General features: G+C 36.9%; 3 protein-coding genes and 1 pseudogene across 3 annotated transcripts in view; 1 reads left to right on the top strand and 3 right to left on the bottom strand.

Annotated features, from left to right (window-relative positions):
• The window catches only part of LOC108637620 (contactin-5-like), a 21,809-nt gene extending 21,312 nt beyond the window's left edge, over positions 1–497 (bottom strand). The window contains exon 1 of the mRNA XM_018058930.1: positions 451–497. Within this exon, the coding sequence (XP_017914419.1) occupies positions 451–497 (47 nt within the window). The remainder of the gene's footprint in view (positions 1–450) is intronic.
• Positions 52,354–596,922, bottom strand: LOC108637685 (contactin-5-like). Its single transcript, XM_018059879.1, has 7 exons — positions 596,798–596,922; positions 292,623–292,844; positions 262,344–262,467; positions 262,042–262,217; positions 161,282–161,377; positions 106,167–106,370; positions 52,354–53,108 (listed from the first exon to the last, which is right to left on the bottom strand). Exons 1-7 carry the CDS (start codon positions 596,850–596,852, stop codon positions 53,002–53,004), a joined length of 984 nt encoding a protein of 327 aa, XP_017915368.1. The 5' UTR covers positions 596,853–596,922; the 3' UTR covers positions 52,354–53,001.
• On the bottom strand, positions 86,252–86,649 carry LOC108637592 (annotated as a pseudogene).
• LOC108637591 (adenylosuccinate synthetase isozyme 2-like) lies at positions 169,909–188,839 on the top strand. Its single transcript, XM_018058860.1, has 2 exons — positions 169,909–170,136; positions 187,956–188,839. Exons 1-2 carry the CDS (start codon positions 169,909–169,911, stop codon positions 188,829–188,831), a joined length of 1,104 nt encoding a protein of 367 aa, XP_017914349.1. The 3' UTR covers positions 188,832–188,839.

The raw sequence follows: 1,026,438 nt of genomic DNA, 5'->3' as shown, positions 1-1,026,438 counted from the left end.
CCATTTTGGAAAGCTATTGGAATCAACTTACAAGTGAGAATGGTTATTATACATTGTATATGGTCTGGAAGAATCACTCAAGAAATGGAATGGAGTAGAATTATTTAAAATCCCAGAGAAAATTCTTGCGCATATCACAAAGAGTAATGTACACTACTCTTATAGTGGCATTTAATAAAATTTTTAAAGATGTAATCTACCAAAAATGAAGTGAATCCATTGAAGTGTACAGTTTGAAGAATCTTGCCAAATGTATATGCCTATTCAACTATTGCTTCGATTAGATTAAATTATGATACAGACATTACTTTCACTCTTACAAGTTTCCTTAGGCACCTCCTTCCCAATCATCCTCACCCCTGTCCCAGGTGATCAATAATCTGACTTTCATATTTTAAGATAACTTTTGTCTTTTTTTAACTAATGTAAATTGAATCATATAGTCTGTACCATTTCCGTACCCTTTCTGTGCTCTGCACGCTCAGTCTCTCAGTCATGTTTGACTCTGTGACCCCGTGGACTGTAGCCCACCAGGCTCCTCTGTCCATGGGATTTCCAGGCAGGAATACTGGAGTGGATTGTCATTTTTCTCCCATCTTTCCAACCCAGGGATAAACCCAGGTCTCCTTCATTGGCAGGTGCATCTTTACCAACTGTAACCTTTCTAGCCAGGTTTTTTCTCTCAAAATAACATTTGAGAGATCAGCCTATGTTTCTATGTGTATCAATTGTCCATTTCTTTTAACTGTTGACCACTTTTAATATATGTATAAGCTACAATTTGTTTATCCAGTTACCTGTTGACTATTGGACATTTGGGTTAGTTTCAGTTTTAAGTGATTATGAATAAAAAACAGTTTGTACATTCATGTGTAAGTTTTTTGTGGACACACAATTTTATGTCTCTTTGGTTAGTAACTAGGGTAAGAATTTCTATACTATATAATAAGGAAACTGTATGAAAATGGCCAGACTATTTGCCTTAATAATCATATAATTAACACTTCCACCAACAATGTATAAAATTTCCAGCTGTTTTACATCCTTGCAAAATGCTTAGCATTGTCAAGCTTTTAACTTTTATTCAACATGAATATCCACACGTTGTAGCACTATTTGTTTAAGATAGTACTCTTTCTCCATTAAATTACTTGGCATTTTTTTATGACAAAATAATCTCATTTGTGTGGGTCTGTTTATGGACACTCTTCGTTCCATTAATTTGTAAGCCTGGCTTAAGCCAGTTCCTCACTTTTCTGGTTATTAACACTTTTAGAGAAAAATTTGAAATCAACTGTGTTAAGTATTTTATGTTCAGTCTTTTTTCTACCAATTGTATCGGCTATTCTGTGTTCTACTTTTAATGCACATTTAAGAATAATTTGCTAATTGAAGTTTCCTGGAATTTTAACTGGATTTTGTCAAATTAATGTGTGAATTTGGTGAGAACTGACATCTGAATACTACTGAGTCTTGTAATCAATATGTTTCTGTGCGTGCTCAGCTGTGTCTGACTGTTTGCAACCATATAGACTGTAGCCTGCCAGATTCCTCTGTATGTGGAATTCTCCAGGCAAGAATAATACTAGAGTGGGTTGCCAGTTCCTTCTCCAGGGGATCTCCCCAACACAGGGATGGCACCTGCATCCCCAGTCTCCTGCATGGGCAGACAGATTCTTTTCCACTGAGCCACCTGGGAAGCCCCTTGAAATCAATAAACTCAGTGTATCTCCTCAGTTATTTAGACATTCTTTTATTTTTCTTCAGCAATACTATTGATTTTTCAGTGTATATACCTTTTAAATATTTTGTATGATTCATCCATAAATATTAATTTTAGTATTTTTTGGTAGATTTTCAACATAGTACACATATATACCTATTGCATCTGCAGGGTATGGATGTGTTAGATCCTTAGACATGTCTGACTCTTTGTGACCCCGTGGATTGGAACCCACCAGTCTCTTCTGTCCATGGAATTTTCCAGGAAGAATATTGGAGTTGGTTGTCATTGCCTTCTCCAGAGGATCTTTCGAACCCAGAGATTGAACCTAGGTCTCCTGCATTGCAGATTCTTTACCATCTGAGCCACCAGGGAAGCCCTTACTGCATCTGCAGAGACAGTTTTAATTCTTCCTTTCCTGTCTCTAGGATATTTTATTTCTTTCTATGTCTTATTTTACTGTGTAGGATCCCCATTAAAGGTTGAACTTAAGCGATTAGAGACAACAGAAAGGAGACACACCACTTTAGTTTTCACCATTTAGTATGACGTTGAATTTTTTTTTTCCCTTCTTTTTTTTTTTTTTTTTTCGTAGATACTCTTTGGCTGAGGAAGTTTTCCTCTAGTCCTAAATTGTTGAAAGTTTTGTTAAGTATGTTGAATTATGTCATATGCTTTTTATGCATTAACCAGGAGGAATGTAAGGGTCTTTAATATTTCATTCATGTGACAAATTATATCAATTCGTTTTTAAGAGTTAAACCAACTCTGTATACCTGAGGTAAATCCCACTTGATCATGTGTATCATTACTTCCTTACGTGCCTGACAAAATTCATCAGTAAAGCTGAAGCTACACTATTCAAACTTTTTGTATTGGGGAAGTTTTTAAATAAGAATTCAATTTCATTAATAGGCAATAATTCATATTTCTCCTGTGCCAATTACTCAAATTATGTCTTTTAAGAAGTTTATTTAGTTTAGTTGTGAAATTAAATGTTAAACATTCCCATCCTGTTGTTTAATGTTTTGGAATAGAGATGCAGTGATATTTCCTTTTTCCTGATTGAACTGATATTTGAATTTTATCTCTTCTTTTTAATGTTTACCCATTGTATTGACATTTTCTAAAAGTCAGCTATGTATTTCATTTTTCCCCAGTCTATTCATATTCAATATCATTGAATTCTAAGTAATTAAACTCCAATTAAAATAAATAAATTTATATTAAAAATAATTTTTCTGTACTTTTTCTTTGATAATTTGGTTACTTAGTTATGTTTTTTGAATTTCCAAATATTTGGTGACTTTTCAAGTGATACTTGTTTTATGGCCTATCATATGGCTAATCTTTGTGAATGTTCCATGAGTAGGTTTTTTTAAAAGTATATTCTGTAGTTGATAGTTGTAGTGTTCTTTAAGTATAAATTATGTCAAGTTGGTTAATAATTCTGTTCATGTCTCTTGTTCTTTACTGATTTTCTGTCTTTTTATTCTTGTAATTGATATAAGCATCTGAATGCAGAGTTCCAAAGAATAGCAAGAAGAGATAAGAAAGCCTTCTTCAGCGATCAATGCAAAGAAATAGAGGAAAACAACAGAATGGGAAAGACTAGAGATCTCTTCAAGAAAATTAGAGATACCAAGGGAACATTTCATGCAAAGATGGGCTCGATAAAGGACAGAAATGGTATGGCCCGAACAGAAGCAGAAGATATTAAGAAGAGGTGGCAAGAATACACGGAAGAACTGTACAAAAAAGATCTTCACGACCCAGATAATCATGATGATGTGATCACTAATCTAGAGCCAGACATCTTGGAAAGTGAAGTCAAGTGGGCCTTAGAAAGCATCACTATGAACAAAGCTAGTGCAGGTGATGGAGTTCCAGTTGAGCTGTTTCAAACCCTGAAAGATGATGCTGTGAAAGTGCTGCCCTCAATATGCCAGCAAATTTGGAAAACTCAACAGTGGCCACAGGACTGGAAAAGATCAGTTTCCATTCCAATCCCAAAGAAAGGCAATGCCAAAGAATGCTCAAACTACCACACAATTGCACTCATCTCACATGCGAGTAAAGTAATGCCCAAAATTCTCCAACCCAGGCTTCAGCAATACGTGAACCGTGAAATTCCAGATGTTCAAGCTGGCTTTAGAAAGGCAGAGGAACCAGAGATCAAATTGCCAACATCCGCTGGATCATCAAAAAAGCAAGAGAGTTCCAGAAAACCATCTATTTCTGCTTTATTGACTATGCCAAAGCATTTGACTGTGTGGATCACAATCAACTGTGGAAAATTCTGAAAGAGATGGGAATACCAGACCACCTGACCTGCCTCTTGAGAAATTTGTATGCAGGTCAGGAAGCAACAGTTAAAACTGGACATGGAACAACAGACTGGATCCAAATAGGAAAAGGAGTGCGTCAAGGCTGTATATTGTCACCCTGCTTATTTAACTTATATGCAGAGTCCATCATGAGAAACGCTGGACTGGAAGAAACACAAGCTGGAATCAAGATTGCTGCAAGAAATATCAATAACCTCAGATATGCAGATGACACCATCCTTATGGCAGAAAGTGAAGAGGAGCTAAAAAGCCTCTTGATGAAAGTGAAAGAGGAGAGTGAAAAAGTTGGCTTAAAGCTCAACATTCAGAAAACAAAGATCATGGCATCCGGTCCCATCACTTCATTGGAAATAGATGGAGAAACAATAGAAACAGTGTCAGACTTTATATTTGGGGGCTTCTAAATCACTGCAGATGGTGAATGCAGCCATGAAATTAAAGGATGCTTACTCCTTGGAAGAAAAGTTATGACCAACCTAGATAGTATATTCAAAAGCAGAGACATTACTTTGCCGACTAAAGTCCGTCTAGTCAAGACTATGGTTTTTGCTGTGGTCATGTATGGATGTGAGAGTTGGACTGTGAAGAAGGCTAAGCGCCGAAGAATTGATGCTTTTGAACTGTGGTGTTGGAGAAGACTCTTGAGGGTCCCTTGGACTGCAAGGAGATCTAACCAGTCCATTCTGAAGGAGATCAACCCTGAAATTTGTTTGGAGGGAATGATGCTAAAGCTGAAACTCCAATACTTTGGCCACCTCATGTGAAGAGTTGACTCATTGGAAAAGCCTCTGATGCTGGGAGGGATTGGGGGCAGGAGGAGAAGGGGACGACTGAGGATGAGATGGCTGGATGGAGTCACGGACTCGTTGGACATGAGTCTGAGTGAACTCCGGGAGATAATTATGAACAGGGAGGCCTGGCGTGCTGCGATTCATGGGGTCACAAAAAGTCGGACACGACTGAGCGACTGAACTGAACTGAACTGAACTGAATTGATAAGTTACTAGAGATGCCTATTACTTTATTGAGTTTCTGTCCTGTCTTTGCGACTGATAGACTAATAGAGAAGAGTGTTAATTTCCAACTATAATTCTGATTTTGTCAATTTCTTCTTCAATTACTATCAGATTTAGCTTTATATATTTTAAAGCTTTGTTACTAGGTACATACACATTTTAGATTTCTAATGTCTTGAGAAATTAATCTTTTTAATACTATGACGTGCCCATCTTCATATTAGGTAACATTTCTTGCGCTGAAGTATACTTTACCTGATGTTAAGATAGTTGCCTTAATTTCCTTATGATTAATAAACATATCTCTTATCCTCTTGACTTCAACATATATATTCTTGAAAGATAAGTATACAGACACATGTAATACACATTTAAGGTGGGATTCTTTAGGGTCTTGCTTTTCCATCCAGTCTGAGTAGTCCACCAATGGTTTGATTCAGTGAATTTACATTTAATACAATTATCTATGGTTGGATTTGAAGTCTAGCTTTTTTTTTCTGTTTCATCAGTTCTGTCTTCTTTTTTTTGGCCCTCTTCCCTTACCTTGCTACTACTGCTAAGTCACTTCAGTCGTGTCCGAGTCTGTGTGACCCCATAGATGGCAGCCCACCAGGCTCCCCCGTCCCTGGGATTCTCCAGGCAAGAACACTGGAGTGGGTTGCCATTCCTTCTCCGATGCATGGAAGTGAAAAGTGAAAGGGAAGTCGCTCAATCATGTCTGACTCTTCATGACCCCACAGACCACAGCCTACCAGGCTCCTCTGTCCATGGGATTTTCCAGGCAAGAATACCAGAGTGGAATGCCATACCTTATTTTCCATTAATTACTTAGTTTTTTTATTTCATTAAAGCCTTTTATTAATTTATAGCTATAGCCCTATATTAATTTTGTGTATGTATGTTTGTTCTAAAGCTTGGAATATGTATCTGACAATATTATGCTCACTTGTCTACCTTCCCACCCTTTGTGTTATTTTGAAAATATATATTATTTATACATTATAAACTCTCTACTACATTACTATTATTTTTACCTTAAAGAAAAGAGTAGATATTAAGAATTTTAGAAATGAAATAGACCAAATATATTTTATACTTATACCTGCTTAGAAGGAAAAAATGATATCTAGCCTTTCATTCCTTTGTGGGGATTGGAATTTTGAAATATTATTAGTGCTCCTTCACCCTAAAATATGTTCTTTACCATTTCTTATAATGCAATTTATTACAACAAATTACTGAGAATTTCTGTTTCTGTTTGTTTTGCTTTTACTTGATAATGTTTTTATTTTGCTTTCATGCTTGAAGAATATTTTCACCAAATATTCTATGCAGACTTTTTGCCAATGCAGACACAGGCAAATAGTTCTATGCAGACTTTAAATTTTTTTTCTGTCACTTTTTTTTTTAAGTAATTAGTTTATTGTGTGTCTTATACTTCTTATATTTCATTGAATGGTATCAGTACAGTTATACTTTTCAGTAATTTGGTAACTGTTGGTCATAATCTTCAAATATTTTTAATACCTACCCCTATCTTCTAGAACTAAAGTTCCATATATATAAGATAATTTAATGACTTTTCTGTAGGTTTCTGAGGCATAATTTAATTTTTTGTCTCTCTCTATATTTCATAGAGTCAATCTTTAAGTTCATTCATCTATTTTCTACAGTGTCTAACAATATTAAGCCAAACAAGTAGAGTTTAAAGTTTAGTCATAATATTAATATATTTGTAAGAGCTGTTTTAAAATGCTTTTTTTGTGAATATATCATACCGGATATTTCTGTGAGTGCTTTTATTGACTTAATTTCTTCCCGTTTATAGCATATTTTTTGTGCCTTCATACTTCTAACCATATTTATTATAAAAGTTGCTATACACTGTCAAGTACCTGACTTTAGCATTTGTCCTTAACAATTGGTAGACTTTGTTCTGACATCAAATTTACTTGCAGTTCAGATTAATCCTTCTGAGAATTGTTTGCAGTCTTTGTTAGGGTGTGTTTAGCATAGTCTTTGTTTTGTGCTTATAGGTGCTCAATCATTTCTGCCTCTTTGTGACCCCATGAACTGTGGCCCACCAGGCTCCTCTGTCCATGGGATTTTCCTGGCAAAAACACTGGAGTGGATTGCCACTTTTTCCTCAAGGGGATCTTCCTGACCCTGGGATCAAATCCATATTTCCAGTGACTCCTGCATTGACAGGCAGATTCTTTACCACTGAGCCATCTGGGAAGGTTTTATTTTAGGAAAAGGTTAATTCTTGTCCTAAAACTTACTCTTTTTTAGGATCTTCAGTGAATTACCCATTTGCTCAATAAAGCTTTATCGTTCTGATTGGTTAGGGTTTTTAATTCTTTCAAGTCTTCAATATCTAGTATTTTTCATCTTCCTGGTAGTTTTTCTCCGTTAGTTTTTCTTAGGGTATAAAGTATCAGTTTATGTACACACTGCTTACTATTCATCAAAAACTCAATGGTATCTCACTGTAGATTTGAGCAAGGCATTTTCTGTGTTGCTCTCCCTTTCTGTTTTTCTGCCCTATACATTTTTCATCACTTCGGCCTCTGCTATTCGTTCTGTCTTTTCAGTGCACTGAGACGGTTGTGCTCTTAGATTCCTCCTCCCTAGGTCAGTTTGTAGTAAGTGCTTTCTGGAAGAAAGCTGGAATGATGCACATTAGTTTTCTATTTATTAAACAAAATAAACTACAACCACTCTCAACCAAGGCTGTGGAAACAAAAGGAAGTCATAAATAACTATATATAATATGAATCTAGCAATATTTTAAAATTAAGAAAAAACAAAGGATATACATATATATGTATAAATGCATGCATGCATACATACATACATATCATAAGATAATTTTGTTAAAGCAAATCACAAGGCTGATAAACAAATACTTAGGCTATTGATTCCTCACAAAAGGCAGGTAGGATTGATGATACATGACTTCAAGATTATTGTTACTCTTTTTACTGTTTTGGGTCTTAAGTTTGTTGCTTTATTCTCAAGAATTCTTTTGTATTAATCATATAGTATATTAAAAATGTATAGACCAAAAGTATTTTTTATGTATTCTTAAACATAATTCATAATTCATGTGTTTTTAAACATAATTGCTATTCTTTTCCAAATGTTAAATTTGATAGATAAATAGACCTTACTGGAACATCTAATTTCCTATTTATATTCATTTTGTCATCATCAGGTTCTATAATCATTATTTGCTTATGTGATGGAATTTCTAAGATAGTTCATTTTTAATAATATATATCTAAAATAATTTATATGAAATCATTCATATTTTCCTACCAACCTATAAGGTAATATAGGTTTTCAATTTGATCTTGGAAGTAAATTGATTTCTGACACATTACATTAAGTTTATTCATCTCTACATTAAATAACTACCCAGTTAGTTAGTCTACACTTAAAGAATTTAATGCAAGAAGGAAGTACCACTGAAAAGAAAACTTGGTTCTTTAATATGAGGACAATCCCTTCTTTATATTACCTTCTCTCATCTAGATTTCTATATTTTCCATTCAGCAAAATACAAAATTACTGAACTAAACACATTTTTCATGACTTTTATTTTTCTTTCTCTAATCTTTACATCATTTCTACCTTACTTTGTGTTTGGGGCCTTAATAAATGGAATTATAGCTGACCCTTAATTATTCACCTAAAAACATACTGTCTCAAATAGTAATAATCAAAGTTAAATTTTTCCTTATCTATTTACCTACATTTTTAATGCCTTAATTTTCAGTAGTATATTCATTGATTTTCTGACTTCTGTTTGATTCATTTTAGCTGCTTTATTTTGTAACAAAGTGTTAATTCTTATGCAGCACTTCATTCACACTCCCAAGGGAAGAACCCAGCATGAATAGGAAAAAAAAAAAATTGTGAGATGGCAAGACTATAGGATAGACATGAGTAGACTCAGGATATGAAATAACAGGGGGCATGTGAAAACACTTCTGGTAGTTGGAAGACAGAATTCCACTTCAATGGCATAAGAAGAAAGAAGATCTAGGAAGGAGAAAATAAAGAGAATATCACTCTTAAGAGCAATTGTGCTCAAATGGCTGGGTGCGCAGTTTCAAGAGTTTGCAGTATATTCATTAACTTCTTCAATAAATTTTTTCTGAATCCTCACTATATGATAGGCCTGTGTTAGAAGTGAAGATCAATTAAATAACTGATACAATGCATTAGGGGATTTATGACTTAATTAAAAAGGCCAAAGAATGAACTGAAAGGGAACATGAAAGTCTGTGTCTCAGTCGTGTCTGACTCTTTGCGACCCCATGGACTATACAGTCCATGGAATTATCTAGGCCAGAATATGGGAGTGGGTAGCCTTCCCTTTCTCCAGGGGACCTTCCCAACCAAGGGATCAAACCCAAGTCTCCCACATTGTAGGTGGGTTCTTTGCCAGCTGAGTCACAAGGGAAGACCAAGAATACTGGAGTGGGTAGCAAGAATGAACTCCTGATGCTGCTGCTGCTGCTGCTGCTGCTGCTAAGTCACTTTAGTCGTGTCTGACTCTGTGTGACCCCGTAGATGGCAGCTCACCAGGCTCTGCCATCCCTGGGATTCTTCAGGCAGGAACACTGGAGTGGGTTGCCATTTCCTTCTCCAATGCATGAAAGTGAAAAGTGAAAGTGAATTTGCTCAGTCGTGTCTGACCCTCAGCGATCCCATGGATTGCAGCCTACCAGGCTCCTCCGTCCATGGGATCTTCCAGGCAAGAGTATTGGAGTGAGTTGCCATTGCCTTCTCCGAACTAAATGATTCAAATATAAAAGGCAAGAGTGTTAAAAGAACATAGTCAAGAAAGAGTGTTTTTACTAGACTGGAAGGTAATGGAATGCAGAAAAGATGAAACATAAAGTGAGCCTTAAGGATTAGAAAAATTTATCCAGGTAGCAAAATATATATTCTTGGCAGTGAAATCCATAGGCATAAACACAGAAAAGCAAGAGATAGCATGTCCGATTGATGGGACATCATATAATCCAGTGCATGTTACACTGCATAATGTGTGTAGAAAAACACCAATAAGCTTATGAAAAGTGCAGGTTTTCCCTTCAAAAACAAAGATTAATTCATGAGTTCCAACGCTGCTTACTTCCATTTTTACTTTCTTGTATTCTCAAGATTAGCATTCTAAAATGTTCACCTCTAAATTTTTAGAAGCTTTGGAAAGTAAAAATTTTGAAATGCATGGCTGAACACTTATTTGGAAAGATTTCTGTATGCAATGATATACACAAGCTATTATTAAATGAAATGTGAACATGAGCCTAGTAGTAATAGTAACTTTTTAGAGGCACTTTGGACAGCCCGTGTTTATTTTTATGTTGTCCATGACACTTTAGGGGAAATCAAATAATTTTTGCTGTTTTAAATTGGCTTATAATCAAGGATGAGTTATTCATTTTTTGGAAGTACATAGAATTTTTAAAATATCTGAGAATATGGAAAAATTTGAAATCTACTTAATCTTATACTATTACTCAGAAAATTTCTCTTCAATAATAAACTGAAATGGGGCTTTTATTTAAAAAGAGGACTGATTTTAGCTACACTAAGAAAATGAGTAGAAATGTCAATTTTGACAGATAAGGTAGAGGCAGTTATATTTTTCCTTATTTTAGTCTGTTGAAATAATATCTGCTCAAATATACATTTGATTTTCATGTAAAATAAGCAATTCAACTTGAAGACAAAGGAGCTTTTTCTTACTAATGTTGTACCAAGGATGGCACTTTTCCTTTGGTTCAAAAATATCTCTACTAATAACAGTAAAAGACTATGAAGCCCCATTGAAATTTTGACACAGGATTTTTGTTATGAACTGTCAAACTGACAAGATAAAAATGCCTCCAAAATGAAGCTCTAGAAAGTAAAAAAAAAAAAAAAAAAGTTGGATGAACTTTACCCATTGTTGAAGTCATTAAAGGTATTTTTTAAAGATCATTTTTATACATATGATATGGTAATGTGTGAAATCTGTCAAGGCAGAAGGAATATGTTGCTGTAAGGATTTAATGATTTCAAAGGAAAGCACTCCCTCATTGCAAATCACCATTCATAGACAAATTGTAGGTCTATCTAATGGAGCTTCCTATTTTCCTTACATAAGTCACAAGTGAGATATGAATTTTACATCTGATGTGAAAATATACACAGTTATGACTCCTTTGTGACTTGCACAGAAAAGAAGGAAACATTGTATATCTTTGATAGCAGCTGAAGGAACTAAGTTTTATAACTTTTCTCTAAGAAAGAATATAAAAAGTCATCATAAAAAGAGCTATTGAGCCAAAGGTATTTTTTTTTCTTTTATGATCCTATATCTCAAAAAAAAATAATAAAACTCAATCACTAATGCAGGTGATCACTACTAGGTAAAAAATATGCAAAATTTTTGAAGGCAGAAGCTTTCCATGTAAAAGTTCAGAAACTTTCAGGGACAATAAGCATGATGCTCAGATCTTTCTTGAAAGGATTTCATCTTTGAGGCAGGAAACCACTGTCACAGCCTCCAACAATTAAACTAATTAGCGTTTGAGGAGAAGAAATTAACTGTATCTAATTTATATATAAACTTTAAATCTGTCTGCTTTTATTCTTGATTAAAGCATTGACTCATAGCCTTCCCATGGTATTATGCCTGCTCAGGAACAAAAAAATCACAATTAAGAATATATCGAATCACTTTTAATTATTGTAGGTAAATAACCAAGTTTGAGTAAAGAATCTTGGTAGTTTCTATGAGATTATGACCTGATATGGCTTTTGTTATCTTTTTATACTATTGTTCTCATGAAAAATAATTAACGTGAAAGCAGTATGAATTTAAGATCATGACACCTTATGCAAGACAGGAAAAAAGAAAGATGTGTATACCGATTGAAAAAATGATGAAAGAATCTACATGTATACTGTCATGTGATTGAATGCAGTCATGTCGAGGTGCAGCTTGCTGGCAGTGCATGGAGACAGAGAGATGTGGGGAGGGGGGGGGGGTCATGTTAACCATGTAAAGAAAAAAAAAAAAAAAAAAAAAAAAAAAAAAAAAAAAAAAAAAAAAAAAGTAAAAAAAAAAAAAAAAGAAAGCAGTCAATTCTGAGGTGAGCCCACGTTTCAAACACTGGCAATTGGATGCCTTTCTCTTCCACATGTAATTCTTCCCATGTTCTTCTTAGCCCCTAAATCAGAGGAGACTCTTGAATTCAACAAGATGACGAGGACTTGGAAGACTCATATGCCAAACTGGGTTTGCCAAAGGAACAACTATAGGTTTGCAGGTAGCTGAAGGAACTTTCTGAAATAATGCTGTAGTTGCTCATTCATTCATCAAAAGTTATATGTTTTATATCTACTACCTGATACTTTGTAATAGATTTTATAATAGATATAGGGATTATGATAGACATGATAAACATGGAACTTTCATACAATTACCTAGGTGATAACTTTAAAGAATAATAGGCAATTTAGTATGGTTGCAGGTAGGGAATGATTCCATAAGCAAGAAACATTAAGTTCATCCTTAAAGAATGAGTAAAAGTCATCCAGGTAGAGGCAAAAATATTCAGGGAAGGGTTAATAGCATGTGCTGCCTCATAAGAGAAAATGATGTATTTAAGGAACTGAGATAAATTCAGTATAGTTGGTGTTTGTTTGTCAAAAGCTAGTGACAAGACTGAAGAGGTAGGCAGGAACAAATATGAAGTGCCCAAAAGTAATTTTAAAGAGCTTGGACTTTTCCTAATGGTTACTGAAAAGCACTGAAGCATTTTAATCAGGTATGTGATCATATCTGAGTTTAAGAGAGGCTCTACAAACTTTTTTTTTTTCAAGTGAGAGATAGTAAACATTGTAAGCTTGCAGACTAAATGGTCTGTTTTAAGTACTCAAGTCTGCTATGTAGTGAGAAAGCAGAAATAGGCAATGCATAAATGAATGGGATGGCTATGTTCCAATAAAATTTTGTTCATGAAGAAAGATGGTCAGTCATGGTTCATAGTTCTCCAATCCTCAGTTTAGGATATTCTGTAATGAAGCTAATGGAATGCATTAAGAGTAAGTAAAAATAGGGTTGGGGGGAAAAATTAGGGTGCTGATAAAGAGATGTATATGAAAGATAACTATTGTCTAGATAAGGTTATGAAGTAGAAATAAGAAATGGATTTTTAAGGTACTTAAGAGGTAGAAATAACAGAACTTGATGGTAAGTGGAATAGAATGAGAAAAAAAGAAGGTTTAAATGTTAATGACCAGGTTTGTGGCTTATACAACTGAATAGTAAGAAAGAATACCAATTGGGTGCCCAATATGGATCAGGCCCTGTTCTAAGCAGTTTGTATATATCAACTCATTGAATTATTTCCTCCCTTCCCTTACCTTGTGATGAGAACATTTCACATAAGATCCATTCTTTTAACATTTTATGAGTCAAATAAGGAATCATAATAGATTATCAGTACAATGTTTTATAGCAGATCTGAATTATCCTTCATAGATGAAACTTTATCATATTGAATAACAACTCCCTATTTTTTTCTCCTGATATCCCATGACAATCACAATTCTACTTTATATTTCTATGTGTTCGATTATTTTATATACCTCATGAAAGGAGTATCATGCAGTATGTCATGTTGTAATTGGCTTTTTATTTAGCATAATGTTCTCAAAGTTCATCCTTATAACAGTATAATTTCCTTATTTTTTAAGGCTGAATAATATTCCATTTATGTATGCATAACATTCTCTTCATGAATTCATCTATCAATACACAGATTACTTACAAATTTTGGCTTTTGTAAATAATGCAGCAACTATTAAGCCTATGCTCTAGAGCCTGGGAGCCACAACTACTGAACCTACATTGCACAACTACTGAAACAAGCCATAGGGCCCATGCTCCACAAGAAGAGAAGCCATCACAATAAGAAGGCAGTGCACCACAGCTAGAGAATTGCCCTCACTCACCATAATTAGGCAAAAGCCCATTCAGCAGTGAAGACTCAGCACAACCAAATATCAATAAATAAAGGGAAAATTTTAAAAAGCTATAAGCAGGAAAAATTGCTATTTTATCTATGAGCTTTTTATTAAAAAAAAAAAAACTAATAGTAACCACAAAACATAAATCTAGAGCAAAAACACAAAACAAAAAAAAGAAAAAATAGAAAAATGTCATTGAAAATCACCAAACTAAAATGGCAGACAGAAATATAAGAAAAAAGGAACACTGAAGGTATACAGCAATCTGGAAACAAAAGATAAATGGTAGTGCTAAATATTCATTTATCAACAATCACCTGAAATGTAAATGATTGAATTCATCAATCAAAAAAACAAAAAGTAAGTAACTGGATTGAAAAATGAGACCCAACAATATGCTGCCTCCAGGAGACTCACTTCAGCTCACATCAAAGTGAGGGGATGGAAGATGATATTTCAAGCAAATGACAGCCAAACGAAAGCATGTACTGTCATATTCATACCAGACTTCAAGTCAAAAAAGCTAAAAAAGAGACAAGTTAGATGGTGCATTGTGATAGAAGGGGCAATTCACCAAGAAGATAAAACAGTTATTAATATATATGACCATAACATAAGGGCCCCAAAGTAAATAAAGTGATCAGTAAGAGACTCAAAACAAGAAGTTGACAGCAATTCAATAATAGTAGGGCAATTCAACACCCCAGTTATATCAATGAGTATATCATCCAGATAGAAAATCAAAAAGAAAACAGTGGCCTTAAAGGAGATATTAGACCTGATAGATTTTCTTTTTTATTTTTTTTATTTTTTTTTTTAGTTTTTTATTTTTTAAATTTTAAAATCTTTAATTCTTACATGCGTTCCCAAACATGAAAACTGGTCAACCACTTGTAAAAGAATGAAACTAGATCACTTTCTAACACCGCACACAAAAATAAACTCAAAATGGATTAAAGATCTAAATGTAAGATCAGAAACTATAAAACTCCTAGAGGAGAACATAGGCAAAACATTCTCAGACATAAATCACAGCAGGATCCTCTATGATCCACCTCCCAGAATTCTGGAAATAAAAGCAAAAATAAACAAATGGGATCTAATTAAAATTAAAAGCTTCTGCACAACAAAGGAAACTATAAGCAAGGTGAAAAGACAGCCTTCTGAATGGGAGAAAATAATAGCAAATGAAGCAACTGACAAACAACTAATCTCAAAAATATACAAGCAACTTATGCAGCTCAATTCCAGAAAAATAAACGACCCAATCAAAAAATGGGCCAAAGAACTAAATAGACATTTCTCCAAAGAAGACATACGGATGGCTAACAAACACATGAAAAGATGCTCAACATCACTCATTATTAGAGAAATGCAAATCAAAACCACAATGAGGTACCACTTCACACCAGTGAGAATGGCTGCAATCCAAAAATCTGTAAGCAATAAATGCTGGAGAGGGTGTGGAGAAAAGGGAACCCTCCTACACTGTTGGTGGGAATGCAAACTAGTACAGCCACTATGGAGAACAGTATGGAGATTTCTTAAAAAATTGCAAATAGAACTACCTTATGAGCCAGCAATCCCACTGCTGGGCATACACACCAAGAAAACCAGAATTGAAAGAGACACATGTACCCCAATGTTCATCGCAGCACTGTTTAGAATAGCCAGGACATGGAAACAACCTAGATGTCCATCAGCAGATGAATGGATAAGAAAGCTGTGATACATATACACAATGGAGTATTACTCAGCCATTAAAAAGAATTCATTTGAATCAGTTCTGATGAGATGGATGAAACTGGAGCCGATTATACAGAGTGAAGTAAGCCAGAAAGAAAAACACCAATACAGTATACTAACACATATATATGGAATTTAGGAAGATGGCAATGACGACCCTGTATGCAAGACAGGAAAAAAGACACAGATGTGTATAACAGACTTTTGGACTCAGAGGGAGAGGGAGAGGGTGGGATGATTTGGGAGAATGGCATTCTAACATGTATACTATCACGTAAGAATTGAATCGCCAGTCTATGTCTGACGCAGGATACAGCATGCTTGGGGCTGGTGCATGGGGTAGACCAGATAGATTTGATAGCTTAGTACAAGACATTCCTTTTAAATGCAGCCAAATACACATTCTTCTCAAGAGAGTATGGAAATTTCTCAAGAATAAACCATATACTGGGACACAAAACAAGTCTCAATAAAGCTTGAAATCATATCAAACATAGTTCTTCATCTCAGTGATACAAAATGAGGAATCAACTACAAGAGGAAAGTTGGAGAAAACCACAGATATCTGGAGATTGAACAACATGCCACAGAACAATTATTGGTTAAATGAAGAAATCAAAGGAAAACTCAGAAATTACCTGAAGAAAAATTAAAATGTAAACAGGATGTACCAAAATCGCCAAGATGTAGCAAAAGCAATACTAAGAGGGAAGTTTATAGCAATGTAAGCTTACATCAAAAAACAATAAAAAATCTCAAGCAATATAATCTAAAAGGACTAGAAAAAAAGCCAGTTTCTTATACTTAGAGGAATTATAAAAAAGAACAAAGTTCCAAAACCAGTAGGAGAAATGAAATAATGAAGATGAGTGAAAATAAATGAAACAAAGACTAAAAAGACAAGAAAAGATCTACTTTTTTTCTAAAAAGTAGAAAAGATCAATAAAACTAAGTACTTATTTTTTTCCTAAGATAAACAAAGTTTACAAAACTTTAGCTAGACTGACTAAGGAAAAAAGTGAAGGCTCTGATAAATTAAATTATAAAGTAAAGAAAAGAAATAACAATAGATAACACAGAAATACAAAGAATTATAAGAGACTACTGTGAACAGATTTACACCAAATTTGGTAACTTGGATGAAATAGGCAAATTCTTAGAATCATACAACCTTCTAAAACTAAATTATAAAGCAATAGAAAATCTGAATAGACTGACCACATTTAGAGATATTGTAACAGCAATCAAAAACTCCCACAAAACAAAAGTGTAGTTCTAGACTGCTTAGTGAATTTTATCATTCACATATGTAATAATTATCCTTCTCAAACTCTTGCAAGAAAATGACTATTAACGAATGATTCTTAATTCTTTCTGTGAAAATAACATCACCCTAACACAAAAATCAGACAAGGACAACACACATACACAAATATTAGGCCAGTATCTCTGATGAATATAGATGTAAAATCCTCAACAAAATATTAGCAAACCAAATATAAAACATTAAAAATATATACACCATGATGACGTGAGACATATGCAGGGATTCAAGAATGGTTCAACATTTGAAAGTCAATCAATAAGATGTACCACACTAATATCATAAAGGATAAAAGCAATATGATTATTTAAATAGATGTGGAAGAATCATTGAGATGATTCGATACCCATTTATAGTAAAAACTCAGAATAAACTGGATATAGAAGCAAGGTACCTAAATACAACTAACATTATACTCTATGGTGAAAAAAAAGAAAAAAAAACCCCTATCTATCTAAATCAGAAGTCACAAGTGTGGGTGGCTGTGACAGCGCACAAGCTCAGCTGAGGGGAGCTATCCCACTTCCGAGGACAGGGGCAGCAGCCAGGAGGAGCTACCCCATGCCCAAGGTCAGGGGCCAAGGCCAAGAGGAGCTACCCCATGTCCAAGGTAAGGAGCAGCGGCTGCATTTTGCTGGAGCAGCCATGAAGAGATATCACACATCCATGGTAAGAGAAAACCAAATAAGACGGTAGGCACGGAAAGAGGGCATCAGAGGGCAGACAGACTGAAACCACAATCACAGACAACTAGCCAATCTAATCACATGGATCACAGCCTGTCTAACTCAAAGGAACTAAGCCATGCTGTGTGGAGCCACCCAAGATGGCAGGGTCATGGTGGAGAGGTCTGACAAAATGTGGTCCACTGGAGAAGGGAATGCAAACCACTTCAGTATTCTTGCCTTGAGAACCCCATGAACAGTATGAAAAGGCAAAATGATAAGACACTGAAAGATGAACTCCCAAGGTCGGTAGGTACCCAATATGCTATTGGGGATCAGTGGAGAAATAACTCCAGAAAGAATGAAGAGATGGAGCCAAAGAAAAACAACACCCACTTGTGGATGGGACTGGTGATAGAAGCAAGGTTTGATGCTGTAAAAAGCCAATATTGCATAAGAACCTGGAATGTTAGGTCCATGAATCAAGGCAAATTGGAAGTGGTCAAACAGGAGATGACAAGAGTGAACATCAACATTCTAGGAATCAGTGAACTACATAGATGGACAGGAATGGGTAAATTTAACTCAGATGGCCATTATATCTACTACTGTGGGCAGGAATCCCTTAGAAAAAAATGGAGTAGCCATCAGAGTCAACAAAAGAGTCTGAAATTCAGTACTTGGATGCAATCTCAAAAATGACAGAATGATCTCGTTAGTTTCCAAGGGAAACCATTCAATATCACAGTAATCCAAGTCTATGCCCAAACCAGTAATGCTGAAGAAGCTGAGGATGAACAGTTCTATGAAGACCTATAAGGCCTTCTAGAACTAACACCCCCAAAAGATCTCCTTTTCATTATAGGAGACTGGAATGCAAAAGTAGGAAGTCAAGAAACACCTGGAGGAACAGGTAAATTTGGCCTTGGAATACAGAGTGAAGCAAGGCAAAGTTTAATACAGTTCTGCCAAGAGGAAACACTGGTCATAGCAAACACCCTCTTCCAACAACACATTAGAAAACTCTACACATGCACATCACCAAATGGTTGACACTGAAATCAGACTGATTTTATTCTTTGCAGCCAAAGATTGAGAAGCTTTATAACATCAGCAAAAATAAGACCAGGAGCTGACTGTGGCTCAGATCATGAACTCCTTGCCAAATTCAGACTGAAATTGAAGAAAGTGTAGAAAACCACTAGATCATTCAGGTATGACCTAAATCAAATCCCTTATGACTATACAGTGAAAGTGAGAAATTGATTTAAGAGACTAGATCTGATAGGCAGAGGACCTAATGAACTATGAACGGAGGTCCGTGACATTGAATGGGAGGCAGGAATCAAGACCATCCCCAAGAAAAAGAAATTCAAAAAAGCAAAATGGCTCTCTGAGGAGGCCTTACAAATAGCTGTGAAAAGAAGGGAAGTGAAATCAAAGGAGAAAAGGAAAGTTATACCCATTTGAATGCACAGTTCCAAAGAATAGCAAGGAGAGATAAGAAAGCCTTCCTCAGTGATCAATGTAAAGAAATAGAGGTAAAGAACAGAATGGGAAAGACTAGAGATCTCTTCACAAAAATTAGAGATACCAAGGGAATTTCATGCAAAGATGGACTCAATAAAGGACAGAAATTGTATGGACCTAACAGAAGCAGAGGATATTAAGAAGAGGTGACAAGAATACACAGAAGAACTGTGCAAAATAGATCTTCATGACCCAGATAATCATGATGGTGTGATCACTCATCTAGAGCTAGACATCCTGGAATGTGAAGTCAAGTGGGCCTTAGGAAGCCTCTCTATGAACAATGCTGGTGGAAGTGATGGAATTCCAGTTGAGCTGTTACAAATCCTGAAAGATGATGCTGTGAAAGTGTTGCACTCAATATGCCAGCAAATTTGGAAAACTCAGCAGTGGCCACAGGACTGGAAAATGTCAGTTTTCATTCCAATCCCAAAGAAAGGAAATGCGAAAGAATACTCAAACTACTGCACAATAGCACTCATCTCACACACTAGCAAAGTCATGCTTAAAATTCTCCAAGCCAGGCTTCAACAATACACAAATCGTGAACTTCTAGATTTTCTAGCTGGATTTAAAAGGGCAGAGGAACTGGAGATCAACTTGCCAACATCTGTTGGATCACTTGAAAATCAAGAGTTCCAGAGAAACATCTACTTCTGCTTTATTTACTATGCCAAACGGTTTGACTGTGTGGACCACAACAAACTATGGAAAATTCTGAAAGAGATGTGAATACTAGACCACCTGACCTGCCTCCTCAGAAATCTGTATGCAGGTCAAAATGAAACAGTTGGAACTGGATGTGGAATAACAGACTTCTTCCAAATCAGGAAAGGAGTATGTCAAAGCTGTATATTGTCACCCTGCTAATTTAACTTATATGCAGAGTACATCACACGAAATGCCAGGTTAGATGAAGCACAAGCTGGAATCAAGATTGCTGGGGGAAATATCAATAACCTCAGATATGCAGATGACACCACTCTTATGGCAGAAAGTGAAGAAGAAATAAAGAGCCTGTGAAAAAGTTGGCTTGAAACTCAACATTCAGAAAACTAAGATCATGGCATCTGGTCCCATCACTTCATGGCAAGTAGATGGGGAAACAATGGAAACAGTGACAGATTTTATTTTCTTGGGCTCCAAAATCACTTCAGCCAATAAACATCACATCAGCCATGAAATTAAAAGATTCTTGCTCTTTGGAATAAAATCGATGACCATTGCAGACAGCATACTAAAAAGTACATACATTACTTTGCCAACAAAGGTCTGTCTAGTCAAGGTCATGGTTTTTCCAGTAGTCATGTATGGATGTGAGAGTTCGACAATAAAGAAAGCTGAGTGCCAAAAAATTGACGATTCTGAACTGTGGTGTTGGGGAAGACTCTTGAGAGTCTCTTGGACTGCAAGGAGATCCAACCAGTCAATCCTAAGGGAAAATCAGTCCTGAATATTCATTGGAAGGACTTATGCTAAAGGTGAAACTTCAATATTTGGCCACCTGATGCGAATAACTGACTCACTTGAAAAGACCCTGATGCTGGGAAAGATTGAAGGCAGGAGGAGACAGGGATGGCAGAGGATGAGATGTTTGGGTGACTTCACCAACTCGGTAGATATGAATTTGAGCAACCTCCAGGAACTGGTGATGGATTGAAGTGACTTAGCAGCTGGGAAGCCTGGCATGCTAATGTCCATGGGATCGCACAGAGTTAGACATGACTAAGGGACTGAACTGAGCTGATACTGTGTGTATTAACACATTTTATAGACATAGTGTTTAAATATTTTGTCTTTTAAGTTTTATACTGAGTTAAATGTGATTCAGAAAACTAAGATCATGTCATCTGGTCCCATCACTTCATGGGAAATAGACGGGAAAACAGTGGGAACAGTGTCAGTCTTTACTTTTTGGGGGCTCCAAAATCACTTCAGATGGTGATTGCAGCCATGAAATTAAAAGACGCTTACTCGTTGGAAGGAAAATTATGACCAACCTAGATAGCATATTGAAAAGCAGAGACATTACTTTGCCAATAAAGGTCTGTCAAGTCAAGGCTATGGTTTTTCCGGTAGTCATGTATGGATGTGAGAGTTGGACTGTGAAGAAAGCTGAACGCTGAAGAGTTGGTGCTTTTGAACTGTGGTGTTGGAGAAGACTCTTGAGAGTCCCTTGGACTGTAAGGAGATCCAATCAGTCCATCCTAAAGGAGATCTGTCCTAGGTGTTCATTGGAAGGACTGATGATGAAGCTGAAGCTCCAATACTTTGGCCACCTCATGCGAGGAGTTGACTTATTGGAAAAGACCCTGATGCTGGGAGGGATTGGGGGCAGTAGGAGAAGGGGACAACAGAGGATGAGATGGCTGGATAGCATCACTGACTTGATGGAGTGCGTCTGAGTGAACTCCGTGAGTTGGTGATGGGCAGGGAGGCCTGGCGAGCTGCGATTCGTGGGGTCACAAAGAGTCAGACACGACTGAGCGACTGAACTGAACTGAACTGAAATGTGATTTATATACCATCTTTACAATATTACAGTTGCTTGTATTTGTCAATATATTTACCTTTAATAAAATGCTTTGTATTTTTATATTCTTTTTTATTGTTGTTTAGAATCCATTAATTTGAATTTGTAGAACTTTCTTTAGCATTTACCAGTTTTCCTGGGTATAGTGTTTTTGTAGGTGGTTTTTCTTTTTTTCTCTTTCAGCTCATTAATTTCTTCTCATTGCTTCTGGGTCTGTGACATTTCTGCTGAAAAATGTGTTCATAATCTATGGAGGTTCCCATGTATGTGACAATCACTTTTCAATTACTGTTCTCTTTATGCGACAGTCATTTATCTCTCACTGTTTTCTCTCTTTGTCATTGACTTCTAACAATTTGATTATGCTGTCTCTTGGTTTGGATGGGGGGTGCAAGTAATCTTCAGTTCATTGGGCCTCCATATCTGTATGCTCATTTCCATTTCAGATATAGCAATATTTTAGACATTATTTATTTGAGTAAACTTTCTGACCGCTTTTCTCTCTCTTCCTTCTGGGATTCCCATAATGTGTATATAAGTCAAGTTCACGTTTCCTATTCATCGCCTAAACTTTATTCAGTCCTTTCTAATCCTTTCCTACTTGTTCCTTTGGACAATTTTCAATGACTTGTCTTAGTGTTCACTGATATTTTTTCTACTTTATTTATTCTGCTCTTGAAATTCTTTAGTACATTTTTCAGTTCAATTATTATATTTTTCAGTTCCATGACTTTTGTTGCTGTCTTGGTTGATATTCTCCATTCAAGCATTTTTTTTCCTGACCTCACTAAGCATCATTATGATTGTTATTTTGAATTCTTGATCAGTATATATCTTCTTTTCATCAGATTCATTTTCTAGAGATTTATCTTATTTATTTGTTTTAAACATATTTTTTTTGGTTCCTTTTTTCCCTTGACTCTTTCTATTAATGTATGCACAGAAGACAAATTGGTCAACTCATCAAAGACTGGACTTGTACAGGTGGTGAATCTCATGAATCAACTCAGGCAGAGATTTTAGTGACCTCTCAAACCTTAGTGACAGTTCAAACTACTGTCTTTGTATTCAGTAAATATCATGTTATCTGGAGCTTTCTGAATGTTTTCAATGCACTGAGACAAATGAGACAGCAGTCAGTATTTTGGAATCTCTCAGAAAAATTATGATGTTGTGTGTATATTATAGTCTTTCCCTTCCTTCCCAAGGGAGAAGTTATGATACAGGGTTTTCTTCCCAGTTGAAGTGGGCTATGTCAGGAGCTCAGCATATGGAAAGAGAATGTCTCATATATTCCTATTGGCTCCATGTGGCTTGTTTTCCTCCTGCATAGGATTCAGAGGCCTCAAGTATTTTTGGGATTTTTCACAAATTAAATCATTCTATATAATGCTGTTGAATCACTGTCTGTGGGGGAAATAGAGAGCCCAGGGCTTTCTATTCTGCCATTTGTCTGCCCTCACTATCCTGAGTTTATTTTTTATAACTATGTGAAGTAAAAAATTATTCTTTTGTCTAGTTTACATATGAAGTACAGGAGAATTAAGGAACTTGAGAATAACATGAATTCTACTATGAGGGAGAAATAAGACTGTGTGTAAATATACATAAAAAAGCCATTTTAAAGAAGAAGACTGAAAATACTGGAAAGGCTAACAATCAAGAGATATACTAAGAGAGGATATAGATCAATATGGTCTAATATGAGGATTTAGAGCTCACTCCTCTGGCAAACACATCAAAAATAGATCTACATGAGGCACAATTCTCACTGAGAACTAACTAAAGACTGTAAGAAAGGGTCTTGTACAACCAAAGCTGTAAGAATGATCCCTATGGAATTGGGTAGAATGAGAAGAAAAGTGATCAGGTCAGGACCTGTGACCTTGGGAAGGGACACAGAAAATGAGGGGAACTACATGGGCAGAGAGCCTCCCTAGGGAGTGAGTGGTTCAAGTTACATATTGGGTCTCACAGCCCTCAGGTCCAACATTGGGAATATGGACCCTTAGCTGATTAGAAAACCAGGGGGATTAACAGAAGGACTATAGGAAACTTAGACTCTGATAATGATGGTCATGTACCTCCTTGCTTCCTCCACACAAAAGTTGGAGAAAACAGATTAAGACTCCAAGGAACTCTGGCCTGTTTTCTGCGACTGTCCTGACACTCACTCCAGCCTAGTGGAGGGCCAGCTCTGACACATTTGTTTTGTGAAGCAGCTCCACACTAGGCTGAGGGCTGCAGCCGCTGATGGAGGGAACTTCTTCGTTGTAAAGAACTGAGAAATACTAGACCCAGAATGGCATCTGAAAGCATAGGTACAGCCACTTCTGGCGCTTAGAGAGGCACTGCTCAGACCAATACTGAGCACCTGCTCTAGCTCCTCTTGCTTTAGCAGTGCTTCCCTCTCCAGTGAGGATGCCAGTTCTGGCAAAGGGAAGAACATACACTTAAAGGGAATGCCTGTGCATGGGCCTAACTCTCCAGAGCTCTGCTCCAGCAGCTGGGGACCCACTCTGTCCTCAGGAGAGTGGTGTTGGCCACTGAGCAGAGAAGGATCCCTGGTTCACACATGGCTCTGACTCCAGTACCTCCGTCTCCAATCCCACTCTCTACCAAAGTAATAGTTGCCAGCGCACCTTGGAAAGAAATGACTCATGCTCACATCAGATCCTGCTCTCACATCAAAGCCACTGAATACAGGGATGCTTCCACACAACGGCACCACTTAAAGAGATTAATTGATATTTGTATCATCTAATATTCTAGAGAGAGAAAGTTAAGCAAAATAAAAAGATAGAGGAATTTGTTTCAACTGAAAGAACAAGAGAAAGCCTCTGGAAAAAAACAACTAATGAAACAGAAATAAATAGGCTACCATGGAAAGTATTTAAAAGGAACTGTAATGAGAATGTTAAATGCATTAGAAAAAAGAATAGATTGTATCCTTTGAAAAGAGGGAGAATTTGAACAAAGAATTAGAAAGTGTTTAAAAACAAAAAACAAAACTGGAGAATAAAATAACTGAAATTTAAAATAATAAAATAAAAATAAAAATTATTAAAAATATTTAAAAATCAAACAATGCAATTAAAAGTGATTAGAAGCCCCAAATACAGATTTTTCCATATAGCAAACAGGTACATGGAAAGATGCCCCAAATCATTAATCATCAGAGAAGTGTGAATCAGAACCACAATGCGATATTATCTCACATCTGTCAGAATGATCATCATCAAAATATCTACAAAAAACAACCATTGGCAAGAATCTGGAGAAAAGGAAACCCTAATACACTGTTGGTAGAAATGTAAATTGGTATAGCCACTGTAGAAAATGTTTTGAGGGTTCCTCAAAAAACTAAAAGTAGAACTAGCATATGATCTAGCATTTCCACTCCTGAGTATGTATCTGAAGAAAAAGAAAATTCTAATTAAAAAATATGCATGTAACCCAATGTTTATAGCAGCATTATTTACAACACTCAATCTACTGCCCATCAAGAGATAAAGAAGATGTGGTGTATATATACAGAGAGAAAGAGTCTACGTCATCACTTATATGTGGGGTCTAAAAAATAAATAAATGAATACAACAAGACAGAGACAAACTCACAGACATAAAGAACAAACCAATGGTTATCAGTGGTGAGAGGGAAGTGGGAAGGAGCAAGATAGGGATAGGAGATTAAGAGATACAAATACTATGTTTAACAAATAAATAAGCAACAATAGTATGTTGTACAGGACAGGGAAATGCAACTATTATTTTATAATAACTTAAAATTATAATCTATAAAATATTGAATAACTCTGTTGTATACTTGAAACTAATGCAATATTATAAAAGCAACTGTATTTCAACTAAAAAAGAAGAGAGAATATGCTAAGGAAACAAAAGGATAATATGTAGAATGAAGGTAGGTTTGCATTCCTGATAAAGGTATGTTTTTTGTTGTAAAAATATGTAAGGAAAAGAGGTATGTAGGTTTGTTGGGAGATTTATAGGTCGGTAGTCAGGAAATGAAACTTTTGTTTGTACAAAAGTTTCAATTATTTCTGTAGCCTCTGATACAACCTGTGGAAGCAGCAGACAGAGGTTTGAAAAGTGACAGTTAGAATTAGCCACTATGAAGTTGTAAGCAGACTAGTGGCAGCATGGAGGGCCTCGGTAATATTAAGGATATTACCTTCATAGTGGGACCGTTTTATACATCTGTCTGCTCTTTTCAGCAGTGCTAAGCAGCTTGAGAAGAGGCACACAGACATCAGATGATTAGATTCAGTGAGGATTCAGTGAGACTTTGAGGAGCTGATATAATGAAAGAACATAGTGACAAGGAAACTAAAGATATGAGATAGAGTGACTAAAGCAGTGGACTGCATATTCTTGTTTATAAAAGGTAAGAGATTAGACAGAGGTCCCCATAAAAGGAAGAAATTAGGGATCGTAGTAAGATAATTTTGATGTGACTGAAGACTTCTGAATTGGGCTTGCAAATAGTGTAGTAACATATTTGTAAAGATGAGAAGTCATAGCTATAAAGATGTTATAATTGATTTTATTATTTCAGGTGCAAGGTAATCCTACATATGGAACATTTCAAAGTCTGCTTCTCTGGATTTGTATTACAATGCAATGCCTTAAGGGCTTCCCAGGTGGTGCTAGTGTTAAAGAATCCGTCTGCCAATGCATGAGACATGAAAGGTGGGTTCCACCCCTAGGTTGGGAAGATCACCTAGAGCAGGGCAGAGCAACCCACTCCAGCATTCTTGCCTGGAGAATCCCATGTACAGAGAACCCTGGTGGCCTACAGTCCATAGGGTTGCACAGAATCAGACACTACTGAAGCAACTTGGCATGGATGCACTCATGCACTGCGGTGAAAACTTTGTATATGCTTTGTAGAAACTGGATATGTTGGGCTAAAATTTACATGGAAAGAGGGTCTACTATACAGAAAGACCACAAAGTTTGTGATCATCAGCTCTACATATTTATTTTTGATCTTGCATCCTATTTTCATTTACACAGTTTTATGAGTGTATATAACTTTTTAAAATATTGCAAAGCAATATACATTTTGTTAAAACAAAAGATTGGATGAAGGTTAAGAACTGCATTCTGTTATCAAAATAATGAATCAGCAGTTGGCAACCAACCAGAAATTCTTTCATTAAAAATTTATATTTGTAGATTAAAGTGAGAAAGAAATTTCATTCTCTCATATTGATCCTACCTATCCGTGTACTCAAGGAATACGTAGGGAGCATATAAAAAAATATTACTCCTTTAGTAAAGCTATGTGTAAACGTCTTCCCCCTAAATGCTGCCAGGAATAAGAAAAGAGATTCAGTATTTAAAACAGCATTCAGAGGCAAATTAATACCATCATACATTTTAATGACAAATTTATGCAGAAATTCTGTTTTTAAATGGCAGCCCAGTCCAGTATTCTTGCCTGGAGAATCCCATGGTGAGAGGAGCCTGGTAGGCTCCACCAGGTCACAAAGAGTCAGACACGACTGAGTGACTTCACTACACTACTACTCTGTCTGGATGCAATATTATTGGTATGACACACTGGCAGACAGTCCATTCTTAATACTCTTTACAGTTTCATTTTTGATAAACATAGTCATAAAAAATCCATAGGATTAGACTTACCCTTGTGAAATATTCCCATTAATAGTTATTCCAAGTACTACATTATTTACTAAGAGGAAGCTTGAAGCTATTTAATATATTTTCCTTGCTAATTAAATTTGCAATGCTATAAGAAACACTACCTTTTCTCTCCAGAACATTCTTTTTCATTTATAATCCTGCGTTTTGAGTCATTTCCTGTTTTGTCTAGTGTTAAGGACTAAAACTGAAGTTGATAACGATACTTAAAATAGTCCACAGTAAAATAAAATATAATTTCTTAAACTTTGTAGATAAAACTAAATCCATATTAAAACAATTAAATACTGTAGCTGAAAAAAAAAAAAAAAACAAAAAAACAGCATTTAGAACATTCAAATAGATAATCTGATTTGCTGTATCTGATGACATTTCCAAGGTAACATTTTCAGAATCTTCACGGGACAAGTATATTAAAATAAATATTTGTCTCTCACTTTCCTCCATCTCCCAGGTTCTCAAAATGTATTTCAAGTTGAATTTTTTTTAAATTTTTTTTTTCATTTTGTACATTTGAAGTTTAAACCCTATGAATTTATTATATTATCAAGAAGTAATTAGGACCTGAATTGAGGGGGTTAATACTATCTTGTCCATCACTCAGGTTATTTTATTTTTATTTATTTTTTTTAGTTTTTTATTTTTTTAAATTTAAAATCTTTAATTCTTACATGCGTTCCCAAATTATATGACATTGAAATGTATAGTTCATATGTTCATAGTTGACCATATGAATTCTGTCAATAAAGGAGCAGGAAAGTAAAATCTCTGTTCTCTTAGATACCTTTACATTAATAAGTTAGAGACACATTAAAGTTGCTGCTAAAAGCCACAAGAGATTTATGTAAAGATAGTATCTATACCCTAGGCAGTGAAAAGTATAGTTGTTGTTCAGTTGCCCAGGTGTGTCCAACTCTTTGAGACCCCATGTCCCGCAGCACACCAGGCCACCCTGTCCCTCACCATCTCCCGAAGTTTCCCCAAGTTCGTATGTATTGTATCAGTGATGCCATCCAACCATCTCATCCTCTGATGCCCTCTTCTCCTTCTGCCCTCAATCTCTCCCAGCACCAGGGGCTTTTCCAATGAGTCAACTGTTCGCATCAGATGACCAAAGTATTGGAGTTCCAGCTTCAGCATCAGTCCTCTCAATGAGTATTCAGGACCAATTTCCTTTAGGATTGACTGGTTGGATCTCCTTGTAGTCCAAGGGACTCTCAGGAGTCTTCTCCAACACCACAGTTCAATTCCTCGGGGCTCCATCTTCTTTACAATGCAGCTCTCAAACTACGCGTGACCACTGAGAAGATGGGAGCCTTGACTCTACAGACATCAACAGAGTAATGTCTCTGTCATAGCTTTCCTGTCAAGAAGTAAACGTCTTCTGATTTCATCACTGCAGTCACCATCCTCAGTGATTTTATAGCCCAAGAAGAGGAAACCTGCTGCCACCACCTTCTCCCCCTCTATTTGCCATGAAATAGTGGGGCCAGATGCCATGACCTTAGTTTTTTTTAAATATTTAATTTTTAGCTGGCTCTTTCACTCTCCTCCTTCACCATCATCAAGAGGCTCTTCAGTTTCTCTTCAGTTTCTACCATTATAGTGGTATCATCCACATATTTGAGGTTGATAATGTTTCTCCCACCTATCTTGATTCCAGCTTGTGACTCATCCAGCCTGGCATTCCTCATGATGTGCTCAGCACATAGATTAAACAAACAGGGTGAGAGCAGACAGCCCTGTCATACGTCTGTCTCAATCTTGAACCAATCAGCTATTCCATGCAGGGTTCTAACTGTTGTTTATTTACCCGCATATAGGTTTCTCAGGAGACAGGTAAGATGGTCTGTTATTTCCATCTCTTTAAGAGCTTTCCACAGTTTATTATGATCTACACAGTCAAAGGCTTTGGTGTAGTCAATGAAAACAAAAGTAGATGCTTTTCTGGAATTTCCTAGCTTTCTCTATGATCCAGTGAATGTTGGCAATTTGATCTTTGGTTCTTCTTCCTTTTCTAAACCCAACTTGGACATCTGGAAGTTCTTGGTTTGCATAATGCTGAAGCCTAGCATTCAACATTTTAAGCATGCCTTTACTAGCATGGGAGATGAGTGCAATTGTCCAATGGTCTGAACATTCCTTAGTAGTACCCTTCTTGTGAATTGGGATGAGGGTTGATGTTCTCCATTCCTGTGGCCAGTACCGGGTCTTCCAGATTTGCTGACATATTGGATGCAACACCTTGATGGCATCATTATTTAGGGTTTTGAATAAGTCTACTGGAATTCCATCACATCCACTAGCTTTATTAACAGCAATTTTTCCTAAGGCCCACTTGACTTTGCTTTCCAGAATGTCCGGCTTTGGGTGGCTAACCACACCATCATAGTAATCTGGTTCATTTAAATCTTTTTTGTACAGTTCTTCTGTGTATTCTTTCCATGTCTTCTTGATCTCTTCAGCATCACTAGGTTTCCACCGTTTATGTCTTTGATTGTACCCATCTTTGGGCAAAATGTCCCCTTGATATCTCCAATTTTCCTGAAGAGTTCTCTGGTCTTTCCCCATCTGTTATTTTCTTCTAGTTTTATACACTGTTCACTGAAGAAGGCCTTCTTGTCTCTCTGTGCTATTCTTTGGAAATCTGCACTTAGTTGGATATACCTTTCCTGTTCTCCCTTGCTGTTCACTTCTCTTCTTTCTTTAGCTATTTGTAAGGCCTCCTCAGATAACCCCTTTGCCTTTTTGCTTTTCTTTTTCTTTGGAATGGTTTTGTTTGCTACCTCCTGTACAATATTATGGACCTCCATCCATAGTCCTTTAGGCATACTGTATACAAGTTCTAATCCCTCGAATCTATTTCTTACCTCCACTGCAGAGTCAAGTCGTACTTGGCTGGTCTAGAGGTTTTCCCTGCTTTGTTTAGCTTAAATCTGAATTTTGCTGTGAGAAGCTGATGATCTGAGCCACAATCAGCTCTAGGTCTTGTTTTTGCTGACTGTATACAGCTTCTCCACCTTTGGCTACTAAGAATGTAATCAATTTGATTTTGATATTGTCCACTCTGTAATGTCCATGTGTAGTCATGTCTTGTGTTGTTGAAAAAGGGTATTTGCTGTGACCAGTGCATTCTCCTGAATAATTCATTTAGCCTTTGCCCTGCTTCATTTTGTTCCCCAAGGCAAAACTTGCCTGTTACTCCAGGTATCATTTTCCAAGGCAAGTCATTCAACATTACAGTAATCCAAGTCTATGCCCCTACCACTGATGTCAAAGAATCTGAAATTGATTAGTACTATGAAGACCTAAACAACCTCTTAGAACTAACACCAACAAAAGATGTTCTATTCATCATTGGTGATTGGAATGAAAAAGTAGGAAGTCAAGAGGTACCTGGAAAGTATAGCAGGTAAATTGTACTGAGATGGGGATTCTAGACCCAGCTTTATGATTTCATGGGAGATTCTTACAGTTATTCAATTTCTATCTAAGCCTTAATTTCTGAAAATATTATGTTTGGGAAGCATGGTTTTCCTGACTCTTGATTGTTGGACTATAAAACTATACGCTGCTGCTGCTGCTAAGTCACTTCATAGCTATTACTAATCGCTCTTGTACTTTGCTCTCAGGTTTTTACTTGGTATATAATTTAATTTCTACAGAAGCCTAAGATGTATACTTTATTTTCTCTGTTTCACAGGTAAGAAAACTTACAACAAAAATAAATATTTCTCTAAGTAGGGGGAAGAAAGATAATTCTAAAATCATTATTCTTACATATGTTCAGTAAACATATTCACGAACATGACTTCTTTGGGTCTTTAAGATATATAGTGAAATGAGGTGGAGAAATGGACAGAATATGTGGCATGTGTGCATGCCGAATTGCTTCATTTGTGTCTGACCCTTGTGACCCCATGGGCTGTAGCCTACCAGGCTCTTCTGTCCATTGGATTATCTGGGCAAGAATATTGACTGGGTTACTATTTCTTCCTCCAGGGGATCTTCTTGACCCAGGGATTGAACTTGCATCTCCTGTGGCTCCTGCATTGGCAGGTGAATTCTTACCATTTGAGCCACTTGGAAAACCAAATTAATAGTATTTTTACACAGTAGATTATATAAATCTATAGTATAGCTTAATTTCTCAGATGATTAAGATGCTATACTAGTGATATATCATGATGATGAGAAGACTATGACTCTCACTTATATTTAAAATAGTAAAATCTGTTATAATCTGTTAAATATTTTATTATAGTCAGAAGGTGTCCAATATGCTATTGGGAAAGACCAGAAGGCAATTACTAATAACTCCAGAAAGGATGAAGCAGCTGGGCCAAAGCAGAAGCAATATTCAGTTGTGGATGTGTCTGATGGTGAAAGTAAAGAACAATATTGCCTAGGGACCTGGAATGTTAGGACCATCAATCAAGGTAAACTGGACATGGACCAGAAGTAAATGGTAAGAGCCCAAAATGCAGTACTTGGGTTCAATCACAAAAATGACAGAATGATCCCGGTTCCTTTCCAAGGCAAATCATTCAATAACACAGCCATCCAAGAATGAAGACAGACCAACAACACCTTCTAGAACTAACACCAAAAAAAAGAAAAAAAGATACCCCTTTCATCATAGTGGATTTGATTGCAAAAGTGGGTAGTCAAGAGATACCTGGAGTAACAGGCATGTTTGCCTTGGTGTACAAAATGAAGCAGGGCAAAGGTTAATAGAATTTTGTCAAGAGAACACATGGGTCATTGCAAACACCATTTTCCAACAACACAAGTGATGACTCCACACAAGAATATCACCAGATGGTCAATACTGAAATAAAATTGATTATAATCTTTGTAGCCGAAGATGGAGAAGATTCATATAGTTGAGAAAAACAAAACAAAACAAAAAAAACACCTGGAGCTGACTGTGGCTCAGATCATGAGCTCCTTATTGCAAAATTCAGACTTAAATTGAATAAAGTATGGAAAATCACTAGGCCATTCATGTAGGACCTATATCAAATCCCTTATGATTATACAGTGGAGGTACCAAATAGATTCAAAGGATTAGATAAGATAGATAGAATGTCTGAGGAACTATCAGTGGAAGTTTGTAACACCTAGAAGGCAATGACAGAAACATCTGCAAGAAAAAGAAATGCAAGAAGGCAAAGTGTTTTCTGAGGAGTCTTTACAAATAGCTGAGGGATGAGAGAAGTGAAAGGCAAAGGAGAAAAAGAAAGACATATCCAACCAAATGAAGAATTCCAGAGAATAGAAAGAAGAGATAAGAAGGCCTCCTTAAATAAATAATGCAAAGAAACACTAGAGAAGGAAATGGCAACCCACTCCAGTGTTCTTGCCTGGAGAATCCCAGGGATGGAGGAGCCTGGTGGGCTGCCTTCTATGGGGTTGCACAGAGTCAGACATGACTGAAGCTACTTAGCAGCAGCAGCAGCAAAGAAACAGAGGGAAACAATATAATGGGAAAGATCAGAGATCTCTTCAAGAAAATTGGAGACAGTGAGGGAACATTCCACACAAGAATGGGCACAACAAAAGACAAAAATGATAAGAACCTAACAGAAGCAGAAGAGATTAAGAAGAAGCAAAAATACAGAGAACTATACAAAGAAGGTCTTAATGACCCAGATAATCATGATGGTGTGGTCAATCACCTAGAGCAGACATCCTAGAGTGTGAAGTCAAGCGGGCCTTAGGAAGGGTTACTACATACAAAGCTAGTGGAGGTGATGGGATTCCTGCTGAGCTATTTTAAATACTAAAAGATGATGCTGTTAAAGTCACTCAATATGTCAGCAAATTCAGAAAACACAGCAGTGGCCACAGGACTGGAAGAGGTCAGTTTTCATTCCTATCCAAGAGAAGGACAATGTTAAAAAACCATCTGTCTATCTTACAGTTGCACTCATCTCACATGCTAGCAAGGTTATGCTCAAAATTTTCCAAGCTAGGCTTCAGCAGTACATGAACTGAGAACTTCTAGATGTACAAGCTGGATTTAGATAAGACAGAGGAACCAGAGATCCAATTACCAACGTTTGCTGGATCATAGAGAAAGCAAGGGAATTCCAGAAAAAATCTACTTCTGTTTCATTGACTTCTCTAAAGACTTTGATAGCGAGGGTCACAACAAACTGTGGGAAATATTTACAGATCAGAATACCAGACCACCTTAGATGTCTCCGGAGAAATTTGCATGTGGGTCAAGAAGCAACCATTATAATCAGACATGGAACTACTGACTTGTTCAAAATTGGGAAAAGAGAACAACAAGGCTGTATATTGTCACCCTGTTTATTTAACTTCTATGCAGAGTACGTCGCGTAAAATGCTGGGCTTGATGAACTGCAAACTAGAGTCTAAAGATTGGCAGGAGAAACATTAACAACCTCAGATACGCAGATGATACCACTCTAGTGGCAGAAAGCAAAGAGGAACTAAGAACTTCTTGATGCGGGTGAAGGAAGAGAGTGAAAAATCTAGCTTGGAACTCAACATTCAAAAAACTAAGATCATGGCATCTGGCCCATCTATTCATGGCAAATAGATGGGAAAATGTGGAAGTGACAGATTTTATTTTCTTGGGCTTCAAAATGCTGCAGGTAGTGATTGCTGTCATGAAATTAAAAGACGCTCCTTGGAAGATAAGCTATGACAAACTTAGACAGCATAATATTAATAAGAAGCAGAGATATCACATTGTCAGCAAAGTTTTGTATAATCAAAGCTGTAGTTTTTCCAGTAATCATGTACAGATATGACAGTTGGAGTAGTCATGTACGTATGTGAGAGTCTGACCATACAAAAGGCTGAGTGCCAAAGAATAGATGCTTTCAAATTGTGGTGCTTGAGACGACTCTTGAGAGCTCCTTGGATTGCAAATAGAACAAACCAGTCAATCTTAATGAAAATCAATCTTGAATATTCATTGGTAGGACTATGTTGAAGCTCCAATACTTTGGTCACCTGATGTGATGGATCAACTCATTGGAAAAGGCCTTCATGCTGGGAAAGACTGAAGGCAAAAGAGAAAGGGGTGGCAGAGGATGAGGTGATTAGACAGCATCACCGACTCAATGGGCATGAATTTGAGCAAACTCTGGGAGAGAGTGAAGGATGAAGAGCTTGGCCCGCTGCAGCCCATAGGGTTCAAAGAGTCAGACATGACTTTATGACTGAACAACAACAACATAGTCTGTATCAGCTATGGAAGAACAGAGGTTCAAAGTTGTTTTCCAGTGCCATTTTCCTTCAGTTATATTTCTGTCTACATTGCACTTAAATTTTTGTTTATAATTGAATTACCTATAGATTTGAAAGTCAGTGATGATCTTCATAAACAGAGAAAGTTCTATCCCATATTGCAATTAAAACTATGATATGACTCAAGTTATTTTGCTTAATCATTTTTTTCTATATCCAGAACATATAGATTTTATAGCAATAGTTATTAAGCCATTAATATCAACAGTGGAACAAAATTTTTCATATATATATATATATATATATATATATAGTTGTTCAGTCACTCAGTCATGCCTAAATAGGCAACCCCAAGGACTGCAGCATATACAAATGTTTGTGTATGTGTGTGTGTGTGTATTTTTCCTACGTACTTGACCACCGATATTTACCTTTTGAAAATTTTGCAGCCTCTTGGCATTCTCTAAGATCAATATATCAATTTTGATGCTAAAATAATCATAAAATATTTTAAATATTAACAACAGCCTGAGTAAAATGCTACCCTTAATTTAGCATGTAAAATCAGCTCAAAAACTAGTCTTTAAACTAATAGGAGAATAAAAGAAGGGTTTTGACCTGAAAGAATGTTTGTGAAAGATAAAACTGACAAAAAATTTCCCAATGTTTCTTATGCATGTAAATTTGTTTTATAGGTTCAGAATTTTTTTAGATTACTAAGGCACATGTCAATATATATTATAAGCAGAAATCTAGAGCCTGGATTTTTTCTGGTATATTCTTATTTGAAACTATAAAAAACTGAATGTTAGTAGAGAGTATGAAGTTTATAGGATGTTGGCATTCCTGGTTGAGGAAAAACTTATGTAATGGACTATGTCTTTTATAGTATTTCAGAAAGCAAAACATTAAAGTATCGACAAATGTTTTATAAAATAAATAATGTTTTGTAAATATTCCAGAGAACTAGAGTGAAAGAGGGAATTAATATGCAATTTATAAGCCTTTACTATTGAGACTCTCAGTGAAATCTAATGGCAATTTTATGAGGTAGGCATTGTCAGGAGACCTGGCTTTCATCCCTGGGTCTAGGTCGGGAGATCCCTTGAAAGAGGAAATGGCTACCCACTTGAGTATTCTTGCCTGGCGAATTCCATGGACAGAGGAGCTTGCAGGCTGCAGTCAATGGGGTCACAAAGAGCTGGACATGGAGTGAATAACACACAAACTGTCATTGTCAAATTCTTACTCTACAGATTTGATATGAGACTTGATCTAGGCAATAACTCATCTGATGTCATATAACTGGTAAATGATTGGTTCAGTTGATAAATATCTCAAACTATCAAGACTTTGTTCTTGTCAGGTAACTTGGCACTAAAAATACAAGTTATTAAACTGTAGAAGTTCTAGATTCCCATGAATGCAATATGGCAGATTTCTTTTTGAGGATTATAAAGTTAAATTAGAAAATTACTTTTCCTTTTTACTTCTCCTATTCCAAATTGTTTCTGAGGAAGAATTCAATCAAAGAACCATTCTGGTATCTTTTTGTTTCCAAAGTTCACACAAAATTTTGTTTCTAATAAAGGCAGGTAAAATATGCTATATCTCACATGTTTCATTTCTGCCTCCTTAGTTAGACATAGATGGTTAGGGTACCTTTACTTTTGACCTTTCATTTACTTCCTACAAAAAAAAAAAAAAAACTAAAAAAGATTAAATAGAAATAGATCTCAAAATTTTGGACATCAAGCTGTGAAGGACATTGATCCCTGAAATAAGTTACATAATCCATAGAGCCATACACTTGCCTCAGTTTAATACCTGGGCAAAGCTTCCAAGATAGAAGAGACTCAGGCAAAACCCATCTACCTTCCTGATTTGAGGAGACAAATATGGGAATCTAGGGGAGCTAATTGGAAAAGGCAATGGCAACCCACTCCAGTACTCTTGCCTGGAGAATCCCGTGGATGGAGGAGCCTGGTAGGCTACAGTCCATGGGGTCACTACGAGTCGGACACGACTGAGCGACTTCACTTTCACTTTTCACTGCATTGGAGAGGGAAATGGCAACCCACTCCAGTATTCCTGCCTGGAGAATCCCAGGGACAGAGGAGCCTGTTGGGCTGCCGTCTATGGGGTTGCACAGAGTCGGACACAACTGACGCAACTTAGCAGCAGCAGCAGCAGCAGGGGAGCTAAGGTGGCTGGGGCTCACAATACTCAAAAGAGGGTAGCAGAATAAAGAGAGAATGTTGAGATCTATGGAAGATTCTCTTTGATTATTCACTTTAGAATGAGTCAACATATCCATTTGAGAAAAAATATTTAAAGATGAAAAAGAACCTTCTGAATTGATTGGAAGAAATAATACTCAGAATTCACCCAGGTCAGAAATAGTTCCTACCCTAATAGTCTGAGTGGAGAATCTCATAATTTAGGAGTCATTGATTGGAGTACTAACAGTCTTGCCTCAGGAGTGGGGAAAAATTCACCCTCAATCGAATGGCTCTCAGGTCTTGTCTAAAAAAAGCACGAAATAAAGACGTGAAAAGATCAGATTGTTTCCAGCTAACTTAATCATATTTCAGAACAAAGGTCAAGAATACCAAAATACCCAGTATCAAACAACATAAAATTCATTAAAAACTGCATGTGTGCAAGGAATTAAGAAAACATAATTGATAATGAAGAGGAAAACATTAGTCAACTGAAACTGACACAAAGAAAGACATATGATAGAATTAGATAATAACATTAAAAGAGTTATTGTAACCATGTCACATATGTTCAAAAACCTAGAGGAAACATTCAATGTGTTATTTAGGAAAAAAACAAAGGTTTATATGCATACAAAGATATAAACAAATATTCATAGAAGTTTAATTTGTAATAGCTGAAACTTGAACTCAACCCAAATGTCCAACAGGTGAATACATGAACACATTGTAATATAGCCAATAAATGGAATGCTACTTACATTATAAATGAATAAATTATTGGTACACCCAACAACTTATATGAATCTCAAGATAATACAACCATACCTCAGAGACATTATGGGTTCAATTCCAGATCACGACAATAAAGCAAATATCATAATAAAGCCACTCAACACAGATTTTTTAGCTCCCCAGTGCATATAAAAGCAATGTTTACACTAAACTACAGCTTAATAGTGTGCATTATTTAATAGTATTATATCTAACAAAACAATGTAGTTAACTTAACTAAAAAATACCTTATTGCTATCATCTAAACCTTTAGTGAGTTGTAATCTTTTTGTAATAGTAACATCAAAGATTACAGATTTCCATGACAAATATAATAAGAATGATAATAATAAATAATAAAACTTTGAAATATTGTGAGAATAACCAAAATGTGATACAGAGACACAAAGTGAGTAAATGTTGGAAAAATGGCACCGATAGATTTATTCAACTTGCAAAATCCACGGTATCTGTGAAACATAGTAAAGCGAAGTACTGTAAAGCAAGGTGTGCCTGTATACTGAGTGAAAAGACAGACAAAGAAAGCTGCATAGTGCATAATTCTGGTTCTATTGGACTCCAGAAAAATGCATATTAGTCTATAGTGACAGAAGAGAAATCAGATCAGTGGCTTTCTGGGGGTGGGAATGAATGGATGGAAAGAAGGGAAAGATTACACATTTACATGCAGATGTTTATGGGTACTGAAGAGGCATGTGACATTCACGGGTGTATACATGTGTTAAAATGTTTCACATTGCATATCTTAGACATTTATTGCATGTCAGTGTTCCCTCAGTAAAACTTTTAAGAAGCAGTTTGAAGAAATCTTTCAGCAGTACAGTTAGTTTATCTAAATGAACACTTGAATTAATAGATTTTTTTCTACCCATTTAAGTCACTGAAAATGTATTAGAATATTTATCCTTTCTATACCTGTACACCCGTGGTGGATTCATGTTGATGTGTGGCAAAACCAATACAATATTGTAAAGTAAAAAACAATAATAATAATTAAAAAAAGAATATTTATCCTTTCTAGTTTACGCCTTTAATCCAAAAGTGAAAACAAAACAGGAACCTAATGGGGTAACTATCATATATATATCTTTTTAACTATCACTCTTTATGTTTCTTCTACTTTATGTTATTTATGACACAGACTCAGTAACAACCAGAGAGTTAAGAAATGATGAAGCAGGCGGAGGAGGGATTCTCCTGGACTAGCTTCCTTTGTATTCAACCCCCTCTTTAAAGGTGCTTGTGTTTGAACCCTCACAGATTGGAAGTAACTGAGATCGTTAGTGCTAGAATAAATATTGTTGACTTAATAAAACAAAAATATTCACTTGACAACCATTTTCCTAGTAGTTTCCAGTGCAACAGGGCAGATATTTTGCTTATTAACTCAGATTTTTAAAATTAAATTGAATATAAATGGAAGAAGACTATGTTATCACTCAGGTTCTGACTTTATCACTAAGATTAGACATATACCACTTTAGCCTTAATTACTCTAATTCATTATATCCAAGGCACTTGTGAACATGATACATCCTTAAGAATAATTAAGAAATAAAACACTGCCAATTAAACTATAACATACCATCAGTTGTAAAATATATCTAGGCTTCATATATGTAAGCATTTTTTTTTCAATATATGCTTTTGAGTGTATTATACTTATGCTTTCTTTTAATGGAGTGTGGCTAAATATAATAGTATTATATGAAGGTGGAGGAGGAAGATTTCTTCCCCTTTATTTCTGTGTAGGAAACCCTGATGCATGTTCTTCTGTCAGACATGCTGAGGAAGCTACATTTCTCTGTAGGGATGTATAAAACAAGTGACCTGATTTCATAATGGACCTTCCTTTGAGAAAAAGGCCATAAATAAGACATTTTAAAAGTTGCAACCAGATTGATTCGATCCCCAAAAGAAAAGTAGGGGCTAGAGGTGACCAAAAGTACTTATCACTTGCTTTTCTACTATGAAACAGCAGCTGACATATGTCCCCACTGAATATCACATTTTGTGTCTACTGGCTATCAGTTAAATTTATCCTCCAAACTAAAACATATTATTACAAAGATCTGACATGAAAACTATTCTGTACCACATAGCTACTAACAACAACAGTGACAGGAACAGAAGGTAGGTGTTGCTATATTGCATTACAAAAAAAAAAATAATAATAATAAAGAAAAAAAACATGATGACAGAGGTTTAGCTGTCTTAACATTTTCTATCTTGAGATACTCTTTCTGCTGATTTAAATATTTATTCACATACACGTACATCCATACCCACATTTAAATGTTTCATTTGTACAGGCAACTCAAACTGCTTAATTGTATCATATCCTACAATGTGCATGTGACTCTATCACTGAAGATCAAGGACACAGACAGGGACGATGAATGCAAATAGTACCAAATCAAAAGAGACACACTTTCTATTGTCATCTGAAATGGAAAATGCTTACATATAACGGAGAAACAAAAGTTACTTAAGGCAAAAAGGCATGAGCTATAATTCAGAAGCAGTTTAATTATACATTGTGCATGCAGATACATTTCATTTAATTGCATATTTTACAGCACTATTATATTTGCAACATAGAAGTGAAGAATATGAAGTTGTAATGCTTTAACTTCAAGGTAATCTCTTCCAATAAATATTATTGCAAAGATAAATAAAAACTTAGTTAATGTTACCTGTATGATAAAGGCGTAGGAGATGGTTTTGAAAACTACAATTTAAGTAACAGCCTTTTCCATGTGATTCACCCTCCCTACCTCGTCTGAAGAGCATCTGTATCAAAGTTTTAAAATTCACTAAGATTCCAAAGACAAAGATGGAATTATGTCTCTGGTTGCTCAACTGGTAAGAGCTCAAATTTAAGAGTGAACAAAAAAGGGCTTCCCTGGTGGCTGAACTGGAAAGAATCTGCCTGTCAGTGCAGAAGACTCGGGTTCTATTCCTGGTTCAGAAAGATCCCAGATGCTGTGGAGCAACTAAGCCTGTGCACCACGACTATTGAGCTGGTGCTCTAGAGCCTGGGGGCTGCAACTACTGAGCCCATGGGCTACAACTAATGAAGCCCTTGCATCCTAGAGCTCCACAACAAGAGAAGCACCACAGTGAAAAGCCCGTGAACCACAACTAGAGACTAGCTCTGACTTGTTGCAACTAGAGAAACGCCTGCACAGCAAAGAAGACCCAGCACAGCCATAAATAGATAAAGACATTTTTTTTTAATGAGTGAACAAATAAACTTTGTATGTGGTCTTCAGTGTGCTATGTGTGTGTCATTGACATCAGAGATATTAATATAAAGGAAAATTTTCTCCTCCATCAAGTATCTGGCAAAAAGTCCAAAGACATTCAGATATGCTGCATCCTCTGAATCTCAGGCTAAATCCTAAATTGAAAAGAAGACTTACTCTAGAATTGATGGGGTTAGATGATCATAAAGATTTTATGTTACCAGACCCTGGAATATTACTTCTAAATTTATGGTTATTAAGGCTGAAGGGTTTCCCTAAAAACCCAAAGGAAACCACAAACTTAAATATGTAATCATTAAAAGAATGACTCTGTTTTTGGAAACTATAGTCATGAGGCTGCTGCTGCTGCTGCTAAGTCGCTTCAGTCATGTCCAACTCTGCGCTGCCCCATAGACGGCAGCTCACCAGGCTCTCCCGGCCCGGGGATTCTCCAGGCAAGAACACCGGAGTAGGCTGCCATTTCCTTCTCTAATGCATGAAAGTGAAAAGTGAAAGGGAAGTCGCTCAGTCGTGTCCGACTCTTTGTGACCCCATGGACTGCAGCCTAGCAGGCTCCTCCGTCCATGGGATTCTCCAGGCAAGAGTACTGGAGTGGCTTGCCATAATGCTAAAAACCTTTATGTTTTAAAAACTTAATATTCCTCATGGAAAAAGCAAGAGAGTTCCAGAAAAACATCTATTTCTGCTTTATTGACTATGCCAAAGCCTTTGACTGTGTGGATCACAAGAAACTGTGGAAAATTCTGAAAGAGATGGGAATATCTGACCTGCTTCTTGAGAAACCTATATGTAGGTAAGGAAGCAACAGTTAGAACTGGACATGGAATAACAGACTGGTTTCAAATAGGAAAAGGAGTATGTCAAGTCTGTATATTGTCACCCTGCTTATTTAACTTCTGTGCAGAGTACATCATGAGAAACGCTGGGCTGGAGGAAGCACAAAATGGAATCAAGATTGCCGGGAGAAATATCAATAATCTCAGATATGCAGATAACATCACCCTTATGGCAGAAAGGGAGAATGACATTGAAACATGTATAATATCATATATGAAATGAATCGCCAGTCCAGGTTCGATGCATGGTACTGGATGCTTGGGGCTGGTGCACTGAGATGACCCAGAGGGATGGTACGGGGAGGAAGGAGGGAGGGGGATTCAGGATCGGGAACACGTGTATACCTGTGGTGGATTCATGTTGATGTATGGCAAAACCAATACAGTATTGTAAAGTAATTAACCTCCAATTAAAATAAATTTATATTAAAAAAGTAAAAATAAAAAGCCTCTTGATGAAAGTGAGAGGAGAGTGAAAAAGTTGGCTTAAAGCTCAACATTCAGAAAACTAAGATGATGGCATCTGGTCCCATCACTTCATGGCAAATAGATGGGGAAACAGTGTCAGACTTTATTTTTTGGGGCTCCAAACTCACTGCAGATGGTGACTGCAGCCATTTGGGAGAATGGCATTGAAACATGTATAATATCATATAAGAAGCGAACCGCCAGTCTAGGTTCGATGCAGGATACAGGATGCTTGGGGTTGGTGCACTGGGATAACCCAGAGGGACAGTGTGAGGAGGGAGGAGGGAGGGGGTGATCAGGATTGAGAACACATGTACACCCGTGGCGGATTCATGTTGAAGTATGGCAAAATGAATACAATATTGTAAAGTAAAATAAATAAATTAATTAATTTAAAAAAAAAAGGTAACTAAAAAAACAACAATAAAAAAGATGCTTACTCCTTGGAAAGAAATTTATGACCAACTTAGATAGCATATTTGAAAGCAAACATTACTTTGCCAATAAAGGTGCGTCTAGTCAAGGCTATGGTTTTTCTGGTGGTCATGTATGGATATGAGAGTTGGATTGTGAAGAAAGCTGAGTGCCAAAGAATCAACGTTTTTGAACTGTGGTGTTGGAGAAGACCCTTGAGAATCTCTTGAACTGCAAGGAGATCCAACCAGTCCATTATAAGGAGATCAGCCCTGGGTGTTCTTTGGAAGGAATGATGCTAAAACGGAAACTCCAATACTTTAGCCACCTCATGTGAAGAGTTGACTCATTGGAGCTGGGAGGGACTGGGGCAGGAGGAGAAGAGGATGACAGAGGATGAGATGGCTGGATGGCATCACTGACTCGATGGACATGAGTTTGAGTGAACTCCAGGAGTTGGTGACGGACAGGGAGGCCTGGTCACAGAATTGAACACGACTGAGTAACTGAAATGAACTGAACTGAATATCCCTCAATCAACTTCCGGTGGACGAGGTTATTCGATGAAACTACAGGGAGATTCACCCGAAGTAAGGTTCTTGGATGTGTCTAAAAGAATCCAAGTACAAAGCTCAGTAATTTTTATATTATCTCTTGCTTTATGCTTTTGGTGACTTGTCCTCTGTACTAATATTCCTAATCACTGGGAAACTTAATGCATCCAGAGAAATAGTTGCTTTGATAAAAATGGAAATTACTCTTAGCAACTGAAAAGTGTTACAATAGGTTGGGAAGAGCATTAGTTTTATTTATTTATTTTTTTTAATTTTATTTATTTTTTTATTTTTTAAATTTTAAAATCTTTAATTCTTACATGCGTTAAGACCTGGTCTGCTTCTACAGCACATTAGCTGTGAGACCTTTTGCAGGTATGTGGTTTTTCTGGTGAGGCAGTTTAAACAGTCCTAAGACAGCTCTGGAAGAATTAGAAATATGATGCCAGTTAACTGTGACTCCAAATGTGAATAATAAATTGGTCCTGTGTCCCTAGAAATAGATGACACCTCCGAGAGCAAAAGTAAATAAGTAAATAAAGCACTCTCATAGTTGGCACTGTGGAAGGAAGAATGTTGAAAAATAAAGAATACCAAATGATGAAGCATCATATGATTAGTCTGGCCAGCTTGTCCAAGTGTCTTGGTCTAATCTTTCCCTGCCGGGTCTCTTTTTTCTGTCTACAAACTGATAATAGGCTATGCAATCTTTAAGGTTTCGGCACCCATTTCCTTTATGTACCATCTGAAATGAGGATGTATCCTTAGCTTCAACAATACTGAAGCAACCAACAGCTCATAAATGCAATTTTCTTGAATCCATATGTACCATTTCTCTATGATATCTAAACATTTATTGATTCCTAGACTCAGTAACTAACTCCTATCCCCAGATCCTTTGTCAATCAAATGATTAAGTAATTTGAGTTTGATTTGATAGACAAATACCACACAAGTCCAATTTATTTTTTAATTTTTGCAGTCGTTAGTGACTGGCAGTTTCAAATAAACAGTATTAATAAGTCATCAATCTGTAACTAAAGAGCAGGCTCTTTGACAAGCGTTCACCAGTTGCAGACTGTGGGGAGTCTCAGAGGAATATCCGTCATTCTCACAGTTACAATGCGACGGAAGAGGAGCCATTTGAGATGGTTAAAGACTGGTTAAAGACTGAGGAAAAGGGAGCACAAACTACCACAAAAATGACTTTGTGAATTGATAACTGGTGCTTTCTTATTTGCAATAAAAGTATAAAAAGGGAAAAAATTACTTAATGTCCTGATTTCCTAATAGGCATTTGATGGAGTGTAACAAAAGATGATTTGTAAATGCCATGTGAAAGAGAGATGAGCAGGAACTAAAAGGGGCAGGAAATTGAATGTATTCTTCCCTTCCACCTCACCACCAGAGTTCAGATGAGTCTGGAAAGGTCATTCACATAATTATTACAGTAACTGATTCAACGCCTTTTGAGCACAGCTGATCCGCTTGTGTGTAAATGGCTGTGAAAGCAAGATAAGGAACATGTAAAGTAAAGAAAAAAAAATCTGCCTGTAGTGCTATTAGCTTGCAGGATTGTCATAGTAGATAAACCAATGTTGCTTTAAAGCATATGGCTTCTTTATTACAGAATAACCCCAAGTTTGCCCTTGTATAAGGGGTCACTTAAGCATCAGTGGCCAAATTTAAGTTTTTCGTTGTTGGTGGCTGTGTGACATTATCTAGTGATCTTTCTGGGGTCTGCAAAAGGTCATATGGTGAAATGAAACCTGACAACAAACTGTAACTAATATAATGTGGTCTGAATTTTCAGGGCCAAAACACGTGAAAGGCATCTGGAGATTTCTGTCTGACCAAACCAAGGCAATAACATACCTCCTGTTACAGATGACTGACCACATTCTCATATTTGGATTCCATTCAGTAAACATATTCAACACTTGCTGCATAGAATACTCTAGGGATGCAAAACTTTAGCACAGTAGGCAGATACACACATATAATTCAATGGAGCAGGCTAAACAGTGAGAAATGGTTGTTCATATGGCTCCAAAGGATATATATTAAATCTCAAGTAAAACAGGTAGAAATTAATGGAGAAGTGGCATTTGGCTTAAACACTGAAAACTGAACAGGGATTGTGAGAGCAGGATATTTTAGACTGAGGGGTCTGAGTTGCAGGATCACAGAAGAGGGATGTGTGTGGGGATGAGGTCCAGGAAGGGGTTGTTCATGGCTGATTAAAAGATGAGCTTGAAAATGTAAAGTGGAACTTGTGCTAGCTGTTAAATTACCATCTGTAGCTTCTTCCTCACTCTGCTTTGTGATATAAGGGCTAGGACTCTAGAAACCACATTTCTGCACTGCAAAGAGAAGACTGTAGAAAGAGGCTGCAAGACTAGAGGAGGGAGAAGGGATGTGCTCTATATTGCTCCCTCTCTGCTTGAGATTCCTGTGAATGGCACCTCAGTGAGGCATTCTTCCCTAAGCAGCAAAGGAATCTAGTTTGTGTTTTTCCAACACTTGTAGTTCCAGGTACCTCCAAACTTCTTAAATTTTAGTAACTGCAACTCTTCTGCAGCCAGAGAGATGGTAGCTACTTCTTGTACTTAATAACTCTCCATACTTCCAAGTTCTCATTTTGCTCTACATGACCTTGTTAACAACTTATACGGATCAGACTTACACACTGAGCACAATCACTTGAAAATAGCACCAGCTTTCTTTTTTATCCCTTTCCTAGTGCATTTCTTTTTAAAAATTCTTACTTTACATTAGAGTTCAGTTGATTCATGATGTGTTAGTTTTGGGTGTACAGCAAAGTGATTCAGTAATGCATATACATGCATGCATGTCCAATCATTTCCGTCACATCCGACTGTTTGTGACCCTGTTACAGACTGTAGTCAACCAGGCTTCTCTGTCCATAGGATTCTCCAGGCAAGAATACTAGAGTGGCTTGCTATGCCCTCCTTCAGGGGATCTTCCCCACCCAGGGATCGAACCAGAGTCTCTGATGTCTGCTGCACTGGCAGGCGGGTTCTTTACTACTAGCACCACCTGGGAAGCCCTAATACATATACATATATCTATTCTTTTTCGGATTATTTTCCCATATATGTTATTGCAGAATATTGAGTAGAGTTACCTCTGCTATTGAGTAGAGTCTACCTCCGGTAGATACTTGCTCTTTATTTTATATATAGCAGGATGTATATGTTGGGGCTTCCCAGCGGTAGGGGCTTTGCTAGCTGTAAAAAACCCACCTGTCAATGCAGGTAGACATAGAGATTTGGGTTTGATCCCTGGGTCAGGAAGATCCCCTGGAGGAGGGCATGGCAACCCACTCCAGTATTCTTACTTGGAGAATCCCATGGACAGAGGAGCCTGGCAGGCTACAGTCCATAGCGTCTCAAAGGGTCGTACATGAATGAACATCTTAGCACGCATGCATGCAGTGTATATATGTTAATCGGAAGCTCTTAATTTATCCCTCTCCTCCTGCAGCCTTTCCCCTCTGGTAACCATAAATTTGTTTTCTAAGTCTGTGAGTCTGTTTCTGTTTGGTAAATAAATTTATTTGTATCATTTTTTTAGATTTCACATGTAAGTGTCGTCATATGGTATTTTTCTTTCTCTGTCTTAGTATGATAATCTCTAGGCGCACCACATTTAGAGATAATGTTGAAACGAAATATTTATTAGGGTCCTAAGAGAGTCCTTACTTGCACTGTCCTTTAACCTTTTATCTCTCATTTCCTTTCAAGAGTACTGCGTCCAGTATTTAAAAGCCAACCTGGGAAATATCAAAGGCACTGCTTCTTTCCAAACTAAAGTCACGAAGCTTAATGCTGAGTAAGAAAAGGCAACACCCTTCATTTCTATTTCCCACACATGCCACCAACCACTTTAAAATCTTGTATAATAATGTGGTTGCCAAAAGGCAGCCAATTAAGTCTGGCTGACTCTAACCTTCTACTCTTAATAATTCAGTCTGAGTGGGCAGATGAGTGGCAGGCAAGAGAGAAGGTTTAAAATGTTCGTTTCCAACCCTGACTGGTACCATTTCTCTCCTTTCAGAAAACATTGCACCTAAATTATTAGAAGGCAAACACATCTTATTCTGTTATTGCAGCAGTGTGGGGGGGAGAAGCTTCTAAGCTTCTACTGCCTCACTGAGTCCATTTTTCTTTTAATAACTTTTTTAAGCACTTCTACATTATACCCATTCTAATTCCGCTGGTTTTGTCCCACAGTGTTGGAATTTCTCCCTCTCCCCACTTTGGTGAAACTGGAGAACAGCTTGTGGTGATCTCTTGATAATAATCTGCCATATGTCTAAAACAGCCTTTTCTCTCCAAAGTGATTAATCCGCCTCCCCATTTTTACACTTTGCTGTATTTCTCAAGCCTTGCACACCTTTGTTTCCCAGTGGATCCTCTTTAAGCATTTCCCATTTCTCGCCCTCCCCCGCCCCCCCGGGGAAATCATACTTTTGCTGAACTGAACATTACTAAACATATCATGTGACAGTCACTTCATGCATTCTCTCTGTACTCAGTGTTGCATAATTCTATTTGCAGAGAGATTTTCAAGTGGGTATAAATAGCACTCTCCTGTTGTATTCTTTTGCAGTATCTTATGGAAAAGCCATATGATTTTCTAAAAATTCAGATTTAAGTAGAGATTTCTTTAGAAGCAAACTTACAGCTTACAACTTTACTATTGACTTTTAAAAATTTATTAAGGGGTGTTTTTATTTTTATAAAATATGTTTCTTTTCCATAAAGTGGGCATTTTTAATTAATGTATAGTTGATTTACAAACTTGTGTCAATTTCTACTGTACAGCAAAGTGATTCAGTGATATACACACACATATATATAGGTACACATTAAAATGTCCTATGGTTTAATCATAGGACATTGGATGTAGTTCCCTGTGCTATATAGCAGTATCTTGTCGATTATCCATTCTGTACCAAACAGCTTGCATCTGATTCCTCCAAACTCCCACCCCGTCCTCTGTCCTCCCCCTCCCCCTTGGCCACTACCAGTCTGACCTCACTGTCTGTGAGTCTGTTTCTTTTTCATAAATAAGCTCATTTGTGTCATGCTTTAGATTCCACATTGTAAGTGAGATCATATGGCATTTCTTTTTATTTTTCAGATTTTTATTGGAGTATAGTTTAACATACTATAGGAGTATAGTATATATATAAAAAACGTACATATATATAGGAGTATAGTATATATATAGGAGTATATTTTATATTATATATATATATATATATACACTATTGGAGTATAGTATAACACAGCTTTACAATGTTGTTAGTTTCTGGTGTACAACAAAGTGAATCAGTTATACATATACATATATCCACTCTTTTTTAGATTCATTTCCATAAAGGTCACCACAGAGTATTGAGTAGAGTTCCCATTGCTATGTAGTAGGTCTTTATTAGTTATCTATTTTATATATATTAGTGAGTATATTGCAATCCCAACTGACTTTTTATTTAACTTCAAATTAGGCAGGTTGGTGAATTTGTGTGATACTAAGATACAGTAAACTTTGGTAATCTAAAATAATTTGCCTTTCTGCTATTTTCCTTCAAGAACACAGAAAATGTTATTAGTTTATATATATTTAAATTATCTTTATTCATTTATTTATTTTTTAACTGAAGTATAATTGCTTTACAGAATTTTGCTGTTTTCTGTCAAACCTCAACATGAATCAGCCATGGGTATACATATATATCCCCTCCCTTTTGAACTTCCCTCCCATCTCCCTCCCCACCCCACCCCACTAGGTTGAAACAGAACCCTTGTTTGAGTTTCCTGAGACATGCAGCAAATTCCTGTTGGATATCCATTTTATGTATGGTGATGTAAATTTCCATGTGCAACTATAGCTGCCTTAATTTACATACTCTAAGTTGCAAGAATTGAATGTGTTTAGGGACAAATTATGTAGAGAGGTAAATGTACTTTTCAAAAAGAGTAAGAACATAGCATTTTTCTTTGTGAACAGTGGTTGAAGTGTATTTTGACATGTTTAGAAAATAAAGTCTATTATTTATTATCTGTTAATAAAAAGCAGACTGGATTAAGTAGGCACATAGCTTTCAGAGTTCATCTATTCCTTCAAAAATTATTTCTTGAGTGCTCTGTGCCAGGCACTGTGGTAGGCATTGGAAATACACAAGTGAAGAACGCAATCAGGATTCCTGCCCTCATGAGGCTTAGAATTTAATGATGGGTACTTGCTGGTTACTCTGTTTGTCTCCCTTGCCGGTCACCCTCATCTTCCCTCAGAATCTCTGCCTTCCTTTTGTATTGCCAACTGCATTCTCTGGGCTTGCAGGCTGGCTTCTGGTTGCCTTTCAGTCATGAACTCAGGAGAAGATCAGAATACACAAAGAAAAAGTCAGGATATGAATTTCCTGCTCCTTTCCTCAGCTGTGTTCATCTAATGCATCTCTGCACAGCTATAGCTGCAGGAGAGTGGCCCCCAAACAACACCTTATCTTCAGGTCTCTGTGCTTCTGGTGACACTATCTTCCACCTTTGCTCATTTCGGCTTCAGGATGAGAATAACTTCTTGCTATCACTAGTCTGCAGATACCTCAGTTTCTTTCTTAGTTCTCTTGGATCTTCAATTTATGCCTAAATTCATTGAGCTATCTGAGTCTTTCCAGTTGGATTCCTGACTTAGAGTGATTTTTTTTTTTTAAGTAGTGAAACACATATGTGAATACTTTAAAACTGTGTTAAGGTGGGAGTAATGGGTATGTTTTATATACTTCAAGTATTGTAGATGAACTCCTAGAGGATGATGTTTAAGTTGAGGTCAGAGAATGAGTGGGGGCCTAGAGGAAACAAGGGCAAAGCCCATGAGATTGAATAGAACTTAGTATGCTCCATGCCAGAATTTGGTTATAATAGTCTATGGGGAACATTTGGTTAAACTACTCTATGTAGACAGACTGAGGGGGCAAATCAGCTTGAGTGGCAAGGTGCTGACCGATATCTAGCGACAGGTACTGAAGATTTTGGACAGACAAAGGTATACCAGGGACTCTTGTACTTATTAAAGTGGGATGTAGCTCAGGTGAGCTGTAGGAATAAAGCAGATTCTCAGGTATTAATTTGAATTGCTGTGATCATGTTGAGATGCAGTGATGACCTATTCCACATGATAATGTGTCCTACAGAAATTAACATATGTAAAGATATTATTTCTTTAATCTTATTTACTTCTAACAGAGTGGTAAATTAGTCTTTCAGTTCAGTTCAGTTGCTCAGTTGTGTCCGACTCTTTGCGACTCCATGAATTGCAGCACACCAGGCCTCCCTGTCCATCACCAACTCCCAGAGTTCACTCAGACTCACATCCATTGAGTCCGTGATGCCATCCAGCCATCTCATCCTCTGTTCTCCCCTTCTCTTCCTGCCCTCAATCCCTCCCAGCATCAGGGTCTTTTCCAATGAGTCAACTCTTGCATGAGGTGGCCAAAGTACTGGAGTTTCAGCTTTAGCATCATTCCTTCCAAACAAATCCCAGGGTTGATCTTCAGAATGGACTGGTTGAATCTCCTTGCAGTCTTTGGGTACGGATAAATCTCTTCATAGCATGTTCTTTTTCTTTTTCCCATAACTGTGACACTTCACATAAAGAATTGGCAGCAGAGAACTTCTAGACAGTCTGTATGCTTTGTTCACCTTTCTACATATTTATTTATTTTCATGGGGAAAGAGAGAGTAACAAAGAAGGAGCGGAGAAGCTGAAGAAAATATAGTATTAAAAGAACTTAATTTGGCAGTTAGATCCAGCCTAGAATGAAATGGACTTTACGGATCTATTTACTAAGCATATTTCAAGACTTCTGAAAGCAAACATATCAAATTTATTAAATAACCCTGCCTGGGGAAATATCCCATATTGCTTTTTCCCTATAAATCTAGTTCTCTAATTTGTTTTACAGTATGACCTCCTTTCATTTGTGGCTTTAGTGCAAATTCTGACATTTAAAAATTATTTAACTGTAGGATATACTAAAACCTTTGACATCAAGCCAATATAATTATTTTTGTATTTATCAGAATTGAGCAGTTCACTTGGGGCATTTTCAAGTATACCTGACACCACAACTTTGAAAAATGATGAAAAACATGACTTTTAAGGTAGTATGTAATTATTAATATATATGGGTTTGGAAATCTTCCTCAGATATTTGCCAAGTAACTCCTGGATGAATTTTAAGTTATTGAAATATATTTCTTACAGGCATCTTTTGTTGGACTGCTCAACACTTTTGATGGACCAAACAACAATCTATTTTTGTTTGTTTGTTTTTTAAAATATAATTTTATTTATTTTAATTGGAGGTTAATTAATTTACAATATTGTATTGGTTTTGCCATACATCAACATGAATCCACCACAGGTATACACGTGTTCCCCATCCTGAACCTCCCCCCTCCTCCCTTTCCATACCATCCCTCTGGGTCATCCCAGTGCACCAGCCCCAAGCAATCGACTATGATCTGACTCCTATTTAGATTTAAACAGAATTGCATGTTATTTCAAATAGTTTTAATATTAGAAAACATGGCGATTACTCTTGTTATGCTCTAAAACACCTTTTATTGGCAGAATTTTTCATATTTACTAAGATTTTCACACCCACAGATTAAGCCCACTACAAATATATTTATAGAGCATGTTTTATTTCCAAGTATGTTATATTTATGCTGTGGGAGTTTGCTCACCATGACTGAAGTTGAATGATTAGTAGCTCTGATAGAGATGTATTATGCAAATTATAATTATAGAGTCTAAAAAGGACTCTGAGGTCTTATCACTGTAAAAAAATAAAACAGCAACACTCTATTTAAAATAAATCATAATACTCTAATCAAATATAATCAAAATCTCACTCCTGTTTTTATGCCCGATATTTTTATTGTAAACATCATTGACAAGTGATTATACATTGTGTGATTTAAAATCTCCAAAAAAGAATCATTAAGCATAGCAGGCATTAGAGTGTGGTATAAATCATCTTCTTGATTTGGGGAATAATTGCATGTTGTACATATTGACAGCTGGTGTTATTGTTATCATTATTCCAGAAGAGATTAAAGTAATCTGTTAGACCAGTGTGATTATTATCTTTATGATTTTTATACTCTTGTCTTATTATTTCTTGTCAGAATCTATATCTTTTACATAGGGAGAAGATAGGACCTCATCCCTTTTTTATTTACATCATTGCTGCGTAAAATTTAAGAATGATACTGAAATTTTAAGACAAATAAGCAAAGACATGTGAGGCTCTTCTTTTATTACATTTCCTTTATGTTAAAATAGCAAAATTAGATACATTATTGCTCAGAGAAATGACCAAAGAGATAATTATAATTGGTTACTTTGTCAATTCCCACTTGCCTTTCTTTAAAAAAATGAATAGCCACCAAGGAGCTTCAAGGTTTAATTCAAGGAAAATAAAACCTAGCAAAGCAAGTGATATAAAAATAAGACGTGTCACATTTTAATAAACAATTGTGTCTAATTATAGAAGTATGTGTACTTACTTGCCAAGTGCAAAGCACTCCATCTTAACAGTTGTTCCCTTAGCAGCTGTAACTGTGAAAGGGAAATGGACCTCAATTTTCGGCTCATATTCTCCCATCACACCTGGGAAACAAAGAATAGTATTTAAACATTAAATGAATGTCACAATTTATTTCCAATTCTGGAGATGTTACATTGAAAAGCACTGTGTTGTCCACATCTGTCTGAAGACAGCTAAATTCTTGATGCATTGAAATAAGACGTGCACACAGACTTAAATTATGATGAAATTCTAAGCTATCTTTAAGGACTGGATTGCATGTATATTCAATACCCTTTAAAATAATAATTATGGAAAGTGCCAGTCAACTGGTAGTTTAGCTACTGATTATATTTCAGAGGAAATAAGTAACTATGAACAAATCCCATGGTAAATAATGTTGTTTTTTTTAATAAGTAAAGGCCTCAGAACTTTGTCATTGTCAGATAAATAAATGCTTGTTAAGTCAACATATATTTATTGAATATTTATTGAATATCTATTGTGTGCATATGGAGAAGGCAATGGCAACCCACTCCAGTACTCTTGCCTGGAAAATCCCATGGAGGTTGGAGACTGGTGGGCTGCCCTCTATGGGGTCTCACAGAGTCGGACATGACTGAAGCCACTTAGCAGCAGCAGCAGCATAATGTATACATTCTGTTAAGCATTCTGAGAGATATAAAGATGAATTATCCATGGGTTGTGCTCTCAAGCATTCAAGTGTATTCTTTAAAAGTAAGTGTATTCTTAAAAAAAGAAACAGTATTTACTCAAGGCGAGCTACCGTGAGGTCCTCTGTCCATGAGGTCGCAAAGAGTCGGACATACTAAGGATCACAAGCACCAGAGAGAAGAGTTATTGTAAGGTAAGATAGAAAGTGATGTTAAAGTGTTAGTCACTCAGTTGGTGTTTCTTTGTGACCCGGTAGACTGTAGCCTGCCAGGCTCCTCTGTCCATAGAATTCTCCAGGCAAGAATATTGGAGTGGGGAGCAATTCCCTTCTCCAGGGGATCTTTCCAATCCAGGGATCGAACCTGGGTCCTCCTGCATTCCAGGCAGATTCTTTATATCTGAGGCACCAGGGAAGCCCAGAAGGTGATAAGTGCCCTGAATGAGGCATCCTGAAAGTATTATGTACATTTGAGGGAATTATATGAATAGTTAGCATTTGTATAAGTGAGAGAAAGATAGAAGCAAGTAAATGGAACTGGAGGAACAATGACAAAGAGATCAGAAATCACCAGGAATAGGAATATCAGTTTCTCTGGCCTCTTGATTTGTGAAGGGAAGTCAATACTAGGCAAATTTAGAAATATAAATGGAGTAAAAAACTAGAGGACCTTGATTATCAGAGTAAGGCATTCAAACTTTAATCTGTAAGTAATTTGGAGTCATTGGAGTTTCAAATAGGAGACTGGCAATTTGCAGATATATATATATATATACTGGAATTGGAGCAGAAGACAGTAGATCAATTATTTTGCTTCAATAATACAAGTTAGAAATAATGAAAACCTGGACTTGAGTTATATAGTAAAAAAAGGAGAAGAGGCATTAGAATGTGAAAATTTTTAAAATGACTTGAACTTGGCACACAATAGGGGTGCTGATGAAAAGGTTGTGGGCCTCATCAATAATAACACTAAGATTTCCAGCTTGGGAAGGAGGTTGAGTGATGTAAGTAAAAGAAAAAAGGACACAGCTATGGTGGGACAGCTGACTTTCATTTCAGGAGTATATCTTTGATGCCTATATAATATTCAGAATGCAGTGAGAGGATGAAGTTGGTGGTAAGTTTGGGCAGGTGATATGCACTTAATGTCATCACTCACAGGTGGCGATTAAAGCCGTGAGCTTGGAGAGGGTTTTCACATATCAGAGAACAATATACTATAAGAGCCGCTTTGCTGTACAGCAGAAATCAGCACAGTATTGCAAATCAACTACACTTCAATTTTTAAAAAATACACTAGTGATGACTCCAGTGATTATGCTCTCTGTTAATCTTGGAGCTAATTTCCTCCCCAAAATAGTTTTTAGCAATCCCGCAGAGGACACAATTGTGATTGAGCACAGATGCTTCTCTAAGGAGTGTTTGTGTGTGTATTTCAGCATGTCTCTCTTCAAAGGCATATGTGTACATAGAGATCCGTGTATGTGTATAGCTCTATGTGTAATTCCTTGGTGTGTGGGGGGATGAGCAAAGAAAGAAGAGAAAGAAACTCAGACAGAGGAAGAAATAATACCATAAGATATGAAGGCAAAATGCACTGGACATGCAAAGGGAGAAATGGCCATCTTTGGCAAAAAAAAAAAAAAAACCTTTATATTTTATATAAACTTTATATTCATTATTATTATTATTATTTAAATTTTTATATTTGAGATGGACTTTGAAGGAAGAATGTGGACAACTTTAGACAGAAAGTGTTTAAGTTCACTGTGAAGATTATCTCAGCTTTTTTTTTTTAAGTAGTTTTTTGTAAAGTGATCATTGAGAAAATATCACTGATTTTTCATGAACATTTTTCACTGTTTGAAACTAGGCTTTGGCATCTCTGACATGTCAGTGGCCTCTGTGACACTCTTTTTCTAATCTTTAAACTGAGGGAGGAGAACTACCGTTAATGTAATGTGCTGCTCTGTCGGGCTAATGCCCCTGATTCCTTCCAAGTCTAATGTTCCCTGAGCACCAGAAGCCCTGCATATAGCTAGGAAACTAAGTGGTCAGTTCTGCAACATGACTCAGAACAGATGTTTAAGAACATCTTCTCCATCTCTTTCTCACTAATGTCTTTCTCTTCAAACTTTTTTCTTAGATCATTCTGCCCTGCCCACATTCAACATCCTTTCTTTTACATTTTTATATTTTTCTTTTTTCCTATATATTTCCTGATGGCAGTATTTGGCCTGCTGGTGATAACTGGCTGAGTGTATCCAGTGATGAGAAGTTTATCTTCAATGTCCTAATACTTGGAAGTCCCCATTTAAAGACTCCCAGGCATCCTATTCAGTGGTTATCTTAGACTGCCTTCCTGAAGCAGTCCCTGAGGTCAGCTTGTGATTTTCCCATCCCCTCTTAACACTGATTCTGTAGTATTCTTGTTCCTCTCTGTCAGTCAGATGATTTAACAATACATGATTTACCATGATGCCTATTAAACTTAATGTCCTACTTACATAGGTTACTGTGACTGTTGGAAGTTGCTGAGTTCTGTAGAATGTTGTAGAAAGGCAGTGAAAGTCAGACTGAATTTAGCAAATATTTCTGTACAATTATTTGTAGCACATTGTTTAAAGACATCTCAGAAGAACCTGAATCTCCAAACTTCAGTAATTTGTTTTGATTATTTTTTTTTCCTATCCTAACTAAAATTTCCCTTTCTAATCCATTTTTATAATACTTTTGCATTTTTTCATTAAAGAATGTCTAATAATTGTATAACATTGCAAACCCTTCAAGACTTGGATCTGCCTCTAAATAATGCCAAGGGTATTACTGACACTATGGGCTAATAGGAGCCAGACCCATGTCTTCTCTCAGTTCTCTTCCAGATAATGTTTGTGAGTTGCAAAGAAGATATTATTTTATAGCTTTAATTCTTAAGGGTGACTCTAAGGAAAGGGACTCCTCATAGTATTTAAGAAATAATTTTTGTCCATGTAGAGGCTTCTGGTGTTCCTTAAATGATTCCTGTACAGCCAAACACATTATTAAGCCTCACTGCATGGCCCAGGGGGTTTGTTAACATCTGAACTGGATATTAAAAATAGAAAGTTTAAATGCAAGGCTTCAAATTATATTACCTAACTTGAACTGCACTGAAAGAAATAACTAGTTCTTTGAAACTTCACTCTGATAGTGGTGATATGAGGATAGATGAGAAAAATCTTTAGGTAGGTCTTATTCTTTAAAGACTTGATTACATTCAGGGATTAGGCTTTGCTTTGTGTTTCATGGGATAATTATGTTAGAGCTAAAATTCACATTAAGTTATATAATTTACCTTCTTTCTTTTAAAGATGAGAGGGTTGAGTCTAAAGGGTCAAGTAACTGGCTCAAAGTCCTATTGAAAGCTGTTGGTGGAAATGGGACAAAATAGGAATTTTCTCCCCTTAAGTTTACAGCCATTTTCTTGACATCACTCTGTTGAGGAATTTTAATCACAGAGTATAAGAGTCCAGGCATATCACAAGTACTAATCAATCATTAACTGTCTACCATGGATATTTGGATTATTTCAGCTGCAATTTTTAATATGTCATCATATACAGCTTAGCTTGTAATTTCTTTATTTTTTTCAGTATGCTTTGATGACAAAAGGAAAGAGAAACAGCCTTATAAGACACATAAAGATAAAAATATTAGGCTTGTCTCTTCAGTCAAGGTAGCGCTTTTATTTTGTGATAACTCCTGGTATTAAGCTAAATATGCTCAAGAGACACTATTCTGTCTTCATCTTGTTCCCCACACCTGTCTCTTCTGGCTTAGTTGGCTGACCCACTTTGGAATTATATGCCACTAGAAGATGACCTCAAATTACTCTAATTCCTAATAATCAGAAGACTTCCAGCTGATAGCACAGTACTCCCCTTCTATGTCTTCATGGTTGTTGATTTTCCAATTACTTACAAAGAGTTAGGGTGCTTTTCCTAAGTGGAATGCAACTTAGAGCAGTGTTTCTCCAAGTGCATTGGCAGAACAAACATACAATGACTTCACAATAATTTGGAAACTTTACTAAAATTTTAGGCTACAGATGGAAAAGGAAATGGCAACCCACTCCAGTATTCTTGCCTGGAAAGTTCCATGGACAGAGGAGCCTGGAGGGCTATAGTCCACGGGTTCACAAGGAGTCAGACATGCATGCGTGCAGGCTACAGTGTTTAATGTGAAGCCCAGTGATATAAACTTTGTAAATGGGACTACAGACTGCATATTTTAATTGTTTCTCTTGATGGTTTTATATACATTAAAAAAATTCAAATTTGGGCTACCTTGATACTGACTTTTATCATGTTACTTGCCATTTTGAGATTAGAGTGTAGCAGACAAATGCCTGAAAGAATGGCATACAGAGAGTCTATAATCATATTGCATTCAATGATGGCTTGCCATAACAGTAATGAACATTATATTTAATGCATACGTATATACTGGAACTAACAAATGAGCTGTTGTTTTGTTTTTTTTTTTCCTGATAGTCTAGATATCAGTTCTTATTGGTGTCTAGGAAATTGCAGTTGCTAAATATATCAAATGAGGTTTCAATCTGACACTAAGAGTAATGTCATGTCTAGGGTACAGAACTCATGTCCAGTAAACCTTAAAAATTCAACTTAGCTAATGACTTAAAAATGTTTGTCTGATAACCTCATGTTCAAGTAATGGGTATTCACTTTTTTGTCTTGAACATCTTTGCCAATCATACTCAACAACTGTTCCTTGTCTTTGAAGAATAGCTACTATTTTTTAGTGCTTTTTTTGGGGGAAGTGCTTCTTCTATCTTCTCTAGCCATGAGAGTTAAATGAGAGCCACTATCTTCCTATAGGATCTGCTGTACTTATTAACTTGTCATGGGCATATGACCCAAGCTTGACCAATTAGATTATCTCACTGCCTTGGGCACAATCTTTGATTCATTGATGGGCAGCTGAGGTTTTTGAACTCTGGACTAGGAGCACATCTTACTTTCTCCTTCATGGCAAAAAAGAGCCTGCATGTCTGAGAGCCACTGAAGCATCCATAATTGGAAGGAGGCAATCCTCCATTGAAGAGAATTAAGCCAATGACAATTTAGATAGAATTAAGCCAATGCAGATAGAGGAAAGATGAAAAAAAGAGTACTGGTAGCATGTCAGTTCTACTTAGGATTTAGCTACTTGATCTCCCAGTTAAATAAAATGAATTCCCTGTTTTGTTTAAGTTATTTGAAATAGGATTTCTCAGTTGTAGTCAAAAATAGCTTTGACCAATAACTCATTGAGCTTAGCATAACCAGTGGTGACTTTATGTCAGATTCTATTTCATAACTTATCTGGTGGCTCAGTGAAAAATAATTTGTCTGCAATGCAGGAGATCTGGGTTTGATCCCAGGGTCAGGAAGTTCCCTTGGAGAAAAAAATGGCTGCCCACTCTGGTATTCTTGCTTGGAGAACTCCATGGACAGAAGAGCGTGGAGGGGCTACAGTCCATGGGGTCAAAGAGTCAGACACGACTGAGCGACTAACACTTTCACTTTCATCATGCTCTAGATTAGGCAAAGTAGAAAATGGAATGGCGGTGGTGTATATCAATATACACAACTCACATTGTTTCCTATTTTAAAACATTGTACATTTTAATAACAAATGAAATCCTAATAAATATAAATACCCTGTATCTGTATTCTATATCTATATATCCACATTGTTGTTACTGTTCAGTTGCAAAGTCGTGTTGGACTCTTTTGTGACCCCATGTACTATCGCCTTCCAGGGTCCCCTTTCCACGAGATTTCCCAGGTAAGAATACTGGAATAGGTTGTCATTTCCTACTCCAGGGATCTTCCCAACTCAGGGATCAAACCCATGTCTCCTGCATTGGCAGGTGAGCTCTACCACTGAGCCACCTTGGAAGCCCATATGTATCTATATATCTCCTAGTAAGAGGATAAATTAAATTGGAAATGTATAAGATAAAGTAATATGGAAGTTGAGAGGAAGGAAAGACTATTGACTAAGAAAGTAATTAGCCTCCAACTAAAATAAATAAATTTAAATTTAAAAAAAAAAGAAAAAAGAAAAAAGGAAGTTGAGAAAAATTGGAGAACTGCTTTATTTATTTTTTAATAAATTTATTTATTTTAATTGGAGGCTAATTACTTTATAATATTGTATTGGTTTTGCCATACATCAACATGAATCCACCACAGGTATACACGTGTTCCTCATCCTGAACCCCCCTCCCTCCTCCCTCCCCGTACCATCCCCTGGGTCATCTCAGTGCACAAGCCCCAAGCATCCTGTATCATGCATTGAACCTGGACTGGCGATTCATTTCATATATGATATTATATTGTGACAGTGGGATTGCTGAAGATGCAATGGTGGAGGTTTAGTGACTCTCAAGTGGAATACCCTTTCAAGAAAGACACGGAAGTGAGACTCTGTTTGGAATTTTGTTGTTATTATTTAGCCACTAAGTTGCATCTGACTCTTTGTGACTCCATTGACTGTAGACTGCCAGGCTCCTCTGTCCATGGTGTTTTCCAGGCAAGGATATTGGAGTGGGTTTCCATTTCCTCCTGCAGTTTAGAATTTTATCAGAAGTTTAACTTTATTGCACTGAGTATGAAGGACCAGTGAAAGAGAAATTCCAAACATATGTATGAGCTAGAAGATAAACAATATCTAGGAATGTTGTATTTTATCATTTGTCTATTAGGATGACTCAGCAGTGACTTGATAAATTTGCTTGAGCATTTGTTTGGAAAAATAGTGACAACAATTGATAGCCATCTGAATTATTTAGAGATAGCACCAGGAGTTATTATTATTCATACTCTTTGTTACCAGTGCTTACATATTGGCTGATTAAACACGATAAATACAATGAAGATGTACACAGGGTAAGTATCCACATGATGACTTTCTGAACTATAGTTTCCATATTTTATAGTCTACACATTTAAATGCATTGAAATGACTTCATGAAATGTCTTAGGGATTCTCCTTTATTTCATGAGAAATATACCTGATGACAGAAGGGTGAAAGGAAATGACTAAATAGATCACATTATGCATATGTGTACATGCTCAGTCATTCAGTCGTGTCACTCTTTGCAACCCTATCGACTGCAGCCCACTGGACTCTGCTGTTCATGGGCTTCTCCAGGCAAGAATAGTGGGGGGGGGGGGTCGCCATTTCCTCTTCCAGGGACTCTTTCTGACCCAGGGATCCAACTCATGTCTTCTGCATTGGCAGGCAGATTCTTTACCACTGAGCCACCTGGGAATCCTCACATTATGCCTATAAATATGGTAGAATTTTGCTTATGATTTGCATTAGTCACTTCAGTTGCTCAATTGAGTCTGACTCTTTGCAACCCCATGAACCACAGCACACCAGGCCTCCCTGTCCATCACAAACTCCCGGAGTCTACCCAAACCCATGTCCATTGAGTCAGTGATGCCATCGAACCATCTCATCCTCTGCTGTCCCCTTCTCCTTCTGCTCTCAATCTTTTCCAGGATCAGGGTCTTTTCAAATGAGTCAGCTGTTCACATCAAGTGGTCAAAGTATTGTAGTTTCAACTTCAACATCAGTCCTTCCAATGAACACCCAGGACTGATATCCTTTAGGATTGACTGGGTGGATCTCCTTGCAGTCTGAGGGACTCTCAAGGGTCTTCTCCAACACCACAGTTCAAAAGCATAATTTTTTGGTTTTCAGCTTTCTTTATAGTCCTTCTCTCACATCCATACATGACCACAGGAAAAAACATAGCTTTGACTAGACGGACCTCTGTCAGCAAAAGTAATGTCTCTGCTTTTTAATATGCTGTCTAGGTTGGTCATAACTTTCCTTCTAAGCAGTAAACGTCTTTTAATTTCATGGCTGCAATCACCATCTGCAGTGATTTTGGAGCACAAAAAAATAAAGTCTGACACTGTTTCCACTGTTTTCCCATCTATTTGCCATGAAGTGATGGGACTGGATGCCATGATCTTAGTTTTCTGAATGTCAAGCTTTAAGCCAACTTTTTCACTCTCCTCTTTCACTTTCATCAAGAGGCTCTTTAGTTCTTCTTCACTTTCCGCCATAAGGGTGGTGTCTTCTGCATATTTGAGGTTATTGATATTTCTCCTGGCAATCTTGATTCCAGCTTGTGCCTCCTCCAGCCCAGCATTTCTCATGATGTACTCTGCATATAAGTTAAATAAGCGAGGTGAGAATATACAGCCTTGATGTACTCCTTTTCCTATTTGGAACCAGTCTGTTGTTCCATGTCCAGTTCTAACTGTTACTTCCTCACCTGCATACAGATTTCTCAAGAGGCAGGTCAGGTGGTCTACATAGATATCATACAATACTGTACTCATTCTTTCAGGACATATTAAATATTAACCTGTGATTCGTAGATCAGTTCAGTTCAATTCAGTTTAGTTGCTCAGTTGTGTCCGACTCTTTGCGACCCCATGAATGGCAGCATGCCAGGCCTCCCTGTCCATCACCATCTCCCAGAGTTCACTCAAACTCACATCCATCGAGTCAGTGATGCCATCCAGCCATCTCATCCTCTGTTGTTCCCGTCTCCTCCTTCCCCCAATCCCTCCCAGCATCAGAGTCTTTTCCAATGAGTCAACTCTTCGCATGAGGTGGCCAAAGTACTGGAGTTTCAGCTTCAGCATCATTCCTTCCAAAGAACACCCAGGGCTGATTTCCTCTAGAATGGACTGGTTGGATAAGTGATGCAAATTCCAACTCCATCTCTGGCTCTGTTGAAATATTGCAGCAATGGATAGAACCTCTGTGAATCCATTTTCTCACATATAATTAGAATCCTACCTGGTATTGTGGGTTTAGATATCTAGTAGTTGTATGTTAGAAAATATATGTTACATAATAACAGATCTTTTTTTTTTTTACTTGCTGTATTTTATAATAAACTAAAAGTTAAAATCTGTGGAAACTTTAATGACTTAAAAAAGTGCCCAGAGCCTTCTTTTCAACTCTCTGATGAGCCTGTAAGTGGACAACATGTTGTTTTCTCACTTCAGAAAAAGTGTGTTATCCTGAATCATAGTTTCTCCAGTTGAATCACTGTTATGTTAATGAAGAGATAGAAGGATCTTGTGACAAAAAGAAATAAGTCACTTGCGTTACCTTCAAATACCTGCACCATTATAATATTGTTTACCTGGGGAGATTGAGAAGAATTAGCATTTTATTATGGAAGATGTTTTTCATCACAAATAAATATACTTTGAAAATCAGAGAACAGAATCAGAGGAAATAATAAGGAATAGATTCTTTTTCCCTTCTCCATCCCCAAGAATAAATTGATCAGTGGATTGCCTCACAATGTAATTGGTTCCCTCTGATTAATGAATTTTAAGATACATTTTCTTCCATTGTTTATGCCACAGTCATTTAGGGAAATATACCATTTTCTCACCATCATCATCTGTGGCATCATTTCCTGTGAATCCATAACTTGGAAAAAGAACTCATAAAGTCTAAAGAAATAATTATATGCATGCTCAATTGCTTCAGTCGTGTGTGTGTGTGTATACATGTATTTTCATACGTATATTTTTCAAAACGAATATATAAGCTCACTAGCATTAAAATAGGCTAAAAAGAGCAATCTTGAAAAATTTGATAATTAAATTTAGAAACAGAAGTATATTTTTTAAAAGTTTGAAACAGAAGTATATTTAAAAGTTTTCCTTTTAAAAAAGCATTTTGGTTATTTTTTATAAATTTCTATTGATAAATAAAATTACAGAAACTTTCTCATAAATATATCTACATAACCAGTATATATATATGTTTGTAATAAGTTCATTATTTAGAACCCTTGTGGTTGATTCTTTGTCATGTTTTCTTTCACTTTGTGAATCTGTGTGTGTGTGTGTGTGTGTGTGTGTGTGTTTATTCATGTGTGTCTCTTTTGAATAAAAAAAAGAGAAAAATTTTGAACTTGCTGAAATTTTGGTACTTTGACTTTTATGAGATTCCACCAAGACCTATATTGAGCATAACAACAGAACAACAATTCAGTAAACTATGGTTCTTATTTCTGCATACAAGGGTCCTTCTTTGAAAGTCAGTCCTTCTTTGAATGGATCCAGTAATAATGGGTAAAGAGCACTAATGACTCAAAAGGAAATTAACTAAAAATAAAAAATAATGGTTCAAAATGACATATGAATAATTTAATAATTAAGTGCTTTGAAGGTCTCTAAGTAAATATATGGAAATATTCCACATTAATCAGAGTTGATTCTTTCCAAATGTGATTGAAATTAGAAACTATATTTCTATACAATTTATTTGAATGCTTCTTTCTATCAAAATCTTCTTACTGTTAGAAATGGTAAGTAAAATGTCTCAGAAGTATGGTGGATTTTCCTCATTGCATTAAGCACATTAGTCATAAACTGCTGTATATACAATCCTTTCTACAAAAAAATAAAAACATGCAGTGTGATAAAAATAAGACAAAGTCAAACCTCAGTTATGAGGAAGCAGTTTCTACACACACATCATATAGAAGATAGGGAAGATATATTCAAATTGCAGGATAAGACCAAGCCAATTGTAGGATAGAAACATGGTGTATAATAGATGAGCCACATTTAAGGAGGAGAAATAAAGGGAACAGCCATACACTCCTTTAATTAAGATGACTAGACCTATTTGGGTTCAGCTAGGTTCCAGTCCCAAAGTCAAGCCATACTATAGACCCTGATCTTGGATTTCTCTAATATTGGCTTCCTCTTGTCATTGCATGTATTTCTGGAAAATAAAATCTCTCACATACATTCACTTGAGTGTATTCCTCTTCATTACAAACTACCAGAACACTCAACCACTTTCCCTTTTATTTCTAAATTTTTTAACATTCTTCAGAAAGATTATTCCTTTCAGCAAAGTTTCTTACCCATAGCTGTCTATCTATTCATAAAGTAATCACCACGAAGCTAAGGGACTTAAAATATCCTAGAGGAATTAGTTCTGCCAGCTCGGTTGATCAGCTGCATAACTCTGGGAGAAAACGTGACAAATGGGTTGTTTTAAACTATTGTTAAAACTTTATTTTTATACTTTAATCTGCACAGATTGTTTTCTCACTTTAGTCTTGTTATTGAGAGTGCCAGCACTCCTGCTGTTAGCACACTTATTTGAGATACTAAACATACCAGGCCTTGATTTGCTCTGTAAATAATTCACTACATATTTTACCACATATACTCGTACTGATTTCAGAGGCTCTATGGATGAAATGGTTCAAAAGATACACATTTCAAGAGGGGGCAATGTCAATTATCACAGCCTCATCACAAGGATTTCTATGAACTAAAGACTTGAGATATAAAGAGAGAGAATAAACATTGGCTAAACACATGCTATAAGCCTGGTGCAATGCTAAGTGTATGCAACTAAATTGTCATTTAAATCTTTCAGGCACAACAAGGTAAGTATGATTGTTCCATATTAAATGAGAAAAAACTGAGTATTGAAGAGGTTCAATATGTTGCTCCATATCTCTGAGCTACTAAATGACAGGTAAGGAGTTCAATTCCAGTACTCTATTAATTCTGAAGCCAACTTTCCCTCATTATTCTATGTTCCTCCCTGGAATAGTTCCTGCTGTTGGCAAAACAGAATTCGTTTCAGTTCAGTTCAGTCACTCAGTCGTGTCCGACTCTTTGCGACCCCATGAATCACCGTACGCCAGGCCTCCCTGTCCATCACCAACACCTGGAGTTCACTCAGACTCACATCCATCGAGTCAATGATGCCATCCAGCCATCTCATCCTCTGTCGTTCCCTTCTCCTCCTGCCCTCAATCCCTCTCAGCATCAAAGTCTTTTCCAATGAGTCAACTCTTCACATGAGGTGGCCAAAGTATTGGAGTTTCAGCTTTAGCATCATTCCTTCCAAAGAAATCCCAGGGCTGATCTCCTTTAGCATGGACTGGTTGGATCTCCTTGCAGTCCAAGGGACTCTCAAGAGTCTTCCTCAACACCACAGTTCAAAAGCATCAATTCTTCGGTGATCAGCTTTCTTCACAGTCTAACTCTAACATCCATACATGACCACTGGAAAAGCCATAGCCTTGACCTTTGTTGCCAAAGAAATGTCTCTGCTTTTCAATATGCTATGTAGGAGGGTCATAACTTTTCTTCCAAGGAGTAAGCATCTTTTAATTTCATGGCTGCAGTCACCATCTGCAGTTATTTTGGAGCCCCATAAAATAAAGTCTGACACTGTTTCCCCATCTATTTCCCATGAAGTGATGGGACAGGATGCCATGATCTTTGTTTTCTGAATGTTCAGCTTTAGGCCAACTTTTTCACTCTCCACATTCACTTTCATCAAGAGGCTTTTTAGCTCCTCTTCACTTTCTGCCATAAGGGTAGTGTCATCTACATATCTGAGGTTATTGATATTTCTCCCAACAATCTTGATTCCAGCTTGTGTTTCTTCCAGTCCAGCGTTTCTCATGATGTACTCTGCATAGAAGTTAAATAAGCAGGGTGACAATATACAGCCTTGACGTACTCCTTTTCCTATTTGGAACCAGTCTGTTGTTCCATGTCCAGTTCTAACTGTTGCTTCCTGACCTGCATACAGATTTCTCAAGAGGCAGGTTAGGTGGTCTGGTATTCCCATCTCATTCAGAATTTTCCACAGTTTACTGTGATCCACACAGTCAAAGGCTTTGGCATAGTCAATAGAGCAGAAATAGATGTTTTCCTGGAACTCTCTTGCTTTTTCCATGATCCAGTAGATGTTGGCATTTTGATCTCTCGTTCCTCTGCCCTTTCTAAAAACAGCTTGAACATCAGGGAGTTCACGGTTCACGTATTGCTAAAGCCTGGCTTGGAGAATTTTGAGCATTACTTTACTAGCATGTGAGATGAGTGCAATTGTGTGGTAGTTGGAGCATTCTTTGGCATTGCCTTTCTTTGGGATTGGAATGAAAACTGACCTTGTCCAGTCCTGTGTCCACTGCTGAGTTTTCCAAATTTGCTGGCATATTGAGTGCAGCACTTTCACAGCATCATCTTTCAGGATTTGAAACAGCTCCACTGGAATTCCATCACCTCCACTACCTTTGTTCGTAGCGATGCTTTCTAAGGCCCACTTGACTTCACATTCCAGGATGCTTGGCTCTAGATTAGTGATCACACCATCATGATTATCTGGGTCTTGAAGATCTTTTTTGTACTGTTCTTCTGTATATTCTTGCCACCTCTCCTTAATTTCTTCTTCTTCTGTTAGGTCCAGACCATTTCTGTCCTTTATCGAGCCCATTTTGCATGAAATGTTCCCTTGGTATCTCTAATTTTCTTAAAGAGATCTCTAGTCTTTCCTATTCTGTCCTTTTCTTCTATTTCTTTGCACCGATCACTGAAGAAGGCTTTCTTATCTCTTCTTGCTATTCTCTGGAACTCTGCATTCAGATGTTTATATCTTTCCTTTTCTCCTTTGCTTTTCACCTCTCTTTATTTCACAGCTATTTGTAAGGCCTCACCAGACAGCCATTTTGCTTTTTTGCATTTCTTTTCCAAGGGGATGGTCTTGATCCCTGTCTCCTGTACAATGTCACGAAACTCATTCCATAGTTCATCAGGCACTCCATCTATCTGATCTAGGCCCTTAAATCTATTTCTCACTTCCACTGTATAATCATAAGGGATTTGATTTAGGTCATACCTGAATGGTCTAGCGGTTTTCCCTACTTTCTTCAATTTGAGTCTGAAGTTGGTAATAAGGAGTTCATGATTTGAGCCAAAGTCAGCTCCTGGTCTTGTTTTTGTTGACTGTATAGAGCCTCTCCATCTTTGGCTGCAAAGAATATAGTCAATCTGATTTCGGTGTTGACCATCTGGTGATGTCCATGTGTTGAGTCTTCTCTTGTGTTGTTGGAAGAGGGTGTTTGCTATGACCAGTGCGTTTTCTTGGCAAAACTCTATTAGTCTTTGCCTTGCTTCATTCTGCATTCCAAAGCCAAATTTGCCTGTTCTTCCAGGTGTTTCTTGACTTCCTACTTTTGCATTCCAGTCCCCTATAATGAAAAGGAAATCTTTTTTGGGTGTTAGTTCTAAAAGGTCTTGTAGGTCTTCATAGAACTGTTCAACTTCAGCTTCTTCAGGGTTACTGGTTGGGGCATAGACTTGGGTAACTGTGATATTGAATGGTTTGCCTTGGAAACGAGCAGAGATCATTCTGTCATTTATGAGATTGCATCCAAATACTGCATTTCGGACTCTTTTGTTGACCATGATGGCTACTCCATTTCTTCTGAGGGATTCCTGCCCGCAGTAGTAGATATAATGGTCATCTGAGTTAAATTCACCCATTCCAGTCCATTTTAGTTCGCTGATTCCTAGAATGTCGACATTCACTCTTCCCATCTATTGTTTGACCACATCCAATTTGCCTTGATTCATGGACCTGACATTCCAGGTTCCTATGCAATATTGCTCTTTACAGCATCGGACCTTGCTTCTATCACCAGTCACATCCACAGCTGGGTATTGTTTTTGCTTTGGCTTCATCCCTTCATTCTTTCTGGAGTTATTTCTCCATTGATCTCCAGTAGCATACTGGGCACCTACTGACATCTTGGAATGTGAAGTCAAGTGGGCCTTAGAAAGCATCACTGCAAACAAAGGTAGTGGAGGTGATGGAATTCCAGTGGAGCTGTTTCAAATCCTGAAAGATGATGCTGTGAAAGTGCTGCACTCAATATGCCAGCAAATTTGGAAAACTCAGCAGTGGACACAGGACTGGACAAGGTCAGTTTTCATTCCAATCCCAAAGAAAGGCAATGCCAAAGAATGCTCCAACTACCACACAATTGCACTCATCTCACATGCTAGTAAAGTAATGCTCAAAATTCTCCAAGCCAGGCTTTAGCAATACGTGAACCGTGAACTCCCTGATGTTCAAGCTTGTTTTAGAAAGGGCAGAGGAACGAGAGATCAAAATGCCAACATCTACTGGATCATGGAAAAAGCAAGAGAGTTCCAGGAAAACATCTATTTCTGCTCTATTGACTATGCCAAAGCCTTTGACTGTGTGGATCACAGTAAACTGTGGAAAATTCTGAAAGAGATGGGAATACCAGACCACCTAACCTGCCTCTTGAGAAATCTGTATGCAGGTCAGGAAGCAACAGTTAGAACTGGACATGGAACAACAGACTGGTTCCAAATAGGAAAAGGAGTACGTCAAGGCTGTATATTGTCACCCTGCTTATTTAACTTCTATGCAGAGTACATCATGAGAAACGCTGGACTGGAAGAAGCACAAACTGGAATCAAGATTGCCGGGAGAAATATCAATAATCTCAGATATGCAAATGACACCACCCTTATGGCAGAAAATGAAGAGGAGCTAAAAAGACTCTTGATGAATGTGAAAGAGGAGAGTGATAAAGTTGGCTTAAAGCTCAACATTCAGAAAACGGAGATCATGGCATCTGGTCCCATCAGTTCATGGGAATAGATAGGGAAACAGTGAAAACAGTGTCAGACTTTATTTTATAGGGCTCCAAAATCACTGCAGATGGTGATTGCAGCCATGAAATTAAAAGACGTTTGCTCCTTGGAAGAAAAGTTTTTACCAACCTAGATAGCATATTCAAAAGCAGAGACATTATTTTTCCAACAAAGGCCCATCTAGTCAAGGCTATGGCTTTTCCAGTGGTCATGTATGGATGCAAGAGTTAGACTGTGAAGAAAGCTGATCACCGAAGAATTGATGCTTTTGAACTGTGGTGTTGGAGAAGACTCTTGAGAGTCCCTTGGAGTGCAAGGAGATCCAACCAGTCCATTCTGAAGGAGATCAGCCCTGGGTGTTCTTTGGAAGAAATGATGCTAAGGTTGAAACTCCAGTACTTTGGCCACCTCATGAGAAGAGTTGACTCATTGGAAAAGACTGTGATGCTGGGAGGGATTGAGGGCAGGAGGAAGAGGGGACGGCAGAGGATGCAATGGCTAGATGGCATCACTGACTCGATGGATGTGAGTTTGAGTGAACTCCAGGAGTTGGTGAGGGACACGGAGGCCTGGCATGCTTGGATTCATGGGGTTGCAAAGAGTCAGACATGACTGAGTGACTTCACTTTCACATTTCACTTTCATGCATTGGAGAAGGAAATGGCAACCCAATCCAGTGTTCTTGCCTGGAGAATCCCAGGGACGGGGGAGCCTGGTGGGCTGCTGTCTATGGGGTCATGCAGAGTTGGACATGACTGAAGCGACTTAGCAGCAGAAGCAGCAGCAGCAAGCATTAGAGGGCGCCTATAAACCGTGAGAACAACTACAAGCTGGAACAAGGAACTATCTGAAAATGAACTGACCCCACACTGCCAGAGAAACAGTGAAACAGAGAAACAGTGCCAAAGAAATTCCTAGATATATTTTTACTATCATCACTTTTTAATTTTTTTTAAATTTAAGTCCTTAATACTCTTTTAATCTTCATTTTATAACCTACTATTACCTTGCCAAGAAAAACCCTATTTTTAAAGCAAATTTCATATATATTTTTAATAATTTTTATGATTTATTTTGTTTTGTATTTTGAATATTTTATTTTTGAGAATCTAACCTCTACTCTAGATTTTTTAATCTTTGCTTTTTGCTGTTTTTATCAATTTTGTACTTTTAAGAACCTAAACTTCAGTATCCATTTTCAGTTAAGGGTGTGATTACTGGCTTGACTGCTCTTTCTCCTTTTGACTCTCCCTTTTCTCCCCCAGGTCACCTCTATATTCTCCTTACCCCTTCTCTTCTCTACTTAACTCTATGTGTCTCTCTGGGTGTTCCATACTGTGAAGAGCACTTAGAGAGTTTATTACAGGCTCGACTGCTCTCCCCTTTTGTGGCTCCCTGTCTTCTCTTGGTCACCTCTATCTGCCTCCTCCCTCTTCTCTTCTCCATGTAACTCTGTGAACCTCTCTGTGTGTCGCTTGCTGTGGAGAATTGTTTCACCATAAACTTAGATGTTTTATCATCTATGCTGTATGGATGGAGAAGTCTTGAGGTTACAGTAGGAATAAGACTGAAAGCCAGAGGCAGGAGGCTCAACTCCAAAACTTGAAAATATCTGAGAAATCCTGATTCCAGGAAACATTAATAGACAAGAGCTCACCCAAAAGCCTCCATATCTACACTGAAACCAAGCTCTACCCAAGAGCCAGCAAGTTCCAGAGCAAGACATACCATGCTAATTCTCCAGCAAAACAGGAACACAGCCCTAAGCATTAAAAGACAGACTGCCCAAATCCATGCCAAACCTATAGACACTGCAAAACTCACTACTGGACACCTCATTGAACTTCAGAGAGAAGAGATCCAGCTCCACCCACCAGAACACAGATGCAAGCTCCCTTAATAAGGAAACCTTGACAAGCCACTAGCCCAACTCCACCCAAAGGAATCAGGCTCCACAATAAAGAGAAACCACAAACTTCCAGCTTAGGAAAGTGCACCCCAAACACAGCAATGTAAACAAAATGAAAAGGCAGAGAAATATTCAGCAGGTAAAGGAACATGATAAATGCCTGCCAAACCAAACAAAAGAAGAAGAGATAGTCTACCTGAAAAAGAATTCAGAATAATAATAGTAAAGATGATCCAAAATTATGAAAAAAAAATGGAGTTACAGATAATAGACTAGAGACAAGGACTGAGAAGATGCAAAAAATGTTTAACAAGGAGCTAGAAGAAATAAAGAAGAGTCAATCAGTATTGAGTAATGCAATAATTGACATCTAAAGCACTCTGGAGGGAACCAACAGAAGAGTAACTGAGGCAGGAGTTATTGAAAAATCAAAAAATAACCTAATTTTACACCTAAAGCAACTAGAAGAGAGGATAAGTGAGAGGAAAGATAGAATGGTGGAAATAAATGAAACAGAGAGAAAAAAAGAAAAAGGAATTAAAAGAAATGAGGACAACCTCAGAGACCTCTGGGACAATGTTAAATGCCTCAACACTCGAATCATAGGAGTCCCTGAAGAAGACAAAAAGAAAGGGTGTGAGAAAATACTTGAGGAGATAAAAGTTGAAAACATCCCTAAAATGAGGAAGGAAATAACCACTCAAGTCCAAGAAACCCAGAGAGCCCCAAACAGGATAAACCCAAGGCAGAACATCCCAAGACACATATTAATCAAACTAATGATTAATTGACTAAGATTAATCAAACTAATGATTAGCAAACTAGGATGAAACACAAAGAGCAAATATTAAAAGCAGCGAGGGAAAAGCAACAAATAACACACAAGGGGATCCCCATAAGGATAATAGCTGATCTTTCAACAGAAACTCTTCAGGCCAGAATGAAATGGCAAGACATACTTAAAGTGATGAGACAGAAAAAACCTACAAGCCTTATTAGTATACCCAACAAGGATCTCTTTCAAATATGAAGGAGAAACCAAAGGCTTTACAGACAAGCAAAAGCTGAGAGAATTCAGCACCATCAAACCAGCTCTCCAACAAATGCTAAAGGATCTTCTCTAGACAGGGAACACAGAAAATGTTTATAAACTCAATCCCAAAACAACTAAGTAAATGGCAGTGGGATATGCTTATTGATAATTACCTTAAATGTAAATGAGTTGAATGCCCCAACCAAAAGACAAAGACTGGCTAAATGGATACAAAAAAGACGACCCCTATATGCTGTCTACAAGAGACTCACCTCAAAACAAGGGACACATACAGAGTGAAAGTGAAGGGCTGGAAAAAGATATTTCATGCAAATGGAGACCAAAAGAAAGCAGGAGTATCAATACTCATATCAGATAAAATAGACTTTGAAATAAAAGCCATGAAAAGAGAAATAAAAGGACACTACACAATGATCAAAGGATCAATCTAAGAAGATAATACAATTATAAATACATATGCACCCAACATAGGAGCACCTCAATATGCAAGCCAAATGCTAACAAGTATGAAAGGGGAAATTAACAGTAGCACAAAAATAGAGGGAGACCTTAATACCCCACTCACACCTATGGATAGATCAACCAAACAGAAAATTAGCAAGGAAACAAAAACTTCCAATGATACAATGAACCAGTGAGACCTAATTAATAGCTATAGGACATTTAACACCAAAATAATGAATTTCCCCTTTTCCTCAAGTGTACATGAAACATTCTCCAGGATAGATCACATCCTGGGCTATAAATCTAGCCTTGGTAAATTTAAAATAATTGAAATCATTTCAAGCATCTTTTCTGATCACGATGAGGTAAGATTAGATGTCAACTACAGGAAAAAAAATATGAAAAATACAAACACATAGAGGCTAAACAACAGGCTTCTGAATAACCAACAAATGAACAAATCAAAAAGGAAATCAGAATATGCATAGAAACAAATGAAAATGATACACAACAACCCAAAACCTATGGGATTCAGTAAAAGCAGTGCTAAGGGAAAGGTTCATAGCAACAAGCTTACCTCAAGAAACAAGAGAAAAATAAAATAAATAATTTAACTCTACACATAAAGCAACTGGAAAAAGTAGAAATAAAGAATCCCAGGGTTAGTAGAAGGAAAGACATTGTAAAATTTAGAGCAGAGATACGTGAAAAAGAAACAAAGGACACTATAGCAAAAATCAACAAAATTAAAAGCTTTGAGAGATAAATGAAATAGATAAACTATAGCCAGACTCATCAAGAAATAAGGGAAAGAATCAAATCAACAAAATTATAAATGAAAATGGAGAAATCACAACAGACACTGCAGAAATACAAAGGATCATAAGAGACTACTATCAGCAACTATATGCGAATGAAATGCACAACGTGGAAGAAATGGATGAATTCTTAGAAAAGCATAACCTTCCAAATCTTAATAGACACATCACAAACATGGAAATTGAAGTTGTATTAAAAAATCTTTCAACAAACAAAAGCCCAGGGCCAGATGGCTTCACAAGCGAATTCTACCAAAATATACAGAAGAGCTAACACCTATCCTACTCAAACTCTTCCAGATAATTGCAGAGGAAGGTAAACTGCCAAACTCATTTTATGAGGCCACCATTGCCCTATACAAAAACCAGACAAAGATGCCACAAAAAAGAAAAATACAGGCCAACATCACTGATGAACATAGAGGCAAAAATCCTCAACAAAATTCTAGCAAATAGAATCCAACAACATATTAAAAAGATCACACATCAAGACCATGTGGGCTTCATCTCAGGGATGTAAGGATTCTTCGGTATTCTCAAATCAATCAATGTGATATACCACGTTAACAAATTGAAAGATAAAAATTTTATGATTATTTCAATAGATGCAGAGAAAGCCTTTGACAAAATTCAACATCCATTTATGATAAAAAGTCTCCAGAAAGCAAGCATAGAGAGAACATACCTCAACATAATAAAGTCATATATGATAAAACCACAGCAAATATTATCCTCAATGGTGAAAAATTGAAAGCATTTCCACTCAAGTCAGAAACAAGACAACAGTGCCCATTTTCACTACTACCATTCAACATAGTTTTGGAAGTTTTAGCCACAGCAATCAGAGAAGAAAAATAAATAAATAAATAAAAGGAATCCAGATTAGAAAAGAAGAAGTAAAATTCTCATTGTCTGCAGATGACATGATCTTCTACATAGAAAACCCTAAGGACACCACCAGAAAATTACTAGAGCAACTCAATGAATATAATAAAGTTGCAGGATATAAAATTGACACACAGAAATCTCTTGCATTCCTATACACTAACAATGAGAAAATAGAAAGAGAAATTAAGGAAACAATTTCATTCACCATTGCAACAAAAAGAATAAAATACTTAGGAATAAATCTATCTAAAGAAACAAAAAACCTACATATAGAAAACTGCAAACACTGATGAATGCAATCAAAGATAACACAAATAGATGAATACCATGTTTCATGGATTGGAAGAATCAATATAGTGAAAATGAGTATACTACCCAAATCAATCTGTGGATTTAATGCATTCCCTATCAAGATACCAACAGAATTTTTTACAGACCTAGAACAAATAATGTCACAATTTGTATTGAAATACAAAAACAAACAAACAAACAAACCAAAAAAAAAAAAAAAAAAAAACTCAAATAGCCAAAGCAATCTTGAGAAAGAAGAATGGAACTGGAGGAATCAACCCACCTGACATCAGACTATGCTATAAAGCAACAGTTATCAAGACAGTATGGGCACAAAGGCAGAAATATAGACCAATGGAAGAAAATAGAAAGCCTGGAGATAAATCCACGCACCTATGGACACCTCATCTTTGACAAAGGAGGCAAGAATATACAATGGAGAAAAAAATCTCTTCAACAAGTGGTGCTGGGAAAACTGAACAACCATCTGTAAAAGAATGAAACTAGAACACTTTCTAACACCATACACACAAATAAACTCAAAATGGGTTAAAGGTATTAATATAAGAAACTATAAAACTCCTTAAAGGAAAACTTAAGCAAAACACTCTCTGACATAAATCACAGCAAGATCCTCTATGACCCACCTCCCAGAGTAATGGAAATGAAATCAAAAATAAATCAAATGGGAACTAATTAAACTTAAAAGCTTTTGCACAATGAAGGAGACTATAAGCAAAGTGAAAAGACAGCCTTCAGAATGGGAGAAGATAATAGCAAATGAGGTAACTGACAAAGAATTAATCTCAAAAATATACGAGCAGCTCATGCAGCTCAATATCAGAAAAATAAATGACCCAATCAAAAAATGGGCCAAAGAACTAAACAGACATTTCTCCAAAGAAGACATACAGATGGCTACCAAGCACACAAAAAGGTGCTCATCATCACTCATTATCAGAGAAATGCAAATCAAAACCACAATGAGGTACCATCTCATGGCAGTCAGAATGGCTGCTATCAAAAAGTCTACAAACAATAAATGTTTATTTATTTATCTCCACAGCCACTGTGGAGATTCCTTAAAAAACTGGAAATAGAACTGCCATATGACCCAGCAATCCCATGACTGAGCATACACACCAATGAAACCAGAATTGAAAGAGATACATGTACCTCAGTGTTCATCACAGCACTGTTTGCAATAGCTAGGCAATGGAGTCAACCTAGATGTCCATCAGCAGATGAATGTATAAGAAAGCTGTGGTACATAGACACAATGGAATATTACTCAGCTATTAAAAAGCATGCATTTGAATCAGTTCTAATGAGGTGGATGAAACTAGAGCCTATTATACAGAGTGAAGTAAGTCAGAAAGAAAAATACCAGTACAGTATATTAACACATATATATGGAATTTAGAAAGATGGTAGTGATGACTCTATATGCAAGGCAGCAAAAGAGAGACAGATATAAAGAACAGACTTTTTAACTCTGTGGGAGAAGGTGAGAATGGGATGATTTGAGAGAATAGCATTGAAACATGTATATTACCATATGTGAAACAGATGACCTGTCCAAGTTTGATGCATGAAATAGGATACACAAAGACAGTGCACTGGGATGACCCTGAGGGGTGGGATGGGGAGAGTTGTTGCGGGAGGGTGGTTCAGGATGGGGGACACATGTATACCTATGGCTGATTCATGTCAATGTATGGCATATACAACCAAAATATTGTAAAGTAGTTAGCCTCCAATTAAAATAAATAAATTAATTTTTTTAAAAAAGAGTGTATAAGGAAAATGTGTTAAAGGGTGACTGTAATCTAAGCTAGAAAAGGAAGGCACATGAGGCCATGAAGATGCAACAGACAGTAAAACAGTTGATTGATCAAAGCTTGGGGAGCCTGAGGGATTGAAAACTTGTTTGAGTGAAAAGAGATAAACAGAATTATTTGGACAGAAAGGAAGCCATGGGCAAATAGCTGTTTACTTAAAATTGAAATTTTGATGAAGGCATAATGGTAATCACAAAATTCAGGTCATTACCTTTGTAATAGCTAAGATGGGATGGAGTACAAGTTCATGGGAAGCAAGCAGGTCCTGAGAGGTCAGGACTCTGAAAGTATCATTGATATAAATATTGAAGCCAAGATGAAATAGAACACCTTCTGTAAATGAGGAAGACTGAACTAGGAAGAAGTGTGATTTCTGCTTTAGAGTTTACTGCAACTGCTGAAAAGCATGCTGTGGGTCATTCCTTTTTATTTATTGTCTACATTTTGTAGTTTTCCACTCACAGACTTCAATATTCTAGTCTTAATTTATGTTTCCAAATTTACTTTCCCTCTTCCCCTTCATGAATTCAATATTTTATATAACAAATGCTTTCTGTTTTCAGAATATAATTTATTCCTCAACTGATGGTGATCCTTTTTACATGCTGCTGGTCCTTATCTAAAATTTAGTTTATCAATAAACTTCATTTCAAATTTTGTCTCGTCAAAAGAAGAAGGAGAAGAAGAGGAGGAAGAAAAAGGAGAAGAAGAGAAAGGAAAAGATGGAAGAAAAGAGGGGGATGAGGGGGAGGAAGAGAAAGGACACTTAAAAACCCACACCTTCCCAGTGAAAACAAAACCCAGAAAACTTGTGTAAATCCTCCAGCAAGAAATCCTGTCTCGTAATTCTAGGTTACCATGTTTTTATTTCTTATGTTACTAATTATGTTCTCTCTTGTACTACAGTTATTTGTGTATAGTTATTCCAATTATCTTATTGATCAAAACCATCATCATTGAAATTCAGTAAACTCTCTTATCTAGCCCAATTCTACTCCTAATTCTCCTTTAGCCTGTCTTTCTGATGTCTTTGTAACTTGTTCTTAAAACTCCCAAGTGAATATAATAAGCAAACATATTTCGTTATAGCTGTTTTAACTCCTCACTCTGTCAAAAAGAAAACTGCATTTTTCCCCTACCATATTCATTTGGCTTTCATTCAATGGAAGAATAGAGTTGGAGTATACTGTACATCCATTCCTTTCTCCAAAAAGCTATTCAAGACCCCAGATCAACATTTGAATCTGTTAGTTTGTCTTTTCTACTACTAGTAGTATTGTTGTCCTGAAGGTAAACAAGCAAATAAATTAAAAAGAGCAACAAAAATAACAACTTTTAAAGAGTCAATTCCCTGCTTAACAACTCTCATTACAGACTGATGTATTTAAAATAAAACTGAACCCCGTGGCACTGAATTCAAAACCCTTCACAGTCTGGACCTTATCACTTTGTTTAATGTTATATTTAGTAACTGCTCACAAATCTCACACTGTAGTCACACAGCACTTTTATCCACTTCCCAAACTAACCATGCCACTTTACAGCCACCTGCTTCTGCCCCTCTGTAATTCTTTTAATCTTTTCCTCTATTTAATAAACTTTCATTCAGCTTTCAAAATCATACTCAAGTATCAACTCCCCATCTTCAGAAGAATTATTCTTAATTTATTCTTTCTTTTCAGAGTACATAGTTCAAACCATTTTTTAGTGCCTATCTGATTGCATTTTAATGATATTTACTTTTCTATATCTCTCATGTCATTGTGTTTACTAGCAATGAGAAAATGAAATTTACCTTTTTTTGTACCTGTAGTGCTTAAACATAAATTGATTAACTTCTATCTGGCTAAATATCACACTTTGGGTCAGCCTGGATTTCAAGTCCATAAGTTTCTTACATAGTCCATAAGTTTAAGAGATTAAATTGCCAATATCCACTGGATCATTAAAAAAGCAAGATTGTGTGGATCACAGCAAACTATGGAAAATTCTTTAGAGATGGGAATACCTGACCTGCTTCCTGAGAAATCTGAATGCAGGTCAAAAAGCAACAGTTAGAACTGGACACAGAACAACAGAATGGTTCCAAATCAAGAAAGGAGTACATCAAAGCTATATATTGTCACACTGATTGTTTAACTTTTTTGCAAGTAAAATATGTGAAATGCCAGGCTGGAGGAAGCACAAGCTGGAATCAAGATGGCGGGAGAAATATCAATAATCTTAGATATGCAGATGACACCACCCTTATGGCAGAAAGCAAAGGAGAACTAAAGAGCCTCTTGATGAATTGGAAAGAGGGGAGTGACATAGTTGGCTTAAAACTCAACACTCAGAAAACTAACATCATGGCATCTGGTCCCATTACTTCATGGCAAATAGATGGGGAAACAATGGAAACAGTGACAGACTTTATTTTCTTCGGCTCCAAAATCACTGCAGAATATAAGTGCAGCCATGAAATTAAAAGACACTTGCTCCTTGGAAGGAAAGCTATGACCAATCTAGACAGCATATTAAAAAAAAAAAACAGAGACATTACTTTGCCAACAAAGGTCTGTCTAGTCAAAGCTATGGCTTTTCCAGTAGTCACATATGGATGTGAAATTTGGACTATAAAGAAAGCTGAGCATGGAAGAATTATGCTTTTGAACTGTGGTGTTGGAGAAGACTCTTGAGGGTCTCTTGGACTGCAAGGAGATCCAACCAGTCCATCCTAAAGGAAATCAGTTCTGAATATTCATTGGAAGAACTGATGCTGATGCTGAAACTCCAATATTTTGGCCACCTGATGTAAGAACTGACTCACTGGAAAAGACCCTGATGCTAGGAAAGATTGAAGGTGGGAGGAGAAGGAGATGACAGAGGATGAGATGGTTGGATGGCATCACCGACTCAATGGGCATGAGTTTGAGCAAGCTCCTGGAGTTGGTGATGGAGAGTGAAGCCTGAAGTGCTGCAGTCCATGGGGTCGCAAAGAGTTGGACAAGACTGAGCGACTGAAGTGAAGTGAACTGAACTGAGCATGGCCCCAGCCATCAGAACAAGTCTGTCCCACATCCTGTAGCTCCCATTAGGAAGACTCCACAAGCCTCTTATTCTTATCCATCATAGGCCAGACAGAAAGAAATCCGCAATCACATAAAACTAAACAAACTGATTACATGGATCACAGGTTTGTCTAACTCAATGAAACTATAAGCCATCCCAAGATGGGCCACCCAAGTTGAACAGGTGATGGTGGAGAGTTCTGAAAAAACGTGGTCCATGTGGTGCCATCACCTGCTGGATCATAGAAAAAAAAAACAAGAGCATTCCAGAAAAAAAATCTGCTTCTGCTTCATTGACCATCTAAACCTTTCATGTGTGGATCACAAGAAACTGTGGAAATTCTTAAGGAGATGGGAGTACCAGACCACCTTACCTGCCTCCGTAGAAATTTGTATGCAGCTCAAAAAACAACAGTTAGAACTGAACACGAACAACAGACTGGTTTCAAATTGGGAAAGGAATAGGACAAGGCTGTATATTGTCACCCTGCTTGTTGAAATTATATGCAGAGTACATCATGCAAAATGCCAGGCTAAATGAAGCACAAGCTGGAATCAATGACCGGGAGAAATATCAGTAACATCAGATATGAAGATGATACCACCCTTATGGCAGAAAGCGAAGAGGAACTAAAGAACCTCTTGATGAAAGTGAAAGAGGAGAGTGAAAAAGCTGGTTTAAAATTCTCTACATTCTAAAAATGAAGATCATGGCATCTGGTCCCATCACTTCATGGCAAATAGATGGGGAGACAATGGAAACAGTGTCAGACTTTATTTTCTTGGGCTCCAAAATCACTGCAGATTATAACTGCAGCCATGAAATCAAAAGACGCTTGCTCCTTGGAAGAAAAGCTATGACCAACCTAGTCTGTGTATTAGAAAGCAGAGACATTACTTTGCCTCAAAGGTCCATATCGTCAAAGCTATGGTTTTTCCAGTAGTCATGCATGGATGTGAGAGTTTTACCATAAAGAAAGCTGAGCACCAAAGAATTGATGCTTTTGAACTGTGGTGTTGGAGAAGACTCTTGAGAGTCTTTTGGACTGCAAGGAGATCAAACCAATCCATTGTAAGGGAAATTGGTCCTGAATATTCATTGGAAGGACTGATAATGAAGCTCCAATACTCTAGCCACACAATACGAAGAACTGACTCTTTGGAAAAGAAAGACACTGATGCTGAGAAAGATTGAAGGCAGGAGGAGAAGGGAATGACAGAGGAAGAGATGGTTGGATGGAATCACTGACTTGATCGACATGAGTTTGAGCAAGCTCCAGGAGATGGTGAAGGACATGGACACCTAAAATGTTGCAGTCCATGGTGTTGCAAAGAGTCAGACACAAGTGAGCGACTGAATTGCAAGTGTGTATATGACAGGAAAGATATAATATTGTAAAATGATAAATGCATTAAATTGTTGAAGCACTGTTTAGTCCTAGTTCACTAAAGAGTTTTATATTAGGTTTTTAACACTGATGAAAATTGATTCTATCTTAATGATCCACTATTAAAATGATTAATAAATCACAACTGTTTGAGTTTTCATGCGTTTCTTTTGACAAAATAACCTATTTGCCTAGAGCAACATTAATAAGTTTCCTTATGATTGTTTTTTGTTGAACATATTATCTAGAATTAAACCAAAGTAGAGTACAAAACAATTTTTTTGACCATCAAATATAGTTATTGAATGTAGCTATTCACATTAAAAAGCAGCGGAAATTAGTATTCAATGGACTGTAAAAGATACACTTTTCCTTCTTTTGAAAAAGAAGTGTGTGGGTCAGAAGAGGATTCATAATAGAAATGGGATAATGTTTTGCAAATTGTCCTATCTTTTTTTAGGTGTGAGTAAACACTTCAGAAGAGAACCAGAAGTAGGACTATACCCATAGATAACTGTTCTCTGCAAACACAGTGGCTATACAAATGTTGCATCTCTAACACTGAAAAGTCTTTGGAGATTTTATTTTATTTTCACTGTTTAAATTTATACGTCATTTTATCCCAGTTTGACTAAACTCCTTTTTCACAGGCTGAAAAAGGTTTAGAAAGTAAAGATTTGGGTAAGTAAGCAATTAATGGTAGCTGCAACTATGATCTGTAAGGTTTCACTTTTTCCTACTTCTACTTCTAATTATATATATATATATATAAATATATATATATATATATATATATATATAACATAGTACATAGTACTATGTACTATCAGAACTGTATGTGTGTGTATATATTATTATTGGCTTCCCTGAAAGCTCAGTTGGTAAAGAATCTGCCTCCAATGCAGGAGACCCCTGTTCGATTTCTGGGTCAGAAAGATCTGCTGGAGAAGGGAAAGGCTACCCACTCCAGTATTCTGGCCTGGAGAATTCCATGGACTGTGAAGTCCATGGCCTCACAAAGAGTTGGACACAACTGAGCAACTTTCACTCACTTCAGTTGCATTATTACTTTTTATATTTTCAACAATTTAATTTGTGAAAGATTTTTGTCACTTTATAGAAGATTTCCTAAGTTATAGATATAAGTTAAAACTTAAAATTACAATTAGGGGCTTAGTATGACTTTCAGGTCATGCACTAATCACTGTTAAAAGCATAATGCTAATACAGAAAAGTATAATGATAATATAGCAATGAAAATAACATTCACTCCATATATGGGGTTTACTATACATGAGGTACCTTTCTAAATCTTTTAGATGTATCAGTTCTGATACATACAACACTTTGAATTGGTCTAATAATTATCCTTTTCTTGTCTTTTTTTAGTGTAAATTTATTTATTTTAATTGGAGGTTAATTACTTTACAATATTGTATTGGTTTTGCCATACATCAACATGAATCCACTGCTGGGCATACACACCAAGGAAACCAGAATTGAAAGAGACATGTGTACCCCAATGTTCATTGCAGCACTGTTTATAATAGCCAGGACATGGAAGCAACCTAGATGTCCATAGCAGATGAATGAATAAGAAAACTGTGGTACATAGACACAATGGAGTATTACTCAGCCAGTAAAAAGAATTATCCTCTTTTTACTTCTGAGGAAACTGAATTAGAAAGTTTGAAAAATTTTCCAAAGCCTTGGCTATTAAATGCCACAGTCAGGATGTGAATTCATGACATCCAGCTCCAGAGTCTATGTTCTTTTCCATAATGCTAAGTAATGAATGCATTGTATTCCATATGTTCTGCCATAAATCAGCACTTTGGAAACAAAGATATTTTTCCATAGGAAACTGTAACAATTTGGTTGCTATATAACTCACAAAACACTACCTAGTTCATAAGATGTGATCTAAAGTAATTTAGACTACAACATAGATAACAGGAGAAAATAAAACACCTCTCCTCCCTGCACATGCTTTTTCATAGATGCAGAGCCAGGCTCAGACAAAAAAATTGAAAATGAGTAAGAATTTTGCTTTAAAAAAATAAAGCTTTTTTATTTAGTTTTAAATTTACCCATTTTATTTGCCTCTTTTATCTAGTTCTTTTGGGTATGCTTTATTCTCTGTCTATGATGCCAACCTAGCACTGGGGCCTTTGACAAATTCTTATTCTTTTTCAGTGATGTCAGTTCCACTCGGTCGATGCTCCTGATGACCCTGTGGAGGTAGTGCCTGCCCCTTTGGTGCCTCTGACATATGATGTCTCTTAATTTTACTTTTTGCACATGGTGATGTGACTTCTTTTAATAGAACCATATCCTTGTCTATCTTTCCTTTAGATCATGAGTCCTTTGAGGATCAGAGAATATGTTATTCTTCTTGAATCCTCAACACTGGAAAAACAAAACAAAACAAAACAAAAAAAACAAAAAATAGTGTGCCAGATATTTTTAGGTGCATAATTATCTTATTCTTAACAACAATCTCAAGGCTGTTGTATGAATCAAGAAACCAAGGTTTAGCAAGGATAAGTCACAATTAAAATGAGGCAGATTTGGGAATACAAAATAATTAAGTCTGCCTCAATAGCTGTCTGTCTGACCCCATTTTTTAAAGTGATGCCAAATTCCCTTCTATTATCCTTCACATCATATCCAGCTTTCTTCCCAAATAATCCCTACTCATTTCTTCTTGGGTAGTTATCTCAGGAAGATATTAAAAGCAAAATTATATGACTTAGCCAATATATAATAAAGCAAAAAGTACTGTTCTCTGATTTTCTCTGTGGCATCTGATTTTTTTAAAGGAGACTTCTTATTCACTTAAATGATTGTGTAGCGAAATTTAGCTCAAGTGGTTTAAGTATTACGGTACAAGGATAAAGTTGTAGATAGTGGGTCTGTGTTTGACCAGATCTGTCTGAGAATCCATTTCTGAGGTTAGATCCTCAAAATTGTTCCCAGTGGTTTTTTTTTTTTTTTTAATTTTTTTGTAACTTGTTTTCTGCTTGCACTCACTTCTGAATTTCAAATGCTCTGAAAACTACTTGAGGGCATGTCTTTTGTTTAAACAAAAGCAAAATCAGAAGAACCTGTGACAGTGGTGACACATAGATACCACTTGTGAGGCATAGGACTAATCTTCACATCGGCTATCTATAAAACTTGTACTACTTATATTGATCATTGAGTTGTCAGGACGACAGTAAAATAATTCTTTATGTTGGCTTTAATTTAATTATTAAACCAGTGACACAAATATTTTTAAAATCCTGGATTTGGTGCAATTTTCATTTTCTTTTCCTTTGTAGGTATTTTTTTTAACACTGTGAAATTTGAAAAAGAACTTACCGTTAAAGAAAAAAGTGTGCTATAATATTAGGAAAAAATTACTAATTATTAAGAAAATTAGGCTATGTATTCTCTTGACAGATATTTTGACAGATAATTAACACAATATAATGGGTAACCTTAGAATCTCTATAGATGAATTCTGTCACTCCCAAAGATGTGCATAACCCCAATTTTACTTAAATGGGTTACTCCATTCTTGCTATCTAACTTCATAAACTAAATGGATTCTCTCTTTCTTGATGAACTGAGAAAAAATTCTTCACATCATCTACAGGGATGAAATTGGAAAGAAGCAGACTGCTGCTATGATAGGTCGGCTACTCATATGGACCATCATCTCTAACCATACTCTTTAAATTTTATTTCAGGTAGTATTGATAAAGTAATCTAAGACTCCAGTTTGGCATTGAGATCATAAGGGAAGCATAAAGATACTGGGGAAAAAACACTATGACCTTGGGAGAGTCCCTTAACCAGGTGATCACTGAGCAATAAAGTATAACATTTAGCAGGATACATTTTAGAGTCACACACTTATAAGGTTAAGAGGACTTGCTGCCTCTTTCTGTATGGCAGATCTTTTAACAGTGAAAGAAAGATAAACTCAAATGCTGTTTTGCTGTGAGGACTAAGTGAGAGAACATATGAGATACTTTCAGCAAGGTGCCTGATGCATACGAAGCTCGCTAATCATTTTCAAGCCTTCCACTTATGCAGCTGCTATCTCCCTTCCACAGCACCAAGAGACAAGGGTTATAAAATAGCAAGAAGAATCATTCAGTTTTAAAATATTCTGTATAAAGGCAAGATTATATTGGTGTAAGTAAATTTCTTCCTAGTATTTCTACTTTGAAGAACACAGTACTCATTTGAATATATGAGTTTCAGTATGTGGTTTTCTTTTTTTTAAAAAAATCGGTCTTATTTTGTGATAAATTACCCAATATCTCATTGGGGTGAACTATGGAAGAAACACTTATAAATATTACAAATGACTTTCCGGAAGAAGTAGTTTTAGAGTACTCAATATCCTGGATGTGATTTTTAGTACTGGAGAATAAAAACGATCAGAAAATAATAAAATTCAATAAAGATACAAATAAGGATGCAAATTCAATCACCTTGAAGGATAAGGGAAACCTTAAAATATCCACCATAGAGTTACTCTATTTTAGACAAATTAACTGAGACTAAATGTGAGAATTAGTTCAGGAGGGAAAAAAATGAAAGGAAATCATTTAAAATGATTCATAGGGAGACTTAAGGTTATTCTTAAATACTTTATTTGATGCTCAGAGAAAAATCAGATAGATCACATTAAGAACAGCAGTGCAAGGTAAAAAAAGGAAAAATGGCATGTAGGAAAACAGGAATCTTGTTAATACTAGGTGTGCATGTGTCCTCAGTCTCTCAGTTGTGTCCTATTCTTTGGGTCCCCATGGATTACGGTCCACCAGGCTCCTCTGCCCACGGGATTCTTCATGCAAGAATACTGTATTGGATTGCCATTTCCTCCTCCACATGATCCTCCCAACCCAGGAAATGAACCCCTTGTCTCCTGCATGTCCTGCATTGACAAGTGTATCCTCTACCACTGACCCACCTAGAAACTGCCAGGAAGATTGTCTACATAAAGTGAATAGACTTAATGGCACCCATGGCGACTCAGTTATGAGGATACTCCAATAAAAGCAGCATATTGATCTACATTTCACCATCTAAACTTGCATGTAGATCTTAAACTACCTCTTTCATCTAATCCTCTCTCTGAAGGAATAGCAGGAATAGAATGACCCCATTAGTGGAATTCAGGTGATATATTTAAAGATCTGGGTTGTCTTGAGACCTCCCAAGAGAGCAGTCTTCATTTTTCTTAAGGTCTTAGTTTCTTAATTCTCTCATGAGAAATCTGTACAATCACCACAGACATAGTCACTGTAGAAAATTTACTCCTTCTCTTTGTCAGCATTGTCATTGACCTTTGTAGCCCCTCTGACTTTCTTCAATCTGTTTTTACATTCCTTTTGATGTTGTCTTGAAGTCTTCTTCTTCTCATACAGGCCATGTCTTACAAGACTGTGTTTGGGCTCAATCTTCCTCATGTAATTCAAGGAACTGCAAATCATTTCAAAGCCAGCTGTCCTGCTCCCACCAAAATGAGTTCTGAATCCAAAAACAAAAATGACCTCTGGTGTGATCTTGTATATTTTGGCTAGTTTTTCCAAAATTTTTGTCTTAGGTATTGTTGCCTTTCCAAGGTGAAGGACATCAATGACCATTTTTTCCACTGAAGTAGTCTGTTGGCCATTAACTTCCAGATATAGATATATACTGTGTTATTCATGTTGGTGGCTCCAGTCTTGATTCTTAAAGATATTGCATAGTCTACTAGCTGACTATGGTTCTGGGAGGGCCTTATGACTCACTGGACCTGAGAAAGGAAGTATTTTTGCATCTTAGGGAGAGAAACCATTTGCCTTTAATTATTCCTAGCAGCTTCACTTGGGAGAGGGTTACTAGGGTTCTTAGGGGAGGGAGGGGAGCAGAAGAACTCGGTGCATTTTGACAAAGAATTGTGGATTATCAATGTGTTTTCCTTACATTTTTGGAGTTAAAAACTCTGGTTTTCAGGACCACTCCAGAAATTCTGACTGAGTAGATCTTGAGTGTAGCCCAATATTTTTGTTTTTTACATGCACCCTAGATTATTCTCATTCAAGTGTTTAAGTATCACTGTATTAAAAGCTTGTCTATTAAATGTAATTTTATAGATTTCCAAAAGCTTTTGATCATTTTAATGCTAAATATTATTTCAAATTAACAAACAGATAGTGAATAGAAACAACATGAAGGAAAAATATTTTATTATGAAATACCTTAAGTAGAGGAAGCAACATGTTGGCAAAGTAGAATAGTATTATGGGGATAAGTTGGAGCTGCGATTTGTTGATAATTTTGTAAATTATCTTAGTATAAGAAGTATTCTACTGTGGAAATAATAAAATCTCCAGATTTTTAGATGACACTGAGCTCTACTGGATAGTGAAATATCGAGCTGCCAAATACAATTTGCATGACAATGACATAAAGTTGTGGGTGGGTATTATGAATGTGGCAGATGGATTTCAATATGGACAAACAGAAATGCTTTTACAATAAAATCCAAACTATACTTATTATATGGTAGATTTTATCCTCTTTATTATAATGAACAAGCTGTGTGATTTTAAGGAAATCATTCAAACATTTGCAGCAGAGATAGGAATTAAAATGGTATCTCAGAAGAGAACCAAAAGAGAAAGAATTGAGTCAGAAAATTCTGGAGTATTTTTTGATTGGATAATATGAGTGAAGACAAGTGATGGAATATAGAACTTCTTTCGGTGCGGCTACCTCTCACCCCAACCTCTATTAAAGCCTCAATTCTGAACAGAATAGTTTGAATTTACACAGCACATAACAGCAGCTACAACAAACAATATAATAATAGTCTAGAAAAGTAGTTTCTTACTGCAATTACCCACACACTAGTGAAATGTAGTGGTACTTGTGTCATAAATACTGTGTGAATAGCTAATTTTTACTAAAACTCACTATGTATCAGGCATTGTTCTAATTGATTTTTATTTATGAATGCATTTAATCCTCATAATAACCCCAGGAGACAAGTATCCATACTATCCCTTTGTTCAGATGAATGAATTGAAGCACAAGCAGGTTAAGTTTCTTGTTCCATCATAAAGTAGGTGATAAATCAAACCTGGCTTTGTGACTGATTTACTTTAAACAAAATTAATAAAAATACATTCTAGTTTAAATCTCTTTAACGATGCCACTCTTAAGAACTTGCTTTCTGTTAGCTTCCTTGACTGATAGTAAAATATGTGGTGTTATAGCTAGTTCACTGGTATTGTACCTGAGACCATTTTTACCTGCTATAGCCTAGAACATAGATGTACTCTGGAAAGTGAATTTTGAATAAGAAAGTTATTCACCTACTGTGAACTTCAGAAAACAGTATTTGAAACCCACTGATCTAGGCAAGTGGACTTAGAAAGCATCATTATGAACAAAGTTAGTGGAGGTGATGGAATTCCAATGGAGCTATTTCAAATCCTGAAAGATGATGTTGTGAAAGTGCTGCCCTCAATATGCCAGCAAATTTGGAAAACTCATCAGTGGCCACAGGACTGGAAAAGGTCAGTGTTCATTGCAATTCCAATGAAAGGCAATGCCAAAGAATGCTCAAACTACCACACAATTGCACTCATCTCACATGCTAGTAAAGTAATGCTCAAAATTCTCCAATCCAGGCTTCAGCAATATGTGAACTGTGAACTCCCTGATGTTCAAGCTGGTTTTAGAAAAGGCAGAGGAACCAGAGATCAAATTGCCATCATCTGCTGGATCATCGAGAGAGCAAGAGAGTTCCAGAAAAACATCTATTTCTGCTTTACTGACTATGCCAAAGCCTTTGACTGTGTGGATCACAATAGACTGTGGAAAATTCTGAAAGTGATGGGAATACTAGACCACCTGACTTGCCTCTCCAGAAACCTATATTCAGGTCAGGAAGCAGCAGTTAGAACTGGACATGGAACAACAGACTGGTTTCAAATAGGAAAAGGAGTACGTCAAGGCTGTATATTGTCACCCTGCTTATTTAACTTCTATGCAGAGTACATCATGAGAAACGCTGGGCTGGAAGAAGCACAAGCTGGAATCAAGATTGCTGGGAGAAACATCAGTAACCTCAGATATTCAGATGACACCACCTTAATGGCAGAAAGTGAAGAGGAGCTAAAAAGCCTCTTGATGAAAGTGAAAGAAGAGAATGAAAAAGTTGGCTTAAAGCTCAACATTCAGAAAACGAAGATCATGGCATCTTGTCCCATCACGTCATGGGAAATAGATGGGAAAACAGTGGAAACAGTGTCAGACTTTATTTTGGGGGGCTCCCAAATCACTGCAGATGGTGATTGCAGCCATGAAATTAAAAGACACTTACTCCTTGGAAGAAAAGTTATGACCAACCTAGATAGCATATTCAAAAGCAGAGACATTACTTTGCCAACAAAGGTCCATCTAGTCAAGGGTATGGCTTTTCCGATGATCATGTATGAATGCAAGAGTTGGACTCTGAAGAAAGCTGAGCACCAAAGAATTGATGCTTTTGAACTATGGTGTTGGAGAAGACTCTTGAGAGTCCCTCGGACTGCAAGGAAATCCGACCAGTCCATTCTTAAGGAGATCAGCTCTGGGATTTCTTTAGAAGAAATGATGCTAAAGCTGAAACTCCAGTACTTTGGCCACCTCATGGAAGACTTGACTCATTGGAAAAGACTCTGATGCTGAGAGGGATTGGGGGCAGCAGGAGAAGGGGACAACAGAGGATGTGATGGCTGGATGGCATCACTGACTCGATGGATATGAGTCTGAGTGAACTCCAGGAGTTGGTGATGGACAGGGAGGCCTGGCGTGCTGCTATTTATGGGGTCGCAAAGAGTTGGACACGACTGAGCAACTGAACTGAACTAATCTAGGCAAGAGGCAAAGATTGTTGTAATTAGAAGTGCAAAGAAGAATGAAATTGCAGAATTTCAAATTGCAATAGATTTCACAGAGCTTGCCAAACCTATGGAATATGTATGAAGTCATGAAATGGGGTAGGCTTTCTTGATAAAGAATCCACCTACAATGGGTCAGAAGGTTCCACTGGAGAAGGAAATGACAATTCACTCCAGTATTCTCTCCTGGGATATCTGATGGACAGAGGAGCCTGGTGAGCTATAGTCCATGGGTGGCAAAAGAGTAGGACATGACTTAGTGACTAAACAACAATGACGACATGAGATGAGAAGCATTCTGACTGATCCAGAAATATTTGCATTAGATGTTTAGAAGAAAAGTGATCTCTAATAACAGATATCAGTTGAAGAAGTTAGTTTGTAGGAAATTTTAAAGTGAAAAAAGAAATAAAAGTGCTCAGTAAAGATGAATATTTAGAAATATAGATGGGGCATAAGAGTAGAATCCTGAGGAAACACACCACTTGGAAGGATAAGCCTTCCTAAGTCCTTCAGGGAAAGCATGCCAAGCATGAACAAACCAGACAAATGGGTAAAGACACATCTAGACTAGTAGGTAAATGGAATGACTGATTTAGGGAGTAGAATGAAGAGACATAGTGAAAGGTACAGATGAACCTGTTCAAGAGCATATGTGTATGCTGCGCTTAGTCACTTCAGTTATGTCTGATTCTTTGTAACCCCATGGACTGTGGCCAGCTAGGCTCCTCTGTCCATTGGATTCTCCAGGCAAGAACACTAGAGTTGGTTGCCACTTCCTTCTCCAGAGGATCTTCCCAACCCAAGGATTGAACCCACATCTCCTGTGTCTCCTGCATTACAGGCTGATTCTTTATGGTGAGCCACCAAGGAAACCCACAGGAACATCTGGAGCCAGGTAAATTGAAAAAAAAAAATGTTTTCAGACTTAAACTGATTTTTATAGGTCAAGAATGATGAAGACTGAGAAAAATCTGGTGTGTCTGACAAACAGAAACGTGACAAATTTTGAGAAAACACCTTGAGTGGTTTGTTGAGGTTCAGTGCCAGATTGCAGACTATGAGATATATTTATGAGGAGACTATGAGGAAATATAGCATGGAGACAGTGAGTAGACTAGTCTGATAACAGAAAAGGAAGTCAGATTAAAGGTAGTGAATTACACTTTTCATTCAAAGACTAACTCAGAGTTCTTAGTTCTTTGCTTACGTTAAGAATGCTATATTCACCATTATGATGCCAGTTATCAGAAGTTTACATCCTTTGGACTTTTAATTCCTAAATGACAGTATCAAGTTTACATACAGGCAACCAGAAAAAGTCTAAATTAGATTCATATTTAAGCAATTTATCTTATTATTTGTAAGCACTTATTAAATAATTCTTCCAAGTTTCTAAGACATATTAAAGGATTTAATTTAAAAAATGCACATTGTTTTCTCTGATACAATTTTTTGTTTCCATAGATAGAAGTTCAAATTGTTTTCATAAATCTGCTTGAGGATAAATTGAATTGTGTGCAATGACTGACTGGCAAGGACATCTGAGAAAATTATTCAATTTTTATCTGATGAAAATCATCTCATCCAATGATCCTTGATGTTTTTAGTTAACTTGTAGTATATCAAGATAATAAGCTTTCCAGACAGACATATAGAAATATAAATAAAGGATTAATAAAAGCCAAATTAGTATCTTATATTCCTGCAGAACTTGACATAAAAACTTAATACTATTCAGCTTCTTTAAAATAAATAAATATCTTCCAGTAATAGTGTTCTGGTCACAAGTTTCCAAGTTCCTTGAAACTATCCATAAGTTGAAAACTCTGAAAAAAGGATTAGAACAAGAAAAAGTCTCCTGGGTTTAGGGCAAAACATTTAAAACCCAGTACGGAATCTAGTACTAGTATGTACAGCCTGGTATACTGGAGTAGGTATAGCCTTTCCTCTCTCCAGGGGATCTTCCCAACCCAGGGATCAAACCCAGGTCTCCCAGATTGTAGGCAGATTGTTTACCAACTGAGTCACAAGGGAAGCCCAAGAATACTGGAGTGGGTAGCCTATGCCTTCTCCAGTGGATCTTCCTAACCTAGGAATCAAACAGGGGTCTCCTGCTTTGCAGGATTCTTTACCAACAGAGCTATCAGGGAAGTAAAGATACCCTATGTCCAAGGGCAAAGGAGAAGCCCCAGGAAGATGGTAGGAGGGGCAAAATTGCATTTAGAATCAAACCCCATACTAGCCAGAGATGCTAGGAGGACTCAAACAAACCTTGTGTGAACCAGGACCCAGAGACCCCACAGAGACTGAGCAAAAAATGTTTCAGTGTCTCCTGCAGAGGTATGGGTCAGCAGTGGACTGCTGAAGGGGAAGGGGCTCTAGGTGCAGCAGACTTGGGTATGGCATAAGCCCTATTGGGGGAGGTCGCCATTAACCCCACCACAGAGCCTCTAGAACTTACACAGGACTGGGAAACAGATGCTGGGACGGCAAAAACAAAACCTTGTGCACACCAAGACCCAGGAAAAAGGAACAGTGACCCCATAAGAGACTGACCCAGATTTGTTCATGAGTGTCCAAGAGTCTCTGGCAGAGAAGTGGGTTGGCAGTGGCCTGCTGCAGGGCCGAGGACCCTGAGTACAGTAATGCATGAATAGGACCTTTTGAAGAAGGTCACCATTATCTTCATTATCTCCACCGTGGTTTGGCCTCAGGTCAAACAACAGAGAGGGAACACAGCCACACCCATCGACAGAAAATTGGATTAAAGATTTACTGAGCATGGCCCCCGCCCATCAGAACAAGACCCTCTTTCCCCCTCAGTCAGTCTAAAGCTTCCATAAGTTTCTTCTCCTTCTCCATCAGAGGGCAGACAGAATGAAAACCACAATCACAGAAACCTAACCAATCTGATCACAGGGACCACAGCCTTGTCTAACTCAATGAAACTATGAGCCATGCCTTGTAGGGCCACCCATGATGGACAGTTTATGGTGGAGAGTTCTGACAAAAGGTGGTTCACTGGAGAAAGAAATGGTAAACCACTGCAGGATTCTTGCCTTGAGAATTCCATGAAAAGTATAACAAAGCAAAAAGATAGGACACAGGTAGGTGCCCAATATGCTACTGGAGTTCAGTGGAGAAATAACTCCAGAAAGAATGAAGAGATGGAGCCAAAAGAAAAACAAAACCCAGTTGTGGATGTGACTAGTGATGGAAGTAAAGTCCAATGGTGTAAAGAGCAATATTGCATAGGAACCTGAAACGTTAGGCAAATTGGAAGTGGTCAAACAGGAGATGGTAAGAGTGAACATTGACATTTTAGGAGGCAGTGAACTCAAATGGACTAGAATGGGTGCATTTAACTCAGATGACCATTATATCTATTACTGTGGGCAAGAATCACTTAGAAGAAATGGAGTAGCCATCATAGTCAACAAAAGAGTCTGAAATGCAGTTCTTGGATGCAATCTCAAAAATGACAGAATGATCTCTGTTCTATTCCAAGGCAAACCATTCAATGTCACAGTAATCCAACTCTATGCCCCATCCAGTAATGCTGAAGAAGCTGAAGTTGAACAGTTTTATGAAGACCTACAAGACCTTCTAGAACTAACAAGCAAAAAGGATGTCCTTTTCATTACAGGGGAATAGAATGCAAAAGCAGAACGTTAAGAGATACCTGGAGTAACAAGCAAATTTGGCCTTGGAGTACAAAAAGAAGCAGGTCAAAGGCTAACAGAGTTTTGTCAAGAGAACACATTGATCATAGCACACACCCTCTTCCAACAACACAAGAGAAGACTCTACACATGGTCATCACCAGATGGTCAACACTGAAATCAGATTGATTATATTCTTTGTGGCCAAAGACGGAGATGCTCTATAGAGTCAGCAAAAACAAGGCTGGGAGCTGACTGTGGCTCAGATAATGAAATCCTTATAGCCAAATTCAGACTTAAATTGTAGAAAGTAGGGGAAACCACTAGACCATTCAGGTATGACCTAAATCAAAGCCCTTACGATTATACAGTGGAAGTGACAAATAGATTCAGGGGATTAGATCTGACAGACAGAATGCCTGAAGGACTATGGATGGAGGTTTATGACATTGTACAAGAAGCAGTGATCAAGACCATTCCAAAGAAAAGGAATGCAAAATGGCAAAATGGTTGTCTGAGGAGGCCTTACAACTAGCTGAGAAAAGAAAAGATTTAAAAGGCAAAGGAGAAAAGGAAAGATATACCCATCTGAATGCAGAGTTCCAAAGAATAGCAAGGAGAGATAAGAAAGCCTTCCTTGGTGATTAATACAAAGAAATAGAAGAAAACAACAGAATGGGAAAGACTAGAGATCTCATAAGAAAATGAGAGATACCAGGGAATATTTCATTCAAAGATGGGCACAATAAAGGATAGAAATGGTACGTATCTAACAGAAGCAGAAGATATTAAGAAGAGGTGAGAAGAATACGCAGAACTATATAAAAATTATCTTCATGACCCAGAAAATCACGACGGTGTGATCACTCACCTAGAGCCTGACATCCTGGAATGTGAAGTCAAATGGGCCTCAGGAACCATCAGTATGAACAAAGGTGGTGGACGTGATGGAATTCCGGTTGAGTTATTTCAAATCCTAAAAGATGATGCTGTGAAAGTGCTGCACTCAATATGCCAGCAAATTTGGAAAACTCAGCAGTGGCCGCAGGGCTGGAAAAGGTCAGTTTTCATTTCCATCCCAAAGAAAGCTAACGTGAAGAATGCTCAAACTACTGCATAATTGCACTCGTCTCACATGTTAGCAAAGTAATGCTCAAAATTCTCCAAGCCAGGCTGCAACAGTACATGAACCATGAATTTCCAGCTGTTCAAGCTGGATTTACAAAAGGCACAGGAACCAGAGATCAAATTGCCAACATCCATTGGGTCTTCGAAAAATTAAGAGAGTTCCAGAAAAACATCTACTGCTTTACTGACTATGTCAAAGCCTTTGACTGTGTGGATCACAACAAACTATTGAAAATTCTTAAAGAAATGGGAGTACTAGACTATCTGACCTGCCTCCTGAGAAATCTGTATGTAGGTCAAGAAGCCACAGTTAGAATGTGACATGGAAGACAGACTGGTTCCAAATCGGTAAAAGGAATACGTCAAGACTGACTGTTGTCACCCTGCTTATGTAACATATATGCAGAATACACCATGAGAAATTCTGGGCTGGATGAAGCACAAGATGGAATTAAGATTGCTGGGAGAAATATAAATAACCTCAGATATGCAGATACCATCTCCCTTATGGCAGAAAACGAAGAAGAATTAAAAAGCCTCTTGATGAAAGTGAAAGAGCAGAGTGAAAATGTTGGCTTAAAACTCAAAATTCAGAGAAATAAGATCCTGGCATCTGGTCCTATCGCTTCATGCAAATAGATGGGGAAACAATGGGAACAGGGAAATGCTTTATTTTGGGGGGCTCCAAAATGACTGCAGATGGTGATTGCAGCTATGAAATTAAAACACACTTGCTCCTTGGAAGAAAAGTTATGATCAACCTAGACAGCATATGTAAAAACAGAGGCATTCCTTTCCACAAAAGGTCCATCTAGTCAAAGCTGTGGTTTTTCCAGTAGTCATGTATGGATGTGAGAGTTGGACTATAAACAAAGCTCAGCACCAAAGAATTGATGCTTTTGAACTGTGATGTTGGAGAAGACTCTTGAAAGTCCCTTGGACTGCAAGGAGATCCAACCAGTCCATCCTGAAGGAAATCAGTCCTGAATATTCATTGAAAGGACTGATGCTGAAGCTCAAACTCCAATACTTTGGCCACCTGATATGAGAACTGACTCACTGGAAAAGACCCTGGTGCTGGGAAAGATCAAGGTGGAAAGGAAAAGCAATGACAGAGAATGAGATGGTTGGATGGCACCATCGACTTGATGGACGTGAGTTTGAGCAAGCTTCGGGATTTGGTGATGGACAAGAAAGCCTGACATGCTGCAGTCCATGGGGGTCACAAAGAGTCAGACACAACTGAGAGACTGAACTAACACAATCTAGAAGACAAAAAGAGATAAACTAAGAATACTCAAGTCTATTCTGATTACCATATCCCATTCTGGGATAAATGGGCTTATCAGGAAATAAGAATGACTTTGCTCAATCTCATTGTTTGAGTGGCAAAACCAATTTAGGTGTTTGAAAGAGAGAGTAGCACAGGATCCATTCTGTCTGTACTTTATCTGAAGCAAAGCCAACACAGAAGGTTGGAGTGGAACACGGGTACATTTTAACTGATGTTTAGTCCAGCAAGGGTTGTTATTTCTGATTCAATGACAGTGACCTTAAGTGCTGAATTACCAGCAGAGGGTTAACAACCAGTTCTCTCTGGTTGTAGAATGGTAAGAACTCTGATAAGCTTCTCAGTTTGTGCTAGTGATAAAGAGCCCTCCTGCAAGTCCAGGAGACAAAGGAGACATGGGTTCAATCCCTGGGTTGGGAAGATCCCCCAGAAAAGGATATGGCAATCCACTCCAGTGTTCTTGCCTGGAGAATTCCATGGACAGAGTAGCCTGGGAGGCTACAGTTCATTGGGTTATATAGTCAGACATGAGTGAAGGGACTTAGCACACACTATTGTAAGAACACTGATACGTAGCCTTTGGATTTTTTATGTTGTAGTTACTCCCATTAAGGTTGAACTCAGTCTACCAAGACATGAAGAGAGGCACACAACCAACTCTTGCAAGCAGGGACAAGAGAGCTTCAGTATACTGCTAGAATAGCCATACATATTTCACACAATAAGTGATAAAAGTAAATTGCTTCAGGCTTCTCTTTGGTCTTTGTATAGTTTTCTGTGTCCCTGAATTAAGACCCTTAACCACATCTGCAAAAATCTCTTCACTATATAAGGTAACATTCAAAGATTCCAGGAATTAAGAATTGAATGGCTTGGGGCCATTATGCAACCTACCACAATCTTCAAGGGTAGGCCATTTTTTGATATTTTTCAACTAATTCTAGGACCTGCCTTATTCAGCAGTGAATTAATGCGGTTGATTCATAAATTATGTAAGCATGTAATTCTGCGCATAATTTCCTCATTGACACAATTCTTGCTCTAAAAGTAAACCTGATGTCTACACATACATCCTTGGCTCATGACTTTGCCTGTAGTTCAGTTTTAAAAAAATGCCATCAGTTTTCCTTTTTTGTGACATCTTTGTCAGGTTTTGGTATTAGGGTGATGGTGGCCTCATAGAATGAGTTTGGAAGTTTACCTTCCTCTGCAATTTTCTGGAAGAGTTTGAGGAGGATAGGTGTTAGCTCTTCTCGAAATTTTTGGTAGAATTCAGCTGTGAAGCCGTCTGGACCTGGGCTTTTGTTTGCTGGAAGATTTCTGATTACCGTTTCAATTTCCGTGCTTGTGATGGGTCTGTTAAGATTTTCTATTTCTTCCTGGTTCAGTTTTGGAAAATTGTACTTTTCTAAGAATTTGTCCATTTCTTCCACGTTGTCCATTTTATTGGCATACAACTGCTGATAGTAGTCTCTTATGATCCTTTGTATTTCTGTGTTGTCTGTTGTGATCTCTCCATTTTCATTTCTAATTTTATTGATTTGATTTTTCTCTCTTTGCTTCTTGATGAGTCTGGCTAATGGTTTGTCAATTTTATTTATCCTTTCAAAGAACCAGCTTTTGGCTTTGTTGATTTTTGCTATGGTCTCTTTTGTTTCTTTTGCATTTATTTCTGCCCTAATTTTTAAGATTTCTTTCCTTCTACTAACTCTGGGGTTCTCCAACTCTTCCTTTTCTAGTTGCTTTAGTTGCAGAGTTAGGTTATTTATTTGACTTTTTTCTTGTTTCTTGAGGTATGCCTGTATTGCTATGAACTTTCCTCTTAGCACTGCTTTTATAGTGTCCCACAGGTTTTGGGTTGTTGTGTTTTCATTTTCATTAGTTTCTATGCATATTTTGATTTCTTTTTTGATTTCTTCTGTGATTTGTTGGTTATTCAGAAGTGTGTTGTTCAACCTCCATATGTTGGAATTTTTAATAGTTTTTCTCCTGTAATTGAGATCTAATCTTAATGCATTATGGTCAGAAAAGATGCTTGGAATGATTTCGAAAACTACAGGCCAATATCACTGATGAACATAGATGCAAAAATCCTCAACAAAATTCTAGCAATCAGAATCCAACAACACATTAAAAAGATCATACACCATGACCAAGTGGGCTTTATCCCAGGGATGCAAGGATTCTTCAATATCCGCAAATCAATCAATGTAATTCACCACATTAACAAATTGAAAAATAAAAACCATATGATTATCTCAATAGATGCAGAGAAGGCCTTTGACAAAATTCAACATCCATTTATGATAAAAACTCTCCAGAAAGCAGGAATAGAAGGAACATACCTCAACATAATAAAAGCAATATATGACAAACCCACAGCAAACATTATCCTCAATGGTGAAAAATTGAAAGCATTTCCCCTAAAGTCAGGAACAAGACAAGGGTGTCCACTTTCACCGCTACTATTCAACATAGTTCTGGAAGTTTTGGCCACAGCAATCAGAGCAGAAAAAGAAATAAAAGGAATCCAAATTGGAAAAGAAGAAGTAAAACTCTCACTGTTTGCAGATGACATGATCCTCTACATGGAAAACCCTAAAGACTCCACCAGAAAATTACTAGGGCTAATCAATGAATATAGTAAAGTTGCAGGATATAAAATCAACACTCAGAAATCCCTTGCATTCCTATACACGAATAATGAGAAAGTAGAAAAAGAAATTAAGGAAACAATTCCATTCACCATTGCAACGAAAAGAATAAAATACTTAGGAATATATCTACCTAAAGAAACTAAAGACCTATATATAGAAAACTATAAAACACTGATGAAAGAAGTCAAAGAGGACACTAATAGATGGAGAAATATACCATGTTCATGGATCGGAAGAATCAATATAGTGAAAATGAGTATACTACCCAAAGCAATTTACAAATTTAATGCAATCCCTGTCAAGCTACCAGCCACATTTTTCACAGAACTAGAACAAATAATTTCAAGATTTGTATGGAAATACAAAAAACCTCGAATAGCCAAAGCAATCTTGAGAAAGAAGAATGGAACTGGAGGAATCAACTTGCCTGACTTCAGGCTCTACTACAAAGCCACAGTCATCAAGACAGTATGGTACTGGCACAAAGACAGACATATAGATCAATGGAACAAAATAGAAAGCCCAGAGATAAATCCACACACATATGGACACCTTATCTTTGACAAAGGAGGCAAGAATATACAATGGAGTAAAGACAATCTCTTTAACAAGTGGTGCTGGGAAAACTGGTCAACCACTTGTAAAAGAATGAAACTAGATCACTTTCTAACACCGTTCACAAAAATAAACTCAAAATGGATTAAAGATCTAAATGTAAGATCAGAAACTATAAAACTCCTAGAGGAGAACATAGGCAAAACACTCTCAGACATAAATCACAGCAGGATCCTCTATGATCCACCTCCCAGAATTCTGGAAATAAAAGCAAAAATAAACAAATGGGATCTAATTAAAATTAAAAGCTTCTGTACAACAAAGGAAAATATAAGCAAGGTGAAAAGACAGCCTTCTGAATGGGAGAAAATAATAGCAAATGAAACAACTGACAAACAACTAATCTCAAAAATATACAAGCAACTTCTGCAGCTCAATTCCAGAAAAATAAACGACCCAATCAAAAAATGGGCCAAAGAACTAAATAGACATTTCTCCAAAGAAGACATACGGATGGCTAACAAACACATGAAAAGATGCTCAACATCACTCATTATTAGAGAAATGCAAATCAAAACCACAATGAGGTACCACTTCACACCAGTCAGAATGGCTGCGATCCAAAAATCTGCAAGCAATAAATGCTGGAGAGGGTGTGGAGAAAAGGGAACCCTCCTACACTGTTGGTGGGAATGCAAACTAGTACAGCCACTATGGAGAACAGTGTGGAGATTCCTTAAAAAATTGCAAATAGAACTACCTTATGACCCAGCAATCCCACTTCTGGGCATACACACGGAGGAAACCAGAATTGAAAGAGACACATGTACCCCAATGTTCATCGCAGCACTGTTTATAATAGCCAGGACATGGAAACAACCTAGATGTCCATCAGCAGATGAATGGATAAGAAAGCTGTGGTACATATACACAATGGAGTATTACTCAGCCGTTAAAAAGAATTCATTTGAATCAGTTCTGATGAGATGGATGAAACTGGAGCCAATTATACAGAGTGAAGTAAGCCAGAAAGAAAAACACCAATACAGTATACTAACACATATATATGGAATTTAGGAAGATGGCAATGACGACCCTGTATGCAAGACAGGAAAAAAGACACAGATGTGTATAACGGACTTTTGGACTCAGAGGGAGAGGGAGAGGGTGGGATGATTTGGGAGAATGGGAATTCTAACATGTATACTGTCATGTAAGAATTGAATCGCCAGTCCATGTCTGACGTAGGGTGCAGCTTGCTTGGGGCAGGTGCATGGGGATGACCCAGAGAGATGTTGTGGGGAGGGAGGTGGGAGGGGGGTTCATGTTTGGGAACGCATGTAAGAATTAAAGATTTTAAAATTTAAAAAAAAATAAAAAATTAAAAAAAAAATAAAAAAAAATAAAAAAATGCCATCAGGCTTACCACCACCACTAAATCTTAGGTTATCTGCATCTACAGTCTTTTCATTTTTCTCCCCACTGTGACAACTGATGAATTCTCTAATAAAGGCTACACTCTTTCTGCATGCATTCTGACTATATCCTAACTCATTATACAAGCTACTTCCTTAATTATTCTCTCTTCAGCACTATCCGACTTGAGGGGTGACAAAAGAACCCAAGGACTATTTTTATTGATATTTTGCTTTCTTTTCTTTTTTTCATCCTCTCTCTACCACTTTGGAGCCACTATTGCCCTGGAGAAGGGTCTGAAGAAATTCCTTCAGACCTACCTTAGGAAGGAATTCGACCTTATAGGTGACGATTCTGTCTGGAGCAGAAGAGGCGTGAGGAGCCCAGTGTTGTACACCATGGATTGTGGGAAGATGCTTTGCTCTAGTGAACCTATTATCACAACGTAATGTTCCTCTCTGTACCTAGAAATGCATTTAGTATCATGTATGATATCAGTAGATTGATCTAAACATTTTGTTTTTAATTCATACTTGCCTGTATATATTTTCCATCCTTTCATGTTAATACCTGTAAGGTTTTTAGAACAATGTCTCACATATATCGATTAATTGTAAATGTTGATTGAAGAAACGTAAGACAAACTGAGAAAACATCTTCAAAACTAGGCTGAGAACTTGAATGACAATAGAAATGAAAGTTTGAACTTGTCATACATGAGGCAGAGATAGTGAGACCTTGAAATAAGACCAGAAATAACAGTGTAGGGGAGGCAGAAGTGTGTCGTATCAAGGGAGAGATACAGCAGTTGTATGAATAAAAGGCTGTCAAAAGAGAGAAGTGATTAAAGGGAGGTGATTAATAAAGTTTTATGTGCTTTGCAGAATGTTGTCTCCTTGTTCATTACCCTTCAAACCATTAGCAAAATTCTGTATTACTTATAAATGCCTTTGATGCTACATTTGTCTGTCTTGTTTACAGTGCAGTGATCTGTGAGAGTGCTCATGGAGCACTGCACCAGGGCAGGCAGATCCTATGATGCACGGTTACACTCAGTACTTAGGGTGCTATCACCCTTTGTGTTATATTGTAAGCTACCTAAGGACAATTACTGCATTTGTTTTTCCCTCCATTATATCCCCATTGTGTAACAAATTATCTGACACATACTAGGTGTGCAACAGATCTGTAAATGTGTGAAGATAATTTTTCACAGTGCCAGCAGAGGAAAATCTGATCATGTTGCTCATGTGCTTGCTATCTTCTAAAGTTTCCCTCTCTGTATTCTGGATCATTTTTGCATGTCTAAATGACCTTGGCCAGAATTTTTACTCCCTGAAAGTGCCACTGCAGCCAGGTCTGCGGAGACACAACCAGTTTCACTCAGTTGCAACTTGAGAGCATCCTGTAAATGCACATGGGAGTTAACTGCCTGTAGAGTTGCCTTTAGGAGTGGAAGCCCATTGATTTGTCTGCCAACGAGATTATCCTGAATGCATTTCATAAGGCTCTGGTACTGTGGGACCAAGCTTCAGCTGCATGTCAAAGTGGTTGTCTCCATAATGCAACCCCCCTTTTCACTATTTCATTCCTCAACCCCACCCCAACACACATTCCTGCTTTCTGGAATACAGTTCATATAAACTATCTAAAAACAAATTTTTTTCCAAGCCAAGATAATATATTTTGCAATAGTTTATAAAGCTTTATTTTTATTCAAAGGGAAATAATTTGCCTATGTATATAGTCTCTGTTATTTTTAGAAAGATCTTCCTTTTTTCTGAGAAGCGCAAAACCACAATGTTCTGAAATGATTTTTATAGCTAACTCTATGGTCACAGCAGATTAAAGTTAATTTTTATATTCAAACCCCTGCAGAGGTGTTTGCCAAGTTTGAAGAAATATCCATTATAATGCCTGTCTCTGCAGTGAGAGGTTTGTAAAACCCAGCAGGAATTGCAGTTGACTGTGATGCAAAAATGGAATCATCCACGATCATATTCTATTTTTATTTTCAGACTAAGTGTTTAATATAAGCCACCTACTTGGGAAGTCATTCAAGAATATGTCCTTCTTACCAATACACTCTTCAATTACTATTTTGAAGAGAGATCAAATAGTAATGTAAAAGTCTTTTGAATTACAAACAATTCAAAACTATTGAATGCCTTTCTGTGAAAGCGAAATTGTTAGCTTCTCAGTCCTATCAGACTCTTTGTGACCCCATGAACTGTAGCCTGCCAGGTTCCACTGTCCATGATATTCTCCAGGCAAGAATAATGTAGTGGGAAGCTATTCCCTTCTCCAGCATATCCTTTATACCCAGGGATTGAACCTTAGACTCCTACACTCCAGGCAGATTCTTTACCATCTGAGCCACCAGAATGGTATTAAATATTTCCTGGGTTTTTTTCTTATTATATTGATATAAACTCTATCTCTTCAGTAAGCTCAGTAATTTTTAATAGAAACAGTTCATTTAGTAATATATATAAATACTATATCTAAGAAGCTTGGACAGTGTTGTGTGTTTCCCAGTGCGCTAAGCTTGGTTTCTTTTTGAGACGGGGTGACTGTGAGAGGTGGATCGACAGTCAGTTCTGCTTCGATGTGAAGGCCTGGAACTGGCTGTTGGGATGCAGACATTCACGTGCAAAAATGAGAAGTTTTTGTATTCTGTGCCACAATTCACATTAACAACTTTAGCTTTCCTTGGGAAGCTCACTCATGTCATTGAGACAAGCCTTTTTTTTTTTTTGGTCTTATCGAATGTAGGAACAGGGAAGAGAGTGGATTCCAATACTGATAGATGATATAGATGTTTAACAAACATACCACAAGTCTTCTTTGTTTGGCACAATTTCTTATGCCCACCCTTAGCTAACTTTGATTTCAGAGTTTTTTCAGGTTTTCACTGAGTACATGGCTTTTAGCCCTTTCTTTGTATCCCATAAATTTTATTCTAGGTTGGCTCAGTGGTAAATAATCTGCCTGCAATGCATGAGAAGCAAGTTTGATCCCTGGGTCTGAAAGATCCCCTTGGGGAGGAAGTGACAACCCACTCCAGTATTCTTGTTGTGGGAAATCCCAGGGACAGAGGAGCCTGGTGGGCTATAATCCATAGGGTCACAAAGAGTCAAACACGACTGAGAAACCGAGCCTGACTAATCCTTAAACTCACATCCTTCCTTATCCTTCCAGAAATATGTCAATGTGTCTCATTTTTTAATGAACTGCTACCTCTCCTCATTGATGATATGAATATTTCTACTGGGCTTCAGAATAGAGACAGGAGACAAATACAGGAACCCAGTCCACCAACTTGAGCTGTACGCCCACTTCTCATTGAATTAATCATTTTCCTTGATTTCCTTGACACTACATTACTGTTTTTCCTCTTATCGCACTCATCTCTTCTTGCTATCCTTTATAGGGTTTTCATTCTTTATCTTTCCATTGCACTTTGGCTTCGACTCTGTGTGATCCCATAGATGGCAGTCCACCAGTCTCCTCTGTCCATGGGATTTTCCAGGCAAGAGTACTGGAGTGGGGTGCCATCACCTTCTCCGTTACTAGCATGTGAGATGAGTGCAATTGTGCAGTAGTTTGAGCATTCTTTGGCATTGCCTTTCTTTGGGATTGGAATGAAAACTGACCTTTTCCAGTCCTGTGGCCACTGCTGAGCTTTCCAAATTTGCTGACATATTGAGCACAGCACTTTCACAGCATTATCTTTTAGGAGTTTGCATAAATTGGTGTAAATGGAATTAGTTATTGTCTAGTCAGCAAAATGTTACAAATTTCAAACAAAGACATTCCCAATTCTTGAGGAATTCATAAGAAAATACTCAAAACTTTATGAAATGGCTTATAGAGAATCACTTTATTTGTAAGCTACCAACTAGATAAGTCTTAAAAATGCACATCTTTTCTCCTTCATTTTTTTCACCGTATAAACATTCTTATATAATTTTGAGGTTGGCATACTACACACACAGTCATAGCTTTAACTGTAGTGGTGGAATACACAGTGCTGACTTTTCAATCTCTTTATCCAGCCCAGTTCTTTGTTGTGCATATTAGGATTAAATTTCAGTATGCATACCACATATTTCCACATAGATATCCCATAAACATCTCATTATTCCTTTATCCGTCTTATCTCTTTTCATGAAAAGAATCATGACCCATCCGATGAACTAGGTGAAAGCGTCCTCCTACTCCAGAGCCCCATGTTTAATTAATCATCACATTCTGACAATTCTACTTTGCTGGTGTCCCAGGCAGGCATGTTTGCTACCCTTCAGTGTTATTACCGCAGCTTTCATTCTGTCCCTCCTCATTTCTTGGCTGCTTAGTTTCAGTAGCCTCTAAATTGGTCTCCCAATTTTCCTTCTTATTTCTCATTTGGCAATCCACTCGAGTACTCTTGCCTGGAAAGTCCCATGGACAGAGGAGCCTGGTAGGCTATAGGCCATGGGGTCGCAAAGAATCAGACACAACTGAGCGACCTCACTTCACTTGCACTTTCCTCCATGTCATTACCTAGCAGTGTGACCTTTTGCATTTCACTGCATCTCTTTAAAATTGGCTTCCTTATCTCTGAAATAGATACTGCATTTATATATTCTACCTGATAGAATCATAGAATTATTGCTAATAAATACATACATTGTATATGAACTCTGGGTATACTGGTCATACTTCACTGTAGCATATACTCTAAACTAAGCATATAAAGATTTACCATTGAAACAGATTATTTTTTAAGCTTCACAATCCATCAGGATTCTCGAGCTCACTTCTTAATAATATCCTCATAGGTTTTTTATTGCATGACAGAGCAAGCCACATATCATATATCAACTATAATATAGCACTTTACTTCTTTAATGCAATGCTTAGCTGTAAATGTCTATAACGACAAATGAAGTATTTAAATTTGAAGATATCTTGGATATATGGCAATACCTATAAATATAGAATCATCATTTCTGCCTGAATTGCACTTAAAAAAGTTCCAACTGCTTCTATTATTGAAAAAGTAATAATAACAATTATAACTATACCATGAAGTATTAAAAGCTGAGCATTCAATTTGAAGGTGGCTAAAGTGAAAAAGTGATGAAAAATGAACCTTGTAAAATGCTTGCAATTTATACACATATGCTATATAGAGGCCCTAAAGAGCAAAGAAAAGAATTGTGGAGTTTTTATTACAGTTCATCTTTTCAGAATCCCTTTCCCTTTCTGGCACTAGGGTAGTGCTATGGTTAATAGTTCTCATCTATCGATCATCCCTTTCCTATGTAAGAAAATTTATTCTAATATATCCAAATCTTAGACTAAATGTGTAGGGTTTCTAAATATTGCAAATGTCTTTTTATTTTATTTGGGCTAGGTTTAAGAGTTTAGAAGACCACTGATACATTTTTAAAAGTGTTTTTATATAGAAGTTCAGTTGACTTACAATATTGTGTTAATTTCAGATATACAGCCTAGTGATTCACTATTTTTGCAAACGATACTCATTTTTTCACATTTGAAGTAGCTAACCATTAAATCCAGGTCAGGCAACTTACCATCATTACGCAGAGTCAGTGGTGTTGGAGGACTAAGTACTCGAGCATTCGTCACTGTGTTTTTCACCAGACAAATATAGCTGCCAACATCAGACGTTTGGACTTTAGAAATATAAAGGTTGCCTGTCTCCTGGGAAATGAACCGCCGGCTGTCTTCGGCCACAAAGGAAGGGAATTCATTAAATACCCAGCTATAGATGATTTCTGAAAATATACAAAATTTAATGGTTGAAAGATAGATTATTTTATCAACAGTTACACTCAAAGTTTTATTAAGTGTTAGATATGTTGCAAGATTATACATATGTGATTCAGATATCTATATCATTTTGTATTTTATGTTCAAAGAACTATAGCTCTTCATTATTAAAGGAAGAGCTGAAATATTTTATTTCTTAAATATTTCTTAAAGTCTTTATCCATTCATCCATGCACTCATTCACTCAGTTCTAATATGTGTTGAATGTGTTTTAGATGACTGGCACTATGATATGATAAGACTGAAATTAAAAACATGAGAGAGAGAGTCTCCCATTCTCGAAGATCAGTCTAATGAGAGAGATCCACCCAAACCTATGAAAAACTATGTGGAATAAAGAAATGGAGGAGTGGATTGTATTGAAAGGAAGATGAGGGAAAAGGAAGTTAAGCCACAAGTCAATCAGCAAAAACTTCAGCTGAGATGCCTGAGCTACATTCATTTACTAATTTTTTCACCAAATACTAGTTGAGGGTTATGGTAGGCCAAGAATGCACCAGTTAGGGGGGAAAAAATGTCTGTGTTCTCATGGAGCTTTCATTATAGTGGAAAGAGCAAGAATATAGATCCAAAATAAGTACTTGTCAAGTGGTAATAAGTGCTGGGAAGAAATCTAAAGCATGAATACAGACCTGGAGAATGACAGGGGTGAAAAAGACATGTGAAGTCATATTTTAAAACTCTGACAGCTGGGTAGAGATGAGAGAATGCGAGGACAAAGCAGAGACTAGGGGGAAGGGGAAGCAGGAGGAAAAATGTCCACTAGCCTCAGTGGCTATTTTCAAAACAACATGAAATATGTAAATGATTTGCACTAGAATGGTGCTTAGTGGTAGGGACAGTAGTGATAAAGTGGTGAGAAGTGATTGGTTCTAGTAAAAATATGATGTTAGAGCTGACTGGAATTGCTGATGGATTGATTATGAAATGTGAGAAGGCAAAAAGATTAGTCAAGGAGTAAGATTTTGAGCCACCACCACAGTTCTAAGTTACTGAAGTGAAAAATCCAAGGAAGGGAATTAGAGGTTAGAGATACTGGAAATAAATCCAAATGACTAAACACAGATTAACATGGTGTGTATGTTGTGTTAAGGAACTTGCGCTCTATCCTGGATGTTTTCTAGCAAAGAGTTGACATAAATATATACATCTGAAGGTGTGAGGAAAGAACAAATTAGCCATGATGACGCAGTCAGGCTCTCTCACACCATGGCCTCTCGCTCTTGCCCCATTTTTTTTTTGTTCTTGCCCCATGATGTTGCCCACATCATGAGGTACTTGCTTGGCCACAGGCTACTTTGTGCCATATACCTGTAGGAATTTCAGCATGAAAACCCTGGCTGCTGCTGCACTGAGGCTATACTGGAGTGACATCATGGTTATCTTACGTGAAGTTATGTTAGGGTTTCATTATGGCCATATTATGGTCATTATGCAGCTGCTGCATTAGCCAGGAAAGAGGTTGTGTTATGGCTGCTGTGCCAGCCAGGAGAGAATAAATGTGTCTGCAGTCCCTATGGCTGCTCACATCTTCTTCCAGCCTCTTAGCTTGCCCCTTGGGTTCAGTGATCTTTGTGAACAGCAAGACAATTGACATCACAAGTAGGAAGAATGATACAATTGGTACAGTTCGCAGAATACCCAGCAGGTAGAGGAGTCTGAGGCTCCAACAGGTGGAGGAAGCCAGTGGCCACCTTATAGCTTCCTATCAGCGTGGATTCTGGTGGAAGACTGGGAGGCAGTGGACAGTTCACTAAATAGCACTGAAAGACATTACAGGCAGTGAATTCCACCTTTGCTGAACAAGGCAGCATGGACTGCTGCTGGCGCCATCAGGTGGACTTTCCTGACTTCCCTGAAGGTGAATGTGGATCATACCCTCTGCAATGCTGCACAAGTGGACAATGTGCAGAGATGTCTGGAAGAACTAGAGCAATGCATATTGATGTTAGGGCCTTGTGGCCCTAAACCCATGGCCTTGAAGAACCCAGCATCTCTGACAGTGAGGCAGAAAGTGACAGTGATGATGAACATTATGAGATTAAGGACAACGATGAAGGACGTTGTGAGACTGAGGATACCTGCTTGGCAACGAGGCCTGTTGTACAGCAGAAAGTAAAGCATGAGCAGTCTATGGCCTGGGTGGAATTCCTCAAGGGGCCCCCAGTGTGACCGAGTTCACAACATATCAATCATGTACTCAGGGGGAGTTGGTTGACTTGGGTAAGCAGTTTTGGAAAAAGCATGGGGGGCGGGGCAAGGGGGCCCATTAGCAGCATGGCTTTTGTGACTTTGGGACACAGGGGTGGACAGTATCATATGTGTTACAGATGAAATAGAATAGGTCCAGTTCAATTCAGTTGCTTAGTCATGTCAGATTGTTTGAGACCCCATAGACTGCAGACTCCAAGCCTCCCTTTCCATCACCAACTCCCAGAGCTTACTCAAACTCATGTCCATTGAGTCGGTGATGCCATCCAACCATCTCATCCTCTGTCACCCCCTTCTTCTCCTGCCTTCAATCTTTCCCAGCATCAGGGTCTTTTCCAATGAGTCAGTTCTTCACATCAGGTGGCCAAAGTATTGGAGTTTCAGCTTCAGCATCAGTTCAGTTCAGTTCAGTTCAGTCACTCAGTCATGTCCGACTCTTTGCAACCCCATGAATTGCAGCACGCCAGGCCTCCCTGTCCATCACCAACTCCCGGAGTTTACTCAGACTCACGTCCATCCAGTCAGTGATGCCATCAAGCCATCTCATCCTCTGTCGTCCCCTTCTCCTCCTGCCTCCAATCCCTCCCAGCATCAGAGTCTTTTCCAGTGAGTCACCTCTTCGCATGAGGTGGCCAAAGTACTGGAGTTTCGGCTTTAGCATCATTCCTTCCAAAGAAATCCCAGGGCTGATCTCCTTCAGAATGTACTGGATGGATCTCCTTGCAGTCCAAGGGACTCTCAAGAGTCTTCCCCAACACCACAGTTTAAAAGCATCAATTCTTCAGCACTCAGCATCAGTCCTTTCAATGACTATTCAAGACTGACTTCCTTTAGGATGGACTGGTTGGATGTCTTTGCTGTCCAAGGGACTCTAAAGAGCCTTCTCCAACACCACAGTTCAAAAGCATCAATTCTTCAGCATTCAGCTTTCATTATAGTCCAACTCTCACATGAAGACATGACTACTGGAAAAACCATAGCTTTGACTAGAGGGACCTTTGTTGTCAAAGTAATGTCTCTGCTTTTTAATATGCTGTCTAGGTTGGTCATAACTTTTCTTCCAAGGAGCAAGCGTCTTTTAATTTCATGCCTGCAGTCACCATCTGCAGTGATTTTGGAGGGTTGGCATCAATAACCATTTACCCTTCATTGAGACAAAGCTTGCAGAATGCTAGACTACTCATGCAAGGGAGGCCTAACCAAACGCATGCCTTCATGGAATGGATTAAGGCTGCCTCCCACATTATGTGGTCAAATGTGGGAGAGCTCCTGGATACTGTGAGTAAATAGCATGTCTATACCAAGCTGACCCAAATGGTGAGAGAACGGGGCACGAAGCATTGATATTTAACCTAAATACCTGAGGCCCCAATGACAAGCGTTTTACTGGAAGCATTCAATATGCCATTTTGAACAATGCCCCATCTACTGCTTTTGAATCCAGGACTGCTATTCTTGTGACTTTTGTGTGGTGCCACATCTATGAGGTGACCTTGATAGTGGCTAGCTTGGGAGAAACAGAGGGACAGCAGGAGAAAAGGGGATTAGAAGCTTGAAGACCCTGAAGGGGGCCTGAGCTGGTAAAGGCCCCCTCCTGGTGGTGAGAATGCAAACGTGGGCTGATTTGTTGGCAGCAGGAATTGACAAATAATATTGATACATAGCCCAGTGCTCTGCTCCCAGAGCTGTGGAGGCAACTGAGACCAGAGTAGACGTTTACCAAGTTTGGGAAGCATCCATAGCAAGAGGTACAAGTGGTTCAGTTAAAAGATTACATGGTGCCCAAGAATGTTCTTTTGGATGATGCCCTTTTCCACTTTGAATAGGGCTCAGACCAAGGTGTCCTCCTGAAGACTCAGGGACCGGAGACCGCATATAGAACTTGTAATTCACTGGTCACTAGCTAATGTACAGAGAGTAATGGCCCTGGCTGAAACCAGTGCTGAATGCAACCTTGTTTACAGCTAGCCAGAGGTTGTGTACTTACCTTTGGAAATTGGAAGGCTCCCTATGTGAAAGGCTTTGTCCTATAATGTATGATGTAGGTTTATGCTGTGTTCTATAATGTAGATTTAGAACAGTGAACTGTAAAGGCCATGCCCTGTGATGTGCTACTAAATTCTCATTCTCCTGTGGATTTAGAACAGTATGAAAGCATTTGGAATGATGTGGTGCCCCGTGAATGCCGAAATTCCCCTCCTTGAAGAAGTGGGCCTGGCGCCTGTAGGGGGTTTTTGCAGGTCCTTAATAAAAAAGCCTGAAGGGGTGGAGTTGACCCCTTGTGGAGGCTTTCCTGCAATTTTACAAGGACAACTGGTGGACTAGATTTGGCCAAGGAAGATAAAGGCACTCCACATGTAGTGGATGGCTCTTCTAGTCCCATGAGGGCAAGAACTGCAACATGAGTTCCAGGTGATACCTGGCACTGGGTTTTGCTGTGTGTTGGGGATGTAACTGTTTGTTGTTGTAGCATCTACTGCTGTTGCAAGATGTATATTCAAGGGTCAGTGTTACTCACCAAGGGACCATCACAAAGAGATTGACTGCATGTGGATTGTGAGGTGCGAGACCCTGAAGGGGTGGAGTTTAGGGAAAGAGCAAATTAGCCCAGGTGGCATGATCAGGCTCTCTTGCCACATGGCTTCTCGCTCTTGCCCCATGTTTGGTGAATAATGATTATGCAGTATCTGAGATCATGGCATCCAGTCCCATCACTTCAGGCCAAATAGATGGGGAAACAATGGAACCAGTGAGAGACTTTATTTTCTTGGGCTCCCAAAACACTGCAGATGGTGACTGCAGCCATGAAATTAAAAGATGCTTGCTCCTTGGAAGAAAAGATATGAAAAACCTAGACAGCATATTAAAAAGTAGCGACATTACTTTACCAAAAAAGGTGCATATAGTTAAAGCTATGGCTTTTCCAGTAGTCATATATGGGTATAAGCTGAGCTCCTAAGAATCGATGCTTTTGAACTGTGGTGTTGGAGAAGACTCTTGAGAGTCCCTTGGACTGCAAGGAGATCCAACCAGTCCATCCTAGAGAATCAGTCCTGAAGATTCATTGGAAGGACTGAAGTTGAAGTGGAATCTCCAATACTTTGACCACCTGATGTGAAGAACTGACTCATTGGAAAAGACCCTGATGCTGGAAAAGACTGAGGCAGGAGGAGAAGATGACGACAGAGGATGAGATGGTTGGATGGCATCACCAGCTCAATGGACATGAGTTTGAGCAAGCTCAGGGAGCTGGTGATGAACAGTGAGGCCTGGAGTGCTGCAGCCCATGGGGTTGCAAAGAGTTGGACACGACTGAGCGACTGAACTGAACTGAGCTGAATGGCTGAGCTCATTTACAGCACTGTGCATGCGTGTCATGAAGTCCATGCTTGGTCACAGGCTTCTTAGTGTGGTACACCTGTAGGAGTTTCACCATGAAAGCCCTGGCTGCTGCTGCACTCAGAGAAGGTGATGGCAGCCCACTCTAGTACTCTTGCCTGGAAAATCCCATGGACGGAGGAGCCTGGTAGGCTGCAGTCCATGGGGTCACGAAGAGTCGGACATGACTGAGCGACTTCACTTTCACTTTTCACTTTCAAGCATTGGAGAAGGAAATGGCAACCCACTCCAGTGTTCTTGCCTAGAGAATCCCAGGGATGAGGGAGCCTGGTGGGCTGCCATCTATGGGGTCACACAGAGTTGGACACGACTGAAGTGACTTAGCAGCAGCAGCAGCTGCTGCACTAGGGCTACATTGGAGCGACATCATCGTTATATTATATTATGGCTTCATTATGGCTATATTATGGTTATGTTCGGGCTGCTGCTACAGCTGCTATGTCAGCCAGGAGAGAGTCTGTGTTATGGCTGCCATGCTAGCCAGGAAAGAATAAACGTGTCTGCAGTTCCTACAGCTCCTCATATCTTCTTCCAGCATCATAGCTCCTGCCTTGCCTTCCTTAGGTTTAGTGAACAGAGAGACAGTGTGAACAGCAAGACAATTGCCATCATGAACAGGAACAGTGATACAGTAGGGTATTCTGGTGATTCTGCAAAGGCTGAATTTAAGTAAGCCTAAGGTTGCTGAAGGGAGCGAGGGAATATTGCATACTAAAGGTAAGAGCTGAAGAAATCTGAATCAGAACCTAATCATAACAACAAGAAGAAGGATATTGGGATATTAGCTCAATAAATACATAGGAGGAGCTTCCCTGGTGACTCAGACAGTAACAAATTCTCCTGAGGTGCAGGAGACTTGGGTTTGATCCCTGGGTCAGGAAGATCCCCTGGAGAAGGGAATGTCTACTCACTCCAATATTCTTGCTTGGAGAATTCCATGGAGAAAGGAGACTGGTGGGCTATATCTCATGTAGTCACAAAGACTACACTTTCAAGACAAATGAAGAGACAGATAGTTCAGGAACATTTTCATATCTCCCTTGAATGGCTGGGAGGAGGACGGCATGCGAAGCTCAGGATTAAATAAAAATGAGGTCAAACTACTTTAAGGAGAAAGATCATTGGTTCACTTTCAGGACATTTTGAGTTTGAGGCAAATCCACATAAGCAGTTCCAGCAGTTGGTAAACATGTGTTTGAAGTTCACGAGAGTAAATCTGTGGTTGGAAGTTATTGGTATATTGGTATAATTGCATCAGGTAAGTAGATGAGAATAAACATGGTGAGAAGATGATTCTCTGGAAAACACAACATATAAATAAAAGAAAGAAAACAAAAACTGTTCAGAAGGGGAGAGGGAAGGAACCATTGGAAAAATTCAAGGGGAATAAAGAAAATGGAGTGCCACAGAGGCCAATGGCTCAACCATTTCAGGAGGGTTAAATAATGCCGGCTAAGGAAAAAGGACTTAGTAGGAATATTTATAAAGATAATAAAGGTAAATGTTACTTAAGATTGACATTTGGGATATCACTGAATGGAAACTTCAATAGATGAGTGGAAATCAAAACCATATTGCAACTGAGTTAATAAAAGAAAAAAAATTGTTTGCCAATAGCATTAAAATCTCAATAGACATTAGAATTACCTGTGTTATAGCTGAAAGAGCAGATTTTGAGGTCCCCTTTCTCCACAGTTATTTGTTTAATAACACCACTTGAACTTTTAAGAAAGCTCAAATGTGATTCTAATCTACAGTGAGGATTAGAAAGCCCTATTTTATCCCTTTCTTCTCTTCCTTTTTCTCTCTCCTTCCTTCTCTCCCTTCTCCTCCCTCCCTCCTTTCTCCCTTCCAATATATGGCTTATTCTAATTGTTATAATGAGAGTTTCATTTGTTGCTGAAACAACACTCAGACATTTTGATACTTTTTGCAATTTATTTTTGGGTTAGACTTTACTGGAGTTATCTTGATTTTTGATTTGTATTACTAGAAATTTTGGAATAAATAAAGCAAAGAACAGTCACATTAGAGATTATCATTAACTGAAATCAAATTTTGTTGTACCAATAGTGTTTCTTGAGTCACTGTTTTTTAAAATATTTTTAGAATAAGCAGAAAGTATTTACACAAAATTGGCATTTTTCTCAAATTTTATAGGTTAATGGGTATTTGGGTATTCAACAATGTTCATTTAGTTTTTAAAATAACTTTTTAGTTTTACATAGCAAAGCATTTCATAATTTTAAGAAGGATAAAAAGTGGAAACAGTACACAGTAGAAAAGCTGACAGTCTGAATTTGGATTGGATTTTCTGCCTGTGCCAAAAATGAATATATTGAACCAATCTAAACCTCTCTTAAAGTTACTGTTTACTTTCTCTTATACATTTTTTTTCATTCTCTATCAGCATTTATTTAAAATTCTTTTCAAACTTGTCTTTACTTTCATGAAAAAACAAGCATTCACTTTATTTTTGGTATGTCAGAACCTGAAGATAACAAAATGATTCAGGAAAGTAGTAAAACATAGTTGGCTCTGGGGGCATAGCCTTTACTCCCATGTAACACTTGGCTTCATAACAATTATGCTTGGCCTTAAAAATATTTTAAGATAAACTGATATATTAAATATTGAAATATTGATATCATCACACATTATCAGAAGTTGGTCAGTTGTGATTTTTCCCATTCCTATCAGGTTTTTTCTTTTCTTTTTTTAAATAGTATGTTTGACTTAGACAACTTAAAATGTTTTAGAAGTCTTGATATTATTCTTCAATGTGTACCCCATAAAGTTTTTATGTTAAATTTCTCTAGTGCATTTTTTTATACTGTGTGATAACATACATTTTGTTTACAAACTTGTACTGTGTTGACTTAAGGTTTTGGTTTCTTATGGGAGATTTTTTTAACTTTTTTCCTGAGTCAGTGAGAGCCATTCAGTTTCACTGAAAGAAAGCACATTAAGGACCTGGTTTGGTGCAGACATTTATTCTAACTTTCCCTCTGAGGAAGACCCAAAGACTTGTCCTTTATACCAGCATGAACAATCATCCTCAAGCTCCTAGAGTCTATAGTCTATCTCTATGAATCTTTGTTGTCAACATTTCCTCAGGATTAATGGATTAATAGTATTCCTAGATGTCAGTTAGGATTTATTCCTAGATATTTTTCTATTTGTTTCTGATACCTGCTTTTTTCCCATTCCTGTGAGCTTGGCTATATATTAAGCTTTATTTTATTTCTCATTTCTAAATTAGGGGAAAGGTTCTAGGTTGGCTCTATTTTCCTAGTTGAATGTCTGGGTTTTGTGGCTTTGTTCATTGCAGACTTTCATCACGCTTGGTGTAATTGATTCAGTGTCACCAAACAGACTAGCTTTCTTTTGCTCCCCTGACAAGATGATTACTTAAATGATATATTTCTATGTCTACAGGGTATAAAAACATGATCATCCTTACGGGAAAAGATGTTCATTTCTTATAACTGCAGTGCCATTAATTTTTAAAAAAAGTATGAGAAAGGGGAATAAAACTGCATACTGCACTCTCTGAAGTCTTTGAAAACCATTTCAATGAGTAATCATATGCAATTCATTTCAACATTCTCTAATATAACTGCAAGTTAGAAGATAACCATTCTTCTTCCTAATAACGTGTGTCCATAGTAGAAGCTGTGGGTCAAAAGATTTGGAGAGAACACAATGTATATAGCAGTTGATTTGTTCACCACCGAATTAATACTGTGACTCTTTTAGGGAGTCTGGGTTTTTTAGTTTGTTTGTTTTTGGTTTTTATCCTTGTCAGCTATAAAAAGGAAAACCTAAAAATCAGAACCTTCTCTTTTTTTTAATATGTTTTATGGTTTATAATAAAATTTTCAGCTAATGGGCTATATTTTTCACAATCTCTGCTCTTATCTGTTTTTGGTTATCCTTGTAATGTGAGATATATAAAATAGCTATAATTATAATTTGTTCTTTATTATACCAGTGGAACTTTTTAGCTTGTTTTAATATTAAATTAAGCTTTTTACTTGTAGTTTGATAAGTTTTTTTTTTCATTTTTACTGGATACTGCTTAATAGAGTGTATGTCATAAGCAATTTAGTATTTATTAATTGCTTTGTAAACATTCTTGGTTTTACAGTTCCATTATCTGTTATGACTCCTTTGCCTCCAGTTCTGAAGAAACAATTGATGTGAATATATTTGAATAATGAAAATTAGTAAGTTATTGGATAAAATGGTACTTCTTTAAAAATTGGCACAATGATTTTTGCTTATATAAAGTTTGCAGCTGGTGGCTAGCTACCATTTTGAATTTTAAAATTAATGATATCATGAAGGAAATTATAGGGAATTATATGATTAATTATCCATTACTACTTAGCGTAAGGGGATATACTCCTTGGAAGGAAAGTTATGACCAACCTAGATAGCATATTGAAAAGCAGAGACATTACTTTGTCAACAAAGGTCCATCTAGTCAAAGCTATGGTTTTTCCAGTGATCATGTATGGATGTGAGAGTTGGACTATAAAGAATGCTGAGCACCAAAGAACTGATGCTTTTGAACTGTGGTGTTGGAGAAGACTCTCAAGAGTCCCTTGAACTGCAAGGAGATCAAACCAGTCAATCCTGAAGGAAATAATTCCTGAATATTCATTGGAAGGACTGATGTTGGAGTTGAAACTCCAATACCTTGGCCACCTGATGTGAAGAACTGACTCATTGGAAAAGACCCTGGTGCTGGGAAAGATCGAAGGTGGAAAGGAAAAGCAATGACAGAGAATGGAATGGTTGGATGGCATCACCGACTCAACGGACATGAGTTTGGGTAAACTTTGGGAGTTGGTGATGGACAGGGAGGCCTGACGTGCTGTGGTTCAGGGGTCACAAAGACTCAGACACGACTGAGTGACTGAACTGAACTGAATCTGAAACTAAGGTAATGTTATTTGTGATAGAAAATGTCATTATTAGCAACATTAAGTACTCTTGCCAGAGTAGAAACTAAATCTACTGCATTTACCACCATACCCCTTAGGACCCAACAAAATGGCTGGTATGTAGTTGCTCAATACATAGTTGATGAGAAAATGAATAATTAGAAGATAAATACCAATATATATATTTAATAAATAGTTCTAAATTTTAAGAGTAGATTTTTTTCATATTTTAAATTTCTTATTGCAAATTTTTTAAGATGTACTTGAACTTATCTTGGCCTTTAGACTATAAATGAAAGATTATGTTTGATAAGTGAGCTAAAAACAGATCCTGAGAAGTAATGTAGGCAGTTTTAAAGATCTGGTTTGTACAGTCAACGAACAAAAGAGAAAGGGTCATGTTTACAAAGTTACTATGAAATATTTTTGTGATTTATTCTATTAAGCAAATTAAACAGAGGTTTAGAGGGATGTTAAATTTGAGGTGATTCAACCTCCCTCTTTCATGGTTGGTGACTACAGCCATGAAATTAGACACTAGCTTCTTGGAAGGAAGACTATGACAAACCTAGATAGTGCATTGAAAAGCAAAGATATCACTTTGCCAACAATGGTCCTTATAGTCAAAGCTATGGTCTTTCAAGTAGTGATTACAGATGTGAGAGTTGGACCATAAAGAAGGCTGAATGCCAAGGAACTGATGATTTTGAACTCTGGTGCTGGAAAAGACTCTTGAGAGTCCCTTGGACAAAAAGGAGATCAAACCCATCAGTCCTATAAAAATCAGCCCTGGATATTCATTGAAAAGACTGATGCTGAAGCTGAAGCTCCAATACTTTGTCCACCTGATGTGAACAGTCAATTCATTTGAAAAAATCCTGCTACTGGGAAAGACTGAAGGCAAAAGAAGAGGGTGGCAGAGGATGGGATGGTTGGATAACATCACCAATTCAATGGATGTGAACTTGGTGAACTCTGGGAGAGGATGAGGGCCAGGGAGACCTGGTGTGCTGGAGCCTACAGTGTCACAAAGAGCTGGACACAACTTAGCGACTGAACAACAACCACCACCTCCCTCTCAGGTTAACAGTCTTAATGGCGGTCAGTCATTTTGCCTCTTGAACATATCACTGTCACTGTTGAGGAAGCTGATTTGGCAGCTCGAATTATTAAATGGATCATATCTAAAGGTTATTTTGGCTGCTAGTTTTAGAATAGAGACTGAGATCAAGACAACTTCGAGTACTCACAAGTAAGTAGTGATACGTTTTTATATGCAAAGCACCATTTAAGGTATGTAGATATAAGGTAGAGCTGGGAAAGGAAAGGAACTAACTTGAGAATTAAGTATGAATTGCGCACTTTGCACATTTTCCCCCAAATCCCAGTCACACACATACACACAGATTGGAAGGCAATGCCGTGAGTGAATAAGACTATGGACTTTGGAATCACAAAGATCATAGTTCCAGTGATGGATACGTGATCTAATGACCTATGTACATTTGGGCAAACTAGGGACTTTCCTGGTGGCTCAGACGGTAAAGGGTCTGACTGCAACGTGGGAGACCCAGATTCGATTCCTGGGTAGGGAAGATCCCCTGGAGAAGGAAATGGCAACCCACGCCAGTACTCTTGCCTGGAAAATTCCATGAACAGAGGAGCCTTGTAGGCTACAGTCCATGAGTTGCAAAGAGTCAGACACAACTGAATGACTTCACTCACTCACTTTAGTCTCTCATCTGTAAAATGCAGTTAATGGTGAAATTGTATGTTAAATGAGATATTATATGTAAGATGAGTACTTCTAGAACTAGATGCAGTTATTACCATCACTATAATCATATTCAACATTAAAGTTGTGAGGCTCAAACTGGTGAGCCAGTGGCAAATTATACCTAATAATTTTTAGAGAAAAAAATGCAATCTGACTCATCCTAAGCCTATATCTTGTCATCATATTTTATCTTTGCATCACACTGCTTTAATTATTATATTCTAATATGGTGAGTGTGCGTGTGTGCTGAGTTGTTTCAGTCATGTCCAACTCTTAGTGACCCTATGGTCCATAGCCCGCCAGGCTCCTCTGTCCATGGGATTCTCCAGGGAAGAACACTGGTGTGGGTTGCCATTCCCACCTCCAGAGGATCTTCCTGACCCAGGGACTAGACCTGCTTCTCTTACATCTCCTGAATTGGTAGTAGGTTCTTTAACACTAGTGCCGCCTGGGAAGCCTATTCTAATATTATTGAATCTCAATTTCAATATTTATAAAATAGAATAGTAATATCTAAATGATATGATTGTGCTGAGGATTACATAAGCCACTTAAATGAGAGTGTTCAACCTGTAGAAGCTGTTCAGTAAGGGTACCTGTTGGCTTAGGATATATGACCTGATATATTCCAGTAGAATTTGGTACGCTGCAGATTCTTTGTGAACCTTGTACATCTGGGTTTAATTTCTACAAGTGTCAAATATTTCACCTCTAAAACTTAGCCAGAAGCAAGAATCCTGAGAGCAACAGCAAAAGAAAGTTGTCTAACTGACACTTGGTTAGAGCCCAGAGAATCAAGACATTTTTTAAGATGTTGTGAAAAACTCAAGAGAGGACATTTATCATATGTTTTAAAAATTGAATCATCTTAATACAAAGACAGTCTGTATTACATAGTTTCAGTTATCTTGGTTGAAGAAAACAAAGTACTAATTCTTCTTTTTATAAGTTTTTGAGACATGTATTTTCATTATGTTTATTACCTAGAGTCAGAAGCAACAGAGTTCTGCTTAAGAATTATAATATGTCACTGAGACAAAATAAAAATGTATATGCATATAACTCAAAACACCTTTAGCAAAACAAAATACAAAGAAAATAGTATTTATAATAGAAACAGAAGTAAACTGGCATTCTCTCACAATCCACAACTCAAAGGATTCCAAGAAAGTGAATTCCAAGTCCTAGAGTTCAAGTGGGTGACAATAGCTATTTTTATTTTCCCTGAGGAATGTTTGACACTACAGAGGACATTTTTTTTAATCTCAGGAGCCCTGTGTCTAGATATAAAGGTCATTGCTAACTCTTTTTGAAATGCAACCTAAATTTCTTGCTTTGCTAAGGAGTTTTTAAATTATTTTTTATTGAATTGTAAACTCTATCAGGACAGAGACCAGCATTTTCCCAACAGGGTGTGATAGTCCGGGGCACAGGTTCAACTTAGGTTTTGGACTTTGCATGCAAAAGCATTCACACTAAACTTCCAACAATTGCTTGTTAAAGCGCACTGATACTAGCCCTTGATGAACAACAAGATATCTGTTTACTGAAACCTTCCCAAGAAATAAGACCTGGTGTGCTTTTCAAAATTATGAAGAGCTTAGGTGAAAAGAAAAAAAAAAAAGATGCATAGAGATTTACTGGGAGATTGTGCAGTTCATTCATTAGATATGACCAAGGTAACCTACAAGTTTATCCTCCTTAGATCAGAACACTTGACCTTAACGATAACAACAATAACAGTAACAGTGAACATTTATGTTCTTAGGTCGGTTTCCTAGAAACAGAATCTGAGAAGGGGATTCCTTTGAATGTGATTCATTGATAGAGTGTTCCCAGGAGAAGGGATTAAGGGAAGAAACACTGGGTAAAGAGAAAAAAAAAAAAAAAGAGAGAGAGAGAAAACAAGGATGCGGTCCTTGATAGAATTAGTTTAGGAGACTAATCCCACTTAAGGCTTTGGGAATGCAAATTTCACTGTCGACTTGGTAAGTCAACAGAAGGTAAAGAGAATCAGTCTTTTATACTCACCTCCCCTACATCCATTGTGGAGGAGCTGGAAGGCTTTAAGCAAATACTGAAAATGTATTTGCTCCACTCACGACAAAGGTTGGAAGCTGGGACGAGCATAACAAAGGGTTATGAGCGTTCACTGAGTGCCCAAGGCTGGGAACAGATGATGGAGGGTCAATACGCCCGGCCTTGAGGCATTCGAAGGCTTTCTTCTGACCGCCTGTTTCCTTCTGACCACCTGACCAAGCAAGGACTGTTGTTTCATGATAAGACTCCCTTTAGAATTTCGCCAAAGCTATGTTATGGCTTGGGCGGTAGGAACTGTATTTTATGCTTGAATGCTTTAATGTTTATCTGGAATGGCTACGTGCAAGTCAGCCTTATGCTCTATTTCCTGAAAATTATAAAACTACACAGTTGGATAATAAACTTTGTCAGTCCACTAGAGGCTGTCCCTGAGTGTCCTTTTCAAAGTGCGGTTCTCCAAACCTTACAATCCATCAGTTACTGGCTGCCAGCAGGGAGCCCTACTTGCACCTCACTTCTCTCTAAAGAGGGTACAACTACCAGATGAGTGCAAAGCCAGAAGAGAGAAAACTGGATGTAACTAACATCAGTAGGATCTAGTAAAACTCTATAGCACCAATGGGTTCCATACAGTGTTTCTATGTATATTAGTTTATTTAAATCTTACTGAGACAAGTAACCCTGTTTTATGAATGAGGGAACTGAGATACAAAGATAAAAAAACTTGACCAAGAAGTCTTACTGCGCGCAGATCTCTATTTGAAAAAAGAAAAGCCTGATTAGTAGCTATTTCAAGTATCTAGGATCCAATTTTGCCAATTAAAACTTTCATGCTTCAAATAACTATTCAGAGACGTGTCTAAATCCCACTCACTAGACAAAAGCAGGTTTCTGGATTCCTATTAACTACTGAGTCACTATCTAAATAAACTATGATCACAGGGCCTCAATTATGTAAAAAGGTAAAGGTGTATCCTGCTAGCATAAAAGCCCACTGTAAAATAGGACAGAGTGCCTGACCTGCAGATGTTCATAGGGATAAAAGCAATTGTACACAGTTGCCAACAAGTATACTTATTCTTGTTCTCCTCTTATATTAAGATTATATGGAATCTAGAAAAATGGTACTGATGAATTTATGTGCAGGGCAGGAATAAAGACACAGATGTAGGTAATAGACTTGTGGACACTGCAGGGGAAGGAGATGGTGAGACAAATTGAGAGAGGAGCATTGATATACATACACTACCATACCATGTGTAAAATAGAGGGTGGGACGCTGTTTTATAGCACAGGGAGCCTTCTAGCGCTCTCTGATGACCTAAGGGGAGGGATGGGGACAGGGATAGAGAGGCTCAAGAGGGAGGGTACATAGACATATCTTCAGATGTATACTTACAGCTGATTCACGTTGCTATAAGGCAGGAACCAACACAGCATTGTAAAGCAATTATTCTCAAAAAATGTTTTTAAACACTTAGAGTTTTTCAAATAGTTAACAACAACAACAACAAAACCCTCCATGCACAAATAATCCAGTATTGCAGGTATCAATGGAGGTTCACAAGACAGCAATGTTTGATGAGTAGAAAGGACTAATCTTGACCAATATTCCAAAGGAGGGAAAAAGGAGATATTGAATAATAGAATAAAGTTTACTCATTTGTCTGTGTTTTATTTGGTAAAATGTATTTTATCCTAAAGGTATTTGTCATTTGTACACAAATAAAAGAAATAAAATTTAATTTAGCTCTAAGCATTTGAAGCAAAAGAAAATTCATAAAATATGTATTCAAAACAGTCAACATTTTTCATAGACAGTGAATTTTTAAGAGATATCTAACATTTTAATTTCATGCTATGCAAATTTTACACTGTAAATTTGAAGATTTACTGTATCAGAAATATTAGCAGAAATAAATATGAGTTATCCCTCTTTAGGTAGATAAGCTCACAGAAGACAAAATCTTCCAGAGTTATGATTAACTTAAACTTTGTATTTTAAATATGAAATTCTGGTTGCTTTTGGATTACATTTATCATGTAGGTGCAGTAGAGAATCTTTCGGTTCAGTTCAGTAGCTCAGTCATGTCTGACTCTTTGCGACCCCACAGACTGCAGCACACCAGGCTCCTTGTACATCACCAACTCCTGGAGCTTACTCAAACTCATGTCCATAGAGTTGGTGCTGCCATCCAACCATCTCATTCTCTGTCATCTGCTTCTCCCTCCTTCAATCTTTCCTAGCACTAGTGTCTTTTCAAATGAGTCAGTTCTTCACATCAGGTGGCCAAAGTATTGGAATTTCAGCTTCAGCACCTGTCCTTCCAATGAATATTCAGGACTGATTTCCTTTAGGGTGGACTGGTTGGATGTTCTTGCAGTCCAAGGGACTGCCAACAGTCTTCTCCAACACCACAGTTCAAAAGCATCAATTCTTCACTGCTCACATTTCTTTATAGTTCAACTCTCACATTCATGTGTGACTACTGGTAAAACCATAGCTTTGACTAGACAGACTTTTGTTGGCAAAGTAATGTCTCTGCTTTTTGACATGTTCTCTAGGTTCGTCATGGATTTTCTGCCAAGGAGCAAGCGTCTTTTAATTCCATGGCTGCAGTCACCATCTGCAGTGATTTTTGGAGCCCTCCAAAATAATTGCTGTTTCCATTGTTTTCCCATCTATTTACCATGAAGTGATGGGACTGGATGCCATTATCTTAGTTTTCTGAATGTTGAGCTTTAAGCCAACTTTTCACTCTCCTCTTTCACTTTCATCAAGAGGCTCTTTAGTTCTTCTTTGTTTTCTTCCTTAAGTGTGGTGTCATCTGCATATCTGAGGTTATTGATATTTCTACTAGCAATCTTCATTCCATATTGTGCTTTATCCAGCCCGACATTCCTCATATGTACTCTGCATAGAAGTTAAATAAGCAGAGTGGCAATATACAACCTTGATGTACCCCTTTCCCAATTTGGAACCAGTCCATTGTTCAATGTCACATTCTAGCTGTTGCTTCTTGTCCTGAATACAGATTTCTCAGGAGGCAGGTCAGGCAGTCTGGTATTTCAGTCTCTTTAAGAATTTCCCATAGTTTGTTGTGATTCACACAGTCAAAGGCTTCTGTGTAATCAATAATGCATGATTCACATACTGTTGAAACCTTGCTTGGAGAATTTTGAACATTACTTTAGTAGTGTGTGAGATGAGTGCAATTATGAGGTAGTTTGACATTCTTTGGCATTGCCTTTCTTTGGGATTGGAATGAAAACTGACCTTTTCCAGTCCTGTGGCCACTATTGAGTCTTCCAAATTTGCTGGTGTATTAAGTGCAGCACTTTCACAGCATCATCTTTTAGGATTTGAAATAAATCACCTGGAATTCCATAACCTCCACTAGCTTTGTTTGTAGTGATGCTTCCTAAGGCCCACTTGACTTCAAACTCTAGGATATCTGGCTCTAGGTGAGTGATCACAGAATCATATTTATCAGGGTAATGAAGATCTTTTTGCATACTTCTTCTATGTATTCTTGCCATCTCCTCTTAATATCTTCTTCTTCTGTTAGGGCCATACACTTTCTGTCATTTATTGTTCCTATTTTTGCAGGAAATATTCCTGTGATATCTCTAATTTTCTTAAAGAAATCTTTAGTATTCCAGAGTCTTAGATCTATAAGTCTAGATATCAAGCCTAGAGAATCTTTCAGTTCAGTTCAGTTGCTCAGTAGTGTCCAACTCTTTGTGACACTATTGCAGCACACCAGGCCTCCCTGTCCATCACCAACTCCTGGAGTTCACTCAAACTCACGCCCATCGAGTCGGTGATGCCATCCAGCCATCTCATCCTCTGTTGTCCCCTTCTCCTCCTGCCCCCAATCCCTCCCAGCATCAGAGTCTTTTCCAATGAGTCAACTCTTCGCATGAGGTGGCCAAAGTACTGGAGTTTCAGCTTTAGCATCAGTCCGTTCAATGAACACCCAGGACTGATCTCCTTTAGAATGGACTAGTTAGATCTCCTTGCAGTCCAAGGGACTCTCAGGAGTCTTCTCCAACACCACAGTTCAAAACATCAATTCTTCGATGCTCAGCTTTCTTCACAGTCCGACTCTCACATCCATCCATGACCACTGGTAAAACCATAGCCTTGACTAGACAAACCTTTGTGGGCAAAGGAATGTCTCTGCTTTTGAATATGTTATCTAGGTTGGTCATAACTTACCTTCCAAGGAGTAAGCGTCTTTTAATTTCATGGCTGCAATCACCATCTTCAGTGATTTTGGAGTCCAAAAATATAAACTCTGACACTGTTTCCACTGTTTCCCCATCTATTTCCCATGAAGTGATGGGACCACATGCCATGATTTTAGTTTTCTGAATGTTGAGTTTTAAGCCAACTTTTTCACTCTCCTCTTTTACTTTCATCAAGAGGCTCTTTAGCTCCTCTTCACTTTCTGCCATAAGTGTGGTGTCATCTGCATATCAGAGGTTATTGATATTTCTCCCAGCAAGCTTGATTTCAGCTTGTGCTTCTTCCAGCCAAGCGTTTCTCATGGTGTACTCTGCATAGAAGTTAAATAAGCAGGGTGACAATATACAGCCTTGACATACTCCTTTTCCTATTTGGAACCAGTCTGTTGTTCCATGTCCAGTTCTAACTGTTGTTTCCTGACCTGCATGCAGATTTCTCAAGAGGCAAGTCAGGTGGTCTGGTATTTCCATCTCTTTCAGAATTTTCCACAGTTTATTGCGATGCACACAGTCAAAGGCTTTGGCATAGTCAATAAAGCAGAAATAGATGCTTTTCTGGAACTCTCTTGCTATTTCAATGACCCAGCAGTTGTTGGCAATTTGATCTCTGCTTCCTCTGCCTTCTCTAAAAACAGCTTGAACATCTGGAAGTTCATGATTCACATATTGCTGAAGCCTGGCTTGGAGAATTTTGAGCATTACTTTACTAGCGTGTGAGATGAGTGCAATTATGTGGTAGTTTGAGCATTCTCTGGCATTGCCTTTCTTTGGGATTGGAATGAAAACTGACCTTTTCCAGTCCTGTGGGCACTGCTGAGTTTTCCAAATTTGCTGGCATATTGAGTGCAGCACTTTCACAGCATCATCTTTTAAGATTTGAAATAGCTCTACTGGAATTATATCACCTCCACTAGTTTTGTTCATAGTGATGCTCTCTAGGCCCACTTGACTTCACATTCCAGGATGTCTGGGTCTAGGTGACTGATCACACCATCATGATTATCTTGGTCATGAAGATCTTTTTTGTATAGTCTTCTGTGTATTCTTGCCACCTCTTCTTAATATCTTTAGATATCTTCAAAATCTTTAGATAATATCTTTAGAATCTTTAGAAAATATGAATTATTATAATGAGATTCCTGCTGCTCAACTTCCTCTTACATTCAAGGTAATTTTTCATAAACATTTTAATGTTTTTACCACTTAAGTAATATTCATTAATCCTTCATGCAAATCTTTAATGAAGGTGATTTATTCGTCACATTACCATGCATCATATAGAAATAGTTGATACTGTCTATTTATCAAGAGACACTGAAATGGTTTATTTTCTGCTCTAGGGGTTTGTCCCTATGGTTCAGCTGCTTGAGAAAATATAACACTAACCATAAATTACATATTTATACCTGCTAATATGTAATCACTGTAATAAATCTTCAAATTTCTATTCATTTGAATTCACATAGCATAAAAGTTTGGCTGGAACTTTTTTAGTTGATTTCTTTAACAAAAATAGAAAAGCTGGTATGAGTAATACTATTAATACAAGCAATGTAAAAAGTATTTAGAATTTATTAGTTTTCTAATCCTACAGGAGATTTTTTTCTATAAAAATCAGATGTATTTTGATCTTTATAATCTTGTTTCCATCTTTCCTCTCTTGTAATTATTATTGAATATGACTATGAAATAGACCTTATGACAAAGTCCAGTAATGATCAATAGAGGCTTGGGGAAATGAAATTACACATTAAGAAGGAAGAAATATGGCTTTAGAATTTATATATATATATATATATATATATATATATATATATATATATATACTTGTGGCTCAGATAGTAAAGAATCCACCTGCAAAACAGAAGACCTGGGTTCAATCCCTGGGTTGGAAGATTTCCTGAAGGAAAGCATGGCAACCCACTCCAGTATTCTTGCTTGGAGAATCCCCATGGAAAGAAGAGCCTGGCAGGTGGTCAAGAGATAGTCAAGAGTCAGACATGACTGAGCAACTAAGCACAGCATCAGTTCAGTTCAGTTCAGTCACTCAGTCGTGTCCGACTCTTTGCGACCCCATGAATTGCAGCATGCCAGGCCTCCCTGTCCATCACCAACTCCGGAGTTCACTCAGACTCACGTCCATCGAGTCAGTGATGCCACCAAGCCATCTCATCCTCTGTCGTCCCCTTCTCCTCCTGCCCCCAATCCCTCCCAGCATCAGAGTCTTTTCCAATGAGTCAACCCTTCACATGAGGTGGCCAAAGTACTGGAGTTTCAGCTTTAGCATCACTCCTTCCAAAGAAATCCCAGGGCTGATCTCCTTCAGAATGGACTGGTTGGATCTCCTTGCAGTCCAAGGGACTCTCAGGAGTCTTCTCCAACACCACAGTTCAAAAGCATATATTCTTTGGCACTCAGCTTTCTTCAAAGTCCAACACTCACATCCATACATGACCACTGGAAAAACCATAGCCTTGACTAGACGGACCTTTGTCAGCAAAGTAATGTCTCTGCTTTCCAATATGCTATCTCGGTTGGTCATAACTTTTCTTCCAAGGAGTAAGTATCTTTTAATTTCATGGCTGCAGTTACCATCTGCAGTGATTTTGGAGCCCAAAAAAATACAGTCTGACACTGTTTCCACTGTTTCCCCATCTATTTCCCATGAAGTGATGGGACCGGATGCCATGATCTTCGTTTTCTGAATGTTGAGTTTTAAGCCAACCCTTTCACTCTCCTCTTTCACTTTCATCAAGAGGCTTTTTACTTCTGCTTCACTTTCTGCCATAAGGGTGGTGTCATCTGCATATCTGAGGTTACTGATATTTCTCCCGGCAATCTTGATTCCAGCTTGTGCTTCTTCCAGTCCAGCGTTTCTCATGATGTACTCTGCATAGAAGTTAAATAAGCAGGGTGACAATATACAGCCTTGACGTACTCTTTTTCCTATTTGGAACCAGTCTGTTGTTCCATGTCCAGTTCTAAGTGTTGCTTCCTGACCTGCATACAGATTTCTCAAGAGGCAGGTCAGGTGGTCTGGTATTCCCATCTATTTCAGAATTTTCCACAGTTTATTGTGATCCACACAAAGGCTTTGGCATAGTCAATAGCACAAGGCAATTGAGTGGCCACTATTCTGAGCTTAATACTCATTTAAATATGAATGTTGGCCCTTCAGAGACATGTGGCTGGTATATACTATGAAAATAAATGTTCAAATGGCAAAAATATGTTGGCTTTCCCTGAGTTAATTATTTTTTCATGTTTCTCTTACTCTCTTTTAAATTTGCCTAGAAGTTTTGCAGACTTTTATTTCCTACACTCACTATTCTTTGGTTGATTCTTATATCGCCTCAATCTTTAACATGTTTTTTTTTAATTTCTGGATAAGAAAGGAGTTTACTTTCTAAAAACCAAACTTATTCAGACTTCTTTGTTGAAAATTAATTACTTGGATATATTCTGAGTATTCTCTACAAGCCTGGACTCTGTGATGTATCTGTCTCCATAAACCTCTGTTCCTAGTTTGTTGATTAATTAATGATTCTCATAATTGTCTAATGATCATTTCTAAAATCACAAGATTACTATTAATTAAAATAAAAATATAGCTAAAATAAAAATACTATGATTTTCTTGGGACCCAGGATTAATCAACATTGCAGTCTTAGAAATAGGAAAACTGTATGTCTATAAGGTTTACTGTAAATTTTAAGTATGCAAAGCAGTTGGATGGATAAATTTACTCAGAAACCACTGATTTAGGAGTTGACTGTTAAAGATGAAAAAATGAGAAATTCTGATTTATAAGGACTGTCTAAAGAAACTGAAGTTAAGTGAAGTCGCTCAGTCATGTCCGACTCTTTGCGACCCCATGGACTATAGCCTAATGGGCTCCTTCATCCATGGGATTTTCCAGGCAAGAATACTGGAGTGGGCTGCCATTTTCTTCTCCAGGGGAACTTCCCGACCCAGGGATAGAACCCGGGTCTCCCACATTGTTTCTTTACCGTCTAAGAAACTGACTGCATGCAAATTTCTTAAATGAAAATCACAAAATATCAGGATATATCACATCAGAGACTGGGTAAAGCGGGAAGATAGACTTTTAAAAATAAATGCTGATACTTTTTCCTTATTCTTAGTGAAAGGAAATTTTTACGCCACCAGTGATACTAGTGTGAATCCTGTCACATATGTGTTAGTTGCTTAGTGTGTCCAACTCTTTTTGCAACCCCGTGGATTATAGTCCACCAGGCTCCTCTGCCCATGGAATTCTCTAGGCAGGAATACTGGAGTGAGTAGCCATTCTCTTCTCCAGGTGATCTTCTGACTCAGGAATCAAACCCCAGTCTCCTGCATTGCAGGCAGATTCTTTACCATCTGAGCCACCAGGGAAGCCCTGTCATAGTAGAGTGAAATGAGATGTGTACTAAGAACCTAGCTTCCTAACCCAGTTGAGAACTCTGTGCAAGAACTGAGCCACATGAGGCTCAACTCAGTGAGTACATGCATTGGCATAAGGTAATGACACTGTGGACAAAAACAAGGACTTCATATCAGTGCAAAAATGCTTTAGAACTTTTGCATCTAGCAGCTATGTGGTCTACAGCTAATTACCTGACTTTTTCAGTTCTGTTTATCCATCTGCAAAATAATCGAAATAACACCTAGTTCTTAGGATTTGAGGGAAATGTTTACAAAAATGTTAATATAATTTCATGAGTATATTAAGTGTTCATACACTTTCATTATCATCTAAACTGCTAACATGAGTATATATGTAAATATATATACCTATATATTTATGTACATGTATATAATTTTTGCTATGTGTGCCATATTTGCCTAATCAATCTAGCAGTCACTAAAAGCCCCATAAAACATTGTTTCTTACACATATGCATAAAAGAGTGCTTTGACTGTGCATGTCAGTAGCATATATACATGCTATTCTTGTTCCAATTTATCATACAACATATAGATTATGCAGTATTAAAATATCTGTACCTTTTATACTATTGTTTGCTTCATAATATTCCCAACTGACATCAAATTGGAGTTTAGGAGTATTTTTTTCTATAGTCATGGCACACGCTTACCAATAGATCTTAAGTCTCTTGTACAAGACTCTTTCATGGAATTTAAAACTTACTATTGTCTGTCCTGCTCTTATGCCTCAACAACCTTTTTCTTATAACACTCAATATTTTCTGCCACTCTTCACAATCACCAATACTTCATCTTAGAGTGATTCTCATATCAATATGTTTCTTACAATGTCATTTCCCTGGACTAGAATATATTCCCACCTTCCTTATGCCCAATCACATGCCTATACACAAAGCAAGCACAGTTGCTGTTTTCTTGACGAAACCATCAGGAGTCACTTTTAACTCTTCTTTTCTGAAATATTACGGCCATATCACTAACTTGTATCGTAATTTGCTTGAAATAATACTATATACACCATTTTCCTCAGTAGGATTTTGCCTCTTCGTACTGTTTTTATATTATTACTTGAAACTCAGCCTGATCTTTTACTTTAATCACAAAGAAATACCATCAAAATGAATGTTTTAATCTATCTGAGGAAAAAGCACATGCTTTCCAGTGCTGGATCTTTGCTATAGAATGACAGCAACACGACATTGATTTTATTAACTCTCTAATGAAGTCTTTAGATAGAATTGCCACAATTTTAAAGCACAGCATGAAAGCTATTCTTTACAAGTGGACAAGCACTATCCTACACCAATATTTCTATAAATAACACATTGGGGAAAAAAATGAAAATGCCTATGTGGAAGGTGACCAAGGAGATACCCATAATGTTGAATAGTATGTTGAATGTTGAATGTTGTAATAGCATGTCTAAATGAATATTTATGATTAGATAGTGTCATAGTATCTTTGTGAGAACACTATGGTGCTGGTCTCTATGGGCCCATTTCAGTTTTAATAACTTTTAAATACCATATTCATTTTTTGCTCAACTTCTTTGTTTTTCTTTTCAAATTTCATTTTTGTCAAATAGTAGCTCATTATTCAGTACTTTTGTTTGTTTGTTTCTGGGCATGAATCCTCTCCAGTAATACTGATACTTTGAGGATCTATAAACTCATGAGTGGACTTCCCTGGTTACTCAGACAATAAAATCATCTTCCTGCAATACAGGAGACTGGGGATCAATCCCTGGGTCAGGAAGATCCCCTGGAGGAGGGCATGGCAAATCTCTCCAGTATTCTTGCCTGGAGAATCCCATGGATACAGAAGCTGCAGTTCATGGTGTCACAAAGAGTCAGACACGACTGAGCAAATAACACTAACTAATTCTAAACTAAAGAGCACAAATTGTATAAATGTATTACTTATGTAAAATATTTTCTTGATGGGATTAGTTTCCTTTTATCTAGATGGAGGCTTTGCATCTCAGTACTATTGGCATTTGAGGCCAGATAATTTCTATGAGTGACACTCTGGTACATTGTAGGATGTTAATATGCATATTAATAAGCTAGTAAGTAGGAAGCTAATAAGCCTTTCCCAGGCCTCTATCCACTAGATGCCAACAGCATCTTATCCCTCCCTTTGCCCATACCCATTCCAGCTATGACAGTCAAAACGTCTCTAGGCATTGCCTAATGCCTCATTGTGGGAAATCATCCCTGTTTGTGAACCATTGTTCTCGGTTAATCTGCAAGTGAGTTATTCTGATTAACCGATTATTTGAGTTATTAGGTAATAACCGTAATTCTTTTTATTCATTTTATAAATAATAGATAGATAAAAGCTAGCTCTTTCAATTTCATTTTTCTTCTTATTTTTAAGGGTAAAGTACTATACCTCCTTCATGATTTTAAGTCTATCACCTACATAGATAAAGTAGGTAAACAGTGGATCATATCCATAGCACAGAACCTAAGAAACATTGTTTACTTTTAATTGAATGAATTAAAATACCTTAAAAATGATACCATTACAGGCTATTTTTCCCCATTGTTTGTCAAAATAATGGGAAAAAAGTTAAAGACTGGATTGACATCATGACACAATATGGACACTATCAACTTGTCATTTTTCCTTTCCTTATATAAAAGGTATAAGGATGTAGAAGGAAGTTCAGTTTCATGAGGAGTCCAGTTGCTTTATTCTGCATAAATAAGTCACCTTACAAGTATACAGACTTGGAAATTGTGTGTGAAATCTGAAACAATGTATCTAGTTTACTACTTTTTACTCAGTCATTTGAGGTCATTTTTCCCCACACTTAAAAAATAATGAGATATGTATTTACAGAACTTACTCGATTGTATTAAAATGAAGTCAATATAAATTAATCCAAGATAATGGAAACAAAATGCAAATTTATGGTAGAAATGATACAAAATGAGGAAACGAGTTTGCATGAATATTTAAAGCACATGAAATCTATACTAAACAGAAAAGAAAGGAGTAGATTTCTTATATTGTTAGAGAAATTTACAGATGATTAAATTACTGCTTTAAGGCATTTTATTGGCATGACATAAGGTTCCACATTTGTTTCATTTTTGAATATAGAAATTACTGTAGAAAATCTGGAAGTCTGGTAAAGTAGTTCAGTTGAAAGCAGTCTACTCATGGCAAAGCTACACAAATGTCTGTGTTGACCAGGGGTAATAAAGCCTAAGAAGTCAGGATGTAGCCTGAGTCAAATACAGTACACACTAACTCAGAGACAAGACAGGTTTTCTTTCCTTTTTTTTTTCTTTCAGTTAGATTTCTAGTGTTTGATTGCTTAAGCCTTTCCTTCATCACTTATTCTTTCTGTAACCTAGGGCAAGTTACTCAATGATCCTCAGTCTTTATTATTCTCTTTTGAGGTATGCATTCCTTCCTATTATTTTAGAGATACCAAGGGAACATTTCATGCAAAGATGGGCTCGATAAAGGACAGAAATGGTATGGCCCGAACAGAAGCAGAAGATATTAAGAAGAGGTGGCAACAATACACAGAAGAACAGTACAAAAAAGATCTTCACGACCTGGATAATCACCATGGTGTGATCACTAATCTAGAGCCAGACATCCTGGAATGTGAAGTCAAGTGGGCCTTAGAAAGCATCACTATGAACAAAGCTAGTGGAGGTGATGGAATTCCAGTTGAGCTGTTTCAAATCCTGAAAGATGATACTGTGAAAGTACTGCCCTCAATATGCCAGCAAATTTGGAAAACTCAGCAGTGCCCACAGGACTGGAAAAGGTCAGTTTTCATTCCAATCTCAAAGAAAGGCAATGCCAAAGAATGCTCAAACTACTGCACAATTGCACTCATCTCACATGCTAATAAAGTAATGCTCAAAATTCTCCAAGCCAGGCTTCAGCAATACATGAACCGTGAACTCCCTGATGTTCAAGCTGGTTTTAGAAAAGGCAGAAGAACCAGAGATTAAATTGCCAACATCCGCTGGATCATGGAAAAAGCAAGAGAGTTCCAGAAAAGCATCTATTTCTGCTTTATTGACTATGCCAAAGCCTTTGACTGTGTGGATCACAATAAACTGTGGAAAATTCTGAAAGAGATGGGAATACCAGACCACCTGACCTGCCTCTTGAGAAATCTGCATGCAGGTCAGGAAACAACAGTTAGAACTGGACATGGAACAACAGACTGGTTCCAAATAGGAAAAGGAGTACATCAAGGCTGTATATTGTCACCCTGCTTATTTAACTTCTATGCAGAGTACATCATGAGAAATGCTAGACTGGAAGAAGCACAAGCTGGAATCAAGATTGCCGGGAGAAACATCAGTAACCTCAGATATGCAGATGACACCACCCTTATGGCAGAAAGTGAAGAGGAGCTAAAGAGCCTCTTGATGAAAGTGAAAGAGGAGAGCGAAAAAGTTGGCTTAAAGCTCAACATTCAGAAAACGAAGATCATGGCATCTGGTCCCATTACTTCATGGAAAATAGATGGGGAAACAGTGGAAACAGTATCAGACTTTATATTTTTGGGCTCCCAAATCACTGCAGATGGTGATTGCAGCCATGAAATTAAAAGACACTTGCTCCTTGGAAGAAAAGTTATGACCAACCTAGATAGCATATTGAAAAGCAGAGACATTACTTTGCCAGCAAAGGTCCGTCTAATCAAGGCTACGGTTTTTCCTGTGGTCATGTATGGATGTGAGAGTTGGTCTGTGAAGAAGGCTGAGCGCCAAAGTATTGATGCTTTTGAACTGTGGTGTTGCAGAAGACTCTTGAGGGTCCCTTGGACTGCAAGGAGATCCAACCAGTCCATTCTGAAGGAGATCAACTCTGGGATTTCTTTGGAAGGACTGATGCTAAAGCTGAAACTCCAGTACTTTGGCCACCTCATGCGAAGAGTTGACTCATTGGAAAAGACTCTGATGCTGGGAGGGATTGGGGGCAGGACTGGAAGGGGACGACCGAGGATGAGATGGCTGGATGGCATCACGGACTGGATGAACGTGAGTCTGAGTGAACTCCTGGAGTTGGTGATGGACAGGGAGGCCTAGCGTGCTGCGATTCATGGGGTCGCAAACAGTCGGACACGACTGAGCGACTGAACTGAATTGAAACAGAGGTAAAAGAAGTATATAGTTTCCTGCTTGGTGCCTAGAAAACATTTACTATATGAAGTTATGTTATTACTTCAGAATGTCTTTTAGCTAAAGAAGATTTTTTGAGACAGGGCAAATCTATATACAAGGCCAAAGCTTCCAAGTTTATCCTCACTCAGTCGCCATTGAATTACTGCCTACATTTTCCCATCTGGCTTGGCCTATCATTCAGGGATGTTAAAGAATCCTTCATTTCCAGTCATACACCTTGATTCTCCAAAGAGATACAAGATCCTGCTGTTCTAAAGAATGAAATTTATTTTTTAAATGTCACATAGTGTTTTTGTACTTATAAATATATTAAGCAGTTACTATGTGCCAGACATTTTGCTAACCATTCTCTATCATTTGTAATATGTAATATGATTTGTTTTATAGACTTGAAATTGAGGATAGATAAAATTAGAGGTTTTTGTTTGTTTTTGTATAAAACAGAGAGAAAAAAGAGTTGCAACCAGAAGTTTAATATGTAATTGAAACTATGAAAACTTCCCTAACATAGGGAGCCTCTTGGCCTATGCTATACCGGTTTTGGAAGCTCTAGAAACATAGAAATTATATTAGTACAAATCACAACCCCTCTTCCATAAAATCATTCAAAATATAAGTTCATCATTGATTTCTTTTCAATACTATTCTTATAAAAGGGAGACAATATTTATTTTAAAAGATTTAGAGACAGATTTCATGATACAAGCTTACCCCAAAATGAAAGTAAAATTCTGTATTTTTAAAATTTTATTTATTTTTTAAAATATAAATTTATTCATTTTAATTGGAGGCTAATTACAATGTATTTTTAATAATAGGCTTTTTGGAAGTTTTCATTTTCTTTTATTAAATACAAGGAAAAATACAAAATGGATGGCATGAATTTTCAGTACAGGTTGAATCTTCTACAGTTGATTAAAGACAATATTAGTTAAACTTCAAGTTGAAGCTCTGTAACATTTAGGAGTGTCAATTTACATTGGAAAAGCAGTACTGATATTATAGTATTTTCCCATCTTCCTGAACTGTTTGTCAAACTTCAGAGTGCAGCTGCACACAGGCTTAGAAAGAGCTCATTTCCTAAGGGGAAAAAGCAGTTCCCAAGTACGTTTAAAAAAATAGGCTATAGTTTTTCCTTATCCTTCCCCCTTATGTCTTTCTCTTGTGTCCAATAGAGAGCCACTGAAATGACACCCAGATTGATCCTTGTTGACATGACCTGGACCACAGCTCGGGAACACACATCCCTGAAGCTAAGCCCTGCCACTGCCTGCTGTTCCGCCTGCGTCGGTATTGTGTTAATTGGGTGAGGTCAGCCACATCTCTCTCTCTCCAGACTTTCATTTCCCCCGAGGAGAAGAACCATTCTAATGAATGATCCGCCATGTCTAAGGGCACTCATTTTCGAGGCTTGTTAACTTAATGCTTCTTCGCGATATGTTAAGAACGGCATAAGAGAAACCATTTATATTACTAACCTCGAGACCAGCTTTGCAGAACAATCCTGGGACTTCAGCTCTTAGCAGCTGACTTGCCCTCTCCCCAGCCATACACGGGCATATTCTAATTAGAGTCACACTCCTTACTCTATTTTTATGGGTCTAAGGGAATTCTACTTAGCAAGATGCTAAAACAGTTTTTAAAAGACTATCCTAAATACACAGATAAATTTAGAGATATCATAGAATTTTTAGCTAGAAGTCTCTTTTTCCTTTTTATCATCAATAAAATAATAATATAAAGACATAGGTATTATATTGATTAATCCATGCATAATCTTACCTTTTGGCCTTGTATGCAGTGAGAAGTCAATAAACATTGCTTTCTTTTGCTTGTTTTCAATGAAGGAATAGTTTTCTACATTTGTCTAACATGTGCTTAATGTTTAAGTAGAACCTCACATTTAAGATCTCTACATTTAAGACAACGGACTTCTACCCCAGCCTTCTATCCTAACACGTCTCATTTTATTTACATGATGGGACAACAATGACAGTGGCGTTTGAGAGTTTACCTTCTTCATTTCCTTAGTCACATCTGGCTGCTTGATCCATAGAGACTCTTATTCTCCATATGACCTGACCCTCCCTGGGATGCCAGCTAACCAGTGGGCTAGAGAGATAAGGCTGTACGACTGGATATTGCTTGGACTTTTTAATATGGTTCACATATAACCCTTTCACTGTTAAAGGAGAGTCTGGATTTCTTCTCATTTAGTCCAAAAATGTTACTTGCAGTTAAGCACCTAACAGCAGGCAGTGTCCTTTGAAGAAAGGGAAAAGAAAAGGTGAAGGCATTCAAAAGGCTAATTAGATAACACTCGCCTTAGTTCCTATTACTCTCTGGAGGGAAAAAAAAAAAAAAAAAGGAAACTATATATAGTCTTAGAACTTTACTAAACTGAGACTAACTAGAGGTTTGCTTAAGCAACATACTAATTGTATTTTAAGTGAATCAGCCAATGGGCAGGAGAATGTTTATTTCCTCACCCCCTGCTACTTCTCATTCTTGACAAAGATTTTTTTTTTTTTTTTAACTTCTCAAATGTCTTCAGCAGGAGGTAAAAATAATGACTGTCCCTCTGAACCGTGAAGGGAGACTGGAGCTGTGAAGTTGGAGCCCTTCTACTTTGTAAAGTATCTTTCTTGAAATGGGTTTGGTGGAGGAATAGGAATCTTTATTCCTCTTAGAAGGAGACAATGAAACTAGAGAAAGGCAGTCAGAACACATGTGAGGGAAAGGCAATGAATGCCCTTTACAAAACTAGGAGAGAACTGGATTCCAGCCAGGCAGGATAAAAGAGGGGCCAGGGAACATAGCCGTTCTTTCCGATCTACACACGACCTCTGCAACCGCGGACTAGCAAAGTCCAACAGTTTGAAGTTCAGAGGTTTGGCAAAGAGTAATACTAAACAGAACTCAAGTGGACTAAGGAGAGAGCTTCACAACTAGTGCAGGGATAACTAGATGAAGGTAATTTACATTGTGGCACTATTTTTGGAGAGCGTTTTGACAATACTTATCAGCCAATTTACTGCTAATTCTTTCTCAAGGAAATTCCATCTTTTGCAAGTTAGTACAAAGAAATAATTTAGAATATGAGAAGATATCTATAAGTGTTCATGGCAAGGCTATTTATAGCAAAAACAAAAGTTTTTAAAATGTTCAGATGTCAAGTATAAGGGTAGAGGTTATATAAATGTAATTATTTTTCTAGAATACTGTGCAGCCATTAAAATAAAATTGTAGATTAGACATGCAATTATATTTCCCATATATTGCTTATTAAAAAATGTAATCTCGAATGTCCTAAGGTATGTATTGTATATATGACCTAACTTCTGTTCATTTAGAATGTTACTAGCTATTTACCATCTTTGAAAGAACTGAGACTATAGTCATCCAAATCATCTTCTGCAGAGTTTGATTTCCTTGTGGAACCCTGATTGAAAAAGGCTAGCTTTAATATACTACTTCCAAGTCACATTTTTTTATAAGACTCTGAAGGATATCAAGAAGTTAGTGATTTGTTAATTTTCTTATTTATAAAACAAATATAAAGAAACTGATGTAGATATAAACATGTGAAAGTTGCTCAGTCATGTCCAACTCTTTGCAGCTCCATGGACTGTAGCCTACCAGGTGTTTCTGTCCATGTAGTACTTCAGGCAAGAATACTGGAGTGAATAGTCATGCCCTTCTCCAAGGAATCTTCACAACCTAAGGATCAAATCAAAGTCTTCCACATTGCAGGTGGATTCTCAAATATACATATTTATAAAGATGAAGATGGGTTGGAGATATAGTTTTCCCTTCATGATATTATGACTTTTGCAACATAAACATATATATGTTTCATGATTGACAAACTTTATATTATTTATCCTTAGTTTATTTTTCAATTCCACCATAGATTATTACAGTTTTGCTTGAACCATTGTTTTGTCTGCTTCTTTGAACAAAATGGAGATAGGGAATAAAGTGATAATAATAATTTAGATAATGTCTATATGGGACAAATATAAATTCTGATGGGTTTTGTCATGTATACATGGTCCTTCTTATACATTGGGATATCTACCAGCTATCTGTTGTATTTAAACTGAAAAAATATGTCAATTAATACGTGCAGGTAGTTAAAATTTCAAATGACTCTGTCTGGCCACACATAGATATAGCTCAAACTTCTTTGTTAAGAAAAAGATTCTTCAAATGAAAGAGAGAAAAAAAAATACAGCTCTTAGTTGTTTAATCATTTCAATGGCATCAGCATTAGCATCTTCTATTTTTCAATACAAATGAAAAGAGATCTTAACACTGAAAGAAAATGCGCATGTTCTAAAGACTCCATATTTACAGAAATATGTATAACACCACCATATTTAGAGATAAGCATGATTTCACTGTCATAGAACCAGACATCCAGGAGTGTGAAGTCGAGTGGGCCTTAGAAAGCATCACTACAAACAAAGCTAATGCAAGTGATGGAATTCCAGTGGAGCTGTTTCAAATCATAAAAGATGATGCTGTGAAAGTGCTGCACTCAATATGCCAGCAAATTTGGAAAACTCAGCAGTGGCCACAGGACTGGAAAAGGTCAGTTTTCATTCCAATCCCAAAGAAAGGCAATGCCAAAGAATGCTCAAACTACCACACAATGGCACTCATCTCACATGCAAGCAAAGTAATGTTCAAAATTTTCCAAGCGAGGCTTCAACAGTACATGAACCGTGAACTTCCAGATGCTTAAGCTGGATTTTAAAAACGCAGAGGAACCAGAGATCAAACTGCCAACATCCACTGGATCATGGAAAAAGCAAGAGAGTTCCTGAAAAACATCTATTTTTGCTTTATTGATAATACCAAAGCCTTTGGTTGTGTGGATCACAATAAACTGTGGAAAATTCTGAAAGAGATGGAAATACCAGACCACCTGACCTGCCTCTTGAGAAATCTGCATGCAGGTCAGGAAGCAACAGTTAGAACTGGACATGGAACTACAGACTGGCTTCAAATAGGAAAAGGAGTATGTCAAGGCTGTATATTGTCACCCTGCTTATTTAACTTCTATGCAGAGTACATCATGAGAAATGCTGGACTGGAAGAAACACAAGCTGGAATCAAGATTGCCGGGAGAAACATCAATAACCTCAGATATGCAGATGACACCACCCTTATGGCAGAAAATGAAGAGGAGCTAAAAAGCCTCTTGATGAAAGTGACAGTGGAGAGTGAAAAAGTTGGCTTAAAGCTCAACATTCAGAAAACGAAGATCATGGCATCTGGTCCCATCACTTCATGGAAAATAGATGGGGAAAGAGTGGAAACAGAGGAAACAGAGTCAGACTTTATTTTGGGGGGCTTGAAAATCACTGTAGATGGTGATTGCAGCCATGAAACTAAAAGACACTTACTCCTTGGAAGAAAAGTTATGACCAACCTAGATAGCATATTGAAAAGCAGAGACATTGCTTTGCTGACTAAGGTCCATCTAGTCAAGGCTATGGTTTTTCCTGTGGTCATGTATGGATGTGAGAGTTGGACTGTGAAGAAGGCAGAGGGCCGAAGTATTGATGCTTTTGAAATGTGATGTTGGAGAAGACTCTTGCGAGTCCCTTGGACTGCAAGGAGATCCAATCAGTCCATTCTAAAGGAGCTCAACCCTGGGATTTCTTTGGAAGAAATGATGCTAAAGCTGAAACTCCAGTACTTTAGCCACCTCATGTGAAGAGTTGACTCACTGGAAAAGACTCTGATGCTGGGAGGGATTGGGGGAAGGACTGGAAGGGGACGACCGAGGATGAGATGGCTGGATGGCATCACCGACTTGATGGACGTGAGTCTGAGGGAACTCCGGGAGTTGGTGATGGACAGGGAGGCCTAGCGTGCTGCGAGTCATGGGGTCTCGAAAAGACAGACACGACTCACGACTGAAATGCACTGAACTGAGGGTTAGTTCTCTGGTAGTCTAGGATCGTGGAGTCACTGCTCCCACCCCAGTGGCTCAGGGCTTGATGTCAAGTTTTGCATTATTCTATATATTCTTTTCTGCTGGTCAGGTACTCCTGTCCACTCGCAGCTGGTGTTCTGCATGCACTTCTGTGTCTGAAGGTGTGTTCCTCATGTATCTGTAGAGAGATGTACTCCACATCCAGCTACTCCTTCACCATCTTGTTCACTATAGCAGATTTTTAATGCAGTTCTTTCTCTCTTGAGGTGTTCTCTCTGTTCTCTCTTTGCCTTCAATAAACTCTCCCGGAGGATGGGCAAGTCAGAGTGGCATCAGGTTTCTGGGCCTTAGAAGCCAGTGGACTCAGATTGGGCCTCCAAAGTAGTACCTCACAGGTTGGTGTTGCTACCCTGGGAGCTTCTGAGCATTGGTTCCGATAGGAGAATTGAAGCCTGCACCACCATTCATTCTTAATAGCCCACAATCATCAACTGATGGATGGATAAACACATTGAGGTACATTGAGGTAATGGAATACTATTCAGCAATCAACAAGAACTAGCTGTTGGCTCAGTAACATGTATAGATACAAAAAATCATTATACTTAAGTGAAAGCAGCCAGGTTTATAGACTATGTATTGCATGATTTCTTTTGAAAGAATTTCTGGAGAAGACAAATATAACGACAAAAAGCAGATTCCTGGATGCCAACAATGGGAGTTGTGGGAGAAAAGTGATTGAGAAGAGGCACTAGAGAGATTCTCTGTGTGTGTATTAGTTGCTTAGTCATGTCCAACTCTTTGACACCCCAGGGACTGTGGCCTGATAGGCTCCTCTGTCCATGGAATTCTTCAAGTTAAGAATATTGGAGTGGGTTGCCATTCCCTTCTCTAGGTGATCTTCCCAACCTAGGGATTGAACCTGGGTCTCCTGAATTGAAAGGAGATTCGTTACAGTCTGAACCACCAAGGAAGCCCCTGGTGGGGACCTTTCTCAGAGAACTTTCTGTGGTTAATGGAAATGTCTTATGTCATGATTATGATTGTGCTTCCATGACTTTTTTTCAAAAAACTCATGGAATTATGCACTTAAAAATGCTAATATTAAAAAGATGCTGATGTTCTTTATATGTTAATTATAACTCAATAAGCTAATTTAAAATAATTCATATATATATATATAAGTGATATAAAATAAAGAGAAACATACTAATGACTAAAACATTAGTTTTATAATTTAGAGCATTATTTAAATTCCTAAATGAAGATAACATTTTCTACTTATTTCTATTCATCTACAGTAAGATTTATATTGTGTGATTAAACAACTGTATCACTACATTTAGTTTCTTGAAAATAAAACAAGTAAAAATATCATTTATCTTTTGAAAAATACAGAAATGAACTATTTAAGATGGATTTGTTGGACTAGCCTTATAAATTGTTTTAATAAGATTAATTAGTAGTATCGGTTGAGCAGCTGACATTCAGGACTGTGTTAGCAGATGTATATAAGGTACAAAGATGCAAGGACCATCTACATTAAGTAGCAAAGTTAAAATATCAGAAATGATTCTTATGCAGTGGAATATGTAATACGAATTAGACAAGAGAAGGAAACTCGTTTATAGGGACTTAGGAAATCTGACAAGGGAGTGGGAACAGAGAAGGATGCATCCTTTCTTACTTAGTTGGCCAGAAGAAGATAAAGTGAGGGGTGTGTATGATCCACAAAGGTAAAAACATTTACTTGTTGTTTTTCAGTCAGTAAGTCATGTCTGACTCTGTGACCCCATGGACTGCAGCATGCAGAATTAAAGTTTGATAATATAATACTTAGTGAAGTAAGCTAAATGCAATATAAGTAGGAAAATTTCTCAGAGTAGGAAGTAAAAAAAAAAACTGGACTATGGAATTGTTGAGTCTATTATTTTCTGTTATAATCCATTTTCATTTTAAAGTGAGCAACTGATATTCACTTTCCTTGGCTTTTCTTTCTTGAATTAATGTGGTTGTTATCTGTTTCTCTCAAAGATCTATCATACTATTTAATTACTTAAGAAGAAGTTTAGAAAAACTAATACTAATATCTTATAAAATTTTATATTAGATTGGAGCTCTTTTTATTCCCATTTTTCAAGGGTTGAAACTGAGGCTAGGATAAGTTTTATTTTTTTATTTTTTGTAAATTAATCTATTTATTTTAATTGGAGGTTAATTACTTTACAATGTTGTAGTGGTTTTTGCCATACATTGACATGAATCAGCCATGGTGTACATATGTCCCCCATCCTGAACCCCCCTCCCACCTCCCTTCCCATCCCATCCCTCAGAGTTTTCCCAGTGCACCGGCCCTGAGTGCCCTGTCTCATGAATCGAACCTGGATAAATCTTATTCCTCTAAAAACAACATTTTAGTAATGGTATAGTCAAGATCCACACTTAACTACATGACTCCAGATTGTGCATGTTTCTTTTTATCATTTTCATTGCTGAATGAGAGTCAATGGGGAAATATTGTTTCTTTGGTATATCAAAGCATATGAAAGGAAAGAAGTATTAATAATTTTGGAAAATATGATGGCTTTTAATTTAGAAGCTCAGCAATTCAATCTAACTTGGCTGCATTTTACCACATTATTTTGACATGTTCAACTGCCTTGCCCAAATCAGATGAAAGTGGTGATTTATATCAGCACAATTTGAAAACGCTAGTTATTTCAAGCAACATAATAATCAAAGAAATGAGCATTTGACTCACTGTTTCCTGCCCTATTTTGTGTGGAATATCTCATAAAGAGGGAGAAAATTGTACAATTTTAAAGGAGCTGGAAGTATTTGGTGAAATATAATTAAACAATAAAAAATAATGACTCAAACTTGAGTCGTTATATATAAAAATTTCAAATAAATATGAGAAAAAGCAGGTCACTGCAATGTCCTAAATCTTTTCCTACTCTGTCTAAATATTTTCAAACAAGCTTCATGTTGAGGTGCTTGCTTTGTGATATTTAGCTTTCTATGTAGATATTTTGTCAGATAGAGTTAAAAAAATACTCCAAAACACATTGAATTTTCCTTTCCAGTGACATCTGGAGAACACACTACAACAGAGTGAACGATAAAAACATGTATTTTTAAAAAGTGAGTTGTACAGATTTTAAAGGGAAGTCAAAATGTATTTTTTTATAAGTGCCAAGTTCAGAAACTATCAAGCAGCCAGTTAAATCTGTTATTACAAATGTTTCTCTGCTAAGTGGCAGTCTGGAAGGAAAAGAGTTTGGGGGAAAATGGATACATGCATAGGTATGGCTGAATCTCTTCACTGTTCACCTGAAACTAGCACAACAGTGTTCATCAACTATACTCCAATACAAAATAAAAGGTTTAATTAAAAAAAATAATAAAATAAATAAATTTTTAAAAAATAAAATAAAATATAGGTACGGAAAAAAAAATGTTTCTCTGACTAGCAGAATTTGAGTCTAAATAGTCTTTTTCTGTATAATTTAAGGGCATATAAATTATATTTTATTATTTATTTTACATAGGAAAGTATACATAATTTAAAAAATACATGAGTCCTTTATTTCTCTATTTCATTCAATATGCTTCCATTATCACTTATCTTGTCTGGATTTTAAATAATTGTTGAGATACAAATTTGACCATTCAATTTTTCTGTTTGGTAAAAATATGAAATTTTCTACATTTATGCTATTTGCTTTCATATATTGTTTCTAAGTGAAGTCGCCCAGTCGTGTCCGACTCCTTGCAACCTCATGGACTGTAGCCTACCAGGCTCCTCCATCCATGGGATTTTTCCAGGCAAGAATACTGATTTTAACAGTGCTGAGTATTCACCTCAGTTAACAATTTGGTCAAGTTGAGAAAAAAATCATTGAGAAAACTACTTCATTTACATTGGTGTAACAAACAGGTTGATCAGTGGCCAATGTATGTACAAAATAGAATTTTTCAATAAGATTCAGAATAAAGCTGTGGAAAGCACATATGATGTAATCAGAAGGACACTGGGCTTGGGATGACACAGGGCTGAGTCTCTGTCAAGTTGTTTATTAGATATGAACTTTAGGGAAATTTCTCTATGAGTTTCAACATTTCCATTTATAAAATGAAGGTTTCAATAATAAACACAGAAAGATAAAGAAGGAATAAGATATTGTCTAGAAAATGTAAAATATTGTTTTCTTTCCTTCTCTTTATCCTAATGACATAACTGACCTTCATCAGAACTTGACAATGGAGTTCTCTATGTTCAAATAATGTAAGTCAGTTTCCCTTGACTACAAAAATTTTAGGGAAGAAAAGTCACATGACAATAATGACAAATTAATTCATCACTTTGAAAATTAGTCATAACTCAATACTCTTCCATTTTTAGCACTAAAAATCTACCTTTCTCCATCTTGACAATCTCTTTTTTTTGCCAGTTATTTACAACAAATAAAGATACAGCATTCATATATTGCAAAGTGAAACTGCAAATCTTGCAAAAGTTTTAGATTTCATAAAGTTAACAAAGGCAAATTTGGAAAATGGCTTCAATCATTACAGCATAGCTACTAACAAAAGAAGAAATGATGAGGTGCCCAGAAAATCTACAAGAATGTGGACATTACATGATTGAACATACAGTGATTTGAAACTGAATATTAACATAGGCCTTGGGAAGATTGCTGAATTCCTCAAATATTTTGCAGACAATTATATTTTGTGATCTCTGTAGGTACAAATGTAATAGAGCATGGGGTATCATGCTGTCCTACTCTTTTGCAGGGAAAAAAAGATGCAAAAAATCTTTTTGAGTAATTTCTTTTTTCTGAGTTGCACTTACTACAGAATTCTTAATTTATGAGATTCAGATGTTATAATCATTTTAAAGAATAAATATAAACCAAAATATTATGTTTACAACTCTGCAAAATTTTGTTCCTATTTTATACAGAGTTGCTTTAAAGGAGTGATTTTTAATACCAACTATTCTAAGATGAAGAGCTCCCCAGAATAGGATTCAAAATAAATATATGAAATTCTGTTACTTTTCTGTACACTAGTAATGAACTAGGAAAAACATAATAAAACTATCCATTTACAATTTCATTAAAATGAATAAAATACCTAGTAATAAGGTTGCTCAGATAGTAAAGAACCTGCCTGCAATACAGGAGACCTGACTTTGATACCAGGATCAGGAAGATTCCCTGGAAAAAGGAATGGCTATTCACTCCATTATTTTTGCCTGGAGAATTCCATGGACAGAGGAACCTGGTGGGCTATAGTCCATGAGGTCACAAAGAGTTAGACATGACTCAGTGACTAACACAGAAATAATAAAACAAGATGAAAGATCTACACAATGGAAAACTATAAGGCACTGATGAAAAAAAATTGGAGAAGACACAAAGAAATGGAAAGATATTCTGTATTCATAAATTGGAAAATTGATATTGTTTAAAAACCCCATAATATCCAAGGAAACCCATATATTCAAAGAAATCCCTCTCAAAACTCAAATGACATTTTTCACAGAAAGAACAAACAAACCTAAAATTTGTAAGAAATCACAAAAGGCCCTTATGGCAGAAAGCAAAGAAGAACTAAAGAGCCTCTTGATGAGGGTGAAGGAGGAGAGTGAAAAATTTAGCTTACAACTCAACATGAAAAAAACTAAGATCATGGCATCCGGGTCCATCACTTCATGGCAAATAGATGGGGAAACAATGGAAACAGTTGCAGACTTTGCTTTCTTGGGCCCCAAATCACTGCAGATGGTGACTGCAGCCATGAAATTAAAAGATACTTGCTCCTTGGAAGAAAAGCTATGACAAACATAGACAGCATATTAAAAAGCAGACACATTACTTTGCCAACAGAGGTCTGTATAGTCAAAGCTGAGTTTTTCCAGTCGTCATATGAAGTGAAGTCGCTCAAACGTGTCCGACTCTTTGCGACCCCATGGACTGTAGCTTACCAGGCTCCTCTGTCCATGGGATTTTCCAGGCAATAGTCCTGGAGTGGATTGCCATTTCCTTTTCCAGGGGATCTTCCCAACCCAGGGATTGAACCTGGGTCTCCCGCATTGTAGACAGACACTTTACCGTCTGAGCCACTAGGGAAGTCATGGATGTGCCAGTTGGACCATAAAGAAAGCTGAGAGACAAAGAATTGATGCTTTTGAACTGTGGTGTTGGAGAAGACTCTTGAGAGTCCCTTGGACTGCAAGGAGATCAAACAAGTCAATCCCAAAGGAAATAAATCTTGAATATTCATTGGAAGGACTGATGATGAACCTCCAATATTTCGACCACCTAATGCAAAGAGCTGGCTCATTAGAAAAGACCCTGATGCTGGGAAAGATTGAAGGTGGGAGGAGAAGGGAATGACAGAGGGTTGGATGGCATCACTGACTCAATGGACTAAGTTTGTTCAAACTCCAGGAGATGATGAAAGACAGGGAAGCCTGTTGCGCTGAAGTCCATGGAGTAGCAAAGAGACATGACTGAGGGCCTGAACAACAACAGGATTTAATTTAACAAGACAGTAGCAAGTGTCAGAATCAGGCTGGGAGTCCTGGGTGTCTGAGTCCAAATCGTAGGTGAATGACTCTGATACAGTTTAGCTCTTGGAAAGAGGAGACTACCTAGTATTCCTTTATCACCCTGTTTAAATGTTCACCTACTTGTATTCTCTTGATTTGTTTACTCATACAGCATCTGGTCCCATAGTGACTTTGAGGCTGGTATATGTTCATCTTCAATTAGTTCAGGTCAAACTATCCTTGCTGTTGTTCAGTCACCAGGTCGCGTCTGACTCTTTGTGACCCCATGGAGAGCAGCATGCCAGGCCTCCCTGTCCACCACAATCTTCTGGAGTTTGCCCCAATTCACGTCCATTGAATTGGTGATGCCATCCAACCATCTCATCTTGTCATAATTCTTTTATTTCCTTAGTACTAAATGTCTTTGCTGAAGTTTTATAGCTCGGTCCTAACCTGTGGTGGATTCATGTCAATGTATGGCAAAACCAATACAGTATTGTAAAGTAAAAATATAAAATTTAAATAAAAAAATAAAAATAAAACTTCACAGAAGAGAAATCACAGTGCTAGAGGAAATTCAGGGAATAGCCTCTGGAATAAAACCATGTCCTTTAGTCATGCAGCATCCTTTGCTGTTCGAGTACTTTTCTGAAATGCATAAAGTATGCATTAGAGAATTTACAATGAGTGTTAAAGGGACAATGAACTGCGTTTTGCTCCTGTGTCGCTTGTATGTCAGGTCTTAAGCATTGCTATAATTTACTAATTTATAAATTCGGCTATATTCTATGATGGTTCAAAACATATATGCAGAAATAAAATGTTAGTCTATAAATCATTATGTAATACCATCCATCCAGTTTTCTTGGCTATGAAATAACCAAGTATTATATTTTATTCTCCTTCACTTTAAGACTCAGGTTACACTCAGCACTGTGTTACCCATGAGTGCCATGGAGTCCCCATAATTCTGTGATTGGAGGAGGGACAATAGGGGGATGGACTGGTTTAGAGAGCATGTTTGGGGGAACTGGACCTGTTTCTATGGTTTTGAATTTTTAGGGAGACAGATATATCAGACTGGGCATTTATTTTGCCTGGGACTCAGTCACACATAATTTTACAAGATCACCAAGGCAAACAATACTAGGTTAGTAAAGCTAGAATAAGCTAAGGGTCCAGGCAGTAGAATAAAGAAAATGATAACATTTGTTGGAAATAAATATTAATTATTGTTTTTTATCTGGATGCAGGTGGCTTTATGTACTCTGATGTTTCTTTTACTTTAAATCAACTTTGTTGGGACTCGGCTTGCATCTTCTAAGGTCTTTTCACACCTGTCTCAGGATCCACCGGGTTTCCCAGGAGGTGCTAGTGGTGAAGAACCTGCCTGCCAATGCAGGAGACATAAGAGATGTGGGTTCGATCTCTGGGTTGGGAAGATCCCTGGAGGAGGACACAGCAATCCAATCCAGTATTCTTGCCTGGAGAATCCCAGGGATAGGAGAGACTGGTAGGCTGCAGTTCATAGGGTCACAAAGAGTCTGACACGACTGAAGCAACTTAGTATGCAAGTACTATATCTGTTGAGGATATAAGCTCCTCTCTTCTACAGGCATTGAGCCTCTGGTGTTCCAGGGCATATAGAAGGTGCATTAAACTTTAGCTTTTGCATGTTTAAAACTACAACAATGCAATTTTTAAATAGTCAATAAATCTTTTTCATCCAAGCAGTTAATTCTTATAAACATTTGGAGTTAAAAAATGTGAATTGGGGGAGCCAGGACATGGAAGCAACCTAGATGTCCATCAGCAGATGAATGGATAAGAAAACTGTGGTACATATACACAATGGAGTATTACTCAGCCATTAAAAAGAATATATTTGAATCAGTTCTAATGAGGTGGATGAAACTGGAGCTGATTATACAGAGTGAATTAAGCCAGAAAGAAAAACACCAATATAGTATACTAACATATATATATGGAATTTAGAAAGATGGTAATGATAACCCTGTATGTGAGACAGCAAAAGAGACACAGATGTATAGAACAGTCTTTGGACTCTGTGGGAGAGGGAGAGGGTGGGATGATTTGGGAGAATGGCATTGAAACATGCATAATATCATATAAGAAATGAATCACCAGTCTAAGTTCAATGCAGGATACAGGATGCTTGGGGCTGGTGCACTGGGATGACCCAGAGAGATGGTATGGGGAGGGAGGTGGGAGGGGGGTTCAGGATTGGGAACACGTGTATACCTGTGGCAGATTTATATTGATGTATGGCAAAACCAATACAGTATTGTAAAGTAAAATAAAGTAAAAAAAAATGTGAATTGTAGGTATTTTTAATTTCAATGTGATCAGTTTCAATTTGTGCCACATAAATGCACAAATTCTGTCAGTAATTCAAAGTTATTTAAACCGGTTGGTATCATAGAAACAGAACAGCTGTTTTTTGCTTGTTATATTGTTTTTTTTTTCCCCCATGATGTTTACTATACAAAGAGAAATCATGCTGTTCACGCTGTAAACACTCTTGCTAAGAGCTCCCAATCAATCTCATAATCAATCCTGAGACAACTATGCTGATTATGCTTAAAATTATAGTGTCCTGCCCAGACCCCTTTCCTAGACTTCAGACTTATATATGCAGTTTTCTGTGCTATCTACAGGTACGTAATTCTTCACATATCCATGACTCAACTAAACTTATTCTGTTCTAAACCAATTTTATATCTTAGCCATAAAACTAAGTTCTTTTTCTTCCTCAAGTTCTGTTTGATTAGTAAATGAATGATTGAATGATTAATCCCCAGAAGCAATCATATAAAATCAAAATGATTTTAAATAGGTATATTAAGATTTTACATATTATTTCTAAAATAATAGAAATAAAATACATAATTTTAAATTGAGTAGAAGGAAACATTAATTTAAGAACCTTCTATTAATTAGAAAAAGTCTGAAAAAGTGAAACAAGGGTAAATAAATCATAGAAAAGGGATAGTAATTAGTAAAAAATGAGGTGGTATAAATAAATAGGTTAAGATCATTAATTAAAAGATAATATATACTCAATAAGCATTTGTTGAATGAAACGGTAAGTACAATATTTGATATTATAAAATAAGAATTTTGAGAAGTTAATGAGTCCACTGTTTTTTGTTTTTTTTTTAAAGAAGTCTTATTTGTGTTCACAGTATAAACAATATATATATTATATATATATAAAGCTATTTAGTATAGCTTTACCCAAAATATATATTACATCGCATAAAATATACCAAAGACTGAAATCCTGGTTCCATCATTTACTAAGGATGAGAGCTTAAGTGTTACACTTAATCCTTCTAAAGTTTCTATAGGTTCCTCATCTCTACAATAGGGATGACAAATAATCGCTAACTCGCAGATATTTTGCAAGGATTATGCTGGCTGTGCTGTGTTTAGTCACTCAGGCATGCCCAACTGTTTGCGACCCCATGGACTGTAGTCTGCCAGGCTTCTCTGTTCATGGGATTCTCCAGGCAAGAATAGTGGAGTGGGTAGCTTATCCCTTCTCCTGGGGATCTGCCCAATCCAGGAATCAAACCAGGCTCTTCTGCATTGCAGGAGGATTCTTTACCAGCTGAGCTACCAGGGAAGCCCTTGTAAGGATTTTATGGTTCAACAAATGTGAAAATATGATTGTTTATTGTAAAATGTTGCATTACTGATATATTTTTAACTGCAGTCTAGTAGATGTACAAGAATTTTAATTTCCACTTTGATATAAGTGTGTAAGCTTCTGAGATAATACTTCTGCACAAAATAGGACCAAAACATATTTAAAGTTAAATAGTAACTACTGATTTGCTATTTAAAATCTGCGGTGATAACCTCTAAACCTTTAAGTAATTCTATGCTTGGTCATAGATTTTATGAGGCTTATTTTTAAATTTTCAGAGAGCTTTTTTAAAATAGTAAAACCCTGAATTTCAAGATTTCTAAATGACAGAACTGGTTTTTGGCAACCAAAATCACTTTCATCAGATGTGCTTAAGAATCTAAAAAGATATAGCTATTTACAGGTAGATGAATAGCTACTTCAGTATCCAGTCAAGATGTTTTTATTCACACATATTACTGACAGGAATTAATATTGCTCTCTTGCAAAGTAAATGGGGAAATTCAGCAAATAAATCAACCCTAGCTTTTGCTTTTAATCACAGGAAAAAAATGTGCATTGAACATCCATTTGAGGTAATAAGAAAATGGATTTGATGGCTATTTCTGAATATTATTTAATCTTCTTTGATGCATAAAATGTTTATAATTTCATATAGTTGTCACTAAATTTTAGTACTTGCTAAACTTTGAAATAATCATCTTCACATTTGAATAATATTATTTGAAATAATAATATTTGAATGTGACATTAGGTGACCCAAATATTTATCATAAATAAGAGTTGGTTATGATAGACTGATAGCAGGAGCCTGATAAAACTTTTTAAAGCCCTATGAAACTCTCATTCGAATCAGCACATTTATTCAGTTATTAAACATGCATTTAATGAATACTTACTCTTCTACTTTTTCATATATTTACAAGTGTCAGGTACTGCACTAAATAGTAGAGATACAAATATGAGGTAGAAGGTTTTGCACCATTAAGGAACATATAATCTACCAGGGGAAATTAAAATATTAGGAAATGTTTACTTCCAACACTTTGCTTCATTTAAATTTTTGATAAAATAAAATAATAAAGCAATTATGATTTAAAAGATGGTAGTAAGGAAATGGCAACCCACTCCAGTATTGCCTGGAGAATCCCAGGGACAGGAGCCTGGTGGGCTGCCGTCTATGGGGTTGCAAAGAGTTGGACACGACTGAAGCGACTCAGCAGCAGCATCAGCAGCAAAATAAAGAGTAGGGAACAAAAGAGAATCAAGCATCAGTTAACTAGGTATGCTGTGATGACCTACTAGATTGGTTAACCATTCCATAACATTTTATGGAGAAACCTGAACAAACATTTGGCCAACCCAAAACATAACTATTTCGACTTGACAGAAATTTGGGGTTGCGATTCTAGTACGGATCAGGTTATTTCCTCATTTCACAGTGCACAATCTCATCCCACCAAAACAAAGGCAGTTGTTGAGGCCTTTGCTAAGAGGTGCCAGACCAGGAAAGCAATCACAAGGTCTTTCTCATTGAGTAGCCCTGGCTTATTCTTTCTACATTTGCCCTTTCTCTACAGCAAGACTTCTTTGACTTGACTTTCCCAAGATAATTTCAAAGGTGTCTTTCTAATTGATAAAGCAAAGCATTAGGATTAATCCACTATTTCACAGTATGACTGTGACTTAAATTAAAAAATCCAATCAGGTTACAGTTTTTATTTTAATTTTATATTTATTTTATTCTTCCATATTGATGATATGAATCATGTTCATTTATCTCTTCTTCAATTCACAACATCATTATAAGAGAAAGTTGAATGGTAAGAAATTTTTCTTACTACACAATTGATCTATTTTTCTTTGTTCTTAAGATTTCTTTATCAGTTTCTGATAGTTATGTATGGACTAAAAACCTTAGCCAATTTTATTTATTTATGAATATTAGGCATGTACTCACTCAACAAATGTTTTTGATCCCCTACTCTATGCCAGTCATTGTTCTAGACATGAGGCTCAGCACTGGATAAAAACTACAAAAATTCTGCCCTCGTGGGACTTATATTCTATTTCAAGAGGACAGGGAATAAGCAAGTAAGTAAATTTCTACAATGTATGGAAAGTGATGATCATTGTGGAGAAAAAGAAAACAGAGAAAGAGGAAAGGAATTGTAGGGATTTATATCAAAATAGGGAAATTAGAATAATTTTCACCAAGCTTGTAAGTTTTGAAGGAAGATTTGAATGTGAAGTAGTGAGCCATTCAAATGGCAAGCATAAGAGGAATCAGGCATTGAAAATAGCAACTGGAATGACTTTGAGGCAAGACTATACCTAGTTCCTGTGGAATATCAGAGAAACTAATATAACTATTATATGAAAAAGCAATAAAGAGAATAGTAGATAAGGTCAGAGAGATTATATGGAGTCAAATGGTGAGGATTCTCCAAGTTATTTTTGGTCAGTCAGTTCAGTCACACAGTTGTGTCCGACTCTTTGCGACCCTGTGGATTGTAGCAACATAGGCCTCCCTGCCCATCACCAACTCCCAGAGATTACTCAAACTCATGTCCATTGAGTTGATGATGACATTCCACCATATCATCCTCTGTTGTCACCTTCTCCTCCCATCTTCAATCTTTCCCAGCAACAGGGTCTTTACAAATGAGTAAGTTCTTCACATCAAGTGGCCAAAGTATTGGAGTTTCAGCTTCAGCATCAGTCCTTCCAATGAATATTCAGGACTGATTTCCTTCAGGATGGGCTGGTTGGATCTCCTTGCAGTCCAAGGGGTTCTCAAGAGTCTTCTCCATCACAGTTCAAAAGCATCAATTCCTCAGTGCTCAGCTTTCTTTATAGTCCAACTCTCACATCCATACATGACTACTGGAAAAACCATACCTTTCACTAGATGGAACTTTGTTGGAAAATAATATCTCTGCTTTCTAATATTCTGTCTAGTTTGATCACAGCTTTTCTTCCAAAGAGCAAGAGTCTTAATTTCATCGCTGCAGTCATCATCTGCAGTGATTTGGGAGCCAAAACAGTGAGCTGGAGTAGTGGCTGCGTGGTACTCTAGAGTCTGTGAGGAAATACCCCATGTCCAAAGGCAGAGAAGCCCCAGAAATACAGTAGGCACTGCAGCAGCATCTGTGCAGTGCTGGAATGACTTTGCAGAGATACTTCATGCCCAAGGGCAAAGGAGAAGCCCCAGAAAGATGGTAGGAGGGGTGACACTGCATTTAGAATCAAATCCCCATACCAGCCAGAGATGCTCAGAGGGCTTAAACAAACCTTGTGTGTACCAGGACCCAGAGACCCCACAGAGCCTGAGACAGAACTGTGTTTGAATGTCTCTTGTGGAGGTATGGGTCAGCAGTAGACTGCTGCAGAGGCAGGGGCTCTGGGTGCAGCAGACTTGGGTATGGCATAAGCCATACTCCTCTTGGAGGAGGTCGTCATTAACCCCACCACAGAGCCACCAGAACTTACACAGGACTAGGAAACAGACTCTTGGAGGGCACAAACAGAAACTTGTGTGCACCAGGACCCAGGAGAAAGGAGCAGTGACCCCACAGGAGACTGACCCAGACATGCCCATGTGTGTCCAGGAGTCTCCCACAGAGGCATGGGATGATGGTGGCCTGCTCCAGGGTTGGAGACACTGAGTGTAGCAGTTCCTGCACGGGACCTTCTGAAGGAGGTCACCATTATCTTCATTACCTCCACCATAGTTTTGGCCCCAGGTCAAATAACAAGGAGGGAATATAGCCCTGCCCATCAAGAGAAGTGAAGTGAAGTGAAGTCACTCAGTCATGTCCAACTCTCTGTGACCCCATGGACTGTAGCCCTCCAGGCTCCTCCATCCATGGAATTTTCCAGGCAAGAATACTGGAGTGGGTCACCATTTCCTTCTCCAGAGGATCTTCCTCACCCAGGGATTGAACCTGGGTCTCTTGCATCACAGGCAGATGCTTTACCCTCTAAGCCACCTAAGTCTGTTCATCAAGAGAAAATTGGATTAAAGATTTACTGAGCATGGCCCTGCCCATCAGAATAAGGCCTAGTTTCCCCCTCAGTCAGTCTCTCCCACCAAGAAGCTTCCATAAGCCTCTTATCCTTCTCCATGAGAAGGCAGACAGAATGAAAACCACAGTCAAAGAAAACTAACCTAATCTGATCACATGGACCATAGCCTTTGTCAGTAAGGACTTGAGCACTGACTGTGAATGAGATGGTATATTAGTCTGCTTAGGGTGTCATTACAAAATGCCATAGACTGGCTGGCTTAAACAACAGTAAAGGATACTGAGACTGGAAGTCTAAGATCAGGGTTTCAGCTTAGTTGGTTTCTGCTGAAAGGTGTCTGACTGGTAGATGGCCACATTCTCACTAAATTGTCAAATTATGGAAAGAAAGAGCAAGCTCTCTGATATCTCTTCTTATAGGGGCACTAATTCCATCAAGAAGGTCCTATCCTCAAGGTACCTCTATACACCTAATTACTTCCCAAAGGACCCATCTCCAAATATTGGGGCTTCATATGAACTTAAGGATAACTCAATTCAATCTTTAGCAGACAGGAAGTTTCTGGAGTGTTTTGGACAGAGAGGTGACATGATAAAAACTATAAGGCTATGGATTTTCCATTGGTCATGTATGGATGTGAGAGTTGGACTATAAAGAAATCTGAGTGCCAAAGAACTGATGTTTTTAAATTGTGATGTTGGAGAAGACTCTTGAGAGTCCCTTGGACTGCAAGGAGATCCAACAAGTCCATCCAAAAGGAAATCAGTCCTGAATATTCATTGGAAGGACTGATGCTGAAGCTGAAACTTCAATACTTTGGCCACCTGATGCAAAGAGCTGACTCATTGGAAAAGACCCTGATGCTGGGAAAGATTGAGGGAAGGAGGAAAAGGGGACGACAGAGGATGAGATGGTTGGATGCCATCACCAACTCAATGGACATGGGTTTAGGTGAACTGTGGGAGCTGGTGATGGACAGGGAGGCCCGGCGTGCTACAGTTCATGTGGTCACAAAGAGTCGGACACGACTGAGTGACTGAACTGAACTGAAGGTCACTCTTAACTACCATGTTGAGAACAGATTTTAAAAAGGTAAAGTCAAAAATAATAGAGAACCATTAAAAGGCTACTGCAACAAATCAGGTAGGTAATAATTATATCTTATACTAGAGAACTGGCATGGAAGGTATGAGAAATTGTCAGATTCCAGATAAAATTTATAGTAGGACCAATAAAATTGCTGACAGTTTTTATGGGAGGAGTGAAAGAAAGTAAGAAAAAATGTCTCAAACACTGATGAATTGCAAGGAATGGAATTGTCATTAATTTAGCGGGAAAAGATCTCATATTTGGGGAAGATATAACCAGGAGTTCAGTGTAACTCATGGGTAAGTTTGCAGTTCCTATTAGCCATGCAAATGGAAATGTTGAGTAGGCGGTTAGAAGTACAACCAGATTCCTGATTGGAGACATACATTTGGGAGATATCAGTATTTAAAGAGTATTGTGGGGTGAAATATCATGGAATAGGGTATATTAAAGAAAGAAGTTCAAAACCTGACACATGAGTGGCTGTAAGATTATGAGTTTGAGGAGATGGGGCAAAATCAACACAGGGGATTACAAAGTAAGGTAAGAGGAAAACTAATGAGTGTGGAATTCTGCAAGAAAGTGTTTTATAAAAGAAAGAGTTTCCAATATGAGGACTGAAAATAATGCTGTAATGTTAAAGATGCCATAAACTGAGGTATATCTGTTCCATGGAATACTATTCAGCGATATGGAATAACATACCGACAAATATGGATGCACCTTAGAAACATTAAGTGCACACACAGAGACTGCACATTGTATAATTTCACTAAAATAAAATTTTTAGGAAAGGTAAAAATGTAGAGACAGAAAGTAGATCAGTGAGTGCATGAAGACATGGGTGGAAATGCCTGTATGAAATAATGTAATTTCTAAACTTGGGCTGTTGTGATGGTGGCACAATTGTGTTACACATACAGAAGCTCACTTACTGAGCGTGGCCCTGCCCATCAGAATAAGGCCTAGTTTCCCCCCTCAGTCAGTCTCTCCCACCAAGAAGCTTCCATAAGCCTCTTATCCTTCTCCATGAGAAGGCAGACAGAATGAAAACCACAGTCAAAGAAAACTAACCAATCTGATCACATGGACCATAGCCTTGTCTAATTCAAGCTATTGTCAGTAAGGACTTGAGCACTGACTGTGAATGAGATGGTACATTAGTCTGCTTAGGGTGCCATTACAAAATGCCATAGACTGGCTGGCTTAAACAACAGTAAAGGATACTGAGGCTGGAAGTCTAAGATCAGGGTTTCAGCTTAGTTGGTTTCTGCTGAAAGGTCTCTGAATGCGGTAGATGGCCACATTCTCACTGTACACTTAAAGTAGGTGAGTGTTCTAGGGTCGAAGTTGGCTCTCAGTAAGTCTACTAAAAAGTTAGAGAAAGGACAGAGAAAGAGGGAAGAAAGAAAGAAAGAGACAAAAAGACAGCATCAGAGTTGAACTGGATAATGCACATACAAAGCCTCTGAAGAGTTTGCTATGGAGAGGAGCAGAAAAAAATGAGGTGGTAGCTGAAAGAGGAGAGGTTTGCTTTGTATTGCTTTGCTTTCAGATGGAGGAGGGGACAGTATGGTTGTACCCTGTTAGGAATGATTCAGAAGAAAGTAAGCAATCTGCGGTGAAAATTTAGAAGAGCAGAACAGAGAATTACTGAAGTGATTTATTTAAGTAGATAAATAAGGATGAATTACAGTACACAGGTTGAGGGATGGGCCTTAGAAGCACAGCAGTACATCTATACTAAAGAAGAGAGGTTAGAATATGAAACAAATGTTAATGAGTGTGTAATTTGGTGATGAAGGCTTGTGAAAGTTATCTTCTAATTGCTTTTCTTTTCACAATGAAATGGTTATCAGCTGAAAATGAGGATGGGAGAAAAATTGAATGGAGGGAGACACGTTGAAGGTTTGACAAAATTACAATGAGAGGGTTAGGTTTGTTTTTTTTTCCCCTTAATTTCTGGTCAGCATAAGTGTACTTGAGATTCATAGTTTGGATTTTAAATTTAGACTGCTTGCACGAGTGCTAAGTCACTTCAATCGTGTCTGACTCTGAAACCCTATGGACTGTAGCCCACCAGGGAATCTGTCCATGGGATTTTTTAGGCAAGAATATTGGAGTGGGTTGCCATGCCCTCTTCCAGGGGATCTTCCCAAGCCAGAGATCCAAATCACATCTCTATGTCTCCTGCATTGGCAGGCAGGTTCTTTACCACTAGCACCACCTGGAAAGCTCCCAAATTTAGACTAATCTGCCTAACTATTTTTATAGTGTCATATATACATACATATGTATATACATATGTATTGGCTATACTGTGCGGCTTGTGGGATCTTAGTTCCCAACTGACCAGGGATCGAACCTATGCCCTTGGCAGTGAAAGGATGGAATCCTAACTGCAGAACCATGAGGGAATTCCTTTTATAGTCATATAAAGTTGAGTAGTTTCAGGTTGAAGAATGGGTTTACATTGGGATTAGGATTTTGGTGAGTGTTGTGAGGCAAAAGAAGGTTGAAATAATTAAGGTTGTAAGCAAGAAAAATGATAATGATTGAAGGAGAAAAATGAGACTCAAAGAAGGGGAACAAGGGCAAAAAGGAGGTAATATCAACGATTTGCAGACTTCAATGAGGTTGAAGGGTTCCTGGAATCAAGGAAGCAGTGAGCAGAAACTGTATGTATTCTCAGTCGCTCAGCCAAGTCCAACTCTTTGTGGTTCCATGGCCTGTAGCTTGCCAGGCTCCTCTTGCACAAGGAATTTTCCAGGCAAGAATACTGGAGAGGGGTGCCATTTCCTCTACTGGAGTAGGGTACTGTTTCCTACTCCAGGAGATCTTCCTGATCCAGGGAACAAACTTGAGTCTCCTGTGTCTTCTGCGTTGGCAGGCAGATTCTTTACCACTAGTGCTACCTTAACTGGAAGCCCAGTCAAGAAACCATAGCTGCTGATAATAGCAGATGAAGTGCCTGAGAATGATAGTAAACCAAGACCACTGGAATGGCAAAAAGAAGACAAAATGAAAAGGAGTAAGCTGGGAGTCTGTAAATGACAGCAATGAAGATTTGCAGAGTCTAAACTGAAATTCTGAAAACAGAGGGTTTTTTTTTTTTTTTTTTTTGGTAAGAATAGAGAATGTGCAATGAGGAAAAGGGAGAATATGTGTTCCAATCTCACTTTGAATGGCACATAAACAATCTGACAAAATAAACAGCCATAACTTTAAAGGCCTGCAGTGGAAGCCGTGTCTTTGTGGGATGTGCAAGTTTCAGTTGGAACCAGAATATAATTGACATGCTTAACAAAAAAGCTAGAGATATATTATAGGATTTGGCTGATCAAGGGATAAATGACCAACTTTTAAGTGTTAGTCACTGGCCTGGAAGCTGAGCTACTGTAGTTATTTCGGGTCATGCATGTGTCCCCCCAAATTCTGTTATGTTAACACTGATGTTTGAGTAAGTCATTTCATATAACACTTCAACATATGTACCTAGTAGAATATAATCTCCTCTACAATTTTAAATTATCTAATAAGTCTAATATTTCTTATGACACATATATTGTCATACAATACAATAACAAATAAGCCAGCTTTATTCTTGTTGATCTCAAAGATCACATTTTTATTTATTTAATCAATTATTCATAGATATTCTTATCTTATGCTTGTCATGTATACAATTCATTACACTATTTTTTCCCATTATAAATCTTCTGTATATGTTTTCTCTGCCAATTGGATAATTTGTTTATGTGTAATCTTACAGTTTTGCTTCTTTAATCGTTCTCTCTCATTTCATTTTTTAACATGTTTCAACAGCCCTGCAACATAGATTGTATCTCAGAGAAAATCTTCCTTTTTTTCTCCACGGGAGTCACTGCGTATTGCTAATCCCTGTAAAGTTGCTGATGAACACTTTCATTCTCTGCAGAGTCTGTTGCCTCCTCCCCCCTCTCCTTTCCCTAGCCTCCCTCCATCTTCCCCTCCTTGTTATCTCTAACACATTTATCTAATACTTCTCTTCAAACTAAACATAATAACCCAACATTAAACATAACATACTAATTTCATAGGATTCTCTTAAGCCTACTAAAATCCATTTTAAAAAAACGCATGTAGGTAAGACTGAATATGTTTTCTATAAAGTTCACAAACTACTCACAAAAGGATTGGGACAACTGAATTGACATATTGGAATGAAGTTGGTATAACTCAGAAATTATTCCTCACAGTGATTATTATCTTAGTTTCAAACTAAAATAGCTTCAAAAATATTTTCCTGTTGAATCTTAGCTTACTTTTCTTTCAATTAAAAATAAAATTAGGGTCTGATAGAGATGAGGAACTTAAAGAAAATTGATTTGAGGTCTTATTGTAAACCATGATAAGGATTATCTATGATGGAACACAATTGGGCCCCAATACTACACTAGTAATGCAACCTAGAGACAAGTTTGGTTTTCACTCTAAACAAAAGAGAAAAATTGATTGAGGTACCAGGATCCTGAATTCTGTTTCCACTTGTTAACTAAAATCTTCATTATTTCTCACATAGAAATAGACATTTGATTCTCTCTCTTTCTCTTCAATTGCTGCTGGCCTTTCTTAAATTGCATTATAGGAAAACTTTACTGAGTTGCCAAGAAGTACTCACTTCAAACTATAAAACTTAAACAACATGGAAATAATTATCTGTGAGTTGGCAAGAGGGGAAATAATTAATCTGAGCACAGTTGACTATTCTGTTACTTCAAACCGTGAGAAATACTTACCTACTATTATAACTTTTACAAACAAGAACTCAAATAGTCAGAAAACAACAAGGAAATCATAGCTGTATGAAACTCAAGAAATATTTCTTAACATTTTTTGTTCCAGTGTGAAAAATTATGCCATAAACAACCCAGTTTTCAGCTTATCTTCTGAAACAAGAGGCACATTGGTGTTCAGTTAACTCAACTCTGACATTCCCAACAATTTTGAAAAGTTCCTAACTTTCTCAGCTTATCACTTTCCCTGTGGCTCCAGGTAGTATATTCCTCCCTGGTGGCAGGCAAAGAGAGACATCCATAACCAGGATGGTCCACACTCAGGCCATAAAAAAGTCTTATCAGAGGAGCTCAGTCTCCTGTCCCGTGGCATTCAGAAAATATGGTCTTTAATTACTCACCTGGTACCCTGATACACATCAAGGAAACCACACACATGTCACCTGAATGTTTCCCGGTCAACACCCTGTCTAGAAGAACGAGGACACAGGAGGAGAGCAGCAGCGACAGGAAAGGGAGACGACTTACCTGGCGAGTGAGGCGGAGGTGAGCACAGGAGGACGACCCCTTGGCCTTCCCTAACGGACACCGCGCTTCTCGTCCGGCCACTAAAGTTCCCCAGATCTGCCAACATAACACAGCGTTCAGATGCGAAGCAAGAAGGAGCTTAAAGAATTACTGCTCTTGTAACTTGTCCTTACTTTTCTATCATTATCTAAGCAACGTTTCTTTTCCTTTGTTGAGCAGTGAGAGGAAAGTTTTAACAATAAATCTCTACCATCCAATTTTAAATATCATGCTTTTCAGACTATGTGTGCATTCCTAATTTCTATGTATAGTGCATACAAATTGCCAGTGTCGGGATAAATTAAACAATAGCTTTATAACACATTGAATAATTACTGTATTTCTTTATAATAGCTTTTACATGTTAATTTTTCTACTACCAATCAAAGCCACTCATGCATATTAAGAACAGAAGTGGTTGGGGTGTCTGGTGCCCAAACTGCTTCCTAATCATCTGTCATGCTAGAAATGGTATGTAAAACCAAGCATGAATTTGCCAAATTAGAAGGACTTGTGCACTCAAGCAAAATATAATGAAGATATAAGGACCCCTTTTCTATAAATGTGAGTGAAAATGTCTTGTTACTTTCATTTTATGTAAGCCTGGAATGGTGTGTACAAATTAATTATACTCCTCCGTTTTGATTATTCAAGAAATATTATAGTTATTGAAACACTAACTTGAATGTATGAAGGACTAATGCATTGATTGAGTTTCAATTGTCTTCCCTTAAATTTTCTTGCATTTGCACAATTTAAAAACATTGTCCTAAAAATAGAGTGGCCTTAAAAAAGAACGGTATGCATTATTTATATATATTTTTTTATTAAGCTATCCATAGCTCAGTACATTTGTACCTTCCTTTTTTCTTAAGCGTGGTTGATTAAATAAATGAGTTTTAGAATAATTTCTTGAAATGATAGGAGTTCAATATTTTTATGAATAAACATTGTCTTAGAATTCCAATTTTGTAAAATCATGTTTCCCTGGTGAGAAATGCTTCTTGAGATGTTCTGCCTTTCCTATCACTATCAATTACAAAGGAGATTTTTTTTAAAAAAAGTCATTTCATGCTAAAGTAGTATTGTTTAATAATAATACAATGCAGACCCTCAAATTTAATGTTTGTTAATCTGATGAATGATGAAGGTAAGCAGTCAAGAAAATATACTGAATGGATATGAAAGAGATAAATCATCAGCTTTAATATTCTAAAAGAAATTCTATAAATTACATTTTTGAGAGATGGCTTGGAATTTAAAATTTAATGGATTTACAATCCAACCTTTTAAAATACATTCAAAACCATGAAGGACTAGTAAACAGTCAAGGCATAATGAATAAATAGAAAGGAATTCATTCTAGAGGAAAGTGTTTAGGATTTTACATACATGTGCATTTCATTGTAAATAGTTAAGTATATAATAGTTACTATAAATAAGTAAAGTGGTAAAACAAAAAGGAAAATTTATTCTACTACTTTTTTTTGGTTTGAAAACCTATACACTAACTTCTAATAAAAATCAGCTCCATTAACTTTCAAATGTACATAATGCATGGCTTTAAACTCATTTTCACTGACACTTAAAGACAGAAGCTGTCTTTCTTGTTTTCCCTAACAAATACCCTCAATCTGAAAACAAAGCATGACAAGGTTTCTCAGTTAACTTCTTTTGACTACTCTTATAAACACAGCACAGTGAGCAATGGGGTTGTAATATCTCTTTAGAAATTATATGGTTTTATTTTCCTTTTTTCATCCTCATTGAATTTATAAATTCTGGAAAGCTATTTGGATATCAATTTATTCTAACTAAATTTCTTAAATGTTTTCTTAAAGGTATGTATATTTAGCTTCTAATACACTTACTAAAAGTTTTTATTATGTTCATTATGACTTTTCAAATCAACTTATTATAGTTAAAATATTTGAATGGGAAACAATCCCAAATGAATGCTTATTTCTCATAAATTGAAGTATGGGTATGGCCTAGAAATTAGACACAGAAAAGAAAATTATAGAATAACTATGACCTGAATTGTGTTTTGAGATCTCAGTGACCCAAAGGATAATATCAGCCCTAACTGCTTTATTTATCATCTGTTAATACAGGTACAATTCAACAGTTTCTCCTGGAATTGTCTTTGTGTCATTGCTTCCTAGGAGCTATAGCATCAGCAGTACAAAAATAAATGGAGTTTTTTCAATTGTGAATAGATCATTTTTGTCTCATAAAGACATATACAGAAATACTAAAGAAAAGCCTGCACTTTGATGGAGAGTGTGCTTTTTTCATTTAAATCCTTCCTCCTAGAATAAAAAAGAGTAAAACTTGATTATTTTTAATGTGAAAGTAGTCTTTGTGTCAGGCAAGATTCTGGTTGATCTGAGACCAGATGGATGTAAAAAAAATTCTTAATTGGAGCAGGAATGGCAACTAGAGAGAATAGTCCGACTAAAAATACTACTGGTTGTTTTGATCTCATGGTTAAGAGAAAGCAGTTACTTTGCAGGTGGTCATCAGAGAACTTAGTTAGAATAAACATTCTATGTATGAAGAAGAGAAATGCAAAAAAGAAAAAAAAAGAATTGTATGGATGAATCTTTGATTATTATATTGTCACTTACAGCAGGTTTGATCCCTGCATCAGGCAGATCCCTTGGAGAAGGGAATGGCAACTGACTCTTGTACTCTTGCCTAGAGAATCCCATGAACAGAGGAGCCTGGTGGGTTCTGGTCCATAGGGTCACAGAGTTGGACATTACTGAAGTGACTTAGCATGCACTCATAGGAAGTAAAAAAAAAAAAAAAAAAAAAAAAAACCTTTCTATGTTCTATTTTGATCTTTAAGGTGAAAAATGAGTAAGAGTAAAAATTTTACTGTAAGAACTCTAAAATTCAGATTCAAATTATAAACTGAAATAAACTTCTTTCTGGACTTATTATGAAACACATGGACTAAAAGACAAGCAATTTGGAGGAGGAAGTTTGTAATAAAGAATCACAAGACCTCAGGTTTTATTTTTTCTCAGACCTTTTTTCCAAGTCCAGAAACTCATGCAGAGTTTGATAATGGAGCTTTACCTAGAACTGCAGCTTACAGGATTATATCTATCCAACCAATTCATACAATTAATGATACGGCTGAGAGTCACATGTGACAGACTATAAGGCTGAAATGTGCGATTGGAAGCATATTGACCACAAATAAGACAAATCTTTTCCTTAATTCATTTAACAGGTGGTTTTTTTTTTGTTTTTTTTTTTTTTTTTCAGTGCAAGCTGTATACCAAAATCTATATTAGGTACTGATAATACAGAAAAGCTGTAAAGGAAGACTGTAGATATATAAACTAATCATACAATTGAACTAATCAAGGCAAATTGGAAGTGGTCAAACAGGAGATGACAAGAATGAACATCTACATTTTAGGAATCAGTGGTATAATGGACTAGAATGGGTGAATTTAATTCAGATGGCCATTATATCTACTACTGTGATCAAGAGTCTTTAAGAAGAAATGGGGTAGCCCACACAGTCACCAAAAGAGTCCAAAATGCAGTACTTGGGTGCAAACTCAAAAATGACAAAATGATCTCTTTTCGTTTCCAAGGCAAGCCATTCAATATCACAGCAATCCAAGTCTATGGCCCAACCAGTAATGCTGAAGAAGCTGAAGTTGAACAATTCTATGAAGACCTACAGACCTTCTAGAACTAACACGCAAAAAAAGATGTCCTTTTCATTATAGGGGACTGGAATCCAAAAGTAGGAAGTCACAAGATATCTGGAGTTCCAGGCAATTTTGGTATTGGAGTACAAAATGAAGCAGGGCAAAGGCTAATGGAGTTTTGCCAAGAAAATGTACTGGTCAAAGCAAACACCCTCTACAAATAACACAAGAGAAGACTACATATGGACATCACCATATGGTCAACACAGAAATCAGACTGATTATATTCTTTGTTGCTGAAGATGGAGAAACTGTATACAGTCAGCGAAAACAAGACCAAGAGTTGATTGTGGCTCAGATCATGAACTCCTTATTGCCAACTGCTACTTCTAAGTCACTTCAGTCGTGTCCGACTCTGTGCGACCCCTTAGACGGCAGCCCACCAGGCTCCCCCGTCCCTGGGATTCTCCAGGCAAGAACACTGGAGTGTGTTGCCATTTCCTTCTCCAATGCATGAAAGTGAAAAGTCAAAGTGAAGTCGCTCAGTTGTGTCTGACCCTCAGCGACCCCATGGACTGCAGCCTACAGGCTCCTCCATCCATGGGATTTTCCAGGCAAGAGTACTGGAGTGGGGTGCCATTGCCTTCTCCCCTTATTGCCAAATTCAGACTTACATTGAAGAAAGTTGGGAAAACCACTAGACCATCCAGGTATGACCTAAATCAAATCCCTTACAATTGTACAGTGGAAGTGACAGATAGATTCAAGGGATTAGCTTTGAAGTGCTTGAAGAACTATGGATGGAGGTTTGTAACATTGTACAGGAGGCCATGACCAAAACCATCCCCAAGAAAAAGGACTGTAAAAAGGCAAAATGGTTGTCTGAGGAGGCCTTACAAATAGAAAAGAAGAGAAAAGAAGAGAGGTGAGAGGAAAAGGAGAAAAGGAAGATATATCCACCTTGAATGAAGAGTTCCAAAGAATAGCAACGAGAGATAAGATAGCCTTCATAAGTGATCAATGCAAAGAAATAGAGGAAAATAATGGAGTGGGTAAGAATAGAGATCTCAAGAAAATTAGAGATACAAAGGGAATATTTCATGCAAAGATGGACACAATAAAGGGCAGAAATGGTATGGACCTACAAAAAGCAGAAGATATTAAGAAGGGGTAGCAAGAACATACAGAAGAACTATACAAAAAGATCTTAATGACCTAAATAGATAACCAGGATATTGTGATCACTCATCCAGAGCCAGACATCCTGGAGTGTGAAGTCAAGTGGGCCTTAGGAAGCATCACTACAGACAAAGCTAGTGGAGGTGATGGAATTCCAGCCGAGCTATTCCAAATCTTAAAAGATGATGCTGTGAAAATGCTGCACTAAATATGCCAGCAAATTTGGAAAACTTGTGGCCACAGGACTGGAAAAGGTCAGTTTTCATTCCAATCACAAAGAAAAGTGAAAGTGAAGTCGTGTCCGACTTTTTGCAACCCATGGACTGTAGCCCACCAAGCTCCTCTGTCCATGGGATTCTCCAGGCAAGAATACTGGAGTGGGTTGCCATTTCCTTCTCCAATCCCAAAGAAAGGCAATGTCAAAAAATGCTCAAACTACTGCACAATTGAATCATCTCATCTCACATGCTAGCAAAGTAATGCTCAAAATTCTCAAAGCCAGGCTTCAACAGTACGTGAACCATAAACTTCCAGATGTTCAAGCTGGATTTAGAAAAGGCAGAGGAACCAGAGATCAAATTGCCAACATCTGTTGGAGCATCGAAAAAGCAAGAGAATTCCAGAAAATCATCTACTTCTGTTTTATGGACTATGCCAAAGCCTTTGGCTTTGTGGATCACCACAAACTGTGGAAAATTCTTAAAGACATAGGGATACCAGACCACCTGACCTGCCTCCTGAGAAATCTGTATGTAGGTCAAGAAGCAACAGCTAGAATGTGACATGGAACAATGGACTGGTTCCAAATAGGGAAAGGAGTACATCGAGGCTGTATATTGCCAACCTGCTTATTTAACTTATATGCGGGGTGCATTATATGAAATGCTAGGCTGGATGAAGCATAAGCAGGAATCAAGGTTGCCAGGAGAAATATCAATAACCTCAGATATGCACATGATATGACCCATATGGCAGAAAGCAAAGAGTAAATAAAAAGCTTCTTGATGAAACTGAAAAAAGAGTGAAAAAGTTGGCTTAAACTCAACACTCAAATAACTAAGATCTTTCTGGCTTACTTCACTCTGTATAATAGGCTCCAGTTTCATCCACCTCATTAGAACTGATTCAAATGTATTACTAATGCATATATGTGGAATTTAGAAAGATGGTAATGATAACCCTGTTTGTGAGACAGCTAAAGAGACACAGATGTATAGAACAGTTTTTTGGACTCTGTGAGAGAGGGAGAGGGTGGGATGATTTGGAAGAATGGCATTGTAACAGATATAATATCATATATGAAACGAGTTGCCAGTCCAGGTTCAGTGCATGATACTGGATGCTTGGGGCTGGTGCACTGAGACAACCCAGAGGGATGGTACTGGGAGGGTGGAAGGAGGGTGGTTCAGGATGGGGAACACATGTATACCTGTGGCAGATACATGTTGATGTATGGCAAAACCAATACAATATTGTAAAGTAATTAACCTCCAATTAAAATAAATAAATTTATATTTAGAAAAAGAAAAACAAACAAACAAACAAAAAACTAAGATCATAGCATCCAGTCCCAAAACTTCATGCCAAATAGAATAGGGAAACAATGGAAACAGTGACAGGCTTTATTTCTTTGGGCTCCAAAATCACTGCAGATGGTGACTGCAGCCATAACATTAAAAGACATTTGCTCCTTGGAAGAAAAGCTATAACCAATCTACACAGCATATTAAAAAGCAGAGACATTACTTTGCCAACAAAGGTCTGTCTAGTCAAAGCTACTGTTTTTCCAGTAGTCATGTATGGATGTGCGTTGGAGAGCTGAGTGCCAAAGAATTGATACTTTTGAACTCTGGTGTTGGTGAAGAGTCTTGAGAGTCCCTTGGATTGCAAGGAGATCCAACTAGTCCATCCTAAAGGAGATCAGTCCTGGGTGTTCATTGGAAGGACTGATGCTGAAGCTGAAACTCCAATATTTGGCCACCTGGATTAGAAGAACTGATTTACTGGAAAAGACCTGGATTCTGTAAAAGATTGAAGGCAGGAGGAGAAGGTAATGACAGAGGATGAGATGGTTGGATGGCATCACCAGCTGGATGGTCATCAGTTTTACCAAGCTCCAGGAGTTGGTGATGGACAGGGAAGTCTGGAGTACTTCAGTCCATGGGGTCACTGAGAGTCAGGAATGAGTGATTGAACTGAACTGAACTTTTGAGTATCAGATTCATATATAAGATTGAGTAACTAAGATGAATGATCTATCTGAGTGGCCCATGGATTTAACTTCTATGATTTCTGTAAAAATGTCTGTGAGCGCATGCTAAGTTGCTTCGGTCATGTCAAACTCTGTTTGACCCTACGGACCTTAGCCTGCTAGGCTCACTGTTCATGGGATGCTTCAGGCGAAAATACTGGAGTTGATTTCCATACCCTGCTCCAGGGGATCTTCCCAACCCAGGGATGGAACCCATGTCTCTTATCAGGAGCTGCATTAGGCATTACTGACAAAATGGAGGCACAGCCCCCAGCCCCCTCTCCTCATTCCGCAGGCACGGATCCGGGATGAAGGAGTTAGGCCTTGTAATTCTGACTTGTCTTTTCCTCTCCTTGGCTGGGTTGACTGATAAGGAATATTAAGGTGCTTATTGTTCTTGAGAGGGGCATGAGAAGGCACAAAGCCTTCTTCAGCATTGCTCTGAAAATAATTCATAAAGTTAATCATTGACATTTGTTCAAGGACTTTTACAAAAAAGTGTTCCAAGATGAGCACATAGGCCACAGCTTGAAGCCATGGGAGAGATTGATATCTGAAGCCTATTTGTGAGGAGAATGTTTATGGCAAAGGAGTTCACTGAATTTAGGGCTTAGAAATAATTAAAACAGTTAGAAGTTAAAGATTTAAGGAACGTTGTAAAGTTAGCATATTTTACTATAGCTTATAGAAGTTAGGAATTTTTAGAGACACTATAGCTAGAAGCCTTTTTAAGAGATAGTGAGCTCAAGATGTTAGGGGCAAACAGGACTTAGGAAGATAAGTAGTAAACTGAGGAATGTAGCATGAGTTACAATGTAATCACAAGTAACTATAGGACACATTAGAGGAGATAGATAATAGATGATAAGGTTGATTCTCATAGAATCACTGAAGCAGGAACTCTGTTTGAGAATCAACAATAACTTATGGAGATAATGAATCTGGGAGAGGGGGAACTGAAAATGTCAAACCTCTGGCCTAAAGTTTTTGTAAAAGTATAAAGAAGAATCTTAAACTTGGAATAAACAGGCAGTCCATAGAAAAATGAGAGGCTGTCTCATCACCAACACCATTCACCTCTTCAGGTTGCATCCCTGGCTGCTGGAGTTGGACTCCAGAAAGTGGCATCCAGAACAGGGGACACTGAAGAGTAAGTAATATGAGATTGTAATGCGGGATGGTTAGACTGTACCTGTGGGTGACCAGCACCCCTCTGCCGTTTAGGCAGGGTGAGGAGGGTATAGAATCAATAAGAATATTCTCTAGAAGAATGGGTTTCTCTGCATCTAAGAATAGACAAATGTTTATTGAACTATCACTTCATATGTTAGCCCATAGAGGCATTAAAGTAAGCACAGGAAAACTGTCTAAATTTCTACGTTTGTTTTATACTTTGCATGAGCCAGAAAAGATTTCTGTAGATGCTTTTGCTCTGTGAAATATGATTAGAAATGTCCTGTCCTGAGGCTGTTAGATAGCCTATGGGGGAGGCTATAGCAGTGGATGGTGGGTCTCCACCTTCTGTGCAGATCATGTTTTCTGCCCTTGACGAAGAAAAGCAGGGAGACTGTGCTCTACCTCCTGAGGAAGGAGAGGGCTTACAGGTCGCTGCAGGCGGACGCCCTGGCGAGCCCCCTCCCCCTCTATGCAAACCTGTAAAAATTTATCCACCACTTCCTGATTTAAGGAGACCACCACCACCTCCGCTTGTGCTTCCCAGGGCCCAGGAGTCTCTTACATCTCCTGCATTTGCAGGCAGGTTCTTTACCATTTGAGTCACCTGGGAAGTCCAAAAATGATGGACACATTCTCTTATATTGACTTGGGATTTGCTGTCTCCTTTGCAAAGCGATTGCATATTGAAGTCTTTCATCAATGTTGTTGCTCCTGTTATTATCATCAAGATATTTAGATCATTGTCAGATTTTATGTGTTCAGTGTAAATAACCTGTAATAAAAATTGGTCACATGTCACTGAGAAACTATCTTCGATATTCTAAAATGTTAGTAGTACAAAGGGAAATAGAAAAATGGATGGACAGAAATTTAGAAAAATGGTATCTATGTGCAGGGAAGGAATGGAGATGTAGGCAGAGAGAACAGATTTGTGGATACAGTGGGAGAAGGAAAGGGTGAGATGGATGAACTGAGAAAATAGCATTGACTTATATAAAGGATCATGTGTAAAAGAGACAGCTAGTTGAAAGCTGCTATATAACATAAGGAGCTCGGCCTGGTACTCAGTGATGACCTAGAGGAGTGGGATGGAAAGGTGGAGATTCAAGGGGTGGAGATATATATATATATAGCCTAAAGCTCAACATTCAGAAAACGAAGATCATGGCATCCAGTCCCATCACTTCGTGGGAAATAGATGGGGAAACAGTGGAAACAGTGTCAGACTTTATTTTTTTGGGCTCCAGAATCACTGCAGATGGTGACTGCAGTCATGAAATTAAAAGACGCTTACTCCTTGGAAGAAAAGTTATCACCAACCTAGATAGCATATTCAAAAGCAGAGACATTACTTTGTCAACAAAGATCCATCTAGTCAAGGCTATGGTTTTTCCTGTGGTCATGTATGGATGTGAGAGTTGGACTGTGAAGAAGGCTGGGCGCTGAAGAATTGATGCTTTTGAACTGTGGTGTTGGAGAAGACTCTTGAGAGTCCCTTGGACTGCAAGGAGATCCAACCAGTCCATTCTGAAGGAGATCAACCCTGGGATTTCTTTGGAAAGAATGATGCTAAAGCTGAAGCTCCAGTACTTTGGCCACCTCATGAGAAGAGTTGACTCATTGAAAAAATCTCTGATGCTGGGGAGGATTGGGGACAGGAAGAGAAGGGGACGACCGAGGATGAGATGGCTAGGATGGCATCACAGGACTCGGATGGACATGAGTCTGAGTGAACTCAGGGAGATGGTGATGAACAGGGAGGCCTAGCGTGCTGCGATTCATGGGGTTGCAAAGAGTCGGACACGACTGAGCAACTGAACTGAACTGAACTGAACTGCAGTCTCCATCTGCAGTGATTTTGGAGCTACCCCCCCCCAAATTAAGTCTGTCACTATTTCCATTGTTTCCTCATCTAATTGCTGTAAAGTTCTGGACCAGATGCCATGGTCTTCATTTCCTGAATGTTGAGTTTTAAGCCATCTTTTCACTCTCCTCTTTCACTTTCTTTAAGAGGCTCTATAGTTCTTGTTCACTTTCTGCCATAAGGGTGGTGTCATCTGCATATCTGAGGTTATTGATATTTTTCCTGGCAACCTTGATTCCAGCTTGTGCTTCATCCAGTCCAGCATTTCTCATGATGTACTCTGCATAGAAGTTGAATAAGCAGGGTGACAATATACAGCTTTGATATACTCCTTTCCCTATTTGTAACCAGTCTGTTGTTCCATGTCCAGTTCTAACTATTGCTTCCTGACCTGCAGGATTTCTCAAGAGGCAGGTCAGGTGGTCTGGTATTCTTATCTCTAAGAATTTTCCACAGTTTGTGGTGATACACAAAGTCAAAGGCTTTCGCATAGTCGATAAAGCAGAAGTCGATGATTTTCTGTAACTCTCTTGCTTTTTTGATGCTCCAACAGACATTGGCAATTTGATCTCTGGTTCCTCTGTCTTTTCTAAATCCAGCTTGAACATCTGGAATTTCATGGTTCATGTACTATTGAAGCCTGGCTTTGAGAATTTTGAGCATTACTTTGCTAGCATGTGAGATGAGATGATTCCAATTGTGCAATAGTTTGAGTATTCTTTGGCATTGCCTTTCTTTGGAATTGGAATAAAAACTGACCTTTTCCTGTGACCACTGCTGAATTTTCCAAATTTGCTGGCACACTGAGTGCAGCCCTTTCACAGCATCATTAATAATAGTGAGTAGGCAAATCGATTTCAATGTGGTTGCTTCAAAATATGTATGCAGGGAAAGAGCAAATTAGACAAGATTGCATGGTTAGCCTCTCTCATCCCATGGCTTATGGCTCTTGCCCCACATTTTGAAAATAATAATTAGAGGCAGGAGGAGAGGGTCAACAGAGGACCAGATGGTTGAATGACATCTCCAAGTCAATGGACATGAGTTTGAGCAAGGACAGAAAAGTGAAGGACAGAAAAGGCTGACATGCTACAATCCATGGGGTCACAAACAGTTGGACACACTCAGCCACTGAAGAATAAGGAAGAGCTGAGATCACTTGTAGCACTACACATGCCCATATGAGGTACTCACTTGGTCACGTGCTCCTTTTTCCAGCATGCCTGTAGGAACCTCACCATGAAAACCCTGGCAGCTGCTGCATTGGAGCTAGATTGGATTGCCATTGTAGTTACGTTATATGAGGTTATGTTTTGGCTACGTCATGGCTGTGTTATGATTATATTATGGCTGCTAGTATGGCTGCTGCATCAGCCAGGAGAGAGGCTGTGTTGAAGCTGCCGTGCCAGCCAGGTCTGCAGTTCTTACAGCTCCTTGAGTTTCCTTCCAGCCTCTTAGCTCATGCCTTGCCTACCCTGGGTTCAGCGAACAGTGTGAACTGTGTAAGCAGCAAGACAATTGGTGCTGTGAGCAGGATCAGTGATACAATGTCTTAGGAGAAAACAATTCAGTATATGGAAGTTAGACCAAGTTTCATTTAGGTATTTAAAAATAACCTTCATAAGCAATTCGTACTAAAAATTATTCTCTGACAGGTGATTAGAAGTGAAAAAACCTGTGAAGAATGAAAAACTAATCCATTTTGGGAGAGAATAAAATTAGCATTTTTAATATGTATCTGTTTGCATGCAAAGTCTTCCTAAGATACTCTCATAACAAGCAAGATTCTTAAAAATAATAGTTTTTAAATAAATATTTGATAATTAAATGGTACCTTTGAAATCCATAGAAATGTGAAATTTGTGGATTTTTCTTGTCATGTATGAGCTCATGAGATTTTAATCAATTTGTAAACACATTGGGAAGGGCTTATTATCCTCACTTATTGATGAAGATACTGTCATACTGTCATTCACTAAGGTTAAATAATAAGAATAAAAACTCATAGCCGGTAAAGATTTGGACTTCCAGGATAGACAAATTGATTTGGGGAACTAGCACATTTTTAATCTAGAGTATTTTTGATACTCTTAATGTAGTGTTTTGATCAATGTGATTTTTAAAAGCATTTTTCTATTATATCACATGATGTAATTCTTTAATATATTTGTTATAAGTCATCTGTGAATGGGATACCATATCACCTTTTGAAAATGTTTGTTATTTAATAAAATTAGTCTTTGGAGACCATCAATGGGGTTAATTAGTGGTATCTCAGAAGATTTTATTATGATAAAAGTTTCCCATTCTCATTGTTTCTGTGGATATATTTAACAGATCAGATGAGTAATCTTTTATTGTGGGTTACCATTTCACATTTTATATTATCACACACAAATTATCCATCCAAAGGATTCAATTATTAAAAGGAAATCAAAGCACACCAATGTCTGTGTGCTTTGAAAGACATGATTTTAACTACATTATAAGTGAAACATTAAATTGCAAATTCTTTTGTAAAAAAGATAAGTTATCAAAGAATGTGATAAAAGTATTTTTTATTTTAGGCCTTTTCTTTGGTATCTTGATGTGTGTTATAAAAATCCACTTCAACTGTGAATGTGATATATGGCGAAATCATCTTAAATGCTAAAATTTGCTCTCTAAATAAAACAAATTGTATATAAAAATATAGTGGCATCCCTGGTGGCTCAGAGGTTAAAGCATCTGCCTGCAATGAGGGAGACCCAGATTCGATCCCTGGGTCAGGAAGATCCCCTGGAGAAGGAAATGGCAACCCACTCCAGTATTCTTGCCTGGAGAACCCCATGGACGGAGGAACCTGGTAGGCTACAGTCCACGGGGTCGCAAAGAGTTGGACACGACTAAGCGACTTCACTCTCACTTATATATAACTATATATATATATATGCTGCTAAGTCACTTCAGTCGGGTCCAACTCTGTGCAACCCCATAAACGGCAGCCCACCAGGCTCCCCCGTCCCTGGGAATCTCCAGGCAAGAACACTGGAGTGGGTTGCCATTATCCTTCTGCCAATGCATGAAAGTGAAAAGTAAAAGTGAAGTCGCTCAGTCCTATCCGACTTCCAGCGACCCCATGGACTGCAGCCTACCAGGCTCCTCTGTCCATGGGATTCTCCAGGCATTCTAGTTGTGCTAATTCAAATCCTGAAAGATGATGCTGTGAAAGTGCTGCACTCAATATGCCAGCAAATTTGGAAAACTCAGCAGTGGCCACAGGACTGAAAAAGGTCAGTTTTCATTCCAATCCCAAAGAAATTCAATGCCAAAGAATGCTCAAACTACTGCACAATTGCACTCATCTCACACGCTAGTAAAGTAATGCTCAAAATTCTCCAAGCCAGGCTTCAGCAATACGTGAACTGTGAACTTCCAGATGTTCAAGCTGGTTTTAGAAAAGGCAGAGGAACCAGAGATCAAATTTCCAATATCCACTGGATCATGGAAAAAGCAAAGGAGTTCCAGAAAAATATTTATTTCTGCTCTATTGACTATGCCAAAGCCTTTGACTGTGTGGATCACAATAAACTGTGGAAAATTCTAAAAGAGATGGGAACACACATACACACATGCACAAACCCGCACTCAAACATGCATATCCACAGTTACACACACAGTTTATTTTACATTTCCATGTAAATGTTTAATAAGTACTGCAAACATAACATATCTTATTGGGACTCCCATTTTCACCTATGAATCTATGATTACCATAATATTTGCCATCAGAGTAATTATTCCATCCTTCTAATTCCTAAAAAGGTATACAAATAGTTTGTAATTCAGTATGTCACTCACACTTTACATACAATTCATGAGAAAGCCCTTCTGATATTATTTCATAATATAGCCAGAATACAATAACATCAAACTTCCTCTACAACTTTCATCTAGGTATCTCACCTTGATTGTTGTGATATCATCCTACTGGTGTCCCTTATCTTTCCTTTGCTGTTTAAATTTATCAGCACAGTAGTCAAAATTGGTTCTTTTAAAATAAATTTATTATCAAATGCCCTAAATGGGTTTCTATCTTACTTAGAGGATGAAAACTACTTACATTGGCCTACAGGCCCTAGAGATTTTTGATGCAATCTCTTACGACTACATGCATACTCCTCTTCTCCATTCTAGCTCAGTAGCTTCCTTGCTTTTTATTAAATACACCAAAATTTATCAGTATTATCCTGCCTTAGTGCATTTGTCCTTGTTGCTTCCTCCATCTAGAACACTTACCTTCCTCCACTCAGATAAACTAATGACTATCATCATTTCCTTTTTAGATTTTTCTGTCAATGTCACCTTCACAGAGAGAGATTTCCTGAATAATTTATTGAAAAGTATGAACCCCCATCACCCTCCACACATCCTTTATTCCCTTTCCTTAATTAAGCTTGTTTTATTTAGCACCTAACTGCAAACACACTATTTACTCGTCTTGTCTGTTTTGTCCTCAACATATAGAGTTCAAGGTCTATGAAGGCAGGGATCTTTGTTTTCTATGTTCATTGTAATATTCTCAGGTCCTTGCCCTAGCTGTTCTCTCTGCCTGAAATACTCTCCCTCTAGGGTTTAACCTTAAAAATATCTTTTAAAATATGGCTATAAAAATAAGGGCTTTGAAAACAAAAAATTTAGGTTCAAATTCTAGTATCACTATTTATTAATGGTTACCTTGTGCAATGATTCAGACATGACTGAGCGACTGAACAAATTATTTTACTTGACTGTGCTTTACTTCTCAGGCAAAATGAGATAATTAATTTTATACATGTTATAAGATTATTGCGAAAAAAATCCCTGACATATAAAAACAGGTTATTTATATAACTAACCAATAAAAAGCACTTAATAGAGAATATTTTCCTCTAAAAATTTTAGAGAGATATATCTTTCAACTTCTAATTATAAACCTAAATTTTTTTTTCTAAGTACTTTGAGCTATAGTATAAAAGATCCACAAATTCTAACATTTGAGGACAAGCTATAGAGTTTTACAAATTAAAAGCAGAGATGACACTCATTAAGTAAAAGACGGTTGAGCGGAGCCAAATTTAGACAAGCTACTTCACTGTTTTTATCTCAGCTTCTTTATCTGTGAATTGAAGATAAGAAAACTATCTCATAAAATTTTTGTAAGTCTTAAATATAGTAATATATTAGTATAACACATGGCAAACCACAGTAAATGAAAGTCATTATAACTGTGTTTATTATTCATGTTATAAAAAACACTTCTGTGAGAATCATGAGATTAATGCTAAATTTAACTCTTCCACTATTTAGCTATGCAATTTGTAGTTTAACCTTCCTGTGTTTTCTTCTTCATTTATAAATCAGGGATTTTGGTTGCTCAAGAATGCTTGTGCTGTTGAAAGTATAACAATTGTGAAGGGGGAGTGGCCAAGATGGCAGCATAGGAAGGCCCTGCATTCATCTCTTAATCATGGGAACTCCAAAACTACAACTATTAGAGAACAGCTATTGATGAGAAAAACCAGGAGACTTGCAGAAAAGATCTACAGATAAAAAATTAAAGAAGGAAACAAAAAGACTAGTAGGAGGGGTGAGGACATGGTATGTTCACTACTTAGACTGCACTTTATCCTAACCCTCCCCCTCAGCAGCTGGCAGATGATGCACCAGAGAAGGCCTGACAACCAACTGGACTAAGGGACAGCCATGTCTATTAGACTACCCACAATAATCCAGCCACATAAGCCAGCATTCAGGGCAACCTTAGTGCTCTGGGTGGCCAGAACAGAGTGCACTGCTGGGAAGCATATGACATCTCCTATAAAAAGCTACTTTTCCAAGGTCAAGTGATATAGACAGCCTACCAAATACAAAGAAGTAAAAACAGCAGATTAGGCAAAATGAGGTGACAAAAGAATATTTTCCTAATAAAGAACAAGATAAACTTGAGAAGAATAAATACGTGAAATAGAGATATGTGCAATCTCCCTGTTAGAGAGTTCAAGGTAATGATCATAAAGATGTTCAAAGAATTCAAGATATGTTTGGATAAATAGAGAAGTTAGAAAATTTTAATAAAGTGAGAAAATATAAAAAAGAACCAAACTTAGGTAAATAGTCTAAAAAAGTTAAAATACACTATAAGGCATTAACAGTAGATTAGATAATAAAGAGAAACACAACAGTGGGCTAGAAGAGAGAGTAGTGGAAATCACTGAGGTGAACAGAGAAAGCAAAAAGAAAAGAAATAAAAATAGTTTAAGAGACAGTGCAACCACATCAAACATATTAATAAACAAATTATAGAGATCCCAGGAGAAGAAGAGAGAAAGAGATGGTGAAAGAATATATTTGAAGACATAGTGGCTAAAAACTTCCCTTTACCTGGGAAAGGCAATAAACATTCAAGTCCAGGAAGCATAGAGAGTTCCAAACAAGACTAAACCAAAGAGGACCAGCCAAGACTCACTGTAACTAAAATGGAAAAAAAAAAAAAAATTAAAATAAAGTGAAAATATTTTAAAAAGCAAAAGAAAAGCAGCAAATTATGAATAAACAAATTCCTATGTTGCTATCAGCTGATTTTCAGCAGAAACTTTGCAAGCAAGAAGGGAGCACAGAAATATCTTTAAAGTGATACAATGGAACAACAAGGGATACTATATGTGGCAAGGTTTTCATTCAGATTTGATGGAAAGATCATAGTTATAGACAAGCAAAAGCTAAGAGTCCAGCATGACCAAACCAGCTTTATAAGAAATGTTAAAGAGATTTCTCTAAGCAAAAAAAAAAAAAAAACCTTGAAATATAATGACTACAAAAGGAAAAATAAAATTGGTAACAGCAAATATACAGTAAGGGTGCTAAATCAACCATGTATAAATTTACTACGAGTTTAAAAGAGAAAAAGAGTAACTTTTTCTACATATCTACAATATGTAATTGAGATGCACAAAATAAAATGATATAAAATATGATGTCAGAAACAAACAGAGTAGTGGAGTAAAAATGCAGGGTTTAGAAATTTCCTTGAACTTAAGATATGTATGCATATATATGTATATGTATGCCTCATGGTGAAAATGATAATCACTCAATGGTGTCCAACTTTTTGTGACCCCCATGGATTGTAGCCTGCCAGGATCTTCTGTTCAGATGATTCTCCAGGTAAGAATACTGGAGTGGGTTTCCATTTCCTTCTCCAGGGCACCTTTCCAACCCAGGGATCGAACCTGGGTCTTTTGCATTTCAGGCAGAATCTTTACTGTCTGAGCCACCAGGGGAGCCATTCCTCATGATAGCCGCAAACTAAAAATCTATCAAATACAGATACACACACAAAAGAAAACAGAATCCAAATATATCACTAAATACAGTCCCCAAATTACAAGGGAAGAGAGTAAAAGAAGAAAAGAACAACAACAGTAAAATACTACACAACAATAACAAAAAATTAACAAAATGGCAGTGAGTTCATAATTGTCAATAATTACTTTAAAAAATAAGCAAAAACAAAAAATGAAAATACACATACACAAACAGAAGCAATATAGAAACATATTAAAAAAGACTTTAAAAATGTTTCACATAAAAACCTTTTAAAATAGATAAACTAATAATGAAAATGTCTCATATATATATATTTCTATATAATGAAATTATTGCTCAGCCATAAGAAAGAATAGAATCTTGCCATCTGTGACAACATGGATAGACCTAGAAGGTGTTATGCTAAGCGAAATAAGTCAGACAAAAAACAAATACTGTATGATTTCCACTCATATGTGGAATCTTCAAAAAAAATATGAACAAGCATAACTGAATAGAAAGAGTTAGGAAGTTGTGAACAAACAAGTGGTTGCCAGGGAGGAGGGGTTCAGGAGAGGGAAGGAATAGGTAAAGGAAATTTGTAAATACAAACTTTCAGTTACGAAATAAGTGAGCCACAGATACGAAATATACAGTGTGGAAGAAGTCAATAACTATGAAATAACTTTGTATGGTAAAAGATGATAAGTAGACTAATAATTGTGATCATATTTACATGTATAGAGATAACTAATTACTATATTGTGTACCAGGAACTAACTTAATGTTGTACCGCAATTATATTTCAAAAACAACTGAACAAGCTCATAAAAAACATATCAAGTTTGTGTTTATCAGAGGCAGGAGGGAGGGGCAGGAGAAATTGCATGAAGGCAGTCAAAAAGTACAAATACCTAGTTTCAAGATAAATAAGCACTAGGGACGTAATGTACAGCATGATACATATAATTAACACTGCTATCTCTATGTTATATATGAAAGTTGTTAAGACAGTAAATCCTGAGTTCTCATCACAAGAAAAATAGTCTTTTCTATTTGTTTTTTTCTGTATCTATATGAGATGATGCTTGTTCACTAAACTCGGGATAATAATTTCATGATGTATATAAATCATATCATTATGCGGTATACCTTAAACTTATGTGGTATTGTGTGTCAGTTATATCTCAATTAAATGGGAAAAACAATACTCATGGTGGAAACTAGATAAAATGGAGACAGTATTCCTCACACAAAGACATTTACACGTGTTTAATAAACACCGTGCAAACTAAAGGGAACACTTTAGTGTTTTAGTTTTTTGTGTAGTAAGATTTATCCTGAAGAACACCTTTTCAAGCCTCGACAAGATGATCTCTAAGATGCTAAATATTCCATGAATTTAACATACCACCTATGATTCTCACTATCATTCAGAGCCTATTTTTATGTGCAATTATATATTATCTATCCTTCAGAATTTATTTCAATCGGTAAACATATCTATATAATAAAATATATATACAAATCATAAAATATATATGAATGAGTACTCTTAACTAGTCTCTATTACTGCATTGAATATCAAATGAAACACTTTTTATATTTTGTATTTATATTTTGATGATTGACAACTGAAATAAGAAAACGTTATCACTATAAAAATGTATACCATTTATTGATAAGGCTACAGTATTCTGTAGTTTTATGATGATAGATCTAAGGAAAATAAACAGGAAAAGTGCTGAAATGAATATTCTGTCATTATAATTGATAAAATGTGTCATGCTTATCTTCTAAATTATGCATTTTGAAACATTATATTCATCACAATGAATTATATTTTAAAGGTTTTCACATGATGTCTGACACATAACAGACTATGTGTTTCAAAATTAAGTAAAATATATTTTAAAGTATACAGAAACAGCTCCAATCTTTGTAATATAGGAGATAATAATTAAATGAATTACTTCGAAGTTATACTTTTTGGTAAATGATGAGCCATTAGACATCATGATTTCCTTCCTCATTTGTAGAATATGAAGACGAGATTGCAATAACACCTCCAAACCACCAGATGGCTTTATGCAGTTGGAATAACTGTAGAAGAATTTTTTACAGAAATGTCTGCTCTTCTACTTTATGTGAATTTAGGATGATCCTCATTTTAAAAAATCTAATTTATTTCTATTAATATCAGGGATTTCTGGGACTTCACCATATTTTAATAGAAGCCCCCTCCACCCCCCCCCCCCCCCCCCCCCCCCCCCCCCCCCCCCCCGTTGTATCTCTCTCCAATCCTAAATGCAGTTTTTAGCTTTGCTAACTTCTCTTTACAATTATGCCCTCTGGACAACCCAACTATAATGTTTCTTATCCATATATATACTGAAAAATATAATTTCCTGGTGGGTAGATTTTTTTAAATAAAATTTTCATCTAAGTATGAAATTGTATTTTTGAATTTGACCACTAAACATTTTAGCAGAGCAATAGATTTTCACCTCCTAAATCCAACCCAGTCCCAAAGTACATGAAAATGTGTGTATTGGTTTCTTTTGAGTTTTGCTTTGGTTATATCAAGACTTTCCATAGTTGACTAATGTGTGTGTTTGAGTGCTTTGTTCTGCCAAATTTGTTTTCAACTGCTGTGAGTATTGCAGAGCACGCAGAACAGTCCTGGACCCCCGAGCAAATACTTTAAGATGTAAATTGCTTGCTTTCTTGATTCCCTTAGCTCATTTGCTGTTGTAGAGTTAAATCAAGCAGCACAGATTTGCATTTTTTTACAAGCTATAACCTCACCAGTTGTATTTACATAACTTACATCCTGTTTAATTTAAACAAAAAAATCCTAGGGAGCTACCTTATTTCATAACTCAGCTGACTAGAGATCAATTTTCAACTTACCTTCGATCTTTACTAAAAATCTCATGCTTTGCCTTAGACTAAATCTCCTCTGACCTTGTAGCACTTTTTATTTCCTTTCCTAGTATTCAGTTATCTCAGGAGTTATAATTTGTGATCTTCATTTAGGCTGAACTAATATGTAAAGTGGTTTCTGGTGATGCTCAAATTTTAGAGAGGGTTGATTTTACTAAGTGCAGCAACACACATATTATATAGTACATCAACGGTGAAAACAATCAGTTATTTCAGGTCAAAGCCCAGGTCATTTGTAGGATATCACCTATGCTTAATTAGTCCAGTGCCTGGCATTCAAAAATTATTGAATGAATGAATTATGCACATTTAAAAGGGCAGTTGTTACAAATAGACCTCTGTAAATGTCAAGCACTATTCTCTTCCTATATGATATATGTCCATGAAACTGGAGAAGAGCTTTTCTAAGGCAGAAGATACATTTAAATAACTTTCTGAAAACACTACTTTTGTTTGAAAATTTCCATCAATTATATTAAGAAATTCTTGACAGAATGAAATCACTTCATATTAACCATTAGGTTCAATATTCTAGCAGTATAATTTTCTTTCTGTTGGATAGTTACTCTAGCTCTTTTGCACTGAAGTACAAGAAAATAGTTTCCTGAAATTCTGTAGAACTGATATGTCTGTTTGCTTATGGCGCATTTTTCCTTAAACTTGCTATGTCATATGCATTGCTCATATTGCTGAAAGGCATCCCACATATCTAATCCAAGGCTCACAGACATTTTCTGTAAAGGGTCAGATAATAAATATTTGAGTCTTTTCAGGACAAAAAAGCAAAACTGAACATATTATACAAGTACGGTCATATAATTTTCATGTCACAGAGTATTGTTTTGAATTTTTCAACCATTTGAAAATGTAAAAATAAATCCTTAGCTTGTGGGCTCTATAAAAACAAAGATTTAGCCTGTGGGCTATAGTTTGTTGACTCCTGGTCTAGTCCACTGAAATTAAGAAGGCTAGGAAGACTTAATGTTCCAGTGCTAGAGAGTCAATGACTTTTCTACATAGCTTGTTCAAGTCATTTTACAGAACTAAGATATTTGCATGGTAAAAGATCTTGGCCTCTAGAATTAGAAAAGCATGGATTTGAACTCTGTCTCTCTTACTACTACTTCCAGTGTAATGGTGGACAAGCTTCTTTAAGCCTCAGTTTCCTTACCCGTGCAGTAGGAATATTAACACTCCAACACTGTAATCAGGAGGACCATGCCCACAGTTCATCCAGCAGCAGGCCTTGGCTTATAGTTAGTTAATCCTCAATGGTGGTGCAGAGGAGGCAATGGCGACCCATTCCAGTACTCTTGGAGAATCCCAAGAGTACTGGAGAATCCAAGGGATGGAGGAGCTTGTTGGCCTGCCGTCTATGAGGTAGCACAGAGTCGGACACGACTGAAGTGACTTAGCAACAGCAATGGTGGTGGTTTAGTTGCTAAATTGTGTCCAGCTCTTGCACTCCCATGAGCTATAACCCCCCAAGGTCCTCTGTCCATGGAATTTCTCAGGCAAGAATACTAGAGTGTGTTGCCATTTCCTTCTCCAGAGGATCTTTCCAACCCAGCAATCAAACTCGCGTTGTCTTCTGCATTGCAAGTACTTTCCTGCACTGCAGGTGGAGTCTTTGCCAGCTGAGCCATCAAGGAAGCTCTAATCCTCAATAAATGTTAGCTATTACTATTTATGTGCAGAATTAAGCATGCTAATCCTATATCCATCATCTAACACCATGTTTACTAAATGAGGTTCAGGATTTTTCATTCATTTACTTTGCTTCATTAACCAAGTGCTCATTGCATGTCTACTATGTGTCAGACACCATGTTAGGTACTTAATAATTATTATTGAAGGAATAAATCTAGGCTGGTGAGCTGATCTTTAGATAGAAGAAAAAGTAAGGCATTCTATGTTCTTGAACAGAGAAGCTATGACCAACCATAGTTCTCAGAAATATAGTAGTAATCTTAGAAGCTTAGAGCTCAAATGGCATTTCAAACTGAATCTATAAAAACTATGGAGAATGGGAGCAAGACAATGTTGATGGTGATGATGAGAATGATGATGAAAAATAACAACTTTTATAAATATTCACTCCCAGTAATATTACTATACAAAAAGCAAGAGAGTTCCAGAAAAAACATCTATTTCTGCTTATTGACTATGCCAAAGCCTGTGACTGTGTAGATCACAGTAAATTGTGGAAAATTTTGAAAGAGATGGGAATACCAGACCACCTGACCTGCCTCTTGAGAAACCTATATGTAGGTCGGGAAGCAACTGTTAGAACTGGGCTTAGAACAACTAACTGGTTCCAAATAGAAAAAGGAGTACATCAAGGCTGTATATTGTCACCCTGCTTATTTAACTTATACGCAGAGTACATCATGAGAAACGCTGGACTGGAAGAAGCACAAGCTGGAATCAAAATTGCTGGGAGAAATATCAATAACCTCAGATATGCAGATGACACCACCCTTATGGCAGAAAGTGAAGAGGAAATAAAGAGCCTCTTGATGAAGTGAAAGAAGAGAGTGAAAAAGTTGGCTTAAAGCTCAACATTCAAAAAACTAAGATCATGGCATCTGGTCCCATCACTTCATGGGATGTAGATGGGGAAACAGTGGAAACAGTGTCAGACTTTACTTTCTTGGGCTCCAAAATCACTGCAGATGATGACTGCAGCCATGAAATTAAAAGACGCTTACTCCTTGGAAGTTATGACCAACCTAGATAACATATTCAAAAGCAGAGACATTACTTAGCCAACAAAGATCTGTCTAGTCAAGGCTATGGTTTTTCCAGTGGTCATGGATGGATGTGAGAGTTGGACTGTGAAGAAAGCTGAGTGCCAAAGAATTGATGCTTTTGAACTGTGGTGTTGGAGAAGACTCTTGAGAGTCCCTTGGATTGCAAGGAGGTCCAACCAGTCCAACCTAAACGAGATAAGTCCTGGGTATTCATTGGAAGGACTGATGCTGAAGCTGAAACTCCAATACTTTGGCCACCTCATGCGAAGAGTTAACTCATTGGATAAGACCGTGATGCTGGGAGGGATTTGAGGCAGGAGGAGAAGGGGACAGCAGAGGATGAGATGGCTGGATGGTGTCACTGACTCGATGGACATGAGTTTGTGTGAACTCCGGGTATGGGTGATGGACAGGGAGGCCTGACGTGCTGCGATTCATGGGGTCACAAAGGGTCAGACATGACTGAGTGACTGAACTGAACTGATGGGCTTTATATGTTTTTTGTTCATTTAATAATTCTTTCAAAAATATCCTTTTAGTTAAGTACCCTTGCTACTCTAAATTTTGCTTATGTACTTTGTAGTGAGAACTCAAGACTTAGAAAAATTCTATACAGTTGCCCAAATCACACAGCTAATAAGTAAAAGGAAATCTCTGGGTTTAATTTGTTTTTTAATATTATGAATTGCAATTACTTTGATAAATTTCAATTGTACCTAGAATGTAAAGGCAATAATACAGTTGTTGCTTCAAGAAGCTCACTTATTTATTCACTCAACTACTTATTCTCTCAATAAGTATAAATTAAATATCTATTATTTTCCAGGTGCTTTTATGCAATGCGACTATAGCAATGAAAATATTGAATTTGCATTTCAAATAATATAGTTTTTATTTTGTTTTTAGAGATTATTCCTAGGAATTATGTTTTCCTTGTTTAGTGACAATCATTTCCTTTTCTTTTAGAATTCCTTCCTAGCTACCATATTAAATATTATAATTTATGAAATTATAAATAATATTTATTCTGGTTGTTCTGAATTTTGGACATAAAAACATAACATTTCCAAAAAAGCTTATTTTATCACCTTTAAACAATATTACATCTTAAATTTTTCTTATTTCATTTGTTTTAGCTAATCAATTAGAATTTTAAGATGCTTGTTAGGTTACATGATGGAAATTAAGAAATCTTATCATTTTTTGCTGCTTTAAAGAAATGTCTCAGAAACTTATTAAATATTATAATATTGGTTTAAAATTAAACAGAATAAATGAAAGTAAGAGAATTTAAATAAATTTGTATTTCACTCAATTGTTTTTAAAATTAAACATAAATCTTTCAGTATCTGACTAGAAAATCAAATTTTAGTTTATTGACTTCTGTGCTATATTATATTGAATAGATTTTCTAATGTTGATTTATTTTTTGATCCTTAGAAATACAGATGACTAATAGACATATGATAAACTTCTATGCCATCTAGTCCCATCACTTCATGGGAAATAGATAGGGAAACAGTGGAAACAGTGTTAGAATTTATATTTTTGGGCTCCAAAATCACTGCAGATGGTGACTGCAGCCATGAAATTAAGACGCTTACTCCTTGGAAGGGAAGTTATGACTAACCTAGACAGCATATTTAAAAGCAGAGACATTACTTTGCCAACAAAAGTCCGTCTAGTCAAGGCTATGGTTTTTCCAGTAGTCATGTATGAATGTGAGAGTTGTACTGTGAAGACAGCTGAGCGCCGAAGAATTGATGCTTTTGAACTGTGGTGTTGGAGAAGACTCTTAAGAGTCCCTTGGACTGCAAGGAGATCCAACCAGTCCATTCTAAAGGAGATTAGCCCTGGGATTTCTTTGGAAGGAATGATGCTAAAGCTGAAACTCCAGTACTTTGGCCACCTCATGCGAAGAGTTGACTCATTGGAAAAGACTCTGATGCTGGGAGGGATTGGGGGCAGGAGGAGAAGGGGACAACAGAGGATGAGATGGCTGGATGGCATCACCGACTCGACGGACGTGAGTTTGAGTGAATTCGGGAGTTGGTGATGGACAGGGAGGCCTGGCGTGTTGCAATTCATGGGTGGCAAAGAATCAGACACGACTGAGCAACCGAACTGAAAGTTAAAATTGTTTGCTTCTAATCTTTCACCAATTTCTCCTTGAGATTCCAGTAGTGATTGCTTTATTAGTTTAACATTAATGCATAAAGGTTTACAATTTCTTTATTCCCATTACTGACTATATCTTTTATAAATATATAATCACTAGCTCCTTCCTTGATTGGAATCTTCACTCTTATCTCCTTTTCATGCAGTGCTGTTAATCTCACCAACCTATCTACCCAGCCTCACATATGTATATACAAATGAGCAAGCACATATACAGAGACTAGTAAATGTGTATTGAATTTTTAATTTTTTAGCTATCAGTTTAAATATCACTTTTTCACCCTTGCCTTCACACAAATCCAGTCTCCCAAAATTATAAGATGACATTTTTCTCCCTTTGTCTTTATCTTAACTCTACATAACTGTGTGATTAGTTGTTAAATAGTTGACTCCATTAAATAAATTTCACATGGTAAGTACCAACACTGTGTTATTTAGTGATGTATCCCAAGTATTTATTAAAAATTTTTTTTTTTTACTAGAAATAGTTGGTTCTTTTTAATCAGCTATTGATGGTATAATAAAATAAATTTAAGTGGCACCTAATTTAAACATTTAAAATAGTTCATTGAAGGATAATCTACAATGCAGTATGTTAAGCCAAATAGTCAAAATAACACCCTTTTTTTTTTTTTCAAGAAAGAAGAAATAAAGGCATGATCAAAATTATGACCAACAAGTTGGTTTCATCTGGACACTTACAGATGACTCTGTAGGCATACTGGCAGGCACGATGTTCAAATATCAACCCATCCGACTTTAGAAATAATGCTAAGAAAGCTATACATTTCAGAACTAATGTCTGAAATTAAAGAAAAATATCCACCAAATATCACAACAGATCTTTTAATGACTAAGTTTTTTAACATTACAATTGTTATTTTAGGGAACACTTTTTTTTTTTCTTTGAACATTTACCCAAATGTTCAATATGTTAAATAATTTACACAAGAGAAATAAGTTTTGTGTTCTGTACAAATTAGAGGACTCATGAATATAATCCCTTCCTACCACCAAAGCTCAAATTTGCAATGGTCTCAGCAGAAAATAAACAGTTCACAATTTAAACAGAATTTATAGCATTACAAAAATTTACAGGACTCCTCTCTTATCATTTTCTTTCGAACAACAAAGGTTACAGTGACAGAAATGAATGATCAGAATGTAAAAATATTTGTGCAAAACTGCATTAATTGTTCTTACCATTCAATAGAGGTAAAACCTATGAACACACAGTCACACAACAATAATGAAGAAAACTACACTGAAAGTAATTCTATTTTAGATTTCAAACAACATTGATTATATTATTACTAAACATTCAAAGAAAACGTGGCACCATGAGCAGCAGGAGCAACAAATGATTTGGCAATTATGCCAGCTAAGGAAGCTGACACTGGAAAATGCCAAAGTGTATCTCCACACCAGCCATCCATCTCAAAGACTGGAAACAACTGTAGGGCTTAAAACTCACTTCAATGTCTTTTGGAATTTGCAGATCATAAACGAGATATTTAAGAAAGTCCTTTCCCCGCCTCTCCAGGAGTGTTTCTTGCATCACTGGAAATATATTGATTTTGGAACTTATCCCTTTGTGACCTCTTCGAACTGTACAGTTGGAGGTGTGTGTACTGGCTTGGGTATGCCCCCTCAAAACGTTGGAGAAGTGTATGGAGTTGTGAAAGCTTATACAACTAGAGTTGGTATTGGTGCCTTCCCTACAGAGCAAGACAATGAAATTGGAGAATTATTACAAACAAGGGGTAGAGAGTTTGGTGTAACGACAGGAAGGAAAAGAAGATGTGGCTGGTTGGACCTTGTTTTGCTCAAATATGCTCATATGATTAATGGCTTTACCGCGTTGGCGCTTACCAAATTGGATATTTTGGACATATTTACAGAAATCAAAGTTGGAGTTGCATACAAATTAGATGGTGAAATTATACCTCATTTTCCAGCAAACCAAGAAGTCTTAAATAAAGTTGAAGTTCAGTATAAGACTCTCCCAGGATGGAACACAGACATATCAAATGCAAGGACTTTTAAGGAACTACCTATTAATGCACAAAACTATGTTCGATTTATTGAAGATGAACTTCAAATTCCAGTTAAATGGATTGGTGTAGGTAAATCCAGAGAATCTATGATTCAGCTCTTCTAAGGATTTCCAGTGATCCAAGTATTTATTAAAAATTTTTTTGATGCCAGTAGTGCACTCTTGATTACTGTGGGTTTGTAGTCTAGTCTGAGGTCAGACTAGACTGCTGACTTTTGTTTTAGTTTCCAAAGATTGCTCTATCTATTCAGGGTTTTCTCTGTTTCCAAGCAAATTGTAACATTTTTTGTTCTAATTCTGTGAAAAAATCCATTGGATGTTCTATGGGGATTGCATTGAATATATAGATTGCTTTGGGTAGTATGGTCATTCTCACAATATCGATTCTTCTGATCCAAAAATATGATATACCATTCCATTTGTTTTTGTCGTCTTTGATTTCTTTCATGGGTACCTTAAAGTTTTCTGAGTACAGATGTTTTGTCTCCTTGGAAACATTTAGTCCTAGATATTTTATTCTTGTTTGTTGCCATAGCAAGTGGGATTGTTTCCTTATTTTCTTTCTGATCTTTCTTTCTGAGTATATAGGAATTCAAGAGATTTCTGTGCATTAATTGTGTATCCTTAACTTTACTGAATTTATTGATTAGTAGTTTCCTGGTGGTACCTTTAGGATTTTCCATGTATAGTGTCATGCCATCTACACAAAAACAGAAATGCATAGCAATGAAACAGGCCAGAAAGTCCAGAGATAAAGCCACACACTTATGTTCACCTAATCTGTGAACAAAAGAGGCAAGATATACAATGGGGAACTGACAGTCTCTTCAATAAATGGTGCTGGAGAAAACTAAACAACTACATGAAAAGAATGAAATTAGAACACTCTCCAACACCATACACAAAAATAAGTTCAAAGTGGATTGACGATCTAAATGTAAGGCCAGATACTATAACATTCTTAGAGGAAAACACAGGAAGAACAGTCTTTGACAAAAATTGCAGCAATATGTTTTGATCCTCCTCCTAGAGTAATGAAAATAAGGGAAAAACAAACAAATGAGATCTAATTAAACTTAAAGTCTTCTGCACAGCAGAAACCTAAGTTCTTCTTCCATAAAAAATAAAAAGACAGCTTTCAAAATGGGAGAAAATATTTGCAAATGAAGTAGCTGGCAAGGGATTAATCTCCAAAATATAAAAATAGATCATGCAGCTCAATATAAAGCAAAGCAAAAAACCCAAGCAAAAAATGGGCAGAAGATTTAAACAGACATTTCTCCAAAGAAGACATACAGATGGCTAAAAAAGCACATGAAAAAATGTTCAAATAAGTAATTATAGAGAAATACAAATCAGTCCTACAATGAGGTATCTCTTCACAACTGTCAGAATGGCCATAATCAAAAAAAATATACAAACAATAAATGCTGATGATGGTGTGGAGAGAAAAGGGAATCATCCTACTGTGTTGGTGGGAATGTAAATTGATATAGCTAGAACAGTATGGAAATTTCTTTAAAATATACAAATAGAACTACTATATGACACAGCAATCCCACTCTTAGGCATACACCTGGAGAAATCCATGTCAAAAATGTACATGCACTCCAGTGTTCATTGTAACACTATTTATGATAGCTAGGATGTGGAAGCAACATAAATGTTCATCAACAGAGGAATGGATAAAATGATGTAGTGTATATATATACACACACAATGGAATATTACTTAGCTATAAAAAGAACAAACTAATGCTATTGGCAGCAACATGAATAGACTTAGAGGTTGTCATACAAACAAGTTAGTAAGACACAGAGAGACAAATATCATATAATACCATTTATATGTAGAATCTATAAAAAAGATACAGATGAATTTATTTACAAAATAGAAGTAAAGTCTTGGATGTAGAAAACAAACTGTGGTTACCAGGAAATTAGGGGGAGATAGATTGGGAGACTGGGACTGACATACACACACTACTATATATAAAATAGATAACTAGTGAGATTTCTCCAAAGACGATGTACAGATGGACAATAAACAAATGACACTATGCTCTACATTGCTCATTATTAGGAACAGGCAAATCAAACTCTAATGAGGTTTCATCTCACACCAGTCAGAATGGCCATCATCAAAAAATTACAATCCGTGCTGGAGAGGTGTGGAGAACAGGGATCCCTCTTGCAATGTTGGTGGGAATGTAATTGATATAGCCACTATGGAGAACAGTATGGAGATTCCCTTAAAAAAACTAGGAAAAAAAAAAAAAAACACCATATGACCCAGTAATGTCACTACTGGGCATACACCCTGAAAAAAACATGATTCAAAAAGACACATGTACCCCAATGTTTATTGCAGTACTATTTACAATAGCCAGGACATGGAAGCAACCTAGATGTTCATCGACAGATGAATGGATAAGGAAGCTGTGGTACATATACACAATGGAATACTACTCAGCCATAAAAAGGAACAAGTGTGAATCAGTTGAACTGAGGTGAATGAGACAAACCTAGAATCTAATATACAGAGAAGCAAGTCAGAAAGATAAAAGCAAATTTCATATATTACGGCACACACACACACACACACACACACATATATATAGCTATGACTGACTTATGTTGCTATATGGCAGAAATCAACACAATATTGTAAAGCAATTACCTCCAATTAAAAATAAATTTTAAAAATTAAAATTAAAAAGAACATGCTGTGCAGCATAAGAAACTCTATTCAATACTCTGTAATGGCCTTTATGGGAAAAGAATCTAAAAAACAAGGATATATATGTATATGTGTGTGTGTGTGTGTGTGTGTGTGTGTATAGCATATTCACATTGCTAAAAAAACTAACATGACATTGTAAATAAATTACAATCCAATTAAAATTTTTAAAAGAAGTTAATTAAAAGTAAAATGAAAGAACACCATATACCTAATCTGAACTCAATGAATGAATGTCCGTCTTTACTTTTATGCTATGTCTAACAATGCTATCAGAGAAGGCAATGGCACCCCACTCCAGTACTCTTTCCTGGAAAATCCCATGGATGGAGGAGCCTGGTAGGCTGCAGTCCATGTGGTCGCTAAGAGTTGGGCATGACTGAGCAACTTCCCTTTCACTTTTCACTTTCATGCATTGGAGAAGGAAATGGCAACCCACTCCAGTATTCTTGCCTGGAGAATCCCAGGGACAGAAGAGCCTAGTGGGCTGCTGTCTGTGGGGTCGCACAGAGTTGGACATGACTGAAGCAACTTTGCAGCAGCAGCAGCAACAACGCTATTAATCTAAGCTGTGTTTTTTTCTGTTGGAAAATATTTTGTCTTTTTTTTTTCATGTATAATCTGTTTGTATCTGTGGCATGGTGAAGGCACTTGCATAACTCAATGAAGCTATGAGTCATGTCTTGCAGGGTCACCCAAGATGGATGAGTCATAGTGGAGAGTTCTGACAAAATGTGGTCCACTGGAAAAGGAAATGACAACATGCTCCAGCACTCTTGCCTAAAGAACTCCATAGACAGTTTGAAAAGGCAATAGATATGACACCAGCAGATGAGCCCCACAGTTGAAAATTGTCCAATATGTTACTGGGGAAGAACAGAGGGCAATTACTAATAGCTCCAGAAACAATGAAGTGGCTGAGCCAGAGGGGAAACAAGGCTCAACTGTGGATGTGTGTGGTGGTGAAAGTAAGTCTGATGCTATAAAGAACAACATTTCATCAGAACTTGGAATATTAGGTCTATGAATCAAAGTAAATTGTACACAGTCAACCAGGAGATAACAAGAGTGAACACTGATATTTTAGGAATCAGTGGACTGAAATGGTTGAGAATAGGTGAATTTAATTCAGATGACCATTATATCTACTACTGTGGGCAAGAATCCCTTAGAAGAAATGGAGTAGCCCTCATAGTCAACGAAAGAGTTTGGAATGCAGAACTTGGATGCGGTCTTAAAGACGACAGAATGATCTCTGTTTGTTTATAGGCAAACCATTCAACATCACAGTAATCCAAGTCTATGCCACAACTACTGATGCCAAAGAAGCAAAAGTTGACTTGTTGTATGAATACCTCTAACACCTTTTAGAACCAACACCAAAAAATTTCCTTTTCAGCACAGGGGGTTGGCATGCAAAAGCAAGAAGTCAAGAGAAACCCAGAATAAAAGGCAAGTTTGGCCTCGAAGTATGAAATGAAGCAGGGCAAATGGTAACAGAGTTTTGCCAGGAGAACACATTGGTCACAGCAAATATCTTTTTTCCAACAACATGAGACAGATTTACACATAGACATCACCAAATGGTCAATGTGGAAATCAGACTGATTATGTTCTTTACAGCTGAAGATGGAGAAGCTCTGTACAGTCAGTAAAAACAAGACATAGAGTTGACTGTGGCTCAGATCATGGACTCCTCATTACAAAATTCAGGCTTAAAGTGAAGAAATTAGGGAAAACCAGTAGGTCATTCAGGTATGAACTATAGTCCTTATGACTATACAGTGAAGGTGACAAATAGATTCAAGAGATTAGATCTGGTAGACAGTGTCTAAAGTCCTAATGGACTTCATAACATCGTACAGGAGGTAGAGATCAAAACAAACCCAAAGGGGGGAAAAATACAAGAAGGTAAAGTAGCTGTCTGAGGAGGCTTTAGAAAGAGCTGGGGAAAGAAGAAAAGAGAAAGGCAAGAGAGAAAGGGAAAGATATACTTAAATGAATGCAGATTTCCAAAGAACAGTTAAGGGAGCTTTCTTAAATGAACAATACAAAGAAATGGAGGAAAACAATAGAATGTGTAAGACTAGAGTCTCATCAAGAAACTGGAGATATAAAGGGAATATTTCATGCCAGGATGGGCTTGATAAAGGACAGGAAATGTAAGGACCTAATTGAAGCAGAAGAGATTATGAAGAGTTGGCAAGAATACATAGACCATGGGGTCACAAAGAGTCAGACACTACTTAGCCACTGAACAAGTAATATAACTATAGATATAAATATCATATACATAGAAAAATTTTTATAATTTGAGATTTTTTGAATTTTAATATATTAATTTAATGCATTTACATTTATTGTCATAGGTGATATTTCTGATCTTATCACTTTATGTGTGATTTCTGTGTTTAAGCTTTCATGTTGATTCTCTTTTCTTCCTTTAATATAATTTTTTTCTTTGTCTTAACTTTGTTATAATACGTACATATACTATATAATTATTTATATGGCTACCTTCCTTATCTATCATTTATATTATTTTAAAAACCTACTCAAGAGAAAATATAATTTTTAAGAGAAAATATAATTGCATATTTATTAATAAAGTGTCATGAGAAAATTTTTAACTCCCTCTATGTTCAATATGAGGAACTTAGTAGGCATTTTAATTAATACTGCTCAGTTCCTTTATCTGCTATTATTAGTATAATCTGATTTAGAGACCAAGTTGTTTTTATTAAGTTATTATGGCTGATATTAATAGTATTAGATATCTCTATTTTAACATTTTTGAGATTCTTCTTCCCTTAAGTAATTTTATGATTACCTCTCAAGAGAAATGTCTAATTCTTCACTGCAAAACTTCAACAGTTTTGAATTTTAAATTGTGATTGTTCTCTTGATCTTTGAGTCTATGTATGTGATAAATCATCTCAGAATTTTTCACACCTGAGATATCTTTTGGCACATTGAGACATGAACATCAACTTTCCTGATTTAATTTCTTTGGTTACAATTTTCTCTAAAACTTGGACACTGCTCATGTGAAGATCAAGTCTCCTTCTTATGTTAGTTACTATAGAGCTCCCCTGGTGGCTCAGCTGGTAAAGAATCCACCTGCAATGCAGGAGACCCTGGTTCAATTCCTGGGTTGGGAAGATCCGCTGGAGAAGGGATAGGCTACCCACTCTAGTATTCTTGGAATTCCCTGGTGGCTCAGCTGGTAAAGAATCCTCCTACAATGCAAGAGACCTGGGTTCGACCACTAGGTTGGGAAGATCCCCTGGAGAAGGAAACAGCTACCCACTTCAGTATTCTGGCCTGGAGAATTCCACGGACTGTATAGTTCATGGAGTCTCAAATAATCCGACACGACTGAGCGACTTTCACTTCTCACTGGGGAACCAGGATACCATATGCCCTGTGGCACAGCCAAAAAAAAAAAAAAAAAAAAAAACACTCGGATACTTCAGTTGAGCCTAAACCTGTTTCTTTGAAAGTGAGGATTAAAAAGATCATCTTAAGATCACCTTGCTTGTAAATATTGAAAAATTTACTGGTGAATGAAGCATCTATTTGAAATGTGAAATGGGCCACCATGAAGACTGTATTTGGACTCCAGGAAAACCTTCATACTACCTAATAGGTGGTAGGTGGAAATGGTAGCAACAGCAGTCACTATAGCAACAGAGGTCGGAAAACGTAATTCTGTTTCCATCTGGCTGAATAACAGAATATCACCAGCTGGCAATAAAGATACCAGCAGTACCCTCCTAGAAAAAGTCCCTGGCAAGGCAATGGCAAGAGCTGCACAAACGCCAGGAAACAGAGAAATGTTCTCTGTCTTGATCCCCAGCCCCAAAAGTTTAAAGTGTGCAAAGCCAGACATATTTTTAATGAATTATCTGTTTCAGAAGGTAAATTTAAAAATCTTTATAATACACATATGTTTATATACAACAGCATATATATTGAAATATGAAAAACAATAGAATGTTAGCTAGCTTGATGGGAAGGAATGTTGCTAATTTTATTATCAGTTACAAACCATAAAGAATCTTACATGTTTATCCATGTCTTCCTGTGTTCTTACTACAACACAGTGCCTAGGACACTGCTGCATTAGCTTGTGGGGAACTCCTGCTCCTTCTCCTGCTATCCTTAGTCACTCAGTGGTGTCTGACTCTTTGCAACCCCATGGACTGTAGCCTGCCAGGCTCCTCTGTCCATGAGACTCTCCAGGCAAGAATTCTGGAGTGGGTTGCCATGCCCTCCTCCAGGAGATCTTCTCAACTCAGTGATCAAAGTCAGGTCTCCTGTTCCCTCTCCATTTGTCTGACCATTCTTGGCTCCTTTGGTCCCTTTCTACTCAAAGTACAGGGACTGACAGCCTGGCATCATCAGGAGCATATCAGAAATGTAGACCCTCAGGCCACACTCCAGACACAATGAATCAACATCATTTTAATGTTATCTCCAAGTGATTCACATGCCTATTAAAGCCTGAGAAGCTCTAAGTTAATTTACTATGTGTGTATGTGTGTGCACTCAATTGCATTCAACTCTGCAAGCCCATGACTGCAGCCCACCAGGCTCCTCTGTCCATGGGATTTTCCAGGCAAGAACTCTGGAGCAGGTTACCATTTCCTTCTCTGGGTGATCTTCTTGACCCAGGGATCAAACTCATGTCTCTTTCATTTCCTGCATTGGCAGGGAAGTTTTTTACCAGCTGAACCATTGGGAAAGCCCTAATGTACTATGACCTCTATTATAGTTATCATTATATTCTCTGTGCCGACAAACCCTTCTTCAGCATAGTAGGTGCTCAATCAACGTTTATTGAACAAAGGGACATAGTAGTGTGATATTCAAAAAGCAAAGAAAATATTGCTAATTTTCCTTAAGATTCACTGAGAGGAGAGGTATCAAATTGCAATATCCTTCCTGATATAGTTCAAATTGTCCACCTTTTATTTGCACATTCATTTACAGTTTAGGTTGAAATATTAATAGTAATCTTGTACTAATGCCAAATAAGTGTGATTGCTGCTTTTAATAATGATATATTGATACGTAGTTAGGGCAGAAAGTGGCATGTTGCTCATACTGGAGATGCTACCATGGAAAGAATGGGACTTAAAGGACTTCTGATGTTCAAATCCAAATGAAGTGGTTAATTTTCAGCCCAGTCATCAACAACCTCAATAACTTTTTGCTAAGACTATGAGCTGAAAAGACTTACAAAGAGCACTTAATAGAATACAGCACTTAATGTTCTTACCATGTATTTAGTACTTGTATTGTTTTTGTAAATACACTGTTTACTTTAAAGCAGTTTGAAATATATAGAAAAGTTGAGAAGCTATTACAAAAAAATTCCATATATTCCACACCCAGTTTCCTCTATTAGTAATATCTAACATAGGTATGCTGTGCTTTTCACTATTAGCGAACCAATATTTACAAGAGGAGAGTGAAAAAGTTGGCTTAAAGCTCGACATTCAGAAAATGAAGATCATGGCATCTGGTCCATCATTTCATGAGAAATAGATGGGGAAACAGTGGAAACAGTGTCAGACTTTATTTTGGGGGGCTCCAAAATCACAGCAGAAGGTGACTGCAGCCATGAAATTAAAAGACGCTTACTCCTTGGAAGGAAAGTTATGACCAACCTAGACAGCACACTCAAAACCAGAGACATTACTTAGCCAACAAAGGTCTGTCTAGTCAAGGCTATGGTTTTTCCAGTGGTCATGTATGGATGTGAGAGTTATACTGTGAAGAAGGCTGAGTGCCAAAGAATTGATGCTTTTGAACTGCGGTGTTGGAGAAGGCTCTTGAGAGTCCCTTGGACTGCAAGGAGATCCAACCAGTCCATTCTGAAGGAGATCAGTCCTGGGTGTTCTTTGGAAGGACTGATGCTAAAGCTGAAACTCCAGTACTTTGGTCACCTCATGCGAAGAGTTGACCCATTGGAAAAGACTCTGATGCTGGGAGGGATTGGGGGCAGGAGGAAAAGGGGACAGCAGAGGATGAGATGGCTGGATAGCATCACCGATTCGATGGACGTGAGTTTAAGTGAACTCCAGGAGTTGGAGATGGACAGGGAGGCCTGGAGTGCTGCGATTCATGGGGTTGCAAAGAGTAGGACATGACTGAGCGACTGAACTGAACTGAACTGAACTGAACTGATTAACTAAAATCCATAATTTTTTAGACTTCTTTCAATTTTACCTAACATACTTTTTCTATTCCAAGATTCCATGCAGGATACTGCATTGCATTGTTATGTATCCCTATGCTTCTTATCAGCTGTGACAGTTTTTCAGATTTTTCCTTGTTTTTGATAATGTAGACTTTTTTGAGGGTCACTGGTAAGGTATTTTTAAAAAGTCCTCAGCTGAGATTTGTGTGACATTTTTCTCATGATTAGACTGGAGTTTATGGGTTTTGAAGAGGAAAACCACAGAGCTTAAGTGACATTTTGATCACAGCATATTAATTACGTGGATCACCACGATTAATCACTGCTGATGTGAACTTTAATCTCCTTACTGAGGTGGTGTTTTCTAGATTTCTCCTTTGTAACATAATTCCTTTTAACTCCCCTTTTTATATTGTATTCTATGAATGTAAGTCACTAAGGATTAGGCAGTGAGTCGTTATGCTCCACCTCTATGAGGGTGGTTATCATCATGAAATATTCGGGATTCTGCATGAGAGTTGCATCTTCTCCAACATTTATTTATTCAATTAACACATATCCATAAGTTATGAATATATATTATGTATAATATAGATGTATAGATATCTATTTTATACTTTAATATCCAGTATCATTTTCTTGCTCAAAGTATTTTAGTTTTTGCAATTATAACTCTTTCAGTTGAATTCTGTACCTTTTTGAGATACTCCATGACTGTGGATTTTTTGTTTATTTGTTTTTTATCACTTTCTTGCACTTGTATTGCTGTTTTATGTCAATATTCAGTTTTTCATGCCCAATATATTGTAAAATGAGATGAGAGGCTCTATTTTTCTGATTCTCTGCACATAATAGATGAGCATTACTTGTTCAATTGTGATGATTCATGCTAAGTGAAATATTATTTATGAGAAAACTTAAATGTGACTATTTAATTGTGGTCTTTAATTGTAATCATTGTATTTGGTAATGGAATAATTTATAAAAGTGAAGATTAGTGACTCAATATGCAGAATCTGATTTAAAAAATATTTTTAAATGAAGCATTTTGTTGTTGCAAAAGACTAACCTCAGTACTGTTAGAAGTATAAAATGTCTAGTGAAAGTTACCAACATATCAAACAAAGTTATGAGCTTGATGGACTTCCTTTATGGTAGAAAGGAAAACAAAACATGTTTTCAAGTTGAGAGTTTCAAATTTGTGTCAATATATTACAGTTTAATGTACATTTTTTTTCTTCTGGTTATCAAATATCTTATCTAGCTACCTACCTACCTATCTACCTCTCTTTGGGGAAAGAATCAGTTTATGGTTCTAATCAGGTTATAACCCAAGCTTTCTTCTTTTAAGGAATATCATGTATGTAGGTGATATTAACACCCATGTATGTATATCCAAATGACATTTCAAATATATCCACCTATTTTCTCAAGTTGTTACATAAGGAAAGAATTTGCTTTTCAACAAGCTCTATTTTTCTGTTTTCTACTCCTGTAAAATTCTACATAAATCAGTTAATGATGTTGACTGAAGATGATGATAATAATAAGGACTATGGTAATTATACCTAAATATATTCAATGCTTGTTCTTGCCAGTGACGATGTTGAGCTTTCTTCATGAGTTATCCTCTGAACAACTCCCAAATGTTAACACTTTCCTCCATTAAATACATGATACAATGAAACATAGAGACATTAAAAAGCTTGTCCTGTGTCACACAGATAACATATGATGAAAGTAGGATTCAGACCAGGTCCCTCTGATTTCAGAGCACTCATACCCAACTACACCATAATTCCTCCTTTCTGTGCATTTTGGTTTTTGAGAGTGCTAGAGATAATGTCCTTTGAGGTAGTTCTTTCCTTCATCTCTGTTCTCTCTGCAGGTTTTCTTTCTTAGGATGGTGACTGTTGCTAACAGCTCACAACTAAGAATGAAACAAAGCCTAACAAATGTGATTCAGCTTCAGGCTCTTTGATCTTAGAAGCAAAAATCAGCCTCTTCCAACTCTCTTTCATGATGCCGCAGATGTTTTCTTCACTGGGCCCTGCCATGTTGCCACCAGTGCCATGGGCTGATTAGGCAGCCTGCTGTTCCCAGTTGACTGTCAATCTTTTTTAATACCTGAGTCTCTGGGCTCTTTTGAGCCATTTAATTAACATATTGTTACAGAAACATAAAAATTTCAACCTTGTCAAGTAGTGTTAATTGAAAAGAAAAATGAAAACATTGTGGCTGTGCATTCCTTCCCCTTAGCAAGGAAGGAAGGAAGAGAGAAGAGTAAGCATCTCTCTCTTATAATAGGATAGCTTAATGCAGGAATGATGGTAATGATACTTCACATCTAGTGAGCATGAGTATATGCCAGACACTGTGCTCGATGCTTTATATGCATTATTTCTTTTAGTCCTAAGAGTAGCCTTATGAGGTAGGAGCTATTGTGACTCTCATTTTAAAGAGAAGAAAACAGACTTATAAATAATATCTCCTAGGATGCTCAGCTATTAAGTTACAGAACTGGAATTCCAATAAAATTTATCTGATTCTTGTCCATGCTATTAATCACTATATAACACCCACTTAATAATTATGTAGCACTCAATCACTACATGCTGTTCTTACTGCCAGAATAATAATTTTAAAGGATTTATAAGTCTCAAATCACATTTTGAGAATTTCCATCTCTGCCAGTCTTCATAAGTGATTCTCTCTCTAATCCCATTAGCAGAGACTTACAGCATTGGTCAAAATCCTCCTGGGAACTTCAGAAGCTATCTTATCGATTGATGATTGGTGGAAGAGGATGGACGAGAGAATGTGGAGATGAATGTTTAATTCATATGAATATTAAAATAAATTTTAAAATTGATGTTTCAATCACATATTAATTTGTTATATTTTGTATAATCAAATTTATACAAATATATATATATAAATAAACTATGCATCATAAAATATCAAATGAACACCCATGTACTAACAGATAATTTATGAAACAGAACTTTATATTACAATTAGGCTCTTTTATTTCATTCCCTTCCTACCCCTTTGTATCAGTACTGCCCATTATAATACATATTTAAAATTGTGTGCTTATGATTCCTTCAACAATATTTCTCATATATGCTCATCAAAAGATGTATTACTTAATTTTGAATTTTACAGAAATGATATAAAGTCAGCTGCAGTTTTCTTTAACTCAACCCTCTGTAATGTTATTCATAACATTATATGTATTTGAGTTCATTAATTTTCATGGTGCCAAATATTCCATTGTCTGAATATACTGCTGATGTGCATTTTTGTCATTACTAGATTTTTGTTGTTGTTGTTGTTAATGAGGTGATGTTATGAACTTTCTTTAACTGATTCTGATATATCAGATTTAGACATTCTTTGGAGTATATCTTGAGGAATAAAATTCTGGGATCAGAGTTTTCAACTGTACAAATTTATAATATGTACTAAACTTTACAACTGATGTTACCAATGGTTTTATAAAAGTTTTCGATAGCTCACACAAATTCAATACTTCATAATATATGATATATAAATTTCTGACATACTATTGTGCATAAAAGAATATACAAAATGTACTTAATTAGAATCTCATATTACTAACAAGTTTGAGCATCTTTACATATTTTTAACTATATGAATTTCTTCTTGGGAAAGATCTATTAATATTTATTTACCATTCTATTTCATAATATGTATGTATATAATTATACATTAATTTATATAAAAATTTTTATATTTTCATGTCACTTATATCAGAATCATTTATCACTCATATATGTTTATATATTTTCCCAAATTCTGGCTTGGGTTTAAAATTTCTTTTTTTACATTTTTTATTTTATATTGGTGCATAGCTAATTAACAATGTTGTATTAGTTTCAGGTGTACAGCAAAGAGATTTAGTTTTACATATTCATATATCTATTCTTTTACAGATTCTTTACCCATATAGAATACAGAGTAGAGTTTCCAGTGCTATACAGTAGATTCTTGATGGTTATCTATTTCATATATAGTAGTGGGTATATATTAATCTCAACCTCCTGATTTATCTCTCCTCTCACCCTTTTACCTTGGTAAACATAAGTTTGTTTTTTATGTCTGTGAGTTGATTTCTGTTTTAAAGCTAAATTCATATGTATCATTTTTTAAGATTCCGGATATAAACTGTATCACATGTTTGTCTCTTTGTGTTGGGCTTACTTCACTTAGAATGACAAGCTCTAGGTCTATCCATGCTGCTAAAAATTGTATTATTTTTATTTTATGGCTAATTAATATTCCATTATATATATGTGTGTGTGTATATAATATTTATTTACTATTTAAACCACTCCATGGTTTTGCCTTTTCCAAGAACATCATGTTTTTGGACTCATGCAGTGTGTACTCTTTTCAGATTGGTTTCTTTCACTGAGTGATATGCATTTATGTTTCCTCCATGTTGTTTTATGGTTTGATGGTTCATTACATTTTAGTAGTGAATGATATTCCATTTGCTGATTGCACTACAGTTTATTCATCCATTTTTGTACTGAAGTACATCTCGGTTGCTTCCAAGATTTGACAATTATAAACAAAGTTGTTATAAACATTCATGTGGATATTGTCTGAGTGAACTCTGGGATTTGGTGATGGACAGGGAGGCCTGGCGTGCTGCAATTCATGGGGTTGCAAAGAGTCGGACACGACTGAGCGACTGAACTGAACTGAACTGAACCGAAGTTTTCAACTCTGTTATGTAAATACTAAGAACAATTGCTGAATCACATGGTAAAAGTCCATTTAATTTTATAAGAAATTGTCAAACTGTCCTCCAAAGAGGCTCTAACATTTTGCATTCTTACTAGCAATGAATGAGAGTTCCTGTTGATACACACCCTTGCCAGGAATTGGTAGTGTCAGTATTTCAGATTTTGTCTTTTCAAAAAAGTTTGTACTGGTATCTTACTGCTTTATGTGTCTTGTTTTTCATTAATAAGATCATATATTTTGTCTCATTTCTTTATCTGTTCATTAATTTTGCAAGGGACTTATACATTTTATAATTCAAAAAATTACATGTTAGCATTATTATTGTTATTGCAAAATTCAGGCTTGAATAAAAGAAATTAGGGAAAATCACTAAGCCATTCAGGTATGAACTAAATGGAATCCTTTGTGATTATACATTAGAGGTGATGAATAGATTCAAGGCATTAGATCTGGTAGGGAGAGGGCCTGAAGAACTATGGAGGCATATTCCTAACATTGTACATAAAGCAGTGACTAAAATCATCTCAAAGAAAAATAAATGCAAAGAGAAAAAATGGTCATCTAAGTAGGCTTTACAAATAGTTGAGGCAAGAAGAGAAGTGAAAGACCAGGGAGGGAGAAAGGGAAAGGTATACCCAACTGAGTACAGAGTTCCAGAGAACAGTAAGAAGAGGTGAGAAGGCCTACTTCAATGAACAATGCAAAGAAGTAGAGGAAAACAACAGAATGGGAAATATCAGAGATCACTTCAAGAAAATTGGAGATATCAAGGGACTATTTCATGCAAGGATGGGCATGATAAAGGATAGAAATGGTAAGGATCAAACTGTACCACAAGAGATTAATAAGAGGTGGCAAGAATACACAGAACTATACAAGAAAGATCTCAAAGACCTGAATAACCATGATGGTGTGGTCACTAACCTCGAGCCAGACATCATGTAATGTGAAATCAAGTGGGCCTTAGGCATCGTGACTACAAACAAATCCAGTGGAGGTAATGAATCCAGCTGAGCTATTTCAAATCCTAAAAGATGATGCTGTTAAAGTGCTGCACTCAATATGCTGGCAAATTTGTAAGGCACAGCAGTGGTCACAGGACTGGAAAAGATCAATTTTCATTCCAATCACAAATAAAGGCAACTCCAAAGAATGTTTAAACTACAGGACAATTGTGCTCATTTCACATTCTAGCAAGGTTATGCTCAAATTCTTCAGGCTAGGCTTTAGCTACATGTGAATCAGTTTAGAACTTCCAGGTTATGAGCTGGATTTAGAAAAGGCAGAAGAACCAGATCAAAATTGCCAACATTCGTCGGATCATAGAAAAAACAAGAGTTCCAGACAGACATCTACTTCTGCTTCATTGACTACATTAGCCTTTGACTATGTGAATCACAACAAACTGTGGAAAATTCTTAGACATGAGAATACCAGACCACCTTACCCACCTCCTGAGATACCTGTATATAGGTTGAGAAGTATCAATTAGAAGTGGACATGGAGCAATAGATTGATTCAAAATACAAACTGGGAATGGGGTATGTCAAGGCTGTAGACTGTCACCCTGCTTATTTAACTTACATACAGAGTACATTATGCGAAATGCTGGGATAGATGAAGCACAAACTGGAATCAAGATTGCTAAGAGAAATATCAATAACCTCATACATGCAGATTATACCACTCTAATGGCAGAAAGTTAAGGGGAACTAAAGAGCATCTTGATAAGGGTGAAAGAGGAAATTGAAAAAGCTGGCCTGAAACTCAATATTCAAAAGACTAAGATCATGGCATCTGGTCCCATCACTTCATGTCAAATAAAATGGGAAAAATTGGAAGCAGTGCCAGTTTTTTTTTTTCTTTTTAATTCAAAATCACTGTGGATGGTGACTGCAAACATAAAATTAATAGACACTTGCTCCTTGGAAGGAAAGCTATGACAAATCTAGACAGCATAATAAAAAGCAGAGACATCACTTTTGCCAACAAAGGTTCATATAGTCAATGTATGGTTTTTCCAGCCGTCACCTACTGTTGTGAGAGTTGGACCATAAAGAAGGCTGAGCGCTGAAGAATTGATGTCTTCTAATTGTGGTGCTGGAGAAGACTCCTTAGAGTCCCTTGGATTGCAAGGAGATCAAACTAGTCAATTCTAAAGGAAATCAAACCTGGATATTTATTGGAAGGATTGATGTTGAAGCTCCAATACATTGGCCACCTGTGTTATGAGCCATAACTGGAAAAAAAAAAAAAAAAAAAACAAAACCTGATGCTGGGAAAGACTGATGGCAAAAGGAGAAGGGGAGAGCAGAGAATGAAATGGTTAGATAGTATCACACTCAATGGACATGAATTTGAGCAAACTCTGGGAGATAGTGGAGGACACGGGAGCTGGGGGCTTTCCTGGTGGCTCAGATGGTCAAGAATCCACCAGCAACCATGCAGGAAACCTGGGTTCGATCCCTGGGTTGGGAAGAACTCCTGGAGGAGGTCATGGCAACTCACTCCAGTATTCCTGCCTGGAGAATCCCCATGGACAAAGGAACCTGGAGGGTTACAGTCCCTGGAGTCACAAAGAGTCAGACACGACTGAATAACTAAGCACAGCATCAGTTCAGTTCAGTCGCTCAGTCGTGTCCGACTCTTTGCGATCCCATGAATCGCAGCACGCCAGGCCTCCCTGTCCATCACCATCTCCCGGAGTTCACTCAGACTCACGTCCATCGAGTCCGTGATGCCATCCAGCCATCTCATCCTTGGTCGTCCCCTTCTCCTCCTGCCCCCAATCCCTCCCAGCATCAGAGTCTTTTCCAATGAGTCAACTCTGCGCATGAGGTGGCCAAAGTACTGAAGCTTCAGCCTCAGCATCATTTTTTCCAAAGAAATCCCATGGTTGATCTCCTTCAGAATGGGCTGGTTGGATCTCCTTGCAGTCCAAGGGACTCTCAAGAGTCTTCTCCAACACCACAGTTCAAAAGCATCAATTCTTCGGTGCGCAGCCTTCTTCACAGTCCAGCTCTCACATCCATACATGACCACAGGAAAAACCATAGCCTTGGCTAGACGGACCTTAGTCGTCGGCAAAGTAATGTCTCTGCTTTTGAATATACTATCTAGGTTGGTCATAACTTTTCTTCCAAGGAGTAAGCGTCTTTTAATTTCATGGGTTACAAATAGTGGGACGTGACTTAGGGACTGAACAACAACAACAAAAAAATTATTTTGGACAATCATGTATATTTAACTGATTATCAGTTTACAAATATCTTGATCCCCTTTCTTTTTCCATCTTAGGTCTTTCTTTTGAGTTCATATTTTCCTGAATATACTCTTAATTCTTCCTTTAGTAATAGAAAATCATTGGTGGCAAATTCCTTCCGTTTTTGTTTAGTTACAAAGTCATTTTTTTCTAAACTCTTCTTGACACATAATTTTTCTGAGAACACAATTGTAGTTTGAGAGCTATTTTTTGTTTAGCACTTTGAAGAGTTTATCTTCTAGCTTTTTTTGTTGCTGTTGAAGAATTTGGTTGTCATTCTGTAAGTGCTTTGCTTTTCCTTTCTGTTCTTAAGATTTTTGTAATACACATTCTATAACTTCAGTGGAGTGTGTCTGAGTGTCTAGTTCTATCTTATTTCACAGTGTTCAGTGAAATCCCAGTGAAATATCCCACCTCTGCTACTTGTTAAACCATAATTTTCATGAATTTTGGAAAATTCTCAGTTACTCTATTTTCAAATATTTGTTCTTTAATTATTCATTTTATTCTACTTCAGTAATGGGGACACTATAGTCAATTTACTGAATATATTTCATTTAAAAAGCTATATTTATTTTTTTTTTCAAATATCTTTGGTCAATCGGGATATTGTATAGATCTCATTTACTTTTTATTATTTTTTAATATTTAAATTGTAGTTATTTTATATTTCTTATCTGAAGTAACAAGTATTATTTTAAGTTTTAAGGGTAAAAATCTTATTTCTTCCAATTTGACCATTTACTTGTAACATTTTCCTCTAGGATTGGCAATATTTGATTTTTGGTTCATATATTAGGCTGATACAAAAGCAGCTGTGTTTTTGGACCATGAATTTTAAATCATAACTAGGCTCAAACATATGTTTGTTAATTAAAATAGGAACTATTACAATCAACTCATTTTTGCCAATGAGGAATAAGCTTGTTTATTCCTATAGCATAAAAATCCATGCTTCAGGATTTAATAAACTCTTGAAAGCATTTTCTGTCTCCTGTTGATTGTGGAAGCATTTTCCCTACAAAAAGTGGTTGAGATTCTTCAAGAAATACTAGTCAGTTATTGAGAGGTCAGGTGAATAAGGCAGGTGAGGCAAAACTTTGTAGCCCAATTCATTAAACTTTTGACACATTTGTTGTGGGAAGTGTGCTTGGGGGTTGTTGTGGAGAAAATTGGGCCCTTTCTGTTGACCAATGCTGGCTGCAGGCACTGCAGTTTTTGGTACGTCTCATTGATTTGCTGAGCATACTTCTCAGATGCGATGGTTTTGCTTGGATTCAGAAAGCTGTAGTGGATCAGACCAGCAGCAGACCACCAAACAGTGACCATGGTATTTTTTAGTGCAAGTTTGGCTTTAAGAAGTGTTTTGAAAATTCTTCTCAGTCCAACAACTGAACTGGTTGTCATATAAAATCTACTTTTCATGGCATGTCACAAACCAACTGAGAAATGGTTCATTGTTGTTGTGTTCTTGTTTGAGAAGATGACACTTCAAGTGACGGGTTTTTGGTTTTTGTTTTTTTTTTTTGATCCGCTCATGAGGCACTCACTTATCGAGCCTTTTCACCTTTCCAATTTGCTTCAAATACTTATGACCATGGAATGGTCAACACTGAGTTCTTTGTCAACTTCTCAGGTAGTTGTAAGAGGATCGGCTTTGCTGATGGCTCTCAGTTGGTCATTGTCAACTTCCAATGGCTGGCCACTGTGCTCCTCATCTTCAAGGCTCTTGTCTCCTTTGCAAACTTCTTGAACCCCCACTGCACTGCACATTCATTAGCAGTTCCTGGGCCAAGTGTGTTAATACTGCAAGTTGTCTCTGCAGGTTTATGACCCATTCTGAACTCGAATAAAAAATATTGCTCAAATTAATTTATTTGTCTAACATCATTTCCGTAGTTTAAAACAAACATAAAATAAACAGGAAATAATGTAACTAGCAAAAAGAAAAAAAAGCAAAAAATGTGCATCAAAGTATGGACATAACCATATTTATTTCAGAATGTATTCCAATATCAAATGGCAAAGTTTAACAATGCAAAACCATAATTACTTTTGTAGTAACCTAATATAGTTCATGTAAACTTTTGGGAATCTGGAGGCCTGTATTCAGCATCCTTTCCTCCAGAGAGGTCTCCATTTGCTTCTGTTCTGAGTCAGGAGGTGATTCAGTTTTGGGGTCATTCAGCCACCCTGCCAAGTTTTTTTTTTTTTTTTTTTACACAACTTGTTTTAAAGCAATTGAAATATAGCAACACTATTTGAATTGTAGGTATTACCCAATACCAACCTTTGTCAACAATTCAACAATATAAGCAATACCCTACCAAGAATCTTCATTTCCTTCCTGAAAATTATGAGTGTGTCAGACACACTTTCCTATTAATAGTACTACTTTGTCTTCAGTAAGATAATTTGGTTTCTGATTAATAGACTTTGAGTCTGAAAACCATGTGGAAACATTGTTCTTAAAGGAGTTGATTCATTCTGGGGGGATTCCCCGTTTTTATGTTCAGGGATACAGTTGGAAAATACTGACTTTTCTCATTTGCCAGCTTGCCATGTTTCATAAATGCACAAATTCTAGGTTCATTTATAAAAATAACTTAGAAAGACCATGTATATCCTCACTGATTAGCCTTTCTGTTGGTTTTTATTTTGTTTGTTATTGATGGGCACTCTCCACTATTTTTCTGTTAGAGAACAGCGTACGTACGTTTACCAGGAAGCTGTGTTCAGATAGGTCATTCCATTCAGGATATCCTTACACAATAATGAGTAAGCTACAGGTTGTTCTTTCTCAAAGTTTTTTTTTTTTTTTCTTCCTTTCCAGATTTCTTCTGAATGCCTTGTTGCTGCTGCTGCTGCTAAGTTGCTTCAGTTGTGTCCGACTCTGTGCGATAATTGAATTACTGATTGTAGTATTTACCTTCAAGCCACATTTCTATTATTGGTTGCTTAATGCAGCCCAACTCTTGTTTTCAGTGAACTCTTTCTTCCTGTTCTTTTGTTATGAAGAGATAAATGGCTTAGAAGGAATGTGCTTTTCAAGATTTATCCCAATTTATACAAGTCCAGTATTAATTACATTTTAGGAAGAGTGCTCTTTTTCATTGTGAGAGTTTCTTGGGGGTGTCTGGAACACTTACTGATGAAAACTCTTATTTAAACTAAACTATGACCATTAAGGGTGTGATCAATGCATGAAGTCACTTTGCAGTTAACATTATATTCAGCACTGGACATTGTTACCAATTTGTTTAGGGGCTTCCCAGTCCCTAAATCATCTTTGCTAAAATAAGCCACATCATTTCTGATGGCTTTGTGTCTGGTTGTATGGCCATCTACAATTTTGGTGCTAAACGGTGCTGTCTGGGCCTGTTATGTCAGGGTTCTTCTTTCCCCATTTAGGTGAAGCAGAGTGGTGACAAACTCAGTGCTGTGTTTGATCACCAGTAATAACTAAGACTGTCATCTACTGTGATAAACAAGATGAAATAGGAGGAACTTAACTAGGAAGCTGTGGAACATTATTAGACAAAGCTGTGCATCTCTCAGACAGTAGTCTGTGGAATAAACTGCAAACTCTGCAACACATGGCTGGAGGGGGATCTGCCTATGCTACAAATCACAGTAATGACCAAAATCCTAGCACCAGCAACTTCCGTACCAGTAAAAAATCATTGCCATAGGGCAGATTTCGTTTATGCCCAGCACTTACCAAGCATGCTTTCCCCTTTATTTTCTTTTAAAAATAATGACATTGTAATCAGTATACTCTACCTGAAGAGTCAAGTATGTGCGTGCATTTTTTTTTCTTTCTTTTAACAGCACTTAAATCCTTTTCAGCATAATGTAGACTATTGATATGAGAACAATGGTGCTGTAATTCATAATAATGGATTTCAATGAATTTTAAAAATGCATAACTAATGGAGAACCAAAGTGACTTTCCCCAGGAAATGCACCATGAGCTCTTCCATGAAAAACTGTAAATAACTGTTATATGAATCATTTCATAAGGATCTAAACACATTCTCCCTTCTGGCTATATATTTTTTTTTAATTTTTAATTTTATTTATTTATTTATTTTTTAAATTTTAAAATCTTTAATTCTTACATGCGTTCCCAAACATGAACCCCCGTCCCACCTCCCTCCCCATAACATCTCTCTGGGTCATCCCCATGCACCAGCTCCAAGCATGCTGTATCCTGCATCAGACATAGACTGGCAATTCAATTCTTACATGATAGTATACATGTTAGAATGTCATTCTCCCAAATCATCCCACCCTCTCCCTCCCTCTGAGTCCAAAAGTCCATTATACACATCTGTGTCTCTTTCCCTGTCTTGCATACAGGGTCGTCATTGCCATCTTCCTAAATTCCATATATATGTGTTAGTATACTGTATTGGTGTTTTTCTTTCTGGCTTACTTCACTCTGTATAATAGGCTCCAGTTTCATCCATCTCATCAGAACTGATTCAAATGAATTCTTTTTAATGGCTGAGTAATACTCCATTGTGTATATGTACCACAGCTTTCTTATCCATTCATCTGCTGATGGACATCTAGGTTGTTTCCATGTCCTAGCTATTATAAACAGTGCTGCGATGAACATTGGGGTACATGTGTCTCTTTCAGTTCTGGTTTCCTCGGTGTGTATGCCCAGAAGTGGGATTGCTGGGTCATAAGGTAGTTCTATTTGCAATTTTTTAAGGAATCTCCACACTGTTCTCCATAGTGGCTGTACTAGTTTGCATTCCCACCAACAGTGTAGGAGGGTTCCCTTTTCTCCACACGCTCTCCAGCATTTATTGCTTGCAGATTTTTGGATCACAGCCATTCTGACTGGTGTGAAGTGGTACCTCATTGTGGTCTTGATTTGCATTTCTCTAATAATGAGTGATGTTGAGCATCTTTTCATGTGTTTGTTAGCCATCAGTATGTCTTCTTTGGAGAAATGTCTATTTAGTTCTTTGGCCCATTTTTTGATTGGGTCGTTTATTTTTCTGGAATTGAGCTGCAGAAGTTGTTTGTATATTTTTGAGATTAGTTGTTTGTCAGTTGCTTCATTTGCTATTATTTTCTCCCATTCAGAAGGCTGTCTTTTCACCTTGCTTATAGTTTCCTTTGTTGTGCAGAAGCTTTTAATTTTAATTAGATCCTTTTTAAAAGTTTGGAGCGGGAATTTTACTTTGAGTAATCATTGTATTTCAACAGTTGAAATTAAAAAAAAATCATTGTATTTCAATTGTTGAAATATTGTGGTTTCTATTTTACAGTGTATGTTGTGTCCAGATCAAATCCATGTATTCCAGCAGCTGTTGTTTCTAGACAGCCTTTAGCACAAAGGGCTCTCACTAGTCACACCTACAACTTCAAGAACTTGGCCATATCCCTGCTGCTGCATAATCTGTCAGAATGTCTGATAAATCACAGATGTGTACTAAATAATTACTGCCGGTTTTAATTAAAACTAGCTTGCAACTCTTAAACTCAATTAATATCTTCAGAGTTGGCCTTAATTTTCTCACTGAGTAGCTTTTAATGAAGCATGACATTTTTTAGGTGTACTTGATAAGTTTTCTTTCAAAGAGTGACACTTTTCTCTTACAATATTAAAAAAAAGTCATAAAGTTTCCTCCACTCACTCTCGCACAAATAGATTGTTGAAATAACTTAATTTCATCTCTGAAATAACATTTTCCATACTTAAACAGAGATGACAATTCTGTTTTTCCTAAAGTTGCATAATAATGTTCTTAGAATACTTGACAGAGAAGGTGATTTAAGCAAATGATTATGTCACATCAGAGAACATTCGGAAAAAGTCAAAATCAATTCATAATATTATACAAGATATTGCTGTCTAAAATTTTATAAGCCTAAATTTTAAATATTTTTGCAAAGTTGAGAAAACAGTTCAAATATTATTCTCTTCAGACATGTTTCTGGCATGAAGTAAGGATGCCATCATTCTGAAAAAGCTTTGAATCTTACTTTAATTGATGTTATATCACTCATGGTGCCAGTCTTTTGGGGATTTGTTTTTGTTGTTTTTGTTTTATTCATCATGAGTAAAAAGAAGAGAAATGCAGTAAAAGAAAGTGGTTATTCTTAGTATTTACATTGAATTTTCTCATTCCATGAGTATTACTGCAGAAAAATCTGTAAACTACATACATTTTTTTTTAGCTTAGAAGAAAAGAGAGCCAACAGAACATTGACAATATTAATGTATTATCTATGCTATTTATATATCAAGTTAATCACTTTTCATGATTGAAAATATTTCGACAACTTCACTGATCATATTTGGGATATTAATAAACTCATGTTATGCATATGTGAGAAAATGTAACATTAGAAAAGTATATTAGCTCAGTTGTGACCAGTTCTTTGTGATCCCATGGACTGTAGCCCACCAGGCTCCTCTGTCTATGGAATTCTCCAGGCAAGAATACTGGGGTGGGTAGCCATGCCCTCCTCCAGGGAATCTTCTTAACCCAGGGATCAAACTTAGGTGTCTTGCTTTGAAGGCAGATTCTTTACCATCTGAGCCACCAGGGAGACCCAATGCAACCAAGTATAATTTATTTGTTCAACTGATCATGAACTTGAATTTAAGAACAGTGAAAAGAAGAGCAGTAGAGGAAGATCCAAGAGGGAGGGGACATACGTATAACATGGTTGATTCACTTCACTGCACAGCAGAAACTACAACAATTGTAAGGCAAGTATACTCCAATTAAAAAAAAAAAAAATGGGAGAAAGGTAAAAAGAAGGAAAAACTGGCTGGCCAGTGGGGAACCTACATCATGTTAGGAGAAGTTGTCACATATGCGATTGGTTTTGGTTTTACTTACTTTTTATCCTTCAGAAGGTCAAGTAGTTAAGCAAATAAATATTGCATCAGTTGCAAGCAAGTGCACAGTTACCAGTGGTTGCTACCATCCTCTGTAGTGCTGTAGATGTGGTGCTATAACTTGTGCTCTGGATGTAGCAGTGCTATATATAGCATCTGTAGTGCTATAGCTTATTCATTACGTGCATCTATAGTGAATAAGAACATAAACTTCTGCTAAATGCACTGAGCCTCGCAACTCAGTTCCCAGACTTGCTACATCTTAACCCAATTTCATAAACTCTTTGATCTATGTAATTCACTTTAATATATAATTTTTACCAGCTCATGAAAAGTTGTCATGAGCTTCACATGGGATGAAGTGTTTCATAGTACTAACATATAGCTAGCACAGAAACTCAATAAATGCTAGCTAGTTGTATATATTTTTTTTAATTTGGGACATGGAGCCATGAGTTAAAAACAGGGAAAACCAATTCTTGCCGAGCCTATATGTGGAAATTACACTTATAGAAGTTTCTTAAATATGCCACATCTATATGTCTCTGGATGGTGTCAGATCTGTTTCTCTGTTCTGCCCAATTTCACAGTTGCCAACATCCCCTAAAAGTTACCAGTATGTACTATCTGGTTTGATGACATATTTCTTTAGTACCAAGAAAAGCTGAATTTATAATTTTCACATTTTTAAAAATTTTCCTCTAGGAAAACTTGTTACTCTTCCATTTAGCTGCATGATGCACGCCTACTCAGTCGTGTCAGACTCTTTGTGACCCTGGGGACTGTAGCCTGCCAGGCTCCTCTGTCCATGGGATTTCCAGGCAAGAATACTCTAGGGGGTTGCCACTGCCTCCTCCGGGGATATTCCCAATCCTTGGATGAAGCCTGAGTTTCTTTTGTTTCCTGCCTTGGCTGGTGGATTCTTTACCACTATGCTACCTGGGAAACCCTGAGATCTCTGCTTCCCCCACTGCTTAATCAGCAATCAGCAGCAGCATTTCTGGTATTATCTCAAACAGTCACAAACAAACTATTGGATTGGGGCAGAAGAGTGTTTCTTTGAGTGTGTTGTTGTATGTGTGCGTGTATTTTTTTTTCCTGACCCTTGCTTTTTCATAATGCATAGTCACTTACTATATGTAAGTCATCACCAGCTTGCATTGTTGTTTAGGATTTGAAAAAATTCTAAATTGTGTAATAATAACTCATCCTTGCTTTTGGTTCTTTTCCCCCAGGTCATTAATAGCTTCCTCTCAATCAGAATAAAATTGGCTCATTTATCTTTTACTATAAAACACAGAGCAGAGGCGGTGTAAAAGAAAAAGCAGACAAGAATAGGAGCCAGGAGATTTGACTCTAATCTCAGAGCTCTCAGCATTCAGTTTTGTCTTCTTAGAAAAGGCTTAATTTATTGGATGTAAGTTTGTTTACCTCTAAAACAGGGGAATGGAATAAGTAATCTCAAAGTTCCTTTCTGTTTTATGATTTTAAATGCCATCATATTTTGGTGTCATGCATAATGTATGCTACGTACTTAACAGAAAATAACTGATGTGGAACTTGTGAAAATCCTTAATAAGTAATTATTAAGGTAGACTGCATTGAAGTAGACTGTTCAATATGAAGTTCATTACCATGCAGTGTCACAGGATGCTACCCTTCAAAGTAGTAAAATGGAAGATGAGAATTTTGTGCATATTCTCAAGACTCTTGATTGCAAATGGTGAAATAAATTCACATTTTACTGACATGGAAAGATACATATTATTTATAAAGTCAAGAGATAATCTGAACAGATTTAATAGTTCTGAAATGCATTTAATAAGTAGGTAGATTTAAAGTCTGAAATACCAATGCAGATACTGTAGTGTATAATGCTACATGTACAATGGTGTTGCACCTTACTATCGGAGAAGGCAATGGCAACCCACTCCAGTACTCTTGCCTGGAAAATCCCATGGACAGAGGAGCCTGGTAGGCTGCAGTCCATCAGGTCTCACAGAGTTGGACATGACTGAAGCGACTTAGCAGCAGCAGCAGCAGCACCCTACTACTGCATGCAATTTAAAGCAATTAATCAAGACTCAGTTATGTGAAAAAAAAATGCCTTCTTTCTATAGTAAAGCAGTACTGTCCACAAATTTTAAATAATTAAGGACTATCAAAAGCAACTCAATGGACATGAATTTAAGCAAGCTCCAGGAGTTGGTGATGGACAGGGAAGCCTGGTGTGCTACAGTCCATGTGGTCACAGAATTGGACATGACTGAGTGACTGAACTGAATTGATCAAAAGAAAATATAAAAATTAACTCATTTTGAACTAGAAATGCAGATGTAAAATTACTTTGTATTTAGATTTAAAAAAAAAAAACACCACTGAATCCACACAAAAGAATTTTTCTGTCCTTTAGAAGTAGAGAACTTGGTTTCAGTAAGTTTAAAAGCCAGAGTAAATGAGAAAAAAAAGTTTCCACTTGGGCACATGATGATTGATCCAGTGAGCCTGAATTCAGAAATAAACTTTACAATGACTTTGAAAGACTAGATTTTTATTTCCAATGATATCTGTCTGAGTAGTTCATTGTCCAAATAATCTATTTAAATTATTACCTATCCTTTTAGGTTTCATAAAACTTGAGCATTTTCTATTATAAAGAATTTCAGAGTCAATGAGAATAAAGTTCCTTTTTAGTTATAAAAAAGGAAAGCACTTTTCAGGTTAACTTCCAAAGGGTATTAAAAATCCATATTAATGAAAATATGGAAAGGATTTTATTCCATGAACCTTTCAACTCCATTTAAAAACATCTATAATATCATGGCATCTAATTATCACTCCTACGGCTTTTTTTTCTTCCCTGAGAGTTCAAAGCAATTTACATAGTTAACTCACTTTAGCAAAGAAAACAATTTAACAGGATAAAAGATACTGAGGCACATAATAGTTAAGACATTTGGTCACTATTATACAATTGGTGATGGAGAAATGAAATTTATTGTTTGATATTGAGATAAGATGATGAGGTTCAATCATGTTCTTCCACTTAAATTATGTTTGATCCTGAAAAATTAATGTCTCTGAGTCTCATTAATGCAGCACAAAACTGAAAAATCTTCCTTATTCAAGGTTACTATAAGTTTCAGGGGCACTGAAATAATTTATATTGGAAGGTTTGTTAAATTATCGAAGGCTACATTTAGAAAATGATGTATTCTTAACTCTTCTATACAATCTCTCAAGGGGGATTAATTATCTATCTGATACCTTGACCAAAAAGTTTGAATGCCTTATGCCTACTGTACAGTATAGTTTTATATACTGTATATGTAGATATTTCCCCGTTTGCTCCTTAATTCCACTGGGACCCCAGTCTTAAAAGTAGTGTGGAGGATGAAGCTGAAGGGGGCTCACGTGTTTCCTAGAGCAGAGAAGTGAGCCACATGATCTGTGGTCTGAGCACAGTCACTGAGGAGAACCGAACGCCAGGATCAGAATAAAATCACTTAAAAGATATCAGAGGAGAGAATACAGGCATAGTCAGGAGACAGAGCAAGAGGTCAGGATCTGAGGGTACTAACTAATAACAAGGGAATATGTGAAATATTCTGCAGCAATAGGGTTCCAGATGCAGGTCTTGAACAACTTAGAGGGCAGGAGAATTTTCATGGGGGTTGGCCATATGGCATAGGCACCCTCAGCTTAGCTAAAGGGATGAGATAGGCTAGTCAAAAGAAGTCAGGTGTCTTAAAACCAAAGAACAGGGTCAAAACTCTCTTTCAATTAGGGACCATATGGAGTCTTCCACTATTTATAATTCTGTCAGTGTATTACATTATTAACATCCAGCCTGGAGGGGTGAAAGCAAGTAGTGCTAATGGAAATCAAGTAAAAATACGTTTAATTTTTCTACGGTAAAAAATTACTTTGCAAATAATATATATTTGCATATAGAAATATACAAAGGTTTTTGTATAATAGTGCTTGTTAAATCTAGGACTAAGCTAATATTTTAATGTGCATTTAAAACATACATGAGGAACCTGCTTTATTTATTCATTCAATCATTCATTCAATAGATGTATCATGAGTATCTATTCTGTGCCAGATATATATTCAAGAAAGATAGTCTGAGTTCACAGCCTTTTAGAGAGACTACTTAGAATGAATGATTATAAATGTGTTGAGTAGTAGATACAGCACATTTTTGGCATATATAAAATACTGCAGGGGCTTCTCTGGTGGCTCAGTGATAAAGAATCCACTTGCAATGCAGGAGACTCATGTTCAGTCCCTGGGTCCAGGAGATCCCCTGGAGAAGGAAATGGCAACCCATTCCAGTATTCTTGTCTGGGAAATCCCATGGACAGAGGAGCCTGGCAGATTATGGTTTATGGGGTTGCAAGAGTCAGATACAACTCTGCAACTGAACTATCACCACCCATTAAATAATGCAAGGGATCAAAGAAGTAAATACACCTGAGGAAACTGAAGCTTGACAGGATCTCTATTATAGGAATATAGTGCAATTAAATGGATAAGACAATGGCAACCCACTCCAGTACTCTTGCCTGGAAAATCCCATGGGTGGAGGAGCCTGGTAGGCTGCAGTCCATGGGGTCGCTAAGAATCGAACAAGACTGAGCAACTTCACTTTCACTTTTCACTTTCATGCATTGGGGAAGGAAATGGCAACCCACTCCAGTGTTCTTGCCTGGAGAATCCCAGGGACCGGGGAGCCTGGTGGGCTGCCGTTTATGGGGTCGCACAGAGTCGGACACGACTGAAGCAACTTAGCAGCAGCAGCAGCAACAGTGCAATTAAAACTAGTAATATGCCTGTGGAATTCCCTGACAGTTCAGGGGTTAACACTAGGCGTTTATACTGTGAGGGCCTGGTTTCAATCCCTGGTTGAGGAACTAAAATCCCACCAGCTGTGAGGTGCCACCAAATACAAAACAACAACAAAAAGACAAACTAGGAATACACAGCCACATTTTATAGATTTTAATCCCTATTGCTATTGAAAAATTTATGATATTTTTATTGTTCAGTAGTAATAAAAGAAGAACACAAAAATAACCCAATAGAAGAAAATTAATAGCTTGAGTACTACTTTGTTCCACTTCAAATGCAGAACGTTTTCGATAATCACATTTCAACACATAAATATATCTAGATTAAAACTAAACTATGAACTAAATCAAAATCGAACCAACATATGAGAAGAAAAGTTATTCTCAGTAACTATTTTTGAGTGTTGATAGCATTGTTGTTCTGAAGCTCATGTGTATGGTATAAAGTGATTCAAGAAGTAAATTAATAATTAAGAACATTCTAATGCCATCATGACCAGTAGCAGTTAGACCTAGGATTCACAATATGAAAGAAGAGATAAGATATTGTTCAGAAAGGTAAGTAAAAAGCACTACAACCTTGTATTTAGAATGCAAGTATCACTATGATCTACTCCTGAGATATTTTATGCTTACTAATACTGTAGCAAATGAGCATTTCTAGCAACCTATTTTTTAAAGTTATAAATCATATTTATTAATTCATTCTGTCCCATGTAATTAATTAATTTTTGGTGATTTGTATGAACTCAACAGGTTTTCTCATTTCAGTGGTATAATAAAATGTTTTAACTTGAGGTATAATTGATTTATGTTACATTAGTTTTAGGTATAGAGCATAGAGATTCATAAATATATATATATATATTATATGTGTTTTATACATAAAATACATGAATCTATGTATTCATGTATATATATATTTATTCATGTATATATATATATTTCATGTATATATATATTTATTTTCCAGATTCTTTCTCAAGTTACTACAAAATACTGAGTATAGGTCTCTGTGCTACATTAGGTCCTTGGTGGTTGTTTATTTTATATATAGTAGTATGAATATATTAATCCCAAACTCATAATTTATCCCTCCCTCTGACTTTTGTTCTTGATCAATTATTTCCAGTAAAAAAAATCAGAGCATCTATTAATAGTATCAACTCTAAGACTGAGTCTTGTTATTCTAGATGGTCACAATTAGGATAATATTGAAAGAATCCAAGAACCAGCTTGCTTTAAGTAACTCACACTAGCCAAAACAGGAAAATTTGAAGAACAAAAAAGGTGATTTCAATTGGTTGAACCATATAAATTGTTTGAATTCATTAATACCTTTGTTATCAAAAAATACTTGTCTTCAATGATGATAGAAAACCAATGTGCTAACTTGGAATTTGGCAAAATCACAGAATCAAATATTTATCCTGCTTTGTTAGTATGAATTCTACCATTAGGTAAACTAACATCAGAGAAGAAGGACATATCTCTTTTTTAAAGCATTTCAACTAACAAATAAAAAACAAATGATAGATTTAGACTATTATCATTTTGAAAATTCCATGCATTGGTGGATATAGACACCATTCATTAAGAACTACTAACAGCACAAAAGGCTACCAAACACAGTCTCCTTTCTGAGAAAGCCCTTCCCCACCACCATCAAAGGGATCAATCCTGAGTCTGATCAAGCCTCTGGGTCCAGCTGCCAATTTGTGGAAACACAAAAGTTGCAACAACTTGTTGAATGACACTGTAAGCATACAATGAGAAATCTAGACTCTAGGAAACCACAGATCAAATGATCTAGATTTTTCATCAGGTGAATTGTAAAGGAAGAGAACGAAAGGAGAACTAAAAACATATATTTTTTAAAAATGTTCAAAACCAAACAATAGGAATAAATACATGGGTGATAAAGCTAAATTAACTCATGGAAGTGACCCATTAATAATGGTTATATTTGTGTAGAGAGAGGGCTCCCCAGGTGACGCTAGTGGTAAAGAACTTACCCACAAATGCAGGAGATGCAGGTTCCATCCCTGCATCAAGAAAGTCCCCTGGAAAAGAAAATGGCACCCCACTCCAGTATCCTTGCCTGAGAAATCCCATGGACAGAGGAGCTTGGTGGGCTCAAAGAGGGTCCATGGGGTCTCAAAGAGATGGGTACAACTGAGCAGATGTATTTATTTATGTGTAGAGAGAAAGGTTTGGAATTGGGATGACGCACAGCTTCAGACAGATTTTATTTTCTTGGGCTCGCAAATCACTGCTGATGGTGACTGCAGCCTAAAAGACACTTGCTCCTTGGAAGGAACACTATGATAAACCTTGATAGCATAATAAAAAGCAGAGATATCACTCTGCCAACAAACGTTCATATAGTCAAAGTATGGTTTTTCCAGTAGTCACATACTGATGTGAGAGTTGGACCATAAAGAAGGCTGAGCATCAGATAATTGATGCTTTCAAATTGTGGTGTTGGAGAAAACTCTTGTGAGTCCTTTGGACAGCAAGGAGATCAAAGCAGTCAATCCTAAAGGAAATCAACATGAATATTCACTGAAAGGACTGACGCTGAAGCCGCCTGATGTGAAAAACCAATTTATTAGAAAAAACTCTGATGTTGGGAAAATTGAAGGCAAAGGAGGAAGGGGGCCTCAGAGGATGAGATGGTTGGATGGCATCACAAGCTCAGTGGACGTGAATTTGAGCAAACCATGGGAGATAGTGGAGGACAGAGGAGCCTGTCATGCTACAGTCCATGGGGTCACAAAGAGTTAGACACGACTTAGGGACTGAATGACAACAACAGCTTCTGACATCTGCGACAAAGTCCTAGTTCTTGTCCTGGGTGGTAATTGCAAGGGCATTTACTTTATAGCAACTCACTAAATTGTAGTGTTTTTTGTTATCTTTTGTGCCTGCATTTCATTTTTTAGGTTTAAAAATATAATAAAACATCAGTTTTTCATAGCCTACTACCAAAATATGCTATTAAGCTAGGTTATACTGTTCCTTAGTATATGGCTTATTATTTTTAATGACTCTCCTTTCTTAGGTGTTTTATGAAAAAAAACTCAAATATGCAATAATTTTAAAATGGGCAGAGTGTTAAGATTTCTTTTTTCAAGAGTCATATGATAGATATAAAATCAGAAATGAAACTTTAATGTTTTGAGAAAATAGCACATGTTATTTGTGTATTGAGTACCTTATTGGATATATGTTTATTAGAGGAAGACAGTCTGCAACCAAAAATCGTGATTCCACCAGAAAGCCCACTGATACCATGAATCCCTCCATTCTTTCACAAAATGAAATTTACCAATCATAGTTTAGAGATCTTATCTTCAGAGAGCTGAAGGGTAGGGTTTATTTTTAATTCTATAAGATATCTTCAGTTGTGATATGTTTCACTTGCACTTGTTTAGCAAACTCAGCTGTCCTTAGAGCATGAGGCAAGAAATTTCCTTTAAATAGATGTTTAATATTTTAATATTGCAGGTCATGACTCTATTTGTTTTATGCATTTCCATTTCATGCTATGCCTTTGAAATCAGAATATAAATTTATAAATCAAGTGCATACTATAATAGTTTCATTGCAAATGAAAAATATCTCAGATGAATGAACTCAATCATCAAACATATTTACATTAAAGATGAGAAAGAAAACCTAAGTTTAAGTTATTTCTTCATTCTGTAGTAGTTATTTTTTGGTAGATAATCAAATAACTTATTGTATAAATGGGTGGAAACTTTGGATATAACAAAATACTTTTTTGATGTATTTTTTAAAAAGTAGTAAAAAAATACTACTATTGAGACTGCAAATGACAGGATAATAAGACATAAAAGAAAACAATACTAACAAGTTTGTCATTTAAAATCTCTTACCTTGCTATGTGTAGCCATTGTTTCAAGTTTATCTCTATATACTATGCTCAGTTCAGTTCAGTTCAGTTCAGTTGCTCAGTCATGTCCAACTCTCTGCGACCCCATGAATCGCAGCACGCCAGGCCTCCCTGTCCATCACCATCTCCCAGAGTTCACTCAGACTCACGTCTATCGAGTCCGTGATGCCATCCAGCCATCTTATCCTCCATCGTCCCCTTCTCCTCCTGCCCCCAATCCTTCCGAGCATCAGAGTCTTTTCCAATGAGTCAACTCTTACATGAGGTGGCCAAAATACTGGAGCTTCAGCTTTAGCATCATTCCTTCCAAAGAAATCCCAGGGTTGATCTCCTTCAGAATGGACTGTTTGGATCTCCTTGCAGTCCAAGGGACTCTCAAGAGTCTTCTCCAACACCACAGTTCAAAAGCATCAGTTTTTCGGCGCTCAGCCTTCTTCACAGTCCAACTCTCACATCCATACATGACCACAGGAAAAACCATAGCCTTGACTAGACGGGCTTAGTTGGCAAAGTAATGTCTCTGCTTTTGAATATACTATCTAGGTTGGTCATAACTTTTCTTCCAAGGAGTAAGCGTCTTTTAATTTCATGGCTGCAGTCACTATCTGCAATGATTTTGGAGCCCCCCAAAATAAAGTCTGACACTGTTTGTACTGTTTCCCCATCTATTTCCCATGAAATGATGGGACCGGATGCCATGATCTTCGTTTTCTGAATGTTGAGCTTTAAGCCAACTTTTTTGCTCTCCTCTTTCACTTTCATCAAGAGGCTTTTTAGCTCCTCTTCAATTTCTGCCATAAGGGTAGTGTCATCCGCATATCTGAGGTTATTGATATTTCTCCTGGCAATCTTGATTCCAGCTTGTGCTTCTTCTAGTCCAGCATTTCTCATGATGCGTATAAGTTAAATAAGCAGGGTGACAATATACAGCCTTGACATACTCCTTTTCCTATTTGGAACCAGTCTGTTGTTCCATGTCCAGTTCTAACTGTTGCTTCCTGGTCTGCATACAGATTTCTCAAGAGGCAGGTCAGGTGGTCTGGTATTGCCATCTCTTTCAGAATTTTTCACAGTTTATTGTGATGCACACAGTCAAAGGCTTTGGCATAATCAATAAAGCAGAAATAGATGTTTTTCTGGAACTCTCTTGCTTTTTCCATGATCCAGCGGATGTTGGCAATTTGATCTCTGGTTCCTCTGCCTTTTCTAAAACCAGCTTGAACATCAGGGAGTTCGTGGTTCACGTATTGCTGAAGCCTGGCTTGGAGAATTTTGAGCATTACTTTACTAGCATGTGAGATGAGTGTAATTGTGTGGTAGTTTGAGCATTCTTTGGCATTGCCTTTCTTTGAGATTGGAATGAAAACTGACCTTTTCCAGTCCTGTGGCCACTGCTGAGTTTTCCAAATTTGCTGACATGTTGAGTACAGCACTTTCACAGCATCATCTTTCAGGATTTGAAACAGCATATACCTTTCATTAATTAAATCACCTATTAATTATTTTATTTAATGATATTAGGGTTTCCCTGATAGCTCATATGGTAAAGAATCTGCCTACAATGTAGGAGACCTGGGTTCGATCCCTGGGTCAGGAAGATCCCTTGGAGAAGGAAATGGCAACCCACTCCAATACTCTTGACTGGAGAATTCCATGGACAGAGGAGTCTTGTGGGCTACAGTCCATGGGTGTCACAAAGAGTCAGACACAAGACTAAGTGACTAACACACAATGATATTATTATGTCATCTCTCACAGTAATGCTATATTTATATTAAATATATAAAGAATGGTACTTATACATCAAGGCAAGATCAGAAATTTAACTATTATGTTGCTGTGTAAGCCAACAAAACTAATGCTTTCAATCATTATCTTTACTGGGAAGTAAACATCAAGTGTATAGACATAAATCACCTGATGAGAAAATTGACTCTAAATTACAACTGGAATTTCTCCAGTTTTTTCTTTTCCCCCATTGGTGGAAATATTAAAAACTTCCCCAGAATTAAAAGGTAATAAATTCACAAATTTTATATTTCCTGTCACTTTGTACAGATGTCTTTTTGATGTTTTCTATACCATAAATGGGTAGGAAACTTAATGTCAGTGCTTGACATTAAGCTCAGAATGGATAGTTTTAGCTATAAGAGAAATAATTCTATATTTGTTACATCAAGACCCAAATTCCAGCTCTTAACACCAGGCTGATAATCAATTTTGAAAAAGAAAATCATTTTTCTAAGTTAATAGCAATTAAGGCCAGCAATTATTTGTAATTTAAGCAATCCAGATCCAGGCTGGCTAATATTAAGATCATCTAAATAATGATTTTATTATTAACCAGGGTCTGTACTTTAATCAATCTACATTGCTCATTAAGGAATTGAAGATCTCTGACCTTTTTAACTTTTGATTTTATATTGGAGTATAGCCTATTAATAATTTTATGATAGTTTCAGGTGGACAGCAAAGGGATTCAGCCATATATATATATATATATATATATATATATATATGTATATATGTATATCCATTCTGGATCCAAACTCCCCTCCCATCTAGGCTGCCACATAACTGAGCAGAGTTCCCTGCGTTTCACAGTAGGACCTTGTCGGTTATCCACTTTAAATATAGCAGTGTGTATATGTTGATGTCAAATTACCTAACTATCCTTGAAAGTGAAAGTGAAGTCGCTCAGTTGTGTCCGACTTTTTGCGACCCCGTGGACTGTAGCCCACTAGGTTCCTCGGTCCATGTGAATCTCCAGGCAAGAATACTGGAGTGGGTTGCCATTTCCTTCTCCAGGGGAATCTTCCCAACGCAGGGATCTAACCCAGGTCTCCCATATTTCAGGCAGAGGCTTTAACCTCTGAGCCACAAGGGAAGCCTCCCCCGCCATTTTTTTCCCCTAGCAACTGTAAGTTTCTAAGATCTCCGAATTTTAAAATCTGTGCTAGCTAATTTTCAGTAAGTTCACAGTATTTTATAAACTGAAAACTATTCTCCTTAGTACTAATGCTTTCCTTTAAGAACTTGAACCTGTTATTTAACATTTAGAGAGTATATTCTCTTTTTCTCTTTAGTCTGTTCTCAAAGGGTCAATATTAATGGAATATAAATTCTATTATTTGGTAGTTTCTCATACTCAGTAATTTTAAGATCGCTTTGTTCATATTGTTAGTAAGTTGCTACTCAACAAAGAAATTAGACATTATATACTGTGTCTCATGTTTTAAAGGCAATCTAGTCTAGTTCTAACTAGAATTAGGTCAGCTTTTTTAAAAAAGAATGCAGTTAGCCATTAACAACTTCAATAATAAAAAAGAACTTCAATACTAAAAAAAAGAGCTTCAATAATGATCTCTAATATATTCACTTCAAATTTATATTTAATTACTATGACTCTGACAAGTTTGAGAAACCAGACAAACATTGTCAAATATGTGAAGTCACTGAATTGCTTCTAAAAGTATATGAGGTTAACGTATAAGTCAGTCCTGTTTCCATACAGAAAAGGACAATGATGAAAGATCTAGTATAATCATCTTTTTGCTTTTTTCCTGAAAGGATGTTTCCATTTGTTTAATTATCAAAAAAAAAAATGGCTAGGAGAAAAGTTCTCACTTGAAACTTAAAATTCAATTTTCTGACCCGGAGATTTATGTCTAAACATTTGATGGTAGCATATTCACGTCTATCTAAACCTGGTGATTAAAAATATTAGTTTGATTGCTTTTGAATTAACAATAAATATATTTCTGGTTTTGCCATTATGGCTAAATTCTATTATTTTATCAGGTTAGCCATATTTTTGTCATATCTAGTTAACATTTAAAACATTAAGATTACATTAATAGTATCCCAAGGTGGCCTCCCTAAAAGAAGAATGTCCTATCTATTATTTAGATTTCATCATTATTGTCAGATACATATTAAAAGTCTTTGGCTGAGGGTAAAGAATAAAGATTGTAAGAGCAAGGTTACCTCTCACAGCTGAATTAGGGACTTGGCGGTTGAATACTTTTCACTCTCCATTGGAAGAGAAAATCCCACCTCTTTCCTTCTTGCTACATTTGTGCGATCAAATTTATTTAGAGAGCAATTAAACATTTTGCTTCTTCAAAATGTAGGTACAAAATATATCCCTGGTCACAAAGCCATTTATTATGCTATATTCCCAGTTCCACTGGCAAAATCACAGGCAAAAAGTCAGTCTACCACTGAGAAAGCTGCCTTCCAATTAGGAGCATGGCAGGGGGCCAAAGTAAATCAGCATTTCCATTTCCAGATAGCATCCTGAAGCTAACAGTGCAGCTCAATATTTTGCTTCAGCCAGGAGGCTAAAATTACTTGAAAATTTCTGGAAAACCTTAATTGTGACATTTTAAAATAGATCCCTAAGGGAGTAGCTACCCTTTACTAATCATCTTTGCCACATAGATCTAAATTTAATAACTTAAATGCAGAAGCAAAGTGAATAGAGATAGAGTGAAAACCAAGATGACATAGGCTAAGCTCTGTTTTGCTCTATCCAGATCAATTGATTGTGTATTATCAGTTCCTCACGTTTTACCCTGTCAGGAAGTTGCAGCTGCTGATCTGGTTTTCTGCTGTGAAGTTTGAAAAAAAGAGAAGATTTCAGCTGTGCATTTATAATGAATGCTGCTGTTCTGAGGAAGAGAATAAGATAACAATCTTGGCAGATGGGAAAGAGACTTAGGGAGTAAACGGCTGAAGAGGTAATATCTATGCTCAATAAAGTTATTATATAAAGAATCAAACTTTATGCCAATTTCAGAAGGAGAAACAAACTTCAGGGTCTTTTTCATGTAAGGTATTCTAATATTTAATAATTTTAAATTTATATTTATCTGCTATTCAACATCTATAGAAGAAAGAGCAAGGTATTTGCAGTAAATCAGAGTTTAAATTATCACTGGATTTTAGCATATTAATTTCTCAGAGTTTCAGCTTTCATTCTATAACCTGTAGGACATTATGTGCTTCACTGGATTCATAGGTCCAGATATGAAAATGTATATGAAGATGCTTTGTAAAAATTTAAAGGCCTAAACTTAGAGAAAATTATAGAGAAAATGAACTTATTAAATTTCCCTGAAACTTGAAGTTTTACTAGGCAAAATAAGAGTTTTCAAAATATTGTTTCCAAACTATTTGAAATGTTGTATAGATAAATACATCGTGCTCAATAAAGAGGTTGGTGTAGAGTGATTATGGTCACAGGGCCCTTGCTCTGAAAGTACCATGTCATGTAGTGTTGAAATCACTACAATCACTTGTAATTAAAAAAAAAAAATTTCTATCCTGATCATTCTTTATATTGCTCAAATTCATGTCTCTAAAACATGATTTCCTCATATCTCCTATTTAAGAACTATATATGTCCCCGCTTGTTTATCTGTTCAAGTGTGTGCTAAAGAGATTTCAGAATAGCCAAAATCCCCTTCGTTTGTCCTATGAACATCTACCTCCCTAACTTCCAACACAAACTTGCATGTGCCCCAGGACATTTGACTTCTTTCTTCATCTCATACTGTGTTCACACTTCCTCTAATGACCACTTTCTATTCATCCTTTATAGGCAGCCTTCATTGTTTTTCTGCAGACTTTGTCGTTTTTCTGTAAAATGTTAACTGTGTTTTTCAGCACTGTGCACTGACTTGGGATCATCTTGCTCTAAAGCATGATATGCATATTCTATAAATCGGAGCACAGACTTTTCAAGATGGGGGACACATGTATACTTGTGGCGGATTTATGTTATGTATGGCAAAACCAATACAATATTGTAAAGTAATTAACCTCCAATTAAAATAAATAAAATATATTTTAAAAAAAGAATAAAAAGAATAAATCCCATTTCAAAACTTATTACCCGAGAGAAACTGGGCAAGCTTGCATCTGTTTACAAAAATAGGATCAGTATTTCTTACCTTTAAAAGTTGTTTTGTAAATTCAAACAGCCACTGTATTAAAAAACAAACAAACAAACAAACGAACGAACAAACAGAAAAACACTGGGCCTAGTGCCTGGTATATAATAATTTTCATTGTGTTGACTTTAGCTCTGATTTCTTACACAGTGCTTTGTTCTCTGTTTCATGTGCATTTCTTCTGTTTTATCACTTGTGTAGCGTGTCTAGTGTATCTTGGTGATTTCCTCTTTTTCAATGTGGTAGGCAGAATAATACTCCCCCAAATGTATGTTAGATTACTTGGAAAAGGGAATTAAAGTTGTATATTTAGGTTGCTAAGCAGCTAACTTTAAAATAGGGAGATTCTCCTAGGTTGTCCATATGGGCTCAATGTAATCAAAAAGTTCTTATCAGTGGAGGAGAGAGGCAGAAGCAGAACTCAGAAGTGATGGCAGAAGCAGTCAGAGAGATGCTGTGCAGCTGGCTTGGAAGGTAGAGAAAAGGGATCACAGGATAAGAAATTTAGGTAGCCTCTAAAACCTGGAGCAAACAAGGTTCCTTAGGTCTTCTAGAAAGAAAAACAGCCTTGCCAACCCTTGATTTTAGCTCACTGAGAGCCGTGTTAAGACTGTCCTACAGAACTGCATGATAATGAATGCGTGCTCTTTTAGCCACGTAATTTGTGGTCATTTATCACAGCAGAAAATAAATCCAACAGACCAGTTCTCCATAACTTCAATGTGCATGACACTGGTAAACAGAAGGGAGTTTGGGATGCACAAGTACACACTGCTAATTTTACAATGGATAGCCAACAAGGACCTACTGTACAGTACAGGGAACTCTGCTCAATGTTATGTGACAGCCTGGATGGGAGGGGGTTTGACCTAGAATAAGTACATGTATGCAGGTCAGGAAACAACAGTTAGAACTGGACATGGAGCAACAGGCTGGTTCCAAACAGGAAAAGGAGTACATCAAGGCTGTATATTGTCACCCTGCTTATTTAACTTATATGCAGAGTACATCATGAGAAATGCTGGACTGGAAGAAACACAAGCTGGAATCAAGATTGCCGGGAGAAATATCAATGACCTCAGATATGCAGATGATACCACCCTTCTGGCAGAAGGTGAAGAGGAACTAAAAAGCCTCTTGATGAAAGTGAAAGAGGAAAGCAAAAAAGTTGGCTTAAAGCTCAACACTAGGAAAACGAAGATCATGGCATCCGGTCCCATCACTTCATGGGAAATAGATGGGGAAACAGTGGAAACAGTGTCAGACTTTGTTTTTTGGGGCTCCAGAATCACTGCAGATGGTGACTGCAGCCATGAAATTAAAAGATGCTTACTCCTTGGAAGAAAAGTTATGACCAACCTAGATAGTATATTCAAAAGCAGAGACATTACTTTGCCAACTAAGGTCCGTCTAGTGAAGGCTATGGTTTTTCTTGTGGTCATGTATGGATGTGAGAGTTGGGCTGTGAAGAAGGCTGAGTGCGGAAGAATTGATGCTTTTGAACTGTGGTGTTGGAGAAGACTCTTGAGAGTCCCTTGGACTGCAAGGAGATCCAACCAGTCCATTCTGAAGGGGATCAGCCCTGGGATTTCTTTGGAAGGAATGATGTTAAGGCTGAAACTCCAGTACTTTGGCCACCTCATGCAAAGAGTTGACTCATTGGAAAAGACTCTGATGCTCGGAAGGATTGAGGGCAGGAGGAGAAGGGGACGACAGAGGATGAGATGGCTGTATGGCATCATTGAGTCCATGGACGTGAGTCTGAGTGAACTCTGGGAGTTGGTGATGGACAGGTAGGCCTGGCGTGCTACGATTCATGGGGTTGCAAAGAGTCGGACACGACTGAGTGACTGAACTGAACTGAACTGATATGCATGGCAGAGTTATCCTTTTTTGTTCACTTGAAACTATCACAAAATTGTTAACCATCTATCCCCCAATGCAAAACAAAAAGTTTAAAAAAATAAATGTATTTTTATTTATAACTTCACTCTTATATTGCTTCCTCACCATGTTCAAAGAAAAAGTGCGTTAAGGGTGAGAAAGACAGGAGAACAGTCTGTTTTTACAGCTCTTGGATCTAGAAAACAGTGATCTTGACTGAAAGATGTAAGATGCATATTGAATATATTTAGAAGCAAGAATTAGCTGAAAGGACCACAAGCTTTGGAGTCACTCAGATCAGGGGAATCCCAGGTTTACTTCTAAACAGATGTATGACTTTTGGGGTTGGATATCTCTTTAATATACTCTATATGGCAAGTGCGTTGCCTTATATGGTTTCTACCCACCTAAAACAGTAAAAGTCCCCAAACATCTGCACAATTTCCAGTGATCTGTGAATTTCTGTCCCCCCAGGCAACCACATTCCTTTACACAGATGCTACAGAAAGCTGCGGAGTGGGTTGATAAATAATACCATGTGCCACTGGGGAAAGAGACATGTCCACAGGGGTGGGGCGCCCAAGTAGTTAGTATACAACCTGGCCTTAGAATCCATGAGCTGAACCCAGCAGGTCCCAGCTCCATGTAAGACACACTGTAAATGGCCATGGCAGCAAACCAATAGTCTTGATTCTGATTCACAGAAAAATAGACAGCTGGCTCATTTTAATACTAGTTCCTGAACTTCAGCTCTGATGGTGGTGTTGAGTGTTTGGGAGGCACAATGCATATATCATTGCCAAGTGTTCAGGAAACTTAAATCCACCAGGATGGCAGGTACCCTGATTTTAGATAAGGCTTTAAACACCTTAGAAAACAATCTAAACTTCTTTGGGCCTCAATTTTCTCAGTAGCAAAGTATAATAAAAATGGCTTTCTTGCAGGGTCATACTGAAAATTAAAACTATATATGTTAAATACCTAATAATGTAGCAGGCACAGTGTTGGTAACTGATAAAAGATAATATTTTACTTTAAATGGAGCAATAACCCAGAAGAAGGAACCATACTTTGTACCTTTATAAAATGTGCAAAGGAAATTGTTGAGTTGTGAAGTTCCTAAATTCTTTGAATGCCTGAAAAAAGAACTGTTTATTGTTTTTTTATACTCAGAAGTGACCTTCAGAACAAAACCAATCCTGACAGGCTACTTGGAAACTACCCAGATAGTCTGTGAGATTACATTGCTTTTTAATACAAATTATATTGTCAGAACATTCCTAAAGCTAAAATATCCACCCCCACATATTCCTAGATGCTGCTAATATGTGAAACTACTAAACTATGACAGTGTAATTTAAAAACCAGTAGCAAATTCTCAAGAAAATTTGTATTTTAATAAATATATAAATAAGAACAATAATAGTTCCACTATGGTGTGATACAGGAAAAAAAAAAATCAAAATTTGAATCCATATGGCTATTGTCTTAAATCATCAAACATTAATTAAAACAAGTGAAACCAAAGCAGGCTACAACTACATATAAGCCCAGATTTAATGAGTTGTGGAAAATGCAATCAACTAAACAAATCACACATTGCTACTAATTAAGGGGCTGTAAAAGGATTCCAGGTAGCTTAGGCAAATAATTATTACTTTGTATTTTAAAAGGAAAGATTTGGTAATTATCTGGTAAATGTAATTGATCTTAGCTACTTCTATTTAAAGATTCTGGTATTTCTGCCCCATTGTAAATGATTATCCAGATTACTTAAAATACTCCTTTTCTCAATTCCTTATATGAAGTTATACCTATCCATCGTTTCTCAAATATTTAATAGCAAACTTTTATTTTGATATATGAATACTGTTAGAATTATAAACTTTTAAATCAGAAAAATATTCTCCTGATAAAGTAAAATAATTTACTTATTTTCATCAATATATAGAGAGGTTATTTGAATTCTTCTTCTAGTACCTTGCATTTTTTTGTTAATCCAGCATATGTTTATTACATTGCAGTGACAGTTTTTATTTTTAAGGATTGAAAGATTATATCTCATCCTTTTACATAATCACATTCCTATGGTGAAAACATATAATAGTCCATATGAAAATTGCAACAACACAGTATTCTTCTGAAGTACAGAAGTGAGGAGGATACAGAGTCCCTTTTACTTTTACTTTGCATAAAAGTAAAAGAGACATTTGACGTAAACCTTGGATAAATAAGAGCTCTCAAGACCAATAAAGAGATGAAAGATGCCTGCTACAATACCTGGCACAAGATTGATTTTATTAATATTTGTTGTATAAATCAAGGTAAAGGAAGCTGATTTCACTTTTTAAGACTGGTAATTCCCTTATTAACTTAATGCATGTTTATTTTATGCCAATGATTGTGCTTACTGTTAAGGATTCATATATATTCGCACAATATTTGAAGCATTTATGTATTTACTGGAGACAAACAATAATTGTGGTGTATGAACCTTCTTCAAGAGAAGATTTTATGCTTTCTCATGTGAATCATTATATAACAAACATAGAAGAGATTCTATTGCCTTTATTCATTAGTTTGGTAAATGTATTGATGTGATATGCAATTTCCCAAAACTTTGAGGCAAAGATTTTCCTTCTGACACACTCATGTTATAATGGAAAATAAGTAAATTTAAAAAGTTAAGTAGTTACAGAGCTCAGAGTAAGCCTTGCTGAGGAAAATATCATCAGAGCTGAGAAAGAGGCAGACTTGGGAAGATCCAGAGAAAGAGCATTCCAAGCAAGAAAGATAACAAGACCACAGTGAAGCAAGTGGCTTCATAACGTCAAAACCACAGACTCTGATTCTATTCCTATTTTACACAGAAGTAAACAATCTGTAACTTGCCCTAAGTTTTTCTGCTAGGAATTTGTATTTGAACCCAGATTTTTGGACTTCAAGTTACGTAAACAAAGGGCAAAGAATTCTTCATTATAGAGAAGTCACAGTACTCTGGGAAGAATCAGGAAAAACTTTATGGAAAACATAGCATGCGATTTATAACTTGGAGGAGAGGTGAGATGTTAATAACTGAGAAATACGAAGGCACCCCAGGTCAACATGTCTGTATGAAGCAGAGAGAAGGGATATTACACATTCCTTGCAGTAATATAACAAATGTGTATCAAAAGTGAGAGAGTAGCTGTCTGGAAAGACTGCTTGAGTTCAGATATGGTCTTTAATCTTTAATTTAGTACTCCTCAGAACACTGATGGGAGTAGCAGAGGGGAGTCTTAATAATAAGTGAAGTAGGAACACCAGGGGTGATTTGAGAGCATAGTGATGACAAAACCAATCAGGAAGCTATCACAATAGCCCAGATAAAAGGTCCACTAAAGACTTCAACTAGGGCGGTTGAACTTTGGTAATAAAATGACAAAAATGTAACAATTACTTGGAAATTGATTAGATATGGGGGAATAAAAAGGATAATGGAAAATATTATAATAAAGAATAGAGATGATCTCCACTTTTTCTAGGTTGGCATCATTGGTACAATTTACAAAAGAGAAATTCAAAGCCTAGAAGACTTGTATAGAAAAGGCATTGGATTAGAATGATGATGCTGAACAAGAGAGTCTGTAAGTGATATAGTACTAGATACCAGAAATAAAATCAGAAATGACACAGAATTAGGAGATATGGATTCGCCCTGCACAAGAAAAACAGTTAAAAATGAGACAATGTCTGAGGTAGTTTCTGGAGAGGGGGGAAAGAAAGAGAGAGAGGGGAAATTGCCCCAAACCTCGGAATACCTGTACATAGTGCAACACAGCATAGAGACAGGGACAGAATATGGACAAAATAAAGAAAACAGATGCTGAACAAGAGATGAGGTACCAGACAGGAATGACTTTAAAGAATGCGACACATGAAAGCAAATTATTTCAAAACAATGAGGCACATAAGGTGAAAAGCTGATCTAGAGACGAAGTGCTGTTAAGATATCTGAGCATTATATCAAAAGAAATGTGAGGATGGGACTGAAAATGACATAGTCAGGCAGTTGGTAGATCAAATCTTAGCCAACATTTCTACTGTGGCTTTCTCTGTAAAGATATACTTTTAGCAATTAGAGATATCTTAGTAAGCCTCAAAGTGGGTGAAGGTGAATTATTTGTAAATTTTGGCACTGGTGAAGTGAAAGTCTCTCAGTCGTGTCCAACTCTTTGCGACCCCATGGACTATACAGTCCATGGAATTCTCCAGGCCAGAATACTGGAGTGGGTAGCCTTTCCCTTCTGCAGGGGATCGTCCCAAACCAGGGACTGAACCCAGGTCTCCTCCATTGTCCCCTGGAGAAGGAAATGGCAACCCACTCCAGTATCCTTGCCTGGAGAATCCCATGGATGGAGGAGCTTGGTGGGTTACAGTCCACAGGGTCGCAAAGAGTCAGACACGACTGAGCGATTTCACTTTCTCCTCCATTGTGGGTCGATTCTTTACCAGCTGAGCCACAGGAGAAGCCCATTGGCATTGGTATATGAGTATAATTCAAGGAAAGACCTATCCTCCGTACAGTACTGACACTGAAAGCCTAGTTCAGGAATAAATGCTACGTTTAAATATGGTCAGGAGACTCTGATGTTGCTAAAAGTAATGGGATATAAAAGGAAGAGAAAGACAAAGCTAGAACACTTTTCTCGATACAAAAAGAGCAGAATTATTATTGTTTTTTAATAGAATATAGTATTATTGTTTGTTCAATAGAATATAGGATTTACTATATGTGCCTTCCTACCCCTTATCATCATAAATTCCACGATCCATCCACTGCCTAACTTTCAAAGAAGCAAATGTTTGTTTCCAATTTCTTACCATATGCTCACTTTGTGACATCTAATATATAATATTTTATCTCACTCCTTACTGGAAGTACTGTCCTAATATTCAAGTGTTCTCTTTTTATTCTTTTTATTGTTTTTAACTAGAGGATAATTACTTTATAGTATTGTGATGGTTTTGCCATACATCAAAATGAATCAGCATTATATATACATATGTCCACTCCCTCTTGAACCTCCTCCCCACCTCCCTCACCATCCTATGCCTCTCAGTTGTCACAAAGCACAGTCTTTGGGTTCCCTGCATCATACATCAAACATCCACCAGCTATCTATTTTACATGTGATAATGTGTATATTTCAAAGCTATTCCCATATCATCTCACCTTCTCCTTCCCCCAATGGGTCCAAAATATTTGTCTCCTTTGCTGCTGCTGCATCGCTTCAGTTGTGTCCAACTCTGTGTGACCCCATAGATGGCAGCCCACCAGGCTCCCCCGTCCCTGGGATTCTCCAGGCAAGAACACTGGAGTGGCTTGCCATTTCCTTCTCCAATGCATGAAAGTGAAAAGTGGAAGTGAAGTTGCTCAGTCGTGTCCGACTCTTAGTGACCCCATGGACTGCAGCCTACCAGGCTCCTCCGCCCATGGGATTTTCCAGGCAAGAGTACTGGAGTGGGCTGCCATTGCCTGTCTCCTTTGGTGCCCTGAAAATAGAATCATGAGTACTATCTTTCTAGATTCCATATATATGTATTAATTTACAATATTTATCTTTCTTTTTCTGACTTACTTCACTCTGTATAATAGGCTCTAGGTTAATCTACTTCATTAGAACTGACTCAAATGAATCCCTTTATATAGCTGAGCAATATTCCATCATATATGTGTACCACAACCTCCTTATCCTTTCATCTATTGATGGGTATTTAGATTGCTTCCATGTCCTAACTATTGTAAATAGTACTGCAACAAAGATTGGGGTACATGTGTCTTTTTCAGGTCTGGTTTCTTGAGGGTATATGCACAGTAATGAGATTGCTAGATCATCAAGAAGAACCACTTAGAACCAGCCACGGAAGAACAGACTGGTTTCAGATTGGGAAAGGAGTACATCAAGGCTGTGGATCACCCTCCTTATTTAACTTACTTGCAGAATACATCGTGAAAAATGCTGGGCTGGATGAAGCCAAAGCTGGAATCAAGACTGCTGGGAGAAATATCAATAACCTCAGATATGCAGATGACACCATCCTTATGGCAGAAAGTGAAGAGGAACTAAAAAGCCTCTTGATGAAGGTGAAAGAGAAGAGTGAAAAAGTTGACTTAAAACTCAACATTCAAAAAACTAAAGTCATAGCATTGGTCCCATCACTTCATGGCAAATAGATAGAGAAACAATGGAAACAGTGACAGACTTTATTTTTTGGGGCTCCAAAATCACTGCAGATGCTGACTGCAGCCATGAATTTAAAAGGCACTTGCTCCTTGGAAGAAAAGCTATGACAAACCTATACAGTGTATTAAAAAGCACAGACATCACTTTGCTAAAAAAGGTTCATGTATTCAAAGCTATGGTTTTTCCAGCAGTCATATATGGATGTGAGATTTGGACCAGAAAGAAAGCTGAGCACTGAAGAATTGATGCTTTTGAACTGTGGTGTTGGAGAAGGCTCTTGAGAGTCCCTTGGACGGCAAGAGATCAAACCAGTCCATTCTAAAGGAAATCAGTCCTGAATATTCACTAGAACGACTGATGCTGAAGCTGAAACTCCAATACTTTTGTCTTCTGATGTGAAGAGCTGATTCATTAAAGATCTGATGCTGGGAAAGATTAAAGGCAGGAGGACAAGGGGACGACAGAGGACAAGATGGTTAGATGGTATCACTGACTCAATGGGCATGAGTTTGAACAAGCTCCAGGAGATGGTGAAGGACAGGGAAGCCTGGCATCCTGCATTCCATGGGTCGCAAAGAGTTGAACATGACTGAGCAACTGAACAACAGCAGCAAACACTTGAACATCTCTCCTCCGTTGGTTTTCCATAACTCTACTACTCAGTAGCTCTACTTTCAACCCTTACTGCTCTCATTAAATTAGTTTTTCTAAGAAAAGGAAAGAACCTGCTTTATCCCATCACTCTTATTGTATAAGGCTCCACTTTGACCAAAGAAAAAGCAACAAATGTATTTTCTACCTATCTTTTACTAGTAGAGCGGTTATAAAAGGAAAGACATATCTCAAAGACAACAAAGTGTTCCAGTTAACCTAATCTTCAATTGTCTTTCTTATGCTGAGGCTGACTACCAATTTTCATTATGATTAATACCTTGTAATACAGTAGTACAAGTTTACAGCCTTGATGAATATTCAGTCTTTTTAGTGTAAGTAAAATAACTTTTTAACCACATGCATGTATCTGCACATCACTTAGCATTTATCATCATTAAGGTAAATTGCATCACCAGGTTACAAGCCTGTATTATGCCATTGAGAAAAACCAGCTCATTTGTTAAATGAGGTCCTAGAAGGTTAAAATTTCCTAATGAGCTATTATATTTGTGTAAGTGTAGGATGTCCATTGAGCTGTTTATCTCTAAAACCTTATTAAAAGATCTGAATCATCTGTCTGCCCCTATGTTTTTTGTCGTGTTCCTTTCCTAATAACTCATTTACTAGTTATATATGGTTAATAATTAATCAATAATTATTTTCTAAGCTAAATCATGAAATATATTTTAAATTTCATTTTAAAAGAAAAGTAGTTCTATTTCCAGTTTTTTAAGGAATCTCCACACTGTTCTCCATAGTGGCTGTACTAGTTTGCATTCCCACCAACAGTGAAAGAGGGCTCCCTTTTCTCCACACCCTCTCCAGCATTTATTGCTTGTAGACTTTTGGATCGCAGCCATTCTCACTGGTGTGAAATGGTACCTCATTGTGGTTTTGATTTGCATTTCTCTGATAATGAGTGATGTTGAACATCTTGTCATGTTTTTGTTAGCCATCTGTATGTCTTCTTTGGAGAAATGTCTGTTTAGTTCTTTGGCCCATTTTTTCATTCGGTCATTTATTTTTCTGGAATTGAGCTGCAGGAGTTGCTTGTATATTTTTGAGATTAGTTCTTTGTCAGTTGCTTCATTTGCTATTATTTTCTCCTATTCAGAAGGCTGTCTTTTCACCTTGCTTATAGTTTCCTTTGTTGTGCAGAAGCTTTTAATTTTAATTAGGTCCCATTTGTTTATTTTTGCTTTTTTTCCAATATTCTGGGAGGTGGGTCATAGAGGATCCTGCTGTGATTTATGTTGGAGAGTATTTTGCCTATGTTCTCCTCTAGGAGTTTTAGAGTTTCTTATCTTACTTTTAGATCTTTAATCCATTTTGAGTTTACTTTTGTGTATTGTGTCAGAAAGTGTTCTAGTTTCATTCTTTTACAAGTGGTTGACTAGTTTTCCCAGCACCACTTGTTAAAGAGATTGTCTTTTATCCATTGTATATTCTTGCCTGACCTAGCAATCCCACTGCTGGGATTACTGGGAATACACACCGAGGAAACCAGAATTGAAAGAGACACATGTACCCAATGTTCATCGCAGCATTGTTTATAATAGCCAGGACATGGAAGCAACCTAGATGTCCATCAACAGATGAATGGATAAGAAAGCTGTGGTACATATACACAATGGAGCATTACTCAGCCATTAAAAAGACTACATTTGAATCAGTTCTAATGAGGTGGATGAAACTGGAACCTATTATACAGAGTGAAAACACCAATGCAGTATACTAATGCATATATATGGAAATGATAACCCTGTATGTGAGACAGCAAAAGAGACACAGGTGTATAGAAGAGTCTTTTGGACTCTGTGGGAGAGGGAGAGGGTGGGATGATTTGGGAGAATGACATTGAAACATGTATAATATCATATATGAAACGAATCACCAGTCCAGGTTCGACGCATGATACTGGATGCTTGGGATTGGTGCACTTAGACGACCCAGAGGGACGGTATGGGGAGGCAGGAGGGAGGAGGGCTCAGGATGGGGAACATGTGTATACCTGTGGTGGATTCATGTTGATGTATGACAAAACCAATACAATATTGTAAAGTAATTCACCTCCAATTAAAATAAATAAATTTATATTAAAAAAAATAAAAATAAAAGACAAGTAATCAGGAAAGCTAAATTTTAGTACAGGATTGTGTTAAAATGGACATGATCTTGTTTTAATCCTTGTGCAAGGTTGAAAATTTTGAGAATGAGATATGCGTACAAAGTTAAAACAATCAATTAATAAGGAACAGAACTCTTTTTTATAGTTTTATAGAGAGATGATAATTTGTCTCCATGGCAAAAGCCAAGGGGAAAAATAATATATGTTATAAGCAAAGATGAAGAATATCATTTTGTGGCAGAGGAGTTTCAATAGACTCTGGTCAAGGACAAGTATTTCTAGTTCAATAAGACCATGTATAAATTGTATGAATTGAAACATCTTATTTGTCCTGAGATAATTATATTAAAACATTTTTTTGCAGCATCAAAGAAAATCTCATTTTCAAAATGATGCCAAGGTGTCAGGATTGTAAAGGTAAACAAGATTAGGTTGGCAATTAATTTTTGTGCTTTATATTTAAATACTCATTTAGACATCCATATTTGCAATGCCATCTAAACTAAAATATGCTAGGAAAAATGTACTGTATGTAAGTATACTATGCTACCAATTTTTAGTACTTCTAAAGTTTGGAAACTCAAATCATAAAATTTGGACTGCAGTTAAAGCTTGCTTCTAAAACATTAATTTTTAAATTATAAAAATATGTCTTGGTGTTACTAGTTGTTCAACTGACTTTACTTTAGGCCCACAACAGTAACAGTAGTATAAACTTTAGGTGCTAGAAAAGAGTTTGAACTAAAGTAGAACATCTGTATATTCATAAATTCTAGGGCTAGGCTTCCAAAGGTGCACACAGTTTCAGGAAGCTGAATTGGGCTTATTTTAGAAGGCCACATTACTGAAATCACCACAGTCACCATGTATCATCTGATCAAATGTGACCGAATAACACTGATAGAAGAACTGAGTGAAAACAAGTTTTTTCATCTTTCTTATACTTAGGGTATTTTGAGTTTCACCTTTACATTAATAAAAACCAACATGAAGTCCTCCATATTATGTGAAATTGTTTATCACTTGGTTTATAACAAATGATAACATTAGAGTAACAGCAGTTGGTATTCATGTTTTCTGTGAGGCATTGTTTTGGAATAATCATTGTGAGTAAATGAGCCCCTGGGATAGAATCAACCAAGGAGTGGTCTTGTATGAAAACACTGAAATAAAAATTACAAGCAAAGATGACATGAATGTGTCTACGTACATGGTTGTATCACATGTATAAGGTTTATCTTTAATCTGATCTGTGTGGCCAGATGTAGGCTATGTATTTCAACTTTTTGATCTCAAAATTAGAATTTATGAGACTACACAGCCTGACCTTAGTGTTGTTCAGGTGGTTCAATATCACATGCAAACTTTATAAACATTAGGGAAATATTTATTTTATTTTGTTAAGAAATCTGGCTCTAAAGTCAGATAAAACAAGACTTGAATTTCAGTTTCATTTCTTGTTAACTATGTCAAGTAAATAACCTCCTTCAATTTCCTACTGTTCAATATGTTTAAATGTGGATAACCTAACATGGGATTTTTTTTTGTGATTGAATATGAGTGTAGGCAAAAAGCTTACCACAGTATCCGGCACATTTTAATCAATGTCTTAGCTATTATTATTAGCCTTGTCATTAAATACTATGAATGTTCATGTGAATAAATATAAATACTATATAAATGTCTAACATTTAAAGTAAATTTATAAATTGGTAAGTATACTTAATTTCATTTTTATGAGCAAATATAGCATTAATTTTTTTCCAATCTCTGAAAGTGGATGAATCAACTAAGACAAAAAAATATTTAGAGAACATTTAAAAAATAACTTTCAGAAAAAATTCTAAAATTCAAAATTCACAAAATTAAATGAATAAAATCAGTACCACAGAATATTCTATATAGGAAAACATATAATCCTATTCATCTTTTTTAAGAGTGTTTTTAAAAAGTCAAAGCCCATGAAACATTGATAACTTATTCAGTTATTGTGTTCTTATAATGGAATTTAAAAAATAGCAATTGTAAGTCAAGCTTTCTAGATCTATGTACACATTGGTGCTCTGAGACTCAGAAATTTTGTTTAATAAACATGCTAGTTCCATTCCAGCAATTATATTATTTATTTTGTGAACTTAATGAATGTTTCTGAAATTCCATGAATTCTAATTAAAATGTCTGTTACAGCTGTTATTCCTTAGGTAGATGATTTACTGTGTTTATGAAAACAGAATTGATATTAATGACCTCATTTGCTGTTCTTTGCTGACACTTTATGGACATATTGTTGGTTATTTTGTTGTGACAGATAAGATTCTTTTAAAATGCTATTTACTTTCCTGTAAACTACTTAGGGAAGGTGATTCTTTAAACTCATCTACAAAGTAGGAGTTGGTAGGTAAGTACTTTTTTTTTTTCTTATGGTGGGCTGCAAAACAAGATTTTTCAAAAACTGAGTGAAAAAAGTAAACTATTATTTCTATATCTTTTGACATGAATAACAGCAATGGCACTGGGTAGACATCTTACGTGTTGATGACTGAACTAGAGTGACATTTGCACACATATTCTCAAAAAACTCAGAAGCATATGTATATCCATGGCTGATTCATGTTGATGTATGGCTGAAACCAACACAATATAGTGAAGCAATTATCCTCCAATTAAAAATAAATAAATGAAAGAAACACTTAAGAGCAAGATCTGTTGCTTAGGTTCACAAATTGTATCACTATATTCCTGACTGTGTTTGAAATTCAATGATAGCCTCATTGAAATAAGTGGGAATCTTTTGTGTTACCAAGATCAGTAGAGAGATGTTGGTAGAATTCTAGAAACATGTTTAGAAAAGAAAGTCAGAATTTTCTTCTGTCTGCAATAAGGGACATATCTAAATTTACACTAAAAAGGGCAACTTTACATAGTACTCTGTGCTACCATTAGTTTGTCTCAGATATATATTAAAATACAAAATATATTAACAACATCATACAAAATAATATATAAACATATTAGTAACATTAAAATGAAATCAGTACCTGTGTTGATATTAATATTAATTTTATCGCTTATGGCAGAAAGCAAAGAAGAACTAAAGAGCCTCTTGATGAAAGTGAAAAGAATGAAAAAGTTGGTTTAAAACTCAACATTCAGAAAACTAAGATCATGGCATTCAGTCCCATCACTTCATGACAAATAGATGCGGAAACAATGGAAACAGTGTCAGCCTTTACTTTCTTGGGCTCCAAAATCACTGAAGATGAAATTAAAAGACTCTTGCTCCTTGGAAGAAAAATTAAGACCAACCTAGACAGAATATTAAAAAGCAGAGACATTTACTTTGCCAGCAAAGGTCTGTCTAGTCAAAGCTGTGGTTTTTCCAGTAGTGATGTGAGAGTTGGACTATAAAGAAAGCTGAGCACCAAAGAACTGATGCTTCTGAACTGTGGTGTTGGAGAAGACTCTTGATAGTTCCTTGGACTGCAAGGAGAAAGATCCAACCAGTCCATCCTAAAGGAAATCAGACCTGAATGTTCATTGGGAAGACTGATGCTGAAGCTCCTACATTTTGGCCACCTGATGTGAAGAACTGATTCATTTGAAAAGACCCTGAAGCTGGGAAAGATTGAAGGTGGGAGGAGAAGGGGTTGACAGAGGATGAGATGGTTGGATGGCATCACTGACTGTATGGACATGAGTTTGTGTAAGCTCCCAGAGTTGGTAAGAACAGGGAAGCCTGGCATACTGCAATCCACGGGGTCCCAATGAGTCAGACATGAAGGCGAGACTGAACTGAACTATCTCTTAATATCCTTATAGGTATTAATATACACTTCAAGGGCTTCCCAGGTGACTCCACGGTGGAGAATTCATCTGCCAATGTAGGAGCCACAGGAGATGCAGGTTCGATACCTGGGCTGGGAAGATCCCCTGAAGGAGGAAATGGTAACCCACTCCAGTGTTCTTGCATGGGAAATCCCATGGGCAGTGGTGCCTGGTGGGCTACAGTCCATGGGGTCACAGAAGAGTTGGACACAACTTAGTGATTCAACCACAACAACTTGGGAAGTAAAGATGATTGTCAAAAGTAGTGGCCATGCAATATAATAAGAAACAAACATTAATATAAGGAACATATGGGAGAGAGGGTAAGAGAGAGAGAGGTGATTGAACAATAGCCCATCAGTCAGAGAGAATATCACAAGTAAAGATATGATATCATGAACAAGAATAATATGCTTTGAGCTCTGTATATAGTTTAGTATAGCCTTAGATTTAGAAAGACAACTGGAAAATCAGGCAGAGTCTAAACAACAAATGACCTTGTAGGCCAATAAAAAAGAATGGATTAGTTCCATTCTAGAATGGATGGTAAAACTTACAATGTCTTATGAAGAAACATAGGTTTTTCAGGTTAGTGTTCCCTAGTAGGAGGAAAAATTAAGAAGAATAGCAAGTTTTGTCTAAAGACAACAATGTCAACATTAAAACAGACACATAGATCAATGGAACACAACAGGGAGCCTAGAAATAAACCCACACATATATGGTCAATTTGTTTATGACAAAGGAGTCAGAATATGCAATGGATAAAGGATAGTATCTTCAATAAGTAGTGTTGGGAAAACTGGAAAGCTACTTGCAAAAAAAATGAAACTAGACTACACAAAAAATAACTCCAGATGGATAAAAACTTGAATATGACTTGATCCTATTAAAAATACTGAAATAAAATGTAGACACTAAGCCCCCTGACATCCATCTTGGCCATGAATTTTTTAATTTGAAGTGCATGTGTGTATGCTAAGTTGCTTCAGTCATGTCCAACTCTATGTGCCCTTATGGACTGCACCTTGCCAGGCTCCCCTGTCCATGGGATTATCCAGGCAAGAATACTGGAGTGGGTTGCTATGCCATCCTCCAGGAGATCTTCCCAACCAAGGGACTGAACCTGTGTCTCATGTCTACCTGCATTGGCAGGCAGGTTCTTTAACACTAGCACCACCTGGAAGACCTTCTTAATCCGACGTTAAAAGCAAAATCAACAAAAGCAAACATAAAGAGTGACAGCACAATAAACTAAAAAAAAAAAAGGCTTCTATTCAGCAAAGGAAATAATAAAGTGAAAAGTAATCTACTGAATAGGGGAAAAATTTGCAAATCATATATCTGATAATGAGTTAATATTCAAAATAAACACAAACTCATGCAACTCAGTAATAAAATAAACACAAGCAATCCAACTGGAAATGGACAGATTTGAATATACATTTTTTTCAAAGACATACATATGGATCACAGAGACATAAAAAGATGCTCAACATCACTAATAATTGGGGAAACCTGCTAGACTGATTATTATCAAAAAGATAAGAACTAACAAGTAGTGCCCAGGATGTGGTGAAAAGGAAACTCAAGTGGCATGAGGGTGGGAATGTAAATTGGTGTAGTCACTATGGAAAATACTGTGAAGTTCCTTAAATTAATAGCAATAAAACTATCATGTGATCCAGCAATTCTGCTTTTAGTATTTGAGAAAATGGAAAGACTAACTCAAAAGGATATCTGCTATGTTCACTGCAGCATTATTTACAATATTCAAGATTTCAAACCACCTAAGTGCCCATTAATGGAACAATGAATAAAGAAAACGTGATATATATAATGGAGTATTGTTCAACTATAAAACTTAATGAAGTCTTGTCTTTTGTGACATCATGGATAGATCTTGAGGGCACTGTGTTACATGAGATAAGACAAATACCTTATGCTACTTACACGTGGAATTTTAAATAAAGCAATAACGATAACTGAGCTCATAGATAACAGAGAATGTATTGGTGGTTGCCACAGGCAAAAGGTGAGGGGCGGGTGAAGGAATTCAAAAGGTAAAAACTTCCAGTCATAAAAAAAGTAAGTCATGGGCATGTAATTTACAGCATGGTGGTTACACTTAGTAATACTGTATTGACTACTTTAATGTTGCTAAAAGCAAATGTTCTCATCACACCAAAAAAGACTTTGCAACTACATAAGGTGACAGACATTAACTAGATTTATTGTGGTAACCAACAAATATAAAATATACATGAATTTTGAATCATGTTGTACATATGAAACCAACATAATATTATATGTAAATTGTACCTTGAATTAAAAAATAAAATACATTTTAAAAATCATTTAAAAGAAAGACAATGTTGGGTGGCCAAAAGGTTCATTTGGATTTTCCTGTAAGATGTTATGGATATTCCTGAATGAACTTTTTGACAAACCCAAAGTAAACACATACATCCCCACAGAGACAGACTTAATGGCTTATGAGGTGACTACCACGACCCAACAAACTCCATGCTTGGCCCTTAAGCCCCACAGAATGTATAGAACGTAACCTCGCCGTAGAGAAGTCATCATCATCCCACTTTAGTCTAAACCTAGACTGTAAGTCAAGTAAACATGACCCAGAGGTACAGTCTTGTCAAATTTACAGACTAGGTTAAATGGTCAATGTAGGAGGATATCCTAAAGAAAGTTGTAGAGTATGCTTATCATACTTCAATTTGAGCATCCAACACAACTTAAACAGCATAATTTACAGTTGAAAAAGTGTCTATTGCAATAAGTTGAAAAGTTTAAAAAAAAATCTCTTGTTTCAGATACACAGATAAACCTATAGGATTTAGGAGAAATCCAAATGAACTCCCATAATTTTCTCAAAATACTAATACTAAATTTTGACTAAAAACAGACACAAAGCACAAAGACACAGAAACATTGCAGAAAGGCCACACAGACACTAGGAACACGAACTCACAGGTGCAGAGACCCTTCTGAGCAGCACACAGCTGACTATTTGGTCTTGATTAGGGGCTATGCTTTCAGTTTCTCTTCTTTTGGGAATTTTGGAAATAGGAAAATATCAGTTAAACCTAACTACTATGTAATTCTTCCACTGAGTGTTACAAAGTTATGGCAGCAAAAAAAATAATTTCTACTTCTCTTGCGATAATAGTTGTGTTTTATTGAAAAAGAACAAATTTTAGTGGATGTGGAATGAGAATTAGTGCTGAAAGAATTTTAAAAAAACAAAGAAATATTCACAGGATATTATTGCTCCCTGGCTGGTTTTAGAGTCCTTAAAGTTTGCAGGTCAAAATTTGAGAGCATATACTGTATTGGTGTTTTTCTTTCTGGCTTACTTCACTCTGTATAATAGACTCCAGTTTCATCCACTTCATTAGAACTGATTCAAATGTATTCTTTTTAACGGCTGAGTAATACTCCATTGTGTATATGTACTGCAGCTTTCTTATCCATTCATCTGCTGATGGACATCTAGGTTGTTTCCATGTCCTGGCTAATCAGGTAAGAAATGAATCACCAGTCTATGTTGATACAGGATACAGGATGCTTGGGGCTGCTGCACAGGGATGATCCAGAGAGATGATATGGGGTGGGAAGTGGGACAGGGGGTTCAGGATTGGGAACTCATGTACACCCGTGGCTAATTCATGTCAATGTATGGCAAAACCAATGCAGTATTGTAAAGCAAAATAAAGTAAAAATAAAAATTAAAAAAGCAAAACTCCAAAAAAAAAAAAATTTGAGAGCATAAACTCTAATATCATTCTAGCTCCACATATTCTTTTATAACACTGAGTATCTTCTGCATGACAGGTTTCCCTGGAAGAAGATGAAAATTAACAGGAAACCTATATTTTACTTAGAAGGGAAACATTCATTTCACAAATTAGACTCTATTTTGTATTTTCACCATCTTCCTCAACACTGAGTCCCTTCTTTCTACTCTCCAACACTGCTGTTTCACTGTCATGTCATATCAATAAAACTTTGTTAAACATCCTCATTACTGTTACAGTCAAAATCATAATCCGTGACTTTGTGTGACTCCAGGGACTGTAGCCCACCAGGGTCCTCTGTCAGTGGGATTCTCCAGGCAAGAATACTGGAGTGGGTTGCCATGCCCTCCTCCAGGGGATCTTCCTGACACAGGGACCGAACCCACATGTCTTACTTCTCCTGCATTGGCAGGTGGGTTCTTCACCACTAACACCACCTGGGAAGCCCTCATAATATCTTATACTTAACTCCGTTCAATCCTGATTTGTCTCAATCATTACTAAAATTGATTTTTAAAAGTTTCAAAATTCAAAGTTCTTTTTTGATGTGACATTTCCCACCTTAAAATTCTGAATGTCAGTTATATTTTACTCTATTTTATTGCTTTCTGCTGCTCTTCTCAAATGATCTTTCTCTTGTCTTCTTCACTAACTCCTTTCTATATTCACTCATCTTTCTATCAGAGAAATCTGTATATTCCTACAGGTTAATTCTTAGTCCTCTTTTCTTCCTAATATAATTTCTCTTGATGAACCATCCCTATGGCTTCTCCTTGTCTTCTGTAGATAGTCTCTGTCCACCTTTTTTGAGCATCAATCAGTATTTTATTTTAGTTTGTTTCTTTTTAACTTTTATTTAAGTATATTGATTTACAATGTTCCATTAACTTCAGCTGCATAGCAAAATGAATCAGATATATATATATATATATGTATATATGTATATATATCCACTCCTTTTTAGAATATTTTTCCCTTACAGACCACTAATAGAGTAATGAGTTGAGTTCTCTGTCCCAATCTTCCGATTTACCACTGCCCCATTACCCCTTGGTAAATCAAACAGTAATTTTTAATATTGGGTATTTTCCTCTAAAATTCAGACTAAACCAACTCATCTGAAAACATTTATTCTCCCAGAAACTTGCTTCTCTTATCTGTGAGATTTTATTATGTAACAGCACAATGAACAATTTAATTGAATTGTTCAAAACTCAGAATCTTTTTATATATCATTCTAACTCTTTCATAGTTTTCAAAGGTCCACCCCCTTCTGTTCAGTAATTAGCAAATTCTTATTTATTTTGAAGCCTCCTACAGATGCCTATTATATCTAATTCATCCAGGCCTTCAAGTTATTTTAATCTAGATTATCAAAATCACCTCTTAATTTGAATTTTCCTATAGATATCTGGTAGACAGAGGGCCTGAAAAACTATGGACAGAGGTTCATAACATTGTAGAGGAGGCAATGATCAAGACCATCCCTAAGAAAAAGAAATGCAAAAGGGAAAATGGTTGTCTGAGGAGGCCTTACAAATACCTGAGAAAAGAAAAGATGCAAAAGGCAAAGGAGAAAAGGACGTATACACTCATTTGAATGAAGAGTTCCAAAGAATAGCAAGGAGAGATAAGAAAGCCTTCCTCACTGATCAATGCAAGAAATAGAGGAAACAATAGAATAGGAAAGAATAAAGATCTCTTCAAGAAAATTAGAGATACCAAGGGAACATTTCATGGAAAGAGGGGTACAATAAAGGTCAGAAATGGTATGGACCTAACAGAAGCAGAAGATATTAAGAAGAGGTGGCAAGTATATACAGAAGAACCTTAAAAAAAAAAAAAAAAAAATCTTCGTGACCCAAATAAAACTACACAAAAAAGATCTTCACGATCCAGATAACCATAATGGTGTGATCGTTCACCTACAGCCAGACGTCATGGAGTGTGAAGTCAAGTGGGCCTTAGGAAGCATCACTACTAACAGAGCTAGTGGAGGCGATGGAGTTTCAGTTAAGTTATTTCACACCCGAAAAGATGATGCTGTTTAAGTCTTGCACTCAATATGTCAGCAAATTTGGAAAACTCAGCAGTGGCCTCAGGACTGGAAAAGGTCAGTTTGCATTCCAATCCCAAATAAAGGCAGTGCCAAAGCATGGTCAAACTACCACATAACTGCAGTCATCCCGCACACTAGCAAAGTAATGTTCAAAATTCTCCAAGCCAGGCTTCAACATCACATGAACTGTGAACTTCCAGGTGTTTAAGCTAGATTTAGAAAAGGCAGAGGAACAAAAGATCAAATTGCCAACATCTTCTGGATAATCAAAAAAGCAGGAGAGTTCCCGAAAATCATCTACTGCTACTTTATTGACTACTCTAAACCTTTGACTGTGTGGATCACAACAAAATGTGGAATGTTCTCGAAGAGATGGGACTACCAGACCATTTTATCTGCCTCCTGAGAAATCTGTATGCAGGTCAAGAAACAACAGTTAAAACTGGACATGGAACAGACTAGTTCCAAATCAGGAAAGGAATAGGTCAAAGCTATATATTGTCACCTTGCTTATTTAACTTATATGCAGAGTACATCATGTGAAATGTTGGACTAGAGGAAGCACAAGGTGGATTCAAGATTGCCAGGAGAAATATCAATAACTTCAGATATGCAGATGACATCGCCCATACAGCAGAAAGCAAAGAAGACCCAAAGAGCCTCTTGATGAAAATGAAAGAGGGGAGTGAAAAAGCTGGCTTAAAACTAAACAGTCAGAAAACTAAGATAATGAAATCTGGTCCCACTCCAGTACTCTTGTCTGGAAAATCCCATGGATGGGGGAGCCTGGTAGGCTGCAGTCCATGGGGTTGTAAACAGTCGGACACGACTGAGCAACTTCACCTTCACTTTTCACTTTCATGCATTGGAGAAGGAAATGGCAACCCACTCCAGTGTTCTTGCCTGGAGAATCCCCAGGATGGGGAAGCCTGGTGGGCTGCTGTCTATGGGGTCACACAGAGTCGGACACGACTGAAGTGACTTAGCAGCTTAGCAGCACTTCATGACAAATAGATGGGGAAACAGTGAGAGAGTTTATTTTTGGGGCTCCAAAAGCACTGCAGATGGCAAATGCAGCCATGAAATTAAAAGACACTTGCTCCTTGGAACAAAAGTTATGACCAAATTAGACAGCATATAAAAAAGCAGAGACATTACTTTGGAAACAAAAGTCCATCAAGTCAAAGCTATGGCTTTTCCAGTAGTCATGTATGGATGTGAGAGTTGGACTGTAAATAAAGCTGAGCACTGAAGAATTGATGGTTTTGAACTGTGGGTTGGAGAAGACTCCTGAGAGTCCCTTGGACTGCAAGGAGATCCAACCAGTCCATCCTAAAGGAAATCAGTCCTGAATATTCATTGGAAGGACTGATTCTGAAGCCGAAGCTCCTACACTTTGGTCAGAACTGACTCATTTGAAAAGACCCTGATGCTGGGAAAGATTGAAGGCGGGAGGAGAAGGACAAACTCTGTTTAATTATGGTAAACCATCAGGGATTTATGCAGCAACAACATGGTCATAATTTCCTTTTACATCATTTTGGAAAACAAAGCAGAGAGATTTAGTGAAGTTGTAGTGGAGTGGAGATGAGAGATGTTAAGGTGTAGAAGTGGGCAGCAGTTCCAAGCAGGAAATTGTTCTGGTAAGTCAAGAGGAGATAACTCATTAGAGGCTCCCTGATTTCCAGAAAAATGCCCAAGAGAGAGTAGAAGTTGAGTAAATGGTCTATGGATAAAACAGCTACAGATATGCAAAACAAAAATGTATGGTTATGTACAATATAGGGGAGAACAATGTAGATTATAAGTATAAATTTTAAAGATAGATCTGAATTGAAGCTTGAAAGAAAGTGAAGTCGCTTAGCCATGTCCTACTCTTCGTGACCCAGTGGGCTTTAGCCTACCAGGCTCCTCTGTCCATGAGTTTTTCCAGGCAAGAATATGAGTGGGTTGCCATCTCCTTCTCCAGAGGATCTTCCCAACCCAGGGATCAAACCCAGATCTCCTGCATTATAAGCAGATGCTTTTACCATCTGAACCACCAGGGAAGTCTCCTAGCTGTGTGATTTTGGAAAAATAACAACACTCCTGAGCTTCACTTCATTTACTGTATAAATTAGGTCAAAGATGGAACTCCTCTCATAAGGTTGATATGTGAATTAAAGAGGGCGATCATGCATTAAATTTGTTTAACAGCTTTGAAGTGTTCAACAGCTGTTGCTCCTTATTTTTGAGTTAAATTTATGTATATACATATAGACAGACATATACATTTAATGTCTATACATGTACACATCTTTGCATCCGTATCTCTATTTGTCTGTCCATCCATCTATTCTTATACATGAAGAGTAGGAATGTGTGAAAATGGCAATCAAGTTATAAGAACTCTAGCCTGGGTAACACATATTCACTTGGACTTGTCCCTCAAGAAAAGATTTTTAGAGAACAAAATAAATTTAGAAAGGACTCATGTCCACCTCTTTATTTATATATTTTTTAATATATTAGTATCTTTCAATTCATCAGAATTATATACTGTCCTTACATGGAACTGCTATTTTCTTAAGTAAACAGTACACTAATAGTGAGATTCAAAATTTCATTGTAATTTTATGCTCGAAATTTTTTGTGTTGGAGAAAGGTCTCAAGACATTCTGCTAAGGATTAGGGAACAAAGAATTAGGGAATAGCATTAAGGGTCAGAGGATTTATATGCTCTCTCATCCTAGTCTTTCTGCTTTACTTCATATAATGTGAAGAACGAATTGCCTTTCTGAATTTCTAAAAACTAATCAGAGTACTGAGATTATTGACGGAGCACTTGTACCACAGGTCAAGCCATTTCACTGCATCTCTCACAATACAGCCAGAGTTATTCATGATTCCCATAAATAACGAAAGCATGTGTTTCGATGAACTTTAATAAACACAACCCTTACAAATTTTTAAGTAAAATGACCAACCTAGATAACATATTGAAAAACAGAGATATTACTCTGCCAACAAAGGTCCATCTAGTCAAGGCTATGGTTTTTCCAATGGTCATGGATGGATGTGAGAGTTGGACGGTGAAGAAAGCTGAGTGCCAAAGAATTGATGCTTTTGAACTGTGGTGTTGGAGAAGTCTCTTGAGAGTCCCTTGGTCTGCAAGGAGATCCAACCAGTCCATTCTAAAGGAGATCAGCCCTGGGTGTTCTTTGGAAGGAATGATGCTAAAGCTGAAACTCCAGTACTTTGGCCTCCTCATGTGAAGAGTTGACTCATTGGAAAAGACCCTGATGCTGGGAGGGATTGGGAGCAGCAGGAGAAGGGGATGACAGAGGATGAGATGGCTGGATGGCATCACCGACTCGATGGACATGAGTTTGGGTGAACTCCGGGAGTTGATGATGGACAGGGAGGCCTGGCGTTCTTGGATTCATGGGGTCGCAAAGAGTTGGACACGACTGGGCAATTGAACTGAACTGAACTGAAGAATTAAGAATTGAGGACAGTCGACCAGATTTCAACTTTGATTCACTTATGACTTTCCTTTAAGATAAGAGGAAGTATTTAAAGAATTTTCTTTAAAATTTTTCTATGACATCAATCAAAGAAGTCATGCTATAGTTTTTCAAGGGGTAATATAGTCATAGGTACCATATCTAGTATCATTATTTTAAAGGAAAACTTAAAACATATTCTTTGAGTAATGATTTTATAAAAGTTTTGCTTTTCTTATAGAAGACAATTACAAACTAATATTAATTTATTAAAATTAGATAATTTTACAACTAGTAAAATCATCCATGCCAGTGTGATTCATCTAGATTAATATTCAAATAATTTAATACATTTGTTATGAACAAATCTCATAGACTAATAGGATAAGCTTAATACATACTGCAGAGTTAGCAATTATTCAAATAATTTCATTAGATATTAAATGCCAGTAATGTGATTTTAAAGTCTAAGGTCAGTTTCACTTTAGCAGAAAAAATTAAGAAAAAGCTACAAAAGTAATTTTTCAGTTTTACATGAAAATGAAAGGTTAAATGACTTAAATACGAAGTTTATAAAAATCATATAATCTCTCAAAGAGCTAAGGAGGTTATTTTAATCAACTGCTTCCTGGAAAACTAATGGAATATTCTGGATGTAAATCATCTTAAATGCCCTGAAAAGCAATATGTTCGAATTTAGATATGAACTATCAATTTACCGGATGACATATAAAGATATTTTTGAAGCAAAAGACAGCATGAGATTTTATTCTTGATTCATTTTATGTTTGACTTGCTGTTATGAGTTATTTCTAAAAATCCAAACTTTGGAGAGACTGTTATGAGCCTGAGATTTCTGAAGGATGTTTGAGAAGTGTGCAGTGTCACATTATCAATTCAAAATTCTCATCAGCATGGTAATAAGCTAATAGAGTGACAAAGTTTTATATGGTGTATTCTTGCTTGTCAGTGAAGAAAAATCACTGTACTAGGTGAGGAAATTATATTCATGATGAACATAAACTACAGGAATAAAATATACTTTGTCAAAAAAAATTTTATTGATAACCAGAAACAATCATCACTAGCAATGATACTCCAAGTTTGTGTTTATTCATGTCTTTCTCTCTGAACTTAAAAATCAGTTCATGGACATGACTTCTCCACCTCATTAATTTTTACTATACCCTTATGAGATACATATTTATTAATGCTAAAGTACATTATTAACATTAACTAAGCTGAGCCATGTTTATAAATAAGTATTCATTTGGGGAGTACTTAATTTCTAGACTGTTAGACATGTAAGGTTTGGTTAAAAGGAAAAACAGCTGCTCAAATTCATTAGCAGCTCAAATCAAAATTAAAAAATAAAAGATTTATAAATGAATGAAGTGAAGAGCTTCATGATTAAATTCTAGTTATATTTTAAAAATTGGTTTGATTTTATATCAAGCTAATTAAATTTCCTATTGAGTTGATGCAGAGATGTTAAAATTCTACATAAAGCATCAAATGAGAAATTTCTATGAGAATTAAATGTCAAAAAAAATCATTTCTTCTCTTAAGGAACTTGGGGGAAATTAGAATCCTTTAAATGTTTCTATTTTTCCTTTTTCTCTGACTACTGGAAGTCCCAAGGAAATATTTACGTCATGACCACAATAATTATAAGACCTATGGTTTATACTATCTTGACCTCTTGTGATGAAATGTATTTTTTTCTGTATTTACTAATTTACATATTTACCTTTTATGGTGCATGATTTCATATAACAAGTCAAATAAATCACATTTGGGTTGAGGTTGAGATTACTATATTAGCAAAATAAAGTAATTGCTGTGTTAATATGTACTTGTTGATTCATGAGTGACAAGTGAATAGGAACAAAACTGAAAAGAAACTAAATTTGTTTTACAATTAATTTTTCCACATATAGATATACTTTTTAATCATTGCTACATTGATAGTAAAAGTGTCAATACCCATTTCATTATTATCAGCCCTCCAAAAGCCAAGACCTATGAAGATATTTCAGCTTTTGATAACACCCACACTCATCTTTGTCCTATCTCAAGATTATTTAGAAAATGTAGCTTTCAAGGTCCTAACTATAGACTGTCTAATAAATTTTTAAAATTTAGAGAAAAAGGCATATTAAAAGAGAAAATATAAGAAAAAATTACATAACATAATTACTATAAATCCTCAAATTCTAGATCTAGAAGGAGACTGAATTTTCCCTAAATTCTCGAATTTCCATAAGGAAAATCAAACAAGAGACATTATCTAATTTAAACAATGAGAATAAATGCAGGATGATTATATACTTATTTCTATGTTGATATTTATTTTTGTTAAACACATTGGTATTGGTATATTGATTATGAAATGATTTTGATGAAGGAAACATATAAAGATTTTTTAGAGACTATAATATAATTATATTTTCAGAGGTGAATTTAAAATCAAAATTAGTGTGTCATAAAGCAAATACAATACATATTTATATTAGGAAAAGACTGAGAATTATCAGAGTTAATTGAGAGGTTGCAGCTGTAAAACGCATTTACATTTAACACTGTAATGAAACATATGTTGGTTATGAGAATGAAATAAATTGACATATTTTAAAACATTTAGAACATTGTCTGCCACAGAAATAAGCATCCATTAAATATAACTATTTATATAAACTTGCGAACTTAAAAAAGGTTTTGGTTTTATAAGTCTTTCTTTACTAAACTGATTTGGTGATAATATCACCCTCCTCAGCATCAGAACTTATAAGATCAATTTTATACACACCTCTAACATCTAGATTTTAGTCTCTATAAATAACATGTATTACGGTCAATGTAAAGTAACTGAATATATACTTGAGGAGTAGTCACAAGATCAAGATGTTATTGGAGGAAAGCTAAAATATTTTTAAATATATTTCTGGTTAATAAGAGGAAAAGAAGCTAATATTAATTAAAGGACTTCCATTAGTCAAAATGTGACAACGGATATATATATGTATATATATATACATATATATATATATATATGAATAAGCTAACTCTGAAAATCTTATTTAGTATGATGTATATGTGTATATTTTATTTAATATGATGTATATGAGTAGGGAGCACCTGGGTGGCTCAGACAATAAAGGGTCTTTCTACAATGTGGGAGACCTGGGTTTGATCCCTGTGTTGGGAAGATCCCCTGGAGAAGGAAATGGCTACCCACTCCAGTATTCTTGCCTGGAGAAACTCATGGACACAGGAGCCTGACAGGTTACAGTCCATGGTGTTGTAAAGAATCAGACATGATTGAGCAACTTCACTTCAACTTCACTTTCATATGTGTATATAATGCATATAATTTTCATGTAAAAGGAAGATAATTCTAATAGGATATGATTAATGGGATTTTAACATATGAATAGTTAAGCACATATTTAATCATATTAATTTATATAATATAGATTTGGACATTTTTCTATGAATATAATTAGGGGAGACACATTTAATGTTTATTTAACATTGTCCAATTAAATCTTACAATCACGTTATTTTAGTCAGTCAGTTCAGTCATTCAGTCATGTCCAGCTCTTGGTGACCCCATGGACTGCAGCAAACCATGCTTCCCTGGTCATAGTTTTCTTTCATGAAGCAAGCGTCTTTTAATTTCATGGCTGCAGCCACCATCTGCATTGATTTTGGGGCCCCAAAAATAAAGTCTGTCACTGTTTCCATTGTTTCCCCCATCAACTTGAATGAAGTGATGGGACCAGATGCCATGATCATCATTTTTTGAATGTTGAATATTAGGCCAGCTTTTCATTCTCTTCTTTTACTTTCATCAAGAGGCTCTTTATTTCTTCTTCACTTTCTGCCATAAGGGTGGTGTCTTTTGCATATCTGAGGCTATTGATATTTCTCCTGGTTATCTTGACTCCAGCTTGTGCTTCATCTAATGTGGCATTTCATATGATATGCTCTGCATAGAAGTTAAAAAAGCAGGGTGACAATACACAGCCTTGACATACTCCCTTCTCAATTTTTACCACTCTGCTGTTCCATGTCCAGTTCTAACTTCTGTTTCTTAACCTGCATACAGATTTCTCAAGAGGCAGGTTAGGTGGTCTGATATTCCCATGTCTTTAAGAATTTTTCACCATTTATTATGATCCACACAGTCAAAGACTTTGGCATAGTCAATAAAGCAGAAGTAGATTTTTTTTTTCTGGAATTCTCTTGCTTTTCCAATGATCCAACAGATGTTGGCAATCTGATCTCTGATTCCTCTACTTTTTCTAAACCCTGCTTGAACATCTGGAAGTTCTCTGTTCACATACCGTTGAAATCAAGTTTGCAGGATTTTGAGCATTACTTTGCTAGCTTGTGAGATGAATACAATTGCACGGTACTTTGAACATTCTTTGGCATTGCCTTTCTTTGGGATTGGAATGAAAACTGACCTTTCCCAATCCTGTGGCCACACCTGATTTTTCCAAAATTGCTAGCATATTGCATGCAGCACTTTCACAGCATCATCGTTTAGGATTTGAAATAGTTAAGCTGGAATTCCATCACCTTCTCTAGCTATTCATAGTAATGCTTCCTAAGGCCCACTTGACTTCGTACTCCAGGATGTCTAGCTCTAGGTGAGTGACCACATCATCATGGTTATATGGGTCATGAAGATATTTTCTGTATCTTAATATTTTCTGCTTCTGTTAGGTCCATACCATTTCTGTCATTTATTGTGCCCATCTTTGCATGAAATGTTCCTTTGGTATCTCTAATTTTCTTGAAGAGATCTCTAGTCTTTCCCATTCTATTGTTTTTCCTCTATTTCTTTGCATTGTTCACTTAGGAAGGCTTTCTTATCTCTCCTTTCTAGTCTTTGGAACTCTGCATTCAAATGAGTATCTTTCCTTTTCTCCTTTGCCTTTCACATCTCTTCTATTCTCAGCTATTTGTAAGGCCTCCTCAGACAACCATTTTGCCTTTTTATTTATCTTGGGGATGGTTTTGATCATCACCTCCTGTACAATGTCATGAACTTCCATCCATAGTTCTTCAGGCACTCTATCAGATTTAATCCATTGAATCTATCTGTCACTTCCACTGTATAATTGTAAGGGATTTGATTTGGGTTATACCTAAATGGTATAGTGGTTTTTCCTATTTTCTTCAATTTATGTCAGAATTTTGCAACATGGAGTTGATGATCTGAGCCACAGTCAGCTCCTGGTCTTGTTTTTGCTGACTGTATAGAGCTTATCCACCTTCAACTGTAAAGAATATAATCAATCTGGTTTCAATAATGACAACCTGGTGATGTCCATGTGTAGAGTCTTCTCTTGTTTTGTTGGTAGAGGATGTTTGGTATGACCAGTGAATTTTCTTGGCAAAACTCCATTGGCCTTTGCCCTGCTTCATTTTGTACTCTGAGGCCAAATTTCCTGTTACTCCAAGTATCTTGACTTCCTACTTTTGCCTTCCAGTCTTCTATGATGAAAATGACATCTTTTTTTTGGTGTTTGTTATTTTATTCATGTATATCATATTTCAAAAGGTGAAAACATATGCAAAAGCTGTTATTTAAAGTATTATTTATATAACAAAATAATGTTTAAATTATAAAAGAGGCCAAGAGTCAACAGTCTCACTTTGAAAGGAGCAACCAAAATTCGTTTGGTTGATAACACAGAAACTACCCTGGATTGGGTAATATGATTCTCCATTCTATTTGATTTTAGAACATCACAATTGTACTACACAATGTAGAAAACCATAGTTGATAAAATAATTGTGTAGTACATAATTATATTAGGGTATAAAGATTAAGGCTTTTATACCTTAAATTTATACCAGTTACAATTAAATCATTGTAAACTGAGTTTGTATGTTTGTAATCATTTTGATAATTTGTAATTTTGTCTTATTATGTGACATTTAAAACATCTAACAGATTTGTGTTAGATTTAAATATGTAATTTAATTTAATGGTTTTAATAATTATCTAAACTTCATAATATATTAGTTTTAAAATATTAGTTATATAATAATACATATTTCAATTTTTTCATAAATAGTAAATGATGATATCAAGAATTAATATCAGCTCCAAAATGTGTACAAAGTAATCAGAGTTCCTCTAGTTACTAAAGTTCTTAAGCCCTAAAGGACATTAAGCATTCTATCAACAACAGAAGGTGAACTCATCTCTCTCTATGAGGCTGGTCATAGAAAATCATGATGCAAAGGGAATTTGACACCAATTTTTTAATCGTGGAAATGGCAAACCACTCCAGCGTTCTTGCCTGGAGAATCCCAGGGACGGGGGGAGCCTGGTGGGCTGCCGTCTATGGGGTCACACAGAGTCAGACACGACTGAAGTGACTTAGCAGTAGCAGTTACATTTGTATACTCTTTCTTCTTTAAGAAGTCCCATTTTTCGTTCTCTGTGACATCCTACCTCATTTCCTCTCCTTAATCATAAAACTATTCTGACTATTAGAATCCCATCACACCCATGTTCATACCTAGGTATTGATTCAGTTCAGTCGCTCAGTCCTGTCTGACTCTTTGCTACCCCATGGACTGCAGCACGCCAGGCTGCCCTGTCCATCACCAACACCTGGAGCTTACTCAAACTCATGACCATTGAGTTGGTGATGCCTTCCAAACATCTCATTCGCTATTGTCCCCTTCTCCTCCTGACTTCAATCTTTCCCAGCATCAGGGTCTTTTCAAATGAGTCAGCTTTTTGCTTCAAGTGGCCAAAGTATTGGAGTTTCAGCTTCATCATCAGTCCTTTCAGTGAATACTCAGGACTGATTTCCTTTAGGATGGACTGGTTGGATCTCCTTGCAGTCCACAGGACTCTAAAGAGTCTTCTCCAACACCTCTGTTCAAAAGCATCACTTCTCTGGGGCTCAGCTTTTTTTAATAGTCCATTTCTCACATCCATACATGGCTACTGGTAGAACCATAGCTTTGATTAGACGAACCTTTGTCAGCAAAATAATGTCTCTGCTTTTTAATACTCTGTCTAGGTTGGTCATAGCTTTTCTTCCAAGGAGCAAGTGTCTTTTATTTCATGGCTCATTCACCATATGCAGTGATTTTGGAGCCCCCAGCAAAATAAAGTTTCTCACTGTTTCCATTGTTTCCTCATCTATTTGCCATGAAATATGGGACTGGATGCCATGATCTTAGGTTTTTGACTATTGAGTTTTAAGCTAGTATACTAGTACTCTGTATATATACCCAGGTATACTAGACACCCATGTATACTAGACACCAATGTATGCTGCTGCTGCTAAGTCATTTCAGTTGTGTCTGATTCTGTGAGACTCTGTAGACGGCAGCCCACCAGGCTCCCCCGTCCCTGGGATCCTCCACGCAAGAATACTGAGTTGCCATTTCCTTCTCCAATGCATGAAAGTGAAAAGTGAAAGTGAAGTCGCTCAGTCTTATTAGACTCTTAGCGACCCCACGGACTGCAGCCTACCAGGTTCCTCTGTCCATGGGATTTTCCAGGCAAGAGTACCAGAGTGGGTTGCCATTGCCTTCTCCAGACACCAATGTATACTAGACAGCAAATTGAATCTTTGTTCTATCTTCTTTATTACCTGTACTTACATTTTTCCCCAAAGATATCCTGGCCAAAAGATAGAACAAAGCCTAAAAGACTTTATTTTTATTCTATCAACAGAGACATAACAGAATCGAGATGGGGAGCAATTTTGAGCCAATATGTAAGTGACTGGCTGCTTCAACCAGGCATTTAAGGGTTCTTTTGGAGAAGGAAATGGCAACCCACTCCAGTGTTGCCATTGGAGATCCCAGGGACGGGGAAGCCTGGTGGGCTGCCGTCTATGGGGTTGCACAAGAGTCGGACATGACTGAAGTGACTTAGCAGCAGCAGCAGCAGCAGCAGCAGCATGCATATGTATAGCCTCCAAAACACAGCAGCAAGTCAGGTGGGACAGGGATAGTGAAAGGCAGAGTAACAAGACACTACCAATGATTACATATTTTACCCATATGTTTAAGTTATTAATAAAAATAAAGCAAATATTGTTGTAAATTAAGTTCAGGACAGCTTGATGCTGAGTAGGTAAGATAGGTAAGTGGGCAGGTAGAAGGTAGGTAGGTAGGTAGGCAGGTAGGCTGATTGAGAGAACGCTTTCCTTGCCTAGTCTTAAACTGTATATGCTGGTGCCAACTTATGCACTCTGCATGGGGTGGAGTATTTGATAGCAGTAGCTAGTTTGTTGTTTTTTTTTAAATATCTTAGGAAGGTACAGTCAAACAGACACCTAGAGTCTTCCAGCAAATAGATTTCTGGTCTGAATAATGTCGAAAACTGCATATTTTGCATCACTGCTGATTTAAGAGAAAAAGAGGCGACTGAGAATTGGTATACTTGTGTCAGACAATATAAACCAAAGAAAAAGTTATAAGCCACTGATATTATTACATGTTTCCTGGATTTGCTGTACCTGCCTTGAAAAGACTGCACTATTGAACACTGTTTCCCAATCTATTTGCCATGAAGTGATGGGAACGGATGCCATGTTAGTTTTCTGAATGTTGAGCTTCAAGTCAACTTTTTCACTCTCCTCTTTCACTTTCATCAAGAGGCTTAGTTCTTCTTCACTTTCTGCCATAAGGGTGGTGTCATCAGCATATCTGAGGTTATTGATATTTCTCCCGGCAAACTTGATTCTAGCTTGTGCTTCCTCCAGCCCAGTGTTTCTCATGATGTACTCTGCATATAAGTTAAATAAGCAGTGTGACAATATGCAGCCTTGACGTACTCCTTTTCCTATTTGCTTCATGGCAAATAGTTGGGGAAACAATGCAAACAGTGACAGACTTTTCTTGGACTCCATAATCATTGCAGATGTGACTGCAGCCTTGAAATAAAGGACACTTGCTCCTTGCAAGTAAAGCTCTGAAAGCTTAGACAGCATATTAAAAAGCAGAGACATTACTTTCCTGACAAGCTTTCGTCTGGTCAAAGCTATGATTTTTCCAGTGGTCATATATGGATTTGAAAATTGGACCATAAAAAAACTTGAGCACAGAAGAATTGATGCTTTTGAGCTGTGTCGTTGGAGAAGACTCTTGAGAGTCCCTTAGACTGCAAGGAGATCCAACCAGTCCATCCTAAAAAATCAGTCCTGAATATTCATTGGAAGGACTGATCCTGAAGCTGAAACTCCAACACTCTGGCCACGTAATGCAAAGAGCTGACTCATTTGAAAAGACCCTGATGCTGGGAAAGATTGAAGGCAGGAGAAGAAGGGGATGACAGAGGATAAGATGGTTGGATGCATCACCGACTCAATGGATATGAGCTTGAGCAAGCACCGGGTGTTGGTGATGGACAGATAGGCCTAGTGTGGTGCAGTCCATGGAGTCACAAAGAGTATGACATGACTGAGCAACTGAACAAGAAAAAGAATATTTTTAAATCTATATATTGAGAAATATTAGATTTCTGTGATGCACTGTGTAATATTTTAAAAAAACAAAAGGAGTATAGTTAGTCTACTATCTTGGTATATTTGGTGTATGTAAAGTAGCAGTCTGAACTCTTTAGCCAATTCTACTTTAAAAGATAATGTTTTTATTTTTCTAGTACCTAGCTCGATTTTCTCCAAACTGGATCCATTATCATTTTTTTCCTTCCCTCTGCTCCTTCACATTTCTTTAACAGGGTGTCTGGGTTCTGGGTTAATTAGACATAATATGTGAAGAAGATTACAAAGAGAAAAATCAATTATTTCATTCTTCAGGGTGCAGTTCTAACTTAAAAATCATTTTGTGATAAATTACATAGCCATTATAGTTACATTTAAATTATTAACACAAAGATCCCTGGCCCTCCTATCTATTTCTCAGTGATTATAATCCTTAAGAATTTAAATTCAATTAGGATTACTCACTAAAAAATGTTACAAAAGTTTTTTTCACCCAATAATCTATCCTCAAGTTTGTGTAAGACTCATAATAAGTAAATAATTTCAAGAGTTTCAAGAAATCTATGCATTTAGTTAATTAGATATATGATATATTTTAGAAAATCTATATAGTATACATATATGAATGAATACATGAGGTATCTTTTTCTGATTAAAAAAGAAACTGGGACACTTGGCAGGGAAGTTATAGTCAGAATCTGAAATAGCATTTCAGAGGTTTTTTGACTAGAAGGAAAAATTTTAGAATATTCTATCTTATGTCCAGAAGAATCTATAGCCAACAGTGACTATAATAGGCAGTAGAAGAATAATATCATGTAAATAAATATTTTAAAAGCAGATAAAACTAATTAAAAACCTATTTCTTACTAGATTTTAAAAGATATTTGAATTCTAAGACTTAATCTGCTTTTATGAACTTAATTTTTAGCCTCCCAAACTACTATTTTTGTGAAGAGGGCACATATTTCAGGGAATTTGAAAATATGTCAGGAAGAAGCACATTGTTTGCATAGTTCTAAGCATGACTAATATATACTATTATTTTAAAATTTGAAGTCATAAGCTCTTGCCTAAATAAACTTCAAAGCTGTATATATTTACACACACACTATACATGTTTATGTGGAAAGAGCAATATTTTACTCACAGGCAAACTGAAGTATGACTTCTCTACTAAGAATAGTTCCAAATGTGTTGGCTGCCAAACACTGATAATGACCAGAATCCTTTGCTTCACTTGGATTGCTTATAATAAAGGCCCCGTCTATTAAACTGTAGCGATAATCACTTTCCAAATCTATTTCCGTTCCATTTCGAAGCCATCTTAGGGGAAAAAAACAGAAGACAAACATGTAAAAATTACTTGAGACATAATACTCCCTGAATGTATCAGAATCTCACTGAAAGGAATTTTTAACAAAAGAAAAATGATTAATAGTGAATTTCTACCTGTAATTGGGAACTGGGTTGCCACGAGCTTCACAATTCAGTGCTACTTTCTTTTCATCAGAATCAGTCGGGAAAATTATATCATCTGGTTCTTGCACAAACACTGGTCCATAATCCACACTTTCTGTAAGGACCAAAAAGACACATTTTAAAATTTCCTGAGATAGCAAGACATTGTTTTCTCCACTATGTCCCTACTCAAAATTCTTGCTCTTTCCTCTTGCTGAACAGGCTTATTATCAAAGAAAGGTATAGCTGGCAAATTATATTGTTTTAGTAAATTGCAGAGACCTAAATAGATGCTTTTCTCTACTTGACCAAGACAGCTTTTAAAAAATATGATACATGAAATGAAAAAAACATACATCTCAAGCATAGGTGTTGTACATTTTAAAATATATCTTTAAATTCACCAAAAGCAGAGCTAAGGAGACAGTAAATAAAAATATTAGTTTTTAAAAAACTGAAATTGTAGAAATCTTAGAATGTTGAAAATAATATATGATAAAGCTATGAACTAATACTTTGCTACTACTTGGGTACTATAGATACGAAAATGTTGGTCCTTGTGCATTTTTCACATATTCCTTTCTTCACTTATTCAATCAAGCACTGCCGCTGCTGCTAAGTCGATTCAGTCGTGTCCGACTCTGTGCAACCCCATAGATGGCAGCCCACCAGGCTCCCTGGTCCCTGGGATTCTCCAGGCAAGAACACTGGAGTGGGTTGCCATTTCCTTCTCCAATGCATGAAAGTGAAAAGTGAAAGTGAAGTCGCTCAGTCATGTCCAACTCTTAGCGACCCCATGGACTGCAGCCCACCAGGCTCCTCTGTCCATGGGATTTTCCAGACAAGAGTATTGGAGTGGGGTGCCATTACCTTCTCTATAATCAAGCACTACTTAGTGCTTAATGATGCTTGACAGTAGGGGGAAATGATGCAATGCAAATATTCACATTCTCGAGGAATAAATGAGACACGTCCTCCAAAAAGTCAAATAATTGAATAAAGATAGCAAAACTGTATACAACTAAATGTTTACCTGTTAGTAAAGTAAATAAGGAAATCAGAAGAGAAGAGGCAAAAAAAGGAAGGGAGGGAAAAAGAGCTGTTTAAATGAATACTATGCACCAGACACTGGAGTCTATCTCATTAATTAGTTAGCACAGAGAAAATCTATGATAAAGGTAATTTTAAACTAATGAACATTTCATGGAAAAGTAGAAATAAAATAGGCCTCAAATGTCAACTTGAACTTAAGGAATTTTATAATAATTCTGCTGGAGAAATGATGAGTAATATGCTGGAGGGATTATAAATCATATATAGCCCTAATTGAGTAGAATGTACAGAGTTATATGCATACCTAGTCTCAATAGCATTCTGAAATGTGAAATCAGGAAAAAGCAAAACTCTTTATTTTTTCACTAATCATAATTTGATTACATGACAACCTTAGATTAATATTTTCAACACTGGCACAAAAGACGTTTGGGGATATTCTTTGTTGTGAAGGTTTTCTGTGCACTGTAAGATGATTACCATCGTTCCTGGCCTCTACCCTCCAGATTCCAGCAGCACACCTCCCCAAAATGGAATAATAAAAAATGTCTGCAGACCTCATTCGATGTTTCATGGAGTGAAAATAACCCTTGTTTAAAGCCACTGTATTAGAAAATATGAAGAGCAAAGATTTTAGGAAGAAGATTTTTCCAATGTCTGTGTTAAACAGGTGGGGTATTTACATCCTCTGTGGATAACCACAAGAAAATATCAGGAAACAATTCAAGAATGAATAGTCTCAAAAATAAAGACTTAGCAAATTATTACTGAAAAGATGTACACCTCCATATTTAGAATAATGAGTTTAGAGTAAATTGATTTGCTTTCTTGCAAAGTACTCTACAGCCAGTCTCTTTTGGACAAAAAGAAACATGGTATTCCAATCATCCCTCCGATACAAATTGAATATTCACAATGGCCAATACCAACAAGTATTTTCTTTGAGTTCTCCTGGAAAACATAACTGAGGTTTTTTCCCTAAGGTATTAACAAAAAAAATATATATGAGTGTAACTAAAATGTGTTATTCTATACCAAATTCTACTGCTGTTTTACTTTAAAAAAAAAGGAAAATAAATAAGATATTTGATAAATAAATAACTAGAGGAAATTATTGTCAAAATATCATACTGCATGTTATTGTATCATAATGATCTTCTTAAAATTTGGAAAAGTACATGAAACCTCAAAATTTCAATTAGTATTAAACTACATAATAAAATTATGAAAAGGAATCATTTCTTCTGGGCTTTACACATTAAAATATAATCTTTTAACTTGACATTATAAATATCTATGATATTTAAGAATAAATTTTAATAAATATATTTTATACTTTTATATACCTTTTAAAATTCTTGAACTTTAGAGTCAGACACTTGAATTCAAACTTTAAAACTATCTTGAGAGTATTTTGCCTATGTTCTCCTCTAGGAGATTTATAGTTTCTGGTCTTACGTTTAGATTTTTAACCCATTTTGAGTTTATTTTTGTGTGTGGTGTTAGAAAGTGATCTAGTTTCATTCTTTTACAAGTGGTTGACCAGTTTTCCCACCACCACTTGTTAAAGAGATTGTCTTTACTCCATTATATATTCTTGCCTCCTTTGTCAAAGATAAGGTGTCCATATGTGTGTGGATTTATCTCTGGGCTTTCTATTTTGTTCCATTGATCTATATTTCTGTCTTTGTGCCAGTACCATACTGTCTTGATGACTGTGGCTTTGTAGTAGAGCCTGAAGTCAGGCAAGTTGATTCCTCCAGTTCCATTCTTCTTTCTCAAGATTGCTTTGGCTATTCGAGGTTTTTTGTATTTCCATACAAATCTTGAAATTTTTTGTTCCTAGTTCTGTGAAAAATACCGCTAGTAGCTTGATAGGGATTGCATTGAACCTATAGATTGCTTTGGGTAGTATACTCATTTTCACTATATTGATTCTTCCAATCCATGAACATGGTATATTTCTCCATCTATTAGTGCCCTCTTTGATTTCTTTCATCAGTGTTTTATAGTTTTCTATCTATAGGTCTTTAGTTTCTTTAGGTAGATATATTCCTAAGTATTTTATTCTTTTCATTGCAATGGTGAATGGAATTGTTTCCTTAATTTCTTTTTCTACTTTCTCATTATTAGTGTATAGGAATGCAAGCTCCTAGAGGAGAACATAGGCAAACCACTCTCCGACATACATCACAGCAGGATCCTCTATGATCCACCTCCCAGAATTCTGGAAATAAAAGCAAAAATAAACAAATGGGATCTAATTAAAATTAAAAGCTTCTGCACAACAAAGGAGAATATAAGCAAGGTAAAAAGACAGCCTTCAGAATGGGAGAAAATAATAGCAAATGAAGCAACTGACAAACAACTAATCTCAAAAATATACAAGCAACTTATGCAGCTCAATTCCAGAAAAATAATTGTAAATGACCCAATCAAAAAATGGGCCAAAGAACTAAATAGATATTTCTCCAAAGAAGACATACAGATGGCTAACAAACACATGAAAAGATGCTCAACATCACTCATTATTAGAGAAATGCAAATCAAGACCACAATGAGGTACCACTTCACACCAATCAGAATGGCTGTGATCCAAAAGTCTGCAAGCAATAAATGCTGGAGAGGGTGTGGAGAAAAGGGAACCCTCTTTCACTGTTGGTGGGAATGCAAACTAGTACAGCCACTATGGAGAACAGTGTAGAGATTACTTAAAAAACTGGAAATAGAACTGCCTTATGACCCAGCAATCCCACTGCTGGGCTTACACACCAAGGAAACGAGAATAGAAAGAGACACATGTACCCCAGTGTTCATCGTAGCACTGTTTATAATAGCCAGGACATGGAAATAACCTAGAAGTCCATCAGCAGATGAATGGATAAGAGAGCAGTGGTACATATACACAATGGAGTATTACTCAGCCATTAAAAAGAATACATTTGAATCAGTTCTAATGAGATGAATGAAACTGGAGCCGATTATACAGAGTGAGGTAAGCCAGAAAGGAAAACACCAATATAGTATACTAACACATATATATGGAATTTAGAAAGATGGTAATGATGACTCTGTATGCAAGACAGCAAAAGAGACATAGATGTGTAGAGTGGACTTTGGGACTCTGAGGGAGAGGGAGAGGGTGGGATGATTTGGGAGAATGGCATTGAAACATGTATACTATCATGTAAGAAACAAATTGCCAGTCTATGTTTGTTGCAGGATACAGCATGCTTGGCACTGGTGCATGGGGATGATCCAAAGAGATGATATGGGGTGGGAGGTGGGAGGGGGGTTCATGATTGGGAACTCATGTACACCCGTGGCGTATTCATGTCAATGTATGACAAAACCAATACAGTATTGAAAAGTAAAATAAAGTAAAAATAAAAATTAAAAAATAAATAAAACCATCTTGAGTCAACTACTTTTATAATTTGCTGCTTAATTTACTAATTGTAGATAACAATGTTTCCTTTCAATATTATTATGGAGATCAATCAACATTTGTAAATACTTAGTATGTCACAGTTCAGTTCAGTTCAGTTCAGTCACTCAGTCATATCCAACTCTTTGCCACCCCATGAATCACAGCTCGCTAGGCCTCCCTGTCCATCACCAACTCCCAGAGTTCACTCAAATTCATGTCCATCGAGTCGGTGATGCCCTCCAGCCATCTCATCCTCTGCCATCCCCTTCTCCTCTTGCCCCCGATCCCTCCCAGCATCAGAGTCTTTTCCAATGAGTCAACTCTTCGCATGAGGTGGCCAAAGTATTGGAGTTTTAGCTTTAGCATCAGTCCTTCCAATGAACACTCAGGACTGATCTCCTTTAGGATGGACTGGTTGGATCTCCTTGCAGTCCAAGGGACTCTCAAGAGTCTTCTCCAACACAGTTCAAAAGCATCAATCCTTTGGTGCTCAGCTTTCTTCACAGTCCAACTCTCACATCCATACATGACCACTGGAAAAACTGTAGCCTTGACTAGACAGACTTTGGTGGCAAAGTAATGTCTCTGCTTTTCAATATGCTATCTAGGTTGGTCATAACTTTTCTTCCAAGGAGTAAGCATCTTTTAATTTCATGGCTACAAGTACTCAACAAATTGTAATTAATAAGAGTAATAACTAAAACTTACTTGTGTCATAATTACTATATGCCAGACATTATACTGAATAATTTATATGCAATATATCATGTAACACTCATAACAATGTGACTAGAACTAATTTCCACATTTTATTTTTTCATAGAGCAGTAATTTTTCACTTTCTTTGTAAGAGTAGTATCCTTTATTTTTAATTAACTTTTATTGAAGTATAGATGATTAACAATGCATTAAATTCAGTTTTAGAGCAAAGTTAATCAGTTTTATATATATTCACACTTTTTAAGATTCTTTCCCATATAGGACATTGAAGAGTATGGAGTAGAGTTCGTGTGCTATACAGTACGTTTTTATTAGTTATCAATTTAATTTTCCTATTTTATAGAAGACAAAACTGTGGCTGAAATCAATTAAGCATATTTGTATAGCAAATAAATTATAAATTTGGGACATAAATTCAAGGTTGTTGGAATACAGAACCTCATTATCACTATCACTATTGTTACTGCCACTATTACCATATTTATAGTAACTATTATTATTATATTTAAATAGCATTCACAAAGCACTCTTGTATATTACTATTTAGTTATCTGAGCTGAGTTTCATAATTATTTGTAATTCAAAGATGAAAACACTGAGCTTCTGAGAGAAGACTTCTTCAAAATTAGCACATAGTAAATGGTTGATTTAATTAATGTTCTATGGTTCCAAATCTTAGACTCTGAAAACTGTCAAAACAAGCCAAGAGAAATAAAGGTTTCCCAAACTGGAAAAAGCAGAACGCTAAGATTGCTAAATGACAGACTGAAAAGTTAAAGGATTAGTCTGAAAAACACATATTCTATTATGAGAGCCCATAGTCTGTTAGAAACATCTGTTCATTGTCACTTCTGAAAACATTTAATGACTCAGTGAGCCCTCTCTCTCCGTCTCTCTTTCTGCTGTTCCTCTTTCTCTTGTTTTTCTCTTAGAAATAAAGTTCATCGTAAAGCGTGGAAAAGCCTGTATCTATGGTGAGTTTCCCAGTCCCTAGCAAAAGGGTAATCAAAGATGATTCTATCTCTGAAGGGATTAGCTTTTAAAGTTCCATACCAACAAGGTATAATTACAAGTAAACTCAGACAAACTATTTTGAGGGCTTCCCTGGTGACTCAGTGGTAAAGAATCCTCCTGCAATGCATGAGTGGACAGCGGAATCTGGTGGGCTTTTCTCCACATCCTCTCCAACGTTTGTTTCCCGTAGATTTTTTGATGACAGTCATTCTGACAGGTGTGAGATGGTAGTTCCTTGGCTTTGATTTGAACTCCTCTAATATAATTAACAATTTAGAGATTTTTTTTTCATGTGCCTGTTAGCCATCTGAATGTCTTCTGTGGAAAAAATATCTATTCAGGTCTCTTTTTTATAGTTCAGAGTTTCGCTTGGTAAATGAAGGATAGTACACCCACAAGGAATTTTAGGGGGCTGACCCTGAAGGAGAGGCTTCAACCTGTCTTGACTCCCTCCTTTTACACTTTTTGTCTCCTCCCTCTGAGACTGCCCTATGCAGATTAGGGCTAGCACACATCATCAGTCAGAACAGGGGTGTGTTTTCTTCACCTGAGGTTCCCAGTCCAGGTCAGAGGATTTTCCCTTTGTTCCCTTTTCATGGGCTTTTCCCCTTTCTTTGTCTTTTTAGCTGCCACCAGTTTGGACTCCTTTTTCTATTATAATTACCTAACATTTTCCCCTTAAGGGATGGGAGGCCCAATTCATTGGGAATAGGGACATTGAGATCTCTCTGGCTACTTCTTGCTGAGCTGAGACATTGAGGAGCATGGGGTCTCCATCTCTTGCTAGTCTCAAGCCTCAGAGTCCCTATAGAGCTATCTGTCTAAGGGTGAGTGAGTTTCCTTGGCTAAGACAAACCAAGAGAGAAAGAACATAGCCCAGAGTTAACTCAAGAGTTATCCCAAGAAAGCTTATCCCCAGAAACTTAATTTTGGGGGTATTCATTAGAATGGTGCTTATTGATAGTTCTGAATAGGTATTGGAGAGCTCCCAGGAGGTCACAGGTGTATTGAGTGTCCTCTTCTCTTATCTTCCATGTGAACTGGAGTTCAGCCTTTGGGGACCCATCTTTCCAGACCTTAATTAAGACTTGAATCCCTGGGGCATATAGTGGTGGCCCTTCGGAATCTTTTGGGTCCTTGGTTAACATCTCACAAACATATTTTTTGTTGGAATTGCCCAATGACCATGGCATAAGACCATGGCATAAGACCAGAGGGTCTGAGTCTCTGGATCCTTGAAAAGGTCATTGACATTTAAAAAAAAAAAAAAAAGTTCTTCCATATAGTGTCTCAGAAGGGCTAAGATCAATCTGTTCCTTAGGGGCAACATGAGTGCAGAGGGAAGCTATTGGTAAAGCCTCCTTTAATCTGAGAAAGGTCTCCTGAATTATCTTCTTTGTCACTGATTTTAAGAATTGATTGGCTCTCTCTACTTTTCCTGAAGACTGAGACCTCCAGGCACAATGGAGGTAATGCCCAATGCCTTAGAGGGGCTTCCCCGGGGGCTCAAGAGTAGAGTGTCTGCCTGCCACGTGGGAGCTTTGACTCCCAGGTTGGGAAGATCCCCTGGAGAAGGAAACGGCAAGCCACTCCAGTGGAAAATTCCATAGACAGAGGAGCCTGCTAAGTTGCCATCCACGGAATTGCAAAGAGTCACACATGACTGAGCAACTTCACTTCACAATGCCTTGGAGAGCCCTTGCTGCTGCTGCTGCTGCTGCTGCTAAGTCACTTCAGTCGTGTCCAACTCTTAGCGACCCCGTGGACTGCAGCCTACCAGGCTCATCTGTCCATGGGATTTTCCAGGCAAGAGTACCAGAGTGGGTTGCCATTGCCTTCTCCCTAGAGAGCCCTTGGATGGTTTTAAAAGTAAGTGATGTTCCATTGTCTTTTTGTAGTGACCTAGGCAGGCCAAATCTTGGAATAATTTCATGGTGCTGCTTTTTCACCACCTCCTCAGGTGAAATCCATACTGTGAAGGTATCTATCATGACAATTAGGTATTTATATCCTTGAGAAACTGGCATCTGGGTAAAGTCCATCTACCGGCCCTTTCCTGGGTAGGTCCCATGACATTGGATTGGCTGGGCCAGCTGGGGTCTTTGAGTTCTTTGGGGGTTGTTTAATTGGCAAGTAAGACATAGGGAGACCACATTACTTATAGTCATTTAGAGGCTTGCTCCTCTGAAGGAACTTTCTAGTAATGTTTGGAGGGCCTTGTCCCATAGATGAGTGGTGGCATGTGAGGAGTTAACCAACTCTCATTGGAGGTTCTTCAGCAGAAAGAGGAGCCCCTCTTTTTGGAAACACCTCACAAGATCTTGTTGAAAGCCTTCACTCTTAGCTTTAAGATTCTCACCTTCAGTATATCAAGGAGTTCCTGGCAAATTAGTTAGCAGCACTATGGTGGAAACCCCTATTAGGTCACTGTTTTGTAAGGCTGCTCTCTTAGCTGCTGCTGCCTGGTTCCCTTGAGCCAATTCTGCACTCTGTTTTCCAGTCTTCTCTACAGTGGGAGACTGCAACCTCAGCAGGCAGATGGACTGCCTCCAAGAGCCTAAGGATTTGATCACCATACTTTATTGGGGACCCTTGGGTGGTCAAGTGGCCTCTTTATTTCCAAATAGCAGCATATGCATGTAGCACCTGAAAGGCACACTTGGAGTCAATGTAAATGGCTACTCTTTCCTTTCCCAGCTCTAAAGCTTGAGTCAGAGCTATGAGCTCAGTCAATTGGACTGAAGTACCTGAAGCTAAAGGTTTAGTCTCTATGGTCTCAAAACTGGAGACTACTTCAAATCCTGCCTCCTTTTTCTATCTAAGACAAAGTTGCTTCCATTGGTGTACCAGATTTCCTCAGGATTGGTCAAAGGGTCTTCTCTACAATCCCTTTCAGGATTTTGTCCAGTGGTCCAAAGTTTCTAGGCAAGAGTGAAAGGGGAGAGATTTCTCAGGGTTAGGCATGAGGGTAGCTGGGTTAAGAACCTCAAAAAAGGAAATAGTCCTGGATTTTCCATCAGCATTACCTGGTAATGCATGAGGATTCTTTGATTGGATATCCATAAATGGCCACTCTCATTTAGTTTTTTCACTTGGTCGCTGGTAAAAATAAATAAATAAATAAATAAAAATAGCAAAAGAGTTTTAAAGTATCTTCTATTAGGGTTGCAAGCTTTCAAAGGCAGGGAGGCCAGCCTCAGGCAGTCGGGTTGAGCCTCTTCAATAAGTGAGTTACTGACGGGCTCAGGTCCCAATCTTTGAGTAAACACTCCCAAGGCTACTCCTTTCTTTTCATGGCTGTATACTTGGAATGCTTTTTCTGGGTCTGCAACCTCAGGTGGGTGCCTGGGTTAAGGCTTGTTTTAGTGTTGCCTCTGCCTCCTTTTGAGGTCCCCATGTCAATGAGATTGGTGAGTATATCTCTTCTCAATAAGGGATTTGGACATTCAGGAACCATCAGAAACTGATGGGAAAATATCTGTCCATCTCAGCAGCAAAGAAGTGATTGGGTGAATCTTTTTGTAATTGTTTTCCTGTAGCACCCAAAATGGTACATGTTGGGGGGAGATGGCTCCAGAGCAGGAGGTCAGGAGAGAGTAGGGAGCCCCAGTGTCAACCAAGAAATTTTTGGACCTACCTGCCACATCCAGTTGCACATTTGGCTCCAGTCCCATGATGGTTAACTGTTATAGGTGAACTGGCTGGAGTGGGCCACTTCAGTCCTGTTAAACCATCGTGAAGGAAGGCTTGGCACTTGACCTTGAGGCTCTTGGGTCCCCAGGGCAGAGTGCTACCTAATATCCCAGTTGATGGCATTTGTAGCAAGCAGTTTTAGGAGGCTTGCCATGGTATGGACACTTTCTGGCCCAGTGTCCCACCTGTCTACAGATTGGGCATTTGTCTCATGCCTTGTTCTTGAGGTTTGCCACAGGGCTTCCCTGGAGCGTGGCCAGCATCTGGGCATGCCTTGACTCTTTCCTTCTCTCCCTTTCCTGGGCCTTGGCCTCCTTCTCCTGTTCTCTGGTATCAAAGATATTAGTGGCTATCTGGACCATTTCATCTAAAGAGGAAGCAGAGTCTTGATGTATAGCTGTTGCAACGTTATCCTTATGTATGATGCAAATTGGGACAACAATTTGTCCTTTAAAATCACCTTTCCATTGTAAGAGTCTAAATCTAGATTGGGAAACTTTAGTAGGGCCTCTTTTAGCCTTTCCAGAAAGGCGGTGGGATTCTCACCAGGCTCCTGAGTTATTGCTGAGACCCAGGCACAGCACCACAGCACCATAACTAATAGGTTTCCTTCTGTTTCCATGGGTGGACTTCCTTAGGGTGAGTCTTCTGAACCTTATCCTAGCCAGTACTGTTGCAATCTGAGAGCTAGGCATCCCTAGGTCAAGGTGCAGATCCCCAGGCAGGTGGAAGCAGGTCAACCTCCTGGAGATTGAATCTTCAGGTAAGTCGAGACTGGGCAGACTCCTGGGAATTGGGTCCTTGGGTAGGTTGAGGCAGGTTCACCCACTCTAGGTATAACAGAATTAATGATAAAGGAGTGGGTAGATGTTCAATAACATGGAATGGAGATTTGACCTGGGGGTATATTCACAGCTTTAGGAGAAGAGTGGTAAGAGTTTGGGCTGAAATGGCCCACAGGCTAACTCCCAAAGTGGCAAACATTGTCCCTGGAAGTCCAATTGCCCATGAAGGGATGCCACCGACAGGTGGACTTTTAGCAGGTGTTGTGTGTCTGCCACACACCCTAGCAGGTGCACTAAGAAGTGCTGTTGTTGCACATGTCTTAGGAAACATGGGAGATGAAGGCCTGAATCTCTTGAGGGTACTAAACAGTTTTTCCCTCCCAAAGGCCAGCCATTTTCTGATTGTCCCACCAGAAAGTTGCAGAGGCAACACTGTGGGCCCAAACAAGGCTCATGCAAACAGCACAACTTCTGGAAATAGAAAAACTAATAACCCTCCCAATACTTTGCAGAGAGTGGCATAGAAAAAGGGAAGACCTGGAGGACAAGAGGGGAAGGAAGTGAGACGAATGTGCTGAGGAATCCCCTTACTATTATTATCCCCTTATTATTCCTGAGGAATAGCCTTCCAGGAAAGTGGCTAAACGCTTGACCTGTGCCCACACAGCTTTCATTTCCCTGATCTTCGGCACAAGGAAGGCTAAAGACAAAAGAACCCTCACCCACTGGGCAATGGCTTCTAGGTACTATGGATGGTGGAGGCTTCAGGACATCCCAGGGAGTAGCTCCTGACAGAATCCCTCAATAACATCACAGCTGCTTGCCTGTTCACAGGGAGTATGATCAGACACAAAGGAGAGATTGTAAAGGAATTAAGGTTTTGTTAGCCATATGTGCCTTCCAGCCAGAGGCGAGGACCTCCTACCTTAACCAGAGGTCTTCTAGAATCTGAGACTGTGCTACATGAGCTTTCTGCCACCTTAGTTTTTGCTGTGCCAGGTCCCACCGCAATCAACTTCCCATCACTTCTGCTGCGTTGGGTTTCTGTTGTGCTCATCTTTCACTGAGTGAACTTTCACCATATGGGGCTTCCGCCTCACTGGGCCCAGCTGAGGTGGCTACATGCAGGTTACATCTGGGTCATGGCACCAGATATGTCAGGAGAGGGTGTCGTATCTTCAGTCCAGTCTCACCACAAGGAAGAGTTGAAAAGGCAGACCAGTGTTACACCTTGGTTGCAACTCAAGAGTTTTATTTGGTAAACAAAGGATAGTACACCTTCAAGGCATGAGGGTGGGCCAACACTCAAGGAGAGGCCTATACAGGTCTTCTTCCCACTTTTTAGTGGGCTTCCCTGGTGGCTCAGATAGTAAAGCATCTGCCTGCAGTGTGGGAGACCTGGGTTCAATCCCTGGGTTGGGAATATCCCCTGGACAAGGAAATGACCACCCACTCCAGTACTCTTCCCACTTTTTAATTACTTTTTTTTAATAATATACTGATTTGTATGAACTGCTTACATATTTTGGATATGAATCCCTTACTGGTTATGTTTATTTGCATATATTTTCTCCTATTCAGTAGGTTGTCTTTTTGTTTTGCCAAAAGCTTTCCTTTATTGTACAAAATCTTTTAGGTTAAATTAGGCCCCATTAGTTTCTTAAATTAGGTCTCACTTGTTTCTTTTTGCTTTTATTTGTTTGTCTTAGGAAACAGATCCAAAAATTATTACTAAGATTTATGTCAACAAGTGTTCTGCCTATGTTATCTTCTAGAAGTTTTAAGGTTTCAGGTCCTGTATTTAGGTCTTCAATCTATTTTGAGTTTATTTTTGTATATGGTGGGAAGAAATGCTCTAGTCTCATTGTTTCACATGTAGCTGTCACTTTCCAAACACCATTTATTTAAAAGAATATCTTTCCTGCATTGCATATTCTTGCCTCTTTCATCATAGATTAATAGATTATAGGTGCATGGGTTTATTTCTGGGCTCTCCATTTTGTTCCATTGATCTATGTATCTGTTTTATGTGCCAGCACGTTGCTTTTTTGACTACTCTTACATTGTAATTAGTCTGAAGTATGGGATCATGAAAATTCCAGCTTTTTGCTTTTTTCTCAAGATTGTTTTGTCAAATAAGAATCTTTTGTAGTTCCATGTAAATTTTAAGATGTTTTTCTAGCTCTGTGAAAAATGTCATTGGTATTCTATTAAAGCTATCATTGTATATGGAGATGTTTTCGATTGCATGGCTATTTTAACAATATTAATTATTCCAATGAAAGAGGTAGAGATATCATTTCATTCAGTTGTATCATATTCAGTTTCTTTCATTGATGTTTTATAATTGTCATAAAATAGATTTTTCACCTCCTTGGTTACATTTATTCCCAAATGTTTTATGTATTCATTTACTGATGTGATTTTAAACAGGATTAATTTTTACTTTTTATTTCTGATAGTTCATTATTAACATACAGAAAAACAAGATGTCTGTATTTTAATCTTGTATCCTGCAACTTTACTAAATTTATTTATTAGTTGTAGTAGGTTTTTTTGGCGGAGACTGTAGGGTTTTCTGAATGAAATACTATATCATCTGCAAATAATGACTGTTTTACCTCTTTTTTTTTTCCAATTTGGATGCATTTTATTTCTTTTTCTTGTCTCATTGCTATGGCTAGAGCTTCCGATACTATGTTACATAGAAGTGGCAACAGTGAGCATCCTTGATTTGTTTCTGAATTTAGACAAAAATTTTCAATGTTTCACCATTAAATATGTTAGCTGTAGGTTTGTCATAAGTGACATTTATTATGTTGATATATGTTCCCGGTATACCCAGATTTATGTCAGTTTTAAACATGAATGTAGGTTGTAGGTTTTCAAATGTTTTTTTCTGCATCTATCGAGCTAATTATTAATTTTAATCCTTCCTTTTATTAATGTGGTGTATCATGTTTGATTTGCAAACTTTAAATCATTCTTGTGTCCTTAGAATAAATATGACTTGATCCATAGCTTATGATCCTTTTTGTATTTTTTGGATTCAGTTTGCTGATATTTTGTTGGGCATTTTATATGTATATTCATCAAAGATATTGGCTTATACGTTTCTTTTTTTTTTGTAATTATTGTCTGGTTTTGGTATCATGATAGTTGGAGTCTCATAGGATGAATTTTGGAGTGTTCCATCTTCTTCCATCTTGGAAACAGATTGAGAAGGATAGGTTTAGTTCTGTACATGTTTAATAGAGTTCCCATGTAAAACCATCCAATCCTGTAGCTTTATTTGCTCTTTTTTTTTTTCTTAATTACATTCACAAATATATTTTCAGTACTAGTGATCAGTCTATTCAAGAAGTCTCTTTTTTCTTGATTCTATCTTGGTGGTTTGTATCTTTCTAAAATTTTGTTCATTTCCTCTAAGTTGTCCAGCTGGTTGACATATAACTATTCACAATATTCCTTGTGATTTTTTTTTTCTTTTGTAGCTCTGTGATATCAGTTAGTATTAGCCCTCTTTCATTTCTTATGTTGTTTACTTGGATCAGAAATCTCTTCAGTTGCTTTTATTTTATAAAATTTATTTTATTTTTCATGTTCTATTTGGATGATTTTATTATTTTATCTTCTAGATAACTTATTCTTCTCTGTCACTTAGTCTGCTACTCATCACTTCTAGTATGTTTTGTGTTTTTTCTATTGAATTATTTATTTTTTATTGGGTCTTTTTTATATTTTCTAGTTCCTTATTAAAATGTTCAGTAGTTAAGATCAAATATTTTTTCTAATTCAGTTAATATTTTTACTACCAACATTTTGAGTTCTTTATCTGATAACTTACTTCTGTTTATTTGTTTTTCCAGAATATTCTCTTGTTCTTTCCATTAAGAATAGTTCCTCTGAATTTTTATTTTACTTAATATTCTCTGGCTCATTGAATTTAACTGAAACAATTGCCTATTACAGTCTTAAAGTGATATTTTTTTTAATGTGAGAACCTCCCTACGCAAACTGGGTGTATCTAATGCCTTTGGTAGGAGTGCTGGTGTGAAGTGGATGACAGTCACATCTTTCCTCAGGGTGTGCTGGTAGGTATCACCTTGGTAGGAATGAGACTGGAGATAAAGCTGGCACTGAGTATGAGGTAGGATTTCCTCATACCTCAGTGTCAAGTGTAGGATATGACCCCAAGTTGCTAGAACAGAAGCCCTGAGGATTGGGTTCAAAGTGGCTCTATTCTCTTTAAGCGTATATTTTTTTCCCTCCCCAAACCAGGTTCTTTGCCCCAGAAGAAGAGGGGAACTGAAGCAAGTGAGCTTCAAGTGCTGCCTGTGTAGGCAGTTGTGGCTCTGATCAGGTGCAGCCTTGGGTGTGAGCTCTGTTTGTTTCTCACAGCTGATCACTGTCCCCTCCTCTGCTGCCTCCATTACCCTCTCAGTGTTGTGGAGTCATTTCACAGGGGTGGCAGGACCCACATGGACTCTAAGCACATGATGGGAGATTGGCTTTGGTGGAGCTGTCACTGTCAGGGCCTAGGAAGCTTTGGGGACATGGCTTGAGGAATGCATTCTAGGCTTGGGCCACCCTCCCTGGGCTATGCCCCAGGACTAGGTAACTTCTGCATCCCCTCATGGTGTCCTTCCTCCAGGCTGGTCTGCTCCAGATCTAGAGCTGTGCTGTGCCATGGAGAGAGTGAGGTCAGAGCATTTACTTGACTTTGACTGTGGTGTTCACCATACAGTGCTTGGCTGTGGGAAACCCGCAGCCACAACAGCAGACAACTCTCTGCCTCCTGCCTTGGGGCTATTTAGAATGTATAGACCCCTCATAATTGTACTGCAAGATTTTCCAGACTTTCTATCTCATCCAAACATATTCCATCCAGCCAAGGAGACTTGTCTATTCTGTGTGAGACTCCAGCAATGGGACACCCTGTCTGTGGCTTCAGTCACTCACTCCCCAGGGCGGGTATCTACTTCTATAATCTTCCTTGTCCTCTGAGTCCCTTTCCCAGGGGCACAGGTTTTGACTCAATTGCTTTTCTTCCCTTCCTACTCAATTGCATGTGTATCTTCTTAAATTCTTACTTGTACAGGAGTCTTGCCAGTTTCCAGTTCATTTTCAGTGAAGATTGTTCCACATATAGATCAATTCCTTTATGTGTATTTGTTGGAGAAGTTGAGCTCCATGTATTCTTACTCCACCATCTTTTCTTCCCTCCTAAGACTTCATTTTTCTGGAAGATTTCTTCTTCATTTGCTTCATCCTCTTCATACCATTTAGGCATACATGGGCTTTTTAAAAAATGTCTGCTTAATCATCTCTGTAAGAAGTTTTTTTATCAAGTATTTTTAAAATTTTTGATGTAGGTCATTTTTAAAGACTTTATTTGTTTCAATACTGCTGCCATTGTTTTTTTTTTTTTATGTTCTGTTATTTTAGCCACGAGGCATGTGGGATCTCAGCTCCCTGACCAGGAATCAATCTCATGCCCCCTGCACTGGGAGGTAAATTCTTAACCACTGGACCACCACAGAAACCCCCTCTAACAAGTTTGTATTTTATCATTTTCCTATTTCTTTGATTTTCCAAATTTGTTTGCTCTGCTCTTATCTTTTCAGTTGCTTCTATATTACCAATAATGATGCTTTCAATTCTTAAATGATTTTATTTGTCTTTTTCATTTGTTTCCTTTACTCTGAGAATTGCTTCTTATCAGTTTCTGTTATCTTGTCATATGTACTTTGACTCTATTTATATGTTCTTTAAACTGTTCATACAATGTCAGTTGCTTCCTCGGAGGAAGACAGTTGTCGAAAAAGTTGAAAACACAGATTTTGTTCAGGTTATGGAGGAATCCACTATGACAAACTTAAATATCTGGCCTGGCCAACAACCAAAAAGAAACTGAGTTCTACTAACCACATGAGTGTGGTTTGAAGTAGAACTTCATCAGTCAATCCTTCAAAGGTGAATGCAGCTGCAATCAACACCTTGACTGATATCTCATCTCATGAGAGAGCTTAAGCCAGAACTACCCACCTAAACTACCACTAGATTCCATACCCACAGTCTCTGTGAGAAAATGAATAATTATTGTTTCAATTTGCTAAATTTTGAGGTAATTTTTACAAAATAATAGATAATTAACTAGCTATTTTCATCTTTCCATATTATTGATAGACAAATGTGTTTAAGACAAGCCATAGCTATGAAAGCTATGAACTTCCCAGGAAAATAAAGAATAAAAATATCATTTGCAAGTAATCATACTTGGGAGAATTAAAATTCTTGATTTAAGTATTATTGAGCCTCGATGGACATGAGTTTGAGTGAACTCCAGGAGTTGGTGATGGACAGGGAGGCCTGGCGTTCTGTGATTCATGTGGTCGCAAGGAGTCAGACATGACTGAGCGACTGAACTGAACTGAACTAAAAGTTTTAGAGTTAGAGGGATAATCTTTCCATTCTAATAATCCCTTGGAATTTATCCAATCATAACTTCATCTCTTTTAGAAATGTATGAAGACTTAACCAATTACCGTTTTGTTGTTATGTGTTCATCACTCAGTCATGTCTGACTCTATGAGACCCCATGGACTGTAGCCTGCCAGGCTCCTCTGTTCATACAATACTCCAGGCAAGAATATTGGTGTGGGTAGCCACTCCCTTTTCAGGGGATCTTCGTGACCCAGGGATCAAACCTGGGTCTCCTGCATTGCAGGCATATTCTTTTACCATCTGGGCCAATTCTCAAAACTGAAGTGTGTCTTAAAATAAGAAACACGTTTGTGTCCTAGATGATGACATCTTTTGATTCAATTCTGTTCTAAAATACAGTTTAGTTAAGATTTTACTGTAATTGAATTGATTAGCACATCAATAACACTTAATTTACAGAAATTACCATTAAGATTAAAATATGAAGACTCTACCAAGAATATCTTCTGCTCCCCTGGTAGAACGTTATGTAAAATAAAAATTTAAACAAAATATTTTTAACTTCAAATTTTAATTCATTAAAAAACAAATTTGTTTTAATATAATAAAAAAACTGAGCCATTTTAATCATAATCAATTAATAAATGAAGGAGAATATTTTAATTGTCTACTTATACTCAATGTCAAATGATCATCTACGGTGAACTTTTATGTCACCATTAACACACAATTATGTTTGATAGATTTTGCCTATTCATGTGTGACAGGAATTGGCTAGATGCTCATTAATCCCATTTATTCTTCCTAAGAATATTGGAATACTTTATTTAACCTTTCTTATGATTGTACTGGGACTCCAATGTGACTTGTTTCTGGACTGAAATAATATATGTGAAATCCATCCCCTTTTCACCTGTCAATTAGCTAGAGGTAAAGGAGCCAACTCACTGGAAAAGACCCTAATGCTGCAAAAGATTGAGGGAAGGAGGAGAAGGGGATGACAGAGGATGAGATGATTGGATGACCTCACTGAATGGATAGACATGAGTTTGAGCAAGCTCTAGGAGATGGTGAAGGACAGGGAAGTTTGGAGTGCTGCAGTCGATGGGGTCACAGAGTCAGACATGACTGAGCAACTGAATAACAAGAACAAAAGAAGCAGTAGGCACCAGTGAGGTCCCAAAAGATATCACAGATGTTACATGGTTCCCAAACTCTTCACGTAGAGAATAATGTATTGAACAACCAAGTGGCACAGGATGTGACTGGAAAAGAAACATATATTGTGTCAAGTTATTTGTTATAGCATCTAGAATTACCTTGTCTTGATTGATATTACATTTAAAAGCAAAATAACTTGAAAGCTTCACAGTTTGATTAAGAAGCAGTGGTCACTGAGGCATATATCACTAGATTATAGAACCTGACTTATATTCTCCTTTCCTAGTTAAGGCCTTTGAATTACTACTTAGTTAAGTATATTCTTAGGCCAATGGCCTATGAAAGGAGATATTCAATCATTCAGCCTTGTATCTAGTGGTACCAGTTTTAGTGCTCCAGTTTTTATAACTGGCTTTCTACTTAATCCTTGAGCCCCAGTCCTTCTTAACATGACCAAATTCTGAAAGTGGGTTTTAACCTCATGTCTCTATAAATCCTATTTTGATAGCCTTTCTAGATGGTCCAGGGTTTATTTAGACATTTATATTATATATATATGTTATGGTGTTTATTTTGTATTTTCACATGGTTGACTTTCACTGTACAGTCACGTAGTCAAGTCTGACTCCATTGTTGATATTTGACTGATGATGACTTTCAAGGCACACCAGCCACTTTCTTCCTTTTGCCTCACCTTAGGGAAAGATGACACTCATCCCTCCCTTGACTCAAGTAAGAGAGTTCATAACATGCAAACTCAACCTACGTAGGAACGCTCACCCCAGTCCCACACCCCAGCATGACAAAATTAGCGCCCCTCATTCCTTCCCATTCCATGCTCAAGCCATTTTCAGACCAACCTATCCTGCTCCTGTCAGAAAGCTTCATGATGTGAATAATAAATCCTTTCATACCTTTTGGTGTATGCATAGAATTATTAGTCTCGGCATTTGAACTGATTTTGTGCTATGAATTGTTGATCTTGTCCTCTGCAGGGCAGTCACATGGCAGGTTAAGGATCAGTCCACCTAGGTAGGTGACAGTTTTTGAGGGAAGTATATATTCCTCCCAAGAGGTTTGCATCCATGGAAGTAATAGGTCTTCATGACAGTTAACTATAATGTTAAAGTTTACATATGAGAAAAGTAACTCCTGAGTTTCTCTAGATAGCTTTTTCTTAGGATTATATCATCCAAATTTGGGGGGCAAGATGGCCTTACTTTTGACTGGAAGCCAGGGGCTAGGTTTGAAAGCAATTACATAGACTAGCATAAATTCCAAATGTTTGCATTACACTTATAAATCAATCCTCTTTCTCCTTTTCCCTTTTGTTATTCCCAGGTCTTAGTAACACTCCATCTTTTTAGGTCTCATCATGTCCAAAAAGCAGTATAGAATTTAAGAAAAAGTGCTGCACATCCATCTTTAGGCTAGTGGTTCTCAAATTCTTTTAATAACTGTTTTATAATTTTCCTCTTATTATTGATAAATTAAAGGGTAGTCTAACCTACCTTTATATATTTTTAGTCTAATGAAAGGAAAATATAAAATAAGTAACATTATAAAATAATATTCATAAAATAATATTTAGTTCAATATGTAAATTCTCAAGAACAACTGTAATAGTAGACATAAAGAAGAAAAGCTTGCTTTTGTTGACAAAGCCCCTTGAATGTAGCAACTACAAATGTAAACTGATGTAAATGTAATTTACATTAATCACATGTTGCCAGTGTTATTGGTGTTAGGTGATGTGATTTTCTAAATGGTCAACAAATTCTGTTATTATTGACAAAATGAAATATAATCTTGCTGTAATTTACATATTTTTCACTGACATATCCATTGTATATCAAAATACCTTGTGTATATTATAATACAGAGAGATTCTTGCTGCAGAAAGTTTTAGAGAATTTTCCTTCAATTTAAAAGCTTATACTTTATAATTATAGGTCATTTAGCACTCCTAGTCTCAACTGTCTAAAGTAGCATACTTGAATCAAAACTAAGACAATTAAAACTACTCCACAAATTTTAAAAACACCTCTAAAGTAGAAGTATCACTGCTTCTTAGAATCAGACTAAACTGGAGCCGATTATACAGAGTGAAGTAAACCAGAAAGAAAAACACCAATACAATATACTAATACATATATATGGAATTTAGAAAGATGGTAACGATAACCCTGTATGTGAGACAGCAAAAGAGACACAGATGTATAGAACAATCTTTTAGACTCTGTGGGAGAGGGAGAGGGTGGGATGATTTGGGAGAATGGCATTGAAACATGTATAATATCATATAAGAAATGAATCACCTGTCTAGGTTTGATGCAGGGTGCAGGATGCTTGGAGCTGGTGCACTGGGATGACCCGGAGGGATGGTGTGGGGGGTAGGTGACAGGGGGGTTCGGGATTGGGAACACATGTACACCCATGGCGGATTCATGTTGATGTGAGGCAAAACCAATACAATATTGTAAAGTAAAAAAAAAAAATAATAATAATAATAAATGGAATGAATCACTGGTAAAAAAAAAAAAAAAAGAATCAGACTAGAACAATAAACCAGATCCTTAGTTAGCATGGTATTGGCAGTAGTCTTTAGACAGAGATGCCTAAATAGGAGGTTGAAGCTCTACTGTGAAATGCGACCCTGATGTCCACATGCTCTTCTGTTAGTGAAGCTTCTTGAAGCACTGGTATGTCATTTTGTTTATGGAGACATTGGTTTCCTTGTTGAGTCATGTCTTAGGATCAAGCTGACGTTTCATCCACTCTAATCCTTTTTGAAATTTCTACCACTTATCGATAAACTATCCAGATACAAACTTTTTTCCTGCCAGAAATGTTTTAAGTATCACCTTATGTGAGACTTTTACAGCCACGTTCCCTAGGGAAGCCTTGCTTCTTAGTTGGCTCATGTGTTTTCAATTGTGTCCTGAGTTTTCCCAGCATTACCATTGGGGCTTCCCTGGTAGCTCAGACAGTAAAGTGTCTGCTTACAATGCGGGAAACCTGGGTCCGATCCCTGGATCAGGAGGATCCCCTGGAGAAGGGAATGGCAACCCATTCCAGTATTCATGCCTGGAAAATCCCAAGGACCAAGGAGCCTGGTGGGCTACAGTCCATGGGGTCACAAAGAGTCAGACACGACTGAGTGACTTCACTTCACTTCTAGATTCTAAACTTGTCTTTCAGACTTATATCCTCTTTTAAACAATTACTTCTGAATCTACTTTTCTCAAGTTAGTCTCACAGTCGTGTCTGATTCCATGGACTGCAGCCCGGCAGGCTCTTCTTCTTACAATCTAAGAAGAAATATAAAAATATCATGCCCAATACCATTAAAACAATTTCAATTTTAATGATCAGTAATCTATTTCATGTGATAATTTCCAAAGATTTTGAAATGTTTGGTTAGAAATTGCATTTTATAATGACACAGTTAGAATGTGAAAAAACTTTTCACACTATATGAGAATATAAGATAAACTCTTAAAGAGAATATCCAAACCTTTCTTTAAGGTGCCTTTTAACATTGAGATTGTTTCTTTATAAAAGTTAAACAAGTGTGAACTATCATTATAAAACTTTCAAGGATTTCTAAGAATTGAAGAACATGATTTATGAAAAAGCATTGTAATGAATGTTTCATGGGTAGTAGTATTATGTTGTGCACATACAATAAATTGATTCTAATAGATTTTTTCATTGCTTTTAATGTACCTATAAAAGAGAGGTCAGATGATTCAGAGGTGCTATCACATGAGAATAATTGAAGTGAACTGATCCCATATAACATTCAGAAGATTTCAAATCACTAGCTACTTGTCAACAAATGGAAGACATTGTTTTTCCCTCCTTTTCATTTGCAATTCAAAAAACATAATTTAGTTCTACAATTTTCAGGTAAATATTCTGTCATGGCTTAGAAATTTAATCTAAAGTCATATTTCAAATTCCTCAAGTAGATGCATCCTTAATTAAACAATATTTGTTAATCTCTTACTAAGCTTGCCCTGCTCTAAGTTCTGAAAGAGAAAAAAGAGGAGTATACAAGATGGTCTTTGCTCAAATGACATGTAAGTAAGTTGGATAGAAAAGGATAGTAACAGAAAATAATAAAAAATAACTCAAAAATTAAGAATACAATAAAACAATAAAATCAAAGTTTCAAAGAATAGTCATGAAATCATAAGGCTTATATACACTATCTCATGTAAAATAGCTAGTGGGAGGCTGCGGTATAAAGCAGAGAGCTCAACTCTGTGCTAGGGCTGGATGGAATGGAGTGCTAGGGAGAATCAAGAAGGAGGGGATGTATGTATACTTCTGGCTGATTCATGTTATACATCAGAAAGCAACACAACATTGTAATGTAAATTATCCTTCAACTAAAAAAAAAAAAAAAAAAAAAGATAGTCTTAAACTGAGAGAAAATGGAGTGATCTGATTCACCAAGGAGTATATCATCCAAGGGAAATACTCTGTTCCTTGCCCAGAGGGAGTTATTATTCTCATAAAAGATCATTTAAATGTTTTATTTGATCTCCAAGACAATATACCAGCAAAGTGTATTTTGAAGAAACAACAGGAAATTGTCAACACAGAGATCACTTTGAGTCATGATGCCATTGCCCATGTTCCAAACCTAATCTGGAAACAAGTCACATCAGCAATGAAATTGAGCCAAAGGTACTGAGGATATGAAGCAACAAATTTGGTAGGTTTCAGGTATCTCCAAGATGTCGGAAGCCAGTGGTAGCAATTCCAAAACCTGGATAGAGTCAGAGTGGTACATAAATTGTAGGTTGCACTTATCACTGAGGAAATTAAAAAGATCCAAAATTATATAAATGTAGCAAAAAAAATAATTTGCTTCAGCTAAAGAGGATAGAGAAAAAGCTGACTTAAAACTCAACATTCAAAAAACTAAGATCATGGCATTCAGTCCCATCACTTCATGGCAAATAGAAGGGGAAAAAATGGAAGCAGTGACAGATTTTATTTTCTTGGACTTCACATTCACTGTGAATGGTGACTGTAGCCATGAAATGCAAAGACACGTTTTCCTTGGAAAGAAAGCTATGACAAACCTAGACAATGTATTAAAAAGCAGGGCCAACACAGTCCTATATAGTCAAAGCTATGGTTTTTAAAGTAATCATGTACAAATGTGAGAGCTGGGCCATAAAGAAGGCTGAGCACCAAAGAATTGATGCTTTTGAATTGCTGTGCTAGAGAAGATTCTTGAGAGTCCCTTGGACTGCAAGGGTCAATCTTAAAGGCAATTAACCCTGAATATTCATTGGAAGGACTGATGCTGAAGCTGAAGCTCCAATATTTTGGTCACCTGATGCAAAGAGTTGACTCACTGGTAAAGACCCTGATGCTGGGAAAGATTGAAGGCAAAAGGAGAAGGGGGTGACAGAGTATGAGATTGTTGGATAACATCACTGACTCAATGGACATGAATTTGAGCAAACTTTGGGAAATAGTAAAGGACAGGGAAGCTGGGTGTGCTGCAGTCCATGGAGTTACAAAAAGTAGAACACAAGTTAGCGACTAAACAGCAACAATTTTTAAGAACCACAGTTTTTTTTTTTTTTTTTTTTCCACAAGGTTGCATTTGTATTCTCTGAATCCCATGAATGGGCTTCACCAATAAAAACCTAAACATTGTAATCAGAATCACTCCTAATCCAGACTATCCTTCTGCCAGCAAGAAAATATCTCATCTATCAGATCACATATAGAAGAATAAAATGCACCCTACACTTAGTTATGTTTACTCCCACTAAAACCACAACAATAACAAAAAAGAGACAAAATCAAAGACCAATTTATTGGTTGTTCTTTTATAATGGCAGTAACAGGTATAAAATCAGCATTGATTGATAGTCCTTGTCTACATTGCAAAATCCAAAACAAGAACATGTTTTGCAGGTGTTGAGGTCCTGACTCATAAGGGCTTTTGATTAACCTATACTACCATGAGCATTTCTAGTTTGAACAGTCAGTTTTTAAAATCAATTAAAAGATATTCCTTGCATTCAAACAACTACTTTAGAATAACTATTTACAACTCTTTTTTAAAACTTGATAATGTCCTTTGGTCTATGGAACATTTCACTGGAATAATTTAAAGTGATCACTGTAATTATCCAAAATAACAGTATCAGATTGAAACAGAAAGAACAATTAGAGGACTCCTCTGATTGCTCAGCTGAAATGAACAGCATTCTCTCTTTTAGGCACTCTCAGTTTCTCTTCTCCCCTTCTTGAGTCTAGCTCAAATTTTATTTATTTCCCTATCTCTACTTCCTCACCTCAACCAAGAATCAGAGACTCACTGTGGTACTTTTACTGTAGCCATCTTGTTTGCCTTCTCTTGCTCTGCTCTGCTCCTGCTGTGGGAAATCAGCTACCAGGCTGTGAGCTACCTTATGGAAAAGCCCCCTGAGAATGGCCTTTGGCCAACAGCCAATGAGCAGTTGAGGCACTTGCTCCGAAAACCCTGAGCAATTGAATCTTGCGAACAATATGTGAGGTAAGTGAGCTAACAAGTGGGTCTATACCTATCTGAGCCTTGAGATGAGGCTGAAGTCCTACCTGGTGAAAGGCACAGAGCCAGAGGACAAGTTAAACCACATGTGGTTTCACGACAAACAGAGACTTTGAGATAATAAACATAAAACTTTTCTTTATTTTGTGGATGTCTTCACCATCCTTCCATGTTTTCTACAGGGTATTCTTCTTACAATATTGTGATTTTAAGGGTTCTTTTTTATAAGTTTCATGTATTTTATTTACCTTGTGATCATCTCAAGAGGTTAGTACTCTTTTTAGGCAGCCAATCCTAAAATCAGTCAAGATTTGTTTTTTTTTAATATAAATTTATGTATTTTAATTGGAGGTTAATTACTTTACAATATTGTATTGGTTTTGCCATACATCAACATGAATCTGCTACTCAGGTCCTGATTAAGCTTTCTTCTTTGGAATGGAAGTCAGATGCAAGTCAGTCTTTTATAACTCAGTGTTGGAAGAAATATAGTCATAATCTATTCTCCAGAAGGTTACTAGCATCATCCCACAGTGAAAAAAAAGGGATCGCCTTATAAATACCAGCAACTAGGAATCACTGTGATCAATTTTATAGTCTACTTACTATCAGTCATCATATTTGTTTCATATTTCATATTTTAACAAATAAAATATCATACAGTTAGGTCATCTCTCTTCCATATCCTGGTGCTATTTCCTTGCTCTCATTTTCCCATTGTCCTCAGAGGTAAGCACTATAATCCCTTTCTGTCTCAGGCTCATACATTAAAAATTTACATATGATAGTTGGAAAAACATAAATAAACTTTTTGGTGAACTCAATATATTTCTTTGATTCTTACTTTTTTACATAAGTGACATTGTATATGATACTCTGCAAATTTCCATGTTCACTAGATGTTATATTTTGAAATATATCTATTTTGTTGTATAAAGATATTTGCCTTTAACAGTTTTAATTTTTCAGTGAATGACAAACACCATTTATGTATTATCCATTTCCCTTCTGATGGGCATGTGGGTTGTTTCCAATTTTTTGTTTTTAAACTTATATTGCAGTGAGCATACTTTTCTATTTTCTTGTGCATGTGTGGGAGGGTTACTCCAGGTGGTATATACCAAAGTGGAATTGCTTTCCCAAATTGCTCTGCAAACTACACTTTTATGTTGCTCAGAAATATCTTAACCCTATCTGGGGTACTTCTGGGCTTCACTTGAGCAGGAATGGAATGACTTTCTATTCAGGCTCTGTTAGTTTTCTTGTTTTTCACAAAAGCATGTCAACACCAGCTTTACTCTCTATTAAGGTTAAAGGGAATTACCTGACAAAAGCCATATGTCAGGCTGTTATCAGAGAGAACAAACTCAAAGTCACATCTAGCCAAGATCTTTAAAATGCTCAGATGAGAAAACAACAGTTATGGAAGATTACTTGGAAAATATTCAGTATATCCATTCTTTCTGATCCTCTAAATACAGACCAAACAAGAGCAACAGAAGACTTAAATTATATCAAACTAGTTTGCAGCCTAGAGCCTTGCTACTCTGAGCATAGTCCACAGACCAGCTGCATAAGCGTCACCTAGAAGGTTTGATAAATGCAGCTTATATGGTCCTCACTCCTGATCTATTGAAAGGGGGTGTATTTTAACAAGGCTGTCAAGTGATTGTATACACATTAAAGATTAAAAGAGCACAATGTTAGATAATTGCTTCCCATTTTATTATTGATAATTGAATTTCATCTATCTTTGTTGGAGCAGATGAAACTCATTGTTATGTACATATCAAGAATATTGTCTGGTCACTAATCATTACATCAAATAGTGAGTTGTTAATGAGGGCCCTTAAGAAAATTTGTCTAATCTTAGTGTTGGAAATAGCTGCATTTCTACTCTCTATTTCATTTTAGTCCTTAAGCCAGTGGGAAATATGTAACTGACCAAAGTTTCTTTTTGTTTAACTAATTACCCCAAATGGGACTAACCTATGACAGATTTATAGACATTTCCAATGGATAATCTGAATTAGTTTCAAACTCAGCTCCATTCTATGTCCTGAAGTTTCATGTGTTCCTTACTTTCATGTGTTTTAATTCATATTTTTTAGCTCTATTTTATATATCACTGCAAGCCACACTGAAGTACATTTGGAATAAAAGAATAAAGGAACAGAACACTAACTGGTGCTAAATTATAACAAATACAAGAGTATCCCACAGTGATCAGTCATGCCTTAATAACACAAACTCCAACACATTTCTACCTGAGGAATATGGCATTCGAATTAAAGTACTGGATTTTTTTAAAAAATAATTCATTTTAGAGCAGTTTTAGGATTACAGCAAAATTAAGAGGAAGGGTTCTCCTATCTCATCCTCACACATGCATACTCTCTCCCATTATCAACATCACTCACCAGAATGCTACGTTTTTACCAAAGATGAACCTACATTTACACATAATAATCAGCAAAAGTTGTAGTTTATGTTAGGGTTCACTCTTGGTGTTGTACATTCTATAGATTTGGATAAATGTATAAGGACATATATTCATCACTATGATAACATTCAGAGTATTTTCACTGCCCTAAAAATCTTCTATACTCTGCTTATCCATCTCTCCCATGTAATGAGCATGTTTAGTTTTACAAGAAACTTCCAAACTCTCTTCCAAAGACTGTACATTTTTCTAGTTTCATTAGCAAAAGACAAGTATTCCTGTTGCTCCAAATCCTCAACAGTATTTGGTGTTTTCAGTGTTCTGGATTCCAGTCATTCTAATAAGTGTGTAATGGTATCTCATTGTTGTTTTGATTTTCATTTCCTCGATGACATAGGATGTGGTGTAGTTTTTCATATAATTATTTTCCATCCGCATATCTTCATTGATGACAAGTCTGTTAAGGTCTTTTTGGCCACTTTAACTCATGTTGTTGAGTTCTTATGTTGATTTTTAAAAGTACTTTGTGCATTTTCAATAACAGTCATTTATCAGGTGTGCCTTTTGCAAATATTTTCACTGAAACTGTGAGTTATCTCCTAATCCTATTGATTTTTTCCCACAGAACATATTATGAAAGCTTAAAGCTTATAAGTACACTGAAAAATAAAACATTTTAAGGAACTAACACCACGCTTAAGTAAAATTTAAATGACAACACTATAAAATGACAGTCCACATGACAACAACTGGCATAATCATAAGGCATGAATCTGTTTGCCTGGGCTTAATACCACAACCTAATTTGACATTCCGAGGATTTTTCCAAGTGGTTTAGTTCTTGCAAGGTGTTTCTCAAAATGTTTAGCCCTTTATCAGTCATAATTGAAATATAGCCCAAAGTGTATTAGACTTAAAATTATATTGGTTACTTGTTAGAAATGTGACCTTGTCAAAGATGCTTATATGTCTTCTGAGTTTCCACTTCCAAAGAACGCAGTAATAACACCCACTTCATACGTTTGTTGAGAGTATTACTGATATAAGCTATGCAAAAAAATCTGGTAGAGGAGCTAGTAATAATCAAATAGTAGTGCTTATCTCTGTTAACTAACCTTGTAATGTTTTGTTGGTATACCCCAAACTAACAAAGACAACATTTAGAAAATGTTGTTCACACCATAATATTAATAGCTGCATGCTGCTGCTACTATTAAGTCACTTCAATTGTGTCTGACTCTGTGCAACCCCATAGACGGCAGCCCACCAGGCTCCCCCATCCCTGGGATTCTCCAGGCACGAACACTGGAGTGGGTTGCCATTTCCTTCTCCAATGCATGAAAATGAAAAGTGAAAGTGAAGTCGCTCAGTTGTGTCCGACTCTCAGCGACCCCATGGACTGCAGCCCACCAGGCTCCTCTGTCTACAGGATTCTCCAAGCAAGAGTACTAGAGTGGGGTGCCATTGTCTTCTCCACATAGTCATCCTTTATTTAACTATCTTGTTTGGACATTTAAATTATTTCTTATTTTCTACTCATAAATCATGTTGTGTATACTTATATCTCTGTGTACAATGTTTATTACTTCCTTATGTGAAGCATATTTCTAGAAATAAAATATGAGACAGAAGGATATGACTGTATTGATGCTTTTGATATTCATTATCAGATTGTCCTTCCAAGTGTTATATTTTGCTTTCAGCATATAAGTGTGTTCATGTAATATACATATATAATATTTATATATATTACAATATAATATAAATATATTCCAATAGTCATGTATGGATATGAGAGTTGGACTATAAAAAAACTGAGTACTGAAGAATTGATGCTTTTGAACTGTAGTCTTGCAAAAGACTCTCCGGAGTCCTTGGACTGCAAGGAAATCAGACCAGTCAATCCTAAAGGAAATCAGTCCTGAATATTCATTGGAAGGACTGATGCTGAACAATACTTTGGCCACCTGATGTGAAGGACTGACTCATTTGCAAAGACCGTGATGCTGGGAAAGATTGAAGGCAGGAAGAGAAGGGGACAACAGAGGATGAAATGGTGGATGTCATCACCGACTCCATGGACATGAGTTTGAGTAAACTCCAGGTGTTGGTGATGGACAGGGAAGCCTGGTGTGCTGTAGTCCATGGGACTGCAAAGAGTTGGACACAACTGAGTGACTGTACTGAAACTAGTTCTAAATCAGAAATGGAACAAGTATAATTAAATATATGGGGGAAAAAACTGAAAGATGCATGGAACATAACTCTAACTTATGACCAAGCTGACTTTGAGCTTCCTTGGTGGCTCAGATGGTAAAAAAAAAAACTACTTGTAATGCAGGAGACCTGGAGAAGGGAATGGCTACTTTAGTATTCCTGTCTGGAGAATTCCATGGATAGGGAAGCCTGGAGGGCTACAGTCCAGGGGAGTGACTAACACTTTCACTAACAAGATGACTAACATTTTCCTCAGCTTCACTAAACTTTTGACTGCTTTCCTTCTGACTATGGTCCCCTAACCTCCATTTTCTTAGAGAATTTACTTCAGAAATTCTGAAATTATAAATTATTTCTTTGCTTCCATGAAATGTAGACCATTGCCCAGTCTCTTACCAGTTTTAAAACCTAAAAATGTCTTTTTCAAGAAATTGGGAGCCTTTTTTTTTTTTTTAATGTAGTCATCAGGAAACAGAGACTCCCTATTTTCCAGTCTCTATGGATGGTAAGAGGTTAACTTTAAGAAGCACCGATTATCATAGATGACCTAGTCACAGTGGCCAAAGTCTTCCTTAATGTCCTCCACATTTCCAGATCTTAAAAACTCACTGCTGTTTCAGAGTTGAGTTTAACCTCTCTTCTCTATCGCAATAGGCTTAACTTGTATTTTAATAGTCTTGAATAAATTCTTTTTTCCCTGCTTAACTCCAACAGGTGTAATTTTCCTTTGGACACTTACCATCTTGTTTGAAGGCATCTGAGGGATGATAAAGATTGATGGGGGAATAATAATGTTGAGCTGCCCCTCGCCAGCTTGGTGAAGAAACACTCAGCGTTCCTAATGAAGGGCTGCTGTATCGTGGTCTAGTCCTTGAACCATACAGGGATGAAAAGGAACTCTTCTTAATTCTTTGCAAAGCAGCGTATGAAGTAGGGAGGCCAAGAAGAGCTCCAGAATATTCTGTAAAAGAATGATAATAATAAAGTGAATTCTTAGAAGACTTTAATAAAAACTTTTCTTCTGAAGACATTGCTGAAAATCTTCCTTAGAGACGAAATTAAATGGAAACTACAGTGGGAGCTGTAAAAAGTAAAATTTTACAAGCAGATTTTAGAGTACTTTCTGAAAATTCTAGTATTTATAACATTGATATCTTGCAAGAAAGAAAGAAGAGACATGAGGAATGAATGAAAATAATGAAATAAAAGGGAAGAAAAGGAGGAAGGAAAAAGAAAGAAGGAAGGAAGGAATCCATTCAAATTTCAATTTGCGTATTTTATTTGTCAGTAATATTTGGCCTTAATATCCATCCTCGCATATGAAATAAGTTCCTTCTTTATTATTTAAAATTAAGGGAAAAAGCATTATCAACTACATTCCACAAATATAGATTGGATCTTCATCACCTAAAATTTACCATATGGTAGAAAATATGTCTAATGAAGTATATATATTTTGACTAGACTGTAAGCTACGAGACAGACTTAGGTGGCTTAGAGGGTAAGTTATGCTTCACGTTCTTGAAAAGTAGTCAAATTCACTATGAAATGTGAAAAAAGAAAAACAGATTTTTTTTTTGTAGAATCTGTTATGTATAATGTATACCATGATATTATCAACATTTCTCATATTTAATTTCTGAGACTTTTCCTTAGAAAAGATATGCATAGTGTCTGAAGTAGACTGTACTTACTCTTCTTCCTGACCACAGGGAAGTCAGTTTCATATGTAGATCAAATGTTTAAAAACACGAACTAATTATGTTGAATTATTTAAAAAAAAATAGGAATTGGACTTTTTCTATGCCTAATATTGACCTTGGAAATACTTTTAGGAGTCAGACATTTTTGTTCAGGGTATTTGACATTTCAACTTAATGGATGATAATTTATTTTGGGTAAAATTTTATATTTGTGAGCAAGTTCTTGCAATTCAGATTATTTAGAATCATTATCCTGTCTTATAGAGATAATTTGGAATGCATGAAGCATTACTGTGGTTTGAAAGTAACACTTTAAGTATTAAGCATCTAATTAAATTTAACATTTTCTCTTCTGTGAAATTGTAAATATGATTTCTCTGAAACTCAAAAAGATGTATCTTTAGATGTACTCCACCCTTTAAAATGAACACAATAGGTGTAGTCCAATCCCATCAAGAGCTGTTAACAGATTGATGTCTTTTAGTCTTTGTGTTCAACCACAAGTCTGGTAAAGGTGGATCAATTTTAACTGAAAATAGCTAAGCTCTCCTGGGTAAACTGTATGAGGACAGATTATGGGTAGACATAAAATCTCCTTTAAAACCTGAAATTAAATGCAAGTTTTGGCACCTAGAGGTATAAGGTAATGAAAAGAGAATGAGTTTTCCTTTAAGGTAGTTTGTAATTGAAGTCTCTGAACCTATTCATTTTTCTGTGCAGTCTTGTTGCTCTGTGTTTTAGCTGCCTAACTTGTTCATATATAAAAAGAAAAAAAAAATCCCATGCAAGTGTTAAAAATTAAAATGGAGTATGAGAATGCAGTTTATAGTTCTTAAAATTAGATAAAGATAATTAATGGAAAAGCAGAAAGGTCATAATGAAATTCAAACAAGCCGGGATCATTATCATGACTATTAAAAAATATAAATATATATGTATATATAGATATACACATATATATACTCACACACATACAAAATGCATACTGTCCAAGTGGTACAGTAATTGGCTTATAATACTTCATGCAAATAGAGATGAGCCAAATTAGGATTTGGCTGTTGTGCTTCACAGCAGGACTTCATTCGTTATGTAATCAGTTGCATCTGTTGCAGTGAAAATTACTTTTTCATCAATTAAAGTAAATCCAAAGCTGCTACTAGAAATCTAACAATTTATTCATTCATTCATGTATTCAAAAAGCATGTAATGAGAACTTGGTAGGGGATAAATGCTATGAGGACAAGGGTGAACAAATATTGTTGGCCTTTTATAGCCCCAGATTCAATCAACTACAAATTGAAAATATTCAAGGAAAAAAACTTCCATGAAGTTCCAAAAAGCAAAACTTGAATTTTCTGCACAACTATTTACATTGTAGTAGTTATTATACATTATCTAGAGTTGTCTTTTGGAGAAGGAAATGGCAACCCACTCCAGTGTTCTTGACTGGAGAATCCCAGGGACGGAGGAGCCTGGTGGGCTGCCATCTATGGGGTCACATAGAGTCGGACATGACTGAAGCGACTTAGCAGCAGCAGCAGAGTTGTTTTAAAGGGTTCAGGAGGATGTGTGTGGGTTATACACAAATACTAATTCATTTTATACAAGAGACTTGAGAATTCTCAGATCTTGGTATCTTCAGGGGTCCAAACAATCTCCCATGGATTCTGAGGGAAAATTGTATTGCATCAGCCTTTAAGAAGCATATTATATAGTGGAGAATAAAGGTAACTGTGTGTGCAGCTTTAATTCACTGTGAGGAAAATGTAAATTCAGGAATCTATGGACTTTAATCCACAACTGGAGAATCCTTTCATTCAACCTAGAGACATCAGAATATGATTTTCAGATGGAATGCTATCCAAGTGAGCCCTGAAAGTGCATTAGTGATTATTTCAGCAAAACTCTGTGTAGGGAAAAAAAAAGATACTCTGTACAAAAGAGAGAGAGTACATGAAGACCTAAAAAGAAAGGCACAATGGCACACTTAGTAGATTATAATAGTCTGGAGCTTAGGATGAGAGTAACATAGATGAGAAAAGAGGTAAGGCTGGATAAGTAAACAAAGGGCCAATGATGAAATATCTGGAGAACAACATACATTTTAGAAAGATCATGCTGGCTGAAGTGCCATTTGGATCAAGCTAAAACGGAAAAAAGGCTACGCAAAAGCCTAAAACTGTAAAAGAGACAAAGATTAGTGAGAACTGAGGTGATCATCTGTATGGGAATAAAGTCAATAAAATTACTGACTGAATCAGAGGCAAGGAAGGGAAAGTAAGAAACTGAGGATGGTCTGAAGATGGTAAGAAGATGGTGAGAATGCAGGAAAAGGCATGCATGTGCTTGAGGTGAAAGCTCAATAATTCAGTTTTGAGGCAGGTCGAGAGCTAGACATGCAGTTAGCTAGCTAACTTATATGCAGAATACATCATGCAAAATGCCAGGCTGTGTGAAGCACAAGCTGGAATTAAGATTGCCAGGAGAAATTTGAATAACCTCAGATACGCAGATGACACTACCCTTAGGACAGAAAGTGAAGAGGAACTAAAGAGCTTCTTGATGAAGGTGAAAGAGCTGGCTTAAAACTCAGCATTCAAAAAAGGAAGATCATGGATCCAGTCCCATCACTTAATGGCAAATAGATGGAGAAACAATGGAAACAGTGACAGACTTTACTTTCTTGGGTTCCAAAATCACTATGGACAGTGACTGCAGCCATGAAGCTAAAAGATGTTTGCTCCTTGAAAGAAAATCTATGACAAACCTAAACATCATATTAAGCAGCAGAGACATCAATTTGTCAGCAATAGTCCATCTAGTCAAAGATATGGTTTTTCCAGTGGTCATGTATGGATGTGAGAGTTGGACCGTAAAGAAAGTTGAGCACCAAAGAATTGATGATTTCAAATTGTGGCATTGGAGAACTCTTGAGAGTCCGTTAGGCTACAAGAACAAACCAGTTAACCCTATAGGAAATCAACCCTGAATACTTATTGGAAGGACAGATGCTGAAGCTGAAGCTCCAATACTTTGGCCAAGAGCTGACTCACTGGAAAAGACCCTGATGCTGAGAAAGACTGAGCACAGAAGGAGAAGAGGATGACAGAGGATGAGATGGTTGGATGGCATCATCGACTCAATGGACTTGAATTGAGCAAATTCCGGGAGACAGGGAAGGACAGGGAAACCTTGTGTGCTGCAGTGCATGAGGTCACAAAGAGTTGCATGAACAACAATAATAAATTTCACTGAGAAAGTAGAAGAAATCAGAAGAAAGGGTCCCTCACATGCTCCTACCGATTGTATGTGCACGCATATACTCTATTTTGCATTCACTGATATGCTACATATAAACAATATGTGCATCTATTAAAGGCCAGTTGTGTGCACTGAATTCTATTACATCCTATCTTGACTGCTGAAGGAAATCACTCTAGAAAATCCCCTCTATCTCTCCATCAGCACCAATTGTTGTCTCCCTGTTAGATTATCCCCATAACTGTACGGAAATTCTTCTAACCTTAATAAGGCCACCTTGACCTACCATTTTTTCCACTAATTTTCCTTTATAGAAAGATTTCTTGAAAAGAGTTATGGATAGTCATCATGTTCAATTCCTCTTCTCCCCTCCTCCCTTGAGCCTATTTCAAGTAGCTTTGCTTATGCCACTCCACAAAAATAGCTCTCTTTCAAGTTAACGAAGAGCAGGTCATTCTACTAGACCCGTCATCAGTGTTCAGCATGGTTAACCATTCCTTTTTCCTTTAAACATTTTGTTCATGTGATTCTAGGATATTAAAATCTTTGTTTTTATTGCTATTTCATTGACTACTGCTTATTTCCTTTCCTAGTTCTTATTTGTCTCTTCAACCTAAATGTCAGTATATGTTGCTTAAAAAAAAAAATCTCTATTTATAAACTAGCCCTTAAAAGCTATTTTTCATGAACATAGACTTCCTCCCAGATGAATTCCACCTTTACTCTAGTCTCAATTACTTGGATCCAGATTCAAGTCTTTGATATTCCACTATTTTCCTACTCTCATTCTAACGCCTACTTCTATGTCTTTACTCACTCTCTCTTTTTGGTTCTGCATCAGCTTCTAAAAATTGACTAATGTCTGTTCTAAAAGGCATTTCCCAAGAGAGTTCATATGGTAAACATTACTCAGGGTTCAGAATCTATCTTTACTTATCACTTCAATAGCTATTATTTAAGAACTAAAATATAGTGAGTGAAGTCACTCAGTCATGTATGACTCTTTGTGACCCCACGGACTATAGCCTACCAGGCTCCTCTGTCCATGGCATTTTCCAGGCAAGAACACTGGAGTGGGTTGTCCTTTTCTTCTCCAGGAGATCTTCCCGACCCAGGGATTGAACCCAGGTCTCCTGCATTGTAGGCAGACACTTTGTCATCTGAGACACCAGGGAAGTCCAGGTTGGGTCTAAATTCTGAGCCTGGGATTTCAAAGAGGCTTAGTGAAATATACATGCTAAGTGACAATCTGATGGTGTCTGGACTGGATTCCTTCCACACATAACTCTTTGCTTGCTTTCAGTAAACTCAATTGTCATTTCTTCCAAATTCACTCTTTTCTCATTCAGCATTCATTGACTTTTTCGACATTTCTTCATTGACTATGTGTTAGGAACTAGGGATACAGCTACAAGTAAATCACAAGTGGTTCCTGATTTCATGGAATTGACAGTCGCAGAATATTGGGAAAGTGTTACACTTGGGTAAAAGTTTCCCCTATGGTTCGGTGGGTAAAGAATCTGCCTGCAATATAGGAGATGCTGGGGATGTGTGTTCGATCCCTGGGTCAGGAAGATCCCCTGGGGGAGGGCATGGCCATCCTCTCCAGTATTCTTGTCTGGAGAATCTCATAGAACAAGGAGCCTGGAGGGCTACAGTCCAAAGGGCCCCAAAGTGTCGGACACAACTGAGTGACTAATCAGGCACACGCACTTGGGTAAAGCATTAGTAGAGGAACATTAAACAAACCAAGTTATCCTTAAAATGCACAAAAACCAAGATAGGAAACTTGTCAGCATCTTATAGTCATATATTACTGACATCATGATTGAGTTCTTGGGAACAAAATCTCTTTTCCTGGCTGTGATGCGTACATCTGCTCCCTACATCTTCGCCCCTCATTTTATTGATTGAGAATTTTGGATCTGTCAGTAAACTTATCTGTAATATAGGCTCCAAAGTAAGATGGACTCATTTAATCTGGAGTGTACCTCATAGTAGCTCTAAGGCTTTGGGCAAGACATGAATAGGTCTGTGACCCAATTTCCTTGTCATTAGAATGGGGATGAAAATAAGACTTCCCTCATAGGTTGTGGTAGAGACTAAATAAATCAATTCACATAAAGCACTTAGAACTTTAGAACTACTTCATCTGGCTCATAGTAAGAACTTGATAAATTATAACTATATATATATATAAACATATCTCTGGTGAGCATATTGTTTTATTGAGATATAACTGACACATCATCACACTGTATAAATTTCAGGTGTACACACAATGCTTTGACTTACATCATTAAATGATCACCATAATAGGTTTAGAGGACACCCATCATCCCATATACATACAATACAAATAAATAGAAAAAAAGTTCTCCTTGTGATGAGAACTCTTAGGATTTACTCGCTTAACAATCTTCATTTTTAATATTTGCATGTGCTAAGTCATTTCAGTCCTGTCCTACTCTTTCCAACCCTATGGAATGTAGTTTTCCAGGCTCCTCTGGACATGGAATTCTCCAGGCAAGAATACTGGAGTGGGTTGCCATGCCCTCCTCCAGCCAACCCAGGGATCAAACCCACATCTCTTCTGTCTCCTACATTGGCAGGCATTTTCTTTCCATTAGCCCACCTGGGAAGTATGTTTTATCCCTAGTACTTAATCTTATAACCAGAAGTTTGCACTTTGTGATCATCTTTATTCAATTTCTCCTCCCCCAACCCACCATCTTTGGTAACCACAAATGTCCTTTTCTATGAGCCTATTTGTTTGGTTAGCTTGTTTTGAAGTATATATCACATTTTCTCCATCCTTTCACCTCTTAATGGGTACTTAAGTTGTTTCCATATCTTGGCTACTGTAAATAATGCTTCAGTAAACAGAAGGGTGTATGTATCTTTTCAATTTAGTGTTTCATAGCGGCTGCACCATCTATATTCCCATCTGGTGGACATAACTGAATATTGGGCTTACTCCTTCCAAATTTGATTGGGTTACAAAGTTAAACTATAAATCCCACATTTAATACTTATTTTACTCTGGAGAACTAAAACAGTGAAAATTCAAGGGGAAGAATTAGGCTTCTATTATCCTCACAGGTGTATTCCCATGAGTAAGTTTCTAAGAAAATATTTTTCCTACTGACGGAAACCATACATCTACAGAAAATTCAATGCCTATATATTCTTGTGTTTCTATTGACTAAAGCAAAACTTAGCTCCATATTCCTGTCAAGGGTTTGGAAAGAAAAGTGACTTTTAATTTCTTTCCAGAGAAATTTTCATCAGTTGCTCAAGCTTTTAATAATATCTAGGCTGAAGGTGTGAGCAGAATCTAGGTATATGTTATTAATTTTTCTTCTATTTTCCTACTTCTCATAGATAAGATCTTAGGGAATGTGCATTACAGTTATTTCTAAAGTGATCTAGAGATTTTGTGATAAAACTCAATTAACCTGGTGCTCTCACACCATGAAATTCCAGCTGGAGGTTGGGTAGGAGTAAATATTAATGCCTTCATTAAATATTTCCTAATCAAATGACCCTGGGACAACTGAACTTACATTATTTAATAAAATTGTAGTCTATTAAGCCAGAATGATGTTGCCACCAATTCAGTCTTGGAACTAGTAACATTGTTTATTCATTACTTAATAGGTCAAGTTACAGATGTAATAAAAATACTGAATGCAAATAATATTCAAGAAATAATGAGTTAGAATTAGTAGAACTAGAATTTTGGCAATATTTATGAAGAAATAAAGATTAAATGTCAATATGATAAAGAAAACATTTTAAAATATCTAATCTAGTCCCATATTTTAAGTTTCCTGAATATTCTGATACTTAGTAGATTTCAGAGTTCTATCTCAATTACTAAGTGTGAAAAACATGTGAACTGGGAAATTAAAATATTAGTGATAAAACTAGAGCATCATTATTGGATTCTGTATTTAAATCTTTTCTGTCCAGTATTCATACAGTGCTATTAAATTTTTTACAGACAATTAAAAGTAAGCAGGGCTTTCCTGATAACTCAGTGGATAAAGAATCTGCTTGTAATGCAGGAGACACAGGAGTCATGGGTTTTATCCCTGGGTCACAAATATCCTCTAGAGGAGAAAAATGGCAATCTACTCCAGGATTGTGGCCTGAAAAATCCCACGGACAGAAAAGACTCGAGGGCTACAGTCTAAAGGATTGCAAAGAGTTAGACACAATTAAGCAACTAAGCATCCAAGGGTAAGCAACAACTAAAATATATAAAATGACAGGTCTTTACATAAATTCATTTGTTCAGTTCAGTTCAGTCGCTCAGTCGTGTCCGACTCTTTGCGACCCCATGAATAGCAGCACGCCAGGCCTCCCTGTCCAACACCATCTCCCGGAGTTCACTCAGACTCATATCCATCGAGTCCGTGGTGCCATCCAGCCATCTCATCCTGGGTCGTCCCCTTCTCCTCCTGCCCCCAATCTCTCCCGGCATCAGAGTCTTTTCCAGTGAGTCAACTCTTCGCATGAGGTGGCCAAAGTACTGGAGCTTCAGCTTTAGCATCATTCCTTCCAAAGAAATCCCAGGGCTGAGCTCCTTCAGAATGGACTGGTTGGATCTCCTTGCAGTCCAAGGGACTCTCAAGAGTCTTCTCCAACACCACAGTTCAAACACATCAATTCTTCAGCGCTCAGCCTTCTTCACAGTCCAACTCTCACATCCATACATGACCACAGGAAAAACCATAGCCTTGACTAGATGGACCTTAGTCGGAAAAGTAATGTCTCTGCTTTTGAATATGCTATCTAGGTTGGTCATAACTTTTCTTCCAAGGAGTAAGCGCCTTTTAATTTCATGGCTACAATCACCATCTGCAGTGATTTGGGAGCCCCCCCCAAAATAAAGTCTGACAGTGTTTCTACTGTTTCCGCATCTATTTCCCATGAAGTGATGGGACCAGATGCCATGATCTTTGTTTTCTGAATGTTGAGCTTTAAGCCAATTTTTTCACTCTCCTCTTTCACTTTCATCAAGAGGCTTTTTAGCTCCTCTTCACTTTCTCCCATAAGGGTGGTGTCATCTGCATATCTGAGGTTATTGATATTTCTCCCAGCAATCTTGATTCCAGCTTGTGTTTCTTCCAGTCCAGCATTTCTCATGATGTACTCTGCATATAAGTTAAAATAAGCAGGGTGACAATATACAGCCTTGACATACTCCTTTTCCGATTTGGAACCAGTCTGTTGTTCCATGTCCAGTTCTAACTGTTTCTTTCTGATCTGCATACAGATTTCTCAAGAGGCAGGTCAAGTGGTCTGGTATTCCCATCTCTTCAGAATTTTCCACAGTTTATTGTGATCCACACAGTCAAAGGCTTTGGCATAGTCAATAAAGCAGAAATAAATGTTTTTTCTGGAACTCTCTTGCTTTTTCAAATATCCAGCAGATGTTAGCAATTTGATCTCTGGTTCCTCTGCCTTTTCTAAAACCAGCTTGAACATCAGGGGGTTCATAGTTCATGTATTGCTGAAGTCTGGCTTGGAGAATTTTGAGCATTACTTTACTAGCATGTGAGATGAGTGCAATTTTGCGGTAGTTTGAGCATTCTTTGGCATTGCCTTTCTTTGGAATTGGAATGGAAACTGACCTTTTCCAGTCCTGTGGCCACTGCTGAGTTTTCCAAACTTGCTGGCATATTGTGTGCAGCACTTTCACAGCATCATCTTTCAGGATTTGAAACAGCTCAACTGGAATTCCATCACCTCCACTAGCTTTGTTCATAGTGATGCTTTCTAAGGCCCACTTGATTTCACATTCCAAGATGTCTGGCTCTAGATTAGTGATCACATCATCATGATTATCTGGGTCGTGAAGATCTTTTTTGTACAGTTCTTCTGTGTATTCTTGCCACCTCTTCTTAATATCTTCTGCTTCTGTTAGGTCCAGAGCAGTTCTGTCCTTTACCGAGCCCATCTTTGCATGAAATGTTCCCTTGGTATCTCTAATTTTCTTGAAGAGATCTTTAGTCTTTCCCATTCTGTTGTTTTCCTCTATTTCTTTGCATTGATCGCTGAAGAAGGCTTTCTTATCTCTTGTTGCTATTCTTTGGAACTCTGTATTCAGATGCTTATATCTTTCCTTTTCTCCTTTGCTTTTTGCCTCTCTTCTTTTCACAGCTATTTGTAAGGTCTCTCCAGACAGCCATTTTGCTTTTTTGCATTTCTTTTCCATGGGGATGATCTTGATCCCTGTCTCTTGTACAATGTCACAAACCTTATTCCATAGTTCATCAGGCACTCTATCTATCAGATCTAGGCCCTTAAATCTATTTCTCACTTCCACTGTATAATCATAAGGGATTTGATTTAGGTCATACCTGAATGGTCTCGCAGTTTTCCCTACTTTCTTCAATTTAAGTCTGGATTTGGTAATAAGGAGTTCATGGTCTGAGCCACAGTCAGCTCCTGGTCTTGTTTTTGCTGACTGTATAGAGCTTCTCCATCTTTGGCTGCATAGAATATAATCAATCTGATTTCGGTGTTGACCATCTGGTGATGTCCATGTGTAGAGTCTTCTCTCGTGTTGTTGGAAGAAGGTGTTTCCTATGACCAGTGCATTTTCTTGGCAAAACCCTATTAGTCTTTGCCCTGCTTCATTCTGCATTTCAAGGCCAAATTTTCCTGTTACTCCAGGTGTTTCTTGACTTCCTACTTTTGCATTCCAGTCCCCTATAATGAAAAGGACATCTTTTTTGGGTGTTAGTTCTAAAAGATCTTGTAGGTCTTCACAGAACCATTCAACTTCAGTTCCTTCAGCGTTACTGGTTGGAGTATAGACTTGGATTACTGTGATATTGAATGGTTTGCCTTGGAGATGAACAGAGATCATTCTGTTGTTTTTGAGATTGCATCCCAGTACTGCATTTCGGACTCTTTTGTTGACCATGATGGCTACTCCATTTCTTCTGAGGGATTTCTGCCCATAGTAGTAGATATAATGGTCATGTGAGTTAAATTCACCCATTCCAGTCCATTTTAGTTCGCTGATTCCTAGAATGTCGACGTTCACCCTTGCCATCTCTTGTTTGACCACTTCCAATTTGCCTTGATTCATGGACCTGACATTCCAGGTTCCTATGTAATATTGCTCTTTTACAGCATCAGATCTTGCTTCTATCACCAGTCACATCCACAACTAGGTATTGTTTTTGCTTTGGCTCCATCCGTTCATTCTTTCTGGAGTTATTTCTCCACTTATCTCCAGTAGCATATTGGGCACATAATGGTAAGGAACAGCGGCTGTGCTTTGCTAGAGCAGCCGTGAAGAGATACCCCACACCAAGGTAAGAGAAACCCAAGTAAGATGGTAAGTGTTGCAAGAGGGCATCAGAGGGCAGAAACACTGAAACCATACTCACAGAAAACTAGTCAATCTAATCACAGTAGGATGACAGCCTTGTCTAACTCAATGAAACCAAGCCATGCCTGCGGGGCAACCCAAGATGGGTGGGTCATGGTGGAGAGGCCTGACAGAATGTGGTCCACTGGAGAAGAGATTGGCAAGCCACTTCAGTATTCTTGCCTTGAGAATCCCATGAACAGTAGGAAAATTCATTTGTTACCTATAGCTATAGCTTGATTTTAAATATTAATCTGCGCTCTTCTATAAAAATAAACAAACTATAGTGGTAAATGATATGTGATTCTCTGAAAAATATTAATGCTTAATCAGTGGTTCATAAGTCAGAGGAGCAGAGAGGAGCACTGAGTACTCATGACACAGTGCACAGAAAACGCAAAAGTCATACAGCATCCCAATCCACAGGGTGACTCTATTTGGCATCAGAGTCAGCACAAAGGAATTTGATATCTGACCTTTTTCAGGGTAATTGCTAAGGCTGTACTCTCTCCGAAGAGAATTAATGTTAAGTGTGCAACTTTAGCCTGCTGCTGTTTTATGAAGCTTGCAAGGATGGATGTAAGATCTCAGCGAAGCTGGTTGTGTGAAGCTTATTTAGAAGTGGTTAACAATTTATAAATAATGTGCATCGTTTCCATTTGGTTGTCGGCATCTATAGCAGAGGAGAGTTTGAAAGAGCCTGAGCCACAAGGCTCAGCATTTTCCTCAAGAAATGTATTATGTGTAACCTTTACAGTGTTTTATCTGCAGGAGCAAGAAAGAATGTGCAGAGGATGAAATTCACCATTTTTAAAGCACCAAAGTCAGGCCTTGAAACTGAAATACTTCAAAGATATAAAAACAAAATTTAACACTGCATTTCTAGTGTATTCTGCATGAGATAGAAAAACAGATACTTACAGGGTACTTAATTATATACACTACATTATTTTTAGGTATCCTGTGTTTGTTTGTATTTGAAATCATAATGATTTAAGATTTGAAGATCTTTATCTTCTTTCCTAAATATTAATGCTCAGCTATATACACAGCTCATGCAAGTGATTATACCTTATTCTGAGTATTATATATGTTTTTATTGCAGAGAAAGAGAGAAGGTCTTATGGTTCTCCTGTGTTGTATTTTTTTTTAACTCTTCTCAAAAGTTTTTAAAAATCTATGGTATTTAGATGATATCTCTTAAAACTACCAAAAGCATATGTGCAATTGCATTGATATTTTTTTCATAATAAGAATACTATTTTCTAATTACTGAGGAAATTAGTAAGGGCAGGAGGTACTTATGAAAAATAACCAAATTAATTTAGTGATTAAAGAATTCCCTCTTGATATGGATGAAGGTATCTACAAAATTTTAACTCTATAATAATTACATTAGCTTCTCCTTCCTATTCTCTATGTGTTTTAGATAGATCAGATAGTATTTAATAATAAATCAAACAAAGCTGAAGTTGTTAGCAATAAATACTACAATTAAAAAAATTTAGTAAACTAAATGCCTTTTCCACACTTTTAGAAAGCATTCTGTGGGGAATTTATGGCATCTTTATAAGCTGTTGTTATTCAGTCTCTCAGTCCCATCTGACTCTTTGCAACCCCATGTATTGCAGTAGGGTAGGCCTCTCTGTCCTTCACCATCTCTGTGAGCTTCCTCAAGCTCATGTCCATTGAGATGGTGATGCCATACAACCATCTCATCCTCTGTTGTCCCCTTTTCCTCCCGCATTCAATCTTTCCCACCAGCAGAGACTTTTCTAATGAGCGAGCTCTTTGCATCAGGTGGCCAAAGTATTGGAGCTGCAGCTTCAGCATCAGTTCTCCAAAGAATATTCAGGATTGATCTCCTTTAGGATGGACTGGTTTGATCTCCTTGCAGTACAAGGGACCCTCAAGAGTCTTCTGCAACACCACAGTTCAAAAGCATCAATTCTTTGGCGCTCAGCTATCTTCACAGTCCAACTCTCACATCCATACATGACCACTGGGAAAAACGTAGCTTTGACAAAAAGGAACTTTGTTGGCAAAGTAATGACTCTGCCTTTTAATACGCTGTTTAGGTTTTCCAGAGCTTTACTTTCAAGGAGAAACTGTCTTTTATTTCAAGGCTGCAGTCATCATCTGCAGTGATTCTGGAGCCCAAGAAAATGAAGTCTGTCACTGTTTCCACTGTTTCCCCATATATGTGCCATGAAGTGATCAGACAGATGCCATGATCTCAGTCTATTGAATGTTGATTTTTAAGCCAGCTTTTGCACTCTAGTCTTTCACTTTCAAGAGGCTCTTTAGTTCTTCTTCACTTTCTGCAATAAGGGTGGTGTCATCGGAGTATCTGAGGTTATTGATATTTTTCCTGGCAATCTTGACTCTAGCTTGTGCTTCATCCAGCCTGGCATTTTTCATGACATACTCTGCATACACGTTAAAAAAGCTGGGTGATGATATATAGCCTTGACCAATCGTTTCCCAGTTTGGAACGAGTCTGTTCTTCCATGTCTAGTTCTAACTGTTGCTTTTTGACCTGCATACAGAATTGTCAGGAGGCAGGTTAGATGGTCTGGTTCAGATCAGTCAGTTCAGTTCAGTCCCTCAGTCGTGTCCGACTCTATGCGACTCCATGAATCGCAGCACACCAAGCCTCCCTGTCCATCACCAACTCCAGAGTTTACTCAGACTTATTCATTCTCTGTCATCCCTTTCTCCTTTTGCCCCCAGTCCCTCCCAGCATCAGGGTCTTTTCCAATGAGTCAACTCTTCTCATGAGATGGCCAAAGTACTGGAGTTTCAGCTTTAGCATCAGTCCTTCCAATGAACACCCAGGACTGATCTCCAACACGACAGTTCAAAAGCATCAATTCTTTGGCACTCAGCTTTCTTCACCATCCAACTCTCACATCTATTCACGACCACAGGAAAAACCATAGCCTTGACTAGACGGACCTTTGTTGGCAAAGTAATGTCTCTGCTTTTGAATATGCTACCTAGTTTGGTTGTAACTTTCCTTACAAGAAGTAAGCGTCTTTTAATTTCATGGCTGCAATCACCATCTGCAGTGATTTTGGAGCCTAAAAAAATAAAGTCTGATACTGTTTTCAACTGTTTCCTCATCTATTTCCCATGAAGTGATGGGACCAGATGCCATGATCTTCATTTTCTGAATGTTGAGCTTTAAGCCAGCTTCACTCTCCTCTTTCACTTTCATCAAGAAGCTTTTTAGTTTCTCTCCACTTTCAGCCATAAGGGTGGTGTCATCTGCATATCTGAGGTTATTGGTATTTCTCCCGGAAATCTTGGTCCCAGCTTGTGCTTCTTCCAGCCTAGTGTTTCTCATGATTAGCTAAATATAAGGCAGGGTGACAATGTACAGCCTTGACATACTCCTTTTCCTATTTGGAACCAATCTGTTGTTCCATGTCCAGTTCTAACTGTTGCTTCCTGACCTGCATATAGGTTTTTCAAGAGGCAGGTCAGGTGGTCTGGTATTCCCATCTCTTTCAGAATTTTCCGCAATTATTGTGATCCACACAGTCAAAGGCTTTGGTATAGTCAATAAAGCAGAAAGAGATGTATTTCTTGAACTCTTGTTTTTTCCATGACCCAGCGGATGCTGGCCAATTTGATCTCTGGTTCCTTTGCTTTTCCTAAAACCAGCTTGAATATCTGGAAGTTCATCTTTCATGTAGTGCTGAAGCCTGGCTTGGAGAATCTTGAGCATTATTTTACTAGCGTGTGAGATTAGTGCAATTGTGCAGTAGTTTGAGCACTGTTTGGCATTACCTTTCTTTGGGATTGGAATGAAAACTGACCTTTCCCAGTCCTGTGGCCACTGCTGAGTTTTCCAAATTTGCTGTCATATTGAGTGCTGCACTCTCACAGCATCATCTTTCAGGAATTCCATCACCTCCACTAGCTTTGTTCATAGTGATGTTTTCTAAGGCCCACTTGACTTCACATTCCAGGATGCCTGGCTCTAGATGAGTGATCACACCATTGTGATTATCTTGGTCATGAAAATCTTTTTTTTTTTTTTACAGTTCTTCTGTATATTCTTGCCACTTTTTCTTAATATCTTCTGCTTCTGTTTAGTCCCTACAATTTCTGTCCTTTATTGAGCCCATCTTTGCATGAAATGTCCCCTTGGTATCTCTAATTTTCTTGAAGAGATCTCTAGTCTTTCCCATTCTGTTGTTTTCCTCTATTTCTTTGCATTTATCACCGATGAAGACTTTTTTTATCTCTCCTTTCTGTTCGTTGGAACTCTTTATTCAGGCGCTTTATCTTTCCTTTTCTCCTTTGCTTTTCGCTTATCTTTTCACAGCTATTTGTAAGGCCTCCTCAGACGGCCATTTTGCTTTTTTGTATTTCTTTTCCATTGGGATGGCCTTGATCCCTGTCTCCTGTACAATGTCATGAACCTCTGTCCATAGTTCATCAGGCACTCTGTCTATCAAATATAGTCCCTTAAATCTATTACTCACTTCCACTGTATAATCAGAAGTGATTTGGTTTAGGTAATAGCAAACACCTTCTTCCAGCAACACAAGAGAAGACTCTACACATGTACATCACCAGATGATCAACACTGAAGTCAGATTGATTATATTCTTAGCAGCCAAAGATGGAGAAGCTCTATACAGTCAGTAAAAACAAGACCTGGAGCTGACTGTGACTCAGATCATGAACTCCTTACTGCCAAATTCAGACTTAAATTGAAGAAAGTAGGGAAAATCACTAGACCATTCAGGTATGACCTAAATCAGATGGCCTGGTAGTCCCATCTTTTTAAGAATTTTCTACCGTTTTTTGTGATCCACACAGTCAAAGGCTTTGGTGTAATCAATAAAGCAGAAGTAGATGTATTTCTGGAATTCTCTTGCTTTTTCTATGATCCAATGGATGTTGACAATTTGATCTCTGGCTCCTCTGCCTTTTCTAAATCCAACTTGAACATCTGGAAATTCTCAGTTCCCATACTGTTGAAGCCTCACTTGGAGAATTTTGAGCATTACTTTGCTAGCATGTGCGATGCAAGCAATTGTGCAGTAGTTTGAACATTCTTTGGCATTGTCTTCCTTTGGGATTGGAATGAAAACTTTTCTTTTCCAGTCCTGTGGCCACTGCTGAGTTTTCCAAATTTGCTGGCATATTGAGTGCAGTATCTTCATAGCACCATCTTTTAGGATTTGAAATAGCTCAGCTGGAATTCTATGACCTCCACTAGCTTTGTTCATAGTGATTCTTCCTAAGGCCCACTTGACTTCCCATTCCAGAATGTTTGTCTCTAGGTGAGTGGTCACACTATTGTGATTATCTGGGTCATGAGGATCTTTTTTGTATAGTCCTGTGTATTCTTGCCACCTTTTCTTAATATCTTCTGCTTCTGTTAGGTCCAGACCATTTCTGTCCTTTATTGTGCCCATTTTTGCATGAAATGTTCCCTTGGTGTCTCTAATTTTATTGAAGAGATCTCTAGTCTTTTCCATTCTGTTGTTTTCCTCTATTTCTTTGCATTGATCACTGAGGAAGGCTTTCGTATCTCTCCTTGCTATTCTTTGGAACTCTAAATTCAGATCGGTATATGTTTCCTTTTCTCCTTGCCTTTCCCTTCTCTTTTATTCACAGCTATTTGTAAGGCCTCCTCAGACAGCCATTTTGCTTTTTTGCATTTCTTTTCCTTGGGGATGGTCTTGATCCCTGCCTCCTGTATAATGTCATGAACTTCTGTCCATAGTTCTTCAGGCACTCTATCAGATATAATCCCTTGAATCTATTTGTCACTTTCACTGTATAATCATTAGGGATTTGATTCAGGCTATACCTGAATGATCTAGTGGTTTTCCCTACTTTCTTCAATTAAATTCTGAATTTGACAATAAGGAGCTCATAATCAGAGCCCCAGTCTGCTCCTGGTCTTGTTTTTGTTGACTCTGTAGAACTTCTCTATCTTTGGCTGCAAAGAATATAATCAATCTGATTTTGATATTGACCATCTGATGATGTCCATATGTAGAGTCTTCTCTTGTGTTGTTGGAAGAGCATGTTAGGAAGATGTAGTTGATATCAATCAAAAAGGGCTTGGTGCTAAAAGTGGAACTTGAATTAAACTCTCATCCTATCTTATAAAAAGAAAAATTTGGGAATTTGTTCATGACTTTTATTTTGCAATTTACAACATGAAAAATTTGCTGGGGAACCCTTCAAGGGGAATTAGCTATTAAATTCCCCAAATGATCTCATTATAAGGCAACTTTTCTTCAAAGGTAGTCTCGCAGCTTTGACCCTAATAACTGTATATTAGTGAGGTACATACTGGAATATTTGCAAACTGCACAACAGCAATTTCTTCAAAGAAGAACTCAAAAATTTCTCAATGACATTTTAGAAGGTTATGTGAATTCTCATTTAACAAAAGAAACACCAGTAAATCACTTAAATTCACTCTGCTGCAGTGGTTGTGGTATTCTAGCCTTTACTGAGAGCTCATTTGGGCCATTTACTGACTTAAATAATGATAAAGACATTGAGCAGGCTAAAATGTTGCAGCTTGATTCAGAATGTCACTCTCACCTTCAGTACCTCCACATCTGCTTCTTCTGTGTCACTTACTCAATATCTAACAAACTGTATTTCCAGGAAGCAACTCTCAGCTGTGGCACTGTTATTCCACAGGTGCTAACAGATCACAAACACTACTCCTTTCCGACTTGAAAGTTTTACTTACGTATGAATGAAGTTTCAAAGAAACAGGCATCTGGTTCCTTTCTAAACCTGTGAGTGTTCCTTCCTTTTGGTATTGCAGTATCATTTATTCTTTTGGCATTGCCTTCTGGGTCAGAAGGGTACTTCTCAATCATTTTTTTTTTTTTTACAGAATAATTTATGAGGATCAGAATCAAAGGAATAGTGGTATTTTAAGCTTCCTATGAAATCTAATTTTAAACTTTATTATAAAAGAAATATATCCTTACTATAGAATCAAAATAATCTCTGATCTTGCTACCCATAAGTAAGCATAAGTGCATGCTAAGTTGCTTCAATTGTGTCCGACTCTTTGTGACCCTGTGGACTGTAGCCTCCAGGCTCTTCTGTCCATAGGACTCTCCAGGCAAGAATACTGGAGTGGGTAGCCAAGCCCTCCTCCAGGGGATCTTCCCAACCCCGGGATAGAACCTGTTTCTCTCATGTCTCTTACACTGGCAAGTGAGTTCCTTTTCACTAGCACCACCTGGGAGTCCCATATCCATAAGTATACCTTTTGCAAAAACAAATAGCCTCTGATGTTTTCTCATTTGAGTTACAGACAGATACACTAACAGAGACATATGCATATCTTTTGTTTTGCTGAAAGAACATGGGATCAGTTTATAGATGTGGTCTTCTAATTTTTATTTAATATTATGACTTTTTTAATCCCATCACAAATGTTCTTCTAAAGAATTTTATTGAATACAAAACATTCCAATGATGTGTTTAATTTTATTTAACCATGTCCCTGTGGGTGAATTTATCTGTCATATACAGGTTTTCTTTGCTATTGGAAAGTAGAACATTCTTCTGAGAATTTTCATAAGCCCAAATGGTGTAAAGTAAGACATAATTACTGTAGGACACATATTAAACTACTGGATACACAAGGCAAATTGAGATTAAAGCATAGATGGTCACAGACACAGTTCAAAGCTTTGGTAGCCTGATGCTAAGATGTTGAGTGTAGTTCCGGGCAAGGAGCATGGGGTGTCATATTCACTGCTCTCATTGTGCACTGCCTCTAGTAAATGCCAGTCTTGTTACAAAATAAATGTTCAATGCTATTTTCTTTCTTTCTTTCTTTTTAGTTTTTCCGCAAAAGCAAAACTCTTCCAATTTCTCTTGTATTAGTGAAAAAAGTACTAATGCAAGTCTTTTGTAAAAGCAAAGTGATGTAAAGTGAGCTTTCTCAAAGCAAGGGATATCTGTATAACAATGCAGGAAGACCTGTGTACATAAATCTCTATGTGAGTAATAATTTCCTTAGAAGAACACTGTAGAAGTGGAATTTCTGAATACGAAGATAGTTCTGGTTAGGATTTTTTTTCTTGGAGCTTTGATTTAGTTATATTCCTGCTACCATCATAAGATAGCAGTGATTTTAGACATTTTTTTATGGAATTTGTATTCCATTTTATCAGACGATTGCAATGTTGATTATTGTTTTAAACACAATAATGGAAAATCCTATTTCATCTTTGCTCAAACTTACATTTTGGCAAAACAAAAGTTATAAATCATATGATTCATTTTTTCATATGTATTTCTGTTATATACAATAGTTATTCTTTTTTCCTAATGAGTTATTATTTATTTTTCATGATTCTTAAAAGCATTTTGTATACTATGGTCATTAATGATTCCATTTGCTAGAGTGTTCATTTTAACTTGGTGAGAGTGTGCTATAGAACCAAAATTGACAGTTTTATGTAGGCGAGTTTATTGATCATTTTCTTAACGATCATAAGAAATCATTTCCTTTTCCTTCCTTCCTTCTTTCATTATTTCCTTTATTTCTTTTGCCTTTTTAATTTTTTTTAATCTACGATGATTTTAAGAATTTAGCTGTAAAAATATTAGTACGATTGACCTTAAAAGCAACAAATATATTGAATTTTCTGTGTGCTATTTTCAAATATAATCTAATTTCATATTAGCCTAAGATGATGCAAATTTTATTATTTTTTCAGAAGAATAGGACAAAAATTTTTAATATTATTGTAAAGTTCCAAAATTCTTAGAATATCTAAGAGGTAGTATCAGTCTCATTTATTCTTATGTCAGATACAAAGTTGCCTGAAATGAGGAATGATTCATGATGGAATGAGAAGGCCAGTGAATATTTAAACCAAATTAATAAATCAGTCAGTTCAGTTGCTCAGTCGTGTCCGACTCTTTGCGACCCCATGAACCGCAGCACGCCAGGCCTCCCTGTCCATCACCAACTCTTAAGTCAAACCCACAGGGCAAAAAATTCTATTTAAACTTCACCAAGAAGAACGTTTTAAGGCCAGTGTGTGTGCGTGTGTGTGTGTTATTGTGTGTGCGCACGCGCACACACATGCACATGTGCAGGTGCTCAGTTTTGTCCTACTCTTTGAGATCCCATCGTCTGTAGCCAGACAAGGTTTTCTCTCCATGGAATTTTCCAGATCACTGTGGCCTCGTGTGGCTTTACATTAAAGGCAAATCTTCCCTACAAGCAGTGCTTAAAAATCTTCATTGTTATTGGTATCTTACATGATATCAAAACATACTTTCTTTAAATTTCGAGATTGTCACTAAGCCCACTTAGCGCTGAACACGCTTAGTTGTGACTACAAGTTTTAATTTCATGACAATGCAAAAAATTCTAACTTTTTGGGTGACATTTTTCTTTCTCTCTTTTTTTTAATGACAGTTGGTCAGTGGCTAAGGCTCAGTGACATTTATCAGCTACCTAATTAAAATGTAGACCCTTTTATAATAATTGCAAATGTGACCTTCATTTGTGTATTTTTGCTAGCTAGCATGTTTAGCCAAATGTCACAAAGAACCCTAATCCATTCCTTCCCATAATGTTTAATTATATCATATTGAAAATGTTCATTCTTCAGTTACCATGGTTTATAAAATCACAGCTTCCCTGGGGAGTGGGGAGCTATACTAATGAGCAGTGATTGCAAGGCTGTGTCTACAAGCTGCCAAAACGACTACCTGAAAAGCAAAAATTCATTAAATTAACAAGTTGGTTTGCCTTCATGCTTCCAAACAGTAGCTCTGATTCACTTTTCTCTATACAAATAAACAATTCACAGACATGGTCTCAATTGTTTTGTTTTTCTGTCAGAACAGTCCAGATATCTCCTCTCACCTTTCAAATATGTGTATCTAATTGCACAGGTGAATTATCCTACTGAATGTTCCACAGATATTTGCAACTTTACCCAATCTCCATACTTTCCAAGTTCTATCTTCTCCATACCAATAAGCCCTACTCTAGTTAACTCTTTTCTCCAAATTTCTCCCTGGATCCTTTCATTCCATGCTCCAGTTTCATGAAAGTCATGTTTCTAAAGCAGAAATCTGATCATGTTACATGCCTGCCCAAGGCAAAGCAAAGCTTCAAACCTTCAAGGCAAAGCAAACTTCTCTTCTGAAAGACAAGGCACTTCTTTCATACTTGCCTGAATTCATATCTTCTTGTTCCTGTCTTCCTTCTCTGAAATTTTAATTAATCATTAATGAATTACTGACAGTTTCTCAGATAAATCTGACCATATCTCCTTTTCAGCCTTTGTACTTGCGTTTTCTCTAATGCTTTTAAGCATTAATTATGACGCAATGAAAATTTTATAAAGTGTAATTTTAGGAAGGTTCCATTTATATATTACTAATCATTGTTATTTATAGAACTAAAAGTTTATGAACCATTTTATCTTGGCTTATAAAATATCATTCCTATTCAAGGATAGAATCAAACACATGTAATAGATAAATTTAATTAATTTTTAAAAAATATTTTAGGACTCCCATATTAAGAGATTTTATCTGTACTAAGTTGGACATGACTGAGTGACTGAACTGAACTGAAGTAAACATTGTAGAGATGATGAAAAGCAATCTGTTCACTTGAAGCTATACTTTGCAAGTAGTTAAAATGAAAGTGAAAGTTGCTCAGTCATGTCTGACTCATTGTGACACCAGGGACTGTATAGTCCACGGAATTCTCCAGGCCAGAATACTGGAGTGGGTAGCCTTTCCCTTCTCCACGGGATCTTCCCAGCCCAGGGGTTGAAACCAGGTCTCCCACATTGCAGCTGGATTCTTTACCAGATGAGCCACAAGGTAAGCCCAAGAATACTGGAGTGGGTAGCCTATCCCTTCTCTAGCAGATCTTCCTGATCCAGAAATCAAACAGGGGTCTCCTGCATTGCAGACGGATTCTTTACCCACTGAGCTATGAGGGAAGCCCTTGCAAGTAGTTATGAGGTAACAAATATAAAATTAAATCTATTACAATATCAAAGCGAATGCTTTACTAAGACTTTTTAACCTAAAAAAAAAAAAAAGCATGTCAATATAATGCTAATGTTTGGGTGAACCTATAGCATTGGGATAATTGATTTGTTAGGTATAATTTTAGAGTTTAAAATGTGTTTTTGAATAGCAGCAACAACTTAACTTTTTTTGGTAAATTACACTAGTCCCAAAGTACAGAGGTGAGAGTTGGACTATAAAGAAAGCTGAGTGTTGAAGAATAGATGCATTTGAACTGTGGTGTTGGAAGACTTTTGAGAGTCTATTGGACTGCAAGGAGATCCAACCAGTCAATACTAAAGGAAATCGGTCCTGAATATTCATTGGAAGGACTGATGCTGAAGCTGAAACTTTGGCCACCTGATGCAAAGAACTGACTCATTGGTAAAGACCCTGATGCTGGGAAAGATTGAAGGCAGGAGGAGAAGTGAGTGACAAGGGATGAGATAGTTAGATGGCATCACCAACTCGATTGACTTGATTTTGAGCAATCCTCTGGAAGTTGGTGATGGCAAGGATGCCTAGCGTGCTCTAGTCCATGTGGTCACAAATACTCGGACACGATTGAGAGGGTGAGCTGAACTATTCACAAATATCACACTATTTCTTTGCAAAACTGCTGAGCCATGTTTAGATTTTCAATGGAATCAGTGATACTTTGTGAAGGAGACTAGACATTTGGTCAAGTTATTTTTCTTTGCCCAATTTATTGAATATGATTTCCCTAGGATGTATTTAACGTATTATAAACAATATTAAATTATTAGCCACATTTAAGTCTGTTAATTACTCTTCTGATTTAATAAAGTGAAGTATATAGAAAAGAGACTAACAATCATTTGGTAAAAGTAGAACTCTGAGGATATTTTTTCACACAAATGTTTTCTAAAGGATGCTGCCATTACATTTTCATGATAGAGATAAAGGAAAAAAAAATTTCAAAGCCCCAGCTCTTTCTGATCTCAAGTAAGGAAACATGTTACCTTGTGATTGAGGTACTAACATGATGAGACCTGATTGGTGGAAGACAATATATTTAAGAGAAAAAATGATTAAAATATGTAACAGTTCAACACTGAAGAAAATATCTTCCAAAATACAACATATAGTAAAATTATAAGAACTTCATCAAATCTAGAAGAAATCATACAGTTTTTATAAATAAAGTCAGTGATCATTATTTAATTTCTCATTAATTCTACAGTAAGTGTGTAACACACTGGTCATAGCAAACATCCTCTTCCGACAACAAAAGAGAAGTCACTATACATGGACATTACACATTACCAGATGGTCAACACCAAAATCAGATTGATTATATTCTTTGCAGGCCAAAGACTGAAAAGCTCTCTACAGTCAGCAAAAACAGACCAGGAGTTGACTGTGGCTCGGATCATGAACTCCTTATTGCAAAATCCAGACTTAAATTGAAGAAAGTAGGGTAAAACACCTCACCATTCAAGTATGACCTATATCAACTCCCTTATGATTATACATTGGAAGTGACAAATACAGTCAAGGGATTAGATCTGATAGACAGAGTGCCTGAGGAACAATGGATGGAGGTTCATAACATTGTACAGGAGGCAGTGTTCAAAACCATCCCCAAGAAAAGAAATGCAAAATGGTATTCTGAGGAGGCCTTAAAGAGAAAAGAAGAAAAGCTAGAGGCAAAGGAGAAAAGTAAAGATTACCCATTTGAATGCAGAGTTTCAAAGAATAGCAAGGAGAGATAAGAAAGCCTTCATCAGTGATCAATGCAAAGAAATAGAGGAAACAATAGAATCAGAAAAACTAAAGATCTCTTCAAGAAAATCAGAAATACCTAGAGAACATTTAATGCAAAGATGGGCACAATAAAGGACAGAAATGGTATGGACCTAATAGAAGCAGAAGATATTAAGGAGAGGTGGCAAGAATACACAGAAGAACTATAAAAAATGATCATCATGACCCAGATAACCACGATGGTGTGATCACTCACCTAAAGCCACACATCCTGGAATGAGAAACCAAATGGGCCTTAGGAAGCATCAATACAAACAAAGCTAGTGGAGGTGGTGGAATTCCAGTTGGGCTTTTTCAAATCCTGAAAGATGATGCTGTGAGAGTGCTGCACTCAATATGCCAGCAAATTTTGAAAACTCAGCAATGGCCATAGGACTGAAAAAGGTCAGTTTTCATTCCAATCCCAAAGAAAGGAAATGCCGAAGAATCAAACTACCTCACAATTGCACTCATCTCACATGTTAGCAAAGTAATGCTTAAAATTCTCAAAGTCAGACTTCAACAGCATGTGAATCGTGAACTTACAGGTGTTCAAGCTGTATATATAAAAGGCAGAAAACTGGAGATCAAATCACCAACATTCGTTGTATCATAGAAAAAGCAAGAGAATTCCAGAAAAGCATCTACTTATGCTTTATTGATTATACCAAAGCCTTGGCTGCATGGATCAGAAGAAACTGTGGAAACTTCTTAAAGAGATGGGAATACCAGACCACCTTACTGCCTCCTGAGAAATTTGCATGCAAGTCAAGAAGCAACAGCTAGCACCAAACATGAAACAACAGACTGGTTCAAAATTGGGAAAGGAATATGTCAAGGCTGTATATTGTCACCCTGCCTATTTAACTTACATGCAGAGTACATCATGAGAAGCGCTGGGCTGGATGAGGCACAAGCTGGAGTCAAGAGTGTCAGGAGAAATATCAATAACATCAGATATGCAGATGAGACCACCCTTATGGCAGAAAGTGAGGAGGAACTGAAGAGCCTCTTGATGAAAGTGAAAGAGGAGAGTGAAAATGCTGGCTTAAAATTCAACATCAAAAAACTAAGATCATGGCATCTGGTCCTATCACTTCATGGCAAATAGATGGGGAAACAACGGAAACGGTGACAGACTTTATTTTGGGAGGCTCCAAAATCACTGCAGATGATGACTGAAGCCATGAAATTAAAAGATGCTTGCTCCTTTAAAGAAAAGCTATGACAAACCTAGACAGCATATTGAAAAGCAGAGACATTACTTTGCCAACAAAGGTCCATCTAGTCAAAGCTATGATTTTTCCAGGAGTCATGTATGGATGTGAGACTTGGACTATAAAGATAGTTGAGCACAGAACAATTGATGCTTTTGAACTGTGTTGTTGGAGAAGACTCTTGAGAGTCCCTTGAACTGCAAGGAGATCCAACCAGTCAATAAAGGAAATCAGTCCTGAATATTCAGTGGAAGGACTGATGCTGAAGCTTAAACTCCAATACTTTGGCCGCCTGGTGTGAAGAGCCAACTCCTTAGAAAAGACCCTGATGCTGGGAAAGTTTGAAGGCAGAAGGGGAAGGGGATAACAAAGGATGAGATGGTTGGATGCATCACTGACTCAATGGACATGAGTCTGAGCAAATTAAGTGAGATGGTGAAGAACAGGGCAGCTGGCGTGCTGCAGTCCATGGGGTTGCAAAGAGTCAGGCTTGACTGAATGACTAAACAACAACAACAAATCTGGCCAACAGGTAAAGAAAAACTTTAATAACTACATTTCTCAGTGATAGTTATTATGTGTTTTCTCACAGGAATCTTTAGCAGAATCTGCATAATAAGTAGAGCTCTTTTCTGTTGCAATAACATAAAATGTTGAATTAACCCCCCACAGGGCCTACCACAGTGCTTTGTATGTGGTCAGTTCAGAATAAGTGTTGCTGAATAGAAAAGAATCCTAAAAACAAAAGTATAATTGCTTTTCTATAATTTCTCAGAGAAAAATAACATACGAAAGATAATTTGCTCATGAGCTCTATAATGAATTAAAGAGATAGTCCTACAGCTGTATAAGAATTTATATATCAAAAGTTTTGTCTTTTAAAGTTCTTACTTCTTTTAGTGATACTGACTTTTAATGCCAAAAACAATTTTTGAACTCTTATTTTAAAATGACCTCCAGGGACTTAGGAATTTAGGGTTATACATTATTTAAAAAAAAAAAAAAAACTTTATTTACAATAATAAAAAGCAATGAAACTTAATGGTCAGATGGAATTCATTAAAAAAGAAATTTGGAGTGAAAAATATTGAGATTAGATCTGAAAATAAGTTCCATTAGGAGAAACTGTACAAATTTTCCAAATCAAAGAGACATAGAGCCAGAGAGTAAGAATTGAAAGACCTGGGAGATAAGTCAAGGCTAAGTTCTGGAACTTTTTGCATTCTCTTGACCATGGGAGTAAAATGAGCCAAGAATACAGAGGGTGTTTAATCCAGTTATGCTAAGATTTCTGTAAAGGCTGTGTAATTTAGACACCATTCCTAGTTGTCCCAGCATTATAATGAGAGAATCTACATTCAAATAGAATCAGATCTGTGTATGGTCAGTTAGCTCCATATTTTGGTAAAGGTTGGGGTTAAGTTCTTTAGGGATAAGTCATATATTTAGAGTAAGATCCTGAGTGAAAATTTGAGTTATGCATTAAAGTCTTAATTACAGGTATAATGTATATTTGATTTATTTTTCTACTGGTTCTGGTCAAAATTAGAGTCATGTGTATCGGGATTATCTTAATTCTTACACCCGATAATGTGTTTTTCTTCTCAAAAAGAAAGTAGAATTGTAAAGTGTTTAAAAATATTTCTGCTTTTTTTGTTCTTCAGCTTACTAGAATTACAATTCTTTAACTAGAAAGGTCAACTAAGTGACACAGTGAAATATTAAACCATTCCTTGCTCATTTTTCTTTTCTGTTTGGTTAAAACCTGAGGTCATAACCTCAAATATAATCTCATTGTTAAAAATGCAGGCTTAACACTATCCTGTTTAAGTGACACTTTTAGAAAGATCCATCCCACATGACAAAATGAAAAGATTTTTAACATGGAAAATAAATGCAATAAGATTATTTCTGGTATCTTGAACTGATCCTAATATTATAGTCTTTGTTTCTCTAAAGGAATAAACAAATGGATGAGTTTTTATTCAATGAAACACTTTCTTGGCTTTTTCAAAATGTATTTACACACTTTATTTTTTTTACTATGTGCCTTACTCTTCTTACCTTCTTCAGTTCCCCTTTGACTACAATGATCATATCCTTAAAATCAATATTTATATTGATTTGTTAGAAACAAATGAAAAGCTACTATCATTCTATAGCATTGACAATGCACAATTGATAAGCAGGTTGATAAGATCACCAAAATGGAAATAAAAAATAAAGTATATATATGAACATGTTTGACAATCACCACGACATCAGCAGGTTCACATACTTTTTATCTATGTCTCTGAAAAGTAAGATATTTGCATAAGTATTCCTCTATCAATTAGTATACAAATCGTTTCTGAATTTTCTAGGATTCTGAAATAAACTGTATGCAGTTTCTTAGTCAATTGGATCAGTTGATGACTTTCAGGGATTTTGAATCCCCTAAAATCATGTGTAAAATACTATACATACGAGTACTTGAGGAAAGATGAGGCTATGAGGATGCATACCTTTATCAAATTTTTACAGGCGCTTGGAACATACAAAAATACTAAGTTAAGTAGTTAGCATTTTCAGATACTTTTTTAATAGATATACAATGTTCTTGGATGTTGAAAGTATGTCGATTCAAATGAAAGCATATAGAGCATTACTGAGGAATTCCTGGGTGCCAGGAACTCTGTTAAGTGCTCCAGCACAACGTGGTTAAAGAGGATGCGGTTGGGGACGGAGAAGATAGACACATGCCTATATTTACTATAATAAGGGATAGCACAAAGTTAACATAATAAAGGACTGGCAAATGATAAGGGGTTAAAGAAAATACTCATAACAAGTGACAGTAACCTATATGTCCCTTGGTATGGGAGGGTTGTTATATCATTTATCAATCTTAAAAATATTTTATTAAGGTATAGATATTACAACTGCATCTTAAATGATGTCATTGAGTCAAATTAGTGTGAATTATTAGCTACTTTACAGAAACTAAATGCCATGTAATATTGTCTGAGTAATTGTCTGAGTAATTCTCAAAGCAAGTGTTCATGAAAAAGATATAACTATGGGAGCACTTTGGAAGGAATGATGCTAAAGCTGAAGCTCCAGTACTTTGGCCACCTGATGTGAAGAGTTGACTCATTGGAAAAGACTCTGATGCTGGGAGGGATTGGGGGCAGGAGGAGAAGGGGACGACCCAGGATGAGATGGCTGGATGACATCATGGACTCGATGGACGTGAGTCTGAGTGAACTCCGGGAGATGGTGATGGACAGGGAGGCCTGGCGTGCTGTGATTCATGGGGTCGCAAAGAGTCGACTGAACTGAACTGAACTGATGGGAGCACTGTATACAGCTTCTCTCTACAGTTAAAACAAAACCTGAAGCTGACTGTAGCTCAGATCATCAGCTCCTTATTGCAAATTTCAGTCTTAACTTGAAGAAAGTAAGGAAACCACTAGGCCATTCAGGTATGACCTAAATCAAATCCCATATGATCACACAGTGGAAGTGATAAATAGATTCAAGAGATTAGATCTGGTAGTGTGCCTGAGAACTATGGACAGAGGATCAAAACACTGTTCAGGACTCAGTAACCAAAACCATCCTAAAGAAAAATAAATGCAAGAAACAAAGTGGTTGTCTGAGGAGGCTTTACAAGTAACTGAGGAAAGAACAGAAGCAAAAAGCAAGGGAGAAAGAAAAAGATATACCTAACAGAATGCAGAGTTCCAGAGAATAGCAAGGAGAGATAAGAAGGTCTTCTTCATTGAACAATGCAAAGTACTGGAAAACAATATAATGGAAAAGACTAGAGAAGGCTTCTAGAAAATCAGAGATATCAAGGGAACATTTCATTGCAAGGATGGGCACAATAAAGTACAGAAAGGGTAAGTACATAACAGAAGCAGAAGAGATTAAGAAGAGGTGGCAAGAATACACAGAAGAAAAATGCATTAAAAGGTCTTAATGAATGAGTTGGTAATAGACAGGGAAGCCTGGCATACTGCAGTCCATGGTGTCACAAAGTGTTGGGCATGACTGAGAGACTGAACTGAACTGAATGAATGATCAGGATAACCACAATGGTGTGCCTTACTCACCTAGAGCCAGACATCCTGGAGTGTGAAGTCAAGTGGGCCGAAGGAAGCGTTGCTACAAACAAAGCTAGTGGAAGTGATGGAATTCCAGCTGAGCTATTTCAAATCCTAAAAGATGATCCTGTGGCCTAAAAGTGTGGCACTCAATGTGTCAGCAAATTTGGAAAACTCAGCTGTGGCCACAGGAATGGAAAAGGTCAGTTTTCATTCCAATTGCAAAGAAGGGCAATGCCAAGGAGTGTTCAAACTACCATACAAGTGTGCTTATTTCCCATGCTAGTAAGGTTATGTTCAAAATCCTTAGAGCTAGGCTCCAATAGTATGTGAAACAAGAACGTCCAGATGTACAATCTGTGTTTAGAAAAGGCAGAGGAACCAGAGATCAAATTCCCAACGTTCACTGGGTCAACAAGGAAGCAAGGGAATTCCAGAAAAACATCTACTTCTGCTTAATTGATGACTCAAAAGCCTTTGACTGTGTGGATCACAACAAACTGTGGAAAATTCTTAAAGAGATGGGAATATCTATTTTGCTCTTGAGAAGCCTGTATGCTGGTCAAGATGCAACAGCTAGAACCTTACATGGGAAACTGCCTGGTTCAAAATTGGAAAAGGGTACCACAAGGCTCTATATTGTCACCCTGTTTGTTTAACTTATATACAGAGTCAGGGCATAGGTTCCTCAGTTGCATTTGATTCTTTGCAACCCCATGGTCTGTAGCCGGCAAGGCTCCTCTGTACATGGGATTTTCCAGACAAAAAAACTGGAGTGGGTTGCTATTTCTTATTCCAGGGGATCTTCCTGATCCAGGGATCAGACCTGCATCTCCTGTTTTTCCTGCATTGCAGGCGGATTCTTTATTGCTGAGTCATTTGGGAAGCATATATTCAGAGTACATCGTGAGGAATGCTGGATTGGATAACCTACAAACTGGAATTAGATTGCCAGTAGAAATACAAAAAACCTCAGATATGCATATGATACCATTCTAATGGCAGAAGCAAAGAAAACTAACAAGCCTCTTGATGAGGGTGAAAGAAGAGAGTGAAAAACCTGGCTTAAAACTCAACAATCAAAAAACTAAGATCATGTCATCTGGTCCCATCACTTCATTGCAAATAGAAGGGGAAAAGTGGAAGCAGTGACTGATTTTCTTTTCTTGGGCTCTAAAATCACTGTGGATGGTGACTGCAGCCATGAAATTAAAAGACACTTGCTCCTTGGAAGGGAAGTTATGACACACCTAGACAGTGTATTAAAAAACAGAGACATCACATTGTCGACAAAGGCCTAGTCAAAACCATGATTTTTCCAGTACTCATGTACTGATGTGAGAGTTGGACCATAAAGAAAGCTGAGCACCAATGAACTGATGCTTTCAAATTGTGGTATTGGAGAAGACTTTTGAGAGTCCCTTGGACTGCAAGGAGATCCAACCAGTCCATCCTAAATGAAATCATCCCTGAATATTCATTGGAAGGAATAATGCTGAAGCTGAAACTCCAATACTTTGGCCACCTGATGCAAAGAGTAGACTCATTGAGAAAGACCCAGATGCTGGGAAAGATTGAGGGCAGGAGGAGAAGAGGGTGGCAGACAGAGATTGTTGGATTGTATCATCAACTCAGTGGACATAAATTTGAGCAAACTTAGGGAGATTGGTGGAGAAGGAAATGGCAACCCACTCCAGTGTTCTTGCCTGGAGAATCCCAGGGATGGAGGGGCCTGGTGGGCTGCCGTCTATGGGGTAGCACAGAGTCAGACACAACTGAAGCGACTTAGCAGCAGCAGCAGGGAGATTGGTGGTTCAGACGGTAAAGTGTCTGCCTGCAATGTGGGAGATCCAGGTTCGATCCCTGGGTTGGGAAGATCTGTGGAGAAGGAAATGGCAACCCACTCCAGTACTCTTACCTGGAAAATTCCATGGACTGAGGAGCCTGATAGGCTACAGTCCATGGCATCGCAAAGAGTCAGACACAACTGAGCGACTTCACTTTCACTTTTAGGGAAATTAAGTAAAGCATAAAGAGGAAGCCTAGTGTATTGCAGTCCATATGGTCAAAAAGAGTCAGACAGGTTTGATCTCCTTGCTGTCTAAGGGACTCTCGAAAGTCTTCTTCAGCACCACAATTAAAAATTTTAAAACCAGTTATAAACAACAAAGCACAATATGTGACTCTACTTCATAAAAACAAACAATGAATAAAACCCACATTCAGGGGGCATCAATTATATTTAAACATTTTAGCAGAAATGCTTACTAATTAAATATTACTTTCCTATTATAATACAATCAGATGTACGATAAAAGAGAAATACAAAATTTTCCTGAAATTATATGATTACTCAGATTTCATGGCTAAACCTCATAGTGAGCTCTTTTAGGCTACACTCAATGATATCCCATTTATGTGGATTCTATCTTAACTGCCCTTCTGAATATTTTATTAAGTAAGTTAAGGGTTTCAGTCTTAAGATCCAGTGCAGCAATTCATGTTCAACCCAATCTTTATTCACACATTTCTAACTTAAAATATATTTAAAACACTTTCCTTTCCACCTACCTAAAGTCAACATCTCATCTAAGTGCAACTCTAACTATCCCCACTTGAATAAACCTGTTATTACTAGCCATATTCTTTTCTTACCATGAACAGCCCCAGCATTGATAAATAATACATATTATCACAACTTTACTCACATATTTCATAAAATGTAAAGTGCTGATATATATTATGTTGAGAGAAAAGAAGATCACATGCTTTAAGAATACTTAATACCTCAAAGAGACCAAAATTAAGAAAGAGAACTGGAAGAGAACAGTTACGAAAAGTATGAGTAATATATCCACAATGTAAGAGAAAAAGCAATAATAGCAAAACACTTTAAAGGCTCATTGCAGTTCCTAAATATCTATATTGAGACTCTTTCTATCTTGAGCAACCACCCTCTCCCTCTCCACAGATAGACTTCGAGAAAGTGGGGAGTTTGAATGTGGGGAGTGAAAGATCAATGTGCCAACAAAACATGTTCTAGGATGTAGTGGTGATCCTCCATTAAAGGGTTGCAGCTGAACTACCTGCTGCATCAGTCAACAAGGCATCAAATAATGTGATGCATTGCATGGCCTCAGCAGTGTTACAGTTCTGCATAGCATTTTGGTTTTTGTTTTTGCCACCTTCAGAGATTTCGTTCTTGACCACATATTGATGCAATAAGAATTTCCTTTGATCATCAACTGTTTATAACTAGTTGTCAGATTTTTTGATAAGTAACTTGTCCTTTAATGCCTTGGTTTCATCATCTGTGTGGTAGGGATTATAACCCTATTCATTAGAAAATTGCTTTGAGAACTTAAAGAAAAAATACATGTAAATCACTTGAATCAGAAATAGTGCTTCGCACACAGAAAGCACACAATAAATCTCAGCTCTCACTGTTACTATTCTAAAGCATGCTGGGAATTTACCAGTCCACTGCAAAGTTAACCTGAATCAGATTTTGAATCACACATTTTAAGTAAATGTGACCGAAAAATGATTGCCAGTTTATTTGGCTTCATAAGAAGGAGAATTTGAAAGCTCTAGAGTTGCATTCATGAGTCAATTGAGTTTACAACTATAAGTTTACCACTACTGTAACTGAAATTGATCCAAAATTATTCTCATGTAAATTCTTTTTTCACATGTAAATGCATCCTGAATTATAGAAAAAAATAACAAATACCTTTCTCAGTGATATAGTCAATTATTTTATTTTTCTGTTGCCCTGCAGATTAAATAATACAGATATAATTTACAAAAACAAAATTTTCTGCATGTGTATATACTTATAGACGTTAACCATTTGCAATTAAATATTAAAATGACTGTAGATTAAAGAAATGCTTTAAAAAGTTGAATTTAGTGATTAAAAGGTAATGTTTTTTTTTTCTCATGAGACCTAAAATGGTAGTTTTATTTTGTTTTGTTTCATAGTCTCTTCTCTTCACCTAGATATTGAGAAAAATGATATATCTACCAATCCAGAATTATTTGAGACTGAGCCAAACAAAGTATAAAATAAATTTCCAAACCTCTTTATGCATTTATCAAGTAAGGAATTAAAACACCGAGATTAATTTCAAAAAAATTCAAAAAATTGTGAAATGTCAATATAGTTGCTTTTGAACTCGCCATTCTTCAACTCCATATCAAAATAGTAATTCTAATTGCAATAATATATTTGTTTTTTCATTTATTACCTGCCCTGAAGAAGTTCTCGGTTAGCAGATTTTCTCAAGTAGGACCTTAACGTACAGTGAACTTTAGTTTGACTGTCCCTTTCTGAAACATAATCACAGTAATTATGGATAAGAACACGAGTTTAATTTATTTTTATAGAATTCGACAGAGAAGTTACTTATCTCCACAATCTAATGAGGGAAAATAAGATCAAACCACTTCTAGAGCAGCGACATTCAAGGTTTTATTCATCTACTCCAAAGTATCTTAGTATTTTTTAAGAGTACAATGGATAGGAAGATTCTGTTAAACACTCAAATGTATGAATTTATTTAAGCATACAGAAGAGTAAAAAAAAAAAGTTTAATTAACTCTGGTGTTAGAATTGGTTGTAGACATACACCTAATCATTGTTCCCTAATCAAGGTAAAAATATTTCTCAATATTTGATATAATCATCTAAACAAATCCAGAGACCTGTACGGTGTATCCATTCAGGACCTATCCAAAAACTGTTCTCAGGAATCCATAACTGATGAAGATTCTCACATTTGATTTCAATAGTTTTCCGAAGGACATTACTCTAATAGAAGGCTAGTTTAATCCAACAATTGCCCAGGATTTGAATACTGCTTTTGGCAAGATGCTTTGGTTTGCAAGGAAGAAACAATTTCATCTCAAGCTGAATTAGCCCGTAAAGCCATCTAAGGTTATACAATTTAAGATACTAGGGATAGAGCAGGTATAAGGGTAATTTATTAGGGCTGCTCAAGATGTAACAGTTACTGCTTTCTTCTCTATGTTTGATGGTGCTGCCAGTTAACAAATTGCTCTCACTTATACTATTATATGCAATCTGTATAATAACTGTGTATGAAGTGATCATGTATACATGTACAAATGTATGCAAAAATGATCCGCGAACTATAAAATGCCATATAAATGAGATGATATAACTAGCGCTATTATTATTACTCAGTTTGAAATGTTTTGGCAGTACAAATCAACTGTGCTCCACCCAAGTGTTCCTCAGCATTCAAAGAAGAGACATTTGAAGTTCCCAATTTAACTTCAGTAACCACTTTCATTACTCTAATAGACAAAATTGTCTAGAACAATTTTTTTTTGGTATTTTCTCTTAAGAATTAAATGCTTTTTGATAGAACTTGCAGAAAATCCATTAAATCTCTAAGAAGTGATTTATTAGTAAAGTGCAATGGCAAGCTATAAATTTCAAACATGTCTGTTTTGAAACTGAGGCCTTGTAGGTGGAATAATTTCTTTCCTCACTTTTGCATTTATAATTCATCATTTATCTGTCAGACCAATTCATTTAGTTCTGTTTTCTTGTTAAAGGTAAAAAAAAAGTGTGAGAACAGGGCTGTCATTTCTGTGAGAAAGATGCAAAACACTTCTAATTATGTACAAAATTGCAAGTATCCATGGGTAATATGTAAATGTGCTAGTTAAAGAACTTGTTGAACTTCAAAATACACTCTTGTCTTATACGAAACTTACTTTTCTTGAGTATAAAATTTTCAAAAGTATAAATATTGCAGTGTATGTAATATTCACTATGATAAATATCTGCTCAATTGAACATCTTTAAATTTGTAATTAAAATCACCAATATTTGGCTACCTACAAAGTAGAATGGCAGTTCTTCCACTGATGGAGAATATTTTTAAAACAAATACAAATTAAAAAAACAAAAACATAATATTTTAGCTATAAGTGGACACTTTCCCAAAAGAAAAGAATTTCCTAGAGAAACCAGGAAGTTTGCTTATATTTTATATCATATTGGAGACTAAGCTGTGCTAAGTACCTGAGTTTAAGAAGGCATTAAAAGCAGGTCAAAGTAGTTGTAAATACATTAAGTTTAAAGTTATACAATACTGTTTTTAGCAGTCTCTTCTGATTTTTGTGTTCAACCTGGTTATTGAGTTTCTTATAACAAGATATTCATCCTTCCTCTTCCCCTGTGAAGAAAAAGATATTTGTCCACGTGAATGTGTCCGTGGGCTTCGGTCCAGTAGAGGGCACTGCTGTATATTTATCCAAGGCTCACTTGGCCATTAAAACTTAAAAACAAAATTTTACCAGACAAATACTTTTTTGTGGATTATCATAATGAAGAAAGTGGGATCATAGAGGAAAGAAAGACGAGAAAAAGGGAAAGAGCATTGAGAATAACATTTAATCTTTAAATATTACTTTTTTGTGGATTATCATAATGAAGAAAGTGGGATCATAGAGGAAAGAAAGACAAGAGAAAGGGAAAGGGCATTGAGAATAACATTTTATCTTTAAATAACAATATTAATATATATTTTAATATCAGTATGAATTGTTTAAAATGTATTACTAGTCATTTTCTTTTCCCCAGAAAGGACATGGGAGAATTAAAACACATTTGATAACAATAGAGAAAACAACAATTTTGATAGAATTTTTTGTATAAATGATTTGTCAAGATTGGGCATTAATTTTGAAATTGAATTTCTTTAACACTTAAGTACCCCTAGCTACTGAAAAGTTTTCCCTGACATTTCTACCTCTCATGAGAACATTAGGTCCTTCCTCCTCTGTGGCTGACAAGTTGTACATGTGGCTCTGTTAACTTACTAGTTATGAACATGCTCTAGGGCTAAGGAGTCCCTGGTGGCTCAGAGGCTAAAGCATCTGCCTGGAATGTGGGAGAACTGGGTTTGATCCCTGTGCTGGGAAGATCCCCTGGAGAAGGAAAATGAAAACCCACTCCAGTACTCTTGCCTGGAGAATCCCATGGAGAGAGGAGCCTGGTAGGGGTTGCAAAGAGTTGGACCCGACAGTGATTTCACTTTTACTTTTCATTTTCACTTTCTAAGGCTATGCTGAATTGTGATTTTTATGAGATGAGACTTTTCTTATTATTCTACCAATTCTTGGCATACAGTGTTTGCTCAATAAATATGTTTTGAACAAAGTTACAAAATGGTTAGTTAACAAAAATGAAAACCAGTTCAAGAACAGACAAGGTTTTAACCTAGAATGCCAAAGGAGCAATAAAAACAGAAATTCTGTGAAAATATATAACTAAGGCAAATACTGAATTTTCTCAAATAACCTTGAGTAAACTGATATAGATGATTCACTATGAATTCATATTTTGATATCCTGTTTTACATTTTTATTTAGGATTTTAAGGGTTTATTTTTTACTTTTTTTAATGGAATGCCAAAGAGGGATTCCACTCCTTTCCAGGTGGCCCTAGTGGTAAAGAAACTGCTTGCCAATGCAGGAGACATTAGAGACACAGGTTTGATCCCTGGATCAGGAAGAACCCCTGGAGGAAGGCATGGCAACCCACTCCAGTATTCTTGCCTAGAGAACCCCATGGACAGAGAAGCCTGGGGGCTACAGTCATAGGGTGGCACACAATTGGGGATGACTGAAATGACAGCACACAGCACAAGGAGGGGAAAAAAAATAGTAAGGAATAACCCCTCTTGTGAAAACTTCATTTAAAATAGATTAATACCTAGCACTATAAATTACCACAATGCAAAGCAGCAGCTCAATTTTACTTGTAGACTATACACAAACACGATATATACATATATAGCTCAAACTCTGTCTACGTATCTATTATGCATATGTTCAGAGGAATCTACTCTTAGAAATTTTGATTGCATCCAGTATGATAATTTTTTAATTTATTTTAATTGGAGGCTAATTACTTTACAACATTGTGGTGGTTTTGTCATACATACACATGAATCAGTCACAGGTGTACATGTGTTTCCCCATCCTGACCCTCCCCTTCTAACTCCCTCCCCACCCCATCCCTCTGGGTTGTCCCAGAGCACCAGCTTTGAGTACCCTGCTTCATGCATTAAACTTACGCTGGCCATCTATTTTACATATGGTAATATACATGTTTCAGCGCTATTCTCTCATATCGTCCCATCCTTGCCTTCTCCTACACAGTCCAAAAGTCTGTTCGTTATATTTGTGTCTCTTTTGCTGTCTTGCATGCAGGGTTGTCATTCAGTCAGTTCAGTTCAGTCGCTCAGTCATGTCCGACTCTTTGCAACCCCATGAATTACAGCATGCCAGGCCTCCCTGTCCATCACCAACTCCCAGAGTTCACTCAGACTCACATCCATTGAGTCAGTGATGCCATCCAGCCATCTCATCCTCTGTTGTCCCCTTGTCCTCCTGCCCCCAATCCCTCCCAGCATCAGAGTCCTTTCCAATGAATCAACTCTTCGCATGAGGTGTCCAAAGTACTGGAGTTTCAGCTTTAGCAGCATTCCTTCCAAAGAATACCCAGGGCTGATCTCCTTCAGAATGGACTGGTTGGATCTCCCTGTCTAAATTCCATATATATGTGTTAATATACTGTATTGGTGTTTCTCTTTCACTCTGTACAATAAGCTTGAATTTTATCCACCTCATTAGAACTGACTCAAATATGTTCCTTTTGATAGTTGAGTAATATTCCGTTGTGTATATGTACCACAGCTTTCTTATCCATTCATCTGCCGATGGACATCTAGGATGCTTCCATGTCCTAGCTATTGTAAACAGTGCTGCAATGAGCTTTGGGGGCACAAGTGTCTCTTTCAATTCTGGTTTCCTCGGTGTGTACACCCAGCAGTGGGATTGCTGGGTCGTATGGCAGTTCTATTTCTAGTGTTTAAAGGAATCTCCACACTGCTCTCCATAGTGACTGTACTAGTTTGCATTCCCATCAACACTGTAAGAGAGTTTCCTTTTCTCCACACCCTCTCCAGCTTCTTTTGTTTGTAGACATTTTGATGGCAACCATTCTGACTGGCCTGAGGTGGTATCTAATTGTGGTTTTGGTTTGCATTTCTCTGATAATGAGTGATGCTGAGGATCTTTTCATGTGTTTGTTAGCCATCTGTATGTCTTCTTTGGATAACAGACATTTCTTGATTGGCCCATTTTTTGGCTGGGTCATTTATTTTCCTGGAGTTGAGCTGCTTGTATATTTTGGAGATTAATTCTTTGTCAGTTATTTCATTTGCTATTATTTCCTCCCATTCTGAAGGTGGCCTTTTCACCTTGCTTACAGTTTACTTCATTGTGCAAAAGGTTTTGAGTTTAATTAGGTCCCATTGTTTATTTTTGTTTTTATTTCTATTACTATTTCTATTAGAGGATTTTGCTGTGATTTATGTCAGAGAGTGTTCTGCCTATGTTTTCCTCCTAAAAGTTTATAGTTTCTGGTCTTTTGTTTAGATTTTTAATCCATTTTGAGTTTATTTTTGTGTATGGTGTTAGAAAGTGTTCTAGTTTCCTTCTTTTACAGGTGGTTGACCAGTATTTCGAGCATCACATGTCAAAGAGATTGTCATTTTCTGTATATTTTTGCCTCCTTTGTCAAAGATAGGGTGTCCATAAGTGTGTGGATTTATCTCTAGGCTTTATATTTTGTTTTATTGTTCTATATTTCTGTCTTTGTGCCAGTACCATGCATTCAGTATGATAATTTTTTAAATAAGCCTTAAAGTTTTTTTTTTAATCTTTCCATTTCTCCTACACGATTTAGCTATTTTTCAAAACTGCTGTGTTTATGTTTGATAAAAATGCTTTGGTAGATGAAACATTAATCACTATATGTGTTTATATCCATTCAGCTATATTAAATATTAACCTACTTTAATTTCCAAAATGACATGAAGAGTCATTTTGAATAGTCTGACCAACAGATATGTAATCAATCACATGGTTACATTTATTCCCAGGAAATCTGCATTTCAGAAGTTTTATATCGCTTTGCATGGCTTTTTATTTTTAAAGGACAATAAAAAATCATAAATGAAAATGGCCATATGAAAAAAGCAAGATGTTTTACTTCCTAATGTCATTGGAAATGGGAGACTACTAGCAGAAAATACAAAAAATGTTTTCACTCAAGGGCAAATCTTTTTATAGCCAAGCATCACGCCAGTGGCGCAGTAAAACCGCTCAGTGTGGCCACAATAATGATCAGTTTGGATTGACTTAGCTACAGAGCATCTGCAGAGACTTAGGAGATTGGCCACAATTCCTTTCTGATGGCTCTGCCAAACCATGGTCAATTTATTTCAGGCCTGTAGACATGATCTAAGCTAAAGTGATAGTTTCAGTGATTTTAAAATAAATCCTCAAATAACATGTCTTGAAAATGTACCCAAATCACCAAAAAGTAGATACTTGGGCTATCAATATTTTACTATTTTATATTTTAAAGTTATTTTACTATTTTATATTTGACTATAATGACTTATTGTAGTATCTAGAAAGCAGATTCATTATGGGCAGTCAGAACAGACTCCTATTTCTTATAGAACTGGAATCCTGTTTATTGATAGAGAGAAACTTCTTACACAGTGTAAGAAGTTACAGGGAAAAATGAAGCAAAGAAGTAAATTCAGGAAACAACAAGACAGAAAGGATGGTCACAGATTGCCTACCCTAGGCTGCTTTTGAGACAATTAGGGAGACAAGGCTTCATAGCTCTTGTGCAGGCATATGTGGCATCCTGTTTCTAAACAGATTCTATAACATAAAACAAATTGTCTTACTTCTCTTATCACTTTGCTGAAGATTTTGGCCTCAATCACTAAGTTTTTTGTTTTTTTTTTTTTTTTCGTTTAGCTCTAAGATTTCATGAAACATGATAACCTTTAGAAACAAAAGAAGAGAAATCAGATTCATTACATTGTGAGGATTAACTAAATTTAGTTTCAACACAAGAAAAAAAGCCTAGAGTACTTCAAAACTAACTACTTTAAAATCTCTATATGCTATTTATTCCATCATTGTAATAACTGCATGAAGATTTCTTCATACCTAAATCATTATTTGATAAGCGCTTGCAGTATATAAGGTAAAGGTAATTAAGAAATAGTCCTTTCTCCTTAGAAACTCATAATATTATAAAAGTGACTCAGAAATTCAGGTCATTAAAACTTGGTGGGAAGAAATTCTATAAAAGAAAGAGGTAGCAAACTTGAAAATGAGATTAAAGTTGGTCTTCATAGACCATCACATTTTGTGGCGGTGGTCATGTCTGACTCTGGTGACCCCATGGACTGTAGCCTTCAGGCTTCTCTGCCCATGGTATTTCCCAGGCAGGAAAACTGGAGTAGATTGCCATTCTCTTCTCCAAGGGATCTTCCCAAGCCAGGGATTGAACCTGTGTCTCTTATGTTTCCTCCATTGCACATAGTCTCCTTACCACTGAGCCACCAGGGAAGTCCTTAGTGAAGAAACAATGGAGCTGGGGTTTGAAAGATGAGTGGAACTTTGCACCATACAAAGAGTAGAAACCTTACTCTATTCAGCAGAACTGGGAAACTACAGTATTTACCAGGAAACTACCAGTGGTTTAAAATTTTTTTAATAATATAATGGAAATTGTTGATTTAAGATATACAAGAAGATGAGTCTGGGTCATAAAGGACATTTCACCTCATGTTAAGGAGCTTGATGGAATCAGTATTCAATGGAGAACAGACATTTCTTGATCGGTCCACTTTTTGATTGGGCTGTTTATTTTTCTGGAATTGAGCTGCTTGTACATTTTGGAGATTAATTCTTTGTCAGTTGTTTCATTTGCTATTATTTCCTCCCATTCTGAAGGCTGCCTTTTCACCTTGCTTATAGGTGAAAAGGAAAATCATAATCAGCAATCAGTTTTAAATGTTTGCATATACTTGGAATTTGTAGTAGTGCGAAAAAATATTTCTAAAACAATAAATATCAGCTTTAAAAAATTGCCTGTATTTTCATCATATAAAGTCAATAAAATCAAAGATGAACATAGCTATTCATTTTAATGTGTAAGATTACATGATCTTGGATATCATTTTAATAATAAGCATTCAAAATTAATTTCTATTCTAAAACACCCTAGAGTAGTATTAAAATACACAGAAGTATACAGAACAAATGAAGTTAAAAACTGAAGACTTTCATGATGCCCACGAAGGGATTTCTAACAACTTTTGTAAGTCCATAAATGAAAAACTGTACAGAGACGAGTTTATTTGAAAAAATCTTAAATTTTGTAATAGTTGAGTTTTGCAACTAAACTCTAAGTGGAAATGTTCTAATTAATAATTTAAAATCCTCTGTAAAAAGAGAAATCATTTCTTTGGGGAGTTGAACTTGCGTTCAGTTATAGATGCCAAGGATTTTCCTTTACAACTGGCATCTTTTAACCTTTAAAACTCATGTCACCTTTATAAATAACTAGGCCCTCCTTGAATTTAAATTACAGTTCATATACTGTCTATTGACTAGAGCGGTTTCCCTTAGTTTGCGGGATCAATGTCTAGAAGGGACACAAAAGGGTCTTTCTGGATGTTTTAAGAATTGATGCTTTTAAACTGTGGTGCTGGAGAAGACTCTTGAGAGCCCCTTGGACAGCAAGGAGAACAAATCAGTGAATCCAGAAGGAGATCAACCCTAAATATACATTGGAAAGACTGATGCTGAAGCTGAAGCTCCAATACTTTGGCCACCTGATGCAAATAGCCAGCTCATTGGAAAAGGACCTGATGCTGGAAAAGATTGAAGGCAAAAGGAGAAGAGGGCAGCAGAGGATGAGATGAGATGGTTAGATAGCATCACTGACTCAATGGACATGAATATGAGCAAACTCTGGGAGATAATGAAGGACAAGGAAGCCTGGCATGCTGCAGTTCATGGGGTTACAAAGAGTCAGACATGAACGACAGCGATGATCAATTTTCTGTCTGTTCGTTATTGATTGGTTCCACAGTTATGATCACTTGTGACAAGTTACCAAACTTTACAAATGATATATACACTTTTTTTTTTCTTCTTTTGGGTCATGTCCTGCAGCTTGCAAGATCTTAGTTCCTGACCAGAGACTGAACCTATGCCACAGCAGTGAAAATGCCCGATCCTAACCACTGGATCACCAGGCAGTTCTGAATACATACACATTTTAATGTATGCTTTAGCTCTTTGTAACTATTTATATATATAGAACAACTTCTGAAGTCCTGATGAAGACAACACAGTGACCAATGAATCAAAGTCTGGATTATTTTCAAACTATAGACTTGGCACTGTCATCCAGCTTCATGCCTCTCCAAGTCTTGCATTTGTGTAACAGCCTTAGTTGCTCAGTCGTGTCCAACTCTTTGTGACCACATGAACTATAGCCCTCCAGGCTCTTCTATCTACTGAATTCTCCAGGCAAGAATACTGGAGTGGATTGCATTTCCCTGCTCCAGGGGATCTTCCCAACCCAGGGACTGAACCCAGGTTTCCCACATTGCAGACAGATTCTTTACCATCTGAGCCAGAGAAGCCTATTTTGTGTCACAAGTGGGGATGGAGATCATTGATTTTTTTCCTCTTTACTTCCTCTTATTAAACTGTTGTCATACCTTTACAGGTTAAGAGATTGGGGAATAGAACTCTCTGTTCAACTTCAGTGGTAATCTATTATTTTAAATATATTATGACATGTCAGTGGAGAAGGAAATAGCAACCCACTCTAGTATTCTTGCCTGGGAAAACCCATGGACAGAGAAGCCTGGTGAGCTACAGTCCATGGGGTCGCAAAATAGTTGGACATGACTTAACCACTTAAGCAACAAGAAAATGGCATGTTGAAATGAAAAAAATATCCATTTCTTTAGCAAAACAAGTTCACCTTCAAATACGTATTTTTAGACTATGTTAAGAGAATTGTTTTCATGTTTTAAGCAAAATTGTCTTTTTGACCAAGCTTAGCTTGTGGATCAATCAAATAGGAAAGGTATACATTGCTTATCAGTCAGATCAGCTGAATCCACCTGAAAATCAATGGAAACTTTTAGTGGAATATATCAGGAGCAAAGCCAAGAGAACTTGTTTCAGCATAAGTAACAAATGTTTAGAAAACTTTTTCCTGATAGTTTTTCCTGGGACTTCTCTTGTGGCTCACTGGTAGAGAATCCACCAGCAATGTGGGAGACCCTGGTTTGATCCCTGGGTTTGGACGATTCCCTGGAGAAGGGAAAAGATACCCACACCAGGATTCTGGCCTGGAAAATTCCGTGGACTAGAGTCCATGGGGTCACAACAAGTTGGACACGACTGAGCACCTTCCACTTTCACTTTTCCTGATAGTTAATTATCATTTCCTCTGGTAAATAAAACAGAAAAGCACAAAACAAAAACTCAACAACACAGACTTCCCTAAACCCTAGGCTTACCTATATCACACTACATTACAATAGTTGGTGTGGTTGTTTGACTACACTGTATTAACCTTGAGCTAATTAAGATCAATAATCATAGAAACACCTATCTTTCTATCCCTAATGACTAAACCAATGGTTATGTTGAAAGAAAAAAATGAAGCAATTAATGCAACAGAACCAAGTTTCTCAAAGTATCCATGGGTTTTCCTTCAGAAATACCCTAAAAGGTTGATAGCATGTTTGAGAATTTTCTAATGCTCATTTATCACAAATTTTCCTTTATTTAACAGGATCCCTGGGTGCCTATACTTTTTATTAGAGACTCTCTTCAAATACTCTCTTCCTGATATTTTCCCCAGACATTACCAGGTAAAATATAAATGTGTAAAATGTGAGGATATACCTGTTGAAGCTCAAGTATTTTCCTTTCTTTGGGATTTTTTTTTTTTAACATATAGGATATATTCCCTGGTTACCAGGTATGTGTACAATAACTGCAATGGCCTGGATAAAATAGATTGATCCAAGGGTGTGACATATACCAAGCTAGACCAATCAGAATCTTTTCCTTAATAATTTGAAAATTAAGGAAATACAGAGATTAAGAATTGGAATGGTCTTGCCTTGTTAATAGCATTTTAAGGAATTAGACTCTATATTTTTCCAGGGTTTGGCTGGATAATTTTTCCTTTACTTCTCTGAATTATCCCATATCTTTGTAATAAAGCAATTTTTAACTCATCTTGAGGAAAGTTTACTTCTTATAATTGTTATTGTCAGCTAAAACTTCATAAGAATGACAGAATAAAGAAGGAAGCTCAAAACTGATAGAGGGCATACCTAAATATCTCAAATGTTTTCAGTCTGACAGAGACCCACGTTCTCAAGCAAAAGCTTTGCAGGTTTATCTCTGAGGAACAGAGGTGAACTAAAGGTAAACTGAGTTTTACTAAAACTACATCTCTATATAAGCACTGTTAAATCCTGAATTTGGTGGAAACAATTAGCCCTTTAATCTGTCTAACAAAGGAAAGAAAGAACCATTCCTGGGAAACATAAACTAAATCCCAACAAGTTCTATTGCATCCAATAAAAATTATGAGGCATGTCAATTAAAAGGAAAATGTGATCCTTGACCAAGAGATAAAATAGACAGTAAAAGCAAACCCAACATAGATTTAGTTATTGAGTTAACACACAAAGATTTTAATATAATTACAATACATAATTAGGTAAAACAGAGGTAAAGAAGGATAAAAAAACATAGGTAAAAAATTGAAGCGGTTCTATGGAAACTTTGAATTTTAATAAAGAATCAAATGAATGTTCTATTTTTAAAACCTCTAAAATATCTGAAATTAGACATTGGAGAGCCTAGAAGCAGATTAAATAGAAGTTTGAAGTTATTAAACGTGAAGACAGAACAACAAAGATAAGCATGGAAAGAAATAGGCAAAACATAATAATCACATTGGTCATAGTCAAGCAATCTAGATAGTTATATATGGAGTCTTATAAAGAGTGAATGGGAGAGAAAAAATATTGCAAATTGATGCCAGAGAAATTTCCAAAGCTAAAGATATCTCACATATTTTAGAAGTTTAATAAACCCAAAGCAACACTCATACAAATAAACTCATACATAAGCTCATCACAGCCAATTATAAACTAGAGACAAAGAAAATGCTGGAACTGAAGCCAGGTGCAAAAGAAACTTAACTTCAAAGATTCTTGGGGCTGGTGCACTGGGATGACCCAGAGGGATGGTATGGAGAGGGAGGTGGGAGGGGGGTTCAGGATGGGGAACACGTGTACACCCGTGGTGGATTCATGTTGATGTATGGAAAAACCAGTACAATATTGTAAAGTAATTAACTGCCAATTAAAATAAATAAATTTATGTTTTATAAAAAGATTCAACAATAAAATTTATGGCTGACATTTTAGAAGGTATAACAAAAGACAGGAATAATGGCATCTATAAATCGCTAAAAGATAAACAAAACAAAATTCTATGTTCCCCCCCACCAATGTCTGTTAATAATGAAGGCAAAATAAACCTATTTTTAGACAAACTAAAGCTGAGAGACATATATCAAGCAGAGTCTCATTGTAAGAAATAAAGGAAGTTCTTCAAACTGAAGAAAAAGTATCCTAGATGAAACTGTAAAAAAGAATAAAAGTTCTAGAAAGGTAAATATATGTACAAATAAAATAATACTTTTTAACAAAAATGGTAATGTTTTGTGAAGTTTATAAACAAAAGTTTAAGTATATGTGATGTGTAAGTATTAGTAACATAGCACAGAAAAGAAACGATAAATGGAGTCAACCTCTTCTGCATTTCTTTCATTATTCAGAAAGTGAGCCACCAGGGAAGCCACAAGATAAGACTCATTTAAGCTTGTTGTAATGAAACAAATATATACATTGCAATCTATAAATTAACCTCTAAAAGAAAAATGCAAAAGAGTATATGATCGATACGCTAGACTATATAAATTAAAATGACCATATAAAAGTTTAGTTAATCAAAAAAAAAAAAATGCAAGCAAGTAGGAATAAAGGAAAATAAATAGCAAGCCAGATGGTTGCTGCTGCTGCTAAGTCGCTTCAGTCGTGTCCGACTCTGTGGGACCCCATAGACGGGAGCTCACTGTCTCTGGGATTCTCCAGGCAGGAACACTGGAGTGGGTTGCCATTTCCTCCTCCAATGCATGAAAGGGAAAAGCGAAAGTGAAGTTGCTCAGTCATGCCCGAATCTTAGGGACCCCATGGACTGCAGCCTACCAGGCTCCTCCATCCATGGGATTTTCCAGGCAAGAGTACTGGAGTGGGGTGCCATTGCCTTCTCCGTAGCCAGATGGTAGAATCTATTAATTGCTACATTACATGCGGATAAATTAATCACTTGAACTAAGACTGCAAGTCTGAATTAAAAAATAAAAACAAAACCAATACAATATTGTAAAGTAATTAAACTCTAGTTAAAATAAATAAATATATATTTAAAAATAAAAACAAAAAGAGTTACACCCTAATATTACATACTAATATTATACTTAGTATTGAAGTACTGAATGTTTTCTCCTTGTCTTATATTTTCATTCCCACTATATCTATTCAACAAAGGGCAATGAAAAATAACAAAATTTATAATAGTTTTAAAGGAAGACATAAAATTCTCATTATAGGTAGATACTATGATTTTTTGTATTGAAAATATTAAGGGATCTAAATAAACTACTAAAATTAGTAAGTGGATTTGGCAAGCTATAAAACATGAGTGATATAAAAATGGACAATTGAGATTTATATATATACCATATATCCTACATTGTACACATATATATATAATTCTTCAATATGAACTTTAAAAGTGATTTTATTATATGAAAAGTTGTTCAAAACTTTACTTATAATATTACTGAGGTATCATTTCTCACCTATAAGACTGACAAAAATTTAAAAACAAATCAACGCAATAGTGAAGTTTTGGAGAAGGATATTTTACATCTTGTCAGACAATATAGAGAGAAATATGGCAAAATCTAATAAAACATTTACCTTTTCAACACCCTTCTAGAACTGTTTTTCAAATGTATAAATCTGACAAAGAATACACACTAGTTTATTGTTACACCACTATTTGTAGCAACAATTATGGAAGATGACTTCAATTTCCATTCATAGTAAACTTATTGAATAGACTATGGTCCCATCCAAAGTTAACGTTTTATTAACAGGAGAAAAATATATTTTTTTAAAAAAGGAAACTAATGTGGAATTATTTGCAGTATATATTATTAAGTGATAAACAGATGAAAAAGTTTATTTATAATAGGCTGATTTTATTTTAGAAATAAAGGGAAAACATTTTTTCTTATTTCTTTTTAAAGAAACAGACTAGTAAATCTGTACACATACAGAAACGTGTGGCTGACACAGAAGGAATATATGTGAGAAAGAGACTTCTTGGCATGTATATTTTAAAGTGTTGAAATCTTTTGAACTATATACATGTTTTACATTTTTAGAAAAGTAAATTTAAATTTAAAATAAGGATAAAGCAAACTCTAATACCGTACACTAACAGAAGCAAGTTAAACTCAATATCAAGTTAATAACATAATCACACAGAAAGTAAAAATTAATTCAAATAACTTTGGAAAGAGTCCTCTGACTGTAAGGTGAAAGGGAAAGGATTAGTTGCTCAGTCGTGTCTGACTCTTTATGATCCATGGATTGTAGCTCACCAGGCTTCTCTGTTCATGGAATTCATTAGGCAAGGATACTTGAGTGAGTTGCCATTTCTTCTTCCAGGGGATCTTTCTGACCCAGGGATTGAACCAGGGTCTCCTGCATTGCAGGCAGATTCTTTACCATTTGAGCCACCAGGGAAGCCCCTCTGACTGTAAAGACTCAGTGACATATCTTCTAAGAACAAAAGTAGCTGCAGAATCAGCCTTGAACTTCACAAAATAAAGTCACTTTTTGCAGTGTTATTGATATCATGATTGTGAATCTATTTTTTCTACCTGGTTAGGTAAACCAAATAAGTAAATATACTGAATTTTTGAGAATCAAAATTCTCAATATAAGAAAGGGGAGATCAAAATACAGAATGAAGAAAGATCAGGAAGAATCATATATCAATTGATTTGAATTAGAGGTGAGAACCTGTCGTTAAGAAAAAAGTGATTAGGATTAGAAATTTTATAGTTTTTGTTTAAATCCCCAGTAGCAATGAACATATCTCATGCTAGATGTTGGTGTCTACATAACTTTCTCACTAAAACTAGGAATCTTTGGAGGAATGGAAGACAAGTTTGGGAGAAGGAAATTAAAACTTAGCCTAGAATATTTTGTTGTCTTAGAATTCAAAGACATAATGGATGGATAGAGAAGAAAAATGAACAAGGTAGCTGATTTGAAAAGTTTCCAATAACCTCTGACAAAATTCAACTATTAAAAAAATGTATGGTAGTGAAATAAAATCAGAAAGAAAAATTAATGGAACAGAATAGAGTCCAGAAATAAACCCATACATACATGGACAATTAATTTATTACAAAGGAGTCAAAAATATACAATGAGGAAAGAACAGTCTCTTCAATAAATGGTGATGGGGAAAGCTGGACAGCAATCTGCAAAATAATGAAACTGGATGGATATCTTATACTGTATACAAAAATTAAGCCAAGATAGGTCAAAGACTTGACCATAAGACCTGAAACCATTGAATTCCTACAAAAAAAAAACATGAAAACATGAGTGGTAAGATTCTTGACATCAGTCTTGGTAATGATTCCTTGGATTTGACCCCCAAAACAAAGACAAGAAAAGCAAAAATAAACAAGTAGAACTACATTAAATTAAAGAGGTTCTGCACAGTAAAGGAAACCATCAACAAAAAATGAAAAGGCAACCTACTAAATGGGGAAAATATTTATAAATCATATATCTCATAAGGGGTTAATATCCAAAATTATGTAAAGAACTCATACAACTAAATAGAAAAAAATAATAATAATTTGACCAAAGAAGACATACAGATGACCATCAGGTCTATGAAAGATGCTCGACATCACTAGTCCTCAAGCAGATGCAATTCAAAGCCAAGTGAGATATCACCTGACATCTGTCAAAATAGCTATTATCAAAAAGATAGGAAATAACAAGTGCTGGTGAGAACATGGAGAAGAGGGAGCCCTTGTGCACAACTGACGTGAATGTAAATTTGTACAGCTCTATTAAAACAGTATGTAGCTTCCTGAAAAAGTTAAAACTAGAGTTACATATGATCCAGCACTTGCACTTCTGGGTATTTATTTGAAGAAAACAAAAAATGCTAATTTGCAAAGACACATGTACACAATAGTAAATATACCATTAATGGCAGCAAATACACCATTAATGGGTAAATGGATAAAGAAAATGTCATACACACACACTAAACAGAGTATTGTTCCGCCTTAAAATATAATGAAATCACGCCATTTGCAACAACATAGATGGACCTTGAGAGCATTTCGCTAAGTGAAATAAATCAGATGAAGAAAGACAAATAGTGTGTGATACCACACTTAAGTGGCATCATAGGGTATTTGTTTAACAACAATGACATCCATGTTCATAGGTACAGAGAGCAAATTGGTTGCTACCAGAGGCAAGGGTGGATGAATTGTGTGAAGTGCGTCAGAAAGTACAAACCTCCCACTATAAAATAAAATCATCTGGGATGTAATGTACAAAATGGTGAATGAAAGCAAAGTGAAAGCATTAGTCGTGTCTGACTCTTTGTGACCCCATGGACTATAACCTGCCATGTTCCTCTGTCTATGGAACTCTTCAGGCAAGAATAATGGAGTAGGTAGCTATTTCTTTCTCCAGGATATCTTACTGACCCAGGGATCAAACCTGAGTCTCCCTCATTGCAGGCAATTCTTTACTGTCTGAAAGTGAAAATCTCTCAGTCATGTCTGACTCTTTGCTATCCCTTGGACTATGTAGTCCATGGAATTCTCTAAGCCAGCATACTGCAGTGGGAAGCCTTTCCCTTCTCCAAGGGATCTTCCCAGCCCAGGGATAGAACCCAGGTCTTCCACATTGCAGGCAGAGTCTTTACCAGTTGAGCCACCAGGGAAGCCCCTTTACTGTCTGGGTTACCAAGAAAACCAGCATGGTGACTAAAGATGAATGATATTGTATGGCATAACATACAGGAGATGTATTTGAAAGTTGTTAGGAGTTAAAAGTCCTCATCACAAGAAAATGTTTTGTAACTATTAAGAAAATAACATGTAATGTATACTTTCAAATTGCATAAATAAAAATCCATGAATCTATAATGATATTTTTAAACATAAAAACTTCTATCTTTACAAAGGAAATCCAAAGCAAAAATTGTAGAAGTGAAAGTCACTCAACTGTGTTCGACTTTGCAACTCCATGGGATTCTCTAAGCCAGTCAATGGAATTCTCTAAACCAGAATGCTAGAGTGGGTAGCCTTTCCCTTCTCCAGGGGATCTTCCCAACTCAGGGACTGAACTCAGGTCTCCTGCATAGCAGGCAGATTCTGTACCAGCTGAGCCACAAGGGAAGCCCAAGAATATTGGAGTGGGTAGCCTATCCCTTCTCTAGGGGCTCTTCCTGACTCAGGAATCAACCCCAGGTTTCTTGCATTGCAGGTGGATCCTTTACCAACTGAGCTATCAGGGAAGTCCCAACTGTAGAAGGAACTACGGTATAAGAAAATTTTCATTTTGTGTTTCCCAATGTAATAATTCATTCAGGTGAAGATTATCCATGGATAAAAAGCATAACATAAAATTGTGATGAAGGGATTCACATAAAGATACACACTACTCATCAATGACAAAGACAAAGTACGACTTTAGAATGGATGTTTGACAAATTCCATCTTATCAGAGTAAGTCAAACTCACCAGTAATATTAATAGGGCAAACTGGCATCATTAGCCCTTTCGATGATGAAATGGGAAGTATGCATCATTTCCTGCGTAATGTTTTAACAAATATTTTTAATATATTCAAGAGGAAACCTTCACAGAATCAAAATCATTAGACCTAGGACAATGGTTTTGTCCTTTGTAAAACTGTGAATGCCATAAAAACTAAAAGGCACTATAGAATAATGAAGTCTTGATAACTGTGATACCAAATATACTACATGATCCTTCTTTAAATGCTGAATTGGTACAATTGGAGATATTTGTATATGATCGAATATTACGTACATTATTGTACCACTGTTGAAATATCTTGAGTATTATAATGTGAACATATAGGAGATCGCCCTAGTTCTTATGACACGTTTTAGTGTCATAACTTAAGCCACTTATCTTCAAAAGGCTCAGAAAAAAAAATGTATGTGTATATGTGTGAATGTATGTATGTCCAATACTTGGGCCACCTGTACTGCTCTTCATCCTGCTGACTACACCAGTTGTGTTGCCGATCCTGTTCATACTGTCTTCACTGTTCATTGAACCCAGGGTAGGCAAAGCACGAACTAAGAGGCTGGAAGAAGACTTGAGGAGCCATAGGAGTTGCAGACATGTTTATTCTCTCCTGGCTGACACAGCAGTTACAGCAGCAGCCACAACAAAACCATAACATAACCTCATCTAACCAAACCATGATGTTCTCCAATGTAGCCCTAATGCAGCAGCAGCCAGGGCTCTCATAGTGAAGCCCATAGAGGCATACCGCACAAAGCCCCATGACCAAAAAGTGCCTCGTGACCTGCAAGTACAGTGCTGTAAGTGATCTCAGCTGTTACACAATCATTATTTACACAATGTGCGGCAAGAGTGAGAGGCCGTGGGGTGACAGAGCCTGACCATGCCATCTTGGCTAATTTGCTCTCTCCCTACACCGCCTGATGTGACTCATGGTAAAAGACCCTGAAGCTGGGAAAGATTGAGGGCAGGAGGGGAATAGGATGATAGAGGATGAGATGGTTGGATGGCATCAGCAGCTCTATGGACATGAGTTTGAGCAAGCTCCAGGAGATGGTGAAGGACAGGGAAGCCAGGCGTGCTTCAGTTCATGGGGTTGCAAAGAGTTGGACACGACTGAGTGACTGAACAACCACAGTGTATGTATATACCTGTCTATTAATATCTATCAAACACTATGTAGGTTGAGACAAAGTAAATATAACAAAATGTTAATAATCGGTGACTCTAAATCAAGGCTTGACAAAACTTTGTCTCTGAAAGGGCAGTCAGTAAATATTTTAGGATCTGTGGTCCATATTAACTCTGTTACAACTACTACACTGCCACTGTAGTGCAAAAACAGCCAACAACAAAATACATATGAATGGACATAGGTTTGTTCTGAAAACTACTTACAAGCTGAAAAACAGCTTACAAGCTGAAATTTTCCATGAAACTGTAATTTGCAGACTTCTGATCTAAGTGAATATTTATATGGATGTTCATTTTACTTTCTTGTAGGTTTGAAAATAGTCAAACTTCCACACAAAAAATGAGGGATAGGATTCTGTTAGAATAAAAGCTATTTACGTGATGGTACATGTTATTAAAGTGGAAACAGTTTTTAATAAGTCATTTAGACTTTAATCGCTGTGATGCCATTGCCCTTCTCAGCAAGATAAAGAGAAGAAGGTTAGAGACGATTTAGATCCAGGTCATTAGAGACAAACAAAAAAGGATCATTAGCCAGAGAGAACCAAGATTTCTAAATATTAAACTGCTCATTTCCTGATTCTGGTTTTTCACTTATAAGCTTAAAATTTCTAGTAATGAACTGTAATGGATAAAAGGCTTTCCAGAGAAATAAATTTATTGGAATCTCAAACTTACACAGTTTAACCACTAAATATTTTTTAAAAGTTAGCTACAGGAAGATAAATTTTATTACTTGGACTGCATGTGAACCCACAAACCTTGTAATACTTAACACACAATAAATACTCTACAAACATTAATTTCTTCCTTGAAGACATTTTAAAAATTAAACTCCTTCAGTAGATGTGATTCATATGCATGTGAATGCTTTTTTCATCACCTTTATATTCTTGTTCTCTCTTTATAATTTAATGATTATCACTTGGTTTTAGTTTTCAAGGTAATTTTTACTTCATTATATTTGCTTACCAGTTTCTTTTTAAATATAGTTTTATATATTTAATGTGTATTAAACAGTCACGTATATGTGTGTAACTAGATAGATAAAGATAGATATAAATAGGTGAGAGATGGAGTTAGAAATAAAGGTAGAGGCATAGTTTGTCATCTAACACAAAATTCCTGTGAAATTTCCCAGAGAATAGCTACATGTGACTAAACAATAGGAGAAGATGGGGAAGGATTAAGAGGATACCAAGCACTGAAAATTTCTAAGACTACATGACGATTTTAAGCAAGTATACAAAGGAAAAGAAGGATGCTCAAAGCACAGTTCTCTTTTAAAACAGAAACGTGCAGGATCTGTGTTAGATTAGAAGAGCCCAAAGTGGGTCATTTTAGGAAAATGAAATGCTCTTGAGTACTGTTGTGTGAGTGCTCAGTCATGCCCAACTCTTTGCGACCCCATGGACTGCAAACTGCCTGGCTACTCTGTCTGTGGAATTTTTCGGGTGAGAACACTGGACGGGGTTGCTAGTTCCTCCTACAGGGGATTTCCCTGACCCAGGGACTGAACCCACATTTCCTGCATTGGCAGGCAGAATCTTTACCACTGAGCCATTTGGGAAGTCCCAAATACTGATGAATTGTCCTCTAAATAAAGAATTAACTAATTTAGGTTTCAGAAACACTTTGGTTATTACAGGTATAACTTGAACATCAAGAAAATTTACTTATAAACATTTAAAATCCAATTCAACAGCTACATCTGGCAGGGAAACAATGAAGAAAGAAGTTAGATGACAGTGATGGGGATATTACCAATATGGAGTAATGCTTGCCAAGTAGTGAGCTCTCAGGTTCTTGAAGTAATTCAAATTGAATCCTCTTTGGCAACAGGATAGCCTTTCAAAACTGTGTATTATTTTAAAATAAAAAATAATACAATTTAATTGCAAGAGAGTGGAAAATAAAATTATGCAAAGCCCTCCCAGATGCATGGCACTATTGTTATCACTTCATAAAATTCATCTCTGCATTTATTTTAGTTCAGAAATTATAAAACACATAAAACTTTATATCTTGGGTATTTTTTGTTGTTGCACTGTGTTTTATTTTAAAGGCCTATCAATGGGAAGGGAATTGGTCATTCATCTAAAATGTATTTGGGAAAGTCTTTTGGTACTAGGTACACTGGAGACCTCATATCCTAGAGATAAGCATATTTGCATTCTATTGGAGACAATCTTCTGAAGGATCTTATGGAACTGCCTCTAATGTTAATAACATAATTATTTATCATCTGGTATAAGGCTATGGAGTTGTAAATTTCCACAAATATATTTATCTAACAGGTAAATCATAATAAAATAATATATTGTCAGTGGGAAATACTATATTATTTGCAACTGCATTTGATTACCAGGGAAAATATTCATGTTCCTTAATCACAGATGATATTCGAGATGCTAAGAAAATTATTCAAAGTAATAAATGCCTAGGAGCCTAGAGATTGTTTTTTGACAGATATAAATGTGCTTGAACTATTTTATTTTAATGTTGTGTGGTATTTGGTTCTAGGGGTCTTCCTGGATAGCCGCCTATCCAGGCAGCTAAGAATCCACCTGTAGTGCAGGAGTCCCCAGTCCAAGATCTGCTGGAGAAGGGATACCCAGTCCAGTATTCTTGGACTTTCCTGGTAGCTCAGATGATGTGGGAGACCTGGATTAAATCCCTAGGTTGGGAAGATCCCTTGGAAGAGGGCAGGGCGATCCACTTCAGTATACTTGCCTGGAGAAATGCTCATCGACAGAGAAGCCTGGTGGGCTACAGTCCATGGGGTCACAAAGAGTCAGACATGACTGAACAACTAAGCACACACATACACACATTTGACTCTGGGCTACTGTCATTTAATGTAACCAGAAAGAACACAAGTCTATGCCTTCGACATCTGATCACCTACAGATAAGTAGAGATGAGTCATTTTCCAAACCTCTTATTCTGTATCCTTCGTGAGTCTTCTCTATGACTTATGTGCAACTTTAAAAAAGAAAAGAAAAATATATATTCTCTTCTGTAGGTGTTATTGATGTTAAAAATTTCAGAATCCTTAGCTCCTCTCTTTGTCACAATATCTCAGATCATTAGAGAGGTTAATGAATCACATAATATGATAAAGTTCACTAACACAAAGAAATACTGAAAACAATCACATAATGAAACGTGTTCTGAGATTTTAATCCTTTATGTAAAGCAAATTAGAGTAGTCAAACTAATCCTGCATGCTCAGTCACTAAGTTGTGTCTGACTCTTTGTGACCCCATGGACTATAGTCTGCCGGGTTTCTCTATCTGTGGAATTTCCCAGGCAAGAATACTGAAGTGGGTTGCCGTTTCCTTCTCCAGGGGATCTTCCCGATTCAGGGATTAAATCTGTGTCTCCTGAATTGGCAGGCAGGTTCTTCACTGTCTGAGCCACAGGGAAGCCCCACTTAAACTACGGAATACTAAATAAGTTATGAAATATAGTTTGATCCTATGTTCTATACTGGAAAACTGGCAAATGTTCTCAGTGTTTAAATCTTGGGGTGAGACCTCGTGCTGATGGTATCAGAATGACTTCAGGTGGTGCAGAGACATTGAACTAGACTGCAGTGAGAAGTTTGTTCTTTTTCTCTTTAATCCTGATTATTCTATAAAGTTTTCATGTATTTTACATTTTTTAAAAAATTTTTCATCAGTCTTTCCATCAGAGAAGCTAGCCTCAGTCTCAGTTTATTAGGCAAAAATATCTATCTGAAATGTAATATTTTTTAAAAATTAAAGTGTATTTTATTTACAATATTATATTAGTTTCAAAATAATGTATGTTACTTTACAACACAATGAATCAATATTTTTATAAATTGTACTTCATTTAAATTTATTGTACATATTGGTTATAGTCCCTGTGCTATACCTTACATCCCTATATATTATTTATTTTATTCCTCAGTTTTTTTCTTTTAATCCCCTTTTCTTATCAAGTCATTTCCCCACCTTTTGCCCCACTGGTAGCACTAATCTGTTCTCTGTTTTTCTGTTTCTGTTTTGGTATATTCATTTGTTTATTCTTTAGATTCAACATATAGGTTAAAAAATGTAATAATATATTAAGTTGTATTTGGTTTATTGTTAATGCTTATATCAAACAAATCAAAAAAGATATACTTCTGAAAATCAATATATATATATAAATTTAAGTAAAATGATAATTCAGAGAAAAATACTGTCAATACAGTAAATGTAATTAGGTAAAAATGGCAAAAAATTAGAAAATATGTTATAACATAGAGATGAAAAATTATAGCAGTGGCATGTGTGTGAATAAAATTTAGGAAACACTGGCTTAGACCTAAGCTGTCCAATAAGGTAGCTACTACCAACAGGTAGTGCCCTATTGGGGATCTGAAATATGGCTAGTCCAATATTGACATAGTATATAGATATAAAATACACACTGATTTCAAAGACATATTTTAATATTGATTGCATGTTATACAATAATAAGATATTTTGAATAGATTATGCTGCTGCTGCTGCTGCTGCTGCTGCTGCTGCTGCTGCTAAGTCGCCTCAGTTGTGTCCGACTCTGTGGACCCCATAGACAGCAGCCCACCAGGCTCCCCGTTCCTGGGATTCTCCAGGCAAGAACACTGGAGTGGGTTGCCATTTCCTTCTCCAATGCATGAAAGTGAAAAGTCAAAGTGAAGTCGCTCAGTCGTGTCCGACTCCTAGCGACCCCATGGACTGCAGCCCACCAGGCTCCTCCACCCATGGGATTTTCCAGGCAAGAGTAATGGAGTGGGGTGCCATTGCCTTCTAAAAGTCTATATTTTATTAAAGTTAATTTCATCTATTTCTTAGTTTAATTTATTTTTTCTTTTAATATGGTTGGTTACAAGAAAATGTGAAATTACACAAGCATTGAAAAACAAGAATTGAAAAGCAGTGAGTCATGAAACTGAGCAGCATCCCATTTCAGGCACTAAATGCAGACTCTATAAATAAAAGATAAAAAACACTGAAGTAAACATAATATAGCCTACAGGTTACAGGTGATCCTCGAACACCATGAGGGTAGAGAAACCAACCAGACCCTCTACCTGAAACCAAGCAGAACCCTGTGGGGCTCCTGGGCACAAAAACCTTTCTCTGTCCCTTGTTTCTTGTCTGTGGGGAACTGGTTTCAGCCTCCATGACCTTCCCTAATTCCAAAGGGAAGGTACAAAGGGTTGCTAACCAGGGAAGAGGAGGAACACAGAGTCAAGGGAGGAGCAGTCAAGAAACAACAGCGCAGCCTTGGATCAGGGCCCTATTTCCAGATTCAAGGAATATACATAACAATACTTTTGAGCTCTTTACAGACCGAACCCGCCCCCGCCCAAATGGAAGATGTTAGCGTTCCTCATTCCAGAATAAAGGAACCAGAGGAACTTTTCAGAGATAAAATTGCCAGCATACACTGGACATCAAAAAAGCAACAGAGTTCCAGAAAAACATCTATTTCTGCTTTATGGACTGTGGCAAAGCCTTTGACTGTGTGGATCACCACAAATTGTGGACAATTCTTAAAGAGATGGGAATACCAGACCTCCTGAGAAATCTGTATGCAGATCAAGAAGCAACAGTTAGAACAGGACAGGGGAAAACAGACTGGTTCCAAATCGGGAAAGGAGTACTTCAAGGCTGTATATTATTACCCTGTTTATTTAACTTCTATGCAGAGTATATCATGTTAAATATCAGGCTGGATTAAGCACAAGCTATAATCAAGATTGCCAGGAGAAATATCAATAACTTCAGATATGCAGATGACACCACCCTTAATAGCAGAAAGTGAAGAAGAACTAAAGACCCTCTTGATGAAAAGTGAAAGAGAAAGTGAAAGAGGATGAAAGTGAAAGTTGTCTTAAAACTCAACATTCAGAACACTAAGATCATGGCATCTGGTCCCATCACTAATAGCAAATAGATAGGGAAACAATGGAAACAGTGAGAGACTTTATTTTGGGGGGCTCCAAAATCACTGCAGCTGGTGACTGCACCCATGAAATTAAAAGACACTTACTCCTTGGAAGAAAAGCTATGACTAACCTAGACAACATATTAAAAAGCAGAGACATTGCTTTGCCAACAAAGTCCACCTACTCAAACCTATGGTTTTTCTAGTAGTCATATATGGATGTGAGATTTGGATTATAAAGAAAGCTGAGCACTGAAGAATTGAAGTTTTTGAACTGTGATGTTGGAGAAGACTCTTGAGGGTCCCATGGACTGGAAAGAGATCAAATCAGTCAATCCTAAAGAAAATCAGTGCTGAATATTCATTGGAAGGACTAATGCTGAAGCTGAAATTCCAATATTTTGGCCCCTGACGTGAAGAACAGACTAACTGGAAAAGACTCTGATGCTGGGAAAGATTGAAGACTGGAGGAAAAGCAGACGACGGAGGATGAGATGGTTGGATGGCATCACTGACTTGAACATGAGTTTGAACAAGCTCGGGGAGCTGGTGATCGACAGGGAAGCCTGGCATGCTGTAGTTCACTGGGTTGCAAAGAGTCGGACATGACTGAGCGAATGACCTGAACTGAACTGAGGAACTCTTCAAGATACCATCTGAAGCCAGATTAAAGGAGCCATAGAAATTCATCAGGCTACCAGAGGCCAGATTAAAGGAGTGCAGACCCTGCACACATCCAGATCCTTATGAGCAACTCTGCCCTTGAACCATTGTTATAAAATTCCTCACCAAATACCCCTGGCAGGGGTTTGCTGTATTCCCCTTTGACAAGCAAATCACTAAAGTTATTCTCTCTTCCTTCACCCAAAGCTTTGTCTCTGAGATTCAGTTTGGCATAGTGCCCAGAGGCCAAATTCTCAGCCTTAGTTACAAATGTAAGTGTGTTAGAGTTTTGTCCTTTTGTTTAGTGTTTCAGGTATCTTTTAACCCTTGACCTTTGTACCTTTTTTATGAGGTTAAGGATCTTCTAAGGATGGTCTTTATCTCTGATAAAAGGCCATATAGGAGATTATGACAGGGACACCATGAATGAGGCTTCCACATTAGAAGTGATCCCTGGTGGCTCAGAGGGTGAAGACACTGCCTGCAATGTGGGAGACGTGAGCTTGATCCCTGGGTCAGGAAGATCCCCTGGAGAAGAAAATGGCAACACATCCTGCATTCTTGCCTTAAAAATCCCATGGATGGAGGAACTTGTTGGGCTACAGTCCACAGGGTCACAGAGTCAGTTACCTGAGTGAATTCACTTTTTCTTTCAAGAAGAGCAATATTAGGAAGAAAGTTCGTAAGGAATACAAAGATCTGGAAAACTGATTACAATTATAACTTTCATATGCCTGCCTGCCCTTTTGAAAAGTGTTTGTTTACAGACATTTCAATTTCGAAACCCCATCTTTAAAATAGGTTCTTTCCCAAATCACTGAAAGATAAACAAGTGAGGAAAGAAAGAAAGAAATTCATTTTTGTCATTGAATAATTTACAAAGAAACATATCTATCTTTTACTTACTTGAAAGTATGTTCATTTCTGAAATGCCTTAATATTTGCTTAAATAATTCTTACTGCATTTGTCACTTTTTACCCAGATTATAATTATTTTTACACATGTACTATCCCTGTAGTACAAGAAAGTTCAGTTCAGTTCAGTTGCTCAGTCGTGTCCCACTCTTTGCGACCAAATGAAATGCAGTATGCCAGGCCTTCCTGTCCATCACCAAATCCCAGAGTTCACTCAAACTCATGTCCATCGACTCGGTGATGCCATCCAGCCATCTCATCCTCTGTTGTCCCCTTTTCCTCCTGCCCCCAATCCCTCCCAGCATCAGAGTCTTTTCCAATGAGTCAACTCTTCACATGAGGTGGCCAAAGTATTGGAGTTTCAACTTCAGCATCATTCCTTCCAAAGAAATCCCAGGGCTGATCTCCTTCAGAATGGACTGGTTGGATCTCCTTGCAGTCCAAGGGACTCTCAGGAGTCTTCTCCAACACCACAGCTCAAAAGCATCAATTCTTCGGCGCTCAGCTTTCTTCATAGTCCAACTCTCACATCCATACATGACCACAGGAAAAACCATAGCCTTGACTAGATGGACCTTTGTTGGCAAAGTAATGTCTCTGCTTTTGAATATTCTATCTAGGTTGGTCATAATTTTTCTTTCAAGGGGTGTGCGTCTTTTAATTTCATGGCTGCAGTCACCATCTGCAGTGATTTTGGAGCCCCCCCATAAATAAAATCTCACGCTGTTTCCACTGTTTCCCCATCTATTTCCCATGAAGTGACAGGACCAGATGCCATGATCTTCGTTTTCTGAATGTTGAGCTTTAAGCCAACTTTTTCACTCTCCTCTTTCACTTTCACCAACAGGCTTTTTAGCTCCTCTTCACTTTCTGCCATAAGGGTGGTGTCATCTGCATATCTGAGATTATTGATATTTCTCCAGGCAATCTTGATTCCAGCTTGTGCTTCTTCCAGACCAGCATTTCTCATGATGTACTCTGCATAGAAGTTAAGTAAGCAGGGTGACAATATACAGCCTTGACGTACTCCTTTTCCTCTTTGGAACCAGTCTGTTATTCCATGTCCCGTTCTAACTGTTGCATCCTGACCTGCATATAGGTTTCTCAAGAGGCAGGTCAGGTGGTCTGGTATTCCCATCTCTTTCAGAATTTTCCACAGTTTATTGTGATCCACACAATTAAAGGCTTTCACATAGTCAATAAAGCAGAAGCAGATGTTTTTCTGGAACTCTCATCCTTTTTCCACGATCCAGCAGATGTTGGCAATTTGATCTCTGGTTCCTTTGCCTTTTCTAAAACCAGCCTGAATATCTGGAAGTTCATGGTTCATGTATTGCTAGCTGTGGTTATGAGCCATGTGTAATTCATCTATCTATATTGAAAGTCAACTTTATTCATGAAATCATAAATTAATAGACAGTGGGTGAACATTTTGCTATTTTATTTTTTTTAAAAGAAAGATCATTCAGGAACTTTCAATTTTTTCCCTCTATGAAACAATTTAAAATAAGGGAAGATTCATATTGATATATGCAATGATATATACAGTATTCTTGCCTGGAGAATCCCATGAACAGAAGAGTCTGGCAGGCTACAATCCATGGGGTTGCAAAGAGTCAAACACAACTCACACATACACACACACAGACACACACACACATGACACACACTAGATGTCTTTTATCATCTAGTTGTGGTTAACATGATACACTGAAAATAATATACTTTTGTTAATATCCTATGCCAGAGTGGTGCATTTGTTAAAACTGAGGAAACTACACTGACACAAAGTCTACCCAAAGTCTACCCAAAGGATTCAGTATTGGTGTTGTACATTCCGAGAGTTTTGACAAATGCATAATGATGCATAAGCACTATAATAGTATGACACTGAAAAGTTTGCTCCCCTGAAAATCTTATATTCTGCTTATTCATCTTTCCTTTCCTCCCTGACTCCTGGAAACCACTGATCATTTTACCAACTCATAGGTTTGCCTTTTCCAAAAGGTTATATAGTTGGAATCTTATTGTATGTAAACTTTTAAGATTACTTCTTCCACTTGGTAATGTTTACTTATATATCCTCTGCATTTTCATGGCTTGATAGCTCAATTCTTTTTATTGGTGCATTATATGCTATTAGGTCTTCCCTAGTGGCTCAGTGGTAAAGAATCTGTCTGTAATGCAGGAGACCCGGGTTTGATCCCTGGGTCAGGAAGATTCCCTGGCAAAGGGTATGGCTACCCACCCCAGTATCCTTGACTGGATAATTCTATGGACAAGGGAGTCTTGTGGGCTACAGTCCTCTGGGGTCACAAAGAGTTGGTCATGATGGAGCAACTAACAATTTCACTTTCAATTTTCTATTATCTGAATGTACATAGTTTATCCATCCATTCGTCTACTCAAGAGCATCTTGGTTGCTTCCAAAGTATATCACTTATGACTAAAGTTTCTGTAAACATCCCTAAACAGCTTTTTGTGCTTTGTCCTTATAAAAGTTTTCAATTTTCTTCAGTAAATACTAAGGATTACAATTCCCGTATCATATCATATGAGTATGTTAATTTTATACAAAAATGAAAAACTGTATTTCGCAGTGGCTGTACTATGCTGAACTTCCACTGGCAGTGAATAAAAGTTCCTGTTGTTCCACATCCTAGTCAGCACTTGATGTTGTCAGTGTTTTTGATATTTACTATTCGAATAGATGTTTAGTGGTATCTCATTGTTTTAGTTTATAACTCACAAATAACATATAATATTGACCAGATTTTCATATGCTTATGTACCATATTTTTATCTTATCAGTGGCATATTTATTTGCCCAGTTTTCAGTTGGATTGTTTGTTTTCTTATTTTTGAGTTTTAAGAGGTTTTTGTGGGTACGCATTTTGTATAATAATCATTTGTCAGGTATATTTTTGCAAATATTCTCCCAGTTTGTTGTCTCTCTTCTCATTCTGTTTCCAGAATATTTTATGTATTTTTCCACATTATTGTAGTTGCACTGTAGTAGCTGGTACAGGAATTAGAGATCCTGAGAGAATATTCCTAGATTATATATAAACTGTCTTCCAACTTTTAACACCTTAAGAAGTATTTTCCAAATGCATTTTGATATCAACCTCTTATCACAAAGTATAATAATACAAATAAAAACTAGCAATTCATGGACATATAAAAGCATTAAATAGCCTATTGAAATGTTTAAGATTTTGTTTTATGTTAGGAAAGCAGAATGGAAACAAACATCCCTCCCCCATGTATAAGTACATTAATAGATCCTGGCATGCAATTTACTATACAGTATAAAAGTTATCTAACAAGAATAGTCTGGGCTAAAGAATGTCTACAGTCTGCCAGATTGTCAATTTTTCATGTTGTCACTATTAATCTGTGAAACATAAAAATACTGTGAATAAAATTGGAATGTCCTATTTAGTTTTCTAAATGTTTTTGCCAGTGGTGAAGTATTGGTTCTACTAACACTATTTAAGAAACACAGAATGAGACTTACAAAGACATTTTGTGAAATAAAGATTAGTAGAATAATTATACTTGGTATTTGGGTTTTTCCTAGGTTAGACCTCTACCTACAATTTTTATAGGCCCCTTCTAAGAATAAGATTGAAGGTCTCACAGATAGGCACATCAGTTTTGTTTTATTTGCATGGCTTAGCATAGCCCTTCACAAAACATTTTCTATTATTTTTCTTCCAATATAAATAAATACCAAAGACTGTTAAAGGTAAGAAGCTTAAAGAAAGGCAGATTGCATCTTGTCACAAATCGAAGCACAATGAATGTACTGAAGATATTTCTCTCTACTGAGATCAGAGTTGTCCCATTAAGCAAACATACAAAGAATGATCTGTTCACCAGACTTGCTGTGGTTAAAACTTTTGAACATTTACACAGCAGCTTAGGTAAATTTCAGCATTGCCACCTATTCTCAAGGTATTTAAACATTACAATTTTGTAGATCTTATAGAATTACTTTCATTAACTCTTTCAAGCATATTATTTTTACATAAGAAAGAAATGATCAAATTACCTATTATAGAATTATAATTTTTCCTGATGAAAGAGATGTTTGAAATTATTTAGGTTATATATTATGTTAAAAGAAGAAATAATCATTCTAGCAATTATAAAATTTAAGGTAGCCAAAATTAAAACAGAAAGAAACAGAGTTTTTTTCTGTGATGTACATGACTGAAATAATATCTGCTAATAACAAAGTTTCCAGCAGCAACTGTCTTTATAGTACTTATCACACTGGATATCAGTTCTGTAGGGCTATGTAACAAATGACTATGAACTGTACAGTTTCAAATGTCCCATATCAGGATATCATGAGGGCCATGTTCTCTCTTAAGGGCCTAGGACAGAATCTGTTCCATGCCTTTCTCTTAGCTTCTGGTGCTGAAAACAACCCTTGCTATCCTGTGGTTTGTAGATAACAAATCTTCAAATTCTTTATATAGACTTCTTGCTGTGTTTCACTTTTTCAGGTTTTTTTTTTTCCCCCTTCTTATAAGGACACCAGCTGTATTGGATTAGTTGTTCTGTTGTTTTTAGTCACTACGTCATATCCGACTCTTTGCAACCTCTTGGATTATAGCCTGCCAGGTACCTCTGTCCATGGGATTTCCCAGGCAAGAATACTGTGGTGGCTTACCATTTCCTTCTCCATGGGTCATGATCTTCCTGACCCAAGGATCAAATCTGTGCCTCCCACATTGCAGGCAGATTCTTTACCCCTGAGCCACAGAGATGAATACGGTAAAACAAGAGGATGCCAAGGCTTCTGGGAGAAGGTGACACTGAATTGATTTTTGAATGACTAGCAATAAATAGTCCATTAGAGAAAGAACAGAAGACAGGATAAGAATTTTGAGGAAGAGGAAGTAGTGTTTTTGAGGCAAAAAATTTGTGAGTATTTTGAAGTTATTCATAGCTCATATAGGTAGGATTAAAGGCACTGTCAAGAGAGGTCATGAAATGAGTCTTGAAAAAAAAAAAAAATAGGACCAGATCTTAAAGTGTTTTCAGTATATTAGCATCTGAGTTCACTGTATTTGTGTGGACAAGCATAATTGCAATAGAGTTCCAAAAGAAGTTCTTAAGGGTTGGAAAATTAAAGATATTAACATTTATTGACTCCATTAATGTAGTGTGTGTGAAGTCACTTCAGTTGTGTCCAACTCTATGTGACCCTATAAACCACAGAATACTGGAGTGGGTTGCCATTCCCTTCTCCAGGGCCTTTTATGTAGAGGTGATTTTATATAAATTATTTCATGTAATCTACATAGAAAATCTGCAATATTGGAATTAATTCCACTCCACAGAGAAGAAAACTGGGTCAAAAATATTAAGATATTTTCCCACAGGTAAATAACAATGACTAATTTATTCAAATGACAATATCAGGACGGGTAGGTGTATGCTAAGGCTGAACATATGTCCTATGAGAAAAGGCTTGGAAGGAACTTTTAGAATGAAATTCATTTGACATAGTTACAAGACAGTGAAATAAGTGACCCAACTACCAATATAAATCCAGATATATATACTTCAGTCAGATCATTTAAGCATATAAGGATAAACTCAAGCACAGATTTGAAGAGAATGAAAATTGCGAATGGTGAAGATTTCCAAGGAAAGTAGTGAAATCATTCAAATAAATTTGAGGTCAGTTCCATTTGCTTGAGACTAGTGAAGAGGAGAATTTAGCAAGGAAACAATTACAGTATCCCAAGAAGTCTAGTTGTACAGGCTGGATTTAGAAAAGGCAGAGGAACCACAGATCAAGTTACCAACATGAATTGAATCATAGAAAAAGCAAGGGAATTCCAGAAAATAAACAACAGCAAAAAACACTTCTGCTTCACTACTACATGAAATCATTTGACTGTGTAGATCACAACAAACTGTGGAAAATACTTAAAGAGATAGAAATACCAGACCACGTTACTTGCCTCCTGAGAAACCAATTTGCAAGTCAAGAAGGAATAGTTAGAACCTGACATGGAAACACAGACTAGTTCAAAATTGGGAAAGGAATGTGACAAGGCTGTATATTTTCATTCTGCTTATTTAACATATATGCAGAGTGTTTAAAACTCAGCATTCAAAAAACTAAGATCATGGCATCTTAGTTTTTTGGTCCCATCGCTGGGACCATCACTTCATGGCAAATAGATGGGGAAACAATGGAAATAGTGACAGACTTTATTATTTTGGGCTCCAAAATCACTGCAGATGGTGACTGCACCCATGATATTAAATGATGCTTGCTCCTTGGTAGAAAATCTAGGACCAACCTAGACAGCATATTAAAAAACAGATATATTGCTTTGCCAACAAAGCTCCATCTAGTCAAAGCTATGGTTTTTTCAGTAGTCATGTATAGTTCTGAGAGTTGGACTATAAAGAAAGCTGAGTGCCAAAGAATTGATACTTTTGAACTGTGGTGTTGGAGAAGACTCTTGAGAGTCTCTTGGACTGCAAGGAGATCCAACCCATCAATCCTAAAGGAAATCAGTCCTGAATATTCACTGGAAGGACTGATTCTGGAGCTGAAGCTCCAATATTTTGGCCACTTGATATGAAGAACTGACTCACTGGAAAAGACCCTGAGGTTAGGAAAGATTGAAGGCAGGAGGAGAAGGGGACAACAGAGGACAAAATGGTTGGATGGCATCACCGACTAGGTGGACATGAGTTTGAGCAAGTTCTGGGAGTTGGTGTTAGACAGGGAAGCCTGGCATGCTGCAGTCCATGAGATTGCAAAGAGTGGATATGACTGAGCAATTGAAATGAACTGATACAGAGTACATCATGCGAAATGCTGGGCTGGATGAAGCATGAGCCGGAATCAAGATTGTCAGGAAAAATATCAACAACCTCTAATGGCAGAAAGTGAAGAAGTAAAGAGTCTCTTGAGGATAGTGAAAGAGGACAGTGAAAAAATTGGCTTGAAATTCAACATTCAAAAAAACTAAGATCATAGCATCTAGTCCCATCACTTCATGGCAAATAGATGGAGAAAAAGTGGAAACAGTGACAGATTTTATTTTCTTGGGCTGCAGAATCACTGCAGATGGTGACTGCAGCCAAGAAATTAAAAGACATTTACCAACACTGCAAGAGGGTTCCCTTTACTCCACATCATCTACAATATTTATCATTTGTGGATTTTTTAATGATGGCCATTCTGACTGGTGTGATGTGATACCTTATTGGAGTTTTGATTTGCATTTCTTTAATAATGAGTGATGTTGAGCATCTTTTCCTGTGTTTGTTGGCCATCTGTACGTCTTCTTTGGAGAAATGTCTGTTTAGGTCGTTTGCCCATTTTTTTTTTTAATTGGGTTGTTTGTTTTCTGATATTAAGCTGCATGAGCTGTTTGTATATTTGGAGGTTCATCCTTTGTCAGTTGTTTAATTTGCAATTATTTTCTTCCATTCTGACATAGAGAGCTCAACCCAGTACTCTATGACAAGCTAGACAGGTGGGATATGGGAGGGAGGTTCATGAGAAATGGGACAGCTGTGCACCTTTGGCTGATTCATGTTGATGTATGGTAAAAACCAGCACAATATTATAACCAATTATACCCCCCAAAGTTTTTTTAAAAAGCTCCTTGGAAAGAAAGCTACATTAAACCTAGACAGTGTATTAAAAAGCAGACATTATTTTGTCAACAAAGATCTGCATAGTGAAAGCTATGGTTTTCCCAGTAGTCAGGTATGGATGTGAGAGCTGGACAATAAAGAAGGTTGAGCACCAAAGAACTGATGCTTTTTAATTTGGCACTAGAGAATACTCTTAAGAGTTCCTTGGACAGCAAGGAGATGAAATTATTCAATCCTTAAGGAAATCAACTCTGTATATTCATTGGAAGGACTGATACTGAAGCTGAAGCTCTGATACCTTGGCTAACCTGATGTGAAGGACTAACTCATTGGATAAGACCTTGATGCTGGGAAAGATTGAGGGCAGGAGGAGACGTGGGCAACAGAAAATGAGATTGTTGGCTGACATCACTGACTCAATGGGCAAGTGTTTGAGCAAACTCAGGGAGACAGTGAAGGACAGGGAAGCCCGGTGCACTGTATGGAGTCGCAAAGAGTCAGACACAACTTAAAAGACTGAACAACAATTGTAATATCAATTATGGTCCAAAATGATGATGTAAGATCAGGGGTCAGATTAGGAGTAGTCCTGGAAGAAAGCATTTTAGCACTGGGACTAAAACAGCAATTTTGAAAAGAAAGAAACTTTAAAAATGAAAAAGTATTAACTTACAATTGGTTGGATACTAGAACATGAAGAAAATAAAGATTATAATATTTTACGCCACAAAGGGCTAAGAATAGGGATATAAGGGATAGATACAGGGACTTCACTAACAAAATTTGAGAAAGCAAGGTTTGCAGAAAGTGCAGTGAGATGTGTTCAGTTTTATATACATTGAGTTTCAGATAGCAGTGAATATTCATCCAGTCATCTCTAGATTTTGCATATGAATTGGAATACAGCATTAATATGAATCTGCAATACTGAGGGGAGAAAACATACTTATAATTGTGCCTCTTTTTCCTCCAATCATTTTTCCTAGAATTGCAAATCCTAACACACAGGATCAGTTCTAAATTAATGGGCGATGTGAAGAATCAGAAGAAGTATGATTTATCTTTCTTAAATAGTGGTTAAAATTAAAAAATGTCCTGTCTTTGAAATAGATTTATTCCTGTGACTTGTGTTGCAGAAATGTCAGTTATGCTAATTTTGAAGTTCTTGTTTGTAGGGGTATATGAGAGTAATTGAAAGCTGTGGACTAACAGAAGATTACTTATTTTGTGACTTCAGAGAATGATTTCAAAATAATTATAAATATATATACATATATATACACACACACATGCGTGTTAGGGCAAAGATTTATATCTGCTTGAAACAAGGTGATGCTGAAATGGCACATGTGGAACCACAGGCTGATAAATTAACTGAAGTAGTACAAGCAGAAAATAAAGGAGATTCTGACAATGTGAGTTTTTGTGAATCTGCTGAATCTTAGAAAGAGCACAGGGGTCTATGGAACTTGGAAATTGGAGATTTCTGTCCATCTTTTTGATATCTCAAGAGACAAGGAGAAGTAGCTAACATCTGAATCATCCTCTATGCCCACATGCAAAATACTTCAGCACTTTCTTCCTCAATGTGTTTATACACTGCTAAGAATGTTATTAATCTATCAGAAGATCTTGGAATCTGCACATACATTGGTCGGTGATGCTTGTTGGGTTTCTGAAATAGCAAGGAAAGGCACAGAACATTTTGCATACCTCTTGGTTTCCACCAGATTAGAGTCAAAATAAGCAAATTTAGGGATGACTTTCTGTAGGTCAGGAAACTCTCTGCCTTAATTCCCTACATGACAATTTTCCATGTATTCTTCTGTCCTTCTTGTTGCCCCACACTTTATTATTTATATTTTCTTCTCTTGAGGGTGGAACTGTGTAACTGTAGCATGGATATGTGATTCCAACATGCTTAATTTAATTAAAATTTTATAGTTCTTTTTTTAACAGAATGATGCTTTTTAAAAATTCTGAAGTGATAATTGCTTTACAATACCATGAGAACTGTGTTTGTAGGTATAGTTAATTACAAGATCATAAGTTCAATGAAATCATTTATTTTTACGAGAATATAAATGCAAACCCAATATTTAACCTTGGATTATAAATAATATTTTAAAGAGTATTAAATATACTTAATTTGTAGAGTTAAGAACAGAAAATTTAAAATTCAAATTGTGATGTTTATGATTTGATTTATGATTCATTTGTTAGATGTTTAATTTTAAATTTGAAGTGTCATAATCCAAGAACCTAACATTCCAAGAATCTGATATTATGCATATAATTTAACCTATACTTGATTAACTTTAAATCTATCAATCAATTTATTTGTTAATTCATTCAGTTATTTATCCAGATATTCAGACAAGTTGTTAACGATGATAAAATTGTACTTTAAATCTCCCTAGAGAAAAAGAAGAGAAAAGCTCAATTCAATGTTGTCCTGGATGGGTTTTAAATACTTGAACAGAGGAATAAGTAAGCTGAAATGGATCAGCCTCATACAACTCCTGACAAACATCTTAGAGCAATTCCTCAGTAAAGTTTGTCATCAAGTTCACCTTCAAATATGTGAAATAGAAAATCTTAATTTATTCCTATGGCAGGGAATATATGTATATATGTATATGGCAGCTGCACTTTGCTTGTGGGGAAAATGTAAACATATTTCTGTCAGGATAAATATTTTAACTTTTTATTGCTAAGTATAATGAAAATTTTAAAAAAACACATAAAAATATTTATGCCAGTAATTGAAATTCAGCCTATATTATTATATCAGTCAGAATGTGTTCTTAATATACTGCTGTAAGGATGTGGGGGTGCAGAAACTCTAAATAATGTACAAGAAAGGTTTTATCACCTAATTTACAAATTGAGAGATAGGTAAATTCCTGTTAGGGTGAAAATAAAAAGAACATTGAAAAGTCCAAGAGAAGTTACCATATTGCATTTGATATGCGCATTCTACATTTCCAATTTAAATGCACATTCCTTTGGGGGGAGAGAAAGACATTAAATTGATGTGGAAAACAATGGTCTTGTTCTATGCAACCTTTAAGTTATAGTTGTTAGAGACAAACATCTCACTTCTTTAACACTGTAAGAGATGAATTTAATAGTTAATTTGGTTAATTAATTGAAAGGCCAAAGTGAATTTTGCCTAGGACAGCTTAAGGCAAATTTTGATAGCCCAAATAGTTCAACTCAGCTTGCTAACCACATTTCTAGAAGCAGAAACAGATGCTCCAGGCTAAGGACTGCTCACAAAAGATTTTAATGAGATGAAAAAGTATGAATATAAATTGCACCTTATCTCTAATGCTTGAGAGTGAATTTTCTCAGAAATTATGTTTAGAAAGATATTGTGCTGTGATGAGCATAAACGCTCACACTCAATTTCACTTATTGCAAGTGATATTTCTATTTCTTCTGTCTCCTAAGGAAGAGCTTATATGGTAAATCTAGCTAGATTTTGTCAATAAGCAGTCTTTGTTTTTGGGAAAACATAATTTAATATACTATCTCTTTTTTCATTGATAGAAGAGATAAGAGTGACTTAGGTACCAGGTATGAATAGAACACCTTCAAGTCTGTCAAGCTTCAGTCACACAATTTCTGAAACCCTGATATCATTCTGATAGAGCTGATATTTCTACAATGGCTGCTTATAGGTTTGTGCTCTGCAGCTGCATTGAAATCATGGTTAAGGTATAAAAACTGTAAGCACTGAAATTCTCTCTCCTACATTCAAGGAAACATTTCTTATTTAGATGCAGGATCAATACTCAACATTTTGTTAAAAGTTCCAACTATTTTGTACTGAAGAGACTCAGAATATTAGTATAGAGAGGAAACTATTTCAAAGTAACTCATTTCAACAGAGATTTACACTTACTAAGAAAAGTAATTTCTATGAAAATTTAAAGAGATTTGCATTTCTCTGGGTAGAGGCTAACCCACTGTTATTGAGATGCCACAATTAAAGCTCCACCCCCTGTACCCCATACCCATGTATCCATCCAAATATGGGCAGGTTTTTTGAGGTTAATTGTGTATCCTATACTTGACTTTTGACTTTCACTTGTGCATCATGATAGGTGGTCAGTTTCTACCATCTCCCAGCTAATAGGAGGGACAAAGGTAGCAGAAAGTCAACATCTATAGTTTTAAGGTCAAGAACCAGTAGTGACATTCATATCCCATTGACTAGAGCACAGTTATGTGGCTACTCTTAGCTATGAAAGAGACTGGGTGTGGTAGTAGTCTAAGCCAGCCTCTGATAAATCCTACTGAGAAGCATCTTTAAATAATATATAACTAAAATATACTTGTTTTAGATTTTTAAAAAGATGTTAGATAAAAAGACAATTGGAAATATATAAACTGATTATCCTTTTGACCTACCCTTGAGAAAGTTCTTTAAAAGAGTGCTATCTAGTCCACATAGCCTTTTCCAGTCTTTCAAGATGAACACATGTACACCCATGGCTGATTCATGTCAATGTATGGCAAAAGCCACTACGATATTGTAAAGTAATTAGCCTCCAATTAAAATAAATAATTTTAAAAAATGTTTACTAATTTTTAAAAGAGCTAGTTTGAAGCTTGGTGTATCATAGGAGGAGACAAAATTTATCTGAAAAGATAAGATTGGACTACAGGGTTCTTAGGTGTTCTTGAATATTGTAATAACAATTAACATTTTTTGAGTATTTATACTATGTGTTGCCCTGTTTTAAGTAATTACCACATAGTAACTAACTCATCCACACAAAGAACCTTTGAAGGGTTACTGCCATATCAGGGATGATGAGAATGATACTCAGTGGGGTGAAATAGTTTCACATAAAATACTTAATAAATGAAGTTGATGAAGCATGTAAGAATAAATTCTATTTATGACACAGCACTAAGGAAGGAAAAAAAGTGAGAATGGGGCAAAAGACAAAATATTTCAGTTCACTATAGGCACCTCCTTGACAACATCGACAGAATGTAGTAAATAACAGAGTTGGCTGTCAAACTGAGCAGAAAAAAATATGATTCATAAACCATGAAAAGAGGTAACAAGGCAAACAGTAGGACTGGGTCAGAATTTCTTCTCAAAGAGAGAAAAGTTTCCAAGGTGAAGCCACACTTGTTCTTTTAAATTAAAATTAAATATTTCTAAGAAAAATTGACCAAGCAATGATCATTTTTAATTAAAAAAAAAAAAAGCAAAAACAGATCTCTTAACCTTTCAAAATCCATCTCAGGCTCCCTTTTCAACAATGCCTCTCACCTCCACCAACGGAAGGCTTCATCATTGCTTCTCTTCAGTGTGGTACCCTACTTTGACTTATCACACTTGATTAAATGTGTTTATGTCACTGTCTTCCTTGATAGTTTTTAAGTTCCTTAAAAGCTGTGACTTAAAAGTCTTTTTAATGTGTACTCCCAGTGCCTGCCAAAATACTGAACATTCACAATAAATGTTTATTGAATTGAATTAAAAGTCCTCATGTCATATAGGAAGGAGGCTGGACTTAGGTTGGCACAAGGGAATTTAGCAAATATTTGAAGCATGTGATGCTGCTCCCTTTGGGTGTCCATAGCAATAAACTCTGGGGGCAGGAGGAGAAGGGGACGATCGAGGATGAGATGGCTGGATGGCATCACGGACTCGATGGACGTGAGTCTGAGTGAACTCCGGGAGATGGTGATGGACAGGGAGGCCTGGAGTGCTGCGATTCATGGGGTCGCAAAGAGTCGGACACGACCGAGTGACTGAACTGAACTGATGTATATGTATATGTGTGTGTATATATATATATATATATTTTTCCTTTGAACAAGGTTTAGAGAATCCTCTTTAACAGAGGTAGATACTATCTATCATGAGAACCTGGCTAGAAAATGAAAGCAATTTTGCAGGGCAGCCACAATAGGTAAGCACTGCAGAAACAGCTTGGCTGTGCATGGCTGCATGATCTTGCATCCTTAGCCTGCTGCTGCTGCAAAGTTGCTTCAGCTGTGTCTGACCCTGTGTGACCCCATAGCCTAAGGGTCTCAATTCATGTTAAGACCAGCAATATACCCATGTAAGTAGGTTCATGGAAAACAGAATATTGAAGCTTTAAAGAAAAGAAAAAAAAGAAATTCAGGATAAAAATATTTGCTGTTACTCCTGTGAGGCTTTTAGAAGTTTAGAGTAAGTTTACGTCAGTATTAATGAAGTTTTATTTTTTTCTACCCCTAGCATTTAGAAAGTTACATCTTCTTTTCTTCAATTCTGCTTTACTACTGTTCTGATTAAGAAATTTATAAGAGAGAGTAAGGGGATGGCCAGCAATCTGTGCCCATCGGGGAACCATTTCCAAACCAGAACATACATTTCAGGTCTGCCAATATAAACACTTAATGAAGGAAATCTGCTGAAATGCCGGGCAAGACTTATGTGTGTTTTTTCCTACCTTCGGTGTACAAGATCAATGATGGCAATCAATCAACTACTTGGAAGGATTGATCTTTGTAATTGTGAAATTGAATAGTAAGCGAAATGAAGGCATGGAAGGCTAAAAATAAGGCTGCCCTTAAACTTTCAGAATTTACATCTTAAAACACAGCTTTTGTGTTGACAGATTCACCAACTTTTCTTCACTTTATTCACATTGAGGGACAGTATTAGCCTTACTTACTTTGTGCTTAAAATATCTCAGCCTTTTTGAGTGCAGGGTTATATCGCCATGTCAAAATTATAGCTGTTATGAGCCTCTCCAGTGCTCTTTAAAGGAAATAAACACTTATACATCCTACCTCCAATTAAAAAATGTATTGGTCTCTTAATCCATTGGTTTTATTTGTTACAGGTTTATAATCTTTGCCAAGGCTTCCCTGGTGGCTCAGACAATAAGGAGTCTGCCCAGAATGCAGGAGACCTGGGTTCAATCCCTGGGTTGGGAAGATCCCCTGGAGAAGGAAATGGCAACCCACTCCAGTAGTCTTGCCTGGAAAATCCCATGGATGGAGGACCCTGGTGGGCTACAGCTCATGTGGTCATAAAGAGTCAGACATGACTGAGTGATTAACACACACAATCTTTGTTAGTCAGAGCAACTTTTTGTTTTTATTTTCAAAATTTATTCATTTTAATTGGAGGTTAATTACTTTACAATATTGTATTGGTTTTGCCATACATCAACATGAATCCACCACAGGTATACACGTGTTCCCCATCCTGAAACCCCCTCCCTCCTCCCTCCCCGTACCATCCCTCTGGGTCGTCTCAGTGCACCAGCCCCAAGCAAGCAACTTTGTTTTGAAGAGTGACTATTTGTCTCTCCTCTGTGAAAAAGAAGTCAGTTGGAAATAAGCAGCAGGAATGATAGTTGGTTACTTTGGTTTCAAATGACCCAAGTTAAATGAACCCACATGTTCTGCTCAGTTAGGCAGTATCCTGATAATCAGATTTAACTTTTATCACCTCAGAAGTCTTTGAAGTGTTGTGCTTTTTACCCCCTGCCACGTTGTAGCATATGAATTTTTTTTGTTTTTAGAGTTGGAGGCTTCCATATTGCACACTAGGTTGGACCAATTATAAACATCAGGATTTAAAAGAAGGTTCTCCTTTGTGTGTTTCAATTTAAGTTCATCATTCACCATTTCATTATCACTGTGCTATGTGTTCAAATAATAGAATGAGAAGCATTATAAGAAAATATCTGTTGAAGTGGAAGGCTGCATTCAGGCAAGAATCTCTTAAGCTGTTTTAATTGAAGTATGGTGGGTTTCAGGTATACAGCAAAGTGATTCAGTTATATATGTATATGGGTGTGTGTGCGTGTATCTGTGTGTATCAATATATGTTCTTTTTCAATTCTTTTCCATTATAGGTTATGATATGATATGGAATACAGTTCCCTGTGCTATATAGTAGGTCCTTATTGTTTATCTATTTAATGTATAGTAGTGTGTATCTGTTAATCTTAAGCTTTCACTGAATTATTGAAAAAACTTGCCCCTATCATCTATTCCTCTCCTACAGTTATGAAGAGCCTACTGATGGGCTGTCTACCATATGGAATGGTGTCCTATATGTATGAAGCACCCATCTTGTAACTAATATGTACCAGATCCTACAATAGGCTCTTTACATAATTCCACTTTGTAAGTAAGGACATCAAGATTAGAGAGGTTAAGGAACCCGCTCCAGTGCCACAGATTTCATGGGACAGGAAATTCAAGATAAGGTGTTCCCACTATTCTCTCCCAAGGGCTTATAATTTAATGAGGAAGACAAATAGGAAAATTATACTTCCTAATATCTGAACATTATATTCATAATTTGTAATTCTATGATAAATTTATCCCACAAGTTTGTCATAAAGATTAAATAGAAATGTGTATGAAGAGGATGATTTATGTTTGTTATGTATGTATATATACTCAGGAAGAGGATTTAAATGCCTTGTCTAGTGTACAAATTCCAGATATAATTGGATTCTTCTTTCAAAATGATATATCTCTTTACTCACCATACTATTAATGAGCAAAGCAATGAATTTCTCCTATCCTTCCATTTGAGGTGACTCATAAGGAACACTGAAGGCAGCTGTCTAATTCTTGCTACCCAAAACATTTTGTACTAAGTTTAGCCACATAGTCTAATATAATAATGGCAGCATGTAAGGTCCTATGTGAGACTGTGAGATTCCTGAAGCAGAAGCTAAGCCTTATCCTTCTGACTGTCCATTAATACAGGTTCTGAAACATTGAACAGGTGTGTGTCCAATATGTCAGTATTTCCCATGATGATTCACATGAATAGAATTAATCAAATCATAGCAACTGAAAGTATAATTAAGGCAGAGAATTTCAGAAGAAGGAACACTAGGCAGGAGGGGACATATTCTAAGCTCTAGTCTAAATTTGTATCTCAACAGAGCTGCTGACTTGCTGTGAGATCTTGCACAACTCACTGACACTTTCTTGAATTTATACCTTGTTGATATATCAAGTAAATACAAAAATATCTGCCTACCCATTTCAAATAAAGTTATAAATAATAATGTTAAAGAGTTTTAGAGTTAGAAAAGGCTGAAAATATTTCTTCCTTTCTAATACAACCCCATTTAATACTGCCATCCAAAAATATTGAGTTAACAGAATAGACAGAATTATTAGCTGTTGAACTAAGGTTTCCTGCTTCTCATCCCAGCCCTATGTTTACTGTATTATCCCATCAGGAAAAACTTACATGTTAATAAGTACAATCTGATATGTCTCATATTTGGAATATAGTCTAGAATTGACAAAACAATTGCATAATTTCCAATCACCCTCCAGGATAAGCATCCTCATTCTGACATTTTATAGGAAAGAACATAGACTCAGGAAGTTTATTGATAGAATGACTTAGCCAAAGTCACACAATTTGCAAGAGGCCAAGTCAGGACTTGGGCTCAGCATCCTGTCTTTACACTTTGTTCTACTTTGAACAGCTGTTGAAGTACTTGCTGAATACCATGGTTGTGTCATGTTCTAATTAAATGAGCAAATCTTTATATTGCTTCCAATAACATTTAATGGGTATATTTTCTATTTTTTTCTTTTATGGATCCTAATTTTCACTATTGAAAGTATTTTCATTACTTGCAAACTGGGAAATTAATCTATTTTTATCCTACTTAGAAAAATGCTGTACCCTTAATGAAGGAGGGCACAGAGGATTCATAAACAGATAAAATGGCTCAACTTCACCTTACATATTTTTTCCAAATTCATTCAATGTAATATACAACATTTTATAATTCTAGACAGTTACGTGTGTGCATTCATGCTAAGTCATTTCAGCTGTGCCCTACTTTTCACGACTCCATGGACTATAGGCCATCAGGCTCTTCTGCCCCTGGGATTCTCCAGCCCAGAACACTGGAATGGGTTGCTATGTCCTCCTTCAGGGGATTTTCCCAACCCAGGGATCGAACCCTCATCTCTCATGTCTCCTGCATTTGTAGGTGTGTTCTCTACCACAAGCACTACCTGGGAAGCCCAGACAGTCATATATTAGCAGGATATAATATTGCAAGTATAATAGAAAGAAGATACTTAACCCACCTCAAGGTAGATAAAACTTGTGGAAATCTCAGTAAAACTTTCTAAATTGAGTTGGACAAAAAGTAGAAAGCTTTTGAATTTTAAGTTACAAATTAGGTCTAGAAGGTGAAATCTCCTGGTAGGTTGAAGTGAGTGAGTGAAAGTTGCTCAGTTATGTCCCTTTGCTACCCCATGAGAATTCTCCAGGTCAAAATACTGGGGTGGGTAGTCTTTCCCTACTCCAGGGGATCTTCCCAACCCAGGGATCAAACCCAGGTCTCCCGCATTGTGAGCGGATTCTTTACCAACTGCGCCACCAGGGAAGCTCAAGAATACTGGAGTGGGTAGTCTTTCCCTTCTCCAGGCAATCATCCCAACCCAGGAATCGAACCAGGGTCTCCTGCATTGCAGGCAGATTCTTTACCAACTGAGCTACCAGGGAAGCCCAGGTTTAGGGAAAATTTGTCTCTTAGTGGCCAAGTTCATTGCATAAGGTAAATGGCTGTTCAGATACTTGTTAAAGGTGTAAGAATATTTGTTTACACATGTCAGTTTGATAAAATCTTATGTAGCAAGAAAACTACATGTGAACACTGTTTTTCTAAAATAAACTCTGGCAAACATAAATAACTTCTGTCAAGTTTCAGGAATACTTATGTAGCCTGTGTTACCATAAGACATACTAGGTGAATGGAGAAACAGGTGAGGTTTTCATAATATACAGAATCCTAGTATTTAGTAATACAAAAAGAAGAAGAAAAAATAGCATTTAATATGGACAAAACATATTATATTTTATTACAGTTACCTAGAAAAAGACAGGATATTGTGGCCACTTAATGCTAACTTACAACATACTGAAATTAGTGATGTATATAGTTTCTCTGATAGATATAATAGTATTATAATTATTGTTGGTCTAATCAGAATTTCAAAATTAAACTATTTTATATGATACTATTGCTTGATTATTTTCTCTCAGTGAGTGTTAATCTGCATAATGAAGGTGAGGCTCATTCAATCAGTTGAAGACCTTTAGGAAATGGTTGAAGTTTCCTAAAGAAGAAGGAATTCTCCTCAGGATTACAGCATAGAAACTAAGTTTTCAACCTGCTCTCCTAGTGGAATTCAAACTCCATCCTGCAAACCTAATCTACAAATTTTGAATTTGTCAGTCCCCACAGTTATAGACATGAGATAATTCCTTAAAATGAAATTTTCTCTCTCTCTCACCTGCTATCTGATCTCTTCTCTCTCTCTCTCTTCCTATATATATATATATACATATACATACACACACACTACATACTGTAATACTGTATAGTGTATGCTATACTATAACACATATATACAAAACCTATTTTGTCTCTCTGGAGTGCCCTAATACACTCTTCTACCCATATTTCCCCAAAACTATGAATTTTTAACTTTTTAAACTATCAAGCACTCTAAATCCTTATGAAAGAAGGTGAATGACATATTAATAAGTAAAAATATAATGATTAACACACATGAATATTTTAGGCACACCTAAATATGCCTCTCACAGAATTCCAAAAACAAAAATAATACCCAGGGCTAAAATGTGTCTAGCAAATGTGAAATTCAAGCTGGAAACAAAGAATGGATAGAGTCCAAATAGGTAAAAAATAAAATAAGACAAATAGTGTTGCAAGCAAACAGAAAACAACATAGAATCAAGTTTGCTAGCATACTTAGCAAGCATTCAGCAAGGCAAAAGCGAGCTACTCCATAGGAATTCATGGTTTCTTTGGAGGGGGAGTTAAAGAAGATTAAGTATTATTAGTACTAGATAATCATATTTCTTCAGTCAAAAACATTTCAAATTCAGCCAGTGTTTGGTGCATACCCAGCAAGCATTTGATGCCACTTCAGTGACACAGGTTGATTTCAATGTGCTACATGTGATTTCTGATGAAGGTATAGGTCTGAAATCCAGCCTGTGTAAGCTGCCCAAGGTTGACTGCAAGCCCTAGGATGGAAGGGAACCCTTTTTAATTCCCCCTAAGTTTCTTACGTGCCAGAGGTGATCCTGACACAAAAATTCTCTCCAGATTATTTCTTCTCTTTTATTTCAAAAATAAATATCTCATTTCCTATTCTCTTCACTAACTTTCGAGAAGTATGAGGTAAATCTTATTTATGAGCTACATCTGAGTTAAATTCACCCATTCCAGTCCATTTTAGTTCGCTGATTCCTAGAATGTTGACATTCACTCTTGCCATCTCTTGTTTGACCACTTCCAATTTGCCTTGATTCATGGACCTAACATTCCAGGTTCCTATGCAATAATGCTTTTTACAGCATCGGACCTTGCTTCTATTTCCAGTCACATCCAAAACTGGGTATTGTTTTTGCTTTGGCTCCATCCTTTCATTCTTTCTGGAGTTATTTCTCCACTGATCTCCAGTAGCATATTGGGCACCTATTGACCTGGGGAGTTCCTCTTTCAGTCTCCTATCATTTTGCCTTTTCATACTGTTCGTGGGGTTCTCAAGGCAAGAATACTGAAGTGGTTAGCCATTCCTTTCTCCAGTGGACCACATTCTGTCAGCCCTCTCCACCATGACCCGCCCGTCTTTGGTGGCCCAATGGGCATGGCTTAGTTTCACTGAGTTAGACAAGGCTGTGGTCCTAGTGTGATTAGATTGACTAGTTTTCTGTGGTTATGGTTTCAGTGTGTCTGCCCTCTGATGTCCTCTTGCAACACCTACCGTCTTACTTGGGTTTCTCTTACCTTGGACGTGGAGTATCTCTTCACGGCTGCTCCAGCAAAGCGCAGCTGCTGCTCCTTACCTTGGGTGAGGGGTACCTCCTCACCACCACCTCTCCTGACCTTGAACATTGAATATCTCCGCTAGGTCCTGCTGCACTCACCTATGTCCCTTGCTGCCGGCACCTGTCCCATCGTGGGTCCAGATACTGGGACAGCTGGGACTGCAACCCCGCCTTCACCAACTTTAAAGGAAGCTTCATCAGCCAGCAGGAATTCAGCCTGCTCACAGCAGCCACCGCCGCCAAGCTTCTCTGGATCCGCTGCCACATCGCAGGCACTGGAATGGGTGAATTTAACTCAGATGACCATTATATCTACTACTGTGGGCAGAAATCACTTAGAATGGAATGGAAGAATTTAACTCCAATGACCATTATATCTACTACGGCAGGCAGGAATCCCTTAGAAGAAATGGAGTAGCCTTCATGGTCAACAAAAGAGTCTGAAATGCAATATTTGGATGCAGTCTCAAAAGTGACAGAGTGATCTCTGTTCATTTCCAAGGCAAACTATTCAACATAATGGTTCTTGAAGACCTACAAGACCTTTTAGAACTAACACACATAAAAGATGCCCTTTACATTATAGGGGACTAGACTGCAAAAGTAGGAAGTCAAGAAACACCTGGAGTAACAGAAAAATTTGGCCTTGGAATACAGAATGAAGCAGGACAAAGGCTAACAGAGTTTTTCCAAGAAAATGCACTGGTCATAGCAAACACCCTCTTCCAACAACACAAGAGAAGACTCTACACATGGACATCACCAGATGGTGAACAAGAAATCAGATTAATTATATTCTTGGCAGCCAAAGATGGAGAAGCTCTATATAGTCAACAACAAAAAATAAATAAAAGACTAGGAGCTGACTGGGGCTCAGACCATGAACTCCTTATTGCCAAATTCAGACTTAAATTAAAGAAAGTAGGGAAAACCACTAGACCATTCAGGTATGATCTAAATCAAATCCCTTATGATTATACAGTGTAAGTGAGAAATAGATTCAAGGGACTAGATCTGATGGATAGAGTGCCAGATGAACCATGGATGGAGGTTTGTGACATTGTACAGGAGACAGGGATCAAGACCATCCCCATGGAAAAGAAATGCAATGAAGCAAAATGGCTGTCTGGGGAGGCCTTACAAATAGCTGTGAAAAGAGGAGAAGAGAAAACCAAAGGAGAAAAGGAAAGAAAAAGCATCTGAATGCAGAGTTCCAAAGAATAGCAAGAAGAAATAAGAAAGCCTTCTTCAACAATCAATGCAAAGAAATAGAGGAAAAGAACAGAATGGGAAAGACTAGAGATTTCTTCAAAAAAATTAGAGATACCAAGGGTAGATTTGATGCAAAGATGGGCTTGATAAAGGACAGAAATGGTATGGACCTAACAGAAGCAGAAGATATTAAGAAGAGGTGGCAAGAATACACAGAAGAACTGTACAAAAAAATCTTCATGACCCAGATAATCATGATGGTGTGATCACTCGTCTAGAGCCAGACATCTTGGAATTTGAGTCAAGTGGGCCTTAGAAAGCATCACTACGAACAAAGCTAGTGGAAGTGATGGAATTCCAGTTGAGCTGTTTCAAATCCTGGAAGATGATGCTGTGAAAGTGCTGCACTTAAAATGCCAGCAAATTTGGAAAACTCAGCCACAGCACTGGAAAAGGTCAGTTTTCATTCCAATCCCAAAGAAAGGCAATGCCAGAGAATGCTCAAACCACCGCACAATGCACTCATCTCACACGCTAGTAAAATAATGGTCAAAAATCTCCAACCCGGGCCTCAGCAATACGTGAACCGTGAACTTCCAGATGTTCAAGCTGGTTTTAGGAAAGGCAGAGGAGCCAGAGATCAAATTTCCAACATCCGCTGGATCATGGAAAAGGCAATAGAATTCCAGGAAAACATCTATTTCTGCTTTGTTGACTATGCCAAAGCCTTTGACTGTATGGATAACAACAAACTGTGGAAAATTCTGAAAGAGATGGGAATACCAGACCACCTGACCTGCCTCTTGAGAAACCTATATGCAGATCAGGAAGCAATAGTTAGAACCAGACGTGGAACAACAGACTGGTTCCAAATAGGAAAAGGAGTATGCCAAGGCCCTATATTGTCACCCTGCTTATTTAACTTCTATGCAGAGTACATCATGAGAAACGCTGGTCTGGAAGAAGCACAGGCTGGAATCAAGATTGCTGGGAGAAATATCAATAACCTCAGATATTCAGATGACACCACCCTTATGGCGAAAGTGAAGAGGAACTAAAAAGCCTCTTGATGAAAGTGAAAGAAGAGAGTGAAGATACTGGCTTAAAGCTCAACATTTAGAAAATGAAGATCATGGCATCTGGTCTCATCACTTCATAGGAAATAGATGGAGAAACAGTGGAAACAGTGTCAGACTTTATTTATTGGGGGGGGCGGTGCTCCAAAATCACTGAAGATGGTGATTGCAGCCAAGAAATTAAAAGATGCTTACTCCTTGGAAGCATGGTTATGACCAACCTAAATAGCATATTCAAAAGCAGAGACATTACTTTGCCAACAAAGTTCCATCTAGTCAAGGCTATGGTTTTTCCAGTGGTCTTCTATGGATATGAGAGTTGGACTGTAAAGAAAGCTGAGTGCCAAAGAATTGATGTTTTTGAACTGTGGTGTTGGAGAAGACTCCTGAGAGTCCCTTGGACTGCGAGGGGATCGAACCAGTCCATTCTAAAGGAGATCAGTCCTGGGTTTTCATTGGAAGGATGATGCTAAAGCTGAAACTCCAATACTTTGGCCACTTCACACAGAGTTGCCTCATTGGAAAAGACTTTGATGCTAGGAGGTTTTGGGGGCAGGAGGAGAAGGGGACAACAGAGGATGAGATGGCTGAATGGCATCACCGACTCGATGGACAACAGTTTGTGTGAACTCTGGGAAATGGTGATCCACAGGGAGGCCTGGCGTGCTGCAATTGATGGGGTTGCAAAGAGTTGGACATGACTGAGCAACTGAACTGAACTGAACTGAACTGAAAAGGCTTATAAATTTAACTGTAACAGTTCTAGAGGCTTGCAGTTACAGATCAGGGCAGTCTCCCCAGTTACAAATTTCTCCTTATGTCTTCACATGCCAGAAGAAATGAGCTGGTTCTCTGAGGTCTAAAAGTAAAACAAAAATAAAGGTACTCCCCCAAAACCCCACCTCCTATACCATTACATTGGGCCATCAGGATTTTAACATATGAATTTCAGTGAGACACAACATTCAAAGTTAGCAATAGGTAAATTCATTCCATGTTACTACTATGTGGTTTAGATTAACTAACTTTTCTCCTTTTTTAGTAGTCTTTATCTCTTATTCTTATACCTCTTTAAGAATGGAAATAGTTCCTGTACTTCATATAAGCTTAAGGAAGAAACAAAAACTAAACAAAACTCTTTTTTGTTCTTGAAAAACTCTTTTTCTTTATAATTGAGATTATTCTCACTCAAGGTCATTAGCTACAACCAAATCACATTATCCTCAAACTTTTGAAATAATCTTATAGTATTTCATAAAATTTGAAATTGAGAGCTTATTTCTCACCACATGAGGTTAAATTAGTAAGGGAATGGCATTTGCCAAGTGCCTAAAATATGAAGATTAGTATATTTTAACTTGCTGAAAACACATCAAGATTATGGTTACATTTAACACACACAGTCACTTATTCTAGCTGAAGTTTTAAAAAGCTTGCTGCCTAAACTTAATACTTCAATTCAATTTACCAGTATGTTTTGGGTGATTACTGTGTACCATAGTCCATAATAAAACTGAGGCACTCCTATTAAAAAATGTTTTGAACAGAAGCAACAATAAATATAAAGTCACGCAATCTTGACTTGATATAGGCTGGACTTCGGATGCCATACACTCTGTCAAAGGCACTTCTGAGCAGCCTGCACCTTTCCATTCTTCTTAGTAATAGGATGCACACATAGGTCAAATGGGAATCCCAGAATCTTTCAGAGAGATGTATTTTGTTTATTCACTTAAAATGAATGACCACATACCTTTCACGGTATATTTGCCTGGTCTTTGAAATGACATAAATGTAAATCTGAAGTGTAAAGGGTTCCCCGAAAACGCAATCTGTCTTGAGGTAAAACTTTGTTACTAACCATATTTTCCCTATGATATATTTTTTCAAAGTAAAAACTAATTTTTATCTAATATATATATGCATATGTACATATATGTGTAAGTTATTTGATAACTGATTATGTCATCAATTTTATTACTTAGTGATATGAAATGTTGAAAAAGGTCCTACAAGTGATTTCCAAGATGGGTAGTTTTTAAGGTTTAAGTTAATTATGTGAACTTCAAAATTTATATTCTTATAAATGAATTTTTAAAGTCAATGGAAGAATAACTATTCTGTACTGTGAGAAGCGTGATAAGAAAAACGTATGGGGATTAACTGTAATGACCTTAAAATTGAAAAGAGAGTGAGCAACACAGAAAAAGGTGGTAAAAAGAAAGTTTAATAGAGACCAGGAAGCTAAAAATAATTTAGCTCTTAATCTATCATCTATTTTTATTACAGCTGAACCCTGTAAAGCAGCCGGTTCCTTACACACATGCACACACACACAAGCCCAAGCACACACCCAATTTATTATTTATGTTCACACATGTGCCAGTTGTCGTAGGCTACAGAAGATTCTAAATAATTTGCCTCATGGAAACAGGCCATTTTTGACATATGTTTTGAACAAAGCTTCACATATCTTGTTCCTCATATTTCTTCCACACACCTAAAACTCTATTGCCCATGAGGTAAATTTCAAAGCTCTAGGTCATTTGCCGTTTGGCACTTATTTACCTCTCAGCTTCATTTCTAAGTTATTTCTTCTTCCTTCACTAAGCAGAGGTTCTATACTCCAGATAGAAATAATATCTCACTAAGTTATTATCCTAAGGATTAAATAAGACTACATATATAAAGATATATACATATACACCAGTGCAGTGTATATAGTAAGAAAATTAAGATATTTACTAGTATCAATGACAATACCTCCAGGTAGTATTGTTTTCACATTCCAAGAACTATGATCATGATTCTATGTGCATGGCTAACTGGTGTGGTTTCCTGAGGTTGAAATATGAAATGAAGTAAGATCTCAAGTGAAAAAAATGATATCTTACATAAACCTTACATAAATTAGATATATTGAATACAGTCATGTGATACATGTATGTATATAGCTCAGCTTTATTTCTGTTTTATTCAGCTTTATTTCTGCTTTATTGACTATGCCAGAGCCTTTGACTGTGTGGATCACAATAAACTGTGGAAAATTCTTCAAGAAATGGGAATACCAGGCCACCTGATCTGCCTCTTTGAGAAATCTGTATGCAGGTCAGGAAGAAACAGTTAGAACTGGACATGAAACAACAGACTGGTTCCATGAAAAGGAGTATGTCAAGGCTCTACATTATCACCCTGCTTATTTAACTTATATGCAGTGTACATCATGAGAAATGCTGGGCTGGAAGAAGCACAAGCTGGAATCAAGATTGCCGACAGAAATATCAATCACCTCAGATATGCAGATGACACCACCCTTATGGCAAAAAGTGAAGAGGAACTAAAAAGCCTCTTGATGAAAGTGGAGAGTGAAAAAGTTGGCTTAAAGCTCAACATTCAGAAAACTATGATCATGGCATCCGGTCCTGTCACTTCATGGGAAATAGATGGGGAAACAGGGGAAACAGTGGCAGACCTTATTTTGGGGGGCTCCAAAATCACTGCAGATGGTGATTGCAGCCATGAAATTAAAAGACACTTGCTCCTTGAAAGGAAAGTTATGACCAACCTAGACAGCATATTATAAAGCAGAGGCATTACTTTGCCAACAGATGCCAACAGAGTTCCATCTAGTCAAGGCTATGGTTTTTCCAGTAGTCATGTATGGCTGTGAGAGTTGGACTATAAAGACAGCTGAGCGCCAAAGAATTGATGCTTTTAAACTGTGGTGTTGAAGACTCTTGAGAATCCCTTGGACTGCAATGAGATCCAACCAGTCCATCTTAAAAGAGATAGTCCTGAGTGTTCATTGGAAGGACTGATGTTGAAGCTGAAGCTCCGATACTTTGGCCACCTGATGTGAAGGGCTGACTCATTTGAAAAGACCCTGATGCTGGGAAAGATTGAAGGTGGGAAGAGAAGGGGACAACAGAGGATGAGATGGATGGATGGCATAACTGACTCGATGGACATGAGTTTGAGTAAATTCTGGGAGTTGGTGATGGACAGGGAGGCCTGGTGTGCTGCAGTCCATGGGGTCACAGAGTCGTACATGACTGAGTGACTGAACTGAATTGAACTGATAGGTCAGCAGAAGAGAATCCATCTGCTAATGCAGGAAATATGGGTTTGATTCTTGGGTCAGAAAGATCTCCTGAAGATGGAAATGGTAACCCACTCCAGTATTCTTCCCTGGGAAATCCCATGGACAGAGGAGTCTGGCAGGCAACAGTCCATGGGTTGCAGAGTCGGACATGACTTAACAACTAAACAACAACAATGACAATGTGTTATTTTGACCCTGTTTCCAGGCCCTGGCTACATACCAGTCAATTCCCTTCTTGAATAGCTTGAATAGCTGATTAAGTACACTTCCCAGTCTCTTCCATTAACAGACTTTTATACCCTGGGTTATGATGTTCCAGCTCTAATTGCCCCAGGGTCAGGGCATTACACAACTAGAACTTTCCAGCTCCTGCTGACAATATTCAAATTAGCCAACCCTCAGGAAGTCTGATAAACTTAGCCTATGCCATCCCATTTGAAAAACCTAAGTTTCCACAGTTCCAGCTTGCTAAGTTCCAGCTTGCTGTTGTAACCCCTTCATGGTTCTGCCTGGCAGCCTTCTCTCTTTCAAATCTGTAAGCAGCAGAGTCTGCCTTTCATCTGCCCAGAGTCAAGGTATTGTATCCCAGCATCAAAAAAAAAAAAAAAAAAAAAAAAAAAAATCCAAAATCTTATCAAACAAACTCATCTAGTGTTTTCAATTGCTAAAAATAAAACAATAAAGAAATACATAATAAGGAAGAAAATAAAAGACAGAGACAAGGAAAGAAAAAAAGGCATTGAAAGAAAGGAGAAGGAAAGATTAGAGGTATTAAAGCAGGCTTTTACAAAACTTTGGTGCATTTTTCCTCTACATATTTTTAATTATGTTTCATAAGAATCAATGATGACTTTGGCTCAATGATGACTTTAGTTTATTTAGTTTATTTTTTAATTGAAGAAAAATTATATTACAGAACTTTGCAATTTTCTGCCAAATATCAACATGATACAGCCATAGGTACACACAAGTCCCTTTCTCCTTGATCTTTCTTCCCGTCTTCCTCCCCATCCCACTCCTCTAGGTTGTTACAAAACTGTGGTCTGAGTTCCCTGAGTCATACAACAAATTCCCATCCACTATCTATTTTACATATAGTAATGTAACTTTCCATGGTATTTTCTCCTTACATCTCACCCTCTCCTTCCTCCCCGACCCTAGCTATGTCCATAAGTCTGTTCTCTATGTTTTTCCATTGCTGCCCTGCAAATAAATTCATTGGTAACATATTTCTAGATTCCATATATATGTATATATATGTTAGTATATGATATTTATCTTTCTCTTTCTGACTTACTTCACTCTGTATAATAGGATCTAAGTTTATCCACCTCATTAGAACTGACTCAGATGCATTCCTTTTTATGGCTGTGATATTCCATTATATAAATGTACCACAACTTCTTTATCCATTCATCTGTTGATGGACATATAGTTTGCTTCCATGGTCTAGCTATTGTAAATAGTGCTGCAATGAACATTAGGATACAATGTATGTGTTTTTTAAATTTTGGTTTCCTCACGGTATATGCCTAGTGGTGGAACTGCTGGGTCTTATGATGGTTTTATTCTTAGTTTTTAAAGGAGTCACCATACCATCTCCCATAGTGCTGTTATCAATTTACATTCCCACCAACAGTGCAAGAGGATTCCCTTTTCTCCACACCCTCTCTTGCACTTATTTTTTGTAGACTTTTTATGATGACCATTCTGACTGCTATGAGGTGATATCTCATTGTAGTTTTGATTTGCATTTCCCTAATAATGAGTGATATTGAGCATCTTTTCATGTGTTTGTTAGCCATCTGTATGTCTTCTTTGGAAAAACGTCTGTTTAGGTCTTTTGCCCTTTTTGATTGGGTTGTTTGTTTTTCTGGTATTGAGTTGTATGAGCTGCTTGTACATTTTGGAAATTAATCCTTTGTCATTTTTTTCATTTGCTATTATTTTCTCCCATTCTGAGGGTTGTCTTTTCACTTTGTTTATAGTTTCCTTCCCTGTGAAAAAGCTTTTCATCTTAATTAGATCTCAGCTGTTTACTTTTTGTTTTATTTCCATCACTCTAGGTAGTGCATCATAGAGGATCTTGTTTTGGTTTATGTCATTGAGTGTTCTGCCTATGTTTTCCTATAAGAATTTTATTGTTTCTAGTCTTTGTTTAGGTCTTAAATCCATTTTGATTTTATTTTTTATGTATGGTATTAGGAGGTGTTCTAATTTCAGTCTTCTACATGTAACTGACCTGTGCTTACAGCACTAATTAAATTTATTTATTTTAATTGGAGGCTAATTACTCTACAATATTGTATTGGTTTTGCCATACATCAACATGAATCCGCCATGGATGTACATGTGTTCCCAATCCTGAATCCCCCTCTCACCTCCCTCCCCATACCATCCCTCTGGGGCATCCCAGTGCACCAACCCCAAGCATCCTGTATCCTGCATTGAACCTAGACTGGCGATTCGTTTCTTATATGATATTATACATGTTTCAATGACATTTTCTTTCTTTGTCAAAGAAAAAATGGCCATAGATGGATGGATTTACCTCTTTTCTTTCCCTGGTTTTGGTATCAAGATGATGGTGGCCTCATAGAATGAGTTTGGAAGTGTTCCTTACTCTGAAATTTTTTGGAAGAGTTTTAGGATAGGCATTAACTCTTCTCTAAATGTTTGACAGAATTCACCTATGAAGCCATCTGGCTCTGGGTTTTTGTTTTTTGGGAGATTTTTGATCATGGTTTCTATTTCACTGCTTGTAATTGGGTTGTTCATAATTTCTTTCTTTCTAGTTCAGTCTTGGAATCTGTCTGTTTCTTCCAGCTTGTCCATTTTATTGCCATATAGTTGCTCATAATAGTCTCTTATATTCCTTTGTATTTCTGCATTGTCTGTTGTAACTTCTCCTTTTTTATTTCTAATTTTGTTGATTTGATTCTGCTCTTTTTCTTGATTAGTCTGGATAAAGGTTTGTCAATTTTGTTTATTTTCTCAAAGAACAAGCTTTTAGTTTGAATAATCTTTACTATTGTTTCTTTAATTTCTTTCTGCTCTGATCTTTATGATTTATTTCCTTCTGCTAGCTTTGGAGTTTTTTGTTCTTCTTTTTCCAGTTACTTTAGATGTAAATTTAGATTGTTTATGTGATGCTAAAGCTGAAACTCCAGTACTTTGGCCACCCCAAGTGAAGAGTTGACTCATTGGAGAAGACTTTGATGCTGGAAGGGATTGGGGGTAGGAGGAGAAGGGGACGACCAGGGATGAGATGGCTGGATGGCATCACTGACTCGATGGACACGACTCTGAGTGAATTCCAGGAGTTGGTGATGGACAGGGAGGCCTGGCGTGCTGCAATTCATGGGGTCGCAAAGAGTCAGACACGACTGAGCGACTAAATTGAACTGAACTGAACTGAACTGAACTATGTGATGTTTTTCTCACTTCTTGAGGTAGGATTGTATTGCTATAAACTTCCCTCTTAGAACTGCTATTGCTGCATCTCGTAGGTAGGTTTTGAGTTGTGTCTTCATTGTCATTTGTTTCTAAGATTCTTTTCATTTTCCTTTTGATTTCCCAGTAATCTGTTCATTATTTAGAAACATATTGTTTAATCTCCATGTGTTAGTGTTTCTTACAGTTATTTTCCTAGAATTGACATCCAATGTCATAGTGTTACAGAAAAGATGCTTGATACAATTTTAATTTTCTTAAATTTACTGAGGTTTGACTTGCTACCCAAGATGTGGTCTATGCATGAGAATCTTCCATAAGCCCTTGAGAAGATGTATTCCTCTGCATTTGGATGGAATGTCCTGGAGATATCAATGAGATCCATCTAGAGTAATGTATAATTTAAGGCTTGTATTTTCCTATTAATTTTCTGTTTTGATGATCTGTCCATTGGTGTAAGTGGGTTGTTAAAGTCTCCTACTATTATTACGTTACTGTCAATTTCTCCTTTTATGTCTGTTAGTGGTTGTCTTATGTATTGAGGTGCTCCTGTGTTGCATGCATAGATATTTACAATTGTTATGTCTTCCTCTTGCATTGGTCCCATGATCAATATATGGTGTCCTTCCTTATCTCTTGTAATCTTGTTTAGTTTAAGATCTATTTTATCTGAAGTGAGGATTGGTTCTCCAGTTATCTTTTGCTTCCCATTTACATGGAATATATTTTTCCATCCTTTCACTTTCAGTCTATATGTGTCTTTAGGTCTGAAGTGGGTTTCTTTTAAACAGCATATATATGGGTCTGGTTTTTGTATCCATTCAGTCTGTGTTTTTTGGTTGGAGTGTTTAATCCATTTACATTTAAAACAATTATTGATATGTATTTGTACTGCCATTTTCTTAATTTTTTTTTTTTTTGGTAGATCTTTTTTCTCTTACATTTCCTGACTACATAAATCCCTTTAGCATTCATTATAGGGCTGGATTGGTGTTTCTAAATGCTTTTAATGTTTGCTTGTCTGTAAAAGCTTTTGATTTCTCCATAATTTTTGAGTGAGATCCTTGCCAGGTAATCTTGGTTGTAGATTTTTCCCTTTCAATACTTTAAATATATCCTGCCATTCCCTTCTGGCCTGCAGAATTTCTGCTAAAATTTCAGCTGTTAAACGTATGGCATTTCCCTTATATGTTACTTGTTGCTTTTCCCTTACTGCTTTTAATAATCTTTCTTTGTGTTTAATCTTTGTTCATTTGATTAGTATGTGTCTTGGTGTATTTCTCCTTGGGTTTGACCTGTATGGGACTCTATGTGCCTCTTGCACTTGATTGACTATTTCCTTTCCTATGTTAGGAAAATTTCCAACTATAATCTCTTTAAAAATTTTCTCATACCCTTTCTTTTTCTCTTCTTTTGGGATCGCTATAATTCAAATGTTGGTGCATTTAATATTGTCCTAGAGGTCTCTGAGACTATCCTCAGTGTTTTTCTTTTCATTCTTTTTACTTTATTCTGTTATTCCCACCATTCTATCTTCCAGATCAATTATCTGTTCTTCTGCCTCAGATATTCTGCTACTGATTCCTTCTAGAGTATTTTGAATTTCAGTAATTGTGTTGCTTGTCTCTGTATGCTTATTTTTTTTTAATTTCTTCTAGATCTTTGTTAGTTAATTCTGGCATTTTCTCCATTCTATTTTTGAGATTTTGGATCACCTTTACTATTATTATTCTGAATTCTTTTTCAGGTAGTTTGCCTATTTCCTCTTCATTTATTTGGATTTGTGTTTTTCTAAGTTGTTCCTTCATTTCTGCAGTATATCTCTGCCTTTTCTCCTTTTTTCCTAAACTTAGTGTGTTTCAGGCCTCCTTTTTCTAGGCTTTGAGGTTGAATTCTTTGTTCCTTTTGGTTTCTGCTCTCATAAACGTGTTCCAGTGGTTTGTGTAAGTTTTGTGTAGGGTGTGTCTTGTGCTTGAGTTCTGGTGAGATAAGGTGAGGGTTGTTTTTTTTTTTTTTTTCCCTCTGATGGACAGGGCTGAGTAAGGTGGTAATCCTGTCTGCTGATGATTCGGTTTGTATTTTTGCTTTCTTTGTTGTTTGGATGAGGTGTCCTGTTCAGGGTGCTACTGGCAGTTGGGTGATACCAGGTCTTGTATACAAGTGGCTGCCTTTGTGGGAGTTCTCACTATTTGATACTCCCTAGGGTTAGGAGTTCTCTGGTAATCTAGGGTCTTGGAGTCAGTGCTCCTACTCCAAAGGCTCAGGGCTTGATCTCTGGCCAGGAATGGAATTTCCACAAGTGGTTTGTTATGGCATTAAATGTAATTAAAGCAAATATACAAACATGAGAAACAAAAGATGCACCCAAACAAATAGCAATTACAAAATCAGGCAAATAATAACTAAAATAATGGAATATACACACATACATATACCCCCATAAGCAAAACCAAAACAGTACAAAAGTAATAAAGTGCAATAGTTTGACCCAGCAAATAAAGGAACCCAAAAATTATATCCACCAGTTAAGAACAAAACTAACCAAAACACAAACTGGAAAGCAAAGATAGAGCCAGTTGCCAACTGGACAATAAAGCAATGAAATCAAAATAAACTAAGAAATGTGGAGAGAAAAAGAAGGAAAGAATAGAAATGCAAAGTTAAGTAGAGGTAGATAAAGAAGATTTATATATATTGAAGATTAACTGCAATGGGAAAAGAACAATAGGAAAAGCAAACAAAGTAATAAGTGTAGAAAAAAATAATAATAAATTTACAAAATTTAAAATTTATATTAAAAAGAGAGAGAAAAGAGAAATAAAAAAAATTCACACAAGCTTCAATAGTACTAATAAAATCAACAACTACAACAGAGGGGCGAAAAAAGTAAAAGAATAAAAAGAAAAAAAAAAAAAATCCAGAAACAACTACAGACCAAGTCAACATATAAGAATAATAAATGTTTTTCTTGAGTCTCTGCTGTCAGTGTCCTTTCCCTTGCTGGGAGTCACAGTCCACTTTGCCTCCCTAGGATACCCTCCAGTACAGACTGGTCTCTGTACCTGCTGTGGGGGGAGCTCAGACTCTAATCTAATCCTACTGCTGTGTGTTCTTGCCCCCAGTGTCCACAGCTGTCAGAACTAGTGTGTTGTTTTCTTTTATGAGAGCTCTCATTGTCCTTTAATATATTCCATAGACACAGAGTCTGTCTACTTGATCATATGGATTTGATCTGCTGCTTCTAGGGCTGGTAGGAAATTGTTGGGTCATCTTCCTAAGCCACAGTGCCCCTGGGTTTCAACTGTGATTTTATCTTCACCTCTGTATATGGGTCTTCCCTTGTGGTTTCCATTGAGCTTTCCTTGTGACTCAGCTGGTAAAGAATCCACCTGCAATGCAGGGGACCTGGGTTCGATCCCTGGGTTTGGAAGATCCCCTGGAGAAGGGAAAGGCTACCCACTCCACTATTGTGGCCTGGAGAATTCCTTGGACTGTATAGTCCATGGGGTTGTGAAGAGTCAGACATGACTGAGAGACTTTCACTTCTTTTCCTTAGCCACACTGCCCTGGGTTTCAACTGTGCTTTTATCTCCACCTCTGCATATGGGTCATCCACAGGAGTTTGTTCCTGAGGCTACTCTGGCAGCCTTGGGTCTGCCCCACTGAGGGTCAAGTGTGGAGGTGGCACAGTTGCTTGGGTCACAGGGCCCCTGACAGCACCAGGTATTCAGGGGAGCATGAATATGGTGCTCTGGATGGTGCTCTGGAAGGGTATGGCCACCCACTCCAGTATTCTTGACAGAGAATCCTGACAGGCCACAGTCCACAGGGTCACAGCCAGACACGTTGGAAGCAACCTCGCATGCAGAGAGGCAGGAGTTTTTCTATCCTCTGGCAGCTCTATCCCAGTGGGGATCATGCATGGAGGAGCCTCGATTGCTTGGATCACAGGGACCCTGGTAATGCCAGCTACTCAAGAGTGCCAGCCGCTTATTGTTCCTGGAGACATGGTGCTATTAGTGCTTTTGCTATCCTGTGGCAGCTCTGCCCCAGTAAGGATGGATCATGAAAGGGACACAGCTGCTTGGGTCATGGGGACCCTGGCAGCACCAAGTGTGCAGAGACACGGATGGCCTCAGCCCCAGGAGCTATGGCCCTATCAGAGTCTTTTTCTAGTGTCTGACAGCTAGTGATCAGAAGGCTCTTTGGCTAGCCCTTCTCTGTTGCTCCACACATTCAGGTCTTAGAGCTCTCGCCTGGTCCAGGTCCTGCTCTGGGGTGTGGGGCATCAGGCACTTGAAGGGCTCCCCTGACTGGAGTCCTTCTCTGTTTTTCAGCGTATCAGGCACTTATAGGGGTCCTCTGGCTGAGATCCTACTCTATTGTTCAGCTGCTGGTGTTGGCATGTGAGGAGAGAGGCTACAGTGATGGCTCCACCCCCTACACATGACTCAGCAGTATCACCTTGCCTCTGTGGCTGCCTAGTTTTCCTCCAGAGGCATTTCCCACCATAATCCTCTCACTCACGTCCCCTCAGGCTGTCTTCCCGCAGTCAACAGCAGACCTTGCCCTGGGATTGTTCCGCAGTCCCTATGCTCCAGGTCCCAGCCGCTATGCCTTCTAGGGGATCCCTGTCTGGGGTCTGTATGGCTGCGGAAAGGATCGTCTGTGTGATTCTCATTCAATTTAGGCTGTCACAGATAATCTGCTTCACTTTCAGCCTCAAATGCTTCTCCTCTGACCCAAACAATAGTCCCATTGTGGGGACTGGCCTCCTGCTTCAGTTACCCCACCCGCCGAGGGCAGGTGCAGTCCTACTAACTCTCCCCTTTTGCCCCCTACTTCCTTCATCCTTCTGAGTTTTGTGTAGGTCTATATATTCTTTTCTGGGGGTCAGGTATGCCTGTCTGCTCCCAGCTGGTGTTCTGTAAGCACTTCTGTGTCTGAAGGTGCATTCCTGATGTATCCATGAAGAGAGATGTCCTCCATGTCCAGCTACTCCACCATCTTGTTCTCCCTCCAGAGAAAATTTTTAAAAGGAGAATATTTTCAAATACATGGATTAATATGTAGTTTTAAATGCAATTAAGAAGCACACAGCAGAATCTGATCTTATATGAAATATAAACAGAGATGAGACAGAGAGAGAAATTTATTGTTAAAACTTTTGCTGTATCTAGCAAAATAATTAAAGCCTTTGGCCAGATGGTGTTCATAGATACCCAAAATTGAGTAATAAATTAAAGGCTGTACAGAAACATCAATTAAGGTAATTTTAGGAGAATTGTTAAGGTTATCTTCAAACAAAGATAATAAGTCTAAATAAGACGAGCTAGCTAGAAAAGGTATTTTGAAACCTTTTCTCCATGGTTCCTAAGGTAAAATCCTCAATGGACTTAATTCCTGAACACATGTATAATATTATAATATTGTTATGTCTACACTTACTACCAAAGGCATTGCAAATCATTAACAGATAAACTAATGCACATTATAATATTTAAGAGTTCATTTAAACAAAAACAATTTTAATTGGGCAACATCCAATCTGGCAGATAGAAAGGAGCTGTAAGAAACTATAGGAAATGAAAGACTTTTATAAGCAGAAGGGAGTAGGAAAAGGAAATTTATACCAGGATGAAAAATGAATTGTTTATAGCAAGATGGATTTCCTTTAGGGGAAGAGTCAGTAGTGCTCATCAGGTGATTCCTGATTGACTGAGAAAGATAAACTGTAATTAGATTAAAACAAAAGTTGATGACACAAAGCTTAGTATATGCAACTCCATTTGGGGCCTCTTGTACAAATCTTATATGTAATATTTGTGAATGATTTAAGGGCTTTTGAAAGATAAATTCTGATTAAGATTTTTAGTCATTATTATTTAGTCACTAGGGATATTGGACTTTTTGCAATCCCATGGACTGTAGCCCACCAGGCTCCTCTGTCCATGGGGTTCCCCAGGAAAGAATACTGGAGTTGGTTGCCATTTCCTTCACCAGGGGATCTTCCTGACCCAGGGATCTAATCCTCATCTCATGCTTGGCAAGCAGGCTCTTTACCATTGAGCCACAGCAAATGTTGGAACTCTAGTAAAACTCAGATTTGGTCGCTTGCCACTCAAAACCCAATACTTAAGAGACAAATGCTGTTAGAACAGGAAGGTAGCTTTATTCAGGAGGTTGGCATCCAGGGGAGAAGATAGACTAATGTTCCCAAAACAACTCTGAAGATTCTGCTTGGCCATGAAAGTTTATAAAGGGGCAAGGGGAAGTAATCTCAGTTAATCATTGAGGCATGGGGTCAAATTCTTCACCATTTCCTACTGGATGCTGGCTTGTCCAGTGTTTGTGATCTTTCTTTAGATGCAGCAAATACAGTTTGCTGGAAAGACTACTGATGGGGAAGCTAGAGAAAGGATCTAGTCACCTGATCATTTATTTTTTATTTATACTTGTTTAATCAAAGAGGAGAATTGACAGGTTCAGTGAGGGACTGTGTGATCAAAAGCTTTGAAAGGTGTGCTTGGACTGGAGGTTAGTTAAGCATGGTGACACCTGGTATAAAGGATAAGTTAAAACATAGCTTTGCTAGAGCAACAAGACAAAAGGGCCTCCTGCAGAGAGCTACCTCCTACTATAAGCTGTTTTTTGCAAGAGTTGCTTACAAATTCCCACTGTCAGACATCATTCTATTTCTGTTGGATTATGAATGAAGGTCCATCTTCTATAACTTTTTCCTGCTGATATAGGACATGCTATGTAGGATATCAACATGGATCTGTAATATCTCTTTGCTCACAGTGTCTCTTTAGTCACTGACTCATATATGAATCGAACAAGCCACAATTACTTTGATGCCCACAAGATACAAATTATTATGTGCAATAGTGTTAATTCCATTCTCTTGATGTCACTTCTTGGAGTTGTGCTGGCCATAAATTCATTCCTGCTAAAGATGTAGCATTTTATGTCATGGCTACAGCCTGGTTATCATGCAGTTAGCTTTTTACTTCTGGTGGTAGTTAGAGCATCTGCAAAACAACTTAAGAAAAATGTGTCAGACACTGAAAGACTCTATTATCCTAAATATTAACTGTTTGATGCAGCTCTTTTGTGACTGAAGGAAGGCCTCAGAGACTTCAGTTTTTCTACAACAAAAGGCAGGGGACATGGAGGGGACTTTGGTACTGGGGAGAGTTCTGCATTATTCAAGAAGGTCACTAAACCTGTAGTGTAGACAAGGGCACAGTTTTTTGTTTTGTTTTCATAGTTATCAATTATAGTACAGAAATCTAATTGATGTCTCTTAATTTATCAAGGTTTATCTTATAGAAATCAGGTGTGTTTTGTTTTTTAAAGAAATAGATGTTAACTGGTTTTCGCAGAGCTTTTCCCCCTTCAATAGCTGCGTCATAGTGATGTACAGCAAAAGCTGCAGGAAAAGAAACTATATAGATGGCTTGAGCTCTTCAAATCATGACCCCAGAGGGATGGAGAAGACAGTTGACACTTAAAGAGGGTGGCTGATGACCATTCAGTTCAGTTCAGCCCAGTTCAGTAGCTCAGTCGTGTCCAACTCTTTGCGACCCCATGAATCGCAGAACACCATGCCTCCCTGTCAATCACCAACTCCCGGAGTTCACTCAAACTCACATCCATCAAGTCGGTGATGCAATCCAGCCATCTCATCCTCTGTCGTCCCCTTTTCCTCCTGCCCTCAATCCCTCCCATCATCAGAGTCTTTTCCAATGAGTCAACTCTTCGCATGAGGTGGCCAAAGTACTGGAGTTTCAGCTTTAACACCATTCCTTCCAAAGAACACCCAGGGCTGATCTCCTTTAAAATGGACTGGTTGGATCTCCTTGCAGTCCAAGGGACTCTCAGGAGTCTTCTCCAACACCACAGTTCAAAAGCATCAATTCTTCGGTGCTCAGCTTTCTTCACAGTTCAACTCTCACATCCGTACATGACCATTGGGAAAACCATAGCCTTGACTAAACGGACCTTTGTTGGCAAAGTAATGTCTCTGGCTTTCAATATGCTATCTAGGTTGGTCATAACTTTTCTTCCAAGGAGTAAACGTCTTTTAATTTCATGGCTGCAGTCACCATCTGCAGTGATTTTGGAGCCCCCAAAAATGAAGTCTGACACTGTTTCCACTGTTTCCCCATCTATTTGCCGTGAAGTGATGGCAACAGATGCTATGATCTTCATTTTCTGAATGTTGAGCTTTAAGCCAACTGTTTCACTCTCCTCTTTCACTTTCATCAAGAGGCTTTTTAGTTCCTCTTTACTTTCTGCCATAAGGGTCATGTCATCTGCATATCTGAGGTTATTGATATTTCTCCCGGCAATCTTGATTCCAGCTTGTGCTTCTTCCAGCCCAGCGTTTCTCATGATGTACTATGACCACTAGGCACTGAGAAAAGAGTGGATACACTTAATCTTGGATATAAAACAATGGAGGGGAGAAAAAAACTTGATGTCTGAGGAGTTGGAAAGGAGTCAGTAATCAAGGCCTACACCAGGCTGGAGAGAGGAGAAGGAAACAAAGTCAGAATACATGGGAGCTGAAAGTAAACTGGTAACTGGACGATACAGCTAAGTGGTATCCAGGTGTCCTGCCTTAAGGAGCAACATTACTTTCCATCTAAAGAGCATGGGTTCTTGAGCCAAACAACCTGGATCTTTAGTAGGATGATTTCAACATTGTTTGGAGCATCTCATCCAGTGAGCTAAACAAGGGAGATTCAGTTGTGAAGAAGACATGTTCCTGCTCCTCTAACAGCCTCCACTGCAGTAGATTGATAATTTCACAGCTTTATATAATATGCGTGTGTGTATTTGTTTATATATATTTATCCTTTCATATATAACAAATAATATATAAATGTTCATGTGGGTGTTAATGAGGGTGAGACTAATTCTAGCTACTGTAAATTGATGAGAGGACTTGGTGATTGGGCAGGATAGGAAATTTAATGGAAACCACTAAGCTAACATTTACCACATTGTGTGGAAGTAATATATCTGTCTGCATGCCTCTTTGCTTAAGTTGTTAGAAACTAGAGAACTAAGATCCTGCCTTGTTTCCCTGTCCCCCTTACACGTAACACACATCTACCATCCAAGGGCTGGCTTGGAGCCACAGTAACTGTTAATTAAACAGAAGGAAGAAAAATATTAGGTAGCTGTTGTGTTCTCTTCCTCAGAGCAGACAAACTCCTGGTTGAATTGACTTCTGATTTCAGCAGAGAAAGGATAGGCTCTCCAGAAGATAGGATGTGCAAAGTAACAATATTTAACCTTAAATGCAAGCATTGATTTACTTGACTGGTTTTGTTGTATAAGGAAAAGACACAAATGATTCTATATTCATTCCCTAAATAACAATCTGTTAAGGCCTACATTGGATGGAAGCCATCCATGATCTGATCATGGCCTATAACTTCAGCTCGCCACTCTCTGGTTTCTCCTTTTTCTTCAGTAATACAAAACCTGGAAGCAGAAAACTTTTTCATGCCTCTTAGGATATGTCTACTATTTAACTAGAGAGACATTTCAAAAAAACATTCACATGATTATTTATAAAATATAGAACCAAATTTATGTTTATGTCTAGGGATCTCCAGTACATCTCCAATATTTATTGTTGTTTAGTGGGGTAGTCATGTTCAATTCTTTGCAACCCCGTGGACTGTAGCACAGCAGGCTTCCCTGTCCTTTACCATATCCCCAAGTTTTCCCAAACTCATGTCCATTGAGTTGGTGCTGCCATCCAAACATCTCATCCTCTGTTGTCCCCTTCTCCTCCTGCCTTCAATCTTTACCAGCATCAGGGGCTTTTCTAATTAATCGGCTCTTCGCATGAGGTGGCCAAAATATTGGAGCTTCAGCATTAGCTCTCCCAATGAATACCAAGGGTTGATTTCCTTTAGGACTGAATGACTTGATCTGCTTGCAGTCCAAGGAACTCTCAAGAGTATTCTCCAACACTGCAGTTCGAAAACATCAATTATTTGACTCTAGCTCCTCATCAATACATGATGGCAGGAAAAACCATAGTTTTGACTATACAAACTTTTGTTGGCAAAGTAATGTCTCTGCTTTTTAATGCACTGTCTGGGTTTGCAATAACTTTTAATCCAAGGAGCAAATGTCTTTTAATTTTCTGGCTGCAGTCACCATCCACAGTGACTTTGGAGCCAAAGAAAATAAAGTCTCTCACTGTTTCCATTGTTTCTCCATCTATTTGCCATGAAGTGATGGGACTGGATGCCATGATCTACACTTTTTGAATGTTGAGTTTTGGGCCAGCTTTTTCAACTCTTCTCTTTTGTCTTCATCGAGAGACTCTTTAGTTCCTCTTCACTTTCTGCCATAAGGGTGGTGTCATCTGCATATCTGAGATTGTTGATATTTCTCCCAGCTATCTTGATTTGAGTGTGTGCTTCATCTAGCCTGGCATTTCGCTTGATGTACTCTCCATACAGGTTAACTGAGCAGCGTGACAACATACAGTCTTGATGTACTCCTTTCCCAATATTTAACCTGTCCATTGTTCCATGTCCAGTTCTAACTGTATTGACCTGCATGCAGGCTTCTCAGAAGGCAGGTAAGGTGGTCTGGCATTCCTATCTCTTTAAGAGTTTTCAACAGTTTATTGTGACCTACACAATCAAAGGCTTTAGTGTAGTCAATGAAGCAGAAATAGATGTTTTTCTAGAATTTGCTTGCTTTTGGCAATTTGATTGATCTCTGGTTCCTCTGCCTTTTCTAAATCCTGCTTCTACATCTGGAAGTTCTTTGTCTGCATGCTGTTGAATCCTAGCTTGAAGAATTTTGGACATTACCTTGCTGGCTTGTGAAATGAGTGCAACTGTGGAGTAGTTTGAGCATTCTTTGGCATTGTTCCTAGGGATTGAAATGAAAGCTGACCTTTTCCAGTCCTGTGGCCACTATTGAGTTTTCCAAATTTGCTGGCATATTGAATGCAGCACTTTAGCAGCAGCATCTTTTAGGATTTGAAATAGCTCAACTGGAATTCCATCATCTCCACTAGCTTGGTTCCTAGTGATGCTTCCTTAGGCTCACTTGACTTTGCACTCCAGAATATCTGGCTCCAGGTGAGTGATCACACCATCATGGTTATCTGGGTCATTAATATCTCTTTTTTATAGTCTTCTGTGTATTTTTGCCACCTCTTCTTAATATCTTCTACTTCTGTTAGGTCCATTCCATTTCTGTCCTTTATTTTGTCCATCTTTGCATGAAATGCCTCCTTTGTATCTCTAATTTTCTTGAAGAGATCTCTAGTTTTTCCAGTTCTATTCTTTTCCTCTATATCTTTATTTTGTTCATATAGGAAGGCTTTCTTATTTCTCCTTGCTATTCTTTGGAACTCTGCATTCAGATGGGTATATCTCTCCTTTTCTCCTTTGCCTTTAGCTTCTCTTCTTTCTCAGCTATTTGTAAGGCCTCCTCAGACAACCACTTTACCCTTTTGCCCTTTTTCCCCCCTTGGGGATGCTTTTCAATATAACACCTGTCTAGTTTTTAGTGATAAATATCCATATTAATTATTATTGCTTAATCACGGTTTGTTCTTCATTTTCAAATAAGTGTTAAGTCTTGTTTTCAAAACTTATGAACATCTAAGCAAACTAGAGATGGAAAAACAACTATACAGAGCTAAATATGAGCTTCCTAAATTAGAAGTGGAGTTTTATTTTCCATTACAGCTCTTACTTTATACGAGGGAAAATTTTATTAGTTAATGCTCTTTCTCAGGTATTTAGAAGTCAGGTTCCTTTTTTTTTTTTTTTTTTAGGATGGCTCAAACCTATGTTATAGTTATCAAAATGCAGATACTTTAACCTGGTCTTTAAGTCCTCATCTAGGAACTCATCTAGGTAGGTAGTAGTTCTATATTTGATAGATTTTTAAATTTAAAACATTGATTAATATTATTTTGTTAGAAATATACATATTAATTTCTACTAGTACATACATTCTCACTGCTGCTGCTAAGTCGCTTCAGTCGTGTCCGACTCTGTGTGACCCCATAGAGGCTCCCCGTCCCTGGGATTCTCCACTACCTAACCCTAATTTAACTCACAAGTTAATTTTGACCTTAGATGAAATCCTCCTTTTCAGGGAACTTTCCCTAATCCTACAGGCTACGGTGGATACTCATACCCCACCGTGCTTCTTTAGCATCCTTAGAGGTTTTTAGAAGCTGGACCATAAATTGTCATAGAGTCACTTGTACCACATTACTAATTAAGTCTAGCATAAGACCATATGTCCAACATAAGACCAGATTTAACAGGAGGAGAAAGAAATAGCTCTTGAAAAAAAGACTAGAATACATAGAAGAGGTATAGGAGAAATGGTTGGTGCCCAAGGTTGTGCTTAGTTGCTCAGTTGTGTTTGACTCTACAGTCCAATTGACTGTAGCCCACCAGGCTCCTCTGTCCATGGGGATTCTCCAGGCAAGAATACTGGAGTGGGTTGCCATACTCTCCTCCCAGGGATAGAACCCAGGTCTCTCTCATTGCAGGCAGATTCTTTATCATCTGAGCCACCAGGGAAGTCTGGTGCCCATGGTTAGGTATAGTCTGTGTGAATTACATTTGAGATTTGAGGTCACAGTTTAAAATCAGCATAGTTTTTGTAATTTTATTTTCTAAATTTTTTGTTTATTTGAATATTGGCATGGAGCAGAATACAGATGCAGAGCAGACAAATTGTTTTCTTAACTATTTGGGTTGTGTCAGTCAAGGGAAAAAAAAAGTGACAGGAAAAGATTTAAAGATCTACACAAGGAAGTTGTTATAGCAAACAAAGAGTCAATAAAAGAAATGTGGGGGAGAGTAGATAATGGATGACTGCATTTGAGGACCTTTTTAGGCTAATGAATTATTGGAATGGAAGTAATGGCATAAGTGAGGCCGGATGGTTATCACGCTATCAAACTTAGGTCTGGCTACTCACCTATCAAAAATCAATACCAAGTAAAAGAAAATGTTGGTAGATAGAAAAGTTGCCTTAAATCAGAATGGTGGCAATATGGGAGATGGTGGACTCATTTCAGTTCAATTCAGTCGCTCAGTCATGTCCGACTCTTTGCGACCCCATGAATCGCATCACACCAGGCCTCCCTGTTCATCACCAACTCCCGGAGTTCACTCAGACTCGCATCCATTGAGTCAGTGATGCCATTCAGCCATCTCATCCTCTGTCGTCCCCTTCTCCTCCTGCCCCCAATCCCTCCCAGCATCAGAGTCTTTTTCAATGAGTCAACTCTTCGCATGAGGTGGCCAAAGTACTGGAGTTTCAGCTTCAGCATCATTCCCTCCAAAGGACTCAGTGTCATCCAAAACTATCTCCAAGGATTCTGATTGGCCATGAAAGCTTTTAAAGGGACAAGGGAAGTAATCTCAGTTAATCATTGAAATGAAGGGTGAGAGTCATGAAACATTCTATGTGCAGGCTTGTCGACTTACTGTGATCTTTCTTTGATGTAGCCTTGCTCACAGTTTGTTCACACAGTTTGTCTGTGAGACTACTGAAGGGAAAAATAGGGAAGAGATCTTGTCATCTGTTAATTACTCATTCTTCATTTTTTCCTTCTTTGATCCATGAGAAAAAGCCCACATGTTAGACAAGATGTTGTGTGACCAAAGATTTGAAAAGTGTGCTTAGGCCAGCAGTGAACAGAGCTGCATGAGGGTACCTGGTTTAAGGTTATTAATGATACAGTTTTGACAAGAAAAGAGGTTTCCTGCCCAGTGCAGTTTCCTGCAAAGAGCTGCTTACAAGTCCACACCTCCCCCCGCCCCCAACACACACACTCCATCAGATATGATTCCATTTCTATGTGATTAGGGACAAAGATCCATCTTCTGTAACTTCTTCATGCTGAGAGAGGGCATCAAGGTCTTAGAGTGAAAGATATGGTCATAGGCTTAGCACATCTCTTTGCTGACAATTTTAGTTTTCCACTTACATTTCCAGACAGAGAAAACCACAATTATTTTGATACTAATAAAGACTGATTATTATGAGCAATAGCATTAACTCCATTCTCTTCAGGCTACTTCTTGGAACTATGGTAGCCATAGGTTTCAGCACCGTTCAAGTTGGAGTAGCTTAAGTCATGGTTGCAGTCTGGTCATCATGCAGTTAGCTTTTTCCCTCTAGGGCCAGTTATAAAATTTCTAAAACAGCTCAGGAATATGTATCAGATACTGAGTCTGTGACTCTATTGTCATAATAATTAGCTGCTTGAACCTAGTTCTTTTGTGATTCAGGGAGGACAGGGAGATTTCAGTTTTTCTACAAATAAGAGGCAGGGTATATGGAGGGGCTTTTATACTTGGTGGAGAGGGTGTATGTTGTTCCACTTGATTCTTTAGGGTTAAAAAATATACAGTGTGAGAGCTGTGAGTTAAGTTTTATTTGGGGCAAAATTAAGGTTGCAGCCCAGCAGACATCTTAGATAGCTCTGAGAAACTGCTCCAAAGAGGCGTGGGGGTGGGGGGTGAGATCAGTATATATGTGATTTTGGTGAAAGAGGAATACATTCAATCAAGCACATATATTTTTTTCCAGTATTCTGCTAGTCTCATGAAGCTTTCTTCAGTCGTGGGTAACAGCCATCATCATGAAAGATTTTAGTGCTTTTATAGAGATGAACAGATACAAAAATTGGGCTCATAAAATAGGCTCCTGAAAATATCTAACTACCTGAAGACCTATTCTGCCAGTTTTTCCCAGAGCACAGAATGTCTCATTTCTGCTCTCTACCTTGAACTCTGTTCAGAGGGTGTTGAAATTCAGCAACTGCTGCAGCACAGGATTTAATCCTTTTAGGTTGTAAAAGGATTAGTAGATGGCAAGTACCAATTTGCAGTTGACAGTTTCAATCAGAGGGCACATATAAAGAAGTATAGAGGTAATGGCTATGATAAGGGGACAAAACATAGAGCCAGAAATAAATTAAACCAGAAATCAAGACAGTACAATGATCAAATACATAGTACAATTTTGAAATAAGCCTTAATTTCATAATAAAGAGAGTGGTCATGGGAAGCTGAAATGTAATGGGAAGATTCCATGTAGGAAGCAAGAATTGAACTGAGTCTAGGAGCCAGGCAAGAATCAGGCAGAGGGGTGCAAGGCATTGCTAAGATATGGTAGCATTATCCACAAGTGGTTAAAGAATTAAGGGTATATCAGGCTTTCCCACTGTCAAGAAAGGAGTTTAGAGTTTGATCTTTTGAAAAATGGGAGTCATAGAAACCCAATTTAGTAAGAAAAGGATATGATGCAGATAATAATTTAGGAAAATTAATCTGACAAGAGAAATACTATGCAAGATTGACTACAGTAGGACTGAGAGAAGAGACCATTTAGGCTAGTGCAACAACACATTGCGATGAACCCATGCACTTATTTAGCATGTGCTTATCAATTCTGTAGAAATAAGAGATTTGCCACATTATTGATATATTTGCTTGGGCATAGAAAAGGGAGGTAAAAGCTTTCCGTTCAATTCAGTTCAGTCTCTCAGTCTTATCCAACTCTGCGACCCTATGAATTGTAGCACACCAGGCCTCCCTGTCCATCACAAGCTCCCAGAGTTCACTCAAACTCATGTCCATCAAGTCAGTGATGCCATCCAGCCATCTCATCCTCAGTCGTCCCCTCCTCCTCCTGCCCCCAATCCCTACCAGCATCAGAGTATTTTCCAATGAGTCAACTCTTCACATGAAGTGGCCAAAGTATTGGATTTTCAGCTTTAGCATCAGTCCTTCCAAAGAACACTCAGGACTGATCTCCTTTAGGAGGGACTGGTTTGATCTCCTTGCAGCCCAAAGAAAGGCAATGCCAAAGAATGCTCAAACTACTGCACAGTTGCACTCATCTCACATGCTAGTAAAGTAATGCTCAAAATTCTCCAAGTCAGGCTTCAGCAATATGTGAACCGTGAACTTCCCGATATTCAACCTGGTTTTAGGAAAGGCAGAGGAACCAGAGATCAAATTGCCAACATCTGCTGGATCATGGAAAAAGCAAGAGAGTTCCAAAAAAAATCTATTTCTGCTTTATTGACTATGCCAAAGCCTTTGACTGTGTGGATCACAATAAACTGGAAAAATCTGAAAGAGATGGGAATACCAGACCACCTGACCTGCCTCTTGAGAAACCTATATGCAGGTCAGGAAGCAACAGTTCAAACTGGACATGAAACAACAGACTGGTTCCAAATAAGAAAAGGAATATGTCAAGGCTGTATATTGTTGCCCTGCTTATTTAACTTACATGCAGAGTATATCAGAAGAAACGCTGGGCTGGAAGAATCACAGCTGGAATCAAGATTGCTGGGAGAAATATCAATAACCTCAGATATGCAAATGACACCACCGTTATGGCAGAAAGTGAAGAGGAACTAAAAAGCCTCTTGATGAAAGTGAAAGAGGAGAGTGAAACAGTTGGCTTAAAGCTCAACATTCAGAAAACGAAGATCATGGCATCTGATCCCATCACTTCATGGCAAATAGATGGGGATACAGTAGAAACAGTGTCAGACTTTATTTTTGGGGGGTCAAAAATCACTGCAGATGATTGCAGCCATGAAACGCTTTCAATAGTATATTAAATGTCTGATGAAAAGAGCATGGTCTGTAGATGGTCTTGTAACAGTGAAAGACCTCAATAGGACTATTTCCTGTGAATACTCCTTGTCATTTGTCCATGTTCTTTTGATCTTGATACTTTCCCCACAAAAACCTAGAATACTGTCTTCTACATTGTTGGAAAGCCAATTGAGGAAAAATCAAAATATAAATTAGAGTCTATCAGTTCAGTTCAGTTCAGTTGCTCAGTGTCCGACTCTGCGACTCCGTGAATCGCAGCATGCCAGGCCTCCCTGTCCATCACCAACTCCCGGAGCTCACTCAGACTCACGTCCATCAAGTCGGTGATGCCATCCAGCCATCTCATCCTCTGTCGTTCCCTTCTTCTCCTGCCCCCAGTCCCTTCCGGCATCAAAGTCTTTTCCAATGAGTCAACTCTTCTCATGAGGTGCCCAAAGTATTGGAGTTTCAGCTTTAGCATCATTCCTTCCAAAGAACACCCAGGGCTGATCTCCTTCAGAATGGACTGGTTGGATCTCCTTGCAGTCCAAAGGACTCTCAAGAGTCTTCTCCAACACCACAGTTCAAAAGCACCAATTCTTCAGAATGAAGAAGGTTGCTGTAGCCGCAAATGAACCCATTTCAACCTGTTTTCCCAGGAATCTCTTTACTAATTGGAGAAATAATGGAGTTGTCTCCATAATGCTTATTTACATAAATGCAAGGTGTTGCAGTGATGCTCATTTCACAGTTCATTTCGCCAGATTCCTAATTTGCTTTAGAAGAGACTTCTGAAAGGCATTGATTTTGTTTTTTGTACCTAGTGGTTTCCATGGTTCCCAGCGAGGGAAGATGGGTCCCTATTAAGATTGTTTATTAATTATGCTGATTCACTGCCTGTTACCTGCTGGGAATCAATAATCTTTAATTCTATATCCAGTTTAAAAAAATAGCTATCTATACTATATTCTCAAAGTTTTCTAATTCATCAGGTTATCATACAAAGAGAATGAAGCTAACAACATCTGGGACTCATTCATTCATTCAACATACATTCACTGTCACTTACGATGCATCAGTATTGTTTAAAGATCTTGACTTTATAGACCTTACTTAAAGAGCTTAAAGTCTGAGTGAGATATATGAGGTTAACACAATGTCCCCTGAAATAGCTATTTCCATAAAGGTTTATATCAGAATTTTCCTTCTTGTAAAACATAAAGGAAGCAATAAACAGTGGCATGATTATTTAGGCTGTCTTTGGTTGTGTCTCCTTTATTTGAATACCACCTTGCATGTTTTCAATAGTGAAACATTTAAATACCAAGTAAATCCTTTTCCCAAGCAGAGACTATATGTTTATTTTGAACAACTGATCATAGACTACACCATTTCACAGTTTTTCTTGAATATATTGCGGGTCATAAGAAGACTGAATAATGAAGATTGAATCCATTAACTCAGAAAAAATTTTGATGCATGGTTTCTCTTAAATAAAATAAAATAATAAAAAAAATCTCTCTTTGCACCACTGGCTCTAACTACAGGAGGCAGAGTTCTTAAATGTCTTCATTTTTAATTCTGTTGATCTTGAATTTAAGAAGTGATTTATTTAGTTATTCATTAGTGTAGATTACCATAGCAGTTAAACAATCGTAGTGAGTTCTAAACTTTGGACAAAGGATCTCTTTGTGACTTAGTTTCTTCATAAGTGAAATATAGGTAAAAATGGGTGATTGTGGAAATTAAATAAGCTAATAAACATAATATATATGTAGAACTGTGTTTGACAAGTAGTGAATACTAAATAGGCATCAGCTAATACTTTATTTATTTTTTATCATTTAAACATGCATTCAGCTTTATTTTAAATTTTTGTTTCTGAAAATTAGTACTGCTTATTCAGTCAGTTCAGTCGCTCAGTAGTGTCTGATTCTTGGTGACCCCATGGACTGTAGCACTCCAGGCTTCCATGTCCATCACTGACTCTTGGAGCTTGCTCAAACTCATGTCCATGGAGTCAATGATGCCATCCAACCATCTCATCCTCTGTTGTCCCTTTGTCTTCTTGCCTTCAATCTTTCCCAGCATCAGGGTCTGTTCCAATGAGTTAGTTCTTCACATCAGGTGGCCAAATTATTGGAGCTTCAGCTTCAGCATCAGTCCTTCCAATGAATATTCACTACTGATTTCTTTTAGGATGGGCTTCCTTTGTGGCTAAACTGGTAAAGGATCAGCCTGCAATGTGGGAGACCTGGGTTCAATCCCTGGGTTGGGAAGCTCCCCTGAAGAAGGAAAAAGCTACCCATGCCAGTATTCTGGCCTGAAGAATTCCATGGACTATATAGACTATGGGGTCCCAAAGAGTCAGACATGACTGAGCAAATTTCACTTGCACTTCACACTTTCCTTTGGGAATGACAGGTTTGATCTCCTTGCTGTCCAAGAGACTCTCAAGAATCTTCTCCAGTACCACAGTTTAAAAGCATCAGTTCTTTGGTGCTCAGCTTTCTTTATGGTCTAACTCTCACATCCATACGTGACTACTGGAAAAACCACAGCTTTTACTAGATGGACCTTTGTCGGCAAAGTAGTGTCTCTTCTTTTTAATATGCTAATTTGATCATAGCTTTTCTCCCAAGGAGCAAGCGTCTTTTTAATTCATGTCTGCAGTCACCATCTGTAGTGATTTTGGAGTCCAAGAAAATAAAGTCTGTCACAGTTTCCATTATTATCCCATCTATTTGCCATGAAGTGATGGGACTGGATGCCATGATCTTCATTTTTTGAATGTAGAGTTTTAAGCCAGTTTTTTCACTCTCCCTTTCACTTTCATCAAGAGGTTCTTTAGTTCCTCTTTGCTTTCTGCCATAAGGGTAGTTTCATTTGCATATCTGAGTTTACTGATATTTCTCCCGGCAATTTTGGTTCCAGTTTCTGCTTCATCCACCCTGGGTTTCTCATAATGTACTCTGCAAATAAGTTTAAAAAGCAAGGTGATCATATACAGCCTTGACGTATTCCTTTCTCAATTTGGAATCAGTCCATTGTTCCATGTCTGGTTCTGTTGTTTCTTGGTCTGCATATAGATTTCTTAGGAGGCCGGTAAGGTGGTCTGATATTCCCACCTCTTTAAGAATTTTTCAGTTTGTTGTGATCCACACAGTCGATGATTTAGGCATAGTCAAGGAAGCAGAAGTAGATGTTTTTCTGGAACTCTCTTGCTTTTCCTATGACTCACTAGATGTTGGCAATTTGATCTCTGGCTTCTCTGCCTTTTCTAAGTGCAGCTTGAACATCTGGAAGTTCTTTGTTCACGTACTGTTGAAACCTATCTTGGAGAATTTTGAGCATTACTTTGCTAGTAATATTTCTAGTAATAGTAATGCTTATTATTTGGTTCAATTATCCAATATCTTTATTTTTTCCAGTGACATCTCAAAATATTCTTTTTCCTTTTTTGAAATATAGCTTGTTTTAAAAGATGCTTACTCTTTGGAAGAAAAGCTATGACACACACGTAGACTGTGTATTAAAAAGCAGAGACATCACGTTGCCAACAAAGATCCATATAGTCAAAGCTATGGTTTTTCACATGGCCTGCAGCCTGCCAGACTCCTTTGTCCGTGGCATTTTCCAGGCAAGAATACTGGAGTGTGTTGCCAGTAGTCATGTACAGATGTGAGAGCTGGACCATAAAGAAGACAGAGCACAGAAGAATAGATGCTTTTGAATTGTGTTGCTGAAGAAGACTCTTGTGAGTCCTTGGACTGCAAGGAGATCAAACCAGTCAGTTCTGAAGGAAATCAAACCTGAATATTCATTGAAAGGATTGATGCTGAAGCCCCAATACTTTGGTCACCTGGTGCCATTGTTGACTCATTGTCGACTCATTGGCAAAGACCCTGATGCTGGAAAAAACTGAGGGCAGATAGAGAAGTGGGTGACAGAGGATGAGACCATTGAATGGCATCACTGACACAATGGACATGAGTTTGTCCATGCCAGGGAAGTCTGGCTTGCTGCAGTTCATGGGCTCACAAAGAGTCAGACACAACTTATCAACCAAACAATAGTTTGTTTACAATACAATATTAGTTTCAGATGTATAACATAGTGATTCAGAATCTTTACAGATTTTACTTCATTAAAAGTAATTACTAGACAATTGTTTCAATTCTCTGTGCTATATATGTTTTTTAATCTATTTATACATAATAGATTGTATCTCTTAATTCCTTACCCCTAGCATGTTCCTTCCCCCTACCCTTTCCCCACTGGTGTCCACTGTTTTGCTCTCTGTATTTGTGGACTAAGATTGCCATTTGCCATACTAATAAGTGAAGGATGCTGTGGAAATCAAGCTATCAGTTACTACAGCTGCCCAGTAGGTGTGCCCTAGAAAACTCAGGACAGAAACAAATAGGAAGCCCACCATAAAGTCATCAGCTATGCAGCTGCCCCAATGGTGCCTCCAAAGACACATCTTGGGGTGGAAAATTTTGGTCCCCTACAGAGTTGTATTTTATTATTTACTCGTTTATGTGACTGACATATCTTAGTGCTCTCAGTCACTATCAATGAACTCAGATATATTTTAATTTTTTTCCCATTTTTATTTGGTGGGAGATTGGAAAATGAGTAACATGCCTTTATTACTTTCTTTCTTTAAAGGGTGGAATACATTTAAATTAACGTGAAAAATGAGAAAAATTAGTTTGAGGAAACATTGGATGCATACAGCTCTGAAACAATTTTTGAAAGAAATCTATTATGTCACTTATATTTAACAATACTCTGGGATTTTGCTGTGCTCTATCTTCACATAAAAGCAAAAGAGCTTTTAGAAGTTTGATTTAGAGTTACTATGGTTTATTAACATGACAATATTCTAACAAAAGCGTAGCAAGGAGTGTTGAGTTTGTAAAACAAAGATTTCAAGGTATGGCCTTGAAATCAAGTACAGAAATCTTTCTGTCCCCCATTTCTTATTTATAGGGAAGACTCCAGCCTCCATGACCTTTCCTGAGCTCCTAAGGGCATATCTAAACAGTTGCTAATCAAGGGAGGAGCAGTCAAGAAACCAACTGTAAGATGAAAGGAACCAGAGAAGCTCATCGAGGATTACCTGAAACCAGTTTAGAAGAGTGAAGTCCCTGCACACACCCTAATCTTATCAGCAACCCCACTCTTCAACTATTGCTATAAAATGAAGTATCCTCATCCCTACAATAGGGATGACAAATAATCAGTAACTCTCAGATATATTACAAGGATTATGCTGTGCTGTGCTTTGCTTAGTCACTCAATCATGTCCAGCTGTTTGTGATACCATAGACTGTAGCACACCAGGCTCCTCTGTCCATGGGATTCTCCAGGCAAGAATATTGAGACGGGTTGCTATTTCCTTGTCAGGATACCGTCCCAACCCAAGAGTCAAACCTGGGTCTCCTGTATTGGCAGGCAGAATCTTTACCATCTGAGCCACCAGGGAAGCCCAATACAAAACTCCTCATCAAATCTTCCTGAGTTGGGACACACAGATTTTGGTGGCAGGAGTCTGCTGTGTTCCCTTTGCCTGGCAAAGCAACAAAGCTATTCTTCTCTACTTCACCCAAAACTCTGTCTCTCAGATTTGATTTGGTACTGGTGGACAGAAGTTGAGCTTTTAGCATCAATAGTGCCTATTTTTTAATGTAAAATCTTTTCAAACTGTCTCCAATATAAAATTGCTTTGTTCTTGCCACCTTTAATTATACAAATTTACAGAATTTTTGTCACAAATACATGTTTTGATTAAGTGGAAATGTTACCAGAAAAACTGGGTTCACTTCTTGGTGAGTCAAAAGACAGAACCAAGCCAAAGATCAGACCTGTAGAAGAAAGAATTTTATTAATTGGAACAAGTAAGGAGAACACTGGGGCTCTTTCCTCAAGTAGTGTCTCCTGAAGTGGCAAAATTGGGGAAATTTTAAGTTAAGTGTACATGCACATTCATAAAGGGGCTTGAAAGGCTGGCAGAGTTCAAGTTTTAGTTGATTGAAGTCATGAGGGTCAGAAGACATTAATGTCATCATCTCTTAGATTCTAGTTGGTTTGATGGTTGATTGCCAGGTGTGTTTGACTATATAACTGCTCAAGAAAGTGCTTCAAGCTAGTCTTTACTACTGAAACAGACAAGAGAGTTTTTTACAACTGATTTGTTATCTCTGCTGTTGTTAATTCTCTAGAAAATTCTCTTGGGACCAATTTGTTCTCAAGTTCCTTATTACTAAGACCTGCTCAAGGGCAAGCATTCTGACACCAGGCTTAGGTCACAAAATGGCTTAGGCCAAAAGTAGCATTTCTTTTGTTAAGAAAGCCATACCTGGTTCTTTTCTTTGAGGACCCCCTACCATACCTGCTTACATAAAAACTGTATTCTTAGAGTGGTGAGGAGGGCTGACACTACCTCATGATTACATGCATTGTCCACAGTGTACATACAAGACCCTTTTAAAATGTCTAAAACAATACCTTGTGTGAAAATCTTGGCTGCTCCACTCACCAGTACAATGTTGAACAATTAACTAGATTTGAGTCTGTCTTAGTGTTGCCATTTCTAAAATCGAGACAATAATTTTCCTATGTTTTAGAAATTATAAGAATTTATTTTTTCTTTTTGAAAGTTGCTCAGTCATGTCTAACTCTTGGACTGTACAGTCCATGGAATTCTTCAGGCCAGAATATCAGAGTGGGTAGCCTTTCCCTGCTCCAGGAGATCTTCCCAACCCAGGGATTGAACCCAGGTCTCCTCCATTGTGGGTGGATTCTTTACCAGCTGAGCCACAAGGGAAGCCCAAGAATACTGGAGTGGGCAGCCTATCCCTTCTCCAGAAATCTTCCTGACCCAGGGATCAAACTGGGGTCTCCTGCATTCAGGTGGATTCCTTACCAACTGAGCAATCAAGGATGAGAATTAAATAAGATGAACTATTAAAATACTTAGAATATTGCTTTAAGTAAACAGTGTCAGTGAAAAATATCACATGAAAGTTTAACTTCAAGTAAATATTTCCGGATGGTTCTCAAAGGAATCATTTACTTCTGAAGAAAATTTGTGGTACTTTCTGTGTTATCAAACTCTTGCTTAAGGAATTAGATGCAGACTCTACAAACAAACAATAAAACAATATCAAGATAAACATAACACTGTCCATAGATTTCAGTTGATCCTTGAACACCGTCTAGTTGGGGCATTGACCAGACCCTTCATACAGTGAAAATTCACTTATAGCTTAGAGTTGACCCCCTCTTACATGCTGTTCTTTGGCATCTGTGGTTCTCTGTAACCATGGATCCAGCCGTGAATAAGTAGTACTATGATATTTACTATTGAAAAAGAAAAAAGTGCATGTAAATGGACCCATGCAGTTCAAATACATGCTGTTCAACAATTAACTGTATAAAGAAAAGTTTTAACACAGCCAGCACTCCAACTCCTCCAGCTCTGTATCCATGGGTATAACCAATCGTATTTGTTAGCTGAATCTGAGTATGTAAAACACACAGATATGACCAACTGTGGGATGTGAGCACCCAGGGATCTTGGTATCTATGGCGGGTCTCGGAACTCATCCTCCTACAGGTACTGAAGGACATGTTTATATAAAATATTCTGCTATTAGTTGTTAACTCTGGAACTCATCAAAAGTATTAATGTAGACCATACACCCAAGGACCAAGATAAGTAATTTTCTGTGTTACTTCTATTTATTTTTACTGTGTCAGGACTCCAGGGGGAGGAAATAGGGATTCTTTTCAGTTTACTCCAGAGTATATTCATAAGGAAATCAACCCTGAATATTCATTGGAAGGATCGATGCTGAAGCTGAAGCTCCAACACTTTGGCCACTTGATGCGAAGAACCAACTCACTGAAAAAGATCCTGATGCTGGGAAAGATTGAAAGCAAAAGGAGAAGGGGGCAGCAGAGGATGAGATGGTTAGATAGCATCACTGACTGTGAATTTAAGCAAACTCCTGGAGATAGTGAAGGACAGGGGAGCCTGCATGCTGCAGTCCTTGGGATTGTAGAGTCAAACAGGTAGTGACTGAACAATGACAAAAATATTCATAAATGATCATATAAATAGTGAAAGTAGTGTTCATGGAGATGAAGGGAGAGTTTTGAAGGGCCACTGACATCACATTAAAAATGAAATAATGTTTTTAAAGAGAGTCACTTTTCCTTGAAACTCAGAGTACACCCTGGATTTATATATTTGGTTATTCTGGGATGACTAATATATTTTAAAAAGATTAATGTGTAAGATTTGGAGATTGCTTCCCAATCATCAGATGTGAAGGGCCACATTATTACAGAAGGCCTGGTCATCAAAATCTTCAGTGTGTTTTGTTTGTGTTTAACAAAGATTGTAAAAATTTACTCTTAGACTATTTGAAGTGGCTAAGAAAACAGGTCCAACTAACGACCTGAGAGGTAATAACTAAACAGTAGAGGCTGAAGGACATGCAGATATACTAGGGGAACTCACTTTACATAAAGCATGTTTCTATAATATATGAAATATATATCATTAAAAAAACCTAATGAATTAACTCTTATTAGACTTATTGACCATAGTCAGTTTTTGATATATATATTTCTTTCCTCCTTGTTTTTTAAATAAATTAAGAAAGTAAAAAGTTATCAAAGATTAGATTAAAATGATAAATACCTATTTCACTGTGATATTAAACAGAACTATTTTGTTTTGGATCAAAGGAATACTCACAGTACATAAATATCACTTAAATTACTTTTTAAAAAACCAAAGTTTAACATAATTTAAAAAAGGAAAATTCTTCTCAGTGACTCACTACAAATATATCTTTATGTGGATAGTTGGAAATGGCTCTTTAGCATACTTTCTTTGAAACTAGCTATGTAGATAGTTTTTAAATGATATCTACTTTTTTCTTTTTTAAAAATTCTGTTTCTACCCACATTTCAGTTATCTTATTTTTGTTTTTCCTTCTCTGTAGTTCAAAAATATAAATCTCAGCACTTCTGTGTGAAGCGTGGAGGGTGTATGTTGTTGGAGAGCAAAACTTGCCAGCCCCAAACTTCTCTTTGGCATGTGAACTATTAAAAAACAACAAAAAAAAATGATCAAGGTCCAAAAGACTCAGGAGGAAACTCTGATCTTGTCCATAACTGCCTAAAAGAATTTCTACAGAGGGCCTATTCCTGGAATAGAGCCAGCACCAGAGATATCCTCAAAGAACATGACTTAGGGGCTTGGGTTAACTCTCGTTATTATTTAGTTTCTAAGTTGTGTCCAACTCTTCTGCTACCTCCTTGATTGTAGCCCGCCAGGCTCCTCTGTCCATGGGATTTTTCCAGGCAAGAATACTGGAGTGGGTTGCCATTTCTTTCTTCAGGGGATCTTCCTGATCTGTGTCTCCTGCATTGGCAGATTCTTTCCCAATGAGCCACCAGAGAACCCCAGGGAAACTCTAGACAGGACCTAAAGATCAGAGTCTGCTCTGTGTTCCCTTGTTTTGGCAGGAACACATCAAACCTCTGCTCATCAAACATCTGCTTTTCTACCTCCATATGAATTACCTTCCTTCCCTCTGGAGTTCCAAACCACTACTCCCAGCATGCGCTTTGTTTTGTTTTGTTTTTAGTTAAAGATGGTATTAAAGATGAAGTCTTCTGTCATTTTGGTAAATTATTCAGTTTTCCTGGGTCTTTCCAATGTACACATGTGATTAAACTTTTATTTGGTATTGTTCTATGTCATATCAATTTAATCCTTAGATCAGCCAGTTGAACCTAGAAAAGTAGAAGAAATTTCCTTCCACCTCAAAATGATAATACTATTTCTTTCCTGAGGCCAGTCAGAATAAGGAAAGACTGTGAAAGGCAAGTTTCATATCAATTTACACAAATAATTATGCAACTGAAATTTCAGATGTTTTCTTCCCTTTGCTGGACCAATTTGAGACTCTACAATAGACTTTCAGTTTATTTCTGTGTGATCAAGTCTTCTGCTTGATCTTGGAAGTATACTTAAAAAAAAAAAAAACACTTAGCTTGTCTGGTGCATGCAATGTTTTACCACTTGACATACAATGCAAATTCTACCTTAATTCAATGCAATTAACCTTAATGAGCCTGTTATGATCACTCCTAATATTAATATATATAAAGCTTGTAATTACAATGGCCTAATTTTGCCATGGAAGGCCAGATAAAGATATCACAAAATGACACCCATTCCTTTAGTATACTTGTGTATTTATAATATTTTTAAGATGCTATTATTAAGCCTATTGGATTCAACAAATATTTATGGTAAATTTACCAATCACTAGACAAAGATAGTATCTTTTCATGGTTTAAAAAGTACAAATCCTACGGAACCAGGTTGCCTCAGTACAAATCCCAGCTCAAATTATTATTAACTATGAGATTGTTGACCTCATACTCCCAGACAAGAAACTTTTTTGTCAGTTCTCTGTACTTCACTTTGCAATGTCAAAATTTTGGATAATGATAGTACTATTGCCACAGATTATGAAGATTGAACTTAATTAACATATGTAATGTCTTAGAACAATGTTTAGCAGCGACTATTCAAGGAGTGTTATAATTATCAGATGAAAAGCATCCAGTGGTGTTGCTGTACTGAGATATAAAAATGAATAAGCACTGGCAAGGAGCTGGTGATCTGCTAGAGTGTCTGGAGGAAGTTGAAAAAGATAAGATGGGTATCTTTCTATGCTTTGTACTTTAAATATGTGCTCTAAGGTAGATAGTGATATTATTGAGAGTTAAGGGGAAGAGAAAATCCAGTTGAGAGAAATTTGAAAGACACACACACACACACACTAAAGAGAGACAGGACATATTCTACATATGTCTTGAAGAATAAATACAATTTCAACCATCCAGAAAGCAGAACACTTCCCAGATGCTGAAACAGGACACCTATTCACACGACTGACTGGGCTGGCCTAGCCTAAGGCATGTGGAAGGAAGGAAGTTTTCTAGGTTGATGGATGAGTCCTAAGGTGTGTGTGAGAAGGTGTGTGTCTGCGTGAAGGCTAATTCACTTCAGTTGTGTCTGACTCTTTGAGACCCTATGGACTGTAGCCACCAGGCACCTCTGTCCTGCCCAGCCCTCCTCCAAGGGATCTTCCCAACCCAAGGATCACACTTGTGTCTCTTAGAAAGAAAGAAAAGAAGTTAGCTGCTGTCATGTCCAACTCTTTGGGATCCCGTGGACTGTAACCTGCCAGGCTCCTCTGTTCATGGAATTTCCAGGCAAGAATACTGGAGGGAGTTGCCATTTCCTTCTGCAGGGGATCTTCCTGACCAGGACTGAACCCAGGTCTCCTTCATTGCAGGCAGATTTTTTACTGTTTGAGCCACCAGGAAGCCCAGGGTTATGTCTCTTAGGTCTTTTGCATTGGCAGGGGTTCTTTACTATAGCCACTGCCTAAGAAGCCTGTGTAAGAAGGCCAGGTTAGATAAACATTGGACAAAATATTCTGGGCACAAACATTTAGAACTAATATTTTGGATTTAAACTGACACATATTTACTTTGGGTTTAGAATGACATAGGCTGGAAGTCTGGTACCACCAGTGGATTGATCAATGGTCCTTAGAAAGTAACTTCAACTATCTATACCTCAGTTTCATCATTTTTAAAAGGAGATGTAAGATATATCTCCGAAATCATTTAAATATAATGTGTATACATTATGTGAAAGGAGCCAGAATTTGTCACCCCAAAATATACCTATTTCATTTTAGGGTGATTATATTAAAAAAAAAAAAATAGCAGACACAGAAGCTCCGAAAGCTGAGTAGAAGGTACCCTTTTGTAAGAGAAATTTGCATTGAAAACAGCAATCTCCACTTGTAAGGATACCTTACCTTCTTCGTATCAGGGAGGAGAGAATCACTAGAATCTCTAGAAATTCTTATCAATGAAGAGGCACAGATTTATATCTCCAAAACAATTTTACCCTTCTTTACCTTGATTTTCCTAGTAATTCTCATAACTCGTCTTTTTTCGACCTCTCAACCCCAACATCTTTCTTTATTCCTTAGCTAAAATAGTATATTTAAGATGGTGACTTGACCTATTTTGGAGAGTTACTCAGTTGGATCTCTACACATATCTATTTGCTTTTCTTCTATTCAGTTCAGTTCAGTTCAGTTCAGTCGCTCAGTCGTGTCTGACTCCTTGCGACCCATGAATCACAGCACACCAGGCCTCCCGGAAGGCCAGATAAAGATATCACCAAAATGACACCCATTCCTTTATATACTTTGTGTATTTATAATATTTTTAAGATGCTATTATTAAGCCTATTGGATTCAACAAATATTTATGGTAAATTTACCAATCACTAGACAAAAGATAGTATCTTTTCATGGTTTAAAAAGTACAAAATCCTACGGAACCAGGTTGCCTCAGTACAAATCCCAGCTCAAATTATTATTAACTATGAGATTGTTGACCTCATACTCAGAACAAAAACTTTTTGTCAGTTCTCTGTACTTTCACTTTGCAATGTCAAAATTTTGGATAATGATAGTACTATTGCCACAGATTTATGAAGATTGAATTAATTAACATATGTAATGTCTTAGAACAATGTTTAGCAGCGACTATTCAAGGAGTGTTATAATTATATCAGATGAAAAGCATCCAGTGGTGTTGCTGTACTGAGATATAAAAATGAATAAGCACTGCAAGGAGCTGGTGATCTGCTAGAGTGTCTGGAGGAAGTTGAAAAAGATAAGATGGGTATCTTTCTATGCTTTGTACTTTAAATATGTGCTCTAAGGTAGATAGTGATATTATTGAGAGTTAAGGGAAGAGAAAATCCAGTTGAGAGAAATTTGAAAGACACACACACACACACACACAAAGAGAGACAGGACATAATTCTACATATGTCTTGAAGAATAAATACAATTTCCAACATCCAGAAAGCAGAACACTTCCCAGATGCTGAAACAGGACACCTATTCACACGACTGACTGGGCTGGCCTAGCCTAAGGCATGTGGAAGGAAAGGAAGTTTTCTAGGTTGATGGATGAGTCTAAGGTGTGTGTGAGAAGGTGTGTGTCTGCGTGAAGGCTAATTCACTTCAGTTGTGTCTGACTCTTTGAGACCCTATGGACTGTAGCCCACCAGGCACCTCTGTCCTGCCCAGCCCTCCTCCAAGGGATCTTCCCAACCCAAGGATCACACTTGTGTCTCTTAGAAAGAAAGAAAAAGAAGTTAGCTGCTGTCATGTCCAACTCTTTGGGATCCCGTGGACTGTAACCTGCCAGGCTCCTCTGTTCATGGAATTTCCAGGCAAGAATACTGGAGGGAGTTGCCATTTCCTTCTGCAGGGATCTTCCTGACCCAGGGACTGAACCCAGGTCTCCTTCATTGCAGGCAGATTTTTTACTGTTTGAGCCACCAGGGAAGCCCAGGGTTATGTCTCTTAGGTCTTTTGCATTGGCAGGGTTCTTTACTACTAGCACTGCCTAAGAAGCCTGTGTAAGAAGGCAGAGTTAGATAAACATGGACAAATATTCTGGGCACAAACATTTAGAACTAATATTTTGGATTTAAACTGACACATATTTAGCTTTGGGTTTAGAATGACATAGGCTGGAAGTCTGGTACCACCAGTGGATTGATCAATGGTCCTTAGAAAGTAACTTCAACTATCTATACCTCAGTTTTCATCATTTTTAAAAGGAAGATTGTAAGATATATCTCACGAAATCATTTAAATATAATGTGTATACATTATGTGAAAAGGAGGCAGAATTTGTCACCCCAAAATATACCTATTTCATTTTAGGGTGATTATTTAAAAAAAAAAAAAATAGCAGACACAGAAGCTCCGAAAGCTGAGTAGAAGGTACCCTTTTGTAAGAGAAATTTGCATTGAAAACAGCAATCTCCACTTGTAAGGATACCTTACCTTCTTCGTATCAGGGAGGAGAGAATCACTAGAATCTCTAGAAATTCTTATCAATGAAGAGGCACAGATTTATATCTCCAAAACAATTTTACCCTTCTTTACCTTGATTTTCCTAGTAATTCTCATAACTCGTCTTTTTCGACCTCTCAACCCCAACATCTTTCTTTATTCCTTAGCTAAAATAGTATTTAAGATGGTGACTTGACCTATTTTGGAGAGTTACTCAGTTGGATCTCTACACATATCTATTTGCTTTTCTTCTATTCAGTTCAGTTCAGTTCAGTTCAGTCGCTCAGTCGTGTCTGACTCCTTGCGACCCATGAATCACAGCACACCAGGCCTCCCTGTCCATCACCAACTCCCAGAGTTCACTCAGACTCATGTCCATCGAGTCCGTGATGCCATCCAGCCATCTCATCCTCAGTCGTCCCTTTCTCCTCCTGCCCTCAATCCCTCCCAGCATCAGAGTCTTTTCCAATGAGTCAACTCTTCTCATGAGGAGCCCAAAGTATTGGAGTTTCAGCTTTAGCATCATTCCTTCCAAAGAAATCCCAGGGCTGATCTCCTTCAGAATGAACTGGTTGGATCTCCTTGCAGTCCAAAGGACTCTCAAGAGTCTTCTCCAACACCACAGTTCAAAAGCATCAATTCTTCAGAGCTCAGCCTTCTTCACAGTCCAACTCTCACATCCATATGTGACCACAGGAAAAACCATAGCCTTGACTAGATGGACCTTAGTCAGCAAAGTTATGTCTCTGCTTTTAAATATACTATCTAGGTTGGTTATAACTTTTCTTCCAAGGAGTAAGCGTCTTTTAATTTCATGGCTGCAGTCACCATCTGCAGTGATTTTGGAGCCCCCCAAAATAAAGTCTGACACTGTTCCCACTGTTTCCCATGAAGTGATGTATTAGTTTTTTGGTATGGAGGGTTCAGCTGTATGGTAGAGGGAAAATTATTTTTCCATATATACATACACATATACATGCACATGATATTTATTGCGCTTTCCCTAACAAATGTTGTTGTAGATACTATAGGCACAGTGATAAGTAACAAAGACAAAAAATATTTCCCACTTGAAATTTATAATGGCTGCAAAGGGGAAAAGAATACACAATAAACAAAATACATAAAAGTGATATGTAGCATATTAGATGGTGGTGAGTGATATGGATATGAATATTACATATGCAGGATTCAGGTATAATGGTGGAAGCTTGGAAACATGTTCTTTGTTGTTTTTCTTTTATCTGGAAAATAGGAAGCTGAGTGAGGATGAGAATGGAGGAGTTGGAGGTTGGATTAAAGATAACAAAATACATAATGATTAGAATGAGAGGATGAAATGACTAAGGAAATACAGTGAGATTAAAGAGGTGCAAGCATTTACATTTAAAGTAAGATCAGACAACATGCTTTTATTTTTTCTTCCAGTAATATTCATTTATCTAGGAAGAAGCTTGGAGCATGTAGACACAAGGTTTTGGCCAATGTGAAATTTTTTCCAGGGTGAGATCTATAAAAAAGGAAAATGGTGGGAGGAGAGGTATACTCAAAGAGCAATGATGGTCAAGATATTTATAGATAAAGAAGTAAGTGAGGCATATAAGTAGTGATGGACAGCAAAAAGGTGATAGAAACAGTAGATTGCAGATTGCATTGGAGTTAAAAGACAAGGAATGCTAAGGATAGAGTTTATGATTTGGGAAATAATAAGAGAGTATGTTTAAAAAAATATTAAGGCTATTGGTAAAGACAACATCTATTATAGAATATGACAATGGGACTGAGTATCTGAGGAAATTGGAAGACAAGACAATAAGAAGAGAGAACAAGAAACTAATAGGGCTAGATATCAGTATGCAAATATTGAAATCATTAAGAATTATGACAAGAGTATTGTTTGAAAAAATAACAGCCAGGACTATAAATCTTTAGAGTATGAAGAGAGGTAAATGAGGAGTTGATTGCAGTGAGCAATGGATAGTATATTTTCTGATGTCATGACATTCAAACCTTACACTTTTTTCTTTGTTTGTTTTTCATAGAGAGAATAATCTGAAAGCAGCAAAAGAAGTAAGGAAAACACTTTATGACAGAATCTTTAGGAGAGCTGTAACTTTCCATTAAAGCACAAAGCTTGAGTAAATAGTATTGAAAGAAGTCCAGAACTTGAGGGTTTTGCTGCTGCTGAAGGGTGTCAAGAGCATGGACAGGTGGGAAATGGGATCAAATAAAATGGTATAGAAGTCCTTATGAGAATCAAAACAATTGGGAATGATTGATAATCTTGCTAGACACCAAATACATAGTATACGTGTGAGGGTACGAATGGAAGTCTGCGAGTCATGTGTACAATGAAAGAAAGGGTCTTACGAAGAAAGTCTGGAATTTCCTGGATAAAAGCTCTTTCTCACTGCTCAGAACTTTTACTCTTCCTCTTTCTTTAAAAGGATTAGGCCATGTCCTCTGCTTGTCTTTTGTCTGTGGAAACTTTAGTCAAAGAAGTTTAATCAGAGAAAAGAGAAATGTGGAAACAAAGGGTAACAGTCAAAGGAGATTAAATAACAATAATGTAGTCAATAAACATAGCCAAGGACCTTTAGTTCTTTCTCAAGGGCTATAGATAATATTCTGAGCAATATCCTGTGAGCTATCTTATAGATGCTAACACATCAGGTGGAAAAGTTAACTACATGATGACCAGACTGTACCGACATGAGCTGCTACAATTCCTGAGAAGTAGCCACAAAGAAATGGGAAAAATTGAACCCTGGAACTGAAGATTAACTGTACCTAAAACCACCAAGATGATGCTGATCAGACCACAGATGATCAGTTTGAGGATGTTAGAGATGACTGTGCTATTTCTGCATGCAGCCACCCCCCACTTCTGTTTATAAAGTTTCTTGCCACACTGTTTGTCAGGGAGGGAGGAGCTGGTCTTTGGACAGATGTCCACCAATCTCCCCCACCCCTAGATGCTGGTATCTGAAATAATACAAATTTTTCTTTCAAAAACAAAACAAAACAAAACAAACAAATAAATAAATGAAAAGATTAAGGCTGACTTGAATTTTCTTAAATATCTAACTCCTGCCTCAAAATCTTGCCTCATCTTCATACTTTATCTCACTTTTGTGAGGTAAACATTATAAAAACCATATTTTACATTTGTATACTCTTTCAGTTCAGTTCAGTTGAGTCACTCAGTCATGTCCGACTGTTCGTTACCCTATGAATCGCAGCACACCAGGCCTCCTTATCCATTACCAACTCCTGGAGTTCGATCAAACTCATGTCCATCGAGTCAGTAACGCCATCCAACCATCTCATCCTCTGTTGTCTCCTCTTCCTGCCCCCAGTCCCTCCCGGCATCAGGGTCTTTTCCAGTGAGTCAACTTTTTGCATGGGGTGGCCAAAGTACTGGAGTTTCAGCTTCAGCATCAGTCCTTCCAATGAACACCCAGGACTGATCTCCTTTAGGATAGACTGGTTGGATTTCCTTGCAGTCCCAGGGACTCTCAAGAGTCTTCTCCAACACCACAGTTCAAAAGCATCAATTCTTTAGTGCTCAGCTTTCTTCACAGTCCAGTTCTCACATCCATAAATTACCAATGGAAAAACCATAGCCTTGACTAGATGGAACTTTGTTGGCAAAGTAATGTCTCTACTTTTTAATATGCTGTCTAGGGTGGTCATAACTTTCCTTCCAAGGGGTAAGTGTCTTTTAATTTCATGGCTGCAGTCACCATCTGCAGTGATTTTGGAGCCCCCCAAAAATGAAGTCTGACACTGTTTCCACTGTTTCCCCATCTATTTCCCATGACGTGATGGGACCAGATGCCATGATCTTCGTTTTCTGAATGTTGAGCTTTAAGCCAACTGTTTCACTCTCCTCTTTCACTTTCATCAAGAGGCTTTTTAGTTCCTCTTTACTTTCTGCCATAAGGGTCATGTCATCTGCATATCTGAGGTTATTGATATTTCTCCCGGCAATCTTGATTCCAGCTTGTATTCTTCCAGCTGAGCGTTTCTCATGATGTACTCTCCATATAAATTAAATAAGCAGGGTGACAATATGCAGCCTTGATATACTCCTTTTCCTATTTGGAAACAGTCTGTTGTTCCACGTCCAGTTCTAACTGTCAGCTTCCTGACCTGTATACAGGTTTCTCAAGAGGCAGGTCAGATGGTCTGGTATTCCCATCTCTTTCAGAATTTTACACAGTTTATTTTGTGATCCACACAGTCAACGGCTTTGGCATAGTCAGTAAAGCAGAAATAGATGCTTTTTTCTGGAACTCTCTTGCTTTTTCCATGATCCAGCAGATGTTGGCAGTTTGATCTCTGGTTCCTCTGTCTTTCCTAAGACCAGCTTGAACATCTGGAAGTTCACAGTTCATGTATTGTTGAAGCCTGGCTTGGAGAATTTTGATCATTACTAGCATGTGAGATGAGTGCAACTGTGTGATAGTTTGAGCATTCTTTGGCATTGCCTTTCTTTGGGATTGGAATGAAAACTGACATTTTCTAGTCCTGTGGCCACTGCTGAGTTTTCCAAATTTACTGGCATATTGAGTGCAGCATTTTCACAGCATCATCTTTCAGGATTTGAAATAGCTCAACTGAAATTCCATCACCTCCACTAGCTTTGTTCATAGTGATGCTTTCTAAGGCCCACTTGACTTCACATTCCAGAATGTCTGGCTCTAGGTGACGGATAATCACACCATCGTGATTATCTGGTTCATGAAAATCTTTTTTTGTACAGTTCTCCTGTGTATTCTTGCCACCTCTTCTTAATATCATCCATTCTGTTAGGTTCATGCCATTTCTGTCTGTATCGAGCCCATCCTTTACCCCTACACATACATTTTCTTTCTTCTATTTTGTCTGTTCAGGCTCTTGGTTGTGGTGTGAGAGCTTTCTCTCATTGCAGCAAGCAGGCTTAGTTGCCCTGTGGCATGTGGGGTCTTATTTCCCCAATCAATGATGACACCCATGTCCTCTGCATTTGGAGGTGAATTCTCAACCACTGGACCACAAGGAAAGTCCCCTACAAATACTTTTTTTAAAAAATACAAACATTTTAAATACATCATCTTCACAAAACTCCCAAGTTTAAGTAACCTTATCTAGGTGAGTTAATTAAATGACACATGTAAGCTACCTTCTTAAACAGGAAATATTATGTTGATCTTAACAGCACTTTGTACTCTCATCTTTGAGACTTCGTTCTATCAATCATATCTTCTTTCTTTTGTGTTTAATAGCTATTTCTTTCTATCATTGGTGAAAATACTTGAGGATGACAATGCTCAAGAAATCAGTATATGAGTAGTGTAGGAGAAAGAAGGTTGAATCCTGGAGTTATTGTACTATTATAGGATCATTAGTGAGTTACTTAATGCACATGTACAGGATTTTACTATGTAGCTATTGCAGAATTCAGTTCAGTTTAGTTCAGTCACTCAGTCGTGTCCAACTCCTTGCGACTCCATGAACTGCAGCACACCAGGCCTCTCTGTCCATCACCAACTCCTGGAGTCCAACCAAACCCACATCCATTAAGTCAGTGATGCCATCCAACCATCTCATCCTCTGTTGTCCCCTTCTCCTCCTGCCTTCAATCTTTCCCAGCATCAAGGTCTTTTTAATTTTCATTGCAGAATTAAACAGGGTAATATTTGTTACAGAACTGTATTTGGAATATATAAAGATCTCAGTGATTGGCAATTAAAATTACTTTTATTCACCTTGCTAGCTCTTGATCTTGAGTGTGGACTTTTCATGGACTTGGATCCATGCAACTCAAATTATTTTCTCCAAATGTAATCTTCTTTGAATAATACAGCATTTAAATTATTTCAGAATCATTTTCAGTATTTTCCAGAAACATTTCATTCAGTATAATATTTAATATACTTATCACTCAATATGCCAGTAAATTTGGAAAACTCAGCAGTGGCCACAGGACTGGAAAAGGTCAGTTTTCATTCCAATCCCAAAGAAAGGCAATGCCAAAGAATGCTTAAACTACTGCACAATTGCACTCATCTCACACGCTAGTAAAGTAATGCTCAAAATTCCCCAAGCCAGGCTTCAGCAATATGTGAACTGTGAACTTCCAGATGTTCAAGCTGGTTTTAGGATAAACATAGGAACAAGAGGTCAAATTGGCAACATCCATTGGATCATGGAAAAAGCAAGAGAGTTCCAGAAAAACATCTATTTCTGCTTCATTGACTATGCCAAAGCTTTTGACTGTGTGGATCACATAAACTGTGTAAAATTCTGAAAGAGATGGGAATACCAGACCACCTGACCTGCCTCTTGAGAAACCTATATGCAGGTCAGAAAGCAACAGTTAGAACTGGACGTGGAACAACAGATCGTTTCCAAATAGGAAAAGAAGTATGTCAAGGCTGTATATTGTCACCCTGCTTATTTAATTTATATGGAGAGTACATCATGAGAAACGCTCAGCTGGAAGAAGCATATACTGGAATCAAGATTGCCGGGAGAAATATCAATAACCTCAGATATGCAGATGACATGACCCTTATGGCAGAAAGTAAAGAGGAACTAAAAAGCCTCTTGATGAAAGTGAAAGAGGAGAGTGAAACAGTTGGCTTAAAGCTCAACATTCAGAAAACGAAGATCATGGCATCTGGTCCCATCACGTCATGGGAAATAGCTGGGGAAACAGTGGAAACGGTGTCAGATTTTATTTTTCTGAGCTTCAAAATCACTACAGATGGTGATTTCAGCCATGAAATTAAAAGACACTTACCCCTTGGAAGGAAAGTTATGACCAACCTAGATGGCATATTAAAAAGCAGAGACATTACTTTGTCGACTAAGGTCCGTCTAGTCAAGGCTATAGTTTTCCCAGTGGTCATGTAAGGATGTGAGAGTTGAACTATGAGGAAAGCTGAGCACCGAAGAATTGATGCTTTTGAACTGTGGTGTTGGAGAAGACTCTTGAGAGTCCCTGGGACTGCAAGGAGATCCAACCAGTCCATACTAAAGGAGACCAGTCCTGGGTGTTCATGGAAGGTCTGATGCTGAGGTTGAAAATCCAATACTTTGGCCATCTCATGCGAAGAGTTGACTCATTGTAAAAGTCTTTGATGCTGGGAGGGATTGGGGGAAGGAGGAGAAGGGGACAACAGGGGATGAGATGGCTGGATGGCATTCCCTATGCAGATGAGTTTGCGTAAATTCTGGGTGTTGGTGATGGACAGGGAGGCCTGGTGTGCTGCAATTCATGGGGTCTTAAAGAGTCTGACAGGACTGAAAGACAGAACCGAACTGAACTGATGACCCATTTAAATTGTGCCTTTTTTTCTGTATATGCGTTTGATGATCACCTGTATTTTCACGTATTTTAATTATCTTGCTATTATTCATTTTCTGGACTTCCCCGGGAGCTCAGATGGTAAAGAATCCACATACAATGCAGGAGACCTTGGTTTGTTTCCTAGGTCAGGAAGATTCCCTGGAGGAGCAAATGACAACTCACTCAAGTATTCTTGCTTGGAGAGCCCAATGAACAGAGGTGCCTGTCAGGTTATAGTCCATGGGATCACAGAGTTGTACACAACAGAGCGATTAACACTGTACTACACTACTATATATCTATCATTCATTTTCAGAATGTAATCTATATGTTACCTCTGATTTATCTGCATTTAGCTGAAGAAGTGTTGCTTAAAAGTGCTGATATTTTAAAAAGTTTATTCAAAATACTTGTCTAATTAGAAAATAAAACAGGAAACAAACAAACAAAAAAATACCACATACCTCTCTTCCTTATCCTAAAGATACAAAGAAACACTCTCCTTAATTTTTTCTATATCATTTTTATGCTTCTAAGAGGATTGTACTGATGGATTGTATTGATCCCATGCACACTCATATTCCCCTAGAATAATCCTTCTACATTTTAGTTATAAGTGGGTACAGCTCTTCTGCAAATTTATTTTGACATTTTAAATGATTAGAAATAAACAAAGTATGTGCAATTGTTATAATCTATACTATGTCCCAGTATTTCTTTGGTCTTCTATATTCAGGAGAATAATGGCAATCTCGAATATACTCTCACTCTAGAAAGTTCAACACACAGATAAAGCTTAAAAAATAAATCTACAAATAATATAGACTTGCAAGTGTAATTACAAAAGGACAGAAAAATAATTGCAAGCTATCTAAACCCGGGAAATGCAGATATATGTCTGGGTTCCAATTCTACAGGGTAATAAGCAAAGGGAAAATCAACTGGAAGAAATGCTCCACTTTAATTTTTCCAGTGCTACTAAAAAAAAAAAAAAGAAAAACATAATCAATTCACTTAGCTGCTCTCCTGGTACACTTCTTGACGGTGACACTACATCTTAAACATTCTCCTATTTGCTCCAATGTACACTGCATTTAGAACAATGCTATGAAATAAAATATCTTTATTTTAAAAAATTATTGAATATAGGAATATCCAAAACACAAATGTAGTCATTCCATTAACATGTTCTTGGGATATATTCTTTCTTTAAAGTTAGGAAACATAAATTATTTCAAATAGTTCTGAGTTTTAACCATACCCCATACAAGAGTTGGTTTCCAATGTTAATTCTGTGAAAACTGAAGAAGTGAGGATTATTACAAGCTTTAGGGGCTGCATGTAATTTGAGACAGAGACTATATAATGAGGAAAAGAAAGTGGTTGAAAGTGGTTGAAGCTGATGAGTTCAACTGGGTGTGTTGAGGGTAAGTAGCCTACAGGACTTGCATAGGAGCAGCTGGGAAGGCAGATGATAAATGCCAGCATCCAGACCAAAGTCTGGCTGTGGACAGATTGGATGAGGTAACTCTGGATACTGAACAGGATCAGCAGAGGAACAGAAAACAAAGATAAGCTAAAATATCATGGAAGCCAAAGAAGGTGTTTGGAGAGGAGAGAATCTGCAGAAGGAACATTCATCGGTTTAAAATGGCCTTCTAGGTCAGGAATCTTCTCCTGCATTCATCTTCTCTTGAGAGAACGTCAAAATTACAACTTGCTGCTAAACATCTATCGACAGGAGACTGTTTGATACCACCAAAAAAAGATACCCCACATTCCAGAGCAAAGGAAAAGCCCCAACAAGATGGTAGGAGGGGCAAAATTGCATTTAGAATCAAACCTCCTACTCATCAGAGACACTTGGAGGACTCAAACAAAACCTTGTGCATGCCAGGACCCAGGGGCTCCACAGAGGTTGAGCCAGACATGCCTTTGAGTGTTTAAGTATCTCCTGCAGGGAGATGGGTCAGCAATGGCCTGCTGTGGGGACAAGGGTTCTGGCTGCAGCAGACCTGGGACATGTAGTGTGTGGCATAGCCCTCTTGGAGGAAGTTGCCATTAGCCACAGCATAAAGCCACCAAGTAGATGACCCACAAACTGCAGAACAAATTATACCAAAGAAATTATCACACTGTTAAGAAAGTTATAGGACCCAGAACAGATTTCCCAACCTGGGTATATGGCAAATGAACTGAGAACCCCCAGGGAATATGAGCTTACAGGCCAGTGGTATTTGATTACAGAACTTCTACAGGACTGGGGAAACAGACAATTGGAGGGCACAAACAAAACTTTCTGCATACCAGGACCTAGGAGAAAGGAGTAGCGTTCCCACAAGAGACTGAGCCAGACTTGTATATGAGTGTCCAGGAGTCTCCAAAGGAGGCGTGGGTCAACAGTGATCTGCTGTGGGGTCAGGGGCACTGAATGCAACAGTAAGTCCTTTGGAAGAAGGTATTGTTTGGCCTCAGGCCAAAAACCAGGAAGGGAACACAGCTCTACAGAAAACTGGATAAATATTTACTGTGCATGGCCCTGCCCATCAAAACAAAAACTAATTATAAACATCAGGATTTAAAAGAAGGTTCTCATTTGTGTGTTTTAAGTTCATCATTCACTGTTTCATTATCATGCTATGTGTTTAAATAATAGAATGAGCATTATAAGAAAATATCTGTTGAAGTAGAAGGCTGTATTTAGGCAAGAATCTCTTAAGCTGTTTTAATTGAAGTATAGTGGGTTTCAGGTGTACAGCAAAGTGAATCAGTTATATATGTATATATATATATGTATATATATGTACTTATGTATATATGTATGCATATATATGTGTGTGTGTTTGTGTGTTTCAATACATGTTCTTTTTCAGATTATTTTCCATTATAGGTTATTATAAGATATGGAATACAGTTCCTTGTGCTATATAGTAGGTCCTTGTTGGTTATCTATTTTATATATAGTAGATGGTGACTGAAGACATGAAATTAAAAGATGCTTACTCCTTGGAAGAAAAGTTATGACCAACCTAGACAGCATATTAAAAAGTAGATACATTATTTTGCCCACAAAGGTCCATCTAGTCAAAGCTACAGTTTTTCCAATAGTCATGTATGGTTGTGAGGGTTGGACTGTAAAGAAAGCTGAGCACTGAAGAGTTGATGCTCTTGAACTGCGGTATTGGAGAAGATTCTTGAGAGTCCCGTGGACAGCAAGGAGATCCAACCAGTCCATCCTAAAGGAAATCAGTCCTCAATATTCACTGGAGGGACTGATGTTGAAGCAGAAGCTCCAAAACTTTGTCCAGCTGATGTGAAGAGCTGACTCATTTGAAAAGACCCTGATGCTGGGAAAGATTGAAGGTGGGAGTAAAGGGGACAACAGAGGATGAGATGGTTGGATGGCATCATCGACTCAATGGACTTGAGTTTGAGTGGACTCCAGGAGTTGGTGATAGACAGGGAGGCCTGGCATGCTGCAGTCCATGGGGTCACAAAGAGTCAGACACGACTGAGAGACAACTGAACTGAATCTCTCCCTTCAGGAAGCTTCCATAAGTCTCTTATTCTTATCCCTCAGAGGAAAGGCAGATTGAAAACCACAGTAACAGAAAACTAATCAAAGTGATCACATGGACCACAGTCTTGTCTAACTCAATGAAACTATGAGCCATGCTGCGTAGGACCACCCAAGATGGACAGGTCACGGTGGAGAGTTCTACAAAACGTGGTTCATTGGAGAAAGTGAAGTCACTCAGTCGTGTCCGACTCTCTGCGGCTCCGTGGACTTTAGCCTACCTGAGGACTTCCCTCCTCAGCCCATGGGATTTTCCAGGCAAGAGTACTGGAGTGGGTTGACATTTCTTTCTCCAGGGGATATTCCTGACTCAGGGATTGAACCCGAGTCTCCCACATTGCAGGCAGACGTTTTACCATCTGTGCCACCAGGGAAGAAGTCACTGGAGAAGGGACTGGCAAACCACTTCAGTATTCCTTCCTTGAGAACCCCATGAACAGCATGTAAAGGCAAAAAGATTATGATACTGAAAGATGAACTCCCTAGGTTGGTAGGTGCCCAATATCCTACTGGAGAGGAGTGGAGAAAGGCTCCAGAAAATGAAGAGATGAAACCAAAGCAAAAACAATGCCCAGTTTTGGATGTGACTGGTGATGGAATAAAAGTATGATTCTGTAAAGAACAATATTGCATAGGAACCTGGAATGTTAGGGGATCAAACAGGAGATGGTAAGACTGAACATCGGCACTTTAGGAATCAGTGAACTAAAATGGATCAGAATGGGTGAATTTAACTCAGATGACCATTATATCTACTACTGTGGTCAAGAATCCCTGAGAAGAAATGGAGTAGCCCTCATAATCAACAAAAGAGTCAGAAGTGCAGTACATGGGTGCAATCTCAAAAATTACAGAATGAACTCTGTACATTTTCAAGGCAAACCATTCAATATCACAGTAATCCAAATCTATGCCCCAACTACTAATGCTGAAGAAGCTGAAGTTCAGCTGTTCTATGAAGACCTAAAGACCTTCTAGAACTAACACCAAAAAAAGATGTCCTTTTCATCATAGGGGACTGGAATGCAAAAGTATGTAGTCAAGAGATACCTGGAGTAACAGGAAAATTTGGCCTTGGTGTAAAAAATGATGCAGGGCAAAGGCTAACCAACTTTTGCCAAGAGAACTCATTGGTCATAGCAAACACCCTCTTCCAACAACACAAGAGATGACTATTCACATGGACATTACCAGATGGTCAATAGCAAAATCAGATCCATTATACTCTTTGCAGCCAAAGACCAGTCAATTCAGTTTCTCAGTCATGTCCAACTCTGCCGGTGGCCAGCGTGAGGAACTCCACCCATGGCAAAGATCCTGAGGAAGGAGGCTTGGCATACACAAAGCCGTGATCAAGCCTCAGGAAACCCCCTGTTCCCGTGCATCTCCCAAAACCAGAGTCTATCTGCTTTACTGTTTTATGCTCTCACCTACACCTCTGACTTTACGGGGGGTTCTCCCCAATCACCATTTCTCTCGGAGAAGGAGTTAACTTGCAGCTCCAAGTCAATAAAAATTCCTGGGCGTGACAAGAGTGTTTCAACTTATGAACTCCTCTGAAGGTTATCTAGTTTGCCTGTATAGGCTCTTCCGGCCACACGTGATTGTTTGCAGCCTCCCAATCTGAGAGGCATGTTTTAGACTTACTAATGGCAAATTCTTTTGGGAAATTGTCAGTATAGTGGGTTGGTTAGGAATTATATTGGTGAAGGGTTTTTCATTTGTTTTGCCAATAATTACTGCTAGTTCCCTGGGTGTGACAAGGGTGTCTCAGTTCAAACCTCTCTGCTGACAGATTAGCTTTTGTGATTATCCATACTCCTGACACTACGCACATGATTGTTTACTGCCTCTCAATCATAAACAGCAAAGAGAGTTTGGAGTATTTTGAGAGTCTTAATTAGCATAGGGCTTTTCTCATTGTTGAGTCAATGATTGCCGCCAGGCCTCCATATCCTTAGGTACCTGGGAATATATTAATCAATGTATTTGGAATATAGAAAAGGAAATATAGTAGTTTTTAAGGTTAGCAATACTAGACTTTTTGAGTTAATGGATTTTCTCTTTTGTAATAGATCACTGTACTTTGTTATAAATCACTGTGTCCTTGCTATGTAAAAATGTAACTTTATCACTATCTTAAGACTAAATAGATCTTAAGAGGAACATTGATGAAAGGATTTTCATTTGTTGGGCTGATGTTTGCTGCTAAATCTCCATATTCCCTGCCTTTATAATGAATATAACTAGCATATAGGAGAAATAAGTATTAACCTTTAAGCATATAGGAGAAATAAGTATTAACCTTTAAGATTAATTATGTTAACCTTGGGTTAAATAAATTCCTTTCTTGATTGTAACTCACTACATCCTCACCCTATAGGAATGCAACTTTATTTGGAGGGTGGTGCCTGGTTTAAGAAAAAACACCCTTGGAAGAAATAAGTTTTTTGGTTATCAGAAAGAAAGGGTTGTAAAATGTCAGCAGGCCTCATGGCCAGAAGATGATGTAAAACCCCTAAGATCTTTTTTTATGTAAAGCACCTGATTTTGATAAAGGTCAGGACTGCTGACCCCCACGTGGCTCTGTATTCATCCCTATGTGTAACAAAAGGTATATAAGCAAACCCAAAAATAAATGGGATCAGTTTCCGGAAAGACTGATTCCCCCATGTCATTTCTTTCTTGCTCCCCGTTTTTCTGGCTGAATTCCCATCTGGAGCATGGGTGCTCGCCATGTCTACTTACTTGTCCTGGCTTTCAAGCCCACGCGAGAAGGAGCCCAAGGAGGGGCACCTTCCGATATTCAAGTGGTGCCGGTGGCCTAAGATAGATGGTGCAAATTCCTTGTCTTGGAATTTTATTGGTATCCCATGTAAACCAAGTTATTCAGCCTCTTTTTCCCTCCTACTATTTTCTGGCTGAATTCCCATCTGGTGCATGGGTACCCACCAAGCCTGCTAATTTTGCCTGGGCTTCTAAGATCGGACCGGGGGGTCCTCGGTGCCTTCTCTCCTTTGGGAGAATGGGAAGATGCCACCACTACGTAGGTGGTGATTGGTATTCCTTGTAAACCAAGTTATTCAACCTCTTTTTCTCTGCTAATTTTCTAATCCCTCTCTATCTGTAATTAAATAAGTTATTTCCAAGGATGCCAACTCTGTCCCCACCTTTGTATCACCCTGGATCCACCGAGGCTGGAACCTGGCACAACTCTTTACAACTCCACAGACTACAGCACACCAGGCTTCCTTGTCCATCACCAACTCCTGGAGCTTGCTCAAACTCATGTCCATTGAGTCAATAATGTCATCCAATCATCTCATCCTCTGTAGTCCCCTTACCTTCCTGCCATCAATGTTTCCCAGCATCAGGGTCTTTTTCATTGAGTCAATTCTTTCCATAAGGTGGCCAAAGTATTGGAGTTTCAGCTTCAGCATCAGTCCTTCTAATGAATATTCAGGACTGATTTCCTTTAGGATTGACTGGCTTGATCTCCTTGCAGTCCAAGGGAATCTCAAGTGTCTTCTCCAATACCACAGTTCAAAAGCATCAGTTCTTTGTTGTCCAGATTTCTTCCAACTCTCACATCCATACATGACTATTGGAAAAACCATAGCTTTGACTATAAGGGTCTTTGTTGGCAAAGAAATGCCTTTTCATTTTAAACTGCCAAGTTGAAAAAATAAAATAAAATAAAATGCCAAATTGGCCACAGCTTTTCTTCCAAGGAGCAAGCATCTTTTTGTTTCATGGCTGCAGTCATCATCTGCAGTGATTTTGGAGTAAAAGAAAATAAAATCTGTCACTGTTTCCATTGATTCACCATCTATTTGCCATGGAGTGATGGAACCAGATGTCATCATCTTAGTTTTTGAAATGTTGGTTTTAAGCCAACGTTTTCACTCTCCTCTTTCACTTTCATCAAGAAGCTCTTTAGTTCTTTGCTTTCTGACATAAGAGTAGTGTCATCTGTGTATCTGAGGTTATTGATATTTCTCCTGGCAAACTTTACTCCAGCTTGTTCTTCATCCAACTCGGCATGTCACATGATGTACTCTGTCTAGAAGCTAAATAAGCAGGGTGATAATATACAGCCTTGAACACTCCTTCCTGATTTGGAACCAGTCTTTTTCCCATGTCTGGTTTTAACTGTTGCTTCTTGACATGCATACAGATTTCTCAGGAGGCAGGTAAGGTGATCTGGTGTTCTTATCTCTTGAATAATTTTCCACAGTTTCTTATGATCCACACAGCCAAAGGCTTTGATGTAGTCAATAAAGCAGAAGTAGATGCTTCTGGAACTCTTGCTTTTTCTATGATCCAATGGACGTTGGCAATTTGATCTTTGGTTCCTCTGCCTTTTCTGAATCCAGTTGAACATCTGGAAGTTCACAGTTCACATACTGTTGAAGCCTGACTTGGAGAATTTTGAGCATTACTTTGCTAGTGTGTGAGATGAGTGCAATTGTGTGGTAGATTGAACATTCTTTGGCATTGCACTTCTTTGGGATAGGAATGAAAACTGACCTTTTCCAGTCCTGTGGCCACTGCTGAGTTTTCCAAATTTGTTGGCAGATTGAGTACATCACTATCACAGCATCATCTTTTAGGATTTGAAATAGCTCAACTGGAATTCAATAACCTCCACTAGCTTTGTTTGTAGTGATGCTTTCTAAGGCCCACTTGTCTACACATTCCAGGATGTCTGGCTCTAGGTGAGTGATCACACCATCGTGGTTATGTGGGTCATTAAGATCTTTTTTGTATAGTTCTGTGTATTCTTGCCAGCTCTTCTTGGTACTTTTTGCTTCTGTTAGGTCCAAACTGTTTCTGTTCTTCATTGTGCCCATCTTCACATGAAATATTCCCTTGATATCTCTAATTTTCTTGAAGAGATCTCTAGTCTTTTCCATTCTATTGTTTTCCTCTATTTCTTTGCATTGATCACTGGGAAGACTTTCTTATTTCTCCTTGATCTTCTTTGCAACTCTTGATTCAGATGGGTATATCTTTCCTTTTCTTCTTTGCCTTTAGCTTCTCTTCTTTTTTCAGCTATTTGTAAGGCCTCCTCAGACAACCATTTTGTCTTTTTGTATTTCTTTTTCTCGGGGATGGTCTTGATCACTACCTCCTCTATAATGTCACAAATCTTTTCCCAAAGTTTTTCAGGCATTCTGTGTGTCAGATCTAATTCCTTTAATCTATTTGTCACTTCCACTGTATAAGCATAAGGGATTTGATTTAGGTCATACTTGAATGGTCTAGCAGTTTTCCCTACTTTCTTCAAAGTCTGAATTTTGCAATAAGAAGTTTATGATCTGATCCACAGTCAGCTCCTGGTCTTGTTTTGCTGACTGTTTAGAATAGTCTTTGACATTGCCTTTCTTTGAAATAGGAATGAAAACTGCCTTTTTTCAGTCCCGTAGCCACTTCTGAGTTTTCCAAATTTGCTGTCATATTGAGTGCAGCACTTTCATAGAATCATTTTTTAGCATTTGAAATAGAACAGCTGGAATTTCATCACCTCCACTATCTTTGATCATTGTTATGTTTTCTAAGGCCCACTTGACTTCACATTGCAGGATTTCTGGCTCTAGGTGAGTAAGGGGACAACAGAGGAAGAAATGGTTGGATTGCATCACTAACTCAATGGACATGAGTTTGAGGAAGGTCTGGGAGTTGGTGATAGACAGGAAGCCTGGCATGTTGCAGTTCATTGTATTGCAAAGAGTCAGACATGACTGAGGCTCTGAACTGACTGTAGGGCAGGAATAGAGAGACACAGACCTCAAGAACAGACTTGTGGACACAGCAGGGACAGTAAAGAGAGGGACACATGAGAGAGTAGCACTGAAACAAACATTACCATAAACTAAATAGATAGCTAGTGGGAAAATTGCTGTATAGTACAGGGCATTCAACCCATGCTCTGAGACAACCTAGAGCATTGGGGTGAGTGCTGGGAGGAAGATTCAGGAGAGAGGGGACATTTATACACTTCTGGTAGATTCACCTGTTATTCAGCAGAAACCATCCAGCATTATAAAGCAATTATTCTCCAATGAAAAATAAATTTTTAAAAATGGTCCTGTAAAGTCTAGCAAGAAGAGGACATAAAATTGAATAGTATCTCAATCATTTAAAATGACTGTCTATGGGAATATTGTTCCACTAATGATTGTTACAGGCTCACAGTGGGTAAATGAAACAGTTACTGACCCCAAAGAGCTCACAATTAAAAGACAAAAGAAAAAACTATTAAAATTGAGTGACTGCAATATAATGTTAAATTCTAAAATACAGAATTCAAACATTAAAAACCATTTTGTAAATGAAAATCTTCAAATCAATATGTTTCTTTGTAATTAGATGATCAATGCTACATGTGGAAATCAATAATGTTATGATTATTTGGGAGGTAATTTCCATACTCCTGTTAATGATTTCTCTCTTTATTTCTAAAAAAAATAATTCTTGACAGTCAGTGTTTTTGTCGTGTGTTTGTGTGTGTGTGTGTGTATACTTGCTTGACAAAATTCCACTTCCCAAACAGATTAAACATCAATTTTATTTTAGAGGTTGAGGCTAATTGATGGATGTAAAGAAAAAAGAGATCATGATTCCAAGTACATAGTCTCTACAAATATTATGCATGTATTATAAATGTTAAAATCCATCAAATAAAGTCTCCCCAGTCAAAAAATGGGAGACTGTTATACTGATTTAGACATGATAATCCAAAATACTTGCCTTTGCCTTCTGTTCATGCACTCTTTCTGTCAAAGTCACTTCAGACATTTTGGAGAGCATGCAATGAGGCTCTTGAAACTATATAGATTAAACCAGATTTGGGTTCCGCCCTATTCTTCTGTTCTTTTCTGGCTCTTCAGGAAAACACTCATAGCCTGCTCAAATGTTGAAGCAGCCTCATTGTTGTCATTATTTTAAAAAAGGCACTGACTATTCAATGTCTTGGTGCCCTCAAGCTACCAATCTGCATAATGTTGGAAGACTCTAGATTCATGTAGGGGTGGAAAGGATGAATTTATTCTTGCCTCTGTCATATGGATAGAAGGAGGGTCTCCTGTTGATTTTACACAAAGTTGCTCATAAAGCAAAACAAAAACTTGAGCAGATTTGCCAACTGCTGGAAAGTTACATACTTCACTGTGTAATCGCTAAATTCTAGGGACTATTCTATTATATTCTGTTCTATTATATTCTATTCAAGCTCCTCCCCTCAAGGTCTCTCCTTTTGTCTGCTGTTACAAAGTAAAATTTTGTATGAAAATCAATTAGCCAATATTCACTGAGCATTTACTATATGCTAAGGAGTCATTTTAAGAGCCTTATATTAATATTATCTCATTATTTCTTAAAAAAAAAGTTAGGTATGATTATTCTCCATTTCTCAGATGAGAAAACGAAAACATTAAAGACACTAACTAATGGTAGAGCCTTTATTCAAATGCAAGCTTTAAAATTCTACAACCTTTGTAATTAATCATTCTCAGAATTGCTTCTCATTACCAAAAATATTCTTGAGGAATGAGGCGCTTGAAGGCAGTTCTCCATGTTAACTGTTAACTAAGCCAGACTAAATGTCTAGAAACTTTAACAATATATATAAGTATATTTTCATCAAACAAATGATAACCACTTATCAGTTAGGCAGAATATAGTGACCATAACAAGGTTTTTGGGAATTAAATGGTACTTAGCTCTTGACTGCTGTGCCATTTTTCTTTTGGTGTGACTCTGGGATAATAGTGGCTGTAATTCCCTGAGCCTCCATGTTGTTGTCTATAAAAGGGGATGATAATGCCTATCTTTAAAATAGAAATAGTCTTCTTTGAGTACATAAGATAATTTGTTTATAAGCAGCAGGCATGATGCACAAGGCACTTGGAAGCAACCACTTAGTATTCCTTCCTTTTTTCCTATCTAGAAAATTAGAAAGGTAAACCATCAGATTACCTTGTTTCACAAGGTAGCTTCCTTTCCTACAGCATAGTTGGTGAAATGGTTCCGTTCAATATTCTAAATGTTGTGCATTGTAAAATAATTTTCTGCTATTAGCTACCAGCAAAAGTTAAAATATTTAAATATATGCTATGCTAGTTGAAATGTTGATTGATTTTTCTTCTGGAGTGAATAGGTACAGCTGATTTGTAGGACACTGAAAGAATCTACAATGAAGAAGTGTAGGGCTTCCCTCATGGCTCAGTATATCAATCTGACTGCCAAAGCAGGAAACATGGGTTCAATCCCTGGCCTGGGAAGATCCCACATGCTTTGGAGCAACTAAACAGGTGCTCCACAGCTACTGAGCCTGGTTCCAGAGCTCAGGGACCACAATTGCTGAAAGGCATGAACCCTAGAGCCCACGCTCAGCAACAAGAGCAGCCATCGCAATGAGAAGCCCAAATATCGCAGCTAGCGAGGAGCCCTTGCTCTACACAAGTAGAGAAAAGCCCATTCAGTAACAAAGACCCAGAACAGTCAAACATAAACAAATAAAATTATATATCAAATAAAGAACAAATGTAACATTTCCCTTTGGTAAAATGGGTTGTATGCATGCTCAGTCGTGTCTGACTCTTTGTGAACCTCATGGACTGTAGCCCACTGGGCTCTTCTGTCCATGAAATTTTCCAGGCAAAAATATCAGAGTAGACTGCCATTTTATTCTCCAAGGGATCTTCTCAACCCAGAGATCAGAACCAAGTCTCCTGTTTCTCTTGCATTGGTAGGCAGATTCTTTACCACTGCACCACCTGGGATTTCCTTTGGTAAAATACTATAGCGCTATTGCAATTAGGTACTCAATAATTTATGTAGTCATTTTTGTTTAACTATATTACATAATTTTGTTTACTTAATAATAGTACCATGATTATATTTGAGATTCAGAAGTACAAATAGCATTTTTATATGGATGATATGATACCTAATTCTTAAACTCTAAGACCAAAGAAAGTGTCTCCACAAAGAGTTCTGGGTCAACTGGAATACAAGTTATTCTGTGTGCAGGGGAAATTTTAATGTCATGCATAGCCCTAATTCTAAAATGTAAATATTCTATTAAAATATTTGACTCATATCAAGGACAGAATAGCTAATTTTTGCTCAGTTATGCAGATAATTCAATTTTCAGCTTTTGTTTCTTTGTAATGTACATGGACAGCAAGAATCTACCCCCCTGCCCCGCCATCCCACTGCCCCAGTAACACATTCTGTAAATGAAGGCAGAAAATGGGTTGTTTACTTTCTACAGTAAAATGCCCTAGCTTTGGCTACATTCAAACTCAGAACATTAATAAGAGAACTTGAGTTGTTTACTGGTTCTGGGAATGTATAGCTTATGCTCTTAAATGAAAAGATGAAACCTTAATGGTTAACAGTACATTTCTATCTGTGGGCATATGCATAAAAGCTCATATACATTTAGATCCAGGAAGATGTTTCTACTACAGCAATCTTTTCTGTAGGTCACTGCAGTCCAGTGTTTACATGGCGGATGGGCTCAAAAAATATCTCTCGAAAAGATGAATAAGAGAATATAGAGTATTTATTTTGTTATAAATATATTGCATAAACTAAAATTATTGTATTATACCTCTATTGAATTCTAAGAAATACTAAATATGTTAGGAGTTATAGCTGGGATTGAACTGTGGGATGACAATACAACCACCAAAATCATCTTCATCTCATGAATGTGTGTGTGTGTGTGTGTGTTAAGCATATACTACAGGAATTACAAAAGGTTAAACAAGAGATTTATCATTATTATCAATCTCCATAGAATTGCGTTGGACAACATTACCTTTTATGTTACACAAAAGTCTATTTAAAGATCTTTTTTTTTTTAATAAATCAAACCTTAGTTATAAAATGTAAAAACAATTGAAAAATAGTTTTCTAAGACACTGTGGTAAATTTAGAAGTTGTTATATGGGATATATCCAAATACAATTATCAGATTTAATAAATAAAGGACTCCTTCATTTAAGGATGTCACATACACTATATGGGATTCATTAGCTAAAAAATAATCCTTTATCTGAAATTCAAATTTAACTAGACATCCTGTATTTCATATCACAAAAGATAACTTTTCTTTTAGTTGTGTTACAAATGTCTTATAACAAATCCATTTATTTTAAAACTGTACTTTTTTCTTTTTAAAAAATAAGATGTATTTATTGAAAGCTTTGACTAGATTACATGCACATGGCTCAGAAATAAAAAGTCTGGAGAGGTCAGCATGAAATCTCTAATAAATTTGCTTTAAAAGTACATCGATACATAACTATTGGAAAAACCATATCTTTGACTATATGGACATTTGTCGGCAAAGTAATGTCTCTGCTTTTTAATATGCTGTCTAGGTTGGTCAAGGCTTTTTTTCCAAGGAGCAAGAAGTTTTTAATTTCATGGCTAGAGTCACCACCTGCAGTGATTTTAGTGTCCAAGAAAATAAACTCTGTCACTGTTTCATTGTTTCCCCATCTATTTGCCATGGGGTGATGAGACTGGATGCCATGATTTCATTTTTTGAACGTGGAGTTTTAAGCCAAATTTTTCACTTTTCTTTTTCAATTTCAACAAGAGACTCTTTAGTTCCTCTTTGCTTTCTGCCATTAGAGTGGTGTCATCTGCATATTTGAGGTTATTGATATTTCTCCCGGCAATCTTGATATCAGCTTGTGCTTCATCCAGCCTTGCATTTTGCATGATGTATTCTGCATATAAGTTAAATGATCAGAATGACAATATACAGTCTTGATGTAATCTGTTCCTAATTTGGAACCAGTCCATTGTCCTATGGCTGGTTCTAACTGTTGCTTCTTGACTACATACCAATTTCTCAGAAGGCAGGTAAGGTGGTCTGGTATTCCCAGAAAATTCTCTCTAAGAAGTTTCCAAAATTTGTTGTGATCCTCACGTCAAAGGCTTTGGCATAGTCAATAAAGCAGAAGTAGATGTTTTTCTGGAATTCTCTTGCTTTTCCTATGATCCAATAGATGTTGACAATTGGATCTCCATTTTCTCTGCCTTTTCTAAATCCAGCTTGAATATCTGGAAGTTCTCAGTTCATGTACTGTTGACGCCTCGCTTGGAGAATTTTAAGCATTACTTTGCTAGCATGTGAGATGAGTGTGATTGTATGGTAGTTTGAACATTCTTTGGCATGGCCTTTCTTTGGGATTGGAATGAAAACTGACATTTTCCAGTCCTGTGGCCACTGCTGAGTTTTCCAAATTTGCCAGCATATTGAGTGCAGCACTTTCACAGCATCATCTTTTAAAATTTGAAATAGCTCAACTGGAATTCCATCACCTCCACTAGCTTTGTTTGTAGTCATGTTTCCTAAGGCCCACTTGACTTCTCACTCCAGGGTCTGGTTCTAGGTGAGTGATCACATCATCATGGTTATCTGGGTCATGAAGATCTTTTTTATATAGTTCTTCTGTGTATTCTTGTCAGCTCTTCTTAGTATCTTCTGCTTCTGTTAGGTATGTACCATTTCTGTCCTTTATTTTGCTGACCTTGCATGAAATATTCCCTTGATATCTCTAATATTCTTGAAGAGATCGCTAGTCTTTCCCATTCTATTGTTTCCCTCTATTTCTTTGCATTGATCACTTAGAAAAGCTTTCTTATCTCTCCTTGCTATTCTTTGCAATTCTTGATTCAAATGGGTATATCTTTCCTTTTCTCCACTGCCTTTTTCTTGTCTTCTTTTCTCATCTATTGATAAGGCCTCTTCAGACAACCATTTTGCCTTTTTGTATTTCTTTTTCTCGGGGATGGTTTTGATCACCGCCTGCTGTGGTCATGTATGGATGTAAGAGTTGGACTGTGAAGAAGGCTGAGCGCTGAAGAATTGATGCTTTTGAACTGTGGTGTTGGAGAAGACTCTTGAGAGTCCCTTGGACTGCACGGAGATCTAACCAGTCCATTCTGAAGGAGATCAGCCCTGGGATTTCTTTGGAAGGAATGAGGCTAAAGCTGAAACTCCAGTACTTTGGCCACCTCATGCAAAGAATTGACTCATTGGAGAAGACTCTGATGCTGGGAGGGATTGGGGGCAGGAGGAGAAAGGGACAACAGAGGAAGAGATGGCTGAATGGCATCAACGACTCGATGGATGTGAGTCTGAATGAACTCTGGGAGTTGGTGATGGACAGAGAGGCCTGGTGTGCTGCGATTCATGGGGTCGCAAAGAGTCGTACACGACTGAGAGACTGAACTGAACTGAACTGTACAATGTTACTAACCTCCATCCATAGTTCTTCAGGCACTCTGTCTATCAGATTTAATCCCTTGAATATATTCAAATCCCTCGATCTAATCCCTCTTTCTCACCTGACTTTTAAAATGCTTTGCTGAAATACTTTGGGGTGTTCTTACTTTTAGGGGGCTGAGCCACCCATTCTCTTTGCATGGTTCTGCAATGACCTTTTCTCTGCTCCAAACTCTCAATTTCTTGTTTGTTCTGGCTCACTCTGAGTTGGGCTTTGCAAAAGTTCAGTAACTCAACAACATTTTCTCTTACTCTGTGTTAAAGAATTGAGGTTGCAGTAGTTTTATGAAAGTGAATAAAGACAAGTGTGCAGAAAGGTTGTTTTGGTTGTATCTTTCACTTAGAGCAGAAACTGTTAGTGAATATCTGGGGCATAAGTTTATGAAGGAGTACACATGGTATACACATGGGATTCTTACCCACAGAGTAGGGATAATGGGCAGTGATAATGACAAAAACAGCCACTTTGGTGGCCCTAGAATGGGGTTACAAAAGGTGCCATGACTATACTTGGAAAAGTGTCAACAAGGAAAACACATTGACTTCTATTGGTAAGCCAAACAGAAACATCAGCAAGCTCCTAGAATGTACATTCTCTTGGTTTTTACAAGAGCAATGACAAACTACTATTAGTACATTAAAATTAAAACATGAATGGCAACATTTCTGGAAAGGAAAGGAAAACATGAGTTCCTTGTGCAAAGATATGGCAAATGCAGAAATCCCAAATGTACTTTGTCATTGATGGGAATGCAAAATAAACACCAATGAAACTTCTCAGTAATAAAGTTTTAGTAATAAAGTTTTCTGGTACATAATTCAGGGCTTCCCTGGTGGCTTAGAGAGTAAAGTGTCTGCCTACAATGCAGGAAACACAGGTTCAATCCCTGGGTAGGGAAGTTCCTCTGGAGAAGGGAATGGCAACCCTCTCCAGTACTCTTGCCTGGAAAACCCATGGACTGAGTACATAATTTGACACCTGAGGACTCTAATCCCTTTCCTCACCCCACCCCCCAAAAAAAGAAATAAAACAAACCAAAAGACTCCCAAAAGTCATTAATTCACTTCAATATACTTTCCTTTATAAAAATCCAACTAATTCAAATTCAATAATGTACTTTGCACTTAAATAAGTTGTTTTCAAATCTCCAGTAAGATCTGCACCAAACATAACATTATTTTCTTATTCAGTTCAGTTCAGTTCAGTCACTCAGTCGTGTCTGACTCTTTGTGATTCCATGAATTGCAGCACACCAGGCCTCCCTGTCCATCACCAACTCCCAGAGTTTACTCAAACTCGTGTCCATCGAGTTGGTGATGCCATCCAGCCATCTCATCCCCTGTCATCTCCTTCTCCTCCTGCCCCTAATCCCTGCCAGCATCATGGTCTTTTCCAAAGAGTCAACTCTTTGCATGAGGTGGCCTAAGTATTGGAGTTTCAGCTTGAGCATCAGTCCTTTCAATGAACACCCAGGACTGATCTCCTTTAGGATGGACCCATTGGATCTCCTTACAGTCCAAGGGACTCTCAAGAGTCTTCTCCAACACCACAGTTCAAAAGCATCAACTCTTTGGCACTCAGCTTTCTTCAAAGTCCAACTCTCACACGCATACATGACCATTGGAAAAACCATAGCCTTGATTAGATGGACCTTGGGGACCAGATCTGATAGATAGAGTGCCTGATGAACTATGGACGAAGGTTCTTGACATTGTACAGGAGTCAGGGATCAAGACCATCCCCATGGAAAAGAAATGCAAAAAAGCAAAATGGCTGTCTGAGGAGGCCTATAAACTAGCTGTGAAAAGAAGAGAAGTGAAAAGCAAAGGAGAAAAGGAAAGATATTCTCATTTGAATGCAGAGTTCCAAAGAATAGCAAGGAGAGATAAGAAAGCCTTCTTCAGTGATCAATGCAAAGAAATAGAGGAAAACAACAGAATAGGAAAGACTAGAGTTCTCTTCAAGAAAATTAGATACCAAGGGAACATTTGATGCAAAAATGGGATCGATAAAGGACAGAAATGGTATGGACCTAACAGAAGCAGACGATATTAAGAAGAGGTGGCAAGAATACACAGAACTATACAAAAAAGATTTTCATGACCCAGATAATCACGATGGTGTGATCACTCACCTAGAGCCAGACATCCTGGAATGTGTAGGCAAGTGGGCCTTAGAAAGCATCACTACAAACAAAGCTAGTGGAGGTGATGGAATTCCAGTTGAGCTGTTTCAAATCCTGAAAGATGATGCTGTGAAAGTGCTGCACTCAATATGCCAGCAAATTTGGGAAATTCAGCAGTGGCCAGAGGACTGGAAAAGGTTAGTTTTCATTCCAATCCCAAAGAAAGGCAATGCCAAAGAATTTGCCTATTAAAAACCTGTTAATTTGTAATGGCCCTATTTTAATTAAAATATTGCCCAATTAGGCAACAATTCTGTGAGAATATATTATCATTAATTTCCTAATGGAAAAATTAATACCTTAAGCTTAGAGAAATAAAGAGAATTTTGGAGCGATAACAACAGCCAAAAAAGAAAAAAAAGTAGACCTGAGTTCAAACACAGACCTACTGACTTTAATTCAATACACTTTCTGTAATGCATGGGCACTGTTGCATTACAAGTAAGGCTTAGATTTGCTCTGCCAGAGGCTCATGAAAAGTTATCACACTTAAATCATTGCAATGATGAAGACTGCAACTTAAGCTTTATTTCTTCTTTCATCTAAATTATAATAACTATGAGTTTAAAGAATCTACTATTGCACAAGATGCTTCACATATATTGTCAAATAACACAACTGAAAGTAGATATTATTTACATTCACAGAAGAATATATTTGGCTAGGATTAAGTAATTCTTCCAAGTATATCTTGATAACATATTGTCTGGCAAGATGAGAATTAAACCCAGGGGCATGGAGCTCATTCTATGAAACCTTATCGCCTTTTATTCAAATACCTCTAGGTAAACGAGCCTGATTTATTAATCAAAAATCTCAGTTGACATGTTCTCTACAATATTACAAATCATTCCTACATTTCCTTCCATAAAAGTTGAAAAAAGCATCAGTATCTGTATTATCTTTCTGTATTTTTTTACCAAAAGTTAAAGGTATGAGATTATAAAAATGAACTACTGACAAGACTAATTTAGAAAGCAGTAATCTTATTTTTTTGAATTAGATTTTAAAATTAGAGAGGTGTCAAAGAAAAATAAAATAAAACATTAAGAGGAGGAGTAATAAGCAATAAGATATTTCTAAAGAGCAAAAGCAAAATTTTTTAGAATAAGTTTCAAAACTTGGGCAGTCAGAGAGAAGATCAAAATTCTAGAACACCTAGGGGGCTGATCTTTCATTACCATTTAGCCCAAATGCTAATTTTGGGTTGAAATACATTTTCTGGGCACAGGTTGACAATGTATAGTTACAAAAAGACTAGAGGTTGTGAAGTTGACAAGAGTTTCAGCCTTAGATCTTTCAATCATTAATAACTGAAGCAATTTGCTGATCCACTCTGAAATACTGTGGAATCTGAAAAGACCCCCCCAAAGGAAGAAGTGTTTGTTCTATTAGGAAGAATAGATATGGCTTTTAACAATGCAAAAGGTGATCCAGACCTGTGATTACTAAATGCCATAGCAGCTACATCAGAATTTCTTCAGACAATTTCGATTAAAAAGCCTGAGGAAATTGAACATTTTAGAAAGAAAAATGTACTAATATGTAAAATAATTACTTGTATGTTACAGTTATGATACTAAACTAAGAGGATGATGTAGCTATTCGGTTTAGTTCAGTCACTCAGTCGTGTCCGACTCTTTTTGACCCCATGGACTTCCCTGTCCATCATCAACTTCTGGAGCTTGCTCAAACCCATGTCCATTGAGTTGGGGATGTCATCCCACCATCTCATCCTTTGTCATCCCCTTCTCCTCCTGCTTTCAATCTTTCCCAGCATCAGGGTCTTTTCCAATCAGTCAGTACTTTGGACAGAATATTGGAGTTGCAGCTTCAGCTGCAGTCCTTTCAATGAATGTTCAAGACTGATTTCCTTTACGATTGATTGGTTTGATCTCCTTGCTGTCCAAAGGACTCTCAAGAGTCTTCTCCAACACCACAGTCCAAAAGCATCAATTCTTCGGCACTCAATGTTCTTTGAGGTCCAACTCTCACATCCATACATGACTACTGGAAAAATCATAGCTTTTGACTAGATGGACCTTTGTTGGCAAAGTAATGTCTCTGCAATTTTAATATGCTGTCTAGGTTGGTGTAGCTATTAAGAATAGCTAAAAAGTAATTTGCATGTTATTTAGAAACTACTGAATGTTTTAAAGTGTGAGAGAATGGCAAAAATAGTTTTTTGTTTGAAAAACATCACTGATAGTAGCATTAGAAGCATGAGAACTGTGAATTTGAGTAAGGAAGGAATAGAGACAGAAAGATTAGTAGGAGTCTTTACCTATTCCAATTGAGAGTAAATTTTCAGCTGTGTGGAATGGACAGGGATAGTATAAAGAAAAAGGCAAAGTATTGTAGAAAATTCAGGAGATAACCCAGGTTTGACAGCACTTGTGATTCTTTGAATAAAAGAGACAGATTAGTCAATATGACCCTAGTTTGTCTGCCCCACTGATTGCAAGAATGGTGGTTGACAATTGGAGCAGGGAAGTTGTGATACCAGTTCCTTCACCTTCAATTACAGATGCATTCACCAAAGTGTGAGAAAGAAAAACAAGTTTAGAAGATAAATGAAGGATAATGTAATGTTTAGTTATGTTTGATTGCTTGGCAATGCTTAAGTCATAACAAATCAGAGATTTTTTTTTTTTTTAGTATCTAATCAGAGTTTTGAAAGCATCTGATTATAAACAATGCATACAGATTGAAAAGTCAATGCATTTGTCAACTTTTATATTTCCATTAACTTTGGTCTTTTAATCTTCTAGTTAAATGTTGATTGATTGACTGTGGCATCACTAAGTGGTATGAATATGCTTGCATGTGTCATACAAATGTCACATGCATGCATTTAGATCATTTAACTTATTAAAGAGGCAAAATTGTTTAAGAAGTCTCTATGTATGTGTATGTGAAAACTCTAGCAAAGATTAACATCTATTTTTTTAAGGGTCTAAAATTTTATGTTATACAGTGATATCCATTTTCTTGTAGATTTAATATTTTCTCCTTAGTTCACATAGTAGGAAAAATGTATATTTTATAGCAATATAGGGAACATCTCTCTATAGCTATTCATCAAGTACAGTGGTCTAGGTCATAATTTATTCTCTAGCTTTTAAAGTTTGCCCTCTGAAGGTTGCTCACTTCCATATTTAAAATTCTTTTAAACAAGGGTACAGAAAGATTTGGTGCCAAACCAAGTATATCAATAATAGCTCTAGACCTAGGCAGGACACACATTTCAAAGATTCTCTTAAAAATGGCTCACAAAAGTGCTTTATATCTTTTAAAGTACTTATATACATAATTATTTTACTAGGAATGATGAAAGTAATAAGTTTTCCATTTTGGCCCAAGTGAGGACATTTCTAAAATTTTCTTCAATGTTCACCAAATAAATACTATTATACAGAATATTTTAGATAAGATTTCTGAGGGAATATGAGGGATAGTGTAAGTTTTACTGAGGAGAATATTTCCTGACATCTCTCACATAGTCATATTTCAAACTCAGATTAATAAGCCTAAGCTTGATTTTTCATTTTCTTCCAAATGATTAGCTTTAAGATTGAAGAAGACAACAAATCTGAATGTAAATTTTACACCAGTCTTATGAAAAAGAGGGAGACTGTGATTAGGTCTAAATTATTCAATCAATAACTGAATCAGGGCTAAGACCTAGGCATTGTGATTTTTTGTTCATTATACCTTCACTCGACTGTATTTCATTTGAATTTGAAATTCATGCACAAATAAATATGTAGGATATTTAGGAGTTTTTAATTTTTAAACTTGAAAGGAAAATTAATGAGGTACTCAAATGAGGAATAGTTTTTAAGTTGTAATACTTATGAGTTTTGCTTCAGTTCATTTAGTACAAAAAAGTTAAAGTGAAAACACTTTTGCTCTATGGAAAAAACAACAACAACAAGAAAAAGTGATCACTTTGGTTTTTACCACATTTCACAAAGAGGGCTTAAGTATCTTTATGTTCTATAGAGCATTTAAAATCAGTGAGGGATTAAGATAAATTTCATTTGATCAATACTAAAAAAAGAAAAAAAAACAGACTCTGAGTGCACATCATGTAGTGTTCATCTTCTGACAGCACAGTATTTCAGGAGATAACAGTAAGGAGGAATTTATGGCAGGTGCATTACTACTTAGGAACTAATCTCATCCACATGGCTGTTAACATGAAATATGGATTTTAATAATCCTGACTCTGTGAGTTGTGTGATCCTTCCTGGTGGGAATGTGATTAGCCACAGCCTGCAAGATTAATTGAGATATATAACACATGATTACATCTAGCGGATTACAAGCAACTTTGATTATGTGAGAGTTTGCATAGTTAAATACATACAAATAAACCAATATCCTATTATGACAAGAAAGAGAATTCTTCTTTCCTTAGGTCATTAAACAGGTCACTTAAATAGAATGTAAAAGTCTTTCAGGGAGGAGAAATTTTAAAGAAAAATGTAGATAGAGAGATGGATAGATAATAGATAGATAGCTAGATCACATAAAATTTCTTGAAATTTACTCCATCATTATGCATATTACCTAGAACAGAATTTTACTCAGTAAAGAAAAAGTTTCTGACATCAACACATAGAAATTTAATTGTTATTGTTATTTTTCAGGCACTAAGTCATGTCCAATTTTCTGCAAACTCATGGACTGCAGCACGTCAGGCTTCCCTGCCCTTCACCATCCCTGGTGATATGCTCAAATTCATGTTCATTGAGTCGGTGATGCCATCCAACCATTTCTTCCTCTGCTGCTCCCTTCTCCTCCTGCCTTCAATCTTTCCCAGCATCAGGGTCTTTTCAAATGATTCAGCTCTTTGCATCAGGTGGCCAAAGTATCAGAGCTTCACCTTCAGCCGTCAGTCCTTCCAGTGAATACTCAGGACTGATTTTCTTTAGGATTGACTGGTTTGATCTCCTTGCTGTCCAAGGGAATCTCAAAAATCTTCTCCAACATCACAGTTCAAAAGCATGAATTCTTCTGCGTTCAGCTTTTTTTATGGTCCAACTCTCACATCCATACATGACTACTGGAATAAACAGAGCTTTGGCTAAACAGGCAGAGTAATGTCTTTGCTTTCTAACATGCTGTCTAGGTTTGTCATAGCTTTTCTTCCAAGGAGCAAGCGTCTTTTAATTTCATGGCTGCAGTCACCATCTGCAATGACTTTGGAGCCCAAGAAAAGAAAGTCTGTCACTTTTTCCATTGTTTCCCCATCTATTTGCCATGAAGTGATGGGACCGGATGCCACAATCTTAGTTTTTTAAATGCTGAGTTTTAAACCAGTTTTTTCACTCTCCTCTTTCACCTTCATCAAGAGGCTTTTTAGTTCCTCTTTGCTTTCTGCCACAAGGATGGTGTCATCTGCATATCTGAAGTTATTGATAGTTCTCCCGCAAGTCTTGATTCCAGCTTGAACTTCATGCAGCCCGGTATTTCACATGGTGTACTCTGCATATAAGTTAAGTAAGCAGGATGACAATATACATCTTTGACATACTCCTTTCCTAATTTTGAACCCATTCTAACTATCCAGTAATAAAATAAACTTCCATTTTTCTTGAACTTTATTTTAATGCCTACTTCCAACAGAGCTCAATTAATAACTATTTCATGAATGATTATTGTTTCCCTCAAAAGTCTTCTCTTTGGAAAAGGTTTGCTGACATCAGTCTCCATGTTCAGTACAATGAATTTGGCTGAACTTTAAAAGCACTTAACTCTAGTTTGCCATTCTATTATTCTAAATAAAAAGCTAGCTTTTCAAATTCATCTCACTCTATTTATTTTTCTGTATTCTGTTTTACAGCCAAACTACATTCTTTCCCAGGCCCTATATAGGTCCTCCTTTTTCCAACCTCTAAACATACTAACTCATAACTCTATGAATAATTGCATCCCTTTTTATCTGTGTCTATTAATCAAGGGAAATGAGGTGCTCTAGGACAAGCAAACTCTCCTAAAATCAATAAATGGGGTCACATTCTTGTTTAAGTCAGTTAAGATTCTTGCAACCTAATGTGTATAGAATGAATATATTCAAGATGATAGGAATTTAAATACACACATTAAGCAACTACTTCTGATGTATAATTGAGTTATCAGAAGGATCAAGTTGCTTCTAAAGAAAGAATAAACATTTTAGAAATCTTCAGTTGGTAATAGTGAAAGCTAAGACTTTGAAGTCAAAAAATATTTCAACAACTCTTCTCAGAGCAATTCTGGATCACAGACGCCAGTCTAGGACCAGAAATGGAGGGTATCCCTAGAATTCTGGAAAACACATGAAGGGACTGCTACTTTATATAACTGGTCATGAAGCATAAAATTCTAAGAAGGACAGAAAAATAATATACATATGTTCAAGACAGATCTGTACACACACTGTAAGTGATGGCTTTAAACTGGATAGCTGAAGGCACCCAGGATTTTTGAGGTTACCACTCACTTTTGGGATTGATTCCTTTTCACTAAATAAATCATTGATACTGTCAAGAAGAGAATCATCATGTATTAAGAATTAAATCTTATTAAAATGAACTGTTATTAGGAAAATATTACTAGAAACTCTCTAAGTTCAAGAATTTCTGAGCAATGTGTATACATTTTAAAAGAAAGAATCAGATTATCTTCTGAGAAAGACAGGGTACGAAAAAAGAGAAGTCTTCTCATGGGGATAACTTTTGTATTTTTAATTTTTACTCCTTTTTGTATCTTTGAAACCACATGCATTTGATCTTCAGAAATAGCATGAATTACAGAGAGAAAAATACTATTTCAGGAATACATAGATAGTTTACATAGATAGTGGTTAGTTGGTTAGTTAGTTCAGTCACTCAGTCGTGTCTGACTCTTTGCGACTCCATGAATCACAGAATGACAGGCCTCCCTGTCCATCACCAACTCCCAGAGTTCACCCAAACTCATGTGCATCGAGTCGGTGATGCTATCCAGCCATCTCATCCTCTGTTGTCACCTTCTCTTCTTGCCCCCAATCCCTCCCAGCAACAAGGTCTTTTCCAACGAGTCAACTCTTCACATGAGGTGGCCAAAGTATTGGAGTTTCAGCCTCAGCATCAGTCCTTCCAATGAACACCCACTGTTTTATGGTGGACTGGTTGGATCTCCTTGCAGTCCAAGAGACTCTCAAGAGTCTTCTCCAACAACACAGTTCAAAAGCATCAATTCTTCGGTGCTCAGCCTTCTTCACAGTCCAACTATCACATGCATACATGACCACTGGAAAAACTATAGCCTTGACTAGACTGACCTTTGATGACAAAGTAATGTCTCTGCTTTTGATTATGTTATCTAGGAATCAACGAACTAAAATGGACTGGAATGGGTGAATTTAACTCAGATGATCATTATATCTACTACTGTGGGCAGGAATCCCTCAGAAGAAATGGAGTAGCCATCATGGTCAACAAAAGAGTCTGAAATGCAGTACTTAGATGCAATCTCAAAAATGACAGAATAATCTCTGTTCATTTCCAAGGCAAACCATTTAATATCACCATAATCCAAATCTATGCCCCAACCAGTAATGCTGAAGAAGCTGAAGTTGAACGGTTCTATGAAGACCTACAAGACCTGGTAGAACTAACACCCAAAAAAGATGTCCTTTTCATGATAGGGGACTAGAATGCAAAAGCAGGAAGTCAAGAAAAACCTGGATACATATACACAATGGAGTATTACTCAGCCATTAAAAAGAATTCATTTGAATCAGTTCTGATGAGATGGATGAAACTGGAGCCGATTATACAGAGTGAAGTAAGCCAGAAAGAAAAACACCAATACAGTATACTAACACATATATATGGAATTTAGAAAGATGACAATGACGACCCTGTATGCAAGATAGGAAAAAAGACACAGCAGTGTATAATGGACTTTTGGACTCAGAGGGAGAGGGAGAGGGTGGGATGATTTGGGAGAATGGCATTTTAACATGTATACTATCATGTAAGAATTGAATCGCCAGTCTATGTCTGACGCAGGATACAGCATGCTTGGGACTGGTGCATGGGGATGACCCAGAGAGATGTTATGGGGAGGGAGTTGGGAGGGGGGTTCATGTTTGGGAACACATGTAAGAATTAAAGATTTTAAAATTAAAATAAAATTAAATTAAAATAAATTTTTATTTTATTAAAATAAAAATAAAAATAAAATCAAAGAGATGCATGATAAAAAAAATAAAGAAACACCTGGAGTAACAGACAAATTTGGCCTTGCAATGTGGAATGAAGCAGGGCAAAGACTCATAGAATTTTGCCAAGATTATTCACTGGTCATAGCAAACACCCTCTTCCAACAACACAAGAGAAGACTCTACACATGGACATCACCAGATGGTCAACACCAAAATCAGATTGATTATATTCTTTGCAGCCAAAGATGGAGAAGCTCTATACAGTCAGCAAAAACAAGACCAGGAGCTGACGGTGGCTTAGATCATGAACTCTTTATTGCCAAATTCAGACTTAAATTGAAGAAAGTAGGGAAAACCGCTAGACCATTCAGGTATGACCTAAATCAAATCCCTTATGATTATACAGTGGAAGTGAGAAATAGATATAAGGGCCTAGATATGATAGAGTGCCTGATGAACTATGGACGGAGGTTCATGACATTGTACAGGAGACAGGGATCAAGACCATCCCCATGGAAAAGAAATGCAAAAAAGCAAAATGGCTGTCTGGGGAGGCCTTACAAATAGCTGTGAAAAGAAGAGAAGAGAAAACAAAGGAGAAAAGGAAAGATATACCCATCTCAGTGCAGAGTTCTAAAGAATAGCAAGGAGAGATAAGAAAGCCTTCCTCAGTGATCAATGCAAAGAAATAGAGGAAAACAACAGAATGGGAAAGACTAGAGATCTCTTCAAGAAAATTAGAGATACCAAGGGAATATTTCATGCAAAGATAGGCTCAATAAAGGACAGAAATGGTATGGACCTAACAGAAGCAGAAAATATTAAGAAGAGGTGGCAAGAATACACAGAAGAACTGCACAAAAACGATCTTCATGACCCGGATAATCACGATGGTGTGATCACTCACCTAGAGCCAGACATCCTGGAATGTGAAGTCAAGTGGGCCTTAGAAAGCATCACTATGAACAAAGCTAGTGGAGGTGATGGAATTCCAATGGAGCTGTTTCAAAGCCTGAAAGATGATGCTGTGACAGTGCTGCACTCAATATGCCAGCAAATTTGGAAAACTCAGCAGTGGCCATGGGACTGGAAAAGGTCAGTTTTCACTCCAATCCCAAAGAAAGGCAATGCCAAAGAATGCTCAAACCACCGCACAACTGCACTCTACTCATATGCTAGTAAAGTAATGCTCAAAATTCTCCAAGCCAAGCTTCAACAATATTCGAACCATGAACTTCCTGATGTTCAAGCTGGTTTTAGGAAAGGCAGAGAAATCAGAGATCAAATTGCCAACATCTGCTGGATCATGGAAAAAGCAAGAGAGTTCCAGGAAAACATCTATTTCTGCTTTATTGACTATGCCAAAGCCTTTGACTGTGTGGATCACAATAAACTGTGGAAAATTCTGAGAGAGATGGGAATACCAGACCACCTGACCTGCCTCTTGAGAAATCTGTATGGAGGTCAGGAAGCAACAGTTAGAACTGGACATGGAACAACAGATTGGTGCCAAATAGGAAAAGGAGTACGTCAAGGCCGTATATTGTCACCCTGCTTATTTACCTTCTATGCAGAGTACATCATGAGAAACGCTGGACTGGAAGAAACATAAGCTGGAATCAAGATTGCCGGGAGAAATATCAATAACCTCAGATATGCAGATGACACCACGGTTATGGCAGAAAGTAAAGAGGAACTATAAAGCCTCTTGAAGAAAATGAAAGAGGAGAGTGAAAAAGTTGGCTTAAAGCTCAACATTCAGAAAACGAAGATCATGGCATCCGGTCCCATCACTTCATGGGAAACAGATGGGGAAACAGTGGCAACAGTGGCTGACTTTATTTTTTGGGGCTCCAAAATCACTGTAGATGGTGACTGCATCCATGAAATTAAAAGACGCTTACTGCTTGGAAGAAAAGTTATGACCAACCTAGATAGCATATTCAAAAGCAGAGACATCACTTTGCCGACTAAGGTCCGTCTAGTCAAGGCTATGATTTTACCAGTGGTCATGTATGGCTGTGAGAGTTGGACGGTGAAGAAGGCTGAGGGCTGAAGAATTGATGCTTTTGAACTGTGGTGTTGGAGAAGACTCTTGAGAGTCCCTCGGACTGCAAGGAGATCCAACCAGTCAATCCTAAAGGAAACTAATCCTGAATATTCATGGGAAGGACTGATGCTGAAGCTGAAACTCCAGTACTTTGGCCACCTCATGAGAAGAATTGACTCATTGGAAAAGACTCATGCTGGGAGGAATTGGGGGCAGGAGGAGAAGGGGACGACAGGGAATGAGATGGCTGGATGGCATCACTGACTCGATGGACATGAGTCTGAGTGAACTCTGGGAGTTGGTGATGAACAGCCAGGCCTGGCGTGCTGCGATTCATGGGGTCGCAAAGAGTCGGACACGACCGAGCGACTGAACTGAACTGAACTGATCTAGGTTGGTCATAACTTTTCTTCCAAGGAGTAAGCGTCTTTTAATTTCATGGCTGCAGTCACCATCTGCAGTGATTTTGGAGCCCAAAAAAGTAAAGTGTGACACTGTTTCCCCATCTATTGCCATGAAGTGATGGGACCGGATGCCATGATCTTCGTTTTCTGAATGTTGAGCTTTAAGTCACCTTTTTCACTCTCCTCTTTCACTTTCATCAAGAGGCTTTTTAGTTCCTCTTCATTTTCTGCCATAAGGGTGGTGTCATCTGCATATCTGAGGTTATTGATATTTCTCCCAGCAATCTTGATTCCAGCTTGTGCTTCTTCCAGCCCAGCGTTTCTCATGATGTACTCTGCATACAAGTTAAAAAAGCAGGGTGACAATGTACAGCCTTCACATACTCCTTTTCTTATTTGGAACCGGTCTGTTGTTCCATGTCCAGTTTTAGTATTTAATATTTTAAATATAATAGGTTCATGGTAAACATCACCTTGATGCTACTGCTGCTGCTTAGTCACGTCAGCGACCCTATGGACCGCAGCCTGCCAGGCTCCTCTGTTCATGGGATTCTCTAGGCAAGAGTACCAGAGTGGGTTGCCATACCCTCCTCCAGGGAATCTTCCCGATCCAGGGATTGCACCCAGGTCTCCTGCATTGAAGGCAAAATTTTTATCGCTGAGCCACCAGGGAAGCCCAAACATCAACTTAGTAATTGCAATTTGAGATTAAAATCTGGTTCTTTTTGTTTTATACCATATTAGATATATTGAGAATTTTCATTGATAAACCTTTGATAGTAAGAAAAAAAGACAAAACATTTTCTTGTTCTTGTTATATATTTTAATTTTGATAAGAAGTTGTTCTATTTACCATTTTTATCCAGAAATGATGCTATTCTTAGTTGCACAGGATGTAACTTAGGTCAACTGATCAAAATAACTTATGAACATGCTAGGAATATTAAATATGCTTCTAATTTTCCCCTCCAAAATTCTATTTTTTGTTGTTGTTGTTGTTTTTAAACCAGGAATGTGGTTAAAAGTGGATGTGGCTTTGGAGTGAAATAAACCTGGATTTTGTAGCTGTGTCATTCCTTGTTTCACTTTTAAGGATGTTTCAGCAGCTAACTATAGCGCCTTATTTTTCCATACCAAGTTGTTCAGGATTAATCATTTCCATTCTCACTCTATTTACAATCCTACATATGATAATGCCATACATTATCATTTCTAGTAACAAAAATCTCAAAGTTGTTTTAATCTAATGACAGTGATAGAGATCCAGTAGAGTTACTCAACTGATACCTGTGGTAAACAATTGGTAAACAATTGCTGAAAAATACCTCTTTATATTGAAGTCCTATCAATGTAAATATTACACAGAGTGATGAAATGTGTCTTTAAAGTGGATGTGGCTTTTGGGATGAAATAAACCTGAATTTTGTAGCTGTGTCATTCCCGGTATGTTTCTTAAAGTCTTTAAGCCTCAGATTTCCTCATCCTCAAAATAGAAAAAATAACTCTTGTCATATGATTATTGTAAAGACAGTATTGTAAAGTAATTAACCTGAAATTAAAATAAATAAATTTATATTTTTTTAGAAAACAACATTTTTTAAGGGTTTAAAAATATGAGTTATAGGCCTGCTGTTTGAGAAGTAGACATTTTCATTTAGTTTATAGAAGCAAAACTCTTTCAGTGTCCTTTTAAAGGATCTTTCATTTCTTTAAATTAAATTTATAAATCTTGACATTTTATTGAAGTTTCTTTATTTTAAAAGGAAAAGAAAGTTACAGTACACTTCATACTTATATACTTCACAGATTCAATCTCATTTCCAGAGGTCATCACAGAAACAAAGTGAACAAGGAAATTTTTTCTTTCCTGTACAGATGGTGCCTACTTTTGACCTTAGCAAACAGCTTTTTAAACCAATGTTTCAACACTTGAATAGTAAAAACATCTAGATCTTCTGTAGAATTCATGAATCAACCTGAAATGTTAACAGATCAAACAGCTTGGATATAAATACATAAGGATGGATTCTGAATACTTAATATCCTGATAAATATTGATAAATAGTACTTATGTGCTGCTTGTTTAAATATAATCAAGCAATTTTGTAACACTTATTGATGAGGATAGCAAGTATCAGGAGAATTAGACTGTAGTTTTCAATTAGAAAAAGACAATCTAATATATTACAATAAAAACCATAATGTTATTATAAAAGAATTTCATAATTTATGGTGATATCAAGAAGCATACTGTTTCTAACTATATAGGACTGTACAAATTGAAATAATTTGTAACATCTTACTCATTTAGCATTTGATATTGTATCACAAATAAGTTGAAAATGGGAAACTGCAGTACAGGTTGTGTGTTTTGTTGATGGCAAAGCTAGTAATAGAAAATTTCTCCATATTCCTGAATTTTACATTACTATTAGTTTTTGCTGCCCATTTGAAACATATATCTTAACACATATGGTTGGATAGTTGTAGCAGGTTTTATAATGAATTGTGGCTGCAAATAACTTTTGCATGATAAAAATGGATAATTAGATTTTTTCAACTTGCATTCTCATAATACTTGTCTTTGACAACATCATAATTTTGTGAACTTTCATGAAATGAAAAGGTAATAGGAGTATCTTGTTTTCTCTGTTATTAATAGCTGTTTATCTATTACTTTAAAAATAAAATCCACAAAAAAATACAGTGTATAAGTGAGAAATGAGACTTTTCTCATGCTGTAAATTATTTTGTGCCAAGCAACTCTGAAATGCTTTTAAACAGTAGAATCAGACATGGCAGGATTAAAACAGTACAATGTCAACAAAGTAGAATCTATTAATCATCTTTATACTTTTTCTATGCTTAACAAACTTTAAATATTCAGATAACAATTATAGATAATGAAGCAAATTTTATTTAAAAATGATTTTTCTTAATTCAAAGTAATGTATATTTATTATATAAAAGGTATAAACAGACATGAAAATTAAACACATTCTATTTCTTTCCTTTGTAGGTAACCATATTGTATTTTAAAGATGTCCAATATCTATGCATAAATATTTAAATATATCACATCTTACATACAGATTTATAACATGAATTCATATTTGGAATGCTTTATTCTTTATATATAGAATAATTTTTGCTTTGTTTCAGTAAACATTTCTAATATGTGTATCACATTGAAAATAATTGGGTATTAACAATGAGTCAATGTCCAAAATTAATTATTTTTCCTAGTTATTTCATTTGAAATAAATTTCTCTGTCTTCTCATTTTAACTTACTCTGTCTCTATGAAATTAGGTGAAACAGTTTAGTTAGAAACCTGTTTGTCTTCTAACATCCTCTAAAAAATAGCTCGTTATGTTAATGAACTCTGACTATGATACACACACACACACACACACACGCACACGCACACGCACACATGGAATATTCCTTGGCTATAAAAAGGAATGGAATTTTGCCACTTGCAATAACATGGATGGAGCTGAAAGTTATTATGCTTAGTGAAATAAGCCAGAGAAAGTCAAGCAGTGTATGTTATCACTTGAGTGTAGAAAAACAAATGATTTCACACAGAGAACAAACCAGTGGTTACTAGCGAGGAGTGGGAAGGAGGAAGGGGCAAGGTAGGGGGATGTGGTGGACTGGGACACTCCCATCAATCTCCCATAAGAAGATAGTCCTTCCATTGCTCTGGCCACTGGCTGTATCTCCTGACGTCTGGCCTGCCTAGGGCCCAGTTCAATGTGTTTTCAATCCGCCTAGAGAGCAGCTCAGCTGGAAGGCCTTGAATACCTTCCTCAGGGTAAGCAGGATCAGGATCAAGATTAGAATCAGAGTAACACAGATGATGGCCATAACCACTGCCAGCAAGTCCTTTAGTGTCCTACTGGAGAATTTAAACCATGACATAGGGCTGTCTCAGAGGTTAAAGTGTCTGCCTCTAATGTGGGAGACCTGGGTTTGATCCCTGGGTCAGGAAGATCCTCTGGAGAAGGAAATGGCAACCCACTCCAGTATTCTTGCCTGGAGAATCCCATGGGTGGAGGAGCCTGGTGGGCTACAGTCCACGGGGTCCCAAAGAGTCGGACACGACTGAGCGACTTAACTAACTATAGGGCTTTAAAGTCCATGTCATGGTTTAAAGAAACTCTGGAATGCTTTCAAACAATGCTTTTGTATTTTATACAAACCACAATGTATAAAATAAATAAGCTACAAGTATATATTGTACAGCACAGAGAATATAGCTGATATTTTATAATAAATTTAAAGAAAATATAATCTATAAAAGTACTGAATCACTATGTTGGGTACCTGAAACTAAAATTTTGTAAATCAGCTATATTTTGTAAATCAACTCTACTACAATGAGTAAATAACAAATAAAACATTTTAAAATGCTTACCGTCAAACTACCTCACCCTCTGTCTTTGCAAAGTCTGCCTCAACATAACCTGGAAAATGACAGGTATTGTTATTCTACTTGTTGTGCAGATAGAACCAGGAGATTAACCATCTAACATAGTAAAATTCACCTATCTATTACTTCTACCTCATTATACTTCTTTCAGTATTGCTCATGTAGCAATTGTTGCATTCTAAACCAAAATTGGGACTTTGACAGCATTAAAAAAGAAAAACATAAGAAAAAAAGGGAAACAAATGCACAAAGCTTTTTGATATTTTAATCAGCCATTTTAATATTTTTCTATTGAACTTTTATGGCTAAGTAAAATAAAAATGAGAAGCATTAAACAAAATCATATATAAGTTCATATAGTATCTCATTATTTAAAAGCTAATTTTGTAAATATTCTGTATTAATTAGAATTTTCAGTTAATGCTGATCTCTTTGATTTTACTAAGGATGTTTATATTTCATCAATTTTACATTTCATACTCCAGATCAGAAAACTTATTTTCATATATCAAATGCATATGCAAAGTACATCATGAGAAATGCTGGGCTGGAGGAAGCACAAGCTGGAATCAAGATTGCCAGGAGAAATATCAATAACCTCAGATTTATAGATGACACCAACCTTATGGCAGAAGGTGAAGAAGAACTAAAGAGCCTCTTGATGAAATTGAAAGAGGAGAGTGAAAAAGTTGCCTTAAAACTCAACATTCACAAGACTAAGATCACTGCATCTGGTCCCATCAGTTTAGTTCATTTCAGTTGCTCAGTCATGTCTGACTCTTTGTGACCCCATAAATTGCAGCACGTTAGGCCTCCCTGTCCATCACCAAATCCCGGAGTTCACTCAAACTCACGTCTATCAAGTCAGTGATGCCATCCAGCCATCTCATCCTCTGTCGTCCTCTTCTCCTCCTGCCCCTAATCCCTCTCAGCATCAGAGTCTTTCTGAGTCAACTCTTCACATGAGGTGGTCAAAGTACTGGAGTTTCAGCTTTAGCATCATTCCTTCCAAAGAACACCCAGGACTGATCTCACCCAGGACTGGTTGGATCTCCTTGTAGTCCAAGGGACATTCAAGAGCTTTCTCCAACACCACAGTTCAAAAGCATCAGTTCTTGGGCACTCAGCTGTCTTCACAGTCCAACTCTCACATCCATACATGAGCATTGGAAAAACCATAGCCTTGACTAGACGGACCTTTGTTGGCAAAGTAATGTCTCTGCTTATCACTTCATGACAAATAGATGGGGAAACAATGGAAACAGTGACAGACTTTATTTTCTTGGGCTCCAAAATCACTGCAGATGGTGATTGCAGTCATGAAATTAAAGATGCTTGCTCCTTGGAAGAAAAGCTGTGGCCAACTTAGCATTTTAAAATGAAGAGGCATTTCTTTGCCAACAAAGGTCCATATAGTCAAAGCTATGGTTTTTCCAGTAGTCATGTGTGGATGTGAGAGTTGTACTATAAAGAAGCTGAGCACTGAAGAATTGATGATTTTGAACTGTAGTGTTGGAAAAGACTCTTGAGAGTCCCTTGGACTGTAAGGAGATCCAACCAGTCCATCCTAAAGGAGATCAGTCCTGGCTGTTCACTGGAAGGACTGATGTTGAAGCTGAAACTCCAACACTTTGGCCACCTGATGTGAAGAGCTGACTCATTTGAAAAGACCCTGATGTTGGGAAAGACTGAAGGCAGGAGGAGAATGGGACAGCAGGTGATGAGATGGCTAGATGGCATCACCGACTCGATGGACGACATGGGTTTGGCTGGACTCCGGCAGTTGGTGATGGACAGGGAGGGCTGGCGTGCTGCAGTTAATGGGGTTGCAAAGAGTCAGACATGACTGAGCAACTTAACTGAATTGAACCATAGATAACCACAATGAGGTACCACTTCACACCAGTCAGAATGGCTGCGATCCAAAAATCTGCAAGCAATAAATGCTGGAGAGGGTGTGGAGAAAAGGGAACCCTCCTACACTGTTGGTGGGAATGCAAACTAGTACAGCCACTATGGAGAACAGTGTGGAGATTCCTTAAAAAATTGCAAATAGAAATACCTTATGACCCAGCAATCCCACTGCTGGGCATACACACCGAGGAAACCAGAAATGAAAGAGACACATGTACCCCAATGTTCATCACAGCACTGTTTATGATAGCCAGAACATGAAAACAACCTAGATGTCCATCAGCAGATGAACGGATAAGAAAGCTGTGGTACATATACACAATGGAGTATTACTCAGCCATTAAAAAGAATTCATTTGAATCAGTTCTGATGAGATGGATGAAACTGGAGCCGATTATACAGAGTGAAGTAAGCCAGAAAGAAAAACACCAATACAGTATACTAACACATATATATGGAATTTAGAAAGATGGCAATGATGACCCTGTATGCAAGACAGGAAAGAAGACACAGATGTGTATAACGGACTTTTGGACTCAGAGGGAGAGGGTGAGGGTGGGATGATTTGGGAGAATGGCATTCTAACATGTATACTATCATGTAAGAATTGAATCGCCAGTCTATGTCTGATGCAGGATACAGCATGCTTGGGGCTGGTGCATGGGGATGACCCAGAGAGATGTTATGGGGAGGGAGGTGGGAGGGGGGTTCATGTTTGGGAACGCATGTAAAAATTAAAGATTTTAAAATTAAAAAAATAAAAAAATTAAAAAAATTAAAAAAAATGAATGGAAGTTACCCCATCTTTTAGTTCGACACATTACTCATTTTGCTTCCCACACCATAATGTTTAACTTTCAGTCTCAAAGAATACTAGCCCTACTAAAACATTACTTTTTTAAAAAAATAAACAAAGGAAAAAATACGCTTTTCTCTGGATGAATCATCACATCTTTTAGATGGTTTTTATTTACTTTGGTAAGATTTAGTAGTACTGTATATTTTTCATGGCTAAACCTCTGGAAGCATGGAGATCAACAAGATAATCAAGGTGGTAATAAGTAGAACAATCATTTATTCAGTAGTTATATATTTCATTCATTTGTCCTATATATGGCAGCCCATGATGTTAGGGACTGAGAATGTATTAAGACACATTATGTAACCATGGAATGCTGTGATACTTGAGCCAAAGGAAACTATTATGCAGAGCAACTAGAAATGGAGGCATTGGATCTGTGGAAATGAGTTCTAAATGTTGCCAAGAAGAAGAGAAGACAATGACTACCTCTTTACAGGATGGGGGTGAATAACTTTACAGGGAGTGGTGAGTAAGATATTTAAAGTTCTTCAACTGAATCCCACAAATGCAACCACAGTAAATTTACTTGAACTTTCTACTTAAATGAAGTAGATACATTCTTGAAAGATTTCAATAGTAGACCATTTATCTATAACTGATATTGTGCTCCTTGGAACAACAGACTGGTTCCAAATAGGAAAAGGAGTACGTCAAGGCTGTATATTGTCACCCTTCTTATTTAACTTATATGGAGAGTACATCATGAAAAGTGCTGGACTGGAAGAAACACAAGCTGGAATCAAGATTGCCAGGAGAAATATCAATAACGTCAGATATGCAGATGACACCACCCTTATGGCAGAAAGTGAAGAGGAGCTAAAAAGCCTCTTGATGAAAGTGAAAGAGGAGAGTGAAAAAGTGGCTTAAAGCTCAACATTCAGAAAACGAAGATCATGGCATCCGGTCCCATCACTTCATGGGAAATAGATGGGGAAACAGTGTCAGACTTTTATTTTGGGGGGCTCCAAAATCACTGTAGATGGTGATTGCAGCCATGAAATTACAAGACTCTTGCTCCTTGGAAGAAAAGTTATGACCAACCTAGACAGCATATTCAAAAGCAGAGACATTACTTTGCCGACTAAGGTCCGTCTAGTCAAACCTATGGTTTTTCCAGTAGTCATGTATGGCTGTGAGAGCTGGACTGTAAAGAAAGCTGAGAGCCGAAGAATTGATGCTTTTGAACTGTGGTGTTGGAGAAGACTCTTGAGAGTCCCCTGGACTGCAAGGAGATCCAACCAGTCCATTCTGAAGGAGATCAGTGCTGGGTGTTCTTTGGAAGGAATGATGCTGAAGCTGAAACTCCAGTACTTTGGCCACCTCATGCGAAGAGTTGACTCACTGGAAAAGACTTCGATGCTGGGAGGAATTGGGGGCAGGAGGAGAAGGGGACGACAGAGGATGAGATGGCTGGATGGCATCACTGACTCGATGGACGTGAGTCTGAGTGAACTCTGGGAGTTGGTGATGGACAGGGAGGTCTGTCGTGCTGGGATTCATGGAGTTGCAAAGAGTCGGACACGACTGAGCGACTGAACTGAACTGATATTGTGCTGAATACATTATTTGCATTATTTCAGTTGTTATTATAACTCCATTCTATAGATGAGAAAAGTAAGAATATTATCATTTACTGACTTCTGCAACTACACACATCTCATTTTAAAATTAATTAATTTATTTTAGTTGGAGGCTAATTACCTTACAATATTGTAGTAGTTCTTGCCATATGTTGACATGAATCAGCCATAGGTGTACCATAGAGACATACAGCAACTTTCCAAACAAAAAACTCAGTGTATAAATTTCAGGTCATATTTGAAATATATATGTTATAAAATAATGTTTAAATTTTTATTATTAAAATACAATAATAAAATATTTTCAATTGTAATATGTGCTTTTAGATTTTAAAAAGTTCCCTGAATTTCAATTTTTAAAACATGTGAAGCACAAATAAAACATTAAATATAATTAATAAATGATACTTTTAGATAATAAATTTTACATCAAATTTTAATTCTTTCAGTCAATTTGAAACTGAGATTTTTTTTTTGAAGAACATAATAAATTTTAAAAGTCTTGCATACAGTGATTTTTAAAGAGATTTTGTGGGTAATCATCAGAAAGTACATAAGACATTTTATTATGCATATCTAATAGTTGATAAGAAGAAAATTGAACAGCAACTTTCTTCTCTTAATTAAAGAGCAATCTTTTTCAGCAGCTTTATGTCCTTATTAAGTTCTCTTTGCATTTGACTCAGAAGAAAAACTGTTGCTTTAATTTTGTTTTTGTCCTCACAACAATTTTGTTTTTGTCCTCTTTTAGAAATCCTCTACAATACTGTTTCAGGTATTTTCTTTCTTATCCTTTAAGACACTGTTTACACAACTTAATTTTAATGAACATCCAACTGAGATGAGAAGATTCACTGCTTTGTCATATAGAATAATTTTATCTATCTTAATTATAGTATTGTGTGACGTGTGTGGTAAGTCACTTCAGCAGTGCTCAACAGGGAATCCCACTCTGTCCATGGGATTCTCCAGGCCAGAAACTTGAGCGGGTTGCCATGCCCTTCTCCTGGGGCTCTTACTAACCCAGGGATCGAATCTGCATCTGTTACCTCTCTTGCTTTGGCAGGTGGGTTCTTTACCACTAGTGCCACCTGGAAAGCCCAATTATAGTATTGTAAAAATCAGCAATTTCATTTTTCTAGTTTCCCACTAATTTTATAACATGTGGAAAAATGTAATAAACTAGTTAATTATAAATATATTTTTGTATAAATAAAACAAAATAAAACTGTTTGCCATGAAACACCATGATGCAATTTCTAAAACAATGTGTTCAAATAACTGGTATATGAAAGGCATTTTAGAGGTGCTAACATATAGTACATGGATATGCATGTGGTGTTAAAGTAAAAAATGTCCTATTTCATCTCATGTATGTAAAATTACAGTTGGTAAAGGCATTTGACCTAAGAAGGAGATTTATAAACTGGCTACATTTTGAATATTCATGATATGTATTTATACATTCAAAATAACCACTTTATTAAAACATGATTCTAGGGTTTTAAACCGCTGAAAATATTTTTAGAAAAGTGTGTTTAGTGAGTATTTGACTTTTATATCTTTTCCCTTACCTGATTGTTTAAAGAATTGAATTATAAAAATTATCCTTAAATATGCCTCTCCTTTATTTTACCTGTTAAATTACTTAAAAAGTAACACAGTTTAGAAAGCTGCTAGATTTCAGTGGCTACTGTAACAGTAATATAAGAATGTAGGAATTATGTAGTAAGAACCCAATGCAATAATATCATCCCAGAAGTTTAAAGAAGTATCAAAACATAAATGCCCTGTGCATGAAGTGGGAAAAACATGAAGTGAACCAATGGTGATAATAGTTAATGCTGAATTGTCATTTTTTATTTGTAAGAAAAATAAATGAAGTATATTTGAAGAGACTACCATAAGAGTACTTGACCAGTATAAAGGAGAACGTTAGGCAATAGTGAACATCCTCAAGATTGCTATTTTATATAATGTAACTAAATTTTTTTATTCAATATAAGCTGTTTACTTTAGAATAGTTTTAGATTTTCAGAAGAACTTTAAAGATGAGTTTCCATATACCTCATATTCAGTTAGTTTCTCCTATTATTGATCTATCACATTTTGTAAGTTACATTTGTCACAATTAATGATTCCATATTGATATATTCATATTAATTAAAGTTCACATTTTATTCAGACTTACTTAGTTTTTACTAACATCCTTCTTTTGTTTGAGGATCCCATATGGGATACTATATTAAATACATTACTCATCATATCTTCTTAAGGTCTTCTTGGCTGTGATAGTTTCTCAGGTACTCATTTTTTATGACTTTGACAGTTTTCAAGAGTACTGATCAAGTATTTTGTAGAATGATTTGGACTGGTCTGATACTTTTCTTATGATTATCATGGGTTTATGTTTTTGAGGAGAAAGACTATGGAGATAAGGTACCATTCTGATGACACCAAATCAAGGTTCCATAGTGTCAACATGGCTTACTGTGTTGTTGGCCTTAATCAAGGGACTGAGGTAGTATTTTCAGGTTCACCAATAAAAACTACTCTTTTTTTTTCTCTCTCTCTCTCTCTCTTTACATATCCTTTGGATGAAAGTCACTAGAACAGTTTAGACTCAAGCTGTGGAATTTTTCTCTGCCTCCTCAAGGACAGACAACTGCACAAATTATTTGGAATTCTTCTCTGCAGATTTGTCTCTTCTTCCTCATTTACTGACTTATTCAATAATTTACTTATGTTAATATGGACTCAAGGATATTTGTTTGATTTTCTCTATACTTTGGGTATTAATCCAATCTTACTTTATTGCTCATATTTTTCCAGTTTTGGCCATATGGCTCCCTTTCAGTTGGCTTCTGTGTTCTTTTGACAATTCCAGTCATTATGGGTTTGCTTTTGTTTCCTTTTAGAGCACTTTTTCTTCATGCACCAGGGTCATGGCTGACATTTTTTAAGGAATTTCATTTTTATAAGGAGAGGCAAAAATAGATGAAATATACATATGTATACAGAAGAGTGGAACACGACTGAGCGACTTCACTTTCACTTTTCGCTTTGATGCATTGGAGAAGGAAATGGCAACCCACTCCAGTGTTCTTGCCTGGAGAATCCCAGGGACAGGGGAGCCTGATGGGCTGCCGTTATGGGGTCGCACAGAGTCGGACACGACTGAAGTGACTGACTTAGCAGCAGCAGCATACAGAAGTATGTAGAAAATGTTGAATTCAGGTCAAACTCTTTCTCTAGTCCCATATTCACTGTATTTTAGAATAAAATCAGTTTATTTATGGAGCAGTTGAAAAATATGTGGAAGAATCTTATTTGAATTGTAAATGTTAGGATTAAAAAAAATAAACAGTATAATAGATGTCACCACCTATATGGTTCTTTCCATTTACAAGCATTATTTTTAAAGCTTTTCATGTATCAACTCATTCAGTTTTCCCAGCATTATTATCAGTGGTGTTACTAATTGCCATTTGAGGGAAGATGAGACAGAAGCATAAAGAAACTGAATACATTATATAAGGTAATAGGAATTGGTAGAAGCAAGATTTGAACACTGGTAGTCTGCTTCTGGAGAAGGCAATGGGACCCCACTCCAGTACTCTTGCCTGGAAAATCCCATGGACGGAGGAGCCTGGAAGGCTGCAGTCCATGGGGTCGCGAAGAGTGACTTTACTTTCACTTTTTGCTTTCACGCATTGGAGAAGGAAATGGCAACCCACTTCAGTGTTCTTGCCTGGAGAATCCCAGGGACGGGGGAGCCTGGTGGGATGCTACCTATGGGGTCGCACAGGGTCGGACACGACTGAAGAGACTTAGCAGCAGCAGCAGTCTGCTTGTACTGTGTTCTTAAACATCATAATACAGTGCTATTTTCTAAATCTAATGGACTATTAGAAAATATATAAAATATATTTTTCATAAAATTCATACAATTAAATAAAAGCAAACTTATGTTATGCAAACATGTTATGTTATGTACTCATGTTATGTTATGTTATGTACTCATTGCTAAAATCAAATGTATGTATGTATCAAATGTATGTCAGTACATACCCTGTGCCTCTTTTTGGCTTTTTAGTCAACAGACTGCTCTTTTTCCCTTAGATCTATTTTAGTCACTTGAAAATATACACATTGTACAAAACATCACTTATCATTCCTGCCTCATCCATGGATCTGCTTTCTGATTTACCCATGTTTACAAATGAATCCATCATCCTCTAAGTACTCAAGCTGGAAACCAGAAGTACTTCCTACTCCTTTTCTCTTACTCATTCCACTTAATCCATCAATAATTCAGTCTAGAAGTTCTGTTTATTTTTCTTATTTTTTATACTACACTCCTAAATGTATCTCTGTCTCCTTCCACCTAAATTCTATCCAGAAAATGCCTTGGTGAGATCTGTACAACAGATTCCTCATAACCAGACTTCATGTAATTCCTGTCTTCATTTTCTAATCTGCTGCCTGGCGGCTCAGACTGTAAAGAATCTGCCCACAATACGGAAGAGCTGTATTCAATCCCTTGGTTGGGAAGATGCCCTGGAGGAGGGCATGGCAACCTATTCCAATATTCTTGCCTGGAGAATCCCCAAGGACAGAGGAGCCTCGCGGGCTACCGTCCATGGGGTCGCAAAGAGTTGGACATAACTGAGCAACTAAGCACAAAACAGCCAGACTGTGAAGAAATATATTTTGGAATAAGGTAGAACGAGTGTAAATCCAACTCCTAAATGTCGAAATTTGGGGGCCTTAGCAAGTTACTTAGCCTTCCTAAATATCAATATTTATAAAGTGGGATATGTTAATGTCTACTTAGGAATGTAGTTTTGAAATATGATGAATATGTATAAATCATCTAGTCTGGTGCCTAACATATAGTAGAGATTCAAAAAGTGGTATATGTGTATGTGTGTTTTTCAATTAAAATAAAATCTAAGGTGAATTTTTTTGCTTAAATATTGTATACAATTCATTTTCTGTCAAAAGTCAGCCAACTGTTTCTGTAGAAGTTTAGATAATCACTTTGTGCTTATAAGCCAGACAATCTCTAGAAAACAACATAGCTTTACTATTGAAGAGTGGAAACAGCCATAGATAACACTAATAAAATGGGTTTGTCTATACTTAGCAAAACTGTTTTTTCGGACCTCACATATCTGCTTATGCAACTCCTTCTATCTTGATTACCCTTATTATTCTAGATTTAAGTCCTGTCTGTTTATTCATCATGTGTTAGCTGAGGCTTCATCTCACTCAGAAAGCCTTTCGAGAGATCTTAGGTACCAACAGACTTATGTGTCTGTCTCCTTCAGCAACAGGGATTGTATAATACTCATTTTCCTACCTTTAGAACATGACTCAATAAATATTTGTTCTGCCAAACTGAACTTTCATGTATTCAAATATTATTCATTCCAAAAATCCTTGGTGTCATAATGGTTTAAATCAAAGGAACAATCTATTCTATCCTGTTGACATATTGGTTATTATACGTAAGGAATGAAATCCTTTTCCTCATCAAGTATTAATTTGGGCATTATGTGCCCCAAGAAACCATGCTTGCCACCCGTGTCTGTTGTCCCAGCACTACTGGGCTCTGCTCTGTCCTTGAAGACATCAGGCAGGTTTCACCCTCCACTGGGCCTTTGTGTCCTCTGCCTGAGATGCCTCACTTCCTAACCTTCCCCTTATCAACTCCTGCTCATCTATCAACATCAGCTTGAACATATCTTCCTTTTAAATACAATTATCAGAGGCTGTACCTGTTTAAAGATACCTGTCTAAATGTACCATAATTTTACATTTTTTGAAATTATTTGATTAAAAGATAAACAGAACTGTCAGCACCATGAACGGGAGGATTTTTTTTTTTTTCTTTTTTGCTCACTTAGGTATCACTAACCCTCAAATTTTGCCTGATGTATATAAACTAAATAAATATGTTGAATAATTGAATGATCTGAATTAGCTTTATACTTTTTCTTTATCATAACTTTATTAAAATTGAAATAATTCACCTATTTTCCATGTAGCAACATTATATTTTTAGAGTGTGTTCTTTCCTCTTTCATATCAAAAGCAAGTCATACATATTTAAGCTTTCAGTGCTATGTACACACAAACACATATACACACATGTCAATGATTCTTTCATCTGATAACTATATTATTTTTCAAAAGTAACTGGAAGTACAAATTTATCCCCTATATCAGAAGCGTTGCTTCAAATACTTGCTTATGTGATTATTAAAGTTTGAAACATTTATTTTCCACATATTTTTATATGCAGTTCCTATTTATAGATTCACCTTTGAAATATCCCAAAACCCATATTTTTATTTTGTGATATTGTGTTGGTCTCCCAATGAGGATTCATTAGATTTAACTACTTCTGGTAGATATAATAAATACCCAACTAAATGTTCTAAAATATTAAAGCTTTCCAAGGGTTATTAGTAGGTGTTTTTTTGGGGAAAAAAAGGTATGATGAGGGTCCAATGGACAATGAAGTTCAACATTAAATAAATAACAGATTTTTTCCTTACTATAAGAGCCTTTAGTGCACTAATCTGTTTTCTGAGTTGCCTTCCCTCACCCAAAAATAATGTTTCCCAAACTTATTTGAGGATATTTTATTAACTATGTATCTATGTAGAACTTTATCTTTGTACCTATCCCATGTCGTAGTTTTCATGACTGACCCCTTACTGTATATTAAACTACTTAGAAATAGGATTACACTATGCTATTTATCCCTATCTCACTTGTTCCAGGGCTTCCCAGGTGGCTCAGTGGTAAAGAATCTGCCTGCAATTCTGGAGACCTGTGTTTGATCTGTGGGTAGGAAAGATCTCCTGGAGAAGGGAATGGAAACCGACCAGTATTTTTGCCTGAGAAATCCCATGGACAGAGGTGCCTAGGGGGCCACAGTCCATGGGATGGCAAAGAGCCAGACATGACTGAGTGATTCTTTCTTCACCTGTTACAAGACTTTGTAAATCATTCATGTCCAACTAAACTTTTATTATTTAGTTGATTTGAAATGTTCACTTCAGTTCAGTCACTCAGTCGTGTCTGACTCTTTGCAATCCCACGGACTGCAGCACACCAGACTTCCCTGTCCATCACCAATTCCAGGAGCTTGCTCAAACTCATGTCCAGTGAGTCGGTGATGCCATCCAACCATCTCATCCTCTGTCATCCCCTTCTCCTCCTGCCTTCAATCTTTCCCAGCATCAGGGTCTTTTTCAATGAGTCAGTTCTCTGATCATTTGGAATGTACTAGGATTTTTTTTCTAAAACAAATTTCTACTAGATTTTTATTTTATTGTGCTACAATTGTCTGTTTCATTTTACATAACCATATAAATTATAGCATCTTCAAGTATGAAAAGAATAAACATGATGAATATATTACAGCCTGAATTCACTGATTTATAAAGGAAAAAATAAGCCATTTTATAACCAATTAAAATACCACCTTAAATTCATTTTATAGCTCTTAGATATCCTGAAACTAACCTAAGTAGCCAGAGGACTATTTGAAGCTATGTTTCAGAAGGCTGCTGACCAAAGATATACATCTGAATTTTAAACTCAGGCATAAGGATTGATACAAATAATACTAGGACTATAAGTTGTGCCTTGGACAGAACCAGCACTTGATTCTTTTACTTTTGCTGAAAGACAATATGCCACATCAAGACATATTATGAAGACTTTTGCCAGTAACTAAATCTATTTTATGAGAAATGTACATGTACATAAAAACAGCAGAGTCTTATGTTCACTATAATCTGTGTCTCTAGTGGTGTCAGTTATTACTGAGCTACCTAAATGTAGAATTCACTTTCATAAAGCCCAAGGAAGAATACCATGAAGTACCATGTAACTTGAGTAATTAGAATGAGCTACAGCCCATAAAGTACGTCTAAGTGAGCATTTTGAAAATTCATTGTGTGCTTTCTGTTCTTGACCTTTAAGATATGCCGTAAGTTGAGAACTATGACATTCTGAGCCCTAGCCTGTAGCTTACTTATCCAAGAGGCTCGACCCAACTGCCCTAGGCTGGCCTCCCTACCTTTGAAATTTTGAAGCTATTGCAATCCTGATAGAAGATGTTTCAAAACTCTCTTTTGGGGGCAAACTAATTATTTTTACCAGCCACCAAGTGAAACAACTCCTAAATGGGAGAGGCCATTTATGGATGTCTGATCAAAGAATCCTCAGATATCAAGTAGTGCTGATGGAAAATCCAGGCCTCACTATAACCCCTTGTGATGTTCTTAACCCAGCCACACTCCTGCCTACCCCCAAGGGCTCTCTCCCCACTTTCACTCTTGCCTAGACAAGAGTGACCACTGGACAAAACCCTGAGAGGGATTGTTGGAAGATCCTCTGACTAATCCTGAGGAAATCTGGTACACTGATGGAAGCAACTTTCTCTTGGGTGGAAAAAGAAGAGCCGGGTATGCAGCAGTCTCCAATTTTGAGATCATAGAGGCTAAGCCTTTGCCATCAGGTCAACAAGCTACAACATGCAGCACCAGTCCAATGAGGATATATAAAACTACAGCCAACCATGGAAAATATCACTCACCCTTAGATGAACACTGCTATAAGGACTCTGAGGCCTGAGACTAGCAAGAGGCGAAGGCCTAATACCTGTCGCCATCCCAGTTCAGCAGGAAGTAACTAGAAAGACCTCATGCCCCTATTCCCAAAGAATTGGGCCTCCCGTCTATTGAGGGGGGAATTTTAGGTAGTTAGAATAGGAAACAGGAGTCCAAAATGGCAGTGGCTAAAAGACATGGAAGGGAAAAGCCTGCAAAAATAGAATAAAGGAAGGTCAAAGGAAGATCCGAGGACTGGAGTGAAGGCCTCAGGTAGAACAAACAGCACTCCTGGCTAAACCAATTTACATAGTGCAGGCCAAGGGGGAGGAAAAAACATATAAAAAGAGGAGCCACAGGGCCAGGTCTCTCTATCTCCCATGCGTGTGTGCGAGCGTGCGTGCTCTCTCTTTTTCTCCCTCTCTCTCTCTCTTCTCTTTGTGTCTTTTGGATCAGCATGCCCTCACAACTCAAATATGTATTCTCTTTTTATTTTCTAAATAAAACTGATTTTTCCAAGAACTATAATACGTACTGTCCAAGAGCTGTGACGTGCCGAGGGCTTTAATGTCCGTCACTTCAAATTTTTGTTGAGATGAGACAGAACCGCGGAGATTACACTCGCCTGACAACAAGAATTTGGTTATGTAGCAACTTAGATACCTAGAATATTATTTCAAAACTTCATTTCAATTGTTTGTGCAAAAAAGAGTGTATTGTCAGTCATCTAGTAAATTATAGATATGATACACTGAATAGTATCTTATTGACCTTGTTAATATAATATTTAGTGTCTATGAGTTGAGGAGTTCTTGGGTACAATTCCCCATCTGGGAAGGTCAGTTATATTGATATGCAAAAAAGTGCAGAATTTGAATTGTAGATGTAAGTATATTAACCTTCAAGTTCTTTTTATGTAAATAACTATGAAGATGTCTAGGAAGTTGGTGACCTGAACTCTTCACGTAGACTGAAAATGCCAGACTCTTTAAAAATTTTCCTGAGTAAAATGTTTTCTGAGGTGTTGAATTCTATGGGAGTCTGGTCAGAAATAATTGGTATGAAGATTATGGGCTGAGTGGGCTGAGGGCTGAGTGGGCTGAGTGAGGCGTCAGGATCCTGGGAAGAGTTTGGCTGACTGAGTTGAGGGTTAAATTTTGCTCCAGGCCACCAAGAAGGGTCTGAACAAATGAGTTGAGCCCTTCAGTTTTCTGAGCTGAGAGGACATATAATTTTTAAGTAGAAAAGCAGCAGCCCTCACAATCTCCATTACTGGCCACAGGAATAGAACCCACATGTTCCCTTCATCTGTGAGTCTGCTCATATCTAGAATTCCCAAGAAGACACGTCAGAGCCCCAAGGAACCAACACCATAACAACACTTCTGAGTTGAGAAAAAGGAAATGAGTTACACATATATAACTAATTAGTAATATATAATTACTAATTATAATATATAAATTTATTACATATAAATGTATTAAATATATATGTTATATGTTAAATTATACATTAATAAATATTTAAGATAAAATAGAAATATTTTAATTACAATATGTAAATATTAAATATTTTGTTATATATTAATAAATATAAAGATATAAAATAGATTTATTATATATTATATATAATTACTAAATTAGTAATATATACTTAGTTAAATTATATATTACAGTGAGTTCACATGAAAACTCGAAAAAGAGGCATTGAAACATGTATAATATCATATATGAAATGAATTGCCAGTCCAGGTTCGATGCATGATACTGGATGCTTGGGGCTGGTGCACTGGGATGACCCAGAGGGATGGTATGGGGAGGAAGGAGGGAGAGGGGTTCAGAATGGGGAACACATGTATACATGTGGCAGATTCATGTTGATATATGGCAAAACCAATACAATATTGTAAAGTAATTAACCTCCAATTAAAATAAATAAATTTATATTAAAAAAGAGAATATTTTAAAAGTAGAATTTCCAAAGGAATTTTGGGTTGGAAAAACATAATTTTCTAACTGAGAAATCCTGCAGTTGTTTTAAAAGGAGATTATGTTAGTTTATTATTGGTTTAGAAGAGCAAGGTCAAGAAGTATATCATAGCATCAAGATAGAAAACAAAGGAAACAATAAGAAACTCAGATAAATCATCTCCCAGGAAACAATTATATATATATATATATATATATATATATACACACACACACACACACATATGTGCATGCTCAGTCACTTCAGTCTCATCTTTGTGACCCAAGATATATATACATGTAATGTATGTGCATATGTGTTAGTCACTCAGTCATGTTCAACTCTGCAACCCCAAGGACTGCAGCCCACCAGGCTCCTTTGTCCATGGGATTCTCCAGGCAAGAATATTGGAGTAGGTTGCCATTCCCTTCTCCAAGGGATATTCCAGACCCAGGGATTAAACACGGGTCTCCTGTATTGCAGGTGAATTTGTGTGTGTGTATATATATATATACACCATTTTTTCTTATATTTCATTCCGTACTTATTTTTAAATCTACACTAGTATTATCATTTAGTACAGAAAAAATAAATTGGGTTACAAAAAACTTAGGAATTTTGGTCATCAAAAGACACTATTATCACAGTGAAAATACGAGTCATACAGTCATATATATGACTAGTCATATGAATGATGTTTGTAATGCATGCCATTGACAAAAGAATTACATCGTACTTAGATAAACAAAAACTTCCAAATCAATAAGAAATTACAGATAATTCAGCAGGAAAGTAGACAAGCTTATTTATTTATTTATTTCTATTTATATATCCTCTGTCACCTGAAAATTCTATTCTGTGTGTGGTTATTGTATCGGTGCATAGATACTCATTGCACTTTGTCTATAATTAGGATTTCTTTCCTACTGTTTATATCTGTCAGATAAACTTTTGCCATTCATTAATTATTAGAATTACTCTGCTTTAAAATATGTTTCATGTCAATGTACTGCAAATCCAATACAATATTGTAAAGTAACTAGCCTCCAATTAAAATAAATAAATTTATATTAAAAAATAAAATGTTTCCTGTATACAGTATAGTTTTGGATTTCTTTTTATGTCAAATGCATTTTTTTTAATTTCAGAAGATGAGTTAAACTTATTCATATTTATTGGTATGACTGATATGTTTGGGTTTAACTGTCATTTTTAGTATAATTACTATGTATTTTGCATTTTATTTACTATGTTTTTCAATTTATTGTGTCTTCTTTTGTTGTTTAAGATTTCTTTCAGTGTTTAGGAAGTTTCAGATGTTTGCTCCATTTATTATCTTTTTATTTATACCTCATAATCCCTAAATCTTGGCCCCTGTATTTACCCCCCTTATTAGCCCTTTATTATCTGGTTTCCATTTTTAGGTGGTGTCCTTTAACTCACATCTATTATCTACACAAACTTTAATTATCTCATTCTATTTTAACTTTTCTCTCTCCCATCTCCGTTCATTTTATAGTTGAATACTCTTTTGCCAAAGCATATAGTTTGCATACTGTTCAACCACTCATATCCTTACCTTTATTTAAACTTATTTCTAGACTTAAATACATTGATGCTCTTCAACAGTTATCTTGCTGAAATTTTTCCAGTTGTATTTTAACAGATGAAGTTAATCATATAAAAGATTATCCAGAAACAGCCAGTGTTTATAGTGTTCCCTGGATTCTGGCATGTTTATTTTTATGTACTCTTGATCCTTGATGAAGATAAGTTTTCTTGGACATAAAATCTTTGACTCAACTTTTGTTTCCTTAGGTTTCTTGAAATTGCTTTGCTTATTGTTCTTCAGAGTCTGTAGCAGTCTATAATTAACAATTATATAATAATCTATAATTAATAACAATTATAATAAATAATTTATTATTATAAGTAATTAAAAGTAATTTGACCTTTTCCCCATAGATCTTAAAATATTTTTACTGTCTTTAAAGATCAATGATTTTAGTAAGATATATCTTGGAGTTCATTGTTTAAGCTCAAGCATATGATATATAGATTTAAAGTATTTTTATCTTATTTCTGCAAAGTCGTACTAAACTTAATGTAAACATAACTAGCTTTGTTTCATTGTTATCCTTTGGAAGGAATATATATATATATAATTCCCTCCAAAAGATGACAATGAGAGGGAGAATAAGGGTGGGGAAAATATGAGACAAAAATAAAATGGTCAGAGAGATAGCAGCTGATGAGGAATATAGAAAAAAGTGGCTGTATGTCTCAGTTTCATTCTCTTGGTTATTTACATGGTTTTCTTCTATTCCCCATGCTTATTATTATTATTATTATTTTAGTTTTCTGAATTTTTAAAAATATAAATTTATTTATTTTAATTGGAGGTTAATTACTTTAAAATATTGTGTTGGTTTTCCCTTGTGGCTCAGATGGTAAAGCATCTGTCTACAATGCAGGAGACCTGGGTTCAATCCTTGGGTTGGGAAGATCCCCTGGAGAAGGAAATGGCAATCCACTCCAGTACTATTGCCTGGAAAATCCCATGGACAGAGGAGCTTGGTAGGTTACAGTCCATGGGGTCGCAAAGAGTCAGACACGAGTGAGCGACCTCACTCACTTTGCCATACATCAACATGAATCCGCCAGAGGTATACACATGTTCCCCATCCTGAACCCCTTCCCTCCTCCCTCCCTGTACCATCCCTCTGGGTCATCTCAGCGCACCAGTCCCAAGCATCCAGTATCATGCATTGAACCTGCTTAAATTTTCATTTTTATTCTCTTTTGGGCACCTAGTAATTTATTTTTTTAGTATTTTTCTTGAAGCTGATGCAAGAAAATAATATGCCCCCAAAATCTGTTCAGTGATTGAGTTTTATTGTTGGACTTTATCTTTCTAGGGATAATTTTCTCTGTACTCAAAGCCCTTTATTTTCCTCTTCTCCTTTCATGGATGTCTTAAACTCTCCTTCCCATCTCCACACCCAGTGGCTTGAAATGGCCACTACACCTCTGGTCAAAGCACTGATGGGATTTCTCTGTTTCTGGATAATTTGAAATTCAGGTATTTCCTCTAAGAAATATTATTATGTTTGGTCTTATGTGGTTTTCTTTACATTTATTGCTGAATTATGATTTCAGGAAAAAGATGGGTTGAAGAGTGGATTTAGGTGGCCGCCATTAAGGAATAGGTATTTTTGAAATATATGTGGCAATGATTCATTTGTTCAGTTAAGCATAAGAGTCATTCACTCTAGATTCCGTAATCTCTGTCACAATTTTTATCTAATGTTTTTTAGCCTATGTTTTGACTTTTCATTTATGAAAATCTCATTTGCTAGACAATCATGGGCAAGTTCTTTATTTCAGAAAATATATATTCAAAAGTCAATTGGATAATAAAAAATCAACCAGACTTGAATATTTTATAACACATATGTCCAATGATGTAATTTATCCAACAATTATTTATTTATTGTTTATGTCTTCTGTGGGAGGTAGGGAAATATATCCAAAAAACAAAAATACAAAAAGAAAGTATAAGTACTAAAAAAATATAAAGACAGAAGACTCATCGCATTTCTGAGGAATAAATCAACATAATTTTGAGCAAGTGAGGGAACTTATGTTTAAGAAACATAATCTAGCTTTCCAAGTATCTTTGAGATCTCTTTTTGTTTAGGAGAACTTTTGAATAATAAATTCAGAAAAGGAAAGAAACAGAATTAAGATAACTCGTACTGCATAAGCAACTAGAACAATATGGAATTACATGTTGTCCCCTCCCCCTAAAAATATATGTATAGTTATGTCATTTTAAAAAAATGCTGTAAACTTGACTGGTTGTTATCAAAGCCAGTGTCCTCAAAACTTCTCATATGGTACAGAGTGTCCCACTGTTAGGTCATAAACTTGTCTTTTGGATCAGAAGCATATTCACTGGACTGATGTTTGCAGTAGCAAACATGATCTCAGATGCCTGCTGCCAAAATTGTCCCACAGACATAAAGAAATTCACTTCACTACACTCACCATTGTGGCTTTAGTTCACTGAGCTGTGCCTAAACAGAGGAGATAATTAAAGAGACGAAGACTCCTTTTATTTTCTCTCTCTCTGAGCAATGGTCAATAAAACATAAATAATTTTGGAATGCAATAAGCACATCTTTGCCTAATAATCTAGGTGACTTAGCATCATATCAATTTATAGTTGTGCAACATTATAAAACATGTTTTTATTTCACAAAACCTGCTCTACTGAAGTTTTTATATTTTAATTTAGCTAAAAAATGAAGACAGACATTTAAACATATTTTCAGCTGGATAATGAGTTTGAGTTTCTAAACATGTATTCAAACATGTCATATACATATTTTAAAGACCTAGCACCACTCCTGCATGGGAGTGAAGAACTTTAAGTAGTGTGGTTAGCATACAGTGAGATCCCCTGGCTGTAAGATTTTATATACTACAGAATTCCTTAATCTATAGCACTTTTATTTAAGTAATACATTTTTCTTTTGTAAGGATTTGTGTGTAAGACTTTGGTCTACAGATTCATTTTTCACAGTGGCAAGTTCAAGAACCTACTAATTTTTTTTCTTAAGTTCATTTTTCCTTAACAACAATCAAGTTATGAAAAAAAAAAAAAACTATTCAGCACAAGGCAGATTCCCAATTTGTACCTTCTCGATTATTCCATTGTTATAACTTATGTTTTTATTCTTTTTTGTATTAATATAATTATGAATGATAATCAATTCAACAACTATCCATCAAGTCTTGACAATATTCTGGCCACTAGTGACACAATGTTGACCAAAATAAGAGTAGCAGTTGTGTAGGAATTCATGGTCTAACATGGAAATTAGGCAATTAAGTAACAATTAGCAATCACCAGAATACTAATATTGTCATTAGTTATTATTTGTTACATGCTGGACACTACCGCAGAAGCAGCTGAGAGGAGCTACCCCACCTCCAAGGAGCAGTGGCTGTGCGGGTGCAGAAGGGCCTAGCGGAGCTACTCAGCGTCCAAGGTCAGGAGGAGCAGCGATGAGGAGATACCCCTCATCCAAGGAAAGGAGCAGCGGCTGCACTTTGCTGGGGCAGCCATGAAGAGATACCCCACGCTCAAGGTAAGAGAAACTCAAGTAAGACAGTAGGTGTTGCAAGAGGGCATCAGAGGGCAGACACCCTGAAACCATAATCACAGAAAACTAGTCAGTCTAATCACACTAGGACCAAACAGCCTTGTCTAGCTCAATGAAACTAAGCCATGCCCTGTGGGGCCACCCAAGATGGGAGGGCATGGTGGAGAGGGCTGACAGAATGTGGTCCACTGGAGAAGGGACTGGCAAACCACTTCAATATTCTTGCCTTAAGAACCCCACGAACAGTATGAAAAGGCAAAATTATAGGATTACTGAAAGAGGAACTCTTCAGGTCATTAGGTGCCCAATATGCTACTGGAGATCAGTGGAGAAATAACTCCAGAAAGAATGAAGAGATGGAGCCAAAGCAAAACCAATACCCAATTGTGGATGTGACTGGAGACAGAAGCAAGATCCGATGCTGTAAAGAGCAATATTGCATAGGAACCTGGAATGTTAGGTCCATGAATCAAGGCAAATTGGAGGTGGTCAAACAAGAGATGGCAAGAGTGAACATCAACATTCTAGGAATCAGTGAACTAAAATGGACTGGAATGGGTGAATTTAACTCAGATGACCATTATATCTACTACTGCGGACAGGAATCCCTCAGAAGAAATGGTGTAGCCATCATGGTCAACGAAAGAGTCCGAAATGCAGTACTTGGATGCAGTCTCAAAAGCAACAGAATGATCTCTGTTCGTTTCCAAGGCAAATGATTTAATATCACAGTAATCCAAGCCTATGCCCCAAACAGTAACGCTGAAGAAGCTGAAGTGGAACGGTTCTACAAAAACCTACAAGACGTTTTAGAACTAACACCCCAAAAAAGATGTCCTTTTCATGATAGGGGACTGGAATGCAAAAGTAGGAAGTCAAGAAACACTTGGAGTAACAGGCAAATTTGGGCTTGGAATACAGAACAAAGCAGAGCAAAGGCTAATAGAGTTTTGCCAAGAGAATGCACTGGTCATAACAAACACCCTCTTCCAACAACACAAGAGAAGACTATACACGTGGACATCACCAGATGGTCAACACTGAAATCACATTGATTATATTCTTAATAGCCAAAGATGGAGAAGCTCTATACAGTCAGCAAAAACAAGACCGGGAGCTGACTGTGGCTCAAGTCATGAACTCCTCACTGCCAAATTCAGACTTAAATTGAAGAAAGTAGGGAAAACCACTAGACCATTTAGGTATGACCTAAATCAAATCCTTTATGATTAAACAGTGGAAGTGAGAAATAGATTTAAGGGACTAGATCTGATAGATGGAGTGCCTGATGAACTATGGACGGAGGTTCATGACATTGTACAGGAGACAGGGATCAAGACCATCCCCATGGAAAAGAAATGCAAAAAAGCAAAATGGCTGACTGTGGAGGCCTTACATATAGCTGTGAAAAGAAGAGAGGTGAAAATCAAAGGAGGAAAGGAAAGATATACCCATCTCAATGCAGAGTTCCAAAGAACAGCAAGGAGAGATAAGAAAGCCTTCCTCAGCGACCAATGCAAAGAAATAGAGGAAAACAACGGAATGGGAAAGACTAAAGATCTCTTCAAGAAAATTAGGGATACCAAGGGAATATTTCAGGCAAAGATGGCTTAATAAAGGACAGAAATAGTATGGATCTAACAGAAGCAGAACATATTAAGAAAAGATGGCAAGAATATACCAAAGAACTGTACAAAAAAGATCTTGATGACCCAGATAATCATGATGGTGTGATCACTCATCTAGAGCCATACCTCCTGGAATGTGAAGTCAAGTGGGCTTTAGAAAGCATCACTATGAACAAAGCTAGTGGAGGTGATGGAATTCCAGTTGAGCTGTTTCAAATCCTGGAAGATGATGCTGTGAAAGTGCTGCACTCAATTTGCCAGCAAATTTGGAAAACTCAGCAGTGGCCACAGGACTGGAAAAGGTCCGTTTTCATTCCAATCCCAAAGAAAGGCAATGCCAAAGAATGCTCAAACTACCACACATTGCATTCATCTCACACTCTAGTAAAGTAATGCTCAAGATTCTCCAAGCGAGGCTTCAGCAATATTTGAACTGTGAACTTCAAGATGTTCAAGCTAGTTTTAGGAAAGACAGAGGAACCAGAGATCAAATTTCCAACATCTGCTGGATCATGGGAAAAGCAAGAGAGTTCCAGAAAAACATCTATTTCTGCTTCATTGACTATGCCAGAGCCTTTGACTGTGTGGATCACAATAAACTGTGGAAAATTCTGAAAGAGATGGGAATACCAGACCACCTGACCTGCCTCTTGAAAAACCTATATGCAGATCAGGAAGCAACAGTTAGAACTGGTCATGGAACAACAGACTGGTTCCAAATAGGAAAAGGAGTACATCAAGGCTGTATATTGTCACCCTGCTTATTTAACTTATATGCAGAGTACATCATGTGAGACGCAGGGATGGAGAAGCACAAGCTGGGATCAAGATTGCTGGGAGAAATATCAATAACCTCAGATATGCATATGACACCACCCTTATGGCAGAAATTGAAGAGGAATTTAAAAACTTCTTGATGAAAGTGAAAGAGGAGAGTGACAAAGTTGGCTTAAAGCTCATCATTCATAAAATTAAGATCATGGCATCTGGTCCCATCACTTCATGGCAAATAGATGGGGAAACAGTGGAAACAGTGTCATACTTTATTTTGGGGGGCTCCAAATCACTGCAGATGGTGATTGCAGCCATGAAATTAAAAGACGCTTACTCCTTGGAAGGAAAGTTATGACCAACCTAGATAGCATATTCAAAAGCAGAGACATTACGTTGCCAACAAAGGTCTGTCTAGTCAAGGCTATGGTTTTTCCAGTGGTCATTTATGGATGTTGAGTTTTTCAGTGAAGAAATTTGAGCACCAAAGAATTGATGCTTTTAAACTGTGGTGTTGGAGAAGACTCTTGAGAGTCCCTTGGACTGCAAGGAGATCCAACAAGTCCATTCTAAAGGAGATCAATCCTGGGTGTTTATTGGAAGGACTGATGCTAAACCTGAAACTCCAGTACTTTGGCCATGCGAAGAGTTGACTCATTGGAAAAGACCCTGATTCTGTGAGGGATTGGGGGCAGGAGGAGAAGGGGACGACAGAGGATGAGATGGCTGGATGGCATCACCAGCTCAATGGACATCTGTTTGAGTAAACTCCGGGAGTTGGTGATGTACAGGAAGGCTTGGCATGCTGCAATTTATGGGATCACAAAGATTGGGACATAACTCAGCTATTGAACTGAACTGAGCATACTCTCTTGATGACTGTTGCTTGTAGTATAGTCTGATATCTAGAAGGTGGATTCCTCCCAATCCAGTCTTCTTTCTCAAGATTACTTTTGCTTTTCAGGGTGTTTTGTGTTTCCAAACAAGTACTGCAATTATTTGTTCTAGCTCTATGTAAAATGCTATTGATAGTTTGACAGGCACTGCATTGAATCTGTAGATTGCTTTGGGTAGTATAGTCATTTTAAATGTATTGATTCTTTCAACCCAAGAACATGTCATATTTCTCCATCTGTTTATTTCATCTTTGATTTCTTTCATCATTGTCTTATAGTATTTTTGCATACAGGTCTTTTGTCTCTTTAGGTAAATTTACTCCTATTTTCTTCTTTTTGTTGCAATGGTGAATACGGTTGCTTCCTTAATTTCTCCTTCTGATTTTTCATTGTTAGTTTATATGAATGTAAAGGATTTCTGTGAATTAATTTTTATATCCTGTGACTTCACTATCTTCATTGATTAGCTCTAGCAATTTTCTGGTGCCATCTTAACAGTTTTCTTTGTAGAGAATCATGCCATCTGAAAACAGAGCTTTTCTTCTTCTTTTCCAATCTGGATTCCTTTTATTTCTTTTTCTTCTGTGAATGCTGTGACTAGGACTTCCAAAACTATGTTGAAAAATAGTGGTGAGAGTGGGCACTCTTGACTTGTTCTTGACTTTATAGGAAATGCTTTCAGTTTTTCACTACTGAGGATAATGTTTGCTATGGGTTTGTCATATATGGCCAATAATAATAAATTATGTTGAGCTATATTTCTTCTATCCCTACTTTTTGAGTTTTTATTGTAAATGGATGTTGAATTTTGTGAAAAGCTTTCTCTGCATCTATTGAGATAATTATATGGTTTTTATCTTTCAATTTGGTGCATCACATTGATTGATTTGCATATATTGAAGAATCCCTGTATCCTTGTGATAAAGCCCACTTGATCATAATGTATGATATTTTTAATGTATTGTTGGATTCTGTTTACTAGAATTTAGTTGAGGGCTTTTGCATCTATGTTTCCCAGTAATATTGGACTTGTTTTTTGTGGTTTTGTATTTTTCTTTTTCTGTGACATCTTTGTCTGCTTTTGGTATCAGGGTGATGGTGGCCTCGTAGAATGAGTTTGGGAGTTTTCCTTCCTCTGTATTTTTCTGGAAGAGTTTGAGCAGGATAGGTGTTAGTTCTTCTCTAAACTTTTGGTAGAATTTGCCTGTGAAGACATCTGGCCATGGGCCTTCTTTGGTTGGAAGATTTTTTATTACAGTTTTGATTTATATGCTTGTGATTGATCTGTTCATATTTTGTATTTCTTGCTGGTTCAGTTTTGAAAGGTTATGCTTTTATAGGAATTTGTCCATTTCTTCTAAGTTGTCCATTCTATTGGCATAAAGCTGTTCACAGTCATCTCTTATGATCCTTCTATTTGTGTGGTCTGTTGTGACTTCTTTCTCTTTTTAAATTTTATTAACTTGATCTTCTCATTTTTTTCTTAATAAGCCTGGCTAATGGTTTGTAAATTTTGTTTACTATCTCAAAGAACTAGCTTTTAGTGTAATTGATCTTTGCTATAGTCTCCTTCATTTCTTTTACACTTATTCCTGCTCTCATCTTTATGATTTCTTTCCTTCTACTAACTTTTCTTCCTTTTCTAGTTACTTTCTGTGTAAGGATAGGTTGTTTATTTGATGTCTGTCTTGTTTCTTGAGGTAAACGTGTATTGATAAAAACTTTCCACTTAGCATTTCTTTTACTGCATCCTATAGACTTTTAGTTGTCTTGTTTTCATTGTCATTTGTTTCTAGTCATACTTTGAATTCCTTTTTTAGTTCTTCAGTGATTTGTAGGCTATTCAGAAGTATATTTTTAGCTTGTTTATAGTTTTCTTTTTTCCTATAGTTGATACCTAATCTTACAGCATTTTGATCAAAAAGATGTTTGAAATAATTTCATTTTTTAAAAAATTACCAAGGATTGATTCGTGACTCAGGATGTGATCTATCCTAGAGAACATTCCATGTGCACTGAGAAAAAAAGTGACATCTATTCTTTTAGGAAGAAATACACTGTAGATACCAATTAGGTCCAACTGGTTAAATGTATCATTTGAAGTTTGTGTTTCCTAATTAATTTTATCTCTGGATGATTTGTCCATTGGTGTGAGTGAGATATTCAAGTCTCCACTATTATTGTGTTACTACTGATTTGCCCTTTAATAGTTGTTAGACTTTGCCTTATGTATTCAGGTGCTCCTTCCTATGCTGGGTGCATATATATATATATATATATATATATATATATATAATTATTATGTATTCTTTTTGGGTTCATCATTATGTAGTGTGCTTCTTTGTTTCTTCTAACAGTCTTTATTTTAAAGTTTATTTGATCTGATATGAATATTGCTTTCCCTGGATTCTTTTGGTTTCTGTTTGCATAGAATATCTTTTTCCAGTCCTTCACTTTCAGTCTGTATGTGTCCCTTTGTTCAAGGTGGGTCTTTTGTAGATAGCAAATATAGGGTTTGTTTGTTTTTTTTGTGTTTTTTTTTGGTTTTTTTTTTTTTTTGACCATTCAGCCAATGTGTCTTTTGGTTGGAGCATTTAACCTATTTACATTTAAGGTAATTATTGGTAAATATAATCCTGTTACCATTTACTTCATTGTTTTGGGTTTGTTTTTTACAGGCCTTTTCTGTGTTTCTTGTCTAGAGAAGTTCCTTTAGCATCTGTTGAAGAGCTGGTTTTGCAGTGCTGAATTCTCTTAGCTTTTCCTTGTCTGTGAAGCTTTTGATTTCTCCTTCAAATCTGGATGACATTGTTGCTGGGTAGAGTAATCTTGCTTGTGGGTTTTTCCCTTTCATCACTTTAAGTATATCCTGCCATTCTGTTCTTGCCTGTAGAGTTTCTGTTGAAAGATCAGCTATTAGCCTTCTGGGCATCCCCTTGTATATTATTTGTTGCTTTACCCTTGCAGCTTTTAGTGTTTGTTCTTTGTGTTTAATTTTTCTTAGTTTGATTAATATGTGTCCTGGAGTGTTTCTCCTTGGGTTTATCCTGTATGGGACTCTCTGCACTTCCTCGACTTAGGTGGCTATTTCGTTCCCCATTTTAGGGAAGTTTTCAACTATATTCTCCGCAAATATTTTCTCATGCCCTTTTCTTCTGTCTTCTTCTAGGATGCCTATGATTTGAATGTTGGGGTGTTTAATGTTGTCCTAGAGGTCTCTGAGGCTGTCCTCATTTCTTTTTATTATTTTTATTATTATTTTTTAATTCTGCTCTGCTTCAGTTGTTTCCACCATTCTAATCTCCAGCTCACTTATCTGTTCTTCTGCCTCAGTTACTTTACTGTTCCTCCAGTCTTTTTATGCATGCCTCATCTTGTTTCCAAGATTTTGGATTATCTTTTCTACCATTATTTTGAATTTTCTTTCAGGCAGACTCCTTATTTCTTTCTCATTTGTTTGGTCTGGTGGGTTTTATCATGTTCCTTTACCTGCTGCATATTTCTCTCTTTTCATCTTATTTAGTTTACTGTCTTTGTGGTCTCCTTTCTGCAGGCTGGAAGGTCATAGTTCCACTTAATTGTGGCATCTACCCACTGTGGGTGGGGTCGAACCAGTGTCTTCTGAAGATTTCCTGATCCAGGGAGCTTACACCTGTGTTATGGTGGATAGAGCTGGATCTCGTCTCTCTGAAAGGCAGTGTCTTTTCCATCAGTGAGTTTGGGGGTGTCGATGGGTTTGGCATGGCTTTGGGCAGCCTGTTTGCTAATGTGCAGTGTTGTGTTCCTGTTTTTCTGAAGGATCAATGTGGTGCATTTGGGTTTTGTGGCCTGCTGGTCTTGGGGTGGGCTTGATTTTAGTGTTGAGATGGACGCCTTTAGGACGGCTCTTGCCTATTAATGTTCCCTGGGGTCTGTCATTTTCTGGTGAATCAAAGTCTTGAGCTCTGTTCTCCCACCTCAGGGGTTCAGGCCTGACTCCTATTGAAGCACCAAGACCTTACATGCCTCATAGCATAGAAAACAAATCCCAAGACTCTTGGTGAAGGCAACACTTTATAGCCCAGAACACCCAGTGAGACTTACACCAAAGTCCTCTAACATTTCTAGGAAGTTCTCTGGACCTGTTGTGGGCAGTGTGGAGTCACTTCAGTCTCAGATATGGCTTTATTCCAGTTTGTACTTCCTCCTAAAGTTCACAGTTCAGTTCAGTTCACTTGCTCAGTCGTGTCTGACTCTTTGCGACCCCATGGACTGAAGCACCCCAGGCCTCCCTGTCCATCACCAACTCCCAGAGTTTACTCAAACTCATGTCCATTGAGTTGGTGATGCCATCCAACTATTTCATTCTCTGTTGTCCCCTTCTGCTCCTGCCTTCAATCTTTCCCAGCATCAGGGTCTTTTCAAATGAGTCAGCTCTTTGCATCAGGTGGCCAAAGTATTAGAGTTTCAGCTTCAGCATCAGTCCTTCCAATGAATATTCAGGAATTATTTCCTTTAGGATGGACTGGTTGGATCTCCTTGCAGTCCAAGGGACTCTCAAGAGTCTTCTCCAACACGACAGTTCAAAAGCATCAATTTTTCAGTGCTCAGCTTTCTTTATGGTCCAACTCTCACATCCATACATGACTCCTGGAAAAACCATAGCCTTGACTATACAGACCTTTGTTGCCAAAGTAATGTCTCTGCTTTTTAATATGCTATCTAAATTGGTCATAACTTTCCTTCCAAGGAGTAAGCGTCTTTTAATTTCCTGGCTGCAGTCACCATCTGCCATCTGCAGTGATTTTGAAGTTCACAGTTGCCCCTAAATTTCACAGTCTGATCCCAACCCTGAAACAAGTGGGTGAAGGCTGAGGCTCATTAAGGCTCGCTTGCTTGGGCTGGGGAAGGGGAATGATAAAGCAGCCACAGTAGAGATGTATCAGGGAGTGTCTGAGGCAATAGAGACCTGTGGGATCTAATGTGGGTCACGAGCTCTCCCAGAGGAAATGGCCCCAGTTCGTGGGCCCCTAGGAAGAGCCAGGCTGTTTAAGCTCCCAGCAAGGGGCAGGCAGTAGTCTGTACCTGTACACAGTCTGGGGGTGGCCGCCACCTCTGGGGTCATGACTGGATCAGCAGTGTTTTGTCTGCTACTTCAGGTACCATTTCTGGCTTTGGCAGTGGCAGTCACGTCTAATCCCTCTGCTGTGCTGGGAGAAGCCCCTCTTAGCATTTCTCCCTGGTTACCAACCCCTGACCTTTCCCCGGGATCTGTGCTGGAGACTCAGCACTCCACTCCTGCACTCTGCTGCAGGCTGAGGCCAGGGAGCCGCCTCGGCTCCCTCACCTGAGCAAGGGGAGGTTTGCTAACTGCTTCTCAGTGAAGCAGCTTCTAGCTGATTTCTCTAGTGAGTTTTCTGTTTTGTCTTCTGAGTCTCTATGGTTGATTTCCAGAAGCTCTGCACTGGTCCCACTTGTGAGGGGATTTTTAGTGTATAGAAACTTTTCCTCCTTCATGGCTCCCTCCCTCAAGGCACATGTCCCTGTCCGGAAATCCTTTATCTCTTTTTATTTCTTTATCTTTTGCCCTACTTCACTGCAAGGAGACTGGCTTGCCTTTTTGGAAATCTGGGGTCTTCTGCTGCCAATCAGAAGTTGTTCTGGAGGAGTTGTTCCGTATTCTGATGAATTTGTGATCAGAATTTGTAGGGAGACTGGTGATCTCCCTGTCTTCTTATTCCTCTACCATCTTCAGGCCTCCCACTGTGTTTTTTTTTTTTTCTGTGTTTGCACATTCATATAAAAGAATGTAAAGTTCACAACAACTGGGGCTATACCCCACCAAAGAGAGTGCTTTTTGCAAATTTTTGATTCAAAAATAAAATATAAATTATGACCATTTATATTTTGTCATTATTTTTAAAGAATATAATGTATTTAGAAAGACCTTATCCATTAAAGAAAGTGTCTGAGTGCTGAAACAAAGTCAATTGAGGATCTGGCACTTTTATATACATTCTGAAAGGGTCTAGTCATTTTAACTCATCTCACCCTTCAAAATCAGTGACCTAGCACTCACATTTACAAATTTTCCTTGAATTTTTCATGTATTCCTGCTCAATGTGTCAAGTGTGACAGAACAGATGTAGTCACTAAGTGATTAAACAGATGTTTCATTTGTATTCCCATTCATTATAATATGTCATAATTGACAGCACACCCATGCAACTTGTCAAGTACCTAGAAATTCTTCTAGGTGTCTTTTTAAGGGAACTCATAGTTTAAAAAATATTCTTATGGAATACACAGGAAAGTTGAAGATATTTTTCTAAAAGCAATTTTCATTACTAGGTAGTATTAAGCAGTTCACTTTCAGGTGAAATGAGAATAAATTTTTGTCACTGTATAGAGCAATCATGTATACCACCAAGACTGGTTCAATGGATCTCAAGCAGCCCCTGCCTAATGCTTACCTCCAGGTCCTAGGTTATCTATGAATTGGATATCTAAAAATATCCCATACCTCCAAATGCCCCAGATAGATGAAGGAATAGTTTTACAGGTATGTTCTACTACTTCTTAAATCAGTTATGTGATTGTGGTGATATTAATGATTTTTTAAAATATCTCTGGAAAGATTAATTTACATTGTCTCCTAGCTCTAGTAACTCTCATAGACAGTTTTAGGGATATCTCTATCTCTATATCTATCTATATTCATGCATGCATGCTAAGTCATTTCAGTCATGTCCAATCTTTCAAACCCTATGGACTGCAGACCAACATGTTCCTCTGTCTGTGGATTCTTCAGGAAAGAATAGTGAAGTGGAGTGGGCTGCAATGTCTTCCTCCATGGATTCACTGATCCCAATGCAGGGATCAAACCTGCATCTCTTGCATTGGCAGGTGCATTCTCTATCACTAGTGCCATGTGAAAAGGGCATATATGGATATATATACATCTTATATGTGTCCATATATGGATATATATACATCTTATATGTGTCCATATAAGACATATATATCTTATATGTGTCCATATATGCCCTTCTCACATGGCACTAGTGATAGAGAATGCACCTGCCAATGCAAGATATATATATAGATATAGATATATATAATACAATACATTATTTGTGTAGACTTTGCTTGTTGGGGGTTTATGTTTTTTCATCAAGCTTTCTAATATTTAATATATACTTATTTGAGCATATTGCTTTATTTAATCTTTGACCCTTTGTGGGAATATATTTTTCAGTCCACAAACATAATTGCACAAGAAACACTGTCTTTGAAAAACTCCTTAAAAATAAAAGATGCAGAACATCTAGCGTCCTGGGATAGCAGAAAACTATACTATTGGGCATTTTAGAGACACACTACAGAATCAGAGAGGCCCAAAAACCTAAGGAAGAGCTGTTGCTTTCCAGTGCACTGTGGTTGTTGCTGAACTCCTGTTTTTGCAGTCCCTACAGGCCATGCATCTTTTGGCTTCCAAGTTTTCATGTCTCTTAATGGAACTTAGGCATCTCTACTGAGGCTGAGAATCTCTGAGTAGAGAATCTAGCTCACCTGGGCATCCTGTACAACTTGTACCTGCTGACATTTTTTCCAGCTCATCTTGCCATCATCAGCTCATCTTGTCCAAGGCATGGTCTTAGCAACTTCCTAAATTTCCACTCTTCCCAACATCCAGGAATCCCCCTCTTCTCAAGTATTGCTTTAAAGGAAATCATCCATTTTTCCTCCTACATCTGACACTTTACATCATCTTTTCAATAATCTTAAATATGTAGACAGGTAGAAATTTTGTTTTTCAGCATTTTCTACTCCATGTTGTGTAAAATTTCCTGAGGGAAGGAAGTGCAAAAGGTCCAGCTAACTGTTTGGAATTTAAAGAGGGGAGATAGTAGGAGAAATGCAAATTAACATCCCAAAAGCTGTTAAGACAAATTTGTTTCTAACTTAACTTTTCCCGATAATTCACATTTATGAAGTGGTTATAGCAGGATAGAAGGGTAGGATGGAAGACAGGGACAGGTTTATTCATGATTCCAAACAAACTTAAGTTTTTTTTTATTCCATTTTGCTATGCAGATATAAGCAGCTCTTTGCAAGAAACCACCTTCAGCAAGAAACCATTTTTGTCTTGTCACTTTAGCAAAGCTATAATGTCACTAATTTTTAAATCAAATGCCACCATATTCTACTTGTCTCTGGCCCAGGTTCTATGACAAGACTGATAGTTGAGTAGACTCCTAGGCCAAATCAAAGTTACAGTGTCCAATATCACATTGAGGAATGACTGATTAACATTGCAGTTGCTTGCTTCCCAAAGGATTCAGATCTTTATAACAAACCTATGAACCTGGGGCTTTGAGGAGGTGGGCAACCTGCCTTGAAGGAAGCATGCAAGAGATTTTTTTTTCCCCAGGAAGAAAGGACCTGCCCATAAGTCAACATATTTAATTGTTAGCTGCAAAAATCTTTGTTTAAAGCCTACATATAAATGCTTGGAATTTTTTTTTTTTTAAATGCAATAGGAACAACAGATTGGTTCCAAATAGGAAAAGGAGTACATAAAGGCTGTATATTGTCGCCCTGCTTATTTAACTTCTATGCAGAGTACATCATGAGAAACACTGGACTGGAAGAAACACAAGCTGGAATCAAGATTGCTGGGAGAAATATCAATAACCTCAGATATGCAGATGACACCACCCTTATGGCAGAAAGTGAAGAGGAGCTAAAAAGCCTCTTTATGAAAGTGAAAAAGGAGAGCGAAAAAGTTGGCTTAAAGCTCAACATTCAGAAAACGAAGATCATGGCATCCGGTCCCATCACTTCATAGGAAATAGATGGGGAAACAGTGGAAACAGTGTCAGACTTTATTTTTTGGGACTCCAAAATCACTGCAGATGGTGACTGCACCCATGAAATTAAAAGACCCTTACTCCTTGGAAGAAAAGTTATGACCAACCTAGATAGCATATTCAAAAGCAGAGACATTACTTTGCCAACTAAGGTCTGTCTAGTCAAGGCTATGGTTTTTCCTGTGGTCATGTACGGATGTCAGAGTTGGACTGTGAAGAAAGCTGAGCGCTGAAGAATTGATGCTTTTGAACTGTGGTGTTGGAGAAGATTCCTGGGAGTCCCTTGGACTGCAAGGAGATTCAACCAGTCCACTCTGAAGGAGATCAACCCTGGGATTTCTTTGGAAGGAATGATGCTAAAGCTGAATGAAGCTCCAGTACTTTGGCCACCTCATGCGAAGAGTTGACTCATTGGAAAAGACTGATGCTGGGAGGGATTGGGGACAGGAGGAGAAGGGGCCGACAGAGGATGAGATGGCTGGATGGCATCACGGACTCGATGGACGTGAGTCTGAGTGAACTCCGGGAGATGGTGATGGACAGGGAGGCCTGGCGTGCTGCGATTCATGGGGTCGCAAAGAGTCGGACACGACTGAGCGACTGAACTGAACTGAACTGAGCTTCCAAGATGTATTTGATACAAATAAGTTCTTTCTTAAGAAAAAAAAAAAGGCATTGCAAAAAATGTTAATGGGAGCTGTTTCAATCCTTTGTAGGCATAATTTTAGGTAAGTGATTTTCTTATAGAATAAGCAATTTAATTATAAAGCTTAGTTCCTCATTTGTACCCACCCAGCAGAGTAACCCTGAGAAGGCAATGGCAACCCACTCCAGTACTCTTGCCTGGGAAATCCCATGGAGGGAGGAGCCTGGTAGCCTGCAGTCCATGGGGTCGCCACCAGTCGGACATGACTGAGCAACTTCACTTTTACTTTTCACTTTTATGCATTGGAGAAGGAAATGGCAACCCACTCCAGTGTTCTTGCCTGGAGAATCCCAGGGATGGTGGAGCCTGGTGGGCTGCCGTCTCTGGGGCCGCACAGAGTCGGACATGACTGAAGCGACTTAGCAGCAGCAGCAGCAGCAGAGTAACCAGAGAAGGCAATGGCACCCCACTCCAGTATTCTTGCCTGGAAAATCCCATGGACGGAGGAGCCTGGTGGGCAGCAGTCCATGGGGTCGCTAAGAGTTGGACACGACTGAGCGACTTCACTTTCACTTTTCGCTTTCATGCATTAGAGAAGGAAATGGCAACCCACTCCAGTGTTCTTGCCTGGAGAATCCCAGGGACCGGGGAGCCTGGTGGGCTGCCATCCGTCTATGGGCTGCTTCAGTCGGACACGACTGAAGCAACTTAGCAGCAGTAGCAGCAGCAGCAGCAGCAGCGTAACACTCTATGAGAAAAGCTGAACAACGGAAACCTGAACAATTTGGTACTATGCCTGTAGCACCATGCATATATTATTGGTTCTCCTAATTGCCTCTTCCACTATCTCTTACATTATCAGAACTCCCAAATGGAACTCCACCTTTATACAGTTTCAGCTATGCTAGGCCTCTGTGGAATGTCAATTGCCTTTGTAAAAATCTGATGGATTCCTTATCAAACTACCCTGTTAGGAAAGGGAAGCTGATGATCCCAAAGTTCTGTCACTTTTCAGATTTTGTCTACTATACATTTTGGCTCCATAACTAAATAATGCTAATGCATTACTATCTGTGGATATGTGCTAATTTCAAGTGGAAAAAAAAAAAAACCTAAGATGATATATTTTCCATCAGGCTGAGTGCTTTCTCTAAGGCCCAGAATTCACTTTTCTGATGAGTTGAGATGTTTATGTGAAAAGGAAAGGCCCTGCTCTGATAACTTCCTTTTGAGTTTTCATGTGATTGTTTACATGACAGAGAGGTATTTATATGACTATTAAAGAGTAAAAAAAAATCCATTAACAGCCTTTTGTTTTGTTTTGTATTTAATTTGATGGATTATTAGTCTTTTACTGGAAATAACAGTAGTGTGATTTAACTGACTTGATTGACTGACTGCTTTGGCACTATTTAGACAAAGAGGGATATATCATTTTAACTAGCAGTTTAAAAAGCTGCATAACAATCTATTGCAGAAATGACATTAAAAAAAAAAAGCCTCTGTAAGATCAGTTGGCTTATTATGAGGAATCAAATATCCTGGATTAAATTCTCAAAGTCCAACCTGAGTACAGCAAAGAACTAATGAGATCTGTGCTCTCCTAGGAGCTCATTTAATTAACTCAAGCATTGCTTTCAAGTACGCATTACGGTGTTGCTTGTAAATTCACATATATTAAATGTAAATTATAAGACATTTCAGAGGAGAGACAGTTTGGTGGCAGTCTAATTTACATTTCTTTCTTGGCTATAAGCATTTTCTCCTTCTCACATTATACATTTAACATTGATACAAATTGAGGTTTTTTGTTTCCCTTGCTATTGTCACCAAGATATACATTAACTCCTTTAAAATACAGTAATTCTTTTAGCAAATATAACTGATTACTGATTTAAGCTTGAAATCTGGGGGCCCATATTTTAAAGGAGGGGAAGGGGGGTCTATAAGCATATCAAAATTTTATTAGTTGACTGAAAATCTGGATAAATTTGACTCTTAAGTGAAACAAATTTTGCCCTGAGAGCCAGATATTTTGCCTAAGGGTGCAGAATGAGATAAACATAATATATTGTTTTAAGTTTTGCTTTTAATGTGCTATAGATTTTGAGGAAAATAAAAAAAACAAATCTCTTCTGTTCTACACTTTTCTGTACAGATCTAATCTTTCCCCTTACAAGGTCATTTGTTGAAAATCTGAACAAACTAGTAAAACAAACCTTTCCCCTCACCTTTTATGTAATATACACCCCTGTTGACACTGCCCTGTGTTGCAAAGATGTCATTAATGCAATTGGAGTCAGTGAATTTAGAGCTGAAATATAAACAAACAGTAGTGATTTCTTTTCTATCTTTTCTCATCCTTATCGTGATGAAGGTCAATTTAATTCAGCAAATGGTGAGCTTACCTGAAGGTTTATATCTTTGAAATAATCCCTTTTGCAATGATCTTCTTGTCAGAGAGATTTAGTACATTTGGTCCAAATGCAATGGTTTTTTATCTGAGATCCTTGGGGGCAGATGTGTTTCAGAATTTGGATTCTTCTGGATTTTAGAAAAGTAATACTAAACACAGTTGGTATTTTAATAAACATCCTCAGCAGAGAGTTCCATAAAACATATAATAATATATATTTATAAAGTGTACATATAATACACTTTACATAAAACATATTCATGTTTTGGCATTGCACACATATATGTGTACTAAATGGGTTAAATAAATTCTGAATTATTTCTCAGTTCTGCTCAGATTTTGTCATCGAATGAGTTAGGATGGCACTTTTTAGAGCTTTTAAAGTGCATAATTGAGAATAAGCGACTATAGACTTCTTATAAGTCACTGGTGGGCAAAATTCTCAGATGGACTCAGAGAATTCCACTTTCTGGTATATATGCCCTCCTTTTGAATATGGTGAGGACCTGTTGTATGATGAGATGACACATTCTTGATTACTTTATGCTTAATGAAAACATTAATGAGATAGTTTGCCACTCCTGTGATTACATTGCGTAAGACTCTGCCATAGCCTCTAGGATGCCCAATTGCTTTGAAGAAGTAAGTTGTCACATTATAAGAGGGTCATGTAGTTAGGACCTGAGGGCAACCTCTAGCAAACAGAACCCACCCATGTTGGACCACCAACAAGATAATGGAGGCCTCAGTCCTACAATCACAGGGACCTAAATCCTGCCAGCAATCTAAATGGCCTTAGAAGAGGACCCCACGTTTCAGATGAGACATGAGATTGCAGCCCCTGCCAACATTATCTGACAAGACTCTGAGCAGAGTAAGCAACTAACCTGTGGTGGACTTTATATTATTATCAAGAGAAACTGTGAGAAAATGCATTTGTGCTGTTTTAAGTAGCACAATTTGTAGCAATTTGTTAAGCCCCGTCAGAAAAGCAATACCATCAATGAATTGTTGTTGTTTAGTTGCCAAGCTGTGTCCAACTCTTCTCGACTCCACAGACCGCAGAACTTCAGGCCACTTTGTCCCTCGCTATCTCCTGGAGTTTTCTCAAGTTCATGTCCATTGCATTGATGATGCCATCCAACCATCTTATCCTCTGCCAGCCTCTTCTCCTTTTGACATCAATCTTTCCCAGCATTAGGGTCCTTTCCAATGAGCTGGCTATTCTCATCAGGTGGCCAAAATACTGGAGCTTCAGCATCAGTCCTTCCAATGAGTATTCAGGGTTGATTTCCTTTAAAATTGACTGGTTGGATATCCTTGCTCTCCAAGGGACTCTCAAGAGTCTTCTCCAGCACCACAATTCGAAAGCATCAGTTCTTCAGCGGTCTGCCTTCTTTATGGTCCAGATTTCAACATCAATACGTAACTGCTGGAGAGACCATGGCCTTGACTATATGGAATTTTGTCTCAAAGTGATGTCTTTGCTTTTCAACAAATTGTCTAGATTTGTCATAACTTTCCTGCCAAGAAGCAACCATCTTCTAATTTCATGGCTGCAGTCACCATCTGCAGTGATTTTAGATTCCAAGAAGAAGAAATCTGTCACTCTTTCCACATTTTCCCCTTCCATTTGCCATGAAGTGATGGGACCAAACGCCACGAACTTAGTGTTTGTACTACTGAGTTTTAAGTGGCTTTTCCACTTTCCTCCTTCACCCTCATCAATAGGCTCTTAGGTTCCTCTTCACTTCTGCCGTTAGAGTAATATCATCAGTTTATCTGAGATTGTTGATGAATTGTATTTATTTTTTTGTATTCATTTCTAATTCAAAGTGTTTTTTCAGATTCTTAACCACAATCTAACATTTTCTGTAATTTCCATTTTCTACAATTCTTATTAAGTCATTGTCTTAGTTCTATGAAGAAATAGGAAAAAAAAAACTTTGAGGTAAGGATTTTATAGTCGACTGTTATCTTAAAGGAAGTTTGTATATAACACATACTGGATGTTAAAAAAAAAAGTTCTGATGAGAGCATAGTAGAAAAGTGACTCAGTTTTAATTTATATAACACGTCATTTTAACTAGAAGGGTTTTGGGAATGAGTTTGCTGTCAAAGATGAAACAGTAATCTGATCAAAATAAAACACACAATATTTTATAATTTGGAATATCATTCATGAAAGTCTAATAGCTAAAACACTTTATATCTGTCACTTCAGTTCTTACTAGGGGCATGAAAAGAGCTTGTTCCACGATATTAAATTTAAATGTGCTTTGGATCCCATTGCCTACAGCTTATAATTTCTATCAGCATTTCCAGGGGGGAACTGGTTTTAGCATAGATATTGTTCTTTTTAAAATCACTTCACCTTTTTCACTCTTCATATTTTAACTCCTCAACTTCTTTTGTCTTTTAAAGTATCTAATTTCTATCAGAAATCAGTATTTCATAGAATGGTTGAAGAAGATGTCTTATAAAAATCATTGAATTCATGATTACTGTTTATGGCATCTGTTTCATGTTCAAATTTCAAACCTCATCAGCTAAGATATATGTGCTCAATTTATTCACATATATATTTTACACGAAGCAACTTTTTCCTTTTTAAGGAATGTTGATCCCAATTTGGTTCCTTCAAAGCTTTAAGTAGGCAATGATAGAGAAGAATATTAACTGAGATATGCCTTGAGGAGTCTTTTATAGGCAAATTTCCTCAACATGCTAAGCAGGACTGACAAATCTTCCAGACACAGTGTCTTTCCATTTGTTGGGCTCTAAGGACCCAGCATCCACCAGGATGCGACACACCGATTTCTATTGAGGCAAAGTCAGAACCTGCTCTCTAAACAAACTATAGCAATAGCTCTCTAAAGAGTACCAAGAAATTGATGAGATAAGGTCATATTTCAAGGAGCCTGTGAGGCAAGAAAATTGATGACTATTTTATCTCCTTGCCCCAAATGTATTGTTAGAAAAAGGATTCACTTTTCTATCCATTAATAACATTTTTTGAGAATGATCTTTTAGAGTGAGACTATTTGAAAATACTGTTTATAAAGGTAAATTATTTTTTATTAAAGTAAATTTGACATGCAATATGACAGGTACACAGTACGGTGAATCACAAATTTTAAAGATTATACTGCATTTATAGTTAAATTTATAGTTAAATGCAGTATAGTTAAAATGTTAGCTATATTCTCTGTTTTGTACAGTATTTTCTTGTAGCTCATTTTATACATAATAGTTTGTGCTGAATCCCTACCCCTGTATTGCCTCTTCCCTCTTTCCCCTCTCCATTAGTACCAGTTGTTTATAATCTATATCCATGAATCTGTTTCTTTTTAGCTATATTCACTGGCTTGTTTTATTTTTTAGATTCCATACATAAGCGATATACAGTATTTATCTTTGTGTGAATTTTTTCAAGTCCATCTATGTTGTTGCATATGGCAAAATCTCATTTTTTATGACTAAGCAGTACTTCATATATATATCACTCTTTATACATTTTTCTATTGATGGACACTTAGGTTGCTTCCATGGAATTCTGCAGGCCAGAATACTATAGTGAGTAGCTTATTCCTTCTCCAGTGGATCTTCTGACCCAGGAATTGAACTGGAGTCTCTTGCATTGCAAGTGGATTTTTTTACCAGCTGAGCTACCAGGGAAACCTCAGAAGCTACACCCAATGTGGTGCCTGAAACCCACGGCCCTGATATTAAGAGTCTCATGCTCTAGTGACTGAACTAGCCAGGCTCCATTAACTCGGCAACTGTAGATAATGTGCTATGAACATTGGACTCATGTATCTTTTCAAAGTAAGTGTTTTGTTTCTTTCAGCTATATACCCAGGAACTGCTAGGCCATATGGCAGTTCTATTTTTAATTTTTTGAGAAGCCTCCCTACTACATTCTATACTAGATGTGCCAATCAATAGTGTACAAGGGTTCCCTTCCCTTTACACCCTCCCCGACATTTGCTATTTGTGTTCTTTTTGATGACAGCCATTCTGACCAGTATGAGGTGATATCTCACTGTGGTTTTGATAGGCATGGTGGCTCAGAGGTTAAAGTGTCTGCCTCCAATGCGGGAGACCCGGGTTCGATCCCTGGGTCTGGAAGATCCCCTGGAGAAGGAAATGGCAACCCACTCCAGTATTCTTGCCTGGCGAATCCTATGGATGGAGAAGCCTAGTAGGTTACAGTCCACGGGGTCGCAAAGAGTCGGACACGACTGAGCGACTTCACCTCACCTCACCTCACCTCCCTGATAATAGTGCTGTTTAGCATCTTTTCATGTTGCTGTTTGCCATCTGCATGTCTTCTTTGGAGAAGTCTTTGGCTTATTTTTTAATTGGGCTGTTTGGTTTCTGTTGTTGTTGAGTCGTATGAGTTGTTTATATATTTAGTATGTTAACCCCTTATTTGTCATATCATTCACAAATATGTTCTACTATTCAGTAGGTTGTCTTTTAATTTTGTCAGTGGTTTCCTTTGATGTGCAAAAGATTTTAAGCTTAAATAGGTTCCATTTATTTTTGCTCTTATTTTCTTTAAGAGACAGATACAAAAATCATTTTTACAACTGTTTCTAAATAACTGAAGACATCCTGAGCTGAACTGGAAAACAAAACAAAACATATAAAGCCGGGTTTCCAGAGAAGAGAGAAGCTACCTGGGAAAGTCTGGACTACCACTTTTGGCTGAAATGCCGTTACTTGGGACCCATGGATATCAATTTCCCAGGCCACAGGAACTCCCAATTGAATGTGTCCATGTTTCAAGCAGTCACTCTAAGGTGGAAAACAGTGACTTTTGCTCCACGAGGAGGTATTTTGAAGATTATCTTTGATGTCCATAGAGCTGTTAAAGACACAAAGTTGTCTCCCTCCAGCACTATTATTTTCCTTGCTCTGACTTGTAGAGATAGAGGAGGAGAAACATAAAAATAAATCTGCTTCTTTTCTGTCTTTATAGCCTTAGGATAAATGACCTGCCAATGAGAAAATGTAGGAATCCCTCTGAGATAATTTTCAAATCTCATTGTTTTTGTCTACCATTCTATTCCTTAAATAGCACACAGAGGCTTTCAAATGTGTTGAATACTGGCTAAATGAATATAATATCCATTTGATTCCAAAATCCATGTTCTCTCACTATTCACAACTGTGAAAAAAATTACATAACACATTTTAGCACTTTTTCTCTCCTAGATATATTCTCCTTAAATAGACAGTTTAATTTTTTTTTTATGTTGTCTAAGATCCCACAGCTTTAAACTTAGATAATTTGATTTTAGAGCTAAGATTTTTAAACACTAACAGGTGTTGTCCCATTTGTAGTGGAAGGATCACTTGAGAGATTGCCATCGAAAATCCAGGTAAGGCGAGATGGTATAATCTCAGAGAAGAGTAGCTAAATACTTAAAACTATGAAAAAAGTTATGCCATAAAAGTATCTTACTTTTTATCTCAGGAAAGTGAAATCTATAATCAGGAGAAAAACATGGGTGGTCTTCCTACAGTGCTGTCTGGAGAGAGTGATCTGGCCCACTGAAGCCTGGGTCTTATTCTTGCAGCATGGCTGTTTTTATAATAGAGGTGGATGCATTGTGTTACCTTATTTTGTTGTAATCAGCTATTCCGATAATGAACTAGATCTACCTGCGCAGAGTTCAAGCTTGCTAAACATCCTTCTGAATAATATTTGACTTCCCACTAGATTTGCTGAAAGGGAAAGAAAACATTGACCTTGAACATGAGTAGCTTATTTGATAGTTAAATTTATCACTGTAAATTAATTCATTAAAATTATGGCATTTATACTTGTCCTGTTGCTCTGTAATAACGTTTCAACTTAAGTAAAAATGTTCACCAAAAACTTTAATACAAAGATATCTTTCATTTTCAGATGTATGCACTAGTTAATAAAAAATGTTTCATATTCTTGACATGTTTCAAATGAAAGGAAAAGACGTATTTTAGGTAGACTGCAATTCTTTCTGACACAGAAAGGGATACTGATCTCATATATGTGTTTCAGAAATCATATCTATGGGAATGAAAAATCGTATAGTTTTTCTATGAGGAATATTCATTTGTAAAATGATTGAAAATACACTCTGGAATCAAGTAGTAATGGAGGTAAAATATTTGACCTATTGCTTTGTTGTTTTTGTTTTCTATATTTTAAGTAATAAACATCTTGTAGCATTCTAGCTATTCAAGACTAAAGTAATCACCAACACATACTGTAATTTTGCTAGTTCTAAACAGTCCAGAAACAAATATTTGTCTTTTAGTATTTGTTCATTATTCATATAATTCTATTCAATTTCTATTTGTAAAATGTGTGAAGTTTGTTCCAGGAAAACTAAAGTTGCAATATTGGTATTTTTATTTTTATAATAATCAATATGTTAATACATTCTAAACTTTCTCATTCTCAGTTTTCTAATAGAAAGTCTTTCTTATTCATATTTCTCCTGTGTCAGAATTCCAGAGGGATGCTTATTGATTTTGATGAGAAACAAGCTTAATGACTGAATGAATACATGCACAGAATATTTTAATAGGTTTCAATTAATAGAAGTAATTTGGAAAATAATTTTACGATTTTACGAAAAGGTGGGAAACTATCTGTATAAGTTAAGTAAGCATAAGTAAGTTTCTTGGTAAGATAACTGACATTGATGGAAAGGCTTAACATTTTTTTTTTAAGTACATGTTTTTATTTGCTCTTTCATAACTATTTCCAATTACTTGTTAGTTCAATGAAAAATGCTAAGGTTTTTCATCAGTTCACTCATTTATTCAACACATGTATTTTGAATATCTTTTATGCGATAGAAAATATACCTGATGGAGAATTACAGAGATAAATAAGATTCAAACTTTTTCTTCAGTGAGTTCTCAGCATACTGTAGAAAACAGATACATAAGCAAACAAGTACATGACAACATTGAACAGTCAACTAGGCATGAGTGTGAGCAGCTCCTTTGCATTTTCTGGCACGGACGTGCAAGATATCGCCTCGAGTTTTTGCATGTAACTTGTTGATTGATCCTTGCTTCTGATAGAGTGTAGCAAGATCATTACTATAAAGACATCTGTCTGTCTTGCTGAGGACACATGAAAAGTGTCAATACAAATAGATTGAGTTCTCCACAATCAAATGATAGGAAAAATGGGATACCAAGTTCATTACATGTACATAATAAAGTAGATGTAATCCCTCCAGTTAGAAAATAGGTATTAATCTACCTTGCTATCAAGCTCCTCCACTTTTGACATGATTTTCCAATTTTTCTTTCAGGCAGTGATTGCACATAGATATGAGCTGCCCAACAAAATAAACAAAACGGAGCAAATGCTTTCAACTGCAAATAACTCTAGCTCCTGGCAATGTATTGCCCAGATCAAAAATCAATACTGAGAAATAGGCTCTGAAAAAACAAATTAACTGCACTAGTGACTTGGACTTGTTCTGCAAACTTTTGTTCTAATGTTGTTTAACCCTTATTAACCCTTATTTAATCCTTCTTGTGAGAGCAATCCAATCAAGAAATAGATTATAGATTTAACTGATTCTTTCATTAGCAAACTGCATTGTAGTATAAGTCTCAAAAATCCATACACTAAAAAATCCATACTTTCATCTCCAAATATTTTTGTTGTTGCTGTCATTTTATTTCTTTGTAATGTCAAAGTTAGTTTCTGGGACAATCTGTAATGTATTTAAACTGCAAAGCAGAATATTTCATTTAAGAATCTGAGAATGTGTGACTATTAGATGAAAGAAAATGAGTATTTCAAAATGAGTCTTTTGAAATTTCCCTCTAGTTTCTAACCTCTAGTATTACAAAAAATTAAAAATTTCAAGTCATAATCTTACTAAGCTAATCTTACTGTATCTATAACATACTGCTTTGTCAGTTGTTAAATTAATGAATGTTTAATAAAGATTTGCTGAAATAAACTCAGGTGACTTGATCAACAAGTAAAAACTTGATGTAAGTGGCTAATTTTAGCTGCTTCCTTATCCTAATATTTTAACTTATTTTTGAAATTTTTTCACAATATTGATAAGAATCTGTGACTGAAAAATTTAAAAGTCTAAATTCTATGTTAAAAATGCTAAGTTTGTCTATTTGAAATATTGCCTGTATTATGGGAGACCCAAGTTTGATCCCTGAGTTGGGAAGATTTCCTGGAGAAGGAAATGGTCACTCACTCCAGTATGCTTGACTGGAGAACTCCTTGGACAGAGGAGCCTGGTGGGCTATAGTCCATGGGGTCACAAAGAGCTGGACACAACTCAGCAACTAACACCCCCGCCTGACAGATAGAGTAAATTATTTATAGCTCATTAATTATTAGATTTGAGATGGTTTTCTAAATCTTGAGATATACAGTTATACAAGGCAGACTCTGTCCCTACTCTTTTTTATCCTATCTTCTGCAGTTCACCACAGATCTTAATGACAATGCAGTCTAAGTACAATACAAGAAAGAAACAAATAGCTTGACTATCGTTAGGCATCTATACAAGAGAAAGAGAAAAAGAGGGGGAAAAAAAAGAGTTCAGTTTTCTTCCTCTCAAATGAGCTCAGAAGTTCTCAACTAGATCTCAGAGCAAGATGAGCAGCAACGCATTTCATCTGGGCATGATGGGGAAGGATAATACACAATATCAGTTTCCACTCTTTTTAAATGTATTTTATATTGGAGTATAGTTGACTTACCACGTTGCATTAGTTTCAGTTATACAGCAAAGTGATCCAGTTATAAATATACATATACCCATTCGTTTTCAGATTCTCTTCCCATATAGGTTCTACAGAATATTGAGTAGAGTTCCCCGTGTTATACAGTAGGTCTTTGTTGTATATTATCTTGTATTCTTTCTTTAAGTGCTGGAGAATATTCACTGGGGACTTGGGCACGGTTTGGGGGCAAAACCACATTGATTTATATATAGTTTTATACATGAAATTCTGTTTTATGCAGATAAATATTTATACCTTTTTGCTCAAAAACATTTTTAAGAGTGAATCTGTTGTATATAGAATATAGGCTTTGTATGACATATAAAATATAGGCTCTATGATACAAATCTGTTCTATATAAAATGTAGGCTTTATGTGAAATATTGAGAAAACCATTTGTTTTTTAAATTAGTGAATTTTAAAATTCACTAAAGTTAGTAAAATTGTATTAGGAACACGTGTACTAAGTTGCAAAAGGTGAATACTATTCTTTGATGTTATTTTAATGAAAACCGTTTTAAACTATCAATATTTGAATTTACATATATAAGATGTTATTTGAAAATACTGTCTGCCACCTGAGAAACTCAGTTCCTTTCAAAGGGCCATAGAACTGGGATCTGTGTATGGTTGTGTGGATCACAGTCACAAATTGTGCTGCTTGTGCTTAACATACACCTGGTACACAGGCAGTAGCAGCTATCATTGTGATTATAGTTGTTATTAATATTAACTGGTCCGTACAATCTATATCTATTACTTGTTTTATGCATTTAAATTACATATACACATATTTATGTGTACATATATGTGTTCTTAGGCATAATATAAAAAAACATTTATACTGAATGCTTATAAATCCCTGATTGTTCTAAAACGATATGCATATTAATTCATTTAATACTCAGTAAATCTATGGAGTGAGTACAGAATCCTTATTCTTATTTAGATGTGTGAAGATGAACACCGAAATCCAAAGCAGTCCAGAGAATATATCATTGGAATAACACGTACTGGAAACAGATCTATCTCATGTAACATGACTATAGATCCATGCTTTTAATCATCACAAGGTATTGCCTGTTTACAAATCTGTTTATTTATCTATTATCTGTATAGAAAATATCTGCACATATATACATTGTACACAGACATATGACACACACATACAAAAACATATATATTTATATATACACACATATGTGTGCAATTATTCCAGTTCCCTAAAGATTTATTAAGTGAACAAGGCAAAGAAATAGACAAAAATAATAGAATGGGAAAGGCTAGAGATCACTTCAAGAAAATTAGATACCAAGGGAATATTTCATATAAAGATAGGCACAATAAAGGACAGAAATGTTATGGACCTAATAGAAACAGAAGATATTAAGAAGAGGTGGCAAGCATACACAGAAGAACTATACGAAAAGGGTCTTAATGACCTGGACAACCACAGTAGTGTGATCAGTCACCTAGAGCCAGACATCCTGGAGTGAGAATTCAAGTAGGCTTTAGGAAGAATTGTTACTAACAAAGCTAGTGGAGGTGATTGAATTCCAGCTGAACTATTTCAAATCCTAAAATATGATGCTGTGAAAGTGCTGCACTCAACATTCCATCAAATTTGGAAAACTCAGCAGTGGCCACAGGAATGGAAAATGTCAGTTTTCATTCCACTCCCAAAGGAGGGCAATGCCAAAGAATGATCAAACTATTGCACAATTGCACTCATTTCACATGCCAGCAAGGTAATGCTCAAAATTCTTCAAGCTAGTCTTCAACAGTATGTGAACTTCCAGATGTTCAAGCTGGAATTAGAAAAGGCAGATGAATCAGAGATCAAATTGCCAACATCCATTGGATCATACGAAACACATGAGAATTCCAGAAAAAAAAAAAAAAAAACTACTTCTGCTTTACTGACTATTGTGTGGATCACAACATACTGTGGAAAATTCTTAGAGATGGTAATACCAGACCCCCTTACCTGCCACCCAGTAAACCTGTATGTAGATCAAGAAGCAACAGTTATAACCGGACATGGTACAACAAACTGGTTCATATTTGGGAAAAAAAGTATGTCAAGGCTGTATATTGTGACTGTGCTTATTTAACTTATATGCACAGTACATCATGTGAAATGCTGAGCTAGATGAAGCTCAAGCTGGAATCAAGATTGCTAGGAGAAAAATATCAATAACCTCAGATATACAGATGAAACCACCTTAATGGCAGAAAGGGAAGAGGAACTAAAGGGCCTCTTGATGAAAGTAGAAGAGAAGCGTGAAAAGCATGGTTTAAAACTCAACATTCAGAAAACTAAGATCATGGCATCTGGTCCCATCACTTCACGTGAATAGATGGGGAAACAACTGGAACAGTGACAGACTTTATTTTCTTGGGCTCTGAAATCAATGCAGATGGTGACTGCAGCCATGAAATTAAAATATGCTTGCTCCTTGGAAGGAAAGCTATGACAAACCTAGACAGCATGTTAAAAAGAAGAGACATCACTTTGCTGACAAAGGTCCATTTAGTCAAAGCTATGGTTTTCCCAGTAGTCATGTATGGAGGATGTGAAAGCTGGAACAAAAAGTAGGTTGAACACCTAAGAATTGATCTTTCAGACTGTGGTGCTGGAGAAGACAACTGAGAGACCCTTGAATAGCAGTTGATACTAATGGAAATTAACCTTGCATAATTATTGCACAATCATTGGAGGACTGATGCTGAAGCTGAAGCTCCAATACTTTGGCCAACCGATGCCAAGAGCCAACTCACTGGAAAAGACTTTGATGCTGGGAAAGATTGCTAGGCAAAAGGATAAAGGGGCAACAGAGGATGAAATGATTGGATGGTATCACCGACTCAGTGGATATGGGTTTGAGCAAATTCAGGGAGATAGTGAGGGACAGGGAAACCAAAGGTGTCGCTATCCATTAGGTCACAAAGAGCCAGACTTGAGTGAGCAACTGAACAACAAGTACAAGTATTTCTCACATCCATGGTTGAATTTCCTGAAATGAATTCCTGAGGATAATAATAATAAATTATTTTTGCTTCAATTGGATTATTTGAGTTTTACATGAGATATAATACATTTCAAAAGCTTAATCCATCATTTGGGGCATATGAAGTCCTTATGATAAGAAAATTTCTATTGCAAATGACAACAATCCAACTTGGACCAGCTGAAGAATAAAAAATCTAAAAGCAATGGAATTTATTGGCCCATGTAACAAAATTTTACTAGTGTAGAATCAGTCACTTGGGGACCATGGAGGCAAGAAACTTGGGTACTCTGTGGACTCTTATTATCTCTCTAAATCAGGTCTGTCTTTCTCAGCACCAGCCTTTACAATTACATAAAGCACATCAAATGAAATTTTTTCCAGCACAGCAAGGAACATGACCAGAGGCTACTCAAGACTGGTGTTCTTTTGAGTAGAATGACATCTTTTCCATTAGTTTCACAAAAAAAAAAAAAAAAAAAAAAAAAAAGTCCTAGAGTAGGATTCTGGATAATCTAACTTAGGGTTTTGCACATCATTGCCCCAACTAAGATGTCCCTAAAATGAGGTCTCACATACATATGTGTGATTAGGACCTTTAATAAAACTTGATTTGTGGAAGGAGTAACTGAAGGATAAGGGGAGTGAGGAAAACTTGTGCAACTAGCTGAGCTCCAAATCAAATTTGCCCCAGTTTCAGTTGAAGTTTGGTGCCCCATAGCAGCAGCGACCTCCCCAGCTTAAATATTAATGGAAATATAATAGGCCCATGATTGGCTGAGATTTTGGAGTTAGTGACATTGACTCCATAAATCTCCCTGTTAGTTGGTATCTCTTTCATAGGCTAGCATCCAGGTAATGGATTTAGGAGTTACAGGTTCACTGTCTGTATTTCTACTTCCCAAGACAGGTTGCTTGTCATTTCTTCATCCATGAACTCCAGGGCATGACGTCGTATATCCTCTCCTTTAAAGCACCCCTCCCTACTCTCCATTCAGAGATAAGAATTTAGGCTCATTCTGTTTGAAAATGTAGCCCAGAAGGACTGGAACCAATTCACAATTTAGTTACTAGAATTTAGTTTTTATGGACTGACACAGGTTGCTTTTTTTGTGCTATATTTCTGTTAATGGACTATACTCTGTTCTATTCAAGCAGTCTTTGACTGTTATGTTCTATGCAGTACTTTGGCCCACATTCTGGGTATATAGTTTTTTCTCTGCATCTCTTAAGAAATCTTAATAGCTGAATTATTTAAAATGTAATTATCAAATTCATTTAAAATAATTAAAAATTTAAAATAAAATTTAAAAATTTGAATTCAAAAGTATTAAAATTTTAAATTATTAAAATTTTACAACCTGATAGCACACTCCATTTATGGGACCAAAAAAAGATTTCTGAAATCAAGTTCTTCACTATTCCCAGTGAAGAACTTACTTTCTGGTTCTCCTTATTTCCTTCCAGCTTTCAAGACAGGCACTCCTTTCCTGGCTCTGTGTGTACTTGTCTGGGAATTCTTCTCCATGAAGAGACGGTTGTAAGCGAGCCCACTTTCAATGACTCCTGTATGCAGGAATTCCAAGATTCAGCCCCTTCACTGAATTTAAGATAAGTCTAAGTAGCCATCCCAGCTTCAAGACTCTGTATGATCCGCTGAGGTCTCTGTTGCAACTGTGACAGCACTTCAAAATCCCCTCTCTGCCTAATTTTGCCTCCCTCACCCTTTACAAGTACTGTTTTCAAGAGCACTTTCCAAACTTTAACTTACAAACCCCCATCTTACTGAGTCTGCCCAATGTGTGTGCTGACTAAGATGACATATATGTACAGAACCATTGAAAATTCACTAAAATATTTTGTGCTATTATTTAAACATAAAAATGAATACACTTTCAATATTTATTTACTCATCATATGTTAGACACAATACTAGAACCCCAGGACACACTGCAGTGCTCTGTAAACGCCTCATTTTCAGTATCATATTCAAATGAGATTATGAAATATAAGAGGAGAACATGGCTCATTCTAGATATCTTTCTTAAAAATCAAGGGCACTGTGAAATAACTTTCTCTCAGATATCATGAGATGGGAGACATAAGAAAGAACTGGAACAAATGTTGAATTTATATGTGAGGGCCTCTCATTTCATCACTTGTGAGAATCAGTGTGATTCTGATCTTTTAGGCAAACACAGATACAGGAGCGTCAAAGTAGGCAAATACAAGTGCCAGAATCTTTGAGAACAAGAATTTTTCTCACAGACATATCCAATCTCACTCTTGGGCATATACCTTGGGAAAATCATAATTCAAAAAGACACATGTACCCCAATGTTCACTGCAGTACTCTTTACAATAGCTAGGACATGGAAGCAACACAAATGTCTATTGACAGATGAATGGATAAAGAAGATGTGCATACAAACAATGGAACATTACTCAGTCATAAAAAGGAATGAAACTGGGTCGTTTGTAGTGACATGGATGGACCTAGAGTCTGTCATACAGAGTGAAGTTAGAAAGAAAAAACAAATATCATATATTTACACATACGTATGGAATCAAAACAAAAATGGTACAGACAAAGCTATTTGCTGTGTGAAATAGAGATGCGGGTGTGCAGAATGGACATGGGCACGCAGTGGGGAAACGGAAGGGCAGGAAGAGTTGGGAGGGTAGCTCTGACACACATACATTGCCATACGTGAAACAGCTAGGGCTGCGTAGCACAGGAGCTCCACTCAGCGCTCTGTGATGAACTAGAGGGGTGGGATGAGGGAGTGGGGGGGGGAGGAAGGTTCAAGAGGGAGGGGCATATGTACACATACAGCTGACTCACTTTGTTGTACAGTAGATGCTAAGACAACATTGTCAAGTAATTATACTCCAATAAAAATAAATTAAAAATAAAATCTAAAAGAACATTCAACTCTTACATAAAACCAAGGAGAGGAAATTCACAAAGGTTGGTCCAGGGACATGGAAGGATAAATATTAGAGCTATAAATGATGAATGATATCCTTTGTATATTATTAGTAAGTATATAAGGAGTAACATAAGTATATAATACAAGTATATAAGTAACAATAAGGAGAGCCAAGAAGTTAGTAAGCATACAGAAGACTGTTATAATAGTTAATTCTCAAGTGACAATATAAATGATAATTAAAAAATTATTGACCACATTTTATAGCCTAGCTACTAAGATATGAGTATATCCAAAACAGATTAGTTCTGAGAAATTTTTTTTTAAAGTACAAACAATAATATAAGAACCAGTCCTTTTCTTAACAACAGAAAAAACATTACTATTGGTTTTATTCTGTTTCAGATTTCCCTATACATAATATTCTAACTTTTAAAAATAACTCTAAACATAAAATTGACACATATTCTCATTTACTGTCAAAAATGAAATCTAATTAATTCAGTTCTGTCTGATACTTTGTGACCCCATGGACTGTAGCTGCCAGGCTTTTCCCAACCTAAGGATCAGACCTGGGTCTCCTGCATTGCAGGTGAATTCTTTGTTATCTGAGCCACCAGGGAGGCAATCTAGAAGAGCAAATAGAGAACAAACGACAGTGACCAAATGCTTCTCTAATAAACACTCTTCTTGAGTGCTTGTGTCACAGTTCAGTGTAGTTCAGTCTCTCAGGTGTGTCCGACTCTTTCCAACCCCATGGACTTCAGCACGCCAGGCTTCCCTGTCCATCACCAACTCCCAGAGCTTGCTCAGATTCATAACCATTGAGTTGGTGATGCCATCCAGCTATCTCATCCTCTGTTGTCCCCTTCTCCTCCTTCCTCAAACCCTTCCCAGCATCAGGGTCTTTTCCAATGAGTCAGTTCATGCTTTGAACAACACTGTGCAAATTGGCTCTACACAGCATGGCTCATAGTTTCATTGAGTCAGACAAGGCTGTGATCCATGTGATCAGTTTGGTTACTTCTCTGTAATTGTGGTTTCCATTCTGCCTTCCCTCTGATGGGTAAGGATAAGAGGCTTGTGGAAGCTTCCTGATGGGAGGGACTGGCTGTGGGGGAATCTGGGTCTTGCTCTGATGTGTGGGGCCATGCCCAACAAATCTTTAATCCAATTTTCTGTTGTTCTTTGCAGCCAAAGATGGAGACTGTAGTCAGCAAAAGCAAGAGGAGGAGCTGACTGTGGCTCAGAGCAAGAACTCCTTACTGCAAAATTTGGACTTAAATTGAAGAAAGTAGGGAAAACAACTACATCATTCAAGTATGACCAAAATAAAATATTTTAATACAGTGGAAGTGACAACTAGAGTCAAGGGATTAGATTCGATAGATAGAGTGCCTGAAAAACTATGAAGAGAGGTTCATGACATAGTACAGGAGGTGGTGATCAAAACCATCTCCAAGAAGAAGAAATGCAAAAAGACAAAATGGTTCTCTGAGGAGGCCTTATGAATAGCTGAAAAAAGAAGAGAATCGAAAGGCAAAGGAGTAAAGGAAAGACAAACCCATCTGAATGCAGAGTTCCAAAGAACAGCAAGGAGAGATTAAAAAAAAAAAAAAAAAAAGAGCCTTCCTACATGATCAATGCAAAGAATTAGAGGGAAAAAAACATAGAATAATAGAATGGGAAAGACTAGAGATCTCTTCAAGAAAATTAGAGATTCAAAGGGAACATTTCATGCAAAGATGGGCACAATAAAGGACAAAAATGGTATGGACCCAAGAGAAACAGAGTTATTAAGAAGAGGTGGTAAGAATACACAGAAGAACTATACAAAAAGGATCCTCATGACCCAGATAATCATGATGGTGTGATCACTCACCTAGAGCCAGACATCCTCAAGTGTGTAGTCAAGTGGGCCTTAGGATGAATCACTAGGAACAAAGCTAATGGAGAATGATGGCATTCCAGTTGAACTATTTCAGATCCCAAAAGATGCTGCTGCTACAGTGCTGCACACAATATACCAGCAAATCTGCAAAACTTGGCAGAGGCCACATACTGGAAAAAGTCAGGTTTCATTCCAATTCCAAAGAAGGTCAATGCAAAAGAATGTTCAGACTACAGCACTATTGCTCTCATCTCATACATTAGCAAAGTAATGCTCAAAGTTCTCCAGGTGAGGCTTCAATAAGTACATGAACCAAGAACTTCCAGATGTTCAAGCTGGAATTAGAAAAGGCAGAGAAACCAGAGATCAAATTGCCAACATCCATTGTATCATAGAAAAAGGAAGAGATTTCCAGAAAAGCATCTACTTCTGCTTCATTGACTACACCAAAGCCTTTTACTGTGTGGATCACAACAAACTGTGGGAAATTATTTAAAAAGATGAGAATACCAGACTTCCTTTCCTGCCTCCTGAGAAATCTGTATGCAGGTTAAGAATCAACAGTCAGAATCAGTCATGAAACACTGGACTGGTACAAAATTGGGAAAGGAGTACCTCAAGGCTGTATATTATCACCTTGCTTATTTAACTTCTATGCAGAGCACCTCATGTGATATGCTGGGTTGGATAAAGCAGAAGATTGCAGGGAGAAATATCAATAACCTGAGATACACAAATGACATCACCCTTATGGCATAAAGTGAAGAGAAATTAAAAAGCCTCTTGGTGAAAATGAAAGAGGAGAGTGAAAAAGTTGGCTTAAAACTCAACATTCAAAAACCAAGATCATGGCATCCCATCAGTTCATGGGAAATAGATGGAGAAACAATGGAAACAGTGACAGAATTTGTTTTCTTGGGCTCCAAAATCACTGTGGACTGTGACCTCAGTCATGCAATTAACAGAGGCTTGCTCCTTAGAAGAAAAGCTATGACCAACCTAGACAGTGTACTGAAAGGCAGAGACATCAACCTAGACAGTATACTGAAAAGCAGAGATATTACTTGGCTGACAAAGGTCCATCTAGTCAAAGCTATGGTTTTTCCAGGAGTCATGTATGGATGTGAGAGTTGGACTGTAAAGAAAGCTGAGTGCTGAAGAATTGATGCTTTTGAACTGTGGTATTGGAGAAGACTATTGAAAGTCTCTTGGACAGAAAGGAGATCAAACCAGTCAATACTAAACGAAATCAGTCCTGAATATCCATTGGAAAGACTGATGCTGAAGCTGAAGCTCAAATACTTTGGCCACCTGATGGGAAGAACTGACTCATTGGAAAAGACCTGATGCTAGGAAAGATTTAAGGCAAGAGAAGAAGGGAACAACAGAGGATGAGATTGTTGGATGGCATCACCGACTCAATAGACATGAGTCTGCGCAAACTCCAGAAACTGGTGATGGATAGGGAAGCTTGGCATGCTGCAGCCCATTGGGGTTGCAAAGAGTTGGATATGACTGTGTGACTGAACTGAACTGAATAACACTGTAATTTACTTTTTTTTTTCCCTTGCACATTGTGATTCATCCACAATGATCTACATAGACTATCTTTATTCATTTTAGTGCTATATAATATCCTACATAGATATATATTATTCATGTGAGTGTACCATAATTTATCTATTCTTATCCAGTTGATAGTGGTTTAAGTAATTTCCAAAATTTTGCTATTGCAAACTGTATTAATTGAAGTTTGGATAGAATTGGAAAAGAATCTTAGTTAAATTTTAATGGATTGTTATTATTTTAAAATAATTGGACAATTTATTGTTAAATAATTAGGCAATTTACTGAAGAGTTACTAGAGTTTCAGAAGCCATGAAAGCAGTAGTGTAATATTCTTCAGAAAGCAACAGTGGGAAATCACTTACCATATAACATACCAGATTACTAGTGGCTTTCCTGGTGGCTGAGATGGTAAAGAGTCTGCCTACAATGTTGGAGACCCTGGGTTTGATTCCTGGGTCAGGAAGATCCACTGGAGAAGGGAATAACAACCCACTCCAGTATTCTGGCCTGGAGAATTCCTTGGACACTGGAGCCTGGTGGGCTACAGTCCATGAGGCTGAAAAGAGTAGGACGTGACTGAGCAACTAACACTTTCAGGGCAGTTACCAATAGTTTAGTTAGGCCATCCATCCCCCTCAAACAGCTGCAGTACTAAAAATATAAAAATAGCTAACAATAAAAATAGAACTCCTAACTATTTTGTTCTAAGCTGAACTATAAAGTTTTTCATTGATATAAGCACATATGCATCCAATTTCAAAACTCAGGAATTTATGGAACACAAAAAATACTTTCCTATTTGTATAGTTTTCTAGTTTAGTTTTCTAAAGATGAAATACATTTAAGAGAGTAAAAATAAATTTTGATTGAATTTCATCCATTTTAGATTTTGTGAAGTTTATTTTCCATTGAAAAGCAGTCAAAGAAAGCAGACAAAAACGTTTTCTTGTTTCAAAACATTGTTTTAGCATACCACTTGGGACATTCTTTTTTCCCGGTTTCATACTTTTATATATAAAGTGACTATAATAAAATGAAAACTGTGAACCCTCAAGTGCCAGCTTGAAAATAGTAACAAAACTGACATGAGCATATAAATATATAAACATAATTTATTTACCAACCTTGAGCCTGTCATTTTCCCCAGGGATGCTGTCATTTAAAGGACATTTTCCTGTCTTTTCTTTGTTTTCACAGTTATACAAACAACCAATAAATAAATTTGTAGAAGTAAAAATACTACCACATCTCTGGGATTCAGATTCCCTACCGAGGTTACATCTCATAAAACAAAAATGTTCCTAGACTCAGAATTTGGCAGATGAAAAGGTAGGAAGAATAATAATAACAAGTCCTGGGCTAAATTTTTTCATGGCTTTTATTAAGACAATTTCTAGTTTTATCACCTACTAGCTCTGGGATCCTACTCAGTGCTTTTCAGTGTATTTACCTAATCTCTAGTCTTATTAATAAAATAATGGTGAAGTTTTGGTAGTACAGTCCTCATCTTAAAGAAGAAACTGGGCCCCAAAGAATCTGACCTACATAAGGCAAGAACAGCTAAATCTAATAGTCAATGAGGATATGCTGATCTCTGTGATTGTTGAGTTTATTGCTTTGGAATTTCATACAATTTTATGACTTTCACATTATACAGTGACATACATCAGCTATAGTTTAAATATTGTCTCATTAGTAACATACTGAAAAATTTTAAGCAGTTTCTTGAAATTCCAGAGCAATATTATAACAAGCGAAAAGTAAAAGTATCCTCCTCATAGCCAATTCATTCACCCTCTCCATTCTGACCTGAGAACTATTGTTAATAGTATGGTTAAAAATATTGTCTTATTTTTCCCCCAAATGTATATTCTGCTTTCTATCCATCTATATGCGGGTTCTCAATCTCTCAGTAGTGTCCTACTCTTTGTGAACCCACGGACTGTAGCCCACTAGGCTCCTCTGTCCATGGGATTTTCCAGTCAAGAATACTGAAGTGGGTTGCCATTTCCTCCTTCAGGGGATCTTCCCAACCCAGGGATCAAACCCTTATATCCTGTCTCTCCTACACTACAGATGGATTCTTTACTGCTAAGACATTGAAGAAGGCCTCTATACATCTACAGGGTTGAACAAAAAGTTCCTTTGGGTTTTCTGTAACATCATCAGAAAACTCAGTCTTTCCTAGTTGCATTGTGATTACAAAATCCTTCCATCATTACAGTGATAAGGGAGAAAAATTCCAAGTTGCATAGCTTCCACCTGCTAGGCAATAGGGTGGAGCAAGTGAATGTTTGAGGGGAGTGGTAGTGACAGGGGTCACTTACCGCCAGGAAAGCTCTTACCTTTCCTACTTTTCCCAATCCATCACTATTCTTGGCCACTACTGACTGTGGGGAAATGTAAAATGATTTGGTAAGGAAGTGACTTGCCAGAGTTCTTCATCCTTACTATTTAAAAAATGGAAGGTGTTTGGCAGAGGGAATGTGTTTTAAGAAACTTCTCCAAGAATCAGGTATAGATTAGCCTGAGTAAGAGAAACTAGAGACAGAGAATCAGATCATCACATGTACTAATCCATGTGAGAATTATCAACAGCTTTCATGAGTTGAGTGGATATCATCCTGAAGACGGAGCTTTCCTGATGGCTCAGTGGGTAAAGAATCCTCCTGCAATGCAGGAGACCTAGAAAACACAGGTTTGATCCTTGGGTTAGGAAGATGCCCTGGAGAAGGAAATGGCAACCCACTCTAGTATTCTTGCCTGAAAAATGTAATGGACAGAGGAGCCTGGTGGGCTACAGTCCAAAGGGTTGGCATGACTGAGCGACTAAGCACCACAACCAGCACCATCCTGAAGATGACGTGGTCAATGCAAAATAGTATGGCAACAGAATCAAGGCATTGCAATTAATCAGATGTGGTGTGCAAGAGAGAGGGACACAAAGACCATCAAAGTATTCTAAAATTTAGGAAATGGACTTTGATAAATATTGTTATCAGATGAGGGAGAAGATCTGGGAAGAGTATTAAATCTGATCTGCTAAATGAATACACAGTATTATGGGCTCGAATGTATCCTCCAAATTCACATGTTGAAGTTCCTAGTACGTCAAAATCTGAGTGCATATGGAAGCAGGGTCTTCAAGAGATAATTTAGTTGAAATGCGGTCCTTATGATGGGCCCTAATCCAAAAGATTGGTGTCCTTACACGCAGAGGAGATAAGGACACCGATGGAGGAAAGTCTATTTGAAGACACAAGAGATGACTGCTGCTGCTGCTGCTAAGTCACTTCAGTCAAGTCCGACTCTGTGCGACCCCATAGACGGCAGCCCACCAGGCTCCCCCAGCCCTGGGATTCTCCAGGCAAGAACACTGGAGTGGGGTGCCATTTCCTTCTCCAATGCATCAAAGTGAAAAGTGAAAGTGAAGTCGCTCAGTCGTGTCCGACCCTCAGTGACCCCAAGGACTGCAGCCTTCCAGGCTCCTCCGACCATGGGATTTTCCAGGCAAGAGTACTGTAGTGGGGTGCCATTGCCTTCAGCAATCAATAAATCAGAGAGAGAGGCTTCAGAAGAAACCAACCTTGCTGACATCTTGATCTTGATCTCATACTTTGAGCCTCCAGAACTTTGAGAAAGTAAATTTCTGTTGTTCAAGCCACTTAGCCCTAGTCTGTGATACTTTGTTATGGTAACCTTGAAAAACTAACATATCTAGCCAAAACTTCCCAGAGATAGGTAGAATTGGGAATTCATATTTGGAAGGATTCAGAATAGGAATTTAACCTGGGAAAACTGTGAATGGTGATAACAACTAATGCTGAGAAATTCTCTATGGAAACACTGTAACATTTGTTAATGCAAAGACTTTAATTTAGAATTCTATAATAATCACTGCTACCACCAGTTTATTTTTTTTTTCAATTTCACACCAATCCCTTAGTTATCTTTATCACTTCTGAAATCTCAAGGAGAGATACATTGCTTGCCTAAAGTAGTATCACTGTGTCAGAAACTGAATATAAATCCAGGCATTCTGGCCCCTGACCCACAGTCTCAAGCATACTAGAGTACTTCTGGAATATTTATATACATGTCTATGTAATATTTACATAGACACTAGTTACTAGTTATTCCTTCTCTTTAGATGAATTCTGCAGTTGTCACAATATTGCATGTTAATAATACCTTTTTGTGCTTAACAAGAATGTTAAGAAATCCTAATCTATTCACACATTTAGTTAGAAAGAAGCAAGTACTAAATATAAGACCAAGATTAGAATGCAAACACAATATTTTAGTGTATCTTCTTGATGTGTGCAAAATACATTCCTTAGTGGTATTTGTACTGATGAATACAATATTTCTTACATTATTTTATCCCTCGACTTTCATCATTTTCCTTTCTTGTCTCTGAGCCTTTTCTTCTCACTTGTATTTGGGGGCATCCATCTTCCACTTATTCTTTAAGTGTAGATATTAATCAGACTTGAACTTAGCCCTTAAAATTCTTTCTTTAAACGCTGCATATTACCTTCTAAAGAGCATCTCTTTCCAATAAACTCCCTATAGTCCAACCTCCAATGTATCTTGTGTATCATTAACTGCTGAAATTTCTAAATTAAAACTCTTTGCTTGAAGCTGTCACTTGGACTGAAATAGTGTTTATGTCAATATCTTGACCAGTGCAATTTTTTTCCATGATCTAGGTCTCACCTCCCTCTTTGCCTGACCTGTAGCCTCTCCAGCCATCATGCATGATCTCTGCTTCTCTCATACTGAAATATATGTCACAAGAGCCATGCTTTCCAATGCCTATACACATTTTGATGCTTGCTTTGCTCATTCTTCCTCACAATATTTCAAAAGATCTAAAGTTCCTATTCTAAATAAAATGTTTTTTTATACTATCTCCTCAAGAGAAAGCAGTGGGATTTTCCTCTGTGTTCTAAATCACTGAGGACATATCTCTGTTAAAGGGCTTGCTTTTCTCAATGGGATTTGCTTTGCTATTATTGTCGTCTTATCTTCTACTCCAGACTCAAAGTTTTGAGAGGAGAGAGTCTGTCTTCACTTTTTAGAAGTAAGTACCTAGAAGATGTTCTTGCTTATAGAAGTTGCTTGATAAACATATATTGCAAGGCTAAACTATGCTGGGTAAATTTCAATTTCTGACTATGTAGTACAATTCTGCTATTCATTTTCTATCAAGAAAAGTCTTTTTAGGCCTAAAAGTTAGTAAAATAGCTCTACTTTACAATATTCCTAAGTATGATTACTGAGTAAGCAGGCATAAGCAGGGATGTCTACATAGGCTGGTTTTAAACACATCAGCTTGTGTTCATGAAATGTGCCAAACTGATAATTCTAGGAATACAAATCTATTCTTGTCAGATTTGTTTTACCATGAAAAATAGCTACTGAGAAATTGGAGGGCTTTTTCCCCCTCTTTCTTTTTCTTTAGGAATGTACAGCCATTGACTTGTGAGTAACTTCTGTAGGTTTCAAATTGGACCTAGCTCCCCATCCCACCAAGATTTGACCTATACTTTCTTAACAGTCCTAAGTACACACAAATGCTGAACTACCTAGGGAGGGGTACATTTTCTTAGCGTGCAATCAGTTTCATTTCCATTCACATTCCGGTAAATAATATAATAATTACTTCTGCAATATAATCTTTGTCTTAGAACTAAAAGAAGGAGGTCACTTTTTTGGTCTCTTGAAGATACCCTTCAGGAGTATGCACACTACTGGTGGTTTAAATAAAATCCACATAATACAGAAAAAGGTAGCAACTTAAAGACCCAATAACTTTTGGAATCTTAAAATCTAGTGCTAACTAATACAGGGCAGGATTCCTGAGACTCTCGCTGAATTTATCAGGAATATTAAGAATTATTCAAATCTGCATCATTTAAACCCACAAAGCCTCATAGTTTACCTCCTAATAATAATATTTTAAAATATCTGTATAAAATTAGTTTCAAAAAATTCTCTACTTCCAGTTCTGTGAGGCTGAAAGTGACAAGTCTAGATGCCTAGGGTACTAAAGCAGTCATTAGTTTTGAAATCAAGAATGAGAAGGGTGCCAGTTGTATTGGAACCCCAAGCAGGTACATCCAAAGATGTGTGGGTAATTCTGGGCTTTTGGAGTCATTCTAAATCCTCTCCATCTTGGCAGAGTTTTTCAATCCTTGGACTTCAGCGTGACATAGGAAAGATAACACATTTTCCCCTAAAAGTAATCACACAGCTCTGGTTGCAATTCAGTTGGAGTAAAGCTAAAACGTTACTTGCATTATGGCAAACTTAATGCTTACAATAGCTATGATTATTTAATATAAATATATATTTTGCTACATTAGATTATATGTACATATTTTTATTTTATATCTTATTCCATAAAGTGCTAAATTATAAAGTTAGATTCTCACAAGAAGATCATACTAGGGTGATTTATGCAGCCAGACAGATGTTAGTTTGTATTTTAGATAAATCAGTTAATACTGCCTAGCAATATCACATTGCAAATTACCAAAAATATACATAAGTTAAACAAAAATGAATATGAACAGAACACTATAGTTTTTTCTAGCAAAAAACAGATGTTATTCCTTTTACAGCATTATAATTATATACTTTTTATTGAAAAATATTTATTACATTGATTTAGTATTTTTTTGCTAATGTAAGCAGTTTAAATATCTCGAAAAATTACAGAATCCATTCTGTACTTCTCTAATATTATCATTATACATGTTAATATTACCCTACACTTAAGTAAGCTGCTCACCTATGTGGTTCTAAAACATCAAATTTACTTAAGGTGTAAAGAATGGTCTTTCATCCATTCCTGCCTTTTTTTCCAGGTGAAATCAATTCCATGTGCCCCTTTCTATGTGGACATTTCAAACTATTATCCTTCTGTATACATAAAAAAGCTGAAATTTTATTTTACTTTTCTGAAAAGCACTGTTTCCCCAACTCCCTCACAGGTCCTGTACAATTAATTTACTGAAGCAAAAATCAACAATTCTGCAGGATAAATTAGAAAAATAGTTTATGTATAATCAAGAGAAATAACCCAGACTCTAACTTTCTATGATATGAAAAATAAAGTCTTTTAATTTTAACAGGTGCATTAACACTGAGGATAGGAGATGAAGTACAGAAATTTACAATCCACAGTGCTTTTCAATGTACATGAACAGGAATAAACCTAATTTATCTTCAAAGTAGCAAATCACTTTTGAGCAAATGGTCCACAAGGGTGCAATAAAAACAACAACATTAAAGAATCTTTGACATGGCAAATAATTAAGAGATTGGCCAAGGACTTGATATTAAGTTTCTACTGTCTAATCTACAAATTACTAAGACCTAGGAGTATATCTCTGGATAAGGGAATTTGCTACTTTATGCTATATTGCTGAAGCAAAGTGCCAACTCTACCACATAGAATTAATGGCTAAGTGTTAACAGCAGATCTAAATTGTAACTGAGAAATAAGATTTCATCTTGAGAAAAATCATGTTCTCTACCATGTGTGACCGTAAGTGTTAATTGTGTGAAACGAGGAGTGAGGCGTGGTAGTGATGATGATGTGGTGTGTGTGTGTGTGTGTGTGTATGTGCGTGTGTGTGTGTGTGTGTGTGTATGTGCATCAGTATAAAGACAGCAAGTGTAATTATTTAAATCACTGGTGAAACCATAGCAAGAAAATTAATGAAAACCATGTTCACATGGTTAAAAGAAATCAACCAATAGAGAAAGGGAAAGTACATAGCAGAAGTCTTTCCCACATCTCTGCCACCCTGATATCCTGTTACTCCTTCCCCAGGAGTAATCACTACTAACAGTTTTCTTAAGGATGTCCCCAGCAATATTCTAGACATACATAGATACACCCCCAAAGCAAAACAATGCTTTGAAACTTGATCTCAATACAGCCAAATATTTTGGTGATTGTTATTTTATCAGTATAAAACCATTACTTTATATTTTAATTATTGAGTTTAATATGTTAGTAATTTATCTTTGATGGACTTTAAATTGCTTGTGTTTTTCAGTTTTAAATGGAAAGTATGAATTATATCTTTTCACACTCCCACAGTGTAAAGGTGCGTACATCATCAACCCGTTTTAACTTAATTAAAGCCCATTTGAAGATGCCTATTGAAATATTATTATCTAATAATAATAATAATCTGAATATTCAGATTTGAGATTTTATATTAAAACTTAATATAAACTTTATATTAGGTTATATATCAATTAAATCTCAATTATATATTAAGATTTATATTAAAATTTAATAAAAATCAATCACTCCTTTAACCTTTATGTGTCTGAAACAATATATGCAAATTGTCAACAAGTGGATCAGGAAATTCATCCTAGTTTTCACAGTATGTGACTGAATAAATGTGACAACGAAGCATTTACATAAACAATGTTACTGTGATAAATTCTTACAAATTATATGCAAATAAAAGATTGTTGCTGGATTTTTTTATAATTTGAGAGAATAACTTTTTTTAAAACTTTTAATGATTAAATACTTTCAGTTTTTAATAACAGAGAATCCACAGTATAAGACATGGATAATATTATGAGAGAGTCTCAAAACTCCTCATTTTAAAACAGAATATGATAATAAAAAATCTGGTGTTAGACATAAGAATTGTTGACTCTCAGGTGGCAATTCAGTCCACTGAGTTTTTCTAGCAAAAGTCATAAGGATGTATAAAATATTGTCTTTGAAAATACATGTCCTCCAACCAGATGAAAGACTCATCTTACTCTCATTAATCTCTCTGTAACAATTCACTTTATAAAATTACATACTTTAAAAATTTTATGTGACAGATGTCATACTTAATTAAAAAAATCTTGTTCTTTAAGTAAAGATTAAATAAAGATAGTATTAAGTTTTAAAGAAAGAGACATAAAAAATGTTTTTTAATTCTTTACTTCTTGACTTCCTTTTGTGGGCAAAAACCCGAGTTTCAGACATGTAAAATGCTTGGTTAAAGACATATATTCATAGAGAAAGAAAGCAAGGATTGTGAATTCTTGAATACACTTCTCAATATAATCTACTATCAACTTATGGTTTTCTATTTTTCTTCTGATAAATTTTTCTTTTTCTTTTGTTATTTTGGGAGGCTTACCTGGCTTTAGTTTTTAATTTCCAATTGAGTATGCATCTTATGACGTGGCTCAGGTAAAGGATCCGCCAGCCAGTGCAGGAGACTGGGCGGAGATCTCTGGATTGGGAAGATTCCCTGGAGGAGGGCATGGCAACCCACTCCAATTTCCTCGCCTGGAGAATGCAACAGACTGAGGAGCTTGGTGGGCTAGAGTCCATGGGGTCACAAAGAGTCGGATGCAACTGAGCACTGAAGTGAACTGAAGGAGCCAATAGCGCTTCCTGGGTAGCTCAGCTGGTAAAGAATCGGCCTGCAATGTGGGAGACCTGGGGTGGGAAGTGTTCTTGCCTGGAGAATCTACATGGACAGAGGGGCCTGGCAGGCTCCAGTCTAGGGGTCACAAAGAGTTGGACATGACTGAGCAACTAAGCACAGCACAAGGAGGCAATAGCAGATTTACTGAAGGTTCACCCAGGTTTCCATTCTACTTCTGCTATTCAGTAGAAGTAGAAGACATATGTTCATCGAGAAAGAAAGCAAGGATTGTGAATTCTTGAATACACTTGAATTCTTGAATACACAGTAGCTGTGTAACCTACAGGAAGTTGTTTATCCTCTCTCTGTCTCCCTTTTTCTCAAAGAATGGGAATAATTAACACCTATCACTAAGGGTTGTTGTGAGGATGAAATAAATAAATTCACAAGTGAACCTAGTGTAGATAATGCACTCAGAACAAGACATTCAATTGTTAAGAACCCATCACCAACTTGTAGAAAGGAATTGCAAAAATTAGTCAAATAAAAATACTTTATTATAAAAGGCATTGTGAAGATATCAAAATTGACAGAACTGTGCCTTGGGACCCATAACAAAGTGAAACACAGGAAGAGGAAACTGTTTTCTACCACTTCAGGAGAGCAACTCATAGGGTCAGGATCGAAAGAGACCATTCTTACAGACAACAAAATCTGCCTGATCATTTCAGAGCTGGTAAAGGAGACACATGTGCGTGCATGCTGAGTCGCTCCAGTCAGGTCGGACTCTTTGCAGCCGCACGGACTGTAGCCCGCCAGGCTCCTCTATCCATGGGATTTTCCAGGCAAGAACACTGGAGTGGGTTGCCCCGCCCTCCTCCAGGGTATCTCCCTGACCCAGGGATGGAACTCGAGTCTCTTAGGTCTCCTACATTGGCAGGGAGGTTCTTTACCACTAGTGCCACATGGGAAATCTGCAGTTTAGAAGAACAGGATATCCAAGACCATTGGGCAGAGCTTGAGCAATACCTTAGTGGGGACCTCTTGGGATCTGGAGAGGCTTGGATCGTTTTTCTTGAGCCAGTGATGCAGTGCTTTATTAGATATATCTTTATTTTATTGTCCTGAAAACTGTTACTGTCAAGATATTTGTAATTAATTGCCTCATATATTGAAGTTTGATTATTGACTGCAATCAGTTCTTTTTGGATATTCCAAATTTAACTAGGGTACAAAATAGAAATTTTCATTTATTCATTGATAGTTATTCTAATCACTGTCTCCACCTAAGCTCTCTCTCTGACGTGTTCGTTGACATCTTAGGATTCCTGACTATTTTTCAATATAAAAAGTCTGCTCAAGTTGTAAATTTCGATAAAATTTCCTATGTTACGATCACTTTCTTCTCATCTCCAGGGCCATTCTCTGCCATTGCTTTAAGGTTCAGATTCTCTGGCACAATGCCAGAAAGAGAAAGAAACTGGATAACTGCCTTTCAATTGATGGGTGCTAATATACCTTCTGGAGCTGTTGATGCCTTCCAAGAGGCAAGCACAGAATTCTTAGGCATGTTACGGGATCTATATGAGGTTTTTTCAGATGGGATTATGGGGGTTTCTTTGACTGGTTTGCTGATGTGGGAAGTCAGATTTGCTTTAAGTATTTCTGACTTATCTCTTTCACCTCCAACCCTTGAAAGTGCACTACAGAGAATCTTGCTGCTGGACCACTCATCCAAGCATAGTCTGAGTGGATAATGGTCTGCACAGCGGTGCAAGTGCAGCTCCCTTCTAAGTGTCCACCAGCTCGCCCAATGGTGGAAGCATACGCTGCCTCATTATAGACTCCTCTCTCTCTTCCATCACTTCTTTCTATTTCTCTAGAAATTATAGTTAAATCAATTAACAGAGACAATAAGTAAATTGGTTAAAAATTATTGATTCAACAAGAAGAATGAGATGTTTTCTTCCCTTCTTGCAGACGGTGTAATTTTTTTTTATTACAAATGACTCTTTAACTTAGACTATCCTAACTTGATTTGAATATTCTTTTCCCATAAATCCTGCACCCTTGATGATTCCTCTCCCAGCTAATTCTATGGATATATTAATATTTTACTACACAGACAAAGGTCCATCTAGTCAAGGCTATGGTTTTTCCAGTAGTCATGTATGGATGTGAGAGTTGGACTGTGAAGAAAGCTGAGTGCAGAAGAATTGATGCTTTTGAACTGTGGTGTTGAAGATTCTTGAGAGTCCCTTGGACTGCAAGGAGATCCAACCAGTCCATTCTAAAGGAGATCAGTCCTGGGTGTTCTTTGGAAGGAATGATGCTGAAGCTGAAACTCCAATACTTTGGCACCTCATGCGAAGAGTTGACTCATTGGAAAAGACTCATGCTGGCAGGAGGAGAAGGGGACGACAGAGGATAAGATGGATGGATGGCATAACCGACTCAATGGACGTGAGTTTGAGTGAACTCTGGGAGATGGTGATGGACAGGGAGGCCTGGCATGCTGCAATTCACGGGGTCGCAAAGAGTCAGACACGACTGAGCAAACGAACTGAACTGAACTGAACTGACTGACACAGCCTGGGGATAAAGCTAAGATGATAGAGGGGTAATAGGGTCATTTAAGTCACTTCTTAATAGCTCCAAGGGAAATATTTGCCTCAAAGAGCAATGGATGCTTTTTAAGAATTCAGGGAAGTGCTATTATTAACTTTTCAAACTTGAAACTCTATCCCAAATAGAGACAATAGGAAAAACTTCATTCAACATTCTAATGAAATATCATTGTTTTACATTATTTGTTTCTTATGCTCCCCAAGCTAAGCAACAATCAAAATGCCTTCATAAATTCAATTTCTTGTGTTATGTTCTTTAAATGCTGTTTTCTATGATTATGTCATCAAAAATAAAATTAAAAGGTGATTACTACTTGGGTTACTTACTTTCCTAACAATAATAGACTGTATTCTTTTCTTTACTAGGTCTGTACTTTTCCTGCATGTTCCTAATACATTTATTATTCATTTTAATACTATTCTGGAAAGTAAATTTCAGGAGCAGTTAATAATGTAAAAAGTTTTTTTTTTAGTATTAAATTTGTACTTGTGATTATGTGCTGAGTCTACCAGATTTTTCCAATAACGCTGATCACAAGCAAGTGTCACTAACTCAATTATCTTAACAGTAAATTGTCTGCAAATTAACTGGTCACAACGTTTACTTGTTTGAACTTTTTTAAACAGCTCTGATTCTAAAGTTTAAGGGTCAGTAATTATTCAGATGTGATTCCATTTAATTGACAAAGCAGAAAAAAGAAACAAATATAATCAGTGCCTATGTATTTTAAGTTTTCTCTGTGCCCTTTGTTAGCTCTTTAAGTATTTCCTTACCTATAAGAATTACTTCTGAACAGTTACATAAAAGTTTCGTTGATATGTTCTTCCTCTCTCCACAATATGTATATGTGTGTGTGTACACAATATGGGGCTTTCCAGTGACGTAGTGGTAAAGAATCTGCTTGCCCATGCAGGAGATGCAAAAGACATGGGTTTGATCAGGAAGATCCCTCTGAGTAGGGAATGGCAATTCACTCCGGTATTTTGGCCTGGAAAATTCCATGGACAAAGGAGCCTGGAGTGCTACAGTTTCTGGGCTTGCAAAGAGTCAGACAGGACTGAGCACATATACACACATGTATAGCACTGTGCATGGGTGTCACGAGTTACTGGCTTGGTCACAGGTTGTATGCAATATGTGTATGTGAGCTTCACCTAGAAAGTGGTGGCATTACTGCTGTGTCATGGCTGTGTCTGCTGGGTCAGTCAGAGAGGAGAGAATCTAGCATGTCTGCTGCTACTGCTGCTGCACCAGCCAGGAGAGAATAAACGTGTCTGTAGTTCCTATGGCTCCTCCAGTCTCCTTCTAGCCACTTAGCTCATGCCTTGCCTACCCTGGGTTTAGCGAACAGTGAGGACAGTGAGATACAGCAAGACAACTGACTTCACAAACAGAATGAAGAGCGATATAACCGGTGTAGTCAGCAGGATACCCAGCTGGTTGGGAAGCCTGAGGCTCCATTGGATGGAGGAACCAGTGGCCCCCAGAGAGCATGAGGTTCTGTGTAGCTTTGATCCTCTCAGTGTGGGCTCCAGTGGAAGACTGGGAAGCAGTGGATGGTTAACCCGATAGCATTGAAAAGGCATTACAGGTGGTGAGTTCCTCTTTGCCGAACAAGGCAGCACAGACTGAGGCTGGCACTGTGAGATGGATTTTACAGACTGCCCTGAGGTGAATGTGGACTGTGCCCTCTGTGATGCTGTGCTGCTGTGCAATGTGGAAAGACCCTTGGAAGAACTCTGTACATGTATTGGTATTAGAGCAAGGACCCTGTGGCCTTGAAAAACGCAGCATCTCTGAGGCAGAAAGTGACAGTGATGATGAAAGTTATGAGACTGCAGGTCTCTGTTTGGCAGTGAGGCCTGTTGTACAGCAGAAAGTGAAACATGAGCAGCCTATGGCCTATGGGGATCATCCTCAAGGGGCCCTCAATGTGACTGAGTTCACATCTTATCAATCCTATACTCTAGCAGAGTAGGTTGATTTGGTTACACAATTTCTGCAAAAGCAAGGGGAACCCTAGGTCACATGGCCTTTATGACTCTGGGACGCAAGAGTGGGCCCGGCCTGTGGAGGGCTTTCTGGTCTTTACTGAGAGAAGTAAGGGATGGCAGGTGAGACACCATTTTGAAAGTGTGAAGACCCCGAAAGGAGCCTGAGCCAGCAGGGGTCCTATCTGGGTTCAGTTCAGTTCAGTCACTCAGTCGTGTCTGACTCTTTGTGACCCCATGGATTGCAGCATACCAGGACTCCTTGTCCATCACCAACACCTGGAGTTTACTCAGACTCATGCTGATTGAGTCAGTGATGCCATCCAATCATTTTATCCTCTGTCGTCCCCTTCTCCTCCCACCTTCAATCTTTCCCAGCATCAGGGTCTTTTCAAATGAGTCAGCTCTTTGCATCAGGTGGCCAAAGTACTGGAGCTTCAGCTTCAGCATCAGTCCTTCCAGTGAATATTCAGGACTGATTTCCTTTAGGATTGACTGGTTGGATCTCTTTGTAGTCCAAGGGATGCTGAAGAGTCTTCTCCAACACCACAGTTCAAAAGCATCAGGTCTTTGATACTCAGCTTTCTTTATAGTCCAACTCTCATTTCCATACATGACTACTGGAAAAACTATAGCCTTGACTAGACAGACTTTTGTTGGCAAAGTAATGCTTTTTAATATGCTGTCTAGGTTGGCCATAACTTTCCTATGTGGGTTACACAGACAAATGTGGGCTGATTTGTGTGGAAGTGTACTATAAAAGATGCAGATTTAGTAGAACACTGTACTGTAAAGACTGTGTCCTCAGATTTAGAAAAGTGTAATCATGTGGGTGGACTATGAATGCTGCAAAAGATCCCCTTCATGAAGCAGAGGAGCTGGTACCTGCGGGGGGTTTTGTGGATTCTTAATAAAAATTCAACAGGAGTGGAGTTGCACTTGTGGAGGCATTTCTGCAATCTCACAAGGACTGTGGACTGGACTTGGCCATGGAAGATAAAGGCACTCCAAATGCAGTGTGTGGCTCTTCTAGCCCCACTAGGGCAAGGACAGCAACATGAGTTCCAGGTGATACCTGGTGCTGGGTTTTGCTGTGTGTTGGGGATGTAACTGTTTGTTGTTGTAGCACCTACGGCTGTTGCAAGATGTAAATCGAAGGGTCAGTGTTACTTGCCAACGAAATATCACAGAAGATGGACTGCACATAGAATGTGAGGCGAGAGACCCTGAAGGCGTGGAATGTGGGGAGAGAGCAAATGGTGTGCTCAGACTCTAACCCCATGGTTTGTAAATAAAGACTGTTAAGAGCTGAGATCACGTATAGCACTGTGCATGTGCGTAAGGAGGTGCTCGCTCGGCCACGGGTTGTGCGCGCTACGTGTATGAGAGCTCCCCTAGGAAGCAGCAGCGTTACTGCTGTGTCATGGCTGTGTCTGCTGGGTCAGCCCCGAGAGGAGAGAATACAGCGTATCTGCTGCTATGGCTGCCGCGCCAGCCTCAGGAGAGAGGTCGTGTGGTGTTAGGTGATGCTCTGGCTACTCACGCTGCTGCGTCAGCCAGGAGAGAGACTGTGTCACGGCTGCCGTGCCAGCCGGGAGAGAATAAGTGTGTCTGCAGTTTGTAGGGTTCCTCAAGTCTCCTTCCAGCCTCTTAGCTCGCACCTTGCCTACCCTAGATCCAGCGAACATTAGGCACAGTGAGATACAGTGAGACAACTGGCATCAGGAACAGGGTGAAAAGCAATACACCCTTTCATTTCTGGTTCCATGGCAGTGTGTATGCTGCTGCTGCTGCTGCTAAGTTGCTTCAGTCGTGTCCGACTCTGTGCGACCCCAGAGACTGCAGCCCATCAGGCTCCCCTGTCCCTGGGATTCTCCAGGCAAGAACACTGGAGTGGGTTGCCATTTCCTTCTCCAATGCATGAAAGTGAAAAGTGAAAGTGAAGTCTCTCAGTTGTGTCCAGCTCTTCTCGACCCCATGGACTGCAGCCCACCAGGCTCCTTTGATCATGGGATTTTCCAGGCAAGAGTACTGGAGTGGGAAGCCATCACCTTCTCCGGGCAGTATGTATAGATAGATATAATTCAAATTTTTAAGCAGATTTCCATTTTGTTTAGATTAGTAACATTTATATTTGGTATATCGTGACTAAGTAGGAAACCAGTTTATCAGGTCAGAAACCATTGATGCTGACTGAATCATGTACCAAGATCTTAAGAATAAGAGCTGATTTACTTTAAAATAGTGGCATAATTTTCCAAGTGCCAGAAATAGATGTTTTCATTAAATATGACTTTGATAGTTGGCAGGAGTTGGTATGTACCTACCTCCATCTTGTCCCTCCAGTTAATTCTGAGAAATGTGCTCTTTCCAAAATTCCCCAGTAAGATTATGCTCAGGTACATACAGTGGTAACTGGCTTAATAACAATTTCTTCTCCCATATTCACTGACTACATTCCCTTACTGTGCTACAGCTGCTTTCTTCTATTGTAAATATGTAAGCACCTCCCAAATAAGCTATATAAACCACCTGACCTGAAATTTTCTCCAAGTCTTCTTTTGGAAGAAACCAAACTAAGATATTGTTACAAAAGAGTTAACATATAAGAACAGGGATATATGTCCTAAAATATTTTTAAAACCAGTAAAACCAACCATTTAATGTATTTAAAACACAAAAATGAGTAAGGGAATTATAAAATACTAAGAAAATATACATTTATGAAAACATAAGTGAAAAACATTTATTATCATATGAAATGTTAAACAAAATTCTGTTAGTAAAATTAATGAAGAATTCTTCAAAAATAAACTAATTTGTGAAAAATAAATTTAATCATTTAAACAAATTGTTTAAAAGATTTAAAGAATAAAATAATAAAGTAATAATAGTTAATTTTTAAACATATTTTAAAAACCAGTTGCTGGAGAAGACTCTTGCAAGTCCCTTGGACTGCAAGGAGATCCAACCAGTCCGTCCTAAAGGAAACCAGTCCTGGGTGTTCATTGGAAGGACTGATGCTGAGGCTGAAACTCCAATACTTTGGCCACCTCATGAGAAGAGTTGACTCATTGGAAAAGACCCTGATGCTGGGAAGGATTGGGGGCAGGAGGAGAAGGGGATGACAGAGATGAGAGGGGTGGATGGCATCACCAACTCGATGGGCATGAGTTTGGGTGAACTCTGGGAGTTGTTGATGGACAGGGAGGCCTGGCGTGCTGCAATTCATGGGGTCGCAAAGAGTCAGACACGACTGAGTGACTGAACTGAACTGAACTGAAAAACCAGTCAAGAAAATAAACTCTATCAATGGTGTCATCTTCCAGTTCAGAGTGAATTTTTGTGCAATAAAATCACCATTTGCTCTAAGTCCTTTTCTAACTGTACGTTTTTTAACAACTTATTTTAAATCAATCCCATCTCTTGGTTGGTAACTTTGATATGCCCTTTTAAAATAATTTTCATTTTTAGTAGAAACTGTGATTTTTTTTGTTCTTGTGATTTATTTTTTAAATGTAGTATTGTGTGTTTTTTTTTCATTTTATAAAACATATTTTACAATCTGAATCAAGTTTGGTACCATCATGCTTGTATTCTACTTGTTAAGTAAATCTGTGTTTGGAATAGGAATTATTCTTACAGTAGAAGCTGCATCAGTCAAGTTTTCACCAGGAGAAAGAAAGCTACTGTTGATAGTCCAAATGGAATGTTCAAAATAGGGAAATGCAAGGATTCTTTTGAAAGGGATGAGAAAGTAAGCCCAGGGACATAACTGTTAGATTCTGGTGATTCAAGAGACCTGTGCCAAATCAACAATCTCAAGGAGAGGGAGTGCCACCAACTTTTACTGCTTGCAACACAGAAGTAAGAGGCTCTGTGGAGATGCTCTATCAATAAATCTGCCTACAACTGACCTCTTTTGTCTTTCAAATTCTGCACGTGTTCTTCTTTGGTGGATTCTAACTGGAACCATATAGGGGAAAGGAATCCTAATAAATGTCCTTCAGGCATTACTCTACAATGCTCAGGCAGCTGTGAAACAGTGCATAATAATGCTGAATTGACCACAGATAAGGTAAGATAGTGCTTTATTGACCATCATTTTATTCATCCTCTTGAGCTTGTGCAATTACTGAAGTTTTCTAAATACATGTAAATTTTCTCAACTTGAAACTTTAGTACAGCATGGTACTTTCTAGGTGTCCCTTAAGATGTAAATGTTTTCGGTTTTAGATTATACATTTGTTTCACCCTAATACAAAAAATATATATACTTTTTGTACTAGAACAGACCATGACATACTGCAAGTTTAAATACTAAACTGAGGAAACAAGCAATGCAACTGCTAGTAGTGATTAGTTTAGTCTGGAAGGGTGAGGGAAGATTTCTTGCAGGAGGTGACATTTACACTAGACTTCAAAGACAGGATTTGCAGACAGAGACAGAAAGAAGAGGCATTTAAGCTGCATCAAACTGAGTGAACAAGGCAAAATCCTATCAATGTTCTTAATACTGCTGCTAAAATAATCTCCCAGAAGTGTCATTCTAATTATGTCATCCTGTGACATTAAAAACATTAAATAGTTTCTCATGTCCCAACAAATTCCTTAAAAACTCTTCACCAAATATGAGATAATGCAGACTCAACCGACCTTTCCATTGTCAGTCCTCATTAATATCCCACACAGAAACTCCCGTTTCGCTAGGTCAAATCAACCCTTACGTGTAGAGTAACCTGTCTCACGTCACACCCGTGCCATTCTTACTGGACTCTCTCTGTCCACAACTACACCTCGCCCCCTACTGTACATTACACATAGCATAACCGTGTGCTTCTCAATCTACTGCCAATGTCCATGAAGTCTACCTCTTCCTGTCCCCACTCTGTATTTTTCTGTTTTTCACCGCTCTTTTGTGTTTGGAGAATGCTTATCCATTCTGAATTTGATTAGGTTCATGTGTAACTATATCCTACCCCAGCCATGAGCTCATATGATATGTGATGAGACGATCATGTCACTGATCTTTGCACTCACTACCTCAGCATACAACATCTAAGAAAGGGTCTTGTATGAAACAGGATCTAAGATAATATCTTTAGACCTGAAATATGTTATCATAAATGGAGTCAATAGTTTCATTACCTTCCTGAAGGAAAGCAACAGGATGTAGAGAGAGTGGGAGGTCTTTATGAGATTTAATGATGTATCTCGCTAGTAATTTATTACTGTAATAGCTTCTAAGTATCTAGGGTATGCAAAAATTATTTTAAAAACATAGGTAAAATATGAACATACTTTTAACATATTTGGACCATGAATTAAGAAATAGTTTCAGTGCAATTTTTACATCAGTACAAATTGGTATTTCCTTTCTCTCTTTTAAATCTCACAAGTATAAATTAAAGGGTAATTCCACCTTTGTAGGAAAGATGCAATATTTCTAGAGCATCTACTAAGGTAAGATGAATTATGCTACTGGCAATGTTTCTGTTCTATTTACTCTCATGACTCTCCAATTTTTTTTTCCCATGAAACACAATTTCCTTGCACCTTAATTACTATAAGAGGAATAAAAGTACTGTTCCAATTCATTCATGGCATCTATCATCTCTCTTCCATTAATTTAATTCCTGTCATTTGGTAATCAAACGAGACACACATTTTGAATAAACAGTAGATCACTGGAAAGTTTAACAGTAGATGAATACAAAAGAAAAAGACACTTAGAGTCCATTTCCATTCCTTCATATTGACTTTAATAGATATCCATTCTTAATTCTGGAACAATTATTTAGTTATGCTACCTGCCGGAAGCCAGCGTGAGGAACTGCGCCCATGGCAAAGGTCATGAGGAAGGAGGCTTGGCATATGCAAAGGCGTGATCAAGCCTCAGGAAACTCCTTGTTCCCGAGCATCTAACCCCCAAACCAGAGTCTGTTTTATGCTCTCACCTACGCCTCTGACTTCACGAGGGGCTCTCCCCCATAACCGTTTCTCTTGGAGAAGGAGTAAATGTGCAGCTCCAAGGCAATAAAAATTCTTGGGCGTGACAACAGTGTTTCAGCTTGCAGACTCCTCTGAAGGTTATCGAGCCCACCTGTATAGGTTCGTCCGGCCACATGTGATTGTTTACAGCCTGCCAATCTGAGAGGCCTGAGATGTTTTAGACTTACTAAAGGCAAATTCTTTTGGGGAGTTAGAAATTATTAGTATAGTGGGTTGGTTAGGAATTATATTGGTGAAGCGTTTTTCATTTGTTGTGTCAATAATTGCTGCTAATTCCCTGCTCTGGGTGGGACAAGGATGTCTCAGGTCAAAGCTCTCTGCTGACAGACTAGCTTGTGTGACAGGATTATCCATACTCCTGCCACATGATTGTTTACTACCTCTTAACCATAAACAGCACAGAGAGTTTTGGAGTATTTTGAGAGTCTCAATTAGCATAGGGCTTTTTTTTCTTGAGTCAATGATTGCCGCCAGGCCTCCATATCCTTAGGCACCTCAGAATATATTATTCAATATATTTGGACTATAGAAAAGGAAATATAGTAGTTTTTGATGTTAGCAATACTAGACTTTTTGAGTTAATGGATTTTCTCTTTTGTAATAGATCACTGTACTTTGTTATAAATCACTGTGTCCTTGCTATATAAAAATGTAACTTTATCACTATCTTAAGACTAAATAGATCTTAAGGGGAACCTTGGTGAAGGGATTTTCATTTGTTGGGCTGATGTTTACTGCTAAATCTCCATGTTCCCTACCCTTATAATGAATATAACTAGCATATAGGGGAAATAAGCATTAACCTTTAAGCATATAGGAGAAATAAGTATTAACCTTTAAGATTAATCATGTTAACCTTGGGTTAAATAAATTCCTTTCTTGATTGTAACTCGCTACACCCTCACCCTATAGGAATGCAACTTTATTTGGAGGGTGGTGCCTGGTTTAAGAAAAAACACCCTTGGAAGAAATAAGTTTTTTGGTTATCAGAAAGAAAGGATCATAAAATGTCAGCAGGTCTCACTCATGGCCAGAAAATGATGTACCTTTTTTATACATTTATGTGAAGCACCTGATTTTGATAAAGGTCAGGACTGCTGACCCCCACGTGACTCTGTATTCATCCCTATGTGTAACAAAAGGTATATAAGAAAACCCCAAAATAAAGAAATCGGATCAGTTTCCGGAAAGACTGATTCCCCCGTCGCTTCTTTCTTGCTCCCGTTTTTGTGGCTAAATTCCCATCTGGAGCATGGACTCTATTCCACGTAATCCAAGTTATTCAGCCTCTTTTTCTCCACTAATCTTCCTACTACACTATCCGTTTCTAATCTCTCTATATATCTGTAATTAAATATGCAGTTTTCCAAAGATGCCAACTCCATCCCCCCACCTTCAAATTCCCTGGATCCACCGGGGCTGGACCCCGGCACCTACCATGTATGAGACACTAGCCTAGATGTAAGGGAGAATAAAATGACAATTATTAAAAGAGAAAACAGAATTCTCAGGTAACCGAAACAGCATGGTGATCTTGTCAAATGGAAATAGCTCTACAGTTGTAGCACCAGCAGGCACAGGTTTAAACTATTTTTCAATATTTCTCCTTTAGTGGGGATGAATTTCTAAATCATCTTCATGTTCTCTCCCTGTAACTGATGGATGGTAGTTTCAGAAATAATGGTCTATTTTGCATAAAAATAAAGTTTGTATACATGAAATAAAATATCACTATTGGTATTACATTAGCCCAGTGGTCTAATGAATACTGCCTATAGAGAGATGCTTATCAGAAATGGATCTCACCATTCTATGTTTTCTCATATATGAAGAATGTTAGAGGAATTTGTTGAAAATTAGAAATGATAACTAATTATTAACAATTTATAACTCATGTAGCCATTTAATGTGTTTTAGATTGAACTGACTAAAACTCTGTTCTGGCAATATGCGGTCAAGGCTATTTGGTTTTATTCTTTAAATCCCTTCATTCTCTCCTTCACAACTCACTATATCATCTACCAGCTTTTCTTGAGAGATTTTTGAGAATGATTTACATTATATTTTTTTAAATGATTTTGCATAAAGGTATCTGAAGGCCAAAATTTATCAATAGATATAAAACATCAATTCTTATTGAACATTATCAAGTAAGAACAATAATTTATCCTCTGATAAGAAGAATGGAAGTTCAGCTAAAAATCCATATAGATTACTTGAAGTGAGCTCAAAAAGAAAATGCAACCAGCAAATTGTAAGTAGACATGAAATAACTATTTAGTCAATCAAAAGGAAAGCTTGTAAAGAAAGTACTGCTCAAGTGCTAGCAGTGAGACTATTTGAAGTAAATAGAATATTGTTTTAAAAGGGATTGAACTATTATTTTTTAAAATTTTACCTTTACAATAAATGAATCATTTTAAATCAACTGCTGGATGTGAGGCACTGAGGTAGAGAGTGAATACGCAGAGGGTCCCAAGTAAAAAGGTTTTGCCGCACAAGCTTCCAGTTTCATCAAGTATACAGGACACAATATGCTTGCTATACTACTGTAAGGAGAGAAAGCCAATTGAAAGATATTGCTAACAAGTGTCTCATTTATTATGAAATGTCAGTTCAGAAGCTTACCATGACATTTCCCCTTTGACTTTTCTTTGAAAGTGAAAGTGTTAGCTGCTCAATCATGTTTGACTCTTTGAGACCCCATGAACTGTGGCCCACGAGACTTCTCCATCCATTGAATTTTCCAGGCAAGAATACTGGAGTGGGTTGCCATTTCCTTCTCCAGGAGATCTTCCTGACCCAGGGATCAAACCCAGGTCTCCTGCATTGCAAGGAGACTCTTTACCATCTCAGCCACCAGGAAAGGCCCTGACTTTTATTTAGTTCTTAATTTAATATATTGATAAACATTTTGTCTTATGATCATCATATTTAACAACTGAAGGCAGAATATCAACCTCTCACCCTTAATTTGTAAGGTTGGATGAATACTGTCTCATTCATTCTTTATTAACCTTTATTTAACCCTATTTTAAAAATGAGAACTCCAGTTATATAAATGAATTTTATTAGAAACTAAGCTTTGGATGATTATACAGAGTAATAAAATATGCCTCATAACTTCACTTTATAAATCAGATACTACACGCATATAAGTAACAACAAATATATCTAGAGCACACAGCTTTTATTTTTTTTCTTTCTCAGCTAAACATCCCATCTCTCCACCACTCCTTTGTAGGTAAAAATAATCCAGATTTATTTTGTGCAACTATTTACCCCACTTTCACAATCCATATAATGTTTGTGGGGCTGATCCGTAAGGACAGGGTTGTCCATTCTCTTATTCAGAGTGATTTATCTGACTCTAAACAGGCCAATGTGAAAATAAATTTTGTTGGAACTTTTGTTGAAATAATTGAAAAGAATGCTATCTTCTAAATAATTTAAGCTTAGAGAGATAGGTAGGTATCTATGCCATCTCATTGGATATGAAATGACTGAGAATCAAATCACGCCAGTCAAGCCTGACTATTAGCGACCCCATGGACGGTAGCCCATCTGTCAGGCTCCTCTGTCCATGGGATTCTCCAGGGAAGAATACTGGAGTGGGTTGTCTTGCCTTTCTCCCATTCAAAGAAACAGAAAACTAAATCAAAGACAGACAGAATGCCTCAACTACATACTCTTTGAGGCCGTGGATTCAGTTGAGCCTAAAATCACTGCTGCTCTTTGAACTTCTCTCTTACTGGGACCAACATCTGCCCTTTCTTTGTTGTATAAACTATTCTGAGCAAGATTTTTGTTGCCTGTAGCTGAAAGAACTCTTCCAAAATTCTAATCAGCAATAGGTACTAAGAATACTTTAACTCAAAAAAGTGGTCACTTCACTAGAGAAAGATTATTAAGTAAGGCTTGACCAAGTAGAGTATTAATAGAAATAACATTTGAACAGGATATTAAAAAGTGAAAAAAATAATATAACATATATCAGTAAAATCTATATATGTATCATTAAATATATATATGTATAATACTGGGGCTTCCCCAGTGGCTCAGCAGTAAAGAATCTGTCTGCAATTCAAGGATGCAGGAGTCGTGGGTTTGATCCCTGGGTGGGGAAGATCCCTGGAGAAGGAAATGGCAACATATTCCAGTGTTCTTGCTGGGAAATTCCATGGACAGAGGAGCTTGGTGGGCATCCACAGGGTTGCAAAAAGTTGGACACGACTGAGCATGCATATATAATATTATATAAAAATAAAATATGAAATCAGTAAAATAAATATTATCTATATATATAACTTCTATATAGTAAGGGAGGTAATTCCAACATGAAGGAAGGAGTCAAGAAGTATGGGGAGTGTTTAACAGTTTGATAAGTAGTTCTGACTGGACAAGGCAGAGATAACTTAAAGAATAATGCGAGTTAAAACTGGACGACTGGATGGGACTTGGGTCATAGTGGAGGTGTATATTTGGAGAACTGCTGAAAATTTTTTAAAAGAGCATAGGGTGTCTATATGTATGTTCATTTGGCATTTGGTTTTCTTAGTCTTTCAATAAAAAGGTGAAACAGAACACCAAGAGGGGAAAATCGATTAACAAGTTAGCAGAAGTCATGTGTATAACCTTTCCAGGGAAGAGGCCTTTTCATTGAATAATCAATACTATAACACCTGTTCCCAAATCTAAGAACACAGTCAAATTCAGATTGCCATCTCTGGTAATTAGTATTCTACTAAAAACAAAGCTTACAGAAGTTTGATCAGCATCTATTCTTTAAGCATCTTTTCACTGAAAGAGTGACTGGTATTTTTCCACAGCTCAATTAACTGTAAAGAAGTCATTAAAAAGTGTCTCAAAATGAACCAGGTGAAAATTCAATCTCTAAATCTTCCCCAGTAAAGAAAAGTAGAATTTTCTACTTTGTTGATTAATGCAAAATAAATTGTGCTTTTTTTTTTTTTTAGTGTTTTGAAATAACCGTTTCTCATGATCTATTTAGACCACAACCATTTTTTCCACTGTGTATTCAGAAGAGAACCAAAACCCTTCTTCTCTCTAGTCATAGTGCATGGCTTTAATTTCATTAAAACAAATTGATTGCAAGCTCATTTACATTTAAGGCAGCAGGGTGTTGTAAATTTTATTTTAACTGGCTGGAACACATGATCCAAAAAAATTAAGGGAAAAAAGTCTCCTGCTGTTGCAAATATACAGTTATTAACTTATCTTACTGAATCCCACATGATAATGAAAAGTTATGTAAATGAACCAGGATTTCCACATTTCCAGGAACTAAGCAACAGAAATAAGATTTGTTTAATTAGTGCCTTGGTAGGGGAGAAAAGTACAACAGAACACTTTTAAAAAGATTCATTGTGTAAGTGCCTGTACTGAATTAGGTGTAAACTACCCAACTGTGTGTACTTCGGAAGTGTTTCAGATAAAATGAGTCAGATTTTATCCATCATGTCAGAAAAATCAGTTAGCTCTTTAGGAAATAGCAGAAGATAATAACGTTCAAAAGCTGAGTGAACAGCAGTGCCCAGAGAGAAAATGTTGCCAATATTTCTAGTTCCTTAAAGAAAATCATGCCATAGAACCATGACATTCAATTCCATGTTTACTGATAAATGTTCTATGATATTTTCCTCTAGAAATATTGTGAGCAATGATAAGCATAGTGGGAAGATGATTTTGTATGTATAAGCTTTTATAATTTTCAGGATAATTCACTTATTGTAAGGATAACTAATGAAGAAATAATACATTTTAGTTATAAATAGTATGATGTCCTTTTATATAATGCATGCAAAAAAAATTAATTAGTATTTACCTGCCTAAATGAAATCCTCTAAATAGAACTTAGAGCAATATAAAAAGCATTATTCCCCAAATTGTAAACAAAATTTAAGCAATATTTATTGACAATACAATTCCTGCTTTCATATTATTAATATATATTATTCATTATTCTTGAAATGAAAAAATATTATTATTTGAGGCTTTTTTTGACGATTTTGGCATTTTTATTCTAAACTTACAAATAGCCCTTTGTCCTAGCTTTTTTTTTCTTTTGTAGATAGCTTAAAATTTTAAATCAAATTCTCTTAATATCAAGGACACTGGTTTTGCTTCTTCGATTGTTTGGCTTTAATATTTAAGCCATCTTTTGATTCCAGGCTTATTACACATCATGCTGTGGTCTGACTGCTCTGCTCTTTTTGTTCTTTCTATTCAACTTAAAGACCTTAACTTAAATGCAGTTTTTTGGGGGTTCAGTTCAGTCGCTCAGTCGTGTCCGACTCTTTGTGACCCCATGAATCGCAGCACACCAGGCCTCCCTGTCCATCACCAACTCCCTGAGTTCACTCAGACTCACGTCCATCGAGTCGGTGATGCCATCCAGCCATCTCATCCTCTGTCATCCCCTTCTCCTCCTGCCCCCAATCCCTCCCAGTATCAGAGTCTTTTCCAATGAGTCAACTCTTCGCATGAGGTGGCCAAGTACTGGAGTTCCAGCTTTAGCGTCATTCCTTCCAAAGAACACCCAGGGCTGATCTCCTTTAGAATGGATTGGTTGGATCTCCTTGCAGTCCAAGGGACTCTCAAGAGTCTTCTCCAACACCACAGTTCAAACGCATCAGTTCTTCAGTGCTTAGCTTTCTTCACAGTCCAACTCTCACATCCATATATGACTACTGGAAAAACCATAGCCTTGACTAGGTGGATCTTTGTTGGCAAAGTAATGTTTCTGCTTTTCAATATGCTATCTGCTGCTGCTGCTGCTGCTGCTAAGTTGCTTCAGTCGTGTTCGACTCTGTGCGACCCCATAGATGGCAGCCCAGCAGGCTCCCCCGTTCCTGGGATTCTCCAGGCAAGAACATTGGAGTGGGTTGCCATTTCCTTCTCCAATGCATGAAAGTGAAAAGTGAAAGTGAAGTCGCTCAGTCATGTCTGACTCTTAGCGACCCCATGGATTGTAGCCTACCAGGCTCCTCCGTCCATGGGATTTTCCAGGCAAGAGTACTGGAGTGGGATGCCATTGCCTTCTCCTAATATGTTATCTAAGTTGGTCATAACTTTTCTTCCAAGGAGCAAGCGTCTTTTAATTTCATGGCTGCAGTCACCATCTGCAGTGATTTTGGAGCCCCCAAAATAAAGTCTGACACTGTTTCACTGTTTCCCCATCTATTTTCCATGAACCAGATGCCATGATCTTCGGTTTCTGAATGTTCGGCTTTAAGCCAACTTTTTCACTCTCTTCTTTCATTTTCATCAAGAGGTTTTTTAGCTCCTCTTCACTTTCTGCCATAAGGGTGGTGTCATCTGCATATCTGAGGTTATTGATATTTCTCCCAGCAATCTTGATTCAATATTGGTTATGACTGAGCAATGGTTCTGTGTATCCATCATAGAAACCTGTACCTATGCTTATCACAGCCCTTGCACTACGGTAAATGTCTTGAGTTGTAATTGACATATAATACTGTGTACGTTTAATTTATACAATATATTGGTTTGGTACATTTATATATTTCAATTAATGTTTTTAGACTATCTGATCTTTCCCTATAGATTCTGCTCCATATAGGTAGAAATAAGATATATTGTCTGGCATTTGTATTTCTTTGGGTTAGCACAGTGCCTTGCACAAATAGGCATTCAAATGTTTATTGGATTTATTAGAAGAAAATTTAAGGAAAAAATTTAGGGAAGGCTCCCCCTGGTGGCTCAGTGGTAAAGAATCCACCTGCCAATGCAGGAGACAGGTTTGATCCCTGATCTGGGAAGATTCCAGCACAGAGAAAAATAAATAACTTTTAAGAATTAAAAAAAAAAGTTAAGGATATTTTTAAGTATAGTTAGATGCTTACATTTCTCTAATCTTAAGTTTTTATTATTTCTTTTTCTGATCACTGTACTTAGTATTTTCTTCAGTGGAGTCATTATTTTTTAAATTGATAAACTCAGAGGCTCAAGAAAGTGTTTTCTGATACTTAAGTGTTCCGTGTTTGTCTACACAATGAAAAAGCAATGTGAGAGAGGCTAGCTTTCCATTGGTTGGCTTCTCCATGCCCACAATTTGATATGTTACATATAGCTTTCCTGGGATTTCTGCTGGTACTAAGTGCTGGGTCATCAATCTTTAAAACTAGGCATGCAGTTAACTATATTAAGCATGGCTTTATTTATTAATTTTATGGTTTTTGATGGTAAAAACTCAAAGAAAATAAGAGAGATTTAAAATCTTGGTAAGTCATTAAGTCATCACAGAGAGTAAGATATTTCTCAATTTCAAAATAAGAGTGTAAGATTTTTGCAGTGTTAAAATATTGTATACATGCAAATCATGTATGTATTTACTTTCATTTAATTATAAACTATTAAGGAATTTTAAAATGCATATTTTGAAATAAAGACATAATTACAAAATACTATAAAACAGATTGTAGCAATAATTAGAGATAAGATAAACAAATAGCATAAAGAGTTGGAGTGATAATATTTAGCTTTAAGGACAGATCTAATGTTTAACAGTGGTGTGGCTCTAAAGCTAAATAAATCTTCTCAGCTATTAACCAATATTATCTTGCAGATTCACTTTAGCATTTGCTAAAAGATTGTGAATATTTATGTGCAAATACACAATAATTATAGACTAAATTTTCTCAGTTCCCTGAGCTAATCTAACTGTATTTATTTTTTACTATTGTACAGGTTTTCTAAAACTGAAAGATTATATGTATATATTTTGATCTATAAAACTCAATCTAATGAAAGACAAACTCATTTCTTGACAAACTCATTTTAGGTCAACTTCACAGAATTTAGAAACTAAAATATTTTATTTCTTGAGTTATTTACTTAAATTTCATTTTGATGCAAAGAAGTATAATAATAAATAAAATATTTTATTGTTAAAAAACCTTCAGTTTGAAAAGCTGAGAAAGCGCTTATGGATGGTGATGACTGGTGCATGACATTGTGAATGTGCTTGATACCACTGAATTTTACACTAAAAAATGGTAAAATGGTGAATGCTTGCTTATTTAACCACAATTTTAAAACCTTACCAAAACACCACATAAAATTTTCCATTACTTATCATGATGCTTAATTTCTTACTTATTCAGATATAAAACAACCTTTTACTTTTATATCTGTAAAATGTAAGTTTTATAAATGAAACACACTTTTTATATTTCTGTGATACATTTAGAATTTCTAATGGGCTATACTTACTACTAGCAATATGTTAGGATCTATAAAAGCATTGTTAAAATCTAAATAGTCTCGTGAATTTTTTTTTTCTTTTGCTTTGATCAAGGAAAAAACTGTTTTTAAGATTTTTGGTAGGATCAATTTTTATAACAAGTGGAGCAAATGGAGCAGTATCATGGCAAACATTCTACCCACATTCTGTACTTTTTTGCTTTTCCATTTTTTGTTATTAATATGGACTATTCTATGAGTTCATGAGTCATAACTAAAATATACATTTTAAAAATTGGATAGTCTAGTTTCCATTTAGAATGCACAGTAAGTTAGATTCATTATTTCAGACTCTGACATCATGCACTAAGGTACAGTTAACCAACTAATTAATTATGCAAAACCAGATATTCAAGAGTGAAAAGAAAAGCTATTAACAATTTCCCTGTATAACACATATAAACAAGAAAATATGGTCACCTTATTTATGAGACATATTTTAATAGAACTGATTACACTCACTTTAGGTTCAGTCACTAAACTTTAGGTTTAGTCACTTTAGTTTTCCTTAGTAAATCTCTGATTAAAAAATTAATAGCCTGTTTTGATTGAAATTGTGTGCTGAAGATATAGCTTCCCAGGTGGCTTAGTGGTAAGGAATCTGCCTGCCAATGCAGGAGACATGGGTTCAATCCCTGGGTCAGGAAAATCCCCTGGAGGATGAAATGGCAACCCACTCCAGTGTTCTTCCCAAGAGAATTCCATGGTCAGAGGAGACTGGTGGGCTACAGTCCGTAGGGTCACAAAGAGTTGGACACGACTTAGAGACTGAGCATGAACACACATATATGAGCTGAAGACAGAGATTTACAAAATATTATCCCAGGAAATTCCCTGGCAGTCCAGTGGCTGGGACTCCATGCTTCCACTCCAGGGGACATGGGTTGGATTCCTGGTCAAAGAACCAAGTTCCAACATGCCTCATAGTATGGCCAAAAAAAAAAAAAAAAAAAATTGTTTTAAAATCCATTTCCTCTTCTGATGACAAAGAACTGTTAAATATATTATACCTACTTTCATCAAGATTACAGAGCAGAGGAAGATTAGACTCATGAAAAAGTCAATATATTTGTCAAAAGATTGGCACATGAAATCATTGCTCTGAAGTTCAAAGAAATGAAACTAATTCCACCTATAGTGCCCCTACATTCAATTAGTTTACAATATAACCATTTCATGGAGATTACTGAATTATCAACTCTTGTTATTCTAAATTGGACTCTGTTGAGTTTAGGTTATTGTGTGATACATATTAAATGTTATGCTGCTAAGTCGCTTCAGTTGTGTCCGACTCTGTGCAACCCCAGAGACGGCAGCCCACCAGGCTCCCCCGTCTCTGGGATTCTCCAGGCAAGAACACTGGAGTGGGTTGCCATTTCCTTCTCCAATTCATGAAAGTGAAAATGAAGTCACTCAGTCGTATCTGACTCCTAGCGACCCCATGGACTGCAGCCAACCAGGCTCCTCCGTCCATCGGATTTTCCCGGCAAGAGTACTGGAGTGGGGTGCCATTGCTGTCTCCATTAAATGCTATAATTACAGATAAATATGATGTGGACTCTGTCATTGACTAAATTGTTTTCTACCATAGAACACAGAAATATTAGCCAATAATGAACAAAGCAAGTGATAAATTTCTGCAGTTAAACTATGTATAAGGCACTACAGAGGAACTGTTAGATTTGCCTTTTCTTTTTAGCTTAACATTCATTTTATGAAACTGACTAGTCCCAGTGCCTTCATTTTACAAATATATTTATTCATATTTTCTTTGGCTTGCCTTCATGAGTTAATAGTTAATGCATAAATTTAGAGAATGATACATTAATATCAGTATAGCTCAGCATATCAGGAGAAAGTTTCCTAGAGCTATAAGGATCCTAGGTCTATTTCCTAGATTTTTAGTGAAGAAAAAAAGAGAGTTAAAATACATTTTCAAGGATAATTTAACAACAACCTTTACTGAAATTTATCTTCCAATTTTCCATCTATTCATGGAACTCAGCTTTATGGAAATTTATTGAGTCCTCATGGAGACAATGCATAAAGTATGTATGTTTTGTAAGTCTAAACCATAAAAAGAACAGCTACTCCAAATATTAATTGAAAATATATAATTATCGTGTTTAGAATTATACTTTATATTGTCTGTTCCATTTTTATGGCCTGATTCCAAAAACTGAGAGATGATCATATTTAAATGGAAAAATAAATAATGGATGAAAATACTTGACATAAGTACTTAGTATTCATATAAAAAGCAAGAACATAAAGATCTAATGCTTATATGAAAACTTGGATTACATCTTATTAATATATTTGGATAAAAGTAAAATTATATAAAATTATAGGAATATTGTCTTACTTAAATTCTTGTAAGAAGTTTGCTTCAACCAACAAAAAATAGTGTTTCAAGCATATGTAATTTTATTGCTGGTCTTCTGAACTATAAATTACATGCTATGTAACTATAATAGATTTTTATAATCATTTTATAGCTATAAGGTGTAAAAAACAAAGTTCAGGCAACATTTTTTACTTCTATTTCAACATTTTAAGCAAAATATGGAGTTAAATGAAACCTGCTGCTCTACAATTAAGCAAACATACAGCAAAAAATTTACTTAGTTTCAGCCCTCCAACTTTTAAAAAAATTTTTTTGCTTCAATATTATGTTGGTTGTTCAAGGTGTGTTTTTCTTTAATATTTGATGCTAGAATCAAAGGACATTTTTGATCTTTTTTGTTCCCGATCCTCAACATTACCTTTATTTCTCTTCCTTTGTCAATTATCCTTATTACTTGGTTCTTGTCTGCCTGATTTCATTCTTGCTTTACTTCTTGTGATTGCAACTGGCCTTCTGCTGTTCTTGTTGATGATATCTGTGAACATTACAGCTCTGGACTAATGACCTTAAGTCCAAACTCTGGATTTATTTGCTATTCAGCTTTCAAACTTCCTCGAGGCTAGTCAGCTCTGATACTTTCCATTTTCTTGGATTCCAAATTTCAGCAACGTTCTAATGTCAGTTTTTGTCTTGTCCCTGAGTCTAGGGCTCTCAGTTCATCCACTCCTCTTTTTAGCACTCACGTGTTTACTCATGTGTCAGCCTCAGCATTACTGTCTTTAAGACAAGAATCCTGTCTTATGCAGTTTGAATTTCTGTTGTCTTGGCAGAGTACCTTTCAAGTAACAGATGATAGTTGCTAAATAAAATACAATAATGAATGGCTGATTGAATGCATGGGATAAATATTGACAAAACTATGATTAACTGGACAAATATCTGGCAAAATTATAATTAATGTCTGTGTTTGGAGAAAAAAAAAGTATTTATTTATTTCATTTTGTAAAGGCTGCATTTGAGATCCCAGGCTACAACATGGTCAATTCATGAAAGGATTCTTCTGATCGGAAGTATTAAAAAAAAAAAATAACTAAAGAAGACAATATGCGTTTAATGACTATACATTAGAAAGGGCATTCAATATACTAAGAAGAAAAATCATTAGAGTATTTACATTGTACAGATGATGCAATGTGATTGTTAAGATTTCACAAGATAATAACTTTTAACCTAGTCCATCTAAAGCACCTAAATGTTGATGCTGTTTTAGGTATCTTGTATTTATTATCTGTAAACCTTACAACAACACTGCAAGGGATATAATGCCTTTTACTCTATGGTATCAAAAGGATTAAGTTACTGACATTGGGTCCACAAGTGGTAAATAGGAGAATCTTTTCAACACAAGTTCACCTGACCTCAAATTCCCAAGTCCCATGCTTTTTCTATCACATCTTGCTTCAAGTAGAAAGAACACTAGTCTTGGGATTAGAGTGAAATCTGGGTTTGAATCTCAGTTGTGCAATTTAGTAGCTTTATGACTTTGAACACTCAACTTGGCAATTATAAGCTTCCATTTCCTCATATGAGAAGTCTAAATAATATGATCTACTTCATAAAGACTGAGAAAATATTGATGCAAGTGGCTGTTAATATATTAGTGGGTGAATGTTATTATCTTCTTGGAAGGTTGTGGCTCTGCAAAGTCCTTAAAAATGCAGAATGCAATAGTAGGTGTGGACGATAATCCCTTTTGACTCTGCCTTTTACTCTCTCATTTGGAATAAATTTCCCAAAACGCTCTTTATATTGAAGCAGGAGGTAGATGCCTACCCTCGAGGATAAAGCAATTAGAGATTCATTCCCTGTGAATCTAAACTCCAGGATGAGAATGGCAGGACAATTAAGAGAGGGGGCTGGGCCATGCCCAGACCACATATTTCCTATTCTCAAAGTCAGCAGACCTCCCAGACCACACATGTGCAGAAAGACTCCTTGGAGGTCAAGCAGAGCGGTGCTGAGGGACGCTCTACTCAAATGCCCCTGCACACAGCGTCATCTTGGCAAAGAGAAGAGTGCACACACATGGGAGGCTCCTGCGATGTACCAAATGAGGACCGTGATCCAGGGAAATCAAAATGACTGGCAAAGTAAACTCGGAAAAACATGGCCCATAAAAGTAACTCAAACGGACTCAAGGATGTGACTCAGGGACTTTCTCTCTCTCTCTAAGCTCACCTATGTTGTCTATCCACATGTATCATACTCTTTTCCCTCCGAATTAATACTTTCCTCATTTCACTACTTTTTGACTTTGTGGGAATTCTTTTGTGCAGACCGAATAGCCAGGCCCTGCTCACTGACCCCCAGTCCAGGGGCCAGGATTTGGGGCTCTCACTGTCCCAACCTGGCCTCAGTCTCAGGCCTGAGAATTGAAGCCCCACCTCAACCCGCTGCAAACTGAGGCCACCTAAGATCAATACTGTAGGTTAACAGAAGTCTACATCCATATTTCTCAATGTTGGCTTGAAGTTATGGCATCACAAGGTAAAAAACTGTCATCCTGGATAACTGCCTACAAATGCGACTTTTTTGGCTACAGTGCTGCTTCCTACTCAAAAGAAGCTATTAGAATAATGCTAGAGAAAAGGAAAGATATAAGCATCTGAATGCAGAGTTCCAAAGAATAGCAAGAAGAGACAAGAAAGCCTTCTTCAGTGATCAATGCAAAGAAATAGAGGAAAACAACAGAATGGGAAAGACTAGAGATCTCTTCAAGAAAATTAGAGATACCAAGGGAACATTTCATGCAAAGATGGGCTCGATAAAGGACAGAAATGATATGGACCTAACAGAAGCAGAAGATATTAAGAAAAAGTGGCAAGAATACACAGAAGAACTGTACAAAAAAGATCTTCACAACCTGGATAACACAATGGTGTGATCACTCACCTAGAGCCAGATATCCTGGAATGTGAAGTCAAGTGGGCCTTGGAAAGCATCACTACGAACAAAGCTAGTGGAGGTGATGGAATTCCAGTTGAGCTATTTCAAATCCTGAAAGATGATGCTGTGAAAGTGCTACACTCATATGCCAGCAAATTTGGAAATCTCAGCAGTGGCCACAGGACTGGAAAAGGTCAGTTTTAATTCCAATCCCAAAGAAAGGCAATGGCAAAGAATGCTCAAACCACCACACAATTGCACGCATCTCACATGCTAGTAAAGTAATGCTCAAAATTCTCCAAGCCATGCTCAAAATTCTCCAATACATGAACCGTGAACTACCTGATGTTCAAGCTGGTTTTTAGAAAAGGCAGAGGAACCAGAGATCAAATTGCCAACATCCGCTGGATCATGGAAAAAGCAAGAGAGTTCCCGAAAAACATCTATTTCTGCTTTATTGACTATGCCAAAGCCTTTGAATGTGTGGATCACAATAAACTGTGGAAGATTCTGAGAGAGATGGGAATACCAGACCACCTGACCTGTCTCTTGAGAAAGCTGCATGCAGGTCAGGAAGCAACAGTTAGAACTGGACACGGAACAACAGACTGGTTCCAAATAGGAAAAGGAGTACGTCAAGGCTGTATATTGTCACCCTGCTTATTTAACTTCTATGCAGGGTACCTCATGAGAAATGCTGGACTAGAAGAACCACAAGCTGGAATAAAGATTTCCGGGAGAAATATCAATAACCTCAGATATGCAGATGACACCACCCTTATGGCAGAAAGTGAAGAACTAAAAAGCCTCTTGATGAAAGTGAAAGAGGAGAGTGAAAAAGTTGGCTTAAAGCTCAACATTCAGAAAACAAAGATCATGGCATCCGGTCTCATCACTTCATGGCAAATAGATGGGGAAACAGTGGAAATAGTGTCAGACTTCATTTTTTTTTTGGCTTCAAAATCACTGCAGATGGTGACTGCAGCCATGAAATTAAAAGATGCTTACTACTTGGAAGAAAAGTTATGACCAACCTAGACAGCATATTCAAAGGCAGAGACATTACTTTGCTGACTAAGGTCTATCTAGCCAAGGCTATGGTTTTTCCTGTGGTCATGTATGGATGTGAGAGTTGGACTGTGAAGAAGGCTGAGCGCCGAAGAATTGATGCCTTTGAACTGTGGTGTTGGAGAAGACTCTTGAGAGTCCCTTGGACTGCAAGGAGATCCAACCAATCCATCCTAAAAGAGATCAGCCCTGGGATCTCTTGAAAGATGATGCTGTGAAAGTGCTACACTCATATGCCAGCAAATTTGGAAATCTTAGCAGTGGCCACAGGACTGGAAAACGTCAGTTTTAATTCCAATCCCAAAGAAAGGCAATGCCAAAGAATGCTCAAACCACCACACAAAGGAATGATGCTAAAGCTGAAACTCCAGTACTTGGCCACCTCATGCGAAGAGTTGACTCATTGGAAAAGACTCTGATGCTGGGAGGGATTGGGGGCAGGAGGAGAAGGGGGCGACAGAGGATGAGATGGCTGGATGGCATCACTGACTCGATGGACGTGAGTCTGAGTGAAGTCCGGGAGTTGGTGATGGACAGGGAGGCCTGGCGTGCTGCGATTCATGGGGTTGCAAAGACTGAGCGACTGGAGTGAACTGAACTGAAGAGAAAGGAAGAACTTGCAGTGAAAATATGTATATTTGCATCCACATTTTTTAAATTACATGGGTTGATTATACTATACATTAATCATGAAAGAGTTGAAACTGGGAGGACTGCTATTTAAATATAGTTTTACTTTAAATAAATTGAATGAAACTCTATCCTCTACTATATATTTACTCTCAACTACAGACCCTATTGGACTTCCCTGGTAGCTCAGACGGTAAAGTGACTGCCTACAATGTGGAACACCTGGGTTCAATCTCTGGGTCGGAAAGATCCTCTGGAGAAGGAAATGGCAACCCACTCCAGTCCTCTTGCCTGGAAAATCCCATGGATGGAGGAGCTTGGTAGGCTCCAGTCCATGGGGTCTCATATAGTCACACTTTCACTTTCACAGACCCTATTAACAGGATGCTTAGAGAAGCTGAGGGGCTTCTCTGGAGGCTTAGTGATAAAGAATTGTCTGTGATGCAGGAGCCACAGGAGATGTGGGTTCAATAGGAAAGATTCCCTGGAGGAGGGCATGGCATCCCACTCTAGTATTCTTGCCTGGAGAATCCCATGGACAGACGAGCCTAGTGAGCTACAGTCCATGGGGTTGCAAAGAGTTGGGCATGACCAAAGTGACTTGGCATGCAAAGAATCTGAAAGTTTATTTATACCAAATTTTATTTAATATTTAACTTTTCTAAGTTGCCAGATAAATATAAGAAGTGTTGAGATTACCTATATATATTTAGTAAGATTTGTCTCCCTTGAGTCAACTTGATAAATCACAGTTGTATCTATTTTACTTAGATGAATTATGTCTGTATTTGGTATCTCTATTGGTGGGTTTAAACAGCTTTTGGAATGTTATCTGTAATGAACCAACTATGCTATTGAAGTGAAATATGGTATAATTCAGTGTTTGGTATAGTTATTATGGGTTAGAGAACTCCTGTAATAGGAAATACTGTGAATGTGAAGAGATGGCTGTTTAATTTCACAATGCACATAAAGGGTAAATATTCAAATATGATTTCTGATGTAAAAAAATACAGAAGCATCTATAGGAAAAGGATATCTGCATTGTGTCTGCTTGCACCTTGAGAAATAAAAATATAAAAGAGTTCACATTGTTATAGCAGACATGTAGCTATGTATGAGCAGAGAAAAATCACACATCTTGAAAGCAGCGGGGGGCCACAGGCAGACAAAGAAAGCAGAAGCCTTCAGACTGACAGGAAACCAAACATTTTGGGCAATGAAGGTGGCGAAAGGCAGGAATCTTATGCATCCTAATGTAACCTGTTGCTCATTATTCTCTCATTACAATAAAATTAGCCTTACAGATAAGAAGTACTCATCACGTACCCAGCCATGAATACTTCTGACCTAAGCTAACTAAGAACAAAAATCCCCCAATCTGGGAAGTCAACCGCCAAACTCCTAGTTCCTCAGTGAGTATTCCACCTCTTCATTTGCATGCCCCTCATAATCTGCTTGCCAGAGAAACCCAGGGCAGCATTTCCTCACCTGACTGTCCACTCTCCATTTGAGAGTGTACCCTGGCTTAAATAAAACTTGACTTTCTTAACCTCTCTGCTTATCTCTGAACTCTTTCATAGCAAATAAAGAAGCTTAAATTCACCAGGGACAATATCATCCTAAAAAATGCAGGAAAGAGCCTTATTGTTTGATCACTCATCACATAAACACGGAGGTTCAGACTACTGGGCCAAGACGACAGAGTAGGAAGATCCGAAACTCACCTCCCACAGTCGCACGAAAATTATAACTACTTGCAGAGTAATTGTTGACGAGGCAGATCTGAGGGTAATAGAAAAGATCGTCTATAACTAAAGATAAAATGGCTGATTCATATCCATGTATGGCCAATACTGCTACAATACTGTAATCAGACTCCAATTAAAATAAATAAATTAATTTTTTTAAAAAAGAAGGAAAAACAACAAGACAGATAGGAGGAGCAGAGACATGGTATACTCAAGACCCATCCCCGGGGGTGGTGGGGTGATGGTTTAGTCGCTAAGTCTTGCCGAAGTCTTGCAACCTCAGGGACTGGAGGCTGGTGGGCGATGCCCGAATGAGAATGTAATTACCCTCGCAGAGGTTCAACAGCTGAGTGACGGGCCCGACCCTACGTCAAGCTCCCCAGACCATAGGTCCTGCGAAAAGATGAGCCTTCAGAATAACCTGCTTTTAATGTCAGAGGCTTTAAAAGCCAGAGGGAGGAGGGAGATAAAACTGCCTGGGGCCCTGGCTGGTTACTGTGACCACTCCTGCAGTAGGAGCCCCAGGGCACCTCTCCATTAGAGCAAAGGCCACTGCTGTTATCGCCAAGGAGAAAACACACGTGGGCAGTGGGCAGGACAGAGCTGGCTTGGATCCAGCGCTGCGTTTGAACAGAATGAGGGTGGGTTTTGCTGGTCGGTGCTCACAGAACCAGCAGATCAGGAGCTGTCTTGAGCTCTGATGGGCACGCTGGGAAATAAACCAGGGAGATAAAGAAGTGCATACATCCGGTTACAGAGCAAACGACCTGAGGGAATGAAGTGTACAGTGTGGGGAATATAGTTAACTACATAATTTTTTGTATAGTGACATAACTAGACTTATCGAAGTGATCATTTTGTAATGTGTGTGGAAATATGGAATCTCTTTGTTGTGCAACAGGAGCTAAGATAGTTTTTGTAGGTCACTGATACTTCAAAAAACACACAAGCAAAGAAACTCATAGAACAACAGGTATGATTTGTGGTTACCAGAGGCAAGGCATGTGGAAAAGGGGGATTGGATGAAGGTAGTCAAAAAGCAGGAGCTTCCAGTCACAGGATGTGTATGGGCTACGGACGTAATGTACAACATGACAAGTACAGTTAATGCTGCTGAACATTATATATTAATATATTAAATTGGTTAATCCTAAAAGTTCTCATCATAAAGAAACACAATTTTCTCTTTCTTTGATTTTGTATCAATATGAGATGATGAATATGGTGATAATCATTTCAGGATATGTGGAAGCCAAATCATTGTTCTGTACACCTTAAACTTTTACAGTGCTTTGTGGCAATTATATCTTAATAAAATGGCAGGGAAAGAAAAGCACCAAGGAGGTCCAACAACAGTAATAAGTAGTTTCAATCATGAGCTTACGTATGCATGCATACTTGTGCACTTAGAGTTATGTGCCCTCTCCCTGTGTTTCTGTAGGTAAAGGAGTCTATTTTTTTATGCTCTTTAATAATTGCCTCTTTGTTTCTCAAACCATTGTTTCCACCTCCGTGCTATACACTGACATTGGGAAAAACTCTTAGATCTGCTCCCATTATGTGGAACATTTAATGAAGACCATCTAATGGGCTTCCCAGGTGGCTCAGTGGTAAATAATCTGCCTGCCAATGCAGGTGACACAGGAGATGTGGGTTTGATCCCTGGGTCGGAAGATTCCCTGGAGTAGGAAATGGTAACCTGTTCCAGTATTCTTGCTGGGATAATCCCATGGACAGAGGAACCTGGCAGGCTACAGTCCATGGACTCGCAAAGAGTCAGACACAACTGAGTGACAGAGCACACGTGCAAACTAAACCTATGTTTTTCATTTACAAATTATTTCCTAACAAGTAGCCGCTGGAACTCCCGCTTTACTGGATGTCAGGTGTTATCACTTTTCCTTGTAGTTCTTTTCACCTGGTATAGCCAGAACCACATACTTTACTTTCATCTGGTAGCAAAACAAGTGTCACTGACTTTTCTTACAGAGATCCACTTCCCAGACTAATGGTCTTATCTCTTATATACCAGTTTTTCTTCTAAACCCCCTACTGTGCTTAATTTTGTCCCCAGTCCTTGAACCTGACTATAGCACTCTCTGTAAAAATAAGATATATTTTAGGAATTGTTTCCACCTTCTTCCATCAATTATTCCTCATCATGGTATCATCATACACAAGACTGGTCCTAAATTTTGTTATAGGTTTGAGCATCTATACTTGGATGAGAAATAATACAAGCCACAGACAATAGTTTGCTTTAGGATCAAAATTAGACCATTATATTAGTGAAATCTTTCAACTGACAGATTAATCATTAATAAAAGTCCCACAGTCTTAGTATTTTAGAGTTTCTTGGAAAGAAGAGATTTAATATTTGTTCATAACACTTCTGATTGTCAAATATCATGGTAAGTGGTTTGCACACATTGGAATTCAAAGTGAAGTGTTTAAATGTTAGAATAAGACTGCCTAAGCTCTTTGACTCACCATCATTATAGTACTGAATGAGTAAGAAAATGTAAACTACTTAATTTGTATTAAAATGGTAACAGTATGACTTGCTGTATAAGTATGTTATGTGAATAAACAAAATAACACATTTGAGTCAGTGCACACAGTGCCTAGCCCGCAGTACATAATATGTAATTATTAACTCTTATCTCACTTAGTCTTTCCAATAACCACAGAAAAAGGAAAATGGCAATCTGTAAAAAGAAAGTCCTTAAAGAAAGAAGGACAACTAGAAAACAGTAAAACTAGAATATTAATTTCTTTTCAAAGCCTATGTTCTTTCCACTATAATTTTATACCCAATATGGATGCTATTTCTACAACAGTTCTGAGAGATGATGACACACATCCAATCTCAACAATCTAAAATTGTAAGTGGAGAGCCTTGAAAGTCTGCCCCTAAATTTCACATGCTACATCAACTTGAGCCAGGATACAAGTATCAACTATTCAATTACCTCTCCTTTTCTCCAACAATCAATTTCTAATTTTCTACTTTGATTGTCCTTAACTCCCATATGTTCCATGGTACCCTGAATACAATCATTATATTAAGCAACACCTATAACCTTAAGGGATTAGAGCCGATAGACAGAATGCCTGAAGAACTATGCATGGAGTTTCATGACAATGTACAGGAGGCAGTGATTAAGACCATCCCCAAGAAAAAGAAATGAAAAAAAGGCAAAAGGGTTGTCTGAGGAGGCATTACAAATAGTTGAGAATAGAAGAGAACCAAAAGGCAAACGAGAAAAGGAAAGATATACCCATTTGAATGTAGAGTTCCAAAGATTAGCAAGGAGAGATAAGAAAGCTTTCCTCAGTGATCAATAAAAAGAAATAGAGGAAAAGAGAATGGGAAAGACTGGAGATCTCTTCAAGAAAGTTAGAGATACCAAGGGAAATTATCATGCAAAGATGGGCACAGTAAAGGACAAAAATGGTATGGACCTAACAGAAGCAGAAGATATTAAGAGCAGGTGGCAAGAATATACAGAAGAACTATACAAAAAATATCTTCACAACCCAGATAATCACGATGGTGTGATCACTCACCTAGAGTCAGACATCCTGGAATGTGAAGTCAAGTGGGCCTCAGAAAGCATCACTACGAACAAAGCTACTGGAGATGATGGAATTCCAGCTGAGTTATTTAAAATCCTAAAAGATTATGCTGTGAAAGTGCTGCACTCAATATGCCAGCAAATTTGGAAAACTCAGCAGTGGCCACAGGACTGGAAAAAGCCAGTTTCCATTTCAATCCGTAAAAAAGGCAATGTCAAAGAATGCTCAAACCACCGCACAATTGCACTCATCTCACAGCTAGTCAAGTAATGCTCAAAATTCTCCAAGCCAGGCTTCAATAGTATGTGAACTGTGAACTTCCAGATGTTCAACTGGATTTAGAAAAGGCAGAAGATTCAGAGATCAAATTGCCAACATCCTTTGGATCATCAAAAAAGCAGGAGAGTTCCAGAAAAACATCTATCTCTGCTTTATTGACTATGTCAAAGCCTTTGACTGTGTGGATCAAAACAAACTGCGGAAAATTCTTCAAGTGATAAGAATACCAGACAACCTGACCTGCTTCCTGAGAAATCTGTATGCAGGCCAGGAAGCAACAGTTAGAACTGGGACATGGAACAACAGACTTATTCCAAATTGGGAAGGGAGTACATCAAGGCTGTATATTTTCACCCTGCTTATTTATCTTATATGCAGAGTATATCATGAGAAATGCTGGATTGGTTGAAGCACAAGGTGGAATGAAGATTGACGGGAGAAATATCAATAACCTCAGATATGCAGATGACACCACCCTTACGGCAGAAAGCAAAGAAGAATTAAAGAGCCTCTTGATGACAGTGAAAGAGGACAGAGAAAAAGTTGGTTTAAAACTCAACATTCAGAAAACTAAGATCACAGCATCTGGTCCCATCACTTCATGGGAAACAGACGTGGAAACAGTGGAAAGTGACAAACTTTATTTTTCTGGGCTCCAAAAATCACTGCAGATGGTGACTGCAGCCATGTAATTAAAAAACGTTTGCTCCTTGGAAGAAAAATTATGACCAACCTAGACAGCATATTAAAAAGCAGAGACTTTACTTTGCCAACAAAAGTTCGTGAAGTCAAAGCTATGTTTTTTCCAATAGTCATGTATGGATGTGAGAGTTGGACTATAAAGAAAGCTGAGCACCATAGAATCGATGCTTTTTAGCTGTGGTATTGGAGAAGACTCTTGATAGTTCCTTGGACAGCAAGGAGATCCAACCAGTCCATCATAAAGGAAATCAGTCCTGAATAGTCATTGGAATGACTGATGCTGAAGCTGAAACTCCAATACTCTGGCCACCTGATGCAAAGAACTGACTCATTGGAAAAGCCCCTGATGCTGGGAAAGATTGAAGGCAGGAGGAAAAGGGGACGACAGAGGATGAGATGGTTGGATGGCATCACCAACTCAATGGACATGAGTTTGAGTAAACTCCAGGAGTCAGTGATGGACAGGGAGGGGTGCTGCAGTCAATGGAGTTTCAAAGAGTTGGACACAACTGAGCAACTAAACTGAACTGATAACCTTATGAAAGAAAAAAGTAACCTAGACAGCTGGGATCTTTCTTATCTGTACAAATGTTACTATAATCACTGGTATCATGAGAAGCTCTTAGTAAGATGTAGAGTTTAATTGCTTACCATTCATCTCTTTGAGTCTATGTATTACTCTTAACTGTACTGGTTGTATTCTTCTCTCAAATACAAATGGAATAGATTCTTTATATTGTATCATTTCAGGTAAACCGGTGACAATGTCTACCTGAAATATTCTATAGCTAATCACTGGACCTATAATCAATGTCTGCCTTTACTGATCCCATTATTAGATTTCTGCTGATACATACCATTTTCAGACCAAATCTGTAGCAAGATGCTTACCTAGACTCAATTAACTGCCATTTGGATGAATATTGATCCCTGATTCCTTTCTATTATCCTGGTACATGCAAAACTTCAGCTTTGAATTTAGGCAGAACCTGATTTAAACAGCTTTCTATAAGATTTGAACATGGTTAAGTCACATACTTGTCTTCCCTGGGAGCTCAAATGGTAAAGAATTTACCTTCAGTGAAGGAGACCTGGGTTCAGTCCCTGGGTTGGGAAGATCCCCTGGAGAAGGGCATGACAACCCCTCCAGTATTCTTGCCTGGAGAATCCCATGGGCACAGAGGAGCCTGGCAGGCTACAGTCCATGGAGTTGCAAAGAGTTGGACATGATTGGGCAACTAAGCACAGAGCAAGTCAGATACTGGGGTCGTGAAGAGTCTTACACAACTTAATGATTGAACAACAACAAAATCAAGTCACATACTGATGTTCCTAAGATTGTGATGCTTATATAATATGAGGTGAATGATCTAATGTGTGTCTATCACACAGTATATCTTTTTAACTATTATTTATTTATTCATTCTGTTTATTTTGGGCCATGCTGGGTGTTTGTTGCTGCTCAGGATTTTCTCTAGTTGTGGTGAGCAGGGACTCCTCTCTAGTTGCAGTGCGAGGGCTTCTTACTGCAGTGGTTTCTCTGGCTGCAGAGTACAGACTCTAGGGCACATGTGCTTCACAGTTGTGGCTCCCACGGCCTTAGAGTGCAGGCGCCGTGTCACCCCCGCCCCCGGCCCCCTGCCCCCTGCCTCCTGCCCTCCAGCATGTAGGATCTTCCTGGACCACTGGTTGAAACCGAGTCTCCTACATTGGCAGGTGGATTCTTTACCATTGAGCTCACAGGGAAGCTGACACATGGTACATCTTTAATGATACTTCCACATTATTGAAGATAAGCAATGAACAATGGTATTTTTCTTCATACACCCTTCTTTTTGGGGTGCTTCATTTGATGTGGATCTTTCAATAGCAATATTTATATTTTACTTTAATCTAATCTTGAAGTTTTAGAATATTGTGAAATTGACAAGATTTCGGTGACTTACTGATTTCTCCTTTCTCTGGCTTGACCTTAACCCAACACTACCTGAGCCAGTGTGGAATTGTGATTTGACGGTTAATAATAAATAGATCATCAGTACCTTTGAGTACAATCCCACAGGTAGATAAAAAATGTCTAAGGAATAAACATGGGAAATCCTGGGGTTGTAGAAGTATTACAAGCACGCATAAACAGAGGTGATGGATACCCTGCCAGAAATTAGCATTTCTGGAACATGTAATGTCTTTTCATATCCGTTTCTATACAGAATTGTATGTCCAAGACAATTCTTTTCAAAAAGTATTCCAAAGTTCTTACTAAAACACTTTAATGGCATTGACTAAAATTTCTGCATTAGATTCTCATGGAGAAAGCAGATTCCTTTCCAAGTGGACACACTTTTTATTAAACTTCTAATCTAAAAGACTGTGTGTTTCTACAAAAACAAAAATAGCTGTTATATACTCCTTTTAAATATTGCTTTGATGCTCTTTGTTTTTCAACATATCCTCCACATTTCTTTACAGATAACTGAGCATTTTAGGGGAAGAAAAGGCCTAAGACTTCAAAGTGACAAAGACCAAATCCCTTAAAGATAGATATCAGGATTGTAACACAAGGCCAGCTTGCATAAATATGAATAAAGAAAGTGTAAGAGAACAAAAATTTGAATTCCACCTGGATTTTTATACATTCATTGATCCAAACAAATCCATTCTAAGCTATTTGCATCATCTGTCACACCAATGTCAAGTCTGGGAAGGAAGGCGGACATTTGGGAATAATAATGCGAAACTGGTATAGAAAGGTGAAGGGCAGGCTTAAGAAATGGAACTTTACACTTATCAGTGAAGAAGAAGAATAGCATTGAAACTAATTTTAACAGGTCATGATACAATACTTATTCCCACTGCAAGGCTGCAATATTCCTACACTTCTATGATCTCCACTTAATTAATATGCATAGCTATTGTCTTGAGACTTAAAACTCACAAAGAAGCACAGTGTTCTCATCATAATAATCTGCACACATATATGAATAAGGAAATGGAAAGTTTAGTTTACTAGGGCTACTGTGACAAAGAACTACAAACTAGGTGGCTTACACAACAGAAATATAATCTCTTACTGTTTTAGAAGCTAGAAGTCTGAAGTGTGGACTGTGTGTTTTTTTCTGAGGTCTGTGAGAGAAGTGTCTGTTCCACGCTTCTCTCCTTGGTTTGTAGATGGCTATCTTTTCTTCACTATAGTATCATTAACTTATGGATAAGGCTTTTAACTGGGATAACCAGAAATTATTTCTGATCAGTATAATCTCTGCTTCTTCTGCTTCTTTTGTTGGAACTTCAGCTGTGCTCTTGGCTCAGCTCACTCTTGTGGTTGAAAAGTATAAATGCTGTACGTTCCTTTTAAACATTTCCCTTGAATTCAGTAAGTTAACAAGTGTCAGTTTTACTTTTATCAACTATATCTATTTTCCAACAATAATATATTTTGGTTCTGATTAATATTACTAGACAAAATAAATAATCATAAAGGAAGCTAGAGGTGAATATACAAAATCAGGCTTTCACATTTATTGTACATAACATATAGTCCTCTAAGAATTTGCATGGCAAAAACCACTACAATATTGTAAAGTAATTAGCCTCCAATCAAAATAAATAAAATTTTTAAAAATTAATAAAAATAATTTATCTCTATCTCAATAATTATCTTCCCTACATCTCTTCATTTATTTACATGATTCATATCTATTACTAGATTCTTGAGAACTTGCACTTCATTTGATAAATTCAAAATCTCTATAGTATGATGATTATGTGGTAGTGGTGGTGGTTTAGTCACTCAGACATGTCTGACTCTTTGTGGCACCAGGGACTAGGGCTCACCAGGCTCGTCTGTCCCAGGACTTCCTGGGCACGAATAGTGGAGTGGGTAGTCATTTTTCTTCTCCAGGGGATCTTCTTGACCCAGGGTTTGAACTCAGGTCTCCTTCATTGGCAGGTGGATTCCTTACCACTGAGCCACCAGCAAAGCCCATTTGTATCATATGTGTATATCTACATGATATTCAAAACATTTATAATACATATTTTAAATGTCATTTGATTGTATGGATACAAGCTGGTTTGTAATGATTATAAAGGTATGGGGCATGCTCCCTATCCTTGAGAAAATTAAGTGTAGATGTGTGATGTTTACATCAGTCAGTTCAGTTTAGTCACTTAGTCATGTCCAACTCCTTGCAGCCCCATGGACTGCAGCACGCAAGGCTTCCCTGTCCATCCCCAAATCTTGGAGTTTGCTCAAACTCATGTCCATTGAGTTGGTAGTGCCATCCAACCATCTCATCCTCTGTCATCCCCTTCTCTTCCTGCCTTCAATCTTTCCCAGCATCAGGGTCTTTTCCAATGAGTCAGTTCTTCGCATCATGTGGCCAAAGTATTGGAGTTTCAGCTTCAGCATCAGTCCTTCCAATAAACATAAATATAATATGCAGCCTTGTTAAATGGCGGGGCCACAGAGAAAGTGTGGGCCCCTACTTAAGTGATATACCATTTTCATCCATTTTTTCTGATGAGATGGAGAGCCTTACTTCGAGTCATCTAGATGTTTCAATGCTAGGAAAATTCTGTCTGGAGGATTGTTATACAAATACAGGCTGCTTATCTTCTCTTGAGCTTGTCTTGAAGTTGCAAGTTGCAGAATGCTGGCTGAAGATTCCAGAGTGAGGTATCCTAATCTTCCTGGTTTAACCCCTTGCCCTGGGATTGAGGAAGGACAGTTTGCCCTGGGAAGCTGGGGTAGACTCAAAGTGACTGGATCCTTAGCCTATCCATGCTCAGGCAACATTTGAAGGGGGAAGAATTAGTCATTGGCCTTTCCCTTATCCATTATAATTAACACTTAATCAACATGAAGCACAATAACGATGATGCATGCATGCTAAATCACTTCAGTTGTGCCCAACCCTTTGAGACTCTATGGACATTAGTCCGAGGCTCCTCTGTCCATGGGACTCTACAGGCATGAATACTGGAGTGGCATGCCACGCCCTCCTCCAGGGGATCTTCCTGACCCAGGGATTGTCCTCAAGTCTCCTGTGGCCCCTGCACTGCAGGCAGATTCTAGTGTCACTGGAGGAAGTCCTGATAATGATAATGCAAACCATTAAATGTGCTATATTTATTTTGTGGTAAGATATATTAGCTCACATTTTACTTTAGGAGGGGACATGAACTTCTTATGCAAGTCTTATTTTGCCAACATAAAATGTAAGTTGTTAATATTTTTAAAATATAGATAAAGTATTTATTATGTATTAGTTCTTAAAAGTCAATCTTTAGTCCTGCAGTCATCAGGATATTTTCTTCCTAATTTTAAAGTAGTTTAACCATTGGTAAGTTTCCTTATTATCTATTTTCTTTTTTAAATTTTGAAATGTTTCATAAGCCAGCCATTTTCCATATGGATTTTGAGCTTTTAACAAAGCATCTGCTAAATAATTAAAGTAGAACACTACTGATGTATTGTAAACATTCAATAAATTCAATTATTTTCTGATCAAGGCATTGAAAATGGCCATGTGAGGACTGTGAGAAACATCTGCCCATAGGACTTGGTCGGGATGTAAGCATATTAAGTTTGACATTTGGTGGGGAAGGAAGGAAAAACTTCAATACGAGATTTCAAATATTTTATAGATAATTAGATTCCACATAAAAGCAATATCATAAGATATTTGTCTTTCTCTGACTTTACTCAGTATGACAAACTCTAGGTCCATCAATGTTGCCCCAAATGCCATTATTCCATTATTTTTATGGCTGAGTTATATTCCATGGTATGTACATATCACACCTTTAACTGTTCCTATGTTGATGGCTATCTAGGTTGTTTCCATATCTTGGCTATTGTAAATAGTGTTGCAGTGAACATTGGGGTGCATATATCCTTTGGAACTCTGGTTTTCTCCAGATATAAACTCCGGAGTGGGACTGCTAGATTATATGATATCTCTCTTTCTAGTTTTTTAAGGAACCTCTATACTGTTCTCCATAATGGTTGTACCAATTTGCATTCCCACCAACAATGTAGGAGAGATCCCTTCTTTTCACAATCTCTCCAGCTTTTATTGTTTGTAGATTTTTTGATAATGGCTATTCTGATGGATGTGAATTGATATCTGATTGTAGTTTTGATTTTCGTTTCTCTAATAAGTACTGATGTTGAACATCTTTTCATGGGCTTTTTGGCCATCAGAATGTCTTCTTTGGAAAAATGTTTATTTAGATGTTCCACTCATATTTTGATTTTTTTTTATATTGAATTGCATAAGCTATTTGTATATCTTGGAGATTAATCCTTTGCCAGTTATTTCACTTGTAAATACTTTCTCCCATTCTGTGGATTGTCTTTTCATTTTGTTCATGGTTTCTTTTGCTGTGCAAAAGCTTTTAAGTTTAATTAGGTCCCATTCATTTATTTTTGTTTTGATTTTCATTCCTTTAGGAGGTGGATCAAAAAAGGTATTGCCATGATGTATGTCAAAGTGTGTTCTGCCTATGTTTTCCTCTAAGAGTTTTATAGTATCCGGCCTTACATTAAGGTCTTAAATACATTTTGTGTTTATTTTCTTATGTGGTGTTAAAGGGTGTTCTCATTTCATTCTTTTCCATGTCGCTGTCAAGTGTTCCTGGTACCACTTATTGAAGAGGCTGTCTTTTCTCCACTGTATGCTCTTGCCTCCTCTGTCGTAGATTAGTTAACTATATAGGTGCACATGCTCATCTCTGGACTTTCTGTCCTGTCCCATTGGTCTGTATTTCTGGTTTTGTGAAAGGACCAAGTTATTTTGATGACTGTAGTTTTGTAGTTTAGTCTGAAGTCAGGACACCTGACTCCTCCAGCTCTGTTTTACTTTCATCAGGTTGCTTTGGCTATTTGCGGTCTTTTATTTCCATACAAATTGTAAACATTTTGTTCTAATTTGTCATTGGTAATTTGATATATATTGCATTGAATCTGAGTAACGTCTTTGTTTTCTTCAAAACATATATGTAATAACATTTGTACTCTATAACACAAAACAGTGCATTTGTTAATAAATGACTTCAAATTGAGGTTGACTTAACAGACATGTTTGTTTTTGTTACATTATAGATGTAATATGTAAAATAATAGACAAATCAATAGCATATTGGAATGCATTTCCTACATGGATGAATCTATGTTTAAAATCAGTGTTAAACTGTCAGGTAACAGTCCTCTTCTAAAGTTACATTTTGATATGCAACCTATGAAAGGTGAATGCATTTATATATTTTTTTAAATCAACTCACTAAAATGATTTAACAGGGTTACTATGGTTATCTGGGGGAAAAAAAAATCCAATTTTCTCAGTGCCTCCAGAATGTAAGTATCTCTTTATACATCAAAAAAGTATATATAAAAAGATACTTATTTTAGACACAGTCTGTATTATGAGGATACAATGTTCTACGGCTTTGAAAACCATTGACCACCTACCTGAGGCATTTTAGAAATAGAATCAAAGAACAACTATGATTCATAATTTTAATCTGCTGGATGACTCAGTGGGTAAAGAATCTGCCTGCAATTCTGAAGACAGAGAAGACACAAGTTTGATCCTTGGGTCAAGAAGAGCCCCTGGAGGAAGAAAATGACAATCTAGTCCAGTATTCTTGCCTGAAAAATTCAATGAACAGAGGAACCTGCTAGGCCACAGTCCAAAGAGTCACAAAGAGTCAGACACGACTGAGTGACTAAGCATGCATGCCTGTAAATTACTTGTATCCAATTTCTTTTGTCTTATTTGATTAATAAAAGACATTAGTAAAGACATATATGTGTGTATATATATATATATATATATATATCTCACCAGCATAGTTTTGAGTTTTAGAACATTTTAAAAAATAGTTTTAGCTAACATTTATCATGGATGAAAATGAAACATATCATTGCTTGTCATTAATAATGATGTGTTGCATATATATTAAAATACGAATTGTTCTCTACTGTGAATGTCCTATAGTTCTACAGTGATGTTAGGAACATTTTATGATCTTGTATAACATGATGATGTGAAGTATAACCTAGATATGTCCTCTTCTGCCCCCCTACATTATTTCCCTTCCCATCTGAGTTAAATGGCAAGTGCTGGACTTTTAGCTCACATCTGAGAAAAAAATAAGCTGAATTTTGGATTCTAACCTTTTTTTTTTAAGCACCTTTTCAAAGGGCAAGGTTTCTTAATGTTGCACTAAGTTATCAAAGAGGCAAATAGATTTCAAACACACACAGACATACACCCACAGTATGAAAAGGGCCTGCAGAATAGGAATGGCAATGGATAGAATTTCAGAAAGCAATTATTGGTGAGTCTAAATTGTAATTCTTGACATAACTCTCACAATATGCAAGTGTATCTGGAAGCAAGGGATACTGGTACCATATTCCTTACACAGACTCATTCAACCACTTGACTCTTTAGACACATCCCAGTGACTCAGAACTATGGGTGGATACCAGAAAGAGATGACAGATTGCAATAGCAGGGAGAAAGACAACATAGAGAGTTTCCTATCTTGAAGCATTGAGATGGTCTGGAAAGCAATCATTGGGCAAAGTGACCCAGAGAACTAGGGAAAGATGTTAGGATATTTACTGGGTTCTCTCTCCCTTGACTTTACCTCAAGAAGGCATCCAAAGATGAAAAATTACCCAACAAATCTGTAGGGCAGACCATCCATTGAGGATTCTGGGGAAAGTGGTCATTTCTCCATAAAATTCCTGCTACAGGAGAGTGGTCAATTGGGAACTGGAGGAACACTTAGTGGCCCATACAGAGGAGCAAGGAAAAGATGTTTCCTTAGTTGAGAAACAAGGCACCTGAAAAATCAGCATCTGGATGAACCCAGTGCCAAAAAAACAGACTAGGTGTGGCCCCTGGCAGTTGGTGATTGATTACCTGTAGGTAAGTGAGGACAAACTAATCAAGTGATCTCAGGCTTTCCTCAGAGGGTCCTAAACAATAACAGAGACTCTACTTCATATAAACTGCCATCACTGCCCTCATTTTGAGTGGGCTTGAAGTGTTTTGGAAGTTTACAGTCAGCAACAGGAAGAAGACAGACTAGAAAGAGTTGAATTTTCCGATTATTATTCTACATGAGATTGTTTAAATCTGAAAGGACTGAGAATACTACCAGGGCAGAGCAAACTTATGGAGAAGGAAATGGCAACCCACTCCAGCTATCTTGCCTGGAGGATCCCATGGATGGAGGAGCCTGCTGGGCTATCAGTTCAGTTCAGTCACTCAGTTGTGTCCAACTCTTTTGAACCCATGGACTGCTGCACACCAGGCCTCCCTGTCCATCACCAACTCCCAGAGTTTACTCAAACTCATGTCCATTGAGTTGGTGATTCCATCCAACCATCTCATCCTCTGTCATCCCCTTCTCCTTCTGCCTTCAATCTTTCCCAGAATCAGAGTCTTTTCAAATAAGTCAGTTCTTCACATCAGGTGGCCAAAGTAATGGAGTTTCAGCTTCAACATCAGTCCTTCCAATGAATATTCAGGACTGATTTCCTTTAGGATGGACTGGTTGGATCTCCTTGCAGTCCAAGGGACTCTCAAGAGTCTTCTCCAACACCACAGTTCAAAAGCATCAATTCTTCTGTGCTCAACTTTCTTTATAGTCTAATTCTCAGATCCATACATGACTACTGGAAAAACCATAGCCTTGACTAGATGGACCTTTGTTGACAAAGTAATATGTTGTCTAGGTTGGTTATAACTTTGCTTCCAAGGAGTAAACGTCTTTTTATTTCATGGCTACAGTCACCATCTGCAGTGAGTTTGGAGCCCAAAACATTTTGGAGACCCATGGATGGAGGAGCCTGGCGGGCTATAGTCCATGGGGTTGCAAGAGTTGGACACGACTTGGTGACTTAATGACAGAGCAAATTTAACTGGTTTGGTTAGACTCAATCACTTGCTACATGGCATGGGACGACTAAAACTTTAGAGCCAGGAACAGTTCATGGAACTTGAATTTTATATATGTTTGTATATATATATATATGTGTGTGTGTATGGAAAGAAAGAAAGAAAGTGAAGTCGCTCAGTCATGTCCGACTCTTAGCAAACCGTGGACTGTAGCCCACCAGGCTCCTCCGTCCATTGGCTTCTCCAGGCAAGAATACTGGAGTGGGTTGCCATTTCCTTCTCCAGGGGGTCTTTCCGACCCAGGGATTGAACCCAGGTCTCTCCTGCATCGTGGGCAGATGCTTTAACCTCTGAGCAACCAGGTGTATATATATATATATATATATATATATATATATATATATATGATGGCAAGTGTATTACATGTGTATTTGTTTATACCTGTTAGCAAGTCAATTATACTTGTTACCTGAACATGAATCATACTTGTTATGAATTATACCATAGGTATTTTAATATATCTTTATATCTTTTCATAACAATAGAAGGGTTTTCTAGATCAGAAACTATTTATTTCTAACACACTAGTTGAGGTCTGAAAGAGTTTTGTATATTATCTGAAAACCGAGATTATATAAAGAAAATGTCTCTCAGAACAAAATGTTATTTGTTTTTCCTTTTAATTTTTGGTTGAAGAAAATGTCTCATTATAACAGAATCGGTAATCGACCAGAATATGTAATCATTTTCCAATTATATTCATTTTATATACATTGCTATTTCAACCTAATATAATTAATTATGATTATTATGATTTGTGTATTTGTGAAATTCTGAATCATTTCATCTGATGGACCCCTTTGGTTTTACAGTTTGGCAAACAGAAGTCATTTTATATTGATGAAATGATCCTCCCCAATGCAGAAAAGCAATATATATATTGTAAATTCATGGAAGTAGTCAAATTCTAGCACTCCAATAAGGAAACTGAATAATGAATTGACTCTCCACTAATAATAAAAATCCAGTTGGAATGAGTATTTTCTTCCACCTAAACGTTTGTTTAATGCCAATCTCCATCATTTCTAAGTAGACTAGTAACATGTCATGTTAATTTTAATTCTGAGACAAAGATATATAAGAAAATACTCTCTTGCTTTAATTTGCTTCAAACATTTGCACACTCTTTTGTTCAGAATACATCTATGAGAACAGAAATCTCTTATGTTTTTTAGAGTTTCCAGGAGAACTTCCTTGATTGCCTTACTGTAGGACAGTCTGTGATAGAATTCAGTTCTAAGGAGGATTCCAGACTACTCATTTGAACTAATGATATGCTAATCCTATCTTTTGGTTCAAGCCAGCATTTCTTAGTCAGGAAGTAGGTGATCTTTGGAGATTTTAAAAAGGTCCTGAAGTGGCTCCAAAAAGTGAAGCCAAGCACAGTGGCATAATTCATTAACAGCTTTCTTGACCTTTTCTGCAAAAGCTCTAATTTTTATTGCAGTGCTGGGGCCCCAGATAGAATCTTCATTAAGCAAGACCCTAAAGATTTTCTAGAATGTTTAGTTCAGTACCTCTCAAACTTTAAAGTGTGTCCAAGTCAGGGGGATCTTGTCTAAGTGGAGATTCTGAGACAGTAGATGAGGGTAAGATTCTGAATTTCTAATAAGCTCCCAGGTGACAGTCATGGGCCTGGGCCAGGATGCATGCTTTGAACAGCAACATTTTAAAAGGCTTAAAACTTGTTTCAGGGATGAAGTGTACCACACTAAACTTTCATATTTATTGATTTACTAAAAACAACAACAGAAAACCTACAGTGCCATCTGCAAAGATGGCGCTGTAGTTTTTTTTATTAATAAATATATACTACAAATATATTTTAATAAAAAGAAGGAATTCAATGAAGCTTAAAACTGACCATCACAGTATCACATACACAGCCTTTGTGTAATAAGTTATTCTTTACTTACAAGAAGAGTTCGGAGAAAAGATGGGACATGCATTTCCCATTTACTCTATAGCTTTTCTGAAAGTCCTAAGTCCTCTTGTATATTAAACTTTGCTACTGTAGATTGCTTTTCAAAATCACACTCTACTATTTTCATTAGCATGTTAATACTTGTTTAAAAGAGTTAATACTTTGAAAGGTTTAGATTATTTTCACATTGAATTTACTTATTTTAAAGCAAATAATCATATATATGAGGAAACAATTGATACTGAGGAAATGTCTACAAATATTTTCACTTAACATTAAATTAATGCCCTGTGACATGATGAGAATGGTAATGGAAATAAGTCTATATTATTACCTAAGGGGTATAATCAAAACTCAGTTGGAAAGTGAAGATAACACACCAGAATCATTTTGGATGCAATGACAGCACCACCTCTTACACTGTTGTGTGGAGTTTAAATGTTGCCACTTACAGGGTTGTGTTGATCTACAAGTACCACCATTAACAGCAGTATGACAAGCATTATTAACCACCTACAGCTTTTGCTGGGCAAAATTGATGCACCTATTGCTTTGTAACTAAAGTACTTCTTTTCACAGTTGCATTCCAAGTTAAGAACTCATATTGAGATAACAGGCCAAGGCAAATTTAATACCCCGCTATATCCCATTATATGATAGGTGGATTGCAATAGTTAACCTTTACCTGCTCCTAAAGTGCAGTGTCCTTCTCAACAGAGTACAGGTGAAGAAAACATCATGATATGAATTGAACTTACATAAGGGTCTGAACACAAAGAAACAGACCAAGGCTACCTTCTAAGTGCAAGCTTTGCTCAGACATCAGTAACATCCCCTAGACAGACAGGATGTTAAAGTCTCACTTGACCGCATTAGCTGGAGCTTTTCACACTAGTGCACTTAATGGAAAAAGCTACCGACCAAAGCACTCCACTCAGGAAAGCTGTTCCGAGTCAAATGCTGGCAACAAATAAAATAAATACTACCTTCCACAGTGATAGAAGAACGAACAATTCTGGGTCATGTAAGTTTGAAACTAAAATGCTTTTTCACAGTAAAGTAAAATTGTCTGCTGAAGCCAATGAAAAGTAAACTGCATATACTGTGCATAAAAAAAACAGAGATTATGCTGGGTAGATCAGCAATTACAACCATTTGATACTTCTATGGAAAATCATGGTCAAAGTGTACCAATACTGGAGAGACACATGTTCTTAATTACCCCACAATCTTTGTATATAGAAGAGAAGATGCTCTTCACCTTGTGTACTCCTGGCAAAGGCATAGATTAAACTAACTGCACACCCTAGAGATTGACTTCAGTTTGTCATTATGCTGGAAATAAGAGAGAGATTTTGGAAAACGTTCAAAAATAGGAATGGGCCATAATCCAAACCACAGGGATCTGGAAGAAGCTGTCAAATCCTTTGTGAACATAGATAAGGGAGAAGAACACATTCAGTTAAAAACAATAATACATGAACAGATTTTACATTGTGGGATTTTGTTCATAGGAAGGTAAGAACAACTTAAATATATGTTGATATATTAACATTGTTTTGTCCATATCTAAAAATCCTTTTATACTTTAAAATCTGCTTCATATAGTTAATTAGCCCTAAATTATAAAGACATACAACTTTTTACTATGGTGCAGTTAGTGAAAACAAGAGAAAGAAACGCTATTCTGGTATATCAAGCTTTTGTGGCTGCATGATGAAATTCCACTGATGGGGGTCTCCGGTATATGACAGAATTACTTAAAAATCAGTAAAACCTGACAGCTGCCTTCACACAAGTGACAAGGGTTTACATTCAATTTTTATGTCTTATGTGCCTTGTTGGTCTGTAACATAAACCTTCTTTTTTGATTATGTATCCTTTGGGCATTCTAGTAATCAAGATAATATTACCAGAGAAGATAAAAAATCTTTATGCTCTTAATCCATAAATACCTAAAATATGCATTTGGATTTTAGGATTATAATGGAGGAAAAAACACTTCTCACTAATACAGGAAAATAAGGCCAGAAGTCAGAGAGATATCAAAGTTAGTTATAAAAAACAATTGTGCTACAAAAAAGAAAATTGTTTACTTTCTTTTTCGAACTGATTTGTTGAATGCCTATGTTGTCATATTCTAGGTATTGTCAGCCCTATCACTTTTGATTCCTTTTTTTTTTTTTTTCACTTTCCCTCTCTCATACTGCACATGAAAACCTTTGGGACATGTTGCTTGCTGCAATTTTTTCAAATATATCCAGAAGTCATCACTACCTCAGCAGTTACCCTGTTGTTCCAATCATTTCTACTGTATTGGCATCCTGACTATACTCCACTAAATTCCTAGAGTTCTAAGGTTTACTTTCTTTGGTAAAATCCTGCAATGACACTATTCTTCAATGAGAGCAAAACCTGAAGTCTTTACAGTAAATCCAATGTAACTCCCTAAACAAACAGCTTTCTCATTTTGTGTTTTAGCTGGCTGGGTCAAAGGACCAAGATTCTTTGGAGGATTCCCAGGATGTTGAAGCTGAAACTCCAATGCTTTGGCCACCTAATGCGAAGAGCTGACTCATTGGAAAAGACACCAATGCTGGGAGGGATTGGGGGCAGGATGAGAAGGGGACGACAGAGGATGAGATGGTTGGATAGCATCACTGACTCAATGGACATGGGTTTGGAGGGATGCCGAGAGTCAGTGATGGACAGGGAGGCCTGGCATGCTGCAGTCCATGGGGTCCCAGGGGGTCAGATGTGACTAATTGACTGAACTGTACTGATACATTGAGTGTTCTTGAATGAAGCAATATTGCTCTAGGTTAGATGGATTAAGGGAAGAATCACCTGAATGATAGTCAAAGTTCTTGAAGAATGAATAAGGACTGAATAGGTAGAACAAAATAGTAAAGCATATGAGCAAGGAAGAATGGAATGTTCCAAGTGGTAGCTGTGGGAATTTGGTGACTATTCTGGCTGAAGGTAAAACTTAGAGAAATCAGGGAAGAGTCAAGGATAAGGGCAAAAACCCAATAGTAACTGCTGCAACCTGGAAAAATATCTAGTAAATAAGTGTTTCCTACTCATCCACACTAAATCTGCAATATAATTCCACAGTCATCCAGCCTACCAGACCCCTCTGTCCATGGGATTTTCCAGGCAAGAGTACTGGAGTGGGGTGCCATTGCCTTCTCCCATTTAAGAACTTGTTATCACTAGTTTGTATTCCCTCCAAAGTATCAATTTCCAGCAACATCCTTTTAACAGCACCTCCAGTCCTTCCAACTGATTTGCTCAGAAACCCCTGGCTCAAAATTTTTTATTCTCTACTTAATCAAATCCACCGATTTTTCACTATGCAAGCCCTCAATCTCCCTTGCTATCCTCTTTTCCTGGGATACATTCCATAATGTCAGGTATCTCCATGCCCTTGTAGCCCTCACTCCCCTCCCACTGTACTTGCCCATTGGATTTCCAGCCCCAGTTAATGCCAGTAACTGCTATTGTTATATCCACATATAGAGGCAACAACCAGCTGGGGAACACTTGTGAAAATTCACAACTAAATTTACTAATTTCTTTTTAAATTCCAGAATCTAAACATCAAATTTGCATTCAAACACGTTTACATAATATGATTTTCATACTCTTTAAAATGACTATTGTGAATATTTTTTAAGTCTCCTTAAATTGTCCATGTGTTTTTTTTTTCCACATTAAGCTTCTACTTTATTTACAGCCCTTACTTATTAATTAGAAGTGATTATATCCACTACCACATCTGCAAGCTCATTCAATTACTCCAGTATTCTATTTTTATTCCTTTTACAATTTAAGAGAAGTCTTTATTCTTGCTTTATGCCAAGTCCTCCTTTTGTGTTGATTCTTATTCTGCTTTCTTTATCAAAGATTTGATTCCAGTGTTTTTCACTTTCTCTTCTTCATTTTAACAATTTCCCTCTTTCTACTGGATTATATTATACTCATTGACACAAAAATATGACCTTGTTCTACTTCCATTTAAAAAATGAGCAAAACAATGCAAAAATATTTCATTTCACATTGAAAGAATTATCCTCATGTCCTTGCAGTTTTCCTTTTCTAATTTTTTATTGTCCTTCAAACCAAAAATTCTAAGGAAAATGGCCTCTACCCATCAGCTCCAGTGCTTTTCCTTTTTTTCACTTTCTCAACTAAAGAGCCTCTTGATGAAAGTGAAAGAAGAGAGTGAAAAATTTGGCTTAAAACTCAACATTTAGAAAACAAAGATCATGGTATCTGGCCCCATCAAGTTTTGCAAAGAGGTGGGGAAACAATTAAAACAGTGAGAGACTTTATTTTGGGGGGCTCCAAGATCACTGCAGATGGTGACTGCAGCCATGAAATTAAAAGACGCTTGCTCCTTGGAAGAAAAGCTATGACCAACCTAAACAGCATATTAAAAGGCAAAGACACTGCTTTCCCAACAAAGTTCCATCTAGCCGAAGTTATGGCTTTTCTAGTAGTCACGTATGGGTATGAGGGTTGGACTATAAAGAAAGCAGAGTGCCAAAGAATTGATGCTTTTGAACTGTGGTGTTGGAGAACACTCTTGAGAGTCCCTTGGACTGCAAGGACATCAAGCTAGTCAATCCTAAAGGAAATCAGTCCTGAATATTCATTGGAAGGACTGATGCTGAAGCTGAAACTCCAACACTTTGGCCACATGATGTGAAGAACTAACTCATTGGAAAATGTCCTGATTCTTGGAAAGATTGAAGACGGGAGGAGAAAGGGATGACAGAGGAAGTTATGGATGGATGTCATCACTGACTCGACGGACATGAGTTGGAGCAAGCTCCAGGAATTGATGATGGACAGGGAAGCCTGGCATGCTGCAGTCCATGGGATTGCAAAGAATCAGACTCTACTGAGCGACTGAACTGAATTGTAACATCCTTAGTTTACGGATATGGCAGGAAATATTCCATTTCTCACTGCTTTGGGAAAGAAATGAAACAAACTATAAAATATATTTTGCTCCATGAGCTTCTTAATATTACTTCTTTATTTTTCTACTCTAACACATATGTACAACGCTCAATTTGGACCTCAAACTCAAAGTTCCTTCCCAGAATCACATTCAACACTTATTTGGCATACATTTCAGTTATGTCAGACATCATGTTATATGATCTGAAAAACATGTTTCTATCTTAAAATCATTGCATGTCAATTACTGTTGTACCTGGAGCCTGACCCTAGGGGGTTTGCCCAGAACAGACTCCCCACCCCTATATCCTTTGCTATATCTCTTAAGTACTTAGATAATAATATCTCATTCATATTTCCTGAGTTTTTACATTCTAAAACCACCACCAAATTGAAGAAAGTATCTTCTTGATGATAATGAGCATGTAGCCCCTGACATACTAGCAGGTAAGGATTGATGATGTCAACAGCCCTCTCAGCTCATCAACCAATCAGATAATTGTGTACCAGCGATCATATACCCTGAGTTAGCCCTCCATCACCTGATCTTTAGAAATGCTTTGCTGAAACTCTTTGGTGAGTTTGGCATTTGCAGGAGCATGAGCCACCCATTCTCCTTGCATGCATGTGAATTCACTTCAGTCATGTCTGACTCAGCGATGCTATGGTCTGTGTAGTCCAAAAGGCTCCTTTGTCCATGGGATTCTCCAGGTAAGAATATTGGAATGGGTTGCCATGCTCTCCTCCAGGGGATCTTCCTGATCCAGGGATTGAACCTGTAGCTCTTACGTCTCCTGTACTGGCCAGTAGGTTCTTTACCACTAGCCCCACCTCCTTTCAGGGTCCTGAGATAAACTTTTCTCTGGTCCAATAATGTTTCTGGTTTGGTTAGCCTCATTGCACATTGAGCGTACAAACGTGGATTCATCAACATTATCATTTCCATTTTAGTTTTTTATGCAAATAATAGGGTTAATAAACATTAATGCCAAGGTTTAAACTGCAGGGTTCCCAGTTTCAAATCCCTGCTTCTTTTCACTAAAATCTGAGATTATTCATAACTTTTTCATTTCTGCATCTAGCAATCTTTTCTATTTTATTTTTGTTTTTAATATCAATAACAGCTTATAGCTCAGGTGGGAAAGAATTCACCTGCAATGCTAGAGACACCAGTTAGATTCTTGGGTTGGAAAGATCCACTGGAGGAGGGATAGGGTACCCACTCCAGTATTTTTGGGCTTCCCTTGTGGCTCAGCTGGTAAAGAATCTACCTGCAAAGGGGGAGACTTGGGTTTGATCCCTGGGTTGGGAAGATCTCCTGGAGAAGGGAAAGGTTACCCACTCCAGTATTCTGGCCTAGAGAATTCCAGGGATTGACTAGTCCATGGGGGTCACAAAGAGTCAGACACAGCTGAGTGACTTTCACTTTCACTTTGAAATCATTCTTTATATAACTGCCTCTATTATGCTTTTCTTCACACATATATAATCGTATTAATTAATAGGTGCAAAATTCACTGTTGACAACATATTCCCATAATCACCCTGATTCACTTTTCATTGCAACATTTCTTCAAAGAAATATGACTGTTGTAATAGTCTAAATACACATGTGCTTTATTTCAAACCCTCTTCCAAAGAAGTATTTTATTTTTGTTTTGGTAATTCAGCATGCTGAATACATGAATACTGAATGATCATGGTAGAACTTACTGAATTCTAGGTTGAAATTAATCAAGACACTTAAATATGCATATTTTACACACTTCCAAAATTATTGCATTTCTGAACCTTATTCATGGTGATTTTCTGTGCAACTGCAAATCTGCAACTGATATGACTATGTTTGCCTGGTTTATGCCAATCCTTTTCTTTAGACATACAGTTTTTTATAAAGCATTTCCCTCTACCAAATAGGATATTCATTTTAAGCCATCTCTTCAAACTCAAAGATACTGTTTATGTTAACATGTCACTCTATCACTGCTTTAGTTTGAAAGACTTGCTTCCACATTCTGTCAATGCCATGTTCTACTCTGTAATTCTGTCCCCAAATAGCACAGTACCTATCAATATACAACAGCATTGCTTTTTTAATTTCTAGGAAAAAATTCAAACCTAAGTATACTTGAGGGAAAACTGTAATTACTTCACATAATTAATTACTTTTCCACAACAACAACTCTGAGAATTACTCATTCTAAGAAAGCACAATCACATTACAGAAACTTGATCCAATTATTTAGCTCCCATCACAGGCAGGGATATGTCTACCATGCTGGTCTGTGCTGAGATCTGTTTTGTTATGTCACACTGATGTCATTTCTACCACCCTAGATTTTTCCAATTTTTGCAGCTAAGCAAAGCCCAGCCATGTGTCTTCAATGTCTCTGAGAGCTCACTGGGAGTTTAATGTCTCTTACTACACCTTGTTCTTGAAGTTCTAGTCCCCCCAAATTACTAATTTTATTCATGAATATTTTCTTTTTATTTTCTTTATCTTATAATGACAAAAACACAGAACTGAGAGATTTTTCCTTGAGTTCTGTGAAGTACTATTTATATTAGGTGATTGTGTATGGTATAGAGCTTAAGATTTGGGGCTGACAGTGGTGAAGGGATAGTAGTCTGAGGACTTTCTCACTGGACAAATATTTTCTTCCAGCTCTTGTCCTCTTGCTCTATTGATCCTCTCTCTCTCTCTCTCTCTCTCTGTCTTTTTTTTTTTTCTTCTTTAATTTGGCTAAAGTAAAACTTTAAAAAATTCCTCCCACTTCATTAAGTAGAATCATTTAGCTCCTTCTGTCTTTTAAGTTAGCCTATTTTTCCAAGCTTTAAGCACACTGTTTTAAAAAGCAAAATAGTCCATCAAAACATTTTGTGAACCTGATGTTTTAAGAGAGAATTTTGCTACAAGTTTTCATCTGATTGCTATTTTGTTTTATTCCCTCCATAGTTTTCCTTCAGCAAATTTTTTTATTACCTGAAAATGACTTTTGTCTTGAGAACATATACCCTCTCTCACAAAGAGATTTTAAATTATCTGAGTGATATTTGATTAGAAGTCAAGCATACCATTTAATAGAACTATGTACATTATTACACAGACTGATTACAGAGAGACTTTTTGTTGGCGTCAAATGGCATCCAACTGTGGGTGTTTCTCCCACATGCCCTGTAACTGAACCTGATTGCTCTTCTTTTCAGGGCACTAGCTCCTCATATTCTGGTTAATCTGTGATTAAATTTCTGTCTCTTTGAAATTTACAAAAAGGACATTGTTTCTTTTAGCCAGTTTTGTCAATTTTATTTATCCTTTCAAAGAACCAGCTTTTGGCTTTGTTGATTTTTGCTATGGTCTCTTTTTGTTTCTTTTGCATTTATTTCTGCCCTAATTTTTAAGATTTCTTTCCTTCTACTAACTCTGGGGTTCTCCAACTCTTCCTTTTCTAGTTGCTTTAGTTGCAGAGTTAGGTTATTTATTTGACTTTTTTCTTGTTTCTTGAGGTATGCCTGTATGCTATGAACTTTCCTCTTAGCACTGCTTTTATAGTGTCCCACAGGTTTTGGGTTGTTGTGTTTTCATTTTCATTAGTTTCTATGCATATTTTGATTTCTTTTTTGATTTCTTCTGTGATTTGTTGGTTATTCAGAAGTGTGTTGTTCAACCTCCATATGTTGGAATTTTTAATAGTTTTTCTCCTGTAATTGAGATCTAATCTTAATGCATTATGGTCAGAAAAGATGCTTGGAATGATTTCGATTTTTTTGAATTTATCAAGTTTAGATTTATGGCCCAGGATGTGATCTATCCTGGAGAAGGTTCCATGAGCACTTGAAAAAAAAGGTGAAATTCATTGTTTTGGGGTGAAATGTCCTATAGATATCAATTAGGTCTAACTGATCTAATGTATCATTTAAAGTTTGCGTTTCTTTGTTAATTTTCTGTTTAGTTGATCTGTCCATAGGTGTGAGTGGGGTATTAAAGTCTCCCACTATTATTGTGTTATTGTTGATTTCCCCTTTCATACTTGTTAGCATTTGTCTTACATATTGCGGGGCTCCTATATTGGGGGCATATATATTTATAATTGTTATATCTTCTTCTTGGATTGTTCCTTTGATCATTATGTAGTGGCCTTCTTTGTCTCTTTTCACAGCCTTTGTTTTAAAGTCTATTTTATCGGATATGAGTATTGCCACTCCTGCTTTCTTTTGGTCTCTATTTGCGTGGTATATCTTTTTCCAGCCCTTCACTTTCAGTCTGTATGTGTCCCTTGTTTTGAGGTGGGTCTCTTGTAAGCAGCATATAGAGGGGTCTTGTTTTTGTATCCATTCGGCCAGTCTCTGTCTTTTGGTTGGGGCGTTCAACCCATTTACGTTTAAGGTAATTATTGATAAGTGTGATCCCGTTACCATTTACTTTATTGTTTTGGGTTCGAGTTTATACACCCTTTTTCGTGTTTCCTGTCTAGAGAATATCCTTTAGAATTTGTTGGAGAGCTGGTTTGGTGGTGGCTGAATTCTCTCAGCTTTTGCTTGTCTGTAAAGCTTTTGATTTCTCCTTCGTATTTGAATGAGATCCTTGCTGGGTACAGTATTCTGGGCTGTAGGTTATTGTCTTTCATCACTTTAAGTATGTCTTGCCATTCCCTCCTGGCCTGAAGAGTTTCTATTGAAAGATCAGCTGTTATCCTAATAGGAATCCCCTTGTGTGTTATTTGTTGTTTTTCCCTTGCTGCTTTTAATATTTGTTCTTTGTGTTTGATCTTTGTTAATTTGATTAATATGTGTCTTGGGGTGTTTCGCCTTGGGTTTATCCTATTTGGAACTCTCTGTGTTTCTTGGACTTGGGTGATTATTTTCCTTCCCCATTTTAGGGAAGTTTTCAACTATTATCTCCTCAAGGATTTTCTCATGATCTTTCTTTCTGTCTTCTTCTTCTGGGACTCCTATAATTCGAATGTTGGAGCGTTTCATATTGTCCTGGAGGTCTCTGAGATTGTCCTCATTTCTTTTAATTCGTTGTTCTTGTTTCCTCTCTGATTCATTTATTTCTACCATTCTATCTTCTATTTCACTAATCCTATCTTCTGCCTCCGTTATTCTACTAATTGTTGCCTCCAGAGTGTTTCTGATCTCATTTATTGCATTATTCATTATATTTTGACTCTTTTTTATTTCTTCTAGGTCCTTGTTAAACCTTTCTTGCATCTTCTCAATCCTTGTCTCTAGCCTATTTATCTGTGATTCCATTTTGATTTCAAGATTTTGGATCATTTTCACTATCAATATTCGGAATTCCTTCTCTGGTAGATTCCCTACTTCTTCCACTTTTGTTTGGTTTGGTGGGCAACTCTCCTGTTCCTTTACCTGCTGAGTATTCCTCTGTCTCTTCATCTTGGTTATATTGCTGCGTTTGGGGTGGCCTTTTTATATTCTGGGAATTTGTGGAGTTCTCTTTATTATGGAGCTTCCTCACTTTGGGTGGGGTTCTATCAGTGGCTTGTCAAGGTTTCCTGGTTAGGGAGGCTTGTGTTGGAGTTTTGGTGGTGGAGCTGGGTTTCTTCTCTCTGGAGTGCAATGGAGTGACCCGTAATGGGTTACGAGACATCAAAGGTTTTGGGATAATTTTGAGCTGCCTGTATATTGAAGCTCAGGGGAGTATTCCTGTGTTGCTGGAGAATTTGCGTGGTATGTCTTGTTTTGGAATTTGTTGGCCCTTAGGTGGAACTTGGTTTCGGTGTAGGTATGAAGGCATTAGATGGGCTCCTGTTGCTTAATGTTCCCTGAATTCAAGAGTTCTCTAATGTTTCAGGCTTTGGATTTAAGCCACCTGCTTCTGGTTTTCAGTTTTATTTTTACAGTAGCCTCTAGACTTCTCCATCTATACAGCACTGATGATAAAACATCTAGGTTAAAGATGAAAAGTTTCTCCACATTGAGGGACACTCAGAGGGGTTCACTGAGTTATAAGGAGAAGAGAAGATGGAGGGGTAGTTAGAGGTAACTGGAATGAGATGCGGTGAGATCAAAAGAGAAGAGAGCAAGCTAGCCAGTAGTCACTTCCTTATGTGCGCTCTATAGTCTGGACCGCTCAGAGGTATTTACAGAGTTATATGGGGAAGAGGAGAGGGAGGAATTAGACAGAGGTGACCAGGAGGATCAGAGAGAGGAATGAGTAGGAGAGAGACAAATCCTGCCAGTAACCTGTTCCTTAGGTGTTCTCCACTGTCTGGAACACACAGAGATTCACAGAGTTGGATAGAGGAGAGATGGGGGAGAAAAGAGACAGAGGCCGCCTGGTGGAGAAAAAGGAGAGTCCAGAGGAGGAGAGAGTGGTCAAGCCAGTAATCTCGCTCTCAGGTAAACTGGGATAGTGAAGTTTGGGTTTTTAAATGTACAAAATTGACCACAAAAACCTAAGAGCAAAGATTAAAAATCTAGAGTAGAGGTTGGATTTTCAAAGATACAATATTAGAGAGAAGCAGAAGGAAAAAGGAAGAAAGAAAGAAAAAAAAAAAGAAAGAAAAAGAATTATTAAAAAACAAATAAAACAAACAAACAATCAAAAAGAAAAAAAAAGCCATCAACAACCATCCAAAGACTGTATATGGTGTTTGCCTTAAAAAAAAAAAAAAAAAAAAAAAGTCTTTTTAAAACAAACAAACAAAAAAAAAAAATAGTAATAATAGGTTATAGAAATAAAAATTAGAGGGGAAATAGAAGACTTAACAATTAAAAAAAAAGTTAGAAAAAAAAGCAAAAAAAAAAAAAAAAAAAAGGAATGATTTTAAAAATATCTGGCCCTTTCTGGTGTAATGGGCCGTGTGGGATCACTTCCAAGGTGGTTCCCTCTGTTTAACTTCTTCTGTTTGCTGGCTTTTTAGGCTCACTAGTTTAGTTGCGCTGTGAGGAGGGGGCTGCTGCTAACAAATAGCACTGTCGTGTGCACGCAGTATCTCTGCCCGGCTTGACCTGTCCTTTCTCGCGGCGCACAAACCGCTCCGGCTCTAGGATGCTCAGCCGGGAACCGTCTGGGGCCGGCCCTAGGCTGCGTGCACTTCCCCGGTCCAAGCCGCTCAGGTTCGGCGCTCAGGCAGCCCTCAGAGGCACAGATTCGGCTGGAACTGCGCTTTGTGCCCTTCCCAGGTCCGAGTAGCTCAGGAGTTTGGCGAGCGCGATCGCCGCGGCTTGTCACCTTTTCTGCCGCTGCTGCTCAGCTTTCTGGGCGGACCGCTGGCGCACCCCGTGCGGTAGATTGTGACTGTCCAGCACCCCCAGAAGTCTTAGCAAAGGAGCTTGCTTGCATTTAGGTCCCGAGTCTGCAATTGCCCCTTTCCAGTCCTTACGACTCTGGCTGCCTGTCCCCGGCGGGGGATGGTCTGCAGCCGGCTTTTCCCGTTCCGTCCTTTGTTCTGTGCTCGGTCCTGGCGGTGTCTTATGTTTGAGCTTTTCGCGTGGTAGCTATCCCACAGTCTGGTTTGCTAGCCCACGTTAGATCGTTCTGGTTGCGCGTGGGGCGTTCCTGCCCGATTCTTACAAAGCTCTGCAGCCCGCGCCTCCCGCGCGTCCCTGCCCTGCCCCCACTTCCCAGTGGCGGATGCAGGCGTCTGTGCTGCTTTTCCGCTGGGGGAGTTACTGTTGGGCTTGTAATCTGTTGGTTTTAATTATTTATCTATTTTTCCTTCCTGTTATGTTGCCCTCTGTGTTTCCAAGGCTCGCCACAGACTCGGCAGGGAGAGTGTTTCCTGGTGTTTGGAAACCTCTCTTCTTAAAATTCCCTTCCCGGGACGGGCTTCCCTTCCCGGGACGGAGCTCCCTCCCCACCTCCTTTGTCTCCTTTTCGTCTTTTATATTTTTTCCTACCTGTTTTTGAAGACAATGATCTGCTTTTCTGGATGCCTAATGTCCTCTGCCAGCCTACAGAAGTTGTTTTGTGAAGTTTGCTCGGCGTTGAAATGTTCTTTTGAGGAATTTGTGAGGGAGAAAGTGGTCTTGCCGTCCTATTCCTCCGCCATCTTTCCCTCCTCCTATTCCTCCGCCATCTTTCCCTCCTCCTACAACTTCTTCTGAATATATCTCTTTAGTAATTATTATGTGATATCCCTGTAGGCTATGTTAAACATTTTTTCTATTTTATTTATTACTCTAAGAATAGTTTTCTGTTATCTCTCAAAAGATAAAAAAAAATCTCCCACTCATATTTTAATTAAATGAAAATTATGACATTGTATAACAAACTACTGTACTGACACAAGTTATGACTTTGCCAACAAAAGGCCTGTTTAGTCAAAGCTATGGTTTTTCCAGGAGTTATGTATGGATGTGAGACTTGGACTATACAGAAAGCTGGGTGCCAAAGAACTGATGCTTTTGCACCGTGATGTTGGAGAAGACTCTTGAGAGTCCCTTGGACTGCAAGGACATCAAACCAGTTCATCCTAAAGGCAGTCAGTCCTGAATACTCATTGGAAGGACTGATTCTGAAGCTGAAGCTCTGATACTTTGGCTACCTGATTCAAAGGGCTGATTGATTAGAAAAGACTCTGATTCTGGGAAAGATTGAAGGCAGGAGGAGAAGGGGACAGAGGATGAGATGGCTGGATGGCATCACTGACTCAATGGACATGAGTTTGAGTAAACTCCAGGAGTTGGCAATGGACAGGGAAGCCTGGCATGCTGCAGTCCATGTGGTTGCAAGGAGTCAGACATGACTGAGTGACTAAACTAAACTGACAGCACAATACCTAGTAGAAAAATAAATGCCATAACTCTGCACATTAATCCAATAAAAACATCTATTTGTTCTGGATTCCGTACTTTCTCTAAACATTAAGATTAATCATTTGAAGATGAACAAGTAATACACTCTCAGTTTATTTTCCTAACTGTGAAGTGTCCATTTAGAGCATATGGTTGTGGAATATGAGTGTTTGGGGGAAATGAAGGGAGATTGTGTACTGAAGGAAATAAGCAGGCAGAGCTAGTGCTCATTGTGCAAATGCTAATACATTCCTTCCACTTAAATGCATTTTTCTTTCTGCTCATTCAGATACACTCAATACCTCCCCATTCATTTAAGCCCTGGCTTTACCTGAAGTTTTTTGGTATGCATTCATAAATGTGCTGAGAGAGAGTCTCCAAAAGATCTCTAATGAAACCATGATTAATATTAATATAAGGGATCCTCTATACCATAGAGGGGCTTCCCAGGTAGCACTAGTGGTAAAGAACCTGCCTGCAAATGCAGGAGACATAAGAGAAGTGGATCTGATCCTTGAGTCAGGAAGATCTACTGGGGAAGGGCATGGAAGCCCATTCCAGTATTATTGCCTGGAGGATCCTGTGGACAAAGGAGCCAGGTGGGCTATGGTCCATAGGATCGCCAAGAGTCAGACATGACTAAAGCAAATTAACATACATGCACATATACCATAGAGATCCCTGAGTATTGTTCCTTCCTCAGTGTAGTTCCAGATTTGTTCATCAGTCCAAATATCTGGAATCTTGGTGAACAAAGAATATATAGGTTATTATTTTTTTTTAACCTCCAGTTTATCCACAGCACCCAGGTCATTGTCCAATTCAGAGTAGCATTCAATGCTCTTTTACTGAAAGAATAATATCAATGAAAGGCTACTTGGAGATTTATATGTCAATAAAGAGAGACTATCCAGTGATATAGAATGAACTCATGATTGGAACTGCAAAGTCTTACTTTTCTTTAATTACTGCCTTTAAACATCTCACATCAGGTTTTCCTTCCCCTGCCCTAGATGACATTCTCAATGAGTCACCAGCTTTCCATATATTTTAAGGTATTAAAAGAAGACATGCTTTGCAACTGTAACTAATTTTTAAGTATACTAATACACCCAGCCCTGCTAAGCTCAAACTTCAATCTGCCATCCCTCATCTCCCCAGATGAGGTTTGCCCTGTGCAAGGAGACCTGAGGTAAGGCCAAAGTGGTGTTTTTGTTTTTTCCCTGTCATCCTGTCTCCTCATGAACCTTTCAGATGTTGTTGGAAAGACCAAAAGCAGGAATGTTAGTTGACTAACCACTGCTGTGATATGGTCACCAAGACTATCTGTACATCAGATAACAAAGTGATGATTCTCTGGTGCCTTACACATAATGATTCTTTAGAAACTTCTTACAAAACATTATGCTGCCCAGTTCCTGGATATAGCAATCCACTTTCTGGCTGACGTCCTGTTCACTTTCCCCCTATGGTTCTAGCCCCTAGGAGGCTACCTCCTTTTCTTTGCCAGAGGTCAATGCCTCAAGGCCAGCCATCTCTGCAGGATTTACATTTGTCCCCCAGGAAGTTTGTGAACGTTTGCCCTTCTAAATGCTAGGACTCTGTGTATCATCGGTGATCTTTTCATCTCATTCAGCCTTCAAGGGTCAATCTTATTGACTTCATGACTTTAAACAACAGGAGTTAGTTTCTATACTCTTACTACTGTATCACCTACCCTCAAAGCCTAGGGAAAGCACCTCAGGCTTCCTGAGGGTTTTTCTTGCATGTTCTGCTCCATCACTCTCTTTAGAAGAAACATCTGAGTTTCTGCAGCTTAGCAAGTATTTAGCGGTGGAGTGAAAGACATGTCTCTTCTACTGGAGACACTTATTGCCACAAGGAGTTTCCCTGAAGCATTCTCTATTGGTGTGAAGAGGGTATCTTTTTTCTTTCCCCTTCGCTTCCATAAGGTTTATATAGTCTGATGATTCTTTTTAAACTTCCCTTAACTTTCCTTAAATTTCTAACTGTATGATTGTTTAGGCAGGACCATATTTGACCTCTTGTAGTCAATAGCTAGACTAGAAGCTGAAGCAGACCTAATAGTAACAGAAGACCTAACAGAAGCAGAGATATTAAGAAGAGGTGGCAAGAATATACAGAAGAATTATACAAAAAAGATCTCCATGGGAAAGGTCAATTTTCATTCCATCCCCAAACAAAACCAGTGTCAAAGAATGTTCAAACTACTGCACAATTGCACTTGTCTCACATGCTAGTAAAGTAATGCTCAAAATTCTCCAATCTTGGTAGGCTTCATCTGTACGTGAACTGTGAACTTCCAGATGTTCAAGCTGGATTTAGAAAAGGCAGAGGAACCAGAGATCAAATTGCCAACATCTGTTCAGTTCAGTTTGGTTCAGTTGCTCAGTCGTGTCTGATTCTTTGAGATCCAATGAATCACAGCACTCCAGACCTCCCTGTCCATCACCAACTCCTGGAGTTTACCCAAACTCATGTCAGTGATGCCATCCAACCATCTCATCCTCTGTCATCCCCTTCTCCTCCTGCCCCCAATCCCTCCCAGCATCAGGGTCTTTTCCACTGAGTCAACTCTTTGCATGAGGTGGCCAAAGTATTGGAATGTCAACTTCAGCATCAGTCCTTCCAATGAACACGCAGGACTGATCATCAAAAAAGCAAGAGAATGCCAGAAAAACATCTACTTCTGCTTTGTTGACTACGCCAAAACCTTTGACTGTGTGGATCACAACCAACTGTGGAAAATTCTTAAAGAGATGAGAATATCAGACCACCTTACCTACCTCCTGAGAAATTTGTATGCAGGTTAGGAAGCAACAGTTAGAACTGGACATAGAACAATGGACTGGTTCCAAATCAGGAAAGGAGTATGTCAAGGCTGTATATGGTCAAAGTGCTTATTCAACTTCTATGCATATTACATCATGCAAAATGCCAGGCTGGATGAAGCACAAGCTGGAATTCAGATTGCAGACAGAAATATCAAAAAACTCACATACTCAGATGACTCTATCCTTATGGCAGAAAGAGAACTAAAGAACCTCTTGATGAAAGTGAAAGAGGAGTGTGAGGAAGCTCACTTAAAATTCAATATTCAAAAAAATGAAGATTATGGCATCTGGTCCCATCACTTCATGGCAAATACGTGGGGAAACAATGGAAACAGTGACAGGTTTTATTTCTCTGGGCTCCAAAAATCACTGCAGATGGTGACTGCAGCCATGAAATTAAAAGATGCGTCCTCCTTGGAAGAAAAGCTATGACCAACCTAGAGAGCATATTCAAAAGCAGAGATATTAATTGCCTACAAAAATCCATCTAGTCAAAAGTATGGTTTTTCCAGTAGTCATGTATGGATGTGAGAGGTGGGCTATAAAGAAAACTGAGCACCAAAGAATTGATGCTTTTGAACTGTGGTGTTGGAGAAGACTCTTGAGAGTCCCCTGGACTGCAAGGACATGAAACCAGTCCATCCTAAAGGCTGTCAGTCCTGAATACTCATTGGAAGGACTGATTCTGAAGCTGAAGCTCCAATTCTTTGGGTACCTGATTCAAAGGGCTGATTGATTAGAAAAGACTCTGATTCTGGAAAAGATTGAAGGCAGGAAGAGAAGGAGACAACAAAGGATGGGATGGTTGGATGGCATCACCAAGTAGTTGGATATGAGTTTGAGGAAGCTCTGACAGTTTGTGACAGACAGGGAAACTTGATGTGCTGCAGTACATGGGGTTGCAATGAGTTGGACACAAGTTAACTGAACTGACCTGAGTCAATAGAATATGGATGCGTCTAGCAATATCCTTTCAAATATTGCAACACAATGTCTATTCTCAATTTTGAAGTGTAGTAAAATTTTTGAGATGACTAGAGAACACTCGGAGAAGGCAATGGCACCCCACTCTAGTACTCTTGTCTGGAAAATCCCATGGACGGAAGAGCCTGGTGGGCTGCAGTCCATGGGATCGTGAAGATTCGGACACAACTGAGCGACTTCACTTTCACTTTTCACTTTCATGCATTGGAGAAGGAAATGGCAACCCACTCCAGTGTTCTTGCCTGGAGAATCTGACAGAGGAGCCTGGTGGGCTGCCGTCTATGGGGTTGCACGGAGTCGGACACGACTGAAGCGACTTAGCAGCAGCAGAGAACACTATTAGAATATAGAAGAAGATTTAAAATAAAGCAGCCTCATTTTCACAAAAATGAAATGAGGACTCACAAAGAAAGAAATGAGGACTTGCCCAAATTCCCATGATTTGTGGCAAAGTTTAAAATAATACACAGCCCTCCTACTTCTAGTCTATGTCCCCAGCCCTGCCATGTGCTCTTTTACATTCTGAAGGGAATCATTTATGGAAATTCACAGGAATCTTGATTTAAAACAAGGTTTGACCAAACAGAATAACTTCACAGAATGGAATCACTTGAGTTTATGAAAAGACCATTTTTATAATCAGGTCTATTTTGCTGCTATGAAAATAAATCTCAAGGGATGGAATCCAAAACAGATTAGGTTCTTGGCAATTTAAGCTCCATAATGAGATTCCAGTGCATTATTTTCCCGCAATTCATCACATTCATTTGACAATAACAACTGTTTGCTTCTTAAATACAGTATTCCATCATAGTTTTCCATCTTGGTGCTAATCTCTTTTTTGGTCTTTATTTCTACTGTTGGTTTCAATCTTCTCTTAGATGCTTCATCAACATAGCAGACAGAATATTCTTTCATTTTATCCTCTTTTTATCCTTCATGTCCAATAAGTGGAAAGTCTATTGGATGTATCCATATATTTTTTCTAACCTCCAACCTATTCTTTCAATTCTCAGTTCTACCTATAACTATTCATCAATTGCTCATTTGGTAAACCCTGTTTTTAAACATCCTATGTTATTATTAACAAAAACATGACAAAATAAAATTTAAAATTTATAACTATTTCTTAAGTAAAATTTCAGAAACATAGATTTAAGGATTAGAGGAAAAATTGTTATCATCTGATCTAGCAAGCCCTTTGATGCTAAAATTATTTTTACATAATGATCATTTAGCTCATGCCTGGGAACTGACAGACTCTCCTGAGATACAGTCAATTCTAAATATCACTGAGCAACACTGACTGCTTAGAATGATCTTATTAGACAAATTAGTTGTACTTCTCATTTGACTATACTTTGATTGGTTTGTCCCACTGAATTTCTTTAGAATAAGGGTGAGCTACTTATATACAACAAACTTTTAGATATTTTAATATAGCAGTTGTTAGTATTAACCTTTGAAAAATCTGAATCTTGAGCTGACATTCTGCCCTATTTGCCACGTGATGATTCTTTCTTGCTATGGGAAATAATAAGCTGATGCATCTTACCAAGATATTAGGATCCTGAAAATGATACCTATGTATGATATAATAAAGGGGAAAATAGGTTATTTTTTAAAAAGTTTTTGCATCTCATTTTATGCCATGAATGGGTATACTTACTTGTTAGGCAATATACAAAGGCAAGCTATCAATATTCCAAATACAGAAGATAATCTACAGTTGAAAGTCATTACTGTTAATCTGGATATAATAGGGGCAGGTCAAATCAGTCTATAAATTATGACCAGAATCTAGACTCAAAGTTCAATTACCAAACAACAAACAAACAAGCAAAAACATTTTGCCTGCCCATCCTAAGACACCCGAATATTGGAGTTCTGAATATTTTATGCATTGGTTTACAAAAGTTATTCAATAATTAATTCAGGGAAGATATTGCAAGAGGGAAGTCTCCCCTGAATCTAGCAACAAATTACCTTAAATATTAACTGAATCTTTTAAATTTAGTTCTCACTTCTTTAATCCATTTTTATCTTTCCTCTTATATTATGGTTTCAGTTTTTTTTCTTCATCACTTTGCTTCCCTCCACTGAACTTATTGTTTATCTAATTTCCACAATACAATCTAGCCTAGAACTGAACATAATACTACAGCCATTATTAACAAGTAGATCCAAAGTAGATCTAACCTCTCCCTTATTTTAGATACTGTCAATACAGCTGAAGATCATATTAGCTTCTTTTTGGTAAGCATATACCACTGCTGACTTACAATGAAATCCATAAATAAACACTGAATACTTGCAGGTCTAAACCCTTGTTGCTGTCTTCTTTCTTCCAGACTTTTGCAGTAGTAACCTACCTATTCACCCTGGTTACATTACTTCCCAAGCTCTAAAATCTATTTTCCATAAAGAACCAAGCATGATCTTTGAACATGTTATCAAGTTATATCTCTCCTCTGCTTAAAATGTGGTCTGATCATTGCCTATCTATTCTACCCCTTATTACTCTTCTTGTTATATACTCTCTTCATTTATTTGGATTTTCTCCCTTCTTCCATACTGGTTCTTCTTCAAACACAGTAAGTCTATTTCATCTTGATGGACTGACACTGCTGCTGAAACACTTTCATTCAGATATTCACCTGGTTTCCTTTTCCATATTTGTTATTTTCAAGTGATAGGACAAATAAGAGGTTAATATAAAATAATATTTTATATTATTCATGAAAAGCCTGGCTAAACATTTATCGATTATGTTCATCTTTTCAGAAAAACTAGTACTTGGTTTCATTGATCTTTTCATTGTTTCTCAGTGTCTATTTTATTTATTCTTTGATCTTTATTATTTCCTTCCTTCTGCTGACTTTGGGTTTTGTGCTTTTTTCTAATTCCTTTAGATGCTATGTTTATTTCAGACTTTTCTTGTTTCTTGACTTAGGCCTGTACTGCTATGAGCTTCTGTATTCCACTTGTTTTTGCTGCATCCTGAAGATTCTGGGAGGCTTCTCAAGTGGTATAATGGTAAAGAATCCACCTGCCAGTGCAGGGGAGGCAAGAGATGGTGGTTGGATTGGGAGGATCCCCTGGAGGAGGAAATGGTAACCCACTCCAACATTTTAGCCTGGGAAATTCCACGGATCCTGGCAGGCTACAGTCCATGGGGCTGCAACGAGTTGGACATGACTGAATACATAACATAACATAAAGATTTTAGAAAGTTGTGTTTCCATTTCCATTGTCCCCATGTATTTTCTTATTTCTTCTTTTATTTCTTCATTGACCCATTTTTTTTTTAAGTAACATGTTGCTTAGTCTCCACATGGACTACAAAGCTAAAAGAATCAAAACAACGTGGTACTGGCTCAAAAATAGACACATAGATCAATGGAATGATATACAGCCCCTGAAATAAATCCACACATTATGGTCAATTAATTGATGACAAGGGAGTGAAGAAGATGCAATGGAGAAACGATAGACTCTTAAATAAGTGATACTTGGAAAACTGGACATCTACATTAAAAAATGAGATTAAAATGTTTCTGCACATTATATATAAACATAGACTCAAAATGGATTAAAGACATAATTGTAATACCTGAAACCACAGAACTCCTAGAAGAGAAAATAGGCAGAAGATTCTCTGACATAAATTGTAGCAATATAGTTTGGATCTGTCTCCTAGGGAAAATTAACAAAAGCAAAAATAAAGAAATGGGACTTAATTAAACTGAAAAGATTTTGCACAGAAAAGGAAACCATCAACAAAACAAAAGGACAAACTACTGAACGATAGAAAATATTTTCAAGTGATTTGAAAAATATGGGGTTAATATCCAAAATATATAAACAGCTCTTACAATTCAATATTGGAAAAAAATGAAAAAAAAAAAAAAACGATTCAAAACGAGCAGAGGATTTGAAATGTTTACCAAAGAATATATAGAGATGGCTAACAGGCACTTGAAAAGATACCCAATGGTACTAAACATCAGGGAGATGCATTTCAAAACAAAAATGAGAAATCACCTCACACTTATCAAAATAACAAATATAAATGGGAATGGCAAAGGCATGGAAAAAAAGGACACTGCAGGTGGGGATATAAATTGGTATAGTCATTGTAGGAAATAGTATGGGGAATTCCTCAAAATACTAAAAGCAGAACTACCATATGATCCAGCAATTCCACTTCTGGGTATATATCTGAAGAAACAAAAACACTAAGTAAAAAATATGTATGCACTTCAATGTTCATAGAAGCATCATTTCAGTTGTCAAGACATGGAAACAGCGTGTCCTTCAAAGAAGATGTGGTATGTGTATATACACACACAATGGAATATACACATACATACACACAATGGAATATCATTCAGCTAAGAAATAGTAGCATTCTGCCATTTGCAGTAACTTAGATGAATCTAGAGAGAATTATGGGCTTCCCTTGTGCCTCAGCTGGTAAACAATTCACCTGCAATGTGAGAGACCTGTGTTCAGTCCCTAGGTTGGGAAGATCCCCTGGAGAAGAGAAAGACTATCCACTCCAGTATTCTGGCCTGGAGAATTCCAAGGACCATAGAGTCTGTGGCGTTGCAAAGAGTTGGACACGACTGAGCAACTTTCAGAGAAAATTATGCTAGTGGAATAAGTCAGACAAAGTCAAATACTGTATATTATCACTTATTTGTGGAATCAAAACAAATTGCAAATGAATATATATATATATAGCAAATCAGAAATAGTTTCACAGATATAGAGAACAAACTAACAGTTACTAGTAGGTAGAGGAAAGGGAGGATGGACAAGATTGGGGCATGGAATTAAGAGACACAAACTACTATGTATAAAATAGATAAGCAACAAGGATATATTGTACCACACAGGGAAACATGGCCATTATGTTAAATGGAGTATACTCTATAAAAAATATGCATTCACTATATTACAAACCTAAACTTTGGCCACCTGATGCAAAGAACTGACTCATTGGAAAAGACCCTGATGCTGGGAAAGATTGAAGGCAGGAGGAGAAGTGGACAACAGAGGATGAGATGGTTGGATTGCATCAATGACTCAATGGACATGAGTTTGAGTAACTCCGGGAGTTGGCGATGGACAGGGAGGCCAGGCATGCTGTGGTCAATGGGGTCACAAAGAGTCGGACCTAACTGAGGAACTGAACTGAATTGATCTGAAACTGATATAATATTGTAAATCAATGATACCTCAATAAAAACATATATCCACACATCAGAATGATCAGGTTAGAATCCAAATTCATTCATACCTTTTGTATGTTTCTTAACCAGAAATTAACCAAAAGCATAGCTATGCCTCTCTTAATAGAAGAAACAAATCAAACAATTAATTGTTTCCTTTAATTCACTTAAAAACAGGTACCCATACTTATAGAAAGTATTATGCTAGATATTATGTATGGAACATCAAATAAAATATACTGCCTCTGTTTTATAGAGAAGATGGCCTTATAATTTTTATTTATACATGTAAAATCACAATCACAAAGTATGCAAGTACTTATCTCAAATCATCACCATCTGGATGGTTCCACTATACTTTAAACCCACAGTCACTTAAGGTCATGCTGCAACCTAGACACCATCATAAACAGATCATTAGGAATAGTTAAGTTCTCTGAAAAATTTTAGTGTTAAAACAACACTGAAAATTAGAATGGAAAGTATTTGTTTTTCAAATGGATAGAAAAAAATTATTGTTTTTGACACTTCTACCAAATAAATATTTCTAAATATAGAAGCTGACCAAATTTCAATAAATCTGCAGTTAATTTGATTAGCTATTAAAAATAAGATACACCCAAGAGCCAAAATAAACATAAGACTATATAGCACTTAACCCTTTTTCATTCTCAACAACTAGTCATGTGTGTTATATTTTCAGAATTTGTATCGTGATAAACCTAAACAGTTTATTTAAAATTAAGGAGAACAGAAAATTTTCCTTCCATTTCTTCTATATCTCAAGTGTGTCCAGCTTGCCTTGGTACTCAGTGAATTTAGCTCTTTCTCCATTTTACAGACAGAATTTATCTGTATATGAAACAAAGAGATGCAAAAAGTAGCTGCTTTCTTGTTAACTACTGCACAGGTATAGCTCCCCTGAAGCCCATGCTAAGAGGTAAGATAATCTCCGTCAAAAATAAACATATTTCAGTGTTGTATTACCATGGTACAAATTTATCTCTGTGTAAAAAATGATATTGTGAACAACTGTATACATGTTCCTGTGGGTACTTGATACAAAACACATTTTTTGATCATTGTACATGATTAATTTTCTATTAGCAAATATTTATCATTGTTGAAATAATAATGCCAGTCCAGTTTAAGAAGCATTAGGTAATTTTTATGGTACTGTCTAGATTAAAACATACTTTGAGGTATATTGCTTTTTCCTTAACCAAAATCCAGTGGAAAAATATTTTAATATAGTTTATGTAAGATGAATAACATTTAGATGACCTAATAAATTAGTTAATACTCTGTTTAATCTCAAAAATACTGAACACATTTATTAATATTTATTCTCATTTCTCGAGGATCCTGAATCTGGCTTTTTTTAGTTGATGGTTTAATTTTATATCACTCCAGGAATTACTGACAATTTTAGATAACTTTTAACATTTTCTTTGTCTTTAAGATTAAAATAACAAAGAAAATTCTCTAAATTAAGAGACAGTTACCCCTCACCTGCCGCCCACCACCTTGCTCACAAGGAGAAATTAAACTGTATTCTGATTAATTAGACATCTAATACCACCAGTGCACAGCTGATAAGTGTCAGCTTGGTTTCCTGCACTGAGGTAGGCTCTGTTATCATCATGACTTCCTGGGGGACCAATTCAATGTGCACATGCATAATTTCAAAATGATCACAGAGGAGCTATAATCCATTTCTCTTTCTCAACTGCCGTAGGCCAGTCAGACTTAATATTATCAGGCACCTGTTTTCAGTAACAGTTTTGTTTTCATATTTCTTTTAAAGTTCTTAGGCAGCACTTCCTGGCAGTGACAAAGTTCTGTGCTATTTACCACACTGCCAGTAAGAAGAAGAAGAGTATTTGTATAACCTTATCAATGACAGACATTCTCTGTTCAATAGTGTATCATCCTTGCGGCAGAAAGAACGGACTGTCACCTTCCCAATAAAATGGATTTAACCCAATGGAGGAGAATGGGGTCAAAGTAGAGAAAAAAAAAAAAAAGCTTTATTTGAGACATCTATTTTTTAATTAATTCATTTTTTATTGAAGGATAACTGCTTTATAGAATTTTGCTGTTTCCTGTAGAGAGTTCATTTTTAAAAGCAATACAGCTTATATCAAAAGCATCTGAAAGTAATCCAGGGAAAGTAACTAGATGTACTTATGTAGAAGGAGGTCAGTGCAGCTTTGAGCAACTGGATTTCCCCTTTTGCCTCACCTTCATGTTACCTATCATGTTGAAAGTATTGCTGTAGGAGGCAGCTTTCTCATTATTCTCCCACTGGTTATCATATATGTGATGTTGGGCATATCCCTATGTTGAGGCTTATCCCTATTGAAAGTGAATGATATCTTACTTGCCCAAGTACAAGGGATTGGACCTCATGATCTCCAAGTTATTTTTTAATTTAAAGATTTATAAATGCAGTAAGATGAATACAATTTTAAATTTAGACGATACATAGATATGCTTAGCTTTGATAAATCAAATTATATATTAAGTCTATAACTTTCACAGAAATATATAAATAGACTTGTGATGTTAACAAATATATGCTAGTATTGGAGAGTACAAAAACATTTTTCAAAAATCTTCAAACAAAAGAATATGTGTTAATGAGTCTGACAATAGCTGCTTTCAATTAGAATTATTCTAATGATACATACTAAAAATAAATATTTGTATATGACATGTTTTACATGGACAATCTCCCCTAATCTCAGGGTCCTATCAGACCATTCCATTACAATTCACATAAAGAAATCTATTTGCAATAAATATCATTGTAATAGATTTCCCCAACTGTTAAACACTTAAAATGAAATTAAAATAATTACTAGTCACATTTCAAAAGGAATGTAGTGATTATGAAATCCATTGAATAGACTATTCCACATAATAGAGCAGAAAAATTAAGCCCTTTAGCTTTTGTTGCTATTGTTTATTTCTTTCAACATGGAGATTTGAATGAAAAGCAATTTACAAAGAACTCTGGGATGTCAGTCAAGTTGCTTGTAAATCCGAAACCTTACTGTCTCCTCCAATCCTATGTCTACACATATTTGGAAGGTGGTATATCTTTTAAGAAGCACTTTTAGAGAATACAACGACGTGGATTTTGGCACAGTGAGGTTGAAATGTTGATGTTTCTTGTCACACGTATATTCATAACTAGGATTTAGTAATTAGGATTCCTCCCTCGAATGATTTCACACACTCTATCCTGAAAAGCTTAAATTTTACTGTACTTAATTAATTTCATATTGATAAACACAGTTTGATCTTTAAAGCTTTTTTAAGCTCAGCTAATGAGGTTATTAGATCACAGTGCTCGCACTGTGACTGTTTCAGAAATAAAGATACAAAGAAATTCCTTTTTATTTACTGTTGACTAATACAAGATTATTATTATTAAACATTCACAGATTAAAACATTCACACATTAAAACATTCACAGATATCAATAAATATGAGGTAGAAATGAAGGCTAGGTATGGTTATTTTTACTGTCTTATGCACACTTAAAACCACTTTACTGAGGTATGACTGATATATCAGTTCAGTTCAGTTCAGTTCATTTCAGTCACTCAGTCGTGTCTGACTCTTTGTGTCCCCATGAATCGCAGCATGCCAAGCCTCCCTGTCCATCACCAACTCCGGAATTCACCCAAACTCATGTCCATTGAGTCTGTGATGTCATCCAACTATTTCATCCTCTGTTGTCCCCTTCTCCTGCCCCTAATCGCTCCCAGCATCAGGGTCTTTTCCAATGAGTCAACTCTTCACATGAGGTGGCCAAAGTATTGGAGTTTCAGCCTCAGCATCAGTCCTTCAAATGAACACCCAGGACTGGTCTTCATTAGGATGGACTGGTTGGATCTCCTTGTAGTCCAAGGGACTCGCAAGAGTCGTCTCCAGCACCACAGTTCAAAAGCATCAATTCTTCGGCGCTCTGGTTTCCTCACAGTCAAACTCACAACCATACATTATCACTAGAAAAACCACAGCCTTGACTAGACGGACCTTCGTTGGCAAAATAATACACTTCCAAGGAGTAAGTGTCTTTTAATTTCATGGCTGCAATCACCATCTGCAGTGATTTTGGAGCCCCCCCAAAATAAAGTCTGACACTGTTTCCACTGTTTCCCCATCTATTTCCCATGAAGTGATGGGACTGGATGCCATGATCTTAGTTTTCTAAATGTTGAGCTTTAAGCCAACTTTTTCACTCTCCTCTTTCACTTTCATCAAGAGGCTTTTGAGTTCCTCTTCACTTTCTGCTGTAAGGGTGGTGTCATATGCATATCTGAGGTTATTGATATTTCTCCCAGAAATCTTGATTCCAGCTTGTGCACTTCCAGCCCAGCATTTCTCATGATGTACTCTGCATATAAGTTAAATAAGCAGGGTGACAATATACAGCCTTGATGTACTCCTTTTCCTATTTGGAAGCAGTCTGTTGTTCCATGTCCAGTTCTAACTGTTGCTTCCTGACCTGCATATAGGTTTCTCAAGAGGCAGTTCAGGTGGTCTGGTATTCCCATCTCTTTCAGAATTTTCCACAGTTTATTGTGATCCACACAGTGAAAGGCTTTGGCATATAAGCTGTAAATATTTAGTGCATACAAATGGATGAGTATGCAATAAGTAAATACCCATGAAATCACCACCATCTATGCCATGAACATATCTATCACCTCCAAAAGTTTTTTCCTGCCGTCTTTATATTGTATTATTATTGTTTTTAATGTTGGTATTACTGTTATTTTTTTTGTGTGTGGTAAGAGTACTTAAGATCTATCCTCTTAGCAAATTCTTAAAGCATACCACTTACATGAGTAATCTAAAATAGTCAAAGTTATACAATCAGAGTAGAATGGTAGTAAGCAAGAGCTGGAGAGAGTGGGGGAAACAGGAAGTATTGGGCAAAGGGTACAAAGTTTCAACTATACAACATGCATATTTAGAGATCTACTATCCAGCATAGTGCCTATAGTTAGTGATATGGTATTGAATATTGTTCACAATATGCTTTTACAGCTACTGTCTTCAAGAGATCAAGTCTACTTTTCTACCCCATGAATCTGGTCTTGGCCCACACGATTTAATTCAGTCAATGAGGCATTAGTAAACATGACACAGTGGTTTGAAATATGCTTGCAAATTAGATGGTGTCTTATAGTCTACACCAAGGAATGATCAGATGCATGAGCAGGTCATTCACACTGCCTTTCTAGGAGCCAATCATTGGCAACATGGCTGAGACCACAAATGACACCATCCAATCCTATTCTTGTGACCCTCTTGGAGACTAGAGAAATCAGCTGAACCTGCCCAAACCAGAAGAAACATCAAGCTGACTTTCAGAACTGTGAAAAAGAATATTTCTGAAGTTTTTGTGTTGTTGTTGTCATTAAGTTCATAAATTTAAGGGTGGTTTTTTATGGAGTTAAACCTGGAGAAGGGCATGACAACCTACTCCAGTATTCTTGTCTGGAGAATTCCATGGACAGAGGAGCGTGGCAGGCTCCAGTCCATAGGGTTGGAAAGAGTCGGACATGACTGAGGGACTAACATTTTCACTTTCAAAGCTAATTAGTGCACTATACAATAAATGCATATGTAATATACTATGTGGATTGAATTTCTGTAACCAGCAGTTCTCTAGTCTTAAAACACACACCCACAAATGTACAGATGTAATTCACTCCTTCCTGAACTTCTCTTTTCCAAGTTATCTGTCATTTTTTTCCTCTTTTTCTTCCTCAGTTCAGCCTCTCAGAAAACAAAATTAATAGTAATTATCTAATTTTCCTCCTGTACAAATCATTTCATAGCTTGTTATTATAAGAGATTATCCCACTACTTTGTTAAAGATAACTTTCGTTAGCATTAAAAGGAAATGGTTTTAATGCAATCTGATGTAACCTTGCTTCAGCATTGCCACTGCTGACCACTCTGTCTCTGAATCTGGTCCATTATCACTTTCCTAGCGTGCATATGCGGAGAAGGCAATGGCATCCCACTCCACTACTCTTGCCTGGAAAATCCCATGGATGGAAAAGCCTGGTAGGCTACAGTCCATGGTGTCACAAAGAGTCAGACACGACTGAGCGACCTCACTTTCACTTTTCATTTTCATCCATTGGAGAAGGAAATGCCAACCCACTCCAGTGTTCTTGCCTGGAGAATCCCAGGGATGGTGGAGCCTGGTGGGCTGCCGTCCATGGGGTCGCACAAAGTTGGACACGACTGAGGCGACTCAGCAGCAGCAGCAGCAGCAGCAGCAGCGTGCATATGTGTTCAGTTGCTTCAGTCGTGTCCGACTCTCTGCATCCCTATGGACTGTAGCCCACCAGGCTCCTCTGTCCATGGGATTCTCCAGGCAGGACTATTGGAGTGGGTTTCCCTGACCTCCTCCAGCAGATTTTCTCCACCCAACGATGGAACCTGTGGTCTTCTACATTGCAGCAGGATTCTTGACTGCTTAGCCACTGGGAAGCCATCACACTTTAGAGTTTCCTCCAACTCACCCTCTATCCATTTCAACCTACTCCTTCTCTTGCCTCTTTAGTGCATGCTTCTCAGAAGTTTTTCCTTGCCTTAGGACTCATCGTTCTCTTCATAACCCTTGGGTGATTATTTTCCTTCCCAGAGCTTCAGTTTCATCCACACTTAACTTTTAGCTCAGTCGTCTTTCTTAAAAATCTCCATCTGAGTATGTCACAGATACTTGAAGCTCAACATGTGCATTACTTAGTTCAGTATTTCCTCACTAAACTGCACTCCCTTTTTAATTAGTACCCAAGCAAATGGCAATATCATCTACTCCATAAGCAAAGAACCTTAACTATTTCTTTTAATACAAAAAATTAATCATTTACCAACTTCTATATATTTTATTGCCAAAAAATTTTGAATCTCTCATTTCCTGTTGATGCCCTTCACTACTGTCTTATTTTCGGTTCTAGTCATATCAATATTTTGTCTAGATCAAACATTTAGAATGCAATTCTTAGTCCATTTTTTTCTTAAATTCATAACCAGTTTTCCTGTTTATTAATATCTTATATTAATATTGTACATTTGTTACAAATAATAGACTGGTATTGATATGTTACTTTTAACTGAAGTACATCTTTATTCAGATTTCCTTGGTTTTTACATATTTTTTTTCTTTTTCAGAATCCTATCCAGGCTCACTTATTTATTATGCTTCCTTAGCCTTCCTTTCTATGACAGTTTCTCCAATATTCCTAGTTTTGTATGATTTTGAAAATATTGAGGAGCATGGTCCAAGTGTTTCATAGAATGAAAAAAATGGATTTTTATGATATTTTTTTCATGGTCAGACTAGAGTCACATGCTTTAAGAAGGAAAACCACAGAAAGGAGGTGCCATCCTCATTACATTATATCCAGTATAAATGCTATTTCTTCTGATACTGGCCTTACTCATCACTGGGTTGATATAGTTCTTATCAGTTTCCTCCACTGTAAAGCTACTTTTTTAATTCCTCTTTTCCATTCTGTACATTTTGGAAACAACTCACTATGTGCAGTCCACAGTTAAAGAAGGGCGAGTTACATTCCAGCTCTTTGAGAACATAACATCTACATAAATTATTGAAATTTACCTACATGGGAATCTTGTCTATTCTTTCAATTATTCAATCACTTATTTATATCAATATGACACTTATTAGATATAGATATATATATATATGGCTATAAATACATAGCTATATATATACATGGTTATAAATACTTGTGATATGTAGCCATTTGTATCTATATTAAGCTAAGCATGAGTTCATACTGAAGTCTCGCAACTCTAAACCATTATCACTTGGATCATTCTAGCCTTCTTCTTTTGCTCATTGGTGACCTCTCACATCAACAATGAGACAATTGGCTCCCACCATCCATCATCCATTGACTTAATTGTTCAACTCCATGCATGAGTTTTTAGTGTTGCTAACACAGAGAAATAGCATTCTTAACTAGAGCACAGTCTCAAAAACAGTTCGTTTGAAAGTTATGTGGATCAGTCTCATTTTCCCCCCTACTCTCCTAAGCAGAGGTTGCTTCATACATTTGGAATGCATTTGTAATAGAATTTTTGTTATACTCTGCATTTCATCCTGAGATCCTCTAACCTCCTAAATTATTATTATTATTAAATTAATTCATTTTTTTAAAGGATAGTTGATTGATAGAATTTTGTTATTTTTTATCAACCTCAACATGAATCTGCCATAGGTATACATATATCCCCTCCCTTTTGAACCTCCCTCCCATTTCTCTCCCCATCCCACCCCTCTAAGTTTATATAAAGCCCCTGTTTGAGTTTCCTGAGCCATACAGCAAACTCCCATTGGCTATATATTTTACATATGGTAATGTAAGTTTCCATGTTACTCTCTCCATGCATCTCACCCTCTCCTCCCCTCTCTCCATGTCCATTAGTCTATTATCTATGTCTGTTTCTCCACTGTTGCCCTATAAATAAATTCTGCAGTACTGTTTTTCTAGATTCCATATATATGTGTTAGAATACAATATTGTCTTTCTCTTTCTGACTCACTTCACTCTGTATAATAGGTTCTAGGTTCACCCACCTCATTGGAACTGACTCAAATGCATACCTTTTTATGGCTGAGTAATATTCCAGTGTGTATAACATAAATCAAAGCAAGATCCTCTATAACCCACTTCCTAGAGTAATGGAAATAAAAACAAAAGTGAAGAAGTGAGACTTGATTAAACTTAAAAGCTTTTGCACAGCAAAGGAAACTATAAGCCAGGTGAAAAGACAACCCTCAGGATGGGAGAAAATGATAGCAAATGAAACAACTGACAAAGGTTTAGTTTCCAAAATAAAACAAGCAGCTCACACAACTCAATAGCAGAACAATAAGCAATACAATCAAAAAGTGGGAAAAAGACCTAAACAGACATTTCTCCGAAGAAGACATACAGATGGCTAACAAACACGTGAAAAGATGCTCAACATTGCTCATTATTGGAGAAATGCAAATCAAAACTACAATGAGATATTTTTAAAATTATGCACATTAAGGTTTCCTTTGTGTTATAAGTACTATTGGTTTTGATAAATGTGTGTTACTTTCCCACCATTACGGTATCACACAAAATAGTCTTCCCAAGCTGAAAATGCCTGTGCTTCCTTCACTAATTTAGTGATCCTCTGACCCCAAGCCCTGGAAATCGCTGATCTGTGCACTCTCTCTAGTCTTTCCCTTTCAAAAGATCATATATAAAAAAGAAACATACAGTGTGTAACCTATTCAGACTGGTTTCTTTCACTTAGCAATATGCATATAATATTCATTCATGTGTTTGCATGAGTTGACAATTCATTTATTTTTATTCCTGAGTAAAGAGCATTATATACAATTTCTACACTTCATTAACTTATTGAAGGGCATCTTGGTTATTTCCAGTTTTTGATGATGATTATTAAAGTTTCTGTAAACTTTTTGTGTGTGGATATTTTGTGTGCCATCAATTTTAAAATCAGTTAGGTAAATCTCTGGTAGTTCAGTTGCTTCATTAGAGGTAAAACTATTTAGGTTTGTAAACACTGCCATACTGTCTCCCAAAGTGGCTGTCCCATTTTGCCTCCCTACCAGTAATTAACAAAGTTCATGTTTTCTTCATCCTCAAGAGCAACTGGCACTGTTTTTTTCTGGATCTTAGCCATTCTGATATGCATAATGGTATCTTATTATTGTTTCAATTATGAGTGTATTTTTAATATGAAGTTGTATATCCGTATGAAAGCTGTCAAATTTTCATTGCTCCAATAGCCAGTTTTTAAACCTAAGTTTGTGTAAGAGTTTTATATTTCCTACTTAAACACAGAAAAGATACTCCATGTATTAAAAAACGAATAAATAGAACAAAGAGAAAATGCAATCTGGGTCTTATTTTTTACATCAGTTTTGTTGGTTCAAATAACATGATCAACATAAAATATGCTTATGACCTTGATAACCTACATTATCTGTAATAATAACCAAGTTACCATGCAAAATATGTCTTGTAATATGATACTCAAACAGATAACCAGGGGAAAAAATAAAGAATAATAATAAAAGAATAATAAATACTTAGCATAAATATTGCCAAGTAACAAGCATTAATAAGGGCTGTACTTCTAGAATAATTTGTTTAAATAAGAAGGTGAAGGTGAAAGAAAGGTTTTGAAAATAATTATCTTTGATAGGTATCCTTTCAAGTATCTAATCAGTTTTATTCAAACAGCAGATAAATTCATGTTTTAAAAATAACTAATATATATATAAATGCTTCATAGTAAATGCAGATGATTAAAGATCAAATCTTATGTAAAAATTAGAAATGGCCTTTGTTTTTGACATTTTTGTCTTCTCTATAATATTTGAATAGCAACTTACCTCCAAGCTCAGCCTCATTTCACTGGAAAGAACAGCACCTAGATTCCATTATGAGCTGCAAATCTAGCCATCTGGCCATCAGGGACACAACCTCAGGCTGACAGATTTTGTCTTTCCATGACTAAGATAAAATACCTACTTTGAACTCACAGTTTATTGTTGGGGGATAAGTTGGGTCAGTGCATGAAAATAAAACTTTGGAGTTATATTACAATCTATCACTCTTCCTCCATCTGGCATCATCATTTTATTATTTATTAATAAAAACATTGGATACCAGTTAAAATTACAATTTTGATAAAATAACATATTGCATGGAACATACTAGAACTAAAGCAATTATTTGCTGTTTATTCGAAATTCAGTCTATAGCTGAGTATGTTTTATTTCATCTTCTAAATCCACCCCTATTTCTCTCAGTTACTTCATCAGTTCAAGAGGAGAATGGTATTGACAAGAGGAAAGGGAGACCAGATCATCAGAAAAGAAGATAATACTGCACAGAAAGAACCTCATAGGATATAGTATTTAAAGATTCCATATCTTTTGTAAATAACTATAATCATGATGGACCAGGGTGTTCATTTACACTTTTAATGTCTGAAACCGTTCACTTATTTCTCGTGTTTTCACAATTGTCTCTACCCATGTTTTATAATGATGGTTTAGATTGTAAATTAAAGTCAATAAGATGGGATGGATACTCATTTAACTATATGACATTTTTCTACATACCTTATTATATGTGCAGTGCTAACAGAAGTTTAAGAGTTGCTTTATCTTCTTTTGTTGTAAAGGGTGAATCATGATATAAGTTTAAATGAACACCCGAGGCTGTATTTAATGAAGACCTTTATATTTTTATTTGATACGTAAGGCAGGCTTTTTTACCTGAAAGACACCCAGTGACTGACAGAAACAGAATAAGTTTCCAAGAGGAAGCCATCCTTGGTGACTAGGATTGCCTGTGTCCCAGTGTATTTAGCAGCTCTGATGTTTCTTCATTAAAAAATGTCCTGTTGAGACAGATAATACTTTTCAAAAATTGAGAAAAGAAAATAAACGTACAAAAAGACAAACAAATAGAAACCAAAATATTTGCAATAAAGTGATAAATAACTTTCATTGCCAAGGTCAGATTAATATATCCTTGTGTATTGACAACAATAATAAAATTTCCATTAAAATGAATGCACAACACAAAAACTTTGGAAAAGTGATAAACCTTCCCTATCACCTTTATTTATACTGAATACTCCCTCACAGATAATAAAAACATCAGGTTCTAATGGGGATGATTTTTTCTCACAGGAAATATATAATAGCTATATTTATTATGTTAGACAAATTACTGGAGTAGAAAAATAGGGCAGAGGAACCAGTTACATTAATATATACTCCTCTCCTCTAGAACATAACTAATGATCAGTTAAGCAAGTGATTTTACATATTGTATCTGTAGCTCATCAAAACCTCCACAGGAAATTTTTTTCTTTTAATTATTAATGTCAACTGCCTTTGTTTATAACTCCTGTGATTATCTGTACTGTACTGTAGTTCCCTCTTTTTGTGAGTTATTTTCTCAGCATCCTTTGCTAGCCAGAATATAAGGGAAACAGGGATTTTCATGAATATTTAACACTTTCTGTCTAATGCCATTTTTATAACAATAACTAGTATAGCACATTAATATTTCCTTTATCTGTCCTGAAACACACAATAAACCTGAAACTACAAAATTCCAGCATAGAACTTAATACTCAAAAACTTGAAAATGTGCACTAGAAACTCTTATAATAGACAAGCAATGTCTGAGTTTTCAGGTGTCAGTTATTAGTGTCCTTGGCCAAAAGCAATTGAGAAATAATTGTGCAGTGTGTTGATTTTAAATAACAACTGCTTCTTTGCAGCTGGTTCTTCCCAATAGACTTAGAATTTCAGGTCATCTCTTTCATTCAGGAAACATCTTAAAAATATAGAAAAGCATTTTTCCCCTAGTTAGGTCAATTCAATATAGACAGACCGAAAGAGGGAAATCTCATTAGTGAGTCTTCTACTCAAATGTTAGTTTCATTTCATTTATATTTTAAAATATAAGCCTTCAAAATCTACTTTAATCACAAGGTGAGGGATCACTAATGGAGAAAAAAGCTAATGAGTTATAAGACTTGCTTCATAGACACTTTCTTCAAAAATATACTTTTCATCATTTTCTTTCCAAGTAAACATCGGAAATAAATACAGTTTGAAGCACAAAATGACCTTATCACTAATTTTTACAGTTTAAAATATTTTCATTATTTATACACTGCTTTTTACCAGAAAGGAAAGAAGAAAGCCAGCACTTCACACATAATAGAGATTTAAAGTTGTTGGAATAACAATTATGGTTTATGAAAACTGCATATTTAAATTAGTGAATTATTAATCCATGACAAAATAGGTCTTTATCAAATTGTGACAGTTCTGAGATATTAATACAGTTTTGCTTATTTTGATGAGCTCAGTCCACATCTTGAAAGCGGGTATTTCCTTCTCTATTTACAATCTCTTCTGATGTCTTAGGCCTTCCATTGTGGCTGAGCTGGTAAAGAATCTGCCTGCAATGAAGAAGACCTGGGTTCGATCCCTGGGTTGAGAAGATCTTCTGGAGAAGGTAAAGGCTACCCAATCCTGTATTCTGGCCTGGAGAATTTCGTGGACTGTATTGTCCATGGGGTCGCAAAGAGTCAGAAACGACTGAGCGACTTTCACTCTGATGTCTTATTCCTCATCAAAATGCAAATATTTTCAGAGCATTTATATGCTGTAGACTGCAAATGTCAAAGAGAAAACACACATGCTTACATACATGGCCACACACCACCCCTACACATACACAGAACCACGGGCTATGAGGCACATAAGGGCTTCTCTAGTGTCTCAGTGGTAAAGAACCTACTGGCTAATGCAGGAGATGCAGGTTTGATCCCTGGGTCAAGAAGATTCCCTGGAGAAGGAAATCACAACCCACTCCAGTATTCTTGCTTGGAGAATCCCATGGACAGAGAAGCCTGGTGGGCTACAGTCATTGGAGTTGCAAAGAATTGAACATGACTTAGCAACTGAACAACAACATGAGGCAAATAAGCAGGGCAATGCACGTGTAGCATAGACGCAGAGCCATCAAAAGAGAAACACATTGGTAAGGACAGCAGGAGCTGGGAATAGCGCAGAAGTGTACAACAGAAATTCAAGAGGATATTGAGCTTAGACACATGTCTTACTTTTGCACAGGTCAGAAATGAGCACACAGATGAATAAATCAGTATCAGACAGTGATTCACACTGTGAGAAAATCAACAGTGTGAAGGGACAGTAAAAGGGCAGAGGATAGAGGTCATTGTTGTATGGGTTCATGGAAGGCAGTTCTGATAGATGACACTTAGGTTCAGTTTTCATTTTCACCATGGCATTATAGAAAAATCCTTATATTCCAGGCACATTTTTAAGTTCTCAAATAAGAATGGTGAATTTTATAACTAAAATAATACATTTTATGTTAAAATTTCTTCAGAGAAAAATATCCTGTGTTTGTGTGTGTGGTTGTGTGTGTGTATTCATTTTCAAACCTCAATGCTTGGTCTTTGGGGCTTAAACACAAAAAGTAATAGTTCTTCAAAAGCTGTTCTTTTTTAAGAGGCCTAACTGACAGTCTCTTTTTGCTTGCTTGCTTTCTTCTCACTCTGTTTCTCAAGCAAAATAAAAAGTAAATGAAATAATCTGAAATAAGTTTGTATATGCTTCTCTGGAAAACACATTTATTCCATGTATTTAATAAAATACTTGTATCAAGGTAATAAAATAATGTAAATAATCAGACATACATTAAGGGCCTACTACATGGCAAGTTAAATTATAATCAGTTAATACATGTTACTAAACTACATGGGAAATAGATGTGGGAACAGTAGAAACAGTGTCAGACTTTATTTTTTGGGGCTCCAAAATCGCTGCAGATGGTGACTAGAGCCATGAAATTAAAAGACACTTACTCCTTGGAAGAAAAGTTATGAACAACCTAGATACCATATTGAAAAGTAGAGACATTACTTTGCCAACAATGGTCCATCTAGTCAAGGCTATTGTTTTTCCAGTGGTCGTGTATGGATGTGAGAGTTGGACTGTGAAGAAAGCTGAGAGCCAAAGAATTGCTTTTGAACTGTGGTGTTGGAGAAGACTCTTGAGAGTCCCTTGGACTGCAAGGAGATCCAACCAGTCCATTCTGAAGGAGATCAACCCTGGGATTTCTTTGGAAGGAATGATGCTAAAGCTGAAACTCCAATACTTTGGCCACCTCATGTGAAGAGTTGACTCACTGGAAAAGACTCTGATGCTGGGAGGGATTGGGGACAGGAGGAGAAGGGGACGACAGAGGATGAGATGGCTGGATGGCATCACCGACTCGATGGATGTGAGTCTGAGTGAACTCCGGGAGATGGTGATGGACAGGGAGGCCTGGCGTGCTGCGATTCATGGGGTTGCAAACAGTCAGACACAACTGAGCAACTGAACTGAACTAAACTGAAAGCATATTAGGATATACATTTTAGAAATACCTTAATGGAAACTGACAGTTGCACATTAAATTGTTTTTTATCGAGATTGAAGAGTCATAAATAATAAGTTACATATGACTATTTGGATATTTTCTTTTAAACAAACTTTTTAAAATAGGTTATTTCAATGTTTATTATACATACATATTTTCACTTGTGATATTCAAATAAAATGTATGAAATGACATGTTCCTTTGCATTTTTTCCTAATCTAATGCAAATATTTGCAGGTGAAGTAAAAATAAGTAGATCATTGTATTAGTATTAGGTCATCACATATGCATTGTGCAGTTGAACGCATAGGCAAGTATTTAAAAACATCACGGTTTCATTGGAGTCTGAAATAGGATTGCTAAACATATGTTATATAAAAATAAATCAAGTGACAGTATGCTGCCACGTGAAGGTAAGCTAGCTTTTCTTCTTACAGACACATATAGGAAATTGCCTAGTTAACGGCCTGTGTATGTGTGTGTGCATAAAGAGAGGAAGATATTGAGAGAGAGATTTCTATCAATGTCTACCAATCTTTCTCCTTTACAGCAAAGGTTTCCTTCAGTTTGACCTCTGACTGGTTATTCACACAGCAGTCAGAATCATATTTTCAAACATAAATCAAGCTACATAATTCCCCTGTTTCAGTGGTTTATTCTTAAAATAAAATTCAAATTCCTCATATAGCATTCAAGGTCAAATCCAATTTGGCCTCTGCCTAACTTGCTGATTTCACCTTTGGGCATCCTAGATTCCTACCAGGCTGACTTTCTTGCTGAGCCTTATTTATGCCTTGTCCACAGTTTCCTTTCCCTGGACACCTCCACCATCAGTTCTTTCCAGACTGAACAGCTTTAAGTCAGTGAAGACTCTGGTTCTCAGGTCTTTCTTGATCCCCTTAAAATAGCCACCCCTTGCTTCCTGTCAGCCCTGTCACTGGCTTTCTTTACATTGCCCTTACTTTATTTTTCTTCTTACCAATCATTAATGCTTAAAATTATTATATTTATTTATTTACTTTTAAATTATCTTTTTCTCCTACCGGAATGTGATATCAATGAAAGCAAGACTTTTTTTTTTTTTTCCTCATTCATCTTTGTAAACCCAGCATCTAGAAGAGAATCTGGTTGGTTTTAGTAGATAGTTACTGTTTTGAATAATCATCATTAAATAAACTGGAACCTCTACTGAGTAAATAATTTGGCACAAGCTTATACGAGTAGAAAAATTATTATACCCTAAATTTCCATAATACTAACAACAACTACCATGTATGAAACCTTATGTTTGAGGCATCGTATCATGGACTTTACTTACACAGCCTCTATTAATTAACTTGACAATAGTTATTGATCAAGATAACTTGCCCAAGATCATACAAGTAGTAAAAGTCAGAACTGCTTTCAAGCTGCTAATCATCTCTTACAGAATTCCCCAGCTATTTCTACAAAAGTCTCAAGAAACCCTCTTATCTGACACAATTGGGATGGTATTAAGTTAGTAAAAATATCATTTAAAATCTTACACACACACATTTAATTTTGTCATTACACTAATACTATTTAGCCCTATATCCTTTGGCCTATCGTATTATATAGGAATGAGATTTTTTTCGTTTTTCAATATTCTAATGAAAAAATTACTTATTTCATCTGAACATTATATAAGTCCTTTTCAACAGAAGTCTTCTATGTAATGCATCATATATAATTTTTACATTTCTTTAGAGCAGTATAGGATATGTGAAGTTGTCTAATGATAGCATCCTTGAGGTTTCATTTTATACAGTTATCTCACACACACCTATTTTATAGTATGTCCTAGGTCACTCATTTTATTGTTTGTCCAAGACTAGTAGCTTTTGTTTTGTTTTGTGTTTTATCCTTTTTTTTTAATGCTCTCACTTTTGGTCCACTCATATGTCACTGACTTGCATAATGTTTCTTTGAATTATCTGATTAGATCAACATCTACAACCTCTATAAATAGATAACACAAAATGAACCTTTCTAAGTATACAACTTACATAGTGGCAGTGAGTAAACTAGAGGTGTGTTTACTTAACCATCAGCTTCTAAATAGCTACAAATTATTTTCATTTAAAGGGGCAATAAAGGTTTTTAGCTACTTAGCAAGTTAGAACAACAGAAATTGAGTAAGGTTCTGTTCCAATTAGCATTTGACACACTGAGTGTAAATTTTAGTGAAAAGAGTAAGATGATCAACTATCTTTTTTTTCTGTGTAACTTATTCTCCACCTCAACAATGACTGTTGCTAAGGCTGAAGCTAGTGGCACTTTTGCTGGAAGATAACTTTTAATAGTTGAGTAAGGCCAGGGACTCATAGAAAAGAATCATGAAAAAAAGAAAAGAAAAGAAAAGAAAAGAAAAAACCTTTATGGGAAGTTGTATTCTAGATGCCCTTGAATTTTTCTAGCCCAAGGCACCTGCACGAAACAACAGAAAATAAAATGCAACAGAAGACCTAGCAAGAACAAATAAAAAGAATGTGTGTTGGTCTTGTTATGTTTGCTATCATGTATCTCTTGAGGACCAAGCAGCAAAGTCAGGAGATGGATACACAGAATTCTCACTTCAAAAGTAATCAGAGTGAATTATGACATTGTGAATCACAAGAATTATAAATTACACTGTGTATCCTGGACAAAGCGGTAGGGGTTGTAGATGGAAGACTGAGCTCATAGTGTTTACATATATTGGTGGTATTATATTTTAATGGTTTTCTGTAGTATTTAGCTAATCACAATTCTGGTCTATTTTTCTCATCTAAGAATTTCTTTTGATCCCAACAGATTCTAGAGATCTGTTGATCTACCTGTGGAAAAGTGTACAGCAAAGTTTTAAGAATGGTCAACACTAGTCTTCTGAGACTTCAAGCCAACTTTTAATTTAATTTTTATTTAAAACACAAGGGTAGAGAAAGATATGACTCAACAGTAATTAATATAACATAGTATACTTAATGGAGACAGGGACCAGAAAAAAAAAAATGACAATCACACTAGGAATTTGGTGTCAGAAATACTTTGTAATTCCTGTTGCCTGGTGATTGCTATAAGGAAAGGATGGAGGTGGAACTGTGGGTAATTGAGTCTGACACCAGCTTCCATGAAAATTCTGACAAGTCTTAAGCCAGGATCAAAACAGAAGATTTCCCTTCAGTAATTTTGGAAGTAGAGAGGTGTTAGTTGCTTAGTCATGTCTGACTCTGCAACCCCATGGACTGCAACCAGCCAGGCTCCTCTGTCCATGGAGTTCTCCAGGCAAAAATACTAGGGTGGGTAGCCTTTCCCTTCTCCAGGGGAATCTTACTACCCCAGGGATTGAACCCACGTCTTCCACACTGCAGGCAAATTCTTTACCATCGGAGCCATAACCTTTTAAAAATAATATAAAATATATTATAAAATATTTTAAGTGCTTCAATGAACTAGTTTAAAAGGAATAACTTATTAAAGATCAAACTAACTAAAAATAGCAAGTTGAAAAATGAAGCTAACTTTTACGGTGAGACTATTCATCAAATTTCACTGAACTTTAGGTTGATGTTCACAACTTCTCTGGGAGAATGGGACCAAACTCAAAGCCTAGGGCCCACATAATATCGGTCTTCAAATAGGAAACACCTTGTACATGGGATTTTGTCCACGGAATTCTCTAGGTGAAGAGTACTGCAGTGCATAGTCATTCCCTTCTCCAGGGGATCTTCCCAATGCAGCAATCAAACCCAGGTCTTCTGCATTGCAGACAGATTCTTTACCATCTGAGCCGCCAGGGAAGCCCTCAAGATTATAGCGAAGGTGAATGAGAAATATCGCTCCAGAGGGATACTCTATCTAGAGAATAATAAAGGAAAAAAATTCAGTCTTAAACTATGAGACTGAATGGAAAGGAAAAAAAAATTCTTGGTGAAAAATTAATAATCAATATTCATAACATATATAGCCAAACAAATCACAATAAATGAGAATCAAATGAAGAAATAAAAGTCAGAATCTGACTTGCAAAGAAATGACATTTGCCTTTTCTGACACAAATCATCAATTAAATGTATTTGATCTGTATTTCAATATACAGGCATTGTCATTATGAAAAAAAAAAAAGAAATAGAGATGAAAAAATTATTTAGAATGTAGCCAGGAAAGGCAAATCAATGGAAAAATAAGATAAGAAGCTAACGAGAATGTATATTGCAAGAATATTTTATATACCCAAATAAATTTTCAGAAAGAGGAAAATAATAGGATGAAGCAACATGGGAAGAAACAGATACTTGCTAAAAATTTCCAGAACTGTGAAATTTATCAGTTTTAAAGTTTGTAAGAGTAGGGGAAAAAAGCAAGAAGAATTAAGACCTAGACAAATCTTAGTGAAAATGCTGAACACTCAACACAAAGAAAGATCCAGCGATTAAAAGAAGCCTTCATAATAAAAGTAGGAAAATCAGACTCACAGTTGAGTCAACCACAGCAGCAATGGAATCCAAAAAAACATAAGAATAACGTGTCAGTAAGAAGGAGCTGTCAATCTGAATGTCTTCTTTGGAAAAATGTATATTTGGGTCATCTGCCCGTTTTTTAAAAATTGAGTTGTTTTGCTTGTTTGTTTTTATGGTATTGAGTTGAATGAGTTATTTATATATTTTGGATGGTGGTGGTACTTTAGTTGCTCAGTGGTGTCTGACTCTTGTGACCCCAAGACCTGTAACCTGTCAGGCTGCTCTGATCATAAGATTTCCCAGGCACCAATATTGGAGTGGGTTGTCATTTCCTTCTCCAGGGGATCTTCCCATACCAGGTGTGGAACCTGTGTCTCCTGTACTGCAGGCAGATTCTTGATTGCTGAGCAACCAGGGAAGACCCATACATTTTGGATATTAACACTTTTATAGATGTGCTGTTTGCAAATATCTTATCCCATTCAGTAGGTAATTTTTTCATTTTGTAGAGTTTCCTTCACTGTGCAAAAACTTTTTAGTTTGATGCAGTCCCATTTGTTTATTTTTGCATTGTTGTCCTTGCTTTAGGAGACAGGTCAAAAACTATTGCTGAAATCAGTGTCAAAGATAATATTGCTTATGTTTTCTTCTAGGAGTTTTACGATGTCAGGTTTTAAATTTGAGTCTTTAATCCATTTTGATTTAGACATTTTTCCAAAGAACAAATACAGGTGACCAACAGACACGTGAAAATATATCCAACATTGCTAATCATCAGGAAAATTTAAATCAAAACCACAATGATATATTACTTCACATCTGTCAGTGAGGCTATTATTAAAAAGACAACAAATAGCAAGTGATGACAAGGAAAAAAAGGAAATGCTTGTGCCCTGTTGGTGGGACTGCAAGCTGATAACGTTATGGCAATTTCTCAAAAAAATAAAAGCAGAACTACTATAATATCCAGAAATTCCACTTCTGGATGTTTATCTGAAGAAAACAAAAACACCAATTTGAAGAGACATATGTGCCTTCTATGATTATTGAAGCATTGTTAACAACAGTAAAGATATGAAAACAATCTAAATGCCTATAAATAGATGAATAGATAAACAAGATGTGATATATATGTACATGTGTGTGTGTGCAGGGCTTCCCAGGTGGCGTTTGTGGTAAAGAACCCACCTGCCAATGCAGGAACATAAAAGGCATGAGTTCCATCCTTGGTTTGGGAAGATCCCCTGGAGGAGGAAATGGCAGCCCATTTCAGTGTTCTTACCTGGAGAATCTTGTGAACAGAGGAGCCTGGTGGGCTACAATCCTTAGGGTTTGCAAAGAACTAGATGTGACTTAAGCAACTTGGCATCATATATATGTGTACATATGTTTATACACATATGTATGTGTGTGTATGTATATATGTATCTGTATATGTATCGTATACATATACAAATATATAAAGGTTTCCCAGGTGGCACTAGTGGTAAAAATCTGCCTGCCAATGCAGAAGATGTAAAAGACACAGGTTCAATCCCAGGGTTGGGAAGATCCCCTGGAGGAGGGCATGGCAATCCACTCTAGTATTTTTGCCTGGAGAATCCCATGGAGAGGGGAGTCTGGCAGGCTACAGTCCACAGGGTCGCAAAGAGTCAGACATGACTGAAGTAGCTTAACACACACACACACACACACACACACACACACACACAGATATTGGTAAATCTAGACAGTGTGACTGAGAAGCTATCTGTCGTTCGAGAAGGTCTTTCTGAGGAGGTGACACCCAGGATGTGAACTGAACTGCATAGGATTCAGTTAAGAATGTTCTAAAAAAAAAAAAAATCCCCAAACAAAACTATATATAGTTTTATATATATAACTCTGATATATCTATATATAAACTATGGTTAAAAATGAAATCTTGTAATGTGTAGCAACACAGATGGATTTAGAGGGTATCATGCTAAGTGAAAGAAGTCAGAGAAAAAAAGTGCCATATAACCCCACTTAAATATGGAATCTAAACAAGCAAAACAAAACAAAAAATGATACCAACTCATAGATACAGAAAACAGTTGCCAAGGGGGTGGGTAGGTGAGTGAGATAGGTAGAGGGGATTGAGAGGTACACACTTTCAGTTGTACAATAAATAAACGATTGAGGCATACAGCACAAGCAATACTGTTGATAACACTACTAACTCCGTATGGGAACAGATTGTTGAAAGACATTGAAGTATTCATTTTGTAATGCATGTAAATGTTAAATCACTATGTAGTTCACCTGAAACTAACATAAAATTGTCTGTTGATTATATTTGAATGAAAAAGAAATAATGGTCAATTTGTAATTCTAAACAGTGAGACTGTATTGAAGGACATGAATTAAATAAAGTCCTTGCTATTCAACAAAAATCAAAGATGTCAATTATACCTTAATAAAGCTGAGGGAGACACTGAATTTTTCAAAATAAATCTTTACCAAGAAAAATAAAAAGTGATATTCATCAGATAGAGGGAAAAATAATTGCAGAGGGAAGCTCCAAAATATATAAAAGGAACATAACAGAAGCTAACTCATTTCATATTTACTATATGCCAGGAACTATTCTAAGGGCTTTACTTTGGAAATTGATTCAATACATAGAGCTCTATGAGATAAACCTAATATTCTCATTTTAAGGACAATATATGTGAGGTATAAAAAGGTTAAGTAAATTTTCTAATTTTACACAGCTATAACATAAACTTGAGATTTATATCTAGATAGTCTGAGTATAGAGTCCATAATTTTAAATAACACATTAGTATAGTGTGTGTGAAAAAATATTGCACATAAAAATATGATATGAGAGAAAATTTAAGAAAAGATTGGCTTACATGTGTCTTGGAAATGATTTTTTGGATATGACACCTAAACACAAGCAACAAAATGAAAAGCAGACAAGTGGGACCACTTCAAACTAAAAAGCTCTGTAGAGCAAAAGAAGCCTTCAACAAAGTGAAAATATTTTCCTATTTTTCTTTACAGAATGGGAAAATATTATATATATGTATTTGATGAGCGGTTATATCAACCTCTCATATATAGTTTGGATATTCCAAAATATATTAAAAATTCATGTGTTAATAAAACAATTACAAAAATGCAATTAAAAAATGAAATGAGCTCAGGGTCTGAGGAAACATTTTTCCAGAGAATATATATGAAAGGCTAACATTTACTTCTTTTTGCCAAATTCAGACTTAAATTGAAGAAAATGAGGAAAAAATTTACACCATCCAGGTATGACCTAAATCAAATCCCTTGTGATTATACAGTGGAAGTGAGAAATAGATATAAGGGCCTAGATCTGATAGATAGAGTGCCTGATGAACTATGGACAGAGGCTCTTGACATTGTACGGTAGACAGGCATCAAGACCATCCCTAAGAAAAAGAAATGCAATAAAGGAAAATGGCTGTCTGAGGAGGTCTTACAAATAGCTGTGTAAAGAAGAGAAGCGAAAAGCAAAGGAGAAAAGGAAAGATATACCCATTTCAATGCAGAGTTCCAAAGAATAACAAGGAGAGATAAGAAAGACTTCCTCAGCGATCAATGCAAAGAAATTGAGGAAAACAACAGAATGGGAAAGATGAGAAATGTGTTCAAGAAAATTAGAGATAACAAGGGAACATTTCATGCAAAGATGGGCTCAATGAAAGACAAATATGGTATGGGCCTAACAGAAGCAGAAGAAATTAAGAAAAGGTGGCGTGAATACACACACAGAAGAACTGTGCGAAAAAGATCTTCACAACCCAGATAATCACGATGGTGTGATCACTCACCTAGAGCCAGACATCCTGCAATGTGAAGTCAAGTGGGCCTTAGGAAGCATCACTAGGAACAAAGCTAGTGGAGGTGATGGAATTCTAGTTGAGCTATTTCAAATTCTAAAAGATGATGCTGTGAAAGTATTGTATGCAATATCTCAGCAAATTTGGAAAATTCAGCAGTGGCCACAGAACTGGAAAAGGTCAGTTTTCATTCCAATCCCAAAATAGGCAATGCCAAAGAATGTTCACACTACCGCACAACAGCACTCATCTCTTATGCTAGTAAAGTAATGATCAGAATTCTCCAAGCCAGGCTTCAGCAATACGTAAACCATGAACCTCCAGGTATTCAAGCTTGTTTTAGAAAAGGCGGAGGAACTAGAGATCAAATAGCCAAAATCCACTGGATCATTGAAAAAGCAAGAGAGTTCCAGGAAAACATCTATTTCTGCTTTATTGAGTGCCAAAGCTTTTGACTGTGTGGATCACAATAAAGTGTGGAAAATTCTGAAAGAGATGGGAATACCAGACCACCTGACCTTCCTCTTAAGAAACCTGTATGCAGGTCAGGAAACAACAGTTAGAACTGGACATGGTACAACAGACTGGTTTCAAATAGGAAAAGTAGTACATCAAGGCTGTATAATGTCACCCTGCTTATTTAACTTATATGCAGAGTACATCATAAGAAACGCTTGGCTGGAAGAAGCACAAGCTGGAATCAAGATTGCCAGGAGAAATATCAATAACCTCAGATATACAGATGATACCACCCTTTTGGCAGAACGTGAAGAAGAACTAAAGAGCCTCTTGATGAAAGTGAAAGAAGAGAGGGAAAAAGTTGGCTTAAAGCTCAACATTTAGAAAACTATGATCATGGCATCTGGTCCCATTTCTTCATGGCAAATAGGTGGGGAAACAGTGTAAACAGTGGGTGACTTTATTTTTGGCGGCTCCAAAATCACTGCAGATGGTGACTGCAACCATGAAATTAAAAGACACTTACTCCTTGGAAGGAAAGTTATGACCAACCTATATAGCATATTAAAAAGCAGAGACATTACTTTGCCAACGAATGTCTGTCTAGTCAAGGCTACGCTTTTTCCAGTGGTCATGTATGGATGCGAGAGTTGGACTATAAAGAAAGCTGAATGCTGAATAATTGATGCTTTTGAACTGTGTTGTTGGAGAAGTCTCTTGATAGTCTCTTGGACTGCAAGGAGATCCATCCAGTCCATCCTAAAAGAGATCAGTCCTGGGTGTTCTTTGGAAAGACTGATTTTGAAGCTGAAACTCCAAAACTTTGGCCACCTGATGCGAACAGCATTTGATAAGACCCTGAAGCTGGGAAAGATTGAGGGCAGGAGGAGAAGGGGACGACAGAGGATGAGATGGTTGGATGGCATCACCGACTCAACGGACATGAGTTTGGGTGAACCTTGGGAGTCGTTGATGGACAGGGAAGCCTGGCATACTGCGGTTCATGGAATCACTAAGAGTCGGATACAACTGAGTGAATGAACTGAACTGAACATCTGCACAAGAAGAAGGACAACATCACTAGTCATTAGGGAAATGCAAATTGAAACCACAGTGAAATATCACTCCATACCTATTAAAATGGCCATCATTAAAGACAAATAACAAATGCCGGCATGGTTGTGTGCAAAAGGAAATCTTGTACAGTGTTGATAGGAATGTAAGTTTGCATAGCCATTATGGAAAAGAGCAGGAGGATCATAAAAACATTGAAAACAGAACTACTACATAATCCACTTTTGAGATACAGACAAAGGAAACAAAACTAATTTAAAAAGATACTGCACCCCCATGTTCATTGCAACATTATTTACAATAGGCAAAACATTGAAACAATCTAGATATGCAATGATGAATGGATAAATAGTTTGTTATATATATATACTGACTCATTGGCAAAGACTCTGATGCTGGGAGCGATTGGGGGCAGGAGGAGAAGGGGACGACAGAGGATGAGATGGCTGGATGGCATCACTGACTCAACAGATGTGAGTTTGAGAGAACTCCAGGAGTTGGTGATGGACAGGGAGGCCTGGTGTGCTGCAATTCATGGGGTCACAAAGAGTCGGACATGGCTGAGTGACTGAACTGAACTGATACACTTCTGACATATATATATATATATATATATATATATATGTGTGTGTGTGTGTATATATATATACATATATATACATGATTTTATGTATGTTGCTCAGACACGACTGAGCAATTGAACTGAACTGAACTAATTGTTTAGTCTAACTTTTGAGATTTTTAACAGTTTCACTCAAAGTGCACATCTTGTCATATCATCTACTACTCTACCTCAAACATTTAGGAGCCCAGCTAATGGAAATACTTTTTCATTCAGAAGTCCTATTTGTGCCGTGTATCTTCCAAAAAACATTTGCTCACATGTTCCTCGGCATAAAATGCCTTATTTCAAACTAGCTAGGAAGGAATAAAAGACATTATTAAGTGGCTTAATTGAGGCCATGCACGTCTTAATTTAAAAATGTATTTGGAGTATTAGGCAACAGCAATATGGTCAGAATGGCTGTAGGGAGGGAGAGATAGGGAATCAAATCAATGAATTACATAGGGCAAGACCACAAAGTACTCACAGGTTTGAGAAATTAGTTTGAAATGTAATAAAAACATCATAATAAATATAAAGCATTTCTAACACACACTCCGTTTCTGAAGTTCTCACTTTGCAATATCTAATTCTGCCACACAAAGTGCACAGGGACAAATGACACTCTGTACAAACTGAAAACAAACATGGAAAAGTGACGGCACTTGCATAGTAGCGCTATAATTTAACGTCAGCTTTGGGAATTATCACTCCTGCCTTTTGATTCCTGGTACAGAGAGCTACATTTATTTGCACATTTCATTTTCATTTTCTACTGATGAGCAAATTTATTTTAAATTCACAGTTGCTGGAGAGTTTAAGAGAACACGTTCACACATATTTTAGGAGAAGTTCTTGTAAAAATAAATGGAATGACTTGTGACTTAAAAGCTGATTTCTTGCAATAACAAGACCTCAGAGAAGGGCTAAATGTAATGATGGAAGAGGAGACCTGAGTTACTGCAGCCTGTCCTGGAAAACAAACAGTGAGAGCTCATGTTCAGGGTTCCACATGGGAAGGTAAGTGAACTAAATTCTGTGTAAAAGAGTTTTAAATACATAATTTCAGGTGTATATATTCTTCCCACCAAATAATGGGATGTGGCAAATGTTTAAGAAGAGTTAATTTGATTTCTGACAAAATAAAGGAAACCTCTGAGAGGGAGTTGTGATGGCTTGATAGGTAGGACAGTGTAGATACTGTGGAAGCCCAATGAGTTTTGAGTCCTTAAGGTTTCCTTTATGTAACTATATGGGATGAATACAATTTTAGAGTCATTGTCTCTAGCAAGATAGATGGAGCCATTGTTTCTCTTGGTATTTAATTTTCTTCTAACGTATTTAAATATGAAAACAAGAATCTTTTGAAGACATTTAAAATAAGCATCATTGTGCTAACTTAATCTTGGTTAAATTAAGTTTTTAATGATTTACTTCAAATTGAACCTGTATCTTCTCAGAAAATTGCACTTTGAATCATTATCGTCATCTGGCAGTTGATACCACAGGGCTAAACTGCATTTAAACAATGCCTTGTTATAGGCACATGGTTAAAATGGGAACTGTAGATAATTCCAAGGCAATGTTTGAAACAGCTAAGAACAATCCCTTCAGGAATCATATACAACTTTGCTCTTCATTTCCATATTAAATTCTTTCCTTTGAAATATTTAAATTCTCAAAAGACAAGTAAAATAGGGCTGATAAAAGATGAAAAAAAAAAAAAAAGGAAACCACAGAAAGAAACAAACAAAAACTTGGAAACATATCCCATGTAATGTGCATGCATGCTCAGTCGCTCAGTTGTGTTAGACTCTTTGCGACCGAACCATGCTCCTCTGACCATGGAAGTCTCCAGGCAATAATGCTGGAGCGGGTTGCCATTTCCTATTCAAGGGGATCTCCTTGACTCCAGGATCAACCCTGCATGTTCTGTGTCTCCTTCATTGGCAGGAATATTCTTTACCACTGAGCCACCTGGGAAGCCCTTCATATAATGTACAATTTGATATAAAATATTAGGTAGCTCCTAGGTGGAATTTTACTTGCCATACTTCAAAAGTTGTAAGTGTAGCTTTCTTTTTTTTTTAATTTTATTTTTTTTATTTTTTTAAATTTTAAAATCTTTAATTCTTATATGCGTTCCCAAACATGAACCCCCTCCCACCTCCCTCCCCATAACATCTCTCTGGTCATCCCATGCACCAGCTCCAAGCATGCTGTATCCTGCATCAGACATAGACTGGTGATTCAATTCTTACATGATAGTATACATGTTAGAATGTCATTCTCCCAAATCATCCCACCCTCTCCCTCCCTCTGAGTCCAAAAGTCCATTATACACATCTGTGTCTCTTTCCCTGTCTTGCATACAGGGTCGTCATTGCCATCTTCCTAAATTCCATATATATGTGTTAGTATACTATATTGGTGTTTTTCTTTCTGGCTTACTTCACTCTGTATAATCGGCTCCAGTTTCATCCATCTCATCAGAACTGATTCAAATGAATTCTTTTTAATGGCTGAGTAATACTCCATTGTGTATATGTACCACAGCTTTCTTATCCATTCATCTGCTGATGGACATCTAGGTTGTTTCTATGTCCTAGCTATTATAAACAGTGCTGCGATGAACATTGGGGTACATGTGTCTCTTTCAATTCTGGTTTCCTTGGTGTGTATGCCCAGAAGTGGGATGGCTGGGTCATAAGGTAGCTCTATTTGCAATTTTTTAAGGAATCTCCAGACTGTTCTCCATAGTGGCTGTACTAGTTTGCATTCCCACCAACAGTGTAAGAGGGTTCCCTTTTCTCCACACCCTCTCCAGCATTTATTGCTTGCAGATTTAAACTCAAAATGGATTAAAGATCCAAACGTAAGACCAGAAACTATAAAACTCCTAGAGGAGAACATAGGCAAAACACTCTCAGACATAAATCACAGCAGGATCCTCTATGATCCACCTCCCAGAATTCTGGAAATAAAAGCAAAAATAAACAAATGGGATCTAATTAAAATTAAAAGCTTCTGCACAACAAAGGAAAATATAAGCAAGGTGAAAAGACAGCCTTCTGAATGGGAGAAAATAATAGCAAATGAAGCAACTGACAAACAACTAATCTCAAAAATATACAAACAATTTCTGCAGCTCAATTCCAGAAAAATAAACGACCCAATCAAAAAATGGGCCAAAGAACTAAATAGACACTTCTCCAAAGAAGACATACGGATGGCTAACAAACACATGAAAAGATGCTCAACATCACTCATTATTAGAGAAATGCAAATCAAAACCACAATGAGGTACCACTTCACACCAGTCAGAATGGCTGCGATCTAAGTGTAGCTTTCTATGTTGTTGAGCGAGAACTTATAAAGAAACAGTAAGTTTAAAAATGAGAGACTACAGGGATGTACAGGAAGATCTTTTCAAGAAAAATTGGAGATACCAAGGAAATATCCCATGCAAAGACGGGCACAATAAACGACAGAAACAGTATGGACATAACAGAAGCAGAAGATATTAAGAAGAGGTGGCAAGAATACACAGAACTGTGCAAAAAGGTCTTAATGATACAGATAACCACGATGGTGTGCTCACTCACCTAGAGCCAGACATCCTGGTATGTGAAGTCAAGTGGGCCTTAGGAAGAATTACTATGAGCACAGTTAGTTGAAGTGATGGAATTCCAGCAGAACTATTTCAAATCCTAAAAAAATGATGCTGAGAAAGTGTTGCACTCAAATGCAAGCAATGCTGGAAAGGTCAGCAGTGGTTACATAACTGGAAAAGGTCAGTTTTCATTCCAATCCCAAAGAAGGCAATGGCAAATAATGTTCAAACTACTGCACAATTGCACACATTTCACATGCTAGCAAGTTAATGCTCAAAACTCTTCAAGTTAGGTGTCAACAGTATGTGAACAGAGAACTTCCAGATGTTCAAGCTGGATTTAGAAAAGGCAGAAGAACTGGAGATCAAATTGCCTACATCAGTTGGATCATAGAATTTCAGAAAAAAAAAAAAAAAAAACATATGCTTCTGCTTTATTGACCATGTGAAAGCCTTTGACTGTATAAATCACAAAAATTGTGGAAAAATTTTAAAGAGATGTGAATATCAGACCACTTTACCTGCCTCCTGGTCTGGAAACTTATATGCAGATCAAGAAGCAATAGTTAGATCCAGACCTGGAACAACAGACTGATTCAAAATTGGGAAAGAAGAGCCTCAAGGCTGTATGTTGTCACCCTACTTATTTAACTTCTATGCAGAGTACATCATGCGAAATGCCAGGCTGGATGAATCCCAATTGGAATCAATATTGCCAGGAGAAATATCATCAGCTTCAGATATGCAGATGGCACCACCCTAATGGCAGAAAGTGAAGAGGAACTAAAGAACCTCTTGATGAAGGTGAAAGAGGAAAATGAAAAAGCAACCTTAAAACTCAACATTCAAAAACCTAAGATCATTGCATCCATTCCTAATACTTCATGGCAAATAGAGGAGGAAAAATTGGAAACAGTGTCAGATTTGGGGGTCCAAAATCACTGTGGATGGTGACTGCAGACACAAAATTAAAAGATATTTGCTCCTTGAAAGAAAAGCTATGACAATCCTAGATTGTGGATTAGAAAGCCGAGACATCACTTTGCAAACAAAGGTGCATATAATCAAAGCTTTGGTTTTTCCAGTAGTCATGTATGGATGTAAGAGTTGGACTATAAAGAAGGCTAAGCACCCAAGAATTGACACTTTTGAACTGTAGTGTTGGAGAAGACTCTTGAGAGTCCCTTGGGCAGCAAGGATATCAAACCAGTCCATCCTGAAGGAAATCAACTCTGAATGTTCATTGGAAGGACTGATACTGAAGCTGAAGCTCCAATGCATTGGCTACCTGCCGGGAAGAGCCAACTCGTTGGAAAAAACCCCTGATGCTGGGAAAGATTGAGCATAGGAAGAGAAGGGGACGACAAAGGATGTGATGGTTGTATGGTATCACCGACTCAATGGACATGAGTTTGAGCAAACTCTCGGAGATGGTGAAGGACAGAGAAGCCTGGTGTGCTGCATTTCATTGGGTGGCAAAGAGTCAGACATGTCTTAGGGACTGAACAACAACAATAGGGAAGTGCAGTGGACTTTTTATAGCAAAAACTTTAATCAGATTGATTATTACTGATTTTTTTCCCCTACATGGTAACTACTGAAAAGGGACATGATCAAGTCAACAGGGATGAGGAAGGAAAGTGAAGAAACCTAAATTCTGGGCAAAGCCATGTCCCTGCCTCCCTCCACCTCAGTGTACTCAGTCATGAGCACTTGCTTTTCTATACTCTCAAGGCCTAGTTACCTGATTTCATTAAGGTGTTTGAAGTCTCACAGCAAAATATCTAAAACCTCCAAGTGAGCATTATAGCTTCCTCACATTGTTTTCCTCAATCAAATGACTTCGAGAATTCTTAGTTTTCAATTTTCTCAACATTTACTTCAGAATCAAACATTTATTACAGTTCACAGAACTGCAAATATAAGCAAGTTATCAAAGACAAAAATGTACTTCAATCAATCCTACTCCTCATTAGATAATTCAGGGGACAGTTTATACAAGTGTCTAGAACTTGCCAGGACTGTGATGTTCAGAGACCGTGTATTGCAGCCTTAGCGGACAGGGGTCCCAAGGGACTGCATCAGTTTTCGGCAGGTGAGTAAAAGCAGATTATCATGGTCTGCTATCTGAGAGAACTGGAATGGTAACTTTTTTGTAAAGTTACATTGGAGGCTTAGTTTGTATTCAAAATATTTATAACTATTCTAGGATGGTCTGAATCCTTAAAAATTATCAAATTTATATATTCTCCAGACTCAAGTGTAGTAATAATTTTCCATCTTTTTACATTTTAACAAGCCAACAAGATACTATTTTATTGTTTGGGGAAGATGTTCTTGAGTTTTCATATCAGTGAACTAAAAAACTTAGGGAAAAATAAGCAGATTGATTCATTTCATAAAGTAAGTAGCATATCACATATTGCAACAGATTTTCATACACCATATATTTTTAAATAGTTATAGATTCACAAGTAGCTGTAAAAAAAATGTACAGGAAGGTCCTGAGTTCTGTGCAGCTTTTATCTCTCTTCCCCTGTTGTTAATCCTTAGCATCTTGCATAGCTACAGAACTCTAAAAACCATAAACGGTATTGGTACAGTCTAGAGAGTTTACTCAAATTTCAATACATTGCATGCTCTCATCTGTGGAGTGTGTGTATACTTCTATACAACTTTATCACATGTGAAGTATCATGTAGGGTTTCCCAGGTGGGTTCAGTGGTAAAGAAGCTGCCTACCAATGCAGGAGACACAGGTTTGATCCCTTATGGGGAAATTCCCCTGGAGAAGGCAATGGCAACCCATTCCAGTATTCTTGCCTGGGAAATCCCATGGACAGAGGAGCCTGGTGGGCTACAGCCCAAGGGGTCACAAAAGAGTCAGACACGACTTAGTGACTAAACAACAATGACAGGTATCATGTAACTACCACCCCAATCAAGTGCAGAATTGTTCCATCATCAGAAGGCATCATCACACTACCCTTTTTAGCCTCCTCTCATATTTTATAATATTTTAAGTGCAATCTACCGAAGCCACTAATCTGTTTTCCATCTCAATAATTACATTATTTCAAGAGTGTTATATAAATAGAATTATTGGGCAGGAAACTATTTGAGATTGGCTTTTCACTAAGCATACTTCCCTCTAGAGGTTTGTCTAGTTGTTCATGTATTCCTCTGCAATGCTGAACTGCAATTTATGGTGTGGATTTATCATAATTGGTTTACCTGTTCATCCACTGAAGAATATCTGGGTTGTTTCCAGTTTGGGATATTGTAAATGAAACCAATATTGACACATTTGTAAAGGTTTTTTTTAAATTAATTAATTTATTTTACTTTACAATATTATATTGGTTTCGCCATACATTGACTTGAATCCATCACGGGTGTACATGTGTTCCCCATCCTGAATCCATGTGTTCCCACCTCCTGCCCCACCCTATCCCTCTGGGTCATCCCAGTGCACCAGCCCCCAGCACCCTGTATCACGCATCAAACCTGGACTCGCGATTCGTATCACATATGATAATTTACATGTTTCAATGTAAAGGTTTTTAAGTATGCATGTCTTTTTAATTTCTTTGGGATAAGTGAGCAAGACTGCAACTGCTGGGTCATCTGTTAAATCCACTTTCAATAAAAAAAAATACCAAAATATTTTTTCAGAATGGCCATACATTTTAAATTCTCATCAGAAATGCTGAGTGATCCATTTCTCTGTATTCTAACCAAGTGTTCATTTTAATTATTATTATCTTTAATTTTAGCTATTCCAATTGGCATATGAAAGTGAAAGTGTTTGTCACTCAGCCATGTCTGACTCTTTGCAACCCCATGGACTGTAGCACCCTAGGCTCCTCTGTCCATGACATTCTCCAGGCAAGAATACTAGGGTGGGGATCCATTCCCTTCTCCAGGGTATCTTCCCAACCCAGGCATCGAACCTGGGTCTTCTGCATTGCAGGCATTTTCTTTACCATCTGAGTCACCAGGGAAGCCCCAGTTGATGTATAGTGTTAATAAGAACTCATACTGGCTTTATTTTACACTTCATTAATGGTCAATGATTTTGAAAAACTTTTTTATATCCTTAATTTCCATTTATATATGTTCTTCATTGTAATGTCTGTGGGTGTTTCTTACTCATTTTCTATCTAGGGTGTTCATATTTTCACTATTGAACTTTAAAAGTTCTTTATAAATGCTACATACAGGCCTTTTATCAGATATGTGGTTTACTTTACAAATATTTCTCCCAGTCTGTAGCTTGTCTTTTCATCCTTTTAACATGGTCTTTTAGAGACCAAAGCCATATTGATGAGGTCTGATTTATCTATGGTTTCTTTTATGAACTGTGCTTTTGGAGTCAAGTCTAAAGACTGTTCACCTAGTCCTAAGTCCCAAAAGATATAAAATTGTTCTAGTACCATTTGTCAAAATAAAGTTACTCTTCTCTATTAAGTTCTTTTGCACTGTTTATAAAAATAAGCCTGGCATATTTTTGTGGGTGTATTTCTATATTCTGTTTCTTTTCCACTGACCTATGTGTCTGTCCTTTGTCCCACTGCCTTGGTTGGTGTATCTTCATATTAAGCCTAAAATAAGGAAGGGTGATTATTTTCACCTTATTCTTTTTCAAAGTTGTTTTAGCTATTCTGCTTCTGTGACTTTCCATATAAATCTTGAAGCCAATTTTCTATATCTACAAGAAACTTGTGCACAGCTTGTGATAGGAATTATGTTACACTCATAGATTTGCAGATATTCGGCATTTGTACTATGTTGATTCTTCCTGTCAATGAACAAGCTATGTATCTCCAGCTATTATATCCCCTTTGATGTTCTTCATCACAGTTGATAATTTTAAGCATATGAATCATGACATGTTTTACTGGATTTATAACTATTAAAATTTTTACTTTTGTAATCAGGAGAGCCAATTCCTTATAATCTTTCTCTTCTTCTTTGTGTTGTATGTATATATATCTTCTGTTTCTCTGAAGACCGTGATTAATACAATAGTCTACAAATAAATAGTGTGTGCACGCTAAGTTGCTTCAGTCATGTCTGACTCTTTGTGACTCTGTGGACTGTGGCCTGGCAGGCTCCTCCATCCACGAGATGCTCCAGGCAAGAATACTGGAGTGGGTTGCCACTCCTCCAGCTGTCCTCCAGCCACAAACAGTATATTTTCTTATATTTATTATAGTATTACATTAACTATAAATATATTGTGAGGAGTAAATGTATATTCATTGGTAAGCTAATTGACCTGTGCCCTTTTCCTTTTCTCTGCTCACACAAACTCTGGTTCTTAAAGAGAAATATCTAAAATGCATTATCCCTCAAAGTTAGATGAGATATGTGTTTAATGAGTCCAAGTTTCTTGATATTATCCATGTATTTGCAACTCATTCTGAAACTTAAAAAATTAAGCTATTGACATTACCCATCTCTACAAGCAGATCACATTTTTATTATTTCCTTAGCACAGCACCAACATAATCTGCTGCAATGATTAGATATTGTATAAATAGCATATTTAATTACTATGTTTAAATATATATCTTTTAATAGCTGATGATCTCCAAACATGCTGATTCAGGATATTTTGGAAATGTTAAAAAATCAGAATTATACTAATTTATTTTGTATGGTATCTACTAGAGCAACTCTGAATAAATAAATATTCCTTATATATGTTCATTGTATACTGATAATTTTAGGCTGTTATGATTGACTCATATATTTCTTAAATGCTCCTAGACTCTGAGAAATATTCACATTTCCATATGAAGAATGTAAATCTAGCAAATTTAAAGCACGATTGAATTTGATATTAGAAGAGCAGTTCAGTTCAGTTCATTTCAGTCGCTTAGTCATGTCTGACTCTTTGCGACCCCATGAATTGCAGACGCCAGGCCTCCCTGTTCATCACCATCTCCCGGAGTTCACTCAGACTCACGTCCATCGAGTACATGATGCGATCCAGCCATCTCATCTTCTGTCGTCTCCTTCTCCTCCTACCCCCAATCCCTCCCAGCATCAAAGTCTTTTCCAATGAGTCAACACTTCACATGAGGTGGCCAAAGTACTGGAGCTTCAGCTTTAGCATCATTGCTTCCAAAGAAATCCCAGGGTTGATCTCCTTCAGAATGGACTGGTTGGATCTCCTTCCAGTCCAAGGGACTCTCAAGAGTCTTCTCCAACACCACAGTTCAAAAGCATCAATTCTTTGGCACTCAGCCTTCTTCACATTCTAACTCTCTCATCCATATATGACTACTGGAAAAAAAACATAGCCTTGACTAGACGGACCTTAGTCAGCAAAGTAATGTCTCTGCTTTTCAATATGCTACCTAGGTTGCTCATAACTTCTCTTCCAAGCAGTAAGCATCTTTTAATTTCATGGCTGCAATCACCACCTGCAGTGATTTTGGAGCCCCCAAAATAAAGTCTGACAGTGTTTCCACTGTTTCCCCATCTATTTGCCATGAAGTGATGGGACCGGATGCCATGATCTTCGTTTTCTGAATGTTGAGCTTTACGCCAACTTTTTCACTCTCCACTTTCACTTTCATTGAGAGGCTTTTTAGTTCCTCTTCACTTTCTGCCATAAGCGTGGTGTCATCTGCATATCTTGATTCCAGCTTGTGTTTCTTCCAGTCCAGCATTTCTCATGATGTTCTCTGCATATAAGTTAAATAAGCAGGGTGACAATATACAGCCTTGATGTACTCCTTTTCCTATTTGGAACCAGTCTGTTGTTCCATGTCCAGTTCTAACTGTTGCTTCCTGGCCTGCATAAAGATTTCTCAAGAGGCAGGTCAGCTGGTCTGGTATTTCCATCTCTTTCAGAATTTTCCACAGTTTATTATGATCCACACAGTCAAAGGCTTTGGCATAGTCAATAAAGCAGAAATAAATGTTTTCCTGGAACTCTCTAGCTTTTTCCATGGGCAATTTGATCTCTGGTTCCTCTGCCTTTTCTAAAACCAGCTTGAACATCAGGAAGTTCACGGTTTACGTATTGCTGAAGCCTGGCTTGGAGAATTTTGAGCATTACTTTACTAGCACGTGAGATGAGTGCAATTGTGTGGTAGTTTGAGCATTCTTTGGCATTGCCTTTCTTTGGGATTGGAATGAAAACTGACCATTTCCAGTCTTCTGGCCACTGCTGAGTTTTCCAAATTTGGTGGTATATTGTGTGCAGCACTTTCACAGCATCATCTTTCAGGATTTGAAATAGCTCTACTGGAATTCCATCACCTCCACTAGCTTTGTTCGTAGTGATGCTTTCTAAGGCCCTCTTGACTTCACATTCCAGGATGTCTGGCTCTAGATGAGTGATCACACCATCATGATTATCCGGGTCATGAAGATCTTTTTTGTACAGTTTTTCTGTGTATTCTTGCCACCTCTTTTTAATATCTTCTGCTTCTGTTAGGTGCATACCATTTTGTCCTTTATCAAGCCCATCTTTGGATGAAATGTTCCCTTGGTATCTCTAATTTTCTTGAAGAGATCTCTAATCTTTCCCATTCTGTTGTTTTCCTCTATTTCTTTGCATTGATTGCTGAAGAAGGCTTTCTTATCTCTTCTTGCTATTCTTTGGAACTCTGCATTCAGATGCTGATATCTTTCCTTTTCTCCTTGGCTTTTCACCTCTCTTCTTTTCACAGCTATTTGTAAGGCTTCCCCAGACAGCCATTTTGCTTTTTTGCATTGCTTTTCCATGGGGATGGTCTTGATCCCTGTCTCCTGGACAATGTCACAAACATCATTCCATAGTTCATCAGGCACTCCATCTATCAGATCTAGGACCTTAAGTCTATTTCTCACTTCCACTGTATAATCATAAGGGATTTGATTTAGGTCATACCTGAATGGTCTAGTGGTTTTCCCTGCTTTGTTCAATTTCAGTCTGAATTTGGTAATAAGGAGTTCATGATCTGAACCACAGTCAGCTCCTGGTCTTGTTTTTGTTGACTGTATAGAGCTTCTCCATCTTTGGCTGCAAAGAACATAATCAATCTGATTTTGGTGTTGACCATCTGGTGATGTCCATGTGTAGAGTCTTCTCTTGTGTTGTTGGAAGAGGTGTTTGCTATGACCAGTGCATTTTCTTGGCAAAACTCTATTAGTCTTTGCCCTGCTTCATTCCGCATTCCAAGGCCAAATTTGCCTGTTACTCCAGGTACAAACAGATGTAATGGTCACCATAACCATTCACCAGGAAGGGCTCTTTGACAGATATCTTAAGTATTTTACAGAAGTATATCATCAAAATAGAAGGTACAATAAATACGTGACCACATAAATAATTAGCCTCCAATTAAATAAGTTTAAATTAAAAAAAAAATACATGACCACTGTAAATGGTCCACTGTAAATCAGGCAGTGACCTATATACCAGACACATTGTATAAAAGTAATGGAGAATATATTTTTAGAGTTCTTTTGGTATGGCTGAATTGCAGGATTTACTTCATTTCCAAGGTCTAAGAACTATCTATTTTAATGTTTGAATGTTGAGAAATAAAGTTTTGTTGAGTCAGGCTGAGGTTGTAATCACACAGGAAAGCCAACCAGTTAAAATCTACAACCAGCTAAAGTTTAGCGTTAGGCAAATTTCAGATTGAAATAATTCTGTTCCTGGAATTTAGAACATAGATTTCAAGTCCTGGAAAAATTTAAACAGAAGTGACCAAATAAAGCATGTAAGGCTTGTCACACATGAGGCCACCAACTGCAAAGGGAGATATAGTGGCCTTTATGTGGCATCCTGGATATGCTGCTCTGAACTCCATTCAAGGAAGAATTTTCTGTTCAACTTCAGAGCAGTTAAATGATAGCATCTATGAGTCAGCACTTTCAAAATCTTCCTCAATGTTTGAGTTTCTTGTCATGATTAAAATTCCTTTAGATTTCCTTAGTCTGATGAATTTTTCTTTGTCCTTCAAGTCTTGTATCTTTCAAAAGTGATTCTTTGACTTGCACATTAATCTAGGACTTCTGCTGTGTTTTTGTTGCCCTTTGTTTGTATCCGAGTTTTCACATATAACAGGCTGACAACTGTGAGTTTGTATCCTAACCTAAACTTGTGGTATAACCTAACCTTGAAGGTATATGACATATCTTGTCAGGCACCCAGAAAAAGGCTTGCCATAGTTAAACATTCATACAAATGATCATATTTATTTATCATAAAATTGTCAACAAAGCAAACGATAGAAATCCTAGTGTAAAATCCATACTATATAAACTCTTTCCTCTCTTTAGTTGTCATTATTTAGTCGCTAAGTAGTGTCCAAATCTTTTGCAACACCATGGACTGGTGCCTGCCAGGCTCCTCTGTCCATAGAATTTCCCAGGTAAGAATACTGGAGCAGGTTGTCATTTCCTTCTCAAGGGAAATCTTCCTGACCCAGGTATTGAACCTGTGTCTCCTGCATTGGCAGACAGATTCTTTACTGCTCAGCCACCTGGGCAATCAACGTAGCATTATTAGTTCTAGGACATTTCTCTGTACTATTCTTATTCCTTTATTCGCCAAATACAGAAGTTTCTTACTCCACGGATGTCCATGTAACTTGTTTCTCCTAATATCCAGCAAAGCTTTTGTCCTTAGTCAAGGACAAAGCATGCTGAGAAGAGTACTTATGGCACACACAAGCGTACTTTTTCCAGATAAATTGTGAAAATCAAGAATCTATAACCAAGGCAATTCTCTAGCTTTGAATACACTCTGTGTTATCACTTCAACACTATCACAAAAGAAAGATCATCTAAGATTTAAGATATATTACAATAATGGGAACCCTGGAGTCTAACTAGAGCCGTCCCTCAGTACCCAGAACCTGCATAGATATCAAAATCTGTGAATACTCAAGTCCCACAGTCTGCTATCTATATCTGTGGTTCTGTGTCTGCAGATTCAACCAGTTCCAGATTATGTAGTACTGTAGCTTTTATTGATAATAATAAAATAATCCACATATAAGTGAACTCACACAGCTCAAACTCATGTGGGTCACACATCAACAGTACTGAATCTATAAGCCTATTTAGTGATTAGAGGCAGAGAAGGCAATGGCACCCCACTCCAGTACTCTTGCCTGGAAAATCCCATGGACAGAGGAGCCTGGTGGGCTGTAGTCCATGGGGTCGCTAAGAGTCAGACACGACTGAGCGACTTCCCTTTCACTTTTCACTTTCACGCATTGGAGAAGGAAATGGCAACCCACTCCAGTGTTCTTGCCTGAAGAATCCCAGGGATGGGCGAGCCTGGTGGGCTGCCGACTATGGGGTCACACAGAGTCGGACACGACTGTAGTGATTTAGCAGCAGCAACAGCGATTAGAGGAGCTTCCCAGGTGGCGCTAGAGGTAAAGAACCTGCCTGCCAGTATAGGAGACACAGTGGACACGGTTTCAATCCCTGGGTCAGGAAGATTCCCTAAAGTAGGAAATGCCAACTCAAGCCAGTATTTTTGCCTGGAAAATGCCGTGGACAGAGGAGTCTGGCAGGCTCAGTCCGTGGGGCCGCGAAGAGCCGGACACAACTAAGGAACTGAACACACACAATGATTTGAACGCTGAGGCTATGTGCGACAAAAATGATAGAAATATATGGTGGGAAAAAACCTCTTTTATGTTGAACACATTTCCTATAAACTTTTAGCAACTTTTAATACTTTCCCTTAAGTGGGTATAGCATGAGAGATACTTGTAATATTATGGGGAAAAAATGAAATTTTGAGACAACATTCATGAGTTTAAATCTCAGCTAGATATCTAGTTAGTGTGACATTGTTCAAAACTTTAATCACTCTAGAATTTAATTTCTGTAAATGAATGTTAGTACCTGGTAAAGATATTGCATACATATTTAAAATATATAGATGAAAGAAATGAAAGAAGATAGCAATATAATAAGCATTTAATAAGTATTAATTGATTCTAATCTAGCTTTTTCAACTTAAGTTTTAGGTGTGAACAATAATATTTAGAGAATATTTAGACTAACAGCTTTAAAAGAAAAATGGATATAACTATCATTTGAGCCACAAGGGAGAAAATAAAAACACTTGGTCTAGATTTCAAATGCAATGTTTCCATTTAATATAAATTTAAAATCTTAGAATATTGTCCTTTTAATTTTACCAAATAATGTTTAACAGAAAATTATATCATAAACAGTCTCATAGTAACATTTACATTTTAACTGGCAACATAAGATTGTTTCACTTTGCAATGAACTATAACACTGCGATAAAATTTAATTTCAAACTTACCAATTTAAAATTCATGATCATTTAGACTAGAAGTTCGAGGCATCTATGAATCAATCTAGCATTTATCCTAATCTTCTTTTGTTGTGGGTACTGTGATATGGAACAGTCATGAGACTTTGTCATCTCTAAAATGGAGAGATTATATTATCTGAACATAAGGTTGTTAACATGATTCGATAAAAGTATGTATGTGACAATGTTTTGGAAGTAAAGCATATTTGAGAGTTTGTCTTTATTATATTCAGAATGTCGGGATTAAAGGGAAGAGAGGAGAGTGAATCCTGGTTGAGGTTCAAGGGAAAGAGGAGAATGGTGTCAGGCTATCATCTCATCCTTATATACTGTCAGTGAAGTCTGCTGCCTGGCACCCGTGCCGTAGTATATGTGCCCTTTCCCATGGCCCACAAGACATCCCAGAAGGAGTCATTGGGATTAACCTGAGTTTACCTCCTCCAGGAGACTTGTCAAAGAGTATATTTCTTAAAGTAAAACAAGTCACTCACTTGGCATAAGGAAAATTTAGACCCATTAGTATTTCCCTTATGAATTACTTTTGCAACTACAACTTTCTGAATTTTATTCTGAAGCTGTATACTTCTAGAACAAGATAAATTGCTCTTAGGGGAAAGGGATACAAATGAGACAGGCAAACAGTTAACTTCACAACATAACTGCAAGGCAAAATAGCTATTGGCGCAGACTTGAGAGTGGCACTCACTGTTCTAAAACAGTTATGGTGGTTTAAATGGTGATGATTTTGTTCATAGCCACTTTCCCCTTGAATTACTCCAATGCATTTTTAAAACTGCCACACTGAAAGATATTAATGGTGCAACAAATTGACTAGCATTATGGGAATGTATCTATTATTTTTATGGGCATATTTAACTGTACATGTTTCTTTAGGTTTCTAATTAAAACCAGCAGCAAAAATTATGTCTTTGTGTTTAAGCCTACATTTTTAGAGTTAAACATACCTCATAATTAGCACTAATATACAGATAGTTCAGAAAGAAATAATGCTAATACATTAAAGTGGATTGGAAGTCCTATTATTAGTCTTATTATTAACATAGACCCTTGTCAGCAGGAAAAATGAAACCTACATGCAGAATATGTGCTGCTTCAGTTTCTTTCACACATTTTCTGATGTTTTAGGCTAAACATGAGATCAGGACATAAATGGTGGCATGATCCCAGAGGGGAGAGTTTACCAGTTCCACTGTATTTAATACTACACTGAACGCTGCATGTTTTAAATGTAGCTTTTATTTTTTTTTTTAACCACTCTACTAGGAATAAATATATATTCTCTGCTATGGTGGGAGAAAACACCTTCCATGTGAGAATCCTTTACCTGCTAATTAAGAATCAAGTCATCCCTTGAATGTTTCCACCAAGTACAAAAATATGCAGCTTCATCTGACCGTGTTGGTAGATTGATAAAGCAGAAGCCTCTGCTACAAAGTAACAGATTCACCTGATTTGTGCTAAAGTAGTAAGCTGAATTTCACTAGTATATGAAGAACTGGTTATACCCTACTCTGCCAGTGAAGTGCAGAAACAATTTGAGCAAGCCTTGATGTCTAACTGAGTCAAATTTAACCTTAGCCAATTTTATTTGAGGGACTTGAGGTCTAATTATGTAGATGCTTGATCTATATGTAAAATATGAATAATAATACCTATCTACAATGGATACTGAGTGCACAGTTCATGGCATATAGGCACTGAATAAATAAATTTGCTATCCATTTTATCAAGGTGGGCAAAAAATATTATGACAAACTTTTTTGTGTGTGAAAATGCAAGAATTTACTAAGATTCAAACTAAAAATCCACACATTTCTGCAGACTGGTATGATAATTCATCAAATAATGATTTCTAACTATTCTTACTTAGCGTTAGGCAGTCACCAATTGCAACAGAGTTCTCAGAGTCTCTTAAGGACAGTTCCACACTTCACATTTCCAGTGGCAAATTGTATTTGACATTTAATTTAAAACCCAAGACACCATAACATGAAATCTTCTAGGTCATTAACGACATAGCATGAAGGTATTCTCCCACCTCCTTGTTGCCTGAGGCTACCTGTTATTTCCAGGAAGTCTCATTACTGCAACATCATGCGCGTGGGGTAGAGTATTCCTAACACACGTGTATAGCTTGATCACTCGGCATGCTTGGTTATACACCTCTTATAAACCTGTTTGTCAGCAAAAAACCTAGGACAACATAAACTCTTCAGGCAGTAAGTTATTAATTGAATTTTTCATTGTGCTGGTAGTAGTGATGTCAATGATTATGTTTTATGTTTAAAGAGAATGAAAAGGCACAGACAATTATATTAAAAAAAATGAGTGGAGTGATTGATCATATAAATATCCTGCTTTGTTTGTGACTATTTTCTATTATATCATTAGGAGCCAGATTTTTCTTTGAGTTCCTTCTCAGCGAATCTATTCTTTATGGTTGTGATCTGGTTGAAATATGACACTTGAACCAGAGAGATGTAAGTTCAATACCTGAAGTATTACTAACTGTAAATCCTTCAGGATTTTACTGCATCCCTTTAAGACTATTTCTTTTCTTATGTAGGGATACATATAATTCTGTGAATGCTTTTGAAAATTCTGTACTAATAAGAACATCTTAAGTTAAATTTATGAATCGAGGATCATACTTTCCTAAGTAGCACAGGATAGTAGTTAAGAGTTCATGCTGTGGAGTGAGAATGCCCAGATTTGAATTTCACCTCTATTCTTTTCTAGTAACTAAACCTTGGACAACTTATTTAAAATCTCTGAGCAAGGCTAGCACTAGCCAGTGTGGCTACTGAGCACTTGAAATATGGTCAGAACATATTGAGATGTTCTATAAGTGTAAATAAACACTGGATTCCAATGACTGTATGAAAAAAGAAATGTAAAACATTGCAGCACATTTATTATATGTTGAAATAATTATATTTTAAACTTCAGATATTGGATGCCACTGTATTTTTTTGGTATGTTTTATTTAAATAATTTCATTTGTTTTTTTACTTTAAAAATGTGACTACTAGAAAAATTAAAATTACATATATGTCTTGCTTTTGTGACATTTTATATTTCTACTGGGCAGTGCTTCTTTAAGCCTTTTCTTTTCCCATCTGTAAAACTTAATTTATAACAATAATTTTTCTAAAGAGTTTCAATCAGTATTAACAATATCATGCATGAAAAAAATCACAATGTTTACAACACAGTAGCTATTAGAACACATCTTACAGTTCACCATTTCCTCCTCCATGTGGGAGGGAGAGCAATTCCCCTAAATTATGAGGGAAATTGTGTTTACTGCGTTCTTCTAGTTCATATCCTTAGACTGGAAAGCACAAGGCAGTATTGTTTACCTGCAAAGGTTTTCATCCTACATGCTGTATCTATAAATTCAATATCTTACTGAGTTTGCTTATTTACTAGTCTGTCTTTTTAAATTGAAGAATAGTTGATTTACAACACTATAATTAGTTTCAGGTGAACAGCACAGTATTTGATGTGTTTACAGATTATACTCTATTAAATTTTATTATAAGATACTGGCTATAATTCCCTGTACTATACAATATATCTTGCTGTTTATCTCTTTAGTACATAGTAGTTTGCATCTCTTAAATCCATACCCCTAACCTGCCCCTTCCCTTCCCACCTTCCTCTGATAACCACTACTCTTTTTATTTTTCTATATTTGTAACTCTGTTTCTGTTTTGTTATATACATTTGTTTGTATTATTATTATTGATTTAGACCATTTTAAAAATAATATTGCTTCTATTTTCTTTTAATAGTTTGGTTTTTTGGCCACTAGTTCAGTTCAGTTCAGTTCATTCACTCAGTCTTGTCCGATTCTTTGCGACCCCATGCATCACAGCACGCCAGGCCTCCCTGTCCATCACCAACTCCCGGAGTTCACCCAAACTCATGTGCATCGAGTCAGTGATGCCATCCAGCCATCTCATCTCTGTCATCCCCTTCTCCTCCTGCCCCCAATCCCTCCCAGCATCAGAGTCTTTTCCAATGAGTCAACTCTTCACATGAGGTGGCCAAAGTACTGGAGTTTCAGCCTCAGCATCAGTCCTTCCATTGTAAACCCAGGACTGGTCTCCTTTAGGATGGACTGGTTGGATCTCCTTGCAGTCCAAGGGACTCGTAAGTCTTCTCCAGCACCACAGTTCAAAAGCAACAGTTCTTCGGTGCTCAGCTTTCTTCACAGTCCACCAACTAGGGATCAAACCCACACTCCCTGCATTGGAGGTGAAGTCGTAACAACTGGACTGCCAGGGAAGTCCCTGTATTATATTTGAGTCCACATATAAATTATATACATGTCTTTACTTGTATAACATCTTACTAAGCATGATATTCTCTACATCCATCCATGATGCTGCAGATGACAGAATTTCATTTTTTTTATGGCTTATAGTCCATACCATGTCTTCTGTATTCATTTGTCTGTTGATGGACACTTGGGTTGCTTTCATATCTTGGCCACCATAAATAGTGATTCTACCAAACTATTCCAAAAAATTGAAGAGTATGGAACTCTCCAAAATTTATTCTATAAAGCCATCATCACCCTAATACCAAAATCAGAGAAAGACACTCCAAAGGAAAAAAAAATAGGCCAATATCTTTGATGAATATACATGCAAAAATTCTCAACAAAATATTGGCAAACTGAATCTAACAATGTATAAAAAGGATTACACATCATCATCAACTTGAATTTATTCCAGGGACACAGGATGGTTCAGCATATGTGAATCAATCAATGTGATGCAACACATTAACAGAAGGAAGGAATAAAAATCACATGATCATCTCATATACAGGAATAGCATCTGACAAAATTCAACATCACTCACGAGGAAAACTATTGTCAAATGGGTATAGAGAGAAAATGCTGCTGTTGTTTAGTCATTAATTTGTGTTCAACTCTTTTGCAACCCATTGGACTGTAGCCAGCCAAGCTCCTCTGTCCATGGGATTTTCCAGGCAAGGATACTGGAGTGGGTTGGCATTTCCTTTTCCAGGAGATCTTCCCAACCCAGGGATTGATTGCCACTCTCACTGCTTCTACTTAACATGGTATTGAAAGTCCTAGCTACAGCAATCATACAAGAAAAAGAAATAAAGGCATCCAAATTGGAACAGATGAGATAAAACTATTACTACTTTCAAATGATGTGATACTCATACAATCTGTTTTTATTTTTAAGATTCATAGGAGGTGAAAATATGACATGAATTTTAACATCTTCAGTACAGGGCTTTGTCTTTTTGGTTGTCTGAAATAACTAATATTTGCATATTTGTTACAGATTTTAGAACTCCTATATATCTGCTGAAAGAAACACTGGTATTTAAAACTAAACATACTGGTTACCAATTACAGTATAAAGAGTTGATTTAAAGACTGATAGTCTACTTTATCTATTCAAATAATGCCCCCTAAATATAAATAACTTGATAAATGCAATCATTACCTGATAATGCCACTTTAGAATAATTAGCTTCTGAGATTAAAAGAAAGGCTTTACAGAGTCATCCCAGTAAATTTGTACCTATAAAATTATTCATCTAGATTCTATCAATCTCTCTCCCTGTCTCTCTTACATACACAAACATGCATACTCATGTACGTGTGTGAATACACTGTTGTAAGTCTGTGTATATACACACACACATACACACACTCACTCTCTGTTGACCTGTATATTCCATTTAATCTATAACTTACCTTAGAATGTGGCTGATAATACTGTTTTTTAAAGATTCAGTAATTGACAAACTATGATCTGATAAACTGGCCTAATCAAGTTTCATCTAATTGATACTTTTCTTTCTCTTTTACACTCTAAAGAAAAAAAAAAGGAGGAATTAAGTAGCTGCACAATTTTAGTGAGTTAAAAACAATCCTAATGCTTGCTATTCTCAGTGTGTTTGGGCCTATCATATCTGGAAGGATTTATATTCTGAAGGAAAATGAATATAATCTAGAGAGATTAAATCTAATCCAGGGGACAGAGAAAGAAAGAGAAATAATACATTTTTATAAAGATGGTATAATAATTCTGGCCATCTGAAAAATACATAATTTGCTGACTATTCAACTTCTATTACAACTGCCTAGTTCAGTTCACGGAGAAGGCAATGGCACCCCACTCCAGTACTCTTGCCTGGAAAATCCCATGGATGGAGAAACCTGGTTGGCGGCAGTCCATGGGGTCGCACAGAGTCTGATACGACTGAAGTGACTTAGCAACAGCAGCAGCAGTTCAGCTCAACCTCACTTCTCTCTAGATCAGTTGCTCTTAATCTAGCTATAAATTTGAATCCTCTGGGAAACTTCCAAAACATTCCCATCAAGAGAACAATTTATTCAAATCTCTGAAAAAGGAGGTTTCCAGGTTACTCTCAGAGGATTTGCAGTGGTTTCTGGCAACAATATTTTGAGTGTCTCATTTTTTCCTTCTACAACACCCACATTACTTTGCCAACAAAGGTCCACCTAGGCAAGGCTATGGTTTTTCCAGTGGTCATGTATGGATGTGAGAGTTCAACTATAAAGAAAGCTGAGCACTGAAGAATTGATGCTTTTGAACTGTGGTGTTGGAGAAGACTCTTGAGAGTCCTTTGGACTGCAAGGAGATCCAACCAGTCCATTCTAAAGGAAATCAGTCCTGAATGTTCATTGGAAGGACTGATGTTGAAACTGAAACTCCAGTACTTTGGCCACCTGATGCAAAGAGCTGACTCATTGGAAAAGACCCTTATGCTGGGAAAGACTGAAGGCAGGAGAAGGGGATGACAGAGGATGAGATGGTTGGATGGCATCACTGACTCGATGGACATGAGTTGAGTAAACTCCGGGAGTTGGTGATGGACAGGGAGGCCTGGCCTGCAGTAGTCCATGGGGTCGCAAAGAGTCGGACACGACTGAGCAACTGAACTGAACTGAACTGATAGCACCCCCAGGGGAAGGAATAGAATTAACATGTAACTCCATATTAGCAGCTCACATCAAAAAAAAAATAAGGCTAAACTTGAGTTTTCCTACCCCATCCTCTTTTCTCTCACTCTCCGCATCCAACATATTCACCAATTCTACAAAGTTTCCCTTCGTTTAGTCCCTTTAGTCCCACTAGTTCTATTGCTACCTAATGGCTTATTCTATTCAAAAGAGGCTACTGTCCTCTTTTGCCTGGGCTGCCAGAAGTTCCTACAATCTAGTCTTCCAACATCGCCACTTGTCTTCCTCCAGAAGACTTCCCCTCGATGGGCTTCTGTTGCATTACATTTCATATAGAATTTGTGAGAGTCATAGCTTCTAGGCTAGTCTGTAAATGATATATGCCTTTGGATTTCAATGAATATGTTTTTTTTTCTTTTCCTATTTTCCATGATGCTTTTGTATGCATGACATGTGGAAAAAGAGGGAAATTATGATGTCTCTCCTGCCATGTTCAGACTGGAAGTCTTGAAATTAAGTTTTACTCTACATTTTTTTGATTGCTAAATTTGTTGCATCTTATAAAAATTCACTTTCATAATTTTAAAGAAACCATTTTAACATATTATGCCATTTATTTTAAGACAGCACATGAATAAAGGAATTGACAGGCTGTTTAACTTCATATCCCTTGTGCACATATTCTGGTAATTTCTTAAAATGAACACAATGTCAAAAGCCACTCAGGAAACCCAAAGGGTTAGTGGCATCAGGTACGCTGAATAAATGCTCAATAGATTATAATCCTTGGGGGAAATCTCAGGGAAAAGCAGTCATAAACTAAAGCACAATCGATAGATAAACCAGCAAGCATAGAGGCATTTAGCCCAAAAGCAAACAATTAGTTATTTCAGACATACTAGCCTTCTCAGGGGAAACAGGTGGCTTTACTCTTAGTTAAAAGGGCAATGGATCTCAGGAGACATTTGGGATGTTAAGAGGCTTACAATGAGCACACAGGTGATGGAGTACTTTGTATTCTCAGTGTGCATGCTTAATTACAAATGCACAACCTGTTTGTTTAATCATACCCAATTATGGAAATGGTGTAAGTGTTTCTCTCTGTGACCAAAACGTCAGAACAGTTTTGTGATCTTAGCAATTGCAGCAGCAGTTTCTTTCTCTGTGTGTTGGTCTTAACTTCACAACTGTGGATTCATATGACATCAAGTTCACTTGGATCAGGAATAATGCTTGCATCCAAGCTGAATATGCTGGTATCCATTGTGAAGAAACAGTAAACACAGATTTACACATAAAATGGCATGCCTTGTATATAGTTAGGTGCTAAATAAGCATTCATTGATTTGCCTTAACAAAGTATTATTATATCTTAGAGAATCAGTCACTGTGACTTGAGATAATTTGCTGAAGTTTCTCACTTGTTTATAAGCTTTAATCCAGGTAGATATAAACACAAACTATTCATGCACTGCCATCTCTGAAGCCTCTAGGGATCCAAAACCTTTTGCATTCCTTTTGAGCTATTCTTGCATAAACCATTTCATCTCTTTGTAAAGTCAGTTCCGGGCTTCTTTGCTTTCAAACATCAGTAAAAACCATGATTTCTGAAATGAAGTCATCTAATGAATTGAATAAGGTATTTTGGGCAGTTCTAAGTATCAAAGGAGACCACACAGTGGCTGGAAGGGTTTGGTCCCCAAGGTCTGATATATGTCAGTGGGAAGAGCTCTGTTTTGAAGCATTTGAAGACAACCACATTATCTATTTCTTTTCTTCTTTTTCCACATTTCTTTTTTCTATCTATTTTTGTTTCTTATTATTAAATCATTATTATCACAGCATAATCAGAAACCCTACTGAATATCAACAGACCAACAAACTCTAATATAGCCTTATAGTTACAGGCTTAATCTAAAAAAGTAACTTTTTTTTCACTTTCAAAGCCAATGAGATGAATTGTCTTCACCTCAAAGGATAAATGTTACTTATACAAAAATCAAAAATAAAAGGCTTTTAACAGTAGTCTTGCTTTACCATAATTAAAGAAGGTTCATTTCTTTTTCTTATTCCAGTCATTTATGTGTATGTGTGTGCTCTTTAAAGCAATCAGATTAGCAATCACCCTTTTTCTATTCTACTTAAAGGATATATTTTTTTGGGGGGGGGGAACAAAACAGGAGTATCATTCTTTCTCTTCATTATACAATTTTGAACTCCTCATATGCTAAGTATCATGAGACTATGAACGGCAGAAACATATAACAAAGGTGAAGACATAGCAAATGTGGAGCACATGGCTTATTCTTCTTCCTAGTTACAGAAACTCTTTCTAAGCTAATTAATAGGGAAATATACTTGAATAAATTTTGTTCTAAAGTAACTGTTGCTGCTGCTGCTGCTGCTACTAAGTCACTTCAGTTGTTTCAAACTCTGTGCGACCCCATAGACGGCAGCCCACCAGGCTCCGCCATCCCTGGGATTCTCCAGGCAAGAACACTGGAGAGGGTTGCCATTTCCTTCTCCAATGCGTGAAAGTGAAAAGTGAAAGTGAAGTTGCTCAGTTGTGTCCAACTCTTCACAACCCCATGGACTGCAGCCTACCAGGCTCCTCTGTCCATGGGATTTTCCAGGCAAGAGTACTAGAGTGGGGTGACATCACCTTCTCCAAAAGTAACTGTTAGGGCCCAGGAAGGAAAATGCAAGAAGAAAATTGATTACTGTCTATTGCTGGAGCTCTTCCTGCATGATGCAGAAAGACCATTACCACTCATAACCATATTCAGCAATGATAATAAGAGCAAAAAGGAGACTATAGTGATGGTGCGAGACATTAAGCCAAGTTAAAGCAAACTTTATCTGTGAAAGGTGATCTTTTTTGTTGCTGTTTTCTCTAAAGAAAAGAGTGACTCACTTTTCTTTCATCATTTGAAATGTTTACATATTACATGGAATTAGTATTACATTCATTTTCTTTGAAAAAATAAATAACATTTAAATAAAATAACTTGAAATTTGTGTACAACAGGGGGTTTATAAAGTGTGTTCACATAAAGTATTCTGTATCAAACTTTAAAAGAATTTTGTGAGCATGTGTGAGATTATTTATAGAGTTATTCTCATAAAAGTTAGAGTCACACGTTACCAGGTTAATGGAAGCTGAGTGGGTAGTGAAGAAATGAAGTAATCCACCCTTAACCACATCTTTTCCATGACTTCATTCATACTGTCATATCTAATATAAGTAATGTGGTTGTCAGCAGGAGGAGGAGGAGAGGGGAAGGGGAGAGAGGGGGTGGGGAGAAGGATTCAGCATTCCACAGTGGGATGCTTACTGAACTTAGATTTGAAAACTCCAGTTCTATTTCTGGATCTTTTGAATTTTAATAATATAATCTTGAGTTGTGATGAGACTTAAAATATATAATGAATTTGAAAGAACTATATAAACTATATGCAACTATGCAATTGAAAGTTACTATTCTGATCATGTCATCAGTCATTTACCTCCTTAACGCATCCTGCCTTAATTGATAATTATTTGATGATGATTTCAAGGAGTACAAGCAAGGTGTACAAGCAAGGTCCCCAGTTGGCAGTTTTGAACTACTCAAGCTTACATCCACATCTCTGTGTCATTGCTCATACACTATTTTGGCCAAGGTGAATATTTTTGTTCTCTCTTTGGATTTTAAAATATGTGCTGAAGAAGAGGGAAGAGGCAGAAGGGTGTATGTATCCATGCCTCTGCCTTCTGCCATATCCCATTCCCAATATCATATTTTTATCAGTGAGATTTCTCACTGTTTTTTTTTTTTAATGAATTGATAGGAATTGCTGCTGCAAAACTATTGTTTCCTCAGCATCAGATACTTTGAATGACTCAGAAGGAGCTGAGAAACTTTAAATCCTGCTTTAATATTCTTCTGATGCTTGGGGGAAAGCAAGAGGTAGACTCAAAGACTAGTTGGCTATAAATATAAAAAGTTTAACCAACATCTTTCCCCACATAATTTTCCTCAATCATTCTAGCAAGGAGTACCCTATCTCTTTTGTGAAAACATTTTAATTGCACAAAGAGCCTGTGAGTTCAACTTAAGCATCATTGACAGAAGTTGAAGGGCAAAAAAGAGAATGAAGATGATACATAGCAGTTTATTAGAATCTGCTTCATAGAAGAGATCAAATACATTTAGTTTTATTAGTTTATTCTGCTGTATTGATACATTCTAAGTTACTGGAAATATCACAGTTCTCACTTCACATTTACATTATTTTAATACCTGTATATAAATCCAAATGTAAATATTCTGCAAGAGAATCTAACATAAACGTTTTAATTTTCAATTCACCAAATATTTCTCTGGTTGTGTTGAATTCTCATATGCTGTAAAAGCCATGAAAAGCATAAAATAAACAGTATATGGACACATTTAAATATTCTGGATCAGTGAACTAGCATAAAAGGTTGCTGCAGAAATGGCAGATAAGTAATCTAAAACAGCCAAGGAAGCATGAATGTGGAAAGAAAAATAAATTAAATTATTTATTGACTACCTACTTAGAGTCTAGAATTCTTCTGGGTCTTTGAGGGTAAAATATATTAAATTCATGGTCTCTGACAGAGAAACTTACAGTCTGGTTAGGGTTAGAATTAGGGTACATCAACTCTATTGACAGGAGAAAGTGCCCTTTTTTTTTTTCCATGTAAATCATAGGACTGTGTTCCTAGACTAGTTTGAATAACCACTGAATGGGACATCTTTATTTTTATTTGGTTAAACAAGCAGAAGTCTATCTATTCATAAGTGAAGTTAAAATTAAACCTTAGCATTATCAATCAATAACTGTCTTTAATAGACATAAAAAGTAGAAGCATTATTGTGCACATATATTGTAAAACAAAAACATAATAGAAAAGGAAAATAATGCATTCAAATCATCTTTGAAAAAGTTTTTGTTTTTATTTTAAAAAAATTCAATAATAAATTATAAAAATACACCAGACCATAAAAAATAATGCAAAATCCTGCTATTCAGAGATCTGTAGCATTTTAGTGAGCTATCATTTATACATTCATTCAACAAACACCTACTGTTGCCCTGTGGCAGATACCTTATAAACAAAAACGCACATATACATCCTTACTTTCATAGACCTTAAAGTAGTATAGTAAAGAGCTACTAACCCAATCATCAAATTAAGAAAAGTAAAACTGGTTCTGTGACAAATTCTTGGGAAAGTAGGATAATACCAAGAATGAGAGTAGTTAGTAAGTAAAGTATCAGGATGTGACCTAGCAGGGTGATCAAGGAAGTATTCTCTAAGGAAATTAGCCTGAGCTGAGAACGTAAGGATAAGTAGAAACTCATTAAGTCAAACAGTAATGAAAAAGAATTCCAGATATAGAGAACAATCCCGACAATAAGGAGAGAGGCCAAGTACAAAAAAAAGCTGCAAGAGGAGTTTGACTTGGCTAAGCCAGGCGTCAGATGAAGCTGGAGATAGGGTACAGTTATGGGATCCTCCCGAAAGATATCAGATGGGATGGAGGCATGCTTAGATTTGTGTTTTCAAAAGTTCCCTCTAGATGAAGTATGAAGAATAAATTGAAAAGAAGAATGGTAGCATGGATGATTTAAAATAGTTAGTGATAAGTTAGGAGGCTAGTTCAAACTAGTTGAAAAGTGATGGTAACTTGAAGTAAAATATTGCAGTGGACATGGGCAAAATGAAAATTTTTAGAGATTTTACATAGCCATAATTATTAGAATTGAGTGTGAAACTAAATGTACAGTGGAGAAAAAGAGAAGGTATTAAGAATGGCTTAATGTTTTCTTAATTATAAACAAAATGGAAGGTAATATCATTCACTTTAATTAAGAAAAAAAGGAAAAAGATGATAAGCCTATGATATTTTTGGTCAGTACTTAATATATCCATTGTTGCCATATTGGCCTGGAAAAAGATTGTAATTGCAATACAAAATATTTACCTTATCAATACTACTTTCTTTTGGAATGAAACACTTCGTAATTGTAGTCATTGTAGTTACACACATAATTTAAGGTCAAGGAGTTTTGAAGATATTGTTGATTATTTTTTTCTTGTTGTTTTGGCTCCTAAAGTCTCAGATACTTTAGTGCGGTCAAGGAGTTTTGAAGATATTGTTGATTATTTTTTTCTTGTTGTTTTGGCTCCTAAAGTCTCAGATACTTTAGTGCTTTTATGCTTCTAGATTTACCATTTTTCTGCTGGTAAATATTTTCTATGTTGTTTGTTCTTGTGTGTCTGTGCTCAGTCATATCCGACTTTTTGTGGCCTTCTTTGTGGGCTTCCCTGATGGCTCAGATGGGAAATAATCTTCCTGAAATGCAAGAGACCTGAGTTTGATCCCTGGGTTGGGAAGATCCCCTGGAGAAAGGAATGGTGACCCACTCCAGTATTTTTTCCTAGAGAATTCCATGGATAGAGGAGACTGGTAGGCTCCCCCATGTGTCCATGGGGTCACAAAGAGTTGGACATGACTGAGCAGCTTTCACTTCACATTTCACTTGTGGTCCAGTGGACTGTAGCCCACCAGGTTCCTCTGTCCATGAAATTTTCCAGGCAAGATATACTGGAGTAGGTTTCCATTTCCTACTCCAAGGGAATCTTTCCAACCCAGGGATCAAATCTGGGTCACTTGCATTTCCTGCATTGCCAGGCAGGTTCTTTACCACTAGCACCAGATGACTATCTGGTTGGGATAAAATACACTGGATTTGCTAGTAGACAATATGTAAGGTGATGGCCTGGCTCTCAATAACGTTCCTTCACTATGAATGGGAACTTTTGGTCATGTCAATTTCATGAACCTGTTATTGTCATTAATTCAGTTGTACAAGCCTTACTAAGTGTAACCAAACCAGACTTAATCTACTGGAAATTTGAAACCTATAAAATACACATATATGAACACATGTGCACACACACATATATAGAACAATTGAAGTTGAGTCACATTAATTACAAAACTGTAAAAGAAGGTTAATAAATGATAACTGTCAAGATACCCTGAATTGACTCCAAATTAGTTCCCTTCTAGGCCATTGCTGACCATGGCCATTCAAACCTTCTTTTGATCTAACTCCTCCTTTCCTCCAACAATATTTTACAACAAAAATAGAATTGTCTGCTATGTCACAATAACTGTACTATTTATCATAGTTGCATATAAAATATAACATGCCCTCAAAAGCTTCTTGATGAAAGTGAAAGAGGAGAGTGAAAAAGTTGGCTTAAAGCTCAACATTCAGAAAATGAAGATCATGGCATCTGGTCCCATCACTTCATGGGAATTAGATGGAGAAACAGTGGAAACAGTGTCAGACTTTATTTTGGGGGGCTCCAAAATCACTGCAGATGGTGACTGCAGCCATGAAATTAAAAGACGCTTACTCCTTGGAAGAAAAGTTATGACCAACCTAGATAGCATATTAAAAAACAAAGACATTACTTTGCCAACAGAGGTCCATCTAGTCAAGGCTATGGTTCTTCCAGTGGTCATGTATGGACGTGAGAGTCGGACTGTGAAGAAAGCTGAGTGCCGAAGAATTGATGCTTTTGAAACGTGGTGTTGGAGAAGACTCTTGAGAGTCCCTTGAACTACAAGGCGATCCAACCAGTCCATTCTAAAGGAGACCAGTCCTGGGTGTTCTTTGGAAGGACTGATGCTGAAGATGAAACTCCAGTACTTTGGCCACCTCATGCGACGAGTTGACTCATTGGAAAAGACTCTGATGCTGGGAGGGATTGGGGGCAGGAGGAGAAGGGGACGACAGGATGAGATGGCTGGATGGCATCACCGACTTGAGGGACATGAGTTTGGGTGAACTCCAGGAGGTCGTGATAGACAGGAGCGCCTGGCATGCTGCAATTCATGGGGTTGCAAAAAGTCGGACACGACTGAGTGATTGAACTGAACTGAATCCATGGAAACCATGTAAGCTGAAACTTATACAAAAGTGAGGTGGCCTCAACAGAAATATGTGTGTGGAAATGTCAGTTGACATGCAAGAGCTATTGAAGATCAGGGATAACAAGTTAGAAAATGCTTCATGAAGAAAGTGATGTTATCACTAGCTTACAGAAGACAATTAGGGTAAAGATTGGGACTCAGTGGTTGGAGAGCTTAAGTCAGAGGGAGACAGGTGAGAAAATATTTAAATGTAAAGCAGAAGAAAATAGACTGGAAACTACAATTATCTTGGGATGGCTGAGAAATCTGAAGTCTAGGAGAGGAATAAAATGAGAGTGCTGTGAAAATAATCTATGAGTGATAAGCAGGTACCAGATTGCAGAAAATCTTGTAGAGCCTGCCAAGAGTTTCAGACTACATCTTATGAAAAAGGGAGACACGCTGAAGGGTATTAAGCAAAGGATTCACGTGATTCATTTTACACTGCAGGAAAAGAAAGGCAGTAGACAAAGATCTGTGGCAATTTCTGGGGACTATTACAGTGATGTGGACAGAGGTGATGAAGGTCAAAGGTAATAATAGGGGAGATACAGAAAAGGAAAAATGCTAAGAAAAATTTGATAGAGCTTGGTAATTGATTATATTTGCAGTAAAGAGAAGAGTGTGGGATGCCTCTCATATTTCTGACTTCATACTTAATTTCCTTGCATTTGATTACTTTATCTTTAAAATGATTATCTTTAAAAACTGCCTATAAGATGTTGTAAGGAATAAATTTAGATAGTATTTGCAGAGAATCTATCACCATATACAGCATATAGAAAAAAATTCAAATAGATTTAGTTTCCTTCTCTCTTTTCTTCTCCTTTTCAGATACTTTAAAATAGTCACAGAAGTACTCAATGCTGATTACAATTAGTGACAATTTATTTTTCATTATATAAATGGTTACTTATTTCACGTGCTGGGATTAAAACAAATCCCTTAAAAATGTTATCTGAAATAAGCATCTCATAGTAATATTTTGTGCACTCCAAATGAAATGGAAAAAAGATTTTTTAATGTCAAAATTTTTGAACATGGAATTAAATTTTATTAAAATATAAAATCACCTGCTGGAAATTTATTTAAAATAGAAGATTAAGTTAACACTGGAATGGTTTAAAGTAATTCTATTTTAAAAACAATAAAAAATTATGTTGAGGTATGTTCCTTCTATTTCTGCTTTGTTGAATTTTGTCAAAGGCCTTCTCTGCATCTATTGAGTTAATCATATGGCTTTTATTTTTCAATTTGTTAAGGTGGTGAATTACATTGATTTGCAGATATTGAAGAATCCTTGCATCCCTGGGATAAAGCCCACTTAGTCGTGGTGTATGATCTTTTTAATGTGTTGTTGAATTCTGATTGCTAGAATTTTGTTGAGGATTTTTGCATCTATGTTCATCAGTGATATTGGCCTGTAGTTGTCTTTTTTTGTGGCGTCTTTGTCAGGTTTTAGTATTAGGGTGATGGTGGCCTCATAGAATGAGTTTGGAAGTTTACCTTCCTCTGCAATTTTCTGGAAGAGTTTGAGTAGGATAGGTGTTAGCTCTTCTCGAAATTTTTGGTAGAATTCAGCTGTGAAGCCATCTGGACCTGGGCTTTTGTTTGCTGGAAGATTTCTCATTGCAGTTTCAATTTCCGTGCTTGTGATGGGTCTGTTAAGATTTTCTATTTCTTCCTGGTTCAGTTTTGGGAAGTTGTACTTTTCTAAGAATTTGTCCATTTCTTCCATGTTGTCCATTTTATTGGCACATAATTGGTGATAGTAGTCTCTTATGATCCTTTGTATTTCTGTGTTGTCTGTTGTGATCTCTCCATTTTCATTTCTAATTTTATTGATTTAATTTTTCTCTCTTTGTTTTTTGATGAGTCTGGCTAATGGTTTGTCAATTTTATTTATCCTTTCAAAGAACCAGCTTTGGGCTTTGTTGATTTTTGCTATGGTCTCTTTTGTTTCTTTTGCATTTATTTCTGCCCTAATTTTTAGATTTCTTTCCTTCTACTAACTCTGGGGTTCTCCATTTCTTCATTTTCTAGTTGCTTTAGGTGTAGAGTTAGGTTATTTATTTAACTTTTTTCTTGTTTCTTGAGGTATGCCTGTATTGCTATGGAACATACCTCAACACAATAAAAGCTATATATGACAAACCCACAGCAAACATTATCCTCAATGGTGAAAAATTGAAAGCATTTCTCCTAAAGTCAGGAACAAGACAAGGGTGCCCACTTTCACCGCTACTATTTAACATAGTTCTGGAAGTTTTGGCCACAGCAATCAGAGCAGAAAAAGAAATAAAAGCAATCCAAATTGGAAAAGAAGAAGTAAAACTCTCACTGTTTGCAGATGACATGATCCTCTATATAGAAAACCCTAAAGACTCCACCAGAAAATTACTAGAGCTAATCAATGAATATAGTAAAGTTGCAGGATATAAAATCAACACACAGAAATCCCTTGCATTCCTATACACGAATAATGAGAAAGTAGAAAAAGAAATTAAGAAAACAATTCCATTTACCATTGCAACGAAAAGAATAAAATACTTAGGAATATATCTACCTAAAGAAACTAAAGACCTATATTTAAAAAACTATAAAACACTGATGAAAGAAATCAAAGAGGACACTAATAGATGGAGAAATATACCATGTTCATGGATTGGAAGAATCAATATAGTGAAAATGAGTATACTACCCAAAGCAATCTACAAATTCAATGCAATCCCTATCAAGCTACCAGCGATATTTTTCACAGAACTAGAACAAATAATTTCAAGATTTGTATGGAAATACAAAAAACCTCAAATAGCCAAAGCAATCTTGAGAAAGAAGAATGGAAGTGGAGGAATCAACTTGCCTGACTTCAGGCTCTACTACAAAGCCACAGTCATCAAGACAGTATGGTACTGGCACAAAGACAGAAATATAGATCAATGGAACAAAATAGAAAGCCCAGAGATAAATCCACACACATATGGACACCTTATCTTTGACAAAGGAGGCAAGAATATGCAATGGAGTAAAGACAATCTCTTTAACAAGTGGTGGTGGGAAAACTGGTCAACCACTTGTAAAAGAATGAAACTAGATCACTTTCTAACACCCCACACAAAAAAATAAACTCAAAATGGATTAAAGATCTAAATGTAAGATCAGAAACTATAAAACTCCTAGAGGAGAACATAGGCAAAACACTCTCCAACATAAATCACAGCAGGATCCTCTATGATCCACCCCCCAGAATTCTGGAAATAAAAGCAAAAATAAACAAATGGGATCTAATTAAAATTAAAAGCTTCTGCACAACAAAGGAAACTATAAGTAAGGTGAAAAAACAGCCTTCTGAATGCGATAAAAATAATAGCAAATGAAGCAACTGACAAACAACTAATCTCAAAAATATACAAGCAACTCCTGCAGTTCAATTCCAGAAAAATAAATGACCCAATCAAAAAATGGGCCAAAGAACTAAATAGACATTTCTCCAAGGAAGACATACCGATGGCTAACAAACACATGAGAAGATGCTCAACATCACTCATTATTAGAGAAATGCAAATCAAAACTACAATGAGGTACCACTTCACACCAGTCAGAATGTCTGTGATCCAAAAGTCTACAAGCAATAAATGCTGGAGAGGGTGTGGAGAAAAGGGAAACCTCCTACACTGTTGGTGGGAATACAAACTAGTACAGCCACTATGGAGAACAGTGTGGAGATTCCTTAAAAAACAGGAAATAGAACTACCTTATGACCCAGCAATCCCACTTCTGGGCATACACACCGAGGAAACCAGAATTGAAAGAGACACGTGTACCCCAATGTTCATGGCAGCACTGTTTATAATAGCCAGGACATGGAAACAACCTAGATGTTCATCAGCAGATGAATGGATAAGAAAGCTGTGGTACATATACACAACAGAGTATTACTCAGCCATTAAAAAGAATACATTTGAATCAGTTCTAATGAGATGGATGAAACTGGAGCCGATTATACAGAGTGAAGTAAGCCAGAAAGAAAAACACCAATACAGTATCAGTTCAGTTCAGTTCAGTCGCTCAATTGTGTCCGACTCTTTGCACCCCATGAATCGCAGCACGCCAGGACTCCCTGTCCATCACCATCTCCCAGAGTTCACTCAGACTCATGTCCACTGAGTCCGTGATGACATCCAGCCATCTCATCCTCGGTTGTCCCCTTCTCCTACTTCCCTCAATTCCTCCCAGCATCAGAGTCTTTCCCAGTGAGTCAACTCTTCGCATGAGGTGGCCAAAGTACTGGAGTTTCAGCTTTAGCATCATTCCCTCCAAAGAAATCCCAGGGTTGATCTCCTTCAGAATGGACTGGTTGGATCTCCTTGCAGTCCAAGGGATTCCCAAGAGTCTTCTCCAACACCACAGTTCAAAAGCATCAATTCTTTGGCGCTCAGCCTTCTTCACAGTCCAACTCTCACATCCATACATGACCACAGGAAAAACCATAGCCTTGACTAGACGGACCTTAGTCGGCAAAGTAATGTCCCTGCTTTTGAATATGCTATCTAGGTTGCTCATAACTTTTCTTCCAAGGAGTAAGCGTCTTTTAATTTCATGGCTGCAGTCACCATCTACAGTGATTTTGGAGCCCCAAAAAATAAAGTCTGACACTGTTTCCACTGTTTCCCCATCTATTTCCCATGAAGTGATGGGACCAGATGGAATTTAGAAATGACAATGATGGCCCTGTATGCAAGACAGCAAAAGAGACACAGATGTGTAGAGTGGACTTTTGGACTCAGAGGGAGAGGGAGAGGGTGGGATGATTTGGGAGAATGGCATTGAAACATGTATACTATCACGTAAGAAACAAATCGCCAGTCTATGTCCGATGCAGGATACAGCGTGCTTGGGGCTGGTGCACGGGGATGACCCAGAGAGATGTTATGGGGAGGGAGGTTGGAGGGGGGGTTCATGTTTGGGAACGTATGTACACCCGTGGTGGATTCATGTCAATGTATGGCAAAACCAATACAGTATTGTAAAGTAAAATAAAGTAAAAATAAAAAAACAAAAAACAAAAAACAAACCCTGCTATCAACCACATCAATAGCAGTTAAAGAAACTCACATTTTCAAGTCCTTCTCATTGGTGTCATTAATGTAATGTTAACAATTTAGATGAAGATGTGTGTGTGTGTGTGTGTGTGTGTATGTGTGTGTGTGTGCCATTCTTATTGGTTCATTGACCATCCCACTTTTCAAAAAGAGACAAAATTGAAAAGACTAGAATGTATTATTTACCTCAGAGACTAGAATATCTGTAAGGAGTTGGCCTTCTCTTACCATAAATATTGAGTCAAATATTGATTTTAATTATCCAAAGCTAAAAGGAAAATTTTCACTGATACAAAATAGGTTCTGCTAATCTGAAAAAAATTCAGTAGCTTAGAACATCAATAAGATATAGACCATTAGAATCATAAAAATAAGTTTTCATTATCACATCTTACTGTTTATACTATCTCACTTTAACTTAAGAACACAAGTTGGACTTAGAATTTACACCTTGCTAAATCAACCATTTTCTTAACAATACTTTCTTTTTATTCTGTCACTTATATGTAATACTGCATATTACATAGCAACTGCTAAGTTCATACCACAATCAATAAAATGTGAGCCACATTCTACTGTAGAGAAAATTTCCAGAAAAACCTAGCTGACCAGAAAATGTTCAATTTGTCAAGGAATATAGATATACTCTTGTTTCTCTGTTTTACTATATATATATATATATATACACATACATACATACAACTCTGGTGGCCTTAACTGTATGACTCTTCACAATATATTTTAAAAATATATACTTTTTAAAGTAGCTAGCAATTATCTATCATAAATAAGGGAAATGACAATTGATGTAAAAAATTGTTTACTATATAACCAGCTTTTAGGATTCAATATTTTGTATATATCTTTTAATAAAACATCATTAGATTTAGAAAATTCATGCACCTATGGCTAAATAGAAATCCTCAACATGCAAATCAAAATTCTAATAGAGTGACTACAAGAGGGAAGGATGAAGGGTAAGCTTTCATATTTTTCAAAATGTCTACAACTAGAATTTTATAAATTGCATCAGTTTTCTCTAAGTAAATCTTATGACCTCTTAATGATTTCCTGTTATAAATAGGTATAACATAGGTATATCTAATACTGAAAAACACAGACAACATCGTGGTCAGCTGAGTGAGATTTTACCTAATACTACAAAATTAATTTGTTCTCTGAAACTCAGAGTTCAAACAGTTTCAAGAAAGCAAGTGTTTTTCCTCTAGGAATGCAGCTAAAGCTATTTAGGCTGTGAATATCAATTATAATTTTTCATATATTTCATCAAACATTATCATAAACCACAAAATCTTTACTGCTTTTTATTTTTACTTCAGTTGGGCTCATATTTAGAATGTTATATACTCACTGTTTCTTTTATGAAAAATATATAAAATAATTTGCTCCGCAAATATGTTTGAACATAAGAGTTGAATGAAAAACCCTTTTAAGAAAAGTAGAGCTTTTAGATGACCTTTTTATCAGGTACTTGGCTTAAGTATTTTAAAGATAAAGTAATCAAATGCAGGGAAATTAAGTATGAAGTCAGAAATATGAGAGGTATCCCACACTTTTATCATTACTGCAAATATAATCAATTACCAAGCTCTATCAAATTTTTCTTCTTAGTATTTTTCCTTTTCCTGTATCTCCCTTATTATTGCCTTTGACCTTCATCACCTCTGTCAGCATCACTTCAGTAGTCCCCAGAAATTGCCACAGATCTTTGTCTACTGCCTCTCTTTCCTGCAGTGTAAAACGAATCACGTGAATCCTTTGCTTAATACCCTTCAGTGTGTCTCCATTTTTCATAAGATGTAGAATTTTTTTGTACAGTTCTTCTGTGCATTCCTGCCACCTCTTCTTTATATCTTCTGCTTCTAGGTCCATACCATTTCTGTCCTTTATGGAGCCCATCATTACGTGAAATATTCCCTTGATATCTCTATTTTTCTTGAAGAGATCTCTAAGCCTTTCCCATTCTATTGTTTTCCTCTATTTCTTTGCACTGATCACTGAGGAAGGCTTCTTATCTCTCCTTGCTATTCTTTGGAACTCTGCATTCAAATGCATATATCTTTCCTTTTCTCCTTTGCTTTTTGCTTCTCTTCTTTTCACAGCTATTTGTAAAGACTCCTCAGACAGCCATTTTTGCTGTTTTGCTTTTTTTTTTTTTTTTGGCATGTTTTGTGTTGGAGTTTCACAACTATTTTGACCAGTTCTGATTTAAAGTGAATTCAGTACCACTTTTTTATTTCCTTTTCTGGTTTGCTAATTATACAATATCTTTAACTATTCTCAGTTAACACAAGGCACACTTTGTCATTCCTGTTTTGGATGTGCATAGAGATCAGTATTAAATAAATATTATATTATTATTTTATTAAATTATCTCTTCAACATTTATTTTCAATGCTTATTTTGCACATGTGTCATGAGCTCTGGTGAAATGACTTCAGTTTCTTTCTTCCTTTTTAAAGTTGAGAGTTATTTTGGTGGGAATTTTTAGGACTTCAAGCCTGGGAGATAGCATCTCAAGTGACCCTGATACAACTTTTCTGAGGAGGTAGGGGCAAGAGTCTGGCTATACAGAATTTTTCAACAAGGGATGGGTAGTCAAAACATCAAAAGATTATTGTTAATTCAGGAAAACCAGATAGCTTTAGTTAAGGAATTCAGTGCTTTTCTATGTATATGCTCAGGTGTGCCCAACTCTTTCCCTCCTATAGACTGTAGCCTGCCAGGCTCCTCTTGTTTGTGGGATTTTCCCAGCTAGAATACTGGAGTAAATTTCCATTTCATTCTCCAAGGGATCTTTCCAACTGAGGGATCAAACCCAAGTCTCTTGCATTCCCTGCATTGCAGGTAGATTACTTCTGAGCCACCAGGGAAACCCCATTTTCTATGTGTGGGAACAGGCAACAATCCAGGCTTACTGTAATCATTCTTTCATATGAATCTCAGCTATCTGGGGCCAACATCTTACAATTTGATTTTTCACATCCTTAGTTCCTTGCTCACCATAAGGAGTGGCAGCATCCTGATAGCCACTGTATCAAAGGCATTGTTCTTCCTAGGCACCCTCCTGGCTCAGAAATTCACATTTGGAGGGCCAGAACTGCTGATGACTGTGACATCCTTTGTTTCGAAAATTGTTTATACTTGTGTCTCTGCTACACTATGACTATCAATTTTACTAGCTACATTACTTATATCTATAAGATTATCTCTTACAGTATGTGACCAACCCTTCAACAAATATAATAATGACTACTGCTGCTGCTGCTAAGTCACTTCCGTCATGTCCGACTCTGTGTGACCCCATAGACGACAGCCCACAAGGCTCCCCGGTCCTTGGGATTCTCCAGGCAAGAACATGGAGTGGGTTGTCATTTCCTTCTCCAATGCATGAAAGTGAAAAGTGAAAGTGAAGTTGCTCAGTCGTGTCTGACTCTTAGCAACCTCATGGACTGCAGCCTACCAGGCTCCTCCATCCATGGGATTTTCCAGGCAAGAGTATTGGAGTGGGGTGCTATTAATAATGACTAGGTGACCTGAAATAATTGATCCAAAATATAGTTCTGTATGCCATCAATAATTTTAATAGTGTGATTCTAGGTATGAGAAGAAGTAATGAGGGAAATATCTCCTGGATACTAACAGGTTAGAAGACAGAGGATCCAGAGAGTCTTTAATCTATCAATGGGCTGAGTTCAGAAATTAACATCTGGGGTGACCTACCAACAAGTACACAAAATGACTTCACTTTCTTAGTAAATTCTGAAAAAGAACAAAGGAACAAACAACAAAACACTATAATGGTAACAATCCTACTTCCTCAGTGAGAATCGTAGGGAATGTAAGGTTGAGCTCACAGAACATTCTTATTCTTGTGACCTCAAACTTCAGAAATATACATGAATATTCACTTTTCATAAGGATAATTCTATCTGATGATTTACATTCAACCTACTGCTTTTGGTTCTGAAATACTTTGTACCCCATAGACATATAACTGTACACATTTTCCTAATTATGTTTCTGTGGGGTCACGGCCATTTTTATTTTTATACTTCATGTATTTATATTTAAAACTCCACTCTATGTGTTGTTGAACCTAAGATATGGGTTGATATAAAAATCTAGATTTAAACAGTTATGTTTTTATATTTTAATTAAATACCAGTTATTATATTTAAAAATACTATTCAAGTATCTGGGCAAGAGGAAAAGATAGAACTTAATTTATACGGTAGGAATGAACCTGGGCATTTTGTATGTATTAGCTACATTAATTATTCAAAAAGGTTATGAGACAAATATTATTTTCACTTTACAACAGAGGAAACAGAAGCTCAATAAGATCAATAAATTCTCCAGTGACACATGGAGGCAGTCACATAGCCAGGACTCATACTATCCTGCTTTGGATTCAACATCTACACTTTTTCTGAAAGATGGCATTTTCCATATTAGCTCTAAAACATAACTCTGTCCTAACACTGAACACATATTTGGGGCAGGAATTTGTGTAGAATACAAAAATGTCATTATATTTGACTGCATTAACTCCCATTTCTGTATGCTACTCTGCAGCAAAATGAATAAAAGAAGATCTCAAATTTACCTCATAAAAGTAAATGTGGGTTAAGTGCTATAAGCCATTAATAGCTTATGTACTCATTCATTTGTGTAGTAGTTACTTACCTTTAATTTACTATGCCTAAGAAAATACTATGGTATTTAATGTCTAACCTCTACCCTACTGAAAACTAGAAGGAAATTGGAATTAAAACTTTAAATACAAAACACATTTACAATTGATGAAAAACTATGGCAAGTGAAAAATGAGTCATGGTTGTAGTATCAAAATATTTTACTGCCAATATATTTCTTTTTAAATCAGAACAGAATAAGGGGAAGAAAACACAAATCCAAGTGGCTCAGATATAAAAATATTAATATTGTATTGCATTTCCTTCTAGAATAGTCTTAAATATATTATTTACACAGTTTATACCAGTGTTTGGTTAACTACATGTCACAACTTACTTGTGGGCAAAGAAATCACTTTAATGAGTCACAACTTAAAATTTTCAAAACACTAAACTAGAGGAAAAAAGGAAAATGCCAATATGCATTGTATTAGCAGGATGACATTGCTTCAAAATATTTTTAATATGCTATTTATTTATGTGCATATGAGGGTCATATATACAATATATTGGTTAAGGAAGAGATAAAACATATGAATAACATTGATTTAGATTGTATCCTAAGTTGAATGTTATATTGTTTTTTTTTTCCATATAAATAATGTTTTTTACTTCCTCAGATATTTTTAAATCACACAGTTTCCTATGGCCATGGAATATTTCTTTAGATTGCTCCACCACGGTGTTAACACTTATTCTATGCTTGGGCATTTTGTTCTTGTCACTTTTACTATAATGGATTTTGCTAGACTTTTAAATATATTTTTTCAAATAGATCCCTTGAATTACTATTATGAATTGAATAGATAGCAACTTTAAAAGGCATAGCTATTATTTATTTAAATATACTTATGTTTATCTTTGCTACATTAAAATTCATATTTTCACAAATTGAATACATTACAAAAACTTAGATGAGAAAATACTTTTAATCTCCCTACACAAACCCTATTACTGGTTTAATCACTTAGGTATCTACTTAACTTTTCAATGACTATTATAAAACACAAATTATCTAAAACAAATAGCAACACAGAATGCTAAGAATAAATTGAATGTAGTGGTACAGAAAAAACCAGTCACAAGAGTAGAACACAGAACACAGAACAGCCTTCATTCCAGAAAGATAAAGGTTTTATGTATAAAAATGTGCATAATATACATATTTTAAAGGGAGACAGTGTAATTACCCCCATATAATGACAATTATAATTGTATTAACATCTGAGAATAACTGTCTTGTGCCACTACATCTAAAGAAGTATTTTTCTTTTTTAAACATAGTCATAAACATATTTATTTTTTGGAAAATAAATTTATTTTTATTTATTTTTGTGGAAACTGATTTTTGGCTCAGATCCTGACAGACTCCTAGACTGCTTTGTTGGTCAAGGAAAAATGAGCATGAGGACAAGCCAGGCCATTCAGATTCATGGATCAAAAAAGGCCAAGATCAACCACCAGTAACAAATGTTAGAACTGTCAAAAATACTCAGAGCAACAAGCTGGGATGCATAATGCAGTAGCCTAAGGTGAGGGATTACCTCTTGTTTAGTCAAGCATCTCAAACATGGAAGCAGAAGCCACTGTACCTGATCCATTGTCACTTGGAAAATTTAAAAGAATACACAGTATAAGCACACATAGAATTTCAACTTGGTGATTAGCTTGCCCTTAGCCTGGAGTGTGTCATTCATCTACGGGCCAATAACCAGGCTCCTTGCTGATTAGGTTCAGAAAATTCTAAGCGGGTAAAAGAGGATGATTCTTCTACAACACACTGAGGCCTGTGCTCTCCCTAACTTGGAGAAATACATTATTAAAAAATAAAGCAAAACTGGAAAGTGTACATAATTTAAGGAGGAAGGAAAATAATTGTGTTATCTTCTAGGCTCCAGGCCTTGCCTTTATAAGGAAACAGATAGGCAGCTATGAGGACCACACAATTTTCCAATGGCTGGATTTATCCTGTATAGCAAATTCTCTGCCAGTTTTATAACATCGATGTTCAGGCCTACTGCCTATATGACCAGAGTGAATTACTCAAAAGTCATATTGAAAAAATCCTTAAGCCAAAAACTCTAACAGCTCTCCATATTATACTAGCTTCTAAAATTAGTGAGCATGTTCTTTATCCCTTCTGAAAATAGTAATCAGAGTAGGATTGTGAGAGGTACTGACAACCAGTGACTTTATTTTTCCAAACTGAACAGCTAATTTCTATAATTAGAGATTAGTATGCCTTGAACATTAGTGTCCTCTTGCTCACAATTCATACATTGAAATGCTAACCCCTGATATGACAGTGTGAGGGACTGGGGCCTTTGGGAGATGATTAGGTCATAAGGGCAGAGTCTTCGTATTGGGATTGATGTCTTTATAAAAGAGAGTCACAGAACTCCCTTGGCCCCTGTACATCATGTGAGGATAAAGGGGAAGTTGGCAATCTGCAGCTCAGAAAAGGCTTCTCACCAGAGGGGATTATGCTGGCACTCTGATTTTGGACTTCCAGCCTCCAGAACAGTGAGTAATGAATTTCTGTCATTTATAAGCCACCCAGTCTATGGTACTGTGTTGTTCAGCTGCCTGGTTGTGTCTGACTCTGCGACCCTACATACTGCAGCATGCCAGTCCTCTCTGTCCCTCACCATCTCCCAGAGTTTGCCCAAGTTCACATTCATTGAGTTAGTGATGCCATCCAGCCATCTCATCCTCTGACACTCTCTTCTACTTCTGCCCTTTATCTTTCCTGGCATCAGGGAGTTTTCCAGTGAATCGTCTGTGTGCATCAGATGACCAAATTACTGGAGCTTCAGTTTCAGTATCAGTTCTTCCAGTGAATAATCAAGGTTGATCTTCCTTAAGATTGACAAGTTTGATCTCCTTGCTGTCCAAGGGACTTTCAGGAGTCTTCTCCAACACCACAGTTTGAAGGCTTCAATTCTTTGGCATTCTGCCTTCTCTATAGTCCAGCCCTCACAACCTTACATGACCACTGGGAAGACCATCACCTTGACTATACGGACCTTTGTCAGCAGAGTAATGTCTTTGCTTTTCAACACACTGTCTAGGTTTGTCACTGCTTTCCTACCAAGAAGCAGTTGTCTTCTGATTTCATGGCTGCAGACACTGTCTGCAGTGATTTTGGAGCCCAAGAAGAGGAAATCTGTCACTACTTCCACATTCTCCCCTTCTATTTGCCATGTAGTAATGGGGCTGGATATCATGATCTTAGTTTTTTTAACATTTAGTCTTAAGCCAGCTCTTTCACTCTCCTCCCCCACCCTCATCAAGAGGCTCTTTAGTTCCTCTTTGCTTTCTGACATTAGAGTGATATCATCCACATGCCTGAAGTTGATGTTTCCCCCACCTATCTTGATTCCAGCTTGTAGCTCATCCAGCCCAACATTTCTCATGATTAAAACATTTTTGGCAGGTGACACCATGTTGGCTACTCATACAGTAAAGAATCTGATTACAATGCAGGAAACCTGGGTTCAATTCCTGGGTCAGGAAGATACCCTAGAGAAAGGAATGGCAACCCACTCCAGTATTCTTGCCTGGACAGAGGAGCCTGGTGGGCTACCGTCCATTGGTTTGCAGAGTTGGATACGACTGAGTGACTAACACTTTCCCCTTCATGGATCACTGCCTTGTTGTGGAGAAGGGGCTTGTATAACTCAGTGAAGCTATGAGCCATGCTGCACAGGGCCACCCAAGACGGACAGGTCACAGCAGAGAGAGTTCGGACAAAACATGATCCACTGGAGGAGGGAATGGCAAACCACCCCAGTATACTTGCCATGAGAACCACATAAAAGGCCAAAAAGATATGACACCAAAAGATGAGTGTCCAATACACTACTAGAGAAGAGCTGAGGAGAATTACCAATATCCCCAGAATGAAGAGGCTGGGCCAAAGTGGATAGAATACTCATTTGCTGATGTGCCTGGTAACAAAAGTAAAATCTGATATTGCAAAGAACAGTATTACATGGTACCTTTTTACAGTAGTCTTAATGAGTTAAGGCAGAGATCCATACTTAGTGTTATCATATTTTTTTAAATACTAAGATCTTAATAGAAACCATATAAAATTATCTGTTAGTTGAGATAAATGGTAGATACAATGCAAGAAAAGAAAAGGAAAAATACTAGGATACAAATTAGTCCAGATAGGGTCCTGGTAGACACAGAGATAATCAGCAGTCAGTAAAGGGAGAAATGAGATCTGAGATAATGTATTACATGGTTACAAAATATTCAGAGACTATTTTATTCAATCCATTCCCTTGCTTCCTACATTTTCTCCCTTTTTACTTATTTTGAGAGCAATAAAATATGCTTCCTGCACTCAAGGAGCTCATGGCTGATTAAGGAAAAGAACATCAAAGGCAAATAACTCTAATCCAATCTCAATGTCAAGAGAGCCCTTAGCAACAAGTGTTTAAGTTTATGTAGTTAGCAAAGAAAGGCATTACCAAACAGAGCTTATTCCATTGGGAGCTTGAAGAATGCCTTCCTATTTGTTGCACTCACAGTAAGTTCCTGCTTAAAATTCAAAAATTAATTTAAAGTATAGACTTCCATAAAAAATAGAGTAGAAATAGTAGAAATATTAAAGCAAGCTACTGAATTGTTGGGCTTCCTAGGTGAAACAGTGGTAAAGGCTCCTCCTGCCAATGCAAGAGACACAAGGGAGGAGGGTTTGATCCCTGGGTTGGGAAGATCCCCTGGAAGAGGAAATGGCAATCAACTCCAGTAGTCTTGCCTGGAAAATTCCAAGGAAAGAGAAGCCTGGCGGGCTACAGTTCATGGGACTGCAAAGAGCTGGATACGACTGAACACATACACACAACACAACACAACACAACACAACACACTGAATTGTACAGGCCCAACACTACACAACCAGTTCAACTTCTTTTGGATGCCATGAGATAAAACTCAGGAGTACTAGGATTATTATTAAAATATTGAACTACGGTGCTACTCTACTTTTCCAATAAAAAACACATTATTTTAAACCTTTTCAGCCCCTGTTCACTACAGATTTATCATTCAAAGGTACTGACTTGAACATGGCTGAAGAAAAACTTGTAAGTCAAACAGCTGGGGTAGAGCAATTAACACATAAAGAATGAATACAGAAAATAAAGATTTTAAATCACTCTATTAAAGTTTTTTGGCTACACTCCATGGGATTACAAAACAGTTGGGGATGGCTTAGCAACTAAACAACAACACAACACAGTGTCCTCCATAGTGGCTGCCCCAATTTACATTCCCACCAACAGTGGAGGAGGGTTCTCTTTTCTCAACAGCCACTCTAGCATTTATTGTTTGTAGACATTTTGATGATATCCATTCTGACTGGTGTGAAGTGATACCATATTGGAGTCTTAATTTGTATTTCTCTAATAATCAGTGACGTTGAGCATCTTTTCATTGCTTTATGGTCATCTGCATGAATTCTTTGGAAAAAGGGATGACAGGATTCAGGATGTCCTCACTTTCTAGTACTTACTGTGTGCAAACATTGTAGGGTTAGAATAACAAAATACATTGAGGAAGTGAAGAAGATAAGATGGATAAAGAGTAACACGGAGAAAAGATTATGAAGGAATATGTACATCCCTGTATGTTAAGAACCATATCTGTTGAATTTCAGGTAAAAATTAAATACGACTTGAATAAAAGTGCTAATAGTAAATACAGAGAGGATAAGATTGATAACAGATATTTAGGATGTGAAACAGACAGTGTTAAGTAACTTTTCAATATATATAGACAGAGAAAGGCCACCAAAAGATGACTCCCAATTTCCCATGTGTGCTGTCAGAATTACTCCAGTGTTGTTCACTGAAATTTAGATTGAAGGTCAAGGAAACAATTTTGGGAAGGAAATAATATGTTAAAGGACAGATGAGTGTGAAGTGCCTTTAGGTGGAAATGCAAACTAGATAATAACAAGTTTGTTTGCTTGTTTTTTTTCACCTTTAGGAGAGTACATGAATTGAGAAGGTCAGGGATCTAGAGCAGAACTGCATTTTGTTTAAAATAAATAACTGATAGGACCAAAAAATGGCAATATTTGGAAAAGCAAAATTCTTAAACATTTAGGTAAAACTAAGAATAATACAGCATGTACTTAAAAAATTTCTTTTACAACATAGAATGCTTATGGAAACCATCAAGTTTGGTTGTTAGCAATACACAACAAAATATAATTCAATCACCTATTACATATATAGAAAATATAGAGGCAAGATTAAAGTGCTAAGGAAGTATAGTGTATAAAATGAGAATATCTATATATGCAGTATTAAATGATCCATGAGCAATTTAAAAATAGACATCACTGTTATACTTATGGATCCTGTTAAATCAGGAATCTACCACTGATGACCAGGTTATTGGGATAATCACGGACACTGATGAATGATGGAGAGCAGGAGGAGTAACTACTAAGCACTCACTCATCAGGTCTTATACACAAGTTCTTGTTAAATACTGAAGGTGCTTCAGGGGAAGGATTATTTGTCTCCATTTATATGTGAGAATGCTATCTCTGAGAATTTGAATGACTTAGCCAAAGTCAAAGAGCCAGAGATAAAATTAGCTTTTAAAGCAGGCATGCCTTTTTTCTAAGGAAGGATGATAGCATTCTCTTAGAAATAACATACTAAAAGTGTTTGCTGAGTGGATGGTTGAATGAATGATTGAATCACTGATCCCCTTAGGAATTAGCATATCTTTTACCTGCTTATAAAATACAGAACTTTTTCTGTCTAGAAATAGGCCCCCTTGCTGTTGAAGATGGAAATCAGTAATTTTGCACCTGCAGCATTTTGCTGGATGCTAGGAAAGAGTATTGCAGTGTCAGTGATTTCTTGAAGGCTGCATCTACATTTCAGGTTTACTTAGTTGGAAAAAGGACTCATTGACAAATTAAGATTTCAAGCATTCTTTAAATTAAGCGTTACGTAAACAAATCTAGGGTTATTTAAACCTATTTCAAGTGATTTGCATTAATTTCAATGTTTTCTTCCTTCATAATTGACTTGACCTGGACCTCGTTCATTTCACAAAGGAGCAGGAGAAAAATCATTACTGGAAAAGCAAATTGCTGAAAAGAAGCTTGTCACTGAATGCACCAGTTACAATCCAGCTGAACAGGTTCAAGAGGGAACTTCTACTTTCAATTACATGAACATCTCAGGAAAACAGTGAGTGTGTGTGTCTATATATATTTGTGTATGCACAGACAAATGAATAATATATGTATTATATATATAATTTAATATGCATGCACCTTAATACACACACGCACACACATATATAAAGCATTTTAATAGTGAACAAAAATCTGAGGACATTTTATTCCAAAGGCACACAGATTACCATGTAGAGAAAAGGCACGATTATATGGCTCTGTTAGAATAAAAAAAATATGCAACATTTTGGTAGGAATGTTCTAGTATTTAGAACATTTAAATGAACATAATTTTAACAATTAATTTTAGTTCAGCAATATACAGAAAAATAGAATACCATATATAAAAGACACTTGAAGAAAAGAGCACTGATACCCTGGAGGGAACTTGGTTGAGCATTTTTACCATTAACTTTTGGCCTCAGACTAGTCTTCCCCAGGAACAGTCTCAGATGCCCTCTAGCAACTTCATCCTCTGATAATAACATGCATTGTAAGAATGGGACCTAAGGGCAGTTTATTTTTTCCTCTTTTTCTTTCTTCCTTTCTCTCTATCCTTCCTTTCTTCCTTTCCATTTGTCTTTCTCCTTCTGTCTCTATCTTGTTCTTTCTTCCATTTTTCCTTCTCTTCTTTCTTTTTTATTTATTTATTTTTTTGATGCCTTTTTTTTTTTTCTTACATGCGTTCCCCAACATGAACCCCCCTCCCACCTCCCTCCCCACAACATCCTAATTGAGTGACTACTTTGTGATAGCACTGCTACCTGCCAAGTTTTAAGTTGTTAGTGATATAAGGAAATCCTGAGTGGCAAGTGATAAAGCTCTACAGAGAGGTAGAGATATTATAGGAACACGAGAGGAATTAAATATAGGGTGTTCTCTGAGTTTTGAAGGACAGAATGAGCTATGGACTTTGGGGGATAAGGAGGAGGGAGAAAAGGGGAAGAAAATAACTTCAAGTAGAAAAGTAAATGTCATGCATTTGCAGTATGGCTAGAGAATGTTTATTAAGCAGGGAAAGTCAGAGAAACAGGTCAAGATTAAACATCCAAGTGTCCTGTGACAAGAGAAAGAAGGTTGTCAAATCCAATTATAGTTTTCACAGCAGAATTGTAGGAGAACCAAAGTCCTGTGGGGTTCAGAAGGAATGATAATAAGGGTGACAAGTCAGTTCAGGACTTAACTCTGTGTAAAACACTATACCTAAAATAAAATCTATAATATCTAATTTAATCCATTCAATAACACTATAAACAATTGCGACCCGATTGACTGTAGCCCACTAGGCTCCTCCACACATGGGATTCTCCAGGCAATAATACTGGAGTGGGTTGCCATTTCATTCTCCAGGGGATCTTCCTGACCCAGGGATCGAACCCATGTCTCCTGCATTGCAAGCAGATGCTTTAACCTCTGAGTCACCAGGGAAGCCCCTTTTAAAGAACTAAAGAAATTTAAAGAACAGATTTCTTAATTTTCCCACAGTTACAATGTTAGAGGATTCAAACTCAGGCCTTGCTAACTTCTGAAACAGTCACCAATCACTTAACACAAGCTTGGAAAATTTATAGCTGTATTCATTTTCACTTGATGACAGATAAACATATTTATATTCATTTCTAAGTGATTAATACATATATAAGTATTCAACAGTTGAAGATTTAAGAAAAGGTTGAAGACTAAAATAATAATAAAGCTTAGGTATATTGGGATTATAAATCAGCAAAACTGATGTAAAAATGATTTAAACATAGATGCATGCTCAGTCACTCAGTCTTGTCTGACTTTTGGGACCCTGTGGACTGTAGCTCACCAGGCTCCTTTGCCACCGAGTTCACCTTATCTATCATTTCTGACCATCTTCCTACTTTGTTCTTCAAAGACACTCAAGATCAACACTGTGTACTTGGCTCTGATTAGGGTAGCTATCCCTCATGCCCTGCCCTCTGCTCCATTTTGATAGCTTAAGTATTAATACAAATTCCTGATAACAATCCTACCTGCTTTGGCAGAAGACTATGTAACACAAAGTTCATCAAATGTAGTGAAGACATTCAGAACATTCAGTCTGATAGTGATATCTGCTCAAAAGCTACATGGTCCATATATCATGTGATGAAAAAGCAAAAGGTTTTTATTTTATATTTTTTATTTTTGGTCTTTGAATTTTAAGTGCGAATGCTTATTTTTACCTGAAAAATGTGCAGTTTTTGAACTGCTTTTTCTGGACAAGCTTTTAAACTAAGGAATGTCACTAAATTGCTTTTTTATTGTGCAAGATTTTATTCAGCTTTTTAATCTTCTTTTTCATTTATTACTTTATTTTTAATTGAAGTGAAATTGCTTTACAATGTTGGTTCCTGCTGTACAGCAATATGAATCAGTCATAAATGTATGTATGTATGTATGTGTGTATATATGTGTATATATATATATATATATATATATATATCTTCTTCTTGAGTTACTAAATTTCTAACAAATTCCACTTCTCAACTCCTACCATATAATTAAAATTGAATTTAAAGCCAAAGATTTTGTAGTTTTAACAGTAGGCAAATTATGTAAATAATAAAAATATAAGTGAGCATAAATAATATATATAAACATTATACTTTAATGATATGCATTTATTATAGCTTAGTTTTCCAAGTTGATTCTCATAGATGTATATTTGATTATCACATAAAACCATTGAATTAGGTGTGAGAATTACTGTTATTTTCATTTCAGATATAAGCTTGAGAATCATGCTTACCTATTGTAAAATTATGGACTTCTCTTTAGAATTTAGTTCCTCTATACAATGCTCTATTTATTTCTAAGCTCACAGTAAAAAAAAAAAAAAAAAGACATTTGACATGGAAATATATCCATTGCTATTATATTTGTATGAACACAATTTTGAAAATAACAAAAATATGCCTACATATATAAATAATAATTAGTGGTATTTACATACTATGGAATATTACGTTGCCATTGAAATCAATGATTTGTGCTCATATAACAGAGCCCCAATATATGTTTTATGCAAAACACAAGCGTCACACAAAATGCATGTGAAAAAAGGAAAGAAAAGAAAATAAAGAAAAGGAATAAAAAGAAGGAAAGAAAGAAAGAGGAAGGTGAAGATGTAGAAGGAAAGAAGAAAGGATAAAAGGAAACAAAGAAGGAAGAGAGGGAAAGAGGAAGAAAGAAATAATGATTAAATGAGAGAAAAATTATGTATGTCTTTTTGTGTATGTATAAACAATTCCTGAAAAAAATTTGAAGAACCTGAAAAGTTAAAATGAGTTGTGGAAAGAGGTTTTCAGTTTTCATTTAAAAGTCCTCAAGTCTCTTCATTTATTTATGTATATTTAATCACAATGAACTGTTAGTTTTATTATATATTTTTAAAAGCAACTACTGGTATTAATAGAATGATTTAAAAGGGAGGTTAATGCATACGTGTAATATGCTTGAGGTTACTATCACTAAATATGAACAATCTTATTACTTTGATTTTCAAATAAGATCAAAGAATGTTCTTGACTTTTGTGATGGTTTGGCCTGAATAATTATTAATAAACTTAACCATCAATGCCATTTTCACCGGTGTGAATTTGTCATATAATGGATTACATACTAAAATAGTGTTCTTCAACTCACTGAGGGTTTGTTTTATTATCATAAGAAATTTTGGTTTTACTGGCCATCTGAGTAAAACAAATAAAACCCATGGCTTTATGCAATAGCTCTTTCCCCCTTGTTAAGGGAGACATATTAGTTGACCACATGAGTTTATTTCTGAGCTCTCAATTCTATTTCATTATTGGTATATGTATTTTAGGCTAGTACCATACTGTTTTGATTACTATTCATTTCTAATAAAGCTTGGAATCAAGAAGTGAGATGTCTCTAGGTTTCTTTCTCAAGATCATCGTGGCTATTTGGGATATTCAATAATTCCATGTAAACTATAAGATTCTTCTGTTTCTCTAAAAGTTGATATTGGAATCTTGAAAGGAATTGCATTGAATATGTAGATAATTTTGGGTGGTATGATATTTTAAAAACATTAATTTGTCCACTCCATAATTACAAAATAGTCTTCCATTTATTTGTGTCTTCCTCAATATCCTTCATCAGTGTTTTATAATTTTCAATGTACAGATCTTTCACCCCCTTGGTTAACTTTATTACTGAGAGGAGTTGAAGATGGCAGAATAGAAGGATGCGTGTCTCACTTCATCCCACAAACATATATATATATATATATATATATATATATATATATATATATATATATATCTTCAAATGGAACAATTCTCCCAGAATACCAACTAAAAGCTAACAGGAGATATTTTATACAATCAAAGTTATAAAAATGATCCTTATATATCTAGAAAGGGCCTGAACCCCTGGAAGGGAATTGTGGAAGAAAGAAGGTTCTCTCACCCTGGGAACCTCCTTCACCTGCTGGGAGATTTATTGGGTCATATAGGGAGCTGCAGTTGTCTAGAATTTGCTTGAAAGCAGGGTGCAAGAACTGGCTTCCTTCCCAGCAGGGTAGGGAGCACAGCACAGGTATTCCTTGCCACATCATCACACTCTCCCACATAAGACTTGCACCTTCTAGTGTGTGCTGCAACTGGGTGCTGAAACTCCAGCTTCAGCAGGCAGACTTGGTGAGGGGATTCTGATTGGTAGTGCAGAGACTACCCACAGGGCCTGGTTTGTGATAGAGGCTGCTCTGGAGTTATGCGCAGAATGGAATGTGGACTTACCAATGTTGTTGTTTATTGTTTAGTCACTAAGTCATATCCGACTCTTGCAACCCCATGGACTGTAGCCTGCCAGGCTCCTCTGTCCATGGAATTTCCCAGGCAAGAATACCAGAGTAGGTTACCATTTCCTTCTCTAGGGGATCTTCTCCTGCCCAGGGATTGAACTTGTGTCTCCTGCATTGGCAGGCAGATTCTTTGCCACTGAGCCACAAGGGAAGATTGGAAGCTTACCATAGGAAACCCATTATTATGGTATAAAAGGCATGGCATTGTTCTGCCATCAGAGCCTCATTGTCAGCATGTTCATGGCTAGGTGAAGTGCTGGAAGCCATGGGTTTTGGGAATACACAAAAGCCAAAAGGTGGGGCTGGCATCTATACTGATTGTCTGCACTCCCACAGTGGGGGTGGCTTCAGCTGACTTTGGGAGCTCACATGTACTGGAAGTGGGTCCAAACCAATTATCACCCTTCCCACAGAGGAGGTGGTTCCAGGGGAGGTGTCAGAAACAACATCAGTCTTTGTGGGTGCACACACTAAAGTGTCAGGAGAAGTCCAGGGTCACAAGTCCTTGCTGATAGCTATTGAGGGAGAATATGAAGCCACTTTTTCACAATGGGAGATATTTGGTCCCACTTACTTCATATCACAGCTCAGAACCTGATCTATGGACCTTTGCTCCAACAACTGGGGCACATTCATTACCCCCACAGGGTTATTCTAGCCACCGACCAAAGAGGAAGCCCCACCTGATAGTCAGTGCAGGCTCTGGTTACCAAAATACCAAACATACCTCCTGTCAAGAGAACAATGACAATCATACTCTGAGGAAAGACAATGCAGGTATCCATACCAAAGCCAATCTTCACACCAAAAATATTAGACTCACACAGGCTGCACAGAGACAGTAACACATAAATCTTATGGCAGGGCAGAAGGGAGTGGCAAGAGACATTCAAAATCCTAAAAGGGGGGAAAATAAAACAAACAACTACAACCTAGGATACTCTACTCAGCAAATTATCAGGTAGAATAAAAAAGAGATAAATTACATAAAAATAGCCCTTCAAGACCACAGTGGATCATTGTTTTTCCTAAATTCAGAGGGTCAGAGAAATGTATGTAAAAGAATAAGCAGAGGGACTATAATGAATGGAAGGAACAAGATAAACTCCCTGAATAATGAAACATACCTTTCCAGTCTACCAGAACCCTGAGTTCAAAAAGAGATAAAAATTGTCAGAGAAATTAAGAAGGACTATAGAAAGAAATGCAGATCACTGTAACAAGGCACTACAAATTATAAAGAGAAGTTAATCAAAATTAGATAACAGCTGAAATAAAAACTGAGCTAAAAGCAATGAATAACAGACTAAACTATACAAAAGGGTGAATAAATGATCTGTAAAATAAAGTAATAGTAATCACCCAATCAGAACAGCAGACAGAAAGGAATAAATTAAATAAAAGCAATATATGAGCAATATCTATGGGATAATATATAAAGTGTATATATATATATATAAAGTGTATATATATATATATATATATTATATATATATATATATATATAAAGTGTATATATATAAAGTCGATGCAACCTATGGGATTCCAGAAGGAGAAGGAAGAGAGATGGGGATTGAAAATTTATTTGATGAGGTTACTGGTGAAAACTCACCAAACTTAAATAAGGAAACAGTATTGAAGAAGCATTGAGTAGCTTAAACAAGATGAAGGCAAGCAGATCCACACCAAAACATATCATAAATAAAATGGCAAAAGTTAAAGACATAGGATTCTAAAGGCAGCAAGAAAAAACAAAGAATTTGTTCCAAGAGAACCTCCATCAGGCTATTAGCTGATTTCTCTGCAGAATCTTGGCAGGTCAGAAGGGAGTGGTGAGATACATTAAAAATCCTAAAAGGGGGCGGGGGCAGGACTACAACCGAGGATACTCTACCCAGCAAATTATCAGGTAAAACAAAAATGAGATAAATTACTCAGTCAAGCAAATGTAAAAGAATACAGCAATACTAAACGTATCATAAAATAAATACTGAAATGTCTTCTCTATATGGAAAAGAAGTAAGAACCTATAGGAAAGGAGAAGATCATAATAGGAAATGCAATTATATAAAAATATAGAATATTACTTAAATAAGCCAGTGCATAGGTTGTTTTACTAAAAAGCAAGGAAAGAAGAAAATGTAAATCTTCTGGAATATGTTTGAGTTTATATAACTATCAGTCTGAAGTAAGTAGATAAAGTTTATGGGTTAACAGGCTTGAAAACCAGAGTGAAAAAAAAATCAAAAATATAGAGTATATTTGCAAAAAATGAAAAAATAAATGAATTCAAGCATAATACAAAACAAAACTATCACACCACACACACACACACACACACACACACACACACACAGAAAAAAGAAATATAAAGTCAACTGGGAAACATGGTTTATTAAATAAAATGGTAATAAATACACACCAATCAATAATTACACTATTTTCAATGGACTAAATGCTCCAAACAAAAGATAGAGTGGAAGTTATAATAAAATAAGAACCTAAAATATGTTGTCTACAAGAGACCCACTGTAGGGTAAAAGTAAAAAATAGATTAAAAGTGAGGGGAAGTTAAAAGCTATATCATGCAAAAGAAAATGACAAGAAAGTCAGGAAGCAATAACTATATCAAACAAAATAGACTTTAAATCAAAGGTCATAAAGAAGGGTAAAGGAGAACACTATATTATGATAAAAGGATCATTATAGAAGCTGATATTACAGTTGTTAACATATATACACCCAATATAAGAGCATCTAAATATATAAAACAAATCTAATATACATACAGAGAGAAATTAACCAGAATTTAAGCACTGTACTGATATCAATGTTTCTGACAGAAAATCAGTAAGACAACAGAGATCCTAAATTATACAATAGAAGAATTAGACTTAATTGCTATCTATAGGACTATATATATATATATAAAATATCTATATCTATATATATAATGCAATTCTTATTGAGAATGCAAAGAAAATAATCTAAGATAGATCACACATTAGGACACAAAACAAGTCTAAATAACTTTAAGAAGATAGCAGTTGTTTCAAGCATCTTTTCTGTCCACAATGGCATGAACTAGAAATGAAACTCAGAAAAAAATGAAAAAAAAAAAAAAGAATTCATGGAAACTAAGTAACTTTCTACTAAAAACAAACAATTGATCAATGATGAAATGACAAAGAGTACCTCAAGAAAAATGACAATGAAAACACAATAGAAATTCTGTGGCATGCAGCAGAAGCAGTCTTAAATTCAAAGCGATAATTACCTTCCTCAGAAATAAGAAAAGTCTAAAATGAACAATTTAGCCTGCGTGCTCAGTTGTTCAGTTATTCCTGACTCTTTGTGACCCCATGGACTGTTGCCCACCAGGCTCCCCTATCCCTAGGGTTCTCCAGGCAAGAAGATTGGAGTGGGCTGTCATTTCCTTCTTCAAAGGATCTTCCCAAGTCAGGGATCAAACCCACATCTCCTGTGTCTCCCGCACTGGCAGGTGGGTTCCTTACCACTGTGCCACCTGGGAAGTCCAAAAAACTTAGCCTACCACCTAAAGTAATTTAAAAGAATAACAAACAAAACCTGAAGCCAGCAGAAGGAAGAAGATAATAAAGATCAGAGAAGAAATAATTATAACAGAGATAAAAATTAGAAAAAAAAGGTCAATTAACCAAGATCTGCCTTTTCAGAAGAATAACAAATCTCTAACAAGTTTCACCAAGAAGAGAGTACACAAATAAACTAAATAAAAATTAAAGATGAGAAATAGCTCTTAACACAGAAATACAAAAAAAAAAAAATCATAAGAAAAAATATAGTTTTGCACCTAGAGGATATAAACAATTTTCTAGAAACATACAGACTGTCAAAACTGAATCAGAAGAAATAGATGACATGAACAGACCAATCAATTAAAGTGAAATAAAATCAAACAAAATACAAAACAAAAAATCTCCCTACAAACAAAAGTCCAGGAGTAGATGGCTTGACAAGGGAACACACAAAGAATAACTTTCAACTACCCTTCTCTAGCTCTTCAAAAAGGCTGAAGCAGTGGGAACACTACCAAAGTTATTCTATGAAACCACCTTCATCCTGATACCAAAACTAGACTGAGGTACTGCAAAATAAAAAAGAAAAACTACAGGCCAATACTTTTGATGAATGTAGGTGGAAAAATCCTCAGCAAAATATTAGTAATCTTATAACACATAAAAAGGATCATACATCATTATCAAGTTGGATTCACTCCATGGTCAAAAGGATGGTTCAGCATATACAAATAATCCAATGTGATACACCACAACAACAAAAGGAAAGAAGAAAAATTTAAAAAAAAAAAACACACACACTATTATCTCAACAGATGTAAAAAAAAAAATCCTTTGATAAAATTCAACCTCCACTCATAATAAAAACTCTCACTAAAGTTGGTATAGAGAGAACATATCTCAACATAATAAATGCTGTTTATGACAAAACCAGCAGTCAAAGTAATACTCAGTGGTGAAAAGTTGAAAATCTTCCCACTAAATGCTGTAACAAAATGAGGATGCCTACGCTCATGACTTCTATTTCACACAGGATTGGAAGTCTTACTCACAGCAATAGGACAAGAAAAAGAAAGAAAAGGTATACAAATTAGAAAGGAGGAGGTAAAACTGCCAGTATATGCAGATGACATAATACTCTATAGAGAAAACCCCAAAGATACCACACAAAAATTATTAGAACTAGCAAATGAATTCACTAAGGTAGCAGGATAAAGATTAGCACAGAAATGGTTGCATTTCATTACACCAACAAAAAAATGTGAGAAAGTTTATATATATACAGTTAAAAAAATGTATCAGAATATAAAATATCCAGGAATAAACCTAACCAAGGAAATAAAAGACCCAAAAACCTGAGAACTAGAACACACTGATAAAAAAATAGATGATAGATGAAAGAAATTAAAATATATTACATGCTCTTCAACTGAAAGAATCAATATTGTTAAAATGACATATTACACAAGAAACCTACAGATTTAATGTAATCCCAATTAAATTACCTATGGATTTTTTCATGGAACTAAAACAAACAATTCTAAAATTTATATGGAACCACAAAAGACCTAGAATTGTCAAAGCAATACTGAGGAAAAAGAACAAACCTGGAGGCATAACCCAGACTTCAGACATACTACAAGGCTACAGTAGTCAAAACAACACAGTATTGGCATAAAAACACATGTAAAGGGCAACAGAATAAAATAGAAACTCCAGAAATAAGCCCACAAATCTACAGTTAATCTTCAACAAAGGAGGTAACAACATACAATGAAAAAAATACAGTCTCTTTAGTAGGTGGTATTGAGAAAGCTGGACAGTGGCAAGTAAATCAATGAAGTTAGAACACTCCCTCCTACCATACACAAAAATAAACTCAAAATGGCTTCAGGACTTAAACATAAGACACATATCAAAAAATACTAGAAAAGAACACAGGCAAAACTTTTTCTGATATAAATGGTAATGATGTCTTCTTAGATAGGCTCACATTGCAATGGAAATGAAGCAAAAATGAAGAAATGGAACCTAATCAAATTAGTGAGACTTTGCACAGCAAAGGAAACCATAAACAACAATAACAAAACAAACTCTGGAATGGGAGAGAATAATTATAAATGATGTGACTGAAAAGTGCTTATTTTTCAAAATGCACAAACAGGTCATACCACTCAATATCAATGTATGGGGAAAACTACCACAATATTGTAAAGTAATTAGCCCCCAATTATAATAAATAATTAATTAAAAAATACAACACATTTTCTCTGTACATCTGAATTTTAGTGGAATTAAATTTTTTCACTCTGCTAAAAATAAATAAATAAAACAAGCAACCCAATCAAAAAATGGGAGCAAACCCAGACATTCCTCCAAAGAAAACATACTGATGGTCAACAAGCACATGATAAGATTTTAAACACTGTTAATTATTAGAGAAATGCAAATCAAACCCACAATGAGGTATTGTCTCAAATTGGTAAGAATGCTGCTGTTGCTGAGGCTAAGTAACTTCAGTCGTGTCCGACTCTGTGCGACCCCATAGACGGAAGCCCACCAGGCTCCCCTGTCCCTGGGATTCTCTAGGCAAGAACACTGGTGTGGGTTGCCATTTCCTGCTCCAATGTATCAAAGTGAAGTTGCTCAGTCATGTTCGACTCTTAGCAACCCCATGGACTGCAGCCTACCAGGCTCCTCCATCCATGGGATTTTTCCAGGCAAGAGTACTGGAGAGGGTTGCCTTTGCCTTTGCCTTTTCTGATATATATATATATATCATACATACACACATACATACACATATAAGTTCAGTTCAGTTCAGTCACTCAGTCGTGTCCGACTCTTTGCAGCCTCAGGGACCACAGCATGCAAGGCCTCCCTGTCCATTACCAACTCCTGGAGTTTACTCGAACTCATCTCCATTGAGTCAGTGATGCCATCCAACCATCTCATCCTCTGTCATCCCCTTCTCCTGCCCCAAATACCTCCCAGAATTAGGGCTTTTCCAATGAGTCAACTCTTTGCATGAGGTGGCCAAAGTATTGGAGTTTCAACTTCAGCTTCAGTCCTTCCAATGAACACCCAGGACTGATCTCCTTTAGTATGGACTGGTTGGATCTCCTTGCAGTCCAAGGGACTCTCAAGAGTCCACCACCACAGTTCAAAAGCATCAATTCTTCGGCGCTGAGCTTTTTTTGTTTTTAAATTTTTAATTGAACTGTACTTTACAATATTGTGGTGGTTTCAGGTGTACAGCAAAATTATATATATATATATATGTCTTTATATACACTTATATGTGTTATTTCCATTATAGATTTTTATAAGATATTGAATGTATTTCCCTGATTTCAGTGATACACTTTTGAGGATACATCTGAAGGAAATAAAGTTATCACCTTGAAGATATATCTCCCCCTCCATTTTCATTGCATTATTTACAACAGCCAAGACATAAAAACAATCCAAGTGTTTTAGATAAATGGAGCAAAAAATGTGACAAACTTATTAATAAAACCATGTTGCCATTTGTGACAGGGTTTCCCTGGTAGTTCAGTGGTAAATAATACACCTGCATAAGACTCAGGTTCAATCCATGGGTCTCCAGTAATCCTGCCTGGGAAATTCAATTGACAGAGGAGCCTGATGGGCTATGGTCCATGATGTTGCAAACAAGTAGGACACAACTTAGGACTAAACAGCAATAATATTTGAGACAATATAGCTGAAGCTTGAGTTCATTATGTTGATTAAAATAAGCAGGAAAAAGAAAGACAGATACCATATGAACTCAGCTTTAGTTGAATCTAAAACAAAACCAACTTTATAAAAATAGGGAAACAATTTGTGTTTGCTGGAGGACATGGTGGGTGGGTGGGGACATGGGTGAAGGCAGGAAAATGGTATAAACTTCCCATTTTAAGATAAATTCTGGACATGTGATTACAACATGGTAACTATAGGTCAGTCAGTCATTCAGGACTCAGTCGTGCCAGATTCTTTGCAATCTCATGGACTGCAGCATCCAAGGCATCCTTTCTAACACCAAATCTGAGACTTGCTCAAACTTATGTACATGAGTTGAGCCGGTGAGGCCATCCAACCATTTCATCCTCTGCCATCCCCTTCTCCTCCTGCCTTCAATCTTTCCAAGCATCAAGATCTTTTCCAATGAGTCAGTACTTCCCATCAGGTGGCTAAAGTACTGGAGCTTCAGCTTCAGTATCTAGCCCTTCTAATGAAAATTCAGAACTGATTTCCTTTAGGATTGACTAGGTTGATCTTGTAGTTCAAGGGACTCTCAAGAGTCTTCTTCAACACCACAGTTCAAAAGCATAGATTCTTTGGCACTCAGCTTTCTTTATAGTCCAACTCTCACATCCATACATGACTACTGGAAAAAACATACCTTTGACAAGATGGGCCTTTGTCAGCCAAGGGATGTCTTTGCTTTCTAATATGATGTCTAGGTTGGCCATAGCTTTTCTTCCCAAGTACAAATGGCTTTCAATTTTATGGCTGCAATCACTATTTACAGTGATTTTAGAGACCAAGAAAATAAAGTCTCTCATGATTTCCATTGTTTCCCCATCTATATGCCATGAATTCATGGGACCAGATGTTAGGTTCTATTTCTTTTGAATGTTGAGTTTTAAGCCAGCTTTTTCACTCTTCTCTTTCACTTTCAACAAGAGGCTCTTTGGTTCCTCTTTGCTTTCTGCCATAAAGATACTGTCATCTGCATATCTGATGTTATTGATAATTCTCCCAGAAATCTTGACTCCAACTTATGCTTCATCCAGCCCAGCATTTTGCATGATATACTTTGCATATAAGTTAAATAAGCAGGATGACAATATACAGCCTTGATGTACTCCTTTCCTAATTTGGAACCAGTCCATTGTTCGATGTTCAGGTCCAACTGTTGCTTCCTGACCTGCATAAAGATTTTTCAGGAGGCAGGTAAGATGGTCGGGCATTACCATCTCTTTCAGAACATTTCACAGTTTCTTGTGATGCATATAGTCAAAGGCTTTAGTTTAGTCACTGAAGAAGAAATAGATATTTTTCTGGAATTATCTTGTTTTTTTCTGTGATCCAATGGATGTTGGCAATTTGATCTCTGATTCCTCTCCCTTTTCTAAATCCAGCTTGAACATCTGGAAGTTGTTTCACGTACTGTTGAAGCTTGATTCAGGCACCCAGTCATTTCTGTCTCTTTGCAACCCTATGGACTATACAGTCCATGGAATTCTCCAGGCTAGAAAAATGGAGTGGGTAGCCTATCCCTTCTCCAGCAGATCTTCCCGACCCAGGAACCAAACTGGGGTCTCCTGCATTGCAGATGGGTTCTTTACCAACTGAGCTGCCTAGCTTGGAGAATTCTGAGCATTACTTTACTAGCGTGTGAGATGAATATAATTATGTGGTGGTTTCAACATTCTTTGGCATTGCCTTTCTTTGGGATTGGAATGAAAACTGACCTTTTCGAGCGCTGTGGCCACTGCTGAGTTTTCCAAATTTGCTGGCATTTTGAGTGCAGCACTTAAACAGCATTATCTTTTAGGATCCAAAATAGCTCAGTTGGAATTCCATCACCTCCTCTAGGTTTGCTCATAGTGATGCTTCTTAAGGCCCATTGAATTCACACTCCAGGATGTCTGACTCTAGCCCAGTGATCATACCATCATGGTTATCTGGGTTATGAAAATGTTCCTTGTATATTTGTTCTGTGTATTTTTGCCACCTCTTCTTAATATCTTCTGCTTCTGTTAGGTCTGTACAGTTTCTGTCCTTATTATGCACAACTTTGCATGAAATGTTCCCTCGGTATCTCTAATTTTCTTGAAGAGATCTCTAGTCTTTTCCATTCTATTGTGTCCTCCATTTCTTTGTCTTGATCACTTAGGAAGGCTTTCTTATCTCTCCTAGCTATTCTTTTTAACTACACATAACAATACTATATTAAATATTTGAGATTGTCTAAGAGAACAAATCTTAAAAGTTTTCATATGAAAAATATAGCAACCAGTTGAGATTATGTGTTAACTAAACTTAGTGCAGTAATGATTTCACAATATACACATATATTGAATCATTGTGCTGTACAATCTAAACTTATACCTCCCTGGTGGCTCAGTGGAAAAGAATCTGTTGGCCAATGGAGGAGATATGGCTTTGATCCCTGAGACAGAAAGATCTTCTGGAGAAGGAAATGGCAATCCACTCCAGTATTCTTGCCTTAGAAATCCTATGGACAAAGGAGTCTGGTGGGCTACAGTCCACTGGGTCACAAATGAATCGGGGACAAATCAATGACTAAACAACAAACATACAATGGTATGTGTCAATTATATCTCAATAAAGCTGAAAGAAAAATCTTTCAACTAAAGGAACAATGACCAGTGTGACAAATATCAAAATTGAATAACTTTAAATAAAGGATTAATTCACTGATAGAATTAAAAAAATTTTTTTCAATGACTCATGTAAGAATTTGATGTGACACAACATATATACTAACTAGTTTTAACATATTTTGTTAAAAATTCAGGAGAAACATTGTTCAAGTTCAAATTTTAGAAACTGGATGTTAACTATCTTAGTAGTTGTAAAATTCAAAGCAACATTGAAATATTTTAGATTTGATAATATTAGCAAAAATTCTTTTGATACATTATTTTAACAGGGAAGGAAGGCAGAAAGTCAATACTGATTTAGGCCAATGAGGGCATTTACTGACTTGTATGATTGCAAATACTAGAAGTAGGAATGGCTTTAATCAAAGCTCCCTCTCTTCACTCTACTCACTCTTAACATATTAATTTTATCCTAAAATTAGTTCCCTTGATAACAAAAATGGCTGAAGTGGTTCCAGACCTCATGCATTCTCAGGATATGTTAACATGAAGGGAAATCATTTCTTTTGGCTCAGTGGTACTGAATCCACCCGCCAATGCAGGAGGCACAAGAGACATGGGCCCAATCCCTATGTTGGAAAGATCCCCTGGAGAAGGAAATGGCAACAGACTCCAGTATTCTTTCTTAGGAAATTCCTAAGAGGCAGAGGAGCCTGGCAGCTACAGTCCATCAGCCCATGGGGTGGCAAAGACTTGGACACAACTGAGTGACTGAGCATGCATGTACACAAGCAAAGGGAGAAAAAATTTTTCCTCCAAAAGTCCTAAAAAACTCCTGACACCTCACCCTTCCTATTGTGTTATGCCTTCTGGAGACAGAAGTCTAAAGTAGCCAGGAAGTCCAACTTATTTAGATCCCATGTCTGAATACTATGGAGAGGTTTTCCAAAAGAAAATCTGTGAAAAGTAGAGACTAGTGCTACTTAGAAGGAGGATGGTAGAAGAAATTAACATGACACTTGCTTAAGAAAGATTACTTGTGAGAAAAATGAATAAGAATGAAGAATATTAGGTAAGAAATAATTGTGGAAATTTCAGACTAGATTAAAACAAACAAAAAAAAAACACAGCAACTTCTGACTGAGCAGTTAGCTGTGATAATAAAGAGATAAACAGATATAGGAAACCTAAAACTATAACAACAATAGATGGCACACAGAATCTGCCCAGAACTGTAACAATGCTACTAAGCTACAAAAAGGAAATGCAGTGAGAATTTCACGTGTGCACGTGCTAAGTTGCTTCAGTTATGTCTGACTCTTGGATCCTATGGACTGTAGCCCACCAGGGTCCTTTGTCCACGGGATTCTCCAGGCAAGAATACTGAAGTGGGTTGCCATGCCCTCTTCCAGGGGATCTTCCCAAGCCCGAGATTGAACCCACATCTCTTGAGTCTTCTGCATTGGCAGGTGGGTTCTTTAACATTAGTGCCACCTGGAAGGTCAGTGTAATTTTATAGACTATACTTATTATAAAAATTGATCCTTAGAAGACAGTACAGTTTTAAGATGAACTACAAAAAGCAGTTCAAATCCTAAAAGATGATGCTGTGAAAGTGCTGCACTCAATATGCAGCGAACCTGGAAAACTCAGCAGTGGCCACAGGACTGGACAAGGTCAGTTTTCATTCTAATCCCAAAGAAAGGCAATGCCAAAGAATGCTCAAAATACTGCACAATTGCACTCATCTCACATGCTTAAAATTCTCCAAGTGAGGCTTCAACAATACATGAACCAAGAACTCCCATATGTTCAAGCTGGATTTAGAAAAGGCAGAGGAACCAGAGATGAAATTGCCAACATCCCTTGGATTGTCAAAAAAGCAAGAGAGTTCCAGAAAAACATATATTTCTGCTTTATTGACTACACTAAAGCCTTTGACTGTGTGGAACACACAAACTGTGGCAAATTCCTAAAGAGATGGGAATACCAGACCACTTTACCTGTCTCTTGAGAAGCCTGCATGCGGGTCAAGAAACAATAGTTAGAACCTGATATGGAACAACATACTGGTTCCACACTGGGAAAGGAGTACGTCAAGGCTGTATGTTGTCACCTGCTTATTTAACTTCAATGCAGATTACATCATGAAAATGCTGGGCTGGATAAAGCACAAGTTGGAGTCAAGATTGCTGGGAGAAATATCCATAACCTCAGATATGCACATGACTCCACCCATATGGCAGAAAGCAAAGAGGAACTAAAGAACCTCTTGATGAGGAGAAAGAGGAGAGTGAAAAAGCTGGCTTAAATTTCAACATTCAAAAAACATAGATTTTAACATCTGGTTCCATCACTTCATGGCAAATGGGAAACTATGAAAACAGTGACAGACTATTTTTTGGAGCTCCAAAATCACTGCAAATGGTGACTGCAGCCATGAAATTAAGACACTTGTTCCTTGGAGGAAAAGCTATGATCAACCTAGACAGCATATTAAAAAGTAGAGACATTACTTGGTAGACAAAAGCCTGTATAGTCAAAGCTATGGTTTTTCCAGTAGTCATGTATTGATGTGAGAGTTGGGCTATAAAGAAGGCTGAGAGCCAAAGAATTGATGATTTCAAATGGCAATATTGGAGAAAACTCTTGAGAATCCCTTGGACTGCAAGGAGATCAAACCAGTTAAATATAAAGGAAATCAATACTGAATATTCATTGGAAGAACTGATGCTGATGCTGAAGCTCTGTTATTTTGGTCACCTGATGGGAAGAGCTGACTGACTGAAAGAGGCCCTGATGCTGGGAATGATTGAAGGCAGGAGGAGAAGGGGACGACAGAGGATGAGATGGTTGGCATCACCGACACAGTGAAAATGAGTTTGAGAAAGCCCTGGGAGATGATGGACAGCAAAGCCTGGTGTGTTGAAGTCCATGGGCTTCCGAAGAATCAGAAATGACTGAGTGGCTAAACAGCAACAACAGCAGGAAAGCAACAAAATTGGTAAAAAGACATGGAAAATGTAACCTGTGTTTCAACTCTAAACCCACTGTGGCTCCTCAGGGACCTGTTAGGTAACCAAAAATATATTACAAGGACATCAATCATAAAATGGTGAAGAGCATGAACTTGAACGCCCAGTAGCTAGTGATGTATAGAATAAAATCACTGGTCCAAATCAACTCTAGGAAAATTTGGGATCATTTGGAATATAACCCAAATAGTAATATAACCAGGAGATTTTTTCTTTTTTTGCCAACTTTCCTAGCTAAGTTTCTGAAAGCATCATTACAGAATTTAAAATGGAGTTTTTGTATTTGCTGCAAAGCTTGACTGTTCCTAATACATTTCCACTTTCACTTAATAAGATATTTTCCTCATATTTTCACTACAGCTGTAACTTGTCAAATGCATCCTACTTTTTACAGCTGTGTAAAATGTTTCTGATTACAATGAACATTTAGTCATTTGTTGGAGCTGAGCTCTATACCTGTCATTCTAGCTTTTCTAGGATATTCTGCAGCTTTGCTTGTTTGCTCCCTCCCTCTTAGCTAGTTTTGTTTTCTCTCCCTGATTCATGCCATTATTACTTTTTTTCTGGTGAACTAGGATCAACCTCTTTCTATGTTTTGCTACTAGTAAGTCCAAGGAGAAAAAAGGTAACTTTCTATTTGTGTTCACTAACTCTTTCCTTGGCTTCAACTAAAATCATGTTTCTAATAGTCAAGGCTGTATATGTCACCCTGCTTATTTAACTCATATGCAGAGCACATCATGAGAAACGCTGGACTGGGAGAAACACAAGCTGGAATCAAGATTGCTGGGAGAAATATCAATAACCTCAGATATGCAGATGACACCACCCTTATGGCAGAAAGTGAAGAGGAGCTAAAAAGGCTCTTGATGAAAGTGAAAGAAGAGAGCGAAAAAGTTGGCTTAAAGCTCAACATTCAGAAAACGAAGATCATGGCATCCGGTCCCATCACTTCATGGCAAATAGATGGGGAAACAGTAGAAACAGTGTCAGACTTTTTATTTTTGGGCTCCAAAATCACTGCAGATGGTGATTGCAGCCATGAAATTAAAAGACGCTTACTCCTTGGAAGGAAAGTTATGACCAACCTAGATAGTATATTCAAAAGCAGAGACATTACTTTGCCGACTAAGGTCCGTCTAGTCAAGGCTATGGTTTTTCCTGTGGTCATGTATGGGTGTGAGAGTTGGACTGTGAAGAAGGCTGAGCACTGAAGAATTGATGCTTTTGAACTGTGATGTTGGAGAAGACTCTTGAGAGTCCCTTGGACTGCAAGGAGATCCAGCCAGTCCATTCTGAAGGAGATCAACCCTGGGATTTCTTTGGAAGGAATGATGCTAAAGCTGAAGCTCCAGTACTTTGGCCACCTTATGCGAAGAGTTGACTCATTGGAAAAGACTCTGATGCTGGGAGGGATCGGGGGCAGGAGGAGAAGGGGACGACCGAGGATGAGATGGCTGAATGGCATCACTGACTCGATGGACGTGAGTCTGAGTGAACTCCGGGAGATGGTGATGGACAGGGAGGCCTGGCATGCTGTGATTCATGAAGTCGCAAAGAGTGGGACATGACTGAGTGACTGAACTGAACTGAACTGAATAGTCAGAATTTCCATCAAAGATAATTTATCTCTGTATATTTTCAAAAATGACTTCTGACCAATCTTTCCTGGATTTCCAACTTGGTTTTTCTAACTTCATTTTTATAAATATTTTAATTTATCCTTAATTTTCTCTACTCTATTTTTAGAAAATATATATATTTATAATGCTATGAGACAATCTGCTTTCATAGAAATTAGTTGAACAACATTAAGTTAATTTTTTTTTCTATCTGGAATTGCTATATATTTGTCTAGGGAGTCTCTAATTATTGGTATATTTTGGGCTTCCCAGGTGGGTTCAGTGGTAAAGAATCAGCCTGCCAATGTAGGAGGCAAAGAAGACTCGGATTTGACTTCTGGGTTGAGAACGCCCCCTGGAGCAGGAAATGACAACCCACTCCAGTATTTTGGCCTGGAAAATCCCAGGCAAAGAGGAGCCTTGTGGGCTACAATATAGAGGTTGCAAAGAATCAGACACAACTGAGGAACTGAGCACAGCACAGGCTTTTTTTTTTTTTAATTGGAGGCTAATTAAATGATTAATGTGCCATGCTCTGGGTAAGGCAATTTACAATATTTTATTTTTCTCTCTTTAAGTTTGTGATGTAAATAGCACAAACATTCATATTTTATATATGGGCAAATGGAGCCCCTGAGTGAATGAACTGAACTGAACTGAACTGAAATGGAGCCCCACAAGAGTAAAATATTCCAAATCAAACAATAAGGAAGTATTGGAACCTACACTTGAATTCCACTCTATCAGACTACAACCGTGATATACTAATGCATGACTTATTTATTCTCTGTTTTCTTCTTTCAGTGTGATCATCAGTATCTACATTTAGGTTTCATGCTTTGAATTCAGACAGAATGAACATATATCAAAGTCTCTAGCTATTTATGAACAGGAGATTTTTCACTACATTTTATCTCACTTATTCATGACATTTTCCAAACAACCTCACAGAGATTCTTGCACATTCATCATCAGATATCTCATCTAGAGTGTCCAGAATGATTGCATTGAGGAAGAATGAATTTGTTTAATGACTGCATTTTACTTCCTCAGTATTTTGCTAGTCAGACATTGATTTGATGTTTAGAATGATCTCTCTTAAAATTTATTTCCTGTTTCCATATACCTCATAGGAACCCTCCATTGAGAAAGACTTGGCTGTTGAAACTGGATTTCTTCTTTCAAAACACATGGGGAACTTTTTAATATATCAAGCAAAATATTAAATAATAAGAATGAGATAAAAAGAAACATTCTCTTTCTTTGATTTATGGGAAGTCAAATCCCACCTTTCATCTCTAATTTCTGAGCACTTGTCAAAAGCCATTTTCATGAATTCCTAGTCTGCTACACATCCCTTAAATGTTAATCCTGACAACGTTTGACCTCAGTCTTCTTTTCTTCTCTCTAAAATGGCTGCCAGAACATTTGCATTGTGATTTAATAATCACTGACTACCAAATCTCTGTTTCAGCCTGGTTGTAATCTAATATGTCAAATAATTTACAAAACATTTATACTTGGGTATACTACAGACATTTCAAACTACCAAGGCTAAGGGAGAATGCATAGCCTATTTCAAGGTGTTCCTCCTCATTCTCAGGGTCGATGCAGGTAATTTTTAGTCCACTGCTTCACTCAAGCCAGGGAAAGTAAACTTTATTTCTTATTCCCACAATTCTGTCACCAAATCTCATCAGTTTTGTATTTTTATTCTGTCCTAAATCTCCTTCCACATTTCTTACTTTCATAGATCAAATTTTTAATTCTTTTCCTAGACATATGCACTAGCCTCTGAATTGCTCCCTAGAATTGAATTTACCCCTTTTCCAATTCATTTTCTATACTGCTATCAGAATAGTCTTTCTAAAGGATTAATAGACTCTTTACGCTAGAAATTTTTCATTGCCTTCAGAACAAAATCCAAACTTTATAGTATAATACAATATATCCTGTGTTCTAGCTATTATTTTTCTGTCTGACCTACTGAATGAATGGTACTTACACAATACTTGTTAATTTCAGAAAGCATGATATTTCATGAAATAGGTACATGGTTAACAGCATACATGAAATATATGAAGGCATGATTCTATTCTATTGCATAGAATATATGATAATTTTAATATACTAACAACTTGGATCAACCAATGATTTAACATTTTTATTACATCTATAAGATTTTAAATTGCAAAATGCTTATCTATATATTAATTAGAATTAACTACAAAATATAAGCAAGCACTTGCCATCTTTTTAAATGTACAGAAATTATTGGTTTATTTGTTCTTTCTCTTTTAAAAATAAATTTTTACTTATTTTTTTAAGGTTAAGATGACTATCACGGGAAGAAACAATAGATACAAAGTGCTAGAAAATTAAGTAAGGCCTTTACCTGGTGATAGAAGTGGGAACAGACCTGTCAACTCTGTTAACCTTCATTGATTCAGCCATAGAATAACTATGTGACTTTACCATAGTCATCCGTGGTAACCAATTCTCACGGACTATCTCAGACTCACAGAATAGAACATTTTGTTTAAAATTTCTATTTTACACATATACTTTTATTTACTCCAGAATCCCCAAAGAGTTTTACTCTAAGCTATTAAAGTTACATCAGTTTCTTGGACTTCATTACCAGAAAGTAACAAGATTTTCTTCACCTGTTAAATTCAAGATCTAAAGAAATTCTAGTGTATTGTGAAGCAATTATTTATCCCAATTAAGATAAAAGGTATGCAGTTCAAAAGATTTAGCATTGCCATTAAATATGTTACACTAATGGATATATTTTAGGATTAAATCTATTTTAGCTTTACTTATGTGATATAGCCTGGCAGGAAAGAGAAAGGGTATGCAATTCCTTTATTTTGGAGTTAAACCTTAAATACTAAGCACACACACTCCTTTAAAGATTAAGAAGCACTTTATTTAGTCCTTGGTTTGCTACATGGAGTTGATTACTTCTAAATTTGATAGAAACCTGTAGAGTAAGTCTCATCAGTTTCAGGGGAGAATTCTAAAGCTCTGAATTGAATTTCTCAGAACGGCACAATGTAAAAATTAAATGGATGTGTAGGCACCTCCATAGATTTTAATTCTCAGGAAGTTACTTCCTATAGTATTTTTTTAAAATAATATATGACTGTTAGGAACTTTATAAACATCTATAGCCATAAATATGAGAAGTAATCTGCATTTAATATGATTACAGACCTTTCTGAATTTTATTATACTTAATAAATCTTACTAAAATCTTTTAAAATTTAAATATTGTATTATAATTCATGGTCACAATAATTAAAGGTATGAAGCATGTGTAAAAAAAGCAAAATCTTAGTGTATGTGTATATATATATATTTATTTATTTATTTATATGCCAAACAAATATATATATATATATGCCAAACATTTATTTAAATTTTATTTTCTCACAGGGAATTTCTCTAAACATCCCAATTTCCTACTATTTTATTGTCTACCCTGCCTTAACTTTCTTTTCAAGACCCACTTTTCTGATACTATATATTAATTTGCTTATTCTGAATTTCACTAGAACAAGATTTGAGTTACTGCTATATCTCAAACACTTAAAACTCTAATATTTGATAACTGAATGCATAAACTCATAATAATATATTATACAGATCAGTGGATTTGGAATTAATCAGCATTGGGTGGAGCTACTGTTCATTATAATACAAGAAGAAGGTTTATTGATACTCAACCTTATCCATAAAATGAAAAGGCTAATAATGCTGTTTGCCAGGATTGCAAGTTGACAGCATCAAAGGAGCCCAAATTAAAGTACTCTGTACAGTGCTCTAACATTTACTAAGATTATCTGTTATCATTGTCATTGCTATCATTTTATTTTTTGAACCAGTGACTTAACTTTGAATTCTATCACATTCTTTAAACCATATTGTATTCCAAAAGGAATAAACAAACCTAACCACCTAGGATAATCCTGCATCAACTCATATATTACATATTATGTAATAAAGTATAAGGAAACACAGAAATTGAAAAAAAGATAAAATTTAGACTCTATCATATTTCTATTACACCTACCACCTTCCTTAGAGAGATACTTTTTCTAAACATTTTTAACTTTTATATATGTTGCTTTTCATTAACAGTAGCCAGAAAAGAAAATATTGCTGCAGTAGATAGAAACATGGATCCCTGAGTAATGAAGAATGTTCTCCTAGCTTCAGTTCACTTCAGTTCAGTCACTCAGTCGTGTCCAACTCTTTGTGACCCAATGAATCGCAACACGCCAGGCCTCCCTATCCATCACCAACTCCCGGACTTCACTCAGACTCACGTCCATCAAGTCAGTGATGCCATCCAGCCATCTCATCCTCTGTCGTCCCCTTCTCCTCCTGCCCCCAATCCCTCCCAGCATCAGAGTCTTTTCCAATGAGTCAACTCTTTGCATGAGGTGGCCAAAGTACTGGAGTTTCAGCTTCAGCATCATTCCCTTCAAAGAAATCCCAGGGCTGATCTCCTTCAGAATGGACTGGTTGGATCTCCTTGCAGTCCAAGGGACTCTCAAGAGTCTTCAACACCACAATTCAAAAGCATCAATTCTTCAGCGCTCAGCTTTCTTCACAGTCCAACTCTCACATCCATACATGACCACAGGAAGAACCATAGCCTTGACTAGACAGACCTTTGTTGGCAAAGTAATGTCTCTGCTTTTCAATATGCTATCTAGGTTGCTCCTAACTTTTCTTCCAAGCAGAAAGCATCTTTTAGTTTCATGGCTGCAATCACCATCTTCAGTGATTTTGGAGCCCAGAAAAATAAAGTCTGACAGTGTTTCCACTGTTTCCCCATCTATTTCCCATGAAGTGATGGGACCAGATGCCATGATCTTCGTTTTCTGAATATTGAGCTGTAAGACCACTTTTCAGTCTCCACTTTCACTTTCTTCAAGAGGCTTTTTAGTTTCTCTTCACTTTCTGCCATAAGGGTGGTGTCATAGAATGGGAAATATTAGAGATCTCTTCAAGAAAATTAGAGATACCAAGGGAACATTTCATCCAAAGATGGGCTTGAAAAAGAACAGAAATGGAATGGACCTAACATAAGCAGAAGATATTAACAAGAGGTGGCAAGAATACACAGAACTGTACAAAAAGGATCTGCACGACCCGGATAATCATGATGGTGTGATCACTCATCTAGAGCCAGACATCCTGGAATGTGAAGTCAAGTGGGCCTTAGAAAGCATCACTACAAACAAAGCTAGTGGAGGTGATGGAATTCCAGTAGAGCTATTTCAAATCCTGAAAGATGATGCTGTGAAAGTGCTCCACTCAATACGCCAGCATTTGGAAAACTCAGCAGTGGCCACAGGATCGGACAAGGTCAGTTTTCATTCCAATCCAAAGAAAGGCAATGCCAAGGAATGCTGAAACTACCACACAATTGCACTCATCTCACATGCTAGTAAAGTAATGCTCAAAATTCTCCAAGCCAGGCTTCAGCAATACATGAAGCGTGAACTTCCTGATGTTCAAGCTGGTTTTAGAAAAGGCAGAGGAACCAGAGATCAAATTGCCAACATCCGCTGGATCATCAAGAAAGCAAGAGAGTTCCAGAAAAACATCTATTTCTGCTTTATTGACTATGCCAAAGCCTTTGACTGTGTGGATCACAAGGAACTGTGGAAAATTCTGAAAGAGATGGGACTACCAGATCACCTGACCTGCCTCTTGAGAAATCTGTATGCAGGCCAGGAAGCAACAGTTAGAACTGGACATGAAACAATAGACTGGTTCCAAATAGGAAAAGGAGTACGTCAAGGCTGTATATTGTCACCCTGCTTATTTAACTTCTATGCAGAGTACATCATGAGAAACGCTGGATTGGAAGAAACACAAGCTGGAATCAAGATTGTGGGAGAAATATCGATAACCTCAGATATGCAGATGACACCACCCTTATGGCAGAAAGTGAAGAGGAACTAAAAAGCCTCTTGATGAAAGTGAAAGAGGAGAGTGAAAAAGTTGGCTTAAAGCTCAACATTCAGAAAATAAAGATCATGGCATCCGGTCCCAACTCTCCCTGGGAAACAGATAGAGAAACAGTAGAAACAGTGTCAGACTTTTTTTGGGGAGACTCCAAAATCACTGAAGATGGTGACTGCAGCCATGAAATTAAAAGACGCTTACTGCTTGGAAGAAAAGTTATGAGCAACCTAGATAGCATATTGAAAAGCAGAGACATTACTTTCCCAACTAAGGTCCGTCTAATCAAGGTTATGGTTTTTCCTGTGGTCATGTATGGATGTGAGAGTTGGACTGTGAAGAAAGTTGAGCGCCAAAGAATTGACGCTTTTGAACTGTGGTGTTGGAGAAGACTCTTGAGAGTCCCTTGGAATGCAAGGAGATCCAATCAGTCCATTCTGAAGGAGATCAACCCTGGGATTTCTTTGGAAGGAATGATGCTAAAGCTGAAACTCCGGTACTTTGGCCACCTCACGTGAAGAATTGACTCATTGGAAAAGACTTTGATGCTGGGAGGGATTGTGGGCAGGCAAAGAAGGGGACGACAGAGGATGAGATGGATGGCATCACTGACTCGATGAACACGAGTCTGAGTGAACTCCAGGAGTCGGTGATGGACAGGGAGGCCTGGTGTGCTGCGATTCATGAGGTCACAAAGAGTCGGACACGACTGAGCACTGAACTGAACTGAACTGATACTGTATTAGTGTTTTTCTTTCTGGCTTACTTCAGTCTGTATAATTGGCTCCAGTTTCATCCACCTCATTAGAACTGATTCAAATGTATTCTTTTTAATGGCTGAGTAATGCATCATTCTGTATATGTACCACAGCTTTCTTTTCCACTCATCTGCTGATGGACATCTAGTTTTTTTCCATGTCCTGGCTATTATAAATAGTGCTGTGATGAATATTGGGGTACATGTGTCTCTTTCAATTCTGGTTTCCTCAGTGTGTATGCCCAGCAGTGGGATTGCTGGGTCATAAGGCAGTTCTATTTCCAGTTTTTTAAGGAATCTCCACACTGTTCTCCATAGTGGCTGTACTAGTTTGCATTCCCACCAACAGTGTAAGAGGGTTCCCTTTTCTCCACACCCTCTCCAGCATTTATTGCTTGTAGACTTTTGGACTGCAGCCATTCTGACTGGTGTGAAATGGTACCTCAGTGTCGTTTTGATGTGCATTTCTCTGATAATGAGTGATGTTGAGCATCTTTTCATGTCTTTGTTAGCCATCTGTATGTCTTCTTTGGAGAAATATCTATTTAGTTCTTTGGCCCATTTTTTGATTGGGTCATTTATTTTTCTGGAATTGAATTGCAGTAGTTGCTTGTCTATTTTTGAGATTAGTCCTTTGTCAGTTGCTTCATTTTCTATATTTTTCTCCCATTCTGAAGGATGTCTTTTCACCTTGCTTATAGTTTCCTTTGTTGTGCAGAAGCTTTTAATTTTAATTAGATCCCATTTGTTTATTTTTGCTTTTATTTTCAGTATTCTGGGAGGTGGATCATAGAGGATACTGCTGTGATGTATGTCGGAGACTGTTTTGCCTATGTTCTCCTCTAGGAGTTTGGCCTTGTCCTGTGTCCAAGACAGGTACCATCCAACTACCAGCAACACCTCACATAAACAACAAGCAAGAAAAGAGGAACAACCAAGTCATCAGCAGACAGGCTTCCTACAGACATCTCAAAACACACCATCTCATATAGCTTGCCTATCAGAGGGAAAAAACATGTTTTCCCACCAAAACACACGTACAATTACCTCCTAACATGAAGCCTACAGAAACCAGTGGATCAACCTCACCCACTGAGGGCAAAAATCAAAAGCAAGAGGAACTACAACCCTATAGCCTGCGGAACGGAGACTTCAGACATAGTAAGTTAGATAAAATGAAGAGAAAGATAATCATGCAGGAAATGAAAGACAAAGGTAAAAACCCACAAGACCAAAGAAACAAAGAGGGAATAGGTAAACTGCCAGAAAGAGTATTCAGAGTAACGACAGTAAAGATGATCCAACATCTTGAAAATAGAATGGAAAAAAAAAAAAAAAGCAAAAATCACTGAACACATTTAACAATGACCTAGAAGAAATAAATAATTAATAAACAGTGCCAAACAATAAAATTATTGAAATTAAAAATACTCTAGAAAAAAACAATAGCAGAAAAACTGAGGCAGAAGAATGCATAAGTGAGCTGGAGTATAGAATAGTAGAAATAACTGTTGAATAACAGAATAAAGGTAAAAGAATGGAAAGAATTGAGGATAGTTTCAGAGACCTCTAGGATAATATTAAATGCGCCAACATAAGGATTATAGGGTTTCCATAAAAAGAGGAAAAATAAAGGATCTGAGAGAATTTTCAAAAAGATTATAGTCAAAAATTTCTGCAATGTTGAACAGCAAACAGTCTCTCAAGTTCAAGGAACTGCAGAGTCCCATATAGGATATTCTCAAGGAGAAATATGCTGAGACCATATTAATCAAAGTAAAACAAACAAACACCACCAATAAAACACAAAGAAAAAACACTAAATGCAGCAATGAAAAGCAACAAGTATTATACAAGGGAAACACCATACTGTAAGCAGCTGATCTTTCAACAGAATCTCAGAAGATCAGTAGGGAATGGCAGAATATATTTAGACTGATGAAAGGGAAAACTCTACAACTCTACAACTGTACGCACAAAAGATCATACTCAAAATTTATGGAGAAATCAAATGTTTTACAGACAAGCAAAAGTTCAGATTACTTAGCACCACCAAACCAGCTTTACAACAAATGTTAAAGGGACTTGGAGCAAGGAATGGCTACATATTTCAGGATTCTTGCTGGGAGAATTCCATGGATGAAGGACTCTGGCAAGTTGACGACCATGGGGTTGGAAGAGTCAGAAACAACTGAGCGACTAACATACACACACACGGAAGTAAGAAACACAAGAGAAGGAAAAGACCTACCAAATAAAGATAAATAAATAAACTAAAACAATTAAGAAAACGCCATTAGGAACATACATATCAATCATTGCTTTAAATATAAATGCATTAAAGACTGCAACCAAGACACATACTGGCTGAATGGATATAAAAACAAGACTCATAATATGTACACTGTCTACAAAAGACCCACTTCTGACCTAGAGACATATAAAGACTGAAGGTGAGAGAATGAAAATTATATTCTAAGAAAGCTGAAGTAGCCATTCTCATATCAGACAAAAAAGATCTAAAACAAAGAATATTAAAAGAGATAATGAAGGACACTACATGATCAAAAGCTCAATCCAAGAAGAAAGCATGACAACTGTAAATATTTACACACCCAAGAGAAGAGCAACACATAAGGGAAACACTGAAAGACATAAAAGGGGAAATTGACAGTAACACAAAAAACGTAGGGAAATTTAACACCCCACTTATATCAATAGGCAGATAATCAAAATAGAAGATTAATAAGAAAACATAAGCCTTAAATGACACATTAGAGCAAATGGGCCTAATTGATATCTTCAGAATATTCCATCCAAATGCAGAATACATTTTCTTCTTATGTGCACAAAAAACTTTCTCCTGGATAGATCACATCTTGAGTTACAAATAAAACAGAGGTAAATTTTTTAAAAATTGAAAACGTATCAAGCATTTTTTCTGACCACACTGCTTACACTAGATGTTGATTACAAGAAAAAGTCTATAAAAAGAAAATGAACAAATGGAGATTAAACAACACATTTCTAAATAACTAACAGATTACTAAAAAAATAAGAAGGTAAGTAAAAAAATACCTAGAAAAAATGACAACAAAACGCGGTCATTCAAAACATGGGATGGAACAAAAGCAATTCTAAGAGGAAAGATTATAGCAATATAATCCTACCTCAAGAAAGAAAAAAAATTAAATAGGCAACTTAAATTTACACATAAAGCAAATGGAAAATGAACAACAACAATAAAAAGCAGAAAGAAAAAAAATCAGCAGAAACAAATGAAAAAGGAATGAAGGAAACAGTAGTAAAAATCAATAAAACTAAAAGCGTGTTCTTTGAGAAGATAAATAAAAATGACCAACCATTTTCCAGACTCATCAAGAAGAAAGAGAGAAGACTCAAATCAACAAAATTTGAAATGAAAAAGGAGAGGTTACAACAGACAATGCAGAAAAACAAAGGATCATAAAAGACTATAATGAGCAACTATATGCCAATAAGATGGATAATCTGGAAGAATGAACTGATTCTTAGAAAAGCACCAATTTCCAAGACTGAACCAGGAAGAAATAGAAATTATGAACAAGTCAATCACAAGCACTGAAACCAAACTGTGATCAATGTCTGCCCCAAAACAAAAGTTCAGCGCCAGATTACCTCACACGTGAATGGTATCAAGTGTTTCAGTACAGTTCCGTCGCTCAGTCATGTCCAACTCTGCGACTTCATGAACTGCAGCATGCCGGGCTTCCCTGTCCATCACCATCTCCTGGAGTCTACTCAAACTCATGTTCATCAAGTTGGTGATGCTATCCAACCATCTCATCTTCTGTTGTCCCCTTCTCCTGCCCTCAATCTTTCCCAGCACCAGGGTCTTTTCAAATGAGTTAGCTCTTTGCATCAGGTGGCCAAAGTACTGGAGTTTCAGCTTTAGCATCAGTCCTTCCAATGAACACCCAGGACTGATCTCCTTTAAGATGGACTGGTTGGACCTCCTTGCAGTCCAAGGGATTCTCAAGAGTCTTCTCCAACACCACAGTTCAAAAGCATCAGTTCTTCAGTGCTCAGCTTTCTCCACAGTCCAACTCTCACATTCATACATGACCCCAGGAAAAACCATAGCCTTGACCAGACGGACCTTTGCTGGCAAAATAATGTCTCTGCTTTTTAATATGCTGTCTAGGTTGGTCATAACTTTCCTTCCAAGGAGTAAACGTCTTTTAATTTCATGGCTGCAATAAACATCTGCAGTGATTTTGGAGCCCCCCAAAATAAACTCTGATACTGTTTCCCCATCTATTTCCCATGAAGTGATGGGACCAGATGCCATGATCTTAGTTTTCTGAATGTGGAGCGTTAAGCCAACTGTTTCAATCTCTTCTTTCACTTTCATCAAGAGGCTTTTTAGTTCCTCTTCACTTTCTGCCATAAGGGACCACGCAGAAGCGTGGCAGCTGCGCAGAAGCATGGCCAAGAGGAGCTACCCATCACCCAAGGTCAGGGGCGACGACCAAGAGAGCCAGGTTGCAATGGCACAGGAGCGGCTGAGAGGAGCAACCCCACATCCAAGAAGCAGTGGATGCATGGGCGCAAATGGGTCGAGAGGAGGTACTCCACATTCAAGGTCAGGAGGGGTGGCCGTGAGGAGATACCCCTCATTCAAGGTAAGGAGCAGAAGCTGTACTTTGCTGGAGGAGCCATGAAAAGATACCCTATGTCCAAGGTAAGAGAAGCCCAAGTAAAATGGTAGGTGTTGTAGAGCGCAGACACACTGAAACCATAATCACAAAAACTAGCCAATCTGATCACACAGACCACAGCCTGTCTAACTCAATGAAACTAAGCCATGACATGTTGGGCCACCCAAGACAGACAGGTCATGGTGGAGAGGTCTGACAGAAGGTGGTCCACTGGAGAAGTTTATGGCAAACCACTTCAGTATTCTTGCCTTGAGAAGAACAGTATGAAAAGGCAAAATTATAGGATACTGAAAGAGGAACTCTCCAGGTCGGTAGGTGCCCAATATGTTACAGGAGAGATCAGTGGAGAAATAACTCCAGAAAGAATGAAGGGATGGAGCCAAAGCAAAAACAATACCCAGTTGTGGATGTGACTGGTGATAGAAGCAAGGTCTGATGCTGTAAAGAGCAGTAGGAAACTGGAACACCCTCTTCCAACAACACAAGAGAAGATTCTAAACATGGACATCATCAGATGGTCAACACTGAAATCAGATTGATTGTATTCTTTGCAGCCAAAGATGGAGAAACTCTATACAGTCAGCAAAAACAAGACTGGGAGCTGACTGTGGGTCAGATCATGAAATCCTTATTGCCAAATTCAGACTTAAATTGAAGAAAATAGGGAAAACCACTAGAGCATTCAGGTGTGACATAAATCAAATCCCTTATGATTATACAGTGGAAGTGAGAAATAGATTTAAAGGCCTAGATCTGATAGACAGAGTGCCTGATGAACTATTGCATAGGAACCTGGAATGTTAGGTCAGTGACTCCAGGCAAATTGGAAATGGTCAAACAGGAGATGGCAAGAGTGAACGTCGACATTCAAGGAATCAGCGAACTAAAATACTGGAATAGGTGTATTTAACTCAGATGACCATTATATCGAATACTGTGGGGAGGAATCCCTTAGAAGAAATGGAGTAGCCATCATGGTCATTAGACAGAGTGCCTGATGAACTATGAATGGAGGTTCGTGACACTGTACAGGAGACAGGGATCAAGACCATCCCCATGGAAAAGAAATGCAGAAAAGCAATATGGCTGTGTGAGGAGGCCTTACAAATAGCTGTGAAAAGAACAGCATCAAAAAGCAAAGGAGAAAAGGAAAGATATAAGCATCTGAATGCAGAATTCCAAAGAATAGCAAGGAGAGATAAGAAAGTCTTCCTCAGTGATCAGTGCAAAGAAATAGAGGAAAACAACAGAATGGGAAAGACTAGAGATTTCATCAAGAAAATTAGAGATACAAAGGGAATATTTCATGCAAAGATGGGTTCGATAAAGGAGAGAAATTGTATTTACCTAACAGAAGCAGAAGATATTAAGAAGAGGTGGCAAGAATATACAGAAGAACTGTAAAAAAAAAAAAGAGCTTCACGACCCAGATAATCACGATGGTGTGATCACTCACTTAGAGCCAGACAACCTGCATGTGAAGTCAAGTGGGCGTTAGAACAAAGCTAATGGAGGTGATGGAATTCCAGTTGAGCTATTTCAAATCCTGGAAGATGATGCTGTGAAAGTGCTGCACTCAATATGCCAGCAAATTTGGAAAACTCAGCAGTGGCCACAGGACTGTAAAAGGTCAGTTTTCATTCCAGTCCCAAAGAAAGACAATGCCAAAGAATGCTCAAACTACCGCACAATTGCACTCATCTCACATGCTAGTAAAGTAATGCTCAAAATTCTCCAAGCCAGGCTTCAGCAATACATGAACTGTGAACTTCCAGATGTTCAAGCTGGTTTTAGAAAATGCAGAGAAACCAGAGATCAAATTGCCAACATCTTCTGGATCATCAAGTAAGTAGGAGAGTTCCAGAAAAACATCTATTTCTGCTTTATTGACTATGCCAAAGTCTTTGACTGTGTGGATCACAATAAACTGTGGAAAATTCTGAAAGAGATGGGAATACCAGACCACCTGACCTGCCTTTTGAGAAACTTATATGCAGGTCAGGAAGCAACAGTTAGAACTGGACATGGAAAACAGACTGGTTCCAAATAGGAAAAGGAGTATGTCAAGGCTGTATACTGTCACCCTGCTTATGTAATTTATACACAGAGTAGTACATCATGAGAAACGCTGGGCTGGAAGAAGCACAAGCTGGAATCAAGATTGCCAGTAGAAATATCAATAACCTCAGATTAAGTGTTTAGAGAAGACCTAATGCCTATACCTGAAAAACTCTTCCAAAAAATTGCAAAGAAAGGACACTTTCAAATTCACTGTTTGAAGCCACCACACCATAACACTAAAACCAGCCAAAGACATCACAGAAAAAAAAGAAAATTACAGGCCAATATCACTGATGAACATGGATGCAAAAATCGTCAACAAAATTCTAGTTAACAGAATCCAACAACACAGTAAAAGCATCATACAACATGATCACATTTAGTTTATTTACTCAGGCAAGGAGTTTTCAATATATGCAAATCAGCAAATATGATACACCATCTTATCAAATTAAAATATTAAAATAATATGATAATTTTAATAGATGCAGAAAAGTCTTTCACCAAAAGTTAGCACCCAGTTATGATAAATTATCTCTAGAAAATCAGCATAGAAAGAACCTACCTCAACATAAGAAAGACCATATACCATAAACTCAGTCTTCCCAAGCAGCACTGGTGGTAAAGAACCCACCTTCCAATGAATAAGATATAAGAGACACAAGTTCAATCCTTGAATTGAGAATATCTCCTCAATGAGGGCACAGAAATCTACTCCAGTTTTCTTGCCTGGAGAATCCCACTGACAGAGGAGCCTGATAGGCTACAGTCCATAGGGTTGCAAAGAGTCAGACATACCTGAAGCAAGTTAGCACACACACAATAAATCCTGAGCAAATATTATTGTCAACGGTGAAAACCTGAAAGCATTTCTTCTAAGATCAGGAACAAGACAAGTGTGTCCACACTTGCCACTATTATTCAACATAAATTTGTAAGTCTTAGCCTTGGAAATCAGAGAAGAAAAAGATATAAAGAGAATCTCGATTGGGAAAAAAGAAGCAAAACTATCACTGTTTGCAGATGACATGATACTATTCATAGAAAATCATAAAGATTCTATCAGGATATTATTAGACTTAACTAATGAATTTAGTTAAGTTGCAGGATACAAAATAAATACACAGACTGAAATCCCTATCAAATTACCTATGGCATTTTTCACATCACTATAACAAAAAAATTCACTAATTGTATGGAAACACAAAAGATCCAGAATAGCCAAAGCAATCTTGAGAAAGAACAGAATTGTAAAAATCGATCATCCTGAATTCAGAACTACCTACAGTCATTAAGACAGTATGGTACTTGCACTAAACCAGAAATATAAACCAATGGAACAAGATAGAAAGCCCAGAGATAAACCTACACACTTGTGGAAAATTTATTTTTTACAAAGTAGACAAAAATATACAACAGAGAAAATATAGTCTCTTCAATAAGTTGTACTGGGAAAACTGGAGAGCTATATGTAAAATAATAAAATTAGAACACTTCCTAATACCATACACAAAGATATAGCCAAAATGGATTAGAGACCTAAATGTAAAACTGGAAACTATAAAAGTCTTAAAGGAAAACAGGTAGAACACTCTTTGGTATAAATCACAGCAAGACCTTTTGTGATTCACCTCCCAGAGGAATGGAAATAAAATAAAAAATAAACAGATGGGATCTAAATAAACTTGAAAGCTCCTGCACAGCAAAGGAAATCATAAGCAAGATCAAAAGACAATTCTAAAAATGGGAGAAAATAATTGCAAATGAAGCAACTGACAGAGGACTAATCTCAAAAATGTCCAAGCAGAACATGCAGCTCAATATCAGAAAAACAAACAGCTCAATGGAAAAAAAAATAAAAAAAGGTGTTGGGGGGGGGGTTGGGCAGAAGATCTAAACAGACATCTCACCAAAGAAGACATACAGATGGCTAATAAGCACATGTAAATATGCTCAAGTTCACTTATTATTAAAGAAATGCAAATCAAAACGACAATGAGGTATGACCTCACACCAGTCAGAATGACCATAATTTAAAAAATCTAAAAGTGATAAATTCTGGAGAGGATGTGGAGAAAAAGGAATCCTCTTGCTATTGATGGGAATATATACTGTTATAGCCACTGTGGAGAACAGTGTGGAGATTCCTTAAAATCTAGGGATAAAACTACCATATGACTGAGCAATTCTACTACTAGGCATATATCATGACAAAACTAGAATTCTAAAAGACACAGGCACCTTAATGTTCATTGCAGCACTACTTACAATAGTCTGGATATGAAAGCAATCTAGATATCCACTGACAATGAATGGATAAAGATGTAGCAGTACGTATATACAATGGAATATTACTCAGCCATAAAATGGGACAAATTCAATTCAGTTCTAGTGAGGTGGATGAAACTATCGCCTATTACAAGATTGAAGTGAATTAGAAAGACAAAACTACTGTGCATTAATGCATATATAAGAATCTAGAAAAGTGATAATGATGAACCTATTTGCAGGACAAAAATAGAGACACAGACATAGAAAACAGACGTGTGGACACAGTGGGAGAGGAAAGAGTGAGACAAATTAAGAGTAGCATTGCAACATATATGTTGCCATATGTAAACTAGATAGCCTGTGTGAATTTGCTGATGCAGGGAGCTCAAATATGTGCTCTGTGACAACCTAGAATGGTGGGATGGGATGAGAGGTGGGAGGGAGAGTCAAGAGGGAGTGGACATATATATATACATACCTATGACTGATTAATGTTGATGTATGGCAGAAACCAACACATACTGTAAAGCAATTATCTTTCAATTAAAATAAATAAATTTGAAAAACAAGAATGAAAGATTAGGGGCAAAAGAAGCTGTAGAGAAGACATAATTAATATCCCTTTAGAAATGATCACAAAGCTTGCAGATATTTGTATTTCATGGAAATGCTCATCAGAGAAAATTAATGAGGGGACTTTCAACAATGAATGGACATGACCCATCCTAAAGTGTCAGACAGCTTCTCTCCTCAGCCACCCAACTCCAGAGTTTATGTGATGGACACGGGGGCAGAGTAACCTTGGTGACACATTGGGGAAGCTACCACCACTGATGAATGTGAGAGACTTTCCAACAATGGAGACCAAAAACAAGTTTTCAATATGGCAAAATTCCTTGAAGAGACCAGGTCTCAAGTTGGTTACACAGCATCCCTTCCACCCAAAGAGGGATAACTGTTTATCTTTAATGGCCTCAATACTTATTTTTCCTGCCTGGGGTGCCCCTAACTGCACCACCATCCCAGGTCTAACATAATATCTGGCTTGCTGCTGCTGCTACTGCTAAGTTGCTTCAGTCGTGTCCGACTCTGTGCGACCACATAGACATAGACGTCAGCCCACCAGACTCCCCCATCCCTGGGATTTCCAGGCAAGAACACTGGAGTGGGGTGCCATTGCCTTCTCCGAATATCTGGTCTATTGATATGTAATTCCAAACAATGTTGCCTGAGACTAAAGGGCCCATTTTCTAAGAAAGTAGCTGTTAGGCTAAGTGGCTAAGTCACTTCAGTCATGTCCGACTCTGTGTGACCCCATAGACGGCAGCCCACCAGGCTCCCCCGTCCCTGGGATTCTCCAGGCAAGAACACTGGAGTGGGTTGCCATTTCCTTCTCCAATGCATGAAAGTGAAAAGTGAAAGGGAAGTTTCTCAGTCATGTCCGACTCTTTGCGACCCCGTGGACTGCAGCCTACCAGGGTCCTCCATCTATGGGATTTTCCAGGCAAGAGTACTGGAGTGGGGTGCCATCATCTTCTCTGAAGTAGCTGTTATCATGGGCATAAATACACAAAATGCACTGGCAGTACTATGTTCTTTATTAAGACAGTCAAATAATAGTGAACTGGCCTACAAAAGTCTCAGTTAAGATGCCATCCCAGAGAAAATATTCAGTAGAATTGAAATGCATTCCTTCCAGATATATGCATTTGCTCAGTCACTGATTATAACAAGTCCAATAACATATTGGTCTTGAAAACAAGGGGTGCCAATAGAATTGATTCCTTCTTCCCTATATTTATGTCTTTGCATAATATATGTATCTCCTATCCTCACCAACTCAGACGTTGCTATGTTAAAGGTTTAGTTACTAGGGGAGAAATATTTCCACCAGGAGTTCTAATAAGAATTCCTCTGAACATGATGCCGCGAATCTACTCAGTCTGCTTTGGGTCTCTTGTGACAATAAGCTAGTGGTCACATTGTTATGAGGAGCTAGGTTTGCAGCTCTGAAGACAGAAGAGTAGAGTTGGAAGGAGAATGTCTGAAACCGAGGGGGTTCACTAGGGCAACTCCTGGTGCTGCTCTGCCTGGCCCACTGACCAAGTGTGTGGAAACTGCAGCAACAAAGGCAGGGCAACTAAAGATTAGACCATTCATGAATAAAGCTCTGAGGTCACTCGTCTAGTAAAGCATAGAGACTAGCCTGAAGTACTGGCTAAAGGTGTGGGGAATCTGGAGAAGTAGAACAGAGACATTGAATATCAATCAATAAGGATGTAAGAAGACTAGATGAAGCAGTAGAGGCTCAGTGATATCTTTCAGAGACTGAGGTGAGCTAATACCTCGGGGGAGAATAGGAATGACTGAATTTTATACCTGTACTCCCTGTTCTTCTAGAAAAAGAAATGAGGATATTTTATTCTCACAGAGATGGAGATCCTGCATTGTTGAACAAAAACTGCATGTGAAGGGCACTAGTGTATCTCTCTGGTGCTAGGGCTGAGAGGGATCATTCTTTCACATTAACTACTTCAGATCTTCCAACCTTAACAGTGGCTTCTTTTAGCTGCCACCATGAAGATTTGATCTGGCTTGGGGTCTCAAATACTGCTTACAGGACAGCCTCACATCTCTTTGCCTTGTGTCTGCATCTCCTATTCTGGGGATTCCCTAAGAATGGCTCCATGGGACTCTCTTTGGTGCTCATGTATGCACAGCCTAGAAGCAGTCGTGTGTTAACACCCAGTGGAGCCAAACTGTTATCACTGAGAGGTGGGAGACTATGGATAAATTCTTCTGCTCTTCTCACGCCAGGATAGTCAGCCCTATATATTTGAATTCTAGGGGGATCAATTAGTCATTTAGCAGCTGTCATAGAATGCTATAATTTCTGGAGAACCCAGGTTAAGGTTCTGGGTTTCCCCTAGTGGCTCTTTTGGTTACAAACAAAACAAACAAACAAAACCGCATCTACAATAAAGGAGATCACCTGCAGCACAAGAGACCCAGGGGCTGAACCCCTGGAAAAGGAAATGACCCCCACTCCAGTATTCTGGCCTGCAAAATCCCAGGGACAGAGGAGCCTGGTGGGCTGCAGTCCATGTGTTCACAAGAGTTGGACACGACTTAGTGACTAAACTAGAACAGAATCACAGTTTAAGATAAATATATCTTTTTGAATTGCATGATATTTTTAACGTAAGAAGAGTGCACTGAAAATTCGGTTTAAAGATAGAACTGTGAGTAGAAATGTGATGGGTATTCTCTACCAAATGATTGTGTATAGACTCTATGTTCCAAATAATATTGTTTACAGATGCATTATTTTTAACTCCTCTCATTTTATTAGTGTATGTAATAACTTAAGGTTCAAATAGTGTGGACCTAAATTATACTTCTTTTGTTGATAAAAATCTGTAAAGACTGGTCAAATTAAGCATTTATTTTTAATAATAATTTTAAGATTAATTAATTGCTATCACAGAAGACATTGATATTTGAAGAGTAATGAGTATACTAAATAATGTCCCAATATATTTTTAAAAGAGTAACTCTCTTTTTGTGCAATTTATCCTATTACCAAGTAAGAAACCTAATAAGTGAAATATGTCCAAATACTAGACATGAGTATGTCCAGATATGTTAAAAGATTTAAATACAGGTTAAAGTTTGAAATGTAAGGGCAAGACACCTATTTCAAACCATTCATACCATAGAAATTTATCTGCCTTCATTTTTTTTCAGGTTTTTCTATTTTATTTTCTTTTTATTTTATTAATTTTTAAAATTTAAATTTATTTATTTTAATTGGAAGGCTAATTACTTTAGAACTTGCTCTCCTTCTTGCTCTTTCATCTCTTGCCTCTCCTCTCAAACTCTGGCTAAGGATGTGCAGCAAAAATATGACAACACCCAAATCTTCCTGAATTCCTGTTGTATAATCATCTCTTAAGATACTCCACATTACAGAATAGATATCTTGCTTCATAATTAACATAAATATTACCTTAGTTGGATACTTGTGTTAAAAGACTACATGTCATAAAGTATATATGGACTCTGCAGTGTTGTAGGGAATTCAAGTGGGAGCAAAGGATCTCATGTAATAAGCCTTCATTAATCATAGGTGTCAACATGAGTGAATAAAACAACATTTGTGGTTCCTTAAAGGCAGGGACCACTAAAGAGAATGGAAGTCAAAAGATATATATGACAAAATCAGATACTCTTAAGAGGAAGTCTGATGCTGTAATATTAAATTGTGTTCTAACTCTTTAGAAGGGTAATATTTCATTGTTTTAACAGCTTCCCTTTGTCATATTTATACACATATACACCAGAATAAATGCTCTATTGCATTTGAAGGCTGATTTTATCCAGTTACATGACTCTCTGGGGTCCCTAAATGTTATTTATCCCACTTCTTGGCTGAGTTAGTTGTAGTTTAACACACAGCATAAAAAGAATTTGATGGGTGCTTACATGCTACAAGAGGAGTATCTCTAAATCCAGAGAAACCCAAACTAAAAGAAAGTATTCAATTATACAAATACATAAAGGAAAAAGCAAAAAGGAAAAGCAGAGTCATTTGATTTTTAGAGAAACAGTAAATAAAATATTTTTATCCTTGGTAAGTCATAGAATAGGCTCTTTATGGTTTTCTGCCTTGTTTGATAAAGTCTATATAATATGGTGTTCTACTGAGATTTGCAGATGATATTCTAATATTTTTATTTTTTACAAGAAAGTATTTTAAACTTCTAGCCTTCATGAAAGTGTTGATTTTTTCTTGTTTTTCAATATTTTTCAACCAATTCCCAAACAAATTTTTTGACAATTACCTTACTGACCCTACAAAGAGAAGCAATCTACCCAAAGGCATCTAGTAATAAAATATGTGGAGTTTTGGTAACATGACTGGGTAGATTCTCATCTATCTTGCTTCTTCTTGCAGCATACACAGAGAGACTGAATTTTCCACAATTCTGTGTGATCACATTGATACCCTATGACTAGTTCTGAACAAGAGAATGTGGCAGGTAGTGATTGTACCCCACTTTATCTTGTTTCTTTACATTTCTTGGAAGTGGGTTGGGGATATAACCCTCAGCTCTACGATTCTAAGTAAAAGATTTGAGATGTCAAAGCCACACAGTAGAAGGACACTGCAGTCCAGAATCACCACTAGGTGAATAGTTCCCAGGAGAGATTCCTTACTAGCATCAGACAGTTAAGTAAGGAAAAAAAAAAAAAAAATCCATTTTGGCTGATCCATTGAAGTTTGGAAACTGAACATTGTAGCAGCCAATGGTAAACACTTCCATTATGTAGGGTCAAATATAGTGATCCTATAGGTGATTGTGAAAGTCAAATATAGTTATCAGTTCTACAGTTAGAGGGCAAGTTCAAGTGTGCCAATTTTTGTGTAACTTTGATCATTTCATATACATTCACCTAATGCAATTCCATTGAACAAAATAGGATATTTGACCATGATGGGTGGGTTCTTTAAGAATCTGAACACCTGAAATATGGAAAACTATAATCCTTACTGTGACCTAAAATTAAGTTTCTCAATCCCTAGCCACCAACCACAGAAATTTACTTGAAATTATTTTATCACCAGGAAGTGATATTGCTACTTTGTCTTCTTCTACAACTCTGCCAATATGTCTTCCTAGAATTTTAATGTATAGCTATTTGTGAAAACAGAGATATTGACTATTGTGGGGAGAGCTATTTAAAAAAAAACAGTATGACAATATATTGAAAATATTAATGAAATGCTAAAACATGCTATTATTTTTATTATTTTTTCATATCTAATCCAAGTCTGGTTCCTTTATTGTACTTTATCATAAATATAGTTCTAATGAGGATTGTAAGGAAACATCAGTATTTTCAAGAAGAAAATCAGTTGATCAGTTCCAGTTTCAAATTATCTTCAGAGAATTTAACATTTCAGATCCAGTGCTCATCTTTTTTTGACTAAAATTCCCGGTCACATTATTAGCTAAGAATCCAAATACTAAATACCTCTTCTTTAAAAAAAAAAAATAAAATGTTTTTTAGACCAGTTTTAAATGAACAAAATGGAATGGAAAATGTTTAGAGTACCTGTTTACCCTCTCACCCCTTCACCCCTCTCTGTTTTCTCTCCTTTCTTTATGAATCAGTTATACAACTTTGGACGCGACTGAGCGACTGAACTGAACTGACCTATAAAACTTTTAGAATTTTTTTTTTTTTTGGTGATTCCTCTAAACTTTATCGTACACATTTAAAATCAATCCAAGTCCATATTTTTAATTAATGAAAAACTCAGTAAGGCATTCTGAAGGAATTGTGTGTGGAGATAGCACAAAGGAAACTTATAGAAACATATTTGAAGCAAAATAAAACATGTAGTGATTTTAATAATAAAACCAAGCCAAACTCTATGGAGCCCTCCCAGGACAGACACTGCCATGTCCTCTGTCTGCCTCTTGTCTGCAAAAAGATATTTTAGCTGAAGAACAAATTTAGTCAGAGAAGGGAGAAAATGCTGAAGCAAAGGAAAGCAGTCAATAAGACGAAAGAATAATAGGTTAGTCACTAAAGCCACAGACCTTTAGTTCCTCGACAAAATATATCAACATGAGATAAAGATAATATTCTGAGCCATATCTTTTGAGCTGTTTTACAGATGTTGAAACCTCTACCAGGGGAAAGAGTTAACTACATGATGATCAGGCTGTAGCCATTGCATAAGCTTCTCCCTCTTACACAATTCCAAGAACTTGCCTCAAGGAAATGGAGCCAAACCAACCCAGGAATTGAAGATTAATGTACTTAGAACAATCAAGATGACGTCGATCAGACCATGACCAATTTCAAGATGATTGAAAACTTATAAACATCATGTGGAGAATGAGAGGATAGAGACATTGGACCTACAGAGAAAACATAAAATCATACAACTTATTTGTTCTGCTGTAAAATAAGTAAATATGTTTATGAAGTGAAGTCATTTCAGTCGTGTCTGACTCTTTGTGACCCCATGGACTGTAGCCTGCTAGACTCCTCCATTCATGGGATTTTCCAGGCAAGAATAATGGAGTGGGTTGCCATTTCCTTCTCAAGGGGATCTTCCCAACCCAGGGATCGAACCTGATTCTCCCACATTGCAGACAGACTCTACCATCTGAGCCACCAGGGAATTCCTAAATATGTATATATACATAGTTTACATAAATCTTGCTTTTATTACTTTTAGAATTAATGTACAATATAACACACAGAAGATATCATCAGAGTACACATAGGTGACTTTTACATGGATGATAAAAAGTAATGATACAGTTCCAAAAGTTGAGAAGTAAGAGGATTAAGTACAGGTAAACAGAAGTGTAGTAGTGCTAATATCTCCATATTTACATTGAGATGAATTAGTAACTACTATGGAGAATTAGGAGGTCAATAGTTATAGGAAGACACTGGTAAAAGGGTACTGGAAATAATGTAAGAGATTCACAGCTTCATGTCTCATAGCTAAAAATCAATAAATAATGTCTAGAATTAATACAAAAACTAGTGAAATAAGTATGTTACTTAACATTATTGAGGTAACTAAAAAGAGAAAGTAAGTGCTGAAATATGTTTACTTATAAAAAATAAATGCCAGTAAGGGGAATTTTATCAATAGATGCTTTTTATAACTGCTTTTGGTATTTAAATATATTTGGTATTTATATATATATATATATGCATATTTTACTTTTTTCCTCTTCCTTTTCTTTTAATGAGACAGAAATTTTAAGAGAAAAGGGAAATACCAAAGAAGACTAACAGAAAGCAGAACTTAAAAGAAAGTACGATCAGAAAGCAGACTGCCTAACAAGACAAAACATGGCATATTTAGAGACCCCCGATTACTCCCAAATATAGATGGAAACAGATGGACAAATAGCATAAGGTAGACCTTCTCCAGCTATTTCGTGGCATTTGAGTATGCCGTCTTGGTTAATGAGTGAATAGAACAGCAGAAATTATTAGCTTATTAGAAACTGCTTCTTTATGCATATTTGGACTTAAGGAGCTGGTTTTGGATGAGGCAGTAGGCAAATTTATATAAAAGTCAGGAGGCTCCTAGTTAGAAAAAGAATGAAAATGTTATTGATGTTTCATGTTATTAGATTTTGTTTTGCTGAATGTTGGATATGCTCTAAGGATATCTCCTGGCAAGAACTCTACTTGTTGTAGTTGTGGTTCAGTCACTAAGTCCTGTCTGACACTTTGCAACCCAATGAATGGAGCACTCTAGCCTTCTATGTCCTCCACTATTTCTGAGTTTGCTCAGATTCATGTGCATTGAGTTGGTGATCCTATCTAAACATCTAATTCTCTGCCAACCCTTTCTCCTTTTGCCTTCAATCTTTTCCAGCATCAGGGTATTTTCCAATGAGTCAGTTCTTCACATCAGGTGGCCAAAGTATTAGAGCTTCAGCTTCAGCATTAGTCCTTCCAATGAATATTCAGGGTTTATTTCCCTAGAGATCACCTGTTTTGATCTCCTTGCAATCCAGTGACTCTCAAGAGTCTTCTCCAGATCCACAATTTGAAAGCACCAATTCTTCAAAACTTACCCTTTTTATGGTCCAACTCTTAACATCTGTACATGACTACCAGAAAGACCTTGCTTTGATTATATGGATCTTAGTTGGCAAAGTGATGTCTCTCTCTCTCTTTTTTTTTTTTTTAAATACATTGTCTAGATTTGTCACACCTTTCCTTCTAAGGAGAAAGAGTCTTTTAATTTCACAGCTGCAGCCACATTTCACAGTGATTTTGAAGCCCAAGAAATTAAAATTTGTCATTGCTTCCAATTTCCCCTCCTCTCTTCACCATTAAGTGATGGGACCATATACTATGATCTTAGTTTTTTGAATGTTAAGTTTCAAGGCAGCTGTTTCACCCTCCTCATTCACCCTCATCATGAGGCACTTTAGTTCCTGTTCACTCTCTGCATGTCTGAGGTTGTTGATATTTATCCTGGCAATCTTGATTCTATCTTGTGATTTACCCAGCCCAGCATTTCCCATGATATACTCTGTACATTGCAGATGGACTGTTTACCATCTAAGCCAGCAGGGAAGTCCTAAGTTAAATAAGCAGGGCATCACTATAGAGCATTGTTGTACTCCTTCCCCAATTTTGAACGTGTCAGTTATTCCATGCCTGATGCTAACTGTTGCCTCTTGACCCAAATACAGGTATCTCAGGAGACAGATAAGGTGGTTTGGTATTCTCACCTCTTTAAGAATTCTCTATAGGTTGTTGTGATCCACACAGTCAAAGGGTTTACCATAGTCAATGAAGCAGAAGTTTTCCTGTAAGTTCCCTCGCTTTCTCTGTGATCCAACAAATGTTGGCAATTTGATCTCTGGTTTCTCTGTCTCTTCAAAATCCACCTTTAACTTCCAGAGGTTCTTGGTTCACTTAACACTGAAGCCTTGCTTGAAGGATTTTGAGCAAAACCTTGCTAGCAAGAGAACTGAGTGTAATTGTATGGTAGTTGGAACATTTTATGCACTATCCTTCTTTGGGATGGCATGAAAACCGATTTTTTTCCAGTCCTGTGGTCACTGCGGGGTTTTCCAATTTTCCTGGCATGAGTACAGCACTTTATCAGAATAGTCTTTTTTAGGATTTGAAATAGCTCAGGGGGAATTATGTCATATCTACAAGCTTTGTTCACAGTAATGCTTCCACTTGACACTTCATACTTCAGGATGTCTGACTCTAGATGAGTGACTACACCATTGTGGATATCCAGGTCATTAAGACTTTTTGTAAATTACTTATGTGTATTCTTCCCTCGTCTTCAAACTCTTTTCTGCTTCTGTTGGGTCCTTACCATTTTAGTCCTTTATTGTGCCCATCCTTGCATGAAATATTCCCCTTTTAACTTCATTTTTTAAAGAGATCTCTAATCATTCCCATTCTATTGCTTTCCTTTATTTCTTTGCATTTTTTATTTAAGATGGTCTTTTTACGCTTTCCTTGTTAGTCTCTGGATCTCTGCATTCAGCTGGGTCTATTTTTCTCGTTCCCCTCTGCCTTTTGCTTCTCTTCTTTCCTCAGCTATTTGTAAAGCTTCCTCTCTTTGCCTTCTTGCATTTCTGTTTCTTTGGGATGGTTTTGGTCACTGTCTCCTGTATAATATTACAAACTTCAGTCCATAGTTGTTCAGTTACTCTGTCTACTAGATCTAACCCCTTAAATCTATTTGTCACTTCCAGTGTATAATGTTAAGGGTTTTTATTTAGGTCATTACTCAATGGCCTAGTGATTTCCCCTACTTTCTTCTATTTAAGCCTACATTTCACAATAAGGAGCTCTTGATCTGAGCCACAGTCAACTCCAAGTCTTGTTTTTTCTGAGTGTATAGAGCTTCTCCATCTTTGGCTGCAAAGAACATAAGCAATTTGATTTTGATATTGATGATCTGGTTATGCCTATATGTAAAGTCATCTCTTGGGTTATTGGACAAAGGTGTTTGCTATGACCAGTGTGTTCTGTTGTCAAAATTCTGTTAGCCTTTGCCCTGCTTCGTTTTGTACTCCAAGGCTAAACTTGCCTATTATTTCAGGTATCTCTTAACTTCCTACTTTTACATTCTAGTCCCTTATAATGAAAAGGATATTTTTGTTTTGATGTTAGTTCTAGAAGGTGTTGTAGGTCTTCATAGAACCAGTCAATTTCAGCTTCTTCAGCATTAATGGTAGGCGTATAGATTTAGATTACTGTGATGCTGAACAAGTTGCCTTAGAAATAAACTGAGATCATTCTGTCATTTTTGAGGTTGCATTCAGATCGGAATTTCAGACTCTTTTGTTGACTATGACTCCATTTCTTATAAGACATTTTTGCCCACAGTAGTAGATATAATGACTATCCGAATTAAATTCACCTATTCTGGTCCATTTTAGTTCACTGATTCCTAAAATGTCCATGTTTACTTTTGCCATCTCCTGTTTGACCCCCTCCAATTTACCTTGATTCATGGACCTAACATTCCAGCTTCCTATGCAATATTGTTTCTTTATAGCATCAGACTTTACTTTCACCACCAGGTACATCCGCAATTGACTGCCATTTCTGTTTTGGTCCAGTTACTTTCATTTTTTCTGGAGCTATTAGTAGTTACCCTCTGCTCTCCCCAGTAGCATATTGGACACTTTGCAACCTGGGCGGGGTGGGGGTGTGTGGCTCATGTCTCTTTGCCTTTTCATAGTGGTAATGGTATTCTTGGGGCAAGAATACTGGAGTGGGTTGCCATTTCCTCCTCCAGTGGCCCACATTTTGTCAGAACTCTTTACTATGACTTGTTGTCTTGGGTGGCCCTGCACGGTATGACTTACAGCTTGATTGAGTTATACAAGGCCCTTCATTACAAGAAGGATATGATCCATGAAGAAGAAGAACTCTATTAGGAACAGCAAAAGGGGAAACTAACATGAAGGAAGAAGAAATCTTTAAGAAGATGAATTTGGCAAAGAATTTCATTCCCTTCTTCAAAAACATAAGAGCTTTATAAATTGTACTACAGGGACACTTGACATTATGACTGAATGTTTTCCTTATCCTGACAATCATCCAGTATTTATTATCCAATATTGGCATCAGATAATGAACATCTTGTCTGTGGTCATTTTTCTACAGGCATGTGTTACAGTAAAGAAACTGTCATAGTGCAGAGATCATGAATAGTTATGGCTTCTAGGAATTCTGCAGTTCTCTTTATTGAATAGTGGATGCCTTTTCTTCTTATGGTTTTCAGGTTCTCACCTATATCCTACCAGTTTGTTAATCTACTAGTCTTTTCTATATGGTCTCTTCAACTTAATATATATTGAATACATAATAAGAACATGAAATTCCCTGTTTGATCATGCAAAACCAAACTAAATATCTGTGATCTGCCAGACCTAAGGAGAATTCAGATAGTTTCTTAATAGTCTTTTCAAGGTCTGCTCTGCTATGATTCCTACTCTGCAATATCCGTCTCATGTTATTGTTGAATATTTGTTAAAGATGACTCCTCCCAGAAGTGGAAAGACAGACACAAGTCCTCTGTGCTCTTGACCTCCCTAACTTACCCAATGATTCTATAATGCAGCTCTCCAATCTGTCAGCCTTCTTTTTCATTGTTTTACAGCCAGTTATTTTTTTTAATATATTATCTGAATAGTAAGAAAAGATTCCTAAATGTCATACTTTCCTCACTTTATAATTTTTGGTTAACCTCTGCACTCTGATTTTCAAAGACATCTGTTGATGGTCACAATAGTGTTTTAACAACCAAAAAGCTAAACAAACTGCAGATTTTGTGTCTGAAATTTATAATTTTTAACGCTTTTTTGAAAATCAAATCAATTTTTCTCTTTTTCACTTTCACTGTGTTCTCTGGTTGCAGTTTTACACATAATTACAACAATTTACTATCATTTTAATTCACGTTAAATAACAAAAACCAAAATATGATACCACACTCAATATAATACAATCAATATGGCCTAGAGACATGTGAAAGACATTACAACAGATATCAAAAAAATATATTCTTTATTGAATTAGGCTAATTAAGCTGGAAAGTCCAAGTAACTATAAGAATCAACTAAAACATTCTCTAAAAATATTACTCATTAAAAATAAATATTGCAAGAATCAGACAGACAGTAGTTGTGATCAGTGATGGTGTGACTGAACCCAAAAGATACATAACAATCATAAGGTTAAGATAAAGAATCAGAGACAAAATAATCTGTGTAATTATTAATCCACAATTACAAAGAAAGTTTATGTTTTTCCAAAATAAGTAAATTAAAATGACTGTTTCATTACTACTACTACTACAAAGAAAGAATACAGCAAGTGGTAGTTTGATGTCCAAAATATAATTTGGACATAATAATATTAAGATGGGATCTCCATTTCTCTTTTCTTTTCAAACTTATTCCAATCACCATGATTACACAATAACAAAAAATCTCACTTATTGTTAGCAAATCTTTCTTTCAGCTCAGTAAGTTTTAAATAACAAACTTTAATTTTTAAAACAGGTTTAGGTTTACAGAAAAGTTGAATAGAAAGCACAGAGTTCCTGTATGCCTCCTATCCCTATACATGCAAAATCTCCCCTACTATTGATACCGCAATCCTACATTTATTACAAATTGATAAGCCTACATGGACACATTAGCACATTAACACCTAAAGTCTGTGGTTTATATCCATAGTTCACTCTTTGTGTTGTGCATTCTATGTGTTTTGAATTGTACAGTGGGCTGTATCCATCACTATATATTATACAGAGTACTTTCCTGACCTAAAACCTCTCTGTGTTTTTCCTATTTACACTTCCTACTCCCAAATCCCTGGCAATAATTGATATTTTTACTGTCTCTACAGTTTTGCATTTTTCAGAATGTCTTTTAGTTGGAATAATATAGTATGCAGCCTTTTTAGGTTGGCTTCTTTCAGTTAGCAACATGCATTCAAGTTTCCTCCATATCTTTTCATAACTTGATAGTTGATTTCTTTTTAAAACCAAATGATATTCCATTGTCCAGATATACAATGATGTACTTAATCTGTTTACCTTTTGAAGGGCATCATGGTTGTTTTTCAATGTTATAAATCTGTATTCAGGTTTATATATGAACATGTTTTTTCAATTCATTTGATCAAATGCCAAGAAGAATGATTACCTGGTTTTATGGTAAGAGTGTCTTTTAAAAAAGTCATTTAAAAAACTGCTAAACTGTATTCTATAGTGGCATTATTGTTTTGCATTCCCACTGGCAATGAATGAGAAGAGTTCCTGCTAGCCCACTCCTTTGCCAACATTTGGTATAGTCAGTGTTTTGGATTTTGACCATTCTAATAGTTGTGCAGTGGAATCTTGTTACTTTAATTTGCAAATTTCATATGAGTTAGATGTTGAGCATTTTTTGATATGCTTACTTGCTGTTTATTGAGGTGTTTGTTCAGGCCTTCTGCTCATTTTTAAATTGTATATTTTAAGTTGCAAATTTTCTTATTATTGCATTTTCAGACTCCTTTGCAGATTTTAGATAACAGTCCATTATCAGTTGTGTCTTTTGCAAATTTTCTCTCCATCTGTGCTTTATCTTCTGATTCTCTTGACATCACTTTTTGTAAAACAGAAGTTTAATTTTAATTAAGTTCAGTGTATCAATTATTTTGATAATGCCTAAAATATAATTGTCATAATATCATCTACTTGCTCTTTTGTTAACTTTTAAGAGCTTTATATCTTTGTATCTTACATTTAGGTCAACATTAATAAGAACAAAAAACAATAAAGTTGCAATTGTCATAATAAAGTAATTCCTCAGGTATTTACTAGAGGCAGGTGGGTAGAGGGGAAGGGGAGCTAATAGACAAAGAATTCGGACATTCAGTTACATAAGATGAATAATTTATACAAATCATAAATTGTACCATATAGGGGGGAGAGAGCAAATTAGCCAAGGTGGTGTGCTCAGGCTCTCTCCTCCCATGTTTTGTAAATAATGACTATGTAACACCTGAAATTATTTATAGCACTGTGCGAGTGCATCACAGGCACAGCGCCCTTGGACACTGACTACTCTGTGCAGTACACCTGTGTGAGCGTCACCATGAAAGCCCTGTCTGCTGCTTTGGGGCTACACTGCACTGGGGCTACATAATCACATCATGGTTTTGTTATGCAAGGTATGTTATGGTTATATTGTGGCTGCTGCTACGACTGCTGCATCAGCCAGGAGAGAGGCTGTGTTATGGCTTCTGTGCCAGCCAGGAGAGAATAAATGTGTCTGCAATTTCTACAACTTCTTGAGTCTCCTTCCAGGCTCTCAGCTCGTGCCTTGCCTACCTTGGGTTCAGTAAACAGTGATGACACTGTGAACAGTGAGACAACTGACGCTGTAAGCAGGATCAGCAGTATAACTGGTGCTGTGAGCAGAATTAGTATTACAAGTATGCTATGTTTATGTTATCACAGTCATGTCCAGTACTTTGAGACCCCATGGGCTGTAGGCCATCACGCTCCTCTGTCCATGGAATTCTCCAGGCAAGAATACTGGAGTGGATTGCCATTCCCTTCTCCAGGAGATCTTACCAACTCGGGATTGAATCTAGATCTCCTGCATGGCAGGTAGATTCTTTACCCTCTGAGCTACCAGGGAAGCCCATAGCATGTTGACTATAGTCAATTATTCCATATTATATACTGGAAATTTGTTAAGAGTAATCTCAGGTCTTCCAACCATAAAAGTATGAAACTGAGAAGATGGATATATTAATTAGCCTGATGTTAATAATCTTCTGTCATGCATATTTAAATAAGAAATATCATGCTGTACACCTGAAATATTTATAACTGTTATTTTAAAAAATAAATAAAGTAACTCTTTTGGTTTTCCAAAACTTACATGTATATAGATCAGTTAAAAGTTATTACAGGTCCACACAATATATATGGATTCTAAACGATACTGATAATTGAGAAGCTAACATTAAAGACTAGCTGGAATTCTTTATCATTTAAGCAACATAGAAATGCTTTGTTCTTCATTGTTTCATAAATGTGTACCTTGTCTGTGAGAAACTAGAAGGTTTTTATTAGAAGCAGCATTTCTGTTAACTTGATTAATTATGTACACGATAAACAACCTATTTCATTGCACTCTTTCACACAGTATCTAAAAGAAAGTAAACGGAGTACTGTAATAATACAAATTTGAATTAAACTTAATTTTATAACTTCTTATTTTTTATAATAATCATTTATAGTTGGATTAAATCTTACTATATCTTAAGTTCACAGGGCAATTAATATTACTTTTAAATGGACTTTTTATTCTCCCTGAAACAACTTTCATATTTGCTCTTTCCCTTACATGTAAATACCTAGAATTTCTGACCCAAAATATTATCTTAAGGATTATTTTATTCATTTATTTATGACTTATTCACATACCATTTGTTGAGACTATTTATGTTCTCAACACATAAGATTTATTTAAAGAAACTGAATTCCTTTCATATATATTAATAATGATCACTTCAAGGGAAACCAGATATATGATAATATAATGCCAGTTTAGTGGACTATAATTTTAATAGAGTTAGCTACAGATTATACTTGTGGCAGAGAGAAAATAATTAACTGTTGAAAGAATTAAGAAGATAAATATTTGAGCTGAACTATTTGAAAGCTAAATGTAATCATTCAAGGGGAGAAGAGGTGAGACAGACTGTCAACACTTAGAAGAGAAAATCACAAGGGAGCTTTGAAAAATAACCAGTCTTTATGCCAACATAATAAATTTGTAACAACAGTAGCTGGTCAAATTGTTTTAATATTTTTCACAGTGAAACAGCAACATCAACTTTGTAATTTAAAAGATTTCTCAAATAATAACCTAAGTATATTTATTTATGTTCAATTTATTTTAGTGTTAACTAGTGTTGAATGTTAGAGTTACAACAGTGAAAACATCAAAGGGCCTATAATTTGAGCACAAACAGAACACAAGTTAAATGATTAGAGAGCTCAGAAGATGAACCAATCTAAGATATTTTGTATAACACTTGGTCATCTAAGAAAGATGACCTGAACAAAAAAGAACAAATATTTAGAAATTGATGTTGCAGGTATTCCTTAGTATGGAAATATGCTGAAATAGCATATAAGGATAAAATTGCTATATAATATATATGGATAAAGAAAAATAATGTTCTTCAGATAGAACTGAACATTTTAAAAATCACGAGGGTACTGATGTCAGAAAGATGATGGAATAGAAAGTTTAAGCTCTTGTTTTCATAGAAACATCAAGGTAACAACCATACAAGAATGGAAATACCTTCACAAAAGTTCCATAGCCCAGGAAAAAGATTAAAGAATCACAGTAATGCATCAAGTCAAGAAAAAGTGTTGAAAAGAATAAGAAAAGCAGTTTCACATTAACCCACATTACCCCTCACTTAAGCTAGCACAGTTTAGCATGAAAGAGTGACACCCTCAGCCTGCAAGTTCTATTGTAGGAGAGAGAGAGAAGTGAGCATTTGAATTTCCTAGGCTTTTAGAGTGTTACTTGAGAGGGCTGATTTTGTCATTCCACATGTATTGAGGGTATTGACATGGTCGAATTACTAAGGACAAGGAGAAGAAGCAGAGGTTTTTAATAATCAATCCACATATCTCAACAGCTGGTCCACTGTATAAACTCACATGAAGATCCCAGAAGCAGGCAGACTGGATCACCCATGGATTCTGCCAACTGGCCCACCAAGGATCTCTGGATCATGATGACTGAAAAGGACTTTCTCTGCAACATTTTGTAAAACTGAAAGAGATGACTGCCTCTTCAAATGAAAAGGAAACACTATTTTGCAAAAATCCATGGGACGAAGCAAAAGGATTTCTAAGAGGTACGTTTCTAATGATACAGGCATTCCTCAGGAAATAAGAAAAAATTAAAATAAACAACCTAACCTGCCATCTGAAGGAATTAAAGAAAGATAAACAAAATAAAAAGTCAACAGAAGGAAGGAAACACTACAGATCACACAGGAAATAAACAAAATAGAAATCAAAAATCAATGGAAAAAAAATCAATGAAAACCAATTTTTTTTTTAAAAGACAAACAAACTTGATAAACTTTTAGCCAGACTTGTCCAGAAGAAAAGAGAGAAGACCCAAATAAACAAAATAAGAAATGAGGGAGGAGAAATAACAACCAATATCACAAGGATACGAATAATAATAATAATAAAAGAATACTATGCTAACAAAGCAGAGATCCTTGAAGAAACTGACAAATTTCTAAAAACATACAACATGCAAAGGCTGAATAAGAATGAAACAGATAATGTGAATAGACCAGTCACTAGTGGTGAAAATGAATTTATAATTTTAAAAACTCTCATCAAATAAAAGCCCAGTACAAGACAGATTCACAGGGGATTTCCAACAAACCTACAGAGAAGAGCTAGTACCTATCCTTGTCTAACTATTCCAAATAATTGAAGAGGGAAGAACCCTCTTCAAAATTATTTTATTAGGCCACCATTATCCTGGTACCAACACCAGACATATAATTAAAAAAGAAAAACACAGGTCAGTATCTTTGATAAATATAATGCAAAAATCCTCAATACAATATTAGCAAATTGTGCTCAAAAACATAAAAATGATCAAACACCATGATCAGGTGGAATTTAGTCTATAGATGCAAGTATGGTACTGTATTCATAAATCAAACAATGTGATGCATTCATATTAACAAAAGGAAGGGCAAAAATAGCATGATTATCTCAACAGATTCACAAAAAAATGGACAAAATTCAACATCCATTCATGATAAAAATTCTCATAAAAGTAGGGATAGAGGGAACATATTTCGAAATAATAGAAGCCATTTATGACAAACCCACAGCTAACATCATACTCAGTGATGCGCAACAGTGCTAATTATCAGAGAAATGCAAATAACAACCAAAATGAGAAATCATCTCACACCTGTCAGAATGGTGAATATCAGTATCAAATATTGGTGAGGATGTGGAGAAAAGTGACATTGGTAATGAGACTGCAAGTTCATGTAGCCACTAGGGAAAACAGTGTGGGGAGTTCTTAAAAAAACTCAAAATAGAACTGCTATAAGATACAACAATTCCACTTCTGGGGTGAAAATCTGAAGAAAACAAAAGATGTGTATAACAGACTTTTGGACTCAGAGGGAGAGGGACAGGGTGGGATGATTTGGGAGAATGGCATTCTAACATGTATACTAGCATGTAAGAATTGAATCGCCAGTCTATGTCTGACGCAGGATACAGCATGCTTGGGGCTGGTGCATGGGGATAACCCAGAGAGATGTTATGGGGAGGGAGGTGGGAGGGAGGTTCATGTTTGGGAACACATGTAAGAATTAAAGATTTCAAAATTTAAAAAATAAATAACAAACAAACAAACAAACAAACAAAAAAAGAAATGAAGGAGAGATATAGAATTTTCTAAATAAAACCTGAGGTATTTTCTATCCGCTAGATCTGCCTTACAAGAAAGGCTAAAGGGAGTTATTTAAGTTGAAACAAAATGGTACTATTATAGCAACGTGCGTGGATGAGAAGTCACTTCAGTTGTGTACCACTCTTTGTGACCCTATGGACAGTAGCCTACCAGTCTCCTCTGTCCACAGAATTCTCCAGGCAAGAATACTGGAATGGGTTGCCATTTCCTTCTCTAAGAGATATTCCTGACCCAGGAATTGAACCTGTGTCTCTTAAGTCTTCTGCAATAGTAGGCAGGTTCTTTACCACTAGAGCCACCTTGGAAACCCAAACATGAAAGCATATAAAAATATAAACCTCAATGATAAATTTAATTATAAAAAGAACTACAGAAAATGTAATACTGCAATCGTGGTGCAGAAATCGTTTTTGAATCTAACATAATAGACAAAAATACTAAGCATAACTATAACTACAAAAAGCTTAATGGAGATGCACCCTTAAATTCTAACATTAATAACATAAATGTTAAGTTACTGTGTGTATTAAAAGCCTTTTAATGTTTTCAATGCAATTAAAGTTAAATTGCAATCAGCTTAAAAAGATTTTAATTTGCAATTTTATTCAACTTTCCTGGTAACCACAAAGGAAAAAACCAATAGTAGACATAAGAAAGATGAAAAGAATCAAAGTATATCTTTAGAAAATCACCAAACAACAGGAAGAAAGCAAGAGAGGAAGCAAGAAATAAAAAAAAAAACTACAAAACATACAGAAAGCAATTAACAATTCTATGTGCTTATTCATCGATAATTACTTCAAATGTAAATTAATGCAACTCACCAACTAAAAAGACATAGAATTCCTGACACTGATTAAAAAATAAACAAATGAGAACAACAATGACAAAAAAAAAGAAAGCCAACTTTATTCTATTTACAAGAGATTGGCTTTAAGACATACATCGGTCTAAAGTGAAGGAATATAAAACATTCCATGCAAACGGTAACCACAAAAAAGCAGTGGTGGTTATATTTTAGACAAAATGCACTTTTAAGTCAAAAAGTTTCATGAGAGGCAAATTCCATACGTAATGATACAGGGTCAATTCAAAACGAAGATATAATATGTAAAATCCAAATAGCAGAGCATCTATATATATAAAGCAAACACTAACAGACCTGACAGGAGATAAAGACAACAGTATGATAATTGTATGAGACTCTGATATCCTACTTTCTTTTTTTTTAAATCCTACTTTCAATAATGGATAGAGCAACAGATAATCAATAACAACAACAACAACAACAAAATACATTAAACAACACAAAAGGCAAATGGACCTAACATTCATATGTAGAATTTCCAGCCACTAGGAGCAAAATACATAATTTTCTCAAACTCATAAAGAATAGATGACATGTTAGGTCAAAAAAATGTAATAAGATTAAGACATTTAAAATAATTTCAAGTATCTTTTCTGACAAAATTAGTATGAAGGTAGAAATAACAAAAGGAAAATTGAAAAAGTCGCACATTCATAAAAATCATGAATTCATAAAAATCATGCAATCAAAGAGGCTTCCACTAGTGGTAAACAACCTACCTGCCAATGCAGGAGATGCAAGAGATACAGGTTTGATCCCTGGTTTGGGAAGATCTCCTGGAGCAGGGAATGGCAACACATTCCAGTGTACTTGCCTGGAGAATCCCAAGGATAGAGGAGCCTGGCAGGCTACGGTTGTTCACAGGGTCACAAAGAGTCAAATGTTTCTTGCAGCATTTTTCATAATAGACAAGACATGGATGCAAGCTAAATGTCTATTAATAGACAAATGGTTAAAGCAGCATGCATGCTCAGTTGTGTCTGACACGTTTTGGCCCACTGGACTGTAGCCCACCAGGTCTTCTGTCCATTGGATTTTTCAGGCATTAATACTGGAGTGGGTTGCCATTTCCTCCTCCAGGGTATCTTAACAACGCAGGGACTGAACCAGCATCTCCTGTGTTTCCTGCATTACAGGTGGATTTTTTATATGCTAAGCCATTGATAAAGCCAAAGAAAATGTAGAATTATATAGTAAAAAAAGATTCAGCCTTTGAAAAAAGAAATACTGCCACACAGGACAATATGAATGTATCTAGAAGGCATTATCCTAAGTGAAATAGGCAAGACACAGTCCAAATATATAATATCACTTATATGAGGAATCTAAAATAGTCAAAATTATAAAAATAAAGAAGAGAATGGTGGTTACCTGGGGAAGTAGTAATCACAGGATTCCAGGTTTCATTTGGACAAGATGAATAAGCTCTAGAGATCTACTGTACTATAGTACCTATAGTTAACAATAACAAATTATATACTTAAAATTTTGCTATAAGAGTAGGCCTTTTAGTTGTGTCGAGCAGGATCTAGTTCCCCGACGCAACTAAGACCCAGTGCAGCCAAATAAATAAATATTTTTTTTTAAAAAAGTACAGTATGGATATTGACTGTGATATGAATGAAAGAAATCAGATACAAAAGAGTCTGTCCTGTATGATTCCACTTGTACAAAATTCTAAAACAGGAAAGACTCATCTATAACAACAGGAAGAGGATCAGTCATTTCGAAAGGCACAAGCTAGGGGGATTGACTGAAAAAGGGCACAAGGGTGCTTTCTGGAGTGATAGAAAAGTTCTATGTCTTGATAGCAAATGTATTTACATGTCTGTATGTGTTTGTCAAAACCCAAACTGTACAGGTAAAACAGGTGTATTGTATTGCATATAAATTATACTCCATAAAAAAAAAAAAAGAGTAGGCCTTTTGCTAAATGTTCTTATCACAAAATAAGTAAATACGAGGATGGCAGAAAACTTTTGCTGGTGAAGGATATATTTATTGCACAGGTTGTGGTGATAGTCTCTTAGGAAATACTTATCTCTAAACTCATCAAGTTGCATAGTTAAATGTGTGTCGTTTTTTTGTATATTAACTTTATGTATTTAATATGACATCAATTATATGTATTTAATATGTACTTTATATGACTTAAGAAAGTCATTTAAAATAACTATATTACCTGAGCACTGAAGAATTGATGTTTTGAAATGTGGTGTTGGAGAAGACTCTTGAGAATCCCTTGAACTGCAAGGAGATCCAACCAGTCCATTCTAAAGGAAATCAGTCCTGGGTGTTCTTTGGAAGGACTGATGCTAAAGCTGAAACTCCAGTACTTTGGCCACCTCATGCAAAGAGTTGACTCATTGGAAAAGACTCTGATGCTGGGAGGGATTGAGGGCAGGAGGAGAATGGGACAAAAGAGTATGAGATGGCTGGATGGCATCACCGACTCGATGGACATGATATTGGGTGAACTCCGGGAGTTGGTGATGGACAGGAAGGCCTGGTGTGCTGCAATTCATGGGGTCACAAAGAGTCGGACACAACTGAGTGACTGAACTGAACTGAACTGAATATTACCTGATTATTGAAATTCCAGTGTCAAGAACTTTTGAATGCAAATGGCCAGTAGAAAAAAAGCAACCATTGAAATATTTGAAGAATATAAACGAGGTTGAGTATCAAACTGAAGTAGAAGATATGGTATAGGCAAATTTCCAACCCATTCTCTTCATCATAGACTGTAGTAAGCAGAGTGAGGGCAGGGGCACACTCTTCTCACAGATTTGAAGAATGGATGCAAATGGATTTCATAACTGCCTTAGTCTCACACTATTCCTGATCAATTCTTATTGAGCCAAAAATAATATCCTTACTTTCCTTACATGGAGCATTCTTTCAGAATCTGTTGGAGTAAAAGATGCCCTGACATTAAACTAACACTCTTGATCATTAGCTAAGCCACAGGAAGAAACTCATTGTTTTCGATGTATCAGATTATGAATGGGTGTTGCATGGGGTCACTCATCAGAGGTAGAAAAAAGTAGATGGTACTACTTCATTTATTCAAACTGTAGATTGGATGCTAAACAAGTTAAACATATCAATATTTTAGATGTTGGGGAACACGTTATAAAGCAAGGGCAGAAGAATAAATGTATAGTGAATCTCAAGAATAAGTAGTATATGTATATATTCAGCATATAAAAACAGTAGTAAATTTTAGATAAATTAGAGATACCAAGAGAATAATGCTTAGTAAATTAGAGTACCAAGGGAACATTTCATGCAAAGATAGCCTCGATAAAGGACAGAAATAGTATGGACCTAACAGAAGCAGAAGATACAAAGAAGAGGTGGCAAGAATACACAGAAGAACTATACAAAAAAAGAGCTTCATGACCCAGAAAATCATGATGGTATGATCACTCACCTAGACCTATACATCCTGGAATGTGAAGTCAAATGGACTTTAGGAAGCATCACTATGAACAAAGCTAGTGGAGGTGATGGAACAAGAGGTCAAATTGCCAACATCCGCTGGATCATGGAAAAAGCAAGAGAGTTCCAGAAAAACATCTATTTCAGCTTTATCGATTATGCCAAAGGCTTTGACTATGTGGAACACCAGAAACTGTGGAAAATTCTCAAAGAGATGGGAATACCAGACCACTTGACCTGCCTCTTGAGAAATCTGTATGTAGGTCAGGAAACAACAGTTAGAACTGGACATGGAACAACAGATTGGTTACAAATAGGGAAAGGAGTACGTCAAGGCTGTATATTGTCACCCTGCTTATTTAACTTATATGCCAAGTACATCATGAGAAATGCTAAGCTGGATGAAGCACAAGCTGGAATCAAGATTGCCAGGAGAAATATCAATGACTTCAGATATGCAGAATGATACCACCCTTATGGCAGAAAGCAAAGAAGAGCTAAAGAGCCTCTTGGTGAAACTGAAAGAAGAGAGTGAAAAAGCTGGCTTAAAGCTCAACATTCAGAAAACGAAGATTATGGTATCTGGTCCCATCAGTTCATGGCAAATAGATGGGGAAACAGTGGAAACAGTAGCAGATTATTTTTGTGGGCTCTAAAATCATTGTAGATGGTGACTGCAGCCATGAAATTAAAAGACGCTTACTCCTTTGGAGAAAGTTATGACCAACCTAGACAGCTTATTAAAAAGCAGATACATCACTCTGCCAATCAATGTCCATCTAGTCAAGGCTATGTTTTTTTCAGCAGTCATATATGGATGTGGGAGTTGGACTATAAAGCAAGCTGAGAGTGGAAGAACTGATGCTTTTGTACTGTGGTGTTAGAGAAGACTCTTGAGAGTCCTTTGGACTGCAAGGAGATCCAACCAGTCCATTTTAAAGGAAATCAGTCCTGAAGATTCACTGGAAGGATTGATGTTGAAGCTAAAACTCCAACAACTTTGACCACCTGATGCGAAGAGCTGAGTCATTGGAAAATACCCTGATGCTGGGAAAGACTGAATGCGGTAGGAGAAGGGGACAACAGAGGATGAGATAGTTGGATGTCATCACCGACTCAATGTACATGAATTTGAGTAAACTCCGGGAGTTGGTGATGGACAGAGAGGCCAGGTGTGCTGCAGTCCATGGGGTCTCAAAGAGTTGGACACAAATGAGCAACTGAACTGAACTGAACTGAACTCAAATGCTTATAATACATATACCAACCATTTTTGTATGTGTTTTATAGGTATCAAACCACTGAAGCCTTGCACCAGTCCTATGAACTTGATACCTTAATGTCTCTGTTTTACAAATGAGGAAGCTGATGCACAGAGAGGTTAGATAAATTGCCAAAGATTGCTCTGAATGCATGTGAAATAGCTATCTGGCTCCAGAGTCTATATTATTTCTTTGGAAAGAGTCAAGTGACTGATACTGATAGGCCGTAGTTAAATGGAAAAGCAAGGATACAGAGAAACTAAAAATCGGAGCAGGTATTTAAACCTGTTTAGACCATATTCTTTATCAATAGGTATAGTTTCATAGACAACTTATATAATATTATATAATTATTGTGTGCTAGGAAGATTAAGGATATTCAATATCTTACTAGGGTTGAGTTGTTGTTGTTAAGGTTCTAATTCCTGTCTGACTCTTCGCGACCCATGGACTATAGCTCTCCAGGCTCCTGCGTCTATGGGATTTCCTAGGCAAGAATACAGGAATGGGTTGCCATTTTCTTCTCCAGAGGATCTTCCTGACCCAGAATTCAAACCCGCATCTCCTGCTTTGCAGGTGGATTCTTTACCACTGAGCTACTTGGGAAGCCCAGGGTGGAGTAGTAATAGTCTTAAATGTAATATGTTATCTATATTTAGTCTGTATTTCTTCTCTTAGCCAAATTAAAGTTTTATGTCCTATAATAGATGATCTCGCATGTTTCTTCCTATCTCTGGCAATGAATTCAGTCTAACAGATCTTTATCCAGCTCTGATAAATAATGTAAACAAAAATGTACAAAAAAAGAAATGAATGAAAAGAAAATTGAAAGTAGTACTCCACTAAAGTATTCCATAAATAATTAAATTTTTTTCTGTATCTCAGAATATACACACCTGTTAATGGAGGTCATCATTAATAAAGATTCAGGTTGTAATTTCCTTATTATTACACATATTAAAAAAAGAGCCTGCTATATTACTTAAAGATTTAAGAGAAGATTTATAAATATGAAATAAATATAAATGTAAACTACATTAGAGCAAATTTTTTTTCTATTTTCTATATCTTTATCTCAAGTGGCATGTTGAATATTTCTAGATTCATAATTTAAAGAATAGAAAATTATGGTCAGTGTATATTTCCTTTTTTTTCATCTTTTATTTTATTTATTATTCTTTTAGGCTAATTACTTTACAATATTGTATTGGTTTTGCCATACATCAACATGGATCTGCCACAGGATATTTCTAATTAATTAAGTTGTATCTACTTTCAAATTTGATTCAGATGAAAACAATAATCCATATTCTTAATTTCCTCATTTATAAAATGTTTTAAGTCATACTATATGTTGCCCAGAATGAAATAAAATAAAACCAATCAATGAGTTTCTCTTTTTGATAAGTCTAGTAAATAAGTTTTATGCTTACTGAGGATAGAAACTGTAAATGGACAAAAATAACTTTAAATATTAAATTATTAAAGTATTACTTTCATATTATGATAAATAATACCTCATTACACAATAAAAACGAGAGTGTTCAGGTTATTCTGAGCCTCACTGATTAAATATAATTTGTTTATATTCTTACCAATATTCATATATTTAAACAAATATTTTTTTAAAGAAATATTAATGGAACTAGAAGTGTATGAACAGCTGATCTCTTCATGCTCTACTTTCCTCACAGGCTAGAAAAAGCCATATGAATTTTAATCCATTGTTTTACATTTTAATATATGCCAGTTGTATTAGTGTTCATTATGATGAATGGGTACTATTCTCTTTCTATACTCATTCAAACAATTATTTAGCATTGAGAGACTAAAAGAAATCCCAAAGACAATTTAAAATCAACCAAAGGAATCTAAAACATCAAATTGAAAATCTTTTTAGAGTATAATAATGCATAGATTAAATTGTTTTATCTGTGAAACATAAAGGTTTTTACTAAAGAGAAGGGCTTAACTGGCTGCTCAGATGGTAAAAAAATCTGCCTGCAATGTAGGAGACTCAGGTTCGATACCTGGGTCAGGAAGATCCCCTGGAGAAGGGAATGGTAACCCACTCTAGTATTCTTGCCTGGATAACTCCATGGACAGAGGGATATGGCCTGCTGCAGTCCACAGGGACACAAAGATTTAGACATGACTGAGCAACTGACACTTTCACACTTTATTGAAGACACACATCAAAAGGCACATCTATTTTTTTTTAAAGTAAGAAATATATTATGCAAATTTCCTAAAGTATAGTTTATCTTCAAACAAGTTAGTAATAACTGAATTTTTAAAATATTTTTCCTACAATCACTGTGCATTTTGGTGGCTCAGAGAGTAAAGAATCTGCCTGCAATGCGGGAGACCTGGGTTCAATCCCTGGGTTGGGAAGATACCCTGGAGAAGGGAATGTCCAGCCATTCTCTTATTCTTGCCTGGAGAATCCCCATGGACAAAGGAGCCTGGCAGGCTCCAGTCCACAGGGTAGCAAAGAGTCGGACATGACTGAGCAACAAAGCACAGCATGCATTTCATTAACAGATATTGTCTTTGGATTAACAAGCATTTCAGAAAAGATGATCCAATATATCCCCATTGTCTGAGTGCCTATTTTGGAGAAATAGAAGGGAAAAAGAAAGGAAACTGCAGCAAGTTGACTCTGAAATGATTCTCAGTGATCCCCTCCTCATACCTCTTTGTAATTTCTCCCCTCTGAGTGCAAGTTGGTTTAGAAATTTGCTTTGAATTAATAGAATACAGCAGAGGTATCAGGATGCTACGTTTGTGATCAGATTTCAAGACACTAACTCAGGTTTCTAGTAGACTCCTTTGCTAAAAGTTGAATGAAATGTTTAAATAATAAAATGTGTGTCAAATTTTCTGTAGTATAATTTTGTGACGTCTATATGACATTTATTATAACTCATGAAATTATTTTTAAAGATTTTTTCTAAATGTATACAATAAACTATATTTTTATTAAAGACACTTTTAAGTAGAAGAGGTATGAAATTTTGAATAAGACATCAATATTGAGATGGATTAAAATATGCTCTAAATTGTAATAAAATGGAAAATTAGTTTTATACATATTTTTTAAAATTTGGCTTTCCACGTATTTTGCCTTTAGGCAGAAAGGGACAGGTGAGACCATGAGACTGATGTATTAGTCCTTGGTAGTAAATCACTTTTTGGATTGTAATCACATTTGCACTTGAGTCAGCATCCCGGAATGCCATCAGCTTTGGGACATTGATATTATCTTCTTGCAGAGCCAGACAGACGGATTGTCAGTAAACTGACTGGGCCACTAACCCAGCTTTCCCGAAATCATGTTGCTCAGTTGTCCATTCTAAATTTCTTCACTGTCTAATTCTATTGGAAGAATTCGGGAAAGATCAAAGAAAGGATGTGCACTTTAATTTAGTACTCACAAAATAAGCAGAACTTTGCCAGAAATAGGATAGAATTTTTTTTTTTTTAACTTTTTATTTTTACTTTATTTTACTTTACAATACTGTATTGGTTTTGCCATACATTAACATGAATCCACCACGGGTGTACATACGATCCCAAACACGAACCCCCCTCCCACCTCCCTCCCCATAAGGAAGAATTGGAGAACCCCAGAGTTAGTAGAAGGAAAGAAATCTTAAAAATTAGGGCAGAAATAAATGCAAAAGAAACAAAAGAGACCATAGCAAAAATCAACAAAGCCAAAAGCTGGTTCTTTGAAAGGATAAATAAAATTGACAAACTATTAGCCAGACTCATCAAGAAGCAAAGAGAGAAAAATTAAATCAATAAAATTAGAAATGAAAATGGAGAGATCACAACAGACAACACAGAAATACAAAGGATCATAAGAGACTACTATCACCAATTATATGCCAATAAAATGGACAACGTAGAAGAAATGGACAAATTCTTAGAAAAGTACAACTTTCCAAAACTGAACCAGGAAGAAATAGAAAATCTTAACAGACCTGTCACAAGCACGGAAATTGAAACTGTAATCAGAAATCTTCCAGCAAACAAAAGCCCAGGTCTAGACGGCTTCACAGCTGAATTCTACCAAAAATGTCGAGAAGAGATAACACCTATCCTACTCAAACTCTTCCATAAAATTGCAGAGGAAGGTAAACTTCCAAACTCATTCTATGAGTCCACAATCACCCTAATACCAAAACCTGACAAAGATACTACAAAAAAAGACAACTACAGGCCAATATCACTGATGAACATAGATGAAAAAATCCTCAATAAAATTCTAGCAATCAGAATCCAACAACACATTAAAAAGATCATACACCATGACCAAGTGGGCTTTATCCCAGGGATGCAAGGATTCTTCAATATCCGCAAATCAATCAATGTAATTCAGCACATTAACAAATTGAAAAATAAAAGCCATATGATTATCTCAATAGATGCAGAGAAGGCCTTTGACAAAATTCAACATCCATTTATGATAGAATTTATAAAAAAAGATAGAAGATAAGAAATTTTGTGTGAAGAGGTTTTCTGAACATCTTCAAACATTTAGATTTTTTCTTTTAGATTATAGAATCCATTATGCAGAGACTAATGTAATCCATTCTTTAGACTATCAAATTAAGGTATCATTGTCCAGTACAGTACACAGATTTATATATTGGAAAGAAGAGACTTCATGACATATGGACTAGATAGAAGCAAAGGAAAATCAGATATCTGCATTAATTAGATTACCTAGATTAATTGGGCTGAAATAAACATTGGATTTTAGATCTATTATTTTTCTTGAATCAATGGGTATAGAGACTGCATACCATCCTTAAAGGGGCAGGGATAATTTAAGGATATTCCAAAAAACTTATGACTTAAAAGAGAGTAGCATGACAAAGTTAAGAAAGACAAAGCAGTTGGGGTGGAAGGAAAAGAAAAAAATAATTTATTCTGTGATGTTATATTTGAAGTCTTTGCGGTATACATCACTAGAAATATCTAATAGTAACTTACATATCCATTTATTGAAACTAAAAAGTAAATTTTGATGAGGAAAATTATGAAAATGTATCAATATATAACTCATATTCTCAACACTGGCCTCATATTAAAATCATTCAGAGGGTTTAAAAAATTCAGTGGAGGGTGACAGACAACACAAGAATAGTTTAGACAAAATTTTCTTAGGGTTAGGCCCTATAATACATACTTTTTCAAAAGTTTTACATGTGTTTCTCACTGGTAGCCAGCATGGAGAAGCACTGATAAGAACTATTGAACATTGTGTAAATGGATTAATTTAGAAGTAATGCTTTCTCAAGTTGTTAACAGGAAATATAAGTTTCAAATCTGAAAAATATTTGAGGTTTCAGTACGTAACATGCTAGATATGCCTTGGGAAGAAAATCGTACACACAGGTTTGCCTAACAAGACCTAAGCTATTTGCTTTATAAATGTATTTCAAGAATCAAATACTTAAGACTTTTCAAAAAGATATATATATATATATATATATATTCAAATAGAATACAGCATCAACATTCCAATCATTTTCAAGTATTTATATGTATGTAAACACATATGAAATTAAACACATGAAATTAAAAGACGCTTACTCCTTGGAAGGAAAGTTATGACCAACCTAGACAGCATATTCAAAAGCAGAGACATTACTTTGTCAATAAAAGTCCATCTAGTCAAGGCTATGGTTTTCCCAATAGTCATGTATGGATGTGAGAGTTAAACTATAAGGAAAGCTGAATGCTGAGGAATTGATGCTTTTGAACTGTGGTGTTGGAGAAGACTCTTGAGAGTCCCTTGGACTGCCAGGAGATCCAACAAGTCCATCCTAAAGTAGATAATTCCTGGATGTTCATTGGAAGGACTGATGTTGAGGATGAAACTCCAATACTTTGGCCACCTGATGTGAAGAGCTGACTCATTTGAAAAGACCCTGATGCTGGGAAAAGTTGAGGGCAAGAGGAGAAAGGGATGACAAAGGATGAGATGGTTGGATGGATGGTTCAATAAACTTTTAAAACAATAAGGTGCAAATGCGAAAAGGAGGTGCCATTACGATATAATATTCACATACAAAGCCAGAATTTAGGGGGAGTTACTGCATTTTCAAGTAATCTTCATTTTGGAAAAATAACTAGCCAGCCATTATTTTACCAAACGGATGACTTCTCATGTAGACAATATTTAAATTTTGCCTCTCTTTTGGTTGCTTTGACACTGTGTTTCCATTGAACTTCTAAGAAATCATTACACAGTGAAGAAATTTGGTATCAACTTTGAATAGCTTCAGTTTGTCATATAGCTATTGAGACTGAGGCTCAGTTTCCCTCAGTTAAGTCACTTGGTCAGGTCCTATACTTTGTGACGCCATGGTCTGTGGCATGTTGAGCTTCCCTATCAATCACCAAATCCCAGAGCTTTCTTAGACTCATGTCCATCAAGTCGGTGATGCCATCCAACTATCTCATCCTCTGTTGTCCCCTTCTCCTGCCTTAAATCCTTCCCAGCATCATGGTCTTTTCCAAAGAGTCAGATCTTCGCATCAGGTGACCAAAGTATTGGACTTTCAGCTTCAGCATCATTCAGGACTGATTCCTTTAGGACTGACTAGTTTGATCTTCTTGCAGTCCAAGACACTCTCAAGAGTCTTCTCCAACACCACAGTTCAAATGCACTAATTTTTCAGTGTTCAGCTTTCTTTATAATCCAACTCTCACATCTATACATGACTAGTGGAAAAAACATAGCTTTGACTAGATGGACCTTTGTCGCCAAAGAAAGGTCTCTGCATTTTTTCAAGCTGTATAGTTTTGGAACGCAAGAAAATGAAGTTGATCACTCTTTCCACTGTTTCCCCATCTTTTGCCATGAAGTGATGAGACCAGATGCCATGACATATGCTTTTTTGAAAGTTGAGAGTTAAACCAGTTTTTCCACTCTCCTCTTTTACTTTCATCAAGAGGCTCTTTAGTTCCTCTGCTTTCTTCCATAAGGGTGTTGTCATCTGCATATCTGAGGTTATTGATATTTCTCCCAGCAGTTTTGATTCCAGCTTGTGCTTCATTCAGCCCAGCATTTCTCATGATGTCCTCTGCATATAAGTTAAATAAGCAGGAAGACAATATAAAGCCTTGACATACTCATTTCCCAATTTGGAACCAGTCCATTGTTCCATGTTCAGTTCTAATGATTGCTTCTTGACCTGCATACAGATTTCTCAGGAGGCAGGTAAGATGCTTGTATTCCTACCTCTTTAAGAACTTTCCACAGTCGGTTGTGATCCACACAGGCAAAGGCTTTAGCATAGTCAATAAAGCAAAACACATGATTTTGCTGGAAACCGCTTGCTGTTTTGATGATCCGATGGATGTTGGCAATTTGATCTCTGGTTCCTCTGTCTTTTCTAAATCCAGCTTGAACACCTGGAATTTTTCAGTTCATATACTGTTGAAAACTTGTTTGGAGAATTTTGACCATTACTTTGCCAGTATGTGAAATTAGTGCAATTGAGCAGTAGCCTGAACATTCTTTGGCATTGCCTTTATTTGAGATTTTAATAAAAACTGACCTTTTCCAATGTGTCCACTGCCAAGTTTTCCAAACTTTCTGGCATATTTAGTGCAGCACTTACCATCTTTTAGGACTTGAAACAGCACAGCTGGAATTTCATCACCTCCTCTAGCTTAAGGCCCACTTGGTTTTGGACTCCAGGATGTCTAGTTTTAGGTGGGTGATCACGCCATTATGGTTATCTGGGTCATTAAGATCTTTTTTGTACAGTTCTTCTTGTACTATTGCCACCTTTTCTTAATATCTTTTGCTTCTGTTAGGTCCATATCATTTCTGTACTTTATTGAGTCCATCTTTCCATGAAATGTTCCCTTGGTATCTCTAATTTTCTTAATGTGATCTCTAGTCTTTCCCATTCTATTGTGTTCCTTTGTTTGCATTGATCACTGAGTAAGGCTTTCTTATCTCTCCTTGCTATTCTTTAGAACTTCACATTCAGATGAGTATATTTTCCTTATCTCCTCTGCCTTTAGCTTCTCTTCTTTTCTCAGTTATTTGTAAGGCCTCCTCAGACACCCATTTTGCGTTTTTGCATTTGTTTTTCTTGGGAATGGTCTTGGTCCCTGTCTCCTGTACAATATTATGAACCTCTGTCTGTAGTTCTTCAAGAACTCTGTCTATCAGGTCTAATCCCTTGAATCTATTTGTCACTTCCACTGTATAATCATAAGATATTTGACTTATGTCATATCTGAATGGTCTAGTGGTTTTCCCTACTTTCTTCAATTTAAGTCGGAATTTGGCAATAAGGAGTTCATGACTGGAGTCACAGTAAGCTCCAGATCTTGTTTTTGCTAACTGTACAGAGATTATCCATTTTGGCTATAAAGAATATAATCAATCTGATTCTGGTATTGACCATCTGGTGATTTCTATGCGTACAGTCTTGTGTTGTTGGAAGAGGGTGTTTGCTATGAGCAGTGCATTATCTTGGCAAAACTCAGTTAGGCTCTGTCCTGCTTCATTTTGTACTCCAAGACCAAACTTGCCTGTTACTCAGGTATCTCTTGACTTCCTCCTTTTGCATTTCATTCCCTTATAATGAAAAGGACATCTTTTGGGGGTGTTATTTCTATAAGGTCTTGTAGCTTATCATAGAACTACTCAACTTCAGCTTCTTCAATGTTACTGGTCAGGACATAGACTAGGATCACTGTGATATTGAATGGTTTGCCTTGGGAGCAAACAGGAATCATTCTATCATTTTTGAGACTGTACCCAAGTACTTCATTTCAGACTATTTTGTTGACTATGAGGGCTATTCCATTTCTTCTAAGGGATTCTTGCCCACAGTAGTAGATATAGTGGTCATCTGAATTAAATTCACCTATTCCAGTCCATTTTAGTCATTGATTCCTAAAATGTTGACTTTCACTGTTACCATCTCCTGTTTGACCACTTCTAATTTACCTTGATTCATTGACCTAAAATTCCAGGTTGCTACGGAGGCGGCAAGCCGGCGCACTAAGCGCGGATGAAAGGAGCTACCCTGCATCCGAGGTCAGCGCGGCAGCCGAGAGGAGCTACCCTGCGTCCGAGGTAGTGACGGCCGGGAGGAGCTACCCCGCGTCTGAGGTTGGGGCGGCGGCCAGGAGGAGAAACCCCGCGACCAAGGTCAGGGCGGCGGCCGGGAGGAGCTACTTAAGGAGTGGTGGCTGCGCAGGCACAGGAGGGCCTAGAGGAGCTATCCCACCTTGAATGTCAGGAACAGTGGCAGAAAGGAGAGACCCCTCATTCAAGGTAAGGAGCAGCCGTGAAGAGATACCCCACGCCCAAGGTAAGAGAAACCCAAGTAAGATGGTAGGTGTTGCAAGAGGGCATCAGAGGGCAGACACACTGAAACCATACTCACAGAAAACTAGTCAATCTAATCACACTAGGACCACAGCCTTGTCTAACTCAATGAAACCAAGCCATGCCTGTGGGGCAACCCAAGACGGGTCATGGTGGAGAGGTCTGACAGAATGTGGTCCACTGGAGAAGGGAATGGCAAGCCATTTCAGTATTCTTGCCTTGAGAACCACATGAACAGTATGAAAAGGCAAAATGATAGGATACTGAAAGAGGAACTCCCCAGGTCATTACGTGCCCAATATGCTACTGGAGATCAGTAGAGAAATAACTCCAGAAAGAATGAACGGATGGAGCCAAAGCAAAAACAATACCCAGCTGAGGATGTGACTGGTGATAGAAGTAAGATCCGATGCTGTAAAGAGCAATATTGCATAGGAACCTGGAATGTCAGGTCCATGAATCAGGGCAAATTGGAAGTGGTCAAACAATAGATGGCAAGGGTGAATGTTGACATTCTAGGAATCAGTGAACTAAAATGGACTGGAATGGCTGAATTTCACTCAGATGACCATTATATCTACTACTGCAGGCAGGAATCCCTCAGAAGAAATGGAGTAGCCATCGTGGTCAACAAGAGTCCAAAATGCAGTACTTGGATGCAGTCTCAAAAACGACAGAATGATCTCTGTTCGTCTCCAAGGCAAACCATTCAATATCACAGTTATCCAAGTCTATGCCCCAAACAGTAACGCTGAAGAAACTGAAGTTGAACAGTTTTATGAAGACCTACAAGACCTTTTAGAACTAACACTCAAAAAAGATGTCCTTTTCATAATAGGGGACTGGAATGCAAAAGTAGGAAGTCAGGAAACACCTGGAGTAACAGGCAAATTTGGCCTTGGAATGCGGAATGAAGCAGGGCAAAGACTAATACAGTTTTGCCAAGATAATGCACTGGTCATAGCAAACACCCTCTTCCAACAACACAAGAGAAGACTCTACACATGGACATCACCAGATGGTCAACACCGAAATCAGACTGATTATATTCTTGGCAGCCAAAGATGGAGAAGCTCTATACAGTCAACAAAAACAAGACCAGGAGCTGACTGTGGCTCAGATCATGAACTCCTTATCACCAAATTCAGACTCAAATTGAAGAAAGTAGGGAAAACCGCTAGACCATTCAGGTATGACCTAAATCAAATCCCTTATGATTATACAGTGGAAGTGGGAAATAGATTTAAGGGCCTAGATCTGATAGATAGAGTGCCTGATGAACTATGGAATGAGGTTCATAACACTGTACAGGAGACAGGGATCAAGACCATTCCCAAGGAAAAGAAACGCAAAAAAGCAAAATGGCTGTCTGGGGAGTCCTTACAAATAGCTGTGAAAAGAAGAGAGGTGAAAAGCCAAGGAGAAAAGGAAAGATATAAGCATCTGAATGCAGAGTGCCAAAGAATAGCAAGAAGAGATAAGAAAGACTTCTTCAGTGATCAATGCAAAGTAATAGAGGAAAAGAACAGAATGGGAAAGACTAGAGATCTCTTCAAGAAAATTAGAGATACCAAGGGAACATTTCATGCAAGGATGGGCTTGATAAAGGACAGAAATGGAAGAAAGGACAGAAGCAGAAGATATTAAGAAGAGGCGGCAAGAATACACAGAAGAACTGTGCAAAAAAGATCTTCATGACCCAGATAATCATGATGATGTGATCACTCATCTAGAGCCAGACATCTTGGAATCTGAAGTCAAGTGGGCCTTAGAAAGCATCACTACGAACAAAGCTAGTGGAGGTGATGGAATTCCAGTGGAGCTGTTTCAAATCCTGAAAGATGATGCTGTGAAAGTGCTGCACTCAATATGCCAGCACATTTGGAAAACTCAGCAGTGGCCACAGGACTAGAAAAGGTCAGTTTTCATTCCAATTCCAAAGAAAGGCAATACCAAAGAATGCTTAAACTACCACACAATTGCACTCATCTCACATGCTAGTAAAGTAATGCTCAAAATTCTCCAAGCCAGACTTCAGCAATACGTGAACTGTGAACTCCCTGATGTTCAAGCTGGTTTTAAAAAAGGCAGAGGAACCACAGATCAAATTGCCAACACCCGCTGAATCATGGAAAAAGCAAGAGAGTTCCAGAAAAACATCTATTTCTGCTTTATTGACTATCCCAAAGCCTTTGACTGTGTGGATCACAATAAACTGTGGAAAATTCTCAAAGAGATGGGAATACCAGACCACCTGACCTACCTCTTGAGAATCTGTATGCAGGTCAGGAAGCAACAGTTAGAACTGGACATGGAAGAACAGACTGGTTCCAAATAGGAAAAGGAGTACGTTAAGGCTGTATATTGTCACCCTGCTTAGTTAACTTATATGCAGAGTACATCATGAGAAACGCTGAACTGGAAGGAACACAAGCTGGAATCAAGATTTCTGGGAGAAATATCAATAACCTCAGATATGCAGATGACACCACCCTTATGACAGAAAGTGAAGAGGAACTAAAAAGCCTCTCGATGAAAGTGAGAGAGGAGAGTGAAAACGTTGGCCTAAAGCTCAACATTCAGAAAACAAAGATCATGGCATCCGGTCCCATCACTCCATGAGAAATAGATGGGGAAACAGTAGAAACAGTGTCAGACTTTATTTTTTTGGGCTCCAAAATCACTGCAGATGGTGACTGCAGCCATGAAATTAAAAGACGCTTACTCCTTGGAAGAAAAGTTATGACCTACCTGGATCGTATATTCAAAAGCAGAGACATTATTTTGCTGACTAAGGTCTGTCTAGTCAAGGCTATGGTTTTTCTGTGGTCATGTATGGATGTGAGAATTGGACTGTGAAGAAGGATGAGCGCTGAAGAATTGATGTTTTTGCACTGTTGTGTTGGAGAATACTCTTGTGAGTTCCTTGGATTGTAAGGAGATCCAATCAGTCCATTTTGAAGGAGATCAACCCTGGGATTTCTTTGGAAGGAATGATGCTAAAGCTGAAGCTCCAGTACTTTGGCCACCCCATGTGAAGAGTTGACTCATTGGAAGAGACTTTGATGCTGGGAGGGATTGGGGGCAGGAAGAGAAGGGGATGCCCGAGGATGAAATGGCTGGATGGCATCACTCACTCGATGGACGTGAGTCTGAGTAAACTCCAGAAGTTGGTGATGGACAGGGAGGCCTGGCGTGCTGCAATTCATGGGGTCGCAAAGAGTAGGACATGACTGAGCGACTGAACTGAACCAAACTGAAGCAATATTGTTCTTTGCAGCATCAGACTTTACTTCCATCACCAGTCATGTGCACAACTGGGCATTGTTTTTGCTTTGGCTCTGTCTCTTCATTCTTTCTGGAGTTATTTCTCCACTCTTCTCCAGTGGCATATTGGGTCTCTTCCATGAATGGCACATCAAAGGTAAGACCAGGAAAGAAGCTTCCTGGAGAAGCGACAACTGAAAGGTAGGTAGTATCTACCTCAGGAAGGAGGGGTGTGGGAATATAATTTAGACAGAAAATACATGAAAGTAAAAAATTGACTTTATTTTTAAAAAAATTAAAATACACCTGTGATTCAAATTCAGGATATGTATATTGCTTATATCTAACATTTAAATGAGTTTGGAAGACTTTATACATTTGAAGCAGATGAATTTTTAGGAGAGTATAAAGTAACATTGTTAATTAGCATTGTGTTACATTTTATTGTATTTTGACATTTTATTTTAACTTCTAACAGTTTTTTAAGCCATATTACTGCAAATATAAAGTATACTTCTTCTTATTATATTTCTAAAATATTTTTATGTCTACCTGAGGTATCTATAAAATGAGACCAGAATATCTCCATAATTTCAGAATGTGTTATCCTGCAGGTATGTACAGCCCCTATTTTGAACCCAGAAGTAATGTGCCAATGATAGCTCTTTCCAGGATGCTGAAAGACTTTGATTCATGAAAACTTAGAGCAACAAAGTAGATCTATTCAATGTTTGACTTATTTAAAATTCTGCCATATCCAATAACTGTGAATGTTTTACAATGTTCAATTGTAAATTTAACTGGGATGTAATTTTAATGATTAAAAAAAATTTTAAGATCTTGATTTTCTGTCTATATTTCAATTTTAAACTAAAATTTTAAGCATATTTGCAAGACTGAGCTTATATAATGTACAATTTTATCAGATTTATATCCATAAATTTAACTCTTTCCATATGTCAATTTGGTTACCTCAAATGGACAAAGAACTGAAATGAGTACTAGTTGTGGCTGATACAGATAAGATACACACTCTCAGCTATGTACTAGTGGTCAAGGAAATGACTTAAAATTTTGTACTTGGAAGATAAACCAATGGAGAGAAAGATTAAGAAAATGAAATAGGCTGAAAACGTACTACCTTTTCGTTTTCTAAATCTAAAAAGCAAAATAGAAAGCACAGAGATAAATCCACGCACCTATGGACACCTTATCTTTGACAAAGGAGGCAAGAATATACAATGGAGAAAAGACAATCTCTTTAACAAGTGGTGCTGGGAAAACTGGTCAAACACTTGTAAAAGAATGAAACTAGATCACTTTCTAACACCGCACACAAAAATAAACTCAAAATGGATTAAAGATCTAAACATAAGACCAGAAACTATAAAACTCCTAGAGGAAAACATAGGCAAAACACTCTCTGACATAAATCACAGGAGGATTCTCTATGACCCACCTCCCATAATATTGGAAATAAAAGCAAAAATAAACAAATGGGATCTAATTAAAATTAAAAGCTTCTGCACAACAAAGGAAACTATAAACAAGATGAAAAGACATCCTTCAGAATGGGAGAAAATAATAGCAAATGAAGCAACTGACAAAGAACTAATCTCAAAAATATGCAAGCAACATATGCAGCTCAATTCCAGAAAAATAAACAATCAATTCAAAAATTGTTCCTAAGAACTAAACAGACATTTCTCCAAAGAAGACTTACAGATGGCTAACAAACACATGAAAAGATGCTCAACATCACTCATTATCAGAGAAATGCAAATCAAAACCACAATGAGGTACCATTTCACACTAGTCAGAATGGCTGCAATCCAAAAGTCTACAAGCAATAAATGCTGGAGAGGGTGTGGAGAAAAGGGAACCCTCTTACACTGTTGGTGGGAATGCAAACTAGTACAGTCACTATGGAGAACAGTGTGGAGATTCCTTAAAAAATTGCAAATAGAACTGTCATATGAGCCAGCAATCCCACTTCTGGGCATACACACTGAGGCAGAATTGAAAGAGACATGTGTACCCCAATGTTCATCGCAGCACTATTTATAATAGCCAGGACATGGCAACAACCTAGATGTCCATCAACAGATGAATGGATAAGAAAGCTATGGTACATATACATAATGGAGTATTATTCAGCCATTATAAAGAATATATTTGAATCAGTTCTAATGAGGTGGGTGACACTGGAGCCTATTATACAGAGTGAAATAAGACAGAAAGAAAAACACCAATACAGTATACTAACGTGTATATAGGAAATTTAGAAAGATGGTAACAATAACCCTGTATGTGAGACAGCAAAAGAGACACAGATGTATAAAACAGTCTCTTGGACTCTGTGGGAGAGGGAGAGGGTGGGATGATTTGGGAGAATGGCATTGAAATATATATAATACCATATAAGAAATGAATCGCCAGTCCAGGTTCGATTCATGATACAGGATGCTTGGGGCTGGTGCACTGGGATGACCCAGAGGGATGGTATGGGGACGGAGGTGGGAGGGGGGTTCAGGGTGGGGAACATGTGTACATTCGTGGCAGATTCCCGTGGCTGTTGATGCATGGCAAAACCAATGCAATATTTTGAACTGTGGTGTTGGAGAAGACTCTTGAGAGTCCCTTGGACTGCAAGGAGATCCAACTGAAGGAGAGTCCATTCTGAAGGAGATCAACCCTGGGATTTCTTTGGAAGGAATGATGCTAAAGCTGAAACTCCAGTACTTTGGGCACCTCATGCGAAGAGTTGACTCATTGGAAAAGACTCTGATGCTGGGAGGGATTGGGGGCAGGAGGAGAAGGGGACTACCGAGGATGAGATGGCTGGATGGTATGCATCACTGACTCGATGGACGTGAGTCTGAGTGAACTCCAGGAGTTGGTGATGGACAGGGAGGCCTGGCGTGCTGTGACTCATGGGGTCGCAAAGAGTAGGACATGACTGAGCGACTGAACTGAACTGAACTGAACCTACGATTAAAATAAATAAACATATTAAAAATAAATAAATATGTAAAATAATATGGATGGATAGATTTAAGAATACAAAGAATAAATACACAGGAAAGAGGAGGAATATTATTTTAATTTGTGTGAATAAAAGCAGCATAAGTATAGAAACACAGGTGAATATTTGAATTTTGAGACCTCATTGAAGCCTCCATCATTCTGATTTCCTAAGATTGGAACACAGAGGTGGGTAGGCTTTAGGCAGCTTGAAAAAGAATTTGGAAAAGCTTATTAAAGAATATAAAGCAAATTGAAATGGATAAATAAAATAAATTACTTAGTAATTAATTTCAAATTTTATAAATCTCAATTAAATACCATAGTATTAATGCTGAGGATGTCAAGGAATAATTGTCAAAGATAAACAAAAGTAATTTTGAATTTCATATGACTCTTTTTTCCATTTACTCAAGTTATAATAAATTGATAGCAGTGATATTTAAACAAGATATTCTTTAAAATGCTAATAAAATATTTATATGAAATAGTTTCTAGCCATAAATATAAAATTCAGCTTCTCTAAAATCTCCACTAACATATCTATGAGAATACAAAACAAAGAAGAAGAAAACCCATGCTTTCATTAAAGTTAGAATAATATAAAATTGGGATGACAGAAAGGAGGTGACTGGAAATAAGGTAAGGAAATGTTGCAGTGTTTACATAGGTTACATTGTGTAACCATCCATCACATAGACCAGTAATTACAGCAGTTTGAGGCAGTTAGTGTTTGCTGTGTTGACTTAGAGATAGGTTTGCTGGGAAGGGGAAGGGGCGAGTTACTAGCAATTAATTACACTCTCTGTGTGGACTTCAGTCCTCATTAATGGTGTTCACAGTTCAAATAGAGAGATAAATGGGCTCAAGTACATAGTTCATGTTGGACACTGTAGTAAGTCACCGTTCTATTGGTTCAGATATTTGGGACAGAAGATACTATTTAGTCTAGTAGGGGCTCACAGAATGGGTGCACGGAGGATTATCAGACACTAGATAGCTATGGGCAGCGTCTTTTTTTTTTTTTCAGTGTCTATGAGAAGGGAGTTTACTAAATTTGCATACTGAACACAGATAAAGGCAATCCACTCTCTTCCTCTATCTACCTACCAGATAAAATAGAGCATCCTTTAATGAAAGGAAAAAAGATACAAATAACAAAATAATTAGTAAATTATCTCATTACAAAGAGCATACATAGAACATTATCTTGAGGACTTGGGAGTAAACATCTTGGAAATTTATTTATATCAAATCAAAAGGAAATTTTAGAAATCTATTTCCATCTTCAGTATAATACAACAATGCTTGAGATAATATGGAAAAATATAAAACTGGTGTAAGCACTAAGAATTAAAGAATTTGGCAAGGACAAACACAAGGAATGTTTTATTTTAGTGATCTATCTCTAGATAATCATTAAACAGACTAGTTCCAAATTGGGAAAGGAGTACATCAAGGTTTTATACTGAACTTATTGAACTTATATAAACAGTTCAGTTCAGTTCAGGTGCTCAGTCAGGTCTGAATCTTTGCCATCCCAGGGACTTTGGCACACCAGGCTTCCATGTCCATCACCAACTCCTAGAGTTTGCTCAAACTCATGTCCATTGGGTCGATGATGACATCCAACCATCTCATCCTCTATAGTCCCCTTCCCCTCCTGCCATCAATCTTTCCCAGCATCAGGGTCTTCCAATGAATCAATTCTTCGCATCAGGTGGCCAAAGTATTGGAGTTTCAGCTTCAGCATCAGTCCTTCCAAAGAACATTCAGGACTGATTTCCTTTAGGATTGACTGGTTTGATCGCCTTGCAGTCAAAGGGACTCTCAAGAGTCTTCTTCAGGAAGACTTCTCCAAGAAGAGAAGCACAGTACATTATTTGAAACAGCGGGCTGGATGAAGCACAAGCTAGAATTGAGATTGCTGGAGAAACATTAATAATCTCAGATACGCAGATGACACTACCCTTATGACAGAAAATGAAGGAGAACTAAAGAGCCTCTTGATGAAAATGAAAGAGGACACTAAAAAAGTTAGCTTACACCTCAACACTCAGAAAACTAAGATCATGGCATCTGGTCCCATCACTTCATAACAAATTGATGGGGAAACAGTGGAAACAGTGACAGACACTATTTTGGGGGGCTCCAAAAATAGTGTAGATGATGACTGCAGCCATGAAATTAAAAGACACTTACTCCTTGGAAGAAAAGTTATGACCAACCTAGACAGCAAATTAAAAAGCAGAGACATTACTTTGCTAGCAAAGGTCCATCTAGTCAAGGTTATAGGTTTTCTTTTAGTCATGTATGGATGTGAGAGTTGGACTATAAAGAAAGCTGAGCGCCAAAGAATTGATGCTTTTGAACTGTGGTGTTGTAGAAGACTCTTGAGAGTCCCTTGGACTGCAAGGAGATGCAACAAGTCCATCCTAAAGGAAATCAGTCCTGAACATTCATTGGAAGGACTGATGCTGAAGCTGAAACTCCAAAACTTCGGCCACCTGATGTGAAGAGCTGACTCATTTGAAAAGACCCTGATGCTGGGAAAGATTGAAGGCAGGAAGAGAAGTGGATGACAGAGGATGAGATGGTTGGATGGCATCACTGACTTAATGGACATGAGTTTGTGTAAACTCCGGGAGTTGGCGATGGACAGGGAGGCCTGGGGTGCTGCGGTCCATGGAGTCTCAAAGAGCCAGACACAACTGAGCAACTGAAGTGAAATGACACAGTTAAAGGATTTGGCGTAGTCAATAAAGCAGAAGTAGATTGTTTCTGGAACTCTCTTGCTTTTTCGGTGATCCAATGGATGTTGTCAATTTAATCTCTAGTTTCTCTGCCTTTTCTGAATCCAGATTGAACATTTGGAAGTTCTCAGTTCACATACTGTTTAAGCATGGTTTGCAGAATTTTGAGCATTACTTTGCTAGTGTGTGAGATGTGTGCAATTTCACAATAGTTCAAACATTCTTTGACATTGCCTTTCTTTGGTATTAGAATGAAAACTGACCTTTTCCAGTCCTGTGGCCACTGCTGAGATTTTCAAATTTGCTGGCATATTGAGTACAGACTTTCACAGCATCATGACACAGGGCTTCTTGCATTTCGTTCTAACAGTACTTTGTATTTTTTTTTAAATTTAAATTTATTTATTTTAATTGGAGGCTAATTACTTTACAATATTGTATTGGTTTTGCCATACATCAACTCAATTCTTTGCAAATGCAATCACCATTGCCTAATAAACTGCCCACACCCTGCCCCAAATCCTAACTATTTGGTCAGTCTCTCAGAGACTTCATGTCACCCTTCTACTACCTTTTCTGGAAATTTTGCTGCTCCAAGGCTGCATGTTCCAGATAGACTTCTTATGGTTCTCAAACTGATATGTGGGCACCCATGTGTGTTTGCAAATATATTCCACAGAGCAGGTAATATTGGCACTTATTCCTTTCAAGAAATCAGTTGTCAGAACCTCAGGTTATAGACACCTTCTTTACTGAATTTGGTCCACATGACAACACATCTGTAATGGAGATTAAATTTTCTTTACCACTTCCTGATTCACATTTAACTTTTTCTTATTCTCACCCTTTTTTATTATTATAAAAAAGTGCATTACGTCCCATCACTTTAAGGCTTTCCTATATCATATGAGTCATGTGTGAGCCCTGAGTTTAAGCTGCTTGATAATTAAAACTGACATTTGATTATGTGGTGGTGTAGTGTGTCTCCTGCAACCCCATGGACCGTAGCCTGCCAGGCTCCTCTGTCCATGGGATAGAGGCAAGAATACTGGAGTAGGTTTCCATTTCCTTCTCCAGGGGATGTTCCCAAACCAGGGATCAAACCTGGATCTCCTGCATTGCAGGCAGATTCTTTACAAACTGAGCTACGAGGGAAGCCCTATATTTGATTAAGCCCTAAATTTTAACATATAACACTGCTACTGCTGCTGCTGCTGCTGTTAAGTGGCTTCAGTCATGTCCGACTCTGTGCAACCCCAGAGACAGCAGCCCACCAGGCTCCCCTGTCCCTGGGATTCTCCAGGCAAAAACACTGGAGTGGGTTACCATTTCCTTCTCCAATGCATGAAAGTGAAAATTTAAAGTGAAGTCGCTCAGTCGTGTCCGACTTTGTGATCCCACGGACTGCAGCCTATCAGGCTCCTCCATCCATAAGATTTTCCAGGCAACTGGATTGGGGAGCCATTGTCTTTTCTGATATAACACTAAAGGATGTTAAATAATCAAGTGTATTGACATTTAAGGTGCTTGCTTTGTGGGAGGAAAGCTATGCCAAACCTAGACTGTATATTGAAAACAAAGCCATCACTTTGTTGACAAAGGTCTGTATAGTCAAAATTATGGTCTTTCAACTAGTCATGTACAGATGTGAGAGTTGGACCATAAAGAAGGCTGAGTGCCAAACCGTGGTACTGGAGAAGACTCTTGAGAGTCCTGTGGACAGCCAAGAGGTAAAATCTGTCAATCCTAAAGGAAATCAACCCTGAATATTCATTGGAAGGACTGAGGCTGAAGCTGAAGCTCCAATATTTTGACCACCTGATGGGAAGAGCCAAATCATTGGAAACGACCCTGATGCTGGTAAAGATTGAAGACAAAAGGAGAAGAGGGCAGCAGAGAATGAGATAGCATCACAGACTCAATGGACATGAACTTGGGCAAACTCTGGGAGTTAGTGAGGAACAATGAGGCCTGGTGTACTGCAGTCTATGGGGTTGCAAAGAATCTTATACAACTTAACAACTGAACAACAACAAATTAATATTTCAAAGCTCTTTTATTCTATCTACATACTTATGTAAATAAATTTTCTCAGACCTTAAATTTATTAAAAATAAAGATAGGATTTATGGTGAAATCTGTCTTTGTTTTAATTACTATTTGTTCTTTGGTACTAAAACTAGCTAAATGGGGTTTAATTCAACCCCTTAAGTTATCCATTGCAAATAATATTTTATCATCAATAATTTATCACAATTTTCACATATTCATATATTATATCAGTTATGTAATCAATATAACTGTCATGATTACTCAGCTCATAAATTTCTGAGATTTAGAGTCCATTACGTTACAAGAAATTTAAATGAAGAGTTATTGTGAACTGAGATGAGATAGTCAATACAAGGATTTTAAAATCAAATTATGTTACATTCAACTAATTGAAAATCTGAGTTCAAGGAAAAAGTAAATTACAATTTCTGAATGCTAGAGATAAGCTTGATCATTTATTTTATAATACATAATGGTGATTATCATATTGCCAATAAATATATGAATTCTATCAGTCATATTTGTGAAGAACAATATTTTATAATTCCTAGAAATATACCTCCTGAAGCTACTTAAACTTTTGATAAAAATAACATTTCACTTTAAACACAGGAACGCATGTAAGAAAAAAAAAAAAAACATAAAATAAACGTAATAAATAAAAAAAAATTAAAAAAAAATAAACACAGGAAGTATATACTTCTATAAAATTATTAAATGTACCCAAATTTTAATTTTAACCTCCTTCACTAAACAATAAGACTCTGAGTGGCAAGGATAGTGAATTATTTCCCTGCTCTTTTCCCTTCATAACTTAGTTTCTTTTTTCTACAAGTATTGAAATTCTAACCATTTTTAAAGACACATATCATATCCTGCTTCTCTTTTAAACTCCCTCTGATCACCTGAGATAATCCAAAAACTTCTCCCTTTAAACTCTGTTGGTCATTACTATTCGTGTTATTCTGGCAAAGTATATCTATTCTGTCTCACCAGAGCTGCATATTTCACTATTTGTAATACATGACAAGGGAATTCCTTGATGGTTCAGTGGTTAGGACTCTGAGCTTTCATGCCAAGGGGCTGGGTTCAGTCCCTCGTTGGGATTTAAATTCCCACAAGTGGCATAGCCAGTTAAAACCAATCAAATAAAAATTCTTTAAAAAAATACACATTGACATACACACATTCATTCATGCTTTTACATTATTAATATTATCCAGTAATCTTAAATAACTTTGTAAATCCATAGAAAATACATTTCTCATATTGATTAAAATATAAGTTCCATTAGAGCAAGGGTCTTGCCTGTCTTCTTTTCCATGCGCCAAGGATACACAGCATGTTACCTGATACTCGGCAGGTATTCAAACATTTGTTGAATATATTTTTTAGAAGTCAGTAACTACATTTATTACATTTTTATATTAAAATGTCTAGGAGTGCCTTTTGAGAATATGTCCCAGAATTTATTTTTCTCAGCCTTGAAATAATAACAAGCAACTTTGGGTTGAAACGGCCATACATTAATAATTAGAGATATTGATACTATGATCCACTTGAAACTATGTCATCCACTTGATGAAGTTTAGTACCATAAGGACTTTAATTTTTTTAAGTAGGTATTAAACAGAACTTAGGCCTTCAATCTCAAATGTAAAAGGATAAATAGTTGGAAAGGCAGCATAAGAAACTGTAAGTGCCAGAGAAGTCTACATTTTTCTGAGATGAATTCTTCTGTCACAATATTCAATTAAAGTTGTCATTTTGTTCCTGAACCCTTGGTTAGACACATGACAGAAAGGTTTATGGTTAGTCCTGGAGATTGATTTAGATAGCTCTGAGCATAAGGGATTAATTAATTCTCTTAATAATTCTCTACAAGGTGTCCTTAATGTTTCAAATGCACTTCACTTTGGGATATTTAATATTCCTTCTTCTTCCACAAATTATATGCAGAGATAACAGATTGGTGATATATTTTTCTTTCTTCAATTTTCATCACGATGAACCACATAAAACTGTATTGTGGTTCCTCGGAGAAGCACCTGTTTCGCAGGTGGCTTGATGATCCATTAAAGTGTACTCTCAGTTGACTTCTGTTCACATTCATTCTTGTTAGTTTTAGAAAATTTTGTATCTGACTTTACACCACAGTTTCATTGCATGACTGTTGAAATAAAATATTTTCAGAAATTATCTGAATGAGAAAAGATTCAGAATAAAAGTCAGTAGTGGAGAATTTCAACAAAAACTGTCTTTAGAAACTATACAATTAATTTTCTGCAACAAATGGACATCCAAAAAAGAAGAAGAAGGAAAAAAAAAAGCTTCTGTGTTGACAAAGCCCCTGGTTGTCATGACAACTGCTCTGACTATGAGCAATGAGCAGTGCTAAAACCATCCTTTGGGAATTAAAAAAAAAAAAAATGTTACAATCCTGAGAAGAAGCTACAGGACAAATGGAGAAAAATAACATGTTTGCAAAATAAAGCGTATGATGCCAAAATAAGTAATATCAAATTTTCCTCTAACTGTTTGAAATGAAGTACTCATTTGGATATATTTCAAATATTTTTTGTGTTTCTTGTTAATGATAATTTTGAAGAAAATTCAGGGTCTCCACAGTTCCATCATTTCCTTTGTGACTGCTTCCGTTGGCAAATACAGGAGTGTTTGCAAAAGTCAGTCAAACAAGAGAAGTTTAAACTGAGTGTTAAATCCAGTGGTCTTTTTGTGTTCTTGAGTTCCTGCTTGCCTATTGATATGCGTCCCATGATTCAGCAATATCACACTCTCTCAATCATTTCCCCAATTTCTGCACCAATCTTATTTGCTTGTTCCCTTTTGGGGGAACAGTCTATTACTTATGCTTTCCTTTAAAGTTTGAATATTTTCCAGGAAATTAAAAATCTTTATTACTCATGCGGTCTTCTCTCCTTGATTACTGTCTTTTATTTTTAGTTGTCTACTGAAAGTTTATAAACTATTTCAGCAATCCCAAGGACTTTGGGACTGTGAACTAAACTTCTGAATCTTGATTTTACTGTTATTTCTGGTGGCATGTTTATAGGCCAAGGAATCTTTTATGAATTTGATGTCATATTTTATTAATCTTTATTTGTGAAAAGAACCTTAGGGCCAAATCTGGAGTTACTTTTCTCTGTAAAGAATTTGCATTTCCTTCTGTGTCAGACAAAGAATATTGTTAATCTGACTTTGAGCACTTTCAAGGTTATTGGTTTACCCTGCATATCTCAGGTTTAGGAAATCCACCCAACACTTGATAAGATGAAGATTACAGGTGCTGTGTATTTGCCTTCAAAACCAATCAGACAAAGAAACAAAATGGCACCATGTTTGCTTAATGCTTACTACTTTTCCCTGTGAGGTTAACCACATTTTTGTTTGCTAGGATAGAAGCAAAAGCAACTGGCCTTCCAGTAAGGGCACATATGTTTTACTATGCAAGGTATAGCTTTGCTCCAGAGTAACCTTCAGAGGTTACTCAACCAATGCCAAGTGGAAGTCCTGTTATTTTCTTCTTTAATATCTCACATGTAGCTTTGATTTTTAATTTTATCAGGAGAGAGTGAAACAACTGTGGTGATTTACCTTTGTCTGTTTTTTTTTTTTTTCCTCCCCAGTTTGGCATCTTTATATATATAGTTTTCTGTTTCTCCTCCTCTCTCCACTTAGAATATTTGACAGTTCAATGTAGCGTCCTTTCATTCTGCTTTCATCAGAAACTCTATTCAGATATCTCTTTGGGCAGATATCCTGTGGGCAATTTCTTGTGTTATCTGTATGTCATAGCCCTTTAAGATAAGTTTGAGAGCTGGGTATTTCATATTACCTACCTTTCTATAGCCTGAATAAAGGTCAGAGTACTAAATCGAGTGAAGAATTAAACTTTAATAGAATAATTGAATGCTCTTGCTTCTGAGATATTCTTAGCTGCCCTACACTAAGCTTCATACCACCTGAAGGTGTACACAGTTCCCACAGGGACACACTGGAGGCCAGTCCAGCTCGCAGGTTAGCCCTGCAATCTTTGGGTGTTCCCTTTGTCCACCTTCCCTGTATCTCTTATTTCTTCCACACAGCCATTCCTATTATAAACTACTATAAAAGAAGGAACCTAAGGACATAAACTTAGTTTTTTTACAAATCTGGAATAGTAAACATAATTTTCAAGAATTACTTGCTTTTTTTTTTTTGTTTCAGATCTTCTGTTTTGCAACTTTTCAGGTCTCGCCTCAGAAGTGTTGTGATTTCTTGCATTAGGTTTGCATTACAGTGGTATTTGGAACTGTTGTTAAATTTTTCACTTACTTTGTTTTTTATATTTTGTTTGTTAGATATTAGATAAAGTAAATTTTGTAATAAAAATTGAATCTTCCTTCGCTTAAACCAAATATTCATCAGAATGAACTGCCTCTAGCATTGGAAATTTTCAGGAAGTGATTTCAATGATGAATCAAGTACCTTTAAGTACCTTCTTAATTACCATTCTCAGTTCTCTCTCTGAGTTTCTCGCCTTTCTCAAAGACTGTCCTTTTCCACATTATTACACAATTTCATTTTTGTTTCAATTTTTACATGTGCTAATCCGAATAAGAACAACAAAAATCAACACTTAAGAGGCAAAATATTGTGAATCTGGGAAATGCTATACAAAGTGACAGTTTCAAACCCAGAGCTTGACACTTCTTAGTTTTATTTTATAGAGAAGAACATTTCCTTTACCTATTTATAAAAGAATTTTCCTTTCCCCACTGTATGCATTTCCCATGGCTCCTCATGGTTGCAAGCCCCAAACTGCAATTATTTTTGATCCTGAATAAACCATCTTTGATGGAGAAGTATCTGGAAGTCTTTTGTTTCAGGCCAATCCCAATAATTTGAGCTATCTATTCCTAGTCTATACTTAAAAAAAAAAAAAAATTTCCCGTAATTATCACTGATTAGTTTTAGCTACTGCTATTGGCATGATTTATTGTATTATTTTACCATAACAATCCACAATACTTAAAGATGTGTTATGCTATTCTAAGTCGTTTCAGTCATGCCGAACTCTGCGACCCTATGGACTGTAGCCTGCCAGGCTCCTCTGTCCATGGGATGCTCCAGGCAAGAATACTGAAGTAGGTTACCATGCCATTCTCCAGCGGATCTTCCCAACCCAGGGATCGAACCCACATCTCTTAAGTCTCCTGCATTGGCAGGCGGGTTCTTTATAACTAGCACCACCTGGGAAGCCCTAAGGAAGATACACAATCTGGCAATTACTGTTTTAAGATTAATTTAATTATTTTAATTACTTTACAATATTGTGATGGCCTTTGACATAAATCAACATGAATTGGCAATAGATATATATATGTGTCCCCTCCATCCTGAACCCCCCTTTCACCTCCCTCCCCACTTTATACCTCTGGGTTTTCCCAGAGCTCCAGCTTTGGTTGTCTCCTTCATGCATTGAACTCACACTGGTCATCTAATTTACATATGGTAATGTATATGTTTCAGTTCTATTCTTTCAAATAATCCCAAGCTTACCTTTCCAAGTCTAAAAGTCTGTTAAGTCTGTGTCTCCTTTCCTGTCCTGCATGTAGGATCATCAGCACCATTTTTCTAAATTTTATATATATGCATTAATATATGGTCATTGCTTTTCTCTCTCTAATGTATTTCACTCTGTATAACAGGCTTCAGGTTCATTTACCTCATTAGAACTTACTCAAATATGTTCCTTTTTATAGCTGAGTAATATTCCCTTGTGTATATATATCACAACTTCCTTATCCATTTGTCTGCCGATGGACATCTAGGCTGTTTGCATGTCCCAGCTATTGTAAATACTGCTCCAATGAACAATCGAGTACATACGTCTTTTTCAATTCTGGTTTTCTTGGGATATATGCTCAGCAGAGGAATTGCTGAGTCATATGGCAGTTCTATTGCCAGTTTTTTAAGGAATCTCCACACTGTTCTCCATAGTGGGTATACTAGTTTGCTTCCTAACAACAGTGTAAGAGGGCTCCCTTTTCCACACACTCTCTCCAGCGTTTGTTTGTAGACTTTTGGATGATGGCCATTCTGACTGGTATGAGATGGCACCTCACTGTGCTTTTGATTTGTGTTTCTGTAATAGTGAGTGATGTTGAGCATCTTTTCATGTGTTTGTTAGCCATCTGTATGACTTCAATGGAGAAATGTCTGTTTAGGTCTTTTGCCCACTTTTTGACTGGGCTGTTCATTTTTCTAGTATTGAGCTGCAAGTGCTGCTAACATATTTTGGAGATTAATTCTTTGTCAGATGGTTCATTTGCAAAAATCCTCAAAAAATTCTAGCAAACAGAATCCAAAAACACATTTAAAAGATTACACATCTAGATCTAGTGGACATTATCCCAGGGTTGCAAGGATTGTTCAATATTTGCAAATCAACCAATATGATACACCATATTAACAAATTTAAAGACAAAAACCATGGGATTATTTCAATAGATGCAGAGAAAGCCTTTAAAAATTTCAACACCCACTTATGATAAAAACTCTCCAGGAAGCAGACATAGAACCAACATAACTCAAAATAATAAAAAACATATACAACAAACCAACAGCAAACATTATCCTAAATGGAGAAAAATTGAAAGCATTTCCTCTAAAATCAGGAATAAGACAAGGGTGCCCACTCTCAGCACTACTATTCAACATAGTTTTCAAAATCCTAGCCACAGAAATAAGAGAAGAAAAAGAAATAAAAGAATCCAGATTGGAAAAGAAGAAGTAAAACTCTCATTGTTTACAGATGACATGATCCTCTATATAGAAAACCCTACAGACACCACCAGAAAAATACTAGAGCTAATCAGTGAATACAGTAAACTCATAGGATATAAAATAAATACACAGAAGTCTCTTGCATTCCTATGTCCTAACAATGAAAAATCATCAAGTGAAATTGAGGAAATGATTCCATTCACCATTGCAGAAAAATAAATAAAATACTTAGGAATAAATATACCTATAGAAATAAAAGATCTGTATACAAAAGTCTGGTATACACATCTGTGTCTTTTTTCCTGTCTTGCATACAGGGTCGTCATTGCCATCTTCCTAAATTCCATATATATGTGTTAGTATACTGTATTGGTGTTTTTCTTTCTGGCTTACTTCACTCTGTATAATTGGCTCCAGTTTCACCCATCTCATCAGAACTGATTCAAATGAATTCTTTTTAACGGCTGAGTAATACTCCATTGTGTATATGAACGCATGTAAGAATTAAAGATTTTAAAATTTAAAAAAAATAAAAAATTAAAAAAAAATTAAAAAAAAAAGATCTGTATACAGAAAACTACAGAACACTGGTGAGAGAAATCAAAGATGACACAAATAGATGGAGAAATATAGCATGTTCTTGGATTTGAAGAGTCAATATACTGAAAATAGTACACTACCCAAAGCAATCTATAGAGTCAATGCAATCCCTATCAACCTACCAAAGGTATTTTTCACAGAACTAGAACAAATAATTTCACAATTTAAACACAAAGACCCTGACTAGCCAAAGCAGTCTAGAGAAAGAAGAATGGAACTGCAAAGATCAACCTTCTTGATTTCATACTATAGTACAAAGCTACAGTCATCAAGACAATATGGCACCGGCACAAAGACAGAACTATAAATAAATGGAGTGAAATAAATCCAGAGATAAAGCCATGCACCTATGGATACTTTATCTTCGATAAAGGAGGCAAAAAATATACAATGGAGAAAAGATGGTCTCTTTAACAAGTGGTGCTGGGAAAACTGATCAACTACGTGTAAAAGAATGAAACTAGAAAACTTTCTAACATCATACACAAAAACAAACTCAAAATGGATTAAAGACCTAAACGTAAGACTAGAAACTATGAAACTAGAAACTATGTTTCTTAGAAGAAAACATAGGCAGAACACTGACATAAATCACAGCAAGATCCTCTATGACCCACCTCCCAGAGTGATGGAAATAAAAACAAAAATAAACAAATGAGACCTACTTAACTTAAAAATATTTTGCACAAAGAAGGAAACTATGAGCAAGGTGAAAAGACAGCTCAAGAATGGTAATTACTATAAAATTTGTATTTGAGTATAAACCTCAATTTTGTTTGGTTGGTTGTTTTAGCAGGTAAATATAGAACTGGCAAAGGACTTAGAACTTTGGGGTGAGAATGAAAAATTTTGTCTTAGTTCTGACAGTCTAAATTTCAAAAATAGTAATTATATTAGTTCAGTTTTATTTAGTATTTTACAATTTACAATTGATTTTCTAATCTGTTTTATATTGATTACTTAAACTAATAAATTTCTTTGGTCTTTGCTTTCTTTATTTGAAATTTACATGATTTGAATTTCATAATCTCTGAAGTTCCACTTCAGACAAAGGTCTGTCTAGTCAAAGTTATGGTTGTTCCAGTAGTCATGTATGGATGTGAGAGTTGGATTATAAATGAAGCTGAGCACCAAAGAATCGATGCATTTGAACCATGGTGTTGGAGAAGACTCTTGAGAGTCCCTTGGACTGCAAGGAGATCCAAACAGTCCCTCCTAAAGGAAATCAGCCCTGAATATTCATTGGAAGGACTGATGCTGAAGCTGAAGGTCCAATACTTTGGCCACCTGATGCGAAGAGCTGACTCATTGGAAAAGACCCTGATTCTGGGAAATATTGAAAGCAGGAGAAGGGAATGACAGAAGATGAGATAGTTGGATGGCATCATTGACTCGATGGAAATGAGTTAGAGAGAACTCTGGGAGTTGGTGATGGACAGGAAACCTGGCGTGCCGCAGTCCAATGGGTCGCAAAGAGTTGGACATAACTGAGTGACTGAATTGAATTGAAGTTCCACTGATTCTTATTATTTATGAGTAATTAGTACTTAATATTAAATAATCACATCAGAATTTTACTATGAAGTTTTAACTCATAGGAATTTTTACTTTGAAGTAAATTCTACAAATAAATACATCATATATGTAGAAGGAAATTGATTCTTTGTCAGTTAGGGTGTCACTTATTGGATTATTCTATCAAGGCATATGGAAATAGTCAAATGACTTAAAGAGTGATGCACCATCCAAGCTGAAAAACTTTACATAGAAAGATTAAAACATGGGAAGATTATGACTCCAAAATTAATTTAGTTCAAGTTAGAAATTCTGAGTATATATTGTTTGTTAGGCTTTTATCTAGGTACTGTATCTAAAAGATGAATAAAATATTATTAATAAATATCTTATATCAAATACAAGCCTAATTTCATTTCTTAATCTATCATCTAGTCCTTCAGGTGTAATAACAAAATAATTATACCGTTACATGCTTTCTAATATATAAAATGAGATAAAAAATTGTTATATGAAAAAAAATCTGATTTGTAGTAGATACTAACATATTTGCCATTTGATATAATTTATTTAGAATTTTAAGATTTGAGGATCTACATAAGATAAATTCCTAAGGAGGACTGGTTCCCATATAACAGGCCAAGAACTTTACATTTTAAATATTTTGGTAGATTATTTGTAGATTTTTAGGCCCTTCTAAATTTTACAGATTATGCAAATCTGAATTCCACCTTACAATGCTTTTTAATGGAACATGGAAACTTAATTTGCTTTATTCTGATTTAATGCCATCTCTTGGCTCAGGTTTATTCTAGGTTTAATTCTAAATTTTTGGTGGAAACAATAAGGAATGGCTTCAGGCCACTGAATTTAGATAGCAATTTACTTTAAAAAATTTTTTCTTATTATTTCCCTTAATTTGCTATATTAAACAGGACAGTGTATGTTCTTCATTCTCTGTAAGCATCTGCTTTCATAAATTAATGTTACTTTGTTGATTTGGTATGGAAAACAGAGACAATTCTAAGACCATGTTAGAACTTTAGTTAGTATATATTTATGACTTCCCTGTCATGTTCCTTTTACATTTATTATTATTTCTGCTTTACTGAATTCATTCAGGATAGAATAAACCTTATTTTTAAAGATAAAGTCAATCTTCATTATTTGTATTTGAGAATTTTTTTACTCATTAACATTTATTTGTAACTTTGGAATCAACATTCAAAGTGTTTTCCTGATTGTTTACATATGTGCACATGCATGCTCAGTCTCAAAGTCATGTCCAACTCTTTGTGACCCCGTTGACTGTAGCCCACCAGGCTCTTCTGTCTATGGAATTTTCCAGGCAAGAATACTGGAGTAGGTTGCCATTTCCTTCTCCAAAGCTACAGATGTGTACAGAGTGGCCAAAAAAAATTGAGTCACCTCATGAGAACATTCTCAGCTAAGGTTAAACAAGGTGATGCTTTACCTTATTTCAACTTATTTCAACTCTCATACAGAGATGACCAGAAGATGGAGAGTGCAGTGTACTGCAAGAAGCTTGGTGCCTGGGGTCACTTAAATGGTATTTGAATTCAAACTGTGGTGCCTGTTAGTGGAGTGGCCTTAGGAAAGTCATTTTAAAATTATGAACTTTATTTTTCTTGAAAAATAAATCTATTATACTATTAGGATGAGCTGTTTGTAGAATTTATCATTTATCTATCAATCTATTAATCCACTCATCTGTCTATATATTTTCAGCAGTATGACTTTATGCCAATGAGAAATATTCGTTGCTTGATTTTGTGCAAAAACCACTGCTCAGCAATTTGTTAAGGAAAAAATAAAGTTATACCAAGCATAAATTATATCATATATTATAAGTATAGCATTGCATGTTTTATTTCATCTGCTTTGGCTTCTCTCCGAGGATCATTTCTGTAAGTCTAACTACTACCTACTACTCATCTTACCTAAATTTCTTACTCCATGATTTTAAAATCTAGTATTAGAATTCAGACCCTGCCAAATTTTTAAGCATCGTTTATTCTTCCACAGCATTAAAAATTTAGTCTCTACCTAGATCTTCAAATTACAAAATTTAGCACAGTGCTTAGTATCATGGAAAAGAGGGATGGACATAAACAGCTTTGAGACTGGGTCTTAGGCCTTCCACTTACCAGTAGTACCACTTTTGGCCAGTTCTTTACAATCTCTGATTATTATCATCATCACCTATATTTTGGTACAGATAATAGAAGTGCCAAGTCTAGAATATGTTTATGTGATTGTGTGTGTGTCTCTGTGAGTATTCATCGAATAATATGTATTCACTGAAAGGGCTGATGCTGAAGCTCCAATACTTTGGCCACCTGATGCAAAGAACTGACTCACTGGAAAAGACCCTGATGCTGGGAAAGACTGAAGACAGAGGTAGGGGATGATGAGATGGTTGGATTGTATCACTAGCTTGATGGACAAGAGTTTGAACAAGCTCCAGGAGTTGGTGATGGACATGGAAGCCTGATGCTCAGTCAATGGAGTTATAGAGTTGGATACCACTGAGTGACTGAACTGAACTGAATATGGATAGGAAATTACACAGTGTCAAAGATATACCGATCTTATGATTTTTAAATATATTGTTGATGAGAATATATATGGGTGCACTACTATGAAGAAGAGTATGGAGGCTTTTCAAAAACAGAACTAGCATATGATCCAGCAATTCCACCTCTGGGTATTTATTTGAAGAAAACGAAAACACTAATTTGAAAAGATATATGCATGCTCATGTTCACTGAAGCATTATTTACAAAAGTCAAGTATGGAAACATCAGTGAAGTGTACAAATGACTAGATTAAAAAAAGTCTATGTATATATATCTATATATATAATTGATAAAATTTATTTAACATATATGCAGAGTACATCATGAGAAACGCTGGGCAGGAAGAAGCACAAGCTAGAATCAAGATTGCCAGGAGAAATATCAATAACCTTAGATATGCAGATGACACCACCCTTACGGTAGAAAGTGAAGACGAACAAAAAAGCCTCTTGATGAAAGTGAAAGTAGAGAGTGAAAAAGTTGGCTTAAAGCTCAACATTCAGAAAACGAAGATCATGGCATCTGGTCCCATTACTTCATGGGAAATAGATGGGGAAACAGTGGAAACAGTGTCAGACTTATTTTTTTGGGCTCCAAAATCACTGCAGATGGTGATTGCAGCCATGAAATTAAGAGACGCTTATTCCTTGGAAGGAAAGTTATGAGCAACCTAGATAGCATATTCAAAAGCAGAGACATTACTTTGCCAACAAAGGTCCATCTAGTCAAGGCTATGGTTTTTTCAGTAGTCATGTATGGATGTGAGAGTTGGACTGTGAAGAAAGCTGAGCACCAAAGAATTGATGTTTTTGAACTGCGGATTGGAGAAGACTCTTGAGAGTCCCTTGGACTGCAAGGAGATCCAACCAGTCCATTCTAAAGGAGATCGGTCCTGGGTGTTCTTTGGAAGGACTGATTCTAAAGCTGAAAATCCAGTACTTTGGCCACCTCATGCAAGGAGTTGACTCATTGGAAAAGACTCTGATGCTGGGAGGGATTGGGGGCAGGAGGAGAAGGGGACGATACAGGATGAGATGTCTGGATGGCATCACCAACTCGATGGACAAGAGTTTGAGTGAACTCCGGGGGTTGGTGATGGACAGGGAGGCCTGGTGTGCTGCAATTCATGGGGTCGCAAAGAGTCGGACACTACTGAGTGACTGAACTGAACTGAACTGAATACACATATATAATGGATAAAAATTCTATATATGAATTACTATATATTTGGAGAAGGCAACCCACTCCAGTGTTCTTGCTTGGAGAATCCTCATGGGTGAGGAGTCTGATGGGCTGCAATACAGAGGGTTGCAAAGAGAGAAACGATTTAATTGACTAATCACATTACTCTCTCTCTCTCTCAATCTCTCTCTCTCTCTCTCTCTATATATATATATATATATATATTATATATACATATTATATATATATATTTAATAGAATATTATCCAGTTATAAAATAGAAGGACATTTTGCTATTTGTGACAACATGGATGAACTTTAAAGACATTATGTGAAGTTAAATTAGTTAGTCATAGAGAGAAAGAGAAAGATATGTACCATACGATGGCTTAAAAGGCTTAAAGGAACAACAACAGCAACAGTTAGCTAATACATAAAGAGGACAGATTGTCAGTTCTAAGTGTTGTGCAGGGTGGGAGAAAAGGGTGAACTGGTGTTTTGTTTTCACTGCCTAGTCTAAATAAATTGAATAACAAAGTTAAACTTCTTATATCTAAATAAATTGAATAAAAAAGTTAAAAGTCATGTATCTCCCTAAAATTGTCTCTATACAACATGTCACTTTCAGTTTAATACATAGTTAGAAATACTTGCTTCTACTATTGTCAAGATATAACAGAATGAAAAAAAATTGTCAATAAAATAAAGAACACAGCAATGAAATCAAGAGATTTGAATTTAACCCTATTCTGCCTGCTACTATTACTGATACTTAATTTTACATACAACATTACACACAACCCCTGCCCCATTGCATATGACTCAGATGGTCACTGCCTAAGTGATAAAGCCCACATTTCTATTTCTTAATCTATCAGAAGCAGATTTTATGAGCATTGTGTAAATAAATTAGATAAGAAATATGAATGAAATATCTAAAGTGTCTGAAGATATGCATTCATTAACTAGTAACCATTATTTTTATTGTTGTTATATCTGCATTTCATTAACAGGATGGTGACTTACTCAAGTCTACTTGTTATGGGCGCTCCTATATTGATAGAAAAACTCAGCTTCTTAGGGTGCTAAAGTTGGAGAGAGGTGAGCTATATGAAAAACACAGGAGTTAACTGTTGATAAGTTACGCTGAAATCGACCTCTATTCAAACAATGGACACTTTCTGTCTTGAAACACTAGGCTTCAACATTACACTGTCAGTTTACTTATATCCTAGTAATTGATTGTGCAATCATTTATTGACCATATGTTTGTTTGTTTGGTTTTTTCCTGACTTTATATTAGATGCTGGGAATATATTGCGGAAAGAATTAGTCAGGGTTCCTACCCTCGAAGATCTTACTGCCTAGTGGGAAAAATAAATATTAAACCACAGATCAGCTAATTAAATATAAAGTTTCAGAGTGTGTTAAGTACAAAGATCAAAGTGATAAAAGTCAAAGTCACTCAGTGGAGTCTGACTCTTTGCCGCCCCTTGGACTGTAGCCCTCCAGGCTCCTCTGTCCACTGGATTTCCTAGGCAAGAATACTGAATTTGGTTGCCATTTCTATCTCTAGGGGATCATCGCTACCCAGAGATTAGACCCAGGGCTCTCACTTACCAGGCAGATTCTGTACCTTCTAAGCCATCAGGGAAGCCTCCTAAGTACCACAGGGGTACAGGATATGGGGTTTTATGAAAGGGTAAAAACACAAAAAATAATAGAGGCTGTTTTGCCCAAGAATATACAACAAATTCATTCAATATTACAGTAATCAAAGTCTATGCCCCAACCAGTAATGCTGAAGAAGCTGAACTTGAACCATTCTATGAAGACCTACAAGACCTTCTAGAACTAACACCCAAAAAAGATGTCCTTTTCATTATGGGGGACTGGAATGCAAAAGTAGATGTCACAAAATGCCTGGAATAATAGACAAATATAGCCTTGGGGCTTCCCTGGTGGCTCAGAGGGTAAAGCGTCTGCCTACAATGTGGGAGACCAGGGTTTGAGCCCTGTGTCAGGAAGATCTCCTAGAAAAGGAAATGGCAACCCACTCCAGTACTCTTGCCTGGAAAATCACATGAACTGAAAAGCCTGGTAGGCTACAGTCCATGGGGTTGCAAAGAGTCGGACACAACTAAGTGACTTCAAATTTACAGAATGAAGCAGGGTAAAGGCTAATAGAGTTTTGTCAGGAGAACACACTGGTCATAGCAACCACCCTCTTCCAACAACACAAGAGAAGACTACACGTGGACATCACCAGATAGCCAATACAGAAATTAGACTGATTATATTCTATACAGCCAAAGATAGAGAAGCTCTATACAGTCAGCAAAAACAAGACCAGGAGCTGACTGTGGCACAGAACATGAACTCCTTATTGTCAAATTCAGACCTAAATTGAAGAAAGTGGGGAAAACCCGTAGACCATTAATGTATGACCTAAACCAAATCCCTTACGGTTATACAGTGGAAGTGACAAATAGATTCAAGGGATTAGATCCCTTAGACAAAGTGCCTGAAGAACTATGGACGGAAGTTTGTCAGTACAGGCGGCAGGGATGAAGACCATTCCCAATGAAAATAAATGCAAAAAGGGAAAATGGTGTTCTGAGGAGGCCTTACAAACAGATGTGAAGAGAAGAGAAACAAAAGGCAAAGGAGAAAGGGAAAGATCTACCCGTTTGAATGCAGAGTTTCAAACAATACCAAGAGAGATAAGAAAAAGTCTTCCTCAGCAATCAATGCAAAGAAATAGAGGAAAACAATAGAATGGGAATCTAGAGATCTCTTCAAGAAAATTAGAGAGACCAAGGGAAATTTTCATGCAAAGATGGGCATAGTAAAGGACAGAAATGGTATAGACCTAACAGAAGCAGAAGATATTAAGAAGAAGTGGCAAGAATACACAGAAGAACTATATAAAAAAGATCTTCATGACCCAGATAATCACGATATCACCCACCTAGAGCCAGACATCCTGAAATGAGAAGTCAAGAGGGCCTCAGGAAGCATCACTATGAACAAAGCAAGTAGAGTTGATAGAATTCTAGTTGAGCTATTTCAAATCCTGAAAGATGATGTTGTGAAAGTGCTACACGTAATGTGCCAGCAAATTTGGAAAACTCAGCAGTGGCCACAGGACAGGAAAAATCAGTTTTCATTCCAATCCCAAAGAAAGACAATGCCAAAGAATGCTCAAACTATCGCACGATTGCACTCATTTCATACACTAGTAAAGTAATGCTCAAAATTCTCCAAGTCAGAGTTCAACAGTACATGAGCCATGAACTTGTAAATGTTCAAGTTGGTTTTAGCAAAGGCAGAGGAACCAGAGATCAAATTGCCAACATTCTTCAGATCATCAAAAAAGCAAGAAAGTTCCAGAAAAAAAAAAAATCTACTTCTGCTTTATTTACTATGCCACAGCCTTTGACTGTATGAATCACAACAAATGGTGGAAATTTTTTTCCAAAAAATAGGAAAAGCACACCATCTTACCCACCTCCTGAGAAATCTGTATGCAAGTCAGGAAGTGACATTTAGAACCTGACATGCAACAACAGATTGGTTCCAAATTGGGAAAAGTGTACATTAAGGCTATACATTGTCACCCTGCTAATTTAACTTATATGCAGAGTACCTCATGAGAAACACTGGGCTGGATTAAGCACAAGCTGGAATCAAGATTGCTGGGAGAAATATAAAGAACCTCAGATATGCAGATGACACCACCCTTATGGCAGAAAGTGAAGAGAAACTCAAAAGCCTCTTGATGAAAGTGAAAGAGGAGACTGAAAAAGTTGGCTTAAAGCTCAACATTCAGAAAACGAAGATCATGGCATCTGGTACCAACACTTCATGGCAAATAAACGGGGAAACAGTGGAAACAGTGTCAGACTTTATTTTCTTGGGCTCCAAAATCACTGCAGATGGTGACTAAAGCCATGAAATTAAAAGACGCTTGCTCCTTGGAAGATAAGTTATGACCAACATAGATGGCATAGTAAAAACCAGAGACATTTCTTTGCCAACAAAGGTCTATCTAGTCAAAGATATGGTTTTACCAGGGGTCATGTATGGATGTGAGAGTTGGACTATAAAGAAAGCTGAGCACCAAAGAATTGACACTTTTGAACTGTGGTGTTCAATAAGTGTCTTGAGAGTCCCTTGGACTGCAAGATGTTCCAACCAGTCCATCATAAAGGAGATCAATCCTGAATATTCATTGGAAGGACAGATACTGCAGCTAAAACTCCAATACTTTGGCCACCTGATGCGAAGAACTGACTCATTTGAAAAGACCCTGATGCTGGGAAGGATTGAAGGCGTGAAGAGAAAGGGATGACAGAGGATGAGATGGTTGGATGGCATCATTGACTCAATGGAAATGAGTTTGAGTAAACTCTGGGAGTTGGTGATGGACAGGGAGGCCTGGTGTGCTGCAGTGCATGGGATTGGAGAGAGTCAGACACAACTGAGAGACTGATCTGAACTGATACAACAAATGAATAATGGAGTTTTAACAGTATGATTCTAGTTCTAGTAGTGAGATTTTTTATTCTTGTAGTCTTCCTTCCTTTAAAATTTTAAATTAAAATCTTTCCATTAACTGCTTAAATATCCTTCTGGATTTTTTTTTTTTTTTTTTTTTTTTTTTTTTACCTAGAATGGATCTATTTCTATCACGATGTTTCTTTTGGCACAAGTGTGTTCTTTATATTGGCATAATTATATTTTTCCTGATTTTTCTGCTAATAGTTGTTTTTATGATGAGTCATTTGGAAACCAAATAATATTTTAAAAGGCAATTCTGTAATCACTCTTTCAAATGAAATTTTTTCATAAATAATTTTACTCAAAAGTAAATATATTAATAAAGGTAATTACTAAAAACAAAGAAATGTCAAGAAAAGATGTGAAGAAGACTTAAATGCATATTAGTAGGTGAAAAAATGATACACATCTTATGATTCCAAGTTGTATAACCCTTTCAAATTGTCTTTTTTCACTTAGGAAAAGGTAACACTATGGAAGCAATAAAAAGATTAATGGTTGTTATAGACTGGGGGTGGAATGAAGGGAGGAATACATAGTTGGAGTTTCAGGGGAGTGAAAATAACCTGAATGATACTATAATGATGTCTACCTGTCATTATATATTTACTCAAATCCACATAATATACACCACCAAGAGTGATCTCTAAATATGATCGTAGAGTTTAAACGCTTGTGGAGTGTCAGTGTAGGTTTGTTGATGAAAAATTTACCTCTCTGGTGGGGATTGTTGATTATCAGGAAATCTATGCATGTATCAGGGCAGGGTGTCTATGGGAAATCTTTCAACCTTCCTCTTAACCTTGCTGTGAATATAAAACTGTTCTAAAAACAAAATCTGAAAAAAGAAAGTAATCATCTATAGTACTTAAATATATAAAAGATTATCATTTTCAGTTGCGAACATTTCTAAAACAAATCTCCATTTCATTAATTAGGTAGTATGACTAATTCTTTTGAGGAGTTGCATTTCCCCAGGCAGTAAGGGATACCCCTAAAAGTGTTCTAGAATATTCCTGCATTACCATGTGTTTGCATGTTCATTAGAAATTTAGTTCAGTTCAGTTTCTGAGTCATTTCCGGCTGTTTATGACCTCATGGATGGGAGCACACTGGGCGTCCCTGTCCATCACTAACTCTAGGAGTGTGCTCAAAGTCAAGTCCATTAAGTGGTGATGCCATCCAACCATCTCATCCTCTGTTGTCCCCTTCTTGTTCTGCCTTCAATCTTTTCCAGAATCAGGATCTTTTCCAAAGAGTTAGCTCTTCAGGTGGCCAAGCTTCAGTTTCAGCATCAGTCCTTGCAATGAATATTTAGGACTGATTTCCTTTAGGATTGATTGGTTGGATCTCTGTGTAGTCCAAGGGACTCTCAAGAGACTTCTCCAACACCACAGTTCAAAAGCATCAGTTCTTTGGCACTCAGCTTTCTTTATGGTCCAAGTCTCACATCCATACATGACTACTGGAAAAACCATACCTTTAATAGACAGACCTTTGTCAACAAAGTAATGTCTGTGCTTTTGAATATGCTGTCTAGGTTGGTGGTAGCTTTTCTTCTAAGAAGCAAGTATCTTTTAATTTCATGGCTGCAGTCATCATCTGCAGTGATTTTGGAGCCAGAAAAAATAGTTTCTCACTGTTTCCATGTTTCTCCATCTATTAGCCATGAAGTGATGGTGTTGAGTCTTAAGCCAGATTTTTCACTCTCCTCTTTCACTTTTATCAAGAGGCTCTTCAGTTCCTCTTCACATTCTTCCATAAGGGTGGGGTCATCTGCATATCTTACATTATTAATATTTCTCCTTGGAATCTTGATTACAGCATGTGCTTCATCCAGGCTGGCATTTTGCATGAGTTACCCTGTATATAAGTTAAATAAGCAGGGTGGTAATATACACCATTGACATACTTCTTTGCCTTTGCCAATTTAAAACCAGTCTGTTTTTTCAAGTCACATTTTAACTGTTGCTTCTTGACCTGCATACAGATTTCTCAGGAGGCGGGTAAGGTGATCTGGTATTCCCATTTTTTGAAGAATTTTCCACCATTTGTTTTGATCCACACAGTCATAGTCTGTGGCATAGTTAATAAAACAGAAGTAGATGTTTTTCTGAAACTCTTTGCTTTATCGATAATGCAATGGATGTTGGCAATTTGATCTCTGGTTCCTCTGCCTTTTCTATATCCAGCTTGAACATCTGAAATTTCTCAGTTCATGTTTTTTTGAAGCCTTGCTTGGAGTATTTTGAGCATTACTTTGCTAGCATATGAGATGAGTGCAATTGTGTGGTAGTTTGAGTATTCTTTGAGATTGTCTTTCTTTGTGATTGGAATGAAAACTGACCTTTTCCAGTCCTGTGGCCACTGCTGAGTTTTCCAAATTTGCTAGTGTATTGAGTGCATCACTTTCACAGCATCATCTTTTAGGACTTGAAATAGCTCAGCTGGAATTCCATCACCTCTGCTAGCTTTGTTCATAGTGTTGCTTCCTAAGGTGCACTTGGCTTTAGACTGTAGGATGTTGGCTATGGGTGAGTGAATACACCATCATGTTTATCTGGTCATGAAGATCTTTTTTGTATAGTTCTTCTGTGATTTCTTGCCACCTTTCCTTAATATCTTCTACTTCTGTTAGGGCCATACTGCTTCTTCCCTTTATTGTGCCCATGTTGGCATGAAATGTTCCCTTGGCATCTCTAATTTTCCTGAAGAGATCTCCAGTCTTTCCATTCTATTGTTTTCCTGTATTTCTTTGCATTGATCACTGAGGAAGTCTTTCTTATCTCGCCTTGCTTTTCTCTGGAATATTGCATTCAGATGAGTATATCTTTCCTTTTTCCTTTTTTCCTTTCTCTTTGGCTTCTCTTCTTTTATTGCCTATTTGTAATGCTTCCTTAGACAACCATTTTGCCTTCTTGCATTTCTTTTTCTTGAGGATGGTCTTGATCACTGTGTCTTGGACAATGTCACAAACCTCTATCTGTAGTTCTTCAGGCACTGTGTCTGTCAGGTCCAATCCCTTGAATTTATCTGTCACTTCTACTGTATAATTGTAAGGGATTTAATTTAGGTCATACCTGAATGGTTTAGTGGTTTTGCCTACTTTCTTCTTTCATTAGAAATATCTTACTACCATTACTGATTACTAAGAATAACTTTAAAAATACATAATATTTTTAATTAGAAGACTTTGTGATTTAACTGACCTAATATTAAATCTATGCATGCATGTAACCAGAAATTTTCTGTTGTTTCATCACTCAGTCATGTCTTACTGTTTTGCAACCTCATGGATTGGAGCCTGCCAGACTCCTTTGTCCATGAGATTTCCCAGGCAAGAATACTGGAGTGGGTTGCCATTTCATTCTCCGGGGATCTTCCCAACCTAGGCATGAAAGCTGAGTTTGGTGGTGGACTCTTTACCGCTGAGCTAGCAGAGAAGACAACTGGACTTTTAACCTTGGTCAATTACTTTTTAAATCTGTATCAACTATTTGATCATTCTGTATCATTCCTTTTAGATTTATTTTTTAAAAATCTCCAGTTTGGCCAATAGTCTTGTTCACATCAAAAAAAGGATTGTCTGTTTTCTTATGTAAGACTTGCTTACACTGACTCTGGGCCTCATCAACATGACTTACGACTTAACTTAGGATAATTGGACAGAAGACCAAGTGAAGTCAGCAGAGTCTTTTTTTTTTTTTTCTTTCCATTATTTATTTATTTATTTTTATTTTACTTTACAATACTGTATTGGTTTTGCCATACATTGACATGAATCCACCACGGGTGTACATGAGTTCCCAATCCTGAATCCCCCTCCCACCTCCCTCCCCATACCATCCCTCTGGGTCATCCCAGTGCACCAGACCCAAGCATCCTGTATCCTGCATCGAACCTAGACTGGTGATTCGTTTCTTACATGATATTATACATGTTTCAATGCCATTCTCCCAAATCATCCCAACTTCTCCCTCTCCCACGGAGTCCAAAAGACTGTTCTATACATCTGTGTCTCTTTTGCTGTCTTGCATACAGGGTTATCATTACCATCGTTCTAAATTCCATATATATGTGTTAGTATACTGTATTGGTGTTTTTCTTTTGGGTTTACTTCACTCTGTATAATCGGCTCCAGTTTCATCCACCTTATTAGAACTGATTCAAATGTATTCTTTTTAATGGCTGAGTAATACTCCATTGTGTATATGTACCATAGCTTTCTTATCCATTCATCTGCTGATGGACATCTAGGTTGCTTCCATGTCCTGGCTATTATAAATAGTGCTGCGATGAACATTGGGGTACACGTGTCTCTTTCAATTCTGGTTTCCTCGGTGTGTATGCCAGCAGTGGGATTGCTGGGTCATAAGGCAGTTCCATTTCCAGTTTTTTAAGGAATCTCCACACTGTTCTCCATAGTGGCTGTGCCAGTTTGCATTCCCACCAACAGTGTAAGAGGGATCCCTTTCCTCCACACCTTCTCCAGCATTTATTGCTTGTAGACTTTTGGATCACAGCCATTCTGAATGGTGTGAAATGGTATCCTATTGTGGTCTTGATTTGCATTTCTCTGATAATGAGTGATGTTAAGCATCTTTTCATGTGTTTGTTAGCCATCCGTATGTCTTCTTTGGAGAAATGTCTATTTAGTTCTTTGGCCCATTTTTTGATTGGGTCGTTCATTTTTCTGGAATTGAGCTGCATATGTTGCTTGCATATTTTTGAGATTAGTTCTTTTTCAGTTGCTTTATTTGCTATTATTTTCTCCCATTCCGAAGGCTGTCTTTTCACCTTGTTTATAGTTTCCTTTGTTGTGCAGAAGCTTTTAATTTTAATTAGATCCCATTTGTTTATTTTTGCTTTTATTTCCAGTATTCTGGGAGGTGGATCATAGAGGATCCTGCTGTGATTTATGTTGGAGAGTGTTTTGCCTATGTTCTCCTCTAGGAGTTTTATAGTTTCTGGTCTTACGTTTAGATCTTTAATCCATTTTGAGTTTATTGTTGTGTATGGTGTTAGAAAGTGTTCTAGTTTCATTCTTTTACAAGTGGTTGTCCAGTTTTCCCAGCACCACTTGTTAAAGTGATTGTCTTTTCTCCATTGTATATTCTTGCCTCCTTTGTTGAAGATAAGAGTCTTGATCAATGCTGGGGAGATAGCATTCTAGAATGTTGCTACTACCACAGGAGGAGGCCTGGTATGGTCACCTTGAGAGAGAGACAGACACTCATATCCGTGCTTTCCCAGGTGAGACACTCTTAAGCTGACCTTACAGCTGAATACAACACAAATATGAGCTCATGTGGGAACTACAGATGAACTTAAACTAACCCATAGAATAGTGAGAAATAATATTGTTTCTATTTTAAGGTACTAAATTTTGGGTTTATTTGTTATACAGGAAAGGTTAACTGAAATAAGAAACTATACCCAAATTTACCAAATCTCTCAAGTATTATTTGATCATAGTGGAAAGGACATTTTAAATATTGTTACTAATTTTCAAACCACAGATAAGTTTTCAGTAAGTAAATTAAGTTCTTTACTATTTCCTTCTTTTTCCTAGGGAACAGACTGCAGAAGACCAAAATTCAATAATTTCTATTTAGCTAATGGCTTCCATTTAAGCCAGCATTAAAATTAATGTTCAAGATCATTATCCATGAACTTTCTGTGCAGTTAGGAAAATTTGGAAATGTTCAACATAATTCTGAAAATTGTAAAAACTCATTAAAACATCTGTTGAGCAGTTGGAAGTTCCTTGAAGGAATAGGTAATTTTCAGCTGCTTTTTGTGTACACTAGTATAATGGCAAGCTCATCTTAGGTAGTGAGACATTTATATATAAAATAACAAGAATAATTCTCTATTCTAGGAAATCTCTTGTGCAGAATATCATGAAACCAAAGAATGGAAGTTCCTAAGGTGGAGTCTCACTCTTAATGGTTACAAAAAAAAAAAAAAAAAAACTGTAGTTACAATAGATTTTGACATTATTTTGTAACAAAATAAATAACATAAAGTTTATAAAATGAAAAGGCTTCTAGGCTCTGAATGGTTTCTTTTTTAAATATTTCTCTACAAGCTTCTTTAAAAGTTAAACTGTGCATATGCATGATGCACTCATTGATGCTTTCAAATTATGATGCTAGAGAAGACTCTTGAGCATCCCTTGAACTGTGAAGAGATCAAACAAATCAATCCTAAAGGAGATCAACACTGGATATTCATTGGAAGAACTTATGCTGAAACTGAAGCTCCAATACTTTGGCTACCCAATGGAAAGAGCCAACTCGTTGCAAAAGACCCTGATGCTGGGAAAGATTGAGGGCAGAAGGAGAAGGGGACAGCAGAGGATGAGATGGTTGGACGGCTTCACTGACTCAGTGGACACGAGTTTGAGCGAACTCCAGTAGATAGTGAAGGACAGGGAAGCCTGGAATGCCTCAGTCCATTGAGTCACTAAGAGTCAGACAAGACTTTGTGACTGAACAACAACATGATGTACTCATTAGCTATTAGCAGTACAAAGCATTTATAGATTTTAGCCTCTCACAGCTTATGTCAACTAAACATCTTGTTCATTAATGTAGTTCAACAGAGTCTGCTTCTTTTGTAGGCATGGTACACAGCAATTTCATTTATCATTTCTTGGTTCTCATGTAATAATATATTGTAAGATTCTGCCTGATGCTTTCTAGTTATATTTTCCAAACAATTGATGATATTGGAAAGCCCCTCATCCTTTGCATATTTACAGCTTATCTAAAACATTTAACAAATTTCCAAAAATTTATGAATCTTATTATTATAAAACTATTTCTACAATAAATGCATAAAATTATTATAAAATATTTAACTGAAGCAGCTCATGCTAATTGTGTTTATGATAACAGCTGACACACTGCAATTTCCATATAATTAGTATTTTATAAGTGCTTTACTCACACTGACTGTGAGTAAACATAACTACAATACCTCTCAGATTGCAAAGTTTCTTGTTCTTCTTTACAAATGAAGACGCTAGAATAGGGTATTTATGTAATTTCCTCAGTTTATATGACTGTTAAGAAGCAGAAGTAGAAACTGAACCCAGGGGACTTAACTTGTATTTTCTTCTGTTCTCAGCATTGCTCCACACACTCAGAGAGACCAAAGAGAACTACAACACACAATTTTTAAGTTTAAAGGGCCAAAAAGACAAACAACTGAGAAATGCTTAATAAATATGAAAAATGACAATCAAAAAGAAAGCATCAAGTTTAATGCTGAATTGTGTAACAGAGAATAATTATAAAATATATGCTTATTAGCACTAAGAAACAGAATTTCTTTTCCGTATATAAACGTCAATCTCTGCAACGATCTTATAAAGCAAATTAATTATCGCCTTTTAATAAGTGAAGAAATTGAAGGTCAGAGTTTAAGTAATTTACCAGGGCTAGTCATTCGGTACATGACAGTGCTAAAATCTATCCTTAAATCTGTGTGGCTCAAAGTATGCTCACTCTTTGTTACAGCACACAGAAAATAATAGAGAACACAGAAAATAATATTAATAACAAGAGGCCTGGAGAAAGAGCGGCAGTGTGTTTCCCTCCGCTTTAAAAGATAGGGAAATTTGTAACAGATTCAAAACAGAAAGAAAGGCTTTCCAGAAAATAGGGAAAGGCTATGTGGATACATTTCGTTTTGGGGAGGAAAAGAAAAAAAAAAAAAAAAAGCCAGGCTGAGTAGTAGAAATGGGTACCAGAAGTTTTTGAAGAAAGGATGACGGTCAGTTAGATTTCTTAAAGGTAGAGTAGCCTAGATTATATTGACTATAATTGAGCAGGAAATTCATCTGAGACCGTAGCCTAGCAAATTAATAGGCAAGAGAACTTTGGTTACAGAAATAGAAATGAAAAGAAAGATTCAGACAAAATGAATTATACTCATCCTGACAAAAATGTTACTTAAATAGAGCATTTTACAAACAATATTTATATACAGTATGTAGACTAAATTGATTGACCGAATGTAAAAGCGAAAGAGAATAATAAAAAACCTGATAACATCAATGTTAGATTTAAATCTTATGTACTAGCTGATAGTTTCGTTGACTGGAATAGACAAAGAAATAGAAGGATAAAATAATTTGTGAATTAAAATGGTAAGGAAATCAGTGAGAAATGTGTTGAAATTGAGGTGATAACTGAGATAGAAAATAAAAAAAAAAAAGGAACATTCAACCAGATTCAAGAGAACAGACAGTATCTAAGTATTATGATCAATAGCACATCCTCCAAAGTTGATGTATTATGAAAAAAATGTCATGGAGAAGAATACTATGTGCACCCTCAGAAATGCCACAGCTGAAATGTGGGACAAAGAGAAATCAACAAAGGATACTGAATAGGAGCCATCTGAGAGGTAGGGAAGAAACCCAGGCAGGATACATCATGAGGCTTCTGAGAAAGTATTTTTTCTTTTTAATATAAATTTATTTATTTTAATTGGATGCCAATTGCTTTACAATATTGTATTGGTTTTGCCATACATCAACATGAATCTGCCACGGATATACACGTGTTCCCCATCCTGAACCCCCCTTCTATCTCCCTCCCCGTACCATCCCTTTGGGTCATCCCAGTGCACCAACCCAAGAATCCTGTATCCTGCATCGAACCTGGACTGGCTATTCATTTCTTATATGATATTATACTTGTTTCAATGCCATTCTCCCAAATCATCCCACCCTCTCCCTCTCCCACTGAGTCCAAAAGACTGTTCTATACATCAGTGTCTCTTTTGTTGTCTTGCATACAGGATTATCATTATTTTAAAGAAGGAAAATTTGTCAAACTGAATATTAAACAATATTTCTTCAGAAAATAGGGAAAAAAGAGGATTGAATGGGTGAAGAATAGAGGACACTGTCCATTTCCGTAGATAAGACTTCTGTTTCATCCAGCAACATCCTAATTCTTTGAAGGTAGAAGACAAGAGCAAGAGATATAATACTAAAAAGGATCAAAGAAAAATCATTTTACATTTTGGAAATATAAGTGAATCTGTAAATATGTACATGTACTCCTATCACTAAGTGGTTAGTAAATGTTTGCTACTAAAGATATAATGTAAAATAAAGGAACCTGAACCACCCTTTGAGCAGAGAGAACTTCCTCACTAAGCTATGAAGGAAACTAACATTTATTGAGCAAGTATTCCAGGCTACATGATACTTTGAAAAGTTGCTAGAAAAATATAAAGCCATACTTATTATGAACTTTTTGTCATTAATATTAAAACTAATATATTACTTCATTAGCTGCAGGAAATCCAAATCCTTTATAGTAAAATAAAAATAGTATATAGTATCATCATACTGTAAGGTAGAAAATTAAATCACAAACTGCAAAGCAAATTAACTTTCTGATTAATTTCTTGAGCATATTAATATTCAGACATGTATAGAAAATGAAAGAAAACTGTATTAACTACCCTTGTCAACACAGTGATGCTCTTGTTTTGTGAATATTTATTGAGGAAAAAAGAGGGATTACAGTTGACCATGTATAAAGCAAAATAATCTTAAAAGATTATATTAGAGATATCAGAGATGTATCTGAACTTTAACTGTACAAACACACAAACACACACTCCTTTGGAAGGGATAATATGAATTTTTTGACATTTGATTTCTCAAAATTCACTAAATTTCTAAGAAATCTATTAAAATTATTCAAATGACCCAAACTGTCCACATTCCTTTTCCTGTACTCTTTAAATGTTGGAGGTGAGTTCACCTTAAGTGATATTTTCTATATTTTAGGTTAAATGTTCAATAAAATAGAAAATAAAATTAAAAGATGAAAATAAGTGTTTGTAATGAACCTAATTTTTCAAATATAAATATAAAACAAAATAATATATATGTGCATATATATATGCACATAAACCAAATATATGAAAAAATGTATGTATCTACATATCTAGGCTCAGCATTTTGAAGAGTTCAATCAGGTAAAATAAGGCAATGCATTTAATGCACGCTTAAAGTTTCCCTCCCTCTAAGGTAACATGGAGTGTGCTTAGCCACTCAGTTGTGTCCGACTCTTTGAAACCCCATGAACTGTAGCCCGCCAGGCTCCTCTGTCCATGGGAGTCTCCAGGAAAGAATACTGGAGGGGGTAGTTGTTCTCTTCTCCAGCTAAAGTAACATGGATACATGTAAACAGTAAAATTATATCTGCTTGTAAAAGAAGGATAGACAATCATTGAAGAAAAGTATGTTAAATGTTTTTATATCCAATTTTTCCCCACTAATTAAGTGCACAGAAAGTGTAAACATGGTAAGATTAGGCATTTCAGCTCTTAACTTTTTCCCACACAAGTGTAACCATCTATCTCTGAACATCCTTGTTAATTAAACAATACAATATCATTTAAGCCTTCATATTTTCTTTATTCTTTTCTTCATTTTATGCACTACTTTCTTAGAAGTAGGTAACTTCTGACTTGACATAACTTTAAAGGAAGTTCTCCGCAGTGAATAAATAGTGCTTTCAATAAAGTTATTTTAAAGTCTAAATAGAAAAGATTCTAATTCTTACTCTCCTTTATGTTCAAATTGGATAAACTTTAATATCACTGGCAGTCCTATCTGTTTCAAAGAGAGGAAAATTAACGATCCATAAAGAAGTATTCCAAGTACTTGTTTAGGTCACCAAACAATGACCCAGTTCCCAGAAAACTACCTAACAGTATCTTGTTTCTAATTTTTCAATCCATGTACCACTGACTCAGGAAAGCTCCTTTATATATACTACGTGCATAAGCAGACATAAACTTTAATGGGAAGAGCAGATTTCTCTTTGACCCATCGTTATTAAAAATTTATAAATTCATAATTCTCAGACCTCTTACAAATGAGAAGTGACATCTATTTGCATTTGTCTTAGAGGTCTGGTTTTGATTGTCAGCAAAACTGGCCTATGACACTTATTGCAAAGGTTTTGTCAAAATACCATCGAAATGTATACTGGCTACTCACTCTAAAAAAAAAATCAGTGTTTAAATATTTGCATAATAAAGCATCAACAACAATAATTTGTTTGAGATTTGCATTTTCTTAGTAATTCATTATGCAATTACACATGGAGATAAAAAAGGGCAGCAGCTAATCATTCTTGAATAATTGTAATTAGATCCACCTCTGCAAGGATCAAAGAAAATATTTCCATGTTTTCATTTCTTTGAGCACTTTGATGAGTAGATGCGGCTATTCTTTTAACTAAAAAGCCAGTAGGGACTTCAGCCTTTGCCTTGCTTTCTTCCATCTGTGACCTTTATCTATTTTTTTTTTTAAATTTTTAAAGCAGTTTCAAATTCATACATTGATTCTTTTCTGAATTATTTTATCAGTTTATTGAACTGGTGTTGAATACAACTATATGAGTGGCATGGTCCTAGAGGCCACAAAGAAGAAAAACTGGAGGATGTTTTTAACATCATATACAGGCAGTGAACGCTTCCCCAGAGGCTCAGTGATAAAGAATCTGCCTGCAATGCAGGAGCCGCAGGAGACACGGCTTCCATCCTTGGGGCAAAAAGATCCCCTGGAGAAGCGCATGGTAACCCCCTCCAGTATTCTTGCCTGGAGAATCCCATGGACAGAGGTCCCTGGCGGGCTACATTCTGTAGGGTTGTGAAGAGTCAGACAGGAGTGAAGAGACTTATCATGAATGCACACACATAGGCAGTGAGGCTTCCCAGGCAGCACAGTGATGAAGAATCTGTCTGCCCAGGCAGGAGACACAAGAGATGTGGGTACAGTCCCTGGGTTTGGAATATCCTTTAGAGCAGGAAATGGTACCCCATTCTAGTATTCTTGCCTGAAAAATTCCATGGACAAGGAACCTGGTGGGCTACAATCCAGCGGGTTGTAAAGGGTCAGACACAACTGAGCATGCACATACAGGCGGTGAGACATATTTAAGATGGGCCAGTCATGACATCACTGCATGAGTCAACCCCCTCCCTGAATGTTACCTTTAGGCCACCTCAACCTCTAACTATTTATAAGGATTCATGGTTTGTATTGAACACTATTGCGTTCACAAACTTGATCCCAGGCCACAGATATCTCAGCAGTACTGGTTACTGACTCAATGGACATGAATTTGAGGAAACTCTCGGGGACAGTGAAGGAGAGGCCAGCCTGGCTTGCTGCAGTCCATGGGGTCGCAGAGACAGACACGACTGAGCCACCAAACAACAACTGGCTGCATTATCTTCCCCCTGTTTATTTTTCCATTGACCACAGAGGATCGAAACACATGATTTGTTCTCCCCACACCCTCCCATGGCTGGGCACAGATGAGGAGAAAGAAAGCACAGATTTACAAAGTCAAAACAATGTTGTTAATGTCTTTGGTCTATCCTAAGTGTCATAGACATGCATCCATATAAAAACAAGCACACACTGACAAGTGTAATCACACCAAATCATAGACATTAAGATAAAATAAAATGAAGGAACCACTGAGCTCTGTCCCCATAATATCAACGACAACAATAAATTCTCACTCTTTCTTTCCATTCTTACTAGATTTTTATTTGTTGTTTATTTTTTTAATAAAAATTTTATTATTTTAATTGGAGGTTAATTACTTTACAATATTGTATTGGTTTAACTGGAGCCTATTATACAGAGTGAAGCCAGAAAGAAAAACACCAATACAGTATACTAACACATATATATGCAATTTAGAAAGATGTATAGAAAATTCTCCCTCTTAATTGACATCAGTTCATTTGCTCAGTCATGTCCGACTCTTTGCGACTCCATGGACTGCAGCATGCCAGGTCTCCCTGTCCATCATCAAACCCCACAATTTACTCAAACTCATGTCCATTGAGCTGGTGATGCCATCCAACCATCTCATCCTCTGTTGTTCTCTTCTCCTCTTGCCTTCAATGTTTCCCATTATCACTGTCTTTTCTAATGAGTCAGTTATTCACATCAGGTGGCCAAAGTAATGGCGTTTCAGCTTCAGCATCAGTCCTTCCAATGAATATTCAAGACTGATTTCCTTTAGGATGGACTGCTTGCTGTCCAGGGGACTCTCAAGAGTCTTCTCCAACACCACAGTTCACATAAGTATACTTAAACAATGGCTTCCCTAGTGGCTCAGATGGTAAAGAGCCTACCTGTAAAGCAGGACACCTGGGTTCGGTCACTGGGTTGGGAAGATCCCCTGGAGGAGGGCATGGCAACCTACTCCCATCCTCTAGCCTGGAGAATCACTATAGACAGAGGAACCTGGAGGGCTACAGTCCATGGGGTTGCTAAGAGTCAGACACTACAGAGCAGCTGAGCACACATACTTAGTAATCATCATAACCTTGGGTAAACTAAATGAGTCTAATATTTGCCATGAAACAAGGCTAGCAAGACACATACACAAGTAACTACAATATACATGGAAAAAATGTGAAAATACCAACAAAAAAGTAGGAATTAAGTTGAAGTCTACATAGGATGATCAGGGAATACCCCTAGTGAGACAATAGCTGACTCACGCTTTGGAGAGATAGCATAGTGTATTTTCCTGAAATCATATCTTCATTCACTCCAGTTCACTCAGTTCAGTTCAGTTGCTCAGTCATGTCTGACTCTTTGTGACCTCATGGAATGCTGCACACCAGGCCTCCCTGTCTATCACCAACTACTAGAGCTTGTTCAGATTCATGTCCATTGAGTCAGTGATGCCATCCAACTATCTCATCCTCTGTCATTCCCTTCTCCTCCTGCCTTCAATCTTTCCCAGCATCAGAGACTTTTCCAAGGTCAGTTTCTTCACATCAGCTGGCCAATGTACTGGAGTTTCAGTTTCAGCATCTGTCCTTCCAATGAATATTCAGGACTGATATCCTTTAGGATTGACTGGTTGGATCTCCTTGCAGTCCAAGGGACTAAACAGAAGTAAAAGTAGGGATACAGGCTAGTCCAAAGCTCAATCTGTTAGTCTAGTTGGGCTGGACATTAAAGAAAAAGAATGTGGGATCAGGATGCAAAAGAAATGAAATAGAATTTTAAATATTTTAGTCTTTTCCTTGTAACTAACTTTGAGCCAAGCTGTAAGACTATCACAGTGGTATAGAGTACCTAATAAAGTCAAGATATCTTCTGCTGATACCTAAATATTTGGTTCACTACAAATTTCTAATGTAAATTCCAGAGAAGACAATCTGTATGTCTCAAATCATATTTTGTGTCATGTTCTGATTAGTTACTTTGGGTTCACCTGAATCCTGTCATCAGTAATAAAAGGAAGACAATATTAGTTTAAAGCTGTCCCTTATATAGGAGCTGACAATTTGGTAGTCTCACATTTAAGAAATTATGTATGACTGCCCCAGAATATAATTCACATGTTCAGGGCAAGGAAAAAGAGACAATATTAGCGCATATTAGCGTGGTAGAGTTTCCTAGTTCATACGTTCGAAATTTCTAGGGAATTCCTACACAAAAATTAGGGCAAATCAAACATTGTTTGATGGTACAAATTTTTTTGTTTTTGTATGAAGCTCTGGTTAAAAAAAAAAAAGGACAGAAGAGAAATCTACATATTATTGTTTAAAAGAGGTTTAATGGAGGTAACTAGACAGAACTGTCCTCAACAGAAATTACTCTCAATATTTTGATGCCATTTCTGGAGATCCAGTGTGAGCCTCATTTATAAATTTATTGATAAACATAAAGGACAAAGGACACACAACTTTAGCATTAAAATAATTTGTCAAATCCAAAATGTTCTCTTAGTTGCTTTTCCATAATACTACTTAGATAGTAGAAGAAGCTGTTCTTTCTTCCTACTAGAACAGGGCTAACTGCATTTCCTAGGCTTTTTTGCCATTAGGTATGTGGTCAGGTGATTGGATTCTAGGCATTGCAATGTGACTTTCAGGTCTGTTTCCTTCCCACTCCCAAAATTAGTCTTCTATGCTCTTTAGAATTTTGCTAATCTTTCCAAGATCCTCACTACTCTTTACCAAATATGAAACATGTAGAAAAATAATATTACAATTGTAGGTTTTAATAATCCAGATTAGTTGGATTCAGTTCAGTTCAGTTCAGTCGCTCAGTCGTGTCTGACTCTTTGCGACCCCATGAATCACAGCACGCCAGGCCTCCCTGTCCATCACCAACTTCCAGAATTCACTCAGACTCATGTCCATCGAGTCAGTGATGCCATCCAGCCATCTCATCCTCTGTCGTCCCCTTCTCCTCCTGCCCCCAATTCCTCCCAGCATCAGAGTCTTTTCCAATGAGTCAACTCTTCGCATGAGGTGGCCAAAGTACTGGAGCTTCAGCTTTAGCATCATTCCTTGCAAAGAAATCCCAGGGTTGATCTCCTTCAGAATGGACAGGTTGGATCTCCTTGCAGTCCAAGGGACTCTCAAGAGTCTTCTCCAACACCACAGTTCAAAAGCATCAATTCTTTGGCGCTCAGCCTTCTTCACAGTCCAACTCTCACATCCATACATGACCATAGCTTTGACTAGACGGACCTTAGTCGGCAAAGTAATGTCTCTGCTTTTGAATATACTATCTAGGTTGGTCATAACTTTTCTTCCAAGGAGTAAGCGCCTTTTAATTTCATGGCTACAATCACCATCTGCAGTGATTTTGGAGCCCCCCAAAATAAAGTTTGACACTGTTTCCACTGTTTCCCCATCTATTTCCCATGAAGTCATGGGACCAGATGCCATGATCTTTGTTTTCTGAATGTTGAGCTTTAGGCCAACTTTTTCACTCTCCACTTTCACTTTCATCGAGAGGCTTTTTAGTTCTTCTTCACTTTCTGCCATAAGAGTGGTGTCACCTGCATATCTGATTAGTTGGATTAGTGGATTAATAATAACAAAAATAATGATCCACTAATTAGCTAGATTAGTAACTATCCATAACTAGCTATCCAACAGACAATTCTGAACATCTATGGAGAAAGCACAGTGGATTGGGAAAACTAAGTTGTCTATTCATGTTAGGTATAATGGCATGTAAACAATTTCTTAACAACATTTTTTAAATAAAATAAATAGAGAATGTTCTCAATTATAGGTGTCAAAACCAAGGAAATAAATTACGTTTTATGTCCAAACAACAGAGTTTAGATTTTAAATGTTAATAATAATTCCTGTTGTCATTTTAGTTGCACAAGAAGTTATTAACTTAATAAGAAAACTTCAACAGAAAAACATACCCCTTTTAACACAGCAGTGTCCCAATAAACCTAATTCACTAAAAATTATCTGCTGTAATTTATAAGAGCACTTATTGAGATGAATCACTTGTAGAGGTAATTATCCTCATTTATTGAAAATTATGGAAAAAATGTGAAGCAAACATTTTTTTAACTGAAGGAAATACATTGTAGTGAATTAAATCCTCAGCATAACCACACACACACAAACAAACTAATATATTCATTGCTATATTCAATCATTTTAGTGTTTTAACACTTTCTATTTTTCTAATTCATTTGAATTATCCATGTTGTTTCATATAGTTTGTTTCCTTTATTCCACTCACATCTGCATTATCTAGATATTTGGGGCATATTATATAATCTATTCCAAATGCTAGTGTGTTTCCTTGTAGACATTTTTTAAAGAATCTTAAATGTAGGAGGAGGCAAAATGAGTGCTTCTTATCTACTTCTAAATATATAATATATATCTAGGTTTAGAGATAAATATGAAGTGTTATTACAAGTTAAATTTGGCACATTAGAACAGGTCTATTTAAAATTGGAGATCTTAATTTTTTCATATAAATTTACTTATGTTAATTGGAGATTAATTACTTTACAGTATTGTATTGGTTTTGCCATACATCAACATGGATTTTTTTTTAATTGACATATCTTTTATTTAAAGGTGCATATTCAGTCCCTGGGATTCCCAGGTGATGCTAGTCGTAAAGAACCTGCCTGTCAATGCAGGAGATGTTAAGAGACACAGGTTCAATCCCTGGGTTGGGGAGATCCCCTGGAGGAGGGTATGGCAACCCACTCCAATATTCTGCCTGAAGAAACCCGTGGACAGAGAAACCTGGCCATCTACAGTCCACAGGGTCATAAAGAGTTGGACAGGACTGAAGTAACTTAATATGCATGCATTTAGCTCCTAAATACTCATTATATGTGGTATCCTACACATCTACATGAGCTTCCTCTGATCTGAGTCCTAATCTCATCTTTCCTCTGCTGCAACTGTCTGTGCTATAACCATACTGGTCTTTTAGTTCCTTGAGTGTACAAAAGTCACTTTGACATTTGGACATGAAATAAATTATCACTGAATACAGTTGACACTCAGTATCCATGTGTTCTGCATCCATGGATTCAATCACCATGGATCAAAAATATTTGAAAAAAGTCCAAAATGTTTAAAAAAGCAAAACCTGGGCTTATATGCACTGACAACTATTTACCCAGCATTTATATTGTATTAGGTATTATACAGGTGACTAAGAAGTGACTGAGTATTTTGGATCATACTCACAGGTTATATGCAAATGGTATACCATTTTAAGGGACTCCTTGAACTTTGGTATCCCTTGGTAGGTCCTAGAACCAAACCCCCACAGACACTCAGGGCCAACTCTATTTTTATCATGTCTCATTAAATGTTTGTTGAATCAACTGGTGATTTGTGAAGTTGAGGTGAGTCTTAAGGGGACCCAGAATAAATCATTTTTGCTTGACCATTCTAACACGACTAAATCTTTACTTATTTGTTTAAATGTAGCATGAAAATAATGACTTATAAGCATTTGATATACAAACACTTTTGCTAAGCAACAAAAACAGGATACCCTACTGTATGTTGAATATAACCGAACCTAAAAATATATATAAAAAGAAATAAATATGAAACATACCAGTGATTGCCTCATAGTGATGGAAAGTTAAAAGGTGTTTTTACAAATTTTTGTAGAGCTTTTAATCCTTCAAATTAGTTGGTAAATATGTTATGGTCAGCTAAACAAACAAAAATTATATAAAATGAAAAATAATTTTTCAGCATTTTATATTACTGATGTTATAATTGATTTTATCTGATTTAATCAGAGTATTGGATGAAATTCCCAAATTAACATTTTCATAAAATACATTTTTAAACATAATAATGTTTGAAATCAAATTTAGGTGATCATTAAAATGGAAAACCATGTTAGAAATACATAGCAACAAATCCACCTGCAACTCCCAATCCCAATTCCAGAAAAATAAACGACCCAATCAAAAAATGGGCCAACTAAATTGACATTTCCCCAAAGAAGACATACGGATGGCTAACAAACACATGAAAAGATGCTCAACATCACTCATTATCAGAAAAATGCAAATCAAAACCACAATGAGATACCATTTCACTCCAGTCAGAATCGCTGTGATCCAAAAGTCTACAAGCAATAAATGCTGGAGAGGGTGTGGAGAAAAGGGAATCCTCTCACACTGTTGGTGGGAATGAAAACTGGCACAGCCACTATAGACAACAGTGTGGAGATTCCTTAAAAAACTGGAAATAGAACTGCCTTATGACCCAGCAATCCCACTGCTGGGCATACACACCGAGGAAACTAGAACTGAAAGAGACATGTGTACCCCAATGTTCATCGCAGCACTGTTTATAATAGCCAGGACATGGAAGCAACCTAGATGTCCATCAGCAGATGAATGGATAAGAAAGCTATGGTACATATACACAATAGAGTATTACTCAGCCATTAGAAAGAATACATTTGAATCAGTTCTAATGAGGTGGATGAAACTGGAGCCGATTATATAGAGTGAAGTAAACCCAAAAGAAAAACACCAATACAGTATACTAACGCATATATATGGAATTTAGAACTATGGTAATGATAACCCTGTATGCGAGACAGCAAAAGAGACACAGATGTATAGAATAGTCTTTTGGACTCTGTGGGAGAGGGAGAGGGTGGGATGATTTGGGAGAATGCCATTGAAACATGTATAATATCATGTAAGAAATGAATCACCAGTCTAGGTTTGATGCAGGATACAGGATGCTTGGGTCTGGTGCACTGGGATGACCCAGAGAAATGGTATAGGGAGGGAGGTGGGAGGGGGGCTTCAGGATTGGGAACTCATGTACACCCATGGTGGATTCATGTTGATGTATGGCAAAATCAATACAGCATTGCAAAGTAAAATAAACTAAAATTTTTAAAAAAATGAAAAGAAATATATAGCAACACATCCACCTGCAACTCCCATGAAAGCCATTCCTAACTATGTGACTTTAAGGAAATCACATAGTTGTATGGGTTGGCCAAAAAGTTAGTTCAGATTTTTCCATAAGACAAGGGCAAATGAACATTTTGGCCAACCCAATATCACTGAAGATTATCAACATTCATCTGCCATGATCTGAGTGAGTAGCCTTAGACATGTAACGTACTAATCACCAGGCCCATGTAACTTTTAAAAAATTTTGTTTTCAATTATTTTCTTCAAATAATAAAGACAGTGAAATATTTTGAGGGGAACTTGGATTCCACATTTGGACAATGTAAATGAGAGATTTACAACGTAAATTTGGACAATGTAAATGACTGACTTTACTTTTGGGGGCTCAAAAATCACTGCAGATGGTAACTGCAGCCATGAAATTAAAAAGGGTTATTCCTTGGAAGAAAAGTTATGACCAACCTATTAAACATGTTAAACAGCATATTAAACAGCAGTGACATTACTTTGCCAACAAAGGTCCATCTAGTAAAAGCTCTGGTTTTTCCAGTAGTCATGTGTGGAAGTGAGAGTTGGACTATAAAGAATACTGAGCACCAAAGAATTGATGCTTTTGAACTGTGGTGTTAGAGAAGACTCTTGAGAGTCCCTTGCACTGCAAGGAGATCCAACCAGTCTGTCCTAAAAGAAATCAGTCCTGAATATTCTTTGGAAGGACTGATGCTGAGGCTGAAACTCCAATACTTTGGCCACCTGATGTGAAGAACTGACTCATTGGAAAAGATCCTGATGCTGGGAAAGATTGAAGGCAGGAAGAAAAGGGGACAACAGAGGATGCGACGGTTAGATGGCATCACCAACTCAATAGACATGAGTTTGTGTAAACTCTGGGAATTGGTGATGAACAGGGAGGCCTAGTGTACTGCAGTCTATGGGATTGCAAAGAGTTGGACACGACTGAGTGACTGAACTGAACTTAAATAAAATATATCCTTCAGGTATCCAAAAGACGAAGTTGAATGAGAAGCTAGATATGGGAAAAAGAAGCCCAATGGACAGGCTGGTGGTAAAAAAGCATATTTGGAAGTTTCCAGCATGTCAAAGGAATTACAGCTTGGAAATAGAGAAAACTTAGAGAGCAGCTATAAATGGAAATAAAAAGGCGACCTAAGACGAAGTCTTTGGGTTCTTAAACATTGAGAAGTTATTGAGCACATGAATAAAAGAGTTTGCAACAACAACAACAAAAAGGTGGCTAGTGAAGCGGAAACTGTCATGAGAGTTATTGTGAGAAAACAAAATATTGAATTTGGTAGTAATCTGTAACTACAATATGATAAATAAAACTTGGGGCTTCCCATGATATGCTAGTGGTAAATAACACACCTGCCAATGCAGGGTACTTAAGAGATGTGGGTATGATCCTGGGTTGGGAAGATCCCCTGGAGGAGGGCATGGCAACCCACTCCAGTATTCTTGCCTGGAGAATCCCATGGACAGAGGAGACTGGTATGCTATAGTCCATAGGGTTGCACAGAGGCAGACACAACTGAAACAACTTAGAAAGCATGGCACAGCAAACATAAATATTATTTTGACTTCAATTAATAAAAAGTAATCTAGAGGTAATAGTACAGTTTTTGATAATGGATCAGATGAACTGAACCTAACAAGGCAATATCTGTCAATGATAAAGAAAGTCATGAGAACCCCAATCCCTATAAAAAAAATAATCACAAAATGAGAAAAGTGTATGTCAGCAAGCATCCTGACAAATATGGTGAAGTGATAAGATCCAGAAATAAGTAAACTGTATAAAATATCAGGAAAATGGTTAATGGTCAGGACAATCAACATAGTTTCAGCCAGGACCATGGTATCCGATCAATCTCACTATGAATCTCAACACAAGTAATACAAACTCTCTGGGTTTTTATTTATCTAAATGTGAAATGAGGAAAATTAAAATACCTACCTCATAGTGTTCTTTATATGAAGAAAGTAATATCATAAAATACTTACCACAATCTCCAACTCAGCACTTGATCTGTAATAATTAACAACACTGTTACCACAACAGGCTTCCCAGGTGGTGCTAGTGGTACGGAACTCACCACTAGTCAACTGGGATTCAAATCAGGTGTCCCTGATTCTAAGTGGTCTCTTTATTCTTTCTATTTGAAAGAATATACATAACAGATCTTTAATAGATCTGTTATAAAAGAAGTTCATGTATTAGTTGGATTCCAAGATCTTTAACACGTTCAACTCTGAAATGTCTGTGAAAATGTGATCAAATGATGAATCATTTTAAAGTTGGATTCTACCTTTCTTAACAACTATGAAATCCTGCATTATAATTACAATTATTTCTGTGATGATCCAAAATATTTAGTAAGTGCCTTCCCTATGAATGTCCTCATATATAATTTCATTGCCCATATGTACATGGTACGGGCTTCCCAGGTAGCACTAGTGGTAAAGTCCATGGCGTGAATGCTAAGTCACTTTAGTCATGTCTGACTGTTTGTGACTCTGTGGACCATAGCCTGCCAGGTCCTCTCTCCATGGGATTCTCCAAGCAAGAATACTGGAGTGGATTGTGGTACCCTCCTCCAGGGGATCTTCCCAACACAGGGATCCAACCCTCATCTCTTATGTCTCTGGCATTAGCAGACGGGTTCCTTACCAGTGGGTAGGTGGCACTTGGGAAGCCCAGTGGTATAGAATCTGTCTGCTAATGCAGGAGAGGTAAGAGATGTGGGTTCAGTTCCTGGGTCAAGAAGATCCCCTGGAAGACGGCATGGGAACACATTTCAGTATTCTTGCCTGGAGAATCTCATGGGCAGATAAGGCTGGCAGTTTATGGTCCATAGGGTCGCAAGGAGTCAGACACAACTGAAATGACTTATGATGCACACTTTCACGCACCTGGTGTAACATGACAATAAAGGTCATTCAGGCTTCTTTGGTTATTGTACATAATTCCCCATTAAAGGATGGTACAGCAATATATAAGAAATTATATAGGTTTGATAATAGATACAAGATTGTTTATATACTGTAGACAAGTTATTGGACTGATTTGAGACTTAGTGTTCTCTCCATTTGTCAGAGTAGATAATGCTTACTAAATTTTACATATTTTCTCTTTCACTTTCAGCCTCATTTCCAGTTAAGCAGATACAAGTGACAAGATGTGGGCAAGTGTTACAAACTGAAGAGACATGTCATTTCTAGGGTGAAGCATAAAGGGAGTAGGTGTGAGTTTCAGTGTGAATTCTGTGCTGTGTTTTGTAGTGCAAAGGTCCCCTGCTGAGATGATAAAACCACAAAAATCCCAGAAGGTTTAATTCTTGAATGACTTCAAAAGCAAAAGCTGATGAATCACCTAGACCACAGCAGAATTTTCCTAAGCAGGAAATAAACTTTTGCTTTCCCTAAACCACTGAGATTTGGAGATCTTTTGTTAATACGGCATACCCATGCTATCTTGACAAATCTACTTCTCATTCAGAAAAAGATGACAGTTCCATGTGGTTGTAGAGAAAATGAACATGAATAAACTAGCAAAATAAGTGTGTGCAAGAAAAGGTAATTATGAATATTGCTATTAGGAAGTTTGTCTTTTTGACTTATGTCATAAGAGAATTGTCAAGCTGCCTTTCACATAATGAAAGAAATAATACATTTGTACTTCTGATATCACCTTGCAATATTCTCCTAATAACTATCATTTCAGATTTAAAAGATGACATTGTTACTATAAGGAAATCTATAATCGATTGCACAAATAAATTTATTTAGATTTAAAATTGATCATTCTTTCAAGCATTCAGATTACATAGTTGAGATTATACTCTTTGTTAAGAGATATATTGACTATGATCCTGAAATTGAACATGAGATTAAAGTTTTAAATAATATATACCAAATGCTCTTGATTACTGACTTTGCTGAGAAACCAGTATGGTGTTCATTTTAGTTAAGAATTTTTTTTTTTAAATTGTCAAAACAAAATGCCTAGTATAAATATGGGCTTTCTAAATATGTATATCATTTCCACAGCAATTTTTTGGCACCTATTACATAGGAACATGCTTCTGAAAATGAAGAATATAAACAAACACAGCTGTTAAAGATAAGTCACTTTATCTCATCAGTTACTATCAGAATATTTAAAGAATTTATGCTGGTAAAAAGAAGATACTTAAAAAGGATTCTTATTAGAGATGCTATGTCCTATATTGAATAAATTTGCCTTATGTTACTTAACACAGACTTCAAAAGATGTGAGAAAACTTAAATTATACTAAAGCCTTCTGAGAATAGCAAAGGAAATTAAAAGCTATGCATGTTACTCTGTTTCATAAAACCAGAGAAATGATTTAAATGTGATATAAAATGTTGCTTTACCTGCAATATAAAATATGATGGGGTACCTTGTTTCTTAAACAAAACCTCTAAACCTCAACTCACTAGACTAAAGTAGATTTACTATGCTAACTTAAGCATGGAATATGGCTGTTTTCTGTTATATCATTTAGAAAAACATAAAAATATTTTCAAAAGAATGACTATTATCTGCTGTTTTTATCAGCGATATGCTAGGTGATAAATATGACGTTGTCATTGAATCAAAACATGTTTTTTCAAATCTTCTCCTGATGTTGGAGACAAAATCAAAGTTGTGGAGCCAAACGCACTGCCTACTCCAAAGCCTGATTCATTCATTACCTGCTTTAATGAGCTAGTTAAAGAATTAAGCAAATTAAAACATTTGTCTATTCATCTAAAATTATATTTGCCTGAGTTTGGGATTGTAACCTTCATGATAGCCATGGCATTGAGTACATTATGACACTGAATATATAACAAACAACAGAAATGATAATAACATTTCAGTATTTTTTGACAAGTCCTATTTGATCTGCTTCCTTGTTTTCTGAAACAGACTTCCAGTTGTTTTAGTATAATAAACGCAAGTAACAGTTAGTAAAACACAATCTGTTTTAGACATATCCAAAATAACAGCAACCCTGGGCCATCATGCTTGGGAGTTTATAATCAATAGTCAAATCCCAAACCTACCCCTCCTTTTCAAAATTACTTCAAGAAACCCACCCTTTCCATAAATCACATTTGTTCCTGTCTGTCAGTTCTCAGATGGATTGAATTCATATCATGTGATTGATAATTTTAAGAATTACACAAGTTAGAAGAGTCTCTTCTCAGTGTTTTGAATATAATTATATAATTCTAAATATTAATACCCATTGAAGGTCAAATATTGGACTTACTTCAGCAATACTTTATTTTTTGCTGTTTCTAAATATGTATCTTGATTTATTCTTTAACCTTTCTTGGTACCTGGGTAATATTGATTAACAATGCTGTGTCACTTTCTACTGTAGAGCAAAGTAGATCAGTTATATACATACATCCACTCTTTTTAAGATTGTATTCACATATAGGTCATTAGAGAGTACTGAGTAGAGTTCCCTGTGATATACGGTAGGTCTTTATTAGTTATCTATTTCATATATAGTAGTGTGTATATGTCAATCCCAATCTCTCAGTTCATCCTACTCTGCTTCCCCAACCCCTTTTCCCTTTGGTAACCAAAAACTTGTTTTCTACTTCTGAGACTCAATCTATGTTTTAAAGATAGGCTCATTTGTACTATTTCTTTATATTCCACATATAAGCAACATTGTATGATATTTGTCTTTGTCTGACTTACTTCACTCAGTATAACAATCTCTAGGTCCAGCCATGTCACTGCAAATGGAATTATATCATCCTTTTTGAACAACAGACTGGTTCCAAATAGGAAAAGGAGTACGTCAAGGCTGTATATTGTCACCCTGCTTATTTAACTTATATGCAGAGTACATCATGAGAAACGCTGGACTGGAAGAAACACAAGCTGGAATCAAGACTGCCGGGAGAAATATCAATAACCTCAGATATGCAGATGACACCACCCTTATGACAGAAAGTGAAGAGGAACTAAAAAGCCTCTTAATGAAAGTGAAAGAGGAGAGTGAAAACGTTGGCCTAAAGCTCAATATTCAGAAAACAAAGATCATGGCATCCGGTCCCATCACCTCATGGGAAATAGATGGGGAAACAGTGGAAACAGTGTCAGACTTTATTTTTGGGGGCTCCTAAATCACTGCAGATGGTGACTGCAGCCATGAAATTAAAAGGCGCTTACTCCTTGGAAGAAAAGTTATGACCAACCTAGATAGTATATTCAAAAGCAGAGACATTACTTTGCCGACTAAGGTCCATCTAGTCAAGGCTATGGTTTTTCCTGTGGTCATGCATGGATGTGAGAGTTGGACTGCGAAGAAGGCTGAGAGCCAAAGAGTTGATGCTTTTGAACTGTGGTGTTGGAGAAGACTCTTGAGAGTCCCTTGGACTGCAAGGAGATCCAACCAGTCCATTCTGAAGGAGATCAGCCCTGGGATTTCTTTGGAAGGAACGATGCTAAAGCTGAAACTCCAGTACTTTGGCCACCTCATGCGAAGAGTTGACTCAATGGAAAAGACTCTGATGCTGGGAGGGATTGGGGGCAGGAGGAGAACGGGACGACAGAGGATGAGATGGCTGGATGGCATCACTGACTCGATGGACGTGAGTCTGAGTGAACTCCAGGAGTTGGTGATGGACAGGGAGGCCTGGCGTGCTGTGATTCATGGGGTTGCAAAGAGTTGGACACGACTGAGTGACTGAACTGAACTGAACTCAATATTCCATTTTCTTCATTCTTCCTCTGTTGATAGACATTTAGTTTGCTTCCATGTTCTCTCTATTGAGAATAATGCTACAATGAACATTGGGGTGCATGCATCTTATTGAATCATGGTTTTCTCTGAATATGTGGAAACAGAAAAGATCCCAAATAGCCAAATCAATCTTGAGAAAGAAAAACAGAGCTGAAGGAATCAGAGTCCCTGACCTCACACTATACTACAAAACTACAGTAATGGTATTGGCAGAAAAACTAAAATATAGATTAATAGAATGGGATAGAATGTCCAGAGATAAATCCATGTAGCTATGATCATTGAATCTATGACAAAAGAGGCAAGAATATATACAATGGACATAAGACAGTCTCTTCAATAAGTGGTGCTGGGAAACCTGGACAGTTACAGGTAAAAGTGTGATATTCACACATTTTCTATCATCAAACAGAAAAGTAAACTCAAAAGGGATTAAAAACCTAAATGTAAGATCAGATACTGTAAAACTCTTGGAGGAAAACATATCAGACCACTCTTTCACGTAAATCACAGCAAAGTCTTCTTTGATCCACTTCCTAGAAGAATGAAAATAATAAATAAATAAACAAATGGGACATAATTAAATTTAAACACTTTTGCACAGCAAAGGAAAATATAAAATGAAAAATCAACAGGTAGAATAGACTTTCTCTGAAGAAGACATTCAGACAGCCAACAAACACATGCATAGATGCTCAGCATCACTAGTTATTAGAGTAATGCAAACAAAAATACAATGAATTATGACCTCACACGTGTAAGACTGGCCTTATCAAATAATCTACAAACAATAAATGTTGGGGAGCGGTTTTGGAGAAAAGGGAACCCTCATACTACTGTTGGTGGGAATGTAAACTGGTATAGCCATTATGGAGAACAGTTTGGAGATTCCTTAAAAAACTAAAAATAGAGCTACCATATGATCGAGCAAAACTTAATTCAATACCTAGAAGGCAAGATTAGAAAGTAATTTAAATATAGTATTATGTATTAAACTAAAATAAAAAAATACATCTTTAATACTAATCATTATAGATGTGAACACAATCTGATTTTACTTAAGCAATATATTCAAAGTATAATGTATATGTGCATACACTCTCATACACACAGCCACAAACTTTCTATTTTACCAAATAAACCATAAGGACAATTACAATTATTGACTTTTCTCTGTGTCTTTTATATCAGTAAGTTATTAGCAAGATTACTGTATTTTCAACATCTTTTTTTTTTTTTTTTTGGCATCCCCTTCACCTTTCTGTTCTAAATAAACTTGGTTTTCTCCATGCTTTCTTTGTTGCCTTCTCAGCAGTCATCTTCTCTCTACAGTACTCTGCAGCCTGGGAAGTGAGATAAATATATTCTTTGCTCTTCATTACTGCTTCCAGAAGTTTAGCCTTCTATCCTCTAAGTAGCCCAGTTTTGAAGGAAGAACAGGCCATCAATCTACACAGCCCTCTAAACTTCCTGGTCTTTCATACTTCTAGAGTCACTACCCTTATTCTTTGATTTTAACAACTAGCTACTGTCTCCTCCCTCTCAAAGGAATCTGGACATCTTTGGTGATAACAGTAACAAGACAGCAATTGTTCCAATAACCTTTCCTTTCAGTTCAAAAACCTTCTTTATGCTAATAATCTAGCTACTCACTAGGTACTATAACCACTCAATACTGTATCACCTCATTATTAAGAACTTCATTTGCTACATTATAGAAATTTTACACAGCCTATTCTTCAACCTCCACTTTCTATTTTCTGGATCACTCATTCCAGTACTTGGTTCCACAAGAAACCTCTAATCTATTGACCCTGGCAGCTTTCCACTCTCCTTCTTCCTCTCCTGTTCTTGTTACATCCTTACGCAACATAAATAGTATAGCTTTTTGGATAAAGCTCCCTTGCATACATTGTTAATATATCCCTTTCTTCTCTCCTCTAACAAATCCCTGACTCTGGTTAAATTTTTAACCTAGTTGCTCTTTTCTGTATCTGAGCAGCTGATACTTTCTAAAGACAAAATACAGAGTCTCCCAAATACTGTATCTAACTTCTCATTGTACATCTCTTGATTTTCTCCTCCAAATTTGCTCCCTCCTCCAAATTTTCTCCCTCTGCTTATGTTTTTTCCATGGCAGAAATAAATAGCACAGATACATTTTCTTTTAATCCTCAAGCCAAAATCCTTGCGTTCACCCTCAACTTCTGTTTCTCATATCCTACCTCATATATCCAGACTCACATTTCAAGCCCTCTGTATTACCATGGTCCAGCTACAATCCACTCTCACTGGGATTACTACAATGGTCTGTTTCTAATCCCTTTGTCACCCTAAAGTTTATTTTCCTTGATGCAGTCAATTGATTCTTTAAAAAAAAAAACATACCAAAACATGTCTTTCTTCTGCTTACTATACCAAGGCTTCAGTCTCACTCAAACCAAAAGTCTTTTAGATAATCTACAACAGCCTACATGACCTGATTCTACCCATCTACCCACATCCTCATCCTGCTCACTGCTCCTTCACTGCCTCTCTCAGCGCCACATCTAACCTTACTCCTCAATGCACGCTCCCCTGACCAGCAGCATTCACATCACCAGGGAGATTGCTATGATTGCAGGCATTCAGGCCCCACTGCACATTCTTTACAAAAGATGCCCGAGAATTCTCTTGTGGTCCAGTGGCTAGGACCCTGTACTTCCGCTGCAGGGGCATAGGTTCAATCCCAGGCCTGTGAACTGGGATCCCACAATTCATGCGGAATGGCTAAATAACAAAGAAAAACACCTGGAATCTTCATTTCAAAAGGAACACTGGACAATCTGTATGCACTTTACGAAGATCACAGATGTAGGTATTACTTGTGTAGGGATGTTTTAGTTGATGTTTAACAATTAAAAATAAGCTTAATTCCCCTTATTCAAAATGAAGGAAGAGATTTCCTTCTCTCCTATTTTTGTTAGAACATTTACCTTAGAAAACATGTCAGTCTCTTTGAAATGTATATGAATCTTTTTAGAAAAATTTTGAAAAGAAGACTTTTGTTAGTTTTAAGGCTTAAAAATGGCTTTCTCAAGGACCTAGAAGCCATTTGTTTGAAATGTAAATATCAAGGAAAATAGTTCCTTCATCTCTCAATTTTTCTAGAAAGGCAGGAGCCTAACTTCAGTGGCTATCCTGTTCTAAGGTGCCAAACTACTTACAAAATTAGAATTTTGTTTGTTTTGGTACAGATAAAGCCAAGAAGGTAGCATAGATGGTCACTCATATTAATGGTAAAATTAGGAACTATGTATGAACTATGTATGACTTATGTTTTATTGACTATGCCAAAGTTTTGACTGTGTGGATCACAACAAACTGTGGAAAATTCTTCAAGAGATGTGAATACAGACCACCTGACCTGCCTCCTGAGAAATCTGTGTGCAGGTCAAGAAGCAACAGTTAGAATTGGACATGAAACAATAGATTGGTTCCAAATCAGGAAAGGAATACGTCAAGGGTGTATACTGTCACCCTGCTATTTAACCTTTATGCAGAGTACATCATGCAAAATGCCAGGCTGGATGAAGCACAAGCTGGAATCAAGACCACTGGAAAAAATATAAAAAAGCCTCAGATATGCAGATGACACCACCCTTATGGCAGAAACCAAAGAAGAACTAATGAGTCTCTTGATGAAGTGAAAGAAGATGGTGGAAGAGTTGGCTTAAATCTCAACATTCAGAAAACTAAGATCATGGCATCCAGTCCCATCACTTCATGGCAAATAGATGGGGAAACAACAGAGATTGTGAGATACTTTTTTTAAAAAATATAAATTTATTTATTTTAATTGGAGGTTAATTACTTTACAATATTGTATTGGTTTTGCCATACATCAACATGAATCTGCCATAGGTATACTGGTGTTTCCCATCCTGAACTCCCCTCCCTTCTCCCTCCTCGTACCATCCCTCTGGGTCGTCTCATTGCACCAGCCCCAAGCATCTAGTATCATGCATCGAACCTGGACTGGGGGCTCCAGAATCACTGCAGATGGTGATTGCAGCCATGAAATTAAAAGACACTTGCTCCTTGGAAGAAAAGCTATGACCAGCCTAGACAGCATATTAAACAGCAGAGACATTACTTTACCAACAAAGGTCCATCTAGTCAAAGCTATGATTTTTCCAGTAGTCATGTATGGATGTGAGAGTTGGACTATGAAGAAAACTGAACACGAAAGAATTGATGCTTTTGAACTGTGGTATTGGAGAAGACTCTTGAGAGTCCCTTGCACTGCAAGGAGATCAAACCTGTCAATCCTAAAGGAAATCAGTCTTGAATATTCACTAGAAGGACTGATGCTGAAGCTGAAACTCCAATACTTTGGCCATCTGATCCGAAGAACTGACTCATTGGAAAAGACCCTGATGCTGGGAAAGATTGAAGGCAGGATGAGAATCGTACAACAAAGGATGAGGTGGTTGGATTGCATCACTCAATGGACATGAGTCTGAGTGAGCTCTGGGACTTTGTGATGGACAGGGAAGCCAGACATGCTGCAGTCCACGGCATCACAAAGAGTTGGACATGACTGAGCAACTGAACTAAATGTATGACTTCTTACTTGAGAACTATTTATTGTTTATTTTTAGAACACATATAAAATGAGTAGTATTTAATTGGCTAAATAAGTGGTGAGATTTTTGTTTCTGTAATCACTTAGCTGATTATTTGCAATGTAATGTCATATTCTAGTTCAATGCTTATTCATAAAAAGCTGTTTCTCTTTCTCTACTGCCTTTGTGGAGAAGATTCCTGGGATGGGAGAAGGTTTTGGTTTTAATTTATTTCCCTGACGTTCAGAAGTCATAACCTGGAAGTTTAGGGGCTGCACTTATTAATCTTCCCTGGTGGCTTCCCCAGTGGCTTAGAATGTAAAGAATCTGCCTACAATGCAAGAGAACCTGGGTTCATTTTCTGGGTTGGGGATCCCCTGGAGAAGGAAATGGCAATCCACTAGATTATTCTTCCTTGGAAAATTCCACAGACAGAGGAGCCTGGTGGGCACTAGTCCATGGGGCTGCAGAGCCAGTAAAACTTTCACTTTCACTCAAATATCTAAATCTTATCTTTTGCTCAAACTAAATTTAACCACCTTGGCATCCTTAAGTTCCTTAAATTCTGAAATACTTTAAATTGCTGCTGTTTTCTCTGCATGCAAACTCATCCCCAAGATGAATTTCAGTTAAGAAAACTACTAACTTATCAAATATTTTTCTTCACTATTTTATTGGAAAAAAAAAACCAAAAAACTTCTCCATTCCCTTTGTTTCTAATTTCCCTTTCTTTATAAATACCTAATATAATATTTTTTTATTTTTTTATTTTTAAAAATTATTTTAAATATAAATTTATTTTAATTGGAGGTTAATTAGTTTACAATATTGTATTGGTTTTGCCATTCATCAACATGAATATTTGAAAATCTCTTTTGTTTTTTCAATCATCAGAATATTAACTCTGTTAGAACAGAAATATTATTTACTTTTTTCTCATCTCTATCTAGCCCAGCACCTAGAACAGTTCCCTTTTTCATGATACATGTGCAATGAATCATTGCAAACTATATTACAGTATAAATGGTCATTCATATGAATGTGTTAATGATCCTAATCAAATGCTTAAAAATATTTAGTTTTCCACTCAAAAAAATAAAGCTATCAAACCAATTATCCTAGGTTGTACATTATGGTGATTTTAATGACAACTACTATTCAAGGTATTGCTTCAAAATAAAATATGAGAAGCAAATTAAATCTCTTCTTTCTTGTTCTCCTTTTAAATTTCTGTTTGTGATTCTTCCCTTTGTCTCTTATCCAACCTGAGATTTCTACCTCTCGCTGTCTTGATTGTTCTGATGACCTCAATCAAAAGGCAATTACCTACTGAGGGTGGAAGGTAATTATTCCTTTCAAGCAGAAATTGAACATACCTAAATAGCTGCAGTTCTTTTCAGGATGACATTATTACCACAAAATTTGACTCTAGAAATTTGTGATGCATGTAAAATCTATGATAAGTTGTTGATTTATTTGCAGGATTTGCAAGGCAGCTATGTTTGTTTTTTTCACTAAAAGCCATCTTTCTAAAAGCCAGAATAAATAAGGGAGTGAATTGGATTTGGAGAAAGTAGATTTGCTCAAATTTATAAATTAGACTTACAAAGAAAAGTTCATTCTAAGTTAATTTTATTGGACTAGGGAAATCCTTCAGAGACTTCACACACACACATATCATAAAATTCTGAAACATGCAATGCATTATCACTCAGAAATGGGAAAAGTCATGGAAATGACAAATTATTTTCATACCTCAATACTATCATAAACCAAAATTATACAACATAAATCCCATTATTTAGAAATCTGAACGTACTAGATTTTTTTTTTTAATATGAAATCAGTTCCATTGTGGGAGTTTCTAAGGTAGCTACTTGCAACAGGGAAGGAGAGAAAAATGCTTTCAGTTCTGCATCTATAACTAATCAGGAACCTATTGGAATTCCCTCAAATAGATTCCCCCATTCACATGTCCCCTGCTTGCTTCTTATTTGTAGAAAAGTTTTAGTCTCCCAGGCTTCCCTGAGTCACAAATGGCTGGCTCAAGAATTAATGGTTTAAAGAATGTAAACACATAGTAACAAACAATCAAAAAAGCAGTCAGGTGAGGAGAAAGTGAAAGCGAAGTCGCTCAGTCGTGTCCGACTCTTTGCGACCACATGGACTGTAGCCTACCAGGCTCCTCCCTCCATGGGATTCTCCAGGCAAGAGTACTGGAGTGGGTTGCCATTTCCTTCTCCAGGGGACCTCCCTGACCCAGGGATCGAACCCTGGTCTCCTACATTCCAGGCAGACACTTTAATCTCTGAGCCACCAGGGAAGTCCAGGTGAGAAGAACTGGTAACAATTTAAACAGTAAATCAGTCATATGTCAATCACAGAATCTTTAATTCCTCCCTGAAGAGCATAGATAACAGTGACTGATGCACATTCTTGAGTTGTTTTGCAGATACTAAAACCCTACCAGATAGAAGTTAACTGTACAATGAACATGAGCACACAGCCTCCAGACCCGCTGGAGCCTAACAATTGATGATGTTAACATGTGTAATACTGATCCTGTGACGTCACCATCAACCAGAGAATCATTCACAAGCTGATCATGCACTCTGCAATGCTCACCCTCACCTTGCTTTAAAAACGTTTCCCTGAAACCAATCAGGGAGTTTGGTCTTTTGAGCATGAGCAGCCTGTACTCCTTGCTTGGCTCTTGCAATAAACCTTTCTCTTCTCCAGACTCTGATGTTCTGGTTTGTATAACCTCACTCTCCATTGGGCTCTTGAACTTCTCATTGTTCATTGGGCACTTGAACTTGGATTCAAAAACAATTTCTGTCACTTTTCTTACAGCTTCTTTCAACAATAAGAGTATATAGAGTAAATCTTCTCCTTCCTACTTCCCTTGATAGCTTCTTTAAAATGAAACTAGATCACTGGTCATTGAATTATTGTCAAAATCACTCAGCATTATAAATTATGTTCTAAATATGTGTTTATTCCATTCATTTCGTTTTTCAGTACTACATAAACTCAGTAGTGGGATATGAAGTCGGTTGTTTACTCCAGTATCCCCAGAGCTTAAAACAGTGCCTAGCACAAGGTAGGAACTCTTTCAATATGTATTAGGAGAAACAATTCAATTAATAATATAGAGCTAGGATCATACTCCAACTATAAAATAAAGCTCTTCTTATACTGCTTTTGTGGGCAATTTTTGATTAAAAAATATTATTTCTGATGAAAAAAAATGAATTATAATGTTCAGGCAATAAAAGAGGGAGGTAGTAAAGGATGAGGAGGCATTTGAAAGTGGCGTCCTGCTGTGCATGATTCCCAGAAGCAACATTTCTGAGACAGTGCAACTGGGGAGTGGTGCTACATTTCCACGGACAACAAATGGCTACTATGCTGAGAACTGCTCCAATTTTCGGGCCCCATAAGGGCTAAACTCGAGTTGGAAATGGAAAATACTGTCAGAATTTTATTTCAGGTAAAAAAAGCTTCACTTTGCCTACATTTTCTTATGTAACCATAAGATCTGATAGTTATTAGTTAGGTAGCAATTTCTTTTAAACTCCCTCTGATTCACTGCTTTCAGTATATCAGGTATTTAATGAAGTATTTTTCCATTATCATTTTATTTAATCCTCTCTGCAACTCAATTATGTAAACATTATCATGCCCCCTTGCAGGCAAGGGTTTTGAGGCTAAAGAGAGATATGTTGTTCAAGTTCTGGAAGTGCCAGGATTTGCACTCCTAGAATCTTGCCTTTTTTTTTTTTTTATTACAACAGTACAATAACTGTTCTAATTATTACCATTAACATTGAAATTCTCTATATTGCATTTCAAGTTGAAATTTCTAATATCTGTATTTTCATGCACACTGAAAAAAGTCATATTTATTTTAACTCCAACTCATACTTGATATGTACTTTTGGGGAGAATCTCTTCCCCATATTTTTAAATTTACTTTTTCCAAATATATTTCACTGAAGTAAAATACAGCTGTATATTCTTTTTTTGCAAAGAAAACTGCATGACCATTTATCCAAAATTCACTGAAGAGGTCTTTTGAACCAAACCAAGGTAACACTCGATAGATTCATAGTTTTGCATTATAGAGAGTGTACTAAATCATTTCTAACAGTCTTTCAGCAACGGACACATTTTCCTAGCACCCTGCATTAACCCTGATTGCAGTCTTATGCTGCTCTATGTTAATTATCTATCCTCTTCTTTATACTATGACTGCCTGGTGAACAGAACTTCCATCTTGCTCCCTGCCACATACTCAATGAAGAACACCATTCTTGTTGCATAGCATTTGCTGAATATTTACTGATGTAATAAAAATAATTAATGGGCCTCTATGAGTTATTCAGAGAAGTAATTCATTGAAATATAAGGATAACAAGAATTTATATAATTGCTTAATTGTCAAGGAAATATCACAATAGAAAAATCTTGAAACAAGAATTGCCAATCTACTACTAACTTGAATTTCCCCAGAAACTGCCATCAGTTTCTCTATCCTCCCTTCATTTTTCCCACACTGCACAGCCCAAACTATTGTAAATAAAAGATACTGCTGAAAAGCTGGACATGATACATATCATTCATTAGCTATAGTCCATATAACTCTGGTTTAGGATTGTCCCTAATTTCATTGTTGTGAGGCTCTATATTTAACATTTCTAGCCCTAATAAACTAAAACAATCAATTAGCCGTTCTGGGCATAGCATGGTTTCAACACTCATTGAAAGTTAGAGAATAAAAGCAGAAGCAACCACTTAAACCAAAAATAAAGAAATGCAATAATTTTTAAAATAATTTTCAATAATATAAAATAAACCTTTCAATTACTGAGAATTTCCATTTATTTCATATCCTTTCAATCCATCAAAAGGCAAAGCACAAGCTCTAGAAAATGAGTTAGGTCACCATGTAAAGTGACATGGACTGTTCACATCTCCAGAGGGTACAATTCACGTTGACTGCAGTTTCAAAGCATTCTGGGGCTGTGGAGTGCAGCTGCTCTGATACAGGTGATGGTGGCAGGATCTCTCCTTTCTGTGTAGTTGAAGAGCTTTTCTGAGAAATAGGAGGTGAGGAAGTGAAAATAATTTTTGTTGCTCACTTAATTTGGTACTTGCTTAGTGACAGGCACTATGCTATACAGACACTCTACATCCCTTACCGTGTATAATCTTCACTTTTATGGTTGGGATATTGAGTTTTGGAAGGAATAAGTAGAATTGCCATAGCTAGATAAATAGAAAAACATACGTTAACCTACATGATTTGCCTAACTCCATATTCTACAATTCACATAGGTAGTTTTGTAACAAAGAACTTGCATGCCACCCAAGTGAATATGAACTTTGTCTGAAGGTGCTAGGGAGATACAAGAATATTTATTCAGGACCATGACACAATTATATAGATAATTTAGAAAATTAACTGGCATGAGTGGAAAGGATACTGGGTGGAATTTACTGAAGAGGCCAATGAGACTCAAATTGCCTGTCAGCTATTATAGTTCTTTGGGAAGAAAGAAACTACAAGGAATTATTTCTAAAGGCAGTTGATGTGGCTTTCAAAACCAAGTGCACCAAGTTAATATCAATAATCAGGAATCACTGTCTATACTAAAAGACTCCAATAAGAAAATTACTTTTGGCTGAAGATAATTCAATCAAATATTCTCTACATGGAAAATTCAGGGGTGAGAAGCAGACAGAAAAGCAGAGATACCTAAGTATCTAAGCATTAGAGGGATACTCCAACCAACCCCTAGAACTATTTGAAAACCAGGAAAAATTTCCTCATCCTTATGACTGCTGGCATATGTCTCTTGTTTCAAGTCTAAAAGATATCAGTGCATATCTTTCTGGCATGCATTATAAGAACTATATTTTAGGAGGTCATAAGGAGAAGAAAAGGAAATACTTAGAAAATCTTTCATAGTGCCTTTTGGTTACCATGTAAGGAATTGGAAACATGCAAATAATTGTCTCCATCCATAGCTAGCTAAACATTTGCAGTATGAGTTTCCCCTTTAGACATAATATTGGAGATTTAAACACAACTGATCTTTCTAGATATTTAATAGTGTGATGTCAACTTGGTATTTATTGTTTTTTCTTGCCTTTGGATCTAGATAAACAAAGAACCAAGCAAGCAAGCAAACAAACAAACACACAAACAAAAAACACTCTTCACACACTTTCCTATCCATAGAGAGTAAGACTAGCTCTACATCTTTTGTTAAAGTCATTTCCATATTGGTTGTTTAATATTTTTCCTTTCATACAGAAACTAGAAACTACTTATTCTGAGCAACCTGTTTATTAAATAGCTTTTTTCTATGTTCTTCCCTAATGTGCTAGCTGAAACCAAGAGGAAATTGCATATATAATCTTGGATTAACCTTTGCAAGATTGACTTTTCTAGCACTAGTGTAACCAGCAGAAATAAAAAGTAAAGCATCAGATACTTCAAAGATCCTGAATAGTTTAATCTTTAAATTACTTCTGTGACCAAGGCTATATTTTCAAAATCTATAAAACTGTTTCCCATATCAGCATAAGGCAAAGTTTACAGAATAACTCTCAGAGCTATGCTTAAACACAAAAGTTTTCTTATGATATCATAATGAAATAATCTCATCTCATCAAGTTGAGGGCTTCATCTCAACAAAATAAAAATAATAAAGCCTAGTAAATGTAACAATACTTGGATAAGAACTTTAGTAAACTCCAGGAGATAGTGAAGGACAAGGATGTCTGGCTTGCTGCAGTCTGTGGAGTCACAAAGAGTCGGACACGACTTAGCAACTGAACAACAACAACAAGTATACACTGACATATTTGCTCATGTCATTATTGTATATTTAGGATTTCTACTCTCATTATAATCACTGGCTAATAAAAATGTGTTTTAATAATCTGTAGCTTCAACAAATCAAGTTTTGCCCGCCAAACCCATGAATGTATTTAATTACCACTCAAAAATAAGACCAAGGCTACCTAATAAAAGAATGGCTTCCTGAAAAAAAAAATAAAAACATAAAATACAATCAAACTTCGATTTGACATAGTAGACCTATTTTTCACTTGACAATACTGCAATTAGAAAGCAATAATTTAAAAGATAATTTATCAAACATTTTCTCCACTAAGGTAGCAGTGTTTAGCATCAACACACCCTTGTTAGATTATAGGATGGATATATAGATGACTAGATTAGTTTCTCCCTCTTTGAAATTTAAGCTCTCAAAGCACATACTTTCAATAACATGTAGCAAGTACAATACAGGACTAATATTAAAATGTTCCTTTTTCATGAAAATGTGTATGGTAATTAGGTTCTCCAAAAAGAAAAGAAAATAGTGTTCTGGTATGTAGCATTTACCAATCTCCATGGTATAAGTACTACCCCTATGGCTGATTTCAAGCTGCCAATGTGATGTCATTAAATCTTGAGTGGGGAAGACGGGTGCACAAAACTGAGATCGGATATGTGCTAGCTCCAGCATGTCACTGTCTGTTATGCTCTGATTTTATTTGAAAAACTTAAGTGTTTTGAAATGAAATAAACACCATTGACAAAATCAAGTGTGGAATAAATTGACTTTTTCAATGTGGGCAAGTCATTCAACTAATGGATCTCAGTTTCTTACTCCATAATATTCCTTTGGTGTCCTTCTACCATCCTAAAGTGTTGAAAAATTATGAACTGATGATAATGGGAATCTGACATGAATCTTATGTAACAATGCATTAATAGGTTAACACAACAATGGTGGAAGGTTATCACATAATTTCTTTTCAGATGCCTGTTGACACAATCCAGGACAGCAAATATTTAGAGAAGTACAATACTGAGTTTCCACTTTATTTGAGGGTTTTTTTTGAAACATAATATAAATGATAATTGATAATATTGAGCCAAAGGCAATTTAAAAACCACGGATAATACTGTCTTCTAACAGCTTTCTTGCTCTATTAAAATAAAATTAAACATTCTTAATCTGGGTATATCTTTGACTGCCTCCCATCCTCTCCTCTGTCATTCCACTCTAGACACAAAGACCTCTGTACCAATCCTTGAGAGCATTAAGTTTACTTTAGTCTCAAGGTTTTGGACACTTCTTTTACTACTGGGAACGCTTTTCCCCAGATATACAAGCTCCCTATTTCCTCCCAAACTTCAACTCTATGCTCAGATGTCACCCCAACCAAGAGAATCTCTCAAAATACTCCCCCTACTTCTACCACTACCTATCCTTATTATCCTGCTGTTCTTCTTCCAGCACTTATCTCCTCCATGACATACTCTATATGTGTTTGTTCGTTGCTGGACTTCTTTGAAAGTTAAGACTCTTGCTTTCTTTTCTACTGTATCTCCAAGACACAGTGCTTAGAATAGTTCTTGGCACTCAGTAGGTACTTACTAAATATGCACACACACACAGATAACCACACATCCGCAACACACACACACACATCTTTCCGTTTCAGTGGGGGTAGAAAACAGCATCAGCTGCATGCACTCAGTTGAAGTCTGTCTAGAGGAAATAGTCAATTCAAGTTGAATATATTCAGTGACACCAATGTGTGTGCATACATGCATGGCTCAGTCACTCAGTTGTGTCCGACTCTTTGCATCCCCAAGGACTAGAGTCTATCAAGCTCCTCTGTCCATGAGATTTTACAGGCAAAAAACATTGGCGTGGGTTACCATTTTTTTTACTCCAGGGGATCTTCCCAACCCAGGGATCGAATCTGTGTCTCTTGTAGTCTCCTGCATTGGCAGGAGGATTCTTTACCACTCTGTCACATGGGAAGCCTCAAGTGATACCAAAGCTACCATATGAGTACTTTTTATTATCTCTTACTGTTTACTCAGCTGGAGCTAATGCATTATAAAATATAGCTGAACAGAAAGATAATAGATAACAGCTCTCCTGTTCCATGATGGGAGGAGGGAAACAGGCAGAATTTCTTTTCACAGATCAACTAATTAACACTGACATACTTAGGATCACTAAAGCTCCTTTTCTTTTATATATATTTGTTGATTAAACAGAAGATCTAGTTATTTGTATTAACTGGTTTTTGGCTGCCCATAAGTAAGTATGTGAGAAATGTGTTGACATTTAATTTATGCACAGCCAAAAGTCAATTTATTCTAAACAGAAAAATTGGCTGTAGCAGACTACTTGAGATTATAAATACAAGTATTTTTCCTTGCAGATGGAGAAGTTTCTTACTGTGAAACTTTTAGCAACTTTACAAACATGTCATGAGAGTTATACCTTCTATAGAGATTTAATTCTCAGTATAACAAAGACATGAGGAAAAATAGACTTCAAAATAGGACTACTGATGTTTTACCTCTGCTGAATGCCACAGTGATAATTTGTCATATTATCAGTTTCTCTCTGCTATACCAGGAAATTTCTGATTATGCCTTTTGCTTTGGGGTTGGTTTTCTGATGTGCATTAATCATTCTATAAAGTTCTACCTTCCCTATTAATATTTTACTCTAAATATTTTCCAGGATGCTTTGAAATAGATTAATTTGCCTCTAGAGAAACAGCAGAGGCAGATGCTTCCTTGACTCCTGAATTCTCACTTTAAAGAACAGTGAAATAAAAGGTTACCAGGGTATCAACAGACAAGCTATGTCATCGGTCTTGGAATCCATCTGCGACTGCAGTTTACAATAAAGTAATTCATAAGTTCAGCGTGCAGCTTGTTGGTGATGTCTGCTTGCTGATTTACTCTAGGAGTTTAAAACATTTGAATGAATCATATTCATCCTTTTCTGATTACTTGTTAAATATGATTTACGCATTAAAATATGACTGTGGTTAGCATAGTGATTTGTAAACTGTTTACTTTTTAAAATTTCTGTCCTAGGATCTGAAAAATAGCAAAGGCAAACATTCAGATATCTTGGCCCCCTACACTATAGAAATAAAGGTAATTTGAAATAGAAACATTCAAATAAAAACAGTCTCCTGGAACATGCTTCTCTTGAGTTCATCTCCAAGTCATACAGAAATCTGAGAACTGTGGAAATAAGAGCAGACACTCTACTTTTCCTACTTATCTGTCCTTCAACTTCTCTAATTGAAAACTACAGCTATATTGTGTGTATCTCACCAGTTTGGGGAAGAACCTAGCTATGGCACAGACACAGAGAACAGACCTGTGGACTCAAGGGAGAGGGGAGTGTGGGACGAACTGAGAAAGTAGCATAGAAACAATTATATTACCTTATGTAAAATAGGTAGCCAGTGGGAATTTGCTATATGACATAGGGAGCTTAAACCTTTTGCCCTGTGACACATATAGGGGTGGGAAGTGGGAGAGAGGTTCAAGAGGGAGGGGACACATGTATACCTATGGCTGATTCATATTAATATATGGCAGAAATCAACACAATATTGTAAGGTATTTATTCTCCTATAAATTTTAAAAGTTAGAGAAAACATAGAAATAAATTTATATTATCAATATAAATATATCAACATTAGTATAAGTTTATTGAAAGTTTAACATGTTTTATTATATAAACCAAACTACCTTGAGAGTAATAGTAGAAATTGTTAAGGTCACTGAAATAGAAGACTTACTAAAGCTTAGATGATCTCTGAAAAATGTTCTGCCTAATATCAGTAAATAACTTTTGGCAATCTGCTTGCTTTTTATTATTATATATACTGTGGTTTGGAAACTTCTAAGACTAGGTTGTTAAAGGAGAGTGCATAAAACTGCTGATTCATCACTTTTCTAATACTAAAACTGTGATGAGTAACTATAAATGATTATCAGGGAATAGAGTGAGCAATAGCTATAAGGAACACAGAGGGGGTACATTTCCAAAACAGCACGTTTATGTATGCACAAAACCAATTATACAAGTAATGTATATACATCACTCATGTCATGTTTTGCAAATCAGCAAACCTTTTAAAATTCCTTCTAATGAGAAGTTTGCTGATTGTTGCTCAGGAAAAATTAGCATTTGAGTAGTACTTTCTGGAGAAATTTACAGCTGTTTAGTTCTCTATTCTCTGTCTCTCTTTTTCTTTCTGGTTTTGGATCTCTTTCCTTTAATCACCAAGAAAAAACATTGGTAAATTACATTTAGAAGCTTTTAGTTCCATAGTCAAGACTCACATCCAAGCATCTAGTTAGATCTAATTAGATCACTCTTTCATTGCTCTAGCAATATTAATCTAGCTTTACAGACTCTTATGAAGAGAAAGGTATATTCATTTTACTCCTACAAGTTGACTACTAGGATTTTTTTCCCCCTATTGCATTAACCCTGCCAGTTCTTCCAAAAACTCCATAAGGACTTCCATATTTTTACAAGTTGAAACAAGTAAAGCGAGGATGTATGTTTTCTGGAATACATTTAAATTTTACAGTTTCTATATAAGAAACTCTAAGATACAACCCAAGTAGTAAATGCTACTTCTTCCACAATCCTCCAATATATTTGGGATTTTTATCAACTGTGGTGGCTCAGTGGGAAAGAAGCATCCTGACAATGCAGTCAAAGCAGTTTTGATCCTTGGGTTTGGAAGAGCCCCTGGAAAAGGAAACAGCAATCTATTGCAGTATTCTTGACTGGGAAATCCCATGAACAGAGGAGCATGGTGGGCTACAGTCTATGGGGTCACAAAAGAGTCAGACGCAACATCAGTTCAGTTCAGTTCAGTTGCTCACTTGTATCCGACTCTTTGCAACCCTATGAATTACAGCACGCCAGGCATCCCTGTCCATCACCATCTCCCGGAGTTCACTCAAACTCATGTCCATCAAGTCGGTGATGCCATCCAGCCATCTCATCCTTTGTCATCCCCTTTTCCTCCCGCCCCCAATGCCTCCCAGCATGAGAGTCTTTTCCAATGAGTCAACTCTTTGCATGAGGTGGCCAAAGTACCGGAGTTTCAGCTTCAGCATCATTCCTTCCAAAGAACAACCAGGGGTGATCTCCTTCAGAATGGACTGGTTGGATCTCCTTGCAGTCCAAGGGACTCTCAAGAGTCTTCTCCAACACCACAGCTCAAAAGCATCAATTCTTCAGCACTCAGCTTTCTTCATAGTCCAACTCTCACATCCATACATGACCACTGGAAAAACCATAGCCTTGACTAGACAGACCTTTGTAGGCAAAGTAATGTCTCTGCTTTTCAATATGCTATCTAGGTTGATCATAACTTTTCTTCCAAGGAATAAGTGTCTTTTAATTTCATGGCTGCAGTCACCATCTGCAGTGATTTTGGAGCCCAAAAAGATAAAGTCTGACACTGTTTCCCCATCTATTTCCCATGAAGTGATGGGACCAGATGCCATGATCTTTGTTTTCTGAATGTTGAGCTTTAAGCCAACTTTTCACTCTCCTCTTTCACTTTCATCAAAAGGCTTTTTAGTTCCTCCTCACTTTCTGCCATAAGGGTGGTGTCATCTGCATATCTGAGGTTATACAGGTTATACAGATACAACATACCAACTAAATAATAAAACATCAAGATATTTATCAGTTTTTTGTTATTATTAGTTTATAAATGTGGTTTGTAAACTAGGCCTTTAGCAAGGATATAATTTTAACTGTTTCAAAATTGGCAAAAGAGTACATGACAAGGCTGTATATTGTCACCCTGCTTTTTTAACTTATATGCAAAGTACATCATGTGAAATTCCAGGCTGGATGAATCACAAGCTGGAACCAAGATTGCCAGGAAAGATATCAAAGCCTCACATATGCAGATGATGCCACTTGAATGGCAAAAGGTGAAGAGGAACTTTAGTTCCTTTAGTTTAACCTATTAATGAGAGTTAGTAGACAGTGAAAGAGCTGGCTTGAAATTCAGCATCAAAAAAACTAAGAGCATGGCACCTAGTCTCATCACTTCATGGCTAATAGCAGGGGAAAAAGTGGAAGCAGTGACAGATTTTATTTTCTTGGACTCCAAAATCACTGCAGATGGCAACTGCAGCCATAAAGTTAAGACATTTGCTCCTTGGAAGAAAATTTACGACAAACCCAGACAGTGCATTAAAAAGCAGAGACATCACTTTGCCAGTGAAAGTTCATATGGTCAAAACTATGTTTTTTCCAGTAGTTATGTGTGGATGTGAGAGTCGGACCATTAAGAAGCTTGAGTACCGAAGAACTGATGTTTTTGAACTGTGGTGATGGAGAAGACTCTTGAGAGTCCCTTGGGCTGCCAGGAGATCCAACCAGTCCATACTAAAGGAGATGGTCCTGAGTGTTCATTGGAAGGATTGATGCTAAAGCTGAAACTCCAATAATTTGGCTACCTGATGTGAAGAGCAGAGTTATTTTTGAAAAGACCCTGATGCTGGGAAAAATTGAGGGCAGGAGGAGAAGGGGGTCACAGAGGATGAGACAGTTGTGGCAACACTACTCAATGGATATTAGTTTGAGAAAAATTAGGAAGATTTTGAAGAACAGGGAAACCTGTTGCATTGCAATCCTGGGGTCACGAAGAGTTGCACCCCACTTAGGGACTGAACTATAGCAAAGATATTCAGATTTGTACAGAAGAATGCCAAGTAATTCATGTAGATATTTTCATAACTTCTCACTTAGTAAGTATGGGCTCTGCATAATGTCCTTATTCCTAAGAGTAAAAACTCAAAACAGAAAAATGAGTAACATTACAGATGAAAAAATTGTCTGTTTATTAATAAAGGTCAACATAGACTGTGATAAATCATGCTGCCATAATGTATTTTTTATATGATATGACTGTTGAAAATTCTACTTCATTTCTATGATCTTCCTTCCAAATCTCTAACTAAAAATTCTCATTAAAAATCAGTCAAATTTCAATTCAGTGACATTCCACCAAACAGTTGACCAATGCTTCTCAACTGTCATAGTCATCGACTAGGGAAGAGGAGGAAACTGTCAAACATAAAGGAACCTGGCCTTTGTTATCAGGGTCCTAGGGGAAAATATTGACTTTGTATTTGCTGGATATTTGATTTAGGCAAGCTGTCAAACTTTCTTAGATGCTCAGTTTTCTCATCTATAAATTTGGAGTGAAAACACCTGAGACAAAGTGCATATGTTAAACGGAATAATTTAGGTAAGAGACCAGGCATTTTTCAGATGCCTACAATGCTGGAGGCACTAAAGAGATACTGGTCCTCTTCTTCCATTTACTTTTATATACCACCAGGAATTGAATTCATGCTAAAGTGCTAAACATTGACATCACATTCCAGATAGGTAGCTGTCATTTTATCTTTTTTCTCATTATTAAGGTAAAATATGAAAGGTGCTTTATCTTTTCAGTGTTGGGATGCTTTTCTACAGTGTCCTTAAATATGTATCTAACTTATAATAGCTTCCTTGAAAATGTGCTCCTCCATCAAAATATTTTCACAATTTTTTTTCTATTTACACTTTGAGATTTTATATATCTTATAGTAACAGTAACTTATTTTTCCCTTGGTTTGCATCAAATGTCTTATATTTCCATTAATTACAAAAGGAGATATTGTTTATTAATATTTGCAAAAATTTAAGAGTACTGACTGATTAAGGTTTATTAAAACAGGTTTTGATTTCACAAGTATAAATGTCCCTATTGTGTATTTTCTGGGTTTGTAAAATTGCAAAGAGTCACAATCATCTGGACTACAATCAGATGTATCATATATTTTATCTAAAAGCAAAATTATTTTAATGATTGTAAATCACTTAGGTATTGCACTAAAAGACTTAAAATCACCTCAAGAATTGTCAAGTTTTTTTAGTTGTTTACTCTTGTATTAGATTTTAGAAAATCTGACCTCTTCTGTGCTTGTCTTTAAAAACAAGGACAAAGCAATCATTGGTTTAAAAATTATCTTATACCACAGTTTCTTATAAACCATGAAAAAAGTAGCATCCACTTTGATTCTGGAATAGAAGAAAGAGTAAGTTATTGTACAATTTTGGCTTAGTGCCTATTTTATATTTTCAAGGATGATAATTTTAATGTGAATAATAAGTAATTCCTTTGCTTATTCTAGTATTACAAAGATACATGAAATCTTTACAATAAAATGTTTTTTACACTTCTTCTCTTAAAGTATTTGCAGTGAAATTATGAAAAACAAACATAACATGAAATATTTCTAACCAAATTTTCCCCTGCTTGCTATTGAGTTTAATTTTGCTCAGCCAAAAAATATACACAAGTTGATATTCAATAATACTAAATAGACTTCAATTTCCCTTTCTCTTGAGGAATATGTTTCATTATCCACTTACACCAATCGTTTGTGAATAAAAACGGTATTTTGTACACTGGCAAAGGTATAGAAGGCATGATACTTCCCTAATGTAATTTCAGCTAATTAAAGACTCGTTAAGAAAGAAATAGAAATGAGAATTTGCCTGAGAACTTTCTGAAGTAATTTAAATTTTTAATCATTTTATTCTCACACTAATTAAACAGCTTGATGGGTACCTGTAGGCTATTTACCTCGTTTTCTGTATTTTATTCTACAGTTTACTGTAGGCCCATCATCAAATCATGACATTTTCTGAATGTATTCAGGTTTTTTAACACATAGTTCTGTTTTTAAGTACAATGCTTGCACAGTTCACATACATTTTCCATAGAAATGTATATACTTCCCTTCAGCTCTATTAAAAAAGGAATTCTAGGGAATTCCAATATTTAATGTACATATAAGATGGAGGAAAAGAAAACGGGAAAAGGGGAAAAAATGAAAAGCAACTGACAGAAAAGGAAAATCAGAAGAAAAAGGACTATGACAGAGTTTAAAAGCATGGCATGGGGTCTTAGAGCACATAGGTGTGCATCCCAGCTGTACCAGTTATAAGCTGGGCAACCCTGACCGATTTACCTAGTTCTCTCAACACTGGTTCCTCGCAGTCGGGGGAACAGCACATAGGGCTTCCCCAGGGGCTCAGACAGTAAAGAAGCCCCCTGCAATGCAGGAGACCTGGGTTTGATCCCTGGGTCAGGAAGATCCCCTGGAGAAGGGAATGGCTACCCTCTTCAGTATTCTAGCCTGAAAAATCTCAACGGAGGAGCCTGGCAGGCTATAGCCCATGGGGTCACACAGAGTTGGACACGACTGAGTGACTGACACTTTCAGAGCATGACTTTCAAAAAAGGTCATGATAATATTTACCGTCAATAGTTCTGAAGATTAATGATATCAAGTACCACACATTTACCACAGAGCCTGGCCCATGTTTTCAGTTTCCAGCTACCGTTAAATCACTCTGATTATCCAAAACCTACTGGCTTTTACTCAAATACATGGTTACAACATACCTTCTTCCACACCTCTTGAAGCGTACTTCTGCAGCATCAAAGTTCTCACATTTCCATGCTTGTGAGTTTTTACCTTTATTATTTCAATGGATTTCCCTTCCAGCTGGGGATTTTTATTACTGGACTATTTTTGCTATTCTTTCAATATAAAGCCTGAATGTTCCTCCTCAAAGAGGCTTTTCTCAAATTAACCAGGAAGAATTTATTATTTTATTTATAGATTTCTATTTCTAACTTTTGGTATAATTTTCCTGTTTGCACATGTGTGTCCCCAAGTAGAGCATCTTATTCATATTCATATTCTTATTTCCATGTGTTAAATGTTAAAAATATTTTCTATTTTATAATAAATTTAACTATTCGGCATCTACATTTTTAATGATTAGATATGTTCTGTTGTTTTGTCTACAATATTAGATATGGAATGATTAATTCCATTAACAAATTTGACTTTATCTTGGGGCACTTGGAAAAGCCCCAGCCCGTGTCCACTCTTGCTTCAGTCTTTCCACAAAAGTGGCCTCATTAGAATCCAGTGCACCCCAGGGAAACTTTAGATTATACATGCTTCATATCCTAATAACCTGCAAATGCCACCTAGGACACACACTCTACATAGGAGAAACTTCTATGCAAGGCCGAGACATTAGGTCCAGGAGAGGTAAAGTTTTCATTAATTCATAGAAACCGACAAATAAATGTAAACAAGATGAAAAGACAGAGAAACATGCTCCAAATTAAAGAACAAGAAGAATCTTCAGAGGGAAAAATAAATAAATAAATAATGAAAGAGGTAATTTTCCACATAGAACATTTTTAAAATTTTTCTTTTATTGAAATATAGTTGCTTTACAGTATTGTGTTAATTTCTGCTGTTAAGTGATTCAGTTATACTTTATAATATATACATTCTTTTTTCATGTTTTTTTTCCATTATGGTTTATCATAGTATATTGAATATAGTTCCCTATGATATACAGTAGGACTTTGTTGCTTACCCATTATATATATATAATAGTTTCCATCAATTAATTTCAAACAAAAAAATCCATCCTTCAAAGAAACCAAAACCGTCCCAAAGAAAAAGAAATGCAAGAAGGCAAAGTGGTTGTCTGAGTAGGCTTTACAAACACCTGAGGAAAGAAAAACAGTGAAAGGCAAGGGATAAAGAAAATGACATACCTAACAGAAACAGAGTTTCAGAGAATAGCAAGGAGAGATAAGAAGCCTTCTTACATAAACAATGCAAAGAAATAGAGGAAATCAATAGAATGGGAAAGACTAGAGGTCTCCAAGAAAATTGGGGATATCAAGGAACATTTCATGCAAGGATGGTCATAATAAAGGATAGAAACAGTAAGGAACAAACAGAAGAAAAAGAGACTAAGAAGACCCTGCAAGAATACAGAGAAGAACTAAACAAAAAATGACCTGGGTAACTGTGGTGGTGTGATCATTCACCTAAACCAGACAACCTGGAGTGTGAAATTAAGTGGGCCTAAGGAAGCATTACTATGTACGAAGCTAGTGGAAGTGATAGAAATCCAGCTGAGCTATTTTAAATCTTAAAAGATGATGCTTATAAAGTGCTATACTCAATATGCCAGCAAATTTGAAAAACTCAACAGTAGCCACAGGACTGGAAAATGTCAGTTTTCATTCCAATCCCAAAAAAGGGCAATGCCAAAGAATGCTCAAACTACCATACAGTTGTGCTCATCTCACACGCTAGTAAGGTTATGCTCAAAATCCTTCATGCTGGGCTTCAACAGTACATGCATTGAGAACTTCCAGATGTACAATCTGGGTTTAGAAAAGGCAGAAGAACCAGTGAACAAACTGCCAACATCCACTGGATCATAGAGAAAGTAATTGGATTCCACAATTACTTCTGTTTTATTGACTCTGTTAAAGCATTTGACTGTGTGGATCACAACAAACTGTGGAAAATTCTTGAAGAGATGGGAATACCAGACCACCCTAACTATCTTTTGAGAAACCTGTATGCATGTCAATGAGCAACAGTTAAAACCAGCCATGGAACAACTGACTGCTTCAAAATTGGGAAAGGAGTACAACAGGCTCCTGAATATTGTCAACCTTCTTGTATAACTTCTATGCAGAGTACATCCTGCAAAATACTGGGCTGGATAAATTGCAAGCTGGACTCAAGACTGCCTAGGGAAATATCAAGGTCCGCACATATGCAAAATACACCACTCTAATCACAAAAAAGCAAAGAGGAACTAAGGAGCCTCTTGATGAAGATAAAAGTGGAGAGTGAAAAAGCTTGCTTGAAACTCAGCATTAAACTAAGATCATGGTATCGGGTCCCAATACTTCGTGGCAAATAAAAGGGGAAAAAGAGGAAGCAGTGACAGGTTTTACTTTTTTGGACTCCAAAATCACTGTAAACAGTGACTGCAGCCATGAAATTAAAAGATGCTAGCTCCTTGGAAGGAAAACTATGAAAAAACTAAACATAATTTTTAAAAGCGCAGACATCACTTTGTTGACAAATGTAAGTATAGTCAAAGCTATGGTTTTCTCAGTAGTCATGTACAGATGTGAGAACTGGATCATAAAGAAGGCTAGTCCAAGAACGAAGAACTGATGCCTTTGAATTTTGGTGAGGGAGAAGACTTTTGAGTGTTGCTTGGACTACAAGGGATCAAACAAGCCAATCCTAAAGAAAATCAATTGTAAATATTCATTGTAAAGACTGATGTTGAAGCTCCAAAACTTTGGCTACCTGGTGGGAAGAGCCGACTTAGGGAAAGACCCTGATGTTGGGAAAGAGAGAAAGCAACAGGAGGGGGATGTAGCAGAGGATGCAATGATTAAATAGTATCACTGACTCAATGGGCTTGAATTTGAGAAAACTCTTGGAGATAGTTTAGGACAGAGGAGCCATCATGCTGCAGTCCATGGGGTCACAAAGAGTTGGACACGACTTAGTTACTGAACAAAACGATCCATCCCTCTACTACCCTGAGCTCCCCCATGACCACCACAAATGTGTTCTCTATGTCTCTCACTTTCATTTTATTTCTTTTAAGTCTTCCCTGTGCTATGCAGTAGGTTCTCATTAGTTATCCATTTTATAAATGGCTATATATATATATATATATATATATATATGTCAATCCTTGTCTCCTAATTTTTCTCAGACCCCCTTTCCCATCTGGGTATTCATATGTTTGTTCTCTACACCTGTGTCTCTACTTCTGCTTTGCAAATGAGGTCATCTATACTATTTTTCTATATTTCATATATACGCATTGATATGCAGTATTTGTCTTTCTCTGACTTACCTCACTTTGTATGACAGTCTCTAGGACCACCTACATCTCTGCAATGACACAACTTTGTTCCTTATTATGGACAAGTAATATTCTACTATACATGTGTGCTATCTTTTCTTTATCTGTTCTTCTATCGATGGATATTTAGGTTGCTTCTGTCTTGCTTATTGTAAGTAGTGCTGCAGTAAAATTGGGGTCCGTGCATCTTCTTGAATTATGGTTTTCTCTGGGCATATGAACAAGAGAGGGATTGCTAGGTCATATGGTATTTCTCTCTCCGGTTTTTTAAGGAACGTCGTTACGATTCTCCACAGTGGATGTACCAATTTACATTTTCACCAACAGTGTTGGAGGATTTCCCTTTTTCCACACCTTCTCCAGAAATCATTGTCTGTATATTTTCTGATTGGTGTGAGGTTATAACTCATTGTAGTTTTGATTTCCATTTCTCTAATAATTAGCGATGCTGAGTATCTTTTCATGTGTTTGTTGACCATCTGAATGTCATCTTTGGAGAAATGTCTAATTAGGGCTTATACTAATTTTTGGATTGTGTTGTTTCTTTTTTTGATATTGAATTGCATGAATGGTTTGTATATTTTGGAAATTAATCCCTTGTCAGTTGCTTCATTTGCAAATATTTTCTCCCATCCTGAGGGTTATCTTTTCATCTTTTTATGGTTACTTTGCTGTGCAAAACATTTAAGTTAAATTAAGTCCCATTTGCTTATCTTTGTTTTCATTTTCATTAATCAGGGAGGTGGGTCAAAAAAAGATCTTGCTGCAGTTTATGTCAAAGAGTGTTTTATCCACGCATTCCTCTAAGCGTTTTATGGTGTCCAGTCTTACATTTAGGTTTTTGATTCTTTTTTATTTTTGTGTATGGTATTAGAAAGTGATCTAATTTCACTTTTTTTTACACACAGCTATCTAGTTTTCCCAGCATCAATCATTGAAGAGACTGCATTTTTCTCCCTTGTATATTCTTGCCTCCTTTGTCATAAATTAGGTGACCCTAGGGAGAAGGCAATGGCACCCCACTCCAGTACTCTTGCCTGGAAAATCCCATGGGTGGAGGAACTTGGTAGGCTGCAGTCCATGGGGTTGCTAAGAGTCGGACACGACTGAGCAACTTCACTTTCACTTTTCACTTTCATGCATTGGAGAAGGAAATGGCAACCCACTCCAGTGTTCTTGCCTGGAGAATCCCAGGGACGGGGGAGCCTGGGGGGCTGCGGTCTATGGGATCGCACAGAGTCGGACAAGACTGAAGCAACTTAGCAGCAGCAGCAGCAGCAGCAGCAGCAGCAGCAGCAGCAGCAGCAGCAGCAGCAGGTGACCCTAGACATGTGGGTTTATCTCTAGGCTTCTACCCTGTTCCAATTGTTTGTATTTCCTTGTGTTTTTCAGTTCCAGTACCACATTGTCTTAATTATTGTAGTTTTACAGCATATTCTGAAGTCAGGAGTTTCATTCCTCAATCCTCAAACCCCATTTTTCTTACTCAAGATTGCTTTGGTTATTTGGGGTCTTTTGTGTTTCCATATGAATTGTAATTTTTTTTTCTAATTCTTTGAAAAATGCCATTGCTAGTGTGATAGGGGTTATATTGAAACTGACTATACTGAAGCACTTGAATTATAGACATTTTCACAATATTTATTCTTCTAATGCAAGAACATGATATACTCTTCCACCTGTTTCTGTCATATTTGATTTCTTTCATCAATATCTTATAGTTTTCTGTGTACAATATTTTGCCTCCTCAAGGTAGCTTTATTCTCAGACATTTCATTCTTTCTGTTGTGATGATAAATAGGACCATTTCCTTAATTTATCTTTCTGATCCTTCATTGACACTGTATAGAAATGCAAGAGATTTCAGTGTATTAATTTTGTATCCCGCAACCTTACTAAATTCATTGATCAGCTCTAATAGTTTTCTGGTGATATTTTTATGGTTTTCTATGTATAGTATGTCATCTGCAAACAGTTATAGTTTTACTTCTTCTTTTCCAACTTGGATTTCCTTTATTTCTTTTCTTTTTTTTTTTCTCTGATTGGGGTAGCTAGGACTTCCTAAACTATATTGAGTACAAGTGGCAAGAGTGGACACCCTTGTCTTGTTCCTGATCTTAGAGGAAATGCTTTCAATTTTTCACCATTGAAAATAATGTTTGCTGTGGATTTGTCAGATACGACCTTTATTGCTGAGGAAGGTTCCCTTTATGCCCACTTCATAGAGAGATTTTATCATAAATAGGTATTGCTGAATTTTGTCATTGAGATAGTTATATCATTTTTATTCTTCAGTTTGCTAATATCACATTAATTAACATATATTGAAGAATCCTTGCATCCCTGGGATAAATCCCACCTAACCATGGTGTCAGATATTTTTAATGTGTTGGTGAATTTCGTTTCCTTGTATTGTGTTGAAGATTTTGCATCTGTATTCATCAGTGACATTACTCTGTGCTTTTCTCATTGTGTTGTACCTTTGTCTGGTTTTGGTATCATTATGACAGTGGCCACATATATTGAGCTTGGGAGTCTTCTCCTCTCTGCAAGTTTCTGGAATAGTTTTAGAATGATAGGCATTAACCTCTTCTCTAAATGATTGATAGAATTTGCCTATGAAGTCATCTTGTCCTGAACTTTTGTTTGTTGGAAGATTTATTTTTGTCTTTTTTTAATTTATTATATATATATATATATATATATATATATAATATTTTACTTTACAATATTGTATTGGTTTTGCCATTTCACGCCAGTCAGAATGGCTGTGATCCAAAAGTCTACAAGCAATAAATGCTGGAGAGGGTGTGGAGAAAAGGGAACCCTCTTACACTGTTGGTGGGAATGCAAACTAGCACAGCCACTATGGAGAACAGTGTGGAGATTACTTAAAATACTGGAAATAGAACTGCCTTATGATCCAGCAATCCTACTGCTGGGCAAACACACCAAGGAAACCAGAATTGAAAGAGACACGTGTACCCCAATGTTCATTGTAGCACTGTTTATAATAGCCAGGACATGGAAGCAACCTAGATGTCCATCAGCAGATGAAAGGATAAGAAAGCTGTGGTACATATACACAATGGAGTATTACTCAGCCATTAAAAAGAATACATTTGAATCAGTTCTAATGAGGTGGATGAAACTGGAGCCGATTATACAGAGTGAAGTAAGCCGAAAGAAAAACACCAATACAGTATACTAATGCATATATATGGAATTTAGAAAGATGGTAACGATAACCCCGCATGCAAGACAGCAAAAGAGACATAGATGTTTGTTGGAAGATTTTTAATCGCAGTTTCAATTTCATTACTTGTACTTGGTCTGTTCATATTTTCCACTTCTTTCTCGTTTAGTCATGGAAAAATCTGTCTATTTTTTCCATATTGTCCATTTTACTGGCATGCAGTTACTTGTAGTAGTTTCTTATGATCCTTCATATTTCTGTGGTGTCACTTATAACTCCTCCTTTTACATTTCTAATTTTATTGAGTCCTCTTCCTTTTTTCTTGATGGCTCTGGCTAAAAGTTTGTCATATTGTTTAGCTTCTCAAAAGGAATCAACTTTTAGTTACATTGATCTTTGCTGTTGTTTTCCTTTTCCAGGTTCATTTATTCCTGATGTGATCTTTTTTATTTGTTTCTTTCTACTAAGTTTGGATTTCTGTTTTTTTTTTTTTCCTTCTTGCTTTTGTTGCTTTAGATGTAAAGTTAGGTTGTTTATTTAAGATTTCTTGTGTCTTGAGGTAGGATTGGACTACTATAAACTTCCCTCTTAGAACTGCTTTTGCTGCATCCTATAGATTTTGAATAATCATGTTTTCATTGTCCTTTGTTTCTAGGTATTTTTTGATTTCCCCTTTTATTTCTTCAGAAAACTGTTGTTTATTTAGAAACATATTGTTTAATCTCCATATGTTTGCATATTTATAGCTGTTTCCCTATAATTGATATCTAGTGTCAGCAGTGTGGTCAGAAAGGATGTTAGATATTATTTAAATTTTATTACATTTACTGAGGCCTGATTTGTGATACAAGATGTGCTCTATCCTGGAGAATGTTCCACATACATTTGTGAAGAAAGTATATACTGCTGCTTTCAAATGGAATGTCATATAAATATCAATTTTAAATATCAAGTCTACCTTGTCTAATGTGTTAAGGTTGTGCTACCTTATTAATTTTCAATGTGGATGATTTATCCATTGGTGTAAGTGGTGTGTTAAAGACCCCCACTATATAGTGTTACTGTTGATTTCCTCTTTTATGTCTGTAAGCATTTATCTTATCTATCAAAGTGATCTTATGTTGGGTGTGTAAATATTTACAATTGTTATATCTTCTTGGACTGATTCACTGATCGTTATCTTGTCTCTTATAACAATCTTATATTAAAGTCTATTTTTATTATAAACGTAATAAATAAATAAAAAAAAATAAAGTCTATTTTGCCTGATATGAGTATTGTTACTCCAGATTTCTTTTCATTTCCATTTCCATGGAATATTTTTTTACAATCCCCTAACTCTCAGTCTGTATGTGTCCCTAGGCTTGAAGTAGGTCTCGTGTAGACAGCATATAGATGGGTTTGTTTTTGTTTTTTAAACTTTTTATTGTGTTTAGCCAATTAACAATTTTGTGATATTTTCAGATGAACAGCAAAGGAACTCAGCCATACATATACACATATCCATTCTCCCCAAACTCCCCTCCCATCCAGGCTGCCATATAACACTGAAGAGAACTAATGTGATATACAGTAGGTCCTTGTTGATTTTTTTTTTTAATTCCAGCAGTGTGTACATGTCCATCCCAAACTCCATAACTATTCCTTCCTCCATCCCTTCCTCCAGCAACCGTAAGTTAATTTTCTAACTCTTTGAGTCTCTTTTGGTTTTGTAAGTAAGCACATTTATATTATTTCTTTTAAAATTTCACATATAAGAGATATTAGAGATATTTATCCTTCTCTGTCTCACTTACTTTACTCAATATGACACTCTCATTACATCCCCGTAAATAACATTTTTCATTCCTTTTAATGACTTAGTAATATTCCACTGTATGTACATACCACAACTTTATCCTTTCTGTCCATGGGCATTTAGGTTACTTCCATGTCTGAACTATTGTAAACGGTGCTGCAACAAATATTGGGGTGCAGGTATCCTGTCAGATCATGGTTTTTTTCCAGCTCAGGAGTGGGATTGCAGGGTCATATGGTAGCTTTAAAAAAAAATTGTTCTAAGGAATCTCCATACTATTTTCCATAGTGGCTGTACCAATTTACACCCCCATAAACAGTGTAAGGGGGTTCCCTTCTCTCCACACTCTCTCCAGCAATTAATATTTGTGGATTTTTTGATGATAAGTATTCTGGCTGGTATATCCCTTTGTAGTTTCGATTTGCATTTCTATAATAATTAGTAATTTTGAACATCTCTTCATGTACCTCTTGGCCATTTATGTGTCTTCTGTGGAGAAATGTTTTCTTAGGTCTTATCTACCTTTTTTAATTGATTTGGTTGTTTTGATGCTTTTAAGCATCATAAACTGTTTGTAAACTCTGAAGACTAACGCCTTATAGGTCACATTATTTGCAAATAATTTCCCCCAATTTGTGGTTGTCTTTTCATTTTGTTTATTGTTTCCTTTGTTCTTCAAAATCTTTTGATTTTAAGTGGGCCCTATTTGTTTATTTTTATTTCCATTATTCTGGGAGAGGGACTGAAAAAGATACTGCTGATTTATGTCAGAGAGTACTCTATCTGCTTTCCTCTATCAGTTTTATAGTGTTAATCTCACAGTTAAGACTTGAATCCATTTTGAAGTTGTGTTTATGTTAAATAATCACTAATTCATTTTCTTACATGTAACTGTCTAGTTTTCCCAGCACAACTGTTAAGACATGTGGGTCTTGTTTTTGTATCAATTCAGCCAGTCATTTTGTTGGAGCATTTAATCCATTTACATTTAAGGTAATTACCAATATCCATGTTCCTATTACATTTTCTTAGTTGTTTCTGGTCTGTTTTTCAGGTCATTTTCTTCTCTGGTGTTTACTGCCTTAAGGAGGCTCCTTTAGCATTTGCTATAAAGCTGGTTTGATGGTGCTGAAGTCTCTAAAATTTATTTGTCTGTAAAGCTTTTGATTTCTCTGTCAAATCTGAATGAGAGCCTCACTGGGTAGAGTTTTGTTGGTTGTAGATTTTTCCCTTTCATCACTTTAAATATATCCTGACACTCCTTTCTGGCCTGCAGAGTTTCTGCTGAAACATCTGTTGATAGCTTTATGGGGATTCCCTTCATTTGCTGCTTTGCCCTTGAAAGAGAAAGTGAAAGTCACTCCGTTATGCCCAACTCTTTGTGATCCTGTGGACTATAGCCTGCCAGGCTCCTCTGTCCATGGAATTATCAGACAAGAATACTGGGAGTAGATAGCTCTTCCCTTCTCCAGGAGTTCTTCCCAACCCAGGGATCAAACCCAGGTCTCATGCATTGCAGATGGATTCTTTACCTTCTGAACTACCAAGGAAGCCCAAGAAAACTAGAGTGGGTAGCTTATCCCTTCTCCAGGGGATCTTCCTGACCCAGGGATTGAATCGGGTCTCCTGCATTGCAGACAGATTCTTTACCCATTGAGCTACCAGGGAAGCTTTGTCCTTACTGCTTCTAATATTTTTCTTTGTATTTAATTTTTGTTAATTTAAGTAATGTGAATCTCACCTTGTTTCTCTTTGGGCTTATCCTGTATGGCAATCTCTGCACTTCCTGGACCTCGGTAACTATCTACTTTACCATGTTAGAGAATTTTCTTTTCTTTTCTTTTTAAACTATAATCTATTTAAATATTTTATCAGACAGCTTCTGTTTTCTCTTCTCCTTCTGGGACCCCTATGATTTGAATGTTGATGTGTTTAATGTTGTCCCAGAGGTCTCTGAGATTGTTGTCACTTCTTTCTATTCCTTTTATTTTTCTTCTGCTTCTCAGCAGTTACTTCTACCAATCTATTTCCAGCTCACTTACCCATTCTTTGGCCTGAGTTATTCTACTACTGATTCCTTCTTAAGTATGTTTCATTTCTGTTATTGTGTTGTACACCACTGTTTGTTCTTTAGTTCTTCCAGGTTCTTGTTAAACATTTTTAGTATCATTTCAATTCATGACTCCATTCTTCTTCTAAGATCTTGAACCATCTTTATTATCACTACTCTCAATTCTTTTTCAGACAGTTTACCAATTTCTTTTTCATTTATCTGGTATTGTAGGTTTTTACCTTGATCCTTTGCTTGCTACACATTTCTTTCTTTTCTCAGTGGCCTCCTTTTCATAGTCTTCCTCTTGCTTCTACTGTCTGGTATTCGACGGGTGAAATTTGTCCAGGTGCCGGTACAGGCTTCCTGTTGGGAGGTGTGGGTGCCTGCACTCTGGTGGATGGAACTGAGATTTTTTTCTATCTGATGAGCATGCTGTGGGGTGTCTGTGAACTTTGTATGACTTTAGGCAGCTTGGTTGGTGATAGGTGGAGCTGTGTTCCCTGCCTTGCTGGTTGTTGGTGTGAGGTGTGCGGCACTGGAGCTTTGACATACCTTTCACAGACTGTTCAATGTGTCCCCCTTCAATCCCCCAAAGGTCCCTTTCTGTCTTATCTGATTTGGCCATCATGAGGAGGCTTTTCTGAGTGCGGGAATCTCTCCTTACCATAAGGCTTTTGCCAGGGGTGCTGGTCCTTTCTCTGATTCCTCTTACTTTTTTTCTTTCTTTCATCCTATCTGGTTTACAAGGGGATTTTTTCTTACCCTTAAGGTGTCTGCAAGTTTTCCATTAATGTTCAGCAGGTGCTCTGTGATAATGTGTTTCATTTGTACATGTATTCTTGATCCACTTGTGATGAGAGACAAATTCCATATTATCCTATTCTGCCATTTTGACTCCTCCCTCCACATAAAGAATTTAAAGTGGCAATCATAAAGAGGTTAGTGGAACTCAGGAGAAGAATGATGGGGCATGAGAATTTCAGAAAAGAGATGGAAAATTGGGGAAAAAAAATAAACAAAAAAACAAAAGACAAAGAAAAGTGAAGGAAACCTGAAGAATGCATAAGTTACCTAGAAGTCAAAGTAGTGAAAATTAGTCAATCCGAGTAGCAAAAAAAAAAAGTTTACTGTTATTATTTTTAATGAGAATAATTTAAGGGGCTTCTGGGCAAACATCAAGTGTACTAACATTCCCATTATACAGGTTCCAAAAGGATAAAAAAGAAAATGGTATAGAAATTAATTAAAGAAATAATGGTAGAAAACTTTCCTAACATGGGGCAGAAAACACATATCCAGCTCCAGGAAGCACAAAAATCCTAAATAAAATAAACACAAAGTGATTCACACAAAGACATATCATAATCAAAATGGCATGAATTAAAGAAAATTTTAAAGGTACCAAGATAGAAATAATGTGTCATATACAAAGGAAACCCAGTACTGATTTTAGCATATTTTTTTCTGCAGAAGCTTTACACATTATAAGGGAATAGCATGATATATTAAAAGTGTTAAAAAAAAAAAACTTTAAAATCAAGACTACTCCATTTGGTGATGCTAACATTCAGATAAAGAAGAGGTAAACAGTTTCCCATACATGCAAAAAAACTAGGAATTTGTTACCACTAAACTAGACTAAGCAGAAAGGTTAAAGGGTCTTCTTCAAACAAAAAACAAAGGACATAACTCGAAATTTTTGACCCAGAGGGATGGTACAGGGAGGGAGGAAGGAGGGGGGTTCAGGATGGGGAACATTTGTACAGCTGTGGTGGATTCATGTTGATGTATGACAAAACCAATACAATATTGTAAAGTAGTTAACCTTCAATTAAAATAAATAAATTTATAAAAAATAAATAAAAACTAAAAAAAAAAGAAATAAAAACGTCACTTTTGGAAGCAAATGCATTATAAAGAATCAATCACTTTAAAAGGAAGTATAAAGGGTAAAAGATAAAGTCTTAAAACCAACTATCAGTGTAATGAGCAATTAAGGGACACGCAAAGTGAAAAGATGTAAAATATGATATCAAAACCATAAACAGTGAGTGAAAACAATGGTCTCTCAGTTGTGTCCAACTCTTTGTGACCCCATGGACTGTAGCCTACCAGGCTCCTCTGTCCATAGTGTTCTCCAAGAAAGAATACTGGATTGATAGCCATTCCCTTCTCCAGGAGATCTTCTCAACCCAGGGATCAAATGTGGGTGTCCTGCATTGCAGGCAGATGCTTTACCATCTGAGCCACCAGGGAATCTCATGAAATGTGAGAAGAGGGTATAAAAATGTAGTGCTTTTAGAATGCATTAAAACTTAAGTGACTATTAGCCTAAAATCAATAACTATATATATATATATGCATAAACCTCATGGTAACCACAAACCAAACACCTACCCTAGATATACAGAAATTAAAGAGAAAGGTACCCAAAATAACTCTAGGGTAACTCAAACCATAATGAAAACCTCTAAAAGAAAAAATGAACACAAAAGAACACAAAATCAATCAGAAAATAGTTTTTAAAATGGCAATAAGTACAGATCTATCAATAATTGTTTTATAATATTCCAACTGAAGGAACAGTGTGGCTGAAGGGATTAAAACCCCACAATCCATCTACAAAAATCCTACAAGAGACTCACTCTGAATCCAAAGACACACACAAATTGAAAGTTAAAAGATGGAAGAAGATATTGCATAAAATGAAAAAAAAAAGAAATAATAATATTCAGATTAGAAGCAAATAGACTTTAAAACAAAGACTGTAACAGCAAACAAAGGGAATCACATAACAATGAAGGGGGCGATTCAAGAAGACAATATAACATGTGGAGTATTTAGGTACCCAACATAGGAACATCTACATTTTTAAAGCAAATACTAACTAATCTGAAGGGAAAAATAGACAATATAATAATAGTAGGGATTTCAACACCACACTTTTAAAAATGGATAGATCATCCAGACTGAAAATCATTGGACTGAAATTACAGTTTAGACCAGATGACTTTACCAAATGTTTAGAGAACATCCCATATGATGGGAAAAGGACAGTCTCTTCAATTAACAGTGTTAAAAAAAAAAAAGGACAGCCATATGCAAAGAAAAGACATGGACTACTACTTTATATCAAACATAAAAATTAACACAGAGTGAATTAAAGACTTAGATGTAAGACTATAAACTATAAAAATCCCAGAAGAAAACATTGGTGGTAAGTTCCCTTATATGGGTTTTGATGATTTAATTGACCCCAAAAGCAAAGGTGTCAAGAAACAGTCAACTACTAGGACTATTTCAAACTAAATCACTTCTTCACAGCAAAAGAACCATAAAGAAAATAAAAAAGCAAACTACTGAGTGGTAAAAAAGAAATTTGCAAATTTTATATCTGATTAAAAGCTAATATCACTAAAATAAAACAAACCACCCAATTAAAACTTGGGCAGAATAACTGAATAGACATTTTTCCAAAAAAGATACACAGGTGGCCAACAGGTACATAAAAAGGTGTTCAACATCATTAATTATTAGGGAAATACAAACCAAAACCATAATGAGATAAATACTGTTTCATACCCATCTGAATGGCTACTATCAAAAAATAGAAAATAAGTGTTGGTAAGGATATGGGGAAAAGAGAACTCTTCTGCACCGTAAGTGGGAATACTGGAAAGACTCTGATCCTGGGAAAGACTGAAGGCAAAAGGAGAAGAGGGAGCTAGAGGATGACATGGTTAGATAGCATCACTGACTCAATGGACATGAATTTGAACAAACTCCAGGAGATAGTTTAGGATAGAAGAGCCTGGCTTGCTGCAGTACATGGGGTCACAAAGAGTTGGACATGACTTAGTGACTGAACAACAACAACAAATTGGTATTACCATATGAAAATCAGTGTGGGGGGTTCTGAGAAAATTAGAACTATTATAAGATCCAACAATTTCACTTCTGGGAACACATCCTGTGGTATGATAACATATAACAAACGTTAACAGATAACTTATCTTATTATCTTGAAGAGATAACTATACTCTCATGTTCATTGCAGACTTGCACAATAGCCAAGATATGGAAACAATCTAAGTGTTTGTCATCACATGAATGGATCAATAATATATGATATATATGGGGCTTCCCTGATAGCTGAGTTGATAAAGAATTGCCTGTATGAAATATATGAAATGCTATTCATCCTTTAAATAGGGTGGAATCCTGTATTTGAAACATCATGAATGAACCTTAAGACTAAATAAAATCAGCCAGAAAAAGACACCACTCTTTTGTATCACTTATATGTGGAGTTGACTTAAGCAAAAACAAAAGTTAAACTCATAGAAACAGAGTAGAAAGTGGTTGCCGAGGACTAATGGGAAAAAGAAATAGGAAGAGGTTGAAAAGGATACATATTTTCAGTTATAAGATAAATTAGGTCTTAAGATCTACTTATAACATGTTGATTATAGCTGCTAACACAGCACTGTATATTTGAAATTTGTTAAGATAGCAAAACAAATATTTTCACCAAAAAAAAGTAAATATGAAATATGTGAGGTGATAGATTTGTTAATTAATTTGCTGATGCAATTATTGTATGGTTTACATTGCTGTTGTTCAGTCTCTAAGTCATGTCTTACTCTTCTGTGACACCATGGACTGTGGCCTGCCAGTCTCCTCTGTCCATGGGATTTTCCAAGTAAGAATACTAGAGTGGGCTGCCATTTCCTCTTTGAATGGATCTTCCTAACCTAGGGAGAGTCTTTATCACTGGGCCACCATTCACAGTGTATGCATATTTCAAATCATCATGTCATGTATTTTGACCATTTTATAACTATTTGTCAATTACATCTCAATAAAGTTGAAAAAATTAAATCACTAAAACCTTATTAGTCTACAGAAATATAAAAAAAATATAAGCTTAACATAATATGGTGAAAATCTAAAACAAGACTATTTTAATCTTTTATGAATCAAATTATAATAGTATTTTATACACTTTAAGTATGTCATCAATGCATTGTATGATAAAGATATATTTGTTTGAAAATAAATTTATTTTCCTTACATATAACAAGTATATATTTTTCAGTTTTGGTTTCCTTTTTCCATTTGATTGCAAAGATTTTATTTTGCTTAAATATGAAACCATTCAACAATATTCATCAGATACTTACTATGTGTCTGTCACCGCACTATGTGTTAGCGCCAATTAGATAATTAAGGCATGCTTCAGCATCTGATATTTAGAACTGGGCAGTCTGAGAGTTAAGAATTATAATAACTGGTTTAAAAATTAAATTTTAACTTGAAGCCAAAAGTAATCAAACTCTCAGATTCGATTAAAGGAAAGGCCCATTCTGGTTAATGTGATTTTTATTAATTAAGAACTCATTAAGGAATAACTAGATGAAATCCTACACCATAACTTTCCAAATTAATTTAAATCTCTAATCACATTCTGTTCCTACCACTTGGGGCAAATACCAGGTTCTGATTTGCATCCACCTGTATTTTGACATTTCATGTCCCATTAGTCATTCTGCTGCTCTTTCCAAATGTTGCTATGCCTAACTAAAATATATTACAGTTTTATTTGTATATATAGGTGTGAGTTTGTGTGTGCAATGCAAAATTACTTGAAACTAACATTTATACAAGACTTATTTTAACCTGCAAAGAAAAAAAATAATCATCCATTTGCTTTAATCAACAATGTTTTTTATCTGCAAGGTAAAAGTTATAGGACTCAATAATCTAGAATCAAGAATTGCTGAATTATTACAGGAACTTCATTATACACAACATGGGTCCAGGTAGGACGTTGCTTGAAGGTAGTGGTTATTTCTATTACCCATTCCACTGAGAAAGGGTTTAACCTGGGATAGAAAATTAAAACCAGTGAGGTACATCTTAAACTGGTGCAGATGTGGAAGAGAATCAGGAGTTGAGAGGATGAAGGAGTATTCAATGTTAGCTGGACAATGAACTCACTTGGGAAACTTTAAAAAAAGTTACTGTTACATGGGCCTCACCCTCTTGATGTTATTATTTAATTTGTCTAGAGTGCTGGTTGGCTGAGATTTTTAAAAGTAGTATCAGATTCCAATGTGCAGCCAGAGTTAAAAACCATTTAATGATTCCAGGAAGTGGCCACAGCATGGGAAAGATCAAGGATTGAAGGACATGTTTAAACACCTAAAAATATCGCAACTTGGGTCCAAGGAGACAGGAGGTAGCGGTGTGGAGAATGCAGGAAGAGAGCCCTTGCAGCAGAAGTGCGGCTGGGTAGGCTGGGGTCCAGAAAGAAGAGGCAGGACCTGCAGGTGAGCTGGAAGGGGCATTTCTGTTGAACAGACAGACAGACAGACATCTCATGATTACCAGGTGCCAGGTTGATCCTGAACCAATTTCAGTCAGTTAGTATTAACTTTCTGTAGGTTATAATATGCCACTACCCACAATAAGGACTTCCCTCATAGCTCAGTTGGTAAAGAATCCACTGGCGATGCAGGAGACCCTGGTTCGATCCCTGGGTTGGGAAGATGCCCCAGAGAAGGGATAGGCTACCCACTCCAGTATTCTTGGGCTTCTCATGTGGCTCAGCTGGTAAAGAATCCACCTGTAATGCAGGAGACCTGGGAGTTGGGAAGATCCCCTGGAGAAGGGAAAGGATACCCACTCCAGTGTTCTGGCCTGGAGAATGCCATGACTGTATAGTCCATGGGGTTGCAGAGAGTCACACACAACTGAGCGGCTTTCACTTTCATCCACATTAAATAGTTTGCAAACCATTTAAAAGGTAAATTATAGCTAATTGGAGATGGTATCTAATAATAATTGAGACTTGTGAAATTTTCATTGAAATGTCTTGCCATTTCAGTATGGTAACAAATACTCCTTGCAAAGATAAAACAATGTAGTTTGGATATGCAATGACACATGTCTGAACAGCAGAGAATGCAGTAAATTGTATATCTTAACTGAGGAATAATAAAAATGAATGGGTAGAATTTTTAATGGGCAATTGTAATGTCAATTGGTTGTTACATTTGCCTTCACAAGTTAAAAAAATCTATAATGAAATTCTTTATTCTTTATCCTGATATTCACAGCTTAGATGAGGGGAGTATATGTGACCAGAAAGAAGAGACTGGAAAGAACATATGACTAGCTGGGCAAACGCTTTACAGCTGATTGCAGTATCAATAAACATGAAATGTCAAATAAACAAAAGTCCCACAGGCATAGCACCAGATATCTGGGAAAAAGACATTAATATAGTGAAATAAATGGCTAAGTCAGGTGAATTGTCATAAATGTTGCTGTTTAAATGGCAATAAGAAGATATTTTATCTTGAGGAGAAAAGCTTACAAATAGTGAAAATTTCTTGGTTGTTTACCCAGCATGTTTCCCAATGTCCAGCTCCTCCTAAGTACTGAGAATTATCTTCTATTAGCTTCCTTTACCCCACATTTCTTGAGTGCTTCAGAAGAAACTGACATGACCCAAGTATAAGAGGTGGGCCTAGCTTTACTAAAGGCCAATAAGGATTATGCTGTCCAGTTCTCCATGGCATTTGATTTAGAAAAAGTGGTTGGAGTCTGTCTATCTATCTATCTATCTATCTATCTATCTATCTATCTATCTATAATTGGTTCTTGTCCTCAATAATTTGTTCAGGGGAAGCCATATAATATTTATGTAAGGAAATTGTGCTAAAGATTCCATGTCATGCAGTGCTATTCAATTTCTTTAAACACCTATACCAGAGACGGTCTTGCTCCCTGTATGGATGTGTAGCTTAGAATTGCTGTAGCCACTTTGAAAACCTGTGGAAATTTGTGTGTGGAGGAAGTCTGAAACCCAGTAGAAATTTGTGAGTTCATCCTGAGAACAAACCCCTCCAATACTCATACTTTTTGACTTTCCCCAGCTGCAAAGAGTAGACTAAAATAGTTAATGATTAGAGAAGTGAGGGAAAGACAAAACAAAGGAAAATCATTAGAGTAAGAAAAATGATAAAAGTTTAAACAAAAGTTCCACAATAAAACAGAATCATAGAACTCATAGCTCTTCCTCAATGGATATACATAATAATCTGACCCAGTCTTTGAGTTGTTCTATAGAAGTTAAGACACCTATCCAGTGGAGAATGTTGAGTATATGCTAACCACAAGAACACAGACTGCAGACTGGATGGAACTAGAAGCTAACGATTAAGATTCCCAAAACATCATCTTGTTACAACACCATCAACCAATCAGAAGAAAGTGTTGGGTTACACTCTGTAACCCTCGCCTCAAATGTTGCCTTTAAAAAATCCTTCCCTGAAAGCCAAGAGGGAGTTTGGGTCTTCTGCACATGAGCTGTCCATGCTCCTTGCTGGTGCCCAGAAAATAAATGCTGTACTTTCCTTCTCTCCTATTCAGTGTCACAGATTGACTTGGCCGCATGTTGGGCAAGCTGATCCATGTTCGGTTTGGTAATAACCTGACTTTATAAAAATGTACAGCAGAGATTCCCCTGACATTCCTGTGAAAGTGAAAGTAAAAGCTCCTCAATCTTGCCCAACTGTTCGCAACTCCAAGAACCAAACCGTAGCTTGCCAGGCTCCTCTGTCCATGCAATTCTCCAGGCAAGAATACTGGAGTAGGTAGTAGCCATTCCCTTCACGAGGGGATCTTTCCAGCCCAGGGATCAAATCCAGGTCTCCTGCATTGCAGGAGGATTCTTTACTGTCTGAGCCACAGGGAAGCCCAAGAATACTGCAGTGGGTAGCCATTCCCTTCTCCAGGGGATCTTCTCATCCCAGGAATTGACTTGTGGTCTCCTGCATTGCACGTGGATTCTTTACCAGCTGAGTTACCAGGGAAGCCCCCTAACATTCCTCCTGAGCTAAACTTTTAAAACATGGACCTTCCAGGCATATGTGTTGATAGGTCTTCTTTATTGTCTAAGTTATTTTTAATTGGTTTGTCTGACACTTGAATTAACAACCAAACAAAGACTAAAAATTGTTTCAAGGAAAAGCAAATTTTGACTCCCTGTTGGATCTATTTATTTGACTTGTTTTTTTGTTGATTTTGTTATTATAATCATACATAATGGCCTGATTCAAAGAATCCTACCTTTCTGCATTTTAAACTAAAGAGCTTTTGTTCAGAATCCTGTCCACCTGTAGTTGGCAGGAGAAGGAAGAAATTAATACACCCCATGCTTGAAGCTTACCAATCTAGGAAATAGTTGCAAGATTAATGACCTTTTTACTTTGTTTCCTTGCCTTCCCCATCTTTAATCTATAAAAGAACCTGGCATCCAGACCCTAATAAGATGGTTATTTTGAGACATGAGTCTGCCACATTCTTGGTCAGCCAGCTTTCTGAATAAAGTCTTATCCCTTGCCTCAACTCCTTAACTCCAAATCACTGGCCTGTCACAAAGCAAGCAGAGTGAGCTTGGACTTGGTAACAAAATGACACCTAAGCAATCTAAGGAAAAGCAGTAGAGTTCATGGTTATGGCTTCCTACTTCCAAATTCTCTCACTCTACTATGTCTGCCTTATAGATTTCTTTTCTGAACAATCCTACCATAACTCAATTTATCAGCAAATTGAGTATTTGATGTATTTTCCTCTTTTGTTAACATACTACCATAGAATTATTGTTTTATGAATAAAACATAACACCTATCATTTCTTCTCAGTTCAAGTCCTAGTCCACAGTTATAGGCATGTCCTAATCCAAGCCAGGCAATGTTACTTTTGGAGAGACTTTCATTTTTTTCAAAATTTGTTATTCTTCTTTTCATGAAGTTTGATTTGAAAATAATCCTTAGGTGCTCAACAAGAAGAAATTTCTTATTTGCAAAGTAATAAACATTTTGAGCATTGCAATATTTTACTCTTTCAACCAATACACTGAGTTTTGATATTTTTTAAAGCAAATATGAAGAGTAAATCAAGATTACAATAAAAGGCTGAATTAGGTTTCTTTGGGCTTCCCTGGTAGCTTAGCTGGTAAAGAATCTGCTTGCAATGCAGGAGACTCTGGCTCAAATTCTGGGATGGAAAGATACCCTGCAGAAGGAATAGGTTACCCACTTCTGTTTTTCAGGCTTCCATAGTGGCTCAGTTGGTAAAGAATCCACCTGCAATGCAAGAAACCTGAATTCTTTCCTTAAGATACAATAATAGTTCAATGAGTACCTGTTGGATTCAGAGATCTATCATGGGGTATGGAAATAAAGAAGTTTCTCATACTACTTTCAAAACTTGGATACAGTTCTTGTGAACTTCATGAAACAGTTTTATCAGTTTAAATTTCATTGTAATATATCCACATTTTTCTGTTGTCCTGACCTTCTTGGTTGGGGGTGAAGCTCATTGAAGTGTATTCTCAGTTTGCAATGAAATAGCAATCAGATTTAGAAAAGCATATTGGCAAATTCTCGAGTGTTTGCAAAACTATCATTATGTTAAACGAGGTACACTTGCAGTTTTACAACTTGAACCAGGTTGCCAAAATTGTTTAAAAGTGAAGGATGCCATCCAGGGATGCATTATTTACAGGAGTCGTGAAGGCATTAGAAAAACAGGCTTGAAGTGCTGTATTTGCATTAAAGCACAGTTTTACTGCCACACAAATAGTGCCTGTCTTGAAATGGAAACTGTTAATAAATCTAGCACTTTATAGCTTTCATTGTAAAAAGCTTTTTGAGGGGGAGAGGGATCATTCTGCTGATAGTGGAACAGCACTATCATTGTTCAGCTACAGCAAATGGAAGAATGACTAGGGAATCATCAGTGCACTAGTAATGTTTCAGATTGATGTGTTTTATCACCCCTGGAATTTGGATGAAACCCTCCTGGTCTTTTTAAATACTCTTTCTTGGAAGCTGAACTTCAAAATGTCCCTTTCATGTGAAAAGAATTTAAAGAGACTTTAGAGTCTGGGTACATCAGCCATGGCAGTGTGGTACCCAGCAGTCTTGACATCTGCACAGGCCTTCTGTGTTCCTGGTAGCTTTCCTGCCACTGTTAGAAACATGTCATTATTGTCAGATGATCCTCCATGTGGAAAAGCCTAGAGTAAAGCAGCTTCTGCCTTGTTAAGACAAGTGTTTCCAACTACTGTACAGTAAAAATTACAGTGGCCATGGAAATTTATAAGACTATTTGAAGCAAATTATAGACTCTCCTGCCCAGTAAAATAGAAACATAATTTCTAGAAATATTTAGTTTTAATATAAAAAATGTTTTCAAACTAAACATATGAGAATTCAATAAGTACCAACTGTGAGAAAGTAATAATTCCCCTGAATAACTTCTTTGCTTCCTAAGGTATAATTGATCTTATACAAAATCACTCAGAAGCTAAAGCTGGCAAAAACCAACAACTTAACCTGAGATAAATGACAGTCTGCATTATAATATTCCCTTTACAGTACATAGAAAACAATTTCTGAAATATTTTGTATTTTTCTTTTTTTTCTGCAATAAAGCTAGTTACTCAACATTTCTTCAGGTCTTTTGGTTCCTGTTGCTCTCAGAGTTTTAAATATTCATATATAAAAGAGATTAATGATAAAAGTGATGACTTCATTTTCATGAATACAGTTTTTAATAAAATAAAAATAACTTACAGATACTAGCTAAATATATTTTGCCGAGTTCTTCTGGTTTGTGTAAGAATGAACTTTGTATTACTGAATCCTGTCAGAAGCTAAGATCCTGCCCATAAAAGAAAACATTAAAAAACAGTGAGACACCAGGATGGTGGAGGAGTAGGTGGATGTGGAGTACATCTCCCTCCATGGCTACATCAGGAACACACCTTCAGACACAGAAGTTCAGGGAGAACACCAGCTGAGAGCTGACAGGAGTACCTGACCAGTGGAAAAAGAATATACAGAACCACAAAAAACTTGGTAGGATGAAGGAACTAGGGGGAAAAAACAAGACTGTTACTAGGACTAGACCTGCCCTTGGCGGGTGGGGGACCTGAAGCAGAGGTCCAATCCCCACATCAGGACAACTGTGTGGGTCAGAGGAGAAACATTTAAGGCTCAGAGTGAAACAGCTGATCTGTGGCACCCTAAATGGAATGAGAATCGACAGTCGTTGCTGCAGCCATACATGCCCTGGACAGGGACACAAGTCCCCTAGAAGGGACAGCAGCTGGGAGCTGAAGTTTAGGGATTGTGGAGCAATCCCTGGGCGAGGGCTGCTGTTGACTGTGGAGAGATGGACTGAGCGGATGTGAGGGAGGAAACTGGTGGGAAATGCTGGTGGAGGAAAACCAGGCAGACAAGGAGGCAAGGCGATACTGCTGAGTCATGCGTAGGGGGCGGAGCCGTCACCATAGACTCTCTCCCCTCACAGGCCAGTGTTGGCAGCTGAACAATAAACAGGCTGGCCCATCAAACACCTGATGCCCTGAACTATGGGAGGACCCCACCCAGGGTACTCCTTTAAGTACCTGATGTGCCAAACAACAGAGAAGGATCCCAGGCAAGGGAGTCCTCTAAGTGTCTGAACAGGAGGAGGTACAGGAAAAAAAAAACAAAAACAAAAACTGGCTAAAGACACTTCTGATCGCCAGCTACAAGAGGCCTGAAAAAAACACTGATAGGGCCGTAACTCCTGCAGTGGAGGCAGTCCATGTCCCTGCACACTTGGTGCTGCCAGGCTTCTCTGTCAGGGAGGGGGGTTCTCCAGGCAAGAATACTGGAGCATATCGGCCAATACTGGTTGCCACACCCTTCTAGAGCACTTTATTTCCTGCTGCCCTAGCCACCAACTCCCCTGAGTACCTGGTGCTGCCAGAACCTCTACAATCCAAGCAGCTGTACCACCTTCACACCTGACTTTCACAGGGGCAAACCCAAGTCCTTGAGGGCAGCCTCAGGAGCAAACCCCAGTGGACCACCCACATTAAGAAGTGGAAATAAAACCACAACTGAAACCCAAGGGCAATGTGGCTAAGGAGGAAGACCCAAAAACTTCCCACCAGCTGTAGAAGCTGCAGATTAAATCCACACGATCAACTAAGCAGACTTTCTATCTATGGAATGTATATAAGGACCCTGAGAGCTCCCACAAAAGAAAACACACTATTTCTACTAGTCGTGGGCATTGGAGGCAAGAACACACAGAAGTAGGACCAGATTAGAACCTCAGCTGCCCCCACAACAGGTCCAGAGATCAGCACATTGTTGGAGGGCATCCTAGGGAGGTCAGGCAGACTGTGACTCCCAGCGAGGGAAAGGACTCTGACAGCAGTGACTCAAGAAAAAACATTTATTATTCTTATGTTTTCACATGTTCTATAGATTCTTTTGGATTTGGATTTTTTTTTTTTTTACTGTTTTCTTTTCTTTTTTTTCCTCCGCCCCCCTCTGCTGTAGTTGTCAATTTTATTGGCACTATGAAATCTAATTAAGCTTCTGAGCTCTTTTCTTCTTTTTTCCTCAGTCACATTTTTTATTGCTGTTATAACCCCCTGCCTCTACATTGGGCTTTTGCAGTTCTGTGGAGTTTTCCTTTATTTTTTCTTATTTTATTTATCCCTTTTTGAATTTTAATTATAAATAATCTTTAATGTATATAAATCTTCCTATCTACTTCGACTAAACTTTGCATAACTATTTTCTTTCCTTTCCTCTCAACATATTTGTTAGTTTTGTTTTCACTGATTTATTCCCCACTTGGCACCCTGCTTTAGTTCTTTTTTCCAGTCTGTGGTTTACTTAGTTTTGTTCTTAATTTGTAGATATAATTTTTGATTTCCTTTGTTCACTGGGTCAATCTATTGTACTTTATTATTGTTGGACTGTTTTGATTTTGCTTATGGGTTATATGTATATATTTATATTCAGTCACACGTTTTATTGTTGTTATAAACCTCAGCTACTACGTTGGGCTTCTGCAGTTCTGTGGAGTTTTCCTGTATTTTTACTTTTGTTATCTTTCATTTTCCCTTTTTTCCTCTTTTTTAAAAATTTTAATTTTGAATTTTTAAAAATCAATTCTATTTTTTTCTACATTTATTCCTTTCTTTGCTTTTCCTATTGTACTTTTCCCCTTGCAGTTAATCTTTAATAAATATAAATGTTTCTCTAACACTATTTAACCTTGCATATCTATTATTTCTTTCTTTCCTTTCCTCTCAACTTATTAATTGGTTCTGTTCTCATTGCTTTATCTCCCACTTGGAACTTTGCCTTAGTTTTGTTTTCCAGTTGGTGATTTTATTTTTGTAGACATAATTTTTTATTTCCTTTGTTTGCCAGATAAATCTACTGTATTTTATTTTTTTTAAACTTTTGATTTTGCTTATGGGTATATAAGTGTTTATTACATTATTTTAATTATTATTTGCCTGATTTTACAACTGTCATTTGCCTGGAGTTCACCTTTGGTTTCTCGTTTTTGGGTATTTGTTTTAATTTCAGTTTATGCCATAATAAGCCACTTGGAGGATCTCCATTCCTGACCAGAAATCAAACCCTGAGACTTTGGAGTGGGAGCACTGACTCCAAGACACTAGACTACCAGAGAACTAACCATCAGTTCAGCTCAGTTGATCAGTCATGACTATTTGTGAACCCATGGACTGCAGCATGCCAGGCCTCCCTGTCCATCACCAACCCCTGGAGTTTATGCAAATTAATGTCCATTGAGTCGGTGATGACATCCAACCATCTCATCCTCTGTCATCTCCTTCTCCTACTGCCTTCAATCTTTGCCAGCATCAAGGTCTTATCAAATGATTCAGCTCTTTGCATCAGGTGGCCAAAGTATTGGAGATTCAGCATCAGTCCTTCCAAAGAATATTCAGGATTGATTTCCTTTAGGATGGACTGGTTGGATCTCCTTTCAGTCCAAGGGACTCTCAAGAGTCTTATCCAACACCGCAGTTCAAAAGTATCAATTCTTTGGCACTCAGCTTTTTTTTTTTATATTCCAACACTCATATGCATACATGACTACTGGAAAAACCATAGCTTTTACTAGAAGGACTTGTGTTGGCAAAGTAATGTCTCTGCTTTTGAATATGCTGTCTAGGTTGGTCATAACTGTTCTTCCAAGGAGCAAGCATCTTTTAATTTCATGGCTGCAATCACCATCTGCAGTGATTTTGGAGCCCACCCCCCCACCCCACCCCCCCCAAAAAAAAGTAAAAATAAAGACTGTCACTGTTTCCACTGTTTTCCCATCTATTTGCCATGAAGAGATGGGGACAGATACCATGATCTTAGTTTTCTGAATGTTGAGTTTTAAGCCAACTTTTTCAGTATTCTCTTTCATTTTCATCAAAAGGCTCTTTAGTTCTTCTTTGCTTTTTGCTATAAGGGTCGTGTCATCTGAGTATATGAGGTTAATGATATTTCTCCCAGCAATCTTGATTCCAGCTTGTGCTTTATCTAGTCCAGAATTTCTCACGATGTACTCTGTATATAAGTTAAATAAGCAGGGTGACAATATACAGCCTTGACATACTCCTTTCTCAGTTTGGAACCAGTCTGTTTTTCCATGTCCAGTTCTACCTGTTGCTTCTTAGGAAGCAGGTCAGGTGGTCTGGTATTCCCATCTCTTGAAGAATTTTTCATAGTTTGTTGTGATCCAAACAGTCATAGGCTTTGGCAAAGTCAATAAAGCAGAAATAGATGTTTTTCTGGAACTCTCTTGCTTTTTCAGCAGATGGTAATTTGATCTCTGATTTCTCTGCCTTTTCTAAGTCCAGCCTGAACACCTGGAAATTCGTGGTTTAGATACTATTGAAGCCTGGCTTGGAGAATTTTGAGCAATAATTTGCTAGCATGTGAGATGTGTGCAATTGTTTAGTAGTTTGAGCATTCATTGGCATTGCTTTCCTTTGGGATTGGAATGGAAACTGAACTCTTCCAGTCCTGTGGCCACTGCTGAGTTTTCCAAACTTGCTAGCATATTGAGTGCAGCACTTTCACAGCATCATCTTTTAGGATTTGAAATAGCAAAACTGAAATTCTGTCACCTCCACTAGCTTTGTTCATAGTGATACTTCCTAAGGCCCACTTGACTTTGCATTCCAGGATGTCTGGCTCTAGGTGAGTGATCACACAATCATGACTATCTGGATTGTGAAGATCTTTTTTTGTATAGTTCTTCTGTGTATTGTTGCCACCTCTTCTTAATATCTTCTGCTTCTGTTAGGTCCATACAATTTCTGTCCTTTATTGTGCCCATCCCATGAACTAACCATAGGGGGTATCAAACAGTGAGAACTCCCACAAAGGAAAGCACCTGAATTCAAGACTCAGCATCACCCAACTACCAGAAAGATCCTGTTCAGCACACCTCATCTAAACAACAAACAAAACAAAAATGTAAAGCCAATCATCAGCAGACAGGATTACCACTGCATTCAGCTTGGCCTATAAGAGAAAAAAAAAAAAAAAAAGAAAAAACTCAGCAGAAATCACAGTTTCCATCTTAGAAATCACAGAAATACAACTTTAGGAGGGCAGAAACCAAAAGGAAGAAATCAACCTTGAAGCCTTGGAAAAGGAGACCTCAAACACAGTTAAGTTAAAAATAATAATAGAGAAATACTATACAAATGAAGGAACAAACTAGAAACACAGAGGTCCAAATAAATGAAGAGGAAATAGGCAAACTACCTGAAAAGAATTCAGGAAAATTATGATCAAAAACCATGAGAACAGAACAGAGAAAATGCAGGAATCAGCTAAGAAAGTCCTAGAAGAATTGAAGAGCAAACATACCGAGACAAACAACACAATTGCTGAAATTGAAAATACTTTAGAAGGTATCAATAGAAGAATATCTGAAGCAGAAAAACGAATCAGTGAGCTGGAAGATAAAATGGTGGACATAACTTCTGAAGAGCAGAATAATGTAAAAACAATTAAAATAACTGAAAATAGTTTCATAGACCTCTGGGCCAATATCAAGCACAGCAACATTTGAATTATAGCAGATCCAGAAGAAGAAGAAGAGAAAAAGAATGGGTATGAGAAAAATTTTGAAGTGATTATAGTTGAAAATGTCCTAAACATTGAAAAGGAAACAGTCAATGAAGTAGAAGAAGGGCAAAGAAGGGTAAACTCAAGGAGAAAAACACCAAGACACATACTAATCCAACTAGCAGAGACTAAACAGAAAGAAAGAATATTAAAAGGAGACATATGGACTGAAAGTGGGAGGATGAAAAAATATATTCTATGCAAATGGGAAGCAAAAGAAAGCTGGAGTAGCAACCCTCATATCAGACAAAATAGACCTCTAAATGAAGAAGATTACAAGAGAACAGGAAGGACACTACATAATGATCAAGGGATCAATCTAAGAGGAAGATACAACAATTATAAATATCTATGCAACCAATATAAGAGCACTTCAATACATAAGACAAACACTAATAGACATAAAACGAGATATTGACAGTAACACAATAATAGTAGGAGACTTTAATACCACATTCACACCTATGGATAGATTATCAAAACAGAGAATTAATCAGGAAACACAAGTCTTACATGCTACAGTGGATGAGGTGAATCTCATTCATATATTCAGGACATTCCATTCAAATGCAGAATACACCTTCTTCTCAAGTGCACATGGAACATTATCCAGGAGAGACCACATCTTGGGTTACAAATCAAACTTCAGTAAATTTAAGAAAATTGAAATAATATCAAGTATCTTCTCTGAGCACAACACTATAAGACTAGATATCAATTGCAAGAAAAAAAATCCTAATAAATACAAACACGTGGAGATTAAACAAAACATTTCTAAATAACCAACAGGTTACTGAAAAAATCAAAAGGAAAATCAGAAAATTCCTAGAAACAAATGACAATGAAAACATGACAAGTCAAAACCTATGAAAGTGAAAGTGAAGTCACTCATTCGTGTCCAACTCTTTGTGACCACATGGACTGTAGCCTACCAGGCTCCTCTGTCCATGAGATTTTCCAGGCAAGGGTATTGAAGTGGGTTGCCATTTCCTTTTCCAGGGGATCTTCCCAACCCAGGGATCAAATCCAGGCCTCCCACATTGTAGGCAGATACTTTACCATCTGAGCCAGGGAAGTGGGATGAAGCAAAAACTATCCTAAGAGGAAAGTTTATAGTAATAAATTCTACCTCAAGAAACAAGAAAAACACTGAATAGACAATCTAACTTTACACCTAAAGCAATTGGAAAAAGAAGAAGAAGAGAAAAAAAATTAGTAGAAGGAAAGAAATCATAAAGATCCAAGCAGAAATAAATGAAAAAGAAATGAAGGAAAGGTGAATGGAATTGTTTCCTTAATTTCTTTTTCTACTTTCTCATTATTCGTGTATAGGAATGCAAGGGATTTCTGTTGTTGATTTTATATCCTGCAACTTTACTATATTCATTGATGAGCTCTAGTAATTTTCTGGTGGAGTCTTTAGGGTTTTCCATGTAGAGGATCATGTCATCTGCAAACAGTGAGAGTTTTACTTCTTCTTTTCCAATTTGGATTCCTTTTATTTCTTTTTCTGCTCTAATTGCTGTGGCCAAAACTTCCAGAACTATGTTGAATAGTAGCGGTGAAAGTGGACACCCTAGTCTTGTTCCTGACTTTAGTGGAAATGCTTTCAATTTTTCACCATTGAGGATAATGTTTGCTGTGGGTTTGTCATAGATAGCTTTTATTATGTTGAGGTATGTTCCTTCTATTCCTGCTTTCTGGAGAGTTTTTATCATAAATGGATGTTGAATGTTGTCAAAGGCCTTCTCTGCATCTATTGAGATAATCATATGGTTTTTATTTTTCAGTTTGTTAATGTGGTGAATTACATTGATTGATTTGCGGATATTGAAGAATCCTTGCATCCCTGGGATAAAGCCCACTTGGTCATGGAGAAAAGGGAACCCTCCTACACTGTTGGTGGGAATGCAAACTAGTACAGCCACTATGGAGAACAGTGTGGAGATTCCTTAAAAAATTGCAAATAGAACTACCTTATGACCCAGCAATCCCACTGCTGGGCATACACACTGAGGAAACCAGAATTGAAAGAGACACATGTACCCCAATGTTCATCGCAGCACTGTTTATAATAGCTAGGACATGGAAACAACCTAGATGTCCATCAGCAGATGAATGGATAAGAAAGCCGTGGTACATATACACAATGGAGTATTACTCAGCCGTTAAAAAGAATTCATTTGAATCAGTTCTGATGAGATGGATGAAACTGGAGCCGATTATACAGAGTGAAGTAAGCCAGAAAGAAAAACACCAATACAGTATACTAACACATATATATGGAATTTAGGAAGATGGCAATGACGACCCTGTATGCAAGACAGGGAAAGAGACACAGATGTGTATAATGGACTTTTGGACTCAGAGGGAGAGGGAGAGGGTGGGATGATTTGGGAGAATGACATTCTAACATGTATACTATCATGTAAGAATTGAATCGCCAGTCTATGTCTGATGCAGGATACAGCATGCTTGGAGCTGGTGCATGGGGATGACCCAGAGAGATGTTATGGGGAGGGAGGTGGGAGTGGGGTTCATGTTTGGGAATGCATGTAAGAATTAAAGATTTTAAAATTTAAAAAAAAAAAAAGAAGAAATGAAGGAAAGAATAGTAAAGATTAATAAAACTGAATTCTGGTTATTTGAGAAGACAAACAAAATTGCCACACCTATAGCCAGACTTATCAAGAAAAAGAGAGAGAAGAATCAAATGAACAAAATTAGAAATGAAAAAGGATAGGTTACAACAGACAATGAGGAAATACATAAGGATTATAAGAGACTATTATGAGCAACTATATGGCAATAAAATGGATAGCCTGGAAGAAATGGACAGATACTCACAAAAGTTCAATCTTCCAAGACTGAACTAGGAAGAAATAGAAATTATGAACAACTCAATTACAAGCACTGAAAATGAAGCTGTGATCAAAAAATCTCCCAAAAAAACAAAAGCCCAGGACCAGATGGCTTCACAGGATAATTCTATCAAATATTTAGAGAAGAGATCATGTTTATCCTTCTAAAACTCTTTTGTTTTTTTTAATTTTAATTTTTACTTTATTTTACTTTACAATACTGTGTTGGTTTTGCCATACATTGACATGAAAAATTGCAGAGGAAGGAACACTTCCAAACTCATTCCATGAGGCCACCATCACCCTGATACCAAAACCAGACAAAGACAACACACACACACACACACACAAAGAAAACTACAGGCCAATATCACTGATGAACATAGATGCAAAAACCCTCAACAAAATTTTAGCAAACAGAATTCAGCTACATATCAAAAAGTTCACACACCATGATCAAGTTGGGTTTATTCCAGTGATGCAAGGATTCTTCAATATATGCAAATCAATCAATGTGATGCACCATATTAACAAATTGATAGATAAAAACTATATGATAATCTCAATAGATGCAGAAAAAGCCTTTGACAAAATTCAGCACCCATTTCTAATTACAACTCTTCAAAAAACAGGCATAGAAGGAAACCTCCTCAATGTAGTAAAGGCCATATATGATAAACCTACAGCAAACATTATTCTCAATGGTGAAAATCTGAAAACATTCCCTCTAAGATCAAAAATAAGACAAGGGTATCCAGTTTCATCACTTTCAACATGGTTTTATAAGTCCTACTTAAAGCAATCAGAGAAGAAAACAAAATAAAAGGAATCCAGATGGGGAAAGAAGAAGTAAAAGTCTCACTGTTTGCAGATGACATGAAACTATATATAGAAAACCCTAAATATAGTATCAGAAAATTATTAGAGCTAAGCAGTGAATTTAGCAAAGTTTCAGGATACAAAACCAATACGCAGAAATCACTTGCATTTCTATATACTAACAATGAAAAATCAGAAGGACAAATTAGGAAACGATTCCATTCACCATTGCAACAAAAAATAAAATGTCTAGGAATAAACTTACCTAAGGAAACAAATAACTGTACACAGAAATTATAAGACACTAATGAAAGAAATCAAAGACAACAGAAACAGATGGAGAGATAGTCCATGTTCCTGGTAGGAATGATCAATATTGTGAAAATGACTATCCTATCAAATACAAATTACAGATTCAATGTGATTCCTATCAAATTGCCAATGACATTCCTCACAGAAGTAGAATAAAAATTTCACAATTCATACGGAAACACAAAAGACTCCAAATAGTCAAAACAGTCTTGAGAAAGAAGAGTGGAGCTGGAGGAATCAAAATTCCTGACTTCAGATTACACTACAAAACCAGTCATCAAGACAGTATGGTATGGCACAAAAACATAAATAAAGAACAATGGAAGAAGACAGAGAGCCCAAAAATAAACCCATGAACCTATGGGTAACTTAGATTTGACAAAGGAGTCAAGAATATACAATGGGGCAAAGATAGGCTCTTCAATAAATGGTGCTGGGAAAACTGGCTAGCTACATGTAAAAGAATGAAATTAGAACACTTCCTAACACCATACACAAAGATAAACAAAATGTATTAAATGTATTAAAGACCTATATGTAAGATAAGAAACTATAAAACTATTAGAGGAAAACATAGGCAGAACACTTGATGACATAAATCAAAGCAAGATCCTCCAAGACCCAGCTCCTAGAGTAATGGAAATAAAAACAGAAGTAAACTAGTGGGACCTGATTAAACATAAAAGCTTTTGCACAGCAAAGAAAAGTATAACTAAAGTGAAAAGATATCCTTCAAAATGAGAGAAAAGAATAGCAAATGAAACAGCTGACAAAGTATTAATTTCCAAAATATACAAGCAGGTCATACAACTCAATATGAGTAAAACAAACAACCCAATCAAAAAGTGGGAAAAAGACATAAACAGACATTTCTCCAAAGAAGATACACAGGTGGCTAACAAACACATGAAAAGATGCTCAACATTGCTCATTATTAGAGACATGCAAATCAAAACTGCAATGAGATATCATTTCATACCAGTCAGAATGGCCATCATCAAAAAGTCTACAAACAATAAATGCTGGAGAGGGTGTGGAGAAGAGGGAACACTCTTGCACTGTTGGTGGAAATGTAAATTGATACAGCCAATATGGAAGATGATATGGAGATTCTCTATAAATCAAGGAATAAAACCACCATATGACCCAGCAATCCCACATCTAGGCATATACCCTGAGGAAACCAAAATTGAAAAACACACATGTATCCCCTTCTTCACTGAAGCACAATTTACAATAGCAACCTAGATGTCCACCAACAGATGAATGGATAAAGAAGCTGTGATACATATACACAATGGAATACTACTCAGCCAATAAAAAGAATGCACTTATGAGGTGGATGAACCTAGAGCCTATTATACAGAGTGAAGTAAGTCAGAAAGGGAAAGATGAATATCATATTCTAAAACACAGAAAGGCAATACCAAAGAATGCTCAAACTACTGCACAATTGCACTCATCTCACACACTAGTAAAGTAAGGCTCAAAATTCTCCAAGCCAGGCTTCAGAAATACATGAACCGTGAACTTCCAGATGTTCAAGCTGGTTTTAGAAAAGGCAGAGGAACCAGAGATCAAATTGCCAACACCCGCTGGATCATGCAAAAAGCAAGAGAGTTCTAGAAAAACATCTATTTCTGCTTTATTGACTATGCCAAAGCCTTTGACTGTGTGGATCACAATAAACTGTGGAAAATTCTGAAAGAGATGGGAATACCAGACCACCTGATCTGACTCTTGAGACACTATATGCAGGTCAGGAAGCAACAGTTAGAACTGGACATGGAACAACAGACTGGTTCCAAATAGGAAAAGGAGTACGTAAAGGCTGCATATTGTCACTCTGCTTATTTAACTTCTGTGCAGAGTACATCATGAGAAACACTGGACTGGAAGAAGCAAAAGCTGGAATCAAGATTGCCAGGAGAAATATCAATAACCTCAGATATGCAGATGACACCACCCTTAGGGCAGAAAGTGAAGAACTTAAGAGCCTCTTGATGAGAGTGAAACAGGAGAGTGAAAAAGTTGGCTTAAAGCTCAACATTCAGAAAACAAAGATCATGGCATCTGGTCCCACCTACTTCATGGGAAATAGATGGGGAAACAGTGGAAACAGTGGGTGACTTTATTTTTGGGGGCTCCAAAATCACTGCAGATGATGACTGCATCCATGAAATTAAAAGATGCTTACTCCTTGGAAGAAAACTTATGACCAACCTAGATAGCACATTGAAAAGCAGAGACATTACTTTGCCAACAAAGGTCCGTCTAGTCAAGGCTATGGTTTTTCCTGTGGTCATGTATGGATGTGAGAGTTGGACTGTGAAGAAGGCTGAGCACTGAAGAATTGATGTGTTTGAACTTTGGCCACCTCATGTGAAGAGTTGACTCATTGGAAAAGACTCTTGATGCTGGGAGGGATTGGGGGCAAGAGGAGAAGGGGACGACAGAGGATGAGATGGCTGCATGGCATCACTGACTCGATGGACGTGAGTCTGAGTGAACTCCAGGAGTTGGTGATGGACAGGGAGGCCTGGTGTGCTGCGATTCATGGGGTCGCAAAGAGATGGACACAACTGAGCGACTGAACTGAACTGAACTGAACACATTTATGTATAACCTAGAAAAATGTTACTGAATAATTTATTTACAGGGCAGCAATGGAGAAACAGACATAGAGAATAGACTTATGGACATGGAGAGAGGGAAGGAGAAGGGGAGATGTATGAAAAGAGTAACATGGAAACTTACATTACCATATATAAAATAGATAACCAACTGGGAAATTGCTGTATGTCTCAGGAAACTCAATCAGGGGCTCTCTCTCAACCTAGAGGGGTTGGGTGGGGAGGAAGATGGGAGAGAGGTTCAAAAGGGAGGGGATAAATGTATTCCTATGGCTGATTGATTTCGCAGTTTGACATAAAACAACAAAATTATGTAAAGCAATTATCCTTCAATTTAAAAATAAATTAAAAAACTGAAGAAATCTATATTATTTTTAGACTTCCTGCCTCTCCTTGTCTTGTGATCAGCATATGTTAGAGTTAGTGTTAAGTCAACTGGCTATTCTTAAAATCGCACATGAGACAAAAAGTGGATAAGAAGGAAAAGAGCAAATAAATGATCTAAAGCACATGCAGGTACTTGTTATCTTTAGTCTCAAAATATCTGAAAAAAAAAAAGAACTACTACAGATGTATATTATTTCATATCAGAGCTATGAAATTTAGAATTGGTGGTGCTGACTTACAAAAATGTGCAATGTGAAATTGTGAATTAAGATTTCTTTGGGTCAAAGTGGAGGACTACATAGATAGCTTGAGAAACTGCTCCAAAGAGGTGGAGGAGAATATCAGTATATATGTGAGTTTGGTGGAGGGGGAGTACATGCAATCAAGAACGCATATTTTTTGCAGGTTTATGTTAGTCATGAGGAGCAGACGTCACCATGAATGATTCTAGTGCTTTTCCAGATACAAGAAGACATATGAATTGGCTTCTGAAAATATCTGTCTGAACAGCTGTTCTGCACTTTTCCCTAAAGTACAGAGTGCCTCGTTTCTGCTCTCCACCCTGAATTCTTTTGAGGGATTGTTGAAAATAAGCAGCTGCAGTAGCGCATGATTTAATCCTTGTAGAGGTAGATGGCAAGTGCCCATAGGAAATTTAAGTCTTTAGTTGACAGTGGCTTCCAATCTTTATTCAACAACAAAAGTCTCTTTAATTACATTTTGCTATCCCTCTGCATCCTCATTTCTCTGACAGATTTCACTTTCAGGTAATAATTATTTTCTGTAAAAGCTAAAAAGTCAAAAAAAGGTTGTTTACCATCCAGTTTCGTCAGTGGCTGTGTCTGGGCTTTCTCAGGTGGCAAGGCTGCTAGCTCAAGTTTCACATGTTCTGGGAGGAAGCTATCACCTTTCTGATCCTAGTCATTAACAAGAGGAGAATACATGAATCATGCTTAGCCAAGCACTGGACTCTCACAGCAAGGATCTATACACAGTGTCTCTGAGCATCAGAAAATTCTGAAGACAAATTTGAAATCCTTAATGCCAACTTCAAGCTTGAAGTTTCCCTCTGTATTTTGCAGAGACTAAGATCCACTCCTCCCTGAATTCCATAGGGTTATATCAAATGGGTGTGTGTGTCATCTTCAAACTTCAGGTACCTCTACTGCCCAAATGAAGAGCTTAGCCTTGTGTCCGTACCTTTTCATGAAAATAATTGCTCTGAGACCCAGGTTCAATCCCTGGGTTGGGAAGATTTCCTGGAGAAGGCAATGGCAACCCACTCCAGTACTCTTGCCTGGAAAATCCCATGGATGGAGGAGCCTGGTAGGCTACAGTCCATGAAGTCGCCAAGAGTCGGACACGACTGAGCGACTTCACTCACTAGTTAGTCATTATTTCTAATATATTGGACCACCAAAAAGGTTGAGAACCACTGTCCTAAAGCTAAATATATGAGCTCTAAGAAAAACAATAAAGACATAGGACTCATAAATAATAGGAGCCATATGAAGTTTCTATCTGAGAAACTTGACTGTGCTCTTTTGTCTGTGAAAAATGGAACACTATATCATGTAAAAATTATGCAGAAAAGCACACTTAAAAAATACTGTGGAAGAGGAAAAAGACATCTGACTAATCGAGAATCAAAAATTCTTTGTCACTATCCTACTGAAAATCTATCAAGGTATATCCATTGCTTTTAGAATGAAATTCATATTTCTTAATGTGAAATTAAGCCATATAGTATGTTTTGTTTTGATCTTTTTTCATCTAAATAACCCCCACTGGTTTTCATCAGTTTTTTTAAAATTTAAATTTATTATTTTAATTGGAGGCTAATTACTTTACAATACTCTGTTGGTTCTGCCATACATCAACATGAATCTGCCATGGCTGTACACATGTTACCCATCCTGAACCCCCTTCCCACCTCCCTCCCCATACCATCCCTCCAGGTCATCCCAGTGCACCAGCCCCAAGGATCCTGTATTGAACCTGGACTGGCGATTCATTTTTTATATGATATTATAAATGTTTCCATGCCATTCCCCCAAATCATCCTACTTTCTCCCTCTTCCACAGAGTCCAAAAGACTGTTCTATACATCTGTGTCTCTTATGCTGTCTCACATACAGGGTTATCGTTACCATCTTTCTAAATTCCATATATATGTGTTAGTATACTGTATTGCTGTTTTTCTTTCTGGCTTACTTCACTCTGTATAATAGGCTCCAGTTTCATCCACCTCATTAGAACTGATTCAAATGTGTTCTTTTTAATGGCTGAGTAATACTCCATTGTGTATATGTACCACTGCTTTCTTATCCATTCATCTGCTGATGGACATCTAGGCTGCTTCCATGTCCTGGCTATTATAAACAGTGCTGTGACGAACATTGGGGTACAGGTGTCTCTTTCATATCTGGTTTCCTTGGTGTGTATGCCCAGCAGTGGGATTGCTGGGTCATAAGGCAGTTCTATTTCCAGTTTTTTAAGGAATCTCCACACTGTTCTCCATAGTGGCTGTGCCAGTTTGCATTCCCACCAACAGTGTAGGAGGGTTCCCTTTTCTCCACACCCTACAAGCAAGCATTTATTGCTTGTAGACTTTTGGATAGAAGCCATTCTGACTGGCAAATCTCAGCTTAAATGACATTTCCTTTGTGAAGGCTTTTAAACAATCCTCCTCCTACCTGATGTTCCTTATCCCAATGTTTCTATGAAATACTTTCCATATCATAGCACTTGACATGCTGATTTGAAATTTTAAAAATATACCTGAGTAGCTTTTTAGGGAAGCTCCATGCTGCTCTTCATAGTGTCTAACAAAAATAGAGGTATCATATAACCCAGAAATCCCATTTCTAGGCACTTATCCAGAGAAAGTCATAATTTGAAAGGATGAATGCACCCCAGTGTTCACTGCAGCACTATTTACAATAAGTCAAGCCAGGGAGAAGGCAGTGGCACCCCATTCCAGTACTCTTGCCTGGAAAATCCTATGGACGGAGGAACCTGGTGGGCTGCAGTCCATGGGGTCATGAAGAGTAGGACACAACTGAGTGACTTCACTTTCACTTTTCACTTTCATGCATTGGAGAAGAAAATGGCAACCCACTCCAGTGTTCTTGCCTGGAGAATCCTAGGGATGGCAGAGCCTGGTAGGCTGCCGTCTGTGGGGTCGCACAGACTTGGACACGACTGAAGCAACTTAGCAGCAGCAGCAGCAGCAAGACATGGAAGCAACCAAAATGTCGATCAACAGAGGAATGTCTAAAAAAGATGTACATATATATTACTCAGCTATTAAAAGGACCAGAATAGTGTCATTTGCAGTAATGTGGATGAACCCAGAGATTGTCATACAGAACGAAGTAAATGAAAAGGTAAAGCAAATATCATATAATACTGCTTATATATGGAATCTAGAAAAAAAGGTACAGATGAATCTATTGACAAAGCAGAAAGAGTCAGATATAGAAAATAAACCTGGTTACTAAGATGGGAAAATGAAAGTGAAAGTGGCTCAGTCATGTCCACCTCTGCAACACCATGGATTGTATAGTCCATGGAATTCTCCGAGCCAGAATACTGGAGTGGGTAGCATTTCCCTTCTCAAGGGGATCTTCCCAACCCAGGGATCAAACCTAGGTCTCCCACATTGCAGGTGAATTATTTACCAGCTGAGCTACAGGAAAGCCCATGACTACTGGAGTGTGTGCCTATCCTTTCTCCAGAGGATCTTCCTGACCCAAAAATCAAACCAGGGTCTCTTGCCTTACAGGCAGATTCTTTACCAACTGAGACTAAAGAATGTTCAAACTACTATATAATTCCACTTATTTCATGTTCTAATCTGGTTATGCTTCAAGCTAGGCTTCAGAAGTATGTGAACTGACTATTTCCAGAGGTACAAGCTGGGTTAAAAAAGGCAGAAGAACTAGAGATTGAATTGTCCAGCATTAGTTGGATCATAGCAAAAGAATTCCAAAAATACATCTACTTCTCCTTCACTGACTATGCTAGAGCTTTTGACTGTGTGGATCACAGCAAACTGTGGGAAATTCTTAAAGAGATGGGAATACCAGATGACCTCACCTGTCTCCGAGAAACCTGAATAAGGGTCAAGAAGTAACAGGTAAAACCAGACATGGAACAACTGACTGGTTCAAAATTGGAAAAGGCGGTATATTGTTACCTTGTTTATTTAACTTATATGGAGTATATATTTCATGAAATGCCAGACTCGAAGACTCACAAGCTGGAAGACTGTTGAAATAAATACCAACAACCTCACATACTCAGATGATACCATTCTAATGGCAAAAACCAAAGGGGAACTAAAGAGTCTCTTGAGGGTGAAAGAGGAGCGTGAAAAAGCTGGCTTACAACTCAACATTAAAAAAAAAAACAACCCTAAGATCATGGCATCTGATCCCATTACTTCATGGCTAATAAAAGGGGAAAAAGTCTAAGCAGTATAGATTTAATTTTCTTGATCTCCAAAGTCACTGCAGATGGTGACTGCATCCATGAAATTAAAAGAGGCTCACTCCTTGGAAGAAAGGCTATGACAAACCAAGATAGTGTAGTAAAAAGCAGAGACATCACTTTGCCGGCAAAGTCTGTACAGTCAAAGCTATGGTTTTTTTTCAGTAGTCATGTATAGATATGACATGTGGACTTATAAGGAAAGTTGAGCACTCAAGAATTGATGCTTTTCTAATTGTGGTACTGGAGAAGACTCCTGAGAGCGCCTTGGACTGCAAGGAGGGCAAACCAGTCAATCCTAAAGGAAATCAACTCTGAATATTAATTGGATAGTACTTCCATATTCATTAAAATGACTGTTACTGAAGCTCTAATACTTTGGTCAACTGCTATGAAAGAGTTAACTCATTGAAAAAGACACTGATGATAAAAATTAAAGGTAAAAGGAGAAGAGGGTAAAAGAGAATGAGGTGGTTAGATGGCATCACCAACTCAATGGATATGAATTTGAGCAAACTCTGGGACAGAGTAGAAGCGCCTGGCATGCTGCATTCCATGGGGTTGCAAAAAGTCAGATATGACTTAGTGACTGAAGAATAACAAATAGACCCAGATAAATAATTTTTCTAATTATCATCTTGGTCATAAGAACACTTAAATGTTTTTATAACTATGTATATGTGTGTGTGTGTGTGTGTGTGTATATATATATATATAATGTTTTCACAGTATATATATATATACATATACTGTGTATGTATGTGTGGGATATATAGATAGAGGTCTACCCCACACATATACACACAGTCACACAGCACACAACACACACATATATATGTATGTATATATGTTTGTGAGTGTGTGTGTATGTGTATATATGCATGTGCATGCTAAGTTGCTTCATTCATATCTGACTCTGCAACCCTATGGACTGTAGCCCATGAGGCTTCTGTCCATGGGATTCTCCAGGCAAGAATACTGGAGTGAGTTGCCACACCCTCCTCCAGGGGATCTTCCTGATCTAGGCATCAAACCCATGACTCTTATGTCTCCTGCATTGAAGGTGGCGTCTTTACCAGTAGTGCCACCTGGGAAGCCTATGTATATACCCACACATATATTTTTTCTATGTTTCCATATATTTTGGGTCTAAACTCATTTTTTAATTTATAAAACCTTTATAGTATCTAATGCTCAGAATTAATAATATAGGGAAGAGCTGGTAGTGTTTACTCTGGGTCAGATATAACATTCAATTATTAATATCTCCTTTCATGTCATATTGATTATATTTTATTAAGCCTCAAGTGGCACTTAAACTGAAACACTCATTTGATTTGAATCTCAACTGAGAAAGCTATTGAACCAGAAATCAATCACTCACTGATAACTACTTAAATGTCTTTGATTCCTCATAAACATCACTACCTAACACCCACCACAGAACTTTGTATTATTAAATTTTCAGTTAGAGATAATATTAACCAAAAGAGAGAACTTGTGAGATGATCTCAAATTCACTGTAGTCATTCATGTAATTCATTAATTCACAAATAAATATTTACATACATATTAGTTGTGAGGCTTTGTTTTTGGTACTGAGGACAAAATCCAAAAATGCAAGAATAAAAGATCACTTGTTTTTAAGGAGAAAACTCTTTGGTCAGGGAAGAAGGGCAGAGACAAGTAGTAAAGAATAAATAGGTAAATTCTGGAGACTTCCCTGGCAACCAGTGGTTAAAAGTCTGTGTTTCCACTGCAGGGGGCGTGGGTTCAATTCCTGATTTGGGAACTAGGACACCACAGGCTACATGGTATGACCATTAAAGAAAAGTTTGTATCAGGTGTCATGAATACTAAAGAGAAATATAAACAGACAGTGGAAATAAAGTGGTCTCAGTGCTATTTTACATATTTATATTATTGGATATCATGTGCAGAAGATTATATTTAAAAAATACCTGTTCATACCGAACTATTGTCAGTGGTACTGCCTTGTTATTGTCTTCTTTAATTAATTAGTTTATTTTATTCTTTTCCTTATTTCTCCACATTGCTTTCTCAGATAAAAGCAACTGTTCTAATAGACTCAGTGTATATCATACTGCTTGTGTATGTTTTCATAAACTAGTTTTTATAAGATTAACTAATTGTAGTGAATTTTCTTTCTCACTTCTGTTTTTAATCTAGTTCTAAGCTTTTCTACACATACATTTAGTGAACTGCTTATAAGTTCAGCACATTATACCAGAGAATTCATTCACCATATTGTATTCATTCATTCTAGGGGTGATGTTTAGTGTAAGACCTTTGGTCTGCCAATGGTCTTTGTATAGGATGGTAAACCATATATTTAAAGTTTACACAAAATTATATTGTGATTCTATCATAGTTTTATGAACCATATATCTTCAACATTGGAATTCCATTCTAATGTTATCTATTATAATTTAGTCTTCAGTGCTTATATTCCTTCTACAAGAGCCAAGCTGACACGTATGAATGGAATACTTGAACACAGCCAATGATACTGACCGGGAGATAGACCAAATCAGTCAGACAGTTATGCCTATTAGAAAGTTCTCTTTTATCATTTGAGGAATAAATCTAGTGAAAAAGTAAAAATAGAAAAGGATGACTGGCAAAAGAGTGTCAAGTAAGAGATAATATCATGAAATAGCTTAGAAAGATAGAAATGTTAACCCAAAAGTTCAGTTGAAATGTTTCCAACATGGGGATAGAAGCGTCTAAAGTCCATGAGTCTGAGTATTATAGCAGAAGGATTCCCACAAGCTTTAAAGATAAAGTGTGGAAGAAAATTATGTAATGGGCAAGGCCAAAGAAGAGTTAAAAGTAATTATAATTCTTCTTAGGTTTGTATCCAAAATATATTACACATGGTATTTAAGCTAATAACATACTCTAAAATTCTCTTTAAACTCTATGAGAAATTCAGTGCCTTACATTATATGCAATCTGTGAAAGATGCAAGGTTCCCTTCTCATATGCGTTTTAAAGAGAACAAACAGAAATGATTTAACATTTATGATGTAAAGCATTCTGGTTGTCTATTAAAAAAGCAGAAATAATTTTGTGGAGTGGCTTGCTTTAGCCAGTGAGAGAAAAGAAAAAGTGAAAACTGTATTCTAAAATTCAGCAAGGATCTAATCTGTGCTTCTCTGTGTCTCCATATTGTTTTTTCATAAGCATCAAACCAAAGACAGATAGCTTCAGGTACTTTCAAGAGAGAGAAAACATTCCTAACACTCCAGTTGCTAGTGGAGTTACTACTAATATTCTCATATTTGTAAATGGAGGTTGTGAGAGTAGGAATGAGGTTGTATTTCAATGTCAGAGATGGGTGTAAAATCTAAATTATCTAAATGATGAAGATTCATTAATAAATCTATTTTATAAAATGAGGTCTTCAATTTTTATAATAAGTTGAGAATAAACAAAGCAAATTAGGACTAGCTTAGAATAAGGGATATAAAATAATGCAGTTGGTCCTTCATATTCACAGTTCTGCCATCTGTAGATTCAATGAAAAACTAGAGAAAAAAAATGTAGAAGGTTCCAAAAAGCAAACTTGTATTTGCCAAGTGTTACAAACTATTCACATAGCATTTGTAAATGTATTCATAGCTATTTCCATAGCATTTGGATTATATTTTTTATTATAAGCAATCCAGAGAAAATTTAAACTATACAGGAGGATATACATGGGTTACATGCAAATACTTTCCATTTTATTATAAGAAACGTGACCACTTGAAGTTTTGATGTTAGTACGGGGTCCTGGGACCAGTCTTCCAGGGACATAGAAAGGTGATCATACAATAAAGTTTAAAAACAAACAAACAGCAACAGCAAAAACTCTAGAGATTAGGGAGGAGGAAGGGGGGTTCAGGATGGGGAACACGTGTATACCTGTGGCGGATTCATGTTGATGTATGGCAAAACCAATACAATATTGTAAAGTAAAAAAAAAAAAAAAAGTATAAACTAAAAACAGCATGATTTTCTGTTAAATATAAAAAAAATTCTACAAGAGTATCAATTGTAATAAGGCATTTGTTGACATGATAAAAATAATCAAAAATAAGACCAACATATAGAAATGCTGTAGTTTAAGACAAATATACTATACTACTGTAAAAAAAAGTCCCCACTCCCTAAAATATGAGTTATTACTGCTTCGTTAAAAAGTGACAAGCCTAGCCCTGCTCTAGCCACATCTCCTAAACAAACAAACAAACAACAACAACAACAAAAACACACTTATTAGTTTGGTACAAAAGTAATTGTGGTTTCAGACTATTAATTTTAAGTTATATAACTAGGCTGAAATACATCTTTATTAATCAAAATAGGAACCATTAAAATGAACACATATTAATCAAATAAGTTTGTTTATTCCTGTAGCATAAAAATTTATGCTTCAGAATTTGACAGACTCTTGGAAAGTGTTTTCTGTCCCCAGCTAGTTGTGGAAGCATTTTTCCTGCAAAAAATTTGTCAAAACACTTCAAGTGATAGTTGATTGGCAAGAGGTCTGGTGAATATGGCAAATTAAGCAAAATGTGTAGTCCAATTCATTCAACTTTTGAATAATTGGTTGTGCAATGTATGGTTGGGCACGTTCATGGAGAAGAACTGGGCCCTTTCTGTTGAACAGTGCCAGCTACAGTTGTTGCAGTTTTCAGTACATCTCATCCATTTGCTGAGCATACTTCCCAGATGTAGTGGTTTGCCAGGATTCAGAAAGCTGTAGTGGCTCAGATGGGCAGCAGACCACCAAACAGTGACTGTAACCTATTTTTGGTGCAAGTTTGGCTTTAGGAAGTGCACTGGAGCTTCTTCTTAGTCCAAACACAGAGCTGGTCATTTCCAGGTGTTGTATACAATCCACTTTTCATCACACATCAAAATTCAACTGAGAATTGGTCAATTGTTGTTACATAATATAAGAAAAGACACTTGAAAACAGTGATTTTAAAAATTTTCAGTCAGTTCATGAGGCAGCCACTTAATCAAATTCACCTTTCCACTTTGCTTCAAATTCTGAATGACGGTAGAATGACTCACCTTGAGTTCTTTGGTAAATCTAGTGTAGTTGAAAGAGAATCAGCTTCGATGATCCTCTCCACTGATCTTTGTCAGCTTTTGATGGCTGGCCACTGTGCTCAGCATCTTCAAGGCTGTCTACTCATCTCCTTTGCAAAACTTCTTGATCTACCACTGCACTTTATGTTTGTTAGCAGTTCTTGGCCAAATGTTGTTGATGTTGCCAGCTGTCTTGGCTAATTTATGATCATTTTGAACTCAAATTAAAAAAATTACTCAGATTTGCTTTTTGTCTAACTTAACTTCTATAGTCTAAAATACATATAAAATAAATGGCAGGTAATAAGTCATCAGCAAAAAAAAATAAAGTGAAAAATGTGCATTAAAATGATGCATAACATAACCACATTTATTTTAAAATGTATTCCAAATCAATCGTCAAATTTCAACAATGCAAAACTGCAATTTCTTTTGCACTAACCTAATAATATACTATATGCAGGTCAGGAAGCAACAGCTAGAACTGGACATGGAACAGCAGACTGGTTCCAAATAGGAAAAGGAGTACGTCAAGGCTGCATATTGTCACCCTGCTTTTTTAACTTCTGTGCAGAGTACATCATGAGCAATGCTGGGCTGGAAGAAGCACAAGCTGCAGTCAAGATTGCTGGGAGAAAATATCAATAAACTCAGATCTGCAGATGACACCACCCTTAGGGCAGAAAGTGAAGAGGAACTAAATAGCCTCTTGATGAAAGTGAAAGAGGAGAGTGAAAAAGTTAGCTTCAACATTCAGAAAACGAAGATCATGGCATCTGGTCCCATCACTTCATGGGAAATACATGGGGAAACAGTGGAAACAGTGTCAGACTTTATTTTTCTGGGCTCAAAAATCACTGTAGATGGTGATTGCAGCCATGAAATTAAAAGACACTTACTCCTTGGAAGGAAAGTTATGACCAACCTAGATAGCACATTAGAAAGAGGAGATATTACTTTGCTAACAAAGGCTCACCTAGTGGGCTATGGTTTTTCCAGTGGTCATGTATGGATGTGAGAGTTGGACCGTGAAGAAAGCTGAGTGCCAAAGAATTGATGCTTTTCAACTGTGGTGCTAGAGAAGACTCTTGTGAGTCCCTTGGACTACAAGGAGATCCAACCAGTCCATCCTGAAAGAGACCAGTCCTGGGTGTTCATTGGAAGGACTGAAGTTAAAGCTGAAACTCCATTACTTTGGCCACCTCATGCAAAGAGCTGACTCTTTGGAAAAGTCTCTGATGCTGGGAGGCATTAGGGGCAGGAGGAGAAGGGGACAACAGGGGATGAGATGGCTGGATGGCATCACCAACTGGATGGACATGAGTTTGAGTGAACTCTGGGAGCTGGTGAGGGAGGCCTGCGGTGCTGCAATTCATGGGGTCGCAAAGAGTCGGACACGACTGAGCAACTGAACTGAACTGAACTGAATAAGATACTTAATCATGAAAATGCCCTACATCCTGACAGAGCTTAATCCAAAACAGACCCCCACTTCATTGTGTTCTTTCTAAACCATTCAGCAAAAGCACATACCGTATATCAAGCCCACTGAAACTCATTGTTAGTGACACACCCCATGGTTCACTCTGATGTATGATCTCCCTTGCTGCAACAAGTCAGTAAATCTAACTTTGTTCAGTATTAGCTAAGTCAAGCAGAATGGACTGTCAGTGTGTATTATGAGAAGAGAAAAGAGTTTCAATTGTTGGCAGTCTCTGATATGATATGGAAATACAGGAATTAATTACTACATTTGAAGTGTTATTTTTGAAATATTCATCAGACAAGAGATATGATTATCAGCTCAGCATATTTCTTTCTCCTTTGCACTCTCATTATAGCAGGCTGAGTAAATAAGTGACTGGGGTAACTGGAAGAAACTCAAATTGCCACTACTTTCCAGTTTTCTGGGAAATATTCTTGCTATCCAGCATGGATAAAGAATTCTGATCACAGTATGGGCAGATAATCCCTGAAAAAGCAAGTCAACTGTGTCTTAACAATGCCATTGTTAGATACCTTAGATAGGATGCCTGAAAAAGAAAAACAAATAAAGAAAAACTACATTTAAATTTGTTTTTAAGCACATTTACTTTGGGATGATCTGGTCCCAGAAGGAAAAGATACATGAAATATTTCCTCAGTCAACCCAAATTTTGGAGTCAAACCTCAGCTGATAATGTAAGCAAAAAATGCCTATACACTGTTTTAAGCTCCTGACATTTGGGGGCTGTTTATCATGACAGATGGGCTTCCCTGATGGCTCAGCGGGTAAAGAATCTGCCTACAATACAGGAGATGCAGATTCCATCCCTGGGTTGGGAAGATCCCTGAAGGAGGAAATGGCAACCCATTCCAGGATTCTTGACTGGAAAAAAAAAAAAAAAAAAAAATCCCATGGACAGAGGAGCCTGAGCAACTAAACACAGCTTATTATGACAGTTATCAGAAGATGAAATGTTATGTTATTCGCTCAGTCATGTCTGACTCCCTGCAATCCTGTGGGCTGTAGCCCGCAACACTCCTCTGTCCATGGAATTCTCTAGACAAGAATACTGGAGCGGTTGCCATTCCCTTTTCTGGGGGATTTTCCTAAACCAGTGATCAAAGCCATGTCTCCCACACTGCAGGCAGATTCTTTACCATCTAAGCCACCAGTATAAAGCTAATATACTGACTCTCTGGAATAAAAAGTTGCAAGTGGAATGTGGATCAAAATTCTCAATATACAACATCCAAATCATTACTTTTATAATCATACAATAATATTTATTTCTTTGTGACTCCTCCCACCTCCCTTAACTTTCTTCTGAGTCATCTGCAAATATGATTTCTTCAATATTCATGGTATCTTCAGCAGATGGATCATTTTCAATCTAACTCAAATTTAGTCACATTGTTGGATAATTTGATGATTCATATAGAAAGTGAAAGTCAAAGTCACTCAGTTGTGTCTGACTCTTTGTGACCCCATGGATTATTCAGTCCATGGAATTCTCTAGGCTAAAATACTGGAGCGGGCAGCATTTCCCTTCTCCAGGAGATCTTTCTAATTCAGAGATGGAACCTAGGTCTCCTGCATTGCAGGCAGATTCTTTACCAGATAAACCATAAGAGAAGTCCAAGAATACTGGAGTAGGTAGCCTATCCCTTCTCTAGCAGATCTTCCTGACCCAGGTATGGAGCCAGGGATCTCGTGTATTGCACGTGGATTCTTTACCAATTGAGCTATCAGGGAAATCCTATGATTCATATAGATAATTCATTTGTGGTAGATTAAATCTGGATGTATTTTTTTTTTAAATCTTGTCTCATTGAGACAGATTGTATTTTCACTTCTTGAACCTACATTGACCTTCATTGACCTATGCTTTTATGAATAAAAGGATATAGTGGAAGCTTTTCTGCAGGAATTCTGCTATGTGTAGTTAAATAAGTCTTGCAATGTCCAGCTTCACCAGTTTGGGACACTGCCCTAAGATCAGTTTACCTTATTGCAGGGAGAACAATATTTCCCAGACCAAACATTACCAACTGTCAGATATGTGAGAAATACTAACCTGTTATTCGTTTAAGCCACTGCATTTTTGGATTGATTAGTATAGAGCAATAGTTAACAAAAATGTCATCCAATAACTTTGATTTACTGTTCTTTAATAACCTCATTTTCAGTAATCTTCACTTCTCAATAAATTATCTTGGGTACAGTCCCAGGCTTGTTATCAATTAGACTATTCTCTGATAACTTCAGGTCAACAATTCCATCCCTCCTACTAAAATATACTGTTTCTCCTTTTTCTCTTACTCTTCAGTCACATGGCTTTACATTTTCTCCAGGTCTAGTTTCCTTTTTACCCCTCTTCTTTCCTGTGTAACCTGGAAATCACAATTAAGAATGGAACACACACTTGTGCTAGTATCCAGCAAGTTCCATAGACACTTTCCTTCCAGGACTTTCATCCTACTAATGATTTTTAATATATTTGGTGGCACTACTATTCACCACCCAATTATGGAAATAACAAATGATTTATCTCCTTCTCTCACTATCTTTTTATCTCAATAATCAAACATGCAAATTTTATGTTAGCTCCCTCTATTTTATATACTGGGAAACTGAAAACAAGAGAGATCAAATGACTTGTGCAGAACTTCATAGAGCTTCCCTGGTAGCTCAGCCAGTAAAGAATCCACCTGCAATGCAGGAGACTGCCTGCAATGCAGGAGACGTGGTTTGATCACTGGGTTGGGGAGATCCCCTGGAAGAGGAAATGACAACCCACTCGGTATTCTTGTCTGGGAAATCCCACAGACAGAGGATTCTGGAGGGCTACAGTCTATGAGTCATAAGAATCAGACAGGATTTAGTGACTAAATAACTAGACTCAGAGCTTCATGGCCAATAAAATTTGGTACCAAAGTTCAGATGTATTTGATGTCAAGGTTTTTTGCTTTAAATTTAGTAAACTTGATAGGCTGCTTGTTGTTGTTATTTTTCATTTTAAACTTATCTGGGAGGGAAAATAAACATGAAATTTGAAATAGATGTGCTAAAAAATAGCAGACCTTTTTCCAGTGTTGAAATTAGATCTTTGATTATTGGTCATTAGTCAGATAATTAGAGCTTCAGTTCAGTTTAGTTCAGTGGCTCAGTTGTATCCGAAGCTCTTTGCGACCCCATGAATCACAGCACGCCAGGCCTCCCTGTCCATCACCAACTCCCGGAGTTCACTTAGACTCATGTCCATCGAGTCAGTGCAGCCATCTCATCCTCTGTTGTCCCCTTCTCTTCCTGCCCCCAATCCTTCCCAGCATCAGAGTCTTTTCCAATGAGTCAACTGTTCACATGAGGTGGCCAAAGTACTGGAGTTTCAGCTTTAGCATCATTCCTTCCAAAGAACACCCAGGACTGATCTGCTTCAGAATGGACTAGTTGGATCTCCTGGCAGTCCAAGGGACTCTCAAGAGTCTTCTCCAACACCACAGTAAATTAGAGCTTAGAGTGTATTAAATTCTGTTATATCATTTATCAGTTAGTGAATTGTAAATGACTTCCTTTGAATAACAGTGAAATATTCTGATAAGTCCCATGATTATTATCTGCTTATACTTTTGGGTTATATGTATGACATTTAAAATTGAATTTAAGAAATAATACATTTGTCATTGATTTTTGTCATACTTTAGAGGATATTTGTCATACTTTAGAGGGATATATGGTAAATTTCCTGTGTTTTTTAAAGAATGTATTTGTGAATTTTTAAGTATTATAATGGTGATGAAAGCATAAATTGATATTTTTATTTCATTAAAACATACAAAATTGTTAATGAAATCACAAAAACTATATATATGCATGATTTTATTTTAATGCAATTTTTTATAATTAAGAATAATGAAAAATATTTGTTAATTTTAATTAAATTAAAATAGGGAAACATGAGATGTAAGCATGAGATATGATGTTCTAAAGACATCTCTTAAAGACAATCTCCTCTTATTTTCTAAGGATGCTTCATTATTTTTCTTTATATTTCTGTTTTCAATAGTCTATCCAGTTTTATACCCTCATCATTAGGCTTTTCTGGATTGAAAACCTCTAATTAAAATCTTAACTTTTCGTTTTTTCTTCTTTCATGTATGTGGCATTGTCTTAATCCTCATTGCCAATATATATAAATATGTGTATATATATATATTTTTTTTTTCCTCAGCTTGGTTATTCCCCAAACATGAAAAAACTTGATGATGCTAATCATCCTTTACTGATAAAGGAATCTGATATGTACCTTACAGTGAAATATTTAAGAGCCAGACCTCAAGTTATCAAAGGAAACCGTGGGATACTAGTGCCTACTATGAGAAGGAGCTTTTTAGAAAAAAAAAAAAATTAACTTTCTTATGCACATTTTACCCCTGCTTTTCTGTATGCCAAATCTTCATCTGTATTCCTTCTCCACGGTGAGGTGGCTTAAGTCTGCAGACAACTCTTTTCTGTTTTTAGAAAGCTGGGGTCCAGGGAGAGACCTCCTGCCTCCCACCAGCTACTCTTTCAAAAAATAATTTTGCTATCCATTATATTAAGCACATAGATGTTCCCTGGTTCATAGAGGATAAGTACAAATCCTCCTTTACTAAACAACTGTTTAAATATTAAGATTTGATATATAGATGCATATTTTAAAATGAGGGTGAAAAATCAGTCATGTTTCAGTTATGTAAGATAAATAAGTTCTGGAATTTTACATACAGTATGGTAACTACTGTTAACAATACTGTATTATAGCATTTGAAATTTGTGAAAAGGGTAGATCTTAAGTATTCCACCATAAAAACTAGCAAACAAAAAGCTAATTTGTGAAGTGACAGATATGTTAACTATCTTGTATGAGGTGATCATTTCAAAGTGTATACATTTATCAAGACATCAAGTTATAGTTCTGGTTCAGGATGGCAAAGTAGAAAGATGTGCACTCATCTCCTCCTATGAGAGCACCAAAATTGTAACTAGCTATTGAACAAGCATCAAAAGGAGGATGCTGGAACCTACCAAAAAAGATACTCCATATCTAAAGACAAAGAAGTAGCTGCACTGAAGTGGTAAGAGGGGTGCAGTCAGGATAAAATCAAATCCTATACCTGCTGAGTGGGTGAGCCACAAACTGGAGAAAAGTAATACCAGAAAAGTTCTTTCACTCTTTCAAAGGTTCTGAACCACATGCTAGTTTTCCCAGCCTGGGGATCTGAAAAAGGGACTAGGAATCTCCAAGGAATCTGACCTAGAAGGCCAGCAAAGTTTCTGATAATAGGACTTCCACAGGACTGGGGGAAACAGAGACTCTGGTTTTGGAGGGCACAACCAAAATTGTGCAGTTATCAAGACCAAGAGGAAAGGAGCAGCGACCCCACAGGAGACCGAACCAAAGCTACCTGCTAGTGTTGGAGTGTTTCCTGAGAAAGTAAGTGTCAGCAGGGGCTCACCACAAGGACAGGGGCACTGGGAGTAGCAATCCTGGAAGGATCAACTGTCTAAGCCCTTTTGGAGGTCACCATTTAGCCTACAACAGAGTCAGTAGACTTCCAGGGCTGGATCATTTCAGGCCAACCAATAGGGGGAAGCACACTTCACCCATCAGCAGATAACTGGACTAAAGCATTATTGAGCAAGGCCCTGCCCACCAGAGCAAGACCCAGTTTTTCTCACCATAAGTCTGTCCCATCAAGAAGCTTACAGAAGCCTCTTTGCCTCCTCTATCACAGAGCAGACAGAAGAAGCAAGAAGAACCACAATCCCACAGTGGCTAGAACAAAAACCCACCCTACACTGAGGTAATTAGGATGAAAAAGCAGAGGGTTTTGCCCCAGATGAAGGGACAAGATAAAACTCCAGAAAAACAACTAATTATCTTTTACTTTTTGTTTGGCTATTGATTGTGAAACTGATAAACATCTTTTACTATTGTGATTATGTAACTCTTACTTAATTAATATCATTGTATCTTGATTGGTTAGAAAAATTATAGAAATCTGTATCATCAAAACTACCATTTAATAGAAAAACCTGTAATCCCCTGTTAAAATCCAGATGCATATCAGAATTATCTTGGAAGTTTTTGAAAAATACAAATGCCACATATTCCCTTTCCCCTCCAAAGCTCCAGATATGTTTCTAATGAGCAACCATGTTTAAAAAGAATTGGACTATATGAAGATCTTTTACTTTTATCTAGTTTCACATTTTCTATTTTACATTCAGTGCTCCTATTTCATCTAGTTTATGTTTTCAAATTTCTTCACTCTCTTCATTTTTTTAAAAAATAAGGTTCTTTTCCAAGCCTTTATCAAGCACAGTAGGGAAGCTTCTGTATACATAAACATATAATATCTATATATACATAGTTTACAAAACTTATGAATTTCGGCCTAAATAAAAATTATGAGATTTTGATTCCTCTTTTTTTTTTTTTTAACTTAGGTTAAATAGAGTGCCAGATTTCTAATTAAAAAAAAAAAAAGATATTCAACAAGCAACAAAGATTTACTGTAGTACAGGGAACTATAGCCAATATCTTATAATAACTAATAAGGAAAAATAATTTCAAAATAATATATGCGTACATGTATAACTGAATCACCTTGCTGTGCACCTGAAACACTGAAAGTCAACTAACTATATTTATAAAGCTCAATTTTATATATATATGTATATATACCTCAAAAATAATAATAAATAAAATGAGTCTTAGTATCTAGGGGAAAAAAGACATCAAGTGGTACACCTTATGTATATATAATTGCTTTTTTGTCAAATATGATGCCAAAAGCTCGGCCTCTGTACATTTGGGCCAAACTGAACCTTAGAGTTGCTTTATGTTTTTGTCAGGCAAATGTGGACACAGTGGGCTCCTGCCCCCCAAAATAGGAAAATACATCTTCGAGGCATGAGGGCATGCCGACACAAAAGACACAAAGAGAAGAGAGAGAGAGCATGCGTGTGAGGGAGAACCCCCCTCACCAGGCCTTTTGGCTCCTCTTTTATATGTATTTTCCTTTATTTTCTAAATAAAACTGATCCGTAACACAGAGCTGTAACACTGATTCATCTGAGAGCTGTAACACAGGTCCATCACTTTAAATTTTTGTTGTGACAAGACAGAACCGAGGAAATTACACACTCCCTTGACAGATACATCATAGTATGGTAAGCACTAAATTAGAGATAGGAACAAACTACTGAAAGATATTGAATAATTTTCCAAAACTTATTTTCTTATTTGTTATATTACATACTTCTCTAATTATTTTATGCTATTTTCTTCTTTTCATATGCATTCTGAATTCCTAAAAGATATTTATTCAAAAATGGCTAATTACAGTTTCAGTTCAGTTGAGTTCAGTCACTCAGTTGTGTCCGATTCTTTGCGACCCCATGAATTGCAGCATACCAGGCCTCCCTGTTCATCACCAACTCCTGGAGTTCACTCAGACTCATGTCCATCGAGTCCGTGATGCCATCCAGCCATCTCATCCTCTGTCATCCCCTTCTCCTCCTGCCCCCAATCCCTCCCAGCATCAGAGTCTAATTACAGTTTAGATGTTTGTTAATATATATTTTCTAAACATCTAAATTAAAACATACATATGACCCTGTTTAGATGGAATGTTTCAAAAGTAACTGATAAAAAATACTTCATGAATTTGTGATGTTGAGTTTTGTAATTATAGGGGAGCAGTATTTGCCACTCTACCATATATCTCTTTGGCATATTGTTTTACTGGTTTCTCAGTTGTTTTCTGAGAAACCACAGACCATGGAAGTGTTCAGAAAACCAAGTAAGAGTTTCCCTTTTGTAAGAAACATTTACATTTGTTAAAGAAATCTCCATTTCTAAGGGTGTCTTCCTCTTTGGTATCAGGAAGAGAGGGATGATCAAATATCTTTATCAATGGAAAAGACTTAAATCTGCATAACAATCTTACCCTTGTTTATTGTGCTCTTCCTGGTAACCTGCCATAAATGACTATTCCTCACACTCAATATTCTCTTTTGTGTTTAGCTGAGGATGCTATTTAAGATGAAGGTTTCAGTCATTTTGGCAAATTTTTCAGTTTTCCTTGGTTTCTGCCATGTGTACATGTTTTTGAACCTTTTTAATTTTTTTTCATTATCTCCTATTAATCTGTCTTATGCCAATTTAATTCATAGACCAACCAGAAGAACCTAGAAGGGTAGAGGATGATTTGCCACCCCTCCAACATAATCTTAGATGTCAAACTGTTTAATAGAGGATTTTGTAGGTAAACCTAGGCATAACATGTATACAATATGAACTAGACATTTAAGTCAGAGCATCATCCCAAGCTATATAGGGAAAAAAGTACTTGAGAAATATCCTATAGTTTAATTAAATCTTGATTTCCAGCTAAAATTTTTCTTTCCCAAATGGATCTAAAAATTGTAAGTTTTCTGGCAATCACTGAGGAGTCTCCATCCAGATATGAAACTACCCCTGCTTTCCCCTCACTAAAAAGTCCTCTATCACACCAGGCGCATGGAATATATACTGCCTTCCTTCAGATTTTTTAAATGTCTGTATATTTTTGTTTATTAGTTTTTTATTCTGTTATTCAGTGACATATGAGTCACGTTAAAATTATTAGTTTCATTCACTTTGCACTACATCTTATATGGTAACACAGATATTTGTTTCTCTAAATACATGTTTTGATAATATAATGATGACCTAAGGGCTATCAAAATAGGACAACTGGGCTATTTGTAAAGGGCCAATGAATGGTAAATGTGCAATTTATATAAATGTAAGATCAAAGCTAAAACATAATTGATTATGTTTTCATTAATAGCAAGTATAAGTGTATGGGCAATGATGAGAGTTGCTCCATTGCAAAATGCATTTATCATAAGCATGTAAAGCAGAGCTTCTTTTGGCTTTTTTCCATATTAGTAGTTGATATGTATTTTTTAAGGTTATTCTATATTGGTTCTTTTTCTCCTTGTATGTACTACCAAGATGAACTTGGGTCCACCACAAATCTGCTATGCAGCAAAGCCAGTTTACTAACAGTAGGCTGTAGTGAAGAGAAGTACAGTGTTTATTTGAAAGGCATCCCCAGGTGGCTTACTGGTAAAGAAACCAGCTGCAATGCAGCAGATGAGGGTTTGATCCCTGGGTTGGGAAGAACCCCTGGAGAAGGAAATGGCAACTCACTTCAGGGTTGCTGTCTGACAAATCCCTTTGACAGAGAAATGTGGTGGGCTACAGACCATGGGATTGCAAGAGCTGGACATTGCTTAGTGACTAAACAACAACAACAAGCAAGGAGAATGGGCAACTCATGCTCAAAGGACCCAAACTCTTTGATAGCTTTCAGTGAAGGATTCTGAGAGGCAACATTTGATGTGATCATTGCAGCTTGTAGACGTTCTTCTGACTGGTTGATGATGTAACAAGCGATGTTTTGGGAATTTAATCAATGTTCTGGTTCCAACCAGTATGGGGGTTTATTATGTGCTTGTGGTCAGCAGGTAGTCACCACCCCCCCTAGAGCAGCTCAAAGATGTGTCAGGTTGTTATATATGTCCCTAGAGGAGGAATTAGGACTCTTTCTTTATCACTGAACTAAGGTTTCCTGACTGCTTTTCCTTTGTTCTGTGTTTTCTCACTTCCCTAACTGGTGACTACTTGACTTCGCTCTTTGGACTCAGTGAAGGCCCAGAAGACTAAAGCCTGTTTCTGCACACAAGAAAAAGGACACAAAGAGGAGCTTCTGTACCCAAGAGAGCCCCAGACAGTGATGCTCAATTTCGCTCTCCCCTTTTCTTTGACACACCTCAATCATGAAGTAGACAGGAGTAGAATAAGAAAAGAAAATTTTGGATGAAAATGTTAATCATAAACTTAGCAGTAGAACTCGGTTTTAGGAGTATTCAGTTTCATATGCTGTCAATAACTTCCTGTGAAGTCTCATTCTTTCTCACTGGGTTTGGCACTTCACAGCTAAACATGTACACAGAAACATGCAAAGTGAAAAATGCATAGGGGGCTTTTCATACTTAGCTGTCTAAAGGAAAAAGGACAGCATAATACCTATGGCCACAGAAATTATACTTCAATTTTTGTGATTTTTTTTTATTGATGAGAGCTTTTATATTAAAATATAAAAATTAAAGCATTATTAAGGATAACTAAAAATAGCATGTAACAGAACAAAGAGATCTCAAACTGAAAACAAAATTTGGGAACAATCTGACACCTAAAGCCTTATCCCTGTACCCAGAATAAGCTTGGCTCTCTTTTTCCTCCTTTAATATTAGATATCAAAATAAAGGTAAAACTCCATCAATTAATTTAAATTTTCCTCTAAGAAAATAGTCCATCTAATCCTCTTCTTAGTATTATTGAAATCATATAAAAACACTGAACAGTAACATCTTATTTGTATAGTTCTCCAGCCTGCATATCTGACTTTGAGTAATAGCTCAATATATATTTGTTGCAACTAGTGTAAGTATAGATGTGTATGTACATATAAAATTTCAGGGAAACCTATATAAATATATATAAAGCATATATTTTTAAAGCATTTTATATAATTATGCTATATATAATTTTTAAAATTTATAGGTTTTATATGAATAGTAGTTTTATAAAATGAACATAATTTGAGTAGAGTGACACACTCTATATTTAAAAATATTCCCCATAACTCATCCACCAGTTTTTTCTTACATATGTAAATAAATATTTATTTATGAGGTAAGGATTTTTATGCAGTATAGAAAACATGCACTTTCTCAAAACAAACAAACAAACAAATGAGCAAAAATAGAAACCTAAGAAGTCAGGCTGCCTCCTTTCAACAGAGCCCTGCAGAGCCAATTACTGTGAATGGGGCTAGCATATCCTGAGGAGGGGTGGCTCCTTGCCTCTGTGACAGCTGCTGGAAATCAGCCACTAGTGCCTCCAGGCCTGTTCTCCCAAAACCATAGGAGAAGGGGTAAGGGAACAAACACCCACAGGCATTAGTCTTTGTTATTCTTTACAAATATTTAATTCATAATATTCCAGTCTTTTCAAAAGTTTAGCAAATCATTTCAGTTTTACCACAAGAATCTAGCCCTGATCAAATTTAAGCAATTATAATGTACCAATTGCAACACAGAGCAGTGACAATGTCACTTGTTTTCATCCATGCCTGATTCTAGAAGCCACCTATCCCATTTTTGTACTTTAATGCCAACTGTCTCAGTCAAGGAATATGCATTAAATGTGACCATTAATAAATGTGATTTATATTTACACAAAAAAGCATAACTTCAAAGATAGTATAACTTATGACAGAATTTCGATTATAGCATATAGCAGAAACACTTGAATTTCTCAACAGCAGCAACATTTCATCTTTTGATGGTAGGTTGGCATTTTAGAAGTAGCTGACATTTCTTCAAAGTCAAGCATGGAAAATAAGGTATGTGTATAATTTCGATAATGTTATCAAACCCAAGTTCATAGGCCCAAAGCACAGTGAGGTGAAACAAACTGAAACATCAGAGTTTGGAACAAACAAAGGTTTATTGCAGGGCCAAGCAAGGAGAACAGATGGCTCATGCTCAAAAGACCCAAACTCCTGGGTGGCTTTACAGGTAAAATTTGGTGGTGGTGGTGGGGGGAGGGGGTGGTTGTAACTTTCCTCTGATTGGTTGATGGTGAGTTAACAGGGTAGTCATCCAGGAATCTCAGTCAACAGCCATCGGGTTCCAACTAGTCTGGGTTTTCTTTGTCTGCTCTCAGCCAGTACTCTTGCCTGGGAAATACCATGGACAGAGGAGCCTGGTAGGCTGCAGTCCATGGGGTCGCGAAGAGTCAGACACGCTGAGTGACTTCACTTTCACTTTTCACTTTCATGCACTGGAGAAGGAAATGGCAACCCACTGCAGTGTTCTTGCCTGGAGAATCTTGCCAGGGACGGAGGAGCCTGCTGGGCTGCCATCTATGCCATCACACAGAGTCGGACACGACTGAAGCGACTTAGCAGTAGCAGCAGTAGCGACCTTAAGTTATCCTCTACCTGAGTGTGGCCCTGAGTTCCTGTGGAATAACTCAATGATTGTTATACACATATGTCTTGAGGAGGGGCCACGTCCCTGTCCCATATTGCACTATTGTTTATTGATTGTCTTTCTTTTGTTTCTGCATTCTTTTACTCTTCTATTCAGTAACTATTTGAATCTGCCCTTTGGAACTCAGAGAAGGTCTTGAAACATTATTTCTTCAAACAAGCAACAGGAAAGGCTTCTGTACCCAGGAGTGCTCTATAGGGTTCTACTAGGTTTTGTTAATACTGTGCTTAGTCACAACTGAAATGCAATGACAACATTTTTCTTGGTTACCTAAAAACTGATAATTAAATGTCATTCCATCAAACCTAAAGTAGACTGAAAACAAACAAAGCAAACGCTCCAAACTGTGCAATGATGATATCTGTGAGAGTTAATCTAAAGATTATTGTGTACATGAACTTGGTTCCCAATTTTTTTTTCTTTTTTTTGGGAAGGAAAGCTAAAACTGAATTAGTTGCTCAGTCCTGTCCAACTCTTTGCAACTCCATGGACGGTAGCCTGTCAGGCTCCTCTGTCCAAAGACCCTGGTTCGATCTCTGTGTCGGGAAGATCCCCTGGAGAAGGGAATGACAATCCACTCTAGTATCCTTGCCTAGAGAATCCCATGGACAAAGGAGCCTGGTGGGCTACAGTCCATGGAGTCGCAAAGAGTCAGACATGACTCAGCAACTAACTCTTTCAAAACTTGATTTAGGTTTCTTGACTGATTATTTGCCTGTTTGTTTGAAATTTTGCTACAACTTTCAATTCCTCCAAATAATCTAAAATTAAAATGTTTTCTTTATTTTGTTGTCAGTATTAAATTCCTTTACTTGTTTGAGCACATAGCTCAAGATCTTTGCAACTGCTCTCAGATTTTCCCTTCCCTGGTAGATTCAGGCCCCAATAGCATTCTTGGGGAAATGTAATTCATCTATGGTTGACAAGTGTGTTATCATATATGTACTCATAGCACTGTTTTCTTTTTCTTTCACAGCACATCTCATAATGATAACTATTTATTTATAAAAGTATCTATAAAATATCTGCTTTGACTCTAAGTTCTAAGAGGAAGAGATCTTAATTCTCTTGCTCACAGATATATATCTAGCACCTCACATAGTTCTAGGCACCATGCTAAGTGCTAGATACAGGTACTAAGCCATATTTCTGTTTAAATTATTGTTAAATGAAAGTTATTTGTTGAATAAATATGTAAATATTTACTTATTAAGTAAAATAATAAATCTCTATATATTCTAGATAATGGAAAAAGAGCTTGGGTATCATATTTTGGGAAATTTTAACTTTATTTCTTGTTTACCATTACCTAGATGTGTTTATAGGGGCAAATTTCTCAATTGTACTTTGAGATAGTCAAAACTTTACCAAAATGTCTTGAAGATATTTTAAACTTAGAACATATCCAGCAAATAAATATTAATGGAAAATAACATAATTATATCACAATTTGAGGGAATATATCATCAGCAAATTAAATTGACATTCTGTGAACAAACAGCTAATATTCCTAATTTCTAATGAGAAACCAGTATAAATAAAATTCAGTATAAAATCAGGATTAGGAGCTCTTGCATTTGTGTCTAACAGACATGGACATTTTCCAAGATATTTAGCATTCCCCTCAGCTTAACTAAATTACACAGATTTTTTTCCCATTATAGGTTCCTGACATTCCTTTTCTTATAATATTTACTTTAGAAAACTTGTGATTATAAATTACTCCTCTGCCTATTTGAAATGTATATAAATCTTCTCCTAACCTCTTGTCAGCTTTATTACCCACAGTATGTCTTTTGTCAAGGACCAGGAATCACCTCTTTGAAATGTATTCATCAAGGAAGATAGCATCTTATTTCCTAGTCTCTGTGGAAGGGTAGGAGCCTAAGTTTGATGGGTACCAATTAAGAAACAGAGTGACCTACCTAATCACTGAGAAAAAACTCTGCAAATTCAGAAGTAATCCAATGTGCTTAACACATCCCATTGATCAACCTCCTCTGTAAGGTCCTCTAGTACTTTTCTGCTAGTGGCTCAGTGGTAAACAATCTGCTTGACAATGCAGGAGATATGGGTTCAGTCCCTGTGTTGGGAAGATCCCCTGGAGAAGGAAATGGCAACCTATTCCAGTATTCTTGCCAGCTAAATCCCATGGGCAGAAGATTCTGGCAGGCTACAGTCTATAGGGTTGCAGAAAAGTCAGACATGAATTAGTGACTAAACAACAACAATTTTTCTGCTGGTTCACTCAGTACCATCTTTGCTTCAACAGAGATGAGTTGAGTTGTCCTTTACTGCAATAAACTTGAAAGCTTTCTTTTGCTGTGTAACTTTGTTCAGTACAATTTCTGCTGTGACAATTCAAACCCCATGTGAAGAATTTAGTAACCACGGGAACTAGAACAAGTTATTTGGCACTTGAAGCACATATATTCTGATTGATAAAATGGGGATTACATGTGTAATGTACTCAGCACTAGTATGAGAATTATACATGTAAAGTTCTCAACATAAACCTTGTGTGACATATTACAAGTACTGGCTTATTAGTAATTAAATAATACACATCATTGTCACTGTAAGACCTTGTATTATGAAATTGATTGTTTTAGTATCTGAAGATAAAACCAATATTCTCAAAATGAATTTTAAGTTGAAAATAACTGTGGGCATTTCAAACTTACATGTAGCTATTTTTTCTTTAGGCTGAGAGTTCTGAATAGCATACTCAAGGGATTCTTGAATGACCCAATAAACACTAAGTTTTCACAATTATTTTTAATTAACTGGAATAGGGAATGTGGGAACAGTAAAATGGGGGGAAAACACAAAGCTATTTAGTTTCCTAGGCAGTTGATTTGGACACACATTAGCACTGTGTTCCCAGTTTTTTCAAGAATTGTGATTACATCAAAATTCCTTGAATCATAAGATCTTTTTTTTTTAACATTGATATCTATATTTTATTTATTTATTTTTTTGAATTGAGAATCATAAGATCTTGAAAAGTAAGTCCAAATGTCTACTGCAAACTGGTGTCAGAAAATATCATCAGTTTCAATTTAATGAGATATTCAGAAAATTGAATTTCAGGAATCAGGACAGTAACATAGTGCCAAGCCAATTACTTTTTATCTCGGAGTTATGACAACAGACTGAAATCATTTTCCCTCTAGCCACCTAAAATGGGTTACAGCTTAAGATGATCATAGGTGGGTGTTCATGATCTTAACTTATTCAATGTCTTCTTTAAATTCCAATAGCAAGTATTCTCCTTCTCTTCCTTTACCCTCTCTTTTTGACAGAGTACACTTTAAAAATTTCTTAGTGGGATGATCTTAACTACTTCTTTAGAAATTGCTGATCTTACTACATTTTTCATAATGGTACACCTGTGTTACACAAACAGCAATGTGTAATCAGACTCATATTTTCAAATAAGCACTGTCTTTCTTTCCACTTGCTATTATATTTGATCACCTGTAATACTAATTTACATTCCATAAATGCTCCTGCTACACTGGAAAGAAATAATGGAAGAAAACACTATGTTCTTTGATAGTATCAATTCCAAGTTCAGGGTCAAACTCTGCTTTTCATATGCAGAGACTATAATGCTAGGTAAAACTATAATAAAGCAGCAGAATTTGCCATCCCAAAGTGTGTCTCTTTAGTATAAGCATCATTTTAGGCTGGTTCATTTTTAAGAAACTACAAACACAGAAGCTCTGAAAATCAAGTAGACATAAGACTTTTGTAAGATATTTATATGAATAACAAAAATCTATATGTAAGGACGTCTCTCCTTCTTACAAGGAAGAGGGTTATGACTCTAAATTTCTCAATACTCTTTTCAATGAAGAAGACGACTTAGATGTGCATAACAACCTTACCCTTGTTTATTGTACTTTTCCTGGTAACCTCTCATAATTGAATCCTCACTCCCAGCATCTTTTTTGAGGTGAAGGTTTCCCGCATTTTTAGTTTTTCTGGGTCTGTCCATGGAAACATGCCATTAATTTTTAAAATTAATTTTATTGGAGTATAATTGATTTACAGTGCTATGTAATTCTCCCCTGCAATGCAAAATGCATTGATTATACATATAATATACATATTCCCATTCTTTTTTAGATTATTTTCCCATAGGGGTCATTACAGATTATTGAACAGAATTACCTGTGCTATGCAGTAGATTTTTATTAGTTATCTATTATTAATTACACTGAGTTCTTTCCCATTATAGGCTCCTGATGTTCCTTTTCTTGTAATACTTACTTTAGAAAACTTGTGATTATAAATTACTCCTCTGCCTATTTGAAATGTTATGTAAATCCTCTCCTAACCTCTTGTCAGCTTTATTACCCAAAGTATGCCTTTTGTCAAGGACCAGGAATCATCTCTTTGAAATGTATTCCTCAAGGAAGATAGCATCTTATTTCCCAGTCTCTGTGGAAGGGTAGGAGCCTAAGTTTGATGGGCACCAATTAGGAAACACAGTGACCTACCTAATCACTGGGAAAAAACTCTGCAAATTCAGAAGTAACTCAATGTGCTTAACACATCCCATTGATCAACCTCCTTGGTAAGGTCCTCTAGTACTTTTCTTCTGGTGGCTTAATGGTAAAGAATCTGCCTGCCAATGCAGGAGATGCGGGTTCAGTCCCTATGTTGGAAACATCCCCTGTAGAAGGAAAAGACAACCCATTCCAGTATTCTTGCCAAAGAAATTCCACCGGCAGAGGAGCCTGGCAGGCTACAGCCCATAGAGTCGCAAAAGAATCAGATGCGACTTAGCAACTAAACAACTTTTCTGCTAGCTCACTCAGTGCCATCTTTATGCAGTCATTCCACCTTTGCTTCAACAGAGATGAATATGATGGTTTCAGTGTGGTTCAGTGGTAAAGAATCCGCCTGCCAATACAGAAGACATGGGTTCAAGCCCGGGGCCAGGAAGATCCTCTGGAGAAGGAAATGACAACCCACTCCAGTATTCTTGCCTGGGGAATCCCATGGACAGGGGAGTATGGTAGGCTATAGTCCATGGGGTCATAAAAGAGTCAGACACAACTTAGTTACTAAACAGCAAATATAGTAAAGTGCATATGTCAACTCCAATCTCCCATTTTATCCCTCCCCTTCACATGACCCAGTTGGTAATCATAAATTTGTTTTAAGCGACTTTCATTTTTCCCTTGTTAATCTTTCGTATACTGATTTAATTATTAGGTCCACTAAAGAACCTAGAGGAAAAACTTCGTTTCCCCTACACTTTTTTTTAAAAGTTAATGCTTCTTTCTTTTTTTTTTTTAGTGTTTCAAACCATTTAATTTTCATGAATAATACTGGTTTTAAGTTTTCTAGTTTAGTACAGTTAATGCAGACTGTTTCCCAGCATAACGACGAATTGTTTGAAAGTGGTATAAACTGACAGCAGCCTGTATGTTGAGTGACAAGGTAGGTTCTATAAAACAGCAAAGGTTTTATACTACTTTGTTTCTTCATTGTGCTGAAAATTTCAGGTGATTAAATCCTTAAAATGTATTTTAGAGTTGGATGATTAAATCTTGTCAGATAATTTTAAACCTTTATAGGCATAATGTCATAAAAAGCATTTTAATATCTTTGATTTCATTCTATCAAAAACAAATTATTTTTCCAGTATAAATATCCACAGCTTACTATGGGTACTATCTGTCGATATCACAATATGACAGCATTCAGACACTTGTTATCTGCAAAGGCAGTGTATCTGCTATTTGTCACTAAGAAACATTCAGAAACAATTTTCCCATTTCTATTATTATGCAAAATATGTCAGGACAAGAAATGCACACTGAGAAAATTACTCCTCTGGTGAGATATTTTGACACAAAAAATATTTCCTCGCCAAAGATGAAAAGCGCCTTGTCAGTCACTTCTAATTGCTACCTCATTTCTGTCAGTGCAAAGAGAATCAACTCCTTGTGGTGATGTCACAGAGGCATTTACCAATGTGCAGAGTTGGCCTTGGCCTGTGAGCAGTGTTTGCTGAGCTCAGCCAGGTCTGAATCAACGTACACAGATAGGGTGACCATTCATTATAACTATTAATCTTTTTAAAAGTTGCCAAAAGGACAGTTTGTCTCTTTGTATGAATATTTGTCATGTCATCCTTGGTATCAGTGGATGCCTTCCTTCCTCAGCCTTTTCTGATATGCTTATGGCATTGAAGTATAGTAACTACCAAAACTCATATTGCAAGAATCAATTTGAAGAGCTGTAAACTTATTAAATATTAAAATAAAACATTCCCTGTCCTGCGATTGTGATTCATATCCATGACCAAATGAATTGGGCAGGAATGGAGGCATGTGAAGGTTGAGCTGAGAAAACACAAACTCATTAACTATGTGTGGAAAACACTTCTTTAGGAGAATTATAATTCCAGCCATTCACTTGCAACAGATTTTCCAGGCAGATCATTATGAAACAGAGGTATAAAAAATAATCATTAGTGAGCAAACCAGAAATCACATGAAAGCTTTCAGTAACTCCTCTTTGTATTAAAGCTGGTTTATATGGAGGATCCATTAATAATGAAGATGGATGGGATGCTAGCACCTCAGGGCTTTCCTCTGGCAACTTTTAAGTTTATGATGGCATTGCTAAAACCTTCTGTAAAACCTTATTCCCCGGGCCAACCCTGACAGAAAAGAACTTATAAGTAAAAGCATCCACGATATATTATCAGAGGAGTAGACGGGAATAACTGCTTATATGCCCTGACCATTCTCTTACTGTTATTTGCATTGATTGGTTTCTTGATCTAATTTATTTCAAATAAATTATGCTACATTTGATTAGCTGCTTCCAAAAAAGTTGCAATGTATTCATATAATAACCCTTTATTGAGAGGCTATTACCTGTCTGATCCCACAGTAGGCACTGAAAATACTAAGACAAGTTGAATTGGGAACAATCTGTGTTCTCCAGGAGCTAAAGTTATTCCATATCATATCTCGTTTATTTAGAAATATCATATCATATTTAGAGCTTGGATCATAACCAACTCTGTTAGAGTATCTGAAATTAAACAAAATGGATTGTCAAGGTAATTCAGAGGATTCCCAGCATTAATACTGGACTACCTCTAAAGCTCTCTAAAATTGTTTTCTATCCTCTCAACATGGTCACTGTGGTGGGATGGTACTGTTGAAAATCTACAAAATTAGAGTCAGAAGGTTTAGATGCAGGTTTGTGCTATGTCACTTTGTAAAAGTGCAAATTTACAAAACTATTTTACTTAATACGATGCAGGGTGTCAGATTTTTGCCACTCCAAAATGTGTCACTTTGGCATAAAGATTACTTTAGGCTGATTGGTTTTAAAAAGATAGAAGTCTCAAAAAGTTTTTTCTTTTTTGTGTTCAATTCGGTTGCTAAGTTGTATCTGACTCTGTGGGACCCCATAGACTGTAGTCCAAATCCCATGGACGGAGGAGCCTGGTAGGCTGCAGTCCATGGGGTCACTAGGAGTCGGACACAACTGAGGAACTTCACTTTCACTTTTCACTTTCATGCATTGGAGAAGGAAATGGCAACTCACTCCAGTGTTCTTGCCTGGAGAATCCCAGGGACAGAGGAGCCTGGTGGGATGCCGTCTCTGGGGTCACACAGAATCGGACACAACTGAAGCGACTTAGCAGCAGCAGCAGCAGCAGACTGTAGACCCCCAGGCTCCTCTGTACATGGAATCTTCCAGGCAAGTATCCTAGAGCAGGTTGTCATTGCCTTCTCTAGGGAATCTTCCCAACCCAGGGATCAAACTCACATCTCTTGCATCTCCTGCACTGGCAGGTGGATTCTTTACCACTGTGCCACTTGAGAATTCCTTTCCTTTTTAACCTCCCCCTTAACTGCCTAAAGTAATTTAGAAATGAGTGTCTTTTCTGGGAAGGGAACAATCACCAGAGATAACGACAAAGAATATGAATGATGTGTGTAGTAGATTGGCGGGTTTAGTAAGACCTACCTGTTCACACTCCTCTCTGTGTTTGACTGTCTTTGCATGGCATGGCAAACATCTGCTTATCAAACGCTGGCTTTTCCCACATTCTATTAAATCATCTTCCTTTTTACCCTTTGTCCTACACCCCTATGCCTTTCTCCTTAGCTCTGGGTGGCATTTAAGTTGCAATTGTCTGACTCCTAGAAGGTTTCATATTCTTTAAGTGACCCTGTATGTACATAATTAAATTTGTTTTTCTTTTAGTAATCTGTCTTCTTGCTGTTGTTCAGTTGCAAGGTTGTTTCTGTTTTTGTTTTTTTTTTTTGCAGCCCCATGGACTGTAGCACACCAGGCTTCCCTGTCCTTAACTATCCCCCAGAGTTTGCTCAAACTCATGTTCACTGAGTTGGTGAATGCCATCCAATCATCTTATCCTCTGTCGCCTCCTTCTCCTTCTGCTCTCAATCTTTCCCAGCAGCAGGGTTTTGCCAGTGTCAGCTCTTTGCATCAGGTGGCCAAGTACTGGAGTTTCAACTTTAGCAACAGTCTGTCCAATGAATATTCAAGATTGATTTTCTTTAGGATTGACTGGTTTTATCTCCTTGCTGTCCACGGTACTCCAAGAGTCTTGCAATTCAAAAGCATCAATTTTTCGGCACTCAGCCTTCTTTATGGTCCATTTCTCACATATGTACGTGACTACTGGAAAAACCATAGCTTTGACTATACAGACCTTTGTCAGCAAAGTGAGGTCTCTGCTTTTTAATATGCTGTCTTGATTTGTCATAGCTTTCCTTCCAACAAGCAAGCATCTTTTAACATCATGGCTGCAGTCACCATCCACAGTGATTCTGGAACCTGAGAAAATAATGTCTGTCAATGTTTCTATTTTTTCTCCTTCTATCTGCCATGCAGAGATGGGACCAGACACTATGATCTTAGTTTTCTGAATGCAGAGTTTTAACCCAGCTTTTTCACTCTTCTCATTCACTCTCACAAGGAAGGCAATGGCACCCCACTCCAGTACTCTTGCCTGAAAAATCCCATGGATGGAGGAGCCTGGTGGGCTGCAGCCCATGGGGGCGCTAAGAGTGACTGAGCGACTTCACTTTCGCCTTTCACTTTCATGCATTGGAGAAGGAAATGGCAACCCACTCCAGTGTTCTTGCCTGGAGAATCCCAGGGACGAGGGAGCTTGGTGGGCTGTCATCTATGGGTTCGCACAGAGTTGGACACAACTGACGTGCCCTAGCAGCAGCAGCAGCATTCACCGTCATCAACAGGCTCTTTAGTTTCTCTTCAGTTTCTGCTATTCCTGTATTATCTGCATATATGAGGTTTTTGATATTTGTCTTGGCAATTTTTATTCCAGTTTGTGATTCATTCAGCCTCACATTACGCATAACATACTCTGCATATAAGTTAAATAAACAGAATGAAAATATACAGACTTGCCGTACTCTGTTCCCAACTTTGAACAAGTCCATTTTCCTATGTCTTGTTCTAACAGTTGATCTGCATACAGGTTTCTCAGGAGACAGGTAAGGTCATCTGGTATTCCCATCTCTTGAAGAATTTTCCAGATTGTTGTGATTCACAGTCAAAGCCTTTAGTGTAGTCAATGAAGTAGATATTTTTTTCCGAATTTCTCTTGCCCTTTCAATGATCCACCAAATGTTGGCAATTTGATCTCTGGTTCCTCTGCCTTGTCTAAATCCAGACTGTACTCCTGGAAGTTCTCAGTTCATGTACTATTGAAGCCTGGCTTGAGGGATTTTGAGCATAATCTTGCTAGCATGTGAAATGGGTACAACTGTAGTAGTTTAAAATTCTTTGGCATTTACCCTTCTTTGGGATTGGAATGAAAACAAACCTTTTCCAGTTCTATGGCCAGTGATGAGTTTTCCAAATTTGTTGGCATGTTAGGTACAGCACTTTATCAGCAATCATCTTTTAGGGTTTGAAATAGCTCAGCTGGAATTCTATCACCTCCACTAGCTTTATTTGCAGTACTGCTACTTAAGGCCCACTTGACCTCACGCTCCAGGATGTTTGGCTTTAGGTGAGTGAGTACACCATCACAACTATCTGGGTCAATAAAACCTTTTTTGTAGATTTCTTCTGTTTATTCTGCTACTTTTAAATCTCTTCTTCTGTTAGGCCCTTGCCATTTCTGTCCTTTATTGTGCCCATCTTTGCATGAAATGTCCCCTTCACATTTCTAATATCTTTGAAGAGATCACTAGTCATTCCCATTCTATTGATTTCCTCCATTTCTTTGCATTGCTCACTTAGGAAGATTTTCTTATCTCTCCTTGCTATTCTTTGGAACACTGCATTCAGTTGGGTATATCTTTCCCTTTCTCCTTTGCCTTTGACTTCTCTGTTTTTCTAAGCTAGTCTGTCTTAATTTAATTCATTATGGAAGAGCCAAAGAACCTAAACAAAAGTTTCCTCCCTAACAACATTACTTCTCACTTATTGAATATTGATTATATGTTACACTTGATAAATGTGTGTGTTTTATTCATTAAATCCTTATAACCTCTCTATAAGAAATGCACTGCTATCATACATATTTTACAGATGAGAAGAGAAATTGAGAGGTAGTGTGATTAAGAATCTTCTATGTTATCAAAGCTCTAAGTAGCAGAGCTGGGGAGCACAGTGAAACAAGGTCCATCTGAAAGCAAAACCCACACTCTTACCTTTTCGGTCGCTTGGCCTCTTCCCGCTGGCCTGATTTATATCAGGTCTTCATTCCATTTCAGCAAAAACCTCACAATAAAGTCTCTGCCTCCAGTCTTTTTTCCCTTCAAAGTCAGCCTTATGGAGTTTCCAAAGTGATCTATATAAAATATAGATCTGACCATATTCCAGTGCTGCCTAAATCTCTCAATAGTACCTTATAAGGCCTTTCAAGAGAAGAAATTCTCTTAAGTATAAATGCCCACCTCCACCATGGATCACAGAGTTCAGGATCAACACTCTTAGTGTCATTTCCTTTATTTCCCTCCCCTATGCTCAGGATTTCACTCCAATCTAACATAAAGCTCATGATTTAAACAAATTAAAGGACTCTTGTTCTCACAAAATGATTGCAAAGTTCTGTTCAAATGTGAATTCAACTTTTCACAAAATATTATCCTCTGATATGGGCATTATTGATGCTTAAAATATTAAATAATGTTGAACCAGTGCTTGTTCTAAGAACTAACGTGGAATCTTGACCTGATCTCCTCACTCAATTATCCCATTCATTTCCTCTGACCAAATTTCAGATGAGGATCTTGGGTTACCTTTAAGTAAGGAGATATTTTATATGCAAACATTTGGAAAACACTGTGGGCACTTTAGTGAGCAAAATATGCTAAATATATGTTGAATAAACTAGAAAAAACAATATTATGCTATTCCTATAACCACCTGAGTATTTGAATGAAAATAAGAATTTATTATTGCTTAAACTGTAATACTTGAGGAAGTTAATACAGCATATGAATATACCTGAACTTTGCAAAAAAGCAATTTAATTTAAATCATCTAATGCCAACATCTGCTGGATGATCAAAAAAAGAAAGAGAGTTCCAGAAAACATCTATTTCTGCTTTACTGACTATGCCAAAGCCTTTGACTGTGTGGATCATAATAAACTGTGGAAAATTCTGAAAGAGATAGGAATACCAGACCACCTGACCTGACTCTTGAGAAATCTGTATGCAGGTCTGGAAGTAACAGACAAGGACATGGACATGGAACAACAGACGGGTTCCAAATAGGAAAAGGAATACATCAAGGCTGTATATTGTCACCCAGCTTCTTTAACTTATATGCAGAGTACATAATGAGAAACGCTGGGTTGGAAGAAGTACAAGCTGGAATCAAGACTGCCGGGAGAAATATCAGTCACCTCAGATATGCAAATGACACCACCCTTATGGCAGAAAGTGAAGAAGAACTAAAGAGCCTCTTGATGAGAGTGAAAGAGGAGAGTGAAAAAGTTGGCTTAAAGCTCAACATTCAGAAAACAAAGATCACGGCATCCATTCCCATCACTTCATGGCAAATAGATGGGGAAACAGGGGAAACAGTGGCTGACTTTATTTTGGGGGCTTCAAAATCACTGTAGATGGTGAGTGCAGCCATAAAATTAAAAGACTCTTACTCCTTGGAAGAAAAGTTATGACCAACCTAGATAGCATATTAAAAAGCAGAGACATTACTTTGCCAATGAAGATCCGTCTAGTCAAGGCTATGGTTTTTCCAGTAGTCATGTATGGATGTGAGAGTTGGACTGTGAAGAAAGCTGAGCACTGAAGAATTGATGCTTTTGAACTGTGGTGTTGGAGAAGACTCTTGAGAGTCCCTTGGACTGCAAGGAGATCCAACCAGTCCATTCTGAAGATCAACCCCGGGATTTCTTTGGAAGGAATGATCCTAAAGCTGAAGCTCCAGTACTTTGGCCACCTCATGCGAAGAGTTGACTCATTGGAAAAGACTCTGATGCTGGGAGGGATTGGGGGCAGGAGGAGAAGGGGACAACCGAGGATGAGATGGCTGGATGGCATCACTGACTCGATGGACATGAATTTGGGTGAACTCCAGGAGTTGGTGATGAACAGGGAAGCCTGGCGTGCTGCAATTTGTGGGGTCGCAAAGAGTCGGACACGACTGAGCAACTGAACTGAACTGAAAGTTAAAACCTCTTGTGCACCAAAGGATATCACCAGGAGAGAGAAAAGACAACCAAGAAAACAGCAGAAAATATTCAAAACTCATACATCTGATAAGAGACTATTACAAAAAATTTACAAGATCTTGCAACTCAATGAGCAAGCAATTTAATTTAAAAATGGGCAAAGAACTTGAATCTTGGTACAAGACATGATGTTCAATATCATTAGTCACTAGGAGAATACAAATCAAAACCACAAAGAGATATCTCTGCACACCTGCCAGGAAGGTAAATTTCTAACAGGACAAAACTACAGGTCAAACTAATATTGAATGTAATATTGTGGCTCAGATTCTGTTCAATGCACATAACACATCTGATGATCACAGACACTCTATGAAAGGGTATTCTTCCTGTATTAATAGATGAGGAACTTGAGAGTAGGGATGTTATACAATTTGATGACACACAGCCACTGTGTAGCACAATTACAGTGTGACACAGCCCAAGATGGTTGCCTAGATACAAAACCTATATTCTTTTGACTTCACATGCTATCTTCAAATAAGTGTTTCCATATCCACCCTTATTCCCAGAACATGAATTTTTTTAAGGGTACAATTCACCTTTTTTTTTTCAATCTTTTACTAATATTTTTCAAGCACATTAACATGGTAGCTCATTACAGTCTCATAAGCCTAAATTATATTTGATTGCTTTTGCTGTTATAAAAAATGAGATTTACTACCTGTTAATCCATATAATGTTAAAATAGAAAGCTAGGATAAAACTAAATGGTGAAGTAATTACGAATTCTGACTTTAACATGAGATGTTTCAATCTTGGCTTCACTGACTGATTTGCTAAGTGATTATGGGCAAGTTACTGAATCTTTCTGAATAATTTTGATGCAGTTTTATTCTGTCTAATGTACCTTTATAGGGTTAAGTAATGACTTTTGGATGAAAGTATGTTTAGTGACATACTTTCACAAGTATGACATACAAACTTTCACAAGTGACATACAAGCACAAGTAATCTCACATATTAGGCTCTATTTTAATTATATTATATTGAGCATTTGTTTATTATATATGTATGTCTCCATTAGACAGTACATTCCTAAATAAAAAAAGAACCAAAAACTTCTTAGAGTATATACTACAATCTACAGATATGAAAAATGTCTATCATATTATATGAAAGATATTGTGTAGATGATGTTTATTTGTTGATTTCAATTGACATGGCTCTAAAAGAAAATTTTGAAATTTAGAAAAAAAACATTTAAACTTCTTTAAAACAACAGTTAAGAGGAAATAGGAAAGTTGCATGAAAGCAAAAACCAATGAAACAATAAACAAAAAGGCAGATTAACATCCTTTAATGCAGATGAAATATGGAACAAATTTTCCATCCAATTTTTAAATTTTTTTAATTTTATTTTTAATTTATTTTTTAAATAATTTTGTTGTTTTCTGTCAAACCTCAATATGAATCAGCCATAGGTATTCATATATCCCCTTTCTTTTGAACCTCCCTCCATCTCCTTCCTTATCCCACCCCTCCAGGTTGATATAGAGCCCCTGTTTGAGTTTCTTGAGACACACAGAAAATTCTTGTTGCTTATCTATTTTACATATGGTAATATAAGTTTCCCTGTTACTCTCTCCATACACGTCACCCTCTCCTCTCCACTCCCTATAAATAAATTCTTCAGTACCATTTTTTCTAGATTCCATATATATGCATTAGAATCTCATATTTATCTTTCTCTTTCTGACTCTCTTCACTTTCTATAATAGGCTCTAGGTTCATCCACCTCTTAAAACTGAATCAAATGCCTTCCTTTTTATGGCTGAGTAATATTCCATTGTGTATATGTACCGCAACTTCTTTATCCATTCATCAGTTGATGGACATCTAGGTTGCTATTTAGCTTTCTAGCTATTTAATAGATAGATATTATTTAAATGGTTATCTAGCTATTTAAAATATCTAGAAAATGGAAGCAATACAGCTAAATTTTGCCTACTTATTTTTAAAATTGGAAGGTCAGTTGGTTCATATTTAATCTTGTTTTGAGTTTGTTTCTATATTGTAAAATAAATACTCTCAATCACTGTTCACACAATTCTAAGAATTCTGAATTTTTCAGATATAATCTAATTGTGTGATCTATATCAATAATAAAAACAAGACAAAAAGAAAGGCCATGAGAAAATACTTCAGGAGATAATAGTTAAAAACTTCCCTAAAATGGGGAAGGAAATAGCCACCCAAGTCCAAGAAACCCAGAGAGTCCCAAACAGGATAAACCCAAGGCAAAACACCCCAAGACACATAGTAATGAAATTAACAAAGATCAAACACAAAGAGCAAATATTAAAAGCAGCAAGGAAAAAGCAACAAATAACATACAACGGGATCCCCATAAGGATAACAGCTGATCTTTCTATAGAAACTCTTCAGGCCAGAAGGGAATGGCAGGACATAATTAAAGTGATGAAAAAGAAAAACCTAAAACCCAGATTACTATACCCAGCAAAAGCCTCATTCAAATATGAAGGATAAATCAAAAGCTTTACAGACAAGCAAAAGCTGAGAGAATTCAGCACCATCAAACCAGCTCTTCAACAAATGCTAAAGGATCTTCTCTAGATAGGAAACACAGAAAAGGTTTATAAACTTGAACCCAAAACAACAAAGTAAATGGCAACAGGATCATCAGTTCAGTTAAGTTCAGTTTAGTCGCTCAGTCGTGTCTGACTCTTTGCAACCCCATGAATCGCAGCACGCCAGGCCTCCCTGTCCATCACCATCTCCTGGAGTTCACTCAGACTCACGTCCATCGAGTCCGTGATGCCATCCAGCCATCTCATCCTCTGTCGTCCCCTTCTCCTCCTGCCCCCAATCCCTCCCAGCATCAGAGTCTTTTCCAATGAGTCAACTCTTTGCATGAGGTGGCCAAAGTACTAGAGTTTCAGCTTTAGCATCATTCCTTCCAAAGAAATCCCAGGGCTGATCTCCTTCAGAATGGACTGGTTGGATATCCTTGCAGTCCAAGGGACCCTCAAGAGTCTTCTCCAACACCACAGTTCAAACGCATCAATTCTTCAGTGCTCAGCCTTCTTCACAGTCCAACTCTCACATCCATACATGACCACAGGAAAAACCATAGCCTTGACTAGACGGACCTTAGTTGGCAAAGTAATGTCTCTGCTTTTGAATATTTATCAATAATTACCTTAAATGTAAATGGGCTGAATGCCCCAACCAAAAGACAATGACTAGCTGAATGGATCCAAAAAAAAAAAAAAAAAAAAAAAAGACCTTTATATAGGCTGTCTACAAGAGATCCACCTCAAAACACGGGACACACACAGGCTGAAAGTCAAGGGCTGGAGAAAGATATTTCATGCAAATGGAGATCAAAAGAAAGCAGGATAGCAATATTCATATCAGATAAAATAGATTTCAGAATAAAGTCTGTGAAAAGAGACAAAGAAGGACACTACACAATGATCAAAGGATCAATCCAAAAAGAAGATGTAACAATTGTAAATACACATGCACCCAAAATAGGAGCACCACAATATGTAAGGCAAATGCTAATGAGTAAGAAAGGGGAAATAACAGTAACACAGTGATAGTGGGAGACTTTAATAGCACACTGACACCGATGGAGAGATAAACAAAACCAAAAATTAGCAAGGAAACATAAACTTTAAATTATGAAATGGACCAATTAGATCTAATTGATATCTATAGGACATTTTATCCCAAAATAAGGAATTTCACCTTTTTCTGAACTGCACACAAAACGTTATCCAGGATAGACCACATCCTGGGCCATAAATCTAGCCTTGGTAAATTTATAAAAAAAAAAGAAATCATTTCAAGGATCTTTTCTTATCACAATGTGGTGAGATTAGATATCAACTTCAGGAAAAAAAAATATATATATATATTAAAAATACAAATATATGGAGTCTAAACAACACGCTTCTAAATAATGAAAAAATCACAGAAAAAAATCATAAATCAAAATATGCATAGAAATGAATGAAAATGAAAACACAAGAACCCCAAACCTATGGGACACTGTAAAAGCAGTGCTAAGGGGAAGGTTCACAGCAATACAGGCTTACCTCAAGAAATAAGAAAAAAGTCAAATAAATAACCTAACTCTACACCTAAAGCAACTAGAAAAGGAAGAAATGAAGAACCCCAGGGTTAGTAGAAGGAAAGAAATCATAAAAATTAGGGCAGAAATAAATGAAAGAGAAACAAAGGGACTACAGAATAAATCAACAAAACTAAAATCTGGTTCTTTGAGAAGATAAATAAAGTAGACAAACCATTAGCCAGACTCATCAGGAAAAAAAAGGGAGAATAATCAAATCAACTGAATTACAAATGAAAATGAAGAAATCACAATAGACAACACAGAAACACAAAGGATCATGAGACTACTATCAATAACTATATTCCAGTAAAATGGACAACCTGGAAGAAATGGACAAATTCTTAGAAAAGGATAACCTTCCAAAACTGAATCAGGAAGAAATAGAAAATCTTAACAGACCCGTCACAAGCACAGAAATTGAAACTGTAATCAAAAATCTTAAATAGATGGAGCAATATACCATATTCACGGATTGGAAGAATCAATATAGTGAAAATGAGTATACTATCCAAAGCAATCTATAGATTCAATGCAATGCCTATCAAGCTACCAGTGGTATTTTTCACAGAGCTAGAACAAATAATTTCACAATTTGTACGGAAATACAAAAAAACTTGAATAGCCAAAGTAATCTTGAGAAAGAAGAATTGACTGGAGTAATCAACTTGCCTGACTTTAAGCTATATTACAAAGCTACAGTCACCAAGACAGTATGGTACTGGCACAAGACAGAAAGATAGATCATTGGAACAAAATAGAAATCCCAGAGATAAATCCACAGACCTATGGACACCTGATCTTTGACAAAGGAGACAAAAATAGATAATTGAGAGAAGACAATGGCTTCACCAAGTGGTGCTGGGAAAACTGCTCAACCACTTGTAAAAGAATGAAACTAGAACACTTTCTAACACCATACACAAAAATAAAATCAAAATGGAGTAAAGATCTCAATGTAAGATCAGAAACTATAAAACTACTAGAGGAAACATAGGCAAAACACTCTCTGACATATATGACAGCAGGATCCTCTGTGACCCACTTCCCAGAGTAATGGAAACAAAAGCAAAACTAAACAAATGTGACCTAATTAAATTCAAAAGATTTTGCACAATGAAGGAAACTATAAGCAAGGTGCAAAGACAACTTTCAGAATGGGAGAAAAATAATAGCAAGTGAAACAACTGACAAAGAGTTAATCTCAAAAACATACAAGCAGCTCATGCAGCTCAATTCCAGAAAAATAAATGATCCGATCAAAAAATGGGCCAAAGAATGAAATAGACACTTCTCCAAAGAAAACATACAGATGGCTAACACACACACGAAATGATGCTCAACATCACTCATTATCAGAAAAAAGCAAATCAAAATCACAATGAGGTACCATCTCTCGCAGATCAAAATGGCTGCTATCAAAGTCTACAAACAATAAATGCTGGAGAGGGTGTGGAGAAAAGGAAACCCTCCTACACTGTTGGTGGGAATGCAAACTAGCACAGCCACTATGGAGAACAGTGTGGAGATTCCTTTAAAAACTGGAAATACAACTCCCATATGACCTAGCAGTCCCACTCCTGGGCACACACACTGAGGAAACCTGAATTGAAACAGACACATGTACCCCAATGTTCACTGCAGCACTATTACAATAGATAGGACATGGAAGCAACCTAGATGTCCATCAGCAGATGAATGGATAAGAAAGCTGTGGTACATATACACAATGGAATATTATTCAGCCATTAAAAAGAATGCCTTTTTAATTAGAACCAGTTCTAATGAGGTGGATGAAACTGGAGCCTATTATACAGAATGAAGTAAGTCAGAAAGGAAAATACCAATACATTATACTAAAACATATATATGGAATGTAGAAAGATGGTAACAATGACCCTATATGTGAGACAGCAAAAGAGACACAGATGTAAAGAGTAGACTATTGGACTCTGTGGGAGAAGGGGAGGGTGGGATGAATTGAGAGAATAGCACTGAAACATGTATCCTATCATATGTGAAACAGATCGCCAGTCCAGGTTTGATGCATGAGACAGGGCAATCAGTGCCAGTGCACTGGGATGACCTTGAGGGATGGGATGGGGAGGGATGTAGGAGAGAGGTTCAGGATGGGGGACACATGTACACCGATGGCTGATTCATGTGAATGTTTGGCAAAAACAACTACAATATTGTAAAATAACTAGCCTCCCATTAAAAGAAATAATTCACAAAATAAAAAAATACTAACAAGTAATATTAGTAGACTGAAGGAGTCAAGGTAAATATGACGACATATAATCTAATACTTGCTAAAAACAAGCAAATCTATGTTCTATAAATTGAATTTTATATTTAATTTTTAAATAATGCTTGTTTTCTTATTCTCAGTAGTCTTCTGGTTTACTGGTGCCTCAGTACTCTTGCCTGGAAAATCTCATGGATGGAGGAGCCTGGTAGGCTGCAGTCCATAAGGTCGCAAAGAGTCGGATGCAACTGAGAGACTTCACTTTGATTTTTCACTTTCATGCACTGGAGAAGAAAATGGCAACCCACTCCAGTATTCTTGCCTGGAGATCCCAGGGACGGGGAAGCCTGGTGGGCTGCCGTCTCTGGGGTCGCACAGAGTCGGACACGACTGAAGCGACTTAGCAGCAGCAGCAGCAGCAGCAGCAGCAGCAGCAGCAGTTTCATCATAGGTTAAGATTCCTAGTAGATTAGGAATGACAGTTCTTAAAGATCATTAATAGAATTAAGACAATCTACCAACTGTAACCAGAAGAAATATATTAGTATCAAAAATGAGAAACATTTGGAGCACAGATTATTTCATTCCATTTTCATCCTTAGAGTTGTTTCAGTCTTTGAAATTTTTCAAAGGGAAGACTAATGTGAATGTTGGGAACATATAAAAGTGGAGTGGTGGCCAGTTGAGGCACATATGGTGTAAAATATCTTGAGCTTTCTTATATCTAATTTCTAAGTATCCTCTATTGTAAAGTAACAGTGAATAGTACTAATTTATATTTATTATAAGGCTTGTCTCTTCAGAAGTTATTTTCATTTAATCAACTTTGATTTATAGAAGTGAGCCAAAACCCACTATAACGAAATTTTATGTTCCATTATTCTGCATATACTATAGAGATCACTTTTGATTTTTAATATTCCATTGAGGATGATTCTTCCTTTTACTATAATTCTCAATGCTGTGTCATTTATGTGTGTCAGGAATAAATGTGTGTGTGTGTGTGTGTGTGCGCATGTATTCTCAAGCTTTCAAAGGAGTTCTGTGATTTCAAATATATATTTTTGTGCTTTTACATAGTTTCAGTTATAAAGAAAGATCTTCTCTAAGATAACAGCTCATCATTCAGCAATTTCTATATACTGTCCCCAGTACTGCTGGGTATGAAAGGAATGTAGGAAGTTGGGAATAGGAAAAATTAATGAGGCTTGTGAAGAAACAAGATATTAATAGTAAGAAAGTAGAATTTGGAGTAACATAGATGGGAGTGCAAATGGCTCTTCTGTCTTTGATCTGTTAGGTGTCATGGGAAAATTATTTAAATGTTCTAAATATGTTTCCCATTTTTTTCAACAGAAATATTAAAATTTACCTTATTGGGTTGTTACATTAAAAAAATAAAAGCTTGGCACAAAATAGATAATTACTGATTGCTAGTTTTCTTTTCCTATAGTTGACTATCTTAAAGCTTGGTGCTATCTATATCTGTTTATCACTGATTTAAATAAAAATTATTCATTCTTGCAAATGTAGAGGTAAGATAGCCATTAAAAATAGAAACTTAATTCAAGACCAAATAAAGAAACTAATTGTTTCCTTTTTCAAATACTGCCAAGTCAGAAAGTCCATTTACTTTAATAATAATTTCATTAATATGGCCAACTAAATGTAATTGTATTTTATCCCTTGTGTTCTTATGAATATTCATTAAATGTGAATTTTTAAAATATTATATGCATTAGGCCTTGGCTGTCCTGGGTTTGTTATTAAAAGTAAAACATACCCTAAGAATGCTGATAGGATCATGCACAAGTTTCTTCCAGTTACATGTCTGCAAATGAAAGTCACTTTATACTTGCAAGTGCTCCATATGCTTCTTGATAATGCTGGAAATGGAAGTCCATGAAAGGTGGAAATGGTAACATCCTGCTGAAAAGTTTGTAAAAGCATGCATTTGGGTTCGTAAGATTAACTGATTTATCTTGACCATGGTTTATAAATAAGCCTCTCTCTATCCCATTTTTCTCAGCTATAAAGCAGAGATGGCAACTTGCATTATTTTTAGTTAAATGCTGAATGTCAACCACATAGGAGCTGCTCAATAAAGAGTGCCTGTTATGATTACTTTGACATATGGTCACATAAGATTTGTAGTTATGAAAGTAACATCTTTAAATTGTTTCTATCAATACCATCAAGCACCCTGAAAGCCATGTAAAATTTATGTGTTGGGGGAGGTGGTGGTTAAGGCCCTAAATCTAATGTAAAGAAAATATGTCCCTATTAGAATCATATGGAACATGACATATGCATCTGTGATGACAGGGAGAATGAAAAATTAAAGGCCTATATTATGGGTCACAGTCTAAAGAGGACCTGGGTCAGTCATAACAGTAAGAGACTTGGGCACCTGAACTAAAGCCTGATTAAAGACACTGAAGAAAAGCACTTTTGACAATATTAGAGTTAGCCCAAGAAGAATAAGAGGACAAGCTTTGTAAAAGATTTTTAAATAAATAAACTGAATTATCAGAAAATAATGTCAAATACTCTACCTTTTCCAGATCATGCCCATCCCCCATCCCATTCTTATCACCCCAGAACCCCGTTTAGTATGTGCCAGAGAGAGAGGTTTTATAATTCTATCCTTTGCTGGTCTAGGGAAGTTTTGAGGTCTCTGTGGCTACTAGATCATATTCTAGTTGCATTGGAGGGCCTCTTGAACTGATTCTGAATTGAAGTTATCCAGTTTTATTTGATAGCATAGGAAATCAGTCCCAAGGAGACTTCATGGAGAATGGGATTCATGTAGTCATGCTTTAATTAATTAATTAATTGCATCAACATATATTTATGCACTCAATGCTTACTATCAGCAAAGAATGCTCTACAGACTGAGATTATGTTACTAAAACAAAATTGTTGACTGCATGGGGAGCATTTGTAGTATTACAAACAAATAGTAAACAAACAGTAAGCAGTAAGCTAACAAAAAAATAAGTAATATATGTGTTGATACCTGCAACTGAAGAAAGATAAATTGTGTTAAGATTAACAAAAAGTGAAAACTCTGTTACCTAAGATAAAGTGGTGTGAAAAGGCTTATTTGAGGAATTGACCTTTGAATGATGATTTTAATGAGTGCAAGGCAGGAGTATATTAGGACTTTGGGACATGCAAGACAGTTAACAGCAATTTTTAAAGATCTTGAGATAGGTGTATTTAAGGGACAACTAAGAAGCCTGTGTTTCTACAGTATATTGAATGAAGGAAAAAGTAGGAAGAAAGGGTGGAAATATTAACGAGAAATCACATCTCACAAGGGTACTGTGGGCCATGATAAAGTTTTTCTGTTTTTTTTTTTTTAATGTTATCTTGGTTTATTACAACCGTGGCAGGGTTTTGAGCAGGGAGCTGCTCTAATCAGATTTATATTTTTTAAAAGAATCACATATATTCACTGGGATTCTCTGGTGACTCAGAAGATACAGAATTTGCCTACAATGCAGGAGATCTGGGTTCTATCCCTGGGTTAGGAAGATCCCCTGCAGAACATAATGGCTAAACACTCCAGTTTCCTTGCCTGGGAAATCCCATGGATAGAGGAGCTTGGCACGCTACAGTCCATGAGGTAGCAAAGAGTCAGGATAGACATATATACACCATTATTTGTAAAACAGGTAGCTGGTGAGAATTTGCTGTAATACAAAGTGAGCCCAACCTAGCACTTTAGGATAGGGGAGGGGAAGGAAGCTTAAGAGGGAGGAGATATATCTATAATTATGACTGATTCATTTGTAATATGGCAGAAAATAACATAACACTGTAGAGCAATCTTCCTTCAATTAAAAAATAAATTTTAAACAATTAAAAAGGAATCACTTTTACTGCTTTGAGATAAACTTAGGTGACAGAAGTGGAATCATGGAGACCAGTGAGGAGATGATTGCCATAGGAGAGAGATGATGGTAAACAAGCATCATAATCTCATGCTTGCATGTATTCATCTCTCATGCTTGTATGTATTCATGTACATGCACAACTGTATTAACTGAATATTGACTTATATCTATAAAGATATAAGTCAACCTAGGAAAAGTCTAATTAACTGTCCATAAGAAACCTATTGTTGAGAGGTGACATAATATTAATTCAATTATTATTTGACATCTTAGAATGTGCTATCATTGCTAAAAGTAATATCACATTCTAAAACACTAAATGATAATTGAATTAATTGCATGAATGCTTGGATGATCTTCTGGACTGACAGAATGTCATAACATCAGACATGTCGAATGCATATCCATCAACCAACTAAACAAGCAAATAACAACCTTATAATGGGCAGCAAGAATTTCTCTGTAAAACAGTTATGTGTAGACAAGATTAAATCAACCACTGTCTTGAAGGATGTCAATAATAAATTCAGACTGGTCAGCCCAAACATAGATATGATGTGGGATATAAAACAAGCTTTATTTATCTAAAGGCTAGAGAAAGGAGTCAGCAAAATCAGAACATACAGCAGACAAATCAATCACACTGTCCAGTGACAGAGACGTAAATGTCCTGGTAATTGTCAATCATCCTCACTACTGGAACAGAGTTGACGATAATACGGCTGAGAGAAAGAAGCACTCCTCTTCTGACTAAATCTTAAAACACACAAGGCTAAATTCGACCATGATTCAATTGTTTTGGTACATATGCTGGAGACCATAGAAATTGGATTATCTGCACCCTATCAGTCTTAGAGTTATAAAATATAACTCCAATGTACAGTAAAACACATGCACAGACTAGAACAGAATCATCATTTGCCACTCAGCCTTTGGGACAAGCACATACCTAATTCTGTATAACTTAAAACATGGTCAGGTATCCAGAGTTTTCTGAGTCATCCTATTTTGTAAAAATTATATCTAATAACTGTAAAACATAAATGCAACTAAAATAAATTTTCATCACTTTGAAAGAGAAACTAAGAATTTATATTAAAAAAATACAATGACTCATATGAGGTTTGTGCCTCCTCTCCATCCTGCCCAAAGAGCTGGAAATGAGCAAAAGTACTGCAAGAGAGAAGCATCACTGGGCCTTAAATAGGGCCTCCTTGTTGTCATCGTCTGCCAGGACTTACAGGGTATCTTCAAGTTTACTGAGAGAATGGGGGTGCGTGGCAGGTGGCTGGCAATGTCACAAAAGGAAGAAAAGGCAGGAAATTCACGGTCTGAATTTCAAAGTATCTGTGGTGTAAGAAAGAGGCAGAGTGGCTCTTCCAGGCAGGGACAGGAGACAGTCATCCTCATGAACTGACAGAATCAACACACAACCCCTGAGCTATTACAGGCGTTGATAACTTGGCAACCAAGAATAGAGAGCATGCTGACTGGTAGGGAAAAGACACTCTAACCACAAGCACAGGTCAGACACTCTAACCACAAGGACAGGTCAGACAGTCTAACCACAAGGACAGCAAAAAGACACAGGATTTATGAGCTCTCTTGCGCTCCCAGACACATCTTGGAAAGGAGTGGTGGAAGATGATGCCTCCTGCTTGCAGATGTAATGTTCTACTAGGGAATTCCATGAACTAACTGAGCATTTACTCACATCAAAACTGTGGAAATTATAGAAGACTGAATTTTATTTAACAAGTATAACTTTTTTTCTTGTTTTCTTTGTTCTGACTTTAGGAATATGGGCTCCAAAGAAACAGAGATCAATTTTAGAAAAACAAACCTAAAATTCTGGCACACTTCACTTATCATGCTTCAATTTCTATCTTTCTACATAAGGTATTACTGATTATGTAAATTATAAGAGCTAAGGAAGAAAAATAAATATATTATGGAAAAGAAAAAGGAGCAGTAAAAGCCATTTCAACTGATACTCTCAAAATACCTTTCTGTGCAGGAGACCATCAATTTAAAGAATAAAATACTTCAGCTGTAATAAGCATCATAAATAGGTAACATTTATTTCCAGACTGCCTTTTCAATACTGGAAGGTCACTCCACAGCTTTTCAGAAAAGCAAGCTCTATGGCAACACAACAGGCTCTTGCAAGATTACTCAGGACTATTGATATTCCTGGATATTCACATAGCTATCATGTACAAATCTGACACACTGAAGAATTCTGAACTTTCTAGTTTCATTTAATGCTGGACATTTAATGTCTCAATCTGTGTTGAACATGGCACATATCCCTCTCTGTTAACGGCATTTTTCCTGTCAATGTCATCTGCTTTAGACTTCAATTTCCTAGGCAGGAGTAAAGTCTGTTTGGCAGAGAGTAAAAAGAAATGTTATAACCCTTCAGCACATTCTAATCAGGTTCTAGCTATAGTGGCTATAGCTAGAAAACTATATTTAACTATAGCTTAAAACTATATTTTTAGATTCAACTTATGCTCCATTGGAGATATAAGCTTCCTAAGTAGATGCTTGGTCTGTTTGGCAAAGGAATAAAATGTATGGTTGCAATGTTTTGGCATTTATAATCAGATGATAGCCTCCTTAACAGTGAACCCCACATTTTCAAATTTCATTATATATGAATTCACTGAAGAGCCTGGAATGTTGTATTCAATTTGGGGAACTAGTCACAGGAAACTAGTCACAGAGATAAATTCAGGTAAATGGGGGCCAAATCAAGGATGATTATGATTTTTTTTTAACTTTCTTGTTTATACTATATTTCATAAAATATTGATCCTTTGGCATTATACATATATATATATATATATATATACATACACACATATATAATATATACTTGTATATATATAAGTCATAGTAGACTGTTTCTGAGTTGCATCTGAGAAAACAAAGGTGTGAGTGCCTGGATGGAATCTGCCATGGAAGAATATGGGTGCTAAGAGAGAGAAATAATTTCATTCTCCTTAAAATAGACCAAAAGCACATATTTTCCATAGATCACATCAACTGTTTTCATGTAGACCCCCTATAAGAGTAGGGCTGCCTGGGGTTGTCTTATAATATTTCAAAGAGATTTGCCAGGGGTAGTGAGTAGAGTTAAGCTAGAGTTAGAGTAGAGTTAAGCTAGTAGTTCAGTAGAGTAAAGAGAAGAGTGGTAGGATCATATAAGTGCAGGAAGTAAGAAATTGTAAATGACCACCTAGAATAAACACATTTGTCTCTGGGAAGAGAATTGTAGATAAGAGATCTCAAGAATTTGGGAATTGAGTGGAGATCATTGAAATATACTTAAAATACCTCAAATTTGTGTGTTTGCTGCTCAATTGTGTCCAACACTTAGTGACACATCGACTGTAGCCTGCCAGGCTCCTCTGTCCATGGAATTTTCCAGACAAGAATACTGGAGTGGGTTGCCATTTCCTCCTCTAGGGCATCTTCCCAACCGAGGGATTGAACCCCTGTCTCCTGTGTCTCCTGCACTGCAGGCAGGTTCTTTACCTACTGAGCCATTAGGGAAGCCATATCCCAAATTTACTCACAGATAGATTCAGCATTAAATATACATCAGGCACTGAAAACAATAATAGCTCATGACATTACCAGTCAAATAATACCTTTCCTAAACTTCACCTCTCTACCTAATTGCTACTTAAATCTTAAAGGAGATTAAGTTTATTTAATGGACAAAGGAGTTGAAATGCCCAAAATGGAGAAATAGAGGAAAAATAAAAACACCTTTTCATATTATTTATTGGCTTCTCACTTAGAATAAACACTTCCTGGAGAGGAAAGGACTTTGAGCTCTTATATAATACAACATATTTTAGTTGCCTAAATAAGATAGGTGCTTTTTAATCACATAAGAGAATCACTGGGCATTATTTCAGAAACTTCTCTTATATGCCTTCTCAGTAATCACCCATCCGGTCCAGAGAGAGCCACTGTTCTATTTTTTCTCACTATAGATGCCACTTGTTCATTTGATAACTTACATATACAGAATTGTATGGTTCATACTCCTCTGAGTAAGGTTTGTTTCATAAAGCGTAATGTTTTTGAGATTCACTCACACTGTTTAATAGTCAGTAGCTTATTCCTTTTTACTGTTGAGTAGTATTTCTTTGTATGTATGCAAAGTTGCTGAGTCACTTGAGTCATGTCTGACTCTTTGTATGCTATGGACCATAGCCTGGCAGGCTCCTCTGTCCATGAGATTCTCCAGGCAAGAATAGTGGAGCTGGTTGTCATGCCCTCCTCCAGGGATCTTCCCAACCCAGGGGTTGAAGCCACATCCTGCACTGGCAGGCAGGGTCTTTACCACTAGTGCCACCTGGGAAACCCATTCCTTTTTATGCTATGGACCATAGCCTGGCAGGCTCCTCTGTCCATGAGATTCTCCAGGCAACAGAAGCTAAGTCACTTCAGTCGTGTCCGACTTTGTGCAACCCCATAGATGGCAGCCCACCAGGCTCCCCCGTCCCTGGGATTCTTGAAGCAAGAACAGTGGGTTGCCATTTCCTTCTCCATTGCATGAAAGTGAAAAGTAAAAGTGAAGTCACTCAGTCGAGTCTGACTCTTAGCGACCCCATGGACTGTAGCCCACTAGGCTCTTCCATCCACGGGATTTTCCAGACAAGAGTACAGGAGTGGGGTGCCATTGCCTTCTCTGATTCCTTTGTATAGGAAATCTCAATTTTTTAATTCATTGACCTTTGATGGACACCAGGACTGTTTCTAGTTTTAGGCTATTATGACTATATCTGATATGGATATTCTTGTACATTTATGTCTGTGGATATATGTTTCATTTGTTTTTTGTAAATACCTAGGAGTAAAATTGCCAGATCATAGGATAAGTTCATATTTATTTTTATAAGAAATTGCAAGAACTTTCTCCAAAGTGGTTGAACCCATTTGTTAGGAGTGTGTGTGTGTTAATTTTAGACATTCAGGTGGACATGTGAGTAATATATGGTTCTTTTGCTCCTTTTCTACTTAGTAATTCTTGAACATTGAAAGTGGATGCTAGGAAAATGAGATCATGTTGATCACACAGGCTGCAATATACTTATAGGTGTTTTATAATATCAAAAACCATGATTACTGTTGAATGAAGTTACTATCAAAATATACAAAATAGACTTTTAAATGGACCTCAACAGTATAATTTTTCAAAAATATTTTTGACATGTATTTATTCTTTCAAACTTCTATTGTCTTCATTCTAATTATGTAAACAGGAGGCTCTGGGAACATTACGCTTATGTCTATAACTAAAAGAAAATGAAAATTTTGTTCATGTTAGAATAAATACTTTCTAAAATCTAAGACATCAGATGTAGGAAGCTTACTGATTATTCTAGAATATTGGAGTGCAGAATAAAGGTTTATATATTTGCTTTACCATATACTTAACCATTCATCTCTTCCATGATCCATTCATCTACCTTATATACCTGTTCTTAAATGAGATTATTGCAAGTTTTCTAGTTAATTTTATAAAACCCCCTTTAAAAGCATATTCCACAGGGAGGGAAACTTCCCAGTCCTCAGCATCTCCAGATGGCTTCAACCAGACCTGCTGCCACTCCAAGTGTTCAATACCCCAAAATGATCTATTACACTATGGTGTATCTAAAATAAATAAAGGTTAAAAGATCATAAAAACAAGACCATATGCCCAAACATGTTTGTTCACCTTGGCAGTGGCAATGTAAGGACTGAATCAGATTATATCCAGCTTTCGAAGAAACTGGATCAAAACTAGGGGGTGGGGAGATGAATCTGTCATATGAGCCACAGAGCCAAATGATACTTCCCTTAACGGTGGTGGGGAGAGGAACAGCCAATATACCCACATCTCTGAAAGACACTTTACTTGTCAACCAGAAAAATAAGAAGGCTACAGCTCAACTATGAAAGAATGTTGAAAGATTTAATTTCCTTATGGGTAAATATGTGAAATTTCATTAGAAGAGATTCCCTCTGATCAAGGTATGGCTTTAAAGCTGTCTTCCCAGGAAGTATTTATGATCACCATACCAACTTTAGGCCTCCCTATCATTGTTCACTTTCTCTATAACATTTATCACTTTGCAACAAACATGCAATTTATTCATTTTTTTATTCACTGAAATCACCCACTAGATTATAAGTTTTGTGATGGAAGGAATTTTTGTTGCCTGTTTTCTTACTTGCTTCACTCATTTGTGGCATATAGTGCTTATTACATACCTGTGTATCCATGTATAAAAGAATGGACATGTGAAGACTACTGAGGCAACACTGGGTCGTGTTTCCAGAGAAAAATTTATATCAATGCTATGCACACACGAGGGAGTCTTCTAGAGGCAAAAGTAATATACTTGTTATATAAACACTGTCAAACAACAGATGAAGCAGGTTAGGATCACCTGGAACAAGGCAGAGCAAGGTGAACCAGTGCAAAATGGGCATGAAGGCTCATCCAGAAGAGGGACTGAGTAAGAGATAATAAAGAGTCAGGGAAACGTCAGAATAAGTCTTTACTGAAAGTTTTCCAACAGAAGTTAGCAACCTTAGATATCTATTGCTTCTTGAATCTAGACTGAAGATCAAACAACTTTTAGGGGGTGCCATTAAAGCACAGAGTCTCACTCAATAGAGCTCTTGGAATAAGATCAACAGTATTAAAACAAAATGGTAGCAGTACAGTGGTCACTATGTTCTAGACCTTACACTTTGAACCACTCATATGTCAAGGACTCTACCTTCTTCAGGATAATGTTCTAATATATTTTCAGAAGATTAGATTCATAGCTGTGATCCTTTTGTGAATTTACTTAATTTATTAGAAACCTAAGACATTTTTAATCAAATAAAAAGATGGTTTACTAATGATAATCCAGATATATAAATAAGTCTATGTTTCAACACGTTTTTCTGCTTGTGTTCAAAAATTGAAGCTTAGTACTTTTGCCTTCAATAAACTCCACACCTTGACCATATTCTCCAAATAATCCACATAAGTTATTATAAAAAGCAGAGGAATGCCCGTTTCTGTTAACAATATTAGACAAGACATGATGGTTATATCATTTAGTTAGAGTTCCACTGTTATAACCAATCCCTATATTACTCAGATCCAAAGACAATTGTGGGTTATATCATGGCAGAATTGGAATTTAGTTATAAGAAACTTCTAATTAATAAATACCAAGTAATTGCTTACCTAGGTTACACATCTTCTTAATTTCTTATTTTTATAGCCAAATTAAATTCAAAACAGATCAATTCTGGTTCAGACTCATGAAAGGGAAATTCAACTGTTCACGAATCTAAAAGTCACTCTGACTCTATCATTTTTCTTCTTATGTAAGAAGAAAATAAATTAACTTTAATATAGTTATTTGTTTCAATTTAATTATTGCTATTTGAATTTCAGCAAACTCTGGGAGATAGTGGAGGACAGAAGAGCCTGACATGCTGCAGTCCAAGGGGTTGCAAAGAGTCGGACATAAATTAGCAAGTGAACAATAACAACGATTTTTATCCTATATACAGTTTTCATTCAATTAAACTGACAACTTTTGTTCCCGGTGAGTGAGAAACCTGTCACTGAATTCCATGTGAATCCCTTATTCTGTTTAGAAGTCTGCAACACTACCCAGGCCCCATGTCATTCTTGCACTCCTGATGAGGACAACCTCTTCCCTCTGCTAAAGAAAGACAAACAGTGGGCGTGTTCTTAGATTACATCACTGGTCATATAACAGGACCATTTCAAAGTCTGAGACATATAGCCTAGAGAATAACTAGAATTAAGATGGAACTTTAACTCGAGAGTGAAGATTATTTTAAAACACAAGCGATAATAATCCAGACGTGACAAATAAAGCAGGACATGATAACTCCCTGCCTCTTCCATTTGATTTAAGGAATAAATGAGATAATGCATATAAAATGATTAGCACAGAATCTGGCTCATAGCAATCACTCAATGGCCTTTGGCGATATTTAAGGAAAATGTACAATTTGAATTGTTGCATCTTTACTTGTTTAAAAATTTAACAAAAATGAAATGATAATGGAAGTTATACCAATAAAATTTCTAAATTAATATAAATAATCTTTTACAGCAAAATGAAAATAATAGTATTATTTATTTTAAGAAATGCAGAAGTTTGGGGATATTGTAGAGAATCTTAAAGAGTGAAGTGAGTATAGATATCTGTGATGACACTTGTAAGCTTTTAAATTCAGAGACACTGATTCTAGGACATAGAGTTCTATTCAAAATTTACAGGAGTTATTTATTTTTTTTTAACTTGAACAAAACATCCAGTAATGAAGATACATTCAGATAATCCTTAGGTAGATATTCATAATATGATATATTGATAATAAGTTGTTAATTCACAGAAGTCATAAAGCAGTCTAAGTTTAAAATACACATTGAGGCAAAGTAAAATAATTTAAACATTCAATTAAACAAAAATCTGTTAGAGAGTAAATAATTATAAAATGCATATAAGAATGCAAAATAATTGATTTAGAGATGACATATTTTACTTTATTCTGATCCAATGCCTTGCAAAACACAGATTTGAGTGTATTTTTAGAATATGGCTAGCCTGTTACACCAAAAACTATCATCAGTTCAGTTCAGTTGCTCAGTCGTGTCCGACTCTTTGCGACCCCATGAATCGCAGCACGCCAGGCCTCCCTGTTCATCACCATCTCCCGGAGTTCACTCAGACTCACGTCCATCGAGTCAGTGATGCCATCCAGCCATCTCATCCTCTGTCGTCCCCTTCTCCTCCTGCCCCCAATCCCTCCCAGCATCAGAGTCTTTTCCAATGAGTCAACTCTTTGCATGAGGTGGCCAAAAGACTGGAGTTTCAGCTTTAGCATCATTCTTTCCAAAGAAATCCCAGGGTTGATCTCCTTTAGAATGGACTGGTTGGATCTCCTTGCAGTCAAAGGGACTCTCAAGAGTCTTCTCCAACACCACAGTTCAAAAGCATGAATTCTTCGGCACTCAGCCTTCTTCACAGTCCAACTCTCACATCCATACATGACCACAGGAAAAACCATAGCCTTGACTAGACGGACCTTAGTCGGCAAAGTAATGTCTCTGCTTTTGAATATACTATCTAGGTTGGTCATAACTTTTCTTCCAAGGAGTAAGCGTCTTTTAATTTCATGGCGGCAGTCACCATCTGCAGTCCCCCCAAAATAAAGTCTGACACTGTTTCCACTGTTTCCCCATCTATTTCCCATGAAGTGATGGGACCAGATGCCATGATCTTTGTTTTCTGAATGTTGAGCTTTAAGCCAACTTTTGCACTCTCCTCTTTCACTTTCATCAGAAGGCTCTTTAATTCCTCTTCACTTTCTGCCATGAGGGTGGTGTCATCTGCATATCTGAGGTTATTGATATTTCTCCCGGCAATCTTGATTCTAGCTTGTGTTTCTTCCAGTCCAGCGTTTCTCATGATGTACTCTGCATAAAAGTTAAATAAGCAGGGTGACAATATACAGCCTTGATGTACTCCTTTTCCTATTTGGAACCAGTCTGTTGTTCCATGTCCAGTTCTAACTGTTGCTTCCTGACCTGCATACAGATTTCTCAAGAGGCAGGTTAGGTGGTCTGGTATTCCCAACTCTTTCAGAATTTTCCACAGTTTATTGTGATTCACACAGTCAAAGGCTTTGGCATAGTCAATAAAGCAGAAATAGATGTTTTTCTGGAACTCTCTTGCTTTTTCCATGATCCAGAAGATGTTGGCAATTTGATCTCTGGTTTCTCTGATTTTTCTAAAACCAGCTTGAACATCAGGGAGTTCACGGTTCATGTATTGCTGAAGTCTGGCTTGGAGAATTTTGAGCATTTCTTTACTAGCATCTGAGATGAGTGCAATTGTGCGGTAGTTTGAGCATTCTTTGGCATTGCCTTCCTTTGGAATTGGAATGAAAACTGACCTTTTCCAGTCCTGTGGCCACTGCTGAGTTTTCCAAACTTGCTGGCTGTTCACGAGTTTGAGTGCAGCATTTTCACAGCATCATCTTTCAGGATTTGAAACAGCTCCACTGGAATTCCATCACCTCCACTAGCTTTGTTCGTAGTGATGCTTTCTAAGGCCCACTTGACTTCATATTCCAAGATGTCTGGCTCTAGATTAGTGATCACATCATCATGATTACCTGGGTCGTGAAGATCTTTTCTGTGCAGTTCTTCTAACTATCATAGCATCCATATTTTATAAAGCTATAAAACTTATAAAAGTGGAGCTATCAGCTTGAATTACTCAACAATTTCCAATATTATGACTCATCCACATGTATCCCTGATGATGAATATAAAATAATTTACCCAGAAAGACTGATAACATCATTAACAATATAACAATTTTACCATTATGTTCATTAAAAGTAAAGGAGGACATTTTCTTTGGAGAAATCGCTTCAAAACCATCCTGACATCTTAAATAAGAGCCATACCAACACTGAATAACCCAGTCTCCAAAATATCCAAGGTGCTAGGGAAGCAATAAAATTATTCAGTATCATTTGCTCTTTAAATTTCATCTTCATTTATAGTATATTAGTGACTGAAAAAGTATACATATATATGTGTATATATATATATATACACATATATATGTAAAATTTCAACTAAATGTATGAAAGATTGAGGGCAGGAAGCGAAGCGTGCAACAGAGTACGAGATGGTTGGACGCCATCACTGACTCAATGGACTTGTGTTTTAGCAAACTCCTGGAGATACTTTTTTTTTTTTGTCATTTTTAAATTACATTTTGACATTTTTTATGTTGGTGTGTCTGTCGCAGATCATGAGCTCTAAGCTCTAAGATTTTAAGGTCTTGGATATAAATGTTCTTATTACTCTATAACTAGTTTTTAAATTTGTTGCTCTTATCATTTGTTTTGTCCCATTAGATGTATTTTCTTCACTTTTATTTTTCAGAATGAAAGGTGAACTAAAAATTTCATATATACTTTTTTCAAAAGACTTTTTTTAAAAAAATTTAATGGATTTATCTCTGGGCTTTCTATTTTGTTCCATTGATCTATATGTCTGTCTTTGTGCCAGTACCATACTGTTTTGATGAGTGTGGCTTTGTAGTAGAGCCTGAAGTCAGGCAAGTTGATTCCTCCAGTTCCATTCTTATTTCTCAAGATTGCTTTGGCAATTCGAGGTTTTTTGTATTTCCATACAAATCTTGAAATTATTTGTTCTAGTTCTGTGAAAAATATGGCTGGTAGACATATAGATCAATGGAACAAAATAGAAAGCCCAGAGATAAATCCACACACATATGGACACCTTGTCTTTGACAAAGGAGGCAAGAATATACAATGGAGTAAAGACAATCTCTTTAAGAAGTGGTGCTGGGAAAACTGGTTAACCACTTGTAAAAGAATGAAACTAGATCACTTTCTAACACCATACACAAAAATAAACTCAAAATGGATTAAAGATCTAAATGTAAGACCAGAAACTATAAAACTCCTAGAGGAGAACATAGGCAAAACACTCTCAGACATAAATCACAGCAGGATCCTCTATGATCCATCTCCCAGAATTCTGGAAATAAAAGCAAAAATAAAAAAGATGGGATCTAATTAAAATTAAAAGCTTCTGCACAACAAAGGAAAATATAAGCAAGGTGAAAAGACAGCCTTCTGAATGGGAGAAAATAATAGCAAATGAAGCAACTGACAAACTAATCTCAAAAATATACAAGCAACTTATGCAGCTCAATTCCAGAAAAATAAACGACCCAATCAAAAAATGGGCCAAAGAACTAAATTGACATTTCTCCAAAGAAGACATACGGATGGCTAACAAACACATGAAAAGATGCTCAACTTCACTCATTATTGGAGAATTGCAAATCAAAACCACAATGAGGTACCACTTCACACCAGTCAGAATGGCTGCGATCCAAAAATCTGCAAGCAATAAATGCTGGAGAGGGTGTGGAGAAAAGGGAACCCTCCTACACTGTTGGTGGGAATGCAAACTAGTACAGCCACTATGGAGAACAGTGTGGAGATTCCTTAAAAAATGGCAAATAGAACTACCTTATGACCCAGCAATCCCACTTCTGGGCGTACACACTGAGGAAACCAGAATAGAAAGAGACACATGTACCCCAATGTTCATCGCAGCACTGTTTATAATAGCCAGGACATGGAAGCAACCTAGATGCCCATCAGCAGAGGAATGGATAAGAAAGCTGTGGTACATATACACAATGGAGTATTACTCAGCTGTTAAAAAGAATTCATTTGAATCAGTTCTAATGAGATGGATGAAACTGGAACCGATTAGACAGAGTGAAGTAAGCCAGAAAGAAAAACACCAATACAGTATACTAACACATATATATGGAATTTAGAAAGATGGCAATGATGACCCTGTATGCAAGACAGCAAAAAAGACACAGATGTGTATGGCAGACTTCTGGACTCAGAGGGAGAAGGAGAGGGTGGGATGATTTGGGAGAATGGCATTCTAACATGTATAATATCATGTAAGAATCAAATCGCCAGTCTATGTCTGACGCAGGAATCAGCATGCTTGGGACTGGTTCATGGGGATGACCCAGAGAGATGTTATGGGGAGGGAGGTGGGAGGGGGGTTCATGTTTGGGAACGCATGTGAGAATTAAAGATTTTAAAATTAAAAAATAAATTAATTAATTGTTTTTTACAAAAAGGCAGGAGCCAAAATTGGGCGGGGGGGCCTCTCTTCTCTCCTGGTCTTTTGGGTCAGCAGGTCTTCATGCCTCGAGGATGTATTTTCCTTTACTTTCTAAATAAAACTGAACTGTAACATGAAAAAAATAAATAAATAAATTTAATGGAGATCATCAGTAGTATGAAGACCCAGAGGAAAATTTGCAAAAAATTAAATAATATTAAATACAATTTTTTTTCAAAACAGTTTTATGAGAAGGACTTTTGATATCTTTAAACAAGACCTGAAATAATCTGGGGACCAAATTTTTGTTGTTGTTACTGTTTTTGTTAACCAATGACTTGGTGGAAAAAGTGAAAGTCCCCCCCCCCTTTTTTTTTTCCAAAATACATTTTGTAAAGGTTTTTATACACTTCCCTTATAAAATTTAACAAGTTTTAGAGTTACTGGGCTTCACCGGTCGCTCAGATGGTAAAGAAACTATCTGTAATGCAGGAGACACAGGAGATGTTGGTTCAGTCCCTGGGTGGGGAAAGATCCCCTGCAGAAGGGCAGGGCCATCCACTCCAGTATTCTTGCCTGGAGAATCTCATGGACAGAGGAGCCTGGAGGACTATAGTCCATAAGATCTCAAAGAGTCAGACACCACTGAAGCCATGAGCACACATAGAATTATTATTGGAGAAAGTCTTACTTGAAAAGCTCTTAGAAAGCGTGAGACTGCACAGCTTTCCTGTGCTCCACTCCAAGCTTACTTATGCACTTTGAAGGTAAGGGTATGAGTTCTTTGAATACACTTAAGTATTTTTTAATTAATTACAAGAGAGTTATCTTTGAAAAGTCTGCAAAATAAATTTATCAGGGATTATCTCTATAAAAGAAATTTGTTTATATGAAACAAATTTCTGTGTTGCTCTTATAAGCCAAAATATGACCATTCCTTTTGATGAATGATGAATCATTATGGCTTTTTCTATTTGAAGAATATGAGATAATTAGATAATCTTTATAAGTTTTTTGTCCTGTATACAGTTTGAATTATACAGAGTTTGAAATCATAATAATAGATAGATGTATGGATGGAGGGAAGGAAGGAAGGAAAATAAAAAGACAGAGATAGGAATAATAATACAGTTTTTGGATTATATTAAAGCTCTGTGGAAAGTATCTCACTAAATTTTAAAACAGGCATTTGAATCTTCTTTAACTCACAAAATCAAGTACATTTACACTGTTGGCAGTGACTTTGGATATCATATCATTTTCCAAGTGTAGGGTATTTCTTAATGAAGCATTCGGTGACATACTTATTAAAATGTCAGAAGCTTTTCATCAGAAATATCTTAAAAAAAATTTTTTTTTTTTTTTGTTGCTAGTGGCCTGTTCTTTGGAAGGAAGAATATCTGTATTAGTCTCTTCAGTATCTGTAGGAGCATCTGTGCTATCTGTACTAGTCTCTTTCACCTCTTTCACACGTTATTCCTTTTTTTTTAATTGACAGATAATTCCTTTACAGAATTTTGTTCTTTTCTGTCAAACCTCAACATGAATCAGCCATAGGTATACATATATCCCCTCCCTTTTGAAGCTCCCTCCTATCTCCCTCCCTATTCCACCCTCTAGGTTGATACAGAGACACTTTTGAATTTTCTGAGCCATACAGAAAATTTCCATTGGCTATCTGTTTTACATATAGTAATGTATGTTTCCATGTTACTCTTTCCATACATCTCACCTTCTCCCTTCTTCCCATGTCCATAGGGCAGCAATGGAGAAACAGACATAGACTTACATTATTCCTTTTAAACAGCAAAGAAAATGCAAACTGTCTCTACGTCTCTTTTTCTCCAGCTCATGTATCTTCTTTATTTCCCAGGTGATGATGATTCATCATCCCTTGTTAACTTTTCACCCAGCCACCTCCAGGTTTTTAATGCCTCTCAACCAGATGGACTCTGACCAGGCTGGAGCAGAGTGACGCCAAAGCAGCCTCCATTTGTGACACAATTTCCCATGATAATTTTTAGTAGCCGTTTTTTCAATACTATTGAACTATAGCACTCTAACTCTCCCTTTTGGAGAAGGAAATGGCAACCCACTCCAGTGTTCTTGCCTGGAGAATACCAGGGACAGGGAAGCCTGGTGGGCTGCAGTCTGTGGGGTCGCACAGATTCGGACACAACTGAAGCAACTTAGCAGCAGCAGCAGCAGCAGCAGCAGCAACTCTCCTTTTTCATTTCATTTTGTCTTTTATTATTTTTTTAATATCTCTTAGGTTTTTTTCTGTTGACAAAAGGCCCTATTGAAGCCATTTTCTATGCAGACTTTTACTAAGATCATTGATATCTCTGCTAAAAGAAAAATGTAAAACCACTTGGTTCTGATTTATTTTATGCAAATATCCACCATACTCCTAAAAGTAAAAATTAATAATAACTCATTTAATTTCAGACATTAAAATATAGCTGTTTCTTAAACGATATGAAAAGGATAAAATTTGAAACTTCATAAAAGTGTATTTTCAAGGGATACCACAAATTTTAGATTACAGGTAAAAAACCTCAGTATTTAACTGTTTATCATTATAACTTGGATTCAACTCTTCTCTCACCTGCTTCCCCAACATAGGTGTCTCTGAACATAGTTATAAGACATAGTTTGTGGAAGTCTAAAAGTCAAATTACAGTCAGTAGATTGTACTTTTTCAAGTATTTTAAAATCCTGTAAATTTTTATTTATCAACAATAAGTAGAAGACATTCTTCTGTTATTTAACGTTATTTTTCAATGCCTTTCCTAACACTAATAAATATTTTCTAAATATAGAAAAAAGCCAGCAGAACAAATAATTATTATCACTGGTTTATTTCAACATAGGTTAGGCAGCCTATTTGTTAAAGCAAAGTGAGGTGGCCTTGAGTCAAAGAATAAATTATCATTTGTATTATTTGTATGATTTATCATTGTAATCTCTTTTATTGTAGTTATTTCTATTTGGATGCTAAATGCACCAGGGATTTCTTTATCCTTTCACAGGAATTTTCTTCAATCATGTGATTGATTCAATTTTTATTGAATTCCAGATGTAGGAGACATGACTCAAGGTATATTTCATGAAAGTCTCTATGTCTGAAATTTTGTCTCAACAGACAGATTTCATGACAAAATGTTCTTGTGAGGCTAAATCTAAAGTTTTTGTTTTTCTTTTTTTCTACCCTCATTTTTCACTGTTTGTAGATAAAATACTTCTCCTTTCTTAAAGAGCACAAAACATATGAGCTATAGGTCAAAACACATCCCACTAAATGCCATGGATTATTATATTATCCAGTATGGTAGATACATATTCTGATTATTCCAATTTTATTAGTGTGGAATCTGAGACTATGGGGTTGCTTCCTATCATACCATTTTGAAGTGGCAGAGTTAACAGTTAACACTCATGATTTCTGATGGCAAATGTCATATCATTTCAAACTTCCGGATTGCCCCAATTCACCAAGAACTCAAGCTATACAACTGTAATATAGAAACAATATCAAATGAGACTGTAAATTTAAATAATTCAGATTTGTGTGCATTTCATCCAAAAGGAAATTCTAGCTGTTTCATTTGGGGAACACTGTATTTTATTTTGAAATTCATATTTATTATCAAATCAATATTCAATATTTTATTTATAATCAGTGCATTTAAATAATAATTCTGGGATTCTGGGAAGTAAATTAGTTATGCATATTGATTATAGTAAGAAGCATTTCATGCAGAAGCCTATGCTCCTGTTACAACATTGAATTTCTACTTCATCTATTGTTGGAGATTTTAATTTATAAAAAGTAAAATATGAGGCTGTCCTAAGATGGCAGAGGAATAGGACAGGGAGACCAATTTCTCCCTCACAAATTCATCAAAAGAACATTAAAACGCTGAGTAAATTCCATAAAACAACTTCTGAATGCCAGCAGAGGACATCAGGCACCCAGAAAAGCAGATCATTGTCTTCAAAAACAGGTAGGAGAAAATATAAAAGACAAAAAAAGAGACAAAAGAGGTAGGGAGGGAGCTCCATCCTGGGAAGGGAGTCTTAAAAAGAGAAGTTTCCAAACACTAGGAAACACTCTCACTGCCAAGTCTGTGGTGAGCCTTGGAAGCACAGAGGGCAACATAACAGGGAGGAAATAAATAAATAATTAAACTCCACAGATTATGAGCCCAATGGTAACTCCCCCAGCGGAGAATCAGCGCAGACGCCTGCATCTGCCACTAGCAAGCGGGGGCTGGGCTGGGAGGCGTGGGCTGCACTGTCTTTTAAGGATCTGGCCTAATGACCTGAGTGTAACCAGAGAGAACTAACTTGGGCTAGCAAACCAGACTGTGGGATAGCTACCAGGCAAAAAGCCCTAACATAAGACACCACCAGGACAGAACAAAGGATGGAACAGAATTAGCTGGCTGCAGACCATCCCCCTCCAGTGACAGGCAGCCAGAGCCGAAAGGGCCGGAAGGGGGCAATCGCAGCCCCAGAGAGACATTAACTACTAAACTGCAAACAGGCCTCTTCGCTAACTAAGACTTCTTGGGGCTCTGGACGGTCACCATCCGCCTGAGAAGGGCGCCAGTTGTACGCCCAGAAAACTGAGCAGAAGGGACAAGAGAGGCGGTAAGTCGCAGCGAACGCGCTCACCAAACACCTGAGCTACTCGGACCTGGGAAGGGCACAGAACGCAGGCCCAACCGAGTCTGCGCCTCTGAGGACTATCTGAGTGCCTGAGCCTGAGCGGCTTAGACCTGGGAGGCGCATGCAGCCCAGGGCCGGCCTCTGACAGTTCCCGGCAGAGCAACCTAGAGCCTGAGCTGTGTGCGCCGTGAGCGGGGGCAGGCCCAGCGTGGCTGACACACTGCGAGCACACGCCAGTGTTATTTGTTTGCAGCATCCTTCCCTCCTCACAGCACGACTGAACAAGTGAGCCTAAAAAAAAGTGTCCACCACCGCCCTCCTTGTGTCAGGGTGGAAATCAGACACTGAAGAGACCAGCAAACAGAAGAAGCTAAAACAGAAGAAACCGCCTTGGAAGTGACAGGTGCAATAGATTAAAACCCTGTCATTAGTAGCAACTACATAGGAAGGGGCCTATAGATCTTGAGAAATATAAGCTGGACCAAGGAACTATCCGAAAATGAACTGATCCCACACTGCCCACAACACCACCAGAGAAAGTTCTAGAAATAGCTTTACTATTTTTATGATCATTCATTCTTTTGCTTGTTTTTTCTTCTTTTCTTTTTCTTCTTTTTTTAACTTTCTTTAATTTTTAAGTCCTCTATTTCTCCTTTAATTTTCATTGTTATAGCCTACTATTACTTTTCAAAAAAAGACCCTATATTTAAAGCAAACTTCATATATATATATATATATTTCTTCTGACTTTTTTTTTTCTTCTTCTTTTCTTTAATATTGTATTTTTGAAAATCCAACCTCTACTCTAGATTTTTAATCTTTGCTTTTTGGTATTTGTTATCAATTTTGTACCTTCAAAACACCCAATCTTCAGTACCCATTTTTACTTGAGAGTGAGATTACTGGCTTGACTGCTCTCTCCTCCATTGGACTCTCCTTTTCCTCCACTAGGTCGCCTCTGTCTCCTCCCTCCCCCTTCTCTTCTCTGCCCAACTCTGTGAATCTCTGTGTTCCAGACGGTGGAGAACACTTAGGGAACTGACTACTGGCTGGATCTGTCTCTCTCCTTTTCATGCCCCTCTTTTATCCTCCTGGCCACCTGTGTCTCCTTCCTCCCTCTCCTCTTCTCTGTACAACTTCATGAACATCTCTGAGTGGTCCAGACTGCTCTGTGGAGTGCACATAAGGAATTAACTACTGGCTAGCTTGCTCTCTCCTCTTTTGATTTCACCTCATCTCATTCGGGTCACCTCTAACACCCCCTCCCTCTCCTCTTCATGTAACTCTGTGAACCTCTCTGGGTGTCCCTCAATGTGAAGAAACTTTTCATCTTTAACCTAGATGTTTTATCAACAGTGTGGTACAGAAGGAGAAGTTTTGTAAAAATAAAACTGAAAACCAGAAGCAGGAGGCTTAAGACCAAATCCTGAGAACATCAGAGAACTCCTGACTCCAGGGAACATTAATCGATAGGGGCTCATCAAACGCCTCCATACCTACACTGAAACCAAACATCACCCAAGGACTAACAAGTTCCAGCACAAGACATACCACGCAAATTCTCCAGTAACACAGGAACACAGACCTGAGCTTCAATATACAGGCAGTTCAAAGTTACTCCAAAACCGTTGACATCTCATAACTCATTACTGGACACTTCATTGAACTCCAGAGAGAAGAAATCCAGCTTCACCCACCAGAACACCAACACAAGCTTCCCTAACCAAGAAGCCTTGACAAGCCACTGATACAACCCCACCCACAGTGAGGAAACTCCCATAATAAAGAGAACTCCACAAACTGCCAGAATACAGAAAGGGCACACCAAACGCAGCAATATAAACAAGATGAAGAGACAGAGGAATACCGAGCAGGTAAAGGAACAGGATAAATGCCCACTAAATCTAACAAAAGAGGAAGAGATAGGGAATCTACCTGAGAAAGAATTCTGAATATTGACAGTGAAAATGATCCAAAATCTTGAAATCAAAATGGAATCACAGATAAATAGCCTGGAGACAAGGACTGAGAAGATGCAAGAAAGGTTTAACAAGGGCCTAGAAGAAATAAAAAAGAGTCAATATATAATGAATAACGCAATAAATGAGATCAGAAACACTCTGGAGGCAACAAATAGTAGAATAATGGAGGCAGAAGATAGGATTAATGAAATAGAAGGTAGAATGGTAGAAATAAATGAATCGGAGAGGAAAAAAAGAAAAACGAATTAAAAGAAATGAGGACAATCTCAGAGACCTCCAGGACAATATGAAACACTCCAACATTCGAATTATAGGAGTCCCAGAAGAAGAAAACAAAAAGAAAGACCGTGAGAAAATACTTGAGGAAATAATAGTTGAAAACTTCTCTAAAATGGGGAAGGAAATAATCAGCCAAGTCCAAGAAACCCAGAGAGTCCCAAACAAGATAAACCCAAGGAGAAACACCCCAAGACACATATTAATCAAACTAACAAAGATCAAACACAAAGAACAAATATTAAAAGCAGCAAGGGAAAAACAACAAATAACACCCAAGGGGATTCCCATAAGGATAACAGCTGATCTTTCAATAGAAACTCTTCAGGCCAGGAGGGAATGGCAAGACATACTTAAAGTGATGAAAGAAAATAACCTACAGCCCAGATTACTGTACCCAGCAAGGAACTCATTTAAATATGAAGGAGAAATCAAAAGCTTTACAGACAAGCAAAAGCTGAGAGAATTCAGCACCACCAAACCAGTTCTCCAACAAATGCTAAAGGATATTCTCTAGACAGGAAACACAAAAAGGGTGTATAAACCCGAACCCCAAACAATAAAGTAAATGGTAATGGGATCATACTTATCAATAATTACCTTAAACGTAAATGAGTTGAATGTCCTAACCAAAAGACAAAATCTGGCTAAATGGATACAAAAACAAGACCCCTATATATGTTGTCTACAAGAGACCTACCTCAAAACAAGGGACACATACAGACTGAAAGTGAAGGGCTGGAAAAAGATATTCCATGCGAATAGAGACCAGAAGAAAGCAGGAGTAGCAAAACTCATATCAGATAAAATAGACATTAAAACAAAGGCTGTGAAGAGACAAAGAACGACACTACATAATGATCAAAGGATCAATCCAAGAAGAAGATATAACAATTATAAATATATATGCACCCAGCATAGGAGCACTGCCATATGTAAGACAAATGCTAACAAGTAAGAAAGGGGAAATTAACAATAACACAATAATAGCAGGAGACTTTAATACCCCACTCACACCTATGGATAGATCAACTAAACAGAAAATTAACAAGGAAACACACACTTTAAATGATACAATAGACCAGTTAGACCTAATTGATATCTGTAGGACATTTCACCCCAAAACAATGTATTTCACCTTTTTCTCTAGTGCTCACAGAACCTTCTCCATGATTGATCACATCCTGAGCTATAAATCTAGCCTTGATAAATTCAAAAAAATTGAATCATTCCAAGCATCTTTTCTGACCATAATGCATTAAGATTAGATCTCAATTACAGGAGAAAAACTATTAAAAATTCCAACATATGGAGGCTGAACAACATGCTTCTGAATAGCCAAAAAATCACAGAAGAAATCAAAAAAGAAATCAAAATATGCATAGAAAAAACCATTAGCCAGACTCAACAAGAAACAAAGGTAGAAAAATCAAACCAATAAAATTAGAAATGAAAATGGAGAGATCGCAACAGACAACACAGAAATACAAAGGATCATAAGAGACTACTACAGCAATTATATGCAAATAAAATGGACAATGTTGAAGAAACGGACAAATTCTTAGAAAACTACAACTTTCCAAAATGGAACCAGGAAGAAATAGAAAATCTTAACAGACCCATCACAAGCATGGAAATTGAAACTGTAATCAGAAATCTTCCAGCAAACAAAAGCCCAGGTCCAGACGGCTTCACAGCTAAATTCTACTGAAAATTTAGAGAAGAGCTAACACCTATCCTACTCAAACTCTTCCAGAAAATTGCAGAGGAAGGTAAACTTCCAAACTCATTCAAGAGGCCACCAGCATCCTAATACCAAAACCTGACAAACATGCCACAAAAAAGAAAACTACAGGCCAAATCACTGATGAACACAGATGCAAAAATCCTTAACAAAGTTCTATCAGTCAGAATCCAACAACACATTAAAAAGATCATACACCATGACCAAGTGGGCTTTATCCCAGGGATGCAAGGATTCTTCAATATCTGCAAATCAATCAATGTAATTCACCACGTTAACAAATTGAAAAATGAAAGCCATATGATTATCTCAATAGATGCAGAGAAAGCCTTTGACAAAATTCAACATTTATTTATGATAAAAATTCTCCAGAAAGCAGGAAAAGAAGGAACATACCTCAACATAATAAAAGCTATATATGACAAACCCACAGCAAACATTATCCTCAATGGTGAAAAATTGAAAGCATTTTCCCTAAAGTCAGGAACAAGACAAGTGTGCCCACTTTCACCGCTACTATTCAACATAGTTCTGGAAGTTTTGGCCACAGCAATCAGCAGAAAAAGAAATAAAACGAATCCAAATTGGAAAAGAAGAAGTAAAATTCTCACTGTTTGCAGATGACATGATCCTCTACATAGAAAACCCTAAAGACTCCACCAAAAAATTATTAGAACTTATCAATGAATACAGTAAATTTGCAGGATATAAAATCAACACACAGAAATCTCTTGCATTCCTATACACTAATAATGAAAAAGTAGAAAAAGAAATTAAGGAAACAATTCCATTCACCATTGCAATGAAAATAATACTTATGAATATATCTACCTAAAGAAACTAAAGACCTATATATAGAAATCTATAAAACACTGATGAAAGCAATCAAAGAGGACACTAATAGATGGAGAAATATACCATGTTCATGGATTGGAAGAATCAATATAGTGAAAATGAGTATACTACCCCTAGCAATCTACAGATTCAATGCGATCCCTACCAAGCTACCAGTGGTATTATTCACCGAGCTAGAACAAATAATTTCACAAATTGTATGGAAATACAAAAAACCTCGAATAGCCAAAGCAATCTTGAGAAAGAAGAATGAAACTGGAGGAATCAACTTGCCTGACTTCAGGATCTACTGCAAAGCCACAGCCATCAAGACAGTATGGTACTGGCACAAAGACAGAAATATAGATCAATGGAACAAAATAGAAAGCCCAGAGATAAATCCACACACCTATCACAACTTATCTTTGACAAAGGAAGAAAGAATAAACAATGGATTGAAGACAATCTCTGTAACAATTGGTGCTGGGAAAACTGGTCAACCACTTGTAAAAGAATGAAACTAGAACACTTTCTAACACCATACACAAAAATAAACTCAAAATGGATTAAAGATCAAAACATAAGACCACAAACTATAAAACTCCTAGAGGAGAACATAGGCAAAACACTCTCAGACATAAATCACAGCAGGATCCTCTATGACCCACCTCCCAGAATTCTGGAAATAAAAGCAAAAATAAAAAAATGGGACCTAATTAAAATTAAAAGCTTCTGCACAACAAAGGAAACTATAAGCAAGGGGAAAAGACAGCCTTCTGAATGGGAGAAAATAATAGCAAATGAAGCAACTGACAAACAACTAATCTCAAAAATACACAAGCAACTCCTGCAGCTCAATTCCAGAAAAATAAACGACCCAATCAAAAAATGGGCCAAAGAACTAAATTGACATTTCTCCAAAGAAGACATACGGATGGCTAACAAACACATGAAAAGATGCTCAACATCACTCATTATCAGAGAAATGCAAATCAAGACCACGAGGTACCATTTCACGCCAGTCAGATGGCTGTGATCCAAAAGTCTACAAGCAATAAACGCTGGAGAGGGTGTGGAGAAAAGGGAACCCTCTTACACTGTTGGAGGGAATGCAAACTAGTACAGACACTATGGAGAACAGTGTGGAGATTCCTTACAAAACTGGAAATAGAACTGCCTTATGACCCAGCAATCCCACTTCTGGGCATACACATGGAGGAAACCAGAATTGAAAGAGACACGTGTACCCAAATGCTCATCGCAGCACTGTTTAGAATAGCCAGGACATGGAAGCAACCTAGATGTCGTCAGCAGATGAATGGATAAGAAAGCTATGGTACATATACACAATGGAGTATTACTCAGCCATTAAAAAGAATGCATTTGAATCCGTTCTAATGAGGTGGATGAAACTGGAGCCTATTATACAGAGTGAAGTAAGCCAGAAAGAAAAACACCAATACAGTATACTAACACATATATATGGAATTTAGAAAGATGGTAATGATAACCCTGTATGCGAGACAGCAAAAGAGACAGAGATGTATAGAACAGACTTTTGGACTCTGTGGGAGAGGGAGAGGGTGGGATGATTTGGGAGAATGGCTTTGAAACACGTATAATGTCATGTAAGAAACGAATCGCCAGTCTAGGTTCGATGCAGGATACAGGATGCATGGGGCTGGTACGCTGAGATGACCCAGAGAGATGGTATGGGGAGGAAGGCGGTATGGGGGTTCACAATTGGGAATTCATGTACACCTGTGGCAGATTCATGTTGATGTATGGCAAAACCAATACAGTATTGTAAAGTAAAATAAAGTAAAATTTTAAAATAAATAAATAAATAAATGCAATGCCAAAAATAAAGTAAAATATGTAACATGCAAATATGATAATAAGCTTCCTTTTGCATGCTTTTTAATACATTAATTATTTCAATAACTCAAACAGTTATATACTTTGAATGAATTTTTGTTGAAGCAGGCAGGTCAAATGGGGAGAGAGGGAGACTTAGAAGAGAAGCAGAAGTAAGTAGAAAAGTTTAATGTAGACTTTTGTAATCAGGGTATCATAGCTTTCATAATCAATTATTTCATTTAATCATTTAGTTTCAGAAAATTGTAACTAATAGTACTAATATTAATATTGGTGTAGAAAAAAAATTCTCTGGATTTATCCTCTGCTTTTTCCTCTCAAACATACTCTATCCAGATGTCCCTGCCCATCACAACTACCACTGTGCTGTAAAAGTTTTTGGCAATGTAACAGTGAAACTGAAATAAATAGAAAGGCAAGAGATATTGAGTTCTCATCTGAGGAGACCTGTAGCAGCTATTGTCATGTGTATTCATTTTATCTTCCTTATAAGCTATCTTTACAAAGCATCTGAATTAGTGTTCTTCAGTTTTTCCTTCAATCTCTATAACTTCTGTTTCTCAGGCTCTTTTGTCAGTTTTACTCATCTCTGTAACCTATGTTTTAGTTCATATGCTTATTCCTTTCTCTAAATTCTTCTAGATTATTGATATGAAACACCAGCACAAACTCCCAATTTTATATCTATAGCTAACTCAGTTTTTTTAACTTCCAAATATATGTGTCCAACTCCCTATTTTATATCTTCATTTGAATGTCACATAGGCATTCCATGCTTGTCTGGAAAATGACCTCCTCACTATCACCACCCAACATCTGCCATCTTCTCAATCTCAATAAGTAGACACTCCATCTTTCCAGATGCCCAGGCAACTTCCACCTTCCAGTTATCCAGGCACAAAACACTGAGAGCATTCTTTACACTTTTCCTGTCCTTTCATGTCGCATCTAATCCATCAATAAATGCTTAAAATATAAACTAAATCATGACTTTCCTCACTTCAAAATCATCCAACATTTGATTCCCATCTCACTGAGCGTAAAAGTTAACAATTAAATTCCTCATAATAACTCAATTTTTTTTGTTGTTTTTGGATTGCATCAGTTCCTTGGTTTTGCTTTTTCTGCTCTCCCTTTGCTCTTTCTTCTCCAGCAGACTAACTACCCAGAACATATAAGGTTATTTGTGTCTGTTGTTCTCTGATACCAGAAAAGTCACATGGTCACCACCTTTACTTCCTTCACATCCCACAGCAAAGGTCTCCTCAGTAAGACACCCTATCATAGTCTCCTGAAATAATAAAAAAAAGACAAAAACACCCTAACCCAACATTCTCTAAACCTTTTAACTCTGATTAATGTTTTCCAAAATATGCATCACTTCAATATACTGTACATTTTTACTTATACACTATTCAATGTTTCTCTTTTCATAATGGAAAGTCAATTTCAAAAGATCAGAGATTTTTTAATTCAGATTTTATACATGTATGCATTTTTAGCTCATTCATAACAGAATATCATATATGTCTGTGAAAAACTGAAATATTAAAAATTGATAAAACATTAATAAACATCTTAGAAAATTGAGAAGTGATGCTATATTGATTTTCACAGATTACTTATATATCTCTTAACAAAAGCTCATAGAATTTACAAAAAAATGTAAATAAATAAATAGGTAAACAAAATAAATACATTAATATAAAATGAAAAGAAAATAATCAGAAAAAAAAATGGAGGATATCATAAAATCCATCACAGTTCATTGGCTACAGTATGGCTGTCATTTGAAAGATATCCTGTCACAGTGAAACAGAAGGGAAAGCTTCAGTGACATTACCTGCAGAGTCCATGAGGTTAAAATAAACAATCTCTCCCATATTCATCCAACAATAAAAATAGCAATAGAATGAAATTTAAAATAATAAAGTTATTCAGAAGATACAACTGTTCTTGGTAATAAGAAAAGTGAGATATCCCCCACCTCTACTCTAGCCCAACCCGTAAGAGAATACTGTCAGACATGGTAGACAACATGCATAACTCATTTCTACAATTTGAGTATGACTGATTTATATTATGTCCCTCAATACAAATCAATAGTAAATGCCAAAGGGCAATTCAGTGCAAGTAATTTAGGGGAAAAATACAAAAAATAGCTCAAGGGAAACATAAATTTTAGAATAATTGGGTCAAACATTTTCAAATGACCAAAGATATTTTCCAGGTAATATAGTAGGATATTTTTTTGTGTTATGTCTTTGAAGATGCTTTGTGTTAATAACACTGCAAAATTACACTGATTTATTACACTAATGCAAGTTGAAGTGACTATTCCAAAAAGAATACAAAAACTTTTCTTATATTACATCATTTTCACAGATACATACACTCATGGATTTGATTTACTAAAGCATATAATAAGGAACATAATACTTAAATATGAATACTACAGTTTTACAATTATTCTAATCTTAATATGATAGTAACTATTAAAATAATAAAGAAACCAAAATTAAGTAGTTTTATTTTTTCTTTAATTTTACTTTATATAGAATGCAGAAATACTTATTTACATTACACTTTAGACATTCTTAAAATATTTCTCACACACCATTTTTATTCTCTGAAATGACTCAAGCAAAGAAAAATAGATATTTCTGAAAAACTCTGTGACTTCCTATTTTTACTATAATACTTGCAAACTAATGTATATTCTATATGTATAATATACATTTCCAAAGTCTCTTCTAAGATTATGCTTATCAACATTCCTAATGTAGCTAAATATTAGGGAAAAAAATGAATGTGCATTCCCTTTTCAAAGGAAATTATAGAGAAAAACTATCAAAAATTTATACTACTATTTTCCTTCAAACTCAAAAATGCTCTGTAAGTATGCTTATATCACCTAAAAATTATTCTCCTTAAAGACTAAGTTAAAATATGTTCCAATTCCACTTAAATTTTAGAGTACATAAAATACAATTATTTGAATTTTACTCAAGAATTCATTAATTCTTACAAAAATCATTACCTTTAAAAATGTTTCCCTCTTACTAAATCGTCATGTTCTTCATTTATACCCAATTTTATCTAAACAATTTAGTTTTTATTCCTACTTATTAAGTTTATAGACTTGAATAAAATTGTGACATAAATAGGAAAAACAGCCTTTGTTTCACAACATAGGCCACAAAAGTGGAAATATAAGGTAAATTATAAAATACATATTAGCCAAAACATTCCACAATAGTTTCTATCCATGAACGTGTGAGGCCATGCCATTCAGGTATCTCTGACAGCACCATATAATTACAGGTTCTTTTCAGTCAAGGTATGGGCACATTACAAAGACTGAAATATTATTTTAAAGAGCTTATTTTGATTATTATGTATCTAATGGGCAATTTGATATTTTAGACTAAATTTTCTAGTGTTTGATGTACTAGATACAATAATTTAGTTCACGTTTGTTGAGTTTATTTGTAGTGCAGACTTACTCCTCCAATAAATTGAAAGATGTTCTGTATTGTGCTTAGTCGCTCAGTTGTTTCCAACTCTTTGCAACCCCATGGACTGTAGCCCACCAGGCTCCTCTGTCTATGGGGATTGTCCAGGCAGAATAATGGAGGGGGTTGCCATGCCCTCTTCCAGAAATTGAAGGACAGAATCATTATAAAACAAAATATTGATACTTTAAGCCAAGACTAAGAGAGAGGGGACATATGTATGCTGATGGCTGATTCATGTCAATGTATGGCAGAAACCAACACGATATTGTAAAGCAATAATCTTCTAATTAAAAAATAAATAGATCAATACAATATTGTAAAGTAATTAACCTTCAGTTAAAATAAATAAGTTTATAAATTAAAATATATAAATTAATAAATAAATACATTTAAAAAATCTAAAAATAAAAACCCAGCAGTCACTCCTGGGCATAGATCCAGAGAAAAGCATACTTTGAAAAGATACACGCATCCCAATGTTCATTTCAGTTCAGTGCAGTCGCTCAGTCGTGTCCGACTCTTTGCGACCCCGTGAATCGCAGCATGCCAGGCCTCCCTGTCCATCACCATCTCCCGGAGTTCACTCAGACTCACGTCCATCGAGTCAGTGATGCCATCCAGCCATCTCATCCTCAGTCGATCCCTTCTCCTCCTGCCCCCAATCCCTCCCAGCATCAGAGTCTTTTCAAGTGGGTCAACTCTTCTCATGAGGTGGCCAAAGTACTGGAGTTTCAGCGTTAGCATCATTCCTTCCAAAGAAATCCCAGGGTTCACTGCAACATTATTTACAATAGCCAGGAAATGAAAGTGAAGTTGCTCAGTCATGTCTGACTCTTTGCGACCCCGTGGACTGCAGCCCACCGGGCTTCTCCATCCATGGGATTCTCCAGGCAAGAATACTGGAGTGGGTTTCCATTTCCTTCTCCAGGTTTTATTTTCACAACATATTTCAATTTTAATTAGCCACATTTCAAGTGCTAAATAGCCACATCTGGCTGATTTTATTGGACAGCACAACTCTGGCTTAGCCTGATACTTTCTTTACAATAATCTCTTAAGATATTTGCTACTGTATGAATTGGGCTTCCCTGGTGGCTCAGTGATAAAGAATCCACCTGTCAATGCAAGAGAAGTGGTTCTGATCCCTGGGTGGAGAAGATCCCCTGGAGAAGAAAATGAAAGCCACTCCAGTATCTTGCTTGGGAAATTCCATGGACAGAGGAGCATGGTAGGCTAGAATCCATGGAGTAGCAAAAGATGAAGCAACTTAGTGACTAAAAACTAAACCTTTATGAATTACTTCTGCTTTGCATGTAGAATTTCTAACACTGTGAGACTATCAACTCTCAAGTCAGAATGGTCCTCTATTTCTTGAGGCCCAATTATTTTGCTGCATTCTATTTTTAATACATTAAGATTATAAAATAATTATAATATTAGAACTATCATAATATCTACTAGAATTATTTTTAAAGATGCTTACATATTTTTAAGTGAGATTCTGAGAAGTTCGAAGAGCAGAGGACATAACTTTTATCAAACTTGACTATTCTGATTCTTTCAAAATTATTTCCCAGCTCTTGATAGCATTTTCAATAGTACATACTTTCTAACAAAGACATAATACACAATCCACAAGGAATGTATGTGTCTGTATGTTGAGAAAGAGAGAGAGAGTGCACAAAACTGATAATCTGACTACTGCTGTATTTTTACTCATAGTATTGAGAATAGAGTGTTTTTTGTTTTGTTTCTCTTCTACCTAAACAGGTCATCATATAGAGAAAAATGTGGCCATCTGTTACCATCACCTCTGTTGGATTCTTCTGAAGACATTAGAGAGGACTAAATGACCTCGAAAATTCAGTCTATAGAAAAGTCTATTGTACTTGTCTCTGTTATTTCCACTGCTATGCATCACAGAAATTTTAGAACAATATGATTTGCTATACTGACATATAAACACAAAGGTCATTTTTCACCTTGTTCTTTATCCCAGGTAAATCTCAGAGATCTTTTAATACTTTCTATTCCATGCTGCTGCTAAGTCGCTTCAGTCATGTCTGACTCTGTGCGACCCCAGAGACCGCAGCCCATCAGGCTCCCTTGTCCCTGGGATTCTCCAGGCAAGAACACTGGAGTGGGTTGCCATTTCCTTCTCCAATGCATGAAAGTGAAAAGTGAAAGTGAAGTCGCTCAGTCGTGTCCGACTCTTAGCGATCCCATGGACTACAGCCCACCAGGCTCCTCCGTCCATGGGATTTTCCAGGCAAGAGTACTGGAGTGGGTTGCCATTGCCTTCTCCATATGCTAGAGTAATATCAAATATTTAAATGTTAAAATGTTATTAAAATTTACATTAAGTGTGTAATAATGGAATGTTTTATTATTTCAAAAATTTATTTATTTGAGAAATACATAGGCAGTATGATGTGCCTAGTATAATCTATTGTCTCTGATTAAGTATATGAGATGGTGGTCAAGCAATCTTGGAGAGTTCCAACATTCTATCAAGCAGAAAGAAGGAATAAGTATATAAAAATAAGTAATATAAGCAACCACAAATCTTTCAAGTTTCTTCATGTCCCTGAAATCTACCTGTTCCATCTTATGTATAAGCATGGCCCCCTGAATCACCTAAATCATGTGTGATCAAAAACTTTGCTGAAAGTATTGCATTTCTTATTTTTCCATCTTCAACATGTCAGGGGTAAATCAGGTAAGAAAAATGGTTTGAAAAATAAATAAGGTAGTATTGAAGATATTTGCAACCATGGTCAAAGACTAGATTTGAGTAAGCACAGGCTCTGGTGCCACTATATGCAATTTACAAGCTACAAGATAAATTTTTATAGACAATCAATTATATGTTTTATATATGAGCCAATCACTAAAAAACTTATAGAGATACCTATTTCTAAGTCAGAACACAATAAAACGTGGTTAGCTTCTTTTCAAGGGAAGCAATATGTATTTGTACAAAGTATATCCTACTGGAAATAATATTCAAAAATTTTTTGAAATGCAAGTACTGCCTCAAAGTTTACCAAGGCAGAATACTGTCACTTAGGAATCATTTACAGTGTAATCTTTACTGCTAGTAGTGTAATTATTTATTTCATCATACATTAGTGACAGGGATTTTCAACCTCCTTAATTTGACACATTAGCCCTGAAGATGGCAGAACATAATCTGGAAAATAATTAACATGTGTAAAGGCATGATTGTCAACCTGGCTTAGTGGCTCAGACAGTAAAGCGTGTGTCTCCAAAGCAGGAGACCCGGGTTTGATCCCTGGGTTGGGAAGATCCCCTGGAGAAAGAAGTGGCAGCCGACTCCAATATTCTAGCCTGGAAAATCGCATGGATCACGGAGCCTGGTAGGCTACCGTACATGGGCTTGCAAAGAGTCGGACATGACTGAGCGATTTCACTCTCACTTTCTGTCCCTTTGTAACAATCCTTATAGAAAAATAAGAAGGAAACTTAAATCTGGAGGACTAACTTGTAAATGAAACTAATCTCTGCCTAATATAAAAATCTGTCATTTTAGTGATGGACATCAACTATATAAATTATAACTTATGGCTTTTTGTCCAGTTACTAAAATTCATTATGTGTAAAGCTTTACAGAGAGTAGATTAGTAGAAGATTAAAACATCTAGCTTTAGAAAATATTGTATAGGAAATAAAGCAGACAAACAAATAATTGATAATGTCAGTAACTATGGGTCATGATCCTTATTTAATGCAAAAAGAGTTTGACACTTATTGTGGAAGCAGATGCATGTGACCTTAATCTTGAACATGAAGAGAGGGAAAACTGGTGATATAGGATATGCAAGATAGAGTTAATAATTTAAGAATGGTAAAATTGGAGAAGGGAGCAAAAATACATGTTTAGGGAAAATAAGTACCAAGAACAATTGGAACAGGAATTTCTTTGTGAGTAATAGTTATATTAGTTAGTCATTGCTGAACAATAAGCCATTCCAAAATTCAAAGTTTTCTAACAATATATTCATTATCATTACTTATTTTGAGTGGCTGAGGGTCAGCTGATTAAGGCTAGGCTTGCCTGGAAGTAACAGTTAGAACTAGACATGGAACAACAGACTGGTTCCAAATAGGAAAAGCAGTACGTCAAGGCTCTATATTGTCATCCTGCTTATTTACCTTATTTTCAGAGTACATATGAGAAATGCTGGGCTGGAGGAAGCACAAGCTTGAATCAAGATGCTGGGAGAAATATCAATATCCTCAGATATGCAGATGGCACCACCCTTATGGCAGAGAGTGAAGAAGAACTAAACAGCCTCTTAATGAAAGTGAAAGAGGAGAGTGCACAAGTTGGCTTAAAGCTCAACATTTAGAAAACGAAGATCATGGCATCTGGTCCCATCACTTCATGGCAAATAGATGGGGAAACAGTGGCTCACTTTATTTTGGGGGGCTCCAAAATCACTGTAGAAGGTGACTGTAGCCATGAAATGAAAAGATGCTTGTTTGCTCCTTGGAAGGAAAGTGATGACCAACATAGACAGCATATTAAAAAGCAGAGACGTTACTTTGTCAACAAAGGTCTGTCTATTCAAGGCTATGGTTTTTCCAGTGGTCATGTATGGATGTAAGAGCTGGACTATAAAGAAAGCTGAGCAGCAAAGTATTGATGCTTTTGAACTGTGGTGTTGGAGAAGACTCTTGATGGTCCGTTGGACTGCAAGGAGACCCAACCACTCAATCCTAAAGAATATCAGTCCTTGGTATTCATTGGAAGGACTGATGTTGAAGCTGAAACTCCAATACTTTGGACACGTAATGTGAAGAGCCGACTCATTTGAAAAGACCTTGATGCTGGAATTTAGCCCTGGAATATGGAATTAGGCAGGGCAAAGGCTAATAGAGTTTTGCCAAGAAAATGCAGTGGTCATAGCAAACACACTCTTCAACAACACAAGAGAAGACTCTACACATGGACATCACCAGATGGTCAACACCAAAATCAGATTGATCATATTCTTTGCAGCCAAAAATGGAGAAGCTCTATACAGTCAGCAAAAACAAGACCAGGAGCTGACTGTGGCTCAGATCATGAATTCCTTATTGGCAAATTCAGACTTAAATGGAAGAGTGTGGGGAAAACTACTAGACCATTCAGGTATGACCTAAATCTATTAACTTATGATTATACAGTGAATGTGAGAACTAGAATTAAGAGGCTAGGTCTGATAGATAACAGTGCCTGATGAAGTATGGACAGAGGTTCGTGAAATTGTACAGGAGACAGGGATTAAGACAATCCCCATGGAAAAGAAATGCAAAAGAGCAAAATGGCTCTCTGGGGAGGCCTTACCAATAGGTGTGAAAAGAAAAGAAGTGAAAAACAAAGGAGAAAAAGAAAGATATAAGCATCTGAATGCAGAGTTCCAAAGAGTAGCAAAAAGAGATAAGAAAGCCTTCTTCAGCGATCAATGCAGAGAAATAGAGGAAAACAGCAGAATGGGAAAGACTAGAGATCTCTTCAAGAAAATTGGAGCTACCAAGGGAACATTTCATGCAAAGATGGGCTCGATAAAGGGCAGAAATAGTATGGACCTAACAGAGGCAGAAGATGCATTCTAACATGTACACTATCATGTAAGAATTGAATCGCCAGTCTATGTCTGACGCAGGATACAGCATGCTTGGGGCAGGTGCATGGGGATGACCCACAGAGATGTTATGGGGAGGGAGGTGGGAGGGGGGTTCATGTTTGGGAACACATGTAAGAATTAAAGATTTTAAAATTAAAAAAATAAAAAAAACTAAAAAAAGAAAAAAAGAAAAAAAAACATTCGGAAAACTTAAAAAAAAAAAAGAACAGGTGGCAAGAATACACAGAAGAACTCTACAAAAAAATCTTCATGATGCAGATAATCATGATGGTGTGATCACTCATCTAGAGCCAGACACCCTGGAATGTGAAGTGGGCTTAGAAAGCATCACTATGAACAAAGCTAGTGGAGGTGATGGAATTCCAGTGAAGCTATTTGAAATCCTAGAGGATGATGCTGTGAAAGTGCTGCACTCAATATGCCAGTTAATTTGGAAAACTCAGCAGTGGCCACAGGACTGGAAAAGGTCAGTTTTCATTCCAATCCCAAAGAAAGGCAATGCTAAAGAACGCTCAAACTACCGCACAACTGCATTCATCTCATACACTAGTAAAGTAATGATCAAAATTCTCCAAGCCAGTCTTCAGCAGTATGTGAACTGTGAACTTCCAGATGTTCAAGCTGGTTTTAGAAAAGGCAGAGGAACCAGAGATCAAATGCCAAGATTCACTGGATCATGGAAAAAGCAAGAGACTCCCAGAAAAACATCTATTTCTGTTTTACGGACTATGCCAAAGCCTTTGACTCTGTGGATCACAATAAACTATGGAAAATTCTGAAAGAGATGGGAATACCAGACCACCTGACTTGCCTCTTCAGAATCCTATATGTAGGTCAGGAAGCAACAGTTAGAACTGGACATGGAACAACAGACCAGTTCCAAATAGGAAAAGGAGTACACCAAGGCTGTACATTGTCACCCTGCTTATCTAAATTACATGCAGAGTACATCATGAGAAACGCTGGGCTGAAGGAAGCACAAGCTGGAAACAATATTGCTGGGAGAAATATCAATAACCTGAGATATGCAGAAAACACCACCTTTATGGCAGAAAGTGTAGAGGAACTAAAGAGCCTCCTGATGAAAGTGAAAGAGGAGAATGAAAAAGCTGGCTTAAAGCTCAACATTTAGAAAATGAAGATCATGGCATGTTGTCCCATCACTCATGGCAAATAGCTGGGGAATGAGTGGAAACAGTGTCAGACTTTATTTTGGGGAGCTCCAAAATCACTGCACATGGTGATTGCAGCCATAAAATTAAAAGATGCTTACTCCTTTGAAGGAAAGTTATGACCGACCTAGATAGCATATTAAAGAGCAGAGACATTATTTTGCCAACAAAGGTCCATCTATTCAGGGCTATGATTTTTCCAGTGGTCATGTATCAATGTGAAAGTTGGACTGTCAAGAAAGCTGAGTGCCAAAGAATTCATGCTTTTGAATTGTGGTGTTGGGGAAGACTCTTGAGAGTCCCTTGGACTGCAAGGAGATCCAATTGGTCTGGCAAAACCAATACAATATTGTAAAGTAAAAAATGAATAAATAATAAAATAAAAATAAAATAAAATACAGAACTTACCAATAAATAAATAAAGGAGATCAGTCCTGGGTGTTCATTGGAAGTACTGATGCTAAAGCTGAAACCCAATACTTTGGCCACCTCATGAGAAGAGTTGACTCACTGGAAAAGACTCCGATGCTGGGAGGGATTGGAAGCAGGAAGAGAAGGGGATACAGAGGATGAGATGACTGGATGGCATCACTGACTGAAGGACATGAGTTTGAGTGAACTCCAGGAGTTGGTGATGGACAGGGGGCCCTGGCGTGCTGCAATTCATGGGGTTGCAAAGAATTGGAGACGACTGTGCGACTGAACTGAACTGATCCTGGGAAAGATTGAGGGCAGGAGGATTAGGGGATGACACAAGATGAGATGGTTGGATGGCATCACTGACTCAATGGATATGTGTTTCGGTGGACTCCAGGAGTTGGTTATGGACAGGGAGGTCTGGTGTGCTGTGGTTCATGGGGCGGCAAAGAGTCGGACTTGACTGAGTGACTGAACTGAACTGCCTGGAGTGGGTGACCTGGGGTGGTACTACTCTCTTTTTCTCCTTATTCTCACGGTGATGAAAAAAGAACAACAGAATTAGTGAAAATGCACAAAGTATCTGAAGACCTAAGGGCAAGCTGATGTACTATTATTTTGCCTCATTCTATTGGCCAAAGAAAGTCACATGGCTAAGCCCAAAGTCTAAGGACAGGTAAATCACATGACAAATTATATAGCTACAGAGAGAGCTAAAGAATTAAAAACAGTATTACAATCTATCACTCTGCTGCTGCAGCAGCAGCATCTATCACTCTGGTAAACTGTAAACTTGGAAAGCTATTCTATAGTAGATCTGTCTGTAAATGTATTGATTGCGAGTATCAGAGTTTTTGTTGCTGTTGTTGTTGTTTGTTCGTTTAATTTCATAAGCAAAAGAGAGCTGTTAAGAGTTTAGTACCAGGATGTTTCACCGTAATCTTATTTTTACCTTTTTTTCTTTAAATTGTTACAACATCTATTATTTTGTTTATTAATAGACTATTTTCCATCTTTAAATATATTTCTCTAACTTGAAGGAATGAAATACTACCAGTATTTTATTGTTATTGTTTAAAACTTTGCTTTTTAAGTTTAATTTAAAAATGAACCTAGAGTTATTTACTTATTTATTGCATGGAATGCTGAGAGATCTGATTTTATTTATTCATTTTTGTAATGGATAACTATTTTATTAGAAAAACTTGTGAGACAGCATATTTGTTCTTCACTGAGCTGTACACCAAATTTTCATAGAGACATAGAAAGTTTTCTGGGTTCTCAAAACACTACATTAATAGTCTAATCTATCCTACTAACACACTATGTTAATTATTTGTAATGTTATACTTACTGAGGGAGGACTAAGACTTCTTTGAAATTGAGTCCACATCTATGAACATGATATATCTCTATTTTCTAATGCATTTCTTTAGGGTTTTGTATATATTTATTATATATATGCTGTCTGCTTTTTTTTTTTTAAGCATTTTCTTAATCTGCCAAGGCCAGTTAAAGAATAAAAATGGAATCACTGAACTACTTTTTTAAATTTTTTTATGGTAATTCAGTGGTAAAGAACCACCTGCCAATGCAGGAAACATGGGTTTGATCCCTTGGTGGGGAAGATGACCTGGAGAAGGAAATGGCAACCCAATCCAGTATTCTTGCTTGGGAAATTCCAAGGACAAAGGAGTGCACCAGGCTACAGTCCAAGGAGTCCCAAAAGAGGTAGACATGACTTAGGCATTAAATGATAAAAAGAACAATTTAAAGTAGAAAGAGAACAATTTAAAGAGTAGATATTAGGTAACTACAAGAATTTCTACAAACAACTAAAAAGAAAAAAACAAAGATGTCCTTTTCATCACAGGGTACTGGAATGCAAAAGCAGGAAATCAAGTAATATCTGGAGTAGAATGCAAGTTTGGCCTCGAGTACAAAGTGAAGCAGGGAACAGGCTAACAAGAGTTCTGCCAGGAGAATGTACTGGTTATAGCAAACACCTTTTTACAATAACACAAGGAACAACTCTACATGTGGACATCACAGAAGGGTCAACATAGAAATCAGACTGACTATATTCTTTGCAGTCAAAGACGGAGAAGCTCTATATAGTCTGCAAAAATAAGACATGGAGCTGTCTGTTGCTCAGATAATCAGCTCCTTAATGAAAAATCCAGGCTAAAATTGAAGAAAGTAGGGAAAACCACTACGCAATTCAGGTATCAGTTCAGTTCAGTCACACAGTCATGTCTGACTCAAAGGGGCCCCATGGACTGCAGCACGGCAGTCCTCCTTGTCCATCACCAACTGCCAGAGCTTACTCAAACTCATGTCCACCGAGTCAGTTATGCCAGGCAACGACCTCATCTCTGTCATCCCCTTATCCCCCAGGCTTCAATCTTTCCCAGCATCAGGGTCTTTTCCAATGAGTCAGTTATTTGCATCAGGTGGCCAAAGTATTGGAGTTTCAGCTTCAGCATCATTCCTTCCAATGAACACTCAGGACTGATTTCCTTTAGGATTGACTGGTTGGATTCCCTTGCCATCCAAGGGACTTTCAAGAGTCTTCTCCAACACCACAGTTCAAAAGTATCAATTCTTCTGCATTCAGCTTTCTTTATAGTCCAACTCTCATATCCATACATGACTACTGGAAAAACCATAGCTTTGACCAGATGAACATTTGCTGGCAAAGTAATGTCTCTGCTTTATACTATGCTGTCTAGGTTGGCATAGCTTTCCTCCAAGGAGCAAGCATCTTTGAATTCCATGGCTGCAGTCACCGTCTGCAGTGATTTTGGAGACCAAGAAAATAAAGTCTGTTACTGTTTCCATTGTTACTCCATCTATTTCCCTTGAAGTGATGGGATCATATGCCGTAATCTTAGTTTTCTGAATGTTCAGTTTTAAGCCCATTTTTGAACTCTCCTCTTTCACTTTCATCAAGAGGGTCTTTATTTCCTCTTCAGTTTCGGCCATAAGCATGTAGTCATCTGCATATCTGAGGTTATTGATATTTCTACCAGCAATCTTGACTCTAGCTATGCTTCATCCAGCCCGGCATTTCACATGATGTACTCTGCATATAAGTTAAATAAGCAATGTGACAATACACAGCCTTGACGTACTCCTTTACCGATTTGGAACCAGTCTGTCATTCCAGGTCTGGTTCTAACTGTTGCTTCTTGTTCTACATACAGATTTCTCAGGAGGCAGGTCAGGTGTTTTGGTATTCCCATCTCTTTAATAATTTTCCAGTTTGTTGTGATCCATACAGCGAAAGGCTTTGGTGTAGCCAATAAAGCAGAAGTAGATAATTTTTTGGAACTCTCTTGGTTGAACCAGCAGATCAATGGATGATCCAACGGATGTTGACAATTTGATCTCTGGTTCCTCTGCCTTTTCTAAATCCACTTTGAACATATGCAAGTTCATGGTTCATGTACTGTTAAAGCCTGGCTTGGATACTTTTGAGCATTACTTTGCTAGCCTGAGAGACAAATTCAATTTTCAGTAGTCTGGGCATTCTTTGGAATTGCCTGTTTTGGGGACTGGAATAAAAAGTGACCTTTTCCAGTTCTGTGGCCACTGCTGAGTTTTCCAAATTTGCTGGCATACTGCATGCAGCACTTTCACAGCATCCTCTTTTAGGATTTGAAATAGCTCAACTGGAATTCCATCACTTCCAGTAGCTTTGTTCGTAGTGATGCTTCCTAAGGCACACTTGACTCAGCATTCCAGGATGTCTGGCCATAGGTGATTGATCACACCATCGTGGTTATCTGGGTCATAAAGTTCTTTTTTTGTATAGTTCTCCTTTGTATTCTTGCCACCTGTTCTTAATATCTTCTGCTTCTGTTATGTCCATTCCATTTCTGTACTCTGAGGAGGCCTTGAAACTAGCTGATGAAAGAAGAGAAGCTAAAGGTAAAGGAGAAAATGAAAGATATATCTATTTGAATGAAGAGTTCCAAAGAATAGAAAGGAGAGATAAGAAAGCCTTCCTGAGTGATCAATGCAGAAAAATAGAGGAAAATAATAGAATGGGGAAGACTAGAGAACATTTCATATAAAGATAGGCATAGTAAAGGAGAGGCAATTCAGGTATGATCTAAGTCAAGTCCCTTATCATTATACAGTGAAGGTGACAAATAGATTCAAAGGTTTAGATCTGGTAGAGAGAGTGCCTGAAAAACTATGGACTGAGATGGGTAACACTGTACAGGAGATGTTGACCAAACCATCCCCCACAAAAAGAAACGGAAGGTAGTTGTCTGAGGAGGCCTTAGAAGTAGCTGAGAAAAAAAAAAAGAGAAATGAAAGGTAAAGGAGAAATGGAAAGATACAACCAAATGAATACAGAGTTCCAGATAAAAGCAAGGAGATAAGAAAGCCTTCTTAAGTGATCAATACTAAGAAATAGAGGAAAACAATAGAATGTGAAAGACTAGAGATCTTTTCAAGGAAATTGGACATATCAAGGGAATGTTTATACAAAGATGGGCTCAATAAAGGACAGAAATGGCAGGGACCTGGATAAATACGATGGTGTGGACACTCACTTATAGTCAGACGTTCTGGAATGGAAAGTCAAATGGGCCTTAGGAAGTTTTACTATGAAAAGTTCTAGTGGAGGTGATGGAATTCCAGCTCAATTATTTCAAATTCTAATAGATGATGCTGATAAAGTATTGCAGTCAATATGTCAGCAAATATGAGAAAGTCAGCAGTGGCCACAGGACTGGAAAAGGTCAGTTTTCATTCCAATCACAAAGACTGTCAATGCCAAAAAAATGTTCAAACTACTAAATAAGCTCATTTCACATGCCAGCAAGGTTATACTCAAAAGGCTCCATCATGATGTGAACCAGGAACTTCCAGATATACAATTAAATTTTAAAAAGGCACAGGAATCAGAGATCAAATTGCCAGCATCCACTGGATCATAGAAAAAGCAAGGGAATATCAGAAAAAAAAAAATCTAATTCTGCTTCATTGACTACATTAAAGTCTTCGACTGTGTGGATCACAAAAAAACATGGAAAATTCTTAAAATGACAGGAATGCCAGTTCACCTTACCTATCTCCTGAGCAAGCTTTATGCAGGACAAGAAGCAACAGTCAGAACCACACATGGAACACTGGACTTGTTCAAAATTGGGAAAAGAGTACAACAAGGTTGTATGTTGTCACTCTGCTTATTTAACTTCTATGCAGTGTACATGATGCAAAATGTAGGTGTGGATATATCACATTCTGAAATCACAAGACTGCCGTGAAAAATATAAAAAATCTCATTCATATATGCAGACGTTATGACTCTAATGACAGAAAGTGAAGAGGAACTAAAGAGCCTCTTGATGAGGGTAAAAGAGGAGAGTAGAGAAGCTAGCCAAAAAGTTAACATTCAACAAATTAAGATCATGGCATCCAGTGCCATTTAGTTCAGTTCAGTCACTCAGTCATGGTCGACTCATTGTGATCCCATGAATCGCAGCATACCAGCCCTCCCTGTATATCACCAACTGCCGGAGTTTACTCAAAGTCAAGTTCATGGAGTCAGTGATGCCATCCAGCCACCTCATCCTCTGTCATGCCCTTTTCCTCCTGTTCCCAATACCTCTCAGCATCAGAGTCCTTTCCAATGAGTCAACTCTTTGCATGAGGTGGCCAAAGTACTGGAGTTTCAGTTTTAGCATCATTCCTTTCAAAGAATACCCAGGACTGATCTTCTTTAGAATGGACTGCTTGGATCTGCTTGCAGTCCAAGGGACTCTCAAGAGTCTTCTCCAACACCACAGTTCAAAAGCATCAATTCTTCGGTGCTCAGCTTTCTTCACAGTCCAACTCTCACATCCATACATAACCACTGGAAAAACCATAGCATTGACTAGACAGACCTTTGTTGGCAAAGTAATATCTCTGCTTTTCAATATGCTATCTAGGTTGGTCATAACTTTTCTTCCAAGGAGTAAGCGTCTTTTAATTCCATGGCTGCAATCACCATCTGCAATGATTTTGGAGCCAAAAAAATAAAGTCTGATACTGTTTCCACTGTGTCCCCATCTATTTCCCATGAAGTGATGAGAACAGATACCATGATCTTTGTTTTCTGAATGTTGAGCTTTAAGCCAACTTTTTCACTCTCCTCTTTCACTTTCATCAGGAGGCTCTTTAATTTCTCTTCACTTTCTGCCATAAGGGTGTTGTCATCAGGATATCTGAGGTTATTGATATTTCTCTCAGCAATCTTGTTTCCAGCTTGTGCTTCCTTCAGTCCAGCACTTCTCAGGATGTACTCTGCATAGAAGTTAAATAAGCAGGGTGACAATATATAGCCTTGACGTACTCCTTTTCCTATTTGGAACCAGTCTGTTGTTCCATGTCCAGTTCTAACTGTTCCTTCCTGACCTGCATATAAGTTTCTCAAGAGGCAGGTCAGGTGGTGTGGAATTCCGATCTCGAAGAATTTTCCACAGTTTAATATGATCCACACAAAGCTTTGGCATAGTCAATAAAGCAGAAATAGATGTTTTTCTGGAACTCTCTTGCTTTTTTGATGATCCAGCGAATGTTTGCAACTTGCTCTCTGGTTCTTGCACCTTTTCTAAAACCAGCTTGAACATCTGGAAGTTCATGGTTCATGTACTGTTGAAGCCTGGCTTGGAGAATTTTGATCATTACTTTACTAGCATGTGAGATGAGTGCAATTGTGTGGTAGTTTGAGCATTCTTTGGCATTGCCTTTCTTTGGGATTGGAATGAAAACTGACCTTTTCCAGTCCTGTGGCTACTGCCAAGTTTTCCAAATTTGCTGGCATATTGAGTGCAGCACTTTCACAGCATCATCTCCATGATGTGAAACAGCTCAACTGGAATTCCATAGCCTCCACTAGCTTTGTTCATAGTGATGCTTTCTAAGGCCCACTTGACTTCACATTCCAAGGTGTCTGGCTCTAGGTGAGTGATCACACCATCGTGATTATCTGGGTAGTGAAGATCTTTTTTGTATAGTTCTTCTGTGCATTCTTGCCACCTCTTCTTAATATCTTCTGCTTCTGTTAGGTTCATACCATTTCTGTCCTTTATTGAGCCCATCTTTGAATGAAATGTTCCCTTGGTATCTTTAATTTTCTTGAAGAGATCTCTAGTCTTTCCCATTCTGTTGTTTTCCTCTATTTCTTTGCACTGATCGGTGAGGAACGCTTTCTTATCTCTTTTTCGCTCTTCTTTGGAACTCTGCATTCACATGCTTATATCTTCCCTTTTAGTCTTTGTGTTTTGCTTTTCTTCTTTTTCAGCTATTTGTAAGGCCTCCCCAGACAGCCATTTTGCTTTTTTGCATTTCTTTTCCATGGGGATGGTCTTGATCCTTGTCTCCTGTACAATGTCATGGACCTCAGTCCATAGTTCATTAGGCACTCTATCTATCAGATCTAGTCCCTTAAATCTATTTCTCACTTCCACTGTATAACCATAAAGGATTTGATTTAGGTCACACCTGAATCGTCTAGTGGTTTTCCCTACTTTCTTCAATTTAAGTCTGAATTTGGCAACAAGGAATTCATGATCTGAGCCACAGTCAGCTGCTGGTCTTTTTTTTTTTTTTGCTGACTGTAGAGAGCTTCTCCATCTTTGGTGTCAAAGATTATAATCAATCTGATTTTGGTGTTGACCATCTGGTGATGTCCATGTGTAGAGTCTTCTCATGTGTTGTTGGAAGAGGCTGTTTCCTGACCAGTGCATTCTCTTGGCAGAACTCTATTAGCCTTTGCCCTGCTTCATTCCATATTCCAAGGCCAAATTTGCCTGTTACTCCAGTTGTTTCTTGACTTCCTTGTTTTGCATTCCAGTCCCCTATAATGAAAAAGACATCTTTCTTGGGTGTTAGTTCTAAAAGGTCTTGTAGGTCTTCATAGAACCATTCTGCTTCAGCTTCTTCAGCATTACTGATTAGGGCATAGACTTGGATTACTCTGATATTGAATGGTTTGCCTTGGAAACAAACAGAGATCATTTTTCTTGGTTTTGACATTGCATCCAAGTACTGCATTTCAGAATCTTTTCTTGACCATGATAGCTACTCCATTTCTTCTAAGGGATTCCTGCCTGCAGTAGTAGATATAATGGTCATCTGAGTTAAATTCACCCATTCCAGTCCATTTTAGTTCTCTGATTCCTAGAATGTCGATGTTCACTCTTGCCATCTCCTGTTTGACCACTTCCAATTTGCCTTGATTCATGGACCTGACATTCCAGGTTCCTACGCAATATTGCTCTTTCCAGCATCAGACCTTGCTTCTATCACCAGTCACATCCACAACTGGGTATTGTTTTTGCTTTGGCTCCATCCCTTCATTCTTTCTGGAGTTATTTCTCCACTGATCTCCAGTAGCATATTTGGCACCTACTGAGCTGGTGATTTCCTCTTTCAGAATCCTATCATTTTGCCTTTTCATACTGTTCATGTGGTTATCAAGGCAAGAATACTGAAGTGGCTTGCCATTCCCTTCTCCAGTGAACCACATTCTGTCATTACATCCATTCCCATTAATTTATGGCAAATTGATGGAGAAAAATTGGGAACAATGACAGATTTTATATTCTTTGGCTTAAAAATTAAAAGACACAAAATTAAAATACACTTGCTCGTTGGAAGAAAAGCTATGACAAATCTAGTCAGTGTATTTAAAAGCATAGATGTCATCTTGACAACAAAGGTTCATATAGCAAACCTATAGCTTGTTCAGTAGTCATGTACGAATGTGAGAGTTGGACCATAATGAAGGCTTAGCACTGAAGAATGAATACTATAAAGATGTGGGGCTTAGAGAAGACTCTCGAGACTCCTTTGGATAACAAGAAAAACAAACCAGTCAATCCTAAAGGTAATCAGCACTGAATAATCATTGGTAGGGCTGATTCTTAAGCTGAAGCTCCAATGATTCGGCCACCTGATGCAAAGAGCCAACCCACTGGAAAAGACCCTGATGCCTGGAAAGATTGAAGACAGGAGGAGAAGGGGGTGACAGAGGACAAGAAGGTTGGATGGCATCACTGACTCAATGGACATGAGTTTGAGCAAACTCTGGTAGATAGTGAAGGACGAGGAAGTCTGGTATTCTGAAGTCCATGGGGTCGCAAAGTCAGACATGACTTGGTGACTGAACAACAACAAAATAAACTGTTAAAAGGTCTGGAGAAACGAATCTCAGACAGATTACTGCTAAACCTTCAATTAACCATTAGCTTTCAAAGAGAATTTGAAAAAAATATATATAGCTGTCACTAATGATCATTGCTTCCAACACTGAGACATAAAATATTAAGGAAAGCATCAGGGGTTACTAGAACTGGAAAGATCATGTACGACTTCTACTTCTCTTATAACTTCCATATCTCATGTCTCCTGTTGAGTGGACTGTAACCCTGAGTGTTGCTGGCAGGACTTCTGAGAAGTTCAATTATTACATCTCCAGGCTCTCTAATGTACTAGAGAGAATGAGGAAATATTGTTATGTGCTGGCAAAAATAAGGCAGAGTATTGTGTAATCATTGTTTCTATTAAGATCAGGAGCACTTTTTTGTATTCTACCTTCTAAAAACTTATGACAGGTGAATAACTTTTCTGTTTTTATTTCATATCCCACAACAGCTCCAGGATTTAAATATTATTAATGTTATGAAAGAGTCATATCTATTTCCCTTTATGCTCTTTGCCTTCTTCTTCCCTCCCTAAATCTCTATTGCTTTCATTGCATTACTTCATCCTTTCTTTCCTTACTCTTGCTTTTGTTTCTTCCTGCCTTCTTTTGCTTTTCTTCTTTCTTTTCTTCATTCCTCTATACCCCTTTCCAACCTTCTCTACTTCCTATCCCTCCTCCTTCTCTCTCCTCTTTCCTTTCTTTCTTTCTATCAGGTAGTTAGAACGGAAAAAGGAGCCCAAGATGGTGGAACCATGCAACAGGTAAAATTTTTAAAAACACCTTTGGAAGAGGAGGTTGAAGACTGGAGTGGGGACACACCCTCTTCCCTGATTGGTCCTGGGCATAACCAATAAGGAGAACACTGATACCAAGCTCTATCTGCATTGAGCTTATCCAGTCAGACACCAGGGGGAGGATACAGAATGTATAACAAGGGAAGCCAAGTGCTATCGATGTGTTTCTTCATGACTTGGCCTGCCATTGCATCTCAGGAGTGTGCTGCCTGCTTCCCACTTGAGCTGTTGAGCTGTATTTGAGTTGTTACTAGTTTGTCATTACAAATACTGCCTGATGTCTTCTTCATAAAGTGCTGTCTGTTTGAGTTACAAGTGGTCCACTATTCCAAATCTTTGCTACAAGACAGGAACTGATCAAGAGGAGTAAACCAAACTGAAACTTCCGTCCATCCTTACTTTTTAAAATCTCACCAGACTCTCAAGTGAAATTTTATTCTACTCAGTGGTAAAATAATGTGCTACACATTCTATCACAATAGCAATAATAAAAAACACCTTCCAGATACCAAAGTCCAAATGTGTGTATGGATAGATGATAGATGAAGAGATAAGTAGATAGATCAACAGATAATGCTGCTGCGGCTAAGTTGCTTCAGTCGTGTCCGACTCTGTGCGACCCCATAGACGGTAGCCCACCAGGCTCCCCCATCCCTGGGATTCTCCAGGCAAGAACACTGGAGTGGGTTGCCATTTCCTTCTCCAATGCATGAAAGTGAAAAGTGAAACTGAAGTCACTCAGTCCTGTCCTATCTAGCGACCCCATGAACTGCAGCTTACCGGGCTCTTCTGTCCATGGGATTTTCCAGGCAAGAGTACTGGAGTTGTAAAATGAGATATCCACTTTTTAAAGATGAAAGAAACAAAGTACATAACAATTAAGGCCAAGTTTCCACAGTTGGTAAATTTACAGCAGAAATTCAATCCTTGCTCTTTATTATTCCAAAGCCTGTAGTCTTTCCATTTGTCAAAATCACATCAGTGCATTCAATACAATATTGTAATTAGCCTCCAATTGAAATAAATAAATTTATATAAAAATAAATAAATGCAAAGCTAGGATTAGAAGGCTGTCTCAGACTATGCTCAAACTTCAAAGTCTACAGAATATGTCAAGTTCAGTTCAGTTCAGTTCAGTCACTCAGTCAAAGAAACAAACAAATAAGGATAAGATAAACTCAGTAGAACCCTCAAAAAAAAAAGATGACAGTTTTTCTGTAAAAAGATACATATCTTAATTTTTCTGTCTGGGATTTACTATGTAAACTAACCTTAGAACAGAAAGAGTAACAATTTCATACATCTACTGGGAGAGATAGCAGCAAGCTGCTGCTGCTGCTAAGTCGCTTCAGTGGTGTCTGACTCTGTGCAACCCCATAGACGGCAGCCCACCAGGCTCCTCTGTCCCTGGGATTCTGCAGGCAAGAATATGGAGTAGGTTGCCATTTCCTCCTCCATGGCAGAGATAGAGCCCCTAATATATTTTGCAGGATAGACTTGAGGCATTCAATTAACTAAGCATTTGAGGGTTCCATTGCTTGTATATAAGCAGGATTAAACAGAAACTTCCTTATATTTGAAAACTACTGCAGAAAAATCATTTTTGTTTTTATTTTCCACACTCAGTTTTCCCTGGCATCTATATAAAGATATAGAAGAACACGGCATAGCCAAAATGTCAACATTCCCTGTTGTTATAAATTCTTTCAACAATAGAAATATTCAATAAACATTACTATTTGTCTGTCAAGTATCACATATGACATTTTTGTATACATTCATATCTCCTGAATTGTTTCAATGTTTATAGTTTTTAAATGCCTTCTATCGTGCTAGCAAAAGTATATGTGATATAAAACCTAGGTGCTCCTTCATCTTACTACAGAAACTGATTACTGTTATTTCCCCTCTTGCTTTAGGCTAATTCAGTTTTCTTTGTATCCTTAGGTACTCCAACTGGAAAACCATTAATTAACCAATATGTCTTCTACAAACAAACTGATACTGAAGATCACCCCTTGGTAGTGAACTTAAACCACCCCCTCACCTCTACAGCTGGCAGACAGATAAATGCTTAGATACATGCCAAGAAATTTATACAACTTCAAATTATATAATATTTGATGCTTACTCCTTGGAAGGAAAGTTATGACCAACCCACACAGCATATTAAAAAGCAGAGACATTACTTGGCCAACAAAGGTCCATCTAAGTAAAGGCTATGGTGTTTCCAGTAGTCATGTATGGATGTGAAAGTTGGACTGTGAAGAAAGCTGAGCGCTGAAGAATTGATGCTTTTGAACTGTGGTGTTGGAGAAGACTCTTGAGTGTCCCTTGGACTGCAAGAAGATCCAACCAGTCCATTCTAAAGGAGGTCAGCCCTGGGTTTTCTATGGAAGGAATGATGCTAAAGCTGAAACTCCAGTACTTTGGCCACCTCATGCGAAGAGTTGACTCATTGGAAAAGACTCTGATGCTGGGAAAGATTGCAGGCAGAAGGAGAAGGGGACAACAGAGGATGAGATGGTTGGATGACATTACCAACTCAATGCACATGAGTTTGGGTAAACTCCAGGAGTTAGTTGGTGATGAACAGGGAGGCCTGGCATGCTGCAGTCTATGAGGTCACAAAGAGTCAGACTGAACTGAACTGAACAAATTATTTAAGTCATTCTATTTTCATTCACATATCTATGTATTTTTGTATACTTTATATAACAAATCTTCCAAGAAGTGTTTGAAAATAGTATCTTCCAAAAGACATAAATCTAAAATATAGTTAACAGTAAATAGCTGATTTTTATAAGTGGCAAAATACTTATCTTTATAACAAACATCTTAAGACAAATTCAGATTATATTAGTGAATAACAATTTTGGAGAGAACTCTTCCATCTCCCATCATAACAATTAGGAATCATACATTCCCACTAATTTGGACACACTACACTTGAAAGACTATTGTGGACATTCCAATTCTTAGAAAGTCCTAATATGCAGCTAAAACTATTTTTATGCAATGTCCTCATTTTTTAAGCTGCCAACTCTGGATATCATACTATAAATATCATAACAAGTAGAAAAGCTGTTAACATACACAATACATATATGCAACTAAAGCATGTGAAAGGACATTTCTTTCAAATTTCTATGCAATTTTCAAGAATATTAAGGATGAATAATTAAATTTCTCATTTCCTTAAAACAAGACATCCCACTCTATTTTTACCAGTTGTTGGACTCTTTTATTTACACACATCGATACCAAGAATTGGGATTTTTTTTTAACTAGGTGATAAGAATTCTGCCGATTCTGAAAATCTATAAACGTAGAGCCACTTGGGCTCTTCTCTAATGGAATGAAGTTCTTTCTCTTGGAACTGAGCCAATGTCTATTAAATAGCATTGTGTAAGCTATTCATTGTCAGAGGCTGAACTCAAGATCCCTTTATCCGCCCCCCCCCCCCACACATACACACACACATGTTAACTTTTAGTATGGGAGGAATTTAATTGATTGTGTCAAATGAAACTGTCAGTGCCTTCCCTGAATGTTTTTAGTAGTTGTAGCGACAGACTAGCTACATAAATGGCTTTATTTAAAGTGACACTGTGAATTCACTCTCATCAGATGCATCAATTCTAATTCACTTATGTCTTTTTGGAGCGCTCAGTTTGTCTCATTTGTTTCAACTGTTTCCTATTCTACCAATATTCTTTTCAATTATACAGGCAGAATAATAGCATGAATGACATAACAAGAGTGAAGTATGCTCTGCTCAAACCTGTGTCCATAGGTTCCCTGTATAGTAAAATGTTTCCCAACCTCAACATGAAATCTAGATATATTAATAGGCTGACAAAAAGTCTTTTCTCAAGAATTAGAGTTCTGTTGAATGACTTGAATTTAACACAGTTCAGCTGGTAATTGATAAAATGCACTTGCTCACAGGTGGCATAGGCATTTACTCTATTCTATTTCCATCTGCTAATATGTCTACTATAAATTTAAAATTGCATATCCATCATCCATCTGGAAGTGAGCATTAGATCCCAAATCCTCTTACCTGCAGCTGCTATGCTGTGTTCAGTTGTCTTTCTCTGAAAATGTCACAAGCACCATATATAAATTTCCTATAACTGCAAAGTTCAATTAAGGTGTTTGCATGTAATTTATCTCTGATGTCACTGATATTAGATAAGTAGCATGTTAATATAGAGTTTGATTTGCTAAAATCCTCCAATGATTAAGAGTTGAACACAAAATGCTTGATGTACAGGAAATAACACCCTCCAAATGTGTATTTATCTTTTGTAGTTAGAACACAAATCATTATTTTAATTTCTATTTATGTAACATACTCTCAGATAATTCTTGTAGTAACAAGCAGAATTATGATGGCAAAATTTGGCTGAAAAGCCTGTCCAATATTAGAATGTGCCAGTGGACTAATTCATGGGGAACTAACCCTTTTCTACAGTTTGGGGTTTCACTGTCAGAGAGTTTCAATCTACTTCCTTAAATTTTCTCTCCCCTTATTTTCTAGCGTTTGAAAAGATGAAAAATTCATGTTGTTTTTAATTCTTAAAATTAATTAAAGATACTTGGTGCAGTTAAGACCTTCGATAAAAATGAAAGACTGGTATCATTTCATGGAATGAATGAAAACATTTGAAATGTAAAGTTTTCTATAGTGATTTGCCAGAACATGACTGTGACTAGCAGAAAGTAAACTGCATGTTAGACTCTTGACTGTACACTCTCCTACAGAACTGTTCTCTAATTTAGATTTAGTCACTTTCCTCCTATAATTTTCAAGCCTGAGGAAACCAAAAGCATAGAATAGATATAGGAAAATCCTTTTCAGAGGCTTAACTCTTTTGGAGAGAACTCTTCCAAAAGAACTCTTCTTTTCGATATTTCAAATAAATTAACTTGAATTAACCTGGCAAATTAAAGGACAAATCCATAGTAGCCTTGAAATTAGGAATTAAATTGTCAATATTTTATGAATAATTAGAAAACAAGAACATACAATTCTATATCCAAAATGGATTGACCTCCTGAGTTGATTATCTCAAAATATATCATACATTTTATAGTTAAGTAGCACACAGTGGATTAAATTGAAATAATCTCTTCATACACACTTGTGAATATTAAACATGTTTCTAATTATGTATTATAAAATAGTTTAAAGTATTCATTTTAAATTATTATTATTTAACTACACAATGCTTATATTTACTCAAAATAGATGTAATTGATATTTAATTGGGTTGTTGTTGGGTTGATGTTCTTTCTGTCCATGACTTTCTGCTGATATAACCTAGGTACTGCCTTCAAACTCAAGCTGTCAATAAACATAAAATCCATCCACTAGGATGTTGGTAGATAAAGATATGAGACAGGAGGCTATATGATAGTACTGTTTCTCTTATACTTTTCAGCAATTTAACACAATATTTATGTACTTATCAAGCTCATATCAAACTAAAATTTTAATAAAAACAAAATATTTTACTATTTTCACTTCAATATTTTACTATAATATTTGTAGAATGTGTTTACTAATGCAACTAAGTCTTTTTTTCATTTAAAATAACAGTTATTTCAAGTAAAAAAATCCTTAAAATATTGAGTTATTGTTAAGGAATTCCATAAATGGCACACGCAGGCTTTACATTACCTTTACATTATTTTATATTATTTTACATTATTTTATTAAGTTATTACATTATTTTTTCCTTCAAGATTCCTTTAAATTTCAAAGGTATATTAATAAAAGATAAACTGTACCTTCTGTCTGAAAACAGGGCCCCAATTATAAACTTCCGAAAGGAACTGGTTTTGCACAGATATCCTTTGGCCACATTCATCCAAAAAATGATGCTTAGTAGATCTTGAGTGACACTAAACAGCAATCCTTTAAGGTCACCTGTTAAGAAAATATATCTGCTATTACGGTTACAAATATTTTTTTAACTTTCCACTATTTGAACAAAATCCACTTTTCTTACTAAATATTTTACATAATTGTTCAGTTTAGCTATTCAGAAAATGACTATGCTATTTACCAGTATCAACAGATGTCTATAATTTGTCTAAATACTGTATATTTACTGAGTTGTTACATCACCAGGTTTAATTTTTTGTTTATAATTTGTATTTACTAAGAAACAGAAAAGAATATCAAAGCTAAATTTTCATGGATTTCAAAACCTTCAAGAATAAAGGAGTGGGTTGCCATTTCCTATTCCAGGGTATCTTCCTGATTCAAAGATTGAACCCTGGTCTCCTGAATCTTCTGTACTGGCAGGCTGATTATTAACTGCTAGTGCCACCTGGGAAGTCCTTCACAATGTATACAGATATCAAATCATCACGATGTACAATGTAAATATCTTATAACTTTATATGTTAATTACACCTCAATAAAACTGAAATAAAAAATAGCACATTAATTAATTCTTGTATTTCAGCTTTTGGAAAGCTTTTATAATAATCCTGTACTGTTGTTAGCATTCACATAATTAAGTTGTTTTTATTTTCCATTTATTAGGGGATTTACAATATTTATTACTCTTGTGACTTTCATTTTTAAATACGTTTGAAAATTATGTAAGTGTATGTAATTGCTGGTATTCCCATCTCTTGAAGAATTTTCCAGTTTCTTCTGATCCACACAGTCAAACGCTTTGGTATAATCAATAAAGCAAAAGTAGAAGTTCGCCTGGAACTCTCTTGCTTTTTCGATGATTCAAAGGATGTTGGCAATTTGATCCCTAGGTCCTCCACTTTTTCTTTTTTTTTTTTAATTTAAATTTATTTATTTTAATTGGAGGCTAATTCCTTTCGGTTCTGCCACACATCAACAGGAATTCGCCATGGGCACCCATGTTCCCCATCCTGAATCCCCCTCCCACCTCCCTCCCCATACCATCCCTCTGGGTCATCCCAGTGCACCAGTCCCCTGCCTTTTCTAAATCCATCTTGGACATCTGAAAGTTCAAGGTTCATGTACTGTTGCAGCACAGCTTGGAAAATTTTGAGAATTACTTTACTAGCGTGTGAGATGAGTGTAATTATGCAGTAGTTTGAGCATTCTTTGGCATTGCCTTTCTTTGAGAATGGAATGAAAAGTGACATTTGCCAGTCCTGTGGCCACTGCTGAGTTTTCCAAATTTACTGGCATAAGGAGTGCAGCACTTTCACAGCATCATCTATTAGGCTTTGAAATAGCTCAGCTGGAATTCCATCATCTCCACCAGCTTTGTTTGTAGTGATGCTTCCCTAAGCCAACTTGACTTCCCATTCTAGGATGTCTGGCTCTGGGTGAGTGATCACACCATCATGATTACCTGGGTTGTGAAGATCACTTTTGTATAGTTATTATGTGTATTCTTGCCACCTGTTCTTAATATCTTCTGCTTCTGTTAGGTCCATACCATTTCTGCTCTTTATTGTGCCCAGGTTTGCATGAAATGTTCCCTTCAGTTCAGTTCAGTTCAGTTCAGTCACTCAGTCTTGTTCAACTCTTTGCAACCCCATGGACTGCAGCATGGCAGGCCTCCCTGTCTATCACTGCTTTCTGGAGTTTACTCAAACTCATGCCCATTCAGTCTGTGATGCCATCCAACCATCTCATCCTTTGTCGTCCCCTCCTTCCACATTCAGTCTTTCCCAGCATCAAGGACTTTTCAAATGAGTAAGTTCTTTGCATCAGGTGGTCAAAGTACTGGAATTTCAGATTCAACATTAGTCCTTCCAACTAACACTCAGGACTGATCTCCTTTAAGATGGACTGGTTGTTATCTTTTGCAGTCCAAGGGATGCTCCAGAGTTCTCCAACACCACAGTTCAAAAGCATCAGTTCTTTGGTGCTCAGCTTTCTTTATAGTCCAACTCTCACATCCATACATGACTACTGGAGAAACCATAGCTTTGACTAGATGGACCTTTGTTGGCAAAAAGTAATGTCTGTTTCTTAATATGCTGTCTGGGTTAGTCATAACTTTCCTGCCAAGTAGCAAGCGTCTTTTAATTTCATGTCTGCAGTCACTATCTGCAGTGATTTTGGAGCCCAAGAAAATAGTCTGTCACTGTTTCTATTGTTTTCCCATATAACTGCCATGAAGTGATGGGACTGGATGTCATTATCATAGTTTTCTGAATGTTGAGCTTTAAGCAAACTCTTTGACACTCCACTTTCACTTTCATCAGGCGGCTCTTTAGTTCTTTGCACTTTCTGCCATAAGGGTGGTGTCATCTGCATATATGAGGTTATTGATATTTCTCCCGGCAATCTTGATTCCAGCTTGTGCTTCATCTAGCCCTGCGTTTCTCATGATGTACTCTGCATATAAGTTAAATAAGCAAGTTGACAATATACAGCCTTGACATACTCCTTTTCCTATTTGGAGTCAGTCTGCTGTTTCATGTCCAGCTCTAACTGTTGCTTCCTGACCTGCATACAGACTTCTCAAGAGGCAGGTCAGGTGGTTTGGTATTCCAGCCTCTTTCAGAATTTTTCACAGTTTATTATGATCCACATAGTCAAAGGCTTTGACATAGTCAGTAAAGCAGAAATAGATATCTTTCTGCAACTCGCTTGCTTTCTCAATCCAGTGGATGTTGAAAATAATTAACACTGCTGTATGCTATATAAGAAAATTGTTATGAGAATAAATCACAAGCTTTCTTTTTTTAAATTTATTCATTTATTATTTTTTTCCTTTACAATATTGTATTTGTTTCGCTATATATGGAATTTAGAAAGCTTTCTTATTACAAAGAAATATTTTCTAATATTACTTTTTTTGTCTATAGGTGATAAATGTTCATTAAGCTTAAGGTAATAACCATTGATAATCATGTATATAGGCCAAATCATTATGCTGAGCACCTTAAACTTATACAAACATCTAAATAATATCTCTGTAAAACTGGATGAAAAATATAATGCCATTCATTAATGATTTAGTCCATATTTGAAAGAGAAGTAATTACATTTAACATATGTTTCCTCTCATTGAATAAATATCATTTACTTTTTCTAATTGTTAATTTGTAAATTAATCCATTGATTTTTCTTTCTTCAAATATTGTTACCACTGAAAGCACAGAATAAAAATATTGCATCTTTCCAGAATGAATTAGGTTCTATTACTTCATTTGTAAAAAACAAAGAGAGACTTGGAGTGATTCCTGCAGTATACTGAGACAACTCACTTGTAATAGTCAATTGGTAAATATTAAGAAAGTTTTTAAGGTACATTAATATTCAATTCAGCCTATATGGGAATATTTAAGCCCAGAATTAGTAAACACTATAAATTATGATTTTTAAAGCTTACTCATTTGGTTCTTTTACCAGCACATCACTGCTAATAACCACCTCAAAGTGTGAAACCAGAGTGCATGTTAATTAGCATGTAAAAACTATCATCTCTTAAAGGCAGAGGGCAAAAAATTGAGGCTCAGGTCCATGAGTTAATTATAAAAGTAGCTGAGCTCCAGAAATACGAATTTGCATATCTAACAAGTCTGTTACCCCAGGGTCAGAGTTTTGATTGGAAAGGAGTTAGATGCTGAGATTCATAATAGGGACATCTGGCTAAACCACTCAGAAATACTGAATCCCATACACCCTCTGAGCCTCCTGATATGGTCTACCAGTTTTAGGTAAAGATATAGATGTGTGTGTGCTCATTCAGTCGTGTCTGAGTCTTTGCAACCACAAGGACTCTAGCCCACCAGGCTCCTCTGTCCATGGAATTTTCCAGGCAAGAATAATAGAGTGTCTTTCCATTGCATTCTCCATTGGATCTTTCCAACCCAAGGATCAAACCAGCATTTCTTGCATTTCCTGCACTGGCAGGCAATTCTGTACACTGTGCCACCTGGAAAGCCCTGAAAGATGTAGACAACACATCCCAAATTAGACATGATCAGAACCAGAGTGATACAGTGAATTGGATCAATGGTTCCCATTGTCATGTATCTACCTGCATTCCACCTTTCTTGTAGTCTGTTTTTTCCATGCAATGTTATTCAAGATCTGTGTCAGAGAAGGTAGCCCTGACTTTCATTGCTGGACCAATAGTGCTTTCACTTAGTTTTGTGTCTTCAGAGGCTCCTGTGACCAGCTGACCAAGACAGAGAAAGGCCAAAAGTGGGTCAGGGACAGATCTGATTTGTGTGTACATCCTTAAAATGAGCTATATTATGGTAGGCTCATTCTTGAGGATATTCATGGTAGAAATTCTTTCAAAGAACAGTAGACCTGGTCATTACATTTGTGTTTAAAGAGAAGCAGGTTAAAGAAAGAATATATAAATGAGCCATGGGTAGGAATTGGACTAACATGAAAAGTGACTATGCATAATAGCAAATCCAAGATTTGGAGTTAGCAACCTGAAGATCCAGAAGAACCAAAGGCATAGTCCCTGGTGAAGCCCAGCAGGCTCCAGACCCAAGAAGAATCAATGTTTCAGTTCAAGTCTGTGGGCAGGAGAAAACTGATGTTCCAACTGAAGGCAGGTGGGCAGAGGAATTCCCTCTTACATGAAAATTAGACTGTTTGCTTTATTCAGGCCTTCATTTCCCTGGATGTGACTCACCACATTAGGGAGTGTAATCTGCTATACTTAGCCAAAGGATTCAAATATCAATCTCCTTCAGAAACACACTCACAGAAACACCTAGAAAAATGTTTGACCAAATGTCTCTGCAAACACTGTCCCAGTAAAGTACACAACAAAACACTAAGTATCACATTTTCTTAACCCCACATCCTCCTTTCACTTTTTCCTATTTCATTTTACCCAATACAACCACATTCCTCAAAAGAGGTTATCTATGATTGTTTTCATTTTCACACCTCACATTCATTCCTTTTTCCATTAATATCTCCCTTCATTCCCAATATTCCATTTTGCTTTTTGGAACTTTATCTTATTCTCTATCAGACTCTTAAGTGTGTATTTCATCAAAATTCATTCTTGGCCTTTAATCTTTGTAATCTCTTCTGAGGTAATCCTTGATTTCATTATATCACCTAAACAAAAATAAATGCCAACTTTATAAACATTTTTTTTTCTCTTGGATTTTTCAAACTCATAATAAAATTAACATATCAAAAATTGAAACCAGCAACAATGTCTGCTTCCCTTCACCTGTTTGTTCAATTTTTGATTCCCTGTCAAACTTTAACAACCATATCACCTTCCAGCATTCTCTATCACAGTGAATGATTCCATCATCGTTCCATCTTGCAAAAGCCACAGACCTTAAGGCTTTCTCAGATATCTCATTCTTCCTCAACCATGAATTCAGTAGTTTATTGAATCATGTTTACTTGATCCTATATATTTCAGAACTTTGTCTTCTCTATTCCCATTACCATTCATTTAAATGAACATATTTTCTGCATTTGCTATTGAATCAGCCTCCTTGCATTTCACTGTGTATCCATTTTAAAATATTGTTCATGAGACATACAGATGGCCAGAAAGCACATGAAAAAAGTGATCAACATAACTAATTATCAGAGAAGTACAGTCAAAATTGCAATGGATGTGAGACACAATCAAGAAAGCTGAGCACCAAAGAATTGATGCTTTTGAACTGTCGTGCTGGAGAAGACTCTTGAGAGTCCCTTGGACTGCAAGGAGATCAAGCCAGTCAATCCTAAAGGAAACCGGTCCCAAATATTCTTTGGAAGGACTGATCCTGAAGCTGAAGTTCCAATGCTCTGGCCACCTGATGCAAATAACTGATTTACTGGAAAAGACCCTGATGCTAGGAAAGATTGAAGGTGAGAGAGGCAGGGGACAACAGAGGATAAGATGGTTGGATGGCTTTGCCAACTTGATGGACATAAGTTTGGGGAAGCCTGGTGTGCTGCAGTCCATGGGGTCATAAAGAGTTGGTCATGACTGACTGAACTGAACTGAATCACCTCCCACCAGTCAGAATGGCCATCATCAAAATGTCCACAAGCAGTAAACCCTCATGCACCATTGGTAGGTATGCAAATTGGTATAACCACTATGCAGAACAGTTTGGGGCTCTGTATAAAACTAAAACAGACTTACTGTATGATCCAGCAATCCCAGTTCTGGGCATATAACTAGAGAAAACCATAATCCTAAGAGATACATACACCTCAGTATTCACTACAGTACTATTTACAATAGCCAAGACACAGAAGCAACCCAAATGTCCATCTACAGAGGAATGGATAAAGAAGCTGTGGTGCATATATACAGTGGGATATTGTATATTCACCCATAAAAGAATGAAATAATGCTTTTGGGGGCTTCCCCGGTGGCTCAGCAGTAAAGAATCCACTTGCAATGCAAGCTACGCAGAAGACATAAGTTTGATCCCTGGGTCAGGATGATCCTCTGGAGAGGGGCGTGACAACCCACTCCAGTATTCTTTCCTGGGGAACCCCATGGAGAGAGGATCCTGGTTGGCTACAGTTCATAGGGTCAGAGAGAGTCAGACAAGACTGAAGTGAGTGAGTATACATATGCACAAATGCAACTATAAATTATCATACTAAGTGAGGTAAGTCAGAGAGAGAAAGACAAATATCATATATCACTCATACGTGGAATCTAATTTAAAAAATGAAACAAATTATTTTATTTTTAAAACAGAAATAGACCTACAGTTATCAAAAACAATGTTACGGTTAACAAAGGGGAAATGTGGGAGGAGGGATAAATCAGGAGCTTAGAATGAATATACACACACTACTATATACATATCAATAACCAACATGGGCACACTGTATATCACAGAGAGCTACTCAGCATTCTGTGATATCCTATATAAGAAAAGAATCTTAAAAAAGAATGAATATATGTGTATATTCTACTGATTCACTTTGTTGTACACCTGAAAGTAACAAAACACTGTAAAGCAACTATACTCCAACAAAATTTTTAAAAAACACAATGAAATATTCTTCATTCTGTAGCTAGAATGATGGTTAAACTGAAAATCAGATAAGTGGCTGGAATTTTTTTCCTTATTTATATGTTTTTGTAATCTATATGCATAAAATTTATTTCCTCTGTGTGTATATAATTTTCTTATTATGTTTTATTCCTTGTGTTAGTTACTGGAATTTCAAATGTGAACAAAATAAAGACTTGTACTTAAGTGGATCCAGTGAGACAGCAAGACTGGTGAACAGCCAGTTTCAGTCAGTGCTGTTTGATAAGTTCTGTAAAAAAGGTCAGCCTGGCACTTAAGAATCACAGGAAGTTGTCCGTCCATTGTTGAGCATTCAGGGAAGGCTTTCAGGAGGAGGTGACTTTCATGCTGAAGATGACAGTTGAACATGAATGGGTATATTTGTGGCTAGGAATATGAGTTGCATTATGTGGTTAGGGATCTTGTTTATTGCATTAAGTAACTTAGAATTGTTTCCCAGGTGATTATGAGAATTAAAAAATAGTTTACTGAAAAACTACCGATGGCAATGCAATTTTGAATACCTACACACACATTAAGTATCACAAACACTTCTGATAATATGGGTCATTTAAGCCTCAACATGGTTTCACCAATGTCAAATCTGTTTTTCCCCCGCCCCCACCCAGAGGCCCTCAGCACACAGAAATTTACAGAGTGAGTAAATGCCAGAATCCAGAAAGTCACACATCAATCCATTTTTTTTTTTTCTGTAAACAGGTTATAAAATTCTGGCATTACTAAACAGACTTCATTGATCTAACAGTGTAAAAACTGCCCAAATATTTAATTAAAGCCAATACTCTTATTTGTCTCTTCAAGGATATTCAAAACCTTAACTTTTAAGTGTTGGTTATATTGTAGTGAACCATTTAGGAAATATAGTCAATTTTTAATGATACCAGGTGGATCATCCTAATTTCAGATTAACTACATCCCACTGACATGATTTCTTCCCCACCCTGCTGCCACCTGTCTGATACCAAACTCACTCAGCTGTGGACACTGACAGCTGGTTCTTCAGAGGGGAGTGGGGCAAACAGGCATCAGGTGAAAATGACTCATTAGCAATGAAATGGAAAAATGTGCAGACTACCCCACAGACATTTTGGATGAAGCATAGGTTTTTTTCCCAAGGCTTCTCTCTCTGTTCTGTTTGAAAGCTAATTGCAAAATGATAATAATAACGTATTTAATTTTACAAAGGTTTTGAAGTTACTATGATGCAATGCCTTCAAATTTAATTTATTTATATTTCCTCAAAATCAGTTGAGGTTTCTATTTGGACAAGAATCCTAAAGGCTGAAAGATAAATACCCTGATGTTTTGGCTTTCTGTACATGTCCAGGGTTACTGCATTAGAAAGAACCCTGAGACAGGGAGTTAGCACACTGAATTCTAGTCATTCATTAACTACACAAAACCACACAGTTCTCTTAACTCCCCTGGACATCAGATTGTATGTGAAGAAGAGAGAACTAAATGAGCACAGTGATTAAATTATGCTTAATTATAGATATTTATCTCTCCTGTTTCCTTGGAATTCTCTGGTTGCTCCAATGGTAAAGAGTCTGCCTGTAATGTAGGAGATCCAGGTTCAATCCCTGGGTTGGGGAGATCCCCTGGAGAAGGAAATGGCAACCCACTCCAGTATTCTGGCCTGGAGAATTCCATGGACAGAGGAGCCTGGCGGGCTACAGTCCATAGGGTCGCAAACAGTCAGTCACAACTGAGTGACTAACACTTCACTTCCCTTTCCTGTTATTTACTTGAAGTTATTAATATATTACTTATTCCTCTCAAATATCTATTGTATTTGTGGATTTTATACTATTTAAAGATCTTTACATTGGGTATATGAAATAGTAACAAAGACCAAGTTTTATGCCTGAATCTGTAAAACGGAGTTTTTAGAAAAATGCAAAGACAAGCTCAGTTTTCATGAAATTAAAAATACAGACTTATTATAAAAATGTCTCATATGCTACAAAGCATTAATGATTGAAACATTTATAGAAAATTTTTAGTGTGAGTTAATAGTTTTGCAATGTCTCCTAAAGGCACTTCAAACTGTGGAAAGTTAATAATGTTTGGCTAAAAAAATTTTCCCATTTCTAAGACCAAAATGGTTGCAACATAAAATGATAAGAAATAAGCTTAACACACAAAAAAAGAGTTCTCAGTGCACAGTGACTTCGTAATAGTAAATTGTAATATGTGCCTTTTAGGACCTTGGTTCTGAAGAATATGTCCAAATGTTATTGACACACTGATGTGCCTATATATATGTGTATATATATATATATATATATATATATGTATATATGTATGTATATGAAAGCAATAAGAGAGATTGGTAGAGCTTCAAAAATAAAACTTTTCTAAACCCATGTTCACCTTTCATCATCTGAATTCCTTTCTCACACATGCTCACACGTCTTCAGACCTTCCTCATTTCCCGACAGCCTGAAGCTCGGGCATTAGCAGCAACCACTAGAAGCCATACTCTTACATCTGTCACTATTAGTTAAGAATACCATCCAACTTCAAGAAAACTAGAATATTTCTCCTTTAGTCATTTTTGCTTCCTCAGTGAGGAGGTCAAAAGGGTTGCCTACAGCAAGTAACTAAGCGCAGAATTGGTTGCTGAAATATTCTGTTTCACAAAACCATGAAATCCCAGACTAGCCTTGTTACTGCTTTTTATCATACACTTGTGTCACCACACACGTCTTCTACCTTGAAAAACTTGTATCTCCCCTAAGTCCAATGTCATGGAACAGAACTGTTTTTCAGACTCTGCAGCAAATATCTTCACAAAGGAGACAGCAGACTGAAGTCAGTTTTTATAGACTTTATTCTCCTAGGGCGCTGAGAATCTGTGAGAGCAAGTAATGCTGAAAAAGGTCTTTTGTGCCTTTCTAACACTGGCGCTGCAGCTGTTAGCACTTCTGGTGTCAAGGTACAAATGTCATGAAGGTACTGTCAGTAAAGTAACACCCGTGAAAAACAGCCTGGCAGTCTGGCTGGCCGCCAGCGCCCATAATCATCTTGTTATATGCTGCTCGGAGCCGGACTTCTGTTACCACCATTCCCTCCGATAGCTATTAATTGAAGCAAGGGATTTGCCTCACATCAATAGACTGGAAGGATACTTCTGAACTCTTTAAAAGTGTAATTTCAAAGCTGAAAACTAACTGAGGTGCTTAAAATATTATGGTTCAGCTTTCTGTAATTCATAAACTGTGTGTCATGGGAGGAAATAGCTTGAATAAAAACGTGTTCCCCAATTCCCCAACTAGAGTCTTCTGTAAAGAGAGTACAATTGAAAACTTCTTCAAACGGATGAAAGATATACAATGCATGAGGCTTATTTTGAAAGTCTGTGAGTTCTAACTAGAGAAAAAAAAATCAATGAAGAGATTTCTTAGACTTAGAGAGATTCTCGAGTTTATTACAAAAATGTATAAAGAATCTTACCATATTGTGTCTTTCCTAAGACTCTTCTCACCTGATCTGATACAAAGCCACAGTTGGAAGAGGAGCAGTGGATGAGGCCTCTATCCAGGGATAGGACTCCAGGGACTGGAATATCGACAAATTGCTCGACATCACAGGTTACTTGACGATTTGCAGTTATCATCAACTTTACTCTTGGATACGGTAATTTACTAAACTATTTGTCAGCAATTACAGAAAAATGCCCTTGGCCTCAGAGCTAAGCTTGTGGACACTTTTTCTGGAGACATCTGGCACCACAGCACATAATCAGAAAATAAGAGTAACCCCTCTAGAAAGAAATAGCTTATATTGCCTTTATCTTCCAATTAACAGGGCAAGTGTCACAGGCATTACTTTCCCAAGTCTATATCGCATATGCATAAACACACATATGCACATTCCCATGAGGTGAAAATCTCTATCTTTTGTATCATTCTATCAAAACTGTTTGGCTGACATTACAGTATTCATTCAATTAAAAATAATTATGGAAACATTCACTGGCTTGTGGTGTATTTTCAATTAATGCAGTCCTCTTCACTCTAATTATCAACATCAGTGTCCTATTTTTGTGATTTATCTTCCAAACTTCTAAGTATCTAATTGATATACCCATATGGACATCTTACAGATCCCTTCCAGGTGGTGCTAGTGATAAATAACTTGTCTGCTAATGCAGGAGACTTAGATACTCAGGTTCAAACCCTGGGTTGGGTAGATCCCCTGGAAGAGGGCATGGCAACCCACTCCTGTATTCTAGCCTGGAAAATCCCATGGACAGAGGCGGCTGGCAGGCTATGGTCCACAGGGTCACAAAGAGTCAAACACAACTGAAGCAACGTAGCACACAGCATGCAAACTTATTATTTTCTTATCACTCCATAACTTTTACTTTTCATTGCTACCCACTTTTCCTATGAGTTTTCATATATGCAATTCCTTGGCAAAAAAAAAATAAAATAAAATAAAATATAAAGCATCTTTTTTCCTTGACACATTTTTTTTTTAACCCAACTAATAATTGACTACACTCTCCAATTATAATAGGTGCCAAATCTGGACTCTTTTTTTATCCTCAATACTAAAATTCAGCCTGGAGGTTTTCTATCCTGGACAATAGCCTCTTGACAGTTTCTTCCCATCCCTTTCTCTCTTACTACCTCAATGCATCCTATCCTTTAAAACTTGTTTGCTTCCTTATGAACAAATCTACAGTACCACACTTACAAACAGAGGCATCTGTGAACTTCCCTTTGCCAAAAACTAATGTTCAAATCCTTAGCCTGTGGCTATTTACCATCTATATTTTCCAGCTTCATTATCTGATAGTACCCCTATGCTCAAGGAACTACTCACCAAACAAATGCTTTCATTTTTCCATGGTGTAAAATGGACTCTTCACTTTGCTTGAAATAGACATCATCTCCCCCCTGCCCCACCTTTAGTACCTCACTACTCAAAGTAAGTTCTGCAGAACAGCAACATCAGCATTGCCTGGGAGACTGTTAGAAATGCAGAATCTCAGGACCATGCCAGGGTACCGAATCAGAAACCTCCTTTTCACAAAACTCCACTTTGTATTATACATTATAAACACTCTGTCTTCCATGAAGCCACTCTTTATCATTCCATTATATTCTTTTCACATCCTACCATGGTGAACATCCTAAAGCCTGCTGGATATTTTAATTACACTCAGACACTCCTTCCCCTCATCTTTTTCCTCCTTTCATTTTTCATTTCCTCCTCCTCTTTCCTCTTTTCTTCTTTTCCTACTCTCTTTCACTTCCTTTTGTTAATAGCAGCAACAGTAGTAGTTGTTGCATTAACATACACCTCTGGCTGAGGGTCAATTTATCTCTCAGAATTTTTTCTTCCATCCTGAATCTTCTTCCAATGTTGCTCCATTGAAAGTTGAGTTTTTCTTCTTCTTTTTTTGCCCAGAAATTAAATATTATTTTGCAGTTTGATGATAAAAGAAAAACTAGCCTTTACAAAGATTTCTACTACTGAGCCAGTGAAAGTAGTTATATGGAATGAGATGCTATATTTCTAACTATACATGGTATGATATAGCCATATTCATATAACAAATGAAACAATTCAAAAATTTTCATGTGGTAGAATAAAAGTATATACCCTTTCTACCAAACTATATCTGTATAGTTGTATAAAGTCTGCATTTTTAGAAGAGCAATTGTAGATTGATAAAATATTTTTACTTGCTTAAATATGCTATAAAACACAATAAGAACCTATCAAAGTGAAAGTGTTAGTCTCTTAGTTATAAGCAACTCTTTGTGAACTCATGGACTGCAATCCGCTAGTTGCTCTATCCACAGAATTCTCCAGGCACAAATATGGAGTGGGTAGCCATTCCATTATCCAGGGGATCTTCCTTATCCAGGGAATGAACCTGGATATCTTGCATTGCAAGCAGATTCTTTACTGTCTGAGTCATCAGGGAAGCACACCTGGCATTATTCAATTTATAAGTGTTTTCTGACTACCTGAATCTTTACATTTGCTTATACACAGTCAAATGCCTTTCATATACCACCTAGCTCTGACCCCATTGCGGCTAATGTGGGTTCACATCTATTTTCTGGCTCATGTTCTCAGATACCTAAGAGCAAGACAGTCCTCATCATTCTTCCTTATTTTAAGCCAAACATATGCTCATTTTGGAATATCTTGTTATAGACAAATTCCTTACTGAGTGAACAAAATCTGACCTATGATTAGAGCTAAAGTGATATAAAATTATGTTACAATTTTGCAAACACAATATTTACTCCTGTTGGTGAAAATTATTAGATCATATCTTTGCTTTTCAGTTGTCTTGATTATTAGAGGCACAATTTAAATGAGCTTTGGTAAAAGGCCTTTACAATCAAGCTATACAAAATTTATGAATTATATGTAAGTCAATCCTTTTTGATACAAACTTTCTTCTTTGAAGATGTACACATTAACTTGAAGCAAGATGCTTTATATCATTTGCAGGGTCTGTTTTATGTGGTAAATTAAATTCACATAAGCAAGACGAATCCCCATAAAATACTCAATAAATCATGTTGTCCTCTCACTCAATATGTGAGAATTTTCCTGTGGTTTCAGTGTTAACACCTTCTTAGCACCTTTTCAGCTGTCTATAGAAATCTTCAGTGTAGAATAAATTAGTGGATGGATGTGTTGATATCAGAATTTAAAGATTCAAATAGAAAATGGATTAATAAGACTGCTTTTATACCCACAGAAATGAAGATCTGTGTCAAACTACAAATAATTCAAGCTAAAATGGGTCACAATGATTTACATATTTCAAGTTAATTTGCTTTTACTCCTAAATCATGACCTACATTTATGAAATTATTTTGCTAGTGTGATCTAGATGCTAATTTTTAAACCTTATTTGGTTCACATTCAATGTCTATTCTTTGAGCTTAGTATCCCAGGAAAACAACAACAACATGCTTGATCTTGGATAGCATGATGGTGTCTGAGAGAAAGTCTAACTGGGCTATGGAAAGTTAGGTGAAATATGATTCCAAATAGTTCTGGTGTTCCAGCTCTTTTATCTTTTCCTTCTGTCCTACTCTCTTTCTAATAAACCCAATCCCTTATATCCTGCCTATGTATAGAATGACTAAAATCATTCAAATCTTATTTTCTTCTCTTAATAGCAGATTTAAAAATCACATCTTCATTCTTCTGATTGCTTTTTGCCATTCAATTGTTTAAGGTCTTGCAACAAAACCTTAATTTCTCCAAATTCCTTTGTTTTTTTTTTTTTTTTTGCCATTTATCACACAAGATTTCTTTGAGAATAACAATAATTATTGAATCATTTCTAATTGCTGCAGAGTCTTCTCAGAAAGTTACTGATACCAGTTAAACGATCCTAAGTAGAAAGGCCAGATAATTTGTCAGTATCATAAAATTTCAAGATGGACAGACTGAGTAGAGCCCATTTCACCAACTTCCAGGATATTTCATATTTCCTTTTGCTGAATGAGAAGAAAGGATGTTATAATAGAAAATATTAAGCATCATGTGGAGGAAAAAAAAATTCCCTGAAACTTATGCATACTATTTAACTTTCTATAGTTATCTGTATTGGATGTCCTACATCATCTTTATTTAATGTCCACAACAATAAATAAGTCATATATAAGTAATCGTTCTGATCTTTACCATATAAAAAATCTAAGGCTTGTGGAGTGTTTTTAGTTTACTTCAGGTCAAAGAGCAAGTATAGGGCAGGGTCATTTTTAAAAATAATATATGTTGCCTTTAATTCAGAGATGTCATAGTTTTTTTTTCCTCTCAAGCCTCATCATTCCATTGTAATTTTTGAGGAAGCAAATGATACATGTATTTGGTTTTGCTTTTGTCTATTTAGCTCATATAAAATGGTTACTCAAATCTTACTGGAACAAATTTTCTCTATTGTATTTTCCGATACTTCATTTGAGATGATGCAGATCTGATCATAGTCAAATAATGAGTTGATAGACTGTTGGAGTTTCTCTCTTGACTGAAAGGCAGTGGAAGGCAACAAAACAGCCATCTGTTGTGATGTCTTCAGAAACAGTGGTTTAGGAGATAAAAAGTTTGAGAGAATTTTGCAACAAGTTATCTCTAAAGAGTAAATAGGGTTAAAACAATGTTTCAGACAAAGATAAGAAGCTGAAAGAAAATTGTTCTTATTCATTTTTCAGGGTTTTGAGACTAGTTAGATAACTAAAGGTACTGGAATATTAAATGAACAACTAAGATTATGGTCAATTTAATAACAAAGTATCATAAAGAATAGAGTGTAACTGCCCTAAAATTTGGTGGTTCTTAGTGGTAAAGAACCTACCTGCCAATGCAGGAAATTTAAGAGATACAGTTAGATTTCTGTGCTGGGAAGATCGCCTGGAGGAGGGCATGGCAACCCACTGTAGTATTCTTATCTGGAGAATCACACAGTCAGAGGAGCTGATAGGCTACAGTCCTTAGGGTTGGAAAGAGTTGGACATGACTGAAGCGACTTAGCATGCATGCATGCCCTAAATTACAAAGCTATTGATTTCAAGAGTTAGAGTTTTTAAAACAGCCTGTATTTCAAGAACTACTAAAAATAAATTTAACTTTAGGTCATTTTTATACATTTGGAAAATATCAAAGTAAGAATATTTTGTTTTGAATAAAAAGAATAATAAAGGGACATATTTGAGAATGGTAGTGTGATGAGCTCTTTGAAGTCTCTCCCCAGTGAAACAGTGAAAACTAGTGAAAATAATTTTTAAAATTCTTTTTCAAGTCTCTGGAAACTGTCCTAAGGGTACACAGCAAATGAACACACAGATTTCCTTATTCAAGGAAATATACTATATCTATGTTACAGCTGCCAGAGTCCATGGTTCTAGAGCCATGACTTACTCCTTCATTCAATGCCTCCTATTCATAACTACCCTCTCCACACACACGCCTGCTGTAATGTGACGAAGAGGGCCACTCTGATAATCGTGTCCAAGAGGATGGGGCTCCCTAATTGAAGGCTAAGTTATCTCCGTCCACAACTCCTTTTCTTTTCTCTCTCTCTCTCTCTTTTTTAATATAACTTTATTTCAGTTGGAGGCTACTTACTTTGCAATATTGTATTGGTATTGCCATACATCACAACTTATTTTATAATGTCAACACAATGCTGAAATCAAGCTCTTAAACTGACACTATAATAAAGTGTGTGTGTGTAAATACATACATACACACATAAATATATGGATTTCCCTGGTGAATCAGAAACTAAAGAATTTGCCTGCAATGCAGAAGACCTGGGTTCAATCTCTGGGTTGGGAAGATCCCCTGGAGGAGGGCATGGCAACCCATTCCAGTATACTGCCTGGTGAATCCCCATGGACAGGGAAGCCTGGAAAGCTGTAGTCCATGGAGTTGCAAAGAGTCAGACACAACTAAGTACATACACACACACATGTATAAATGTATATATATGAATATAAATGTATATATATGAATATAAATATATATATATATATACACACACACACACATATCCTTCCTATAGACAGACACAAAGTTCTTTGAAAAAAAAAATGAACAAAATTAGCAAAGCAAACCTGGCAACATATTAAAAAATATAATATATTATGACACAGCAGGACATATAAAACTCTAGTGTATTGTGGCATAATAAAAATGAAAGTTAGATGAATTTCCTACTTAAAACCAATCAAACAAATAAAGCATATTAGAATAAAATGGGTGGTAAATATAAGTGCACAAAACAAGTACTACATCTTGAGATATTTCTGGGCTTTAGTGTGTAGCAAAGTAGAGGCCAAACAAGAAACAACAATCTTGATAAACAGAGATGTTACACCTTATAGGTTAGGGCTGCCATACCAATAATATAGTGACTGGTGGAGCAGTTGTGAATCAAGGGAAGTTGTGTATAGAGTACTTTATATATTTGTATGGAAATACTTCTCCTATCCTTGATCAGATTTTAGACTGCAAAAGGAACAGAGCAAAAAATATGGAAATTCTCAAAGGCATCAGCTTCTGAAGAATGAAGAAGAATGGGATCTGTCAACAAATAGAAGATACTAGTCTTCTGGCTAAGACAGGATTGTAGTGGACATCCCATTCTGTCCATCAGAACCCCACAAGGCCATGCACCTGGAGTAAGAACCATGACACAAGAATAAGAACTATGCACTCAGACTAAGGAAAAAGCACGAATACAGACCCTTTTATCAAAGCAGTATCTAGGGCTTTTCAGAGTAAAGGTGCCTATCGGGATCTCAATGTATCAAAATATCCATCATAGAAAACACAAACAGTGAAAGTATGCCCCCCACACACTGGGTAAATGACTAAATAAAACAAATTTAACATATAGAACAGAACCACCATAGATGTGGAAGAAACCTGCCAAAACTTTCTCTAAGCCAATGCAGTAAAGGCAACAAAGGACTAGAATGACCCATCAGTGAACTCTGGACGTCATAGGCCAAAAATCCACCATATGTCACACATGGAAACTCCCCTGTCCCAAATTTCATGCTATCCATGAAAACACCAGATAGACAGTTATGCCTGCACAGACTCTTGAATCATTCCTTTACCGTTTCACCAATCATTCCTTAGCCCTGACCCCATCTGACTCCCACAATAAATATCCTGCTCAAAAGCCAATGAAGAAACAGATCTGAGCTTTGCCTTCTGTTTCCATGCTTGACTGCCTTGCAGTAAATTCTTTTCTCTCTGCATAAGACCATCGCCTCGATACTTGGTCTCTCCACTGCCCAGTGGAGAATGAGCCCACTTGCTGGGTTACAAAAGCAACAACAAAGAGAAAAAAAAATGATGCATAAAATAAAATAGATGATATACATAGACCCACAAATAATCCATATATTAGAGTTAGCAAAAATAATTTCAAAAAACTATGATTTATATTAAATAAAAAGAAAATATGATGAAAAGATGAAGTACTTAACAGATAATTATACTATATAAAAATTTAAGTTTACGATGAACATTGGGGTACATGTGTCTCTTTCAATTCTGGTTTCCTCCGTGTGTATGCCCAGCAGTGGGATTGCTGGGTCATAAGGTAGTTCTATTTGCAATTTTTTAAGGAATCTCCACACTGTTCTCCATAGTGGCTGTACTAGTTTGCATTCCCACCAACAGTGTAGGAGGGTTCCCTTTTCTCCACACCCTCTCCAGCATTTATTGCTTGCAGATTTTTGGATCACAGCCATTCTGACTGGTGTGAAGTGGTACCTCATTGTGGTTTTGATTTGCATTTCTCTAATAATGAGTGATGTTGAGCATCTTTTCATGTGTTTGTTAGCCATCCGTATGTCTTCTTTGGAGAAATGTCTATTTAGTTCTTTGGCCCATTTTTTGATTGGGTCGTTTATTTTTCTGGAATTGAGCTGCAGAAGTTGCTTGTATATTTTTGAGATTAGTTGTTTGTCAGTTGTTTCATTTGCTATTATTTTCTCCCATTCAGAAGGCTGTCTTTTCACCTTGCTTATATTTTCCTTTGTTGTACAGAAGCTTTTAATTTTAATTAGATCCCATTTGTTTATTTTTGCTTTTATTTCCAGAATTCTGGGAGGTGGATCATAGAGGATCCTGCTGTGATTTATGTCTGAGAGTGTTTTGCCAATGTTCTCCTCTAGGAGTTTTATAGTTTCTGATCTTACATTTAGATCTTTAATCCATTTTGAGTTTATTTTTGTGTACGGTGTTAGAAAGTGATCTAGCTTCATTCTTTTACAAGTGGTTGACCAGTTTTCCCAGCACCACTTGTTAAAGAGATTGTCTTTACTCCATTGTATATTCTTGCCTCCTTTGTCAAAGATAAGGTGTCCATATGTGTGTGGATTTATCTCTGGGCTTTCTATTTTGTTCCATTGATCTATATGTCTGTCTTTGTGCCAGTACCATACTGTCTTGATGACTGTGGCTTTGTAGTAGAGCCTGAAGTCAGGCAAGTTGATTCCTCCAGTTCCATTCTTCTTTCTCAAGATTGCTTTGGCTATTCGAGGTTTTTTGTGTTTCCATACAAATCTTGAAATTATTTGTTCTAGTTCTGTGAAAAATGTGGCTGGTAGCTTGACAGGGATTGCATTAAATTTGTAAATTGCTTTGGGTAGTATACTCATTTTCACTATATTGATTCTTCCGATCCATGAACATGGTATATTTCTCCATCTATTAGTGTCCTCTTTGATTTCTTTCATCAGTGTTTTATAGTTTTCTATATATAGGTCTTTAGTTTCTTTAGGTAGATATATTCCTAAGTATTTTATTCTTTTCGTTGCAATGGTGAATGGAATTGTTTCCTTAATTTCTTTTTCTACTTTCTCATTATTCGTGTATAGGAATGCAAGGGATTTCTGTGTGTTGATTTTATATCCTGCAACTTTACTATATTCATTGATGAGCTCTAGTAATTTTCTGGTGGAGTCTTTAGGGTTTTCCATGTAGAGGATCATGTCATCTGCAAACAGTGAGAGTTTTACTTCTTCTTTTCCAATTTGGATTCCTTTTATTTCTTTTTCTGCTCTAATTGCTGTGGCCAAAACTTCCAGAACTATGTTGAATAGTAGCGGTGAAAGTGGACACCCTTGTCTTGTTCCTGACTTTAGCGGAAATGCTTTCAATTTTTCACCATTGAGGATAATGTTTGCTGTGGGTTTGTCATAGATAGCTTTTATTATGTTGAGGTATGTTCCTTCTATTCCTGCTTTCTGGAGAGTTTTTATCATAAATGGATGTTGAATGTTGTCAAAGGCCTTCTCTGCATCTATTGAGATAATCATATGGTTTTTTATTTTTCAGTTTGTTAATGTGGTGAATTACATTGATTGATTTGCGGATATTGAAGAATCCTTGCATCCCTGGGATAAAGCCCACTTGGTCATGGAGAAAAGGGAACCCTCCTACACTGTTGGTGGGAATGCAAACTAGTACAGCCACTATGGAGAACAGTGTGGAGATTCCTTAAAAAATTGCAAATAGAACTACCTTATGACCCAGCAATCCCACTGCTGGGCATACACACCGAGGAAACCAGAATTGAAAGAGACACATGTACCCCAATGTTCATCGCAGCACTGTTTATAATAGCCAGGACATGGAAACAACCTAGATGTCCATCAGCAGATGAATGGATAAGAAAGCCGTGGTACATATACACAATGGAGTATTACTCAGCCGTTAAAAAGAATTCATTTGAATCAGTTCTGATGAGATGGATGAAACTGGAGCCAATTATACAGAGTGAAGTAAGCCAGAAAGAAAAACACCAATACAGTATACTAACACATATATATGGAATTTAGGAAGATGGCAATGACGACCCTGTATGCAAGACAGGAAAAAAGACACAGATGTGTATAACGGACTTTTGGACTCAGAGGGAGAGGGAGAGGGTGGGACGATTTGGGAGAATGGGAATTCTAACATGTATACTGTCATGTAAGAATTGAATCGCCAGTCCATGTCTGACGTAGGGTGCAGCTTGCTTGGGGCAGGTGCATGGGGATGACCCAGAGAGATGTTGTGGGGAGGGAGGTGGGAGGGGGGTTCATGTTTGGGAACGCATGTAAAAAAAAAAAAAAAAAAATTTAAGTTTATATTTTAGAGTGGTAACATGCAATATCAAGAATTACTAACTCATTCACTGGACTTAATAGCAGATGCAGCAAAGCAAAAAATAATATTAATAAACTTGAAGACCAGCCAACATAAAATATGCATACTTAATCTGGGAAAGATTGGCATCTGGTCCCATAACTTCATGGCAAATAGATGGGGAAACAATGGAAACAGTGATAAACTTTATTTTGGGGGGCTCCAAAATCACTGTAGATGGTGACTGCAGCCATGAAATTAAAAGACACTTACTCCTTGGCAGAAAAGCTATGACCAAACTAGACAGAATATTAAAAAGCAGAGATACTACTTTGTCAACAAAGATCCATCTAGTCGAAGCTACAGTTTTTCAGGTAGTCATGTATGGATATGAGAGTTGGACTATAAAGAAAGCTGAATGCTGAAGAATTGAGGCTTTTGAACTCTGGTATTAGAGAAGACTCTTGAAAGTCCCTTGGACTGCAAGGAGATCCAACCAGTCCATCCTAAAGGAGATCAGTCCTGAATATTCATTAGAAGGACTGATACTGAGTGAAAGCTCCAATACTTTGGCCACCTGATGTGAAGAACTGATTCATTTGAAAATACCCTGATGCTGGGAAAGATTGAAGGCTGGAGGGGACTACAGAGGATGAGATGGTTGGATGGCATCACTGACTCAACGGATATGAGTTTGAGCAAACTCCAGGAGTTAGTGATGGACACGGAGGCCTGGCATGCTATAGTCCGTGGGGTCGCAGAGTCTGATGCGACTGAGCGACTGAAGTGAACTGAATCTTGGAAAGAATAATAAGAATGAGAGAAATAGAGCATGAATGATACCATGTAATCACATGGGCAAAAGTCTTAACAGAAACGTAATTAGAATTCCAGAAAGAGAGCAGAGTGATTGGCACAAAAGCAAAATTTGAGGAAACAATAAACAAACATTTTTTTAAGGCTTGTACACATATTTATTTTCTCCTTGGACACCTGTACATTTGTGTTATTGTTTCACTTCCTTCTCAGTTTTTTAATATTTTCTTTTCATTTGTAAAAGCTCTATATTTTATTATTATCAATTTCAGAATATCCTCAGAAGTCAACTCTAAAACATTAATAAGCCTGTATATTTTATTATAAATGTAAAAAGATTCTCAATTTTTCATACAGTAAACCCAAACTCAATATGGTTTGTGAATACTTCCATAAATATCCCTAAATAAGTCACTCACTTCTTATCTTTTAAAAGCAAAGTACTATCTTGTCAACAACACACATTATTTCAAGGCAAATAGATGAGAAAAAATGGAAACTGTGAAAAGTTTATTGACTTGGCTCCAAAATCACTGAGGATGGTGACTGCAGCCATGAGATTAAAAGATGCTTGCTCCTTGGATAAGGAGCTATGACAAACCTTGACAACATATTAAAAAGCAGAGACATCACTTAGCCAACAAAGGCCCACAGAGTCAAAGCTATGGTTTTCCAAAAGTCATGTGTGTATGAGAGAATTAAACCACAAAGAAGGCTTGGAACCAAAGAATTGATACTTTCAAACTGGTTCTGGGGAAGAATTTGAGAGACCTTTACCCAGCAAGGTGATCAAATCAATCAATTCTAAAGGAGATAAGTCCAGAATATAATAAATGATGCTGACACTGAAGCTCCAATACTTTGGCCACCTGATGGGAAGAGCTGACTCATTGGAAAATACCCTGATGATGTAAAGACTGAGGACAACACAAGAGAAGACTCTACACATGGACATCACCAGATGGTCAATACTGAAATCAGATTGATGATATTCTTTGCAGCTAAAAATAGGGAAGCTCTATACAATCAGCAAAAGCAAGACCGGGAGCTGACTGTGGCTCAGATCTTGAACTCCTTATTGCACAATTCAGACTTAAATTAAAGAAAGTAGGCCAGAAAGAAAAACACCAATACAGTATACTAACACATATATATGGAATTTAGCAAGATAGTAATGATAACCCTATACGCGAGACAGCAAAAGAGACACAGATGCATCGAACAGTCTTTTGGACCCTGTGGGAGAGGGAGAGGGTGGGATGATTTGGGAGAATGGCAGTGAAAAATGTATAATATCATATAAGAAATGAATCACCTGTCTAGGTTCGATGCAGGATACAGGATGCTTGGGGCTGGTGCACTGGGATGACCCAGAGGGATGGTATGGGGAGAGAGGTGGGAGAGGGGTTCAGGATTGGGAACACGTGTACACTCATGGCACATTCATGTTGATGTATGGCAAAACCAATACAATATTGGAAAGTAAAAATATAATAACATCCTGGAATGCAAAGTCAAGTGGGCCTTAGGAAGCGTCAGTATCAACAAAGTCAGTGGAGGCAACGAAATTCCAGTTGAACTATTTAAAATGCTAAAAGGTGATGCTGTTAAAGTGCTACATGCAAAATGCCACATCTGGGAAACAGCAGTGGCCACAGGACTGGAAAAGGTCAGTTTTCATTCCAATCCCAAAGAAGGGCAATGCCCAAGAATGATCAAACTACCACACAATTGCACTCCTCTCAAACGCCAGCAAAGTATGCTCAAAATTCTCCAAGCCAGGCTTCAACAATACGTGAACCATGAACTTCCAGATATTTAAGCTGGATTTAGAAAAGGCAGAGGAACCAGAGATCATATTGCCAACATCCACTGGATCATCAAAAAGCAAGAAAGTTCCAGAAAAACATTGACTTCTGCTTTATTCACTACCCCAAAGCCTTTGAATGTGTGGATAACAGCAAATTGGAAAATTCTTAAAGAGATGGGACTACCAAACCACCTTACCTATCTCCTGAGAAATCTATATGCAGGATAAGAAGCAACGGTTAGAACCCAGTATGGAACAACAGACTGTTTCCTAATAAGGAAAGGAGTATGTCAACACTGCATATTGTCACCCTGCTTATTTAACTCATATGCAGAATATATCATGTGAAATGACAGGCTAAATGAAGCACAAGCTGGAATCAAGATTGCCAGGAGAAATATCAATAATCTCAGATATGCAGATGATACCACCCTCATGGCATAAAGTGAAGAAGAACTAAAGAGTCCCTTGATGGAAGTGAAAGAGCAGAGTGAAAAAGTTAGGTTAAATCTCAACAATTCAGAAAATGAAGATCATGGTATCCAGTCCCATCACTGCACGGCAAATAAATGGGGAAATAATGGAAACAGTGACAGACTTTTATTTTTTCTTTTGGTCTCCAGAATCACTGCAGATGGTGACTGCAGCCATGAAATTAAAAGACACTTGCTCCTTGGAAGAAAAGCTATGACCAACGTAGACAGCATATAGAAAAGCTGAGACATTACTTTGCCACCGAACATCCATCCAGTCAAAGCTATGGTTTACCAGTAGTCATGTATGGATGCGAAAGTTGGACTATAAAGAAAGCTGAGCAACAAGATGCTTCTGATGCTTCTGAACTGTGGTGTTGGAAAAGACCCTTGAGAGTCCTTTGGATTGCAAGGATATCCAACCAGTCAATCCTACAAGAAATCAGTCCTGAATATTCAGTGGAAAGACTGATGCCAAAGCTGCAATTCTAAACTTTGCCTACCTCATACAAAAAACTGACTCATCAGAAAAGACCCTGATGCTGGAAGATTGAAGTCAGGAGGATAAGGAGATAACAGAGGATGAAATGGTTGGATGGCATCACTGACTCAATGGGCATGAGTTTGAGCAAGCTTTGGGAGTTGGTGATGGAGAGGGAAGCCTGGCATGCTGCAGTACATGGGTGTGCAAAAAATTGGACATGACTGAGTTACTGAACTGAGGAGGAGAAGGATGCAACAGAGGATTAAATATTTGGATGGCATAATTGAGTCAGTGGACATGAGTTGAGCAAACTCTTGGTGATAGTGAAGGACACGAAAGCCTGGCCTGCCAATGCAGGAGACGTGGTTTAAATCCCTGGGTCTGGAAGATGCCCTGGTGGAGGAAATGGCAACCCATCCCAGTATTCATGCCTTGAGAATTCCATGGACAGAGGATCCTGGCGGGCTACAGTCATTGGGTCACAAAGAGTAGGACACATCTGAGTGACAGAACAATAACAACAACTATACATATAACAAATGTGATATAAATTTTGTTCATTAGTTTGTTTTTTTTTTCTACTCTGAGTTCTTCAGCAACTATTTGTAGTTTTTCTGTAAATCTTTCTTGGATGAATAGAAGAATAAAGGAAATATATAATAAAATAGAGTAAGAAGTTATGTTTTACAGTTGGTACTAAGAGGAAACAGAAGCAAAGGGTACAGATTATGGTTTGGATATTCTCCATTATCCTGACAGTAAATTAGCTTTTCATTTGGATGTTACTTTCTTTCAGAAGAGTTTGATGCATTTTAAGTTGATGCAGTAGTGCATGTTATTAAAGCCAGGAATCATAAATTATTCCTTAAATCATTGAGTCTTGGGAAAATAGAAATTCAATGAATCACATACCATTTGAACACTGATTGAGCTTCTGCACAACCTTATGCTGGGTTGGCTACACAACCTTTTGGCTCCAGCAGGTCTGCATACTTTATAATTTGCTTGAAAACTGCGTGAAAATATTCCCATGGCCCTCTTGTAAAATATGACAGCCTGACATTTCCTTTAATTACAAGACCTGATCTGTTTAATAGCACAAAATTGGCCTCCAACTTGACAGGCCTCCCTTCAAAAATCGATGGTTAGACTCTAGGGCACCAGCTTGGTCATCAAGATCAATATCAGAAAAAAATATAGCTTGTCAGGACCTCTCAGCCTTTCATTGATTCAGATGGACAGCAGCTCACAGATTGAATAATAATATTAGAGCTCTGATCCAACAAACAGAAGCCTCTTACACTAATTTCAGTATAGGCAGATGAATCTGTGATAAATGATAGAAACATAATATAATTATCCAGTACTATAGCTAGATAAAGCTGAATATTTTCAGAGAAAAAACATATATATACACATATAAATACATACATACATATATATATATATATAGAGAGAGAGAGAGAGAATACATTTCTTTAGATTTTTTCATTAAGTGAACAAAATAACAAAAGTCTCATTAGAAATAAAACAAAATAAAAAAAAAAAAAAACACTAAAGAGTCATCTTGGAATTTCCAAGTAGTCAAAGGGAAATTAACATGTAAACAAAAGAAAAAAATTAAAAAAAAATTGTTATTTTCACTTCAACAACTTTTATTTAAATGAAAATGTGCTAAAGTTTTAGAAAGGATATTTAACTAAGTCAGTTTTTTTTTAGTTCTAGTGCTGGATAATTATATTGTTACATAAGTCATTTAAATTATATAGACTTTGATCTCCTACTCTGTCACAGGAAGGACTAGGAAGATATTATCTCAGTACTATTTTAAAACTCAGGGACCAGAAAAAAAAAATATAATAGTCTAAGTTATCTTTATATTTCACTAGTAATTAAAATAAGTCTGTATAGTTGTTTTATTTTCATTTCTAATTTGAGTGCTAATAGAAAGTTTGAATGCAGGTCACAGGAATGGGGAAGGAGAAATTAAAATCATACTCATAAGGATATTACATTTTACTACAAGGAAGTACAAAAAATTGAGAAACAAGTGTTTGTGATTTTTAATACTTTCAAATTTTAAGGATTTTGTACTAAACATTACACTTATAAATATTTAAGTTTGTAAGTTCTACGTTATGTGTATTTTACCACAATTAAAACTTTTTTAATATGCAAAAGTTTTTTTAAAGGTTTTTGTTTATTTTATACTAAAGGATAGAGGAGTGCATATAAACTATTCATAGTGTAGAAGAATAATGAAACCCAGCAGGGCCCTTTAGTGCCCTCTCAGGCATAAAAACCTTCCTATGTCCCCTTTTCTTGTTTATAGTAGGAAAAAGCTCAGCTTTCTAGACCTAATCTGAGTTCCAAAGGTCAGATTCAAACAGTTACTATTCAGGAGAGTGAGGGAATGCAGAAAGAAACAATAGGGCACCCATGGGGCCTGGTCTTGTTCCTTCTGCGGTCGGGAGAGAAGGGGAGCACAGCTTGATGTGAATCTCTGAGTTATACCAGAACAAGGCTCCCATCCAGGTGGAGGATGGTAACTTCTAGCTGAGCACAAGCAGTGAACCTTATGCTGGTTGAAAGCAGAAGGGTGGTAACCGAGACTCTACTAACAATGCTGTTAGCTCACAACCAACCAATCAAAGGAGGTATACCCACCCTACAGCCCTCCCCACAAATTTTGCCTATAAAAATTTCTTCCTGAAACCCATCAGAGAGTTCGGGCTTTTGAAGCATGAACTATCCGTTCTCTTTGCTTGGCCCTGCAATAAATAAACCTTTCTCTGTCTAAACTCTGACATTTGAGATTGTTTGACCTCAGGACGAGTTGGGCACAGGAATTTGGGTTCAACAATAACTTGGAAACATTTTTATATTTCTAATTACTACACTAACAATGAAATTTATGGTAGTTACTTTATTTTCTTTACTTCATTTAAATATCTCATATATACAGGTTTATCTTATATTCACAAACCTCCTATATTTACCTGCTTTTTATATCCACTACCTCACTTGTATGGATGCAGAACAACTATAAAAGCTATTACTTTATATATAAGAAAACTGAAACTAATATTTAATGAGTAAATCACTCAGTGTCCAGAGGTAACAGTCACCATAGCTTGGGTTTAAAATCATTTATCGGATAGTTAAATTCAACTTTTCTACTGTGATCCAAAGCTCAAAATCATGCTGCTTATTTTTAAAACTTAAGGTATAGTTTTTCCCTATAACTTAAGTTACATAGTTTCCTAGAAAAAATGAGGTTGCTTTGGATAAAATTTCAACATTTAAAAATGGTATGAGCTTTCAGGTATTTTAAAACAACTCTTCTATCAAAGATAAAACCATTTCAAGCAAACAACAATCATTTTCTATTTAGAAAGCTAAAATGGTAATGCTGACTACTACAAACATTGCTATGAATTTTAAATTTACCACTTCATTTTACAGAAAGGAAAATGCTTTTCTCAGTTGTTTGGAAGGCTATATATGCAGAAATAAACATAGCTCATTTTTATTAAATCACCAATGAAAACTTGGCCTAGAATTATTTCCCGGTTTACATAAATTTTAGGCATCCAAAACCAAGAAAAGTTCAGTTCAATTCAGTTCAGTCGCTCAGTCGTGTCCGACTCTGAGACCCCATGAATCGCAGCATGCCAGGTTTCCCTGTCCATCACCAACTCCCGGAGTTCACGCAGACTCACGTCCATTGAGTCAGTGATGCCATCCAGCCATCTCATTCTCTGTCGTCCCCTTCTCCTCCTGCCCCCAATCTCTCCCAGCATCAGAGTCTTTTCCAATGAGTCAACTCTTTGCATGAGGTGGCCAAAGTACTGGAGTTTCAGCTTTAGTATCATTCCTTCCAAAGAAATCCTAGAGCTGATTCCTCCAGAATGGATTGGTTGGATCTCCTTGCAGTCCAAGGGACTCTCAAGAGTCTTCTCCAACACCATAGTTCAAAAGCATCAATTCTTTGGCGCTCAGCCTTCTTCACAGTCCAACTCTCACATCCATACATGACCACAGGAAAAACCATAGCCTTGACTAGACGGACCTTAGTCGGCAAAGTAATGTCTCTGCTTTTCAATATGCTATCTAGGTTGGTCATAACTTTTCTTCCAAGGAGCAAGTGTCTTTTAATTTCATGGAGGTAGATACAATTATGCTGCTACACAGTTATTTGTTCCAATTTGTATTAAATTGCTTTGAAGATAAATGTGTTTCAAATTTGTAATACTAATTGATATTTGTACAGTTGCCCACTCTTTAAAGTCATGTGTTCTAATTCTTAGTTTAGCATTTTATAACACTGTCTACTCAGGACATTTTATAAATGTGTATAAATGAGTCTAGCACTTATAAAACTTATGAACATACCAGTTTATTTGGACATGCATATTAAGTATAACATTTAAAAAATTTATGATTAATTCTCTTCTAAAATCTTTCAGCATGAAAGAGCATACAGACAGTAATATAAGGTCAATATGGTGCTGGTGAATAAATAAATAATGCATAAAGTATATGGTTCTTTTTACTGCAAAATTAGAATAATGAATAAATATTAAAATATTGTTTATGTAAATATTGTTTTATTGCTTAAGAGCTATGAAACACCCTAACAACTGTTATTTATGTAATTTAATACACATATACACATATAGTTATATTCAGTATATTGTATGTGTCTTTATTTTACATCTATGTATATGTGCATATAGAAATCTATAGGTTTGTGTCCTCTGAAAGCATTCCTATGAAGTCTTTATAAGCCAAAAATGGCATACAGCAAGGAAGAAATTATCTAAAGAAACATATTCCTAAGGGATGCATAAAGTAAATGGAGATAAAGTATAGATGCCTATAAACACACTTCTGAGATGCTAAGTGTGGATTCTGGGGAAGAATCTTGATACTGATACTCTTGCTTCTTGAAGTGGATTCTCCTCTATAATGAATGAACACTATTTTTATTTTGTGTCCTTTTTTGTAAAAGCTAAAATTCTCTTGGCACTTGTCTCAGTTAGGTAAAACGATTACTAATGTAGAGACTTTGTAAAAGTGAAGTGATGTAAAGTGTACCTTTGAGAATCAGGGAATACCAGTATACAGTTTTACATACATATTTCAACACTTATAAATCAAATATAACTATATTATAAAAATATTAAGTAAGATATTTGCATTTATTTGAATTATAATGGCATTCACAGGGAAATTCATTCTCAACTTCACAGCTATGAATATACCTATTTGAAAATCACAATGCACTCCAGGGTATCATTTCATATTGAGAACTTTCTAAAAACCAAAGAGAGTTTTCTTAAAATTTTTGGTACATTTCTCAAACATAGGATTATTAAAGGTTTTAAAAAATTATTATTGAAATATATTTCATAAAATATAATATCTATCAATTTTGGGGGGCTTCCCTGGTGGCTCAGATGTTAAAGTGTTTGCCTGCAAGGTGGGAGACCCGGATTCAATCCCTGGGTTGGGGAGATCCCCTGGAGAAAGAAATGGCAACCCACTCCAGTATTCTTGCCTGGAGAATCCCATGGACAGAGGATCCTTGTAGGTTACAGTCCATGGGGTTGCAAAGAGTTGGACACGACTGAGTGACTTTACTTTAAAATGTACAGCAAGCCTCCTACATATGAACAAGTTCTATTCTGAAAGCACTTTTGTAAGTCCAATTTTTTTCACCTAGGTACCAAATTAACATAATTGGCTATACAGTACTATACTGTAATAGGTTTATTATATTTTTTCACACAAATAATACATAGAAAACAAACAAAAAATGAAGAAAACATTTTCATTCTTACAATACAGGACCTTGAAAAGTACAATAGTACAGTACAACAGCTGGCACTTCTTAGTAGTATCAGCTACAACACCTCTGCTTTTATGATTCCTTCCAGACATTCCATGCTTTATATAAAGATACTATACTACTGTACACTACACAGTACTATACAGGAAAGTACACAAAAGTAAAACCACTTATAGGGGACGCCTGCATATGACAATGTGTGCTGGTCATGTAAATTAACTTATGTGACTGGACTTGTGAACACATGTCCACAACTTTGGAAGTTTTCAACTTGAAGGTTCATATGTAGGGGGCTTACTGTATAGTTCAGCCACTTGTAGTATATTCACTGAACTGTGCAACAGAAACTAATTTAAGAGACTCCACTGCTTCAGAAAGAAATACTACATCATTTAGCATTCACTTCCCATTCCCTTCTGTATTTTATTATATTTTTATTTCTATACGATCAGAAATGCTTTGTCTCCTTTCATTCATTATTTCATTAAACTGAGCCCTATACTTTTGTCTTGGCTCTAGGTAACTTCGGTTATTTTGATGACCTTTTCCAAGATCTAACTTTTGGTGTCATTGACATTATTATTTTTATATTCCCCATTTGATTTTTAATCTCTAATATTTATCATTTATTTCCTACTGCTTACTTCAAATTTATATTGTCTTCTTTTTCTAGTCTCTTAAGGAAGAAAGATGAATTAGTAATTCAAGATGTTGCATTTTTTAAATATAGGTATGTATAGTTATAAATTTCCCACTGATGACTGCTATGATTATATCTTATAAGTTTGATGTGTTGTTTTTCTTTTAATTCATTTCAAAGTATTTTTTAAATACCATTCTCTTTCCCCCAATTTTGGCCCAAAGGTTTTTTTAGGAATGTGTTGATTATTTCAATGTATTTGTGAATTCTTTAAATTTTTCTTTTCCTATTGATTCCTAACCTAATTACACTGTATTTGAAATCATACTTTGCATGCTTCCAATCTTTTTAAATTTATTGAGAATTATTTTGTGGCTTGGTTTATGGTTCATTCATAAGAGTGTTCCATGGCCACTGGAGGTTTTCCCCTGTCATTGGATAGAGTATTAGGTAGATATTTGTCTAGTCTAGTTAGTTATAGTAATGACCAAGTTTTCAACTTTTTGCTTTTATTTTGCATAAATCTATCTATTATTGAAAGTAGGGTTTAAAGTCTCTAACTATTACTGTTAAATTGTTTCTTTCTCCCTTTGGTTCTTCAGTGCTCAATATAGAGCCTTGATGTACTCCTTTCCCAATCTGGAACCAGTCTGTTGTTCTATATTCACTTTTAACTATTGCTTCTTGACCTGCACAAGGATTTCCAGGAGGCAGGTCAGATGGTCTGGTATTCCCATCTCTTGAATAATTTTCCACAGTTTTTTGTGATCTACACAGTCAAAGGCTTTGGCATAGTCAAGAAAGCAGAAGTAAATGTTTTTCAGGAATTGAATTTTCTATGATGCAATGGATGTTGGCAATTTGATCTCTGGTTCCTCTGGCTTTTCTAAATCCAGCTTGAACATCTCGAAGCTTACATACTGTTGAGTGACGAAGAATTGATGCTTCTGAACTGTGGTGTTGGAGAAGACTCTTGTAAGTCCCTTGGACTGCAAGGAGATCAAACCAGTCCGTCCTAAAGGAAGTCAGTCCTGAATATTCATTGGAAGGACTGAGGCTGAGGCTGAAATTCCAATACTCTGGCCACCTGATATGAAGAACTGACTCATTGGAAAAGACCCTGATGCTTGGAAAGATTGAAGAGAGGAGGAGAAAGGGACAACAGAGGATGAGATGGCTGGATGATATCACCTACTTGATGGACATGAGTTTGAGCAAGCTCCGGGAGTTGGCAATGGACAAGGAAGACTGACATACTGTAGTCCGTGCAGTCCCAAAGAGTCGGACGTGACCAAGTGACTGAACTGACCTTTTGGTTATAGTTTTTGTTTCATGTGTTTTGGGGCTCTTTTGTTAGTTGCAATAATATTTGTAATCATATTTTCCTGATGGATTTGTACTAGTTTTATTATTAAATGTCCCCTTTTGTCTCTAGTGAAATATTTTCTCCTATCGTCTGTTAGTCTCATATTGACATAGGTACTCCAACTTTCTTTTGGTTTTATCTACATGGAATATCTTTTCTTTTCATTTTATTTTCAATCCACTTGTGTTTTTACATATGTCTCTTGTAAACAGCATATTGCTAGACTTAAGATTTCTGTCATTTTTTAAATCTATTATCTCAATTCCTGCTTTTTGGAGTATTTAAATCATTCACATTTAATGTGATTACCACTATCTGACATATGTTATTTTTTTCCTATGGGTTTTATGTCTTTTTTCCTCTGTTACTTGATTCTTGTCTGTTTTTGTGTCAAATACACACACACACTCACACACACATATTCAAATGATCTTAGTAAAAAATGAAGTGTCTCTGTTTCTTAATTTATGTAACTAATGTGTCCCCCAAAAGGGACACAAAAGTGAATTTCCCAAAATGAATCTTATTTTTTACTTAATAAACTGCTGCTTTAAACATACTTTTACTATGTTAAATAAGAACTTACTTGCTGTGCAATTGTAACTTCCCACACCTCCAAATTGCCACTACACTCCTATGCATCTATTACACAAATTTTTAAGTTCTTTGAGTTTTCTTAGAGTGGGGCATATTCATTCAAAAGTGTTGTTTATCATCTAACTTTTGAACTTGATGAATATGTTTATTACTTCACTGTGATGACATCACAGGTATATGCACATGTCCAAATTCAACAAATTGCATACCTTAAATATGTGCTATTTTTACATATTTATGCCTCAATAAAGCTGTAACATACAATAAAATGTCATTACCATTCAGTTTAGTTCAACAAGCACTTATTAAGGATTTGTTAGAAGTAAGCAGAATATACAGTGTAGGTGACGAATAGATTCAAGAGACACTAGTAAACAAAGTGACTGAAGAATTGCGAATAGACATCTGTAATATTGTACAGGGGCAGCAAACAAAACCATTCCAAAGAAAAAGAAATGTGAGAAGGCAAAGTGGTTGTCTGAGGAGGCTTTACAAATAGCTGAGGAGAGGTGAAAAGGGAAAAGCAAAGAAGAATGGGAATGGTACAACCAACTAAATGCAGAGTTCCAGAGAATAGCAAGCAGAGACAAAAGGCCTTCTTCAATGAACCAAGGAAAGAAATAGAGGAAAAGAAAAGAAAGAGTAAACTAGAGATCTCTTCAAGAAAGTTGGAAATATAGGAGGAACATTTCATCCAAAAATGGGCACGATAAACAATGAAAATGGTAAAAATCGAATAGAAGCAGATGAGATCAAGAAGAGATGGAAAGAATACACAGAACTGTACAAAAAAAGACCTCAGTGACCTGAATAACCATGACAGTGTAATGTTTCACTCAGAGCTAGACATTCTGGAGTGTGAAGTCAAGTGGAACTTGGGAAGCACTGCTGTTAATAAAGTTTGTGGAGGTGATGGTATTCCAGCTGTACTATTTAAAATCCTAAATGATGATGCTATTAAAGTGCTGCACTCAATTTGTCAGCAAATTTGGAAAAGTCAGCAGTGGCCACAGGACTGGAAAATGTCAATCCTCATCCCAATACCCAAGAAGGGAGGTACTAAAGAATGTTCAAACCACCAGACAATTGCACTCATGTTCCATTCTAGTAAGGTTATGCTAAAAATCCTCCAAGCTAGGCTTCAGCATTACATGAACTGAGAACTTTCAGATGTTTAAGCTGTGTTTAGAAAAGGCAGAGGAGCCTGAGATAAAATTGCCAACTATCATTGAGAAACAAGGGAATTCCACAAAACATCTGCCTCTTCTTCATTCATTATGCTAAAGCCTTTAACTGTGTTCAGTTCAGTTCAGTTCAGTTCAGTCGCTCAGTCGTGTCTGACTCTTTGCATGGATCATAATAAACTGTGGAAAACTCTTTAAGAGATGAGAATACCAGACCATCTTACCTGCTCCCTGAGAAACCTGTATGTGGGTCAAGAAGCAACAGCTAGAACCCTGTATGGAACAACTGACTGGTTCAGAATTGAGAAAGCAGTATGACAAGGCTATTTAGTGCCATCCTGTTTATTTAACTTATACACTGAGTACATCACGCAAAATGTCTGGCTGGATGAGTTACAAGCTGGAATCAAGATACGTGGTATAAATATCAACAACCCAACTTCAGATATGCAGATGAGAACACTATAAGGACAGAAAGCTAAGAGGAACTAAAAAGCCTCTTGATAAGGATGAAGGAGGAGAGTGAAAGGGCCAGCTTAAAATTCAGTATGAAGAAAACTAAGATCATGACATCCAGTCCCATCACTCCATGGTAAACAGATGGGGAAAAGGTGGAAGCAATGACAGATTTCCTCTTCCTTGGCTCTAAAATCACTGCAGATTGTGACTGAAGTCATGAAATTAGAAGATGCTTGCTTCTTGGTAGGAAAGCTATGACAAACCTAGACAGTGTGTTAAAAAGCGAAGACATCACTTTGCCAACAAAGGTCTGTATAGTCAAGGCTATGGTCTTTCCATTTGTCATATATGGATGTGAAAGCTGGACAATAAAGAAGGTAGAGAACCAAAGAATTGATGCTTTTAAACTATGGTCCTAGAGAAGACTCTTGAGAGTCTCTTGGACAGCAAGGAGATCATACCAGTCAATCTTAAAGGGAATCAATCCTGAATTATCTTTAGAAGGACAGATGCTGAAGCTGAAGCTGCAATACTCTGGCCACCTATGTGAACAGCTGACTCACTGGAAAAGACCCTATGCTGGCAAAGATTGAAGGCCAGAGGAGAAGAGGGTGACAGAGGATGAGATGTTTGGATGGCATCACTGATTCAGTGGACATGAACCTGGTTAAACTCTGGGTGATGGTAAGGTACAGGGAATCCTGGCGTGCTGTGGTCCATGGGGTCATGAAGAGTGGGACATGACTTTGTGACTGAACAACAAAGAAGGAAGAAAGAAGGGAGCATGAAGTATCACAGAGGCAGACTTAAAGTCTTTTGTCTACTAAACCCAAAATCTGTACCATCTCATGTACATTTTCTATTAGCCGCACTTTATTTTTCTGTGCGTTGTGACAAATTTTCCTCTTTGTATTGAAAACTAGACGTTTTCAATCATATGTTATAACAACTATGGTATCCAACTCCTCTTTCTAAGGTTTCTTGTGATGTTTTGTTTTGCTTTCGGGAGTTGGTCATTGTGTTTTTATTTGTACTGTATTTTCTAGCACTTTCTTGGAATAATTCTGTGGATTCTGTTGCCTGTAATGTATAACCATAGAGTTTTCTGCTACTCTGATATTTTTTAAACTTACTGTGCTTTATTATTTTAAACTGACTTTATAAGGTCCAATATCGGGTTAGTATAATTTGTTAGCTAATGACTGGTCAAAAGATTTCCTAGATGTCTTCCATCCTTTGTTAGTGTCATCAATTTATAAGACAACCTTTGAGTCTACCTCTTGCTTGCTTAGGACCTCTAAGTTCTGCCAGAGTTTAGGGATTGGTGCCTTTTCCCTCTCAGATATTTCTAGAGCATATACACAGCTTTGAGCATGCATCAAGCTCTTTTATAAACACAGAAATATGTGGGAGATTTTCAGATTTTCCTGTGGTAGTCTTCTTTTCTGGGATTCTCTTTAAATTTCTAGTAGGGTTTTGGTTTTCACTAACTGAAATTTAAGAAAAAGAAAGGAAAAACAATTCCAGTAATCGTCAACTTTTCATTGATAGCAAAGCAGCAACATTAAGGGATGTTTCCCAGACACTAAGGACTTGCCAGAGTGTGTACGTGTGTGTAAAGAGTAAAGGAGTAATCTGTGGAACTGGGAGTGATGAAGAGTGGGCCATCCCCCTGGAGTCGTAATAGAGGGGAGAGAGCAGAGCCTCAGAGAGGCTGGGTTCTGGAGAAGAGTGCTCAGAGGCTATGCTGAGCTCAACTTTCAGGAACAGCAGTTGCTTTAGGTTCAGGAGGCTGCATTTGCTGTGGTGGATTTTCAGGAGGGGCTATAACCATGAGAATGTTCTCAGATGGACTCAGGTTCATCCATGCACAGGAGAAGGTGACATGAAAGTCCATAAAGTAGACATGGCAGTGACTGCATGCTCCAGGATCGAGAAGACCAACAGCAACACCAAGAGATACTTCTGGGGCACTTGGGCACACCAGCTGCCAGCAGCCAGTCCCATTGCCAAAGCCTAGCCTCCAAGGCACACAGAGAGCTGACCCAAAGCCTAGCCTCCAAGGCACACAGAGAGCTGACCCAAAGCCTAGCCTCCAAGGCACACAGGGAGCTGACCAGCTTCAGCCCTATGCTGACCTTCATTCTAGACTTGTGCAATTTGTCTTCACAGTTAGGATGGCTGCTCCTGCAACAAAGAAAAGCAATCCTCTGGCCAGGGGTTACCAGATAAGTGTTTGAAAAATCCACAAAGTTCAGGGCAGCAGCCAGAATATCCCCACGGCTGACATGAATCAAGCCAGTAATGATTAGCAGGGACCCCACAGTGGTTGACTATCCCTGGAAGAAGAGCTTCTTCTGGCTAAGATGGGCATTATCCGGGGGGCTTGGGCTGTGAAAATGGCTCCTATGGGCTTTGCCATGCACCGTTGGGATTTCAGGGGAGGGACCATCACTGACTGTTGCTCCTGCCTTGTCATCACTCCACTGACAAGCTGGTTTCTGAAGGCAGATGGGCTGTGGCTTGGGCTGCTCCAAACTTGTTGGAGGGAGTTGGAGTCCTGGTCTAGGCCAGATCACAGCCTTAGGCATTGGGAGATGCTACCAGCAGTTTGCTAAGTTTCAGTAATTCATTTGAAGTAGGTTTCTCCTATAACTCAAGTCAAACCAAAAAGTCACCATTCTTTGAGACTGGAGATTTCCCAGAGAAATGCAAATTTACAGAAACACTGACTACGCTCTACAGATAGGGTTTTTCACAGACTTCTGAACATGGTTACATCTCTCTCATCATTTGCAGTGCTTCTGGCTTTGGGTTAGTGAACTTTCAGCTGGAAAGGGAGGAGTGAAGGGATAGCCTTGAATCTGACGCATCACAGACCTCTCACTGTGTTACGGAGGTTATGTAGCTTCTCCTGGGTCTTCAGTTAGTTCTGTAGCTTTGACTAGCTGCCAGAATTCTGAATTGGTTGATTTCCCCCATATTTTCACTGCTTTGTTGACAAGAGTCACTGAGATCCACAGCCCACTATTCCAGAATACGTTGACAGCACCTCTGTTTTGAATTGTCACTCTAAAGTCAATAGCCTTTATCCTAATAATAATCATTTCTGGCAATTTTTGTCTTTCTTTTGAGATGTCAACCTATTTGGTACCTCTTGAAACACCTTGTTATTCTTCCTCCTAGTTGTGGATAAGTAGTTTATCTCTTTATAAGTAATTTATCTCTTTATTTTCACCACCAGCCATCCCCCATCTTCAGCTCTTTTAATTCCTTACTCACAGGTGCTCTATTTTTCTTTGATTTCATTAGTAAATCTCTCTTCCCTTTGTCTTCCAGATTTAGTCTTACATTGATCCACTACAATTTCACCTTTCACTGATTACTACCTTTCAATGGTTCTGCCTAATAAGTATCGATTAACTGTGGCAACTCTGTTTTTAACCTTGCAGTCTTTCATAAATTTTTCTCTTCTGTGTATAGTATCACTTCGCCCTTTTACTTCTATTAATTGAGCTGCTCATGACTATGTAAATTATTTTGATTTTGCCAAAGTGTCAAAATTATAGAAACGACAAATTACACTAGGATTATTTTCACCAACCTTTTAAATTTATGAGTCTGACATTTCTGGAAGTACTTTTCTCTTCATATTACTAAATGTACTAACAATGGTGGTTATCCATCAGATTTTCTGGCTCAAACACTGTAATGGTTTTAAAAGCAACAGTAGCATTGATCCACTTTGCAAAATCATAGCATGATTCAGAATTTAAGCACTGCCACTTATTTGCATTATTTCTTCTCACCTATCTTTTTCTTTATATGAATAAGTCTTCAGAACAGATGGTGGAATATTATCAATAAAAAGTGCTGTTATCCTCAGTGGGAATCTGCTATGCTCAGTCAAAATGTATTGCTTAGCCACCTGCCCATTTATTACATGTAAGACAACACTTTTCTGTTTTAGGCACTTTATGGGAAGATAGCTATTTTTTTTTTCTTATGGATTAAACAACAGAGAAAATATTCAATTTTCTAATAGCACTTTTACAATACAATATGTAGCTATATAACATGTAGCTATAGTTTATATTAACTGCTGACTTTTACTTTAATGATTCTTCTTTTAATTAATCAAGTTTCTTAAATTTCTCAAGTCTGAAGATTTGTGCTTTTAGAAAGCAAATTTTTGAGAAGTTAAATCAGATCCTAATTTCTAACTAATACATAACAAAAACTTAACCAAAAGTAGTTAGAAGAGACTCAGTTACTGTAAGATATAATATGCTACATCCAATGTGTTAACAATTTAACTGTATGTGTATGGATTGGATGTTTGTATCCCCCTCCTACAATTTTTTAGGTTTAAGCCATAACCACCAGTGGGATGATATAGAGATGGGGCCTTTGAGAGATAATTAGGGATACATTAGGTCATGGCATGAAGACGTCATGACAGGATTAATGGCATTCTAAGAAAGAAAAATAGAGAGAGATGCCCAAAGCAAAGAAAGGCCCTGGGAGAACACTGTGAGAAGGGACTATCAGCAAGCTCAGATGAGAGCTCTCACTAGGGAACTGAATCAGCAAACATTCTTATCTCGACTTTCCAGCCTCCAGAGCTGTGAGAAGGCTATATTTTTATGGCAGAATTAACAAACAAAGACAGCATATTTATTTATAGGTCTCATTATTTTACTGTCTTAAATATATAGTTTATATCCCATTACTGACAAAATATCATCCTTAATAAAAGTTAAGCAAGTAGTAACTTTTGAAAACCTCCACTCTAAACTCCTAATTAAATAAAAGAAGAAAATGATAACCATAAATGTAATGGATTTATCTAGATATTTTGCAGAAAAACATCCTATATTTTAAAAAATTATCTCACATATTTATATTTTTACTCCACTTATTAAATAAGTTATAGTAACAATTTTAGACCTAATATTTTTGAAATGTTCTATAGGTAAGAATTAGTGACATATTTGGAAAGAGAGCATTGTTAACTGTATAGACAGATCTGCAGATATTGGCTATAAAATAAACTTGATGGCTAGAATATCTTAGATAAAATGCCTACTACATAACAGTTATGCTCTGATAGTAGTATCATATGAAATTATATGAAATTATCAACATTCTTAAATGCATAATGAAATTTAATGAAACTACCAAAAGTTAAAGAATATTGCCAAGAAAGCATTTCATCAGTGATTACTACAAGAAGCAGACACATATAGATACCACTTACTAAACATAGGAAGGATTTATCTAGTAGAGGAGAAAGGGTCTTTGCAAAGCCTGTTTGCATCTTTCAGTTCCAATGATTAAAAACATACTTTCTGATATTTTTGGAAATGGAGTCTCACTATCTCCTACATAAAACATCCAGCAGCTAGAAAAGGAATCCATTTCTTCCCTACTCAGTCTCCAGACCCAACATATGACTGAAATAATACCTCTTTCTGTACAGAAAGTGGAATTATAATAAGAAATACCAACTCTGTGTTTTGTTTGTTTGTTTGTTTGTTTTTTATTTATTTTTTATTTTTTTCTATAATTTTTTATTTTTTTTTAATTTTAAAATCTTTAATTCTTACATGCGTTCCCAAACATGAACCCCCCTCCCACCTCCCTCCCCACAACATCTCTCTGGGTCATCCCCATGCACCAGCCCCAAGCAAGCTGCACCCTACGTCAGACATGGACTGGCGATTCAGTTCTTACATGACAGTATACATGTTAGAATTCCCATTCTCCCAAATCATCCCACCCTCTCCCTCTCCCTCTGAGTCCAAAAGTCCGGTATACACATCTGTGTCTTTTTTCCTGTCTTGCATACAGGGTCGTCATTGCCATCTTTCTAAATTCCATATATATGTGTTAGTATACTGTATTGGTGTTTTTCTTTCTGGCTTACTTCACTCTGTATAATTGGCTCCAGTTTCATCCATCTCATCAGAACTGATTCAAATGAATTCTTTTTTACGGCTGAGTAATACTCCATTGTGTATATGTACCACAGCTTTCTTATCCATTCATCTGCTGATGGACATCTAGGTTGTTTCCATGTCCTGGCTATTATAAACAGTGCTGCGATGAACATTGGGGTACATGTGTCTCTTTCAATTCTGGTTTCCTCGGTGTGTATGCCCAGCAGTGGGATTGCTGGGTCATAAGGTAGTTCTATTCGCAATTTTTTAAGGAATCTCCACACTGTTCTCCATAGTGGCTGTACTAGTTTGCATTCCCACCAACAGTGTAGGAGGGTTCCCTTTTCTCCACACCCTCTCCAGCATTTATTGCTTGTAGATTTTTGGATCGCAGCCATTCTGACTGGTGTGAAGTGGTACCTCATTGTGGTTTTGATTTGCATTTCTCTAATTAGAGAAATGTTTGTTTTTTAAATTACATTACTTCCCAAGCACTTTGAGGAGGCTACCCATGTTAAGTTTCTGGTAACCTGGTATTGTTTCAGAGCCCAGGTGCTCACCCAGTAATGCGAGACTTCATCTTTCTGGTCATATATACATATAAATTTTAGTAAAAAGGAAAGATGATCACCTGCTTTAGAATTATAAGGACAAACATTTGTATTCAATATCTACTATTTTACAAGGCATTTTCCCTAAATTGTGCAAGTCTCTGTATCTTTACCTTTAAAATAAGAATAATAACATCAATTTTTCCTGAAATTTTATAAAGATTAAATAAATTAAATAAGGTTCCTAGCACTCAGTAAGTGTCCAGGAACTGCATGTTTACATTTTAAACATGAAGGAAAATCATCATGGGAGTAATGAAAAATATCCAGCTCCTTTTTTTCTTTTTCTTTTTTTTTTTTTTTTTTTTGGACTGTTGCAGATAGTCACTATGCAATTCTGAGGAAAGGAGTAGTATCATCAACAAAGCTGATTATAAATGGATCTATATTTTAAAACCACTTAGTAGTGTAATGTCAAAAGGAAACTACAATCACACATATAAGAAAACATAGATACTTAGCCAAGATTACTGAAGCAAAATAAAGCTATACCAGTCATAACCATGATAGTTTTGTGAAAGCTAACTATGAGAAGGGTGCAAGATGTGAGTTCAATCCCTGGATTAGGAGATTCCCTGGAGAAGGAAATGGCATCCCACTCAGTGTCCATGCCTGGGAAATCCCATGGACAGAGGATCCTGACAAGCTACAGCCCATGGGGTTGCAAAAGAGCCAGACATGACTTAGCGACTATACAACAACAACATGTTTGTTATCAAAATGTAGTTTTCTATCAATTATTTCATGACCATATAAAGTTAAAATTAGATCTGTGACAATGGTTGATACTTCTTGAGAAATGCTCTTGAAATCTGGGAAACATTTCAATTAAAAGAAAATATGACAGGACTTTTGGACTCAGAGGGAGAGGGAGAGGGTGGGATGATTTGGGAGAATGGCATTCTAACATGTATACTATCATGTAAGAATTAAATCGCCAGTCTATGTCTGACGGAGGATACAGCATGCTTGGGGCTGGTGCATGGGGATGACCCAGAGAGATGTTATGGGGAGGGAGGTGGGAGGGGGGTTCATGTTTGGGAACGCATGTAAGAATTAAAGATTTTAAAATTTAAAAAATGAAAAACTAAAAAAACAAAAAAAAATAAAATAAAAGGAAAGAGAAGGATTCTTCAGTGAATCAAAGAAAGGTATGACTAGGTATGTGCTTAGTTGCTCAGTTGTGTTCAACTCTTTGAGACCCCATGGACTGCAGCCTGCCAGGTTTCTCTGTCCATAGAATTCTCGAGGCAAGAATACTGGAGTGGATTGCCGTACCCTCTTCCAGGGGATCTTCCTGACCCAGGGATCCAACTCAAGTCTCCCTCATGGCAGGAGGATTCTTTACCTTATGAGCCACCAGGGAAGTCCATGACTAGGTACAGGAAGCATTAAAAGAAAAAAAAAAGCTTCAGATAACTGTAGCAGAATGTTCATAATTTGGTGAAGATCAAATATACAGGAGGAGACAAGAATATTTCAAAGCTTCAAAAAAGGTTAGAAAAATTAAGTATTTTCTGTTGATTATGTTGGTGATTATCCAAATGAATAAATATATGTCACTGAGGAAGAACAGAAAAGGATATAATATTAAGTGGGTAGCTAGCAATGTCTACCACCTGATTGCCAAATAATATAATCTTCCTTATGAGATGATTTGAAAATGTTACAATACACAATGTGTGTATGTATCCCAGGAATAAAAACACAGTTAAAAAAAAAAAAAAAAGGCTGGGTGATAGACTATTTCTTACCCTACCAAACAATCTACTCCTAGTTTATGATAATTAACAGAAATTTTGTGAAAATAAAAAAATTTCAATAGAAAATAAAGACACAAAACGCTAACAATCATAATTAATGGTACAGAAATATCTTGATAAAATTATAAAGGCAGGAAGAGACAACATAGGTTGAATCCAATTAAGTCAGACAACATGTTAGGTCCTTTTCTGTATATTATCACCTTACAGTAACTCTAAGAACTTGATGTCATTATCTGCATTATATAGATCAGGGATTCAGAATCATAAAATGAGTAAGTTTTCTAAGGGGGAAAAAAATAGTAGAAAGTGGTAGAACTGCAGATACAATCTAGATCTGACTACGTAAATCTTGCTCTTTTATGATGCCTGCATGAGAATTTGGCAACTAAATAAAGAACCCAAATCCCAGTAAAGATGTTTCCACGTCCTGAGAATGTAAACAAGAACAAGTGATATATATTTAGCCTGCTTTTTTCTGCAAATTTCACGAACTAGTGAAATTCTAAAGGTCAGTTTTCATTCCAGTAACAAAGAAGGGCAATGCTACATTACAACTGCATTCATCTCACACAGTAGCAAAGCAATGCTCAAAATTCTCCAAGTTAGGCTAAGATCAAAATTATCCAAGACAGGCTTCATTAGTACATGGACCAAGAACTCCCAGATTTTCAAGCTGGATTTAGAAAAGGCAGAGGAACAAGAGATCACATTGCTAACATCCTCTGGATCATGGAAAAATCAAGAGGATTCCAGAAAAAAAAAATCTACTTCTGCTTCATTGACAATGCTAAAGTCTTTGACTGTGTGGATATAACAACAGACTGTGGAAAATTCTTAAAGAGATGGCAATACCAGACCACCTTACTTGCCTCCTGAGAAATCTGTATACAGGTCAGGGAGCAACAGTTAGAAACAGACATGGAACAACTGACTGGTCCCAAATTGGGGAAGGAGTACATCAAGGATGTATATTGTCATCCTGCTTATTTAACTTATATGCAGAGTACATTATGCAAAATGCTAGGTGGATGAAGCACAAGCTGGGATCAAGATTGCTGTGAGAAACATCAGTAACTTCAGATAGACAGATGGCACCGCTCTTATGGCAGAAGGTAAAAAGGAAGTGAAGAGCCCCCGGATGAAAGTAAAAGAGGAGAGAGAAAAATCTGGCTTAAAACTCAACATTCAAAAACTAAGATCATGGCATCAGGTCTCATCACTTCATGGCAAATTGATGAAGAAACAATGTAAACCATGACAGAATTTATTTTCTTGAGCTCCAAAATCACTGCAGATGGTGACTATAGCCATGAAATTAAAAGATGCTTGCTCCTTGGAAGAAAAGCTATGACCAATGTAGACAGCATATTAAAAAGCAGAGACATTACTTTGTCGACAAAGGTTCATCTAGTCAAAGCTATGGTTTTTCTAGTAGACATGTAAGGATGTGAGAGTTGAACCATAAAGAAAGCTGAGCACCAAAGAATTGATGCTTTTGAACTGTAGTGCTGGTGAAGACTCTTGAGAGTCCCTTAGACTGCAAGGAGATCAAACCAGTCCATCCTAAAGAAAATCAGTCCTGAATATTCATTGGAAGGACTGATGCTGAAGCTGAAAGTCCAATACTTTGGCCACCTGATATGAGGAACTGACTCATTGGAAAAGACCCTGATCCTGGGAAAGATTGAAGGCAGGAGGAGAAGGGGACGACAAAGGATGAGATTGTTGGATGGCATCACCAACTCAATGGACATGAGTTTGAGCAAGTTCTGGGAGCTGGTAATAGACAGGGGAGCCTGGCGTGTTGCAGTCCAGGGGGTTGCAAACAGTCAGATATGACTGAGGGACTGAATGCAACTAACCTAGATATGTTAGCTCTTAAAACTACTTGAAGATTCTTATTATTACATATTCAATTTTTCAAGATGACATCACATTGTATTTAAACAAGGGTTGTTTAATAAAACTTGTTTTAATAGACACTTTGAAGTGAATTTGGTGTTCATGTAAAGTGTAAGACTTGACAGGAAAAGAGACACAATTCTTATATCCTTTGAAGATAATGAAACTTGGAAATGACATTACACTAATCAAAACAGAACTACATTAAAGCTGTAATCATCATCAACAGAGATTATAAAGTGTGATAAATGACAGTCAAGCAAATTATGTATCTTGAAATTGGTACACAATAACAATGAGATCAATTACCACATTATAGAGTTCAAAATGATAACAAATACTATGACAAAAAACTAATTTAAAGGTTACCATTTAAGAGATTAAATTTTTGCATTCTTTTAATATCAATAGATAAATATCATGATGAAATTTCATCATTTTCAAGATTGCAAAACTACTTGAACATTCTAGAAAACTTCTTGCAGAAATGCTCATAGTTGATTTCTAATTGGCTAAATTTCAGTGAGTGTCCTAACTGGCTGGCTCCAGATATACTTTAATGATAACATAATTTTATAAAGAAGAAAGAAACAAAAAACCTCCAAAACACTGTTTCTATTATTTATAGCAAACACTTTGCTTTCATATATTCCACCAGCTAATTACCCATAATCATTTGGCTCATTTGCTTATGTACATTTTTGCTTATGCTTGGGTATCAGCAAGGAAAAATACCAAGAAAACAAAATTTTTCTGTTTATTTTACCATGTAAGCATAGATATCTGCCGCACAGAGCTGACAAAACATGCTGGACATACTAGAGTGAAAAGAGGATAAAGGGCCTGGAGAAGGTAGAATTAAATGCGAAGAAAGTATTAGAACAAATTCTCCTCCTCCTCCTCTTCCTTTTCTGTCTCTTTCTCCTCCATTACCTTCTCTTCCTTCTTGACCTTTATTTCATTTTTCTTTCTTTCCCTTCCTCTGTCTGCATTCCCTTCTTTTTCCTTTCTTCTTATTAATATACTTTATTAATTTATATCATTAATATCATATCTTTCACATTAGCTGTTGAAAAGTTTTAAATTGGTGACATTAAAATAGTTCCTAAAAGAATAATTTACAGTGTAATACTAGTATATATTTTCATTAGATTATAGTGAGTACGCTATCTTCAAATGACAGAGAAATACATAATGATGCAATTTAATCTCATTACCATTTTTTCAAGGTAAATTATTAAATTATTCAAAGTAATTATTGAACACTAAATACATAAGTGTAACTCTCTTTCAATGTGCGTTAATCCTCCATAGTCATGTATAACCCACTTGTAATAGCAAGGAGTTAATTGAATGTTATAATTTGGATAAGCAATAGCTCTAAGGATGGCAGTTTCTCAGCCTATAACTATAATATGTTGGTCTTTCAGGAGAATGTGAGGAAAGGGTATTTGAGTAATGGAACTTATTTTGTAAATAAAACTTAGATGGCACTATTTTTCCTGGATAAAGCCACAGTCTTTTTTTTAACATTGCTTAAAATATTTCATAAAAACCTCACTTAGCCATCTTTGTCCCTTCTGTTTATTGTTCAGAAACACAGAGTGATGTCTTTTAAAACCACAATACAATCCTTGAAAACATAAAACAGAATGAGAAGTATATGTCAACAAATTCAATCACCTATCTAAGTGTTCTGCTTACAGTATCCTAAGATTTTACACAGCTTCTGCTTTAAATGTTTTCAATGAAAGAAACTTCATAAAGTTTGCTATCTGTAATGATAGCTTTTCAAGTATTTAAAGACAGTCATGTCTTCCAAAAGCCTCTGTTTCCAGACAATAAATAAATTCTTCAAAAATTTAAAATTATTGTTGGAAGAGATGTGTTTGGCATATTCTAAATTCAAAAAACAGTGCAACTAAGTTTAGCATAGGATCTAGAAGATTTTGTAAAAGGCTTACGGTGGCACAGTGGTAAAGAATCCACTTGCCAATGTAGACTTGTAGAAGACACAGGTTTGATCTCAGGATCACAAAGATCCTCTGAAGAAGAAAATGGCAACCCACTCCAGTATTCTTGCCTGGGAAATTTCATGGACAGAGGAGCCTGGCATGTTATAGTCCATGGGGTTACAAACGAGTTTGATATGACTGAGCATGCATGCAACGAATGTAAAAATTTTTTTTGTTTCATTGAACATATGAATGTACTGTGAAATCATTTTCATTTTTTATAGGCTGTTTTATTTAGTTTCAGGAACTACCAAGGCATTTTTATAGCACATTTCTGTAAATATTAGGCTGATTTTGTTATTATAATGGTAATGTATATTTACTAATCTTTAAGGTTTTTAAATTTATTTATTTTAATAGGAAGCTAATTACTTTGCAATATTGTATTGGTTCTGGCACACATTAACATGAATCCGCCACGGGTGTACACGTGTTCCCCATCCTGAACCCCCCTCCCATCTCCTTCCCTGTATCATCCCTCCGGGTCATCCCAGTGCACCAGCCCCAAGCATCCTGTATTGAACCTGGACTGGTGATTTGTTTCTTATATGATATTATACATGTTTCCATGCCATTCCCCCAAATCGTCCCACCCTCTCCCTCTCCCACAGAGTCCAAAAGACTGTTCTATACATCTGTGTCTCTTTTGCTGTCTCGCATACAGAGTTATTGTTACCATCTTTCTAAATTCTGTATATATGCATTAGTATACTGTATTGGTGTTTTTCTTTCTGGCTTACTTCACTCTGTATAATAGGCTCCAGTTTCACCCACCTCATTAGAACTGATTCAAATGTATTCTTTTTAATGGCTCCATTGTCTATATGTACTACAGCTTTCTTATCCATTCATCTGCTGATGGACATCTAGGTAACTTCCATGTCCTGGCTATTATAAACAGTGCTGTGATGAATATTGGGGTACACGTGTCTCTTTCAATTATGGTTTCCTCGGTGTGTATGCCCAGAAGTGGGATTGCTGGGTCATAAGACACTTCTGTTTCCAGTTTTTTAAGGAATTCCCACAATGTTTAAGGGTTTTTAAAAACAATGGTAGCTCACTGGTTTAAAGTATTTAACATTGGTTTAAAGTATTTCCTATAGGACTAGATCAGTTAACTGGAGGAGCGCATGGCAACCCACTCCAGTATTTTTGTCTGGAGAATACCCATGGACAGAGGAGCCTGGCGGGCTACAGTTCATGGTGTTACAAAGAGTCACACATGACTGAGTGACTAAGCACAGCACAGATTAAATAACATTTTAACCTTAAGCCTTTTATTGTACCCATGAGGTACACTAATATATCACTCATATCCTCTTCATGTGTCTTGAAAATATAAGACAATTGTCAGCTATGCTAGAGTATGTGGAGTTTAAAATCCTGCTGAATCAGATCTCACCTCTCTACCAGTATTTCTATTTCTGTAGGTTTGATCCCTTAGAAACTGAGCATAATAGATGAGTTGGAAATAGATAAGAAAACAAGAATCTTCAGGAGTAGAGCTAGAGAGGAGATTGGGTGTAGAAAAGTCACAGGCGCTATACAGATATAAGAGAGCAGAATTGAAATAGAAAAAGCAGCTCATCCCTCTTCTTTATAACGACAGACGATTTTGCCAAATTTGCCTTTCTCAAACAGGAATAACAGAAAGTGGAAAGGAATGATGATCACATTAAAAGTAAAGAGTAATATATAAAGATTTTGATATCCTATTTTCTCTGCTTTCCACATCTATCTTAGATCGCCACAAGCCCCTACTATCTGTCCACAGCTGCTACTGCAGTAGATCATTCAGGTTGACCACTGCCATTTCCTAAATTATCATTCTCTACATTCATAGCTGTATAGTCTCACCCTGCTTATTTAACTTATATGCAGAGTACATCATCAGAAATGCTGGGCTGGAAGAAACACAAGCTGGGATCAAGATTGCTGGGAGAAGTATCAATAACCTCAGATATGTAGATGACACCACAAATAGAGGAACCACAGAATTTGTCAGAAAACAATTAATAAGAAGGTGTTATTAAATCCTCATCAATGAATAATTAATTTACATGCAAATGCAATAAATTTGCCAATCAAAAGGCATAGTGTGGCTGGATGGATAAATGAACAATACCCAACTATATGCTGCCTTGGGTTTCTCTTACCTTGGGCGTGGGGTAAGAGAAACCCAAGTAAGATTGTAGGTGTTGCAAGAGGGCATCAGAGGGCAGACACACTGAAACCATACTCACAGAAAACTAGTCATTCTAATCACACTAGGACCACAGTCTTGTCTAACTCAATGAAACTAAGCCATGCCCGCAAGGCAACCCAAGATGGGCGGGTCACGGTGGAGAGAGCTGACAGAATGTGGTCCACTGGAGAAGGGAATGGCAAACCACTTCAGTATTCTTGCCTTGAGAACCCCATGAACAGTATGAAAAGGCAAAATGGTAGGATACTGAAAGAGGTACTCCCCAGGTCAGTAGATGCCCAATATGCTACTGGACATCAGTGGAGAAATAACCAGGGAGAATGAAGGGATGGAGCCAAAGCAAAAACAATAACCAGCTGTGGATGTGACTGGTGATAGAAGAAAGGTCCGATGCTGTAAAGAGCAATATTGCATAGGAACCTGGAATGTCAGGTCCATGAATCAAGGCAAATTGGAAGTGGTCAAACAGGAGATGGCAAGACTGAACATCAATATTCTAGGAATCAGAGAACTAAAATGGACTGGAATGGGTGAATTTCACTCAGATGACCATTATATCTACTACTGCGGGCAGGAATCCCTCAGAAGAAATGGAGTAGCCATCATGGTCAACAAAAGAGTCTGAAATGCTGTACTTGGATGCAGTCTCAAAAACGACAGAATGACCTCTGTTCGTCTCCAAGGCAAACCATTCAATATCACAGTAATCCAAGTCTATGCCCCAACCAGTAATGCTGAAGAAGCTGAAGTTGAACGGTTCTATGAAGAACTACAAGACTTTCTGGAACTAACACCCAAAAGAGAAGTCCTTTTCATTTTAGGGGACTGGAATGCAATTTGGCCTTAGAATGTGGAATGAAGCAGGGCAAAGACTAATAGAGTTTTGCCAAGAAAATGCACTGGTCATAGCAAACACCTTCTTCCAACAACACAAGAGAAGACTCTACACATGGACATCACCAGATGGTCAACACCAAAATCAGATTGATGATATTCTCTGCAGCAAAAGATGGAGAAGCTCTATACAGTCAACAAAAACAAGACCAGGAGCTGACTGTGGCTCAGATCACGAACTCCTTATTATCAAATTCAGATTGAAATTGAAGAAAGTAGGGAAAACCACTAGACCATTCAGGTATGACCTAAATCAAATCCCTTATGATTATACAGTGGAAGTGAGAAATAGATTTAAGGAAATAGATCTGGCAGATACAGTGCCTAATGAACTATGGATGGAGGTTCGTGACACTGTACAGGAGACAGGAATCAAGATCATCCCCATAGAAAAGAAATGCAAAAATCAAAATGGCTGTCTGGGGAGGCCTTACAAATAGCTGTGAAAAGAAGAGAGGTGAAAAACAAAGGAGAAAAGGAAAGATATAAGCATCTGAATGCAGAGTTCCAAAGAATAGCGATAAGAGATAAGAAAGTCTTCTTCAGTGATCAATGCAAAGAAATAGAGGAAAAGAACAGAATGGGAAAGACTAGAGATCTCTTCAAGAAAATTAGAGATACCAAGGGAACATTTCATGCAAAGATGGGCTCGATAAAGGACAGAAATGATATGGACCTAACAGAAGCAGAAAATATTAAGAAGAGATGGCAAGAAACACGGAAGAACTGGACAAAAAAGATCTTCATGACACGGATAATCATGATGGTGTGATCACTAATCTAGAGCCAGACATATTGGAATGTGAAGTCAAGTGGGCCTTAGAAAGCATCACTACAAACAAAGCTAGTGGAGGTGATGGAATTCCAGTAAAGCTACTTCACATCCTGAAAGATGATGCTGTGAAAGTGCTGCACTCAATATGCCAGCTAATTTGGAAAATTCAGCAGTTGCCACACGACTGGAAAAGGTCAGTTTTCATTCCAATTCCAAAGCAACACAATGCCAAAGAATGCTCAAACTACCACACAATTGCACTCATCTCACTTGCTAGTAAAGTAATGCTCAAAATTCTCCAAGCTTGGCTTCAGCAATACATGAGTCAAGAACTTCCTGATCTTCAAGTTGGTTTTAGAAAAGGCAGAGGAACCAGAGATCAAACTGCCAACATCCGCTGGATCATGGAAAAAGCAAGAGAGTTCCAGAAAAACATCTATTTCTGCCCTATTGACTATGCCAAAGCCTTTTACTCTATGGATCACAAGAAACTCTGGAAAATTTTGAAAGAGATGGGAATTACCAGACCACCTGATCTGCTTCTTGAGAAATCTGTATGCAGGCCAGGAAGCAACAGTTAGAACTGGACATGGAACAACAGACTGGTTCCAAATAGGAAAAGGAGTGCATCAAGGCTGTATATTGTCACCCTGCTTATTTAACTTATATGCAGAGTACATCATGAGAAATGCTGGACTAGAAGAAACACAAGTTGGAATCAAGATTGCCGGAAGAAATATTAATGAACTCAGATATGCAGATGACACCACCCTTATGGCAGTAAGTGAAGAGGAACTAAAAAGCCTCTTGATGAAAGTGAAAGAGGAGAGTGAAAAAGTTGGCTTAAATCTCAACATTCATAAACGAAGATCATGGCATCTGGTCCCATCACTTCATGGGAAATAGATGGGGAAACAGTAGAAACAGTGTCAGACTTTATTTTGGGGGGCTCCAAAATAACTGCAGATGGTGACTGCAGCCATGAAATTAAAAGACACTTACTCCTTAGAAGAAAAGTTATGACCAATGTAGATAGTATATTCAAAAGCAGAGATGTTACTTTGCCGACTAAGGTCCGTCTAGTCAAGGCTATGGTTTTTCCTGTGGTCATGTATGGGTGTGAGAGTTGGACTGTGAAGAAGGCTGAGCGCTGAATTATTGGTTGTTTTGAACTGTGGTGTTGGAGAAGACTCTTGCGATTCCCTTGGACTGCAAGGAGATCCAACCAGTCCATTCTGAAGGAGATCAACCCTGGGATTTCTTTGGAAGGAATGATGCTAAAGCTGAAACTCCAGTCCTTTGGCCACCACATGCGAAGTGTTGACTCATTGGAAAAGACTCTGATGCTGGGAGGGATTGGGAGCAGGAGAAGAAGGGGACAACAGAGGATGAGATGGCTGGATGGCATCACCGACTCGATGGACATGAGTCTGAGTGAACTCAGGGAGTTGGCGATGGACAGAGAGGCCTGGCATGCAGCGATTCATGGTGTCACAAAGAGTTGGAAACGACTGAGTGACTGAACTGAACTGATATGCTCCCTACAAGCGCATCATTTCAGCTTTAAGGACACACAGAGGGAAAGTGATGAGATGGAAAAAGATAGTCTATGCAAATGAAACCCCAAATACACTGCGATAGCTCTACTTATATCTGGCAAAAAGACTTTAAGCAAATGCCTGTAAGAAGAGTTGGAAAAAGTCATTATATAATAATCCATCCTGTGTGCTTATTCACTCAGTCATGTCCGACTTTGTGACCCCATAAACTGGAGCCCAACAGGCTCCTCTGTTCATGGGATTCTCCAGGAAAGAATACTGGATTGGGTTTCCATTTCCTTCTCCAGGGCATCTTCACAACCCAGGGATTGAACACAGGTCTCCTGCATTGCAGTCAGACTCTTTACCCACTGAGCTATGAGGGAAGACATTTTATAATAATAAAATTGTTGATTCATGAACAGAATATAACTGTAAATATGAGCCAAAATTTGGAGCACCAAAATGTATTAAACAAATACTAAGAGATCTGAAGGGAAAAATAGACAACAATACAATAATAGTAGGGGGCTTCAATACTGCACTATCTGAACTAAAAGATGGATCATTTGGACAGGAAATCAATAAGGAAACAATGACCTTAAACTATATGTTAGACCAAACTGACCTAATATACATATACAAGCATTCCATCCAACAGCAGCAGAGTATACATTCTTCTCAAGAACACAAGGAAAATTCTCAGTATAGATCCTATGTTAGGTCAGAAAACATTTCTTCACAAATTTAAGAATATTGAAGTCATACCATGTATCTTTTCTGATCACACTGTTATGAATATAGAAAGCAGTAACAAGAGGAAAAATGTAAAAGTCAAATATGTGCAAATCAAATACACTCCTAAAAACCCAATAATTCAAAATGAAATCAAAAGGGAAATAAAAAAATATCTAGAAACGAACAAAAATGATAACCCAACATACCAAGATTTCTCAGATAAACCAAAGCAGTTCTAAGAGAGAAGTTTATAATTATATATGTCTACATTAAGAAAAAATAAAGAAAAAACACCTCAGATAAACTATCCATCTTTACACTTCAAGAAACTATAAAACCAAGAATGGATCCAAATCTCTCCCAAGGCAAAAGAAATAAAAACAAAAATAAACAAATCAGACCTAATTAAACTTAAAAGTTTTTGCAGATCCAAGAAAAAAAATTCAAGAAAACAAAAAAGAGAGCATAATGAATAGGAGAAAATATTTGCAAACAATGTGGTCAAAAATGGTTTAATATGCAAAATATACAAATGACTCATACAATTCAATATAAAAAACTAAATAAATGACCAGAAGACCTAAATATACATATTCCTCAAAAGACATACCAAAAGCCAATAAGCACATAAAAAGCTCAGCATGTCTATTCATCAGAGAAATAATAATCAAAACCATAATAAAGTAGTATCACATCAGACCAGTTAGAATGGCTATCACCAAAATGACTGCAAATAATTAACTCTGTAGAGGATATGGAGAAAAAGGTAACCCTCCAACATTGTTAGTGGAAATGTAAACTGAAGCAGCCACTATGGAGAACAATATAGAGGCTCTTTAAATACGTAAAAGTAGAACTACCATATTACCTGGAGAATCTACTCCTGGGTATATATCACAAAAAAAAATACTAATTTGAAAAGCTACATGCACTCCAGTGTTCACAGCAGCACTATTTACAATGGGCAAGACATGGAAACAACCTAAGTGTGCATCAACAGATAAATGAATAATAAAGTAGTGTTATGGTACATGTCTTTGCATTGTGAAAAAATACATATATATCCTTGGAATATTTTCAGCCATAAAAAAGAGTGAAATAATGCCATTATGGCAATATGGATGGACCTAGAAATCGCAATATTAATAATACAATAATTTATATTAGTAAGTCAGACAAATATTTATATGAAACTACATATATGTGCAGTCAATAATATTTATTAATTTATAAACAAAAGAGAAACTGACAGAAAACAAACTTACAGGCATGAAGGGGAAAGGTGGGGGGTGAGATAAATTAGGGTTAAGGGATTAACCAATACAAATTACTACTGTAAAATAGATAGGCAGCAAGGTTTAGTGTATAGCAGAGGGAACTATACTCAATAACTTGTAACAACCTAAAATGAAAAATAATCTGAAAAAATAACAGAATCACTTTTCTATACACCTGAAATTAACACAACATTGCAAACTAACTATGTTTCAATTAAAAAAAAAATAAAGAGCAAGCTAAGTCCAAAGTTGGCAAAGGGAGGAAAAAGCAAAGATATGAAAAATAAATAAAACAGAGAACAGAAAAATAATAGAAAAAAAAATCAGAGAAAGCAAGTGCTATGTTTTAGTTTTGTTTTTTCTTTAAAGATAAAATTGACCAACTTTTAGATAGGCTGAGACAAAAGATAGTAAACTCAAATAAATAAAATTAGAAATGCCTTATGAGAAATTATAATGATAACACAAAAATCCAAATGATCATGAGAGATTATTATGAACAGCTATAATTACTATGCCAATATCCTGGATGAACTATATGAAATGAACAAACTCCTAGAAACATATAATCTAGCAAGACTGCATCATGAAGTAATAGTAAACCTGAACAGACCAATATTAAGTAAAAGTTTCAATCAGAAATCGAAGGAAAAAAAAATAAACCTTACGTACACAAAAAAAGTACTGGTTCTATTGGTTTATGGGTGAATTCCAACAAAAATGCATATAAGAATCAATATAAACTTTCTCATACATCTAAAAGTCACAAGAGGAGGAAATACACTTAAACTCACTATTTTCCTTGGATCGATTTTTGAAATTTCCTTGGTTTGTTGGACCTGCATATGCAAACCCACAAATCTATTTATTGAAAAATATCCATGTATAGGTGCATCCACAAAGTTCAAACAGTGTTACCTGATTTTGATTCAAACAGTATCAACTTGGTTTCAATTTATTAGTATCTTTCTCAACTTCTTTCATCAAATTCTTATCATTTTTAATGTAAAAGTTTAATCAAAAGAGTATAGTACTGGCATAAGAATAGACATACAGATCAGTGAAACAGAATACAGACCCCAGATACAAACTCACACAACACTTTCAAGCAGGAACACACAATAGGGAAAATACAGTCATTTTGGTAAATGGTGTTCGTAAAACTGGATATACACATGCCAAACAACAATTTGGGCCACTCACAAATGTTAGCTCAAAATAGATTAAAATTTTTAAACATACCTTAAAACTTCTAGGAGGATAAAGCAAAAATTTCCTTGACTTTTACCTTGGCAATGACTGTTTTTTTGGATATGATATCAAAAATAGAGGAAAAAAGAGAAAAATAAATAAGTAGGATTTTATCAAATGAGAGTTTCGGCAAGGCAAAGGAAACCATCAAGAAAATTGAAAAGGCATCCTACAGAATGGGAGAAAATATTTGCAAGCCTCATATCTGACAAGAAGCTAATATACAAAATATTGAAGAACTTATGAAACCTATATAAAAATAAAGTAATCCACTTAAAATGGGTAAAAATCCTGAATAGATATTAAGAAAACATAAAAAGGGACAAAAGGTACATTTAAAGATGCTCTACACCATTAATCACCAGGGAAATGCAAATCAAAACCATAGTGAAATATCACTTTACAAATGTTAATATTAGGATGGCTTTTATCGAAAATACAACAAATAAAGTGTCCATGAGGTACCTAAGGATGGAAATGTAAATTGGTAAAGCCATAATGGAAAATAGGATTGAGGTTCACAGAAAAATTGAAAACAGAATAACACTGTATGACCCAGCTTCGAGATATATATCTGAAGGAAACAATAGACAGATATTTATGCTTCCATCTTCATTGATCTTCATTTCAGCATTATCCACAATAACCAAGATATGGAGATGTTCATCACCAGATAAATGAATAAAGAAGATAAAGATGGATGTATGTGTAACACACACACACACACATATATGTAATTTTACATATAATATTGGACTTCCCTTGCGGTTCAGCTAGTGGAGAATTCACCTGCAATGCAGGAAACTTGGGTTTGATCCCTGGGTTGGGAAGATGCCCTGGAGAAGGGAAAGGCTACCCTCTCCAGCCTTATGGCCTGGAGAATTTCAAGGACTATATAGTTTACGGGGACACAAAGAGTCGGACATGACTGAGTGACTCACTTTCACCTATAATATTATACACACTCACACACACACACACACACACACACACACACACACACACACACATATATATAATGGAATATTATTCAGCCATAAGAAGGAAATCCCTCAATCTGCAACAACACGGATGAATCTAGAGGACCTTATGCTATTTAACTTATATGCAGAGTACATCATGAGAAACACTGGGCTGGAAGAAGCACAAGCTGGAATCAAGGTTGCTGGGAGAAGTATCAATAACTTCAGATATGCAGATGACACCACCCTTATGGGAGAAATTGAAGAGCAACTAAAAAGCCTCTTGATGAGAGTGAAAGAGTAGAGTGAAAAAGTTGGCTTAAAGCTCAACATTCAGAAAACTAAGATCATGGCATCTGGTCCCATCACTTCATGGGAAATAGATGGGGAAGCAGTGGAAACGGTGTCACACTTTATTTCGGGGGGGGGGTTCCAAAATCACTGGAGATGGTGACTGCAGCCATGAAATTAAAAGATGCTTACTCCTTGGAAGAAAAGGTATGACCAACCTAGATAGCATATTGAAAACAGAGACATCAATTTGCCAACAAAGGTCTGTCTAGTCAAGGCTGTGGTTTTTCCAGTGGTCACGTATGGATGCAAGAGTTGGACTGTGAAGAAGACTTTTGAGAGTCCCTTGGACTGCAAGGAGATTCAACCAGTCCATTCTGAAGGAGATCAGCCCTGGGTTTTATTTGGAAGGAATGATGCTAAAGCTGAGACTCCAGTACTTTGGCCACCTCATGCGAAGAGTTGACTCATTGGAAAAGCCTCTGATGCTGGGAGGGATTGGGGGCAGGAGGAGAATTGGACAACAGAGGATGAGATGGCTGGATGGCATCATTGACTCGATGGACGTGAGTTTGAGTGAACTCCAGGAGTTGGTGATGGAAAGGGAGGCCTGGCATGCTGCGATTCATGGGGTTGCAAAGAGTCGGACACGAATGAGTAACTGATCTCATCTGGTCTGATCTGATGCTAAGTAAATCAGTAAGACAGAGAAAACACTGTATACTCTCATTCACAATTTGAATTAAAAAAAATCTAACTCATAGCAAGATAGAGTTTAACAGTGGTTATCAAGTTAGCGTTTGTGGAAGATGAAGAGATAGAAGTCAAGGAGCACAAGGCTTCAGTTATATAGATGAATAAGCTCTCAGGATCTAATGTATACCATGGTGATTATAATTAATAATACTGTGTTATATACTCAAAATTTTCCAAGAGTAAACTTTAACTACTCTTTTTACACACAGACATATACACATACACAGAAGGAAACTTTATACTACTGTTCTGTTAATTAACCTGATTGTGGTAATCACTTCATAATGTATACTTATACTAATTCATCACATTTTACACCTTAAATATCTATAATTTTATTTGTTAATTATACTTCATTAAAGGCAAACACTTAAAAAACAACAAAAGAAAAGGGACTAAATGGCTCTCTTTTTTTCCTCTCTCTCCCTAAATTGATCCACATCATTTCCAACAGCTCCCGAGAAGTAATAAATAAATGTGGAAACACATTCTGGTGTATTCATGTCAATGTATGGCAAAACCAATACAGTATTGTAAAGTCAAATAAAAATAAATAAGTAAATAAGAGAAAAGGAGAGAACAAGGAATGTACCTTTTTAAAAAAGAAATTTAATTGGAGGCTAATTGCTTTACAATATTGTATGGGCTTTTTCCACATATTGACATGAATCAGCCATGACATGAATTCCCCATCTTGAACCTCCCCGTCACCTCCCTCCCCATTCCATCCTATCCCTCAGGGTCATCTCAGTGCACCAGTTCTCAGAACCCTGTCTCATGCATTGAACCTGGCCTGGCGATCTGTTTCACATATGATAGGATACATGTTTCAATACTATTCTCTCAAATCATCCCACACTTTCTTTCTCCCACAGAGTCCAAAAGACTCTTCTATATATCTGTGCCCCTTTTCTGTCTCACATATAGGGTCATCATTACCGTCTTTCTAAAGTCCATATATATGTGTTAGCATACTGTATTGGTGTTTTCCTTTCTGGCTTACTTCACTCTGTATAATCAGCTCCAGTTTCATCCACCTCATTAGAACTGATTCAAATGCGTTCTTCTTAATGGCTGAGTAATACTCCATTGTGTATATGTACCACTGCTTTCTTATCCATTCATCTGCTGATGGACATCTAGGTTGCTTCCACGTCCTGGCTATTATAAACAGTGCTGCGATGAACATTGGGGTACATGTGTCTCTTTCAATTCTGGTTTCTCGGTGTGTATGCCCAGCAGTGGAATGGCTGGGTCCTATGGGAGTTCTATTTCCAGTTTTTTAAGGAATCTCCATACTATTCTCCATAGTGGCTGTACTAGTTTGCATTCCCACCAACAGTGTAAGAGGGTTTTTCTCCACACCCTCTCCAGCATTTATTGTTTGTAGACTTTTGGATTGCAGCCATTCTGACTGGTGTGAGATGGTACCTCATTGTGGTTTTGATTTGCATTTCTCTGATAATGAGTGATGTTGAGCATCTTTTCATGTGTTTGTTAGCCATCTGTATGTCTTCTTTGGAGAAATGTCTGTTTAGTTCTTTGGCCATTTTTTGATTGGGTCATTTATTTTTCTTGAATTGAGCTGCAGGAGTTGCTTGTATATTTTTGAGATTAGTTGTTTGTCAGTTGCTTCATTTGTTATTATTTTCTCCCATTCTGAAGATTGTCTTTTCACTTTGTTTATATTTTCTTTCATTGTGCAAAAGCTTTTAAGTTTAATGAGGTTCCATTTGTTTATTTTTGCTTTTATTTCCATTACTCTGGGCGGCAGATCATAGAGGATCCTGCTGTGATTTATGTCAGAGTGGTTTGCCTATGTTTTCCTCTAGGAGTTTTATAGTTTCTGGTCTTACGTTTAGATCTTTAATCTATTTCAAGTTTATTTTTGTGTATGGTGTTAGAAAGTGTTCTAGTTTTATTCTTTTATAAGTGGGTGACCAGATTTCCCAGCACCACTTGTTAAAGACATTCTCTTTTCTCTACTGTATATTCTTGCTTCCTTTGTTGAAGATAAGGTGACCATAGGTGCATGGATTTACCTCTGGGCTTTCTGTTTTGTTCGATTGATCTATCTTTCTGTCTTTGTGCCAGTACCATACTGTCTTGATGACTGCCCCTCTGTAGTAGAGATTGAAGTTAGGCAGGTTGATTCCTCCAGGTCCATTCTTCTTTCTCAAGATTGCTTTGGCTATTTGAGTTTTTTGTATTTCCATACAAATTGTGAAATTATTTGTTCTAGTTCTCTGAAAAATACCATTAGCAGCTTGATAGGGATGGCAATGAATCTATAGATTGCTTTGGGTAGTATACTCATTTTCACTATATTGATTCTTCCAGTCAATGAAGATGGTATATTTCTCCATTTGTGTCATCTTTGATTTATTTAATCAGTGTTTTATAGTTTTCTATATATGATGCTGGACAGATCTGGTTAAAAATACTGGTTTGGCTACATACTACTGTGTAGCTTTGGGCAAGATAATGAACTTTCCTAAACCTTTATTTCCTCACTACTAAATTAGAGATGAACAAACTTGAGTTGCTGTAATGACTAAATAAGAAAAAAAAACATACATAAAATGCTTAACTCAATGCAAAGCACAAAGCACATATTCATTTAAGATAATGTCTGATTAGTGCCTCTTTTCTAGATCTTTTTTAACTGCTGGGAGACTTAGAACCCAATTTTGGACCTACTGGGTTCTCATTATATACTTGTTGAATTAATTGATGAGTCTTTCTCAAATATTCTAGAAATTCACTCTTTAGAAGGTTTTCAATTCCACTGTAAGTTCTAGTATTACTCACTAGTGGGCATCAGGTATTTAACTATGCTCACAAAGGGAATTCAGTGCATTTCAATGCATTTTTTTCTAAGTAATTCTGACAACTGGAAAATTCTTTCTTATGATTAGCAAAAATCAGTCATCAAGTTTAACAATTGTTTTTCTTCATGCGAACAGCCCTTTAGGTATTCATGTAAATGGATATGGCATAGATGCCCTCACAGATTTTTCTCTTCTCCAACTACATGAAACTGATATTTCATAAATTTAGTTGGGGGCAACAATAATCCTTAAATTGTATACAAACACTAGAGGCATTATTAAAAAATAAGCATGGAAGATTGAAAATACTTTTTGTGTTTTCTTCCAAAACCAAATTAAAATAGATGGATTAAAAAAAAAAAAACACTGAGGACATGCAGAAATGGACAGCTGACAGAGAAACGTTAGCAAAAATTTGGAAGGTGGAACGAAGACAAATGAGTTGTCATTGATTTAGAAGATCAGAGAAAGCAAAAGTGAATTATTTGAGTTTTTTTCTTGGTGGTGGTAGAAATCTAGTAGGGTTTTCTCACTGAGGATCCCTATAAAGGCCCAAGAATTAGGTGCTTGAGTGTCTTTGATAGTAGAGTGTTGATGTCACTAGAATCAAGAGGATTGACTGAAAACATTTTCAACAAACTTTATTTACTCAAGACAGTTGGATATAGGGTTTACATCCTAAACACCATATCCCAGTTCATGTAGCCATATAGCCATGTAGTCATAGTCATATGACTATGACTTTTCTTTTTTTTAAATTTTATTTATTTTAATTGGAGGCTAATTACCTTACAATATAGCAGTAGTTTTTGTCATACATTTACATGAATCAGCCATGGGTGTACATGTGTTTCCCATCCTGAACCCCCAGGCACATGTTAGCTAACATTTTCCATAAGTGTTTGTTTGCTTTCCTTTTTAAAAGTAATGCATTGATATGATAATTTCTGAAACTATGATGTAAGTTCTTAAAGCAAAGAGTAAGAGAGGTGAATCTTTCTTTACAATAGCTGTGGTCAGCTCATAAGAACTTAGAGAATGTAAACGATAGACACTGTAAACTAACTAATCAAATGACTATGCTTTTCTTGCCTTCACTAGTCATATGATAAATTCCTGCCCACAAGACATAAGATGTGTGTGTTGCAAAAATCATAAAATTTTATTTTTATCTTTAAATTAAATGGAAAAATTACTCCTTCCTGCTGTTTGACTGAAAATATGAAGCCCAAGACTGAAGCTACCTTTTAGTCATTTGTAAGTGCTCCCACAATTCCATAATTGTCTTTCCAAAGACCTGCCATTACTGAGAACATAAAGACTACCAACCATTTTAATAGTATCACTTCATATAAACAAGAGTGACATTTTCTTATCTAATTTATTTTAGAATTCACTTTATTAAAAATATTCATTTATTTATTTTAATATAAATTTATTTATTTTAATTGGACATTAATTACTTTACAATATTGTATTGGTTTTGCCATACATCAGCATGAATCCACCACAGGTATACACATATTCTCAATTATCCCTAACTGAACTAACAGTCACAGTGGTAACTTTCCTATGTGCCTGCTTCCCACACAAGCATTTTCACCAAATGCATATTCTTAATTTTCTTTACTTTATGTGAGGTTGTCTTTCAACTCTCTACCAAAGGCATCTACCTAAGACAGACCCACAACCATGTGCTATGACCTTTTGATTTAATGCTTTTGAAATTACTATTAAGCATCAGTTTAACTCAGACAGAATAAACTCTCCATTATATTCATTAATTTTCTCAATAGCTAATGGTTTATTTCATATATTTGAAAAAAATATAAAATTTTAATTATTCATTTGATTTTTGCTAGTCCATTTTCTCCATCACCAAACCCACCATATGTACCTTCTGGTGGGAGCACCGAACTACCTATAATTGCTGACAATACACACTTTAGTGAAAATACTGCTGTTTTCATTTGTGAATAGATATCAGCACAAGTGACCAATATTACTGTAGAGATTGAAGGAGTAATATTTTTAAAATTCTAAACTTCAGTATCATAAATGAACAAGGAACTTTAAAAATACTAGATGACAGCATGAACATATTCAATGATTAATATATCTTTTAACATTTTCTGAAGTATATATATATATATATAAACCTCACATGAAGGAATGATTTAATTGACAATCATATCAGTTCAGTGCAATACAAAGCTGCCCCAACAAGCAAGTTAAACTAATTTGTAAATGTCAAGCATGTCCCTTTAAATTGGTTCACTAACACACTTTTGGAGAGCAGTGTCAAGAACTAGAAGTCACTGGCATTCCTTATTAGCAGATCTCTTGGACAGGGTAAATAGGTTTAGACGGAATTGGATTGATTAGCCTGCCTTAGAATGCAGTGCAGCATAGCAAGCTCCAACTGTTTTTCATCTGGTAGATAAAGAGTGAAACATTTCCAGCAAGCTAGGTTTCTAATGAGAGCCAGAATGTGTCTCAGCCAATCAGCAAACTGAGGTTCACTAGCTGGGACACACATGTATTTATGTGAATCTTCCACTCCTAATTTAGACAGACTTTGGTGAAGCACACAAAGAAGGAGGCAGTTAATTCAACAGAAAAATTAAATTCAACTATGTTAAAAAGCATTAAGAGAAAATACTGAAGTAACAAAACACAAAACTACTGAAATGTTGTAGTGGTAAGAATATAGAATTTTGTGACGTGTGTTTTAAGAGTGATATTTAATTTCCTGGATTCTTCACTATATTGTTTTTTCTCAATTGTCATCGTACCTAAAGCTCTGATTTTTCCTTTTAAAAATGTGATATAAGTATGTGGGGCTATCCAAGTTGCAAGGGAGCAGGGAGAAGTACATTATATTATCAGGACCTCATTAACCCCAAGAATACAATGAAAGTGACATGGGTGATGTCACAGGCACAGGACTGGAAAAGGTCAGTTTTCATTCCAATCTCAAAGAAAGGCAATGCTAAACAATAGACAAACTACCGCACAACTGCACTCATTTCACATGCTAGCAAAGTAATGCTCAAAATTATCCAAGCCAGGCTTCAGCAGTATATAAACCATGAACTTTCAGATGTTCAAGCTGGATTTAGAAAAGCCGCAGGAACCAGAGATCAATGTCAACATCTGCTGGATCATAGAAAAAGCAAGATAATTGCTATAAAACATTTATTTTTGCTTTATTGACTACGCCAAAGCCTTTGACTGTGTGGATCATAACAAACTGTGGAAAATTCTTCAAGAGATGAGAAACCAGACCACCTGACCTGCCTCCTGAGAAATGTGTTTTCAGGTCAAGAAGCAACAGTTAGAACTGGACATGGAACAACAGACTGATTTCAAATCAGGAAAGGAGTATGTCAAGGCTGTATATTGTCACCCTGCTTATTTACCTTATATGCAGAGTACATTATGTGAAATGCTGGGCTGGATGAAGCATAAGCTGGAATCAAGATTGCCAGGAGAAATATCCAAGAACTTCAGATATGCAGATAGTTCCAGCCTCATGGCAGAAAGTGAAGAGGAACTACAGAACCTCTTGATAAAAATGAAATAGGAGAGTGCAAAAGCTGACTTAAAACTCAAGATCAAAAAAGTAAGATCATGGCATCCAGTCCCATCACTGCATGGCTGTGATGGGGAAACACATCCCCAATCACAGATGGGGAAACAATGGAATCAGTGACAAACTTTACCTTTTGGGGCTGCAAAATCACTTCAGATGGTGACTGCAGCCATGAAATTAAAAGCACTTGATCCTTGGATGGAACGCTATCACCAACATAGACAGCATATTAAAAAGCAGAGATATCACTTTGTCAATAAAGTCCATCTATTCAAAGCTATAGTTTTTCCAGCAGTCACATATGGATGTGATAGTTGGACCATAAAGAAAGCTGAGCACCAAATAATTGACGCTTTTGAATTGTGGCATTGGAGAAGACTCTTGAGAGTCCCTTGGACTTCAAGAAGATCAAACCACTCCATCCTAAAGGAAATCAGTCACAATATACACTGGAACTGGACGCACTGATGCTGAATCTGAAGCTCCAATACTTTGGCCACCTGATGTGAAGAGCTGACTCATTAGAAAAGGCCCTGATGCTCAGAAAGATTGAGGGCAGGAGGAGAAGGGGACGGCAGAGGATGAGATGATTGGATGGCATCACTCACTCGAGGGATATGGTTTTGAGCCAGCTCCAGGAGTGATGGACAGGGAAGCCTGGCGTGCTACATTCCATGGGGCTGCAAAGAGTTGGGACATGACTGAACTACTGAACTGTGTTAAATGCGTGATATGCTTTTTGGCCTGTGATATGTCTTTCATGTACACTGAGTAATTTTTATTTAATACATATTACTATGTAGAATTATAATAATTATGGTCATGTGTGAATAAGCCATATGTCAACTTTGGCTGCTGCTGCTGCTGCTATGTCGTTTCAGTCGTGTGTGACTCTGTGCGACCCCATAGGTGGCAGCCCATCAGGCTTCCTCGTCCCTGGGATTCTCCAGGCAAGAACACTGGACTGGGTTACCATTTCCAGATATTTATCAGCTAGGATGATCATGGGTGGTAAGGTATGGAATCTTGTAAAGTGTGCATAACATTGCTTCTGTGATAATGGCTCTTTTGAAAATTAATGAAAGCTTTATGGAGTATATATTGAAATGTTTATGGCATACGAGGTATTCAGTATTGCATCTTCATTATTCTCATATCTTTATATCAAATTTGCCCTCAAGAACATAAGATTTTAAAACAGTGTATTATAAAGATATCTCAGATCTCTACGAAGTAACTCACTTTCTAGAAAATGTGTCATAGTGGAAAAAAGGATTTTGGAATAGGACGTACTGATTTCCATATTTACTGTTTTTATATTATTTAATTCCCTACATCATCTTCATTAGTATATCATACGTATAACACACAGGGTTGTAATTGAAATTGTAACTGAAAGCCTTGCCTAGTGCTAATACACAGTGAACACATAATAAATATCATATTGAGTGATACCTTTAACCCCCTAAATATTTTCATTTAATAACAATAGATTTTTGTTCTGCAAAGGAAACCACTGTCAGTATATGGAGGGACAATCTGAGTTAATATTGAAGTCAGCCAGATTCCTGAGTCTGAACACAAAGGTTTGTTTATGTCTTTGTATATAAACAGCTTATATGAAATATCACTCATTGGAATCCATGCTAAAGTTCATATCTGTCTCCATGAAAAACTTACCTCAATAATTTTTACTTCCCTTCCTTATAAATCATTTATGGATTTACCTGACCGCATTCTGTTGCAGTGATCCAGAGACGTTTTATAAACCCTTTCTTGGTTTTATAAATACATCAGTAGAGAAAACTAGTCAATTTTCAGCCATGCATACATCACATTTCCTAATGTTGCTTTATTTTTTAACATATAATTTTTTACCTGTGATACACACTGGTTTTCAGAGACCTGTATTTAAAATTGGAATCAAAAGAAGTCAAACTTCCCTTTAGTTAAACATCAGTCCTTCCACTACGCCTGGAGGCATTATAAATATAGCTCTGTACTGCAAATAGCAATATATTATTTTGCTATCTGAAATGAGACAGTAAAAAAAGGAAACATGTCTTCTCTTGTCATGAACTACAAACACAATGTTCCAGAAAGAAAACAACCATGTCAGCAAAATTTGAGAGATAAAACCACAGGCTGTCACTGGTCTTTACAGAGCAATGTGGTAGTGACAGTGAGCAACATTTCTAAAAGGAACATTACCAGCAGAGTGAGCCTCAATGGTGTAAGCACATGCCCTGAAGAGGTTAAATCTAGCATCAAAGTCCAGGAAATTGCTATATAAAATATATCACACATAATAATAGAGAGGTGATAATTAATATGAAGCTGGAGTATTAGTATTCAAACACTATGAGTGCAGTACATAAAGAGTCAAATGACAGAAGTGGTTATTTCACAGTAGAAGAAATACTATTGGTTAACAAGTATATGGAAAAAATGTCTGGCTTAAATTTTTTTAAAAATTAAACTTCTCATAGGGTATAGGGCCTGCATCTAATATAAAAGATTTCCCCATAAAACACAGAACAATATAAAGCATGTTATTCCAACTATAAGATTAGTAAACACTTTCAAAATGATGACATGTATGTTGCTGTAGTAAATGAGATCCTTCATACTTGAGTCATAATGGTTTAATCAGTCAAATGAAACTGGACAGCAATAGAAATATATATTTAAGATATTTTTTAAGTTTGTGTAATTTGTTCTAATAATTACAATTCTGTGGATCTCCTTTTTTTGTAATAATCTTAATTACAAAATAATTATGTGCAAAGATTTTGATTATAGTGCTATTTCTTTATAGGAAGATATTAGAAATGTATAAAATATTTTATAAAAGAAGAATGATTAATTTATATCATAAAACTTGATAGAATCATAGTCCTAAAATAATATTATGAAGATTATACATGTGTATATATGTGTTCATACTCAAACATTTCTTAACCAAGGCTTTCACTCTACAATTAATGCTACTGCTGCTGCTGCTGCTAAGTCGCTTCAGTTGTGTCCAACTCTGTGTGACCCCATAGATGGCAGCCCACCAGGCTCCCCCATCCCTAGGATTCTCCAGGCAAGAATACTGGAGTGGGTTTCCATTTCCTTCTCTGAATGCTACTGCTATTGGTATACTAATAGATAAAATTTATTAAGCAGCTAAAATTTCTCAGACATTCTTCAAACAATTTATGTTTAATATTACATATAATTCTCCTTGGGGCTTCTCAGATTGCATTAGTGGTAAAGAACCCACATGCCAATGCAGGAGACATAAGAGACAGGGATTCAATCCATGGATTGAGAAGATCCCCTGAAGGAGGGGATGGCAACCCATTCCAGTATTTTTGCTGGGGAATTCTATGGACAGAGGATCCTGGAGGGCTACAGTTCATGGAGTCGCAAAGAGTCAGACACAACTGAAGCAACTTAGCATGCATGTATGTCTAATTCTCATCATAACCATATAATGTAAGTCCCATATCACAGATAAAAGAAAGTCACAAACAAATAGTTGATCTGAGAGTTGAATCATTACAATTGAATTATTTCAAATTGAAGTAATTAGGTTTGGATAAGATCATGAGAGTGGAGCCCTCCTGATGTAATTAGTGCCTTTACAAGAAGAAGAGGCACCAGAGCTCTCTCTACCTGCTAGAATACAAGAAGGCAGTCATCTACAAGTCGGGAATAAAACTTTTATCAGAACTCAATCATGCTGGCAAACTGATTTTAGAGTTCCCATTCTCTAGGACAGTGAAAAGTAAATACATGTTATTAAAATTAAAAAAAAAAAAAGATTTTCAATTGTTTCTGGAAAGATGCAGACACTGGGCAAGATTCAAATGGATGAGCTGTAATTTTAAGTATTATTGATTATTTTATCATTAGCCATCTGATTATTCAGATAGATAAATATGTTTTGCTATGTGCTTTTATGATTTCAAGGCTCATGAAATGGAAACACATGAAAAGATCTGGGCTTGTGTAGTTTTTTGACTGTGTGTTAATTTCTTAAAGATACCTCAACTGAATATAAAAGTTAAAGTTTGAAACAAAATAAGCATTGTACCTGTGTGAGGATTTCAGCGGGAAACGAACAACATACTTAATGAGATAACTAATGAAAGTTAAATCATGGAGTATTTAGGAAGTTGTGATCAGCTTTTTCACTTTTGTTTTGTTTTGTTTTTAAGAGAACCAAGCAGTAGGCAAGGTGAGAAAGAATCCAGAGACTGGCAAAATTTGGGAGCCAGAGAGCCTTTTGCAGTCAAAATCTTGAAGGGCAAGGAGATAAAGCAATTAGCAGAATCTAGAGAGAAGATATACACTTTTAAGTGAGCTCTAAAGAATTAGTGCTCCTTGGTAGGGGAACAAAGCCAATCCACAGCAGCTCAATAGAGACAGCAGTAGAAAACTTGATACCCACAAATTCACACTCCTTGCTCTCTTTTTCCTGGGGGTACCTCACCTGTGAAGACAACAGGAAATCCAGTGAGTCACAGAATTCTCTTTATGGAATTCATAATGCCAGCTTCCTAGGGCAAGAACAGGCCAGAAGAGAATAAAGTAGACTAGCCTGTGGTAGATTATTTGCAAAACTGGTTTCAATTATTTCACTTTCTGTATCTATGAACTTTCAATGTGGCTGTGGTTCATCTTCTATTAAGATAATGAACCTTGTCATTTTCTTTTTATTCTGGCTAAATAGAGCATAGAACAAGTATATGCATGCACTTGAGGTTCTGAGCCTAAACCACAAGATGTTTTCCTTCTTTTAACAAATGGCAATCCACTCCAGCACTATTGCCTGGAAAATCCCATGGACAGAGGAGCCTGGTAGGCTACAGTCCATGGGGTTGCAAAGAGTTGGACATGACTGAGCGACTTCACTTTCACTTTCAGCCACCATGAAGGTAAGCACAATGCTAGACTGCTGGGTGATGAGGAATCAGTGGTCAAAACTGGGTAAGCTTAGTTGGTCCAGTAAAGGCCCAAGTAATGCTAGGCCAAACAAGAGCAGCAAATCTACCCACACAACTCAGAGCTACCCATGGCTGCATAAGGAATCCAGCTTATTAATAAACACATAAACAATAATAAAAGGTTGTTGCTTTAAGTTACTTAGTTTGGGAATGGTTTATTATGAAGCAGTAACTAATCACTGCAGTATTCTCAGAGTTTACTCATTCAAAAATTTTTGTTAGCCATGTTAGATGAACAAGCACTGTACTAAGTATGGCACAGATAGAGTGATTAAATATGAACACATACTCTGTTTATGCAAAATATAAGTAAAACACATAGTGTTTTAACCACATGAAGTGTGTGTGCTCAGTCATATCTGACTATTTCTGACCCCATGGACTGTAGCCGGCCAGGCTCCTCTGTCCAAGTGAAGTGTGAAAATCACTCAGTCATATCTGACTCTTTGTGACCTCATGGTCTATAGTCCATGGAATTCTCCAGGCAGAACACTGGAGTGGGTAGTCTTTCCCTTCTCCAGGCATCTTTTCAACCCAGGGATCAAACCCAGGTCTCCCTCATTTCAGGGGGAGTCTTTACCAGCTGAGCCACAAGGGAAGCCCAAGAATACTGGAGTGGGTAGTCTATTCCTTCTCCAGGGGATCAACCCAGGAATCGAACTGGGGTCTCCCACACTGCAGGCAGATTCTCTACCAACTGAGGTATCAGGGAAGCCCTCCTCTGTCCAAGAAGAATGGTTAATTTAAGAGGTGGATATATATTTAGAGAAGAAAGACAAGTACAAAAATGAGTTAAAAGCATAAAAGTCAAAGATGTGCTTATTCAGTTTTTAGTTGTCAACTAACCTGGTTTTTCTACTAGTCTATGAAAATAAATAGAATTTCATTAAGATACTATTTTAACCATTTATTCCATTTATAATACATTAGTAAATATTTTATAACTATGGCATATACATAAATATAGTTATACATTTATTCATTTCCAAACACTTCCAAGTTTGTCTTAAAAATATATAAAACATTGGATATTTACATAGTTTGTACTTCCATATTACAAAATATTCATAAAAATATACTATAATTTATTTGTGACTGTTATTACTATTAATGATGAATAATAATAATACATAGCATTTTTTGAGTATTTCTGACACTGGGCTAAGTGTTTTGAAGGCATTTTTTCATGTTACTTGAATAATGGTAATTTCTCCTTTTACTTATTTGCAAAATAGGATTTGAACACATAAATAACTTTTGTCAGTCACACAATATAAAGTGGTGACCTGGCATTACAATACTTTCTCACACACATACACACATTGTATATGCCTATTAAAATGGACTATATATGTGTATATGTGTTAGTTGCTCAGTCATTTCTGACTCTGTGAACCATGGACTGTAATTTTCCAGGCAAGAATACTAGAGTGTGTAGCCAATCCCTTCTCCAGGGGATCTTCCTGACCCAGGGATCAAACTCGGGTCTCTCTGCCTTACAGGCAGATTATTTACTGTCTGAGCCACTAGGGAAGCCACAAGGGAAGCCTGTACAGTAGCTTTTATTTATACACTAGTCTCCAGATGAGTATTTCTACCTGCCTCAAGAGTATGAGGTCATAAAAACGTAAATCACAATTATTTTTCTCGTCATAATATCAGAATCAATTAATTCAACAGTGACTAATTATTAATTGAATGTTCGCTATGAGGTAAGTGTTTACAGTTTGCTAAACTGCATAAGCTTGTGATTTGTTTTACTTAAATAGGGCTTCTGCAAAAATTTGCAAAAGCAATACAGAATATTAGTGTCTCTGCCCATTTACTTTATTATAGACAGATTCTATAAGAATTAAGCTAAAGAATTAAGAAAAGAGCAAAACAAATCATATCTTCTACATTCAACACCTAGTAATCCAAAATTCTCTCCTCTATTAAAAAGAACTAAGTAATTCAACATTCAAGAAGTTTGACAAATATTTCAGATAAATCAGAAAAAAATAAGATTTTGAGATTAACATTTGTAATTTCAAGATCATAAATTCAAACTAGAGATGCGCTTTAACAAGAGAGAAAAACAGTTCAAAATAAGTACAATAATTAATAAGAAAGCTAGAATTAGTCTCTAAATTATTAAGACTTCACATGTAAATGGTGAAAATAGCGAAAGAGGCTTCTATGCTGATTCTTGTTTGGAGCTTGTGAAGGCTATCATCTATTTGATTTTATTCTCCAATGGCATTCACATGTATCAAATAGAAGTCCAACTGAATTTTCTATGATGATGGAAAAGTTTGATGACTGCACTGTCGAATATGGTAGCTACTAGTCATATAGGCTATTTGAGGAGCTGAAATGCGGTCACTGTTACTAAGGAAGTACATTTTTTATTTTATTGTACTTCAACTAGGTTACATGTAATTATAAAAAAGTTTATGTGACTGGTTGTAAAAATAGTTACAGAAAAAGGATTCTGAAAGACAGAAACTTTCTTTTCACCCAAAGTTCCCAAGAACCAAAGTATATTTTATACCAATGGAAAAAAAAATAAAAAGTAGTAAAGAGTTGTATACTTTTATGCTTTGAAGGTGATTTGACTATTCAGAACATCATACAATGTAAGTAAAATTAGGTTTTCAATAAAGCATGGTTATTTTTCAAATTCAATCGTACTTATGGATTACAATGAATGAAATGATACACAGAATAAATTAGAAGTATCTCAATTACTTTAGGGACTTCCCTAATAGTTCAGTTGATAAAGAATCTGCCTGCAATGCAGGAGACCCTGGTTCTATTCCTGGGTCGAGAAGATCCCTTGGAGAAGGGAAAAGCTACACATTCCAGTATTCTTGGGCTTCCCTTGTGACTCAGCTGGTAAAGAATCCACCTGCAATGTGGAAGACCTGGGTTCAACTCCTGGGTAGGGAAAATCCCTTGGAGAAGGTGAAGACTACCCACCCCAGTATTCTGGCCTGGAGATTTTCAAGAACTGTATAGTCCATGGGGACACGAAAAGTTGGAGAGACTGAGCAATTTTCACTTTCACTTTCAATTACATTAAATTCTCTAAAACAAAGTATCAAAATCAAATATTAAGCCACAGAAAATAGGGAAGTTTGAAAATGATTTATTTTTCTGTACTGCAGGTGTGTGACATCTTAGCTATGAAAAGGCAGAATTTCTTTTCTCATTCACATCTACTCTCACTTAAGCAGGGAGCAGGAGAGAGGCGAACACTAGGAAGAAGTATAAATCAATACTTTTCATTTCCCAAGAAAAGTAGTTCTGTACAAATAAATCTGACTCCAATCCATTTGGAATACAGTAGGGAAACAGGTCTTACATTCAATGACCTTCAACTGTTTTTTTTTTTTTTTTTCTTTAATATGTCAAGATATTGCCCTTAGCACTTTTTTAAAAAAATTTTACTTTATTTTACTTTACAATACTGTATTGGTTTTGCCATACATCAACATGAATCTGCCAGGGCTGTACATGTGTTCCCAATACTGAACCCCCCTCCCCATACCATCTCTCTGGGTCATCCCAGTGCACCAGCCCCAGGCATCCTGTATCCTGCATCAAACCAGATTGGCGATTCGTTTCTTATATGATACTATACATGTTTCAATGCCATTCTCCCAAATCATCCCACCCTCTCCCTCTCCCACAGAGTCCAAAAGACTGTTCTATACATCTGTGTTTCTTTTGCTGTCTCGCATACAGGGTTATCATTACCATCTTTCTAAATTCCATATATATGTGTTAGTATACTCTATTGGTATTTTTCTTTCTGGCTTACTTCACTCTGTATAATCGGCTCCAGTTTCATCCACCTTATTAGAACTGATTCAAATGTATTCTTTCTAATGGCTGAGTAATACTCCATTGTGTAGCTGTACCACTGCTTTCTTATCCATTCATCTGCTGATGGACATCTAGGTTGCTTCCATGTCCTGGCTATTATAAACAGTGCTGTGATGAACACTGGGGTACACGTGTCTCTTTCAATTCTGGTTTCCTCAGTGTGTATGCCCAACAGTAGGATTGCTGGGTCATAACGCAGTTCTATTTCCAGTTTTTTTAAGGAATCTCTACACTGTTCTCCATAGTGGCTGTACTAGTTTGCATTCCCACCAACAGTGTAAGAGGGTTCCCTTTTCTCCCACCCTCTCCAGCATTTATTGCTTGTAGCCTTTTGGATTGCAGCCATTCTGACTGGTGTGAAATGGTACCTGACTGTGGTTTTGATTTGCATTTCTCTGATAATGAGTGATGTTGAGCATCTTTTCATGTGTTTGTTAGCCTCTGTATGTCTTCTTTGGAGAAATGTCTATTTAGTTCTTTGCCCATTTTTTTTGGTTTGGTCGTTTATTTTCCTGGAATTGAGCTGCAGTAGTTGCTTGCATATTTTTGAGATTAGTTCTTTGTCAGTTGCTTCATTTGCTATTATTTTCTCCCATTCAGAAGGCTGTCTTTCACCTTGCTTATAGTTTCCTTTGTTGTGCAGAAGCATTTAATTTTAATTAGATCCCATTTGTTTATTTTTGCTTTTAATTCCAGTATTCTGGGAGGTGGGTCATAGAGGATCCTGCTGTGATTTATGTCGGAGAATGTTTTGCCTATGTTCTCCTCTAGGAGTTTTACAGTTTCTGGTCTTACATTTAGATCTTTAATCCATTTTGAGTTTATTTTTGTGTATGGTGTTAGAAAGTGTTCTAGTTTCATTCAACTTTTAACTGAACTAGCATTTTGTATAGAGAATCATCTAAAAGGTGGTAAAGAAAATTAACTGATTTTTCTTTTCTCTCAGTGTTAATGCACAGGAATGAGTTTGAAGGATAAAATCAAATAGGTGATAGCCTTCACAAGATTCAAAAAAGAATCAGTGGTTAAGTGCTGCATCTCAGATTTTCCCTCAGTCCATCTAGAACCACCTCCCTCAGAATTAAAGGACTCACTATCTCCTACCTCCCAAGTCAGTTTTCTTTCTTTCTAGAATATTCTTAGCTACAAAGGCAAAGGCATGCTCATGGAATAATCACTTCTGTTTTTATTGTGAAATTTTAAAAACACTGAGATATGCTTTCAATGTCTCCTTTGGAAATTTAACATATACTTAACTCTCTCAATGTAAATTTCCTTATTTGAATTCAACAGGAAATCTTACACAGACAACATCTCTCAAATGTTGCCATAAATTACTTCCTCTTAAAAAATCAATAATAAGGATGTAATCCCTAAAAAGGATATACTGGGATATATTTCTGTTAATATTAATTTTAATTTTAACTAATTTATTTTGAAAAATAAATATTTGTATTACTGAATATATACATATATAAACATATATAAATATATAATATGACAACTTAGTAATTATTGGAACTATTTCTTTCAGCAATCACATTGAAATGGTATGTGTCTGCTTTATTGGAATTACATCAATACATCCTTTAATGTTAAGTCACAAGTACAGATTAATTTCTAAGACTGCGTGCACTTCACATTGTTACATAGTATAAAACATCTGAAATAGAGGAAAGGAATGATTGAAATCAATCTAATTTAGGTGAAATATAATTAAATAAAAATATGATGACCCTGTATGCAAGACAGCAAAAAAGACACAGATGTGTATAATGGACTTTTGGACTCAGAGGGAGAGGGAGAGGGTGGGATGATTTGGGAGGATGGCATTGTAACATGTATACTATCATGTAAGAATCAAATCGCCAGTCTATGTCCGATGCAGGATACAGCAAGCTTGGGGCTGGTGCACAGTGATGACCCAGAGAGATGTTATGGGGAGGGAGGTGGGAGGGGGATTCATGTTTGGGAACGCATGTACACCCGTGGTGGATTCATGTCAATGTATGGCAAAAACAATACAGTATTGTAAAGTAAAATAAAGTAAAAATAATTAAAAACTAAAAATAAAAAATAAAAATAGCATTTCTTAGAAATTAAAGGACAAGTTTGCACTAGCTATTTTTATACAAACTCTTAATGGCAAAATTTCAAAGTAAGTTGACAAATCAAAGAATTGTGATTTAGAGTTTAAAAAGTAAAATCACTGCTTGTGATTATGCCAAATACAATTATAGAGGTGGGTGTTTAAGGCATACTTTCCAGAAGCAAGTAATCCTAGCTTGAACTGTGACACAGAAATTTAGTTTTGTGATCTTGGGAAATACAGTTAGTTTCTCTGTGCCTTAGTTTCTTATGTGATAATAGATTAAAAATAATACCTACAATATAAAGTTGAAGTGAGAAGTAAGTAAGTTTTCATGTGTACACCTTGCAGGATGGACAGTAATGTAAGTACTATATATTTTGTGCTATTTTAAAATATGATCACAGAATCTTTGTTGTACCTATATTGAATGGATCTCAACCCACCTCCATTTGAATGTTAACTGTTACTTGATGAAAGTGAAAGAGGAGAGAGAAAAAGTTGGCTTAAAGCTCAACATTCAGAAAACAAAGATCATGGCATACGTTTCCATCACCTCATGGGAAATAGATGGGGAAACAGTGGAAACAGTGTCAGACTTTATTTTGGGGGGCTCCAAAATCACTGCAGATGGTGACTGCAGCCATGAAATTAAAAGACGCTTACTCCTTGGAAGAAAAGTTATGATCAACCTAGATAGCACATTCAAAAGCAGAGACATTACTTTGCCGACTAAGGTCCGTCTAGTCAAGGCTATGGTTTTTCCTGTGGTCATGTATGGATGTGAGAGCTGGACTGTGAAGAAGGCTGAGTGCCGAAGAATTGATGCTTTTGAGCTGTGGTGTTGGAGAAGACTCTTGAGAGTCCCTTGGACTGCAAGCAGCTCCAATCAGTCCATTCTGAAGGAAATCAGTCCTGGGATTTCTTTGGAAGGAATGATGCTAAAGCTGAAACTCCAGTACTTTGGCCACCTCATGCGAAGAGTTGACTCATTGGAAAAGACTCTGATGCTGGGAGGGATTGGGGGCAAGAGGACAAGGGGACGACAGGGGATGAGATGGCTGGATGGCATCACTGACTCGATGGATGTGAATCTGAGTGAACTCCAGGAGTTGGTGATGGATAGGGAGGCCTGGCGTGCTGCGATTCATGGGGTAGCAAAGAGTCGGAAATGACTGAGCGACTGAACTGAAATGAAATGAATAACTTGTTTCTAACAACAACCTGTGGGAGAAATGGCTGAGTATATGTGACTTCTCAGTGCAGGTTATAAAAGACACTGAGTTATTTATTGTTCTTCTCCCTTGTAGCACTTACTTTGAGGAAAAATGCTGCAGCATCATTTGGACACTAACACAAGCCTAAGAAAAGGTCCTGGAGTCCTCCAAAAAACAGTCCACAAGGAACAAAGGTGACATGCTGATAGCTATGTGAATGAGTCATGAACTTCATGAGAAACTATAAAGTCTCATAACTGTGGTAATAAATGTATGCTGTTTCAGCCTGCCAAAAGTTTTAGGTTATTTGTTAACCCAAATTAGGTAACCAAAACAAGTTTCAGTTATTATTATTGAGTCTATACTGCATTAATAATAATAACTGACACTTGTGATGCTGTGTAAGTGATGCACTCAATATGTTAGCAAATTTGGAAAACTCAGCAGTGGCCACAGGACTGCAAAAGGTCAGTTTTCATTCCAATCCCAAAGAAAGGCAATGACAAAGAATGCTCAAACTACCTCACAATTGCACTCTTTTCACACGCTAGTAAAGTAATGCTCAAAATTCTCCAAGCAAGGCTTCAGCAGTACATGAACCATGAACCTCCAGATGTTCAAGCTGGTTTTACAAAAGGCAGAGGAACCAGAGATCAAATTGCCAACATTTGCTGGATCATCAAAAAAGCAAGAGAATTAAAAAAAAAACCAAACATCTATTTCTGCTTTATTGACTATGCCAAACCCTTTGACTGTATGGATCACAATAAACTGTAGAAAATTCTGGCAAAGATGGGAATACCAGACCACCTGACCTGCCTCTTGAGAGACATATATGCAGGTCAGGAAGCAACAGTTAGAACTGGACATGGAACAACAGACTGGTTCCAAATAGGAAAAGGAGTACGTCAAGGCTGTATATCATCACCCTGCTTATTTAACTTATACACGGAGTACATCATGAGAAACACTGGGCTGGAAGAGGCACAAGCTGGAATCAAGATTGCCAGGAAAAATATCAATAACCTCAGATATGCAGATGACATCACCCTTATGACAGAAAGTGAAGAGGAACTAAAAAGCCTCTTGATGAAAGTTAAAGTGGAGAGTGAAAAAGTTGGCTTCAACATTCAGAAAACTAAGATCATGGCACCCAGTCCCATCACTTCATGGCAAATAGATGAGGAAACAGTGGAAACAGTGGCTGACTTTATTTTTCTGGGCTCCAAAATCACTGCAGATGGTAACTGCAGCCATGAAATTAAAAGATGCTTACTCCTCGGAAGGAAAGTTATGACCAACCTAGATACCATATTAAAAAGCAGAGATATTACTTTGCCAACAAAGACCCATCTAGTCAAGGCTATGGTTTTTCCAGTACTCATGTATGGATATTAGAGTTGACACTATAAAGAAAGCTGATAGCCGAAGAATTGATGCTTTTGAACTGTGGTGCTGAAGAAGACTCTTGAGAGTCCCTTGGACTGCAAGGATATCTAGCCAGTCCATCCTATAGGAAATCAGTCATGGGTATTCATTGGAAGCACTGATGTTGAAGCTGAAACTCCAATACTTTGGCCATCTGATGTGAGGAGCTGACTCTGAAAAGACCCTGATGCTGGGAAAGATTAAGGGCAGGAAGAGAATGGGACAATAGAGGATGAGATGGTTGGATGGCATCAGCGACTCAATGGGCATGAGTTTTGGTAAACTCCAGGAGTTGGTGATGGACAGGGAAACCTGGCATGCTGCGGTTTATGGGTTTGCAAAGGGTTAGTCAGACACAACTGAGCAACTGAACTGAACTGAATACTGCATTAAAGCATTATTTAAAAGTGAATAAATTATGTTAATGTTTTTCCCACTCCACAGATGAAACTGTTTCTGATGTTTGTTTTTTTAATATAAATTTATATATTTTAATTGGAGTCTAATTACTTTACAATATTGTATTGGTTTTGCCATGCATCAACATATAACAAATGAAAAGTAACACTAAATTTTTTTAGAGTGAAAACATTTACATAATACTGATTTAAGTCTACTGTTTTGTTTACTAAGTATTTTTACCAAATATTTAAAACAAATAGAAAATGTATTTTTTCCATTGTTTTATTTAACTTGAGCAGTTACTTAAGTGCTTCCAGTTCAGAATTCAAGAGTGTAATGAAATTAATTTTGTTATAAGATACATATTTTATTGTAATATAAAATGATTTTTGTTATTGATAAGTCATTTTAGAAATGGAAATTATACCAGGTAAATTCTAACAGTTCATGCACTCTTCCACCAGTCTTGTAGCAAATATTTATCATGTTACATACATAGTTCTGACCTACTCAATATGTAATGGTGAAGAAGACAAACATTATTGCTTGCCTTAGGGGGCTTACATTCTAGAAAAGTATGCTGGTAACAACTCTGATTGTCATCTTTATGATACACAAAATCTTTTATTGGATCACTGCTATCATAATGAATAGGAAAATGCACTCTGTGCAGAGTCCCTGTCTCACAGAGATAATTTGTATGATACATTGACTAGAAGAGAGCCATAAAGATTGTACGGTACCACCTTTCAGATTGAATCTGAATTTAGCATTTTTTTAAAATATAATAGCTTATAGACATAATATTAGAAATTCTGGGAGATAATTTCTGCTTCTAAATCCCTATTATATCTCCATCTTAATTCACAAATTCCTATTAAATTAAGAAATCAATGTTCTAAAATTTAAGATGACAGCTGTGGGTAAAGGTCTTATGTAAACTTATATTTAAACTCAAGAGAAAAACTCATACATTTAGAGTACTAACTGTGATATAAGGAGCAAGGCCAAAAAAAAAAAAAAAAAGAGCAAGGCAGGAGATGGATCAAGGACTCTGACTTACAGATAGGCTCAGACTGATAATCCTTTTGTAGGAAGATGCTGAAAAATTATTTGACAGACAAATTTTTTCAGAATCATAGCAAAATGAGAAGAGATATACTTACACAGAAAAACTTTATAGATTAATTTGGAAAAAAATTTTTGGAATGTGTACTCTTACTGTTTTTTTTTTTTTAAACAGAAATTTATAGGAATTTATTGTTACATAAATGGACCAGTATTTTCTGATAAAGAACACAGAAACAGATTCACATGTAAAAGAATTCACATTACAAAGTGACAGTTATGTATCAGTAGGTATACGTAACTGAGACAACAAAGTGGTCATCTATGCAAAGAATTCAAATAATTAAAAAAAATAAGTACAATTGGCTATAAAACATATCCTTTGCCTACTGTTCTATCAGGTTATTGGGTTTATATTCTAGTTAATTTGTAGGAGCTTATTATATTTTGGGTCAATTAATCCTTTGTAACAAGAGTTGCAAAAACTTAATACTTTTAAATAATTTTAATGATAATTCAAGTTGATACTGTGTTAGATGAAAGACGTTGCCTGAACTGAAATTAACAAAAAAATTATCTAAGAACCTCAATGACTGAAGAGAAGCTGTTAAAATCTTGTATTATGATCAATAGAAGACAAAGCACATGAAAATCTTGACTATAACAATATTATTAGTGACTTGCTGAAATGAAGGTAAGAAAAGAAGTTTTGTGGAAAATATATAATTAATCATAGATTATATATGTCTTAATTTAAATAGTGTTATTAACACTACTTCTATACATGTATTACTAAATAAACATATTTCAAGTCATAATATAAAAATAAGGATAGGTCATTTGGAGGCCTGCAAGTACAGGGGCAGAATTATTGTAGAGGGCTAAAGTAAAGGACTGGCATGTAAATAAAGAGATTGGAAAGATTCAGATCAACCTTAAGCAGTTCTATGCTGGTTTATAACTTTGAAACATGTATTTATAAAGTCTTCCTTTTCCTTTGCATTTTTTGACAGATAAATAGCTGGATATGTAGGAGGAAAGGCATAGCAACTAATCAATTTAGACAATCAAATATTATCACTTACAAAATGGATAATATATTTGCTTATTTTATATCTAATTCTTGTAGAGTTGCTTTGCTTTATAAAACATTAATATTCATGAAAAACAATCCTCCCATAGGAATGGCTTATATCACTTCCCTGAGAAATCTACATTCATATCATAGATGTGTTTATATTTCAAGTAGTGCTCTCTCCCACACAGACTGATAGGCTTCAGTACCAAACAGAATTATGTCCAAAGGAAGGTCAGTCAACATCTTTGTTAATATAAGGATATCTCAGGACATAAAGGGAGACTCCAGCTCCTGCTCTTACTGTGAGGAAGTGAAATGGTTTAAGAATAGCCTTCCCTGCCCCATATACACAGTGAAACATCTTTTCTTCTTTGCAAATATGTATGCTTAGAAGAAAAACTGTCCTCTCTTAGCAGTTATATGTTTAATGTCAATCAACAAACATACCAATTTTGTTAAATACATCGTTTAGCAAGTAACTTTTGTATCCATAGCCTGTTTTTCTTTTCCCTCATAATTAAAAAAAAAAATCAGGAAACAGAAAAAACTTCAAGTTTTATATTATTAAAAATTATTATAGTGAGCAAACATATCATACATTAAGACAGAAGATGATTATTAATTATTCCATTAAAAAAAGGAAAGTGAAAGAGACAAATGGTTTAATACAGGACACTCAGGAAATCTCCAGCAGAAATAGAAATAAAAGGACAGTACTAGGCAGCTCACTGGTGCTCAACATTGCGGTGCTTCAGCTCTTCAACAGGATGATTAACTTTGACAGGTTAAATTAACACAAACATAAAACAGAGGAAATCTATCCTTGCTTGTCTCTCTGCCAGGAAATACAAGCCTTTAATTGCTGTGATCCCACTCTTCAGTATAAACTCAGCCAAATGCTTACATCAAGAGATTGATTTTGCACAGCAAGACTCTACTCTGATTTTAAGGTCATTGGAGATTAGCATCCTTTTCACAACAGAGTTTTCCCTTAAATTCTATCCAGGTTACATGAAAGTACAATAAATGCCTTGGCCTGTATAAGCAATGCTTTAAAAGGAATGTACACCTGTGGTGGATTTATGTCAATGTATGGCAAAACCAATACAGTATTGTAAAGTAAAATAAAGTAAAAATAAAAATTAAAAAAAAAAGGAATCAGACAAGCATAAGACCGATACTTTAAAAGGAATTACCCAATTATAGTAAAACATTTTTTATCTATATACTTTTTTGATAAGGATAAATCAGCAGATCTAACAATATAATTTGTTTGAAAATATATTTGACATGTGTGAACCCAATGATTCCCCATTGAGGACGCACACTATAAGACAACATTTTTTGGTTTTCACATTAAAGATACTATGACCTCTTTCTTCTTTACATAAAATACAAGAAATAAATTCACAGTTGCAGGACATCTTTTCAGGCAAACAATGCAGGGAATAATGATAGCTATTTGTTCAACATCTTTTCAAAGTCCTGCTTTAATAATATTCAACCACCTTGAAAACAGTCTCATTAAACTGATCGTGATCCTTAAAAACGGTCAAAATATTTTGGCAGGTTTTCATTTGCTTAGTCCTGGCTTTGTTTTTCTAGATTCTATGACTCTTCGGGTCTACTTTCCAGTCCCAGGTATTAGCTCCTATGTACCTTTATTTAACTAAAATAGTTTTTTATTCTGGTTTACTGCACTGTCCTAAACAACACTATATGCATCAAGTTTTTAAATCCCATAATAACTCTCAGTTAAGAAAATTGAAGATCAGAGAGATTAAAGAACTTGCCAAAGACCAAATAGCTAGAAAACAGCAAAGTAAATATTTAAATTTGTGTTTGACAGTTTAACTAAACAAGAAATAGTGCTCTTGTGTATATATCCATGCTGTTGGTCCAATTTGTGTCCATGTAGGACTGGCCCTATGGTTTAGATATTAAAAATGCTAGAATTTAGAAAAAAAAAAAAACAACCACATATGAATCCTTGCTCTCAGTAAGAGGAGAGTGCTTTTCAGTTGTACAGAAGTGCACTTCTTAAGGATTTCCAGGAGTTCCTGCTGAAGATGCAAATATACATTTTAGAATATGGGACTTGTGATTCTGTGAAATTTAATAGTATTTCAGGTGTTCGTGTGTGCACGAGAGAGTAAGCGAGTAATGAGTATTTGGAGCTGACTATGGAGAATGAGTATTCTACAGTGGAGTCCATATACTTATGTATTAGTACATTAGAATGTTAAACAAATGAGATCCAACAAAATGGATGCCAATTCATTTATTAATGTTTACCATTGATTTTATGTGCAGCCGAAAGTGGTCTTATGTCCTTTTGTTAAAAGAAGATGGAAGCTTTAACTGCTGGGATTAGAAACAGATTTGATTTTATCAGGTCAATATTGCTTTGACCAAGTATCAATTAAACTGATAAGATTCTACTATTGAATGAAGGAAGCAGTTTAATTAAATTTCATTCCCTAGGCTTCATAATGAGGGAAAAGGATCAGTGTTAATATACATGGATTGTAACTTAAAAACCAAAAGCAGAAGTCTTCATCAAGACTGAATTTTACATTAGAAGGACAAATTGGAGAAAAAATAGAATGGCAATTTCTATTTTTTTATTCTACATATTCTAAAAGTATTCCATTATTTGCTTCTGCTTTATCTTTAAAACAACTAATAAATTCAAGTTGCTATTAGCTGTATTTTACCAAATGAGAAGTCCTATGATTCAAAACTAACAAGTTACTTCTACTTTTCTTTATCTAAAGTTAGACACTAATTATCTGCTCTCCTTTTGTACTATGTATTCATACCAAACACACATACACATATACACACATTATACTGTCATAATCTGTTTATGCAATTAGTTTCCCCACTAAAATTCAAATTCAGTAATGTACAGTATTCATCAGCATCCTTGTATTCATCTTTATATTACTAATGTCAAAAGCAGAGTTTAGAATACAACAGGCACTGAATAGCTACTTACTGTATGAATGAGATTTTATTATTATTTGACAGCCTACTTCATTTAGTTAGATAGTAAACAATATTATACTAAGAAGAGGTGGCAAGAATACACAAAAGAACTGTGCAAAAAAAGATCTTCATGATCCAGATAATGACAAGGTTGTGATCACTCACCTAGAGCCAGACATCCTGGAATGTGAAGTCAAGTGTGCCTTGGGAAACATCACTACAAACACAGCTAGTGCAGGTGATAGAATTCCAGTTGAGCTATTTCAAATCATAAAAGATAATGCTGTGAAAGTGCTGCACTTAATATGCCAGCAACGCTGGAAAACTCAGCAGTGGCCACAGGACTGGAAAAGGCCAGTTTTCATTTCAATCCCAAGAAAGCCAGTGGCAAAGAATGTTCAAACTACTGCACAATTGCAACAATCTCACACTAGCAAAGTAATGCTCAAAATTCTGCAAGCCAGGTTTCAACAGTACATGAACCAAGAACTTCCAGATATTCCAGCTGGATTTTAAAAAGGCAGAGGAACCAGAGATCAAATTGCCAACATCCATGGGATTATCAAAAAGGCAAGAGAATATCAGAAAAACATCAACTTCTGCTTTATTGACTATGCCAAAGCTTTGACTGTGTAGATCACAATAAACTGTGGAAAATTCTGTAAGAGATGGGAATACCAGACCATTTGACCTGCCTCTTGTGAAACGTATACACAGGTCAGGAAGCAACAGTTGGAACTGGACATGGAACAACAGACTGGTTCCAAATAGGAAAAGGAGTACGTCAAGGCTCTATATTGTCACCCTGCTTATTTAACTTATGTGCAGCATATATCATGAGAAACGCTGGCCTTGAAGAAGCACAAGCTGGAAAGATTGCTGGGAGAAATATCAGTAACCTCAGATATGCAGATGACACCACCCTTATGGCAGAAAGTGAAGAAGAACTAAAGAGCCTCTGGATGAAAGTAAAAGAGGAGAGTGCAAAAGTTGGCTTAAAGCTCAACATTCAGAAAACTAAGATCATGGCATCCGGTCCCATCACTTCAAGGCAAACAGATCGGGAAAAAATGGATACAGTGACAGTCTTTATTTTCGCAGGCTCCCTAAATCACTGCAGATGGTGACTGCAGCCATGAAATTAAAAGATGCTTGCTTGCTCCTTGGAAGAAAACCTATGCCTAACCTAGACAGCATATTAAAAAGGAGAGACATTACTTTGCCAACAAAGGTCTGGCTAGTCAAAGTTATGGTTTTTCCAGTAGTCACCAGTAGTCATATACGGATGTGAGAGTTGGACTATAAAGAAAGCTGAGTGCCAAAAAATTCATGCTTTTGAACTACTGTGTTGAAGAAGACTCTTGAAAGTCCCTTGGACTGCAAGGAGATCCAACCAGTCAATCTTAAAAGAAATCAGTCCTGAATATTCATTGGAAGGATGATGTTGAAGCTGAAACTCCAATACTTTGGCCACCTGATGCGAAGAACTGACTCATTTGAAAAGACCCTGATGTTGGGAAAAATCAATCTTTCCCAGCCAGGAAGAGAAGGGGACAACAGAGGATGAGGACAATAGTTGGATGGCATCACTGACTCGAGGGGCTGAGTTTGAGCAAGCCCTGGGTGTTGGTGATGGACAGGGTAGCCTGGAGTGCTGCAGTCCATGGGATCTCAAAGAGTCGGACATGACTAAGCGACTGAGCCTACCTCATTCAGTTATACTAAACAATATTATGGAAGGAAAAAGCAGAAAGTACAATTGTTCTACTAGTAGATAATTTATTTTGCAAGGTATAAATATTTGAATTTATATGTGAGTAGAGGGGAATTGAAGCAAGATTGTGATGTGCATGCATGCTAAGTTGCTTTAGTCGTTTTTGACTCTTCTGGACCCTATGAATTGTAGCCTGCCAGGCTGCTGTGTCCACAGGGATTCTCCAGACCACAATACTGGAGTGGGTTGCCATGCCCTCCCTCAGGGGATCCCCCAGCCAGGGATTGAACCCGCATTTCTTGCATCTCCTACATTGGCAGGCGGTTCTTTAGCCCCAGAGCCACCTGGGAAGATCACAAGATAGCAAAGTTCCACTTACATTGCTAGTCATGCAACTTTACTTACAGAAGTTTCCTTTCAACATTAGGGAACAAGGTCCTTCAAACAAGATACCCGATATTTCACCTTCTTTCTGCAAACTGCAACAGCTCTTATCATTTTGCACAGTGTTTCAATAATTTCAACTTCTGACATACTGTCATTTCTAGTTCTGTTGTCCTTAAGGCTACATTAGGCACTAAGCCAAGTAATTAGAGTGCCAAATAATAGGGCCAGGGTCCCAAATTAACATGAAATATCATCATCCCGTTGCCAGTGGCAAGGCAATGATAACAAAGATAAATCTACACTCCTCATTCTAAACACCTATTATAAATGAATCAGTAAAAATACATATTTGGGCTCAGTTCTACAAAATGCACCATTTTTTTCTCTGTTTTCATAGAGTTCCATGAAATAACATTTCTTTCCCCAATGTTACTCTTATTCCAGATTTTGAAATAGTTTTCTCTCTAAGCCTTACTTTTTCAAGTATCTTTTGAGCTAATATTTTTAATTATTTTTAATTTGTTTGAAAAAAGAAAAGTCAGTGTATCATTTTAATTTATACTCATTAAATATTCATTTAGGGGATTTCACTTCCTTTGTCTGTTTTAGTAGTCAATGTTCATAATCTTTGCAATAAAATACTAAGAACTTTCAACACACTGAAAGATTTATAGAAACATTAAATTAATTGATGTTTAATTTAATCATCAATAGCAATACCTACCAAGTGATGTTAAAATTTAACATTACCAAAATGAAGATAAATTAATATTCACTTTCCAGGAAAATAAATAAGAATGACAAATTTTATTTTACTGTAGAAACTATCCTTGGACAATATATTACTCATGCAAAAATAATTTCTTAAGAAACAGTTTATGACACATGAAATTAAAGGAAACAGCAGATTTCAAAAGCTTCAGTTAGATATAAATCCCTTTAAAACTTCTAAACTACTGAGTACTTTCTAAAGTAGGTTTCCACAAACTACATGGTATCATTAAATGTCATCTTCAAGTTGCATCACATGAAGTAGTCCAAGTCTGTCTTCCTAAACTTCTGCTATTGCTTTTAGAACTTCATCTGTTCCTCTACCCAGTAACTTCTCACCATCACCCTCAAAACACAGCACCTCTTTCTAAATTCCATACATATGTGTTAATATACTGTATTGGTGTTTTTCTTTCTGACTTACTTTACTCTGTTTAATAGGCTCCAGTTATATATGGAATTTAGAAAGATGGTAACAATGACCCTATATGCGAGACAGCTAAAGAGACACAGATGGAAAGAACAGACTTTTGGACTCTGTGGGAGAAGGTGAGAGTTGGATGATTTGAGAGAATAGCATTGAAACATGTATATCACCGTATGTGAAATAGACCACCAGTCCAGGTTTATTGCATGAGACAGGGCACTCAGGGCCAGAGCACTGGGATGACCATGAGGGATGGGATGGGGAGGGATGTCAGAGGGTTTTCGGGATGGGCAACACATGTACATCCATGGCTGATTCATATCAATGTATGGCAAAAATTACTATAATATTGTAGAGTAATTAGTCTCCAATTAAAATAAATTAATTAATTTTAAAAAACACAGCACCTCATAAAATTATCTATCCATTGGTGGTCAAAATGATCTAATTCCACATTTATAATAATACATATATCTATGGATTCATATACTATATATGTTTTTATCTTAAAATTACTTTGAATTAACTGTAATAAAATGAAAAAAATTTAAACAAAAATATTTTAAAAGTTGAACTATGTACAAACTTTGCATGTAAATTATTTAGTTCATAAAATAAAATGTAACATACTTAGGAAGACCAGAAGGAATAAGTAAAAGTCTTGTGCAACTTTGAATAATCATTGTTCTTTATCGCCCATACTTAGAGAAATAGGTATCATCTGAGAGAAAGCCACACTATTTTAAAATTGTGTGGTCATTTTTGTTAGTGTATATTTTATTTAAATCAATAATTGATACTTTTATACTAAAATTTTACATTATTAAGGAGAAGGCTCAATAAAGCTACCAGTAAACTACTATCAGAATTAGTAGTATAATACCAAATAAGGCATAATAAACATTGATTAGATAATTTATTCTGTTAATTTCCAATTTGTACAGTATTGTTGATTTATAAAATAACTAAAGTAGATTTGGCCACTTTTCATAAGTGAAACAAAACAATTTGTTTTCTTCTTTTCCCTCTAAAGCTAGACTTTTTAAGCAATTATTACCTTTGTATACTTTTCCTAGATATTCACAGTATAATGAGTACCTGTCATTAACAGAATTAATTTTCTGGGAAAAAATTGATATATTTAGTTTTAAAACATACTGAGGCATACCACATACAATATATTTATATAAAATAGTATATACATTTTGTTGCGGTTCAGTTGCTCAGTGATGTCAACTCTGTAACCCTTGGACGGCAGCATGCCAGGTTTCCCTGCTGCTGCTGCTGCTGCTGCTACTGCTGCTAAGTCACTTCAGTCATGTCAGACTCTGTGCAACCCCAGAGATGGCAGCCCACCAGGCTCCTCCGTCCCTGGGATTCTCCAGGCAAGAACACTGGAGTGGGTTGCCATTTCCTTCTCCAATGCATGAAAGTGAAAAGTGAAAGTGAAGTCACTCAGTTGTGTCCAACTCTGTGCGACCCCATGGACTGCAGCCTACCCGGCTCCTCTGTCCATGGTATTTTCCAGGCAAGAGCACCAGAGTGGGGTGCCATTGCCTTCTCCCCAGGTTTCCCTATCCATCACCAAATCTCCCAGAGTTTACTCAGACTCATGTCCATTGAGTTGATGATGACATCCAACCATCTCATCCTCTGTCCCCCCCTTTCCTTCCTCCTGCTCTCACTCTTTCCCAGTATCAGGGTCTTTTACAATGACTCAGCTCTTCACATGGGGTGGCCCAAGTAGTGGAGCTTCAGCTTCAGCATCAGTCTTTCCAATGAATATCCAGGGTTCATTTTATTTGGGACGGACTGCTGTGATCTTCATGTTTATGTATATATGTATATGGGACTGAGAAACAAAGTAGGCAGGGACAGCAGTTATGCTCATTAGTGATGCATCAAATTGAAAAATCTTACATGGGAAAGAAAAATTATTTCCCTATTTTTAAGCATTAGTCGCTCAGTTGTGCCCGACTCTGCGACCCCATGGACTGCAGCTCACTAGGCTTCTCTGTCCATGGAATTCTCCAGGCAAGGATACTGGAGTGGGTTGCCATTTCCTTCTCCAGGGGATTTTCCCAACCCAGGGATCAAACCTGGGTCTCCTGCACTGGAGGCAGATTCTTTACCGACAGAGCTACAAGGGAAGCCCAAATCCAAATTATTAACATCATAGTTCAAAGACTTCTTAAAATAACAGGACTTTTAACTGCTTTAAAGATAGTTTTGGATTTAACATTAATGATTTTACTTTAGTTCAGTTCAGTTCAGTCGCTCAGTCATATCTGACTCTTTGTGATCCCATGAACTGCAGCGGGCCAGGCCTCCCTGTCCATCACCAACTCCCAGAGTTCACTCAGATTCACGTCCATCAAGTCAGTGATGCCATCCAGCCACCTCATCCTCTGTCATCCCCTTCTCCTCCTGCCCCCAATCCCTCCCAGCATCAGAGTCTTTTCCAATGAGTCAACTCTTCACATGAGGTGGCCAAAGTACTGGAGTTTCAGCTTTAGCATCATTCCTCCCAAAGAAATCCCAGGGTTGATCTCCTTCAGAATGGACTGGTTGGATCTCCTTGCAGTCCAAGGGAATCACAAGAGTCTTCTCCAACACCACAGTTCAAAAGCATCAATTATTCAGTGCTCAGCCTTCTTCACACTCCAACTCTCACATCCATACATGACTACTGGAAAAACCATAGCCTTGACTAGACGGACCTTAGTCGGCAAAGTAATGTCTCTGCTTTTGAATATGCTATCTATGTTGGTCATAAATTTTCTTCCAAGGAGTCTTTCAATTTCATGGCTGCACTCACCATCTGCAGTGATTTTGGAGCCCCCCAAAATAAAGTCTGACACTGTTTCTACTGTTTCCCCATCTATTTCCCATGAAGTGATGGGACCAGATGCCATGATCTTTGTTTCCTGAATGTTGAGCTTTAAGCCAACTTTTGCATTCTCCTCTTTCACTTTCATCAAGAGGCTTTTTAGTTCTTCACTTTCTGCCATAACGTTGGTGTCATCTGCATATCTGAGGTTATTGATATTTCTCCCTGCAATCTTGATTCCAGCTTGTGTTTCCTCCAGTCCAGCGTTTCTCATGATGTACTCTGCATAGAAGTTAAATAAGCAGGGTGACAATATACAGCCTTGGCATACCCCTTGTCCTATTTGGAAACAGTCTGTTGTTCCATATCCAGTTCTAACTGTTGCTTCCTGACCTGCATACAGATTTCTCAAGAGGCAGGTCAGGTGGTCTGGTATTCCCATCTCTCTCAGAATTTTCCACAGTTTATTGTGATACACACAGTTAAAGGCTTTGGCATAGTAAATAAAGCAGAAATGGATGTTTTTCTGGAACTCTCTTGCTTTTTCCATGAACCAGCAGATGTTGGCAATTTGATCTCTGGTTCCTCTGCCTTTTCTAAAACCAGCTTATTATTTTTCTTTTACATTTTTCTAAATTTAAATGTACTTATTTCAATTGGAGGCTAATTACTTTACAATATTGTATTGGTTTTGCCATACATCAACATGAATCTACCATGGGTATACACGTGTTCCATGTATGCAAGATAGCAAAAGAGACACAGATGTAATTTTATCACCTCTACTAGCTTTGTTCAAAGTGATGCTTCCTAAGGTCTACTTGACTTCATACTCCAGGATATCTGGCTCTAGGTGAGTCATCACACCATCAAGGTTATCTGGGTCATTGAGATCTTTTTTATATAGTTCTCTGTAGTCTTGCCACCTATTTTTAATATCTTCTGCTTCTGTTAGGTTCACAACACTTCTGACTCCTATTGTGCCCATCTTTGCATGAAATTTTCCCTTGGTATCTCTAGTTTTCTTGAAGAAATCTCTAGTCGTTCCTATTCTATTGTTTCCGTATATTTATTTGCATTGTTCTCTTAGGAAGGCTATCTTATCTCTCCTTGTGATTCTCTGGAACTCCATCCATTCAGATGGATATATGTTTCCTTTTCTCCTTTGCCTTCTGCTTTTCTTCTATTCTCAGTTCTTTGAAAGTCCTTCTCAGGCAACCATTTTTCCTTTTTGTATTTGTTTTTTTTGGGGGGATGGTTTGAATCAATGCCTCCTGTACAATATCAGAAACCTCCATCCATAGCTCTTCAAGGACTCTGACTATGCGATTTAATCTCTTGAATCTATTTATCACTTCCACTAGATAGTTGTAAGAGATTTGATTTAGGTCATACATGAATGGGCTAGTGAGTTTCCCTACTTTCTTCAATTTAAGTCTGAATTTGGACTTTCCTGGTGTCTCAGATGGTAAAGTGTCTGCCTACAATGTAGGAGACCTGGGTTAACTCCCTAGCTCAGGAAGATCTCCTCGAGAAGGAGATGGCAACCCACTCCAGTATTCTTGCCTGGAAAATCCCATGGATGGAGGAGTCTGGTTGGCTGCAGTCCATGGGGTTGTATAGAGTCGGACACAACTGAGCGACTTCACTTTGGCAATAAGGAGTTCATAATCTCAGTCACAGTCAAGTCCTGGTCTTGTTTTTGCTGACTGTATAGGGCTTCTCCATCTTTGGCTGCAAAGAATATAATCAGTCTGATTTCAATACTGAACATTTGGTGATGCCCACGTGTAGAGGTGTCTTTTGTGTTGTTGGAATAGGGTGTTTGCTATGATGAGTGAGTTCTCTTGGCACAACTCTGTTAGCCTTTGCCGTGCTTTATTTTGTATTCCAAGGCCAAACTTATCTGGTACTCCGTGTACCTCTTGATTTCCTACTTTTGCATTTCAGTCCCCTATGATGAAAAGGACTACTTTTTTTTTCCTGTTAGTTTTTGAAAGTCTTGTAGGTCTTCATACAATCATTCAACTTCAGCTTCTTCTGCATTCATGATTGGAGCATCATTTCAGTTCAGCCGCTTGGTTGCATACAGTTCTTTGACAACCAATGGACTGCAGCATGCCAGGCTTCCCTGTCCGCCATCAACACCTAGTGCTTGCTCAAACTCATGTCCATCAAGTCGCTGATGCCATCCAACCATCTCATCATCTGTCATCCCATTCTCCTCCTTCCTTCAATCTTTCCCAGCATCAGGGTCTTTTCCAACGAGTCAGTTTGTCACTTCAGGTGGCCAAAGTACTGGAGTTTCAGCTTCAGCATCAGTCCTTTCAATGAATATTCAGGACTGACTCCCTTCAGGACTGACTGGTTTGATATCCCTGCAGTCCAATGGACTCTCAAGAGTCTTCTCCAACACCACAGTTCAAAAGTATCAATTCTTTGGCACTCAGCTTTCTTTATGGTCCAGTTCTCACATCCATACATGACTTCTTGAAAACCCATAGCTTTGACTAGGTGGACCTTTGTTGGAAAGTGATGTCTCTGATTTTAATATACTGTCTAGGTTTTTCATAGCTTTTCTTCCAAGGAACAACTGTCTTTTAATTTCATGGCTGCAGTCACCATCTGCAGTGATTTGGACCCCTCCAAAATAAAGTCTCTCACTGTTTCCATAGATTTTGATTACTGTGATACTGAATGCTTTTGGAGGTCACTGAGATTTCTTAGAAATATCTATTTACATAAATCCCATAAATATAAAACTTCTAATATATGCATATCAGGTATAATATCTTCTATAATAAGCCTTTTAAAGAATCAATGTCTCAACACATTAAATCCAGTAAATAGAGTCTACTGAATCGGTAAATTATTTTTGGTCTTTATAAAGATATTATATTGAACATTATACATTTTAATAAAAAACCTCAATTATACATCATGAATATACTTTGACTCAACTTAACTTTTCAATTACTTATCATTTTACTCAATATATGAGACACACGATATGTAATGTTCCATACAATAATTTTTTTGAATTATTAGTGTTCATTCCAGTATTTGATATATGCTCTTTTTGCTGATATATTTTTTTACTCATTGCATATAACAGCATGGTGTATTTGATGACAAATATAAGTTTTGTCAACTGAAAGAAGGTGTTATATCTAAAATCTTTTTAAATTCAGTCTTTAAAGACAAGTTCAACTAGAGTAATACTAAAGGCCTGCATAGTATAAATAAAAGTTTGAAATAGTTAATTCCTACTTTTGAAGAGTTTGAAATTGCTAGATAGTAAATTTATATTAGTATAGTGCATATATTATCCCTAATGTCATCATAGGTATCATTGATATTAGAAAATATACTGATACTTACTATCCTCAG

The sequence above is a fragment of the Capra hircus genome, chromosome 15, assembly GCF_001704415.2.
Source record: "Capra hircus breed San Clemente chromosome 15, ASM170441v1, whole genome shotgun sequence".
Taxonomy (NCBI): domain Eukaryota; kingdom Metazoa; phylum Chordata; class Mammalia; order Artiodactyla; family Bovidae; genus Capra; species Capra hircus.
Note: the sequence above shows the minus strand (reverse complement) of the source record. Positions and strands in the feature narration are given on the sequence as shown.

Excerpts from the sequence above, each read along its gene's own strand:
- LOC108637591 (XM_018058860.1), top strand. The coding sequence starts at position 169,909 with ATGGGGGAGGCTATAGCAGTGGATGGTGGGTCTCCACCTTCTGTGCAG. Across the intron at positions 170,137-187,955 it reads GACCACCACCACCTCCGCTT|ATTTCAAACAACATTGATTA; the intron begins GTGCTTCCCAGG and ends ATTCTATTTTAG.
- LOC108637685 (XM_018059879.1), bottom strand. The coding sequence starts at position 596,852 with ATGGCTTCCTCTTGGAAACTTATTCTGTTTCTGTCAGTCACTGGGTGT. Across the intron at positions 262,218-262,343 it reads AACCCAGTTCCCAATTACAG|ATGGCTTCGAAATGGAACGG; the intron begins GTAGAAATTCAC and ends TTTTCCCCTAAG. Across the intron at positions 106,371-161,281 it reads ACCTCCGCCTCACTCGCCAG|AAATCATCTATAGCTGGGTA; the intron begins GTAAGTCGTCTC and ends GTATATTTTCAG.